The 1,153,433-nt window shown below is 42.1% G+C and overlaps 4 protein-coding genes and 2 long non-coding RNA genes across 12 annotated transcripts; 4 read left to right on the forward strand and 2 right to left on the reverse strand.

Moving 5' to 3' along the window:
• Window positions 1–41,981: 41,981 nt before the first annotated feature.
• Window positions 41,982–52,114, forward strand: LOC141984417 (uncharacterized). The gene is given in 5 exon segments (XM_074947463.1): window positions 41,982–42,142; window positions 46,200–46,850; window positions 47,916–48,240; window positions 48,242–50,506; window positions 50,508–52,114. Coding segments are annotated over 5 exon segments (3,438 nt in total). The 5' UTR covers window positions 41,982–42,099; the 3' UTR covers window positions 50,662–52,114.
• Window positions 52,115–54,559: 2,445 nt separating this feature from the next.
• On the forward strand, window positions 54,560–100,565 carry CDC5L (cell division cycle 5 like). The gene is made up of 16 exons (XM_074947464.1): window positions 54,560–54,736; window positions 58,169–58,272; window positions 59,220–59,381; window positions 60,012–60,139; window positions 61,261–61,360; window positions 62,088–62,306; window positions 63,735–63,879; window positions 64,333–64,521; window positions 66,166–66,314; window positions 68,051–68,213; window positions 69,746–69,910; window positions 72,367–72,447; window positions 72,868–73,113; window positions 77,165–77,362; window positions 95,390–95,602; window positions 100,071–100,565. Exons 1-16 carry the CDS (start codon window positions 54,692–54,694, stop codon window positions 100,173–100,175), a joined length of 2,412 nt encoding a protein of 803 aa, XP_074803565.1. The 5' UTR covers window positions 54,560–54,691; the 3' UTR covers window positions 100,176–100,565.
• A 225,020-nt stretch (window positions 100,566–325,585) lies between these two features.
• Window positions 325,586–349,682, reverse strand: LOC141984422 (uncharacterized). Its single transcript, XR_012638731.1, has 5 exons — window positions 349,647–349,682; window positions 330,977–331,010; window positions 327,803–327,870; window positions 327,497–327,624; window positions 325,586–325,653 (listed from the first exon to the last, which is right to left on the reverse strand). It is a non-coding gene; the product is annotated as an uncharacterized LOC141984422 (long non-coding RNA).
• A 5,670-nt stretch (window positions 349,683–355,352) lies between these two features.
• SUPT3H (SPT3 homolog, SAGA and STAGA complex component) lies at window positions 355,353–820,880 on the reverse strand. 5 transcript variants are annotated; one of them, XM_074947469.1, is made up of 13 exons: window positions 819,676–819,708; window positions 809,357–809,465; window positions 806,995–807,098; window positions 569,939–570,023; window positions 484,052–484,138; window positions 479,430–479,520; window positions 477,161–477,297; window positions 441,890–441,965; window positions 438,906–439,018; window positions 433,137–433,244; window positions 432,391–432,579; window positions 430,302–430,412; window positions 355,353–357,033 (listed from the first exon to the last, which is right to left on the reverse strand). In XM_074947469.1, the coding sequence occupies exons 3-13, from the start codon at window positions 807,096–807,098 to the stop codon at window positions 356,992–356,994; spliced, it is 1,143 nt and encodes a 380-aa protein (XP_074803570.1). In that variant the 5' UTR covers window positions 809,357–809,465; window positions 819,676–819,708; the 3' UTR covers window positions 355,353–356,991. The 5 variants fall into 5 exon arrangements, with proteins under 5 accessions (XP_074803570.1, XP_074803571.1, XP_074803569.1 ...); XM_074947470.1 differs by lacking the exons at window positions 809,357–809,465; window positions 819,676–819,708 and adding an exon at window positions 820,512–820,714; XM_074947468.1 differs by lacking the exons at window positions 809,357–809,465; window positions 819,676–819,708 and adding an exon at window positions 820,432–820,714.
• LOC141983761 (uncharacterized) lies at window positions 368,395–370,936 on the forward strand. The gene is made up of 3 exons (XR_012638501.1): window positions 368,395–368,497; window positions 368,922–368,986; window positions 370,793–370,936. It is a non-coding gene; the product is annotated as an uncharacterized LOC141983761 (long non-coding RNA).
• Window positions 820,881–842,487: 21,607 nt separating the features above from the next.
• On the forward strand, window positions 842,488–946,942 carry RUNX2 (RUNX family transcription factor 2). 3 transcript variants are annotated; one of them, XM_074947465.1, is made up of 6 exons: window positions 842,488–842,778; window positions 850,613–850,769; window positions 857,183–857,287; window positions 902,734–902,907; window positions 913,998–914,159; window positions 946,331–946,942. In XM_074947465.1, the coding sequence occupies exons 1-6, from the start codon at window positions 842,488–842,490 to the stop codon at window positions 946,807–946,809; spliced, it is 1,368 nt and encodes a 455-aa protein (XP_074803566.1). In that variant the 3' UTR covers window positions 946,810–946,942. The 3 variants fall into 3 exon arrangements, with proteins under 3 accessions (XP_074803566.1, XP_074803567.1, XP_074803568.1); XM_074947466.1 differs by lacking the exon at window positions 913,998–914,159; XM_074947467.1 differs by lacking the exon at window positions 902,734–902,907.
• The last annotated feature ends 206,491 nt before the right edge of the window (window positions 946,943–1,153,433 follow it).

Genomic DNA, 1,153,433 nt, shown 5'->3' on the forward strand with positions numbered 1-1,153,433 from the left:
GTGCAAAGCCTCAGGTTCCTGTTTGACTCCCTGCTAAGCCCGTTTGATCAGGTAGCATCAATTTCTAGAAATGCCTTCTTTCATCTCTGGCTTGCTAGGAAACTTTGTCCCTTCCTCCCAGATGAGGAGCTGGCAACATGCATTTGTCACCCCCAGGCTGGGTTCCTGTAGTTGATCGTATCTGAAGCGGAACGTGAAGACAATGCACAAGCCGCAACTGAATGTAGCTGTTTGCGACTGAATGTAGCATCTGGTCCCTGCTCTCCCCTCCAGGAGCACAGCCAGCTTCTGATATCAGTTCAAGGCCTTGGTGCTAATTTTCAAAACAATTAACGGCTCAAGCCTCAGCTTCATTAAAGACTGAATTTCAATCTTGAACCCCCATGATAGCTGTGCTCCTCTGGCCCACGGCAGGCCACAAAGCACAGGATGAGGCATGTGAGAACTGGGGACAAAGCGTTCTCTGTCCAGGGGATCTAACTACAGAACTCTCACAGGGTGACACTGTCCCTTTAAGAAGGAAGAGCTCAATGCACCTGTGACTATCAGCTGACCTCCAATCACCTGGGTCATATAAATGGAGAAAGACTGAGCCAGTCCATGGTTCAGTCAGGAAAAGGGGTAGGTGAGAGCTGCCTGAGAACAAGAAAGTGGCAGGTGAGAGCTGCCAGAGACTGGAAGCCTGCAGGAAGTCCCCAAAGGAAGCTGTAGTTGGTTCCTGGGGAAGGCTGAAGAGCAGCAAGAGTGGTTTGCTAGCTAATATCCCCAATGCAGCAGGAGTTGCCCACTGACCTCAAAGCTGGAAAGTTGAAGCTGTGGGCCAGAGAGGGCTGAAGCAGATGTGGCAATTCCCTACAACATGGGGAAACTTTACTGCATTAAGTGTATGTATCCTTGTGGGCCAGGGATTGTGTGTAATTACATGGAGGAGGGTGACCACAGCCTTCTAGGAACTATGAACAGTGGGGGGTGATTAGGCAAAGTCACCCCAGTTGTGTAACCTCTCCAGAGAGGTGCCACTGCTGGGAGAGGCTCACCTATGCTGAGTCCAATAGAATTTTCCAGAGACCAACAGACAAAGATGGAACTTCTGAATAAATAGCTTGAGTTTAAATTGACTCAGGGGCTTTCTTTCTGATCCAGCAAATGGGCAGGACTGTCTGTCCATGCGGGTGGAAATCCTTAGGGAAGGTTGGGAAGGACTGACATCTGCCAGAGCCTCAGGTTAGGGTGATCTCAGGTAAGCTTTTTGCAAACATGTAGGTTTTTATTATTCTGATGTTTTCTCTGTCATGCTTTTACCTGAAGAATAAGTGTGGTTGATTTAGAAAGGGCTGGGCACTTATAACTGTGGGCAATTAAGCTGTTTATAGTGTCTGAGTGGGGAAAGCAGGCCTGCTTGGGCCATCTGACTTGCCGGGGAACTCGCAGTGTAGGCAGGGAACTGTGCAGCCTGGAAAAACCCCAGTCAGGATGGAGACACAGGTCTCTGCCCAAGAGAGTAGATGGCTGGAGAGTGGGTGGCCTCAAGGGGGAAATACAAGTGCAGTTCCCCTGAAATGTGATAGCAGGGGAGCAGCTGAGGGGCTTATGCACTGATGCCTCCAGGCTGGAGAGCTGGAGTGGGCTGAGGGCCTTGGGGGAATGGTGGATGCTCCCCTGGTAAGGATGAATCCCCAGCTGAGAGGCTATGGGGTTTCCACTGGGAAGAGTGGGGTTGCCCTCCACCTGTAAGGGATGAAGGTCCTAAAAAAAAAAAGACAGGAGAAGGCCAAAGAAGAGCCTGGGTGGTGCTGAAAGACGCTGGAGCATGGTATGGGCTATGTTGATGGACTACAGGATGTGAGATTTTAAGGATTATATCCATGGGATGTGAGAAATGGACTATGTTTGGGATTTTCGTTATGGATTCTTTGTACTATTTTTGGTAATAAACTGGCTCCCAGGAGGATATTAGTGAGTCAAGAAAGCTTGCATGGGGCTCCCTCTGAAGAAGGGAAGCTGAGGGAGATGCTTCCATTCTGCTATGGCCTGATGCTGGAGGGTGCTCCAGGTGGGGCTGCACTGTGACCGGAACAATCTTCCAGAGGAGAACAGGCAAATCCAGAGTCTGCCCATCTTCAGGAAACATTGCAAAACCTTCCTGTTTGAGAAGCACACCATTTGAACGCTCTTTTATTCCCACCTAACCCCCCAAAAATAAACCCTACCCCAAGCATGGTTTTGACCCCATAAAGGGAAAAGTGCCAGAAACTGAAGTTTACTAGGGAACTTGCTATTGCAAATTATTTTACATGGAAAGTGCTCGGGTGATTGGTGGCAGGATAAGATGCTTAGCGTTTGTGCCTTTCAATATTGGATCTTCATAATTTGATCTTCACTCAGTTGATTTGGCTGCCAAAGTCATGGTGGAGCATTTCAGTGAGGGACCCAAAGCTTTTATAAACAGAAGACCACTTAAAGAAGTCACCAGAATTGAAGTTGTTTTCAAAATAGCCTGCGCACACACGTAGTCACATGAGTAGTCAGAAGACTTTCATTTCTCCCTGAACGTTCCAGTGCACAGATAAATCCATTCAGATTGATATCTGCGGAAAATGAATTTAAAAGGGTGGCAGCTACCACCAAACTCAGTTTGTTTTGTGCTCTAAATGAATATTTGCACGTTCTTCTTGTGGTCTTCTGTCTCCAAATGTTAACCGCATATGGGAAAGATCTTAGCGGTAACAGATTTCTCCTTGCAACTGTACTTAGTCTATGTCTACACTGTAATAAAATGCCTGCGGCTGGCCTGGGTTAGCTGATGGGGGCTCAGGCTGAGGGGGCAAAAAATTGCAGTGTAGATGTTGGGGCTCGGGCTGAAGTCCAGCTCTGCAACCCCATGATGGGGGACAAACCCTAGAAACTACTGTATCGGAGGATCAGTGGTTCATTTAGTCTGGTATCCTCTCTCTGACACAGTAGATGCTACCACCATAAGGTGTCTAACTGTGCTATAAGTTAGCATGGGTGGAGCCTGTAAGATAGTGATTAGCATATCTAGTAGCACCCCCCTTTCCCCATTAAGAAATGGATATAAAGTGCCTTTAAATTGCACACAAAGCTCATCGAAGCTAGCATGTGTTCATCTTCTTTACCCTGAGCCTTTCCTCCATTACCCTTCCCTTGTAGTCATTTCCAGTCTGTTTTGTCTTGTCTAATTTTAGGTTGTGAGCACAATGACCTCCACTAGAGGTCAAAGGACAAACATGAGAAGTTTGCAAACCCATCCATTCCCTGCCTTTGGTCTTCTGGGCATTTTATTTATTGTGATAATGTATTTAACATCATCCGAGAGAGACTTTCCGCCAGAAATTCAACACAGCAGACCATATACTCAGGGCAATAATTCTACCAGAGACTTAACAAGCTCAACCTGCATGGATGTCAGTAATGGGAGAGGCTGGATGGCCTTGTAGTTAAGGCACTAACCTGCAACTTGGGTGATTTGGGTTTGATTCCTGGCTCTACCACAGTCTTCCTCTGCAACCTTGATCAAGTCACTTAATGTACCTGTGCTTCAGTTACCCATCTTCTTGTGTTTTGTATCCTTTCTTTCACCTGTTTGTTGACCCTGTAAATTCTTCACAGGAGGGACTATCTATTTGTATGTGTGTATTCAGTGCCCTTGCAGACAGGATGCCGCTAGATTCTACTGTAATACAAATAACCTACCTCAGGTACTTATATGCACTCCCCCTAAAGTATCTGAGCACCTTGCAATAGTGTATTTATCTTCACAGCTATGAGGCAGAGAAGTGCTACTGAGGGAGCAGACAGGTTAAATGATTTGGTCAACGTCAGCCAGGAGAGCCACCTGACCTGTAGCCAGGACCGGCTCTAGGCACCAGCAAACCAAGCACATGCTTGGGGAGGCACAATTCTAGGGGCAGCATTCCGGGTGTGGGGTTTTTTTGTTTTTTGGGGGTTTTTTTTGTTTTCTGCTTGGGGCGGCAAAAAACCTAGAGCTGGCCCTGCCTGTAGCACAGGGGAGAATTGAACCTGAGTCTCCTAAGCCACAGGTTAGCACTCATCATCCTTTTTTGTACTGGGAACAGAGATGCCAAAGTTATCCCAGACATGACATATGCCATCCGCTTCTGAAAAATACCAGGTTTGAAGAGAGGTAAAAGCTACTGTCGGAGGGTTAATGGCATTTGGCTCAAGAATGTGAACTTTTGATAAGAAAAAACACAGCAGACCCATGGCCCCAGCACCTCAGAAAGACAAGCAGAGGCAATTTATATTACCAGATGAGAAGCTAAATAAATTAGAAATGACCGCATACCAGAAGCAACACTTATCCTCACCCACAACTATTTCATATTTGGGGACAATATATACCTTCAAGTCAGCAGCACTGCTATGGGTACCCGCATGGCCCCACAGTATGCCAACATTTTTTATGGCTGACTTGGGGGACGAGAGCTAAGGAAGCATTATTCTAACGCCCCTACTCTACTTGCGCTACACTGATGACATCTTCATCATCTGGACCCATGGAAAAGAAGCCCGTGAGGAATTCCACCAGGATTTCAACAATTTCCATCCCACCATCAACCTCAGCCTAGACTAAGCCACACAAGCAATCCATTTCCTGGACACTACTGTGCTAATAAGCGATGGTCACATAAACACCACCCTATACCGGGAACCTACTGACCACAATACTTACCTACATGCCTCCAGCTTCCATCCAGGACACACCACACAATCCATTGTCTACAGCCAAGCTCTAAGATACAACCACATTTGCTCCAATCCCTCAGACCGAGACAAACACCTACAAGAGCTCTATCAAGCATTCTTAAAACTACAGTACCCACCTGCTGAAGTGAAGAAACAGATTGACAGAGCCAGAAGAGTTCCCAGAAGTCACCTACTACAGGACAGGCCCAACAAAGAAAATAACAGAACGCCACTAGCCATCACCTTCAGCCCCCAACTAAAACCTCTCCAATGCATCATCAAAGATCTACAACCTATCCTGAAAAATGATCCCTCACTCTCACAGATCTTGGGAGACAGGCCAGTCCTTGCTTACAGACAGCCCCCCAAGCTGAAGCAAATACTCTCCAGCAACCACACAACAAAAACGTTAACCCAGGAACCTATCCTGCAACAAAGCCCGATGCCAACTCTATCCACATTTATTCAAGTGACACCATCCTAGGACCTAATCACCATCACGGGCTCATTCACCTGCACATCTACCAATGTGATATGTGACAGCAATGCCCCTCTGCCATGTACGTTGGCCAAACTGGATAGTCTCTTAGCAAAAGAATAAATGGACACAAATCTGACATCAGGAATCATAACATTCAAAAACTGGTAGGAGAACACTTCAACCTCTCTGGCCACTCAGTAACAAACTTAAAGGTGGCAATTTTGCAACAGAAAAGGTTCAAAAATGGACTCCAACGAGAAACTGCTGAGCTTCAATTAATATGCAAACTAGATACCATTAACTTGGGTTTGAATAGAGACTGGGAGTGTCTGGGTCATTATGCATATTGAATCTATTTCCCTAAATTAAGTATCCTCACACCTTCTGATCAACTGTCTAAATGGGCCATCTTGATGATCACTACAAAAGTTTTTTTTTTTTCACCTGCTGATAATAGCTCATCTTAACTAATTTAGCTTCTTACAGTTTGTATGGCAACTTCTACTGTGTGTGTGTGTGTGTGTGTGTGTGTGTGTCCCATTCTATGCATCCGATGAAGTGGGCTGTAGCCCACGAAAGCTTATGCTCTAATAAATGTGCTAGTCTCTAAGGTGCCACAAGTACTCCCGTTCTTTTTGCAGATACAGACTAAAACGGCTGCTACTCTGAAACCTGCCATGATTTCACAATCACTTTCACCTAAATTATCTTCAATCTGCAGATTCGCAACTAATTCCTCCCTCTTTGTCAAATCAAGTTTAAAATGGCTGTCCCCCTGGTTAGTACTTCCACCTTCTGAAACAAGAAGCTGTCCCCAACATATTCCGAGAACTTATAGCAAAACAAGATGTTTAATATTACTTTTCCAGCAGATACCTGGGAATTTACTACCAGGTCTTGGGGTTGTTTTTAATATTTCTGGTCTAGAAATGACGATTCCACTTCCTCATTTGGTGGTCTAAAATAGTCACATACCATGATGTTGCACCAGTTTGTTTTTCCTCTTCTACTTTTTAGCCAGAGACTTTCAACTTTCAATCGGGACTAATGAGGAGAAATTTGTGTTTTAAAAATAAATAATGAAGTTCAACATAAAGATAAGCTTCCTAATTGCTCAGTACTCAACTGTCTTGCTTACAATTTGTGCCAGTCCAGTGAGCCAGAGACAGATTATCTCAAAGTTTAAAACTGTTTTGGCTGGGTACAGGTTTGGGTTTATTTCTGGTACCAATCTGTAACCAAGCTTCTGTTAAGATCCCTCTGATATCTGAAGAAATCTATTTACAAATTTATACAAAGCACAGGTAAAATTCTAATAGATTCCAAGGCTATGCTCATCTAGTCTGACCTCTTGTGTAATACAGGCTCCTAAGTCACTTAGGTCAAGTCTGTGATTTAGGATAACTTTCAATATAAGACTGGAAAACTTTGATCCACATAACTGTATTTTGAGCACCTGTCAGGTTATTTTTTTTGGTCAATTTTTAAATACCTTTCTTCCTTCTCCTCCTATAAGAGAAATAGCTTGATTTGTGTGGGAGAAGATAGTGACTGGATTTGTGTGTGTAAAGAATTTATTAAGGGAAAGCTAAATCAAAGGAATATTCCAAGACCCTCTCTCTCATCATTAGACCCAAGACAAATGCATTTGAACTGATACTGCTCAAAAGCTCAACCAAAGTCACTTTCAGTACGTCAGAAGTTATGGTACCTGTAAACATTCACTGCATGAATCCCATATGCAAATTAAGGACCTGTTCTGTTAACAACCATGCTGATCAAGTACGTGCTGTACAGTCAGAGGATTTCAGGGCTATTCTTTCACTCTCCTCCACAGCAACTTTGACTTAGTTGTTCTTTCTATTAATTGTCCATGCCTACGTCCATGCCTACGTCAGTTAAATAGTAAAGACTTACGACAATTGACTAATGTTCTATAGATCTTCTATCCAATAATTTTGAAGGGGTTTAAAAATGTTAATGGAGCAAAATCCTCCTTTTGTAAATGGGAAAATTGAGGCTGAGTGGTGATATGTGACTAACTTTTTACACCCACTTTACACTCCCGTTGCACTGGAGTAAATGGCAGTACAAGGTGCAAAGCAGTGAGCAACCAGGCCAAATTCAAACCTGGTATAAGCCAATGCAACACCACTGTCAGGTCTAAATTTGGTCTAGTCTAAATGGAAAATAACCCCCTCAATACATAATACATGCAAATGAGATTTGCACATTTCAGATACGATGTGAAAGGCACTAATATTAATTGAAATATGTTAACAACCCAAAGCAGTACACATGAAACAGGGTGGAAAAGATGGAAATGCGATATGAAAAGGTTAATTCACTATGCAAGTACAAAGCATATTATAGCTACTTATTTCAAGGGCGTGAAGACAGATGCTAATGCTACAAGATGGGGGGTGAACTGGTACATAGTTACCACTCAAGAAAGAGATCTTTGAGTCATTGTGGATAGTTCTCTAAAAACATCCACTCAATGTGCAGCAGCAGTCAAAAAAGTGAACAGAATGCTGGGAATCATTAAGAAAGGGATAGATAATAGGACAGAAACTATCATGTTACCTCTATATAAATCCATGGTACGCCCACATCTTGAATACTGTGTGCAGATGTGGTCGCTCCATCTCAAAAAGATATATTGAAAAAGCTTCAGAAAAGGGCAACAAAAAATGATTAGGGGTATGGAACGGCTTCCATATGAGGAGAGACTAATAAGACTGGGACTTTTCAGTTTGGAAAAGAGGCGACTGAGGGGGGATATGATAGAGGTCTATAAAATCATGACTGGTGTAGAGAAAGTAGATAAGGAAGTTGTTTACTACTTCTCATAACACAAGAACGAGGGGTCACCAAATGAAATTAATAGGCAGCAGATTTCAAACAAATAAAAGGAATATTTCTTCACACAACACACAGTCAGCCTGTGGAACTCCTTGGCAGAGGATGTTGTGAAGGCCAAGACCATAACAGAGTTCAAAAAAGAACTAGATAAATTCATGGAGGACAGGTGCATCAGTGGCTATTAGCCAGGATGGGCAGAATGGTATCCCTAGCCTCTGTTTGCCAGAAGCTGGAAGTGAGCAACAGGAGATGGATCACTTGATAATTACCTGTTCTGTTCATTCCCTCTGGGGCACCTGGCACTGGCCACTGTCAGAAGACAGGATATTGGGCTAGATGGACCTTTGGTCTGACCCAGTATGGCCATTCTTATGCTAACTCTTTTATTACAGTGGCTTTCTGAGCTCAGTTCCCACCATTATAGATATGTATGCGATCATTTGGTTTCAAATAAGGTAGTTTACGTAAACTACCATCGTAATTCTTTTGATGTCAATTTGACTAATAGGTATATCTATCCTTTTCAACAAGGATAAGGAAACTAATAAGCAATCTGTTTCTAAGCTTTCTGCTTAACTGCAGGTGATAAACCTTGTTGTAATGGTGATGTTCTATAATTTAATGGCAAATATACATCGGTATTCATTTCTTTACTCTTTTTGAACACCATTTTCAACTAGCCCATTAGATTGTGGGCAACCTGGACTTGATTGTAATATGTTTGAAATCATATGCTATGGCATAACCTTCCAACTCCTGTAATAGAACTCTTCCTAGGCCTTGTTTGGATGCATCTGAAGCCAATTTTATAAGTCTGTTACTATCCAATAGTTGTAATCCTAGAGCTGTTTTTATAGACAGTTCCACTTCCATTTTTTATTTTTACAAAGTAAAGCCCTTACACCTCTAACCTAGCAGAAAAACAAATGTATTTTTCTACAAAACTGCCACCCAAAAGTTTGTGTAATGACTCCTTATTTTTAATTTCTTGCCCTAAATTTCCATTTAGTTTTAAGTTTCAAGGAAACCTCTTCCCTTCCTCCCACTCCCAATGAGAATGTGTTAAAAGCTACATGGGCCTGAAGGGCTCTAGAGGTTCTAGCAACAGCATTGCCCACTCGCTGCTTTGAGACCCTTCATCCCTCCAGTGACCATCAGGTTTACAAAAATGTGTTCATCGTCTTGTGTTTTGCTTTTTTCACCCATTCAGGCATAACCTCTCAGGCTGGGGACATTCCATCTGGGCAAATTAGAGAAGGATCCAAGAAGAATCAGGCTCCTGAAAATGTTAGTCTATAACTTTCCACTGGATCCTTTGTCCTTTCAGCCCATTTTGTTGTCTTCATTAGCCCAAAAATATAACAAGCAGCCTTTTCCCCACCTGATTGAGAAGCAGGAAAATGAGGGGAATTACAAAGCATTTCCTGTTGGCTGTAAAATAGACAAAATAACCAGGTTCAATTTTTGACCTGGGAGGAAATGGAGGGACAAAACAAGGAACAAATTTAATTGTTTTAGTATGTGAGTTCTGTTCATTTATTTACAAATCTTAGTTCCATCTAGGAAGGGAAGAATAAGTCTGCTGTGATTCTGAGATTGAATTTGTTTCAAGAAATATAGGTCCAGCTCTTGTTCCCTTGTTAAATCCAGTAGCTTAACTGGCTACATGGGGATTTCTCTAGAAAGACCAACCCTCTCACAGTCACCTGTAGAGGAGGTATGTTTTGGTATGCTGATACACTCTAGCTATCCCTGTCTTTCTTCTCCCCCCCCCCCCCCAGCTCTAAATTATGTTGAGTCAAACTGGTGTCAAACCTAGTATTGGATAGGTACTGGGTATTAAAAGTGATGTAAAATTGCCCTCGCACCTGTAGCTGCACTGAGCAATGCCCTGGCATAGCTGAGGTGCTAGCCCTTTTACAAGATAACTAAAAGCCAGTAAACACACAAACAAAAATCATGGAACTACTTAGTGGTTACAAATCACCTACTATGGGGCAAAATTCTTTTCCTACCCCACTTACGCTGAAACTGGCTCCGTGTAAGTATTATAGACCTACATGTTACTGAGCAATGTGTCCAGCAAACAAAAGCTCCCTCCCTCAAAGTATGGCCCGTTGAAAAGCGGGAGTGGTACAGGGGACACAGAGATACACATCGTCATCACAGCTGAAATGTTTCATGCAGCAAGTGGTTTCCTCTGACAGAAAACTTCATTAAAGAGCACGATGGAGGTACATGCATGCCCCAAAAAGACAAGTTTGGATGCCAGGCACAGCAAGGGTTAAGAATGCTGCAGAGCTGGAGGTGTACCTGTGTCCCCTAAGAGAGAGAGCCAATTCTTGATCCCCAGGCACAGCAGAAATAGGAAATTCTGCAGAAACATTGATCCCAAAGGGAGAGAGAAAGGGAGGCTAGCTCTCGGCCTTTTAAAAGGGCAGCTATTTAGACCACCAGTTTTGTCACCCTTACCAATTTGAGTAGTTCTCCTGAAGTTAATGGGAGCTGTGAGTGCTCAGTTACTTTATATATCTATTCCCAGACCTCTATTTTGAAAGATACGCGCCGTCTGAATATCACTGCCTAGCACCTTGGGCTAGCACCATTTCCACCTGTGCACCATGGACGTAAATTGTTGCTTTCAGATATGGTAGCATTTTATGCTCACTTTGCACAGGTGTAAATGATCTCAAGGTGTGAGAACAGGAGGATCAGCCCCTCTGTCATCAGCAGAATTAACTTGCAACCAACTAATATGTTCCACCATTCTTTTGTTCTTGGTTGGTGGGACTGGTAGGTTAATTTCAATATTTAATACATTTCCCATGCACACAATAGCTTCTAATCCTTCCTTCTGTGTTCAGACAGTGCTCAGATATTGTTTGCTAGTATAGATTTATGTCTCTGTTTTTCCATAGAAAAGGACTTAATGAGAAATATGAAAAGAATCATCTGGCTTTAGAAATGCCAAGTGCAACTTTAGGCTATCACATACTAGGTGGGTGTGCTTTTAGCTTAATAAAGGAAAAGATTCAAATAATGCCCTCTAACCACTTAAACCTTCCCTAGGGTTTTAAATGTTTCAGACTAGTCCTCAGGAGATCGTTCAAAAAACAACACCCCACACACACCCCTTCTTCCCCTCAGGCCCGTCCCACACAACTGCTTGTATATTATCCACTTATTACAGTGAAGTAACAGCAGAATTTAGCCTAAAGAGAAGGATCATATCTTGCTTAAAAGACTGAATCCTGAATCTTCTGCTCTGGCACAGACTTATTTTGTTACCTTGGGCAAGTTATTCAATCTCTCTGCCTCAATTTCCCATGTTTCAGATGGGATGATAACTTTCATCCACCCTACATTTGTCCTTATCTACTTAGATGGTAAATTCTTTGGGGCAGGGATTCTCTCAAGCACAATAGGGCCCTGATCTTAGTTGGGGGGGCTCCAGACTCCATCATAATACAAACTGGATCGCTAAAACAATGTGAACTTAGCCTCCTTTCACATGGGGAGGCTCTGTTCAGATAGGCTGAGCACCCATAAGTCTCTCTGACTTCAGCTGGAGCTGTGGATACTTTGAAAATCAGGCCCATGGAGTATTTTCTATTCTATGTGTTGCCAAATCACACTATATTTGTGGGGGTTTCTTACAGCCCCAGTTCCTAGAGTTCTGTGATTATAGCAGAATTTCAGCTTTGGGATGTATGTGTTGGGGGGAGAGTTTTGGGGAGTGATGGGGGTGGAGAGAGAAACTCTAATTCTCATTATGGAGAAAAGCTTGAATGTCTGAACCTTAAAAGATCAAGATCCAGAAGGCAAAGAACCCCAAATGTATCAGATTTTCAAATCTCATGATTTAAAGCTAATGCCATGAGACTTTTCTTTTTTTGTGTGGAGAGACTCATGATTTTGTGAATTCCTCTTTAAAAGTATAGCTGAATATACTTATCTATCTTAGGCACTTATGTAGCCCTATTACCATAGTACCAAGTCTATTTTTAATGTGGGTATTCTCACACCAGCAGTGAAGGAAGCCACCATTTTGCAGATGAGGAGCTTTAGCACAGATGTCAGGTGACTTGCCCTAGGTCATATAGACGGTATGCAGCAGAACAGGGACCTGAATCCAGCTCTCCCAAGTCTTAGGTTAGTGCTATAACCACTGAACCGGTCCTCTTTATGTTAAAACTAATAGCTTCAACTGTCCAGAATGTGCAACAGCCATGAGTTCACAGTGCTGTTTAGAACTTAATCTCCCTTAGCTGTGCAACCTTAATGCTACACTTTCACAGGTTAAGCAATTAATTTCCTTAGAAACAGGAACCGCCATACTAGGTCAGACCAATGGTCCAGCCAGCCCAGTATCCTGTCTTCTGATAGTGGGCGGTGCCATAAACTTCAGAGGAAATGAACAGAGCAATTACCAAGTGATCCGTCCCCTACCATCCAGTCCCAGCTTCTGGCAGTCAGGGGTTGAAGGGTTTCATCCCTGACCATCGTGGCTAATAGCCATTGATGGATCTATCCTCCATGAACATAACTAGTTCTTTTTTGAACCCCGTGTATAGCTTTGGCTTTCACAAAACTCCTGGCAACGAGTTCTACAGATTCTCTGCATTGTGTAAAGAAGTACTTTGTTTGGTTTGTGTTTAAACCTGCTGCCTATTAATTTCATTGGGCGACACCTGCTTCTTGTGTTATGTGAAGGGGCAAATAACACTGTCTCTGCACTTTCTCCACACCGTCATGATTGTATAGACCTCTATCATAGTCCCCTCTCCAAGTCATCTAGCCTAAGATGAACAGTCCCAGTCTTTTTACTCGCTCCTCATATGAATCCCTAATTTTTTTTATGCCTTTCTCTGTATTTTTTCTGATTCTAACATCTTTTTTTGAGATGGGGTGACCAGAACTGCACCCAGTACTCAAGGTGTGGGTGGTACCATGGATTTATATAGTGGCATTATGATATTTTCTCTTATCTATCCCTTTTCTAATTATTCCTAACATGCTGTAGCTTTAACTGCCACTACACATTGAGCAAATGTTTTCAGAGAACCATCCACAATTATGCCAAGATCTTTCTTGAGTAGTAACACTATTTTAGACCGCATTTCATATGTGTAGTTAAGTTTCTTTTCTAATGTGCATTACTTTGCATTTATCAACACTGAATTACATCTGTCATTTTGCGTTAGCACTGTGGAAAACTGACCACTTGTTTCTACCCTTTGTTTCCTATCTTTTAACCAGTTACTGAGGCCTTGTCTACACTACAGGAGAAATTCGATCTAAGCTACGCAATTTGAGTTGCGTGAATAGCATAACTCAGATCGACGTAGCTTAGATCTACTTACCTCGGGGTCCACATTACGCTATGTCAACAGGAGACGCTCTCCCATCAACTCCCCCTACCCTTCTTGATCCGGTGGAGTACAGGAGTCAACGGGAGAGCGATTGGTGGTTGATTTATCGGGTCTTCACTAGACCCGATCAATCAACCACCGATGCATCGATCACCTCATGTTGATCCCCAGATAAATGTAGACAAGCCCTGAGTCACTAGAGGACTTTCCCTCTTATCCCATGATTGCTTGCTTTGCTTCAGAGCCTTTGGGGAAGGGACCTTGTCAGAGGCTTTCGGAAAGTCCAAGTTCACTACATCCTCTGGTTCGCCTTTGTCCACATGCTTGCTGACACCCTCAAAGAATTCTAATAGACAATTTTAAAGAAGAATGCTGTGATTTAATAAGCATTTAAGGGTATAGCTACAGTGCAGTGTGGTTACGTGCAGGAGTAAACAGACTGGTGCTAGTACATTACTAATGGCACCCGGGAGCTCAGTAGGTTGAGCTAGCCCCCTACGAATGATCGTGTGGACATTGCAGCACTGGGATTGGTTCATGCTAGCCAAGCTTAAATTCAGGGAGTCAGGCGGGCTTGGACTCTGGTGGCTAGTCTGAGCTGCCAGCCAGTGCTGCAGCATCCACGTGCTGCTGTTCTTAGCATGCTAACTCCAGCTGAGCTAGCAAAAGTCTGTCTACCCAGAGCTGGGAATCCCTCCTCCCAGTGGCAATGTTACATTCCCTAAATGGTTCAAATCGGGCTTTGAGCATCACGTTACACTGAGCAAAAGGGTGGGAAGAATGAGTTCACACCTTTTTGTTTTGTGTATGAGAGTTCTTTGCAGGGTTGCATTAGCAGTTCAGAAGCACGTTCCTTTGTTAATACCAGGTATCTCTTCCCGTATCTGGGCAACTGAAAGGCAGAAACAATTATTTTTTTGTCAATAAAAGGTTAAATGATTCAAAATCATGCCCAATACAACAAAAATGGTGGTAATCCTTAAATCCTCTTCTTTCTGGCCTCCCGAATCTTCTCCTGTCCTTGAAGCTACATCACCTTTTATGGTGGCTTGAGCTGCCAGTTTCAATGAGACACTTACAATCTCCCTTTGGCAGATTGTCCCAGGAGCATCTGGGGGAGATGATAGAAGAGATACTATAATGCATGAAGAATAACTAGCAAGCACAAATTTTTCTTTTCTCACTGTGGCCAACCTGAGAACTGTAAGTGCTATCTGGTCAGAATGGAAGCACTTCATTCTGCATTCACTGACCCCACAAGCTGACCATGCAGTGGGGAATCAGACCTTTGTACTTTAAACTTGGTCCAGAGTTGCTTCAAGCTCCCCCCAGACCAGGACCCACCAACTCAAGGCAGTACTAGACCCTGCAGCCCAACAGATGCAAAACTTGCAGTCCTGCTGCTATGGTGATCAATACCTTTCAAGATTCCCAGGTCCTACATGTGTTTACCACACCATGTGGTGTACCTCCTCCAGTGCATCAACTGCCCATAACTTTCACCCACATAATCACTGCACTCGAACTTACACAGAAAAATAAAAGATTAAAAAAATCATATCACACAGGGCTGAACACCTTTCATAAAGTGACCATTTAATAACTGGTCTTTCAATATTTGTCCTTCAAGGAAACCTGTACAAGCCTTGCACCATAAGTTCATAACTCCGCTAAACACCACAGCTCATAGACTTAATAGAAACACTGGGTTTATGGCTCATTATACCAACTTATAACACACCACACTGCCTGCTACCCTTAATTACCAACTTTCAAACTCTTTATGCAGAACAATCTAACTCCCAATTGCTCACTACATTTCAAGTGACCGCCTCCAACATGCATTACCCCTTTTTCCTTAACAATCTGTCCCAACTTGTATTTAGCTCAGACACTGCTTCCTTCCCCGACCTGAAGAAGAGCTCTGTAGCTTGAAAGCTTGTCCCTTCCACCAACAGAAGTGGGTCCAATAATAGATATTACTTTATCCACCTTGTCTCTCTCATAGCCCAGGACAAACACAGCTAAACACTGCAAACAGTCTATGTGAATGTCTTACCTCGAATCCTGCCATCTTTTGGCAAAGACCCTAGGCAAGCCTCCTTTTCCCAGTCACCTCTAACCTGTGGGTGTCAGTCTGTTTTCCTTAACTGTCTCTCTCCCTGCTCAAGGGAGTGTCTAGTCTAGGATCTCTTTGCTCTCCTATGTTCAGTAGGAGACAAACTAAGCCAGCTCTACACCACAGAGTTACGACATCATCAGGCAGCTTAAGTCAATCAACTCTGTAAGTGTCTACACTATAGCGTGGCTTCTGCCAGTGTAAATCCCCCACTACTCTGACCTAATAACTCGACCTGGACGAGAGGTGTAGCATTTAGGTTGATGTAGGTAGAGCGACACAATGTCTGTGTAGACACTGCATTATTTACATCACCTGTCAGCACTGCATGGAGCTCCCAGCTGGGGGCGCAGGCTGTTAGCCCAGCGCCAGGAGCCTGAGCTGTCAGCTCTGCACACTGCCCAACTTAAATTGGTGCAAGCGCTCCTGGTGAGGATGTGCACCACCAACAGAAGGAAGAGAGTGTGGACATGAAAAAAACCACAGTAATTACTGCGGTGGCTGTACATCCACCTAACATAGGCCAATTCGTGGTGTAGTGTGGACAAGGCCCTCATCCATTGAGCTCAGCAGGGGCTGGGAAGTAGAACAAAAGTAAATCCCTCTTAAGTGTTAGTAGCAGGGTGGCTGGCTCGAGCTATTGTTCCACTTCCAACCGCATGCATTAACTAAACCAACATGGTCATACAGTAAATATCCCAATAACCAGGGCAACATACAGTATTCATAAATTATTCAGAGCTGGTGCATGTCCATCACACCCATTTCCATATTATTTGAGAGAGTTCTTGTCATTAAGGGGTTATCTTTGGATTCAGGAGACCAGGGTTCAATTTGCTGCTCTGCCACAGACTTCCTGGATGACCCTGAGCCAGTTGCTTGGGATCAGGTTCTTCAGAACATATTTAGGCACCTAAAGATGCAGATAGACCTCTAGTGGGATTTTCAGAAGTGTGAGGGCGGGTTAGGTGCCTAATTCCCATTGATTTCAATGAAAGTTAGACTCCTAAACTACTTAGACACTTTTTAAAGTCCCACTAGTCACTATTTGCATCTGTAGGCACCTAAATACCTTTAAGAATCTAGTCCTTAGTCTCCCTACGCCTCAGTTCCTCATCTGTAAAATGGGGCACTGACATACTTTGGTAATGGGGGCTATATAAGTAACTTCAGTAGAGCTCAAAGTGTAAATTGTGACATTAGTTCTGAGATCTTCAATGCCCAGCTCTCCTGCAGCTGGATATTGACCAGCCTCTTGTTACCAGCCTGAATCCATGTCGCTGGGAACACAGGGCTGTTAAGCACCCTACCTTCAGTCTATCTTCCTGAGCAAATGGAATATTAAGGCTGGGTGTATCTTTTCCTCTCTGTGAAACAGGATTCAGATGTGATGTGGCCAAAGGAAGATTCTATAAATAGTGATTTGGCCTGGGATTATTGGAAAAGATAACAGAAACAAACAGGCCAATACTGGGACTATTTATCCAATCTCCTCTCCCCTCTACTCCCCATTCACATTTAGGGGGGAGGGATAGCTCAGTGGTTTGAGCATTGGCCTGCTAAACCCAAGGTTGTAAACTCAATCCTTGAGGGGGCCATTTAGGGATCCGGGGCAAAAACTGGGGATTGATCCTGCTTTGAGCAGGAGGTTGGACTAGATGACCTCCTGAGGTCCCTTCCAACCCTGATATTCTATGAATCTATTTACTCTATATCTTCATAATTTCCCCAGTCTCTCTTTTAGTGGGACTGGTTTCTTTTTCAGAAACTTGGAAGGGCAACCAGGTTGAAGCCAGGGCTCATAATCAGAAGAAGCGAGGCTTCAACTCTTAACTACAGCCTGACCACGGCTGTGCCATAATCATTGCAAAAAAATCACTGCCAAAGAAAGTAGAAATAATGGAAAAGGGTAAAGCTAAAGCTCTGCAAGCAGGGAATCATTTACACCAAATAAACCCAAGATCTCCCCTATCCTTGTTTGTTTGCACATTTTCCTTCAAATTTAGATTATTCCATCCGAATTTAGTACATTTAAAAAAAAAATACAGGAAAAATACACAAGGGACATTTGATTAGACATTACAGTTTTTTTTCTGAGATTAACAGGAAGCACAAAAAAAATAGAATGCTTTAAGCAGATTTCATTAATATAAATGCAAAACATGTTTTCATCCATCATTTTTGCCTTGTGAAAATGACTGCTGGGTAGAACAATAGAAGTGATTGAAGCTTTCACTGAGTAGGAAGGACTTCATATTATATAGGACTATTAATGAGGTGACTTGTTCGATCAGAAGAAATTACATTTTCAAAGGCTACTTAGCAACAAAGCATAGACTAATGGTGGCTCTGCAGAAAATCAGCCACGCAAGCACACATTGCTTTTTTGTTTTTTATGTCTTTCTCAATATTGCTGAGCTGAAGAAGCTTGCTAAGGACAGGAGCTAGTAGGACATTTAAGTAGCCTCTGTGGCCTTTGTCTGAACCGTCTCAAGCCATTACCTAGTGTTTCTTCCCAGGAGGACTGCCTGTCGCACGCTCTGATGAGACACTGTTGCTTTTCCTCCAGCAGATGTAAACAGAGCTCAGGGGAACTCTGTAGAGTAACTTGTTTTGCACACATTTTTAGCACATATTTTAGAAACTGCAAGGTTCAGACTGATGGATTTCTCTCTGGTTTCAGTTAGTGTGTAGCCTTCAGCCATTCCAGGTGAGACCATACTAATACATAGTTCTTATACTGATGAAAAATGCTATATATCTCAAAACACTTTACAAAGGACAGAAGTATAATTTGTCCCATTTTGCAGATGGGGAAACTGAGGCAGCAAGAGGTTAAAGTGACTTGCCCAAGGTCATCCAGCAGACCAATGGCATATCCAGAAATAAACCCTGAGTCCCAGTCCAGTGCTCCAGCCATTGGGCCACTTCTGATTCCGTCGTTACAGCCCCTGCGCGGTGCTGGGTGCTGTGGTTCAGGAAGTGCTGCCTTTGGGTAACAAAACTGATTTCCTGATCTCTTCTGCTGATTAAAAATTTCACAGAACTCTAAGAGTGGGCTATTAATCCTGGAATACATTCCAGTTGCTCAATGTACTTTCTACCTCCTCGAAATTCCCATTGTAGCTCGGTTTAGATAACATACTTTTCATTTTTTTTTTGCTGGAATTGCTGCATGGAGTTGCTATGTACTGCTTATCCAGAGGTGGCTGCATTTCAGCGGGGGATGACATCAATCCTGTTTATATTCACTGTCGAGTTTGTGGAGTTTATGTAAATGTCAATTGCTGTTCTCTTGGCAGCCATTGATGAATCAAGGATATTTTGAGGACAAGCCCCAAGCTAGTCTGTATATGCTGCTGAACAGCAATTTGGAACATAGGCAAGGACTATATTATATATCTTGTGTAAGCATGTTGAACGCTTCATGTCTATGTGCCTGGAGTCACTGCAGAGACACATCTGCCGTGTGCGGGCTAGACAGATCACAAAGAAAGGCTGGCACTCAAATTTACGCTGCATTTGTTGAGCCAATTTGCCAACACGTAGCACTTTTTCAGTCTTTACAAGGCTTTACAAATATCACCCAGTTGGGTCTCATTGGGAACAAAATCCATGTCGACTGTTTTAAAATCCTTTTTCTGTGGTGTTAGGCTTTGTGCCTATTAAGGTTAAACAATACTTCGATCACCATATCCAGGAGACTGTGGCCAGCAGGGAAGGTAAGAACTGCATATACCGCACCTAGTTGGACCTGTGACAGACAGGGTAGTGCAGCCCAAGGCCCAGTCTGAGAGAAGGAGAATCATGATTCCATCCCAGGAAAAGTAACCCTAACCCTAAGGCCCAACACCTGAGGGAGATGAGAGAGGGGTCGCTGTGCAGCTAACAAGCTCGACAAAGGGCTATATAGAAATGCTTGTTATAATAAAAATAAATTAGAGTCAGTGCAGCAGGTTTTCATGTGGCTGCTCTTTATTTATTAGCCCTATTAATTTCCCTCTCATCAGATATCAATCCTAAAATGCCTTATACAGTCAGCTTACTGTAAATAAATGGAGTAAAAGTCACTTCTTGTGTTTCCCTACACAGAAATAAGCAGCTTTATGCATTAGCCATGCAATCCAATACCAGGCTACACATCACCATGTCTCATTAAGGCAGAATGTGTGTAAATTGGAGTCCATCATTATGCTGCATTAACCATGTTACAGAAATTAGTAAACAATTTCTGCCTTATTCATTTCTGAGAAGAAAATAAGCCTGTGACATTTTTTTAAAATTAGCTTTAAGCAAGGAAACAAAAAGTTTCTTTGCTTTCCCCAGCTGACAGTCCATCTTCTTTCTCTTGACTACTGGGCACAGTAAACATACAGGCCTGTGTGTAATGCTTTAAAAGCATTCAGCATAACGAGCTACTTAATGCAACATTTTGCTGAAAAGGCCTGATCATGACTCAACTGGCTTGCATAGACTGGGCCTGATTTCTCATTTACATTTAAGCCGCTTTACAGCACTTAACAGTGTGAAAGGACCTTAAAGGGGACATAAAAAGGCCCCTTTACACTACCAGAGCTGTGTAAGGGGCTTCAGTGTAAACATGTTTTATTTCTCTGTATGTTGGGGATAGCCAAATCCATGTGCGAATATGAAACTTTCCATTGTTGTTTGTTGTATGCAGTGTTGACAGCCATGTTGGTCCCAGGATGTTAGAGAGACAAGGTGGGTGAGGTAATATCTTTTATTGGACCAACATCTGTTGGTGAGAGAGACAAGCTTTTGAGCTTCTCTGTGTAAGCTCGAAAGCTTGTCTCTCTCACCAACTGACAGTCCGATAAAAGACATTACCTCACCCACCTTGTCTCTCAAATTTTTCACTCTCAGTAAGGGGCTTCTCTGTCAATTTCTGCTTAATATAACCTTTCCGTTTTAGTAAACCTTTTTTTTATGAAGAAGCCCATTCATCTCTGAACCAAATGTCAGTTTTGGCTTCCTGAGTCTGGAAACAGCCTAAAACAACAGAGGTCTGAACTGCCTAAGGCCTCAGTGCACACGCTGAGCACCTAGACTATACACTGCCAAGGAGTGCCTCTGGAGTTGGGCAGAAGAAATCTCCTCCTCCCCCACATATCTCCACAGCAGTATAACTGCTCTGTGGCTGCTACTCCAATCTCAAAGCTAAAGAAGCATTTGTGTTGCTTGCTATACTGGGGTGAATGGCTAGTGGATGGCGGGAGGCTTCCATCATGGTACTGGTCTATGTGGTGTGGAGGAGAGGCATATCTCCCTAAATCATGTCCATTCTTTGCATAGTGCTTTCTTGCCACAAAGGAGGGAGGCAGGATTGGCCCCCAAAGTTGTGCCTTCTCCCCTATCATACCTATGGGACGTTAACTCTCAATTCTGTCTCTAGGAATTGGCTTTACCCCTCCAAAATACTATGTCTGGGACTTCCAGTAAGTTTCAACCATCCTCCTCTCACCCCTATTCCCCTCATATTTTGTGTAGTGTAAATACAAGTGTACATAGATCAGGCATCTGGCTGGATCATTTAAAGGGCTGATATATGCCGTTACATTCTTGCACTTATCGTCATCATCAGTGATCACGTTATTCGAGGATGATCTCAACCATGGATGTACATATGGGTCCTGAGATGATTCAGCAGTCCAATCCTGGAACCACAGATCCGCCCGCAGTATGTACAGACATTTCCCGGAGGGTCAGCTGCCTGCTGGGAGTAAGTTCTTTCTTTTTCCTTCCTTCTCTCCCTCTTTTCAGCTTCAAGGGCAAGGCGCTTCTCCTCGAAGCAGGCCACTGCCTGACGGAGGATATGTTGCTATTGGGGTCAGTTGGTGACTTGCTCCTCCCAGCTTGTAATGTCCCCATCAGTTTTCTTGAGATATGCTTTGTGTGTCTTTGTAGCATTTCCTCTGACCACAACGGGATCTCTGACCGTGGGTGATCTGAGAGTAGAGGACTTGTTTTGGGAGGCAAGAGTCTGGCATCTGCACACAATGTCCAGCCCAGTGGAGTTGATGCATGAGGGTCATTCCTTCAATGCTGGTCACATTGGTTTCAGTGAGGATGCTGGCGTTAGTGTGGCGGTCTTCCCACATGATGCGAAGGATCTTCCAGAGGCATCATGGGGGGCGGCATCATTGGGGGCATCTCTCCAGACTCTTGAGGTGCTGTCGATAAGTCACCCAGGTTTCACGTTGAAGGACATAAATCCATAACGTGTAGAGGTCAAGCACAGGAGTTTATTACGTACAGCACTGCCGGAGTGTCACCTTGCTTATTAGGCTCAGAGACACACTCAATCAATTGATTACAATGGAATATATGGATTTTCCATGGGCGGGGGAAAGTGACGGGGTAGGCAGTCCCACTTTCCCAGATAGGTCTAGCAGCAAGACGTGATAGCACAGTAGCCAATGGTCAAAGGTTACATAATGTCTCCACCCATGGTCTCAAGTTGACAAATTAACATTTAACATTTAATTAGTACTTTAATAAATGTATTAGTATAAAATATATATGTTGAATTCTGATTTGGGATCCATAGGAATGAAGTAGCTCCTTTGATTGGCCTACAGATACATATCTAGGGGTAAAAGCAAAGAAACAGTGAAAGTATATGGCAATAGAGATTGTCTTTCAAGTTGTTCATTTGTGTTTTAAGGCAGGCATTGATCCCTGGGAAAGGGAGGTGGGAGGAAGCCATATCTTATACTGACATGCTTGAACCTTTCATAAACTCAAGGTTGGATGTGTGGGAAGAACATCTCCCTACAGAAGAAACAAACACAACAGAAACAGGGCTTTTTTGTTTTATTTGCAACTTTGAATAAGACACAATTATTGCCCCCAACATCTGGCGTTGTGCTGACCAGGCATATCTTAGCAAAAGCAAGGTTACCTTTGGTTATTCTGCTTTCTCTTAGCTATTGCTAGGCCTCTGACCTCTTGACCGAACTCTGGACTTTGGGCCTGTACACAAATCCATATACCAGGTTATGACATCAGCAGTGGATGTTAATCCTTCACACAGCCACGCACTCATATACAGGTGACCAGATGCAGGCCTGGCATAGCTTCATTTACCCTAAATGGAGTTGCATTGTCAGCACTGAAGTTGACTGTATGTGCAATGCCTGTGCAGACACCTGACTTTTGTGCATTTAAACTTTCAGTATGAAGACTGCTTTAATATACCATTTTTGTACGAATTTCCATGTGTGTTTTATTAAAAATAAGCTATAGTCAAGGGCTGAGATGTTTCTAAAATGCCTATTACTAAAAAAAAAAGCAGACTGACGGGATGCAGGACTACAGCTTAGACTCTAACAGACACAAATAACTGGGAGTTGGGGTGGAAGACATAAGGTCAAATTTGTCCTTGATGGTACCTCACTAGAGTTAAGCACCAAGGATGAATTTGGCCCACAGCTCCTTGCTTCATCTTCTCTATCCGGTGTGGCTTTAAAAAAAAAAAAAGTGCATCTTTAATATATTCATTAGCCCGAAGTAAGCTTCACACACATGGTGAGTAATTGACATTTACATTTATTACATTTACATAACAAACATTCTTTTTAATCTTGGGTTGCCCAGCAACTGACAATTTGGCAGCGGTGACTTTTTAAAATCATTAACCTTGTCAATCCACAGGCAGCTGTTCTTCCTAACATCTGCTGCTGACCTCTTTCTACAATATGTTTGTGACACCTGATCATAAGCACTGACTCCGTGGGTGCTCCGGGGCTTGAGCAGCCACCGAAAAAAATCAGGGGTGCTCAGCACCCACAGGGCCAGATTAAGCTTTTGTGGCCTTTTCGGGTGCCCAGACCATGGCCCTGCCCACCATTCTGCCCCGAGGCCCCACCCACTGCTCTGCCCTGAGGCCCTGCCCACGCTTGGCCTCTTCCCTCCTAGGCTCCGCCTGCCACTTGCACCGGGGCGGCGGAGGAGCACCCACCAGCAAAAACAAAAGTCCGTGCCTGTGCAAGTGATTTGCTAATGACTCTCCATTAAACTGTTAGTTCTGAAAATTAAAGAAAACGCAGTCAGGTAGCGCTGCCTATAATAACCTGTGGTGTCTATTACATTTTCCATTGTAAGATCCTGTTTTCAGTTGCTTATAACTGCCCGATTTAAGCCGTTCCCACTGACTTTCCCAAGCTGGGTACCTGTCTCAGGCTTTGAAAAAACAACAACCAACAACTTAAGTTTCAGCTACAATGGCTCAGTCCCTTCCAAGAATGAGGTTACCGGAAAGTGTTTTGCCTGTATAGAAAATCCTTTCAACTCTTCTGCTGAGAAGCTCTAGTGCCTCCATGCTTCAGAAGAGGGACCTAAAACTTGCCAGGAGGCCCATCTTGGTGCCAGCGCTACGCCTTTGATGTTCCCATGTAAAACTGCCCACATTTGACTAAGTTATAAGCCACTGACAAATCTGCACATGCTTAGTAGAAGCTTAGACTTGTTGGAGTTTGGCAGCTAAATTCTCTCACTGAGCATGTTCCACCCCCTCAGAGCTTCTATCTGCCGCTGGACTGCACATAGGCCATCCCCACAGAGAGACAACATCCTCCAGCCTGGGACTGCAGGGCCTGAGTAGGACTTTTCTAGCAATTGCTCCTCCAAGTTGCTGGGGGACAGTAGCTGGACATAGTGACTGAGAGCCAGCAGACTCTCTCTCCTGTGCTCTCGGCATGCCCCCTGCAGACATGCCAGCAGTGTGGGGAAGGAGGGAGCAGCCGAACTCTTATGCAGAGATGTGAGGGAAAAGATGCAAGGTGGAGGGTCGGGAGTTTCGAGGAGAGGGGGAGGTAAGGCTATGAAGAGCAGAAACCAGCGGGGAGGTGGGGCAGGGTGTAGAGGCTGGAGCTGCTGATGTGGGAGGGCTAGGAACTAGGGATTGGGGAGGATGGCAGTGGTGTGGTGGAGGAAATTAGCAGAAGCTGGGGACAGGAGCAGGACCAGAGGGAAGGGGAATGGGACAGGAGCTGGGGAGGGGTGGGGGACAGGAGCAGGAACAGGGTGGGAATAGGCAGGGGTTTGAAGGGCAGATGGGAGCAAAATAGGACAGGGAGAGGCTGGAGGGAGGGCCTATAACCACAAGAGCACATTCCCCTACAGAACCTGGAACTGATCCCTTTTTTTCCTGAGTCTCAACATTTCTTTGCCATTTAGTAAAACAGCTGAGAAACCCACTGGCAAATTTTCTCCATTCCTTATTCAGGTGCGCACAGAAAAGAATAGCCTTCTACTGCTAGCAGTTATTCCAGTTATTCCATTAGTGCAGGTGGTAGAGGACTGCTGTGAATCTCAAGACCAACCTTGTTGATGACTCTTCGGTATGGAGAGGTCCCACGTGACTACATTTTTGTTTTTTCAATTTTTAATTGTTTAAAAAAATCTTAAGAAATTACATTAAAAATAACTACACTGAAAGAACAAAAAGATAGCAAAGTTATGCACTGAAAAGTTAGGAAATACCCAAAGTAAGATTGCCCGTGTAACCTTAATTTGGCCACCATGTGCATATATGTTATAAAAACAACGAGGAGTCCAGTGGCACCTTCAAGATTAACAGATTTATTTGGGCATAAGCTTTCTGTGGGTAAAAAACCCACTTCTTCAGATGCATGGAAGAAGTGGGTCTGCATCATGTATCTGAAGAAGTGGGGTTTTTACTCACGAAAGCTTATGCCCAGAAAAATCTGTTTAGTCTTTAAGGTGCCGCCAGACTCCTCATTGTTTTTGTGGATACCGACTAACACGGCTACCCCTCTCATATATGTTATGATACAGATAAATATGATCATATACTATTTTTCTACTTTTATTACTATATTAATACTAGTTACCTAGCTAACAGTGGTGTTATGAGGCTTATTTCGTTAGTGTTTGTGAAGGGCAATTTACAATACTGTGTTTTACTATATCCCTGTTTTCTCTTCACCTATCTGCCTGTGATGTAAAATTAGGCAAAGTTGTTTGTACTTTTATAAAAGGGAATCCCTAGATCTTGAAATTCCTTCTTTAACTAAACATTCCTCAAGTCGGCCTCCTAGCCAGCAGAGAGAGAGACTGCCTGGTAGATGTCACAAGGACACAGTACCATGCAGAATATGCACAGAAGAACTGCCGGAAGATGAAGATTAAGTACAAATTCAGAAGAATGGATCCTGCTAATGTTACCATATAAAGGCCCCACAATTCCCACACTTTCTCAGGAGTCAGTAAAAGTGTTCCCTAGGCTGCTGCTTTTGACTGTGAATTTTGCATAAAAAGTTCATTGCTGTGTATGAAACTGAAGCAACCCATGTTGCTGATTAATAATCACAATATTCATTGTTATGGTAATACTTTGCCCTTCTATAGCAACTTCCATGCAAAGCTCTCATAGTCAGGCCCGCCAACAGCAATTCCGGGCCCCAGGGCAGAACAGTCAATGGGCCCCCACGCATGCACAAGCCGCACCGGCACCGACACGGTCCACCTGACATTTGGGCGGTGCTGCGCCTGTGCTGGCTGGTGCCCAGCGAGCTGCCGGCTGTGCTGCTGGGAGCGCTCTTCCAGCAGGGCCACGGCTTCCACATGCCCGCCCGGTAGGGTTGCCAAATGTCTAATTGCGCAAACCCAAAGATCCTGCCCCGCCTCTTCCCTGAGGCCCTGCCCCATCCCACCCCTTCTCCAAGGCCCCACCCCTGCTCACTCCATCCCCCCTCCCTCAGTTGTTGGCTCTCCCCCACCCTCATTCACTTTCACCAGGCTGGGGCAGGGCTGTGGGGTGCAGGAGGGAATGTGGGATGCAGGCTTAGGGAGGGAGTTTGGATGTGGGAGGGGGTGTGGGGCGCAAGCTCTGAGAGGGAGTTTGGGTGTGGGGTGCCGGCTTTAGGCTGAGGCAGGGGGTTGGGGTGCAGGAGAGGGGCAGAGGGTCAGTGCTTACTTCAGGTGGCTCCTGAAAGAGACTGGCACACCCTCCTGGCAGCGGCTCCTAGGCAGGGGGGCCCAGGAGGTCTCTGCGCATCACTGTCCACAGGCACCACCCCTGCAGCTCCCATTGGCCACCGTTCCCGGCCAATGGTAGCTGTGGAGTCGGTGCTCAGCGTGGGGGCAGTGCATGGAGACCCCCCCTGTTCTCCCAGGGGCAATAGGCCTATTCTGGCTGCTTCTGGGAGCGGCGCAGAGTGAGGGGAGGCAGGATGCCTGCCTTAACTCTGCTGCGCTGCCAGTGGTGGCAGGCGGCCGGGGGCCCCCGGACCCTTTTAAATCGCCCAGGCCCCTGAGTGATTGCCCCCTTTATCCCCACCCCATTGGCGGGCCTGCTTATAGTGATTTGTGAACAGTAAAATGATTTACCCATGCTCAGACAGGAAGTTCACTAAAAAATCAGAAACAGAAGCCAAATCTCCTAACTCTCAGTTCTGTGTCTTAACCACATGACCAACTTTCCTTCTTAGTCACAGTAAATTGAGCTCCAACTTGTTATATAATGACAGGAAGATCAAATTGGGTCAGTAAGTAATGAAAAAAAAGAAGACACAAGAATCTGCTGAAGCTGTTGCTGCTATCCATAGCTGCTGCTTGCTGTAACACTGAGCATCTTCCTGCAAACAACACAAATCCACATCAGTGGGTTTTGGTGTCATAAGGCATCTTGTGTGCATCTTGGCTTCCCTGTGGACTGGGGCTCTAGTGAGGTTTGGGAGAAGAAGAAAAGATCAGGGGCAGTGTGAAAAGAGAACACCATACCAACAAGATTTAAAACGTGAAACAGTAGCTTAATCCACAAGCGCAGTGTTTTTAGTGTTAAGTCCAGCTGACTACTACTATCAGAGGATTTCTTAAAGGGTTTCAGTCTTTGTTGCGCAAAAAGCCCAGTGATGTGCTCCTGAATATTAGGTTTAGGAAGACTTTTTCTCCCCTCTCTTCAATTTTCCATTTTAGAGCAAGTCATGATTTAATTAACAGCTCATACAAATTATTTTTATACTATTCAAGTTACTGACAGTTTGAATTAGCACTCGGGACTTCTGAGATCATATTCTCTCTTGTTGTTCATACTGATCAAAATAACAGCTCTCTAACTCAGCATAAACTAACATTGGCGCAAATTTCTGTTCTTTAGGCCAATCTTCTTTAAAAAAAAAAAAAAGTCACCAGTTCGGATGCCTCAGTTTTTGCCCAACGTAAGGTGCTTTGGGTCTGATTTTTCAGAAAGCACTGAGCATCCAAAACTCGAGTGGAAGTTGATGGGAGCTGTGGGTGCTCAGCACTGTCTGAAAATGGAGCCCAAGTTGTCTAAAGTTGGTGACTTTGCAAAATTTGATTAGGCTTTTAGGTCATGGAAATGTAGGCCTGGAAGGACCTAATGAAGTCACCAAGTCCTGTACCCTGTGCTGAGGCAGGACCAAGTATACCTAGACCATTTCTCACAGGTGTCTGTCCAACCTGTTCTTAAAAACCTCCTATAACTGGGATTCCACAGCCTCCCCTGGAAGTCTATTTTAGTACTTTACTACCCTTGTAGGTAGAAAGTTTTCCCTAATATCTAACCTAAATCTCCCTTGCTGCAGATTAAGCCATTCCTCCTCCTCCTACCTGTAGTGGATATGGAGAACAACTGATCACTGTCTTCTTTATAATAGCCCTTAATGTATTTTGAAGACTTATCAGATTCCACATACCCCCATCCCATCTTCTTTTTTCAAGACTAAACATGCCTAGTTTTATTTAACCTTTCCTCGTAGTACAGGTTTTAGAAACCTTTTATCATGTTTTGCAGCACTTTTCTGGACTCTCTTCAATTTGTTTCAGAGTAGCAGCCGTGTTAGTCTGTATCCGCAAAAAGAAAAGGAGTACTTGTGGCACCTTAGAGACTAACCAATTTATTTGAGCATAAGCTTTCGTGAGCTACATCTCATTTCATAAGGTGCCACAAGTACTCCTTTTCTTTCTTCAATTTGTGCACATCTTTCTTAAAGTACGGTGCTCAGAATTGGACATAGTACTCCAGCTGAGGTCTTACCAGTGCCGAATAAAGTGACAGGATAATACCTCCCATATTTTACAAACGACACTCCTGTTGATACACTCCAGAATGATATTAGCCTTTTTTCTAACTGCATATTGTGGACTCATATTCAATTAGAGAGCCACTATATACTCCAGATCCTTTTCAGTCGTACTACCACCTACCCAGTTATTGCCCACTTTGTAGCTATGCATTTGATTTTTCCTTCCAAAGGGCAAAGTACTATACTTATCTTTATTGAATTTCATCTTGTTGATTTCAGACTAATTCTCCAGTTTGTTTTGAATTTTAATCCTGTCCTCCAAACTCCAACCCCTCCCAGTTTGATGTCATTGTCAGATTTTATAAGCATACTTTCCACTCTACTGTCGCATCATTAATTAAAATATGGAACAGTACTGGACCCAGGACTGGCCTCTGTGGGACCCCATTAGATACGGCTACCCAGTGTCACAGTCAACCATTAATAATTACTCCTCTGATTACTGCCTTTCAATCAGTTGTCCACCCTGCCTTATAGTAATTTCCTGTAGACCATATTTCCATGCCTTGCTAGGGAATGGTACATTATCTTTCCTATAGAAGATTCAGGATGATGGGCTGGAGCTATGCTGTCAACATTTGCTAAAGAGAAGTCCTTGATCTACCTGTGGTGTGCAGAATGGCAGTGCACACTGCTGTTCATAGTGATGCAGCTTGAAGAGCATGAGGGGCAGTATTCCCCCTGTGTTATTTTATATTTATATTGCAACAACAACGAGGCTCCAGTTAGGATTGGGCCCATTGTGCTAGGTGTTGTACAAACACATAGGAAGACATGATTTCTGTCCTAGAGATGCCATGAATCTGCAATCTGAATAGCCTCTTTTCTTTGGCAATAACTAGATTTCTCACACTGTAGAGCCCCTTCTGTATTGTTTTTTCAAACCGTATTAGCTTCCCTATGTATAAGATAAATGTTGAGCTATTAATGAGAGCAGACAACACTTCACTGTGAATTAAAGTTTGGGGATTTTTTCCCCCCTTCTTGCAGATAGGGTCTTATATAGTCTCTTCCATATGTAAAGCTGTGGGTTGTTGGGTGGTTTTTTGTCAAAGCACATTTTTCAAAAATGAAATCTCTCATACACTTTATTGCTTGTATCATCATGGCTGCCTGGGAAATCAAGGGAACGCTCACCCACATACTCGCCCAACACGCACAACCATATGCAGTGACTATTCCTACTTCAGCTGCTAGAAGAGTCCAAAAATTGCGTTTTCTCCCATATATGAATTATAGGTTATTTGGTTTGAAGGTGGAGCAATAAGAAGTCAAGAGGGTCCTTCAGAAATCCTGCTGTTCATACTTCTTCCAATTCCACCATCCCATGATGTAGGCACATCCACGGTTAGTCTGATATTCATTACTCAAGAGCAAGTTATAATTTTTATAACAGGGCAATTTTTGAGTAATAGGATAGCAAAGGCAACTCCATCACCACCATCACCCTGGCATGTACAATTTGTTATGAAAACCGTTCTAGTACTTTAAGACTCTGATTCTGGAAGGAAGGAGGAGCCAGGATTTAAAGGCCAGAGAGATACACACTGCTGCTGTTGGAAGATCAGTGGGAATGAGGTTGGCATGATCAATAAAACAAGCCTTTCACATTTTAAATGTGTGTGTTTCATCCATTGTGCAGGATAAATGTATGTGTACAACAATATATATAAAGTACACCAGGCATTTTAAAGATAAAGACCTCAAGCCTGCAATATAATCTGCACAGGCAGAGCCAAGCCAGCATCCCACTAAAACCAACCACAGGGACTCCCTTCCCAGCATCACTGTACCTGACTAGCAGCCAACTGTGCAGCTTAGAGGGAGCAACCTGTGCTGGTCATTCCTGTGCTTCTTTTTATCAGCCCAGGCCAACACCTATTAATGCTAATGGGAATCTTTCCATTGACTTTAGCAGGACTCTACGTAGGATAATCCACACAGATCAGGCTGCAGGATCAGGTCCTAAGTGGGCACTGAATTAACGTTATGTCTAGTTGCAATGTTACAGTCCTGTTGCAAAATGGGGAAGAAAAATTCTGTTCTGATTTCATTTCAGCATTTAATTAAATGGCTTTGTAGCCAAAATTAAACTTGAGTTTTCCACTAAAATCATAGAACCACAGGACTGGAAGGGACCTCAAGAGGTCATCTAGTCTAGTCCCCTGCACTCATGGCAGGACTAAGTATTATCTAGACCATCCCTGACAAGTGTTTGTCTAACCTACTCTTAAAAATCTCTGATTATGGAGATTCCACAGCCTCCCTAGGCAATTTATTCCAGAGCTTAACCACCTTGACAATTAGGAAGTTTTTCCTAATGTCCAGCCTAAACCTCCCTTGCTGCAATTTAAGCCCATTGCTTCTTGTCCTATCCACAGAGGTTAAGAAGAATAATTTTGCTCCCTCCTCCTTGTAACAACCGTTTAAGTACTTAAAGCTGTTATCATGTCCCCTTCCCGTCTCCAGACTAAACAAACCCAATTTTTTCAATCTTCCCTCACAGGTCATGTTTTCTAGACTTTTAATCATATTTGTTGCTCTTCTCTGGACTTTCTCCAATTTGTCCACATTTGAAATGTGGTGCCCAGAACTGGACATAATACTCCAGTTGAGGCTGAATTAGTGCGGAGTAGAACGGAATTAAAATTAAGCTGTTGGGTTTGGTTTGCTATTTGGGATGGGATTGGTTTAGTTTGCTATTTGGGATGGGTTTGATTTGGGGTTGGGTTTTTGCTTTACCAATAATGGTAAAAACCTGTACCTCCTGTAATGGGGTTCTCGGGTGCAACCTGGACTGTGGGACCACTGAGCTCCCTAAACTCACCAGCATGGGTTGTCTCTCACGCTGTGATGCTGATGTCCAGCGACAAGCCTCTGACAGGCACTGCACTTACACAGACATCCAGAGTCAGGGACACAACCAACAGAGTTACATGAATGGTCTCCCTGCCATTCATGAGCCATTAATAGGGAGGCTCCAGCAAATTTCCCCTAGCTCCCTGGTCTTATACCCCAGAACTGTACCATCTTGCACTGGTCAGAAGCTTGGACAGTGTAAGCTCGTTACCTAGTTCACCACTTCTTCATAGGAAAGTGGACTGCCTTTGTAACCTGAGCAGTTTTCCTAAGCACTTTAGACAAATCTCTCTGATAAGGATAAAACATTAAAATAAGTTTATTAACTACAGAAAGATAGATTTTTTAGTGATTATAAGTGGTAGGCTAAAGATCAGAGATAGTTACCTTAAGAAATAAAAATAGAAACATGCTTTCTAAATCCTAAACTTTTAGGACTTGTCTACACTACGCAGCTTTTAGCGACAAGGCTGTGTCGACACAGTCTTGTCGCTACAAGTCAGGATGTGTAAACGCTCTCTGTCGGTATTTTGTCAGCACTTTTGCCAACAAAATCCTTCCAGCCCCATGAGCGGCATTAGCTTTGTTGGCAGGAGAGTGCTGTCTGGCTATTGATGGCTACTTCTTTGTTGTAACTGAAAGGCTGGTTATGGGTGTTCCGAACCTCACAACTTATATCAATGACACATACAGCAATACTTCATAACTGCACATACACTGGTAGCACATTGAATCCAATAGGATATCAGTGTTCAACAGATCAAGACTTTAAAGGTATATTTTATACAAAACATATCATAATTATAAGACAGTGGTGAATATGGGGACTCCAGGGTGTAGAGAGTGTCACAGTTCCCAACTGAGTTCTATTATGGTAAAAACAGTGTAAGTAATAAGGGAGTCAGGCCCACTGGCTTCTGTCTCTTACTTTCCCTGGGAGAACTCTGTTCTTATATAATCTGTCAAGTATCGGAGGGGTAGCCATGTTAGTCTGGATCTGTAAAAGTAGCAAAGAGTCCTGTGGCACGTTATAGACTAACAGACGTATTGGAGTATAAGCTTTCGTGGGGAAATACCCATTTTGTCAGATGCATTCACCCACGAAAGCTTATGCTCCAATACATCTGTTAGTCTGTAAGGTGCCACAGGACTCTTTGCCGCTTATATAATCTGTGCACTCATTTATACCACAACCATAACTAATCTGCTTGGCTCTGCCATAGACTTCCTGCGTGAGCTTTGGCGATCCACTTTACTTCTCTGAGGGACTGATTCAAATTTACTGTCATCAATGGGTCTTTCCATTGACTTCACAGGGCTTTTGGATCAGAGCCTAAATATAGCTGAAAACAAATACATATGATTTTACAATTATAGCAACTCTCCATTCATCTTGTTTGCACAAACTATCACTTGGAACTTGTCTGTGTTTGCCCTGCCCATTCAGATGAAATAATTCTCCCTGTCACTAGCTGCTTACTGAGTGATGATGGTTTTTTTTAAAACAAATGATGCTGAAGAACATGCAGGCTTGGCAGCACCTGAAACTCCAGAGGCTTCTTTGCTGCATGATCAGTCTGATGGTGTAAATGGAGAAATCTGTACAGACCATGAGACACTTATTTAAGGAGCAATTTCTGAGTGGAAGGAATCTGGAAGCACTGAGAATGATTCTTGCTGTGAACGCACATGTAATTAAAATGATCTGATGCCCAACAACATGGATTCAGAATAACCTGTTGTTTCTAACAATGGTGGAGCTTCTGTTTTATTATGGGCTTTGGCATGTTTGTAACTGTTGGCAGATACATTTTTCTACTTCAGAAAGAAGTGATCTGAATGGAAATATGCAGGAATTATTTCAGTGGAATCACAGAATAAGGGATAATAATAATCCTGGGAAAAGAGAAAAAGTTAGTTGAGATGGGCTGGAGCTCTTCTTGTCGCTGCTATTGTTAAAGTCCAATACTATTTCCTAGACATCAAACCAAGTCAAAAACACACACAAGGGGAAAGAAAAGACCAGAAAAGATAGCAAATGCAGCTTCTGACTTGGGTGATGACCCTCACTTGCTAACTCACTGCTGGAGAAACAAAGGCAGAGCACACAGTCCTACCAGCCACTTACTGTGTTTTAAAACCCATGGCAGGGGTGCCGGAACACAGGGGAGGGGCAGGAAGCCATGGCCCCATCTCTTTTTCCAGCTGTAAGAACGAGCGATGCAGGAGGGGGCAAAGAGAAGTGTGCAGGGAGGGAGAGGAGAGCAAGGTCTTGGGATGTACCGTCTTGCCCTGGTCAGAAGCCTAACCAGTGTAAATTCATTACCCAGCCCACACACACACCCCTCAATGTGGAGAGGACACACACTAGCCTTTGTAAACTGAGCTGAGGTTTCCCAAGCCCTTCAACCAAAATACACTGTTTTAGGTAAAATATAAAACAGATTTATTAACTGATTAAAAAGTTTGATTTTAAGTGATAGGCACAAAAGGTCAGAGATAGTTATCATAGAAAATAAAAGGTAAGCGCACAGTCTAAATCTTAAACTTTATTAGACTAGGCAGAATTTGGGTCAAGCAGTTTTCTCATGCCACTAGATGTTACAGTTCTTAATACACAGGCTTCCCATTTAAGCCTGGGACCAGTGTCCTCAGTTCAAGTCTGTGCCGCTGCACTGTTGTAAGGTGCGCAGTGTAGCCACTCTTTGTCGCCAAGAGAGAGCTCTCCCTGTGACAAAATAAAACCACCCTGAATGAAGGGCGGTAACTTCGTTGCTGGGAGAGCATCTCCTGCCGATAAAGCACTGTCCACACTGGTGCTTTTTGTCATTCAAACTTTTGTCGTTCAGAGCTGTGGTTTTTTTCACACCCCTGAACAACAAAAGTTTGAATGATGAAAGTGCAGTGTAGACATAGCCTTGCTCTTCCCAGCGTTCTTGTTGCTTCCAGCATAGGTGGGGAAGGAGAAAGGCAAAAGCATGATGCCACTGTCACCCATTATAAGTCCTCAGTCCATGTGCCTGGAAAACACTAGCCCAGACCCAGACATGTCCTGGTGGGCTTTGCTGAGTCACAGAGTTGAGCAATCCCCTCCTCCTCCCCCCACCCACATTGTGTGATGCTTGTGCAGCCTTCTTACAGTATTATAAATCCCTTGTTTACAACTCCCCTACTGATTAATAGTCACTTAACACCATCCTGGGCAGGGATCACCCACCCTGTTGTCACTGGGGGACTAGCAGTAGAGACTCTCAAACTTACAACATATTTCAGTAACAATCATACAGCAAAATTTCATAACTTCATATACACTAACGAGATACATATTTTGATAGAACAATGGGTTTCAGCAGATCATGACTTGTCATATGATATCTTACATGGCATGCTTTGTATGAAATATATCATAATTATATGACTGGGGTGAATATGGGGGTTCCAGGGTGCTGCTTTGAGGTACAGAGTGCCAAACCTACACACCACGTTTCCCAGATAGCTGGCTTATCAATCCTCTCTCTCATGGGCCAAGGCACACTCAAAAGTTGAGGACTCCTCACAGAGTATGCCCTGACCGCAACCTTTTAAACCTATGATCGCAACAGCAGGACACAAGCAGGCAGGCAGTGGGTTAGTTAACCAGGTCCCTTAGGGTTTTTTAGATTCAAATCAATTCTTTGAAATTCGCCTGGAAATATACTGACAGTCAACGTAGACTACAGAGCACTGATGTAAAGTAGGGATTTGCATTCTGCACAAGCTACAGCTTCTGTCTGGTTTCAGCGTGTAGCGGAAATGGAGTATGTCACAGCAGTCCAGCTACAAATATGTGATCCAGTAAAGTAGCCAATGTTCTAATGTAGTAGGTTTTTTACTGAAACACCCCGCATCCTCTATTAAATGTAAAGTGTATATTTAGCAAGTTGTATGTATGTTCTGTTTGTATTGCTCATCTTAATTCAGGTTTACAAACTCCCTCTCAAGACAAGGAACTTCCATCCACATCAGTAGGTAAGTTTATACAGTATTTCATACAGGATATGTCTTCTGTCACTAACAGTAATGCCTTTTAATTCACACCAACAGGTGAGGGGCCCTTTGTGAATTAGGGAATAAATTGGGGTCAATGCATGAAATAAAACATGGTTCTCTTGAGTAGCTAGCCAGGCAATGTGATGCACAATTACCCTGACTCAGAGACAGTGTCTAAATCATTGCTTCCTGTTTACCATTCCGGAAGTAGACCACATCCTACACACTCGTCTGTTTGAACAAATATAGAAGCTGGATTGAAATCTGGGCCAAATTGTTGTTAAGGGTTTCACTGTTAGGGAGAAGATTTCAATCTTTTTCTGGACTGTGGTTGGTTTAAGCACCAGCTATAGAGATTGTGAAGTTTGTAACCTGTACAACCTGGATTGCTCTAGATACTTTTTTTTTTTTACATCAACTCCATAAGTACATTTTGTGTTCTTGTTGAAAACACCCGAAGAAAAGAAATGCAGAAAACTCTGTTAATGCAGTGTCAGTATTGCACAAAGGACTTGATCCTGGTCCCATTCAATTCAGGGATTATGCCAGACCTCAGTGAATGAAGGATCAGGCCTAAAATCATCAGGAAACAAAAAACAAATGCCCTCTGAATTCTGCGTTCAGAGCAACATTTGAATGGTGTGCAGTACGTGAAGTATAGGACCACACAATGAACGACGAGGAGAAAACAAAATACTGAATAACAGTAAGCACTGTCCAGTCTGTGCCCTGAAGAAGTCAGAAGGCTTGTAGAAAAAATAATTTGAGACGATGTAATTAAACACTATCATAATGCATATGCATGAGTGAACTTAATTCTGGAATTACCTAACTTTTCAATACTTGGCATTGCAACTTTAGTGCTCTTTTAACATACTGTTTTTTGGGGGAATGGGGTTGTATGTGATGTCCTAGATTTTAAAAAAAAGAAAACTGAAAATACCAGAAATTCCATCATGTGAACCACATGGTTCATCAGCAGGGTTAGAACTTTTAGATTCACAGCATAAATCTCTGCCACTTGAATGAACACACTAACTGACAGCAGTGGGTTGCCATCCTCTGTGGGCCAGCCACTAGAAGGGAGATGAGACATCAGCTGTGACACCCATTGGCAAAGCAATCTATTGCCAGCAAAGGAATGTTGAGACTCAGGAATCCAGTGTTTCAGGTTTTCAAAGTGCCATGTTTAATTCTAGTGGTTACAGACCCTTCTGCCCTTGGCCCCTCCAGACTGTCCTTGTCCCAGGATGTTTCCACCTCCTGTCTCTTCTTGGCTCAATGCCTGTCTCAATGCCCCTGACTTTGGCTCCATGTCCTATTTCCAGTCCCCATTTACTTCTTTTGGCTGTATGTCCAAATATCCACCCTTACCTTAGGCCTTGTCTACACTACACAATTTTGTTGTCCCTACCCTCTGTTTGCCAGGAGCTGGGAATGGGCGACAAGAATGGATCACTTGATGATTACCTGTTCTGTTCATTCCCTGTGGGGCACCTGGCATTGGCCAGATCAGAAGACAGGTTACTGGGCTAGATGGACTTTTGGTCTGACCCAGTATGGCTGTTCTTATGTTCTTATTTAATATGCCAAACCACTGTATCCGCCTGTAAGGTCATCAACATGAGGCACCACTTTGAATCAAAGCACAGTAACTTCAACGCATTGCAGCCTATACTCCGAGCAGCATTGCAAGACGTGACAAAATTGAAAATCTGAAGTCTTCCTATCACACTTCAAAAGTCATTCTCACAATAACAGCAGCTGTACAGAAAAAAGCAAGAGCTGCTTCTCTTTGGATAATGTGGACACTAGCTAAAAAGAAAAAGTCTTTCCTGGATGCAGAGCTTGTGAAGTAGTGCACATCCGAAATGCTGGAAAAGCTTTTTGTCAGAGATAAAAACAAAGATAACATTGTGAAGCAAGTTCCCATCTGATTCCATGGCAGTGCAAAGATTGGAGGTAATTTACGAGGATTGTCTGTCAGCACTGTCTCCAGAGGTGTGCGATTAATACTCCTTTAAAAAAACCAAACATGTTAATTGCATATATTAACTGCAATTAATTAACAGCCCTAATATAAAGCCAGAGACTTGTATTGCTAATTTCACAAGACCAAAGACTATGGTACACTGTGCATGCAGCTTCACAGGAAATACTGCAGTCCCTGTAATGTACCAAGCAGTCGACAACACAAACCACTTACCACTGTCTGTCTGTCTACCATTTATTAGCCTTCTCATTTCCAGTGCAGCGAGGGAGGCAGCAGGATCAATTGAGGAATGGTGGAGTTGATAGGACTGCTCTTCTGGGCCTATGTGGGACCTGACCAGGGAGCAGCTGAGCTGAACCATGCAGCAGGGTGGTGCAAAGCTCCCCTCCACAGAATAAGAGTAGGGATGCTGCATGATTCTCAGGTTTGGACCAGCTGTTTAAAGAGCATCCATAAAAAACTATTCTGACTCTTTTGTGCAACTAATCACATCCATATTAGACAGAAACAGAAGCCCTTTATCCAAACTCGGTCCTGTTTCATGTTTGATTCTTTTAATGGAATATCTCCTCAGTGCCATAGAACATTCAGAGCGATACAGGAGGGAGCTACCTACAAGACCAGGGATGTACATGCCAAGCACTTTGCAGCTGACAGGAAAAGTTAGTTAGGTTCTGAACACTGCTGACAGATGAGGTGTGGCTTCAACGCAGAGCAGGGGCTGGTCTCTGGAAAAGGATATCACTGAAATCATTGTGTTATAAATACCGACAGATACACATAACCAAGGATTTCAACTGCTTTTTTTAACAGAGGCTTCCTCTGAAGTCCAAAGTTTTCCACATTCATTCCTACCCCACATTCTCGGAGTTGAAGCCATTCACATCATGTGCAGTGCTGCTATTAATTTAGATGGAATATATAGGCCCAAAGATTTAAAGGTGTTAACATGACCCTGTCACTGTCCAACATTAAACAAGATTTGGGGTTTGGGTATACAGAGATGTTGGTTTGTTATTTGCATGGCAAACACACTAAAACTCATGCCAAAGTAGCTTAGGAATGTATTATCTAAAATACGGGGTGTGGGAGAGCTAAATCAAGTTATAAAGCTGTTTAAAACAGATAACACTGTTTAAAATTGGAATTAAAAGATTATATGAGACAAACTTAACTAACACCCATCTTCTCCCTTTTGAAGAAAGGATATCAGTTCGAGTCCGTTATTTAGTTGGACAACCCTTTTTAGTGGTGAGGAAAGGGTTCATTTCCGAGATGTGAAGGATGGTTACTTTTCCTGCTTTTGACAAACAGATAGACACAAGGGGGTGAAGAGACAATAGTAAGGGTAGCAGAAACATGGCTTTTGTTAATGTTCTTGAGATTCTTGGCAGCAGGTCAGTCATAGATAGATATTCTGCTATCATGGCTAATCTGCCAACCCAATGCTCTGGGCTCTGACTCATCTCTGGGTCTGCGACATCATCTGATTGCTCTGGTCCCTCTCCTTTACCAGTCTTTCTCAGGTTGGGCAGAACTAGGTAGAGCTGATGGGCTGCCTTGTCTCATTGTGCTGGTGCTGTGCAATACAACTGGGGGCGGGGCGGGTGGGGGGGAGCAGATGTGGGGCTGCTGGCGTATTAATGTGTCTCTTTGGCAATGTACATTGGTAAATTCTGGCTCCTTCTCAGGCTCAGGCTGGCCACCCCTGCTCTAGACTAATTTCAGTTGTTGGGTTTAGTGTGAGGGTGCTGGGTGGCTTTGGTGGACTGTGACATACCAGAGGTCACAGTAGATGATCCAGTGGTCCCTCTGGCCTTAAACTCTATTTGCTTTTTCAAATCATGACATTTCTCTCTCTCCTGGCTACAAGTATAATTCTTTTTATATTACTGATTGAATCTATCACACTATTTATTTTCCTGTTCAGGCATTTATCCCATACCATGTCCACCTTCTGCTTCTTCAGCAACAGTAGGTGACCCAGAAACATCACAAGGTTTAGCTGACAAACATGATCAATTCCAGATCAGGACAGGAAAACATGTGCTGGACCTGTTTTGTGATAACTAAAGGATTACATTCTGAATGGTTCCATGAAGATGATCTGACAGTTAAAGCAAATTCAGGATTTCACTATCACCGATTCAGGATAACTGGGTCCTATGTCTGCCTCTTGTAGACCTCTTCTGGGACCCTGGGCAAGTCACAATCTTTGTCTGCCAGAGTTTCCTCAGAGATTTCAAAGTATTATCATTATTATTATTATTATTATAGCTGCTTTCTTCCTGAACACGGAAATCATATGAAAAACAGTTCTAAAAATATTCTCAGCAGTTGCTCAATGGCAGAGGCTCAAAGATGAAGTACTGTAATTCAGCCAGGCCAAATATGTAATTAGACAGTTCAGATGGCACTAAATTCCTATCAGTCAGTTTCTGTGTCTTTCTACTTTCAGTGGAAGATACCAAATGCAGTTTATATCCAGAGGCCACTTCCTACATCTCTTCCAGTTTGCAATTTCCTTCCAATTCTTAAGAACCAAAACATTCTGGAATAATAATACCTATAAAAATCATCTTGATTTTTTTAAAAGCTGCAATCAAAAGCAGAAGATACCTATAAAACACATGAGGCAGATAATGATATTTCCAGAGCAAGTCACTGGCGTACTGATTTCACCCCCAACTAACGGACCTAATTATTTTTTTAAGGCTTGTTGCATCTGCCACCATATTGAAATTTCATTTTTCAGAGAAGAAATGCACTTTCTATGAATCTGAACATTTTGATGTGATTTATATTTAAAAAAAATTGTAGGAAATGTCAAGTCTTGCTACTTTTAGAATCCAACAACCTCAGCAACGCAGCTATGTGGCTGTTTCTGCATGCACATATCCATTTGTAGGCGTAATCACAGGAATAGTGCAGGCAAATTAGGCCTACTTGATTTGTGAAAACCATACCCTAAGAGCCCCAATAACTACTTCCCAACAGTCCAAGGCTGCAGCTCATTTGTGTATGAATTTACAAATATTTCATCAATGCAGATAACTAACATTTGCTTATACTTTCCAGATCAATATATAAAAAATTGCTTATGGCTGAGACTACCAGCAAAACAAGCAAAAAATCCCCAAGGCATTCACAGATGTGCTAGGCATAGCTCACTTAGATTCTAGCTTCTTAGAATCCTAAATCATGGAATAATTATTCTGTTGGTCAAATTCAGGTCTGCAGATCTTACTTATATGGAGAAACAAGAGTTGGACACATCTTTGGCAACATTGTGCAAATTGATGGGATTAGTACGGTTTTACCAAAGTAGTGAAGAAAAAGGCTGCCCCTTTCCCGGTCTTCCCTATTCCCTACTGTGTCCAGTCCCCTTCTCCAGTGTCCTGCCCCACCTGCCCATTTTCCTAGCCTTCTATCTGCTCCCTGCATCCTAGCCCCTCCCACCTCCTTGTCCCCAACTGTGCCCTGAGCCCCACCCCATCTGTCCTGTGTCCTGGTCTCTCCCAGGGGTCCTGGCCTACATGCCCACTCCACTGAGACTCCAGTCCCTCTGTATTAGAGGGGTAGCCGTGTTAGTCTGTATCCACAAAAACAACGAGGAGTCCAGTGGTACCCACTAAAGCTTATGCCCAAATTAATGTTAGTCTTTAAGGTGCCACCAGTTCCTCTGTGATTATCCCCGTCCCCCGGTTTCCACACATGTATTGCATGGTCACTCCCTCCCCTCAAGCTAGGGACTCACCTACCCTAATGCAGCTGCCCCTATACCTGGGTGCCCTTTAGATTGTGGGCCAGAGGGGTTTGCTCAGGTTTGGGGGGTGGGCGGGGGTAGAGTCCAGCTGGGAGGGCATATATAGCCCCGTGCCTTGAGCGCCTCAGCACCTCCTTGGAGAGATTCCTAATGCAGGGGTGGGCAAGGCTGCTAGCTCCTTGGGGTGGGGACCCCAATGGGTTCATGGAGACCCCTACTGCTCTAGTTGCTGCTCAGTCACCCCAAAAGGGGAAACTTATGGGGGGGAGCCACAGGGGGTCCCCTTTGAAATGTGGTGCTGTTTTAAAGGAGTCACTTAGGTTCCATGAATCGTTTTACCAGACCCCGCATGGGGCGGGGGGGCTTACCCCCCACCCAGGCAAAGCTGTAGTCGGGTTTCGTGCCCTTATTTTTAACTTTTTCTCCTCCTGGGGGGATGCCTCGCCCTCCAGACTCCCAAGCGTAGGGGGCTCTGCCCCTTGCATGCCCGCTGTGGGCTTTGCCCGCGGGCAGGCCCCTACGTTGAGCAGGGAGCGCACCCAGCAGCGCGAGCAGCCGCCGCCCCCTCCACCGGGACGCCCAGGCTGGTCTCTGCCAGCACGGTCCCGCCCCGCGCCTGCGCACAGGCTACCCAGCCTGGGCCCTCCCCAGCGCCTGCGCCAGCGCCAGCAAAGCTCTCCCTGACAAGGGGCGGGCGGAGGCGTCGCTCCTAGAACGCGCCTGCGTGCGGGAAGCTCGGCGCACGCGTAGTGGCGCGTTTCCAAGGCGGTAGTTGAGGCCGCGGGCCGGCCGAGCTATGTCGGCGGGGCTGCTGAGTCCGGAGCCGGCAGGGAGCGGCGGTAGGTGCCTGGTGGCCGGGAGCCGCCGGTTTGCGGGCCGGATTTGGAAGCGGGAGGAGGCCGGCTGGCTCCAGCTGAGGCGGGGGCCGGGCCGGGGGCGTCGGGGCGGGGCGGCGGAGAGCCCTGGGCGGGCGAGGTGCTGGCTGGGGCTCCCCGGCCTGGCTGAGCTGCGGGGCGGCCCAACCCTCGCTGGGACGAGAGGACAAAGGCAGGGGTCCCTGGGCCGCCCCGGGCCTGGCGGGAGGCACGCTCAGAACGAGGCTCCCCTCCGCCCGCCGGAGCGTTGGCGGGGAACTGGAGCCGGCGGGGGCCTGCGAGCTCCGCTTGCCCGGCTGGGTGGGGGCAGCGTGGCCCTGCCGCCGGCCGTACTGCCCAAGCAGTAGTGGTGGTGCCGTTTGAGTCACCGGCGCCTCGGCGAAGCGGGCGCCGCTCTCCGCGGCGATACCACAAACCCTTACGCTTGGAATCGGGAAACGAGGTTTGTAACCTGGAACAAAATCCAGAGGAGCGGTTGTGTTAAATGGATTGATTGTCACCTGAATTCCTACGTAATAAACCTGGGATGTTCTGTCCCAAACAACAGGGGAGCGATGCCAAAGGACCCCCAAAGCCCTGCAGGGGCGACAGTGTGAACACTCAAGATGAAGCTGAATGACGTGACAGACTTGGTTCTGCAAGCTAAGGGAGCCACTGAAATTTTTGTAGTACTAATTACAGTAACTCCTCGCTTAACGATGTAGTTATGTTCCTGGAAAATGGGACTTTAAGTGAAATGATGTTAAGCAAATCTAATTTCCCCATAAGAATTAATGTAAAGGGAGGGGGGGTGTTAGGTTCCAGGGAAACTTTTTTCACCAGACAAAAGACTATATATCGTATACATTTTAAAGAAACCATTTAATACTGGTACACAGCGATGATGATTGTGACTCTTGGTTGAGGTGAAGTCAGAGGGTGGGATATTTCCCAGGGAATGCCTTACTGCTAAATGATGAACTAGCACTCGGCTGAGCCCCCAAGGGTGAACACAGTTGTTAATGTAGCCTCACACTCTACAAGGCAGCAGGAATGGAGGGAGGGGAGACAGCATGGCAGAGAAAGACAGAGCTACGCTGTGTGTGTGTGTGTGTGAGAGAGAGACTTGCATTGCCCCGTTAAGTACGCTGACCCCACTCTAAGTACATTGCCTTTTTAAGTAGATCAACAAGTTGAGGCAGCTGCTGCTGGCAAGCTCCCTCCGTCCTGAGCCCTGTGCCCTGTCGTGTCCCGCTCCTGCTCTATAGAGATGGGGTAAGTGGGGTGCAGGAGGACACCCTGACATTAGCCCCCCTCTTCCCCCCACTCCCCCCACGTACAGCAAGCAGGATTCCTGGAAGCAGCTCCAAGGCAGAGGGTAGGAGCAGCACATGGCAGCGGGGGGAGGGACAGCTGAACTACCTGGAAATTGATAGCCTGTTGTGCAGCTGCGACACAGAGAACTTAGGGGAACGGGGAGCTGATGGGGGGCTGCTGGTCCACCCTGGTTCCAAGTCCCCACCAGCTAGCTCCAATGGGCGGCTCTTCCTGCAAGCAGTGGACAAAGCAGGTGGCTGCCAAAAGACATTATAAAGGAGCATTGCATAACTTTAAACGAGCATGTTTTCTAACTGATCAGTAACGAAACAATGTTAACTGGGACGACTTTAAGTGAGGAGTTACTGTACTGTGTCCAGATATGTTTGCAGTAAGCAGTCCTAACACAGAACAAAGATCAATAACAAATTCATTGTTAAGTACAAAGTAACGTACATGGGAAAACATCCCAACTATACATACAAAATGATGGGGTCTAAGTTAGCTGTTCTGACTTCAAGAAAGAGGTTGTTGAGTCATTGTGGATAGTTCTCTGAAAACATCTACTCCATGTGCAGCAACAGTCAAAAAAAAGCTAAAAATGTTTGAAACCATTAGGAAAGGGATAAATAAGACCAAAGATGATATAATACCACTATATAAATCCATAGTATGCCCACACCTTGACTACTGCATGCAGTTCTGGTCGCCCCATCTCAAAAAAGATGTATTAGAATTTGAAAAGGTACAGAAAAGGGTAACAAAAATGATTAGGGATATGGAACAGCTTCCATAGGAGGAGAGATTAAAAAGACTGGGAATGTTCATGGAAAAGACTAAGGGGAGTACGATAGAGGTCTATAAAATCTTGAATGGTATAGAGAAAGTGAATAGGGAAGTATAATTTACCCCTTCACATAACATAAGAACCAGGAATCTTCTGATGAAATTAAGGGGCTGCAGGTTTAAAACAAACACAAGGAAGTGCTTCTTCACAGTATGCCTGGGAATGTTGTAAAGGCCAAAAGTATAACAGGGCTAAAAAAAGAATTAGATAATTTCACGGAGGTTAGGTCCATCATTGGCTATTAGGGACAGTAGATGGGGAAGGTTCTGAGTTACTAGAGAGAATTCTTTCCCAGGTGTCTGGGTGGTGGGTCTTGCCCATATGCTCAGTCTAACTGATTGCTATATTTGGGGTTGGGAAAGAATTTTCCCTCAGGCAAGATTAGCAGAGACCCCGGTGGGTTTTTTTGCCTTCCTCTGCAGCATGGGTCACTTGTAGGTTTAAACTAGTGTAAATAGTGGATTCTCTGTAACTTGAAGTCTTTAAACCATGATTTGAGGACTTCAGTAACCAGCCAGAGGTTAGGTGTCTATTACAGAAGTGGGTTGGTGAGGTTCTGTGGCCTGGAATGTGCAGGAGGTCAGACTAGATGATCATGATGGCCCTTCTGACCTTAAAGTCTATGAGATGATGAAGAATGTAACCCCATGCTCTGGGTGTCCCTTAGCCTGTGACTGCCAGATGCTGGGACTGGGCGACAGGAGATGGCTCACTAGATTAATTGCCCTTATCTGTTCATTCCCCCTGAAGCATTGGTCACTGTTGGAAGATAAGATACTGGGCTAGATGGACCACTGGTTGGATCCAGTATGGCTGTTCTTATGTTGTGACAGTGCTGTAGCTGAGCATGGTGCTCTGCAGACAAATAGGAACACATAATTACTGTTCCCTGAAGAGTTAAGAATTTAAGTTAGATAAGATGACCCTTGATTCCTCTTCTCGCCTTCCTGTCCCCGCCACTCCTCCCCAAAAGGAAATTAAAAAAACTGTGTGAGGAAAGACAGAAGTGTGTAGGTGGGATTTTTTTTAGATTTTGTATTTTTATAAGAACATAGGACACAGAGCTCTTCATGTAGATGCTTGTAAATTACACTTTTTAATTTAGAAGAGAAGAGAAATTTTTCTTTTGTTTTTATATTTATTAAAGCTTATGTTTAATAATTTATTTTTCATATTCTCTCCAGACATTTCTTTAGCAGAGCCAAGACCAGTGAGAGCCTTGATGGCTTGAGGCAGTGTGGCCTACTGAATAGGGCAGTGGACTGGAAGTCAGGAGACTTGGATTCTATTCCTGCCTATGTCACTGCCCTCTTGCGTGACTTTGAGCAAATCGCTTTCCCTCTCTGTGCCTGTTTCCCTTCCTACCCTTTGTCTACGTTGTACATTTAGATTGTAAACTAACTTTGGGGCAGACGTTCGTAGTGTGTGCGTGCGTGCGAGTATATGAGTACAGTGCCTAGCATAATGAGATCCTGATCTCAGTTGTGGCCTCTACGCTCTATTGTAATACAAATAATAGTAATTGTTCTTATGCCTGCTGATGGGGATTGCATTGTGGAGTGGAGCTGGGAGACGTAGCTGTAACACTGCACACTATGTAGATTACTGGTGTGGACTGCATTGACACAGCTACAGGCTGGGCTGAGATGTGCTCAGAGATTTGTGTGTTCTGCTGGTGGTTGCAATGCCTGTAAAGCATAGGTATGGAAACAAGGTGTCTTAGAAATGTTGTGGGCAGTAGATCTTGGAACTGCCAAATAACAGTGCAATTTTTGGTTATGTAGATGGGCCTCTATCTTACTCTACATTGAAGAGAATTAGTTGCCTTGTTTTGTGTGTTTTTTAAAAAGCACTAATATGGTTTTTGTCTGTTTTCAGAGTCTGATGTCTTTGAAATTGACCTTCCCATCACGATCTTTGTGCTGAGTGATGATGATTTTCTAGAAAGTGAAGATGAAGAGGAGGCAGTTTTGAGTGGTGATGATATTTTGAAGAGTGAAGAAGAAGAGGTGGCCACTTCGAATGATGGTGATCTCCCAAAAAAAGGCAAAGAGGAAAAGCAGGTGCCTTCAAGTGGTGGTGGTGGTCTAAGGAGTCAGGTGCAGCCCCACTTGAATGAAGATTATGTTCTAAAATGTCCAGAGGAAGAGCAGGTTACTCTGAGTGTGTTTGAGAAATCAAATTCAGCCCAAATTTCTTTAAGTGATCAGTACGCTCTGGGCAGTCGCAAACCCAGCCAAAATGATGTGTCATGCCTGTCAGCTCCCAGAATGGACCCTGGAGAGGTAAATGGATGTGTCGAAAGCAAGGATGACATCGATTGCCAAAAGGTTCCTGTTCCTCTCTCATGTGGTGACAATAAGGATAGAGATGGTCTGACTATTGAGACAAATAGGCAGCTGATTCCAGGAGCAATTTTTAAAGATGGAAAGGAACATGAGACTTCTGCAATCAGTTCCTCTGACAGCAATCAAGAGTGCCAGCCAGCACTCCATTGTAAAGAAGCAGAGAGATGTGTTGAGACTGAAGGTGAGAGAGAGAGAAAAGGACAAGGACGTAGTCATGAGCTAATGTTAAAAAAACAGAAGTATGGTATTGAGAGAGATTTGGGGAGGAAGTGAGAAAAGAAAGAGGTACAAAACACAGGAGTGGGAAAGGGGGAAGAGAAAGGAAGTACACTGAAGACAACTCAGGATAAAGTTACACCATATTGTATTATAGGAAAGAAATTAATAATGGTGGAATTTGATATACCCAGTGACTTTTTTTTTCTGCTACTTGACCACCCCAGTAGAGGCGCGCGCACACAGTACATTTATGAAATAGAAAGATGATTGCCAGTGTTATAATGGTACACAGCTCTTCTGTTCCTTTAATTTGGAGTGGAGGGGCACCATGGTGGCACAGGCATTTTTCCACCCTGGCTAGTAAACTGAGTCGTCAGACTAGTAGGCATTAGGTACATTTTCAAGACCTGTCCACAGAAGTGTTCATTATATGATGGTATGGAGAAACGTGGTACATGATTTACTGGTGTGAATGAAAATGAACTTGATCTCATTCTCATGCCCAGCACAAAATTTCTGCACAGACTTTGTCCAACCAGCAGTTTGTGCTCACAAGTAGGCCAGGACTAAAATAAGAGGTGTATTGCAGGTTGGGAATTCTGTCCATATTGTTGGGGAAAGCTTGCCCTGCACCTCCCATACATTATTTATACCTCTAGTCAGTGGTCTCAGTCCCTAATTTAGCACTTAACTTTGCTCACCAATAAGGATGAGGTAAAGGCTATGAAGATATGGCTGTTGGTGAATACTCTTGGAGAACCAGTAGTTATGTTGTGGTGGTCCACGTCTACTACAGCTGAGTGAAATTATATAAGGAAATAATTTTACCTTTTTTAGCATCAGTGAGTGACATTCCCTACTCTGAATACAAATTCTGCTGGCAGTCAGTAATTCTCCAGTTTTATCACTGGGGCTCTTTTGTTTTCTCTGTTTAGCGTATCATAACTTGGGTGGGAGTTACTGAGATCATGCCAGGCTGTAGAAGATTACTAGATGACATGTCACATGTATTTTCTTACATTTTTAGGTACTGTCCCTTTAGAGAAGGCAAAGAATAAAACTGATGACAGAACAAGAAAGAGAAATGGCTCTACAGATGAAACTCTGAATTGTGGAATAGATAGCAACTTTGAAGATCTGAATGCTGTAGAAGAAATAGAGCAAGTCCAAAGTATTTTTTTTACTTGTATTAATGGTGACTTTTCTACAGCAGGAGAGTTGCTAGAAGATGTAGGGGACTTGGCAATGAATGCTTGTGATAATCCCGGATTAAATATTTCTGAAGAGCTTATTCATCAGTCTGTAATTCATTCTCCCAGGGAGATGGATAAGCGAGAAGATTGTGATTTTTCTCGTGATTATAAAACACCCAAATGTAAAGCATCAGGAAGAGACATTCCTACTAGGTAATGAGCATAACAGTGAAGCTGTTTCTATGGGATTTTGTTCTACCTACAAGAATGAGAAGACACTGAATCTGAAATGCAGGTTTTGTAGCTCTGTGTGTACAAGTAAAAATATTCTAAAGAAACATGTTTGTTCAGCACATCAAGATAAAAAAATTCACAAATGCTGCTTTTGCCAAAGAAGCTTTTTCTTTTCTGTCAATGTTAAACGCCATCTTAAATTTCATAAGAAAATGACCAGGTTGAAAAAGACAAGAAAAGGTAGAAGTATGAACACTGAAAAAGCCAGGAAGGAGAACCCAGCAAAAACACAATCTGCGAATAAAAAAAAGGAAAGTAAGTATGAGAAATTTTTCATCAAAATTGAAAGGGACTGTAAAACTGTAGATGCTCCAGTTATTTTTTCTTGTAAAATTTGTCTCTTTGCTTCACCAGATCCTAAACTTTTTGTTTATCATATGAAGGGACATAAAGGCAGACAGCCTTATCAGTGTCCCCAGTGTGATTATTCTTGTGTTAGCTTGTCCTATATGCTAAATCACATGTACTGGCATGCTGGCTATAGACTGTACAAATGCAGGTTCTGTACATTTTTTTCACTGTATTTTGCAAGCATGGTGAAACACAGTTACATTCATACAGGGGCTAAGCCGTATTCCTGTGAATTCTGCCAGTCATCATTCACAAGCACAAGTGGCTTAAAGAGACACACAAATATTCATGTTGCCAAAGAATTGTGCCAAGGGCAGCAACGCTTTGGCTTGCCTGTCGAGGGGAAGAGAACTAAAAGACCTCCAAAGAGCTATACATGTGATCAGTGTAACTTAGTATTTTACAGTAAAGGACTACTCTGCTTTCATGAGAAATTTCATAGCCAAGTTAAAGGCTGTGATGAGATGTTTGCAAATGAGAGTAATGAATACAATAAAAGCAAAGCATGTACAGATGACAATGATTACCAAAAGGACTGGGTTTCTTCTGGTTCTGACAATAAATGGGATGATCACCTGCTTAATGGGACACATGAAATGCTGGCTTCAGGAGCAGAACTTGAACAGGAGAATGAATTTGAGAGGGATATGAATATATGCTCTGGCAAAAAAATGTGCCAAAGCAGCCAGGAAACCAACAATTTGCCTGTTGTGAGAACTGGATCAGAAACTCTTTTCAGTATTTACAAGAGCGAGCAATGTGATTTAGTGTTTTGCAAAGAGAAGCATCTGTTTTTTCAGAAGGTCACTCATTCACAAGTTCAAGAATGTAATGAGATTGTTACAAAGGCTCCCAAGGCTGAGGAAAATGTTAAGTGTATTGATGTACAGACTCCTGTTGGGACTTCTCACAAACTGTTCAAGTGTCAACAATGTGATTATGCCACTTACATTTTTAGCAACCTTAAGCTGCATTTTAGAATACACACTGGTGAAAAACCATTTGAGTGTAAAGAGTGCAACAAGATGTTTCGCACCTCCAGCCATTTGCGGAGACATAGTCTTATGCACATAAAGAAAGGTCATGAAAGTGGCCATTGCCATTATTTGGGCAGCACTTCAGACAATCTTAAACTGCACTGTGAAATACGTAAGGGCACCTGCCCTAAAAGGGAAGATCTTAGTTCCTCAAAAGACTTAAAGTGTGTCCGTTCCATATGCAGCTCAGAAAACCTTCAGAAACAGATGGATGTTCATGAGGGCAAAGAAAACGAACATGTTCTACCATCACAAAGTTTTCCACAACTTTACAAGTGTGAACAGTGTAATTACATCACTTACATTTTAAGCAACCTCAAGCTACACACAAGGATTCATACAGGTGAAAAACCCTATCGCTGTGACACTTGTCAGAAGAAGTTTCGTACTTCAGGTCATCTAAATCGACACAAGCTTGTGCATTTAAAGATGGAACGCCTTAAGTGTAGGAACTGTGACTATTCAACAGACAAATGGCAGTCCCTTAAGTGGCATTTGGCTTCACACTCGGATGAAAAAAACCTGGTTGGTAGCAAAGTCAAAGCGCAATCACTGCTACCTGTCAAAATATACAAGTGTGAAGAGTGTGGCTATGCTACTGCCCATAGTGGAAACTTTAAGCAGCATTTGAGAATTCATACAGGTGAAAAGCCATACAAATGTGATCAGTGTGCTCTTGCTTTCCGCACTTCTAGCCACCTGAAGCGCCACTTACTAACTCATTTAAAGTTACGCTGCAACAAGTGAGTTTTCCACCATAGATAAATGTGCTCTAGAGAAACATGTAAAAACACACAAGGATAAAAAAATGTACAAATGCCAAAAGTGCAGTGTAACACTTTCCACCATATATCTCTTAGAGAAACATAAGAAACAGCATTTAAAAACTGGAAAATAAAACTGGGATTTGTTAAAATTCCTGAGTTACAAGCTTGGATTTAGGAAGTTTTGCAGTAGTTTGAACTTATACCTTGGCAGAAGAGCACAATTTCTTCCTCTTTGCCCTGTATCCCACCTATATGAAATGCCTTCACCTGGCACTAGGTAAAATTTGACATGGTAATGATTATGGACAAGACTCTTGGGTATTCCCACAGTGTATAGAGTGGAAGTCTGGGGATGGTGTGGAATGCTGACATAAAACACTGCCCTACTGCTATGAGCATTACTTCCACTACTGCGTTAAAGAAGCCTCAGAGCTGTTTCTAAATAAAAGTCACAAGGGGCTGTTTTAAACTAGCTCAGATTGGAATGTTCAGACAAACTTCTGCTAATGCTCATCCATACAGTAAGCGCACGTCATACCACTGTCCTGTCAGCAAGGAGAGGGTTTGATGTCAGCGCTCCTACATTGGCTGTACTTCACTGCTGGGTCACCCTTACACTAAGATCTTCCCTGTCCCACTTACTTGAGTTTTACAACCAAAATATGCTATGTCTTTCTGAAAAGAATTTAAATCAAATTCTTCTCTATTACAAATCAGTAATCTGTAGATCAAAAATCTAGTTAAAAATTAGTCCTTCTGCAACTACTGATATTGCCATGCCTACCTAATACTGCAAAAGGACTGAATCAAGAGGATGACTTATAAAACCACTAGTTACAATAATTGATTATAGAAACAGAGTGGGCATGTTTCTGTGTGTGTGTGTACACACACACACACACACACCCCCCCCCGAAGACAGGTTACTAATAAGGATTCAGCATTGATGAGTGCTGCTGCATCAGTAGCTTTTGAGGCTTAACTCTTGATTTGGACTCTTGAGTAGAAATGTTCTTAAAGTTTTGTATTGCTGTCCTTCAAAGGCCTAATCCTGTAAAATACTGTACCCCTTCAAAGCACTTTGCAAGATAAGTTCCAAACTGTTAGCAAGAAATGAAGTAGGAAGCAGAAGATACAAATAATGGATACCTCCAACCTACCATTTGATGCCTGCTTTCCAAGTGTTCTGTTGCATATCAGAAAATCTCCTTCATTAAGAGGATTTGATGGAAAAGCTGTGGATCTATTAAGATCCCTACAGTTTAAACTGTCTCCTTAAAGGAGACTTTACTAGAGCCGCTTGTTTGCTTATGTTCTTTGTTGTTACAGGTCATTATCAATGAAGTGTTTATTCCAAATGTCTGTCTGATTGTGACAAACTTTTTTCTTTATTTTAGATGAAGGAAATGACTCCGTTGATTTAAATACATTTGGCAAAATGCTGGTGTATTTTTCAGAAATATTCAAGTTTATACTTTTCAGCGCTGCTTGTATCTTTTGAAGATTCCTCTGTTAGCCCTCTACAAAGGACAAATAAGAGAAATATGTAGTATGTATATTTCAGCAATTTGTATTAAACAGTTTAATGTTTGTAAAATGTTTTCATAGTTTTGATGCATTTTCCTAACATTAGTCTCAATCCTAAAATTTCCCTTTATGTCAAAGGTGGATAAAATTCAGTGTTTGCTGTTAAAATATTTAATTTTGCCCTTGTAGGGAGATAACATTACTATGGTTCCTTCAAATATAAGGAACACAATGGTAATGTTAAAGATGTTAATAGAAAGATTAATTTACCAATTTTTCCAACTTAACACTTTGATATACTGCCTCAAAGGAATTTCATTAAATCATGTTGTACTGTCTCTTTAAAATTGCATGTGCAAGGTCCATTCAAGCAAAGAGCTAGGTCAACAAAGTATCTAGCTACAGCTTAGTAGAAATACAGCACGTGGGAGACCCAAGAATGGAATTGGGCTTTTTCTTTCATGCTGTAAGAGTAGGTGTTACTTGAGCATCTGCAATGTATGATGCTAAGATTTCCCCAGCACTACTTGTACCAGGGGATTTGTAATGGCAGAACTTTGTGCCTAGCATCTGTTACAATTACTGCAAAAGATTAAGAGACTGGGAAATTAAAAGAAAAACTCTGTAAAGTAGGGGATTCTAGGTATCCCTTTCTTTAATCTCTTTGAAGCCACAAGACAGGAAAGTTGCACTGCAGAACAAGTAGAGCTAGAAAACGAGAGCATGAAGTATGGGTACCTACAGTGAGATCTGGTACATCTACCAAATGTACCTTGTGGTCTTCCTTATTAATATGGAGGTGTAGTACAGAAACTATAGGTTTCCAACACTAGCTGTTCTCTTGATCTGAGGAGAGGGTGGTGGTCTCTCAGCTGCATCTCCATATTACCAAAGAGTGTGGCTGCAGTGTGCTCCATTTTACAGAATTAGGAGCAGCCCTTAGGCTCCCATCAAACTACTTCTATAGCCTCTGAATAGGGCACAGTTTGGCCTGAAAGATATTTTAGCTCTTTTTTTTTTTTTCTTCAAAAAGTGCCTGGTTTTCTGTTGAGTTTTTCTTATTACCAATGCTTAATGCTGTAGCATTTTGGCTCCTACCAGGCTGTGAAAACCTCTATTAAGATGGCCTATCTCCTATCTTTCCTGATATTTCAATATAGCACAGAAGTGTGTTATGCTGGAGAGTCTACGTCTGAAACATAAAAAGCTTTCTTAATTTGATTTATAATTGAAACCACAAATTCTGAAGAAAGCAGCAAAAATCACTTTAAAATGGCAAGTTATGTACTATACCAGTGGGGGCCCCTAGTGCTCTATAGGTGTAACTGCACGTGCTCTACTGCTTTTGATCTTACCTAGCTAAACCTTGTTGAAACAGCAGAAGAGTGAATGGCCTCTCCAATGGGAAAAATGTGGTAATGACAGATTTTTACACTTTAGTCCTGTTTTTGTATGCAGTGCACCACAATTCTTATTGCCTTGCAGTGTGCCTTTGCCAGAGTATAGAGTATTATAAAATTCATCTTTGTGAAAAGTAAATGGGTGTAGGTGAATTACATCATTTCATGTAATAAGTTATACCACTTCATTTATCTGTCAATGGAGGCATTTGGCTTAAAAAAATAATTTAAAAAATTACAATGAGGTGAAGGCTGTCCTATGTTGTTTCTTGGTATTAGAGCTCAGTGTTCAAGAGGAATATTAATACATGTTGTTGGGTGTGTGCTTTGTAGTAAGAGCAAGGAAAAGATTGTGAATCTATATAAAAACGATGGTCCTTTTTGGAACAAAGTACCCTTGAAGGTCTCTGTGGAACAAATGAAATACATTCCTTTACATTTTCTTACATATAAAAGGCCTTCAGGGTACATGAATGTCGATGTATGTGAAGAAAATGTTCCTCTTCTGTCTCATTTGTTTCTTACCACTAAAGATGGTCTTTTGTAAACAACCACTAATCACCCGAACTTAAATGTATGGTCGGTTTAGTAACTGATTCTAAAACAGGCTGTATTCAACTGGAGTAATATTTAGAGGACCAAATTTTTGTCTCAGTCAAGCAAATAATCCCGTTGATTTCACTAGACCACATACACCCCGCCTCCAGCGCTCCCTCGCCGCATTACAGGAGGCTGTCTCACCTCCAGGGTCACACCCAGCCCCGCTCCCTCCTCCCCCAGTCTCGCTCGTACTGGATCGGGTCTCCTTCCCCCCCCCCCCCCCCCCCCCCCCCGCGGGTCCCGCAGGTTGCTTCCAGCCGGCGGAGTTCTGTGCCCGCAGCACCGCCGGGCGCCAGATGGCGCTATGGCAATGCTTCCCAGCCATGCCGGCTGCCCCTGAGCAGCCCTGCACTTCAGCCCGGCTCGTCTCTTCACCTCCCTCCACCTTCAGAGCTGCGCATGCGCAGCTTCTACAATTTGGCAGGAGCCTCGTCCCTCTCAATGCGCATGCGTACAGCTCCGACTCACGGACTAACTGTGCGTCGCCTCGCAGCTTTGACACATTCCCCGCGCCCTTGTCCGAACTGCGCCTGCGCAGAATCTCAACCGCCCGTAGCGCAGAGAGACTAGTGGTGTCTCTCGTGCGCCGCTGTCGTCTCTTTTCTTCCGCAGCCCGCTCGCCTTCGCTGCCAAGATGCCGCGGATTATGATCAAAGGGGGCGTGTGGCGAAACACCGAGGTAGGGGCCGCTTCCATTCCTGGGGCCCAGCCGCAGGGTCGCCCGCTGAGCCTCCGCTCGGCAGCGACAAGGGGTAGCGGAGCGCATGCGCTGAAACGGGGACTGGAGGGGGTCTTGCGCATGCGCAGATGGTGTCTCCAGCGTGGTCTCCAAGATACTTTTATGTGCCTAGGGTTCTCGAGACCCCACCATCCTCGTCTCCCCCTCTCCCCCCCCCCCGCCTGCTTAATACTTGAGGGTCCCCAGTGTGCAGCGCGGGGAGGGCCCAGATCCGCCTGGGCCCTGTGTGCTGGGAGCTGTCCCCTCTGCAGTCTGGGGTTCCTAGTGTAGCGTGAGCAGAGAGCCCAGATCCGCCTGGGCCCTGTGTGCTGGGAGCTGTCCCCTCTGCAGTCTGGGGTTCCTAGTGTAGCATGTGCAGGGAGTCCAGATCTGCATGGGCCCTGTGTGCTGGGAGCTGTCCTCTCTGCAGTCTGGGGTACCGAGTGTGTAGCATGAGCAGAGGGCACAGACCCGCCTGGGCCCTGTGTACTGGGAGCTGGCTCTGCTGCAGGCTGGGGTTCACAGTGTACAGCACTGCTAGGGGTCTCAGATCCACATGAGCATCTGTGTGCTGGCAGTGGTCCCCAGTGTGCAGAAATGGGCAGGGGCCCCTTCAGCACTGGGAACCGGTTCCTCTGCAGGCTTGGGTCGCCAGTGTGCAGTATGAGTAGGGGACTCATGTCCACATGTGCCCTGTGTGCTGGGAGCTGGTCTCTCTGCTGGGGTTCAGAGTGTTCCGCATGGCCAGGGGGTCAGAGCCACATGGGTCCCTGTGTGCTGGAAAGTGTTTCTTTCTGTAGAATGCTTTATCTCTCCCTATGAGGAAGGGTGAGGAAAAGTATAGGCTGCTCTCCTATGGTAAGAAGCATTTCTGACAAAGTAATTATGTGGTCCTTCAATTAGGTAAAGTTGGGTCATATCCTGACATACAAGCACAAACGTTTCCCTCCATCTGGCAAGGCCTGTATTCTCCTACCTTCTCAGACCTTCAGAGATATTCTCTCCCCTTTGTCCTTATCCTCTCAAAGGATGATGACCTCAAGAATGCATCTCCTCTGAGGGCTCTACAGAGGCTAGAGTCTTACCAGGATGACACCGCAGCAAGTGCTTGTGTTTGGTGTTGTACTGTGGTGATTGTTTCACAATAAACATATGTGTGGCTACATGATTGTCATGCAAAAAATGATCAGTGATTATTTGTACATCTTATCAATGTTATTGCTGTGGTGCTAACTTGTAGCAAATGGACTCTTGCGGCAAGAGATGGAAGTATGATAAATATAGAGAGAAGATTTTTTTCATTTAAAAAATATGTATCTATTCCCCAGTAGTATCCCAAACCAAAACTCAGCAGCCTATGATTAAAGCCACAATGCACTCTGAAGACTTGTGTACACTACGAAAAACAACTTTGTGCAGTTAAACTGGTGCGGAACTTAGTTTAACTGCAAATGTCTATTGTTGGCAATGGATACTCTTCTTGTATAGACTAGGCTATAATAAGCATTTGTGGAGCACTTGGTAGATCACTTATTTGATTACTCTGCGTGCTTTTCTCTACACTGCCACTTAAGTCAGTGTAACTTAGGTTGCTCAGGGGTGTGAAAACAACATCCTGTGAGCAACATAAGTTACATCGACTTAGCACAGTGTGGACATTGCTTTATGTCAGAGGAAGACGCTCTCCTGCCAATATTAGCTTCCGCCTCTCATGGAGGTGGAGTAATTATCCTGACAGAAGAGCGCTCTCCTGTCACCATAATGCATCTTCACCAGACGCACTACAGCGGCGCAGTTGCATTGGTGCAGCTGTGCCAATGTAGTGCAGTAGTGTAGACTTTCCCTTAGAAAAAGATGCCATCTGATCCCAGGAAAACTTCAAAGGGTAACTGAGCTTTTCAGCTTTTGTTCACATCTCTGGTCACAGTACCAGTGCATGCATTTTATGGTTTCCATGCTAGAATAGTTTGCAACAGGTCCATAACTTTCTTCCCATAATCTCCTAAATTTGGGGGTTCTAACTTTACTCTAATAAAAGTGAAATTTAAGGCTTCTGTTGAAGAGGGGAAGTTTGGGTTTGGGGACATGTAGTTCTTTCTCTTTCATGGGATTGATGCTTCTATAACTTTGTCTTTTGAGACAAAACTGTTCTATCTCAACACAGGTTTGCATTCCAGTGTCTTGAAGTTATCTTCACTATGTCACCTGCCATCAGGAAGTCATGGTGCACACCTTGTCTTGTGACGTAGTATCAGCCCTGATGTAGTGTAGTGATGTAGTGTCAGCCCTAATGGACACTTTATTGTGAGGTAACCCTGTGAAAAATGGAGCTGATGTTTACTGAATTCTTGTGGTGAAGATTTCATGACACTTGGAGATCATATCCTCTTTCCTCTGTTTGAAGTCTTCTCAGGATCTGCAGCTGTTTCAGTTGAAACATCTGCAAATGGGATATTTCATAAATAGATTTCATATGCTATTGGTTGTTTGGTACAAAAACTTTTAGCACTCCTAAGTAATGTATTTGCCATTAAACTGTAAAATTAAGTGTGCCTATAGTTGCCTTGTCACAAAACAAGTGTTCCTCACAACACTTTGTTCATACTACACATCACGTGCGCTACATCATGTATATCATAATGATCGCTATCCCCAAACAAAGTTGAGAATAGGAAATGGCTGTTAATCTGCCATGTATTGTATTAAATGACTATACAAGAACAGAAACTTGCTTAGGGTTAGGATGCAAATATCAAAAAATAAACATTTCTAGCTGTGACCAGATCTGCAACCAAGTGCTTGTCTTGTTACTGATTTCTTCTTTTAGGACTTTCAAAGCTTGCTGTTCTTTAGCCAGTTGGCTCAATTTCCATCGCAAACTTGAAACTTCCAATTGAAGGGACATCATCAACTTGAAATCTACTCAATTTAAAAAAAGTTGAAAGTGGTTTTAGGTGCCATATATGCCCCAATTTTCATGCTTTTACAATGTCCTATTGTTAAAAATATTTTCTCACCACTCTTGTTGTGTGAAGGATTCACACAACCCTGGAAACTTACTGTACAGGAGAAACGATGAAACTGGCCATTCACCAAGTGCTGTCAAATACCCAAAGTAAATGGTAATAATTTTCTTTTGATAACCTCTTTCAGCTATAGTAATTTTAAATGTCAGCTGTAACATTAATGACATTGGTGAAACAGCCCTAAATCTTCACTCACCTTCGATGAGAGCACAATTTTGGGGAAAAGAGGGTTACTTTGCCCTTCCCACCTGGCCACCACCCGTATCAAACCCTCTCCTCTATCTCTCCTCACAGAGCTCAAAGCAAGCATTCATCTCTGATAAAGTTTTCTAGTGACCCATTGTAATAAGAATTCTTTTGTTTTAAGGATGAAATTCTTAAAGCAGCTGTGATGAAATATGGCAAAAACCAGTGGTCTCGTATTGCTTCCTTGTTGCACAGAAAATCAGCAAAACAATGCAAAGCCAGATGGTAAGTAGAGAACACAGTAAGTGGGAAAGCGAGATCCATAGTTAGTGTGAATTTAAAGGTTATTATAGAGTTTGTCAGTGGTTCAGGTTCAGGGGAGAGAGAGATGATTCTTATTTGATGTCATCTTCTGCAGATATCAAACTTGTATTCCTTGAAAGTAACATGAGCAAAAATAGAAAGCCATTCACTTTACGGATGACATCAGTGACATCACATAAACTGAAGTTACAGGATCATTATGAAAATTCAGTTCATAATAATCACTTTGTAGTCTGACGTACATATTTTAACGAGATATTTGTCAGAAAGAAACTGCACAAAGAAAATTCACTTTAAATAAGCTCTTTGTATTAATATAAAGAGGCTTTCAGACCATTCAGTTTAGCCTCCCCTTTTTTTATTTTCCAGTACTAGATTTGAATGTGTACCAAAAAACCCCAAACCCTTAAAATTAACACACATGTACTAACAAATCCATATGAGATTTAGACCCCAATCCTGCAGACACTGAAGCGCACATGCTAAACTTAGTGGAAGCATAATCTAACGGAACTACATGCATACTTAAAATTAAGTGTGTGTTTAAGTATTTGCAGTATCGGGACCTTAATTGTTCTCCACCATTTCTTGTAACCATTTGAAAATGGTATGTAAAACCACATTACTAATGAAGACTAGTTTTGTGAATCCTGTCTTGTGGCAAAAAAAAGTGAGGATGAGGAGAGATGGGAAGATCTGTATGACAAATGAGAACAAAACATAAAGCTTTATATGTATAAAAGTGCTACCTATAATACATATTTTTAAATACCATAGATTAGATATATCCAGGATGAGATTCTAAATCTTATCATAATGGTGTGTGGAAGCAATATGACCTGCTCACAACTGAATTGTCATAAACTGTCTCAGAAATGCCCTCCTTTAATTTTACGACCGTGTAACAGGTACGAGTGGCTGGACCCAAGTATCAAAAAAACAGAATGGTCACGGGAAGAAGAGGAGAAACTATTACACTTGGCCAAGCTAATGCCAACCCAGTGGAGGACCATTGCTCCAATCATTGGAAGAACAGCTGCGCAGTGCTTGGAACACTATGAATTTCTGTTGTAAGTGACTCTATTTTGCTAAACATAAATAGCATGAAAATGTTTGTAGTTTGTTACATAGACATCAGGAGGTTGCTGGCTGTGTGGACATATTCTCTTCTCCTTCCCTGCTGCTGCAGCTGGAAGGGCTTCCAGTTGGCTTGGGCCTTCTGTAGGCTGCTTGGTTGGGCTACCTAGCTTGATGGGAAAGGCTCCTGGTCCCTGGTGGCCTGGAGGGAGGCAGAGAGAGAAATGACTGGCCCATTTCCTGGCAGGAGTTGCTAGCAGGCCCGTCTTGCAGCAGTTCTCTATTATCAATATCTTTTCATGTACAGCTGTTACCCACAACAGGTGAGTTCACTCCTGTCACCCTCATTACTACTGACTTGTCCACTTTGCACGTTTCATTGCCTCTCTTTCGGTTGTTTTTATTAATTTGTGATGCTTTTGTTCTGGTAGCTTAAATATTAGTGTTCAATGATTCATAATTCTTCTCTGCAGTTAGTAAATGTCTGTAATATTTACTGTGAGCTACCAGCTTACATTTCTTGGGCTTTTTTGGGGGGTTGGGATTTCAGGAGACAGTTACTCATTTTCCCCAGATTCATAAAATGGGTCATATCGCCTGAACGTGCTGGTACATCTTTGCAGGGATAAAGCTGCTCAGAGAGACAATGAGGAAGAAACTGCAGATGATCCTCGAAAACTGAAACCAGGAGAAATTGATCCAAATCCAGAAACCAAACCAGCCCGGCCAGATCCTATTGATATGGATGAAGGTAAATTAAGAATATGTTACACGTATGCATATTTTTTAACAATTCAGTCTCTTGCAGTTCCTTTGGCCTTTGTTTGATTCATCCTGTCTCTTCTGTTCTCTCTGTTTTTTCAGGCTCCTATCTCTGTTCCTCATACAGTCTTTATCTTGTATTCTGCCTCAGGCCCTCTGTTTCACTCTCGTCTTTCAGGTTTCCTCTTTCTTTTCTTCAGTTTCATGGAATCTTAGAGTATCAGGGTTGGAAGGGACCTCAGGAGATCATCTAGTCCAACCCCCTGATCAAAGCAGGACCAATCCCCAATTTTTGCCCCAGATCCCTGAATGGCCCCCTCAAGGATTGAACTCACAACCCTGGGTTTAGCAGGCCAATGCTCAAACCACTGAGCTATACCTCCCCCCAATTTCATATGGTCCCCTTCCTCCTTTGGATCTGCTCCCCTCCTTCTCTTCTGTCTCTTTGTCACCTGTTTCCTTGGATGGTTGTTTTTTTATTTCACTGCCTGGCTTTCTACTATTTACTGCCCTTCCACTGGTAATGCTCCTCTCTGTGTCTTCACACCAGATAATGTCTCCTAGATGAATCATTACTGAAATGTACCAGTAAAAATTCTTCTGTGTGTTACACCAGTGATATTTGAGACTAACTGTTAGGAGGGGTAGGAGTCCATGAAGGTGCCCCGGGTGAAGATTGAATAAGGACTGTTCTTGAATAGTAATAGTTTCTCAAGTGTCATGTTCCTGTCATCATAATAATAGGTCAGTCATCATTATTGTGTAGGCCTAAATATAAATGAAATTGTTTTCTATTATTGTGCTCAATCTCCCTTTTACTAGGAATATTCTGATATCAGTTTAAACAGCCTCGTACATCAGTGAAATATTGCCAACATTATGAATGTTCTTGTGATCTGTTTGGTTCATCTGGTTGGTGGCTTGATCTCTTGTGTTCATCTGGTTGTTTGTGCTCATTGTAAAGAGAGAATGTAGAGGGCATGGGGAATCCATGCTGGCACACCGATCCTGGCAGCTTTCTAAAGGTTTTCTTCTGATCTTAATATTAACCCCCAGCTCCCCAATATAATGTGAAAAATTAGTAACCTTCTTTCTCTATACTTTTTGCAGATGAACTTGAAATGCTATCTGAAGCTAGAGCACGTCTGGCTAATACTCAGGGAAAGAAGGCCAAGAGAAAAGCAAGAGAGAAGCAGCTGGAAGAAGCTAGGTAGACACACCCCATCCCTTCCACTTGTCTGCTCTGTTGTCTCTTAAGTTTTTAGTTTCTCCCTCTGTCCCTTTCACATGGAATCCCTTTCCTGAACCGATCTATGAAACCACTGCTCTCTCGTCTTTCAGCTTCTCTTCAAGACCCACCTCTACTGAGATGCCAAAAAGAAATGAGCAAGTTGATGATGCTTGAAAGAAAGATGCGATTAGTTGCCACTTTGCTTTATCTAGTTAGAATGATTTTAAAAAATAATGATTTGCAAATGTGTATATAACAGCAGGATACGGTGTACCCTTCTCCCCTGTCCTTCATATGCTGCTCGTCTTCTTGGGCCCCACTCCTGTAAAGACTTACGTGTGCTTACACTGATGCAATAGAATTACTCAAATTGACTTCACTGGGACTACATGCAATGTACAAATTAAAGCACTTACTTAAGTTTTTGCAGGATCAGGGGTTTAGATTGTAATCTTTTCAGGGCATCAGGGGCTGTGTCATCGTATCTTTGGATGTGTTTGCACAGCACCTAGCACAATGAGTCTGCAGCCTGACTGGGGCATCTGGGTGCTCCTGGAATATAAACATTTAATAATGTCAGTGCTATTATGGTCCATCACATTTTATAGATAATATCTCATCCCTAAGTAATATCTGATGTTAGCAGGTGACTGTTGTACAGGAGGCATTAAGTTTGAATTAAGTAGCATTTTCTGTGTTTCCTCAGACGTCTTGCTGCTCTCCAGAAGAGGAGGGAACTTAGAGCTGCGGGGATAGAGATCCAGAAGAAAAGGAAAAAGAAGAGAGGAGTGGATTACAATGCAGAAATCCCATTTGAAAAGAAGCCTGCTCCTGGCTTTTATGATACATTGGAGGAAAACTACCAGGCACTGGATGCGGACTTCAGGAAGCTACGTCAGCAAGACCTGGATGGAGAATTAAGATCGTAAGTTTGTTTTAAATTTTGTGAGTAATTTTTAGTGCTCATGTAACAGAGGCCTGGTATGGGCAAGTGTGTTCCTCACTGGGCATATGCCAGTGCACCTTGATTCTGACTTGCAGGCCGCTTCTCTTCAGTTCTAGGTCTCTTATGATTACTTGTCTTGGTGAATTTTGTGTCAGTTTAATAATGTGGAAAAATGTTGACTAGACACAAGAATGAGGCTCCCAAACTCTTTTTTTGCTCTTTTGAACCTAAGAATTTCAAGGCTTTAAGGAATTTAAAGATTGCATCACCAACTCTGTCATATTTTTACATCAGTAAGATAATTGCATTTTAGTTTTCATCAGAGAAATGACTGATTTTTCTTCCTACAAAACATGGCTTTATTAAATTGCTTGTAAGAGCAGTTCTGACATGTGGTGGCAATACTTTGTTTGTTTTATTGCCATTTTGCCACATGTGATTATATTATTATTAGAATCAGCTCAAGTCCTTTTTTTTATTTAACAAAATTGTCTCTGAAAATGTTTGCTGGAGAAGCGACAAACGTTGTCAAATGGAACAGCAGAGCTAGCCAGCATGCTGTTGTTTGTACTTCCACAATTCACTTCCAGTTACTTCTGCCAACTGTTCCCTGTTGAGTGAGCAGATCCAACAATCCATCCAACTTGATTTACTAGCTCTAATCTAATTAATTTTTCTTTTAATATTTCCTAGTTTAGGCAATCCATTGTATACAGCATAAATAGCAGACAGCTGTGAATTACAGAGCTGCAATTCCAGCAAGAGCGTCATGTGATTGTGAACCATGAGAAGGAAACTCAAGTGGCTTCACCAGAAACTCTTGTTGGAATTATAGCCCTTAATTCCAGTGTTGTTGTTTAAAAAAGTGTGTGTAATATATAGATTCAAACCTGGCTCCATGCCCTACTAACTCTTCCTCCAACTTTCCTTGCAAGAGTTCATGTGCTGCTTCTTTTACTATTCCTTAAAGGGCAGAGCCTTGTTTCCTAAGCTCCCATCGCTCCCTGGCTTCCTCCTACCACTTGTTGGAGGAAGGACAGCTCCTGCTTGCTTACACTTGGGGCTTCTTAGCATTTTTCAGTGCTCCTCCCTCTTCTTGCAGTCACTGGCATGCTGGCGAGCACCAATGGATGTCTACTAACTGCAGCCGAAGTAGCAAGCTGTTTCCTAAATCCCATTATTTACAGATGTGACATTCCTTTTCTTATTGCATGGTCTTCAATCCATGTATTATCAATTGACTTCTGATCCACAAGGCTGCTACCTCTTCCTGAAATATGTTTTGTTACAGCATATCCCACCTTCACCAGCTAGAGCAAAGGATTTTCTGTCTCTCTCTGAATTGCCAGTTTTGCTTTGCTGATCAGTTCTGAGCGTTTTAAATGACTTTCTTGTCCATTGTGACAGGGAGAAGGAAGGAAGAGAGCGCAAAAAAGACAAACAGCATATGAAACGGAAGAAAGAATCTGACTTGCCTTCAGCTATTCTTCAGACCAGTGGAGTGTCAGAGTTTACTAAAAAAAGAAGCAAACTAGTGCTTCCAGCACCTCAGGTAAATTGTCGATCAGATGCAAACTGTTACCATCTGTCTGATATTTGGTGGCCTGTGTGAAATGAGTCGAATGGTCACAGTTCTGTACCTAGCATACCACAGTTGTTGCAGAGACCAAGGTTCAAACGGGCATAGAGGTGCTTTTCCTAGGTTAGAGCTGACATACGTTGGCAGCACTGCACTGCCATTGCACGTACCGTACCTTTCGACCTCTCAGTCTCGCACCTTTTTATCGTCATACATGGCAGACAGGTTGTGTATTTTTTAAAATGCATTGAATAAGCAACTAGCCAGTGCATTAAGTAGGAGTAGAGTATCTGTTTGAGCTGGGTGAGAGGAGAGTATTCTTAAAATGTTACCTTTTTCCTTTGGTATGTAATTCTTGATACCTGCAAGTATGAACTTTATTCTCCCAAATGTAACTCGTTGTTTGATATTGGTTTCCTTTGAAAGATTTCAGATACAGAACTCGAGGAAGTAGTGAAAGTAGGCCAGGCGAGCGAGATTGCACGTCAAACAGCTGAAGAATCTGGAATTACTAACTCTGCTTCCAGCACCCTTTTGTCTGAATACAATGTCACCAACAACAGCATTGCCCTTAGAACGCCCAAAACTCCAGCGGCACAGGACAGGATCCTGCAGGTAAAGTATAAATGTATAGAGCAGGCTCTATGTTATGCTAGAGCGAGGGTACTCAGACTTTGTCATAGCAAGCCTCCCTAAGCGAAGGAAAAAAAGGTATGCCACTCCATAGTTTAGTAAGACAACACAAAGAGGTGAAAATCCTATAGCTTATAAGAATACAAGTAATAAAGTAGAAGGGTTTTGATCAATATAGTTATAATAAGAGTATGAGTATCAAAAGGAGTAATTTGATTTCCTAGAGCACCTTTCGTGTTATCTCACAGTTCTGCTCAAAAAGAGTATAAATCATAGCAGCTAAAATAAAACTTGCAAACATTTTAGGGAATTGTAACACCCATTGACACTGCGACACCCCCTACCACGACCTGAGGGGCCCTGGAATGAGGAGAGCAGGGCTAATAGGTGCTAGGGTCGCAGGCAGAGAGAATGGGTACCTCTTTTAGTGCGAGCAGGGGCAGTGTAGGCCATGGGTAAGGGGCCTTGCTGCCTGGGGCAGATCTTGGCACTCCTAGGTCCACCAGTACCATGAGCACTGTGGAGATATGCTGCTGCAAGAAGTCAAGGGTGCTGAGCCAGTAGCTGGGACTGAGGCCGGGGCCAAGGTGGTGCTGCTGTCAGCTGGGACCAACGGGTTACTCTCCAGCTGCATCAGCGCTATGTGGGAGGCAGTATGTCACCCAAGGCAGGAACCCTGTGGGGCCCCCGCTTCTCCCAGGAACTGACCCGACTAGCCATCCATTCCTGCATCATCTCCCCCCAAGCGATTAGGTACTTCAACGTGGGGTGGAAGTGACCATCTGCCTCAAACCTGACATATAAGGCACTTTTGGAGGTAAGATACTAGAATAGAGGGATTATCATTGTGTTGTCGTTACAGTTCTTGTGTGACTCTGTTTAGTCCACTGTGTTAACCTTTAGGGTTGTCTGATTTCTTTAAGACAAAAGGACAAAATCTTTGTGAGAAGAAAATGTTCTTGACTCATTTCAGGCATATACCAAGATTTTCAAAAGTGACTAAGGCCTGGTCTACCCTACGAAGTTAAGTCGACCTAACTACATCGCATTGGACTGTGAAAAATCTCACCCCCTGTGCAACATAATTAGGCTGAACTAAGCCTGGTGTAAACACTTCTAGGTCAATGGGAGAATTCTTCCTTCAACATAACTACTGCCTCTTGGAGAATTTATTACATCTAGACATGGCCTTATGGTCTTGATAATTTTTGGATGAACTTGGACACCTTAAAAGACTCTGATTTTTCAGAGCGCGGGAGAACAGCACTTTCTGAAAATCAGGGCCTTTAAAGTGTCTTTAATTACATGTTAGAGATCACTGATCACTTTTGAAAATCTTAGCGGTGGTGTCTACCCAGATTGAAGGAAACTGAAATATTAAGCAACTCCCTCATTGTAGCAACTAAGGAAGATTAAAATACGCAGCTCTGTTGTAAGACATGTAAGTAGCCAGTGTGTTCTTCTTAAAATTAGGAAATTTTTAGCAACTTCAACAAAATACTTTGACATTTAAATGACTATTCAGCATTCATACCTATTTTTTAACACTAGGTCTATTAAACTTGCACAACAGAGGTTGATTTTGGAAATCCTGGTAACGTGCTCTGTATATTGTCTGTCACACAGGAAGCCCAGAACTTGATGGCTTTGACGAACGTAGACACCCCCCTGAAAGGTGGTCTTAATACCCCCCTCCATGAGAGTGACTTCTCTGGAGTGACACCCCAGAGACAAGTTGTTCAGACTCCGAATACAGTGCTTTCTACACCCTTCAGGTAAAGCAAACTATTCAGAGATGGTGGGATGAGTGGAAGTTCTTAACATATTTTAAATAACAGGATTTGATTATTGGCCTACAGCAAATGCTAGTTTGATTTTTTAGCCCTTATTATACCACTTTCTTTTTCTTCTTATCATCTTTGTCAAGTTGAGCCTCACATCTTTTAGTACAGTGTCTAGCACAATGTGGTACTGGTCCATGACTAGGGCTCCTGGCTGCTATGGCAATACAAATTAACTGGTATATTTAAAATGGACAGTGGCATTCTATGTAATATCTGATCCTAACGTTTCCAGAGTATCGCATCTGAGTGTCAGCTGTTGAGAGACACTTGATTAAAACTTCTGTGAACCTTTGAAAAGCCGAGGTGAATATTTTATAGGCCATGTTTATGTGTGTGTGTATGTATGTAATATAATTCTTGTACAGCCAATCCAAACATTGTGGAATTGTTAGTTTGACTCTTACAGTAGGTCCCAAATAAACATATATCCCACAAATGCCATATTCCGTAGAACTGGAAAATTCCATAGACTCAGTATATTTTGTGGCTGAAGTTTTTCAACTCAGGTTTTAATTTTACTTCTGTTCATCGTACTTGAGGAAGCAGAGGCAAATGAAGTAAATAGGTATTCTTGTGGCAACTTTTCAAAAATAACCTCAGTCTGTTCCCTAAAATTTTTTATCCAGAAGCCACAATTGGATCCATTCAAGCAGGTCTTTATTTTATGCAGAGTTCTGTTGAAGTCAGCGCAGCTTAACACAAGTGCAAAGGTCAGCCTGTGCTGATCCAGTTGCCGGCGTGTGTGTGTGTGTAATCTAATTTTGCGTTCAAGTTTTTCATTCACTGAAGATCAGATCTGCACATGCAAATAGGGTTGTTTTCTAGCCACCTAACTTTCATGCAGTGTGGGTGTTCACATCCAAAATCTTGGATGGAAAATGTGTGCTTGTTATGTTAGAAACAGTATTCTACGTCTCTTTTGTTTAAAAGAAGCAATATAACAAAGCAGAACCTTCATGTTAACAGTTTTAAGATGGGTTAGATGTTCTTATTATTTATTCTCTCAACAGAGCAAGTTTAAACATCTAAGAGCCCTTTTAACTGAAATGTTTCCTGTACTTCAGTGTTACTCTGTGGTAATCTGTGAAATTTGTAACATTTTGTTGTGACTAACCCATGCAGAATACATGGGGGCTTTAGTTGTAACAATACTTCTGAAAAATCTAAGTTAAAAAATATGTTACTTTAATAAATTCAAGCCTGTAATAATTTTTTTGGCACCCATGGAAAGCTGTTTTTCATCTATGCAACCAGAACAAAGCTTTCTCTGGGCTAAATAAAATCAATAGGCTAAGTTAAATGGGCTTTGCCATTCTGACATGTGAAGTGTTTTAAGAAATCCCTATCCTTTCAAGCCAAAGAGAACTGCAGTATCTTTCTAAATACATTTATGCAAGGCTATAGTATTTTTAACGTTGCATCTTAAATATGGTGCTTTGGATCAGTAATAGATTTTCTCTGTGTGTGCATGCGCATTCTCCATTATTGTTTGTTCTATGAAAGAAACCGCTTTTATTAAGCTATCATCACAGATTGCGTGTCTTACAAAAAGTTCTGAAAATTGGCTCAATTTAGCTGTATCTTACTATGCAGAAAAGCATTCAAACTCTTTCAGAGCTGATGCCCTTTGATTAAAAGTTCAAATGTGCCTTTACTTAACTCTATAGGACTCCATCTCATGGAGCAGAAGGTTTGACCCCTCGTGGTGGAATAACTCCTAAACCAGTGGTTGGAGCAACTCCAGGTAGGACTCCCCTGCGAGATAAATTGAACATCAATCCAGAAGAGGGAATGGCAGATTACAATGATCCGTCTTATGCAAAACAACTGGTAAGTAGTACGTGTGAGGAAGAGAAGAATGTTCTGTTAACTTCCTGGGATTTGAAATTCATGTTGATCTCCTGTACAGAACTTGTATTACCAGTTACATCTAAATATTCATGACCTAATAAAATTACATCTCTGCCTTTTCATCACATCAAGAATACACTTTAAAAGCAAAAATCTCACCACACATGAAAAAGAAAAACAGCTTTGAGTATGCCCAGTCAAAGAGCTCCAACGCCCCACCACATAAAGACATTTGGATATAACTAGACCTCAGTCCTACTTGTGTCTTTGAAGTGGAACAGGAAATACTTAGTCCCAAGAAAAAATTCGTTTATCCTGTAATCCCATTCCACCCTCAAATCCCTCATATTTTGGCCGCCAATTCTAGATAAAGGACTTTCTCATCAGTGTGCCCCGTTGACAAAATTGAAGTAGAGCGGTTTTAAGGTTTACCCATTAAGAGCTGTAGCCCTTGAGATGCCCAGTAATGTAGCAATCTGGTCCAGATTCTTTCATCACCTTTGTCAACAGATGTTTCCATTCCTGGCTATTCTGCCAGATGAATCTTGCCAAATAGATGTGGTGTAAGAGGGCACAGAATTATATAGGAATTGCCTTGGGAGCTCCTTTTATGTGGCAAATTCTGCAGCCTGTACTGTGGTTTTGGATATCTCCCACTAGAGGCACCGGTGTTTCTCTTTGGGCTAACAAAGGATTTCCAGTCCAAAGTGCTTGGCATGTTCTTTTGAAGGAAATAGCTCTTTTAGTCCAGAATCTGAAGTTTTCTCTTCGCTTAAAGGACTAAGTCTATTTGGAGGTCTTTGCAAGTGTCTCAGTGCCATCTCGTCCTTTTAAAGGGTAAGCTTGGCTCTTGACTTCGGAAGTTCAACAAGAGACTTCAGCTTCCGAACAGTTTCCAGAGATGCTTGTGCTTTTGCCATTACCCTACTGGCATAATTGCCATATCTCTAAGCCACTGCATTGCAATTCTAGAGCAGTGATATCTGAAGAGAAATGTTCCCGTTAGACAACTCTCCACAGATAGCCCTATATCCAGGCTGTGCAACAACTCTCTATGTGGGTAACTTCGTAAAGTGCATGTCATCTTGAACTTCTAGTGTCATGTTGAAACTGACAGTGAGAAAAGAGGAGCCACTCCTGTGCTATACTCCTACACTAAATAGCTGTTTCTCTGGATCCCTTTCCTTGCACCTTTCGCAAGCTGTTTTCAGGGAAGCTGCACATCTTCCTTCCACAGGCCTCAGGAGACTGTATTCGTAGAGCATGAATTCTGGAGTCATTGTCTTTTGTGTAATGTGGATTAATAACCTTCATCTTTCATTTGTTAAACTTGCTTTTAAGTTTTTACTTACATTTTCTGTTAAGTTGACTGCATAGCTAGCTAAAATCACCAGATGAAATCTGTGTACTTTTTCCCTGTATTTATTAGTACCCTAGGAAAATGAAAATCTACCAAATAATATAAATGTTTGTGCATTCAGAATGATTAAAACTTGATTTACTTTCAACAGGAAAGAGAGTCTCGTGAGCATCTGCGTCTAGGGCTTATGGGTCTTCCTGCCCCAAAGAATGACTTTGAGATTGTTTTACCGGAAAATGCAGAGAAGGAACTTGAGGAACATGAAACAGATGATACCTATATAGAAGATGCTGCTGATGTGGATGCTCGCAAACAGGTGGGAATACATTGTGAAATCAGTGAAAGTTCTCTACTCTGTATGTTATTTCCTGTAGCTCAAGATACATACTTAATTAAAGCAATGGGTTATATGAGGAAAATTAGAAAAAACGTACATGTTACCTGCGTTAGGGTAACATTAGGATATTTAAAGGAACACACTCAAGTTAAAAATCACACTTTTGTTGAAAATTTTTTTAATTTACTAGTATCATAAGTCACACCTAATCTTAACACAAGGAAAGAGATAATAAATATAAATTTTTCCTGAAATATTTTTTTTCCTAGTCACAGTTTTAGGTCCCGATTCTGTAAAGACTTAAATGTGCTTAACTTTATGCACATTAATTAAATTAAAAACCGTCTATTCAGGTTTTCTTTCAGAATCTAATATGGTAACCACTGAATATCACATGTGAAATATAGTAAGGATGTGCACCTTTATTGGGCACCTTGTTTTTTGCTTTTTCTAAGCTCTTTGGAGTATTAATTTTAGGAACATAATTAGAAATTTACTTTCAGTGTGTACCTTTAAAACAATATTTTAATAATTCTCTTTGCCCTTCACTATATGTTGGCAAGTGAACAAAAGATGGAAACGAAGCCTGAATCTTTATTCATGTGTGACGAACGTTTTCCATGTTTGTTAATGCTAGGCTGTCCCACTGAAATCAAGTGTATACAATTCATATTCCATTCCATAAGGTCCTATAGGCTATTAATATTACATGCTATGTACTCCTCCTTTATGTAGAAATGATCACAAGGAAATGAGGATTGCTATTCAAAATATAGTTGGGTGCAAAATTCCCACTTGCCTACTGCTTTACAACTTCAAAGAGCTACACAAGTAACAGTCAGGAGTCTGGTGGCACCTTAAAGACTAACAGATTTATTTGGGCATAAGCTTTTGTGGGTAAAACACCACTTCCTCAGATGCATGGCGTGAAAATTACAGATGCAGGCATTATATAATGACACGTGAAGGGAAGGGAGTTACCTCGCAAGTGGAGAACCAGTGTTGACAGGTCCAATTCGGTCAGGCTGGATGTGGTCCACTCCCAGTAATAGATGAGAAGGTGTCAATTCCGGGAGAGGCAGAGCTGCTTTAGTCCCTATGCAAGCCCAAATTAATGGTGTTAAATTTGCAAATGAATTTTAGTTCTGCTGTTTCTGTTAGTCTTTAAGGTGCCACCAGACTCCTTGTTTTTGTGGATACAGACTAACATGGCTACCTATTACCTATACTTGACACAAGTAACAGTCACAACTCTCCGTGAGAAGCAGGTGTTCAGATACAGTGGTGGTGAATGTGGTGTAAATGCTGGGATAAATAGCACTATGTTCATTTTGTAGGTGAGGAAAACAGGGTCTGGGGTCAGGTGCACTGCCCAAGACCTGGTGCTTGGAGGGATTGTGCTTTTAAAGAAACAATACTTCTATTGGCACTGGAGGGAAGGTGCTCGGAGGAGACGGCTCTTATACTTTTGGAAAGGTGTAGCTAGTGCTTTTCGCCTGCATGCATACACCCCCCTCTTCTGGCTAGTGTTTGGAGGAGAAGGGGACATTATTATTCAATAATAATGAATAAATGGCCATTGGTCCCTGAGGCAGCAGACAAGGCCTGCTATCCTCCTCAACCTTTCTAGTATCCTGCAGCCACTTGCGCAAGTACATTGGGCAAAGTCACTTTGTTGTCTTTTGTTCCTCTTGCACATCCATGTGGGGCCGGCTGGTGTCCTGTTTTAAGAGGCAAGATAGTGGCAGAGCTGGGATTAAAATTTAGGAGATCCTGGCTACCAATCCTGAGTTTTTAGGCAGTGCTACCTCTCCATTTATTTGTACCCTGTGTGTTGGAAAGTGTGAGAATCCCCTTATTATTTTCTTAAACTTCCATTATTGTAATTCAGGTGGAGGCTTAGTCCCCTGATTTAATAGAAGGGAGAAGTGGGGGCCTGCTAGCAGAATGAAAGGAAGTGGTAAGGAGCTTAGCCTGGATGAGCCAGGACCACATGGGATTGTGGAGCAGGTGTCTCATGAGGTTGAAACCAAAGGGCAGGAGGAATTTCTAAAGACCAAAGAGTATGGAAAAGGATGACCTCATGGGAGAATATTAAGGTTGGGTAAAGCTTCATTGGGGTGTCTTCTCTAAGGGCCTGATCCAAAGTCCAGGAAAGCCAATGAGAGTCTTTCCACTGAATTCTGTGAGCTTTGGCTGAGACCCGAAGTTCTGTCTAGTACAGTGGATGGGAGGTAAGCTGTCAGTTGGCCATAATACGCTCTCCTCCATTCTTTTACAGTCTCTTGCTGTAGCCTTTATTCCTATCAAAAAAGCCCCCAACTAATAATACCAGCTCTACTGCAGTAGTCTAGTGGCATTCATCTTTCCTGTATTACTGGGAAGCATCAGACTGTATTGTGGTGGTTGGACTAACATTTGAAATATCTGTTTAGGCTATTAGAGATGCAGAGCGTGTAAAGGAGCTAAAGCGGATGCACAGAGCTGTTCAGAAGGATCTGCCAAGGCCCGCAGAAGTAAGTAAGAGAAGTTTCTTCATGATGGTGTAAGATCAAAATGGCATCTAAAGGAAAAATTGGAAAAAAGGAGACATTTATAATAGTTGTTTGGCTCGCTTTTAAACAATAGCTACTGTGAGGCATAATACAACTAAGCTGGATCATGAAAGAATAAAATCATTCCTTCAGTATGCTAATTTCATCATCTTGTGGCCAATTTCTGCCTTCATATGGATATAATCAGTGGGTGTTACATACGCGTAACTGAAAACAAAATTTGGTTTTTAGATTATTGTGCTGGTACAAAGTTCTTTAATCATCTGTTACATACAGCTCAGTTTTAAATACCAATATTATAGTGTGTGCATTATACAAATATATTTTGGCTAACATGACAATAATGCATAATGTTTCTGAATATATTTTATTTCTGGCTAGGTAAATGAAACAATTCTGAGACCTTTGAATGTAGAGCCTCCTCTAACAGACTTGCAGAAAAGTGAAGAGCTAATAAAGAAAGAGATGATCACCATGCTTCATTTTGATCTTCTGCATCACCCATATGGAGAGCAGCCTGGGGGTAAAAAGGGGAAAGGCCCAGGATTTGGAACGAACAGTGCGGAGCATATTACATACCTCGAACAAAATTCTTATGAGAAGCACTCCAAAGAGGAACTCAAGAAGGTAAGAGTCTTTCCATTGAAAGTGTGTGTCACAGGATTACTGACATATGTGCTTCAGGTACTATGATCCTTGTCATCTTGCGAGGAAAACAAGCTCAAGCCTGGATTAAATTTAGTGGGAGACCTCCAAGCAACATGTAGGTGCTGCAGGAAATGTTACTGACGATACAGCAGGTGGCACTCTCCCCTGGGGGTTATCACTGAGCCAGTGCTCTAGCATGGTGTTGGGAGGCAGCGTGCGGTTGAAGGTGCTGACCTTGGGATGAAACGTAGAACTGTGGTCCTCATCACCTGTCTGTTAGTAAGAGTAGGAGCTCTATAGCCACTCCTGTTGCCAAATTACATCTTGATAACAGTCCGTTCCATGAAATTAAATGACCCCAAAGTTTGAAATGGATCTGATATTATTCACTTCCCATCTGCTACTGGCTGTGTAGTGTTCCTGTGCACTGTTAGATAACTGTGTTTCTTTTTGTCACTGCTGAGGTGGAAGCAAATCTATGTATTATAAAAATAATAATAATACGTAACTCTCTATATGACACTTTACATATTCAAAGCACTGTACAGGCATGAACTAAAGCTCACAAAATTCCTGAGAGTATTACCCATTTTGCACACGGGAAGACCTGAGACTGAAAGATGAAGTGAATTTCCCAAGCCGTGCAGTGAGTCAGTGGCAGAGCCAGGATTAGAATTTGGAGCCTTCTGACTCATGCAGACCTCACCGTCTTCCAGTATCCATTGCCTATGTCACAGGGTGTTTAGTTTGTTTTGTAACATTTGGAAAGTGCTTAGAGATCCTCACGTGAAAGACGCTATAGAAGGGTGAACTATCATGTGGAAAATAATAATAAAGCATTTTCGATCCCCTTTCCCATCCAGTCATTCAGCTTCTAAATAGACTCTATCTGTAGCCAGCTATAGGCCTACAGCATTTGATTTATCCATTGCCAAGTCTGCTGCTCTACATCAATATGATCCTCAGTTATAGCAACTGAACTTAAACCATAGCTGGCTGGACATGGCTATGAAGGCAGAATTGGCTACAAATGGAACAAAGCAGCAGGCCTCAGAGCTCCATTCTCACTTGCATTATATGCCCAAAGTGATATATCAAGATCTCTGGTTCTGGGAGTTCATTTATTAAGTACCTACAGATGTTTCACTTCACAGCCAAGTGACTGACTGACAGGTCAGAAGTAAAGCAGTGGAGTTAGCTGCTTGAGGGGGTCTCCACTGTGAATGTGTCAGTAACTTTTAACTAAGGTTATATCTACATTAGCACTTCTGTCGGTAAAACTTATGTCACTCAGGGCTGTGGAAAAAACACACCCCTGACCGACATAAGTTACACCGACAGAAGCAACAGTGTGGCCAGCACTGTGTTGGTGGGAGACACTCTCCCAGCGACATAACTACTGCCACTCGTTGGGGGTAGTTTAATTATGCTGCTTTCTCCCATCAGTATAGAGCAGCTACACAGGAGACCTTACAGCCCAAAAGTTTATGGCAATCAGAATGGATGAAAAGGACAACCGCTGTACTACTGTGTATAAGCCTTGTTCATTGGTAGATTCTGTACAAAATCTGTCTAGATTCTTAGACTGTGCCATCACTGTGGTATTTTAGCACCTAGATCCCTGGTTACTTGGAAACAACTTTAAAGATGTATAAATGTGAAATACCTTTCCCTGCCCATATCTGACCCATCATCCAAGAGCTATACTTTGTCCAACTCCAACAATGCTGAACAGAATGTACTTCCAATTTGTTATTAAATTAAAAATTACACTTGAAGATTTCTTCTTAGTAGAAACTAAGTAGATGCAAAATATAGTTAGATCACATAGTTTGCCACTCTGCCAATATCAGTTTTTTTCCTAGACTACATTATCTTAGCGCTTTGTCCAGAATCTTTTTAAGTGTAACAAGAGTTGGGGCTGCTATCACTTCCCTTAGAGAATATTCCACAATTTAATAGAGCTCCTGGTCTGGAAATTTTCCATATATTCACTAGACATTTTCTTAACTTTAGACAGAATTTGTTTCCTATTCTGTCTGGCTTAATCTCTCTGCACATGTGAGGAGTATCCTCTGTACATCCAAATTGCACTTTCACATGGAGGTATGGTGGACAGTAAGAATGGTCCCTTGTGAAGTGGCGATAGCTTTTCTGATTTTTTTTTTTTTTTTCACTTCCTCCTCCAGAAGGCACCGCATTTCTTCAGTGATTGCCCTTCCGTGGAAAGGGCTACTAATGATACTCAGCGTGATACCTGAGCTAATGAAGCTGTGAAAGCCAAGTAGCTTTCACAGCCACATAGGCTAATTCTTCAAGGGGGGAAAATTGATACTAGCAAAAACATTACCCTTTGTGGGATTTAGCTATATTAATAACACTAGGGCTACTCCTTTTCTTTCTTTCTGAGCTACAGCCTTGTGTGGTTAATTAGCTATTCGTTAGATTCACCAGATAAGATGATTTCAGAGTACCCAAGTAGCCTTCTTGATGGTGTGTTGCTATAAAGTATAGTTGAAGTTCAGTGATTTATCTAGTGAATCACTACATTTGAAAACTCAGAGTTTGCCTTTTACATCTGTGTGTAATATTGTAAGAAAGAAGGTGTAGTTATGACTCTGTCAATAGTATGTGTCACATGGCAGTTTTTGTTTCCCTTATGTGTTTGTTATGTATACCAGACCTGATGCTAATGCTAGCGGTCGGTTTCACCACTCCGTTACACCAGCTTTCTGTCAGTGTAAATACATTTGAAGTCGAAAGAGTTACACTGGTATAACAGATCAACGAATTGAGCTCCAGATCTTTGATAGTCTTGGAGCCTTAGAGTTCTGTCTTTTGTGCAGGGGGTTCCTGTCCCACAGTAAATGCCATCAGATTATGTTGAGTTACGTGTTGAGAGCTTTTCCTGAAGCTGGAGTGCTGGAGCTCTGGATTTCTTACTTTTTTCGTAATGTTCTGTTTTAATATTTACTTTGAAATAGGCCAAGATTTTCAAAAATGACTAGTGAGTTTAGTGCCTCAGTTTTGTCATGTCCAACTTGATATGCCTTAAAGGGGTCTAATTGTCAGAAGACAGGTACTTGGCACTTTCTGAAAATCAGGCCCTTGTAAGATGTGTCAAGGTGCACACCACAGAATTAAAGTACCCCAGTTTACTAGTCACTCTTGAAAACCTTGGCAGTAATCTTTATTTCTTAAACTTCATGTTGTCACAAGAACAGTCGCACCACTCTGTGGGTGTGAGAGGAGCTCTTGAAATCTACTTGTCAGTTTGATCTTAATGTCTAAATGACTCTTGTTGGTGTCATTTCAACAGACTGGGACTTGTGCCATAGGTCTCTTTTGGAGGCATATGTGTTCCAGATGGATTGTCTCATGTTTTTGATTGTGGGGGAGCAGCATGAGTCCTTTCCTCTTCTCAGTTCCTTCCTCATTGTTAAGATGCTTCATAAACTGGATTGGAAATGGTAGAACATTCAAATCCTTCTACAAGGTCAAGCTGTATCTTCTTCAGCTGAAATCAAAGTAGTCTTTCTTGCATTGTAGCCCATATTGTATGGAGCACAGATCATCCGTTCCTGCTGGAATAGATTTTCTAAGCTGTTCTAAGGAGAGCAAGCAAAAGAAACTAGAAAGTGATGGTGTTTTACATTCCTTAGGCATGTGCTGAAGCAGCTGTTCTTTCTCCCTCTCTTAAGATATTTACTTTTAACTCTTTTTTCCCCTCCCGTTGCATCAGTGCTAGACACCTCAACCTGTCTCTGCTTTATTAGGTACCTCAGATTGTTGGGTTTGGTCAAATTACGTGAAATGAGGAATAGCTGCAGCATAAGTAGCCCCATTGCCTAGGTTTCATTTATAATTTAACGCATTTGTGTTGAATTTCAAATTTAGCTTAACCTAAAGTGGGCTTTTTGTATGGAGAGAGAAATTACGCCTGAAAATTGCACTCTAAAGGATTGAAAACAACAAGGAGTTTTCTCGTCGTCTGTACTTTGTGATTGTAATTTCTCATAATTTTCAACAGGCCCAGGATCTACTGGCACAAGAGATGGAAGTGGTAAAGCAAGGAATGGGGCATGGAGAGCTCTCAAGTGAGGCTTATAACCAGGTGTGGGAAGAATGTTATAGCCAGGTGTTATACCTACCAGGACAGAACCGCTACACACGAGCTAACTTGGCCAGCAAAAAAGACAGAATAGAATCACTTGAAAAAAGGCTTGAGGTGAGTATGATTTTTCTGCTTTTTCACTTGATTTTTTTTTAATGCCAGCTTTCATTGTTTTGACTGATTTACAGATGACTAGATCATTGATTCAGCTATCACAGATGGGATTGCAGGGAAAAGAGCATCAAGGAGCTCTCCTGGAGCATCAAAAGATGCTCTGCTGTCCTCTTTTCTCCCCTAATAGTAGGGGATGGATTTATAAAACCTATAAAACCTCCTGCTTCAGGTTCACTTCCACAAGTTTTTTTAGCATTAACTATTATAAGCCTGGTTATTCTCTTGTTATCCTATAAACATCCAGTCGCTCTTTGAGGCCAAGAGCTTCACAAGATTCAGTGACAGCCTGGGGCAATGAGTGCCTGTGACCCAGAAAAGGAGGGAAGAGAGTGGATCCCAATGACTCCAGTCCATTTAAACAGGAAACGTCAGACTTTTTTATGCATGTTGGGTCCTCTGGACCTGGTATGTAGGTTAGGTTTTATGTGCAAGTGTAAAATAAAAATGAAACACCTCTTCAGCGAGTTCAGCATAAAAGAAAGGAGAGAGAGAAAAAAACAGTGCAGTGAAAATAATTTGATTGGATTTCAATATTTCACTGGGGTGTCTGCAGCCTGAATATTGCAGCATTGTGCTAGGGCAGGGGTGGGCAAACTTTTTGGCCTGAGGGCCACATCAGGTTTCGGAAATTGTATGGAGGGCTAGTTAAGGGAGGCTGTGCCTACCCAAACAGCCAGGCATGGCCCGCTACCCCCCCGGCTTCTCGTCCCCTGTTGCCTCCCCCGGGACTCCTGTCCCATCCGGCCCCCCCGGGACACCTGTCCCCTGACTGCCCCTGGAACCCGAACCCCTGAGCGCCCCCCAGCTCCCCATCCAACCCCTCCTCTCATTCCTGACTGCCCTCCCCCGCCCCATCCAACCAGCCCTTCTTCCTGTCCCCTGACTGCTCCCAGAACCCCTGCCCCTGACTGCCCCCCTCTGCCCCATCCAACCCCCCCTACTTCCTGATTGACCCCTCCCACCCCCCCCGAGACCCCTGCCTCATCCAACCAGCCCTTCTCCCTGTCCCCTGACTGCCCCCCGCCACCCCATCCAATCCCCATCCTTCCTGACTGCTCCCCCCGGGACTCCTGCCCCCATTACCCCCCCCCCCCGTACCCTTACCCCCTGATCACCAGCCCCCCCCTGCTCCCTGCCCCCTTACCACGCTGCCTGGAGCACCAGTGGCTGGCAGTGCTACAGCCGCGCCGCCAGGCTGGAGCCAACCATGCCGCCGCATAGCACAGAGCACTGGGTTAGGCCAGGCTCTGCAGCTGCACTGCCTCAGGAGCTCGCAGCCCTGCAGCCCAGAGCATTGTGCCGGCACAGTGAGCTGAGGCTGCAGGGGAGGAGGAACAGCGGGGGAGGGGCCGGGGGCTACCCTCCCGGGGCAAGGGCTCAGGGGCCGGGCAGGAGGGTCCCGCGGGCCGTAGTTTGCCACCTGGGGCCTGGGAAGCAGAAAGTGAAACTACTCTTTCTGCAGTTGTCAGAGTTATGCAAAGTAGCTTTCTCTGTTGTCATCTCACTCACTTCAGGTACATACAAAATGCTGTAATCACAGGCCCCAATCCAGCAAAACATGTAAGCACAGACTTAAAGGTAATCACATAGGGCCAAAATCTTCTTCATTGCCCTCCTGTTAGATTAGACTACTCCCCTCCTTGAATCCCTCCACTGGCTTACTCTTACATTCAGCATCAGATGAAAGCCTTTTGTCCTCTGCTTCAAGGCTGTACATAACTCCTCTCCCTCTCTCACCTACATGTCTTCTCACCTATTCCTGTATCTGTCTCCTTAGCCCATTGATTTTTTTTCTTCTTTTGCCTTCATGCTCTCTCTCCTGCTACTTTGTTCTCTTGCAGGTTCCTTCTTCCCCTGATATGGAAGGCTATAACCTTCCTTTCATTCCATCGCTCTTAATTGCTTTTTTCTATTTAGAGCCGTTAGACAATGACTGTTTCTTCCTCTTCGTTGCTGTACAAACTGATGCATGCAAATAATAAGTGCAGAAAGTACACAGCATTGATAGTGTAAAATAAGATTTGCTTAAAATTATTTCTTTTGAAAGACTGTGTAGTATCAGTAACACTCAAGGAAACCTGATTTATTACAATTACAATTTTAAGCCTAACGGTGTCCCTTTAAATAATGCAGGCACCCTATTTTCCCATGATAAAAGGAAGATTTCTTTTTTATGTAAATTCTTCATCAGCACATCTATTGTTGCTGGTAGTGAATGCCCTCAAACCACTGGTATCAAGAAAGCAGCATGCAAGGTAGGTCAGAAGGCTGGATTTGAACTTTGCAAGGTTGACTCAGTGAATTTAAGTAAGTGTGCCTTGCGTCTGTGTGTAGTGTGCAAACCAAGAAGCTAATCCCAAGGACAGTTCTGCTTCAGTAAGAGGTAGATGTTTAGGCCGCAAATTGTTCAGCTCCAGGTAACTCTATAATTGCTTAGGCCTGGTCTCCACTAAAACATTAGGTCGACCCTGCTACATCGCTCAGGGGTGTGAAAAATCCATGCTTCTGAGCAATGTAGTTAAGCCAACCTAACCCCCAGTTTAGACAGCACTAGGTCAACCGAAGAATTCTTATTTCAACCTAGCTACCGCCTCTCAGGGAGGTGGATTACCTATGCCGGATGGGAAAATCCCTTCTGTTGGCGTAGGTAGTGTCCACACTGAAGCGCTACAGCAGTGCAGCTGAGTTGTGCTGCAGTAGTATTTCAAGTGTAGACAATCCCTTAATTCCCTTCATGTGCCATTAATACATGAATGTTGGTTATGTTCAGTGGCTTCCAGCAGAGTGCACTATTGCTCTGCATAATGCTTTATGATTTGATGCAATGACAGTAAAGAATTTTTTTTTCTAAAAGGTATATCTTCGTTCAGGAGCACCCAGCCTTTGTGGCGACAAGGGCATGTTGGCATCAGTCTCAGCTAATTTTGGGGCCCAGTTTGAAATGACTAGGACCTGATTTTTATTTTTGAGTACTTAGCATTATATAGCACTTCACATGTTCAAAGTACAGCTCTCATTGCTTCAATTGCGCTGTGAGTGTTCAGCACTTTGCAAATCAGACCTCAGGGTCTCAAGTCATGTACCCGGAAAATGAGCAACACACAACTAGTGACCACTTGTGAAAAGTATGATGTAAGTGACAGGACTCTCCCTGTGGCAGAGACAGGGATAAAATCCAGTTCTCCAGGGCAGCATTCAGCTACCTTAACCATAAGACCATCCTATTGATTCCTGCAATTCTGTCTCATTCCCGATGTTCCTTCTAAATTCTGCAACAACAGATGAGGCAGGGGCCCTACCGACAACAGCCTCCTTCACTGTGCAACCCTGATTCATCCCCAGAGGAGGTCCATCCTGTGCACAGAATGAGGCAGGGTCCCGTGGAAAAAAAATAGTATGTGATTATATAATTAAGAACTGTATTATAATGCATACGCACAAGGAGTTGAATTAAGGCACAGGAAACCTTAGTTCCGGCATTTCCTAATTTTTGAGTCTTGACTTTGCAACTTTTTAACATCTTTTTGTGTGTGTGTAATTTCCTAGTCTTTCAAAAAACAAACAAACAAAACAACCCCCAAACCCTCAAATTCCATTATGTGGCATTATATTGACCTCTTGGTATGTCGTCCCAGGGTTGGAACCTTTAAATCCACCTCACTGATCTCCATCACTTGTTCCTAGTAACTCATAACAATAGATAGTTATTCTTTATGTGAACCAGCTTTAGAGGGGGATGGGACACTTTGCCAGTGAGTTTCACAGATTATTGGTGAGACTCAGGAAACTTGGGTTCCATTCCAGGTTCTGGAGGGGAGTGTACTCTAGTGGGCACTCACTCTTCTGCCCCATCATCTCCAACCCATCCATGTCTCAGTCCTGTCTTTTCCTCACCCATAACTCCTTTTCTGAGTCCCATTCTCCTTACCAGTCTGTCTTCACTCCTCAGGCTTCTCATCCCAGGCTCCTTACCCAGCAAGTCCTTGTCTTTCCCCAGTCCCACTCCGTGCCCAGTCGTTCCCTGTTGCCACCCGCCCCCAACCACTTCGTTGTCTTCAGTCTCCTTACCAAGTGAGTCCCAGTCCCATTTCCCCCCTTTGGTTCTTCATCTGGATCTGTGTCTCTTCCATTGCTACCGTCCAGCTTGTTTCCTGACCCCGCTGGCTCCCAGTCACAATTTCACTCTGGTTCCCAGTCACAAAGTCACTCTCTGAGCTCCTTGTCCAATCTGAGTGACACTCCTTTCCCCTCCCTTGCAGGTCCTTGTCTAACTAGGGCCAATCTTCTCCCACCTGGCCCAATCTCAGACCTCTACCCCCATCCTGCCACTTCACTGAAACTTATTGGCTCCTACCTTCACCCTCTCCACCTGTTTTCCTCCCTGGCTCCCATTATCCCTGCCCAGTCAGTACCAGTCTTCAACCCCCCAGCTTCTTGTCCCAATCTATTCCTCCCCATCCCCATGCAGGTCTGGTTCTTGTCCCCTCTGTATTCATATTAGACAGCTTCCTCTAGTCTGCCTGAGTCCAGAGGTGGGGAGCGTTGACAGCACAGGAGAGACAGTTTCCCTGCTCTTAGTTCACGTTCCAAACCCAGATGCAGATCCACCATGGCCTGCAACACAGATCGGCAATTGCAGAGAGTCTTGCTCAGCCCCAGACTGGAGCATGTTCCATGCAGATGGAAGTCTCAACAGAGAATGTGGGAACTGTGGGTTTTTTCAAAGGTTTATAACTTGGCCAAATTTGGATGGATTTTCACAGGTATGGCAAAAGGCACATCCCTGACACAAAGGCCAACTCCCTGACAATTCTCAAGTCCCAGGTCCAAAGGATGGAGATGCTAGAGCTTTTGTGAAGAAAACCTTGCCAGAATTTTTTAACAGGGGCAAAACAACGTATTTTTCCCTTGCCTCGTTTTCTGAAATGGCAGAAATTTTACAACAAAAATTCAGCCTGAGGCAGAGACCCACCATGGACAATATCAGACTGAGCAGTTTACATTTTGCAAAAGATATGATCAGCTGAACACAGAGTCTTATAACGGTACATGTCAGGAAACCTGTATAGGTGGAGTTACCAGCCTCGTTTTTAATACAGCAAAATATTTGCTCGTACTTTTCTCTTCCTTGAGAGATGAGTAAACGTTGTATGATGTTTGAGTTTGCCAGCAGCAAAATCTGTCGATGGTCAGCTTTTGGGGCTGCCTTTAAACCCTAGGACTGAACTAAAATCTCATGCAAAGAAAATGTAGGCGTAACACTACTGGCTAGAGGCAGCTGTAGGTTAGGTGGTGATTGTGTAACATTTCCATCTGGGCCTGTTAATACACCACAGTTCTAATATAACAAAGCCCAGGTATTCCTAGCTCTGTCTTCACTGCACAGAAATTACCAGTTAGATTTATGGTGTGGATAAATAGTCCTCTTCTTATAATCCGCCTGGCTCCACTGCCTGCCTGATGGAGTGACAATAGTCAAGTGTATTTTGAGGTGACATTCACCTCTGTGAACTTGATTGTGCAATTACCAACAGCAGATTGTGCCATTAGTGATTGAACTCTGCAGGAGGAGCAGGTTAATTATGGAAAGCCTTTTGCTTATGCCTGGATACGGTATCTTGCTGTTCAGCAATAATGAGAAATAAGAAAAACTGCCTGATGATGATGATAGTTTGAATGCTGGAATGTTTGGTTCAATAATACTTTTCACTTCAGTGGTGTGAAACTTCAGTCTGGGGATTTTAGAGCAGTTGACAAGCATTAACGAATAAAGCCTCTCAACATCCCTTTGAGGTAAATAAGTACTATTATCGTGTTATAAATGGGGAAACTGAGGCACACAGCCATTAATAGACCAAGGTGTCACTTGAAGTCAGCAGCAGCACTTGAGACTCCTGATCCACAGTCCTGCTCTTTTTCACTATAAGGTTACCCACCCTCCCTCCCTTCTTTCTAGAATATTGGTATATTGGCTAGTGGCACCAGGAACTGGAATTTTCTGATGTGACAGGTATGTGACACTGGTATTCGGCAAGCGGTACAGACAAAATAATACCACACCTTGTCCCCCTCCTTTTTCAAGCAGAATTTTTTTGGACTTAATGCATCGATTGTAACTTTCTGGTGAAAAGTATACCACTTCAGGTGCAAAGAGAGATGGCAGGAGCATCTTTTTAACAAGTTAGCTTCTTTTCTTCTTAGTTCAGAACTAAGTTACTCTTTCTGCCAGCATTACTTTGTCTTGGAAGAAAGAGAGTTCATAATGTTGGCTTGCAGCACATAAATATTTTATTTCCATTGTGGTAGTTATGTCGTCATTTCAGTTAATTGCTAAATTATAAATGTTATTCAAAGTCTGTAGGGGAGGAAACTCTTGTTACATTGTATCCACAAAGTACAGTAAGTTATACTTTCCACACAGTCAGATTTGCAAATGTATCTTTTGCTGAGTAAGCACAATGCCCTGAGGCTACATTAGCTAGTTCTCTTTGTTGGTTGCTACTTTGAACTTGGTAGGAATGAGAAAGAGAGTAACTTTCCAGACCAGGCGGCCATTTTTGCTCCTCTACACAGCCAAGTTTGACTGAATTCAGTTTCACTGGAAAACCCTAGTTTCACTTTATGGGTTACGTGCTATGCTCTGTGCTAGTGGATGCTTCAATTACTCTTATTTTATTGGACATACACAAAATACTGTCTCTGGTTTGTCTTCCCTAAAGCTTAAAACTTCCAGTGGGTTTTCAGATCTGGTATTATTATGTTGGTTAGGGTAGGGACACTTTTTAAATAGGAATGACCCTTCATTGTCCAAGTACAGATAGGAAAAAGTACACGATCTTTCAGTCTCATCTGGTTTATCAGGTGGCTAAAATATGGTGATACCCAAGGAGGGGAAAGGCTGAGAAATAGCTGATAGTGTGGTAACAGCCATAAAAGCTTGTACTCAAATTTCTATCTTAGGTATCACTGCGACAGGTATAGAGTTGCCTAGGTGTGCAGAGTGTAGAGAATAAAATCTACCGAGGTATAGTTGGGGGGCAGAAAATCACACCTCTCTTCAGGCCACAGGTTCATTAAAGGCCTGAGCCTCCAGATATCTTGTCTACACACCTAGCTACATATCAGGCAAACTAAGGAAGAACTGGCACATTTTCCATGTTATCTGATGATGGTTATACATTGACAATAATGTTTAACATGATAGCTGCTGAAGGCATATGCCAATCATGGGCATCCCAAATGGTTAGACTAATCCCAGAGATACCATCTCTCCCGGTAATATAAACACATTTTCAGGAAAAAGGAACCATAGCTGAATGGGCAAACATCTTGTACTAATAAATCTGAAATGTTTGCCATATAGGCTGGATAGGAGCCTGGCTCCTCTTTCTCTTGCCCTTCTAGGAACGGAACAAAGCAACCACCAGCAACATAGGTGGAGGGGAGGCAATAAAGGGGTCAGAAGTAGTGATAATGTTCCTTAGCAACAGATACACCCACAATAAGAAGATACTTTCTCTTGGGAGGGAGGGGACTCTTGTGGTTAGAGGCAGGAGTCCTGAGTTTTGGGCCCAGTGCTGCCAAAAATTCACTGCATGGCTTTGAGCAAGTCACTTAACTTCTCCATGCCTCAGTTTTTCAGTCTTTAAAATGGGCATAACACCTACCTTGCAGCGGTATTGTGCAACTCCATGTTTGCAAAGTATTCGCAGAGCTCTGGCTGGAAGTTGCTACAGAATGGCCAAGTTTTATTACTCCTGTTTATAATATATTCAGTGTAACATCCTTTCCATTCAGAATGTGAACGTGTGAAACCTGGAGCACTGAGTAGTTATGGAACTCTGCTTCCTTTTGTGCTACAAGCAAGGACATTGGTAAATTGGAGAGGGTTGAGAGAAGAACCACAGGAATGATTAAAGGATTGGAAAATGTGCCTTCTCAAGGAGCACAAACTAGTTAGCTTAGCAAAGAGAAGGTTAAGGAGTGACTTGATCAGTCTGTAAGTACCTACATGGGAAACTCTTTAATGGGCCCTTTAATCTAGCAGACAAAGGTATAACATGAGCCAATGGCTCGACGTTGAAGCTAAACAAATTCAGACTGGAAATAAGGTGTATATTTTAACAGAGAGGATAACTAACCATTGGAACAATGTTCCAAGGGTTGTGGTGGATTGTTCATCATTAGCAATTTTAAAATCAAGATTGGATGTTTTTCTAAAAGATCTGTTCTAGTTCACACCGGAATTATTTCAGGGAAGTTCTATGGTCTGTGTTATGCAGGAGGTCAGATACATGATCACAGTGGTCCCTTCTGGCCCTAGAATCTATCTGAGCTTTCCCAGGGGTCTAGAATAAAATCAGTTGCCCTCCGTGTTCAGATGAAGTCACAGATTTGAGACTTGGTTTTGTTTTTGCCATTCCCTGTAGTTTCTGCCTTGCAATCACAAGGTCTCCACTCCACAAGCATGTTCTGGGTTAGGATGTCTGTTAAAGAACTGATCAACACTGGACCATGGAGTCTGCCTATTAGGGAGAAATTTGGTTTTATTCGGAAGTGAGCAGTTCTCTAGGACACTGGTGCTAGACAAATGAGTTTGTTGGAAACTGGCTAAGAATATTGCCCCTTGAGGGAGAAAGACTTACAATAGCACCTGCAAAGTGCTTTTACACATTCCATGCACTACATGAACTTTAATTAATCCTCAGCACCTTTGTGAGGAAGATACTACCTTATATATTATGAAGGGGCAAATGAGTTCACAGAGAGGTGGTCTTGCAGGGATCACACAGTGGATCACTGGCAGAGCAAGGAATGTAGATGTCCTGAATTTCCATCTCCTAATTAGTCCACTAAACCATAGCCATGCTGCCTTTCACGCATTTAAAGGTTAATATTTTGAGAGGCTATAATGTGTGAATGGTTTGAGAATTGCTCTATATTGCACCAGACTTTTACCCAGTTGGTGGACTCATTTGTGTCAGTGCTCAGCAGGGGCATTGCTCATGAATCCTTTATGATATGCCAAGAATCCAGATAGAACTGGAAGTTGGCAGTCAAAAAAATATATAAAATGTGAGGTAAAATGGCTAGCAGTTACAGGTTGCTTAATCAGCTACTATTAGTGAGGTGGGGACTCTTTGCTCAAACCATTGCAGCTGGTATGGTTTTGATAAACAGAACTTACACATTTGAAAAGGTGATTCGTAGTAGGAATCTGTGATTAGGAATTCCGATAACCCTTCTTAGCACTGACATAGCTCTCTATCATCAAAGGATTTCACAAACACTAGCCATTAAACATTAGCTTATTTTCTGGTCTGTCAAGAATCAGAATGATCAATGGTTTGAGGCCACCTATTTGCCTCAATCCTTCAGATGCAAGAAGTGGTTTTTTACCCACGAAAGTTTATGCCCAAATAAATCTGTTAGTCTTTAAGGTGCCACCGGACTGCTTGTTGTTTTCATGTTCAGGAAGAATGGTTTGATTCCTGTTCGTTTGGCAGACCAGCGTGCTGTAGCATGTGTACTGTGCTCTGGCAGAGTGGTGAGATTTCTCTTTCCGATCAGAGTAGTGCTGTTCTCTAGAAAAGCGTTGACTGTGAAGGTGAATGCCAAAGCATGGAGTCCCCAGACACCTTTTGTTTGTCGTAAAAGGCTCATAAACCAACGTTGCCTACAGCAGGTCTTTTTTTTTTCTGAGGCCCTCCCTCAATGTGATAGGAAAAACTCCAGGGCCCAGCCAGTGGGTGGCGAACTCAGGGCTCTGGACCAGCGGTGGGAACCCTTGGGCATAGGGGTAGTTTGACTTCTATTTTGGGGGGCGGGGACCAGGGCCAGCGGGGCTATGGCCAGCTCTGCACAGCAGGGTCCAGGCAGGGAGCGCCATCTCCACCGCCGACTCCCCTCAGCAGGCCACCCACCTGTCTGGGGCTGTGTGCTGGTGGTTACTCCCTGAGGGCTCTCCTGGGCCTGGAGCCACCTCGACAGCTCTGACTGACTGCGTGAGCAGTCAAAGGGGGCTGGGAGCTGAGGAGCAGCCACAGCCCTGGGCACCAGCAGCAGATGGGGTGGGGAGCTCGGGGTTTCAGCTCTGCACTGCTCCTGGTTTCAACAGGAGGAGGAGGGGAGCTTGGGGTTTCAGCCCCCCGCCATTCCCAGCAGCAGCGGGGAAGTGGGGAGCTCAGAGTTTCAGCCACATGCTGCTCCTGGCTGCAGTCGGGGAGGGGCAGGGGGAGAGCTCAGGGCTTCAGCCCTGCTCCGCTCCCAGCTTCAGCCCAGTGAGGGGGCGCCGGGACTTGGGGAACCAGGTTTCAGCGGTGGGGCTCCATGGACCCCCTGGAAGGGCTTGCAGACCTCCAGGAGGCCACAGACCCCTGATTGAGAACTGCTGGCCTATAGTATGGTATTGAGCTGTGGGGAGAATGAGAGAATTTAAATACTAAAGAGGGGAAAGATTTCAAGAAAGTTTAAAAAAGAGAGAGAGTATCCAAGGCAACACCTCTTTATTAAAATCACACTTCTCTAGGTTTATCTTTATTGGGATCAACCATTATGATGGGTCGGGTTATTCAGTGTACTGCAATTATAGCAGGTAATTTCCAAATAGGGATGTTAAAAGGAGATGTGAGCTAAATGAATCTAGTGTTTATAAAGATTGCTAATTAACTTAGATCTGGCTCCTACAAATTTTTTCTGTTTATAAAATAAATCCATTATTTAGCCAATTGGGTCGCCATTTTCAGAGAAAGTTATGAGCTTGTGTGTTGGTAACAGCCAGGGGACCATATTGTTAAGGGTGTAACATTATATAAATCTTGTATTGGCTTTATTTTAAAAAAAATCCTATCAAAATGTATTATGAAACTTGAAGGAGGCTCATAAGGATCCCCACCTCCAGCAACATATTTCACTCATAGACTGCTGTTGAATTATTAGTTGTGATCTTGGCCAAACTGTTCAGGAGACAGACTGCTACAAGTGTTAATAAACAGTAGTGGCATGTAATCTGTATAATAAAGTGAAAAATAGTGGTTCACCCTTAGGCTTTCTGATTGTTGGATTAAATAGGAGCATAAAATGTTAGCTGGCCTTTTCTCATTTGAGTTATGCACATCTGGTCTGTTTTCAGTTCTGGGATATAATTATATACAGTAATACCTCACTTGATTGGATTTTTATTGAGTAATTTTTCTATGAAAAATCAAGATGCCTGAGTAAATCAGGTTTAAATCTCACTTTACATAATTTTTGAGAGATGTCAAACTCAATGCCTTTATTGAATACAGTACAGGTGAGTCGCATCATACACGCATTTAACTTACACAAATTCAACTATATGCGCTCGGCAAAAAAAAAGAAAAATAACAAGATACCTGTAAATAGTGCGGGCGATTCTGCCCACCGTTCCACTCAATGAGCATATGCCCCAGAGTGAGCATGAGATGGGAGATGTGAATCTGCTGTTCCCTCAGTTGGTCTCAGTTCCCACGTGCCTCTCATAGTGAGCATCTCCCTGCGCTGAGTGTGATTCTAGTGTTTAAAGATACTGTACGTATTTTTCATAAAACATGGCCCCTAAACGCAAGCTAACTACTTCATCTGGTGCTCAACCGAAGAAACAGCGATCTGTTCCAATGCTGGAGGAAAAACTGGCTGTGTTGGACTTATTGAGAGACGGTATGTCGGTCTCCAACATGGTGCGTAAATATGGCTGCAATGAATCTAGCATCCGTGCCATCAAGATTCGAGAGAGGGAAATTCGTCAAGCTGTGGCATCAAGTGCTCCAATAACTGCTAAGGTGACGAGCCAGATGTGTGATAAGACTTTAGTGAAGACTGAAAAGGCATTAAACTTATGGCTGGAAGACATGAACTGTAAACGTGTGCCTATCGATGGCAACACGTTGCGAGACAAGGCTCTTAGCCTCTATGCGCTGTTCAAGCCTCTCGCCGAAGAGGGACAGCCTTCTGATGAGAAGGAATTCAAAGCCAGCCAAGGTTGGCTTAACAGTTTTAGGAACCGCTTCAACCTCAAAAATGTGCAGACGACTGGTGAAGCTGCATCTGCCAGTGAAGAGGCAGCAAAAGCCTACCCCGAACAATTAAAGAAAATCAATTTAATTGATTATTTAAAACCATTATTGTTTTATTACAGTAGACCTTAGAGCAGTGGTGGGCAACCTGCGGCACGTGGCCTGCACGCAGCCTGTCAGGGTAATCTGCTGGCGAGGCAGTTTGTTTACATCGACTGTCTACAGGCACGGCTGCCCGCAGCTCCTAGTGGCCGCGGTTCGCTGTTCCCATCCAGTGGGAGCTGCGGGAGGTGGTGGCCAGCCTGCACCGCTTCCCGCAGCTCCCATTGGCCAGGAATGGCGAACTGTGGCTACTGGGAGCTGCGGGTGGCAGTGCCTGCGGACGGTCAATGTAAACAAATTGTCTCACACCCCACCAGTGGATTACCCTGACGGGCCGCAGGTTGCCCACCACTGCCCTAGAGTCTTCGGTTGAGATTAGGGCCCCATTATGCTAGCAAGGTAGTGAGAGATGGGCCCTACCCAAGAGCTTGCAATCTGAATAGGCAAAACAGACAAAAAGATGCTTGAAGGAAAGATGATGAGGAACTGAGGCCTGGAGCTATTGGCGAGTTGCCTAAGGTCACACACGGAGTGTATGGAGGAGGTGAGAAATGAATCCAGAACTCCTCAGTCCCAGTCCTGTACCTTAACCACAAGACTATCCTTCCCCTCATCCTTGCGCAGCGTACGTCCAGTCAAGAAATCCTTGGACTCTGCTTTGTTTTGTTAAAGTGGGAATTGGCACAGAAACCTAAGGTTGCATAACCCCCCTCTTTCCCAATCACTTCATGACGTTTTCATATATTGGACTGAAACTTTCCATACTTGGCCTTTGCTCAAAACTGATTTATTGCAGAAAAAAATGGCACAGTCATTTGTGAATACGAGGAATGTGGGGAAAAAAAACACTTTATTTTAAAAAAATAAATTCTTGTGACCTTTTGTTTGGTCTACAGCCGAAACAACTGACTGCTGACGCTGGCATGGAAAGAGCTCCCAGCAGCGGAGGACCCTGAGATGCTGGAGGTCTTGGTCCACGTGGGTCCATTTGAAATATCGGTGTAATTTAACTCATGTTCCAGTGTCATGTGGTACAGGGTTATAGGTGCTTCATACTGGTAGAGCTTTGTGGTGACACCCTGATTCTCCAGAGTTATCAAGCAAGTTGTGTCCGTCACTGACCATTTTTAAATCAAGATTGAATGTTTTTCTAAAAGATACGCTCTAGGAGTTATTTTGGGGAAGTTCTATGGCTTGTGATATACGGGAGGTTAGACTAGATGATCACAATGGTCCCTTCTGGCCTTGGAATCTGTTAATCTAGGAATATATGATTGCAGCCCTGTCTGGAGCACATAGCAATTTTCCCTCCTCCTACTTTTACATGAAATCTCCATTTCCCTAACACATACTAATTCTAGATACCCTCCCATTCCCTACCTTCGTCACACAGAACTGACCCCTGGACTCTCCTTCCCTGAACCATGCGCCAGGAGTTTGGGGTAGAGGGAAAGGTTGAATATTGATATTTAGTGATCGCAGCTGAAGGCCTCCCTGATAACTGCTTTTGTAGGTGGCTCCAGGTTTGCTATCAAAGGATCCACTGCACATCTGTAGAGAGAAATATAGTACACAGGGGCTGGAAAGGGAAGGTTCCTGTGTCTTTTTAAGATATACAAAGGTTTTGCCCTCATCCAATGATATTGCATCACTTTGCCCATGTCTGTGCACATTGTTCTGTTCCAGGATAGTGGGTGCATCAGGCAGCATGACCAAAATTGGCCCAGAAGCAGTAGGAAATAAGTAACTAAACAGAGAAATCCTTCAAGTGTTTTTAATTTTCCTGTTATTTTCACAAGGAAAACAGTTGTCAGACTTTACTGAAATCCATTTATCAGTTTTAAGGAAAAAATGCATTTAAACACACCTCTCTTCAACAGCTTTGAATTTGAGCCAGGTATCTGAGCCTTAACACATTTTATGAAGCTTGAACTAAAATTATACGCAGTTCTTGGCATTAATGCAGCAGTCAGCAATTTTTGATACATAGAATTTGTTACAAAATGTTGAGACACACACACACACCCCCTCGTCCCTGACCCATCCACAAGGTCCTTAAGTCTTCTAGTTTGGGTGGAAGAGGGAAAGGTGAGGAATGTTCCAGTTTCTTGGTTACAGGCTAGGAAGGAAGGAATATATATTGTTTCTGTTTTTAAATATTTAGGAGGCACCAGATATTACAGTGGGGGGAAGGGGGAGGAGTGTCTATGATTACCTAGATAAGCAGGAAGCAGTGCAGAAAAGCATGCGATAAATGGCAGCTTGAGAATCTATATGTAGTGAGAATGAGAATCTGTATCCAGAAGGAAGTGGAGACTATGAGTTCAATTCTGACCTTCTGAAGATCTCAAAGTATTGGATTATGGGTGACTGAGATCTAACTTGTATTTTCAGTAAGAATCTCACTTGAATCCCTTTTTTACTTTGTACCCTGGGCCCTTTGTCAACTTCAGCCTTTATCAAGTGTTAGAATTAGGAGGATTTGTTTGTGCGGGGCCAGCTATGGCTGTCATTGCTGAGACTGTGGTCTTCAGCATTTTAGTGGGAAGTTATATAAAGCACAGATTATACACTTGGTCCTGCTATACAATCCTCCTCTCTTATAGTGAAGTCATTTCCAGCCTCTTCCTGTGAGCAACTTCATAGTAAGTGGAGGTTTGCTTTTGTGCACTGCAATACAATGAAACAATGTGGTACTCTCTTCTCCTTTGCTATAACTAGAGTTTCATTATATCAGAGTTCTCTGCCTACCTATGCATCTATCCATTCTGTGGCATCCAAGCATAAATTATTGCAGACTTGTTTTTCAGTAGTAGTAATCAGAAAAATGATCCATTTATTATGTCGCTGTATTTGTTGATGAAGTAATAATAATATATTTAACCATCTGCACATTTAAAGTTTACATAGTTTTTTAGTCATAAAGTAACCTCAGGAAGATTAGGGACTCATTTCTTTATTTATGTGATTTTTTTTTTCCTTTAGATCTTTACAAATGTTGAGAAAGGAGCACCTCTTCATATACTCTTGATCAGAGGTTTTCAAACCAGGGGGTGTGCCCCCTGGGGTGGGTGGGCAAGTGTTGATGCCAGGCAGCTTGGGGAGGGAGCTCCCGCTACCCCCTGACTCACCTCAGTGGGTCACCCAACCTGTGGGTTAGTGTCAGCATCTGCAGTGGCTGTGCTGATTTCTGCTCCCAGCAGCCTCCGTGCCCAGCACAGGCTCCACCCCCAGAGACCATGGTACGTGAGGAGGGGCAGGTATTGTGTCTATTTTTGTCCGGATTGGGGGAGGAGAGTGCAACTAAAAATTGTAACTCAAAGTGGGGGCTCAGCTGAAAAAGTTTGAAAACTGCTGCTCTTGATACCCTGAACATACATGGGAAAGAGCCACAGTCCAGTTCAGTCTAAACCCTACCAGCAAGCCAGGCAGCTCAGAAGTGTAAATCTCTCTCCCTTGTCCCATTAACAGTTTCCCACCCTTACAATCCCCTTGTTTTTCTGTATTTTGCCTATTAAAATACTGGTATGTTAAAGGCTCTAATTCGCACGTTTAGTTCTAGAGTAAAACTCGTTAATAAGTTGAGTTCTACAGGAGTTGGCATTAATATCTGCTTTGTCCTAACGTGGATCATGTGACTATAATGGTTGTGATTGATTGGTGTGGATGTAGGTGTCTATTTGAGTATATTTGAGACACTACGGAACGCTTAGAAAAATGGTCCTTGCCCAGTGTGCTTACAGTCTTCATACACAATAAACTGCATCATGCACTGGGAGAACAGAGGGTAGACTTAGCGCAAAGCAATGCAGTGTTCTGCATTTTTGTTAATCAGGGTTAATCGTGACTTTGTGATATTTACCAACACAGCACTTGATTTCTAAAAGAAAATAGACCACACTAACTACTGCTGCTTGAATTGGGAACTTGTAATTTAGCATTTACAGATCGCGTTGCCAGCTTAAAAGAATCATTTATTCCCATCTCCTGCACTGTTTGATGCACCGTTAGTACTGGGAAGCCAAATTTTGAGAAGATGGACTTTTACCCTTTATTACATTTAGAATTGTTTGCACAACGCTTTCTGCAAAAAGACGTATTCCATGAAAATAGCCTAAAACAAGTAAATCCATATGTCCGTAAATGGAGATGTGAAATGCTACACCTCTCCCAGACTCTGTTCAGTGATATTTCATAGTGCTAATAGATTGCTGATTCAACACAGAGCATTTCTTTGATACTATCAGTTGGAGCTGGGCTCGGAGTGTAAGCATTAACAAACCTTCAAAACTTTGACAGTCCAATTAATATTGCCCAGATAAGCAAGGTGCCTCTCTCTCTCTCAGCACTATCTGTGGCTGGCAGACATATATCTCACAATACGTGACAGGTTATGATCCCTTTCATTTCCAATGGTAAAAGTTGTCATTACTGTGCTTGCTCCTCTGCATATATAATGTCCTAGGTGGCAGGTGTTTGGATTTCATCTTTTTCATTAGCATTTGTCATTTGAAAACCCTAATTCTGAACTGTGGCTACCGTCCGAATAGCTTAGAGGCCTGGACAGGACTCTCTTGGGGCAAGGTGTTACCATGGAGCAATGTAAAGTGCTCACTGCAAGACCCCAGGAATAAGAATCCAATTCTGGTAACTAGCAGGCCTCTACCATGGTGCAGATTTGTTTCTCTCATTTTAGTCCATCATTGAGCCACAACTGGAGCGGGGGGTGTGGTTGTGCATGCTGTTAGAATATAAAATTTCATTAGAATAGCTTTAAAGTCCAGTTTGGGCAGGGGATTGGGCAGGATATCTTTCCACTAAACAAAGAGGAAATGAAAGCGTAGGGAAAATGGGTATAAACAGTCTCTTCTCTTCTGCTTTCATATATTTAGGGGGGGGTTACAATATTTTTAACTCTTTCTCCCCATTTACACTTCTCATGATCCAGAGCCCCGCTGTTGGCACTCACCAAAATGATGCTTCAAAGAGAGATCGCCACTTCTTTCTGATGTACCAGTCGCCCCGTGTGTTGGTACCACCCTTTTACTATTCCCCTGCCCTATTAGCTGCATGTGGCCCTCGATTGCGAATTAGGAGATTTGAGTTCTGTTCCTGCTCTGCCACTGACCTGCTGGGTGATCTTGGACAAATCATTTTCTCTCTCTTTTCTTATCTGTAAATAGGGGAGAATGTTACTTTCCCACTTTTCTACACTGCTTTGAGATCCACAGATGAAAAGCACCACAGCAGGGTGGTGGTGTTCTTGCAGGGGCAACTGTGGTTTTTTAACTGTGCTTTTATTACAGAAATATGAACTGGGAGTTGCTCTAAGGCTCTTCATTCAGTTTTTTTAATGCAAAAGAGCAAGTTAAATGGGGCATAGTGGGGGTAGGGAGGTAAGGGGAGCCAGATTGAAGGTTTTGGCTGCCTTTGCAGGTAAAGTATGTAATATTTTAAAAGAGGAAAATATTAATCTCCTTTATTTTATTTTCTATAGCAGGGGTAGGGATTTCTCTCCCATCTATTCCCTTGGGAGTTGGTATGTAGCCATGATACGCTTGTATAGTGGCCTTGCTGCCCACTCAGCACAATGCTTTTAATAATCTTTGTCTAAAGCTGTACTCTGATAGACTGTAATGATGCTTCTGTTTTCGAGGGGTCGTTACAGTAGGAAAATCTGCTCCTTGCTTTGAGGTTTTAGTACAATAATGTCTCGTCTGTCTTGGGTTGTTGCACTATAGAAGGTACTTATCCTACAGTGCACTTCAGAAATAAAAAGATTTAGCATTGTTCTGCATGAATAATACACATATTGGTTTCTTCTCTACAGATAAACAGAGGTCACATGACAACAGAAGCTAAGAGGGCTGCGAAGATGGAAAAGAAGATGAAGATTTTGCTTGGTGGTTACCAGTCTCGGGCAATGGGACTCATGAAACAGTTAAATGATTTGTGGGACCAGATTGAACAGGCTTACCTGGAGTTACGTACTTTTGAGGAGTTAAAGAAACATGAAGACGCTGCTATTCCCAGGAGACTGGAGGTAGGATTCCTAAACACCACTTCAGTGGATCGTCTAGGAGCACAGAAACAGAGAAGTGTTTGTTTAACAGTGTTAAATTTGCATGGGCTGTTGCTGCTCGTTGGCTACATTAATTTTTTAATAATGCATTTTTTTAAATTCATGTCAAGTTCTTTTCTTCTGTGTAACTATCCAGGTTCTTACACTGTTTCCCATCACTGTAGTATCTGAGATCCTGAGCCATGTTAAAGCTGAGGCTGATCTTTTTATTGTTGCTTCTTCCTACCCTTGTTTCTTTTATTGTGTTTTGGTTTTTTAATCTCATACAACACAAACTGTTTGATTTAGCAGAAGTCATGTTACCTAGTTATTTTCAGTTGACTCTTCTAATATATTGAGATAGATCCATTGCTGAAGTCAATGGGATCTATGACCGTTTACGCCAGCTGTAGATAGGCCTGTTATCTCTTTATATGTTAGTCTTAACAAAGAGTAATAAGGCTATGGTCATGTTTAAATAAGAAAAAGTGGTAGAGGAACCATATCAGGATGAGCATATTACTGTGTAGTATAACATCCTAGGAAATTAGGTTCCTGCTTTCCTCACCTATTTCTACACAGTGAAAAAGGTCCAGTTTGGATAAGGTTGTTTTCACATGAAAAGGCATGCTTACTACAAGCAGCATAACTTTAGCAGTTTGAAGAGAGAGGATATTTTTATAAGAGGTTGAAGACACTTGACCTTCACATTTGTGTGCCATTTAAAAGCACCAAGGTCATGTAGCTGTCTGGAATGTAGATACTCATTTACAGAGGCCAATTAATGTATGATAACTCTGTATTGGGATTTTTTTCAACGTTGACATCCAGCGTCACTGGTCTGTTTCAAAAACTAAACTATTGAATGACTTAAATTGATAGTTTTCAGAGTAACAGCCGTGTTAGTCTGTATTCGTAAAAAGAAAAGGAGTACTTGTGGCACCTTAGAGACTAACCAGTTTATTTGAGCATGAGCTTTCGTGAGCTACAGCTCACTTCATCGGATGCATAGCATATCGTGGAAACTGCAGAAGACATTATATACACACAGAGACCATGAAACAAAACTTCCTCCCACCCCACTGTCCTGCTAACAGCTTATCTAAAGTGATCATCAAGTGATCATCAAGGAAGGCCATTTCCAGCACAAATCAAGGTTTTCTCACTCTTCCCCCCCCACACACACACACACAGACACACATATAAACTCACTCTCCTGCTGGTAATAGCCCATCCCTCTTTGAAACCTCTCTTTATAATGCGCATGATAATCAAGGTGGGTCATTTCCAGCACTAATCCAGGTTTTCTCACCACCCCCCCCCCCACACACACACCCCCCTCCAAAAACCGAGTGAGTTTGTGTGTGTGGTTTTTGGAGGGGGGGGGGTGGGGGGGGGGTGAGAAAACCTGGATTAGTGCTGGAAATGACCCACCTTGATTATCATGCGCATTATAAAGAGAGGTTTCAAAGAGGGATGGGCTATTACCAGCAGGAGAGTGAGTTTATATGTGTGTCTGTGTGTGTGGGGGGGGGGGGAAGAGTGAGAAAACCTTGATTTGTGCTGGAAATGGCCTTCCTTGATGATCACTTTAGATAAGCTGTTAGCAGCAGGACAGTGGGGTGGGAGGAAGTTTTGTTTCATGGTCTCTGTGTGTATATAATGTCTTCTGCAGTTTCCACGATATGCTATGCATCCGATGAAGTGAGCTGTAGCTCACGAAAGCTCATGCTCAAATAAACTGGTTAGTCTCTAAGGTGCCACAAGTACTCCTTTTCTTTTTTCTTTTTAAATTGATAGTGTATCTAATGCATTGTTTTCAAATTAATATCTGATTTCTTACGCATATAACTGGAAAAATGGGAAATAGGGATAAGAAGATATGGGCTTCATATAGGATCTGAGCTGGTCAAGGTGACTACAGAACAGCAGCTGTATTCTCTTCTCCCTCTTGTATTTTAAAAAAAAAAAATTACAGTTAGGTTTAATTCCAAGTGCTTATGGTAGGAGAAGATATATGAAGCGGGAAGAAGCCACTTTCATTTTCAGGTACCAAGCTGTGTGTGCAGTGTTGGCAATTAGAAAGACCTTCTTTTTATTTTACAACAAAGCAAACTATCTGGAAGTCATTCGGGGGAAGGAAATGTGGAACATCACCCATACATCACCCTTCTGTGCAGTTACTTTTCTACAGCATGCTTTAAAAACCTGGTGCTGATTGTTCACTAATTGTCCCTGTTTTGTTAAGTATCATCAGCAGTCTCACTTAAGGCAATTTACGAGAACTGGATGTATTTACATGCCTACGTAGGGAATTTCATGTAAGAAACTGCCAACTCCCTGCACTTTTTCCCATATTATTTTATCCAAAATCTTTGGAGTACACTGCCTTGCCGTCCTAAATGCATCACCGTTTTATTGAACAGTGTATGCCCTGTGGTTCAAAAGTATCATTATTTTTTAGTATATTATTAGTATATTTAAGTATATTATTTTTCTGCTGCTGTTAAATGGCCAGATTTTGATTTCTAAGAGAGATATTGTTACATATATTAGTAGGTCAGGTGACTAGTGCTCTGTGTGCCCCTCCTTGAATGAATCTGCTCTGAACCCAAAGCTGGTCATAGTCATTCAGTTGTGAACACTCTAGTGCAGGGGTTCTCACAACAAAATTTTTGGTGGCCTCGGAGTCCAGCCACCAACTCTTGCTGGTGGCTCCTCTGACAAACCCATCTCTCTGTCCCTGCCTCCCAAGGCCCTTCATCGAGAGCCCTCCCCAGGGAAGGTGGGTCAGGGACTCACTGGCCACCTACGGAGTCCCAGGCTACACGTGCCCTGGCCAGCGAACACTGCAGCCACCTCCACTGACAAGATCCGCCTCCGGTGCCAAGCATATTGGCCCCACTCGTCTCCAAGGAGGCTACACCATGCAGGGCACTGATCCCTGCTGGCGGTGCCAGTGTAAACACCAAGGCAGCACATCTCACTGCCCTTGGTAACAGTTATTCAGGAGCAACAGCTGGGCACTGCAGGGAGGGGCTGCCGCTTTGCTCCCCACTCCCAGTCCCTGCCCCTGCTTTAGAAGCTGTCATGGCTGCAAAAAAATCCGCTAGTGGCCACATTTTAGAAACGCTGCTCTAGGCAGTAGCTTGTGCTAGAGTTTGCAGCAGCTCCGCTCTCATTGTGGACTGCAGTGTACACAACCAAAGGGGAGATGGCAGCCATGAGACATTACAGCCAGGATCTTAATCAGGTAAACCAATGTCATATGCCAATAGGGTGGGAGCCACTGGTATTAAATTATCATTTGAGTTGGAAACTGTAATTAATAGTGCACACAGGAAAATTGTGAAGAGTTTTTGTTAATCAGAATAAGAATGGCTGGTCTTTAAAATTGTGTCATTAGGTTAATACAAGAGCTAGTAAGTCAGGAATCTGCTATTTTGTCAAAGCCAAAATGGTTTTGTGGAGACATATCAGTTTTGATGACGCTTTAGAGAGAGACGGGCAATCTCTATAGCTTAGTGGTTCTGGCACGGTCTGGGATGCGGAAGACCCTGCTGTGCCTGATTCAGAGCTGTTTTTCACCCCAGGGCTGGTCTACACTGAAAATTTACATCAGTGTTGCTACGTCTCTCAGGTGTGTGAAAAAATCCACGCCCTTGAGGGATGTAGCTATGCTGATCTAACTCCCAGTATAGACCCTACCCCTACCCCTAGGTCAATAGAAGAATTCTTCTCTCCACCTATCTACTGCCTCTTGGGGAGGTGGATTAATTACAGCGATGGGAGAAGCCCTCCCGTCACGAGTGAGTGCCTCCACTGAAGGGCTAGAGCGGCGTAGCATTTTAAGTGTACACAAAGCCTGATCACTCTGAACTTGCTCCAGTGCGGAGTGAAAGCAAACTTTGTAACCTTGAAAGTTGCCACAAAATAAAATTGTTGTCATCCTCCGGTCAGCTCTAGTTATAACTGGCAAAGGCAATAAAATGAAATCCTTTTTCATACAATGTAACTGAACTGAGGAACTCCTTTGGCACAGGATGTCATTGAGGCCAAAAACTTGGCAAGAGTTAAAAAGCTAAATAGAACTAATACAAACAGATTTTGGAAGAGACATTAAATCTAAGACATGGGATTTTAAAGTAATTTAACCAGGGATTAGGAGGAGACCTAATGTGGGGAGCACATCTTCCCATACCTGCGTAAGGCTACTTGCACTTCCGCTGCAGCAGCTGGGACTGGCCACTCTGAGACAGGACACTGGACTAGATGGACCACAGCTCTGATCCAGGATAGCAATTCCTGTGTTTCTAAACCAATCAAATAGCATTTCTATCTCAGACAACACTCTTTGGTCTCAAGGAAAAATACAGCCCATGCTAACTCAGTGTGATATAGTGTAAATTGTGGAGAACTAACCAGTTGTTACATTTTGTTTTCCTATTAGTGTCTAAAAGAAGACGTGCAGCGGCAGCAAGAGCGAGAGAAGGAGCTCCAGCAGAGATTTGCAGACTTTATGCTGGATAAGGAGACTTTTCAATCAAAATATTGAAGCACAAAATTACTTGGTTGTTCGATGTCACATTTTTCAAATGCACGGATACTTCTCCTGCATCTTGCCATCCATGTGTCAGAAATCAAGCGTAGGTAAATTTGCAACTCTTTGCATCTTGTGTTTTTTTTGTAAATGGACTGTCATTGTACCAAATGTTCTAGGTGTGAACGGCGTGGTTCAATATTGGAGATTTGGATTTAAACGTCCAGGACTTTGATATTAAAAGAAGAAATCACACTGGGATTTTTTTAGCCATGTTGTTGTTTGCTAGGGTTATTGCTGATTCATGCTCCTAGTGTCTTAACCGTTCTTAAGATCTACCAAACATATACCTGCAGTATATGTGCTTGTGAATAATGTCTCTTAAATAAACCTGGCATGCAAAGAAATATATGAAAATAAATGTTTGTCTCTCACTTGGAATGGAATCTTGAGAAAAAGAAAAGAAAAGGAAATATCTGTTTCATGCTAATGAGAGAGCCTTTCTTTTACTTTACTGTCAAACAGTTAAGAGCTACGTTATTGGTAAGGGCATATGTGTAGTATAAGTAGGGGACATATACATAGGATTGGAAGGGACCTCCTGGGTTATCCAGTCCAGTTCCCTGCTATTGCAGGCAAGCCAGCTAAAACTAAAGACTCCCAATTATTTTATGCATCTGTCACTCAATGCTCTTTTTTAACATCTGGATATCCAGTGATCATATGGATACATAAAAGGATTGAAGAAATAAGGTTAGCTTTACCTTTCCCACTGAGGAATAGGGTGTTTTTTTTCAAAAGCACTCAGCATTAGCCTAGCTGCTCCCATCAACACCAATGGGAATTTTACCTCTGAATTCAGGGGGAACGGAATTAGGCCAGCTCTGAGCACTTCTGAAATTCCTACTGTAATAGTATCTCTCCTCTTGGTTTAGCTGACAATTAATTTATTGGATGAGATCCTAACCCACATTTTGGCCCCATAAACTGGGTGAAAGGGCCGGAGTAGCATAAAGGGGTACTAAAAGCACTCGATCCAGCTAGGGAAGAACCTGAGGAAGGCAGCCACAGGCTGCTTTGTAAGGCCCCCTCACAAGCCCAGCTATAGATTGCATGTTGAGGACAGGAGGGTATAGCTGGGCCGTGGTCACAGCACACAGTGCTATGGAGATCCTGGACAGGACTACTGAAACCACCTTAGCCCTCCTCCTCCTGGGCTGCGAGTTTTGTACTGCGCCTCTTAGATGCTCAGCACAGAATCGCACCCTCTGTTTTTGCGCTACTAACCTTCTGACCTTAACACTCTCTCTATAAATCATAAGGGTGGGACTTATGTTCCTAACACACCAAGCAACTTCTCAGAATCCCATCCCAGATCTTTTTCTCTTTGTTGTTCTGGCTAATCTGAGATGATAAAGATTTTGGTTTTACTATTATGTATATGCCCGTGGGTTTTTTAGTGTTACTTTCATATTGTTTTCTAACTTTTTTAACTACATCCCTTGTTCCTTTTCCCTTTTTTTTTCTGCTTCAGGTAATCTCATCAAAAAAAGCTATCCGATTAGACAGAACCTATTTTCCATAAACCCACGTTGATTGTCATTAATTATATTATCCTCCCTTAATTCTTTATTAATCGAATTCCTGTAAAAGGTGCTCCATCTCACCTGAGAGCTGTATCAGAGTGAGAGGCCTGTAATTACTCAGGTCCTCGTCTTTACCCTTTTTAACTATTTGCACAGCATTACCTTTCTTCCAACTTCTGGAACTTCCCTGGTGTTCCAAGACTTATTGAACATCAATATTAACAGTCCAGGGAGCCCCTCAGCCAGCTCTTTTAAAAGTCTTGGATGCAAGTTATCTATACCTGCTGATTTAAAAACAGTTGTTTGCTCTTTTATTCATGTACTCCACAAACAGCTGACTTTTTAAATTTAATTGATAGCACTGAAAAGCCCCATTAGACTGCTGTGTGATCATGCAGGTTCTCTGTGCTAATGTGTATACAGTAGAACTTCAGAATTACAAACACCTCGGGAATAGAGGTTGTTCATAACACTGAAATGTTTGTAACTCTGAACAAAACGTTAGGGTTGTTCTTTCACACGTTTACAACTGAATGTTGACCTAATACAGCTTTGAAACTTTACTATGCAGAAGAAAAATGCTGCTTTTAACCATCTTAATTTAAACGAAACGAGCACAGAAACAGTTTCCGAACCTTGTCAAATCTTTCTTTAAACTTTCCCTTAATTTATTTAGTCATTTACATTTAACATAGTGCTGTACTGTATGTGCTTTTTTGTTTTGTTTTGTCTCTGCTGCTGCCTGTGATTGCCTCCTTCCGTTTCCCGATGAGGTATGTGGTTGACTGGTCAGTTCATAACTCGGAGGTTCTAGTGTAATTTTAAATCCTACATTTACTTGATTACAGCATGCCCATTACATTGCAGCCCTTATGGGAAGAACCTTGGAGGGCAGCATGAAGATCTTAGGTGTGCAGATTTCTGTTTAAAGCATCAGCAGTGGCCATCATTTTCACAGCTGGATTGGGCAATTTGGAAAGGCATCAAGAGTCCGTATCTGACTCCACTGATTATTGATGAGGGGATTAGCAGCCCTTCAAAATCTTTCTTTCTTCAATAACAGATTCATTAGAGTGGGGATCTCATCATAAGTATTAACACAGCTCAAATTATTTTCTTTACTTTTGTGTGTGTGTGTTTTGTTTTTAACTGCATCAGAGAAAGTGTCTTTAAAGAATAAAGAAAATAAGGATCAGTCTTATATTTTGGTTATTTTAACCTTGGTGTATATATAAAAGGAAAATCTTGTAATGCGTATCGTGTGTTATACAGCAGTTCTTGCGGTTGTATAGTAGCTGGAGATTTTAACAAAACCCCTTTTAGGTTTACCACAACCACAGTTGGGATTCTTCCCTTTCTTGTTGAGGAAAGCAACAGAGTCTTTGAGGTTTCCTGCATTTCTTCTTGACAGTTCCATGCCAAGTAGGTACTCAAACCTTCTGCCTCTGACCGTATGCTCTGTGATGGCAAGTGAAAGGACAGAGTCATCATGAAAAGTCACATTTCTCTCTGAAATGTATGTACCTGATGCAGTTATTCATATCTGAGGTTACTGCATTTGAAAGAAGTTTGCAGAAATCTTATTCGGTTTTCTCAGTTGTTTGCTTCCTGCCTTGACAGCACTTTGTGTATAGTCAGTTTCACTGTTTTCCCTGTCTTTAGTCAGTTTCTGCCTTGTAGAAAAGATTCTTATTAAAGATCAATAAGGAAGCAGAAAAACACTTTCTTAACTTCAGCTCTGGTCTCTTTACACTGCTCCAGCCTTTCTATCCAGCACAGAGGGACCCCAAAAGCCCCATATCTAGCCAGGGGAGGATTCCCCTAGCACAGGCACTGCAAAAGATGCTTCCTGAGAAAATCATTGCAAGCCCTGTTGAAGGGCGTGTGCTGGAGGTGAGAGGGGAGTGTCTAGGGCAGGGCTCCTGCATGTAGCATGGGTGGAGATTCTGGGCAGTGCTGTGACCCATAGGACAGCCAGTGGAGGCTGCTGATATGTAGACCTTGTCTACAGTGGGAGTTATTTCGGAATAGTTATTCCTCATTAACTATTCCTTATTAACTCTATTGTGTGAATGCTCTTATTCTGGAGCAGACTGCTTTGCTCTGAATTAGCATAAATCTGGAATAAGAATGTCTGCACATGGGAATTAATCAGAAATAGTTTATTTGCTTTAAATTTGTGCCCTGCCTTCTTCCTGATTGATTTTCATGTGCAGACAAGCCCTCAGTGTAGACAGGCCACCGGGAGCCTTCCCAGTCCCCGGAGCAGCCCAGGATCAGGAAGGTTCAAAGGCGTCTTAAAGCCACCATAAGTCCATGTCCTCCTGGGCTGAGTTCTGGGCTGTGCATTCAAGAGAATCTCACCCTTAGTTTTGTGTTTTGTCCTTAAAAGGAACCTCAAACCGGAATTTAAAAAAAAAAAAAAAAAAAAAAAAAAAAAAAGGAAGGAAGTTGATAGCAGTCCTTGAAGAAGGTAGATAATGCACATGAGTCACTGACAGTCAGGGCCTTACACTAAAGTATTTAAGTTCTGCAGTGTCAAGTGTGAGCAGAAAATTGGGCCCAGATCCACAAAGGGGCTTGGGTGTCGCACCACTGCGTGTCATGGCACCTAATTTTTGAGGTGCCTAGAAAATCACAGGAACACGACTGTGATCCCAGCAAGCCTGAGATAGGTGTCTAGGCACTGGACGGGGAGAGCTAGGAGCCTTAGACTGTGGTCCACAAAGCCGCCACTCTAGGCAGGGGGCTGCTTAAGCTAGCTGTCAGGAGACACTGCCCAGAGGGATGTGTGCTCAGCCCCACATCTCTCTTGGAATCATAGAACCACAGGGTTAGATGGGACCACAAGGGTCATGTAGTCTAACCTGCTGCCAAGATGCAGGTTTTGTTGTTTCTAAACCATCCAAGACTGATGGCCATCCAGCCTCTTTTTGAAATCTTCTGGTAAAGGAGATTCCATGACTTCTCTAGGCAGTTTGTTCCATTGTCCTACTTTTCTTACAGTTAGGAAACATTTCCTGAGATTTAATGTAAATATGCTATTTTGTAGTTTGAATCCATTGCCTCTTGTCCTGCCCTCTGTGACAAGAGAGAACAACTTTTCTCCACCTTTTCTATGGCAGCCTTTCAAGTATTTGAAGACTGCTATAAGGTCCCCCCTTAATGTCTTTTCCAAACTAAACATACTCAGTTCCTTCAGTCTTTGCTCATATGGCTTGCATTCCATCCCTTTGTTCATCTTTGTCGCTCGCCGCTGGATTTATTCCATTTTCTCTACATCCTTTCTATACACTGGTGACCAGAACTGGACACAGTGCTCCAGCTGAGACCTAACCAGTGCTGAGTGGAGTGGTACTATCACCTCCTGTGACTTGCATGCTATGACCCGTTAATGCAACCTAAAATTGCATTTCCTTTTTGAGTGGGTGTGTGCAACAGCATCGCAGTGTTGACTCATGTTCCCAGATCTCTCCCACAATTCCCAGATCTCTTTCAGAAGTGCTGCTGCCAAGCCAGTTATCCCTCATTCTGTATTTGTACATTTGGTTTTTCTTCCCTAAGTTAGCACCTTACATTTGTCTTTATTGAATTTCATTTTGTTGTCTATAGCCCACTTCTCCAATTTATCAAGATCCCGCTGAATTTTAGCTCTATTCTTCAAAGTGTTTGCAACCCCCTGTAGCTTTGTATCACCTGCAAATTTGATCAGTATGCTTTTATTCCTACATCCAGGTCATTAATAAAGATGTTAAATAACACCATATCCAGAGCAGATCCATGCAGAACCCCACAAGAGACCTCCCTGTGATCTGACATTCCATTAATAGTTACTCTTTGAGGTTGTTTAACCATTTATATATCTACTTAATTGTAGTTCTGCCAAGCCCGCATTTATCCAGCTTACTTATCAGAATGTCATGTGGGACTGTGTTAAAAGCCTTGCTGAAATCCAGGTATATGATGTCAACCGCATTCCCTACCCACCAAACCAGTTACCCTGTCAAAGAAGGAAATCAAGCTGGTTTGGCATGATTTGATTTTAGTAAATCCATGCTGGCTGCTAGTGATCATAGAATCATAGAACTGGAAGGGACCTCGAGAGGTCATCTAGTCCTTTCCCCTGCACTCAAGGCAGGAATGAATATTATCTAGACCATCCCTGACAGGTCTTTTGTCCAACCTGCTTTTAAAAATCCCCAATGATGGAGATTCCACCACCTCCCTAGGCAATTTATTCCAGTGCTTAACCACTTTGACAGTTAGGAAGTTTTTCCTAATGTTCAACCTAAACCGCCCTGGCTGCGATATAAGCCCTTTGCTTCTTATCCTATCCTCAGAGGTTAAGAAGAACAATTTTTCTCCCTCCTCCTTGTAACAACCTTTTATGTACTTGAAAACTGTTATCATGTCCCCTCTCAATCTTCTCTTCTCCAGACTAAACAAACCCAATGTTTTCAATCTTCCCTCACAGGTCATGTTTTCTAGACCTTTAATCATTTTTTTTTTTGCTCTTCTCTGGACTTTCTCCAGTTGGTCCACATCTTTCCTGAAATGTGGTGCCCAGAATTGGACACAATACTCAGCTGAGGCCTAATCAGCGCAAAGTAGAGCAGAAGAATTACTTCTCGTGCCTTCCTTACAATACTCCTGCTAATACATCCCAGAATGATGTTTGCTTTTTTTTTGCAATAGCGTCACACTGTTGACTCATATTTAGCCTGTGATCCACTATGACCCCCAGATCCCTTTCCGCAGTACTCCTTCCTAGGCTGTCATTTCCCATTTTGTATGTGTGCAACTGATTGTTCCTTCCGAAGTGGAGTACTTTGCATTTGTCCTTATTGCATTTCATCCTGCTTACTTCAGACCATTTCTCCAGTTTGTCCAGATCACCCCTGGAGCTCCTGGTTCATATCCCCCCTCCTTTTGAGGGGCAGAAGGGATTTGACCAGGGATCTGTCCCCTCTCTGGTGAATGTTCTAACCACTAGGCTAATTAAACAATTTAATTGGGTCAGTGAAATTAAAGTGGAACAACTTCAATAGGAAAGAGTGAGGGAGCCCCATATCATAATATTCAATGGTGTAGTGATTTTCTTTTCATCCCTTGGAATCAGGCTTGGTATTTTTGTACAGGATCAGTCCTCAGCTGAGGCCTACTCCAAAGCCTACTCCAAAGTTTGTTGAGAGACTGCCATTCACTTCACTGGGCTTTGGATCAGGCAGCTGGTGAAGTTAATGGGGAACTGTGCTGATTTACACCAGCTGAGAATCAGGATCCTGCAGATGACCGCATTAAACATGCTCCAGAAACAAGACAACGGGGCAGGTTTTCCAAGGCACAAAGGGTAGTTAGGTTGCCACTGAAAGTCAAAAGGCATCAAGTCATAGAATAGCCGGGTTGGAAGGGACCTCAGGAGGTAATCTAATCCAACCCGCTGCTCAAAGCAGGACCAATCCCCAACTTTTGCCCCAGATCCCTAAATGGCCCCCTCAAGGATTGAACTCACAACCCTGGGTTTAGCAGGCCAGTGCTCAAACCACTGAGCTATCCGTCCTCCCCACAGTCCTTCATATTCTATGAAGCAAGTCCCTAACTCCCATCGGTGCCTGGGCAAATCTATCTTCTCCACAGTGAACATTGCATTTAGCCACACAGTTTCCATCATTTTGACAAGTTACAAGTTATTAGCCAGTCTAGCAGCTGTAAGTGAAGCCTAGAACATGCAGGCCAAAATTTGGGTTGGTACCATAATCAATATTTCGTCACCAATTTGGCTGGATGGTGGCTGTTGAGGGAGTTCAGCACCTTTAAAATGTGGCCACTTTTCAAAGGTGCCTTAAAATGTGGCCTAAACGTGGATTTTTATGCTTTATATTTCTTTGTCTACAAATCCTACAGCAATAACTTACTCTAGTGTGCAAATGTTGGCTTGATTTTTACTCCCCAAGACAGCACAGTTGCTGGGCAGGATGGCATTATTACGGCCTGGACTTACTCTCCCTCACACTCATCTCCAAAATCCAATGCTTGGAGTTATCCCCCATGCTGTGAGTTCAAAGCAGCACCTGTATAGCAAGTAGGATTTAAAAGTGCAGTATCAAATAGCATTTTCCCCATTGTCTTAGTTTTGTGAAATGCTGGCTGAAAAATAGCCAGGTATTAATTCTAAAAGCAAAAGCAGTTCATGGTCCCTGTAAATGATTCCAGATTCCCCCTTCCATCATTCTAATGTTGTGACTTTCAGAGCTATTTATTAGCAACTTTGGGACTGGTCCTGCTCTCAGTGAAATCAATGGCACAGCTCATATGGACTGTATGAAGAGCATAAGATCCTGGTTTAAGAAAGCACTGAAGCATGTGCTTAATTTTAAGCACGAACAAATCAGTCCCTCTTCAGCAAAGTCCTGATTCAGTAACGCACTCAAGCACTGCTTAAGTCCCTTGAAGTTGATGGGACAACTCCATGTGTTTAAAGTTAAGCGTGTGCTTAAGTGCTTTGCTGAATGGAGTCCTTAGTGACTTGAAAATATTTAACAAAAGATGAGTAGCGGTGCACAGCACAGTCACGTCACACTAATGCCGAGGTAGCCTTTCCTCCAGGCCCATATTCTTACAATTAATTTTGTGGATGGCTCATAATACTTACCAGTGCCTCATCCATGATAGTAAAATGCATAACAGGTGTGAGAAATGATCACTTGACTCTTGAGCTTCATATTTGAACTCAAGGTTGCCTTTTGTCTTCCTTTCTTTCCTTTGTTTGGCTCAGGATTTGCTAGGGGCTGTCGTTGGGCCAGGGTTGGGCTTCTCAAGAAATCTCCCTTTCAAGTTAAAGTCAAAGGTTTTCCACATCTCGGATTAGACCGGACTTGCCTCATTAGATCATTTTAACGTTTACAGGTTGTAACAGTGGTTCTGATGTATTCAAATTACTTAAAGATTTCTCAAAGGAAACTCAAGTACCTCTTTTAAGATCATTTATGTACATTGATAGCATTTATGAATTGTGATGCATGGAAATGGAGACTATATTTCTTATTTAGTCAGATCATATGTCAGATCCCTTGCCAAGTATATGCTACAGGTGAATGTTGCTTGGGATCGGACAAAAAATGCTCTTAAAAAAAAAACAAAAAACATGTGGGGTCCATTTTGTGTAATCATCATGCCTGTAACATTTTAAACCATTGTAAGCATGGAAACTTTGCCATTGATTTCAATGGAGCCAAGATTTCACCCTGTTTATATCTGAACAGTCTTTCTGTAAAGAGAGGGAAAAGATAGATAGTCACTTATATTTAATAGTTTCATAAGCCAGGCCAGCAGCTCACCAAATTAAAAGGAATTCTTTTAACTTGATCTCCTGCAAGATCTTGTGCCAGAACTAACTCCGTTCAAGGGGAATAAATCTCCTGCTCGCACATCAGATGCAAAGGCACCGACTGAATTGTTTGTTTCACTAAATATTTAGCTAACTCTTCCACTGATGCACAGGGTCTTAGTAGAACTCATCATTATAATTTTGAACCACCATGCAAGCACTATACATGTAACCTGATTAGCATAGTGTAATTGTCACAGGATGTTGGCAAGACTACCACCATAGCTATATCTTTAGAAAGACTAGATAGCTATAAACGTGATTGATGATCATATATTTATGTTAGTGAAGAGCGATTTCAAACCAAAGGGCATATAAAGACTGCAGGCAAAGCCAGGAAGGTATCCCTGTCGCCTTCCGGCTTCCCTAAATCAAACACAGCCAAACCAACGTACAAGACAAAGACCAGGTGTGTACAGCCTTAGGGTACATCTACACAGCAAAACAAAAACCCACAGTAGCAAGTCTCAGAGCCCAGGTCAACTGAGTCGGGCTAAAAATAGCATTTTGTGCTTGGGTTGGAACCTGGGCTCCAAGACTCTTCCGCCATCACCACGTTTCAGGGCCCAGACTTCAACCCAAGCCCAAATCTCTACACTGCTATTTTTAGTTACACAGCATGAGCCCAAGTCAGTTGCCCTGGGCTCTGAGACTTGCTGCTGTGGGGTGCTTTGGGGTTTTTTTTGTGTTTTTGCTGTGTAGACGTACCCTAAGGCTGTACACACCTGGTCTTTGTCTTGTATGTTGGTTTGGCTGTGTTTGATTTCGGGAAGCATCTAAAGTCTAAACGCCAAAGATTTTCATTACCTTTTGCCTGGCGCTTTAATAGTATTCTTAGCTGAAAAGAGAAAATGCCAGATGATCATTTTTTAAGTTGAGGAGGAAACTGAGACAAGTTGGGAGCAGTTTGCATGGTGGCGAAGGAGGAGAGACATTATTTCATGTCCCACAGCTCTAAAAAATTGATCACGCTGTGCTTCAGAATTCTTAATAGAACAAACCATCGGCATGCGGCAGCCATCTAAATGTTCCATGTGTTCTTGTACTCAATGCTTTTTTTGCCTCTGTCTTCACGAACAAGGTCAGCTCCCAGACTGCTGCACTGGGCAGCACACCATGGGGAGGAGGTGACCAGCCCTCTGTGGAGAAAGAAGTGTTTCGGGACTATTTAGAAAAGCTGGACGAGCACAAGTCCACGGGGCCGGATGCATCCGAGAGTGCTAAAGGGGTTGGCGGATGTGATTGCAGAGCCATTGGCCATTATCTTTGAAAACTCATGGCAATTGGGGGAGGTCCCGGATGACTGGAAAAAGGCCAGTGTAGTGCCCATCTTTAAAAAAGGGAAGGAGGAGGATCCGTGAAAGTACAGGCCAGTCAGCCTCACCTCAGTCCCTGGAAGAATCATGGAGCAGGTCCTTAAGGAATCAATTCTGAAGCACTTAGAGGAGAGGAAGGTGATCAGGAACAGTCAGCATGGATTCACCAATGGCAAGTCATGCCTGACCAACCTGATTGCCTTCTATGATGAGATAACTGGCTCTGTGGATTTTGGGAAAGCGGGATTGGTCCTGCTTTGAGCAGGGGGTTGGACCTCCTGAGGTCCCTTCCAACCCAGATATTGTATGATATGATTCTATGATACGATTCTTTCATTGCTGCGATCACCAAGGGCGAGGAGAATTGTGGGGCGAGCCTGGCAGAGACAATTGAGAGAGGAAAGAACAATGACGGTTAATAAATATACAGAGAGAATGATCCTGCAGCTTAAGAAAGGTCTCCCTTCCGCCTGCTTTGCAGTTACGCCCGAATAAACACATGGGGCTGCATCTTCATCTGGTGTAAATCAGCATAGCACCATTGACTCCAGTGGAGCTGTTCTGATGTACATCAGGTTAGGCTCTGGCCTATGGGAAGAGAATAAATGAAGAGGAGGCCTGAGTAGCGAACCACTGAGGTTCACAGCACCTGTTTATTGTCTTGTGAAACACTTAGCTTGCTGGTGAGCACGTGGTATAATTGCTTACTTAGAGCATGTTTGCTCCAGGAACGGCACAACTATACATGGATACTGTCCAACTCATGGAGGAAACGAAAGCCAGCGCCAGCCTGTTTTGCTTACGCTGCGCCCACAAGCTAAAAGAATGAGCTCACCTGAGCTGGAAAGCAGTTTTAAAAAAACCGGACTTCTAACATATGCAGGGTGTTACCATACTGATGCAGTAACGTATATTGTCAACACTTCTAGCCCAACACGTCTAGCACATCTGCTACGTAAGCTGATATAGTTTAAGTGGGGGAAGCCCTGGAGGATGAGCAGTCCATCTCCAGGGGATGCCTTCAGGGGAGTTGCTGAGGGGTAGTTTACTGCCTGTGTCTCAATGTCATGTTGGCTCTTCCAACAGCAGCTTTCAGTCCTTCCTTGGCTGGTATACATGCATGAACTGTAGCCAGTGCTTCCCCCACCTGCTAGCTTGCTCCTCGAAGGCTGACTGAATGTTCAGCTCTCTGTGCTTTGTCCCAATTCCAATGCAGATGGGGCCTGCTTCACACAGCTGTTCTCTGTTACAGGCAGGATGGTCCAGTGCTTCAGTTGGTAGCCTGGAGCTCATGCGGCCCAGGTTCAAATCCGTCCTGTGTGAACTTACAGAGCCAATTCACAAAAATACGTAGGAGCCTCAGTCCAGTGTATAGCTGCCACGGATGTTCTCAAAACCACCACACAGCTGCCACCTCACCCTTTCGAGGCTGAGGTTTCTGCCCATGGGCGTGTGCAAACCTTGCCTAAGTCCTGCTTGCACTTGAGCTGCTTGGAGCGCTAGCCCAAGCCATGGCCCTGAAGTGGCATGTTCAGAGCAGACCTACAGGCAGGGCCCTGCAGAAGAGGGGGTGAGTGTTACCCAGCAGCCCATTGGTTAGGGCACTGAGGTGGGAAGCTCTGCTTTGAATTCCCCCTTCGCCTGATTCAGAGCAGGGAGTTGGACCCAAGTCTCCTACCTCTCAGGTGAGTGCTGCAACTACCAGGCTAGTGGGGGTTTGGAGGCAGGTCTCCCCTCTTGGAACTGTTCCACTTTATATAAATAATGAATATGTATTGGTGCCTTTCCCACATCCCAGGCTGTAGAGTCAAACTCTCCCTTTTGCTGGCCCAATGAGCATTTCATTATTTATAGGAAGTGGAACAGCTTCAGCAGGAGAAATGGAGGGTGACCCATCGCAGCACACTGTTTGGTAGCGGGGGACAGCTGGAGGAGCTGGGTTCAAGGCTCTGCTCCAAAGCAGGCAGAGCAAGGATTTGAATTTGGGACTCCTACATAACAGGCAAGTGCCCTAACCAGTGGGCTATTGGCTATAATGAGGCATGGGTCTCTCTGTCTCTGGTATATCAGGAGAAGGGGCTAAGCGGCTGTAGGCACTCAACTCCAGTAGAGCTCTTCCACTTTATTTACCAATTAAAGAGTCATTACAGCCAGGGGACTAGACCTTGGGGCTTCCAAGTCCCAGGTGAGTGCTCTCACCACCAGGCTATAGTGTCATTCTCTGGCCCTATCACTCATTAATTATTTGTCCAATGGGCAACAGCTTCAATAGGCGAGATTGCGGGAGTCCCACCTCTGAATATCTCCTAGCTCAGTGGTTAGAGCACTCCCTTGAAAGGTGGAAGACCCTTGTTCTAAATCCTTTCTTCCCATCAGGCAAAGGGGGGAACTGAACTTGGGTCTCCCACATTCCACATGGGGACTCTAACCCCTGGGCTGAAAGTTGTAAGGGGGGTTGCTGCTCCACCTCTGCCCCGTGCCTTGTTTTGTGTGGAACGTGACAGGAGCTTCATTCTCCCAGGAAATGAAGTAAGTGCCTAAGCCTCCCGATGCCAGGAGAGGGGGGCCTGACTCTGCGTCCCAGGCGGAAAAAGGCACCAAGAGAGGTGAGGAAGGGGGGAGGTGCGCCGAGTCCTCGCTCCTCCCCCCCTACCCTCCCGCTCCCTGAACGTGGCTCGGGCAGGAGAGAAGAGGGAGAAGCGAGGACACGGCACGCCTGCCCCCTCCCTCCCCTGCCTCCTGCAATCAGCGGGCTTGTGGCGTTCAGGAGGCGAGGGCGGGAGGGGGAACCTGCGCGCTGTATCCTCGCTCTTTCCCCTCCCCCCGAACGCCGCAAGCCCGCTGATTGCCGTGGGCCGGAGGCAGGGGAGGAGTGAGGACGCGGCGTGCGGAATAAAGGGGAAGGAGTGGGGGGGGGGGGGGGAGAAGAGGCAGGTTGAGTGCACGGGCCAAGGGTTGAGCCCCCTTCCCCCCCTTCCGCCCCCCCAGTGCTTGCAGAGTAGGGGAAGCTGCCGCTGCTGCTGTGCAACCTGCTTCTCCAAGCCTACAGCACCGTCAGCCTCCTTGCCTGCCTCTGTCTCCAGTGCCAGTGGGCTGTGCCTGCGTGAGGTAAGGCGGGGGCACATCCCAACTACAGTACTGTACTGTACTATCTGGCAAAAAAAAAATTTCCCGGGATCCTAAACCCCACCCCCCCACCCACCCTTTTACATTCATTCTTATGGGGAAATTGGATTCGCTTAATATCGTTTCACTTAAAGTCACTTTTTTCAGGAACATAACTACAACGTTAAGCGAGGAGTTACTGTACTCATAAGGTCCATTACATTGTAGCATTCTAAGGGCCAGACTTTCCAACATATTTCAGTGCCAAAAAATGCAGGGAGGCACTTAGTGAGATTTTCAAAAATGCCAGAGCAGCTTAGCACCTACCTCCCGTTGATTTCAATGGGTGTTGGGCCCCTCACCTGTTTTGGTAATTTTGAAAAAGCCACTAGGCACCTCTCTGCATCTTTAGGTTCTAAATATATTTTGAAATCTGGGTCAAAGTGCCTCACAATGGATTTTGCCTTTGCAGCACCCTTTGAGGTAGGAAGTCTTTACACCTATTTTATAGATGGGAAACTGAGGCACAGGGTAGATGAGGTGATTTGCTCAACGAAGTGGGGGAGGGGGCTGGTATCTCAAGTCCCAAGCAAGTACCTGGTCCACAAGACCATACGTCAGGCTTTCCCCCCATGGTTGGCCAGCCAGGGTGAAGTGACAGAAGGGGCAGTGCCAGACAAGGGGAGGGTAGAGGCACAACATTCATGAAGTCGGCTGGTGCAAATCCAAAGAAGAGCTTCAAAAAAATGAGGGCAGTTTTGAACTGAATCCTGTAGAGCCTAATACTTATTTGACAGCCAGTCAAACCTAGTCAGTAACAGGTCTGAACACTAGCTGAGTGGAAAGAGACACACAAGTCCTGTCCCATGAGTTGGTATAGAAAATGGAGGGCTGCTTCTGCCAGATCTGCTACAAGAGATGAAAATGGATTGCATAGGCTGGGTGGCCTTTCTCCTACCTAGGTCAGCCAGCCACACGGCCAAGAGCTGTTACACCCTACACAGTGCTTGTGTGAAAGACGGAGCCTGATCAGTTGTATTTGTCACTAACTCTTTTAACCTGTTGGCCTGGTGCTATGTCCCCTGGCTGTTGCAGTTTCCCAAGGCAACCTGCAGTGATGCTCAAACAACTGCTTATTACGGAAACCAGCATTATGGCTTGGCCCTTTCTCCTCCTCCCGTTTCCTCCCATCCTTTGGATTTTCTATGGCTTTGAGAGCGAAAACCCCCAACAACTGCACAAGCAGCTTGGAGCCTGTCACTGCTCACAGCTGGAAGCAGTTTGCTCATGTATTCGGAGTGCAGCTTGGCACCGTGTGCCTGAGTGTCTTAGGAGGATGTTCAAGGAAAGAACAGCTAAGCAGGCGCTGTAATGAAACACACGCACATGTACCTGCGAAAAAAATAACCTGACAGTTGAGATGCAATCCAGCAAAAGGAAGGAAACTGTAACTTAAGGCTGCCACTGATCTCCTGCTTCAGCCCTGATGTCACACACAACCGGCTTCATGGAGGCATCTTCTGTCTGCAATTGTCTTCTGTCTGCAACTGAAGTACTCAATGCTTTTTTTGTCTCAGTCTAACGTCAGCTCCCAGATTGCTACACTGAGCAGCACAGTATGGGAAGGAGTTGTGCAGCCCTCAGTGGTGAAAGAACAGGTTAAGGAATATTTAGAAAAGCTGGACATGCACAAGTCCATGGGTTCGGATCTAATGCATCCGAGGGTGCTGAGGAAGTTGGCTGATGTGATTATAGAGCCATTGACCATTATCTCTGAAAACAAGTGGCGATCGGGGGAGGTCCTGGAGGATTGGAAAAAGGCAAATATAGTGCCCATCTTTTAAAAAGGGAAGAAGGAGAATCTGGGGAACTACAGACCCGTCAGCCTCACCTCAGTCCCTGGAAAAATCATGAAGCAGGTCCTCAAGGAATCCATTTTGAAGCACTTGGAGGAGAAGAAGGTGATCAGGAACAGTCAACATGGATTCACCAAGGGCAAGTCATGCCTGACCAACCTGATTGCCTTCTATGATGAGATAACTGGCTCTGTGGATATTTGGAAAGCGGTGGACGTGATATATCTTGACTTCAGCAAAGCTTTTGATACGGTCTCCCACAGTATTCTTGCCAGCGAGTTAAAGAAGTATGGATTGGATGAATGGACTATAAGATGGATAGAAAGCTGGCTAGATTGTCGGGCTCAGTGGGTAGTAATCAATGGCTCGATGTCTAGCTGGCAGCTTGTATCAAACAGAGTGCCCCCGGGGTCAGTCCTGGAGCTGGTTTTGTTCAACATCTTCATTAATGATCTGGACGATGGGATGGATTGCACCCTCAGCAAGTTCGCGGATGACACTAAGCTGGGGAGAAAGGTAGATACACTGGAGGGTAGGGATAGGGTCCAGAGTGACCTAGGCAAAAGGGAGGATTGAGCCAAAAGAAATCTGATGAGGTTCAACAAGGACAAGTGCAGAGTCCTGCCTTTAGGACGGTAGAATCCCATGCACTGCTATAGGCTGGGGACTGACTGGCTAAGCGGCAGTTCTGCCGAAAAGGACCTGGGGATTAAAGTAGACGAGAAGCTGGATATGAGTCAGCACTGTGCCCTTGTTGCCAAGAAGGTTGCATTAGTAGCAGCATTACCAGCAGCTCGAAGGAAGTGATCGTTCCCCTCTATTCGACACTGTTGAGGCCACATCTGGAGTATTGCGTCCAGTTTTGGGCCCCCCACTACAGAAGGGATGTGGACAAATTGGGGAGAGTTCAGCGGAGGGCAATGAAAATGGTTAGGGGGCTGGGGCACATGACTTACGAGGAGAGGTTGAGGGAACTGGGTTTATTTAGTCTGCAGAAGAGAAGGGGGGGGGGATTTGATAGTAGCCTTCAACTACCTGAAGGGGGGTTCCAAAGAGGATGGAGCTAGACTGCTCTCAGTGGTGGCAGATAACAGAACAAGGAGCAATGGTCTCAAGTTGCAATGGGGGAGGTCTAAGTTGGATATTAGGAAACACTATTTCACTAAGAGGGTGGTGAAGCACTGGAATGGGTTACCTAGGGAGGTGGTGGAATCTCCTTCCTTTGAGGTTTTTAAGGTCAGGCTTGACAAAGCCCTGGCTGGGATAATTTAGTTGGGGTTGGTCCTGCTTTGAGCAGGGGGTTGAACTAGATGACCTCCTGAGGTCTCTTCCAATCCTAATCTTGTACGATTCTATGTATAGGTGATCAAAATCTGTATTGGTGACAGTCACCTGGCAATAGTGGCAAGAATCCCGGAGACACTGGGAAATCTGACAACCAATGACTAGAAGACAAAATAGGTCTTCTCCAGCTTGAATGTTCTGGACAGAGCACTCAGTTTGTTAAAGCATGAAGTGTCCTAATACCAGTGATGCTACTGACAGCCTTACCCACTTACTCGCTCTTGTCTTACTGAATTGCTCTCCCACATCCTGCTTCACCCATGACTCTCATCTCCTCTCATCCTGCCCCCCTCGCACGCCTCTCCAGTGCTGAGCCATGAAGCCAGACCCACTCTGCATTCAAATGCCTGCTGAAGACCCACTTCCACCACAGAGCCTAGAAGAAATGTACCAACAAGAGCATTTTGTCACTTAATTTTATTCCATTAGCCTTTGCTGAGTAATTGTGTGATCAGCAAACGCTCATTACCACTGACATGCCTCTACCAATCCCCACTCAACAGCTTTGTTAACTCCCATCCTTCCTGTTACATCAGGCCTGATGTTTACACTGTAAATCCTTCAGGGCCGGGGCCACTTCTATTGGCAGCCAACATCATTTTTGCCCCTGTAAAATAATAATGTCAAGTTCGCCCCCAAGAGCAGAATAGAACATAAGCACGGCCATACTATGTCAGACCACTGGTCCATCTAGTCCAGTAGCCTGGCTTCCGACAGTGGTCAGTGCCAGGTGCTTCAGTGAGAATAAACAGAAAATAGGCAATTTTTGAGTGAGCCATCCAGCCTCTGTTGTCCATTCCCAGGTTCTGGCAATCAAAACTAGGGACATTCAGAGCATGAAGTTGCATCCCTGACCATCTTGGCTAATAGCCATTGCTGAACCTAACCTCCCTGAAGGATACAGTCTTCTGTTAGAGGGGCCCTCGCATGTCTACTATGCTTAAACTTAGCTGAAAGGATCCCCAGGTGCTTTACTGTCCACACGGCTATACACGATACATGTGAGGATCAACTTTTCATCCAGCCAGGTAGAACACAGGTAGAACACAGTTGCTGGAAAATGCACAGCGACACGGGGCAACAGTTTAGGGCAAGAAGATGACTACAGGGCCAGATTGTGAGCTGGTGTAAATTGGCATAACTCCATTAGCTTCAGCGGAGCTATGCCATTTTACACCAGCTAATCTGGCCCGTGGGATCCAGATGGAACTACTGGGCAAGTTAGGTAGACACGTAAAAAGCCTGGTTAGAATTTGGCCATGTTGTGGTGGAAATCACCCCTCACACACACATGTCAATAACATGGCTGGGACCTACGTTGTACGTCTCAGCTGAAAAACCTCCAGTAACACAGTGCATTGGTGTAGAGAGGAGAGCAGCCCGTAGTGACTAACTGCCCGTGTGCCTAACCAGGTTTTCCTTTGCGGTCTCCCATCAAAACATTGGCCAGGCTGGACCCTGTGAGATCTAAGAAGATCACAGTGGATGGTGGTATGGCCGCCTTACAGTACTAGGATGTAGACTAGCATGATTAATTCATGATCCCTCCTCTCACAAAAGATGGCCTTTTACTGCAGCAAGGTGGGTAGAACTGTTGAACCAAAGCACTACAGTAATTTATTTTTATAACACAGTTTCAAGGTTTGAAACCGTTTCAAACATGTCTACTTTGCATTTAAAATGTTAGTTTTGCTGCCAATGTTATCAGCATATTTGCTCAGCATATGCCCTACCTGAGCCTTTGATTGATTGGTCCCTTGAATCCTTGTTCATAAAATGTTCCAGGACTTGGAGTTGATTAAACAAAGTCCTGCCAGCGTGTGTGTGTGTGGTGGTGGAAGGAGGGGGGGGATACATATTCACTCAATATTTTTCTGAGAGCCCAGTATTTGCAGAGTACTCCTGGCAGACTGAGCTGCAATAATGCTGGTCCTTCATCATTCCATTCTGTAGCACTGTACAGCATGTATCATAAGACGCATAAAAAGAATAGTGCTATACTATGGTACTTACATGGCTGCCATCTCTATGGCATATGAGCACATCATAGTCTTTACTGTATCCTTGCAACACATCTGTAAGGTAGGTGTAAATTTTTAACAGTGAGCATAATTCACCATTGGAACACCTTACCAAGGGTTGTGGTGGAGATGCCATCATTGGCAATTTTTAAGTCAAGATTGGATGTTTTACTGAAGGATATGCTCCCGTCTAGACATTCCTTGGGGGACGTTCTATGGCCTGTGTTCTACAGGAGGTCAGACTAGATGATCACATGGTCCTTTCTGGCCCGGGAATCTATGACTCACCCCTCTTGTACTATGAGATTAAGGCCTAGTTCCTTAAAGGTATTTAGGCACCTAACTCTAATCAATAGGAGCTAGGTGCCTAAATATCATCTAGATGCTGGACCTAACGGACTTGCCCAAGGTAACATAGGGAATCTGTGGTAAAGCAGGGGATTCAACGTGGGTTCCCAAGTTCCATATTAATGCCCTAACCACTGGACCAATCTTCCTCACCTCAGTGGAGTTAACGCTTCCTAGGAGAGTCACCTGGGTGTACTGAAGGACTACCAGCCCCTTTGCACCTTCTAGCTGTGTTCCATTCACTAGTGTTGCAGCCTTCCTCTTTGTTTTTCTGACACTCAGAAAACTTATCGAAGGAGTCACAGGAGTCCAGCATTCCCTGCTCCTGTGGGAATACCTTAAACGCTGCTTACAGAGAATGCAAAGGAACGCTGCAGTTGTGGGGGCTTTTTCTAGTGTCGGCGCCATAAAACATTCTGAAAAACCAGAAGACTGGAAGACCAGGATGTTGAGAGGGAAGTGCTTAGATTCATGCTGTTTAGCACAGAAAATGGATGAGATTTTCAACAACACCCTAGTGCAGGGGAGCACAACTTGCATTCGGACTAGAGAGCCAGATGCCTAAATACCTTTGAAGATCTGAGCCTTAAGTGCTATTAAAAATCCCACCCACTACGTTTAGACGTACTTTAGAGGTTCCAAGCGAAGATCTCGCTCTTCCAAACCAGTTCATGACACAGAATACTTGGCAAGCCTCTATGCTGCATGATGAACTATGCATGTGACTGGAGCGTGTCTGGGAAGGCATCTATTTTTCACTGCCCACTGAAATTATGGGTGAGCTACATTCTCTGGCCTACAAGACAAAAGAGCAAACCCAACCCACACAAAACAACAGGGGCCTGGCTGGCCCTCTGATGAACTGTAATATCCAAGATATGTCCCTACTAAACAGGACTTGTATGGCCACTGGATGAACCTGCTATAGCCCACTGTCCTATTAGTAAGGAGAAATGCAAGACAGGGTATGTATTTAGTGATATAAGATAACTGCACACTTTGGGCATGTAGTAAAGAAAGCTGCAGGGTTCCCGGAGGCTTATAATGCAACCACTGACCATGCTGAAGCCTGAAGGACTGCCAAGGAGGGATTCCTTGGGTTTAGAAGGTGCCCACACTGGGAGCAAAGTGGTGCTGACGCTTTTGATGTGGCTGTCACTATCAGCATCCTACTTCACTTCCTTTGGAGGGGAGGCAAGAGAGAGAGACTTTACGTATAAAACCAGTTTCTAGCTGGTCGAAAAAGGACACTGGTGGCTCTGGTCAGCACTGCTGACTGGGCCATTAGAAGTCCAGTCTCATGGCACAGCAGGGGCCAGGGCTAAGGCAGGCTCCCCACCTGTCCTGGCTCCATGCGGCTCCCAGAAGCAGTGGCATGTCCTCACTCTGGCTCCTTGGTGTAGGGGCAACCAGGGGGCTCCGTGTGGTGCCCCCACCCAAACATCAGTGCTGCAGCTCCCATTGCCAGGAACCACAGCCAATGGGAGCGGCGGGGGTGGAGCCTGCAGATGGGACAGTACGCAGAACCGCCTAGCCATGCCTCTGCATAGGAGCCACAGGGGGGACATGCCATTGCTTCTGGGAGCTGCTTGAGGTAAGTGCCACCCAGATCCTGCACCCCTGAACCCTCCCACGCTCCAACCCCCTGCCCCAGCCCTGATCCCCCTCCTGCCCTCTGAACCCCTCGGTCCCAGCCCGGAGCACCCGCCTACACCCCACACCCCCAGCCGGAGCTCTCACACCTGCCGCATCCCAACCCACTGCCTCAGCCCGGAGCCCCCTCCCACACCCTGAACTCCTCATGTCTGGCCCCACCCCAGAGCCCTCAGCCCCCCTCCCGCACCCCAACCGCCTGAGCCAGCCCAGTGAAAATGAGCAAGTGAGTGAGGGTGGCGAGAGCAAGCGATCGGGGGTGGGGAAATGAGTGAGCATGGCAGGGCCTCAGAGAAGACGCAAGGCCTTGGAGGAAGAGTGGGGCGGGGGCAGGGCAAGGGTGTTTGGTTTTGTGCGAGTAGAGAGTTGCCAACCCTATAGCTATCATCAGGAGAGGGGAGAATGGCGGGAGTGTATACACCACATTAATAGGAAATGTTCTGATACTGCTATATGTTGCCTGCAAACATTTTCCATAGGTGGAGGAGGAGGGAACATCTCCAAAGTACAGTACCGGTGTATTGTAGAGAAAATTCTATGAAGGGCCTAGGCAATGTGGTCAACCATATTCCCTCTCCACCTCTGAAGTTGCAACTTTATCTCACTCTGTAGTCAGGATATTACAGCAGGCCTGCAAACCCCCAGCCTGCCTGCCACTGTAGGTCTCATAAGGTTCACAGGACAGTACCCAACTGAGATGCACCTTGGCTCTTAAAGAGGGAGGCTGGCCCAGTGGATAGGGTGCAAGCCTAGGACTTGGCAGGCCTGTGTTTAAGTCCCTGCTCTGCCACAAACTTCCTGTGTGACTTTGGGCAGGATGTTTAGTCTTGGTGTGTCTCTGTTCCCCTTCTGTAAAAGGGAGAAGAGCAATGTTGAGCCTCATAGGGGTGTTTTAAGGATGAGCATGTTAAAGATTGTGAGGCATTCAGATGCGATGGTGGCCATCTACTCCACAGCTAGAGAGGTAACTGTCTGTCCGATGTGAAGTTTCCCTGTGTGATGATGAGTCTGGAACATAGGAGCTGCCACACTGGATCAAGGTACTTGTCTGTCTAGCTCAGCATCCTGTCTCTCGGAACAGCCAGCACAAGGGGAAACCATAAACTGCAGCAGGCAATTATTGGATAACCTGCCTCCAGAGATGTTTCCGCAACCAGAGACTGCCAGAAGCTAGAGGATGAAGGCAGGGTGTCTCCCCTAGGAGCTCACAGTCCGAAAGACAGACTTGTTAGGAGAGTGGCCATGTGCTGCTAAATGCCTAGTTATTGGTTTAGTCATGGTTTTCACTTCGTGACTCAAATGACTTCAATGAGACTACGCATGTGCTTAAAGTTACACATGTAGTAAAGTGCTTTGCTGAATCGGGCTCAGTGAATGACTGAATTTACAAGTGTAGTTATGAGAAAAAATGCATTCACGTCATTAGCATAACAACACAACTTAGCATTCCCGTTCCATTTCTAAAATTAAATAGTGTTACTGGCTAGTTGATATTTAATACTGGTCCACCCAATGTTGGTGCACAGTTCAATTAGTTGCTGTTTGTACATTTCAGTTATTCTTAAAATTAACAAGTTTTTATAAGATTAGAGGAAACTAATTTTTGTATTTGCTTATATATGGCATGAATAAATACAGATTTAGAGATGCTAGTGTACAAATATATTGTCTTATATGACAGGGATAAATCATGCATCCAAATCATGCATCAAAGTCATGAAATGGGCTACAAATGCAATAAAAAATAAGGTATTCAAGATTTTAACAAATGGGCAGGGGGGGCAAACATGCTCCTCACCTTGGGCACCATCTGGTATAGGGCTGGCCCTGAGGAAACTGAAGTGGGAAATTAACATCTCAGGCAGTCCTAGGACAAAGGAGGGTTAGTAGGTTACAAATTGTTGTAATGAACCATAAAACCAGTGTCTCTGTTGAGTCCATGTTTTTTATTGTTCTAGTCCTCACCTTAATGATACTGTTTTTAAGTCCATCTATGTATTTAAATATAGTCAAGAGGAAGAGCAAGTGTAGTGGGAATGAATTCTGGTTTCAAGCACTGCCACTTTAAAGCAAAACAAATCACATGATGGCAAGATTTTGTCTGGGCTTTTCAAGAGAGTGCAATGGGATTTGGGGGCATAATTTCATTAGGATTTAGGGTGCCTAACTCCTTTTGACTCCCTAAAAACTCCAGTCTTATTTGCTAATAAATATGCACCAAATAATCATCCGGCCATCTACAGAGCTGGTTTGTTCATGGAGAATTATCTGATGAGAAAAGGCCAAAAATGCACAGTGGGTGGGACTATTAGGAGCACTTAAATGAATCAACTGTATTTGTGCTCCTAAATTGGGTAGATGCTGCTGAAAACCCCCATTCCACATGTGATTTGCAACAAAGCACTTGTTATGACTTGGTTTTGGTAGGGCACAGAGCGTATGAGGCATGCTGAGGGAATGGCAGCTACAAGGCACGAAGAAAGCGCTTGGATTCATCACAAGGCTCCTTGCCTGGAAGCCACTGTTTCTTCCCTTCATGGTCGCACCATTGTCGCTTGGCCACAGCAGTCCTGAAGTTTTATTTTATTCTCATTCAAAATGTTCATACACAGTTCTGTTAGGCCATTTCCAGTAGAGTCGTCCACAGACCAGAAACAGATAAAGTGTTCCTTTACGTGGATACAGCCATCCTCAGCATCAACATATCTTACTGTAAATGACATCTTTTCACTGTGACTAATGTTGGGAATACAGTCCATTATTATGGCGTTGTATTTTGCTTTGCCGAGCTGCATCAATATGTTATCAAGCACCATAAGGTCAATCAATTCATTTTTAATTGTTTTGCTGCAGTAATGGCCCATAGCTTCTTTACGAACTACTCAACAGAGGTGCTCATGCATGACATTGTCGTATTTCCCTAGGAGCTCTTCCAAACTGAAGAAATTACCATTATGTTCAGTGAACAACTTATCTGATGAGCCCCAGAAAGCCAAATTATTCTTTGCAAGGAAGAGGGTAATTGCGATCAGATGCTCGAGCACATTCCTCCAATGCTGGGTTTCTACATTAATAATACACTGGATTTCTGCGTCTATGCATTTATTCAGCTTGAGCCTGGACTCAACCATTTGGAGTAGGCCATAAAATAGCTAAGTGACTTTTCACGTTGCTTCAGAGCATCAGCTAAGTTATGCCAGTTGTTGTACCTGAAAAGCGCAGGCAATGATTTGGCATTCTTGTCAAATATTTTGCAACAAAACAGAACTCTGTCAGTTGATTTTGAGTAAACTAGCCAATGCCGATTCAGTTTCTCACCATTCTCAAGTACCTCTTTCACAGCATGACTTTGAGAAGCGTTGCTTCTGCTCATTTACTGGAAACATCATTGTGACGGGTTTCCCCCCGGTCTGCCACTTGGAACTGGGGTACCACTGAGCCCGCATGACCCACCAGCCTGGGTTCACTTTACACTATACTGCTGAGGCAAGCCAACCAAGCCCTCCCTCAGGCTTTAGACTGCACTTTACCAGCACGCACACAGGTAGGGATGCACCCAGCCTCACCTATATACACACAGATGCTAAGATCAGCTCTGCATGGGAAGGCTCAGCTAAGGAACTGCCCAGCACTCAAGTGCATACCCCCTCTAGAGTATAAACCCAAAATTGTACCGTCTTGTGCTGCACAGAGAACTGTGCAGCGTAAGCTCATGAAATTCGGCCCCTCCCTCAATGTGGCGGAAGATATGCACCGCTTTTGCCCCCCAGTTATGAATTCCACAAACTGGTTTTAGAGAAAACAAAAACAAGTTTATTAACCACAAAGGATAGATTTTAAGTGATTATAATGGATAGCAAACAGAACAAAGCAGATTACCTAGCAAATAAAACAAAATTCAATCTAAGCTTAAGATACTAAAGAAACTGGTTACAAGTAGCAACATTTAAGGTGAGAAACTGTTTTAGGCAGATTGCAGTGACTCTTGAAAGCCAGCTGCACTTGCCTGCAGTTTAAAACTTCAGATATTTCATTCACAGGCTAGACGACCTTCCAGCCTGGGCTCAGTCCTTCTCCCCTCATTCTGTCTTTGTTTCTTAGATGTTTACAGCAGTCATCTTTGGGGGAGATTCAGTGAATAACGAGCCAAGATTATGTCACTCCCCTGCCTTAATTAGGTTTTACATATGGCGGGACTCCTTTGTCTTCCAGTGTGATTCCCACCCTCACCCCAGTCAGTGGAAAAGTACTAGTATTATCATGGAGTCCAGTATCAGATGACTTGATCACATGACCCTGCAGCCATAACTCAAAGGCCGTTTGCAGAATCCCCAGAAAGACTTTCTAGGAAAGCTCCCCCCGTGAGAGATTAGCAACTTCTAAGACCTGTTCTTCCTAATGGCCCTTTCCAGCCAGCAATCTAGACTGATTGCATTCTGTCTAGGGGGCGTTCCCCACAAATAAACACATTTGTAATAGATCCATAGATAATATTCCTAACTTCAGATACAAAAATGATACATGCATACAAATAGGTTAATTATATTTAGTAAATTATAATCTTTCCAATGATATCTCACATGCCTTGAACAAAATACATCATAATTATGCCATATTCATCATAATAATATTACTATGAAGAATATGGGGCATAATGCCACAATCATATCCTTGATGTTGCCCAGACTGTTCAAAATTGTACGATCAATATTGGCAGAGTTTAGGATTGTCGGCCATATCATCACTCTCCTTTATGCTGCCAGGACAACTGTCCGATTCTCCATCACTTTCCTCACATTTTCATTCCTTATCTTCAGGTAGTCTGCTAATTCCTTAGTAATAGGACTTCCAGCATTTACCCTTCACTCAATTTTGTCTGTACCGGGACAATTGCTAAAGCCCAGTCTATGTTGATATTTTCCCGTAAAATTTGCCCCTTGCTGCAAACTAGATTTCCATTGAGCCTTTTGTTTCCCATACTGAGCTCCTGAAGGCTTCTTTGGGGGCATCTTTTATTTTCTACAGGGGAAAACAGATAGTACTAGGGAGAACAAAAGTCTATGTTCTGCAGTCTTAGAAAGTCATCAAACATTACATGTTAAGCACGGTAAAAGAAGTAACAGTATTTCTTTTATATTGCTGTGTAGATAGGGATTTGATAGAGATCTCTAGCATCTCATTAAATATGTCCTTTATTAGTCACTACTTACACTCTTGAAGTCTTAAAACACAGGTACATTTTCACAATTAAACAATAAAGCAAGGTTCACAATATCGTAGCTGGGCTCTCACTTAACCTAATTTGGTTCTTATATCTCACTGACTGACTGGCGACGCTACACCCCTTATATACCTCCTGACAGCATTCTAGGAGGTTCAAGGAAAATGTATGTAACACAGACAGACCCCGGTTGTCAGCACGTGGGATTGAACCTGGGACCTCAGGAGTTAAATACATGAGCCTCTACTGCATGAGCTAAAAGCCATCTGGCCATCAGCTAAGGCTGTAGAGCAAACTCATTAATCTCTAAGTGGTCTCAGTGCCACTAGATGGGAGAGAGCACCACACCCAGAAGGTGTGTGGGTTACATGTAGTTCTCAGAAAGTCTTGAAGGTTCTAGGAGAGTCTACAAAAGTCCAGAACATTCTAGGAAGTTAGTGAAAAAATGAATCCACATACGAAATACCTGAAACTTTTTACTTCAAACATTCTCTTTTCCCTTTTGTTGCTAACAACAAAAACAACTCCCCAAGCCAAGGGCCCCCCCAAGCCCGGCACCCCAAGTGGTTGCCTGGGTCTCCTGCCCCTAAATCCAGCCCTGGGTTTCCTGCAACATGTGTGAACCACTTATGCCTAACAATCTGTTCCACCTTGTATTTAACTGTGATGCTTGGGTAACTTTTTCCAGACTTGAAGAAGAGCTCTGTTTCACTCAAAAGCTCATCTCTTCGATGACTAGAAGTTGATCCAATAAAAGATATTACCTCACCCACCTTGTCTCACTCATATCCTGGGACCAAAATGGCTACAAAAACATGGCACGCAATATATTTTGGTCATGCATTTGGCTAAACCAAATAAGATTAATTACCACAGCCAGATGTTCTGTTATAAGGAAAGTAAAAATAACTCATGAGTCATGACACCAGTGACCATTGCGGAGCCAGAGAGTGTATCCTGTTTGCCATTTTTCTAGCCACAACCTAGAATAAAAGATGTGATTTTGCAAAATTGTCTGCTGCTATCTTTAGTACCTTTGCTCTGTTTATACAGCAAGGAAAATAATGATCTGGCATTTCCTTTAATGACATACAGACGTGGTTCGCATGAAGGCTCTGAGATTTAACGGCAAGGAAATGGAGTGTTACTGAATATGGCAGAGAGGCAGTGGAGGAGGTTCTGTATACATTGTGGTCATATGACTTGGTTGCAACTCTGTAACCCTTAAATATATCAGAACTCAAAACTAAGGGAAAGCCTGTGGCTCTAATTGCGCAAAGCATTTAAGCACGTGCTTTGCTTTAAGTACATGAATAGTCCTATTGACTTCATTGGGACCTTCAGCATGTGCTTAAGTGCTTTGCTGAATTGGGACCTAGCTGCTCCATGGGTAAGAACTCTGCTTATTCCAGAAATAGCGAGTGACTGGGCCATTTTCTATATTAACCTGTTGCTTTTTGTCTGAGAGGCAGCGTGGTCTAGAGACTTGAGTATGGGGCTGGGAGCCAGCAATGCCTCAATTCTAAGCCAGCCTCTAATGTTAACTTGCTGGGTGGCTTTGAAAAAGCCACTTCACTTCTCGGTGATTTAGCTGCCCTAGCCACAAACTGAGGGTTGCTAGTTCTTACCTGCCCCCAGAGAGCTGTAGTGAGGGTTAAAGTTTTGAAAAGCAGTGGCCTACAGTTTGGCGCCAGAGTCAATAATTAGAGGTCTAAATCAGTGGCTTGATTTCTAAACGTATGGCCAGCCCATCGGTGCCTGCTGGCTTCTACGGGAGCTGCTGGGTGCGCAGTGCTTTTGAAACTCAAACCATTTATTTCGGAGACCCACTTTGGAAAATCATGATATAAATTGTTTAGGGAAAGATTTGCAAAGGCATCCCAGGGATTTAGGTGCACAAGTACCATCAAAGGCAGTGGAACTGTGCTCCTCAGTCCCTTAGAGGCTTTCAGAAAATCTCCTTCATGATTGGAAATGGCTTGACCTAAAATTTTGGGGCTGGATTCTGATCTCAGTGATGCCCGAGGAAATCCAGAGTAATACATGGGACAGGATGGCTGTGTCCACTTAGGAATTCCATTTTGGTTTGCGTGTCATTTAGGATGGTAACTTTTCTTGTGGATTAGAGCAGCCATTTTGTAGCAAAGACTTGACACCGAGGATGTGTCTACCCAGCAGCTGGAGAAGTAATTTCCAGTTCAGGCAGAGGTACACACGCATTAGCTTTGCTTGAGCTAGCATGTTAAAAATAGAAGTGTGGCCACTTCAGGGAGAGCAGCAGGAGGGGCTAGTCGCCCGAGTACATAGTGAGGGTCTCAGATGGAATTGTTCTCAGCATGCTGCCATGACCACACTGCTATTTTTAGTGTGTTAGCCTGAGCAAAGCTAGCACGGGTGTGTTTACCCTATCCAGAAATTACACCTCTGGTTGCAGTGTGGAAGTACCCTCAGTGAGGCTCTGTGTGTGTGTGTGCGTGTAACCTTTCAGCAAGTAATTTCTGTCTCATAGGGCAGAAGGTGAATATTAAACGGTTTTGTTCAATATCTTCATTAATGATCTGGAGGATGGTGTGGATTGCACCTTCAGCAAGTTTGCAGATGACACTAAACTGGGAGGAGTGGTAGGTACGCTGGATGGTAGGAATAGGATACAGAGGGACCTAGACAAATTAGAGGATTGGGCCAAAAGAAATTTGATGAGGTTCAACAAGGACAAGTGCAGAGTCCTGCACTTAGGACTGAAGAATCTCATGCACCGCTACAGACTAGGGACCGAATGGCTAGCAGCAGTTCTGCAGAAAAGGACCTAGGGGTTACAGTGGACGAGAAGCTGGATATGAGTCAACAGTGTGCCCTTGTTGCCAAGAAGGCTGACAGCATTTTGGGCTGTATAAGTAGGAACATTGCCAGCAGATCGAGGGACGTGATCAGTCCCCTTTATTCGGCATTGGTGAGGCCTCATCTGGAGTAGTGTGTCCAGTTTTGGGCCCCACACTACAAGAAGGATGTGGAAAAATTGGAAAGCATCCAGCGGAGAGCAACAAAAATGATTACGGGACTGGAAAACATGACTTATGAGGAGAGGCTGAGGGAACTGGGTTTATTTAGTCTGCAGAAGAGTGAGGGGGGATTTGATAGCAGCCTTCAACTACCTGAAGGGGGGTTCCAATGAGGATGGAGCTCGGCTGTTCTCAGTGGTGGCAGACGACAGAACAAGGAGTAATGGTCTCAAGTTGCAGTGGGGGAGGTCTAGGTTGGATATTAGGAAAAACTTTTTCACTAGGAGGGTGGTGAAGCACTGGAATGGGTTACCTAGGGAGATGGTGGAATCTCCTTCCTTTGAGGTTTTTAAGGTCAGGCTTGACAAAGCCCTGGCTGGGATGATTTAGTTGGGGATTGGTCCTGCTTTGAGCAGGGGGTTGGACTAGATGACCTCCTGAGGTCCCTTCCAATCCTGATATTCTATGATATTCTATGATAAGCAGGTTCTTAATTTATATGTTGCTGGGTAACATTTCCAGCAAGCTACACAACGTTTATACACCTAGGTGCATGCTTGCAGGTAACTGTATGTTTTACTTCTCATTATAATCCAAGACCGAGATTTTTGCCATCTGTACTGGTTTAAAATGTGCTGATTTATTTCCAGCCACATGCTGGCAAACTTGTTCTATTCTAAACAAAGACCCCTGTGCCAGACATGCCAAACCAGCGGGGAAAAAAATGCAGCTACTGGGCTTGTTTTTGGCTTAATTGACTTGTGAGTTGCTTGTTGGCTAGTTTTTTGCTAATAGCTTGTTTGGCTTGTAGTAGCTTGTTTCTTTTTTCTTTTGATCGGCTTCTGGCAAGCAGGGGTAAAGGGGGGTAAAGTGGGGAGAGAGGGGTGCACAGCGGGCCCACCACAGTCCCCGACTGCACGCAAGGGGGGGGGGTCTAATCACATTGGGGTTCTTAGGGATTGGCTTGTTTTGGCCTTGTTTTGAAATGGGATTAGCTTGATTTTTGGCTTATTGTGAAAATTGGGGTGCTTATGTACCACACAAAAGTTGGCAACTGTGCCCTGTGCTGACGCAATTGCTTGAAGGATTTTGCTCTGCATGGTGCTTTGGAACCACCAAAGTGCTGTTCTCTGTATACAAATTATAGAAACTAGCTATGAAATAGGCTCAGAAATGAAACAGGATCTCTTGAGTATAGCGAGGCCTTTTCAGAGAAGATTTTCCCCTCTCCAGACCAGCTAGCTGAACTCCTAGAAACAACTAAGTCTGTTCCAGGAAGTTTGGTTATCAGTGGCAGCAGATGCATCCTGCAGGGCTGAAGCCCCAAAACCCTCCTCCTCACAGGGCAAAAGACCCTAGCCCCACTACTCTGCTGCAGGGCTGAAGCCCCAAGCCCCAGCAGGTGCACCCAGCTCTCCAACTTCTGATGATTATCATATGCAGATCAGAGGGTCAGTAAGTTTGGCCACTCCTGGTATAAAACCACCTAGCTCTTATACATCACTGTTCACCAGTAGCTCTAAAAGCACTGTATAAAGGAGGTACATCTCATTAACCCCATTCTACAGATGGGGAAGCTGAGGCAAAGAAAGATTAAGTGACTTGCTCAACATCATCCAGCAGGCCAGTGGCAGATCTAATAAATAAAATAAATACATAAATAATCATAATATAATAATTAATAGAAAATTATTTGTATTAGTGTAGCTCCTAGGAGCCCTAACCATGGACCAGGACCCACTGTGCTAGGTGTTCTACAAACCCAGAACAAAAGATGGGCCCTGGCCCAACTAGCTTTCAATCTAAGTATAAGTCAAAAGGTGGATATAGACAGCTGGAGTACAAGTGAACAATATTGGCCAGTATGAGGGGCAGTGGTCCCAGGCCAGTGCTGTATCTAGTAGGCCACTGTGGAAGATTAGCGGATGAGTGACAGATTAGTGATGGCTAGTGATTATGCTAGCTGGAGTATGCAATTCATAGATTTTAAGACCAGAGGGGACATTACAATTATCTAGTCTGACTTTCTACATAACACAGGCCATAGAATTTCACCCAGTGATTCATGCAGTGCAGGTTATTATTCTTCCAAACTAGCTAAGTGGATTCTATCAAGTCCAACAACTTGTGGTTTAACTAGAGCACATTTCAGAAAGCCATCCAGTCACAATTTACAGCCTCCAAGTGAGGATGACTTTACCGCCTCCTTTGATAATCTGTTCCAGTGGATAATTAATTGTGTGCCTATTCCCCGTGTGAATAGATCTACTTTCCAACTTCTAGCCACTGGATTTCACTCTGACTCAGGGCATATTTGCATCACATTCTGACACTCCCGCCCTGTAGCTTCAGCCAAAAGATGTTTATTCCTTGTCTCTGTTTCCTTCAAGAGCTATAGCCCTTCCTACATCTATGAGATCAGAAACAGAAACCAAACGCAAAGAAGTATGTGAGACATGTTGAAATTCACCCCACTACACACACTTGCTAGCTTCTTCCTTAGGAACGGGGAGCCATTGGTTATCTTTTGCCTCCTCTAATCAGCCCCTGGCAGGTCCAGGGGGAACAACACTGGTTATGGTGCTAAGGGTGAACAGAGCAGTTCTCCTATTATTAATTTACTGAGCATTTCAAATTCAGTGAGAACGATTCTGGTACATCATCCATCACACACATGCAAATGAACTGAAAGGTTTTTCTTTTTCAAAACCGTTGACCTGAGGATTCACATATAATCACATCATTTCAGTTTCTTCCTATAGTTTACATGAACTATAGAGTGGATAAAAGCTATGACTGAGTCTGAACCATACCTGGACCAATATATAGCTTCTGGAGGACACCATGTCAGAATTAAGTGATTTTGCTTGGTTTCCAGCCAAAACTAAACCAAACGTGGAATGAGTTCCACTGTGAATTTTTGCTTTGTTTCAACCCTGAAGAGTAAAGTGAAACTGAAGCGGGTCAACCCATCACCGGATGAATCTGGAAAAGGATCTTCACAAGCCCCTGTGAAGTAGCTCTAGTTAACAGCCCCATCTGAGCTAACTTGTTGCAGGGATCTTCCAGTCTGTAAATGAACAGGCCAAAGTGACAGGAACGTTTGCATACAGTGACCTGCATGACTTCTAAGGTCTTGGCTTTGCTTAAGAGGCTGCATACAATTCTATCAATCATTTGGGTGCTGCCCCTCGTACCAAGTACTCCATTGCGGCCCCCATCTGCCTAGTATGTGCCCCAACTAGTGCCAGAGTTCCATGGGTGCCTCACTGTTAATGCGCCATATGCCTGACAACAAAGACAATGGGAGGATAGACCACTGGACCCCATGCGATACCTATCACTGTAAATGGAAGTCAAAGTATTAACACCCCCCACATAGAGCTACCACTAGAGGGAAGTCACATGGCTATCAACCCCACGCCGGTTCATTTAGCTCTCTGCCTATCTATCCAACTGTCTGTCCATTGGTTTGCCTATCTGTCTACATCAGTGGTCCCCAGACTGTGAGGCATGCCCCCAAAGGGGGGGGCGCAGAGGAACTTTTTTGGGGGGGCATGCAGTGGGGCCAGAAAGAGAGTGTCACTCTTCCAGCCCTGCTCCACCCCCAGATCAGCTCCGCCCCATTTCGCACCCAGTCCTGCTCCACCATCACTCCCTCTCCACCCGCAGATCAGCTCTACCCCAGCCACAGCTCCACACTGCTGCCTGCCGTGCCCCCAGCCTGGCTCTGCCCTCATTCCCTTGCCGCCCCCAGCCACAGCTCCACTCCGACCCCAGCTCCGCCTTCAGCCCAAGCTCCGCTGCTGAGGAAGCCTTGGCTGGGCACTAGTGGAGGGGGGGAGAGGGGACATGGCCAGATTCCGTTACTGATGGGGGGGGGGAGGTGAGCACCACCGATCAACATACTTATATTGTGCCCATCACTGCTGTACCTGGATGCATCTCTCCCACTAAAGTCACTAGCTTTGTATAGCTCATATTTTCTACCTTCTTGTATTTTTATTTTCTCCTCCTTCCCCCGATACTTCCTGCCTTTCACGCCCTCTGCTTTGTGTAATCAGGCTCCCTGGGGGCCTAACAATCTTGGAGTTCCCCTATATATACCATTTTATTTCACTTATTTTTAGAAGACAGTTTGACCACAAGGTAGCATTTTCCAAACACCCACCCACAAAAGAGCAAAATGCAAGGAGACGAGCTTATTCCCACACAACTGTTCATGGTAACGGAGAGTGCATTTCACTGCAGTGCCTACACAGGCCTTTCTAGCTGTCATCTGAGTAAACGTTAGTTATACTGCACATCGTATTGCCTAATGAGAAAATGATTCTAAATTGCCCCTAGGGATAGTTGTGATTAAACTATTTGCCTCCACTTCCTTTACTGAATTAAAACAAAAGAAAACAGAAAATCTGGAAAGCAGTCCTAATAATGACAGGTTTCAGCCGTGTTTGTCTGTATTCACAAAAAGAAAAGGAGTACTTGTGGCACCTTAGAGACTAACAAATTTATGGTTTCTGAATTCCTTGAGATTTTTGCTTTTGCTACTAAACCCGTTGATTGGACATATTTTCATGCTGCAATTTGAAGCCAAATCTGTGATGAGATGGGGATGCTTTCTTAGGGGATATATCAAGCTAGAATTGCTGTGTTGTCAACCAGACCAAATTCCTGGTCCACTTTAATTGTATGCATACCCACGGGTGCCATTAAAGCTTCCCCTTCCATTGATAAGCTTTGTCAGGGCATCAGATGTCTGTTTCTTAAAAAGAACTGCATTTCATAGACACAAATATATGGAGTTTTATTCAGACTCTTTATTTAAACTCTAATTCTTTTGAATTTTGTATGCATAAAGAAGGCCAAGTCATTGAAATTTAATCCATTTTTGCTGTTGACCATTTTCCAAAGCAAGAAAACAACATGTAATTTATGCTTCTTTTGGACTTTTTTAACTTATCAAGGGTAAAACAGGGTTCCATTGAATTTGTGTGTGCATGTGTTCCTGATTCTCTATGAATATAAACTGATCAGTGACTAATATATATATGTGAATAATATATGTGGATATGTTTTTATATGTGGGTGTCTACAGTTGCCTGAGTGTATATATGCAAACTATGTGGGGCCAGATCCTCCTCTGTGTAGTGGCGTAGCTCAATTTAAGTTAATCTAAATGATAACAGAATGAAAAGGAGTACCTGTGGCACCTTAGAGACTAACCAATTTATTTGAGCATAAGCTTTCGTGAGCTACAACTCACTTCATCGGATGCATACTGTGGAAAGTATAGAAGATCTTTTTATACACACAAAGCATGAAAAAATGGGTGTTTACCACTACAAAAGGTTTTCTCTCCCCCCACCCCACTCTCCTGCTGGTAATAGCTTATCTAAAGCTATTCTAAACCTTATCTAAACCTTTTGTAGTGGTAAACACCCATTTTTTCATGCTTTGTGTGTATAAAAAGATCTTCTATACTTTCCACAGTATGCATCCGATGAAGTGAGCTGTAGCTCACGAAAGCTTATGCTCAAATAAATTGGTTAGTCTCTAAGGTGCCACAAGTACTCCTTTTCTTTTTGCGAATACAGACTAACACGGCTGTTACTCTGAAACCTGATAACAGAATGTTACTGTTCAGCGAGAGTTTACTTTATGCACAGAAAAGCAAGGAAATGCAAAGTTAAAGTTGCATGTGCAACCTTAATTCCATTCCCTCTGGTGTGCATGCCTCATGAAAGAGTTATTAATGACATAATCACAGACTAGACCTTAAATAGCACAATGTATTACAAAAATATTTCTGCACCTTTCGCTATGGTATGGCTGTGCAATAGTGTTGTGTACTGCTGTATTAACTATTATGTTTACACCAGATAAGACATGAAAGCCCAGGAAAGGCATTAATGACAACATGCAGAGTAAATTCATTTATGTAAAACAAGATGCGCAGAGAGAATCCATAAAAGTTGCTTATATTATGTACAAGATGCCTTATACATAATAGAAGTGAATAAGTAAAGAGGCAAAGGATCACTGAGCACCATGCAATACCAATAATAAATGAAGCGAGGGCTTCTGTGGGTGCAGGGCGCTCACCTGAAGAGATCTCCAGCTAACTGCACTCTCATGCATAATAGACCCTGACCTCCCTTCAGCTCATTGCTTTAAAAGTGCCACTGCTCCGGTTAAAATTTACTGCGCATGTATGAAGGGTGGTTTTCAAAGTCTCCTAAGCTAGCCTAATCACAACATGCTTTTCACTGGAGCTTTCAAAAGCACTTCTTCTCAGCAAGGGCTATTTCTCTGTCAAACAACAGCTTCCTACACCCAGCCATTTCAGTTCTAAAGCTTTTCAAAATGTGGAGCAAGAATTTTTTCCTCTGTTTTTGAACATCTTGGCTTAGGTGTGGAATACATCAGGCCAGTAAGGGGAATTTTTGGATAGTTATAAGCAACTCAGAGCAGGGCTTTAGAATAGAATGCTTAGGCAACATTTAACCTGAGCTGTCACTAGCTATCAAGGCATTAAACGGGGTCGCCACTGAAAACTCAACATTCTAGTATCTGGCATACTGTGATATTTCTCTGTATTTAGAATAAGAAATGACTTAATAGTCTAGTTAATACTTAGACTTGCCTCAGTGAAAGGGACTGGACCAGGAATGACAGAGGCTTCCTAAAAGTGAGGGGAGTCGCCAGCACCTGAACCGTGGCTCCGCCCCCATGCTGCCCTTCCCCAAAACCCCACCCCCACCCCACCCCTTCCCCCAAGGCCCTGCCCTCGGGCCACCCCTTCTCCCTGAGCCCCCACCTTCACACCGCTCCTTCCCCCAAGGCCCTGCTACCATGCCATCTCTTCCCCCCAAGACTCTGCCCCCACACCCAATCTTCTCTGACTCCTCCCCCTCCCCCCACTCGCTTGCCCTTATGGCCGGTAAAAAGGCACCCCTGTGTTAGGATACAGATATTCAGGCCTGTCTGTAAAGGCCTATACTCTAAGAATTTAGGTGTATTCTTATCACTTAGCTAGTTATAGAGGTATAAAAGAAAGAATCAAAATCACCGTCTGCCGGTGTAAGGTCCTTCTCTTACTGTGACAGTCTGAGGCCCTGTTCTTAGGCTAAGGGCTTTGGCTAAGCAGCAGAGGCAGCCCTAAGCTGGGAAGCGACCGGTCACATCCTCACATTCCAAACCAGTCACATTGAAATCAGGTGCTATTGGGCTGCTAGGAATACAATCCTGTCCTGATACTGCCTATTGCCTCCAGAGAAAGGGAAGGGCCTAGAAGACGTAAAAGGAAAGTTAGTTTGATAGAATCCTGTCTGGCAAGAACTCACTTATCAATAGCTGGGATGTGAAATCCTCACTTCTGTATTGTTTTGTCATTATAGTTCCCACTTTGCTATTGTTTATTTGCATGGTCTCTGTCTGGTTCTGTGAATGTTTCTGTCTGCTGTATAATTAATTTTTGCTGGGTGTAAACTAATTAAGGTGGTGAGATATAAATTGGTTACATAATCATGTTACAATATGTTAGGAGTGGTTAGTTAAATTTCAGGAAAATGATTGGTTAAGGTATAGCTAAGCAGAACTCACGTTTTACTATATAGTCTGCAGTCAATCAGGAAGTGTGTGGGGGGGTGGGAACAGGGAATGGGGGTGGGGAAATTGGAATCATGTTTTGCTAAAGGGGGAAATGGGAACAGGGAATGGCGCTGGGGAAACTGGAATCATGTTTTGCTAAGAGGGGGAATGGGAACAGGGACACAGGTAAGGCTCTGTGGTGTCAGAGCTGGGAAAGGGGACACTAAGGAAGGAAACTGGAATCATGCTTGCTGGAAGTTCACCTCAATAAACATCGAATTGTTTGCACCTTTGGACTTTGGGTATTGTTGCTCTCTGTTCATGCGAGAAGGACCAGGGAAGTAAGTGGGTGAAGGAATAAGCCCCCTAACACCCTGAACTGGACTAGGTGCCCTATCCCTACATTTCTATAATTCTATGACTTGTATCTATTCAGTTGAACTCTGTCTTTTCTTATCATAATTTATATTGTGGTAGCACCTAGAGGCCCCAGTGTTCTTACTCTATTCATTTTACAAACATAACTAGAGCTGGTCAATAAATAGAAAAACCACTGTGAACATTTTCAGAGATTTTGACATCATCTTCATTCCATGGGTTCTAGTCACTCAAAACATTTGCAAATATTTTTTATCTCAAATTTTTGATATAAATATTTTCATTTCAATGTTTTGTTTGCACAGTTTGGGCTTTTTCAGTTTTCCTCGGTCAGGTCAACACTACAAAATTTTGTTGGTATAGCTCTGTCAGTCAGGACTGTGGAAAAAAAAAACCCACTCCTTAGCTGACTAGCTACGCCAGCAAAAATCCAAGTGTGGAGGCAGCTATGCCGACAGAAGAGTGCTTCTGTCACCACAGTTGATGGCGTTCAGCATTACTATGCTGACAGAAAAACTCCTTCTGTCAGTATATCCTGCATCTACACTAACAGGGCACTTCTGGTACAGCAATTCTGGTAAAGCTGTGTAGACAAGCTCTGTTTCTCCCCTCTTTTTTTCCCATTCCCACCATCTCTTTTTAACTCCTTCTACTGTGCCACTTGGAAAAGCGGTAGGGGAACAAGAGAAAGCGAAGGGGGGAAGTGAAAAATGATAAATGTGAAAAGTGAAAAATAAAAACAAACAAAAAAAATTTTTTTTGCTTTCTAGCTTCATTCAAAAATAAACAAACAAAATCAGAAAATGAAAAAAATACATTTTAAGAAAATTTCTTATTAAAAAAGCGCAATTTTTCACAACAAGGTTTTTATTCAAAAAGTTTCAACCAGATCTACATAAGAAACAGTTTGTGCCACAAAGTGATCTGAGAGTGGTAGGAAAAAATCCTGTCTTGCTGAGCACTCTGTCCCTCTTCCCCATGACACACTTGGTTAAAGTGAGGTGTGAGCAAGCTCATTTGCTTATACATGCCAGACTGTCCCCTGGAGTAAATCGATATAGTTCCACTGACTCCCACCAGCTGAGGATCTGGCCTTGTGTGTTTAGATGTATAAGTGTGGCAAGAGAGAGAGAGACTGTTCTGTGTATATTTTACAGTTACAAAACTGTCCTTTAAATCTTCTGGTTCCTCAGTGGTAGGACTGCATTTTAAAGTGACCCCACATTTAAGCCCTAAGGCAGAGTCTTTGTATTCTTTTTTTCCCTCCTCTAACTGGAGGGTTATGTGTTTCTTAGCTACTGGTCAGACTGGTAGCGCCTGCCAAAAAGCTTTCAGAGAATTTCCTCACCATGTAACAAATTTATGAGTCATATGAAAAACTGGGAAATGATTCAACCAGCTGTCTTTCATTGACTCAAAGATTTTTACAACACCTTTGTGCCTCATCTTTGATTTGAGCCAGCAGAATGGTTTATTGTAACATCAAATAGTCTTATGTTCACTTGACGGAAACTTCCTACTACAAAAAAGCTGTAAAACTTGTGAAAACAGTCCACCACTAAAGGAACAATGCACAGAGCTACTGTATTTTTTCACGATGAATTAATGAATTTTGTTGTTAACTTCCATCCATTAACACTGCAAGGCAGGCTATTAATGCTACCAGTTGCTTGGTGGCTTTGAGTATATTTACCAAGTATGGCAGTGATCAAGCTAATGATTTTGTAAGGTTTCTGAGTGTGCCCAATGTGAACTAGATAGTTCCAGGAACCTGAGCAGACTCTGACTGAGCTGAGTGCTCATGAGGTCAATAAAATTGAGTGCTGCCAATTCTCACAATTTTATCACGAGATCTCATGTGTTAAAGCTCCAGGCTCCTGGATTTGTCCTATTAGATGAGAATCTCAGCTTTCATTTTAAATAAAAGAAGCTTCTAACCCTCATGCTTGCCGAGAAAAGCTTGAGAACATGACCCAAGTGTATCCTAAAGATTCAGAAACCAGAAGGCAAACAAAAGAACCTGAAATGTATTACTGTTGAAAAAAACCCCATGATTTTAAAGCCAATCTTTGAGGCCCGACTCATGATTTCTGAGTGTTTGGGGTTGGCAATACTGCATTAGACCTGAACTCTCATGTGCTTACTAAACATTTACAGTGGCTAATTGGAAAATTTTAAGAAAAACAGAGGTGGTTCAGATGCAGCCCACAGAATTCTAAAATGTTGCCTGCAGTCCCCAGTCATTTGCATTACACGTGCAACTTTTCAGTCTGCAGAGAATCAGGATCATGGCAAAGTAAATGGAGCACAGCGCTGGAGCAATGACATAGCCCTGCTTGACACCAGTGCGAATGATGAATGGTTCAGTCTCTGAGCCATTACATAAAATGGTGGCAGTCATCCCATCATGGAGTAGTCTGATGATGGAAATGAATTTCTGTGGACAGCCAAACCGACACAGCACCTTCCATAGGGCACCATGATTGATAGAGTCAAAGGCCTTGGTTAGGTCAATGAGCAGTTTGTCGTGTTGTTCTCTGCACTTCTCCTGAATCTGTCATGCCAAAAAGATCATGTTGGTTGTGCTGCAGGATGGCCTGAAGCCACACTGTGATTAGGGGAGGAGTTCCTCAGCAAGGGGGAGGAGACGGTTTAGTAGGATCCAGGCAAGGATCTTCCCTGCAATAGAGAGGAGGGCAATACCTCTGTAGTTCTTGCTCAAAGATTTGTCCCCTTTCTTGAATATTGTAACAGTGTTGGTGTTTTTAAAGTCAGGTGGAGTTTCTTCGCAGGTCCAGATTTTGCCAAGGAGTTGGCAAAGTTTGTGCTGGAGCATTGTTCCGCCAGTTTTAAAAACCTCAGTTGGGATACCGTCTGGATCTGGTGCCTTGTGATTTTTTGTCTAGGTGATGGCACACTGGACTTCCTCAGAAGATGTGGGATCAGCAAGGTGTTCCATTGCTGGGCATTGTGAAATGAACTCAATGGTGTCTTCGGAGACCGTGGAGTCGCGGTTTAGCAGGCTCTCAAAGTGCTCCTTCCAGCGTTGTTTAATGGCTGCACTGTCCTTGAGGACAGTGGGGACATAAGGCAGTTGGGCCTTTGGAACTTGGCCCATATATAACTTTTGTTGCTTGAAAGAAGCTTCTCATGTCATCCTGGTCTATGAAACCCTGGATCTCAGATGCCTTCTCTTGCCACCACTTGTTTCTGATGTCATGTAGCCTCCTTTGGACTTTGGCTTTGAGCAGATAGACCTCATGTTTTCACTGGTTAGAGGAATCATTTTGCCAATTACAGAATGCATTTCTTTTCCGTTGAATTAATGCTAGGATTTCCTTGTTGTTTTCGTCAACCCAGTCTTGGTGCCAATGAGTGGAATATCCTATAGTTTCAGCACATGCACTGTGAATGGTGTTTTTAAGTTGATCCCAGTGCTCTTGAATATCAATGATGTTGTCAGGCAAGTTAGAGAGTTTCTCAGACAGGTGTTGCTGGAATGTCTCACAGCTGAGTTGGTTTTGAAGGGCTTTGAGGTTGTATCACTTTCGCTTAATCTTTGGTAGTTTGTGGTGTGGTGGAGCGAGCTGCAGGTACATGATTGCTCTTATTAATTGATGGTCTGTCCAACAGTGATCTGTACCTCTCATGGCTCGTGTTATGTGGACATCAGCGTAATCTTGAGCTCTGACTATAGCATAAGTCAAGGAGGTGCCAGTGTTTGGGCCCAGGATATTTCCAGGTGATCTTAAATTTGTTGCTCCGCCTAAAGATGGTATTTGTGATGAGCAGCTCATGCTCCACGCATTGGCTGAGGAGGAGAATACCACTGGGGTTTATATTTCCCACCCCTTCTTTGCCTATTGTGCCGTTCCAGAGTTGGGAGTCTCGACCAACTCTGGTATTGAAATCTCCCAGAAGGATGAGTTTGTCTGCCTTAGGTGTGGCTGTAAGGACTGCTATAAAACTGATCCTTGTTGTCTTCCTCATCATCGAGTGTTGGGGCGTACACGCTGATGACCATGGAATATTGGTTGTTGCTGAGCTTGAGCTGAAGTGTCATGAGACGGTCGTTGATACCCACAGGAAGCTCCAAAAGCTGACTGGCGATCTTATTTTTGATGGCAAGGCCAATCCTGTGAATGCATCTCTCTTCAGGTGGCTTTCCTTTCCAAAAGAAGGTGTAGCCACCTCCATCCTCTTTTAATTGGCCCTCATCGGCCTGGCGGGTCTCACTGAGGGCTGCAGTATCAATGTTGAGTCTTGCCAGTTCTCTGGCAATTATGACAATTCTTCTGTCTGAGCATTCACTATGCTGAGAGTCCATAAGGGTGCGGACATTCCAGGTGGGGAAATTCATTGTCTTATCTCTCTTATTTCGGCCGCAAAGTTGAGTGATCCCACTGGATACCGCCATCCAGTCAGAAGAGAGTGAGACAGCCTGTTTGGAGCACCTTTTATAGCTCCCACCCTATTTGGGATGAGCAGAGGGGATCCTGAAAAGACCTGCTCAGTCACAGCTGCTAGAATATTCTTGGCAAGCAAACACAAAATGGGTGTGAACATAGTCAAAACAAATTTGTTTGCAATTTGAAGTATTTACTCAATTATATTAGTACATTACATTACTAATGTCTAGCTCTGTGGGAACAATAAGGGATCACATATAGGAGACTCAGAAACCAGGAGACACATAAAATCCCAACCAATGAGGCTGTCTTTTTGCCACATTCTACCCCAGAATTCTCCTGTCCTCCTCCACCCCGTCTGGCAGAGCGCTCCAAGCGATTGCTCTCTGAGCTCAGCTGCCATTGTTTGTAACAAAGTGTAAAAGATATTTAACTTCATTGGAGTTAGCAAATGTTCTAGGTCTTAACCTAACAAAGCACTTCTAACACACAAAATAGGCTCTCGTTTGCTTGCCCTTTGGGGTTTTGTTGCTTACCAGGATATGTGGAATCACATTAAGATGTGTTTCCTAGTTCACCATAAAATATTCATGAATTATAAAAATAGCTTGATAATGAACTTCAGAATACTACTTAAATATGCCCACGCAGACTGGGGGGGAATATGTGGTTAGTGTTGTGAAGGATAGATGCTGGCAGCTGATCAGAGCATCCTGCTAATAATGTTAATTAGATCCTGGAAGCATGCTCCATGCATTCTAAGGTTGGAGCACTACCACAAGTGATGATACTTGCAAGATCAACATCAGAAAAAATCTTCTGTAATGAGGCTTCTTAAAATTCCATAAATCACACAGAAGCAATTTGTTTCCTGCAGAATTACAAAAAGAAATTTGCAGCTGGAATGCCTTCCAGCTGAGGATTGCCAGTAGATAACAAATGTGCTTCCTAGAGCAATTAGGGATGAATAATTACATGCTGAGAGGCAGTGTGGTCTAGTAGATAAGGGACTAGAATGGAAATCATAAGACTGGGATTCTATTTCTGGTTCTGCCACATGACCATAGATAGGCCATTTCACTTCTCTCCCTTGTCTATCTAGAGATAAGTTTTCTTGGGTAAAGACTGTCTCTTAGTACGTGTTTGTACAGTCCCTAGTGCAATGGTGATTGCAGTCTTTGTTGGGGCCTCTAGAAGCTACAAATAATAATAAAGTACAGACGAGCAGGGTAAAAGAAATAATGGACACAGCCATTTTTGAAATTGGTTGAGGCAAGGTCTTCTCATTCTGAGTTGGCATGTTCTGTGCTCTCCAGGCCACATTCAGGCTCACATCTCTTTTACTCTCAGTTGGACTTGGATCAAAGCTCTGCAGGGAACAGCAAGTCTTCTTCTAATCAGCTTGACCCAATAAGATATAGACTGCATTTAGACCTTAAGAGAGGCCAGGAACCCATCAGAATCTCCATGGGCAGTTCCTTTTAAGACCCAATTGAAAATGTTAACTTATTGGTTATTATTATTGTATTGTGGTAACACCAGGAGCCCCAGTGATGGACCCAGACCCCCTTGTGCTAGGGGTTGTACAAACACAGAACAAAGCAATGGTCCTTGCCCCCAAAAGTTTACAATCTATGTGACATTCTCCTAGTTAACCACCTTGAAACCTGTTGCATTTGACAGCTGTAAATCAGGAGCTCCCCAACTCAGTTTTCTAAACATTTCTTAATGGTGAGATCTATTTTGGCTAAAAGTGAGCTCAGCTGTTTCCTTACACTGCATAATAATCTCCCTCAGGGAAGTGATGGAAGAGACATTTCTTGAGGCACTGGACTGGACAGAGCTCCGGAGAACACTCTGTCAGGAACAATACTTCAGTGGTAGGTGGCTGGGCAAGCCGGATTTGAAGCCCTGTGAATCTCAGATGTTTGAAGATGAGTTTTTCTATGGAGCTGGATGGGGAAATATGTAATGTGAGGCGGGCACATGTATTTCTGTTTATGCCCTCTACTGGATGCCATGTAGACCTTGCTCGTAGTGCGTATGTCACTTTCTGTTGGCTGGCTCACGGAAGATTTAATCCGCAGTACTACTACAGCAAAAGGTGATTCTTTAACTAAAGTTTAGGGGCATCTGCTTTTAGAGTGTAGGCTCCAGGGTTCTGTTCTCTGCTGAGGACCAGGAATCTCACACAGGGATCAATCCTCGAATGGCCCCAGCAGGAGGATCTAATAAGTCTTTCCTAGCTCTAAAATCAATGATTGTTGTACAGGAGGCAAAACTTTCTCTGGAGCCCAGGTCTGAGACTGGGGAACGAACTCCCCCAGGAACTAAGGACCATCACAAACCTCACCACTTTCCACGTCAAGTGCCAGGCACATTTCTTTGACCTTGCCTTCTCTAACAAACACATCACAACAGGTACATTTATAAAAAACAAAACCCTGCCAAAACAAGAGACACTCCACTGCACATGCTTCTCCCTCTGGGGAGAGGATGAGAAAACATACAACATGTGACAGACGTGTAGTCATGCTGCTAAATGCACTGTCGGAAAGTGCCTGGATACAAGCGATGAGTGTGGTATAAGAAACTATACAGAACAGGACATCAGGTCTCCTGTGGATAACTCACACTGGATACACACAGCCAGCTCAAGATCCTCTGACTGATCAAACTATCCTCTCACAATCATATAGGTGAAGGGACATGTTTGGAACTAGGGGTGCCGCATCACCTGGCTTGAAGTGATTTCCACTATATACAGGTTCAACAGTTTGGTTCAATCGTTCTCAGCATCCCACTTTAAAAATTGTTCCAGCATCCCTGGTGCCTTGGTATCTCGAGACTGTGGTTTCCACTTCAGGGCAGACTGTTCGATAACAGGGAAGTTAATCCAACTGTGACTCTAACTCCTTTGGCACACGAGCTAATCACACTGCTTATTAATTTTTGCCAGCCTTAATATAGAATTTGAACAGCCTCCTTGGAAACCCTATTCCCTCTGAACACCACGTAAGCAGACACCTGTGATATTAGGCCCCTTTCACCTTCATAACAATAGGAAAGTGCTAGCAGACACTTTCGGGCACCAGACTGTTTCCTGGCGGGAACTGTTTGGAAGTGATACCACCTGGGGACCTGTCTGAGAAGCCAGTAGACTGGAGAAGCCATGTTGTAGATAGCCACAATGAAGCTGGAGTTTGTGAATTAACCCTGCATCAGAGTGAGATTGTAGATAGCAGAAGATCCAGACACAACGAAAGCATAAAACACAGAGGCAGTGGCTGAGTCAGACAGTAGGAGCGACCATTGAGGGCTGCCCTGCAGAGAACAGAATACTTCTGTGCATACACCATTTGCTTTACAAGACAAGGCTGATAACAGAAAATGGAGGGCATTAAACATGCAATCTAAGAATTTAGCTCAGGCACAGAAGAGCTGGAAGGAGGAATTTAAAGAAATTACTATGACAGGTAAAGAGGATGCTTAGAAAATAAAACTGGTAGCTGATTAGAAAAAGAAGGAGAGAGAGAGAAGTGAGACTGCGCAGAAATTCCCCAAGCTCAACACACCTCGGAAGCAACAGCAGGCTGTTTTAATACTCCCTGTACTCCCAGGAAGAATGAAATGGTGGAATATCATCATTTCTTTACTCAGGATCAAGCAGCTGGGGAGGATATAGATAAATAAAGCACTGATTTAAAAGTGCAAGCAGCCAGCTGCAATTTTGGAAAGATTCATTGATAAAAGACGAGATGGTGTTTGGGATACGAGAGTCACAAGTATGAAAGCGGTTGCTGAGGGAAGCTGACCTGACTTTGAGGAAAAGCTTGGAGACATGCAGGGCTGCAGAGCTACTCAAAGAGAGGACTGGAACCGTGGAAATGCAGTCAGCAGAAACGGTCCATGTGATACATAAGAAACAGAAATGAAAACCAGATACAACATTAGTAGATGACAATGGTACAGAAACATGCAAGTACTGTGGGAGAAAACATGTAAGACAGAAAAAGAGATGCCTGGCTTATGGGGGAAAATACCATATCTGTGACAAATTTAATCACTTTGCAGTCAAATGTTTGTCCAGAAAGAAGAAAAACAAATCCCAGGTACACACAGTAACAGAAGAGAGCAACATAGAGTATGAGGACATTATGTGAGTGACTGAACAGTGGGTAAACACAGTGCAAGAAGGCCCTAGAAAGCACCAGAAACAGTTGCATGCAATCATGTTACTCGTGAAGAAAGCAATACAATTTCCATTTAGATTGTGGCATAAGTTGTAACATTATCCCAACCAGTCTGTTGAACCCAGACATACCTTAGAAGAGACTAACCAGCTGTTAACAATGTACAACCATACCACTTTAAAGCCCATGGGGAAATGTACAATTAAATTAAGAAATCCAAGGAACAAAAAGAAATACAGACTGGACTTTGTGGTCATAGATGATGAGATAGCAGTACCACTTCTGGGCAGCAAGGCCACCCAAGCCACGAACCTGATAAAAGTACAATCCCAGAACATAATGCAAGTGGATAGCGGAGTGACTGAAGATTCCTTGGATGATATTACCTGGGATCAGGTGATAATATAGAGAAAGTACAGGAATGTATTTCAGGGAGATGGATGGCTGGACAGTGTTTATAAAATAGAGATTGACACCAGTGTGAAGCCAGTTAAATTGCCAAAAAGAAAAGTACCCATTGCATTACTACAGCCACTGAAATATGAACTGCAGGGCCTGGAGAATCACGGAATTATACAGCCTGTAGAGAAGAGCACAAACTGGATAAGCAGTCCTGTGGTGGTAAGAAAGCCATCAGGAAAACTAAGAATATGCATAGACCCAAAGACATTAAACAAAGTTTTGAAATGGAGCCATTTCCTTCTGCCTAGAATTGAGGACATATTACCAGATCTGTCTAAAATGAGACTTTTAACAGTATGCAATGTAAAAAATGGATTCTGGCACATCAAACTGGATGAAGAATCCAGTTATTTGAAGATTAAGGATGCCAGTGGGAGTCAGTCCGGCACTAGAAAACTATTACAGAGCAGAGTGACCCAAAAATTGGAGGGCCTGACCAGAATCTGGACAATAGCAGAAGATGTACTGATAGTGCGGGAGGACTACAATCCAGAACAAGCATGAGATCATGAGTACAAAGTACTACAATTTTTACAGAGAAAAGAGTATTAAATTTAACATAGACAAACTCAGGTTGAGAGTAACCTAGGTGCCACACATTGGATATTTGTTGACTTCCAAAGGCCTGAAAGTAGACTCAGAAAAAGTGAGGGCAATTAGATAAATGCCAAGACCCAGCAACGTCAAAGGAGTGCAAAGATTCCTGAGAATAGTTAATTATTTAGCAAAGTTTTGCAACCATCTGTCTGAGAGCTGCTGAGACAGCTGACACATTAAGACACCTTATAGGAATGGATGGACTGACAGGAGCAAGCATTCTGGAATGTAGAAGAGATAGTTGGGAAAGCTCCCATTTTGAAATATTACAACACAGAGGAACCCCTGATGCGGCACTGTGATGCATCTGAGTCAGATCTAGGGGCTATCATGCTGCAAGGGGAACAACTTGTTAAGTTTGCAAGCAGAGCATTGTCTGTGACAGAGAAGGGCTATGCTCAAATTGAAAAGGAGTTGTTAGCAATACTGTTTGGAATGGAAAAGTTTGACCAATACACTTATAGTTGCAAAGTGGATGTACAATCTGACAATAAACCTCTCAAAATAATTTAGAGAAAGTCATTACTCAGTGCACCAAAGCACGTACACCAGATGATGATACAACTGCAGAGGTATGATGTACAGATCAAGTACTGCCCAGGCAGAGACTTGGTGTTGGCAGACACCTTGAGCAATTCATACCTGCCACAACCCAGCAAAGAGGGATCAATAGAGGCTGATGTGGAGACAATAAATATGGTACAGTACTTATCTATCTCAGAAGAAAGGCTGAGAGAGATACAGAGCAAGACAGAATGCCACAGACATTGAAACTCTTGATCCTACAAGGATGGCCAGCCACAGAAGACCAAGTACCTAAAGAGGTACTATTCTTTCAGATAAGGGATGAATTGTGTGAACAGAATGGCATTATATATCCATGAGAAAAAGCAATTATTTCAGCATCTTTTAGGAATAAGATTATGCAAAAAGTTCATTCATCACACCTGGGAATTGAGGGTTGCTTAAAGTATGCGAAAGAGACTATATACTGGCCAGGAATGAAGGAATGATTACAGACATTCATGGAAAAGTGTGATGTATGCATATCCTGGGAAGACTGTCAACTGAAAGAGACGCTGTGGCAACATGAAGTTCCAGAAAAAACATGGGTGAAGGTGGGAAGTGGATTTGTTTACCATTCGAGGCAAAGGATACATGATCATTGTAGACTATTTTTCTAATTTCTGGGAGATAGACAATTTACCAGATGCAGGATCCAGAACAGTCATAGAACAGAAGATAAACCACACTTTGCATGTATGGGATACCAGATATCATGTGTTCCAATGATGGACCACGTTTTTTGTTTTTTTTTTTCTGGAGAGTTACAGAATTTCAATAAGGACTGGGATTTTTATCACATAATATCTTCACCGGGGTATCCTCAAAACAATGGAAAAGTGGAACCAGCAGTAGAACTGCTAAGAAACTGTTGAAAAAAACTAAAACTGCAGAGGCTAATTCATACTCAGCACTACTAAATCACAGGAGTACTCCCACACAAGGCCTAAATTCTAGTACAGCCCAACGATTGATGAGCCAGAGAATGAAGACACTCTTGCCAGGTTTCAGAGTAGCAACCGTGTTAGTCTGTATTCACAAAAAGAAAAGGAGTACTTGTGGCACCTTAGAGACTAACCAATTTATTTGAGCATAAGCTTTCATGAGCTACAGCTCACTGCATCGGATGCATCCGATGAAGTGAGCTGTAGCTCATGAAAGCTTATGCTCAAATAAATTTGTTAGTCTCTAAGGTGCCACAAGTACTCCTTTTCTTCTTGCCAGGTTGTTAGAGTCTGTGTACTCAGGTGCTTCACTTGGCGAACTACAGAAAAAACAACAAAAAAGACAAACATTTTACTACAACAGATACATGAGAGATCTGCCAGATCTGGAGCCGGGTGACAAAGTGCATATATAACCATTAACGAAAAACGATAAGTTCTGGCAAAAAGCTACAGTGGTACAACCAGGAAACATATCAAGTGCAAGTATCATATATCAAGTGCAAACGGACATGGACAGATAGTGAGGCAAAACCATAGGCACTTCAGGAATATAAAGGAAACCTGTAAGGACAATATGGACAGCACAGGTCTTACCGTTCTACAGCAGGAGACTCCCAAGTTAGAGTTGATAGAAGTAGAAAATGTCAGAGGCTTACCAGAGGATAGACAGGATAAACAAACTAGGGAAATACAACCTAGACGGAGCTACTATCAGGTGGGTGCATAACTGGTTGGAAAATCGTTCCCAGAGCGTACTTATCAGTGGTTCACAGTCATGCTGGAAGGGCATAATGAGTGAGGTCCTGCAGGGATCGGTTCTGGGTCTGGTTCTGTTCAATATCTTCATCAATGATTTAGATAATTGCAAAGAGAGTACACTTACAAAGTCTGTGGACGATACCAAGATGGGAGGGGTTGCAAGAGCTTTGGAGGACAGGATTCAAATTCAAAATGATCTGGACAAACTGGAGAAATGGTCTGAAGTAAATAGGATGAAATTCAATAACGACAAATGCCAACCCTCCACTTAGGAAGGAACAATCAGTTATACACGTACAAAATGGGAAATGACAGCCTAGGCAGGAGTACTGCGGAAAGGGATCTGGAGGTCATAGTGGATCACAAGCTAAATATGAGTCAACAGTGTAACACTATTGCAAAAAAAGCAAACATCATTCAGGAGTATTTTAAGCAAGACACAAGAAGTAATTCTTCCGCTCTACTCCACGCTGATTAGGCCTCAACTGGAGTATTGTGTCTAGTTCTGGGTGCCACATTTCAGGAAAGATGTGAACAACTTGGAGAAAGTCCAGAGAAGAGCAACAAAAATGATTAAAGGTCTAGAAAACATGACCTATAAGGGAAGATTGAAAAAATTGGGTTTGTTTAGTCTGGAGAAGAGAAGACTGAGAGGGGACATGTTTTGAAGTACATAAAAGGTTGTTGGAGGGAGAAAAATTGTTCTTCTTAACCTCTGTGGATAGGACGAGAAGCAATGAGCTTAAATTGCAGCAAGGGAGTTTAGGTTGGACATTAGAAAAACTTCCTAACTGTCAGGGTGGTTAAACACTGGAATAAATTGCCTAGGGAGGTTGTGGAATCTCCATTACTGGAGATTTTTAAGAGCAGTTTATACAAACACCTTTCAGGGATGGTCTAGATAATATTTAGTTCTGCCATGAGTGCAGGGGACTGGATTAGATGACCTCTTGAGGTCCTCTCCAGTTCTACGATTCTATGATTCTAAGAGGGTGTTTCAGTGAATATGCCAGCAACACCAAGCCTAGAGACTCTGGTTGACCAGACTGGAGGAAGACAGCACCAGGGAGGCACCAGTGAACCATACTGTACTAGAGAATGGCAGATTGTTAAAAGACCTGCTCGTCTGAGGGATTTTGTGTGATGGAGTTCCAAGTTGTTCAGGAATATAGCTAGACAAACTGATAAGGTGATAAACGCAGGAACCACAAAAATGGTCAGCATCTGAAAGGAATACATTAGATTATGTTATCAGTTATTGCTTGGGTATTTAACAATTTTCTTTAAACGAGAGGGATGTAACAATATGAAAGTGGTATCAGACCTTTTCAGGTAACAAACTGTTTGGAAGCGACACCATCTGGGGAACTGTCTGAGAAGCCATGAGACTGAAGAAGCCATGTTGTAAGTAGCCACAATAAAGCTGGAGTTTGTTAATTAACCCTGTGTCAGAGTGAGATTGTATATGGCAGAAGATCCAGACACAACGGAGCATAAAATAACCATAATATCAAAGAAATTCCAAGTTCCTCTGTTCCCAAAGGACCAGACACATACCACAGGTCAGTTCCTCCTTAGATCTCCCTCCTTTATCCAATAAGGCAATGATCAGTCCAACCCAGGAATAAATTTGTTTAGGCTCTATTAATTAAATGAAAATGAAGCAAGAGATATTTGTACAATGCTACGAATGCTAAAGACACAGACAGACAAAGGCAAACTTAGGTTTATTATCTAATAAAATTTCTGTTCAAAGTAACAAGACTTACAGATTCAGCTTCTGAGGCTTATCCCCAGCTATGGTAGCTGGGGTCCTTTACCTGGCAGACAAAGTCCTTGCCTTTTAGGATTCAATCTGATAGAAAGAACCCTGTTTCCTTCTGTTAGGCAGCCTTCATCCAAAAACCCTGCCATGTGAGTGTTCTGACCCCAGGCCTCACAGATGCAAAAGGTAATGGGGGGAAGGGGGGCGGGGAGAGTCCATGAGGTAATTCTTCAGTGAAGTCATCCTTTGTAACCCTTCCCTGGGTGGGAGTTTCACCTTCTCCATTGTCCTGTAAACATGATTCTACCTACTGTATGGAGAATCAAGGGGTTTCCTCTGGACATGTTGCTTTTTAATGGGTATCAACTGACCACTCTCCCCGCTCAGGGATGTAGCCATTTTTATGGGCAAAACTCACCAAAGATTGATGGCTCTTGTTATCATGGGGTCTGTCCCAACCATGTGAGAGTTATGTTACACGCATGTAAAGATATTAATCTAACATGAGAAATTCAGAGATTTGCATATGAGTATTAGTCATCCACTCACCAGCATTTACGAAAGTCCAAAAATGACATATATTACTGCAATTTTAACCACTTAATTATAATAATGTTCCACCAGCATTAAGCCTGACATATTGTCAGTTGATTCTCAGATCTAGAGCTGGCCCAAGCCTTCACCCCTTCTTCACAGGGGTCTAGAAGAGCCCATATAAACACTTCTTTTAAGGAATTTTAAATAAACGATGTTAGAAAATACTATAAAATACAGATAATCTCAAAAAGATCAAATTCACAGTGTCCTTTTACAAAGAGTAGGGTGTACTACTGCCACTACAGTTCTTGGTCTGTTATTTTCTAAATGCCTTTTGGAAATGTGTTTACGTAGAAACTGGGAAAAGGCATGGTGGGTTGTTTGACACAGACTATTCTTGTTACTGGAAGACGAATAATAAGAGAAAAGAGTCTGTGGGAAATAGAAACTGCTGGCGTTAAAAGATGCCAATAACAAAAATCAACCAGACTCTTTGATTAGGAGAAATTTTTGAACAGGTAGCAAGCCAGAGGTCTGAGAGGAGTGATATGTCTCCCACCACAGCAGTGGTGCCATTCAAGCTGGATGTGGAATTAGAGGTACTGTATTCTCCTAGGCTGTGGTTGACAAGAACTGCGTCATTAAACCATGAGGTTTAGAGGAGTGTAGGTGAATATGTATGTGAGGGAGATACCAACAGGTTTCTGAAATGTAATGTGGCTTTAAGGTACCTACCCTATTTTCAGCTGATTCAAGATATAATGGAGATTTTATAGAACTGGAAACTTCACCCTAAACTCAACTCTAACTCAACCTAAACATTTTCTATTATTCAGAAAAAGTTTGGATAACTTCCTCTCCCCACCCACCCCATTATAAATCAATGAGCCTAGAGCATATGCTTGAAGTTAAGCACGTTTAAGTATTTTGCTGAATCAGGACCATAATGAACAAGAGTTTGACAAAGTTCCTCTTTTAATTAGCTTCCAGGAAATGCACATTTGTTTTTAGTAGAAGTCTAATGAAGATAGATTTGTTTAAGATGTCAGTTGATAGAGCCAGAAACCAAGACACATCAACAAAACAAAAGCCCGGCGTTCATTAATAACAACAAAAAATCCCGATGCTGATTATACTTCCAACAGTACTGGTGTAATGCCTTTAAACTTTCATTAACCTTACTCTCACATTGGAGGTGATTATTTTCCTAAATGTCTGATGCTGAATGATATATGTGCACCTGTGTGATAGCAGCTGGATAGCTATAATTTTACCGAGCTGGAAGAAACATGGAAAATCACCTGTACTCTTAACTATTTTATTTCTTTTATGACTTCAGTATGAATCTCATTCCTTAAAAGCTACTGGTTAAGCTTACATTTGTCAGGGGAAATGTGGGTGTTTTATCATACCAGCTGTTAAAAGTCTCCTTCAACTCTGCACACTGCTTTAGGAGTCCTTGCTTTTATCACTGCTCAAACTTTCAAGCGGTACCCAGAACAAAGGAAAGAACAGCTGGGAAGATTTAAAAACAGCAACGTCTGCCATTTCACCCAGGTTCAAGCACAATAATTAATAAAGCTTTTTTTTCCTCCTCCATTCAAAATATAAATGCACAATCACTTTTGAATAGATGAACATGACTTCTTTGTATTGTTGACATTGGCACTTCCCTTTGTATTCCAGGAACTGCATACCCCTGATCCAAAAATGCAATTAATTATTGTTATTATTAATAGAGGCCAACCTAAATGCCAGCCTGGTAGAGGCCCCATTGAGTTAGGTGCTGTACTATATAAAAATATGTGAATCTGCCAATATCTTGCTCAGCTCAGAAAGAAAGAGTCACAAATCTATAAAGTTAACATACAAATAGCTACATACATGGAGAGACCAATGATCCATCCAGTCTTGTATCCTGACAGTGGCCAATGCCTGATGCTTGCAAGGAAGCCAAACAGAAAAACAACACCAAGCTCGATAATGCCCTTCGTATTGCAATAATGCAGTGAGAGAAAATTGTTTCCTGTTCCCATCTGTTATCAGTTTATGCTTTGAAGTATGAGGACTGGACTGATAATCTTTGTAATTTTATCATGATTAGTGTAATTAAAGATGCTGGGGTAGGTTTTCACAGACACAAATGGCATAGAAAGCCAATGGGAGTTAGGAGCCATTTTTGCCTTTGAAAATCTATCCTGCTATCTTTCATCACATAAATGACTTTTCCACTTTTTGAAACTTACAAAGCTTTCTGCTTTAACAATATCCTGTGGCGGGGCATTCCATAGGTTATCCACACGAGTTCAAAAGCAATAGTAAAATAGTGCTCTGGTGTGATACCTCCAGCTCCAGTGTGGACATACCCTTAGGTGAATAAATCCCATCGAAAATTAATATATACTTTATACACACACACACACACACACACACACACACACACACTTTCTCTCCTTCCTTCTCTCTCTGTCCCCCCCATCACAAACATAGGGAGTGCATTCATGCTTTTTGCCATAACTTGCCTTCACACCGTGTGCACTGGGTAGATACCTACCTGCCACACTCCATCTCAAAGCGTAGTTATTAAAGTACTTTGGATTCCTTTGCATTCAAACACTATGGGCCAGGCTGGGCCCTTACTCACAGGTAGCAGCACCATACATCCCAGCTACTCCAGTGCGGTTAGTCATGGTGTGCAGTAAACAGGGGATCACAATCCTTTGAGGTAAGGATTAGAAAGCACCTTGAGACCTCCTGAGGAAAAGCACATACAGAGGAGCCAGGTATTTTTATTAATCTGATTGGCGCTGAGCACCTTAAAATGCTCAATACCTTGCAGCATTAAGCCTGTGGTGTCTCTCATGGTGGAGAAGAGACAGTCCTCAGCTGTTGTCAATATAAAGGGGGTTCTTTACTGAAGCTTCTGAGCACAGACAAGGAGCCTGTCATTCTCCCTGGCTCTCAGCTCATACTGCTTAATATCAGTACTGAGCGTCTCCCTGGCTCAGACAGTCATGGAATAGACTGCCAACTGCTACATGCGCCGAGAAATATAAGATAATACGATCGCTTAAAAACGACCTCATTTGTTTCCAAAGCATATTGATGGGGCCTGATTCTGCTCTCCCTCGCACTGAGTTAACTCCATTAGCTTCAATGGCCGTACTCCTGATTTATGTTCAAGCCTTTTGGCTTTGAAACAGAGCCTCCGTCCCTCAAGGCATTAGTGGCTTGATAGACTAACAGTGCCACTGAAAGGAAAAAATAAGGAGCACATGAACAACTCGGGTCCCAGCCGGAGAATTTTCCAAGATGGTGACAGCAGCACTTCCAAGAGGCAGCATTTAAAAATCATCATTAACAAAACCAAGCTCTTTAAACAGTCACCCCCAGGCACTTGGGCCTACATTAAAATAGACTTACAGAGACATTCATAGACTTAAAATAAAACTCATATTTAGAATGCCACCAAAATTGTCTCCAGTGTTCACTCTGGCTTCGCTAACAGTCTCGTCCTTAAATTACTCACCAGGAAAGGAAACGGGGTTTTTTTTAAGCTAAAAGGAGCCTGTGTATGAAACAAGGCTAGAAGAACTCTGCCAAAATGCAGCCTGCCAGAGGTGGGTGGCTTGCAGTTGATACAGTGTATATTCCATATTGTCATCATGATTACAGTAGCAGCTAGAGCAGGGATACTCAGACCTCAGTGGTTCAGGAGCCAAATTAGCAATTGACATTACCCAAAAGAGCCACACTCATGTGAATTCATTGTTTCATTTACTATAGTACTATATGTTCATATTTAAACAGTGTGACAAGGGAAATATTTAGTTTTTATCTATATAAAATTCTCACAGCAAAATGACTGACCCAGTATTATTATTTTATCAACTACAATTGGTTAATAACATAGTAAAAGCCTCCTGATTGGTTAATAACTTTGATTGACTAATAAGTAAACCACACAGAGCTTTAATATCATGTGCTGCGAAGAGCCGCAGGAGACACATTAAAGAGCCACTTGTGGCTCCTGAGCATCAGTCTGAGTATCACTGAGCTAGAAGCTCCAACCAAGATCAAGTCCCCGTTTGCACGGTGCTGTGCCCGGATGGCCCCTGCTCCTGAAGAGTTTACAAACTAAATGGGCAAGACAAAGGGTGGGAGTGAGGGACATTACAGATGGGGAACTGCCACACAGCAAGATCAAATGATTTGCCCAAGGTCACACAGGAAGTCAGTGCAGAGCTGCACATTGACCTCAGATCTCCTGAGTCTCAATCTAGTGCCCTAATGACAAGACCATTCTTCCTCTATCTACTGTAACTGTCCATCATATTTCTAATGTGGCCGCCTCCTGGATATCCAGGTGCCTATCCCAAGAACCCTGTCTGAGTTTAAATGTCAAATGTTGCACTTCTGGAGTCCACCCTGTCCTTCTTGCTGCCAGTGAACCGCTGGTGTCTCCAATACGTCTCATATCAACAAGAGAAGAATGGCTGAAGGACTACATTAGCTGGTAACTGCCACTTTGAGGCTCATATTATTAACTATTTCGATGTCTCCGACTCAAGGAATATTTCCAAAATATCTCTGAACAACATAATGATCCACAGAGGCCTGCCTACCAACATTACAAAAAGAAGGATTCTAGGTGGACTCCTCCTGAAGGTCGAAACAGCAAACTGGACTTCTACATAGAGTGCTTCCGCCGACGTGCACGGGCTGAACTTGTGGAAAAGCAGCATCACTTGCCCCATAACCTCAGCCGTGCAGAACACAATGCCATCCACAGCCTCAGAAACAACTCTGACATCATAATCAAAAAGGCTGACAAAGGAGGTGCTGTTGTCATCATGAATAGGTCGGAATATGAACAAGAGGCTGCTCGGCAGCTCTCCAACACCACTTTCTACAAGCCATTACCCTCTGATCCCACTGAGAGTTACCAAAAGCATCTACAGCATTTGCTCAAGAAACTTCCTAAAAAAGCACAAGATCAAATCCGCACAGACACACCCCTGGAACCCCGACCTGGGATATTCTATCTACTACCCAAGATCCATAAACCTGGAAATCCTGGGCGCCCCATCATCTCAGGCATTGGCACCCTGACAGCAGGATTGTCCGGCTATGTAGACTCACTCCTCAGGCCCTACGCTACCAGCACTCCCAGCTACCTTCGAGACACCACTGACTTCCTGAGGAAACTACAATCCATTGGTGATCTTCCTGATAACACCATCCTGGCCACTATGGATGTAGAAGCCCTCTACACCAACATTCCACACAAAGATGGAGTACAAGCCATCAAGAACACTATCCCCGATAATGTCACGGCTAACCTGGTGGCTGAACTTTGTGACTTTGTCCTTACCCATAACTATTTTTGTTGGATCATATTAAAGAAGTTCTGTATTAAAATCACAAATGAGTTTGATTCCCCATAGTTTAAATTCCAGGGTATTACTAATTAAGAGGTCTCTTGGGTTTTGGTACTGTTTCTCTCCCTCTATGTGTGAAACTTGCAAGCTGCTAATTGCGTTAGTACATTCTAAGACAGAGTCTGTTCTCAAAGCAATTCACAGAGACTCAAAGCAATACTCTAACAACAGAAACAGCACCCAGAGACTCCCCGCCCTTTTGTTGTATTAACAATTGTGATTAAAATAGAGATAGAGGATGTATGTGGATGGATGCTTGGTGTGGATAATAACTGAATGATCAGGGAGGTGCCAGCCTAAGAATCCAGTGTCCATCGGCTGAAGAAGGCGTCAAGTGGAAATAACCAGAGGACCCCCGGAGGGCAGACTGGAATCCACCCAACAGCCTCAAGAATGGGAGAACCAAAGAACAAGATAACTTCTTGGAGCCGTCAGGAATGTGCTATCTGCTGATTGATTCAGCAACAGCATGATGAAGCAATTCCCATAGACTGGCATAGGAAGAAATTCCTATAAAAATAGACTCTTAAAAAGTGAGAACTTTGGGGTCTGATTCTGCAAACCAACTTCCAGGAGCATCAGATGAGCATCTGACAAGGCCCTGCTCCCTCCTCATGTCCAGGCCACCTGGCCAGTGGCTTGGCATGAGCAACTCTAAGGCTGGTAACTATGATAACAACCTTGCAGAACCTGTGTGTGTGTGTGTGTGTGTGTATATGAATGAATGTGTGAAGAAATATGAGATTGAATGGAATGTTATAGCTATAACTAACTGCTTACTATGATAACAACCTTGCAGAACCTGTGTGTGTGTGTATGAATGAATGAGTGAATAAAGATGAGATTGAATGGAATGTTACAGCTGTAGACTATGATTCTTTCTGTATTCACAATAAATGTGGTATTTTGCCTTTTTCCCTTTAATAAGATCCTGCTGGTTTTTAATTTATTGGTACAACATTTTACATTTGGGGACAATGTATACCTTCAGATCAGCGGCACTGCTATGGGTACCCGCATGGCCCCACAGTATGCCAACATTTTTATGGCTGATTTAGAACAACGCTTCCTCAGCTCTCGTCCCCTAACGCCCCTACTTTACTTGCGCTATATTGATGACATCTTCATCATCTGGACCCATGGAAAAGAAGCCCTTGAGGAATTCCACCATGATTTCAACAATTTCCATCCCACCATCAACCTCAGCCTGGTCCAGTCCACACAAGAGATCCACTTCCTGGACACTACAGTGCTAATAAACGATGGTCACATCAACACCACCCTATACCGGAAACCTACTGACCGCTATTCCTACCTACATGCCTCCAGCTCTCACCCTGACCACACCACACGATCCATCGTCTACAGCCAAGCTCTGCGATACAACCGCTTTTGCTCCAACCCCTCAGACAGAGACAAACACCTACAAGATCTCTATCAAGCATTCTTACAATTACAATACCCACCTGCGGAAGTGAAGAAACAGATTGATAGAGCCAGAAGAGTTCCCAGAAGTCACCTACTACAGGACAGGCCTAACAAAGAAAATAACAGAACGCCACTAGCCGTCACCTTCAGCCCCCAACTAAAACCCCTCCAACGCATTATTAAGGATCTACAACCTATCCTGAAGGATGACCCAACACTCTCACAAATCTTGGGAGAAAGGCCAGTCCTTGCCTACAGACAGCCCCCCAACCTGAAGCGAATACTCACCAACAACCACATACCACACAACAGAACCACTAACCCAGGAACCTATCCTTGCAACAAAGCCCGTTGCCAACTGTGCCCACATATCTATTCAGGGGACACCATCACAGGGCCTAACAACATCAGCCACACTATCAGAGGCTCGTTCACCTGCACATCCACCAATGTGATATATGCCATCATGTGCCAGCAATGCCCCTCTGCCATGTACATTGGTCAAACTGGACAGTCTCTACGTAAAAGAATAAATGGACACAAATCAGATGTTAAGAATTATAACATTCATAAACCAGTCGGAGAACACTTCAATCTCTGGTCACGCAATCACAGACATGAGGGTCGCTATCTTAAAGCAAAAAAACTTCAAATCCAGACTCCAGCGAGAAACTGCTGAATTGGAATTCATTTGCAAATTGGATACTATTAATTTGGGCTTGAATAGAGACTGGGAGTGGCTAAGTCATTATGCAAGGTAGCCTATCTCCCCTTGTTTTTTTCCTACAAACCCCCCCCAAGACGTTCTGGTTAAACTTGGATTATTGCTGTGCACATTGTAAGATGAGCTATTGCCAGCAGGAGAGTGAGTTTGTGTGTGTGGTTTTTGGAGGGGTGTGTGTGTGGGGGGGGGGGGGTGAGAACACCTGGATTAGTGCTGGAAATGACCCACCTTGATTATCATGCGCATTATAAAGAGAGGTTTCAAAGAGGGATGGGCTATTACCAGCAGGAGAGTGAGTTTGTATGTGTGTCTGTGGGGGGGGGGGGGTAAGGGTGAGAAAACCTGGATTTGTGCTGGAAATGGCCCTCCTTGATGATCACTTTAGATAAGCTGTTACCAGCAGGAGAGTGGGGTGGGAGGAAGTTTTGTTTCATGGTCTCTGTGTGTATATAATGTCTTCTGCAGTTTCCACGATATGCTATGCATCCGATGAAGTGAGCTGTAGCTCACGAAAGCTCATGCTCAAATAAACTGGTTAGTCTCTAAGGTGCCACAAGTACTCCTTTTCTTTTTTCTTTTTATTAACACACTGATCACAAATGCTTGGTGGCAGATGTGAATACTCCTTGGCCTAGATTTATGAGTGTATGAATCCTTTCTGGCAATCAGCTCTGTGACACACCAGTACGCACTGCATTCAGAACAAAGAGCCAAATCCTGGTTCAGCTGAAGTGAATGGGAGCTTTGCCACTGACTTCAGTGGAAGCAGGATTTGGATTTGGCCCAGTCTGTTTGGGCCCCACATACAAAATAACTCACTAATGCACATTCGAAAAGCAAGAGTTTCATTAGTCAGGCTGAGATAGGAAGAATGGGAGAGAGAAAGAGTTGAAGCGTTAAAAAAAATGTAGGACTAAATTATGCCCTCACTCTCTCTCTGTTTCTGTAGCTATGAGGACATTGGCTTTTAAAATACCAGAGCAGCGAGGCAGGGCTTGCGCTATGGCGCTAAAATTAGCAGTGTGGACACTGCAACTCGGGCTCCCAAACCTAACCCTCTAGTCTCCTGGCTTCAGAACCTGAGTTCCAGCCCCAACCCGAACATCTACACAGCTGTTCTGAGTACTGTGCCTACAGACTCAGGCTCTGGGAATCGCTGCCAAGGGTTTAAAAATACAATGTAGACAGACTTACTGTTATTTCTAAGGGGACGGCCTTGGTACGTTGCACAAGGTGTAAGCCAGCTCGGAACTTGGCCCCATGAACCAGTAGAGAGACTGGCTGACTCCGGGGATTGGTAATACCACAGCTCAGTTCACCCCAAGGCCACCAGTTCAAATCCAAGGCAAGTCAGTAATGATCAAAAGTTGTTTCTGTCTAACGCTGGTGTGAAGTGAGGTGTATTTTCTGTCTGGCTCCCAATGCACACTTGTCCAAACAACATAAAAATAACACCAAATCTAGCATTAATTGGCAATGTTGTTGTAATTTGAAGTAAACGTGCCAAAATAGTGTGAGAAATGTTCCTTGTTGCGGCATTTCTGGCCCAGCAGAAATCAGGAAGAAGCAGAAACCTTACAAGACAGCTCTTCCGGGGAGATTTCCAGTACCATTCTGCAGGCCCGAGACACTTGAATAAACATCCAGATCTGACCTGCCCACCCGCCTGCAACTGGCTCCTCACTAGTATAACGAGTCATTTTTAGAGGGTACATGGCACATTAGGGTACTAACATTTGGCAGGGAGGGAATAAGGCCCTAAATGAGGATCCCAACTAATGAGTGAGGCTTCTGTTTGGATCAAAGAGCTAGCGTGTGAGCGGCTGGGCTTGCAAGTGCCTGGCATAGTACCTCAGGAGCATAACAGCACCAGGAATGACACCATTCCCGGACACGCACGTGAAAGTGGAGCAGCCTCCTTTTATGTTGCGGTGCTTCTTGTCACCCTTTAGCAGGTGCTGGGACTGGTGCTGCTTATGTTCCAGGAGGCCATAGCATGTGGAGTTGGCTCTAACACGCTGAGCAGGACAATGGGGGTCATGACGCCAAGGATCTCCTCCTGACCCGGCTGAGGGTGAAATCCTGGCTCCACTGAAGCCAATGGCAAAACTCCCATTAACTTCAATGGGGCCAAGATGTCATCCTTGGGCAAGTCACCTGATCACTCAGTGCCTCAGTTTCCCTTGTCAGTTAAACAGTGGTCTCTCTCTCTCTCTCTTGCTCTCTCAAAGGGGTTTCTGAGGCTGTAATTAACTAACAACAAAAGCATGTTGAGATCCTCAGGTGTGGAGCACAGCAAGGTATGATTATTACAAGCGACTTCAGAACCCTGACAGACCCTTAATTCCTCTCTCCTCCACTCTTGGCCGCTGGGTGTTTCTTGCTTCAAGCACACCGCTCCTTCCCCTGGCAGCGAGCGAGTGAGAGAGAGAGAGCAATGTGGAAATCCCTGCCCTTGACTGATTACACAAGGCAGGTGAGATGCCAAGAACATCGTCACCAAAGCGCTTGCCAAGTACCTGGCTGCGGCGCAGATGATTGCATCCTGCAGATAGCTCTGTCAGTTGATGAGCACATTCCCCTCGGAGATAGGATGTCTGACCATGCAAGCTAATGGGCTCATGATTCTTTCCTGTGCGGAGCTGTAGCAGATGTTTAAAGATCATCCTCTGGCACCAGGAAAGTGTCTATGAAGCCGTGGCTGTGAGTTTTCTTGGCACGCTCACGTTTCCGATGAACTGGGTGTTGTTTTTTTTCCTGCAAGTGATTATTTTCTGTCTGTCTGCAAGCACTTACAATGTGTGTCCATAGCTCATGTGTCATGGAGCTCTCCCTAGTGTACCAAGGGCCCTCATGTGCTGCTGAGACAAAGCGCACTCCCCTCTCTAGGGGGCCTGCGAAGACCTACATGGTGCCCCATTCAGTGAGATGTTAGTAATTTGCAAGCCAGCAGCACCTTCCACTTCTGCTCGCAAAGCACTTTACAAACATTAATGGATTGTACACGAGGCCCACAAACATCTCAGCTGACAATAATACTGATCTGCATATATTTTTATTCCCTGCAGCTGTATCCTACAATAACACAATAGTAATGGTCCCAAACCCTGCAGTCATGCCATTGTAAGCTTGTAGTGTTACAGGCAGTCACTGCAATAACTAGGCCTTTGTGAACTCAGCATACTCTAAGTTTGGCCTCCCCTTGAGCTAGTGGGGCCGGCTGAATGCTCAGTTTATTTTGGGATGCAGCGAGGGCAACCACAGAAAGAAGAGGCGGCAGCAGAGGAAGGAGGATGGTCTTGTGGCACTAAACTGGGACACAGACACTCTCTGTTCAATTCCTGGTTCTGCCCCTGGCTTCACGTGTGACCTTAGTCAAGTCACAGGGGGCCAGAGTGGCAAAAGAACTCAGCACCCACCATTCACCCAATGTACTCAGCTTGAAAATACGGTGGCTTATTTTGGTCCCTAAACAGGAGCTGAGCACTTTTGAAAATGTGGCCCTTAATCTCTCATTGGCTCAGTTCCCCCATCTGGAAAATGGGGATAGTCCTTCCTGCAACCTTTTTCTGACTGGTCTATTTTGAATGTAAGCTCTTTGGGGCAAGGCCTGTCTCTTACTATGTGCATGATCAATGCCTAACGCTTTGGGGCCACTCAGCTTCTGTGCATTACATAAAACGTAATAAACAACTTCCCCTTAGAAGCCAAGTGTAGTAGTGACAGAAGCTCAGAGGAAGTAACAGTTCTTGCCTGGGATTTTTTTTTAAATTGCTGATGAAGATGCATGGAAAATTCCTACAGAGATTAGCAGAAGGTTATATCCCAGCTATGGAACCTATACAAAGCCTTTCACTTGCTAATCAGTTCTACAGGACCTTAGAATAGTTTCTATAGAATCCCATTACATTTCTATAGAACCCTATTGCTTTCAGCCATGGGATGTTTTTTTTTTCTAACAAGGCAGCCGAATCCTGGTCCCACTGACGTCAGCAGGTGTTTTTCCATTGACCTCAATGAGATCAGCATTTGGGCTTTGATTCAGCAAGGTATTCATGTATGTTGACTTTAAGCATGTGAGTCATCCTATTGCCAAATAGGGGCCTTTGTCCTTGGGGCCTGATCCAAAGTCAACTGAAAGGGTCAGGTGAATTTCAGTGCTAGGTGGAATAATCCCTATCGATCTCTTACTTATTGTCATGTACTCCTTGTACATGGGAGGTTGCCGGGCAGCTGCTAGCAGGTCAGGCTTCTGCACCAGATTTGGACTGGCCACAGAGCTTTCATTATGGAGAGAGACACAAGAGATGCGTTCTCTTTCAGACACTTGAATGCACTGCCAGATATGTCTGTTGGCAGCTCGGGTAAGAGCTGTTACAGACAGCACCACCTAGTGGCTGAACTTTATACTACCATTTATACATACCATCGCACCTGACAGGGGCGTTGTGGTGAGCTTTAGTCAAAGTTTGTAAAACACTTTGAGACTTTCAGATGAAAAAGGCTATGCCAGTTCAGATTATTAATGTAGGCAGCTAACTGCCTTTGATTTTACTGCTCACTAAGGGCCTGACCCAAAGCTCACTGGAATCAATGGAAAGTGCCTAACTATCACTGAAGGGAGTTAGGAGCCTAAATACCTTTAAAAATCTGATCTTTCAATTAATTTCTATGAGCTTTGGCTCAGGACCATAGTGGCTTAGCATGGAGACATTTAACCCTCACTTTCTACACAGTTGTTTGCACCTGGTGCAGAGATAAAAAAGGAAACAGACAGATCAATAGCAAATTTTAGGGCATGACAGAGAAGTGGTACCAGGTAATGAAGAAATAAGGACATTCTACCAACACAGAATGAAACATACCAGGGAGAACCCAACCATATCTCCCCCAATTTACTGGTTGTCCACTCTGCATGCCGGCTTTTAATCAAAACGGGGGCCCTATACAGCTGCCACTGAAGTCAATGCAAGTTTTGCCATGGGAATCAGTAGGAACAAGATTGAGCCCAAAGTGGTTGAGTCCCAAAGGGGAAATATCCATTGTGATCTGTAAGCAGTTGTTTTCAGTTTGTGTCAGTAGACTTTAGCACGCGATCGATCTCCCCTGCTGCTCTGGATTTTGTTTTTAACAGTGGGGCTATAATACTTTATCTTTTTGTAGCCTGGGTATACTTTAGGTTGAATTCATTAATGTTTCTACATTGCTTTAATATCTGCAGCTGGATAAGTGCTAAGTATTATTATTACAAAAATACAGATAACTTTGCTTCTCTCTCATGCAAATCAGCTTAAAATGTGACTCTGAAATTAACAGCTATGAGGTTAACAATAGGCCCAACCACACACTAAACTGCAGCACTTATCATATCACAACATTGCCCTTATTAATTACACGCTCTGCTGTGGTTTTTGGACTGAAATCAGCTACACTTAAGATACGGGCACCCGGTCAGCTCCAAGAAATGTTTGTAACTGTACAACACATATGTTAATCATGAAATTAAACAGATGGCCCATTCACTCATCAGTGAAAGTCCACCAGGGGCTGTAAGAAAGAAGGAGATTTCCTATGCAACATAACAATTTGGACATCAGAAGGTTTAGAGTTACAAGTTTTTCTTTATCCCCCACCTGAAACTTTTAAGGGATAACTTCAGGGAATTTCATCCGATCTTCAGATACTAATCTCGTTTTATGCTGGTTTGATCTGTCTGTTAAGAATTGGCAGCCTGCACTGTGGAATATATGTAAGTGTACACCGCATGGCAGATGGACGATCCGCGTTCAGTGATTTGGAGATGTTTGGCGCCCACAAATCTTCCATGTCTCGAGAATTCCTTGCACATGACGAGCTCATAAAAAAGCTAAACTCTGCATTCACTGTATCATTCCACTGCCGGCTCTGGTTTGAAATCTGGACTCATGGGCCACATACTCCACTGGTGTAAACTGGTGTAGCGCCACTGAAGTCAAAGCTTTTAGGGTTAAATCTGAATTCAATCTTATTGCAGGCCTCTGAATGTAAATCTCGTCTAGGACCTGATTCTGTCCCTTTTACTGCCTTGCTCCATAAGTAGTCTCCACTACTATCAATGAGTGCTACTTAAAGTAAGCAAATTGGGGAGGCACAAATTTGGCCAATGGTTAAGATTAAACCCAGTTTATTTCTGAAATCTGTATCCTTGCTCACAGGTACTCACGAAAGGAACTGTTATTATTATTATTTATTATTTGTATTATGGTAGCACCTAGTGATGTCAACTAAGATGAGAGCCCAATTGTACAGACACACATTAAAGATGATACTTGCACAGAATAACTTACAACGTAAAAAGTCCAAAAGAAAAAGGGTGGGGGAAAGGAAGGGTTATTATTAGAGCCGGTCAGAAATTCTGTGATTGAATGTCTCTCCTTCAGAATGCCGCTTCATTGAAATCACAACATTTCGTGCAATTGGATAAACTTGCAATAGATTCCAGGTTGGGGGGGGGGTCTCTTCCCTTTTGGGGCGTTCCTAGAGCTTTTTTGGGCTTAGGCGCTTTATAACTTGAGGGGAGATTTTTCAATAGCCACAGAAAGGAGTTAGGTGCCCAATGTAGATTTAATGTCAATGGGATTTGGGCACCCACCTGCCCTTTGTGCCTTTGAAAATCTCCTACTCATGCTATAACAACACCTAGCTACTAAGGTGAGGGAGAGTTGCACCAACTGTAATGGCATCACCCATTTAAGAAAATCAACCCTTTCCCCCCCACGCTCCTTCTTTTGCCATTTTTTGGCTTGTAATATCCATAATGACCATGGCACAGGGCATTTCCTGGGGATTAATGACCGGATGGGGTTAATGATCTCCAGCTGCAGTCTGAGCCATCAGCTTCTCCCAGGTGGTCAGCCTCTATCCCTGCACCTCAATTATTGCTGCTGAGCTCTTTCACACAGTAGAAAGGTCTAAGAGCGAGGAACCCCTGAGAAACCCGTCAGATGCTTCCCTAAATGGACAAGCTCACATGCCCTGCAGGAAGAATAATTGACAAAAAGAGGTCCAGCAACACAGTCAGGATGTATTCCTCTAGGTTCCGATGGGGTGCTCATGGGAGTGTTTTAGGTAACCATTCAATTACATTACTACTACTTTAAGATTTGACTGCCTGAGTGACCCATTAACCAAATGCTCAGATACTCTAGTGATGGGCACCCTAAAATAGATAGAAAGAATGATTTCTTGTTGATAGAACAAGCGGTGAGTAATCACTACTGGCTGAATGGGGAGACGTATGTTCAGTACTGTAGCGGCAAGTAACAAACCCATGTGCCTTTGTCAACATTATGAACTCTACACTGTTTCTCAGAGTATGATAAAGGCACAACTTTAACCTCTCCCACTTGTGCTAAAGCAGCAGTGCCATTGTCGTTAACTTGGAGTAACAACGTCTCTCTCACCAGCTGCTCTGTATATGGCTGCATGTGAATTCTTGGGGCTGCATTCATAGCATTAATCTCAACTAGGTGGAGAGATCGCTGCAGGCTATGTGTTTAATGTGACTCCATCAGAATTTCTGACATTCACTATTTTTTAAAAATGAAATGAGAAGTAGGACAGGCCCAAACAGCCATTTCTGGACACTCCTTCCCTTCAACAAAGTCCTTCCATTGAAGCGTTCACACTAAGTGGCACCTTACCCTTCCATGTGGTATTGCGAGCTCAGGACGGGGGAGGAGGAGCTGAGGGAAAGGGTTGCATTTTCTGAAGGGGTCTGAAAAATCTACAGGGCTCCAGTCAAGAACAGGGCCCAAAAAAAATGGAAGGGAAAAGAGTTATGAATTACTTGCACCTTCAGCACAGCTGCCACAGGGGATGAGTTTCAGCAGAAGTTGCTTCCCCTGCAGTCCCATGGGAGAGGGGGACTCAGAGAATGTCCCCCAACAGGAGCAGGTCTGCAGAGCAGATGAAGCACAGGACAAGGCCATACAATCACGAGTTGCTTGTGCTTTAAACTAGCCATAGCCACAATCTGACCACCATAAAAGCACCAGCCACTTCTCCTGGGCTTATGGATTCAAAGAAAATGTCGGTGACTATTGCAGTGGCATAGCAGAGGCCTCAGATGATAATGCCAAAGCTGCTGGACAATGGGAAGGGGAGACTTCATTCATTGTTAACAGTCTAGACTATAAACTTGTTAAGATTTATAATTCACACACAGATGGGCCTAAACCAAAGGTCAGGTCCTAGGAGAGTTTGGGCCTGGAGTTTCAGTTTGGGCCTGTCTCTGTGCTTACAGCCATGAGGTTTCGACAGAGATGCGCCCCCACCGGAGAGCACGGCTGGAGCCAAGGCAACACAGCTGCAAAGGGGAGGAATAAAGGTGCAAGTCATAAAGCTGAAGGGGCTCTGCAAACCATTAGGTAATTAACTGGAGTGAAAAATCTGAGCAACCGGCTGCTGCTCCCAGTCGATGGCTGCGCTCCCTTTGGAGCCTGATTGGATAAAGTATTTTTATTAACTTCATATTTTGCCTCTAATTTTCCTCTCTTCCCTTTCATATCCCTGGGCCCGAGCTCCACCGCTCTTGTGGTGATGTTTATTGGCAGTGGCAGGTTGCAACACCCCTGCAGGCTTCCCACAGACAAACCCCAGAGTGCAGACCACGAACCCAAGCAACTTCAGACACGGCCCTTGCTGTGAAATTGCTCAGGCACTTTCCTCCTGTTTTTCCTTTCAGCTCCCCCTGCTCCCCACTCCGGGGGAAGAGGCAGCAGTCCCTGCATAGCAACTGCTTTTGCCAGGCATTGTCAAACCCAGCTACTTAACGCTCGCAGAGGCTGTGGTTCAGGATAGGAAACAAACCCCCTTGCACAGCAGCAGCTTCTGCACATTACAGGATGGGCACAGAACTAAAAGAGGGAGGGAGCGTGGTTTAATGGTGAGCGCTCTGTCCCAGGCTCTGCCATTGACTCACTGCATAGCCTTGGGAAGGTCACTTAGGCCAACGCTGTCCTAGATCTATAAGTAAGCATCCTGATTTCATACCAACTGTGATGAGATTCGTAGGTGCTCATGACCTCTAAAATCAGGCTACTGGTTCTAAATATTGATTCTGGTGCTTAACTTCAGGCATCTACCTTTGCAAATGTTAGCCTTTGACTGCTCTGGGCCTCAGTTTCCCCATCTGTAAACTGGGGATACTTCCTGTCTCACAAGGGAAGCCACTATGCTTATTTAACTACAGGCCAGATCCTGAGCTCCCCCCGCCCTTTGCCCCAACTGCCACTGATGTCAATCAGAGCTTGGGTCTGTTTGGAGCTTTGCTCCTCATCTTACAGGATGTGACTCCTGGTAGTTGTGAAATTCTTTGAGATCCTCCAATGAAAGGTGCTAGAAGCGTGCCAACTGCCATTAGCATGTGATGGCCTTCAGATACCATGGTTCATAGGTGTATTATTACAACTAGCGCTTGAGAGAGGCAAGATGGACTAGTGGTAAAGGCATGGGCCAGAGAGTTAAAAAGATACAGGTTCAATACCAGGCTGAGTCAGAGAGATGCTATGTAACCTTGAGCAAATCACTTAATTTTCCTATCCCCTGCCTTTAAGATAGGGATGATAATACTTCCTTTTCTACGTAGATTGTAAGCTTCTCGGGGCAGAGACTATCTCACAATGTGCATCAGAACTGGACCCTGATCTTGGTTGGAGTAGACTATAATATAAGTAATAATAAAACAAAAGAACTGCCCTGGGTATCTAGGATCAGCTACTGGTCTGGGTTTACTGTAGGGAGAGACTTTAGGTGGAGATGTTCAAAGGCATTAAGTGGCAGTTGTTAGGCATCCAACTCTCATTAACTTTCAATGGGAATTAGGCACCTAATTTCATTTGTGCCTTCGAAATTGCTCCTTCCTCGATCTCAAATGGAAAGTATTTAACCCTGCCTGGTTGCTTGTTCTGCCCCAACGTACAATAAACTCAGTTTGGTTTCTAACCAGCTGAATTGACTAAATTGTCTTGTTATTCACTATGCTCACATGAGTGGCTGGTTAATGACAATTGGCTACAACCCCGGCCTCCTTTTATAAAGTATTGGGGGGAGGGGCAGGGGCCATTGCTTGGGTCTCTGGATGCTAGAAGGAAAATAAAGAAACAATGAAACCCAGGGAGAAGCCAATTTTAAAAAAATGGAATGAGTCTGTTGAACTAGCATTAGTGACCATTTTCAGCAGCACTCCAGTTGTCTGTAATAAAAGAGGGGACTGGCTCGGTCACTGGAAGATTTATTTCAGGCCCCTTTTCTTATTGGAAGGAAGCACAAAAGATGCTTTGTTTCCTGGACAGGGAAGCAGGGCTCCTCAGGCTAGAGTCACTTCCAGCCTGCTGCCTGCACGGGAAGCTTGAGGCACTTCCCCATGTGGGATCCATTTCAGTCTGCAAACTTTACACTAAGTGTCATAGCAACACCAGGATTCCGCTGTCTCTGCCCCACGCTTCCTTGCTGGGTGGGCTAGCACCATTGTCGACTTGCTGTCGGCCAGCACAGACCCAGCAATGCTCCGTGCTGCTATGCTGACAACCACGAAGAGGCAGAGGCTGCGCGGGTTGTATTTCAGCTCTCAAAGCTGGGTGGCCTCGGTTTTGGACTTCGCCCACCGCAGCACCAAGCCAATGATGTGCCAGCAGCAACCCCTGCTTCAGCGGTGGTGGAGGAAGCGGGACAAGGATGAGGAAGGAGAGGATGACCCCGAGCCACTGTTTCTACAGGAGCTGTGCAGTGCCCTTTAGGGGCTTGGGAAACCAAGGCTAATTGGTGGGAAAGGACTGCTCTGCAGACTTGGGATGCCCAGCAGCGGTGAGAGAATTTCAGGATGGCGAAGGCAACTCTTGGTGACATACGTGCCGAACTGGCCCCGGAGCTGCGGCAGCAGTGGCTGCAGGGTACCAACGTGTGTTGCCCCATCGCTGCGGAGAAGCAGATCGCCACTGCCCTCTGGTAGCTGGCCACTCCCATCATTCAGCCCAGGGAGATCAACCATCGGGGTCATTGTCATGCAGGTGTGTGATTTAGGGTGACCAGATGTCCCGATTTTATAGGGACAGTCCCGATTTTGGGTCTTTTTCTTATATTCAGGCTCCTATTACCCCCCGCCCCGATTTTTCACACTTGCTGTCTGGTCACCCTATGTGTGATGCCATGCGTAAGGGGCTGTTGTACCATGTTATCAAGCTTGGCAGTTCTCAAAAGATCGATGGCTTTTATGCATGAGATCCCCCAACTGTACTGGGGCAACTGATGGGAACTTTATGCTTATTATTTGCCTCCTCACCAGTGCCCAGAATTTATAAACAGAAAGGGGTATTTTCCCATGGCACTCCAAGGCTGGTTGACCACCATGGCAGGTTTACAAACAAACACAGAGTGAGCTAGAAAGGTCCTCGATGTTAGGTTCTTTTGGAACTCAGCTCTATTTACCTTAATGAATAAAGGACAGTTTACCCCCCAGGATCACTGTGGGCATTAATGCTGTGAAGATTGCACTGTTATCCTGGGAGACTCAGTTTATGGTCTGCTTTCCTGGCTAATTAAGTGCTTTCATCCGAGGATCCCAATGCACCTCAACAAGATTGGTTAACACTATTATGCCCATTTTACGGATTAGAAACAGACACAAACGTGTCCAAGGTCAGATGCTGATGCAGTTGCAGAGTTAGGGCTAAAGTTCACGTCTGCCACTCTAAGCACTAGATCACATTACCTTCATTAAACAGAGAACTTCCTGCTTCATTTCCTGGCTGGAAATATAAAAAGAACAGCTTCTCCCCTTGCACACGAGCACTGCCAGTTCCGGTCTCGGATGGAAACCAGGAATGAAATGTATCCAAAGGTCCAGAGATGGGGATGGAAATATTTATTTCTGAACCATTCACCCATGCCTCACTGCAGTGAGCCTCACTGGTCTTCTGGCCAATGAGGTAAAGGCCGAGTGAGGAGTTTGGTGAACCAAAGAAACGCTTCAGAAGCTGGTGGCTCAACATTGGCCATGCCAAACCCAAGGTTTGCAGCTTTGAGTTTGGATGGCTGAGCATTGCTGTGTGCTGCTTTTTATGTCAAGACACCACTATCTCAGGATGACCTTAGTCCAGAGGAGGCCACATCTCCTGACTCCTTCCTCGGAGCAGAGTGGCAGAATAGCACTAAATGGAACAAGGCTTCAGGACCCCATGCCCAGGGGAGAAGGCAGCTACTCACATCTGTATAGGGTCACCTGACACCTGAACTCCATCACCAAAGAGCCACAGGCTCAATTGAACTGACATTGCCATACAGAACTCACTTTCCCTCCTAGTACTTCTCCAGTGGATTCCTTCTCTATCGATATCCCCACCACGGTTGCTTAGGCCCAGAGTCTGTTGGTGATTTTTGACTCCTCTCTCTCCTTTTCTCCACACAACCAGGCTGTAACCAAATCCTGCTGTTTCTTCCTCCTTAACATCTCTGGGGTCCATCCTTCACTTTTCCATTCACACAGTCAAATCTCTTGTTCAGGGCCCCATTATATCCTGCCATCATCCCCCTGCCTGGTCTTCCAAACACACACTTTGCCTCCCTTCAGTCCATATAAAATGTAGCCACTAAACTCACCTTCCTTTCCCATTGGTTTAATCTTTGAATCCCTGCCTGGGCTCCCAGTCTGCTATCCCACCAGATTTAAGCTCCTCATCAGCACCTTCCTACATATCCTCCCTGGCCGAGCTTCATGTTTCTCCGTCCCCTCCATTCTGCCATCATTCCCAAACATATCCACCCATCCATCAGCGTCTCACACAATCACATCTCTGTCTTCTTCTACATAGTCCCCTCCACATGATACAACCTCCCTTAGCTCATACATGTGCTCCAATCCATCCACATTTAAGTCTCTCAAAAACCCACTCCTGCCAAGTTGCATACAGTGAATCGAGTGGACCTCTGTTAAAAAAAACTCCTATACATTGGTCCTGTTCCCCTAGCCTCTGTGTATCCTTAGATTGTGAACTCCTTGGGGCAGGGACCATCCCTTCTTGAATATCTGGAAAGTACCTAGTGCATGTGGGCACTACCATAAACAAATGAAGAATAATAATGCCATGATGAGCTTTGTGATCACCAAGCTTTGCATCTAGAATAGAAACCTCCCTGGGCTGCCCCTCACCCCCACTAAGCCAAACCAGGAGATTTTAGGCATTGAAAATCTGGCGGTTCAGTGGGGCGAAGGCAGGTTCCCTGCCTGCCCTGGTCCCGCGCTCCTCCCAAAAGTGGCTGGCACGTCCCTGGAGCCCCTGGGGGTGTGGGGCCAGGCGGCTCTGCGCACTGCCCCACCCCCAGCGCCCACTCCTCAGCTCCCATTGGCAGGGAGCTGTGGCCAATGGGCAGAGGCGGCAGGTTTGTATAATTTTTGGTGGTGCCCATAATTGGTCCAAGTCCTGCCTCCAACCCACACCCACCTTGTAAGCCAATATATATTTTTTAAAATAATGTAAAAATGTGAGGGTTCTGGGGTGGGACTGGGGATGAGGGGTTTGGGATGTGGGAGGGGCTTGGGGTGCAGGGGTGAAGACTGTGGGGTGGGGCCGGGGACGAGGGGTTCACTGCAGGAGGGGGCTCACGGCTGGGGCAGAGGGCTCTGGCTGGGGGTGCGGGCTCTGAGGTGGGGCGGGGCCGGGGATGAGGAGTTTGGGATGCAGGCAGGCTGCCCCGGGGCTGGGGTCAGAAAGGAGAACTCCTCCCAGCCCTCTCCCCCCCCCCCAGCAGCACACTCACCTCTCACCACTGTCACTGCACGTGCTCCTAGGGCCCCTCTCAGGTCCAGGAAGCCCATATAACTCACTACCTCTGCCAGTGGGAGCTGTGGGGGTGGTGCCTGCAGTCATGGGCAGCATGTGGAGCCCCCGTCTTTCCCCCCACCTCCAGGGGCCACAGGGATATGCCAGCTGGTTCTGGGACAGCATGGGGCCTCAGAGAAGGGGCGGGGCCTTGGGGAAGGGGCGGGGCAGGGCAAGGGTGTTTGGGTTTGTGCGATTAGATAGTTGGCAACCCTACTTGCCTATGTCACCAGCCAGTGCCAAAACCCTGACTGAGGTGCGCTCTCAACAAGAAGAGTCAAGCTCACCTCTGCAGAAGACAGAGCTTTCTCCAGGGACAGTCCAAGACCGTGAAATGACTAAGGACCATCACAAACCTCACTCTCTTCTGTTCCAAGGCCAAGGTGCATTTCTTTGACCTCGCTTTCTCTAACATAAACACGTAGCAGCATGACAATGCTTACACGAACTAGGTACCTTTTCGTTCATGTTTGCAGCATCCGTACGGGACGGTTACAGCGCATCACTTTAGTGCACCCCTGTCATCTGTAGTGCAGGGCGTGTAGACGAGTCCTTAGAGTCTTGGGAGCATGGAAGTGGAACCACAAGTACCTTTTATTTGGGGGAAAAGGGAAAAAAGGCAAAAAATAAACGATCCCCACTGATATATTTACATACAACACAATGAGCCAAACCCAACCAGTGTGTCAGGACTCCCGTCACCCCTGCAGCCCCAAAGATGAAACTGGCCAGCCGATTGAGGTGCAGGATTCCTACTCACATACCAGTCCCCACCCACCTGAAACTCCACTCAGAGGTTCAGCCAGACTCCATTGTCATCCAGTGGTCTGCTCCAGTCCAGCACTACCAGCTCCCCCTCCCAGGTGCAGCTCAATTTCATGATATTAGCCCTGCCATTGCCAGTTCAGTCAACCTCACTGCATAGCATTGCAGTGAGCTATGCACCACTGCCACTGTCCACTCATGCCCTGCAGCCATAAGACTCTGTGGAACAGCCCCACCTGGTGACTCCTTTCATCCTTCAGTCCCAGCTTCATCCTTTCAGTATTCTCACCACTGGCCAATTCAATGTAGTAATTCCTAGAGATGGGGTCCCTTTGAAGTCAAGCTTGGTGCAGCATATTTACCAATCCTTTCTATGACTGCGAAATCCAGGACAGGATTTAGGGGGACTCTGTGTGGTGACACTAAGCAGCCCAGACTGTTTAATTCATTTATGAATTGGAGAGCCAGAAGGAACTGCATGGCCCTGTCTGTGTCTCGTATGCTGAATGCAGGCTTCCCCTTCATGATCATTACAAACTAGTACTGTCTTCTCCATAAGGGACAAAGTACTGGATTCTTACGGCCACTAAAAAGCGTGTTAGCAAAGAACAAAGGACAGTTTTTTAGTATGCACTCTTGGTCAGTGCCAGCAAATGATACAAGTGAGGTCTTCTCCCACTCACTCATCATATTAATAAACTAGTGTTAATGACCGGTCTGTGTGTCCAAGCCTTGCTTATACAACAGCTCCCAAAGAACCATTTTGTCCACAGGGTTTTGTTATATGTGCTGTAGTAATTAACAGACAGTTTGTATTTCAACTAATATACCTATTTTTAGGGATGTTTTTTCTCATTGTAGAAATTAAATAAACCAGTTTTTAAAAAGAAAAGTGGAAAAACTAATTCTATCACGTGCAGCCCTAAAGACACCCCAATATGGGTCATCGGCAAGGTTTGAACCACAGACCTTTAAATCCCTACTACAGACCTCTACCACTTGAACTAAAGGAGTAGGTTATTAGCATCTCAATGGACCTCCCACTAGAAGGGAATATGACACATACACTTTGATTGTGGGTTATGCAACTATTTGCTAGACAGCAAGAGAATGTTGGGACTCACTACACCTCGTTTAGATGCTTGTCTCTGGGAGTATGATCTAGTGGTTGGAGAAGGGCTCGTTAGCGACAGTATAACCAAGAACATAAATATGGCACATGCATTCCGAAAGGTAGGGTGACTAAGACTTGGGTTCTATTCACAGCTCTATGCAAAGTGACCTTGTGAAACCTCTCAATTACCTTTTATCTGTAAAATAGCTTGAGTGCCTTCTGTGGTCGGAGGAGGCCTTGCTCAGTAATAAGGTTTGTGAAGGACACAGCAATATTAATAGCAGTCGGTGGAGGAAACTTGTCTCAATCTCCTGGCTCCCAGTTCAGTGCATTTCCCCCGAGCGATAGATTATTTGAACAGGGCATCTCTTTCTCAACAGCACCAGGTTTGAGGGTGCAGTGAAGCAGGAGCCTGATTCAGCTGAACTGCAGGACATCCCACAAAATCCCATATGCTTGAGAGCTCTGCCTGTGAGTAAAGTATTCACACGTAAACATTTGCAGAAAAAGCCCTAAAGCTGTCAAGACATCTAAGCTGTAAGCCAGAGATTTTGAAAGGAAAAAAGCTGCCTGGTTTCTCAGAGTGTAAACTACTGTGTTCTAAGTCTCCTGCAAGTGATCAGAAACCCATCTGTCTCTTTGCTGTATTATGAGTCATTGTCAGTTTCCAAGAAGTTGTTTTTGTCAGCTTCCAAGAAGCTGTTGTTTTTTTAAAACATCTATAAAGGGCCAATTTCCAAGCATGCTGCCTAAACTGAGCCTGCAGAATAGGGCCTTTTGCACCTGAGGGCTCATTGGATTCAAGCATACGGGAGGACTCAGGGCCCAATTCTAAGAGGTGCTGAGCACTTGCCGTGGGAACTGCAGAGGCTCACACCTTGTGGGCTCAGGCACTCACTCGGCGCACCAGTAGAGTTTGTAGCAAAACTTAAACATACCGATTTCAGAAATATTTTGTAAAATCCCCTACTCCCCTGTCTTCTCAACCTCAAATCTATTATCATGTAGAAAGAGAACAGACAAAAGCAGGAAAAAGACCTTTCGACCTTTTCAGTCGAAAAACATTGGTTCTGGATTTCCCCTGTGCTAAACTTGTTCATGAAAAATCAAGACTAGGAGCCCCCTTAAAATCTCTGGGGCTCTGTGAAGGTGCAAGGCCCTGATGCATGGAGCTCATTGGAGGGACTGGGGCCAAGGAGTTCTCTCTTTTACTCTGTTTCCCTCTTGTTCTATTTGGCTTTCATCTCTCTCTCCTTCTCTTTCTCCCATGCATTGGCTAGCTTTGCATCTGGTTCCCCTTTGCCTCCTCTCCCCTTCCCTTTGTTTACTTTTGTAAGCAGACTGTTGTTTTTAATTCAATTCCCTTTGGGTTTTGTTTGGTTTTTCAGTTGTAGTCTTCTCTCCAACTGTCCCATTCTTTCCTTTTACCTTCCACCTATTAATGCTGTGACCTGCTTCCAATTAGATCTGTTTTGTCTTGTTTACTGGACATTTCCCCCCTCCTGTGTGTAGTACAGCAACCACTTTTTCAGCTGGTCGGAAGCCAGAAAGCTGCTTCTCTTCCATCATTGTGGGTTTTACTCATTTACTTATTTATCTCCCCCCCCCAACCCTGAAATAACACTCATGGCTGTTTATGAGCATTTAAAGAATGTTTACACTTTAATTGTAGCAATTGCTTTGGAAGTTACTTGAGTGTATTTTAAAGATAAAATTCAATAAATTTATTTGTTTTCATCTCAAACCACGAAACAAAATATTGATCTGATCTTGCAAATACTTACTACTATGCTGTCTATTTATTATTATTCATCATGTTTATTACGACAGTGCTTAGTCCCTTAGTGCAAAGTGCTGTAAACACATACACAGAGTAGTAGATGGTCCCTGCATCAAAGATCTTACAATCTAAACAGACAAGACAGACACGGGCTGCGGGAAAGGGACAGAACATACAAAGGAGAAAACCCTGAACCCTGAACAAACCCACTGACATAAGTGAACCTATGTGAAATAGTAAGCACCAGGCATGGTGGCAGGTCTGGGTTGAATAACACAGCCATCTTTTCAAGATCAGATACTGACTCAGGGTGCTTCAGGTTTGGGGTGCAGCGTCTCCAGCTGGGCAGACAAAGAACTGGGGACCCTAACTCGGTGTTCACTTTTGAAGGTCTTGGCCACATGACTGCTGGATTTCAGCAGCCAATAGTCATAGAACAGCACACGACTTTCTGCAGCAAAGTTAGGTTGAACCTTTCATTCCAGGAAGCCTAGAACATTTAGACCACCAATTTATTCCCTGCCAGACCCCAGTTGTACCGACTCATGCATGGGCATACATCTGCTCATGTTAGTAGTCCCATTAATGGAACTAATCATGTGAGTAAAGCAAAGCATGTGCAGAAGGACCAGTTTTTGTCACATGGAACAACTATTGAACTCAATGGGAATCACATGTACCTAGATGTTACAGGATCAGTTGAAAGCTAGAGCTAGTTGGACAACAGAAATTTTTCCTGTGTAAAATATCAAACGAAAACTCTTTGTTCAAAGTTTTCCAGTTGAAAAAAATTGGTTTTCCCTGCTGGCAGTTTTGAACTAAGATTTTTGTTTCTAAGTTGACATTTGGATTAAAAATGTCATTTAAATTTTAAAAAACCCGAAAAGCAGCAACATTTTAAGGTAAAAAAAAATTGTTCCTTTTCAAAAAATTGATTTGAGATGAAGATTTTTATTTTGAAATTTCCCACAGGAAACTGAAATTTTTCATCAGAAATGACAGACATTTCCCCATGAAAAATGCTAGTTTTGCAAAAACTTTTTTTTGCAGAAAACTTTTTTTTGCAGAAAACTTTCTACACCAAAAAGCTGTCACTAGCTTTTTCCGTGCAGAGCAAGGTAATTCCATTTCCCAGAGGATTTCGGTATTTTGAAATTTGGCTTCATTCCAATTTGGAACAAACTCCCAAAATTCTCTATGAAAGGGAATAGAGCTGGGGACCCTAGAATCCCTGAGGACCCACAGGGCAGTCCTCATGGTGAGCTGACGAGCTGGGTGCGTGAGCTGGCAGGAAACAGTCACAAGTTTGTCAAAACTGAGCCATCTCCATGAAACATTTATCCCATTTTGATGAATCTGTGCTCTCCAACAGAAGAGAGGTCAGCTGGAGAATCTCCAACCAATTCTGGTCAGTTTACTTTCTGGTTCTCATGAACTACTATAGTGCGGAGGGAGCTGGGTACTGAACCACTTCAGGGGCATGTTTACATCCCAATAGAACACTAATTTCACAAGTACTTTGAGAAATTATAGCTACGTTTATCATAAGTTTTGTTATTTTAATTTTTCTTTTAAACAAAACCTAAATTTGGGTTAGTTGAGTAGTTTGACCTGTTGCACTGAACAGTGGATTTGCTATATTCTCACGGCAGAATGCTATGGGCCCTATTCTGCTGCTGCTGAAGAAAACAGGCTTAATCAACATGAGTAACAGTTGCAAAACCAGGCTCTGTATTAATAAGAGTTAGGGGGAAAATTCTCTCTCCAACATTGTTTGAGAATTCTAGAAGTTATATAATATCATAAATACTCAAAGCAGTAAGGCACTAAATAAATCTGAACTAGCAGGGCTCAATTTTGTTTCTTTGCATGCTTTGTTTGTCACTCTCCTCTACTATTTTTCATACTAGAGTCTTATAATGTAAGCACTTAATTTATGGGCTTGTGAGTCAAGAGGCTTGGCTTCCACTGTGGGACTGCCTCTATGCATGATCTTGGGCAAGTCACTTAGGGCCTGATTCTCAGCTTTCTGATTTGCATTCACAGCTGTGGCCTGCATGACATTCCCATGAATCCACATACAGCTAGTTCTGTGTGCATGAATGAGATGAGGAGGATTCAGTTAAGTGACAGAGAATACACGTGTAATGAAACTGTTTTTTAAAGGTGCATTTTAGAAAAGTGAAAAAAGAACAGTAAGGTTTATAATAAATAAACCACAAACATTTTTTATACAAAATCAGAAACATAAATCGGTATGTTTACACTTTAATAGGATAAATATAAAACAAAATGTATTTGAAAATAATTCCCTCCTTCACTTACCTGCCAACTTCTCAATTCAAAGGCCTGCATTTCTCCTGCTATGGACGATAACATCAGAGTCACCAGAAAGGGAACTTGGAGTAGAACTCAGAAGCAGTCCTAAAGGCATAAGTCATATGGACGTTCATGCACAATGAGAATAGCACCTTCCAAAAAGAATAATAAAAACATCATTTCAAAAATAATAAGCAGAGACATGTGAGTCGCCATCAAGATTGTAACAGTCTCATTGTTCTTTCAGGTGATGAGCACAAAACCGCTTCACAAAAGCAATCAATATATTTATTATACCCAGGCCACCAAAATATGGCTATGATGTAAAATATCCAAGAAGCAGCTGTTTTTCAGAGATGAGTAAAGGGTTAAATTGTCTAATCCAAAGCAATGGAAAGGCATCTAATGACATCATTGGACTTTGGATCAGGCCCTAAATGATTCTTTATATTTAGGGCTCAGTCTGCAACCCTTTGTCACCTGTGCAGTCTTTACTCCCATATTGATGTCAATGAAACTATTATCATGAGTAAGGGTTACTTGCATGAATAAGAGTTTGCGAGATCGGGCCCTTAATTACTACAAATATTGCTACAAATCAGAGAATAATCTTACTTTATGGGCCTAACCCTCCTGTGACTTGACTGTGAAGGTCAGAAGAAATGATAATGATCATTAAATCCAACCTCGTATATGACAAAAGCCAAACAATTTTATCCAGTAAAATTTGCATCAAGATTGAGCTAGAACATAAAGGTAGAACATAAACATACTCCCAGTATGACTGACTCCGCTGACTGTCCTGGAGATACTCCTGGTTTGCATGTATATAAGTGAGATGAGAATCAGGCCCTAAATCTACAATGGTCCTTTTCATCTTAAAGACACCAGAAAGCAGGATATTTTGTTTGACATGTCTTCAGCTCCTGGAAAATGCCACTGGCTGGACTAGAGAGCGCATTATAGCTCTCGACTTCAGCTTTGGTTGAAGAGGATATTAGTGACAGTTGCTACTGAAAACATTCTGGAATGGATTTGTTGATAGAAGATGACTGCTGGAGCTTTCAGAGGGAAAATTAAAACTAAAAGACAAGTATATTTAAGCATAATTGCCTTAAAACCAGAATACACTGTAATATAATCTGCAGTTGATTGGGAAATGGAACAATCCAGAAGGCTGACTTCAACACTGTCTAGAAAAGAGCCTAGTTCTATTCAAGCACAATAGCGGGCTTATTTCTCTCTTGCTGTCTAGGTTTTAAATGTCTGCGGATCATAAGACTGTAATCCAGATACTGCTGCAAATGATTTGGATAAGAAATGTATTAACATTACATTTATTAATTTAGACAGAGCTTTAGAGAAGGTCATTTTACAAATCAAGTAAATCCCATTGAAAACTGGGTTGACAGCTCATTAAACAGGACACAGCTCCCTCTTGTGGCTGGGTAACATTAGTGCAAGTCCTTTAACAAATATGTTTCCGCATAATTATCTTCTCCTTTTTAACACTATGTTAGTATTTTCATTTTAGACCTCTCCCAAACTTAATATCTCCCTGGTGGGCTCTGCGAAACACAGAACAATATTAGCATAACTAGCATTGTGCCAAACACCAATAGTAACTCTTCCCCATTGCTTTTATGAGCTATAATGATTAGACATGGGCCAAAACTGGAACCACTGACATCAATCATCTCAAATGTTGGAATCTAGATAGATATTATGTGGATCTAATCTACATCCTGATTTTGGAAAACTGCAGCTGCCTAGTTTGTATGTGAAAGAAAAAGGATCAAGCCAATTTATCAAGCTGCCCTCCAACCAATCCTGAGCTTTGGATGAAATGGAAATGGATCTGAAATATCCCCAGGTTTGACCAATTAACCCAAAATCAGACCAATGATTTTTTTGGGGGGGAAGGGGCCCTCAAACCCACTTCATAATTTTACCCATCTCTAATAATGATTCACATATTTTTACCTTAGGTACCTCTTGTCAAAGGGCGCAGATTCCTGGGATTTATGACACCTCTTTGTGATCAATGGCATGGAAGGTCAGAATGAATGGTTATACTGTAAAAACAAACCGGACTTCTCGTTGTTTTTGTGGATACAGACTAACACGGATACCCCTCTGATACTTGGTTATACTACACTGCAATTCTAAGACTCAAGCACCTTTAGCAGCCGCCAAGCAGCATGAAACCCGACCGGGAACGAGCCGCAAGTCACGTTACAAATCTGAGTGTTAGACAATGTTGACAGCTAAATGGGCTTTTATTATGACGAGCTACTGAACATTCATCCTTAATATAATATTAGAAAGCATGGGATATGAAATCATTAGTAACATCACCATTCTCTTAGCTGTAATGGAAGAAATAATCCAGCAATCGATGGGTTGTGACTTTATCAGTACAATAGCCTATCTCAGGCTCAGGGGTGCTGGAACAATTTGTATAGTGGGGGTGCTGAGAGCCAAATTGCAAATCCTGTATATAATGGAAACCCATTCAAGCCAGCAGGTGTGACAGCACCCCCAGCACTCCTAGTTCCAGCACCTATACTCAGGCTTCATTATTATTCTTTTCTGGTCACAAGATCTAAACAAGCTAAAAGGGGGTTGACAGGACGCAGAGGGTGGGATCCCCAAAGGGACTTGGGTGTTGCAATGCTGAGCATCACAGCACCTTAGGCACTTAGAAAATCACAGGAACAGCATTACGACCCACAAGGCCAAGTAAGGTGCCTAAGCTCCCTATACAATGCATGGGCAGACAGAAGTGCCGAAGAATGGGATCTACAAAAGCCAGCATACTAGGTGGGGAGCTGCCTAAACTAGCCAATGGGAGATGCCAATGAGAGGGGTATGTGCTAAGACCCTCCCCTCTCAGATATGGGCACCTGAGTCCAAACTGCAGGGACAAGAACCCGCTGCCTCTAAGGCTATTTGGGACTAATTTGATAAGCAGTTGATCTCAAACAATATTAGGCCATTTGAGGGAGATTTCCACAGATGTGCCAACTTTTTGCTACACAGCTCATTAAATTGCATTTGGCCTCACTTCCTGCTTGTGGCCAGTTCTCACTGACCAAATCCAAAGTGGGTTCACTCTTTAACTTTAGCTAAGAAATGAGCATAAAGTTTAATAGCCTTAAATACAGAATATCTCTAACCCAATAAAGAAAGAAAATTCACCATTTTTAATAACATCAGCTGACCTCTTTCAGTTGTTTAGATGTCACAGCTTATTAATTCTCCACAGGAATAGTAAGCATTTGGTATTGTTTTATTTTGGTATCAATTTACTGTTCCTACTGGATAAAATAAATGGGCTGATATAGTGTCAATTAACACAATCCTTTGTTTAACTCTTCCAGAGCCATGCTGATGAGTGCTGCAGAAATTAAAGCTACAAGGCCACACTCTGCTCTCAATTACACAAATGGAACTCCCATTCATAGTTGGTTTTAGTTTCAAGGTTTTAGTTTCAGCTCATCTCTAAAATACCTCAGCTCCCTCTTTACTTCCACACTCCAGTCTGGGATCGCCCCATCTCTAGCTGGAAGGAGTTTAATGAGCATGTCAGAAAGAAATTAGCTACAGGTATATTTACAACAAATCAAGGGAAATATTTCTTCATGAACATGCAGTCAGCCTGGGAAACTCACTGCCACAGGAAATCATAGAATCAAAGGGCCAAACCCTGGAACCTTTAGTCAAACTAGACTCCTGCTGATGTGAATGGGAACCTGCCAAAGAAGGCGGGGTGAGCATTTTGCCCAAATACTATAACATAGCTGAATTTATAAAAGGGACTAGATAATTTTATGTCCAATAATAATAGCTATAGTTGCCTATTCTAATCAAATCCCAGGGCGGAAGGAATAGGTCAATATTGGCAGGAATTTCTCCCCCTATAAGTTATTCCATAGAAAACTAAGTGGGGTTTATACCTTCTTCTGAAGAATCAGCTACTATCCACTGCACTGGAGACAGGCCATCAGACCAGATGAAGCAGTGGTGTTTTCATGTCCAGTGAATTGATCTGGTTGATTCTATAGTTCATCTATGTTTTCTTAACTTATCAAGTTGAATCACTGAATTTTTTCTGTTGCTTCTCATCTTCTCAGGAGACCTCCCACCTTAAAGCCAGCAGCACAGACCCCAGAGAAGCTGGAGGGAATTTACCATGCTGCGCTTCACATTCTTTAATGTCCTTTGCAAACTCTTTGATGTTGGGAAGTTGTTTCAGTGTCAGATCAAGAAGATGAGACATTTTGTGGCCTCTAGACTATGCTTTCAGATCAGCCTATGAGATATGCAGGGCTGCAGCCAACTTACCCTTAAAAAGGATAGAATACACTTGTTTGGGTTTTCTAAATGAATTCCTGAAATGGAAGGTACCAATAGAAGAGTGGCGGAAGAGAAAGTAATGGAGTGGCTCCAGTCCACTGAAGACTGATTGCCTCTAGCGTGTGGGCTTGTTGGTGCTAAACTTTCTTTTCTTAAAACGTTCACTTTCACTACCAGTCTATATATAGACAAATGACCAGCATCCACCAGGGTTAGACCTGCTCAGAAGAGGGTTAGATAATAAGGTGGTTAAAATGCTGGCAGTCAGTCTACACTAGCACTCTGACCACTGCTCCCACCAGTGGAGTTCCAACAGGGGTGGGAAGAAAATGAGAAAGTCTAGTGCAGGCAAAGTCTTAGCAACTTCAGCCCCGTGAACTAAGTCATCTACCTATAATTGACTACCTATTCTGAGTGGGCCGCACTAGCATAGAGTGCGTATTTTATGTAACAAGGAAACCACTTTCTCTGGTAGACTTATCTTTCCAGTTATTGATTTTAGTGCTTGCAAATGGTACCAGACCGGCAAGCACGGAGGACTGAAGTCCTCCATCTTCCCACAGAATGGGCCGTGCAATGTTAGTGTAGTCATCCCCACACAGCCTGTTGTATCTTATCCCTATTCTGGGTAGGCCACCTCTCATAGTAAGAAGGTTGATCATTACCCAGGCCCATTTGGTCCTTAGCCTTCCCACTTGGACTGCTAACAAGGCTGAAAACATTGTAAGCTCCTGGGGGGGCACTGAGCATGTTTTTGTTTTGTGATTATACAGCGCCTAGCACCAGGCTCTTAGGCACTATGATAATAACAACAAAGGAAATTGGCAGAATCATAGGTGCCGACTCCATGGGTGCTCCGGGATTCAAACATCCATGAAAGAAAATAGGGGGTGCTCAGCACCCACAGACCGTGGCCCTACCCTCACTCCTCCTTGAGGCCCTGGCGAGTTATATGGGCCTGTGGTGCCTCTGCTCCAAGAATAGTGAGAGAGCCTGAGTGAGTGTCTGATTGGCTGCTAGCCTGCAGGGGGCGGGCATTAGGGTGTCTGTCTGTTTGCGTCAGGGAAGCCTGGCTGTTTAAAAATAGCCAGAGCCTCGCGAACCAGCTGAGCGACAGCGAACCAGCTGAGCAGCGGGGACAGCAGAGCAGCTCACAGCAGGAGTTTGCCTGGGAGTTCGCCTGGAGTGAGCCCAGTGAGGCTTACATCTTGCAAACGTCTCTGAGGAAGCTCATAGTAGGTAGGTGATATGGAAGGGGGGGGTTCAGCTGTTGTGACCTGCACTGGATGTGCCATGTTTGTCTTTCTTCCACAGGACAGAAGCGGCTTTGTCTGTACGAAGTGCAAGCTGGTCTCCATATTGGAAGAGAAGATTGAAGGTCTGGAACAACAGATAACGACCCTGCGTTGTATACGAGAAACTGAGGATTTTCTGGACAAAACACAGGATAGGCTTCTAGGGGCACAAAGCTCTAAAGATATAGAGCAGGTAGCACAGAGGAGCCAAGAGGCCAGTGAAGAAGCTTGGCAACATGTGACCTCCAGAAGAGGTAAGCGGAATGTCCGGGTTCCAGTAACACAGACACAGGTAACCAACCGCTTTCATGTTCTCTCCACAGGTACCATTGCGGAGAGTGGACCAGATGATATGTCTGGGGGGAGAAAGCAGAAGGAGACTCTGCTGGTTGGAAGGCATGAGATGCGATGTCCTGAGGTTGGGGGTTCCACGACCACCACTCCCAAGAGGAGAAGGCGGGTGGTGGTGGTCGGGGACTCTCTCCTCCGGGGGACTGAGTCATCTATCTGCCGCCCTGACCGGGAAAACCGAGAAGTCTGCTGCTTGCCAGGGGCTAAGATTCGCGATGTGACGGAGAGACTGCCGAGACTCATCAAGCCCTCGGATCGCTACCCCTTCCTGCTTCTCCACATGGGCACCAATGATACTGCCAAGAATGACCTTGAGCGGATCACTGCGGACTACGTGGCTCTGGGAAGAAGGATAAAGGAGTTGGAGGCGCAAGTGGTGTTCTCGTCCATCCTCCCCGTGGAAGGAAAAGGCCTGGGTAGGGACCGTCGAATCGTGGAAGTCAACGAATGGCTACGCAGGTGGTGTCGGAGAGAAGGCTTTGGATTCTTTGACCATGGGATGGTGTTCCATGAAGGAGGAGTGCTGGGCAGAGACGGGCTCCATCTTACGAAGAGAGGGAAGAGCATCTTTGCCAGCAGGCTGGCTAACCTAGTGAGGAGGGCTTTAAACTAGGTTCACCGGGGGAAGGAGACCAAAGCCCTGAGGTAAGTGGGAAAGCGGGATACCGGGAGGAAGCACAGGCAGGAATGTCTGTGAGGGGAGGGCTCCTGCCTCATACTGGGAATGAGGGGCGATCAACAGGTTATCTCAAGTGCTTATATACAAATGCACAAAGCCTTGGAAACAAGCAGGGAGAACTGGAGGTCCTGGTGATGTCAAGGAACTATGACGTGATTGGAATAACAGAGACTTGGTGGGATAACTCACATGACTGGAGTACAGTCATGGATGGTTATAAACTGTTCAGGAAGGACAGGCAGGGCAGAAAAGGTGGGGGAGTAGCACTGTATGTAAGGGAGCAGTATGACTGCTCAGAGCTCCGGTACGAAACTGTGGTAAAACCTGAGTGTCTCTGGATTAAGTTTAGAAGTGTGTGCAACAAGAGTGATGTAGTGGTGGGAGTCTGCTATAGACCACCGGACCAGGGGGATGAGGTGGATGAGGCTTTCTTCCGGCAACTCACGGAAGCTACTAGATCGCATGCCCTGATTCTCATGGGTGACTTTAATTTTCCTGATATCTGCTGGGAGAGCAATACAGCGGTGCATAGACAATCCAGGAAGTTTTTGGAAAGCGTAGGGGACAATTTCCTGGCGCAAGTGCTAGGGGAGCCAACTAGGGGGGGCGCTTTTCTTGACCTGCTGCTCACAAACCGGGTAGAATTAGTGGGGGAAGCAAAAGTGGATGGGAATCTGGGAGGCAGTGACCATGAGTTGGTTGAGTTCAGGATCCTGACACAGGGAAGAAAGGTAAGCAGCAGGATACGGACCCTGGACTTCAGGAAAGCAGACTTCGACTCCCTCAGGGAACAGATGGCCAGGATCCCCTGGGGGACTAACATGAAGGGGAAGGGAGTCCAGGAGAGCTGGCTGTATTTCAAGGAATCCCTGTTGAGGTTACAGGGACAAACCATCCCGATGAGTCGAAAGAATAGTAAACATGGCAAGCGACCAGCTTGGCTTAATGGTGAAATCCTAGCGGATCTTAAACATAAAAAAGAAGCTTACAAGAAGTGGAAGGTTGGACATATGACCAGGGAAGAGTATAAAAATATCGCTCGGGCATGTAGGAAAGATATCAGGAGGGCCAAATCGCACCTGGAGCTGCAGCTAGCAAGAGATGTCAAGAGTAACAAGAAGGGTTTCTTCAGGTATGTTGGCAACATGAAGAAAGCCAAGGAAAGTGTGGGCCCCTTACTGAATGAGGGAGGCAACCTAGTGACAGAGGATGTGGAAAAAGCTAATGTACTCAATGCTTTTTTTGCCTCTGTTTTCACTAACAAGGTCAGCTCCCAGACTGCTGCGCTGGGCATCACAGAATGGGGAAGAGATGGCCAGCCCTCTGTGGAGATAGAGGTGGTTAGGGACTATTTAGAAAAGCTGGACGTGCACAAGTCCATGGGGCCGGACGAGTTACATCCGAGAGTGCTAAAGGAATTGGCGGCTGTGATTGCAGAGCCCTTGGCCATTATCTTTGAAAACTCGTGGCGAACGGGGGAAGTCCCGGATGACTGGAAAAAGGCTAATGTAGTGCCAATCTTTAAAAAAGGGAAGAAGGAGGATCCTGGGAACTACAGGCCAGTCAGCCTCACCTCAGTCCCTGGAAAAATCATGGAGCAGGTCCTCAGAGAATCAATCCTGAAGCACTTACATGAGAGGAAAGTGATCAGGAACAGTCAGCATGGATTCACCAAGGGAAGGTCATGCCTGACTAATCTAATCGCCTTTTATGATGAGATTACTGGTTCTGTGGATGAAGGGAAAGCAGTGGATGTATTGTTTCTTGACTTTAGCAAAGCTTTTGACACGGTCTCCCACAGTATTCTTGTCAGCAAGTTAAGGAAGTATGGGCTAGATGAATGCACTATAAGGTGGGTAGAAAGCTGGCTAGATTGTCGGGCTCAACGGGTAGTGATCAATGGCTCCATGTCTAGTTGGCAGCCGGTGTCAAGTGGAGTGCCCCAGGGGTCGGTCCTGGGGCCGGTTTTGTTCAATATCTTCATAAATGATCTGGAGGATGGTGTGGATTGCACTCTCAGCAAATTTGCAGATGATACTAAACTGGGAGGAGTGGTAGATACGCTGGAGGGGAGGGATAGGATACAGAAGGACCTAGACAAATTGGAGGATTGGGCCAAAAGAAATCTGATGAGGTTCAATAAGGATAAGTGCAGGGTCCTGCACTTAGGATGGAAGAATCCAATGCACCGCTACAGACTAGGGACCGAATGGCTAGGCAGCAGTTCTGCGGAAAAGGACCTAGGGGTGACAGTGGACGAGAAGCTGGATATGAGTCAACAGTGTGCCCTTGTTGCCAAGAAGGCCAATGGCATTTTGGGATGTATAAGTAGAGGCACAGCGAGCAGATCGAGGGATGTGATCGTTCCCCTCTATTCGACACTGGTGAGGCCTCATCTGGAGTACTGTGTCCAGTTTTGGGCCCCACACTACAAGAAGGATGTGGATAAATTGGAGAGAGTCCAGCGAAGGGCAACAAAAATGATTAGGGGTCTAGAGCACATGACTTATGAAGAGAGGCTGAGGGAGCTGGGATTGTTTAGTCTGCAGAAGAGAAGAATGAGGGGGGATTTGATAGCTGCTTTCAACTACCTGAAAGGGGGTTCCAAAGAGGATGGCTCTAGACTGTTCTCAATGGTAGCAGATGACAGAACGAGGAGTAATGGTCTCAAGTTGCAATGGGGGAGGTTTAGATTGGATATTAGGAAAAACTTTTTCACTAAGAGGGTGGTGAAACACTGGAATGCGTTACCTAGGGAGGTGGTAGAATCTCCTTCCTTAGAGGTTTTTAAGGTCAGGCTTGACAAAGCCCTGGCTGGGATGATTTAACTGGGAATTGGTCCTGCTTCGAGCAGGGGGTTGGACTAGATGACCTTCTGGGGTCCCTTCCAACCCTGATATTCTATGATTCTATGATTATGAATATTCAGGGCCCAGGAGCTCAGCTCCACCAATGTTCGGGGCCAGATCTCTCCCCCGACCCCACTTGCCGCCCCCACGCACCTCCCCCAGAGCATCTCCTAGCCCCACTTGCTGCCCCCAAGCTATTTAAAAGCGTCCGGGGGCCCCTGGCAGCTGACACCACCAGTGGCAGTGAGCAGGGATAAGGCGGCTTCCTGCCTTCCCTCACTCTGTGCCACTCCCGGAAGTGACCAGCACGTCCCTGCTGCCCTGGGATGTGTGTGTCTCCGCGTGCTGCCCCTACCCTGAGCGCCAACTCCGCAGCTCCCATTGGCCAGGAACTGCAGAACAGAGTATGACACTATGAGGGGAAAACAGCTACCATGTCTTTAAATATCAGTTTAAACTAACTGGACACTGGAAATGCTATTATGCATTAATCATAATTGTGCAGTCATTGCATGGTGTCACTACGGGGAAGAGTTAAGGTTGTTTGGTGTCTGAACTGTGCATTTCCATACTTCAACATGGTTGGATTTCTTTTATATTTATTGTTCAATTTTTAATTTATTGGCTTTATAATGCTTGTTTTGGGAATTACAGGGGTATTAGACACAATACCCCTGTAATGGTTTTTACCCTAAATTACTGATTTATAGTCTCAACCGTAACTCTATCTTTACATAGTTTTTGTCTGGGACATTAACAATTTTTTTAAAATTTGGAATCCTTGTAACTTTTGACCCAGCTTCTTAGCCAGTGTGAAGTTGCACATGATATTTAGTACTTGTTCATATAAACATTCAAGCCTTTAAAAATATCTCCCTGAACTCCTTAAACTCTTTGCCTCAATGATTTCCTGTGGCAGGGAATTCCTCAGATTGATTATATGCTTTAAACAGAAGTATTTCCTTGCATCCATTTTAAATTTGCTGCCTGTCAAGTTGACTGAGCATCCCCCGTTAGTTCCTGCCTTCTGGGATTGGATGAAGTGGAGCATCCGGATGGTTTTCTGCAAACCAGTCATTATTTTGTATTCCAGCATTATAACAAAACAAAACAAAACAAAACCCCACTCATGTAAACAGGAAAATCTAAAAGGTTTTCCAGAATCTTAGTCAACATCAACAAAACAACCTTACAAAGTCAGCTGCGCCCAGTGGAAACAGCAAATGGAAAAACTAAGATGGCCATTTCCTCTTCTTCTTGCCCTCAGAGTTAAAATAGATTCTCCTAGGAATCTATAGCCTACAATAAGAGAACTGGCAGAAGACGCCCTTTTGTCTACCATTGGTCTGATCCAAAATCCCGTTGAAGTCAATCCTAAAATTCCCATAAAGCCCAAGAGACACTAAATCTATCTGAGGTATGCCCCTTATTACATAGTGCCTGAGCACCCCTGTTTGTAAAGCATTTATCTTCCCAACACCCATGTGAGGTAAGGAAGTGCTGTTATCCCCATTTACAATTGGGAACTAAGGTTCAAGGAGCCTAAGTGACTTGCCAAAGGTCACACAGGAAGTCTGTGGCAGAGCATGGAATTGCACCTTGATCTCCCAGGCGCCAAATTACTGGCCCTTCCTTCCTCCATGCATAGTCTAAAGTACCTAGTCCTTTCAAATAAGAAAGGGTTTATCATCTAGCAAGACAAGCAACATGCTGTAGGAAGAATAAGGGAGGGATGCAATCTAGCTATGTAGCTTTATGTGTATTGTGAGGTTGGTTTTTTAAAAATAATCAATATCAGTTATCCCTGATTGTCCTGGTACTGAGCCATTACTAGCTGACTAACATCTTGCAGGTGTCATGGTACAAGTGGGTCTTGAAAAGGGATTTGGGTCTAACATTCAGCTTCTGATCCAGCCCGCTATGTTGCGTGGCTTGTGAGATCTGATGGGACCACAGTACAGATTGATACAGCTGCCAGCCCAAGTCCCTTTCCCATGAACTCCTCCCAAGCTGAGGAGAGAAGGATAATCTGCCTAAAGCCACATGTTATACATAGATATTCCCACAGCTCCTTGTGTGCTCTCCAGAATGTATTTTGGACTCTGCCTTGTGCTTCAGGTAGCCATCTCCAGCTCTGCAAAGTGAGCATAAAATGCTACTGTACCCCCATTAGCACAGACGTGAATGATGACACAGGTTGCAAGGCTGTGGAGAATTAGTACCATAAAACTGAGGTCCTGACCCTTGTGGTCATTAAGGATCCCTTGACTGAAAATTATGCTGGGCATATCCAGGTTGAGATTTGTCCCTCTCAAGGACACCTCCACTTCTTCTTCTTCTCTTCTCCTTGCTACCCATTGTTAAAAAAACAGGCTCATATCCTGCTCCCCGTCTTTTACAGATGGGTAAACTGAGGCATGGAGAGGTTAAGCAACTTGCCTTAGGTTATCCAAAGGTTGGTAGCACAGCCATGAGCATAATCTAAGACTCCCACTTCCTAATCTGCTTCCATAAACCATGTTTTATTAATTGTATTATTATTTGTATAGGACCACCCGTGCACTCAGTCAAGGTGTTAAACAGTAGGTAACGTGTGCAAAACAAATGTCCCACTTTTAGCTTCCAGTCTAGACCAGGCTATCTCCTTAAAAAAATATTAAAAACTATTGGGAAAGTGTGACATATAGGAGAGGGACATCTGATTCCCTAATCAAGAAACGTAGGGTCAAAGACCTTCCTGGTGTAATTCTACCAGGTCAGTCAATTTACACCTGCAACTATTCTGGCCCACAGTACCAAAGGAGAAGGGAAACACACTTGTACATTCTTAGCACTGGATTCAGATTGTCTGTTCCACAATAAAGGGCTTAAATCTCCAAAAAGTCACCTTCCTTGAAGGAAACCATCTATCATCCCAAAGTAGAGCCCTCAAAAGGCTTATGTGACTAGGAAGTCTTTCTTTACACAATCTCTTCCAATCAAGCCCTTAAGATTTTGTGTTTAAAGTCCAGACCCCTTAGAAAAATCAATATTTTTAGCCCCATTCAGGCTCTGAACCAAACAAGAACCCCCCAGTTCTCCAAAGACGTGGTTGAAGGATCAACGCTGTGTCACGTCCCCCATCGGGACAGCCAAGCTCCTTGTGGGCCACCGTACCTTTTGATACTTGCCATCAGGATATATGTGTTTAATCAGGCTCTTGACAGGTAAAGACTGTGAAAAAGAGGACAGTTTGTTCTCCCAAGCTGTTCAGTCTCTAAGCTCCCTGTTTATTTTGGAAGCGAATGAATAACATTGTGCTGGGAAAGGAAATTAAAAAAGCAGGGTTGTAATTTACAGTAGAGAAGAGAACAGATTTAGACCCCCACACACACTCTTCCCCCCTCCCTCCTCTTTTCACTGCTCTGGTTCCAAACGTGCCACAGCTGAAAGAGAGAACCTCAAGCCTTCCTTATTGCTGGCAACAACAAGTGAGTTACAATTGCCAGTCTCTGTACGCCTGCCAAGAGAACAAACTGCTTCAAGGCAAAGGGCGGGGTAGGGGGAAGGGGATTTATCAAAACCAAATGCCACTGGAAATCCTAATGCTGCAAAGCCCGGTTCAAGATGTACATTGTAACATATCCCTAGCCTGTAAGAAAGGGGAGGAAAATGGATTCTTTAAAAGAATATTTAAAATAAAACAATTGCTCTGCAGTGAGGAATTCTCCTCTCTGGTTTTTATAAAAAGCTCTAATTTTTTTTTCATCTCCAAGTAAACTCCCAGCTGTTTTCTTTGAAAACAGATACCAGGCTGGCACCTCTCTGCCAAAGTGCTCCACATTGTTCTAATGAGATATGATAGGTGGTTTGGAGCAGGAGCTGGTCCAAGCAGCGGAGGTATCGCTTTATTGTGTTTGTTTTTCTTTCAGAATTCAGCAATCTGGCAACTCTTTTTTTCTTTTGTATGCTTTTATCATTCCATTCTAACCTGTCCCCTGGATCCAAATCAGATCCAGCCTTCTGCCCCTACCAAGTGTTCATCATGATTCCCCAGAAATGCGAAGGAAGAGAAGCTCATAGGTTTTTAAAGCCGGAAGGGACCATTATGGTCATCTAGATCTGACCTCCTGCATAACACAGGTCATAGAATTTCACCCTAAATTTTCTGCACCAAGCCCATATCTTGTGCTTGAGCTAGAGCACACTTTCAGAAAGACATCCAGACTTGATTTAAAGACTTTAAGTGATGGAGAATCCATCACATTTCGAGATAAGCTGTCCCAGTGGATACATAAGGCACAATTTTAAGGTTATAATTATCTCAGAAGTTGTCTAGCTTCAACGTCCAGTCATTGTATCTTGTTATGCCTTTGTCTTGTAAATTAAAGAGTTCTCTAATATCAGATATCTTCTGCCTAGGCAGATACTTATAGACCATGATTAAATCACTTCTTAACCTTCTCTTGGGTAAACTAAATAACTTCTAAAGCCTCCCACTAAAAGGCATGTTTTCCAGGCCTTGAATCATTCAGAGAGCTCTTTTCTGGCCCCGTTTCAATATTTCAACATCCTTTTTGAAGTGTGGACACCAGAAAGGGACACAATATTCCAGTAACGGTCTCACTATGCTGTTTACAGAGGTAATAGAATCATAGAATATCAGGGTTGGAAGGGACCTCAGGAGGTCATCTAGTCCAACCCCCTGCTCAAAGCAGGACCAATCCCCAATTTTTGCCCCAGATCCCAAATGGCCCCCTCAAGGATTGAACTCACAACCTTGGGTTTAGCAGGCCAATGCTCAAACCACTGAGCTATCCCTCCCCCCGATATGGCTAACCCAACAGCAAAACCCTGCCATAGACACCCCCCCAGTCCCATTACATAGGTTCCCCATCTGAGGGGCACCCACTTCCCCATCAGGGGGCACCCACCGTCATGCTTGACTTCATTTCCCCAGTGCAACCTGCTCCAGATCCAACTTCCAAACTCCTGTGCTGCTGACAAGTCCCCTTTCCTACAGATAATACTCCCTGAGTTCTGGCTATTGTCAAAGGTTACAAGTGGGCAGGGCCTCGCTTTCACAGAAATGCTCATCCTAAAGCACCTCTAGCCTCACAATAATTCTCGCCAGCACACTGACTCAGGGGGGAAAGTGCCACCTACAGCACCATCAAACCCACATTCTGTAGCACCCTGCATTTCCTATTCAAAACAGACCCAATCCTCTTTCAGGACCAAATATCACAGCCCAAGTTGGCATAGCCTGATAATGAGCTGGCCTTGTGCCGGGCCGCCATACCCACTGTATTTTGAAGGTGTGAACCTACATGTTCTGATCTCCACATCCTTAGAGTCTCATGCTGCTTTCATGGTCAAATCAGATATTTTGGGATATCTCTATAACTGACAGCTCTTTGGCTGGTTTTGAAAGTTTATCTCCATTACATCCACTGTTAGCATACAAGAGTGGTAAGTGGTTCTTCGGTGGGAGCGCTGCAGATGTTCACCTCTCCAAAGGACAGTGCTACAAAACCTTTATAGCTATTCTCCGCTTTGCCACCCATCCGCAGAGACACAGGAAACTGAATGCCTTTAAAATACGGAAAGGAGAGGACCACAGAAACAGGAAGTTCTGGGTGCACTCTCAGGTCCTCGCAACTTAAACATGAGTCCTGCATCTGGTTTTCTGAGTTAAGTGCTTTTATAATTGTAACCCTGATAGTTATATTTTCACTTAGTAAATCTGTTTCACTTAATAAAATGTGCTATAAATTAATGCATCTGTTCTCTGCTACGTATCAGCCTGATGATGTCACTGCATGGAGCCCTTCCCAGTTCACCAGACCTCCTGTTCCATTATGTAAAATGAGAAAATGCTGAAATATTCACTAGTTATCAACTGCTAATGGTTTTGTTTTGTTTTGTTTTGTTTTTTTTACACACAATGCTCTGAACTCAAAATCAGAACTGCAGCACATTAGCAGCTGTTAACACTTCACATTTTGCATGTACACTGGCCATGGAGTGCTTCTGCTCTACAGCTGAGCAGCTGAGTTCTGTTTCAAATGAAAATAGGACTGAGCCTCAAAGTTTGGAGCCACAGCCAAACTTCCCCGAAGTGTGAGCTATTAGCTAGACCCTTTAAGGAGGCTGCGGTCAAAGCTGACATCCAGATATGACTTCCCAAAGAGGGTGGTCAGATATCCAGGGCTTTGGTCAGAGCAAGAAGCCACTTGGAAGGCTTGCAGGGATTCAGATCTAGGGTTGCATCCGATGAAATGAGCTGTAGCTCACAAAAGCTTATGCTCAAATAAATTTGTTGGTCTCTAAGGTGCCACAAGTCCTCCTGTTCTTTTTGCGGATACAGACTAACACGGCTGCTACTCTGAGATCTAGGGTTGTGGTTCACGCCAATCTCTAGTTTAGATGCCATTTCTTCTGAGATACCACATGCACATTTCCACTCCAGGGCCCCATCTGTCTAAACCCCACATTCTGGGCTCTGCAAAGACACCTGGCTTGATCTATCATTGCAAGTGCCTGTTAACGAGTCAGCCTTTAAACAATTTGCCTAAGCCATTCCAATATGTCAACTAGAGGGGCATCACTCACCCCCAGGGTGGAGGAGAGTGACTAAAACATGGCCACTATTTCCTTTGTCACTTTGTTAGCCACAGAGCAAAACCCAACTTCGGGGACAGAATGTGGCAAACCACGTGTTTTCAGTTACATGCAGAGGGAAGTTAGTGAACTGCTGTTATTTCAGAGCTACTGCATTCGGAGTAAAATCTATTCAGCACTTTAAAAGGATATTGGCCATGGAATGGCCACCAATAAACCTACAAGAACAAGCAAAAGAAGGTTTCCAGTCTTTTCCTTCTGTCATCTGTAGGACCCCTGCCCCATTTGCTGCAGATGTTGGATGGTGTATAGTAAATGAGGCAGGATAAGAAAGGATGAGCTCATAACTGAGGTGGCTGAATGCTGCTCTGGAGAACTTGACTTGATCCCTGCCTCTGCCACACAGTTCCTGTGTGATGCTAGTCAAGTCACTTAAAACCAAACTTCTCAGAGATGTCACTGGTTGTGTGTGCCTCATCTTCTGGGTGCCTGACTTGAGTCTGATTTGCAGAAGTGCTGAGTTCAGACAGCGGCAACTGAAGTCAATGGGAGCTGTGCTTTGGACAGGTAAGTGCTGGAAAATCAGGTCCTCGTCATCTCAGATTGGGCACCCAAAAATAATGAATACTTTTGTCTCTGTGCCTCAGTGCCCCATCAATAAAACAGGGACAGTAATTGACTCTCATCTCACAAGTGAAAAGCAATTAATTAATAGTTGTGAAGCACTCAGATATTAGAGTTATGAGCATCATAGAAAAGCCTGGGAGGGAATGAATAACTCTGTCTGCAGAGCAGGGCTTGAATTGTGTGCAGTAAATAAGGCCTGGGGCCACACATTGAGCAATTTGAGCATGAGCTTTCGTGAGCTACAGCTCACTTCATCGGATGCATACTGTGGAAATTGCAGAATACATTATTATATACACAGACACCATGAAACAATACCTCCTCCCACCCCACTCTCCTGCTGGTAATAGCTTATCTAAAGTGATCATCAAGATGGGCCATTTCCAGCACAAATCCAGGTTTTCTCACCCTCCGCCCCCCCACAGACAAACTCACTCTCTTGCTGGTAATAGCCCATCCAAAGTGACCACTCTCTTCACAATGTGTATGATAATCAAGGTGGGCCATTTCCTGCAGGAATCCAGGTTCTCTCACCCCCTCACCCCCCTCCAAAAACCACACAAACAAACTCTCCTTACAACGTGCATGAAAATCAAGGTGGGCCATTTCCAGCACAAATACAGGTTTTCTCACCCCCCCCACCCCCATACATACACAAACTCACTCTCCTGCTGGTAATAGCCTATCCAAAGTGACCACTCTCCTTACAACGTGCATGAAAATCAAGGTGGGCCATTTCCAGCACAAATCCAGGTTTTTTAACCCCCCCCCCACACACACACACACAAACTCACTCTCCTGCTGGCAATAGCTCATCCAAACTGACCACTCTCCTCACAATGTGCATGACAATCAAGGTGGGCCACTTCCAGCATAAATCCAAGTTTAACCAGAAGGCCGGGGGGGGGGATAGGAAAAAACAAGGGGAAATAGGCTACCTTGATTACCTGCAGGAAATGGCCCACCTTGATTATCATACACATTGTGAAGAGAGTGCTCACTTTGGATGGGCTATTACCAGCAAGAGAGTGAGTTTGTCTGTGGGGGGGCGGAGGGTGAGAAAACCTGGATTTGTGCTGGAAATGGCCCATCTTGATGATCACTTTAGATAAGCTATTACCAGTAGGAGAGTGGGGTGGTAGGAGGTATTGTTTCATGGTGTCTGTGTATATAATAATGTATTCTGCAATTTCCACAGTATGCATCCGATGAAGTGAGCTGTAGCTCACGAAAGCTCATGCTCAAATAAATTGGTTAGTCTCTAAGGTGCCACAAGTATTCCTTTCACATTGAGCAATGAGGAGAAAACAAGGTTGCTTGTGTAATTGTGAATCATCCACATGGAAGAAGCAAGGAAAAGCAGGTGGGGCAGTTAAAGAAGATAGTAAAGTAGCAGAGAAGGGCTGTTTTTTGTTTTGGGAGTTGTTGTTTTTTGCATCATTCTTTACTGGAGATGATGGGGAAATGCCTGTTCCAAGGAAATTATTATGGCTGAATCAGAAGGTGGTTTTGAGAGAAATTGATGTTTCTAAAGAAAAATCTATGGAGTAAACTGAGAAGCTCAAGTGCAGTAAATCACTAGAACTGGACGGTCTTCATCCAAACAGACTGAAGGAAATGAGGTATGAAATAACAGGGACACAAGTCTATGCAATAAAGGGGCCAATCCAATCACTTCTGAAGTCAGCAGATAGACTCACACAGAGTTCGCTGAGCATTGGATCAGACCCTCAGGGCTTCTTCTAGACAAGGGGTTCCCAAACTCGGTTCATGGCTTGTTCAGGGTAAGCCCCTGGCGGGCCACAAGACACTTTGTTTACCTGAGTGTCCGCAGGTACGGCTGCTCACAGCTCCCAATGGCCGTGGTTCCCAGTTCCCTGCCAACAGGAGGTGCGAGTGGCCGTACCTGCGGACGTTCAGGTAAACAAAGCATCTCGCGGCCCACCAGGGGCTTACCCTGAACAAGCTGCGACCCAAGTTTGGGAACCCCTGTTCTAGACAGATGAAGAGCACCCACACCTCTGATTGAATTGCTGATGCTCATCACCGCTCCAGGTCAGATCCTAGAGGCTAGATCATAACTGCCATCTGAACAGGTACAGAAAGCTGGGTGCGATTATAAGTAAACACCCCCTTGTGCATCCTGGACCAGACACAGTCCCGGTGTCTGTGCTGCCATCAGCAAAGATTCTTCAGAATCAGGGGGTTCCGTTCAAAACTCCTATGAGTACAGGTTGCAGGGTTTGGTGCCATACATTTATAAACAGCTGGAATTGCATGTCACACTGATAACCTGGAGTCAAACCCGGACATCCTCACTCAGTTCTAACTATGGGGACATTCATCAGGCCAAAATCCTGCAGTCTTTACATAAGAATGGCCATACTGAGTCCATCTAGCCCAATATCCTGTCTTCTGACAGTGGCCAATGCCAGATGCTTCGGAGGGCAATTATTGTGTGATCAATCCCCTACCATCCAGTCCCAGCTTCTGGCTTTACTTGGGCAAAGATTCCCCTCAGATCAGTAGGTGTTACAGGTGCTCTGCACTGCTCAGAATCTGGCCCATTTTATTATTGTTATATTTATATTACAGTAACACCTAGCGACAACATTAATCAGGGCCCCGTTGTGCATTACATACAAACAGTAAGAGACAGTCTCTGCCCTGAAGAGCTTACATTAAAAACAGACACAAATGGCAAAGAGAGTATCATCCCCATTTTACAGATGGGAAACTGAGGCACGGAGAGATTAAATGGCTTTCACAAGGTCACACAGCAGGTCTGTAGGCGAGCTTGGAGATGAACTCAAATCTCCCAAGTCCCATGCTAGTGCCTTAACCACAAGACCATCCTTCCTCCCACATATGACATCCTGGGCCTGATTCTGATTTGACTTTTGCCAGCGTAAAACAGGTACTGCTCAAACAAAAGTCAGTGGAGTTGCAACAATGGAAGATCCACTGAGCTCCCTGTAATCCAAGTTTCTGTATTTCAGTAGGAATGTGGATTTTATCAAACAAAAGAGGAGGCCCCTTTGTCTTCAGCCACACTGTAGCTGAGACTTTTTTGTCAGAGCTGAAGACAATATTCCCAGATTACGTGAAAAATGCCTTTCAAACAGATGGTGCCACAAGGGGCAGGAGTCCAGCACTCAGGCCTTGCTTTCTGTTTTCAGAAACCAATAGGCAAAAGGAGAAGATTCAGGGCTGCCAAGTATTTTATTTTATTGTCATTTAAGTTGGCTGGTGCTGCACAAGTAGCTGGCAGAGTCACACTAGCAGGCCTTTCTTGTTGGAGTCTGGTAATAATAGCATTTCCATCATGCTCACCTCCAAGTCATGCTTTAGAGGAGAGACTGCTAAGGAAACAGGGCAAGGATGGTTTGTATTGGCTGTTCCCTCCCCTGTTTCCTTGCTGCATTGTGATTTACAGGGCATTGAACTAGCAGCTCCATCTATCCGCACTCCCTTCAGATTTTCCAGGCTGGCATCGTAGGAAATCAGGCTGGAATGTTATTGTGAAGTTCTGGTAGGTGGGCAGAACAGAGAAGGTTCCTTCATCTTGGAAATTCTTATGTCACTGTCGACCAGAAAACATCCCCCTACTTTGCAGATGCCTGCCAGCAGCAGGGTTTGGGGTTTTATCCAGAACAGCTTTCTCCAGGAAAGCTGCATAATCAGACTTGCCAGATGTCACCCCACTGAACTGAGGACACTTTTGTGCCCGTCCTATAAATCATTTATCCCAGAGAAATGCAAAAAAAAAAAAGAGAGGGCTCTAGATCCATGTTAATGCAACACAGTTAAAATCACAAAAAGCCAGGAATGAAAAAGTTGATATTAACGTCCAACAACAACATTTAATTCAGCCAGCTCCTTTATATTTTATAGGGTGCATTGTCGCCTGAAGGAATGTGCGCATGCTTGGGAATCAGCAGATCCTGAGTACTCATATTGGCCCTGCCACTTATTTCATGAGTGATCATAAGGAATTTGTTCCACCTTCCCATCAGCAAACTGAGGATAACAATACATTCCCGCTTACCTGCAAGGGGTGTTGTGAGGATTGGTTAAGGAGTGTCGGTGCAGGGCTTTGAATCACAAAGTGCTGCTACAGAATTATCCAGAAAAACAGAAGTTGGCAAGTGTTGTGTCCTTGCAACAATGGTGCCTTTACCGTGCTGGTGGACCATCAGCTTTTACATTTCTTGACTTTTCTGTGATTTAAACTCTGTCATTATATGTAGCATTGAGGCATTTCCTAGGTTTTTTAAAAAAGAAAAAAAAGGAGAAATTGCCTGTGTTTAATGCAATTTAAATTAACACTTGGACACAGAGCGCTCTAAAAATACCCACCTTGCTCAATTTAAGTGGTCACAATTAGCCTTTGACGTTTACCCACTGCTGAAGGGAACGGGGTGGGGAAGGGGAGAGTTCTCAAATTTGCTGTTGCTATTTTTGTTTTGGCTAGAGACAATTTTCTGTAAGTGAGGGTTGAAAGATGTGTTGCTACTCTGTTTACAAGGTGACGGCTTTATCATCATAATAAATAAGGGAGATAGAAATCTTAGAATGTGCACATTTTTGCAGAATGAAGCTGAAATTGGTGAGATCTCTGTAGCAGAACTTTCCCTAAACCAACCAGAGTAAAGAACCAGAGTCTCCATGAAATTTACCAGGGGCCCTGCTATTGTCAATCTAGTTTGCATAGAAGGAGCTAAGATTCCACTGTGGTGGGTGGCAGTACAAAATCTGAAATATTTCAATTTGGAAATGCTGTTGTGTGCTTCATGGGACTTGTCGTTTGGGTGCCTCATACTTCCATTCTTCTAGATAGGCTGGATCCCTGGTCACACTACATCTTCCATGATGCACCCCAGTCTTCCCTCTTGCTGGGGAGAGGCAATGCATCATGGGAGTCCCTTGGCCATGGTGCTTTGTGGGAGATTAAGTCCAACTGGGGATACCAGCCCATAGAGGAGAATGGGGACATGAAGTAACCAAACCACAACTCTGAGGCACTGAAGCAACATAGTCAAACCAAAATATTTCATTTTGCAGACAAAGTATTTTGATTTTCAGAGGTTCCGTTTTCTGATGAAAAATCAAAATGTTCTGTGGCAAAGCCTTCTTTTCATGAAGAATTAAGATGAATCAAAACCCCAATTTTCTATCATAAAACAGTTTTGATGGTAATTTCCGAGCAGCGCCGTATAATACGTTTCACCTGAAGATCTGAGAGTGATTTTATAACATTAAGTAAGCCTGAGAGTTTGTCTAGCTTAGGAAAAGAGGTCAAGGTTAGCTCAGGTTTCACTACCACACATTAGCAAACACTCACCAAACCATGACCTTTTCCCTCATGTAGATACAGGATTAGCACCTTTTACTTGGATTTAACCGCGAGAAAGATGATTCCAGGAAAGTCTAGGTTACAACATGACCATGACCATGATTTTGAAGGTGTGAAATTGTGTCTATGCTCAGTGCTACATGGAGTTTCAAAACTCGTTAGTTAACTGAGTTTTAAATTGCACCTTTTTCCCTAGGCTAGACAAACCTCAACTAACAGATGGATAACCTGTTCCAATGACTCCTCAGGCTTTGTCTACATTAGCACTTTTGTCGGTAAAACTTTTGTCAGTCAGGGGTGTGAAAATAAAACCGCCCTTCATTGGGGGTGGTTTAATTATGCCGGCCGGAGAGCTCTCTCCCTCTGGCATAGAGCAGCTTTACAGGAGACGTTATAGCAGCTGCAGCGATTCAGTTGTGCCTCGATACGGTCTGTAGTGTAGACATAGCCTCACTGGGCTGATGTCTCTCTTGGGGTAAATGAGTGCTGCTCCATTGACTTCAATACAGCTGGTAGATTTTTTAAAAATAGATTCTTCAAGAAAGATTGCAAATTTATTAATTAAATTGTGCACAAACACACTCATTGAATTATCAGCCTGGTTCCATAGTTGGAACAAAATCATATTTAAAAAATAATTTAAACAATCACAAAATTCAAATTTATATGAACAATGCTATCCACACAGCTCTAGTCAGCAGTAATAAAACTGGGTGATTAGCCAGGCAATGATCTTCTCTCTTAGAGCTTTGATAGCAAGCTAGCTGCTGTGCAATGGTTGCGAGAGTCAGAGATGCAGCACGCTGCTTGTTTTCAGAAGTCACTGCCAAATAGATGACACAGCTGCTTTTTGGCATGGTACCCATTAAACTCACACACACACGTATACAGTCAATCGTTTATCCACAGATCTGTTATTAAGTGGCTATGTTGACACTGTCTCCGCTGGTTTTATTAAGGCTGATGTATTATGCAGATGCTGCATCATGTAGGCTGCTAAAGAGCTTTGAGATAGAGAGTTTTGGGTAAATCTCCCATTCACTGGACAATGAGGTAGTAATAACAGTGGCTAGTGACAGACATAGTGAAGGAAGGCTATTCAGGCTTCCCTTTCTTCTTTTCCCAGACATTGTTCTGCCAATGCACCCTTTATCTTATGCTGACAAAAGTCTTTTCTCCTCTTTGATGGAGATCAGATATCACAAACAAATACATCTTTTAATGGAAAATCATCTTCACCGAGAGAGAGAAAGGATAATCTTGTTAAGGCACCATACTAGGATGCAGGAGATCTGGGTTCAGATCCTGGGTCTACTTCAAATTTTCTCTGTGATCTTGAGCAAGTTGCCTGTGTGGTGTACTGAAAACAGTGTGAAAGTTACAAGCTATCACTTTAAGTGGAAGGGGTTTCCTGGCCTTGCTTGAAGACTAATAAACACTGTAGGGAAGTGTGTGATTAGACAGAGCCAGTCTGCAAAGAGCTATCCTAGAGCAAGGTGTGGTGAGCCATGCCTCCCTGCCATAGAGAGCAGCCTGCTTTCTTTCTCTGTGTTTGGTGCTTGTGTGTTAGGATTCTGGATTTTAAGAAAAAAAGCTAACATTGCATCCTTTCAGCAAGAGTATTTTATGCTTTTATCTAACTTCTCTGTGCCTCAGTTCTTTATCTGTGTAACCCTTCTGCCAGGTGGAGCCAGCAGCAACCAGGGCCGGGTTCAATATCTAGGGGTTTCTTTCCATCGACACAACACAGAACCAGCTCGAGCCCCCACCCAGTAACCTGGGAAAATTACACACCACCCCTGGGCGCCTCTGAGAGGTAATACTTCCCCACTCGCAAGCACAGAGTCTGAGTGTAGAAAAGAAACTTTTAATAAAGGGAGGGAAGTAACTGGGTGTTAATTTGGGAAAACACTGCAAACGGCGTTCATAAACATAAACCATAAGTAAAAGACCCACCCCCAAGTAGGTTGGGCAGTGCCCTTTTCCCCTCAGGCTCTTAAGTCCAGCAACCCAAAAGTCCTTTTCACATGCCCGACCCTTCTCTGCACCCCACCCACAGTTGCTGTCCTTGGTCAGTGCAGACCCAGAGTTCAGAGGTGCATCTGCAGAGTTCACCTCCCCACCCTGGGTGGGGAGATAAAGAGGCATCTTACTCACTCCGCTGGCTGCTCACCGGCCACCCGCTCACCGTTCTTGTTGCACTCCTCCACCAGCCACCCAGCTGGCTGCTCGTTGCTCCTCTCCACCGCTGCCGCCCTGCTGGCTACACGTCACGCCTCTCTATCGCCACCCTACTGGCTGCACATCACGCCTCTCTGCTGCCACCCTGCTGGCCATGCATCGTGCCTCTTCACTGCCGCCCTGCTGGTCACACATTCGCCAGCTGACTGCTAGTCACCTTCTGCCTCTCTGCTGTGACCTCTGCCCATCAGTCTCTCCGTGATTTTCAGCTCTTTTGCAAGCTGAGCAGAAACACTTCCCCATCTCAAGTGATTTCAGCTCTCAGTGATTTTAGCTCTTAGCAGGCAGGGCAGAAACACAGTCCTACCACAACTGGTTTCAGCTCTGATTGAGCAATGAAAATACCAAAGAGGCTCCTAATGAAGCCTATTTAGCGCTATTCTTTGAACAGTGGGGAAGAACAGGTTAAGCCCATCTACAGAGGACCCCTGTGGGGAACAAAGGGTTGTGCAGCCTCCTGACCAGGATTCCCATCCCCACCCCTCTTACTTTCACAGGACTTTGGCAGTCAAGCCCCTGGCTCAATGAGGTCCTCTCTGCTAAGGGTGACCCACCCCCTCCCCATATGGAACTGGTTAAGCACAGTCCTGCTTTCCTGCATTCCCACAATAATCACAACATTGACAACAGCATTTCACTACCCCTGCGTTCAGTACTAACGTGATTTGTAACCCAACACCAGCCAAGTTGATTACAATGAGCAAAACACCACTCCAGCTGCTGAATAATCTAAGCAAAGCAGGAGAAAACTGTATTTACATAACCACACCCAGAGTCTCTCCCCCTCCCAGCTAGCTGTCAGGGAAGCATTCATTCAGACCCTGCTTACATCTCTAAAATAACAATAATAATAATAATATTTCCTTTTTCTGTATGGTCTATTTAGATAATAAGCTCTTTGGATCAGGGACTGTCTTTTTGTACTGTGTTTGTACAGCGCTTAGCACAATCGGGCCGGGTCCATCATTAGGCCCCCTAGGTGTTATGATAATAATAATAAATCTTATTATATGTACGTACGGTGCCTAGCATAGCCGGTCCCAATCTCAGTAAGGGTTCCTAGGTGTTACTGTAATATAAGCAATAATATTCATAATCATTAGTTGTCTCTACTTGCATGTCCATTCCACTTAAGCATCAGGCATTTACTCCCAAATTGTCTCAAAACGCTATTGTATTGTAATAATTAAGAGGCAGGAGTGACTGACCTCCAGGGAAAGTTTAAAAGAAGTAAGGGCCTGATCCTGAGAGGACTGTGAGCATTCCCATCACCTTCAGTATAGAAAGGAAGTGTTAATCCATCCTACAGATGGGCAACTGAGGCACAGGGAGGTTAAGTGACTTACCCAGAGTCAGACAGCAAGTCTGTGGCTGAGCTAGGAAGTGAATCCCAATCTTCCGAGTCCACTGCCTTAACCACAAGACCAGTCTTCTTCAGTTGCTAACTGTAATTTCTATTAAGAGATTGGAATAGTGTAAGTATATATAAACATGCACTTCTATGAACCGCAAATGTTTATCAAGCATGCTAAATATTTTAAAGGAGTAGAGCTGTAGCACACTTTCCAAAGATGTGAAACACCCATAACAAAAGCCCACCCGAATCTTGTCTAGACCTATTCTGTATACTAATTTCCCGAATGGGGTATCATCTCTGTCAGGGTCACTGAAAGCACCTTTTTGATTCCTGGGTTTTACTGTGCTCATTACTATAATATGGTCAGGCACCACACATTTTTGGGGGCATATTTATATGCATATTTCATTGGGGAGATGGGGGTTAATTTATTTTTTGGCAGACACATGCAAGGAGAGGAATGAGGTTCAGTGGAGGAGGGATTTTCATATCAGAAGTCAACCCCACTCCAACTCCACTTCAGCAGTGGCTCTTGGGAGGTATTTAAGAAGCACAGCTTAAATGGAGCTGCAAAGTTAAATAATACAGAGCAAGCTGTCCAGAATACCCAGAGGCAGATGCTCAAAGACAAATGCACAGAGCTGGTCATTTGGGAGCTGAAAGTATAAAGCCAGCTGCTGGAGAGAGCCAACTGTTCTGAGCTGATCACTCTGTGATAGGCTGGTTGGTGCTTAAAGCTGGCTGCTTAGGGTGAACATTGGAGTTCATGGAGCAGAGTCAACTATTGTGGGCCTACTGAGGTTCAAGAAGCTCAGGGAGCAGAGGCAGAGAGCAAACGTATAAAGCCAGCTGTTCTGGCCATAAGACCAGCTACCCTGAGCTAAGCACTTGGAACCAGCTGCTCAGCAGTCATGGTATAGTACCACCTTTCCAGCGCTGGCTATAAAGACCTAGCTCTCATAAGTGGAGAACATAGCGCTAGCTACCTGCTCCGGCACAAATGTAGTAATCCACCGATGTCTGCTGCCATCTTCTCATGATCAAAGCTGTGGAGAGAGTTTCAAGAAATAGGCCCAGTGCAGAGACCTAGCGGTTCAGAGTGGAGTATTCGAAGCCAATTACTTGGCACCAAATACTTACTACTAGCTGATGAAACTGAACGCACAGAGCCATAAAGCAAAGCCAGCTTTTTAGACCAAATGATAGAAGCCAAATGGAGGTGATGTCCAAAATGTTCAGAGCCAGAGGCTAAACAAAGAAAGAACTACGCATCGGACCATGAGTCTACAGGTATTCTCATGTTCAACTCCATCTGAACCTCTGTGGTGGGCCCTGTCCACTTCTCCTGAAAAATGCCTACTGTATCAGTAAAAGCAGATGGGTAAGTGCCTCACCTCTTCAGCTCACCTACACTCCTCAGGTACCAGAGTGGTAGACGTGTTAGTCTATATCAGCACAAAAAAACCCCAAGGAGTACTTGTGGCACCTTAGAGATTAACAAATTTATTTAAGCATAAACTTTCGTGGGCTAAAACCCACTTCATCAGATGCATGCAGTGGAAAATACAGTAGGAGGATATATATATATATATATATATATATATATACACAGAGAACATGAAAAAATGGGTGTTGCCATACCCACTATAACGAGAGTGATCAGTTAAGGTGGGCTATTATCAGCAGGAGAAAAAACACTTTTGTAGTGATAATCAGGATGGCCCATTTCCAACAGGTAGTTGGACATTCCTAAACTCTTTGATCACAGCTTTTTTCAGGTCTCTGATCTTCTCCTGATCTGTCAGAGCTCTACCTTGGCTACTCCAGGCCTATACCTATTACATCACCTCTGCTGACCTTCAGCTACGACGGTTTATTCTGATCTCTTCCCCAGCACTCACATTCATTAAATCAAAAGGCATCCAGGTAAGCTGTACCTCTCGGTCTCTGGCCCCAACCAAACCATTTTATAACTTGGTTTGACTAAAAGCAAGATTAAAAAAAAACTGTTATTAAACTCAGCTGTGTGGGTGGGCAACAGTCTTGTCAATTTTTATTTTAAAGGGGAAAGAAACTGGAATTTATGACTCACAATTACCACAAGGCAACGCCAGGTGCAGATCAGCAACACATTCTGCCTTTCTAAAGTTGTTTTTCCACAAAGGCACATCCTGAAGATGGCTGAAGCCACCCTGCAATGTCTGAGGTGTAAAACTGTTAAAACTTGTCTAATCCTCCACTAATGCTGCCTGCTGTTGCTGCTGAGTGCTCCTTGTGACTACATAACTCATCTGAGTAGAAAATAGCCAGCTGGAGCTAGAAAGTGCCTACATTTGGACCGTTCGCTCATAGCTTTGTCAAGTCTTGGAGTGCATATGTAAGTAGGCTTGCTGGGATAGATCCACAAAAGGATTTAAGCACCTGCCATTTTAGGTGCCTAAATCTAACATTTAGGCACCAGTGAGACCCTCAAAACCCACCCCCAGTTAGCTGCTGCTGCTCAGTAGGGCCCTAAATCCTTTTGTGGATCTAGTCCAAGACATTTAAAAACTAGGGGCTGCAACACTGAGCATTGCAATATCGAAGTCCCTTTGTGGATCTAGCTCATTGTGATTAAGTTCATTATGGAAAAATCATGTTATTTCACTGCAGCGACCAAGGATGATGGTATTTCTACCAATAGATCTTGAAATGCAGACAGCCCCGTGCTCAAAAACCATCTTTGCAGATGAAGCAACTAAAATAGGGCACTCTCCTTTTCCTCCTCACTCAGTACTGAGGCAAAGTAGTTAATTATCAATTTGGACTCTGTTGTAATGGGCCAATTCTTATTCATCATCAAACCACTGTGCAGAGTCAAAGCATTCGAACCACACAAATGGTGACTGCCGTTGCAATCTGGTATCCACATGTTCCAGGGCAGCCTCAGGCATATTGATCTAATTTTTCAGAAGTTTACCCCTTCGTGTTTGCCATCCCTGCATTTTTGAACATACAGGCCACAGGATGAAGTTCCAGCATAGCACTTCCTAGTATTTGGAAAAGCTCAAACAACAAGAGACACTGTCTTTGAAAGGTAAGTCACAATGATCGAGTTCATCATGAAATAGGCCCACAAATGTTTATAACTCTTGAAAAAGACCCTAACTTGTTTTAAACCAGCACCTGACTCAGTTTCTGCAATATGTTTCAAATAACGAACAGCAGCTAAATAATAAAATTAGCTTATCCCCTTCGATAATCTGGCCCGACTAGCAATACACACAGGGCAGTTGAAGCATCACTGAAATGTTCAGTTCCCTGAGACGTACCAACAAGAGGTTGAAGAGAGATTTTTTCATCAAGATCCAGAACAGGAAGCATAAGTTTGTGGATAACACACGACATTACAATAAGAAGTTTGTGGAGAACACATAACAATACATTAGCTAATCTTGTCCTGCACACCTTTTGAGCAGACCATATTCTCTGCTGCACCATCAAAACTCAGGCCAACCAATTTTGCTTTGCGCTCTTCTCCCTTCATCCCCACAATTCCTGAAGTTGCCTCCACTGTGTACGATACAGGCTGTGTTAGCAAAGAGAGTTTCTCATCCAGCATAAATCTAAACCACATACCAACTCTTTCTCAGCTACACACCCATTAGTGTCGATCTATCAGCAACCTAGATTTTTTGCAGGCATTTTTGAGCCACTTTCCAAAGAGACTGTGCTATTCTCTTCACAAATCTTTCACTCTGTGGGTGTTAATATAGCCTGATCCAAGATTAAACTATTTTTGGTTTGCACAGTGCAAAATATTCCAAAATCTCTGACACTGGTGTCACATTTAGTGATTGTGAAACTGATGTTAATCAAGGCAGCAAACTTTTGGGCCAAGTTTATTGGTTTGCTCTGGCTGTTTGGAGCAGCACCATGCAAAGCCTCTGTAAACTCAATCTACCAGCTGTTTCAACCAGGTGTATGGTTGGCTTTGCATCACTGGGGTGTGTGTGTGTGTGTGTGCGTGTTCTGTAAAGGGCCCAACACACTTTTGGATGCTGTAAAATAAAGAATAGCCAAAACACGGTGTGCAGATTAATAGGAGTTGGAATGAACAGGGGTATGGTCCAGCAATTAAGAAAAAAAAAAAAAGAAAGGGGGGTGGCAAGAGCTGGATGAAACTGGGAATTTCTGGCTTATGGGAAATTTTTTCATTTCAGAATTTGGTTTGGTTCCAATTCAAACCAAACCTCCCTCCCCCCTCACTGACTTTTTTTTTGTTTAATTTCCAGCAAATCACTTCTGAAGCCAGGACTGCTGCTGATAGAAATGGACATGTTTCTGGTCAGTTTTGCGACAGCTACTCAGACACAGTGCCCTGGAGTGGCAGACGGTGGAAGCCTGAGGTCTCCAGCACTGGGGCCGTCCTCCTGGCAGGGTTGTCCCAGGGCCATGGACCTCAGAAGCCTGGGCTCCCCAGCAGCCTATCAGGGAAACTGCCAGGTAATCTGGCTGTGATTTGGCTGTTGACAAATTGAAAAGGGTGCAGAGAAGAGACCTGGGAATGATTAAACGATTAGAAAACATGCCTTAAAGTAACCGATTCCAAGAGCTCAGTCTGTTTAGCTTCACAAAGAGAAGGCCAGGAAGTGATTTGATTACAATCTGTAAGTACCTACATGGTGAACAAATATTTAATGATGGGCTCTGCAGCCTAGCTGAGTCAAGGTATAACGCCATCCAATGGCTGTAAGTTGAAGCTAAACAAATTCAGACTGGAAATGAGGCATATATTTTTGACAGGGATGGTAATTAACCACTGGAACAACTTACCAAGGGTCATGGTGGATTCTCCATCACTGACAATTTTTCAATCAAGATTGGATGTTTTTCTAAAAGATCTGCTCGAGAAATTATTTTGAGGGCAGTTCTCTGGCCTGTGCTATGCAGGAGGCCAGACTCGATGATCACAATGATCCCGTCTGGCCTTAGAATCTATGAATCTATGATTTCATGAAAGCTTGTCAAACCAGAAACATTTCTGCAAAACATTTCGTGTTTGACAAATCAGCATTTTCTGTCAGAAAATCCCTGACCAGCTCTAGTGGTAGTGGAGAAGCCGGGGTTGCTCAACAGGGACACTGTCCTACAGCCATTGCACACACCAGGCACCCAGTGACTTCAGTGAAAATAAGGTGAGTATAAAACTTGCAAGCCTGGCCTGACATGGGTTTCAAGCCTAACTCCTACTTTCTCCTAGTAAAATTCAATCAAGCTGTTGAAATTGAAGAGACTGTCTTCTCCTATTATATTTGTTTAGAACTGTTTAATTCCTTATTAATTGACTGGATATAATTTAGAATAAGAAACTTCTCAGTTTTCTTTTAGCATTTCACGTAGGGGCTGTGACTTGGAAGACAGCCGCAGGGTATAAGGGGTTAAAGCGAAGAAAAGCAGCACTCGCCATTCCTCATGCTTGGTACTGCTCTCGCAACACCAAGATCCATTCTGCATGGCAGTGTCCCCTCTGCCATCCCCACCCCCCAATATTAATAATGAGCACTGAGGTTCTCTGTTCAATCAGGAATGCCAAATACCACAATCAAGCTTCAATCTTTTTAGTACAACATGCTCCGCATGCCAGGCCATGTGCTTGTTGAAAAACTGACTCTGGTGGAATGAGTTTCTGTTATAAGACCTCATTCTCTCTCTCTCGCTCTGTGTGTGTGTGTGTGTGTATTAGCAGTTAGTATACAATTCATATGCCGGAATCCAATATCTTTGTATTTACGTGCAGTTGTAAAAAAAAAACAAAACATCTAAATATAGAGATATGCACGGTGTCTGCTCAGTTTGCCCTTTAGCAGCATCTCACTCTCTCACTCTCTGCCCAAATATAATTTCACTTTCTAACCTAGATCGCCCCCTGAAGAAAAAAAAATAAGCCAAACAAATCTCACATTCATGAACCCACAGGACCAAGCCACCTCGAGCCATATGAGTAGGGAGCTAATTTATTAGAGCAGTTAGCACAAGTACAAAGCAACGGGAGTAAACTACTACTTCCAAAAAAATGAGAGATTCTTTGGAGTGCTCCAGCATACAAACCTGGTGGGGCACTGTTGGATGTATAGCAAATTACTTCCACCCCGCCCCTTTGCTTTTTGTGATTTAGCCAAATCAGTTTCTCTGCAGAGGCTGGAGACAAGGAAGCATGTGGATAATTATGGTGATTCCTATGGGGCAAGGTTAAGCACGGGGGGGGGGAGGGGGGGGAAGGGTGCAGAAATCAGCATCTGAGAAAATCTTCTCTATTGCCTTTTGACTGCTCTCCAACCCATATGGATATGTGGTGAAAGTATTATTTAGACTGATAATTTGGTGGATATGTCTCAGTGCTTCCTAGAAGTAATCAAGCAGGTTGTTTGGCCAAGTGATTTGTAGAATAGCTACAGTCTACAAAAAGCAAAGAGGAGAAAAGGTTAGGAGTGAATCAGTTTTTCTTGGTATAAGCAGGACCCATATATGTTATGGCAAGCTGAACCTGAGTTCAAACACGAGATCATGAAGGTATAGGAGACCTGAGTTCTATTCCTCGTTCTTCCAGAGCCTTCCTGCATAACCTTGGGCAAATTGCTTAATTTCTCTGTTCTTCATCTGTAAAATAGGACTAAAATACTTCCTTTTTTCCATCCAATGTTTGTCTTGTTCCTTTAGACCGTTACCTCTTTAAAGCAAGGATTCTCTCTTCCTATGTGTTTGTATAGTGCCTAGAACAATGGGGCTCCAAACTCACAAGGGCCTCTCTAGGCCCTACTTTAGTACAAATAATTAATTAAAGCCTTCTGGTGTCTGCAACAGACTGGAAATTTGGGGCAGCCTTCAGTAAATTAAAATTGGAAGTTTTTTTTTTAAATTAAATACAAAAATAAATGAGGCCATCAGCACAGTACCCCTTGTGTTCTTAATTTTGATGTGAAGGCAATTATATGTTGTCCCCACATGTTCAGTTTGCAGCGTGCCACAGATTTCTGTATTGACAAAAACGGACAAGTTATCATGAGAGAAACTGGAGATTTTGGCAGATGGAGAGAGGACAACGGGGCCTTTCAGTAAAGGGAAAGGTATGGAAAATAGCTTTGTATTGGGGGTCAAGCACATTGGTTTGATGTCTTGGACAAAATGATCTACATTGAAATAGTTAACGGTGCATTTAAATTTCCATCATTTGGTTTCAGAGTTAAGATCACTGAGGTCAACAGTGGAATTTACACCTCCCAGAGCTATTATTTCATGTTAACAGCACTGCCACACTTGACATTCTGCCCAGGTTTGAAAGGTGTTCTTCGCAGCCATTAGGGCTAAAATTGTACATTTTCAAAAAAGGCCCTTGGTAAGGGGTGGAGCCTGTTCTAAATTCCACAGAATATACAGGCCCCTGGGTATAAGTGGCCTCAGATGTGTACTCTGAGATTTTCCAGCCTTTAATTGAAGGGAAAGAGCTTCTCTATGCATCCCATGCAGCTAAGCTTAGCAAAAACAGCTTGCAGAATGGGGGCCATTTTACTACACACCTTCCAGCAGCGGCAACACATAAAACAGGCAGGGATCCCAACCCAGATTCATCCCCAAAGCACCATCCTGCGCATGTAAGGACCAGGGTGTCGGCGGTCAGGCCGAACGGCTAGAGTCAAGAGCCTGGAACTGGAGCCCGGGCCAGAGTCAGGTGCCAAGCCGAAGTTCAGCGCTGGAGACAGTCAGGGGTAGAGCACAGGAGCAGGGACCTGGAGTGAGGCAGGAAAGCTGGAGCCAGGAACAGACAGGGGGCTGGGGTAAGGAGGAGAGGAACAGGCTAGGAGGCAGCGCGTGGGAGGCAGGCACGTAGACAGAGACCATAGTAACACCCAGCCACAGATTCAGCTAGTTGCTCACAGAACTTCTTGTGCCTCCTTCTGGTTTAAGTAGTACATCCAGCCACTCAGTGGGAGTGGATGTCTACCCCAATCAGGAGCTTTGTGGGAGGGGCCCTTTGCAAGCTAGAGTTTCGCTGGTCCTCTTCTCCAGTGGTTCAGATGCACTGCTGGGTGGTGTCCCTGGTCTGAGTACTAATTTGGCACCTTTAAGCCTGGCTCTGAGGCCTGCACTCCCTCATGGTGTACTGGATTACAATATGTGGTAGGGCGCCTACAGTTAGGTGTTGCAATGGTGAGTTTAAGTCCCATTTATGGATCTAGCCCACACCAGCTTTGCATGCCAGACTTATAAAAGAAAGATGAAAACAACAATGTAACTGGATCTAAAACTCCTAATGTCGGGTCACCATTTAAAAAATGCCTTTCAAATACTGCAAGAGGAACTGCTTTCGTCAAAAAAAGTAGTGCAGGAAATAAACACATCTTTAAACCACCAAGAGGTGTCTGGACGGTTTGTAAAAGTCACAAGTACCTTGAAAGCATTGAAATTCTGCCCACGTCATGTTTTCCCTTTGACCAAGTTGTCACTGAATTAATGGACAAGTTTACAGCCAGTCTGAATAGCACCACAGGATATATGAGAAACTACTTAAACATCAAAATAGGCAGGTTTCAGAATTATATTAAGTAAGATTTCCACTGAAAATTCCAGGTTCCTTACTCCTAAGTCTTCTGTGCTGTCACTCCATTCACAAGTATTAAATGTTTCACTTAAATATAAAAAATGATTAACATTACAAACAGCCAATTTTTTCTATAACTTTATAAAGACTTATAAAAGTCTTTTCTGCTGTAAATTGCTGTAAATTCCTCCTGCCCTGCCCCCCAAAGAAAAAGGGAATCTTCCAGAGAAGCAGGTGAAATTGAACCTAAGAAATTGGCATCAGTTCAAGAATCACTGGCCAAGTTCTGGGTCTTATACAGGGAGTCAGACTAGAAGGTCATAATGGTCTCTTCTGACCTTAAAATTACATTTATGTTGTGTTATTCTCCAGGCTTGCAAAAAAGATGAGGAGCCAAATAAGGATTAAATCAGGACACCCCTCCAACCCCCCAAAAGGAAACAACAAACAATGTATTTTTAGAACCAGATTCCCATCCTATATGTTGGGTTTTATGGGCAAGAGAATGGGGCATGGGTCTGAGAATATATAGGCCAAAGCTACAAGTCCAGAACTGGATTCTGATTCATATCCAAGCCTTCGCCAACTGTGGGGGCTATTCAGATGCGGGTTTGATTTGGCCTGTTTACGGAGATAAGTTCAGTATCTCCTGAAGTTGGGATGTGGATCAGGATCTGAACTCTCTCAAAGGTCTTTGGATCCAGAATTTTGGTTTGCTTCCATCTCATGCTCTGGTGTGTGCCAATAATTCCCCCCTCTCCCACCCCCTCAGACTCTGAAACTGGAAATACCAGAAGAAAAGTATTTCCAGGCAGGGGTCCAATTCACCCTCTGCAGTATCTGAGTGGTCTCTCTGCCATTAATAATATACCACAGAGGGCACATGAGGGCCTTGGATGGGGTAAGCAGCAGAACTGACAGGTGTCCTGTAGGAAAGCTCATTATCACATAATTTTCTTCCCACTGTTGCAGGGCCCACATGTTCTGAAAGTTCAGGGTAGCATCCTCAGTTAATCCAAACCTCAACTTTAGACTTTTTGAAAAATACTCCTACTACTCTGTTATAGAGGGATCCGCAATTATCACTATTTAGAGATGGACTAGAAACAGCATAATTCACTCTACAGCAGCGGTCCCCAAACTTTTGAGAGTCGCACCCCCCCCTTACCCCTGTCCGCCCCTCCCCCACACCCCGGGACTGGGAACAGGGCCACAGCTTGGGGGGAGGACATGGACAGGAGTAAGGGGGCTGAGGCTGGGGCCGCAGCTCGGGGAGGGGGGATGTGGGAGCAGAGCTGCAACCGGGCTGCGGTGAGGACCAGTAACCGGGCCCATGGCCAGGTGTGGCTCTGCTCCCGGCCTTACCCCCAGCCTTGGCCCTGGCCCTCCCTCCCCACCCCCATGAGGACAGGCCCAGGCCCTGCCACACTCCCCAGATGTTCCTCCATGCCCCCCTAAAGGGGTGTGCCCCACACTTTGGGGACCTCTGCTCTATTGTAATAAGGTGTATGGGAGGGATTCATTGCTGGAAAATGTTGGGATTCACGATGAAAAGAATCTCTTATATACTTATAGCTGTCCACACAGATACCAGACACTCAGACTCCATAGCGATGAATATGTGGTAAATGTACTGGTCCTATCCGGCTGCCACTGCACACACAAACACACCCATTACAAGCAAGAGTGGAATCTTCCACAGCACTCAGTAATGTCAGTGCTAAAACCCCTATTTGCCTTCCGTGGGAGTACAGTTAGGCCAGTGCTGGGCACTTCTGAAAATCCCAACCCAAAGGAATATGATGCAATACAAGCATTTTTGGTCTGAGTACAAGAATAGGAACCAGGAACTTCTGAAGTCTAGTTGCAGATCTGTTGTCTCATTCTGTGAGCATGGGCAGGTCACTTCACTGCTCTGTGCCTTAGTTTTCCCATCTGTAAAATGGAGCTAATGCTACTTAGCTACCTGGCAAGTGTTATGATTAATTAATTCACTAATGTGTATTAAGAGCATTGAAGATAGAAAGCACTAGGTGAATGCTACCAATTATAATTTACATATGGAGTTTAGTTTCAGCTAAATATAATTATGAAATAGAGAAATATAATTAGAAAAATATAGTTAGAAACATAATTCTCAGAAAAAGGGCAACTTGTCCAAATACATTCAAGAACAGCAGAACATTAAAGGGCCTTGCAGTGGTATAACTATGGAATAACTATGATCTGATCTTCTTAAGTGTCATGCACCCTTAGCAGCCACTGAACTCAAAGGGAGTTAGGAGTACTCAAGACCTGTGAAAAGCCAGGCCACTAGAAGCTTTAGTATGCAGAGATTATTCTAGCTTGGTGGTATGAAAGTGAGATTTTCATTTGTGGTTTCTCCTCCTCACCCATGTTCCCCCCATTTTTAAATATCTTTTTTATTATTGTCTTCACTCATATCATATTTATGAGTAGGTTTGGAAGGATTAGATTTTTAATTGGTACATACGCAAGGCAATGAAAAAATATTTCCATTGATAATAATGCAAATTACAGATAGACAAAGTAAGAACAATGTTACTTGAGAATTTAAGAAAGCTTGATTTAAGGCTATTTACTTTGACATGTGATATTGACAATTTGTACTTTAACAGTTCTAAAGCTTTAACTTTTTCAATGTCAGCATCTACTGTCATTAAATAATTATTGTCTGACACTCCCTGCATGACTTCCCACAACTGGGAAAATTAAACTAGATTAAAATTGAAAAAAATTATTAAAACCCATAATTATGCACAACTATGAACATTTACATCAATACAAATTTAAAAATGCTTAAAAATCAACATTTTTTAACATAATTTTGATGGATAATATCAAAAATTGAGTTCTGCCAGGCCTATATATGAGTTGTAAATTAAGCTTATATATTGTAAATAGAACTATTAACCCCTTTTCCCTGTTGATATATGAGTTCAATTTTCTGGGTTTCTCCCACCACAGTTAGACGACAATCAGTAATACTATTCCTTAATAAAATAATGAATAAAGAATAGCATAAGGATGTTCTGCATTTCTATAGCATCTTTCTTTCTGAAGGATCCCAAAGAAACATTACTTTACAAACATAACTAATTTTGCATACCCTTCATAGATTTTTTTTCAGGCCTGAAGAGACCACTGTGATCATCAAGTCTGATCTCCTATATAACAATGGCATAGAACCGGACCTCAAACTCTCTTCAGACAGGCCATTGAGCAGAAAAAAGCAGGGAATTATGTATCCACAGCAGTCCTAGGAGAGGACACTACCCTAGAAGTTAAAGTGCCCGTGACACATTTCCAGTTCCCTAAGCCAGACAGTCCCCCAGATGTCAGCCACCACTGACAGGCAGCCACCTCTGGGGAAAAACATAGCAGTAGTTTGAAGGTGCACAGAAATACTACACAACGGTTTAGGACAAAAAGTACTCTCTCCGGCTCAAAATGCAGAGGGGACATTTTAGTAAGCAGGAAGTAATCACTAGAGATTGTGACAAAGTTCCTGCTCCACTTTGGTGGGTCTTGCGCTTATTGGCGGATTTGCTCGGCTTGGAGCTTCACTGCAGCCCTCAGCTTGGCAGTTTTTGTGAACCCACAGTCCAGGTCGACTCCTCCTGTGTCTGATCAGGAGTTGGGAGGATTTGGGGGGAACCCGGGCCTGCCCTCTACTCCGGGTTCCAGCCCAGGGCCCTGTGGAATGCAGCTGTCTAGAGTGCCTCCTGGAACAGCTGTGCGACAGCTACAACTCCCTGGGCTACTTCCCCATGGCCTCCTCCCAACACCTTCTTTATCCTCACCATAGGACCTTCCTCCTGGTGTCTGATAATGCTTGTACACCTCAGTCCTCCAACAGTCTGCGTTCTCACTCTCAGCTCCTAGCGCCTCTTGCTCCCAGCTCCTCACACGCACACCACAAACTGAAGTGAGCTCCTTTTTAAAACCCAGGTGCCCTGATTAGCCTGCCTTAATTGATTTGAGCAGCTTCTTGATTGGCAGCAGGTGTTCTAATCAGCCTGTCTTAATTGTCTCCAGAAGGATCCTGATTGTTCTGGAACCTTCCCTGTTACCTTACCCAGGGAAAAGGGACCTACTTAGCCTGGGGCTAATATATCTGCCTTCTACTACTCTCCCATAGCCATCTGGCCCGACCCTGTCACAAGATGTAATATGGTCATAATCCAGATGAAGATCCAACTGTCTTCCAGGTTTGGAGATTGTTGCCCAATATTGGGGTAAATCCTGCCCTTTCAGTGCTTGAGGGCACTGCACAGGTCTGGAAGTTGAGTTGCCATTGGGAAAAAAGAGCCCTGGCCCACTACTGGGAGCTGAGGTGCTGGCTCAGAGCCCCTTTGGAGCCTCACAGGAGGGAGCTGAGGTGTCAAACCGGGCTTTGAAGTGCCACCTTCAGGAGACACTGCGGCTTGTGCAGAAGAGAGAAAAGTGAGGAAGAATTGTGAGGGGGACAGAAAGGGAGACAGAAGCCAAGGTGGTCTGGTGGGAGGGAGAGAAAGGTTGTATAGCTGGGCTGACTTCCAAGTTTTCTTTGCAGGGGACCGCACAAAAAAGAGTCATGTTCCTTGAGCTTGACAAGCCTCCCATGCTGGCTCCAATGGACTAACTGCTTAAGGACACCTAGAGGTGAAAGTAAGCCAGTACACCCCGGTACAACGTACCGGTAAGGGCCGGTGGGCCATACCAGGACGGGCTTTCCGAAAGGGCAATTTAAAGCCCTGGGGTAGCGGCGGCAGGGCTGCGGTGGGGATTTAAAGGGCCCCGGAGCTCCAGCCGCTGCTACCTCCCCTCCCAGGGCTCTTTAAATCCCAGCCTGAGCCCTGCTGCCCGAGCCCTGGGGTAGCAGCGGTGGGGCTCTGGCGGGGATTTAAAGGGCCCCAGAGCTCCAGCCACCGCTACTGCCCCGGGGCCCTTTAAATCCCCACCAGAGCCCCGCCGCCGCTACCCCGGGGCTCAGGCAGAAGGGCTCAGGCCGGGATTTAAAGGACCCAGAGGGGGGTAGCGGTGGCTGGAGCTCTGGGGCCCTTTAAATCCCCACCAGAGCCCCGCCGCCGCTACCCCAGGGCTCGGGCGGCGGGGCTCAGGCCAGGATTTAAAGGGCCCCGGAGCTCCAGCCGCCACTACTGTAAATCTCCCCACTGTATTTTCCACTGAATGCATCCGATTAAATGAGCTGTAGCTCACGAAAGCTTATGCTCAAATAAATTTGTTAGTCTCTAAGGTGCCACAAGTCCTCCTTTTCTTTTTATAGGAACTTGAGTATTTCCTGACTCAAGGGGGGACGCTTAACAGACACAACGAGACCACTTTAAGTACAGGGCAGGATTTGAACAAAAAGGTGTAAAAAGGAATGAAATAGAAGTTGTGGGTCAATTGTAGCCCAAGTTGGGGGCAGCATACAGTAAGAGAACTACATGTTCCTCACCATACCTCCCATATTCCCTCACTCCCACCACCACATTGAATTCAAGCACTGACTCCAAATAGGCAGGACGTCAGACTTCAGTCTTCTCTGAACGATGGTTCCTCCAGCAGCACCATGCTCACCTAACTCCAGGCTGCAGCACTACTGAGTATTGATTCTATGGGGGAAAAGCCACCTACTGAGACCCCAACACCATCTTCTCAGCATCTGGGTGTTTCTTGAAGATCTCCAATCCAAGTACTTACTAATTTGCCTTTAATATTTACAGCTGTTGTGTTCTACAAGGGTGGAAAAAGACCACTAGCTGGCAGAAGTGGGAAAGAAGCCCTGGCTAAATGGAGACTTGCATTCAGTATGAAGGGCCACCGAGTGGAGGCTGGAAAGAAGGGTGTGAGCATTTGAAGTTACAAGGGGGCTCTTCTCCACCCACCTTCAAGACCTGGAAAGGGGAAACTATGTGCTTTTTTTCACTGAGGAGATGCTGAGATGCAGTCCCCTTGTTAGACAGTAAAAGTCCCCTTTGAAACCTAAAATGGAGACTTTAATTCCAATAAAGGTTTTAATGCTGGTACAGTGCAGAAAATCAAAACACCTGTGAAAAGGAGCAGAGTGACAAGACTCCTTTGCTTGACATTTGTTGTTGTTTTCCAGGACTGGTGGGTTTGTTTTTCTTGTTTCCTGTAGAACTTGATACATGAAAGCCTATTTCAATGACAATACCCTTCCCCCACACTGGGAACATACAGTATCCATTCCATAGACTGATTGCTGCCACACTCACGTACCCACACTACCTGGCTGTGTTTGTCACAACAAACATGAATCTATTGTACAACCAAAGCACCTTCTACGGAGCCTTTGTTTTTTAATCATATACTTGCCCTCTAGACTAAAACCAGGAAGTGCAGACACAAGAAAATAATTCCAGACCCATAATTTTGCTTTGGATACACATACATGGCTCCCATTGGCTTGAGTTGGATTTCTGCCTGTGTATATCTGAAGTCATAATAAGCTCCTTTAGTTATTGTAAGTGATGGGCTTGAATTGCAGGACTTGGATGCAGAGCCAAATTCGGATCCAAACTGCTGGGGCATTTGGATCCATGGTTTTGTTCTGGCCCATTACAGAAACAGGAAGTTCCTGTAAAGTTCCCAAAGTTTGGGGGGGTTCAGATTTAGGGGTTGCTTGATTCAGCTCCATGGAGAACACCATTTTTTGCATGCCTCTGCACTTCCTGTTTTCAGCTGGGACTGGAAGCAGAAACACCATACCACAAAAAAGCTTTCCGAGTTCAATGGGACCTGTGTGCCTGGGACTATGGCCCAAAGCAAACAAAGACAAAAGGTAACCAAACATTTTCAAATCCCCCCCCAGAGAGTTTCAGGTTCTGTTCAAGGTTTGGAAGAAGAGTTTGGGTCACTACTTCTTTTATCCAAACCGATTTGCCCATCCCTAATTGCAACAGCACATCTGGAAATGCTACAGCTAAGGCCCTGCCAGCACTTTCATTATAAACCCTCCTGTTTTCAGAGTTTTGTAACTTTTGCTGAAAAAATCCAATAGCACAAAGGCTGAAACTTGATATCAAGGTTCTCAGCTGGGGAGCAATTTTTTTTCCTTCTGTGTTGCAATATTTGAAGGAAATCAAATCAAATCATTTTTAAAGACAAGAATAAAAACGGGCTGGGGGGAAGATTTAGGTTTAGGAAGGTGGGGGTGGGGGTGGGCATTTGGTTTCTGATCCTTTTTTATTTACAGCCCTTGGGGGAAAATATTACAGATACTAACAATCTCCAACTCTGGCAAATGCTCAGATCTAAACTTTGATTGTTGCCTTGGCAGAGCCGATCGAAGGAATGCAAGGACCCAGGTTGCAGGAGGTGCTCCCTTAGGGTGACCAGATGTCCTGATTTTATAGGGACAATCGCAATATTCGGGGCTTTGTCTTATATAGGCACCTATTACCCACCACTTCCTGTCCCAATTTTGTACACTTGCTATCTGGTCACCCTATTCTCCCTTGGCCATGGCACCTGCTCTGAGGCTGAAGCATGGGGCTAGGAGGGGTAGCAAGCATCAGGACACTTCTCTTTTTTAATGTCAAAAAGAAACAGAAGGGTTGAGAATGGCTGGTGACTCTGGGACAGAGAGCAAACATTAGGAACCTCAAGTGGGAGGAAGAGGCATTTGGGAGATGATTCTTAGCAGGATGTTCAGACAAAGATGAGGCTACCTCCCTCCCCAAAAAAACCCTTCCCAGGTTTTACACTAAAGCCAGTGCACGGGAGGTGGGTTCTCCCCCTCACTCCCTTTACAGCAGTAGCTAGAGGCCCCAACTAAGTTAAGGACCCTGTTGTGCAAGGCAGTGTACACACACATAGTGAGAGAGAATCCCTGCCCCAGAAAGCTTACAATTTAAATAGACAAGACAGACAAAGGGTGGGAGGGGAAGCACAAGCCTACAGAGTGGAAGCAATTTGCCCAAAGTCACAGTTATTCAGAGTCAGAGATAGAACCCAACTCTCCTGAGCCCCAGTCCAGTGCTGCATCCACTAGAACATGGGGGTCATCTGAATACTCACAGAGGGTGAAAATTACCCTTGTGCAGAGGGCCAGTGTAAGGCCTGAGTACCACTGAAGTGCCACTTACACCCTAAAATTAATTTCACCCACAGTACAGCCAAGATCAATAAAGGTCTGCATTTATCCAGCACTTGGCTGATTCTCTGCTTTGATTTAAGGAGTATGCCGATGAGCTGGGGCAAAGTGCAAGAGATACTGGGGGGACAGTGGGAGAATTAAAGAAAATAATGCCTCCTACATTCCTCCCACATCTTCTAAAAATATGTTGGAAGACCTTTATCTATTTAAAAAAAATCTTTCAAACCCAACCAATATTAATTTATTTTATATATGACCATTAACAAACACTCCAGATCCAACTCAACCCAAACTCTTAGAAAATTCAGATCCAGATCTGCATTTTGCCACCTGGGCCCATCTCTAGTACCTCAGCCAAAGATCATTTACACCACAGCGAGATCAAACTCAAAGAGCCTTAAACAGAACTTAATGCAGCTTGATGGGGGTGAGAGAGAAGAAAATCCTGGCAACAATTCACTTCCATTAGGTTTAAAAACCTATATCTGTTCTACATGGAACTGAATAGTCAGTTGAGGAGGGTATGGTGGCAACAAATCAGGAGTTAATTTCATAAGAGATAGACAAACCAGTTTGGAAAAATAAGAACACTCTTGAATCTTCCCCATTCAACTCTCAGATTGAACCAAACTAGAATCTCTCTAAGGACAGAGAAAGTTTAGAATATAATTTTCAAATGCCCCTTGCACTTCCTGCTTTTACACAATCCTGGAAATTGAAATGCTGTAATACTGCAACAAAGGCTGCTCTTGTGTTATTTCCAGCGCGACCAAATGCAGGCAGTGGTGGGAAATGTGTGAGAAAAGACTGGTCCTGGGCCATTACCAACCTTTAAGGGATGCTGATAAGTTAGGAAAAACATTATAAACTGCTTGGATGCCGTGGATTGAATGAAACTCAGCCCCTAGGCAATAAGAATGTTCTCAAGATTCTATGGTTAACAACTCAAATATCTAGGTTTTGCTGTTCATTCAGTCCTCCTGATTATCTTCTTTAGTCTGTGAGTGCATAATTTATTTCCACATACTGAATGTAGGGAACTGGTACAGCAAATAATAAACTGCTCAGAGTCTAGCAGTCATTGTACTCCAAAATACAAAACTACATTTATGCTTTAGTTTGATGAAGTGGTTATACCAGGACAGAGTTACAAGGAAATCATGATTACATCTGTTAGAAATTTTAAAGAAGTGGACTGGATACTCGAAGGATTAATAATGCAAATTGCAGTATCAAAGCCTAGATAGCTATCTAGTGCTCCCTAGGTTTAGTCCATTAGCCCTACTACATTAATGTAAATCAAGAATATGGATAGCAGACACAACATTGTTTAATTCACACACATGCATGATAAACAGCATTATTCCCCACACCAGTCCTGGTGGTACTTCATGCATCAACTCCCTCCCTCCACCTGTTCCCATTTTGATCTGCTAATGATCACTGAGTAAGACCCTTATTCATTCGGTGAAGGTGTCCACACTGTACAGGGTTTGCCGAACACATAAATATACATCCGCATCTACTGTCTAGTGGAGTATTAAAGGCCTTTGTGAAACCCAAGGAGATTCCACTCACCATGTCACCCTTTGTCTGCTCTTTGCTTTACATTTTCAAACAATTCCACCAGATTTGTCCTTTCCAGAAACCATGCCGGCTACTTTCTATCAGCTCATATTTTTCCAGATGTTTTGTGATCTCATCCCTTACTAATGTCTCCAAGATCTTGTCTACTGTCAAAATGAAACTTTACTGCAAATCTGTAATTCTCTGACTTCACCTTAGTCCTCTTCTTAGGGAATGGGGTTACATTTGCTTTGTTTCAGTCCCTTAGTACCTCCGCTATTTCCAAGAAGCTATTAAGACTTCTTTATTGGACCGGTATCCTTTTCTGTCATCTCTTTCGTGAGACTGGGGTGTAACCAGTCAAGTCCTAAAACTGTCTCTCTCTTCAGTGATTTTTTTGTCTGACCCCCAAATTGTTCTGGCTTTCAATGTCCTTTGTTTTAATTTCTGGCATGTACTTAAGCTTTTTCTGAGTAGTTCCATGAGACCTACTTATCATTGGTGATTGGATGAGAGTTAGACGGCTGAGACTCAGACCAGACAAGAGTGAGGTAATAGTGGTAGATTGGCAAACATGACTCCTGAACATGGTAACGATTTACAAAGCCCTTTGCTTGTAGACCAGTGGTTCACAACCAGACCAGGCTGCACTGGGGCTTCTTTGAAGTGAATTGGTGATCTCGTTTCAGTGAATAGGTGTCCAAGTTATTAAAAAACCTCATCATGAAAGACAGCTTCAGTGGAACGTCCGAGCGTTCAATGGTCATGTTCACTGAGAAGGCACGTGATGCTTGGAAAGAAGATTATTCTACCCATTATGGAAATGTCTGATATATTTTAATAGTAATAAAGCTAATAGAGTTCTATATAATCACCCTAGAAACCAATAGTATTTAACAGAGAATGAGATCCATTCTATGGTGTTTGTAAACTATCCCATAGAACTCTATGGCCAGGAAGCAATTCTGTATTAAGTTCTATAGGGTGGTCAATAAATATATGTATTATCTTTTTGTATCAAATTCTTCCCTATAAGACTTTTCCTTAAGGGGTCATACCCAGGTTTGGAGTCAAAGACTGGACATCAATTTGCATGGTGGGCTGAGACCTTCCTTAGTGTAATTTTGACTGGACTTTCTCTGCCCTGTGCTGATTGGCTGCTTCCTCCAACCCTCCCGCTTCCTCTCCCTCAGTCTCTTCGCCTCAACCTCACTCCACACCAGCCCCTCGAAGGGCATGTCTACACTAGAGAGCGTACAGTGGCACAGCTGTACTGCTGTAAGGTCTCCCTGCTGGCATAATTAAACGTCCCCTAACGAGCAGCAGTAGCTATGTCAGCAGGATATGCTGTCCCGCCAACACAGCACTGTCCACACTGCCACTTCTGTTGGTATAACTTACGTCAGTCGCGGGATTTTTTTCACATCCCTGAGCGACATAAGTTATATCAACAAAAGTACTAGTGTAGACATAGCCTTATTCTCTTCTCCCTGGACTTGCCCCTCTCACCACCCTTCCTTTCCCTTTTCTTTCCAATTGACTCATCCCCTCCTAAGTAAACTCACCCCCCAAAATCATGGAATTAACACGATGTTCGTGCCATCATATTGTTCACTCTGCTTGTGTGTTCTACCCCTTCCCCCACCTGTATTTGTCTTGTCTATTTAGATTGTAAGCTCCTCATGGCAGCGACCATCTACTACTATGGGTGTGTACAGTGCTTAGCACAATGGGTCCCCATTTGTAGTTGGCCCTTGGGCACTATCTTAATAAACTCAATTTTAAAAATGACAAAAGACGTGAACATGACTGAAAGGGGAAGGGTGAAACAGATTCTCCTCTCACCCCACTGCGAATTCAGAGAAACTCTACTGACTCCAGTGGAGTTACACCAGCGTAAAGTTGGCGTATGTGAGAAGAGATTCAGGTCCTCTATATCTTAAATGTTGGCAATGTATTTGCATTTTCTTCCTCCGCTCTTTGCAGGATACTGAGGCAGCAGCTGGATCCACAGAAGATGTAGAATGAGCAAATGCTGAACACACTCCAACTATATCTGTGGTACATTTATGTCTGTTGCCGGGTTCTTTGGCAGTCATCATTGCCAAGTCTCAGGATATTGGTGCTTGTGGTTGGCAGTGCTGCAAACACCTCTGGCTGGTTTCTTTACTAGGAAAGGAAAGACGTAATCTGAGACTGTTCTTAGGTAAGGTGGATTGGTTGGGCCACCTCATCTTCACAAGAGAAGGAAGGATGGTCCAGTGGTCAGGGCATTGGCCTGAGAGTTAGGAAAGCCAGAGTCAATTCTCTGCTCTGCCACTGATTTCCCATGTGACCTTGGGAAAGTCATTTAGTCTTTCTATGCCTCAGTTCCCCACCTGTAAAAGGGGGATAACAGCACATCCCTATCGCTCAGAGACATTGTGAATATAAATACATTAAAGATTTTGAGGTGCTTAAATACTACAATAATGGGGCCCATATCAGTACCTTAGATGTGAATTAGTTATGATGAATTGCCAAGATCTGTGCACCCATTATTTTGTTATTTCTCTAGTTGAAGGCCTGATTCTTCTTCCACTGAAGCCAATGGCAAAACTTGCATTGATTGCAATGGGAGAGGGATTGGATCATGGATTTTTGGGACAAGGTCTTCTCATGTCGGTATAGAACTATGCACTCTAGCCAAAAGAAGTATATAAAGGGTTGATAACAGTGGTAACTTTGCACCCCATTCAGTTCTGTACAAATCCTTCCCGAGGATTTTTGTTCTACCACAACAGAAGCTCTTTAAAAGGCTAAATAGGGATAACTTTAATTGTTAGCATCTATCACTTCTCTAACTTGACCACAAACATATCAGCAAGAGCTGCTTCTGATAATGCTTGACTACAATGGCATTCCTGTATATGCCGCATACATGCCAGGCATATGTACTCAAACTGAGTTGATCCCTAGTGAATATTGCTGAATAGGCAATCACAGGAAGGTACTGGGTTACTATGATCTTCACCCCAAATAGCCTTTCCATTGCTCTCCTGAATTTTTGCCTGCACTTTTCAACAAACAACAACTCAGTTTCCCAGTGAAGCCACAGGCCTACATCTTGGCTGGTATAAATTGATGGAACTTTACTGAAGTTGATGGAGCTCCACCAATTGGCACCAGCAGAACACTTGGCCCTCTGGGTTTAAACTTACTTCAAACAGACCCCTATGGTCCCTCTACATGTACAATAATGGCTTTGAAAGATCTGCCATTTGGTTGCATCCTCTCTATAAGCTCATGAGAGCCCTGCAAGTACAAAGGCATGGCCTATAAAAGATCAGAGGCCAAGAATCAACAGAGGCCAAAGCTGCTTGGAAAGGCTCTCCCTACATGTTCTCCCCGTCCTCCCCATCCCCACAGCTCTGATAACACGACCAACTTGGTTGCTAATCTGCCAGACGCCACCAGGCCACAGCTGCACTTCTAATAAGTAAATGAAGATTCTTTACTAGGGCTGGCAGAAAAGAAGGGATGTGGGTACAAAATCCTAGAGACAAAAGCAAGGTGGAGAATTTCCCAGCTACCTTCCCAGAGACAGTCCAAAAGGAGGGGGTACATGGGTAAACTCCCAGGGTTCCCTGGGTCTCATACCCAAGTTGCCTCTTGAAGTTCATCTTTCTATGGGAGGGAGATACAGTCATAGGCCAAGAATTTCAAAAATGGGTGCCTAAGCTTAGATGCCTAATTTACAAGCCTAAGTGGTTTGATTTTTTTAAAGTGTTGAGCATCCAGCAGCTTCCATTGATGTTGGGTGTTAAACATTTTTGAAAATCATTAGGCCACTTATTCAGATGCCTAAATATGAATTTTAGGGTTACCAATTTTGGTTGGACACATTCCTGGAGGTTTCATTCCATGGCATAATCTTTAATGAAAGATTAATCTTTAGTTCCTGGAGACTCCAGAACAATCCTGGAGAGTTGGCAACCCTAATGGATTTAGGCGGCTAACTTTAGGCACCCTTTTTTGAAAACTTGAATCTTGATCTCACAGGCACAGGTTTGCTCTACCTCTGGGTTCGTGGGTGACAGCAGTGCTCATGCTGCCGTTCACATAATCCCCTTGCTACCTTGCCATGCCATTGGTCCACATCCTCTTCTAGGTGTTCAGAGCCGTTGTGAAAAGGAAGCCATTTGCAAAGCACAGCAAGTTTTATTGGTCCTACAAACCCCCAAAACTATGCAGCATATTCTGGAGCACCACCTACAGGCACCATATCTATTAACTACTCACCTAAATAAAATATAGAGCACTCCTGTAAAACTGGGAGTCTACCTCTCTGTAGTTGACAGAGGACAAGACTTCCCCACGCTCCCCAAAGTATTATGCAAGTCTCCTCCCACACCTTGTCACCTCTTCCTTCTTTGCTGCTGCTGCTGGCTCATCTCCTTGGGCCACTCTCAGGCTGCTTCTTCCCCAACACTAGCTATGCTTGTGTAACAATGCCCCTGGCCGGGTCATCTGTGGGGAAAGAACCCCAGATCCCTGAATCTAAAAGCATGAGCCTCTGCTGGTTCAGCGGAAGGACCAGGCTCCCTTAGCGTGGAGTAGCGGCTGACTTATAAAACTTTTTGTGTGGTCTATTCACTAGAGAGCACCAGAGCCACACTGCGTCCATCTGCGCTGCAAAAAAAGACTTGCAACACTGGCCCTGATCCTGACTTAGGCTCGCGGCGCTCAAGCTGGGGAGTTAAAAATTGCAGTGCAGACATTCGAGCTCGGGCTGGAGCCCGGGCTCTGAAATCCTGCGAGAAGGTGGATCTGGGAGCCTGGGCTCCAGCCCCAGCCCAAGTATCTACACTGCTATTTTTAGCCCCATAGCCTGAGCACGAGCCAATTGACCGTGGCTCTGAGACTCAGTGCCTCGAGTTTTTTATTGCAGTGTAGATGTACCCACTGTATCAGCATGAATTATGCTTGGTTCCCTTTGCCTCTTCCAGCCCCACCATGTGGCTGTGTAACCTGCTCTACAGCCTGAGCTAACAGCCAGTTGGCTTTTGGCTCAGGCTGTAGAGGCTCATGCACTAAGCTCCAGAGGTCCCAGGTTCGATCCTATGCAGTCGTTGGTGTTACAGCTGCACAGCCCTCTCCCTGATGGGCTGCTCTCCCTTTCTTAGCCCTGCCCCGGCCAAACTCTTCCATCAACCCTACAAGAGCTTCACCTCCTGGCCGGAGCTTTCCTGCATGCTCATGCATTCCACCAGCCCTTTTAACTGGCCTTCTCTCTGCAGCCAGCTGTCTCTATAGTTTGCCACTCACACACATGCATCCTTAGATTCCCAGTTCATACACCTCATCCCTTCTTTTCTCCAGAGATCACTTCCTTTCCCAGGTCATGCTGCAACACACAATATCCTTTACTGGCTAGATGCCAATCCGAGGTCCTTTAAACCCCCTAGGGGATCTGTGTCTGAGTTTTCATTCTAAAAGCGAGGTGGAGGGTGAAACTCAGCAGGGTGATGATGAATAACACCGGGGGGCATTTGTGTGTGTGAATGTTTCTTCTCTAAAGTCAAACTGAGTTCCCTGCTGGTAAGTGCGATCCTTTCATCAGCTTTACAGAGCTGAGCTCTGAAGGGAGTAATTAGGTCACCTTTTGTGGTTACATGTGAAGTGCAATTAAGAGAGATTGTGGTAAATTAACTCAGCTTAGCAACAGCAAGCCCTATTAAACAATTAATCATGGCCTTTGGGGATTATTAATTAACTATTTACAGCTAATTGAATGGAGTGGGGATTTTGATGAGCTGCTGCATATTCATAAAGATCAATGGAAGAGCCCTGCATGGCTGGAACAGTGTGAACTTTTAGTCAAAAATGGCTTTTCAGAGGAAATTAAAATTTTCACAATTTTTATTTCATTTTCTTCTAAATTTTTCAGCACAAGGAATATTTAAGGAGAGATTCCCTCTCCCCACACTCACACAGTTCATGCCTCACATGCAGTTTAATTTAAAATAAAATTTAAAAAAAATCAAAGTGACAGTAAGTGTTCTCTTTGTGTTAGGGTTGAAAATAACCCAATGAGCAACACTGGCCAGAGATTATATGAATATTGTGCTGTGAATTCATTCAAGTCAATGCCAGCCCTTGAATAACAATGAGGGAGGGAGGATTCTGCAGTGTATTCCCCAATTCTTTAAAATGAGAAAAAAATATACATAAAAAGGTTCACAAAACTCAACATAAACCATATTGGATGAGTGTGGCTCTCGTTCTCCCTCTAGTGGCTGTCTCATATAAGAAGATAAGAGCCTACTATAGTTGCCAGCTAGTAGAGTTACTCCTTTAACGCAAAGAAGTCCTTGCTGATGCCCATTCTAATATTAAAATGCTGTAAATAAATTTGCCCCCACTTACACCAACTCATGATTTGCCCCCTTTTTGTTTGTTTTGGTTTTTTTTAAGTGAATTTGATACTAATACATTTTGCTAGAGTGGAGCCACAAGGAGACTAAATCTGAAATTTAGGGCTTGTCTACATGGCGAAGTTAGTGTGAAATAATCTAAGGTGAGAATGTAAAACACACTAGCTACTCTGCATTAACACTCCATTTGGACACTCTTACTCCTCACTAAGAATGGCTTTGGGTAGCTCAGCTTAATACACTCCAAAGCATATTAAGCTAAAGTGCATAAAGGCACTCAGTGCAGAGTAAGAGTGTTCATATAGAGAGTCAATGCAGTGGAGCTAGTGCACATTATCCACTCCAGACTTTTTCCCCATGAGGACAAGCCTTTAGCCATGAAACAGCAAAGCAGGCCTTTTGACTGTCACGCCCTGCTATTTGGAGCACCTGGAAATGCAAAGGAGCATCTCAGCTTTCATTAAAAAAAGCCCTTTCCATTGCAAAGCCAGTGCTGATGCAGGGTTAGTCCTTACAGATGCATGTGACTGATTTTCTATATTTCACATTTTCTTTTTAAACTACTGGTTTATCAAATCCACACACTTAGGCCTTGTCTACGCTAACAGGAAAAGTTGATCTAAGCTACGCAATTTGAGTTATGTGAATAGCTTAACTCAAATCAACATAGCTTAGATCTACTTACCATGGGGTCCACATTACGCAATGTCGACGAGAGATGGTCTCCCATCAACTCCCCTTACTCTTCTCGATCAGGTGGAATACAGGAGTCGACGGGAGAGCGATCAGCAGTCGATTTAGGAGGTCTTCACTAGACCAGCTAAATTGACTGCCAATGCATCAATCGCCGCAGCATCCATCCTCCAGTAAGCGTAGACAAGCATCCTTAACTTAACTTTATAGTTAATAAAGCATTCTAGTCTGGCCATTATGATGTGCAGCAAAGCACCGGTGTTCCGCATTTTGGCCATTTATCACACATTTTTTGACCAGCTCTATTCAAGGCCCAGTGGAGGTCTTTAGACAGTTGAGAAAGGCTCTCATGATTTGCAATGATAGCAGCAGAACATGAATTGTCAAAAGCCTTCAGTATGGCAGTCTGATAGTTGAATGTGTTTCCCGAAATAAAGCTAAAACTTTGAGTTGTTGCAAAGTGTACAATAGATGTACTGATGAGACGCTGCTTTTGTTTGAAATGAAAAATTCTTTGCAAGAGCTGATACTCTGTTGTTTATTCACAATGAAGCATGGCGGTGTGTAGCTGAGTGGACAAGAGTTAGGTTTGTTTGGGGAAGTTTTTCTTGAGTGTGGAGGAGTCAGTGGCAAAATGTTTTGCAGGCCTAGCAAAAAATTGCAAAAGGCAGTCCTGAATGATAGTTACCTGGAAGGAAGTAGAAGCACAAGCTTCCTCTTGTTGTCCTGACAAGATGCCTCACCTTGGAGACTGCCACTATTGAGTAAAAAGGTAATTCAGTCTGTACTCTTCTATGCAGACTACTTATACATCACTATGCAATGGATCTCTTACCTTTCCGGTGTCAGGAGGTAGCTATGCCTTTGGTCCACAGCCAGTATGGTAGTGTAGTTTGTGTCTCAGTTTCTCCTCTGGCTGGGTAGCCAGTTTGATGTGGTTTAGTCCTACAGTCAGATCCCAGTGTCCTCCTCTTCCCTGGTAACAAAAACATCCAAGCAAAAAATAAAACCCAATCCTTCACCCTTTCCTAGCTGGTCAGCCCTTTGCCCAAGTTCCACCCAAGTCTTCTCCCTAGAGAAGAGGGAAGCAAAGGGTGGGTCTTCCTCCCACCACCTCTGGAGGTCCCAGCCTTCATTCCTAAATAAAAATTTGGTGCACATACTAGGCCTGAAGTCCACACCACTTCTCTCATCCCAGGCCATTTCGTTTCTCTTTTCCCCTCACATACCTAAATCTTCACCCCTCAGCACAGGGACTGCGACCAGTCTTTTCCTCCACTGAACAATTTGCACATCCGCCATCTCCTGCCTCTTCAGGTCTCAATCTCTTTACAGAGAGCCATACTTCAGATCTTACCCAGTCCTTGGTAGCTCCCTAAGGGTGGAAAAGAAGGCTGCCATTATGCCTTTCCCAGCATTCCTTGCTATCCCCACCCTCCATCTGAGCTGAAATCATGAACACATTGTGCTGGGCCTGTAGCCTCCTTTAATAGGCCAGCACAGTGTTACAGAGTCCTTTGCTATTCATTTTAGAAGACTGGAGCATCCACTGAGTATCAAAGATAGGCTGAGACCTGAACCCTGAATCTCAACTCTTAAAAAAACAAATTTTTTTTTTGAGGGCGTGAGTATCAGTAATTAAAATCCTAATCTGGCACCTATGTACTAGAATGGTGTAAAAGCACTGGCTAATTACACAAGTTGATTCCCCCAGCTCCAACCCTGCTGCCATGTTTAGGCACTGGGTCAGGTCTAAAACTGGAAAGGGCTTATTTTCCAGCTCCATTCAGATGCAGGTGAAATCTCATGAGCTTTCTGTCATATCCTGCCAACACTCCACAAGAGCAGCTTTTGAGATTCTATGGCTGTCACATCCTAATCCCAGGTACTTTTCAGACAAAAGCCCAAACCCTGAACCTGATTCAGTTCCAGACACCTCTGCAGTCCATCTCTACCATGGGCATAGTTTGGGGGGACAGGGGGAAGTATTACCCCCCGCAAACTGCAAGCCTCAGGCAGATGCAGAATTTGCTCCCCCTCCCCCCCAAAATGTGGCCTCATTGGCCGGGCTGCAGCCACACACACCCAATATAGGAGTCAAACTATGCCTATGATTCATACTAATTAGCAATATGTATACTCTCAGTAACTGAAAATGCCACATTAGAGCGCTAGAGATGGAGGGAGTGTGTCTAGTGGTTAGAGCAAAGGGCTGGGAGTCAGGACTCTGGAATTCTGTTCCTTGCCCTGCCACAACCTCACAGTTTGATTTTTGGGCAAATCACTTAAACATCTCTGTGCCTCAGTTTCCCTGAAAGGACCCTTAGTTCTTTCACAGGCCTGTTGGGAGATTTAATTAATTACTATTTGTAAAACACTGAGAGATCTGCAGATTAAAGGTGCAAAGAATTAGATTTTGTTAGTATCTAACGCTGCTGTCACCCTCACACAATAATTGAACTTTGGCAAAGGCTCCACAAAACAGAAACCCTTCTTTGTGCTTGGTGTGGATGGATTATGATCATTTTAGGACTCTAGCTATGTTTGTTGGCATAAACTTAGAGAAGTTCCAAACAGCCAAATGAAAAATAAATCTTATTATTGTACATTTATACCAAGCTGGGTTCACAGTTTCCTCTTTATTTTTATTAGATTGCTATTTTGATTTTTTTTAAACAAACAGTGGAATATAGTTATTTTAACTTTGAAATTTATGGTCTTCCTTACAACAGGTAGTCACAGTTGCATTCTTGCAAAAGAAAACAAAATTAAAAATATAGACACAGGAAATAAAATTAATTTTAAAATATATGAAAACATTTATTCTGTGCATCAGCCCAAGAGAACAGACATGTCTCTGACTGATACCCACCACAGACTGCAGTTTCTTGAATTGATTGATTAATAAGACAGAAATGAGGAGGTGTGAATTTATTTTGGACTTGGCCAGGATTGAAAAAGGTTTGGCACAGTTCAACTGGGCTTAATCTGCATTTTAAAGTCTATGAACGATGACCACCTACTGGCACCTTCCCATGTGTTAGGGCCCACAGAAAGGAAACATTTTTCACTAGACTTTATTTCGGCGAATGTTCCTGGATTTATAAAGGTACTAAAAAGGCAATAGCAATCTGATTTCAAACAAACAAAATACCTATTTCCCCTGGTGGAACTGAAACTTGACAGAAGAGTCAAGGACTGGGGGGAGAACGTGGAGAAAATGTATCATTATTTAGAGGTAGATTGTTCGTGAAGATGATGTTCCACTTAAGATAAAATTAAATTCCTCTGGGGTGCTTTCGACATTAAGCATGGTATTGAAAGGTAGTAAAGAAGCAATAAATAACAGTTCAAATGGGAAAAAGCTGCTCGCAGGGGGTGGGGTGCGGGGGGAGCTGAAATGCAGAGAATTTTATCTGAGCTGGAAAAAAAAATCCTAAAAGCAGAAAGATCTCACTGTGCGCCATAGCAAGGATAATTAAAAACAAAGCTGTCTTTTAAGACACAGCAATGCTCCCCACCATCTCTTTTTCCTGGCAAAGCCAGGAAACACCCTCAGAAATAAAATAACTGTAACAAGAAAAGACATCTTCTTGAAGAAATTTTGACTCATAGTTTACTGCTTTATAAGCATTTCAGTAGAAAGATGTCCCACACTCAGGCAACAAGTCAAGAATCCACATTTTTAATGCTAGTTTAGTCTTCTATGTGATTATTTTTACAACATCTGCAATTAAATACAGATTTTTCAACTCCCTGATTGTGACCGGATGGAAAGGGGCTTGGTGCACAGAGAGAGAGAGAAAGAGGAAAAAAGCCATCTCCCACTGAAATGGTCTTCATTAAAAACAGCTCTGCTCTGCTTCTGTTTTATTTCATTTTGATGATTGAAATTTTCCTCATCTAATAGTAGATGGTATTTTTTCTTACACTTCAGTAATCCAAAGAAAAATCCGATAGTGCAAACTTAAGCATTTTCAGGGTGGTAGCAATTTGGGTCACCAAGGGATTGTCATGTTTTTAAAGGAGGGCTGGGGTGGGGGTGGAAGAGAGGAAAGATTGTAAAACTCAGAACTAGCAGTTCCAAACCAAAGTAATTAACACTTAGGCAGTGCTGAGATTTTAAAATGCACCCAGCAGGCCCCTGTAAAACAGTATTTGGGGTTGCTAGAACTCACGTCTTGCTCTGCCTGATATTATAGTTCCCCCTGCTATTCCCTATCACACCTGCTGGGGAATTACAAATAAATAACTTGCATCAAATCTCCGCAGCATGAGTTTCATTTCAGGCCTCTTCAACTCACAAGAAGTATTTTTACAGTAACCTGAAAATGGTGCTCACGTAGTTTTCTTCGGGCTCCAGCGTGATTTTAAAATGCAAGCATGTTACTGATGCATGAGACTGACTGCAAAGGTTAATCATGTCCTTAGATACAGACGGCAGCAGAGTCAACAGGAGCTGCACCCACATAAGAGAATACAATTTGGCCCCATGTGTGAAGTGTAATAGAAAAAGTGTGTGGGAAGGGGGAGTGAAATCTATGATTATTAGTAGATTAGAGCATTTTATAGCCACTGACATTTGTACTTGGTTTCAGTTAAAATGTAGCCTGCAATAAATTGCCATTATTAAAATGTGCTCCAGGTCACCCATGTTATAACTCTATTGAGTTCAGTGGAGTTACACCAGAGAAGAATTTGGCCCAGTGTGTTCCAGAATAAGAGGACCTATAAAAATGATGTGGTACATGGAACATGCAAGGTAAAGCACATTTTCCTTTCTTGACTAGTCTTACTTCATTCATTGGATATACAGTATTTATCCTAATGCTAAATGGGAATGGACTGATGCCCAGCTTAGCCACTGCTGGAAACATTAGCAACATCATAGAGGTGTACATCAGAGTAGCTGGTATACTGAGAGCTGGCCTTTTGAATAGGTACCTTCTGTACCCTTGCTCGGGGTGCAATATTGCAAGATGCACAATGACGTTTCATGCAGGAAGAAGGCTACTTAGTCCAACACTCTAATGGAAGTCTGTAAAATGAGCTTGATCACACTGCCATTGAAGTCAATGGGAGTTTTATTATCTATCTCAGCTGGAACAGGGTTCAACCCAACGTTTGGTGATGGATAGCATCTCCCAGAACTCTGCCTGTGGCCAAAACAACTCTCAAAACCTAGCCCTCTGTACCTTGGGGCCCTGGTGAGAAAGCTATTAGACGTGTGTTCCTTAGACTTGGACAGCATTAGTACAACAAAGTCTGTTTTTCACCTTGGTCAGGCCTTGTTCGTCAGAGCGTGTATCACTTTCTATAAGTATTTAAAGTGTATCCAAGGGAGAGAAAGTAGAAGGCACTCTGCCTCAGAACTTTTTCTGGTCAGAGAATGAGCATGTGTGTGAGAGAGAGCAGTCATATATGCACATTGGTAATTATGTAAGCCCATAAACAAACACCTTACAATCAACTACCTTGAGGAAGAAAATTCCTCTATAAGGGAAAGAGTCAATACCTAAAAAAAGAGGTAGTATTCATAGCCCAAGCACACAGTGGAGTAAACACTTTTAAAAATGAAAGTATTGGTTATTCCGGTTATATTATAACAGTAATTGTTTACTCACTGAGGGCTAGCTCCTGCAGATGCCACAGGCGGAAGGATCCAGGCCTAATCACTTATAAGTAACGCTGGTAGAAAAATGAATGGTAGTTTCCACTAAACATTTCAAAAACAATTTTTGTTTTTGCAGGTTTTGAAAAAAGATTTTAAAAATTGTGGACTTTTTTAAATAAAAATTTCCATTTTTCTCCCCTCTTTTTTCCCCTTTTTTCATTTTGCCACTGAAAGAGGAAAAGAAAAAAATGGGGGAAGGGAAAAAAGAAAAGACTGAAAACTAAAAACCAGACAAAACCCTTACCATTTTTGGATTTTGTTGAAAACACAAACAAAAAAATGATTTTTTTTCATGAAAATTTCCATTTTGGATGGAAAAAAGCCTATTTTTGTATGAAAAAGAAAATTCGTACCAGATCCCTATATAAGTCACTGCTCCTAGATGCCTAGGTGCTCCCTAAGGATTTTTTTAAAACAGTAGTGATAATAAATATGGTGCTCTGGTTTGTCATTCTAGGTTATAGGATCAGGATCTAATTCTGTTCTCACCCCATCAAAAACACCAGAAACAACTTGAGTAAAGCCAAAAGAGTGAGACCAGGGTAAAGCCAGTGAGAGGAAATCAGAATCGGAGTCCAAACATTTTGGGTGGCATGTGCATTCACCTTCCCCCATGCTGTAAAACGTCTTCTGGGCATCTTTATTCTATCCCCACTGTGCAAATTATCTGCTGATGTTATTAGAAAACAAGAGGGCAAGTGTTATCGGGGACAGTGTACATGATACAGCAGTTGTATTGTACATACCATTTTGTTCCTTCTGTTGAACGCAATAAAAAAACCCTCCCACATCTAGAATTGAGCTGAAATGAAATACTGCAAATTCCTGGTCAAGCACTCAGTCCTTTTAAAAGCTGAAGTGATCATTTCCCTATGCCCAGCTTCGATTTCCCGAGTGTATATGTAATGCACTAAACTTTGGCCCATACATTGCCCACAAGGTTTTGAGTGTTGGGTTTTTTTGTTTGGCTGGGGATTGGGTATTTTGTTTTTGTTTGTTTGTTTGGGTTTTTTTGGACTCTCCCATGGAAGCGTGGCTCAAGAAACACGAAACGAAAATAATCTGCACTTAGTCAATGGGAGTTTTGCCTATGCAGGGACTGCAGAATCCAAATACACTAAGTGTAGATGAGTCTGTCTTGACCTTTACATACAGATAATCTGTACGTGGTGAGGGAAGGGGAACAGGAAAGAAGCAGACTTTACCAAGCATCTTCAAAATTACCAGCCCCTCAAGAGGAAAGATTAAATACAGGAGGGAAGAGAGATGGAAAATCAAATCAATAGTGAGTTTACTGTGTTCAAAGTGATGAAAGTATTAAGATACAGGCTTTAATATATTAATCACAAACTCTTTCCATAATGCGCATAAGTTCCTGGGGCTTGCTTTGCGTTGTTGACATAAATACACAGTCATTTCTCATTATAGTTTGGTGCGAAGGATACAGGCTAAAACCGACTTTAAAATGTAACTTCATCAGCTCCTAAACCACAAGGTGGCAACATAGCTTCAGATCTCACTGCATATTGCAAAAAGCCAGGCCAGTTAAGTTACATACTTTGTACCTTTTAAGCTGTTTAAACATGCTATTAAAAAAACACTATTGCTCTTATTTTCTCTCGTTGTGTTTTCTGAACATGATTTAAAATAAAATTTGCTGTCTTTTGCATATTTTATCTATATTATATATATAATCCCATTTGCTATAGCTTTCCAAAGCATTTTAACATACAGGATGATTGGTTTAATAGCCACTTTTTTCCAGCTAGAGTTCCTAATCACACCCATAAATGGAGTGACTTTAAGGAGAAATGGGACCAAACAAAAACCTTGAACTTTTAGGTCATCAAAATCCAGATCTGAATTCAGTTTTCGTCTAGGGCCCAACTTTATTTTTATGTAATTTTGTAGAAGCCAAACTATCTCCCTCACAGGAGATGTTTTAATATTGTACCTTCTTTATATTCTTTACTACTGTTTCCTGCCTTAAACTGTTGTACAGTATGACTCTGCTCTATTAAACAGCAGCTGTGTTCTATCACAGAGGTGGCTGCTTTTCAACGGGGAATGAAGTGATTTGTGTTTCCATTAATGTAACACTAAAGTTACACATTTAAACACTGGAGAGACAAGGTGGGTGAGGTAACATCTTTTAGTGGATCAGTTTCTGTTGGTGAGAGAAACAAGCGTGTCTCTTTCACCAACAGAAGTTGGTCCAGTAAAAGATGTTACCTCACCCACCTTGTCTTTCTAATATCTTGGGCCCAACATGGCCCACAACAACACTGCATACCTTTAAACACCGTGAAGTTAGGAAATGAAAAAGCAAAAGGGCTTCACATAATGTCAACTCAACCACATTGCATAATATGTTCTCACTTTTGATCATTTATGCTCCTACCCTGCTAATGCTGCTGCATGTGACTAACTACACAGGAGTAGTCCCTTTGAATCAGAATGGCAGTGTTTTGCAGCCACTTTGCACAGGCTTAAATGACTTCTCAAGAGACAAGGAAGTAGAAAATCAGGCCCAAGGATCTTACAAGCTCTGGCAGCTTCACTGGTTTATAAGCTCTCTGAACTTGGAACTTGGGCTCTATTGCACTAGTGGTGTTAGAGTAACAAGCCTGCCGACTTCACCAGCAGATGGGTCTCATAGAAGCTGCTTTGGCCTCATCTTGTTTGTGTGGTGTCTCAGAATGAATGCCTCTAAGACGTTCCAAGTCACATGACCATTCCAGCATCAAAGGTCTTTTGGCAATGATTCTGATCACATTTAAACCCATTTTACAACAGTGTAACACCATTGACTTTGACAGAATCACTACCCATTTGCGCCAATCTAAGTGAGACCAGAATGCAGCCTACCATGTCATTCTTTAACCCTTCTATAATCACAAAGTCTCATGTCACTCAAACATTAATGGGAGTCTTTCCAGTGATTTCCAATAATGTCTGTAGTTTGTTTTGTTTTTTTTTAAAACTGGCTGAGAAGCTCGGGTGCCTTGATAATGAGCATCTGATCCATTTTTATATCCATAAATAAATGGAGAATGTGCTTCTGATTCTCCTTGCTGTAACCTGTTACTGTCTCCTGACTGGTGCTACTGAAGGAGAAAGAGGAGAATGATGCTGGCTGTGAGTGGGGAAAACTAACTTACTCCCAGGTTGGTAGCTGAACAGCCTTTCACTTTGTTTTTTTCCATTGTAACTCGGAGTATATTTTTGCAGAGATATTCCTAAAATTACTATTATTGCATCACACTGTTAGATCAATGAGGTGGTAACACAATCCAGATTGCTTTGGTATTTGAGTCTTCGTGCCTTCCATGCTGTCTTGTGGAATCTGGCCTAATACCGTGATTAACATGCAATTTCCACGTTTATAAAACACAGCACTTGCTGCCATGACATAACATCTGCCTGGTCACCCATCACTATAATATTTGAGAACCTAATGAAAAGGTTCTCCTTTCATGACAGAAAGTGAGGGGTCTTGCTAAAGCCTGTGATTAAACCAGCCTGATGCTCCTCTGGCTTACAGTAGTGAACATCAGGAATAACTCTAGTGGAGTTATACCTGTGGAAAATGGGTCTGAGTGAGATCACGATCAGGCTCCTTAAATTTAACACTCTTGCAGCTGAATTTTCTTTAGCTGCTTTACTGCATCTGCCGCTGCGTATAACAGCTCCTGCATTAATATAGCCCCCTACCCCCTGAGAGTGTATTACCTTTCAGAAAGTTTCTGTGGAGTGAAAGATCAGCCTTTTCCTTCTCATTCGCAGCTAGCCTAAGAGTGCAAGATCAGATGAGAAAGGGGAAAGAGATGCAAGAGAATGAAAAACAAAGGGTACAAGGTAGTAGGATAGTAGTTTACCCTGCTGCTCTGCTGGCTGAACAGCATTTACAGAAAAAAAAATGAGAGAAATCATCTGGGTTGCTACCAGATGAAATTATAGGACCAAAGGTATGCTGGCCATTGGAAGTGACAAGAGAGGAGCAACAAAGCACCTCCTGTTCTGAGCCCCAGAGTCCTATTTTCCTCTTCCAGCATGACTCAGTCATCCCCAAAGAGCTCAGGAGTGAAGGAATTCTGTCTGAGGGATGCAATGGTAGAAAGGCACACATGCCAGCAGGCACATCAAGGCACCTCTCCAGAAGGCTGCATGGGCTTTCAGCTGGAAGCTTTAATTCTAACACCCTAGAGAGCTGGCCAGAGGAACATGGGGTCAGCCATTTGAAGAGTTAACAAAACTTTTCTTTCAGGGTGGCCCAGTGACAGAGCTCAGCATTGTCATGTGAGGGTACATCTACACAGCAAAGAAAACCCCCTGGCTGGCCCGTGCCAGCTGACTCAGGCTTGCGGGGCTTGGGTTGCGAGGCTGTTCCCTTGCTCGGACTGGAGCCCAGGCCCTAGGACCTGTGGGGTGAGAAGGTCCCAGAGCTCAGGCTCCAGCCCAAGCCCGGAAGTCTACACAGAAATGAAACAACCCCATAGCCCAAGCCCCATGTGAGCCCAAGTCAGCTGGAATGGGCCAACCATGGGTTTTTTCTTTGCTGTGGAGATATACAAGACCTGGATTCAATTCACATTTACCAGCTCTGCCAACCAGAAATGGTACAGGCAGGCTTTGAAAGAGAATCCTATCTTGTTGCCATAAAATAGATGGATAGTCTCTATGAAGTGGGTCTGGCGGGAGAGGGGGATTTAAATGAGGGACACTTTGGTGGGCAGGGTTGTTTTGTTTTTAAGGATTTGGAAGATTCCCTGCAGGGGAAACAAAGAGAACAAACCCCATATTCCATAACAGAACATGATCTCAGATCACCATTACCAGGGGGTCTGACTACCATTCCGTGAAGTGGGACAGTACCAGGCCAAACAATTCCTGATCCACCTCCTTCTTCAATTCAAAGCTGGAAATTCCTGGGGTTTTTCAAAGCTCTCCATGGACTTGCTCCAATTTGCCCTTCTAATCACAGCTGGTCAACACTTCTTTGTCAAACCCACTCCCCACCCCCCAACTTTTTTTGACTAAGAGGGAAAATTTCATCTTGGTTGACATTTTTTGGTTTTGCAGTGAAAGGATGGAAACCGAAACCCCAAAAGTTGATAGTTTTCAGTTTAAAAAAATGTATTTCGGTTTTCAAAAACTGAAAAAAATTACTGAAAACCAAACCTGCAATGGGACTAGCTCCTGGAGCTGGTTACTACTCAGTGAGTATGGGTATCCAGATCTGACCCTCGATAATTAACCATGCAAAACAAGTGAACATCTCTTGGCATCACCCACACAACACATGGAAGCATTTTGGCACGCCAGGAGAAGAGAGGCAGAAAAAAGCCATATCCTGTATAGTTAATACATTTTATCCTCATTTGACAGAGGAGAAAACTGAGGTCCAGAGAGATTAAGTGTTGTATCCACAGTCACACTGGGAGTATGTGGCAGATCTAGGAGTCAAACCCAGACTGCCACCGTCCCAATCCTGAGGCATAGCTACATAACCTTTCTTCCTTGTGCAAAACAGTATTTCCATATTTAAGAAGAGACACCAAAAGCAAAAGACAGCCGTTCAGACATGCCATTTCACCAGTAAAAGCAAGAGTAGAAAAACAGAGATTGTTATTTTCTTCCCCCTTGCCCATTGCATTAACATGGTGGTGTGGGTTTCAACACCTTACCACGTATTTATAGGAGATCGCCACCCTGTTTCTTTCTTGTACTCTAATAGTCTTTCACTCATGTGTGGGCAATTCCAAGAACCTTTTTATAGGCAGTCTGCCTTTCTATTCTATTCTGTATAGATTTGTATACTGCTGTCATCACGGTAGTCTCTGCGTGCCTTCCAAAAGTGCATTGAGTGACGTGACTAACATCTCTCATCTTCTCCCCAGCAGGAAGAGCCATCTCTCACTTGAACAGCTGCCATAGAAATATAAAGAAGAGGTGTCAGAATAATCAGCTAGGTGGGAGACCTGTCCTACTACATGGTTTTATGGGCTTTATACAGAGAGTTTCGCTAAAGTTAATTCAGAACCCAAATGCAACTACACAGAGGCCTTTTCTCAAGGAGGTGGAGTGAGTCATGGCAGTGATGCTCCACTCCCCTGGCTAGCTTGCAGGATTGTGGTTTCCAGTGATAAATTCAGCCCCTGGGCAATTTACCGAGGAATTACAGTGTGGTAGAGGCCCCCTTCCACCAGGCAGCAAGTATACAAGCCCCAAGACCTGACAAGGTTCAGCACAGAACATCCCGGTTTGGTTTCTTTGTAATAACTCTTATTAAATGTGACCCGCTTTAATAATCCCCAGCAGTTATTAAGAGCTTTTCATCTTCAAAGTGCTTTACGTGCGCTAATGAATCCTCCCAACACTCCTATGACAGGATTATTATCCCCATGTTGCCGACAGGGAAATTGAAGCAGAGAGGTTAAGAAATTTGCCCACAGTCACAGAAGGAGATGGTGTCAGATCCGTAAGCAGAACTCGGAGTCCTCTGCAAGGCCAGACCTCCTCCTTTGGCAGTGCTATGATCTGGGTTACAAAGCCCTGCATATTCCAAACGCATTTATTTTCTTTACATGAGTGTGGTAGAGAGAGGTAAAAAGGATGGATTGGGTTGGATTCCCATTCAGTCTTTGGCCCCTCTATTAGGAACTGTGTGCGTGAAAGATCCTGTATAGAAAGTGGGACTATAGTACTCACATTAAAAATGCCAGTTGCGACTGTGATACTGAGCTGGTTTATACACAGCTTTTCATCCTGAGCTCGCAAGGACTTCCCCAAAGGTGGGTAAGTATCAGTAGCACCAGTTTTACAAATGGGAGCTGTGAAGCAAAGCCAGGGGTTGTAACTGGCTCTGAGTCACACAGCAGGCCAGGAACAGAACTCAGGACTCCCAAATAACTGTTCAGGGCCCTACACACTAGACTACACTGCTTTTCCTGCAGACAGACTTCCAGGAGCTATAGAGCATCATATAAACTGGGGGGATGATGCCCCTGGAGTGGGAGGTCCTGCAGGAGGGGAAAGGTCCTGCCCCCAACAAGTGGAAGGATCTGGGGAGACAAGGTTAAAGAGCAATCCCAGCCCGCAATCACTGCGCAGCAGCTCCATTCTGGCCCATTGGCTCTCACCAAAGTGTGCAGTCAGGGCCCTCCCCACATAAGATCTCACCCTCCCCGCAGATCATTGCCAGATCACCTGCTCCAAACTGGGCACTGTGGCAGGCTAAAAAGTGGTCAGTCTGTGGCCTGGGTAGCCCCCCTTGGCTCCACATTGTATGCAGACCCCAGTCCACTGCGTTTAGAAGCCTACCTCATTTCACAGGCTATCCCCCTGTATCCGTCTTGGTTTCCAAGGATTCTGTTCTTTTATCCCCAATGATTAGGAGTCAATGAACTCCTCCTCCTCCTCTTCTCTAGCCAGTCAAATAAACATTGAGCTGCATTTGTTTCTTTTAAAAATAAAAAGCAGGCTGGACTGACACAGAAGTAGGAATGTCCCTAGTTCTGTTTTTGGCTGATCGGCTGGTTGTGGAAAACTCTACTATGTTTGTAAGGAGAAATAACTTATTACTGTTATAAAAATAAACTCCTTGCTTTTATGCTTCAAATCAAAACGCAATCTGGTCTGCGGAGAACACATTTCTCACTCCTCCTCCTCATTCTCCTCTTCCTCTACAGTGGGCTTCAAACACAAGATCCAGATGCAAGCTATTTTTCCCCAGCTAAGAGATCCAACTTCTTGGCAAGCTTCTGAAGCCATTGGGTGGGTGGCTTAAGACTTCCCTCTGGCTCTGTCATGTGGTTAAAGCTGTCTGGTTGCGTCAAACTTCTGGACACCATTTTCTCTTGACTCACCTTTTATTCCAGCGGAAGTTAGTAATGACTGTCCTTAGCAAATAGGATTGCACGGAAATGCACTTAGTGGTCAGGAGCTTTATACTTTTTAAATATTATCTCCTTGGATATATTCACTAGATGTTAGTGTCACCCGGAAATCCCTGTAAACAGCTGTCTCTCTGTCTTTGCCTCAAGCCACTTTCTACTTAGTTTACAGGCAGCTATTTAATGAAAAATCATGCACTGTCGTGTGTTACTAGTTAAGCCAGTAGCAGAACCTATTAGGAATCTATCAGAAGTGCCTAATTCCGGCCTGCATTTTTCAGACTTCCATGGGACTGTTTAAATGACATGAAATCAGTATCTGCCGTTGCCTCTCAAGCTGTGATGATATCACCAGAATGGATTGAAGCACAGATATTATAGACACAGACGCAGTGCCTTGGCTCCAGGATTCATGTCATAACATAAGACTCTCCCTTTTTATTGAAATGAAAATGTTTCTAGCCCTCCTGGTTAAAAGAAGTTTGAAAATGAGACTCGGGTGTGACTGAGATAGTGACGTCTACCTGAGTCTGCAGACAGCAGGAAACAATAGTTCTGAGGGGAGTGAATTGTCCCATTCATCTCAGTTGCACTCCACTTAACTCTGGGAAACCCACTGCTCTGGATGGGTCCTATGGTACTAATCTAGATAGAATAAATGAGCCAAAGGTGTTAACATACTGTCCAATGTGAAACAGCATTTAACAAGGTCCAGGATTTGGGTTTACAGAGACCTCAGCCTGCTTAACAGCATGGCAAACAAATCCTTAAACATCATTTTAACCTTTTTATTAAAGATACAGAAAAACAGTTAAAGTATTTGATATGCAAAGTATTAAATAAGGCTTTCATTTTACCAACATCCTTTGTTCCTTTTCCCTTGAGAGAGTTTTAGAAGGAAAAATCCCTTCTTTGCTGGTTTCTTAGATGGTATCAAGTATGGTAATAACTGTCCTTTTGGGTAAAAGAGAAGAAGTTAGTTGAGATGGATTGTAGCTGCTGCTGTTGTTAAAGTCCAATTCCGTTTAATTTCAGGTTGCATTTGGGATTCAGCTGAAGCTGTTGGCGGGGGGATGGGGGTCATCTAGGTCCCTATCTCTGGCATGGTCTGGTCAGGTCAGGACAAAGGCTGGGATCCCAGGAGATGGTGGTGAAGGCACCAATGATGGCGAAGCTTGCCTCAGTAGCTTCTGTCTTTTCCCTTGAAAGTCTCTTTCTTTAAGGCCCCACAAAGGGAAGGGTGGCTGGCACAGCCCATCCCCTCATTATTTTGTCCACCAATTAAACCCATTTCTGTAAGGCCAGACTTAGCATAGATGACTTCATTACCATATTTTCTTATTTATTAAGCCCAACCTCAACACAGTCCATGAGCTATGTCAGTAGGCCTTTTTCGTTTGGACTATTCCAGCAGTTCTCAAACTGTGGGTCAGGACCCCAAAGTGGGTCGCCACCCTGTTTTAATGGGGTCACCAGGGCTGGTGTTAGGCTTGAGGGAGCCCAAGGTTGAAGCCCGAGCCCCACCATCCAGGGCCAGGGCCGAAGCCAAAGGGCTTCAGCCCTGGGTGGCGGGGCTCAGGATACAGGCCCCCCTCCAGGGGCTGAAGCCCTTGGGCTTTGGCTTTGGCCCCACTGCCCTGGGGCAGTGGGGCTCAGGCTTGGACTTTGGGTCCCCCCTCGCGATGTGGGGCAGCGGGGCTGGGACAGGCTCAGCCTTCGGTCTCCCCTCTGGTGTCATGTATTAATTTTTGTTGTCAGAAGGGAGTTGCGGGGCAATTATGTTTGAGAACCCCTGGGCTGTTCAGTCTCTCGGTCTCATTCTCTTGCACCTGTTTATAACATGTGTTATTGAAAACAACTTGACCTACTTTCCATTGTTAATTCCCAAGCAGGCTAAAATTATAGCCCAATTGTCACAAGAGTCCTCACCCATGTCACCCCATCAAAAGACTGTGTGTGTGGAGTCCTTCTGTCACCCTGCCACACACAGCTCTTCTGAAGAGAGAATATAGTGCTCTTGGGATTGGGGAGACCTCAGTCTGTCCATAGAGGGGAGCAGATGACTTATGTTGTGGGAGTAGCCCATTCCCACTCCCAGCAGGGGTAAGGCCAGGGCAGGGGATAAGGCAACAGTGCAGGGTCATGGCTAAGGGCACTTCCTTGGGGGGTGGGCATAGAACCCTGGATAATGTACCAGGGTGGTGGATGCAGCCCACATATAACAAATGGAACATGTCCTTTCCTAGCTCTCTTCTGTTTACAAGTGCATCCACCCCTATTGTGTACAGTATAATAATCAAGCATGTTACAGAGCAGCAAGGTCCTCATTTTATCTACAGGACAGAGACAGGGAAGGGGGGGTGTATTATATGAATATATGCAGCTGGGACAACTTTTCCCCACGCTGTCCACCAACATGCCTTCGTCCTAGCCTGGAGAGACCTCCTCTAGGGTGAAAAAGTGGGTCCATCTACATCCTCATTCAAATCCTTGGTCTTTCCGGTGCAAGTGCCAACTATGGTTCCAGTTAGGGTCAGTCATGGTGGTAGTTCTTGTGATGTGAACACTTGTTTTGAGATCTAGATACCCAGCACTGGACTAAAACCAATCCATGCTTTTTAAACACAGGAAGGGCAAGATTGCCTAATAGCAACTGCAGCTGGTGAAAGAGCCACTATAAATCCCGTGATGACATTAATAAAACCTTTATTGAATTGAGAGAAAATGTCATTTGCATATGGATTGGTGACTTTGACAAAGGGATTCCCGAATTGCAAAATGCCTAATGGAAATGTGGAATCACATCTATCCGGTCACATGAACACTGTAACAAAGAGAAATGTTGTAAACACCACCCAAATGGCCTTGACACGTCAACTCCACAACAGGCATCAACAAAAAATGAATCTAAAAGTTGTTACTCTTTGAAATGTACTGTAAGTGAAGAAAGGTCAACCCAGGGGATGAAATGCAGAACTAAGAATTTTATCCCCAAGTAAGGGTCATATGAAGTAGGAACTAACCCAAACCTTTGACTAAAACTACTCGACCAGAACTTTTTTTTTTTTTTTGAGATTTGAAAATGTTTGATTAATTTCCCCTTGTCCTCATATAATACACTGATTTGCACTGCAGCCACCTTTAAGCTTCCAGGCTCCTAGAAGAAAGTTCTTCTGATAGTATTTTTAGATGGATCAGAAGCAAGATGAATTTCCAGGGTAGTTTTACAGTCCTAAGAGGCTCAGATAAATTGAATAAAAGTGAAATAAGCACCTGAAATTTTACAAGCTCTGGATTCTCTACTCGGTATTGACCACACACTGGCTTACACTACTTCCTGTTTCTACCCAGGCTGGAAAAGCCCCCCTTTGTGGCTCTTTTCCTGCCTATCCTGGCTGCAATACCAGGAGGTGCTGAAATGCACAACAATGAATAGAGTTGGGAATGAAAATTATCCAAGTACACTTGAATCTCAGGAAAGGTTTCAGAGGTGCAGAGGGTAAGTTTACCTGTTCCTAGTCACAAATGTTAGGCCTAATTTTCCCTTTACCCATGTTCCTTTACACTGCTCCAGTGCTGAAAAGGGGCAGTAAACACTGCAGAAATAGTCCCTGGGGACTATAACCACACATCCTGGGGATGTAGAGTTTCAAGGATGGCCCTATTCCACTCTTCACATAGTCCCAGCACAGAGAGCGCATTAGTGAAGACGGGGGTTTTGGCTGGAGCACTCTTACCCAGGCATTCCCGGCTGTTCTTCAGAGCTGCTCGGGATGAAACGGACTCATTTCATAAATCCCATATACCGTGGTGTTACTCGCAACCCATACACACCCTTGTAATGCCCACGCAGAGGAAACTAAAGCCAAGAGTAGCACACAAAACAGCATTCTCAGCAAGCTGAGTACAACAAAGTGGGGGGCAGACCCATCCACTCTGTGATCAGCAGCACTGGCCCTTTGCTAGTCCTCTGCTGAATATGCTGTGCAGTGTGGACATGATCCCCTCACCCAAAGAAGCTAGACCCTGCCGCTGTATTACACGATGCCTGAAGCCTACCCATATCAACAGCCTCTCCATCTTGGCAGATATTGCGCCTCCTGATATATGCCAGGAGGTTGCTAGTAGAATTGAGCACACAGGGCAATGAACGGATCCAAGACATCTACTATATGATATAGCACCAATACTGAATTCACGGAAGTTACAACGAAGTTCTCTTGCCACCCTTAGACCTCTCACATTGTCACCTAAAGAGACAAAGGTTCAGTTACGGCAAACAAAAGTAGAGAAGAACCACAGCCTGTGCACTCCAGTTCCTGTCATTTGGACGCCTACTACCACTTGTTGCAGATCAGCCCTGGACTATATGGTACTGCCTTAATCAACTCTGCACTGGAGTTGGCCAGTCTCATGATGCAATGATCTAGTGGGCCTACATCATTGGCCCCAATACCTGTGACTTCTCCAGAGAGCTTCAAAATATGAAGCATCTCCTGTGATGCCAGCTGCTTGAGCATAAATGCTCTTCCAGTGACCCTGGTTGGGGGCAATGATCAGGCAGTTGCATGCGCACAGATGTGGCAAGAAGCAGTATGAAGACACGACAAGAAGACTGGAGCTGTTCTAGCTTGCTGGCGACTGGGGAAGCCACTGAAAAGACATATTATACAGCCGGCACAAAAATAGCTTAAGGTCACTTGCATTCCCTCACCCCCATCCACACATAAGATATTGTACTAAGGCTTCTTGGGCAGAATGGAGCAATCAGCCCACAGATGTTTTACTTGAATCTGCTGATTCATGTTTTCTGTTCTTTATTGCTTACTTGAACAATATAGGAATGAGTCAGGAGCAGAAGACAGTAAGCGAGAATAAGTACTTCCCACTCCCTCCCCCAGCCCTCACATAATAACAAACAGCTCTCCAAAAAGCACTTACGTTCATGAACCGTTTATACATTCACAGACACTGATTTATAGACGTTGGCTTGACCCAGTATTAGACCCTTCGGTTTCTTTGCTGCTGTTACAATTTAAATTCTAAATATAGTCACACACCAAAAACCACCCCCGCCGCCTCCTCTTTGCCCACAGAGGAGAGTCCATGGAGGAGCGGTGATTCCCGTTGCTCTGCAGGAACCCTTCCAGCTACTCAGGGAGGAGTATGATGGCTCTCAAGGGAGTCCAGGTTTCCTTGCCTGAAGGAAAGCTGGCTGGACCATGGAATGCAAGAAGGATCCCATGCCTGAGCATGGCACACCCATACTTTCAAGGCTTCACTAAGGGTTTGGAAGAAAAACCTGCCTGAAGCCCACGTTAATTGATTTAAACACAAGCCAGTAAATCCAAAGTCAAGGAAATTCCACCCATCAAAACTCCACCCTTAAAATTCACTGTTTTGATGTGCCCAGGCACATGATACTTAAGACCACCCAGGACTAAAAGCTGAGAAGAGATAACCCCATGTACTGCAAGCACAAGCAGGCAAAATAAGGATTGAGGAACCTTTCTTCTTTTGATTCACATGGGTAACTTCATCATAGGCCTTACCCAGGGCTGAGTGAACTTCAGATTCATCTCTGACTTTCATAGCCCTTGTGTATTTAGACCTTAACTTTGCAGTAACATATTGTTCATTGGTTTGGTTGGGAGCTGTGATCAATCCTGTTGGGTTCACAGGCAATTGTGGAGATCCTTCCCTCCCACCCCCTCACACACACACACACACACACACACACACACGAAAGGTAAGTTTCTTTCTGCCAAGTTCTGCATTGACTTACCATGTTCCATCTCCCCTAGAAACATAAGGTAAGTCGGCGGGAGAGCGTCTTCCATCAACACAGCATGATGTAGTCACCATGCTAAGTGGATCTAGCTATGTCGACTTCAGTTATGTTATTCACGTAACTGAAGTAGCGTTGCTTAGATCGATTTACCGTGGTAGTGTAGACTGGGCCTAACAGACTGGATGCTAATGAGTATAAACACTGTGTCCTGGTATAACCAAGCTAGAACAATGTTCCAGTGAGCAACTGAAGAAGCATCAGCACATTAAGTGCCCTTACCCACTCCAAAGTCCATTCACTTTCTGTAGCAGGGGCTGCTGTATAAGACTCCCAATGGCAGAGCTTCTCAGTACCTTCTCTTCCTCTTTCATATGGCAGCATCCAATTTTACAGGGCATACAGTGCTAATGGCTCAGATGTCATGTTTCATATACTGGGCTTTTGGCTCTGGCAGCCGTTTGGCTGTGCTTATTACAGAACCCACTCGACTGCTGATCGACCTCTATGAACCAGGCAGGAGCAGACCCCACATGCCCGAGCTTCACTGTAAATGGGTACTTTGCTATAACAAACAGAAGCCACATCCCTCTGAAGGTGTTTGTTAAAAGGATGATAACACCGTATGTATTTAGCACCTTTACTTTTGTGTACTGTTGTGTAAATGCTACTAGAGGAGACTGAATTTGTTTTTGAGAAAAAAGCTTTCATGTACAAAAATGGATTTTCATTCAAAATGTATTTTCTGTAAAAAAAAAATATTTAACTAATTCTAAACAAAACATTTCAGGGTTTTCAATATTTTCCATTTCAAAATTGTTGGAAAATGCCCATCTTCTCTCCAGTTTGTAACTTTTCCTGACTTTTTCTATTAAAAAAAAATGAGGAAAAAGTAAAAGTTTAAAACTGAAAGAAACACTTTCACTTTTAGAAGTAACTCATTTTTAACTGTCTCTTTAAGTGGCAAAAGGTACAAAGTAACACTGACTTTTTTCCCCCCATTGGGGAAAAAAATTTAAACAAGAGAAAATTATTTTTGACCAGCTCTATCTGGTATGTCTTTGGAACAGTTTTTCCTTTATTAAATTTCTAAGGGAGTTGAGTTCTATTGAAAGAGAGGGTCTAATAGTCAGGCACAGAGCAGGATATGTCATGCAATCATAGAATCTCAGGGTTGGAAGGGACCTCAGGAGGTCATCTCGTCCAACCCCCTGCTCAAAGCTGTCGTGAAAGCTTTCTCCACACAGCTCTGTCGATGCACTATGCTCACCCACTGCTAGCCCACTCCTGGAGCTCTCTTAAAGAGGCGGCCTTTGTGATTTTGTGAACGTGAACAAACTGGGGAGTAGGCAGAAGCTACTGAACATATTTTAAGTTGTAATTTAAGGCAGGATTTAAAGTTATGCGCACAAAGCTGAAAGGGTTCCTGGAAATTCTGAGTACGCTCAACTTCCCCTGTGCTTGACTTGACCAATAGGAACTCAGCCTATGCATTGCCTATCCCCATCAGAGAAGGGAAGATGAATCTGTGGTTAAGACATTGGACCAGGATCCAGAAGACCTGGGTTCAGTTCTGGTTCTGCCACAGATTTCCTGTATAATCTTCGGGAGTCAATTGATCCCTCCATGCTTTAGTTCCCCATATGTAAAATGAGGGTAATAATGCATCCCTATTTCACAGGGATTTTCTGAGGATAACTACATACTGAGTGACTCAACTACAACGGAAACAGAGACCAAACTGGAGATTTAAATCCCTGGTTTGGGATTTATTAATTACTAAACATTTATGCTGTATGGTGAAGCAGAGCAGCTAAAGAACCCCGTTCGATAAGTCAGTGAACAACTAGCAGACCCATGCAGAGATCCAATCACTATCAAGCATGGAGAGGGGGCTGGTGAGATCACCCAATATTGTTCAGGTGTTACAGACACTCATCAATTCCTGGGTCCTTTAAAAAAAAAAAAAAAACTTGTGAAAAACTTAATGCAAAATAAATTACAGCAACCCACGTTCCTAACTGAAATAACTCAGCTCTTCTTTTAAACAGAAAAGCTGAAAGGCACAAGTTCATGTTATGGACTAATAGCCTGGAAAATTTTAGTTTAAAAAACAAAGCTGGCTTTGAGTTACACAGGAGAAGCCTGGAAAAAAGCATCTGAAACCACTAACTTCTATTTTTTTCCTGCATTTTTACAACATAATATGGCTGAACTGATTTTATTATTATTATTATTATATTTTAAAAACTTGCTTTAAAAATAACCAACTCAAAAATCCCCTCTCCAGTATTCATGTGCCAAGTTTCAGCTCAGGGCCATTTTTTACAGCTGAATTATACACCTTGAAAAATAAGGGGCTTATAGTGACAGCACTGAGTCCCCTAAATATAGTGGTATGAATGGGAGGGAGGGATAATAATAATGGGCCATAGTGCACAGCAGCAATAAGCGAAGGAGCCCTGACTCAGCATGAGGAACTCTATATATCTTGGAAGGTTTTCTTGAACCTAAACATTGTTGCTAAGAAAGGAATAAACAGTTTGAACTGCTGTTGCCATTCATCTGACTCTCGCACATGGAGGAATACACAACATTATTCTCTCAAAGCCAAAACGAAATCTTCCAGACATAACTCTTTCTTCCTTGGAACTGGAGAGGATTTTGAACAGCTATTTGCAGTCAACTTGGAGAAATCCCCCTGCTCTTGGGGAGTTACTTACAAAGAGGATGATAATTTATGGCATATCGACAACTCCCAGAGCTGAGTTAGGCCTCACCACCCTTTGCTGGTACATGAGCAGCTTTAACCCAGTGAGAGAGAGAATTATTACCACCCAAGTGAAATGAAGCAGAGAGGTTAGCAAAACTAACACTAGCTTTGGGTGCCTCAATTTTTTAAGTGTCTCAAACTGGGCACTCAAAAAGTTTGAGACACCCCAAACTAAGTGCCACTTTTGAAATTTTTTAATCTTAGAAACTGGCCTAAGAGCATCCAGCAACTCAGTGGCATAGCTGGGAACTAGAGCTGGATGGGAAACGGTTTGCGCGCCCTGTGAGAATTTTCAAGATTTTGAAAAAAATTCCCATCTTGAACTGGAACGAAGAGTCAAAAACCTTTTGTTTTGATAACTTCAAAATGTTTTGATTTCAACTTAATTTACTTTTTTTTAAAAAAAAGTTAACTTAAATTTCAAAACAAACTGTTGTTTCAACCTCAAAACCCCCATAACTTTTTTCATGTCAAAACTGGATGTTTCAAGAATTTCAAAACTGTTCAATTTTTTTTTTTTTTGAAATTGGAAATTTTTGTTCCAGCTGACCCTTTCCTGTGAACAGTTTTCACTAATTGGCATTTTATGAAAAAATAATTTAGTTGAGAAATCCCTGAGCTGTTAAATTCTGATACCAAGTGCCCTTGTTATAACAACTATACACAACACTGCCTCTTGCCTTTTCTTATTAAAAGCAAGATTATTGTTGGTGGGAACAACAGGGTCTGATTCCAGTTTTACACCATTTTTACACTGATGAAACTGCATTGGAATTAGACCTGATAGACACAAGTGTAAGACAGATCAGTAGAAGTTCCTAAATGTATCTAAACCAAGATAGAAACATATCAATGTTTTCTACATTCCACTTTGATGACCAACAAGATCCCTATTTAAATCATGAGCACAGACATAAATAAATTACATTTAAAATGAAAGTTAAAAAATAGAAAGCAGCCTCCAGATCTTAAGTTTAAATGGCTTGACTAAAATCAGTTTTTTCATCGCTGGAACCCATTTCAGCCAACTGTGTTTCTGGAGTAAGTGTCAAGTTTCTGGCAGTAAATTTGAAACAACAAACAAAAACCCCAGGTGAGAGATTTTTTTATATCCCCAAGCTGCATGAGTTATAAAGCTAATGTTATTAAGGAGAACTCCTGAGTATGATTTTTTTCTCTCCCCATATCTGTGAAAGGACTAAAGTCTAATCAGAGAGTTTGTGCAAGGTTTGGACATGGAAATTAGTAAAAAATACAAGTTTATAATCCTAAAAGTGATTTCTTTGCAGTGAAAGAGTAACCAAGCGTTGCATTCTTACTTTTTTTATTTAATGGGACATCAATTTAAGAACTCATACATCCCTCTGACAGATTTTTTTCCACCTATTATTATTACTAGTGACACCCAAGATTACTATAATGGAAAAAGACTGGAGAAAAATTAGTTTTCTTTGTGCCTAGTCACTTTCCTTCTTTACCATATAATGTCAGTTTCTCCTGTTGGATGAATGGTTCTTTTGCACAGCAACAGGGAGAGAAAAATAGGAAAATGTGATTAACAAAAGTTGTGTAAAGATATTGGGCCAAATTCATCCCTGAGGTAACTCCACCAATGTCATGAGAAATTCAGAGATGGTATTTGCCCACTTTGTCTCCTTTCATAGAGGAAAATTCAGTGCTGTGGTTTCTATGACATCAGAATTCATCACAAAGGACATAATTTTGACATCACTATTCACCATCATGGAAGTGATTGTGAAACCACTGTTATGGCACTAAGGGCCCAGTCTTGCAAGGTGCTGGATAGAGCTAGTTGAGATTTTTCCTTCCAAATATTTTTGTTTTTAATGAAAATGGCTTTTTTGTCAAAACAGAAATTACCGTGGGGTTTCAACAACATTTTTCATTATTTTCATTGAGAAGCAAAAAAAATTGACTGATCAACATTTTTTAGTTTTTGGGAGTTCTGTTTTTTAATTAAACCTGCTGATTTTTTTAGTCTAAAAGTTTCATGGGAAATAAACGATTATTCCGCAGCGAGCTTGAGTGGTGAGCATCCTTGTCTCAAAGGGCCTTCAACAAGAGTTAGGGGAGCTCAGTATCCCACAGGACTGGGCCATAGGAGGCACCAGAAAGAGGTGTAAGCGGATAAGAGGGAAGTCAGCTTCTATTTGCAAAGGAATATATTGGCTGTAAGCAACAATGGGAAAGAAAAGACAGAAGAACAAATAACATGACGATTTAATGCAGTGTTGCCAAAATACGCTGGTCAAGATTTTCAAAAATGCCTAGTGACTTTTGGGTATCCAATTTCAAAGACCTTAAAGAGTCTCCAATTTTCAGAAAGTGCTGAGCCTACACCTTTGAAAGTCAGGTTCCCCCTCTTCAGGCTGTCTCAGATGGGGCTCCCAGAATTCACTGGTTGCTTTTGAAAAACTCAGCCTCCATTTTGTTACCTCATTAGAGTGTGACAGAGGTCTGTCTGTCACAAGAGCTACCAGAGATTGCACACACTGTGGTATTTTTCACATGCTAGCCTTTGCTTACAGTCTTTGACTTATCTTTAGTCTTTGATTTGCTTTAGTCAAACACAAATTATTGAGTTCAGTGCAGGGATAACTGGGTGAAATTCAAGGGCCTGTGACATACAGGAGTCAGACTAGAGGTTCCTTCTGTCCTTAAGCTCTATGAATCTCCTTTCTTCTTACCACAAGAAAAGTTATTTTCCTAGTGATGCTGGCTGGACAGAGGACAAGTTGTCAGGACACACAATACATGTTTTCTTTAAATGTTTTCTTTCTCTTTTTGTTTATTATTTTAAGATTATTACCAGAAACTTGACACTTACTCCAGAAACACAGCTAATCGAGACCAGTTTTAGGAATTTAAACTATTCTCAGACTAATCAACCAGAGAAAAACCTGCTGCACTAATTTCATAATTTGACATCACAAATCTTAACCAGTCACATTCAAGTATCTATTTTTACCCACAGTGTTGCAAACCTGTTTATTTTGGGGGTAAACTACTTGGTACTTTTGCTGTGAGCTAACATTAATGGGAGGAAGAGTTGTTTAACTAACCCATCGGAATAGAAAGACAGCAGCAACAATGAGAGAACTGTTCTCATTTAAATACACATGGCCTAGCTCACATTTGGCATAAGTGGATTCAACTCCATTTTATTCTATTCTACATAGATTCTTATACCGGCCTCATCACCTCAGTATCTAAACAATTCCCACATTTAGTGATGTGACTAACATCAGTTACCTGTTGTTTGGTTCTTGATTTCAGTGGAATCATAAACACTTGTGACACCAATGGAATTGACCCATAATCTCTATAATAAAAGATGGTAGTCTCCTTGCCCAGACAATGATCATGAAAGACCTGATCTTGCAGTCAAATTCATATAGCCCCACTGATGGTATATCTACACAGCGAGCGGCTGCCCATGGTAACAAGTCTCAGAGCTCAGGTCAGGCTACAGGGCTAAAAATAGCTGGGCAGATATTTTAGCTCTGGCTGGAGCTCAGCTCTGAAAACCACCCCCATCTCTAGGCTCCAGAGCCTGAGCTCCAGCCCAACCCGCAATGTCTACACAGCTATTTTTAACATGGTAGCCCAAGCCCCATGAGACGGAGTCTGTCGACCTGGGCTCTGAGACTCGCTGCCACAGGCTGCAGCTGGCTGTGTAGATGTACCCAAAGAGATCAGAACCTTAAGATAAAAATGCCAATTTATACCAAATGTCCTGTTCTTTCAGTAGCTAACTTTGAGGGCAATTATTATTATTTGCATTACAGTAGCACTAGGGAGAGCCATGTGAGGTTGCACTAGATGCTATACAAACACAATAAGAGACAATCACTACCCCAAAGAGCTCATGATCTAAGATGATAAGAGAGAATAATTATTATCCCTCTTTACATGAAAGGAGGCAATACCGTATGCTTCTATTTGAAAGACAGACAGACAGACGTGCCAAATTGCCGTGTCTGTTTGCTCATCTTGAAGGAGTGAGGACTAAGATGACACAGACAGGATTTGAACCTATGGCTTCAAGAATGCCAGGAATATAGCTCACTAAGGCCTTAAATGTTAAGGTCCTGATCCCTCAGTGGGGTAACATGGATTGCCCTTAAATTCAGCAGCCATATAGAAGTGGCCTGGCATCACCCTCCTGTTCAAGTCTTTAACTTCATGACTTCAGTGAGTACCTCTGAAAGCCAGGCTATTTTGATTTATGTGCCTATGTATGGTTTATATATGTGCCTATATATGGAAAAATTTAGGCTTTTCCTTAAAAGTTCCATAGAATTTGATAAGGGGTTAATACAATATAATTTGACTAAAATTACTCTAAAACACTGTCACATTGAATAGTGAATGAGCTCCTTTCTAGAGGATTTTTCAACCAACCTGTAGAATTCTATAAACAGGAGCATAAGTCTACAGAGCTTATCTACAATGGCACCATCTGGATACATTGTTACAGAGTGTTTAGAAAGATAAATCGCCCCTCAGACCATTACAGTGCTAATAGTAAAATGGTCTTCTTGCAAAATTCCCAAGCGTTGAACTCAAAGGCAGGAGCATTTGGGGCTTAATCAGTGAGAGCTGGCCCATTCACATGTACATATAATTTTCTGTGACAGAAAGAGGAACTACCTCTTTACTGAGCCTCTCCTAAGGACTCATTGACTTTCACCTCAGCCCTGCTCAACTAAGTTAATGGGAGGTGAGAATGCTCAGGAGCTTTCAGGGTACAAGGCCAAGGTACAAGCCTCGGACTGTGAAAAATCCAGCAATGATTTATGTCACTAGCTTTTCCAGCCACATAAGCAACTGAAGTGAGTGCCATAAACTGCACATTGATTCGGCATATCCTTAAAAATGGAATTTGTGCTATCCGCTTCCAACACAGTGAGTTTTATACATGACAGAGGCAAAGTTATCACAATGAAACAATCTCTGCCCTCTTCAACAATGGTGTAAGTCTGGAGTAACTCCATTGAGGTAAAGAGATTCATTCCCCAGATTCACTGCCTTGTCACTGACAGGAGTATTTTGTCCATACATTGTTCCTGGGGCCAGTTTTGTTCAATATCTTCATTAATGATCTGGAGGATGGTGTGGATTGCACTCTCAGCAAGTTTGCGGATGACACTAAACTGGGAGGAGTGGCAGATACGCTGGAGGGCAGGGATAGGATACAGAGGGACCTAGACAAATTGGAGGATTGGGCCAAAAGAAATCTGATGAGGTTCAACAAGGACAAGTGCAGAGTCCTGCACTTAGGACGGAAGAATCCAATGCACAGCTACAGACTAGGGACCGAATGGCTAGGCAGCAGTTCTGCAGAGAAGGACCTAGGGGTGACAGTGGACGAGAAGCTGGATATGAGTCAGCAGTGTGCCCTTGTTGCCAAGAAGGCCAATGGCATTTTGGGATGTATAAGTAGGGGCATAGCCAGCAGATCGAGGGACGTGATCGTTCCCCTCTATTCGACATTGGTGAGGCCTCATCTGGAGTACTGTGTCCAGTTTTGGGCCCCACACTACAAGAAGGATGTGGAAAAATTGGAGAGAGTCCAGCGAAGGGCAACAAAAATGATTAGGGGACTGGAACACATGAGTTATGAGGAGAGGCTGAGGGAACTGGGATTGTTTAGTCTACGGAAGAGAAGAATGAGGGGGGATTTGATAGGTGCTTTTAACTACCTGAAAGGTGGATCCAAAGAGGATGGATCTAGACTATTCTCAGTGATAGCAGATGACAGGACAAGGAGTAATGGTCTCAAGTTGCAGTGGGGGAGGTTTACGTTGGATATTAGGAAAAAAATTTTCACTAGGAGGGTGGTGAAACACTGGAATGCGTTACCTAGGGAGGTGGTGGAATCCCCTTCCTCAGAAGTTTTTAAGGTCAGGCTTGACAAAGCCCTGGCTGGGATGATTTAGTTGGGATTGGTCTTACTCTGGGCAAGGGGTTGGACTAGATGGCCTCCAGAGGTCCCTTCCAACTCTGTTATTCTATGATTCTATGATTTTAATGGTGAGCAAACTCAAAAGTTGTAGAGTTTGATTGCAAGATAAGCAGCCAGTATTTGGGAGCATTAGCAGCTCTGTGTCAGCATTTTAGTTCGGGTTAGTGGAGTGGTCCCCAAACTCTGGGGCACACCCCACTAAGGGGGCATGGAGGAATGTTTGGGGGGGGAGGCATGGCAAGGCCTGTGCCAGCCCTCACGGGGGGCAGGGAGGGAGCATCACTGAGCTCTGCTCTGCTCCCAACTCTGCTCTGGCCCCAGCTCATCGCTCAGCTCTTGGCCTCACCCCCAGCCACGACCCCAGCTCCGACCCTGCCCCCCAGCTGTGGCTCTGGCCTTGGCCTCTGGCTCCCGACTCAGCGATAGCTCCATATCCAGCCTCGGCTGCCAGCTGCCGGCCACCGGCCAGGCCTGCTTCTGGCCACGGCCCCAGGCCCACACCAAGCCTTGGGCCCCAACTGTGGCTCCACTCCCAGTTCCGGCCCTGCTCCCAGCCACAGACCCGTCCCCAGCTGCAGCCCTGGCCTAGGCCCCTGACTCCTGGCCCCAGCCACAGCTCCCAACCTCTGCTGGGCAGGAGCGGGGCTGGGGGGGGAAGGGCATGAGGTAAAAAGTTTGGGGACCACTGGGTTAGTGCAATTCACCTTGTCACCCTATTAACTAAGGACACTTTTGAATACTACCATAAACAGTTGCTCTTACTGCCATAGCGCCCACCGGCATCAGGTCCTAGTGTTACAGCAAATTTCCCCTTTAGCACCCACCCTGGTGGTTACCTTCTTGGCCCCATGATGGTTTGTTTCTATCCAAGTCTTCCATGGCCTGGCCCTCCACTCAGGTCACTTAAAAGTCCAACGCCCTTCCAGGGTAACAAAAGGTCCAAGTGTAAGTCCAAATAAATTCTTCTGCCCCTCTGGGGCTACCCTGAAGTTGTTTGCTTTTATCTCTGGGCCCTGCAGAGTTTCTCCTTTGTTGCTTCTGCCCCATCATGTTTTCCTCACTGCTTCCCCTCACCAGAGATTCGAGCAGTTTAACTCCAGGATCTCACTACTCCTCACAGGCCCTACAGCAAGGCTTGCTCCCGAGAAACCGAACCTCCTCCTCCTCCTCCTCCTCACTTGGGTCTCCTCTTGCTCCTCTCTCCTGGGTCACTGCCCTCCGACTGCACTCACAGCTCTGTTTAAGGAGGCCTCTCTCTGATCCCTCTACAGCTGAGGTTGCCATTATAATTAAATCTCCATCCGACTCAGCTGGGAGACAGCTGTCTGGTCCCAGGCAAAGATAAACCCAGCTTGCCTTGAAAGGCCAGCCAGCCTGTGACACTCAGTACTGTGCTGTGGCAGCTCAGCTGCTCTAGAATAATAATAAAAATAATACACCACCTAGTTTTTACCTAGCATTTGTCATCCAGAGATCTCAAAGTGCTTTACAAAGGGTATGTCTACACAGCAGCTGAGAGCACGCTTCCCAGCGTGGAAAGACAGATATGAGCTAGCTTTGCTCAAGCTACAGTGCTAAAAACAACAGCGTGGCCACGGTGGCATGGATGGCAGGTTGGGCTAGCCACCTGAGTACAAAGCACCCTGAGCCTCTGTGACGTCCCTGGGGAGCTAGCCCGAGCTGCTGCACTGCTATTTTTAATAAGGTTGCTCGAGCATGGCTAGCATACATCTGTCTACCCATGCTGGGAAGAATGCTCCCAGCTGGTGTGTAGACCTAGGACATTATCACTTGTTTACATAGGGGGAAACTGAGGCACAGAGGGGTGAAGTGACTTCCCAAGGTCACGCTAGTGCTGCTTTAGAGCCCCCCTACTGGAACTGCCACATGTGCATAATACAGCAGCTGCCCCACAGGGATGCTTTGATTTTAAGAGCAACTCTGTGAAACTAATAGGGATGGTCAAAAATATTCTTCTTAGGAAATTTTAAAAATGTATTTTGTTTGTTTCATTGAAATTTCCCGTAGTGTCTTTTAATTAAAAGAAAAAAAGAAACATTTTCAGTTTTCTAAAACCAAGTTCGGTTAACATTTTTGGTTTTCAGAAACTTTTTTGCTAAAAACATTCAGGTTTTTGGTAAAAATGTTCAGGTTTTGGCTTCTTCCAAATGGCAGAAAATTTCATCTAGACTGAAGTTTTTCTGTGAAAATGTTCAGCTTCGACAAAAACCCACATTTCATTACGTTTCAACAGAAAAATGTCAGCCAGCTCTGGAAACAAAAGCTGTGAACAGCAGGTAGGTTAGGATTAGGATGAAGCTAAATTCAATGGACTTATTTTTAGTTCTTCTTATTTCAAAGTGAGGCAGTGATCCAGGTGCCATGATGCCAGCAGAGCCGCAGGTCTGGAAGCTTAGCAATCTTGTTCCTTTTGGACCTCTCGCGAAAACAGGCTTTTCTCTGTGAGAGTTCCTGTACTTTGGAGGGACCAGAAATACCATAAGAGTGTGGGGCATATCGGCATCAGCCCCAAATAAAACCACAAAGTGCAGAGGGATTTGAAAATTCAAGCATCCCCCTCCTGTCCCCCAAAAAGATTTTTTTTTCAAAGTTCCAAAAAAGATTCCGGTGCAATTTTTGATCATTTTTTTAAAAAACACTTGTTTACTCATTACATTGAATCTAAAAGGGCAACCCCTCTACCCAGTCCTTGGCGCTATTCTTGGCTGCTATGAGCAGGGAGGGCAGTTTATCAGGGCAGATACAATTAATGTTCCCGCTTTCACTGTATTTCTGAACTCAAGGGACAAATCAGGAAACTTTATGTCAGCAGGAATGTGAACAATAAAGGCAACGTTGGTCGCATGTTAGAAAACTGTTTCGCTCCCTTTTCATTTTTTTGCCCAGCAGTATGATGTGTTAACAATTTTGGTGGTTTAACAGTTCACACTTCCAGCACGTTTAGCCATTGGCACATGGGGTTTTTATGCCTTTAACAGTTTTCTTCATTAAAGTGGGTTCCACGGTGTCTTAAAAATTGTTTTCCTTAGACTGCGTGTTTGTTATTTTATATGGTGCAGTTGAAAAGCAGCCCAACATCTCGGCCTTGGAAAACGCACACTGCAGAGATGAACCCAGAAAAGGCAGCAGGATTAGCAAAAAACCAAACCCATATTCTGTTAAGAACTGCTGATCGCACTTTGAAGTTTTCTGTTCTAATTGCTAGGAGCTTCTTAATTCGTTCTGAGTTTGGGAAAACTAACAGCAAATATAAGTGCTGCAAGAGAAACCCCCTTTCTCCAAGATTTTTTTGAAATGGCTTTCATCCCCCTCACAGTCCCCTAAAACTCCCTGAAAGGAACAGTGCTGGCATTTTATTTTTGAGGAGCTTGCAGGGGGTGGACACGGAAGGGAGAAGGGGGGTAGTTATTTCTGTAGAACGGGGTCTGGTTCTTGTCGGCACAAGAGACACCCAGGTGTTTTCACAGCAACCCCAGCACAGGGACCTTTTGGAGCCGATCTCAATTCCTGTTTGCCAAACTACACTTTCAAGAGGTGTCAGGTATCGAGAACCTGTTCCAAATGCCAAGCCAAGCAATGAAGTAAAAAAAAAAAAAGAAGAAGAAGAAGAAGTGGGGGGAGGGAAGGAAGAGAGGGGTTGGGGAAAATATTCCTTCGAGAAGAAAAAGGTAGTTGTTCCAACTTGGCTGGTTCTTTTTAAAATAATTAGTTAAGCAGTGTATAAAAACAGGTAAGTCTGTTCTGTATTGCTCAGGGACTTGGCAGGCCCCTTTCCTTCCCCACGTTAGTGGAATTTTTGTGAACCACTAGTTCACAGGACAAGGGAAGGGAATTGTATCACCATGACCTAAGGCAACCCAACTTGTAAGGTTAACCATAATTTTTTAAACTAACATGACCTCTGTTAACCCTTCCACTCCAATCTTTTTTTTAGAGAGAGAAACATGTTTACAAAACCTCTAGAAAGAAAAAAAAGCAACAAAACCTGGTAGCAACAAACCCTCTCCCCCCCTTCTTTTTCCTCTGTGTGTGCATCGATAACCAGTGTTTACAGGGTCCCGGTGCACTAGGTCTAAAGACTTGGCTTTCCAATGAGTCATGGAATCATAAAATTAAGCCATGCTGGGAAGCCAAAAGAATTCTGTTTAAAGTGTGCGTTTGGAGGTTTACAGGAATTTTCACGTCTGGCTGTCTGAGTCGCATGTTCTCATAGTCAACATGATACATCCTTTTTTTAATGATATTGTTGGACTGCTTTATTTTATTTCACTTACTCATCCCTCTCTCCTTGTTCTGCAAAAGAACTCAGGCCATTCCTTCAGCTGGGAAGCAAGGTTGAGCAGCCTTAAGCCCCCCCGCCCGCTCATGACAATCTCTGAAATCCAGCCACTGATGCCAATACCAGCACTACTGTGGCCAGCTGGAAGCAGTGAAGAGTCATGATATATGCAGTAGTCAGCTCCCCGTCAAAGCTTGGATGCCGAATGCACCCTAACCAGAATGTGTCAAGCTCCGAGAAACCTGAGTCTGCATCAGAACTTAAGTAGCCATTTGTGATCTACACAAACCCACTGGATCAAAAACAGACAGCTGTCAGCCATTTAGCACAGCTTTTTCCCGATAGCCTATAACTACCTATTTTCATTTGAGATTATGCTGGGACATAATCTGGGCACTTTGTGTGTATATGTATGAATAGTTGGACTTGAACTCATCTTGGATTGTGCCATTTGTCATTTGAAGAATTGTTGCCTAGTCTCTGGAAGCGATGCTGATCTAAGCCAGCTGAGGATCAGGATGCCTGAATTTACCTATATAAGAAATTATTACATTAAAGAGAACTGAAGGTAAAAAAATAAAAGTATTAAAAGTAAAATCCTTTTACTTTTAAAAAGGTAAAAAAGTAAAAAGGAGCCAGATCCTCAGCTGGTATAAACTGGCGTAGCTTCAAGACACTTTATTAGAAATCTGGGCACTAATTACCTTTCAAGTGATGTCTGGCATAGCTTTCTAGTTTAGGATCAGCTCCAGTCCAATTATTTTTTTATATACTGTGACAAAGTATTCTGGGCCCTTCGAGGCCTCCTGCTGGATGTCTCACAGTCCTATCACACTCTGCCCCAGGCAGTGGGTCCTCCAGACCTGCCTAGAAAAGGGGCAGGGAAGCAACTAATCAGAGCACAGCAGGCTCAGTTCAAAGAAGCTGCAGGGCCTGAGCAGATCAATTCCTGCCTCGGACTAGAAGGGATAAGACAGAGGAACTCTCCAGGGAAGGAGGCCTGGGACAGACCCTGTGCAAACAGGGAACAGACCGAGAACCCAGGGACTGTAACCCAAAGATAACGGGTGAAGGTGATAGAACCAAGGGGAAAGCAGCCACAACTATTAAAGGAAGTGGCATGTGGCTGCTATTTGCAGGGCACAACTCTCACCTTGATATTCCTCTGATGCTGGCCCACTGTGGGCCAATCTGGCCCGCTAGGGTACATTAGAGTGGTCTGAATGCATTTCTCTGCTAGTCCAAGTGAACCTTTGCAGTGGATCCTGATCACTATGTTGGATGGTCTTGCAGAGCAGTTCAAGCTGTATTTGTTCCTAATGCTCCTTTCCATTTGCATGTCGTCATTTCATTTTATGGGCCACATGCCTCTGACTTAATCATTTGTTCCCTGAAATAAAATAAAACAAAACAAAACAAAAAAGTTACAGACTTTGTTCAGTTATAGAAACATGAGGAACAGAAACTGCTGATGGTGAAAACTAACATCATCCCATGCACCAGCTTCCAAGGATGGTTCCTCTAGAGGTACGTCACTAGAGGCTCGTGGGTGTGTGTGTGTGTGAGAGATAGTTTCCATACTTGCTCATTTTGTGTTTCTCATAGGAAAATACCCGTGTTGCAGCTCTCACCAAATATACAGCAGCTCTGAGTGCAAAGAAACCACTGTCTGGTTCTGCAATACTTGTTCAAAACTGGAGAGAAAAGACCAAATCTCCAACCAATTTTCCAATCCCTTCCCATCCCTGCAACACAAGTTTAGGAGACTCAGATAAAACAGACCCTGGATCTCAACACCCCTGGTTTTGGAAAACAAAACATCAACTGATGGGGTTTACCCATCTCCACCCAAAGTATTTTTTATTTAACATTAATATTGCAGTTGGGACTTCATTGTGCTAGGCACCACTACCATGGTCACATTAGAACCTCTGTTTAAGATGTCCATGTGCCAGGGTGCAGGAGTACTACCTAGCCCTGGTGAACAAAGAGTTAACTGCAGCTCAGCTTCCTACTCACTTTGCACAGGTGCTCAGGGGAAGTATTACAAGGCTGGCTGCTTGGGGGAAGCAATTATGGAGGAGAGTGTCTTTGGGCAGGTAGGACTCCATTCCCTGACTTAGGGGTATTATAAACACCGACCCAGAAAGAAGTGAATTTGCTAACTGCAATTATGCATTTTCTTTTCTGCTGAGTCATTCCACCACCTACCAGGACATTAATTCTAGGTGGCTGGGGTCGAACCCAGACCCTGGAGGAATGCAAGGAAAGATGAGGCATTAACAGTGGTGCCAAAGCAGGTAGTAGTAGGGTTGCCACCTTCCTAAGGGCTGGAAAGCAGACCCCGGAGGCCCTGCCCTCTTCTCTGCCTCTTCCCCCACACGCCACTGTGAGCCACATGAGCAGCCTGACCTCTGGAGGTGGCAGCGGCAACTGCTGCTGTACTGCCTCCTTCCTTCCGCTTAGCGTTGCCACAGATCAAAAAACTGGACATCGGGGCTAGTCAAATAGCACCCGGACACAAGCCGAAACTTGCACTGTCTGGGTGAAACCTGGGCGGGTGGCAACCCTAAACAGCAGTAATATCACTATATTATTGGGGCCTTCTGGCCCACTTGCTCTAGGCGTTCTATGAACATATAGGGGGAGACAGCCGCTTTCGCAAGATGTTTACAATCTAAGCAGACAAGACAGACACATAGTGGGAAGAGAAACAGTGGCATAGCGAAGAGAACAGTCTTAAACAAAGCCACCCAGCACGGCAGTGACAGAGCCAAGAAGAGAATCCGGGTCTCCTGACTCCCAGTCCAGTGCCCCATCCACTAGCCCATGCTGCTTCCCACTTCCTAACGACACGCTAAAATCTCTGCCTAACTCACATTCCTGTCCATTCAGATCAACCCCGACTAGGTTTTCTCAGCTGTGACAGAGAACTGCACATGTAAAATATTTATTTGGTCTTAAAACTATTGCTTTAATGAAAAACTATCTCCTTTTCTCCGCCTTGCCTGGAACACCTTGAAATGACATCAGAGTCATGAAGGATACAAGGAAGGTCTGGAACATCTGCCCTATTTCTCTCTTCTTCCACCTTTTTTCACTGAGTCAGATTTTGCTAACGCATCCAGCATGTGCTGGGATTCTCATCCTTACTCCTTCAACTCTAAAGTGAGAAGGGATGAGGGCTGGAATTTGTTCCAGGCCTCAGTTTATATTAATACAGCGTGTGTGCATTTGAAAATCTCCCTCATTCACTGAAAAGGAACAATTCTAAACGTTGAGGCTGAGATTTTCAAAGCTGCCTAAGGGATGTTGACATCCAGTTCCAATTTAAACTACAGTAGTCTCTCTACCTCTGAAATATCAGGCCATAGAAACCCCAGGTTGGGCTCCAAGATTAGTGGATACTTTTGACTCTAATGTCTCTGTACCTCAGTCTCCCATCTATAAAATGGTGGCAATATCATGCTCTCTTTCCCACAGAAGTGTTGTGAAGGCAAATCCATTAATGTTTGTGAAGCACTCAGATATAATAGAGAAGAGCACCACTGAATGGGCCAGGAGAAAATTAACTGTTCTGTATTCACACCAGGGTTGGAATAGTGTACAGAAAGTGAGGCCCAGAGCCACACACTGTTCAATGAGGAGAAAAATGAGGAGAAAAATACTGACTAGCTGCCCACTATGTGAGCATCATCCATTCTGTGCACTGAGCGATGCAAGGCACCTGCAGAAAAAATAGTACGTTTATAATATACTATTATATAATATAATTAAAACTGTCTCATAAAGCATAAGCACAAGGGGGCCAAATTAAAGTTGCACCGGCAGCCTTAATTCTGGCACTTCCTAACTTCTGAATGCTTGACTGTGCCACCTGAAAAATCTTTTCATGTAGTTTTTTGTGTGTAATTTCCTAAATTTTCAAGAAACAAATAGAGGAATGCTGGGTTCTATTCCAGACTCTGAAGGGAGCGTTTGCTAATGGTTACAGACCCTTGAGCCTGCCCTTCCAAGACTGGCTCCTTCAACTCAGGCCCCTCCAGGCTGTCCTTGTCCCAGTCTGTCTCCCCTCCTTCAGCTCCATGTCCCAGTCCCCCACCTCCTCATCCTGATCCAAACCCTCCCAACCCCCTTGGCTTCATGTCCTATTCCCCCCTCCAGTTTCTCATCTCAGTCCTCCACACCTACCCCAGGATTTTTGTAACAAACTCCCTCCCAGCCCCGCAACCTTTTGTCCCAGTCTCCTTCCTTACCACTACAGGCCAACTCCTCACCCATTTGCATTTGAGCCAGGCTGCCATTTCCTTCTTCTTCACACTGTCTGGGCAACAGCCAGGGCAGTAGTGACAGCCCACGAGAAACTCAGTTCCTGTGGTTAGCACCACAGTGGGAGGAACAATGTCAGGGAAAACCTTGCTCAGCTCCTGCAATCCTGGGTTAAAGCACGCTCAGTGCAGAGGGACTCTCTGGAAAATTCAGCTGCCAAGCCCCAATGTGTCTCTACTGAGCATGTGCACACTAAGATTTTTTTTTTTTCAGTGGCTGTTAACTTGGCAAGATTTGGATGGATTTTTACAGGGACGGCAAAGAGGACCAAGACAAATTGCTCCTGACTACCTCTCCCACCACCACCAAATTTCAAGTCCCTGCTCTAAAATATGGGGGCACTAGAACTTCTCAACAAAAATAAGAATTTTTTAATATGGGCAAAATGATGGTGTTTTTCCCCTCCCTTACTTTGTGCCAATAAATGACTGGTCCATTTTGACTGAAAATTTCAAATAAAATCCAGGCTCAAGACGACACCCAGAATGGAAAAGGTCACTCCAAATGCTTAAACTTTGGAGAAGTTATAAGCAACTGAAAAAATTCCAATGGGTGCCATGTTCCACTGCTATGAGGTGATGACTTGCCTCCTGGCCAGAAAAGACAGAGCTAGGGCGTTGAGCTGCTAGTCACTTGGGTCTTAAAAGTAGACTGAGGGAGCTCAGTAGGGAGGACACAGCAGAGAAGGCAGGACTCTCCTACAGGAACAAGCCCTCAGGAGAAGGACAAGTGCCTGTGAGGGGGGAGCCCTGAGCCAGGGCCTAGAAGGAGCAGGTAGATTCCTAGGGGAAGATGCTGAGGTGTCTGGAGAAGGGAGGCAGCGGGGGAAAACCTGCGACACCAGAAGCAATAAAGAGGAGCTCTTCAAGATCCGGTTAGTTTCCTGGGCAGACCCTGAGGTAAAGCCAGTAAGAGCACTTCAGTGGAGCCTGAGTGGGGTGGAAGACTTATTAGCTTATTTGGACTTTCAGTTAGACCCTTTTGTTACCCAAGAAGGGGGTTTGAACTTTGTGACTTGGCTGGAGGGCTGAGCCCTGGAACACCCCTGAGAGGCAGATGGCCTACAGGAGGCGCTGGAGCAGATGATACCAGTGACATTACACCCTGACGTAAGGGGTGATCTAGTGGTGAGTGCACCCCATAACATAGGTCTTAATGTTGCTGGACACTTTCCATTTTATTAACAATAGACATCCCGACTTACACTGCCTATAATACCACTTCTAATTCAGTTTAATGAAGTCTTTCAGCACTGAGGTTGCCAGAGAACATTTATTATTAATTTCCAATCGGATAGCTATCCACTGAAACTACAAAGGTTGGGGTCTGCTAGGAAGGCCTTGTGGTTATGGCACTGGCCGAGGAGATCCGTGTTCAATTCCTAGTTCTGCTACAGAGTCCCTATGAGACCTTGTTTAAATCAATTCATCTCTGTGCCCTAGTTTTCCACCTGGAAATGGAGTTTATAATGACTCCTTTCTACCACTTTTTGTCTGTCTTGTCTATTTAGTTTGTAAGTTCTTTGTAGCAGAATTGATCTGTTACCACGTGTACAGGGACTAGCACAGAAGGCCTCTGATCTTGACTGGGATCTCAAGATGCTGTTGTAATACAAATAAAAATCCTGCCCCCACAGAAGTCAATGGCAGCAGCTGGCCCATCATGAGGACTAATAAAAATTAATTCCTGCTTCCTCAGAATGTAATGTCAATAATTTAAATCCAGCCAAGAGAGGATACTGAACACCACCAACAGTTAGCAAAATTGAACAGCCCCAGCTTGGAGTCGGGAGAAGCAGAGAAATAAATCTGCATACCAGCCAAAGTGATTTCTCTGAATGAACTTGAGCCCAACAGTAGCATATAGGCACAAGCATAAGACCAAAACCAGTATTGTCTTGGAATCCACAGCTCATCTGGACAGTATTAGAGAAACACTCACTGAACATTTTGTGAGTGACATGTTGGAAAAGAATTGAACCAATTTACAGCAGTATTGAAATGTCCCAAACACAGTAGCTCTGAAAACAATGGAATAAGAAGGAACACAGTTAGTCCATTGGGTCAAATCAGATACTACTGGCCGCAATACAAATGGCAGTAGTGATTGGGCCACTGTCTCTGGATATCTATACAGTATGTGAAAACCCATGGCTGGCCCTGAGCAGTGCTGTGTGTACTATACCACTCCAAACCCAAATGATATTTCTCATTGATCTCACTATTTCAGGGGAGATTTTTTCAGCTGTGCCTCTACCACATATTGGGTCACCTCCAACCAGAACACTGTATAACTCATTGAAAGTTGGGTGAGGTTTATCATGGGAAAAATAAGACTTCTTTTGAATGGGATGCGTGAAGGGGAAAGGTAAGAGTTAACAATAAAAATGTAGGAGGTAGCAAATATCACCTATCAGTGAAATAGGCACTCAGCTATCATGGTGATAGCCACAGTATAAAAATCTAGATAACCAGAAATATCCAATGTCTATGACACATCAATGATATTTATGGCTCAACTCTCATTTACACTCTCTCTCTCTCAATTAGTATCATAATAGACCAGATCCTAGTAACTCCACGGAAATGGGTGAAGCAGTATTGATCTGCACCAACTGAGGATCTGTCCCATAGGCATAGATATAGATACAGGCATTTCATCTCCATTGTTCCTTCAACAGCAACAGTAGGTTTAAGGGTGAGGTTTAGACAGTTGACTTCAGCACATACAGCATATTAAATCTCACTGTGCTTTACATTTTTAAAACACTCTACCAGCATTAACTAATGAATTCCTACCACATCCTTGTGAGGAAGGTAGGTAAGAATTATTGTCCTCATTATGGATGCCAAACGAATGGTCCGTGTTAGTGGGTGTGACTTGACTGAAGTCAATAGGCACTCTTTTCAGAGTAGCAGCCGTGTTAGTCTGTATCCGCAAAAAGAAAAGGAGTACTTGTGGCACCTTAGAGACTAACAAATTTATTAGGCACTCTGTTAACATGGTGATGAGCTTGGTGTAAATACTCAGATTAGATAGATGAAGACACTAGTGGTAAATTCAGCTCATAGAGGTAAAATGGTCTTCCCAAGGTCAAACAAGGAATTAGTGGCAGAGATGGGGTTTCAGGCTCCAACTCTAGGCTCAGTCCAATAGTGTGTTATTGCTCAGGTTAATTGTTAAGCACCCCCTGGATTTTTACAGAATCAAGCCAAATGAAGAGAGTCAAAAGCACCCTGATATTTGCAGGCAGTATTTTCTTAGCAAGTGGCCTATGAGAAGCTCACAATGATCCAATAAAGCCTCTCTCTCAGGATCTGATTTTCCTCTCGCTTACACCAGTCTGTCTTCAACTGAGTTACTACTGGTTTTCGCCAGAGTGTGGGATGTGAGACAGAATCGGGTCCTAACAAATACTATGTTGTTATTAAGCTTGTTTTGTTTAGCCACCAGACAAAAGAATTTGGATATGTTACTATGCCATGTTTTAGGACCAAGATCCCGAAGGGAGTCTTTTAGCCATTGGAAATTCCCAGCTCTGCAATGTAATGCACATTACTTGCTTCTAACCTAGCAAGTCACAAAATATCCGACATTAATGTTGCAACATTTTTTACATGTAGAAAACCTACTTTAGCTTTATTTTTAATGTATTAGTTATTTCCCCTCCCGCACTTTCTCTGAGCTCTTTCCAATTGGACTAATAGTATAGAAGGAACCAAGTTGTACAGGTGAAGGGTTTTAAACTATAGTTCCCATGAGACCCTCATAGAGTTCAAAATAGATTTTCTGTTCAATATATACCAAATCTGTAAAGCATCTTCAAATCAAGACTGGATGACTTTCTGAAAGATATGCTTTAGTTATTGGGCTCAATACTGGAATTCTATGGCCTATGTTATACAGGAGATCAGACAAGATGAACTAATGGGCCCTGCTGGCCCTAAAAATCTATATAAAACCTGATCTAAAGCCCCCGATGGGAGAATTTTTATTGGCTTTGACAGTCTGATCAGGCCCACGGAGAATATACTCTGTTCTGAGGTGAGGAAAAAGATGATTTTCCTGGGCTCTTGTTTGGGATAACCTGCTAATTCTCCTGTGGCTACATTGCAGCTCAGTAATTCAGCCATTGCAAGCCCATGCCAATAAAATCATTACAAATGCTTCACAACATAATAGAGAGACAAGGTGGGTGAGGTAATACTTTTTATTGGACCAACTTCTATTACCTCACCCATCTTGTCTCTCTAATAAACTGGGACCAACCTGGCTACAACAACACTGCAAAAAAAATCACAATGTAATGTAATCTCTCTCTCCCTTACCTGGGCAATAAAGATATGCCACAGAGAGGTACACTGAATCGTTTCACCCACCAGAGAAATGCAGCTATCTCTGGGCTTAACACTGAACAACAATAGTACATTGCAGCTGGATGACATTTTTTCCAAATTTTGAAATTTCAATTCGTTTCTTACACGTACATTTTCAGCAAAAATATTATTTTTAAATCAACTTCATTTAGAACACAGAGTGGTGGAAAATACACTGTTCAACTGAAACTGCATGCGAACACGCCCAAAGATCTTCCACGACCACAAGTGTACAAGACCTCAAATTTACATCTTATTGGAAAAATGGCACCATGCTCCTATACAACTACTCTAGGATATGGGTTCAAGTACTGAGTTGCAGGGAGGAGATTTAGTCTTTGTCTACAGTAGCACTTATCAGTAAAACTTTTGTTGGTCAGGGTGTGAAAAAAACACGCCTCGGACCAACAAAAGTTTCACTGACAAAAGCGCCGGTGTGGGTAGCACTATGTCAGCGGGAGAGGCCCTCCTGCCAACATAGCTACTGCCACTCATTAGGGGTGGTTTAATTATGCCAGCAGGAGAGCTCTATCCTGCCAGCATAGAGTGGCTACAGAACTTCCAACAGCACCTTGGATTCAACAGGGTTTCTTATCCAAGTGGTGACCAGGCCTTACCTGGCTTAGCTTGTATGAGTCAATCACAGTCTGGGGAAGGCAATCAGAAGAGGTAATCATCTAGGGACTTTTCGTGGGTCTTCCTCTCTAAGAGTCACATGAGCAATTATTTATTTTAAGATGAATCATTTCAAGTTTTTACAGCGAATGACACTTAAAAAATATTTTGTTTCCACTGAGCAGTGAAGTCAGCCACTTGCCATTATTAAATGTCACGCTGTGTTATTCCCCTTTTGGATGATGATCTCAATAGAGTCTGCAGTGAATTCAGCTTTACACCCAATGATCTTAAATAGATGCTGTTGGTGTCTCATGTCTGCAAGATCCCTGATTATCAGCTGCAGTTGTAAGTCTGTGCTAGTGTGCTGGTTTGACTTGTCCTCTCTGGTTGATTCCAGCCTTGTGGTTTACGGGTTGCCTTTGTGGTTTACTAAAGGTCAGGCCCTGGATGACTCTAAATTTTCTTAAGTGGAATTCAAACACCACAGAAGAGTACATGTTCAAAGCCGTTGTCTGGGTGGTATGGATTCAGATTTGGTTATGTGTCCTCAGGATAGTTGCTTCCCTTGTTCTTATGGGGCAATAACTAGACATAGGACTGTGTGTGTGTCTCTCTGTCTGCAGTGGCCTCAAGAATGTTTTGTTTAGAGTCCAATAATGTGCCTTAAAAATCTCAGGGCCGTGTTAAACCTTGAACTGCCTTTTCAAGAAACCAGCGTCCCCTGAGGCTGATGCCAAGATGCTGATCCCTGCCTTTGGCATGATTCAGCTCCTGTAATTCTCACCCTCTTTTTACTGGCTTGCCGGCAGAGACTTTGCCTCAGCCATAATTCAAAATTGTGAACAGATGAGTAGATTACGTACTTGAACAGCAGTCAATCATTACATCATCCTTGTACTAAAAATTGCAGCATTGGCTCTCCATATGACTTCGCGTCCACTTTAGGGTTTGGCTCCAGAGCTACCGGACTTACTCACTTGCTCCATCTTACCTAAAGGGGCTGCTTGTGCTTCTGAGACATCCTCAGACTCTGAGATCAGTCATGCCGATTTATTGATCATTCCAACGTTCTGACTGAAGACAGAAGGTGTTGAAGCTCTTGGCTCCTTCGATCCTATTTTGCGGAAATCCCTTCAGCCCTCATCCAAAGGGGGTGGGAGTAGAACATAAATCTGTGAACCTTTTCAAATACAGATAGAAACATTTTCTTTAAAGTAAAAGCAGCTTGGCCTCAACCAGGGGAGACTCTCAGTTTTTCTCTTTCAATTGTGGAGCTCTGTGGGGTGTAATCATTGTATAAATAAATAATTTTCCTGACAGGATAATCCATGTTGTGCCTGGCCAATTGGTTTCTGTAGGATGCTAAAATACTACAGTGATAGGCACCAATATCACAACCTAGACAGACAAAGTTGACCTACTCAATTAACTGTAGCTCCCACTGGAGTGGCTACCGTTGCTCTTTGTTTCTCCTGTACAGCCAGGAGTGGAATTTAGGTTCTTAGGTCCTCATTTACACCAAATTCTGACAGCTTAAGGGTACCTTAAAGTGGAAGTAATTTACTGTGGTGTAAATGGGCCGTAGTAAAACTAATAATTCAGGCCTTGTAGTCTTTCCAAAGTTGGAGACTGCCACAACAGATGACCTTCCCCACCCTTAACTAAGCCAATGTGGGCTGCTGTAAAGACTCTTTATGTATCTTTTGGTTCTGCAATGGCCATAGTTTTGGCCTATTATTCTCTTGGGTCCTTTTTGCCCTGTGAATATTATTTGTTTGAGTCCTGATATATGGTGAGCAACACATTTAGTCTCTATGATCACAATGCTACTCAGCACTCTCTCTGGAGCAAGGTAAAAATGACTTCTCGGACTGGCGATGGGATAAAGAGCCTTTTGTCTCCGTTGCTAGTTCAGATCCAGCCCAGATGAAGAATGATCGAAAATTGTTGCCATCTTATTCTGCTTGACTTGTGTGATATACTATGAGTTGGTAGCCTCAGCCAAGTCCCAAAAGGAGAGGTGTCCACATCACAAAAGCCAGCATTCATGACTAATCACCACTCTCATTGACTGTCTCACAAGATAGGTCAAGGCCTGAATAAGCAGCCATGACAACAGAGCTCCCTTCTCTATCCTAGCAGGTGAGTCACTTTAGTTCAGGTCAGTCTCTCACTCCAGCTACTCACACAAGCACTCAACCCTAAAGCTAAAGGAAAGAAAACCAGCCAAACAAGGAAGTTAATGCAGTAACAGCAGCATCTCAGACCATCCCCCACCCTGTGCCTTATCAGAGACACCTCTTTGGAGATGGTCTGTACTGCATGCAGCATTTTCTCTTAAGACAACAGGATGTAGAAATGTTCTTCCACATGCTTGCAAATTAGGGAAAGGACTTGATGTACCTGAAGGGGTTTGATTGCTGATAGCAAGTCAAGCCAAGAATGGAAAGTCTATTATGCAATTATGTGGTTGTTGTGGTGTGTGGTGTTTTTTTTCATATGCCAGAGATAAAGGGAGGAGTCCGGGTGTACGTAGTGTCTGGGAAGAGGATTATAGGGATAGCAGCAACAAATGACAATTGCTTTTGCTACCATGAACCATTGCAGTTACTTACTCATCATCAGTGCTCATTTACTGGCTCCTCCCTTTTAAACCACATGAAGTTCAAGTTTCTTGTCCTCACTTCTAAGTTCCTTCACAACTCTGTCTCCCCCTACTTATACATACAGTAGGTCCTACTGTAAATATTTAATAATATAATTATGAATGTAAGCAGAGTCAGGATGAGCTCCACCCTGACATCTGGTGGTGAGGTGTGGCAAGTTGTGGAAAAGAACTTCAGGGGCCGATCTCATTTGCATAGGCACACCCACCCCACCTAGAATGAGGCTATAGCTGCCCAAATGGTCACTTTGGCTGCTGTGGGATCCCCAGTGTCTCTGTTATTGGGGCAGGAAGAATAAACTGTTATTACCCTGATTATGGGAATCAGGGACAGTGGAACTGTACTTGGCCTTTGTTATGATGGAGGGACTCACCATCAACTAAGTAGCACTCGCTAGGCAAGGAACATGGGTTCCAAAACTCTGTGAATGGAGAGAGGTTGGGGACAGGTATTAATACTTGGTGGCATGGGCCCCCTGGTGAGGGCCTTACATGCTAATTGCACTTCCTCCTCTTTCCACTGTAGAATATCAGAGCTAATTTTGATTCCATTAGGAGTCTAGTTACAGGCTGCTGAGCTCACTTTGGGCTAATAGTGCACCAGCACTGAGGCTCCTATACTACAAGCTGAAATCACAAAAGAGCTAAACTTACTAAGAGCTGAAATCACTGAGTGTTGTGTTAAGTAGTGGGGGTGCCTGAAGATATATGGTGGAGCAGTTTGCGGGACGCAGAGCAGAGCGACTTGTGGAGCAGAGCAGTTTGCGGGACAGCGAGCGGAGCGGCTTGTGGAGCAGAGCAGTTTGTTGGATGCCTAGAGCAGCTCATGGGGCGGCTGGCAGAGCGGAGCCCCATGGAGAGGTGGGGCCATTGGCTTTGGACCACATAAGGTGCCCCTTAAGCCCCCCGCCCCCAAATCTCCACCCAGGTTGGGAGGTAAAACTCTGCAGATGAACTTTCGAACTCTGGGGCTGCCCTGACCAGGGACAGAGACTTTTGGGTCGTTGGACTTTGGGTTGCTGGACTCAAGAACCAAAGGGAAAGGACACGCCCCAATTTGCTTGGGGTGGGTTTTTTGCTCATGGGTTGTGTTATGAATCCTGTTGGTGGTGGTGGTGGTGTTTCCCCAACATAATGCCACATTGTTTCTCTCTGTTATTAAAAGGCTTTTTGCTACACTCAGACTATGTGCTTGCGAGAGGGGAAGTATTGTTTCTTGGAGGCGCCCAGTGGGGGTGGTATATATTTGTCCCAGGTCACTGGGTGGGGGCTCGAGCCGGTTTTGCATTCTGTTATTGGAATGGAACCCCTAGATACTGAACCCAGCCCTTGTTGCTGCCAACTCTGACAGGCAGAAGGGTTACATGAAAATAAAACTCAGACACATACATTCGGGACCAGCAGAAGCTATGGCTTTCATTTTAGACTTTAGACGTGCTTCAATACAAAGCTGTGCTTAATGCCACCCTGCCTTTCAAAGGCAAAAGGAATTAGGCTGTCCCAGTTAATCTACGGAAAGGCCAGTTTGAAAATTACCTGCTCAGTGCTCCTTGTGGGTACTCAATGTGAAGCTCAGATGTATCCCTATTCGTTCCTGCTCCACAGACTGCCAGAGAAATCTCTTTCTTGTCATGAGTAATGAAGGGCAGGCAGGAGACAGGATTTTTGATATGTTTACATATCATCCAAAACAAAGACATTACCCAAAAGCTGGGGATGCATTTAAATGTATCAAAGCTGCTGCAAAATCTCATATTTGTTACACTTTTTTCCATTTCTTCCTCACAGGCATCTCTCAACAAAGCATGGCAGTCCCTGTAGTTTGGTGTCCAGATGTTCCCATTCATGGATTCTGGCTTATCCATGATCTGATTCCTCCAAAACAAATTAACTCAGATGATGAGGTGACTCGAATACACTTCTCCATTATTAGGGGATATTAAAAAAACTGCTCTGGACCTGGCCAAACTATCCTGAACCTTTTGTTCCTGCCTCACTCACCCCCTTTTTTAAATTCTCCAGCTGTCTGGTAATCCAGTGTCATCAACATCTTTTTTGCTTATTATTCCCTAATCCACTCATATTATTCACATTCCAGTTTCTAAAATACAGATTTTAGAAGTGATTTGATATGGCTTGAAATGGTGACATGCTTACACATTTATAAGAAATTTATTAAAACATGGGGGGTGGGAGAAGGTGCTATCCTTTTCTTCTTCTTTTTCCCTTCCCTTTTCTTCATTTCTAGCATATGAAATGATTTGCCAGTCATGTAGGAACCACAGTGGCAAAATGTGATCTTATTTCCCTGTCAAAGAAAGCTATTTGGTTGGTTTGACACAATTTGTTCTTGACAAATCCATACTGACTGTTACTTATCACCTTATTATCTTCTAGGTCAGCGTTTCTCAAACTGGGGTCCGCAGACCCCTGGGGGTCCCCGAGGGTACTCCAGGGGATCCTTGGGCCCCGCTAATCAACTCCTTCCCCTCCCTCTATCTCCCGGAGGCTACTGAAGCCAAACCAGGAGATTTTTGGTGCTAAAAGTCCGGCGGCACAGCAGGGCTAAGGCAGGCTCCCTACCTGGCCTGGCTCCACACTGCTCCTGGAAGATAATCGCTGCTCCTTCAAAGATAATCACTAATGGCTCAGATACCTCCTTAGTCAGCTCCTTGCGTATTCTAGGATGTACTTCATAAGGCCCTGGTGACTTGAAGACATCTAACTTGTCTAAGTAATTTTTAACTTGTTCTTTCCCTATTTTAGCCTCTGATCCTACCTCATTTTCACTGGCATTCACTATGTTAGACATTCAATCACTACTAACCTTCTTGATGAAAACTGAAACAAAAAAGTCATTTAGGACTTCTGCCATTTCCACATTTTCTGTTATTGTTTTGCCCTCCTGATTGAGTAATGGGCCTACCCTGTCCTTGGTCTCCTGGTTAAGCCAAGGTGGTCTCTTGCCGTACTTCCTGTCTTTCCTATGCAGTGGGATAGTTTGCTCTTGTGCCCTTAATAATGTCTCTTTGAAAAACTGCCTCCTCTCTTGAACTGTTTTTCCCCTTCAACTTGCTTCCCATGGGATCTTATCTACCAACTCCCTGAGTTTACTAAAGTCTGCCTTTCTGAAATCCATTGTCTTTATTGTGCTGTTTTCCCTCCTACCATTCCTAGAATCATGAACTCTATTATTTCATGATCACTCTCACCTCAGCTGCCTTCCACTTTCAAATTCTCAACCAGTTCCTCCCTATTTGTAAAAATCAAATCTATAACAGCCTCCCCCCTAGTAGCTTTCTCCACCTTCTGAAATAAAAAATTGTCTCCAATACATTCCAAGAATTTATTGGATAATCTGTGCCCTGCTGTTATTTTCCCAACAGATGTCTGGCTAGTTAAAATCCCCCATCACCACCACGTCCTGTGCTTTGGATGATTTTGTTAGTTGTTTTTAAAAAGCCCTATTCACCTCTTCTTCCTGGTTAGGTGCTCCGTAGTAGACACCTACCATGACATCACCCTTGTTTTTTACCCCTTTTATCCTTACCCGGAGACTTTCAACAAGTCTGTTCCTATTTCCATCTCAATCTCAGTCCAAGTGTGTACATTTTTAATATAAAAGACATCTCCCTTTTCCCCATGCCTGTCCTTCCTGAGCAAGCTGTACCCTTCTATACCAATATTCCAGTCATGCATATTATCCTACCAAGTCTCTGTGATGCCAACTATGTCGTAGTTCTTGCAGTCAATTGCTCAGAAGTAGTCTTGGAAAAGCCAAATGCTAACATTTATCTGTGAGCTGTAATGTTTAAAGATTGTGCTAGTGGCCTCATTCGCTGTTATTTATGAACCCCTCTTCCCAGAACTTTGACAACTGCAAAATCAGTAACAAGACATGACACTGTACAGCTCCTTTGTTTCAATCCTGTGAAGCTGTAAGTTTAGAACTTACCGTTAGTCCAGTCTCCAGACCCATTCATTCTCTGGTGAGACTACTAGCAAGAATGCCAAGTTTTGCCAACTGGAGTGGTAACTTCCATGATGAGGACACTCACCCAATTGGAAGTACACTGAGACCTCTAATTTCTTTCATATAGATCACCAAAGAACCATGAGATGGTGATAACTTGTGGTCATGCCCAACTGCGATAGTACTCGAATGAATAACCTAGAGGTTAAATGAATCTTAAACCAGTATCACTGAACCCTATGTCTACACTGCAATAAAACACCCACCCAAGATATATCCTGTGGCACCCAGATGTCAGTACTTCTGAACTGCCTAAGTCTTCAGAATATTTTTGACTAACCTATAGATAATCAGCAGCAAAGCCAGCCCTGCACTCATTCAGAAGTACAGCAGAATTTTGCAAAATTCAGCATTCTTGTTTCACAGCGTTTTCACATTTCATATTGTGCTTCTTCCACTACTTATCTCCCTGCCCCAACTTTTGCTTTATTTGCAAACTTGACAAAATGATTGTTTCCACATTTATGTATGTTTTTTGGAGCAAAACCCCATCTTATTTCAGGAAATTGGCCACCATTTTACCTTAGAAAAGGGGTAGGGTTTTGCTTCAACTAACAAATGAGTCCTTTTTGCTTAAAATATTTGTGCATCTGTCGCAAAACTCTCCACCAAATATGGGCCCATTTTCAATATTTATAATAAAATGCACATTCTAAATGCACATTCTAAGCACATACATTTCTGGCCTCCATTTACAAGCTTTTAACAACATGTCTTCTGTGCAACCACTCGATACATAACTAGGGGGAATTCCTCTTATCCTGCTGCTGAGGAAGAAGGACCTTAGAAATCAAGCTGCGCTGGAGTCTTCTGACTGTTATTTGATATGAAAATCACTCTGTTTTCCTGGCCACTTTCCCTTTCGAGGCACAGAATCCTAATTTCCAGATTCGCTTTTTCAGCTAAATGAATATTTATCATGGAGACTGTTTTAGGTCTACTGGGAGATAATTGTAAGTCCTAGGAGAGGGTCATATTCGGCAGAGGAAATCCATAGATCTATCAAGGAGATGCAATCCATAGCACAGACAGTAAAATCCCATCTGCGGTTCTGTCCACTGTTCAGTTTCTTCAATTGAATTTTTTCCCTTCTTGCTATGGCAGGGAGGCTGGATAGCAATAAAGCAGAAATGCTCAATCCCATCTCATTTTTGGTTACCTGTCTGCCTAGGCATCTTGGGCAGAAATCCATGGGTCATAGGTGTCAACTCTGTGGGTGCTCTGGGGCTGGAGTGGAGAGGCAGCACGCTCGGGGGAGGGGCGGGAAGAGGCAGGGCGGGGGTGGGCCTTGGGGAAGGGGTGGAGTGGAGGCGAGGCCTGGGGCAGAGCCGGGGGTTGAGCACCCACCGGCACTTTGGAAAGTCAGCGCCTGTGCCATGGGTAGCTGGTATTTTGACCCTGACCCCTCTCAAATCCGAATTTGATATAGGCTCCAGTTCAATGAAGCAGTTAAGAACATGCTTACAGTAGGCTAACCATATTCAACAAAGCACATAAGCATGTGTTTTACTTCAATGGGAGTTAAGCACATGCTTCTGTGTTTGGCTGAACTGGATGGACTGCTGATTTGGGGGCAGACATAGCACCGCATGCCACAGACAGAAAATGTTTTCTTCTTCCCCCACTTATGTGGCAGATTACAGCAGGTAAAATAAAGGCCTGAAGAATGACACTGGTTAGAGAACTGGAACTTTCCAGAGTCAGTCCTGCTATCTAGTGAGCTGTGTTTAAAACATCAAGAAAATACAATGGGAAAACCTACATTGATGCAATATGAAATTTGCAAATGTGAATGTGAAATAGTCTCTAAATAAAAAGGTTAAGATTTTTAACTCCTTTCCGTTGTGCTCTGCGTTACGTATATAAGAGAGCGAGTGAGTATTTGAATGGCTGGTTAGACTGAAATAGATAATTTAATATATAGGCTGTGCAATGTGTCCAAGCGCACCTAAAATATCAGAATCCATACATCACCAGATTCCTAGAGCGCTCTGTTTTAACCACTAGAGAGTACTGTCTCGTATTCAGCCAGGCTTTGTGGTTCTCTCACGCCTGCCGTAGAGCATTCACGAGATGACACACACACCATATGATTTTAATCACACGGCTATGAAAAATGTGGAGCTCTTGATTTTTGTTTCAATTTAAAGTTCCTTTTGAGAGGGTTTTTTTTTTAAATCCACACGAAGATGACTTTGAAGACAACATGAAAGCTGAACAGCGAACTCCAACTCTGATCCAAATAATACAATGAAGTAATAAGAATAGACACAGCGTCACAGAATAGACACAGCAAGGGAGTGACACAGCCAGCTTCACGCAGGAGGGAGCGTGTGCACTAAGTGACATTTTGGGCAGACGGGAATAACGAGTGAAAGATGAAAATAAAAAAGATTATCACTGCATTCTTATACTTGTTTTATGAACCCCCCCGGTGAATGCAAATGGGGGCTAAAGAGACTTTCTTACATAAGTTGACAATTAAAGCTTTGGCAGACCAAACAGTAGGTTCTAGTCTTTCACTAATAAAGTTTAAAGTTCAAAGCAGATTTTTTGCACTGTTTTGTCATGTTTCCTCCAGCTGGTAAACATGAGTCAGGAACAATGCTCATGCTCTGAGAGCTTGGAAGGGCGCGGGGGAGGTGGAGGGCATCTGACTGCAAAGCAACAAGTGTTCTCTAAAATAAAGACCTCGCCAAAATCCATAGATGTTAAGAGCTTGATTTACATTATTGGCCATTACCTGCAAATACGCTGGCTCCATCGCTGCAGTTAGTCACAGGGTGAGCAACAAATAGGCACCACAAGTCCTTCTTCAGCAGTAATTGAGTAAACCAGTTGATGATAATCTGTAGCTCCTGCCATCTAAGCATCTCAAAGCCCTTAGCAGACACGGATGGCTAGGGCGGCATCCAAGGGAGCAAGAACCCTACCATACTTGGGCACTTTGACATTGGGGTGAGGAACATAGGAGTGCATGGTGCTACTCACCCTCCCAACAGTGGGGGGGGGGCAGTGTGCAGATAATGGGGAGAGCACCGGCTCATGGGCTAGAGTTGCTGAGCTAGCATGGCGGGGGAGGGTAGCCATGCATTGCTGCTATAGGCTATAGACTACAGGGCCCACCATGAAATACAGAGGTGGGAATAACACAGGGATTTTTTGTTTAATCTTTTTTTCCACCTTCACCTTAATTATAACAAACATGTCTCATGAGCATCGTGAAAGAAGTGAGCACGTAGGAGGGATAGGAAAGAGTGTGAGGCGGTGACTTGGTGAACGGGGACTGAGAGGTCGTCCTCCTCCTGCTCTCCCACCCCCAAAGCAAGAACACACAAAGGCAGGAGTGGGAAAAGAACGCGAATGAATGTCTCTGCTAAAATCACTGGTGGAACAGAGGGAGTGGGGTGATGGCATTAGGAACAGGGTAGGAGATGTAGGTTGGGTATGAATTGTGTATCACCTTAAAGATAAGAAATAGAACAGGGCCAGGGCAAATGGTGGTTGTGCCAAACCTAATGGAGAAGAGGGGAAACAGAGAAATTTTAGGGAGAAATAAGAAGCTCATTCTCTAGCCACACCAAGCTTGAATTGTGATGAACCATCTTGGGGAAAATTCAGAGACTAATTGAAGTGCTAGTGTAACGCTGACAGAACCTGCTCGCTGGCAGGCAGGATCGAATCTGGGACCTCTGGAGCTTAGTGCATGAGCCTCTACTGCAGGAGCGAAAAGCCCACTAGCTCTTAGTGAAGGCCGTAGAGCAGACTCATTAACTGTCTCTCTCTCAAGTGGTCTCAGTGCCACTAGATGGGACAGAGCGCCACACCCAGAAGGTGTGTGGGTGACGCTAGAAGACAACCGACATCTCTCCATTCGTAGGGTTTCCCCTGTGGGTAAGGGAGGAGAATGCAGTCTGGGCTCTGCAGCCTTCTTTGCACTCTGGAAAGCTCTGGCCTGCATGCCATTTCAACAAGAGCACAGCAGCAAGAGCACCAGGCCTGAGACCTCCACTGCTATCAGTGAACACAGAAGGGCCTGTTGGGATGGGGAGAAATGATGTGCATCAGGAACTACTGGAAGCTAGAGAGAAGATGGTGTGGGGGTGGGAGAATAAAGTGTGATCAGTTTGGGTCAGGGCTTAAATTCAGCTGGAGTCATCCCGAGCAAAGCTCTGGTAAATATTTTCAAACCTGTGGGAGCCCGGGTGCACCCTGTGGGAGCCCGGGTGCACCCTGTGGGGCTGAAGCCCAGAGCCCTGGTTCCTCCCCGCAGGGCTAAAGCCCCTGGGCACCTCGTGCAGGGGCTGAAGCCCCAGAGACCACCCCCACACACACACCCCACAGTTGAATCCTGGAGCCCCAAATGGGGAGGGCATGGGTGGGGGTGCTCTGGAAAATAGTCTCTGAGAATATAAGCCCTGGTTTGGGCAGAGAGGCCTCAACATGTGGATAAGTATCCTTATGTTTATTATTTTTATAAAGATTTATCCTTTCAAACCAAACCAAACTTCCAGCACTAGGCAGAGTTTGGAGGGCAAAGCTCACACAGACGTGCGCGCGCTCCCACAACAGAAAGCGCTATTTCCCACTCATCGTTAATCATGGGATTTGAAGAAACTGCTATTTTCTGTTTCAGTTAAAAGACCTAATTAATCACTTAATGCTGAGTTACCAAAGCAGACTGGAAAAACATTGCCAGGACTTCTTAGCCCCAAGCAAGTGTAGAAGGGTGGGTGGGAAGAAACATGCTACAAAATTCACAGAGAGCTTATGTACCCACCATTTCATCATGTAATACTCAAATATTAACCATGCACCAAAAAGCTGGTCACTTACTGACTTTTCCCCCCACTATCATCTCGCCAAGAAACATTCAGTGAGGCTGAGCTGAACAGAACCCCTCATTCATTACAGCCTGGTAGGATGCAAACAAGTTCACAACTTGATAATCCCTTTCAGCCCTTATTAAATCAGTAGCGCACTGCAGGTGGGGAAGTCAAGCTGGAAAGGAGAGACGGCCCTTTGCACACTTTCAAGAAAGTATGGTTTTAGTCACCAAAAAAGATTTCAAGGGCTTTCCCGGCCTGCCTCTTCTCCCGGGAGGCAGATTCCCAATGTCCCGCAGCAGATTACAAGAGCATCATGTTTGCATTATGCGGTGGTGATGATGTGTTTGTTCTTGGCACAGAGGGGCTCTGACTGTGTGGAGCTCTAGCACTGACAGTGGAAATCTTTCAGCTGTATTTGCAGCTTCCCCCTTTGCAGTCCAGAGTGAGCACTCGGCACACAAGGCTCTTTTGTGGCAGTAGGTCTGGGATTTGTTTTCCATCAAATAATGGACTTGCAACCCTCGGGAGACAACCCACTTTTCAAACACGAGCCCCCAAACAGAATTTGAATGTTCACTGCAGATGTTAGAAGTATTCCATGCACCTCAGTCCCAGTTCTTTATGTCCACATTTGTGAGTCAGACATCTCATTAATGAGCCCAACATAAAGAGCTGTAGGAAACTATCAGCTTTTGGTTAGTTTTACTGATAGTGTGATTTTCCCCCCCATACGTAATGCATTGCTGCCCATAGAACTGCCTACATTTAGCCAGCCTGGCTAAAACTTTCAAAAGCATTCCGCAAGCTCAGTCAGGCCAGATGTTCAAAAGACTTCAGCTTTTGAGCTGTTCAAAAAGTGTCAGTTATTTGTCACTGGAAATTAATTTTTTCTTTGCTTATTAATTTTCAAAATTACCTAGAAAGGTTTTCTGGTTTTACAACAAAAAAAAGTGAAGCCAAAACCAGAATTCTTTTCAGGTTTTGTTAAACATTTGGGGGGGTTCATACAAAATTTCAGTTGTTTCAAAATAAAAATTTTCCACAAAATTTTGAAGAAAAAAAAGCCAGAAAGCCATTATTTGTCTCTCTCCCGCCCCCCACCCCAAAAAAAGTGTTTTGTTGCAGAAATTTCAACCAACGCTACTCAGCTCCCATTTAGGCACCAAAATCAGTGGACAAGAGCCAATCACATTTGAAAAAAATGGCATTTATTTAGGTGCCTAAATGGGAAGTGAGCTCTTTAAAATCTGGTCTCTTGAGATCCAGCTTGCACGAGGTTTGCACTTGCATAGGCAGACAGCAACCTCATTGCCTGCTGCAGTGTCTTCAGCTTCCTCCCCACCTCACTAGTCACCCGTTTTCCCTCTGTGTAGGTGCGAGTTCCAGGGCTGGTGTCAAGGGAGCACAGTCACTGCTGCTTTGTACCACGAGACTAGATGCAACTCTCCTCTCTCCCTTCTCTGGCCTGTCACTGAATGTGCTCATTCACTTTGGGTTTTATCCCACAAGAAGACATGTACAACTCAGGCACAAGCTGCAGAAAGCAGGAGCAAGTAAAGGAGAGAATCTTAGGGTACATCTACACTCCAATAGAAAACCTGCGGCACAGAGTTTCAGAGCCCAGGTCAATTGACTCGGGCTCATGGGGATCCAGCTGCAGGACTAAATCTTGCAGTGTAGATGTTCAGGCCTGGTCTACACTGGGGACGGAGGGGATGAGCTAAGTCGATCTAAGTTATGCAACTTCAGCTATGAAAATAGCATAGCTGAAGTCGACGTACTTAGAGCTACTTCCCGCGGTGTCTTCACTGTGGTAGGTCGACTGCTGCCGCTCCCCCGTCGCCTCCGCTTCTCGCTCCGGTGGAGTACCAGAGTCGACGGGAGAGTGCTCGGCAGTCGATTTATCGCGTCTTCACTAGATGCGATAAATCAACCCCCGGTGGATCGATCGCTCTGGAGGTAAGTGTAGACATGCCCTAAGGGTGGAGCCCAGGCTCTGGGACCATGTGAAGGGGGGAGGGTCTCAGAGCCCACACTCCAGTCTGAGCCCACACTACCTGCTAGCCCCACAACAATTCACACCCAGCAAGCCCAAGTCAGCTGACCTGGGCCAGTGCAGCCATGCCACAGGTCTTTTATTGTAGTGTAGACATACCCAGAGAATTATAGAAATGTAGGGCTGGAATGGACCTCAGGAAGTCATCACATCCAGCCAGCTGCGCTGAGGCAGGACCAAGTAAACCTAGACCATTCCTGACAGGTGTTTGTGCAACCTGTTCTTAAAAACCTCCAATGATGGGGATTCTACAACCTCCCTTGGAAGCCTGTTCCAGGACTTGCAGTGAGGTTGTAGTCCCAGGGCTCAACTATTTATATAGTTAGAAAGTTTTTCCTAATATCTAACCTAAATGGGTGTTACCATACAGACTGTAACAAGAGTGATCAGGTAAGGTGAGCTATTACCAGCAGGAGAGCGGGGAGGCGGGGGGGGGGAACCTTTGTAGTGATAATCAAGGTGGGCATGGGGGGGGAGTAAACATGGGGAAACTATTTCCCCATGTTTATTCCCCCCCACACCCCCACTACTGTTCCTCACACATTCTTGTCAACTGCTGGAAATGGCCCACCTTGATTATCACTACAAAAGGTTCTCCCCCTCGCCCCCCGCTCTCCTGCTGGTAATAGCTCACCTTACCTGATCACTCTTGTTACAGTGTGTATGGTAACACCCATTGTTTCATGTTCTCTGTGAAAATAAAATCTCCCAACTGTATTTTCCACTACATGCATCCGATGAAGTGATCTGTAGCTCACAAAAGCTTATGCTCAAATAAATTTGTTAGTCTCTAAGGTGCCACAAGTACTCCTTTTCTTTTTGTGGATACAGACTAACACAGCTGCTACTCTGAGACTAGGACTTAGTACTCCAGCTGAGACCTCACCAGTGCCAGGTAGATTGGGACAATTACCTTCTGAGTCTTACATACAGCATTCCTGTTAATACACTCCAGAATGATATTAGCCTTTTTAGAAACTGCATCACATTGTTGACTCGTATTCAATTTGTGATCCACTATAACCCCCAGATCCTTTTCAGCAGTATTAGCCAGCTGTTCCCCATTTTGTAGTTGTGCATTTGATTTTTCGTTCCTAAATGTGGTATTTTTTACTGCCTTTATTGAATTTCATCTTGTTGATGTCACACCAATTCTCCAATTTTTCAAGGTTGTTTTGAATTCTAATGTTATCCTCCAAAGTGCTTGTAACCCCTCCAAGCTTGGCATCATCCACAAATTTTATAAGCATACTCTGTAATCCATTATCCAAGTCATTAATGAAAATATTGAATAGTACCAGACCAGAGGTGAAAGTAAGCTGGCCCGGTCCAGCACGGCATACCGGTAAGAGCCGGTACACAGCCGACCATACCGGCAGGGCTACTGATGGTGGGGGCCAAAAGGGGCAGCTTCCCCAGGGCCCAGCAATTTAAAAGGGCTCCGGGGCTCCCGACAGTGGCCAGAGCCCCTGGCCCTTTAAATTGCCACCAGAGCTCAAGGGCTCCTGGCCGCCGGTGCCACTGCCTCTACCCTGGGGCTCTGACGGTGATTTAAAGGGCCCAGGGCTCCCAGCCGCTACCGCTACCGTGCCAGCAGCTGGACCTCTGGGCCCTTTAAATCACTGTCGGAGCCCCGGGGTAGCACTAGCGGTGGCGGCAGCTGGGAGCCATGGGCCCTTTAAATCCCCGCCGGAACCCTGGGCGGCGTGGGCCGGGCAGCATTGAAGGGCTGGCTGGGGGAGTCTGGCCCCAGTCCTGCCCCTTCAGCCCAAGGCCCCCCCCTTCCGGGGGGCCCAGAGCTGCCCCCCACCTTGCTCAGGACCCCAGCCGCCCTGCATACCGGTAAGTCCCTTAAGTTACTTTCACCCCTGTACCAGACTCAGGAATGATCCCTGTGGTGCCCCACTTGGTACCTCTTCCCAGTTTGAAAACCAACCATTAATAACTACTCTTTCAATCATTTGTGCACCTACCGTATTGAAATTTCATCAAGAACATTTTCCCCTAGTTTGCTTATGAAAATGTCATGTGGGACTGTGACAAAAGCCTTACAAAAATCAAGATATATCATACCTACTGCTTCTCCGCCATACACACACCATCCACTAGGCCAGTAACCATGTCAAGGAAGAAAATTAGTTTGATTTGGCATGATTTGTTCTTGACGAATCCATGCTGGCTATTCATTATAACCCTATTATCCTCTAGGTGCTTACAAACTGATTGTTTAATAATTTGTTCCAGTATCTTTCCAGGTATCTAAGTTAGGCTGGCTGGTCTATAATTTCCTGGGTCCTCTTTGTTCCTCTTTTTAAAGATAGGTACTCTGTTTGCCCTTCTCCAGTCCTCTTGTACCTCACCTGTCCTCCATGAGTTCTTGAAGATAATTGCTAATGGTTCCAAGTTTGCTTCAGAAGAAAATCTCCTCCCCATTTCAACTAGTACCCAAAAGCTGAGGGAGGTGATAACTGTTTAAAAGTTGGAGATTGGCCATCAAAGCTGGAAACAGCAGCAGGGAGCCCCAGAAGCCGAAGAAAGTGGGGAAAAGTTGTGTGGCTTTATGCCTTTCCCTCATCATTCCACCACCTGCCTCCATATACATGAGCAGTTTACTCAGATAAATCAATAGAATAGAATATCATAGAATATCAACTAAATAATTGTAGATAGGCTCTGAGCTAACTCCCTCTCTTCAGGAGGATTTAAAAGAAGAGAGGGTAGCAGAAGTGCAGCCTAGGGCATTCCATATGAACAAACTCTCATTGAAGCCATGTCCTCCTGTAGCTGTTTCTGATACGCCACCCTTTCCAGAATAGACCTTCCCTGCCTATCACATACATCAGAGAAAAGCTGTTGGGGGATGTAGCAGGACTCCCAGTTCCAATCCCCATGTGACTAATCAGCGTGGTAGGTACTACAGCCAAACCTTCCTCTGTTGCGACATCATTGGCTTTGGAAAGCATTGGTGTCTTGACCTTTAGGATCAGGCTTCATTGTCTGTTTTGGTCTTTATACAACAACCACACAGCAGCTCTGACTAGTTTCTGGCTTTTAAAACACAGCACACAGTAAATGCTATTAGAGGGCTAGCAAACTATTTAAAGGGATACTACCATATTCTTACACATTTATATTACCTTGGTTAGATATGCCATTACATGCTGCAGAGTAAAATGGCACTGGCTGAAGGGGAGATAATTACACAAAAGAAATGGAAGAGTTTCCTTGTCTTCAGATGATATGAATCATGGTATTAAGCCATTCAGATACCTGGGTGATGGGCTCAGAATAGGAATAAAATAGTGTTGATTCCTTATTCATATTGTTTACATTTTATTGAGTGATCATGGGAACTGGTTTTATAAGTAGCGAGCTTTGGTTGTTCTTTTAATCTTTGCTCATTGTTCCTCTTCCACAAGATTTATGCATCTGATGCTTCACAATGCTTGGAAGTTTATGTACACTGTCTATCAAAAGCTACCATCTTTTGCTTTTCTTCTGTTTGTGAGGGTGGAATCTTCATTAATATTCACAGGATTCTGAGAAAACCAGAGGGAACTTTAGAAATGATTTCTGCTCATACTATGGCTCTGAAACTTTCCTCAGGGGAGTCTAGAACATTTTGCCCTCTGAGGTTTGAACTTCTCTTGATGCTTCTGGGAGCCAACATGGATGTTATTGCCTATAGGTTTTTGCTTCCCGCACCACTGAGCCAATTTACTGGTATAGGGAAGGTGGCCCCTGGACTTTGCTGAACTTTAGATGAAGATGGGTTAACAATCTGAAACTGGATAATAAACACCTTCCATCCTGCCCCTCAGAACTAAGGATGGATGACTTGCCATACCTGCGTGGTGGGATATATAGTTAATAGTATGCTCTGCGCAAAACAGAAACAATAAAAGCCAAACAGAAATAAATGTGGTCATTTTCATAGTCATTTTGCTAGCTTTCCCTCATATGTAACTCACTCAGCAAATAATTTTTTAAAAATATAGTAGGATTGTGCTAAGTATGGCACGGAACCTACTCTAGCAAAACTCTGCTGCACAGATCCCCGGCTGGTGCAAATCAGCATAGCTCAGTTGAAGCCAATGGAGCTATGCCAGTTTACACCACTCTGTTGAAGTCAGTGAAGAAATGCTGGTTTATATTAGGGGAGGATTTGGCCCTCCACATGTGTCTGTCTTTTAATACACATTTTGCTGACGCAGGAATAAAATACAGTCATTTGAAAATGTGCTCAGAGTTGGAGCGAGAAAGAAAAACTTGGCATTGGGGCCAGTGTAAAAACACCTACCTATGAAATTGGCAAAATGGGAATAATGGCCATTAAAATATATATATATTCTCAGTGTGGCTTTTCACAGCATGCTATCTGCTCACAGCAGAAAAAGTGAATTTATTGAGGCCTTTCATCCCCCAGAAATGTGGCTACTGTAATATATTTCACAAGTGAGAGATAAACAGACAGGGCAGACAGCATGCAAGAAGCCAGAGCACAGGGGGAGGAGGTTTATACAAATTTATTGCCACCAGTGAGGATGTGGCTTCATAATTCACAGTCATGGTTTCTCTTTTAAGCATGGGGAAAGTCTTGTCCTATTAATGCCCTGTGCTAAATGTCCCAGTTCAAATCCTAAACTCAGTTACACCTGGTGTAAAACCCAAGTAACTCTACTGAAGCTGATGCAATTACTCGGGATTTACACTGGTTTAACTGAAAGCAGAAGTTGGAACATTCCTATTTTTAGTGGCTACAGTCTATACAAGTCCTCTGCCAGTGAAATTTTGGGTAATTCCACTGAAGAGTAGCATGGATACACTGATTTACACCATCTGAGAATCTGGCCTTCTGTCAATAGAATGACAATGATTTTTGCCAGCTGAAAATCTGGCCCTGGAATAATGGAGTGACACTGATTGACACGAGTTGGAGATTTAGCCCTAAATTTTTATAATCTTTATTTTTATACTTTGGAACCAAGGTTTTCTTAAAGGTAAATATAACTACATAACTAGTTCCTAAACTGCAGCCAGGGTGAAAGGCTTCAATGAGAAATCTACAGCCAAAGAAATTTAAAATGGCCCTTTTCTGTTGTAACAGGTCTTTGAATATCTGATCTTACCCAAATGAGCTTGAGACTCACGTGTACCACAGCTGCTCCTGCAAAGAGTCAGCAGTTCTTGAGGCTGGACGAGGGGAAGGATGGGATATTTTCAGTATGTAGAGATCTCATAGCATGTAAGGGGCCTTTGCGAACATTAGTTACTGCAGTTACAGAGCGGCAAAGAAACAATCTTTCGTTTTCCCAAAGTTGGAACGGCTTCCAAGCGTTAGACTGGACAAGGGGAATAAAAGTGGGAAAAACCCTCAGGCCCTACACCCCATTCAGTCTGTGGTGTTGAGCAGGAAAAATCGGGGAGAAAACACACATCTGAAATTCTGAAACATTTTCAATTTTCAGAAAAATGAACTGAAAATGTTATTTTGAAATTTCTTATCCAAACATTTTTTTAAAAAAGCCATCGAAAAGAACATTTTCCCATGAAACTTTTCATTTTCAACAAAACGCCATTTTTTGGCTGAAAAATTTCTGCAAGCGCTACCTGTGATACACATTATACAGGCGGTCAGTCTGGATGAGCTAATGGTTCCTCCTGGCTTTAAAATCTATTAGCGGTTCTCAAACTGTGGGTCCAAATGGGGTCACCAGGGCCAGCATTACACTTGCTGGGACCTGGGGCTGAAGTCAAAGCCCATGCCCTGCCTCTTAGGGCTGAAGCCAAAGCCCGGGGGCTTCACCTCGGGGTGGCAGAGCTGGGGGCTTGGGCTTGGGCTTCTGCCCCACCACACCTGGAGTGGTAGGGCTGCAGCTCTCACTCCCCGCCCCCTCAGGTCATGTAGTAATTTTTCTCAGAAGGGGGTCGTGGTGCAATGAAGTTTGAGAACCGCTGCTCGGTATTACTCTTAGGCTGTGTGTATGCTCACAGCAGTGAGTACAGTCCATACACGGCACATCCCTAGCATGGGTATACATAGCAGTGTAGAAAGTGAGGCATGGCCTAAGTGAGCTGAATAAGGGCTCACCAGAGCCTTAGGGTATGTACCCTACCCAGCTCTCTACATGCCTAACAGGGCCTCCCATGTCTACACTGCTGCAGCATAGTGTCCTGTTGCCTCCCCGCTGCCGGAGCCTTTCCCCACTGCCTCCCTCTGGCCACAGCATTTCACTGCCGTGTGTAGCTATGCACCACAGTGTGGACGCAGCCTGCTTTCCACTGCTGTGTGTACCCACATGTGCCATACACACCACCCCCCAGTGTCTAGACAAGACTTTAGTCTGGACACCATACGTGCATGGCAGTGTCTGTTTATATCTATTAATAAGCTCCCACTAATAAAATGGCAGGAGAGGTTTCTACCATCCCTCTCACTGTATTTCAAGCCAATGCCCATGTCTATTCTCCCTTGCGTACACCTCCTGCTCTGCTGTCTGCCATGGTTTCATTAAGCTGTGAGTAATACATTGCCAGACATCCTTATTTTAACAGGATGATCCTACTTTGGAAGAGGATTTCCCTTGGTCTTATGAGTGGGTGTAATTCTTCTGCAACTCCTGATTTCTCTTTGAAGCATGTGGGAGAGCAGCATCCTATTCTGTGGCATGGCTGTGTCAAAATATCAGCAAGTAAGAACGCAGACCTGAAGGGCTAGATGTTAATTAGGGATGCAGGCAGCTCTGTCAGTGTGAAAGAAACCAGACAGGGAGAGCCTTAATGGAAAAGGTCTGCCCTAGGAACAGGGGAAATGAGGCAATCTTGGGGTTAAGCCACATGACTGGGAATCGGAAGAACTAGCTCTGCTACAGATGCCAAATTGTGCCTCTGATGCAGGAATTGTGTTTGTCTTTGGTCCTGGCATAGGGCATGCAAATGGAGGGAGGGTCCTTGGGCCCTTGGTGCATCTGCCGGTCACAAGTGGCCAAAGGTAAGTCACTAAACCTCGGTGCCTTAGTTCCCTCAGGTGTATTTAAAGTGCCAGCATGGTCCACGGGCATTGGATTGGGAAGCAGGAGGCCTGGATTCTGTTCCAGCCTCTGCTGCATGACCTCAAGCAAGACTCGTCACAGTTCTGTGCCTCAGTTTCCCCTTCCTACCCTTTGTCTGTCTTTCCTATTTAGATTGTAAGCATTTCATGGCAGGGAATCTCTATCACTCTGTCCGTACAGTGCCGAGCACAATGGGGACCCGACCCTAGCTGGGGGGCTCGAGGTGCTGCTGTGAGACAAATAAATCATTATATTTTTATTTATTGCAATGCTTAGAGGTTTGATTCACTCATAAAATAAGACTGGATCCTAGAAATTATAGGGCATTTAGCCCCATCTCTGTGGCAGGAAACAATGCTCAACTGTCACTTTTAAAACAAATAGCAGAAGGAATTTGAGGGAAAAACTCTCCTTGGCAGCATCACAGGGAATCTGTGGAACATTTTCCTCAGGTCTGTGGGGATTTCTGGATCTCAGTCTGTGGGATGGAAATGCTCTGAGGACCTCCTGGTCTTTCTTTTCCCTGTTGTTGCCAGCTTCCTATGTCGAGTGTATAAATAGCCTTCTGTCCCACTATTTATTAACGAGATCCCTCTGTGTAAAAATAGAATGGGAGCCTGAGGAAACAACACAGACGGCAACCCAAGCATGATCATTTTCCTAATGCAAATAAGCAGACACAGGAATTTGTCTAAGGAAACAAGCGAGTGGAGACAAAACCACAGAGAAGCAAATTAAGAAGCCACGCTTGGGATTCAGGCACCCAGCCTATCTCTGGGACATTCCCATCCAAGAAACTGTCCTTTAGAAACACTGAACATTCGCCTTCAGTCAGGCCTCACCCGGTACCCATTCACACACAGCCCCAGTTACAACAAACAGGACAGGGCATAATAAGCACAGTCACAATCCTTATCTTCCTCTTTGGCATATGGCAGTGGAAAGACTCCTCTTGACTCCACTAGGCTTTGGAGCAGGCCCTTAAACAGCCCGGTGGCTTTCATCTGACTGATGGAATGTACAGACATTAAGCAAGCCTGTGAAGTAGTAAGTACAGGTAAGCTGATTGGGCAGTAAAAGACCCCTGGTTTGTGAATCTATTCATGGACAAATGTGCAGGGTTTGGCTGAGGTTCACTCCTTTTCAGGGGAGAAGGGGAGTGCGGAGAGTGAGCCCATTATTTGTTATTTAGGAGTATTTGAATGACCATTTTCTCACAAATTTCAGCACATATTCATCTGAATATTCACAGGGATTACTCTCCTGTTTAAAATATTTAAGTCAGCCCATCAGGGAAGTGAATTAAAAGTATGTGACTCAAGTGGCTAATTGCACTACACAAAGAATGTACAAAGAAAGCAAACAGTTGCAAACGGCCCCGCCGCTGAAAGTTATTTGTTGAAACTATTCAGCAAATGCCTACGTGTAATGAATCCAACCCAAGACAATCAGCATAAATTTGTGAACAACTCGTTATGTTAAAAAGGGGCTGAATTCATAACAACTATTCTTTGAAACAAATAGTGTAAACCTCCTCTCTTTTAGTAGAATCATCTCCAGGAGTAAACTGAAGTAGCAAGGCTGCGCACTGCCTGGAAAGTCAATAGCAGAGACAGGAAAAGAGCCCCAGAAGTCTGAAGTCGCAATCTGATGGGATAGGACAGTCACTAGATCGATCTAATTTATTCAAAAAAAGGAGTGCCTGTGGCACCTTAGAGACTAACAAATTTATTTGAGCATAAGCTTTCGAGAGCTACAGCTCACTTCATCATGAAAGCTTATGCTCAAATAAATTTGTTAGTCCCTAAGGTGCCACAAGTCCTCCTTTTCTTTTTGCGAATACAGAACAACACGGCTGCTACTCTGAAACCTAATTTATTCAGAAACCTTTGCACCTTCTTTCATGCTGGAGATATCAGAACATTGTTCAAACAGTGAAGGTATTGATCTCCGCCTCAGGGAGATATACTAGACATGAAAAGTCTGTTGTTTGTAGACCTAGTAGGTCTAAAAGCAAGGAGATGGACGGAGTAGGCAACACATTAAGCCTCCAACTCTGCAATCACGCACATGCTTAACTTTACAAACTAGAATAGTTCCACTGACTTCTTTGGGGTTACTCAGGTGTGTAAATATTTGCAGAATTGGGGCCTTAATGCCTACAATGTCCCATCAAGTTACTGTAAGATTATGTCTACACTGGAGCTGGAGGTGTAATTTTCAGTTCAGCTAGACATACCCAAGGACAATGAATTAATGTTTGGACTTCAAAGTGCTGCTTCCCTAAAGTAAACAATGGCACTCAGCTCAATGGCACAACTTTACCGATAAGGGTCCTCTCATGTAAAAGGAGAAGAAGTCAAAATTATGAACATCAATACAAGCATTTCCCATAGTGATCATTACAGTAAGCAGCCAACAAACCCCTCCAGGACTGGCCAAAGCTGTTTGCACCAGCACACTTCATGTGGTCACTGCCTTTCCTTTTGCTTTATTGAACCATGCACATAGAGAGGGGTTGGATGTAAAGATATGAATAAGAAGCTGGCCAACTTCCCATAGTAATCACCTGTGAAAGCATTTAGGAATTGCATTTATTAAGCATTAAAAAAGAAAAGGAGCCTGCAGGAAAAAAGATTTATGGCTCCTCAATACAAGACAGGGAGAGAGAATGAGCCAGAGAAATGTCACCTTGACATGAATATATTCTGAGCACAGAACAGTCATCAAATTGCTCACTCACATCCTAGGTTTTCCTCTGCTCATATGGCTTGCACCTGCAGCTTGTTGGCATGCATTTGGCTGCACATGGGAGAGCCCCAGATTCAAAGCAAGCCTTGCAACTTTCAGTTCCTGTGTGTGAGAATATTATTAATAAACCTCAGATTAAAAGATCACCCTCCTTATATACTTCACATCTGAAAAAGAGATGGGACTGAATCACTACCCCAGATCCAACTTTCCCCTCACCCCAAAGCTTTTTGGGTTTTCACTGTACAAACCTACAGCCAGAAGTGAATGTTACAAATAGAACCTAGATTTGTAATGGGCAGAAGCAAAATTTCAGATGCCAAATATTAAGGAAGTTTGGAGCCATGTTCCTATCTGAACTACAATACAATAGTTGGCTGATTTCTCTGTTAATGACAGGTTTCAGAGTAGCACCTGTGTTAGTCTGTATTCGCAAAAAGAAAAGGAGTACTTGTGGCACCTTAGAGACTAACCAATTTATCTGAGCATAAGCTTTTGTGAGCTACAGCTCACTTCATCGGATGCATAAAGGGGGAAGTACAGTGAGGAGATTTTATACACACAGATTGAAGTGTTCTCTGACTGGTTTATGAACCACTAACCCAGGAACCTATCCTTGCAACAAAGCCCGTTGCCAACTGTGCCCACATATCTATTCAGGGGACACCATCATAGGGCCTAATCACATCAGCCACACTATCAGAGGCTCATTCACCTGCACATCTACCAATGTGATATATGCCATCATGTGCCAGCAATGCCCCTCTGCCATGTACATTGGGCAAACTGGACAGTCTCTACATAAAAGAATAAATGGACACAAATCAGATGTCAAGAATTATAACATTCATAAACCAGTCGGAGAACACTTCAATCTCTCTGGTCACTCGATTTCTGATCTCAAAGTGACTATCCTTCAACAAAAAAACTTCGAAAACAGACTCCAACGAGAGACTGCTGAATTGGAATTAATTTGCAAATTGGATACAATTAACTTAGGCTTGAATAGAGACTGGGAGTGGTTGAGTCATTATACTAAGTAAAACTATTTCCCCTTGTTTATTCCTCCCCTTCCCCCCCCCCCCCCACTGTTCCTCAGACGTTCTTGTTAACTCCTGGAAATGTGCTGGAAATGGCCCACCTTGATTATCACTTCAAAAGGTTTTCTCTCCCCCCCACCCCACTCTCCTGCTGGTAATAGCTCATCTTAAGTGATCGCTCTCCTTACAATGTGTATTTTTTCATGGTCTGTGTGTATATAAAATCTCCTCACTGTACTTCCCACTTTATGCATCCGATGAAGTGAGCTGTAGCTCACGAAAGCTTATGCTCAGATAAATTGGTTAGTCTCTAAGGTGCCACAAGTACTCCTTTTCTTTCTGTTAATGAGCCGAACTAAAATCCCCAGAGCTGAACACTCCTGAAGTTTTTGGAAACTTTAGATCCAGAACCCAACTTCGTTGCTCTGACCCAAGTCACCTTTTAAATATAGCTCTTAGGTCATTTCACTAGGACGCAGCAAACTTTCTTCATTTGTTTCTTCAGTGCACAGTCCCTTCTGTCCGAGGCCTTTATTCTTTTCATCTCAGCTGTCCTTGGGTGTCGAACATCACAATAGCATCTACTCTCCAGATGAGCATAGTCCCTCAGTTCAAGAGCACCAGAAGTGCCAGTCCAAGACTCAGAGAACAGTGTGTTCATCATCTACACACTGTGCTTTAGAGCCCAAGAGCATCATCTAGTAGAGAGAAGAGCTACCAGGGCCGCCTATGAACCTGGTTTATTTTACATAGCACCACAATGTGCCACTGGGCTGCTACAATTTTTTTCTGATAAGGAAAGTGAGGTGGCCACCTACAACATCACTAAGATTCCCAAAAGATAGGTGGGACTGTACAAATTCTTATTAGCACTACAATTGTTTTCATTCTCTGGACTTTTGAAAGGGTAGAGTTAGTGACCATCATATTAGATGTTCCTATTTTTAAGGGTGATTTGTACATAAAAAAGGTGGAATATGGATGATACCTGATGAGTACATCTCCTTCCATCATTTAACACTTCTGGGTACTACTAAGATCATCCTATCAGTGCTCTCATAACAGTGTAGCAGAGCGCAGACTCACCAGCGCAGCGCCTCCCGCTGGTTGTCTTGGGAATTAGCTGTTCAGCGTCAGCACGCCCTCTTGTTGGCTGGTGTCTCACTTGCCGCAGGCCCCGTGTCCCTCCCGGATCCCAGTGCCCTTTACCTTGGGGCTCTGCCCACTGCAGTAACCCCACACTCTGGGTCTCCCCTCCCAGGGGAACCCCCAACCCTCTAAGCCCACCTTGCCTCAGTGGCTACTGCCAGTCATCATCTAGCCTCTATTCTCTGGGGAAGACTACAGTCTGTAATGGCCTCTTATCATTGGCAAGGGGGTAGGACCTGCTGCTTCTGCCTATCCCCAGGCTACACCTCTGTAGCCCCAGTACCTGCTTTGGCCTTACACAAGGCCTCAGTCTGGGGAGTTGCCAGGCTGGAGCTCCCCAGCTCCTCTTGCCCTTCCCCAGCACTGCTCTGCTTCCAGTACCCTGCTCCCAGGCAGCTAGGCCCTTCTCACTCCAGGGCTGGAGTGAGATGCTTTTGTCTCCTGGCCCCACAGCCCTTTTATCCAGGCCAGCTGTGGCCTAATTAAGCCAGCCACACCTGGGGCCAACTACCTCGCCAGCCTCCTTCAGCTGCTCTTAATCCCTTTTACCTTGGAGTGGGGGCAAACGGCCATACTGGGTCAGACCAAAGGTCCATCTAGCCCAGCGTCCTGTCTTTGACAGTGGCCAATGCCAGGTGCTTCAGAAGGTGTCAACAGAACAGGACAATTTTGAGTGATCCATTCCTTGTCGTCCAGTCCCAGCTTCTGGCATTTGGAGGTTTAGGGACACCAGGAGCATTGGTTTGCATCCCTGACCAACTTGGCTAGTAGCCATTGATGGACATATCCTCCGTGAATTTATCTAATTCCTTTTTTGACCTTTATAGGTTTGGCCTGCGCATCCCCTGGCAACAAGTTCCACACGTTGTCTGTGTATTGTGTGAAAAGTACTTCCTTATGTTTGTTTTAAACTTACTGCCTATTAATTTCATTGGCTGACCCCTGGGTCATGTGTTATGTGATGAGGTAATTAACACTTCCTTATTCACTTTCTCCACACCAGTCATGATTTTATAGGTCTCTGTTACAACCCCGCTTAATTATCTCTTTTGTAAGATGAACTGTCCGAGTCTTTTTAGTCTCTCCTCGTGCGGAAGCTGTTCTGTCTCCCTCATCATTTTTTGTTGCCCTTCCCTGCACCTTTTCCGTTTCTAATATATCTTTTTGAGATGAGACAACTAGAATTGCACACAGTATTCAAAGTGAAGGCGTACATGGATCAATATAGTGGCATTTTGATATTTTCTGTTTTATCCCATGAAAAGTTAAGCTTTTCAGGAATTTTTTGTCAGAATGTTTTAAATCAGAAAATGCTGATTTGTCAAAATGAAACTTTTCATGAGAAAGTCGGTTTTGATTAATTTCTTGACTCAAAAAAGTGATGAACCAAAAGTTTCAGAATTGTTGAAAAAACCCATTTGGACATTTTCGAAACAAAAAGTTCTATTGTTCCAGTTCAAAATGACCTTTCATTTAGAAATAGAATTATAGTAAAAAAAATAACATTAGAATCAAAAAGTGGTCAAAACTGAAACAAAATATTTCAAAATTATTGATATTAAATATGTAAATTGACCTGAACTGATTTCAGATTTCTGTTAGTTAGAATTTTGCAGATTTTGATGTTTCATCCTGATTTGGGCTGGGAATTTTTTCAATTTCTCAAAGCTTTACCAGGACGGGGAAAACTGTTTCCTACCCAGTTCTAATACTTATCCACTTACAGCGGGGATGTTACCATTACCATCTAAAAGCGCAGCCCTGGGGAATAAGCGGAGGCGGCTCAGTTGAAAAACAGAATCTAGCTGAAATATAAAGCACAGTTGTGCCATTTGGGAGCCTGGCCGTTATAGTTAGTGATTCATCGTGATGGGGTGACAGCTGCATCATTTCATGACAATGCAAATGTCATGGCACAGTGACTTTCGGAGCCTCATACCCATTCCTTGCAAGAAGGTCTGTGACTTTCTGAGACCAGCCAGCTACAAATTTTGCTGGTGTCCACGTAATGTAGCAAAATACATCACACAGGAAACAGCATGATAATCACAGACATGCATGGCCTACCGGTGCCTTTGATCTTCAACTTTTTCTATCCATTTTGCTCTCTCTGTTTATTGGTCAGAATGTGTTATGTCTGCTGTACGTTATATCTTGTCCAAAGCTCTTTAGCTTCATGGAAAGTTCTCAGGAAAGCTCCCTAGATGAAAAGTAACAACTCTGCAACATAACTCTCACTGCCATGTGCAGTAATTTATCAATAGCACTTCTTCAGTGGAAACCAACGGACAGATCAGTTACAAGTGCAGGGCTGTAATTGGACCTGCCAGATAGATGGAGTTCCCCGTGGAGAGTTCGCTGACTGCACAAGAGAGAATACAAACCCCTATAATGTTACTGCAAAAAGGAAGAGCCCAACATTTAGATTCCAGTACAGCCTAAGTTTAACAGACTTTCCTCCCCACCAGTGTGCTTCATAATTAGAGTTCCTAGAAACAAACGAGAAGAAAAAAAAACAACAAAAACCAACCAAGTGCTTTCCTTTCTGAACTTCAATGACATTTTCAAAAAATATAATCCAAGTATGCCTTCTCCATGCTTTGTTTGCCTGTCCAATTACTGGTGGTGACACCCTGATGAGAACGTTCTTTGTAACAAGAGAGTGTAGCCAGGATAAAACCTTGTACGCAGAACAGCTGTTCACGGATGTCTGTGAAATAATAGGCTCTGCCCCGCATTGTACTCTGTGTGAAACTAACACATGCATTCCATGGAAAAATTACACCTGTGTGACTAGGTAGTGCCTATTTATATTCAGTGGCTTCCCTTCTCAAATGGAGATTTTTTTCTCTAGGACGAAATTATTTCTTCATAATTGTCACGGCCCATACTTCACCATGTTTAGGTCACGGCACTATATGGCTTTGCTATTCGAGAGCTCCTTCGCAAGGTGAGATACTGCCACAGCTCTCAGAAAAGTCACATGTATGAAAAACAGGGCAGGGAAGATGGCGGCGGGGGGGGGGGAGGGGGGCGGGCTTCCCTTTCACATTTTTATTTAGCCCAAGATTTCTTCACATGTTTTTCAAGATAGTTTGCATCATTTTTGAAAAACAGTTTAAATGGAGAGATTTGGTATGAATTTAGTACTAGTGAAATGTGCTGGATTTATAGCCATGAAGACTCGAGTCCCATCTTGCTATTGCACTGGCATCAGCTGACCCTGCATTGGCCATTTTAAGATATCATACGGTAGGCCAGTCTTTTTGTTCATTTAATCACTGGCTTTTCTGACGAAATGCCAAAATTATTCAATTATTACTGAGAGTAATGGCCAAGTCAGGGATGAGAGTCCCGTTGCGGTAGATGCTGTACACACACACAAAGTAAAAAGAGAGTCTCTGCCCCAAAGAGCTTAAAATCTTGGTGCAACAGGTTGGTGAAGCAACCAAAAAGGAAGCAAAAGGGAAGGATAAAGTAGCAGTGGAATTATCAACTATTGCAACAGCTACAGCTTGCCACCTGCTTAACCACATTGGCATTGTGATCCTGTGTCTGGACAACTTAAAATAGGCTCTGGATTTAGATCAACCACTCATTTCTGGAGTGGGTCAAAAAATGAAAACAAACGTTTGCCCAGAACTTGGATTTTTCCAGACAATTTCAATCACTTGGTTAAAAACAGAAACAATTTTTAAATGATTTTTTTCAAAAATGATGTTTGCAAAATATATTGTTGACATTTTGAAAAATTTTGACCAGCTCTACTCTTTTCACAAAGGCCACTAAATAGAAATCCAATGGGACCCTGTTACTTTAATTTTAGAAATGGGTGTAGGTGTGAATTTAGTGCTGGTATAAAGTAGGACCTTGACAGTCTCATAGACTTTAAGGCCAGAAGGGACCATCATGATCATCTAGTCTGACCGCCTGTACTTTTCAGGCCACAGAACCTCACCCACCCACTACTAGGCAACACATAAGGGGGGCATGCAGGGTCAAATGCCCCCCACACAGATTTCTGCTTGGCCTACCGGGGTGGGAGGGAGAGGGGCTTTGTCCTTCTCCCACTGTGCCTGACCCCTGGCATGCTCGGCCCGGGTCCCAGGCAGCCGGGCCCAGGCAGGGAGCAGAAGGAGCAGGACCAGCCACTTCTCACACCAGCCGCTCAGGGTTGCTCCTCTGTGCAGTGCGGTGGCTGCCTAAGAGAGAGCCTGGCTGGGGTGGCGGCAACAGGTCGCCCCGGCCAAGGCCCAGCTGCCAGGGATAGAGGCCTAGTGAGCCGGGGTCCCCTTTCTCCCTTGGCACATTTCTGGCTCGCTCAGCCCCTATCCATGGCAGCTGGGCTGGGCTGGGCGGGTAGCAGCCTGCAGCTGCCACTCCACCTCCCCAGCCAGGCTCTCTCAGGCAGCTGCAGGGCTGCACAGAGTCAGCGACCCAGAGCGGCCAATATTGTGCTCCAGGGACTTGGTAGGAGAATTAAGTGCTAGAAGGGCTTTTGTGATGAATGTAGGGTTGCCAGATGTCCAGTTTTCATTAAAAGTCTGGTCAGCGGGGGCCTGGGGCTAAGGCAGGCTCCCTGCCTCCCCTAGCTCCACACCGCTGCCAGGTCCCTGCAGCCCCTAGGCACATGGTTGGCCAGGGAGGCTCCATGCGCTGCTCTCGCACCTGCAAGAGCCGCCCCCGCAGCTTCCATGGGTCATGGTTCCCGGCCAATGGGAGCTGCGGGGGCAGCGCCTACAGGCGCGAGGGTAGCACATGGAGCCTCCCTGGCCAACCATGTGCCTCGGGGCTGCAGGGACCTGGTGGCCACTTCCTGGGAGCCACAGTAAGCGCCACCAGGACCCCGCACCTCCTCCTGCATCCCAACCCCCTGCCTCAGATCAGAGTCCCCTCCCACAACCAAATTCCCTCCTGGAACCCACAGCCTCCCCTTGCCCCCCCAAAACCCTTCCCCAGCCCTGAGCCGCCTCCTGCACCCCAAACTCTTCATCCCCAGCTCCACCCCAGAGCCCACACCCCCACCTGGGGCCCTCACCCCCCTACACACTCCAACCCCAAGCCCAGAGTCCCCTCCTGCACCCCAAACCCTTCACTCCCACTCCAGAGCCCACACCCGCAGCCTGAGCCCGCACCCCATCCTGCACCCCAACCCCCTGCCTGGTGAAAGTGAGAGAGGGTGGGGGAGAGTGAGCAACAGAGGGAGGGGGGATAGAGCGAGTAGGGGCTGGGCCTCGGAGAAGGGGTGGGGCAGGGCCTCAGGGAAGGGGCGAGGAAGGGGTGTTTGGTTTTGTGCCATTAGAAAGTTGGCAACCCTACATGAATGGCTCTGATAGGACATACAGAGTTAGCACTGAATGCATCCGATGAAGTGAGGTGTAGCTCACGAAAGCTTATGCTCAAATAAATTTGTTGGTCTCTAAGGCGCCATAAGTCCTCCTGTTGTTTTTGCAGATACAGACTAGCACGGCTGCTACTGTGAAACCTGCCATGTCCTTTCTGTTCTTTGCCACATAAAATTGTTATGATGCCATGTTAGAGAGAGATAGCGTTATTTTTCTATTCAGAAAGACTCCCTGGATAGCCGTTGGAGAAAGGGTAAGTTCTAACATTTATCTATGGCCTACCTCACCATAATGTGTGAGTGCCTCACAACCATTTAATGGATTTATCCTCACAACATTCCTGTGAGGCAGAGAAGCATTTAGCCTGAGGAACAGACAGGCTAAGTGACTTGCCCAGGGTCACATAGGCCTTTGTGGCAGAGCAGGGAATTCAGTCTACGTCTCCCACAATCTAGGGTAGCATTGTAACCATTGTCCCATCCTTCATCTCCTATCTGAATCTCCTACCAAGTATGGATTGGGATGATGATTAGAGAAGCAACACAGTTCAGTGAATAAGGCACTAGACGGATCCAGGAGATCAGGATTCTGTTCACAGCTATGCCACTGGATTGTCTCTTACTATGTGTTTGTACAGATCACAGCAGAACACGGGCCATAACATGCTGCAGCAAAATGAGTACTTATATTAGGTTGATTTATACTATTGTTCATTGGGCTGCCAGTTTCAGCAAAACCTATGTAACTGTATTAAGGTGTTCCCCTTCCGCAGTGAGCCTCCTATCGAGAGAGCAGAATGTTCTACACAGCGAGGTGCATGTTAAGGAGTATTTAGAAATATGATTTGTGAGCCAGAGTGCAGAGCTTTATAAAGGGGAAATGCGATTTTTAAAGAGTAAATTACTATTGGGGAGAGCACCTAAGAAATACATGGCAAAGAGAACTGGTGGCAATTTGCTGAGTATGCAAACTTTTGACAAAAAATTTCGACAAAAAATATTCACCATTTTTCCAGCTGCCCCATGGAAGCCAATTCACCCCCCACTTTCCCCCCCAAAATAAAAGGTCCTAGATTCATCATCAATCATCATTGGCAACTGTTGATCCAAACTGGATCATGGTATATGCATCAGAGGTCTAATCAGGTGCCTGATGAATCCACTTATGGCTGACAAGCCCAAATTAGAAAGCGACACAGCTTGTTACAAATTTCACAGATCCATGTGTTGTCTGACTTAAGAGTCCAAGATTATAGCAGGCTGCTTTCTTCTTGTTTGCTTTGCTTCCATCCTCTGGATCAAAGCCATTTCATGTTGAGCTGCACCCAGTGCCAGATATTCTCCTCCAAACTGGACGGGATTCTGAACGCTCCTCCTAGCTTTCTACATTGATGCTGAAAGACTTCATAACATTTTTGCAAACCGCCATAAAGGGTGACCCTGCTTTCTAGAGCTGTCCCGCATCTCACTGTACAAAATATTCTTGAGGATACAGTCTCCTCCCATTCTCCTGGCATGACCAAACCATCACAACCTCCTCTTGATAGTGGTTTCTACGTGTGTTCATTCTGCATGCTCCAGCACCTCTGTGTTCAGTATTTTCTCTTCCCACTTTATAATAATAATCTTCAAATTAGCACAGTTCTGCCACTAAACTCTATGGCCTGAATTTCATTTACACCAAAACTCCTTACTGTATATGAGACTCAGGCCTGAAGCCTCTGAGCAAGAATTTCACGTACACTGTATAAAAGGAGAGTTTCTCTCAACTGTGCGGCTCAGAAAGCCCCTCATGCCTAGACCATGAAGACAGTATACTGAGGAAGTTCCTGTTGCCAGTAACTTCCATGCAGGATTTGCCACATTTCCAAAGATTTATGAAAAATACCATCAGGACAGTGTTGGGATCCAGAAGCAAAGAAGTCTGCCAAACCAGGCATGTTTCTAAAAATCTTTAAGCTCTGGAGAGGGAGGAAAGAGGACAATGATAGTATTACATGCACTGAGGAAGATAAAAGGAACGTAAGGGACAGGTCAAGAGCAAAAGCAGCAATGGCCAACAGCCTGGAGTATCGCCAGGACCAGTGATAATTTCTGTAAGAGCTTTTGTGATGAATGGCTGTGCCAGGACATAAGGAGTTGGCACTCCCTTCCTATTATTAGCCCAAGAAATTTGAAGAGGAAGGGTGGTTCAGTTGTTCTGACACTCGCTGGTGACTTGGGAAATTGGGGGTCAGTCCCCTCCTCTAGCACAGACTATTATGGTCTATGTGACCATAGACACCTAGGGCATGTCCGCATGCACACTTATGGTGCGACAAGCAGTACATCAATGCGCACTAATGGACACTGTAATGAACTGCAGCAGGGTCCACATGGACAGTTGGCACATGGCATGCGGGATCGCGGAAGATTTGCACCCCAGCTCCCTGCACAGTATGTGTTCAGGTGGACATACTCGCAGTCTCTCTCTGTGCTTCAGTTCTGTAAAATGGAACAACAGCCTTCCCCAAACTCACAGGGAGGTTGTGAGAATAAAGACCATAAGGTGCCCAGATACCATGGTCCTGTAAATACCTGAGATAGATTTTTTTATAATTTCACTTTAGGGACAAGTAGCATTTTCCCCCTGGCCAGGAAGACTCCCTAGGTGGGAAGTGGAGAAAAGGGAAGTTCTAACATATCCTATCCACTGTGGATTCGGTAGTGATCTGAGAAACAACACAGCTCAGTGGCCAGGGCATGGGACTGAGGAGATTTGGGCTCTATTCCCAGATGCTGCCACTGACCTGCTTCGTGACTCTGTCTCCCTTCCCACCCTTTCTCAGTTTCTTTCATTTAGACTGTTAGCTGCTTGGGGTAAAGACTCTCTCTTACCATACATCTGTACAGTGCCCAGCACAATGGGGTCATGCTCTCACTTGTGGCTTCTAGGTACTACTGTCATATAAATAATCAACTGCTGATCTATTCTGATGTGGCAGCGCACACAGTCTGTGCTCATATTTCCAGAACTAATGAGAGGGCACCAGCTCCCCTTCAACAGCCAGACTTTGTGGGATTTTTTGTCTCTTCTGGGTAATTTTTCTCCCCCCTTTCACTTCATCACTGATCTCTCCGTCCCTTGAGTCAGGTTCCTGGTTGCATCACCGAGCCCTGCAAAACAAGTCAGGAATATGCAGATTAAGAGCGAGTGATACAGTCGACATATGTCACCAGTGACCCTCTCCCATGGGAGGCACATGGCGCTCTTTGGAGAAGTAAGTAGCAGAGGGGTTGTTTTCGGTGAGAGTAATAGCAGCTTTTTGGCTTCTTGTATAAGGTCACCAGGCGTTCGGGTTTTCCCGGACGCCACCTCTTTTTTGGTCCGCCCATCTGCATCTGGGTGGATTTTTCAAATAAGAGGAAATGTTCGGGATTTTTCCTTGGGGAGCAAATGTTGCAGCTCAGAAAGAGCCGTCTCCACACCACAAATGATCCTTCCCCTTCATCCGCAGCAGCTAGATCCCACCTGCTCCGTCCCACCAGGTAAGCGGAGTCACCAAGCGCCTCTCAGCTGGACTGCCTGCCCCCCTGCAGGACCTCAGAGCCTCCTGGGAGGGGTGACGTGGCCAGGCCCTGGCTCCCTGCACTGGGGAGGGGGAAAGGCCGGCAGGGAGGTGCTGACTGATGGGCTGGCACTGTGTCCTGGGCCTGCACCAGCTACCCTGTCGCCATGACAAGGAGCACGAAACTCTCCCGACCTCGAGACTGAGGAGAGGGTACACACTCGAGTACCCCCAAGTGCCCCCTTTACAATCCCCCCAAAAATTCACTCACATCCCAGTACACACACACCCCTCCAGCACCCCTAAACGCCCCCACCCAGTACACACACACCGTTTCAGCACCACTCAAATATCCCCACCCAGCACACATGCACACACCCCTCCAACATCCCCCAAGTACTCACACCCAGTACACACACCCCTCCAACACTCCCGAAATGCCCCCACCCATCCCAGGACATGCACACCCCTCCACCACCACCCCAAACACCCACTCCCATCCCAGCGCACACACTCCTCCAGCACCCACAAAATACCCCCTCCCACCCCAGTACACACACCCCTCCAGCATCCCCCAAATAGTGCCTCCCACCCCAGTACACACACATACACACCCACCCCTCCAGCATCCTCTAACTGTACCCCCTCCAGCTTGCTCTACCCCGGGCAGTGTCCTCTATCTGGGAATTGGAAATATGGTAACCCTAGTCTTGTATAAATCCAAAAAATGCCCCCCAAGGAAACAAGTGAGCAATGCACAAGTCTCTGACTCACCCCACATGCACATAACACGAGGCATTGGGCCTGATTCCCATTTAAACTAAGACTGCCCCCCGCCCCTTATGTCACTCTGGCAGCGTAAACAGGCCTTGAAGTGGGTACAGATTATGCTGCCAGAGCAGCGTAAAGGGATCTTAGTGTAAATGAGAACCAGGCCCACTGGTTTCTAGGTTATAATTAGAGAAAATATTCACATATGGTGAATTCTGCCTGGCTCTTACAGGGGTGCGTGGTTGTGGGGGAGGGAGGGAGGGTTGGGAAGACAGTGAAGAGCATTCCCCATCATGCAGCCCACACAATAACCTGGGAGAATTCAAGAGCCTGTGCTCAGGGGAGCAGTGAGGCTGACATGCTTATTAAAAAATCAGTACTATGCAATATCAAGAGAGCACATGTTAAATGGACTGAGAACCAGCTAACTCACTGGTCTGAAAAAGTCGTTGCCAAAAGGGAATGGTGGCATTTCTAGAGGGATTCAGCATGACTCGGTACTAGGTCAAAGCTGCTCAACATTTTAATCAAAGATCTTAAAGGGAATATCACACCCCTGCTGATAATATTTGTGGATGATACAAAGACTGGCAGAGTAGTAAATAAAGATAAGGTAAGGGCCATGATACGGATCAAACTGGATTGCGAGGTAAGATGGGCCCATTCAAATAAAATATATTTTAATCCAGCCAAATGCAAAGTTATGCATTCAGGAACAAAGAACACAGGCCCTATTGAGAGAATGGGGGACTATATCCTGGAAAGTAGTGACCTTGAAAAGGATTTAGGGGTCAGAGTGGACAAGCAATTCAACATGTGCGCCTAGTGCGATGCTGTGGCAAAAAGGGTTAATGAAATCTTTGGATGTATAAAGGTGGAAGTAGTGGGTAGGTGTAGGGAGGGGATTTTACCTCTGTATAGGGCTCCAGTGAGACTCATACTGAAATACTCTGTCCTATTCTGTTTCAGAGTAGCAGCTGTGTTAGTCTGTATCCGCAAAAAGAAAAGGAGTATTTGTGGCACCTTAGAGACTAACAAATTTGACTGTCCTGTTCTGGTGGCCACATTTTAAAAAGGATGTTGATAAACTGCAGACAGTTCAGAGAAGAGCCAAGAGAATGATTAAAGGATAGTACAATATGCCTTATTAGTGACAAGCTGATTAGACGGAGCTTTTTGAGTCTATCAGAAAGAAGATGATTGTGTACAAGTACCTTCATGGGGAGAAAATACCAGATACCAAAGGGTTCTTTGACTGGGGGGAGAAAGGCATAACAAGAACTAATATCTGGAAGCCGAAGCCAGACAAATTCAAATGCGAAAGAAGGCACACATTTTCAACAGGAAGGGTGATGAAACTTTGGAACAAACTACCAAGTGTAGTCATGGAATTTCCATCAATGATGCCCTCAAATCAAGACTAAATGCCCTCCTGCAAGGTCGGATTTAGCCAAACACAAGTTATTGGGCTCACTACTGGGGTAAGCTGGGTGAAATTTAATGGCTTGTTATATACAGGAGGTCAGACTAGCTGTTCTAATCATTCCTATTGTCTTAAACTCTATTAATCTATTTACTCTCCCAGGGGTGCACTGTGTCCCAAAGGGAAAGGGATTAGGCAGAGTCATGGCTTCAACACACCCTCCTCAGGATGGTAATCACCCACCAGAAAGAGTTAAGATACAGTTAATGTTGCAATTATTTATCAATTAACTAATCATGATAAAAAATAAAACATCCCAGTTAGAAAAATGCTTGATAACATGGAGAGGCACAGTTATAGCCCTGCTAACAACCTTCACTCTGATCCCATGTGGCGGGGCTAGTACCTCAACGGCCCTTTAAGTCAAGGGGGCAGGAGGTAACAGCCTCTCCACGCCCAAGTCTGTGTTCTAAACCCCTATGTAGTTAGCACAGTGTGGCCCAAGGGCCGGAGTCCATCTATTTCCCCTCCCCTACTGGGGTAATGCAGCCTAGTGGCCAGAGCTCATACGAGGCACCCCCAGGGCAGCGCTGCCCAATGGCCAGAGTCCATCTAATTCCCCTCCTTTGGTGGGGTAATGCAGCCTAGTGGCTGGAGTCAATACAATTGCCCTAGAGGTCAGGGCTATGTGGTCTAGTGGTCAGAGTCAAAGAAATAGGCCACCACCTAGGAGTGGGTGGCAGCAGAGCTGGTAGGGGGACCCAGCCCCTCCCTCTCCACCAGGTCCCGGTCCAGGGCCCTGTCAGCAGTGAGCGTGGTCACCACCCAGTCAGTGGGGATCCTTCCGCAACATGCTGACCTTCTTCAGGTGCGAGGTACCACTCACTCCTGGGTCCCTGGGCCACTTCCTACCATGTGTCCTGAAGCCACAGTCCATTCATCATCGGGGTCTCCAAGCTCCTTGGCGCAGGTAACTCGCTGGGGGCTGCCAGTCTGGGCCTCAGACGCTCTGGTTTCTGCAGTCAGGGGCTGAAGTGGATCCCAGGCTGGAGCCTCCACTGAGCGTCCTTCCCCACCAGTCCATCCTGACTGAGCAGCTCTGCAGGCTTTTATACCTGACTTCCAGATGGAGCATGCCCGGCAGAGCCTCAGGGGCGGGGCTTCTTCTGCTAGGAGGGAAGGATTAACCCCCGCCGTACCAGCGCGGCGCCGATCCGCCCCGTCACACCCCACCTATCCACCACCAACCCCTTTACAAAAAACCAGTGGACTGCAAAAAATACCTGATATTAATTGGCAGTAGGAAGGAAGAGAGACGAGGTGGATGAGGTAATATTTTTATTGGACCAACTTGTGGTGAAAGAGACAAGCTTCTGAGCTGCACAGAGCTCTTGTTCAGGAAGGAAAGCACCCAGCCTGGGCATATAGCAATGCAAAATCACCTCCCACCTTTTGCACATAGCTCCACTATCTGATCCAAGTGCCAGCACAAAGCCTTTGCGGAACAACATGCCTCCTCTGGGTCTCTCTGGGCATTCCACCCCACAGCCTTTGCCCCAGCCTTTCCATAGCCAACACAACATACATCTGCCACCTTACAAACTGCAGCAGGTCAATAGCGCTCCATAGTAATTCTTGTATTCACCGCATGATAGGCTTTATACAAAACAATACAAGGGGCTTATGATTACCCCCAGACAGCTCAAAGAACTAACACCCTCTGGGGATAACTATAACTCTATCTATAGTCATGCCCTGTGATGTAATATCAGATACTTGTATCTAGAAGCAAATCATAGTTGTGGTTCAGAAGGGCATAGGGTCATGGTAATGGAAGCTTAAACGTGTCAATACTTTCAAAGGTTTAGGTTTTAAAATGTTAACCTTAACTTAAAATGTCTTGGGGTTCAAACATTTGTTAAGGTTAGTTTTTTGTGGGTTTTGTGTGTGTTTGTTTTTTAAGGGGGGAATTAAACATCACTACGCCTCAATCAGACAGGGAAATATTATTATAACCATTTCACAGCCCAGGTACAGGGAGGTTAGGCCATGAATAGAACGCAGAATTCTGACTCCTAGTTACCTGCTCTAACCACTCTGATCGCTTACTATAGAGATAGAATGCTAATAAATGAGTGCCCTATTCCAGTTTTATTCTTCAGTCTGTGTGATACGGCCGGTCATACTGAACTATCTTAACAGTCCCATCTGGCCTTAGAATCCACGAAACCTATTTTTAAAACATAAAGCAGTTTTCAACAACATGCACTGACTTGGATTAACAATTCTGCAAGATTAAAAACAACACAAGCAGAACTAATGGGCGGTAGGCTGGGGATTGGTCCTGCTTTGAGCAGGGGGTTGGACTAGATGACCTTTTGAGGTCCCTTCCAACCCTGATATTCTATGATTCTATGTGCAAGAGACATGGAGATGCAGAGCTGACAATGGCAAGGTTTGCTGTACGCAAAGGCTGGATTGTGCCTTGGCTCTGTAGTTCAGATAGACTCCTCCCACTGCCCCCCTGCTTGGAATAGTCCACGGTGCCCAGAATCATTTGGGCTGGGATTTCCACTGAAAGCCAGTGAGAGTTAGGCACCCATCTCCTTTTAAGCTCAGCTGCTACCTCTCATTTATATCTCAAATATTATATAAGAACCATTATTAAGAAGCCAGCTTTTGAAAACACAAAAACCAATGTAGGATAAGCACCATAAAAGAGCTCTGCTTTTTCTGGTATTGATTTTGCTTATTTTGAAGTTAAGCGTATCCATAAATACGTTCTATGCTCCCTTGAGGTAAGTCTCATAAGAGATATTAAAAAAAAAACATAAGAATTCTTTGGCAGCAATTACCATCTCAGATAACCTGCCTGGGGTTGGGAAAGCGTGCCAACAATCTGTGCAGAAATAGCTTTCATTTGGGCTGTTTATTTTCATATGCTTTGTCTGCCACTTTACTGCTGTGGTGGGGGTACTTAACTGTCAGCTTCCATTAAACACTTTGTCAGCTGTTCCCACTCCAGGCAGAAACCAAAATTACTGTTCATCTCCCAATATTCATTCAAGTTGACCCACTGGCAGGAAGCGAGAGGGACAGCAAAGGAAATCATCCTTGGGCCAGATAATGAGCTTTGATTGGGCTCCTTAGTTCCTGTACTCATCCAGTCCCCCTGCTTCCCCTCCTCCCCACGCACACCTGACGTTAATTTCAAATGCACAGCACCTTCAGGGCAGTCGCCCTATTGTAGAACACAATCTGGCTGAGTGAGCTACTCCGAGGAAGCTCGAAGACTTCAAATGGCCTGGAAGAAAACAGTGTACAGTATAGTGGTTCCACATTAGTTTCAAGCAGTGAAGCAGCTTAATCATGAATGCGATCTGTCCCTTCCTGACCCAGGGCAATAATAATCAAAATACATTAGAGCTGCTAAATCATGGGCTTGGAACTAGTGACATTTTTCAGATGAATAGTTTATTCAACAAAAAAAAAATGCAGCTTTAGTTGACCTGAAACTATTCATATATTTGACATGAATAGTTTTTGACCATTGACAAAATGGCCCAGGAAAGAGTAGGAGTGGACAAGGGTGTCACTGCTGCCACTGTCCCTCACACCCTTTATAAAGTTTAGGCCGGTGCTTAGGGCACTCAGCTGGGATATGGGAGACCCCTCCTCCCCCCCAGGTTCAAATTCAAGCTCTGGAAGAGACCCAGAAGGGACCTTCTTGATTCAGCAAAAGTTCCAAATAATTTCAGATTTGGTGCAACCGAAACAGATTTTTTTTTCTAACTGCCACCAACCCGAAAAGTCAGTAATTCACTCAGCTGTACTTGGAACTTATATTTTAGGAGATTTCCCCCCTCCTTTTAAAGAGTTATAGTAGGGTTTCTTTTTATAAACAGATGTGGGACTGTAAAGTCCTAGCTCCTAGATTGTAACGCTCTCACCCCAAATGCAATGAAAACCCTTAGGGACAAAAACAAACAATTCTCTACAGCAGGATCTCTTATCCTCTATCATCACTCTTCTTCCTAAAGAAAAATCTTTCAGTCTCACTGTATTTGCTCCCACTCGTACTTGTACTCCTAGAGCTTTGAATGAAAGTTTTGAAGCCTTCCAAGTAGCTTGTAAACCAGAGCCCAGTTTTGATTCAAGTTTGTCCTCCCGTTCAGATTTTGGGAAGTGGAATGATTAATTGATTTCCATCATCGTTCTCCCCATAAGTCACAGGCTGAGCTGCTATTTCAAGTTTCCATGGACAAAGATTTCATTATACAAAGCCATAATTTTTAACCAGAGCTGTGCAATGATTTCAGTCTTCAACCTGAATTAGGCCCATATGTTTTAGTCAAATGTGGTGAGTGCAAGTTGGGGGGAAAGTTGTGGTAGGGGAACAGGTCTATCTCAGTGGCTGAATAAACTTCCACCCACATCAGAGCACAAAGGGGCTCTGACTTGGTCGTCTTAACCCTTATCTAAACAAAATAAATCAGAAATACAATTTTCCACTTGACGCTGAAGGATTTGCTATCTCAGCCGAAAAGCAATTTTAAACACTCCCAAGGTGAGCAAGGCTGAATTCCTGCAAGAGGACTTGACTTTTGAGATGGTATCCCTGGGTCCCCAACCTCTCATGCCATGTTGTCATGATGATTGCTGCTACAGTAGCACCTGCTAAAGGACCCAGCCAAGATCCGGGGCTCTTTGTGCTCGATGCTGTACAAACACATAGGAAGAGACAGGTGCTGCCCCAAAGAGTTCACCATCTAAACAGAAAAAGCAGACAAATGAAATGCTACATTCTAGAGATGGGGCGCTCAGGTAGAGAGAGACTAAGTATTGACCCAGCGTCACACACAGTCTGTGGTAGAACAGAGAATTGGAGCCAGATCTCCTGAAACCCAGTACAGATCCTTAAACACAAGCTCAACGTTACTCTGAAGACCATCCTCATCATTCTTTGTTCACACACTGAATACAAATTCCCAGCTCCATTGCTGCAGCTCAGCCTGTAAAATCTCCTCACGGCTCCCTCTTCCTCCTGCAACATTTACACTTAAAGCACGGTGTAACTGTTAGTCTGTGCTCAAATTAGTATCTGGTAGGACCAGATCCACCATGACCCCATGATGGGATTCCACTAGTTGGCATGAAAATGGGAGCAATTGCTTAAATAGAGATATGACGCTAGTGTGCATTTGGGAAAGGAAGGGGAAGATTATTAATACAGCTGAGCGACTAACTGATTTTTCAGCTTGGTGGCCAAACCAAAAAATCCAGGGAGAAAAAAATGGTTTATTTTGAACTACAACTGAATTTCCCCCCCCTCCAAAACAATAAAAGAAAAAAGAAAAAATGTCATTCAGGTCAAATGAAACATTTCAAATACCATTTCAGAAATATAGGCCTTAACTGATGACCCAGACCAGGAGTGGCGGAAGGTCCCTGAAAGTGTTGCGGCGGGGGTGGGGGGCAATCAGCACCTGAAACATGGCCCCGCCCCCACACTGCCCTTCCCTGAGGCTCTGCCCCCACACCACCCCTTCATCCTGATGCCCCGCCCCATCCAACCCCTTCTTCCCAAGGTCCCACACTCATGACACCCCTTCTTCCCGAGCCCCCACCCTGATGCTGCCCCTACTCCCGAGGCCCTGCTCCCGCACAGCCTCTTCCCCCAAGACCTTATCCCCCGCTCGCTCCTCTCCACCTCCTCCCCCCAGTCACTCGCCCTTATGGCCAGTAAAAAGTGGAGGGGCCATGGCCCCCTCGGCCCCCCGTTCCGGCATCCCTGGCCAAGACTCTAGCTAACTTCACTTCAGTTATTGATACTGACATCAACTCCAGTGGCCCTGAGCCTTTCTTGGGCAAACTCCGGTGAGACAGATGCCAGGGGGCACATGAGTTCTGAGTAGCCAGAGAATTTGGGGGAATCTCAGAGTTTCAGAAATCTGGGCAAGGGGGAGATGACACCCTTCATAAATAGTTTTTGAAAATAAATTTCTGGCCTGTGCCTTCCTGGCTACAGAACTCTTCATGGGTCTTAAAGTAATGAAACTCAAGAAATTCAAGGGTGAAAGGCTTCTTCCTGTCTTGAAAGTTAGAGCTAGGCCCAAGATGCTAAGTTCAGCTCCCGACTCACATTTCAGGGATGTTCTGCTCCGGGGACTTGGTTCATTCCACTATAGAGATGGACCCGAGCTGCAAGGTTCAGATGTGGAGCTGCACTTCTTGAAAGTTCCTGGGCATCTGGGCATGGGGATTCTGATCACATCAGACTCTAGTGGAGACATTATTTTCTCTGTATTTGTTTCAGGCCTTGCTTAATTCAGATGCAAACACTGAAGCAAATCCCCACACAGCCCTAGAGTTCAGCAGCACAAGCACCAGCTGCTCAGATTTTGCTGCAAGGCCTGCTTCTACCTGTCTGAGTCCATCTCTTTGGAGTTACAGACAGCCCTTTCAGTTCAGGGGGCTGACCTTTCAGGACTAATCTCAGCAGAGCCATATTTGCAGCTCTGGCACTGGTGCATAGAGACATAATGTTGCCTATGCTCTTCACTGAGGGACTCTTTTCCACAAGCTCATTCCTGACTTAGCTGGAGAAGCTGGATTTGACATTATTAGGTATTCAGTTGCAACATGAAATTACCAAAATGTAAAACATGGGAAAACAGTCTGAAAATCACTTATTGGCAGGTCTCTCACCTCTTGACAAGTGCACAACTGGATATGTTCAAGCCATTTGGAATTTCCAAAATAGAACCTAGAAGAAATTCCTGAATAAAGATATTTTCTACTGGCTTATCTGAGTTTAACATCGGCATTAATATTTCAGTCTTTATACTGCAAGTTTGCAGTCTGCAAATCCAAATTTCATTTCACCTTCTAGCTGTACAGTAGTTCTATTGTTTTTTTTTTTAAACAAAAGTAATTTTTCTTGGAAATGTCCTGCTTTGGCTTTTCAAAAAGAAAAATGCAAGGACTCAGGGGATTAGCAATGGGAATGCAGAGCCTTTACCCTCTAAGTGAAAGGGTTTATACATTTAATGGAAGTGCATGACCTAAACTGAGTAAACATATTTGTATTACTGTAGTCCCCTGCCCTTCATTCTGCCATCAGTCCCCATTGTTCAGCTTGTTGGGAGAAAGGATGTTCTATTGAAAGGAAGGATGGCTTTGTGGCTAAGGCACTGAACTGGGATTCAGAGATCTGGGTTTAATTCTTGGCTCCTCCACAGTCTTCCTGTGTGACCTTGGGCAAGTCATTCAATCTCTCTCTGTGCCTCAGTTCCCCATATGTGAATTGAAGATAATCACACTTTCCTTCTCCAATCCTTTCTCTCTCGCGTCCAGTGACAATATAAACTCTTTGAGGTAAGAACTACCTTGTAATGTCTGTATTTACATATTCTGTAAATTGGGGAGAAGCTTTTTTTGTCTCTGTTGTTTTTCCTCACGATCACTGCATGATAAATATTAGACAATTTAATTACTGAATAATCATTTTAAAAAGGTCCTATCTAGGAGTGAAGCGAATGGATTTGAATATCCAGGCCACTGCAAAGGGAGAGAAAGGCATAACAGTCTGACGAAAGTGGATGAAAGAGGCACATTTACTGTTTCAGAGTTTGCCCCAGAATTTGAAACATGCTTTGCCCCTAACTGATTGGTGACAGCAGTGAAGAAAGAAGATTTAGATTTAGACCCTGGCATTAAAGCAGAAATGAGTAACGGCAACCGCCTATCTATGTAGCATCTTTTAACCTGAAGGATCCCAAAGTGCTTTACAAACCTAGGCCTCAATCCTGCAATTAATTCTACATGGGAGGACTTCAACATATGGCTCCCCCTGGGTGCAGCAGTTCACCCACCCAGAACAAATTGCAGGATCAGGGCCTTAAACTAATCTACTAACTACAGCAACAGATCAGTTCACCTACATGGGGGTGGGGGTGGGGAGGCGGATCATGGCAGCTGTTGAAGAGCACACAGAGACAACGGTTTAAGGCAGAGAGTAAAGGGGACACCAGGAAAAGCTTTCAAATGGGCCTCAACAGGGCCTCTCAGTTGCATGCCAGCTAGCACTGCAATGCACACTTGTGAAGCATGGACGCCTACACACCCAGCGGACATGCGAAAACTCCAGTATGATCACCACATGGAAATTCTGTCACAGGAACATGAATGTATTAGAATCTGTTTCCTGATCTACAGGTGAGAGTACTGGAAGTGTGTGTGCAGAAAGTAGCAATTTGTATCCAACCGAAAGTGCAACTGGGGACTTATGCTGGGAAACGTAATCACCCACATTTCAGGTTGGCCAGGACACTGACCTGTCTGCTTTCATTTACTCTCCTTACTTTTGATCTGATAATTTGCAAGTTTGATGGAAGGCAGCATATCACAGACTTGGGGCAAGGTCCTATTTTCCTGTTATCTGCTCCTTTTTCTCCTAATTGGGTCTCAAAACTTAGCTATGAGCAATGTTTTCCCTTAGGGCAGAATTAGCCCACATGGTAATTTGAGAGAAATGGGAGTGGATAGGACTGCCGAAGTTACAATGCCTGGAACCACCTACACAGCCATAGTACATAACCCTCCGATTGAAACGCACTTGGTAGCTACTAACTCACAATATCTGAGTTTATTTATTTATTTTCTTAAAGCCTAGGAAGATGGTTTAAAATTAAGGACACACATTAGTCAAACATCTACATAGAGCTAGATGTTTTCTTGCCGTTGCTATAACCCAGTGGTCCCCAAACTGTGGGGTGCACCCCCTGAGGGGGGCACAGAGGAACATTCGGGGGGGAGCACAGTGGGGCCTGGGCCAGCCCCCAAAGGGGGCAGGGAGGGAATGACATCCAGCTCCACTCTGCCCCCAGCTCCTCTCCAGCCCTGCCCCTAGCCCCAGTCACAACTCGGACCCCAGCCACAGCCACACTTCCAGGCCTGGCTCCACTCCCAGCTCCGGCTCATGGCTCCTGGCCTTGTCCTCAGCTGCAGGCCCTGAATGTGGCTCCACTCCTGGCCATGGCTCTAGCCGCAGTTCCAGCCCCGGCCTCGGCTCCAGCCACAGCTCCGGCCCTGGCCTTGACTCCCGGCCCCAACTGCGGCCCCCAGCGTAGACCTTGACCGTGGCTCAGTTCCCAGCCTTGGCTCCTGACCGTGGCTCCAACTCTCCTCTCAGCCACAGTTCTTGGGGGAATGGGATGGGGAGCACAGACAGGTTCCATTATGGGTAAGAATGGGGCACAACAGAAAAAGTTTGGGGACAACTGCTACAACCAGTTCTTAACTCCTTAGCCTAGAGGGCATGCCCTCTCCTTAAAACTTGTATATACTGGATCCTCTAAATTAGCAAGTCTTTTTAGAGATTATACACAGCCAGTATCCCATAGAAGCTCCGAGTTCGTAGTGCTTGTTATGTAAAACAGTGCATGTTAGTGCTGAGCTTGGTTGATGATTCTGGAGATAAAATACAAATTTATCTATAAAGCCATCAAATGCTCCCAGGGATTTCAGAATAGTGTCCCTTGGCTGCCGCAGAAATTTATTAGCTTTACCAATATTTTCTTTCTTAGTTCTGCAAACTCAGCGAGCACTGGCTATGCAGAGCCTTGAAACCACATGTTTATTTTCCTAAGCTATAAAAAGTTTATAAGGGTAGCTGGTATCCTTATGGACCACTGTACACTGACTTGCTACTGCATTCCATGCTGATACAGAAGAGCTCTGTGTTCTATACCAGAGGGAAATCCTTGTGATACAGCTGTCCACAAGCCAACAAGAGTACAGACATCTTCAAAACTATATCGCTGATTAAAAAGTGGATCGCTGAAACTTCACAAAGCTTCACATATGGGAAAAATAAGCCTGGACAGTGCAATGACCTCGTGCATCCCAAAGAGAGCAGTGGTTTAATGAGTCCCGCAACAACTGTAACAAAGAAAACACCAGCTCAAGGCTACACCTCCCTGCTTTTCAATCGTCACAATTTCGACGTGGCAATTCCATACGTATTAGGGCGATAATTAAAAGGATAGTAGATAAACTTCTACTTTGAGGCTCTCAGCAGACACTGAGGTGGTGTAAACTGATGAGGCTTCAATGGAGCTATGCCAATTTACATCAGTGGGTGAACCTGGCCCTTAGTTATTCATCTCAAAGAGGAGCAGATAGCTTCACAAGCTCATGAGGTTTGGTACACTCCAACTACTACTGCTCTGGAACTAGTGATTCAAATCACATCAAGGCGGATGTTTCGAGAGAGCTAAAGAATACACAACATAGTTCCTGGGGTTGTAGGACCAGTAAAACGTGCTTTTGAGCACAGTAAATGGCTTCCTCTGGCCACTCTTTCCATCACCTCTTAACAGTGGAATCACCCCTTTATCCTTCTAAAGTAAATACTCTCATCATCACGGAATTGCTCAAATCAGGGAAGGGGGATTTTTTCACGAGACCTTAAAAGCAATGATATGCTGAATGTGTCCATCGAGCGTCGCATGGTGCTTTATGTAAGTATAGGGATTTGCTGCAGTTTCCTTGGATAGCTTTCCTCCAATCCCCTGCTGCTGGGCAGTGTGCCATGTCCCCACGGGGTTGCTGGCCTCCTCTTCATGGGTGGTAGTAGCCCTGCGGTGCTGTTTGTATATGATTTGTAAAGCACTTTGGAAACTTTTGGGCTGAAGGGAGCTGTCATCAGTGTAAATAGGACTTAGGCCCACATTTTCTCCGCCGGCTTCTGCAATTGCATTTCTAAGCATTCTGCAGAGGTGTGCAACTGTTTACATGTACAAAGCTCACTATTGTGCATGTAGAGTCCTGGCCGCAGGGATAAAAATTGCCTGCACAGATTTGGAAGTTGTTTTGGAATATTTAGTTTTTAGATCACACTGAGGAACTGAAGAAAAATATACTCTGTTCCTATCTCCTTAGTGCCATTATACTCTGACTTCCCTGACCAACTGGGTAACACTTCCAACTATTAAAGCGCCCCAGCTCCCTGCTCCCTTCTGAGTTTTCCAACCTCTTCTGCCCTCCTCAGCACTGAAAACCCACCACAAAACTTTTCACCTTGATGGTTGGGCCTACCTGAGTGTCCTCCCAGCTGCTAGTTATTGACACTATGGCTGAGTTGACAACTAGCGGATGAATCAGTCAGCTGGGAGGCTGGGAAATATTTTCATGGGAATTTCCAGGACGTGATGTACCCACACTGGGAACCATGGCGCCCAAACCGCCATGTATTTTGCATATACCTGCTGTGTATTCACAGATGTTTGCAGAGATGTACTAAAAAACAGAGCTGGGAGGGTATTTCAATGGTCTCCCAAATCATGGCTGATATATTGGGCGCCTGATCCCACGATCCTAAGGAGTTAGTGCCACTGGTTGTCTCACATGACCTCAGTGGGTCTACTCTGACCAAGATGGTTATTCAAGTGAGCAGGAGATGCAAGTTGGAGCATAGTTTTGTAGTGGAGCAAAGAAAACCCCTATGCCTTTAACTGTGTCCTTCACTTCTCTAAAGAAATACAGAATTTCTGGCTGCAGCAAGTCATAGAATCATAGAATATCAGGGTTGGAAGGGACCCCAGAAGGTCATCTAGTCCAACCCCCTGCTCGAAGCAGGACCAATTCCCAGTTAAATCATCCCAGCCAGGGCTTTGTCAAGCCTGACCTTAAAAACCTCTAAGGAAGGAGATTCTACCACCTCCCTAGGTAATGCATTCCAGTGTTTCACCACCCTCTTAGTGAAAAAGTTTTTCCTAATATCCAATCTAAACCTCCCCCATTGCAACTTGAGACCATTACTCCTCGTTCTGTCATCTGCTACCATTGAGAACAGTCTAGAGCCATCCTCTTTGGAACCCCCTTTCAGGTAGTTGAAAGCAGCTATCAAATCCCCCCTCATTCTTCTCTTCTGCAGACTAAACAATCCCAGCTCCCTCAGCCTCTCTTCATAAGTCATGTGCTCTAGACCCCTAATCATTTTTGTTGCCCTTCGCTGGACTCTCTCCAATTTATCCACATCCTTCTTGTAGTGTGGGGCCCAAAACTGGACACAGTACTCCAGATGAGGCCTCACCAGTGTCGAATAGAGGGGAACGATCACGTCCCTCGATCTGCTCGCTATGCCCCTACTTATACATCCCAAAATGCCATTGGCCTTCTTGGCAACAAGGGCACACTGTTGACTCATATCCAGCTTCTCGTCCACTGTCACCCCTAGGTCCTTTTCCGCAGAACTGCTGCCTAGCCATTCGGTCCCTAGTCTGTAGCGGTGCATTGGATTCTTCCATCCTAAGTGCAGGACCCTGCACTTATCCTTATTGAACCTCATCAGATTTCTTTTGGCCCAATCCTCCAATTTGTCTAGGTCCTTCTGTATCCTATCCCTCCCCTCCAGCGTATCTACCACTCCTCCCAGTTTAGTATCATCTGCAAATTTGCTGAGAGTGCAATCCACACCATCCTCCAGATCATTTATGAAGATATTGAACAAAACCGGCCCCAGGACCGACCCCTGGGGCACTCCACTTGACACCGGCTGCCAACTAGACATGGAGCCATTGATCACTACCCGTTGAGCCCGACAATCTAGCCAGCTTTCTACCCACCTTATAGTGCATTCATCTAGCCCATACTTCCTTAACTTGCTGACAAGAATACTGTGGGAGACCGTGTCAAAAGCTTTGCTAAAGTCAAGAAACAATACATCCACTGCTTTCCCTTCATCCACAGAACCAGTAATCTCATCATAAAAGGCGATTAGATTAGTCAGGCATGACCTTCCCTTGGTGAATCCATGCTGACTGTTCCTGATCACTTTCCTCTCATGTAAGTGCTTCAGGATTGATTCTCTGAGGACCTGCTCCATGATTTTTCCAGGGACTGAGGTGAGGCTGACTGGCCTGTAGTTCCCAGGATCCTCCTTCTTCCCTTTTTTAAAGATTGGCACTACATTAGCCTTTTTCCAGTCATCCGGGACTTCCCCCGTTCGCCACGAGTTTTCAAAGATAATGGCCAAGGGCTCTGCAATCACAGCCGCCAATTCCTTCAGCACTCTCGGATGTAACTCGTCCGGCCCCATGGACTTGTGCACGTCCAGCTTTTCTAAATAGTCCCTAACCACCTCTATCTCCACAGAGGGCTGGCCATCTCTTCCCCATTCTGTGATGCCCAGCGCAGCAGTCTGGGAGCTGACCTTGTTAGTGAAAACAGAGGCAAAAAAAGCATTGAGTACATTAGCTTTTTCCATATCCTCTGTCACTAGGTTGCCTCCCTCATTCAGTAAGGGGCCCACACTTTCCTTGGCTTTCTTCATGTTGCCAACATACCTGAAGAAACCCTTCTTGTTACTCTTGACATCTCTTGCTAGCTGCAGCTCCAGGTGCGATTTGGCCCTCCTGATATCTTTCCTACATGCCCGAGCGATATTTTTATACTCTTCCCTGGTCATATGTCCAACCTTCCACTTCTTGTAAGCTTCTTTTTTATGTTTAAGATCCGCTAGGATTTCACCATTAAGCCAAGCTGGTCGCTTGCCATGTTTACTATTCTTTCGACTCATCGGGATGGTTTGTCGTTGCTCCCCCTGGAGCTATCCCCTGCCACACCCAACTATTCCACCTCTTAGTGATATAGGCATAAACATCACATCTCTCAGTGAAAACTCTGCTAGAGCTCGAGCCGGCCCACTTGACAGGAAGTCTGAATGTTTGGCCAATGGAGCATTCTGGCCAATAGAGCCTCCACAGGGCTATATTCATTCCATGAGTAGTCCCAGTGAAATCAAGATACTGCTCAGTGCAACGGTGTGAATAGGGGGGTAGTATCTAGCTAATAACATATTACTCAGCTGTAAATTCTTTTCTAAGTAAGGCTTTCAGTTAATGGACTCATCTTTCTGTTGCTCCATGGCATGTGGCGGGGTAGTCAACAGGCGGACCGTGGGCCAAATCCGGGCCAACAGACGCTTTTGAACAGACCACAAAATCTTTTTATTTACTTATTATCATTATTGCGGTGTGAAAAATATTTCTCTGGAGCCTGACAAAAGATAACTGACTACCCCTGGCCTATGGCATTTATTGCAGTAATGTTAACCAGGATGAACATGTTTGCTACTGATACAGGTGCCATTAACAGACTCCTGCTGGCATAGAGGTTTCTGCTGTAATTCAGTCACCTGATGGGACCTTGATTTGTAAAGGATGCTAATTTCCTACTGCAAAACAGAGAAGAGTGGCGCAAGCTGGTGGTATCCTGGTGCAAACATAATTGTAGCAATAAAGCTCCTTCTTAATTCACTCAAGGAAGGATTCTTCCCTCTTTACTCATAATGATACCTTACTTTGGGAGTAGCCCCAAGAAATTCAATGGAACAAAAAACTACTCAACATGAGTAAGGATGGCAGAATTCGGCCTTCCATCACTCTCTCTCTCTGGGCACAACTGGGAAAGGAACTCAATCTATTTAGCGTCTCGAAGAACAGGTTAGGATGTGATTTGATCCTGGTCTAAAAGTACCTACACTAGGAGAGGATATCTAATAGTAGAGGATTCTTTAATTCACTAGACAAAGGCATGGCAGGATCTGATGACTGGAAATTGACACTACATAAATTCAGACCAGTATATAAAGCCGAATTTTAAGCAGTGACGGTAACTAACCACTGGAACAAGTTCTCAAAGTGTGTTGTGGATTCTTCACTAGAAATCTTTACATCAAGACTGTATGCCTTTCTAAATAACGTGCCTTCGCTCAGGCAGAAGTTGTGAGCTTGATTCAGGAATCAATGGGTGAACTCTATACGGCCTGTGTTAGACAGGAAATCAGACTAGATGCTCATCTTGGTCCCTTCTGGCCTTAAACTCTATGAAGCTCTGAGAAGCTGAGCAGTTTCAGGAGTACTTTTCTCTTCTCCCCCTCTGCCCTGCTTCCATTCTCTCTCCTCTAGTTCCATATCTATTTGCAATGAACTTATTGTCATAGTTGTCTGAGTGTCTGACTCTGCACAGCTCCCAAAGGGCACAACCTTTAAAGAGAAAGTAACCTTCCTCCAGAGACAGCAGCTTGACTAGGGTTATATTCCAACACATTGCCATCACTAATCCTTTTATCTTGTACTGGTATTTTCCCAGGATGTTATATGGTCAAGGAGAAAGATCAAAGGCAGAGAGAGAAAGGTTATTGGGTGAAGAGATATTCACAGAAAAAGGAAAATATAAAGATTAAAAACTAAGGAGAAAATGGCTCAGGCAGGGAGACAATAAAGGAAAGAAAGCGGGGACAAGGTTGGGAAAAGAGTAGAAGACCTGTGCTGCAATCACCTTGAAGACGAGAGTTTTGTAGTTAAAGCCCAGAACGGGGAGTGAGGTTCTACTCTTGCTGGGCCAGACTTCCTGTGGTGCCTTGGGCAAGTCACTTCATCCCTGGTGCCTCGGTTTCAGCATCTGCTAAATAAGGACAACAATCGTTACCTATCTCACAGTGTGTTGTGAGGCTTACTGTTTGCAAAATGCTTTGAGCGCTTCAAAGAAAAGCTGCTAAAGGAACACAGAGCATTATGGTGTAGTAGCATTTACCCATCGGAGGGCTCAGGTCACCTGTGCCAAGCAGTGGTCATGCTCCCAATACAGCTTTAGACCCAGACCCTGAGTTTATCCTAGTTGCAATGCAGTGTCATAGAATCATAGTCTATCAGGGTTGGAAGAGACCTCAGGAGGTCATCTAGTCCAACCCCCTGCTCAAAGCAGGACCAATCCCCAACTAAATCATCCCAGCCAGGGCTTTGTCAAGCCTGACCTTAAAAACTTCTAAGGAAGGAGATTCCACCACCTCCCTAGGTAACCCATTCCAGTGCTTCACCACCCTCCTAGTGAAAAAGTTTTTCCTAATATCCAATCTAAACCTCCCCCACTGCAACTTGAGACCATTACTCCTCGTTCTGTCATCTGGTACCACTGAGAACAGTCTAGATCCATCCTCTTTGGAACCCCCTTTCAAGTAGTTGAAAGCACCTATCAAATCCCCACTCATTCTTCTCTTCCGCAGACTAAACAATCCCAGTTCCCTCAGCCTCTCCTCATAAGTCATGTGTTCCAGTCCCTAATCATTTTTGTTGCCCTCCGCTGGAGGCTTTCCAATTTTTCCACATCCTTCTTGTAGTGTGGGGCCCAAAACTGGACACAGTACTCCAGATGAGGCCTCACCAATGTCGAATAGAGGGGAACGATCACATCCCTTGATCTGCTGGCAATGCCCCTACTTATACACCCCAAAATGCCATTGGCCTTCTTGGCAACAAGGGCACACTGTCAACTCATATCCAGCTTCTCATCCACTGTAACCCCTAGGTCCTTTTCTGCAGAACTGCTGCCTAGCCATTCGGTCCCTAGTCTGTAGCGGTGCATGGGATTCTTCCGTCCTAAGTGCAGGACTCTACACTTGTCCTTGTTGAACCTCATCAGATTTCTTTTGGCCCAATCCTCTAATTTGTCTAGGTCCCTCTGTATCCTATCCCTACCCTCCAGCGTATCTACCTCTCCTCCCAGTTTAGTGTCATCTGCAAACTTGCTGAGGGTGCAATCCACACCATCCTCCAGATCATTAATGAAGATATTGAACAAAACCGGCCCCAGGACCGATCCTTGGGGCACTCCGCTTGATACCGGCTGCCAACTAGACATGGAGCCATTGATCACTACCCATTGAGCCCGACAATCTAGCCAGCTTTCTGTCCACCTTATAGTCCATTCATCCAGCCCATACTTCTTTAACTTGCTGGCAAGAATACTGTGGGAGACCGTGTCAAAAGCTTTGCTAAAGTCAAGGAACAACACGTCCACTGCTTTCCCCTCATCCACAGAGCCAGTTATCTCGTCATAGAAGGCAATTAGATTATCAGGCATGACTTGCCCTTGGTGAATCCATGCCGACTGTTCCTGATCACTTTCCTCTCCTCTAAGTGCTTCGGAATTGATTCCTGGAGGACCTGCTCCATGATTTTTCCAGGGACTGAGGTGAGGCTGACTGGCCTGTAGTTCCCAGGATCCTCCTCCTTCCCTTTTTTAAAGATGGGCACTACATTAGTCTTTTTCCAGTCATCTGGGACCTCCCCCGATCGCCATGAGTTTTCAAAGATAATGGCCAATGGCTCTGCAATCACATCCGCCAACTCCTTTAGCACTCTCGGGTGCAGTTCATCCGGCCCCATGGACTTCTGCTCGTCCAGCTTTTCTAAATAGTCCCGAACCACTTCTTTCTCCACAAAGGGCTGGTCACCTCCTCCCCATGCTGTGCTGCCCAGTGCAGTAGTCTGGGAGCTGACCTTGTTCGTGAAGACAGAGGCAAAAAAAGCATTGAGTACATTAGCTTTTTCCACATCCTCTGTCACTAGGTTGCCTCCCTCATTCAGTAAGGGGCCCACACTTTCCTTGGCTTCTCTTGTCTTCTCTTCTGGGCTGGTTTCAGAAGGCTTGTTCCATTTATTTCAGTTTGCGGTTCTTCTCTGTTGAGGTTAATATCAATGTCATTGTGTTACCAGTTTAAAACAGCTTCTCTGGCAGTAATAATAGGGGTACAGGGCTAAGCGGGCTGTGAAAACCAACCTCCAAGCGGGCAGTTACGGGATGGGATGAAACATAACCTGGCTTAACCCAAGGTAAGGCCACAAGGGGTGGCCATATGCACAAATTATCCCACAGGTGGCTGCTATCACTCCCGGGCTCAATGGCGAGAAGAGTAGCAGACCTTGATTGGGATGTTTGCTGTATATTTTTCAAGGGACAGTTGTTTCTTTCTATTCTTCAGAAGTTTGATTTTTTTTTCCCCAATGGCCTCTGTTCATCTGAGAACCCACACTGGTAGATGAACATGGCAGAATGAAGTTGGCATATACCTGATTAATGCTTTTTTTTTTAAACCAGCACTGGAGCTCAAAATAAAGTTTAGCCAATAACATGTTTACTATAAATCTAGGCTACTTTAAAATTAGAAGGCAGACTTGTGGATAAGACACTGGACTGCAAACTGAAGGCAATTATGCCACCTATTCAGACTTAAGAAAAGTCTTTCTACAAATGCAGGAAACCTATTTTTTTAATCACGTATAAACTTGAAATTTTATTTTGGTTTCAAACTCAGCTGTTTCTATCCTGAGACAAATGTGACCACTGAGGTTATATAAAGAAAAGGAGGACTTGTGGCACCTTAGAGACTAACCCATTTATCTGAGCATAAGCTTTCGTGAGCTACAGCTCACTTCATCGGATGCATTCGATGAAGTGAGCTGTAGCTCACGAAAGCTTATGCTCAAATAAATTGGTTAGTCTCTAAGGTGCCACAAGTACTCCTTTTCTTTTTGTGAATACAGACTAACACGGCTGCTACTCTGAAACCTGAGGTTATAAAGTTCATCCCTTGTGAGAAATACATACATGTACGATTTTAAACACTCCGTAAAAGTGAGCTGGAAAATCTGGGCCTGGGTCTCCTCTCTGGAGCCAGTCCTGCACTTGGCTGGAGGGGGTCATTGTTGAGTGAGGTGAGATGCTCCCAGATCCCATCTGATTCAGCTGCAGATGCTGGGCTTGTTCTCCTTTTAACGATTCTACCCCTGCTGGTCTAAGCATTCAAGAAGAGAACTCTGATCCCCACCAGGCAACTTACTGCAGGATTACATGACCCCCTGCAGCCCAGCTTCCTTTTTAGAGAAAAGAAGAGCGTGGGCCCAGGGCAAGTGATCCTGCTTCTCTCAGTAGCTGTGATGCACACACACAGCAGAGACAGCTAAACACAGAGTGGACATCATGCTGCTCAATTTTCTCTTTCATCAACAAACCCTTACTCTTCTAATATATGCCCGAGGATCCTTACCAACACTTGAGAGAGTGGACAGCACTTTGGTTTGAAAAGGTCTCGTCTGAAACTTGTATGCGGTAAAGTATATGGTAAAGATAAAGGGATGGGTCATTCCTACAAGGATGTGAATCTAGGACACCGGATAACATAGCTATTCCAAAGCAGATGCTTAGAGCATTCAGCTACACCTCTTGGGCCTGAAACCTTGGGCACTTAGGGCAGTTCTACACTACGGCAGGGATCGACACTCTGAGATCGATCCACCGTCAGTCGATTTAGCAGGTCTAGTAAAGACCCACCAAATTGACTGGAGATCACTCTCCAGTTGATCCCTGTACTCTACCCCCGACAAGAAGAGTAAGGTAAGTCGTTGGGAGATTTTCTCCTGTCGACCCCCTGTGGTGTAGACCCCGCGGTAACTCGACCTAAAGTACATCGACTCCAGCTACATTATTCACCTAGCTGCAGTTGCGTAGCATAGGTCGACTTACCGTGATAGTGTAGACGTAGCCTCAGTCCTGCACACAGCTCCCATTGACTTTTTGTGGCAAATTAATGCACAATATGGCCCCGAATGAGGGGAGGCATGAACTGGTGGTTTAGTTTCTCTTTTTGTCCACTGCAGAAGAAAGGAATTGGAAGATAAATGAAAAGAGTGTTGAGGTTGCAAGCCACACAGGCTGTGATTTTATTTTCTTTGTTATGTTCAAGAACAATAAAATATTTTCCAACAGCTTTCCCTGAGCTAGGTTATATTGATTCATTATTTGAATCTGCCAGGAGTTCACTGCACTTACCTGTGAAAGTGCTTACAAGCCTACGGGATTGTCCTTCAAAGTGGAGGATAAACGTTCAGTGAGTTAACCTGGACAGGAAAACACAGAGGGGTTTCTATTTCAATACTTATTAGCAGATCAAAGGATATGTAACTAAATCAGCACAGCTTCCATACACCAATTGTTGTCTCCTGGGACAGACTATTATTATTTCTTTAGAAGCGTGCCAGGCACTTTACAGTACTGTTGCAAGGCAGCTGGCACCTGGGATTAAAATTGGTTCAGCGCCCCTGTACCGAACAGGTGCTCCCCAGGGAGCCAATTAATGGGCTATGGCTGCACCTGGGCTATAAAGGGTCAGGGCGAGTTCAATGAGGGCAGAGCTAGACTGAGAACTGCAGAGTGAAGCTGCAGAGAAGGAGGATCTCCTGCAGTGGTCCCTGAAGAAGGGAGTTTGGGCTTGGTAAGAAGATCCAGCTGAAAGTTTTGTTCTCCCTTTGGGAGAAGCCAAAGAAGGCAGGTCAGGCCTTGCCTCGTCTCCGGCTGCTCAGGCCATGCCCAGCTTACAGTTGGGTGGAAGATTTGGTTTTGTGTTTGCTTTTTGGAACTTAGCGTCAATAAAGAAACAAGATCCCAAGAAGGGCTGTGACTGGATGAGCAAGACTGTATGGAGTTTTGTTTAAGGTGCCCTGAAGAAGAGGAAAATAAGTGCAGGGCACCGCGGAGACACCGTTGCCAAGAGGGGGCGCTTGGGTGGTGGCCACCGTGTTACAAGTACAAGCAGCTAGACATGGGCTGTGCCCCGGAGTTAACAATCTAACTGTAGGTACTATGAGTGGTGAGTACAAGGCAGTAGGGAGGGGATGGGGGTAGGTGTGGGAGGAAGCGGCACTGGTGACAGAGTGAAAGAGATGATGATGGTTAAAGTGCAGGTAGTATTACCTAATGGTTACAGCAGGGAACAGGGAATTTGACACTACAGTGATAGGCAAGGTATAAATGCTAAAGTAGGTAGAATGAGAGAAATCAGGATTCTTGGGCTCTGGTCCCTGCTGTGTCACTCTGACTCTCATGACCAACCCTCAGAACAGCATCAGAGCAGGCATCACAATGAAAAGGGCACTTTGGTTTTGGGTGCTCCTACCTAGGGATACGATTTTCAGCACCTGAAAATTCTAGAAAGAGCCCCAATGACTTGTCATCTGTGACTCTCTAGAAACCCCAAATAAGCACTTGTGTGCTGACTACATGAATGGTAAAATATTGTTCTCTGCAATACAGATGCAGTGGAGAATGGTTATACAAGCTACATTGTTTGACTGGAAGCATAAACATGTGCTTAAGGGAGACAAGTCTGACAGCCTAGAGACCTAATCTTCTTATTAGCAGCCTTCCGTGTCTATTACCTTGTCTTACTACATTTCCTTTTGTGTCATAGCTCAGATGGCTTTTGCAACAGAACAAACAGACGTTCCCTGAGATTTGCATAAAGATCATTCTTGATATTAAAAAAATGTTTCAAGATGTCGCTGGCACAGGGATGATTTTCTCATACATTAGGAATCCCAGTTATAACCAGCCCCCTCTCACAACCAATTGTTAAAAGCTTCTAGTTTTCCATTGTTTACACATTGCCTAGCTCAGAGTGTTCCATGAAGGAGCGGAATTACAGGTCAAGATTTATATTTAAGTGAATTGCGCTCTCTGGAAAATGGAGAGCATCTCTGAGATCACATGCCTGGAGCAAGAGGGAGCAGGGAAGACATCAGTGGAGTCATGATAGCGCCCCACAAATGAAATTGTAAGTAGACAAAGTGAATAATTTACCAGTCCCCTATCTGGTCCTTAATCTCTTCTTTTATGTATACAGGGCTGTATGTGTAAATGACACTTTATGAACACATGAATGACATAGCAAATAATTCACAGCTGGCTTCATGAGTGCAACTCTATGGAAAGCAATGGGGTTGCATTGCCAGGACCGAATTTGGCCTATCAACTTTGCCCTGAGAAGCCATTGTAACACATTCATAAAGTGTGTGTTGTGTCTCTTTCTAGTGGCGGCTCCATTAGAGGACAATGACCTACTATTGCTACCATCTAATGGAGGTATACCTTTAAAGCAAGAGATTTGTGCTTTGGTGCTGAAGGTCCTAATTTGACACTGCTGGCAAGCCACACATGGGATCATTAAAACTACAATATATAGTTCAGGCAGACAAATATGAGAAGCCAGAAGAGAGCGCAGACAGAAGATGTCAAGGAAATAATGTTAATACTGGATGGTTTTGCAAGAGATACTTGTTTTAAAGGGGCAATTGCTAAGAAAAGGGGGATGCTTCGTGGTCAGGTTGCTTGGTGGGGCTGCATAAAAGCAGGCACAAAGCCAGGGAGTGGGAGAAGGAAACTGTCGAGAAGATACAGAGTAGAATAAGAAGTGGGAGGGGAGAGCAGGAGGAAATGAAAGTCATGGCAGTTTGGCATGCAGAAGTACTTCAGAACCAAGGCTCACAGCAGTCTTCTCTCCCATTGGAGGAGATCAGTCTCCTGCTAACCCAGGCCTTCCACTTACCACTTTGGTCCACATTATTGTGACAGACATAGGCAATGAACTTTTAAAAAAATAACTGTAGATGCAAACGTTTAGCAATGAGTGTGATTAGCCATTGGACCCGATCACAGAGGGATGTGGTATATTCTCCATCACTTGCAATCTTTGTATCAAAACTGGATGGGTTTCTAAAAGATACACACTAGTTCAACAATGTGTTGTGGAGCTAGATGCAGGAATCACTGGGTGAAATTCTACAACCCTGTATTATGCAGGAGGGTAGACTAGATGATCAGAAGAGGCTTTTCTGGCCTTAAAAAAATCTACCAATCTATTATTTTAATGGGAGCATATTGTGCAACAGCAATCTTCCATTTGAAATATAGACTTACCTCCTTCACCACCAGGGATCGGTTCTCGGCCCTACACTATTTAACTTTTCTATCAGTGATGCGGATGGAAACATAAAATCATCACTGATAAAGTTTGCAGATGACACAAAGATTGGGGGAGTGGTAAATAATGACGAGGACAGGCCACTGGTACAGAGTGATCTGGATTGCTTTGTAAGCTGGGTGCAAGCAAACAATATATGGCCAAATGTAAACTCATATCTGGGAACAAAGAACACAGACCATACTTACACGCTGGGGGACTCTATCCTGGGAAGCAGTGACTCTGAAAAAGATTTTGGGGTCATGGTGAATAATCAGTTGAATATGAGCTCCCAGTGTGATGCTGTGGCTAAAAAGGCGAATGTGATCTTTGGATGCATAAATAGAGGAATATAGAGTAGGAGTAGAGAGGTTATATTACCACTGTATTTGACACCAGTGTGACTGCTACTGGAATACTGTGTCCAGCCCTGGTATCTACCATTCTAGGAGGACGTTGATAAATTTAAGAGGGTTCAGAGAAGAGCCAAGAGAATGATGGAAGTATTGAAAACTATGTCTTATAGTGAAAATTTTAACAGCGAGGGTAATAAACCATTGGAACAATTTACCAAGGGTTGAGGTGGATTCTCCACCACTGGTGATGTTTAAATCAAGATGGGATGTTTTTCTAAAAGATCTGCTCTAGTTCAAACAGGAGTTATTTTGGGGGAAGTTCTATGGCCTGGGTCATACATGATGTCAGAGTACATTATCATAATGGTCCCTTCTGGCCATGGAATCAATACATCTATGAAATCAGGCAGCTTCCTTCCAAGTTCAACTGCCCAAACCCAGATCTGGCACAGCCTAGAGCAATCCAGAGGGCCAAATGCAGAGACAGTCCTGCTCAGTCTCAGATTGGAGCATGCTTAGTGAGAATGGAATTTTCAGGGAATGTAGCTGCTAAAATCTGAGTCTCTGAGTATGTGCAGACTGTGATTATGCTCAAAAATTTATAATTTGGCCTAATTTTGATAGATTTTCACCAGCATGGCAAAGGACACATCTATGATACCACGGCCACCCCTTACCAAATTTCAAGTCCCTGCTCTGAAGCATGGAGGCACTAGACCTGTTCAAAGAAAAGATTTCTAGAATTTTTGAATATGGAAAAGCAATGTACTATTCACTAGTCTCACTCCTGGAAATGGCTGAACTGTTTTAGTGGAAAGTTTAACAACAGATTGGCCTAAGGCAAGCACTCACCATGGAAAATTCAGCCCAAATGGCTAATGTTTGGCAAAGTTATAAGCAATTGAAAACAGGGTCTTATATGGGAAGCATCGGGCAACTTTATTAAGCAGCTATCAGTCCTGGCTCCAGTGATGATGTTACCAGACTAGAAATCTCACACACTTTTCTTAATCCTCCCTCATGAAGAAGTGTAGTAGCATAGTCCATCTGGCATGCAAATGTAATGTAAGATTATGCTTTGCTTGAAGGCCTCTAATGATGCCAATGCAAAATAGAGCTGAGTGAATAATTAAAAACAAAACTAAAACTAAAGTGAAATAAATTTTTCTGTTTCATTTTTAGGTAGTTTTCCTCCTGTTTTGTTTTGTTAAAATAAATATCGTTAAATTTCTAAACAAAGTATTTTGAAACAAAAAGTTGAAACACTTTGTTTCAAAGTGGCCAAAAATGCATTTTTCAGCAAATGCTCCAAAAATGCATTTTTTCAGCTAATTTATTTGCCCAAAACATGCCATTCAGCTCTACTACATAATGAGATGAGTTAAGAATAGGGTTTTCTGCAAGTCTGGTGAAAGGAAGAAGTATAATTTGCTTGTCAGTAATTGACCTGACATCACATATTTCTTTACACTGTATGGTTCAATGATAAGTATTAGATATAGTGGCTTCCACATTATTAGTATTATTTATTTATTATTGCTTAGAGGACAATGCAATTTTTCCCCATTAAATGGATATTTGTTCACATTTATTTTTCAATGAATTGGCTTCAGCTGCCATTTGTACATTCCAGTGACTGGGACTCTCAGACACAAATGGACCAGGAAAGTGAATTTCAAGGGCGAATGGAAGAGTATTCACAGGAACAGAATTTTAAATTCACGCATACCGGCATTTGTGCTGGAAGTGCTTGCTGTATTCTTTCAAGGAAGGTAACAGAAATAATGCCAAGTGACTCTCTGACCAACACATCTAAGTAACACTGTTCAACTGCTGTTATTCACAAACTATCAGGTGTCAAAAAAATGCATAATATCTGTCGAAGAAAATCCACTGTAGTAAACTGCAATTGGCTCAAAGATATTCCTTGAGCAAGAAAAGAGGTTACACTTGAATAAATTATTTGTGGTGAATTATTCACTTAGCTCTCGTTATTATAATTAAATTATGGTTTAATATGTAACATTCATGAGAAATTCCTCCATTCTGTATTTACTCACCATTTCATTTATCATGACTGAAAGCACTGATTAAACATATACATTAGCTGACTGTTTTCCACTGAGATGCTGCAATAAAAAAAAAACCACGCAGAACTTTTGCTGAGAGACTGAATCAGGAAATAGATACTTCCAAATTAATGAATAGGCAGAGTGGTTGGGATGGTGCATGAGTCCAGAAGTACTTTAAGTAGTGAAGAATTTTCACTGCTCTTCCAAGTGAACCATATTGTTTAGAGTCTTTTGATTTGTGATGAAGAAGTAAACCGATTTTGTAAATAAATTAACTTCTCTTGAGCAGCTGAATTTATGGGTTTTGTGGTATGGTCCTTGCTTGAGCATTCATATGAAAACACACCTTGTTTAACTGGCTGCATCTCACAGTGTCAGAGTATGTGTGCTGGCACAATGGTGACAGGACGAAAATACCATATCATATGGCTTCTGAGGCTCACTGTGCATGCAGTCAACTGTGGGAACAGTAGAGCAATTGGGACAATGGCAATGAAAGATCAGAGCAATGGCATACGGAGGGACAGAGATGTGAGATGTAGGAAACTGGAGATCAAAATTTGATTACATGTCTGGAAAAAGGTTGTCAGGTCCTCCTGTCCCAGAGAAGGACACCCTGAAGAAAGGGGAACTCCTCACACACATATCAGAGAAAATCCCTGCTTCAGAACCATCAACTCTGTGCCCAAACCTTAGCATCTGAGTGTTCAAGTCATGGCAAGGTGAGGAATGGCATAATTCATACAACTGCACAGTTTCAGTTCACAAGAGCTCATGCAAATCTTTTCTTCTGCTTTGGTTTGTGTGGCCTTATCCCCCTCTGAGTTCTGGTTTCCTATGAACTCAATAACTCAAAGTGAAACCCAGCCAAAACCAATCTGTTTTGCCTGGTTTCAGGTTGAAATCACTCTGTTTCACAGGGTGTTCATCTGTAACCATAAACTGACCCAGGTGCACTCAAAGCTTTGCCCAAGAGTGTGAAAAACTAGCAAACTTTTCAGCATAACTGGCCCCAAACATTGGGATTGTCACAAAACCCCAAACCAGACATCAGTGGTTTCACTGCAAAGATCTCTCGCAGCTCTCACCAAAGGCCTCCTCTTAATTGCACTCAGGGTGCCAGATGAGAGACTCTGGGAGGATTGCCAGGAGTTCAGCCCCACAACACTCCAACAGTGGCCAGCACCAGCTGCTTCAGGTGAAGGTGCAAGAAACCTGGTAAATAGCCAGTTTTGGGATAACCTTCCCAGAGGGAAAATTTCCTCCTGACCCTTAGTTGGGTTATGCCCTGAAGCCAGATGGTTTATATCCCCTCCCAAACACTTGCTTATTTTTAAAGTGTTTATTTGGGCATTTTTGTTCTCCCTATTAATGTCAAACCCTGCTAAACTCGTGGCCTCACTGATATTCTGTGCCAGTGAGTTCCAAAGGCTAACTGTTAACTGTGTTGAGGGAGAATGTCCTTTGACCAGGTTTGAGTTACAATGCTGACATTGCTTCTTTAAATGATTATTATTGCTTGTTTTTTCTCTTTAACGGTCCACCCAGTCATTGCATTGCTGTTCCAGGTCACAGCCATGGGGGTGATGGCCCCTGTACAAGTAGGATGTCTGGCAAGCCAAATACAGATGTGCCCTGGGAAAGAGCTATCCCTGGTTTAGGGACATGAAGGAGAGAGCAAAATGGTAATGATCACAGCTCCAGGACCGACTTCACCTCCCAAAGACTTTATTCACCAGCATTCTCTCTCTCGCTCTATTTTAAGTATGATTTTGGCCATGATGTCCCTGAATCGAAACCACTGCAAATTACAGGGTTTTTCACATTTCAATGTGCTTCCTCAAGTGCTGAGTGCCTTCTGAGCAGCCACCTTCAGTGGGTGTTGAGGGCACTTAGCAACTCTCATGAGATGCTCAGGATCTTGCAGATTTAGGACCATCACCCTTGTCTTCACCTTTTCAGTCGACACACTACCAAATACACCAGGTTTTGTGGGTGGCTTCATCAAAGGTCATTCCAGCAAGAAGCAGAGCGCCATGTATTACATGAGAAAATATGCTTTCATTCCATTTCCTGCCCAATTTGGAAGTTCCTGAAGTTCAGCTAAGGTTAAGAGATACATCTGAACTCCTGGATTTTTATCCAAAATACAGATCCCTGACTTTGGAAGAACCATGCTGCAGGGGACTTGGAGCAGGGTTGCAGTGAGAGTTTTCTTAGAACACCCACAGGAACTGAGATTCTCCGATAGTTATAGTGAACCCCTCTTACTATAGTATCTCACAATTTTTAATGTATTTTTCTCTCACAACACCCTCATGAGGTAGGCAAGTGCTTTTATCTTCATTTTGCAAATTGGGAAATGCAGCATAGACAAGCGACTTGTCTAAGGTCACACAGGAAGATTGTGGCAGAACCAGGAACTGAACACAGCTCTCCCAAGTCCCAGGCTATCACCCTACTCACTGGACTATCCTTATTCTTACTCCTTGTAGTGGGCCAGGAGAGAATGTGGACCAGAATCTGTGGAACGTTTTCAAAAAACAATTGCTTTGTATATGTAACCTGTACATGTGTGGATCAATCCCTTCATAGTGGCTAGTCCACATAAGAGTCTACTATAGCTGGCAGATAATGGAGTTTCTCCTTTAGTTCAAATAGTTGAGATGAGTGTCTTTGGTGCTGGAGATTGCACGTTCAACAGCATTGATAGCTCAAGTGGGGTGGATTACACATAAATTTGCAGTCATTTAGTTAATTTACTCTCTAGATTTATTGTCTCAGTGTGAGCATTTTATATCTCCAGCCAGACATCCAAATGAATTTACTACCCCAGACAATTACAGTAAAGCTAGTAGCTGAAAGCCCATGCTGTCGCAAAGGTCTGGCAGTTGGGCCAAGTAATCCGCCATCTGTGCAGTCTCCCTTATACAAGCGATGAAACTGTTGCATGCAAATTAGCTGTAGAGTAAGAGTGGTGATTGGTTGACTTACCTCTGATATCACAATGGGCTAGGACTCTTGACATGGCATAGATACATGGCTGACTGCAGCTGTACACTGCACAGTGTAATTCATAAAGTCAAATGGCTGAGAGCCACTGGATGAAAACAGACAATCCCACTGACGACCGAACCTGACGATATGCTAAACAAAAAGGGTTCTCGGTGATACTTGTAGCTGTTTCCATCACTTCACACTGACTCACCTGATATTTTAGGCTTCAGAGTGACACAGAGACAGAGTGACAATCCTAGTGACAATCTAGCTATCCAAGCCTCTATGATGTTCTTCACCTCCAAATTTGACATTTCCAACATATTCTAATAATTTTACAATTTGAATTTTTATCCCTAATTATGGGATAAAACTATGACCACAATTATGTATATGGATTTTGGAGAGACTTGAAAATTCAGCTTTAATCAGAAATTTGGTTGAAATCTTAACCATGGAGTGACCAATGCTTACTGCATAATATCAGACTCCTACAGACAAGCAGCTCTGCTGGGCAGGATCGTCGCTAAAGGACACACTGTGAAGTGACTAGCATTAAAAGATGGCATGAAACCTATATTAGAGAGAGGAGAAGGTGATGTTTAAACTGTGAATTTTGATTCTATGACAATTAGTAATAATGCACTCACACACACACACCAGAAAAGGGAAAGCCAGAGACGCCTACCACAGAAAGGTCAACCACAAGTTTAGGATCCAAGATGAAGTACCAACCTTATTCTTTAGCTCTATGTGGTTGCAGATAATGCTCTTATTTCTGAAAGCTGACAGCTAGGGATAGATGACTGTTTAAACTGATTAGATATGCCTCTGCCACAGACTACGGTACAAAAGATGAAAGCCCTTTTCAGATGCATGCCAGTGGTACCCAACTAAAGGAATAAAAGCTGGCCTTAAAACAAACAACATATTCTTGGACATATATCTTAAGACTGCTTCAAAGTGAAAGGTCTTACAACTGCCAGTGCTTGCTTTGTTGCTTAAAGAGTTTAAAGCAACATGTAACTTTAGCCCAGAGCTTTGTAACATTCTTATGACTTAAAAGAAGACCTTTTATGGCGAGCTAAAGGAGGGAAAGCGCTCTCAGGGAGGCCAGAAGAAACATTTCAAGAACTCCCTTAAGTTATCCTTGGGGCATTTCAGCACTGACCCAGAGTTTTAGGAAGATCTGACTCATGATAGTTCTACCTGGTGAGGCCTCATCCACACTGGTGCTATCGTCTATGAGCAGAGGAGAACTATAGAGGCAGAGCAGAAGCACCAGCAGCATAAATCTTGCAACAGCAGCACGTCCACTGTTAATCAAGTCATCCTTAGAGGCATCTCTTGGTCAGCGTGCCACAGGGAGTTCAAAGCTCAAATTGACCTGATAAGCCACGCAGGTGTTCACAGAAACCAAATCAACCAGTGATGTCATGGGCATGTTCGAACTCAAAGGATGAACAACATGACATAAAAAAAAAAAAAAAAAAAGAGAGAGAGAAAGAGACCAGCAAATGTTACAGTTAAGAATGTTGTTTCCTGAACCCACATAAATGCACTGCTAGAGACCCCTACAGCAAGTCAAACATACTGATCTGTGAGAAAAGTAGGAAGGGTTTCAGCATATGGTTGTATATGAAGCACACACAGGTATGAAGAGCCACATAATTTTCCTAAGTGCAAAATGAAGAATTAACAGTGAAACAGGACACTGCCTTTCTTTGCATTCCAGACCTAGGCCTCCCACTCTGCTAATTTACTTTGAGACAAAGGAAGTACCACCTTTCATTTGAACGCATTACGAAAAGGCTAGGGACTAATGAGCTGCGGACATCCACACCAGATTTCTGACCAGGACTTTGGACTAACCAAAGAAAGGAAAGGCCCCTCCAACTCAGAGATCTCCCCTTGGATGTGTCAAATACACCTACTGGGGAAATTCACACACATACCCCCATACCGAAGGCCAGCACAAGGCCTATTTCATACACATGTCCCAGTAAGTTCTTTGTTGATAAATTGTATATCAATTACTTGACCACACTTTGGTTTGTTATGAAATATACTCAAGAGATCAAATAACCAATGTAATTCAGGATTATTGCTATAAGCCAATAATACAGGAAGAGGTTCTATAAGATACCGATCTCTGAGAAGCCATCTCACGCAGCATTGTTACGTTCACCTTACGCAAAAGGTGTGCTCTCAAAGTTACAACCCTAAAGCCATCCTTTTATACCCTACCTGTTTACAAGTAAAAGGTACAGTGTACATCATCTGAAACTGGATGTAACCAATCAGCTTTACACCTTGTTTTTCTGTTACCATGGTGTATCCCTTATCTTTCGGTTCGGAACACATCCATTTCAGATACCAAAGGGCACGAAGGCACCTCCTAGGCCCATACTAGGGTAGAACAATCCTATCTCTTGTCCTCTTCCTTTGGGACACACCAGTACAGGCCTGTGAGAGTAACTCCCTTTCTGTTGCTTTGGCAAAGCACTCATCCGTCCTGATTTTGACAGCTTCCCTATTAGCTCTAGCCAAAACGTACTCCAGTGAATGCAAGGGGTTATGGGATACTTAGCATACGTGATCAGGGTTATATAAAAATAATAGGCCGATTTTGGTGATATAACTGTTATAATATTAGTGCTTAATGCTATTTTTGATTAATGCAAATACATATGGCTAATACATATTATTAATATATCCTAGCCATATATTAGTCAACATCTTAAACTAGGTAAAAGGGACTCAGATGGTGTCCAGATTTTGTACTGGCCCTCTACACAGGGTGATTTTCAGCCATAGTGTAGACATGATCAACTACATGCTCATTGTCATGAATTGCCAATACTGAATCTTCGGGCTTTTATTAAGCTCCCAGTAACCTAGATCCCAACACACTTTCATAGCTGTTTTAGACGAAGGGCTATTATTTATTAGAAATGTTACTAACTTAACATTGTTTTAATCACATGAACAATAGTTATGTATTTTTACACAAGCGTTTCCAATAAATGATCAGAACAGTACATCTATGTGTACATATGTGCATGTATAGATCTGTGTGCCTGTGCACATGTACTGGTGCTTGTGGATGTGTGTGTGCAGGCGCATATACTGATATATAACTCTATGCACCTCTGTGTGCATATATATAATGTGTATGAATGCATGAGTCATCTATCTGCCGCCCTGACCGGGAAAACCGAGAAGTCTGCTGCTTGCCAGGGGCTAAGATTCGTGATGTGACGGAGAGACTGCCGAGACTCATCAAGCCCTCGGATCGCTACCCCTTCCTGCTTCTCCACGTGGGCACCAATGATACTGCCAAGAATGACCTTGAGCGGATCACTGCGGACTACGTGGCTCTGGGAAGAAGGATAAAGGAGTTTGAGGCGCAAGTGGTGTTCTCGTCCATCCTCCCCGTGGAAGGAAAAGGCCAGGGCAGGGACCGTCGAATCGTGGAAGTCAACGAATGGCTACGCAGGTGGTGTCGGAGGGAAGGCTTTGGATTCTTTGACCATGGGATGGTGTTCCATGAAGGAGGAGTGCTGGGCAGAGACGGGCTCCATCTTACGAAGAGAGGGAAGAGCATCTTTGCGAGCAGGCTGGCTAACCTAGTGAGGAGGGCTTTAAACTAGGTTCACCGGGGGAAGGAGACCAAAGCCCTGAGGTAAGTGGGAAAACGAGATACCAGGAGGAAGCACAGGCAGGAACTTCCGGGAGGGGAGGGCTCCTGCCTCATACTGAGAATGAGGGGCGATCAGCAGGTTATCTCAAGTGCTTATATACGAATGCACAAAGCCTTGGAAACAAGCAGGGAGAACTGGAGGTCCTGGTGATGTCAAGGAATTATGACGTGATTGGAATAACAGAGACTTGGTGGGATAACTCACATGACTGGAGTACTGTCATGGATGGTTATAAACTGTTCAGGAAGGACAGGCAGGGCAGAAAAGGTGGGGGAGTAGCACTGTATGTAAGGGAGCAGTATGACTGGTCAGAGCTCCGGTACGAAACTGCAGAAAAACCTGAGTGTCTCTGGATTAAGTTTAGAAGTGTGTGCAACAAGAGTGATGTAGTGGTGGGAGTCTGCTATAGACCACCGGACCAGGGGGATGAGGTGAATGAGGCTTTCTTCCGGCAACTCGCAGAAGCTACTAGATCGCACGCCCTGGTTCTCATGGGTGACTTTAATTTTCCTGATATTTGCTGGGAGAGCAATACAGCAGTGCATAGACAATCCAGGAAGTTTTTGGAAAGCGCAGGGGACAATTTCCTGGTGCAAGTGCTAGACGAGCCAACTAGGGGGGAGCTTTTCTTGACCTGCTGCTCACAAACAGGGAAGAATTAGTGGGGGAAGCAAAAGTGGACGGGAATCTGGGAGGCAGTGACCATGAGTTGGTTGAGTTCAGGATCCTGACACAGGGAAGAAAGGTAAGCAGCAGGATACGGACCCTGGACTTCAGGAAAGCAGACTTCGACTCCCTCAGGGAGCGGATGGGTAGGATCCCCTGGGGGACTAACATAAAGGGGAATGGAGTCCAGGAGAGCTGGCTGTATTTCAAGGAATCCCTGTTGAGGTTACAGGGACAAACCATCCCGATGAGTCGAAAGAATAGTAAATATGGCAGGCGACCAGCTTGGCTTAACGGTGAAATCCTAGCGGATCTTAAACATAAAAAAGAAGCTTACAAGAAGTGGAAGGTTGGTCATATGACCAGGGAAGAGTACAAAAATATTGCTCGGGCATGTAGGAATGAAATCAGGAGGGCCAAATCGCACCTGGAGCTGCAGCTAGCAAGAGATGTCAAGAGTAACAAGAAGGGTTTCTTCAGGTATGTTGGCAACAAGAAGAAAGCCAAGGAAAGTGTGGGCCCCTTACTGAATGAGGGAGGCAACCTAGTGACACAGGATGTGGAAAAAGCTAATGTGCTCAATGCTTTTTTTGCCTCTGTCTTCACTAACAAGGACAGCTCCCAGACTGCTGCGCTGGGCATCGCAACATGGGGAGTAGATGGCCTGCCCTCTGTGGAGAAAGAGGTGGTTAGGGACTATTTAGAAAAGCTGGACGTGCACAAGTCCATGGGGCCGGACAAGTTGCATCCGAGAGTGCTAAAGGAATTGGCGGTTGTGATTGCAGAGCCATTGGCCATTATCTTTGAAAACTCGTGGCGAACGGGGTAAGTCCCAGATGACTGGAAAAAGGCTAATGTAGTGCCAATCTTTAAAAAAGGGAAGGAGGAGGATCCTGGGAACTACAGGCCAGTCAGCCTCACCTCAATCCCCGGAAAAATCATGGAGCAGGTCCTCAAGGAATCAATCCTGAAGCACTTAGACGAGAGTAAAGTGATCAGGAACAGTCAGCATGGATTCACCAAGGGTAGGTCATGCCTGACTAATCTAATCGCCTTCTATGATGAGATTACTGGTTCTGTGGATGAAGGGAAAGCAGTGGATGTATTGTTTCTTGACTTTAGCAAAGCTTTTGACACGGTCTCCCACAGTATTCTTGTCAGCAAGTTAAAGAAGTATGGGCTGGATGAATGCACTATAAGGTGGGTAGAAAGTTGGCTAGATTGTCGGGCTCAACGGGTAGTGATCAATGGCTCCATGTCTAGTTGGCAGCCGGTGTCAAGTGGAGTGCCCCAGGGGTCGGTCCTGGGGCCGGTTTTGTTCAATATCTTCATAAATGATCTGGAGGATGGTGTGGATTGCACTCTCAGCAAATTTGCGGATGATACTAAACTGGGAGGAGTGGTAGATACGCTGGAGGGCAGGGATAGGATACAGAGGGACCTAGACAAATTGGAGGATTGGGCCAAAAGAAACCTGATGAGGTTCAATAAGGATAAGTGCAGGGTCCTGCACTTAGGACGGAAGAACCCAATGCACAGCTACAGACTAGAGACCGAATGGCTAGGCAGCAGTTCTGCGGAAAAGGACCTAGGGGTTACAGTGGACGAGAAGCTGGACATGAGTCAGCAGTGTGCCCTTGTTGCCAAGAAGGCCAATGGCATTTTGGGATGTATAAGTAGGGGCATTGCCAGCAGATCAAGGGATGTGATATTTCCCCTCTATTCGACATTGGTGAGGCCTCATCTGGAGTACTGTGACCAGTTTTGGGCCCCACACTACAAGAAGGATGTGGATAAATTGGAGAGAGTCCAGCGAAGGGCAACAAAAATGATTAGGGGTCTGGAACACATGACTTATGAGGAGAGGCTGAGGGAACTGGGACTGTTTAGTCTGCAGAAGAGAAGAATGAGGGGGGATTTGATAGCTGCTTTCAACTACCTGAGAGGTGGTTCCAGAGAGGATGGTTCTAGACTATTCTCAGTGGTAGAAGAGGACAGGACAAGGAGTAATGGTCTCAAATTGCAGTGGGGGAGGTTTAGGTTGGATATTAGGAAAAACTTTTTCACTAGGAGGGTGGTGAAACACTGGAATGCGTTACCTAGGGAGGTGGTAGAATCTCCTTCCTTGGAAGTTTTTAAGGTCAGGCTTGACAAAGCCCTGGCTGGGATGATTTGATTGGGGATTGGTCCTGCTTTGAGCAGGGGGTTGGACTAGATGACCTCCTGAGGTCCCTTCCAACCCTGATATTCTATGATTCTATGATAAACATACATGTACGCCTTGCTAAATGAAAGGTCACATACATCTAAGAAACAAGAATGTAGGTCACACTTAGGCGACGGGGGACTCACATATTTTGGACGATAGTGGCTCAGAAAAGGACTTAGGGGTCATGATGGAGAAGCAGCTGAACAGGAGCTCCCAGTGTGATGTGGTGGCTAAAAAAGCAAATCCAAGCCTTGACTGTGTAAGCAGAGGAATATCTAGTACAAGAAATCTGAACACAAAATTCAGACAAGAAATAATGTGGACATTTTAAACAGTAATTAACTAAGTAATTAAGAAAGCTTTCTGAGAGATAAAGCACTGCAGAAAACAAATGTACACACTGCAGGAATCAGCCTCCCAGAACTGATCAGGAGTATGTTTATACACTGTACCTGTTTTTATATACCCTCTCCTCCCGGAACAGCCACATACTGACAACCCTGCAGCCCAAACCCAGCCCAAGATCAGTTCCTATTGCTATCTAACGCATACTGTCAAAGAGAGACCCTTCTGTTTCCTGTTTCTCATATAGCAATGACATCACTGGTTAATAACTCAAAGAACAGTAACCATACTTCAAAGCATCATTGGACTTTCTCATTAGGATTCTATAGGATTTGATTTTCCGCAACTCCGGCCCTGCCAAAGCCATGTTAAAAATAGGCTTGGTAATACTTTTCACATTTGTAGGCTGTCATGAACTGTTAACAGGAAACAAGTCATTCAAATGCACATAACTTTATAATTAAGGCAGCTCACTTTATAAACCCCATTTTTCACAGAAACAGTGACTTTTAATAAAGCAAAGTAGAGCTGTGGGGGGACTCTGTGGTTTCTGCCTGCAGGCTTTGTGTGAACATTTTCATTCCTGATCCCTCAGCACATACAGACCACGGTCATCACTCAGAATATTTATTTCCACTTTAAGAGACAGGCTGGTCCAGTGATCGGGACACTGGGCAATGAGTCAGGAGACCTGGTTCTAGTCCTTGCTTTTCTTCGCTGTGCCAGTTTCCCCATTCCAACTCAATTCAATTCCCAACTCTGCCCCAGACTCCCTGTGTGACCTTGGGTAAGTCACAAAGTTTCTGTGTCGCAGTTCCTCGTCTGTAATATAGGGACAGCAGAACCTCCCTACCTCACAGGGGCCATTAAAGATTGTGAGGCACTCAGACTCTGCAGTCATGAGGGTCATAGAAAGATTTAGTTATGCACAGTACCAAGCACAATGGGGCTCTATGTGCAATTGTCGGCCTATTCATAATGACCTAGATAAACTAATACAATAGTTTATGAAACCTCCCCACATATGCACTGTGGTGCTGCACTAAGAGTTATATTAAAAATAATGTGAGAGAAATCACAAAAGAGGCATGCAAAATATTGAAAAGCCAAACAGCAGGAAAGGATGCTATGGAAGTGACCGTGATTACAGCTGACTCGACTCTCTGGATCCCCCCTTTCAGCCTGCTGTGTTTATACTTTTAAATGCGGGAGATGAGCTGAAGTGGATTTCCTCAGGAGAGTGATATCCACATCCTCCAGGCTGCACAGCAAAACTTGGTCACCAGCTTATTGAGGGCCATGTCCAAAGACCACTGAAGTCAGCAACATTGGACTGCGGAAATGGATGATGGCAGAACACCTAAAAAGAGCACAGATTCCTGGTGGGCTCTCAGTACTGTGCGGGCTTTAAACAAAGGCAGGACCCTGGGCTTTGCAAGTGATTGAGGCCAGATTAAAGTTGATTCACCACCTTGCAGGCAAAAAGCATAAAGAACTCAGGACAGGTGTAATACTGCTCAGGTCATGGAGGAGGCAGGACTCCTGAATTCTTCAGAAGCAGCAAGTGATGGGGGAGCCTATTAAAAAGAACCCAAAACAGTCAGGCGTTTTGCTTACAGGAGCATGTATGGCTTTGGGATAAACATGGGAGAAGGTTGAGCAAACTGTGCAGTGGAAGGAAATGTTTTTGTATGTTTCACACAGCTAAATGCTGAACAGAGGGAGGATCTGGAATCTGACTGCCCAGTGTACTAGGTGTTAAAGGTTTGATCCACATCCCCTCAAGGTCAGCGGCAGTTCTTCTATGCACTTCAAAAGACTCTAATACTCTAGGAATGACCAGTCCACAGAGAGGGACTGGCCAATACCAGTGCCAGGAGTCAGACACCACATTAAAGTCACAATTCACTCAAAAAATGTAATTTCATTAGTCTTTGCCTCTGACCACGTTATAATGTAGCAACCACCACCTTTGCGATGAATGGCCAGCTGGGATTAACAGCTCACAGCTGCACTACAATAATCAACTTCTCCCACAGGGTCATTAATTCAGAGGACATATCCTTCACCTTCATGGTTATGCTTAACCAGAGGAAATGACAGATTTAAATTGGCATGTGCCACACAGAGAGCAATGGCAAACCTAAGAATTAGTAGAATTGTTTTTACTATGGATGTAGAGGACACCTTTGTATGACAACAAAGGAAATCATGTTCTCAACATCTGGAGTTTACACTATCCAATCTGTAATAATGTATTAATGCAGAGCATGTATATGTCTCATTGCAGAGCAATACTAAAATATTGTGGAAAGACTAATAGTTCTAGCTAGCTATCTTCATCTAGGTTGGAACATCGCCACTCATCTGAATACCTCCATAATCCCAACAGACCATTGGTTAATTATCCTCCCTACTTCCCACAAGGCTATGCTTTTCCTTTCTTTTTAATATATTTCTCCTTTTCTCTAGTTGCTCACTCAGGCTCAGATTTAGAAAACATCCCTATTCAGGAGTTTGAGAAGAATGGGACAATTTACCCCTCTCAGCGGAACCATTTCAAGAGGTCTGCAGACTCAGCATCGGTTGCACTTGGTTCACATTTTCAAGCTTTTTTTTCGGCAACTGTTTGCAAAAAATTAGTTTTTTGTTAAATGAAATCTGAGATTTAGATGTAATCATCTGATTCCAGGAGCTGGTGCCCAAAAATCTATAGTGCCTATGCTTTAGTCCAGCCCTGATTAAAATCAGTGGGCCTTAAGCACATGTTTAAAGTGTTTAAAGCAAGTGATTAAGTTCTCTCCTAAATCTGGCCCTTAGAATCCATCTGAGAAAAGCTGGTTCCTTGGAGCGTGCACACACTACCTCATGTTAAGACCTTATCTGAGATACGCTCAGAGCACTCATTTTTCTACTGATTTTAACAGGAATCGAGGGTATTCAACACTTCATGTGATCAGACCCTGAGGATACAGTCAATGGGTCTGATTCTGATTCTGTGCATCACTGATGTAATTCCTTTGATTCTAATGGAGTTTCTCGTGATTTATGCCAGCATGATCAGAGAATCAGGCTCACAGACTGACGTGGGCTGGGGTCTGGTAAATTCAGAGTTCAGTGTGCTAGTCAAACATGTGGATGGGTAAAACCAAAGCTATCGTGGTCTCACATAAACCAGTCACAGCTTCCACATTTCAGTGTTTGCTTTTATTGTACAGAAGAGAAATAATCATTAAAAATTTGCAGAAGCTCGCAAGCTCTGTAGAGAGAATTGTGAACAAGTAGCTCCACTCATTAGAATATCGTTTCCTCCCGAGTGACTGAAATACCCGTGTTCCTGTACATCAAAGGAAACACATGCAGCATGTGATGCAGCAGCTGCTCTGGTGCTGTTATTCCCTATCTTTGTAGCAAGAGCAACGGAAGCCGTTTTGCAAAACTTTGCTAGATTATTGCTCTGTCAGCTATTTTTAGCTTTCAGACTGCTGTGACTTACACATCATTGCCTTTCATTTGATTATTTTCCTCCACAGGCTTTTTTTTTTTTATTCTTCTCTAACTTATAAAAGCCCCGGGGTCCACAATCTCCCTCCCTCTTCACCACCCTTCACTTTGTGTGCCAGTCAGCTCATCACTTAAATATTAAAAGGCAGCTGATTAGATTTATTCAGCTTTGGGTTTGGATTTAAAACCTGCCATAGCTCAGGGGAGAGCGCACCTGAGAAAGAGACAGTTCCTGCTCCAAAAAGCTTACAGTCTTATTAGACCAAGGGCGGGAGAAAGGAAGTATGATATCCCCATTTTACAGATGGAGAATTGAAGCACAGAGAGATTAAGGACCAGATTTTAAAAGATACTTAGGTGTCTAGTGGGCTCTTTCGTTGATTGCAATGGGTGATAGGTGCCTAGATGCTTTTGAAAATCCCACAAGGTGTCAAAATACCTTTAAAAAGCTGGCCCTAAGCGACTTCCCCAAGGTCAAACCCAAATCTCCTGAGCCCCATCCAGTGCCTTAACCTTCAAGACTTTTTTTTTTAAATCATCACTTTGTTGCCAAAACTTTAAAAAGTCAATAGCTCCTGTTAGTGCATTACCCTGAAACACACAAGTAATGCAGAGGCAACCATACAGCCAGAACAAACCTTATTTCTACAGCTGGAATGACACCATCGATGACACTTCTGACAAGGAAGTAAACAGGAAAAGCTGAGTTGGCTCAAGTTCCATGAGAAACAGGGAGGGACACAATTTGTGTTTACTAAATGGAAAAGGACAAAGCAGGTACAGAACTGAATGTTATTTTCAACCCTTGCAAAAGGGAATAAGACAGAATGGCGAGGAAAGACAACATTTAAAAACCACTTTCAAGAAATACTTATTAGTGTCTCTTCTAAAATGGGTGTAGAGTCTGATCCTGTGGTTCACACCAGTCAAGGAGAGGAAGCAGGGCTGGATCCATAAATGTCTCTTTGGTTTGAAATCTTTTAAAAGCTCTTGATAGTTTTTCTGGGCCTGAACCAACCCCCTGGATCCAAAGCTTCCCTCCACTCAGAGGATGTTTGGATTCACCTTCCGAGCTGAACTCTGCAGCTCTGGCTCATGCTTCATTTTACTGACTGTCTCTGTTAGCTGAGATATCTAGCTTGAATTTTTCCAAGACATAGTAGGAAGTATTTTCTTTTAATAATTATAAATATATTCCTTTGATGTAGATGATGTGTTAAAGCAGGAGCTGACACAGAGATGGAGGAGATTTATTGGGTAATCTAGGGCCTACAACCCTTATCAATGTGAGTAGTAATTACTGACATGAGCAAATCCATGGACTTCAGTAGGGTCTACTCATTGGAGCAATGGTGGCAGGGTCTTCCTCCTTTCAGTTCAAGACTCGGGGTATGTCTACACAGCATGGAATCCAGCTACTGCAGATAACAATGTGCACACAGTCGATGCTGGACTTCTATTACCCACACTGCATTGTCTTTGCTTCTGTCGTTACCTGGGCTAACTGGATCGAAGCTAGCTCAGGTAAGCAGCCACACAGAGCTTTTGCTAGGTAGATGTACCCTAAATGAACTAGTGCTTTTGAACTGAGCCCAAACCTCTTCTTCTAGAACCTTAATCACATCTGTTCACCAGCAGAAGCTTCATCTTTATTATTTTAACTACAGATTCCACATTACATTTTTTTTCTTCTGATTGTTACAGCAGAACTGGGGCAGAAAGATGGACTGACCCTTCAGACTGGCTCACGTATTGTGAGCATCACAAAACTAGGGCTCTGCTCAGCAAGCTGCCTCCAACCAAAAAGTGTGCTGATTACAAAATGCACCCTCAGATTCCATCCAGAGTTCACACATGGGACGAAGAGTCTTGCGCCATAAGACTGTCAGATCATTATCACTGAAGCAATATTGGTTTGACTTAGTAGAAAAACGATATTAGTTAATGCTCTTTGTAACCAGCCACCCCAAACTCATCTGAAATCACAGGCCCTGCACCTGCATGTCACAGCAAATGCAGAACTGGGTTCTTAGAAAGGAACAATCAGCAGAAGAGCTTCCACTGATGTGAGTGGGACAGAATCAAGACCTACGATGCCCATTTAAAAAAAAGAAATCTTCCACTTCAGTTTAACTTTGCACAGCTTTGAGAGTTGATATAGAAGAGATGATTTTAACTGTTTTTTCCTAAACTGCATACAAATGGGGGGAGGGGGGGCCTATCTCTGACCTTTCAAGGGAAGTTTAATAGTAATGTTTTTAGTCTCCATAAATTTTTGGGTGTCACTTGCTAGGAAAAACCAAGGGAAATAGCCTATCCATATGAAAACAATAATCATGTAATATTTATTGTCTGGGATTGAAATGTTTCAAATATTCAAAGCAATAAAACGTCAGGAAAAGCTAGACTTCCTGATGTAAAAAAGGCCATAAATTTATCCTTTCATAAGACACAAGAAGGGGGAAAAAAAAATCAATGTGATATTTTATGTGAAAGCAAGAAAGAAAAAAACTTAAATCTAAGTTAAAGCAGTATAAAGCCCCCAGAGGGCACAATCGACTTACCTTTGGGAGTCTGAAGGAAACAAATGGCAGCCAAGTGCACAATTCTTGTATAATAAAATATAAGGAAATTTCAAATACAATATCAGCAACCAATGAGGTATTTCTGTAGTGTCCCAATCTGACAACTCCTTTCGAAATATGAGTGTTGTAAAAATACCTACTTCAATGCACAAACTGGGAACTTATTCCCAGCCATTTGGTATCTTTGCTTTTCAAACAACATTTTATTCTATACTTTAAAAATAAATAAGTCAATATTTCACTGTCAAATTTAACTTTGCAAATACAGGTCAAATTAAACATATTCCACGTTTTGCAGAGATGGGATAAATCAAAATGGTTGCCAAAACTGGGTAGTTTTGTTTTGTTTTTGCAAAATCAGGGCTAGTTTGTGTGTTTTGGTTTCAGTCCTCTAGGAATATGGAGTATTTCTTTTTAATTTTCTAAGTCTCCGCTGCTTACTTGTGAATCAAATAGCAACCATCTTCTTCTTTACTCTTCAAGCTATTCTTGCGTTGCCTCTAGGATTACCAGAAAAATACAGTAAGATGCAAAAAAACTCAGACACCACACTGCAAATCTATACCAGAGCCCGCACAAAACAAACCTCAGCAATGTACCAATTCATATACTATCATGCACAAACCCGATCTCAACTGGGTAAAATGCACATAAAAATTCCAATGGCAAAACTGAAAAGGTTTGGAATTTGGACAAGTATCCAAAAGTTTGGCAGTTTACCCAAATTCTATTCTACCGTAACATTTGGAGGATTACAACCTGCCCTCTCACCTTTTATCTCCAGAGAGCCTAGTTCTACCATGATGAACAGCCAGTTCCTTCCTCCCTCTTACTTAGCATTTGCATTGTGGTAGTACACATTGGTCCCAATAAAGATCAGGAGCGTATTAAGGCAGGCACTGTACATACACGTAGTAAAAGAGAGTCCTCTTACTCCATAAAACTTACAATCTGAACACTCAAGGAAGTATTGTCATCCTCATTTTACTGATGGTGAATTGAAGCAGAGAGAGAATAAATGATTTGCCCAAGGTTACACAGGGAGTCTGTGGCAGAGCTGGGGACTGAATCGAGTCCCAGGCCAGAGCCTTAACCACAGACCTTACACATAGCTCCCTCTTTCTGCTAAAGAGACCCTGACATGTTCTTACAAATAGTTCTTTCCAGGAGACGGTTGGCAAGCCCATTCTTCCTTGGATGTCTTTGGAGGAGGGGAGTGATAAGAATAAAACAGGCCTATTTCTCCTTTTGGATCTCTGTGGAGCATCTATATCCATTCTTCTCCAGAGGAAGACGGTACCTCTCCATTTGCTCCCCTTGAGCATCCAGGAGGCCAATGCCTTCTTCCTATTCCTAGGTGGGTTTGACACAGGGAAGGTTCATGGTGGCTTTGTTCAGGACATGGCAGCTGAGCAGGTCTGACAAGCTTAGATCACTGCTCCTGCTCCGCTATGCAACGAAATGTGGAATCTGCTGCAGAATCTAAGTGTTCTTTTAACATAAAATAAGTTCATAACCCCTATAGCTGCAAACAATAGTCATTATCCACAATATGGGACAAAGTGCCAGATGTCACCAATTGGGCTATGGGGCAGCTGTCAAGAGTTGTACAGGTGGAAAACTAAAGGGAGTTAAGTTCAACAGAAGCATTAAGTCACATCCACCAGTGCCCTGAAGGGGACAGGTAAAGAAGAGAAGCACCCTCCTCCCTAGTGCCAAAAAGCTTCAGCATCCTCCATGGTGCCCAAAACCTAAACTAACTTCTGTCCCTTCCTGGATGCCCAAAGCAGCTGGTGAAAACTGGTGCATTGCTTTTGTGTGCTGTCCAGACAAAAATACGTGGCATACTGAAAATTTAGGAGCAGCATAACATTAAAAACATTCCAAAACTGAGATTTGTATTGAGTTTAATATTGAAATACAAGTAGGGTGACCCAAAGAACATTAGACTGATCATGCCTAATTCAATAAAACCTCTATTCACTTGAAGCTGCAGCAAGAAGTGTCCAAGTGGCACTGAATTCAGCCTTTCTGACCTGCATCAACCAGGGTGTCTTGTCCCATATTCAGAGGACCCTACTAATGGAATTCATGCTCTAAATGGGCCTTGTTTCTGATGTGTATGTGGTAGCCTTACAGTTGCTGTTTGTCCTGCAGAGCAATTTTATATTTTTACTCACCTGTGTTCAACACACAGCTGCCGTCATTTGATTCAGGGTTTTGACGAAATCATATCAGCACATGAAATGTAACAGTCTTGATGGGTTTTTATTTTGCAGATTAATTAAAAACTTATGGAAACGAGGGTTAATAACAAACTCAGATAATTATACACTCCCTCCCGCCACTTTCATTTCCTGCCTGATGTGTTGGGTGCTGCTGTGTGATGGTGAACAGCAATCGCGTTTCACCTCAGAAGTGGCTGCATTTCATAAGCAGATGAAGTGAGTCCTGTATAAAGTTCATGTTAATTTAAGTTTGCAAAGTGATTTAGAAATCTTTGAGAATTTACTTCTGTTATTAAAGTTCGGCTTGTGCTTTACTGCTTTTGCTGAATCGGGGCTTTAGTCCTGATTTGCAACACCTTTGTTGTTACAGTCCCAGGGTTCTCTCTAGCAAAGATTGTCAGATTCAGTTGAACTACACAAAGCTACTTGGTTATTTTGCAATGTGAACATAGGAATAGGGTGAAACCACCAAACACATTTATATTTGTAAACTCATCTGCCTGTGGACTCACCCAGGTTTTCATTTCTTAGCCCATTTTCTGCCCTGTCTAGAACACAGCAGGGTTTTAAAATTGTACTTGTAATACTATTGCCTGCAGTCCGACCCTTGCCAGATCTCATAAACTAGGCATAGGCAGGCTGTGTTCATATTTGGACGAGCAATCTTGGGGAGAACACTCAGGTACTTCAGGAAGTGGTGCTGATTAAATAGTTTGCAATCTTCCCTCAGAGATGGTACAGAGCCAATGCCCCAGCATGATTTCAAGGGACAGAGTATTGCAGGAGCTGCCATCTTTTAGATGATGTGTAATGCCTCTGTCTTTACAAGATGTGATTATTACAGAGCCCATGGCATTTATCAGGAGAGTAAGGGTTTTACCTACTGTGTCCTGGATAATTTCTAAACTGAGTAATTATATTCCTTCTACCCAATTCCCCTTGAAGTTCCAGCTGGATACTGTATTTGCCACCTCCTGTCCTAAACCATTGGGTTGAGTTGTGCACTGTTAGACAGTTGTAGTATTTCAACTACATGGACAGGAAGGATGACCCAGAGGTCAGGGCTCTAGCCTGGGATGTAGAAGATCCAGGTTCAATTCCTTGCTTCACCCCTGACTTCCTCTATTAGCCTGGGCAAGTAATGTGGGGCCAGATTTTTACATTTATTTAGTTGCCTAAAGATGCAGCTAGACACCTAGTGGGATTTTCAAAAATGCCTGGGTGCTTAACTCCCATTGATTTCAGCGGGGAAAGGCTCCAATAGTTGGGAGCTGCAAGAACCTTTCCCCACTGCAGGGAAAGGCTCTGGCAGCGGGTGGTTGCAGGGAAAGGCTCCGGCAGCAGGGAGCTCCTATTTACAGAGAGTCTTTTCCCACTACCACCCCCTGCCAGAGACTTTCACTGCCACATGTAGCTACACACCACTTTTCACTGCTGCATGTAGCTAAATGTACTCTACATGCCACCATCAGTGTAGACAAGGCCTACGGTTGCCAGAACACATTTTCATCCAGTCAGTGAGAAAGTCTGGATGAGCATCTGGATGAAAAGTGTGATAGATACGCAAGATTATCATCAGTATAAAGGTTTTCTGCCAGTACTTCTGTCCAATAGGAATTAAGATGAATTATCAATAAATACGGACAAAAGCTATGAAATGAAAAATAAAACTGTATTATTATAATCTCAGCTCTTGATTTTCCCTATTTATCTTTCTGGTCCTGTTCACCTCCTAATCCATTTTGTTTAGTAAAAATGGTGAATAAATGTCTGGGGCTTGATTACTGAGAAAGGCTATTACTGTATTGGCTCCGAGTGCTCTTTAGGGAGTTAAAATGGTTCCTAACAAAGTATGAAGGTTTCTTTCAAATTTGCAGGCATCTGCCTTTATAAAGTTTGTTTCACTTGCCAAGATTTCAATTATTTATGAAAAAGTTAAAGTACCTTATTCTTGCTCCTCCACAGTGGATGGCATTTTCTTTAAAACAATGTCATTGTCTTGAGCACAATAAATAAAGAGTTGCATTAGAAGATTCAGTTTTTAAAATATATATATAGTGGCATCTGGCCTCATTTAAACCATCAAATTTACATTCAATTCCTTCGGGGATGGTTTCATTGCTTAATGCTGGCTTGGTGCCCTTTGAATGAAGCCCAGGATTTAATGCATGCCACCGCGTTTCACTAGCTGTATTGCTGTTCAGTACAGATGTACAGTAGGGGTACAAAAAAGCCTAAACCTTGGACTCCAAAACAAGAAGATTCACTTATGCAACTGTAATAGAATAGGCTTCAGCTAGGGGGTAGACCCAAGACATATGTCATTCTCTATTTATTCTTTATTTGTAGAAGTGTTTATGAAACATTCTGTGTGAGCTAGACAGGAAGTTATAAAATATTTTATGAGATCTGCACATGACTGATGGCAGAATGTCAATACAACAGTAAGGTCCTATTTAAATTCAAAGAGTGCTGGAAAATAATTGTTTGCAGAGTGATCGTCGTTTGATCAGTGGTACTGAATTTGAAAGGCATTACTTGTGTCCAATCCTGCAAAGTGCTAAGCATCTCCTGAGAAGTTCGGCGCATCATCTGTCAGCTCACACTGACTTCAGTGAGAGCTACAGAAAGAAGAGTGACAAGTGACAATTCATACTGTATGTGGAGACCAGATGATCGCTAATTAGAAATGCACTTTGCATTTAAATAGCTTTTTCCAGCTAAAGATTTCAAACTGATTTACAAATATGTTCATAACTTTTCCTGTTTCACAGGTAAGTAGACTGAGGTACGGAAAGATTAGGTGACTCAGGCACACTGCAAGTCAGAAATAGAGCTATGAGTAAACCCATTGTTTCCTTACTCTCAGCCCTGTTCTCTACTCATTAGATACACTGGGTATAATCCTGGCCCCAGGAAGTCAATGGCAAAACTCCCATAGACAGGCTTTCACCCACTGTCTCCCCCTCGTTTAGGTAATTTATAGCACGACAACTGACCTACAAATACTGATTCTAATATTAAAAAATCTGTGATGAGAATCAACATTATTTACCAATTAAAAGGATGTAAAGCAAAGCTGTTAATATATGGCATTTAAGTTGATCCTACGTTAGTAATTTTCATAAGTGATTCAAAATCATACCATATGTTACCTTCTTAATTTTTGTTTTAATGCTCATCTTTTTTCCAGGCTGCATATATTCGAGTGCTGTTACAGAAAACTGCATCAGTGACACTCACTCACTATTGCCCTCATTTATGTTAGGGAAGGAATCAGAGAAAGGACTGCGTAGCAACAAGAAAAAAAAATAAAAAATGAATATTCCCCAATTATGTGACTATCTAGCCTAGTCCAAGATAGGGAGACATAACCTACCTTGTTTTATTCTAAATTCAGCTCGCTGGCTTCTGCAGAGAAGTGAAAGGTTATTATATGGGTTTACTGGGAAAACCCAGATTTTATAAATAATTGCCTGTCAAACTGTTCAAGATAGACAAACATACAGCAGACCAACAAAAACATGATCTGTCATATTTCTGAGAGAAATGTATGTTGAGTCTTCATTCTCTGGGACTTTACGTAGACCAGTAAAAACTAAGCGCCAGTATTTTTCCTTCTTATGCATATTTTAAAATGTAAAATGTGGGAGAGAGACAGCTAAGGAAGGAATTTGGATTCCAGAACCCAGCGCCTGAAATGGTTTCTTCTGTCTATATGCCTGAAGATCGAAACCAAATACAATAAATGCTGGTGTCCTTTTAAAAAGTCTGGATGTTTACAGCAAGCATATAATTTTCCATGATTAGGGACGCCAAGAAAAATAAGAACGATGATAAAAAGAAAAGTTTAATCATACATTTCAACAAGCACAGATGGAACATCAGAAAACTTTTTTCTTTTTTAATATACTGTATTGTACACATTATTTTTAGTCCTTTACATTCAGATTAATTCCAGAAGGACTGGCATGCAGCAGGTAAAAAAGGAGGCAGTTTATGGATAGCAGGAATATTGGATGCACTGTGATTACATTTACAATGCTTCACAATTTTTTGATCACAAGGAAGAGACACATGTTTTTAGTTTAATTTTTTTTCACGAGTGGGTCCAGGTACTGCCCAATGAAAACATTTATAAAGTATAAGACTGTATCAGAAGAGTGGCAGGAGCTGAAACCTCACATACTAAGCTGAAAGGAGGAGACTGCTTACACTATATAGAAGTAATGCAGACAGTTGATCTCCTAGGTCTCCTGAGCGATCTGTCTTTCTTAAAGGTTTACTTTAGTCTTTAAGGCCCTGACTCTGCTTTGGGATACACTAGCACTGACTTCTGTCCCAGTGGGATGCCATAGGGGCACAGCAGCAGATTCTGACGCAGAATCTCGGCCTAAGCCTTTTGGTCTCCTCAAGCGTGACCTTGGTTACTTCTAGATGTGTATACTTTCCATGGGAAAAAATGAATGGGCTTGTGAGGATATCAAAGACTGGAAGCACAGAGAAGGGAAAAGGGGTAAAGGGAGAGCCAGAGTTTGGAGAAACAAAACAAAACCCCAAAACAAACAAAAAGAAAAAAACAAAGCGGAGCAACAGAAATTAAAAATAAATAAGGGCCTGGATTTTCTCCCATTAACATCAACAGGATCCGGTCCACGCAGCAGAGCACTTAAGCAGGGCTGTACCTTTAAGTACTTGAGTAGTCCCATTGAAGTCAACAGAACAATATGCTTAAAGTTACACACATTTAAGTACCTTGTGAACTGGGGCCAAAAGGCCAGATCCAATGATCAAATAAAGTCAATAGAAAGACTCCCACTGACTTCAGGAGAGAGAAGAGGATAAGAAAAGAGATTTCAATATTAAGAATTTACAGATTTCAGTATAGATGCTCCTTTGGACTCTAAAAATATTAATATTTAACTGAAACAAGAAGACCTGAAGTCATTTACCTGAAGTTTTCCTATCTGAAAAGCCTTCTTATCTGAACTTAGCTCATCTCCCCTCCTATGCATCATCCTCACTGAAAAATCCCTTGTTTGGCTAGACAGGGTATTATTCTGTTAGCATTGTCTAAGAAATTGATTTGAGAGGAATTAAATGCAAAACAATGCAGTTTTACTTTTGAAAAAACAAGGAAAGCATAAATAATCATCCAAATCCTTGGCCTCTTTTTGCCTCAAACCTGCTTTACAAAACAACACATCTATTAAAACATACAGACAAAAATAAAAAATGACACTGCACTTTAGATATGGGGGCTGACAGCAGTAAGCCCACTGCAAATTTCAAAATTGTGTGATCTGCATTCTTGTCCACCTACACACTATCCCAAACATCCTGCCATTAATTAGCTTAACATTCCAGCTAGTAAACAAGAATAACGATTGAGGGGGCTGGAAAAAGAGACAGAGTCAGCCAGTAGATAGTCACAACAAACCAGCCCACTCACTGGTACACAGACACATTAGAGCTTGTATTTTTTTTCTTCCATGGAGGGGAAAAGAAAATCACCTTAATATAACACTGTCTTTCCTGTCACTGCAGCCACATCCATATTAGCAGGCTAGAAAAGTCATCCCATTTCTGCAGTAGGCACTCTGTCAAAGAAAGAGAAAATCTGTAATGAATTATCACATCAACACAAACAAGGGAAGGAGGCAGAGCAAGGCAAGGCTTTCTTCCTGTTTTGTAGACTATTCTGACTGCAATCTAATAGTGTGCTTAATCTGAACATTTCTGGTCGGGAAGCAATGAGCAACCACTCTGTCTATTAAAAAATCAGTGTGGTTAACAAGTGGTTAGTGATTCTATTTCAAGACAGCAACAGATACGCAAAAAGATGACATTATTTTGTTAATTGCCTACAAAATATGTGGGGACAAAAAATATACTATTATGCTGAATCTGCTTGTCCTTTATAACCATGTGTTCTCTATTCACATCGCTCAAGAATCACTTCTAACCTAAAAATCTTAATAGTCTATAAATTACTGACTCATTACAGCTTTTCCAGATTTAATGTATAGTCTGGGCCAAAAGCTATATAAACAGGCACTAGTATATCCTCCCAAAACCAAATTAAACTTAAAGGAGTTCTGTGCAGTACAGAAAACTATGATCTCCCATATAGTGTAGCCTAGGATCAAGTCTTTCCACTGATAAAGAAATGGGAGGGTTAAACAGTAGTTGAGAAAGAGAATTTTAATAAGATACAGTGCTATATCTTACTAATATATCCTCCATATACTTTAAACATCTCCTCCTGAATTAATGCAGGAAGTTGTGCCTCCTTTACACAAAAACTGGACACCACAAGTTTTAAGGGGATATTGTCAAGTTAAAATGCATATTGTTGAAAAATATTTCTTTGTGATACTAATAACATCTTCAAATGAAAGAATTTTAAATGACTTTCCCCATGTATACTGTTGGTTTACTTTCCGTTTGTCACTCAGCTTGAAAAATGAAAACAGATTAGTCTGTTTCACTCTGCTTATACTCTAGTTCTTAGTCAGGTTCACTTTCTGCCTCTTATGTAGAGCCACATAGGAACTGTCATATATGATCAGCCCATCTAGTGCAACATCCTATCTCTGGCAGTGGTTATTATCAGCTGCCTCACAAGAAAGGCTAAAATGACCATAGCGGATAATTATGCATAACAAGCATAACGCTCCAATGTGTGTGAGGAGTATGAGCAGACACTGTTGAGGAATATATTTATCTCCATACAGAACTTTTTTCTCCACTGAAGTTTTTTAAAAATGCTAGAAACATTTTTATTTTTCTTAGTTTGGAAAACTTGGGACAGATTCTAATCTCAGTTCACAAAACCTAAATATGGGGCCTATCATTGTAAATAGATGTCTCTTTAGTTGTACCTATCCATTACCACCTTTGTGTTTCTCTGGGTGTTTATATATAAACTCTGAATTTATTTCCTAACTAATATGAGCGTAATCAATTTTTCCTCTTTGGAACTGGATACTGAATAATGGTGTTAAATGAGTACAGGGGTTAGTCTCAAGTAACTTTTTGATGTAAATTATATGTATATTGAATTGTAAGTGAACAGACTTAAAAACACCAATCAATTTCTATAAAGAGACGTTTTCAGACAACTGAATATGCAAACAGAAAACATACCAGCTATTTACCGTAGCACCCTCTATCATACAAGTCATACTACAATATATAGATTGAACAGTATTAAAATAAAAGAGAAGAACATTAGTCAAGAGGATACACAGCTAGGCATCTGACAAGACAATACCAGCACAAAACAAAAGACTATCAAAAACCCAATACCCAAACATGAACTATACAAAAATAGGCCAGACAATAACTTTAATAAAAGGATACAATATATTCCCACAACCACAAGCATAAACTCCCAAGGAGTTTGGATCTACAGCTTGCCCAAACCATTATGGCTGGCATTTTGAAGTCCATGCAAAAATAATGCTTTAGCTCCTTCACCTCAGTATTTTACAGAGTTTATAACCACAGTGACAACCTTTAACACATAAATATAATATTTAAGGCTACTGTGGAGTTTACATTGAGATAAATGAATCTGAGACTAATGTTGGATTCACATTAAAGATAAATGGTTATATTCTGTCCTGTTGGGGAAAGGATTTTTGGCTGAAAGGCAGACTCAGGCTTGGCTTCGATCACCTGGGAAATAATCAAGCTTAAAGTTTTCCAACATAGGCAACATTATATGGTTCCCTATACCCCTGAAGAGGTCATTTTAGAAGCAAGTTTCAGAGCAGGGAGGACATCATCTTCACAAAGCAGGACACTCCACTAGATTATATTTAGCAATATATTATAGTTAGTGTCTGCTAGAGCTAGGGCTGCAAATAAGTTTCCTACTTAACTCCGTTTTCACTCATGCCTCCTTAGGCTGAAATTTTCCATTCTTTAATCTCTGCCTGAAGCTGAAGTTTCCCGGAAAGTCTGAACAAAATTCCTTCAGCTGTTTTGGAGTTCAGAGAGAATGAAAACAAAACACTTCTCCCTTCCAGTGCCTGCCAAAGTGATTTTCATCTATGCACATTTTATTGAATAACTTATTTATAAATGAGTGACACTCATCTGCAGTGGTCTCACAGTAATTTACCTAAACACGGGCTGTACCTCAACCTCATTCTAAAGGGAATGTTTTCGGAATGGGTCCTTTATAGCAGCAGGGAGCTTGAATCACCCGGTTCCAGAGGAAAAGAGCACTTCTACCTAGTTCTGATATATCAGGACATCAGATCTAAACACTGTTATGCATAGGAAAGCTATTTTACAGGTATCAAATAGTCTGACTAATACATTTTAATCTCTAAGGTCTATGACAGTTGGATTCACAGTATTGAAAGCCATGGCTCTCCAGGCCAAGATAGGTGAAAAACAATGTCAACAGGTGTTTTCCAATTCTTTATTACAATTCTAAAAACATTTTCTCTTTTTTTTAAACAGGAGACCAACTATGGTGTGGCATAAAATAAAGGGTTTGGCCAGATTCTTATGTACACCAAGGCTACCTTATATCACTCTGGCAGCATACAGCGGTCTTGGTGTAAACGAAGATCTAGCCCTTTTTCTTCACTTGTTTGAGATGACTTGTAGAGCCAGTCCCTGGCTTCCCACTTCTAAGTAACATGGCAACCCCAAACTCATGCCAATGAGACCTTTATACCACACTATAGCCTCATGTATCCTCCCTACATGTATCTTTCTTTCTTTCAAAAGATTCACATCATCAATCTCTCAGGAAGAGTTACAGCCCTTAACTTATTTAAGCAGATTTATACTTAATAGCAAAAATGTTGATAGCAAAAATGTCCTTCTCTAGAACTCCTACTGTTACTCCATAAATGTAAGTCATCTAGCAAATTGAGTTTTTATAAACAGTATGAAATCACTGGCGTTAACTCTATGTGTTGTCAGGAGGAGAAAGGAAAGATCACTGTTGTGCTCTCTCTCAGTCATGTGCAGCAACTCCATTCCTTTCCCTTTGTTTGGATGAGAGGGGGCAGAACTGTTTGTCTAGCTAGAAAATGGAAGCTGCACACCATTATGATGCAGATTTAGAAACCAAGCCCGAGAAACAGGTATTCACCAAATGACTTCTTGAATGCTACAAAAAGGGCCTCTAGTCTTTTTGCCTTACGCATGTTTTTCTTATTCACATTAGCGAGAGATGTGCAAAGAAACAAAGGGAAGAACACCACTCCCATCCCATAATAAGGGCCCAGGGTCATTCAGAATGGAACACAACTTACCGTACATCCAACGGCCATCGCAATGTCACTTTATTGAATGGGCATCACTGGGTTTTTCAACACAGACATACTGAAGCAGTGAGTCACAGAGGAGAGCCTGAACCAAACCCAAGAATTTGAATACTCCTGAATTTGTAAGAACTTCAGATCAGAATCCTAACACTGCTGGATAGACCCAGCTCTAGTTAACTTCTATTATTGCATGAATTATTTCACTGCTGTAACATGATGCGAGAGAGACTGATACTGGGCTGAGAAAGAAACAGATGTGCCATGATTTTTGAATTGGTTGGCTTGCGTTAGATCTTTCACTGGGTAAAAACTGAAACATTTATGAGTAGCACACCCCCAGTGTACATCCCAAGTGCTAAGGTATACTGGGCCAAATTCTCGACTGGTGTAACTCTGCAGTTCCATTCACTTCAGTGGAGATGCACCAATTTATACCTGCAGAGAACCTGGTGCATTGTGTCACTGAAAAATTGTATATCTCTGAATTAAGGGCCCTTTCTATCCAAGTTGGGCAATAACTTTTTCAAAACTAGAAGGCTTGCTTTCTTGTTGTCCTTGTGTATGTGTGGGGGCAACTGATTTGATTACAAAGCATAAAGCGAATGGCAGACAGACACCAAAATCAAAGCGAAAGCCTTGGCTGAACTTCATTAGCAAGCACAAATAAATATAGGCTCCATATCTTGTTTGTGACATACCATGGGCCTTTCCTCCTTTTAATAATTTTGCTTTAACCTCTGATATTTGCATACATGTAAACTGAGCCACATGAGGTTAATTTATCTCTGATATGGGACTTGTGTGGAAAACTTTTTCATTAAATATTTCTCCTGCTGCATTTTTACAGCTTTACTGTGAAAAACAGGGAGGATTATAGCTCAGACAGTGGAAGCCTCTATTTGAGAACAGTGGAGGGAGCCCTGTCCTCTAAGTAAGAGACATTCTTGGATCAGATACTGGCTGGCAGGATGGAAAAAAGGATGTATCATTAACTTTCATTCCATTCCAAATAACCTGGAACCCATAAAACACAAAGATACCCGAATTTTAAATATGCTCTTTCCCCCCATTTCTTCTTTCCATTTTATTTGTGGAATGTTAACTTTGAAACTTCATAAGTCCCCAAATATCAAACAAGTCATTTTGGACAGATTCATAACTCTTTGAACATAGAAATGTCTACATTAAAAAAAACCAGTGATTAAAAGGTTACTCTTCTAATTTCTCCAGCCTGCTTCATCAAACCACATACAAAGAAGTGTCAGGTTATTTAGGGATTATAATAAAAATTAACTTAAGGGGCTAAGTATAAACAGCATTGTAGAGAAAAGAAAATCCATGTGCCATTTAGAATTAGTTGCTTCTGTTTAGGTCCAACTTAACCTATGTGGATATGAACTATCCTTACGAACAATACATATAGATACAAAAGTATAATACTGTATTCCTCTTTAATATAGGACAATAGCAATTAAAGCTCTACTTCAACTACCCCATGTTAAATCAGCAGCCATAGCACAGATGTTTATTATTATTCCAAGTATGTGTGTGTATTATTTATATAAGTGCCTAGTATATACTGTTGGCATTATACAAAAAATGAACAATAAATACCACATATGTATCCATGTGTGGCAATGCTGAGCCATCCAAATTCTGCTCTCTGCTGCATTCATGCATCCTTACTGATTTAATTTACGTTAGCATTGGATCGACAGTGCTGGAAAGTGTAGTATTGATCCACAAAATAGTGAGCTCATCAGAAGTGACCCACATATATGCTTCAACCTAGTCCTAGTCACATCTAGGGGTAGGCAAAAACTTCAGGATTTGTGCCTATTTTTTCCTTGACTGTTGAGACTGCTAATAAGCGTCACAACAGTGGCTTCTGTGATGTGGACATTTGCCCGCTAGGAATTGGACCGAAAACACCAGCACATTTTAGTAAGACAACCACAAGCAAACACTGATAAAAGTGCAGCCTCGAAAAACCACCCTTCAACAATCTGTAACAAAAAGCTTTTAACTGAAGTCAGTTCTGGGATTCCGCTTACTATCTACTGCCAATGGTATCAACTTTTTAATAGTCACACAGAACAGGGCTGCTGTATCTAGATGCACGTGTACCCTACCCAAGTCTGTTAAAGAAAACAGCCTACACCCCAAATTCAAAGTAACTTAAAAAAACACCTTGTTTTCTGTTGCTGAGAACAACAATTATAAAAAGCATTTTATTTTATTTTTAAACTAGAGACAAACAATGGTGTGGCAGAAAATAAAGGGTTTGGCCAGATTCTTATTTACACCAGGGCTACTTGTTTACACAAGGCTGCTGCTGAGAATAACAAAAAATCCCCAATAACAGTCTCTGTTCAGATATAGGACATATGAAAAACAAGGACCAAATTCTGATCTCAGTTACCCATTGATGTTGCACACGCAAAACAGTTGACTTTGGCTTGTGTACTGTCATTCAGCTAATTTTACCAGCTTGGAACACAGCAGGTAACGATCAAATGCTGTTTTCAGGGCTGTGCTGATATCCTCATAATGAAGGAAATTAAAGCAAAGGTATGATGGGTTTCTGCTGTAGTAAAAACTGGGGTCAGGGAGTAGGGGATCAATGTTTGCAAAAAGAAAAAGAACAAGACTGGCAGGGAGAGAAACATCATTTTAAGTTTCTCAGAGGGTACTGTAAACAATGGAGAGTGAAGGAAAAAATTGAACTATAAAGCAAAATTTGGCAGCATAGTAAATTGCAAAACAGACCTACTTTTCCAAAGTCCTTTCCATCATTGCCACCAATTTTAATAGACTTATTTGTCTGAGAAAGAGAAATTCTTTTGCATTGTTAAAGAAAATGAGACATTGCTTAGTATACTGAAAAGAAAAAAAAAAATCCTGCTCTGACTCTTATTTCATGTAGCCCAAAAACTTTCCCCAGCACAGTCTTCTTCGGGGTGAGGTATTAGGAATCCCCCAGGATTCAGAGTGGCTGGTGAGTTGCTTTACCACCGCTTCTCTACCCAAACCAGTACAGGAGCAGATCCAATGGGCCCACCCACTGCCTCAAAATCTCCGTCCACAATAGCACACAAGGATCCCCACATGGAGCTTCACCCCACTGTATAAGAACATAAGAAACGGCCATACTGGGTCAGACCAATGGTCCATCTAACCCAGTATCCTGTCTTCTGACAGTGGCCTGTGCCACATGCTTCAGAGGGAATGAACAGAATAGGCAATCATCGAGTGATCCATCCCCTGTTGTCTACTCCTAGCCTCTGGTATGAAAGTGATATGCACCCCTGAGTGGGCTATCAAGAGCTTGGCCTATCCAACACGTTAGAACTGCAATAGGGACACTCTGTATCCATAAGGGTGTGGGGCGGAATTTTGCCCCTTAACAATTTTACCTATTTATATCAAACTGGGTAGATAAAGAGTGCTGGAGTGATATGCTGAAGGGTCCTCTTTTGATATTTCTCAATTTGTTGGATTTAACTGTACTGCAACCATAACATATGTGTGGGAAGTTTATTAGATCCAAGAACAAGGTTAAAGTCTTGAGACACCTGGGGAGGAGAACTTTAATGTATGGTTGGAGTCTGAAAACTACCGTTTATAACTCAGAGCACTGTTAGAGATTTAGTCACAGAACTCCCATGTGAAAATGTACCGCAAACTTTTGGACCTCCTTGGACTTGCGACACAGATTAATTCTACATGAAATGGCCTGACTGGACTCCTCTTCAAGGACAGATACTTTTGGCCTTTCAAGGTTTCATTTTAGTTGCTGAAGGGGCTCAGGCTGTTACTTTGGCCAGCACAGAAAATAGTTTAATTTCTCTAGATGTCATTATGCCTCACAATCCCTGCTTGCGTACTGAAAACAATTTTCTTGGTAGCGAGACAGTGTGGTCCCGTGACTTGAACACAGGGGTACGAGCCAGGAAGTGCTGGGCTCCAATCCCAGCTCTGACACTTACTTGTTGTGTGGCCTCAGACAAACCACTTAACTCTTCTTTGTTTCTATTCCCCCCGTCTTTGAAATGGGAATACTACCATTCACCAACCCCAGTTCTGAGGACTGATTGATTACAGAGCTAATGTTTGCACAGCACTGAAAATACAGCATGCTATATAATTATTATTTTTATTAGATTATTTCTTCCCAGCAGTTCTTAAGTCTAAAATATTACATTTACAGAGGCAGATGTTGAAATCAGCATTAGAGGAATGGAACTTTGTTTGAAATGAAATTAACTGGTTTAGGAAAAACAATAGCTTATAAAAGGCCTTTACCTTTACTCAATCATTTCTTGGGATTTGATTAACTCCTTTTTAAATGTTAAACTGAAACACAATATCCACAGACATCTTGCACCATATTTCTTCCTCCCTCCCCTCCCCCCGAAATGTATTCTATGAATGGTGCATTCAATATATGTAATTTTGTATTCTTTCTTTTATGCGATGAATCATTTCAGCTGGGAAAATAAGACCCTGTCCAATAGCAGAGTGCAGAAAGTTGTTCTGCAAACAGAGAAATTTTCTCAGGCTCCAAGGCCGTTGCTGGTAGAAGCATTTGGGTGCGGCCAGTTCTATTACTGGTCAGCACTCATTACTGACTGATGCACTCTGTTTCCAGTGGGGTTCTTGTTCACCATAGCAGTGGGAGGTAAGAGGAGTTAAGGTAATGCATCAGTGGTTGCCAGTGGAGGAGATGGGAAGAAAAAAAGCAAAAGAAATATACTATTTCAATCAAAGTCAGAAATTTGTAGAAGTGGTTTTGGTCTCAAATATAAAAAAAATATTTATCCAAGAAACTCCTACTCGGGTGCGAACATCCTACTTCGAGTGGGATTTTATTTGGCAAAGTGCTGTGAAAGAGTGGAAGCTAATACAGAGCATGTCTATAAACAAATATATTTATTTAGTACAGATTGACACATTCACTAGAGTATTTCAATGATTACACGTGTAAAACTATTTCCTATAGTGGTTTCCTTTTGTGATTCCACTAATTTATTCAATTCCACCCAATTTTCATGCATTGAATGTTATGAGCTATTTCAGCCACCCAGACTGAAATGTGCATTTGGAGACTACATGCCTGTTTTTACATTTAATCATCGACACATAATTATTTGGTAATATTAGGATTTGAACTCCAATGGAAGCCAACCAACATTTTAATAGATTAAAAAAATCATACAGAATGAATTCTGCCCTGAGGAGAAGAATTAAGAGCCAAATCCTAAACACCTTTACTCAGGTTTTATTCACCCCTCTCAGGCAAAACTTGCATAGACTGCAGTTAGACTGATTAAAAACAGAGGAACATACATTCTGCAATCCTTGCTCAGGAAAAACTCCCTTTGACATTAACAGGAAGGAATTTTACCAGTCTAAAGACTGTGGTATTTGGTCCTGAGTAAGATTTAAGGATTAGTTTCTAAAATGGAACCAAATCTATCTTTCATAAGTATTTCTATACCACCGATTGCTGTAGACTAAGCACTGATGTAATTTATCCTGTAATACTAATCTTTTACCAGAAGTATACATTACTTTGTGACATTTCTAACAATTTAATTTGAGATGGACTGAAACTTAAACATGACACCTGACTCTGCCTGAACTTTGGGAGAGTTTGGATCCGGTTCTGAATTTTCGTTGTCGTTGCTTTGTAATAGGCCAGAACTGGAACACCACATCCAAATATCTGCAGCCTTTACAGCTAAGGCCCATTTCTAAATTAAACTCTAATCAGGCTTATTCCACACCAGTGGTTCCCCAACTTGTTCTGCCACTTGTGCAAGGAAAGCCCGTGGCGGCCGGGCCGGTTTGTTTACCTGCCGCGTCCGCACGTTCGGCTGATCGCGGCTCCCAGTGGCCATGGTTCACTGATCCAGGCAAACGGAAGCTGCTGGAAGCGGTGCGGGCCGAGGGACGTACTGGCTGCCGCTACTAGAATTATTTGATCTTCAGTTATACTGGGCACTTCTGATTAAGTGCTGAGGGTTACTTTTTATGTGCTATATGCTCAGCACTTTACCTACTGTGTGCACAACACAATATACCAATTAAAACTGTGAAGGCTGACAATTAAACACTAGTGGGACATCAACTCACCTATTCTGCAAGCTTTGCTTCCGATCGTTGACAACCATAACACAATCTCTCTCCCTTAAACAACCACCCAAATTAATTTAGCCTTGCTCAAGTATCTTTTCTGTTGACACACCAGACTAGAGAGTATTACATGTCAAAGTAATGAAAAGTATATAGTTGTGCAAACTAAGCACTGGATCATGGGATAAAAATAGCCTAAAACATAGATAAATTAGCATACTGTAAAATGTATGGAAAGAGAAGACCACCTCAATAATAAAAATGATCAGCTTGTCCACAAACACTGACTGATCCACTGAGTGGGCCTTTGTGATAATGTCCCATGCTTTTCACCATCTCCTACCAGTATACAATTAAGATCTTAGTACCAAGATATGCTCAAGAAACACCTGCATCTATTTTGTTAAGGACCAGATTTTGGATTGCTCTTTTCCAGTTGTGCAAGTCAGGGAGGGCAAAAGGAGTATTTTCCCATTTCCACCTCTCATGATGTGGATCACAGCTATAGTCTCCATGCTCCCTGAGGTACAGTGACTGCCCCCTGCAACTATCCCTGGGTTTGCAAGCCATCCCCAAAGGGCAAGTGTGATGGCTTTGCTGCACAAGGCAGCATCAACAGAACCACACAGAGATACAAAAGAATCTTTGTTGTACCCAATCCAAAGAGGAAGACTTTAAAAAAAAAAAAAAGACTCCGAAGACTTCTTAGGTATAACTACACCTCTCAGAATCCAGGACAGTCAGTCACTCATGGATGAAAGGGAGGAAGGGTGATGGGCTCTCATGTGAGGAAGGCTAGGCTCCTTCTATCTTCATGAGGGACCATCCCCATTCATAAACTGGTGAAGTTGCCTGAGAAGATGGGGGGAAATGCCATCCAAGTCCCTCTGATGTCTGGTTGAAGTTATCCATAAACTTTCCAAGTGTCTACCTGTCTTTCTACCATTTCTAATTTGTCCATCATTTTTGCAACATATCTCAGTTGTTCTGCTGAGCTAATGATCCACCATTCACTTCAACATCCCTCTCCTATTTACAGTATTTGCTATGTTAGTCATCACTTTACTGCACCGTCTTTTGAAGTGTCTGGGACTGGCCAATGTCAGGGACAGGGTAATGGACTATATGGACCCATTAGTTTGATCCATCATGGCAAAATTATGCTCTTAAAGAAAACTAGCCATTTTATATTTCCTTTGTATACAGCAAAAATCCATACGTTTAAATCTACAACTAGTATTTGTCTAGCAACAAACTGGCTGGGCTGTGAGATTCCCCTGGCTGACTGCCATTGTTCAATCATTTAAATATAGGCTTATGAATGAGGAGAGATGGATTACCCGCTCATAACTCCATCAAGGGCTTGTAGTGATATCACAACTCATTTTTAAAAATCATATATTGAAAAATATTTAAATCCTGTAGGAAAGATTTTTTTAAAATAAGTACTTCTTTGATGTAAGAACATTTTGATTTGTGTGCATGCTGACACCAGAACAGCTCGATTACTTTGTGTGCTCATTTATCATGAGTGCAAAGTTGATCTCATTAGGATGTGGGATTATTGCAGCAAGTATCTTTCACATACACTAATTACACTGACAGCAATTACTTCATTTCAGATTTTTGGGTAAGCAAAAACAGTAAGCAAATATTGTAAGTATGATCACTTATTTTGGTCTCAATAAAGAACACTTAATTAAGTTGAATCCCAAAAGGTAAGTTTTATTTAATTAAAAAAAAAGGGGGGGAGAGCTATTTCTTGAGCCACATTGAACGTTTTACTTTCACAGTAAAGCATACAGGGACCTTGTGGATCCAGGCTTGGGGCAAAGAAAGGGTGTGGTGCTTAAATTGCATTATTCCCTGTGATGGTGCAGTTCCCTTTTCCCTTGCTTTTTTTCACTGCACAATGGCTTGTGGTAAGACTGGAGTGTCAAGTCCAGGCTTTCAGCCCTACAGTAGCTCTGGATTTCCTGGCTTTTGTGGGTTTAAATCAGACCCTTAACATTACTTATATGCATTTGTTTTGGGTAATTGACATTAATTTTCAGGTTGCATCACTGGCATCAATCAGCAAGCTTCTCCAAGGACTGGAGTTAAGGGGCCACAATAAAGGGTAAGACATTGTTTCTTTTGTTTTATTTTTGGAAACATTTTAACTACCATATACTTTTCCACTTGCTGTTATATTCATTTTGCATAATGCAGTATAAAATGTTAGCGTCTGTCTTACTGAAAAGATTATTTTGGCATTTCTGCAAACGACCTGGATCTGGAGTCTGGTGATAATCAACATCTCTGCAAAGTCAGGTTGATACACTGGACCTACATAACGCTAAAACAGCAGAACATTGCTTTTCAGGGAGATACATTGCCAGCTACAGATGTTTTCCATATGGAACGTGGAAAGTCACAGACCCCCACTCATCAGTGTTCTCACCTCGTAGAACACATCCACAGACAACACTGCTGTAAGTGACATTCAGCAGCAGCCTCCATTACCATGTAGTGTGGAGGAACAAGTACATTTTCATTGCCAAAGGTAGGAAAATGCACTAGTGCAGTCTCTGTATTGTGACAATTCTGACATTTTCAACCTCCTATTTTGCTCGTGTACCGCATACCTATTCAAGTGATGGGTCAAGAGAAGCCAACGTGACCTTCTGAGGCTAAAATGTCAAAATCATCTTACTCTGAAGATGGGTTAACTGTTGCAGGAGATCACGTCAAGGTTTGAATGTTGAAAAATCGCAGCTGGTGTTCAACAAGAGCCCTACAAAAAATCCTCATGGATATGGAGCAGAATCTGTATGAATTACTGAGTCTGCAGTGAGGAGGACCTAAGGGAATTCAATAAGGCTAGTCCTATTTAACCAGCAAAATAGTGCTAAGTCAGATGTGAAAGCCTACCTGAGGTCCTCCATAACACATATATTTTGGGGTAGGGAGCAGTCCATGGTTACACCCAGACTTCATGTCATCAGGGCCAATGCATACTGCATATACAATTAAAATATACTTTGATACAGAGCCAGAACTTCAAAAGAGCGCAGAGTTTTATTTTCAAGTGCTCAATATCGACAACTGGGGCAAGATTTTCAAAAGAGCTCAGCTCCCACTTAGGCACCAAAATAAGAACCAGATTTTCAAAATTTGCTCAGCACCCAAAGCTCCCATTTGTAATACACGTGGCCAGATTTTCAAGAGCACAGTGTCCAAAGTGCACCCAATGTGCTGCACTCTTCTGCAAATCTGACCACTTATTTTAGAGCCTAAATGGGAGCTGAGCTCTTCTGAAAATCTGGCCCTGAATGTGGATGCTGAATGCTTTTGAAAATTCTGCCTATAGCATATCCATTTTGGGTCTGTATGTCCATAACTACACAAAAATATACTATTGTCTTGGCTCAGAGGAAAGAAAATTAATCAACACCAAAAATACTTCAAGTAAAAATAGTTTATTGATGTAAGCCTTCTGCTTCAGTCAATACTGCAGAATCTGAGAAACTATTTGTAGCCTGAGGCAATATTGTACTATTAGTGTCCTCCAGGCTAGGCAATAATTCTAAAGCCATACATATTTAGTAATGTATAAACTTTACCATGTAATAATTGGCACCATTTCTATAAAATTTAAAACTATGCTGGAGATTCTTATAGCAGACTAGAGGTTTGAGCCATGCTACTCTCAAATGGGAACTGTGTGGTTAAATTCCCTAAGTCGGCTTTGAAATTCTGAAACAATATCTCCTTTCAATTTTATTCTGCCTTCTTTCCCTTTTCTTTTCACCTTTTTCTTCTATATCTTGTACTTTTTCACAGGTCTATCATTTCATATCTGTTTGCACCCCTTAGACTGATTTTCTAGAATATGTAAAACACTCAACTTAACTGAAATCTTCTCTAACTCATTTTTCTTCAGGATATTTTCTTTTCTTATTCAGCTGAAAAGGAAAAATCGATGACCACACGCGCAAATATCTTTAATTCAACACTGCTGCCAGCCTTGTTGTACGGCAGTGAAATGTGCACTGATGAAGAAAGAAGAGCAGTGGCTGTCAGTAGCTGAAAGGGCAATGGAACGAGCTATGTTGGGAATCTCCCTTCTGGATCGCATCCCAAATAAAATGATCAGAGAACGCAGCGGTGTGAAAGATATTGTCGTGGAAAGCAGACATAATAAGATACGATGGGCAGGCCACACAGCATGGCTCACAGACAACAGGTGGACCGCAATCATAGCTGAGAGGTACTCACAAGAACAGAAAAGACCGGCCGGCCTCCAAGAATATGGGAGTGAGCTGTAGCTCACGAAAGCTTATGCTCAAATAAATTTGTTAGTCTCTAAGATGCCACAAGTACTCCTTTTCTTTTTGCGAATACAGACTAACACGGCTGCTACTCTGAAATCTGTATTGTGTCTCAGTGAGTCATCACTTTCTCCTGCTTCTCCCAGGTCTCCTCTCCTGTAGTTCCTGGATCTTACTGGCACCACCCAAGAGTGGGGCCACACTGTGACTGGATCCTAGACCAGTGCTTCTCAAGCTATCTGATGTGGGGGACCTGCAATTTTTTTTTCCAATGTGCGCGCAGACCGGCAGCCGATGGCTTGCGGACCAACACCAACACCACTTTGAGTAGTACTGTCCTTGACAACACCTGCTTTATCCTCTCCTGCAGGCAGTTCTAGTTCTACTGCAGTCCCATATTGCTAGATTTGCGGAAAACTGGACGTATTGCTTATCATGTGGAGCAGGAGGGTTATGGCAGCAGAAAAAGCAGCAGTGAGAATGGAGGAGAGTTTAACCATCTAGTAAAGGGTCAGGATGATTATAAAAGGAACATTTTTGGAGGGGGCGGCTAGATATTTCTCATGGGGGAACTGGACACAGTTTAGAAGCAGAGGAGTAGGGGCACTTCTGATGGGGAATTGGTGAGTTTTGCAACCTGGAGCAGGTCACATTGCTCGTGGAGAGCCAGCAGCCAGGGAGGGTATTGGTAGCTGGGGTGCAAGTTTTTCTAGGGTTGCTGACACATAGAAGCAGCCAGTCCTCTCCTTCTCCCTGTGCTCTGAGGATGGGATCTCTGGAACACTTGAGGTTGGCTCATTAGTTTTCTCCTTCTTGTGCTACAGGGATGGGGTTCCATAGCAGAGAGTCCCCGCAAAGCACAAGGGAGTTGCACACTCCCCCCATATAGAGGTTCAGGCTTAGAACCCAAACATCAGTGGAGAATGCAGTTTTTTTATTGGGCCCTTTGCTTAAGGAGAAAAAACAGTGGGGAAAAAAAAGACACACACACCTGATGCCCAAGGAAAGCATGTTTGTGCCTAATCCACTGCAGCAACTGGTCAATAACAGTTCATATTCCTGAAAATATTGCCCTCGTAAATGCTTCTGAAGTCAGTGAAAAATTGGGATTTCTCCCTGCTCTGGAACTAGACTAATTCACAAACTGCACTTTATAGCAAGTTTCTATTTGTTTTTCATGAATCAGTATTAGCTGGTTGTCTGCAGCATTTCCCTTTTCCTTTGTCTTCAGCCCTCATGGGTATGAGTCAATGAGCACTGTGTAATTAACTCTTATGGAGCTCTTTGAAAATGAAAAGATGTCACATACCAGGGTATTCTCTCTGGGTGAAATTCACCCCTCCAAATAGGGTTTAAGTGGTGCAAACCCTTCTACTGGCTGTCTGCCCAGGGGTGAATTTCACCCACTGGGCAATCAGTTTTAAGTGGCTCCTCAACCACACCATTTTATTTAGTGCTCATAAGAGGTGCCAGACTGACAAAGAACTGAGTCCTTTTTTTTATCCCCACAGAACAATCAGTACAAACTTCCCCATGCTCCCCCAGTGAAGTGTCTCAGTCTCAATGGGAAAGGAGGAGAAAGTATTCCAGTCTCCATTACCGATTCAATCATTGGCCTCTCTGCTGAAACTACCTACCAGGATGCCAAATGGGGTGCTGGTTTTGTGTTGTGGATATTTTTCAGCAAAGCATTAGACTGAGATAACCAATTCATTCCTCATAGGCCACTCTTCTGTCTCTACTGACTTAGGCTGGATTTGAACAGGCAAACAGATGAGAAAGGCTCCCTTGTCCATTACCCAATACAGCTCTGAGAATTTGTTTCCCAGATACCATGCAACTTGCTCAGAACAGGTTTGTCAAGTAACATTCGCTATAAACAAATGATATCAATATTCCTTATCATATGCCACCTATTCATTTTTTTTTTCAAAGTGCCACATAATGATTTCCTTAACAGGGCCCTCAGTTAAAGCACATCAGATTTTATAGGTCAGAGAGAGAGAGATCAGTTGCAAAGTCAACCAATAATTGAAATAAAATATCCAGTAAAAGACGTATTATTTACAATAAACAAAAATAATTAGATATTCAGATACAATTTATTGCTACAATAGCCTAAATTAGAAAACTACTTTAAGTGATCATCTTCTAGATGAAAGGAGTATGCATAGTAACCAGCTTTGTGCAAAATATGTGTTAAAGTAATGTACAATTAATTCATGGCTTTCTAAAAAGTTCAGACAGTTCAGTATAAATCCAAATGTTCCTTAGTAAAAGTAGCATTTTTTTGTTTTGGTTTGTTTGTTTTCCCACTGTCTACATAAAAACTGTCTAAGCCGGATGCTCCAACTAAATACATGGAAATAAAATTTTGTATAATTAGAAGGCTTCACTCACTCTTGTTTTACACCTGGGTAACCCCATAACTGATATGGAGCTACTTTTGATTTACTTATGAAAACGGGGGGAGGACGATGGCTTCAAATTCAAACACTGACGGAATGCATTTACAACATGGAGATGTTCTAAAAATTGCAAGTTGAATAGTCTTTCATAGTAAGCATTCCTTCCTGGGTGCATGAACATTAGGTATTTTAGGTTAAGAACATACTATCATTTAAGTATGCTTTGAGCTGTGGTAAAAAATACATATATTTTTCACATGGCGACCATCTTTAGCAAGCAACCTTTATCTTTCCAGTTCTCATGTATGTTCCACACATTTACTATCAAGATTAGAGCTGCATGAAGTTTTCCCAATTTCCAAGGAATTTTGTTGTTGTTGAAAATTTGATTAAAAATATCCCCCCAAAACAAACAGGATAATGGGTCAGTTTCATTACTGGTTTCCTGCCAATGCCTTTTCAATATGTTGTAGAAGCTGAGGAAGAATGAAGCCATATCTTCAGAATTGGTTTTAATTTATACAGCATTCAGTGATAGTCATATCCTTGAAGTTTCCTTAAAACAATGGTAAATGGAGTGTTTCATTCACAGAAGTTAAAATGGGAGGTATAATTCCAAATTGGACCACTGAATGAAGCTGTTCATTGTGGCTCCCATCGCCAGCAGATCAGCTGCACCACTCTAGGAAGCAGAAGAGTGGGTGTGAGCACAAAAGCTGAAGGAGAATTCACAGTGGGATTTAACACTGAGGGAAGTGAGAAGAAAGGGACTGAAGATGTAAGCAGATTAATGGGCCCTTCAGACAGGGTACTTTCCCCCTTTATAGGGCAAACTGTTGGACAATCAGAGCAGCTCAGTCCATAGGGTTTTCAGGGCAAAAAAGGTTCATAAGAGCTCTGTAACAAAAGGAGAGGCCTGCCATGGGAGAAGCTACCATACAACTGTTTCAATCTTATTGCAGTAAAATTCTGTTCAGCCTCTCCCATGAGTGTTTTTGTGCTAGAATATTCCTCCCAACTCTCCCTTCCATTTAGAGTGCAACAAAAAAGCCCATCAAAAATCATTCACAAAAGGAGAGAAAAATTGCCCCTACAAGTATGTCCACCCAACTCCTCAGCTTCTTTCTAATCCTATCAGATCAACACCTCTTTTAGCCTTTCCGTTTGTTATGCTATTGGTCCCCCCTTCTTGAACTTTCACTTGAAAAAGGAAGACCCCCAAATCTTATCAAATTTTGTAAATCTCCCACCTCTGACCCAAACTCTTCTGAACTTTGAAAAGGTGTGGTTACTTTTTTCAATTAATTTTCATTTTTGTGTGTGTCTGCCTGGGAGCAAGAGTGAAAGTGCTGAAATATTATGAGAAAGGCTATTCTCAGGGGATTTTTGCCCTATCAGAAGCAAATCCCATCACAAATACCAAAATTTGTTCTCAAAGGATACACAGTTCAATTCTGCAGATCCAAAAGTTTCAGGTAAGCTCCAGTGATAGCGAGCTTATCCAAATCAAACTGATGAACCTTTTGGGGTTGCCCATTACTAGACTAGGAGCAAGCTTGGAAATGAAACTTGAAACAAGATACATTTAATCCTATTTTGGGTTTTGGACCCATGGGAAAATCAACTGATAGATGAATGAACGTTTTGCCAAATTTACTTGCTGTCATTGGGTTCCTGACACAACTAAGTGGGAGCTAAATTCCAAATGAAATGGGAACTCTGCAATTTTGAAGATCTCCCATGACTATCTGAAGGCAGTTGGCCTTTGAAATATCAGTCAAGTGTTGCTGCTAGAACTATTCTGCAGGTGCTAGCTTTCTGTTCGAGGCATTCACAGCCCTGCAGTAGCATAGATGGGTGCCCAGAGAACTCATTTTTACCATATTTCTCCGCTCTCCTTTTTTAATTTAATGTTGTACCGTCACTCACTTGAAATACAGAATTAAAATAAATAGAATTATAACTTTACTAAAGAACCCATAATTGAGGAAGTCTCTACCTTTTTAGCAAAAGAAACATTAGGAAAGGGGGAGGGAGAGAGAAAATAATCCTACTGGATTCTGGACAAAAGATGTGACATGTAAAGGAAGGTAAACATGCAGGGTGATAAAGTAACAGTAGGTGCCTACATGAAAAATATAAGACTAAGGTGATATATTTTAACCACACAAGTCACAGTAGCTACCAACTACTTTCCTTAAGTTCTATAGTCCATGACCACTGGCGACGGATTAAGATCCTTACAATTGCACTTAGCCTTTCGCCAACATTTTTCCATATGCCCTCATGGGCTGGTGCACATATGCCAATATTCAAAATTGAATTTAATTGTACTCTTTGCCCCAGTGAAGGCCTCACCTTCTTACTATCCCTGCTGGTATAGTCATTTAGGCCTGGAAAGATACCAATTGTGATCATTGGTTCCATATTTCATTGTCAATGCTGGGAATCAAACCTCAGTCATAATAATACCAAGAGTTAACACACCCCAGCGCAGCTGTGCCAGCTCAAACCAGTTATTTTTTTCTGGCTCTGTGGTGGTTTAAGTTTTCTTCCCCTCCCCCGATCAGGGACACACATGGCTGCCCAAAAGCAGCAGAGCATTTCTACCAAAATTACTCTCCTTTAGTAACAAGACCACAAAAGACTGAAACACACATCACTGCCTGCCACCTCCCTATTCTACTTGATTGTCTTTTAATAGCTACAATAAAGTTGTGCAAGGAAGTAATATTCCACATCCCTGACTCTCCAGGGCAGAATATGGACAATCCCTAAGGAAAGTGGGACTTAGCTGAATCTGCTACTTTATGACTAAAACAGGAAGTTCGGTCCCCTTTTATTGTACCTTTTTTTTTTTTTTTTGAAAGGCTGCCCAAACAGTTCCAAGTTGGGTTGAGGCAAAGTTATTGATGTCAAGGAGCCAAGATCTTTCGCTATGGTTTGCTGCATGAGGAAGGAAGAAAACTGTTTGTGCTCAGCTGTCCTTTACTTCTCCAGCCTAGCTCTGAGCCAAAGAAGCAGGAAGAGGAGAAAGATGAATAAGTGAAAAGGGACAATGTTTATCTTTTAACAAAATCATAATGTTCTGCTCTCAACCCAAGCAGCCAAAACTTGCTATTGCATTTTTAAGACAGATAGTCTCTTCTCTGAGAGACGACAGGCTAATTATAGTGCTTCTGCCAGAGGGAACTCACACATGCAAACCATTATGTAAAATATAATTTTTTTCTTTAAGAATGCTCAAGATCATTAGACATGGTTTTTTCAATGCTAGAAAATCAAGCCAAAAATGAAAGTAAACAGTTTCAAGTATTTGCAACATAATTCCCTCATGTATTTATGGAAATATAGTAAAAAGCGCCCTAAAATGTGGTTTGACATTTCATGCTGTTCTGTTTTGCTATTTTTCCAGTTCTCAACATTTGCCCTCTTGTCCTGTATCATTTCAGTTTCACTGTAGTTTGGAGCTGAGGATGGTGGTAGCCATGCACATTCACTGCAGAACATTTCAGCCTTGATTCAGCTAATGAGGGACAAGAAGGAGCACAAGAAATTGTAAATTAAACAACCTCTTTATAAATTAAATGTAGTGTGGCATGAATGTAAATGTGAGGCATACAAACATGACAAACCCTTCACTAAGATAATTAGGTGTACAGCATTGCTTTCCCTAACAACATACTATGCTAATTTAAGGCTAAAGCGATTATCTAGTTCATTTAACAGTTAAGTAAGTAACCTCTTATAAAGTCTGCAGTAACTTATGGGAGATCTATTACTTATACTGCTATATGAATCTCTTGTTGTTATAAGGAAAAAGTCTTTTGGTTCACTACATCATAAAGCCAAAGAAAAATATTTTAGTAGGGAATATAAAAATCTTAGTACGAAGAAATGGGACGATCCCTTTACTCTATCTTAACCAAAGCTCATCAGGGTGTAAGTATGCAAATTGCTGTTTTTCCTTGTTTTATACATTGTACTTAATCTTTCTTGATACTATATCATCATCCTTGCCTATTTAGTGCTGGTGTCCAGGCCATATAGATAACACTGCTACTAGCAAGCAAGCCTCCAGCCATCATTGCCAAAACATTATTCATCAAACTAAATGAACGGCATGCTGGCCACTCAGACACTTTTGGGGAGAAAAGCCATTCCAAAAGGAAATAACATTGTCCTTTCCAAATTTGCTTCAGTCCAGAAGAGTGGGTTTAATACACTGTTATCCCCTATAGCATTTGTTAGTTTAATATGAATGAGGAAAAAATTCACCAGCAAGTTTGATTTACAATGACCATATTAGATCTAAAATGGATTCAGCTTTGTCTTAATGAGGAGGAAAACAAAAATACCCACCCCCCACTATCTAACCTTTCCCTATCCAAACTAATAGTTACTTCCAACTTTTATTTGGTTTATAAAAACAAAGGAGTATTCAAGCTTGTAGGTAAGCAGCAGCATGGTCTAGCTGATTAAGAAAGCAACTGGGTGCCATGAATTCCTCAGGTCTAACCTGACTTTTCCACAGCCCACTTTCATCCTTTGCAACATTCAGATAATACCTATCATTACTTCACAAAGGTGGTGTGAGAATGTACAGCTCTTAACAAACAAAAAGTTCTAAGTATGTCCCTGCCTTTTATTTAAGTAAGTTGCTTCCTGGGATTTCCACTGTGTGACAATGGCCCCATTCCCCAAAGCACCTATCAGTTGTCTTCTCTATCCTCCTCTCAGGCGCATAGGGCACCCGTCAGTTTCTGCCATTTATTTTGGTCTTGTGTTGGTGTGTTCAGGTTTCTGAGTATCATGTTGATGGATCTGGCTTCTCTCTCTATTGGTCGACGTAATGTTTCTCTAGGTCGCTCTCTTTTCACTTTCCAGGTGGTGTCCATATTATCACTTGCCATAAAAGTCGTGTTGGTGGCATCCTTAAAGCTTTTCCTAGAAACTTCTTATTATATTTGATGCGTTAGATTGCTTTGCTCTACTTAGAATTTCTGATCGTGCAAGAAACTGTTTCCAATGGATTCTGAAGATCTTCTGCAGGCATTCTGCATGTGCTTAAGTGTTTTTCTGGTCTGGGGCTTAAGTGCAATTTTTGCTGTAAACATAGCATACATGTAAGACTATTTCCATGACAAACCATTAATATAGGATGGATAGGTATTAGAGACTATTTGGTTGAGTAACTGATTATTATTATTCTCATGTCACAACTATAACACAGCGAATATTTTGGTATGTAAGTTATTTGTTTAAATTTGTATTTAGAGCCTAAATGTACAAATAGCTCAACTTAAAAACCAAAAAGTGGCAAAGCTCACAAAATCAGTTTAACATGTTTCAGCAAACTGTATTTTTTTTTACTACTGGTGCCTGGACATATGACATTTGGCATTCTATAAATCCCTAACATAGATGTGTTTAAAAGCTGTATTTTATTAAATAGGCAAAATGTGCCTTTCCATATATCCTACATACTGTATAATTCGATAAGGAATGCCCACGTAGCTTAACTTTAGAGAACAATCACACATAAAAGACAAAAGATACTGGTCCAAGGCAGGAGGCAAAAAGAGGTTAAATCAGTTAGAAACAGGTTTTTCCTTGGTTTTAACTCATAGGTGATGACATAAAACCCAGAAAAAATAGCTCTGAGTTGAAAATTATTTAAATTTGCCAGCGCCAACCTTTTCTGGAAGCTTGCCAGGCCTAATTTGGATTTGGGCACAAAGTTTGCACAGCTCTAACTTTAACCTGCTGCAGCCTAAAAAGTGGACTAGGTAACAGACACAAAGATATTCCACATAATTCAACACAACTGACAGTCTGTTCTCAAGGTACCCAGCATAGACTCAGAATGCTTTAGTTGTTTCACTCCAGAAGAGGGTGGTACTGTGTCTCTATTAGTGAAGGAATCCATGATAGAAATGCCTTACCTACCAATGTAATGTTACACGGGATAATGCTCACAAGAGGGAATATGACCTGTTTTCTAGGACGGAACCTTTTCAGAGATGTGCTTTTTATTTTTTATTTGCAAATCTCCAAATTCAACAGTTTTTTAGCCTCTATAAACTTTCAGATGGAAAGATCCAGTATTTGGAATAAATAATGTCTATGCTTCATCTTCATTGCAGGGCATTTTCTGTCAGAAGAGTGCTATATCCTGACTACTGAAATACACAGAACACCTTTGTAATAAAGCTATCTCACTATACCATTCAAAATGTGTCCGTAATGAGCTTAGTGCTTAATAGAAACATAAAAGGACTTAGGGAAAAGAAAGAAAGAAAGAACAAGAATTCTGACAAATGTGTTGGCTGGAAATGCCAATACCTCTCTTAGAGCATTGTCTGACAGTCAAGGTTTTTTTTTTTTTAATATGTAATCGTATTTCGTGAAAAATCATAATATTGAAACATAAGTACATTTATCTTTTCACTATTTTTCCTGACTTCTTCCAAAATTAAGCTGGTTATTAAAACATAAATGTAAATAAAAATGTTCTGCATTAAAACTTACCTCTTCTTTTTCCTCTAAATCATTGTTTGCTCACACACATTCTCATAGCAACAGACTGATGTCACAAACCAAGTGCTGTTACTTCATCTGATGTATGCAGTAGCATAACACAAAATGAGTTATGAGAAAATGTTATTGAGCCTATAAAATATACCTCTAGCAGTCAAACAGAAGTTTTGGATAATGTCTTAATTATGATGAGCATAAGGCAAGGAAACAGATCACACTAACGTATACCAATGAGGTTAAATACTTTCTATAAATAATATTTATAGGTGTACAGTGCTTTTCATCAGAGGATCTCAAAGCACATTTTAAACATTAATCCTTCCAATGTCCTTTGAAGAAGATAAATAATATTCCCATTGTACAGCCAGATGAAAAGGGATGTAACTTGGACAAAGTCATATGACAAGCCAGTAGTAGTGGAGAAACCAGAAGTTCTGACTGATGGGCCCATCCTAACCACTAGAAAAAATTGCAGCAAGCAATATGACATGGCAATGGGGAAACTGGGTGAAATTAATTCAGACCTACTGTGGTCTTAAACGCACAGCTGAAGGCCTAATGTTCTCAAAGACACTACTTGTGAATTAGTGGGACAAAACCTTCACAATGAGAGTGCTTTATGGCAATTATAAAATGTTATTTGGACGGTTCTAGAGCAGGGATGGGAAAATGTTTTGGCCCAAGGGCCACATCTGAGTACGGAAATTGTATAGAGGGCTGTGAATGCTCATGAAATTGGGCGTTGGGGTGCGGGCTCTGGCTGGGAGTGCAGGCTCTGGGGAGGGGCCAGAAATGAGGGTGAGGGAGGAGGCTCCGGGTTGGGGCAGGTGGTTGGGGTGCGGGGGAGGGGAGGACTCTGGCAGGGGGTGCAAGCTCTGGGGTGGGGCTGGGGATGAGGGACTTGGGGTGCAGGAGGGTGCTCCGGGTTGGGACTGAGGGGTTAGGAGGGCAGGAAGGGGGATCAGGGCTAGGGCAGGGGGTTGGGGCGCAGGAGGAGGTTAGGGGTGCAGGCTCCGGGCAGCGCTTACCTCAAGCAGATCCTGGAAGCAGTGGCATGTACCCCCTTCGGCTCCTAAGTGGAGGTGCAGCCAGGCGGCTATGCACACTGCCCAGTCTGCAGGTGCTGCCCCCGCAGCACCTGGAATCAGCGGCATTTCCCAGCTCCAGCTCCTATGCGGAGGTGTGGTGCTAGCCAGGCAGCTCTGTGCGCTGCCCTGTCTGCAGGCACCGCCCCTGCAGCTCCCATTGGCCGCAGTTCCTGGCCAATGGGAGCTGCAGGGGAAGCACTTGGGGTGGGGGCAGCGTGCAGAGACCCTGGGCTATCCCTACATGTAGGAGTCAGAGGGAGACATGCTGCTGATTCCAGGCGCTGCGCGGAATGGGGCAAGCCCCTGTCCCTCCTCCCTAGCTGGAGCACCAGAGTGGAGTAAGCCCCAGACCCCGCTCCCCTGTTGGAACTCAAGGGACAGATTAAAACATCTGACGGGCTGGATGCAGCACACGGGCCATAGTTTGCCCACCCCTCTTTTAGAGGAAGGGGATACAGGTTCCTATTCAATGCATTGTTATTCTATTCTGTTATATTGGATATAAACTGTTCAGGAAGGACAGGCAGGGCAGAAAAGCTGGGGGAGTTGCATTGTATGTAAGAGAGCAGTATGACTGCTCAGAGCTCCAGTATGAAACTGCAGAAAAACATAAGTGTCTCTGGATTAAGTTTAGAAGCGTGAGCAACAAAGGTGATGTCGTGGTGGGAGTCTGCTATAGACCACTGGACCAGGGGGATGAGGTGGACGAGGCTTTTTTCCGGCAACTCACGGAAGTTACTAGGTCACAGGCCCTGGTTCTTATGGGAGACTTCAATCACCCTGATATCTGCTGGGAGAGCAATACAGCGGTGCACAGACAATCCAGGAGGTTTTTGGAAAGTGTAGGGGACAATTTCCTGGTGCAAGTGCTGGAGGAACCAACTAGGGGCAGAGCTCTTCTTGACCTGCTGCTCACAAACCGGGAAGAATTAGTAGGGGAAGCAAAAGTGGACGGGAATCTGGGAGGCAGTGACCACGAGATGGTCGAGTTCAGGATCCTGACATAGAGAAGAAAGGAGAGCAGCAGAATACGGACCCTGGACTTCAGAAAAGCAGACTTTGACAACCTCAGGGAACTGATGGCCAGGATCCCCTGGGAGAACAACATGAGGGGGAAAGGAGTCCAGGAGAGCTGGCTGTATTTTAAAGAATCCTTATTGAGGTTACAGGGACAAACCATCCCGATGTGTAGAAAGAATAGTAAATATGGCAGGCGACCAGCTTGGCTTCACAGTGAAATCCTTGCTGATCTTAAACACAAAAAAGAAGCTTACAAGAAGTGGATGATTGGACAAATGACCAGGGAAGAGTATAAAAATATTGCTCGGGCATGCAGGAGTGAAATCAGGAAGGCCAAATCACACCTGGAGTTGCAGCTAGCAAGAGATGTTGAGAGTAACAAGAAGGGTTTCTTCAGGTATGTTAGCAACAAGAAGAAAGTCAAGGAAAGTGTGGGCCCCTTACTGAATGAGGGAGGCAACCTAGTGACAGAGGATGTGGAAAAAGCTAATGTACTCAATGGTTTTTTTTGCATCTGTCTTCACGAACAAGGTCAGCTCCCAGACTGCTGCACTGGGCAGCACAGCATGGGGAGGAGGTGACCAGCCCTCTGTGAAGAAATAAGTGGTTCGGGACTATTTAGAAAAACTGGACGAGCACAAGTCCATGGGTCTGGATGCGCTGCACCCGAGAGTGCTAAAGGAGTTGGCGGATGTGATTGCAGAGCCATTGGCCATTATCTTTGAAAACTCATGGCGATCGGGGGAAGTCCCGGACGACTGGCAAAAGGCTAATGTAGTGCCCATCTTTAAAAAAGGGAAGGAGGAGGATCCTGGGAACTACAGGCCAGTCAGCCTCACCTCAGTCTGTGGAAAAATCATGGAGCAGATCCTCAAGGAATCAATTCCGAAGCACTTAAAGGAGAGGAAAGTGATCAGGAACAGTCAGCATGATTCACCAAGGGCAAGTCATGCCTGACTAATCTAATTGCCTTCTATGACGAGATAACTGGCTCTGTGGATGAGGGGAAAGCAGTGGACGTGCTGTTCCTTGACTTAGCAAAGCTTTTGACACGGTCTCCCACAGTATTCTTGCCAGCAAGTTAAAGAAGTATGGGCTGGATGAATGGACTATAAGGTGGATAGAAAGCTGGCTAGATTGCGGGGCTCAACGGGTAGTGATCAAAGGCTCCATGTCTAGTTGGCAGCCGGTATCAAGCGGCGTGCCCCAAGTGGACTGCCCGGTCCTGGAGCCAGTTTTGTTCAATATCTTCATAAATGATCTGGAGGATGGTGTGGATTGCACCCTCAGCAAGTTTGCAGATGACACTAAACTGGGAGGAGAGGTAGATACGCTGGAGGGTATCATAGAATCATAGAATATCAGGGTTGGAAGGGACCTCAGGAGGTCATCTAGTCCAACCCCCTGCTCAAAGCAGGACCGATCCACAATTAAATCATCCCAGCCAGGGCTTTGTCAAGCCTGACCTTAAAAATTTCTAAGGAAGGAGATTCCACCACCTCCCTAGGTAACGCATTCCAGTGTTTCACCACCCTCCTAGTGAAAAAGTTTTTCCTAATATTCAACCTAAACCTCCCCCACTGCAACTTGAGACCATTAGTCCTTGTTCTGTCATCTGCTACCACTGAGAACAGTCTAGAGCCATCCTCTTTGGAACCCCCTTTCAGGTAGTTGAAAGCAGCTATCAAATCCCCCCTCATTCTTCTCTTCCATAGACTAAACATCCCCAGTTCCCTCAGCCTCTCCTCATAACTCATGTGTTCCAGTCCCCTAATCATTTTTGTTGCCCTCCGCTGGACTCTTTCCAATTTTTCCACATCCTTCTTGTAGTGTGGGGCCCAAAACTGGACACAGTATTCCAGATGAGGCCTCACCAGTGTCGAATAGAGGGGAACGATCACGTCCCTCGATCTGCTGGCAATGCCCCTACTTATACATCCCAAAATGCCATTGGGTAGGGATAGGATACAGAGGGACCTAGACAAATTAGAGGATTGGGCCAAAAGAAATCTGATGAGGTTCAACAAGGAGAAGTGCAGAGTCCTGCACTTAGGATGGAAGAATCCCATGCACCGCTACAGACTAGGGACCGAATGGCTAGGCAGCAGTTCTGCAGAAAAGGACCTAGGGGTTACAGTGGACGAGAAGCTGGATATGAGTCAACAGTGTGCCCTTGTTGCCAAGAAGGCCAATGGCATTTTGGGATGTATAAGTAGGGGCATTGCCAGCAGATTGAGGGATGTGATCGTTCCCCTCTATTTGACTTTGGTGAAGCCTCATCTGGAGTACTGTGTCCAGTTTTGGGCCCCACACTACAAGAAGGATGTGGAAAATTGGAAAACATCCAGCGGAGGGCAACAAAAATGATTAGGGGACTGAACACATGACTTATGAGGAGAAGCTGAGGGAACTGGGATTGTTTAGTCTGCAGAAGAGAAGAATGAGGTGGGATTTGATAGCTGCTTTCAGCTACCTGAAAGGGGGTTCCAAAGAGGATGGATCTAGACTGTTCTCAGTAGTAGCAGATGACAGAACGAGGAGTAATGGTCTCAAGTTGCAGTGAGGGAGGTTTGGCCAGCACATCCACTGTCCCGCCACTGCGCTCTACCACGAGGCTAACCAGAGTGCGGGGACAACCTCCCCACCGCAGTTTCTTCTCCACTGCAGAGTCCTTGTCAAGAATTCCAAAGTAGAGGGGAAGAGGGTGAGTTGTGGAGCACGCACAGGGGGACACATCTTGAAGAGCCAACATTACTGCCCAAGGTGAGTAACTTCCTCTTCTTCTTTGAGTAGTGTCCCTATGGGTGCTCACTATAGGTGACTCCCAAGCAGTATCCCCAATGGGAAGCTGGGGCTTTTGAGTTGAGTCTGTTATGGATGACAATACTGCAGAGCCGAAGATAGCGTAGAAAGCAGTCTCTCCAGTAATCACATAGTGTTCTACGAAGCTATGTGCAGATGCCCAGGTTGCCTTTATCTGTCGGTATCATTGCTTCGGTGCCTATGCCCATCAGGTCCTTAGGCGCAGCAACAGTACCTGATGCTTCAGGTCCTCGTGAACTATGCGTACCATGTTTAGACTGTCTTGGTACTGATGATACCAAATGTGCCAGTGATCTTTTTTGGCTAGCTTGGGGCTCATGGCCCTCTTTTGTGAAGGCTTATCTGAGGGGTCCACGGCTGGTTTCTTTGACCCATAGTCCTTAGATATCAAGGGCTTTGGGGAAGATTTGTGTCACCTCTGTGATTCTTGGCACAGGTCGAGGAAGGCTGAAGAGCTGCCTCCATGAGCAGTAGTTTAGTCTCACTTCTCTGTCCTTCCGAGATCTGGACTTGAGTTGTTGGCAGAGATCCTGCTTTTGGGAAATGTGGCTTTCCCCGAAGCAACGTGTACAGCAGGAATGTTTATCTGCTACAGGGATGGCCTCCTTCCATAAGAGGCACCTCTTATAGCCTGGTGAAATGGGCATACCCCACGCTGGGGCAACCCCAGACAAAGGAAAAAAAAATAAAAAGTTTTTTTTCCCAAAAGAAAGAGAAAATAAAGAAAGCTCCACAACTAAGAAAGGGATTAACTAGCTATTGAAGTGCAAAGAGAGAGGTAACGATCTGATGAACGGACTGCTAATAGCTCTATCTCTTGCCAGGGGCAGTTGGAGGAACTTGGGGGGTGGAGGGTTCACCCACATGTGCTGGTTAGCCTCATGGCAGAGCATGAAGTGGGGACGACACATGCGGGCTGAGTGGACGTTGCTACCAAAGATCTCCGATCAGCTGTGCAGGGACGCAAGTGCACTTACAATGGAGCACCCATAGGGACACTACTCAAAGAAGTTGTCAAAGGCTTTGCATTTAAAATTGTGCCAGCTCCTCATGTTTTAGAGCTTTACTGATTTTAATGCCAAATAAGGCTGTTTAAATATTATACAGTAATTTAAATAAGTAAAATATCAATCTGCTCTAGACACTAATGGAAGTGCACATCATACAACACCCCAGACTCACTTTACTATTTCAATATGGCAAAGAGGTGTTAGCTCGTAGTGTAAAAATAGGCCTATCTGTAAAACAGGATAATAATTCTTGCCATTACCGTCCATGTTTGGATTAACTGGTTAATGTTTGAATAGACAAAGTGCTATACACATCAACATGCTAAGTATTATTACTACTTGGAGGGTTCTCACTGAAAGTGTATTTTCAAGATGAATTTCAGTGTGCAGATGGAGTTCCAAGTACAGCATTAACATGGAAGAAGGCATAAAAATGAGAGTGGGAGAAGAGTGAACTCTAAGATAATTTAAAGTAATAACCTACCCATACAGCTTCATTTGTTTTCAGAAAAAGGTGGCAGATGATGATCAGGCCTCAGTTATTCACACCTTCATCACTTCTCAGCTGGACTACAGTCGTGTGATATAACGGGCATGAAGCCCTCAGCTCTTATGCAGAATGCTGCAGCATGTCTCCTTAGCAACATGGGCTACCATGAACACATTGAGTCTGTCCCTCACGTCCTACTCTGGCTTCCCATAGGATTTTGAATCAAGTTCTGGGATTCAGTCCTTATCTTCAAGGTGCTCCAAGGGCTGGGCCCAGGTAAGTAGAAGATCACAAAAGCTCTGAGACGAAGACTGAGGTTGAAAACTTCACTCCTCTGACACAATGGAACTTTCCACAATAAGAGTAAAACTCATCTGTGAAGGAGACAAATTTTCCTTTTTGGGCAGTATGAGACTGTGGAATGGTATCTCCCAGGAACCTAAGGTCCATCACAAACTTCACCATCTTCCACTCCAAGTGGAGAGGAACATTTCTTTGACCTGGCCTTCTCTAACATAAATACATTAAAAACTACATATTTAAAAAAAAAAAACCTACCAAAACAAACCACTCCACTGCACACTCTTCTGTCCTCGGGAGAGGAAGGAGAGAACAAGATGTGACAAATGTGTAGTCACGCTGCTCAATGCACTAATGGAAGGCGCTCAAATACCACGAGGATAAGAGCAGTATAAGAACAGAAAAGAATCCTTCTGGTCACAGAAAAGCATTTCCTTTCCATGCAGGCTTCAATGTAGTATCAAATTGTAACAAAACTCAGTTAAACATTAAGGTACCTGACTGTCAGAAGGGCTGAGCACCTATACCTCCACATGAACATAAGGGGAGTTGAAGGGGCTCAGCAGCTCTGAAAATCCCAGTCTTGGAGTCTGATTTTCAAAGTATTCGAAGAGAATTAGGTGTCCAAATCCCATAGGCTCCTTTGAAAAAATCTCAGCCCAAGTAACTGGAAAAAGAGTTTCCTACTTGAATGGCTTATTTAATTTGGAAAATAATTGCAGTCAAAATGTGTACACTTTAGTTGCCAAAGCAGTTAATTATTCTGTCCACATGTGAAGTTTTTCTTTGTTTGGGGAGTGGGATAAGAGGCAAAACAGGTATCTATGTGATGCTGGTAAGGCTGTGTTTATGTGCTGATAAGGTCTTGCTCCACTAATGAGGAGAAAAGGCCTTCAATTCCTGAAAACCTAACTATTTTCTCTGACGCAAACCCTTAGTAAAGCAATGAAACATTAAACTCTGCCTCCTGTCCTTGTGTATCAGAATGGTCCGACTGCTATTTTGAGCCAAATTGCCTACAGGGATGCAGACATAATATTGAATTTAATATCTGGAACTGTTCTAATTTGTTTTTTGTTTATGAATCAAACTGATGAAAACAAGCAGGTTGAAAGATTAAATAAAACCCATACACCCAACGTGTCCGTCACTTGACTAAATAACCATTTCTTGCCTGGAATACTTTGTTAAGTTAGATCGCTATCAAAAACAATATAGCAGAAATAGAAGGCGTTAAGAAACAGGCAATGAAAAGGAATAGAGGCCTGGGGTGACTTCCACATGAAAAGAGAAAAGGTTAGGACCGTTCAACGTAAAGAAGAGCTGAATAATAGGGGGACATGACAGAGAAAATAATGACTAGCAAAGAGAAGGTGAAATAAAAGAAGAGCAACAGGACAGTCAATAAAATTGAAGGGCAACACGTTTAAACTGGCAAAAGGAAACTTTTAAATTTAACCCATAATTAGCCTGGGGAACTCATTGCTACTGGAGATTATTGAAACCAAAAGCTTAACAAGATTCGAAAAATATTATCCATTTATATGGATAATCAGGATTATCTTCAGTTGCAGTAGACAAGCTACTTTTTTTCCTTGAAGGATTTTTATTGACAAATATTGGGCCCCGGCAGTAATGTACTGGATTTTGTTTCACAATTTCTTCTTCCTCCTCACATCCCTCTGGTCAAAGAGGGACCTTGTTCATGACGCTTCATTCACTATTATAATTATTTATTATCTCTGAATGCTCAAAAGTGCATGAGACACTTCAAAGAAACAAGTACTCTGCTCCCTATCCCAAAGAACTCATGGTGTAAAGTTAGATGTGAGGGGTAAGGGAGAAGAAAGACCAGGTAATAATAATAAGATCATGCAATTAGAAGATGACAACTTGCAACTGAATCAAATATGTGAATATCCTATTATTCTGCTGCCCCATAGCCCTCCACCCTCACTTAGTTCGTTTCACTTACCATCATATCTTGCCTGTTAGACTGCAAGGTCTTTGAGGAGGCACGGCAATTTTCTATATGTTTGTACAGCACCCATGGCTTGAAGGCTCTACTGAAAATTAAAATTAGGGTTTGTGTTTCTCTCTGCCCCATCTTTAATTCTCACTACTGAGAGAAAAAGGCAGGCTTTCCTAGCTTTGAACAGCCTGTGCCTGAAAAAAACAGTTACCTACCTTTCATAACCATTGTTCTTTGAGATGTGTTGCTCATGTCCATTCCATTCTAGGTGTGTGCGTGCCCACATGCGCGACCGTCGGAGATTTTTGCTTTAGCGGTATCCATAGGGTCGGCTGTAGTGCCCTCGAGTGCTGCACGCATGCGTCGGTATATCAGGCACCGCCAGCCCTAAGCCCTCTCCGTTCCTTCTTGCCAGCAACTCCAACAGAGGGTGAGGATGGTGGGTAATGGAATGGGGATGAGCAACACATCTTGAAGAACAGTTACAAAAGGAAGGTAACAGTTTATTCTTCTTTGAGTGCTTGCTCATATCAATTCCATTCTAGGTGACTCACAAACAGTGTCCCTGGTGGTGGGCTTGGAGCTCACGGTCAGGTGGTTTCCAGCACTGCTCTGCCAAAGTCAGCGTTGTTTCGGGCTTTCTGGGTGCGTGCATAACGAGACGGAAACATGTGGATAGACAACCAGGTAGCAGCCCTGCAGATATTCTGAATTGGCACCTAGGCCAGGAAGGCTGCTGACAAAGCCTGGCCCTAGTCCAGAGGGCAGTCACGGTTGTGGAGGCACCTTTGCCAGCTCATAGCAGTATTAGATTCAGGCTGTAATCCAGGACAAACATTGGGCGACTTTGGGCGCAGACATTGGGTGATCTTCCATTCTGTATGCCACCGCAAGGAACAACTGTGTTGACTTACGAAATGGCTTGGTCCTGTCGATGTAGAAGGCAAGCGCCCTCCAGACATCCAGGGCATGTAATTTGTGCTCCTCTTCTGTTTTATGAGGCTTTGGAAAGAAGACAGGTAAGTATGGCTTGGCTGGTATGAAACTGTGAAACTACCTTGGGTAGGAACGCTGGATGCGGCCGCAACTGGACCTTGTCCTTGTAGAACACTGTATAGGGCGGCTCTGAAGTAAGTGCCCTGATCTCAGAGATCTTATGGGTGGACGTTATTGCGACCAGGAAAGAAACTTTCCAGGAGATGAGGAGGAGGGAGCAGGAAACTAGAGGCTTGAAGGGAGAACCCATGAGCTGCAACAGCATGAGATTCAGGTCCCAGGGTGGGATGGGATCCCTGATGTGTGGGTAAAGACGCTCCAGACCTTTAAAAAAACAGACCATCATGTCGTGAGCGAAGATCAACCTGCCCTGGAGCGGGTGTGTGTGTGTGTGTGTGTGTGTGTGTGTGGAAGGCCAAAACAGCGGCCAAGTGGACTTTGATCGATGACAAGAACAATCCCTGGAACTTGAGGTGCAGAAGATAGTCCAGGACAGCCTGCAGCAATGTCTGCTCAGACAGGATACCCCGGTCCGAGGCCCAGCCCGTGAATGTCTTCCACTTGGCCAGATAGGTTGCTCTTGTGGAGGGCTTTCTGCTACCCAACAAGACCTGTTGGACCCGGGCCAAGCATTCACGTTCTTCCACATTTAGTCACGCAGAAGCCATGTTGTCAAGTGCGGCGCCACGAGGTTCGGATGCGGAAAACTGCCGTGGTTCTCGGACAGCAGGTCCAGCCAGACAGGCAGCTGCAGCAGGGTGGCTACCGAAAGGTCCATCAGCATGCTGAACCAGTGCTGCCGAGGCCATGCAGGAGCTATCAGGATCAGATTTGCCTTGTCTTGTTTGATCTTCATAAGGACCTTGTGGATTAACTGCAATGGTGGGAAGGCATATAATCAGAGCCCCCAACCACCGGTGCAGAAAGATGTCTGACAGGGAGCCCCTGTCTAATCTCCAGAACTAGCAGAACATGTGGCTTTTCCTCTTCTGATGGAATGTGAACAGATCCAACTGGGGAGTTCCCCATCTCCAGAAGATCACACTGACCACCCCCGGGTGGAGCGACCACTCATAGCGAGATGAGAAGCTCCTGGGTGAGGCGATCTGCTACCACGTTCTTGGCCCTGAGCAGATTCGCAGCCACCAGATGGACGGCATGCCACACACAGAAGCCCCAAACGCGGAGAGCTTCTTGGAAAAGGGCCAAGGACCTGGCCGCACCCAGTCAGTTGATGTAATACATCACTGCAGCATTGTCTGTCAGGACCTGCACCACCCTGCCCTTCATGTGGGGCAGGAAAGCAGGCCAGGAGAACCGCTTGAGCTCCCTGACGTTTATGTGGAGGGACAGCTTGTCCCGCGACCAGCAGCCTTGTGTGCTGAGCTTGCCCAGGTGAGCTCCCAGCTCCGGTCCAAAGCATCAGAAACCAGGATCAGCGATGGGGCCATGGCCACAAAGGGAACTCCCTCCAACACTGATTCGGGGCTCAGCCACCAATCCAGGGACGATCGGATGTGAACCGGCACCCTGATCATCCGGTCTAGATTGTGTCTGTTGGGGATGTAGACTGACACCAACCAGACTTAGAGTGGCCGGAGATGACGCCAGGACCACGTACGTACATGCTGCCATGTGGCCTAACAACTGCAAGCAGATGTGAGCAGTGGTGAATGGATAGTTTTTCACATGGGAGATCAGGTCCGACATGGCCTGGAAACGCGCCTTCAAAAGGAAGGTTCTGGCTCGTGTGGAGTCGAGAACCGCCCCAATGAACTCTATTCATTGCACCAGCCTTAAGGTTGATTTCTTTTCATTTAATAACAGGCCCAGGTTGTGGCAGGAGGAATGAACCAGATCGAGGCTCCTTTGCACCCAAGATCTGCCCTTGATGAGCCAATCGTCGAGATATGGTTAGACCTGAACCCCTTGATGCCTGAGTTAAGCAGCCACTGGTGCCATACATTTTGTAAACACCCTTGGGGCAGACGAGAGACCAAAGGGCAGAGCCATGAACTGGAAATGGCAACCGCCCACCACAAAATGGAGGAATTGTTTATGACCTTGGAAAATGGAGATATGGGAATAAGCGTCCTTCAGACTGAGGGCATCGTACCAGTCACCCGGATCCAGAGAGAGGATGACTGAGGCCAGGGAGACCATGTAAAACTTCAACTTTTTGAGAGACTTGTTGAGGTGCCACAGGTCCAGAATGGGTCTTAGAACTCCTTTCGCTTGCAGGATTAGGAAATAATGGGACTTTCCCCTCATGTCCCAGTGGACCTCCTCCACTTCCCCCAGGTGCATGAGGTTCTTGACCTCTTGAATAAGGAGTTGCTCATGAGAAGAGTCCCTGAAGAGGGACAGGAAACGGGTGCTGGGGGTGGGCGTGACTGAATTGCAGGGTGTAGCTCCGAGATACAATCTCTAGCACCTAATGGTCCGAGGTGACCTCCAACCAGGCCGAAAAGTAGGGATGGTAGAAGAAAGAATGAGGCAAATCCAGGGAATTGACGTGGACATCTCTCTTGATCGCACCCTCAAAATGAGTGCTTTGGGCCCCCGTGAGGCTTTGGCAGGCCAGGTTGTGCAGGGGAGCAGGAGGAGGAAGGGCAGCGATGACCAAAACTCATGTCTCTATCCCTTCTTGCATTCCCCCGTCGAGGCTTCTTGGTGGGAGGGGTGGCTGGAGCTGCTTCCTCACTGACTGCGGCGTATGCAGACCCAGCGAGCAAAGGGTGGCCTAACTGTCCTTCAGTTCGTGCAGCCTCGTGTCAATCTGTTCTTCAAATAGACCATTCCTATAAAAGGTAAGATCCTAGATCGAGGCCTGCATCTCTCGGGACAGGCCAGCGGTCTGAAGCCAGGAGCTGTGCCTATGCCATCTGGAAGGAGGACCTTGCAGCTGTCGGACCCGCCTCCACCACTGCCCCGCATTCCTGGGCCAAGTCCTGGGGCAGTGAGTCCTTGAAGTTATGGAGGGAGTTCCATAAGTTCAAGTTGTATCTCCCCAAGAGAGCCTGGTGGTTGGCCATGACAGCATCGCGGAGATCAACACAACCTCAGATGCCCACTCGCGCTGGTGCAGGGTTGAATTTCCTTTCCTAACCAGAGGAAATACCTTCCGATGACCATGGAGGGGCTGTCAAAGCTTGTGTCTCATGGCTAGCTGTCACCACAGGAGACCAGTACCTCGAGTAGGAGGATCGGGGCTGGGGGATCGGTACTGTGACAGAGACTGCTCCCACTGCTGGGATCTGTGCCGGTGAGACAGCTGGTGGGAGGATTATTGGTGCCGGCGGTAGGGTGACCAGTGCCTTCCTCTAGGCGACCCGCGTCAAGAGTGCAGAGACCGTAAGCATGGTGCTGGCAGTGTAGGATGTCCTGCAGAAGACAGAAGAAATCTGTGGCGTGGAGACACGGATCACCCGGCAGACCACACTGCTATGCTTCACTATGTAAATCTATATTTGAGTGCATGTTGCTCAAGTAAATACATATTGAGGCTTGTGTAAATTTGTATTTAGGCCCTTTGTTTTATAACAATCATCTTTAACCCTCTTAAATATGTATTTTAGTGCACTAATTATGGTATGCAGTTTTTAGCATGTGCACTATTTAAAGGGAAGACATAATGAAATATTCTTGTGTGTGTGTTTCTTGGCTAAATAGTTTAAAATCCATTTTAAAATGCATATTATTTGTTCAGAAAAATACAATATGCATTCCATCCACGTGGAGTACAATTTTCAGTATATTTATTATGTATATGACAAGGACAAAAATCAATTTAAAAATCAGGCTTCTAGATTAAAAACCTTTTACCACCTATTGTTATAAGTGGACACCTAAAATAACTGCAGTTTAAAGACAGAGGAAAAATATTAATCTTTTTCCCCCCCAATTGCATACTTTGTCCATTTGACAGAATTTTTTATATAGTAAAGTTCACTTTTTCCCCTGTACAGTGAGTTTCCTCTTTGTGCAGGTCTTTCATACGGCAAAAGGGAAAAGAAACATTTTTCAAAAATAGGAAAATATGACAGCAAAATTGACAAAAGGACTCAGTGGCACTTTACTACATTTTTGGAACCAGCTAGATTTCAAATTGATGGTGCCCCTTTTACAGGCACTCAGATGCCACAATACAAGAACCTGAACACAACACTTGGATTATGGTAATTACATGCATTATTAGTATTGGCATTAACTGTGAAAACATATATACAATACCTCACATACAGGAGCCATGGCTATGTCACCACAGTGATGTGGTATATATCATCCTATTCTTAGGTTAGAAAATAACAAAAAACCCTCAGATACTATTGTTTGGTCACTGTTAGAAAATGTTAACTTCTTTATTTTAACCACTGTATCATAATACCTTCTCATGTAAATGCACTAACTGGTACTTTCTGAAAAATGGTGGTTAAATACATAAATCCCATCCAAACTGATTACTGACCTCCCTTAATTATCAATCTAGTTGTGAAACAAGTCAGACTGTGAATAACAGTGCTAAAATGTTTTTTGTTTTTTTTTACAGGATTTCAAATGGGGAATATACCTTCGTAAGTAGAATAACCTTGTCATAACTCTCCCCACAATACTGTACTTAAAAGACAAGAGTTCACATTATTGTATAATGGGATGATAAATCTCTGAAAACAACAAAAGAAAGTAAGTTCCTGAACTATAACCAAAATGCTCTTATACACCATACAAACTGGAAAACACATTGTTCAAAAAAACGTGTAAGAACAGTTATGCACTTTGTAGAGCGACAAAAGACTTGGTAAATGACAGGTCTGGAGGTATACGGAGAATGCTGCTGATTAAAGGTCTGGTATTCTGCTGCCTGGCAGCAATAAATTCTGACCTGGGCACCAGGGACTGCCTCAGTTTTCTCTTAAGCGTTCTCCTCTGGCAATCCCAGGAGCGTCAGTGACAGGTGCTAGAAGGAGCTACAACTAGCTCCTTTTTGCTGCAGGGGTTGCCACATAGCAAAGGGTGCGGTGGGACTACGGACACATCTTGAAATATTCCTTCTATCTTCATCAGGGAGGAAAAAGTAAATCTGCCAAATTTAGGCCTAGAAAAATATCCACAGCTGAAGTGTTAATGCCTGAAAGTCAACGCTTTGATGAAAGAGAAGCAAAATGTACATAACAAGCAATTCGGATTTGAATAATTTGTCATGAGAAGCTATCTGAAAAAAATGACCTTGGAGCCATGAAAAAACTGTTTACCAAGTTTCACTCTGCTTACGTTTTTGTTATGGACATTTTAATGCTAAGCTAAATTGAGAAATGAGCCTCAACAAGGGGTGGGCCATAAGATACGTTATCAGGCTGTCGTGAAGCAACAAGCACATCCACCCACTGAAAGCAACAGTCTGTTATGAAACTCCCTCAGGAAAACCCTGGAGAGGCTTTCAGCTGATCCGAGGTTTTCACAATATTGATCTTTCCAGACATGCAAACTCCTGATCTGAGCCATCTGACACTCACTACAGGCTGCTGAGCTTGGGGCTGAAGCCCCTTCACAGCATTCTTTATGCTGTCTCCCCAGAATCTGATTAGTTTGAGTGAGGCCCTGGATTGATCAGTGACTCACAATTTCCAAAGCATTGGTATAACGTGACAGCCAGAAAAAGCATGACCTTTAAACAGCAGATCCACCACAGATGAAGGTTTCATAGGCAATATAGCTTATTTTTATCACATTTTTATCCTAATTGTACACTGAGATCAAATGATGATGGATTAATTGAGATTCCTGACAAAAGCCCAGCCTACACTCAGATGGTAGACAAGACAGCTACTATGACCAACTAGATCATGCTAGACTAGCTTCCTGGGTAGTCTCCAGCATGCTTGTCAGGGGAAAAGCAAAACAAAAAACTGTTCACACTGATCAGGAAAACTGCACTAGACCATGGTTTCAACCATAACCATATTGTGGACAGGGTCAGTTTTGCTAGGATTATAAGGGAAGAGTAGGAAGAGTAGAAAGTCACATATCTATTCAGGGGACACAGTCATAGGACCTAATCACATCAGCCACGCTATCAGAGGCTCGTTCACCTGCACATCTACCAATGTGATATATGCCATCATGTGCCAGCAATGCCCCTCTGCCATGTACATTGGCCAAACTGGACAGTCTCTACATAAAAGAATAAATGGGCACAAATCAGACGTCAAGAATTATAACATTCAAAAACCAGTTGGAGAACACTTCAATCTCCCTGGTCACTCGATTACAGACCTAAAAGTCGCAATATTACAACAAAAAAACTTCAAAAACAGACTCCAACGATAGACTGCTGAATTGGAATTAATTTTGCAAACTGGACACCATTAAATTAGTCTTGAATAAAGACTGGGAGTGGATGTGTCATTAAACAAAGTAAAACTATTTCCCCATGTTTATCTTTTCCCCCCTACTGTTCCTCACATGTTCTTGTCAACTGCTGGAAATGGCCCATCTTGATTATCACTACAAAAGGTTTTTTTCCCCCTCTCCTGCCGGTAATAGCTCACCTTAACTGATCACTATTGTTACAGTGTGTATGAGAACACCCATTGTTTCGTGTTCGTGTGTGTGTGTGTGTGTGTGTGTGTGTGTGTGTGTGTGTGTGTGTGTGTGTGTGTGTGTGTGTGTGTGTGTGTGTGTGTGTATCTTCCTACTGTATTTTCCACTGCATGCATCCGATGAAGTGGGTTTAGCCCACAAAAGCTTATGCTCAAATAAATTTCTTAGACTCTACGGTACCACAAGTACTCCTGTTCTTTCTGTGTATATGGAGAAAACTCTGGGGCTAGAAATGGAAGTGTGTGGATACAGCTCCCTTTGATGTAAAGAAATCTTCCATGATATCTCAAACTGCTTGAATGTATTTAACATTTGAAATGATAAATCCCACAAAACCTATATTTATTTATCTGAAATCAACAGAAGTACCTCATGAAATATGAAGTGAAATCACTGACATCACATTAATGTCAAAAGTAGTCCACTACTAGGTCAATGAAAGATTTTAAGAATTACTGATTTTCCCCCTCATTTTTATCCCTCTTTCTCTTCCATCTCAAACATGGAGATCAAATCAGTTCCAATGTCATTACAAATGACAGTAGTTTGCTCATGATATTTTAACAATTCACACTCTATATAAACATAACTAACTACATTTTTCCTCCAAATAAGCCATTATGTGGATGCTTATTCATATATGCACTGAGACTGCAAATACAAGGAACTGTTACAATGGTATTTATTTTTTGTTGAGTTCCTATCATGTTAACATCTAGGTGTTATTTACAAAAAGTAAAATCACATGAAATTATATACAGTCTACCTAAAAAAGACACAAGCCAAGTTGACAGTAAACTCTTTGGGGCAGAGTTTTTTGTGTGTGTGTTTTGTGTGTTTCTGTAAAGCATCTCACACACTTTTGGGCAATAAATTGGCACAGGCAGGAAATTTTCTGCAGCCAGATTAAGACCATATTGTCAGACTATGTGGGGAAAGAAACTTAATCACAATACTAATCAACTAACTAAGTACCACAGCAAATGTCCCAAAGATTGCCTTATATAGGCTCTGATTCTGGAAGGTCATACAGGCAGATGGACCCGTGAGCCCACATGGAGCATCAATACAAATTAATCAATAACAAACAAACAAGCAAACAAAAAAAACCCCAATCAGCAGGGGTTTCTCTGCACCCACGAGGATCGGGGCCATATTCATTACGTACTGATTCTGACCAGATGTGCTTGTGATGGACTGACAATACTGACACTGAATTTTCTTACTTTTGTTGGTTTAAGATAGATTCTTCATATTACTTTATTTTTTAAAGAACATATCTACAACGTTTTCTACAAAACAAGGAAACTCCATGTATTGTAATGGACAGGATTTCCTTCCAGTGAGGGACTGTATCTTCTGTTTCCCCATTATGAATAAAAATATTTAGTCCTTTACCTAAATATATAAATTGGGAAGACTGCCACTGATTTTTAAAGGACTATGCCATAATAATGGACTACACTTCTGATATTAGTCACAGTGAAAAGATGTTATTTACAGTAAGTTTTGTTGATGATGAGGATGGCTATATCCAAGTAAAGGAACGCTTTATTGGTCTCCAGTCTGTGGACAACTCTACCAGAAAAGGCCTAACAAAACTGTGTATGAACATTTTGAATGAGTATAAAATAAAGCTTCAGGACTGCCGACAATGGCACAAACATGAAGGGAAAAAACAGTGGCGTCCAGAACCTTTGCGCTGAATCCAAGAGATTTCTTCATGCCCTCTGGCTGCCATTCCCTCGACCTGGTTGTGTCAGATGCAGCGTCATCTTCTTTAGATTCAGTATCTCTCTCTGGTGTACTGCAAAGGATATACGTCCTGTTTTCAGCATCAACTACCAAGTGGAAAATCCTCACGGACAATGTGACAAATCTGACTGTGAAGCCACTAAGTGACACTCGCTGGGAAAGCCACATTGACAGCGTAAGGCCAAGGCTGGAGTCCAACACAAAGCACAAAGCCTGGCAAACCAGATCACTGACTTCAATTTGGCATGATATGCTGTTCCAAGTAAACGTTGCAAGCAAGGCATTACAAACTCAGTGGATGGACATTGCGACCACTATTACTTTGATGAGAAGCTGCCTCAATTTCAATGTGACCTATAGAGACAACAGATTTGAAGATGCCCATCACTGCTGTCAAAGAAATGGCGGAAAACTTAGGACTTAAGCCTGTCCTCAAGTAAACTCATATTCATTGGAAGAAGAAACTGTTTGGTTATGAGGGCAGAGACGAGGTGATGGGGAAACTCGGAAGAAAAATTCAAGAGGGAGATTTTTTGCTCGTTCGTTGACGCTGCTTGAGTGTCCATCATAGAAAGGTTTGGACAAATGAAGCACCACAAAAAGACCCGGGGTTTTTTGTATGACCTTAGTAAGCTGCCAGCAAACAGGAAAACATTCTTGAACAATTGTATGGACCTTCACTGGATGCTGACACATGGGGACTGTTCAGATGTCAATTATAAAGACCTCTCTGTAAAATTGGACAACATTTTGCAGCACGGGCATTCCAAGTTCTCCAATTCATTCACAATGCAGAGCTGAAGGACACTTTTTCTAAGGTGTGGATAGCTTTGAGGATTCCGCTCATGGTGCCGGTTACAGTCACGAGTGGTGAGTGCAGCTTTTCGAAGGTCAGGCTCATTAAAACATATCTTCGATCAACGATGGCCATAAGAGACTGACATTGCTTCCTATTTTATCGCTTGAAAATGCCATTGGCCGGTTTTTGGATCTCTCTGACACTGTGCTTCAGTTTGCAAGGGCAAAGGCGAGAAAAGTGACTTTTGGACTACAGGATTAGGGTTAACATACTAAGGCTGTCACCTATTGTAACACTATTTAATACTGGTCCACCCAATGTTGGCGCCCAGTTCAATTTCTTGATGTTAGTACATTTCAGTTATTCTTAAAATTAAAAAGTTTCTATAAGCTTAGACTAAATTAATTTTTTTATTTGCTTATATATGGCATGAATAAATACAGATTTAGAGATGCTAGCATGCAAATTTATTGTCTTATATGACATGGATAAACCATGCATGCAAATCGTGCATCAAAGTAATGAAATGGGCTACAAATGCAATAGAAAATAAGGTATTCAAAAGTTTAACAAATGGGGGGAGGGCACTGAAGACACTCCTCACCTGGGGTGCCAGATGGTCTAGGGCCGGCCCTGACTGGATGCAGTTTGCAAATCAGTCTCCAATGTTTAGCTGTATATTCGATCTTTTGTAAATATTAATTGTTTTTTAAAATGAAGCCGTTATTCCAAAGTAATATTGGACAAGTGTTCATTAGTCATTTACATGCAGAAATCTTGTGTGTGTGTATATGTATAAAGTGTGTATATACACAGACACTAACAGATCTTATAATGCAGTATGTTTCTGTTATACTGAAGCCAGACTTCCTAACAGCTGCATATTTTAATATACATAATCCCATACTTGAAAAATAATAAAATGTATTAGTTTTCCAAATTAGGCATTTATGACCTAATTTAGGAGAGTATTACATCTTTATAACTTTTAAAAGAGCCATTTTGATAAAACATCCCCATAAATAGACTGAGAAAAATCAGGGTACCTAGCATCTGTTGCTGGTTGTTTTTTTAACAGGCTAATAACATAATGACACATTTTTATAACATTTCACAACAATATAAAGTATAAAATCGAAACAGATATTGAAAAAATGTTCTCATGATCCCTTTTTATTTTATTTTTCCACTAGGTAAAGTTATGGTACTTACCTGATTAATATTAATACATCTTAATTATGTCGACAAAATGGAAATGTGCCAATGACATCCAAAGAATGGAAATAACTTGTTATTTCCACTACTGCAATTAAGGTGGTGTTTTAGCATGTTTTGTTCTCAACGTGTGAACAGAGCAGATATATTGAACACTGCACTTTATGGAAACAATGGACCACATCTTCAGCTGGTATAAATTGGCACAGTTACATCAACTTCAAGGAGTTACACTGATTTACACCAACTGTGCATTTGGCCCAAAATCCAATTTATTGGTATTTAGTAACTGTACAGGGACAACTGCGGATCTTCTGAGAGTAATACAAGATCAGAAGTAAGCAAGATCAGAATCTGCCACATAGCCCAGAATGAATAAGTAGACAATGAACCTTATTATTCCAAAACTAACTCCCCAAAATTATTGCATGTTTTATAAATTATGTCACATGAAAGCCACACACCAGAACCTCTCAAATTCACATTTGGTAAGCCATAAACCTGCACTTTATGTGGATAAGGCTGGGGGTATATGAAGAGGGAGGTGGCCAAATTCACAGGTAACCAAGAGGATTTGTAATTACTCACCTGGATATATCTTACTGGGACCCAAGTTATTCAGGGAGGCTGGGGTTCACCTATCTGACTGGGGAGCAGATATATTTTTGTCTGATATTAAGGAAGGAATATCTGGGAACCTGACAGGTGGTGGGGAGGAGGCAGCCACTCTAAATTGTTGGCACCTCCTTGTGACAGATGTCATGCAGGTGCTCGTTATGGAAGGAATACGGTCATAGGATACAATGAACTGGAAAAAGTTTTAAAGGGAAACATTCCTTATGGGAGCTGAGCCATGGGTGTTCAGCGCTCGTACGTCTCATACAGCCCCCTTAACCCTCATACAGGATGGCTGTGACCAGGCTGCAGATTATGTGGAAAGGATTTAAAAGAAAGCACCCTTTAAGGGAGCTGAGGAAGACCGCAACAAGATAGTTGAGATCAGGTTCGATATTATGTGGAAATGACAGGTTTCAGAGTAGCAGCCGTGTCCATCTTGATTATCACTATAAAAGTTTTTTTTCTCCTGCTGATAATAGCTCATCTTAATTAATTAGCCTCTTATTCCACCTTTTCATGTTCTCTGTATGTGTGTGTGTATATATCTATATCTATATCTATATATATCTATATCTTCTTACTATATGTTCCATTCTATGCATCTGATGAAGTGGGCTGCAGCCCATGAAAGCTTATGCACTAATAAATTTGTTAGTCTCTAAGGTGCCACTGGTACTCCTGTTCTTTATGTGGAAATGATGATGCACTGCATGATGTACTGCAGGGTACTTCCAGATATTTTAGGCGAATAAAGTTGGGGCCTAATTAAATCATATCCATTGCCTCCTGTCTTTCTTCTGATATGGCCCAACAATTGAAAGTCCCAGTAAAATTAAGCCTTGTTTAGCTATAGAAAATTTAGCATTCACTTTCAAAGTAGGAGGATTTGAACAAGTGGCCTACAAGTACAGGGATTCATAGTTCATTACCAATCTATTAAGCCATCCAGTTTCTCTGTTCTGTTCCCACAGTGATCATTGCAGCACATCTAGTCACTCATAGTTGGACAGAGAAATTACTTCCAAGAAAGACCTTATTGTGTTAATATTTGTAAACACCTAAATACTATGGTGGTAAGACCTGTACAAATGCCTGTGGACAGATGGATCTTTTCCTCAATAATCTAGTAAACTATCAAGCGTAAAACTTCTTAAAGTGGCAGCAAGCATTATCTTTCCACTGCGTTTGTATTTTGCTATATGCCCAACAGCAAGAATATTCAAACTTCCTTACCAACACAGCCACTTTGAAAATAGGGTATTGAATTTATGACTACATACATTTTCTCAAAAGCTCGTACCCTACTTCCATACTAATCATGTCTGCTCCTTGTGCCAACTTAAGAAACATTTCTAAGGACCAGTCAGTGTTAAATATTTTTCTTGTACCCAAAATATTTAGAATGGGGTTCTTTCTACTGGGGCAAAAAAAAAAGGCTAGCAAGTTCTACCCAATTCATTTCCAGTCTACTCATACTGTAATAATTCCACATGGCTATTGCTTGCTTCCGGCAGTTTTATCACATTCTCCTATATAACACACACATATAGATCCCTGGAGGCTTTTATTCTTCTGTTGTCCAAATCCGTTATTATCTATAATGGCAATCCTGTCAACACGTCATCACGTTCAGCGCACTACCAGGCCTGTGTCAGCACTCTACTTTATATAGATTACATTTGCTATGATATGGCTTCTTCCAGCAAGTTACAGGTATCTTCCTCTTTTAGCTGTGGAGATGTTAATAAGCTGGCAGAAGCAGTTATATATAGACATTTAATGTGCAACGATTTCTTTCGTGCCTGCACTGTGCCAAAAGTTAAATTCAACACCCTCCTCCCACCGCTTACTCCTCCATTTCTGTGGCACCACGACTTAAATTCTGAAGGCAGGAAGTTTTCAATGAGAGGCCCTTAACTATTGAACCCATTTTCTATTGGTACAAGAGAACACAAGTTTGCTAACTACCAAGACCACTTTTAGGAGTCTTAGGCTGGGCAACCAAAACCAGACACACTCAAAATCACTAGTCACTTTTGAAAATTTAGTCGTATTTGTGTATTTAGTACTGGGGAGGTTGAGTGTTTATGGAACATTCCAAGTTGTATAGAATGTATTAATTCAGGATTCTGCCTAAAGCAGGTTGTGTGTGTGTGAAATTTCTTCTATGCTTTGAAGAGTTTCTCAGAGTCCTCCTGAGTGAACAGTAAGTTATGTTTTAATTTGTGGTTGTTAACGGATGTAAATATTTGCATCTCACAAATTGAAAAATAAATAAAATAAACAGTCTCTCTTGTGTGATTAAGTGACAACTAAATAAGGGAGGGCCCCATTGAAGTCAATAAATATCTGAAGAGTGTAAACACTAAGGAGGGAAAGAAATTATTACAGAGTGATTCTGAATGTATAACTAAGAGTAATGGGATGAAATTATGAAGGGAAGCTTTAGGTTTTGTATCTTCCTGACAGTGAAATACATTTGGGTGTGGAACAGTCTCTAAGAATGTACTGGAAACTCCTTCATTTTAGACTTTTAACACTAGACTGGACGTAACGCTAGTAAATATATAATATAGAACAATGCAGCACTGGCAATGAGATGGAGTAGGTAATCTGACTCTCTTAGTTTCTGCATTCCTGTTATTCCTGGTAGGGGCTCTGCCTCCATTGCACCTAACAGCCAACATTGTCTAAGCCCCGTGACAATGCATTATTGTTCCCTACAATACATGATCGAGTGCTCTGTCCTATCTAGCTTTAAATGTCTAAACTTCTAAAGCAGCCAGTAGGATTTCCAAAATGTCTCTTTGGAAAACTATTTCAATGTCTTATAGACTACAGAGTTAGGAAATGTACCTTTCTTGATTTCATCCCATTTTAAACTCCTCATTTCAACTCTTTGTGCCACCTTTAATTCCTTTTACTCTTATGTTCTTATACCTTTAACGTACTTGCAGACAATTATGTCCCACAGCGAAGTTATGTGATGTATAATTTGGTTTTTTAATACTTTTACGATCAGAAATGGAGGAAAGTGAGATGGAAAAATTCTTGAACCCAACTGAGCTGTCTTACTTGCATTCCCACCCATTCCTTGTTTAGCCTTATGCTTGTTCCCCTTAAAGATATTTCTGAAAAGTTTTCCCTTTTCTCCTACAGTAGGAATGTTAGTATCCTTTCTGCTCCAACCTAACCTACTACTGTGCCTTTAACTCTTTCAGTAATTACATAAGGAGAACAGAAGTCCTTTTAAGCTGAAAGATCTACTGTAAACTAAATATAAGATGTGTTATATCCATAACTGTTTTCTTAATGGCTCAGAAAATTCACTTTTTGCTTCCGCATATCACAAACAGAAATCAACATGCCAGCAAGGGTCACTGCATACCTAAATATTAATTTTTAACTCTTGACTTCTTGCATGTTCATAATTTCAATGTTAAACTTTAAAAAAAATGGGGCCATAAGGGAATTCTAAACCTACTTTATATAAACAAGGCCCTTTTACTATACTTGATTTATGCATTAAACTTCTACTACCACCAAAAGGGGTTCCACCATGTAGCCAGGGCAGAGTCTGGCCCACAGCTATTTCCACTCATTCACGGAGATCTAGTTGTAAGTCTAGCTATTATTGACTATGACACTACTGATGATCAAGGTTGAAGTAGTGGATGGAATAATAATGTTGATTTATTTTAAGTTTACTCTTTCCAGTTTTTGTTGTTTTTTAAATGTTAATTTCATTAATTGGCCCATAAATAAAATTGTTACTTTAGTTTTCTACATGACACACTACTCAGACAGAAAAGGAGTACTTGTGGCACCTTAGAGACTAACCAATTTATTTGAGCTGTAGCTCACGAAAGCTTATGCTCAAATAAATTGGTTAGTCTCTAAGGTGCCACAAGTACTCCTTTTCTTTTTGCGAATACAGACTAACACAGCTGCTACTCTGAAACTACTCAGTTATGTAAACTATTCATATTCAGCTATATGATAGTTGCCTAAAGCAAGTACTTTTGCAACTGTATGTATGAGAGGAATATAAACAGAGAAAAATGCTGCAAAGTCTTATACTGGCTTTAAAACCTCCCCCCACGAGGCACAGTATCTTAATTGCAATGACACCTTTGTTGTAGAAAACCAAGAACTCAGCCTCCTGATGCTATAATGTTAAAGTCATGTCAAATACCAATGCCAAAGACCCCACCATCAGATAAAGGCCAAATTTTTCATATCGATATATCTTGGGGATGTAGGCAGAAAATATTAACTAATTAGAGGATGGACCTGGGAGTAAATAATTAAAAGCCATAATGTAAACTACCTCCTAGTGTTGCAGTGAAATTTAAAAAAATAATTTTCAAAAAAACTTTGAGATTCTTTCAAAATATTCTAACTTTAATCATCTCTAAGGCTCCAGCAAGTGCCTAAATCCCATGAAAATTAGGCATAGCCACTGGCTTAAAGTTAAGCGTGTTCTTAATAGATTTGCTGAATTGAGACCTAAACTAAGTAAAAAGCACATCAGTGTCTTAATTTTAATTTCACAAAGGTAGACCAAGTCACTGGTTTGCCATGTTCAGAGAAGGGGGGAAAAAAACTCACTTCCCCCATAGTTCACAAATACTGTTTAGCTGCCAAAAGTCTGATATTTTACATTGGTGCAGTGGGGGAAACATTTACAACTACTGCCAAGCGTGTAATTTGGCCCCCCGAATTAGCCCTATTCTGGAGAAGAGAAAACAATTTGCTACAGGGCTCATTTGCAATGCGTAAAAAGAAATATGCAGCAGATAGAAGAATCAGGATCTACAGTAAAATGAAAATGCAGGTCTAAGAATTTTTTTTTTTTTTACAGTTGATAACGTGTAAACTACAGAAATATGATAGACGTTCACCCTTAGAATACTTTGCAGTACAACATTTTCAGCATTTTACACTGAAGGACAAAATCTATATTTATCTAACCTGGTGGGTTAGAATTCTATTATTATGTTGATGTGCAACATGAAAGACTCCACTTAGCAATGAGGCCTCATGGTGTTTGATATTATACAAAAAGATGGGCAGACATGGTCCCTGCCCCGATGAGCTAACAAGCACGTCTATTTATGCTGCAACCTCTTTGTGGCAGGGGCCATATCTTTCTGTGTATAGCATGTAGCGCAATGGGGTCCCAATCCTAACAAACCTTTGGATAGCGCCATAGGATTAAGTTGAAAGAAAGAGAATGCAAACAGGAAGAAAAAGATATGAGGGTTTCATAAGACATGTTCTGTAGGGCTCTATCATGGGGTGTATACATGCTGGCCTGGCAACCAAAGGGTCAGTTCAGGAACATCTGGCCAGCACTGACTGGCAGCCTCACAGAGGCTGGGAGGATAAGAGAAGCAGAGGGGCAAGGATGGCTACTAGAGGAGCAAACAGCCCAAAGAAGGAAACTCATGCCATCAAGCTGTTGAGAACCCATCAAGAGACCACACCCCAGAGAGGGGACAACTGGATCTACAGGCTGGAGAAGCCCACAGAAACCCAGGGAGGTAGGAAGGAGCTCAGGGTACAGCAGGAGTTGTTAACACCTGATTCCGCCTGCCTGGTTTAAGGCCCCCGAGTTGGAATGCAGTGAAGTGGGCAGGCCTGGATTCCCCTATTGGCCGCTCAGAGGCTTAAGGACTGAAGGGATTTGCAGACTCCCTCAGTAGCAGGACCGGCTGACCTTGCCAAATATAAGGAGAAAACCCACTGTGACGTACTGTAGCTGAGGATACGCCCTGTACCCACATATTCACCCCCACTGTATGATTATATGTTTTGTCCAAAGCACGCCTTGTGAGCTATCATTTGAAAAGACTTGATTTGATGAACCTCATTATCCTGTTAAAATGTATGTATCATCATTGTATAAAGTTATGAGATTTTGCTATAGGTTTGTTACTGAAACATGTTGTGCGTTTGGGAAACGCCCACAGACAAGCCTCTCAGAGAGGACAAAAACTGCAAACACAGAGGCCTTACACGCCAAACCTCACATAGACAAAAAGTGCAAACAAAAATTTGCAGTTCATAATGAAGGATGGTCAGCAGCTCATGTACACAGGGGGGCTGCCTAGCCCCATGACACAGCATGAATTTTTCCAGCACTGAAGAAAAGTATAATGGGGGACAGTGACATCACCAAGGGGCCTCTCTCTCCTCCCGCATCTCAACATCTGGAAGCAAGATTCTTTGGAAGACAAAAAAAGTCTCCTTGAACTGGAGATGAAGGGCAGTGGGGGGGTGGGGCATGTAAGGGATGGTGCTAACTAGAAGGCTTTCTAATTAGTATGAACTGTGAACTGAAAACTGCCTGCAACGTCCAGTAGGGTGAGAAAAACTGTTTTTGATTCAAATCTTGCTTAGCCTGATAAAGTTTAGGATTTAGAATGTGTGTACTATTTACTTATTATTTCTTATGTAACCAACTCTGACCTTTATGCCTACCACTTATAATCACTTAAAATCTATTTTTCTCTAGTTAATAAACTTACTTTGATGTTTAATCTAAACCAGAGAGTTTGTCTAAAGTGCTTAGGGCATCTGCTCAGATTACAGAGGCTGGTGCATGTCCACTACCCTTTGATGGAGTGTCAAACTAATTAATGAGCTTGCATTGATCAAGGTCTTGAGCAGTGTAAGATGGATATATCTGGGTGCAAGGCTGGGGGTTGGGGGAATCTGCTGGCATCTCCCTGTATACAGTTCACAAGTGGCTGTGCGAGCCTTCATGTAACTTTTATTGGTGTGCCTCTGCATGCTGATGGCTAAGTGAATAGAATCTGAGGGGGTTTGCTGTTCACTAGCATAGCAGTGTAGGAGATAGCCTAGGCAGGAGAGTTAAGGAGGGCATAGCAGTTTCACAGTCCAGATTGCACCCCAGGGGATGTCACACCCTTCATAGCCCAGAATGGGACAACTACAGAGACTTGGGCAACAGAAGAGGACAGATCGCCCCGCTAGATCAAGTGAACTCTGTGCAACGCTCTGTCTGACCAAAGGGGGCACTGTCACATCAGCATACCTGCTCACAGGCTGCAATCCTACATTACCAGATCATCCTGTCTGCTGCTTTCTAATTCACCCATATGCTTCTCAGAATTTTACTTGTTTGAGCATTGTGTATATAGTACTTGCAAGTTGACACGTCTGTGGCCATACTTGTGCTGAAAGCTGCAGCTTCTAATGTTTTCATGTGCTTCTTGGGGCAGAATTTTGCCCACAGAATACAGAAGAAGGGCTTAGTTCTGCAAAGTGATGAGTATCCTGAAATCCCACTTCAGTCATAATTGAGGGCAATTTAGCACCTTTCAGGAATCTCTCAGTGGCACTTGGCCTCAAAGGAGAAGTGTCATTACAGCTTACATGTGCCTTGTGAAATAAAGCCATGTCCAGATACAGCACTTGATCCTGCAAAGTGATGGGTGTATTTGGAATTTTCAGTGCAACACACATGGGCGTAAATGTCTCTTAAGCAGAACCCATTGCAGGATTAAATTTGTAACTGGAGGAATTTCAAAATGGAAACCCAGAAATGACTTTATTTTGGGGATGTCATTCGCAGCAAAGGTTTTCACCATAACAACAAAAGATTATTTTCCACTTTTATAAAGTCTTTTGTCTGGAGAACTCAGCCTGTTTTGTAGACTTTAATGAATTAAGACTCACAGCAACTCTTTGAAGTGGGTATTATCCCTTTTTTACAGCTGAGGAAACGGTCACAGAAAGAAAAGCAACTTGCGACAGAATTGAGAGTATAAAACATATCTTCTGTGTCTCACAGATTTGTTATAAAACTATTAGACAATGCTGACTTTCTGGTATTCCTCCTTTAGGGATTCTGAGGAGAGTTGGTGTACCTTAGGTAACCAAGCTCAACACAAAAGTACATGTCTTTCTAGTCCTAGAAATAAGATGAGCTATAAAACCAAATTCCTAACTATTTGTAGAAACTAAAGGTTCCATGGGAATTTTCTTAAAACAGGGACATTAATTCCAACACAGGCAATTATATTCTAGGTTTCTGTAATTCCCCTGCTGTTTCAACTAAATTGTTCACTTCCTGTCCTAAACAGCTCTGTGGCATTTCTGTGTACCATTACACAGCTGCTACATTTCACCTTAGACCTGGCTCAGTCTCAGTGATGGATGAATTAACTGTTGTGTGTAGCTTAAATTTGTAAAGTGCTTTGGGATCTTTCAGAAAGAAAGACAACTATATAGATGAATAATCAAGGAGAAGCTGAGGGAAGTTTTACAGACTTGCAACTATGTCAACCTACATTGTATTGCATAACAGTACATAAGAACATAAGAATGGCCATACTGTGTCAGACCAATGATCCATCTAGTCCAGCATCCCGTCTTCCGATAGTAGCTGGTGCCAGATGCATTAAAGGGAATGAACAGAAGAGGGCAATTATCTCATGATTCATCCCCTGACACCCAGTCCTATATTCTGGCAGTCAGAGGTTTAGGCACACCCAAAGTATGGGGATGTGTCCCTGGTCACCCTGGCTAACAGCCATTGATGTCCAAGTACGTGATGTTTTTATCCTAAGACTAACAGGGACTAACAGATCCCCCAAAATACAAAAATAACAGGGAATCTAGACTATTTTCCTAACTAATGGCAAGAAAGGAATGATTTTCATTCTTCATCAGAATCTCTCTCAAATTGCTTAGCAGCTATTTACTAACATTTATTTATTGTTCTGATCGTGCATATCTAGAATGTACACATTGTGTGGATGTGAGTTACACTCTATGCACAGCCTGTGCATGTTTCTGTACCTAACTTTGATAGAACTTCCTGAAATTTCTAATGTATAGAATTGAGTTACTCTGTCATTCAGACATCTGACTGTATTTTCATTATTACTATACTACTCTACAATAGCCATAAAGTGTGCATCTGTGTTGCTGCAGTGTATTTTGAGCTCGTACCACAGAAACCTTGAGGCCAGATTCTCATTTATACTACTCCCTTTACATCACACTGGCAGTGTAAGGGAACTTAAAGAGAGAGTAAGTGTAACATACTCCCATATTAAGGTCCTTCTACACTACCAGAAGGAGCCTTCAGTGATAATGAAAAACTGGCTATCTATATATATTTATACATATTTAAACAAGCCTATGCTGAACATTTAAAGGTTATAAATGGTTTACAACATTAAGAGCTGTATTGTTTCCTAGGAGAGTTGCAGCTAAAGTGCACTTTATAGCTATCTTGTCTGTGCTTCTTTTTTCCTAACAGATTTAAAAAAATTTCTCAAGTGGCCAAATCAGAAGTTCTTTTATTGTGAGATATGACTCTAAAGAAATAAACAATTAGATACATTCATGCTGCACACATGTATCTAAACAAGCACTTGCACTGCTAGCACTAAGTGTGTGAAAAGATATGACAGTAGTGGTCTTTTGCACTCTTGTAGTGCAAACTTCATGTGCAGAGTCACTTTATGCCAACATCTCCTGGCTGAACAGGACCACATCTATACTGCCTAGAAGTCTTGTATGCTGCTTGCAACAATTCATGTACTGTGTTGTGTGTTAAGACACTGATGTATGTGCAATCCAAGAATTTTAAATGTCCCCACAGGATATCAAATGCTATCCAGATCATTTGTAAATACTTTCCCAGTGCTCCAGAGAAAATGAGCCGTTCTTTTCATATGTAGTTAAAAGACATTTTTGTGTTATCTAAAAATCTATGTTCCTGTTTAATAAAATTATCTAGGCAACTTACTGTTTCATCAGCACTGCATGCTAACTCTTTCATTCATTACTAAATTCTCTTTGAGTGTTAAGATTATCCCCAGTAGAAACAGCTGGGAAACTGTAATATAAAGTCAAACAACATGTTTAATGACCATTGAACTCCTAGAAACTTAGTCCAGAATGATACATCATTGTGTCAGATACTCTTAAGCAATATGCTGTTTGGTCTCTCTCTTTAGAAATATGAAACCCCTTGAAACCGCTACCACAAATAGTGAAACTTTTAAATTATTGCCAAGCCACCTGCTTTTCTCCAGGAAACTTCATAAAACCCTCCAAATTAGTAATGTCATTAAGTAAAGCTTACGAAACCTTTGTCATCCTGAAAATGTTTAGCTGTTGAATTTAAAGAGGGCAACAGAGCTTCTAAAAATCAAAAATATTATCATGTATACTAAATAGACTTTTAAATCCTTTCCAAATGAAATGCTTTAAAATAGCTTTAAATTTAAATCCTGTGTATGCAGTTCTTCTGAATATTAATGCTAGGGGCTGATCATATAGATCTTATTCTCAGGAGTAGTCCCATTCAGAGAGGAGTACTAGACAAGTCATCTCCACTATTTATTTATCCCAATAAAATACTGCACAAATCTGCAGCATTTTGCACAGTATTTTAAAGAATTGTTTGTAATAAACAAGTAGTGACAGCTTGAGTTTCCCTTGTCCAATGCTCCTTCCTAATGGTTCTACAGAAAGTGGGTAAGGATGGATTATAGGACTGCATTCTGTCCATAAAGCAGCCAAAAATGTATCATCTAATCTTGGAGTAATTTATCCAATAAGATGATTTAGAGGACAGTTCAGTGGCACCATTTTTGGAAGGCAAAAGCAGAGGAAGGAATATAAATCAAAGGTGACTGGCAGGTAAAGGATATATGCAGCAATCAGCCAAACCATGTGCACGCTGGCACAAATTCAACAAGATCATTTATAAAAATTTTAAGTCAGGAGTACACAAAAGGGGGTCTGGTGCTAACTAAATCCACAGATAGATTACACGCCACTGAAATAAACACTTCCAGATGCTAGCATACAAAAACCTTTTACAGAAAGAAATGTTTTCTTTCATAAATCTGAAAGGAGGAACTTTGGGGTGAGGGGAAGGGAACAAGATTTTCAAACTGAGATCTGACTTCCTAGTGTTTTTATAGAATAATAATTCATATTTTCCAAATACAAAGTGTTTATATTATAGAACAACAAGTAATAGACAATGCCCTGAAATACATCGGAAGGAAAAGTAACCATAACTGTTTAACACACAATAGTAATATTCATATTTTAAAAGTGAAAAAGAACCAAAACCAAAATTGTTTAAATAGATTTTTTTCTGTGTAATTAAAACATATGTTAAATCATATGTAACTAATTATAAACACCTTGGATAACATTTTCAAAAGCACCTAAGAGACTTAGGAGCCTAAATTTAATTTTGAAAAGTAACTTCTGCCCTAAGGGTGAAATCCTGGCCAAAATGAATTCAATGGCAAAAATCACATTTATTTCTCTGGGTCCAGTATTTCATTCACATTTTCAATGAAATGTCGTCTCTCTAGTGTCTAAACTCTTTAAAAATGGCACTTCTAAGTCACGGAGGTGATTTTGAAATTTTTACCTGTAATGTATGCAAATTATGTATCTGGAATCAAATTTTGTAGCATTTACTCCCAAACTGCTTATTAATATAGACTCATCTACTGTTTTGGCTGCAGCTTTCAGAAAATGTTGACAATAATCAAGATTAAACTTCCAGGTACTTTTCCAGTTAAGAAAGATGGCTTGCAGAGCAAATGTAAAGAAAAATCTTTATACATTTGATATGGCGTGCCTCAAGCACCCTTGCTTTTCTATATTTCCTAAACAATTTATCTTACTGATCTCTTAGAGAGTAAGCACCAGTTTATCTTTCCTTTATGGGGACACTGTTGAATCATATTAATTTATTCATGATTCCAACAATGTGTACTACCTTAGTATTTTAAAAAGTTTACTCTCTCTTTGCCACCAAAAAATAAATCTAGTTGTCACTATTCTAGTGTTTTAGTCTCAAACAACAGCTAAGCATTGGCACGCCAGTAATGTTTCATAAATTTTGTTTTCTTTTTCATCAGTGATCATGGAAACCAGTAAGCTCCGGTACCAGCTTTATCAAAGTTTTTAAAAGATGTGGCTATGTGCTTCAGTGCTTTGCTGAATGGGATGGATTTAAGCATCTGCTTAAAGTGGTTTGCTGAATTGGTGCCATTGATGGTAATGATCTTATATTTCTATAGCATCTTTCATTCAAAATGAAGTGGAAGTTCTTTATAAACATTACTATTTGATTGTACTATATATTACACATGTGTGTATATATATATATACACACACACACACACACACACACACACTCACTCACTCATACTTGCTTGCATGCACAGCAGGTACCATTAAAAACTACTTGGAGTGATTAAATTTATTATTTGTTATCTACATACAACATGATGAGCACGGTAACAAGGCACAAATAAAATCACTCCCTGCCACTAAATGTTCTGTGGCACCCTCTCTATGGGGGGATTCATTAGTGTTCAGTTGTGTTCGTTAAAAAAAGATATTTATAACTAGAAATATTAATCAACAAAAAAGTCTTTAACTGCAAAGAAATTGTACTAAGCTCTTTTAATGATCGTTCACTTGTTCTTAGTTTTAACACTTTGAGGCACAGCATAAATCCTTTTACAGACATTTTTACACTGGGTCCTATAAGCTGTAATTGTCTGAAAAAGAAGTCTTTCTGAAACTCCTAGTATGATATGTCACACTCACGTATTTCAACACAAATCTGACTAATGCAGACAGTAACAAATAATATAGGCATGCAAATACTAGCTAAGAGTAAGGAGTGGTGGGCAGAACAACCAAAGCAAGAGGATTCTCAGCATCCTGATATTCTTCTAATCAGGAAATTCCAAAACTGAGCACCATGATTTTTAAAAAGTCTATTGTAAACATATAAGGGCATAGGCTGAAAGAATATGAAAATGTTTCCAAAACAGATTTCCAGACCCCTCCAATATATGCTAATTCTGGACTGAATTATTATAGATCAAAGCAAAAGCTAAGCTCTGTCTAGTGGAGGAGAAACTGAGTTCATAAGATAAGATGTATTACTGTTCAGACACTTGGAGAGAAGGTGTGCATTAGTAAACAGCATAAAAACAGAGTCTTGTATAAAAGTAGTTAAAAGTGGGAAGTGGGGTGTGTGTGTGTGCGCGTGTTTGTTTTCAGGGCAATACTCCTGGCCCACAGTAATTTCAGTTACATACAGTATTCTTCACTTTGTGTCCTAACCTATCTTTTATTAGTGTCATTGTACATTATTAAACACTTGCTGTAGTTCAGTTCCAATCAGACTGCCCTTCAGGATTGGACATAACTAAGGCTAAGATTTTGTCACTGAGGTCACGGAATCTGCAACTTCCAGAGACCTCCATTACATTTTCTGCTTCAGTCCCGAGGCAGCGTGACTGCGGGTGTCAGCTGGTAGGGGCCCAGCAGCTCTCAGTTGCTGGGTGGCTGGGGACCCACAGCTCCCAGCTGCCGTGGGTGGTGGCTACTCCACAGCTCCCAGCTGCTGCAGGTGGCAGGGAGACCCTGCAGCTCTCAGCCACCGTGGGCGGCATGGGGGCTCCCCCAGAGCTCCCAGCTGCTGGGGGTGGCAGGGAGACCTAAGAACCTAAATTCCACTAAAAATCACTAACAAAATCTTAGCCCTAGACATAACTCTCCTATACCATGGGCATCATTAAACAATGAACATTTACCAACCCATACTGTTTATTATGGTAGCACCTAAAGGCTCCAATCAAGATTAGGGCCCCATTGCATTACATGAAGTACAAACAGAGCTCTCTGACGTTCTAAACATCTAATTAAAATGAGACACACGCAAGTGCAATAAACAGATGGAAGAACAGGGGTTTGTCATCCCAAACATTCCCAAAGTGCTTCGTGAACAATATGCATGCAGCCTCACTCAAGTGCTGCCAGGGCTGGGGTAGCAGCTAAGTGTTGCAGCACATTCTGTATGACAGATTGCAGGGAGGAGGGAGATAAAGGGAAAATCTGGCCAAAGACAAGGGGGAAATCCATACTCTTATGAAAAATGCCATAGGACAGCAAACAGAACCTCAGTTTTTAAGGTCACATTGGAAACATTTAACACTGGATAAATTAATGGGCATATCAGATTATATTAGAATGGCTCACCATTGGGATCTGCACTCTAAATTTGAAATGCTAAACTTGAGTAATGGACAAAATGCCCTAGGCAGTTTCTGGTTTTAAATATTTATGGTTTGAATGCACTATTTATGGTCATATTTAGATATTCTAGTCTATACATTTTCAACTCCAGTTTTGCAATGTTCTTTGAATGCAGCTCCTTTGAAAAACAAATGATATGACAAGGGCTCATTAAAATGGACATCAAAGCTGAACGACTCTATAATAACCAATCATCGACAGTTTTGTACCTTACAATAATGAAGATTTTACATGGATGTTATGAGGCTTAATTAATTAGTGTTTGCGAAGTGCCTGCAGATTCTTCAAATTAACACAAGCACCATATTTACTACAGTTTCTGAATTAATTTTCATATCTATGAAGACATTGGACTAAATCTGATCTCACTTTCACCCGAATAAATCAGGAAATATGACATTGAAATCAATGGCATTACACTGGTGTAAAATATAAGCTAGTCTATAATCAGGGCCTTAGGGTGAACCATACACCTATCAGGCTACTAATTAATGCAGTTTGCTTTCCTTCAAAAAGACCCTCCAGTGACTTCTGATTTAACCCGAAAGGTAAGACATTATTTAGGGCAAGAGAGGTAATTCACTCACATGCTTCACTGTAGCTATGATTTGAGTTTATCCGAAGCCAAGACCTCTCATCCAATGAATGATGAAGTGACCTAATTATGTGAGTGGTGGTCTATAACCACCAAATTTATTCTAATTCGAGCCCTGAGTTGGACTGAACAGAAGGATAAGAAGTGGGAATTCAAGCTTTCCCCCCCTCTTTCCAGCCCTTAAACACGTTAAGTAAAAAATGTGGAAAAAGTGTCATTTAATTTAATAGTTCATAAAAGCATTACTTTAATTTTCTGCTCAAATATAAATTCACATCTCAGTATATGAAATTCTGTTAATCCTACTCTGGCAAAACTCCCATTGAATTTTGCCTGAATAAGGAAGTAAGATTTAGCCCACAATGAAATAATGCAGAAATGTCTTACTGTTTTAGCTAATATGCATGTGGCACAGAAAAAATGGATTCAATTACAACATATGGAATTACATCATCCCACATGATGAAGAGTTACATATTTCCCATTCCTGTCTTGCAAAATTATATGGCACTGTGTTTTAAATCAGTCATTTACATTGCTGCTGGTTGAAAGTCGGGATCATGCTTTAAACTAGGTAATAGAGGGCACCACCCATAAGCTGTCAATACAGAATACATGGATAAAATATATGTCTAGACTATCTTAGACATGATAGAGTGCAGAAGAATCTAGCATACACTTGCCGGCTTTCCATTGTGGCTTATGCTCTGAGGCAAAAACCTAAACGCTCTAATTATGTTAGTCATTTTGACATAACTATTAAGGTTAGAATAAATGCAAACGGATCATTTTCACTACTTTAATGTTAGCACTCTGTTACCATACGATTATGAAACTTTTAAAGTCCTCTTTAGGTCCAAACCGACATCTATCAAATACTGCTAGAGAATAAATTACATAAGTCAACTCTTTCTCCAAAACTGCCTCATTAACAGCACACATCACAATCATCAGATGAAGGAGATGGGAAAAATGGTGAAATAACAAAAAAAAAAAGGGAGAAAGATCAGATGACAGAGAATATTTCCATATTTTAAATCTCATGTACAGTGCCAAGTACTTTGTTAATGCTTAACAAATAATAATAGCCATGCTGGAAAGCATATTCCCATTGGAACTTATATTTCTTCACAAAATAAGTTATGTTTCCTATGTTTGCTCTCAGTTTTCTTTTAAACAGAAGTAGAATCAAATATCACAGTCAGCTTTTGTGATTCAAAGTTACATACTAGCTAGTGCAAGGGACTAGTAGTAAGGACTAGAGCTGGCTGGAATGATTTTACAACTAAAGATGCCCTTTTCACAAAACCGATATCTTCTGCAAGAAAATGTCAATTTTCTGTCTGGAAAATTGAGATGATGGCTCCCTAGCTGTGCCCCAATGCTGGAAAGCTCTAGTCAATTTCACTTTTGCCCCGTGAAATTGACAAAAGCTTTCCCAGAGGGCTGCAGAGGCCAAGGTGCTCTGTCTCCCACTTCGCCATTAGCTCCAGACGACAGAGAGGCACAGAGCCAGGGTGCTGTGCTTCCCCGGCCCCCTCTCCCACAATAGCTCTGTGAACTGGAGAGCTCCCTGGTCCTTGTCACTGATTCAAAGCAATCTGGATTGCTTAGTAAACCAGGTTTCAGAGTAGCAGCCATGTTAGTTTGTATTCGCAAAAAGAAAAGGAGTACTTGTGGCACCTTAGACTAACAAATTTATTTGAGGTGCAAACAAACAAGATTTTTTTAATACGGCTAAATGCGAACATATTCAGCCAGGAACAAAGAATGTGGGCCATGCTTACAGGATAGGAGACTCTATCCCGGAAAACAGTGACTCTGCAAAAGATTTGGGAATCGTGGCAAATACCAGCTGAACATGAGCTCCCAGTGTGATGCTGTGGCCAAAAGAGCTAATGCAATCCTGGGATGCATAAACAGGGAAAACTCGAGTAGAAGTAGAGAGGTTAAGGGATCACTGATGATGGTTTATAAATACCTACATGGAACAAATATTTAATAATGAGCTCTTCAATCTAGCAGAGAAAGGTATAACATGATCCAGTGGCTGGAAGCTGACGCTAGACAAATTCAGACTGGAAATGAGGACACTTTTAACAGTGAGAGTTATTAATCATTGGAACAATTTACCACGAGGCATGGTGGATTCTGCATCTTAACTTAAGATTGGATGTTTTTCTAAAAGATATGCTTTAGGAAATATTGTTGGGAAGTTCTATAGGGCTGTCTTAGACAGGAGGCCAGACTAGATAATCACAATGGTCCCTTACACATTAGAATGTATGTATCTATTAAATGGACTGCTTGTCCACAGCTGACTGAGGTGGAGCTGTTGGAGTAGCACTGGAATTGGATGATCTCCTACACTGAGACTTATTTCTCTTCTTTGAAAACTGACTGCCGTGATGGGTAAAACAGCTGTCTGTAATACTGTCACTGCTGTTGCTGAAGCCTATATTAGTGTCTCCTGGGAGCTGTGGTATACGCTTGTAAGGAGCCAAGAGTAGCTTGAGAGTCCTTAAATGAATGTAAGGTTTTATCTATTTTATCCGAAAGCAGGGATCGACCATCAAAATGAAGGTCTTCAATTGTTTGAAAACTGTCCTTAGCTGTGTTTGAGTTTTGCAACAAGGATGCTCTCCTCATTCTTGGCAGATGCCATCACTTTGGAAGACGAGTCTCTTACATCAAGAGTACTGGAGAGAGATCTTGGCCACCACACAATCATAGCAATGTAGAGCTGAAAGAGATGTCAAGAGGTCATCTAGTCCAGCCTCCTATGCTGAGCAGGACAAAATATATCTAGACCATTTCTCATAGGTGTTTGTCTAGCCTGTTCTCAAAAAAACTCCAATGATGGGGTTTCCACAATCCCTCTTGAAAACATATCCTAGGGACCAACCATTCTTACAGTTAGAAAGTTTTTCTTAATATCTAATCTAAATCTCCCTTGCTGCAGAGTAAGCTGATTTACTATGCACGTTTACAGAGAGAAGGTGAACTAAATTTTTCTCACAAATAAATCAGGTATCTTGTGTTCAGTCTTATCCTACCTTCAGAGGACTTTGAGAAAATTAATCACTGTGCCCTTTACGACAGCCCTTAATATATTTTAAGACTTATCAAACACCTCCTACTCTTCTGGTCTCAAGATTAACAAACGTCCAATTTTTTTTAACCTTTCTTCATAAGTCAAGTTTTTTAAACCTTGTGTCATTTTTGTTGCTCTCCTCTGGACTCCCTCCAATTTGTCCACATCTTTACCAAAGCACGGTGCCCAGAATTGGACACAGTACTCCATCTGTGATCCACGATAAACCCCAGATCCTTTTCAGCAGTACTGCTGCCTAGCCAGTGACTTCCCATTTTGTAGTTGTGTATTTGATTTTTCCTTCCTAAGTGTAGTACTTTGCACTTGTCTTTACTGAATTTCAACTTGTTGATTTTAGACCAATTTTCTACTTTGTCAAGGTCATTTTGAATTCTAATCCTGTCCTCCAAAGCACACGCAATCCCTCCCAGTTTGGTGTCATCCACTAGATATGTCCTCCCAGTTTGACAGCAAACCACTGATAACTACTCTTTAAGTACACTCACTTTTCCTTAGTTTGCTTACGAGAATGTCAGGTCAAAATGTCAAAAACCTTACTAAAGTCAAGATATGTCATGTCTATACCTCCACCCCATGCACTAGGTGAGTAACTCTGTCAAAGAAGGAAATTAGATTGGTTTGGCATGATTTGTTCTTGACAAGTCCACTAATACAGCCCTATGAGCCTCTAGGTGCTCACAAATTAATTGTTAAAAAAAAACTGTTCCACTATTTTACCAAGTATCGAAGTTAGGCTGACTGGTCAATAAATCCCTGGGTTCTCTTTGTTCCCCTTTTTAAAGATAGGTATTATTGTTTGCCCTTCTCTAGTTCTCTGGGACTTCACCCATCCACCATGAGATCTCAAAGATAACTGCTAACGGTTCAGTTAGTTCCTTAAGTACCATAGGTTGAATTTTGTCAGGTGCTGCTGACTTTAAAACATATAAATATTCCTTAATCTGCTCTCTTCTTATTTTGTCTTGCATTCCTTCCCCCTTGTTGTTAATATTGTGTTAAGTATCTGGCACCATTAACCTTTTTTTGGTGAAGACTAAAGCAAAATAGGCAATACCTCAGCCCTCTTGATGTCATCTGTTATTAGCTCTTCTTCCAAACTAAATAGAGGACCTACACTTTTCTTCATCTTTCTATTTCTCCCAGTGGATTTATATAACTTCTTTTTATTGCTTTTATGACCTTTGATAGGTATAAATCATTTTGTGCCTGAGCCTTCCTAACACTGTACCTACGTTTGAGCTATTGTTTTGTACTCATCCTTACCGATTTGTCCATGTTTTCACTGTTAAAGTCTGCTTATTTGAAGTCCATTGTTCTTATTCTGCTGCTCTCATGCCTTACTTTTCCTTAGAATCATGAATTTATATCGCGATCTCTTATTGGTAACTACTACAGAGTTTGGTAGAGAATGAAAAAAAAAACCCCTTCAAAACTGCATTGGGACCTGATAGTGCTTGTCCGTGAGCCTCACTGTAAGAGCCAAAGAGGCCCGTGTATGCCATAAAGTCTTTGCTAGATTTAGTAGTACCTCATAAACAGAAAGGGAAACCTGGAGATTGTCTAAGAGCTTGCGTGTGTTTTCTTGTATAAGCTCCGCTTGAATACCCAAAGATGCAGCCATTCTTCCTGGATGCTCCTGATGAAATTTAAACTATTCAGGAACTGGAGAAGATGCAGCCAGGGATTTAGAATCATCTGGTGAGGAGGAGGAAAGGTTAACAGGAGCTGATGGATCCTCCTGTGGTATAACAGTCTCCTTAGACGATTATACCACAGGAGCAAAAAAGGCAGCCCAAGCAAAAAAGGCAACACAGATTTGGAATAGACACCCCACACCACAGGCACAATTTATACCCTGGAGAATACTGCATACCAATGGTGCATAGCACCAAGACTAACTAAAAAAATAAACTAAGCTATAATAAAATAAAAAGAAAACTCAAACGGCACTAAACTGCCAGTGAAAACATCCAACAGAGGGAAAACTAAACTAGTTAGCTACACAGGAGAAAAAACCCATAAGGTAAACTGCATGGGAAGCTCAGACATAGGCCACTGGTAGTGAGAAGAAATTGAGGGGGTCTGGGTGGTGCCACTTTTATGCACCTTCAGTGGGGACTAAATTAATAGAGACCAAGGATAATAATGAAGAACACTGTAGGTGAGTGCAATGGGGGCAAAGGCAGGATGACTAGTGGGAATCAATGCTATTGCCAGTAGAGATGGGGAAGTATTAATGCCATTGTTCAAGGCACTGGTAAGACCTCTTTGGGAACGCTGTGTACAATTCTGGTCACTCATGGTCAAGAAAGACGAGTTCCTAAATTTGTGTCATCAGAAAATTCCATCAGCACACTCCTATTTCTTGTGTCAAGGTCTTGAATTATTTTGGTCCTCAAGGTCATCTAATTTTTCCTCCAAAGAGGCAGAAAAGCTATTTAAGCTGAAGGACAATGCTTCAGCTTCAACAAGAAAAAATGGATCCCCAGTCATGGACGAGGACCCCCTTGTGATACCCGCTATAGAAACACAACGAAAATACGGTCGCTGCCCTAACAATCTTACAATCTGAGGCATGTAAGTGACTTTCCTAAGATTACACAGGAAATCTGTGGCAAAGCCAGAAATTTAACCCAGTCCTCCAGTGCCTTAAGAACATGATCCCATCCTCTAGGGAGAAAATCTGTTACCATGATATTTGATTTTATGATACTTAGTCTTAATGTAAGCTGCTTTTATTGAAAATTTCAACGAAGACATTATATTTTTTCAAAGTTTCTGTTTTTTATCTCAAGGGCAATGTCACAGGGTCTCCTATCCTGAGATCCCTCATGAATAGCTTTGGACACCTTTTGGTTGATTATCACCTTTGTGAGTTTTATTTATCACTTCCAGCAAACCATCATCACAATCCTGTGCAGCAAGCACAATCCTGTGCACCTGCAGTCACAGGTGCTGACTTTTTTTTTTTTTTGATGGTGGGTGCCTTTGAAGGTGTGTGTGTGTTTGGGGGCGGAGAGGAGGGTGAGGGGGGCACTCTGCCAGTTTTGGCTGGAGGCTATTTTCAGCATATTTATATACTTTTTTATATTCTAGTTATTGAATGTGTCTATTGTTGGTATTATTATTATTTTAATAATGATTAAATTGTTATGAACTACATTATTACATTATCATGAATTACAATATATTAAAATCATTGCAATCACCCACAAGCTGTCTTCACTAACATCCCAGTGTAAAGACATTATGTTTCACTGTAGATTTCTGGATGAAACTGTCAGCAAGCTTATTTACTTCTAGTTCCCTGGTATTGTCTTGATGCATGTTAAGGACAGCTACATTATTCAGTTGTGTCTGTCTGCACTGATGACTGGAGATAATTTTTAAGTCTTCTGAAGCTGGAGAATGAGTTCAGGATAATACAGGCACAAAGAGAAGGATTCTTATATATTTGCAGTACTCTGGAAGTTTAGTGCTTCCAGAGTACTGCAAATGACTTGAAGATCTCTTTCTTGATGGGTAACAGCTAATTTAGGCACCATCATTGTGTATGTATAGTTGGGATTATATTTTGCCATGTCCATTACTATGCATTTAACATTGAATTTCATCTGCCATTTTTGTGAGGTCCCTTTGTAACTCTTTGCAGTCTGTTTTGGACTTAACTAGCTTGAGTACTTTTGTAACTTTGCCATGTCACTGTTTATCCCTTTTTGCAGATCATTTATGAATACGTTGAACAGCACTGGTCCCAGGACAAGCCCCTGGGAGACACCACTATTTACTTCTCTCCATTCTGAAAATGGACCATTTATTCCTACCCTTTGTTTCCTATCTTTTAACTAGAGTGCCTGGGAATGCTTTCAGGATCATCTAACAATTCTTAATTTAAAGACAAGCCTTTTATTATCTTACTCACCCTGCCTCTGTTTACAGACAAAGTCCCTGCCCCAAGGGCACAAGCTGGGAGCAGCACAGAACTCATCACATTCCACACTCAAGCTCTGGCTCCTGGGTGCTGAGCACCCACTATTTTTTTCCCACGGGTGCTTGAGCCCCGGAGCACCCATAGAGTCGGCGCCTATGCTATCTACAGTTTTTCCTAATCCTCAGATCTTTCTCTAGGGACAGGAAGAGAAAGATCTTACCACCCGGAGACCTTTCTTCCTCGGAGCTCTGCTAGCCTTCCTCTCCTGCACTGCCTTCCTGTGCCTTTTTATCAGTCCTGAGATGATGGGCTGATTAATGCTTTAGCTCACCCAGGGTGTCAGCCTGATTAGCTAATTACATTTCATTCCCCAGTCAGACCGCCCTGGGGAAACTAATTGGTGCCAGGGTGATCAGAGTGCTGGCTCACCTGCTAGTTCCCAGCCCTCTATCACAGGCAGTTAGAATTTTCTCCTGTGTTTTTTGAATTAATACACAATAATCTTTACATTCATAGAATTCTTCTTATAGAGGACACCAGTGTTACAGTCTCAATCAATGTAAAACTTTGGAGTATCATCAGATCATTTGCAGCTTCAGGTTTTTGTCTGTTTCCCCCCCAGATGCGCTGCTGATTTAAACTCAATCCTTTTGTGTAGACAATACAGTCTTTCAAAAGATGATGTTCTATTCTTAAAAGTTAAAACATGACAGACAGTGAATTACTGCAAGATTACTGAACACCGCAAGTGAGGCAGCATGCCAGGAAGCCAAAAAATGACATAACTAAATGAAAAGTAATCTTCCAAATGAAAAATAACCTGTCCATTCTCTGCCTGAAGTGACTTGCTGCTATGAAATGGAAATTATTTTAAAATACAAAATCTTGCAGATAGTGTCCATTTCCTGGTGTTTTTTTTTAAATTACTGACCTTTTAGCTAAGCCAAGTTTAGTATCAGTTTAATAAAGGGGACTGAATCCTGCCATTGGAAGGAGATGGATTTAGGTCTTTACTATCTTTAACTACTATAGACACAAGCATGGCACCGTAAACAGAAGATTAGAAATCTTTGCTTATATATAAAGACTGTTCATAATTATGTTGTACTTACTAAAGTCCAGAGCATTTCTAGTGAGCCTATGTCCTTAAAAACCTGAGACATTCATTAAATCCCCCAAAATACTCTGTGCTAAGGTCATTATAGATCCTATAGGAAGAACAGACAAAAACATTATTTAAACAATACATGCTAACGGTTTCCCAACTTCTCTTCATAGTCAGTATTTTACATACAATACTTATGTCATCAGTCCTTGAGCCAAGCCTTTCTTGACAATCGATGCTTGGTACTTTTGACAGTCACATAGCAGAAATCAATCTATTCAGCCATAATCCATGGTATGAGATTTCTACCACTTTCCCAAACCATTCTATGTTACTCAGAACAGCTATTTACACAATTAATTTTCTAGGCATGATTCAATTTTATGCTGGTATAATGAAGTTACACTTGGGTAAAACAGTATGTTGGCTTCAATGGAGTTACATCATTTTTGCCTGGTGCATCAGAGTGGAGAATTATGTTTCTAACTATACGCCATTCTAACCTGTTAGGATATAGATATTCAGGCCTGTCTGTAAAAGCCTGTACTTTAAGAATTTAGGGGTATTCTTATTACTTGGCTAGTTAGAGGTATAAAAGAAAGAATCAAAATCACTGTCTGCTGGTGTAAGGGCCTTTCTCTTACTGTGACAGTCTGAGGCCCTGTGCTTAGGCTAAGGCCTTTGGCTAAGCAGCAGAGGCAGCCATAAGCCAGGAAGCGAACAGTCACATCCTCACATTCCAAACTAGTCACATTGAAAGAAGGTGCTATTGGGCTGTCCTGAATACAATCCTGTCCTGAATACAATCCTGTCCTGATAATTCCTATCACCTCCAGAGAAAGGGAAGTGCCTAGAAAATGTAAAAGGAAACTTAGTTTGATAGCATCCTGACTGGCAAGAACTCACTTATCAATAGCTGGGATGTGAAATCCTCACTTCTGTATTGTTTTGTCATTATAGTTCCCACTTTGCTATTGTTTGTCTGTATAATCTCTGTCTGGTTCTGTGATTGCTTCTGTCTGCTGTATAATTAATTTTGCTGGGTGTAATCTAATTAAGGTGGTGGGATATAATTGGTTAGCTAATCATGTTACAATATGTTAGGATTGATTAGTTAAATTTCAGTAGAATGATTGGTTAAGGTATAGCTAAGAATATTACTATATAAATTAGGGGCAAACAGGAAGTAAGTTGGGATTCGAAAATAAGGAAAAAGGAACTTGTATTTAAGCTTGCTGGAAGTTCACCCCAATAAACATCGAATTGTTTGCACCTTCGGACTTCGGGTATTGTTGCTCTCTGTTCATGCGAGAAGGACCAGGGAAGTGGGAGAGTGAAGGAATCAGCTCTCTAACATAACCCTTCTACTTGATTGAACTGAGGGCATGGCTACACTTGCAGATGTAGAGCGCTTTGAGTTAAACCAGCCTTCGTAGAACGCAGTAGGGAAAGAGCTGCAATCTGTCCACACTGACAGCTACAAGCTCACTGGCGTGGCCACATTAGAAGGTCTTGCAACGGCCACAGAGAGCAGTGCATTGTGGTAGCTATCCCAGCATGCAAGTAGCTGCAACGTGCTTTTCAAATGGGGGGTGGGATGGGTTGGAGTGTGTTGTGTGTATGTGGGGGAAGAGAGAGTGGGGTTTTGGTGGGGCTGAGAGCATGTCAGCATGCTGTCTTGTAAGTTCAGACAGCAGCAGACTCTCCCTCCCCCTGCCTCTCGCTCTCTCTCACACACACACACAGCATTCCACAGTAATGGTTGCTTTGTCTCAGAGCAGATAAGCAGCCGGCTGTCAGAAATGGAGCTTTCAAAGGGCATATCCGCATTCCTACAGTGAGTTCAAAACAATGAGAATAGTGGCCACTTGACTTAAGGGGATTATGGGATGTTTCCGGAGGCTGATCAGAGCGCAATAATGCAACACCTCGTTCATACTGATGCCCGGGCGTTTCAGCCAAGGCGCACCAAGCGTTAATCTTCTTGCCAAGGTGGAGTACCAGGAGCGCTCTAGCCGTGGAGTCAGAGCGCACTACATGCCTTGCCAGTGTGGATGGGTAGTGAGCTAGGATGCCCGAGGCTGCTTTAATGCGCTCTAACTCATAAGTGTAGCCAAGCCCTGAGCTGGTATATAACTGGTAAGAAAGATCAGCAATTCTTCCACTGCCCCATGCTGGCTCTTTTCTTTTGTTTACTGTGGGTCTGGTACCATGAATGGCAAGTTGCCACCAGGGAAGCTGGTGGAAAATGGCAGGATGCGCAGAAAATCTTTCCCCTTCCTGCTCACAGCAAACTATGTCAGAGGGCCTATTAATTACAAAACAAAATCCTCATGTGGGAGAGTGGGGAGCAGCTTAAAGAGGAGTTGGGATGCTGGCAAGCAAATGTATTGATAAACTTATTTATAAGTTTATCATGTCTGTTTTCCCCAGCCCTTTGTATATCACTTGTAGTTTAGGCTAACTTTTGTGGGGAGAGACCATGGGTAAAAACCTGGCTTCATGGAGTCAATGGACTTCAGGAGGGCCAGGATTTCACTCCAAGTCTTCGAATGCATTTGTACAACACTGAGCATAATGAGGTCCTGATAGTGTCTCTGCATGCTGCTCTAATACAAAAACAACAACAATAATAATGGAGAATTCCAGGTTGCTAAATAAATGGTCTTAATTTAATCTTGTTATTTAATTAATTTATTCTATAGCTAGATTCCATTTTTATTTTTTTAAAAAGTTGTTAAAAGAATATTGTTAAGGTTGCAAAGCCCAGCACTCAAAAGTTAGGAATCACCAGAATTAAGATTGCCTATGCAACCTTAATTTGGCCCCTAGAGTATGTGCAGTACAATACAATCTTTAATTACATGTACACTTTGTCTTCTTCACAAGCTCGCTGGTCATGCAGTGCACCAGACAGATGATGCTCAGTGAGGGCTAGATTGTGATAACATTTCTCATGCTTAGTATTAAACGGCTCCTCGAGCAGTCTCACTGAAATCACTGCTCAAGCAGTAAGATACCACAATCCGGCCTAGACTGAGGCAGCTGTCCAATATTTTTTTTTATCCTCATCATTCAATGTACAGCCCCAAGTCTTATTTACTGCACACCATCCAAATGCTGCACCAACTACAGAATTTGTTTTAATTTTCTCAAGGGATTTTCTGTTGCGTTCATCACCACAGTATTTGAGCCTCTCGAAGACACTAATGGATTTATATTCTCAACACCTCTGTGAGGTAGTAGAGGACTATATTTATCTCCATAAGCAGATGTGTCATAGAGTCAGAGTTTAAGGCCAGAAGGAACCACGAGATCATCTAGTCTCCTGTATATCACAGGCCACCAACATACCCAGCACTAGATTCAACAACCAAAATTAGACCAACGTATTACAGCCCATAGGAAAGATGATGAACTGAGACAGAAAAGATTAAGGGCTAAAATTTCCAATTTTGGGTGCTCAACTTGAGACTGCTAAGGCCTAATTTTTCAGAGGCACTGAGCACCTGCAGCAGCTACTGACTACAACTGCCAATGTCAATGCTTAGCACTTTTGAAAATCAGGCCTGAGATGCTCAAAACTTGGGTGCCCAGAAATGAGGAAAGCACCATTAGTGCTGTACTCAGATAATTCTGATCTAAGTGACTTGGTCAGTGCCACATAGGAAATCTGTGACAGAGTCTGGGATAAGATCTCATTCTCTTGACTCCCAGTGCATTGCCTTATCCATGAAGCCATGCTCCCTCTTACTGCGGCCTCCTGCCACATTTTCTACACACTTTCCAATTTCTGCGATGAATAAGGCAGGGAAAAAATGAGACACTGACACCAAGGCATCCCCAGAGCCAACCTCTCTCAGTCCTGAGGAGCAAGGAAGGCAGTCTTGGTGTGTATATGGACTTGGATGACGGCGGTGAGAGCAGTCACTGTGCTTCCTCTCCTTGATCTTTTACCTCCAGCTAGGGACCCCAGAGAGCTGCGTCCCAGACAGTGGCTGCAATGGCTAGGCACAACATCTTTAAAAAGGACACACGGCTAACGGACTACATAAAAATACTGATATGGGGAGAAAAACCGGGAATGACAAAGGAAGCATCACATGCCTTTTGTGATCAGTGTACTTTTGCAGCATAGAGGAAATGAAGGACAGTTTGGGCAACTCCCCCTTTTATGCTGTTGGAACTGTGTGTGACTAGAGAGGGGTGAGTGGTCCCAATAGGTACACTTATCCCAAGAGGGCAAAATTCCTGAAGCAGAATATAGATAGATTATTTTAAATACATGTACTCGAATACCTTTGACACAAGGTCTTCCACAACTGGCCATCAGGAAGTTTAGACTTGAAATTAGACGAAGCTTTCTAACCATCAGAGGAGTGAAGTTCTGGAACAGCCTTCCAAGGGAAGCAGTAGGGGCAAAAGACCTATCTGGCTTCAAAATTAAACTCTATAAGTTTATGGAGGAGATGGTATGATGGGATAACATGATTTTGGCAATTAATTGATCTTTAACTATTCATGGTAAATAGGCCCAATGGGATGTTAGACGGGGTGGGATCCGAGTCACTACAGAGAATTCTTTCCTGGGTATCTGGCTGGTGAATCTTGCCCACAAGCTCAGGTTCAGCTGATAGCCATATTTGGGGTCGGGAAGGAATTTTCCTCCAGGGCAGATTGGAAGAGGCCTTGGGGGGTTTTCGCCTTCCTCTGCAGCATGGGTCACTTGCTGGAGGATTCTCTGCACCTTGAAGTCTTTAAACCATGATTTGAGCACTTCAATAGCTCAGACATAGGTGAGAGGTTTATTGCAGGAGTGGGTGAGTGAGATTCTGTGGCCTGCATTGTGCAGGAGGTCAGACTAGATGATCATAATGGTCCCTTCTGACCTTAATATCTATGAGTCTATGAATCTATCTTTATCATTCTAAGAATAAATGTAGGATCTGCTCTACAGCAACCTAACCTATCTAGTAGATGGCCTAAGACTGAGTCCTTGTTTCTTGGCCTGTTTGGAGGGACCAGTGGCCTTTTATCTCATCAAGCACCAGGGATAGAAGCTAATGCCAGGGATATATGATGGCCAGTGATGCACAGCTTTGGTTATTCATGAGATGTTAAGCTATTTAAAAAAAAAATCACGCTAATCAGATAGTACTCTGCATGCCCACTCTGCCCTGTGGATACAGAATACCATCCTGTCTGGTGACACAGATAGTCTACTCCTGAATTTCAAATCTCTACCTATAAATTAGTTGCTTTTTGGAAGAACAAAGTTGTTTCACTATAATTGGGTGCAAGCAGCCTTTTCCTGTTTTACAATGTATTTCATTACATTCTCTGCTTTCAGAGGCTATCACCTAACGTATAATTAAAGCCTCTGCACCACTCTGGAATGTAACTTCTGTGCTCAATTGTTACATAATATTAAACTAATAGTTGTGGGTGGCAAACGATACAGTTGAGATTATATACAGAGATTCATTAAAAACATGTATCTATAACTATCATGAATAAAATATATATGTAATACCATATAGGCGTACATATAAAAGCACCAGGCACACCTATGGCATTATGAAAATAATAATTTAGCTTACTTTTCTTAATTTTATCCCATTACTCCTAGTTATAATCTCTTGGGACCCCCTAAACAAACCTCCTTCCTTGATGCTGGCAATTTTCAGATACTTGTAGGTGGCTATCTTATGTAGAAGCATATTGCATGTGGTTAGCCTTTCTATTTGTTTTCATTTTTCCTTATAAGCTATTTCTTCTATCATTTTAAATGTTCTTTTCTCAAATCCCTTGAAGTCATCAACTTCTTTCTGGCTATCAGCTATTCAGATCTGAACACAGCATTACGTCTGAGTTTTATTGACTTAGAAGTTTATGTGAGATGCACTCTCTTCTAAATTGTGAGACATTACGAAGTACGAAGGAATATAGGCCATATACGGTAGCCGGTCACAAGGAGATGCTCCTAATTTATGGCATCAGACACATCTGGCAGCTTTGAAGTTTACATCAGCTGAAAATTTAAATAAATAATTTGTTTGGCTGCTTTGAATAATGGATTTTAATTTGTGTAGAAAATCTGATGGGAAAACCTCACAATCTATCAACATTTTACTGGAAGCTCAATTCTATTATGTTTCAGTGGAGGCTCAAAATTGTTTAAAGAAACCAATCTGCTCTTTATCCAACCCTAAATGTATCACTTGAGATTTGAACTTCCAACAGGAGCAGTATCTGACATGTAACTAATTTTAGAATACAAAATGCTCCTCAACATATTGCAATACCTATAATTTAAAATAACAGTAAACCTAAATTTTGCAAAAACAGAAAATTCGAGTGCTAACAAAAAGCATAATTTATAATTGAAAGAAAATAATATTTAAAAGAAAACAACTTTTGTGTCCTTCCAAAAAGAGACAGAAATTACAAAGTTTTATTTCCCAAGAGAATTATGCCACTTTTGTAAAGAAAATTACAGTCACCACAAATTGCTCTCAACAATTCCAAGGCTTCTTCATTTGACCACTTGAAAATCAAAGTTCTTTAAGATTATAAATATAACTTTTTATAACTCTGTTATTACGTACTGTGAATGGGGAAAGGGGGCCAATCTTGTGGCCGTAGCGCCGAATGGCCTCTCTGATGTGGCAGGGCTGGATGGCATCACTTTGAGCCTCTATACCACAAGCTGCAGTGCTCTGCAACAGAAAAACATAAATTGTTACTAAATCAAAAACACACAACAGACCTGCAGTGCATAAAATATGAAAATAAACCTTTATAAAATGGACTGATTTTTTTTCCTGAGGATACACATCATTGTTGCCACACACTACATCTTAAAAATCTATTAACAAATCAAAGAGGACTTTTACATGACTTGTGTTTAACAGACCCAGAGAACAATATATTTGTCCTCTTAAATCTTTTACTGATTTTGCTGATGTATGTAGCAATGGAAAAGAGAAACAAATGATCAAATTCAAATGAAAGGATCATGGAAGTCATGCTGCAATAACCACAAAAAGCTATTTCTGAAACATTTCAAGCTTTCCTTATAATATTAAGGGGTGGCAAAAAAATTCTGATAAGGATTTCAAAGCAGACACCAAGATCACAATTGTCTGATGTCAAATTTAAACTGAAAATGAAACTGTAACATAATTATAAAGTCACAAAGATAACGAAATATTTTAATAGATTCAAACTGGAAAATTTTCAGATTTTAAATAGATTTTTGAACTAAGGACCCTGTGCAAGAAATAGCAGATTCATGCATGCTGGTCCACAGATGCTACAAAGGTCTTCCTGGCTATGCAGGAGTAGAAGCTGTATTGTATTTTTAGTAGGCAAACTGTAATATTGGTGTAGGGCTCTCTGGCTACCCAAGACAGCTGCTTGCGAAAATTCACAGATTCCATCCAGGTGACTGCCGTGTGACAAGATCAGGGGAATGCCACTGGTGAATCCATTAAGCATGACCAACATACAGTGGACACTGCATGTACAAGATGTACACAAACATACTATGAATATATACCATGGGCCAAAATTTTCAGCCTTGAATGTCTAAATCTAAGTATCTAAATAAAGTGCCTGATTTTCAGAAGTGCTGACCACCAACAGATCACACTTGATATCAATGAGTGGAAACCACATGCTACATAATGTGTTGGTGGGACCTTTCTAAATGACATGCATAAAGGGAATGTGAAACCCAATGCTCTGTGTTGGTCTGGGCCCTGATGTAGTATGAATAGCATGCTTCACTAAACAGCTGGTCTAGCTCAACACCTTAGCTATGCCTAGTAGACGCCTGTCAAAACTGGATATGTAGTTTCAGTAAAATTGTACAGCGGTTTATAAATATCACATTTTTAAAAATGACATTGAAGTAAGAGTATGAATTTATATTAAACTACACCTAAAATTGCATCCTTAGCTAATATTTTGTGCCTGTGACCTGCAGTGCAAATCACTCATATGAACCCTACCAACCCAATGTAAAAAGGAAGGAGGAAAAGGAACATTCAGAACTCCTAACACAAATATTTTTACAGATCATCAAAGAGTTCCTCATTGGTATGGTATGTAACAAAGTCAATGCTGACAGTTAATTTATTAGTGAGGGAAAGTTGAACTATATGGGGAGTGTACCTCTTACGATTCTATGAGAAGCATATAAACACCTTGTTTATTGTTTGATAATGTCAAGGTAACAATTACTAGTGGAATGTGCATGTTTCTTGGCAAGAAAATAATGTAATGAAAGCAACACTAGTGATTCAATTCATACATGCTGACTTTGAGTTATAGTAACATTTTTTTTCCCCAAGATGTCCCCCCACTTCAGTTTTGATATGTTCATCCCTCCCACTTAGAACACCTGGCATTACAGTGAAAACTAGGAATGATAATACTGACATTGGGTATCTTGAATGTGAGATAAAAGATACTCACATTTCATTCAAAGCATCCAAATATCTAAGCTCAACTTACTGAGATAAAAATAAGGATACTGAAGTTCATAAGCCTTTTCAGCAATTTTGATCTTTAAAGTTTATGTCATATTTTAAAATTGAGTTTTCAAAACCAAGATTTCAAACCCAAGAAAATGATCAAGATCTTCAGCAGATATTTTGAGTGCCTATCTACTACAGCCTCATCCACACCAACCTTTTTTCTTTTTCTTTGTTTGACTTTGGTGGAGTCTTGTCCAATGCCTCCATTCCCCAGGGCTCCAGACAGTGTTTTCCCAAGGTGTTGTGGTCCTGCTGCTCCTGGGGGAGTGGGCGTAGGAGGTGGTGTGTTTTCCGGGGAGTCAAGACTGCTCTTCATATTTGTGGTCTGGCCTAAGAGATGTGGCTATCAAAACAAAAAAATCAAGCAGTCATTGTAAAACGATATTTTTAAAACCCGTTTCATTGGTTTCCTGGACTTTCTGTTACAGGAAATATAACACAACATTCAGTTTGCATATTCGGGAAATTACTGTGATTGCTGATCCAGGTAATTACAGCAACTGTTGTATCTGTTGTTGTTGATATGTATGCGTATTAATTTCTAATGCTGGAATAAAGGTCCACATACAAGAAGCAGTTCAGGGCTGGAGGTGGGAATTTCTATATAAGCGGAAAGAATTTTCATTTTTAAATGTAAAGCGGTCATCAATAATTTTCAAAAGTCTTTAATATGTACATTTGAAATTTTTTTTTTAATAGTTATAAACATACACTGATTTTCCCCATCCCAGCATGAGCACATCAACAGCTGTCAGATACAAATACGTACTAGAAGGAACTGAACAGTTCCAAAAAAATGCATGTACTAATAAAATAAGTACCACCCTTCATATGATATTTATTTCTACTCTTATGCAATAATGGATATACTGACAATATTAAAAAAAAACAAGTATTTACCTCAGCAGAATTGTGATACTGTATAAAAGTAGCAGATATTGCATGACTGAATGGATCACCTGCTTTGGGAGCCATATCCTGTTTGACCAAAAGAGCCAAGTCCACCAACTAGAAGAGCAACAAAAGCAACAATTAAAGACTAGGTTCACTGACATGGAATTAACTGCTTATGAACTGTATCTCAAAAGTGAAGGAAGACATTATACATGTGTTGACACAAATGATGCTAATTCTAATGGTAACTAGACAAATTCAGCCTTGAAATAAGATGCAATTTCCTAGCAGTAAGGGTAATTAAATGCTGGAACAGTTTACCACAGGAGGAGGGATTCACCATTGAGTGAAGTCTTTAAGGCGAGATTAGATATCTTTCTAAAAGATAAATTTTAATTAGCTTGTAGGAGAAATTCTGAAGTCCGTGTGCATGAGGTGTCAGTCCCTTCTGGCCTTGGAATCTGTGAATGTATGAATCCCCCTATTCATTTCTTTCCTTTAAGGGATATGGAAAGAACAGGAAATTCTACATTGCTCCCCATATGCTTACCCAACGCTGCTTGCACCGCAGTCTGCAGCAGTCAGGAAGGATTTTTTTCCCCCTGAAGTACAACTGGACAGATGTAATTTTTCCCCTCCACCTTCCTCTGAAGCATCAGGGAGTGACCACAGCTAGAGATGAGACACCAGATAGGGTGGACCAGTGCTCTGAGGGAATAGAGAGAATCCTCTCTCTCAGATACCTGGCTGGCGTGTCTTGTTCACATGCTCAGGGTCATACTGATCACCAGATCTGAAGTTGGGAAGGAATTTTACTTCAGGTCAGATTGACAGGGTTGTGGTTTTTTTTCCACCTTCCTCTGCAGTATGAAGCATGGATCACCACTAGGATCATTAGGCATATCATTCCAAATCAATTTCCTGCCATTGCAGGGACCTCAACTCTCCTGTTCTCTGCATGTGGCACACAGTTTAGCCATCTGAAAAGTGAAATGCTTTGGTTTATCCCAAGTTATTGGGCTCAATATAGGGGTAACTGGATGAAATGTAATGGTCTGTGTTATACCGGAGGCTAGACCAGATGATCTAGTGGCCCCTTCTGGTCTTAAACTCTATGAAACTATAAATGCCTCTTTAATAGAGTTTGAACTGCAATGAGTTACTTTAACTTAAAGAACTGGAAGTTACTTAGCTGTAACAGGAAGCTCTTTGAGATGTGTGGTCCCTATCTGTATTCCACACAAGGTACAGATGCATGCCATGCAACTGAGTCCACAGATTCTTAACAAGAGGTGTCCATTCGCCCGCACACACGCAGTTGCTCTCCTCATGCTCCAGACCAAAGGCGTAAGAGGTAGTGCTGGCTGCCGCCTCTCTCACCATGAATCCAACAGGATCCGAAGCAGACGGCACGGAGGGTGGGTAGTGAAATACAGATAGGGTACATCTCAAAGAACCTACAGTTACAAGTAAACAAACTCCATTTCTTCCCATGCTGGTCCCTATGTGTATTCCATACGTGGGTGACTGACAAGCAGTATTCAGACCAGAGGTTGGTGCAAGGATGCCACCAATAAAGATGCTTGAAGAACTACAGTCCCCACAGCTGCATCTGCAGCAGAGAACTGAAGTAACGATGTGTAATGTTTTGTGAACGTGTGACTGGAACTCCAGGTAGCTCTCAGAGAGTGTCCTTACCCCATCCAGACGAGGGAAATGCGCTAATTGGTAGTATGTGATGATGCAACCAAAATCAATCTATTGATTCTCTGAGGAGATATTTCTTGTCCTCATGACCTTTCTGCTATAGTGAGCAATAGTCTTGGTAATTTTCTGATTGGTTTGGTCCTTGACAGGCAGAATTCCAGGGCACATCTGACATCCAGGGAATGAAATCTTTGGGTTTTGTGAAGGAAATGGAAAAGTGGATGGGTTGGTTGACATGGAATTCAGAAATTACTTTAGGGAGCAATTTATGATGAAGATGAAGGGAGACCTTCTCCCCGTAGAAAGGGCATATGGTGGATCAGTCATGAGTGCTCCCATTGTGCTCATTCTTCTGGATGAAGTAATACCAACTAAAAACGTGACCTTCATGGAAAAGTGGGACATAAACCATGTGGCCAAAAGTTCAGATGGTGGCCTGGTGAGTATTGACAGGACGAGATTGAGATCCGATTGAGGTGTAGGCTTGACAACTGGTGGAAATGTCCTGGTTGTATCTAGCTAGTTGCAGATAGCTACCCCAATTTGTGCTTGTAAATTTGTTCTCAGGTGGTTGCTGTAACTTTGAGTCCAGGATGCAGGGGGGAGAAGGAGGAGAGAGACGAGAAAGAGGAAAGAAAGAATGTGAGCTCTTTGAAAGAGTGAATGGAATAAATCTTACCTTTGCTGTTATCAAGCTTCCTGAGTCATCCACAAAGGGGTACAGGTACAAAAGTCCTGACTAGGCCCTTCAGGAATCTATCTGTTGTTGGGTGAGTTAAAATGGAATGCTCATCTACTGGAGGAAGGACTGCACTGATTGCTGCAAGATGGACCCAACAATGAGCTCAGGAGAAGACCCAAGTTCTTCAATGACAGGAGATAATCTAAAATGACTGGCATATCCGCAAAGTCTGAGGAAGTCTGATTGTGCTGTGGCCAGGTATAGAAACATCTCCCTTTAGCTAGGTAGCAGTTCCTAGCTGAATCTTTACTACTCTGAGTAAGAATGGCTTGGACAGCTTCTGAATATGAGTGTTCCACTTCTGAAGCCCATCCACAAACCAGTCTGTGAGGTGAAGTGGGTCTGGGTGAGGGTCTCTGATTTTGCAGTCTTCCTGTATTAGAAGATCTGGCAAGGGATGGATCCTGATGGGAGGATAGGTTGACATTCTCAGAAGTTCAGGGAACCAAGTGTGTGGACTAGTTGGGTGTTATCAGAATGAGACAGATCTTTCTCAAGACTTGTGGTAGCAGGAGAATGGGCAGCAAGGCATATCTGAGTTGTTCTGACCATGATAACAGGAAAGCTTTGTCCTGGGCATCATGGCCCATACCTGCAATACAAGGGAAGTTTCCTGTTCATTTGGAACATGAAGAGATCCCATTGAGGTGTTCCGCTTGAGTTAATCTCCGAGAGCTGTATATTTCCCACTCATGGTCTGCAGAGAAATACCTGGTAGGTCCGTGGCTTGGATAGTGATGCGTTTTCTGAACATTCCAATGCCTGACTGCTTCCAGGAAGAGGGGCAGGGTTCTCGCTCAACCCTGCTCGTTTATATAAAAGGCCAGAGTGATATCCAACATTATTTGGATATGGAGCGAATACATGACGGACCACTCTCAGTTCCAGCAGGTTGATGTACAGTTTGGTGCAAATGCCCTGTACAGTGTGATAATTCAGTAAGTGTCCCATCCTAGAGTGTCCCATCCCAGAGTATCTGTTATGATGGTGGCAATGGGGCTGGCAGTGTTGAACGGGACTCCCACTTGCACTTGTTTCGGGTTCATGTGAGAGAGGCAATGACCTTGGTGGGAACAGTCACTCTGGTGTTCACGTGGTCCTTGTCTGGTAAGTAGAGAGACCAGAGCCAGGCCTACAGCAGTGCAGAAAAAGTCTGGCGAATGGTAGCACATGAGACCATGTGGCCTAGTAGGGAAAGGCTTTGACTTTGACTGTACTTTGACTGTAGTTTTTTTGTTTGCAAGTAACCTGTGTTATCAGATTGTTCACTAATTGAAATCTTTCTGCAGGGAATAAAGATCTTTCTGAAATTGGAGTCCAGTATCACTCTGATAATGTTTTTCGTCCTAGTGAGGATCAAAATGGAGTTTTCTTTGTTCATGCAGAAACACCAGTGTTGCTAGAAGATGAAGCAGGAACAAAGTTGCTAACCTGACCTCATGGTAGGAGTGATCTGTTAGGAGCCAGTCAACCAAGTATGGGAAGGCTGTGCAGCCATTGCATCTAATTTGGGGTGCCACCACAAAAAAACCTTTGTGAATACCCTGGGTGCTGTTGCTTGTACAAGGGAAGGACACTATATGAAAGTAGGTGTCTTCTATGTCGAGAGCCACAAACCACATTCCCTCCTGTACAGAGGGGATTACTGTTGCTAGTATAACCATCCTGAATTTTGACTTTTGAATAAAGATGTTCAGTTGTCAAAGATCCAGACTGGGTCTCCAGCCTCATGTTTTTTGGGGACTAACAAGTATGGGGAATAAAACCTCCCTTCAAGTTGAGATTGCACTTGTTCTATTGGCCACTGTTGGAGAAGAGAATCTGCCTCCTGGCAAGGAATCTCCTCGTGAGAGTGGTCCTTGAAGAAGAACCAGGAACGGGGTTTGTGGGAGGGAAGGGAGATAAATTTGATGGAGTAATCATGGTGGATGATTTCTAGAACCCACATGTCTGTCATGATAGAGTCCCAATTGTGAGCAAAATGTGAGAGAAGACCCCCAAAGTTTGGGGGGCAAGGGACAGAATAGAAGTATTTGGTATCCATAAAGATGGGTAATTCTCAATTGAGGCGTCAAAAGTAGCCCTGAGTGGGTGGGTGGCAATGGGTGGGAGGAGGGCATCCAGTTCTCCTCAATTCCCTGTCAGGACTCATCTCTCTGCAAGGAGATGAATGGCTGGCCAGAGTATCTGACTCACCCAAGTCAGAGACCTGCTCTGGCTCTACTGGTGGGGTCGTCAGTACTGGAAAGTGAACACTCCTGCGTCAGGGTTGGAGCAGGGAGGAGTCCTGAGTTACTGAAGTAGATTCATCGTCCGATGTGGCAATGTCTCTCAGAGGATGGGTCTAAGAGGAGAGGGGATGAGATATGAGTGCCCACATGTCCCAGGGTTCAGGGTATATGGGCCATCAGGACTGATGATTCCGATGCATCCCAAGATCTTGCAGGTGGCTGATCCTTAGACGAGTGGGCTGGGACTGCCATAGAGTCAGGTCCTGCACTCTTAGATGGAGCCAATGGATGCCAGTCTTTATGTTTAGGAGTCAGAGCTATCAAGAGAACTGATGGATTCTTTTTCTTCTGTGTTTTAACTGCATGCCTGGGGCCTTCAGCAGTTCTGAGCCATTAGGATGTGCGTGTGAAGGTTTGCCCAACCTGGATGGGGTCAGGGAAGGATCTCTTCTCTCAGAAACAGACCTGGATGGGGATCTGTGCTTGCATCTATGAGAGTGCCTCTTACTCTTATAGAAGCCCTGAATGATGAGTCCTTGGGTTTAGCAGCTTTCGGCTCTGTTCCCAAGTTCAGGCTTGGAGAGCAATTGCACATATGTGGGCCAACAGACACTGCTTTTCATGAACCTCTGGACTCAGGCACATGTGGAATACGCATAGGGATCAGCAATCAAAGAACCACCTTTCTCATCACCTTTTATAAATTTACTGAGTAATTTGTCTACCTAAAAAGGGTTGACCCCTACCTTTTATTTACAGTTGGGATGACTGAACCCAAGTGAATTGCCAGAACTCACATAGAAAAATGAGTGGTTTCAGTGGCCTCCTAGCTGCCAATCTTTTGCTATAACCATTAGCCAAAAGTGCCACTTACACACCAGAGCAATGAGCACGGAACAGTACAAAAGCTCAGATACAGCAGATTACATGAAAGTTAGAAAGGAATCCAGAGACAGTCCCTTGAAAGGTCAAATACACTTTGAAGAAATGTTAACACACAGCCTGAAGTGTCTGCTGAGATTAGTTGAAAGATGTTTAAGATTACTAGTTACCTTTGTTCTGCTGTATCACAGTAGATATAGCACATTCCCTTACCTGTGCCACAGTCTCATATGCTAAATATGCCAAAATCTCCATGGCAACTGCATTTGGTTTTATTTCCATACTGCTGCAGTCCAGCCAATCACGAAACTTGGAAGCTTTCTTGGCTGTCAGTTCAAAACAAAGTGAACAGAAGTTAATTTTAACAATAGATCTACATTCTTATTTGCTTAATTCTACATCTGACAGGGTAACAGTCAAAAAGTAAAACTGAACTTGATGTGAAGGGCAAGAAAGAGGCAGTAGAGGGATTCAAAGAGGGGGTTAGAATGAGACAGTGAGATTAATGGGTAAAGATGCTAGTTTCACAGGCAGCAATTTGGGTAGCCTATAAGAGAAGGCCATGACAATCATGAAGGAAAGAAGAAGAAAAAGATGCAGTAATCAAGGCAGGAGATTACAGTATGGACAAACATTTAACTGTGGGGACAGACAGGAAGGGTTGGATTTACAATACATTATGGTGGAAGAAAAAACAGGCTTGTGTCAACCCTTGGATGAATGGCGATAAAGATAGGATAAGATGACTCTGAGGCTCCACCCCTGAGTGACGAGGAAAAGGATGTTATCAATAGCAATGAAGAAAGGTGGAAGTGATTTAGAAGAAAAATTAAGGAGCTCAGTTTTAACTATGTTAGGGTCTTGGAGGATGACAAGCTATCCAGCATGATTCGCTGGGTATGTCTGAAATGCGGTATTAGGCAGAGGGAAATAAAAGGTGCAGCCAAGTAGATCTGTAAATCTTCAGCACAGAAATAACGCTTTGATCCCACACACACTCAGGATACCTCAGGAATAAAGCAGAGAAAAAAAGAAGAGATGGGCAGAGACAGAGACCCATGGGGGCTTGCACAAAGAGGGGAGAAGGTGGGAAGGCCAAAGTGACGCTGACGGAATGGCAGGAAAATTAAGAGCAGAACCAGGAAAGGCCAAAGGGAGGATAAAATGTTGTTAAGGAGAGAGTGAACAATGGTGTCAATGACTAGAGAAAGATGAAAGAAACTTGGCCAGGAAGAAGTCCTTAGTGCTTTTGGTGAGAGCTGTTTGTGAAGAGGGCAGAAATCAACTGGAGGGCATCTGGGGTGGGAGAGTAATTTGATATAGAGTTGTAAACTGCCTGTTCAATCAGCCTGGAGGTAAAGTGGAGAAGAGAGATTGGGTGTTCGTTGGAAAGGTAGCTGTTATCAAGGATCATATTTTAGGACAGGGAAACAAGGATATACTGGTTGGCTGAGGAAAAGAAGCCAAAGTAGGAGAATTTGAGGATGAGTAAAAGGGAGGTGGCAGGATCAAAAGCACTGGATCCAATATTTATACATGCCATCTTAGACTGTTTGACATTTGGGGCAGGGAGCTTTTCTTTCAACAGTTTTTAAAATGCCATACAGATTTATGGTGTCACATAACTAAATAATTATAACACTACTGTAACATTGGATGACTCTTCAGGAGCTAATACATGGCTTTACCTTACACTAATATGGATTTATTATTTTAAACCCATTGCAGTTTTTAAATTCAATTTCTACTACAACTAAGGGAAATATGGAAAAATAGTCCTTTGTCTTAATTTTTAATAAAAGGCCGTGTGCCATTTAGCATATTACTGTATTATCTGGTTTGCTTTATGCTAGGTAATGAAATTGTGAGTATGATTCTCCTCACTAGTTTTACACCAGTAAAACCCCATTGAGATCAACTAACAACTTGATTGATATTAAATGTGAGGGGAAAATGAGGCCATGGTTATTCAAAAATGTAGCAAAATTATCCATCAGATCATTAAGAAAAATAATCATGATCTCCAGTTCATCAACATTGAACGTTATTTTGTAAAATGAAGATTTGTATTTGTACTGAGTTCTGATTATAATTTTTAGGTTTAAAAAATGGCATTATCACAAACCTCTCATTAGCTGAAATCACCCCAATCTGAAGTACCATTTACCTAATGATTCACGGATGTGTGATGCCAAATTACAACTGAGCTTTCAAAACATATTGAATTAGGAAAAGAATAAATGCTTACAAAACATGTTTTCCTACATTTGCTGACATTTACACAGAGTCCTATTTTGGATGTGTCATTTATTTGCACTTTATGATACATAAATGAATCACTCATGCACCCAATTCAAATGCCTTGTTATAAAAAACATGATAAGCGTCTCTCATTTAAAGATATCATTGTATTCAATTTTGTATTGTAGGGTCATGTGCTATTTTGTCATGCTTTTCACTAGCTCTTTCACCTCACTTTCTCTTTGACCTTTGACTTGAAGCCTTAGTAATCACTTAACCGCTTCTGTAATTATGTTTTGCTACATGATCAAGCCCATTAATTTACAACCCATTATAGTTGTGGCCCACAAGCATTTCTAGTAAGCTGGTTTTCAGTGCTAGTAAAGCCCTAATTCTGTCATCATGTTATTAGTGTTGGAATGGCGTGTACTGATGAATTTGGCTGATGTTGAATAAATTCCACAGCAGGAGGTTATGGCTTAAAATAGAAAAGACCCTTTAGTAAGTTCTTTGTATATCTATGGATGCAGAAATAAAAAGGAAAACTTGATACCATTAGTTAATTTTAGATACCTTCAGAAGTAATCACAACACTGAGGGTGTACTTCATTTATCAGCTGTGTATAACCATACCATGGTAAGCTGTATACAAACATGGTTGTTTAATACATAAACTGGTTAAAAGTTTTATCTATTTATGGATTTTATACTTGCACTCAGCACCAGAGTATTTGTGAAATCTGGGAAATATAAAAATAAATAAAATAGTCTGCCTGATCTCAATAGAGTGTAATAAATTAGCATCGCTTAGCAGTTCTGAGGAGAGAGAACCTAACATACTCTTTTATGCATTAAATAAATACATTTCCCAGAAATGTATCAATTAGGTTCTACAGTGTACATAAAATAACTGCACATCTAAATACTGTGCAGGAGTTATATGTGATAGTACTTACAAAAACTTAACTGACGACTTTCACAAAATTCTGCATACTGGGCTGAGTCCATCATTCGTGTTTGTCTTTCTGCTCTCTGAAAAACAACGGGTAGATTTAAATAATGCACTTTATTCAAACAAGAACCACATACTGCAAAATAAATGCCACCCACAAAATTCTTGCAGGCATAACTCTGAAGTTAACCCAAAAATTAAATGTTGTTTTAACAGAATAAAATGCATAAAAATAACACACGGTTGGGTTATTTCTCATGGGTAATATTTGCCAATGGTGAGATTCAGAATTTTGATTCCAGAAGTTTGCTTATATATGTTCCTTATGCAGCACAACAGTTAGGGCTCAAGCCTGCAAGGTGCTGAGTACTCTGGCCCTGATCCAGGAAAACACTTAAATACACATTTAAATTTAAGTCCGTGAGTAGTCCCACTGTGTGCTTAATGTTAAGCACATATTTGTGTTTTCCTGAGTCAAGGCCAAAGGGCTCAGCATCTTGCATAACGGAGGCTATGACTACACTAGAGAGGTTACAGCAGTGCAGTTGCACCAATGCAGCTGCTCTGCTGTAACTTCTCAGTATAGCTGTTCTTAGCCGACGGGAAAGAACTCTCCTGTCGACTTAATTAATCCATCCCCAGCGAATGGTGGTAGCTATGTTAGCAGGAGAATCTGTCCTGTCCACACAGGTCAGTGTAACTTATGTCACTCGGGGGGTGGTTTATTCACATGCCTGAGCGACACAAATTATACCAACATAAGTGATAGTGTAGACATAGCCTAAGCCCTAAATCTTTTTGAAATAGACACTAATGATATTGTAGCGAATGGAAGACTGGCACCACTGTGGGGATGCACCAGGTCAGCAGGAGAGCAACAGAGGCGAACTTTGCTCCACACCAACTTGGTACATGCAGGAGCACTGGGATGGTGATTGCTGGCATTTTAACGATAACATTTGCCTTCATTTTTATTCTTCAGAAAGCGAAGGCAGCTAGGAGAGGAAGAAAGTGAAAATTAAACAGGGTAATTAATTAAATCCATTTGAGAAAAAACGTTCTATTGGATAGTTTTAATTGTATTTCATACAGATATAGTTAAATGTAAAATAAATTCTTATGTAACACAGTGCCTCAAAACAGGCAAAGTATTCAAACCGTACATCTCTATATATAGCAACCCGTCCAAATATCTGCAACACCATATTTAGGCCAAGATTCAACCATGCATTTATGTTTATATTTAATTTTAAGGATGTGCTTGAGTCCCATTGACTTCAATGGAGCAATGCTGATTTACACTAGCTGAGGATCTATCCCACATAGTAGACTTTACACCCTCTGTGACAGTCTATACTGTTATGTTCACCGCTTTTACAAGACTGTAATAAATTATGTACAGGTATGCCCTGTGAGGTATCGTTTGAAAAGTCATAATCTGCTGAATATCATTATCCTCTTGGAATTTGTGTAGCAATACTATATGTGAAGTTTTGAGATTTTACTGTATGATTGTTACTGAAATATGCTGTAATTTCAGGTAACACCCACAAACAAGTTTTTCGGAGACAAAGATACACTGGCCCCAGCCAGGTGTTAAAGAGCTATCACCAGCTTAAGCGGCCATTCTCCAACAGGGGGAAAGGTGTAAACAAATTTACATTCCATCACAGGGATGGGTCAGACTTCACATCCACAAGAGAATACTTGTCACCAGCACCCCAGCTGGGGGTAATCCTCAAAAAGGGGATGGTGGAACAAGAATGAGAAACAGTGGCCTCCAATTTACCTCTCTCCTCCTTCATCTCTGCTTATGACATCAATGCATCTCAAAGAACTGGACTAGGGAGAAGGGTTCTAGGCTGAAAGGAGACAACCTGTGACATTTACTGATTTTAAGTTCACCTAGCTTTTAAGTTAGGTATTAGCTTGCATTTTATCCTTTTAGTGTATTTTGTAACCAATCCTGACTTTTATGCATCATCACTTGTAATCCCTTAAAATCTATCTTTCTGTAGTTAATAAACTTATCTTATTGCTTTATCTTAACCAGTGTATTTGGATTAGGATGAGTAAGAAACTCCATTTGGGATAACAAGGCTGATGCATTATCATTTTCCTTTGATGAAATGACAGACTTCATATGACTTTATACTGCTAAAAAGGGTATTGAGCAGTACAAGACGCACATTTCTGTGGAGACAAGGCTGGGACTTAGAATTTGTGGGTGTTGCTCTGGATGTAGTTCATGAGTGACTGTTCAGAGTGCTCATGTAATTTAGCTGGGAGCGAATTTGCATGGTGAAGGCTGTGTGAGCAGGCCAGAAGCAGATGTTCTGACACCAAAGCAGTGTAAAAGGTGCCCCAGGCTAAGAGATTAAGGGGACACAGCTGTTCATTGGTCCAAATTGTCACACCCTTCATAAACTGGAGGCAGGCAGAGGTGGTTAGACGATACTAAATGATTGTCCTTTTCAGTAGCAGAGAGCAGTTCACTCAAATTTCTCAAACAAGAAAAGTATGTTACCTTAATCTTAGAGAAAGGAGTATCACCTCCTTCCAAACTCTAACTTAATGAATAAAGGAAAACCATTCAAGCTAACAAAGGCAAAATTTTGGCACCAACAGTACAGTCTTAGAATAGGAGTGGCCAATTGCACCGCAATCCATAAATTTACACTCAGTGCATATAGCCAGAGTTAACATATACAATTACAAGCCAAGAAGCGATACATGTGGTAAATCTTGACTTTAGTAAATTTTTTGATATGGTCTTGCATGACCTTCTCATAGACAAATTAGTGAAATATAGTCTACATGGAGCTCCTATAAGGTGAGTGCATAACTGGTTGGAAAACCATTCCCAGAGAATAGTTATCAGTGGTTCACAGTCAAGCTGGAAAGGCATAATGAGTGGGATCCTGCAAGGATCAGTCCTGGGTCAAGTTCAGTTCAATATCTTCATCAGTGATTTAGATAATGGCATAGAGAGTACACTTCTAAAGTTGGCAGATGATACCAAGTTGGGAGGGGTTGCAAGTGCTTTTGGAGGATAGGATTAAAATTCAAAATGATCTGGAAAAACTGGAGAAATGGTCTGAAGTAAAGAGGATGAAATTCAATAAGGACAAATGCAAAGCACTCCACTTAGGAAGGAACAATTCATTGCACACATATAAAATGGGAAATGACTGCCTAGGCAAGAGTACTGTGAAAAGAGATTTAGGGGGATATAGTGAATCACAAGCTAAATATGAGTCAACATTGAAACACAGTTGCAAAAAAAGCAAACATAATTCTGAGATGTATTAGCAGTGGTATAGTAAGCAAGACACTAGAAGTAATTCTTCTACTCTACTCCACACTGATAAGGCCTCAACTGGAGTACTGTTTCCAGTTCGGGTGCCACATTTCAGGAAAATTGTGGACAAATTGGAAAAAGTCCAGAAGGCAGCAACAAAAAAGATTAACGTTCTAGAAAACATGACATATGAGGAAAAAATTGAAAAAAAATGAGTTTGTTTAGTCTGGAGAGGAGAAGACTGAGGGGGGACATGATAACAGTTTTCAAGCACATAAAAGATTGTTACAAGGAGAAGGGTGAAAAAATGTTCTCGTTAACCTCCGAGGATAGGATAAGAAGCAATGGGCTTAAATTGCAGCAAGGGAGGTTTAGGTTGGCCACTAGGAAAAACTTCCTGTCAGGGTAGTGAAGCACTGGAACAAATTGCCTAGGAAGGTTGTGGAATCTCAGTCTTTGGGGGTTTTAAAGAATAGTTTAAATCAGCAGTTCTCAAACAGTGGGTCATGAGTTCATTTTAATGGGGTTGCCAGGGCTGGCATTAGACTCAGTGGGGCCCAGGGCAGAAAGCTGAAGCCTGAGCTCAGCCGCCTACACGGGCTGAATCCGAAGCTTGAGTAACTTAGCTTTGCAGGGCCCCCTGTGGTGTGGGGTCCCAGGCAATTGTCTTGCTTGCCGCCCTGTAACACCAGCTCTGTGCACCACTTCTTTTCTCAGCCACTTGCCTATCAGAACTATCTGAAATGATTACCTAGCAACTGACTGAGCATGTTGTGGTTGAAGCCAGTTTGAAAAGTTGCTGTAGAAATAATTGTAGCAATGGACCATTTTCTGAAGAAAACTGAAGGAAAGTGGGGTAATGAAGGGGAGTTGATTGCCACTCGCAGCAAAAGAAGGATCCTAACAGCAGTAAAATCCAAGAAACCACAAATATGATTCAAAACATTTGGAATATGGATTTACATGGACTGGTTTTGAGGAGGACCCACGGCCACAGTGTTTGGTGTGTAGCGAAGTTCCAGCAAAGGATAGCTTAAGACCTTCAAAAATATTGCGGCACTCAGACGCAGCACAGTTCTCTTTAAACAAAACCGATTGATTTTTTTCAGCAAAAGCTGAGAGTGCTAAGGGCCAGAAAACAGTACTGAGAACAGCAGCTATAGCAAATGAGAAAACCCCAGAGAAATCTTCTCACGTGTCATATTGGATAACTAAAACCGGGAAACCACACACTATTGGAGAAAGTTTTTTTCTGGCACATGCAAAGAAAATGGTTTTGATTATGTTGGGGCAAGATGCAGTGACTCAACTTGATTCGATTCCCCTGTCTAATGACACTATTGCCAGGCATATTCACAGTATGGCAAATGACATGACTGAACAAGTGATTGCCAAAATCAAGTGAAGTCCTTTTGTTTCCCGTTCTTCTTGATAAAACGAGGAACGTCTCAGGTGCTGCTCAGATGCTGACATACATAAAATTTGAGAATGACAAAAAACTCCAAGAGGAATTTCTGTTCTGTCGGTCATTACCACAGGATGCTACAGGGGAACAGCTCTTTGCACTTTTGGATATTTTTGTCTCAGATTCTGCCTTGTAATAGCAGCGCTGTGTAGGAATTTGCAGTGATAGTGCTCATGCAACGACTGGAAAAAAACAGCGGGCTGGTCACCCAGGTGCAGGCTGTTGCACCACAAGCATATTAAACTCACTGTATTATACACAGGCAAGCCCTAGTTGCAAAAAAAAAAAAAAAAAAAAAAAAAAAAGTCCACCTGTTCTAAAACAAATTCTCAATGAAGCTGTTTGCACAGTCTGCATCGTCAAGAGTAGCTCAACAAGTGTACGTCTGTGTGGAGTTTTGTGGACACGTTCAACATTAGTCATTACATTTAATATTTTAGTCACCAAAATGTTTAGAAAAATATCCAGGTGTTCTCCCCCTCTTCGTAATTCAGTCACACTGACTTGTAGTGACGCTTCAGTGTCCATGTCTAATGCCTCATATTTATTCTCTTTTGTGAGACCTAACTGCAAGGACAGATGTTGTATTTCATTATTTTACATTCTCAGTTCCTTTTCTGCGAACCATACATTCCTCCACCTCCTCTGTTCTGCTTGCCTGGGTTTACATTCTGCAGCAATTGCTGTTTGAGATTTGTCAAATTTTTCATTGAACTTTTTCCACCTTTGCCAGAAAGCAGGACTGCAGGCAATGGAAGAATTCTTTTCTACAGTCTCCTCTGAATACAACAGAGCTTTTGTTACAGATTCTAATTTAACAGAAAACAGTTCTGATGACCATATTTACCTTTGGTCTTCAACATTTTGATAAACAATAAAGCTTTACACATGTGTTCATTTAGTCCAGGATGGAGAGCTGAAGACTTTGCTACAAAATTTCTTTCCAGTTCTGCTCCTCCTCCCCACCAATGCATAAGCATAATTGTATTATTATTTCTTATCCTCTAAAGAAAAATTATCTAACACGTGCCTCAGCTCATACCTCTTCTAGTGATACTATAACAGTGATCTGTTCTGGAGGCCACCTTGCCACTTAGAAGGGGAAAGGAGTCCAGGAGAGCTGGCTGTATTTCAAGAAATCCCTGTTGAGGTTACAGGGACAAACCATCCCGATGAGTCGAAAGAATAGTAAATATGGCAGGCGACCAGCTTGGCTTAACGGTGAAATCCTAGCGGATCTTAAACATAAAAAAGAAGCTTACAAGAAGTGGAAGGTTGGACATATGACCAGGGAAGAGTATAAAAATATTGCTTGGGCATGTAGGAATGAAATCAGGAGGGCCAAATCGCACCTGGAGTTGCAGCTAGCAAGAGATGTCAAGAGTAACAAGAAGGGTTTCTTCAGGTATGTTGGCAACAAGAAGAAAGCCAAGGAAAGTGTGGGCCCCTTATTGAATGAGGGAGGCAACCTAGTGACAGAGGATGTGGAAAAAGCTAATGTACTCAATGCTTTTTTTGCCTCTGTCTTCACGAACAAGGTCAGCTCCCAGACTGCTGCGCTGGGCATCACAGCATGGGGAGTAGATGGCCAGCCCTCTGTGGAGAAAGAGGTGGTTAGGGACTATTTAGAAAAGCTGGACGTGCACAAGTCCATGGGGCCGGACGAGTTGCATCCGAGAGTGCTAAAGGAATCGGCGGCTGTGATGGCAGAGCCATTGGCCATTATCTTTGAAAACTCGTGGCGAACGGGGGAAGTCCCAGATGACTGGAAAAAGGCTAATGTAGTGCCAATCTTTAAAAAAGGGAAGAAGGAGGATCCTGGGAACTACAGGCCAGTCAGCCTCACCTCAGTCCCTGGAAAAATCATGGAGCAGGTCCTCAAACAATCAATCCTGAAGCACTTACATGAGAGGAAAGTGATCAGGAACAGTCAGCATGGATTCACCAAGGGAAGGTCATGCCTGACTAATCTAATCGCCTTCTATGATGAGATTACTGGTTCTGTGGATGAAGGGAAAGCAGTGGATGTATTGTTTCTTGACTTTAGCAAAGCTTTTGACACGGTCTCCCACAGTATTCTTGTCAGCAAGTTAAAGAAGTATGGGCTGGATGAATGCACTGTAAGGTGGGTAGAAAGTTGGCTAGATTGTCGGGTTCAACGGGTAGTGATCAATGGCTCCATGTCTAGTTGGCAGCCGGTGTCAAGTGGCGTGCCCCAGGGGTCGGTCCTGGGGCCGGTTTTGTTCAATATCTTCATAAATGATCTGGAGGATGGTGTGGATTGCGCTCTCAGCAAATTTGCGGATGATACTAAACTGGGAGGAGTGGTAGATACGCTGGAGGGCAGGGATAGGATACAGAGGGACCTAGACAAATTGGAGGATTGGGCCAAAAGAAATCTGATGAGGTTCAACAAGGACAAGTGCAAAGTCCTGCACTTAGGACGGAAGAATCCCATGCACCGCTACAGACTAGGGACCGAATGGCTAGGCAGCAGTTCTGCGGAAAAGGACCAAGGTGACCGTGGACGAGAAGCTGGATATGAGTCAGCAGTGTGCCCTTGTTGCCAAGAAGGCCAATGGCATTTTGGGATGTATAAGTAGGGGCATAGCGAGCAGATCAAGGGACATGATCGTTCCCCTCTATTCGACATTGGTGAGGCCTCATCTGGAGTACTGTGTCCAGTTTTGGGCCCCACACTACAAGAAGGATGTGGATAAATTGGAGAGAGTCCAGCGAAGGGCAACAAAAATGATTAGGGGTCTGGAATACATGACGTATGAGGAGAGGCTGAGGGAACTGGGATTGTTTAGTCTGCAGAAGAGAAGAATGAGGGGGGATTTGATAGCTACTTTCAACTACCTGAGAGGTGGTTCCAGAGAGGATGGTTCTAGACTAGTCTCAGTGGTAGAAGAGGACAGGACAAGGAGTAATGGTCTCAAGTTGCAGTGGGGGAGGTTTAGGTTGGATATTAGGAAAAACTTTTTCACTAGGAGGGTGGTGAAACACTGGAATGTGTTACCTAGGGAGGTGGTAGAATCTCCTTCCTTAGAAGTTTTTAAGGTCAGGCTTGACAAAGCCCTGGCTGGGATGATTTAATTGGGGATTGGTCCTGCTTTGAGCAGGGGGTTGGACTAGATGACCTCTTGAGGTCCCTTCCAACCCTGATATTCTATGATTCTATGTTGAGTCATACGTTTCAAGATCAGAAGGGATCATTATGATAATCTGGTCTGAGCTGTGTAACACAGGCCACAGAATTTCACCAAGTGATTCTAGCATCAATCCCATAACTTCTGGTTGAGTGACATCATTTCTTTTAGAAAAACATCTAATCTTCATTTAAAGATTTCTAGTAATGGAGAATCTGTCCAATCCTAATTAATTAATTACCCTATTTAAAAAAGAAATTCACCTTTTATCTAGTCTGAACTAGTCTAGCTTCAGCTCCCTGCTATTGGATCCTGTTATGACTTGTTTTGCCACAATAACAAGCTGTCTCTCATCAGACATCTTTTTATGTAACCTCTTAACCATCTTAAATAGACTGAGCTTCTTTAGTTTCCTGCTGAAAGGCAGGTTTTTCCAGACCTCAGTTCATAGATACTATATGCTATAGAAGGGACTTAATCTTCTTAAAATATCAGTCTAAACAGGAGTTTGTGTATCAGAAGTACTCCCTAGGACTGCATGTACAATATTTAGGGGGAGATTTTCAAAAGGGCCTAAGGTGTTTCTGTGGCACTCATACTCCTAAATCGGATTTGTGCTCCTAAATCCATTAGACAATTTTGAAAATCTCGTGTGAAAATAAACAGTAGTTTCTTCTGAAAACTTTACATTTGTACATCCCTTAGTGTGAACTAACAGTAATTCTCCATTAGCTTCTGTATACCTAATAGTTCAAATGGTTTCAGACTTTATTTACTTTTATTTGATCTATTTATGGGTGATGCAGGTCAAATCATGCACCAAGACCATGCACTCATTCAACGCAGGACAATCATAGTGAATCTTGAACATGTAGTAAATGGACAACCCTCGCAATGTAGTCTAGAGCAAGGATGGTAACAAAGAACTGTTATTCAGGCACCAAGAGGTAAATTAGTATCTTCATATGAACAACTGTTGACAGCATCCTTGTGTACATAGGGAAATAGCTAGATAAGGAAAAAAAGATTTATATGAGAGGTTACAATTGGAGGGGAAAAAAATTCCTGTCTCCCCCACTAAACTCACAAAGAAAAAAGAAATCTAGCATAATCACATCACCCTGGGGGTATACAAGAGTGACACTTTAACACACAATCACAGACCTTATGTCCAACAGCATCTAGCATCCCACAGTTCCTGTAACATACAGCATCATAACCACAAGTACTGTACCAGCCTCACAAACTGAACCTTAGAGCAGTTACATTAAATTAAATGGGACAGCAATGACTAAGGGTAATCAAACAACAGACAAATTGCTGATACATCACAATCCATGCACTGACTCAGGAATTTTCTAACTAAGGAATACAGTGCACCAGAGGAGAAGTCTCTTTCACTTTCTTCCAAGGGACAGGTAGCAAATAACTCCAACAAAACTAAAAACATCTTCTTGCTCCAGTATAAAAATTAGGGCTGTCAAGCGATTAAAAAAAATTAATCACAATTAAGCGCACTGTTAAACAATAATAGAATACCATTTATTTAAATATTTTGGATGTTTTCCACATTTTCAAATATACTGATTTGAATTACAACACAGAATACAAAGTGTACAGTGCTCACTTAATATTTATGTTTGATTACAAGTATTTGCACTGTAATAATACAAAAGAAATAGTATTTTTCAATTCACCTAATATGGGTACTGTAGTGCAATCTCTTTACCATGAAAGTTGAAATTACAAATGTAGAATTATGTACAAAAAAACTTGCATTCAAAAATAAAACAATGTAAAATTTTAGAGCCTGCAAGTCCGCTCAGTCCTACTTCTTGTTCAGCCAATCGCTCAGACAAACAAGTTTGTTTACATTTGCAGGTGATAATGCTACCCGCCTCGTTTACAATGTCTTGTTCTCATGGCACTGTTGTAACCGGCGTCGCAAGACATTTACTTGCCAAATGCTCTAAAGATTCACTCCTTCATGCTTCAACCACCATTCCAGAAGACATGCTGATGACGGGTTGTGCTTGATAACAATCCAAAGCAGTGCAGACTGATGCACGTTTGTTTTCGTTTTCTGAGTCAGATGCCACCAGCAGAAGGTTGATTTTCTTTTTTGGTGGTTCGGGTTCTGTAGTTTCCACATTGGAGCGCTGCTCTTTTAGGACTTGTGAAAGCATGCTCCACACCTCATACCTCTCAGATTCTGGAAGGCACTTCAGATTCTTAAACCTTGGGTCAAGTGCCGTAGCTATCTTTAGAAATCTCACATCAGTACTTTCTTTGCGTTTTGTCAAATCTGCAGTGAAAGTGTTCTTAAAATGAACAATGTGCTGGGTCATCATCTGAGATGGCTATAATAGGAAATATATGGCAGAAGACGGGTAAAACAGAGCAGGGTATACAATTCTCTCCCAAGGCATTCAGTAAGAAATTTAAGTAATGCTTATTTTTTTAATGAGCATCATCAGCATAGAAGCATGTCCCCTGGAATGGTGGCCAAAGCATGAAGGAGCATACGAATGTTTAGCATATCTGCCACATAAATACCTTGCAATGCCGGCTACAAAAGTGCCACGCAAATGCCCGTTCTCACTGTAAATAAGAAGAGGGCAGCATTATCTCCCTTAAATGTAAACAAACTTGCTTGTCTTAGCAATTGGCTGAACAAGTAGGACTGTATGGACTTGTAGGCTTTGAAATTTTACATTGTTTTGTTTTTGAGTGCAGTCATGTAACAAAAAAATATATATATACATTTGTAAGTTGCACTTTCATGACCAAGAGATTGCACTACAGTACTTGTATGAGGTGAATTGAAAATACAATTTCTTTTGTTTATCATTTTTACAGTTCAAATATTTGTAAACAAAAATAATATATACTTTGATTTCAATTACAACACAGAATACTATATATATGAAAATGTACAAAAACATCCAAAATTTTTAATAAATTTCAATTGGTATTCTGTTATTTAACAGTGCAATTAAAACTGTGATTGATCGGGATTCATTTTTTTTTTAGTTAATTGCGTGAGTTAACTGCGATTAAATCGACAGCCCTAATAAAAATTTGCTTGCTGGGGGACTTACTTGAAGTGTGAAAGCTATCAAACCCTAGGGATATGCTAGCTACAATTGCAGGTTGATGCATTTTGTTTCCTCCTGGAACCCAGATACAATGAATGACACAGGTGACACTTTCTTAATGCTTTACCTGAAGAAAAAAAACCTTCTTAATATAGTGCCAGTTCGCTTTGCAGTGGGGTATTAGTCTTTCTAAGCAGTTAAGAAACTGAATTATGTGGCATACAGCACAGTTAAAACATTCTGCACGCTTCCCTTGGAACATGCTGAAGGATGCAGCAGGTAGGAGCTGGCACTGTAACTGTATGCGTAGTCTTCCAAAACTGTGTTGCATTGTATCTTACTTTCAGCATGAAGAACTAAAAAGGAAGACCGGAAAAAAAGAAAAAAAAAGTGGGGAGGGGTAAAGCATTACCTGTTGTCTCCTATCACCTCAGATGAAAAATAATTTTATTTTGATTTCATTTTAAGTTTTCACAGTTGACACATACATCTTTTTGTGTGTGAAGGCAAAAGGCCAAATGTTAACTTACCTACCGACTATTTAGTGTTTGGAGGAAACGTACCAAGTAGCTGCTACAGTGGAACATCTGAAAAAATGTACATTCCCTGTCTGCCCCCACCCACCCACAATGTTTGGCAACAATCATGATGAAATTGCTGGCTTCACAAACTACTTGCATATTCATATTGTGCCAGGAGTTCCTGTTTCTAAAGACCTCTTCATTGTGTAGCTATCTTAGCTTCAAAGGAGCTAGGAGTGTATTCAGGAGAAAAAAGCATTCCCCTGAATTAACTGGAATTGCTATGAAGTAAAAGGAGAGTTTAAAAGAACAAATGCATCATGGCCTCAGACACTGGTGTCTGGAAACATGTACCATTTGCCAGTAATGTTCTATATTCCTAAGAGAGTGGTTTTCCTTTAGGATGCTAGAACAGTGCAGTGACACCTACTGTACTTGTCAGCTCTTGGATAACAGATCTGAATGGCTCAGCTTTGAATGCGAAAAAAAAAATGGTGTTCACTAGAAAAAAAGAGATACTGTAAGGTAGCTCAATAGCATAGAGTTAGCAGAAATATGTTGAAAATACATTTTAAATCCTATATGTCTTGAAACTGTTAGCTGAGGATTTTCATTATTTAAATTTCAAAGAAAAAATGGACTTGCTCTTCTTAAAACCACTTTTAATGTAAGTGGTAAGCAAAGAAAAAGGGGTATTAAGGAGTAAGCCTTCTTAAAGATTAAACAGTCTCAGGCTTTTATATGGAAAATAACAATCTCACTTTGGGATAGATTGATGGATGTTGTGATAAAACTTACTGCAGGTTTGGCCATAAAGTACAAAATACACAGGCAATTCTTTGTTATCTTCCTTACCCTTGCCTTATAAAACATACTGTAAATTCTGTGCTATCCATTAGTTTGAGTAAGTCCATAAAACAAACTTGAGACCTTTGATGTCATGCAGTTTTGGTGTGGCTTACTTGTAGGGTTAGCTTACATATGCGTTTTGCCCTAATATCTACACTTATTAGAGTAACATCTAGACTGAGGCACTTTCCGGTATACTGACACAATCCTAATTTTAATGAATTTGTACAGTCACAATCTAATCAAACTTTACTTTTCAGTTTACAAACATGAATTTTCAACAAAATAAAACTGATTTACAGAATTTAAATTTTTAAAGGGCTGATTTTCAGAGGAGCTGAAAGGAAGAATCAGACACTTAAAATGCATATATTATTGTGAAAGACCAGAAATCCTCACAATATAGAGTATGAGATTTTATATCAAGAAAGAGACTATTATGTAGAATACTGTGACAACTAAGCATGTGGACTCTGAGCAACATGAAGAAGATAGATTGGAAAGGGCAGGTTTTTGTCTTGTTCCCACTTGTAGAATTGGTTGTGAAGCCCGGGTATTTGGAGTCTGTGAAGTTCCTTAAGAAAGAAGTCGCTGTCTGTGTGAATGTCATGATGTGTGTGTCCCTAAACTTTATCTGATATGAGTCATGGTTGAGTGTCGAATCTGTAACTCTTTGTGAGTTACCACAGGATACTTTGAGTACAGTATCTGCATTTTCTTTATAGAGAGAGACTTCTGTGTAAGACAAAGTAAAAAGATTAGGGCTGTTCAGCGTAAAGAAAATTTGATTTGGGGGGGGTCTATGACAGAAGTCTATGAAATCATGAATTTTGTGGAAAAAATGATTTGTGAGATGTTAGTTACCATTTCCCACAATACAAAACCCAGAGGTCACCCAATGAAATTAATAGACAGAAGATTTAATACATAAATGAGGAAGTAATTTTTCACACAACACACAATTAGCGTGTGGAACTCACTGCCACGGGATGTTGTCGCCTCTTCTTTCCCACTCCAATGCACCAATCAGTGTAGCTAAGTTAATATGGAAATTATCTGCACCAGGTATAGGGCAGCTCACTTCCCTTTTGGGACAAACGGGAAGCAGGGATCCAAGGGTGTCTCTCTGAGAAGCAATTTAGTTCCTGCTCTGCTCCTGTGACAGCGCAACTGTGCTGCCCCGTAGTCAGGGTTTGAGGTAACTCCATGATCTAGTTCAAGATGTTTAAAATGTATTCTAACTAGAGCTCTGCAATTGACAGATTTTTGGTTCACTGGCAATTCTGAAAAAAACTTTTAAAAATTGTTTTGGGTTGAATAGAAAATGAAATGTTTTGAAATTTTCAGGAAATTTAAAAGTAAAAAAAATATAAATAGCAGTCAAACAAAAGGTTTTCTTTTGAGTACTTTTAAAACATTAAAAAAAATTAAAGAAAATTTCTAAACAAAAAGTCATTTTGAATTGAAAAATCAAAACATTTCATATTGAAAACACCGAAACAAAATATTTTGATTTTTCAGATTTTTTTTTTTTTACTTTATTTTAGTTTGTTTTTCCTACCAAATCAATCTGGCAAAATCAACGTGAATTTCTGAAAATGTTTCTGTGTCACCAAATCTGCACTTTTTCTGAAAAATAGTTTCAGTTAAAAATTGTCAACCAGCTTTAATTTTACCAGTGTTTATGGGGAAAGGGATATTGCCAGGCAAAGTTCAGATAATGTGAAAAGTTTTGAGGGAATTTTAAAGTAATAAAGAAAATCACAGTGCAGAAACAATCCTGTAAGTAACAAAAAGTACTTCCCCTGCAAGTATAATCTCAATGTTCAAAGAATATACAACACTGCTCTTATGTTACACGCTCATTGTTCCTTTAATACTAGATTTTCCTTGTATACATATATAATCTCTAAATACTGAATTTATTTGAACATAGGTCCATATCAGATTCAAATGTCCTTGTCTAAATTTATTACTGCTGGTGTGAAACATGGAGCTGGAACCTGTAAATGAAACATTTCCTGTTCATGGGATACCTTTGATTTCCCTTGGAAAATATTTTTCTCTGTTCCTAAATATATCTCAATGTGTGTTCTAAATCATGTGTTAAATTTATGACTAATTTCTATCAGTGTTTTCCAAAAGCTATTAAATATTGGATAAACCTTGCTAGCAAACAACATAAAAAATTACGTGGGGCTTATTACCAGACTAATACATCAAGAAGACCTACCTTCTTTTACTTTTCTGATTGAGGATGCTGTAACCTTTTTCTGTGGTTTCCAATTGGCCGTACATCAAAAACTCTACATACCAGGTTAATATGCAAGAGACCTTTATGTTTGCTGAGTAGCATTCTTCTTAAAACTTCTTCTAGTTTTACATCAATTTCCAGATCAGATGAACATAAACAGCTTTAAAATCTGACCCGTAAAAGTATGGCTACAGTTAAATCTTTTGGTCATTTAGGGTAAACTTCAAAGCATTGCCAGGGAGATGCACACAGCACACAAAAGCTCTTTTCTGCATAATGGGGTTTTCTATATTATCTTCCACGCAGGGGCAAAAACTGTCCGTGTACTCTTGCTGTTTAACATTAACACAGCAACTGCAGAGACAGACTCTGTAAGAAACTGAACTGAAAACCTGATTAAATTTGGAGACATTTAACACACATTTCTTTTTGACTGCACAATGAAAGACGTATCTAAAATAATATCATTTAAGGGCTGAAGTTTGTTAATAAGCCATGCCGTATTTCATTTTGCTCATGCAAACCTGAGTCTATGCAAAAATGTAATGTAAATTACATTGGGTGATGCCCAGGGGTTCTTTCTGGAATCCTCCAGCTTCCCTCCATTATTATTGTTTTCCTTCTATCATTTCCAGAAGTTTTGTTTTAGATCCCAATTTTGGGTAGATTCCCTTGCTTCCAGGATAAATAATTTAGCACTCTAGAGAGCAGGTAGATCTTTGAAGACTTGCCTTAAACAAAATAGTAATTCCAAAAAATAATGGCAAAATATGTGTGTTCAAAGTCAACGAATTCAAACCACACAAATCTATATAATTGATTGTGAGTATTATACCAATAACTGCAATTTTAGAAGGTAATTTTTAAAAGGTGAGGTTTGGGAAATCTTTTTCCATCTAAATGAAGTGGGGTTAAAGTCACAACAGTAACTAATACTGACAACTGCTATCACACTTATTTGCTCACAATGAGCCACATTCAAACCGGTGTAATTGAGTGCAATTCCACTGATTTAATGAATCTTAAGTCTGAATTGGGTCGTATGATTAGGATGAAATCCTGGTTTCACTAAAGTCAGTAGCAAAACTTCCATTAACTTTTGTAAAGACAGTATTTCATTCTATGTGTCTTGCACATTTTTAATTTGGTGAAAGAAATAAGATTTTTTTAAAAAACTATGTTTCAGCAGTGCAGATCCAAGCTAGCTTCAGAACAACAATCTGCATTCTATTCTGCCTCGTGCATTATTATCACAAATGTCACCTATCTTCAGGCTTTGTGTTTATTGATGTAGTCACATATAGTGTAGGAAGAAAGCATCATGAGTTTTGGATACCCATCTGAATGTACAGTTCTCATAGACAGAGAAATCCCTTTTTAAAAACATGATAGGAGAGTCACTCAATGAGGCCAGTTTTACAGAACATAACCACACTAAGTTTCTTGCACCGACACCAATATCTTAGGAACAAATTCTGTCCTTAGATGCATGCACTTGGCATGTGTAGTCACCAGGAGCTGTGCACGTGTGTCTCAGTACAATTTAACTAAAACGAGCTGCCTGCTGTTTTTACTTTAACATCTGAGATAAGTCAAGCTGTTTTTCCATATAAAGGCACAGTGAAGAATTTGAAGACTTATTATTCATGAACAAATCTGCATTCAAAATTAGCACAATGAAACAGTCAAAAAATTCTGAAAGAAGAATAGTTTTCTTTTCAAAAACAATATGTAACAATATATTCAAAGAGACAGGTTGGATGAAAATATAAATAATATTATAGGAGCACTGTAAGTATCAATGGCAATAACGTGTCAGAGCATACGGAAGTTTTGAAAGACTGTATTATAGGAAAAACCTTCTTGCAATTGGGTGTCATCTGAATTCAGATTATAAAATACTCTTAAGGTTGTCGTCTCAAGTTGAATGTAATCATTTCAAAAGATGGAGGTTTTTTATTAAGATTGTGATGAATTGTTTTCATGTGTCACAAGCAAGCATGTTCATCAACAGAAATCTGCCACACAAAAGTCTTAGTTAACAAAGAAAAGCATAATAAAATGTCTCTCTAGCTATGCCAAGTTTCACTCACTAGGGAACAAAAACAAGAGAAACAAGGTGAAAGGTTACAAAACAATTTCAGCCAGCCATTTTTCAGGAAGGATCCAAACTAAGTATCTCTTTAAGCGGCGGCCAGCACATCCCTCAGCCTGCGCCACTTCCCGCAGCCCCCATTGGCCTGGAACAGTGAACTGGGGCCAGTGGGAGCTGCGATCAGCCAAACCTGCGGATGCTGCAGGTAAACAAACTGTCCCAGTCTGCCAGCGGATTTCCCTGATGAGCCACGTGCCAAAGGTTGCTGATCCCTGATCTAGTATATACATTTGTAAAAGATGACATTTTATATAGAGGTGTTATAGATTTGTTTTCTCTCTTCTCTGGCATATGGCTGGATGTTTTGTATATTAAGATGCACCAGCCCAAAAAAGTCTTGAAGTCACTGTTTCTGTAGGAACCAGTAGTGATTGAAAAAGAATATGTAGTGGTATCCAAGAATGCATTCTTATCTTGATACAGAAAGTGTGTGTACGGATATTCTTGTTAGGATTCAATTTATGGAATTTAGGCCACTGTGTCAAATATCATGGTTAGACTTTTTAAACCACTGCTAAGATTCGTAAAGCAAGATAAAGATAATCAAATCACATGCTTCAAGGAGCAAGCTAATCACCAGTAGTGTTAGAAGGAAAACTAAACATTTAGAACACTAAATGGTTGTGCTTTGCATGTATGTGTATATAGAGGTTTCTTAATTACAAAGCATCAGGTATTTAGCTATATATAGAGACAGGCCTATGGTCTTATCAGGTGTCGCAATTCGTAGGTTTACTCACAATGTAAAATAAAACTGGGTTTAAAAACACAGTTAATTACTTATAAATAATAATAGTAATACAGTAAATGAATAAATCAGGTAAGTAACATCATAGTTTAGATGTAATCATACAGCAATCAAAGGGTATATGTCTACACTGCAATCACAAGAGGTGATTGAAGCTTGGATAGCTTTAATCTAGCTATTTCGGGTCCCAGAGCAGTGAAGACACAGCTAGTGTGGGTTTCAGGATGGGCTAGCCTCCCAAGTAATTATCCAGGATCCCGGGTGGCTTGAACAACCCACACTGAAGCCCACTCTGCCACAGCTTCCACTGCTCTGGCACCCAAGCTAGCTAGATTTAAGCTAGCTCGGGCATGTCTACAATGTGTGGCAATCACACCCCATGATGATCAAGGATAAGTATGTTGCTTCAAAGCAAGATCATTTGGTATAGAAAAAATATAACTTTAAAATATTTACAAAGATTTTACTGCAAACCTAAATTATTTGTATTAGTGCATATGATGTTGAATTTGTTAATATAAGAATGGCTCCATTGGGTCAGACCAATGGTCCATCTAGCTCAGTATCCTGTCTTCCAGCAGTTTTACAAGGAATGGACAGAACAGGGCAATTATTGAATGATCCATTCTCTGCTGTCCAGTCCCAGCTTCTGGCAGTCAGAGGTTTAGGGACACCAAGAGCATGGGCTGTGTCCCTGACCATCTTGGCTAATAGCCATTACTGGACCTATTCTCCATCAGCTTCTCATGATAAAGAGATTGCACTACAGTACTTGTATGAAGTGAATTGAAAAATACTATTTCTTTTATCTTTTTTACAATGCAAATATTTGTAATAAAAAATATGAAGTGAGCTCTGTACACTTTGTATTCTGTGTTGCAATTGAATCAATATATTAGAAAATTTAAAAATAACCCAAAAATATAATACATTTTAATTCGTATTCTATTACTGTTTAGTAGTGCGATTAAAACTGTGATTAATTTTTGTAATCTAGTTAATTTGTTTTACATTAAGAGCTTGTGTTAATTGCGATTAAGTGACAGCACTACTTTGTAATAAATTGGTAAGGCATGATTTTCCTTTAGAAATCATAGAATATCAGGGTTGGAAGGGACCTCAGGAGGTCATCTAGTCCAACACCTTGCTCAAAGCAGGACCAATCCCCAATTTTTGCCCCAGATCCCAAATGGCCCCCTCAAGGATTGAACTCACAACCCTGGGTTTAGCAGGCCAATGCTCAAACCACTGAGCTATCCCTCCCCCCCATTAAAAGCTGTGTTGACTCTTCCCCAACTTACTGTGTTCATCCACATGTCTTATAGTTCTGTTCTTTACTATAGTTTCAACCTATTTGCCTGGCACTAAAGTTATAGATATTTACTGCTCAGAGAACCTACATTAACAAGCATTCAGTAAAGCATTATTAAAAGGAATTGTTTAATATACACGGACAAGCACGTAAGCACTGTGGGCCAGATCTTGCTCCCATTGAAACCAATAGTAAAACTAGCACCGACTTCAGTGAAGTCAACTGTATGTGATCAGCATGCTACAAAATTATGTGCAAATACTCTTTGGGAAATTGCAGCATGAAGTCAGTGCACAAGCGATGCACGATTCCAAACATAGGCACATGTGTCCGAGAGTGTTATCTAGCTGTTAGAACAAGGAATTGGGCACCAGCAATACTAGGTCCCATTTGTGGCACTGTCACCAAATTGCTGTGTGACTTTAGAGAAGAGAGTGAGTGAGGCTGGTTTAAGCAAGTATTTATTAGGTATTTGCAGATCCCTGCATGGTTACTTCAGACTTTTAAAGCAAGGCAACTCTTAGGGCTTGATTCTCAGTTAGTCCGAACCTTCTGTAGTCATTGACATTAGAGCAAAGTGAGTGCAGAGAGGTGTATATAATACTCCCAAGCCAGAATGACAGCAGTTTACACCCACTTTACATTAGGGTAAAAAGCTATACAAGGTGTAGGGCAATGGAGAATCAGACCCTCAGCCTCAAAACTAAAGTTTGATTGAAGAATAATAAAAAAAAGATACCAGGACAAATTTTGCTCTCATTGGGAATGCACATATGTAACTGAGAGCAGGATTTGGCCCACTGTGTATATTTCATGAATCTAATGCTAACCTGTGCGATGTTTTATTGTTTGTTTAATTAATTCTGTAGGATTTTCCATGATACTCATCACCACTGTATCTGAACAGCTCACAGACATTAAGGAATTTACCATCACAGAACCCTTGATGTAGGGATTATCCCCATTATAAAAATGGGCAACAGAGACACTGCAACTTTCCCAAAGTGCAGTGCTTTAATCATAAAACTATTCTCTCTCTTCCCCAATGGTTACAAAAAAGGATAGAGGTAAGCCCCTGGAATGAATTGACCTTGCTCCATTAAACACAACTGGAAAATTATGCAAATCTGGACCATCATTCTCCGTTTAAATTGTCTTGTTTCTTCTGCCCAAGAACAAGCACCCCACAAAACTACAAAGTGTTCACAAAAAAACAAAAACCAGATGCTGGTTGACATTAATTAAAATATTACAATGAGCCAAAAATACTATGGGACTGTTTCTGTAAATAAAAAAGAAAAAAAAATACCCAAAAGTATTTTCCCCGGCAAAATCCCACACAAGACATTTCTGAGTTGTGCAAAATTTTCATAACAAAACCACAAACCAATGAGTTTTGGGGGTTTGTTCACACCTGAAAGTCAAAATGAAACACAATGAGATGTAAACCCATTCAAATAAAAAAAAAAAAAAAAGAAAAAGTTTGCAAAACCCCTATACATAGAAATTGGCATCTTTCACAGAGTTCCATTTAATGCCCAAAATGTGGATGTTTCACACTGCAGAAATCAAATTTCCCTAAAAATCTCTCTCCAGTAAATCGGGTCTTATATCATTTCTACTATTTCATGGTACGTCGAGTATTTATATTTTTGGAGAGTGGTGTAGCGCATCCATAACTTCCATTGACTTCAATGGAAGGAGCAGGGCCTAAACACTTCTCAGAACTGGGTCCTTGCTTTGTGACACGATAAATTAGTGTAGTAATACTTATGCTTTATGTATTTATAAAAATAAAATACTAGTACAATAGTTTTGAAGGGTATATTTCCTGGGTTGGGGGGGAAAGGGAGAGCAAAGAGCATCTACTGTATGTGGATTCATTAGCATAAGCTTTACTGATAGTTTATCCTGTTTCCTAATGAAAGCAAAAAAACCACCATGTCTCTATTAAAAAGCAATCAGATTTGCTATGCTGGTGACACTTTAAAGAGCACATTATGTGGGAAAACAAAATAAACATTTACCCTGGCAAATGCAAGTGGATTTGGGGTTTTGACATACTTGGCAGGCAGGTAGAATTACATTCATGTCAAGTATGCAGAAAAGCTAATATAATATTTAAATATTTGTTTAAGTAGTGTAGTATTTAAAGCAACACATTAGAAGAAACATTTTTATTAAAACAGTTTAAAGGTTTTTTTTTTTTTATTAAAGGACACTACATAAAAGTAATGTTTAGCTGAAATCAGTACTTTTGCTCCCTTTGTTATAATTCCATTTATTTTCCCCAAGGTAAGTGTCTTCATCCTCTTTAACCGTCAAGTCTTTGTTTATATTTCTAAAACAAAGGCAGTTTTATAGTGATGATTTAAACTGATAATGAATATGTGCAACTTTCCAAGGATCCAGCTCTTGAGAATCGTAATCTTACAAATGTAGATATAATCAGTTAACGCTGGCTGGCCACATACCCAGCTAAGTTTTACAGATGTCATGTGGCTTTAGATGTTCAACACACACACTTACTTTAAAGCTTTCTAATTCTGAATCAAAATGTAAAAATATATATATGGACTGAGATTTGCAAAGTCGCCTACAGATCTCAGCCATACTGCATACCATGAACCCAATTTATAAATAGGGCTGTTTCAACAGGACACCCCAAATCTGCATATTTTGCACACTTAAGTGGGCTCTTAGTCACCAAGGCATGGGCTTGAGTGTCCAAAATCAGGATCTGGATGTCCTGTTTACATGTTTGAAAATTCAGCTTCCCAGTGTGTATGCATCTATATTTGACACCCTGTATACATACACACACACAGGGCCATTCATCCATGCTAGCAGAAGCTGTAAGGATGAAAGTTCAATATCCATTATAAGCCTCCATTAATCTCAATTACTCATAATTTTCTGAAACAACTTCATTTGTATAAGAGATTTTTCCATGCTTTTTCTCAGCTCCCAAGAGAAGTCTGACAAAATACGTAACAAAATTTGTTCAGCCATTTCTGAACTGTGCGTGTGTAAAACTAAAATAATATTAAAAATAACACTTTTGCCATACATTTTGAACATACATAATTTTAAAACATACTTAGAATTTGTTTGAACATCTGCAAATCTTATTGAGATGTAAATATTACGCAAATTCTAACAATAATGAGCATAAGCTTTCGTGAATGCATCCGATGAAGTGAGCTATAGCTCATGAAAGCTTACGCTCAAATAAATTTGTTAGTCTCTAAGGTGCCATAAGTACTCCTTTTCTTTTTAAAGAACTGATAGTCTTACAGTAGTCACCATTCGAAGTTAGGCTATAGTTACCACATTATGTTATCTGAACAATTGCAATATCTTCTGTGATATACTATTGTAACTGCTAGTAAATGCTGACTCCGTAGTGAGGACTGCTACTGCATGCTTAGGGTTTTGAGTTTGTCATGACTCTTTGAAGGTCATATTTGGAGCTGTCAATCAAAAGTGGACCGCTTAACTTAAAAAAAATAAAAATTAAAGATATCAGGATGATCAAGTATATTGTTATATCATCTCCCTGAGAACTTTACTCCAATTCAGAAACTGGAAAACAGCTCTCCGGTCTTAGTATGCACAGGGAAAGATTGTGCAACTAACACTTTCGTTTTGTATGTGTGTGGTTACATGTAAGGCAAACTGCCTGACTTCAGTATGTCTGACAACACTATTATAATTATCAGATATAAAACAATTAGCTTCTGATATGAGGTGACAGCTAAAACATCTATGATATACATTTTTTCCAAGCGGATGTAGTGTGTGTGTGTGTCCCTTTTTCTAAATCGTTTGATTTGGTCTTCCAGAGGAGATGGGACCTAACGCCAGATGCTGTGTGTAGTACAATTTTTTCCGGCAGATGTCTGCAGCCTGAGAGAATCAACAGGGCTTTGAATAACATCTCCAGCATAAGAGTCTTCTTGTCACAGTTGCTGTATGTTATAGGATATGAATCCCACACAAGTGGATGAACCGATTTTAAATAATACCATCTGACAATGGCAGAAAAAATTGTTAGAAGGTCTGACAAAGTCCTGGAGATGGCTGTTAGCCTTGGGAAATAAAATCCAGCCCACTGACAAAATCTGCTCATCCTTCTTTTGTTTGATCAGATGAACATCCAAATTTAATGATTCCTTTCTAAGATCCAGAGGCAATGTTTCAACAGCATTTAACTGAACTGCCAAGGAGCTTTCATTTTTGCCCTTTAAATATGCCATTCAAAAGAATATTTTAGAAAGATGCTAACTTTAAGAACTGTTTGAATATACTACAGCATGCATCTTCATATGTTTTTGATATTAACATGATTTCACATTCACAGTTCATGTCATAGCTTGTAATGAAATCATTTTTAGAATTAAAAAGAATAACTAGCTAAGACTCAAATGTGGTACCGACCATATTGATTCCAGACTGCCAAGAAAATTATAAGAGCGAGAAACAATCTGTATAGAAGGGGTCAACATCTTATTCCTCAAGTCAATAATTCCACAGGCTGGAGTTAGGGGCTCTTTTCTAGAAGTAAAAATAAACTCAGGGCCCCCATTTTTTTAGACTGAAAACAATCTCCCAAGTTCACAGCAATTTATTTCTAATGGTGATAGCACAGGACCGGGGCTATGTCTTCACTGCAAACACAAGTCTGTTTTTACTTGGAGATAGTTAACCCAAGAAAGCTATTTTGATGTAAAATCCTAGTGGAGGTAAGGTACTGTAGTCATTACCTTGATATAGCTACTTGAGGTAAATCCCAAATTGGGGGAGGGGGTTATAGTGTTGACCTGACTACCTGCAATGAGGTTAAAAACTACCTGTATCTTGTTTCCACTAGGATTTTATACTGAGATAACCAGCTCAAGTAGACAATCTGAATGTAAAAACATACCATATGTAGCAGCAAAGACATAGCTTGGGAGTCAGTACTTATGGATTCTACTCCCAGCTCCTTGAGCAACTGATTTAACCTCTTTGTGGCTCAGTTTACTCAAATGTAAAACACGTTAAGCAATAATTATCTGCATTAAAAGGCTAAATATTTAATACTTGTAAAGTGTTGTGTGATTCTTGGTTTAAAAGAAACTCATAAGTACAGGTTTCAGAGTAGCAGCCATGTTAGTCTGTATCCGCAAAAAGAAAAGGAGGACTTGTGGCACCTTAGAGACTAACGAATCTATTTGAGCATAAGCTTTTGTGAGCTACATCCAATGAAGTGAGCTGAAGCTCACGAAAGCTTATGCTCAAATAAATTTGTTAGTCTCTAAGGTGCCACAAGTCCTCCTTTTCATGTAAGTACAGTTTCATTATTGTTAATGGCCACTAAATCTAAAAATCTATTGTAATGAGAAATGTACATGGTTATTGCCTAAATCCCTTAAAAAGAAACCATGCCGTTTGTCATATCATCTGATCTCACTATCTGAGCAGTGTCTTCCTGAGTATTGGGAACTATCTGGAGTATTGTAGAGAAACTTGGAGGCTCAAGGAAGTCAAAGGTGCCTCCAGTCTTAGCTCTCTGTCCTTCCTCATGTGAGGGGTGAAAGCAGAGCAAACTGTTCTCTAGGACATACATGAACCTCTCCCAGGCACACTAGACACCAAACATGCAGCAGTCTATGGAAAGAGGGCTGAGCAGGACTCAAACCTTTTGAATTCTGTTCGGGGTTTGGGATCTGACAGAGCCTTTTGGATAATCTGAAGCAAGCAGCTGCAACTACTCCAACTAAATTACGAGTACACCTAAGAGACTAATTATAAGAAGAGAGGCTAACTAGAGTGCAGACAGAGGTAGTTCTGTTTAACTCTCACACTATCCATCTGTCTTCTCCTCTCCCTTGGAGTCCGTTGAACTTCAAGGCTGTGTGTGTGGGGCTACGGAGAAGGAACTGAGGCTACTGGGTTAGTGCTCTCCGTTACGTAAATGTAGTCAATGATGTCATCCTAATATGACAGCACTCTTGCCCCTCACCTGCAGCATACATAACTTTGGTGTACAGTTCCTCAGCGCGATGCTAGAGGCTCCAATTCCCATGAGTGGGAATGCACGAAGGCCCTCAAAGAGCAGCTTCAATTTCCATGCCAACGCCGAACAGTGTTCTAGGATCTCATGGTCTCTATGACAGCTATATGATTTAGTTGGGGATTGGTCCTGCTTTGAACAAGGGGTTGGACTAGATGACCTACTGAGGTCCCTTCCAAACCTGATATTCTATGATTCACTATGTCCCATGCAGTTTATGACCAAAGTCGTCATGATGGACACACGCTGGCTCTGAGTTTTGAGATGGAATTAGAAACAGGACTGTTAAAAAATATACCACTGTCAAACTGTTATCTCCTCTGGGTTTTGATCCTAGTCCCTGTCAGGGTGATAGACTTGTGTGCCCTTGGAGACTGATTGTCAAAATGATTTAGTTATGTTTATTTATTTATTCAGATTTACAAAAAAAAATAAAAGGACCAAAAAGATGCTCACCTATGGCAGGTACCTCTAAAACCCTTACACCCAGAGCTGCAATCACTCCTGTGCCAGGTCTGCTCAGTTTCTGACTGCCACTGCTCCAACCACCACACCTGACTGCCCACACACTGGTCCATGACAGGTAACGTCTGTAAGACCGCTAAACCATTGCTCAAGCAAAACTAATTTTCCATCATAGCCTCAGGCAGAAGGGGTGGGCCGGGCTGGGGGCTAGCCTCCCCGAGCCCGCAGTTCACCCGTTGCCCATGCTCACAGTAAACTCCCATGGTTTTGCCACGAGGATAAGTTTTTATCTACATTTTCTTTTTGGATCAGTTTTCTTTCCTGTATCAAGAGAAGAACACAGTATGTGGGCATTGTCCCATATATTTAGGTTGCCCAATATTTTCCATTATAAAGGATTCTTGTAGCCTTTCGTTGGAGAAGCATTAACATTCCTGTTGTTTGCAGCAGGCCTTTGCTATTCAGGAGGAAGACACCTCTCAGGAAACAGAAGTGCCTTTCCTCTCTTCTGTGAAATTCCATTCACATTTAGTTGTGTAGTAGTAAAGTGTTAAAAATCACCATTTCTGTTCTCTCACTCGAGTTCCACAGGAAAATTCTGATAGCATGCCAAAATCACTGAGCGTTCTAAAGAGCCCAGCTCGTGCTGTCACCAAAGCTTCAGAAGAGGACATTGTACTGGAAATGTATAGGAGCAGCTATAAGGGGAAGAGAGAGTGAGAGCCAGGCTGGGCTTCCCCCTCCACACATGGCTCTAGCAACGCATACTCTCTGGTGGCACAATATGGGACAGGAGCACCCCAACTCCCTGGAGGGTGGGAGATGGAGAGAGACAAGGCAGGCTCTCCATAAACCTACCTCTACTGTTACATCTATCACATAGTCCCAGCATAGCATTCTACACACACACCTCTGGGGCATAACAATGGAAACAAAATCCTCCAACTCCTGGCAGCCCATCCCCGGTTCTAGGGGCACTATATGGGGCAGGAACCCCCACCTCCCAGAGAGGGGAAGCGAAAGAGCTGAGTTGAGCCTGGCTGCGTCCCATCACCACCTGGATCCAGCACATGGATCCCAACCCAACCCAACCCTCAACTCTGGGATAAGAGCCTTCCCTGCTGCCAGCTAACACACTGAGTCCTGTAGTTCAGGTCAGCTAGATCTGTGTTGCAGTGCTGAGGCTCAAGGTTCAAACCCCGCTAATGATGCAAATGGGGGGACTTTGTGAGAGTTGTATAAAACAGAATTTGTTTTTACGTTTACCTTTAAAAAAAAAACAACCTCAGAAATTACATACAATGACTTCAATGCACAAAAATTACTTCAAAGGAATGTTACTAAGGTTGCAATGCCAAGTTTTATGGTTGACTGTGCAACCTTTGTTTGATCCCGTTGTGCATATGACTTTAATTACATGATCATATGTGATGTGATCATAAGCACACATTTTTCCAGGAGACCCCCAAACTCATTCAGTGCATAAGGATACTGAATTAAGGTTGCATGGGCAACCCTAAATCGGGTGTTTCCTAATTTCTGAGAGCATGACTCTGCAGCCTAATTACTGTTGTTTTTGTTTTTATTTAGTTTAATTTGTGTGTGTATATCTTTTACACACACAAATTACATGAAAATAATGTTATTAAGGTTGAAAAGTCAACCACTAAAAAGTTAGGAAATGCTCGAATTAAGGTTGTCTGTGAGTATGCATTATGATGCAGTCTTTAATCACAATACTATTTTTTCCACAGGATCCCTTTCTCAATCAGTGCACAGAATCGATGGTGCTCACTTACTGAGCAGCTATTTAATATTTTGTTTTATCCTCGTTCAATCTGTGGCCCAATGCCTTATTTACTGCACATTATTCAAACCTTGCTCTGAAGACACAATTATTTATTTCCTCATGGACTTTTTCTATGCTGCTCATTGCTGTAGTATCTGAATACTTCACAAATATTAATTTATTTTCACAAAACCCTCTGAGGTGAGGAGGTGGTATTATCCCTGTGATGCTTTATGATTAAAGATGACCATTTATATCATACAATTACCATACATCTTGTACAAAGTGTATCATGTAAGGTGTCGATGGAAAAGTTATAATCTATCAAGCATGATTATCCTGGTTAAATCCATGTATCATCTTTGTATCTGAAGTTATGAATATTGGCTATGTACTTGCATCTTAAACCCGTGTCGTATTCTTGGATGACATGCACCAGATAGATTTACATCAGGGCTAGACAGCTATGTATTGATGGTCTATCAAGGACACTCAGCTCCCACAATGAGCTATAGAATGAGCTCATCCCACCCAGTAGGTCTTCTGTGGATGCCTCAGACAGCTACGTGCTGGTGGCCATCCCGTGATTCAGCAAACCATGTGTAAGGATATGTGATATGCTCATGTCACCCTAGACACCATTCTGGGCCAGTAACTTTTCACAAACAAGGGCTGTGGACTTTGTTTGGGACAGTAATTTTCCATGAACATGGCAGAGAACATAAAAGACATCTCCATGTTGTTTCTTTTCCTGCTCTAATTCTCTGGACGGTGGATTTACAACTAAAAGGAGCATCTTGAACTATAAACTGAGGACCTTCCAATTTCTTGGAAGTTACCAGAGAGATGTTACAAGTCATCAGTCATTTCCATCACTGCTACGAACCTGATATAAGGACTTTGCAGTCATTTGTATGCATATGATCTATTAACCATTTATAACTCTGCTTTTCTTTTATTAATAAATTTTTAGTTAGCTTACTGAGCATTGGCTGACAGTATGATATTTGGGTAAGATCTGAACTATATATTGACCTGAGGGTGTGTCTGATCCTCTGGGATTAGTAAGAACCTCACATACGGTGAATTAGGTTTTCAATAATCCCTCACCATGTCAGACCTATTTATCTGGATGGGAGCCGAGGGCTGAAATGTCTAAGCAGGACTATGTTTGGCTTCTGGTTAACCAATATTGCCCTGCAGAAGCTATTTTGTTACTGGCTTGGTGAATCTATTTAGAGAGTAAACCACCAGTTTGGGGGACTGCCTGTCCTATTTCTTGCAGTCTGCCCTGAGTGTGGTATTTTCAGTGTGGCTCATCACAGGCACCCAGTCACAATTCCCATTTTATAGATGGGGAACTGAGGCACAGAGAGATTAAGGTCAAAAGTAGCTACAGTTTGAGACACCTTCGACCTGATTTTTGAGAGTACTTAGTATTATATAGCATGTGATATGCTCAAAACACCGTTCCCACTGACTTTAGTTGCAGCTGAGAGTGCTCAGTACTTCTGCAAAGGTCTCAAGTCAGACACCCAGAAAATGAGGAACACACAAAAAGTGACCACATGCAGCAATTTTTGATTTAAGTGACTTGCCCAGCATGGGGTCTACAGGCAACAGTCTCCTTCACTACAGAATCCTGATTCATTTCCAGAGCAGGTTCATCTTGTGCACTGAATGAGACAAGGGTCCTGTGGAAAAAATAGCATCATAATGCATATGCAAAAGGCGGCCGTCTAAGGAACCTTAATTCTGATATTTCCTACCTCTTGAGTGCTTAACTTTGCAACCTTAATAATGTTCTTTTAATATAGCTTTTTTGGATATATATTTTCTAGGCTTTAAGAAAATACAAACTGGGAAAAAAATTCCATAAGGTGGCATCATACTGACACCCACATGGACAGTTAGTAGCATTGCAACCTTTATATTCACCACACAGACCTTAGCAAACAATAAACTGATAGTAGGAGCAGACTGAATTTTGTATGTGGACCAGTACTAGAAGGGGATAAAATGCTTTGCTGAGGGGTTCACAGATATTTGCTGACAGCAGAGGAGCGGTGAGACTCAAGAATCCCGGATTCCCTTCCAGGCTCTGGATGGGAGTGTGGTCTAGTGGAAACAAACTCTTTTGCCATATCCCTGTTCCATCCTGTCTCTTCCCATGCCTGGCTCCGTGTCCCAGTCCCATTCTCCTTTCCCAGCCAGTCCTAGTCTCTCCCTCCAGGCTCGCTGTTGGAATCCCAACTCCCAGTCTCTCCCCCTCCCAACATCCAGTTCCTGTCTTCTTGCCAAGCCAGTTCATCCCCTCCAGGCTCCTTGTCCAATCTGTCTCTCCTTTTCCACCCAACCAGCTTTCAGTTCCAGGCTACCTCCCCAAGCTCCTCATCCAATTTCAGTCCCAGTTCTCCCACTCCGTGTCAGATCTGTCTCTCCTCTTGTTGCCCCTGTTCCCACCCAGTGGTTCCTAATCCCAGTCCTTGTCCATCCAGTCCCTGTCTTGCCCCCTTCTCCCCAGCTCCACATCTGATCTGTTTCCCCCCAAATAACCTTGCTCCCCATACACCCCCAGTTTCCTTCACTGGCTCCCAATGCCACCCTCCCCACCCCAGCTCCCAATCTTCTTGTCCAGCCAATCCCTCTCTTTCCCATGGTTCTCAGGCTGTCTCCTTGCCCAATCCATCCTAGTCTTGGCTCTCCAGCTCCCAGGGGCAGTTTCCATCCCTTCCTCCAGTCCCAGTCTCACTAGACTACTTATCCCAATCTACTCCTCTCTCCCCCTCCTGGTCCACAGGTTGTTCCCTCTGCATTTTAATCAGATGGCTTCCTCCTCCAGGGGGGAGTCACTGAGAGCACAGAAGAGACAGGCTGCTCTCACTTCCAGTGCCCAGCCCCCAGCCTGATGCACCGCACCTAAGGGCAGCAATTTGTGCTCGTTCTCTACATGAGTATAATGAACAAGGTATTTGGGCACCACTACACCTTTTTGAAACTCCTCACCCACTGTTTCTACAGAACACACAAGAAATGAACCAGTCCTATACATTCCACACACAGCCCTCTTCCTGCTGGGAGATTAAAGAAGAATTCCTTGCAACTTACTCTATTTTGCAAAAGAGTGAGCGAAACTAGTTTCTTTTCCGTGAACTATGCACAGCTCACCATAGGCTTTTCAATGAGTGCAAGTATTTCCATTAGCTCCATTGGGAGAATCAGGTCTAAACTGAATATGAATCTACGGATCTTAGAACAGGTGGTATACTGGCCTACTTCGTTTTTAAATATGTCTTGTGTGTAATTTTATAGGACAATATCTTCTAACAAGCCACACATTTTGCCTACCCCTTTCCAAATGTAACCAAGCTTTAACTTTTTCTTGGCTTCAAGCCTACTTTCTAAAGGTACTGTATTCTTCTATTGAAGTTATTTTCCCTCCACTGTTTATTCAAAAATGCAATGTACTATGAAAGCATTATGGTGGCTATTCCTGCTGAATTATTGCTGTATAAAATCGGAGTGTTGGAAATATATCCCTAAACTAGCAGACAGAGTGACAGATGAATGGTGTTCCTTTTAATCCTAAGGGAACAACAACTGAAATACAGCATTCACAGTGTGATGCTGTTTGCATTCCTTTGCATGTCAGTTCAGATTTCTGATGGGAAGGCTTTTTCCCTGTGGGGGAGATATCACCATTATAAAACAAATGATGGCAAATGACTTTTTTAGAAAGGAAAAGAAACCTTCTACACTAAATTACATTTAAAATGGGTCATTTTTGCAATTACTTTAGCTGAAAATAAACAAGAGTTCTGACTATTAAAATATTTGTTTCTAATTTTTATCAGCACATAGCAGTAATTCTGACAAATTTTTATATGAAAAAACAACATTAGGAGAACTTTACGTGGGTATTCTCAAAAGCAGCTAAGGGATTTTAGAGCACACTGACTTTCAATGGGTCTTGTGCTCCTAAATCCTTTAGACACTTTTGAAAATGTCCTGTATTTGCACAATTAAGCATTCAGAAGTAAGAAAAGACCACCGGCATCCTTACTTCACATGATGATTCAGTATACAATTTTTGTAGCCAGATATTTATTTAGCATTTTGTAAGTGCTTTGGTTTACTGTGTGTGTTGCAGATAAACAAAGTACATAAAAGCCATTTCTGTAAAGACTATGGAGTAAACTGTACTTATGCACCATGTACTAAGATTGGAAACCAGATTCTCTTCATTGATCCAGGCCATTTCCACCACTCAGGAGGTACAGAGGGACCACATATTAACCATTACCTATCCAGCTGTGAATTCCTCTGGCATGTGGGAAGTCTCAGCTGACATAAAGTCAGCATAATTTGCTTCTATGCCACCACACCTTTTGGTCAGAGATAAGGGACGGGCCACAAGGGGCATGACTGGAGTTCAGCAGTACACATTAGCGGATGGTCTCTTAGGGACTGTTACCAGGTGGCACAGGTTGGTTGTTCTAACTCATGTTGGGGCTGAGATTGTGCAGGGCAGCGAACCAGAACATTGTAGTTTACCTGAGCTTAGAAAGGAATCTGCCCCAAATATAAGAGCAAATCTACTTTCACTCTGTATTTCTTGACAGTAGAGTGTTACTCTTCTTAACCTTAACAGAGCATTTCCTGACCTTTGAGAGCTTGATTTTGTAATCTTAATGGGGCACTGCTGCTAGGTTGTTTTTTTAAAGGGTCCACCTCGCAGGAATTAGTATCTTATTGTATATTAGGTGACACGAATGAGAGAGAGAGTTCTTGCCTCAAAAAGGCATGTAATCGAAGACAATTACCACAGCAGCCTGAAGCTCCTCCAGCACATCTTAAAATCTGAAAGGCTGTCATCCATAGGAGAGTGAAGTACGTGGCCAAACTAATATTTATGAAAATAGACCACCTGAGAAGTTCGAAGTACCAGCGCATTCACACGCACACAATCTAATCAGTAAATTAGAAGACAAATGCAAAAAGTTTAGACCAGCACATGCCAGCTCACCTCTTTGGCCAAGCCATGTCATACACAAATTCTAATTCTAACCAATTTTCTCTTTTGAAGTGCGACTTTTAAGACACAGAGGAAAGCAAACTTGCAATCTATTTGCAATGTTTCATTGTGCTAATGGATTCTATGGTACACTAGAGGCAGCAGAAGGAAAATTCAATCACAGAGTGATGCCAATGCTGATTATTCTACTGCACTTTAAAGGCAGGAGGCTACAATCCATAAGTCAAACACGGTTTCCCAAAAGACTACCACAGTTGTGGTTTACTCTTGAGAAACTGTAACCTATCAAATCAGAAACAGGCAATTTCTATGCTCCTGACAGTTCCACTTTCTACTGTCTATAGTCAAGTTATGTCTATGAGGTGGAATATTTTATTCCATCTACAGTTTTGTTACTTTAAGTAGCATAACATGGGTCGTTTACTGTTAGTCTGGAACACTGAGGTTTAACGATTCAGTGATACAGAATCACTAATCCAGCTTTTATTGACAAGGCAGTTTACTGCTGCAACTATTTATTGCTGTTTTTGATACTTTCTTATACTGATACATGGACTGTAATATACAATACAATTGCAATATAATCATGTACTTAATTGAACTGAGAATGATTCTTCTACTCTCAAATACTTTTAAGCCCTGAATTTTAAGATTATTCATCTTTCACTTGCACCTTTTTGATTCCTATAATTGCCAGAGGTAGTATGCTTGTGTCAGATTAACACTATAGTAAGATGTCTCTAGCTGCAAGATATTCTGATTGTAGAATGCCCCTTCTATGTAAATTAACAGAGTTAGCTGATATTTTTCAATCAAAGCTACTTGTTCTACTTCATTAGTGTTTGAAAATGGGTTGGAGCTTTCCTTAATCTTCAGTGATGGAAATATGTGATGGACATCATAGAAGAGGAAGACATTTCATGTAATTTCAGCTATAATTTTATCAAATATTTTTTAAAGAAATAAAGCATAGACAATATTTGCTTTCGGTATCGTAAGTGAAACCATACCACTAAACAATCATATCCTGTTTAGCCCATAATGACATCAGAAATATATGTTTATCATCTGCTCCGGACAAGTTAGCATGTTTTTGGCCCTGGGCAAAGCAGAACTGAAACCATTTGCAGTTGTCCAAACCAAGATAACCACACATTTCTGAGGTAATTGATACCTAAAAGGAACACTGCCTTTAGATCACAGTTCACGATTTAAGTACACTAATTCCTTAAAGAAGGTTGTTAAAGTTTTGAAAGTATGTATGTCTATTGGACTTCCTCCAAAATTTAGCATGGGTTAATCATAATCTACTGCACACAGAAAATGTGATACACTAGACTACTTAACATACTAACAACTCTTCTTTTTAGGAATGGAATACATTCTCTGCAATTGCTTATTTCTCCCGATCCACTCCAAAAAATAAAATTAAAAAAAAGTGTGGAGGGGGGCAAAATTCTGAGCACTTTGAAGTAACATGCATCATGAACTAGATTTCTGGTTCTATTACAAACACTGACTACAGACTTCATGGTGTTTCAATGTGAATGCACTGTAAAAGTTATAGGGCATGGCTCTTTTCTCATTCTGGTGCAAATCACGAGTAAATTCATTGAAACTAATGGAACTAGACCACTGTAAAACCAGCGTGAGAGGAGACTCAATCCTATTATGAATTTAATTGCATCCCCTACGATTCATGAACTGAACTTTTATGAGGGGGGAAAAAAGGGTAAATGAAGTCATGCTAAAGCTTAGCCTATGGCATGTGAGCATATTCCCCAGCAGGCTGATAGAAAAGAATTATCTAGAAAGTAGGAATGGGCTCCTCCAGGATAAGTGTCTTCACACTTTTCAAGCAACTCCTACAGTTTAGCTGACTAAAAAGTTGGTTGTACTGGCACAAGTAAATGTAAAGCAGCAAACAGTTGCGGGCCAGGGCCCAGAACAGTTGCTCTCTCATTAATATAGTATTACTACTTACCACTTGTATACTGTGCCAAAAACATGCATGGTGCTGTACAGAACCAATAAAAGGAAATGTCCTTCCTCCAAGGAACTTAAAATGCAGGTTGAGTGGTGGGGAGGGAAGATCTTAAATGACTTGGCTGAATTGCCACTCCTGCTACAGAGGCTGGAAACCATTGCTCTATGGCATGGTTTCTCAACCTGGGGGTCACAACCACCCAGCCCTCCCCGTATTACTAAATGGGGGGAGATCCTGGCGAGATTCTGCCTAATTGGGATGGGAGGTCCAAGTACAAGAAAGACTGAAAACCACTATTCTAGCACAGGATGAAAATCAAGTTATTTCTTATCTAGGCTTCTTAGGAAATCCACCAACAGATAGAAGAACCAGGAAGGCATAGTTGTCAAATATGTCAGACAGCTCACCACAAAGAAAAGAAAAACAACAACAAAAACCCCTACCACCTCTCTACCACTGAAAATATGTAAATTCTTTTTAAAAAGCAAACAAGACACTTTAGAGGTCTTATAAATAATACAAAGTAAAGACATTCAGGGCAGATCTCTGAAATAATAACGAAGATAGACTTTAAATGTATACATAGAAAAGGAAGCAGATCTTAAACAGAGAAGGATAAGCTCAAGACTGTGTGGTGTGGGAGCAGAACACTTTCCACTTTATTTCTAAGCTATGCTAACATGGAAAAAGGAAGCTGATTGTACATTCTTTAAAAACATTTTCCCATATAAAAGGAGTAATCAGAAAGACTTCCTCACAACTGGCACTATCCTAACCACAATATTTTGAAATAGAATTTGCTGTCTATCCAAGGAAAACAGAGCTGAGATGGATTGAAAGATCTATGACTACATCTAGTTCATCCCCCTACCTCTCAGCATGCATACGCAGGATATCAAGAAACATTTGCTTCTTGGAAGAAACATGGAAATAAGATTATATTTACACCATCTACCTAGAAAGGCATCAATGATTTGAAAAGTGGTGAGAAAAAAATATATCAGAACAACATGATGTATGACATCTATCGCACATTTCCTTTCTATTCTGGGATTGGATGTGAGTGGGGAAAAGGACAGAAATTACCTCCATCCGCTCTTGTTTAACATCATCAATCTCATCATCTTCAAACATAGCCAAGAGCTCCCCAGTCTGATCAATAGAGTTGAGAAAGTCTTGAGCCAGCTTCTGACGTTTGTTGACACTGCTACTATTGAATTTGTCTATAGAAAGGTGAACAAAATTAAAAACAAGTCTGTTATTTTGGTTCATCTGTGATTCTTTACATCTGCAAGACATACTTTAATAACATTAAAAGTGAGGACCTCTTTGAACAATACAGTGCTTCCCATTCTGCTAACAAATATATTCTAAATATTCTGTTAGTCACTAAGTTTAAACCCTCTTTTGGAAAAGAACATTTTTGCTCATGGGAGGCTCTGTACCTGTGCACAGTTGCGAGGGCCTGCTTTTACTTATATCTTCACACCCATCCTCACACCATCATTAGCGCCTCCTGACCCCAAATGTCTGAGTTTGGAAAATGAGGCCATGACAACCACTTATCAAACTGCAACATTAATTACTAACATCACAGGCTTTCATAACCAGAGTGCACTATGAAAGTGAACTATATCAAACAGGGCACAACCTGCTAATCATCTGAGCCAAAACTGCCCTATGCTCAACCATAACTGATATGCCCTCTGCCCTGCCAATCATAAGCAAACACTTTAAAACCCTTTCTTGTTACCACCTGATCTGCACAGAATCTTCCTGCGGAGGTGACTCCTCTCTCATGCGCATGCATACACTCAGCCAATGTAACACGGGGGAGAAAGTTCCTTCCCAAATGCATACATGGCAATCAGTCAATCTTAATGACCTTATGTCTTAAAAGCAATCATCACACAAACCTCAAAGTGCAACTTTGCTGCTAGGACAGGATATAAGATAGGTCACCTCTCAGACAAACTCCAGAAGACCCTGGGTAAAAAGTTAACTAAACTGTTGGCATTAGAGCAGAATTAGAGCCTGTTTTATCCCACTGTCAACTACGGAGATAGTTGGACACACAGCCTATTTACCAAGAGGACAATCCCCTCCCAGTAAAGAAACAAACAAGAAAAAGGGGAAGGAAGACAACAAGCCAGTTGCTAAGTAGCCCATGAAGAAATCCTGGCACAGCATGTCATATCTATATGAAGGCTGGGAACCTCATTTTGCTATAAAACTGAAAATTCAGCAAGTACAGTAGATGAGACCACAAAAAATGACGGTCAAATTTTCAAATGGGGCTTCTATAGTTTCAGCACTATATTTGCGCATACAATTTGTACAACGGACACTGCATGTGTAAAATACAGTGTGCTTAGAATTCATGGCTGCAACTGTAAAGCCCCATTTGAAAATTTAACTCTTAATTTTCAGGGGAATACTTACTTTTTAGTGGCATTTTCAAAAGCTCATGACTTACGGACGATTTAGATATGAAAACTATAATTTACTACTTCATTCAAATGAATTTAGTTCAATTTAGTGAGACTTTATTGGCATGACAAGCTACAAAAGTTTTGCCAAAGTGTAAAACAGAAAGAGACTCCCTCCTCAAGTATCTATTAAAAGTAAGAAAGATTTACCTCCGATCGGGTCTATCTGCAACCTTACTATCTGCCAATGAGAGGCCAGCTCTTCAGCTAGTGTAAATCAGCATAGCTTCTCTGACTTCAGTGGAGTTAAATGGATATTTACTAACTGAAGATTTGGCCCAAGATGAAACCAAAATCTACTCAGATTAAAAGTTATGTCCAGTTGTTTTAAATTCTGTGACTTGCTTATGAAATGGAGAAGAAAAAGTGTTTCCAATTCTTTAAACTATGCATTGGTTCCTTAAAATTTCAAACACAGGAAGAAAGTTCTGGTCATATATTAGTAGTAAGTGACTTTAAGATTATGGTTGCTTCATAAAATATGTCAAAAACCCTTGATAATAAATTAACAAATGTCCATTCAAATGAATCTCAAAGACATGTACCTCTCCCTTGCACACTGTAGCTGCCACATTTAAATTACCCATACTGAAATCAATTAGCCTTTTAATCAGCACCAATTTCTTAGTTCAACACAGTTCTGACATTAAACAGTCCGACTTATCATTTGGATTGTGAATGGAAATATTGAACTTTTATGAAGTAATCTGAATGGAAAAGCACAAGGTTAAATGGACTTGCCAAATAAGCCAATATTTTGAGTGTCAAAAACTATTTAGATGGGGGTATATATTTTCTGTTGAGATACACAGTGCACAATTTGATTATTCCCTTAAAAAGGCAAAAGTATCTTAAAGTTTTTCTACCTTCAAGGAGATCATCTTCTTCAATGCCTTTGACAATTTTAGATTTGTAGTCTCGGAAGAACATATATTTGAGCAGCCTTCTAAGCTTTTTCTAAGGGAGGAAAAAAAAGAACATTGATAATGATTAAAATGTATACAAAATGTTGCTTTACAGAATAGGGATCATTATAGAACACACACTGTGTGTACGTAGAGAGAGAGAGAGAGAGAGAGAAAGTAAGTATATTATTCGGTTAATATATAATATTTACTAAATATATCCAGAATCTCTGATTTTCCAGCAGCTCAATGCATGGAAAATCCCAATGACTTTAAGGAATCATCCACATGAGCAGCTGCTAATTTGGGCCCTCTACAGATTTATTATAGTGCAGTGATAAAAATTCTATTGACTCTGGGGCCTAAATTTTCAAAAGTGACAGGAGATTTTTGGTGCCACACCATTAAGGGCTGATTTTCAGAAGGCGGATGCTCAACACTTTCAGAAAATCAGGCCTGCTTAAGGTATCTCAAGTTGGGCACCCAGAATCATTATTTACTTTTGAAAATTTAGCCTATAAACACACAGTTCCAGGAGCTCTGAGTGAACATTAACCAACCTCCTCCAACACCCTCTTGGAAGCCTAACAGCTACTGTGTGCATATCATGCTCTATGATTAGGTGTGAAAATTTTCAAATGATATGTCAAAAATAGGCCATTTTTCAAAATGAAAAATTATCAAGAATTTGTGCTTTGACAAAATCAGAAAACATAAACTGTTGCAGTTTCTCAGCTTTTTGGGTTTCTTTGGCTTATTGGTATCCCTTTCCCTTTCCTTTCTTACCTTATTTAGTGACAAAAGAAGAAAAAAGTGTAGTGATTAAAGAAAGAACAAGTGGGATACAGAAAAAAGGGGAAAAAAGGAAAAGGTGGAAAATGAAAAATATTTTTAAAAAAATCAAGGAAAATGTTGAATTTTGAAAACTTGTTCCTTGTGTAAACCTGGGGAATGAAAATGATTTCAACATTTTTAGTCCAAATTATTTCATTTCTTGACCAGAATACTTATCCATAGATCCCAAGGCTAGAAGGGACCACAGTGATCCTCTAGTGGGACCTTCTGTATAGTTCAGGCCATAGAATTTCCCCAAAATAATTCCTAGAGTTCATCTTTTAGAAAAACATCCAATCTCAATTTAAAAATGGTCAGTGATAGAGAATCCACCACAACCCCTGGAAAATTGTTTCAGTGGTTAATTACCTTCATAGTCAAAAATGTTCACCTTATTTCTGAATTTGTCTACTTATTATAATAGAAGAAACTAAGTCAACCAAAATATGGGGTTGCACGACACTTTCCATTACAAAGTATTCTTATAGTCTTTTTCTGAGAAGCTCTAGCAGCTCCATTGTTTGCAGCAAGCCTACAAAATGCAGGAGGGACAAAGCACTGAGGCTAGAATTGTGCCATTCATTTGTCCCATAAAATTCCAGTCAGGTTTGGCTGCGACATTAAACTGTTTAAAATCACCATTTCCCTTCTCTTGCTTGCATTCCTCAGGCAATTTTTGGCAACATACCAGAACAATAACAGAATATGAACTTTGTAAGGCCACCACACCACAGCAGCAGCAGAGACCCTATTCTAGGGCTCCCTTTATCACAACATACACTGCCCCACCCCAGACCTCGCACATGGCCTCAGCTGCCCATCCTCAGCTCAGTGCAGGCACCAAACAGAGTAGGAGCCCTTCATCTCACAGCAAGGGAGGGAGGAGAGAAGAGAGAGACAGACAGGCAGGAAATTATATTACAATAACATTATTTAAGTTGAAATATCAAGCACTTGAAAGTTAGGAAATGCCAGATTTACAGTTGCCTACACAATCTTAATTTTGACCCTGGGGTGTATGGATTGCACCTTTAATTACATGACCACATACTATTTCTTCCACAGGACACCTGTGTCATTCAGTGCACAGGATGGACAAAGCTTACTTGAACAACAGCTACTCAATATTTTATTTTCTCTTCATTGTTCAGTTTCCTTACTTTTGAGTGCTTGACTTTGCAACCTTAATAATATTCTTTCAGCAGTTTTTGGGTGTAACTTTCTAATTTCTTAAAAAGCAAACTAAAAAATAGAAAATCCATCATGTGGCATTATACTGACATCACATGGATCATCAGCAGGGTTGGAATCTGCAGATCCACCACACAGACCTCTGCCATTTGAGCCAACTGAGTAACTGACAGCAGTAGTAATTAGCCATCCTCTACTAGAGAGGAATGAGACACTGTGCCAGTGGGTTTCATAGATATTTGCTGACAGGAGAGGAATGGTGAGACTCAGGAATCTTGGGTTCCATTTCAGGCTCTGGAGGAGAACGTGCTTTACCATTTCTTTGCCAAGCTGTCCCTCCAACTTTTGCTCTCAGTCCTGGTCTCTTTGCCTAGGCATTCCAGTTCCTTCCCACCCCAACAACTCCTTGTCTTCAGTCTCCTTGATCAGTCAGTTCCAGTTCCCGCATGCTGGCTGAAACGCCAATGTGTCTTTCTCCCTTCCCTCCATCTGCTGATGCCTCCCCCCTCACTTAAGTTATTCCCTTCTCTGTCTCGTTCCCAGCCTTCTCATCCAAGCTCCTCCTTCCACCCAGTTCTTCCTCCCAGTCTCTTTGCTCAGCCAGTCCCAGCTGTTCCCCCGCATCCTAGCTCCTCATCAGATCTGTCTCCCCACCCCACACCAGCAGATCTGTCTTCCCACTGTCACACTGCTTCCCATTTCCTGTCTTCTTGCCCAGCCAGTCTTAGTGTCTACCCCCTGCTCCCAATGCAAGTCTCCTGGCCGAGTCAGTCCCAGTTCCCACCCCCCAACCCCATCTTCCAGTCCCAGTCATGGGTTACCCCGAGCAACTTGTCCCATTTGGTCCCCCCCCCGCATGCCAGCTTTGGCTCTTGTCCCATCTATATTTATATCAGGCAGCTTCTTCTTCCATGCTGCACATCAGCAATGGGGGCATTGCAAGCACAGGAGAGACAGGTTTCCTGGTCTCAATTCTTGTACCCAGCCCAACATGTCTGCACCAGCCCAGAGCCGCCAGTGCATGGAAAGTCACGCTCAATCACGTCAGCTGGAGCATGCCCATTATAGATGGAATCCTTAGAATTTTTATCTGTTAAGCTCTAGGAAGTCTCTACTGAGCACGTGCAAACTGATTTTTCAAAGGCTTATAACTTGACCTAATTTGGGTGCATTTTCATGGGGATGGCAAAAAGCACATTCTTGACACACAAACCACACTCTTGCCAAATTTCAAGTTCATATTTCACAGCATGGAGGGACTAGAGCCTCACAAAGCAAAGGTCACCAGAATATTTTTAACATGGCCAAAAAAGTGTATTTGTCCCTAGCTTAGTTCTTAGAAAAGTGTACACCATTTTAGTTGAAATTTTCCACAAAATTTCAGCCTGAGGCAGACACTTGACGAGAAAAATTTCAGTCCAAATGGTTAAAGTTTGACAAAGTTATAAGCAACTGAAAATGAAGTCTTATAAAAGGCAACTTTAACAACAGAGTTGCTGGTAGCCCCGGTATAATAATGAAATGATGGTCCATGTTGCAAAGAGCTTACAATCTAAGTAGACAATGAGACCTGATTGTGAAGAAAGAAAAGGTCATATATACATCTTGTTAGTTTCTGACCTTAAAATACTTTAGGACAAATGTTGAATTGGCTAGGAGTCCGTTAGATATTGTAGTTTATTTTTATAAGCTAACATTCTTATTTTGAGGAAATCGAGGGGAGGAAATGGAGGTCAGCAGTGGAAGACTAATCAAGAGAGGGATTTGAAGGAGAAGTGGCAAGCAGGATCAGAGAAGGTATTTCATGTTTGGTGACAGTGCAAACCACAGCTGGCTGTGGAAGATGGATGCCAAAATACAGTAAGACATGTTGATTGATGAAAATGTAAAATCTGATGTAGAAGGAGATCAGAGGCCTGCAGAAGGATTCAAATAAGAAGGAAAAATTCGTAATAATGAGAGTTGAAGACGATTTTAGTTGCAACATGCAGGATTAACTGGAGTGTACAGTTTGAGGGTGGCAATACTCAAGATGAGAGAGGAATGGGACATCAACCAGGGTTTTGGAAGCTTGTTTGGGAGGGAGGAAGAAGGAAGAGAGATGATCTGGGGAAATATTATTAAAAAACAGACATGATTTATTGACATCCTAGATGTAGAGAGGGGAAAGGACAGAGCTGTGCCAAGTGTCACTTCAGGAGCCAGAGTTCAGGTAAGTGGAAGGATGTTATAATGATTGATAATGATAAAAGTGGAAGGGAGAGAGAGGCTATGGCTTATCATAGTCTAAATTATTATTAGAGATGAAAACAACCTACTAGGTCAACTTGCCATCACTCTGCCAGTGTAGGTGAAAACAATCAAGTGAAAAAATCTATCGATAAGTTGAAGTTATCCCAGAAACTAAAACTGAACTAATTATAATGACATTATCCTTTTTACAAATTGCTATTCATAAGGATGCCTCCCTTGGTTTAAACTAAGTGAACAGATTAAGCTAACATACACATTGTCTAACTTACAGTTGATAATACAAATTGACTAGCTTATTACTGTACCTTATCTTTGCGCATCAAAAACAGAAGATCTTCAGCAGAGATGACTCGAGCTCCTCTCATCTGAGAAACTTCAGCTGCTTGCTGCAACTAATAAAAACAAAGAAATGTACAACTATGGCTTCTGTAATATATGTTGTATTTAGTAGGTTTCAAAATAGGTTCAGATAAATACACTGTGGTGACATGTTGGAAAATATAGATCATCTTAAAAATATAGGCTGGGACTTTCAGAAGTGCCGAAGGGAGTCAGTCACCCAACTCCCATTAACCAAAATTCCAGCCATAAATTATATAAAGACTGAAAAGCTTTTGGCATATCTCAACAATCATAATGCTGCATTTAAAAGTAAAACCTCTTGTTTCTCAGCATATACAATTGTAATTTCTACCATTTCTTTTCTTCAAAAGATTTTCTAGTGCAGTCTAGAGATCAGACATGAGTCCTCTAATGCAGACAAGTAAAAAGCAAAGCTCTTCCTATAAAGGGGGCAGACTAGCGGGCTGATCCTGCTGAGAATTTCTTGGCAATAGCAAACATTAATTCTATAAATATACATGAAGACATTTTTAGGGAAAAGTCCTTCACTTTCAACAGTACCAATCTTATCCATATGCTAGGAATGTTCTTTTTCACTCAGACTTGAAGGACACAAAGAAAGAATTGAGCAATTGCATAGGTTTAGATTATGGCTGCCACGGGAGTGCGAAGGGAAAGAACTGCCGTCATCTACATTGTAATCATTGTGGCCTAAAGGTTGTGCCTCTACAGGCCAGCAAGACCTCCAAGTCCATTGAGTCTTCTGTCCATGGATCAAAGGTCTCCTGAGAAGAGCCTTTAACGCAACATATAATAAATAACCCCCTTTACACCAACAGCAATGTGGGTGGCTTCAAGAAAATTGGGCTAAGAGTCCATTTCCAAGTCCCAAAAGAGTCCATTTTAAAGACAGCATAACACGACTTGACATCAAACCTATGGCAAACTGATAAATAACAAGTTGCTGGGCTAATGAGGCCTAATCCCAAACCCAATGAAGTCACTGGGATTCCTTCCACTGAATCCAATGGGCTTTGAATCAGGCTGGTGGTCACTTTGAACACCAGGTGGGGCGACATAGAGTTCTCATTGGACTAGTTGCTTCCCTATCCCAAGCTTGGGAAACATTTTTCCAGTAAGGAGAATTTCATCACAGGATGTTTGCTTTCATCCCTGTCTTTCTCAGCTGGTGGGAGGAATACAATTACGTTAAAACTCATGTGTACACCTGCAACATGATACAAAAAATATATATCTCATTTCTTTTCATGCAAAAATGCCTCCATACTCCACTTTCAGAAATACATTAATGCACCTGAAAATAATTTGTAGAAATTCTATCCTTCATACTCATGCTAGCAATGGTTTCACTCAGCATCACTGGCTGAATAAGTTTATTATTAATCTGAGCTCCCATGCTGCTATGTCTTGAAATAGACCTATTCAGAAGTTAAAAAGATCAACAAAAACAGTAGCTGTTTCTAATATCCAAAGGAGAAAAAAAAGATTTTCATTTTGGCAAGTGTTCAGTGGGCAAAGGATTCAGTCCATAAATCATAATACTGGACTGCATTAATTTTTTTCCACACTAATCACATGCACACAAAACGTTAACTGTATCTGGTATGCACAACACAAAACATACTGCATGAAAAGCTTCACATTTTTCCTTGAAATGCTCACTTGGGCCTTTACAGCGACAGAGAGCAGAGAGTTTTCAGGAATTCAGAAGTCACAGTAACATAATCTTACTTGAAACTGAACTGGAAAATGTAAGAATGTGAAAAATGATCGTTCTATTTTTTGGCAAAGGCAAAACTGCTTCTTATTCTGATTAGTCTGAGGGCACACAAGGTACTTATATTTCCAGCATAAAATATAAAGAGGCTGGGGAAAAATATAAAAAGAATGGGTTGCATTTATCCCTGGTGTAACTCAGATCAAGCCAATAGAGTTACCCTATGGGTGAATTTGGGCCAATACATTTATAAGTGTTTCAAAAACTGACCTTGGCATGGACAATAATGCAACGCAGCCTTTTCAAATATCATAAAATTGGAGAACTACTGAAACTGAAAAGATATCTTAGTGTAACTCCTCTCTGTGCAGAAAATACCATAGTTTAAGACACTTGCATTATCCTTACAACATTCTTCTTCTAATCACAAAAAAATGACATCTTAATTTATGTCAACTACAAACAAATCTTCTTTCAAATGATAATGAAGATATGAATGTGACAAAAATAATTTAAAATGAAGGCTTCTACTTCCTTACCAACAAAATAATGGTGTAAACGAAGCACATTTGGCCAGACTCAGGTCTCATTTACACCCAAGGAAATCCAGAATAACTTCACTGATTTCAACAGAAGTATTCTGGATTTACACTAGTGCAAGCAAGATCAAAATCTGGCTTAATGTCCTTAGTTCATACCAACACAATAGGAGCTGCATAGTTGAATTTTCTCAGTTTAGTTGGTTGGTGCACCTCCTTAATTTAGTGAAAGCACAACGAAGCTCTGTATTTTAATTTCTTCAATTTTTTTTTTAAAAAAAAGGCAAAACAGGAGAATAATTCTTTCATGCAAGGTTATAAAATATGAATTATTTATTCAAAGAGACCATAACTACTTCTGAACTGGTACATACATATTTACCTGAGTAACTGGAACACATTCAGGTAAATATGTATTTAGGCATTTTTTTAAAAGTATATGCCACATAGTCCAGGCTGGGGGCAAAATATGTATTTATAGTTTTAAACAGCATATAATTGACTCATATAACCACAATATCTGAGTGCAAAGCTATAATTGTATTGTAATGAACTGTCGTGACTGTCAGAGTTACTATTAATATACAACGTTTCAATTCCTTCCCTTCCTAGGAATTCAGGAGAATTCCTATGATCATGTTGCGTGGGGAAGGGGGATTTCAGGAAATTGCATAGAGGATATATACGTCAAGCTCTGTATAGCTCAGCTCCCTCGGAACATCAGGTTCAGCTATGCATCACTGCAGTCTATAGGAGTTTTGCCATTGGCTTCAATGGGAGCAAAGTCAGCCTCAAGTGCAATGGCTTTTTAGGGTGGAACAGCCAGTGACGGGGCAAGTGGATCTACTGCCACTCTCTCCACATGGTGTTTGGGGGTGGGATGTAGTGTAGGGGCTATGAAGACTATTCCCATGCTGAGGCTGCAGTAACAACTGTGGAGTGGCATCAGTGCTGCCCTGACCCCTGGTGAAGATGTAGGATTGTTTCCCACCACCTTCCTCTGGAGTTCCCTAATCCCTACTCGAATTAGAGCACTCAGGTTGGGCACTAGGAACAGAACTTGCTGTAGTCTGAGTGCAAAGCTACTGTATAGTAATAGTTTTTTATCTTTAAATTATTAAATATGCTTAGTCAATATTTGAAAACATTTTATTTTGAGCTATTTTAATGCACAGGAAGCACCCACACATATTTAGCCATTTAAGAACAAAAAAAAAAGGCAAGCCCAATTTTCTCAAAATTAGAAAAAAAAAGAGACCTCAGAATTTTTATTACAGTAAAATTATGAATCCCTGAAAATAAAAGTGTTGAAATAACCCTAATTATAGCAGTGCAAATGAGTTCATGAAAACTAAGTGTATTTTACAATTTTGCACGTTACAAAGAAAGTAGTATATACTATAACTATATTTTAAAATCTGAGAAGAAATACTGGGGAATAGTACTTTAAAAGTTAATTACTGGTTTAATTACTTAACTAGAATATGTTAATAGTCACCTTAGGGCTATTTATTTTTCTCTCTCTCTCTTTGTTTTTGTATCTTCTACAAATTATAAATTTGATTAAAGGAGTACTCACTCTGCTGTGACAGTAACAGTTACCTCAATCAATACAGTCTGTTTTTTCACAATGAATTTTTTCACAACCAACAATTGCCACAAACATTGTAAAGAAAATATTTTAACAAAATAGGTAAAAGGCTGGAAACCAAACAGGTTGTATTCGTGAAACAATAATTACAGTTCTTAAACTACATTGAAGAAGGGTGCTAAAAAAGGCTAAGTGCTAACGTTTGCATACCTTTAAAGTGGTCAGAGCCAAAAATAATGCTTTAAGAAACTATGCGTTTGCTTTCATTATGAAGGTAAATTAGATCATAGTTCATCTGGTTACAAATTGGGATTTTTTATGCGTGTATCAAAAATAATAATTCTTTTAATCTTCCACTGTGCCAAAAAGGTGCAACAATAGCTTATTATGAACTTGGGTACAATACTATAAGTAGCTTTTAGTATATTCTGTACATAGTACTCCAGTATACTTTGAAGGCACGTAAGTGTTAGACGTAAACACAGCTTTTAATTTTAGGCTTTTTCATATACCATTTTTATGAGCAAATAAAGCTTTCGCCAGAAATTCTAGTTTTAATGTAATAGGGAAAGATATTAAAAAGTGTTTTTACAAGTCAGCACTGTATAGGCGTTAAAGAGACACAGTGCACTGAGAGAACTATTACATTATGTGGTCTATTATCATAGCACACTAGTAGGTAAAGGTTTAGTAGGGGCACAGTGTTTTAAATGCATGACTAAATCCCTGCACTGTGTTCTGAAAAAGTAAGCTTCATTTTGAAGGTTGACGGATTTCAATTAATTTTTCAGTTATTAGGAAGCCATTATCAAGGCTAATATATTTTCTTGAAGTGTATTTAATGGTGCAACAGGTGCCAGGGTGCCAAACTCGGAGAATAAAGCCCCGTATTCTATTCTGAGGTCTTTAGTGGTGCATAGGCTTTTGCTAGCCCTCCTCAGAGGGTGAATTTCAGCACTCTAATTAGAGGTAGTGACTTGATTCTCAACCCTAAACTGGACTAAGAGAGTTTAGTTCAGCCTCCATGACAATTCAGTCCTTGGACACTCTGATAAGACACTGCTTTCAAGGGTATAATCTGTGATGTTTTTAAAAATGTGGATATTTGTTCACTAGTAGCTAGACAGAAATCACCAAGTTATTCACTATTCCTTCATAGCAGCCATCAGATGATAACTTTCAGATGCCACGATTTGGGCCGTATTCAGAGCAGTGATGTCGAACATAAAAGAGCAGCAGCAATTACCAATTCTTTGAGCCTTCAAACTTCCTTTTTCATCTTTCTACACATGTTTCAAGATCTAGCTCTCTGTTCTGTACTAAAAATCAGCAGCCAGTTTAAGGTGTAAAGAGGACAATAAGAAAATACAAAGCTGTTTGGTGGCATGATTGACATAAAGGACTAGGAATCTGAACAGACTTTGGGCTTTAAATCTGAGTGAGTCACTCACTCAGGAACTTTGGCAAGTCACTTGACTTCCTTGTTATTAGCCTTGTTTCTATTACAGTAACTCCCAGAGGCCATCATGAATTACCAAACTACCACCAACGGAACAAACCAAAGTGTCCTACAAGTGGCCTTGAAAATACCTTAACACAGACAAGTATTCGTAGGAGTACAAAAAACAAAACTAATTTTTCAGTTATTCTAGTGAAAGAGAAGCCATCAACTGGAAAATCATTGGTTTGATCCTCTTGTTTCATCAGCCCTACTTGGTCCTACAGCCTATCTGGCTCCAGGGGAATCATCCCAAAGGGTGGCGTAGAGATGCCACAGAGCCGTCTTCAGATTATTCTAATGTACATTGGGGAGAACCAGCCTTGCACACGGTGACGTTCAGATTGCACCCCTCTCTCCTGAACTGCACGGTGTACACATTAGCTGGAATCCAGAAACTAGCCTCACATTTCCATCTGAACATTTTTAAATCTGCTATTGTTATAAAAAGAAAATCCTGAAGATTACTGTAATGGGGAGAGAATATAGTGGCAAATTGTGCCGGTCTGTTTGTATTGTACACTTGACAAATTTTTGGACATAGTCATCTTCACTGTTTTGTTGATTGTACACATACTTTCTCAGACGTTGTAAGAGGGCGTTTACCAGTAACATCAGCAGACCTGAAACGGAAAAGTCAGCAAGCAGCAGGCATATGTTTACAGGAAGAAAAAGGGGCAGAGGAGAAGTAGCTTTCAGCATGTTTGGTGTTGCTGCTCTTCATCTCTTCCAAAAGACCCTTCTGAACATAAACAGAATAGAAAAATCCAGTCAGCCATTTTTTTAACTAGATGGAGCAAGTGGAGTAGTAATTTACCCATTTCATGCCAATGGCCATCCCCTGCACAAAGCCAGAGTACTATTCTGGGGGTTGAGATGGGTTTTGGGTGAATTTCATCCAAAGACAACATTAAAAAAGAAGGTTTCAGAGAAGAAACAAAGAAAATGAAGAGACACAATTGAATGCTACTTACTAAACATCATCTATAGTGCTAGCTAAACGGATTTGCTATATTTACACTGAGGCACGATGAATATTACAATCCACATCTGACTCAAAGTGCTGGATTATCACCTTGCAAAGTGCTGGATTAGCACCTTCAGTCTCTGTGTTACCTTTGCTCCATGGGGAAATAAACTGAGCCAGCCTTTTTTTGGTGCAGATTATTTCCCCCTCTACCAGCTCAGGCTGTTTGGGGCTAAGGAGGTATTCCGGGGTCTCCCCACTTCCCTGTCCACTTGAGTAGGAGAAGGAAGTGGTAGCTGCTCTCCACTGCCATGCAGGGTCTAGGGATGCTGACAGCCTATTGCGAAGAGTGAGGGGGTTCCTTACAGACACCTTTTTCTCTCTATGGATGGGCATGCAGGCTCACAGTTGGGCCCCATATTACATGTATAAGATAAGTTATGTTAAATTACAATCACTCACAGAAAATGGCAAAAAAATATAGAATCTCCATTTCCTAAGCCTTTCCCAGACGATCAAACCTACTTGTTGATAGATGCAAACAATTAGTGATTTATTATTGCATTAAGCAAATTAAGTAATGGAAGCACATATACACTACTTTACTAAAATTACTTCCATCATTCCTGTACACATATTGCTGTTTCAACAGAAGTCAAGCCTTAAGTCAAAGGGTCTACTGTGATATTTAAGTCTGTTTTTATATTACTATTTTAACTCATGTATGAACTCACACTTCTAAAATGAAATCCTGCTATTACAATTTTCAAATATTAAAACATACAGAAGAACTTTAAGTATAGCAAGAATAATTCTCAAATTTTAACTTAAGCTTCAGCAAGTTAAATTGTCATTTCCCTTCTTTATTTTTTCCATTTAAATTCTGAAATTAAAGCTGGAGGTCTAATATTTTCATGACCATAATCTTTGCAATCTACATGGAAAGAAAGTATTGCATTCTTGGTACTGTCTAAAAGCGAATACAGACCAAAAAGCTTTCATTATATTAAAAACAAAAACAAACTCTGTAGTTCTTACAGTTGTGAAGCAAAGTTTGAAAAATGTGATCTGAATGTAAATGATGCAGTGATGTCTGCATGAGTCTGCAGACAGCTTGAAATACTAGCTCAGAAAGATGTTAACTCCAAGATCAACTGCCACCCCTTCCACCCCCCCCCCCCAGCAGTGAACTTTCTGGAAGCAGGGGGAAATTGCTGGGTTCAGAGCACCTATCCCACCCACTAGATACATTCTAGATACTGGGATGCCACTGACAGTCAATGGGAGTTGGGTGCCTAACTTACTTCAACTTCTCTGAAAATCCCAGCCTAAATAAGTACTGAAAATATTAAAAGAAATAATACTGAAACCACCTACTCTTTGACTTCCCACTTTCATAAGCAATTGTGTAATTTTTGCATCAGTATGTATGCAGCTAGTTCCAAGTTATGTATTTAAGGGACACATTGAATCTAAATAAATATGTCTGACTGCCCTTCATGATTCCATAATGCTGCTTTTCCTTACGAGTTAATTTATAAAGTTATGAGAAATCAATAACTGAACCATTCTTGTAGAATTTTTTAAACAATCATTTAGCTCTCTTAAGCATTGAATAAATTATATGTTTTCTGATATTTGAGCTATTTGTTTAAATATATTTCTTCTGTACTAACTATTTCTATTCTTTCCACAGTGTTTATTATGATATGCACACCAGCATGTGAGGTTTATATTATATTGGTTTCCTCTCCTATGGTTTCAAACACACTTGACAGCCAAAGCCAGCTACCATTTAGGATTATTTTGATGTGATTACTAATTTTGCGAAGTAGAAGAAACTGTTCTTTGTTGGCTTAGATTCTATCCTAATGTTCTAATTACGTGCATCATTGTGAGCATATGAATGTGTTTCCTCCCTGTGGTGTTACACAAAGTAGCATTTATTCAAATCCTGTACCATTAAATTGTTTATATAGGAAAATAATATTTACTCCATATTTGTTTAATCAAATTAGATGCAAGATACTAAATAAATACTATTCTCTCTTATGATGGTGCTATTCAGTGGCCTTCATCAGGGTTATTCTGGGGAGGCTTTAGCTCATATAAAACTATAGACTGAGCAAACCTTACAGATATATAAAGTAGAGCTATGTGAAAATGTTTGCAATGTAACACAAAACTAAGCAACACTTGTCTGGTTTCCTTTTTTGTCATAAGCCAGGAAATTAATACATATTCACCTATTCAAAAATGAAGATTAAACATATTTTTGCTAAACCTGAGGCTGACAAAAGATTATCAGAGAGGGAAAAAAAATGTTTCAAATGGAAATCAAAGCAGCAGTTTCTTGTGGAATGTGATGAAAAGAGAACTGACAGGGACCTTACCCTTCTGGCTTAGCAGACATCAAAACCAAAAAAGACTTTCCCAGAGAGCCGCAAAAAGAAGACCAAATACTTAAGATAAAATTCAAGTAATGTGAAGAAAAAATGGTTACCTACCTCTCTTAACTGTTGTTCTTCAAGATGTGTTGCTCATGTCCACTCCAATTAGGTGTGCGTGCACCGTGTGCATAGTCGCCGGAAGGTTTTCCCCTAGCAGTACACATTGGGTTGGCCCAGATGCCCCATGGAGTCACACCTTCATGTTGTTGCATATACGGCCCTGCCGACCCACTGCCTCTCCAGTTCCTTCTTGCTGGAGTACTCCACCAGAGGGGAAGGCAAGTGGGTTTGGAATGGACATGAGCAATACATCCCGAAGAACAACAGTTACGAGAGGTAGGTAACCGTTTTTTCTTCAAGTGCTTGCTCATGTCAATTCCAATTAGGTGACTCCCAAGCCTTACCTAGGAGCAGAGCTGGAGTTCATGGAATCACTGACTGAAGCACCGCTCTGCCAAATGCTGCATCGTTCCTGGCATGCTGGGTAATAGCATAATGGGAAGTGAAGGTGTGGACTGAGGACCACATTGCCGCTCCACAGATCTTCTGGATTGGGACCTGGGCCAGGAAGGCTGCCAAGGATGCCTGCGCTCTAGTGGAATGCGCTGACAGCGTGGGGCCAGGGACCTTCGCCAGGTCGTAGCATACCCGGATACAGGACGTGATCCATGATTATATCCTTTGGGAAGACACCGGGAGACCCTTCATCCTGTCCACCACCACGACAAGCAGCTGGTTCAACTTGTGAAACGGCTTTCTTTGTTCAATATAAAAAGCCAATGCCCACCGAACATCCAGGGAGTAGAGCCTTTGCTCCTTGATCTTAGCATGAGGCTTCAGGAAAAAGATTGGGAGAAAAATATCTTGATTGATGTGAAAGTGAGATATGACCTTTAGGAGGAACACTGAGTGCGGTCGAAGCTGCACCTTGTCCTTGTAAAAGATGATATAAGGAGGGTCAGATGTGAGGGCCTTGAGCTCAGACACCCTTCTAGCTAAAGTTATTGTGACCAGGAACGCCACTTTCCATGACAAATAGAGCAGTGAGCATGTTGCTAAGGGCTTGAATGGAGGCCACATGAGCCTTAAAAAGTACCAGATTAAGATCCCAAGCCAGGGCTGGCTGCTAAACTTGAGAATATAGCCTGTGTAGAGGAAATGCATAGAAAAGGTGATCTTTCCATGGAAGGAGAAACGCATCTGCCAACGAGCCCAGGCTGTGACTCAGGAAAGAGCAGAATTGTAGGCATTTCCTGTTGCTCCTTGTGGCAAACAAGTTGATCTGGGGAACTCCCCACTGCTGGAAGATATTGTTTACCACGTCTGGGCAAATGGACCACTCGTGATTGTGAAAAGATCTGCTGAGATGGTCTGGTAGCTTGTTCGGAGACCCGGGGAGGTAGGAAGCCTCCAGGAGGATTGAGTGAGAAATGCAGAAATCCCAGAGCTTGAGGGCTTCCTGACATAGGAGAGAGGAGCATGCTCCACATTGTTTATATAAAACATGGCTGTTGTATTGTCCATCAGAACTGATACACATCTGCCCTCCAAATGAGGCTGCAAGGTCTGACACCCCAGATGAACTGCTCTCAGCTCCCTGACATTGATATGAAGTAGCAGATTGAGTTCTGTGCTCTCCGACATGTGCTCCCCACCCCACTGCCAACACACCAGTGACCAGACACAACGGGGGGCACGGTCTGGAGAAGGAGACCTTTGTGCGTGCCATTCGGGGATCGAGCTACCACTGAAGGGACTTGAGGACTCGTGGTGGGAGTGCGATCACTTTGTCCAGCCTCCCTCTGCTCAGTCGATACACCAATGAAATCCAGGCCTGAAAAGGTCTGAGCCTGAGCCTCACATGTTGCAGTATGTATGTGCAAGATGCCATATGCCCAAGGAGTTTTAAGCAATCCCTTTCTGTAGTCTTGAGATACTGTGTGAGATCTTGTATAAAGTCATGCATAGCCTGAAAGTGGGACTGAGGTAGGAACACTCTGGCTTGTCTTGAGTCTAACACTGCCTTTTCAAACTCTATTCTCTGAGTGGGGGCTAGGGTTGAATTTTGTGCATTCAGCAGGAGACCCAGTCTGCCAAATATAGACATTACCAGATTGACCTGTTGTTTCACTTGTATTCTGGAATGGCCTTTGACTAACCAGTTGTCGAGGTATGGGAATACCTGAACTTACCTTTTCCTCAGGAAGGTGGCTGACATGCATGTGGTGAATATCCGAGGAGCCGAAGACAGGCCAAAAGGAAGGACTGTAAATTGGTAGTGAGTGCACCCCACTACAAATCTTAGGAAACGCCTGTGGGGTGGGATTATGGAAATGTGGAAGTATGCGCCCTTCAAGTCAAGGGCGGCGTACCAATCTCCTCAATCCAGGGATGGGATAATGGTGGCCAAAGAGACCATACAAAACTTTAGTTTCTTCATGAACCTGTTCAGGATGTGCAGATCCAAGATGGGTCTGAGGCCCCCTTTGGCTTTCGGTATTAGGAAATACTGGGAGTAAAACCCCATACCCCTTAGTTCCAGTGGAACCTCCTCCACCGCTCCTGCCAACAGGAGAGTTCGAACCTCCTGTATAAGTAGTTGCTCATGAGAAGGGTTCATGAAGAGGGATGGGGAAGGGATGTGTGTGGGCGGATTGAACTGAATTGGAGGGAACATCCCTGTTCTACCATGAGACAGACCCAATGGTCAGAGGTAATCTGGGACCATGCATGATAGACATGGGACCAATGGGCCAAAAAGGGTAAAGAAAGATCCAGGCTTTGGGTTGGTATGTTGCCCCCGAGCACATCTTCAAAAGGCCTGCCTGGGGCCTGGCAGTTGTCTCGATGATCCTGAGCCCTAGTTGTTAGAGGGATGGGACTGACTATGCCGGTTCTTGTTCCTGCCCCTTCTCCTATTATGGTCCTGCCTAAGGTGACCTTGATATGGCCAGGACATAGGCTGGGGCCTAAAATGTCTACACTGGGTGGCTGGTGTATGTAGCCCCAGAGATCTCAGAGTGGCTTGGGAGTCTTTTAAGCTATGCAGCTTCGACTCCGTTTTCTCTGAGAACAGTGGATCCCTCGAAAGGGAGGTTCTGAATAGTTTGTTGCATCTCTCCTGGGAGGCCAGAGGCCTGCACCCAGGAGTAACAGCGCATCACAATGCCTGAGGACATGATGCCAGTTGCTGAGTCCACAGAGTCCAGCATAGCCTGTAACTATGACCTGGCCATGGCCTTGCCCTCATCCACCAAGGCCGAGACTTGGAGTCCGCTGAGACAAGGTCCATAAATTTAGACAGGATTTTAAATTTGAGGGGGTCAACAAGCATGTGGACAAGGGAGATCCAGTGCATATTGTGTACTTAGATTTTCAGAAAGCCTTTGACAAGGTCCCTCACCAAAGGCTATTAAGCAAAGTAAGCTGTCATGGGATAAGAGGGAAGGTCCTCTCATGGATTGGTAACTGGTTAAAAGACAGGTAACAAAGGGTAGGAATAAATGGTCAGTTTTCAAAATGGAGAGGTAAATAAAGAAAATAACAGAACGCTACTAGCCATCACCTTCAGCCCCCAACTAAAACCTCTCCAACGCATCATCAAGGATCTACAACCTATCCTGAAGGACGACCCAACACTCTCACAAATCTTGGGAGACAGGCCAATCCTTGCTTACAGACAGCACCACAACCTGAAGCAAATACTCACCAGCAACCACACACCACACAACAGAACCACTAACCCAGGAACCTATCCTTGCAACAAAACCCGTTGCCAACTGTGCCCATATATCAATTCAGGGGACACCATCATAGGGCCTAATCACATCAGCCACCCTATCAGAGGCTCGTTCACCTGCACATCTACCAATGTGATATATGCCATCATGTGCCAGCAATGCCTCTCTGCCATGTACATTGGTCAAACTGGATAGTGTCTACGTAAAAGAATAAATGGACACAAATCAGATGTCAAGAATTATACCATTCTTAAACCAGTCGGAGAACACTTCAATCTCTCTGGTCACTCGATTTCTGACCTAAAAGTGACTATTCTTCAAGAAAAAAACTTCAAAAACAGACTCCAATGAGAGACTGCTGAATTGGAATTAATTTGCAAATTGGATACAATTAACTTAGGCTTGAATAGAGACTGGGAGTGGTTGAGTTATTACACAAAGTAAAACTATTTCCCCTTGTTTATTCCCCCCCCCCCCCCCCACTGTTCCTCAGATGTTCTTGTTAACTCCTGGAAATGTGCTGGAAATGGCCCACCTTGATTATCACTTCAAAAGGTTTTCTCTCCCCGCACTCCACTCTCCTGCTGGTAATAGCTCATCTTAAGTGATCACTCTCCTTACAATGTGTATGATAAACACCCATTTTTTCATGGTCTGTGTGTATATAAATTTCCTCACTGTATTTTCCACTTTATGCATCCAATGAAGTGAGCTGTAGCTCACGAAAGCTTATGCTCAAATAAATTTGTCAGTCTCTAAGGTGCCACAAGTACTCCTTTTCTTTTTGCGGATACAGACTAACACGGCTGCTAATCTGAAACCCCAGGGGTCTGTACTGGGACCAGTCCTATTCAACATATTCATAAATGATCGGGAAAAAGGGGTAAACAGTAAGGTGGCAACATTTGCAGATGATACAAAACTACTCAAGATAGTTAAGTCCCAGGCAGACTGCAAAGAGCTACAAAAGTATCTCTCAAAACTAGGTGACTGGGCAACAAACGGCAGATAAAACTGAATGTTGATAGGTGCAAAGTAATGCACATTGGAAAACATAATCCCATCTATACATATAAAATGATGGGGTCTAAATTAGCTGTTACCACTCAAGAAAGAGATCTTGGAGTCATTGTAGATAGTTCTCTGAAAACATCCATTCAATGTGCAGCGGCAGTCAAAAAAAGTGAACTGAATGTTGGGCATCATTAAGAAAGGGATACATAATAAGACAGAAAATATCATGTTGCCTCTGTATAAATCCATGGTATGCCCACATCTTGAATACTGTATGTAGATGTGGTCACCCCATCTCAAAAAAGATGCACTGGAATTGGAAAGGGTTCAGAAAAGGGCAACAAAAATTATTAGGGGTATGGAACAGCTTCCAAATGAGGAGAGATTAATAAGACTGGGACTTTTCAGCTTGGAAAAGAGATGACTAAGGGGGGATATGATAGAGGTCTATAAAATCGTGACTGGTGTGGAGAAAGTAAATAAGAAAGTGTTATTTACTCCTTCTCATAATACAAGAACTAGGGCTCACCAAATGAAATTAATAGGCAGCAGGTTTAAAACAAATAAAAGGAAGTATTTCTTCACACAAAGCATAGTCAACCTGTGGAACTCTTTGCCAGAGGATGTTGTAAACGCCAAGACTATAACTGGGTTCAAAAAAGAAATAGATAAATTCATGGAGGATGGGTCCATCAAGGGCTATTAGCCAGGATGGGCAGGGATGGTGTCCCTAACCTCTGTTTGCCAGAAGCTAGGAATGAGCGACAGGGAATGGATCACTTGATGATTACCTGTTCTGTTCATTCCTTCTGGGGCACCTGGCATTGGCCACTGTCGCAAGGCAGGATACTGGTCTAGATGGATCTTTCGTCTGACCCAGTATAGCTGTTCTTATGTTCTTAAAACTGTACCGGGTAAGAATTGCCTGCACGGGCGTGCGAACGGGGTGTGTTGGGTGTGCCCAGGCACACCCTAACGTCTCAAAAAAAAAAAGTGGCTTTGCGTTTTAATTTAATTGCATGATATGCTCTTTTAGTTTTAAAGTACTGATTGTTGTATTATGCAATAAGCACTGAATTGCGTAATATAGATGCTGTATAAATGTATAGAAAGCCCGCATTTGCTCACAGCATGCGTCCCCACTACTGCGGTGCTGCGTTACCATTGATCCTCCCCTCCCCTCCGACTACTGTTCTAGAAAATTCTTTGACCTATATAAGCAGCCACATCAGGCGTGCCCAGCGCAGCATCTACAGTGTTTGTAATCTTTGTCGCGTGTACTCTACTGAAATAGCATAACAAGCCTGTGGCTTTACGTTTTAATTCAATCGTATGATACCCCCTTTTAATTTTAATTTTAAAATATGGAACGGTTTGTTGTTAAGATAAGAAAAGGAGCAGACAAACTGAATTATAATGAATGTGCTGATAGTAGTGCAAATACGCAAAGGACGCAGCATTTTGCTTTTACTGCCATTTCTTCTCGTCTAATGATGCAGCAAACAAAGGTCACACTGATCCAGCACTTATTGACAAGGGATTCAGAAACTGGCATAGGGCTAATGAATGTTTTAAAAACCACCAACTGTCAAAATCTCATGTGTTAAGCTGTTTTTCATGGTCAAGTTTTAATGAAGGGAAACCTATTGATGTATTGTTGGATGAGGGCAAACAGGCTTATCTGTCTAAACAAGAAGAAGAACGGTGCCATAACCGAAGTGTAATGAAGTGACTGATTGACATTATTCTGTGTTTGGCGAAAGGTGGGAGATCATTCAGGGGTCACAATGAAAAACCTGACAGTTTTGAGAAAGGTTTATTTCTAAATCTTGTCAATATGCTCCAAAAATATGATCCCTTAATGGCAAAGCATGTGCAACAATCTCCTCAAACGCTACCTATCTGAGTAATCGCATGCAAAATGATTTAATTGTGGCCTTGCACAATGTTTTGCAACAAAAGATTGTGTCTTCACTAAATGGAAAAATGGTCTCAATAATTGCCGACGACACTGCTGACTGTGGACACAATGAACAGATGTCCATTGTGGTGCGGTATTTTGATAATGAAAAACAGTCCAGTTGAACATTTTGTGTCTGTTTAGAGACTACTAACAGTTGATGCTCAGTCTATTTTTGACCAGTTAAATGACGTCCTTGGCATTCTTAAAATTGATTGGTCATCAGGGATGTCTGTCTGTTTTGATGGCGCATCTACTATGTCTGGATGTACTGCGGGAGTTCAAATGAAATGTAAAGAAAGAAACTCTATGAAATAGTAAAATACTCTATGTACACTGCTATGCACATTGTTTGAACCTCATCCTAGTAAATGCATGCACTTCAAGTAAACAAAACAGAACTGTCTTTGATTTTTTTGGTGTTATTCAGACTCTTTATGCCTTCATGGAGGGGAGTCCTGTGCAACATGCAGTAATGGAGAAGATTTCACAAGAAGTAGGATCCCAGTTGAAGACTTTGAAGTCACTAACAAACACAAGATGGGCATGCAGAGCAGAAGCAGTGGCTGCTGTAAAACAAAACTACTCCATTTTACAAGCTTTACAAGAGATTATCGAAACAACTCGCCTTGCTGACGCTATAATAAAAGCCAGGGGCCTTATCCATGAACTAAATTCATTCAAGTTCATCTTTGCGCATCACATGATGCACCCTATTCTCCAGATGGTGGTAAAAGTGAGTAAGGCTCTTCAAGCTCCAGATCTCAACTTACTTACTGCAATGGCAGGGGTGAAAAGCTTGAGTAACTCTTTGGCTGCAATGAGAAATGGCCCAGAATATTTTCAATCTATTTTCAATGACAGTGTGAAAATGTGTGTAGAGAATGATATATCGATTCCCCCAATTAAGAAGAGAAAAAGGTCCACTAGTATTGATGATGCATTTAAGTCCCAGCATCACTTTGATACAAGAGAGGAGCAGGAGAGAATAACTTCATTATACCCACTCCTAGACTCAATGATTACTGGCATTGACCAGCAATTTGAACAGGAGACTTGTAAAATTGTGACTGCAATGGGAAAACTGCTGAGCTTAGACATTGGCAGGGATGATATGAGAATCATTGCCAACAAATTTAAAGTGTCCTTGGGTGAGCTGGAAGCTGAAGTCAGATTGCTTCGGGGTTATGACAGATCTGTTCCTAAAGGTAGCACTATGAACACCACCAGAGAGTGGCTTGATTGGCTAAAGGAATCGGATCGGTCTTCCATGTTCCAGGCCTTTTACAAATCTATTCAATGCTTTGCAGTTTTACCTGTTACAAGCTGTTCAAGTGAAAGAGCCTTTTCGAAACTAGCACATGTGAAAAACAAACTAGGAAGTACAATGTCCCAACAGTGCCTCGACTCACTCATGATTTTGTACATTGAACAAGAATTGGCTTTGTCAGTTAATTACAATGATGTGACTGAGGAATTTAAGTCCATAACACCTGGTGAGCGACGTCTCATTCTCTAGGACAGGAAGATGAAGAAACCTTAATCTGTTTTGGTCAATTTGGGTTAGCTCATTATCTGGTTAAAAATAAAGATCATGAAAATTTACTGTGTCTTTGTATACGCCTGGTTATCACTACAGCAAAAATTTGGTATTTTGAGCCTCATTTTTTAAGTTTGTATTTTTAAAGTAAAGTTTAGTTGTTAATTTTAAAAAAATTAAGTTAAGTTTTAGTTTCTTTAGTTTGTTTGATGAATAAAAATAATGTCCTTTATGATTGAGTATTCAATAAATGTTTGCCTTTTAAAAAAATAAATAAATACAATTCCCTGGGTGCACACCCTAATGAAATGTGCTGCGCATGCCTATGATTGCCTGCTGATTTGCAATGCAAAGCTGGAGCCATCTGTTGGAGTATATCTTCCTCCCGAAGAAATCCAGCTTCTTTGCATCCTTAGCCCAGGGAGTGGGCCCCTGCTGCCCTTGCCTCTCCCGCTCGTTGACCACTGCCACCACCACCGAGTCTGGTGGGGAGTGCATAAATAGATATTTGGAATCCTTGAAAGGCACAAAATATTCCATCTCGACCCTTTTGGCCATGGAGGTCAGAGAGGCTGGTGTTTGCCATAGGATCTTAGTAGTCTCCTGAATGGTCTTAATCAGGGAAGTGCCACCATGGTAGGGCCTGCTGGGGATAAGATGTCCATGATAAGGTCTGACACCACGGTGACCTCATCCATCTGGATACCCAGATTCTGTGTCACCCACCTCAGGAGTTTTAGGTGGGCTCTGCTATCCAGAGGTGGAGGCCCTGAAAAGGTTACCGCCACTGCCTCATCGGGTGAAAACGATGAGGAGGCCCGGGCCAGAGCAGGTCCTTCCTGGCCATCCGGCTCATCGAAGCGGTCCCAGTCATCTGTTGCTGCACCCAGTTCAGTGCCTATTGCGGTGCCGAATGCAGTGCGGCTGCGGTGCCATCTGTAGCCTGATCCAACTTAAAGGGCACAAAGGCTCACCCAGACCCAGAATCAGAAGAAAATTATGGAAAGAAAGAGCTTTAATTTCTAATTCAGTATAAGAATCTAATTAGAATTGAATACAGAAAGGTGGGCTGCAGGACTGATGAAGTATCTTGTGGCATTTAAAAAGAACTGTGCTCTATGATCATGATAAATATACCAAGATTTGAAGATTCTTTATGTTATCAATCACCCAGAACTGGAGAGCTGAGGGCTCCTTCTCTTCCTTATTTATTCCTTATTCCTTTTTTATTATTATTGTTCTCTTCTTTAATAGGGAAGATAAAAAATGAAGAGATGGAAAGGCTGAGTTTGAGTTTCAATGGAACTTACTCCCTTAAGTGACTCACGTGCTTTTGAAAATCTTATCTAACTGCCAAAATAAAACTAAACATCAATATCACATATTTGAGTGTGAAATTCACACCCTATTTTAAATACACACACACACACACACACACACAATAGGAGGAAAAACAACAATCCTGTTTTCTTGATAATTATCCCCAAACTGAATTTATCTAAAACATTTTCTATATGAAACTAACACAAAAAAATTTTTTATCTCTGGGTACGCTAATTGGCTCCTTGACCCATCTAATTATTCCAACAAAAAGAAATAGGCTTTTTTTAACAATATAATCTGTTTCAGAAGGATAAGTTTCAACTGCCTAATTTTGTATTTGTGCTCCCAAATTACACCATATCCGTTAGAGATTGTTCACAACAATTCTTCAAGAAACAGGAGGAATCCAAGTTTTTTGAGTGCACATCTGATTTGTGTAGCTGAGTACTATAGAGTTCTTTTCATAATACCAGCAAACAATAAAACAGAAATGAAAGCAAACAACTGGTTAGTTTAAGGGATTTAAGTATCTGCTACGTACCAAAATTTGATTCAAATGTATTGTGGCAGCACTAAGTGGATCAAATGTAAATTCTACTGTGTTTTACATTATACAAATACTGAAGTTCACCAACTCCTCAATAGTTCTGGAGACTTTTTTAAAAAATTGCATTAAAGAGTATTATGTAGTAACTATCGTATCTAATACAAATTAACACTATGTTTTCATGGCAAATATAGTTACAAAAGACATAAAAATGAAATCTATGAGAATATCAATATAAACAGCATGCAAACAAAGTTAGAATAAGGAATGCACAAAACATTTAGTTCCAGCATTCTGTTTTTACCAATATAACATACAGTTAAACTAATATATGATTTGGTAGTCGTAGTCACCCAAAACACCCTTCAATCTGTCATTCAATCTTTATTCATACTACTATGGGAAACTATTTCTCAATTTGTAAAGAAGACATAATCAGAATATGTACAGGATACAAATATGGTTTAGGGAAAATAGATTCCACCCCACTGGAAATGTTTAAAGAAATCGTCTCCTAAATCACAAAATCTCCAGTTAATTTCAGCATGAGTAATATTTAATAAATAAAAGCTGAATTGTGAGCAACACTGTTGATTGTGATTGTTGATTCTCTGGGGCACGAACAGTCTTATTACTCATGTATATAATACCTCTCACAACAGGGCCCTGTGTCTCAGTGGGGCCTACATGTAGTACTGTATTAGACAATCATGAATGTAATTTTAATATTTTGGATATTTAAGATAAAAAAGTAATAAACTGTCAACAGCTCACATGACTCTTCAAAAACATAAGTCAACAAGATTCCTCAAGTACCTAAATATCTTACCAATTAACTCAGATGGAGACACAACAGTCAAGATACATGGGTGAGTGCCCATGTAAGTGTGATGTGGGGTAAGGAAAGTGTTGGCCAGAAATTTTCCATCCAAGTAAAATGTTGATGAAAATCAGAAAAATAAACTGATGAAAATCTGTGGAAAATATTTCTGCTTTCCCACCAGTCCCAGAATTTTTTTAAAATGCAAACTGTGAAATTGTGCAAGAACATTTGTTTTGTTTTCCAACCACCTGACCAACACTGATGCAGGCATCTTATTGCAGTGATTTTTTAAAATGTTCATCAAAGAACTGTTACAAGCAGTATAAGAGTAGGGAAGAAGGGGTGAATGTCAAACTAGGATTTTTCATGGATGGATGAAGAACAGTAAAGGAGAAGATAGAAGAGAAATGAAGGTCAAATGAAGAGGGTAGAAAGAAATGCAAAGTAGCATAAACGTGAACTTTGAACAACACATATTTGTACATGAAAAATGGCACAGAATCCCAAGTCTTATTTAATGTGCATTCTTCAATTAGCATTCATTTCCCAAGGACCTTGATTTGAATGGGCTGTTTCACATCACCTTAGCACAGAGAGAAAGGATCACTTTTAAGCTGTGAAAGGGCACAGAAAAAAAATAAACAAGCCTGCTGAACATAATTTCCTCCTTATTGCTACTGCAAAGTTATGAAATGAAATCTATTATTTAATTACATTGGATCAAGCAACAGGAAAAGAAGGGAGTGTTCAAGTCACAACATCCCTAAAAGAATAAATTACTACACTTCCTTTTGAGTAGAAGACAGTTTAAACGTATGGATTCAAATTATCCAAACAGTTCAAATCAAACTACTAGGAAGGTGAGGGGACCTTTTTATGGAGGCATGGAAGACTGCAAAATGCACTCTAAAAATGTTAACCAAAATATCTGCTGAAAGTGGAAAATAAAAACCAGCATTTCTGCCAGAGACCCTTTCAATATTTGGAAAAAAACTACCTTCATTCAATATTCTCCTACAACTTGAAGAGAGCCTCAAAACTGTATAACCGTTTTTAATATTGGTTTGCCTTTTTAATTTTCCATGTTGAAGACTGTTTTAGTTCGTTCACTATGAAACCTCCAAAATTTGTCAGGCTATTACAATCAAAATTTTATTAGCCACACAGGATTTGCCTTAACTATGCTTGAGTAACATTTACTAGATCTTCCAAATTTAATACAACTGTTAGGAAATAAATTGCTTTAACTTTTTCTCTCTTTGGATTATATTCTTGGCAGAAGGAAAATATGGAATTTTAAAACAATATTGAAAAGGTAAGTAGCATTCTATGATACTGTGATAGATCACTTAGCATCTGGCATAGACCCCATAACTGAGAGAACACCAGCCAAATTCTCTTATACACACACTCCCATTGACTTGAGTGTAGTTCCTCTGGAATATGAGCACAGAATTTCCCACTAAAATATTTTCTTCTCTTTAAATACACCATGTAGTATTTAGTTACTAAAAGCATTTCATCTACTAAAGAATAAAACTTTGCTTCCAAGGGATTCCTACAATAATAAATAAATAATACTCCATAGCATGGCTGCACTTAAAATGTTGCTTATGTTTTGAAAGATTTTACCAGTTTGAGAGGCATTCCCTACATTGGAAAGGAGGAACACTTCTGGACCACTAATATTTCTTAAAACTGAAAATATATTCAAGTGTAATTGCACTTCACAGATAATCTTCCTTTAAGTAAAACATAATAATGAATTACTTAAAAGCAATTGCATGTAAGTTTCAAGTCCCTGTGTGATAATATCCTGTACTATTATAACAATCATACTTTGCACTTGTATCTTTCACCTGAGGATTTCAAAACATTGAAAAAAAACCAGTTACTCACCTTTGTAACTGTTGTTCTCCGAGATGTGTTGCTCATATCCATTCCAATTAGGTGTGCGCACGCCACTTGCACGGCCATTGGAGAATTTTTACCCTAGCAACACTGGTGGGTCGGCTGTGGAGCCCCCTGGAGCAGCGCCTTCATGGCGCTTGATATATACCCCAGCCGACCCAGCGCCCCCTCAGTTCCTTCTTGCCGGCTACTCTGACAGAGAGGAAGGGGGGTGGGTTTGGAATGGATATAAGCAACACACCTCAAAGAACAACAGTTACAAAGGTGAGTAACTGTTTTTTCTTCGTTGAGTGCTTGCTCATATCGATTCCAATTTGGTGACTCCCAAGCCTTACCTAGGCGGGGGGGTCAGAGTGAAGTAATGTGGATTGTAGGACCGCTCTACCAAATGCTGTGTCGTCTTTGGCATGCCAGACGATGGCATAGTGTGAAGCAAAAGTGTGTACCGAAGAACAAGCTGCGGCTCTGCAGATCTCCTGGATTGGCACCTAGGCCAGAAAAGCCACCGCCGAGGCCTGGGCCCTTGTGGAGTGAGCAGTGAGGGGCGGGGTTGGTACACCGGCCAGATAATAGCAGGACTTGATCCATGAAGAGATCCACTGAGAGGAGACCGGGAAGCCTTTCATCCGATCCGCCACCGCAACAAAGAGCTGTGTCGTTTTCCTGAATGGCTTCGTACGCTCAGTGTAGAAGGGCCCTACAGACATCGAGGGAGTGTAACCGCTGTTCCTGGTGACTGGTGTGCGGTTTTTCGATAAAAAACCGGGAGAAAAATGTCCTGGCTGATATGGAACGCCGATATCACCTTGGGAAGAAAGGCCAGGTGAGGCCAGAGCTGCATCTTATCTTTATGGAAGATCGTATATGGTGGTTCTGAGGTAAGGGCTCTGAGCTTGGAGACACATCGCGCCAACATGATAGCGACAAGGAAAGCCGTTTTCCAGAAGAGGTATAAGAGGGAGCAGGTGGCCAGTGGCTCGAACAGGGGCCCCATGAGTCTGGAGAGGACCATGTGGGGACTGGCTGTCAAACCTGTGGGTAGAGATGGTCCAGGCCCTTGAGGAACCTACCGACCATGGGATTGGCAAAGACAAAGCGGCCATTCGCGCCTGGGTGAAAAGCAGAGATGGCTGCAAGGTGAACTCTGACAGAGGATGCGGCCAGGCCCTGCCATTTTAGGCTCAGGAGATAGTCCAAAATGAGAGGCACAGATGCCTGGAGGGGGGGGCATGCTGCGCTGAGTGCACCAGGACGAAAACCACTTCCACTTAGCCTATACGTGGCCCAAGTGGAGGACTTCCTGCTGCCCATCAGCACTTGCTGTACAGAATCCGAACAGAGAAGTTCTGAAGGGTTTAGCCATGCAGCATCCACACCGTGAGGTGGAGAGATTGTAGGTCAGGATGGCAGAGGCGGCCATGATCTTGAGTAATCAGGTCTGGAAGAAGAGGCAATGGGACTGGAGCATCCACAGAGAGCTCCAATAGCGTGGTGTACCAGTGTTGTCTGGGCCACGCCGGGGCCACCAGAATCAGTCGTGCCCTGTTCCTGCGCACCTTGAGCAAAACCTTGAGCAAAACCTTGTGCAGGACCTTGTGCACAAGGGAGAATGGGGGGAAGGCATAAAATAGTCAACTTGTCCACAGGAGCAGAAAGGCGTCTGAGAGAGAGCTCGGCGAGCGGCCTTGAAGGGAGCAAAACACCAGGCATTTCTAATTGCTGCGGGAGGCAAACAGGTTGACCTGGGGAAACCCCCGCTTTTGGAAGATGGGGTGGATGACATCTGGTCAAAGCGAACACCCGTGGGAGTGGAAGGACCTGCTCAGGTGGTCCGCCAGCGTGTTCTGGACCCTGGGGAGAAAGGACGCCACTAGGTGAATGGAGTGGGCTATGCAGAACTCCCACAGTCAAATGGCCTCTTGACAGAGGCGGGAGGAATGGGCCCCCCCTTGTTTGTTGATGTAGAACATGGCCATGGTGTTGTCCGTGAGGACTGCCACACAATGACCGTGCAATGCTCCTGGAAGGCTTGACAGGCAAGGCATACTGCCATCAGCTCCCGTATGTTGATATTAAGGGAGAGCGTGGACAGGGGCCATAAGCCCTGCACCTGAAGGTCCCCAAGGTGGGCACCCCATCCCAGAGCTGACACATCCGTGATGAGGGACAAGGAGGGCTGAGGGCTGTGAAAGGGGACTCCTTCGCATACCACCCAGAGATCTAGCCACCACCGGAGGGAGGCCAGGACTCGCTCCAGGACGGTGACAACCAAGTTCAGGCTGTCTCGACTTGGGCAATAGACCGATGCCAGCCAGGCTTGTAGCGGTCTGAGTCGAAGTCTGGCACACCTGGTCACATACGTGCAGGAAGCCATGTGTCCTAGAAGACTCAAGCAAGTTCTTGCCGATGAGGTCAGGAAGCTCTGAAGGCTCCGGACGAGGCCCACTATAGTTTGGAAACGAGTGTCTGGCAGGAGGGCTCGAGCCTGCACGGAGTCCAGAACCACCCGGATGAATTCTATTCTCTGGGTCAGTTCTAGTGTCGACTTTGCCACGTTGAGAAGGAGGCCTAACCGATGAAACATGACTGTGACCAAGCAAAGGTGGTACTATACCTGTTCTCTGGTGCACTCCCAGATAAGCCAGTCATCGAGGTAAGGGTTTACCTGCACCCGCCATCGACAAAGGAAGGCCGCCATGACTGCCATACATTTGGTGAACACTTGGGGGGCCGTAGAGAGACCGAAGGGAAGGACCAGTGTTCATGGTTGACCACAAAGTGGAGGAAACATCTGTTAGCCGGATGAATCATTATGTGGAAATACATGTCCTTCATTTCGAGGGCAGTGTACCAGACTCTAGGATCCAGGGAAAGTATAATGGTGCCCAAGGAGACCATATGGAACTTCAACTTTACCATGAACTTGTTGAGTCCACGCAGGTCCAGAATGGGCCAAAGCTCACCCTTTGCCTTGGGGATTAGGAAATATCGGGAGTAGAACCCCCTGCCCCTTAGCTCCCTTGGAACCTCCTCGATCACCCCCATCACAGGGAGCGTCTGAACCTCCTGAATAAAGAATTGCTCGTGAGAAGGATCCCTGAAGAGGGACGAGGAAGGAGGGTGGGGAGGAAAAAAATTGGAGAGAGTATCCCACTTCCACCGTGCGGAGGACCCAGCGGTCCATGGTTATGCGAGACCAAGCATGGTGGAAATGGGATAAATGATTCAAGAAAGATGGGGTAGGATCCTGAACGAGGTCAGGTAATCGTCCTCAGGCGTCCCTTCAAAAGGCCTGTTTTGAGCCGGATGAAGGCTTGTTCGGGCCCTGGCCTTGTCCTGACGGGGGGTTGGAGGGCTTCCTCCAACTATTACGTTCCCGCCGCCTATAGAAATCCTGCCTCGGCTGAGGAGGATACGGGCTACTGTTGTGACTGCTGAGGCTTGAAGGGTTTCCGCTGGGTAGCTACTGTGTGCATGCCCAGGGACTTCATTATTGCCCTTGAGTCTTTAAGGCTTTGTAGCCTCAAATCTGTCTTTTCCGAAAACCCATCAAATGGGAGGTCCTGCAGTGTCTGCTGAAGTTCTGGTGGTAGTCTGGAGGCTTGCAACCAGGAGATACGCCTCATCGCAATCCCTGAGGACAAAGTACGTGCGGCGGAGTCCGCAGCATCCAGCAAGGTCCGTGCCACTGTTTTGCCCTCTTCCGCCAAAGCTCCAAACTCCTCTCTGGACTCAGGAGGTACTAACTCCTTAAATTTCAACATGGAGTTCCAGGAGTTAAAATTGTAATGGCTCAGGAGCGCCTGCTGATTGGCGATCCTGAGCTGAAGTCCCCCCGAGGAATAAACCTTGCGCCCAAACAAATCAAGGCGCTTGGCGTCCTTTGATTTAGGTGCCGGGGCCTACTGGCCATGTCGTTCTTTTTCGTTCACTGATGCCACCACAGGTGAACAGGGCTGTGGATGTGTGAACAGATAGTCATACCCCTTTGAGGGGACAAATTATTTCCACTCTACTCCCTTATCAGACAGGGGAATGGACGCTGGTGTTTGCCAGATTGATCTGGCGGTGGTTTGGATGGTCCGAATAAGGGGTAGGCAGCTTCGGCGGACAGAATATCCACCACGGGTCCTCCACCTCTACCACCACCTCCACCTGCAGGTTCATATTCTGCGCCACCCTGCGCAGAAGGTCCTGGTGGGCGCGGAGGTCTATCGGAGAGGGACTCGAGACTGAAGTTCCTGCCACTGCCTCATCGGGTGAGGAGGCGGCGGCGGTGGCCACGGGGGGAAGAGGGTCATCTAGGACCTCTTGCGGCGCTGGTCCCAGCTGTCCTGTGCCCACGACCTCAGTGCCCGGACCAGGAACTGGTGTTGGAGGAGGTCCTGAAGCGGGGAGAGAAGCCGTCATGCCTCCTGGGCGGGCCGACTGGCGAAAGCCTCTGGCACTCGCGCCCCAGTCGGAGCACCCTGGGCCTGGTGGTATGCCCAGGGTGTCCAGAACAGCCATTGAGTGGCTCCTTGAGCGGGACCTTGCTCCTGCCAATGTCCAGCCCTGACTCCAGGTGGCTGTGGTTCAAATGGCGGCGCTCTGAGAAATGTGACACAGCCTCCGATCCCGAAGAACGAGCGGTGGAACGTGAGGGCCATGGACGTGCCTAGCGGAACTGCGCCGAGTCATGTTGACGAGGCAATGGGGAATGGTGCCGTGACACTAGAGAGCGGTGCCGGAACCTGGACCAGTACCGAGATCTGGAACGGCGCCTGGATCTGGACCTGGGCCGAGATGATGATCAGCGTCAAGAGTGGCGACGGGTCCAGGATCTGCTCCTTGACAGCGACTGGCAGGCAGAGTGGTGCCGGGAGTCGGAGTGGTGCAGCTAATATGACCGGTACCGCGAAGAAGAGTGGTGCCGGGACTGCAAGCGGCGTCAGGAGTGGGAACGGTGCCGAGAACGGGATCGGCACAGCAGGTTGACCGACAGTGCCAAGGGTGGATGAGTGCCGGCTTGCCCTGGGACAGTGCCACACGACAGGCGCCAGCGCCTTGGCTTGAGACTGAGGGGATGCCGATACTGTCATGGCAATAAGATCATCTGCAGCCGCAAAGGTATCTGGAGTGGACAACAACTGCAGCTCAACCACGCTGCGTGTCAGGGAGTCCAGGGGCACCAGACTCAACAGCTCTGCCATCAGGGCCGGAGCCAACGGTGCTGAAGCCATAGGTTGTGCCCCTAGATGCTCCCCTGCAGGATGTGTCTCCGCGGGCGGTTCCAGGGAGGCTGGTCTCTGTAGAGCTGGGCCAGCCTTTTCCGGCTTCCGGTGCTGCTTCTGGCCAGGAGAGTGGAAGCGGTGCCTGGCCGATGATGTAGGTTGTGGTGCCGGGGAGCACCAGTGCCACAGGCCTCTGCCAGAGTCCAACCGCGGTGCTGCTCCTACTCCTGTCGCCCGGGCGCTGCATACCGAGATGCTCGGTGCTGGATCTTGGCGTGCCGCAGGAAGCTGAGGGCTAAGAGCCGTCTCCATAAGGAGCTGTCTTAAACGAAAGTCCCGCTCCTTCTTAGTCCAGGGACAAAACCCTTTACAGATCCTGCACTTCTCTGCTTGATGAGACTCCCCCAGACACTTCAGGCAAGAGTCATGGGGGTCGCCCGTTGGCATGGGCTTAGAGCAGGAATCGCAGGGCTTAAATCCCGGAGCCTTGGGCATGAGCCCAAGAGAAAGGACAGTGAGGAAGGGAAAAAAAAACCCAGCCCCACTAACACTAACAACTATAACTGTCAAACACTATAACTAAAACTAGTAACTATGAACTATGAACTAAACTATGAGATATACGCTAGGGAGAGTGGAGAGCAGCGAAGGAGCACTCCACAGTTCCAATGACTGTCATGGGTGATAAGAAGGAACTGAGGGGGCACTGGGTGGGCTGGGGTATATATCGAGCGCCACGAAGGCGCTACTCCAGGGGGCTCCACAGCCGACCCACCGGGTGTTGCTAGTGTAAAAATTCTCTGACGGCGATGCGCGTGGCACGTGCACACCTAATTGGAATCGATATGAGCAAGCACTCGAAGAACTATAGTGCCCTCATGGCCAAGATGGAGACCACTCTATGGGGCAGCTCCAGCCAAGAAAAGGCACACGCAGGAATGCAGCATGGAAACTCTCTTCCGTCCCAGAGTAAACACTCACACACACAGAGGAACAGTACAATGAATATAAGAAAGGGAAATATTTATTTACAGAGGGGTGAATGGATGAAAAAAACAAGGCAAAATGATGGCGGAAGGGTAAAACACGATGATACCCAACACGAGGACCTCAGGCTCAGTGGTACCACAATATAAAAGGATAGGTGCTGAGCGATGTCTCTGGACTCAGAGTTCAGGAATCCTGGGCAGAGTTCCAGTTTGGAAGTGAGTCTTTGGTGCTCCTGGCTATCTTCAGCACCACAAAACTTCCCCAACAAAACTCTCCTCATGTCCTCTTCTGCCACTTTCCACAAACCCACACAGAGTAACAGCCTCCTCACTTAACCAGCTACAACCTTCCTCCTTATTCCCAATGCAGTCAAAAGCCTCAGTACTCACAGCCCTGTACAGTTCTGGGCTCCAGTGATACTGGGGCTGGTTCTGATTTGTCTTTCATACATGATTCCTTCCTGGCAGTGTTCCTCCTGGCTCCTGACCTGGGACACCCCTGTTGGGCTGCTCTGTCCCTGCAGGGCTTTGGGCTCGTTCCTGGCTGCTTTGCTACATGAGGCCCTCTTGTCTGGAGCTACAAACACAGACCTGTCCCTGTCACTCTCACGCTCTCGACCCTCCTACTCTGGAACAACCAGCACTCTCTCTCCTTCAGGATGAGGTTTTAAAGGGGCCGTGCTCCCTAAACCACAAGGGGTGACAACACTTTACACACTATAATGAATCCCATAAAAAAGGAGTAATCATAATCTATTTAAGTATTTATACCCTTTGCATCACCATACAGTTTGCATGCCTCGCATATTAAATTTATATCCCACCAACACCTCTCATGCACAGTGTTGAGGGGTTTAAGGTTTGGGTTTTAGGTTTTTTTTTAAGATTCATTTATTTATTGTGGAAAAGCTAAGGCCAGTAGTTGAGATCCGCTGTACATCCATTTTACAGAAGGGCAAAATGAGGAAGAGATTTACAAATTTTAAACAGCAGGCCATTGCCAAAATCAAGAATGGAATTAAAGAATCTGAACTCCCAGTCCTGTGCTTAAACCACTCGACAACTCTCCCTCACTACTAGCAACTCTTCTCTAAGGTAATAAGAGAGATATACAGGACAATGCAGAACTAAGAAAAAAAGTACCACTTCTGAGCTTTGCCTCACCCTTCAGTATCTAAACAATTATGTACTTTTGATTAAAGATCACAAATATTTTCCAGTGCCTAGAACCATGAAACATGGAGGTGATTTACAAGGCATACATCTATAAAAACTGTGCCCAATGTATTTGTCTTCTAATTTATGAGGCTGGGCAGCTTATTGTATAATATAATACCACATATTTCTCAGTAACATATAAACGAAAAACCAACAGCAGCCTTCAAACCTCCACAAAGTGTTATAAATAATATCAATACTAATACAAGGCTAAGAGGTTATAGAGTAAACAATATCAACACAGTCACTAGTTGGCAGCTTCAGATCTGGCCCAGGAAAGAGATTTGCACACACAGACCCTTACTCCCACAAGAAAGTGATTTTAATTCGGTGGGACGCTGAGCGGTGTAGGGGGCCACCTGCCCAGACAGACACTTTGGGGCTTTAATTTGTGAGTTGAAGTCTCACATATTCATAACAAAAATCTGAAAATACTGTGAAGGTTAACTAAATATTAACATGTTATTCCTATCATTTTATTAAATCAATCACAACCAGGCTCCTGCTCATATATATCTCTTATCACATCACTCTGCCGCTTCTCTAACACCACCACCACCAGCCACGACTATCCACTTATCTGTTCCTTTCACAAATGTCTTCGAGGTTTCTTCTATTCCAACCCTTATGCCCAAACTGCCCTTTCTGAACTGATGTTTGTTAAAGCTACTAACCTGTCCTCCTTCAAATCCACTCTGGAGAGCCACTTGCACCCGTAAGAAATCAACCAAAGTATTGTGGCCAGGGTCAGGGGCAAATGGGCAAAGTTAATATTTATTTATACAATTACAAAACACAACATTAGAATACGACAAATGTACATAAAAACTATTATTTATAAGGGCTCCACTAGCGCAAACTTAATTCTGAGTACTTTACTTTGTAAACTTAACATTCTTTAAGATAGGTCTAGTTATCTTATTTTTAGAAGAAATTCTTCTATTCTTAGATTTTAAGGCCAAGAGGGACCAAGAATTGTTCTTCTTAACCTCGGAGGATAGGGCAAGAAGCAATGGGCTTAAATTGCAGCAAGGGACGTTTAGGTTGGACATTAGGAAAAACTTCCTAACTGTCAGGGTGGTTAAGCACGGGAATAAATTGCGTAGGGCTGTTGTAGAATCTCCATCATTGGAGATTTTTAAGAGCACGTTAAGCAAACACCTGTCAGGAATGGTCTAAATAATACTTAGTCCTGCCATGAGTGCAGGGGACTCGACTAGATGACCTCTCGAAGTCCCTTCCAGTCATATGATTCTGTGATCAGATCTTCTAGTCCAGTGGTTCTCAAACTTTTGTACTGGTGATCCCTTACACACAGCCAGCCTCTGAGTGCGACCCCCCCTCTTATAAATTAAAAACACTTTTATAAAATATTTAACACTATTATAAATGCTGGAGGTGAAGCAGGGTTTGGGGTAAAAGCTGACAGCTCGCGGTCCCCCATGTAATAACCTCGTTACCTCCTGAGGGGTCCCGACCCCCCAGTTTGAGAACCCCTGATCTAGTCTGACCTCCTGTGTACCATAGGCTATAGAATGGTTTCAGAGTAGCAGCCGTGTTAGTCTGTATCCGCAAAAAGAACAGGAGTACTTGTGGCACCTTAGAGACTAACAAATTTATTTGACCATAAGCTTTCGTGGGCTAAAACCTACTTCATCGGATGCATGCAGTGGAAAATACAGTAGGAAGATATATATATACACACAGAGAACATGAAACAATGGGTGTTATCATACACACTATAACCAGAGTGATCAAAATGTCACCCACTACCCTTGCACTGAGCCAAAAAACTTGAGTTTCGCTAAAGTGTATCTTCCCGATAGGTATCTCGTCTCGATTTGAAGACATCAAAAGAGAGAATCCACCACTTCCCTTGGTACTTGGTTCCAGTGGTTAACTACCCTCCCTGTTAAAAATGTGTCCCTCACTTCTAATTTGAATATGTCTGGTTTTAAGTTCCAGCCGTTGCTTCTTATTAAGACATAGGAGATAACTGCCTCATTCTACTCAGCACTGGTGAGGCCTCAGATGTATTGTGTCCAGTTCTGGACACCAGAGGAGAGCAACAAAAATGACAGAAGGTTTAATAAAACCTGACCTAGGAGGAAAGGTTAAAAAAACCTAGGTGTGTTTAGTCTTGAGAAAACAAGAATGAGGGGGAAACTGATAACAGTCTTCAAATATGTTAAGGGCTGTTCTAAAAAGGACAGTGATCAATTGTTCTCCATGTTCACCAAAGGTAAAACAAGAAGGGAGATTTAGATAAAATATTAGGAAAAACTTTTTAAATATAAGGATAGCTAAGCTCTGGAACACGTTATCAAGGTTGGTTGTGGAACAGCGGTCACTGGAGGTTTTTAAGAACAGGTTAGACAGATATCTCTCACAGATGGTCTAGGTATACTTGGTCCTGTCTCAGTACAGGGAGATGGATTAGATGACCTCTTGAGGTTCCTTCCAGCCCAACATTTCTATAATTCTATGATTATCATCAGCTGCTGGGGATCCAAAACATTCCCAACTCTAGTAACCTTAAAACCAACACTGCGCACATTCTCTCAGTCAAAGGCAGATAATCACCACCACATCTTGGGGTTACTGCCCCAAACTACCTTCACCACCTCAATTACCCTGCTCTGTTCCATGCCCCAGTCTCTATCAATCACTGTGTGCAGCATACAACACCACAGCCTCGGATGGATGAGATAGAGCAGTGGTTTTAAACCTTTTTTCATTTGCGGACCCCTAAAAAATTTCAAATAGATGTGTGGATGCCTCTGGAAATCTTAGACATTGTCTTGGATCCCCAGGGGTCCACACACCACAGGTTGAAAACCACTGAGATAGAGAAACAAAGTCCATACCACCTTACTAACCCTCCCAACAGTCCCATATGTACATTGAACAAGGAGGAGGACAAGATGGAATTTGCTTACTTCTTCAGTAAATAATAACTGGTTCATTTGCAGCAAGTAATCCAGGTTGATGAATGGCAGTTGTGTTTAAAATGAGTTGAGCAGGGTTATTGGGGTTGGGGTTTCTTTTGAAAGAAATTGAATGAAAATCAGCCTTCTATGGGGGTGTAAGTATTCCCAGAATAGAGTCCTTAATTATTTGCAGTCTTCGTTCATTCAGATAAATAGACTGCACTAATATATGTTTGAGCTTCATTTAGGGAAAAAAACTTATTCATTACAGATGTGAGCATCTCTGCTTTGTATACTTAGCCACATGCTGCAGCAAAGTGATTCAGTTTCTAGCTCGCTGCTAACTTTATATTTTCAGCAAGTTCACGTTTCCTCCTTAAAACTCTATGGGCTATATCCTAAAGGCCTAACTGAAGTTTTATGCAGTGTGACCTGAAGAAGAGCTCTGTGTGGGTTGAAAGTTTGTCTCTCTCACCAACAGAAATTGGTTCAATAAAAGATATTACCTCACCCACCTTGTCTCTCTAGTATAACTGGAGTTTTGACAGAATAAGGACTTCAGAATTTAGGCCTTTTAAATTGAACAGTGTAAACAATTTATTTTTGCAGACCAGAGATCATTTTATACATCTACTGATCTAAAATAGGTTCTAGGATTTTTAGAATCTACTTTGAAATAAGTTGTTATATAATTCTTACTATACCAATATATGAAAAAAGAACATTTTTATCTCATGAGAAAGTAGAAATGTAGGCAGTCTTTCTGCCCTCTCGCCCGCCTTTTGCATGCTATTTATTAGAAAAACCCTGGGTATTAAAGATTTGAAGTTGGATTAATGGCAAAGGCTGATGAGACTGGGGCTTCAGGTCACTAACTTCCAAGAAATCTCAGACCCTATGTACAATGAGGAATAATAATAATACTCTTATATATTGCTTTTTATCAGTAGATCTCAAAATGTTTTACAAAGGAGGTCAATATCATTATGTTCATTTTACAGATGAGAAAACCAAGGCACAGAATAATGAAATAACTTAGGATCATGCAACCAACGGGCAGCAGAGCAAGGAATAGAAGTCAGGTCCCAGTCCAGTGAACTAGCCACTCAGCCACACTGCTCAATAGAATATCAGATTCAACAATACCTCCTGATGTTTAGTGAATCCATGCTTTTAATGCTGTAAGTATATAAGCACAAAGCATAGAGTCTTCATCTCTTCATGTCTTTTAATAAAGACTGGATGCTCTTCTGGAAAATATGCTTTAGTTACTGGGATAACAGGGTGAAATCTTTGGACCTGTGTTATACAAGAAGTCAGACTAAGTGAGCTAATGCAGTGTGTGACAGATATGGCAATTTCCCACAATACCCCTGAAAAACTGTATTGAATTAAGTTCAAATAACTTTGGAGTCCATTGTATTAAATGCAAAGGCCATAAATTGGTGTAGGCCAGACTGATCAAGGACTCTATTGAACAATGTGGCAAAATGATCTTCTGGGACAATATGCATGAAGTGGAATTACTGGGAAATACCTAGGGGTAGATACCCTCCTCTGGTTATTCAAAAACCCAAGTTTTTGAAGTTATGCCCTGAGGACAGAAGCATGGTCCGCTGATTACCTGTCCCTGAAGACTGGAAATCAAAGCCCAAGCTGTATAAAGAAACAGGCTGATCTGTGCAGTCAGCGTGCTTGTTCTGAGCTGACACTGTTATGAACTTGTAACCACAGAAGAAAACCTTTGGTGGGGTATGAAGGACTGACTCCTACCAGAAACCCTGCTGGAGCTTGATCATCTCTGGAAGCTTATTGGCATCCATATAGATTCTTATATTGTTTTACTGCAATGCTTTCACCATGAGAATAAATGTGCTTGCTTAGAAAGAGCTGTGTGGTAACTTATAATGGTGGGTAATGACATTGTTCATAGCCTTCAAAGAGTAAAGAAAGCACAGATGCTGGCCGGGTTAGGCAGTCTGGCCTCCTGGGGATATCACAATGTTAGCAGGGAACAGCGCAGCCTCAAAAAAACCCAGTCAGGAGGTAGAGAGATGCAGGTCTCCACACAAGAGAAGCGATAGTTGAGGAACAGGAAGTCTAGACTGGGTGTCCTTGCTGGACCATAGTGGAGGAATATAGGTGCCCTGAGCTATGACACAGTGTTTCCCAAACTAGGGAAGGAAGGTTGCAGAGTAAGGGAGCCTACCCCACACTCACCCTGCAGTGGCAGCTCCTGTTCTATTGGGCTGGGCCTGGCTCCCCACTCAGATATTGCAACCTGGCATACAGGGTCATCTTGCCATTCAGGTTGGCCTGCTCACCCCTTTATCAGTCAGAATGCCATTTGCTCAGATTTGGCCCGGCCATCCCTCTGACATGTCGGAGAAGTGGCTGAGCCAAACCTGAGTGGTGTTGCGACACTGTGCACCAGGTCACAATGTCCAATGTGGTGAGCCAGTCATTGTCCTGCAGAACAGGAGCCTCCGCTATGGGCTGAGTGCAGGGCAGGTTCGCTCTTAAGTCCACCCCCTCATCTCCCTCCACACCAGGCTGGGACTATAGTTGCAGCGTGGGGCGGAGGAGGCACTGTCAATGGAGGATGATGACTACACTGGCCTATGATTTTGCCTCCTCAGCCCTCCTGAATTTGGACCATGGGTAGGTCACAAAAAAAGGCAAAACATAGTTGGTGGGCTGCCTTACTAGAAACCACTGATCTAATGGTCCCTTCTGACATTAAAATGTATGAATTAATTTTGCTTTCAATGGATTTGTACCCTTCAAGGACTTATGACTACCCTGAATATTCTTATTGCCATAATTTTCAATAGTTTTTCCTATAAAGTGAAAATGATGGTGTACTGCAGGGACTACAGACTAGTGCTTAAATTAGTAATTACAGCCATAACTGTTTACACTAGAATTAGAAATTTAGTACCAAATTCTGCCATCAAATATGCATGTACAACTTCTACTGATATCCCCGAGTGTCAGTTCAGTGAAAATAATGGCATTGCTGAATTCAGTATAGCGCTGCTTGTGTATATGAGGGCAAGAATTTAACCTTAACAGATACAGGCAGTCCTTGGATTTACGACAGTATTGGTTCCTTACAATTGTATCGTAAGTCGGAATGTCATAACTCAGAACCGCAATCTACTCCATTGCGGGACCGAGCGTCAGAAACTCGAAACCTACAGTCGTAAGTCGAATCAGGGTGTCAATGTAGAAGCATCGTAAGTGCCATTCGCCGTAACTCGAATGCCGTAAAGTCGAGGACTGCCTGTAGATATTTATTCATTTTCATTGTTCCCTTTTACCCTGGCACAGGACAGAGTAGCTACAGGGCACTGTAAGAAGACTATATGTTCAATCATTTTTAGGTACTGCTCTCTTTTTCAGGGGTTTTAGAGTCATGTCATAAAGAACTAAGGGCTCAGTCTACAAAAGTACTTCAGCACATGCTTAACACTTAGCACATGAGCAGTCCCAGTCCCTTTGGTTTCAACAGAACGAGCCCTGTGCTTATAGCTAAGCACGTGCTGAAGTTCTTTGCTGAAATGGGACCCAAGATTCCCATTTGATATCGGTAATCTTTGTATAATTACTGCATGTGGCTGTTATTTCTGGTGAAAATGCATTTTGTTTTACTCCAAGTACAATTTTTGTACTTCTGGTGTCACAAACTGTTTGAAAAGCTGCTCTATATTTTAATTACATTCCCTCATTTTAATGAAACTATGCTAATACCAGGTGCATGTACTTAACCGATCTAAGCAAGGCTTGTGATGTTTTATACAGTTTAGACTGTTTCTCTGAAGAGAGAGAGGCAAACTTATGTTTACTTTAATGGGAAGGTATTCAAACAAAATACTCATATTTCAAACTATTTTTATGATCTTCTACTTCAGCATCTATTCTCAACAATGTTCTAACCTCTTGCACCACTAGCTGTTCAAACTATGAGAAAGATTAAGGCCACTCTTACTAGCACACTTCACATTCACCTCTGGGCCCACAACTCTAATCTAATCTGAAGTACTAAACTAAATCAGTTTCTGATGTTTAGCTGCCATCCACATCACAAACCCCCTCCACATACATAATTCACTGCAATTTGACATCATTGGCAGACTGGCTCAGGAAAAGACTAGTACAGCTTTAATTATCTCTAAAATCCAAGCCAAGGTTGAGGTCACTGGTGAGGCTGTGGGGAAAATTTCATATTTTAGCCAACTGCACTTGTACCTCACCTTGGATAAATATAGTTCTTCAACTTTCTAGTATAGCTACTTTCTTTTCTTACAAGCACAGATATTCGATCTCAAAAGTGTTTTACACGCCTTACAATTTTACAAAAATGTTTACGCAATATAATCTGTAACATTGGTTAGTAAAACACGAAACACGTTCACAATCATCCCAAACCCATGGTTTAAAAAAGAAAACAACACAACAACAACAAAACCAATATTTGACTGGGTTCATATGGCAATTTAGTTTAGATGCCCTTGCCAGAGAATTACTAGAAACATTTGCTTTACGTGTATATAGCAACCAATTCTAGAATAGTTTACTTTTTTAAATAGATTACTGTGAATGCTGTAGAGAAGTTTTTAAGTAACTTTCATTATAAATCCTGTTTTCACTTGCTTATAACTTTCTGAAAAAATTATATTGTAATATTGTATGCTTGCTCTAACTCAAAAGATGGATTTGGTTTTGAAAAGTTAAGGAAAATTCACTCAGCCGTTTTCAAGTTATTCCAGATGGAAAGAAAAACACTTTTTGCATTTTAAAAATACATTTAAGAATGTTTGATATACTGACTCAAATGTTTGATACTGAAATTCTAACCTTGTTTATCTCTAGTCCTCAGTAAGGAGTCATCAGATAAGTTTGAAAAAATGTTAAATTTAGTATGTTACTAGTGACTAAACTAAAGGCTTCATTCATACACTTTAAAATGTTTCTTCCAAATTTTCATTTTTATCTATTTCATCACTTTCTTTAGAATTAGAAAGTTAAATGCAAAAAGTTAACTTAACACAATATTAAGTCTGCAAATATAAAGCCACAAAAGTCAGGAAATGAAAAATTTAAGATATCATTGCAATTTTCACTGTCTTGTTGTACTTACTAAAAATAAAGGCAATTATTTAACAGCCAATGTGTTAAATTCTGATACACCTACTCATATTGAGTAGCACCTTGCTCTATAAATGGTCCCATAGAAGAGTGCAAAACCCACCTTAGACGGTCAAGGACAAAAAAGTTCCATTAGTCAAGATAGGAGCCTGGATGAGAATTTTGGCAGCAGGACAGAAAGGACAGACTGTCTCTGAAGTGTTATGTAGGAAACATTGGCAATATTTGGGCATAGCCTAGAAAAAAAGTCTAGAGAAGGGGCCAACCAAAACCACGCAGATTAAGGGCCTGAGTAGCTGGGAGGATGGTGGTATCATCCAGTGCTGACAGAGAAGGGAAGAAAGATGAGGTTTTGGCCTTGTTGAGCTTAAGTTGATGGGAAGACATCCATAAGGAGATGTCAGAGTGGCAAAAATGCAGCAATGGCCGGAGAGAAACAGGTCAGGAGTGGAGACATGTATAGGAGTCACAGGAATAGAGATGGTAGTTGAGGTTGTGTGAGCTGATGAAGACACCCAGGGAATGGACCACCAAGGGAGAAGAGGAATGGGCTAAGAACAGAGCTTTGTGGGATGCCCACAGAAAGTGAAAGGTGGGGCGAAGGATCCACTGAAAGAGATATTGAAGGTGTGACCAGAGAGGCCAGAGAAGAAACAGGATAGAGCATTTCCTCTGAGAAAAAAAGCACTGAACAAAAACAAAACAAACAAAAAACTGACCATATTTCGTAATAGGTTTTAGAAGTGACAGCATTTCTGGATATGAGAAGAGTATCAAGCGCTTTATAAAAGAACTAAGTTATTCTGGAAGTGAGTAGCTCTTCCCTTCAAATGAACCTAACAAAAGTGAGAAGGAAAAGAGTCAAAAGTTCTGTTTGTAAATATTAGACGCAGTAGATGCAGTGAAACCTGTGCATCACAGTCTTCTCTGCCTGTCAATTTATGGACAAACAATAACGGTATTAATTCAGATTTGTACCTCTGATGAGCACAATGCACTCAGTCTCCCTCTTACAGCACTGCAAAGGCCTCAATGGCAGGCTGCTGATCAAAAAATTGTTCTGTTACACTGAGGGTGGAATTCTACATTGCCTTTTTCTCCTATGTGAGCTGGTACAGAGGCATGCTGTTTTGCACCTGTAGCATTTATAAGGTCTGATCAGGGTTTTAAAGAAACTGCTAGTTACTGTATGTTTTATGTGTAATAACCAGCATGTGGTCCTTATACTTGCTTAACAACTCATTATCAGCTGAATTAAACTGCTGTGTGAAACATGACACTTTGAAAAATGACCTGTTTTGGATTACATATCCCACTTTTGGCCCATTTATGTCAGGGACAAACTAAAGAGCATAGAGTTGTGCTGTTCTGATTTTTCAGAAACATTCACTACAGTTTGAGATTTTCAATAAATGAATATGCAGAGTGCCACATACTAATGGATGCCATCAGATAAATCTCTCTACCTCTTAGGTAGATTGAAGAAAACAACAATCCAGCAAACGGTTTTATATATGCAGTAAGCAAATTATACCCACAGGTCCACGTTTCTATACATCTTCACCTTAGACTCTTTCAGACCCTTATGGAATACTGGTCTGGAGATTGTTCTTTAGTTCTGCGACCTTGTAGATTCTCCTCTTGATTTACTACTTTCAATCTGCAATTTTTTCCTATTTTTCTATAAAGAAAAGCCTTCACTGCCTGTGAAAGAGAAGGGATATAAAGCTAAATGCAAGCCTGTTGGGAAACTGTGTATGCAAACAATGAGATGACTACTGATATGTTTCAGAGTAACAGCCGTGTTAGTCTGTATTCGCAAAAAGAAAAGGAGTACTTGTGGCACCTTAGAGACTAACCAATTTATTTGAGCATAAGCTTTCGTGAGCTAGAGCTCACTTCATCGGATGATATGTTGTTATTCTTATAAAGAGATCAGTAGAAGTTTGTATCATAATATTTGTTTTCAGTTGTACACATGTAAAGTGTTAGGTGCTGTACAAACACAAAAGACAGCATACTTCATCTCCCAAAGAGTTCACATTCTACAAATAGAGGGAGCAGACTGTCAGAGAGATGAATGCTTGTGGGGGAAAGAAAACAAGCAAGTAAGTTTAGAGACAAGTATACAACCATCATATCACAATTATTTAGATATAGATATGAGCAATATTGCCTATGATCTATTTAGCCCACAACACAAACACCCATCACACTGATACTCTCCATGGACCTCTCACAAGAACATTTAGTTCGCAACAATGTGGGGTTTAAGTCTACTCTGCACTAAGGGCTTGTCTACACTTACGGCGAGGCAACAGCACAGATCCACCAATATAGCGCTTAGTGAAGACACTACCTACACAGGCAGGACAGCTTCACTCGTCAGCATAGGTACTCCACCTCCCACAGATGCAGTAGCTATGTTGACAGGAGAAGCCCTTCTGTGAATACAGCGCTGTCTACACAGGGGGTTAGGTCAATAATAACTATGTCGCTCAATGGTCTAGATTTTCCACACCCCTGAGCAGCGCAGTTATACCAACATAAGTTGCTAGTGTAGGCCAAGCCTAAATGTCCATGTGGACCCTGTTGCCAGGCGCTAAAGGTTTCCTGGTGCACTTTAATCTACCCTGCTTTGAAACAAGAGTAGACTAAAGCACAGTAGGGAACTTTTGCTGCTCAGCCACAGGGTCCACATGGACATTTAGTATGCAACAGGCTAGTGCAGGGTAAATTTACTCCCAGCTTGCCATGAACGGCCCTAGGTGAAGAGCTTAAAGAGCCAAGGATAGTAGGAAATGAACAATGGAATTTATGCTGCTAACTCAGTGGGGCACACATGTCTAATCACACTTGATGTCCTCCCCCATTAACTCCTGCAGCACTCTCAGTGATCAATTATATGCTCTGCAATGTTGCTCTCAACACTAGTAGTGCACATGGGCTCCCCAATCCCTGTCTCCACTAACATGAACTGGAGAAGTTTTCTCAAAGCCTTTTTTGTGACCTTTCCCACCTTTGGCTTTTGAAACCTTGTTTTCATAGATTCATAGATATTAAGGTCAGATGGTACCATTATGATCATCTAGTCTGACCCGCACAACGCAGGCCACAGAACCTCACCCACCCACTCCTGCGAAAAACTTCTCACCTATGTCTGAGCTATTGAAGTCCTCAAATCGTGGTTTAAAAACTTCAAGGAGCAGAGAATCCTCCAGCAAGTGACCCGTGCCTCATGCTACAGAGGAAGGCGAAAACCCCCCAGGGCCTCTTCCAATCTGCCCTGGAGGAAAATTCCTTCCCGACCCCAAATATGGCAATCAGCTGAACCCTGAGCATATGGGCAAGATTCACCAGCCAGATACCCAGGAAAGAATTCTCTGTAGTAACTCAGATCCCACCCCATCTAACATCCCATCACAGGCCATTAAGCATATTTACCATGAATATTTGAAGATTAATTAATTGCCAAAATCATGTTATCCCATCATGCCATCTCCTCCATAAACTTATCGAGTTTAATCTTAAAGCCAGATAGGTCTTTTGCCCCCACTGCTTCCCTTGGAAGGCTATTCCAAAACTTCACTCCTCTGATGGTTAGAAACCTTTGTCTAATTTCAAGTCTAAACTTCCCAATGACCAGTTTATATCCATTTGTTCTTGTGTCCACAGTGGTACTGAGCTTAAATAATTCCTCTCCCTCTCTGGTATTTATTCCTCTGATATATTTATAGAGAGCAATCATATCTCCCCTCAACCTTCTTTTAGTTAGGCTAACCAAGCCAAGCTCCTTGAGTCTCCTTTCATAAGACAGGTTTTCCATTCCTCAGATCATCTTAGTAGTCCTTCTCTGTACCTGTTCCAATTTGAATTCATCCTTCTTAAACATGGGAGACCAGAACTGCACACAGTATTCCAGGTGAGGTTTTCCTCTGAGTCTCTATCACCTCTAGCAATAGATCATATTAAAATAATCATTTCACTAGAGGATCCTTTTGTATTAACAGCCCAGATGGGATTGTCTACCATGACCTAAAATTGGAGGTGACATAGTTAGGGATGCCAACAATTAGGGTTTTGGGGACCTTATATTTTGACAAACTGTATATGTTTGGGATGACATTTTCCAAATTTCAGCAAAAATTGTCAAGCCATTTCTCAGGACAAGTTCGGGGGGAGGGAGGGAGATTTGTTATTTACCTGTAGTAAAAAAATTCTTACAATTGTTTTGTTGAGAAACTCAAGAAACTCCATGCTTTCCAGGAGGTATTTGATTTAGGCAGCCCCTGATTTAGAGGGTTTTGTCATCCAAGTGGAAATCTGCCAAAATTTGGCTAAATTACAAGCTTCTGGAATATCACAGTTTGTGTGTGCTCATTAGAGACTTGTTATGAGTTTAGCAGCCAAATTCTCCACAGATTCCATTTGTGACTGAGCATGTGTCAGCCCATGGCTGCAGGACATGAGCAGCGCTTCCCCTGCAATTGCTTCTCTCGGAAGCCAGGAGCTGTTGGAATGCTGGGCACAGAACCAGAGAGCAGGGAGACTGACTTTCCTATGCTCTCAGTGCTCCTCTTGCTGGCACCCAAGCAGCATGGAGGAGAATAAGGAAGCCATCTAACTGGAATGCAGAAGGATGAGGAGCCATGAGGGGAAGACTGGGACAAGGTGTGACAGATATGGCAATTTCCTGCAATATCCTGGACTAACCCTTATTGAATTGAGTTTAAGTATCCTAGGCGTTCATTGTATTAAAAATGTAAATGTTTATATATTATTCTGGAATTGTATGTAATGTTTCTAAGAACGACACCTGACTAATGTAAAACTTGGGAAGCATTACAAGCATCAAAGGACTCTTTGAAACAATGTGCAAGACAAACAAAGTTTTCCTAGGAAATACTTGGAAGGAGGGGTAGGCAATGTCTCAGCTGTGGACCCATCCTTTTGAAACTAGGCCCTGAGGAGAAAGCCATTGTCTGATGATCCCGTTACATAAGGACCAGACCAGGGGCCCAAATTTGATAAAAGAGTGACTTTCAGGTTCAGGGCGGTGCTTTTGTGCGAAGGACTGTTCACCAGCCAAAGCCCTGCTGGAGTCAGGGGTGATTTCTGGAAAGCTTATTAGCATGTGTGGAGGTTCTTTTATTGTTTTTAATATTTTTTTCTCTGTAATGCTTTCACCTTGAGAATATATGCACTAGCCTAGAGAAGAGCTGCCTGGGAACTTGACAGCACCAATTACAGTGTTTAGTTTCTGAAGAGAAGGCAAAGCAGTCCTGCTTAGGCAGTCTGTCTTTACTGGGGAATTCACAGTGTAGCCAGGGAACTGTGCAGGCTAGAAATACCCCAGTCAGGAGGGAGACACATGCAGGTAACCACCCAAGAAAAGTGATGGCTGGGAAGTTGGAAGCCTATGAGAGGGTGCCCTTGCTGCACCATAGAAGGGGAATACAAGGGCAGTTGCCCTGAACTGTGACACAAGGGTTCAGGAGGAGATGGACAGGGAGATTGGAATGAGCAGCTGGGAGAGGAGCGAGATAGGGGACTGGGCCCGTGACGATGGAGGACTGGGACTAGGATGTAGAGCAGAGGTCCACAAACTCGGGGGCACGCAGGACCATTCAGGGAGGAGGGTGCATCTGGGGCCCGGGCCAGCTCTGCTCCAGCCCCACCCCCAGCTGCGGTCCCAGCTCCCATCCCTGCACCTGGCTCCATACCCAGCCTTGGCACAGCTGTACTCCCGGCCCCGCCCCCAGCCTCAGCCCCTGGCCACGGCTCCACTCTTGGCCCCAGACCCATTCCTAGCTGTGGCCCCTTTACCCTTGTCTGCATTCCCCCCCCCCCTGCACCTGAGCATGGCTGCGCTCCTGGCCCCGACACCACCTCCACTCTCGGTCCCAGATCTACACCCAGCTGCAGCACCAGCCTCGGCCCCTTTAGCCTCCCCCGAGCCGCGTCCTCACTCTTAGACCCAGGTTCCAGGGGGCATGGACAGGGGCAAGGAGGGTGCAACCCTCAAAAGTTTAGGGACCACTGACGTGAGGGAGGTTGGCAGTGTGGAATAGGGGCTGTGACTTGTTGCTGAGGTAGGGGCTAGGATGAGGAACAGAGGGGGAACAGATAAAGGGGAATGGCACAAGGACAGGCTGGAAGGTCCAGAAGGCTTTAGGGTGGGCAGGGGTAAAGAGTCTGTGCACTAGAGCGCACACTTCTGTAGCGTCTGAAATGGAAGCCAAGATTCCTGAGTCTTACCATTTCTCTGCCATCAGCAATATGTGAAACCGACTGGCAAAATGTGTCTCTCATTGTATTCTAATGGCTGGTTCAGAGAGCGGATAAAAGCTACTACAGCTATCAGTCATTGTTACATAAAAGAGTGCTGTAATGTGGATCAAAGATTCTAACCCTGTGATGAATGAAGTGGGGTGAAGATGGTTCCACATGATGGAATTTGTCTTTTCAGTTTACTTCTTTAACAACCTAGAAAATTACATTCAAAAATTACTTTTAAAAGAATGTTAAGCTTAACGTTCATGCCTCTCTGAAAGTCACAGACCTTTGTCCTATTTGATTTACTTGAAAAATAAAAATTAATAGTTAACATTTACATAGTACTTTTTATTCATCTCTCTCAAAGCTGTAAGTATCCTTATTCCCATTTTACAGACAGGGAATGTGAGGCACACAGGGGCTAGGTGATTTGCATGACCTCATACTACTAGTCAATAGCAAAGCCCAGCACAGAACCCAGGTTGTGTCATTGGCTCTAAGCAGGGGTTCAATCTATATGAGACTTCTATAGCATAGCCTTGTCTGTACTGTTATTGAAAAATGAGTACTGAGTTTCCTAGTGTAGAAACACCTGTGACTTGTCATGCTCATGCTGAATGACTGGCAATCTGGCAGAATACACAGTATTTTATCTGCTACCAAAATGTGCTTCATGAAACATTCACATGCTGATGGTTTATCAGAGCACTGTAGAAGGCAGAGTACTGGTTCTTCTTCAGGATCACTGATTAATAAAGAATTGATCAGCATCCAGGGGAAAGGAGTCTGTTGTCATTTCATTATGAAGGAGACACTGTAATCAATGGGCAAGTTTCTCTCACCTAAATGGTCTCAATGTTAGACAATTTTTCTGGTATTTCTGTTATTAGAATTAGATTATGAGAGAGACACACATACTATAAAGACAACTAAAATGACAGATCCTTGCCCTGAAGAATTTAGAATCTAGTGTTTGATCTTGTAAGAGTCCAAGTACTTTAAGATAAGGAACCGAGAACCTTAAACTCCCCTGGACCTTCATCAAGTGGGATTCACTCAGCACCTTGAAGGAGCAGGCCCTAAAGTAGATAATTAGACCCAAAATAGAGAATGGCAAAAATTGACAAGGGACGCACTGATGGGCAGGGATGAGAGGAGATACAGGAGGATAATGATTTCATCAGTGAAGGATCAAGAGATATACTTAATATTATCTACACAGCTTGTTAGTTCCTGTATGGATTTTATTTAATTTTTTAGATAAAAGTATTTATTCACTGGATTTAATATATTATTATTTGCATATGAGGAGGTCTGGATTGAAGGTCACGTTGAGCATCATTGCTAGATTTCTTGGACCAATTTATCTGGAATGTAGCCAACATATATTTCAGAAAAACGATCTGATTGAAATACCTCTCAGCGAAGAAGGGAAACATGCTCAATATATGAAGAAATGTATGAAATCCATAAATCAGAAATTAACATTCATATTATACATATATAATGAAAACATAATTTTAATCCATGATAACTATCTTAGTTATTTTAGAATGCACCAAGTATTTATTCAATTCCAACTTTACTAATTCTGGGCTAATCTGTTTATTTGAATTCATCTTTAATGAGTTTATAACCATAGCATCTTTGAAAAAAGCATCTATTGATCTGATTGTTAAATTCAGAGTTATCGATTGTCCCTCAACCAGCTTTCTATCAGCTAAGTATTTTGTTTGGCAAGGACTCAACTTCAAATGAAGGGGATTTACTGGGGTGATAATTTGCTGTATGTGCACCTATAGGGTTGTTAAAATAGACCTAGCTGTGCCATATGCAAGTGTTTCAACTTTCTTAAACAAACAGCTCTACCACTATCCCCAATGCACTTGCAATTACAAAGTAAGCAACCTAAGTAACAGCAATTTCTTATCTAGCATTTAGCTTGGAGCCGAGTCTGGCAAACAGCACAGATTCCTTTTCTAAATCACATCACTTCTGTTCACATGATCATAATGTACTGTAAGTAGCAGTATTAAGCTCTGGGTCAAGCAAGTTACTCTTATTTCAAATTGTCAAGTAAGCTTTGCAACTTTGGACTTCATATGGTACACTCTGCAATTCAGCAAAGTTCAAATACAGCAGCCACAACTTGCAGTTTTTGATCATAAAAAGATCTCCATTCTTGTGACCATTTATTTTAGTATTTGATGAGTGACCACCATTAGTGAAGCGATATTTTTAGCGGATCTACACAGTTGCAAAAGCATTGATAAGTCTCCTCCCCCAGTCAGCTTGCTCACCACTTCCCCCAGGGTCCCTATCTCTAAGCCTTTCCGGTCTGGTTCGACCCTCAGGCAAAATTTTACTCTCAAACCTGCAGAACAGATCTTGGTTTTGAAACACGGTTTTATAGCACTCCCACTAACATACTGCAAGGGTAATTAAAAAGTCAGTATCTGTGAATTGTTACCACAGTTAGTTTTTCTCTGTGATTAGACGGTTTATAGATTCACAGATACCAAGGTCAGAAGGGACCATTGTGATCATCCAGTCTGACCTTCTGTATAGCACAGGCCAGAGAACTTCCCCAAAATAATTTCTGTTTGAATTAGAGTACATTTTTGAAAACATCCAATCTTGATTTAACAATTACCAGTGATAGAGAACCACCACAACCTTGGGCAAATTCTTCCAATGATTAATTACCTTTACTGTAAAAAACTGACACCTTATTTCCAGTCCAAATTTGTCTAGTTTCAACTTCCAACCACTGGATCCTCTTATACCTTTGTGCACTAGATTGACAAGAGCATTATCAAATATTTATTCCCCATGTAGGTATTTATAGACTATAATTCAAGTCACTCTTTAACCTTCTCTTTGTTAAAATACATAGACTGAGCTCCCTGAGTGTCACTATAAGGCACATTTTCCAATCCCTTAATCATTCTCGTGGCTCTTCTGCTATTTATTAGCTTCCTTCTTGAATTATGGATAACAGAATATGAGACAGTATTTCAGCAGCTGTTGCACCAGTGCCAAATACAGAGGTATGAAACCACTCTACTCTTACTCAAGATTCCCCAGTTTATGCATCCAAGGATTGCATTAGCCCTGTCAGCTAGCCAGTTTTTAATCCATTTAATGGGTAACACATTAATTTTGTAATATTCTAGTTTCTTAATCAAAATGTTATGCAGTACTTAGTTGAATGCCTTACAGAAGTCTGTTACATTAATACTATTACCTTCATCAACCAAATACAGGTTACTGTTGGCAAATGCAGTTTTTAGTGGCAGTTATTATAGGGCAGGATTTCAGACTCAAGATCTACAATGTGTATCTGATGAGAATTTTGCCATTTGTGTATTTATAAGTAATATTATTTGCTCAGTTTTACTAATCTTTCATTTTGGAGCTTCAAGGCAGTCACATTTTTCACCTCTGCAGACATTCAATTTAATACAGTAACATACCATCATAGAGGCACCGATGTTGAAATACTCCTCATCAGTGACCAAAAGAAAATATACACTAAAGTTTGTTTTGAGCTAGAATGTTAGAAGGAGCATTATTGTGTACTTCATGCAACTCAACCACTTAATGAGCTTGATTATCAGTGCTGAAACATACAGTCCCAAGGAGTATAGCAAGATAAACTTTGTAAATCTCACTCGTATGGTACGAAATGTCTTCTTAATTTTCAAATGATAAAACAGCTCATTGCCTTTTCAGCATGTCAATAAGATACCAGATATCTCTCTGTGTGGAACAGGCTACTAATTGGGTGAAATGAAAACTCCTCTTGTTCTACTGTTTTGAAAATTATTTTTATACTGATCCACACTCTTCCAATAAAAGTAATAACTGTGTACACATACCAGACTATTTGTTTCACTTGCTGTTTTCACAAAATGCTGCGGGGCAAAATAATAAAGCCAAGCACTTACAGTGGATACAACTGCTTTGGATAGACGTGTTCTGAATACCAAAGATGAGAAGTGCCCTTGGCCATTTGGCCTGTGTGGTATTTATGAGCAACACTTCGTTTTCACCAGCTGAAAACATTTAAAACAAACAACAATGCTAATCATTCTCAAAACACTTGTTGAATTGCAAATATTTTCTCAGAGAATAATGTTTGCTACTTTCTGTTTTGATATGTGTGTTTGAGTCACGTTATTTGTAGCTTTAGAAAGGTATGAAGTTCCTGCATATGATACTAAATGGTAAATCTTGAGTGTTAGTGTCTTAGGACTTTAAAGAATATTTACTATTGTAAATACATATGGCTTTATAGGTTATTTTAGAAAATTATTTAAAATCACTATGGTAATAACTACTCTGCAAGGTCCCCAATGGAGGAAACTGCATCATTCTAGTCAACTTACAGCAGAAGAATTACAATTGCAGTCTCACTGCGAATACATAAACAACATCTTTCTCTGTCAGAACTGGGATACACAAATCCTTGCTTTCTATGAAATTTATCAGGTCATTTTCCCCTCATGCTAATAAATGCTGACCTAGAATCAGCAATTTTGGTATTTACTAGAGACTCAAACTTTATTCATAACTCAACCTAATACCTATGTGGGCAGCACTACAATCATTTTATATAACTATTTCACGTCATATATTTAATTGTCAGTGACATTATACATTTAGCTGGCAAGTCTCTCTTTTTGCATTTAATAAATGTCACACTTTTAAATAAGAAATTGTATTTCAATCTAATGTTTACATTTTGACTGTGCCTAAAATGTCCTTATTGTAGCACACTACATCAATAAATGAACAATTATTTCTCAGTGGCATGTAAAATACATAGTGATGTCAGCAGCATTAAATTCTAGTGCCAAGCACGGAAACAGTTAAACTTAGTTTTACTACAAAATCAATATTATACTAATTTTAATAAAAGGAAAAGATTTACCTTGTTTTTCATTCAGACATGAAGTCATGTGCAAGGTAATTCAATACCCACTGTATAAAATATGAACTATGAAAATGTTTTACAGCTGGTTTTGATCAGCTTCCTTTGTTTAACATTAGGCGCTAACCTCCAGAAGATGCATACAAGCTGCACATCCTACAGGTAATTATATCCAGATGGGATACTCTCCTTGAACATCATGCTTGGTAACATGAAGAATATGGTGTGAAAAAAGCACCTTGGCATAAATTCTGATGTCATCTTGTTTTCGGTGGCATCATAGCTGTTTCCCAACTCACACATACAATTCTGGACAACTTCCAAAAATCTACAGAACAAAAACGCCCTGAACGCAGACAAAGCTTTAAGCTGATTGCTTGGCTGTGGCGGCAACTAAATAGAGAAGTGATACCTTTAATTATTAATTACCTTACTCTGGTGAAATTGTTCACTTTATTTCAGCTTTAAGGTCAAATATTCTGTTACGATTTTAGGCCTGTCCCATTATGGGTCATTATCAAAGTCTTCAAGTGGATACAGTACTGAGTGGGAAGCAAGTGCATACTTTGGGACACCCATGTAGTATGTTCTCATCATCTTGGAACTCACTGTCATATGACATAAAAGAGGCAGCTTCTTCATGAATTTCATATTCTGTGCCAAGTACAGAGTTACAGTAGTCCAGAGTGCAGGTGAAAAATACATAAATCATTTTAGCTAGGTCACCAGAGAGGAATGGGAGAATCCTTCGTTAACTGTAGATGCAAGAAGGCTGTTTTGGTGACTATCCTTGTCTGGATGCCCAGGTCATTCAGCCACTGCCCCGGGGGAGCTCAAGAAACGAGGGAAATACAGCCTGCTCCTCAAACCATGCCCAGCCAACTCCACATACAAAATTACACAACCAATAAGAAGAGGCACCCTTCCTTCCCTCTCTTTGTCATCGGCTCTCGTGTAGAGTGCAAGGACAATGGGACAAAAAAAATGCCCCTTGAGTCCATCTACCCTCATGCAGGATCAGTGAAAATCTGGCCCCTAGACTATAATCTGTTCAGGACAGACACTGCCCACGTGTTTGCCTATAAAGAAGCTAGCACACATCACTATACAGTAGAACAGGGGTGGCCAACCTATGTGGCTCCAGAGCCACATGCTGCTCTTCAGAAGTTAATATGCGGCTCCTTCTATAGGCACCGACTCCAGGGCTGGAGCTACAGACGCCAACTTTCCAATGTGCCGGGGGGGGGGGGGGAGTGGGGAGTGCTCACTGCTCAACCCCTGGCTCTGCCACAGGCCCTGCCCCCACTCCACCCCTTTTCACCCCCTCCCCGAGCCTGCCATGCCCTCTCTCCTCCCCCCAAAGAGCCTCCTGCATGCCACAGCTCATTGGAAGGTGCAGGGAGGGAAGGGGAGGCGCTGATCAGCTGGGCTGCTGGTGGGCAGGAGGCGCTGGGAGCTGATGCGGGTGCTGCTGACGTATTACTGTGGCTCTTTGGAAATGTGCATTGGTAAATTCTGGCTCCTTCTCAGGCTCAGGTTGGCCACCCCTGCAGTAGAATCTCAGAGTTACGAAAAGCTCAGGAATGGAGGTTGTTCGCAACTCTGAATAAAAGGTTAGGGTTGTTCTTTCAAAAGTTTACAACTGAACATTGACTTAATACAGTTTTGAAACTTTGCTATGCAGAAGAAAAAAGCTGCTTTTAACCATCTTAATTTAAATGAGACAAGCACAAAAAGTTTCCCTACCTTGTCAATTTTTTTTAAAACTTTCCCTTTTTTTAAAGTCGTTTACATTAACAAAATACTGTGCTGTATTTGCCTTTTTTTTTTGTCTCTGCTGCTTCTGCCTGATTACATACTTCCGATTCCAAATTAGGTGTGTGGCTGACCAGTCTGTTCATAACGCTGAGGTTCTACTGCATATATAATTAAATAAGGAAAGATGCAGAGGAGTGCATGACTCAGGGCCTTCAGTAAAGATGGCCACTATTTCGCTACGGGTGGTGGAAGTGTTCCATCCCTTGTAAAGATGTCTGCCATGTCCCATTGCTTCTAACAGGATTTCAGCCTGAGGCTGCTGTCAGGGAAGATAGTCACAAGTGCAGTAGTGCGTTGCCATTTCAAAGTCAAATTGCCCTTTGTAAAGATGGCGGCTATTTCCCATTTATACCTCCTACACTGACTGTAATAAAAACGATGGAAATTTTATAAACAAAAACTATTTTTAAAAAAGGATTAAGGTAGATTGAGTGACATCTTTATCATACAATACCAGCTGCACTGAAGCCACAGGCTGCCATCAGGGAAGATGGCCACTATTTCACTAACACCAGCACACCTGATCTCTCAAGCTCAAAACTTGCCAATGTGTGACACAAGCAATAAAAGGCATATGACGAAAGGTAAAAACATGGAACAGTTGTGTTTTGCTGCATGTCTTGCTATACCTTAGATTTCATAATAATTTCTAACTATAAAACCAGCTGAACTATAAAAACTGTGTATTAAACCATTTTTTTTTAAATGGAGAAACAAGTTCCATCATGTCCACGCACAAGGGCTCACCCACTGGGATTGCCAGCAAGTCTTGTAAGTGAATCCTGGATCTTCAGCACTGCTGCATAGTCCTTGAGCAAAAGAAGCAACGTGTTTTTGGACCAGCCGTAAGAGGGGGTCATGCCATACTTTGTAAGGGGAGTTACAATAATAGTTATTCAATAATGACAGCAGTGACATGCTCAGGAATATTACAAACATTGCAAGTAAGAGATGAGATTTGACTTTCCAACTCAATGCACTCTCCCATAGGCCAAAGGATATTTGATAGGGAGCTCTCTCGGTCATGAACTCCAGCACAGTCAAAAGAAGCATGTCCTGCTCTGCCAAATAAGCATGTGAAGTGGCTTGTGATACTCAGAATCCACAGTGTTCCCCACCCAGACTAGGCAGGTTGTGATCCTGAGACACAGGCATTGGTCAGAAAGACAAGCTAAAAAGTCACAGGGCAGATATCTGGCACAAGGATGCCCTGGTAAATTAAAACGTGGGTGCAAAGAAGCATGCTTGCCAGAGGGAGGGGAGGTATAACTAAATAGCAGAGACTGGAGCAGGCCATACCTCTTGCCAGAGGGCTAAATAAAGCGGTATGAAGTGATTGAGTCAGGCAACGTCATAGGGACTGGGGAAGGGGGAATGGATCAGTGTTCGTATCACGTCCCCCGTCAGTACCCAGCCCACCCCAGGGAAGCTAATGACCAACCCACGGACCAAATTCAGTGATGAATCCTGGTCAGGTGCCATCTGCGGCACGTTGCACATATGCTAAGGAGCTAAGGACCTGGAAAGAATATAGTGCGAGGAACTAAAACAACTGCAGCAGAGTTAATTTCATAGCTGGACATCCAAATCAAGCAGAAGTGCAGCAACCTGCTAGTGGGAACCATACAGGAACTTCAGTATGTGTGCAGAAATGCAATGGACAAGGGCACTCGACAAGACTCATAATGGACCATAAACAAGTTATCCACTTTGTTTGAACAGTGCCATTAAATGTTATTGGGACCCACCAGGTGGTACAGTCAATATAACCTAGCTACTAATGCACTTTCAATGTTTGCCTTTCAGTTATTGCACATTTCTGAGCATCAGAAGAGATTTTGTATATCACACTTCAGCAACTCCTTTGGTTAACGACACTTATACTTCCTGCACTGCTTGTAATAAGAACTATGGAATTTTATAAACAAAAACTATTTTTAAAAAAGGATTAAGGAAGATTGAGTGACATCTTTACCACACGATATCTTAAAAACAAGAAAATGGCACGTTATGGGCCATCTCTCAAACTGATGCCCACATAGCAAGTTTCCACTGAAAATAAACTACATCTTCATGCAGAAACTCCTACTGACTCCAACAGATAACAAAACACACTGTATACAATACATTAATCTCCCACACAGTATGAAACAAAACCTTAATTTCAACCTCACACTTCATCCAGAAACACAACACATACTACTTGTGCACATGCATTAATACTGCATACTTGCTAAATTCATTGCTGAAGGCTGTAACTGCTCACAAGACAGGTAGATGGACCTGCAATGAAGGCCTATGGCGTGAAACTGCAAATGGACCTAGAATCTCTCAGAGTAACGGCCCATTCCCGGTCTCACATATACATACACAAGTGTCTTCGTATATGTGTCTTCATAAATGATCTGGAGGATGGTGTGGATTGCACTCTCAGCAAATTTGCGGATGATACTAAACTGGGAGGAGTGGTAGATACGTTGGAGGGCAGAGATAGGATACAGAGGGACCTAGACAAATTGGAGGATTGGGCCAAAAGAAACCTGATGAGGTTCAATAAGGATAAGTGCAGGGTCCTGCACTTAGGACGGAAGAACCCAATGCACCGCTACAGACTAGGGACCGAATGGCTAGGCAGCAGTTCTGCAGAAAAGGACCTGGGGTCACAGTGGACGAGAAGCTGGATATGAGTCAGCAGTGTGCCCTTGTTGCCAAGAAGGCCAATGGCATTTTGGGATGTATAAGTAGGGGCATAGCCAGCAGATCGAGGGACGTGATCGTTCCCCTCTATTCGACATTGGTGAGGCCTCATCTGGAGTACTGTGTCTAGTTTTGGGCCCCACACTACAAGAAGGATGTGGATAAATTGGAGAGAGTCCAGCGAAGGGCAACAAAAATGATTAGGGGTCTGGAACACATGACGTATGAGGAGAGGCTGAGGGAACTGGGATTGTTTAGTCTGCAGAAGAGAAGAATGAGGGGGGATTTGATAGCTGCTTTCAACTACCTGAGAGGTGGTTCCAGAGAGGATGGTTCTAGACTATTCTCAGTGGTAGAAGAGGACAGGACAAGGAGTAATGGTCTCAAGTTGCAGTGGGGGAGGTTTAGGTTGGATATTAGGAAAAACTTTTTCACTAGGAGGGTGGTGAAACACTGGAATGCGTTACCTAGGGAGGTGGTAGAATCTCCTTCCTTGGAAGTTTTTAAGGTCAGGCTTGACAAAGCCTTGGCTGGGATGATTTGATTGGGGATTGGTCCTGCTTTGAGCAGGGGGTTGGACTAGATGACCTCCTGAGGTCCCTTCCAACCCTGATATTCTATGATTCTATGTGTGTGTGTGGGAAGTGTACACAAACACAGATACATACAAAGTCTGCAATAGGTCTGGACCAACTTATGGTCTATCAGGTAAATAAGTACTTTAAAAAAATTAGAATTCATTATATTCTTGCTATAAACGGGAACAGCTCCAATAGTGTTCAACATTTTGTGAGTTTTTCAGCTATTTTCTTTATATTCAAAGAAAAAAGTTTTGAAAAATTAGTTTGAGTTCCTGAACTTTATGCAATTATATTAACTATCATTTTGTGTTAAATATATATATCAAAATTTTAACTATAGGCTAATTACAGGGAACTGTAAGTCAGATATACAATGTTTAACTGGAGTCTAAATTTTGAAATCACAGTGTTTGAAGTTGTTTCAAAATTATGCATTAGTTGAATCAATCCTAATGTTAATATAATATAGATGCCATCACCATATGCAGCGCCTCTCAGACAAAGATCCCAAAGGACTTTATAAACGACATACATAAATATTGGAGAAATATCAAAAAGAACACACAAAGAAATCAAGTTCTAAACATTAAGCTGAAACAATGTTAAGGGTGTGCGTTAAACCCATGAAAGGAAGGAAATTCACAGTTTATGCTGAAACTCCAGCCTTCGCACAAGGAGAAAAGAAGACAGACTTGGGCAAACTATACAAATCAAGACCACAGTGGATTTCCAGTTTTAACTCTGAATTGTGACAGATTAGAGGATCCTTTGTTTCATAATTTTTCCATACAGCTGCAAGGTAGAGATGGACAGTATGGAATATATTCAACCTGCTTAGGTACATTGGATAATAAGGTCTGCCATCTCAAACTAGGTGCCTATTAAAAAAAAATTCTTGAAAGCAACAGTTCTAGAAGTCACATCATTATGTTTAGCCGTGTTGCCTTTCACAATGAAATACTCCTTGAAGTGCCAGTTTTTGGGGGGAGTACTTTCTACAGCGACTTCCTATTATGACACCTGTATCAACCAAAGTGTGCTGTATGATTGTTCTAAAACAGTTTATGGCACATAATACCAACCTTTGGGTAGGCACATACCCTCTTTCTTTGTCAGTACCTTAACTTTTCCAAAGAAGGGCCCTGATTCAGGAATGTAATTAAACACATACTTAAGAGCTTTCCTGAACTGGGACATAGGCTGGGTTATCTATACTGCAGAATAATCAAGATAAAAATATCCCATTGCTGAAGTGACATAATGAATTTGTATTACCATTGATGTGCAATCAATAAAATATGTTTTGATAAAAAATAAAATATTCCAAATGGAATTTAACCAACAAGTCATTATCTGTATTCTGACTTCTTGTATTCTTACAAAATGTAAGGCTCTCTGTATTATTTTGGGATGGAAAAATTGTAGTAGATTGAGTCCATCCCCCTGGCATGGCACATTATAGGGCCCTTTTCTTCCCAATAAATACACACACTCCATTTATAGATGGGGACATATATAATCACATATATTCCCTCAAGATTTCAAGAACTTTTAAAACTATGCAGAGAATACAAGCATACTAAACAAATAAATGATATACACTTTTAAAATATTTTACATATATTGCTCTCCACAAATCCTGAGAAACCTCTGACCTATTGTTTGTACTGTGATGTTTTAATTAGTTAAATCACTCAGAGTTCTACCTTAAAAAGTAGCTTTGTGAAACTGCAGTAGTTGCAGAATATTTTACTCCTGGGCTTGATAAAACACTAAACCAGAAACTGCTTTAAAATAACTGCCTGCCACAGGAGTTTTAGCCAACTTTTGCACCTGGTGCTGAGAGAAAAAGCCAAGTGAACTTTCACTCACTTGTTGCATGTCAGCTTCAATGTGATGTCTTTCTTCTGTTGTGTTTGGGTTTCTAACTGGAAGAGACAACTAAGCTAAACTAGCAGCCAATCAATTCATAAATTCTAAGAATGCAATAAAATTTGATACCAATAAATCTTTTCTTTTAACAGCCAGAAGAGATTAACAAAGTTATTTGAAATTTTATCCTCCTCTGTTCTTTCAATAGGACGATCACCTGACAATCCAGTTGAACCAACTGGCAAAATTAAAAGGGACACAATTAAGCTTATATATACATAGGAACAGGATACACATTTATGCATATCCCTAATAGGTCCTCCACCATTTATTACTCCTGGTGTATTTTTTCTTCCTCTCACTATAAAAGTTATTACACCTTTGGATTGTCAAATAAAAACCCAAATGGCTGAGACACAGGCCATCAATATTAAAAGGCTTTGCACTGTTTCCCTGTCAACTACAGCTGGTCAACTGTTTTCGGCTCTGCTGCAAACTCCTTGTGTGACCCTGGGAAAATTTACTACTACTTCTCTGTGCCTCAGCTTCCCTATCTGTAAAATGACCCAGATTTTTTTTTAAATTGGGATGCTGGTGGTATAATGTTTACACTGGTAAGAATTTGTAACTGTAACAGAAGTAGGTTTTCATGGATGAAATGAGGGACACAAAATTATATAAGGACACATTCCATAATTAAAATTAAGAAAAAATATACTTATTGGACATATATCAAGATGGTTGCTAGCAGCTGGGTGGCTAACTTGACATTGTATGCAAAAATGTGTGTTTTAACATCAGTCCCTATATCATTATCAAGCAGTTTTCTTCTAATAATTTAATCTCCAAAATATTGTACATTTATTTATATATGGATATGTATATCCACATATAAATCCACCATGTGACATTTATCACATGATTCTTCATTTTATCATGCATCTTTTGATTTTAAATACTCAATCTCCCTTTTCCAGTCAACCTCTTATTCTAATTCCTGGTGACTTCAATTTCCATATAAATGTCTCAATTGACTCAGTAGCTTCCTGCCTCCTGGCTCTCACCTCTGACCATCATCTAACTTCTTTCAACACAATAAACTTACCCACTGCTAGTCCCTTCTCCATCCAGGTCTTCTGCAACCTCCAGTCCACCAGCATCCACAACTTCTCTGCCAAATCTCAGCATCCTCCTTCCAGCTCTCTCATTACTCATTTTAGCAGATATACTTGTTTATTCCCTCCACTCCACTTTACTCACTCATTCATTCACCCTTAATTCCCATGCCCCTCTCTTTCACGAAAATGTGCACCCCACTAACACAACTTTGGAGCAGACTCAGCCTCCACTTCCACCACTCCTGTTCTCATGCTGCTGAACACGTCTGGAAAAATATCAGGGGGTAGAGTGTTAGTCTGTATCCACAAAAGCAACAAGGAGTCCGGTGGCACCTTAGAGACTAACAGATTTATTTGGGCATAAAAGAAGTGGTTTTTTACCCCCAAAAGCTTATGCCCAAATAAATCTGTTAGTCTTTAAGGTGCCACCAGACTTCTGGAAAAATTCTCATGACCTCCCTCCCTCCACTGCAAGTTTGTTCTCTCCTCCTTCAATTCTGCCATCTCCCTGGCCAAACAAAACTTTATTGAATTCGATTCCCAACGTTCCTGTTGCTTATCTGCAATCTTTGACGCCTTCATTATCCCGTCTCCCTTTCACTCTCTCTGCACAGGATTTTATGTCTTCAAAGATAAAAAGTACAAAATTCACAAAAGCTTTCCCCCAGTTTTCCCGTCTCAACACTATCACCTGTCACTGACCCTGAGGTCTCTAGCCTTCACCTCTAACCCTATCTGACTCAGTTTTTCCATTCTTTCTTACCTACTTACCTCTCAACATTTCATTGACCTCTGGCTCCTTCCTCTCACAATATAAGGATACCCCAAATCTCCCCCTCCTCAAAAAACATCTTTCAACCCTACCTGCCTTTCCAAATATCTCCCTTCGCCTCCAAATGCATCGAACATGAAGTCTTCCAAATGATGCACTGAGATCATTTCCTCGAATTTCATCTTGGATGTACTCCAACCTGGCTTTTGACAACTCCATTCCACTAAAACTGTTCACCGCAGCGTCCATAATGATTTGTTTGTGGTCAAATCTCTGGGCCTCTACTCCAATCTCATCCTCTTCAATCTCTGCTGCTTTTGACAGTCAGTCATCCTCTCCTTCTTGACATCATATCCTCACTTCTGAGATACTGTTCACTCCTGGTTGTCTTTCTACTTCTCTGACCATTCCTTCAGTGTCTCTTTTGGTCAGTCCTCCGCCTCCTCTGCCTTACCGTCTGTGGTGCTATCCTTCACCCTTTGCTTTTCATACATTACACTGTCTCTCTGTGGGAGATCTCTTCAGCTCACATGGTAGTTATGGTCTCTACGAAAACATGCAAATCTATTTCTCCACCATTTACTTGTCTTCTTCCATTCTGTCCCATATCTTAGCCTTCCTCTATTAACTCTACTCTTGGATGTCCTGTAATCATTTAAAACTTAACATGGCCAAAATAGAACTCGCTATTGCTCCTCCCAAACCTTCTCCACTTCCCTCTTTGTCTATTATGGTTAACACCATCATCCTCTATATTGCCCAGGTCCAGGCTAAAGTTACTTTTTGTATCCTCTATCCCCCTTGTCCCACACATCCAGGCTGTGTCCAAACCCTGCTGCTTCTTCCTTCTCAATATCTCCATCATCCGTTCTTTTCTCTTCATCCACATCGCCAAATCTCTTCATTACATATTCTGACTCAAAAACTGCAACATCCTCTTCTTTGGACTGTGAAACACACACATTCCTCAACTTCAATCCATACAAAATGTATCCACTAAACTCAACTTCCTTGATTGTTCTGACCATGCCAGTCCCTTCTTTGAATCCCTCAACTGATTGCGAGTCTGCTATTGCATCAGATTTAAGCTCTTTGTCACCACCTTCAAAGCACTACATAACTCTGCCCCTCTGGACTTTCCTCCCTTGTCAAGTTTCATGTTGCACTCGATCCCCTTCATTCTGCCAATGTTTTCAGCCTTGTCTACCCATGTGTCAGCTTCTCATACAATCACTGCTTTGCCTTCTTACAGACAACCTCCTTTGCATGGTACAACCTCCCTTACCTCATCCAGCAGCTCCTAGGCATCCCATCAATAGCTATGTAACTCCCCAAAATCCACTTCTGCCACACTGCTCTCAGTGATTTTAATTAATTTATATATAGTTTGGATACAAGTTGCCTGTTCTTGTTCCCCTTCTCCTAATTACCATCAACTTGTCTGCCTTTACGCTGTAAGCTCCTCAAGCGGCGACCATCCTTCTTACATACTTTGACAAAATATCCAGAACCACAAATAAACGAACTTTGAGCAGCTCACCGGCACTTTACCCACTAATCCATTTTCACTGTGACTACTTTCAACATTCTTAACTTCTAAGCAGTTTCAAATAGCTGCCATTTTATTTTTCAAAACAACTTGTCTAAGACATTTTTCTTTCTGTCTCCCACAAATGCAGAATCTCATATAACTAACTGAAATGCATACATTCAATTCCCCACTATCACACTCAGTCACACAACTTGAAGTCGGACCTCAGCTAGGTCAAGATAAACTGTCTATAAAGAAACATGCAGTAAACTGTGATTTGCAGATAAAGAAGTCAGAGTTTAGGGTGAGAGAAAAAGGAAGGTTTCAGAGTGGTAGCTGTGTTAGTCTGCACAAAAGGAAACAAGAAGTACTTGTGGCACCTTAGAGACTAACAAATTTATTTGAGCATAAGCTTTCGTGGGCTAAAACCCACTTCATCAGATGCATGCAATGGAAAATACAGTAGGAAGATATATATACACAGAGAAGATAAAAAAATGGGTGTTGCCATACACACTATAACAAGAGTGATCAATTAAGGTGAGCTATTATCAGCAGGAGAAAAAAAAGGAAGATGTACCATGTGTGACAGAGTCAGATCAGAAGGATATAAGAGAGTGGTGGAAGGCAGGTATATCAGCCTCTCGATGAGCAGGCCCCGTTCCCTGGCTAGCCAAACAAAGGCTACTCCAGGCTGATCAAGACACCTAACACCAGTTAACCAGTTAAGGTCATTAGGCTAATGGAGAGAAGTGGAATCAATCAAGGTCTTACTCAGACTGCTTAAAAGCTCTCCTTTCCCGTTCCCTCAAGAGAGCTCAGGTGAAAGGAGCTGGAGGAGGAAGCATTGCTGTATCCTGAGGTAAGGGTAAAGCTAGGAAGAGGGGACCACGGGGGAAGTAGCCCAGGGAATCAAAGCAGCATCTAGAGATGGAGGGAAAGCCACCAACAGCTGCTACCATTAGGGTCCCTGGGCTGGAACCCGGAGTAGAGGGCGGGCCCTGGTTCCTCCCCCCCATACCTACAGAGATCCCCTTGAGAGGGGAAGCAAGACTCGGTCCCTTCAGGAGGGCCAACTGCACCTACTGAGCACTACGGAGCAACAAAGGCTGTGGGGTATTTCCCCTTTCCATCTCCCATACTAGCCTGTGATGAAAGTAACTCAATACGCTGTGACTCTTACCACTACACTGTGAGAGGAAGGTCAGATTGGGGCCTTAGTGAGTTTCTGAGGCCCCTGGATCTGCCAGGAAGCACAGGACCCACAATTACAGGCTCGAAACTTTGTCACACATGGCTGATTATGTTCTGGAACTGAAAGGGAGTCTGTTGTGGAGAACAGCCATCTGTGGGTATATATGGGTGATAAGATATATCAGCTGAGACTGGCACATGGTTGTGAATGTGGGTGTAATTGGTGTATTCCTGGAAATTTAGTGATTTGTGTTGATAGAAAATAAATTAGGCAAGATTAACTGTAAATTATGTACTTTTTAATCTGGGGGATTTTCTCGGTAACAAACAAGTATCTATCAATGTAGATAGTCACATTTGTAACTGTTATCCCTGTAGGTTCCTGCATTGCCCCCTTCCTACAGCCCAGCTCACCCAGACTGCATGGATTGCCCCCACCTCCTCTGAATAGTCTGATACTGCACCCGTATCTTCCAGTCCCCTATTTAACCCCCCTTTTAAAGAATGATAAATACCAACATTTTAAAAATGAAGTAGGAAAGAGTCTAGAGTGAGAAGGGACTGAGCAGGGGGAAGTCCCTAGGGGTAGGGGTGGAATATGAGGTCATTGGAGAAGTATATCTTCAATTGGAGGGCTGGAGGTTGGAGAAATGAATCCTGAAAGTAGCACCTCTCTGATGAGCTTCCAAACTTTGACCAAACGGAGGGTATGTCTGGCCCCATTTTTCCCCTCTGAGGTCTGTGGGTTCTGGGGGAGGATGGGTTATAAAGTGGGGAGCCTGGATGGGGTGAGAAGCAGAGGGGTCCCAGGAAAGAGACTTATCTGTGTAGCAAAACACTGAAGCTTCAAGGGTTTCCCACAGAACTGCTGCCTGGTTTGCTGCGAAGCCAAGGCAGTAGTGCTGTGGGAAGGGCTGAAACACCAATGCCTTTGTGCAGAAACTCCACTCCTTTGGTGCACCTGGCTACAGCACGGTGAAGAGCCAAGGGGAGGTAGATCAAATCAAGGATTTAAGACTTTAATAACAAAAACAAAATGCGCCTTTACCTACAGCTGGAAAATGCTATATGAACAAAACAGATTACCATGCTGTGCAAAAACCAAATTCTTTTCTGATATAAGCTTACAGTCTGTTCAAATATCACGTACAAAAATAGATAACATTTTCTATGGACCTGCACATTTTTTGCTTATTTTTCATCCTTCTGTAAAACGTAGCAGTCCCCAAAATCAGTGATATTTTAAGATAAACCCATATGGAATTCCTAAAGTAACATTACCTTATAATTAATAGTTTATTAATACTAAGTGACCCTCAGTGAACGTATGGGAAGGGGATAGTGTAAACTACAGACTTTTCTATATCAAATTACCATCCTTGTCAGAAACTATAAGCAATTCACAGTCTGAGTGTTATCTTATTTCTGCCCCTCTTTTAAGCAAAAGTTGTTTTGTGCTGGATTTTTTAACTTAGTTATCTTCTGTCTTCTCAAGGGCTGTGCTAACATCAATAGTCTCATCGGGTGGGACTAGTGACTTGAAGATAAAGGAATCACAAATAAAAAGCATGAGATTTTCCACACAATGAAACACTGACATATCTAAGACTTCGTTGGGTTTTTTGTCGTGGGCACAAATTAGTTATATTTGCCAAAACCAAGCAATTTCAATATTTAGAAAACATACATTATGATAGTTTTGAGAGGTACAGTACTTTAGCAATATTTTCCAATAGTGCTGTTAAAGTAAGATTTTGCAAACTATGGTACTGTGTGTGTCTGAAAATATTGGGGTTTTTTTTTGAGAAGGGAGGAAATGACAAAGGTGTATAATCTTACTCTTTCCAGCTATTTATTAGCAATAAAGTGTAATATTAGAAAACTCAAGAACAGTGAACACTAGGTGTCAGTGTAAGAAATGGAAAAATATTAAAAAAACTGTTGTTTTCAATCAGGTGGATTAGCTAAGAAACCAGAACCAGCTGTGACCACATTTACTTGTAACTGCATAATACTGTTAACAAGCCAATCTTCCTAAAAAAATTATTCCAAAACCATCAGGTTTATTTGAAATCAGATAAAATGGCTGTGAGAAACGACAATGAGTTCACTCTATAAAATACACAAAGATGACCTTAAAACTTTGTAAGTACATTTAAATACCTTGCAATATTACGTCTTAATCCGATCAGTGATGGATATCCATAAATTAGTTCAAGTCATCCATGATTGCACAATTAAGAAACAACAACACAGTAGAAGATAGTTACAAAACCTGAAGGTGTGTGGACAAAAGCAGAAGGAAGACTGTATGTTACCATCTATCCATCACTGACAGTCAATGTGTTTGTGTTATTCTTGGAAATACAGCATACAAGAAGGGTACAAATCTTAAAGTGCCTACTCACTTACATGCTTTCAAAAATTTTACCTGAAGTTGCCAACTCAGATACCCTAATCAGATGGTATTTTGATGTCAGTCTCAAAAAAGTTGAGGCGTATAGTACCTATGAGAATGATAATCAAATGGAATTGTAGTTATATTTGAACACAGAAGATGGATTGTGATTGCTCCCAGCTAAAGGAGGGTTTTTGATTCCAAGCAATTTTAAAATAATAAAGCAGTCAGGAACATGGGATTTGCTCTATCACATCACTCCACTGATCCATCTAGTCTGGTATCCTGACTCTGGTAGTGGCAAGTCAACAATTTCAAAAGATGATAAAAATTCGCCCAAGAGCATATGTATATAGACAGAGGAAGAAATTGATCCTGAACCCCCAAGATTATTGCTTAAACTCCTGAATCTTGAGATTTTATCATCTTTTACAGCTATTACAAATTAGTGATCATAAAATTATACATCTCCTTTTCAACCACAGCCAAAGTTAAATAAAAAAGTAAAGTAAAATTTTTGATGTCAGTATTTTTAAATTACAGCAAAAATGAGCTGGACAAGAATTTATGAATTAATAACACTAGTTTTAAATAAAGGACCCTATAAAGTAGAACCACATGCAAAAGGTTGATTTAGTTTAGTCATATGTGTAACATATATATTACATGTAATATATGCAGTGTTGTTGTTGCTGTGTCAGACCCAGGATTTTAGAGAGAAGATGGGTGAGGTAATTTTGCCACCAGGCATGTCACCTCCCTATATACCAACATATCTCAACAGAAGTTGATATTACCTCACCCATAATATAACAATATAGGTAACATCATAACATATAGATTACTCCCTATCTCATATGCATCATATTTTCAAAGGCAGTCTCCTAGTATTCCACAACACTCCAGGAAAATTCACAGCTTCCAAGGCCAAAAGAGACCATTGTGATCACCTAGTCTTACCTCCTTTATAACACAGGCTACAAAACTTCTCCCAAATAATTCATAGAGCAGGAGTGGTCAAACTACAGCCTGCCAGCCATTTTAATCCGGCCTTTGAGCTCCCGCTGGGGAGTGGGGTCTGGGGCTTGCCCCCCTCTGACGCTCCAGCCGGACAGCAGGGTGAGGGGCTGTTCCGCAGGGCTCCCAGAAGCAGCAGCATGTTCTCCCTCCAGCTCCTATGCGTAGGGGCAGCAAAGGGCCTCCGCTCCACATGCCGCCCCGGCAGCTCCCATTGCCCGGGAACTGCAGCCAATGGGAGCTGCAGGGGCAGCACCTGCGAATGGGGCAGCCCACAGCAGAGCCGCCCGGCCGTGCCTCTGTGTAGGAGCCAGAGGGGGGACATGCCGCTGCTTCTGGGAGCTGCTTGAGGTATGCACTGCCCCAAGCCTCCACCCCCCCCGCTCCCCAACCCTGATCCCCCTCCCACCCTCTGAACCCCTCAGTCCCAGCCTGGAGCACCCTCTTGCACCCCAAATCCTCATCCCCAGCCCCAGCTGGAGCCCGCACCCCAGCCCTGGTGCCCCAACCCCCTGCTCCAGCCCTGATTCCTCTCCCACCTTCCAAACCCCTCGGTCCCAGCCTAGAGCACCCTCCTACACCCCGGAATCCACACCCCTAGCAGGAGCCCTCACCCCCCACCCTGACCTCCACCCCCCAACCCGGAGCCCCCTCCCATACCCTGAACTCATTTCTGGCCCCACCCTGGAGCCCACACCCCCAGCCAGAGCCCTCACTCCAAACCCGATTTTGTGAGCATTCATGTCCCGCCATACGATTTCTATACCCAGATGTGGCCCTCGGGCCAAAAAGTTTGCCTGCCCTTGTCCTAGAGCATATCTTTTAAAAAGAACATCCAATCCTGACAGTGTAGCCTCCCTGTCAGGAAATCAAACCCTGGTCTCCCACATGACAAAGAGATTCTCATCACTATACTGACGAGGAAGGAGCTAATAATGAGGAAGGAGTGGATTATTAGTATGAAATAATTAATTGTATCAATATAATTCATCAAAGCAATCTGAATACTAAGCAACTGAATCTCACAGTTGATCATAATTTATCCAAGATTTAATAACTATTAGTCTACTTTACAACTACCAAAGTATATATTAAAAATCAAATAAAAGGTGTTTCAACAATATTTATATTTATAAAATCCAAGCAGGGCTCCATTAAATCCTCAAGGTGCTTAAGCACATGTGTAGCTTTACTGACTTAAGCACATGGGTAGCTTTACAGGTCCCACTGACTTCTTTGTTTGAAGTTACATACATACTACTCTATTCCTTTGTTAAACTGCAGCCTAAGCACATTAAAAGAACATTGACGGTTGCAAAGCCAAGCAGTTAGGAAATTCCAGAAAGAAGGCTGCCTGTGCAACTCTAATTCAGCCTCTTTGTGGGTATGCATGATGAGTCTTTTATGACACATTTTTCTCCAGGACCTCCCCATCTCATACAATGCACAGGATGGATGGGTGCTCACTTAATGAACATCTATTAAATATTTTGATTTCTCCTCATTGTTCAATGTGTGGCCCCACACCTCCTTTATTGCACACTATTCAAACCCTGCACTGAAAATAGAATTATTAATTTCCTTCTCGGCTTTTGTAGGACACTCATCACTACAGAGTCTGAGTGCTTCTCAAACATTAGTTAATTTACTTCAAAACACCCCTGTGAAATAAGGGGCTGCTATTATCCCCATTGCACAGACAGGGAGCAAGATACAGAGAGATCAAGGTAAAAAAAAACTTCCACAAATTTTGAGTCCAAATAAATTTGACACCTTGATTAGTTCAGAGTACTTAGCATTATATAGCACTTCATATGTTCAAAGCACAGCTCCTACTGATTTCAGCTAGAGCTGTAAGTGCTCGGTATTTCTGCAAATCAGACTTCAGCACTTCTCTTCCTGCAGTCCTCTGCCTCATTCACTGCACCTTGTATCTTCTATAACAAATGAAGCAAGGGTCCTACAGACAACAGCCTCTCTCATTACACAGCCCTGACTTGTCTCCAGAGCAGGTCCATCCTGTCCACTAAATGAGACAAAGGATATCAATGAAGCACACGATAAATGGATTATGAACTGGCTTGCTGGCAGATCTAAAAATGTAGCTGTCAATGGGGAATCATCATTGAATGAGTGTGTTTCTAGCAGGGTTACACAGGGATTGGTACTAGGTCCGACACTATTCAATATTTTCATCAATGATCTGGAAGTAAATATAAAATCATTAGTAATAAAATTTGTGGATAGCACAAAGATTGACAGAATGGTAAAAAAATTAGGACAGGGCACTCAGAGCATCTGGATTGCTTGGTAAACTGGGCCCATTCAAACAAAATGTGTTTTAATACAGGCAAATGCTAAGTTACACTTCTAGGAACAAGGAATGCAGGACACAGCTACTGAATAGGTCACTGTATCCTGGAAAGCAGTGACTTTGAAAAGGATTAGCGGTGGTAGTGGACAAGCAACTCAACATGATCTCCCCGTGCAGTGCTGTGACAACAAAGGGCAAATGCAATCCTTTGAGATATAAACAGAGTAGAGAGTAGGAGCAACGAGATGAATTTACCTCTGTATATTGTATTGCTGGGACCCATATTGAAATACTGTGTACAGTGCTGGTGTCCACATTTTTAAAAGGACGTTGAAAAATTGGAGAGGGTGCAGAAAACGGCCACAAATTATTAGAGTCCTGTAAACAAAAATGCTTAACAGTGAGCAAAAAAGAGCTCAATCTGTTTAGTTTATCAAAAAGAAGACTGGCAGGTGACTTGGGTTGCAGCATATATAGGGAGAAAACACTGGGTACTCAAGGGCTCTTTAATCTAGCAGAGAAAGGCACAATAAGAACCAATGGCTGAAGCTTGAGCCAGACAAATTCAAATGAGAAATATGCACAAATTTGTAACAGTTAGGGCGATTAACCATTGGAATAAATTTCCAAGAGAAGTGGTAGATTCTCCACCTCTTGTCTTCAAATCAGGACTAGATGCTCTTCTGGCAGATACGCTTCAGCCAGTCCCAAGTTATCGGGTTCAATACAGGGGTAACTGGGTGAAATTTAATGGCTTATTATATACAGGAGGTCAGACAAGATGATCTAATAATCCCTTCTTGCCTTAAACTTTATGAATCTAGGATACAATGCAAAAAAAGGGGGGAAAACAAATTCTTAATTACAGCTAGCCTAGCTGCAGAAATCCATATAGTAATTAAGCAGCAGAAGTCTTAAGTGTCAGGATACCCTCTACTAGGGCTTAGTTGTCATGGGAGTAATACCTGGCCTCCAGGAGGACAAGGAGAGGGCTGAAGCTATTCTGGTTAATCTTCTGTAAACTGGGTACCTTCCTTCAGTCTAGGAAAAACATCCTGCTTTTATAACATTTCTGCTTACTTATAACCATTGACAAACTGATTTTCAAATTTTTGAAACAAAAGAAGTACCAGGAAATACTCCAAAACCTTGTTGGAACACCAAGGTAGAGAGACCACAGCAAGTTATTTCAACAAAGTTGTAATTTCCTTAAGTAAAGAAAAAATTGAACAGCTTTATCGCTAGTAGTGCAAGTAACACAAAACAAATGATGACATCTTATTAAAGTGCACTCCTAGCAATTAAAGATATATGTGATTGATTATCAGACAATCATGACTGCTTTTTAGTGGCAGCTTCCCCTCTCTCTCTCCTCACACAAGTGAAATACCAATAGAATACATATTATTGGTACTCAAGGAAATATTTGTACCAGAGGATTATTTTCTACTTTGTTTTACTCCAAGGCAGGTGTGTCATGAGTCCTCTGTAATTGCATATATGTTGTTTAATTTATCCTACAGTATGAACAGACTGAATACTTGAGGATTTTTCCCAGATGTTTTTTGTGAACTCCTTTCTCCTATTCATGTAAACACACAGTGTGTTCCGGTTTGCTGAGTTGTATATACACTCTACGACTTAGTACAAAGTCTGAATGTTTAGTTAGCCAGAAGATTGTTTCCATCCTGTGATTCATTAGGTCCCTATGGTACCTCCACTTCCTTTATTTTATACAATCACAAATTATATTAGTTTGTCTTATTTTGATAACCCCTCTAATTAATGTTCTGCACAGGAAACTTTATTACTGTTTTAAAACAGTCTCATAAAACAAGGACTTTTCCCGATAGTGAGGTGGCATAAGTGACATTTTCAAATAACTTTGTGACGAAGACTGAACAGCGCTTTCCACTGATTGTTTATGAGACTGGGTAATGTATGTAAATGAATGCACTGTTTTCAAATTTAAATCCCCTCTTTTTACCAATGTTAGACATTCTCAAAATAAGTATCTAACATTACAGCTAACATTAAAAATGCAATAAGATGAGCTTTAGAACATAATGTTGATTTCTTTAACAGACGACTATACAGATTATAACAGGACTAATACAGTTTATGAAAGAGGAATTGTAATTTCGTTTCAGAAAAATCATAAGAATACATGATACAACAGCACAACTCCTGTCTACGTCTCAGTTCTCATTTTCTCCTACTTCCCTACCAATTCCATTACTGTCTATGCTACAGCTATGCTTCTCTTTTGTGTGTACACATAGGTTTCTTCCTCTCCTGACCTTGTGACTTCTTTCACTCTGCTCTGCAATGTTTAGTAAGTGCAGGAGTCAAGTCTGGAAGAGGAGAAGACACTGCATTTTTATTAACTTCACTCAGAGCAGTCAGAAACTGTTCAGACTTCTGAAAATAATAATTCACACTGGGCATATTTTGGGACTTAACATATCATACCAGTGTCCTTATGTAACTCTATATTTAAAATTCCCTCATCTCTCCTATTTCCACTCCTAAAGCACTCAGACTCGGTAGTGATGAGTGCCATACAAAAGCAGTAAGTCCAACAGCCAAAAAACTGTCTTGGCTATCAGGATTACAATAGCCTTGTACCTCTTGATCTTGGACACTATCCTGGGGATGGGGCAAACTTGTGGAAAAACATAGAGGAGTCCTTGAGGCAATCAGGGGAAAAAAAGGATCCAGCTTGGAAAAGAGGAGGTATAGCGGTATATAAAGTCATGAGTGGTGTGGAGAAAGTGAATAAGGAACAGTTATTTACTTATTCCCATAATATAAGAACTAGGAGCCACCAAATGAAATTAATGGGCAGCAGGTTTAAAACAAATAAAAGGAAGTAGTTCTTCACTCAGCGCACAGTCAACCTGTGGAACTCCTTGCCTGAGGAGGTTGTGAAGGCTAGGACTGTAACAGGGTTTAAAAGAGAACTGGGTAAATTCATGGAGGTTAAGTCCATTAATGGCTATTAGCAAGGATGGGTAAGGAATGGTGTCCCTAGCCTCCGTTTGTCTGAGGGTGGAGATGGATGGCAGGAGAGAGATCACTTGATCATTACCTGTTAGGTTCACTCCCTCTGGGGCACCTAGCATTGGCCACTGTCAGACAGGATACTAGGCTGGATGTACCTTTGGTCTGACCCAGTATGGACATTCTTATGTTCAGCAACAATTCGAGGTTCACACACCTCTGGAACAGAAATTCAAGCACTTTGGGAAAGTTGTTGTTATAGCTCTCTATTTCTCATTTCAGAATGAAGGAAGGGATGGGGCAAAAGAAAACACCACCACCAGAGTGTATTGATCCAATCCTTCAATTTTTTTCCACAAATTTAGGCTCCCTAAAACTTTTTATAAGTAATTCCACTTCACTCAGTCAAAACCCTTTTCTGCATATAAGGATAACAAAATAGAAAAGCAGCTCAAAAACAAGAAATGATTTCTCTCAAAGGTTTGAAGGGAGCAACTGTGCAAGCAGTTTCCACCAAATTAAGGTGACACAGAACCAATATGAGTTGAGGGACAGAGGCTCAGAGTCTTTAGTTTATCAGCTGGTTCTGAAAAAAAAATGCTTAAGGAAACATCCCCATGCCAGCTCTGTAGCTTAAGCATCACAAGCAGCTGGAGGGGCTAGCTGCCCCAAGTGCATGCCCATCAGAGACACCAGGAACATTCTTGGGGTGGCTAGCCCCTCTTTCCTCTTGCACCGTTGTGGGTACAGTCTATTTTTAGTGTGCTAGCTCAATCACAGCTAGCACAGACAAGTGTCCTCGACATCCCCAGCTCTAAGTATGTACACACCAGCTTGAGTTAAGTGGTGCTTTAAGCTTGAGCTACCTAGTACATCAGTGGGGGTGAGTTGAAGCTTGAGTGCTGCTGAAACTCATGCTAATATTGTATCAGACAATAGTGTCATGGCATCTTGTGTGTTCTCTTGTGGCTGCATGGTCTGACCTGTAACGAGCAAAGTCAAAACCAGATGTCACATAGAAATGTGTAGGATCCCACTGAAAACTTGGCATGATGCTGGTCCCTTTTTCAACCAGTTTTTTGCATCTTTCTTTTCCAAAGTGTTCACAAACTTCATTGATAGTTGCTTTCCATTCAGGTCTGTCCCTGGATGTGTCATCAAAGTTACCAATATTTATGTCACATGAGTTGAGATTCTGCAAAGGGTATCTGTGAAGCATTTGCATTGACTGCCCTTCCTGCAGTTTGGCTTTCAGTTCACCATAAAGGATTTTTTTGGGAGTCTATCATCACCCATTCTGATTACATGACCTTTCCATCTAACCTTAGCTTTGACCATCATTTCCTTGATGCTAGTTGTTTTTGCTCCTTCAAGGATGTTAATGTTTGACACTTTGCTTTGCCAGCAGACCTTTAGAATAGAATGAAGACAGCACATGTGAAATTTTTCAAGGTGCTTGATGTATCTGCAGTAAACTGGCCATTTTTACATCCATATAAAAGGGATGCTATTACTGCTCCACTGTATATCATCTTTTTTTGGACAGTTTGATGGCATGCTGGTTGAGTATCCTATAGCGAAGTCTTCTGAAAGCCTGGCTTGTCTTTCATATTTTGTTTGGTACTTCTTGATCCAAGGAAATGTCACTTGAGATGGTGCTGCCAAGTGATTGACTTTATGTAGTTTTGTACCATCAATGGTGATGTTTGTCTCAGTGGTAGTGGTTGACGGGGGGCTGATTGGAAGTGAACTTCAGTTTTTTCCAGGCTGATGGTGAATGCTAACTGTTTAGTTGCCTCTGAGAACCTGCCATGGATAAACTGTAGGTCACTTTCACCATGACTAAGTAGAGCACAAACATCTTCAAAAGAGCTTCATATAGAAGTTTCTTAAGGACACTTGTCTTTGCAGTAAGCCTTCGGAGATTGAAGAGTTTTCCATCAGTTCTGTACCTTACGTAGATACCCTTTTGAAGGTTGTCGGTATGCAATTCAGAACGGCTGCAAAGAAGAGACCAAAGAGGACTGGTGCCAGCATGCAGTACTGTTTTAGCCCATTAAATACGGGGACTGGTTTAGAGAGATCTGAGAGTATTTGACCAGTCATGTCTTCATGGAATTGATGTACGATAACGAATTTGGTGAGGCAGCAAAACATTCTTCCAGAATTTACCAGAGGCTATTTCTGCTTACAGTGTCAAACACATTTTTAGATCAATGAAGACAGCACATAGTTCTGTGCTTTGTTCAATGCATTTTTCCTGAATCTGCCTCACAACAAAAATAACTCTCACAGGAAAATGACAAGGCAAAAACACCATATCACCTATGTGTGAACACTTAGAATCATAGAATATTAGGGTTGGAAGAGACCTCAGGTCATCTAGTCCAATCCCCTGCTCAAAGCAGGACCCACACCCCCTAAATCATCCCAGCCAGGGCTTTGTCAAGCCGGGCCTTAAAAATCTCTAAGGTTGGAGATTCCACCACCTCCCGAGGTAACCCATTCCAGTGCTTCACCACCCTCCTAGTGTTTCCTAATATCCAACCTAGACCTCCCCCACTGCAACTTGAGACCACTGCTTCTTGTTCGGTCGTCTGCCACCATTGAGAACAGCCTAGTTCCATCTTCTTTGGAACCCCCCTTTAGGTAGTTGAAGGCTGCTATCAAATCCCCCCTCACTCTTCTGCAGACTAAATAACCCAATTCCCTAAGCCTCTCCTCGTAAGTCATGTGCCCCAGCCCCCTAATCGTTTTTGTTGCCCTCCGCTGGACTCTCTCCAATTTGTCTACGTCCCTTCTGTAGTGGGGGGACCAAACTAGATGCAATACTACAGGCGTGGCCTCACCAGTGCCGAATAGAGGGGAATCATCAGTTCCCTCGATCTGCTGGCAATGCTTCTACTAATACAGCCCAATATGCCGTTGGCCTTCTTGGCAACGAGGGCACACTGCTGACTCATATCTAGCTTCTCATCCACTGTAATCCCCAGGTCCTTTACTGCACAACTGCTGCTTAGCCAGTCAGTCCCCAGCCTGTAGTGGTGCATGGGATTCTTCCTTCCTAAGTTCAGGACTCTGCACTTGTTCTTGTTGAACCTCATCAGATTTCTTTTGGCCCAATCCTCCAATTTGTCTAGGTCACACAGGTCACTTTTCACAAAATGACTACTCTACATCTGACCTATCAGTCTTCATCCGCAAAAGAAACCTGTACAATACTTTCAAAAGACTAGTCTGGGAACTTAAATTCATAACTTTCCTAGACACTAAAAATAATGGACTGAATAGACACATTGGATTTATGGCTTATTATAACAATCTATAATCCACTAACAACCGTCCCACACCAGCTGCCTTTCCCCCTCTCTTCCTTTCCCTCCTATAATGGGAGGGGTGTTTACAGGCCACTTCACCTTGAATAGTCCCTTGCATTGTGGGTTAACTACTCATGCTAAATAATCTGTTCCACCTGGTATTTAGCTGTGATACACAGAGCTCATCTTCATGTATGTTTGAAAGCTTGTTTCTCTCGCAAACAGAAGTTGGTCCAATAAAAGATTACCTCACCCACCTTGTCTCATAGACACATAGACGTTAAGGTCAGAAGGGACCATCGTGATCAACTAGTCTGATCTCCTGCACATTTTAGGCCACAGAACTTCACCTACCCACTCCTGTGATAGACCCCTAATCTCAGGCTGAGTTACTGAAGTCCTCAAATCATGGTTTAAAGACTTCAAGTTATAGAGAATTCACCATTTACGCTAGTTTAAACCTGCAAGTGACCATGCCTCATGCTTCAGAGGAAAATCCCCAGGGTCTCTGCCAATCTGACACAGGGGAGGGGGGCGGGAGGCGGGGGATAAGGTGATCAGTTAGACCCTGAGCATGTGATCAAGACCCATAAGGTAGATACCTGGGAAAGAATTATCTGTAGTAACTCAGAGTTGTCCCTATCTAGTGTCCCGTATCCAGTCGTTGAAGATTTTTGCTACAGGCAGTCATCAATAGGCCACATGCCATTGTAGGCAGTCCCATCTTATCTTCCCCTCCATAAATTTATCAAGCACAGTCTTGAGGCCAGTTAAGTTTTTGGCTCCCACTGCGCCCCTTCGAAGGCTGTTTCAGAATTTCACTCCTCTCATGGTTAGAAACCTTCTCCTAATTTTGAGCCTAAACTTATTGATGGCCAGTTTATATCCATTTGTTCTTGTGCCCACATTAGCACTTAACTTAAAATACTCCTCTCCCTCCCTGGTATTTATCCCTCTGATGTATTTATAGGCAGCAATCATATCTCCCCTCAGCCTTCTTTTGGTTAGGCTGAACAAGCCACATTCTTTGAGTCTCCTTTCATAAGGTAGGTTTTCCATTCCTCAGGTCATCCTAGTAGCCTTCCTCTGCAGCCATTCAAGTTTGAATTCACCTTTCTTAAACATGGGAGACCAGAATTGAACAAAGTATTCCAGATGAGGTCTCACCAGTGCCTTGTATAATGGTACTAACATTTCCCTGTCTCTATAGAAAATACCTTGTCTGATGCATCCTAGGACTGCATTAGCTTTTTTTTACAGCCACATCACATTGCCAGCTCATAGTCATCCTGTAATCAACCAATACACCCAGGTCTTTTCCCTCCTCTGTCACTTCCAACTGATAAATCCCCAGCTTATAGCAAAAATTCTTGTTGTTAGTCCCTCAGTGCATGACCTTGCACTATTAAATTTTATCCCATTTCCATTACTCCAGTTTACAAGGTCATCCAGATCTTCTTGTATGATATTTCCAGTCCTCCTCCATATTAGCAATACCTCCCAACTTTGTGTCATCTTCAAATTTTATTATTCACTTTTTGTGCCAAGGTCAGTAATAATAATGTTGAACAACATTGTTTCCAAGGCACATCTATGAGGAACTCCACTAGTAACCTCCCTCCAGCCAGACAGTTCACCTTTCAGTATGACCCGTTGTACTCTCCCCTTTAACTAGTCCCTTATCCATCTTTCAATTCTCATATTAATCCCCATCTTCTCCAATTGAACTAATACTTATCCATGTGGAACTGTATCAGATACCTTACTGAAATCTAGGTAGATTAGATCTACTGCATTTTGTTTAAAAAATCAGTTACCTTCTCAAAGGAGGAGATCAGGTTGGTCTGGCATGATCTACCTTCTGTAATCACTTGTTTGAGATGCTTGCTCATCCAGCTTGGTCTACAACCTTTCCCTATGAATTTTTTCCCCTTGCTTGGGATGCAGGGTTCAGATACCTTAAGTCAAAGTTGCAGAAGCTAATTCCAAGCCTCCTCCACATTCAGATCCTTGAATTCTTCAGTACAATCCACTTCCATAACTAATTCCCCCTCTTTTTTTTTTTTTTTTTTTTTTTTTTTTTACTAAAGTTAGCTCTTTTGAAATCAAGGACCCTTGTTGCAGATCTGTTTTTTTGTACCCTTCCACTTAGTTTAAACTGAATTAGCTTATCACTTGAACCAAGATTGTCCTCTACAACCAGTTCTTCTATGAGGTCCTCACTCCTCACCAATACCAAATATAAAATATCACCACCTCTTGTTGGTTCAGCAATTATTTGGTGAAGAACTCTGTCAGTTATTACATCCTGGAAAATCTGTCCATACTACTGGGCCATACTGTTATTAATAGCACTTGTCGTCCAATCTATATCTGCTAAATTTAAATCTCCCAAATTCACACAATTCCTAGTAGTATTTATTTCATTAAAAACATTAAAGAGGTCTCTATCCATATTCAAATTGGATCCTAGTGGTCTGTAGAATACCTCAAGCACTATATGTCTGTATACTAATGCAAGAAGTATGGGGAATAAGCAGGAAGAACTCAAAATGCTAGTAAATAAACACAACTATGACAGTTGGCATCACAGAGACTTGGTGGGATAATATGAATGACTGGAATATTGGTATAGAAGGGTGCAGCTTGCTCAGGAAAGGCAGAAAGGGAAAAAAAAGGAGGAGGTGTTGCCTTATATATTAAAAATTTATACACTTGGACTGAGGCTGAGATGGAAATAAGAGAAAGATTTGTTGAACGTCTCTGGTTAAGCATAAAAGGGGTAAAAAAACAAGGGTGATGTCATGTTAGAGGTCTACTACAGACATCTAACCAGGAAGAAGAAGTCGATGAGGCTTTTTTAAGCAACTAACAAAATAATCCAAAGCACAGGACTTGGTGGTGATGGGGGACTTCAACTACCCAGACATCTGTTGGGACAACAACAGATTATCCAACAAGTTCTTGGAATATATTGGAGACGAATTTTTTATTTCAGAAGATGGAGAAAGCTACTGTTCTAGATTTGATTTTGACAAACACAGAGGAACTAGTTGAGAATTTGAAAGTGGAAGGCAGCTTGGGTGAAAGTGATCATGAAATGGTAGAGTTCACATTTCTAAGGAATGGTAGGAAGGAGAACAGCAAAATAAGGACAATGGATTTTAAGAAGGCAGACTTTAGCAAACTCAGGGAGTTGGTAGGTAAGATCCCATGGGAAGCAAGTCTAAGGGGAAAAACAACTCAAGACAGTTGGCAGTCTTTCAGAGAGGCATTATTAGGGCACAAGAGCAAACTATCCCACTGAGTAGGAAAGATAGGAAGTATGGCAAGAGACCACCCTGGCTTACAAAGATCTTCAATGATCTAAAAATCAAAAAGAGTGCTACAAAAAGTGGAAACTAGGTCAAATTACAAAGGATGAATATAAACTACTAACACAAGTATGTAGGGACAAAATTAGAAAGGCCAAGGCACAAAACGAGATTAAACGAGCTAGAGACATAAAGGATAACAAGAAAACATTCTACAAATACATTAGAAGCAAGAGGAAGACTAAGGACCGGGACATCCCATTACTCAATGAGGGGGAAAAAACAATAACGGAAAACGTGGAAATGGCAGAGGTTCTTAATGACTTTTGTTTCACTTTTCACCAAGAAGGTTGGTGGTGATTCGATGTCTCTCATACTGAATGCCAGTGAAAATGAGGTAGGATCAGAAGAGGCTAAAATAGGGAAACCAAGTTAAAAATTACTTAGACAAATTAGATGTCTTCATGTTACAAGGGCCTGATGAAATGCATCCTAGAATACTCAAGGAACTGACTGAGAAGATATCTGAGCCATTAACAATTATCTTTGAAAAGTCATGGAAGACAGGAGAGATTCCAGAAGACTAGAAAAGGGCAAATATAGTACCAATCTATAAAAATGGAAAAAAGGACAACCCGGGGAATTACAGACCACCCAGCTTAACTTCTGTACCCGGAAAGATAATAGAGAAAATAAATTAAGCAATCCATTTGCAAACATCTAAAAGATAATAAGGTGATAAGTAACAGTCAGCATGGATTTGTCAAGAACAAATCGTGTCAAACCAACCTGATAGCTTTCTTTGACAGGATAACAAGCCTTGTGGATGGGGGGAAGCAGTAGATGTGGTATGATGATTTAGTAAAGCTTTTGATACTGTCTCACATGACCCTCTCAAACAAACTAGGGAAATGCAACCTAGACAGAGCTTCTATAAGTTGGGTGCATAACTGGTTGGAAAATCGTTCCCATAGAGTAGTTATCAGTCATTCACAGTCATGCTGGAAGGGCATAACGAGTGGAGTCCCGCAGGGATCAGTTCTGGGTCTGGTTCTATTCAACATCTTCATCAATGATTTAGATAATAGCATAGAGTACACTTATAAAGTTTGTGGATGATACCAAGCTGGGAGGGGTTGCAAGTGCTTTAGACAATAGGATTATAATTTAAAACGATCTGGACAAACTGGAGAAATGGTCTGAAATAGGATGAAATTCAATATGGACAAATGCAAAGTACTCCACTTAGGAAGGAACAATCAGAATGGGAAAGGGATCTGGGGGTCATAGTGGACCACAAGCTAAACATGAGTCAACAGTGTAACACTGTTGCAAAAAAAGTGAACATCATTCTGGGATATATTAGCAGGAGTGTTGTAAACAAGACACAAGAAGTAATTCTTCCGCTCTACTCCGCACTGATTAGGCCTCAACTGGAGTATTCTGTCCAGTTCTGGGCACCACATTTCAGGAAAGATGTGGACAAATTGGAGAAAGTCCAGAGAAGAGCAACAAAAATGCTTAAAGGTTCAGAAAATATGACCTATGAGAGAAGATTGAAAAAATTGGGTTTGTTTAGTCTGGAAAGAGAAGACCGAAAGGGGACAAGTACATAAAAGGTTGTTACAAGGAGGAGGGAGAAGAATTGTTGTTCTTAGCCTCTGAAGATAGGACAAGAAGCAATGGGCTTAAATTGAAGCAAGGGAGGTTTAGGTTGGACATTAGGAAAAACTTCCTAACTGTCAGGGTGGTTAAGCACTGGAATAAATTGCCTAGGAAGGTTGTGGAATCTCCATCACTGGAGATTTTTAAGAGCAGGTAGACAAACACCTGTCAGGGGTGGTCTAAATAAATATTTAGTCCTGTCATGAGTGCAAGAGACTGGACTAGATGACCTGTCCAGATCCCTTCCAGTTCTATGATTCTGTATCAGGGAAACATCTAGTAGCTTTCTTCCCCCAAGTGATTTTGGCCCGAAACAGATGGTCTTATCCTCTCCATCACTTCTAATATCTTTACAGTCTATCTCATCATTAATATACAATGTTACTCTACCACTTTTGCCTTTATTTCTGTCTTTCCTGAACAGCACATACCCTTCAACACCTGTACTCTAGTCATGACTACTATTCCACCATGTTTCTGTTATCCCTATAATATCTGGATTCACTTCCTGCAACACTAGTTCTAGTTCCTCCATTTTGTTACCCAGGCTCCTTGCATTGTTTTACAAACATTTTAGTTGTTGCTGCTTGGCTTTGCCCACATTCCTTGCCCAATTGGTTATGATCAGTCTACTCCCAGTATTGCCTGATTAGTATCAGAACTATCCTTCCTCTTAATGTCCATTCTCTTACCTTCTGCTGTTCCTTTCTCCATTGCAGTATCCTTTCTGACTTGATTTTCCTCCCTCTCAATGTTAAAAACAGGCATGGAGATTACATGAGCATCTCCCAATCATCTCCCTCAAGTTCCTAGTTTCAAGTGCTTTTAATGAGTTGTGCCAACCTCCATCCCAGAAGTCTATTTCCCTCCCTACTTAGGTCAAATCCACCCCATAAGAACTATCCTCTGTCCATGAATGCACCCCTGTGCAAACATCCTAAAGCCCTCCTTCTATCACCATTGCCTGAGCCATCTGTTGATCATCATAATTTTGTCTCGCCTTCATTCTCCTCCCCTAGGCAGAGGCAGAATCCCACCAAAGATCACCTGAGCCTCCATTTCCTTAAGCATTTTCCCGAACCTGGCATAGTCCCCCTTTATATGTTCTAGTCGAGAATCTAGCTGTGTCATTTGTTCCCACATGAAGGATAATCAGTGGATTCTTTCCTGCTACCATTATGATCCTCTTCAACCTCAGGTCCACATGCCATATCTTAGCTCCCAGGAGACAGCACACCCTTGTTCTCTGGACCAACTCTGGTGGCAGGCCTGTCTGGGGACTCCTTACTAAGAAGAACAATCACATAGATGTGCCTTTTTTTTGGTGATGGTGTGATTCTTTGGCCTTCCTCCTGTTCTTTCTGGCTGCAAGTCCTCTGGTCTTTTATTCTCCCTTGCAATCTTCTGCAAATCATCCTGTATCATTTGGGTGCTCTGAACTCTGGGTATCCCCATTGGCTCTTCCCCTCTTCTTACAGTACTAGCCGCTCCTCTCTTCTTCCATGCCCTCCCTTCTTCTGTTACAGCCTGCTGTGCCACTTCTTCTTTTTCCAACTGAGCAAACCTGTTCTTGAGCTCTATTTCTCCTTCACTAGCCGGTCTTTTCCTCTGCCTGGTTCTCATAGTCATATGCTTCTGCTGACCACCTTCCTCACCCAGAACTCTCCTCTCTGAGTTCTTCAGTCCAGTCTTGGCTTTTCCCTTCAGCCTCCTCTTGCCTTTGCTCCATCATCTGCTCGAACCCCTTTCAAAACTCAACTACAGTTTCCACCTGCATCTCCAAGTCTCTAATCTTTTCTTCCATCAGCTCTATCAGGTGGCACTTCACACAAATAAAGCTGTTTTCAGGTACCTACACTAGAATCAGGTGCATCCTGCAGCTTCCACATCCAGTCATCTTCATTATCTCTTCCATTGAGTGGGTCACTACCACTGCTGCCTCTGCATCTGTCATAGCCCTCCTGCCTAAACTCCTGCCAAGGGAAAAGTGGGGGAAAAACAAACAAATCCAGACCACAACATACTGTCTCCACCCTCTCCCCTTCCCCCCCCCCAAAAAAAAACAACCCCTCTAACTCCAACTCCCCTGTTTACAGCTCTGTTCGCTGGCTCCTGTGCTGCTGGCTGACTGTTTGGCGGCATGTATAAGCCCCTTAACCAGAGAAGCCCCACCCCTTAATCAGGACTCTGCTTCTCTCACAGCACACTGCCATCTACCAGCCTGTACAAACTGAACAAAAAGAGAAAAAAAAACCACACAGAAAACAGAAAAAACACACAACACCCATAAAAAAACCTCATTCATTGTCCCTAAGATCAGGGGCTTAACTCCCCCTCCAACTCCTCTGTTGACTACCCATCCCCTAATCTCCCACAGCACACTGCCCCATAGCAGGCTCTATCAACTGACCAAAAATCCCAGAAAGAACATACAACACCCATATAAATTCACTCACTGCCCCGAATGACAATGGCTTTCCTCCTACCTTCCTCTCCAATAGAAGTCCCCTTCTGTGATACTCACTCCAATATCCTGGAACTGACCCGGCTACAACACCACATACAACAAAAATAACGACTGTGGTGCTCTGACCTGATCTAAATCCACACTAGGCCTCCAATAGAAGCTTCTTGCCTACTGTTTCAACAAGATGATTGAACAAAATACAAGAATTTTACCACCTACAGAGCTAGTGACACAGTGGGGATGCAACAGCTTGAGTTACAACTCATCAGCAGCTAATGCTATCACTCTGTGCTGCTAATCAAATCTATCTGTGTAACGCGAGTGTTGTTTTGAAGTGTGGTCACTCTTACTTGAGGTAGGCCAACTTGAGATAGTTCTGCTGTGAAGACATACCCTCAGAAAGTTGATGCCCAGCCCTTCACACAGCCAAGAATACTAAGAGTCACACATCCAAATACAATTTAACTTCCTATCCTTGCACCTGGCTCTGAAGGTGCACCAAACTGTGTAACAGTGAAATATTTAGACCTTTATTCATCTGTAGCTCTGTGGAAATCACCTATTCTGGAATGATCCTGTGAGTCATGTTGACAAAAGTTCCCTTTGAGAGAGTTTCTGTTACTCCGACAGCTTCTGCTCCTGTAATAGGAGTGACATACTGACAATCTCTTGGGCTCAGAATGCGTGTACGAGAAGCGCAAGATTGATTGAACGATAATAGCCAGAGACCGGGAGTTGCACTGCTGAGTAAGTGGAGACATTGTTCACCCCATGAGCTGTAGTTTCAATCTCCTGTCCACTTAAGAGAGAGCAGTATTTACTACAACCAGATGGCTGCATTTTCACAGGGTGCTTTCTCTAGACAGGTTTCAGAGTAACAGCCATGTTAGTCTGTATTCGCAAAAAGAAAAGGAGTACTTGTGGCACCTTAGAGACTAACCAATTTATTTGAGCATGAGCTTTCGTGAGCAACAGCTCACTTCATCGGATGCATACTGTGGAAACTGCAGAAGACATTATATACACAGAGACCATGAAACAATACCTCCTCCCACCCCACTCTCCTGCTGGTAATATAATTAATCTAATTAAAAATATAATATGATAAGCTATTACCAGCAGGAGAGTGGGGTGGGAGGAGGTATTGTTTCATGGTCTCTGTGTATATAATGTCTTCTGCAGTTTCCACAGTATGCATCCGATAAAGTGAGCTGTAGCTCACGAAAGCTCATGCTCAAATAAATTGGTTAGTCTCTAAGGTGCCACAAGTACTCCTTTTCTTTTTTCTCTAGACAGAGGAAGCAGGATACATCACAGGCTATGGAGTGCTCCAGAGAGTATCAGAAGAACTAAAAGTAATACCTTTCACTATAAAACACTGTTTTAATCTGAAAAAGGAAAGGGGATCAGGAAGAATAAAAAGCAAAGATGAAAGTTAAGTTTAGCCAGTCAAACTTACTCAGCCCTACCTGTTTCAGACAATAAGCCCCATAAGCAGGTTTAGCCAGCCCCTTTTAAAGGGAAGAATGACATCGTGAAAGCTTTTATTCCTCTATCAGCTGGCAAGAGAAATTATACCCCTGGATGAAATCATGCTCCCACTAAAGTCAACAGCTTAACGCCCACTCACTTCAATGGGGTCAGGATTTCACCCACTGTCTGAACTAGCAAAAATGGACTTAGAGAATGGGGTCTTCCCTTAAGTGAAACAAGAAGGGATCTTCATGCCCCAAAAATGGAAGCCAGGACCTTCAGACTGTTTGCTGATTGGAAAGGTGTACATATGCTATCTTTCATTGCTATGTCTTAAGTGTCTCTGATGTACGAGAACAATAATAATATTTAGCTCACAAACAGCACTTATCTTCAAAATATGAAATCCACACAATAGATACTTAATGAATTAGATATTAACCTTTGTATTAATTGGGAAACGTGGGCAGGTAAATTGTAAATTACTTGCACAAATCCAGAGGAAGTAAGCCGCAGAGCTGAGATTTCTGCCTCCCAGTCCTGTGCTCAGACCATGCCTCTCATGAAATAAAATTTCACATCTCTTTACTAAAGATTTCAAAAGTCTTGTCAATATATAGAAACGAATACAAATAAAAATAGAATTTCGGGCTAAATTCTGTCTTCAGATGTCATGGGAGGCACTTGTGCATAGTTGAGGACAGAATATAGCCCTTAAGCGTAAGGAAATACCACATTGCACAGAAATTAGTGAATTAACGGGCAAAAGTATGTCATTCAGACTGAACAATATGGTGGACAATATTTAATAGCACAATGCTTTCAGTTCTTCTGTTCTTATTACTCCTGAATTTTAACTGCTTCTAGTTCTTTATATGAACTTTACCCAGCATTTCCTGTTTTGTTTCCCAAAATCTGCTGCTGTAACTAACTGCACTGCTCAGTATTACATTTAGTACTATAATTATTTGCAACAAGCTGTAAACAGATGGAAGCTCATATATAATGTCCCTTGTACTATGCATCTAGAACAGGGGTTCTCAAACTTCATTGCACCATGACTCCCTTCTGACAACAAAAATTACTATATGACCCCAGAACGGGGGACCAAAGCTTGAGCCCACCCAAGCCCCACTGTCCCTGGCTTCTATTCGTGTGTGTACAACACCCAGTACAACAGGGCCTTGGAATGGAGCATCTAAGTGCTACTGCAATATAAATAAATAAAATCTAAGAATTATTATTAAATCATGTATAAATAAATACAAATCAGTTTTTAAATATTTGAACAAAAACTTTCATTTAGCAAGGTTCTTCTCTGGAAATGTATTCCAGACCCCCGATGAACTTGATTTTGGAATAAAAAGTTTGCTACTCTGCTCTGTGGGGGGGAGATGTAATTAATTATTTTGAACTTTAAAATTTTTTTTCATGTCATTATTTTGATATATTGAGAATATGTTCCATGTGCCTATTTTCATGTTATTCTTGCTTATTGTTTCTGTTTTCTATTGAGTGTTCTGCAAATATTCAAAAATGTATTATTAAAATACAGAAATATATTTAAACATTATTAGCATGGTTAATTTCCTAGTATTATTATAGTAATGTACGCAGTTTGCATGTACTATTATACTGAGCTGATATTTTTCTGCCTAGTACAGCTTAACACCTGCTTGAATTATATACTAGTGGTGGAAAAACTGGCCATTTCTATTTGTAGTGCTTTATTCAGTACGCCAAAGAGATTATTTCTGGTAGCAATCATGATGCATTAATTTCAGAGCAGCATGCTTTTCAAGGATTTGTCTTGTTTTGTGTTGTCATTCCCCAGGGCACCCAGACTTCATGAAGTGTATAATGGTTCAAAGTAGCCACCAAATGAATCTGTCCTAACTGGCCCCTTCTTTAATAGAGTTCTGATAAATTTTAAAAATAGGAAGTCAGAACTATAAACTTCAGAGATACCAGAAGTCAACCCATCAGTGCTAATCAAGATGGCAATTTATTTTGGAAGCACATATCTGGATTTAATCAAGTATTCTCTCTTCCTACAAATGCCTACTAAGAAAGATGTATACAACAACATGTTGACCTTCCATCACAAACACAAACAACTTCTTAAATGAAATAGTAGACAAATGTCAAAAATATATCACAGTTTTCAGGAGGAAAATAATCAATTGCATAAGGAGATTTATGTAGCACAGTATTTTGAGCAACATGATTAGAATATAGGCACTGCGCAATCAACTCAAGTTTACAACAAGCGTTTATTACAAAGTTAGTGTGTGGTTTTAATACTCTCATATAGGCATAGTTATCTAAAAATGAGAAGACAGTATGAATATTTAATAACAACTCAGTAAGAATGTGAAATATCATAGGATAACGACTGTGCAAAAATCATTTCCAGAAGCCCACCATGGCATATATAAAAGGCCATGATTTAAGAGTTCCGTCCTGTAGGTGTCAAAGGTCAAAACAATGAGCTATTAAAGATATTTTCACTTCCTCTGAAATAAAGTGCTGTCTTGGGCCAAAAGGTGAGAGGTTAGAAAAACTGTGTGACTGCTGGTCTATTCCCATTCTTCCTCCTGGCAGAAAATCATACATGCTCCTACACACCATTTAGGGTTAACCTAGGGTCATGGCCATCGACTAAGTACCCAGCTAAAGGAATTCATTATTTATTTATTCAAAAGACTGCAAGACCACAGGTTAAATTTTTGTCAAACACAAATTTTACTCTAAAGTTCAGCTAAGCATTAATAGTGCAATAAAACAAATAATCCTCATTCCATTGCCACTAAAGGAAGAGTAAAGCTGTGGCCATAATTATGTTTGATTAAGGAGACAACTTTAAAAAAAAATTATGATTATGTACATGGTTGTTAGGTCAAAACGACAACTGATTTTTCTTAATAGGTATAGGACTGAAATTGGGAATTTCATCTTATCCTTCATGATGTGGTTCAGACCAAATCCTGTAACTCCAATATTGAAGTTTTTTAAAATGAACTATAAAAAAGCATAAATTATTAATTTGTAGTGAGGTTCACTATTATTCAGGTGCATGTTCACAAGTCTAAAAATTGTCCTGCTATGCTTACACAATTTTGGGGGCCACATAGTAGAATAATATACCTAAATGTTTTGTAAATACCACCAAGTGTCAAAATACAGGGGAAAAGAGGTTCTCTTCCTGGTTTGAAACAACAATTTCTCAATATAAAGTCTTCAGTAGACATGGTTGAATTTTATTTTTAATTAACAAAAAAACAAAATCAAAATTTCAAAGTTGCTTGAATTTCACAGGATTCAAAACAGGCCCTTTTTGGTTTTACACAACTTTTTGATCACCGTTTTTAATAAAGTCAGTTGTTGTTGTTTTTTTTACCTGAAAATATTATAATTTTTTCATTAAGTATTCAGTAAGCAAAAAATGTCAAGCATTTTGATGTTTTTGATAATTGTTTTAAAACATCACACAAAAATGAAAATGTCAATAGATTGAGAAATTTTTAGTTTTGAAAAGGAAAAGGCTATTTTTCAATTGAAAATTTGTTCTTTGAAAAATTTCAACCAGTTTTACCCCCAGTTTAGCTGGGTCTGGAATTACACACATATAGTTACACAGCACCACAGAACCAGGAACAAACCATATGCCCTGTGTGTTGAACTAGGGCTATGTCTCTACAGTCATGAGACTGAAATTATAAAGTTGTATTATGACAAAATGCTGTATCATAAATGCCTATATGTACATGGACCCATCTCTGCTGACAAGACCCTTAGCACATACACCCCAGACAAATACAATGGGAACTAAAGGTTAATGATGGTACTTAACCCTGACAAAAGGTTATGCTAAAAAGTAGCTCAAGCCTTGAAAATCCACTTTAGCTGAAGGGAAGGGGAAAGGCAGGAACAATGGAAAGTTACCCAGAAGACAGAAGAAAGCCACACAGGAACAGGGGAACCAGACAGGAAGAAGTAGTATGGGGCAGGAGAAAGCAAGTTCACAGACATGGGTAAGGGGCTCCAGAAGAAGAGGTCAACAAGCAAGTAGCCGTCTCATGGGGTAGGGGGGCCCTACACATTTTCCTGAGCCCAAATGGCCTCAAATACTCTGGACCACCCAACAGACTCAGACCCAGCCCAAAGAGTGCCCTGGAGTGGTGAGGAAACTGAGGCAAGGGCATATATATAGTGTTTATTGTTTTGTATGAACTGTACTCTCCTTACGTGATTAAGGATAAAAGAGCATTAATGTGTTAAACTGTACGAAGTGTATGTGTGTATATGCATCACAACTACTAAATGCATCTGAAAAAGTTAAACTGTAAACCAGAAGTTTCATATCTTTGGGGTGAAGTTCTGGGAAAGAGGTGTGCACTGTGTCTAGAGGTGCTAGGAGACTGGAGAGCAGGTTCCAACACTGGAAGAGGGTGCCAGATAGTAGGTCTGCACACCAAGACTGTGATTGGGGCAGTGGTTAGACGCTGTTCAGGCTCCAGAAGCTTAAAACTCCCCAGGGGATCCAGAGCACAGAGGCTTGGATTCCCTTCACAGCAGTCCTACTGGGTGGGTGGAAAGGGGTTCTCACTTGGACCTGACACCCTTCATATCTGGAAGCTTAACACTGAACATGTCGGCAAAGGTAGTACCTTTGTGTTTCTCAGCAGTGATTTCTCTAGACTATCATGGATGGAATAAATAAATTTGTTAGTCTCTAAGGTGCCACAAGTACTCCTTTTCTTTTTATGGATGGAATGTTATTCACGTATTCTAAAGGGAATCCTCCTTTTCTCTAAGTACAGTCACTACATGATAATTATAGCCTTAAGAATGAGAGGTAGAACATTCTCAATATTCTTACAGAAAAGATTAGATTGTACCCACAAGGAACATATTGTAATCAAAAGACTAAAGATATTCTTACCAAATTAATCAGCTGCGTATGAATGATATCTTCCACTAATACTGCTGTTTCATGAAGGGGCCTCCGGACATCCCCTAAGGAAAACCTGAAAGAAAATTGTTTCACATAAGGCTACCAAACTGGAAGAAAAAAAACCAAAAACACAAACCTTACATGAAACCAAGCAAAAAGAAAAAAATCACCCATATTTAAACTTCTAGTGAATTGAAGATGAATTGTTTAGTGTGGTACAAGGAAGTATACATAAAAATAATTGGATTAAATTAAGAAAAAGCACTGGGGATGAATATCAGAAAAACAGATCCTAACACAGTGAGATGTATTCAAGAGTGGAATGGCCACTGAAGAGCAGATATGAAAGTCCAACTACTAGGAACAAAACTAGAGTAGCCCAAGTTGTAGTAAATATACTGTAGAGATCAATCTTGTGTTAGGGAGGGGATTCATTTAATAGGCTTAATCACCTTTAATTTCTAGGAAGCAGCTACAGCCACATCATAGTATGGTATTTAACAGTAAAGATATCATTTTCCCTTCTGTTTACAAATTGACATAGGGCCTTTTCAGTTTTCACTCATCAAAATATTTACATTAAATGTTTATGTTAACGTCTTCTTTTTCCAAAGCTAAATGCTAAGCAACACATGCTTTCAGAAGGAATTGTTATGGATTAAAATAAAGGAATTTTTAGGAATTATTACAGATGCGTTGTGAAGTGAATTTTCTTTTATGACCTTTATAATTCAGCCCTACAATGCCCTGTACATAGCCCTGTCTCAAAATGCACAGTATTGACAAGAACAGGAATAGTTACAGAAGCAGTTGTGGTGGTAGGTTTGAAAAGAAAAAGACACACAAGAAGGAAATCAAAGATTCAGGTGAAATACCGGTAAAACCAAAGAGAAATCTTCACAGCACAAGGATATTTGTTGTCAGCCTAACTTTGATTCAACAGCACTTCTTGGTAAAGGAAGTGAATTGTTCACAGCACTCACGTGATTAAACTGGGAAGACTCTCAATGTATTGGAAGAACTGAAGTAAGGTGCAGCCCCTATCCTATCTCTAATGTGATCTGGCATAAAAGAAGAGTATCCAATTACTAGGACCAGGCCAAATCTCTCTCTGAATCAGGTATCTGTAATAAATGGCAGGTCGGGGCCAAACATTATGGATCTCCTCAGTCTAATACCAAATTATTCTTACTCTTAACAGCATCATCTGCAAATCACAGGCTAGACCACCAGCAGCCTTCTTAATCCCAAACAAACAGGGGAGATCAGAGAACATGTGGAATAAAACGGGAAAAATGGATCATTAGGCTAGCCAATTTCTACCCTATTATGTAAGTCAGATAGGATCCTATTTATTTGAAAAAGGTGACCAACATCTCTTCTGTTCTCCCAATACCCTGAGGTTGGAAGTCCAAGCCACCCTCAGGTAGAACTGAAGTATCCAGGATTCTGACTGTGGGACTCTGCTTACCATCTCACGCTTACACTAACACTGTGACAAAACTTCCCACACAAAACAGCAGCTTCACTGCATTGCTGCATGATACACACAACTTAGAAGCAAATTTTTAACACATCAGCCACATTACATGCTGAAATGTGCAACTATAAAATAAGTAGCAATACTCAGCCCTTGCCTACTTTACATATATAGGTTTCAGAGTAGCAGCCGTGTTAGTCTGTATTCGCAAAAAGAAAAGGAGTACTTGTGGCACCTTAGAGACTAACCAATTTATTTGAGCTGTAGCTCACGAAGGCTTATGCTCAAATAAATTGGTTAGTCTCTAAGGTGCCACAAGTACTCCTTTTCTTTATACGTAGGTTTAAGAGCTGAAGAGTGAGAAGGAACTTAAAGAACTTTTCCCTCACCTCAATTCCTCCTTCCAGATAAAATAAGACATGGAAATTTCTTCCCTGGCATGAAGTGCAGTACCATAGCCTACTACTACCTGGCAACAGATACTCTGCATCTACAACAAAGCTTTATTAGTATCTCTTGCTTCAAACTAAACTGAGTAGCTGTAACATCTGACAAGCACACTCCAATCGTCCAAAATAATCATGAGAACTTGTAAAGAACAATGATTTTAGCACCAGGATTCTCAGGAAAACACAGAAGTCATGGGCACTCATTATTCTTCAAGTCTTGTTGGTTATCTCAGCTTCTACTTTTGGCTCCTTCTCTATTCAATCTTTGATTAGATTTTAAATCTTTTCATCCCAATATGCTTCCAACAGAGTGGTTATTGCTTGGATCAGTCAAAACTTCATAATACCAAATGTATGTCAAAACAAAGAAGCCATTTCAATAATATATCATTGCAGACATGAAGGAAGACTTAGCACATTTTCTAATCTCCCTTTACATTGTTTCTTATGGACCAAATTCTGCCTTCCTTAGTCACACTGAGTTTCTACAACAGGGCTATTTGAGGAATAAGATACTATTCACCGTGAGAAGAGTCAAAGTGGTAGAAGAGGAAGTCACTCATCTTGCGCAGTAATGATGGTTCTTCGAGATGTGTGTCCCTATGTGTGCTCCACTGTAGGTGTATGTGGATCCCTGTGCTTCTGATTGCTATCAAGATCTCCTGTGTCCATTTAACCCTCCCATTTCCTATCGCCTCCTCATGCTCTGCCTCGAGGCTAATTAGCATTGCGTGGGCGAACCACCCTTAGTTCCTTCTCTACCGCAGAGTCCCTATCAAAAACTCCAATGTAGAGGGAAGTAGGGCAGGTTGTGGAGCACCCACAGAGGGGCACATCTCAAAGAACCATCATTACTGCACAAGGTGAGTAACTTCCTCTTCTTCTTTCGATAGCGCCCCTATGGGTGCTCCACTATAGGAAACTCCCAAGCAGTATCCCCAAGGAGAGGTTGGGGCTTCAGAGTTGAGTCTGTTCTGGATGATAACACTGCATCTATCACAATGAAATTAAGCAGAGGGTGTGAAAAAAGAAATTCCTCATTCCTGGGAGATACATAATATTTTTTTATCGACCCGTTTGCGTGGCGGAGTGGCGAATTCTGGCATTTGCCATATAAACTTAGCTGGATCCAAAAGTGCCTTGTTAATGGGGAGGGCTATCCTGGAGGAGGAGTAGAAGAATATCCAGAAGCTTATGGTGAGTGTCTTTTAACCTCCTCAAGAGATACTTGTAAGGTATCTGCCACCCTTAGTCAGGTCTTGGAAGACTTTAAAATCATCTGCCATAGACAGTGGAGGGGGCATTTCTGTCTTATCTGGAGAGGAAGAAGAGATGCTAGTAATTGGTGTAATCCTCTCCTCTAGTCTGACCTCCTGGCTCCTCCAAGATCTCCTCAGGAGGTTCTTAGGCTCTAGAGATGGTGGCTGAGGGGGAATGCCTCGCAGTCTCCTGGGGTCACACTAGATGCCCAGGAGGCATCGTGCCTACAGGCTGTCCATGGATCAAAACAGGACCAGTGGCTGGTGGAAAAAACATGGGTGGTTGATCCCATGATTGGTCATACCACAGGGGTTGTCCAGACCGAGGGTATGACTGGGCAGTCCCAGGTTGATAGCAGGAGTAAGCATGATAAGAGCAATGAGCGAGGACCCCCTCCTGGTCACTATCTGACTCTCCACTGGAAAATGGTGGAGCCAATACAGAGCGGAGGTGCAAGGCTTGGTGCCGGTGGTGATTCTTGGGCTTAAGATGTGTCTGGCACTGGGGCCCCGGTACCGATTAGAAGAGGCTCTGGTACTTCAGATACCATGAGGTCGTTAGAGAATCTAAATTCCTGTGGTGCCACTGTAGTCGGTACCATCAGTGATTGCCAATATTGTGTCGGTGGTACCGAGGGAGTCGGAGATCTTGGCTTCACATAACAGTCCGATGATTGCTGCTCACAGTCGTCGGTGCTGAGAACATCCGTACTGATGCCGTCTGCCTTGAGGTGATATGGTCTCCACTTCTGTCCCTCACTAGCGGTACTGCTGCTTCGGTGCCTGTGCCCATAGGGTCTTTAAGCATACCAGCAGTATCTGTCGCACCAGACCCACGCAATCTGTGGGTACCATACTTAGACACCTTCAGTGCCATAGCTAATGAAGAGACTGAATGTGCCAGAAATTTCCTCTGGCTGGTTCGGGGCTGACAGCTCTCTTTTTGGTCTTATGTGAAGAATCCGATGATTTTTTTTCTTGGTTCACCAGCCTTAGAGTAGAACGCTGCAGAGAAGACTGATGTCACCTGGGAGACTCTGGGCACGGGTCAGTCACAGGCTGAAGAGCTCCTACCTTGAGGAGCAGCTTTACTTTCAATTCCCATTTTTTCCAGGATCTGGTTTTCAGCTGCTGACAGAAAGTACACTTCTGTGGAACGTGGCCCTCCCCAAGGGAATGACATAGCGGGAAAGACCATCTCTTAGTAGAATGGACTCCTTACAGGAGAGGCACCTCAAACCCAGGAGAACCCAGCATGCCCCTTACTGGGGACAATCCCCAGTCCGGGGGAGGGAAAAGGGGGCAGGGGTAAAGCAAAAACTTTTAAGGCTTTTTTTTTTTTTTTTAAAAACAGGGGAAGAGAAAAAACTAATGGAAACTCTATGAGATTACGAAGAAAAACATTAAAACAAGCTAAGAACAAATTTCTAAAGAAGTAAAGTATCCGTGAATGGACTGCTAATTGTTCCATCTCTAGCCAGGGAGGTTGAGCACCCATAGGGACTCTATTTGAAGATTATGGCCCCAAATAAATAAAATGTTATATTGTAGTTTCATAATGGCAGACATGTCTGCACCTTAATGCACCAAAATACTCTTTACCTGTAACCTCAACTCAAGTATCTTATTGACGACTGAATATACTGGATTGATGCTTCCTAACAAATACACTCTTTCTCTATTCTAACAAAACGATTTCCAAGACTACTTCAGGGCAACTTAATTTCCTTTGCTACGGAATTACAACAGCAAAGTAGGTACATAATAAGATCTTTTTCTTTTCTTCTACAAAAATGGGCCTAACCATTTCTGCACACCTACTGAAATTCTAATGGTTTAAAATATACATTCGTAGCTTGAACAACAAAGAAGAACACATTCAAACAGCGTCCAACAGATCTCTCTTTCCTATCTGATTTTTTAAATTTACTCCATACCTTTTGCCTTTCTTGTTTATTTAGACTGTAAGCTCTTTGGGGCAGGGACTCTCTCTTACTTCAGCTACAGTACGAGCTAGGGGTGCAATTCCCTGGCTCATGTAAAGTAACATGTATAGTCATGTGCTCACATCTAGCGGTTTCAGAAGGGAGCATACTCAACATGGCTAATCCATACCTCTGTTTCCTCCACCCATGCTACTGCAGCTACATTGCTATTTATACTCATGCTAGCTCAATGTGAACTAGTGAGAGTATGTGTACAAAGCAGGGGAAATCACATCCCTATCTCACAGTGGTGATGTAGCTTGTGTGTTCATACAGTTCCTATCAGAAGTCCAGCTGACAGAGTAAATGGCTATAAAATGTTAAATTATAATTTCAGATACCTTATTATGATGTTTTGGAGTACAGTACAGCAGTCAAATTATGGTCCTATCAAATATATTTTTAAATGTAAATATTGGGATAGTGTGTACAGTGTATATAAAAATAGATCACTCAAGTTCATATTGCTCTGTGACATGACATACAGTAAGTAATCCACAAACCTAAATCTATTTGCTTATACATATTAGGATTCATAAATTTATCAGTAATTCTATTAATGTTTTTATTAAAATGATTAAATACAGTATGTAATGAAAGCACAAATTCTTTGCAAATATCCAAATCATTTACATATGCCCTAACTAGCCTATGCGGTATCTAAACTAAAAGGATTCAGCACAGTCATGACCAGAACACACTGACCATCATTATATACTGATATTTTAAAATTTAAAATTATTTGCCTTTGTTCCTAAGGCTTTAAAAGACACAAAACCAAATTTGGAACAGCGCAAATAAATGGCTGGCTACTAACTTATTAAAAATTTGGATGCAGCAAACCATGGTCTATATTATATAAATATATTAATAAATGGACAGTTTTTCTGAAAACAAAAAAAGAGGGCAAAAATCTGCTCTCTGATTAGAGCATTGGCTCTCCACTGAGATACTGTGCTATCCTGAACGCACAGATCTCCCACTGATGTAACTGACAGCTCCACACATATGCAAAGTAAAGAAATAGCAGAGACAAGTTCCAATACACAGATCTGAGAGGTGAATTTTGCCCCAAATCTTTTTTGCTCCGTTCAGATTTGCAAGAGGATATATCAAATTTAATTGCTAAAATTCCATATTTGACCATTAACTAGAGATATCTAAAAGCAGATTCACCGCTATACATACACACACACACTCTTGCTCTCTCTTTGAATGTTTGAAAGTTATTTGGATCTCAGTTTCTCTTCAGTTTTTCCCACGTTACTGTTGCCAACTTCTTTCCCCACACACAGAAAGCTAGATATTGGCATGGTGGTTTCTGCAAAAAGAAGTAAAAACCACCACATGTACCCACAGCCGCTTCCTCTTTCTCTGAAATGTACAGTGGATTTTCAAGCTACTGAAAAACAAAAACAAAAAAACCCCATGAAACCTGAATAATTGCTCATGATATTTTATAGTTTGTCCTTTACCCTATTATCCTCTTGATTCCGTTTAATTAATAACAATCTTTTCTATGTCAAACAGGAATGTCTCTGACCCTTCCTATTTCCTGGGATAATGTTATGCTTCTGACATGAAACTGACAAATACATGAACATTGAGAAGTTAAGGCTTTGATTCCTTGCTTCATTTATGCTGTTGTATTTGAACAAGCAGTAAACTAAAACCTGGAGTGGGGGGAGGAAGGGTTCACCAAACTAAGGGCTAGCTGGTGGGTAGAGGAGAGACAGAACAAAAATAACTCAGTGTCGTTGCTTCTGGGGTTGAAATCAGACTTTGTTTAATATCACTTTGTGTGTTTCATTTCCTATGGGCTATTGTTGTTTTTTTTAAATGGTGCAGTAGACAGCACTTAAAAGAACACTCTCCCTGGTTAAAGAATGAACCATTTTCCCTGTGCCCCAAACCAAAATTTGTACAAAAATACAGTGCGGACTTGTAAGTGAATTCCAAAGAAAGAATAAACTAGATAGATAGACAGACAGACACACACACACAGTCAGTGTACCAAATGGTAAAATGCCATAGAACAGTGGTTTTCAAACTGTGGAAGGCACTGGGTCACGGCGGCTCCGGTCAGCACCGCCGACCATGCCGTTAAAATTCCCGTCGGCGGTGCTGTCCGGCTAAGGCAGGCTAGCCCCTACCTGTTCTGATACCATGCTGCACCCCGGAAGCGGCCAGCACCAGGTCCAGCTCCTAAGCGGGGGGGCCATGGGGCTCCACGCGCTGCCCCCGCCCCGAACACTGGCTCTGCACTCCCATTGGCTGGAAACTGGGGGGGCGGTGCCTGCAGGCAAGAGCCGCATAGGAGCCGGACCTGCCGCTGGCTGCTTCCGGGTCGCAGCACGATCTGAGGTGCCAGGACAGGCAGGAAGCCTGCCTCTGCACCCCTGCTGCACTGCAGACTGGGAGCCGCCCGAGGTAAGCCTGTGTCTCAACCCCGTACCCCAATCCCACCCCAAACCCGGAGCCCGCTCCTGCACCTCAAACCCCTCATCCCTGGCCCTACCCCAGAGTCTGCACCCCCAGCCCAGAGCCCTGACCCTCTCCCACACCCCAACCCCGTCACAGCCCTAAGCCCCCCCAAACCCGGAGCCCACTCCTGCACCCCAAACCCCTCATCCCTGGCCCCACCGCAGAGCCTGCACCCCCAGCCCAGACCCCCTCCTGAACCCCAAGCCCCAGCCCAGAGCCCCCTCACGCAACTGAACCCCTCATTCCTTGCCCCACCCCAAAGCTCTCACCTCTGTACCCCAACCCTCTGCCCCAGCCCTGAGCCCCCCACCCCCACACACACATCCCACATCCCCAGCTCCGTTGGGACATGGACATCCACAATTTTCTTCAACTGGGTCTCCAGAATAAAAGTTTGAAAACCACTGCCATAGAACACTTACCTGATAAAAGAAAAGATTTGTTAAATAAAACACATTTACTGTCCACCTAACCATTATACATTCCATACAAGAAAACCTTCTTAGATAACCTCATTTCAAGGAGCTTTTTTAAAAACTGTAAGTCTGGGTGCAACAAGATTATCAGTTCAAAAGGTTTTCACTGGAGGATAAAAATAATTGTGGTGTGCGGAAAGACTGCAGCAGCTGTTTATTTACTTTCAGCTTTGCTTCCATTTGCTTTCCATTCTATCTCTGCCCATGTCATGATACCTCCAGGTATATCAAATGGTGTCAATGTCCCGCCAACCCACTGCATCCATGAAATATCATGGCACATTAATGAAATATCATGCCACATTCCAAGTAAGAGTCCATGCCATGGGGTCATAAAAGTCAACTTCAGGAAGAAACACCTGGACATCTATAGACATGGATAAAGAATATTTTCTGGTATGCTCGATTGGTTTACGGACCAACGTCTCACAGGAGTCCCCAAACCTCACCTTCTCTTTATGTATTTATTCCATTATATTTATTTTCTGTCTACTTGTGGAGTGGCCTGTGGGCATCTGACCTTCACAGATAAGTTTATATACAGCCACCAGGGCATAAAAATAGGCAAAAATCCATGGGAAACCACAGAAGTGCTTTTAGTAATAGAGCTACCCAACATGTAGATTCTGAAGCCATCTAAAACATGAGGAACCAGTGGAATGGGAGGGATGAGGTGTATGTAGCCATGCAAAGTCATCTGCAGCAGCTTCAACACCAGGAAAAAACGGTTACTTACCTGTATAGTAACTATTGTTCATTGAGATATGTATTCCACTCAGGCATGCATGCGGTCAGCGCATCAAAATCAGATAACTTTGCTTAGCAGTAACCACCGGGGAGTTGCTCACGCCGTTTTGCCCTGTAGCCCCTCTGATGGCTAGAAAACAGCAGTGCTACCCTGATCCCCCTGAGTTCCTTCACACTGGAATCCAAGGCTGTTCCAATACAGAGGAGACAAAGGATGGGTCATGGAATAATCCCGGCTCCCACATGTCAAAGAACAATACTTAAAGTACAGGTAAGTAACTTTTTTTTTTTTTCTTCGAGTGGTTGGAGATATGTATTCAACTCAGGTCACTCACAAGCAGTACCTGAACGAAGTGGGGCTTGAAGTCTACCTAAAGAATGATTGCAAAACTGCCTTCCCAAAGTTTGTATCTGTCTGATCTAGATGCAGTCATAATAGCATAACGCTTGGTAAATACACACTGAAGACCAGGAAGCTGCTCAGGAAATGTCTAATATAGCAACATCATTGAGGAATGTGACCGAAGCGGCTGAACGAACCACCAGTTTTTGTAGAGGTGTAGACTGAGCTAATCCATATGCTGCTGTAATACAGGAAGTAATACACCTGGAGATCATCTGTGCGGAAACCACCTGACTCTTCACTTGATACACACAAAAAAGACAAAGAGTTGAGCTGAATGACAAAACAATTCAGTCCTCTCCAAGTAGAATGCCAAACGTCATCTCACCTCCAATGTATGAAGGCAGGGTTCCTCTGTATTCAGATGTGGTATAGGAAAGAATACACACAAATATATAGTTTGGTTAAGGTGAAATTATGAAACTATTTTAGACAAAAATTTTGGATCCAGCCTTAGGGCCATCTTAGGCATGACAAATTGCATATATGGAGATCCTGCCATGAGAGCCTGCAACACACTCACCCACCTTGCATAAATTATGGCTACAAGAAAAGCTGTCTTTCGGCAAAGAAGCACAGAGAGCAGGTTGCCAAGGGCTCAAGAGAGGACCCAGGCTGCTGTTTCTTTAAAAGGAGGGAAGAGATGGACATTCCCTTTTAAAAATCTATCCACCAGAGAGTTAGAAAAAAACTGAGTTCCCTTGAAACTGTGGCTGAAATGTTGATATCACCACTAAGCAGACCCTCAAGGAGTTGAGAGAGAGACCTGAGGATTTAAAATGCAACAGATAATCCAAAATGTCCTGAATGCATACTGGCTTCAGCTGGATTCCCCGAGCTAGAGACCAAACAGAAAAATACTTCCACTTGACATAATATGTATTACTAACCGATTCTGAACACCAGGTAAGTGTACCGCTGTAGGGGCTAATGTCCTTCTTGAAGCAAAGATGCCAAAAATTTATTGCTTCCTGGCAAAGTTGGTTGGAATGAGGTCACCCTGCTTGTTCACATAAAACACTATTTTGGCACTGCTGGTAAGTATGTGAACGACTGTACCCCCGATTTGAGATCAAAAGGCCTTGCATGCATCGTAAATGGCTTGAAGCTCTAGACCATTGATTCGGAGTGAAGCTTCCTGTTCTGACTACAGACCCTGAAACTTCAGTGACTTTAGAGGCATACCCCAGCCTTTGTGGATGTATCATTACCTAGAGTCCTGGCTGGAGAAGGATATTGCTGGTGTTGTTGCTGACTTCCATAATGATGCATTTGTGGCCTGGGTATAAACCCCCAATGACTGCAGAATAGCATGAGAGCCCTTAAAATAATGCAATGTCTCATCAGTTTTCTCCGAAAATAAAAACCGAACATGAAAAGGTAAGTTCTCTGTGCTCTGTTGGACCTCAGGAGATATGCTGGAGTTCTGTAACCATGAGGCCCTTCTGAGAATGATGACCTGAGGCCATAGGTGTGGATGAAGTATCTGCCATGTCCACTGCTGACTGCAAAGACGTCTTTGCCACCAAATGACCTTCTGCAATGAATGCCTTAAACTCTTCCCTAGAGGATTCTGGCAATTTATCCATAAACTTGCACAGCACCCCAATTCACAAGGTCACACTTAGATAACGGAGCCTGCTGGTTTGCAATGCATATTTGTAATGAAGAGGTTGAATACCTCTCCCCATCAGGTCTAAACTCTTAGACTCTGTCTTTTTGTGTGGATTTATATCTCCCCTGCCATAATCTCTTGTTTGCTGCCATCACAATAAGCGAATTAGAAGGTGGATATGAGACAAAATACTCAAAACCTTCTACAGGGACATAATGCTGAAGAGTGCTGAAGGAATTGGCGGCTGTGATTGCAGAGCCCTTGGCCATTATCTTTGAAAACTCGTGGCGAACGGGGGAAGTCCCGGATGACTGGAAAAAGGCTAATGTAGTGCCAATCTTTAAAAAAGGGAAGAAGGAGGATCCTGGGAACTACAGGCCAGTCAGCCTCACCTCAGTCCCTGGAAAAATCATGGAGCAGGTCCTCAAAGAATCAATCCTGAAGCACTTACATGAGAGGAAAGTGATCAGGAACAGTCAGCATGGATTCACCAAGGGAAGGTCATGCCTGACTAATCTAATCGCCTTTTATGATGAGATTACTGGTTCTGTGGATGAAGGGAAAGCAGTGGATGTATTGTTTCTTGAATTTAGCAAAGCTTTTGACACGGTCTCCCACAGTATTCTTGTCAGCAAGTTAAGGAAGTATGGGCTAGATGAATGCACTATAAGGTGGGTAGAAAGCTGGCTAGATTGTCGGGCTCAACGGGTAGTGATCAATGGCTCCATGTCTAGTTGGCAGCCGGTGTCAAGTGGAGTGCCCCAGGGGTCGGTCCTGGGGCCGGTTTTGTTCAATATCTTCATAAATGATCTGGAGGATGGTGTGGATTGCACTCTCAGCAAATTTGCAGATGATACTAAACTGGGAGGAGTGGTAGATACGCTGGAGGGGAGGGATAGGATACAGAAGGACCTAGACAAATTGGAGGATTGGGCCAAAAGAAATCTGATGAGGTTCAATAAGGATAAGTGCAGGGTCCTGCACTTAGGATGGAAGAATCCAATGCACCGCTACAGACTAGGGACCGAATGGCTAGGCAGCAGTTCTGCGGAAAAGGACCTAGGGGTGACAGTGGACGAGAAGCTGGATATGAGTCAACAGTGTGCCCTTGTTGCCAAGAAGGCCAATGGCATTTTGGGATGTATAAGTAGGGGCATAGCGAGCAGATCGAGGGATGTGATCGTTCCCCTCTATTCGACACTGGTGAGGCCTCATCTGGAGTACTGTGTCCAGTTTTGGGCCCCACACTACAAGAAGGATGTGGATAAATTGGAGAGAGTCCAGCAAAGGGCAACAAAAATGATTAGGGGTCTAGAGCACATGACTTATGAAGAGAGGCTGAGGGAGCTGGGATTGTTTAGTCTGCAGAAGAGAAGAATGAGGGGGGATTTGATAGCTGCTTTCAACTACCTGAAAGGGGGTTCCAAAGAGGATGGCTCTAGACTGTTCTCAATGGTAGCAGATGACAGAACGAGGAGTAATGGTCTCAAGTTGCAATGGGGGAGGTTTAGATTGGATATTAGGAAAAACTTTTTCACTAAGAGGGTGGTGAAACACTGGAATGCGTTACCTAGGGAGGTGGTAGAATCTCCTTCCTTAGAGGTTTTTAAGGTCAGGCTTGACAAAGCCCTGGCTGGGATGATTTAACTGGGAATTGGTCCTGCTTCGAGCAGGGGGTTGGACTAGATGACCTTCTGGGGTCCCTTCCAACCCTGATATTCTATGATTCTATGAATACCTATTATCAGTAGGCCTTGCCATGGGCATTAAAGATGTTGGGGTTTTCCACAGAGATATGGCAGTCTCTAATATCACTTCATTACAGAAAGAGAAATTCGGCCAGGAGATGAGGACTGAAGAACATCCACTCAACAAACTCAGCCTGAACACCCAAGGTCAACACCATTCATTTCAGGAGATCTTAATATGATTTAAAATCCTCAGGCACTGGACATGAAGAACCCAGCACTGTAACATCAAGTGGGACCAACGGAATCTCCTATGGCAACACATGTGACTGTAACAAGGGGTCCGGTTGCACCAACTCAGAGGGAGCCACCTCAGTCTGTGGATGCAGCACAGCTGCTCAGGAGTGGAGACTGCCAAGGGAATGGGTGACCTCTCCTTGGATGGAGCAGAAGACCAGGGACTCACCGAATGAAGACCCTGTCAGGGATCTCAAGGAGGCCACTGTTGATAGGAGTATGGCTTTGTGGCCAGTAGGATCCGGGCCATAAACCTTTATCCCTATTGCAAAAGCAGTACTGATCCCGGTACTGATGGTGATTCCCCAAGAGGTCTTGACGACGTTTGAGAGTAGTACTGCAAACGTGAAGAAGAGGGAGATGTCTCCAAACTCAATTCTGAAGACCCTTCCAGGTAGTCTGACAGTAATGGAGGAACCACTCCAGGTGTAGCAAGTAAACACCCTGCGTCAGTCATAGCCCAACACACAGGTCTCATCAGTACAGATGATTGTACAGCAGTCAGCACTTTTAGTACCAGTACAGGCACTGAACTCACTCTAGGTACCAAAGCAGGCACCAGTACTGAGGACGAAATTGGTACCAGACCCACCAATGTAGATTCTACCGCACGATAGTATCTGCACTGGCAAATCCCTCAATACTGAGCAAGAAGTCGATTACAAGCCTGCCCCCTGGGTATGAGGCAATTTGGACGATGGTACCAACAACAATGATTAGTCTGAAAACAGTCCAGGCAGTGACAAGGACATCAAAGAAGAAGCTACCACAGTCGAATGTTCTTGGGTAGGTGGACAGTCAGGAACAGAAACACACAGTAAGTTTGCTGCTACCTGATACATAGCCAGTATGAAAACCATCAGTGCCAACACCACTGTCATCAGCACTGGACTTAATGGACACAGCACTGGAGTACCAGAGTTGATGGTACGGTGTCTGTCTGGTCTCACTTTGGTACCAGACAGCGCACAGATGGTCCAGCTCTATCTCATGTCCCAGAAGACTCCCAGTGGCAGTCTGCTCTCCTCTTAGAAGGCGAGGAGGAATCTCTCCCATCTCTGGAAAGGCCCTGATCCGTTTTGTGGTTTCTTTTTCTCAGAGGACCAGACACCGGAGAAGAATCTCTGCCTGCTTGGCAAGGAATCCTAATCTGGTTGTAAAAAGAAAAGGAGTACTTGTGGCACCTTAGAGACTAACCAATCTCTAAGGTGCCACAAGTACTCCTTTTCTTTTTGCGAATACAGACTAACACGGCTGTTACTCTGTAATCTGGTTGTGTAGCTCCAGCCCATAGTGGCTCAGGTGCTCTCTGGGGGGCCAATCTGTGGTGGTCCCTAGTGCCCAAGCGGGCCTCATGGCCTCCTCCATATGGTGCTGCTTCAAGCTCAAGTCTCTGGCCACCTGCTTTCTGTTCTTGAATGACTTGGAGATGGAGCAACTTTCCTTAATGTGTCTTTCCCCAAGGCACAATAAACCCCACAGACTCAAGTGGTGGATGGTAAGAAGGAACTTCATAGATTCTAAGGTATCATTGTGAGCATCTAGTCTAGCATAGGTCACAGAACTTTCCCCAAATAATCCCTAGAAAATATCTTTTCAAAAAATTTCCAAACTTGATGTAAACGTTGTCAGTGATGGAGAATCCAAATTGTGGGCACCAGAACTGGAGAGAGTATTCCAGCAGAAGTCGAACCAGAGCCAAACAGCAAGGTAAAATAACCTCTCTACTCCTTTTTAAGACTCCCCTAATCCCAGGATGATATTAGTTCTTTGGCCACAGCGTCACACTGGGAGCTCATATTCAGCTGATTATCCACCACATCCCCCAAATCTTTTTCTGGGTCATTGCTTCCCAAGATAGAGTCCCCAATCCTGTGAGTTTGGCCTACATTCTTTGTTCCTAGATGTATACATTTATATATAGTAGTATTAAAACACATTGTTCGTTTACTCCCAATTTGGCCTGATAAATTGTGTCAGGCCAAGAAAGGAAGGGGTCATGTATTAGTAAAAATTTATGTTTGTATTTTATACACAGTAATTTAAATAAAAAATAATAATGTAGCATGTATTAAATGTATTGGTGTATAATTTGACCATATTCTGCCAGCCACCCTTTCTGAAAGCAGAAAGGAATGGCCTAAAAGCAAAGTAAAATATGTTGCTGTGGCTAAACACCACCTCCTAGCTGCTATATAAACAACAAATAAAATTAAAAAATAAAACTGCCTTGGCCATAAAATGTACTAAAATGCAAATTCTTAGTTTAGCATCACTTAAACAGAAAATGTTTTAAATAATATCTAAAAATGTTAGGGTATTAACACATTTTAAAACAACAAATATAAATAAATGCAGTATGTTTCCAGCATAGTTAAGCCTAATTTGTTATTAAATAACATTATTATTAAAATTGCTCACCAACAATCTATAAAAACAAAAATATAAAAAGTGAGCCTGATCCCAAAATTAACCATGAAATCCTTTTGGCTACCCCGGGTTATAAAGCCCTCAAAAATAGGTATGCTTGTCCCTACCTGTCACCACAAAACCATGTAGCAAAAATACCTCATTAAAAACATATATATAAAACAAACTAACAAATATAACGTGTGTTTTGTACAACAATGTGTATGTATTACATCCTAAAAAACAATATTTTTTAAAAAATGCAAGTATCAGCCAACCCCCAATAAATAAATGTAAATGTAATGCCAGTGAATTATATATTAACAATCTCACATACTATTTACCAAAAATAAAAAAAGCACAAAGCATTATAACCGCTACCCCAGTTAATTTCTCTGTTATTCTTGGCCTAAATTAGCACAATCTAACTAATCACTTATTATCAAAAACCAAAGTAACTCAGTTTTTACAACAAACACAGAAAAATACAAAAATACATGTCATTCAAATATTGCATGCAAATAAAAACAACCTATCATTAGTACAACGTTTTTACATGCTGGTCCCCAACTTCTAAGGGCATATTATCTATCACGTTCCACCCATTGCTAGTTGTGTTAATACTGTCCTGTGTTTGCCTACTAAAAAAACAAAAAATGTTTGTTATATTACAACCACAAGCTCAAATTGCCTCTCAATATATTGCTATAAAACAGTTGTATAAAATATGACCCACTCAAGAATTGTTTTTGAGGGGTCAAAAAACAACACGTAGTAGTAAAATTTTATGTTTGTATTTTATATAATTTCAATAAAAAATAAAAAAATATGTAGCATGTATTAAACATATTAGTGTATAATTTAACCATATCCTGCCAGCCACCCTTTCTAAAAGCAAAAAGGAATGGCCTAATGGGCCACTGGTAAAAATGCATCAGCTAAAATCTGTGTCTAAGCTAATTTCAAGGCAGTAACAGACCTTTTAGGGTCACCACTTTGTTGTAGGTTTAGGATTTTAAAATAAGTAAAAAAATGCAATAATTATTTTTCTCTTGCATTGCAATTTAATGTTCCTGTTCACATGTTCTGTGTAAATCAATTCTATTTTGTGTATAAATTAAAAATATGTATGTTAAAAAATAAATATGAAAACCATCACCAAATGTTCTAAAAAAATGAAAAGAAAAACAAAACAAAACCAAGGACTGACACAAAAGCACCAAAAAATTACAGCACACTCCTATTAAAATATCAAAAAAAGGGCAAATTAACAACTCTAAAAATAAAACAGGCACCTATCAATAAAAACAAAATTGCTGTAATCAAAACCAGCATAAAGTAACTCCCTAAAAAACTTAATAAAAACAATTTCAAAAAACAAGCACTCATCGAACAGCAATTAATTACAGCAAGGTACCTCACCAAAGGCTCTTAAGCAAAGTAAACAGTCATGGGATAAGAGGGAAGGTTCTCTTATGGATTGGTTAAAAGATAGGAAACAAAGGTAGGAATAAATGGTCAGTTTTCAGAATGGAGAGGTAAATAGTGGTGTTCCCCAGGCGTCTGTATTGGGACCAGTCCGATTCAACATACTCATAAATGATCTGGAAAAAGGGTTCAGAGTAGCAGCAGTGTTAGTCTGTATCTGCAAAAAGAACAGGAGTACTTGTGGCATCTTAGAGACTAACAAATTTATTTGAGCATAAGCTTTTGTGGGCTTGTAGTCTGTTCTTGAAGCTTTTCTTTTGCAAAATTGCCACCTTTAAGTCAGAGAGGTTGAAGTGTTCTCCTACTGGTTTTTGAATGTTATGTAAACAGTGAGGTGCCATGCATCTGACGAAGTGGGTATTCACCCACGAAAGCTTATGCTCCAACACGTCTGTTAGTCTATAAGGTGCCACAGGACTCTTTGCCGCTTTTACAGATCCAGACTAACACAGTTACCCCTCTGATACTTGACACACAGGAAAAGAGATGCTGTATTGGGCAATCTATGCACCATCAATAGAAGAGGAGAGAGACAGAACAAAGAATAAATAAAGGACAAAGTACCAACAAGATGAAGCACGTGGATTTAGAGGAAGAGAATGGTTGAGAGAGATGGAAGGAGAATAATTGATCTGACCAATGAACTGGGAAAGGGGAAAGGAAAAGGCACACAACTTTTAGGTTAGGGAATTTTATTTATTTATGCACCCACATATAACTGTATTTTCCAGGCAGACATCACACTGTCTCATAAAGAGGAAATGGATATGTCAAGAGTGTTGTTGCTGTAGGCATTCATAGTATGATTGTTGGATGTTTTACTCAGTAAAGGGGGAATGCATTTCAAAATACATGCTGGCTTTCTGAATTTTCAATTCTTTAGTTTGAGACAAATGGACAGTTTCAATATACTCACTCTCTCTCTGTTAGCTTTAAGTTATGGTAACAAACCTGCATATTCCACCAATGTCAACTAGAAAAAAGCAAGGAATATCCCATCAACACTTGTTAAGTAGATATCAACACTTTACTTATCAGGTCATTTCCACCACTCACAGGGTATGTATCTTCCCCTTCATCCTGAACACCCAACCTGCTCCGTGAATCTTGGTTATATATTCATGTGTTTTGTTGATCAATATAGGGTTGACATGGCTTTCAAAAGTTACAGGGTACTTTACATGGAGATGGTGAAAGTAAGTGAGGCACAGTGTCAGATTACAAGGGGTGGCTGTGAGGTACATTTTTCTGTAATGTTTAAGAAATGTGCATGATCCATGTTAAAAGTAACTGTTCAGTCCCACTGAAGACCAGGATGTGGAAATAAAATTCAAACAAGTGTGAAACAAAGCAATTTTAATCTTGCTTTAAGTGCAAATCTTAGTTCAGCTATACCTATAAAGCTGCTATCAATATGTCCATAACATATACTACGAATATATAAATATTTTATACACACACACAAACACATGCAACAATTATAGCAAAGCTGGTGTTCCATTTTAAGCCCATTTTCAGTTGCTTATAGCTTGCTAAACTTAACTTTTCAGGTTAAAATTTTCCATGCCTCTGACTGAATATTTTTTGGAACTTTTCAGGAAACACAGTTTGGCTATTTCCAAGAATGATTTTGGGGGAAAATAAGTAGTTTTGCCAATATTAAAAAAAAAATGTTCCAATAATTTCTTTCCAGAGCTCTGGTGTCTGCAAAACTTGGAGAAGCAAACTGAGATTTGGCAAGAGGGTATTCCTTGGGGTCAGTGAGGTGTTGTTTTGCTGTCCTCATGAAAATCCACCCAGATTTGGCTGTGTTATAAGACTGAAAACCGCCAGGTGCACATTCTCACCTTTTGAAAGCTTGTTGCTACAATCTCTGAACATTCTGCCTACACTGAACATACTTGAGCCCCCAGACCTTCTTCAATACCACACTGAATATGCTACAGCCCCAAAGAGCTCCATAACAGATCAACCACACTAGGATCCTAGGCACAGAGTTAGCGCTCCAAACAGGGAAATGATGCAGCACAGTTACAGCAGCTGCCACCACCTCTTGGTTAGAGGAAGGCAGGGTTATTATAAAAGAAAGTGACAGGTGTGAGCTCAGTTCCCCTTCTCCTCCTTGGCTTTTGACAGATGTGGTGGAAGTGTCTCTCCATCCTGTTTGAATCTACTTTTAGCATTGAGGGAATGTGTGCTACATGCCAGGAAGAGACCATGAGTTCTGGTCTGAGCTCTTCCACTGATAATCATTTTGTGTAATTCACAGCCCTTACTACTAAGGTCTCATGCCCCTATACTGGGAGGCAGGATAGTATAATTCCTCCCACATTTACAGATGGGATAACTCAAGACTTTGCACTAGGTGAGTTATGGTTGAACTGGGTATAGAACTCAGGAGCCAAATTCTGTGTAGCAACAGAAGGTGCAGAGCAGAAACCTCCCAGATTCTGGAAGCTGAGCTAATAGTCAATGTAAGTTAGAGCAGCCCAGAGGCAGCTTATAGATTTCTCCATATTCCAGTCTCTCATACACCCCCTCCTTACTCTACACTGGGGACTTTGAGGAGAAACATTGTAGGGTCTTGCATACCAGACTCAACAGTGCCTGTTCCAGGGCCGGAATCAACAGCTCTGGATGAGTTGCCGGGGTCTCAGAGTGGCCCGGTGTGGGTCACACTCTGCTAGTATCTCTTTGCCCCATGGACCTCAGAGATGCAGATCACCCTATCTGTCTTCTTCTGCTTCTTTCTCAGCACCTGTGATGAAGAGCAGTGCCGAGAGGCACTTGCTGGAGTGATCTTCTTCAGCATCTGGGATGACAGACAGTGCCAGGAGTCCTGAGAAGCAGAAGCAGCATCCTTTTTTGGCACAGATGATGTGGAACGGCACTGAGCCACCATAATAGAAGCCAGGGTGCTTCTTATTGAGGCTGAAATACTTGGTGCCGAGTCGGAGTGACTCAGCTCTGAGGGAGGGCAAAGTGCTGCCTCAATGCAGAGGAACCTAAACCTGGTGTCCCTGTCTTTTTTGGTGGGGGCCTGAAGTCTCTGCAGATTTTGCAGCAGTCCCACACATGAGCTTTCCCCAGGCATTTAAGGCAAACAAATCCATTTCTTTTGTATCTTTTCATTTGGGCCTGCTGTCCCTGCTATTCCCTTTCACTACCAGCTGACACAATCAGAGCTCCTAGGGAGGAATGGGAGTAGAGAAACTCAAATCCCTGTCTGTGAACAGAGTATTTATGTTCAGCCCTTCCTGCAGAGGGAGGAAGGGATGAAGTAGTCTGCCATAAGAACTTAGTATGCTCTAAAATTGCCTCATTGATAGGTAAGGCCACCAGCTATGGCCCAGTGGTAGCTAAAATAACTACTTAAGGTCCCAGGCAGGAACATTTCATGAAGGACCCGGAAACTAGGAGGAAACCCCACAGGTTCCAAAGGGACCACAGGACAGGTGGAGGACCCCAATGATCTCCTAGCCACATACCTGATCCCATTCCACAAGAATCTCAAAACAACCCTGGGTACAACTGACTAGCCAGGGAGAATCATGACTGCCTCCATGGCCAGGAAACATAGAAGCCAACCTCTGATTCAAAATCATCCTCTGCAGGCCTGGGGGGGGCCTCTCCCAATGGAGAGAGGTCTAGATGCTGCCTGAGCAGAGGAGTGCTTGGACTTTGCACTCTACTCTTATCCACATGCTTAACAGATTTAGGGGCTGATGAGCTTCCTCTCTCAACGGTTTGACTAGAGGTCCTGTGTCTCTTCGTAGGCATCGGGGGGGGAGGGGGGTGCCAGGTCTCAGGTAAAATAGGAGGCACACTCCTAACAAGCCAAAGCCCTAGGTGCCAAGCCAGAGCAGCCAGGCTCTGAAAATAGTCTCAATCAGCAGAAACTTCAGCTTGGCTTCTCTATCTTTTTTAGTCCTCTGAAGTCTTTGCAAATCTGGCAGCCATCTCAAATATGTGATTCCGCCAAACACGTCAAGCAGCTTGACCAAGGGTCACTCACAGGCATCAGCATTGAACAACTAAAGCACGGCTTAAAGCCCAGTGATAGAGACATTCCTCTGTACTGAGAAATGGAACCCCAAACCAGGGAACTGAAACAAAACCCCTGATTCTGTTTATCAACACTTACCTAATAATGAACTATAAAAACTAGAAAAGGAGTAGTTGTGGCACCTTATAGACTAACAAATTTATCTGCGCATAAGTTTTCATGAGCTACAGGTCACTTCATCGGATGCATGCACTAGGCAACTGTTTATAAGAATTTACAAGTAAAACACTGAAAGCACTTGCTAAGGCAAACCTAGCAATTCCAGTTATCACAGTTGGTTAAGAAGGATGGAAGGAGGATTGGAAGCGGCTCTGCCCTTTATATTGACATAGAGTGCTGCGCAGAAACAGAGGGCATAGAATCAGAGTTGGCAGGGACCTCAGGAGGTCATCTAGTCCAACCCCCTGCTCAAAGCAGGGCCAATCCCCAATTAAATCATCCCAGCCAGGGCTTTGTCAAGCCTGACCTTAAAAACCTCTAAGGAAGGAGATTGCACCACCTCCCTAGGTAACCCATTCAGTGCTTCACCACCCTCCTAGTGAAAAAGTTTTTCCTAATATCCAACCTAAACCTCCCCCACTGCAACTTGAGACCATTACTCCTTGTTCTGTCATCTGCCACCACTGAGAACAGTCTCGATCCATCCTCTTTGGAACCCCCTTTCAGGTAGCTGAAAGCACCTATCAAATCCCCCGTCGTTCTTCTCTTCTGCAGACTAAATAATCCCAGTTCCCTCAGCCTCTCCTCATAAGTCATGTGTTCCAGACCCCTAATCATTTTTGCTGCCCTCCGGTGGACTCTTTCCAAATTTTCCACATCCTTCTTTTACTGTGGGGCCCAAAACTGGACACAGTACTCCAGATGAGGCCTCATCAATGCCGAACAGCAGGGAACAATCATGTCGCTCGATCTGCTGGCAATGCTCCTACTTATACAGTCCAAAATGCCGTTAGCCTTCTTGGCAACAAGGGCACACTGTTGACTCATATCTAGCTTCTCGTCCACTGTAACCCCTAGGTCCTTTTCTGCAGAACTGCTGCCTAGCCACTCTGTCCCTAGTCTGTAGCGGTGCATGGGATTCTTCCGTCCTAAGTGCAGGACTCTGCACTTGTCCTTTTGAACCTCATAAGATTTCTTTTGGCACAATCCTCTAATTTGTCTGGGTCCCTCTGTATCCTATCCCTACCCTCCAGTGTATCTATCTCTCCTCCCAGTTTAGTGTCATCTGCAGTGTCATCCCTGGCTGGGATGATTTAGTTGTGGATTGGTCCTGCTTTGAGCAGGGGGTGGACTAGATGACCTCCTGAGGTCCCTTCCAACCCTGATATTCTATGATTCTATGATCTGCAGAGGCACTGACGCCTCCCTGACAGGTACCACTGAGGGAAAAGTTTCCAATAACTGTGCATGGGGCGTTCTCTCACCACGAGTGGAATGCACATGTACAATCACTCAAAGATGAAAAATGAGATTCTGGGACAGGAGGGAGAAGAGAACAAGATATTACTGGCATAAACAGTAATAAGCCACAGGCATTCCTATAGCTAAACTTCTGCTGCCACTGCTTCCAGAACTTCTAAAAGGAAAAGACTTCATTCTTGAAGACAAAAAACCCTCTGGAAATATTATTTTATCTTCCTGTAGTGAGAGCTACTGGAGTGCATATTACAGTAAAATATTCACCTTCCTTAGACAATTAGAAGTCAGGACTGAAGTTTGCTTTCATGAACAATTCAATTCAATTGCACGTAATATAAATACATCAAAATGAATTACAAACAAAAATGCAATTTCAAAAAATTTAAATTTTTATAAACTTCCTTTGTAAACTAATGCTATGTCTCAATTACATTTCTACATATTTCCCCATGCTCAGTATGCTCTATGTATTATTGTGTTGAAAAAGGCCATTAATTTCCACACAAAATACTAAGACATAATTAGACCCCATCTGAAAAATCACTCTCTCTCTCTCTCTCTGTGTATAAAAATAAATAAATACGGAAGGGAACTTGGCACACAAGTCCCACTGGAAGTAAATTCTTTAAGCCTCTAAATTCTTTAGGTGCTTTTAAAATCACCCCCAAATAATCTTTATGGGAAGTGGTCCCACTGAACTCTGTTGGGTTACTCATGTAAGGATTTGCATGTTTACAATCTTTACTTGCTCATAATGCATCTGATTCTGTAAAGTACCTGAGTCTTGAGACTTGTGCGCCTAAGCGAGTTAGGTACCTTAGAAAACCTCACCCTCCAAAGATACAGTGGATTTGATCCTGGCTTTACTTATATCAATGTAAATAAGGTGTTACTACTGAAAATCAATAGATTTATACCAATCATCGAAATGTAGGACTGGAAGGGACCCTCAGAATGTCATCTAGTCTAGTCCCGTGCACTCATGGCAGGACTAAGTTTTATCTAGGCCATCCCTGACAGGTGCTTGTCTAATCTGTCTTAAAAACTGCCGAAGATGCAGGTTCCACAGCATCCCTAGGTAATTTGTTCTAGTATTTAACTACTCTTACAGTTGGGAAGTTTTTCCTAATGTCTCACCTAAATCTCCCTTGCTGCAATTTAAGCCCAGTACTTCTTGTCCTGTCCTCAGTCGATAAGGAAAACAATTGATCACTTTCCTCTAAAGAACCAACTTTTACATACTTGTAGACTGGTACCATGTCCCCTTCAGCCTTCTCCAGACTAAACACATTTTTTTTTCATCTTTCCTAATAGGTCCTGTTTTCTAGACCTTGAATCATTTTTGTTGTGCTCCTCTGGACTTTCTCTAAATTGTCCACATCTTTCTCGAAATGTGGTGCTCAGAACTGGACACACTACTCCAGTCGAGTGATGAGTAGAATGGAAGAATTACCTCTTGTGACTTGTTGACAACAATCTTGCTAATACATACCAGAATGATGTCCCCCCCCCCTTTTTTTTTTTTGCATAAGAACGGCCATACTGGGTCAAACCAATAGTCCATCTGCCCCAGGATCCTGTCTTCCGACAGAGGCCAATGCTAGATGCTGCAGAGGGAATGAACAGAACAGGCAATCATCGAGTGACCCATCCCGTCATCCACTCCCAGCTTCTGGCAAGCATAGGATAGGGACACTCAGAGCACAGGGTTGCATCTCTGAACATCTTGACTAATAGCCACTGATGGACCAATCCTCAATGACACTATTATACTGTTGACTCATATGTAGTTTGTGATCCACTAGAGCCACCAGATCCCTTTCTGCATTTCTTCCTAGGCAGTCATTTTTCATTTTATATTTGTTCAACTGGTTATTCCTTCTTAAGTGTAGTACTTTGCATTTATCCTTATTGAGTTTCATCCTATTTATTTCCAGTTTGTCAAGATCATTTTGAATTCTAAACCTGTCTTCCAAAGTGCTTGCAACCCTTCCCAGCTTGGTATCACCTACAAACTCTGTAAGTTGTATCCTCTGTGCCAGTGGTTCTCAAACTTTAGCAATCCAAGGACCCACATTTTAGTTTAAAATTTTTTTGTGGATTTCCAAGCCCCCTAGCTCAGCCCCAGGCCCCGCTCCATCTCTATCCCAACTATTCCCACCCCACTCCACACGTGCCCCTGCTTCCTCTTACCCGCCCCCTCCTCCTCCCTCCCAGAACCTCCTGCACACCACTGAACAGCTGTTCCACAGCATGCAGGAGGCACTGGGAGGGAGGGGGAGGTGTTGATCAGCGGGGCCAGTGGCCCTGGACATGATTCCACCCGCTCTCCCGAGTATGCCCCGTCCCCACACCATCCCCTCCCTCCCAGCGCCTCCTGCACGCTGCTGAACAGCTGTTCCCCAGCATGCAGGAGGTGCTGGGAGGGAGGGGGTGGAGTTGAGGGAGGGAGGGGGAGAAGTTGATCAGTGAGGCCTGCGGACCCCCTGGAGTACACTCACAGACCCCCAGGGGTCTTGGACCCCAGTTTGAGAAACATTGTTCTATCCAAATGATTATCCAAATCATTTATGAAGATATTAAATAGAATCTGATCCAGGACAGATGCCTGTGGGACCTCACTCAATATGCCCTTCAAGCTTGACGGTGAATCACTGATAAATACTCTGAGTACTCTTCCCACCAGTTGTGCACCCACTTTATAGTAGGTTCATCTAGGCTGTATTTCCCAAGTTTGCTTATGAGAAGGTCATGTAAGTTGGTATCAGAACCCTTACTAAAGTTGAGATATGTAACATCTACTGCTACACCAATGTGAAGCTGGGGTAAATGAGATTAGAATCAGAACCTTGGTATACAAAATTGTTACATTTCCAGTTAAGCGTTTGAAACATAGATTAATTGTATAAATCCTTATGACTGCCAAAAGGAAAAATATATAATTTACTCCAGTTGTAGAGTATAATACGTTCCATTTGCTCATTCACAAAGGGCTTCAGTTTGGATCAGGAAATAAATTAGACAATTGTCTTTCTAGAGTACGCAGACTGGATTGTGATCAGTTATTTCTGTTCTCTGTAAAGTTGGGAAAAAGTTCATCTCCAGTCTCAACAATATCTCCAAATACAAAGGGAATTTAACAAGGCCAAAAGAGATGAATTTTCAGTTTGCTCTCAAGAGAATAGGACAAAAAAGTGATGAGGAAAGGAGGAAGTCAAAACATAATTCCACTATATATATACACATTGTAAGTGTTAACTGAGTGTGGAAATCCCTAGCTATTTTCAATCTAAATTAAAACCACAAGACAATTACAAAATACAATCTAGTATAATTTTTTTATGTAAATCTTGAATTTATTACTTTTCAATCATTTGAAATATTCTATTTATATTTCTGTAAGAGAATTCTTGTATGTTCATTTCTTTAAAAGTCAGTTTCAGAATTATATGACAGATTAAGCAGACTTTATGCTAGGCTAAACTCTTTACAGAAAAAAAACTGAGGTTTTGATTTTAAAAATTCCTAATAATAAATACCATCTAGTGGCAAAAGAAATTTAAAAACCACATGACTACAGGTAGGCTTCTACGCCCATCTTCAAGCATCTAATTAAAAGGCATGATTTTTTAAATATGCTGAACACTCAGCAGTTCCCAAAGATGTCAATGGGAACTTCAGGGTGCTAAGCACTTTTAAAATGCATGCCAGGCATGTAGATAGCAGTTATTTTCATTTATTAATCCTTGCAACAGCTCTCTCAGATAGTTATTTCCCCATAACTAAAATGGATAAGGTAACAGACACAGAGAGGTTAAGTAATGTGCTAAAGGCTAACACAGCAAGTTACTGGCAGAGCTGTGAATCAGACTCTCCTCAGTTAATTAGACCACACAGCCTCCTAAATAAAATAATGAAGTAGCCTTCAAGATTAATCACCTTTTATGCCACCATTACTTATGCCATTTCCACCTAATTGCTAACCAGGCCAATTCAATTAGGTGGAAGTGGCAACTGTTGAGAATAGGCCACTTCCACCTTAATTGAATTGGCCTCGTTAGCACTGACCCCCCAACTTGGTAAGGCAACTCCCATCTTTTCATGTGCTGTAATATATACACTGCTTACTGTATTTTTCACTCCATGCATCTGATGAAGTGGGTTTTAGCCCATGAAAGCTTATGCCCAAATAAATTTGTTAGTCTCTAAGGTGCCACAAGGACTCCTCATTGTATTTGCTTAGGATAATTACCTTTAACTTCAGATTGCACTTATACAATAGCTACTAATTTCTGAGGGCCAAAATCTGCACTATGATGTACCATTGCCCAATATCATAAGTACATTATAAATACAAAAATAAAGCTTTTAAAATATTTTATTAATGCAATCTATGCAACATGCTCCCCTCGAGTAAAAAACTAGAAATCCTGTGATAATATCTTTTCAGGAAAGCCAGCATACTGTCATATCAATGCTGTGCTCTTTTCCCTGCTTTCAAACAGAATACTTAAATGTTTAAAAATGTTATAACCCACAATAATCTGTTCCAGGCACCAATGAAAAGGAAGAAAAAAATTACAGAAGTCAAGATGTCGCCTGGAAGCACTTTATGGCAAACATTATAAAGATAACACAGAGCAGAAAAGCCCTAGTTCAATCCATTATAAATACCCCATTCTTCTTAAAATCACAAAAATGTATTTATACTTAAGAACTCTTACATGCTTTTTCCTTAAAAGACTTCATTTAAGTACAATTTGGCAGGATTTTTGGAACAAGAAAAGAAGAATTTTATAAAATATTGGTGTTTTAAAGTCACCCTAGTTTTGATCTATTTGGTATGAAAACAAAAGCAGGGAGTTTGGAAGATGACCACATCCGTGTTCATTAATTATAATTTGGTTCCTGACTTTGTCCCAGAAAGTGCTCCAGCAGCTCTATTCAGCTTTAACACTGTATCATCATGAAGACAATTAAATCCTGTTGAAAAAAAGTAGGATTATTTTCTACAATTTACTAATGCACGTATATCGTAATGTTTAAGAGAGGGAAACAAACAGTAATCTTATTAAGTGTAAAAACCTAGGTCTAAGGGAACATTAAGGTTGCAAAAATCGAACACCTGAAAACTAGACAATTCCCAAAGTTAACGTTCATCTGGTAACATTAATAGAAGCACATTGCAGAGTTGATTGAAATTGGAATTTACCTTCCATGGGAAATTCTGACATTTAAAAATTTCCTTTTGTCACAAACCAGAACAAAAAGCCAAAATTCCAGAAAGTCTCCAACACTTTTCTTTTATTTTCTTTCCGAATATCAAAGTGACGTTATCAAAGCTTGATTCTGACTTAATTGCTTCATTTTTTTAATATAATAATCAAAATGATAAAGTTGAAATAAAGTGCTTCAACCTTACTGAAACAAAATATTCTGATCATTATCAGCTTTGTATATTTCATGGTATACAATAATATCAAAATAATATGCTAGTTTCCATTTAAAAATGGAAGGAAGAGTAGAAAATCTATATATGCACAACATAGCTAAGAATCTTTAATTTTTGTAATTTCCTAGTATCTCCATGCTTTATACTGTAGCCATACCAATATAATAGCAGTAGTTCTTTGTATTTAATTTCCTGTTTTATTCTACAGGATAAAACCAAAAAGTGACAAAGAAGATAAGTGTCATTGCTCACACAGAGCCCAGCTGGAGTCAACAGGGAGCTAGGCAAGTGCAACAATTTACCCATGTGCTGTCAATTGCAGAACTGAGGCCCACAGTACCTCCCACCACCAATCACATGCGGAGTATTCTGATCCTCCTGTAACCAGCTATCGCCATACTTTCTACAACAACAAAATGCTCAGGAGAGCTTTGCAAAGAATTCAGACCAAAAATTCATAACAATTTCAACTCAAAGAAATAAAAACAGACTTCCCTGAACCAAACTGACATGCATTTTAGTAAGTGGATTTAGTAGAACGTCAACATTTAAACTGCATTTAATGAATATTTGAATTCGGACTTGTGATTTCAGTTTACAAATTTTCAGTTGTACAAGCTTGGCTGAATGAAATCAATGCATCAAATGTTTGCTTTTAGGGTGTTTATTTTTTCACAGAGAGTTCACTTTGCATTGCTGTCTGAATCTTATTTAGCAGTGCAACAAATTCATGTATATATTACAACATTTTGGGGAACATATGAGCTCTGTTTTCATAGTTATGGTATATCTACAATATGTGATGCGAAACAATATCTCTGGAAAGTCTTAATTCCTCTAGCTATTCTAGCACCGAGTATAAAAAAATAATGTTCTGAGGGCTCAAAAATTAAAAAATATATATACCTAAGCAAACATATATACAAGAAGTTTTATTCCCAGCTGTGAAGTGCATTATGAAGCACATGGCTGAGGGTCAAGTATCTGCTGCAGTTAAGTATTTTCTCTCAACAATTCCACACACTGTAGAGTTTCTTTTATATGTAGGAGTAAATAAACCATTCCCAGAAGTTTTAATTTAATCTTTATTACTTTTATTATTAAAATCAATATTTCTGTGGTCACAGTAGAAAGATGATGTACGTGCAATTTGTCAAGAATTTGCCTACATGTGCTGCAGCCAGACCAACATCAACACATGCCCAGTAGGAAGTAGTCTTGCAGGTTATTGCACTGTTGAGCTAAGACTCACATAAACTCTGCTAGTCTCCTTCACTCCATATCTAATCCTTGGTCCTGTCCTGACACACAGGCCAGCCCACCAATGACCACTCGGTCCAAAGGCCTAAATATAGGTATGCACAGTATCCCCACAATACTCCACACTGCCAATCTCATATTGAGTATTCTGGTCCTCCTGTATCCAACTATCAGCCTCTAACAGTCAGCTCTTTTATAATTCAGGGGAGCAATAACTGACATCCTCCGAAGCACACTAGGTTTGAGAGGATGCTGAGTGGTGTTTAACTGCCTCCTTGGCAAGGACTAACTTGCCAGACCATGCAGAGGTTGTGATGATATAATCTCAGAAAGGATAAAAGACTAGAATTCATGAGCAGAACACAATTACAAAAACAACAAACATGACTGAGCATACACAGAACGCAATCACAGAACCCAGAGCACCATACATGGAGAAGCTGACAACCAAGCAGCATGGGCAAGAGGCAGGACCATAGCCCCAAACCGGACCTTATGGAAATCAGGAAGCCTTCCTATCTGCTCAACATAGTAGACTTCCAATCAAGGGGCATTAACCAGTGACGTCACCACCATGGCCAAGCTCATCAGACAGATTTCCCCATCAAAACCTGAAAAGAAAGCCATTGGTCTGCATGTCAGTCCTCCTGGTGAGGACTAATCAAGGCAGTACAGCCAATGAATGCAGTACCAAATCACCCACTGTCTCAAGTCAGGGAGGTAGGGGAGAGGGGCAAAAAGGAGTTCTCTCCCTCTCTCCGTCCTCCCATTGGCCCAGACAAGCAATGCCTGGCTTCATGGGCTGAGCTGAATTACCCCAGGAAAAGTGATGTTTTCCATTCACTGAAGCAATCCTAAGGTAAATATGCAAAAAACAGAAGTGATCAGAGTTACTTGTTACAGAAAGTAATTGTTGTTTCCATTCATGCTATAGCCATTGGAACTTCATATACTTTCTCTTTCCACCTCTGCATCAGAAGCCACAGGTGCTCTGCTGTGGAGGCTATACAGAGGCACTCTTAATTTCTCCTGTTACCACGGAGCTTGTCAGATAACAGCTTCAGGAAGTAGTGTAGTAGTGAGTTTAGTTTATTTAAAAAAAAAAAAAAAGGCTCCATTTCTCTGTCCAGTCACAGCCATTACTTCTTAGAACTCCAGCCTGGCATCAACGATACACAGGCAATGGTTTCATGACTGGGTGATTTGTGCAGTTTACTTAAGCTCTGCTTCCTTGAAAATGTGTGGCATCATACCAGAGTTTATTTAGACCTAATTCTCTTGGTCATAACATGTAAGTTTATTGTTTATGATTTACTTGGATAGCCTTCTTGGGTAAAGGTAAAAGCAAGTGGGTGACAATTTACAGCATATTCCAAGGCAGGTAATAAGACACATGTGGTTGGACAGTTGCAAATACAAAATCCCCTAGTTTAGTAGTTCATGGACACCAATGGTTTCTGGAGCATGTTGCTGGTAGTGCATTGAGAGATGGATGGTAACATGGTGCTGGCTCTCCTTGTTTCCAGCTGATACATCATATGTAATGTATTTTAGCTTTACTTAATATTTTCCTGTTATTACTAAATGTAGGCAATTACTGTGCTTGCTACAAGGAGGTTATTCAGTTGCCAACGGCAGGGGAAGCGGTCCTTATAGCTGTGAATGGGAAAAGAGACAAGACAACCTCCTTACTATGATGTAATTCATATCTAAAAAAGTTTGAGAACCCTTGTTTTAGCACTTTTATTTATTCCCCCTTCAATGTAATTATGTTCTTTGGTTTTTCATTGAAAGATCTGCTGACATGTTGACTATCATTACAGAACACACAGGAAAATGTGATAAAATAAATGAGAATAAGAATTAAATTTCTTGACCTATTGCCATAGGTGGGGAAAAGCTCCAAGTCATATTCTTTCCTAGCTAGGTCTCTCTCAGTAGCTGGACACAAAGGAGAGATGCATATTCACTGAGATCAAATATGTGTGGGTGATATTGGCTCAGTTCTTTTCTAGGTTTATAAAATATTAGTCCAGCGATTCTCAAACTTTTGTACTGGTGACCCCTTTCACATTGCAAGCCTCTGAGTGCCACCTCCCCTTATAAATTAAAAACACTTTTTTTTGTATATTTAACACCATTATAAATGCTGGAGGCAAAGCGGAGTTTAGGGTGGAGGCTGACAGTTTCCGCCCCCCCCCCAATTGTAATAACCTCACGACCCCCTGAGGGGTCCTGACCCCCAAGTTGAGAACTCCAGTATTAGTAGATCACAGATTTACAAGTGAAACTCAAGATCACTCATGATAAAACGAACAGAAGGACACAGCTGATGCCTGCACAGCTGGAACATCAATCCAAGAAAAGGAACTAGAATCATAGTCATTCAGTAAGAGGAAAGCTGTATTTCTTAAATGATTGAATGTTATATGACAATTTTATAACAGCAGCATCTAGAAAATTGTCACAACTCACAATATGCTTGCTACTCGAGCAATTCTTTTAGGCTCCAATTCAATAGTTTCTAAGATCCAAATTCTCTTAACATGCACATAGAGTTTGTCCAGAACTTGGATAATGGAATGGAGAGTATGCTTATAAAATCTGTGGATGACACCACACTGGGAGGTTGCAAGCACTTTGGAGGACAGAATTAGACTTCAAAATGACCTTGGTCTGAAATCAGGAAGGTGAAATTCACGCAAGCCAAATGCAAAGTGCTACACTTATGAAGGAAAAATCAAATTCCCAACTACAAAATGGGGAATAACCAGCTAAGTAATAGTACTGCTGAAAAGGATCTGAGCACTATAGTGGATCACAAACTGAATGAGAGTCAACAACGTGATGCATTTGCAAAAAAAGCTAATATTGTTCTGGGGTATATTAACAGTCGTGTCATATAAAAGAGTCAGGAGGTAACTGTCCCGCTCTACTCAGCAGTGGTGAGGCCTCAGCTGGAGTACTGTGACCACTTCTGGGCACGACACTTGAGAAAAGATGTGGACAAATTAAAGAGAGTCCAAAGGAGAGCAACAAAAATGACAGTTTAGAAAACCTGACCTAGGAGGAAAGATTTAAAAAACTGGGCAAGTTAAGTCTTGAGAAAAGACAACTATGGGGGGAAACGAATAATATTTTTCAGATATGTTAAGGGCTGCTATAAATTGTTCTCCATGTCCACTGAAGATAGAAGAAGGTGGCATGGGCTTACTCTGCAGCAAAGGAGATTTAAGTTAGATATTAGGGAAAAAATTCCAACTATTATGGTAGTTAAGCTCTGGAATAAGCTTCCAAGGGTGGTTGTGGAACTCCCTTCGTTGGAGGCTTTTAGGAACAGATTGGACAAACATCTGGTAGGTTTATTTGGCCCTGCCTCATTGATTCTATATCCACTTACTGCATATTCTCCTACCTTCATGTTGCCTAAAAGGAATCTGAGGAGGTACATCAAGTTAACTGAAGGCAAGTCGCAGAAATGGAGTGAGAGCCTATAGAAACATTTGCAATACAAAAACAGGTTTATTGTTCCGTTGCCAAACTATTTGAGATTATATTACCAAATTCTGCACTTACGTACACCCATGAAACTACACTGAATTAAACATGATTGCAAAGATGTAACTAAATAAAGAATTCTGCCCATGAAGCTCACATGTACGCTCTACATTTTACACATTAAAAACATAGAGTAAAGGAATATTAAGGCTCCAATCAAGTACTCAAAAGATAGGAAATGGCAGAATTAAGGCTGCCTATGCAAACTTAGTTCAGCCTCCTGCATTTTGATGCATTCTTTATTTCCATGATCACATACTATTTTTTCCACAGGATCCCTGCCTCATTCAGGGCACAGAATGGACTGTGCTCACTTAATGAGCAGTTATTCAAAATTATCTTTTCTTCTGTTGCTCAGTGTGTGGACCCAGGACTTATCTGGTGGAAACTAACCAAACCATGCTCTGAAGAAAGAATTATTACTTTCTTCATAGGTGTTTCTATAGCACTTATTACCAATTTCCCTCATTTTACAGATTGGGAACTAAGGCCAGAGATTAAATTCAAAATCTCCAGTAATTCCGGGCGCCCAATTTGACACACCTGGGACCTGATTCTTTCAGAGTAGTTAGCATTATATAGCATTTTACATATTCAAAGCACAGTTTCCATCCCATGGTCTCAAATCAGGCACCCCAGGAAAAAAAAGGAACACACAACTAGTGACACTTCTGAAAATGACTTGTCCAGCATCACACAAGACCTGTGGCGCAGAGGCAGGGACAGAATCTAGTTCTGCAGGGCAGCATTCAACTGCCTTAACCATGAGATCATGCTTTCTCTTCCTACAATTCCCTGTCTCATCCACTACTCACCTTCTAACTTCTACAACAAATGAGGCAAGTGTCCACAGCCTTCTTCACTACACAGCCCTGATTCATTGCCAGAACAGGTCCATCCTGGGCAATGAATGAGGCAGGGGTTCCATGGAAAGATAGTTTGTAACCCTGTAATTAAAGACTGTATCATAACGCATATGCATGAAGGGGACAAATTAAGGTTGCACACTTCTGGTTGCTTGACTTTGCACCTTAATATTCTTTTAAAGTAGTTTGTGTGTGAGTGCAGGTTTTTTAAAAAGCAAACTGAAAAAAACAAATTGCATCATGTGACATCATAATGGGCAATCAGCAGGGTTGGAACCTCTGGGTCCACCTGAAACAACAAGTAACTGATAGCAATATGAGGTGGTCATCCTCTATACGGACCACACAGAGGAATGGGGGCACTTTGCCAGAGGGTTTCAGAGATATCAGCTGAAATCAGAGGAATGGTGAGGCTCAGGAATCTTGGGTTTCATTCCAGGCTCTGGAGGGGTGTGCGCACGAGCTGGCCCATTCACCTCAAACTTGTACTTTTCTGCCCTATCTCCTCCACACTGCCCCTGCCCCATCTCCTTGAGCTAGTCCTATTCTCCTCACTTAATCAACTCTCAGTCTCCACTCCTCAGGCTTCTCATCACAGTCCATCTCCTTGTCCAAGTTCTAACATCCTCTACAGACTCCGATCCCAATCCCTGCTCCCAGGCTCTTTGTCTAGCCAGTCCCAGCCCCACACAACATATTTTTCCCCAGCCTCATTCTTGGAAACAGCTGAACCTTTCTGGCTGAAATTTTCCTAAAAAATTCAGTCTGAGAGACATCCAAACATGGCAAATTTCAGCCAAAACACGTATGTTTGACAAAGTTATAAGCAACTGGAAACTGAATTTGATAATGGGAAGTGTTAGGAAACCTTAGTAGGCAAGGGTGCTACCAGCCCTGCTTATAAATCCCTTTGTAGTCCAGGCCCTATGCAGTAGTTAGAGAGAGCTGGAATGGTCCTGCTTTGAGCAGGGGGTTGGACTAGATGATCTCCTGAGGTCCCTTCCAACCCTGATATTCTATGATTCTATGAAAACCTGTATCTGTTCTCAGACCCTACAGTCAGTTTAGACAGTGCATAAAGCAAGAATCTTTCAGGTAAGAAAAGTTAACTGTTGGCTACTTTTAGGGCATATCCTAAGTCTCATTTATTTCCCAGCCTATCCTTTAACTTTGGGGGAGGGGAGGGTCTCTTTTCCCTTCATATGTGCCTCTTCCTATCCATTCATCCATGGTTCAGAGTTAAGTAAGGAATTAATCTTTTTGGTAATGGGGTGATTTGTACCTTATGGAAAAATCTAGCAGGAGAACTGTTTCTAGTGGCAGAGCTGGAGCAAGTCCCAGGACAGTATGTTGCATGCCTTCATAAGGCACTAAAGGCTGGGTTGGGGTGTGTCCTCCCTCATCCTCTCTCTGACTAAAAGGGAGGAACATACTCAGGGAACTGATCCTTGCTGGGAGCCTCTCAGAGATAGAGCAAGGCTAGGTCTGCACCTGTTTTTCTCTCTTTCCCACTTCTCCAAGACTAGGAGCTCCAAAGAACCAGTCCTTGAGGGGATCCACAGATGTGAGGACTGCCATGGCTGTGCATTGGAGGAGTGGGGCTTAAAGAGAAAGGGCATGTCCTCTGGATCATTTTTGGGATGGTTCCATCAAGACAATCCTGTTTGCCTTATACCTTGATCCACAGAGGACAGTCCCTGTTTCATGGTCTCTTCTGGCAGCTGTAGGAACTTCTCCCTTGTTCACGTAGAAGAGTCCTGAGGAGTTAGGCCACTTGGAGCGTGGTAGCACAAACATCCTCCACTCTTGACCTTGGAACCACTGTTGGGATCAGCCATGCTACAACAAAGATGCATATGCTCTCAGTGCCTCATGTGCAGCTGCACAAAACTAGGTGAAAGAGCAGCAGGTCCCCGAGTCCTAGAACAGAATCTTTCTCCAAGGCTCAGTCAACCTGCAAGGATTGGGCCAAAAGAAATCTGATGAGGTTCAATAAGGATAAGTGCAGGGTCCTGCACTTAGGATGGAAGAACCCAATGCACAGCTACAGGCTAGGGACCGAATGGCTAGGCAGCAGTTCTGCGGAAAAGGACCTAGGGGTGACAGTGGACGAGAAGCTGGATATGAGTCAGCAGTGTGCCCTTGTTGCCAAGAAGGCCAATGGCATTTTGGGATGTATAAGTAGGGGCATAGCCAGCAGATCGAGGGACGTGATCGTTCCCCTCTATTCGACATTGGTGAGGCCTCATCTGGAGTACTGTGTCCAATTTTGGGCCCCACACTACAAGAAGGACGTGGATAAATTGGAGAGAGTCCAGCGAAGGGCAACAAAAATGATTAGGGGTCTGGAACACATGACTTATGAGGAGAGGCTGAGGGAACTGGGATTGTTTAGTCTGCGGAAGAGAAGAATGAGGGGGGATTTGATAGCTGCTTTCAACTACCTGAGAGGTGGTTCCAGAGAGGATGGTTCTAGACTATTCTCAGTGGTAGAAGAGGACAGGACAAGGAGTAATGGTCTCAAGTTGCAGTGAGGGAGGTTTAGGTTGGATATTAGGAAAAACTTTTTCACTAGGAGGGTGGTGAAACACTGGAATGCGTTACCTAGGGAGGTGGTAGAATCTCCTTCCTTAGAAGTTTTTAAGGTCAGGCTTGACAAAGCCCTGGCTGGGATGATTTGATCGGGGATTGGCCCTGCTTTGAGCAGGGGGGTGGACTAGATGACCTCCTGAGGTCCCTTCCAACCCTGATATTCTATGATTCTATGATTACTGTCCCTCCACCTGCTGGCAAATGACTTAAGGGACAGCTAGATCGTAGTATACAGTAGGAGACATTAAAGTAAAATAATAATAGTAATAAAAGAATGATCCATCTCTATCTGCTTATTGGGAGAAACCATAACCCAGGTGTCATGACTGGTATGGAAGATCATAGACAGATTAAGACCATGTCTACACTACAGGTGCTATAGCTGCATAGCTAGGATGCTGTAGCTATGCCAGGAAAACCCCATAGTGTAGGTGCAGTGTACAGCGATGGAAGGGGTTTTCCCATCACTGTAGGAACTCCACCTCCCCGAGAGACTGAAGCTAGAGTCCAAGCATTCTTCCATCAACCTAGCAGCATCTACAATGGAGGTTAGGTCAACCTAGCTATGGTACTCAGGAGTGTGGACTTTTCTTACCACTGAGAGCTGTAGCTTTGTTGACCTATGTTTTAAGTGCAGACCACACCTAAGTGTATTCTCGGAACTACTATTAAACTGATATGTTTTCTCCTTCCCCTCCCCGTCCTTTCCCCCTACACTCACTATATGGTCCAAAAAGGGAGGCACAGTAATAGAATTCTAGTGGAATCCCTAGTCCCTCAGACAGATGGAAATATAAACCATGGGGTGATTATACCGTGCAATCATGAGCCCGCTTTGTATGCTCAGGAAATTCTCATGAGTTTTCTTAATGAAAAAGTTGCTAAAAAAAGATTTGCTGTAAATATCTTCTGAGCCATGACAAAGTACCTTATAAAATATAACCATTCATAAAACAGTCAAGCCTCTGGAATTAAAACACTGACACTTTCTATTAAAAGGTGCTTAGTCACAGTTCACTAAATATTTACAACGAATCATTTATTCTGTAATTTCATTGACTTTACTGTAGCTAGCAAAACTCAAGAAAATTTTCTGCATGTGCGTGAATGACTTGTGTATGCAAACCACAGCTTGCAAAGTCAATTTTTATGGGGCACAGAGATTTTCCCCAGTAGGTGCTCCATTTCAACAGCTATCTATGAGCAATTTTGCTTGGGTTTCCATTGAATACAAAGGCTCTCAGACTAACTTCATTTTGCCATAACTTTTAGAATAAAGGGAAAAAAGATAAAACCATCAAATTCACCATACCGCAAAGTTTCACAAAAATATTCAGATACAAATCCTGGGGTCCTTACTTACTTTTTACTCTGCCAAACTCTCACTCAATTCAATAAGTTTGAATGAGTAGGGGCCGAATACCTCTTTGCTTTTATCAAACGAATTATTTCTATAGCCCTTCACCTCTGTGTAATCAGAAAAAAACCACAGGATTTGACCCATAGACATTTACAGCTATTTCACCACAGGAATACAGAATTGTTTTTATTAAAGTATTCTGATGGAGCAGGAGTCTAAGTACTACATGCACTGAAGCTCTCCAACACAATATATATTCTTTTCACTTTTAAGGTAAATTAGGTACTTATGAAAATAAACAGGTCTCTGTCAAAGATGCTGGCTTAATATTATCAGAAAACAGGGGAGCTCCCACACTCAGCTCTGCCAACAACATACTTTTGTATGTGCTTCTCCTAAACAGAGGTTACTAGTTGGGTGAAATGTGGTGGTTTTGTGATGTAGGAATGCCTATCCACTAAGGATTAGACTGAAACCACCAAATTTATTTATACTGCAACTTAAATCTGATTTGAACCCAACTCTCCAGATGTGAAAGTCCTCTGCATTTACTCCTTCCAGCACAGTTTATACTTTTTTGGAATGTATTTGTAAAGAGAGTGGAATTTGTTATAGATTTAATGAGGAAGAAAGTCACAGATACTAATATTTAGGATTTGTTAACTCTGCAACCTATAATCATAAAGCAAAATTAAAATTCAATTGAGAGTTGGACAAAAAATTATAGAAGGTATTACTTGCAAAAGATTCCATCAGTGGACAATTCCATCGCAGCAGTAGGTAAATACTGTTTAGACACAGGTTACCAGTCTTGGAGACAACCCGAGTAAACAATATTAGAAGATTTGTATAATTTCGAGCGGGCATTCTTGGCAACCCTAAAGGGACCCTGGCAGCTCTGGTCAGCACTGCTGACTGGGCCCTTAAAGTCCAGTCAGTGGCACAGGCAGGTTCCCTACCTGGCTCCGTGTGACTCCCGGGAAGCTGCCGGCATCTCCCTCTGGCTCCTAGGTAGGGGGACAGCCACAGGGGCTCTGTGCACTGCCCCTGCCCCCAACACTAGTTCAGCTGCTCCCATTAGCCAGGAACCACGGCCCATGGGAGCAGAGGGGGCAGCACCTGAAGGTGGAGGCAGTGCAGAGAGCCACGTGGTTGCACCTCCACTTGGAAGCCAAAGGAAGATCCCAGCAGCTTCCCGGGAGCTGCCTGAGGTAAGCACCACCTGGAGCCCGCACCCCCTCCGGGCACCCCAATCCCCTGCTCCAGCACAGAGCTCCCTCCTGCACCCCAAACCCCTCATACATGGCCCCACCCCAGAGCCCACACCCCCAGCCGGAGCCCTCACCCCCACCCCCCGCACCTCTGCCCCAGCCTGGAGCCCCCTCTTGCACCGCAAACCCCGGCCCCACCCCAGAGCCTGCACCCCCAGCTGGAGCCCTCACCCCCCCACACCCCAACCCTCTACCCCAGCTCAGATACCTCTCCTGCACCCTGAACCCCTCATCTCTGGCCCCACCCCAGAGCCCGTACCCCCAGCCCTCACCCCCCTACACACAACACCCCAACCTCCTGCCCCATCTCGGATCCCCCTCCTGCATCCTGAACCCCTCATTTCTGGCCCCACCCCAGAGCTCATACCGCCTTCCACACCCCAACCCCCTTCCCCAGCCTGGAACCCTCTCCGGCACCTCAAACCCCTCATCTCCTGCCCCACCCCAGAACCCATACCCACAGCTGGAGCCCTCATCGCCACTTCCCCCCAACCCCGCACCCCATCCCCCTGCCCCAGCCCGGTGAAAATGAGCAAGTGAGCGAGGGTTGGGGAGAGCGAGTGACAAAGGCTGTGATTGCAGAGCCATTGGCCATTATCTTTGAAAACTCATGGCGATCGGGGGAAGTCCCGGATGACTGGAAAAAGGCTAATGTAGTGCCAATCTTTAAAAAAGGGAAGAAGGAGGATCCTGGGAACTACAGGCCAGTCAGCCTCAGCTCAGTCCCCGGAAAAATCATGGAGCAGGTCCTCAAAGAATCAATCCTGAAGCACTTACATGAGAGGAAAGTGATCAGGAACAGTCAGCATGGATTCACCAAGGGTAGGTCATGCCTGACTAATCTAATCACCTTCTATGATGAGATTACTGGTTCTGTGGATGAAGGGAAAGCAGTGGATGTATTGTTTCTTGACTTTAGCAAAGCTTTTGACACGGTCTCCCACAGTATTCTTGTCAGCAAGTTAAAGAAGTATGGGCTGGATGAATGCACTATAAGGTGGGTAGAAAGTTGGCTAGATTGTCGGGCTCAACGGGTAGTGATCAATGGCTCCATGTCTAGTTGGCAGCCGGTGTCAAGTGGAGTGCCCCAAGGGTCGGTCCTGGGGCCGGTTTTGTTCAATATCTTCATAAATGATCTGGAGGATGGTGTGGATTGCGCTCTCAGCAAATTTGCGGATGATACTAAACTGGGAGGAGTGGTAGATACGCTGGAGGGCAGGGATAGGATACAGAGGGACCTAGACAAATTGGAGGATTGGGCCAAAAGAAATCTGATGAGGTTCAATAAGGATAAGTGCAGGGTCCTGCACTTAGGACGGAAGAACCCAATGCACAGCTACAGACTAGGGACCGAATGGCTAGGCAGCAGTTCTGCGGAAAAGGACCTAGGGGTGACAGTGGACGAGAAGCTGGATATGAGTCAGCAGTGTGCCCTTGTTGCCAAGAAGGCCAATGGCATTTTGGGATGTATAAGTAGGGGCATAGCCAGCAGATCGAGGGACGTGATCGTTCCCCTCTATTCGACATTGGTGAGGCCTCATCTGGAGTACTGTGTCCAGTTTTGGGCCCCACACTACAAGAAGGATGTGGAAAAATTGGAGAGAGTCCAGCGAAGGGCAACAAAAATGATTAGGGGTCTGGAACACATGACTTATGAGGAGAGGCTGAGGGAACTGGGATTGTTTAGTCTGCGGAAGAGAAGAATGAGGGGGGATTTGATAGCTGCTTTCAACTACCTGAGAGGTGGTTCCAGAGAGGATGGTTCTAGACTATTCTCAGTGGTAGAAGAGGACAGGACAAGGAGTAATGGTCTCAAGTTGCAGTGGGGGAGGTTTAGGCTGGATATTAGGAAAAACTTTTTCACTAGGAGGGTGGTGAAGCACTGGAATGCGTTACCTAGGGAGGTGGTAGAATCTCCTTCCTTAGAAGTTTTTAAGGTCAGGCTTGACAAAGCCCCGGCTGGGATGATTTAATTGGGGATTGGTCCTGCTTTGAGCAGGGCGTTGGACTAGATGACCTCCTGAGGTCCCTTCCAACCCTGATATTCTATGATTCTATGGCCAACAATAGGAAAACAACTAGAGTCCCCACTATCCCTAAAATGTATAGGACTACATTTCTAAAACAATACTTTATAGGCCACTAGAGTTGTGCCTGCAATTTTGCTCAAAAGTTAAATGAATGCACAAAATTCTATATTTGCCTGCAAATCAGAAACACATCTACTGGTACATGCAGGCAAGTGAAAAGTTTTCAACACACAAATTCTGATACAGTTTTATAGGCCTATAGCAAATTTATCACATCAGGGTACAACCGCCTTATTTAATCTACTGTTCCAGTTCTCGGGAGCAAGGATCTAGTGGTTAGAAAAAAGACTAACCATCAGACTCCTGTGTTCTATTCCCAGTTATCTCACTGATTCACTATGTGACTTTGGACAAAATGTGACCTCTCTTTGCCTCAATTTACCCATCTGTGTAATGGGCACAATAATTACCAGCTTCACAGGGGTGTTACCAGGCTCAATTAGTGTTTACAAAATGGCATGAAATCCTCAGATTCAGCTAACTAGGTAAGTGCAAAGTATTTTCATGGTCTCTGTAAGGACAGAATACTTTTCTTACTTTAGAATCCTATCTTTGATTTATTGATATGTCAGTGGCAGGGTGAATAAAATATTTTTAAAGCAATTTTTATTTAAATCATGATTTAAAAATAAATTGGATTTTTTTTATTTACATGTTGCTAATTCTTACTTTCTTCCCATGTTATAGTCTTGAATTTTTAGAGTGGATGTTTTCTACTTGATTCTTTAATTTGTTTCCTGTCAGAATTTAAAATTTTACAGAGTTTTTTTTATAGGAAGTTTCACACTTAAAATGCTAATCTATGCTGAAAAAGACAAGCCTTATTAACAGCCTTACAGTGAGAATAACAAACCCAAACACTAAGTAAATAAGTCTTTGCTAGATTTTCAACCAAAATCACCTTCCAGTACTGAACTTCCATAAGCAAAGAAAGCTGAAATTTGTCTACCAGGATATACTCCTCCTTCCGAGTTTGCAGTTCTAAATCAAAGGGACCTAGCCACAGATTTTAAGGCCATATTGACACATTATGATTATCTAGTCTGACTTCTTACATACTATAGGCCAAACAATTTCACCCACTAATTTCTACATCAAGACCACAACTTCTGCTTGAACTGTATCTTGAAAATATTCAGTCTTGATTTAAAGACATCAAGTGAGAATATACCACATCCCTACCTACCTAAATTATCCCCAAGGCTAATTAGCCTCTAAAAATGCATGCCCTAATTCTAATCTGAATTTGTCTAGCTTCAGCTTCCAACCACTGGATCTCATTATGCATTTTTTTACTATATTAAAAAAAACTTCTCTTCCACGTACAGGTAGGTAGTAGTAGATGATGATCAAGCCATCTCTTAGCTTTCTCTTACATTAACAGATTGAACGCCTTAATATATCACTTTGAGGCATGCTTGTCACATATGGATTCTTCCTTGCAACTTTTTTCTGAACCCTTTCCAATATTTCAACATCCTTCCTGAAGAGTAGAAACCAAACTAACCACTCCTACTTGATAGTCCCCTGCTTATATATCCAAGAATCACGTTCACCATCTTAGGAGGAACATCACATTGGAAGGTCATTTCAATTGGATATCTGATGCAGCCCTTTCAGATTAGGGACTGTTGTTTGAAGACAAATATTTTTTCATAAGCCCTTTACATTTACTATAAACATTTTAAAAAATCAATAACAATAAGCCAATATTATTTGTTTTGAGAGATTGACATGAACTTGAAAGGGAAAAAGGATATTCAGGGAGTGGGAGAGTTAAATGTTCTTAGTTTTAGATTATAATAAAATGTGGGACCCCCACAGGGGTTGTGCCCTAAGGGTTGAAAAACACTGATTTACCATGACCCCTAATATTCTGTTCAGTATTGCTACATTCCAGGATACAGATCTCCTTCTTGTAAGTGTGGCTCATATTCTTTGTTCCTGGACACCTGACCTTGCATTTAACTGTATTTAAATATATGTTGTTAAATGGATAGCTGATCTGTCACCATCACTACTCACCGCTCCACTAACTTGTGTCATCTGCAAATTTTACCAGTGACAGTTTTTCATTTTCTAATAGATCATTGATAAAGATACTGAATAGCATTGATACAACAACAGTCGCCTCCAGGATCCCCTCCTAGAAACACTATTGTGGGATTATGATTTCCCATATGCAATTACTTTTTGCAATACATCAGTTAACCATATTTTAAACTATTTAATATGAGCTACATTGATTTTGTAACTGTTTCTTTTTTTAATCAGAATGTCATGCAGAACTAAGTCAAATGCCTTATAGAAGTCTAAATATTATGTCAAGACAGTAACCTTTACCAACAAAATCTGTGTTCTCATCAACAAGACCTATTTTCCATAAAACCATGTTGGCTGGCATTAATATGCTACTATTTACTGGTTACATCTCATTTCAAACTTGCTATGGTTTTACCAAGGATCAGTGGCAAGCTAACTGCCCTAAGGCTACCTTGGTCATCCTGTTTACCTTTTAAAAATATTGACATGACACTAGCTTTTTTCCCCAGTTAAAAAGCAACATCGTTATCATGTTCTTCTGTACCAGATATGGGCTGGTCAAAGAGATTACACACAGCAGATGACTTCATCATAAAATCCTTTACTGTTCTGCCAGATATAGCTCAGGTTAGCTTAAATATGGTATTTGCACACAATGCCAACTAGTGGCAGAACTCCTTTAAACTCTACATTCCTACCATTTACAGTATTTACACTACCATACTGACTTTGATGTTCAGTATGTAACAGTCTGCTGAATGTCTCTGAATCCTACTAGTTTTTAATTACATGACTCAAACACATAGCAACTTGGTCATCTGGCTGTCCATTAATTGTAATGACTGGCTGTGGTTGGTGTGGAATCCTTGAGTTGTCTTCTTGTTCTGCATCTGCCATCTGTAGAGTTTACTCTTTTCATTGTTCCTTTTGAGCAACAAACTAAATGTTGACTGTTTCTGTTGAACTCTCAGGGAATCTGGGAGCTGAATTCTCTCTCTTTACAACAGCTGGAGTTGTTCATTCTTTTCCTCCATCCAATTTGGCACGAACATGGGTCACCAGATTCTAGACTAGGAAGCTACTCACCTTGTGCAGTAGAAATGGTTCTTTGAGATGTGTGTCCCTATGGGTGCTCCACTGTAGATGTATCTGTGCCCCTGCAACTTTAATTGGAGATTTTTGGTAACAGTGTCCTTGAGCCCGCACATGCACTCTGCCTCCCTCATGGTCTGCCTCGAGGCTATCTAGCACTGTGCAGGCAAACCTGCCCCCAGCCCCAGTTCCTTCTCTACCGCAGAGCCCTTATGAAGAACTCCGAAGTAGTGGGGAGGATGGCGAGTTGTGGAGCACCCATAGGGACACACATCTCGAAGAACCATCGTTACTACACAAAACGAGTAATTTCCTCTTCTTCTTCAAGTAGTGTCGCTACAGGTGCTCCACTGTAGGTGTCTGCCGAGCAGTACCCAACACTGGAGCTGGGAGTTCGGAGTGGAGTCTGTTACTACAGAGAGTACTGTGGAGTCGAAAACAGCATCAGAGACTGAATTTCCAGCAACCGTATAATGTTCTGTGAAAGTGTGGGTAGAGGCCCAAGTTGCTGCTCTGCAGATTTCCAAGATAGGGATATCTTTAAAGAATGTGACTGAGGTAGAAATTGACCTAGTGGAGTCCGTATGGACTCTGGACGGAGGCAGCAGGTTGTGCCCTTGATAACAGTGATTAATGCTATCAGAGACCCATTTGGATAGTCTTTGAGCTGATATTGTGGAGTATTTGGATCTTTCCGTGAGCAAAAGGACGAGTTTAGGGGACTTCCGGAAGTCCTTAGTCCTGTCCAAGTAGAAAGCTAGTGCTCGTCTAACATCGAACATATGCAGAATTGCCTCCCTAATGAGTCAATGTGGTTTTGGGGAAAAAACAGGAAGATGGATCTGTTGATTCATATTGAAAGCGGGAGGCAACTTTACGGAGAAACTTGGGATGCAGCCTCAGAGCTATTTTGTCTTTAAAAAAGACCAGGCATGGTGGGTGTGCAATCAGGGTTGCTATTTCTCCTATGTGGCTAGCAGAGGTGATGGCAATTAGAAATGCTGTCTTCATGGACAAGGTGTAAGAGAGATCAAGTGGCCATAGACTCAAAGGGAGGTCCAGTCAAAGCTCTGAGAACTAGGTTAAGATCCCAGGCTGGAGCGGGTGGTCTCACATGGGGGAAGAGATTCCCAATGCCCTTAAGGAATCTATGCGTCAGTGGATGAGCGAACACTGAGAATCCATCTACCTGGCGGTGGAAAGCCATTTTTGTCACAAGATATACCTTAAGAGAGGTAGGTAAGAGTTTTGATCTCTTGAGGTCTAAAATGTATTTTAAAATCAGAGGGAGGGAAGATGAGGTTGGGTCTATGTGCTTAGAATGACAACAAACTTGGAATCGTTTCCATATTGTAAGTAAGTACGTAGAGTGGTCAACTTTCGGCTATGCAACAACATGTCTTTCTCCTCATAAGAGTATTCTGCCTCTAAGCCTTGGAACCAAAAAGCAGCCAAGGCTGGAGGCAGAGGACTTGCAGGTTGGGGTGAAGGATCAGCCCATTGTTTTGAGAGAGCAAGTAAAGAATGGGCCAAAGAGGAACTTGCCTTGGCCAGGAGGGGCAAGCAGAATAACTGTCACTTTGTCTTGTTGAATGTTCAACAGGATCTTGGATAGAAGAGGAAACTGGGGAAAGGCATACAAGAGGTCCCTGTCCCATGGGAGGATGTGGGCATCTCCCAGTGAAAGTTTCCCCAGGCTGTCCCTGGAGCAGTAACAATGACATTTCTTGTTCTGGTAAGTAGCAAAGAGATCCATAGTCAGGGTTCCCCAAAGGGTGAATATATCTCTAAGCACCTCTGGGTTCAGTTCCCATTCATGGTTGTGACAAAAATTCCAACAGACTGTCAGCTGTCACGTTCTGTATCCTTGGTAGATAGACAATTGAGATGAGCACATCATGATGGATGCACTAATTCCAAAGTTTGAGTGCGGAGGGAGGGAGATCTGGCACTATCCTGGCGATTTATGTAAAACATACAGGTCATACTGTCCATCATGATCTTCGTGTGGGTGTTCTTGATGAAAGGCAGAAAGTATGCACAGGCGTTCCTGACAGCCCTTAGCTCCAAAAGATTGATGTGGAGGGTCACTTTTGGGGAAGGCCACTTGCCCTGAACCTTGTGGTTGTGTAAGTGAGTTCCCCAGCCTATTAGGAAGGCATCCATCCCAGGGTGGTGAGTCTGTGTAGGGGGAGGAACACTCTCGCTTGTACTGCATCAAGGTTGGTGTTGATAAACTCCAGTCATTGTACCAGGATTAGTGCGCCGCTATGAAGGAGAGAACCTTGGTGGAGCAGTCTGTAGAGATAATGGTCCTGCCCAAAGGTAAACCTATGAATCTTCTGAACAATGGTTGTATCAAGATACGGAACTAGACATCTTGTAGGTTGAAGGCCAGAAATCAATCTCCTTGCTCTAGAGCTGGAATAATAGTTGCTAGTGTGACCATCTTGAACGTCTGTCTCTTCCTGTATTTGTTTAATGCTCTTAGATCTAGAATGGGCCTCCAACCTCCCTTCACTTTGGGATCAGGAAATAATGGGAGTAAAACACCTTGCTCCTGAGTTGCATCGGGACTGATTCTGTGGTCCCTAGGCATAACAAATGATATATTTCCTGATTAAGCAGGTTCTCATGAGAAGGGACCCTGAAGAGGGACAGGGAAGGATGATTGGGACTGGGGGCAGGGGGGAGGGGAGTGAATGCTGTAACCCTTCGAAATAATCTTCAGGACCCATCTGTCAGAGATGATATTCTCCCAACTGCTGTGAAAAAGAAGGGCCAGGCGACTTCTGAAGAGGCGTAACAGGTGTGTAGATGGCAGCTGACGTTACAAGGTATAATTTTTCAGGCCCTCGTCCAACCCGTCAAAAGTGCTTAAAAGAGGCAGTCTGAGAGGTTGCGGACTGGGGTGATGACTACTTCCACTTTTGAGACCTGGTCCTCTTATGCTGCGGCTCGAAACAGTGCTGAGATAGTAGGTATTGAGGCGGTTGTGACCTGTGCTGTGGTTATATCTTCTCTTCTGTCCCGCAGTGTAGATTGCTAGGGAGTGTAATGTGGCCTGGGAATCCTTCAAGGTGTGGAGAGAAGAATCTTTCTTCTCTGCGAAGAGCTTGGGCCCTTCAAACTGGAGATCTTCTGCAGCTCTTTTGGCAACCCAGAAAGATGTAGCCAAGAAGCCCGCCTCGTTACCATGGAGATCGGGCAGGCTGCTGTATCGGCTTCGTCCAGTGCTGTCTCTAGCACCATTCTGCCCATTAACTGACCCTCTCTGAGAATGGACTGAAACTGCTCCTTTTGTGTCTCTGGTAAATGTTCCAGAAACCCATTGAGTTTCCCATAATTAATAAAATCACATGTGTTTGGCCATGACAGCTTGGTAGTTCGTGACTCTAAACTGTAATGTCACCAACAAATATGCCATCCTCCCAAGCCTCTGATCATATGGGGTCGACTTGGCATGATTTTGCTTGCCTCATGCATTTACCGAATCGCTATGATGGAGTTGGGTTGCGGATGTTGAAAGAGAAAGTCTGCTCCTTGGGAGGGATGTAGTGCTTTTTATTGTTGGCTCTCTTGCTGGTTGGTGTGATGGAACGTAATGTCTGCCAGATGACTTTGGCAGGATCTAGAATTGCCTCATTAATTTGGAGGGCAATTCTGGATGAGGAGGAGGTGTGCATAATATTCACCAACTTGTGATGTGTATTTGCCACCTCCTATAGGGGAATCTGCAGCTCATCTGCCACCCTCTTGGTAAGATCAAGAAAGTTCTTAAAATCATCACCTAGTGATGAAGGAGAGGCATTAAAGCCTAATCTGGTGGAGATGAGGAGAAGTTTGCTGTGGGGTAGCTTCCCCTTCGAGCCCTTCCTCCTGTTCTGAAAAAGCTTTCTCCTCCCCTGGCTCAGGAGCTCTGGATAGCCAGACTGCAGGAGACCATCTGGTGGACTCTCTCTGAGAGACACTGGATGGCCGCAACATATGGAATGTGTACGCCACCCAAGGATTGCAATATGGCCATGCAGGGGCGGGGGGCGGCATAGGCAGCGGGGTTACCCCAGGGGGCTGTATCACGATCGTGGGTCAGCTTGATGGAATTGACGAGGACCCTTATATTGTGACAGTGGGCCACGAAGAGGAGCCAGGGAATGATCTCCTCCTGGCCACTGTCAGACAGGTCACTGGGTATGGGTGGCACTGACTGGGGTATTGGTGGTACATGGCCCAGTGCTGAGAGCGACTCCGGATGCCGGAATGTGCTTGGTACCGGGGCCCCGGTACCGAGTAATGGGAATTGCAGTTCTTCCCCAACCTTCAGGTCTCCAGGATACTGGAGCTCAAGCAGGACCATGGGCTCACTCAGTACTGCAGAGGAGTGTCCATGGTATGTTGTCAGTACCGATGGTTGAGAAGGTGAGAGCACCCTAAATGGAAGTTTTGTCGCACCTGATACTGAAAGTTTTCGCTGTGCTGCTCTTTTAGAGATAGTATGGTAATTGCCTCTCTCCTTAGGGGACGATACCACTGCCACAGAGCCTGATCCCCTGGCTTCTCCAGGTGGTGCAGCAGAGTTCATAGGAGGTCCTTTTCTGGGTACCATGCTTCAGAGCTGCCGATGCCCTCAGTACTGAGGTGGCCACACTGGGGAACCCCTTTCACTGGCCAACGACACAAAGCCCTTTTTTTCAAGTCTTTACGGGGGGGGGGGGGTCTGCTGATTTGTTTCATGACTCTACCCCCCTTTGCCATTAAACCATGTGCTGATATATATGGGTGCCCCAGCCTATCAGCAAGCCATCTGTCATGATTACTGTTGATGGGGGTTCCTGTTGGAATGGGATGCCCATGCATACATTTTCTGGTCTTGTCCACCAGTGTAGATTGTCCAGGACACAGGGTGGTACTCTAAGTCACTCGTGCAGGCTGTGTACGTATACCGAGCTCAACCAGCCCTGTAGGCAGCGCCTATTTAGTCTTGCATGTCGTACCACAAATGTTATGGCTGCCATGTGTCCTAGCAGTTGCAGAACAGTACGAGCCAGTATTTGGGGGCTGACTCTTACCTCTGAGATAAGGTTTGTCAGAGCTGTGAATCTGTTCAGGAGCAGGGATGCCTTGGCATCGAGATGTGCTCTGATGAAGTCCAGTTGTTGGACAAAGATTAGAGTGGATTTTTGTTCGTTTATCTGTAGCCGTAGATCCCTGAATAGTGTGATTGTCATCTGGACTGTGTCCAGTACTTCTTGTTGAATTGGGTTTTGAGAAGATCATTATTCCCTGTTTGCATAGGTGTGCTGCTACAACCGCTAGGGTTTTGGAGAAAACTCTTGAGCAGGGTGTATGGTATTATGAAAATAAGCATCTTGGAGGTTGAGGGCTGAAAAACAGTCCCCCTTTTACAGCGCTGGAAGCATCATGCCCAGTGTGACCATCTTGAACTTGAGTGCGTACGAACATGTTGAGATTCCTGAGATCCAAGATAAGTCTCCATTCCCCATTCTTCTTCTGGGTCAAGAAGTAGTGGGAATAGAACTCCTTCCCCCTGTATTGCGAAGGTACTCATTCCACGGCACCTAGTTGTAGAATTTCTTGGTGTAACAGGTGCTCGTGAGAGGGATCCCTGAAGGAGGACAGGGTTGGGTAGGTGTCAGGAGGTAAAGGAGATGGTATATCCTGATCGTACAACCTCTAACATCAATTGGTCCATGGTTATTGACACCCAAATGTGGTGGAATGGACAAAGGTGATGACCAAAGCATGAAGATGGATCGGGTGAAAGCACTGCCTGGAGAGGGAGGTTGACCAGACCCTCGACCAAAACTTCAAAATTGTGGCTTGGATGGAGCCAATTGAGAAGTCGACGGTTGAGATTGAGGTGCTCTCTGTTGCTGCAAATGTTGATGTCATCTTTGGTTCTCGTATGGTCATTGCTGCTGTCAGTTAGAAGAGGAGTCTCTGAACCTCTGATAGGCTTGGTACCTCGACTTCGCAGGCAGGGTGTAGATCCCCAGAGTGTGCAGAGTGGCTTGAGAATCTTTCATTGAATGGAGCAACTCATCCGTCTCAGCTGAGAACAACTTCTCTCAGTCAAAAGGTAAGTCTTCGACCTTGGTTTGGAGTTATTTAGAAATGACCGAGGATTGTAACCAAAGTCTGTAATGAGAGTCAATTCCCTGATTGCTTTGGTGCAGCAAGCACCTGCAAAATGTCCACATTTCACACATCCATTGCACCGTGTGCCTCTGACTAGACAAGCATCATCTCTTAGGATCTCACTTTTTCCACAGCTTGTGCATGTAGGCTGGAATTTGTCCCTCTTATCCTGGGGGTTCTGTCCTCGAGCCTCAAGGGTTATGAAAATGACTTACCATTCCAGTGTCTCTCTACAGTTCCTAAGCTAGTTTCAGATTTTTTTGTACACATTGCTGTCAGCTTCCCCATTTTTCGATTTGTATTATATAATATTTTTATTTCTGTTTTCATCTTCCCAACAGTCTGGTGATTCAAAGAACTGTTCTTTTATGATTGTGAAACTGTAGGGCTTTTGGTGATATCTAATAGAGCATTCTTAATTTCACATTATTGTTCATAATTTTATGTTTAAATTTCCCTCCTCCTCAATTTTGCTCATGACCATTTTCAGACTTTTTAAAGTACCAAGTATATATACATATATATATAAATTACTGGTTGGGACTATATTCTTTTGCACTTGTGCTCTACCATCATTTAGACACCAAAAGTATGGGCTTATTTCTTAAAAGTCTGGCTCTGTGTATATAAGAAACTTTACAGCAATCGTGGTAACGTGTTGAAAGTCTAAATAACATTGTAAATGCTAAAGCAATGCTGTTCTTAAATGAAAATATTTTATGCCATTAAAAAGGGTTTTAAAATAAAAATAGTTTCAGCCCCTAATGTTGCAAACATTTAGGCACATGCTTAACTTAAGAATATGAGGAGTCCCAATGAAGTCAATGCGAATATTCATGTAAGTAAAGTTATATGCTTACTTAAGTATTTGCAGGTTCAGGGCCTTAATTTTTAATAATGTTTGTTTTTTATCTATAGCAGTTTTGTAAAATTCAAATAAAATACTCCACCAGAAGTGGCATTATATATATTATCAGAACCATCCATTGGGTAGGGCAAATCGGTGCAACCGCTCTACGCCCCCGCACTTTGGGGAGCCCCGCAGGCCAGTGCAATTGGCCAGCACAGTTGGTCCCAGAAGACATAGGCACAGGAACTAGGGGTGCGGGGGGTGCTGCTGCATGCCCAGGGTCCCAGCTACTGCCCCACGCGCCACTGAGGGGGGCTGATTTGTCCTGGGCCCCACATTCCCCTAGGGACAGCCCTGTATATTATATATAATATAATTTACAGTAAAAAGAAAAGGACTACTTGTGGCACCTTAGAGACTAACCAATTTATTTGAGCAAGTGCATCCGATGAAGTGAGCTGTAGCTCACGAAAGCTCTTGCTCAAATAAATTGATTAGTCTCTAAGGTGCCACAAGTACTCCTTTTCTTTTTGCGAATACAGACTAACACGGCTGTTACTCTGAAACCTGTCATAATTTACAGTAGTTCATTATAAATTTTAACCTCAAGTTGCACTAACAAAAATTTTCAACTTAGTTTTACAAAGCCTCCACTTGATTTAAATCTTTTATTTAAAATCACTCTACCATGAACCATGGAAGAAATATTATTTTTTAGGGTAGAAGGGTAGAAAAATCATCAGTGATCAGAGACCAGCACAAACCCTATGCTCAACTTAAGTTCCACTAGAGCTTTCTTTTGAGGATACAAGTGGTACATAGTCGTTAAGTGGGTCCTGTTGACATGGGTGCATTTCACCCTAACTCCACTCACACAATACATACATATACATTTGCACTCACACAATACATACACACAAAATATTTGTTTAAAAATTATTTTGTGCATCTATATTATATATATATATACACACACACACACATATATATATATATAAATTCTGAGTTTTGAACCAGTGTCAACTGGCTCAAAATACTGAAATATAATCAAACAACAAGAAAGAGGCTTAGAAACTATAAGATATAAAGAACATCACACATTTGTCATTTTCATTTCAACACAAATTAGTCTGTTTGTGTGTGTGTGTTTGTGTGTGCGTGCAATAATTTTAAACAAATATTTTCAAATATTCTTAGGGAGGGTTTGTTAAGATTGATTACACCAAGTTTCTATGAGCCCCTTTAAAAACATTTTATATAATATATAAGATACAAAAGGCATTCTGAACTAATAATAGTATAGTAAGCAACTCTTCCAAAATCTCAAATAATTTGCAAATTTTTTGTCTATTAGTAATACTTTGTCTGACCAACACCACATGTGCTAACCATATAAAAATGCCAAAAAGGAATAGTATCTGACAACATGAAACTCTTGAAATGTATCTCAAGTAATGTGACTTGACAAAGCTATGGATTAATATCTGGCCATCACAATGTACTTTAATTCAGAACAAATTACATAAACATTACATAGTGTGTGACAAACACGTAAGAAATAAACCAGATGATGTCATTTATATTAATGTCATGCATGTTAATGGAATTACAGTATACCAAGTAACTCTCTATAGTGCTATTCCGACGTTACCTTTATGTCACTTCTGCTTGTCTGAGATTACAAACTGGCTTAAGCTATCATTTTCACTTAATAAAAGAGTTAAATATCACCAACTGCATATACAACTAAAACAAATTGTTTCTGAAATAACAGACAACACTGACCCTAAAATCCTGAGTTTTGAACCAGTGTCAACTGGCTCAAAATACTGAAATATAATGAAACAACAAGAAAGATACTTAGAAACTGTAAGATATAAAGAACATCACACATTTGTCATTTTCAGCTTAACACAAATTAGTCAAATTCAAAAGAAGAGAAAGAACACTGGCCATTGTAAACAGAGCTACACTGCAGGAAAAATAGATACAGCCATTGGAACTCCTATATTTGGATGAACAGTCATGAGTACCACCAGGGGAACTATCCTAAGGGAAATGCTGGGGTGACAGCAAACTTGGGACTCCAGTTTCTCAGCTGAGGACATTATTTTAAATAGTGTTAGGGTAGTGGGATGACACACCTGGAAAGAGGTCTGAAGGCCAACACAGAAGATTTGTATGGATTACTCTGGTGGTCTGGGGGAGGACCCATGAGATTAGAGTATAGTGTCAGATGCAGCAGGATTTTTTAAATGACCAGAAAAAAAAGTCATAGGTAGAAGGGGAATTGTTTTGTTAGAAGATTAGCCCTAATTAAATACAAGCTACCAAACAGGGCAGAGGAAGGGTGAAAGAATTAACCTTGGCTGGTAGAGCAGGTGAAGTTTTATAATTATTTTAAGTACAGATGGCTTCTTGGGCTTAACAGGAGTGGAGTAGGCATCATCCAAATGATCTCTAAGCACCACAAAGGCCTATGCTAGTGGGAAAAAGAAATCAGGGTGAAAGAGGAGAGAGAGAAGGGTCACTCTTCCTAAATGTTAGCCCTGATTTTACCTTCATTGAGTCTCCCTATTCCAAAGACTCTTAGTCCACTGAAGGCTGCGCCTCTCAGTCTAGTAAACAAGTATGCAGAGCTTCTGGGTGTTTAGGATACCTGAGAGGCCATCATGTATAATAGCTGAGAAGCTTAGCATGAGAAATTGAGAAGCCCTACTCAGGGAAGGTTGTGCAGTGTTGCCACAAGAGGAAAATGTGTTTGTTTTCCTCTGATATTCATTATAATTTATGAGTGCCTCAATACCGTGTGTCTGACAGTGTACAATATTTAAAAAAAGACTTAACTTGTTGAGCAAAGTTAGCACTGAAAGACATATCCACTATAAACAATATTTCATCCACATTATAAACTCCCTTTCCCCTTAAGCAAAACCCTGACGGTCAACAGATCTGAACTCAGATGGATTACTGGGGAGAAGCAAGCACCAGAGTGAAGTCATTGTTGAGAACACACATCCTCCAGATACTAAATCTATAGAGTGCCAGCCAAAATGCCCCATCTGATGTCCCCTTCTGTGGTAATCTCTTGACCCTCTCCATTTAATCAGCCATTCTTAATATCAATTAATCAGGCTGCCTAACTGAAGACAGAATTGATCTAGGGAGGCACGTGTTTTGGGCTAATGGAATCTACATTGTTTAAGGTACAGGAAAAAAATGAGGAAACGAAGAAGAGCCGCTCTAGATGGGAACCGCTAAGCACTGAGGATGGGGTAGAGATTAAAGATAATCTAGGCATGGCCCAACACCTAAACAAATATTATGCCTCAGTTTTTAATAAGGCTAATGAAGAGCTTGGGGTAATGGCAGGATGGCTAATGGCAACGAGGATATGGAGGTAGAAATTACCACATCCAAGGTGGAAATCAGACTCAACAGCTTAATGGGACTAAATCAGGGGACCTGGATAAATTCCATCCAAGAATATTAAAGGAACTGGCACATGAAATTGCAAGTTCAATAGCAAGGATTTTTAATGAATCTGCAAACTTGGGGGTCGTACCCTATGACTGGAGAATTGCTCACATAGCTCCTATTTTTAAGAAAGGGAAAAAATGCTCTGGGAAACTACAGACCTGTTAGTTTGACCTCATAGCATAAATTTGGAAAGAGAAAGTAGTTAAGGGCATAGAGGTTGACAGTAATTGGGATAAAATACAACATGATTTTACAAAAGGTAGATCGTGCCAGACCAACCTGACTTCCTTCTTTGAGAAGATAACTGATTTTTTAGATAAAGGAAATGCAGTAAATGTAATCTACCTGGATTTCAGTATGGCATCTGATACAGTCTCACATGGGAAATTATTAGTTAAATTGGAAAAGATGGGGATTAATATAAGAACTGAAAGGTGGATAAAGAACTGGTTAAAGGGGAAACTACAATGAGTCATACTGACAGGTGAACTGTCAGGCTGGAGGGAGGTTACTAGTGAAAGTCCTCAAGGATGTGTCTTGGGACCAATCTGATTTAACATTTTTATTACTAACCTAGGCAAAAAAAGTAGGAGTGTCCTAGTAAAACGTGTGGACGACACAAATTGGGAGGTATTGTCAATGTGGAGGAGGACTGGAATATTATACAAGAAGATCTGGATGACCTTGTAAACTGGAGTAATAGAAATGGGATGAAATTTAATAGTGCAGAGTGCAAGGTCATGAACTGAGGGATTAACAACAAGAATTTTTGCTATAAACTGTGAACATATTAGTTGGAAGCAACAGAAGACGAGAAAGAGATGGCTGTATTCGTTGATCACAGGATGACTATGAGCCGTTATTGTGATGCAGCAATAAAAAAGCCTAACGTAGATCTAGGATGCAAAGTATTTCCAGTAGAGACAGGGAAGTGTTAGTGCCATTATACTGTCGTCATCATGAATAAGTTGGAATATGAACAAGAGGCTGCTAGGCAGCTCTCTAACTCCACATTCTACAGGCCATTATCCTCTGATCCCACTGAGGATTACCAAAAGAAACTACACCATCTGCTCAAGAAAATCCCTGAAAAAGCACAGGAACAGATCTGTGCAGACACATGCCTAGAACCCCAACCAGGGATATTCTATCTGCTACCCAAGATCCATAAACCTGGGAATCCTGGACGCCCCATCATCTCAGGCATTGGCACCCTGACAGCAGGATTGTCTGGCTATGTGGACTCTCTCCTCAGGCCCTAGGCTACCAGCACTCCCAGCTATCTTCAAGACACCACAGACTTCCTGAGGAAACTACAATCCATCGGTGATTTTCCAGAAAACACCCTCCTGGCTACTGTGGATGTAGAAGCCCCCTACACCAACATTCCACACAAAGATGGACTACAAGCTATCAGGAACAGTATCCCCAATAATGTCACGGCAAACCTGGTAGCTGACATTTGTGACATTGTCCTCACCCACAACTATTTCATATTTGGGGACAATATACACCTTCAAGTCAGCAGCACTGCTATGGGTACCCGCATGGCTCCACAGTATGCTAACATTTTTATGGCTGACTTAGAACAATGCTTCCTCAGCTCTCATCCCCTAATGCCCCTATTCTACTTGCGTTACATTGATGACATCATCATCATCTGGACCCATGGAAAAGAAGCCCTTGAGGAATTCCACCATGATTTCAACAATTTCCATCCCACCATCAACCTCAGCCTGGACCAGTCCACACAAGAGATCCACTTCCTGGACACTACGGTGCTAATAAGCGATGGGCACATGAACACTACCCTATACCAGAAACCTACTGACCGCTATGCCTACCTACAGGCCTCCAGCTTCCATCCAGACACACCACACAATCCATTGTCTAAAGCCAAGCTCTAAGATACAACCACATTTGCTCCAACCCCTCAGACAGAGACAAACACCTACAAGATCTCTATCAAGCATTCTTACAAACTACAATACCCACCTGCTGAAGTGAAGAAACAGATTGACAGAGCCAGAAGAATACCCAGATGTCACCTACTCCAGGACAGGCCCAACAAAGAAAGTAATAGAAAGCCACTAGCCATAACCTTCAGCCCCCAACTAAAACCTCTCCAGCGCATCATCAAGGATCTACAACCTGTCCTGAAGGATGACCCATCACTCTCACAGATCTTGGGAGACAGGCCAGTCCTTGCTTACAGACAGCCCCCCAACCTGAAGCAAATACTCACCAGCAACCACACACCACACAACAAAAACACTAACCCAGGAACCTATCCTTGCAACAAAGCCCGTTGCCAACTGTGTCCACATATCTATTCAGGGGACACCATCATAGGGCCTAATCACATCAGCCACACTATCAGAAACTCGTTCACCTGCACATTTACCAATGTGATATATGCCATCATGTGCCAGCAATGCCCCACTGCCATGTACATTGGCCAAACCGGACAGTCTCTATGCAAAAGAATAAATAGACACAAATCTGACATCAGGAATCATAACATTCAAAAACCGGTAGGAGAATACTTCAACCTCGCTGGCCACTCAGTAAAAGATTTAAGGGTGGCAATTTTGCAACAGAAAAGCTTCAAAAACAGACTCCAAAGAGAAACTGCTGAGCTTGAATTAATATGAAAACTAGATACCATTAACTTGGGTTTGAACAGAGACTGGGAGTGGCTGGGTGATTACACATATTGAATTTATTTCATAGAATCATAGAATATCAGGGTTGGAAGGGACCTCAGGAAGTCATCTAGTCCAACCCCCTGCTCAAAGCAGGACCAATCCCCAATTAAATCATCCCAGCCAGGGCTTTGTCAAGCCTGACCTTAAAAACTTCTAAGGAAAGAGATTCTACCACCTCCCTAGGTAACGCATTCCAGCGTTTCACCACCCTCCTCGTGAAAAAGTTTTTCCTAATATCCAACCTAAACCTCCCCCACTGCAACTTGAGACCATTACTCCTTGTCCTGTCCTCTTCTACCACTGAGAATGGTCTAGAACCATCCTCTTTGGAACCACCTCTCAGGTAGTTGAAAGCAGCTATCAAATCCCCCCTCATTCTTCTCTTCCGCAGACTAAATAATCCCAGTTCCCTCAGCCTCTCCTCATAAGTCATGTGTTCCAGACCCCTAATCATTTTTGTTGCCCTCCGCTGGATGCTTTCCAATTTTTCCACATCCTTCTTGTAGTGTGGGGCCCAAAACTGGACACAGTACTCCAGATGAGGCCTCACCAATGTCAAATAGCGGGGAACGATCACGTCCCTCGATCTGCTCGCTATGCCCCTACTTATACATCCCAAAATGCCACTGGCCTTCTTGGCAACAAGGGCACACTGTTGACTCATATCCAGCTTCTCGTCCATTGTCACCCCTAGGTCCTTTTCCGCAGAACTGCTGCCTAGCCATTCGGTCCCTAGTCTGTAGCGGTGCATGGGATTCTTCCGCCCTAAGTGCAGGACCCTGCACTTATCCTTGTTGAACCTCATCAGATTTCTTTTGGCCCAATCCTCCAATTTGTCTAGGTCCCCCTGTATCCTATCCCTACCTGCCACCGTATCTACCACTCCTCCTAGTTTAGTATCATCTGCAAATTTGCTGAGAGTGCAATCCACACCATCCTCCAGATCATTTATGAAGATATTGAACAAAACCGGCCCCAGGACCGACCCTTGGGGCACTCCACTTGATACCGGCTGCCAACTAGACATGGAGCCATTGATCACTACCCGTTGAGCCTGACAATCTAGCCAACTTTCTACCCACCTTATAGTGTATTCATCCAGCCCATACTTCTTTAACTTGCTGACAAGAATACTGTGGGAGACCGTGTCAAAAGCTTTGCTAAAGTCAAGAAACAATACATCCACCGCTTTCCCTTCATCCACAGAACCAGTAATCTCATCATAGAAGGTGATTAGATTAGTCAGGCATGACCTTCCCCTGGTGAATCCATGCTGACTGTTCCTGATCACTTTCCTCTCCTCTAAGTGCTTCAGGATTGATTCCTTGAGGACCTGCTCCATGATTTTTCCGGGGACTGAGGTGAGGCTGACTGGCCTGTAGTTCCCTGGATCCTTTTTCTTCCCTTTTTTAAAGATGGGCACTACATTAGCCTTTTTCCAATTGTCCGGGACTTCCCCCGATCACCATGAGTTTTCAAAGATAATGGCCAATGGCTCTGCAATCACAGCCGCCAACTCCTTTAGCACTCTCGGATGCAACACATCTGGCCCGATGGACTTGTGCACGTCCAGCTTTTCTAAATAGTCCCTAACCACTTCTTTCTCCACAAAGGGCTGGCCACCTACTCCCCATGCTGTGTTGCCCAGCGCAGCAGTCTGGGAGCTGACCTTGTTCGTGAAGACAGAGGCAAAAAAAGCATTGAGTACATTAGCTTTTTCCACATCCTCTGTCAAGTGGTGCAATTTCCTTAAGTATCCTCACATCATCTTGTCAATTGTCGAAATGGGCCATCTTGATTATCACTACAAAAGTTTTTTTCTCCTGCTGATAATAGCTCATCTTAACTAATTAGCCTCTCACAGTTTGTATGGTAACTTCCAACTTATCTGTTTGTGTGTGTGTGTGTGTGTGTATATATATATATATTTTATCTCGTCTTACTATATGTTCCATTCTATGCATCCGATGAAGTGGGCTGTAGCCCACAAAAGCTTATCCTCTAATAAATTTGTTACTCTCTAAGGTGCCACAAGTACTCCTGTTCTTTTTGCGGATACAGACTAACATGGCTGCTACTCTGAAACCTACCATTTACAGAACACTGGTCTCATCTGGAATACTGTGTGCAATTCTGGTCTCCCATTTTTAAGATAGATAAATTCAAACTGCTGTAGGTGCAGAGAAGGGCTACTACGATGAAGCAAGGAATGAAAAACCTATCTTATAAGAGGAGACTCAAAGAGCTTGACTTGTTTAGCCTAACCAATAGAAGGCTGAAGAGATATGATTGATCTCTATAAATACACCAGAGGGATAAATACCAGGGATCGAGGGAGACTTCAAGTTACGTGTCAAGTGGACACAAGAGCAAATGGATATAAACTATCCATCAACAAATTTAGGCTTCAAATTAAATGAAGGTTTCTAACCATCAGAGGATTGAAGTTCTGGAACAGCCTTCCAAGGGGAGCAGTGGAGACAAAAACCCTAACTGGCTTCAAGACTGAGCTTGATAAAGTTATGGAGGGGATGGTATGATGGAACTGCCCACACTGGCATGTAGCCAATCAGCGATTGCTAGCAGCAAATATCTCCAATGGGCAGAGATGGGACACTAGATGGTGAGGGCTCTGAGTTACTACAGAGAATCCTTTCTGACTTGCCCGACTACTGGGTCTTGCCCACATGCTCAGAGTCTAACTGATCGCCATATTTGGGGTCGGGAAGAAATTTCCCCCTGGGTCAGATTGGCAGAGACCTGGGGGGTTTAGCCTTCCTGTGCAGCATGGGGCATGGGCCACTTGCAGCTTGAAACCAGTGTAGAATCATAGAATATCAGGGTTGGAAGGGACCTCAGGAAGTCATCTAGTCCAACCCCCTGCTCAAAGCAGGACCAATCCCCAATTAAATCATCCCAGCCAGGGCTTTGTCAAGCCTGACCTTAAAAACTTCTAAGGAAGGAGATTCTACCACCTCCCTAGGTAACGCATTCCAGTGTTTCACCACCCTCCTCGTGAAAAAGTTTTTCCTAATATCCAACCTAAACCTCCCCCACTGCAACTTGAGACCATTACTCCTTGTCCTGTCCTCTTCTACCACTGAGAATAGTCTAGAACCATCCTCTTTGGAACCACCTCTCAGGTAGTTGAAAGCAGCTATCAAATCCCCCCTTATTCTTCTCTTCTGCAGACTAAACAATCCCAGTTCCCTCAGCCTCTCCTCATAAGTCATGTGTTCCAGACCCCTAATCATTTTTGTTGCCCTCCGCTGGACGCTTTCCAATTTTTCCACATCCTTCTTGTAGTGTGGGGCCCAAAACTGGACACAGTACTCCAGATGAGGCCTCACCAATGTCGAATAGAGGGGAACGATCACGTCCCTCGATCTGCTGGCTATGCCCCTACTTATACATCCCAAAATGCCACTGGCCTTCTTGGCAACAAGGGCACACTGCTGACTCATATCCAGCTTCTTGTCCACTGTCACCCCTAGGTCCTTTTCCGCAGAACTGCTGCCTAGCCATTCGGTCCCTAGTCTGTAGTTGTGCATTGGGTTCTTCCGTCCTAAGTGCAGGACCCTGCACTTATCCTTATTGAACCTCATCAGATTACTTTTGGCCCAATCCTCCAATTTGTCTAGGTCCCTCTGTATCCTATCCCTGCCCTCCAGCGTATCTACCACTCCTCCCAGTTTAGTATCATCCGCAAATTTGCTGAGAGCGCAATCCACATCATCCTCCAGATCATTTATGAAGATATTGAACAAAACCGGCCCCAGGACCGACCCCTGGGGCACTCCACTTGACACCGGCTGCCAACTAGACATGGAGCCATTGATCACTACCCGTTGAGCCCGACAATCTAGCCAACTTTCTACCCACCTTATAGTGCATTCATCCAGCCCATACTTCTTTAACTTGCTGACAAGAGTGGAGTCCAAAAGGTGGAGTCTCTGTAACTTGAAGTCTTTAAATCATGATTTGAGGACTTCAATAACTCAGCTAGAGGTTACGGTCTATTACAGTAGTGGATGGGTGAGGTCCTGTGGCCTATAATGTGCAGGAGGTCAGACTAGATGATCATGACAGTCCCTTCTGACCTTAAAATCTGTGATTCTATGAGTTTAGATCAATCACTTGGTTTGTTGCCCAATAGTCTTCAATTTCACTCATTGATCATACTTCCTGAAGTGCAGTGTAAGCAAAATACTCATCAGGTTAGAGACTGAGTTTCTGTACCTGCTGTAATGTTTTGTTAAAACACAAGTTTGTGCAGAACAAAGCAAGACAGTATTATCTGGAAAAATGCTTTTCAAACAAATGGGGAAGTGAAAATGCAAAAAAGGAGCTGGGACTATCAGACACTATAAAATAAACCAAGTCTATTCTGTACTGATAATAACAAACCAAAATACTGCACACAGAGAACAAAAGACTGATGTTCTTCCTCTATTCATTCTTTCCCACAATGTGCAACTACCAGACGTCTGTCATGAGTCACATACCTCAAAACCTCAGTTGCAAATGTTAGTGGCTGCTTTCTCTTCATTTTCCTATGAAGACGTGTGCGTGTGTGCACACACACACACTTATTTTCCAGTATTCAATTATCAGGGCTTAAAAATCAAATGCAAAGATCATGGGTAAGTAGAAATCTTTTCCATGCAAGCACCATCCACTTGTGCAAAATTTAAACTTTAAAGAACAAAAAAGGTAAAAATGTCTAACCCTTAAAATGGCAAAAATAATCCATCAATTGTGTTCCGAGTATCTGATATAGTACTTTCTTAACTCTCAAACATCACCAGATTCACTGCTACTATTTGTCATATGTTACTAACAAATATTTGACCAGCCCTAGTAGTAAGTTTTTAAAAACTTCAAAAAGCAGAAAGGTCTCTACATGCTATAATTAAATCAGTATTCAAATATGAAATAGGAGTTTTATGCCCTTAAATTCCAGGGCATGCATCCCCCACCCCACCATGATTAGTAAGGATCACTGAAGTTTTTATAAAAGTGCGCGCGTGTGTGTGTGTATTATACATTTTATATCAATAAGCAGACAGGCAGAAACACAAATCTACTTAAGTATACCATATATGTTATATCTTATATGTAATTATCTAGAAGTGTTGAAAATTATGAGCTGTTATCAGTTAAAGGAATTTTTTTTAAATAAGTCGCTTTTGGTTAATGTTGTTGCAATGTAAATGATGACACAGAAGTTGTTACAGGTGATGTTATAACATATCTCAAAACTCACAAAATAATGCTGATTACTACTGTATGAAGTATGAATGGTATAGTTTAATATAAATAAAATAATAATAATAGAGGCAAGGGTTCGCAAACATTTTTTGGCCAAGTGAAGCCACTCGATGGAAATTTTCAGTGTGTCTGCTTGGATGTAATGTAGTAACTTTTGAACACCAAAACCAATCAATCACATTCAAAATTTCAGGGAATGTCCTAGGCATCACTGGACAGAACCCTACTGATCTTTGGGAAAATCGGAAAATGGGAAGGAGTGAAATGGGGGACACATGGAGACTCCAGCATCTGGTTTGCAGATCCAACATCTTCAACAATCTCTGTAACTGTCTACAGATCAAAGAACCAGTTGATGACAGTCATTAACACTACAGAGCATAACAATATCCACCACCAATCACATTTCTGCCCATCCTCCTGATAGATCTTAACATGTTGACACCCAGAATGATTCATCTCTCAGCCAACAGAAAAATAATGAGGTGGTGGGAATGGGGCACATGGTGGAAAGGAGGACACAGAGAGTCCCTGTAATGGGGGCCATGAAAGGAAGGGGGTCAAGAGAGAATGAGGAATGGGAGTACAGACCCTGGCAGGGGGAAATTGTGAAATTCTGGTATGGAGGACACATAGAGAACCCCATACATGGAGGGGACACATAGCCCCTGGCACAGGGAAAGAGGGGCATGGTGTGGAAAGGAGAGAACAAGGGTCACAAAGAGCCCCTGGCATGGGCCGGGGGAACGAATGGCAACTCTCAGCACTCCTGGCACAAAGGAGGGAGTAGGAGGATTGCAGACAGTCCCTGAAATAAAGGGGGATCGGAAAGTAGCATGGGGGCAGGGCACCGAGGAACACAAAGAGCCCCTACTGGTGTGTGTAACAGCCCCCTCAAACACCCAGATTGTATATAGACCTGTTTGAGGATTCTTGTCATTGTCAGCTGAATATGCTTTAATATGATCCTTAACTAACAATCCAGAGGAAAAAGGCATTGGAGAACCAGGGATGAGATTCGGTGCTGTACCTCCAAGAAGTATAGCACAGAATTCACAGCTCAGGGGGGAGGAATGGAGGTAGCAAAGGTAAATTTAAGCCACTTTTGTGCCCAGCACAAAACGCCACACTGCTATTTGCTACACCTTATATTCTAACAGATAATCTATTTCTTTGCATTTTTAGGCAAAGTACATTACTACATTTTAATCAAGTGCAATTGCTAACACTGAATTAATGTCTAATGTAACTATACTGAGTAGAGAGACATGGGTGGTTAACCGTCTTACCCCTCAGACAGCATATAAGGCACTCAACCACTAATCAGACACTCTCACTCATATGATAAAAATAAAAAATGAAGCATTACCCCTTTTTTCACCAGCTAGAGGGTTCACTCTTGGTCATTAATGTCATCAACCTAGACACCGGAAAGCAGTTTGGGTTGTGCTGTCACGAAAAGGCAAGCCATTCAAGTCACATGTCTAGAATTTATGAGAGATCAGAGCGTAACTATGGAGAGATCAGAAGTGTTGCTTGTTTTGCATACTCTACTTGCTTCCCCTGTGTCTGGAACTAGCAGGACCAAAGAAACCCACATCCTAAGCCACAGACTGTAGGCACCTGGGCTTGCTCTTCACAGAGGATGACAAAGTGCTTTCAATTCACTGATGTCATGTAGACATCCTCAACATTTGTATAGTGTTTTTAACTAACAAAATTGTTACATCCTTCCTGCGCTCTACTGTCAGGAGCTAAATGCAAAAATTGAATGGTTCTTCCGATAACTTCTACTTCATTTAAAGGGGAACTGTCAAGGTTGGCAGGCCCCAAAATGTACCTACATTTTTTCTTTATACATCTATTTAAAAAAAACACCGATGATTACCTTGTTATCTGAGTTTTTAAAATAAATGCATTAAATGATTTTTCTTCTTTAAAAGAATCAATGACACCCATCCATTATTCCCTAATAATCACCCAATAACGAACTGTCTAGGTGTTCACACACACATTTAAAATAGTGTGTGTTGAAGGTCGGGGGGGGGGGGGCGGGGGAGGAGAGGGAATACTAATGAACCTTACTTCAATCTGAAGGTCCCAAGAATGATTATATATTCCTTACATTTGTTTACACTCTGAAAAATACTGTGAAATTGTCCTTTGTACACAGCAATTTTGAAATGTGATCAAAAGTGTTTTGTTGCTCATCATATTAACTAATTTTTGAAGTGTATTGTTCAACTTCTACAGACAGTGTTATTTCCAGGCAAAAGAAATAAATACCTAGCAATCCCATGACTTACAACTGAGATGAATAAGCATGTAACATTATGATTTCATTTTAATTCTGGTCTCAAATGTTTAAGAAAGATTAATTCAAACTGGAATATGTGCAGAGGGCTATTAGGATGAACTGTGGGTTTGCCAGTTTTGGTTGAACATATTCCTGGAGGTTTCATCACGTAACAAAAGCTTTAATTAAAGATGAATCTTTAAATCCTGGAGACTCCAGGACAATCCTGGTGGGTTGGCAACCCTAATGATCTGAGGAATGGAAAACCTACTTTATGAGAGGAGACTCAAAGAGCTCGGCTTGTTTAACCTAACCAAAAGAAGACTGAGGGGAGATATGATTGCTTTCTATAAATGCAACAGAGGAGTAAATACCAGGGAGGGAGGGAGAGTTATTTAAGTTAAGCTCCAATGTAGGCACAAGAACAAATGGCTATAAACTGGCCACCACCAAGTTTAGACTCGAAATCAGACAAAAGTTTCCAACTATCAGAGGAGTGAAATTCTGGAACAGCTTTCCAAGAGGAACAGTGGGGGCCAAAAACCTAACTTACTTCAAGACTGAGCTTGATAAGTTTATGGAGGGGATGGTATGACAGGACTGCCTATGATTGCATGTGGCCCATCAGCAACTGCCAGTAGCAAAAATCCCCAACAGCTGGAGATGGGGTACCAAATGGGGAGGGCTCCGAGTTACTACAGAGAATTATTTCCCAGATATGTGCCTGGTGGGTCTTGTCCGCATGCTCAGGGTCTAACTGATCACTGTATTTGAGGTTGGGAAGGAATTTTCCCCCAGATCAGATTAGCTGAAACCCTGGGGTATTTTTGCCTTCCTCTGCAGCATGAGGCATAGGTCATTTGCAGGTTTAAACTAGTGTAAATGGTGAATTCTCTAACTTGAAGTCTTTAAACCAAGATTTGAGGACTTCAGTAACTCAGCCAGAGGTTAGGGGTCTATTTCAGGAGTGGGTAAAGTTCTGTGGCCTGCAATGTTCAGGTTAGACTAGATAATCACAATAGTCATTTCTGACCTTAAAGTCTATGAGTCTATGAACCAAAAATGCATGCAGTCAAAATTTAAGACAATTTGATTTTTAACTCATTGGATCGCAGAACTTTACCAAATAAAAAGAATTAAGTTTTTGTTAACTTCTACTATGAAAACATAGACAGACAGACTTCTAAGTGAGGTAAGTTCAGTCAACTTCATATGTCCTACTATTAAATTCATGGTGTTCTTCCATTACATTTCTTGCAAAAATAAAGGCAAGATGGGGCCTTTTATGCATTGTTATGCACTTACAGGCAAAGGATCTCTTCCAAATCCCATAGAAGTCAACGGGAGTCTTTTGATTTCAGTGCTCTCAGTTTGTTGTAGCATTAACATGCAGTGTGATCCAAAGCCCACTGATTTTTCCACATTCATGAGTGAATCTTCTACTTTCCCCTGTTGGGTCTGTAATCTTTATACCTGTGCTAAGGCAGACTTGGCAAAATTTAAAGCATGAGGTCTCTGCTCACTGAGAACAGATATTGTTATTGATTTATGCTTTTTCATTTCAAGGATTGATTTTGTAAATCACTCTTTTGGGTTTTTCAAGCTTGAGCCATTAAGAGATTGCAGCTCATAGAAAAGGCTGTCATGATATTTCTCAAAGAAACAAGATTTTTGAGCATAATAATCTGGTTTTTAATCCACTGATTACTGGCACAACACTCGATATTAATTTAAAATTATTTGAATAATTGCACATTTTATTGTCAAATAATTTGTCCGAAAAACACACAATGAACCGAACTCAAGTTACAGACATTTTATATTTACTTTTAGCCATTTCTGTAACAATACAGGCAAGATGTATAAATCTGAATCACTACTAATTTGCTGTGCATTCTTGGGTTAATTCAATGTTTTCCAGACTTTTAGAAGTTCAGCCTTCTTTAAGCAAAATGAAATCAATCACGCATCCATTGCATGTGTTATTAATGACATACCCATTTAAATTTATGCACCTTCTGATCCCCACTGGTGAGGCCTTCGCATGCGCGCACACGCACCCTGAAGTGGCACACTACACATTTTGAGAAATGCTGGTGACATCTTCAGAACACATTACTACTTCTCCTTTTTTACATGCTTGGATGAGCAAAGAAATAGTTAATAGCGTTGACATTTAAAGTATCATAATTGACATCTAAGTTAGTACCCACTGAAATCACTAGGACAGTTCTCGCCTCTAAACCATTGTTTCAAACTCTCCACAAATTCAAATGTCTCTTTGTACTGGTTACACCTAACCTCCAGAACATGAGGTTTCTTCACAACCAAAACCTCTAGAGACTATTTTTTCCTTTCTGCCCCCTGCTCTCCCCTCCAGGCTAGTCTTCACATCCCTCAATGGGGAAGTTACCATACTTTGGGGAAAACAAAGCTAGTCTATCAACTTCATGTCTAAATTTCCACATTTCTAAAATAGCACTAATATTTACCATACCTACCAAGCGGGGATATTATGAAACTTGTAAAGCACTATTAGACGCTTGAAAGGAAGGTGCTACAAAAGAACTAAATACGATTATTATTTTTTCCTCAAAGACCCAAAGTGGTCTCTCATTTTGTGTTCCCCAATTTTGGTTGCACAGATTTATATGTGTGAGCTCTGATTTTCAGAGGTATTGAGCACTTACCAAAAACTCCAGTGGCCTGATCTTGTTCACTTCAGTCAACTTTAGATCAGGCTCCAATTGGAGTCGAGGCCCAAAATATCTAAAGTTGGGAATCTAAAACTTGAAGTACACAAAATGAAAAGTAAAATTTAAAATGACCTATAGCCATTATGTAAGAACTAAATTCATTACTTTTGAGGAAAGGTGTCATGAGGTTCACTCACCACTGGCCTCACCTCCTCCTGGCCATCCAGGGGATTAGCTCTGCCAGGTGCTACCCTCTTCTGGTGGTGTCCCTATCAGCCGTGCTTTCTCACCCTACGGCCCCCCACTCTCCAGGAAACACAGTCTCCTCGCTGCTTAATTGATTAATTGGGCCCGCCTGGCCCAATTCAACCCTCTCAGGGCCAGTATGGGGAATATGACTCATCACACACTGTCCCCCTCAAGCCTGTAACCCTTGAGGGTAGGGCTGCCTCTTAGCCTGCCACTGCCAAAGCTAGGCTCGCAGATCATCTGTCTCTTTTTCCACTTCACCCACAAGGAGATGTAAATTACCCTGGTTCTCCATGGCATCCCTAAACTTTTTCCTCTGGAACTCCATGTCTGCTTCAGCTATTCACAGGGCCTGCTCAAGCTCCCCTGGAGCTCCCTCACTTGCTCCACAGGCTCCTCCAATACCGTTTCCTTCAAGGTCTGAGTCCCCACAGTAGCCTGCTGCACCTTTGTGGTTGCTCCTATGTCCATCTGGGCCTTCTCTGTCTCAATCATTTTATCCTTCTTTTCTTTCCCACCACTCATCGGGTGCATGGGTTGTACACCCATAATTCCTCCCATCTCTACCACCATTTTTGGGCTTTCACCAGAGTCTGCAGTTCCTCCTTCTTCAGAATCTTTCCCTTCTCTGGGATGTTCTTCCTCCTCCTGTGGGTGCAGTACCTCTTTATATATCTCTAGCCTCGGTTTGCCAGAAGCTGGGAGCAGATGACAGGGGAGGGATCACTTGATAATTGCCTATTCTATTCATTCCTTCTGAAGCACCTGGTATTGGCCATGGTCGAAATACTGTCTAGATGGACCGTTGGTCTGTCCTAGTATGACCATTCTTATATCCCAGCTCCCCACATGAAAAACAAGCCCTTCCTCTAGCTACCTTCCTAGCAGGTGGGACTCTTTTGGGTCCCCTTACAGCTCTCAATTTCTGGTAAATTTATTTTCCACAATGCCAATAAGGGCATTTCCTTTTCAGGTATCCCCTCTGTCCACAGACATAACATTGTCTTGGCCAGGCCTCTGGCCTCCAGGCCCTGGAATGTCTCTCATGTTCCCAGCCAGTACAATCTCTCTTTTTTCTCCTTCCTCAGGCATCTAAATAAGTACTGCTGCTGCTCCACCATCTTCAGCAAGTACTCCTGCAGGTATAAGTGGGCCTCCCACTGTCTCGGCTGGTTTTCAAGGACCTACTTTTACAGGGCATGGATCCGCCCTTGCTGTTTGCCAGTCCCCTTTGATGGGAATGGCAACTCAGCAGTCTAGTCTGGGAGGGTATAGCCGCCCTCTGCAAAGAAGGTTTCTGCACAAGGCAACTCCATAGTCTCTTCCTTCATTTTAAAGTATTCCTGTTAGAACAGCCCTTCACTCTCTTCTTGAATCAGGGCCTACCACGTTACAGTCTTTCCTTATCCCCCCCACCCTGGGATTCATCTCCACCACAGTCTCTCAAACTCCTCTTGTATCGGGGCCACCCTGTGCCCACATTCTCCACCTATGTCATGGAGTCCACTCACCTCCAGTAGCACCTCCTCCTGGCCATCCAGGGGATTTGCTCTGCGAGGTGCTGCCCTCCTCTGGTGGTGTCCCCAACTGTCATGCTTTCTCACCCTGCAGGCTCCTCTCACTCCAAGAACCACAGCCTCCTCTTCGTGACTTGCTGCTTAATTGGTTGATTGGGCCCGCCCAGCCAGTATGGAGAATACACCCCACCACAGGGGAGAAGGATAGGAGGGAGCTTTACGTGGCAAACACCAGGCTTTGCCAAAGGAGTTTCTTGTTGATAATCAAAAGGCCAAATCTACTTTTAAATCCAAGATGAGAAAAGTTAATTTTTGATACTGTTTTTATTTTTTCTTGAATTGTAAAGTGCCCTGAAACAGTTTTTGTGAAGGGCAATATATTAAGGTTTGATGTTGTTATAAATCAACCTGTTTTGCTAAAGATTGATACCTTCAGCATTCAGTCATTGTGCTATCAGTGCACAGTATCTGATCTCGACTGAGTAGCTGCATCAGCTGGCTCAGTCAAGTTGGAGAGATAGCAATATCACCAGCATGCCCAAGACACCACAAACATTATCACCTAACTAGCCCCCTAACAAGAGAACAAGATGGAACACTGATACCCCACATGAGAGCACACTCAGGGTCAATTAGCAATTTCAGTTAGGAAAGAATGGGGCAAACTCAAGGGAAATCATATCTATATCTTCACATGTACAGACAAGTCAGCATTTCATCATCAACAGAATCAAAAGCAGATCTTCATCTGATCATATCAGCACGCCGCAGAAACCTGGTTATTCAAATGTAGGAAGACATCATTGACTAACACAATTAGTGGGTTTCTCTATGATATTGATATCTAGAAACCAGAAGAAAGGTGCAACATCTAGATAAGGGGAGATGCTTATGAGTTCCCAGCACAACAAAATCTATTGCTACATAGTGCAACTGTAATATCTACATCTTTTGAGGGATGATAGTACAGTAAAAGTCTCTGTACTTGAAACTCCCTACCTTACTACAGACATCTTCCCTTTTGCAAACATGTGGAAAATATCCAGGTATTATGCTCTCTCCATTTAAGGGACTGGATTTTTTCCCCCCAATGATACCTGACACACATTTCCAATCGAGTACTTTATCCAACATCTTTGTTTGTTCATCACCCATTTTCACAAGGAACATGAAAGCATATGACCCCAATAGGTAAAACTTCAAATAAATATTCAGCCAGCCTCATGAAGGCCTGCTTATTCAGAGAGCATTTTTTCTAACTCAATGATTTACAAACAATTATATAATTTTATTCAGAGAAATGAGGAATAGTACTGCAAACAACAGATGTATTTTGGTTCCACTACTGACTTGAGATTAAAGGTATACATTTTCTATGTTGGTTCTATTTTGAATATTCTTTTAGATCAGCGTGTAGCACCTTAGATTCCTATTTATTACACTGGTTACAATGTGTTAGTGTCTGCTCAGGTTACTCTGCTTTTAACAACACCTATTTTTTCAATAGTTTTAGCTCAGTTATTTCCATCATAAAGGTTTTATTTGCATTTGTTTACCAATACACTGTACTTGATGTTCCAGTGCTACTATTCTGCTACCACATGTACAGAATTAACTTCGTAATTATTAAATATGAAATTTCAATATTTCAAAGACTTTTTATACTAATATGGGTAAGTGATGCCAAGAGCGTTGGTTCCTCCTTGAAATGGGTCCATTATACTTGCACATAACATTAAATAACTTGGGATTTAAAAAAAATCTAATAGTTCTGTCTTTTGAACAGTATGCAACATCTGTGTTTTAAATCACCCTTCTAACATCTAAGAAACATCTCCAGATTCTTGTCCTCATTATTGAAGCCTACCACTAGAAGACGATCCATGCTTTAGAAATGTACTCTAGACTAGTGCTTTATTGTATAGCATAACATTACAGTTCGCGCTGAGTGCTGAGGCTACAATTCCTACCTGTAATTAGTATTTTCTATGTATTTTAAAAACAAAAATAACACACAAAAAACCCTACATGCATAAAACATTAGGGTTACAATTATGCATACAGAAGCGTCATGAAATTCAAAGTTATGGTCCCCAACGCAACCATAATTTGCACGCAACATAGCTCTATTATTAAATGTAATAATTTGTACTTATATGGAGATTTTCATCTAAGGATCTCAGAGCACTGTACAAAAGTGGTATTTTTTTTGACATGGGACTACATCAACGCAAACTAGCAATCTTTTCATTCAGGGTCCACATGGGGCAGTTAGAGTGTAACATGTTAGAGCACTCTACAATTCACAGCCTTGTAGAGAGCACTGCAGCACACTGTAGACAAGTCCAAAGACTACATCAGATCCAGATTATACAAAACTGAAAACAGGTTATACAATGGAAGAGCCGTATCAACCTTAACTGAAGTATTCTTAAATAGATACTCTGCTAATCAGGAATTTTAGGCAAGCATCTGAACTACATTTTGTATTATGTTGTAAAGTAACATAGTGTATTTGTAGCCATTTCTATGGAGTTCATCACTATGAACATCTATGGGACACTATACCAACGTGGTCCAAATAGCCTGGTCCAAAATCTTCTTACACCACTATGTTCAAAGATGTATAATAAAGTCAACGTTGTTTCCAAAGCGGTTTGTGATGTTAGCGTAATTTCTGCCGGCATCAAAACCAGTGTGCTATCTGTATACTGGCAATCACGGTAACCAAAAGAACTTGCACTATACCTACTATTTGTACAGAACTAATATTTGTTGTATCTGGAATCTGGACCACTGTGATGAGTGACTCAAAATGTAAAACGCATTCTATGAAATTAAGAAAATTTGTATTACACAATTATCTCTGCAACCAACAAAAATGTTGAACCAATTGTGTTGTCATACTTTTGGAAAAAAAGACCAAGACTTCCACTAGAGATGAATGTAAGCAGGAACACTAAATTCCATCACCTCTCATCTCTGAATTTTTTGGGAAGTTTGAATACAGACCTGAATCCAGTTCCAAAGTTCATAACTTGAACCCATCACTTACGTCCAAATTTTTTTTTATTCTCTAAACCCTATTCTATTACGCTGTTAATATAAACCAGTATTGTTTTAAACCAGATTACATTATCATTTATAAGGTATTTATCAAACTACTTTTCGCACTTGACGTTAATCAAGTCATCATTACCTGCATATTTACTCATAGACTTTAAGGTCAAAAGGGACCATCACGATCATCTAGTCTGACCTGTTGCACGTTGCAGGTCACACAACCTCGCCCACCCACTGCTGTAGCAGACCCATAAACTCTGGCTGAGTTAGTGAAATCCTCAAATCATGATTTAAAGACTTCAAGTTACACCGTATCCACCACTTACACAAGTTTAAATCTGGAAGTGACCCATACCATAGAGGAAGGCACCCCCCTCACACACCCCCAGTTTCACCCGGAGGGAAATTCCTTCCTGACCCCATATATGGCCATCAGTTAGACCTGAGCATGTGGGCAAGACCCAACAGTCAGACACCTGGGAAAGAATTATCTGTAGTAACTCAGAGCCCTCCCCATCTAGTGTCCCATCACTGGCCGTTGAAGATATTTGCTACTAGCAGTTGCAGACTGGCTACATACCATTGTAGGAAGTCTCATCATACCATATCTCCATGAACTTATCAAGCTCAGTCTTGATATTAAGTTAACATGAACATTAAATCAAAAACAGAAAATAATTGTGTCAATCAATGTAAATGCTAGAAGCATTCTCTCTCACCAAAACAGCAACCCTGTTAGCACGAATTGACTTCTGGATACACCTATCCTATACTGGATCCATGGGATCTTCTGGAGTAAGGCACAAAGAAGTTTTAGCAAATATCTATTTTTAATTTTATCTAAAATCAAATTATTACAAAAATGAAAGTCTAGATGCAAAGATTTTCCATAAAAGGGATTGAGAACATTGGTAGGTTTTGCTAGCATAGCAGAACTGGAAACCAAAAATATTGTTTTAGCTAGTGAAAACAAATCTTTTTGCATGTGTAAGTGAATTATGGTGGGTTTTCCTGTTGCCTATAATATTTTTTTAAGGGAGTGAAGTTTTTTTTCTTTTTAAAGGCAACAGAAGTAGTAGTACTACGGAAGATAAAATGTGTATAGCTAGGAAAGAAGAACAAAATCAGGAAATCAAACAACGGCTGTGAAAATGCTGTGGTGTCGAAAACACAATCTTTGAGAAAATAAGTATTGGGAAAAACTATCTTTTTTTAAATTCATAGTTTTTAATAGCTTTAAATTTCTAATTTATTACATGCCGTAATGGTGGCACCACCAATAATTAAGGTTGCCCAACACTTTCCATACAAAACCCTGTTTTGAGTTGCTTATAACTTTACCGAATTTCAACCATTCCGGCTCAAATTTTACATACTGGGTATCTGCCATCGGCTGATTTTTTTTTTCCTTCCAAGTTTCAGCAAAAACAGTTCAGTGGTTTTCTAAACAGTGGTTAGGAAATAATACGTTTTGCCCATGTTAAAAAAAAATGGTTGTCAATGATGTGACTCTTGGCATCACATGAAAATCTGCCCAAATTTGGCCAAGTTAGAAGACTCCGCAAATATTACAGTTTACATATGTTCAGTAGAAGCTTGTTAGAGTAGCATTAGCTTTTCAATATTCTATATGTACTGAGCGTGCTCCTACACAAAGACAAAGCTACACATGAAACTTTCCTGAGTGATCATCTATGCTCCACCCATAAAATGTAGGGTCTGAAGGGGACAAGACTCACAGATGAACAGGAATAAAAGGGTCTAACCAGTGAAGGATACTCCCCACTCCAGAACGTAAAACTGAACCTTGTGTCTCACCATTTCATTGTTGTCTAGCAAACAGCTGTGAATCCCACTGGTAAAAATGTTTCTCTCTTCTAGTGCCTGCTCAACTGCAAATGATACCACTTTCTCAGTCAGCTCAAATGGTGGAGGTCTGTGCTACGGTTCTACAGGTTCCATTTTTTTTTTTGGTGACCCATTTGGGGGTCAATATGGTTCCATCTGAGAGCATGTGTTTTGTTTTTAATTTTGCTTCTTTAAAAAAACATGGGAAATTATATTTAAAAGTTACATTAAAAGATTATTAAGGTTGCAAATTCAAATGCTCAAAAGTTAGAAAACGCCAGACTTAAGACTGCCTGTACAAACTTAATTTGGCCCTCTTGTATGCATACGTTATTAAGGCTACAATTATGTCATGGAGGTCACAGAATCCGTGACTTCAACTGACCTCTGTGACATTTTCTGCCCTGGGGCTGGAACTCACAGCCAGCCCTGCCCTCACAGCTGTCCAGCCATGGCAGGGGGCCAGCGGGACCCTGCACAGCTGCCCAGCTGTAGACAGCAGCTTTGGGACCCTGCAGCTCCCAGCTGCCCAGGGTGAGGGGACCCCGCAGCAGCCCAGCCCCAGGGGCAGGGAGACCCTGGAGCTCCCACACACCGCATCAGTGGGGGACCCGGGAACCCCAGCAGCAGTGGGTGCTGAACCCACCTACCCCTTTTGTCAGGATATTTTTAGTGAAATTCAGGGACAGGTCAGAATTTTTGCTTATTTCCCATGATCTATCCATGACTTTTACTAAAAATATCCATGACAAAAAACTTAGCCTTCATTGTGATATTTCTAAATACAAGCTCACATGATAGTTTTTCCAAAGGACCAGTGCCTTGTTCAGTTCACAGGACAGAAGGTGCTCAAGTAATGAATGAGGGGTATGCAATGAATGAGGCTGTTGTCTGTAGGACATACCCACTGAATTTCACCTCTCTGCTGTGGTGGTTCATGTAATATGACTGTCAGCGTCAAATGTCATGGCCATTTCTGCGATTTAGGTCCACCAGGAATAGGAACAACTCATTTCATCCAAATTACATAAAACCCTTGAGATAAAAATATTTGAATTTGAAGAGATCTGAATGATTAATTACTATTTGCATATTTTAGGACAATAGCAGAAGTACTTTTTCATTTTCTTTATTAAAAAGCAAACATTTTAATTGAGTCATGTGTGCTCACGTGCGGCTATACTAATAGCAGACCACTTTTAGTTGACTAGAATACAAATCATGTCAGGAACCAAATTTTAAAAAATCAGGTTGCTTGTATTCTTCCTACAGTTTTTAAACCACAAGTTGCAGTGTGGATTCTATGATCAATTAATTAAAAAAGCCCCAAACTATGTTGAGCGAAATAAAGAACAGACTTTACCCTCTCACCGTCTTCAACGCACAGTGTGTAAGTGAACAGAACCCTCAGACGCTGAAAAATATCACCTTCTAAAATTACATAAAATATTTTCCTTCATCCTTTCTTATAGTAGGAAATAATAATGATAGTATCTAACATTTATTTCTCTTTTTATATGTAGACTTAAAATTGCACAAAGATGCTTATCATTATCCCTATTTTAAAATGGTGAAGAAAAGTGCAAAGAAGTTAAATGAATTGCCTAAGGTCACTCAACAAGTTAAATAAGGAAAACAGAAAAGAAAGTTGAGTTAAAAACACTACCAGTTTTCTAAAATAAAGTATTCCTTTGCAAGACTGTAAATTATGCTGAAATAAGTATGACTTATTGTAAGCTGTTTCTTTAAGGGCTCTCTTTGGCACTTCCTACTCAAGCAAAACTCCCAGTGAAAATAATGGGAGTTCTGCTTAAGCAGAAAGAAGTCTTAAATAGAACCATAAAAAAAGGCATTCTGGGAGGATAGGAAGCACAATATGGTTTTAATGTACTGCCCTTTCACTTCTGGAGACTTGGGTGGGTCTACAGAAACAATGAACTCAGTGATCAAATCCAGGTTACTTGTAGACACCTATCCATATCATAGACTACCACACAGTTCTATCCAAATCTCTGTCGTTGCTCAACAGATGCCTAGTATTGAAACAGCACAGGTTTGACTAATCACTCATGAGTATGGCTAAGATTCTGTCAGGGATATTTTTAGTGAAAGTCAGGGACAGGTCATGGGTTTCCGTGAATTTTTGTTTATTGCCTATGACCTGTCCCTGACTTTCACTAAAAATATCCCTGACAAAAAAGGGAGGGAGGCGGATTCAGCACCCATCCCTGCTGGGGGGTCAGGGTCCCCCATCGCTGCGGTGAGAGGGAGCTCCATGGTCACCGCCGCACGGTGGTTGAGCAGCTCTAGGGGGGCTCGCTGCTTGTGGCAGCAGGGAACTCTGGGGGGTTCCCGCTATCTGTGGCGAGTGGGAGTTCCAGGGTCCCCCACTGACCGCCATGGCTGGGCGGGGTCCCCCACCAGGGCATGGGTTGGGAGCTGTGGAGGTGGAGGGGGCAGCTGGGAGCTCCAGCCCTAGGGCAGAAAATGTCATGGAGGTCTCTCAAGTCAAAGATTCCATGACTTCCATGACATAATTGTAGCCTTACTCATGAGGTGTATTAGCAGACCATGCACGGAGGTGTGCACAACACTACCCTTTGCAATACATGCTTCTCAAAAGTGGAACGTTCTGCAAGGCCTGCAAGAATAGGCAATGGTGAAAACTCACTAAAATATCACTCAGAATAAATTTTTAGACCATTTTTTTCAGCTGTGTCTTCCTCTTAATTATAGAAAATGTATATGAGCAAGAGAGAGAGCGCTGTAAATAACAAGTTTAGCTGACTGTGACCCCTCTTTTGGAATTCCGCATCCCTGGAAAGAAAAGCTGAGACATGTGAGCAGCAGGAAAAAGGCTTAATGAATCTCAGAATTTAATTTCCCTTGCAGATGAAAAGGTTCCTTTACTACACACATAAAGCTATGACATTTCTATAAAGCAATCTATAGCCAGGATACATTTTGTAAACAGATGAAAGAAAAACAAACATTAACTGTTAGCAACAGTGTTCAGAATGCGTATGGGGGTTTTGATTTACTACAGCCTCTGTCTCAAGTATACTATGTATCCTTTTATTTAGACTCAGTCTAGTTATTTTTAATAAAAAAGCATACAGTCCTAATGACAGCCTGATTCGTAGATGGAGCTATCATGATTGTACATTTTGTATCTCAAAACCTGAAGACGCAACAGGACAGGTTCAGATTTGTCCAAGATTTTTGTTTTGTTGTCTGAGCAAACTGCCCTAAAGAGTGACTAAGTTAGTTCCCCAAGTAAACCTATGCTTAGAGAAGAAGTGCTGTTTGTACTCTTGATGGTAGAGTGGTTGTCTGAAAATGAATCTGTTTTTCCAGAATAGTGTAACAGTTCCAAATTTTCAAGTGTCCGTGTTTATAGGACTAAAGTTTATCTGGGCAAAAAAACCTTATAAATCCCAGACTGCTAATTATCCCATAGTTTTGAGTTAATTGCTAAGTTTTCCTCTGGACTGCCACATTTTAAGGTGACAACTTCTAAGGTCTCTAGTTCAGCGGCTCTCAACCTTTTCAGACTACTGTACCTCTTTCAGGAGTCTGATTTGTACCCCCCAAGTTTCATCTCACTTAAAAACTACTTGCTTAAAAAAATCAGACAAAAAAATACAAAAGTGTCACAGCACACTGTTACTGAAAAATTGCTGACTTTCTCATTTTTACCACATAATTATAAAATAAATCAATTGGAATATAAATATTGAACTTACATTTCAGTGATTAGTATATAGCGAAGTATAAACAAATCATTGTCTGTACGAAATTTTAGTTTGCACTGACTTCACTAGTGCTTTTTATGTACCCTGTTGCAAAACTAGGCAAATATCTAGATGAGTTGACGTATCCCCTGGAAGACCTCTGCGTACCCCTGGGGAAGAATCATTGCTCTAGTTTTCGCAGTACTGTAAACCTTAGTTCAGTGGCCCTCACAATGTTTCCAATTATTTATTTTTTAAATGTGTTGAAGGTATCCTCCTGGAGATCCAAAACCTCACCACCTACTCAGCAGCATTGGATACAGGACAGAAAATTTGAATTGCTTTTTGAAAGTAGAGGTAGACCAGAACAGTTTTTTTCCCTTGACAAGAAAATATGTTTTAAATGTGTTTATCCTGCTTGGATATCCTATGTTTTTCTTAATACAAATTTCTAAAACTTGGTCATCCCCATTTTCACCCTTATTGACTTAGACTGCTTTGAGCCACGGGGTGGATGACTTGATCACTTTTCTGTGGGCCTCATGTACTGGCTTTTGTTTTTTAAATTTAGCACAGCTGATTCAGTGAGTTCCTAGGTCTGCAGGAAATAACTTGCATAGAAGTAGAACTAATATGGAGCAGTGAACATACCAGGGATTGAAACAGTGGCATACTGGGAACCAAAGCAGCAGTCTTGTGGAAAAGTCATAATGAAAGTGCTACAGGCCAGTGTTACAGGCCTGGAACCACACAGTCAGTACAGCTACCATGGGACTCAGCCTTCAAAACTGCTGAGTACCTTCACCTCCTGTTGACTTCAGCAGAAATTGGAAGATCAGACCCATAATTCTGACGAATCTGTTCATGACCATCTGTGAACACACAATGTCGCGATTAAAGACTGAAGTTCAAATTATGCAATAAGCTTCATCAACATTTAGGCAACTAGTAGGGATAAGGCACATCATGGCCTCAAAATCTGCATGCCACTGGGAAGCAGAGTCACCCCCGGGTGACTAAAACAAGCTGACTACTAGAAAAGAATGGCAGTTTGATTTCAGGAGGGCCCATACTCTCAGCATGACATCTGCACCACCCACACAAACGCATCAGTGAATAATCTCTTCACCTTTTGGATGCCTCAATTACAGGAGCTAGGGCAGGACATGAGGTCTCTTGATAACAGGTTAGGACGAAGAGAAAGTATAAATTAATCACCACACCCTTCCTCTCCAATGAATTTGTATGATGAAAATGTATTGGTTAAATTAAATCACTGGCAGGAGGGGACTGTAAACATGCTCACACTGACAGATTACTTGGCCCTCAAATGTCACTGAAGTGGCACTAACTATCACTGTTAATGAATGTTCTGTGGCTGCAAGCAGTGAAATTAAGGACAGGATTCACTAGTATTCTCTGAATGGTTTGTGCTGCTCTGGAGTAGTGCAAATCAGCTAGTTTGTACTGGTAAATCTGGCCTTAAAGGTTTTGGTAGGTTTATTTTTTTTGTAATGATTAACTGCATATCTTCAATTCATTAAAGTTATCATATGGTCACAGTCTCTTCAGTGTTTATGTATAATATTTTAATAACTAAAAAAGGAAATTCCTAGACTGAAAAAAATCCTACATTAAACTTGAGTTAAGATTGAGTGTACATTTTACTAATTTAAGGGTAAAATTTCTCCCAAGAATCTTGCAATTATCCCAGAAGCAAGCACTGCAAACCCAAGAAATGGACATCATGCAATTACACCATATAAATATATTTATGATTAAGGTATTTTAGTGTTTGTGGTCCCAGATTTTAAAAAAATACACTGGAGTTGCTCCTCGCTTCCCCCCCCAAATAGGCCCCTCGGGAGTCATGGAGGAACATTGCAGGGGAGCAGTATCTGTGCTTCACTGTCCCCTGCCCCCCCACCATTCCTCTGCTGGAAGGAAGCAGTGAGAAATCTGGGTGCTGCCCCCACGTGTCGCCTCCAGGAGTTTGTGGTGCTCCCCTGCCAGCTGGGAGCAGTTTCTGACACTACACCGGCAGTGCGCACCTCTGCACTGCTGCGCAGCGCTCTCCTGACCACGGTGCCCTCAGTGGTCGCCTGAGTGGCTCACCCCTAAGGCCACTGATGATACATGTAGGAAAGCGTTCCCAGCCCCAGGGAATAAGATCTGAAATGCTTTGGGGAGGAAGAGAAAAACAACGTCATCAGCTGAGACCTTGGCCTTTGTTTGCTCACTTCTTGATGGAGAATGGAACCTTACTTTTACTTGGTGATAAGAACTGATAGTGTGATTAGAGCTATATGTAACACACTCCTGCTTGGTGTAGCACTATCTCCCTTTGTTTCATGTTCTCTGTGTATATAAATCTCCCCACTGTATTTTCCACTGAATGCATCCGATGAAGTGAGCTGTAGCTCACGAAAGTTTATGCTCAAATAAATTTGTTAGTCTCTAAGGTGCCACAAGTATCCCTTTAAGGAGAGTCTAACCCTGCTGCCAGGATACTACACTACGTGGGCTTGTGGAAAAAACCAATAAGTTATACATTAATTTAACTACCACACTCACTTGGATATGCTGAGTAGTTGGTAATCATGAAATCATTTCCAAATCCAGTTTGTCCCTGGTATAACCTGATGAGGCTCAAAGAACTTTGCAGTTACCTGATATCCCCTGAACACACTAACATTACAGTAACTATTAGCCTATATGGGAGGTAAGACGAAATACTTGTGAGGGCAGGGCAAAGAGATGCTTTTCTTGCAGTCTTCTTTTTAATGAGCTGTGCCATGTCACTCAGTGCCTAATCCCAGCTCCTCTTTCAGATGTTAGGAATTGGTAAATAGCAGCCCTCCTAACAAAAGATGGCTGTCATTAAGGGCACGTGCAACAGAATCATCCCAGATGTTTTACCCACCCATGTGTCTCTTCTTCTCTTCCTCTCTTAAATGCAAGATATTTAAATAACAAATGTTCTTAGTGTAAAACCTATATGTCAAATATTCCTTTTAACACAATAAAATCTCACTTGATCTGCTACTTTATGATTACACACAGTTCTTTTAGATTTAATTGTACCCCAAAATTCTATCTATACTAATATCTAGAAAATTTACCTTTCCCTTTCATTTCAAAAATTAATTCTGATCATTTAATTTATTAGTCTTTATTTTTCAGAAACCAAAATCTACAAATTTCACTTTTTTTGTACGAAGATTTTTTGGTGCCATCTGCAATTCTGCCACACTGCACACAAAGCATACAATTTAATTAACTTTCTTCTTTTTCCATGGCTACATACTACTCAAATGCATTTATTGAATTGATCTTCCAAGACTACAGCCTGGATTAAAATCGGGGATTATAATTTCACCATTTTTGAAACTTCACTGGTAGCAAAAAATAAAAACATTTTCCAAAGCAGACAAAAATGAGCACAAGTCACCTCACCCATAACTATTTCACATTTGGGGACAACGTATACCTTCAAATCAGCAGCACTGCCCCACAGTATGCCAAGGTTTTTATGGCCGACTTAGAACAACGCTTCCTCAGCTCTCATCCCCTAACGCTCCTACTCTACTTGTGCTACATTGATGACATCTTCATCATCTGGACCCATGGAAAAGAAGCCCTTGAGGAATTCCACCATGATTTCAACAATTTCCATCCCACATCAACCTCAGCCTGGACCAGTCCACACAAGAGATCCACTTCCTGGACACTATGGTGCTAATAAGCGATGGTCACATGAACACCACCCTATACCGGAAACCTACTGACCGCTATGCCTACCTACAGGCCTCCAGCTTTCATCCAGACCACACCACACGATCCATTGTCTACAGCCAAACTCTACGATACAACCGCATTTCCTCAGACCCTTCAGACAGAGACAAACACCTACAAGATCTCTATCAAGCATTCTTACAACTACAATACCCACCTGCTGAAGTGAAGAAACAGATTGACAGAGCCAGAAGAATACCCAGAAGTCACCTACTCCAGGACAGGCCCAACAAAGAAAGTAATAGAAAGCCACTAGCCATAACCTTCAGCCCCCAACTAAAACCTCTCCAGCGCATCATCAAGGATCTACAACCTGTCCTGAAGGATGACCCATCACTCTCACAGATCTTGGGAGACAGGCCAGTCCTTGCTTACAGACAGCACCACAACCTGAAGCAAATACTCACCAGCAACCACACACCACACAACAAAAACACTAACCCAGGAACCTATCCTTGCAACAAAGCCCGTTGCCAACTGTGTCCACATATCTATTCAGGGGACATCATCATAGGGCCTAATCACATCAGACACACTATCAGAAACTCGTTCACCTGCACATTTACCAATGTGATATATGCCATCATGTGCCAGCAATGCCCCTCTGCCATGTACATTGGCCAAACCAGACAGTCTCTACGTAAAAGAATAAATGGACACAAATCAGATGTCAAGAATTATAACATTCAAAAACCAGTCGGAGAACACTTCAATCTCTTTGGTCTTTTGATTACAGACCTAACAGTGGCAATTCTTCAACAAAAAAACTTCAAAAACAGACTCCAACGAGAGACTGCTGAATTGGAATTAATTTGCAAACTGGATACAATTAATTTAGGCTTGAATAGAGACTGGGAGTGGGTGTGTTATTACACAAAGTAAAACTATTTCCCCATGTTTATTCCCCCCCACTGTTCCTCACAGGTTCTTGTCAACTGCTGGAAATGGCCCACTTTGATTATCACTACAAAAGGTTTTTTCCCCCCAGCTCTCTTGCTGGTAATAGCTCACCTTACCTGATCACTCTTGTTACAGTGTGTACGGTAACACCCATTGTTTCATGTTCTCTGTGTATATAAATCTCCCCACTGTATTTTCCACTGCATGCATCCAATGAAGTGAGCTGTAGCTCACGAAAGCTTATGCTCAAATAAATTTGTTAGTCTCTAAGGTGCCACAAGTACTCCTTTTCTTTTCACAAGTCACATAGGGACCACGCAATTCAATGAGACTACTGATGTACTACTATATTGTTGTTTCTATACTGAAAATACTGATAGAGTATTTTAAAACATCTCTTCATTGCACCATTAAAAAATAAAATACAAAATTATATAGTAATTACAAATATTTAAAAAAAATACAAGTCAGAACCTAGTCAGTAATGAAGATAAAAATAATAAAACTTTATAATTATACTTTGCACTTTAATAATAATAACAACAAACAACCCTAGCCCTTTCTACACTATCATAGAAACGTACATTTGGAAGAGACCTCAAAAGGTTATCTAATCCAGCTTCCTGCACTGAGGCAAAATAAAGTATACCTAGACCATATCCCTGACAGGTATTTGTCTAATTTGTTCTTAAAAATCTCCAGTGATGGGGATTCCACAACCTCTCTTGGAAACATATTTCAGTACAAAAATGAGGAGTACTTGTGGCACCATAGAGACTAACAAATTTATTTGGGCATAAGCTTTTGTGGGCTAAAACCCACTTCATCGGATGCATGCAGTGGAAAATACAGTAGGATATATATACACAGAGAACATGAAAAAATGGGTGTTGCCATACCCACTGTAACGAGACTAATCAATTAAGGTGGGCTATTATCAGCAGAAGAAAAAAAAACTTTTGTAGTGATAATCAGGATGGTCTATTTCAAACAGTTGACAAGAAGGTGAGAGTAACAGTAGGGGAAAAATTAGCATGGGGAGCAATTTTTGAGCAAATGAGGTTGTATCTTAGAGCTTGGCTGTAGACAATGGATCATGTGATGTGATCTGGATGAAAGCTGGAGGCATGTAGGTAAGTATAGCGGTCAGTAGGTTTCTGGTATAGGGTGGTGTTTATGTGACCACCGCTTATTAGCACCGCAGTGTCCAGGAAGTGGATCTCTTGTGTGGACTGGTCCAGGCTGAGGTTGATGGTGGGATGGAAATTGTTGAAATCATGGTGGAATTCCTCAAGGGCTTTTTTTCCATGGGTCCAGATGATGAAGATGTCATCAATGTAGCGTAAGTAGAGATGGGGCATTAGGGGATGAGAGCTGAGGAAGCATTGTTCTAAGTCAGCCATAAAAATGTTGGCATACTGTGGGGCCATGAGGGTACCCATAGCAAAGCCGCTGACTTGAAGGTATACATTGTCCCCAAATGTGAAATAGTTGTGGGTGAGGACAAAGTCACAAAGGTCAGCCACCAGGTTTGCCGTGACATTATTGGGGATACTGTTCCTGATGGCTTGTAGTCCATCTTTGTGCAGAATGTTGGTGTAGAGGGCTTCTACATCCACAGTGGCCAGGATGGTGTTTTCAGGAAGATCACCGATGGATTGTAGTTTCCTCAGGAAGTCTGTGGTGTCTCGAAGGTAGCTGGGAGAGCTGGTAGCATAGGGCCTGAGGAGAGAGTCCACATAGCCAGACAATCCTGCTGTCAGGGTGCCAATGCCTGAGATGATGCGGTGTCCAGGATTTCCAGGTTTAGGGATCTTGGGTACCAGATAGAATACCCCTGGTTGAGGTTCTAGGGGTATGTCTGTGCAGGTTTGTTCCTGTGCTTTTCCAGGGAGTTTCTTGAGCAAATGGTGTAGTTTCTTTTGGTAACCCTCAGTGGGATCAGAGGGTAAGGGCCTGTAGAATGTAGTGTTAGAGAGCTGCCTAACAGCCTCTTGTTCATATTCCAACCTATTCATGACGACAGCACCTCCTTTGTCAACCTTTTTGATTATGATGTCAGAGTTGTTCCTGAGGCTGTGGATGGTGTTGTGTTCTGCATGCCTGAGGTTATGGGGCAAGTGAAGCTGCTTTTCCACAATTTCAGCCCATGCACATCGGCGGAAGCACTCTATGTAGAAGTCCTGTCTGTTGTTTCGACCTTCAGGAGCCGTCCACGCAGAATCCTTCTTTTTGTAGTGTTGGTAGGAAGGATTCTGTGGATTAGTATGTTGTTCATAGATGTATTGGAAATATTCCTTGAGTTGAAGACGTCGAAAGTAGGATTCCCGGTCACTGCAGAACTGTATCATGTTTGTGCGGGTGGAGGGGCAGAAGGAGAGGCCCAGAGATAGCCCGGTAGAAGAGTCTGTCCTAAGAGTATAGCTGGATAGATTAACAATATTGTTGGGCGAGTTAAGGGAACCACTGTTGTTCATTGCCTTGCATGGTGACAGGTTTCAGAAAGGAAGATGATGTCTGTCTCTATCTGTACGAGTTTTTTCATCAAGCTGATGGATTTCCACTTCATACAGCTAAATTCAGTGCCTTGCATGGTAATAGGTTTCAATGAAGAGGGTTTTAGCCCACGAAAGCTTATGCAAAAATAAATTTGTTCCTCTCTAAGGTGCCACGAGTACTCCTCATTTTTTTTTGCTGATACAGACTAACACGGCTACCACTCTGAAATATTTCAGTACTTAACCATCCTTATAGTTAGAAAGAATTTTCCTAATACTTAAATATCTCCGCTTCTGCAGATTAAGCCCATTACTTCATGTCCCACCTTGAGTGAACATGGAGAACAACTGATCACAGTCCTCTTTACAACAGCTCTTACCATATCTGAAGCCTATTATCACGCCCCACCTCAGTCTTCTTTTCTCAAGAATAAACATGACCATTTTTTAACCTTTTCTCATAGATCATGTTTTCTAAATCTTTTATCATTAATCACATATATTTTGTGCATAGATCACAAAGCTATTTTATAGACAGGGTAAACTGTGGCAAAAAGAGTGAAGTGATTTACCCAAAATCACAAAGCACGTCAATGGCAGAATTGGGAATAAAAATCAAGCCTCCTGGATCCAAGGCCAAATGCCCTATCCATTCTTCATAGAATTGTAGAATCATAGAAGATTAGGGTTGGAAGAGACCTCAGGAGGTCATCTAGTCCAACCCATTGCTCAAAGCAAGACCAACCCCAACTAAATCATCCCAGCCAGGGCTTTGTCAAGCTGGGCCTTAAAAAAACTCTAATGATAGAGATTCTACCACCTCCCTAGGTAGCCCAGTCCAGTGTTTCACCACCCTCCTAGTGAAATCGTTTTTCCTAATATCCAACTAAGACCTCCTCCGCTGCCATCCTTCCTACTGGGCTTGCAATGTCATGTGCCAGGTCCTTTAATATTCTTGGATGGAGATTACCCAGGCCTCCCAATTTGGTCCCATTAAGCTGTTAGAAATTACTACATCTGAGGTAGAAGTGAAACTCAATTTCCATTTAGCCACTCTGCGACTACCACGAAGCTACTCATTATCCTTATTAAAAACTGAGGCACAGTATTCATTTAGCCATACCTAGATTATCTTTAATCTTCACCCCATCCTCAGCGTTTAGCAGTCCCACTCCTTCTTTCCTTTTTTTCTTTTTATTTATATGGCTAAAGAACCTTTTACTATTGGTTTCGTTTTCCTTTGCAAGGTCCAACTGTGCTTGGCTTTTAGCAGTTCTCACTTTTTCCCTACACCTTCTGAGTTCCAAGAGGTCGCTTTCGTTGCTGATCCATCCCTCCTTCCATTCCTTGTAGGTTTTCTGCTTTCTCTTAATAACCTGTTTGAGACACTTGTTCATCCAGTTTCATAAATCCAATTCTATGAGCTATTGGAAAAAACTGATAATCATAATTTGATTTCAAGGCAATAACTTTTGCGTTCGCAGAAAAATCTTTTATAAGGCAGATCTTACAATACACTTATAATAAAATTATCGAAGGACCACTGTCTTTTGAGCAATGTGTCATTTTGAAGAGATCATCAAGCTAAGTGTTAATTTAAGAAGATTTAGTATGAACAACCCTTTTTAAAAGTGATCTTTAAACCCAGATCCACGACCCAATCCACGCATTTGGCTAATGCTTAGAAGAAAACCAAAAAGATGGTATTTGAAAAAGGAAGTCTGCAGTTGCTATTTCTCAGGAAAAAGTAGGGGCAAGGTCCCTTTTTCAAACCCTCAGGCCACAGACCACACAACATTTTAAATGGTCAAAGCTCAGAAATTCGAAGAGGAAGCCCACTGGACCAAAGAAAACAGCACCTTGTCCAGAAAAAACTATTTATGGGGCAAATTTAGCTAAGGTCCTTAGAATTGAGACTGTTCTAAAAGGGAACAGTCTAAATTAACTAACTTAGTGAGTAATTCCTTCAGAGAAATGGCTTCATTACCTTTTTGAATTCAGAGGTAAAAAATCATTAGCATCCTAGAACACCTAAAAGGTGGTAAATAGGGATCAAGATACTATAATCCCTTTTAAGAAACTGGAAATTATGGTTAACTGACCTACAGATTACCATGCATTTGACGGTGGCCAAGTTAAACAGATGTAAGACCCTTACCTATTTGATATATGAAGAAAGAAAATCTATAAATCATGGGAACATAAGCACAAACAAGATCAACTTTGAAACCAAAATGATTTGTAGCGTTTGCTGGTGTGAGATTTATAAGACTCCCTAAAATGAGAAGCAACTAACTAGAAGTCCTAGGACAGAGCAGGGACCTGAAAAATCTTCCATTCCAACATTTAAAGAGAGCTAATCACCACTAGGAAGGGTAGAGTTAGTTGTCCACTGCAACAGCAACCTTCATCTGCACTAAGAGAAGAAAGGATAATCCTTCAATCACTAATTAAAGCAGTAGTATAGTGGTTGAGCTCAGGGTTTGGAATTTCTTCTTATCATGACTAGAAATTCAGGTAGACTCTATTAGAAACCTACCAAGATAACTGAAAGGATTAAACGGATCCCAGGAGCCCTAGAACTTTTAGTTGCTTCTCTTCTAAGAGAGTCTTATAAATCTCACGCCACCAAGCCCTAAAAATCATTTTGGTCTCGGAGCGCATCTGGGCGAAAATGGAGAGGAAATGTTTTATCAACAGTAGTTTACCTTTGAACACCTCTAGAGCTAGTGTACCAATTATGTCCCTGGCAAGTTTTCAATTATTTAATTGATCTCTGTTAGATAAGATCTGACTGTTTAATATTTCCCTTTTAATTTTAAATAAGTAATTTTAATGAAATATTTATACTACCCTTTAACAGTTAACAAAACTCTCCCCTTTACGTTTTATTTCAAATACTATTATCAAGTTGCATTACCACATTTTAACTGTTCACACTAAATTTACAATTTGTCTTTATAAATACATCCCATTATTTCTATATTTTGCCTGGTCCCTTTTTCAATTATTTTAATTTTCTGCTAATTATAATAAACTCACATCTGATGTTTGAAGAAGTTGACTTTTTGAGTTATTTGAATGTGCGGAGGATAGTGCTTAGTGAAATGAGATTGGGTGGTTACACCACACCGGGAGCAGCATACAAAATGCATTATTAACTTCTACAATTCTTGTTGGTCATGCTTTTTTCAATTTTCTGTTATATCTTTTTTATAGTTACACAATTCAGAGAATTTTAAGTGCTCCCTCATCATGGCTATACATAAGGGGTATTACTGAAATTGGTCTTCCCAAGGTCTGGGAGAATGAGGGATCGTTTTCCAGGATAGGTTGTAGATCATTGATAATGTGTTGATAATAACTCCTTCCACAGCTGCTTATTCCAATTACTCTTTTCTAGTCAAATACTGTTTTCATACTGATGCTTACAATTATTTCTTCCCAAATGCACTTCCTGACATTTTTCTAAACACAATTTATATCAGAATTTCTCTAGGCTTACTAGACCCTGCTATACTTCCTTCCCACTTTGTGTTTGAAATACCTCTTAGTTCAGTACTAACTGCAAATATGATCAACATACAATATATTTCTTCCTGAAGATCATCTACCATTTACTGACAAGGTTTATTTTTAGTAATACATATTTTTCCTTAACTCTGAAATTCACAAAGGCATATAACAAGTAACAAAATAAGTAAATTTTTACAATATGTTTTACAATATGTTTACAATATTTAGCACCATCAGGCTAATTCACTGATCTCAAAATATAATGATTCACAGTAAATCATCAAAAGAGTATAGGTCTTTCTACTGGTGCCCTGCAGAAATCAATTCTCAGAGCAGAGGTATTCAATATTTTTATACATGATCTTGAAGAAAATACGAGAACACCGTTGATGAAGTTAGCAGATGACAACTTGGTGAAACAGTACATAAAGACAGGTCAGAAGTACAGAGAGATCTGGATCATCTGTAAGTTGAACGCAATCAAACAAATGCTGCCAAATGGAAGGATACACATCTAGGAACAAAGAACGTAGGCTACAGTTGGAATGGAGGACTGTATTCTGGTAAGAAGTAACTCTATAAAGAACTTGGGGTAATGGCAGACACATAAAAAGGAGATCCCTGAAGTGATATTTCTATGGGTGCTTTTCAGCTCAGATGGACAGACATGCTAACTTTGCTCAAGTCAATGTGCCAAAAATAGCTATGAAGCCAAAGGATAGCAGCAATGTATGATCATATGAATAGTTATAACATTCAACTAACAATCTGGGCCCAATTAAAATAGATTTAAACAGGTTTGGGGTTTTTTAGATTCATATTTTCATGACCTAAAGAACCATTTTCAACCATTTTCTACAGTATACTGCAAATGTCTGGAAATATGTTGAAATATGCTAACAGAAGACAAGCACAAATCCAAGATCACCATATGTTGTCATCTAGGTCTGTATTACCAGGCATCCTTTAAGAGACAATATCAATTATTAATAAAATAATTAGATACATAGGAAGTAGTAAGTCCCAAATATTAGTGTACCCAGAGAAACAGTAAGGAGTCTGGTGGCACCTTAAAGACTCACAGATTTATTTGGGCATAAGTTTTTGTGGGTAAAACACCACTTCTTCAGATGCATGGTGTGAAAATTACAGATGCAGGAATTATATAAATGACACATGAAGGGAAGGGAGTTACCTCACAAGTGGAAAACCGGTGTTGACAGGGCCAATTCGATTAGGGTGGATGCAGTCCACCCCCAATAACAGATGAGGAGGTGTCAATTCCAGGAGAGGCAAAGCTGCTTTTTTAAATGAGCCAGCCACTCCCAGTCCCTATTCAAGCCCAAATTAATGGTGTTAAATTTGCAAATGAATTTTAGTTCTGCTGTTTCTCTTTGAAGTTTTTTTGTTCAAGTATAGCTACTTTTAAATCAGTTATAGAATGTCCAGGAAGTTTGAAGTGTTCTCCTACTGGCTTTTGTATGTTACCATTCCTGATGTCTGATTTGTGTCCATTTATTCTTTTACGTAGGGACTGTCCGGTTTGGCCAACGTACATGGCAGAGGGGCATTGCTGGCACGTGATGGCATATATAACATTAGTAGATGTGCAGGTGAATGAGCTTCTAATGTTGTGGCTGATGTGGCTGGGTCCTCTGATAGCGTCGCTAGAGTAGATATGGGGGCAGAGCAGGCAACGAAGTTTACTAAAGGTATTGGTTCCCGGGTTAGTGTTTGGTGTGGTGTGGTGTGTAGTTGCTGGTGAATATTTGCTAAGAATTCAGTGTTGTAAAGACTACCAATTTCAGTAATACCCCTTATGTACAGCCATGATGTTTCATTTGCTTCAGGTTGGGGCGCTGTCTGTAAGCGAGAAATCACCTACTACAGGATGGGCCCAACAAGGAAAACAACGGAACACCACTGGCCATCACGTACAGCCCCCAGGTAAAACCTCTCCAGCACATTATCAACAATCTACAACCTATCCTGGAAAACGATCCCTCACTCACGCAGACCTTGGGAGGCAGGCCAGTCCTCGCTTACAGACAGCCCCCCAATCTGAAGCAAATACTCATCAGCAACTACACACCACACCAAACACTAACCCAGGACATTCTTTAACAGATTTAAAAGTAGCTATACTTGAACAAAAAAACTTCAAAGAGAAACAGCAGAACTAAAATTCATTTGCAAATTTAACACCATTAATTTGGGCTTGAATAGGGAGTGGGAGTGGCTGGCTCATCCTGGAATTGACTCTTTGGACAAATTGGAATTTGCCTCTCCTGGAATTGACACCTCCTCATCTATTATTTGGGGTGGACTGCATCCACCCTAATCGAATTGGCTCTGTCATCACCGGTTCTCCACTTGTGAGGTAACTCCCTTCCCTTCACGTGTCATTATATAATGCCTGCATCGGTAATTTTCACTCCATGCATCTGAAGAAGTGGTGTTTTACCCACAAAAGCTTATGCCCAAATAAATCTGTGAGTCTTTAAGGTGCCACCAGACTCCTTGTTAACACCCTGATACTTGACACCAGAGAAATAGTGAGATAAATAGGAATGAGCATTAGATGTCAAGCCAGATGGTTCAGAATTCTAATCCTGGATTTACCACTAACTCGCTGCACGGCCTTGGGCAAATCTCTTCATCTCTTTGCCTCAGTTATCCCATCTGTAAGTAGTACATATGTACTTACCTATCCCAGAAGAGCACTGGAAGCAGTAGTTCGCTAAAATGCTACGAATATGTAAAGCTCTATATAAAAATAAATAGCAACCTTGTTTTAACTAGTTCAAATATCTAAATGGACGGCCCGAAAAGATTTGGCACAATGCCGTTCACATGACTGGTTTTATTTGCCAACAAAAAAATAAAAAGAAATTGTCTAATGTCAGTTAAGTTATTCCAGAATAAAACAAATAAAGGTGTCATCACAATAGAATTCTGACTTTTTTTTTATATGTAGTATTCCTTCTACAGAAAGACACAGTTACAACTCTGTCTTTAGAAGGACTTCTACCATTCTAAAAATACTGTCCCACAGCTGTTTAAAATTTATTTTTTTAGACCATAGCACCACTGTTTGGTTGTTTCCAATTTCTAAAACCACAAATAGTAAAAGTGTACTCAGTCTACTGCAAACATAAATAGCAAATGCACGCTTCAGCACTTTTAAAAGGATATGGAAATTGGCAACAAAAATGCAGTTCATGTTGAAAATTTACGAGGGCCCTGCCATATTTCTTCAGAAATACAATCAGGTAAAAATTAGGAAGATCTCTACCAGCTGGGTGGCATTTTTGTGTGTTTTTTTTCTCTACTTTTTTTCCCCCCCAAAATGAAAGACTTTCATTATGCAACTTCTGGCACTTGATAAAATAGAGCAATGGTACCTTTGCTAAAACCACAGTTTCTTTGGTTATGTTTAGCATTACACAAACATCTTTCACCTTAGATATCCTCTTGCATTACTGTGTTTAATTTGAAATATTCTGAGGCACATTATTTTTTGCAAAATTATTATTACATATTGGTTAATGAAACTACAAATTATTTCATAGTTCCCTAATTTCACAGACACTTATCCAAAAAGATAATGTATGCATTTTAAAATATTTCAAGTTTTACAGTAATATTTTCATTAAAAATTATACTAGTCCAATAATACAGTGTATTTTTGAATGGGATCTCTTTACTGAAAGAGAGGAGAGATGAACATACAATGTATATATAGTGATGTAGTTTAAATATGGATAACAAGGAGGGAACATTCCCAAACATGATTACACCACTTTTCTACATTTCAAAAATGGAAGTCAATGGGAGTTCATCTTCAGTGGAGCCAGAATTTCACCCTTATGTGTTTGAAACAGAATTTTTACATTGGAAAAATCGCTATGCAATGCGAGAATACATTATATCCTTCATGGTCATCACTCAGGTGGTGATAGCTAATAGTCCCTTTCATTAAAACAGATTTTTGCATTTCTATAATTACATTTCTGACAGAGCAGTACTATTACAAATTCCATTTTTCTAAACAACTATTTCTAAAAAAAATTACTGTCTGCCAAAATGTGTCGTATCTGATTCACAACCAATGCAGCACAAGATTTTTTCTTTTAAAATATGAACGTTTTCAGTGGAGGGGAAGAAAACAAGCTTAACAGTTTTAGATGTTTTCCTGCTGTCATATAAAACGCAAAAATGGCTTTGATTAAAAAAATAAAACTTGACAAGCCATTAGTCCATAATATAGTCTAATAACTTTAGAGGGGAAAATTATAACTGCCAAGATAGTATTTTTTTCATAAAAGTGACTACTGTACAGTTACTAATTTTTACAAGTTTTACTATGCATACCAAACATATCTTTGGTCAACATGCAAAAAGAAACAATTTTAAAAATCAGCTTATGTGGAAACTGGACAGTGTGATTCTGAGAAGATACAACACAATACTCTTGCACTGTATTTTTCTGTCTCGACTCGGAGATCAAGTCATGATCTGGGCATTGGTCACCTTACTTAATATCTGTATATGCATGCTGAGGTTTACTTGCGGAATGCACCATGTGACACTTTCAAACTGTTCATCTACGGTATATAAAAAAGTCAATTAAAAAAATCACAAATAGGCATTTATCTGCTGTTCCCCACAACACATGCCCTTGCTTAAGTGTCTGTAGAAGCTACTGGAGATGTATTTAGAGAATGTCATGTTAGGTAAAACTGCCATGAAAATTTAAGCATAAAATTAATGTTATGTTATAGTTGCTGTATAAGTAGGTACGTTAGGAAAAGTGAAGTGAAAACTGTTGCATACTTACTTAACTAAGGCTATAGCTCTAGGGCTTTCCTTTAAACAATTTTGCAATGCATTAATACGGGATTATTATTAACAACACTGAATTTCCTTGCTGCTTGGTTTGCCTCACAACCTTAACACTATATGTAGATTGTTTTCATTTGACATTATGATTTCTGATGGAAAACCTTTCCCAACTGCTCATTAGAAGCAAAATATTAGTTTAAAATTTAAACTGTTTGCTAAGTATAATTTTAAGTAGGAAAAATCTGGTTATAAATATAGAACTTAAGCTCTGTGATGTGGTTAACTGCACCTGCCACCCAACAGAATTTGCAGTACTATGGACAGACCTTAAAAAATAAGATTACTTGACATAAGCAAAAATACTAGAAATTTATTTAATGGCACTATTTTTCTTCCCCTTTAAAAAAAATCCAATTTACTAATATTTACATGTATAAAATTTAAGTACATACTTTTGTATTAGTATAATAGTTAATATTAAATACACAATTTTTAGGTCAGTCATCCTTCAAAAACATCCAAAAAATGAAAGGAATTTCATATCAACCCCTCTTTTCCTTGAAAAGTAAGTATTTAAAGGAAAAACAGAATTAGTGAACACCTGATTCAGACAATCAAAGCGTCTCTCTCATTCCTCAAAAACAACTTAAAAACAACTTAGAAACGGGGGGCCAAACCCCAGGGTCAGAAACAAGAAACTGCTACAATAGGATTTTCTTTGGTGCTCATCATCCTGGTATACTTGTACATACGTTGACACATTTATTCTCAGTCACTCCCATGAGGTAGGGAGGTATTATCCCCATTCTATAAATGGGGAATGGAGGCTCAGAGTGATTAAGTGACTTCCCCAAGATCATAGAGCAGAGCTGGAAACAAATCAGATCTCCCAAGTCCCTGTTCCCTGCCTTAATCACAAACTGCTCTACAACAACACGAGATGGTATGGGCCTTGAAAGTTCAGGCAGACACAGAACCAGAGAGCAGCTACATTACATGGTATTAGGTGCAAAAATATCCACTGGTTTACCATTAGTAACATCATCAGAAAAAAGTAGTAGTGTCAAGGCTGCTTTCTCCCTCCTAGGGAAGTACAGATAAAGGTAGAGCCAATAGCAGCACAGCTCCTGAATGAATCATAATGCTAGGGAAAATGGCAGAGAGACAGAGCAACACAGAGAGGACAGACAGCACAATGACCTGGGAACAATGGGGTTGAAGACAATGTTCTCCAGGGGACCTTGGCCTGCACCGGGTCTCACGGACATGCTCATAGCCCTCTACGCAGCTACACATTCTCTAATGATAGCAAAAGGGGGCAGCAACTTCACAAGTGTGAACTTGAGTTTTTGAGCCATTATTTTTGCTGTGGGTTTTCCACAAGAGGAGATGATTTAACCCAATGACTCTCCTCAATAAATCCTGAATGTAACACACACACTGGCAATTCTTTACTCATACTAAATAGTCAGATATGTATTTAATAGATAATTAGTTGTCTAAATTAAATGTGCATATTAGAAATTGATACTTATGCCTTATAAGGAATGATCATAGCTCAACAACTTTTTTTAAAATAATAAATTCCATATTATCCGTCCATGTCAGAATCTAGAGATGCTGCAGCAAACCTAATAACATGAATGAGATTTAGAGATAGTGCTGATGTGAAATTTTAAAGAATTGAATTATCTGCATAATTTTTAACGGTCAAATTCTGCTCCCAGTTATACCCATATATCCAGCTCTGCAAAGATATTTGCTTAACTTTACACACGAGAGGTCCTACTGACTTATCTGAGACTAGTCCAAGTGAGAGATCCTACTGACTTCACTGAGACTAATCCAAGTGTGTAAATTTAAGCACGTAGTTGGGGCCGGGTCTACCCGACAGACCTATATTGCTATAACTATGTTGCTCAGTGGTGTGGATTGACAAAGTTCTTCAGAGCTAGCCCCCTCTCCCCGCATGTACACAGTGCTATGTGAAAGGGAGAGCTTCTCCGGTCAATATAGCTACCGCCTCTTAGGAAGGTGGATTAACTACACCAACGGAACCAGCTTTCCTATCACCATAGCAGTGTTGTCACTAAAATGCTACAGCAGTGAATCTGCACTGGTACAGCTGCACCACTATAGCACTATACGTGAAGACAAGCCCTAAATCTTTACAGGATCAGCGCCCAAACACTGCTAACTAATTGTGTGTTCATTTTTTTTCTGGGTGCACAACTTTAGACCCCAGGGTCTGATTTCAAGAAGTGCTAAGCACTCAGAGCTGCACCCAAAATCAACAGAAGTTGGGTTTTTCTTAAACATATATAAAGTCTAATACAATGTGACATACTCCCAAAAATCAGATCCTGGGTTTTTCAAATTGGGCATGCAAAATTAGTAGATACTTTTACCAGACACTCTGTGCTTCAGGTCCCGATCTATAAAATGAGGATACCACCACCACACCCCTAATTTCACAGGGGTGTTGTGAAAATATCATCATTAATACTTATGAAATAACTACAGTATAGTGAAGAGCACCACAGAAAGGCCCAGGAAGAAATTAATAATTTTGTCTTCAGAGCAGAATTTGAATGTGGAAAAAATAGTATTTGCTTATGGGATTAAAGACTGTATCATAACGCACATGTGTAACCCCCTCTTACATATGCACAAAGGGGCCAAATTCAGTTCACACAGGCAACCTTATTTCTGGCATTTCCTAACTCTTCCGTGCATGACTTTGCAATCTTTATAATATTCTTTTAAGGTTTTTTTTTTTTTTGCGTGTAATTTCCTAGTTTAAAAAAAAACTGAAAAAAACAAATTCCATTATGTGACATCATACTGAAACCCACATGATTCATTAACAGGGTTGGACCCTCAAGATCCACCATAGAGACTTCTGCCATTAACATAGTAACTGACTGCAATAGTAAGTTGTCATCCTCTGTGTGGACCAGCATGAGGGAGAGGATAGGACACTCTGCCAGTGGGTTTCACAGATATTACTGGCAGCAAAGGAATAGTGAGATTTAGGAATTTTGGGTTCCATTCCAGGTTCTAGAGGGAAGTGTACTCTAGTGGGCACAGGCTCTTCTACCCACTTTTTACTTTCCCCAACAATGACTCCTTCTGCCCCGCTTCCTCTAACTTGTCCTTATCCCCATCCTGTCTCTTCCCTACCTCGACTGCTTGTCCCAGTCCATTTCTCTCCTACCCTGTTCCCATCTCCACTCCTTACGCTTCTCATCCATATCCCAGTCTCCTTGCTCAGTTAATCCTCATCTCTCCTCTCCTGACTCCTAGTCCCAAGTCTTCACCCCTACTGCCAGTGGGTTTCACAGATAGTTGCTGACAGCAGAGGGATGACGACACTCAGGAATCCTGGGTTCTATTCCAGGTCACGGAGGGGAGCGTGTCCTAGTGGTAACAGCCCTTTATGCCCCACCTCTAGCAAGTACACCTTTGTAGCCAGATCTTATTTCCCCTCTTTACCCCTGTTTCTCGTTCCAGCAGCCTGACTGTCCCCTTTCCTCCCACTTTTCCCACACCAGGTCTCTGCCACCTCTCTCTGCTTCTCTGTCCTCTGTATTTCAGTCAAGCAGATTCCTCCTACTCCTCCTTGTTGCCTGGGCACCAGGAACATGGAGAGCAGAAGAGGCATATGTGAACAGTCATGTTCAAAGACATAACTCAAGTAAATCTGGTTAGATTTTCATGGAGAGAGCGAAAGGCAGAAGCCACATACTAGTGTGACTCTTGCTGTCAAATGTCAAGTTCCTGCTCCAAAGCATGGGCTTTTCAAATAAAATACCTCAAGAAATTTTTGTAACACAGGCAAAACAACATATTTTTTCCTAGCCTTGTTCTTAGAAATGGATGAACCATTTGGCGGAACTTTTCCAAAAAATTCAGCCTGTGACAGACACTCAGCATGGAAAATTTCAGTTTAAATGTTAAAGTTTGGCAAAGTTACAAATAACTGAAATAACCAGATAATGGGAAACGTTTGGCAACCTTAATAGGCAGTTCTACCAGCCCCTTGTATAATAATGATATTGCTATGCTATTTAAATTAAGAAAAAGATTTAAAGAAAATTTTATTTTGCTGAGGGTTATATTACCTTGAGAGCAGTTATCTTATTCATGAATACCAAATATTGATTACAATTAAAAATTAAATATAAATATTCAAGATTACTTATTCTGATATTTCATGAATTAGAAAAACTGCCTAACAGGGTAAGGCAAAAAACAGTATTTTGCTGATTTTGACAAAATGTAATCTAACGCATAGTTTCTTACCATACAGGGCAACCTTGCAAACATGTAATAACAAAATATAATAAAACTATCAAAAATTCTCTAATTTTAGCAGGCTAAATATGTTGATTTTGGCTTTCCTGAGACTGCCTAGAAGTTATAAAGCATATTGTGTAATACACTGAGACATATAGATCAACTACAATTAAGTGAAAGTCTGCATAAGACATATTTTGCCATAACATCCCTTAATTTAACTATTTTTTTATAAACTACATGATGTTTAATTGAATTTGTATTTATTTCCAAGAAGGAAAAGTGTAGATAAAGCATGCACAGTGTTTAATACGGTTTCACAAAATGTAATTTTTTTTTTTAACTTTGTGGTTACATAAGACAAGCAGTCATAAATATTAGAGACCCATATCTTTAAAAAACACCACTATATAGTCATTTCTGTGGTTTACTCTGTCTAGATTGTATAGGTTTTTTTAAAATCTAACTGTGAAACTTGTAGCCCCTCTTCCACTTGCCTTTGCCTATTTCTCCTACTTTAATCCCATAGCAAAATAATTTTTCTGTCTGTTATATACAAACATAATTAAGGGAAAAAATTGCAGCGTGAAACTTTTGAACTCATATTTTCAAAGAGCAGCTGAAAAATATGTTGCTTTAAGATGAGAGCCTTATTTATATGAGTTTGTGGCTTAACTAAGGAGTATTCTTCTGCAACAAGCAAGGGCAGATAGTTTGTATCTTAAATACCGTAATCCAATTTTCAACCCATGTAGACATCTGGAAGGCAACCAGTCAGTAAACTACATTATATTATATCCTTCTGACAGTCCAAAACCAATCTATAAGATTCATTAATTGTATCAAACACAAAAGAAAAATATGGGAGAAGGGTCGAGGGTCAGAAATATTTGCAATTTGCAAGACAGATTAAGAAAAGTAAATAGACTTCTATTTTTAAAAATATAACTAGCAGCTATTTCTTGGTTAAATACGAAGGTGGCATATGAGGAACAGACTGCTACATTTTTATGTGAGGCCATGGGCTAACTGCTTCTGGTTTACAAGCTGCTAGGAGTACGACCTCTAATTTGCTGGGAGACATGAAAACAGCACCTAGAAAATTTTATTTTTCAGTTTATTTGAAGACTTGCTCTCTACACTTCTCTGACATTAGTTTGTGTAGTAGCTATTCATAAGAGCTTTTCTGATTCTGATATAGTGGCCCCTCTCATATAATAAACTTCACTGCTCTAGAAGCCAAGATGTGTAGATAATCATGGTTAAAGCTGTGATTTAGCCTTTTTACACAAAAGTAACATCTTAATAGGAAATACTTGTGCTTGAAATAGAATTTAGATTAATGTTAAATGGCCCTGTTTTCAATCTCCTTATGTTTTAGCTCACCTTTCTCCCCTCACTCCCCCCTCCCCAATGAAACAACTAGAAGTACCATACGGAAACTAGACTGAACATTTATCTAAACAGCTCAATTTGAATGCAATTTAATTAATTCTTTCACCAAGAAGATTCTTATCAGTGACTATACTGCACTATAATTTTAGCACCAGTATATTCTGAGAGACTCATCCTTTTGATTTTACTGGACTAATCTAAGTTTTCTGTGGGTAGAAAATTATTCTTTATCCCATATCATACGCAATAACTTCTCTCTCACATTCTGGGAATGAGAAAGAAGGCATAAAGCAGTGTATTGGGTTTCCATCTAAAATAGTTTTGCACTTCCATTTGAAAGCTTTACCATATTCCATGCAATAAGAAATGAGAAACTAATCTTTATTCAGCTTTAAATTTAATACATTTTAATTTAAATTATTTACTTCTAAACTAAATTTCTACATTAGAAGAAAGTTAATCATGTGACAGTTTAACAAATATTCATTATTAAAAACTTTTAGAAATAAGGCATCTCTAGTTTAGGGTAACAGTTTCCCTTCAAAATTCACACATAGCTACCATTCATTTTAATCATGTGTATGCATTGATGGTAGTAATGCCCCTTTTTGTTTTGATTAAAACTGGATAGTGCAAGTATTGGTGTAACTTCATAGCTAAAAACTCTTTCAAAAATATTGCATGTGCTGTAGCAACTTCAGCAATTAAGTTCAAAATGATTTCTAAAATAGACACGTTTGGTTTTTCTAATAAAACAGAAGAAACATCTTTATAAACTTAACTACAACTGTAAAAATATTTTAAGTTGATGCATAAGAGAACATGTTTTTATTCCTTAGTCTTGTATTATGGGAAGGTTAAATACAGATTATCTCATTCAGTAACTCCCCACTTTACAGTAGTAGCAATTCATTCTAATTGCTTGGGTGGCAAACTCAGGAAAAAGTATTTTTCCTTTTCAGTGAATAATGTTTCATGTTAGGTTAAATGCAGGAAGTTACATGACCATTGGAATGTGATTGTCTGTAACTACAGTTAGTGCTTATTTATATGCATGTGTTTTGCAAAATATTATAATGTTAGCAACTCAGCATGACATTTTGAAAATCGTTTTACATATAGCTAGCTAAAACTGGAAATATTTGCAGTATAATCAGTATAATTTTAAACCATGAATAATAATTTTTCACAGAATTTTTATTACCCAGTATGGAGTGGATTATAGTAAATGTAATTCACACATGCTGTTTCTTATTCAGAGGGAAATACAGAATAGGATGTGGAGAATTTCTAGCCAAATCTTCATTCAGATCCAAGATCCATGGACGCCACTGTAATTGAGAGACATTCACAACCAGATAGCTGTAGACTTCATTTTCGTTTAAAATAATAGCTCTTCTACATCAGTTCCAACTAAAACATTAAAGTTCTTAAACTTTTAGCAAACTGCCTTGAGCTGAATTTCCAGGAGATTACAGTTTCTTGTTTTAATTTAGCAGCATTTTGTTCATAAAAGGACATTGCTCAAAGCTATTTTCACATCTACAAAATATAAAGTGCTTTCTCCTTTCAAAGTTGTATAAAATTATGTATAACTAATTACACTGTACTTTTAGAACTTCACTTGTTTGTTCAAAGGTCTAGCATTTGATAATGGAAAACTAATTGTACATCACATACATTAATATGCAGAGTTTACTATGTAAAGCTGAGTTTATTATGGCACAGCCCTATGATTCCAATGATGCTTGTTCATAAATTCCAGGATCTCAGATGTCTGAAATGGTGAGTTAATAGTTTGAAAAACAGTTTTACTGATTTCAGATATAAAACAAGGTATGCTTTAGTTCTAATATGCTACATGTTCTGCATGTTTGGTTTATAAAGACTCATCATAAATACTTATTTTAAAAAAATATAACAGGTTTATGGACCTGATTCTGTAACTATTTCACACAGAATCAGATTCTGTATTATGACCTCCATCATGAGAGGACATAAGCATCCATAACTCCAACTGAAATCACTTCAGTCTCTTGATTTGTGATCTTAAAAACCCTGCAGAAAAGCTCAGTCAGGACAATTGTTTTCTATAGCCTTTTGCCAGCTTTGAATGCGAAACTGTGATTTGAAGATGCATAAAGCAGATTCGTATTTTTGAAATCACAATCAATTTTCTCTAGCTTGCTGATCTCAAGGGAATTTGGGATTATGTCTGTAAGCATTAAGGTTTATATTGTTTTCATGTTTTGTTTATAAAATAGTGCACTATATCACTTTTAACACGACAGTTTTTTCATAAAATAAGTTTGAAGCAATATTTTATCAGGTACTAATAGAAAGTTGTCCAGCACTGAATATCCGATTCTACCAGCTTCACAGTCACGGACTTAAAAAATGGGAGTTGAAAGTGATCAGCACCTTGTAAGATCAGGCCAAGATGTATCATTCTATAGTAATATAGCCTAGTAATCAGACATAGAACAGTTGCGAATGATTGACACTACATATTTTTGAAGAAACAAAAATTAATTTTACTCATTCACAAATGTACAAAAGTAAATAACTTTGGTCACATCTACAAAACAGCATATAAATGTTAGGAATTAACATGTAAAAGTTTAGCACAATTAATTTTGTAATAAATAGGGAAAGCGACATCTGTCTTCATGAATCGGAGGACTGATAACTCATGACTGGTGAAGAGTTTACAAGGTGTCTCCTTATGATAAAAGCCCTACAGAAGATTTAATGTAGATTTCAGAGTGGTAGCCGTGTTAGTCTGTATCAGCAAAAAAAACATGGAGCACTTGTGGCACCTTAGAGACTAACAAATTTATTTGGGCATAAGCTTTCGCGGGCTAAAACCCACTTCATCGGATGCATGCAGTGGCAAATACAGTAGGAAGATATATATACACAGAGAACATGAAAAAATGGGTGTTGCCATACCAACTGTAATGAGACCAAATAACGTAGATTGTTTCTTATGTATTATTTTCTCCCAAATATTTTGCTTTACTTTGTAAAAAAAAAAAAAAAAAAAAAGTATAGAATTTATGCTTTTAGAGTATTTCTCTAACATTAAATATATTCAGCAGTAGCCATTACTATGCTCTGATCTTTGCAGCTATTTTCCAAGCACATTAGAATTCGATTTACTAGTTCAGCTACTTAGGATACACACTGAGATGAATGAAATGTAGGCAACTCACCATAAACCTTACTAGGGAATTTCCAAAGCAGTGAAGATGGAGTAAATTGTGAACAAGTTAAACAAAAAACAACCATAACAAAAATGCAAAAAACATAGCTCAGGAGCAGGACGCAACTGTGGTGTAATTTCCTCATGATATTTAAGACAGACAGCCAAAATGAGCATGCTTCCATTTCTGGAGCACAAATGGTGCTCTAAAATGCAGCATTACTGGAAAATGTGAATTTAGAACATTTTCAATAAAGACAAAATATTTTCGCAAAGTTTTAAGTTTCAGCTATCTTTCCTGAATTTTTGAAAGTATTACGTATATTTACAAAAATGCTAAAAACAACTAATAGTCATATTCACAGTTTAATACATTAAAAAAAAGTAGGCTTTCAATTATACTTGTATTAGAGTCAAAAAACTGTTGCTAAAAGTAAAATTAAATAATATTTCACTTTTCCCTTACTGAACTAATGCCAAGATAGATCTGAAATTGATTCATGGCCAAAATTTACTACTGATATACGGATCTAATTCCTAAAGTATCTTTGATATCTGTCGTTGTTATGCTCCAATCATGAAACTTTTTTTTGTTTTTTTTTTGTTTGTTTGTTTTTTGTTGTTTTTTTTTTAAGGACAAAGCCTATATTAAACTCATTTTAAATAAAATATGCAAAACTAAATACTGTTTCTGAACAAAATATATGTATTCACATTTTGCTAAATGAATAGAAGCAAAGCATAAAACATTCTTTTAAAAAGTGAAATGTCTTCTTTCACACCTTTATAAGTGACTTATGCTATAAATATCTACAGATATATTCAAATAGATAAAATAAATATATTTAAAGGTATTTTCATCTTTGATCAGTAATTTTACAAGTCAGACTAAATGACAGTATCACATGACAAGCAACTTCAATATTGATTTGAAATAGCCATTTTCAAGGAACAGTCGAAATAACAAGTATGTACTACTAGAAATGGCGAAAAAGTGTCAATGGAAATTCAGTCACCACACAGACTCCTCGTTTTCCAACATCAATATACTAAAGAGAAGGTCTCACCTTAAATACTCACATTCAAAATTTATGTTCCAGCAAAGAAATCTATCCATATTAAATTTCTGTATTTGTTAAATATGTTTTGCTTTCTTGGCACTATGTTGCCCAGGCAGGAAAATTATACTGGTGATCCCTCAGTATTTTAATTTATGATGCCACAGTTCAATTCATAGCAAATAAGATTCCCCATACGCAGCACTAAATCCAAACCTGTACATGCTATGTTTAAAAAAAATCTCAAGATTAGTAACAAAAACAATTAAAAGAAAAAGAAATGTATGCACAAGAAACTAGAAAATCATATGCAAAAAATACACAGTATTAAAATTTATGCTGACAAATTATTAATTAAGATATTCTGAACTATCACACAGCATGCCCAGATGATTTTAAACTTTAACTTCTTAGAGCAGGGCTGAGTTAAAGAATAACATGACAACCTTTGAGAGGGACCATTACATTACAGATCATAAAATATTGTACTTAAACATCTGTTTATTCTGCATGTATTCTTCATAGACTCCGGTGCCATATTTGCTCACTAAATGTTATCAGTCCTTGTCTATATTATCTGTTCTGCACTGATAATTTGATACTGTATTAAAGCCATACTGTAGGGCTTCCTCCTGAAATACACTGAATGCCTCCAAGCCTTATTAACGTCAGCTTTCTAAAAACTTGTCAAATACTTCTACTGAATTCAACAGGATTTGATAGTACACAACACCTCTCAGGCCACTAGTACAGATTCTTTGAAATCACAAGCAATACCTGTGTCAACAGACTGCAGACTTGGGAGACTGGACGTTCTTGTTTTGCTGTCATAGCTGGTTAAGTACTGAGAATCCCTATTAAGATAAAATGTTTTTGGACAGATTTTCTAGCTGTAAACTCTAATGCCTCCTATCTTCCCTAGTTTCAAAGTCCTCCTTTGGGAGATGGACTGGATGACCTTTTTTTAATATATATTATTGTATTGTAATAACACTTGGGCCTCATTGCGCTAGGCACTGTACGTACATATAAGAACAAAGACAATCACTTCCCCCTCCCCGCCCCAAAAAGTTTACAATTTAAATATATGAGAGGTAACAGTGGACAAAAATGGGGAACACTAGGTAGTGGTGAGACTATTACAGTTAATATAATAAGCAGTGATCATCGCACACCCGCTGCATAGCCCTTATCAAGTGTTTTGTAGGTATCATAACAAATGTTCATTTTAGGTCCTTCCTATCTCAAGCTTCTGTGGTTCTTTATATTAGAAGTTTCTCTTTTTAAAATTTGAGTATCAATTGCCTGCCCTCCAAATCTCTGGAAATTAAATAATATTTCAAAATACTACACAATCGGTGATCAGTTTCAATAGTGGAAAATGCTCATCTTCACCTTAAGTGTATTTTGATAATATAGTGGAGAAGAATGGTATAAAGAATAAACTGTCTGGTACAATTAATTTATCCTAACTGCTCTCCATAAACCTGAATACAAGAGACAAGAAAATTAAAAGATAAGAACAAACATACTGTGCCACATGCAGCTTTTTCCATAATTTGCTATTTAATATATCCAGTTTTCTAGTTTTTATAAACTCTGACCAGGACGGAATCTGATCAAACTGTACCTCACACTGGGAAGAAGGCTAACTATTAATGTAAAGGCCTCTCAAACTAGAATTTCAGCCAGCTGTTTCATTTCTATATTTTAAGGCTTACCCCGGCTACTCTTCATTCCCTAAATTAAAGGAAATTTAACAAAGTATCTCTCTGGTGCACACAATACCAAATTTTACATTTTTTGCTTCACCACTGTATGCAATTAGGACTTTATAGCACAGAAGAAGCATGCTTTCACATGTTCCAAAACATATAGCTGGCCATGATCCATCACATAAACCCATGTTTAATGGCATGGCAGTCTCATGTCCCTTCAATGCCGGCATACCATGTAAACTGCCAGATTGAAAATATTTCTCTCTCATTATCATACAGTTACTCAGTATTCTTGTGCTAGATAAGAAAGTGAAAACATCAGCTCAACCTTAAACACATTTAGATTAATAGATTTTATGGACAGAAGGCCCCATTACAATAATCCAGTCTGACCTCCTACCCAACACAGGCCATAACATTTCCCTCAGTAATTCCTACACTCAGCCTAAGAATTCCTGGATGAACTTGTGTTCTAAAACCAAACTCCTAATTTTTTCCTCTAAGCCCTGATTTTGACATCAGTTCTCCACCTGTATTGTAAACTCCACTATCATTCCCATTACTCAGGTCTGTCTGTATGTCTCTCTCAAGAACTCCTAATGTGTTTACCACCATGAAATCTAAGGTCTTTAGGGTCTTTGGACCATTTTTAATTCCTTTTTCCCCATTACCTTCCAACAGGAAATGGCAAGAAGCTGGACATCAGTTGCTTTTCCAAAATCCATCTGTTTTTCTCTATCCCTCCTGCCAAAACCCTGGACCATTCATCTCCCACTTTAACAGCCACAACCTCCTTTTTCTCTGTGAGCCTGCATCTCACCTCAAACTCTTCCAGTCCTATGAAACATTCTGCTCTTATACTCATCTTCCTATCCCACCACTCCATGTGTCAACCCATCTATGGACCTCTTCACTGGCTTCCCCTCACCTTCCAAGTCAAATTTGAATAGCTTGTATTTATCTTCAAGATTCTGCATAACTCTGCTTCTGCTTAAATTTCTATTCTCATTTCCTCCTATTCTCCACTTCCTGCTTTCCCTCTGCACAAGCCTCTCCCATAAGCACTCTCTTTTATGAAACCTCTTACATTTAGAAAAAAATCTTTGTAGGCTCCAGTTAACCACTTCTCCCTTTAATAATAATTCTTTTGTGAGATCTTTCACAGATGAACCAGCAATATTACTATTTAAATATATTAATTAAAATCTATCACAATATACACAATCTGCTCTTCATGGAAAAATTGTACTCTCCATGAGCAGTATCATTATCTCTCTGCTACTTCCTCTACTAGTTGGTTATTTTGTTGTCTAACTGATTTAATTTAGATGGTAAGCACCTTCTTAGGGGCCATGTCTTACACTCTTCTGTAAATGCCATGCACACCAATGGTGCAATACAAAAAGTACACTGAAATCATTGGTTCTCTGTGGCTCATCACAATAGGGAATGTAAGTGAGAACTGAGAACCCAGCTTTGACTGCAGTCACTGAACTGGCAAGCAGGGTTCTGCTTTTAAGAAACAGAGCGATAACAATGTCTTAACTTTTCACAACACTTGCGGATTAAATTTTTGTCTACAAGAAGCCCAGTGGTCGACCCTCACTCATCTATATGGCATTCTTTCATGATGGAAATTCATACACCAATTTTAAGTTAAAATAGACTATTTATAAAATCACAAAAAAAATTAAATTAAATTAAGAATAGAAATGCTAGGAATAGGGGCCTACCAAATTCATGACCATGAAAAATGCTTCACAGACCATGAAATCAGATCTCCCCCGTGAAATCTAGCTGTTGGGGGGTGCCCCAGCCAGGGGCTCTTACCATGCATCAGGCTCCAGCTGCTAGTCCTGGCGGGGCTGGGAAGGGACAGCTGCTCTCAGGGTGAGGAGATCAAACCCACCTCTGGGTACCTCCCCCAGCTGCAGCAAGCTTCGTGGCTACTGCCTTCAGAGGCCAGCTCTGAAGGTAGTGCAGAAGCAAGGGTAGTAATCCCGTGGCCCCCTCACTACAGTTTTGCAACATCCCACCCCCTGCAAGCTGCTTTTGGGTCAAGATCCCCACGGTTACAATACCATGAAATTTCAGGTGTAAACACCTGAAACCATGAAATTGACTAATTTTAAAATCATATGACTGTGAAATTGACCATAATGGACCATGAATTCAGTAGGGCTCTAGGTATAAGACAAGATGGCTCAGTGGAGTGGTGATGGGATACTGGGCACTTCACCTTCTGGTTTCCATTTCAAATCAACCCTTGGTTGATAATGACTTAGGAAGTGCATATATCAGAACAATCCCCCAAACTGGCACCGACAAGGATAGTCCTCTGAGAAGCCAAATAATTATAATTTGCTCCTGCACAGGACTTTCATCCACAGATCTTACATGCTTTTCAAATAAAGTATCACCATCATTTTACAGATGGGGAAACAGAGTCACAGAGGAAAAACGTGACTTGCCCAAAGTCACACCCCAAGTCAGGACAGTGCCAGGAACAGAAATAGAGATCTCCTGACTTCTATCCAATGGATTACACTGCTGCAAGTACTGCTCTGCTTCACACACAGAAGCAGATTAGCAAGGTAGCATTTGAAAAGCTTTCTCTGCCACTGTTTCACTCTCCAGGGCTTTCAACCCAGTGTCTTTTACCATTAGTAAATTAGACCTAAAATAAACAAAGGGTGAAAGACACTACCCTGAACTTATGACACTAGTAAGTGTCTGTACAAGTTTCAGAGTAGCAGCCATGTTAGTCTGTACGCGCAAAAAGAAAAGGAGTACTTGTGGCACCTTAGAGGCTAACAAATTTGTTTGTTTTCATGGGATCTACATTTTGAAAACAGAAGGGAAAAAATAGCTAAGCTAGAGATTCTGCAGAAGAGAGAGAGAGAGAGAGAGAGAGAGAGAGAAATGGGCAAGATTCTGAAATATGGTGTTAGAAACAATAGTTATTCCAAAATATCTAACATTTATTTAAATTAACATAATGTGTTAAATCTTGCTGCCTACATAATAAAATCTAGCAACGACTGTCAACAGCACATGGTCAGAAAACTTTATAAACCTGAAAAATGTCAAAGTACTGAGAGCAATTAACGGCAGGAAGAGATTTTAAACAATAAAGCTATGTATAAATGAGCAAGCATGGCTCACTGCTACAGTATCAAGCTATTCAATGACCACCCAAGTACAGAGAAATTTAAAAGCAAGTAATGTGCTTCCTATAACAATCTCAAAAAACTCTCTGACCACACACAGGCTGTGTGGCAAGAGAGAAAATATTAAGAAAATAGCCTAACAATTTAAAGAGCAGTATATAAATGTGAGTGTTTCGAAAAAGAACCATTTCCTGACCAATAGCATTCAGGAAGGTTTTATTTGAAAAGTTTCAGTCACAAAGATTGGTAGAATGACAGTTACATGGAGAAAATCCACCTCTCTCTGTGTTTTAAGAACAATTCACAAAAATAATTTAATTTTTATAATTAAAATCATTTACATTCTCAATCCCAATAATCCACCTATACATACACAAAATACTCCACATATAAGCATTTGCACTAAATGTTGACAAGAAGGTGAGCGTAACAGTAGGGGGAAATTAGTATTGGGGAAATTAGGTTTAGGGAAATTTTGTAATGTGCTTTTACAAAATGTGTAAATGTGCCATTACAAAACCTAAACCTAATTTCCCCAATAATAATTTCCCCCTACTGTCACTCACACCTTCTTGTCAACTGTCTGAAATGGACCACTCTCATTACCACTTCAAAAGTTATTTTTCCTCCCTGCTGTCAACTGAATTGTCTCGTTAGACTGACCTCACACTTGGTAAGGCAACTCACATCTTTTCATGTATTTATACCTGCTCCTATATTTTCCACCCCATGCATCTGATGAAGTGGGTCCTAGCCCATGAAAGCTTATGCCCAAATAAATTTGTTAGTCTCTAAGGTGCCACAAGGACTCCTCATTGTTTTTTTCTTATTTAGACATTAAACACTTCCGTAATGTCATAAATGTTCATGCTGCTATGGGACTTTTCTATTCCACACACACACACAGAAAAGTATTTATTTCCATAAGTACCATCTAGCTACATACACTTACTGTAATAACCTGGTATTAACTATACTAAACTATGGTTTGTGGAAACGTTTTTTTAAACTTTGAAAAACCATGTGCAAAGTAAAATTTTTAAAAATTGAGATTTCTAGTTTATAATATTTCCTCTATTATCCTGAAATGCATCATACTATTTGACAGCACACAGAAAAGAATGCAATTAGCACCAGTAGTAAAATTCTACCACTGTCCCTCATACTCCATTTCCTGGGTTATGCTACAGTCCACAGAACCCATGCAAAGATGCTCCCTTTCTTTATAAGAGTGCTGTATGTTCACAGGCACTGAAAGAGTTAATCAATTTGCAGTGAAATGGCCCTTAATTTATGGTAGGGAAAAAATGTCATTCACACATAAATCAAACTTTGGAAATTTGACAATCAAGAAAAAAGATCCCAAATCTTGCAGAAGTAGTTAAAATACTTAACGTATAAATACAGAACACTGTGTGTACCCCACCCCTAATTTCCCTCATAACAATGTCTGACAAAAAGGAATGCTTCAGAATTCATCCCTCTGCTTATAACAGACTCTAACCCAGAGGTGGGCAAACTACGGTCCGCGGGACCCTCCTGCCCAGCCCCTGAGCTCCTGGCCCTGGAGGCTAGTCCCCGGCCCCTCCCCTGTTGTTCCCCCTCCCCCACAGCCTCAGCATGCTGCACCGCGGACGCAATGCTCTGGGCAGCCAGGCAGCATAGTTGCAGAGCCACGGCCTGACCCAGTGCTCTGGGCGGCGCGGCTCTAGTGCCGCCAGCCACCAGTGCTCCAGGCAGCACGGTAAGAAGGCAGGGAGCAGGTGGGGGGGTTGGATGGGGGCGGGGCAGTCACAGGGCAGGGAACAGGGAAGTTGGATGAGGCAGGGGTCCCGGGGGGCAGTCAGGGGAGGGGTTCCAGTGGTGGTCAGGGGGTGGTGGATGGGGCAGGCATCCCAGGGGAGCCGTCAGGGGGCGAGAAGCAGGGGGTCGGATAGGAGGCGGGGGCCAGGCCAAGCCTGGCTAAGCCTGGCTGTTTGGGGAGAGACAGCCTCCCCTAACTGGCCCTCCATACAATTTTGGAAACCCGATGTGGCCCTCAGGCCAAAAGTTTGCCCGCCCCTGCTATAACCCTTCTGAAGTAAAGTTTGTTTCATTGGCTACAGACAGCTGTCTCAAGACAAGTCAGCATTAGTTTTCACACAAACCTACTGCCATACATATTACCATACACACACATTTCCAGATGAAAATTTTTTTAAAAATAAAACAGTCCCTTCTCTGAGCAGATAAATAAGAATCATATGTTCTTTAAAAAATTCTGAAGTAACAATCTGAAAATATATTTTTAAAAGTGGTATAGAATTATGTTATGTAGCTCATTACTATTCCTACATTAGATCATTTAAATGTGATACTTGCTTAATTACGTATCTAATAAAAATTTTTCTCTTTTTGAATTGGCCAATGAAATTTTTCCTCTTATAAAATCTTCTCATTGTCACATACTTTTTCTATTACATAAAATTGCATGTTCAAGAAACCAACATTAACACAGAAATAATTGAAAACAATGTTCCATGCCTTAAGGAGACATCTTTATGTTTAAGCAAAATTCACATTTATTTCAAATCTATTGAAATTCGTCACATACAGTATTTGGTCAGAAACACTAATTTCCATCAATGATAGACCAATGTTATCAACTCTTTAGCATCTAAGGGGGAAAAAAACCTATGATTTACTATTATCCACTTAAAATAAATTCCAGCTTTGAAACATGCAACAGCATCATAAAAACAAACAATCTTTATAATCTCAATTTAGAGAAAAGAGCACAACACTCAAAAGATCTTACAGGGTGGTTTCCATATATCCTGGTGGAGATTATATTCAGGTTAGTTAAAACTTTATTTAATGCCAAACTTACAAGAACAGGGAAAATGTAAATAACTAAAACTTAGCAACGGCTTTCAGAATAATGATCTGAGTGGAAATTCCAGATAAAGCTATAAATACCAGCATGCTAATATGTATAAAAAATAATGGTCTCTAACAGCCAATACCAAAAGAATGGAAAAATTTAATCAAGAAATGCTAAATACAGCATCCTGAGTTAGCAAAACAGATTTTACATACCTTTCACAAGAAAACACATTCAAAATAATGAATTCAGATTTTTAAAAATTGTCAATTAAAAAAAGGCTTAAGTATTTTTTTATTTTGGGTGATTTTTAAAAGTTCCATGTATAATAAATTTATGTTTCCCAATTATGTGTTTTAGTACATTTTATTTTCCTTATACCACAAATGTAAACAAGTATGTAAATATTAATGTTCAGCATACAAACCATTTACCTAAGAACCACATCTCTAAAGGAGGACATCTTTTTCTATCTTATACATTATAGAGATTACTTAACCACTCTCTGAAATGCTTGCAGCATTCTATGAAAGATAATGATTAGATGGATAACTGAAGCACAGGAGTAGGGAGAAGAGGAAGTGAAGATTTTCACCAAGAACCCCAAGACAAACCTCAAGTATTACAAAAAGTGCCACAGGAACTTTAATACCTACACAGATCAGACAGGGCCTTGGTTTTCAAAAAAGATTCCAAAATTCCTTAAGACTTTTGGGAAAAAGCTTGAAACTTAATACTGGAAAAAGTCATGGTCTGAGCTGACCTTACCAATATATAAATCAGTATTTCAAACCCATTAGATCTAGACTTAGAAGGATTAGATTTTTAACTGATAAAAGTTGGTAAACATCAATTGCACCATACATACACACACACACAAATACATTTATTGATAATAATCAGTTTACAGATAGGCAAAGTAAGAAAAATACTGCTTGAGAATTTAAGAGTCAAAATCCACTGCGTTAGACTTTTGAATTAGGCTAGTTACAAATGGACTAGCAAATGATTAGCATAAATCAGATATGATTTGTTTTTTAGGGATATTTACTTTGCATATTTTGACATCTGATGTTGATAATTCGTGTTTTAACAGTTGTGACAAAGTTCCTCCTCTACCTTGGTGGGTCTTGTGCTTATTGGCAGATTTGCTCGCCTTGGAGATTCACGGCAGCCCTCAGTTTGGCCGTTTTTGTGAACCCACAGTCCAGGTCAACTCCTCCTGTGTCTGATCAGGAGTTGGAAGGTTTGGGGGGAACCCGGGCCCGCCCTCTACTCTGGGTTCCAGCCCAGGGCCCTGTGGAATGCAGCTGTCTAGAGTGCCTCCTGGAACAGCTGTGCGACAGCTACAACTCCCTGGGCTACTTCCCCATGGCCTCCTCCCAACACCTTCTTTACCCTCACCATAGGACCTTCCTCCTGGTGTCTGATAATGCTTGTACTCCTCAGTCCTCCAGCAGTATGCGTTCTCACTCTCAGCTTCTAGCGCCTCTTGCTCCAGCTCCTCACATGCGCACCACAAACTGAAGTGAACTCCTTTTTAAATCCAGGTGCCCTGATTAGCCTGCCTTAATTGATTCTAGCAGCTTCTTGATTGGCTGCAGGTGTTCTAATCAGCCTGTCTGCCTTAATTGTTTCCAGAAAGTTCCTGATTGTTCTGGAACCTTCCCTGTTACCTTACCCAGGGAAAAGGGACCTACTTAACCTGGGGCTAATATATCTGCCTTCTATCACTCTCCTGTAACCATCTGGCCCGACCCTGTCACACAGTTTATAAAGCATTAACTTTTTGAATCTCAGCATCCACTGAATAATTGAATAATTGTCTGAACCCACTCAATTTCCCACAACGGTGAAAATTTAAATTGATAAAAAATGTTTAAAAATCAACAAAGACATTATCAGTCAAATTATAAAAATATAACATTTGAATTCTGCCAACCCCAATAATACCTTATATCACTGTGGACCAAATCTTGCAAGGTGCTGAATACCTCCTGTAAACTGATGACAGCCCTCAGTTCTCTCTGCAGTCAAGGTGCTGAACACCTTCAGCTTTCCCTGCATGAGCAGGTCGAAGACAACCTTGTTTAGCTATCAAATAGTTTGGTGGCTTTTCCATAGAAGTATTAAAAGGAAACTATTTACATCTGTAGAGTTAATATAAGTGATTATTGCTTTGTCGCTTCCAGAGTTGTTTTCAGTGGTTATTTTTTTCCAGAACCCAAAGTGTGCTAGGCACCTCAAAGCACAATTAGGAAGTCATGGTCTATGTCCTGAAAAGTGCAGAACCAACTGCAGATATGATGCCACAAAGAATTAATAGAACTGAAAGGACATGTGGTGAGGGTAGAAGGACAATTTACAGAAATATGATTATGGAGTTACTCAAATACTTGCACGCAGCATAGAGTAGCTAATAATAGCTAATAATATTTTTAGAAGAATAAATAGTCTTTGGGGTCTTTTTTTAAAATAGGCACAGCAGTATAAGTGAGTCTTACAATGTTTATATATAAATATATATATTCTATTTCATTCATATACATTTATACTACATCCAAAAACACATTAACCAATAATACAATTAAAGTTTGTATCATAATGCATATTCACAAGACAGCTGAATTAAGGTTGCACATGTAACCTTAATTCTGGCATTTCCTAAATTTTGAGTGCTTGACTTTGTAATGTTAAAATTTTTTAGACACAGCTTTTTTAATGTAGTTTTCTACTTTCTAAAAAAAATGCAAAAAGAAATGGTTACACACCCTGTGCAGTAACTCCAGTTCTTAGAGATGTGATCCTCTACGGGTGCTTCATTCTAGTTGTGCTTGTGCTCCCTGCCCCTTCAATTGGAGATCTCTCAGAGCAGTGTCCATTTGACCTGTGCATGCATGTTACTCAGTCTCGTCCCCTGTGTCGTTGTTGTATAGTGCTGCGTGGATGAACTGCCCTCAGTTCCTTCTTGACCATGAAGCTCCATAGCAGACAACTCCAAAGCAGAAGGGAAGGAAGGTGGGTAGTGGAGCAACCATAAGGACCACATCTCAGGGAGCTACAGTTACTGCACATGGTGAGTAACCATTTCTTCTTCAAGTAGTGTCCTTATAGGTGCTTCACTCTAGGTTAGTATTGAGCAATTCCCTCTGACGAGGAGGGGGCTTTGCACTGTAGTCCAAAAAGGAAGAAAGTACAGCAGAGCCAAACATGGTATCTGAAACAGAGGCATGAGTTATTGCATACTGCTCAGCAAATGTAAGCATAGAAGCCCAAATTGTGGTTTTACACACTTCAAAAATGGGAACGTTTATGAGAAAAGCTGTAGAGGTGTAAATGGACCTCAGAGTGAGTTTGCATGTCTGAAGGTGCTTGAATATTACAAGATTCACAACAAGAACTAATGTAGTTGCATATCTGCTTGAAAGTCTTTGCTTGCAGATCCTTTTGTTCTATCTGCGATCAATACAAATAATTCAGAAAACTTTCTGAAGAGTTTAGTCCTACCAAGATAGAAGGTCAAGGCTCTCCTGACACCAAGGGTTGGCCTAGGTGAAGTTTATTTTTATAAACTTAGGGTAGAAGATAGACAGGTGAGTGGGTAGGTTAATATGGAACTTCCCAAATTTTTACCAAAATATTCATCCGTGTGGTCATAACATGACCTTATCATTGAAAATGTTGTGAAAAGGGGGTATGGCATAAGGGCCTCTATTTTCCCAACACACTGCACCGATGTGATGGCTATCAGCAATACTCTTTTCATTGATAAATGGAGGAATGAGCAGGTAGCCATCAATTCCAACAGTGATCTTGTAAGGTACCTAAGACCCAGACTGAGATCTCAAACCGGAGCAGGCTGCTTGACTGGTGAAAAGAGATTTCTGAGCCTTTTGAGAAACCTCATGGTTGCTGGATGTGCGAAAATAGAATAACCTATCAGAGAATGGAAAGCCGCAATGGCTGGTAGGTGGAGTCTAATGGAGTTTTTTAATGTTAGAATATTGTCCAGTATATTTGGTGGCAATGAGGTTGTAAGCGGCAGGTGTTTGAGGTTACACCAGCAGACAAATCCTGTCCATTTTTAAGAGTACATGTAATGTGTAGACTGTTTTCTGCTGTGTAACAGTACTCTTTTTACTTCCTCTGACCAGATTGTTTCTAATCCTGTCAACTATGGACAAGCCATGCTTTGAGACAAAGAACTTGGAGATTGAGGTGAAAGATCATCCCGCCTAACTGGGAGAAGAGATGAGGAGTGGTTTGGAGAGTGATTGGTGAATAAACAGCTAGCTGTATCAGGTAAGGAAACTATGTTTGTCTGGGCCAAGTAAGAACTATTAGAATGACTCTGGCTTTGTCCTTCCTTATTTTGAGTAGAACTTTGGATATCAGAGGAGTCGGGGAGAACTCTTCTCCAGCCCGGGATCATCCGCCCTCGGTTCCAAGTCTTTGTCCCCCAAACGCACTTCCAGGTGTTGAGTTGGGGAAGTGAGGCCAAGTGATGATGTCACTTCACCTTCTTTACTGGTTTCTTCCAGCTTGCTGAAAAGATCTTTTGCTATGACCTGGTCAAGCAATCTCCATTGTTTAGGTGAAGTTTCCATTGTATATAGTTCCTGGGATAGTGGAATCTCTTTAATGGGCCATCAGCATGTCTGGCTACTCCATTGTTGTACCTGAAAGGCTGGTTGTGGGTGTTCCTAAGCTCACATCAAACCTCAGGAACACACACAGCAAAACTTCATAACTCCACGTACAATAATAGCATACACAATCCAACAGCATATTAATGTTCAACAGATTAAGACTTTGAAAATGATACCTCACAAGGCATATTTTGTACAAAAAAATCAGTTATATGACAGCGGTGAATATGGGGGTTCCAGGATGCTGCTCTGAGATACCAAATGCCATATATTGATCAATTTTTTTTGGACGGTTTGTGTGTGTATGGTGGAAATTGACCTTTGCCAACACTTACCAATAAAAAGATTACCTCCCACACCATATTCCAAAGCATTGAACCACTAAAGCTTCTCAACAAAACTGTGGTAAGAATTTTTTTTTTTTTTTTTAACATGAGCAAAATGCATTTTCCTCTAACCTAGTTCTCTAAAGCAACTGAACAGTTTTAGCTGAAACTTTTCTAGGCAGATATGGGGGATGTTCAGAAAGTTTCTGGCCCGACAAAGAAAAAAACATAATTCACATTTGTGTATATATTTTTCAATATAATCCTTGACATAAATGCATTTGGTCCAGCGCAGCTGCAGCTTGGATATGCCCTCTTGTAGAAGTCTTTGTCCTGCATGTCCAGAAACTCCTCAACTGCTGCGATCACCTCATTATCATCATTGAAACTCTTCCCACAAAGGTCTTCCTTCAACTTGAGGAACAGGCAGAACCCCGAAGGAGCCAAATTTGTTCAACAGGCAGATTATGAATCAGTTGAAAGCTACATTTGGCCACTGTGGTCACTGCAACCTGGGATGAGTTGGATGATGCACTGCCCTGGAGAAGCCAAAAGTTTCAAAATTTCCCTAGAATGCCAAGTCATGCTCTCTTCTGATCAGCGGTCAACATTCTGGGTGCTCATCCTGACAACACCTTTCTCATGCCCAAATCCTCATTGCAGATGGTATGACCTGACCCTCTAATGATGACCACTATCTCAGCTATATGCCTGACTGTTTATCTACTTGTGACCGGATCCCTAGGGTGCAGCCTGGGACTGTGGGACCACTGTGCTCTCTTAACTCTCTCCAGCCTGGCTGTCCCTCACAATGCCTTGCTAGTGACAAGCAGAAAGCCCCTCCAGGTGCTGTTATCACTCAGCACAATCACATGTGGAGCCCCACACCCAGCTAGATTACATGAATGCTCCCAGAGCCACTCATGAATCACACAGAGTAAGGCACCAGCCATATCCCCCCAGCTCCAAGCCTTGTACCTCAGGAATATAGCGTCTTGCACTGCTCAAGATGAGCCATGCAGATTTATTAATCTGTTCACCACTTCATCAATGGAAAGTGGATATACACCACCCTTTGTAAACCTGAGCAAGCACCCTTACCAAACGCTTCAGGCAAACTCACTGGTAAAGATAAACAGTTAACCAAGTGTACTGGCTACAAAAGATAGGTTTTAAGTGATAGGCAAAAAGTCAGAGTCAGTTACCAAAAGAAAAGAAAATATAAGCACGCAGTCTAAACTCTCAACCCTATTAGACTGGTTAACATCTAGATTAAACCATTCTTCTCACCCCACTGGATACTGCAGTTCATAGTACACAATTTCACCCTTGAAACCTGGGCCAGTCTCCCCTGTTGGAGTCTAAGTCTTCTCAGTGTCCTTGTTGCTTGCAGCATAGGTGGGGGCAGAAGAAAAGCCATATATGGGCTCCCTGTGCTCTGTTTTATACCCTCAGTCCCATGTGCTTGGAGAACACAACTCCAGGCATGTCTGGTGGGCACTGCTGAGTCTCCAAGAAAGGTTGAGCAATTTCCCTGGTGTGGCCTCATGCAGGTAAGTCACTGAATTGTAGCTCCCTCGCCGGACAATGTCTGTTGATGGTTGTTTAACACCTCGCCAGGGCACTGGTTATTTTCCTTGCTGTTGTTTCTGGGCAGCTAATATCTGGCTGATTCCCAACTTACAGCATATGTTTTACTGACAACCGTACAACACAATCTCATAACTTCATATGCACTAATGATATATGTAGTTAGATAGAACAGTGACTTTCATCAGATCGTAACTTTTCCCCTGATACCTTACATGTAGGGCTGTCGATTAATCGAAGTTAATTGACACGATTAACTCAAAAAATTAATCGTGATTAAAAAAATTAATCTCAATTAATCAGTGTTAATAGAATACCAATTGAAATTTATTAAATATTTTGGATGTTTTTCTACATTTTCATATATATTATATTCTGTGTTGTAATTCATAGATATTTAGGTCAGAAGGAACCATTATGATCATCTAGTCCGACCTCCTGCACAACGCAGGCCACAGAATTTCACCCACCACTCCTGCAAAAAACCTCTCACCTATGTCTGAGCTATTGAAGTCCTCAAATCGTGGTCTAAAGACTTCAAGTAGCAGAGAATCCTCCAGCAAGTGACCCGTGCCTCATGCTACAGCAGAAGGCGAAAAACCTCCAGGGCCTCTTCCAATCTGCCCTGGAGGAAAATTCCTTCCCGACCCCAGATATGGCGATCAGCTAAACCCTGAGCATATGGGCAAGATTCACCAGCCAGATACTACAGAAAATTCTTTCCTGGGTAACTCAGATCCCACCCCATCTAATATCCCATCACAGGTTTATCATGAATATTTAACTACCAAAACCATGTTATCCCATCATACCATCTCCTCCATAAACTTACAGAGTTTAATCTTAAAGCCAGATAGATCTTTTGCCCCCACTGCTTCCCTTGGATTAACTGAAATCAAAGTGTATATTATTTTTATTACAAATATTTGCACTGTAAAAATAACAAAAGAAATAGTATTTTGCAGTTAACCTCATGCAAGTACTGTAGTGCAATCTCTTTGTTGTGAAAGTGCAACTTACAAATGCAGATTTTTTTTGTTACATAACTGCACACAAAAGCAAAACAATGTAAAACTTCAGAACCTACAAGTCCACTCAGTCCTACTTCTCATTCAGCCAATCGCTAAGACAAACAAGTTTGTTTACATTTACAGGAGATAATGCTGTCTTCTTCTTCTTTACAATGTCACCAAAAATTGAGAACAGGCATTTTCACGGCACTTTTGTAGAAGGCGTTGCAAGGTGTTTACGTGCCAGATATGCTAAACATTCGTATGCCCCTTCATGCTTCAGCCACCAATAGAATACCATTTTTTAAAAATATTTTTGGATGTTTTCTACATTTTCAAATATATTGATTTTAATTACAACACAGAATACAAAGTGTACAGTGCTCAATTATTTTTATTACAAATATTTGCACTGTAAAACACAAAATAGTATTTTTCAATTCACCTAATACAAGTATTATAGTGCAATCTCTTTACCATGAAAGTTGAACTTATAAATGTAAAATTATGTACAAAAAACTGCATTCAAAAATAAAATATATAATTTTAGAGCCTACAAGTCCAATTAGAAGATAAAAGCTTTTGTCCCAAATTAGGCTTTACAGAATTTAAAAAGTACCCTGCTGGGTATGACAGGAAGCTTACACGGAGATAGATATAGCCTTAAAGACTTTTTATTAAGATAAATGAAGTAGTAATTAAATGATATAATTAGTTACAATGTTACAATTGTATTACTGCTATTTAAAAGATACATATGGTATTATATTCTACAAAGCTTTGGTTAATATACCTACACCCCTCCTTGATAACCTGGTGGTGAGACACACAGGACCAGCCTCGCCTCTGGCAGTTAAGGTTTCTCAGTTTTTGAGTGGGAGGTGCAGAGCTTAGAAGAAGCTAGAGCTAAGAGCTATCAAAGCTAACAGAGTTTACTTAACTAACTTAAACTTAAAATTAAAACCTAATAAACAAAACTAAGAACAAAAGCTTAGGGAAACCAAGCTTAGCCTAGTCCCCTTGGAACTTAGGAAGTTTAAGAAAAACAAGTAGAGCCTACTAGTCGTCTAGGCTACTAGTTGAGTCTAACAAGGTGGATTACCTTTTTTATAGGGCACAGGTGCTTGAAATCCTTCCTCCTATGCCCAAACTTCATTCCTCACCCACAAAAATGTTAGTACACTTACTGTATAGGCTAGTATGTTTGTGCCTATTGATGACATGTACATACATATTAATGACATTAGATCATACATGTTATTTTTGTTCTCCCAGTTATTTCGGTTCTTTTCTTGTGGTGTACCTGTTAAGTCTGTGGGTACAGACTTGGAAATCCCCTATGCTATTTATCTATCTAGGTGAAAGGTCTTAGACATGTGTGCGCGTGTTGACTTGCTATCTGGGTGAAGGGTCTCAGACATAGATATGCTAACTTTGCCTTAGCTCAACATACAGGATATGACCTGTAGGTCCCTTACATTACAGCTGAACTTACTTTAATATAAATCTATAATCCTATTACAACAAACCAAATACTTAAACTAAAAGAAAAGATATATATATATATATATGCAAGCAAGCAGGTTAATCCTATAGGCTACAACATGCATCAGTCCACACTCCTTTGGATGGTTATCGAGCAGAACCTGTCATCAGCATGGACGCATGTCCTCTGGAATAGTGGTTGAAGCATGAAGGGACATATGAATCTTTAGTGCACTTGACACATAATATCTTGTGATGTCGGCTACAACAGTGCCATGCAAACGCCTGCTCTCACTTTCAAGTGACATTGTAAACAAGAAGCGGGCAGCATTATCTTCTGCAAATATAAACAAACTTGTTTGACTAAGCGATTGGCTGAACAAGCAGGACTGAGTGGACTTGTAGGCACTAAAGTTTTACATTGTTTTGTTTTTGAGTGCAGTTATGTAACAAAAATTTACATATGTAAAAAAAATTTACATATGTATGTTGCACTTTCATGATAAAGAGATTGCACTACAGTACTTATATGAGGAAAATTAAAAACACTATTTATTTTATCATTTTTACAGTGCAAATATTTGAAAACAAAAAATAATATAAAGTGAGCACTGTCCACTTTGTATTCTGTCTTGTAATTGACTGATATATTTAAAAATGTAGGAAAAAACTGATTAATTGCAATTTTTTTGAATTAATCAAGTGACTTAACTGGGATTAAATCGACAGCCCTAAAAGAAACAAATCAAAATATCAGTACTTTGATCTGCGAAATCTGTTGGGCCCTAGCATATTATTAAATAGATCAAGCTAGACACTTTCTGAACAAACCTCATTCCTGGCAAAGGTAATTTCAGACCTAACAGTTTACTTTTGGCAAAGGTTTAGGCAACTGAAAACATGGTCTTATAATGGAAAGTGTCAGGTAAACTTAACTACTGACATCACTATCTGTGCCACCAATAATGACAACCTATATGCATTAATATAGGTAAAGCAGCTTGTGAGTATTAATTCTACATCTTTATAGTTTTTGGAGTTTGCTGGTGCAATGGATTTTCAAATAAGTAGACCTGAGTTCAAATTCTAACAGAGTTCACAAGTGAAAATGAGTTCAATGGTCCCATTCTAGTTCCCATTTCCAGATTTTAATCCACCTTAGGTACGAGGAATGAAATCAACATAGTGTTCTGCTCACAGAAGACTACAGTTGGAAGAATAGGTTGACTGGAAACAGTACTAGAGTGTATTGTCAGGATTATGTCAAAAGGCTGGCCATACCAATGGTAGCCAGCCAATGCTCTCAGCCTGTCACCTTCTGATGCACTAGAGTTGGATACATTTAAAAAAAACAATACAAGTCCATTGAATGATGAAGCAGAAACAGGTATATAAACAAAAAAATCACTAGGTAGTGAAATTCCTAAGAGCTTACAATGAATAGCTGCTCTTTCCTAATCATAATCAACTAGAAAAGTGCATCATAAATATCTATTTCTCTTATTTGTGAGTAAAGTTGAAAGAAAATTCTGTAGCATGCTATGCTCCAAGGAGCTCCAGGAACGACGTCCGAAGGGACTGGATGGCTCAGGGGAATGGGAATGGTAATGAATAGGCTTGGCAGAATTCAATTGTTATTATTTTATAATTTTGACTGATATCTATTTTAAAGCATTTTTTTCTATTTTTATCAATTTATATTTTCAGTTGTGGGAAATTATGAATGGGCCAGACAATTATTTAATGACAGTAAACACGGATTCAAAAAGTTGAAGCTTAATAAACTGTTAAAAAGCATACTGCCAACATCCCATGTCAAAATATACGAAGTAAATATCCTTAAAACAAATTATACCTGTTTTTACTATTCATTTGATAATCCATTTGTAACAAGCCTAATTCAAAAGTCTAAATCAGTGGATTTTCACTCTAAGAAGTTCTCAAGCAGCATTTTCCTTACTTCGCCTATCTGTAAATTTAGACTATTACTGATGGAAAATTTTTGGCGGTTTGTGTCTGTATGATAGAAATTGACCTTTACCAACACTTGCCAATAAAAATCTAAACCTGCCAAACCTAGTAACAAGATACAACCTTTAACCTCTAAGACACTGGTTCAAATTAAACAAGTCAGTAATGATTTTTAAAATGGTTACCATCTGACTGCTAAATGCTGTCCTATGACAAATAAATTGATAGTCTTTGCCCAACAGGTGTTTTTATCACAAAATCAAGCATTACTAATTGGCACTAAATAGCAATATTGGTGCCAGACATAGGTAATTTAACAGGAACAGAGGATCGGGAATCATGGTAGAGGTACACTGCTGAGGAAGCTTATGCTTCTATTTATGGTCTGATCCTGCAGAGATATTTCCCAGATGGAATCCCAGCTGAAGTCATTGGAGCGCTGCATTATGACTACCCCTTTCTGAGCACTACAGCTATTTCAAACTCAAAATGCTACGGTTATATAAATAATAAATAATAATAATACAAGTAGACAAATGATTAAAAACAAAACTCAAAACAAGGAGCATCATCTAAAAGAAAATACTATTGCACACCCAGGCACTTATAAAGAAAAAGCACATCAACTTCCACCTGCTAGTGACCTGAAGATTGTACCCCATCCTATCAGACAAGGGACTTCACTATGGTGATCCATGTATCTATTTCCTCTAAGCTTCATTTTGCAACCCATATCTAATAATGAAACCACACCCTGAGAAAGCTCCAACTGGTACAACACACAGCAACCCCTGTGACGAGCAACACATCGTCCTTGTGGTCCACTTTTTGTATGGACTCCCTACAGAATGAAGAGTCCACTTCAAAATCTCTGTTCTGATATTCAAAGATTTCCCTGGGACTGGTCTTACCTACCTGCAACATCAACACTTTCTCTATGACCATGATCTCTCAACAGCTACACTTCAATGAAACAAGAAAACTGCTGATCAACAGGTAGTAGTCATAAGTGCAGGAGACATGACTTTCACAGGAGCTTTCAAAGAAGTTTCAGGGGTTATTTTTAACCTAATTATACGTGAAAACATTAAAATTAATAAATCAGATTCCTCTAATTCAGCAGGAAGTTCTATTGTCATAGTATGCACTACATTGATTGACAGAAAAATTATTTGCTTTCACTTTCTCAAAAAGTAAAAATGGCATCCTATGTCCCACAACTGACCAACCTAAATCACTGACTTAATTCGTTCAGAGCTCAAAAAAGCCAACCTGTGATAAGACAACACCTTGGGTTACATTTGTTCAAACAAAAAAACCCACAAAAATCTTACAAGGCCTTTGGTCAAAGGTTTTATTTTGTGGTTATCACAGCACTATTTAGTATTTGCTTGTGATTTAAAAAAAAAAGTTACCTTATGAAAACTTATTTTATGTAACTGAATTTTGAAAGAGAATATTGGTTTTTAAGAGTCAGAAATTTATAGGGAATGTACACAATAAAAATGTTAAGCAGAATGTGCTATGTTTTTGTCCCTACTTTACTTACAGTATTTCCCTTTTATGCTTCTAAAATCTCTCTGAGTTTTAATTATTGGTCTAATACATAATTACGAGTAGTTAAAGCACAGCGCATGGACATAACATAGCAGCCATGCTATGTTCTGGTTCATGCTATGCTGGTATGGTCTGCCAGGACTTAATATTTAACTGTCATAGAGGACTTTTCAGCCATAGATATCAAAGCATATTACAAAAGAAAGTATCATTGTCCCCATTTTACAGATGGGGAAACTGAGGCATAGAGTGGTGACATGACTTGTCCAAGATTGCAAAGTAAGTGAATTATAGAACCAAGAATAGAATCCAGATCACGATTCCCAGTCTAGCATCCAAGCTTCTCATATTCAATCAGCATAAAATGGAGCAATTTTTCTCCCTAACTGCTGCCTGCAAGGATAATCAATAAACACAATTAATAATAATAGGAATTCCTCATGCACCTTCCATCCAAAGATCAAGGCATTTTACACATTTATTAAGCCTCACACCACATTTGTGAGATGTTACTCTATTCATAAAATTAGATTAACTGAGGCTCAGGAAGGTAGAATGACTTTTTCACCAAAGAAGTTCCTGTAAGTGCCAGGATTAGAACTTCAAAGTCCTGATTTTAATCCCATGTTCTAAATATTAGAGCATCTTTCCTCCAACACGCGGTATATTATCATTCAATTATATGCTGTCTGTTTGAATCCAGCGCAGATTAGCAGTGACTGATCATTACCATTTTTTGGCATTTTAGTGGTCTAACTGAAAAGTGGTCTTCGGACTTCATTTTTAATTAAACTTAGTACATCTGTACTCAAATGTGGTTTTTCTTTTAATTATTATTTCTATGTTTACTTTAGTGTAAGGGTAAAAAAAAAACAAAGGAGAGTGTGAATTTGGGCTGAGCTTCAAATCTGGATTTTGGATCATTACCCAAAGTTTGAGAAACTTGAATTCATGATTTTAGAGGAAGGGAGAAGCTGTGAAGTTGAAATCTAGGTCCAAGTTTGGATTCTGACCTCCTTCCCAACAATTTTTGTAGATGTTTGGATCTAACGTCTTGCACTGGCCCATTACACAGGTAAACCACAGCAAAAATTTCTCATGCTAGTTGTTCCCCTCTGAATTTCATCAAAATTTGGGAGAGTTCCTGTCAGCAATACTTATTCAGACCAAACTATCAGAAACCCAAACCTTCTGAATTTCTTAACTGTGACTGATTTTCCCACATTCCTGGTTAATTAACATTTGTTGCACTTCTCTCTCTCTAGATTTTTGTTGTTTTTAAAAAATAAAATGTTAACAGAATAGGGGAAGATAATGATGGCATTTAACATTAAAAGTTCATCTGCCTTTAATTTTTGAAGCAAAAAAATTCAAGTATCGCATAAGGCAAAACTGCCTTTCCCAACATGCACGGTTTTTGACAATGCATGTAATTCAGATATGGCTTTACTTCAGCTCAAAAGAATCCAGAAAAATTCACTCACAGTGAAGTTATCACTGAAAATTTCATCCCAAAACAAAAAATATTTGAGGAAGTTCTGAACAAGTGGGGAGAAAAGGGTTAGAATGAAAACTGAACTCATACTTTCCTTCCCATATGTATGGACCTAGTCAGCAGTATGGCCTCCTTCCCTCAATAAGTGTTATGTTACAAAGTGACATGATTACATACCACAAAGCATTTATGTTGTTCCCCCCTCGCTACTGATACGTGTTACTTACCTGGCAATTAAAAAAAAAAATCTCTAACTATTTTTCATACTGAACACAGTTCCCTCAAGATTTTAGGAAACAGTGGTAATATACACAGAAGATAAACCATCAAACTGTTTCAGCATGTGTTTTAAAAGGGGTGGAGTTTGGAAATTAAAAAGGAAGCTTACTTTAGCATTAAAATAGTTTAAATTATTTCCCTGGTCTCCCTTTTTCTGGAGAGGGACATGAAAACCCTTTTATAATAGCAGGAATGAGCTGATGAAATCCACCTGGCCTACTGCATGCAGTGACATGAGTCAGCAGAATAGCCCTGTCTTTCCCAGCATCCGATCCCCTTGCATACCATCTTCAAGTTATTTTTCAAGAGAACAAAAAAAATGTATTTCCGAGAGATCAAAAATATCAGATCATTAAAAATAAGGTGCCCTAGACAGAAACCATTGTAATGATACCTATGCGAGCAACAAGAAAACACCACTTGTGTAAAAGAGAAATAGTCTAAACTTAATCTCAAAATTTAAGTGGCATGATTATGAACTGCTGGAGTACATCTAAGTACAGTACACATATATATTTAAATGATTTGGCACTCTGTTGCAGAGAAATAAAAGAAACAAAGCCAGCCTTCCGTAAGACAAATCTCAAAATAAGGCATTAGCTCAGATGTCAGTTCTATAGCAGCAATTATATATATATATATATATATATACACACACACACACACAAACAAAAGTCCATGTTATTTATTATTGCATTTTTATTTTCACAGGAACATAGTTGTCACATTTTGGGCTGAAATTTTTATTTTTGGTAGCTGCCTGATGAACTTTTTTGGCAAGTCATACCCCCCACCACCTCAGTTTCCCCTAGAAATTAGGCTAATTATACTTACTTACCTGGCAGGTGTGGTGTGAAGATTAGAAACTTATATTATAGTGGCATCTTTGTTCTACGCACTCGACAAGAATATCAAAAGGCAGTCTCTTCCCCAAGGAGCAACAGTGTGAAAAGACAATGAAAAAAGGGTGAGGAAAGTTGGTACATTTCCTTTCCTGCCTTTGCCTTTCTGTCTGTATAAGTGTAAACTCTTTGGGTTAGGAACTCTCTCTCTCACAATTGGGCACCAGTTTCAGTCGGAGTCTTTCACAACTACTGTAACAGCAGCAGCAACAACAACCAAGACATGAAATGGTCACAGTGATGACAGACAACCTGATTTCTTTTTTAAGTTGTGCTTTACACTTAACCCAGGAATTCAACATGTTACGTACGAAAAATACTGTATATGCTCCCCAACATTGTAACACTGAATATAGAATGACTTTTCTGAGATTTACAAGTGATCCAGGTAATTAATTTCTGAGTTCAATTAATTTTAAAATTCTTTAAATGATTCATCACTCTGGGTCAGACTATTCTTTTTAAATAATCTCAATGGTGGAATAATACAAATTCTGAAAGCTTCCCAATATACTGAAATCTTACGTATTGGCAACATTTGCAAGGTTTTGTTATTCTTCATAAATTATTCATCAGCAGAGGCTGATCAAAAATGTTCTCCTCTACAGAACTCCACAAAGAACTTCCCTCTCCTTTTCTTCTCAATAGGAATGAGGCCACAGGTACTCCTAGAAGAAACAACCTCTTTCAAAATGGCCTCCACCTCCAATGAGAGCGAGGAGCTGCACTCTGGGAAGATAATACTGTTAGGGGTCACTAAGGGCCTTAACTGTGCATTTCCATACCTTAACATCTTGGCTTTCTTTTCAATTTAATCTTAACTCTGAATTTCCTGAGTTTGTAATTGTGACAAAGTTCCTCCTCTACTTTGGTGGGTCTTGCGCTTATTGGCAGATTTGCTCGTCTTGGAGATTCACGGCAGCCCTCAGTTTGGCCATTTTCGTGAACCCACAGTCCAGGTCAACTCCTCCTGTGTCTGATCAGGAGTTGGGAGGTTTGGGGGGAACCCGGGCCCGCCCTCTACTCCGGGTTCCAGCCCAAGGCCCTGTGGAATGCAGCTGTCTAGAGTGCCTCCTGGAACAGCTGTGCGACAGCTACAACTCCCTGGGCTACTTCCCCATGGCCTCCTCCCAACACCTTCTTTACCCTCACCATAGGACCTTCCTCCTGGTGTCTGATAAAGCTTGTAATCTTCACTCCTCCAACAGTACACGTTCTCATTCTCAATACCTCTTGCTCCCAGCTCCTCACATGCACACCACAAACTGAAGTGAGCTCCTTTTTAAATCCAGGTGCCCTGATTAGCCTGCCTTAATTGATTCTAGCAGCTTCTTGATTGGCTGCAGGTGTTCTAATCAGCCTGTCTTAATTGTTTCCAGAAGGTTCCTGATTGTTCTGGAACCTTCCCTGTTACCTTACCCAGGGAAAAGGGACCTACTTAACCTGGGGCTAATATATCTGCCTTCTATCACTCTCCTGTAGCCATCTGGCCCAACCCGGTCACAAATGCTTGTTTTGGGATTAACTACAGTACTCCTGTATGTTTTTATCCTTAAGTTACTGACATATACTGAATGTTAACTCCAGTTTAACCTGTGGTTTATCTGGAAATATATATTTGTCCCCAACTGACCTCCTTCCTAGTTAGTTGTGTAATTTCTTGTAAATATCACAACAGAAGTTCCTCTTGATGGGTCTTGAAATGAGTCTACTATATATTTAATAGTGAAAATCGCTGTATTTGGGGTATTAAGCATAGACATCTCACCAATGAGGTACAGATACCACTGCTGATTACTTTAAATTTCAAATATTCTCTAGGGCTTCCTAGTACTAACATCCCAGAATACACATTGCTCCTGGGAAACCTCAGAATATATCCAGTTTAAAGATCCTCAGACATCCTGCATGCCCTGGTATCTCAGTACCAGAGAAGTACCATACAGCAGTAGCAGCAGCAAATCAATATCCTGCTACCAAAAATTAAAAGGTGTGTGAAGAAAAGGGACAGCAAAGACTTAAGCATATTTATTAAAAAGCTCAAAAATGTGGTCCAGTTTGGGGGAAGAGCAAAGGGTTGGGTCACTTCTAATTTTAACTGTCTTGGGGTACCCATCCACCTGAGCAACTCTGCAACACATCCGATGTTACACTGTATAACGAAGAGATTAACACTTACATCAAGTTTATTCAATAGCCAGTTCTACTAAACAATGGCTCTTTGATTAGAACCATTTTCCAAGGCATATACAGTGTACATTATTTGCTCTCTCTATAAATGAATTAACATTTCTAGACAGGGCAGGAAAGAATCGCTTTTAAATTAACAATAAAATTGTGTATTACCTTCTGTAGATTATATTTTTCCAGTAACTGGGGAAAACTTCAAGAGTTTTAACCTTAAGAGGATTTACTATCAATTAAGTCTCACCATACATGCACATCCATAGAAAAACCTCTCTCTTGGAAGCAACAACTTAGTGTTTCAGCAACTTCTCTCATTTTTTGTTTTGTTTGTTTTTGTATGTGTTTTTCATTTTAACTGCTTCACATCTAGGTACTAGACACTGCGCGACCACAAACCAGCCAAGTGAGGCAATTATTCATACTATTGGTAATGATCATGTCTGCACAGTTGCTGCATAAACCTGTAATTACATAGGCAGGATATCCCGAAGGCTTGGGAAACAGCATTAGCTTTACAATATGAATTTAACAAGCTGAAACTTATATATGATTGAAAAATCTTTTCAAGGAAAGCTTAAATTGTGCCAATTATAACTGGAGAACTAAATTCTGTTGGAAAAGTATTATATAAATTGCCAGCAGTGCACAAAAATAACTTTTTTCAGGGGTGAAGAGCCCAAGGCATCTCAATCTTACTTAACAACAGGGTGAAAACAGTCTTTGTGTGCGCTAAAATTCAAACAATTCAAGTGGACAAACTAAAAAAGTATTTGAATTTTTACTTTTACTTCAATATACTTGACATATGCAATATAATCTTAAAACTACTATAATTGTTGATTTATTGATCAAAGTTGTCAGAAATTATAGCATGTAATTTTTAATATTTTAATTAAAATCAATTGACATGGTCAACAAAATAAAATGTAACTTAGTTAAGTTCAAAACAGCGTGTGAAGAGTTATAAAGGGATCTCACAAAACTGGGTGACTGACCAACAAAATGGCAGATAAAATTCAATACTGATAAGTGCAAAGTAATGTACATTGGGAAAAATAATTCTAAAACTATATGTACAAAATGATAGGTTCTAAATTAACTGTTACCCCACTTATGAAAGATGGAGTCATCATGGACAGTTCCCTGAGAACATCTGCTCAGTGTGCAGCAGCAGTAAAAAAGTAGCTAACAATCTTAGGAACCATTAAGAAAAGGATAGATAAAAAGACAGAAAATATCATAGTGCCTCTATAGAAATTCATAGTATGCTCACACCTTGAATACGGCATGCAGTTCTGGTAAACTCATGTGAAAAAAAGATATGTTATAATTGGAAAAGGTGCAGAGAAGAGCAACAAACATTATTGGGGGATGGAACCCCCGTACGACCTTCCACACAAGGGGAGGTTAAAAAACTCGGACTATTCAGCTTAGAAAAGAGACAACTAAGAGGGAGTATGATAGATGTCTATAAAGTCATGAATGATATGGAGAAGTGAATAGGGAAGTGTTATTTATCCCTTCACATAACACATGAACCAGGGGTCTTCTGATGAAATTAATAGGCAGCAGGTTTAAAACAAACATAAGGAAGTACTTCATGCAATGTGGTCAACCTGTGAAATTCATTGCCATGGGAAGGCCAAAAGTATAACCGGGTTCAAAAAAGAAGTAGGTAAGTTCATGAAGGAAAGGTCCATCAATGGTCATTAGTCAAGATGGTCAGGGACACAATCCCAAGCTCTGGGTGTCCCTAAACCTCCAAATGCCAGAAGCTGGAACTGAACAACAGGGGATGGATAACTACACTGTCCTGTTCTGTTCATTCCCTCTGAAGCCTCTGGCATTGGACACTGTTAGACATAGGATACTGGGCTAGATGGATTGTTGGTCTGATCAAGTATGGCCATTCTTATGTTCTTATACGTTGAGCACAATTAGCAAGCATCGCCCTGCAGAAAGAAACAAAGGAAAATGCTATCCCATCCTTCAAATTCTGTTTGACTCTGAAAATACAGTTTAAACTTATACAATACACCAAATGAATACTCACTCTCACATCAGCATAGATATATTGCTAGAAAAAGTACAGTTTGAAATGTTTTGTGGAAGAAGCATGCTTTAAAAAGAGAGCTAAAAGAAGAAATCAAGGTCATTTGACCCAAAAGGAGATGGAGGAAGTCTCAAGTATAAAGGGAGAACAAGAGAATGGCAAGAAGATGAGAACACAAGAACAGCGCAAAAGGGTTGACAGGGAACAAGACAAGGAGCAGGCAGCAGCAGTGGCTACTTAGGGGTTAATAAGCCTAAGACCCACCAATTAAATCTCGTTTCTTTTAAAGTAAAAAAAATACTTATGCTAAATGCCATCACTTCCAGTACAGTTGGGGGAGAGGGGGAAGAGGAAGGGAACCGTGGACTGGTATGGCAGACAGTGCAGGCTGGGATGAGATGGCAATATCTACCCAAGTGAATGTAGATGCAGCACAATGGACTGCTGTCCAGGAAGGGAAGAACTGGTAATTTCCAACCCCGAAAAAGAGCTCCCCTCTCTGCTCAAAAAATGAGGCAGGACAGAGATCAGAGTTTGATCCCATATAGCGTTTTAACTCTTTTTGGTTAGAAGAAAGATTCGCCTCCAAGAGCCTGAGCAGCTTCAGTACACAGCTCTACCTCTAGAACTGCACAAGAAATCTGCATGTGAGACAATGAGGCAGAAGAACTTGCTATCACCATCCTTCAAATTTGAAGAACAGAGGCAGCAAGTAGGCCTGTTGGGAAGAAAGAGCTCTACTGCCTGGAATGGGAGGGGAAGCTCCTGGACGCTCTGCAGCAAGACGGGAATATGCAGTGATTTATTTTACTGGCTGGTTGTGGGGGTGGGCCTGAGGGGCTCTGTTGTCCAGGGTGGAGGAGCCTCTTGGCTGATGGGGGGAGAGCTCTGCCAAAAGATACGGGTATTCTGGGTAGTTCTTCTGACCAACAGAGAGACCTTATACCCAGCAAGTGGACAGCAGCCCAATGATGGAGCTGTTTTTCCACTACAGAGGGTTAACCTCACTCCCCACTTAGGGTGGCCATCAGCTGTCACTGTTTTCCTCTAATTATGACAGTATTTTCTTTAAAAAAAGTACATTTTTACATACATAACTTATTCCAACACTTGAATGATCAATGATCTGACCCAATATAACAAATCTTAAGTTTCTAGAGTATTTTAATTAGTTTGGTTTATTGGTGGCATTTATGGCCAACAAACTAGTGTCTGGACTTATGGGAGAGAGACAGAGTCAGAGCAACCAAAGTTTAAATAAAGTGGGGATAAACAGACAATGAAATGAGAGGACGACTCACCTAAGCATATCCATTTAAATCCGAGAGTTTCCTCTTTTTGATTATAGTATAATTAGTAACTTCAGTTTCTGAGCAGGGCCTAAAAATGTACTTGTTACCTAATAGCCCAAAGACTAAACCTACCAGCCAAATCCTCTGTTGCCACACCCCAAAGCAACACCCAAACAAATACTCATTTCCACACTTTAACATGCTTGGATTGATCCTTGATCAATCAGCCATGTTATAAGTCCACAAATTGGCATTTAGATATTGTGAACAAAACTAACAAAACAGAAACAGATCTACAAATGTTTTGAGTCGATCTGCTGTCATGAAAAAGAATGAGATGTGACATTTAAAATTCAGAGTTCACTTCAAGATGAAGGGGACAGAAAGATGGGCTGAGTGGCAAATCTTTGTTTAAACAAAATCTTCAATAATTAAATATAATAAGAAAAAATTATTAAGAACAAACTAAATGCTTTAAGTGTTGCTTAAGAATATTTCCATACATGAAAGCTGGACTTCAAGCTCCATTTCATTCTCCTTCAAATAATTCTCACCAAAACCTGCAACATCCAAGTTTGTCACAAATTCACAAAAGCTAATAAATGCGCAAGTATGACTGAAGCTTATCATGTGTATACCAATTTCTAAGTTCAACGGACTACCATAACAAAGCTAAGTTACACTACCATATGTAGTACGAAAACTGATTTTAGACTTGTACCATGAGATGTTTAATTTAAAAAAAAAAAAAAAAAGAAATCCCATGTTCGTGATCCTTTTCCAGCCTGATATACTAATAGTAACAGCAGTTTTAGTATGTCTGGGTGAAAGGAAAAACAATAGAATCCTTCACCAAAAGCACACTACTTTTTCAAGCCTAAATGACACCCCAGAAATGTTTACATGCCGATATCCAGAATGCTGTTCCAGCTTGAAGCTATATTAGCATAGCACAGCAACCTTCCAGATCTTGGAACAAACCATATGGTTTGGGCAGTGGTGTCACAGACCCAATCCCTATTCAGGGCTTCCCCTAACAAAGCCTGAAACCTTTGATACTTAGATTTAAGCAAAAAGATTGGTAACTTCCTTGACTAGTCTTGAATTTACAAGGGGACTTCCTCGATGCAAGGAGTCCAGATTAAAAAAACTCTCCTGCTGATTTTGACTATTGAGCAGAGGCCTAGCTGATAACATACAAAAAGGTGCACCAAGAGTCAAATCTCTTGAAACACAGTGGAGTGTTCTACATACAGTACTATACAGCAGATGTAGCACTTATTTTGCACAATATATAAAACGCTAAGGCTAAGATTAGTAATAGGAGCAGAAAATGTATATTAAAAAGGGAAGTAAGTTAGGGCTAACAAAACTTGTTTATTTACTTTTCAAAAATCAATGTGTAAACCCATGGATGGCTTCTGTCCAGTGTGGGTTTCTACCCACTGGAACATGAGTACGAAAGCTTGGGAGAAGGAGCTTTTGTCTCAGCTACAGTTTCTCTTTTTAAACTAGCCTCCCCTACCCTTTTTTCTGGCAACTTCCTGCCAATTCAGGAGACACCAGTGTTTAAACATGGTATGTGCTCATGTAATGGAACTGGAGGTATTTTTCAGTACTGCTGGAAATTAAGCACACAAAAGCCCCCTTCTCTTTAACTATATCATAAGACAATTCACACAGAAAAATGAATAACCCACCTTATCATCACTTGAATTAAAAATGACAGGTATGCAATATTCCTTTGGACCATTGCAGTATAATTTTTTTTCTACTTTAGAAGAAAAAATACAATTAACATTACAGAAGATAAAAAACAGAACAGTCATATGATCACTAGCTAATTGTGCAGTGAGTTTTTGAAAACTATAATTTATCTCAGGCTTTGGTGTCTTTGCTCCCATTCTAGGTATGGGAGTAGACAGAAATCCCTAACATGGCCCATCCTAATTTTATTATAATTTCAATAATATCGTAGCACCTCCTCCAGGCAGCATGAAAATATAGTCCACTTCTCAAGAATACCCAGGAGCTAAACGTACTGTTTAAATTTTGTGTCTGCAGACCACTTGAGTAGCAGCAACTGATCTCCTGAGACACAGCAAAATGCTACTAATATAGTTTAAATTGAGTACACAAATGCACTATAGACATTTAAGTGTTAAATGTTGTGTAATACTTGTTATACCAAAATCTCAAAAGGTTTTTATGAACACGTTTTTTAACAAACTGCCTAAGTCAATCTGTAAAGAAGGTTCAAAAAAGTTTCCATTTTGAATTAATGGTACTTAATGTAACAATTTATGTCAAACTTTTCAAAACTGGGTGCCTATACACCTAAATCTACACTTAGATAACTAAATAGTAAACAGATCTGATTTTCAGTGATGCTGAACATCCACAGCTCCCAGTGAAGTCAACTTTTATTTAGGAGGTTCAGTAAGAATATGTGCACCAAAAGTCACACACCCAAAAGTTTGGAAAATTCTGTGTTAGTCACTTCAGTGTCTAACACTAGTCACATCTTTCAATTTTTTCTTAGTATACTTAGAGTACTTAACAGTACTATTATGTAGCTCTGATTCAAAGGAACCACAGGCCACATAAATAACCCCTTCTCACGACTGAGCAAAAATAAATAATCTCACTTGGGCTTTGGGCTTGTGGAGAGGGCTTCTCAACACCAATTTAGGAAGTTCTAAGAACTCTATTAAATATCCCCATATGATTAATAGATTTCAAGACCAAAAAGGACCACTGAGATCATCTAATCTGACCTCCTGTATAAGTCATCCTATCCAACTTCCCCAAAATAATTCCTAGAGCATGTATTTTAGGAAAACATCCAATGATGTTGGGATACAGATGAGAACACGATACAGGACACTCAACCCACACAGGAATAGGGCAAAATTAGTAGGTTATGGGAAGGAAATTTAGTAAAACTAAGGGCTTGTCTTCACATACAATGCTACAGCTGCAGTGCTGTAGCGCTTTAGTGAAGTCGCTCCTAGGTCAACAGGAGAGCTTCTTCCATCGGTGCAGTTAATCTCTCTCTCTGAGAGGCGGTAGCTATGTCAGTGGCCGAAGCTCTCCCACTGATATAACGCTCCCTACCTAGGGGGTTTAAGTCGGTATAACATCATCACTCTAGGCTGTGGATTTTTCACAGCCCTGGAGCAACACAGTTATGCCAATTTAGGTCTGTAGTGTACAAGAGAGGGAATTTGTGGTTCACTGTGGTCGCAAAGAGATGCCAGTGCAGGGTGCTCCATTGATGGAAGATGGAGTGAAGCATGGGATTATGGAGCCCCCACTCGTAATTTGTATAGAATAATCTGCTGAGCATGTCCACTAGGGAGTTGCTGGTGCCTGGAAGGTGCACGGAATGCAACATGACCCCACGCTTGAAGCATCAGTTCCAAAGGTGGACAGCCTTCACAGAGAGAGAGAGGTTGACCTGGTACCACCTTCCTTGTTAACAAACACAAACACTGCCATCATGTTGGCGGATAGCAGTTGAATGTGCCATGATCTTATGAGGGGGAGAAAAGCCTGACAGGCAAGGCAGGCAGCTTATAGTTCGAGGATATTGACGTGCATCTTCGCCTCCCTGTGTCCAGAGGCCCTGGGCCATGTTACCATACAGATGGGTGTCCCACCCAGTGAGGGAGGCATCCATGGTGAGAGTGGTGTGGGGAGTGGGAAGGGTGAACGGGATGCCGACTGTGACTTGGTCCACCATGGAAAGGAAACCAGGATAAAGTTGGGTAGCAAGACCAGATTGTTCAAGCAGTCAGTCTGAGATCTGTAGATCAACCGGAGCCAGAGCTCATGGCAGTGCATATGAAGGCGGGCATGGGGTATTATGGAGGTGCAGGCCGCTATGTGGCCAAGGAGGAAAAGGCATTGGCGAATAAACGTGCATGGATTGTGACATAGCTGCATGATGAGAGAGGTGAGGGTGGTAAAGTCATCCATCAGGAGGAAAGCTTGGTTCACAATAAAGTTCAGGAACGTCCCAATAAAAGTGATCTCTTCAGTAGGGATGAGGACTGACTTTTCCCAATTGATACAGATACCCAGACTGACGAGGAGATTGCGAAGGGTCTGGATAGTGGCAAGGAGGCAGTTGTGCAATGTCACAACAAGGAGGAGCCAATGATCCAGGTAGAGAAACGGAGTGGCCGAGGCATCGCATGTGTGTTGTGACAACAGAAAAAACTTTTGTGAACAGGCGAAGAGCTGTGGCAATATCAAAGGGGAAGACCCAGAACTGATAATGGGAGTGTCCCACTGTAAAATGGAGACATTTCCAAAAAGCTGGGGCGATTCTGATGTAGAAACAGGCATCTTTCATATCGAGAGCCGTGAGCCTAGGGGAGTGATGGACTAGTGAGGGGGAGCATGAAGATCCAGAATCAGAACTGGTGTATGAACTTCTTGAGCAATCAGAGGTCAAGAATGGGGACCTTTTTCGGAATAAGGAAATAAGGGGAATAGAACCCTAGCCCTGGTAACAGCCGGGGATGCGCTCTATGGCACCTCCCAGAGGAGAGCACAATGGGAGGGACTTCCAAGGCCAACATGGGGTGGGCGACATGTGGGGAACGAAAGGTACTCTTATCGAGTACACTGGCAAATGACGTCCAGCACCCAGCCATCAGTGGTGATCTTGCCCCAATTGTGGGTGAACAGGACAAGACAGACCCCCAAAGACAACCAGACGCCCTGGGTGGGGGTTGGAAGAGGTTCACGAGTCTCAATGAAAGAGTCAAAACAGCTGTTTGAATTGACGTTGCAAGAGAGTCGAGGGAGCAGAGGTGGTAGCGGCAGAATAATGGAGTTGTTGGATGCGTGGATGTCAGTGAGACAGCTCCTGTGGTCATTGAAAATAGGTACGTGGCACAGAGGCAGGGGTGAAAGGACGACCTTTGCTGCCTGTAGGTCGGGGCCAAGGTATTGATAGCAAGTGACTGCAGAGTAGTGCAGGAATCCTTGAGGGAGTGTAAGGATTCATCTATCTTGTTGCTGAAGATTTTTTGATTGTCAAATTTGATTGATCTGGAAAAAAAGGTAAACAGTGAGGTGGTAAAATTTTCAGATGACACAAAACTACTCAAGATAGCTAAGTCCAAAGCAGACTGTGAAGACTTACAAAGGGATCTCACCTGTTCTGTTCATTCCCTTTGAAGCACCTGGCTTTGGGCCACGGTCAGAAGACAGGATACGGGGCTAGATGGACCTTTGGTCTGACCCAGTATGGATGTTCTTATGTAAGGGAAGGTCTTCAAGAATGGTCTGGGCCTCTTTAGGAAATCAGAAGGATTGGAGCCTGGAGTCTCAGCAGAGTACAACATCGGATGCCAGAGAGCGGGATGCAGTGTCAGCAGCATCGACCACTCTCTGGAGGGTCACCTTGGTTACCAGTGTTCCCTTATCTAGCAGCATCTGGAAATCCTACTGGTTTTGTCTGCAGGATAAAGGTCTGAAAGTCTGTGAGCTTCAAATATGTCAGGAAATACGACTTTGCCAAAAGGGCCTGGTAATTAGCAATACAGAACTGAAGTCCAGAAGATGAATAAATAAACCTTTCACTCTAAAAGGGTCTAGCTTCTTTGCTGCCTTGACTGGGGATTAGGGCGTGGCCTTAAGGTGTTGCTACTGAGCACGTTCAGTTGCCATGTGAACAACAAGGGAGATAGGGGGCGTCAACAGGAAGTCCGTACCTTGAGAAGGGACAAAGTATCGTCACTCAGCACGCTAGTAAGTAGGGTCACAGGAGGCCAGCATGTGCCAGATGGACTGTGCCAGTTGTAGGAAGGCCATGTGGATAGGGAAGGCAGCCCATGAAGGCCCGGGTGGTTGGAGAATATCCAGGAGCTGGTTTTGCGGGTCCTGGACTTCTTCCACCATGAGGTCAATAACATCCACTGAGCGCCAAAACAGGTCATAGTACTGTCTATGGTCATCCTTAGGGAAAATGGAAGGCAGAATTAATGCCTCATCTGGGGATGCCGAGGCTCTGGTGAGACCAGCGGTACCAGCAGTGTTGGCCACACAATGACATCTTGTCCCGGTTCATTATACGCGAAGGGGGGCACAGTACAGGCAGAGGACAGCCTGTAAGATGGCAGCAGCTGCACCCCACGGTCCCAGTAGGGATCCCAGGGAGTCAAGTAGGGCAAGCATATGGGTCACCAGGCATCTGCAGGCCGCAGGGCTAACGGAACCATGGCTCAGTGGAAGGGTCGTAACTGGGTGGATAGGATGGTTGTTGCCTGGGATTCGGAATGCGAGAGCATGCAGGTGAGGAGGAGGGGTCCAGTTCGGAAAACAGTCACACTCCAACGACAGGCCCGGTAGCAGTGGAGCCATCAGTGCGAGGCAGGTGGAAGAAGTCTGCTGCTCCAGGAGGAACAGGAGAGGTTCATCCACCAGAGTGGGAAGCAGCAAGGTGTCTGGGGCACCAGAGCACAGCCGGGAACCAGCATACAGGAGCATGAGCTCAGCCATGGATGTCAGCAGTATCAGGCGACCTGGCATACAGGGAACCAGAGGTGTCGACGGTGCCGTTGGTGAATATGGTGGTGGACCAGTAACTGTGGCAAGAGATAGCATCTGCAGCTCATGGTGGTGTTTCACCATAAGATCCAGCCAGAGCTTCTAGAGAGCTGGAGCAGCAGGACTGACATGCAACTTCTCACCCGACCTGGCTTGGGGAGGCAACGCTGCCTTTAGGGACAGTCCCCATCGGGGAGTTGCCCTTATGCCCATGGTGAGGCTTTGGCGGATACAGTAGTACCAAAGGTCCTGGTACTCAGTAGGAAGATGGAGAGGCGCTCACCAGCAGTAATGGGCACCATTCGGGAGGATCCATCTGTCCCGGATCTGACTGTGCACGTGGGTACATAGCCTCCTCCATAAGAAACTTGTAGGCAGCTAAGTTCTCTAGCTTCCTGAGTTTGAGGCTAAAATGAGTGACAGATGGAGCAGCGGGCAACGATGTGGGCTTCGCCGAGGCAGTAGAGACACTGTTGGTGCTTGTCACTCACAGAAAAGGAGTGCGGGCATGAAGCACAGCTTTTGAAGCCAGCTTGCCAAGGAAAGGATCCCTGTAAAGGATGTGGTGGGGATCTCCCCACTGGGGGAAGAAGTCCAAATGGGAAGCCTAACTAAGAACTTTACAAAGATTACTATAAACAACTGTAAATACTCGAACAACTATATACACTAACTAGAAACAGACAAAGAGTTCTCTCAGAAGAACTACAAGCACCCAGGAATAGGGGTTGTGACTGGCCATGCAGCGTAAGAGGGAACTGGAGTAGCATCGACCCACATGGCTTCGTATCACCTCAGACATAGACGACGCACATGTGGGTCAACAAACACTACTACACAACAGTTCTGGCTCCAGCGCATGGCACGCATGTGCACCCACTTCTGGAATCCATGTAGAACCAATTTTATTACACACACACACACACACACACACACACACACACACACACACACACACTCTGAGTGGCTGCAGAGTGCTCCAAATAGCAGCTTTGTAGACTGGCTGTTGCTACAGCTATGGTACAATGGCTTTTTATGGAACTGGGCACTGCCCAATTCCATAAAAACCTAGAAATAGTGGTTTAGTAGACATAAAGCCCTTCTTATTAAGATGGAAATAGCCAAACAGAGAAGGCGTCTTGCAAAACTCTGTCCTAAACTCCAGAAAGTGAAAATTCCTCTCCTGGGAATTTTAAAGATTTGGGCAAAAGGATATAGAAATACTTTATGATTTAAAAAAAAATTAATCTAAAGAAGAAAACTCAGGGCAGATTTGAGAACACCAACGACTTTAAATAAAACTTCAAATAAGGTGCTGATCCACACCTTTTAAATAGCTAGTAAAATGTTAACTTTAACCATTAAAAAGTAGAAGGAAAAGAAACCCAAGATTTCAAAGTAGATTTTCAGAAGGCCTTAAGGTCAATATTGAGTTTTTATGGGACCACCAGGCTCTGCCTGTGTGTGGGGTGGGGGAGAGAAGAGAAGAGAATCTGTGAAACTAAATGGCCTTAAGACACCTTGTAAATTCTTATTTACAATTTCCAGCTTCTAAAAAGTTGAGATTGTTGATACAGACAGGGAAAAATGCTTGCTTCTGCAATGGAGTGGTATGGAGCTATGATCAAAAGATCTTGAGGATACATACAAATATTATATATCACCTTCCTTAAATTAGCAACCACTACCACCATAAACTCTCTGAAAGTCTTGGAGCCATAGTTAACCAAAAAGGTTCCAGCTTCGAACTTTAAATTGAGAGAACCAGTAATAAAATATGTCAATTAAGAGTATCTGATTGGGGCAGGCAGCATGCAAACGTATCCTTGATTTAAAGGGAAAACTCCACACATTTCACTCTGCCTAGCAGGTTGAAAATGACAAAGGTAAAAAGTATTTCTCACCATGTACAAAATGGGATGTTTGATAATTTTAAAAGAATATTTTAAGTTATAACTGGTGTTTTTAGATTAATACCAGTGGCGGTCATTTTACTCAAAGGAAAAAAAAAGAAGATAACAGGAAAGAAGTGGAACTCAAGGTTTTGATTTAAAGAAAAGGTAACGTAGTGCCAATATTTAAGAAGGGTAAATGGGATAATCCAGATAACTATAGGCCTATCACTCTTCTGGAACAGCTGATATGGGACTCTATTAATAAAGAATTAAAGGAGGGAATTATAATTAATGCCAATCAATGGTGTGACAAAGTGGGAATGTTCTCAATGTTTTCTCTGAATACTGTGTGGGTGCCTCAGTTTCCCCTATGCTGTTCTTAAGTATCTAGGCGGTGAGATAAGGGTGTATGATTGTGGCAGAGCCCTAGGAGACCAGCGTGATGGTGTCTGCACAAAGAATGGCCAACACCCTGCCTCCTGGCAACTGATGGCATGGGCCCCTCCTCTGCAAAGGCGCCAACTGAAAGTGTTGGCGAACAAAGAGATCAGGTGGCCTCTTGGCCCAGGAAAGAGACAAAGGAGAGGAGGGGCTGGAGAGTTTCAGTTTGGAGCTGGCTGGGGAAATGGAGGGAGGCTCAGATGGGGCTCTGGCCTCCCTGCCCCCAAGACGGACCTGACTGAGGGGTCCTGTTCTCTGTAACTACAAGCTCTGTTTTAGACCATGTTCCTGTCATCTAATAAACCTTCTGTTTTACTGGCTGGCTGAGAGTCACATCTGACTGCGGAATTGGGGTGCAGGGCCCACTGGCTTCCCCAGGAGCCCTGCCTGTGCGGACTCACTGTGGGAAGCGCACGGTATGGACGGGGATGCTAATGCTCCGAGGTCAGCCCCACGAAGGGCTAAGTTGTGTAAGCTTCTTGCCCTGGGGAGAGGAGGTTTACCCAGAGTCCTGACTGGTTTTGTACGGAGTAGTTCCAGAGCATCGCCCAATGACTCCGTGACACATGGATTCATAGAAGATAGATCCTATCAAATGAACTTGGAATCTTTTTTTTAAATGAGAGTACAAGTTTGCTTGATAAAGATAATAGTGTTGATCCTTAAGACTTCTTTGTATTTGACTTGATATTGAATAACTTTTTGATTAAAATACCAGAAAGATACACAATTAATAGGGCACACATTAAATGGATTAAAAGCCGGCTAACTGATAGGTCTTAAAATAAAATTGGAAACAGGGAATCATCATCAAATGGGTTGTGTTTCTAGTGGGGTCCTGGGGATCAGTTCTTGGCCCTACTCCATTTCATTAATGGCCTAGAAGAAAACATAAAAATCATCATTGATAAATTTTGCAGATGAAAGGAAAACTGGGGGAGCGCAAGTCACTGATTCAGAGCGATCTGTATCATTTGGTAAACTGGGCTCAAACAAACTATGCATTTTCATATCGCTAAATATAAATGTATATGCATATACATCTACAAAGGCTCCTACTCAAGATTCCCATTTATGCTTCTCAGCATCCCATCAGCTCTTTTGGCCACAGTGTCACATTGGGAGGCCATGTTCATCTGATTATCCACACACCCCCACAATCTTTTTCAGAGTCACTGCTTCCCAGGATAGATTGCCCATCCTGTAAGTATGGCCTATATTCTTTGTCCCTAGAAGTATATATTTATATTTAGCCACATTAAAACACACATTGTTTGCTTGCACTCAGCTTACCAAGCGATACAAATTGCTCTGAATTAGTGACCTGTGACCTTCATTATTTACCACTCCCCCAGTTTTTCTGTCATCTACAAACTTTATTAGTGATAATTTAACGTTTTCCTCCAGGTCACTGATAAAAAATGTTAAATAGAGTAGGCCAATAGCTAATCTCTGTGAGACTCCACTGGGAAATCACCCTCTAGATGATGATTCCCCATTTACAACTACATTTTGAGACCTATTGGTTAGCCCACCCATAATCCATTTAATGTATACTGTTAACTTTATATCTTCCTAAATTGTTTTTTTTTAATCAAAATGTCCTACAGTACAAGTCAAATACCTTACAGAAGTGTAAGTATATTATGTCAACACTATTACCTTTATCAACCAAATGTTTAGTCTCATCAAAAAAAGCTACCAAATTCTTTTGACAGGATCTATTTTCCGTAAATCAGGTTGATTTGCATTAATCACATTACCCTCCTTTAATTCTTTATTAATCAAGTCCCATATCAGCTGCTCCATTATCTTGCCCAGGATTGAAGTCAGGCTGATAGGCCTATAATTACCTGGGTCATCCCATTTACCCTTTTTAAAAATTGACACATTAGCTTTCTTCTAGTCTTCCAGAATTTCTATAGAGACTTACTGAAAATCAACATTAACAGTCCAGCAAGTTCTTCAGCCAGCTCTTTTAAAACTCTTGGATGCAAGCTATCTGGACATAATTATTTTAAAATGTCTAACTTTAGTAGCTTTTTAACATCCTCCTGAGATACTAGTGAAATAGAAAGTAGGTTATCACCACAATATGATGAGACTATATCATCTGTTTTCCCCCATATACAGAACAGAAATATTTGTTAAACACTTCTGCCTTTTCAGCATTATTATTGACAATTTCACCATTTCCATCTAGTAATGGACCAATAACATTGTCATGATTAATTTTGTTCCCAATATATTCAAAATCTCCTTCTTATTATCCTTAAGTACAGAGCACTTGCCAAGTCTCTCAGAAACGTAGGGTCTGGTATCTGGCTGCCACAGCAGATGGAAAGTGGGCAGGGAGGACATTTGAGAAGGCATATCTTAAGGACCACATAGGGTGATTCCACGCTGCTGCATCCTACTTCAGCATCCTGTTTATATTGGCCACTCTTCTGTAATGACAAAGGAGAACTTCTTATGCAGCAGGAACTCCAAACAGTCTGTCAGGTTTCTCAGCAGACAAATGTTCCACACCCTCCCTCATACCTCACTATTCCCCACCAATCACTAATCTACCCATCAGTCACCAGATGATGACAACTCCATAGTTTAGATGGATGGTTTTCTCCCAGGCCACCTAGAACAACCTGCTCTCTCCTCCACTCAGGGACCTCAAGCAAGTCCACACTTCCAGTGCCACCACAGCTTGAAATAATATTAACTCGATCACTAGCAGCGTTCTGCTGTCATAGGACTGTCATGCCACACATCCAAGCTTCACAGCCCCCCTTTTTTGAAATATAAAACACTTGCCATTGTCCTGATGAGGGTGAACCTGGAATGAAGTAGCTTCAGAGCAGAGAAATGCAGAGACAGAGAAGAATGAAGGCAAAGAGATAAATGTTGCAACTTTTCAATTGCTGACACACAGAAAGTTAAAAGCGAGAAACTTTTCATTTTTCCTCCATGAACAGAAAAATGATGTACTGTACTGTTACACTGCCTCACAGTGCCATCTGCTCCGGTGCAGACAAGACACCCACCTAGGTCATCAGCGGCGATCAGCACCGGGGTGCAGAACCTCTGAACTAGAAGGAAGAGAACAAGGGATGACCAGCTGATGAAAATGCTTTGATGGAGCCAATGGAGCAGACTTTGGTGGAGGTTGGATTGCCTCTTTGCTCTAAAAAGAAAAGGAGTACTTGTGGCACCTTAGAGACTAACCAGTTTATTTGAGCATGAGCTTTCGTGAGCTACAGCTCACTTCATCGGATGCATACTGTGGAAACTGCAGAAGACATTATATACACAGAGACCATGAAACAATACCTCCTCCCACCCCACTCTCCTGCTGGTAATAGCTTATCTAAGGTGATCATCAAGTTGGGCCATTTCCAGCACAAATCCAGGTTTTCTCACCCTCCCCCCCCCCCCACAAACTCACTCTCCTGCTGGTAATAGCCCATCCAAAGTGACCACTCTCTTTACCAGCAGGAGAGTGAGTTTGGGGGGGGGGGGCGGAGGGTGAGAAAACCTGGATTTGTGCTGGAAATGGCCCAACTTGATGATCACCTTAGATAAGCTATTACCAGCAGGAGAGTGGGGTGGGAGGAGGTATTGTTTCATGGTCTCTGTGTATATAATGTCTTCTGCAGTTTCCACAGTATGCATCCGATGAAGTGAGCTGTAGCTCACGAAAGCTCATGCTCAAATAAATTGGTTAGTCTCTAAGGTGCCACAAGTACTCCTTTTCTTTTTGCGAATACAGACTAACACGGCTGCTACTCTGAAACCTCTTTGCTCTGTAGAAGAAGATGCTGTAGCAGGGCCAGCAGAACCATGCTGCATCTGAGAGAACACTAGATAGTGAGGAAAGGATAGCTCTGGATTATGTCACTCATGACCATGTCATGAAGAGGCAGGAGCACCAGAAGTAGCAGGAAAACTACTAGCAGCAGAGGGACCTATTTGTGTGCATGCTGGGACTGAGAGCCAGCAGGTCCCAAAACAACTTGACTGGCCCTGCCCAGAGCTCAGTAGCAGTACAGGTCTAGCCTCCTGCTACGGCTGCCCCTCCACAATACCACGTCCTGCAGACTCAGGACATCTAGGTGAAGGGTTAGCTAGTCCATGGTCAGCTATACCCTATGCACTCCATCCCACATACAGGCCTAGAAAAGGGACAACAAGTACTCTGATCAATGTGCACTTCTATTACATGTGACATAACACTGCACCTCTTGTGAATTTAACTATCTTGAGGCAGCTAAACTTCCAGTTTCATTAATTGTCATTAAAATATTTTGCTGTTCGATCTCCTAGCGTGAGAGTTCCTTGGGAATTTCAAAACCTAAATATTTTAATACCGTAATACTGACAATACATACAACATTATCTCACATAGAGCATGACTGTAATACTCAGATGATCTCATTTTTCCCTTTAAGCCAAGGATATAGGCTTACTTCCCTAGTTCTCCTGGTCCCAGACAGGATATATTCTGGCTGTCTACACTCGGTCTGTAAAGCAGCACAATCACCAACTCAATCCTGCCCAAAGTATTCCCCATTATCATCACACATATACAGTGCACACCATGCCTCAGTAAAATGAATGGCATTATACATGCTGCAGACCAAACAATTTTGTAGGCAGCAGCATCTGGCCTTCAGTCAGCCACACACACATTCCACCACCATCCTATACTATTTCAGTGTGTAATTAAACCTTCTGCCAGCAACTCTCACATCAGAGTAGGGCTTCATGAGATAGGAAAGCAGAGGATATTCTGGGTCTGCCAAAATAACAGTGGGAACAGATATCCTATTGATATCCATATTGCTAGGCGGGAATAAAGTCTCAGTTTATCCAAATTCAAAAAAGGCTGGATCTCCAGAATAACCTGGAATCATGCACTCTGCCCATGCAACCCACAAAAGTATCCGTGAACCTCCCTTTGTGGTCAGCCAAGGCCTGCAGAACGAGAGGGTAGCATTGTGAACACATGGATTCTCAACCACTATCATTGGCAGACAATCATTAATGTACTAATACTTATAAAACAAGTGCATCGCTGTTTTAGTTTATCATCACCTACACCCAAAGGCACTTAGTCCCATTTTCCCATAGTTCTCTTATCTTTATGGCTAGTCCACAGTTTCCTGGGAAGATAGGCCCCAGCCTGTGCCTAATTCTCCCCATGTTCAGTGCTTTATTTCCCAGCAGTATTTGTCTCTTCTCCTGTCCCTTTCTGCAGCTGTTTTTTGCTGCTATTATTTTGTTTTCTTATGCACTCCTAGGTACTGCTTCAGCCCCCCAGTCTTCCAGAGTGCTACCTCATCCTTCTCTCTCTCTCGGAATGACCTGATCTGGTTTACATAGTCCCAGACCCCACCCACTCCCAGCAGCCCCTGAGAGAACTACTTAATAGGAATCAGCAGCTTGTTTTTGGGGTGTGAGGTTTTTTCTTCTCCCCGCCCCCATGTGACAGTAAACGTTGTCACAAATATCCTTTCCAGTTTACAAAATCATTTACACTTTGGGGATGGGGCAGATAATGTACACATATGCAGATGATGGTCCTAGTATGGTTGAGGAACCATTTGCTCAAAACCCAATATTTCAGTTACAATTCCAATCTTAACACATGCACATACACACCCAAGTGAATCAAACTATAATTGCTTTGCAAACCTCTATCACCACAACACCAAAATTTGACTTCCCAAACTGATTAGTCACTGACCTCTAATTGTCTAGGATTGCCAGCTTCCAGAGAGCAAAAACAACCACCCACTTCTGGACTGGTATGGGCTGTCTCATCTGCATATCAGGGCACTAAAAGACCAATGCAAGCTCCTCACACAGCTCCAAGAAGGTAGTCTTCCTCATGTAAAAGTCCTGGGCCCACTGCTGGTCATCCCAGGTCATTATGCCAATGTAGTCTCATCACTCAGTGATTGTGGTCCTGCTCCAGAACTGCTAGTTAGCAAATGGCAATTCCTCAGCTGTGGAAACATACATGAGTGATCTTCACTCCTCCATCATATCTGCATCCAGCCCGCATAATCTCATTAACAAAGCACATCATTGCTGTCTGAGGGTGAAAATCTACTTCCAAAAGACCCTCCATAACATCTCATGCGCTGCATCTGCCTTCTGCTCCCAAAATAAGAATTCCATTAATACTAACATTGGGTACAGGACATCGTTCTGAGTCAGAGAAACGCCTTCACACTGGAGTGCAGGTTGTGAACACAAAACCAGAAGTGGCGTACTGTAATGAGTTGCTGGGCAAACCACTTCTGACCACGTACCCAGAGAAGATGGAAAACATTTCCCACAATAAAAGATTTCTAAGAGTAGCTCACACTATTGCAACTCTAAAAACCAAAAGTTATGCCCCCAGAAGGCCTACAGCCTCACTTTGTTCAACACAGTGCCAGCATGGATGCATTAACTTGAGTATGGCTCAAGTTACCCTTTGCAGTGTAGATTCTCTCACTTGAGCTAGCCTAGCTTGCACACAGAAACTAAAGTATAGTAACTAGTTAACTCTGCAGTAAAGACTATCTTTAACGTTAGTTACCTCCACATTGAGATCAATATTTACTCATATGAACAAAAAGCAAAGATCTATTGGATACCAACCCGCAAGCAGAAATTAGTAAGTTTTTTCTGGAGGAAATTTTGATGCCATTTCTGCCTATCAAGGCAGGTGGCCAGACTAACCCAAAATATTAGTGAATGCAATTGTGATCAACTCTGCAAGTTTTGTGGAAAGGTAGGAGACTTTAGCATGGACTTAACAGTGAAGTTTTCTAAATCTTTTTTTTTTTTTTTTGCATTCCATAGTATGGCCCTGGCTTAGAACATGTGATGATCACCATGTAAGTAATATCACTTAGATTAAACTAAATAAAATGGATCCAGAGAACGTAAACATAGCTCCTTTTATTCTAACCAAAATTTGATTCCAATGATTCAGGGGCTATATCTTTGGGCACCCATCAGAATAATTTATTTTGCCTTTGGAGTCCAGGTAGCACCCTTATACTATAGGCCTCTAATACAGTTTTGCTGCTGAGACAGTTTAACACAATGGAATTCAGAAAATCTCTGCTCACTAGAATCCAGAGAAAAAGCTAGTATTGAGACCTGCCAAACTATCATCTTCCGGCTTTTTCCTAACATAGCTTACCACTAAATGGTACAGGCAAGTTTACATTTGAAGGCCCACTACAACTTAGGTGCAGTTTCTATAAAATAGCACAAATACGTGCATGCATGCAGCTAGTTTTAACGATAATCAATATGCTCAGAGCCCAGAAGGTTAGGTTACCTCTTAACTAGCCTGAGAAAGTAGCCATTTCATTAAAGTATCCACTGCAGGGCTTCTCTGCTCACAGATGCCATAATGTGCATGAGACCTCTCCTTGAGAGAAATCAAATCTTGTGAGGAGGATGGTACTTGGTGTGCAATGAAATCTGGGGCACCTCCTTAGCTGGGTACACTGTGAATGTAAATCCCAGTGTAGCAAGCAATAGTACAGATTCAGAGAAGATATTAAACTTGATGGTCCCCGGAACCGGACACATCATCCTGCAAACTATGAATACACCATGGGATGGAGGAGAAGAAAGGCATCTGTGGAATGGACAACAGCTAAAGGACACTTAAAGATGCACCATAAGAGAGGGCAGCTGAAAAGGCCGTATCAGAGGAAGTAATCCAGGTCTCACTGAGAGCCATGAGATGAAATGGTCATAGATATGAATGATATTTTTCCCTTAAGATGGACTGGAAAGGGAGCAGAAAAGGAGGAAATACGTGGAAGAGGGAAGAACAAGCGTGAGGACAGAGAGGTAGAGATGGTTGAGGGGGTGCAATTGCCAATCTTGGCTCTCCCCACAGTTCTCTTCACTATCTTCTTTATTTTCCCCTCCTTGCTTCCTCCCTCTTCTCCTTCTATTGATATCTTCACGCTTTCCTTCTCCTCTACTGCTCTTGCCAGTTCTGTCTTTCACTTCTACTGTCCTATAGCCTCTTCCACCCCGCATCCCCATGTACACAAGTCCACATACCGCCTCTGTCCCCCTCTCACCACCACCTCCTCTTTAGCGATACCTACTTCTAACTCTGGCCTTCCCTCCATTGCCACCGTCCTCTCAGCACAGTAGAAGGCATGTGTCAGAGGCAATGATGGGGCATGTCTGCAGCATGTTAAATTCTGGCGATCTCCAGCTTACGGATATTCCCTTGGGAACCATCGTACACTGGTATTAATTACAGTATATTGGAGAATGTTCTAACCTACACTGGCACTGGGCTGGGCCACAGCCGGACAAAGTATCAGAGAGCAATAACGGAGTCTCTCATGGACCTCCCCCTCTGCTGCCTAAGTGGATCTTTGCCACATACGAGGATCTGGCCCATTCATTTTCTTTCAGATTTTAAAAACACTTATATAAGTTACAGACCTATCATGCGACTACCAAAACATTTTAGAATCTATTTTATTTTTCATTATCTATTTTTTTTTTGCATTATATGTAGCCTGGACAGCGAAAACAACCTAGTTAGTTTCACTTTTGTTTCTACTCAATCTAATTTTTGTGTTCTCATGGCCTAGCAAAATGCTGTGATCAATATTTGCTTTGCAAACACTGCAGAGGAATGCATTTTAAAAAATCCTATTAGAATTAAAAAGTGCTTCATGGAAACATTTCTACTGACCACAGGCTTCGAAAGAACTTGTTTTGACTAAACCAGAGTTTTGGGATAAATGTGACTTAATGTGCTATGTAAGTGAAAACATCCAGAAAACAATATACTATATATCAGAATGTTTAACTCAGTCAGGAATACATTTATGGGGGCTTTGTTTGTTTGAGGGCATTCCTATGTTCATTTTCACTAGGGCTGTCAATTAATTGCCGTTAACTCACGCAATTAACTCAAAAAAATTAATTGTGATTAATCACAGTTTTAATCACACTGTTAAGCAATAGAATACCAATTGAAATTTATTAAATATTTTGAATGTTTCTTCTACATTTTCAAATATATTGATTTCAGTTACAACATAGAATGCAAAGTGTGCATATCCCTGTGGCCCACCGCTTCCCACAGTTCCCATTGTGCCAGGAACGGCAAACCGCAGCCACTTGGAGCTGCAGTGAGCCATGCCTGCGGACAGTCAAGGTCAGCAAAATATCTTGCAGCCCGCAATCAGATTACCCTGACGGGGTGCACGTGGCCCGCGGGCCACAGGTTGCCTACCATTGCTTTAGATCCTGCAAGTCCACTCAGTCCTACTTCTTATTCAGCCAATCGTGAAGACAAACAAGTTTGTTCACATTTACAGGACATAATGCTACCCGCTTCTTAGTTACAATGTCACCTGAAAGTGAGAACAGGTGTTTGCATGGTATTTTTGTAACTGGCATTGCAAGGTATTTACATGCCAGATACGTTAAACATTCGTATGCCCCTTCATGTTTCGGCTACCATTCTAGAGGACGTGCTTCCATGTTGATGATGCTAGTTAAAAAAATAATGTGTTAAATTTAATTTATGACTGAACTCTTTGGGGGAGAATTGTATGTCTCCTGCTCTGTTTTACCTGCATTATGCCATATATTTCATGCTATAGAAGTATCAGGTGATGACCCAGCACACGTTCATTTTAAGAACACTTTCACTGAAGATTTGACAAATCGCAAAGAAGGTACCAATGTGAGATTTCGAAAGATAGCTACAGCACTCGACCCAAGGTTTAAGAATTTGAAGTGTCTTCCAAAATCTGAGAGAGACGAAGCAGGGACTATGCTTTCAGAAGTCTTAAAAGAGCAACACACTGATGCGGAAACTACAGAATGCAAACCACCAAAAAAGAAAAGCAATTTTCTGCTGGTGGCATCTGACTCAGATGATGAAAATGATCATGCATCGGTCTGCACAGCTTTGGATCGTTATTGAGCAGAACCAGTCATCAGCATGGATGCATGTCCTCTGGAATGGTGGTTGAAGCATGAAGGGATATATGAATTTTTTGGGCATTCGACAAGTAAATATCTTGTGACGCCAGCTACAACAGTGCCATGTGAATGCCTGTTCTTACTTTCAGGTGACACTGTAAACAAGAAACAGGCTGCATTATCTCCTGCAAAATGTAAACAAACTTGTTTGTCTGAGCGACTGGCTGAACAAGAAATAGAACTGAGTGGACTTGTAGGCTCTAAAGTTTTACAGGGTTTTATTTTTGAATGCAGGGTTTGGGTTTTTTTACATAATTCTACATTTGTAAATTCAACTTTCCTGATAAAGAGAGTGCACTACAGTACTTGCAATGGTGGAATTGAAAAATACTCTTTTTTTTTTTTTTACAGTGCACATATTTGTAATAAAAAATATAAAATGAGCACTATACACTTTGCATTGCGTTGTAATTGAAATCAATATATTTGAAAATGTAGAAAACATCCAAAAATATTTAAATAAATGGTATTCTATTATTAACAGTGTGATTAATCGCTCGACAGCCCTAATTTTTACTAAGCTACTCATGTTGGTTTAGTTCCACCCTTCTCTAATCTGTTTGCAATTCAAAATTGCTATATATTTGCAGGAGGAACCATGCCATTGCATGGATTCATTGGAGCAAGCTCATCAGTCTGATTGAGCAAAGAACAAGCATCATTCAACAAATAGCTCTTCACACAATCAGTACTTCCACTGGGACCTCAGGACAGAGTGGAAGGATCAGAGGAGGAAGCTGTTGCCAGAAACCTGCAGAAAGAGGATGAAAGACTACATTGCCATAAACTTCACAGCTGGTAGCAGGCCAGCCCACTATTTCCCTGAATGTACAACTCCCATAAGGATGATTTTTTGCTGGCACTGAAGTCTCCAAAGAGTTTAACGGTCTCAAAAAATAGTTGCCAATGGCAAATCATCAAATGGGGTTTTTTTCTAACAGACTTTTAGCAGGATTGGCTCTAGACTTGACTACTTTCTACATTTTTATCAATTACAAGGAATTAAAATTTGTGAACAGACAGACTGGTGGAATGGTAAATAATGAGAAGAACTGGGCAGTTATACAGAGCAATCTGGATTGCTTGGTAACCTGGGCCCATTCAATCAAAATAAATTTAACACAGACAAACGAGAGGTCATACATCTAGTGACAAAGAATGCAGGCCATACCTACAGAATGGGGGGGGGGGGGGGGAGACGGACAGTATCCTACAAAGCAGTGATTCTGAAAAAGATTTAGGGGGAATAATGGACAAACAACTCAACATGAGCTTCCCAGTGCAATGCTGTGGCTAAAAGGGCTAATGGGATCCTTGGATTCATAACAGGGAAGTAGTGAGTGGGAGCAGGGAGGTGATTTTACCACTGTACATGGCTTTGGTGAGTGACACTACAATACTGTGACCAGAGTTCTGGTAGTCTCATCTTAAAAAGTGTTGAAAAATTGGAGAGGATGGAGAGAAGGGACCCAGAAATTATTCAAGTAACTACAGTGTGAGACTTAAGATAAACAAATTGAGTTCTCTATCAAAAAGAAAACACAGATTGATGACTTGATTAAAGCGTACAAGGGAGAAAAGATCACTAAAGGGATTTTTAAATCTAGTGGAGTTCAATCTGTTTAGCTTCACCAAGAGAAGCTTAAGGGGTGACAATCACAATCTATAAAGTATCTATATAAAAAAACAAAACTTTCATAGTGGGCTCTTCAATTTAGCAAGTCTAACAAAAGATTCAATAGCCAGGAGTGCAAGCTAGACCATTTCAAACTAGAGATAAGGCACAAACCTTTGAAAGCAAGAGTTAACCACTGGAACAACTTATGAAGGATTTTGATGGAGTTTCCATCCCTGACAATTTCTAAACAAAATTGGAACAGTTAGTGATTAATTACTGGAAAAAACCACCAAGGGAAGTTGTGGATTCTCCATCTCTTGGGATTCTTCAAATCCAGACAGGACTAATAAACGCAAGGAAGAAATAGATCTGAGGATTTATTAGAACATGTTTAGGATGGATGGAAAACAAACTAAAATGGAAGAGATATGGTATTACGTGGGGAAACCAGGTTGTAGGAAGGGAATAAGAAGGATGAAATATGTATGGGGTTCCCTAGGAGAAAATGTGAAGGGCACTGAGAGTTGCTGGGAGTGGCCTCGTAAATAAAGTAACTGACATGAAAGGAGTCAGTAAAATCTGGCTTGTATGGAGGAGAAAAATCTGAATGAAGAGTGACTGACAATGTAAAGAAGTAGGAGGAGAGCACATAAGCTAAAGAGGAGCTCGGAAGTCCTGCTGAAGAGCAAGGATACTGCTCAGGTTGGTGTCATGGTGCTAGTAGGTCAATATGGTTGATGATGGGTAAGAGATATGAAAACAGATACAAAAAAATGAGTAATAAAACAAGAGGAAACATTCAGACTTAAGAATCCCTTCATTAATATTCACATAATATATTTCATAACATTAAATATAATTATTACAATAAATCTCAAGAAATAGCAATTAAACTGTATCAATGTTCCTTTAATGAGTATAGGTAAGAGCACAAAGTGGTTTCATTGTGCAAGTACATACAAACCACTAGGTAAACAATCTATTTTCAGTGTCTAGCAAAATAAATAGCAAGTTGTGTAAGGAGAGAAAGACAAATTCAGTTTGAAAACATGGCATAAGTAATAAGAGCATGATCCAAAGCCCAGTTAATTCAGTGTAAAGTTTCCCCTCTATATTCAGTGAACACTGGATCAGATCCAAAGCTAAATAAAATAAAGTTAAAAGATAAATATGATTTTTAAGATTGACAGTCTCCCTTTAAATTAATATCAACAAGTTTCATTATAAAAACACTTACTTTCCTTATTTAAAGTCTAGCATGTTCATGCATATATTTTAAAGAAGTATTTTACAAGTTTACATAATTTTCAAATGTAGGTGCCTAAAACTGGAAATCTAAATCTATATTTAGGCACCTTAATAAAAGTGAACCAATTTTCAAGGAGCTGAGCACTCAATTCCTACTGAATTCAGTTCCCACTCAATAGAAGCTGCAAATGCTCAGTTTCTGAAACTCAGTCCACTTTTACTTAGGTGCCTAAATACAGATTTGTGTATCCAACCTTGAGCATTCACAGTTGAAAAAATGTGGTCTTAGGTTATATTCTATCCATTATTACATGTTAATTTTTTTTTTTTTTACTGCTCTGACACAACAACTGTAGTTATTCAAGGATCTGTTAGATGCTGTGCTATCCTAGGATAATCACTAGATTAAATAATGGACCAAATTGTTTGTATTCTTTTCCAAAATTTCTTTCACATTTTAATAGTTTTTTTTATAATAAATTGTTCCCCTTTAACTGATATCACAGATTTATCAATTACTTCTTTATTAGAGATGAGAGGTAGATCAATACCACAGACTATTCAGATATGTATGGGAACATTTTCCAACTGTACTTCTTGAACCCCAGAAGTTAAATTATAACACAGATCTGTCTTTATACAGAAGTTTTATCATATAATTATGATGCTGATCATTTAGAACTATCCAAATCGTCTCCAGCATTTTTAAAGAGCTAAGCAAAGTTATTTTTAAAATCAAACATATGTGCTTTTTTCTGTTTATGTCTTCGGAAAGAACATTCTGTATAATGAAAAACACGACCAAATTTTTCACAGTACATCACTATAAAACCCTGTAATTGACTTTTTGGGTTGGTTTGCTCTATATCTATTTTTGTCCATGGAGAAAACAGCAATGATGTGGTAAAAATACCAAAATTTAGGTCCCATTGCAGGATAAGGCTCCATCCTGATTAGTGAAGTAGTATCATGTTTTCTCTGGGAAATATGCCCGTTTTGTAAGAGGGAATTCAGTCCACATGAACCTCCTCTTTTTAAAAAAAAAAATCAATGTTTGGATGCTGCAGAGACTCTAGTGACTGCTCCGAGCTTTAGTTGGAACAAGAATGATTGAACCAAGCTCTTTCACTAAATAGAAAGTAACTCAGTTCATGCGTTTTATTGCAAATTTAATTGATATATGGATTTCCAGCTATTCACCAATTTTCTTTAAAGATGCAAGCCAGAATTAGCTGATGTTATTTATTATTTTAGTGGAACCTGAAATGATCCAACGTTTAACACCTAGTATTTCCTTTGTTATTGCCGATGAAATAAAACTTTCTGTAGTCCAGTGAAACTTTTGGATGGCACGGCTACAAGAAATGTATGATTTCTTGTTTCTAATTCATACTACAAACGTTTATTCTCTTGATGTATATGAACCTCTACTTCAGTAAAAAAAAAAAAAAAAAAAAAAAAATCACAAAACAATAAGCAGCCTGGGCTAAATACCAGCTCACTCCAAGCACCACAATGAAAGATAGCTTCGCAGTTTTCTTTTCACTTACTATCAGCCTATCAAGTTTTAAAAGTAATTAGTTATCTACTATGTATCAGATTATTCAAAAGGTGTCTAAGTGCCACTCAGATACCACAATGATTAGTATACAAAAATAAGATGTATAAATAAAAACCTAATGTCACAGTACTAACTAGATGCTCCAATCAAGATTAAAGCCCAATTGTGCTGCCCCAATGAGTTTACATTCTATTGTAAAATACATAACAAGTTCAGAGTCAGTTTGAAATTTTGGTAGCACTGGTAGATTAGTTTCAAATGACTGGAGACAATATTGTTACCAGTAAAATTTCCAAAAAAAAGTCATATTGAAAGGACAGAGAGGGTAACTGAAGTTGACATCTATGTTGCAAGCTTGAGGAACGGGGAATATTGTGGTTCTATCAACAGTCAAAGAGAAGGGAAGGGATTTAGGAAGAAAAAATAGTTACTTGTCTTTCATAACAGTTACCTTTACACTACAGGTGTGTGCATTACATTTCAGTGTATATAGTGTATATAGAGCAGCATAAACAAGTCACTGTCTCTATGAAATTTTAGTTTGTACTGACTTTGCTAGTGCTCTTTATGTAGCCTGTTGTAAAACTAGGCAACTATCTAGATAAGCTCATGAACCCCCTGGAAGACCGCTGCATATCCCCAGGAGAACGCGTATCCCTGGTTGAGAATCACTGACTGTAATGAACTCATCCCAAAGAATAATTATGAAAAGTAAGTAACCATGTTTCCCCCTCCCCTACCCCGAGTGCTTGCATATGTCTATTATGCTGTAGTTGACTCCCAAGCTGTTACCCCAGACAGTAGGGCTCAGAGTTTTATTCAAAAAGGGACTGCATGACTGTTTTACGTAGATTTGCTTCCTCTCTTGTTTGTGCAATAGTGTGAAAGGTCTGGTAAAAGTGTGGATCAAGGACGAGGCCGCTGCCATGCAGATACTTATCACTGCACTACGAACACTGCCAAGGCCAAGTGAGCTCTGGTCGAGTGCACTGTAAGCTTGTCAGGAGATGATACACCTTTTGCCACACAGTGATGCAGCTCATCATCCATTTTGAGAGCCTGAGTAGTGACTGGAAGACCTCTCATACATTCTGCATATGAGACAAAACACTGGGATGAAACTCGAAAGAGCTTCCTCCTATCCAAGTAAAAGGCTAACACTTGAACATATAGGGCTTGCAATCTCCGCTCATCCCTATGTGAATGTAGTTGCAGGAAGAACATTGGCAGGTAGATAGATTGATTCAAAGTGAAAAATCAGAAACCACTTTCTAAAGGAACCTGGGGTGTTTTCTCAGCTACACTTTGTCCTTGTAGAAAACGGTGTATGGTGGGTCAGCGATCAGTGCTTTCACTTCACCTACCCTCATGGCAGAGGTAATGGCCACCATGAAGGTCACATCTTCCCTAACAGGTGCAAAAATGAGCATGATGTCAATGGCTCAAAGGCAGGCTCCATAAGTACAGAAACCACCAAATTCAGGCCCCAGGAATGTGTTTGGTTTCTGATGGGCAAAAACTGGCTACCAGGAAAACCCTTTATGAATCTTTTCATGACAGTATGAGACAGAATAGTCCTAACCATCTATGTGAGGATGAAAAGCTAAGATGGCCACCAGGAGCACCCTGATGGAGCTTAAGTACTAAACCTCACTCTTCGAGATTCAAGAGCTAGTCTAGTACCGTTTGAATTTTAGTCTGCATCGGGAAGACATTATGGGAGTCTGACGAGACAGAGAAACATTTCCACTTACTCATGTAAGTAGCCCTCATGAAAGGTTCCCTGCTGTTAAGGAGCACATTACAGACTGTCACTGAGCAGTGCACTTCCTCCACATTCAACCACGAAGGTAACAGTAACCATGAGACAGAGCACTTGTGGAGTCAGGTGCAACATCTGCATGTGGTTCTGTGTCAGCATGCCTCCGACTACTGGCAGTGGTAGGAATTCTTGAGTGGACTGTCAGTGGAGGTCTGAATACCATGTCTGTTTTGGCCAGGCTGGAGCTATGAGGATCATCCTCCCATGATCTTGCTTGAGCTTGAGGATGACCCTGGGAATAAGGGGTTTTGTAAGATAGTCGTACAGGAATTCCTTGTCCCATGGAAACAGGAAGGCATCTGATATTGATCCCAGCCTGTGACTTGAAACAACAAAAAACAGGGACACTTCCTGTTGTGATGGGTTGCAAACAGATCCATGGACAGAAAAGCCCCTATTGTGAAACACCCCAGGCCACAATGTTCACACTGAGGGGCCATTTGTGGTCCAGAGTGAATGATCTGCTCAGACAATGTGCCAGGCTGTTTTGGAACCCTGGCAGGTGAGAAGTTTTGAATGTAACCAAGTTCTGAATAAAGTAGTTCCACAGCCTTATGGCAGAGGCTGTCCAATATGGTTCCTCCCTTTTTCATGCAAATGACCGCTGTGGTGGTGTCAGCCAACACCTACACAATATCCTTCTGAATGTGCTGGCATACCTAGAAAATTGCACATAATTTGAGAACATTTATGTGCAATCTGGCCTCACGGGCCGTCCGTAAGGTATGAGCTCGAATGTCGCCCAGATGCACTCCCCATCCTACGGTTGATGCATCTATTACCACAGTCATAGTAGAGCAGGGAGGGGAGACAGGGACCCCCCTGTAAACATTGTCTTGAATCATCCACCAGGTCTGGGATGATAGCAACCTCTCTAGAACATACATCAGTTAGTCTATCATATTCATCATCCAGACCAGAGGTTCGTACACAGAGGTCCGTGGACCACCAGTGGTCCGTGAGCTCCATTCAGGTGATCCGCGGATAGTTCCCTCTAAGGTGCGCGCCTGGGTGGCCTCACACAAGAGAATGAAGGGCCACCCACCGAATTAGGTGCCTGGACCCTGGAGAAGATGCACATGTAAGGTGAGGTGGTGGCCTTGGGGGGGAATAGGGGATAGATGGGAGGAGGTAGTGGGGTGAAAAGAAAGGATGGTAGGGAATTTGGGACATGCAGGGCTGCAGCGGCCAGAGAAAGAGGCGACTTTCCCCAGCTCCAGGGCTGCGGCTGCAGGGGAGAGATGGCCCTCCTTCCCAGCCTCAACTCTGTGGCTGATGTGGCGGTGGGAGAGATGGCCCTCTGTCCCAACCGTAGCTCAGGGGCTACCACGGCAGGGGAGAGGGCACATCCATCGCATTAGAAAGGTAAGACTACTGATATTAAAATATAAGTTGTGTACTTTTATTTGTAGAACAAAAAAACCAATTATTATTAAGGTTTTTTTTTATATAGCACTTTTATCCAAAGCGCTTTACAATAGTTAGCTAACGGTACAAACAATATTTGGAAAGATCAGTAAGTGGTCCGCAGAGACCCTCAGCAATTTTCAAGTGGACTTTGCAGGGAAAGTCCTGCTCAGCTCCCACAACCCTGGGATGGAGCAGGCCCAATACAGATAAATCTTCAGACAATTTAACTGCCAAACTAGCAAGCCTCTACTGAGTATGTATGAATGACAATTTTCACAGACTAAAAACTTGGGCAAATTAGGATAGATTTTCATCCCTCACACTAGGATGACCCCCTGCCAGATTTCAAGTCCCTGCACCAATGGAGGCACTAAAGTCCCTCAATGAAATGGCTGAGAACATGGGCAAAACAAGATATTTTCCCCTACCCTCGTTCTAGGAAACAGCAGATTCATTTTTGCTGACACTTCAAACACCCAACAAACAAAAAGTCAGCCTGAGGCAGAAACACACCATGGAAAATTTTAACCCAAATGGTTGACAAAGTCATAAGAAACTGAAATCAGGATCTTATGAAGTGTTGGCAACTTACTGCCAGTTCTATCTATAATAAGGAATTATATAGAGAAGGTAGGATCAAGAGCTTCCATTCTTCCTATCTCATAAGACAAGAATAGGACATTCAATTAAAATTAAAGGTTGAAAATCCAAAACGAATAAAAGGAAATACTTTTTCACACAACACGCACCTAGACAGTAGAACTCATTCCACCAGATGATGTTGAGGCCAAGGAGTTAGCAAGTTGAGGACTGGAGATTTATATGGATAACAAGAATATCCAGAGTTATAATAGTTAATTCTAACAAAAATTTTGAAAGCAGTATAAACCATCATGGTTTGAGGTTTAAAACAATCTCTATTAGGAATTAAGAAGAGACCTTCACAGAAAGCAGGTTATCCCACATTTGCCCACTGCAAGATCTCTTTTACCTTCCTCTTAAAGTTTCTGGTGCTTACTATAGTGAGACACACAATATCACAAGTCAGATCCAGTATGGTAATTCCTATGTTCCTATTACACCTTGTTAAGAAATAGACTCATGTTTCACAGCATGAAACCACCATAAGGATGGTGATTAAGATGAGATTTCCCCAATGAGTACACTACTACATAACTGCCCTCTATAGAATTTTTTGCAACTTCCTTCGAAGCATCAGGTACTGGTCACTACTGGAGACAGAATACTGGAATACATGGACAACAGATCTGACCCACTATAACAATTACACTCTCACATTAACCAGTAACTATGTTTAGATTCATACGAATTATTTACTCTCTCTCCACTTGAACTTCAGCAACACTAAAATATTTTATCATATTTGTGTAAAGCTGATTAGTCTTATTTGTCCAGAACCAGTTTTTAGTTGCAAATTTCCAATAATGTTATCCATATCCCTATTTTGTGTATCATCTTTCCTGTTTCAATCTATATTTGAGGCCAGTGGCAGGGTTAGTGAGGATACAAGGGCTTCCATGTATTCATTTTTCTGACAAATTATTTTTATTCTTGCAGCACATCCGAACCAGCTGGAGCAATTAAACAATCAAACTTATAAATGAACTTCATAGAAAATACACCTCTACCCAGATATAATGCGACCCAATAGAATGCAGGTTCGCATACAACTCGGTAAACCTCCGACACGCTGCTCTGAGCAGTGTGTTAAGACTGCTGGGCCAGGCCGGGGCCAAAGGGTTGGATAAGGGGCAGAGGGTCTCGGGGACGGTCGGGGGCTCCCCATCAGGGGGGCACTTTCGGGGGCTCCACAGTCCCATGGTGGCCCGGGGGATTAGCGGGGAGCCAGGAGCAGCCCGCTCTGCTTCCCTCAGTCTGGCCCCAGCCGTGTCATTCAGGGGACGGGGCTTGGGGGGAGGGATCTCCCCCCGCACTCACCGGCAGCGGCGGAAGTGGAGCAGCCCGGCCCCAGCCCGCTCCACTCCACCAGCTCCCAGCCATGGCGCTCCGCTTCCCACCGCAGGTCAATGCAGGACCTTTTCCCAACCCCGCCAACCCCCCAACAACACAGCTGGGGCCGAGGCAAGGAAAGCGGAGCAGGCTGGAGCCGTGTCACTCCGCTTCCTGCCGCCAGTGAGTATGGGGGGTGTCCTTTCCCCAATCACCCCGCAACTCACCAGTGGTGGGAAGCGGAGCACCGCAGCTGGGAGGTGGCGGAGTGGAGCAGGCGGGGGCTGCATCACTCTGCTTCCCGCCACGGGTGAGTGCGTGGGGTGTCCTTTCCCCCACCTCCCCGCACTCACCAGTGGTGGGAAGTGGAGCAGCCCAGCCCCAGCCCGCTCTACTCCATCAGCTCCCAGCCGCGGCGTTCCGCTTCCTGCCGCAGGTGAGTATGGGGGGGCTTCCTTTCCCCAACCTCACCGGTGGCGGGAAGTGGAGCACTGTGGCTGGGAGGTGGAGGAGTGGAGTGGGCTGGCGCCCCGTTGCTCCGCCTCCCGCCGCTGCTGGTGAGTGCCTGTCAGGGGGCGGGGAGTGTGGATTGGGGTCGGAGCAATCAGGGGACAGGGAGCAGGGGGGTTGGGTAGGGCGTGGGGTCCTGGGGATGATTAGGGACGGGGTCTCTGGAAGGGGCGGTCAGGGAACAAGGAACGGGGGGACGGGGGGGTCGGCAAAGCACATTCGATATAACGCGGTGGGACTTTTTGTCTCCCGAGGACAGCGTTATATCGGGGTAGAGGTGTAGTTTTATTTAGATTTATTGCTTCTACCAGAAAGCTCTAGGCACTTGCAAAAATGCCTGAAAATATGTACATTAAAACAAATATGTCAAAAAAACAATTTAAAATGCTCTTACCCTCACCCTAACACTGAACAGTCATCCTTCCATTCAGCTTGGAAAAGAGACAACTAACGGTGATGGGGGATATGACAGAGGTCTATAAAATCATGACTGGTGTGCAGAAAATAAATAAGGAAGTGTTATTTACTCCTTCTCAAAACACATGTACTAGGGGTCACCAAATGAAAATAATAGGCAGCAGGGTTAAAAGAAACAAAAGGAAGTATTTTTTCACACAACGCAGTGTCAACCTGTGGAACTCCTTGCCAGAGGATGTTGTGAAGGCCAAGACTATAACAAGGTTAAAAAAAGAACTAGATAAATTCAAGGAGGATAGGTCTATCAATGGCTATTAGCCAGGATGGGCAGGGATGGTGATCCTAGCCTCTGTTTGCCAGAAGCTGGGAATGGGTGACAGGGAATGGATCTATCACTTGATGATTACTTGTTTTATTCATTCCTTCTTGGGCACGTGGCATTGGCCACTGCCAGAAGACAAGATACTGGGCTAGATGGACCTTTGGTCTTACCCCCTATGGCCATCCTTATTCTGTAACCCTATGAAGCCCTCACGGTATATAACACCTCTGCCATGTACATTGGTCAAACTGGACAGTCTCTACGTAAAAGAATAAATGGACACAAATCAGATGTCAAGAATTATAACATTCATAAACCAGTGGAGAACACTTCAATCTCTCCGGTCACGCGATTACAGACATGAAAGTTGTGATATTACAACAGAAAAACTTCAAAACCAGACTCCAGCGTGAGACTGCTGAATTGGAATTAATTTGCAAATTGGATACAATTAACTTAGGCTTGAATAGAGACTGGGAGTGGCTAAGTCATTATGCAAGGTAACCTATTCCCCCTTGTTTTCCTAACCACCCCCCACCCCGACGTTCTTGTTAAACCCTGGATTTGTGCTGGAAATGGCCCACCTTGATTATCATACACATTGTAGGGAGAGTGATCACTTTAGATAAGCTATTACCAACAAGAGAGTGGGTTTGTTTGGGGGGGGGGGGTGAGAAAACCTGGATTTGTGCTGGAAATGGCCCACCTTGATTATCATACACATTGTAAGGAGAGTGATCACTTTACATAAGCTATTACCAGCAGGACAGTGGTGTGGGGGGAGAGAAAACCTTTTGTAGTGATAAACACCCATTTTTTCATGATTTGTGTGTATAAAAACAAACATCTTCTGTATTTTCCACAGTATGCATCCGATGAAGTGAGCTGTAGCTCATGAAAGCTTATGCTCAAATAAATTGGTTAGTCTCTAAGGTGCCACAAGTACTCCTTTTCTTTTAACACATCTAGACTATCCCTCAAAATCTGTCTTCAGCCATAAAACTTAAATTCCTTCCTATCCACCCCAACTAATGTCAGTTCCTAGAAAAAAAATTGAACAGCTGACCCTGGCAGCATATTCTGAAAGTCACCAAATTTGTCTGGCAAACAAAGAAGGGAAATGAGTTCCATAGTCGAGGAACCCAAACCATAAATGCCTGGTGCTACCACTCTCCATTTTAAACTAGGGAAAGGTGGGTGGGAGATGCAGCTCTTGATCTTCACATACTCTCAACTGCCATGATATCACATGGATAAAAGTGCAGTGGTCTCAGACAATCATGTGACAATGTTCAAATCTACAACTAGACCACAAGAGAGTCACCCCAGAAAATTCTTACTCAGGAATGGGAAGTTAGGCATTTTTATCTCATGCCTCTGGAAATAATCAGTATTCAGAAAAATAGTATTGCGTTTTACGCAGCCATGAAAGAACCACATACAATTTGTGTGGTCCTTCAGTAATCCAAAAAACGATATCAATGCTTTGAATAGGGTTCTGAATGGACTATGGATGTGATTAGATACATTTGCAGCAATCAATCTTTCAAAAGGAAGTTCTGATTTACTATTCTACTGTGTTGAAATGTTTGAAAAAAAAAAAACACTAAATGTTTGAATATAATTATCATAAATCTGTGACGATACACGGATAAATCAGTCCAGATGGAAATGTGATAACATTGTGTTTCTAATCTATAAAGAGATATATTAACTTCGTCCTCAGGCGTGTGTTGAAGTGTGGTTGAAATATAAGATGATACAAGTTTAAAGCCCAAAATGTAATAAGAAATCAAAAACTATGTGCTGCAACTTTAATAGTGGAAAATACACGTGAAGGTTTCAAACTGTATTGTTTGCCCATCCTATTAACAAATTTTAATTAATAGTTATTCCCTACCATAATATTAAAGGCTGTCCATTCTGCTGCATCTTTCATTCCTAAATACATACTTTAATGGCCAGCTCTTGGTCCCACTGAGGTCAATGGGACTAGGATTTGGTCCCAACAGGTTTTATTACAGCACATGATTAGGAATTAAAGTTATACAGTAGAAAATGTCTGGAAACATTTTTTAAAAAATTAAATAATCCTGGCCTAAATGCTGCTTATTTTACTCATGGGAGTAGTCCCTCAAATGAGATCCTGGTTGCCTTATTCTTATGGGTAGTCATGTTGCTTTCAAATGGGGCAAGATTAGAAACTGCCTTCTTATTTAAAAAATTGTACTAAAAGATATTAGAAATAACATTTGGAACAAATAAAAATAAACCTGTGGTAAGCAAAAATCTGTTTACACTTTTTTTAAAAAAAGTTAGAAAGTACTATTCCATTCTAAAGGAAAGCTTTAATAGTCCATATAAAACAAAACTGATTCATATTAGAAAGCAAGAGAGAGAGACTTCTAATTTCCTTAGCTAACAAATTTATAATAAATGTTTATACTTTCATTACTACAAAAAACCTGTCATAACATGACTTTTTTATCTTTAGTGCATCATATAATATTTTAGCGTTTAAAGTAATTCACCTTAAAAATGTGGAGTAATCAAACAATGAATTACAACAGACACACTGTACTTGAGACATGCACCCAACAGATCAACCAATATGTTTTTAAAGAACAGTCTGTTGACACTCATCTTCTTTTTCTTAATAGTCATTTAACAAAAATAAGGAAGAACTTTGTTAGCTACCTCTCCAGAATTCAATTAAACCAAAATTAATTTCTATTAGTGCACTATGTAAAGCCCACAAACTCAGTTTTTATTGTAAAATTATTTGTAATGAATTGTTTAAGATTTACAAAGAAACATTAAGTTTCATGGTTAAAATACTAAAAAGGCAGGTGTACAAAGCGTTAACATTTCAATTAAATTTGAAAATGTCTGACTATTATAACCTACGATTTTTGGTATACATTAAACTGGTTACAGGAAGAAATCAAAAATAGTAACATGAATATTTTTTGTAAACAAAAAATCCAACTGAAAACTAAAGCGTAAGGGCTAATTTGGATAACTAAGACAGTTATAAATTAGTCAATATATAGCAATTAATACTATGTATGCATGTTTTAAAACACTACAGCAGAATTATGGTCTACTCATATTTCTTAACTACTGCACACACACTACACATAACTAAAGCACTTTAACTCATCCATATTCATCTTCCTCAGTTTTTACTTGTGTTTACTGCAGTATTATCTTTTAATGTGCAGTGATATTTTACCCAGCAATAATACAATTTTTAAACAGTATGTGGTTTATAACAGTTGGCACTATAGCAATCTATGGTACTTATTACTCCTGAGGGAATTGTGTGTCATTGTGCATGTGCAGAATTCATGTCTCCCGCAGATTTCTTTGTTTCCCTGCAGAAAAATGAACTCTGAGGGGGAAGCAAAGGGAAACTGCAGGAGTGGTCATGCGCTCTTCCCTGTCACCACAAGCAGTGGTTTGGGCTCCTGGAGCAGCCAGTAGAGACAGGGCAGGGGCTTGGCAGTCTCTGTCGCTTGATATTGCAGCATGCTCGGCATGGAGGGGCAGAGTGTCAGGGTGTTTTTGAGGAGGTAGGTGTGGGGCAGGCTCTGTCCTCTCAGGCAGAGCAGAATGTAGCAGCCTGTCTGCTTTGTGAATTGTTTCCCATTGTCTTTGTGAATTTCCCCAGGAGTATAAAACAGGTGTAAAAGTTTTAAGGCTCCTTTACATTGCCAGAGTGGTTTAAAGGACAGTATGGCCTTATAAATGCTTATGGTGTTTTAGAGATTAGAACTGAACTAAATTTTTGGACTGAAAAAATTTCCTATCAAAAATGTGCTCAATGAACTGTTTGCTACTGACCTATCTGGAGATGGTCACTAGCCAATATAAATTGTGAGTTTGATTCCCCACACCTCACTTGCTCTTCAGTTGCCTATGATGTAGCACTGAGCATATGGCTGCACATATTTGATTAATTAATAACTAGAAATAAATAACTAGGGTCAAGCTTAGCTACATAAATATTCGGCCAGGGGGGTTGGATATTTTCTCTAATGCTCCCCCCACTTCCATTCTCCATCCATTGTATTGTAGTTTAAATAAATTACCAAAATAATTGAAACCAACATGATTATATTGTGTTATTTTGACAAATAAAATACGCAGAATTTTAAAATATTGCACACAGACTTTTTAATTTTTTGGTTCAGAATTCCCCCAGAAGTATACTTATGAAGCTCTCATTACTGTAGTATCTGAACACCTCACAATCTCTTATATATTTTTCCTCAAAACATCTCTGAGGAAAGGAAGTATAGATAGGGAATTAAGAGACAGACACACTAAGGGTATGTCTACACTGTAACTGAAAGCAAGACTCCCAGCCCAGACAGACAGTCTCACCCTAGTGGCTCAAACTACTGCGCAACAAATAGCACTGGCATTGTTGGTGCACTGGCAAAAAGGCTCAGTCTAGCCACGCACGCTTAGACCAGGCCAAACCCCCTGGATCCATGCTCAGGTGGCTAGCCCAAGCTTCCGCTGGTATAGAATGTTCATCCACACTACTGTTTTTAATGATTATATCTAAACTGCAGGTAGGCAGTCTTGAGCTTCCTTTGTGACTTGACAGAGATCACAGAAGTCTGTAGCAAGGACTTGAACCCGAGTCTCCTAAGTCCCTGGCTAGGCCCAAACCACTGGAGCATCTTTTACACTTGTACATACCACACACAGAGTAACTACAGTTCTACAGATTCTTTTGAGATAGGTTATTCTGCAAAACTGTTTTAAAATTTCCATTAAGAAGAGTGCACAGTACCAGAAGTCAGTTTCTAACCACTTATATTTCATCATCTTTTTCACTTTCTAAGAAAAAAGTTTTCTTTTTAAAGTGATGGTTAAAGTACAACGTAATAATAAATGGATCTATATGGCACTTGGAAAGTACAGGCATATAATGATTACCAAGCCTTAACTGAGAACTTGTATGTAGTAAAGAATGATTTAAGTAGCAATAATTTAAAATAATTGTTAAAAGTTTCTGTTCTCCGGAAGTCTTTCTATCCAGTGCATACAAAACAGATATACACATCATGAACTGAAGATACAAAAAAAGATTAATCACCTTTCAACAGACAAATACAGTTTTGTCTTCACCCATGAATGGTCTAAAATTAGACTACATAAACAGAAAACTAATGTCATTGGCATATAGCCTTTCTTGCAATGTTTAATTTGACAATCACTGGGTAAAAGAAAAGACCCTTCTCTTTGACAAAGAGCTACATGGGAGATGACATCAACTTCTTTTGGCAAATGAGCTCAGCGTGCCAGCTAGCTGACAAATTAGCTTCTAAAAACCACTAACAGTAGCTTACAAAGTCACAGCTGTTATCCTATTTCTAACAACAAAATGTTGATCTCAGTTGAAATGTCTTGTTTTCCAAAAGATTTGTAAGTGCTCTTCAAAGCCTTTTACAGAGCAAAAAGCTACACTGACTGCATCACAAAGAAATAGTCTGACTATACTATGATGGCTCTGTGGGTCCTGTGTAACAAACAGGATTAAGTAAAATGCTTTTATTTTATATTAATCTTTTAGCTTAAAAAAGTCTGTGGGACTAGAGGCTCAGTAGCAACATAGCGCCAGGATCATGGAAGTAGCATAGTCACTAACAATTCCATTGGCTGACTCAAGTAATGACCAGGAGATTAGCTCAGATGCAGGGCCTTTGATAGTGGAAGGAAAAATAACAGAAAAATGGAGATTTCTTCTGGGTTTCTAGAGGGGGACTAGTACATATTCCCTCTGGGGGAAAAAGGGATTAAATTCTGAAATTTAAGGACTTCCCTTTTGTACACTATTTAACTAAATACTTTGTGGATTTAGTAACAAATATTAACAATTGGTACTTCAACTGTATGAGCATTATACATCTTCTAAGAGTTTTATAATACAAATATTAGCCAATGCTCACTAAAGCACTTTCAATTAGATAAGAACTAATGGCTCCATTAACCACACATGGGAGCTGATTCAATCTGTGTCTAGACAATTATATGGCTTTCACCACAGTTGTATCATAGCGCTTCAGAATCATCAACAGGGAAGATTGAGTGACTTGCCATATGTCATCTGTAGCTGAGTCTGTAACTGAACCCAGATCCCAAGTCCCAGTCCAGAACCCTGTCCACTAAACCATCCTTCCTGCCCTTCTCACAGCTGTTTCTTCAAAATGAAACTGTATTTACTTCAACTGAATTACTCCTGAATTGCATCAGGGTAGAGTGCAAGGAGAATAAGGCCTAGCGCAGTGGTTCCCAAACTTGTTCTGCCGCTTGTGCAGGGAAAGCCCCTGGCGGGCCGGGCCGGTTTGTTTACCTGCTGCGTCCGCAGGTTCGGCTGATCGCGGCTCCCACTGGCCGCGATTCACTGCTCCAGGACAATGGGAGCTGCTGGAAGAGGCATGGGCCAAGGGACGTACTGGCACTGGGAGCCGCGATGGGCCGAACCTGTGGACGCGGCAGGTAAACAAACCGGCCCGGCCCGCCAGGGGCTTTCCCTGCACAAGCGGCGGAAACAGTTTGGGAACCACTGGCCTAGAGGAATGCACACAAAAGCTAAGTGACTATATGAAAACCAACAAATCACTGGTAAAACTCTATGTTCCCAATTCCAGGTCCTGTACAGATATAGAATTTCTTACATTTTAATACTGAACTATTTTTATTTTTAAATAATCTCAGTTCTAATCAACATATTTAATATTCCTCATGAATTTCTATCAAGTTTTCTGAAACTAAAGGCACTGTGATATAGTGCATAAGATATGGTCCTAGGTATCATGAGAGCTGGATTCTAATCCTGTTTTTAATAATAATTTACTATGTGACCTTCGGCAAGTCACTAAGGGTCTGTTTTTCAGAAGTGCTAGGGACCCACAGCTCATACTTTTAAGTGCAATTTAAGTACAGGTGCTTAGCAACTCTGAAAACCAGACCCTAAAGCCTCTCGAGAAAGTCATCTGTAAAAAAAGAGATATCTGCTTATTTTCTGAATGGGCCGAAGGCTGTGACTACTGACTAGTTAATATTTGAATGTATTAAGCACTCTGAGTACCATTATTGGATGTCCTGTTTAGCTGAATGAAGCGAAGAGCAGCAATGCAGAAAGAAGAAACATTTGCTTCCTTTATCCTACCTCTACTACCTTCCACGCTGATCTGAGAAGAGTACATAAAAGAAAGACTGAGATGGCTTGAGAGAGGGAAAATGTTTGGCAGAAGCATTTTCTGTAGATCAGGGGTTCTCAAACTGGAGGTCGAGACCCCTCAGGGGGTCATGAGGTTATCACATGGGGGTGTTGCAAGTTGTCAGCTTCTACCCCAAGCCCATCTTTGCCTCCAGCATTTATAATGGTTTTAAATATATAAAAAAGTGTTTTTAATTTATGGGGGGGGGGGAAGGGTCGCACTCAGAGGCTTGCTATGTGAAAGGGGTCACCAGTACAAAAGTTTGAGAACCACTGCTGTAGATAAAGGAACAAAGAGACAGCGAAGGTACACATTGTTGCAATTAAATTTTTACACTCCTGCTGGAAGGAATAGCTTGGTGCTTTACCTATCTAATTATCTTAGGTACTTATATCCCCACACTACCATAGTTTCTGAGCACCTCACAATCTTTAATGTATTTATCCTCACAACACATCTATTAGGTAGGGAAGTACTGTTATCCCCATTTTACAGATGGGGAACTCAGGCCCCAAAAGAACAAGTGACTTGCTTATCATCACACTATTTTGGCAGAACAAGTAATTGAACCCAGGTTAGCAATCTAACCAACCACCCATACCTTCCTTTATACAGCATGTTCAAAATATTTCATCTTCTTGAAGCCACAGATTCAAATCTAGGCATGGTTACCTCAGTTCTTGATCCTAAAAACAGATGCACTGATTTCCAAGTCGCTAACCATGTCCATTTTTCAAACCCAACTAAGCTTTGCTCTGTGTAAGAACACAGAATTGCCATACCAGTAGTTCATTTAGTCCACTATCCAGTCTCAAAGTGGCTAGCACCAGATGCTTCAGAACACATGAAAAAACACATGGTAGACCATTATGAAATAACCTGCCAATGAAGAAGTTTCTTCCTACCCATATCAGATAGAGACTGATTTAACATTTTATGCATAAAGGTTAGAATGCCCTTCTAAAAAAAACATTCATAGATTCCAAGGCCAAAAGTAACCACTGTGATCATCTATTCTGACCTGTATAACACAGGCCAGAGAACTTCCCCAAAATAACTACTAGAGCATGTTTTTTAGAAAAACATCCAAACTTGATATAAAAGTGGTCAGTGATGGGAATCCATCACAACCTTTGTAAGTTGTTTAAATGATTAATTATACTAACTTAAAAATTTATACTTTATTTCCAGTCTGAATTTGTCTTGCTTCAACTTCCACTCAATGGATCATGATATACCCTTGTATACTGAAGAGCTAATTATTAAATATTTGTTCCTCATGTAGGTACTTACTGGCTGTAATCAAATCACCCTTAACGTTCTCTTTGTTAAGCTACATAGATTGAGCTCCTTGAATCTATCACTATAAGGCAGGTTTTCTAACCCTCTCCAATTTATCAACAACATCTTTCTTAAACTGTGGACAACAGAACTGGACACAGTATTCCAGCAGTGGTCACACCAATGCCAAATACGCAGGTAAAATAACCTCTCTACTTGACATTTCCCTATGATGCACTTAAGGCCTGCATTAGCCCTTTTGGCCACAGCGTCACACTGGGAGCTCATGATTAAGGCTGTAAGTCTTTCATGGAGGTCACAAATTCCATGACTTTCCGGGACCTCAAATGACTTTTGAAGCAGCTGGTGCGGCTAACCCCAGGACCACCCAAGCAGCTGGGGTGGCCCCGGGGCCAGCCGCACAAGCTGCTGCTCAGGCGGCTCCAGACAGCTGGTCCTGAGTGCCGCCCCGGAGTAGCGGTCTGGGAGCAGTAGTGGGGCCCCAGGCTGCCCCTGGCCCAGAGCAGTGGCGGCATTGGGGCCATCCCCCGCACAGAGTAGCAGCGGTGGTGGGGCCCCGGGCCGCCCCACCCCCCACCCCCAGCAGGAACAGCAGCGCCCCGAGCCACCCCCTCCAGCCCAGCAGCAACAGGGCCTGGAGTACTCCCCCCCTGCAACCCTCTCAGGATAAGCAGCATCCCCTGACCCCCCCCCACACACACACACACAAACACAAGCAGCAGCAGCCCCAGAAGCATCCCTCCCCTCCCACAGCACCTAAGATTTAATTATGGGTATTTTTAGTAAAAGTTATGGACAGGTCACCAGCCCATTACTTTTGGGTTATTGTCCGTGACCTGTCCATGACTTACTAAAAATACCCGTGACTAAATCATAGCCTTATTTATGATCAGCTGATTGTCCACCACCACCACCCTCAATTTTTTTTTAATCACTAACCAATTTATTTGAGCATAAGCTTTCGTGAGCTACAGCTCACTTCATCGGATGCATACTGTGGAAAGTGTAGAAGATCTTTTTATATACACACAAAGCATGAAAAAAATCACTTTAGATAAGCTATTACCAGCAGGAGAGTGAGGTGGGAGGAGATATTTTTTCATGCTTTGTGTGTATATAAAAAGATCTTCTACGCTTTCCACAGTATGCATCCGATGAAGTGAGCTGTAGCTCACGAAAGCTTATGCTCAAATAAATTGGTTAGTCTCTAAGGTGCCACAAGTACTCCTTTTCTTTTTGCGAATACAGACTAACACGGCTGTTACTCTGAAACCTTTTTAATCACTGCTTCTCAAGATAGAATCCCTTATCCTGCAAGTTTGGCCTACATTCTTTTTTCCAAGATGTATACATTTACGTTTAGCCGTATTAAAAGGCATATTCTTTGCTTGCGCCCAGTTTACCAAGCAAGCCAGATCACTCTATCTGTGACCTGTACTGTTCATTATTGACATGCAAACTTGGGCAGTGGTTATCTGAAAATTTTATCAGTGATGATTTTATGTTTTCTTCCAGATAACTAACATTTTTATTCAATGGCATAGGACCAAGAATTAATCACTTGTGGGACCCCACTACAAACATATCCGTTTGATGGTTCCCCGTTTAATATTACATTTTGAGATCCAGCAGTTAGCCACCTTTTAATCCATTTAATATGTACTAGGTTAACCGTATCTTTCTAGTATTTTAATCAAAATGTTACTACCAAATCAAATACGATGCAGAATTCTATTATATCAACACTATTTCTTTATCAAGCAAACTCGTAATCTCGTCAAAAAAAGATATCAAGATAGTTTGACAGAATCTATTTTCCATAAGTGCATGCTGATTAGCATTAATTATAATACCCTCCTTTAATTCTTTGAGTTCCATATCAGCCGCTCCATTATCTTGCCAGGATCGACGTCAGACTAACAGCCCTATAATTACCCAGGTTATCCCATTTACCCTTTATCATCAAATAGAACTATGGAATTTCTCATTATTTATATGTTTCAGAGTAGCAGCCGTGTTAGTCTGTATCTGCAAAAAGAAAAGGAGTACTTGTGGCACCTTAGAGACTAACAAATTTATTTGAGCATAAGCTTTCGTGAGCTACATCGGAATGCATCCAATGAAGTGAGCTGTAGCTCACGCAAGCTTATGCTCAAATAAATTTGTTAGTCTCTAAGGCGCCACAAGTACTCCTTTTCTTTTTTCTTTATTTATAGAAATGTCTACTCCTTTTTTTAAATCCTAGTAAAATCTTAGCTTTATAGCTATCCTGTGGCAATGGGTTCTACAGATCCCAGTCTCATTCAGAGTACAACACAGACCTGATCTGGGAATGAATCAGGCTTGTGTAGTAAAAGAGGCTGTTGTTTTTATGTTCCCTGCCTCATTCATTTCAGAAGTTGGAAGGTGTACAGTGAATGAGGCAGAGGATCCTGGGATCTGATTTGCACAAGTGTGGAACACTCACAACTGCAGCTGAACTGAATGGGAGGTGAGCTTTGAACATATAAAGTGATACATAATGCTAGGTACTCTGAAAAAGACTGTAATACAGATTGAATAATGTCGGTAATACAGATTGAAAGATGCTTCTGGTAACAGTTCATCTTCTATCTATCAACTGTTTAGACTGTTAATTAATTAGCACATGTATTTAGCAGAAAGTAAGACAGGCCTCTCATGTAACTCTGCTAGTTTGGGTTGCACAGCTCCCTCTCATCTAATCTAGAGAAACCTACTAGTGCACCTTTGCAAAAAGAAAAGCATTTCATGAAGTACAAAACCAGAAATTTTTTTAGAAAAAAGATACATCATTTTAAGCATCGTTAAGAGAATAACAATGTCATGTATATAGGTGTCCAATTTGATCCAATTACCTGGAAGAAAAAATAGTTTAAATTACTGTAGCTCCCACATACAGAAGTCAACAGATAACAACCTTCTTCTACCCACAACAAAAAACATAGGGATTCAATTTTATGCAGTAACCAGTTGGATTTGTTCTCCAGTTAAAAAAGAAAAATAAATTACACCAACTCTTAATGGTAAAACAGGAGCTATTTCACTGTAACTTTTGTCTGACAGACAACCAAATATTATTTTTTAGCTCTTTGATTATGTTTAACTTGTAAAGATGCCACTTATTATTGCAAATATTCCATTTCTCAGAAGACTGGTATCATTTTTCCTGTAACTGAAATATAAACAGACTGCTGCAGAGCTGTTTCAAACCCACACAAGGCAAACCTGGACCTCACAAAGCAAGAAAATCACATCTAGCTTTTTCTTAAAAAGTAAAAGTTTGCATAAGCCAATAAGAAAAATGATAAATTTAATAGAAAATTCACGATTAAAATGGCAAAATGGAATTTGGCAATGACAAGACCAAAGCCTGTTACTGTATTAACACCACATAATATACTTTGACCCATGACAATGAAAATGGTCATAAAAGTTCATTATTGTATTCTTTCTGGAAGTGAAAAGATCTGCTTATAATAGCTGTAATGATATAGGATGTGAAGGAAAGGGATTAGGTTTTTGTTTGCTTATGTTGTTTCAATGAGCATAGTCATTCCCCAAGGTCCCAGCCTTACAATTTATTCCAGGAGGCTGGACTCATGCTCGTGCAGAAACCACTTCCTTCAGCACAGAGGTAGGCACAAAGAGGGTTCTAACTGCACAGAGTAAAAGCTTAACAGCCCTGACCCTGCAACAGAATCCGCTAGTGCAGATCTTTGCGCCCACAAAGAGTACCTCTGAAGTGGTACCCCATGGCATGTTATTGTCATAGTAGGTACCAGATCCTGTTGTATGATCAGAACCTCCTATATATGAGGAAGAGGACATCATGAAGAGTGTATGAATGTTACAACCAGTCCCATCTAGTGGCTATGTAATTCATCTGTTATAACATGAATCTGTTTAATGTACATCTAAATATCAAATCCATCATTCCCCCAAATTAAAATAGAATGTAAATTTTTATTTTTCTGGGTTTTTTTAAAATACTAATAAAGAAAAAATAAATTTAATTTCAGTTACTCTCGTCATAAAACAATAAAAGATAAACCACAAAAAACTGAACTATTCCATAAAATATTAGTTTAGATTATATAAAAAACAGTTTGATAATTTAAGTTAAATACGCAAAAGATATTTCTTTGGTTCTCTAATTTATTTATTGTTAGCTGAAGTGCTGAACTTGAACCCAAAGTTCTCCTAATGCACAGAATAGGTACAACAGCAGCATGCAAGGTCTGTCACTTTCCTACAAAAAATGCTTCAAACTATGACCTAAAGGAACCTGAGAAGTGGTCAAGAATGTGGTTTATTCTCCATGCCAGTTCAATCTTTGACCACTCTACTGAGACTGGCAACCAAGGTGTGTACACTCCTACAGGTGAACACTACATCTATGACTTGAGTTTGGAAACTTTGGTATTGTTGGGATCTTTTTTCTTTACATAGCCTGAACAATCAGGCTTTTCCTTATTCCTGTCAAGTTGGTGGATCTGTTTTCACAGTCAGATTGGGTTTCATAATTCTCAGAAGGTAATTCTTCCCAGCCATTGAACTAGATTGTTCATGACCTGGTTGGACACTACACCCACCTTTGGTCTACAAACAGTGATGCTCCACTTTCACTTCTCATCTCATCTCTGTATGTTATATCCATCTATATCGACATCCCAGTTATGATAAGTATCTCAACTCAGTTTTCCACTATGCCCATAAGATAAGTTCCTTCATTTCATATAATTCGTGTTGTTCTTGCTTGTCTCTCAGGTTCCTTCCATTTATATGAAAGTTAATGTTGCTCTTATTCTTCATCTTATGTTTCAGAACAGCTCCATCTTTTACAGATTTCTAATGTAAAAAGTAGGGCAGACCACATGAGTTAAGTGAAAGCGTTGCCCTGGATAAGAACATAAGAGCAGCCTTACTGGGTCAGACCAAAAGGTCCATCTAGCCTAGTATCCTATCTTCCGACAGCAGCCAGTGCCAGGTGCCCCACAGGGAATAAACAGAACAGGTAATCATCAAGTGATCCATCCCCTGTCTCTCATTCCCAGCTTCTGGCAAACAGAGGCTAGGGACACCATTCCTGCCCATCCTGGCTAATACCTAGTTTAAAGCTTTCCAGCTGGTTTTGAACCAAGAGGTCTTTACCCCATCCACCCTACTTTCTGCTTTAGGATTGGTGCCAATTTAACCTATCTAGGATCTCATCACAAAAAGCATCCAAGTGCCCTGTACCCTTCCAGCAAGGCTTGTGCATTTCTAGTATCCAGGACCCTTACTAATTCTTCATTTGCACTTGGCTTCAGAGGGATTTTCTTGCAAGATGACTTAAGTCAAATTCTCTTCCAAGCTTTCTGTTGTGATTTGTGATAACAAATCTTAATTCATTGGTGTAGTTTGATCTCACATGAATTGTAATCAGTAGGAAATATCCAAAATTCTTTAGGATACCTAGTTCCTTTGCCATGCCATCATCTTTGGTGCCCAGAAGGCACCAAAACTATTCTGTTTTATCAGGCCAATCAGTCCATGCTCCTCACTACAGTCTCTTTGATTACAATTAGGTGCTTTCCCTTCTTTGCTGCTGGTTTCATTTAACTTCCTTCTTCTGGATCATTGAATGAGATATTGTCTCTGTTTGTGTCCTTTACCAGCCCTCTCCACAAATAAAGAATACCTGCTGTTGCTATCTAGAGTGAAAGGTTCCTGTCATGGTTCCAGGGTAAGCTGTACCTTTGATCCCTCATTCAGTCTTTCGATGAGACCTCTTCCAAGTAATAGGCCCAGCACTTTCACTTCTCTCGGAGTGGAATCCTGTGATTCATCCCTACCGACTGGGTCTTCAGATTACAGCCCTTCTGTTTACCAACATTTCCTCAGCAGGTCCAATTGGGTCGGTTCCCTATTATAGACTTCCCTCCTTGAGCTGTGAACAGTAGGCAGACACAGTGACACCAGTTTCTTCAAAACAAAATATTATTTATCCATGGAAATATAGTAATCTACCAGAGATATAAGGTTAAAATAAAAAAAAGTCTGCATGTATATTGTCTTACCTAAACTTAGAATTTCCATCGAGACTTAGATAGGCCCAACTTTCATAGAATCATAGAATATCAGGGTTGGAAGGGACCCCAGAAGGTCATCTAGTCCAACCCCCTGCTCGAAGCAGGACCAATTCCCAGTTAAATCATCCCAGCCAGGGCTTTGTCAAGCCTGACCTTAAAAACCTCTAAGGAAGGAGATTCTACCACCTCCCTAGGTAACGCATTCCAGTGTTTCACCACCCTCTTAGTGAAAAAGTTTTTCCTAATATCCAATCTAAACCTCCCCCATTGCAACTTGAGACCATTACTCCTCGTTCTGTCATCTGCTACCATTGAGAACAGTCTAGAGCCATCCTCTTTGGAACCCCCTTTCAGGTAGTTGAAAGCAGCTATCAAATCCCCCCTCCTTCTTCTCTTCTGCAGACTAAACAATCCCAGCTCCCTCAGCCTCTCCTCATAAGTCATGTGCTCTAGACCCCTAATCATTTTTGTTGCCCTTCGCTGGACTCTCTCCAATTTATCCACATCCTTCTTGTAGTGTGGGGCCCAAAACTGGACACAGTACTCCAGATGAGGCCTCACCAATGTCGAATAGAGGGGAACGATCACGTCCCTCGATCTGCTCGCTATGCCCCTACTTATACATCCCAAAATGCCATTGGCCTTTTTGGCAACAAGGGCACACTGCTGACTCATATCCAGCTTCTCGTCCACTGTCACCCCTAGGTCCTTTTCCGCAGAACTGCTGCCTAGCCATTCGGTCCCTAGTCTGTAGCGGTGCATTGGATTCTTCCATCCTAAGTGCAGGACCCTGCACTTATCCTTATTGAACCTCATCAGATTTCTTTTGGCCCAATCCTCCAATTTGTCTAGGTCCTTCTGTATCCTATCCCTCCCCTCCAGCGTATCTACCACTCCTCCCAGTTTAGTATCATCCGCAAATTTGCTGAGAGTGCAATCCACACCATCTTCCAGATCATTTATGAAGATATTGAACAAAACCGGCCCCAGGACTGACCCCTGGGGCACTCCACTTGACACCGGCTGCCAACTAGACATGGAGCCATTGATCACTACCCGTTGAGCCCGACAATCTAGCCAGCTTTCTACCCACCTTATAGTGCATTCATCCAGCCCATACTTCCTTAACTTATTATTTATCCATGGAAATATAGTAATCTACCAGAGATATAAGGTTAAAATAAAAAAAAGTCTGCATGTATATTGTCTTACCTAAACTTAGAATTGCCCTGGGACCCTAGCTCTTCTGAGGACCAAATCATAGTCTCTTTCTTTGTAGATCTTGCCTCTCCCACTCAGCCTCAGAGCTGTGGTTCTTAACAGTTTCCAAGTTCTTTCTTCATTGATCCCCTGCTTCGATTCCTCCTCCTCACCCTCTCCCTCTTTATTCCCATTTATCAACCAGCCTATTGTTCAGACTGGGGACTTAAATACTAAAAGGAATTGACATCTGTAGTGTTTATTAATTATCAGTGATTGAGTTACCTGCAACCATTGTCTTCCTTGCTGCAGATGCATAAAACCATCCAGGACTGAGTTAGCACTTTACAGCCATGTAACTGACTCCATAATAGTAATCTGAGGGCTAATATACATGGCCCCACAGTTTGGACTACGGGGATTTGAACTGCAGTGCACACTAGCATATTGCACTGTAATTCCCCCATGTGGATGCTCCAGCAAAATCTAAAAAGTACCCAGTTTGCATTAGTCCTCTTTAAAGAGAACTCAGTTAACATGAACTAGGTACCTTTTAGTTCACATCCATAGCATGCACACAGAGAAGTTACAGCACAGCACACAAGTGCTTGCTCCAATTCACATCCTCATAGTCCAACCTGAGGGGCCGCATAGACAGCCTAACAGAATGAGGCACAACCCACACACTAGTAATCTGACACATACGTCACACTCATTAAAAATAATTAAATAAAATAAATAATTAAATACAGTATCTCTCACATTCTTCACATCTCCACTGATGTTTGTCCTCGGTTCTACCTTTCATAGCTGCCACAATCTTCCATCTACTTTCTTGGTCTTCTACAAGAACCCAACCCATTGTGTCAACTTGTAAGGGGTCTGTGGCAGTTCATTTGTTTGTTCAATGTTGGTTCCTTAGTTTCTCCTACTGTCTTAGCCACCCCCACCCTCCAAAAAAAAAACCTGCCATATTGCTGAAAGGCAAACTCATTAAAGAATTTAAAAAATCCTTTCTTGCCCCCTCCCCTTCCTTCTCACTTCAATTTTACTTCTTCTATTCCAGGTATCATCTCCTTTCCAGGGCACATTTCCCTCTTTACAAGGCTACAAAGCTATTCTCCACATACCTGCAATAATGTTTTTTAAACTGAGAGGGAGTGGCTAGGATTTTCACCAGATATGGAATTGTGCAATAGAAGTAAATTCTGGGGACAAGAGCCTTGCTGATCTATTGGGAGGGATCAAGAGAGAGAAATGGGAGGAAGGATGGAAAGAAATACAATAATTACATTATTTTATAAAATATATTTTTCCCTTTTAGTTTGACAGTTTCATTTTCACTGCTTTTTCATAGCTTTTCCTTCTCTGATAAAAATTTTAGTTTTCTGCTTCCACTGAAGGGCCTGAGAATCTGATGTAACATCTTTGTTGCTACCAAACAACTTGAAAAATCTGAATAGAGAAAATGTATTACAAGGAACCAGAATGCAGAGTTATGTATATTCACAGAAATATTGAGAAACCAGTAGCTGTTGGGCCAAGTAATCCACCTTCAGTGCAGTCTCCCCCAGTACAACCAATGAAATTGTTGTATGCCAATTAATGTGGTGATTGGCTGAGTTACCTCTACTATCACAATGGTCTAGGTCTCTTGGCATGACAGATACATGCCTTCCTGTCACATGGGTGTAATCTGTAAAGTTAAAATGGCTGAGAATTTAAAAATTAGATGTTTACAGATCATGAGTCCCAGTGACGACTGAACCTAGTGATATTCTGAACAAAAAGAGCTCTCAGCTATGCTTGTAGCTGTTTCCATTGCTTCACATGACTCATATATTCTAGGCTTTAAAGTGATAATCCTAGAATTTTAGAGTGTGTGTCTCTCTCTCTCTCTCTCACACACACACACAAATTGACCGCCTTGCACTCTGATTGGATGACCAACACCCAATCAGAATACAAGGATTCATACACAATGAAGGCCTACAAACCACTGTTTTTCTCCATGCCCGAACGCAAGAAAGCTAATGCACGCACACACACACACACACACATATATCCAGAAAGTAGAACCTGGTGACTATCCCTAATAGTTCAAATCACTTGCTTTTTATTGCATACTATCCTGCCCTCATTTCCATTTTTGTTTTAGTCTTTTGTTTTGTGGTGGTAGGTTTTTATTGTAAGCTCCTCAGGGCATTGACTTTGCTGTCTTATTTGTTTGTAAAATCCCCTGGCACAATAGTGATATGCAAAATTAACTAATAAAAAATAAATAATAAATAATGTGTGGCTGAGAACTAACTACACATGGATTATGCCTGTTACTCTGCGAGCTGCAGAATTAGAATAAGCTGTACAAGTACATATACACAACTATAAAGCATCATTGCACTCTTAACAGTTTATGTTCTTCCATCTCAGTTATATATTTAAATTTCTCTGGGGTATTTTAAAAACATCTGTCCTAAAAGATACTATATAAGGTTTAGCCCACGAAAGCTTATGCCCAAATAAATTTGTTAGTCTCTAAGGTGCCACAAGTACTCCTCGGTGTTTTTGCTGATACAGACTAACACGGCTTCCACTCTGAAACCTGATATAAGTATTGTTTACTCAAAAATCCTACAGTGTGCAACCCTTGTAGACTATCAATTAAATATATATTTTAAATATGTATTATCCAGCCAATTGTCTAGGTAGATATTTTGAATATGTAATACTTTTTATATGAAAAATACTGTGAGTAGTTACTGTATAAATCAAGTGGTGATTTTAACTTCAATGTTTCATATCTTACCAATTTAAAAAAGCGTTTAACTTTTATTAGGCTTACTGAACAAATTTCATGTCTCAAATATACATCCTTTCAGACTTATACAAGCACAGAAGCATCTGAAACTGGTATAATTTTAAATCCAAAAGCAACATTTTATCGTTGAACTATGCCCCAGAAAACAGTGGCTTAACATGAAAACAGGGACAACAACTTTAAGCAGTATGAATGCTCCGCTATAATGTTTTTAAAAAACTTGTCTCCTAATCTTGATTGAGGTTTGAAAGAAGAAAGCCTGTCGTTTTACAGTGTAAATGTTGTGCAAAAGCTTTACAAATACAGATTTAAATCTGCTATTGCCATTACTAAAATAAATGAAAAATCTATAAGCAGCAATGAAACTGGCATGCAAATAAAGGAACTGTCAAGACATATATTGCCTAAAAATAAGCTTACAATAACTATTTTAAAGGCTGTGTGTGGTCTTACCCATATATTTTGGCAAGATGCACTTTCTGCAACCACAGCTAGATTCATCCAAAAGCAGTGGCACTGGAGAGTCTCTGTCTCACCTGTCAAAGTTGAAGAACGTTGTTCAGCAGACCACCATGAGTCCATGGATAGGATCCATAGCACTACAGCAGCTGTTCTTGATAAGTGTTTAACTATAGGGGAAAATACTTTAAAAAAATCTTCCATAAGAGGATCACCCTTAATACACATGTATTTAAAAACAATGAGAAACAAGGACTCTGTCATTTCTAAAATAAAACTCTCTGGATATTCATGCCATTTCAACATAAATGTTCTAACAGGTATTACTATCCATTTAAAAAAAAACCCAATTTTAATAAATAATGATTAAAAATATTACATTTACACAGTAAGTGTACAATATTGTATTTACCTCATAAATTAGCCAAAGCATATTAAATGTCTCTTAGATCATTTTATCAAAATTGTCTGCAGTCAAATAAAAGCTCATTAAGTTAGTCTGTCTTCACACATGAAAAGTAAATAAATAAATGTTTTCTTGTTCTTAGTTCTTTTCTTAAGTTCTACATGAACAACGTCTTCCTGTCAAACCACAAAACAGGTTCGGGATTTAGCCTCATCTCTTCTTTTGGGAGGGAGAAGGTGTCGGTTGCTTGAGTATGGTAAAAGGTACGTAAACTCAAGGTACAACTAAGACCAACCAGAACAAAATATATTAAAAAGTTGCCAATCTCATACCATATGAAAATATAGAATGAATATCCCCAAAAGCTAGCAAAAAGAATATCAAAACTATGCATATAAAAATAGCAACTTCAACACCAATGAGCAGCATGCAAGCATTAATTTCCAGAGGTGAATATTTTCTAAAAATAGTCACTGCTTTAACTACTGAGATCTCCAATTGTTTGATTAGTGGTAGTACTGTATCCTATAAGCAAAAAAATGCTTTAGACAGATTACTTTCACTTTTCCCTAGATATATTTAGTGTACTAACTAGCATAGTTAGGATATTATTTTTCTTTGGTTTTGTCAGTAGCATGTTTGAAATAAATTTTATTAAGTGGTAGTGTATGTAACATTGCATTGTGGGTAGCAGTTTCCTGCCTTAACCTAGCCACATCCTCAGCTGTTATATGAGACAAGTTTCCCATATTTTCTGCAAATTGACTTTTTTTTCTTTTTTAAAAGAAGAGAGACTGGAGAAAATATAAAAAGATTATAATGTTTTTAAACAGCAACTACTGATTCCTTACTGGACTATATTTAACTAGAATGGCATTCTTACTTGCTGTACAGACCAAAATAAATGTATGGAGAACAGAACACCACCAATGATAAACCGAAAAATAACTGAGCAATAATATACAAAAGCAGCAGTCATTCTGCATAATGACACTAGGGTTAATAATCCAAGGCAACATGAAACAAATGTTAATTACTAGTAAATTAATCATTGATTAACAGAGAATTGCTCTCATCTCAATCTATAGCAAGGATTTCTGTTTTAGGTTTAAACAGATCTTTAACAGTAGGAGTCCAAAGATAAGAAATCAGACAACCAGTAATTGCTTACAACAGAAGAAAAGATAATTTTTCACACAGAACCACAGACAGTCAGTTTCATACCATTTATAGTTAAAATAATACTCTGGAGAAAGGGGAGGGGGGGGTTGACAATGTATATACAGAAAGGTAATCATAAAAAATAAGGCATTTATTTGTTCAATACCCCGACAGTATTTTAGCAACAATGTCTATGAAAAGAAATATAAGTTGGCATAAAGAAGTATTTTTATTTAATACTATTCTTCTGCTAAATAGAAGGCAAGGTCTGTTATAATAGCTTAACATACGTGATACTGAATCTACTTCAGGCAACTGGAACAATGCTGGAAGTTTAAAATTCAAGTATACACTAGTCTATACAATGAAGTTTTTACAAAATGTGTAAATACTGTAATTACACACCTACACAGGAATAAAACACTAAATAAAGTAAAATGCAGCACCACTGAGAAAGCTATAATCAAAATGAGAACGACTCTCTATGGATTTGTGAAATGTAGATGCCAAGTAGAGTGGCTTCATGCCGTCAGAAACAGGAAAATGCAGCACTGTTTGAGATAGACCTAAAGCAGCAATATCTCTGGGTTTCAGAGTAACAGCCGTGTTAGTCTGTATTCGCAAAAAGAAAAGGAGTACTTGTGGCACCTTAGAGACTAACCAATTTATTTGAGCATGAGCTTTCGTGAGCTACAGCTCACTTCATCGGATGCATACTGTGGAAACTGCAGAAGACATTATATACACACAGAGACCATGAAACAATACCTCCTCCCACCCCACTCTCCTGCTGGTAATAGCTTATCTAAAGTGATCATCAAGGTGGGCCATTTCCAGCACAAATCCAGGTTTTCTCACCCTCCGCCCCCCCACACACAAACTCACTCTCGCAGGAGAGTGTCTTCTGCAGTTTCCACAGTATGCATCCGATGAAGTGAGCTGTAGCTCACGAAAGCTCATGCTCAAATAAATTGGTTAGTCTCTAAGGTGCCACAAGTACTCCATCTCTCGGTTTGACGCATCTGAAGAAGTGGCATAAGGATATGCCACATTATAGAAGTCTGTCTTATTCTTCTGGGAGAAATAAAAGATAAGGAATAATCTATTCCTTTTTAAAAAATAGGTGGGAGATTCTTCTCTCATAGCAAGTTGACCATAAGATAAAAACAAACTTTTTAAGTACAAATATACTCTCTTACAGTGTATCCTATAGTTTATATGCTGTATAAAGTATGAGTGACAAAAACCAAAATGTTCTGAAATAAGAAAGCAAGGCTTGCAGGTTTTCAAAACAAATTTCCTCAAAGATAAAGGATATGATGGCATTAGTTTTGTGTTGAAATTGATTTTAATTTCAAAATGAGACTTAATTTGTCATCAAAGAACAAGTCCATAATTTACAGAGCAAATTATTTAGCCTGATACTTATAAGTGTAATTATATCAGTGGCTTGAAGTAACCCCAACAGAATTTTTAAGTTAACTTTGCTTTCTATAGTTGTGTCTTTTAAAGAAAAGTCCTAAGTATGAGTCTGCAATCAAGAGACTTCTTTACAGTGACTTTTCAGAATTAATATATCTTCATCACATTAAAAGTCTAAGCTATTTTGAAGAAACAAGTTGGTAGGTATTATGTCTGTATATGTTTTTGCTTCAGAAAATCTCATAATTAAAAAGATTACTCAAACAACAAGAAAACATTTCTGACAGTGAGAAAACAAATTTAAATTCTAAATGAATATAGAAAACGTCTAAAACTACACTTCAATCCCACACTGGTATCAATGTGTTTCTACAGTTCAAAGATCTTCACCCTGCCAAATGGAGAATTTATTGTAGTGATCTTAATCTTGATATCAAAAATGAATAAAGTAGCCTGTGGCTGTTCAAAAGACCATCTAAATTAGGTAAGTACTGAAAGGGAAAGTTAGTGGAATATATTGAAGCCATGCAAGTCAAGGCAATCAAAAAAATTCATCTTGGGTCAGTTTTATTTCAATGTACCGAGTTCAGAGATCCAGTTCTCTGGGGTGAGTAAAATGTTCAGTTATTAAAGAAATTAATAGTAATGAATGTTGGGGCTTCTGTCTTTTAGAATTAGAAAGATTGGGCTTAAATAGGGGAAAATATAAGAGTTTGCCTCCAACAGTAAAGTTATCTATGATATAAGATAACTGAATATACTTAGCATAATACAATATCTGAAACTTTTGCCATGTGTACACGTATTTGCAGAGATGTTTGTACTTACAATTTGAAATTCCACAAATAGGGGCAAAAACCTCCAAATGCTTTTATTACACTAAAAGTTGATTAGACTTCTAATTCACACGTATGTTTTCTTTATATAACAGAATTAGTGCTCTATTTCATCATTTTTATGCCTTTAACTGCTTTCTCAGTGATAGCAATATCATACAATAAAAATATATATTTATGGATACAAGAAACCCACCTTTAAAGGAACAGGTGGGTTTTTTGTTTGGTTGGGTTGGGTTTTGGTTGTATTTTTTTTTTAAGTACTATATATATCAGGTTATTCACTGCCTAATAGGTTCTTATTTTAAGGAACAGTCCTAGAAATTTGGCAGCCTCTATAAAACAGGGAAAGTGTTGATTTGAAAACAATATAGTTTACATTCCAATACACATTATGCTGAGATGTTCAGAAACAGGATTGGTTTTATGTTTCTCTGATAAGTATCTGCCAAAGAAAAGTTTTACCGAAATCTTCCTTTCCCATCTCCTCTCTCCCTACTCCATCAACCCACACAAAATAGGGAGAACCTGATCTGCCCCACCCTTCAACCGATTAGTTTCACACCACTTCTAGTCAACTGCTTATTGCAGAAGCAGGGGAGGAGATAAAGGGGAAAAGGAGTAAGGGAAGCCAACTGCCAGAGACATGTTAATGAGGAGTTTTACAAATAAATGATGATAAATGCTTAGAAAATTTTACGTCTATTTCTTTTCTGCCATTCTTCTGCCTCTCCCAAACAAAAAAAAAGGAATTATAAAATACAGTGCTTATACTATACAATCATGCTAACAAGAAAATGAGCTCTACACAAATACATGTCCAGAGGGGGCAAAATAAGACAGTTTCCTAAAGATGTTTCCAATTTTGTTCTGAATCTGAGTGAGCAAATCAAGACTACTGAACACATTATTCCCTACTACACACAGCATTTTGCAATTTATTTCAAAGACTATTATAAACAAAAAATACTGCTTTTGTTAACACCGTGTCCTGATATAGTAAAAGCTTATATTAAACAAAGTTAAAGTTATAGCCTGTTAAGTATATAAAAATAGATTATACATATGCATATGTTAAGTGTTTAAGCCTTACGTATGCATCAATATGACGTTTCATTTTCAAAGTAAGCACTAACATTAACTGCTGAATAAAACTATTAACAGTATCACTCAAAAAGTATAAGAAAACAGTTTCTCTGAAACACTAGAATTACAATAAGCAATTGATGTTAGCAATCAAAATTCCACAACCAGCACAATCCATACTGTTCGGTAACTTCTATATTAAATTGTTGAAGTATTTTTATTCAAAAAGCATAATTTATAATACAGTACTCAAAGTAGTTACAATATACAAATTACAGATTCAGCAAAAAAGCCAAGACTGATATATAATTGCACTTAATTTTCATTATATAAAGCTGCCAGCTAATCTTGAAGGTACATAAGCAAGACAGACATGATTTAAGATTTGTAAAGGAATCCCCAGACTAACGCTTCTATGACAGCCAATTACAGTACAAAACACAGCCCCAACAAGCAGTCTGCTACCAGACCTTAGGAAAGGTAAAGTTTCTTACAATGAGTTACAGATTCACAAGTATAGGAAGACAAGAAGAAAAAGAAAAACAGAAGGAATCCAGCCACCCAGCAAATATGAAGCAGACCCAAGATTGTGATACAATCCAAAGATGTAAATTATTGTAAATCATCACTGTTGTTCAGAATTTCACACAGCCACTTGCGCCAATTTTGCTTACTTTTCCACAGACACAATAATGAACAAGAGAAAGAACGAAAGGGGGTGAAAAAAGGGGGGGGGGGAGCCTGCACTGAGAGTACAAATAAAGTTCTGCTGTCCATATGCTTTAACTGTACAGGAGTTTGGGCTCTTTCAGCATTTTGTATTCTCTCCAAATCCTCATGAGTCACAAAAATTAAAAAGCTATATCCTTCTGGATGCCAGGAAGGGCCTTGCCACAGGCCTTTTGTCAAAATAAAATTAAAAAAAAAAAGAGAGAGAGAGAGAGGAGAAAGAAAAGCCACAGTGGTAGGCAGTCCCACTTTACTTTGAGGACTGTGATGTCACAAACCACATGATTCTGTCTCTCCAGTAACAGTGCTTGCAAAAAAAAAGGAGTTTTAAAGCTTTTGCTTTTTTGGATTATGTGAATGCTTCATTCGCCTCACAAACAACCACAGAACCACAAGTGCGGTGCAAACTTTCTCCAGGAGGATAGCAAGAAGCCTCTGGTTTTTAAATGGTTAATCTCCGCAGGTCACTACCAGCCACTGAGACCAACAAAGTCAGTAAGTGCTCTCTAACCACAGTCTATGCAGTAATAGTAGGTCCTTCAAATATTTGCTCATTCTCTTTTTTGTTTTGTTCCTTGCTTTTCACATTATCAGTGCTACACAATTTTTGGACAGAAAAAAACAAAAAGAGTTTATGCACTCCAGGCACACTAATACTAAAACCAGGTTTGGGTATGGTTTGTATTTTCAGTTTAAGGCTTCAAGCAGTATTTTCACCAGAAGATACAAGCTGTGTGTGAAAACAGAGAAGGACTATGGCATCAAACAGTCTGTTCAGCTCAGTGACACCATGTCAGCAAAACTTCTTTTGGGGTAAGTATTACAATGTTTGTTTAATTCTATGAATGATCATTGATTGTCATCAAAACAAAAACCTGTTAAATAGTATTTTTTGTGTTTAAAATTCAATACTTGGGTATAGTCATGAAAAAAGAGGTTCCCATAAATAACGTATGCAGATTTAACAACTAATTTGTTAACTGACAAGCTAGGCAAAGTAAAGTCGCTATACTATACTCCAGTGTTTGACAGCAGGTGTGCTGTCACCTATGTGAGTCAATGTTTCCAGTTACATACATTTAGCAAAGTAAGATACTGCTCTGAAAAAAAGTAAAAAGCTTATTAAAATTAAAGTATTAAATGAATATAATCAACAATATCACAGAAGACCGCCAGGTGAAGAACCTGGGAAGAAAATGTGACATTTTATAGAGCTCCAGCATCTTTGCAATAGACAAATGAACTACTGACTTAACACTGCTAGTTCTCTGTATCTGAAGAAAAATAATAAAATGTAGGACTTAGCAACCTCTCCTACATAATTGCCCTACCACTGTCTCAGATATTTTATAAACTAAGAAAATTAATTAAATATATATGTACTAAAGTATTCAGTGCTAATCCACAGCCAGCCCCAAAATCTGTTCATTTGTTTCCACACTTTCACAGCAAAGCATGCGTTACAATGCATCAGCTCTTTAAAAACAGTTTTTCTAACTACATTTGAGTCATGAATTAGCTGAGATCGTTTTCCATAAAAACTATTCATCTGTGAAAATAAAGCAAAATGTGGATGACATTCAATTTGATTTGTAATAGCATTTTTATAACAGCTCTATATAATAGTATGTTACCAAATATCAGCTTGGATATTCAGAACTGTAAATAGGTCTTAAAATGTCTTCATGAAATCATATAATGAATTATACATGTGTATATTTACATACATGTCCATATGGAGAGTACACATACACTGTAAAGCGATACTGCTAACATCATTTTAATTTTAAACCTTCCTCCCTGATCTGTTTTTAAAATCAATATAAATAAATACATTTTAACCCTCTATTAATGACCATTAAATATAACTGAATGAGACTGAATAACTTTCTGATTTATATAAAATTCAGAATACAGCTGAGCTTTAGCTGAAAGAATGACAGTAAAATGCCGAACCATGTTAATATTTGATCAGTGGTCAGATATACGTGCAAGATTTTTTCACTGAAACATTTATTGAGACAGGTCAATAAAACTATCTGAATTATCTGAAAGAACACAAGAAAAGCATATGAAAACTTACAAGATTTTCTTAATGCTGTCCATCATGCTGAAACTATGTTGGGGCTGTAGCTAAACCTTTACCTCCCCTCTTCCCCCATCCCAACACTTTAAAGAACAAAAAAGATGCTAGAAATGCTTTCAGCACATACACCTAGATTAAGCTTATATTGTAACTAGCTGATGGTTGGAGTTCCCTTTACCCCTCCTACTTCACACATTTTAACTGGCACAGTCTGTGAGCACAATCAGACATGAAGAAAGTTCATACTTAAGGACAGACTGTTTCATTTATGATATACAAAGGCATTGATACTACTAATTAGTGCTACTTCTCAGTACTAGTTGTCTGAAAGCGGTCACGCTGAGGTATACTACACATAGTACTGAAGTGAAACATGGACACAAAAAATATACAGCATTTCTACTAAAACTGCTGTCTTAATGAAGCACAGCCAAAGTGAAGCCAGACCACATTATCCCAGTGTTTACAACAGGAAATACAGTTTACATGTATAGAGACTCTCTTTTGCTTTTACTTCCAAAAGAGATTAGGAGAAATTTTGTTGGCTAAAATTATCATAAACATGCAGTGGTGACTGCTTAATTCATCTACTTTTGGTCATTCGTTAAGCTACTGAATAGTGTTGCAACATGCTTCCAAATTCTGCACATGTATGTAAGGTTGGACAAGTAAATGTGTCCTTTGAGACAAACTACAATGAATTTCTAAAGTAAAAGTAGACTGTCTCTTTAAATTTAATCTTAGAAAATAAGAATAGAAGCTATAAGATCCAAGTTACTCATCCATTGTTTCCAAATTAACAAAATGGTGAGGCTTTGTATCAGAATGCATAATCCAACTATCATCTTCATTATAGTCAGGTCCTGCATTTAGTCTCCTCCCATTCTGTTCTCCAGTTTATTCCTATTGGGCCTGTTAAATTTGATGAGGTTTTTCTTAAGAACTGACCTGTGGAACTAATGATGACTGGTGGCAGGGCCAGGAAAGTGTAGTGCATCACACCTCTGATCTGTTTATCAATAAAGTTTAGCAGTATCTCTGCAAATTTTTATTTCACCTGATGCAGGGGATCTTCTGTAACTTCAAAAGGCATATGTTCCTGCTTAATCTAATACATTCTGAATTATCCAGAAACTGTGTTCTGGGTTCATACTACTTTTGCACAGCACAGTACAAAAGCTAAATCCAAGTTTGGACTGTTCTGCCTGTGTATACTTACATTCTGAATCTTTTACATTTAAACCTATTAATTTTGAGTTTGCCAAGACAGTTATATTTTTGTACCTATGTTTAAACTAAAGCAACAATAAATTGCTCAGAATAAATTCTACACAACAAATAAAAATCACATTGTTGAAAAACATCCGCTAGATGTGATTTACACAGGATCTTCCAAATCATGTAGTACTTCTCAGATACATACCATATCAGTTATAAACAACAGGAACCACATTCTGCACTGATGTATGTTCTGAGCATCCTCTTTGGCTTCAGTGAAGTTGCTCAGAGTGTAAATCAGACAAAAATTTGGCCAATACTCTAATCTAACTTTTCGTAATTGACCATGGTAGATGGATGTAATAAGTGAAAATGAAACTTATCAAGCTTATAAGAAAAAGCTGTACCACTTATATACTAAATAACATGTATACTATTTAAAAAAAAAAAAAACTTTCAAGAACTGATTATGAGCTGCTCTAACTACTTTGTAACAAATTTAATTTTGCATTTATATCAAAGTAGACAATTTAGAAGAGGATCCAAAATATAGAAATTCAGAAATCAGAAAGCTATACATTTCTGTGGACTAAAAGAAGAAAGCATCTATAAATTCTACTTCTAGATTTCATAATCATAAAAATATGAATTCAACCAATTTTAATCATTACTTTTGTTTGTATTAAAATATAAAGCAAAGTGCTCATAATATAAAGTATAATATGAAACACAACAAATAGATGACTATTCTCATTCACATAAAGAAGAATGGATTCCCGCCACTACAGCTTGTAAGCATATGAAATATACATGACTACACTATATTTTTAAATGCTTTGTAAGGAACAAAATATATTTATTCATTTAATTACCTCCTTTGAACTAACCACTGATCGTCTGGATTGTTCAATCAGCATTGCTGATGTAAAATTCACTAAGATAGAAATGTTCCAGTTTGTTAACAGAACACTGAATGATCTGATGGTTAAATAAACTAGGGAGGAAAAAACACCCTAACTCATTAAAGGCACTAAGATTTTATCAAGCATACAGGATTAATCTTTATTGAATAGAACCATTCACAAATCAAACCTTACTCTACTTCAATACTTTCATAGAGCGCTAATCAATTACAAACCTTTTCTAGTGATTCAAAATCCATGTGCTTTTAATTTTATGCACTGGTGGTCTAAAATATAGTACTGAGGCCGAGCTAAGTCATTCTGTATTGCAACTTTGCTTTTTTCAATAAATATTCATCTAGAGGTTTTCTTAGGGAGAACTGCTCATATGAAGACTGTGGTAATATTTTTATACTGTACCTCCTTGTTGAAGCAGAAGGTTAGGGGTTACCTAAATACCTCAACTGTATATACAAAAAAAGGAAAAGGTAAGTATTCACATGAAAAATCCAAAGGGACTATATTATTTATTTTTGCATTTCCTATGATTAATGATGCACCAGTGCATACTTGAAAACTCAAGTCAAAATAGGGTAACACCTCAAATTCTTTTACAAACTGTACAAATATCAAACTTCCATGCTGTATTAACTACTCTACCAGAAATATTTAAAGACTTTATCACCCCCACATTAATAGTATAACAATAATACTGCAAGTCCTCCCAAACTGTGTGACTTCTTGGTGGTGGTCTGACTTAATATTAACCTTAAAATGTATTTAATAGTATAAAAATACCATTCTTTTTTTATTTATTTTTCCTATCTGATTTGCTTTTAGAACAACATCCAGTTTAGTACTTTTTATGGCTAGTATATGTTCAAAACAGTCTAAACCAGTAATGGAGACAATCATCATTTATGCTTTCAGGTATACATGGAAAAGAAATCAATATGCAAAATATTCTTACAAAGAGGGCTGAAACTATACACTGCAGCTGTTTCTTACTTTCATGTAAAAGCTACATTATAAATGTGTTTAATTACCTGTCATACATTATGCAACACACCCATGTCCAATAGACTTCAGTGGAAGTTAAAGAATACAAGGCAGGGCAGAAGTAGGCCATACTGGTTGGATTACAGCAGTGCAGAGCACCCACAGTTCTCAGCCTCAGCCACCATGAAAGTCAACAGCAGCTGTGGATGCTCAGCACCTCTGAAAATCAGGCCATATGTATGTTATACTCTATGTACCTAATAAAATTCAGCACTGTATATTGTAGGTGATGGAGTTGTCAGTTAATAAGGGTTACAATAAACTGCCACATTTAGTATTCCCTGGAGTACAAAATATTTTAATTATGGGGGGCCTCAAGATAAACAGCAAACTTAGCAAAAACGTGAAGCATTTTAGGTTTAAACCTGAAATACTGAAAGAATCAAATTTGCCCATGGTTTAACTGCAGTGTAAAAGTATTCAATTGTAATATAGAAAAAAAAAGATTAATTTAGATTACTCAAGAGGAATAAACACCAAGCAGATTAATTTTATGTTGATAAACGTATTTCAATCTCAAAAAATAAATTAAGAAACCTTACACTATCTTCAAAGGGGTTTTCCTTGTAAATTTTGCCAGGCTTAAGAGTTGACCACAAGTTTTTGTCCATGGACAGCAGACATCCACAAAGTGCACCAGACATCCACCCTCTCCACCATAGTACCTCAACAAGAAACTACTGTTATCAACAAACAAATTGCATTTGGCTTATATTATTTACAACAGCATCAGTTTTCTAGTCTCTCTCTCTCTTTCAAACTCCTCTCTGCAGGCTTATGGGGAACGGAGTTTGTGGGGGGAGGCGTGCGTCTTTTGCTCTCAGGTGTTTGTTTTTAAGTTAATAAAGTTTAAATCTAAGAGCATGTTTCCTTTCATAAACATGCTCTCCTCTACAAATAAATATAAGACTTACCACTTAATATGTTGAAAAACACACCCTAAAGAGAATATTTTAAAGATGAGCACAGGGACAAAATATCCCTTTAAACTTGAGTTACTGTATCATAAAACAGTTCAACACTTCCAATAAAAAAGTTCATTATTCATACATCTGTTTCCTGTATTTTTTTTTATTCTGCTTGTTAGCATGCAGTGTACTGATCTAGCCTTCCTCATGTAGATATAAGTTTCCTATTTAATGTATAAACTTGTTTCCAGAGGGCGGGGGAAGGGGAGAAATATTGATTCACTGACTGCTAAAATCATTTTAATTTGGTCCAATTAAATTGCTGAGTGACTTATTCAATATTTCTTTAAAATATTCTAATTTACCAAAAATAATTGTTTTATTTTATTATTGTGAAACAGCAAGTCTAAGTAAGTTGTTCTCTTTTCTTTAAATAAGCAAGTACTTTAGAAATTCAGACATTTTCACGTAACATTTACTGTATTCTCAGCAGTTTATTTCAGGAGTATTTTCTCATCTCTTTTAATAAAACAACCTTTATTATAACAGTGAAGGTTAAAACCATTATTTCCTCTGCTGTCTGGTTTTCAAGAAATGTTACATTCATTAAAGTCAGGCAGTCCCGGAATTAACAATAAGTTTTAACTTTTAACATGTTATAGCTAAAAACCCTGTGGCAAAGAACTTTTGGCAGGAAGTCAATCCAACAGGGTTTGTTACAGTATTTCTCTGATAGACAGCGATTTTTTTATTCACATACTATATTTCATTGGAATTGTTAGTTTCTGAGAATAAATTATAATTTAATATTAATTTTCTTACAGAAAAAAGTTTAAACTCAGGTACCTTATATATATTTATCCCCCCTGAATTTATCCGAACCGTAAGTGTGCCAAACCATTGTTTAACTTATCCCTTTTGGTCAGATATCTTACATCTAAATCCACTTTGTGGTTTAGTAAAAGAGAAGGACAGAGGCTGCCAGTTTCATAATATTTTATTGTTCAGAACAAAAAACCTAACCCAGATCACAACGAAAATCAATGGTAACATTAACAATGTGTATGAGCATATATACTCATGTGCACACCCACAAGCGCTGTTCTTTCTGAAACTGGAGTTATTGTATAAAATGTTATATTTTACATTTATTACCATCAGTTATTATAGCAGGTGAATTAATATTTTGCCAAATGAACATAATTAACATGATCACCACACAACAGAAGATAAAGAGGCATTTTATGAGAAACAATATACAGATATATCTGTATTTATATCTCTGTACACAAATGTATCCATTTACTTCTGATTGCTATATTTTTTTCAAAGTATCTGTATATCATTTAAATAAGGATCAGAAAACAGAGTTAAAAGAAACAGTATTTTTATTTGTCTGTGTGGTACTAGGAAGGGTAATTCTTCTGAAAAATGTAAATGTATCACTGTGTATATGCAAACATGCATGCACACATGTGCACGCATATATACAGTTGATACATTTACATTTTTAAACAGAAAGATTACCGTCTAGTACCACACAGACAAATTTAAATAATCTGATCGCTTATTTTAATTCTATACTTTCCCATCTCTACTTCTAAATACCTGTATTTTTCTAAGCAAATATCTAATAATTTAAGTTAGCATCCAGTAACCTACCACTATAACTATACAGGGGTGGGATGTACTATCACATTCTAGTTTATTTATAGTCTGAATTTCATAACATTGTTTACAAATCTTTGCAATGCACAGCTTATTCTTTTAACATATTAGGACATATTGCAATATACTTTTTTTGGGCAGGGATCTTGTCTTTGTATTCGTAAAGTGCAATGTCTACTGATAGCACAATATAAATAACAGTGGTAGTACCATAGTAAGTGATGCTTCAAATACTTCATTTTAAAAAAATCGGGCAATACCTCTGGGAAAATGTGTATGTAAGGAAATACATCTATCATGATACCTTTTCTAATACACACTCAACAGAAATTGCATTTCTGGATATCACGGTTGAGTTCACCTTGGCCAATTAAGAGTTAAAAATAAAGAGACCACATTTTTTTTAAACCAAGGTTGTCTTTCCTGTATAGCTCCTGTTTATGGCAAAGCGCAATATACTATTTTTACAAGTGATGAAACAAATTCATCACACTGTATTTAGTTTTTAAGAATTCTATGATGAAACAAAGTGCTCTCTTCAGCCATTAAAATGTGATTTCCCTATATCAGTATTTTTATTAATGTCAGTATCAGCCTTATTGCAGAAAAAGCAAGAGTCAGCTTTGGCGGAGAAGAAAATAACTGTAGCTGAACAGAAGTTAAGATGTAAACCTGCTCAAAGTTAAGAGCCTGACCCACTAAAATTGTTTATTCTGAGAATAGTGAAACATGCTACATCGTGTTGATTGCATATCTATGTTTTAATGGTAATTAAATACCACAATTTACTTAATTCTTAAATAGAAAACAGAGTCCCAGTCACTTTAGGCAATCAAAAGATTTGTACAATATAGCATGGGAAGGCTTTATTAATGAGAATTATTGAGGGCTAAAGTTATTAATTGAAGTACAATACCCAAGTATAGAAGCAGTTTTGTAATGGGAAGACTTTAATAAGTTTGCACTGTATGTGTATTCTAATATAATCTGTGCATCTTGCTTCCCATAGGTAATGGCTACCAATATAAATTTACAACTGAATTTATCTTCTTAGTTTTCTGATCCAGAGTTTCAAAGTTTAACGCAACTGTTCTTTTAAAACGTGAAGTAACTAAGCTATAACAATGAATGGCCTATTTAAAATTGACAGGACCAGAAAACAGTGACTATTTACATAGGCAGTGTACCTTAGTATACACTAGTAAAAATGTTCTCTTTTCCCAAAAGGATTTTATGCATAAAGGGCATTCACTTCACTTCCTTTCCACCACCATCTCATCCAACTTTCTACATTCAAGACTACGTACTATATTTTTTGTTATTCAGTACCCCTTCTCCATCTGCTTAAGAGGCATAAATTGAAAATCTACAGAAACATTAAAAAATTCAAAAAAAGACAAGCTGATATTTTTACTGAAATTTTATTACAGGAAACCAACAGCATTCAAAGAAAATCCAGTCACATACAGACAATATAATAATGCACACAGTCTTGTTAATATCAAAGATTTTAATTTAGCACCAAACACGAGCCTGCGTATTTTACTCACTTAACAGACAATTTCAGACTGTAGCAAGAATAAATAGAATTTCAATGCAACAATGTGGCCACATAATGCATGTGCAAGATCCGGAATGATTTTTTAATTTTACAATATATTAAGAAGAAGATTTTAAGGCCACAGATGTTATCCTATATGCTGATTAACTCAATCATGCCTTCCCCGTTATGAACTAAAATTTTCCATCTCTCTCTCTATAGATATAGACACACACACTTTTTAAAATACAAAAATCTTGTGAGAATCTTAAAAAATTAAGAATTAAACAACTTGTCTAGATAAACAAAGAAATCTTTTCTGTATGTTTAGTCCTACATAATACATTATATCTCTATAAAGACATCGTGTAGGTACAATATGCAGGACTGAAAGTAAAATAGCTTTATTTTGCTGTGCACTCTGAGGGATAATATTCATTTACTAAGTAATTTTAAGGCACATGTGTAATGCACATGTATAGAATTTACTTGATCTGACTAACTTACATATACATACACATGAAATGGAATGTTCCAATTCTGATAAAAAAATATGCATAGCCAGATATGGGATAATTCACTGACCAAATTTTCACTATTGAAAAACATCTTAAAGATAAAAATCCAGTTACTAGTAGTGTGCGCTTTTTACGCTGCCCTGAGAAAAAATTTTAGAAGCACCTTAAAAATAACTATGCAGAAAAGCAAACAGAAACTCATCTCACACTCTTAAAAAAGAAATGAGTTTGCATGTAACATATTCTTAAAGTATGAGAGCAGCAAAATTTAAAATATACATAAAATCTGAGCACTAATCCCATTCACATGATCTTGAAATCATTTGATATTCATCACATCTATATTAGAAGTGTCAATAGGGTAGCAGCATAACAGATACACAGAATAAGACATAGCTCTACTTTGCAATAGTAAAATAGAGTAGCTCTGCAATGTGGAGGCTTTTAAAATGTGATATATCTACCAAAATACAGTGCTGTCAAAATGCAAGACTGCCTACTGAACTAGTCAGATGTACTGAAAAAACAGCATGTAATGGCTGCAGTATTTTATCAGATATGCATAAAATTAGAAGAAGTCAAATTAATTTATAATTGTTGGACACCTTAGGATTCTCATTTGTCTCAAAATGGATTTAAAAGATTCCTCTAGCATTTTGTGCTGCATTTTGTCCTTACATACCTGGTTCTTATCAATTACTGAAGTATCTTCTCCCTTCTTGTTGAAAAAGAGTCCTTTAAAACTTAGAGCACACAGTACAATATTTGAGACATATATACATAAAGACTTTGAAAATACTCTTATTATTCAGTAGCTCAGAAAACCTGACTTTTTTTAGGCTGATGATATCTTCTAGAAGAAACACAGAAGTCTGCATACAGTAAGAAGCCTTTAGAGTAACCCCTTTTTGCTGTACCGTAATGATCTGATCCAGAAATTCAAGGGTACCTTAAACAACGGGCTACCTGTTCTAGCCATGCTTAGGAATGTGGCCAAATCATTTTTATTGATTTAACCTTTATAGGAATGCTACATATCCTCAGAGCAAAACATTTCTAATGCATTTATAATATGATACACCTCTGAGAAGTTATGAAAAAAATTAAGACAGATAGACTAATTCCCTCCCCGTTATTATTATTATTTTTCTTCCAATCTATTGATCAACAAGCATTCACAAGTTAAATGCAAACTGACAAAATAATTTTTCTGGATTGGTGGGATAAAGTAGGAATTAAAATGCATTTACAAAATTAAGAACATCCAGCCTACCTTTGTTTAAGAAATAAAAACTTGTGAACTGATACAAGTTAGCCAAGATTCTAAATACTCCTTTCATACTAAAATTACACATCAATCATGTTACCTGCAAACATATCAAGTTAAATCTTTCAGAATTTACAGTCCTTATTGAACAAACTAAGCTGCATGCTAGTCATATACAGAGGGCTTACAGAGAGAGGTTTGTATCTCTCTCAAGAACTCCAGAAGTAGCAATTCTGAAATTCCTTCAGAAGCAAATGTTAAATTTTACTTACATTTCAAAACAATAACTTCATGATATAATGGTTCATCATTAATTGATTTGGAACTCAGCTTTGAAGAGGCTATACTTTAGTATTTATTCTCCTCTTCAATATTATGAACCACACATCTTCATTCCCAGGTATGACTTGTTCTTCAGAAAATAAAGTAAACTACTCTCACTTGCTGGAATTTTGTGTTGTTTTAAAAGTTTAACACAATAAAACAAGTGTGGAAATAGTGCCTACTACAATTATTGTCTAAGAAAGGTAAACAAAATAGTGACGTCGTTCAAATGAATGGAGAAACGTGGCCAGTAAAGTGATGCTTGTTTCAAGTAATTACTAACAGAGAGAACTGCAGGACTGCATAGTATATTCTTCAACACTGCAGAGAAGGGTATATTGAAAACATTTTAGAGGGGCACTATAACATACAATAGAGCAGCTTGTTTATCTTTTATTTCCACTAAACATTTGTTTTCTCTTTTTCCTGAAGATAACTGACTACCAAGCACTGACATGAAGCAGCTTTTCTTCTAGATACAAACACATATGCAAGATTATAAACAAAATTAAATATTTCAACAAATTTGGATAAATGTCTACAAATGTAGTACAACATAGTTATTAAGCCTATTTTAAGACAGTGAACTCTAATGTTACTTGGAGTGACATCTGCGTATCAAAAGGAGAATTTTATAATCCTATATGCAATTGCTCTACATGTCTGCATTTTTTTTACTTTTTGGAATTAAGCATATAATTTATGTATTAGAATATATACTATTACACATGTTCCTAAACCAAAATCCATTAGCTCAATACCTTCATACTTTCAAAAGACTCAGATCAGGACCTAAACTTTGTGATTTATTACTATTTCTGTAATTAGCCAAACTAAAACCCCAAATCTGATGTGCACCAATTAACTTTTGAAGAGAGCCCAATTCTGCCATCTTTGGTCATGCTATGCAGTAAGATTTCAGTGGGATTTCCTGCAGGTACTACTCACTGCAAGCAATTATGGCACAACGAGGTCAAAGTCTGCATCCCAAGCCCGTATAAAGATAGCTAATTTATCTGGTTCAGTCTTCTAATCATCAATATGGCATTCTAATGAAATATTTACTATGATGATACAGTATACCTGTCTCAGCTTTCCAGTTGTGAGTCAGTCAGCTCAATTAACTATTATCAACATCTATCACCAACTGCTCATGAGGGCTAGTGCACTTTGACTCACTGTCATATCCTGATGGTTTGTGTTCAGAAACTACCACAGTTTAACCACAGCCTGTTAGAAATGAAGGTAGTCAGATGCAAATTAAGAGTACACAGCTATAGGGTTACATAGGATATGATTTTTATACAGGTGTACATAACACCTTTGGTGTAACACCAAAAGATCTCACACTTGTTCTTGATATTGGGAGGAAATATCTGGGGCTGCGGGGGAAGAGGTGTTTTTAGTGTACATTCTGAATAATCCAGATTGCCTTCCCTGGTTAATAGTTCCTCATCATTCTGACATGCTTCCAGCATTTCCTTAGGAGCTAAGACTGATTAGTTTAATGATGCCGCCACTAATCTTTTAACTGTGGAAGCCATAAGCTCAATGAATGCTTCCTCCTTATTGGATCAGATATGGCTACCAGCAAAACAGTCTCCCAGTGTTGCCCCTTTTCCATCTTGGTTCCTCTAAATAAGTGGTGTGACTCTGGTTTCATTTTTAACACCTCACTGCATGGAGCAGTAGATACCAACCAATCTTCAGTTTGGCTCTCCTCCAGAAAACATTTCTAGATCCTGTAATAATTGAGTTACTATCCAGTTTCTTCTCTCTTTTGGTGAAGTTTTCAAGAAAATGTCAATCAATCAATTTCAAGTGACCTTGGAACCCCTGTCATCCTATGTTAGCTCCAGCTTTCCTTTGAAGTTGAGGTCACGAATCATTTCCTGCTGGTTTTAAACTAGAGTCAGTTAGCCATTTTGGTCTTGCCACACACAGATTAATACAATTTGTTGGGGAAGAGTCAACACCGCTTTTTTAAAGGGACATCAAGCCTCAGCAATCTATTAGAATTCTTTGAGGGGGTCAACAAGGGTGATCCAGTGGATAGAGAGTATTTGGACTTTTCTTCAAGCCTTTGACAAGGTCTCTCACCAAAGGCTCTTAAGCAAAGTTGGCGGTCATGGACAAGTAACTGGTTAAAAGACAGGAGACAAGTGGCAGGAATAAATGGTCTGTTTTCACAACAGAGGAAGATAAACAGCAGGGTCTCCCCAGAGATCTGTACTGGGACCAGTGCTGCTCAACATACTCATAAATGATCTAAAAAAGGGGTCAATGGTGAGATGGAAAAGTTTGCAGATGATACAAAATTACTCAAGATGTCTAAGTCCAAAGCAGACTGCCAAGAGTTCCAAAGGGATCTCACAAAACTCGGTGACTGGCAACAAAACTGCGGATGAAATTCAGTGTTGATAAATGCAAAATAATACACATTGGAAAACATAATACCAACTATGCATACAAAATGATGGGGTCTAAATTAGCTGTTAGCACTCAAGAAAGATCTTGGAGTCGTTGTGGATATTTCTCTGAAAACATCTGCTCAATGTGCAACAGCAGTCAAAAAAGCTAACAGAATGTTAGGAACCATTAGGAAAGGGATAGATAAAAAGACAACCTATCATGCCACTATATAAGACAATGGTAAACCCACACCTTGAATACTGCATGCAGTTCTGATTGCCCCATCTCCAAAAAGGTATATTAGAATTGAAAAAGGTACAGAGAAGGGCAACAAAATGATTAGGGGCATGAAAGAGCTTCCAAATGAGGAGAGATTACAAAGACGGACTGTTCAGCTTGAAAGACAGACAACTAAGAGGAGGATATACAATAGATGTCTATAAAATGATTAATGGTGCGAAGAAAGTGAAAGTGTTATTTACCCCTTCCCATAATACACGAATCAGAGGTCACCCAATGAAACTAACAAGCAACAGGTTTATATAAACAAAAGGAAGTACTTCTTCACACTTCTTCTTACAGTCCACTTGTGGAACTTATTGCCAGAGGATGTGGTGACGGTTAAAAGTATAACAGGGCTCAAAAAAGAATTAGATAACTTCTTGGAGGATATGTCCATCAATGGCTATTAGCCAAAGTGGTGAAGGATGCAACCCTATACTCTGGTTGTCCCTAAACCTCTGACTGCCAGATGCTGGGACTGAACAAGAGGGGATTGATCACTCAATTTTTGTTCATTCTCTTTGACACATCTGGCATTGGCCACTGTCAGAAGACAGGATACTGGGCTAGATGGACCATTAGTCTGACCCACTATGGCTATTCTTATGTTGTTACTGTGACAGGAAATCATTGTTGCTTGATGTGCCCTTCAGTGGTTTCAGTCCTACCTAGAAGATAGAGTCAACTGGTGGTCCTGGGCAAGCGTAATAATAATACTTTTCACTTCTATAGCACCTTAAATTAGAGGTACTTAGAGTACTTTGTAAACATTGATAAACTAAGCCCCACAATACCACTAGGTGCGTCTTTAACTAGGGGTTTAATATGCAGCATCTCTCAAGGCTCTTATTTCCCATTCTGTTTTATGTACATATTAAAAGATTATTTTTAAACACAGGGTACATATCAGTATGCTGAGGATGCACAACTCAAGGACTTTGCAATTTGTCTCTGCTCTGGACGAATGCCTACAGGATATATGCTCAACCCAAAGAAAACAAAAAAGTATTCCTAATGGGACAAGAGCAATGTTCTAACCTCCTTCAGATCTCTGCTTCTTGAGGGGATATATTTGAAAATAGCAAGGTTAAGAATCTTGAAACTATTTTCTACCCCCCCCTCCCGCGCCCCTTTTCCTTATTTTGATGTAGTATTAAATGTTTTTTTCCAGTCTACAGTTTACATAGACTGCGGGTAAAATTTCCTAAAGCACCTAAGTCACGTAGATGCTTTTGAAAATTTTACCAGGTGGACTTATCCTGTCCCAGCAGCAATCTTCAACACTGTGACCACAAGACTTGATTAGAATCTTCTCTTCTCATCAGGGTTTCAACCAGCTGCTTCTCAAAGGTTAGCTGATTATTTAGAATATAACAGCATGTTTGATCACTATTTTGCATAACCATAATCACATTCAGCTGCCTATAAAGTGAGAAATTGATTTTAAGTTGCCATTGCTGTTTCTAAAGCCCCTAATACTGTACATGTCCTGGCTAGATGCAATATCTCCTCATGGAATCTCATCTTGATACATCAGTGCCTTTCAGTGATTCCACCATTGCATCAGAGACCAGTAAGAAAATAAGCATTGGCTGTTATTTACACAAGTGCCCCTTTCTGTAGTGCTCTGGCAGTATCAAGAGGCTTTAAGGTGGGTTTAAAGGTAATCCATTCACTGTGAGAAGCGTAAAAGGACCTTAGAGAACATGAAAAATCAGCCCCTTCGTAAGGTGCTGGCTTGTCCCAGGCCCAAGGAGGACACAATGCCACACTCAGTCTCTCTTTCCAGGTAGTTTACTTCTCAAACATAGGCAGAAACCAACACATAGTTCCTCAGCCCAACCTGGGCTATAGTTCCAACAGGATTTTCCCCTTTGCCTCTCTGTTCCAGGAATTATGGGCAGGATTCTCCCATGCTCAGTTAACTGAGCACTGCCTCCCAGAGTTCTTTCCCTGGAGACCCTTTTCCCTCAGAGGACTCTGGCAGTCTACTCCAGGGAACTTCCTGCTGCCACTACCCTGGCCTCCCAGCTTCTGGCCTGTCTCCCTATTCCCAGCGAGCAGGATTTGAAAAAATCTGGGTCCAAATTCATTGATATGTTCCAGTTGCTTTGCACTGTTTGAGTGATACAGAGCAGTTGAAAATTTAGATTAACTGGATGGTTAAGCCATGTTCACAGGTGCAGCTAGAATATACCAGTGAACCTGACCCCGGGCTTTACATTAGAATTGTTTAGAGATTCTAAAACCAGGGCATTGTTAGCTTTTCAAAGGCACATTACATGTTAAAATTAATGTGGGGGGAGGGATGGGACTTGCAAGAATTTGTAGGGCTTGATAGCTCAAGGGATAAATTATGGCACTGAGTTTTTCAGCTCTAAGTCACCAGTTCAAATACAGCCCAAGTCATGACATAATTCTTCCTGCTTCAAGGTGGCTAGCTTGTCCATCACAGTTTGGTGATACAAATCTAGTTCCTAGTCCACAACTGATAATATTGAGCACTACTATCAGCCCAAAAGCCAAGGACTGAACAGGTGTGAAGACTCAACTATCTATCCCCCTTTCCAGATGCTCCCAGCAGGAGACAGTTGAGGTATATTAACAAGGCAGTATAGGAAACTGGTATTACTGCTATCCATGGTTCCTACAAAAACTTAACAGTTATGCTGCTGATGTGCCAAGACTACTGCCTACCATGCTAACCTATCTTGTTTCATTGTTTCCTTGTACTCTCCCATCTGTCTGTAGACATCTCTTGTCTTATATTTTAATTGTAAGTTCTTTGGGACAGGGACCATTTTTTATTCTGTGTTTCTTCAGCTCCTATTACAATGGGTCATGGTCCCTAATTGTGACTCTTAAGTGCTACAGCAATATCTGTTCCTTATCTGTTCTTTGGAAAAAATACAATACTTGGACTGTGACTATGGTACTAAAATAAGCATACATAACATGTAAAGGGTGTTCCAGACTGCAGAAATACCTTTTTTATTACACACAGTGAGGCACCAACTTTAGGTAAATATACAAAAACAGTTTCAGCAGTCAAAGCAAAGAAGTATTTACTGTAAAACATAAGACAACTCAACTTTAGGGTTTTAAAATGTATATAAAAAATTACTCATGGCCCATCTTCAGTCCTAGAACCATTTTTCCATTGGTCTTGTTTTGTATTTTTTAAGTTAAAATCCACCAATAAATATTTTTCGCAGCTCTGGCTGTAATAAATGGAGTGCTTTGTGAACATTTTAACCCCAAGAGGACTATCTGCACTTCTGATTCACAACAAAGTAGTCCCAGTATCTCAAAGTTTTCCTTTACAACAGCCAAAGGAACTATAAGTCTTTCGTCCAGCACACGTACTCAGAAAAGCCATGGATATTTTCCCTTGCATAGTTTTATAAGAGTAGCAAGTGTTCTTGATACCTGTCCGTTCACATTTATATAAAAAGACTACCGAAGGAGAAACAAGAGATATATGGCAATGCATTTGGTGTTAGTAGGTATGATATTTTCTGTAAAATAAAATCAAAAGAAAAGAACAAGTCTGATAGCACTCCGATATCTTAATTTAGCTGCGAATCAGAGACTTATAGAAATCTATCGCCAGCAGAGTTAAGGAAAATAAGGAGGATTTTTAAAAACAAAACAGAATGCTAATAATGGTATTAATCCATTACTGGAATGGAAAGGGTAGAAATTATCTATACTGCAGAAAAGGCAGAAATGTTTGATGGATATTTGATGTTCTGTATTTGGAGAAACAAAACACAGATGCTACAGCTATATCTTTCCATTTCACTAGTATCTCAGGGGAATATTAAACAGCAGCTACTAAAATTGGACATTTTAAAATCAGCAGGTCTGGATAACTTGCATTCAGGAGTTTTAAAAGAGCTGGCTGATGAGTTTGCTGGATCATTAATAGATATTTTCAACAAGTTCTGTAACTTATACATTCCAGATGATTGAAAGAAAGCTAATGTTGTGCCAATATTTAAAAAGGGTAAATGGGATGACCAGGTAATTATAGTCCTGTCACTCTGGCATCAATCCCAAGCAAGATGAAGCAACTGAAACAGGATTAGATTAATAAAAAATTAAAGGACAGTAATATAAGTAATGCCAATCAACATGACTATATTGAGATAAGTCAAACTAACTTGATTTTTTATGAGATAACAAATTTGGCTGAAAAAAGGAAATAGTGCTGATGTAATATACTTGGTCTTCTGTAAGGTATTTGACTTTGTACCACAGGATATTTTTGATTAAAAAAATTAAAAGATATAAAATTAACATGACACATTAAATGGATTAAAAGATGACTAACTGAGAAGTCTCAAAATATAACTGTAAATGGGGAATCATCACTAAATGAATGTGTTCCTAGTAGTGACCTGGATGAAAACATAAAATCATAACTGAAATTTTGCAAAAGCTGGGGGAGAGGTAAATAATGAACATATTGATCACTGATACTGAGCGATCTGGATTGCCTGGTAGCTGGGCAGAAGCAAACAATATGGGTTTTGATAAAGCTAAATATAAATGTATATATCTAGGAAGGAAGAATGTAGACTATACTTACAGGTTGGGGGACTCTATCCTGGGAAGCAGTGACTGAAAAAGATTTGGTGGGGAGGTGGATAATCAGCTGAACATGATCTTCCAGTATGACACTGTAGCCAAAAGGCCCAATGCAGGCCTTTGATGCATAAACAGGGGAATCTCAAGTAGGAGTAGAGAGGTATTTGGCACTGGTTCAACTGCTGCTGGAATACTGTGTCCCGTTCTGGTGTCCACAATTCAAAAAGAATGTTGATACATTTGATAGGATTCATGAAAAGAATTACTAAATGATTATAAGACATGCATTATAGTGACAGACTCAAAGAGCTCAATGTATTTAGCTTAAATGGAAGATTAATGGGTGACTTGATTAAAATTAGGGCTGTCAAGAAATTTAAAAAAGTAATCATGATTAATTGCATTGTTAAACAATAAGAAATACCATTTATTTAAATATTTTTGGATGTTTTCTACATTTTCAAACATATTGATTTCAATTACAACACAGAATACCAAGTGTACAGTGGTCACTTTATATTTTTGATTACAAATATTTGCACTGTAAAAAACAAAAGAAATAGTATTTTTCAATTCACCTAATACAAATATAGTAATGCAATCGCTTTATCATGAAAGTTGAACTTACAAATGTAGAATTCTGTACAAAAAAAAGCTGCATTCAAAAATAAAACAGTGTAAAACTTTAGAGCCTACAAGTCCACTCAGTCCTACTTGTTGTTCTGCCAATCGCTCAGACAAATAAGTTTGGTTACGATTTTCAGGAGATAATGCCGCCCACTTCTTGTTTACGTCACCTAAAAGTGAGAACAGACATTTGCATGGCACTGTTTTGGACAGCATTAGAAGATATTTACGTGCCAGATGCACTGAAGATTGATATGTCCCTTCATGCTTCAACCACCATTCCAGAGGACATGTGCGCATTCTGATGGCAGGTTCTGCTTGATAACAATGCGAAGCAGAGCGGACCGATGCATGTTCATTTTCATCATCTGAGTCAAGATGCTACCAGCAGAAGGTTGATTTTCTTTTTTGGTGGTCCAGGTTCTGCAGTTTTCGCATCGGACTGTTGCTCTTTTAAGATTTCTGAATGCATGCTCCACACCACATCCCTCTCAGATTTTGGATAGCACTTCAGATTCTTAAACCTTGAGTTGAGTGCTGTAGCTATTTTTAGAAATCACATTGGTACCTTCTTTGCGTTTTGTCAAATCTGCTGCAAAAGTGTTCTTAAAATGAAGATGTGCTGGGTCATCATCTGAGACTGCTATAAAATGAAATATATGGCAGAATGCGGGTAAAAACAGAGTAGGAGACATAAAATTCTCCCTGAAGGAGTTCAGTCACAAATGTAATTAATGCATTTTTTTTTTTTTTAAACAAGCATCATCAGGATGGAACATGTCCTCTGGAATGGTGGCCAAAATCTGAAGGGGCATACAAATGTTTAGCATATCTGGCACATAAATACCTTGCAACGCCAGCTACAAAAGTGCCATGTGAACACCTGTTCTCACTTCCAGGTGATGTAAATAAGAAGCAGGCAGCAGTATCTCCTGTAAATGTAAACAAGCTTGTTTGTCTTAGTAATTGGATGAACAAGAAGTAGGACTGAGTGAACTTGTAGTCTCTAAAGTTTTACATCGTTTTGTTTTTGAGTGCAGTTATGTAACAACAAAAAAACCCCATGTTTGAAAGTTACACTTTCACAATAGCAAAATTGCACTACAGTACTTACTTGTATGAGGTGAATTGAAAAATACAATTTCTTTTATCATTTTTACAGTGCAATATTTGTAATGAAAAATAATATAAAGTGAGCACTGTATACTTTGTATTCTGTGTTGTAACAGAAATCAATATATTTGAAAATGTAGAAAAACATGCAAAAAATGTAATGAATTTAAATTGGTATTCTATTATTTAACAGTATGATTAATCACGATTAATTTTTTTGAGTTAATTGTGTGAGTTAACGGCAAGTAATTGACAGCCCTAATTAAAATAAGTATCTAAGAACAAATATTTATTAATGGGCTCTTCAATCCATCAGAGAAATGTAGAACATGACCCAATGGCTGGAAGTTGAAGCTAGACAAATTCAGATCAGAAATAAAAGTATAAATTTTGACTAGTGAGAGTAATTAACCACTGGAACAACTCATCAAGGATTGTGCTGGATTTTCCATCACTGACAATTTTTAAATCAAGATTTGGATGTTTTTCTAAAAGATATATTCCAGGAAATATTTTGGGAATGTTCTATGGACGACGTTATAATACAGGAGACCAGACTAGATGATCACTGTGGTCCCTTTTGGCCTTGGAATCTATGAAACCTACTTACAGCTATATGTACGAGACAAGAATCTGAAATAAAGTAAAAATGAACCTAGATTAGCAGCATATGAAAGCATTATTCGGTTGCACCTGCTTTATGTAGATCGTAGCAAATCTCTGAGGAAGGGAGTAATTAGGTGTTTCAAAATACATGAATATACAAGTCCAAAATCTAACATGCTCTTCAGTATTTTAAATGAAACCCAGAAACAAGGAGAAACTGAAATGTTTGCATTTTGTACGTAAAATACATATATATGTACTGCACTCCCCTCTATATATGTATTTATATAAGTGTTCATGGTTATATTACTTAAACAGTAAGTGTGAGAAAATGGAATGTGTGTTTAGTGTTTCCTTTATCTAGTGATATACAAGGCTGAAGAGTTTAGTTTTACAGCTGATGTCTTGGATTTCTGCTGATGTCCCAAGAATAATTAATAAGCCTATACTTTACATTTTAAAAGCCCTCTTTAGAAACAGCATGGCGGGGGGGGAGGGGGAAATCAGGGGGCATACTGCTTCTGAGAGACAGTGTGGCAAAGTGGATAAAATTTGTCTCTCCTATTAGAGACTAGGATTCTATTCCCTAGATCTCCCTGAAGTGACTGTGTACAACCTCTCAGGTATTTTATCTATAATAGTTGCCTCCCCTAAGGTAGGAGGTATGAAGGCTTGGTTAATAAGGTCTGAAGAACACACACAGAGACTTGGGACTACATCTCATGGTTTCCTGGCTTGCAGCTGAGTGCGTGTTCCTTTAGACCAGTGGTTTTCAAAGCCGGTCCGCCACTTGTTCAGGGAAAGCCCCTGGAGGGCCGGACCAGTTTGTTTACCTGCCGTGTCCACAGGTTCGGCCGATCGCGGCTCCCACTGGCCGCGGTTCACCGCTCCAGGCCAATGGGGGCTGCAGGAAACGGCGCGGGCCAAGGGACGTATTAGCCACCCTTCCCGCAGCCCCCATTGGCCTGGAGCGGCGAACTGCGGACAGCGGGAGCCATGATCGGCCGAACCTGCGGACACGGCAGGTAAACAAACCAGCCCGGCCCGCCAGGGGCTTTCCCTGAACAAGCGGTGGACCGGCTTTGAGAACCACTGCTTTAGACTAAAAAACAGAGAGCGCTTCTGTCACGTAGTGTCTCTCTTTCAGAGATATGTAACATTTTCTGAGATGTGGGAAGGAGTGACATTTATGGTTTAATTTATGAGTACTGTACATGATGCAAGACACCTAGCAGGTTGCTCAATGTGTGTTTGGGTTTCTAGTAGGGCTGTTGATTAATCGCAGTTATGTCAAGGTTCCTCCCCCACTCTGAACTCTAGGGTACAGATGTGGGGACCTGCATGAAAACCTCCTAAGCTTACTTTTACCAGCTTAGGTTAAAACTTCCCCAAGGTACAAACTATTTTACCTGTTGCCCTTGGACTTTCGCTGCCACCACCAAATGTCTAACCGGGTTTATTATTGGGAAAGAGCCATTTGGAAACGTCTTTCCCCCCAAAATCCTCCCCAAAACCTTGCACCCCACTTCCTGGGGAAGGTTTGATAAAAATCCTCACCAGTTTGCATAGCTGACCACAGACCCAAACCCTTGTATCTTAAGAACAATGAAAAAACATTCAGTTTCTTAAAAGAAGAATTTTAATAGAAGTAAAAAGAATCACCTCTGTAAAATCAGGATGGTAAATACCTTACAGGGTAATTAGATTCAAAACATAGAGAATCCCTCTAGGCAAAACCTTAAGTTACAAAAAGATACAAAGACAGGAATATCCATTCTATTCAGCACAGCTTATTTTCTCAACCATTTAAACAAACAGAATCTAACGCATATCTAGCTAGATTACTTACTAAATTCTAAGACTCCATTCCTGTTCTGTCCCCAGCAAAAGCATCACACAGACACAGAGAGAGCTTTTGTTTTTCCCTCCCCCCAGCTTTTGAAAGTATCTTGTCTCCTCGTTGGTCATTTTGGTCAGGTGCCAGCGAGGTTATCCTAGCTTCTTAACCCTTTTAAAATCTGTGCTTCTGGTTCAAAAAATCTCAAACTGATCTCAAAATGATTTCAAGTTAATCCCACCACTCAAATAAATTTGTTGGTCTCTAAGGTGCCACAAGTACTCCTTTTCTTTTTGCGAATACAGACTAACATGGCTGCTACTCTGAAACCAGTTAACTCAAGCGATTAACTCAAAAAAATTAATCGTGATTAAAAAAATTAATCACAATTAATCGCACTGTTAAAGGGTGCGTCATGTCTCCCTCTACAGGCTGATTCACAAAAAATCACAGCCTCTTTCTTTTCCACCGTTACTCCTGTAGCTCACGTGGAAGAGTGCTGTGTGGGGGACCTGAAGGTTGTGAGTTAGAACACGTGATGAGAAAAATATATAATCCCCTCTCTTAAATTAGTGTGAGAGTCCTGAAATAATTAATGTTGAAATTATTTTATATTGAAAAACATCGTTCTTAGACATGAATATGCATGTTGTGTTAATATTTTTAATGTCTGTTTTTAGTATTTGGATCTGTCACTGAATGGCATCTGTCACTCTGAGAGGATGTGGTCTCTTAATTACAGACTGTACTTAAAAGACACAGTAATGTGTTAGAGATGTTGCCTGTGTAAACTCCAAAAACCAGAGGTTGATTGAATACATTTATCTTTCCAGAAAGCAAGCTTCATTCTCAAAGATGTAACATTAGCATTTACTGAGGAACTAGATACCTCAGGACACTGTTGTTAAGCTACAGAGCCTTTCACCCGTAGGTCACCAGTTTGAATCCATCCCAGTTAAGCAGGGATTGAAAGCCTGCCCTGTTTAATAAAGGTTTGGTGGGCCCATATGTTTCAATTCCAGGCTCACCTACATCACAAACTCACTAATTGGCAGATTCAGCAGAGACACCTCGAAATGCTTGGGCCATGGACTCTGAACCATCTCTGTAACCCCTGGATGAAATCACCCTCTAGTTCCCTTGACCAGAGAAAGAACAAGCTGGCAGGACAGTCTGTGGGGGAAAGCTTGCCCTGCAGATAAAGAGGGGAGTTAATTTACTGGGGCTCTCAAGGTGACACTTTCCACTACCACTAAATCAATGTTGTTGTTTTTTAAGAAAATAAAGTGTATGGGTGTATGCAAATTAGCTTTTTAAACAATTTATATTAAATATCTTATGGAGTTTACACAAAACTTGGAAGCTATGATTGAGGTTGCAAATATGAACAGTAGAGATAGAGTTGTTTGGGATATCATCAGAAACCTGGAAAATGTTTCAGCTTTAGTTATTTTTATAAATTGTATTTTTGGGCATAACAAATACACCACACAAAATTTTGACTCTCACCAAGGAAAAAAAACTTAGAATTCATAATCATGACGTGACTAGATAGTGTGTCAGAGATCACTGAGCTATGAAATGGCACACAGATTTCTAATGACACCAGTGGTCTCTTTTGCAATGTTATCTGAAGCTTGAGATATGTATATAACTATACTGTACCCAGCTTTTCTAGTGTTCTCACATACTGAATCACACATCTGTTTGCAAGGAAAATGTTTTACGGTAATATATAACATGCTCTTCTAATATCCATTACTGATTTTTTTGGGATGCTTATTTTTCACCTTTAAAGTTTTTAACTGAGTACATAGTGGGAACGGGGGTGTGAACGTTTCATTTCAAGACAGTTATGGAATGCTTCACTTTTCATTATTGTGATTGTAGGCCTAGAGATGCTTTTAGCTGCACTGCTATTGATCAAAAAATGGGAACTATTAAAAGGAGGAATTTTACTATTTGAAGAGGGATCCTTCTGTCATGGAGTCTGATATAGGTATAAGGCTGCACACTGAGCTAATCGTTAAAGAAAACAGTAACAACATTTAGAGAAGACAAAATATCTACACTTTTCAGCTGCACAAAGCCAGGGGAAATAAAGGAGCCAGTCAGTTACTCATCTATGATTCCCTCACCTTGTGCCAACAGATCACACACATTGTATTTTAGAAAGTGCATGGGGACAGGGTGACATCGTCCTGGATGATATTGCAATATTAAATTTTCCTCCCCAACTTTCTTCCCATATAGCTGATCCAGTAGATCCACAAACACAAGTATAGTGTTAGTGGCTGAAAAGTCACCCACATGTTTGTTGTGAGGTAAATTGTCTTTCCCACACACTTCCCCATGTCATCATCTGAGTAAATGTCAATAAATGAAGTTTAGCTTTAAGCAAGAGGGGGTGCATTATTTTTGTGAGACAGGTGAGTATTATCACCACTTTACAGATGAGGAAACAGACTCAAAGGATGAAGTGATTTGTAAGGGGGAAAATGTGATCTAATGATTTAGGCATGATCTTAACAGACAGGAGATTCTGACATCAACTTTCCCTGTTACTTTAGGCAAGTCACTCAATTGCTCCAAAAACCTAGTTTCCACATGAGTACAATGGGTATAAACTATAGTATTTACTTCTTGAGGGAGTTGTGAAGTCTAATTAATGTTTAAGTGCTTTGTAAGTTTGGATTATTATCTAGACCAGTGAGTTAATGGCAGATATGAGTAGAACCTGTGCTCATTCCTCAATGCCACTTAAACTCAACCATTCAAGAGGCATACAACAGAAGGAGGAAAAAGGCGGGCAAGGAATGCTACTTTTAAGAATCCTTGAATGTTCAGATCAGATGACTAGCCATTTTAAACAGGCAATTAAGCATGCATTAGCATCGCATTTAAGAGGAACACTTAAAAATCAATGATGTTTTCAACTGCGTACGTGCAAATAAATATATTCAAACTCCCCAAAGCAAGTATGTATGTATAGGTGTAAAATATCAAGTTGAAAAGCTCCTTGCACTTTTGAATTTTCCTCCTTAAAAATGTATTCTATATAAATATAATTTTTAAAGGGGAAAAATATTTGTCATCCTTTCATAACTCAATTGGCTAAAGAGATTTGGCACAAATTTTCCACCACAAAAATTTGCTTTTAGTCAGATACCAGCCATGGCAAATTTCAGTTCTAAATAGTCAATATTTCGGAGAGTTAGGAATTCACAAAAACAAAGTTAACAGGAAATTGGTCTGCAGCCTTAACTGTAGCATCGCAGTGTACAAGAATGAGGCCAATCAAATATTACCTGTGATAGTTTTAACGTGTAAACTCTGCATACATTTGAGTCAGATAATGAAAAGTGCATTTTTTACTATGCAATGTTCTTTTATGGTAATATACAGAACTGCTCTGACGTCTACAGTTTAAAATATAGATTTGCAATAGCTCTGTGGTCTAGCAGAAAAAGAAGTCTAGGTTAGGGGGCAACATAGTCAACCACACTGATACATACCTTCCATAGGGACTACATGTTTCCTCCTCTCTCAGCTTGGCTAGTGACAAGGAATTCCCACAGAAGAAAATTAAATATTCTTTAGTAATTTTAGATGGAAACTAGTTACTAAGGCCAGTCTAAACTTGACAGTTTTGCCAGTGCGGCTATACCAGTATAACTACACTAGCAAAATCCTCCTAATGTAGATGCAGCTTCTGTCAGCAAAAATGTGCATTTGCTGACATAACTTGTCCTGGTACAGTGAGCAAAAAACAAACAAAACTATGAAAAGCAGTTTTATGCTGGTGTAACTGTGTCTACACTAGAGATTCTACTGGTACAGAATTATTATATATAAGCAGCACACCCCTGACCCTGCTATACTGGCAAAAGTTTTTTGTGCAGACTTGCCCTCAGAGATTATTGGCCCCTTAGAAAATACTTTAAACAGATTACTTAGCTAATTAGATGAATAGATTAGAGTTAGTTTCACAGTTAGTATTATTGTTTAGTTTTTTGGGCAGTTACAAATAAGGACCACATTTTATACAGAAGGATTTTATTTTTTAATAGCAATACTGAATAAATTATTTGCCATTAAACCTATTACTGTGTTTCATGTGTACACACATATTTATTATAATGGCCAACAGGAATGTAAAGTTTTATTTAGAATTTTGTAGAATAATAATTCAGTGCTATATTGCATTTTTTTATAATTGTCATTGCATGAGACCCTGATGTTTAAGTCATCTTGCTGTCTTTACAAATAGTCAGGATCCTAACAAACATGTTGCAGGCTTGATATGCAAAACAAGACAAATACAGACTGATTCATAACTAAGTATTACCATAGTTTCATATTTAGCACTCAAGCTTTGTTTCAGTACTAAAAAGTACAGCACTTCAATATATTTTATCCAAATGACTCTGAATCATAGTCAGAGGAAACAACGGGACATCTGTTAACAATACAAGAATGGCTCAACAGAATGAATGATTATTTAACATACTGTCCCCTCCACAGACACCACATAATCTGTTAAGGGTCTTCAATGTTTTCTCTTATTGGGACTGTCTTTTTTTTTTTTTAAATAAGTGAGCCAGTCATTCTTCAGAAATACTCATTCAGACTAGAAAACTGAGTAGTTGTGGTTTTGAATCATCCTCCATTTCTAAAGGTTGTACAAATCATGTTATGGGGGGAAGGGGGAGGTAAAGAGAGAAAAAACAATCTGAACTAAAAATAAATTACAAAGAAACATTATCACTCAGAGAAGGGCAAATAAGGTCAGGAGCTACTGCTGCTTAACACCATAAACTTCTGCTTGAAAACCAAACCAAGAAAAAAAGTCACAACCACCACCACTAAATCAGGAGAGCAAACAAGTTGTTTGTTCAGCATGTTTTGAAAGAAAAAAATATACCTTTAAACACAGAGTATATATTTCGGGTTCTTGGTTTTTAGCTACGAAAGCACATCACTGCTAACCCGTTAAATATAAAATAAGAAATGCTGCCAGTATTACTTCGTAGAATAAACAGACAATGTGTCATTAGATGTGCTAATTCCTGTTCCTTTTTTGGGGCAAACCAAGTGGAGGGGGAAAAGATTAAATAAATGAAAGGCTTGGTGACATCACAGCAAATGAGTTGTTGATTCAAGCAGCAGACCCGGGGTCAAATTCTGAAGTCGGTCTCCAAGAGCTAGCAAAGGTGTGGGAAAACTAAAATTGATGTTTCCTGCTCTTGGGCAGAGCAGGCTTTAGTGAGCTTTCTGACATTCAGCAGCAGCCCAACTGCTAGCTGATTATTAACCACTTTAGTGGCAAGCTAAAGGGAGTAGAATTCAGTCCTCCCAGCTGTATGGTAGTTGTTTGTATTGTGTTAGTGCCCAGACCAGAGCCTCATTTTTTTAGGTGCTGTATAAATATACAGAAGACAGGGTTCCTAAAGAAATTATAATCTAACCTGATACAAGACTCGAGTATGTATAAGGGTATGTCTACATTGCAGCTGGGTTTGTGATTCCCAGCTTAGGCAGATATACACATTAGGTCGGCTCGAGATTTTGTATTAAAAATAGCAATATAGCTGCGGTGGTGTTGTACTCCTGGAGGCATTCAGCGCCAAAATCTTTAAAATTCTGCACCAAAAAATTAAAAATTCTGTGCACAATATTTTAAAATTCTGCAAAATTCTGTAAATTTTATTGTCAAAACAACACTACATAATCACACCAGTTTCAATTATTTTGGTAATTTATTTCAAAATACCTGTCAGCAAGTAGGTCTGTAACAATACAGACACATACAAATTCCCCCCGGAGTAGAGTTAAAGAAACCCCTACGACAACCCAGTACCCATTTCTATGTTCTCTTCCTCCCCCCCAAAGCCCAGCCACAGTGCCCCCCCCCAGCCAATACACCCAAACCTCCTCCCCCCAGACCCCAGCTGTTGCACCCTCTACCCCCCCCAGAGCCCAGCTGTGCCCCCCCATCTCAGACACCTGCCCCCCACCCTCCCCAGCGCCCAGCTGTGCCTCCCCCCAGCCCAGACACCTGCCCCCCATCCTTCCCAGAGCCCAGAGGGAGAAACAGCCTGATGCTTGGTCCCAGGCTTACATGGAGTTTCCTGTGCATCGCTGTCTCCTTCCCTCAGGGCGCGCTGGGAACCGCAGCTGCCAGGAACCCTCAGGCTCCCTCTCCCTGCCCCCAGCAGAGTCTTCCATGTGCAAGCTCAGCTCTGCCAGGTCCAGCAGCCCCTAGTGTCCGCCAGCAGGACTGCAGCCCATTTCTGTGGGGAAAAGGAAATTCTGTGCACAGAAAGTTAATTTCTCCAAAATTCTGCATTGCACAGTGGCACAGAATTCCCCCAGAAATAGTACAGGCAGTGGCTCAGATTAGCCACTCAAGTACATACCTACCATCTCAGATGAAATTGGGCTCTGGCAGCTAGCCTAAGTCACCACTGTACCACCACAGCCACATTGCTATTTTTAGCACGCAAGCTCTCATAGAGCTAATACATATATGACTACCTGAGCTAGGAATCAGACCTCCCAGTTGCAGCATAAAATACTGTATGAGAGAAGCAAGGTGGGGAGGGGAGTGGGAAGGCAAGGGGAGAATGGAGTACTAAGGAAATGACTTTAGGATCACACACTAATATAGTTAGCCATGTGAAAAACTCAATAGTTCTTAGCAGCAGGAGGCACTGAGGAGAAAACAGCAACCTTATGGACAGACTCAGGGAGGATGCTACAATCTAAATTACTATGTTGAGAGTAAAATAATAGTCATAAAAAAATTTTGCTCTATAAAGTGCTCTGTTGTGTGTCACCTGAGTAAAATCTCTGGGAAACATCATGGAGTACAGCCTCTTCTTCCCTGTGGCTGTTCATAACAGTTGACTAGAGTGGATGCAAACACCTCCCTGAACCCTTTAGAGTACCTACCTGGACTGATCCAGTCCTTGCACGCAGGGAAATACAAATACTCCAACTCTGCCCTATCTAGGGTTGCCAACTTTCTAATTGCACCAAACACGCTTGCCCCGCCCCTTCTCCGAGGCCCCACCCCCGCTCACTCCATCCCCCCCTCCCTCCATTGCTCCCGCTCCCCCACCCTCACTCACTTTCACTGGGCTGGGGCATGGGGTTGGGGTGCACGAAAGGGTGAGGCTCCAACAGAGAGTGAAGGCTCCAGGGTGGAGCCAGAAATGAGGGGTTCAGGATGCAGTAGGGGGTTCCTGGCTGGGGCAGGGGATTGGGGTATGGGAGGGAGTGTGGGGTGCGGGCTCCACGAGGGAGTTTGGGTGCAGAAGTGGGCTCAGAGCTGGGGAAGAGAGCTGGTGTGGGAGAGGGGCTGTGGGGTGTAGGCTCCGGGAAGGGATTCCACCTGGGCAGGGGGTTGGGATGCAGGAGGAGGTTCGGGGTGAGGGTACCGACTGGGCGGCTCTAACCTCAAGCGGCTCCCAGAAGCAGCCGCTTCTGATAGGTCTGGCTCCTAGACAGAGGGGCTCTGCGCACTGCCCACAGGCGCCATCCCTGCAGCTTCCATTGACCGCGGTTCCCAGCCAATGGACATTGCGGAGCTGGCACTCAGGACGGGGCAGCATGCAGAGCCCCCGTGGCCACCTAGGAGCCTGATGTGCCAGCTGCTTCTGGAATCCACACCAAGCCAGGGCAGGCAGGGAGCCTGCCTTAGCCCTGTGTGCCACTGACTGGACTTTTAACCTAGCATTCTAGTTGAAAACTGGATGTCAGGCAACTCTAGCCTTATCGCTACCTACAGGAACAAATGTGATCAAAGAAGGATATTCCTTGTGCTTCTCCCAGCCTGCTCACCTACACATGGGCAGGTCACAATCTAGCCCTAAATTTCCAAAGTTATGATCAAATTTAATTGGAAATAATTCCACCGTGTAATGCATCAGGGTACATAAAAGCAAGCACTGGCTACTTACAATATTGTCCTTTCTGCTCTGTATGAATAATATCCTACAACATCAAGTACTAACTCTATGATCTCTACTGTCAAAACAGACATTACTAAAACAACCAGAATGAGATAACAGTGATGCAAGCAGATACAGCTTAAAGATTTAAGCAATACAAAAGTGGGCAAATCCACCACTCATGGTCACAGCTCTAATTAAGTTGGATTTTCAGATTCAGTCTGCTGGTACTAACTTATTGCAACACATTGCTGTGGAAAAAAGTTGCATATTTTACAGACATATAATTAACTTAATAGTTTGTGGTTTAATCTGTAGAAAGACCTGTTTCAATTAACAATCTGTGCACATTTTCACTTAAACAGAAAATATATTTGCAATATCCAGAATCTTTTCCCTGACAAACTTTTGCACAATACATTAAACAGTTTTTCTAAAAGAGCCTAAATTAAATGCTATTATCAAGGCAGACACTTGTACATATATATACATATATACACACACACACACACACATATATATACATATACACATACACACATACATACACACACACTATATTTTCTGTAGTTTGCATGTACTTATTTTTAGCATATTTTTCAGAAAAATACTAGACAAGGATCCAGATTTTAAAAAGGTATTTAGCTGTCTCAATACCTTTAAAAATCTGGCCCAAGCTCTACAAATGCTGACGTGCTTGGTTGCAGACTGATCTATAACTGATTAACTTATCTACTCTTTTTTTGTCCTTCTCAGATTTATTTTAAGAGAATTACACCCTGTTACTTAAGAATACAAATCATTGAACAGAATTGTGTGTATTTTAACCAATCTTAAAATAAATGTTTCTGTACACAAAAGGATAGATTTAACCCATTAACTCCAAAATCTATACTGGACTTGAACCATGATGAGGAACAGTGAACATCAGAAAAGCACAAACATTAGGGGACACATCCCAACCATTTGTTCCTCTTTTCCTCTGTCAATGCCAGATGAAAGAATTAACTGTAATTCTGAATTTATTTTACAAAAATAAATTTACATAGCCAGAGTTTGACAAATCCACTCACTTATGGCAAGAGAGGGGCTTAATTAGCTATCCGTTTCCTGGGAATCCATGTTTGTTTGAAGATCTTTTAAACATACACTTGCTAATCCTATGGGGGGGGGGGGTAACCTTTCAAAAACAAAGGTAATGTTTACTTAATGTGATTTTGACCCAGACAGCCTGAAACACGACACTGTTATACCATTACAAGGCCCACAGCATGCAACCTCAGCAGCCAGGATAGGTACGAAGGAGTTCATTCAAATTTCAGAGGTATCAACCCTTCATAGTTGTGGCTGTTAATTCCATAGTCTGTGTTGGTTTTAGTTTTACCCCACAAAACAGTTACATGTCTGGAACTTAGGGTCTGGGAAATTTCAACCATCCTCCTCCCCACCTAATTTGAGCACTGGAAGCAAACAGGATAGGGAACAGTTCTTATGTCCATTACAATATCCAGCAGACTACATTGTGAGTACATTGAACATCATACTAGAACATCTACATATTTTTAATTAAATGTTAATGATTCACAGACAAATTGACAATTTTAGCAAGTATCCAAAAGAATAAAGCATCATATAAACAGTAAAAAGACTTGAGAAGAGGATATGGCACAGCAGCATCACAAACACTAAATATATGGAACCTATCTTTTAGTTTTCCCTCTCCCCTCAAATACTTTTTCCCCGGGGGACATTCCTGTATGTATACAAATCATGTGTCTTTACAACTCTAGAGAATGTTTTCCCCATACTAACCCTCACAGCTCCCAACACAAAATCATCTTTCAGCATATATTCTGAAAGATCTCAAAAGATCTACACAAGTGTAATTTCAAAGTCAACTATATAGGAAAATTCCCACATCAGTTTGGTCAGATTCAGCAATTTATTTTCTGTTCTATCTAGAAGAGTGTTCAGATATAGCCTCTGTATCTAATTACAATCTTCCACCTCCTTTCCCCATTTCTCCCGGACATGAGCAGAGCATTGAGTCAGACACAGCAGATTTAAATATAGATCTTCAGAGAGGCAGAAGAAAATTGCCCTGTGTCCGAAGGTACGCAAAAAGGAAGGTACATTTTCTGTGCAATAAAGGCCCATGTTCTCACATTTTCTTACTGGGAAAGATCACTGAAGAGTCAAAATGAAATCTCTCAACAATATTAAAAATGGCAGATCTGAAATAACCACAATGAAGTAATTAAATAGTTATAAAATTACCTTGGACTAAAATGTATTGATTTGTGGACAGTTTCCCCACAATATTGTGCTAGATCCAGCAATAAACATCATGGAAAGCAATAAGATAATTTCTTTCTCTCTGCTCCCTGCCCCTCCCCAACAGTATCCTGTCTATTGGATGCCACATACTGAAGGGGAATTCATATTGCCCTTTGTGTGCAGTGTTGTTTCTTAATTCTATCCTACACCTATAATTTTAATGATTTATAGGGCAAATTAGCCACTAAAAAAACCAAAGTGTAAATTAGTATCAAATCTGTTTGTCAGTTACCTCAACTGTCCCTTTTTGCTTTTAAAAACATAGTGCATGAAAGCAAGATTTCAGTTCAATTAGTTAAACTGGTTATTTTTGTACAATGCAGTCTCAGCAAAATTCTGGATTTGAGTATGGTAAACAAGCATAGAAAGGAATAGAGAAATTCTTTACAACCCCAAATTACAGTTTGGTTAACCAGCACACTTTAGGCCAGATCATAACTGCTGTTTCCTTCCAATATCATCCCAAATGACCTCTCCAAAGTCAGAGATGATTTTACTGATGGGCTTCAAAACAAAAAATAAGTAAATCTCATGAAAATGACTGAAATTTTGGAACATAACTATAAGAGCAAATACAGAATTATTAATATTCAGCAAATTGAAGTGCCGCCATTTCTTGTTTGTTATATATAAGAATTATCTAAATCCTGCACCACTCTTAAATCCATCTTTCTGTCTATCTGCCTATCCAGCAGAATTTCTCAGTTCCTGCAGTTGTTCACTTGTTTCAGTGGAAGGGAGGCCTCAAAAAGCCCTGGACTCTGCATTCCCCAAAGCCAATACTCTCAAAACAGTCCTTTTATTAGCTGAAGAACTGAGCCTGTACATGGAAGTGTGAGGGAAAAACAAGGCCCTAAATCCATTCCTTAAACCTGCCTAGCTTGATTCACACATTCACACCCGACCCTCTTAATGGATCTTGGTATAACAGGAAAATACACTAACCACCACTGGAATGGACTCTCAAGGCCGCCAAGTCACAACAAAGAACTAAACTCAATATCAACAACATGGACCATATCATGGAAAAGACAAATCCCATAGCAGTGCTGATAACAGAGCCACCAAAACCAGTCTGTGTATTCTAAATAAGCAAGGATTACAAATGTTTCACAGAAACCGAGTACCTGGAAAAGAGACTGAATGTAGCAGTGTCCCAGAGTGACATTAATAATATGCTATTACAGATCAGCAAAAGAAAATATAACACTTTTTTAAACAGTGTTGTCTGTGTCCTAAAAATGTAAATTTTCTATCATTAAATTATTTTTGCTGGTAGAACAGAATGTATACTAGATACATTTGTAATGAAAATGAGATATAAACTATTCAGAGATTGAACAATTATATTAACAGTTTTAAGTGGGCACCAAAACAGCCCATTATATTGTTAAATTAACACACAAAAACAACCCAGCCTGGTATTGTACAATTGTCCATGTCACAGAAACTGCACATTCAGTGTATATGGCGTACATTTCTTACACGCTGTGAGCTCCAGATTGCTTGAACTTCCTAACTTTGATTCCAATATTACTACTCTAATACTGCCAATTAAGCTGAAAAACAAGAGAAAACAATTTTTATATAAAAAACACTCAAGACCTGATTTTCAAAAGGTGCTGAGGACCCACGGTGTTTACTGATTTTAATGGGAGTAGCAAGTGCTGAGCAGTGATGAAAATCAGATTCCAAAGATGGTAAGAGTGGGATTCTCACAAGCATTCAGCATTGACCTAACTCTGCTCCCACTGAAATCAATGGGAGTTGAAAACTCCTAAAATTAGTAATTTAGGGCTCAATCCTTCAAGATGCTGAGTATCCCCTGAAAAGAGATGAGTGCCCACAACTCCTAGTTAAATCATTGAGAGTTGTGGGCACTGAGGACCTCGCTTTTTAAAACAGAGATTCCGTTCCACTGGCAGTTATGTCATAGTAAAACTAAATATTAATAACAAGAAAAATAGATTTTACCTAATTGAATTATGTGAAGGAAAAAAACTTAACTTGACATTTTAATTTAAATAGCAAACAACAACAAAATCTCACTCCAAAAAGAGAGATCAGAACACTTTAAACTTTTCACCACACCCTTAAAATAGCAGAATACATTAAACAGGAATTTAAAAAGACAGCAAGAGTTAAACCACTAAAAAGCCACTGCAGGCAGCACGTAGTCACAAAAAAAGTATCTGACAGAAAACAGGAATTTTCTAATACCATTCAAGAGTAAAAAAAGCTATTAGCTGAAAATGAGCCTTCACTGTTATTCACCTTGAAACCCAACCGACATTTCTTCTTCAGTTTATTTGGAGTCATGGATTTGATAACATAATTCTCACTCCCATGTTTGTTGCATACTTTGTCATTCAAAACTGTTCTAACAGTTGATAGTATTTCCTCTTTTAGGATTACCCCTTTCGAATTACTCAACCAGCCAAGGCTACTGAAACTGAAGAAACTCATTTTGGAAGTCCCATCTGTGTACTTTTTGACAGAACAAGCAACTTCTTTGGCTAGCAATCTCTACATATGTAAATATATTAAGGAGGACTTCTTTAAAATCTGAAAACAGGCTACAGATCCAAATAATTTAGAAATATTAATTCTATACAGGTTCTAAAGTTTAAGTCCCTGCCATGTCCAGTTCTTTAATTACTTTTCATTTACAGTACCTACTTCATAGTTTAATGACAATAAAATGCAATACCTTACATCTGTAAAATACCAGTCTTTTTACAATACAAACCACAAAAAATGATTTTATTTATAGTATACAATATCTATTATTCTCAAGTAAAACAGTTCACAACAACAGTTCTGTAAGTCTAGTCATTCAGTAAATAGGTTTCAGAGTAACAGCCGTGTTAGTCTGTATTCGCAAAAAGAAAAGGAGTACTTTTGGCACCTTAGAGACTAACCAATTTATTTGAGCATAAGCTTTCGTGAGCTACAGCTCACTTCATCGGGTGCAACCTTTTTCCAACATACTACAAACTTGAGAAATGCACTTTAACATAGGAATATTATTTATTAACATAAACTGAGAGTAAACTGGCAGAATTTCATTTGGGACAATGGAATAGAAATTATTTGCATTTTTCTTTTCACAATGCAATACATTACGAACAGACTTTTAAAAATCGTGTTTGTATTGTATTACCTAACAAATAACATGATATTGGCATTATTAAAGTTGAAAGCTCAACCTTAGAAACTTTTTGTGCCTTTTAGCTACTGCCCTGAGACAGGAGTAATGTAGAGGCAAACTGGTCCAGTGAGAGCTCCCAGACATACTATGCTTCAGGTAGACATGGACTCCTGAAGATCCAAAGGAGTATAACCTTTGTGCCACCTTTTTAGTGTGTGATGTGCTTTCACATACTAGCCCTGCTGGCTAGTGAACGGGGCAAAGACAGGCCCCATGACCTCACTATCTCTGTATTTCCCTTTTGGTGCAAGGAGACATTCTCTGCATCCCCAAGAGAATGGGTACGACAAATTCTAGACATTAACTTTGGAAATTTCCTACTTTTAAGTTGTTGATTTCTCAGCTTTATCACTGCATAGCTGCTAGTTTTTTGCATGGAATTTACTAACTTCTATTAAAGTGTTGGGGGAAGATTAAAGAAAGGGGGTGGAAATCTATGCTGTACAGCTTTTGTGCCTGAGAATACCCATCTTCAGGGCCCTGTAGAACTTGTAAAACTCAATTTGCACAGTTCTGTTCTATCATGAATTAACATGAGTGATGTAATGCAAAGTAGCAGACCTCCATTTTGGAGGCTTTGATTAAGGACTGCTTTCAGACGGCATCAAGTGGAATAGCTTCCATGTCATATAAACACACTCCTTTACTCTGAGCCTTCTAAATTGAGGCTTGCTACCTTAAATGGAATTACTCATGTTAATTTATGGTAGAATATATTTGTATACATTGAGTTTTTCTAAAGATAATTCCTATCTAATTAACAGTAATGATCAATTATTTATTACCCAGGAGTGCTGTTAATCTCAAGTGCTACTTAGTACAGTCAGCCAGCTTTATAACTGTGCCTAAAACTCACAACCTCGAACCATCTTACCTTTAAAGTTTACAGCACCAATTTTCTCAAATTTAACTCGAATCTAAGGAATAATATAGGACATTGTGCAGCTTCCCTAATCCGATACAACTATAGATCAACCTACTTATTCCAGTTCAAATCTTTCATAATCATGCCCTTAAATGGGTTTTAAGTAATGCTACATTAGAAGTTTGCCCCCGGTACAACTAGATCAATTTTAAATCCATTTACTTACACCAGAGCAACTTTTCACAGAGTTTTAGAGTTTAAGGCAACAAGAGACCATAGATCATCTAGTCTGACCTCCACCAACACTAACCAGCACCCACACACTAAACCCAACAACTGAAATCAGACCAAAGTATTACAGTACTACAGGACACTAGTCTATTGTGTACTACAGGGACAGAATAAGAGGGGTCAAGGTGCACCAATGCCCAAGGCTCCTACAATGGCAGCAAAATGGGATAATATGGTTTTGGTAATTAAATATTCATGGTAAATAGGCCCAATGGCCTGTGATGGGATATTAGATGGGGTGGGATCTGAGTTACCCAGGAAAGAATTTTCTGTAGTATCTGGCTGATGAATCTTGCCCATATGCTCAGGGCTTAGCTGATCGCCATATTTGGGGTCGGGACGGAATTTTCCTCCAGGGCAGATTGGAAGAGGCCCTGGAGGTTTTTCGCCTTCCTCTGTAGCACGGGGCACGGGTCACTTGCTGGAGGATTCTCTGCTCCTTGAAGTCTTTAGACCACGATTTGAGGACTTCAATAGCTCAAACATAGGCGAGAGGTTTTTTGCAGGAGTGGTGGGTGAAATTCTGTGGCCTGCGTTGTGCAGGAGGTCAGACTAGATGATCATAATGGTCCCTTCTGACCTAAATATCTATGAATCTATGAAAATGATTTAGTGAGATATATCCAGATAATCCTAGCAAGTGACCTGCACTCTCACACTGGAGAGGAAGGTGAAAAAATCCCCAAGGCCACTGCCAAACTGACCGGGGGGGAAATTTCTTCCTGACCCCACATATGGCAAATCAGCTAGACCCTGAGCATCTGAGCAAGAACAAGCCAGCCAAGCACCTGAGAGAGAGAAAGCTCAGTGCTATCTTAGAGCACTGGCCCAGCCAGTCCAGTATCCCACCTCCACATCTGATGCTTCAGAGAAAGACAAAAATAAAATACATACACAATCCAAAAGCCTTATATCATAACAACATCTACAAAACAAGTTTGAGGTATCTACCTTTAACTACTTCTAAATTATTTCAGCACATTTTTCTAAGTAGAACATGCAAGAAAAAAAGGGTTTTTTTCATGCTCGGATAACTCAAAAATAGCTGAAACAATTTTGCTCAAATGAAAGCTGGGGGGAAAAAAAGTTTGAGCCAGTACCATTAAGAAATCATTTCTTCCCAAAAGACCTTTGTCAGAGTTATAAGCAATTGAAAGAGTTGGTAGACAGGAAATTTAAAGTAAATCTTAACTATTGCATGTGTTGCCTATCCATGGTATTTTATATAGCAGTCAACCTTAGACATTTCTGTAGTCCCATTGCCATAGTAGTTTATCATGCACACACAAATATAGACTAAAAATACCACAGATTCTCTTAATCTGTTTTAGATTCATATAATTATAGATACACAAACACTTTTTCTCTGTCTTGTGTGTGTTTTTAAAACATGGTATAGGACTTTGCTCCAAGGTTAGGAATTCCAGGCTTAAGATTTTCATTCCTTATTTAGCAAAACTCTATTCTATCATACCCTGAATGTGAACATCCTGACTACTGTTGTTCATTCCAATCAGTCAACATTCTCCATCGCTCGTAGTAGGCAGTGGTTTCATTATAACTTTTGCCTTATTCACAATTAATCCAAGAATTCTACAGATTGAAACAGTGACTGTGTTCAGCAAAACTCATTTTCTTCTTTTAACCTTTTCCTAAATAAATTCTCATACACCACAAAGTGTGTCGGGAGTGGGAATGGGGAGGGGAGAGACAGACGGACCTGACACCCTATAAACTAATCTCTTTCTCCTACAGACTTTGAAGGAAAGAGAAAAGTGTTATTTCTATTTTTAAATACTGGAGAAGTGCTCAGATACTTCAGAAATAGGAGCCTGTATAAATACCGTTAGAACACAGCTATCTGTTCTATGAGTCTCACTTGTAATGAAATATGGGTTCACAATTAATCCCATTTCAGACTAACAGTTCCCCCAGAAAATTTTCTGGAAGTGAGGGACAAGTAGAAGCTAAACCACCAAATGATTTCAATATGTTCTTCAAAAGTAGAAGAAATGTGAACATTTAAATAGTAAATCCCACTGGCACAATCTTAAACTAAGGATTTATCTACACTACACAGTTTTGTTGGCAAAAGGCAACTTTTGTCAATAAAACAGTGGAGGTGTACACACTACAATGCTCCTCCTGCCGACAAAACACTCCTGTTTTGCCCACAAAGTAAAACCACCTCAGCGAGAGGCATAGAGCTTTTTGCAGCAAAGTTACATCGACAAAGCATCAGTGCAGACACAGCGTTCGTTACGTCGCTGTAACTGGTCTCCTCAAAGTAAACCATAATGCCCACCATGACCACTCTGCTCACCATTTTGAACTCTGCTGCCCTGCATCCAGCTATGCAGGCATTTGCCCCTCCCCTTGCAATGCCCCAGAAAGTTTTGAAATTGCTTAGTGTGGAGAGCTCACATTGCTACTGCCCAGCTGACCATGCCAGCTTCCGGCAGCAAATGCACTCTTGCCTGGACTACAGGGGAGAGGGTGGATCTCCTTGGTCTGTGGGAGAACTCTGAGGGAATCACAGAATCAAAACATTAACACAGAATCCTGCTGTCCTTGGCACTAGGACCACAGCAGCAGGCAGGCTGCTGCTGAGGGAATGAGGGTAGGGACTCTTGATGTGCTGTACAGAGCCAGGGAGGGAGGTGGGAGCTAAGGTCAGGGTCTCTCCCTCCCGCCGCCGGTATCCACTGAGGTGGGATGTGGGGACATGGGGGGGCACCAACTGTCTGTACACCAGCTTGTGCCTCAGGATTGGTGGCTTACGGCTGCTGTCTGAATTTAACGAGAAAGAGCCGACACACTCACTCTCCCCCACCCCACACACACACACTCCTTGTCACACACCTCCTCCTCCCCCTCCCTGCCACACACACACACACACACACACACTTCTGTGGGCTTCTTGTGTTAGTATTCAGTTATATCAGTTTGGTCATATTACTGAGTGATACTTTAAAAAGCGATTTACAATGTGTTACTTTTCGGGCAGACAATAATCATTACAATGTTCATTGCACAGTGTAAACAAACTACGCCAACACACTTTATTGTATCTCAGTGTTCAAATGCTCTTTCAAGGCATCCCCCAGCAGGCTACCCTTGTGTTCATAATGCACAGCACTATATTGAACAGCAGTGAAGGATCCATGCTTTCTAACAGAGATGGCTGGGTTGCAGGTTACGAGGGAAGTTGAAAAGCGGCTGGCAATCTAGTAGGATGTGATGGGATTGAGAAACCTTCATCGTATGATGCTGCAACTGCCCCGATGAGACATTGCAAACCCTTCCCAAAGACCCTGCAGCCAGTTGCACGGTGACATTGGTACCCCCAGTGCACTGCTCTGTGTGTCGATGCAAGTGATGTTATTGTGGATGCGCTCCACTGACACAAAGAGCATAGTAAAAAGAAAAAAGAAAAGGAGTACTTGTGGCACCTTAGAGACTAACCAGTTTATTTGAGCATGAGCTTTCGTGAGCTACAGCTCACTTCATCGGATGCATAGCATATCGTGGAAACTGCAGAAGACATTATATACACACAGAGACCATGAAACAAAACTTCCTCCCACCCCACTCTCCTGCTCGTAACAGCTTATCTAAAGTGATCATCAAGGAGGGCCATTTCCAGCACAAATCCAGGTTCTCTCACCCTTCCCCCCCCCCAGACACACATACAAACTCACTCTCCTGCTGGTAATAGCCCATCCCTCTTTGAAACCTCTCTTTATAATGCGCATGATAATCAAGGTGGGTCATTTCCAGCACTAATCCAGGTTTTCTCACCACCACCACCCCCCCCCCACACACACACACCCCCCTCCAAAAACCACACACACAAACTCACTCTCCTGCTGGCAATAGCTCATCTTACAATGTGCACAGCAATAATCCAAGTTTAACCAGAACGTCTTGGGGGGGAGGTTTGTAGGAAAAAAACAAGGGGAGATAGGCTACCTTGCATAATGACTTAGCCACTCCCAGTCTCTATTCAAGCCCAAATTAATAGTATCCAATTTGCAAATGAATTCCAATTCAGCAGTTTCTCGCTGGAGTCTGGATTTGAAGTTTTTTTGCTTTAAGATAGCGACCCTCATGTCTGTGATTGCGTGACCAGAGAGATTGAAGCGTTCTCTGACTGGTTTATGAATGTTATAATTCTTAACATCTGATTTGTGTCCATTTATTCTTTTACGTAGAGACTGTCCAGTTTGACCAATGTACATGGCAGAGGGGCATTGCTGGCACATGATGGCATATATCACATTGGTGGATGTGCAGGTGAACGAGCCTCTGATAGTGTGGCTGATGTTGTTAGGCCCTGTGATGGTGTTCCCTGAATAGATATGTGGGCACAGTTGGCAATGGGCTTTGTTGCAAGGATAGGTCCTGGGTTAGTGGTTCTGTTGTGTGGTATGTGGTTGTTGGTGAGTATTCGCTTCAGGTTGGGGGGCTGTCTGTAGGCAAGGACTGGCCTTTCTCCCAAGATTTGTGAGAGTGTTGGGTCATCCTTCAGGATAGGTTGTAGATCCTTAATAATGCGTTGGAGGGGTTTTAGTTGGGGGCTGAAGGTGACGGCTAGTGGCGTTCTGTTATTTTCTTTGTTAGGCCTGTCCTGTAGTAGGTGACTTCTGGGAACTAGTTTTGTTTCATGGTCTCTGTGTGTATATAATGTCTTCTGCAGTTTCCACGATATGCTATGCATCCGATGAAGTGAGCTGTAGCTCACGAAAGCTCATGCTCAAATAAACTGGTTAGTCTCTAAGGTGCCACAAGTACTCCTTTTCTTTTTTCTTTTTACGAATACAGACTAACACGGCTGTTACTCTGAAAAGAGCATAGTGCGGACATGCAACAGTGGATTAATCATAGAATCATAGAATATCAGGGTTGGAAGGGACCCCAGAAGGTCATCTAGTCCAACCCCCTGCTCGAAGCAGGACCAATTCCCAGTTAAATCATCCCAGCCAGGGCTTTGTCAAGCCTGACCTTAAAAACCTCTAAGGAAGGAGATTCTACCACCTCCCTAGGTAACGCATTCCAGTGTTTCACCACCCTCTTAGTGAAAAAGTTTTTCCTAATATCCAATCTAAACCTCCCCCATTGCAACTTGAGACCATTACTCCTCGTTCTGTCATCTGCTACCATTGAGAACAGTCTAGAGCCATCCTCTTTGGAACCCCCTTTCAGGTAGTTGAAAGCAGCTATCAAATCCCCCCTCATTCTTCTCTTCTGCAGACTAAACAATCCCAGCTCCCTCAGCCTCTCTTCATAAGTCATGTGCTCTAGACCCCTAATCATTTTTGTTGCCCTTCGCTGGACTCTCTCCAATTTATCCACATCCTTCTTGTAGTGTGGGGCCCAAAACTGGACACAGTACTCCAGATGAGGCCTCACCAGTGTCGAATAGAGGGGAACGATCACATCCCTCGATCTGCTCGCTATGCCCCTACTTATACATCCCAAAATGCCATTGGCCTTCTTGGCAACAAGGGCACACTGTTGACTCATATCCAGCTTCTCGTCCACTGTCACCCCTAGGTCCTTTTCCGCAGAACTGCTGCCTAGCCATTCGGTCCCTAGTCTGTAGCGGTGCATTGGATTCTTCCATCCTAAGTGCAGGACCCTGCACTTATCCTTATTGAACCTCATCAGATTTCTTTTGGCCCAATCCTCCAATTTGTCTAGGTCCTTCTGTATCCTATCCCTCCCCTCCAGCGTATCTACCACTCCTCCCAGTTTAGTATCATCTGCATTAGATTAATTATAGTGTTGGCTGTACGTTGATGTAACTTGCGTCGACAAAACTCTGTAGTGTAGACAAGGCCTAAGTTAGATATGAATATAGGCTTTTCTGGAAAGAAACATGGGAATAGTTGAAAATAAGAATTATCTCTTATACTACTCTTTCACACTTCGAGGAAGAATAGTTTCTACGGGGTAATAGTTCTAAATTCAGTATCAAGTCAATGAATATTATTTTGTCAGCAACTATGGAAAGTAAAATAAATACGAAAATCATAGATAAAATATCAAAATGTTATGTTCTCTAATATGATCATATTAATCCAATTTCATTTTGAAACAAGGTTTACCATTAATAGGAGTATGAAGCCATTCTTAGATGATATTAGTTTCAGATTGTTATATTTCTTGAATTTAAATCAGTATGTTGAAAATAAGGAAACTTGTAATGTACTGATTTAGAGACAATACATCATACAAAAAAATGAAATAGCTAATGTAAGGACTAATATACGTCCAACTGCATATATTTAAGCAATAGTTTCATAAAGAGTTTCTGATATCATAGACCACAGGAGTATAACGCAAGCTATTTGTTCATGTCATCAGAAACCTAAAATGGAGTTACCACCTTAATTTATGTATTTTTTAAAATTGTACTTAAATGGACAGAGAAAATATTCTAAGTGCTCACTCTCCACGCAAAAGTCAAAATCTGGTCAAATTTTTAATCGTTTTCACTGTGATTAATGGAATCATAAAAAAAAGAAATGGAAAAGCCATATTAGATCATCCAGGCCATCGCCTTATCTACAAGGGATTGTTATCTACAGCTGATTTCCTAGTGTTTAGTTAGAAATGCTATAAACTTCCTAGGGGCCCCAGTAGCTGTTTGAAGTTGCTAGAATGCTGGGTGCCACTGAAACCTTCTAGATGTATTTAAAACTGTTTCTTGCAAGTTGTCTTCTCCTTTTCCTCAATAATTTCTATTGTATGTTTTTAGGATAGTTTTAATCTCATTGTGCACTTTGCAGTCTTACTACATAACCTTTTAACATCAGAAACATACTGCATTAGAAGTAATATTTAAGGCCTTGGTCCTGCAAGTGACTCCATGCAGATTTCAGAGTAGCAGCCGTGTTAGTCTGTATTCACAAAAAGAAAAGGAGTACTTGTAGCGCCTTAGAGAAATTTGTTAGTCTCTAAGGCGCCACAAGTACTTCTTTTCTCCATGCAGATGGATCTGTGTACCTACTCAGAGTCCCTCTGACTTCAAAGAAGCTCTTCATGAATACAGGTCCCCTCCAAATGGTGCTCTTTGTACAATAGGAGCTGAAACCAGAGGCAAGCCATAAGTGCATCAATTGCACATGTATTTCCTCCTAAATAAAGATAAATGACTACACAAGCAAGGAGGAGCAGTTGTGGTTTAATCCAAAACTGCATTCAGAACTTTCCTAACAGGACAATGAGGACTCAAACAATACAAAACAAGAAAAACAGCTTTAAATCAAACAGTTTTTGCCCAAAAAATATATTAAAAATATATTGAGTTCAGTGTTACTCAACAGCTACTGGAAGCAGTTAGTCTTCAAAGTCAACCCACATGCAGATGTCACTAGTAGAATTGGTCAAAAAAATTCATTTTAAATGAAAAACTACCTTTTTCTTTTCAAGAGAATTTTCCATGAGGAGTGTCCATTTCCAACTACTTTTTGAGTTTTTGTTATAAAAACAAAGGTGTTTTGGTTTTTGGCAATCGGAAAGAAAAATTGATTTTCAGCCAAACATATTTGGTTTTCACAGTTGTGACAAAAAACCAAAAACTTTTTGGGAAAAATATTAAAGAAAAAATCTTTTTTTTTTTTTTTGGTCAAAAATTTTCATCAAAACAAAACATGCCCCAACCAGCTCTAGTCACCACTCATATTACCATTGCCTATCAACATGCAGGTAGTGATGCACAACTTGCAGCACACAAGTATTTAGCGTTTTATACAGCTTAATTCAACAAAACTATCAACCAAATGCCCATCCAACAGACATCTGACATCAATGGGATCATTCCCATGTCCTCTTAAGCATGTGAACAAATAAAGCCTTGTAGGATCAGCTCATTAATTTGTGCATCATTAATATTACAGTAAATAAATACCAATTTTCAATATATAATTTCTCCACTGGAAAACATTTATAGACAAGTTTTGAAATGTTAATTTGTTGGTAATTATCTAATCTGGAGCCCAATCCAACATTCCTGATGCACCAAAACTCTCACCCAGGAGTGTGCGCGCGCACGCAAGGAACCCAGGATCAGATTCTTCATAGTTTTGTGGTCTAAGACTACAATTAATTTCAATGATTATGCCCAAATGGTTGAAAATTATTAATCTTTTAAGTAGATTTGGGCTTGCTTACAAACAAAATTTAATTCATCAAGACCTTTCACTGAAGAAAAAAAAAAATCTCTAATGTCCTATAGTTGTTCAATATTTAAAATAATATTACAGGTTCCAGAAAGTCATACTACATGCAACTTATTTTACATCATAGATGACAGACCAATTACATGTGTAAATTGGAATTTTATCTGCAAGGTGAAAATATCCATAATGGCTGTCTCTCTCCTGGGCTAAAGCTATTGTTTAAATTAAACAGACCTCGGGGCTTTAACGGTTAGTTTGGAAACAGGATGTAGATCAACCAAATGAAATGATATAAGAAACATAAGCACAGTTCACTGGATCTGCTGAAACTTTTATACTCTTTTTAACACCTACTACTGTACTAAAAGTTCTGAAATCACATACCAGATATAAATAAAGGAAATCTGGGTCAAAGCAAGATCCATATAGCATTAAGTTACTTTAAATGTTTACAAATCAAATACCAAATAATTGCAAACCCCTCAGATTAAAATCAAGATTAATATCAAGTTACAGTACAATACTTTTTACTCACTGCACTACTTTTATTTACCTCCATATGTCTCCAACAGCCAAATATTAGTGTAGTTTACTGTTACCACTAACTACACCTGAAAAACCATTTACATAGATATAACAATTCACATACTGAACAAAATTAGGTTTCAGAGTAGCAGCCGTGTTAGTCTGTATCCGCAAAAAGAAAAGGAGTACTTGTGGCACCTTAGAGACTAACAAATTTATTTGAGAATAAGCTTTCTTGAGCTACAGCTCTCTTCATCGGATGCATTCAGTGGAAAATACAGTGTGGAGATTGTATTTTCCACTGAATGCATCCGATGGAGAGCTGTAGCTCACGAAAGCTTATTCTCAAATAAATTTGTTAGTCTCTAAGGTGCCACAAGTACTCCTTTTCTTTTTGAACAAAATTAGTTGCAATTGATATTACAATTTCTCCTCATATAAGCAAATGTTTTAAATTGTACTAAACATCAACAGAAAAATTGAAAAACAGTTTATCAGATTGAGCTCTCTCATGCTCTATGGTAGGATTCATATTCAGAGAAGCAGTACTTCTGTGTCACAATTTGCGTGTGTGTATTCTTTGAGAGTTAAAGTCAAACCCCCAGGAAGGGATGAGATAGTTCCCTTTCTCGCCAAGGAGGGACAAACTCCTCAGTGATACCCTATGGATTGCTCAACAAAGGTGGTGATGCTGCAAGTTAATATACGTTACTCTGGGCTTGTCTACACATAAAACTACTAATTGGCAAGCTAGGGTGTGAATCTACAGTGCCACGCAGTAACTTCCCATCTGGATACTGTTACACATGTCTTATCGGTTGGGGTTTTCTGTTTTTGATTTTTTTTTTTTTTTAAATGAAGTGCCATTTTTAAAAAGTTTCTTGTTTTGCACATTGTATTCCTCCCACCTCCCACAGTTCCCAGGATCTTAAGAAGCCTGTGTGATTCTATTATAAATTGCTTAATGGGAGAATCTGTAACTTCCTAAATTATGTAATTTATGAAAAATGTCAAAATTTGTCAGTGCCCAGAAAGGTTCTTTAAAGTGGTAACTTCATCATAATCTACAGGCCAAGAGAAACAGCTGTAATTTTTCTATGGTCCATCCCTGGCAAAACTTTAGCAGAAAAAAATATTTTAATATGAAAACAATAAAATTTAATTTTAATAAACTGATTATATTGGAAGGGTTACTTTGATTCCTACCATGTCAGTGAAATTGTTTATGAAAAATATTATCTCAGAACACAGATGACTTGTTTGTATAATTTCTAAAGTAGCAACTGTTTCAGAGCTTGTTCAGAAGAAAATGTCTGTTTCTTCCACTTATATGGCCAATAATAACTTCTACATTCTGACAGAAATCATGTGTATGCTGGCGGGCAGGAGAATTTCAAAAGCACTGAATCAGGAAGTGACCAATTAAATAAAATATAGGTTCATCAGACACTGACCTAAAGAAGCTGCATAGACTTCTTTGGCTCCCTAAACTCATGGCCTGCCCTTGATTCTGGAGTCGAAAAGATGATCACTTATGTTTGTTCTTTGTGTGGGGAGAAAACATGCATTTTCGGTGCAGATAACAGTTATTTTAGGTTTAAGAAAAACAAAATATATATAAAATCTCCATGAAAGAGAACACACTGAGTCACCAACTCTCTACATCACTAAAGATACACAAAACAGCAGATGCCTCATAATTGAGCTAGCTGGCAGTCAGGATTCCTCTAGCTCGAAAGGTGCAGCACGTGGAAAATAGAACATCTCATTTCAATTATATACTGAAATACATCACAGTCTACCTACCTACCAACCTACAAGATTCTAATACTTCCATCCTCATTGCATCTAACTGAAAACAGAATCAGACCTTCCACTTTTTGGCAGTTACTTCTAAATATACTCTAAAGCAGTGGCTCTTAACCTTTCCAGACTATTATAACCCTTTCAGGAGTCTGATTTGTCTTGAGTACCCCCAAGTCTCACCTCACTTAAAAAACTACTTGCTTACAAAAATCAGACATAAAAATCTGCCCACTATTACTGAAAAATTGCTTACTTCCTCATTTTTACCATATAATTATAAAATAAATCAACTGGAATATAAATATTGTACTTACACTTCAGTGTATAGTATATAAAGCAGTATAAACAAGTCATTGTCTGCATGAAATTTTAATTTGTACTGACTTCGCTCGTGCTTTTTACGTAGCCTGTTGTAAAACTAGGCAACTATCTAGATGAGTTGATGTATCCCCTGGAAAACCTCTGTGTACCCCCAGGGGGTAAATGTACACCTGATTGAAAACCACTGTGCTGAAGAGCTGAGTAACTCCTCCCATCAAAATTGCCAAATATGGAAAACAGACTTAAGGAAATGGCATATTACTAAGTATGGTTGGGGAGTCCTGTCATGCCCTTATCTGGGAACATGCTCTTCTCCAGTAAAATGCAAACACAGCTAAATGGTCAGTCAAGCTATCATTTAAAGTTAGACATGTCCCAAAATAAGTTTTTTAAACCCTAATGGAGCCTGTTAATGAATAGAAGAAACAGCAGGAAGGTGAAAACTAAAAGCAGGAGATTGGTGGTTTTCTTCTAATATGGTACATAACTACTAAGATCTGATAAATTTCTGTAACATTAAGAAGCCAAGTGTAATGTTTACCCAGAGGAGCAACATTCAGCTTTGAGATACACAACATATTCTACAGAGGACATTACAGAAATAATGCAAGTTAGAGTTTCAACAGTTTTTTATGAAGCTGATCCTCAGTACCTACTGTATAGTAGAGAAGGAAAAGATACAAAAGGTCTAAGTTACCAAGATCTTAAACTTTATAAGCCTATATATGGAGAGAGAGAGACAGACAGACATTGTAAACAGATAGAATGTTGACTTTTCAGCTATTATTCTTTTTGACTGAAATCAGACATACAAAATCTGTAGATGTATATGAAACCACATAGTAAAAAGAAGTTTTCGAGTCCCCTCTACTTCAGAGTTTAAGGATCCTGCCAACATAAAAATCCGTAGTCCAAAATGTATTCCCTGTTAAATCCAACCTACTTTGCCTCATCTTATTTTCTACTGAAGTGTTAAACTATTTTCCAGAGCTGAGACTTTAATTTCAGCAATTTTAACTAGTAAAGACAGGCAAAAATGGCCAATATTATCTTTTAATGGAACAGGTTTACTTACTGGCACTCCGGCGCTAGCTTTCTAAGAACTGAAAATCTAGCAGAGAAATCAGTGACGAAAAAAAAATCCTTCTAAATATTCCAACAAGATTTCATACAGCACGGCTCCCCTTTAAGTACAGCTGAACTCAGCAACGCATACATGTACACCCTAATTTCCACCACCCCCAACCTACACACACACACTGGATAAAATATATTCATAATAATATATAAAAGAATTGCACATAATTTGGAGTTGGGCTACCAGCCCAGTTCTCTATCTGCAGTTTTAAAGGAGATATACTCCAGACTTGGGCTGAAATTTTCTTTAAACTGCCTGGTAAATTAGGAATAATGATCCATAGGGAAAGAAGAGCTCATTAGCCTGAGTTCTCCCCCTCTCTACAGATCAATGTATCCTGGACCCATATAAAAGGGAAAAAATGGCAGTGCTGGCAGGTCAAGCTCTCTGATGGATAGGTTGCCTTCAACCAAATCAAGATTTGCAGCCTGGCCCAGTGTAATAGGACACTAATCAAGTAGAACAGAGCCTTAGGTAAGGAAATCTTCTTGATTATGCAGTGTCTTAAAGATTGAGTGAATGGCTATTTAAATGTCTTGTGAGATTTTAGAAGTTCTGAGCTACAAACCCTTCTAATATCACAGCTTACAACTCTGCTTAATCAGGTTTCTAAGATTCCAGTGGCATTTTAGAATAATAAATCATTTCTCTTTATAACAATTTTGCTCACCACCAAAACTAAATTGTAATCAGTTCCAACTGGTCCACACATGTTAATTCCATAATAAATGGCATTATCTCACCAGTTAACAAATCTTTCTGTATTAACACCAAAAGCTATGGTAAAACTATAATGAAAAGTTACTTTTAAAATAATTTTATGTCAATAGTATCTTATCTTATTTGATGACGAATTAAGAAATGTAGGTCTCAACTTATTTTCATATCCAATACATAAAATATATCCATTATTTAGTAGGGTTTTTCAATCTGTTTATAGCGTAACAAATGTGGGTAATATTTTATTTACCTAGAGTGTCTTAAAAATATAAACAATGGGATAGCCATCATACGTATCTGTTCTTCTGCCCTATTTTCTTAGAGAATGACAAAAAACACACATTCAAAATGCAAACAGTCCAAAATATTTGGATAGCTTACTTACATCATACTTTGCAGTTCAGGAGTAAAGCTTGTTGATTTCCCTGTCCCTCTTCCGCTGCTTGAAGAGGCAACATTTGACATCGGGCTAGCTGCAATATTGCTCATCTGAGTAAACAAAAAGAAACAATAGAGCTTGCAAACATATTTAATTTAATAAACAGGGGATCTTGGAAATGGCAGCAACTATAAACCACTTCACAAAGTATATGTGGTTTAAAATATCCAGCCTACCATACTATGTTTCATGTTGAAGTTAATAACATCTTTCATTCAGCGCTACAAGAAAATTATTTTCTCCTCTATTACAGGACAAATTGAGAAAACCACACTGTTCATTTTAGTAAATAGATACATAAGAGGAATCAATAATAATTGTAATAGTTTCACCTTAATGACTGCTACGTACGCTTGCTTTGCATTATGGATTCAGAAGGAAAAAAGCACTTCAGGCAAGACATAATAATAATACATATAAAAGCCTTTTCAATGTAGAACAGAAGCCTATTTGAGTTGCCACCTGTATTATCAATAAAATATAAACTGTGGTCAGCAATCACTGCAACTAGCCTCATTGAAAGTGTGTGTTGAGTACTTATTTGTGTTCACACTTCTCCACTGGCTTTTTTTTTTTTTTTTTTTTAAATAAACTCAGGGAGCCATTCAAAAAGCAACAATGCAAGCTTATCTCAATATCTATTCAAGAGCTCACATTATTATGGGCTATATATGTGCCTTTCATAGGCCCAGTCTTCCAACAGAAGCGCATAACCTTCAGCTCATGCAGCAACCAAATCCCATAGGGACCTTATTCATACAGGGTTTGTCTACATAGGGAGAGAAGATGAATTAAATATAGCTGTGAAGTTAAAGTGCATTAAACCTATCTTTCATTCAGAAGGAAAGTGGCCTTAGTTCACTGTAGCTTAATCTTCAATGGAGTGACTAAGGTCCTTACAGTATTGAAAACAAATACTAATCCTAAAAAATAAGCCAGTAAGAAATGTGAATGAACTCAACAGTGAGATATTCAACTTTAAATCTTATTTACCCACTTTGCACTATTTTCAGCTGTATGTATGATCCAGTATCTGTAAAAAGCAGGAATACAAAATGAACAAAAAAAATATTTTAAAATGTTTAATGGTTTTCCTGACAGAATTTCTGTAAAATTAAAACAGTTTATTCCAAGTTGAAACCTGGACTCAGTTCTACTCTAACCAGACCACATATACTAATTTAGCTTTCTATTTTTCCTCTCTAATAAAATGCAAGTCAAAATGTCTTTAAATCATGTCATCTATCATCTTAATTTACTGAAAACTAACCAAAGAACTACCAGACAATGCATAACAAGGATAGTTCATGAAGACCACCAAATAATAAAATTAACTTAATAAACTGAGTCAATATAATTAAAAATAAACACACAAGTTCATGTTTTAAACATCACTCATTAGAAGCAATATAAAGAGTCAAACGTTATCCAAGTATATTTCTATATGCGAAAATAGGTACTCTTGCGTGTCTTGTTTTTACCGCCAAACAACATTTAGCAACACTAAAATATTCCAGGCACCATGAATGTCTTCTGATAAACAGAAGACACTCACAGTATATTTTTTCTCCTGTCTGGTTTGCTAAGAGCTGGTAAACCTTCACTTATCCAAGATCTGCTCATTTCTTATGTTGTTGTTAGTAGTAGTTGTGATAATAAAATGCAGATGTTAATATCATTTGTTTTCAGTCAGTCATTTCCCAGTTATAATTTTACCTTTAACCTATGCTTTTTAAAAAAAGAAGCTTAACAATACAAAGTGTATACGAAGCCTTCTCTCCAACACTAACGCTACATGTGGTTCATTACTATATATATATATATATATATATTTTTTTTTTTAAAGGAAAGATATTAAGTCTTTTGAATATGTAACATTTTCCATGGTAATGTGGTACTTCCACCTTTTCCTGTTCTCTGTATGTATAAATATCTTCTTACTATGTGTTCCATTCTATGCATCCGATGAAGTGGGCTGTAGCCCACGAAAGCTTATGCGCAAATAAATTGGTTAGTCTCTAAGGTGCCACAAGTACTCCTATTCTTTTTGCTGATACAGACTAACACGGCTGCTACTCTGAAACCTGTTATAATTATGGTTACATTAAAAAGATTATGGATACTTAGCACACAGATGCATCAAATAGATAGAGAAACTTGTAATATACACCTATATCTAAAACACTAGAGTAAACTGTTTTATATTAATGCTTTCACGTATAGTTTAAGAGACTTCCACTTATTTTCCAGAACATTGTAATTTAGGTTCTCACACTACAAACACAAGCACATGTTTAACTTTACTCACATATTTAGTTGCACTGAAGTCTGACTTTAGTCATATGAGTAGGCACACATACTATTTCAAGTGTTCTGAGGACCAGGGCCTTGGTCAGCAGTTACCATTAGTCTCAAACCTAAACAGTAAAATTAGTGAGTTTAAAAAAATGCAATAAACTTGTCTGTAAGTATAAAGGAAGATTCTGTGTTACTTCTAGCATAGTGCTTCTAAACATTGGAGGTGCAACTGGATTATGTACCAAAGACCCACAGACTTGGAAATTTAAATCAAGAGTATATTTAGTCTTACTTTTGTTTTACACATTTTGCTTATTACTCTTTATTTTATTATTTATATAACAGTTAATGTCTAATTTTTAATAACTCAAAATACATATATCCACTCTTATGATAATGTCAAAATTCTTAAATTGAAAGGTCAGAGAAGTAGAAATACAATTCAGTAAAGCTGTGCAAGGCATTAACACTAGTTTTTGGCTAGAATTTTCTTGCCCTTAAAAATTTTAAAGAAAATATTATTAAAGTTAATGATTAATAAGATAAGGCCCCAATCCTGAAAACACACATGCTTAATTTTAAGCACAGTCTTATTCACTTCATTAATGAATATTAATAATTATATTGCGGAGGAAAGTTATACATGCAAGTGTCTGCAGGACTGGGATTTTACAGGACTGAGATTGTAACATTATTAGGGTTTGTCAAAAAAAAATTAAGTGCATGGCATGCAGTGTTCATTTCCCTCCCACTCACTAAGTAAGGGTCAATCAGGCAGCCCGTGTTCACATTAATAATTGTTACAGACATGGCTATCCCTTACCAGCATTGCCAACTCTCATGATATTTGGCGCTTTACTTAAAGCTCACCACCCTGGAGACAAGTGATTATGTGATCATCTGACCTTTTATTTAAAAAAAATTCTAGCCCTATGACTGCAGAGAAAAGCTTGAAAGTGAGACTCACTAAAGCTCAGACACTAAACAGCAAACAAAGACAAATAAAAGTTACATCTCATGAGTTTTGAGCTAATGATTTTTGAACATTTCAGTCTGGCAGTACTGCCTTGCATACAAGTAATCCTACTGACTTTAGTGGGACTCTTCCAAAAATAATTGTGCACATAGGCCACAATCCTGCAAAGGGTTCCACCCAGAAGTGTAACTTTCAGTGTCAGGGTGTCATTTATGCCCATGTGTTTTGTGTCAGCACAATTACTTGCTAAGGCTCCAGTCCTGCAAACACTTACACATGAGCAGTCCCATTAAATCCAATGGAACTACCTACCTGCATAAATCTTTGCAGGATCAGGAACTATGAGCATCCCAGCTCTATCCATTCATTAAACCACTGTCTTCCTACTAAAACCAAAATATTTAACTTTCAAATCAAGCAGGTGTACAGCATTTTCTTGACATGATGAACCAACAGCTCATCATGCCCTGTCATAGCCTTTAAAATAATTACTTCCCCAACCCACATTTTGTTTGATGGTTTAGATAATTAACTTCTTTACACATCAAAGTCCCATCATCCGCATGTTCTATTTCCTTTCTTCCGGACATTAAAAACAAAGTCAAAAGCAGAAGCACTCTCAAATCAATTTTCTCCAATAAATACAGCTAACATGGAATTGAAAACCTACTGTAATCTTCAACGGGTCAATGTACTACAGTTGTTTTAGCTTTGAATTGAAATACAGCTGTTTGCCATATTGCACAAAGTGAATTCAGATGTTTAGATCGGGTCACAGATTATTTCAACATGTCATAGTTTAATCATGAACTCTAGCAAGGAGAATATAACATTTGATTAACTATTTAAAACTAGTAATTATAAAGGCCTTATCTAAATCTATCTCATACTTGCAAATTATTTTCCTCTTTAAAAAAAAATCTGGCAATTTTATAATTAAAAAGAAAAGACAATTTACGTAAATAATTTTATCAATGAAAACACATAAAAATAAGATACCTATCCTGATCGCTCAACACCTCTGACATAAATTAAATATACAGTCACATAAGAAACAACTCACTCCCAAACAATCTTGAGTGGAAAAATGCTAAGCCTCCTCTGGTTGAGTTCAGACCAGCGATTCTCTCTAAGGTATGTTGGGAACCTACTGTTCCATAACCTGTCCATTGAGTCTGTGTCTTCCTGTGTAATTCCCACATGATAGGACACACGTGTGATTGACTAATCTTTAAGGTAGAGTGCACAGTCCATCTGTTTACTCAAGCTTTTGGTAAAGGATGGTATTTTGCACTTCCTCATAAACTTCTATAAATAAATGGTGCCCTGAATATCAACAAATTTGGACTATTTCAGATAAAGGTATTTTCTAACATAGAGATGTCTTCAACTGGGTTGTTTTGTCTTAGGGGCCTGACTCTTCTCCCATCTACACTAGACTTACACCTACAAAACTCCTCTGAAGTCAGTGTCATTAACTATGATTTACTATAAATCATATAAGCAATAGGAGAACGAGGTTATGTACTTCTAATAAAAGTAAAGAGGCAAATCATATAAAACTTCACAAGGTTCCAAGAAAATTAGAAGTTAATTACATGTTTCCATTCAGCAGGAGATAAGGAATGTTTATATGGTACCTTTCTTACTTTAGGTGCAAAAATAAATTACTGTTACAATAAATTATTTCTGCAGAGTTCCATCTTATTTTTGTATTGCATCAGGCCCTCATTTCACTTCTTCCATAACTACTTTTTGCATATGATCTGAAATAATGCAAAATGGGATACATTTTTACTTACATAAAACTCATACAAAACAGGAAGGAAGAAAACCACTGGATGCTAAGATGCTTTGAGCAAATACTGTATTAAAATTAGTGTTTTTGTTTTAAATATTCTAGTCTTTACTGCAATTTAAACTTAAGCCAAAATCAGAAATGTCACCATTAAGTATTGTATTTGTGCAAACACTCAGCACTGTGCAAGATGTAGTACAAGAAACAGTCCCTGCTCCTTTGGCGTTTAGGAAGTAAGGGTTTTAATTAACCATGTGTATTTAGGCCTTTGGTTTTATCTTATGCAACAGAAATCTTAAGTCATCTTCACAATGGAGTGCTGGTGTGTGACTCGGGATTTAGGGTTCTATGAAAATACAAATAATAAAACAAAATAAAAATAAACACACGAGAAAGTACACTTCTGAACTAGTCTATCTAGTTTTTAAAAAAGTATTAAAGAGAATGGACAATGAAAATAATTGTATACTGAATTATGTACAGTGTTACACTGACCCTCTATTTCAGTGGTTCTCAACCTATTTACCATGTGGGCCACATACGAAGCTTTTTATGTGTTATATGGGCCACATCCACAAATATTTAGTTGTAGGCCTTCACGTTATGTAACTGAATGGGATGCTTTCATTTGACTGTTTCTTTTCAGTTCCGACCTGTACTTCATCAACTTCTGTCCTCTCCTCTTTACTACAATTATCCCTTTAACAAAATCATCCTTTAAGAGATGTCTATCTAATTCGCATACTCCTCTGTACCTGTCAGCTTTTCCCCAGCCCGTAGTCTAAGAACTCCTCTTCTACGACCTTTATAATTTTACAAGCCAGCAATTTGGTTCCTTTTTGGTTTAGGTGGAGCCCATCCTTCCTGTACAGGCTCCTCATTTCCCAAAAGGTTCCCCAATTCAAAATAAACATAAATCCCTGCTAGGAACACCATAGTCTCATCCACTTATTGAGACTCTGCAGTTCTACCAGTCTAACTGGCCCTGCAAGCGGAACAGGAAACATTTCAGAGAATGCTACCATGGAGATCCTGGGCTTCAATTTCTTACTTACCAGCCTAAATTTGGCCTCCAACTCCTCTCTCATACCTTTCCCTATATCACTGGTACCTACATGTACCATGACCACCAGCTCCTCCCCAGCCCATTACATAAGTCTGTCTAAATGTCCTGAGAGATCTACAAACTTCACACAAGGCAGGTAATTCACCATGCAGTTCTCCTGGCCATCACAAACCCAATTATATATATTTCTAATAATCATATCCTCCATTACTATTACCTGTCTTCCTAATAACAGGGGTCCCCCACCCCAGAGAGGTATCCTCAGCGCAAGAGAATAACATGACATCTTTTGGAAGGAGGATCCCAACCATGGGATTGTTTCCCTCTACTCCCGCTTGATGCTCTCCTTCCCCAAGATATTGATCTTCCTCAACACAGAGGCTGTCAGGCAAGGAGAGGGGTCAACACAGAGCAGGGGTGGGAATACTCCATTATATCCCAAAAAACCTCACATATGTACTGGTATCCCTTAGCTTTTCCAGTTCAGCCACTCTGGTCTCAAGAGCCCGTACTCTGTCTCTGAGGGCCATGAACTGCTTTCACTGAATGCACACACACGCCACCTGCCCACAAGGCAGGTAATCATACATGCTACATTCACTGCAATAAAATGGATAGCCCTCACTCTGCTGCTGGACTTCTGCCTGCATTTTTTTTACTCTTGCTGGGGGCTTTTTGGTGGTTTGTTCTTTATCGGGAAGGAACATTTGCGGGGGTGGGGGGAAGGGGTCAACTGGTGGACAGGAGAATGTTTATTAGGTGTATCTGGCTCTCATGCTCCCTCTCTAAACTTCCTCACAAAACTCCTCTTTGTTAGCTCCTTTGGTCTCTTACAAACTGACTTTTTAAACTCCTGTTCTCCATGAGTTAGCCCTCACCCTCACCCTCCTTGTCAAGGGATCCTAAAGGAATTAGGGATCAAAGGATGGCAGGCTAGAGAGCTTCCTTAGGAAGCTCTCAGCTTTGCCTAGCACACCGCTGGGCTCAGCATATGGCCCCCCCAAACAGACCACACTATAAATGTCAATTAATCAGGCACATTGCAAGCAAGCAAGCACACAAGACAGACAGACAACAAACTCACCCAAGGGTAAGAGTCACTCCTCTTTCACCTGGAGAACTCCCTCGCAAAACTCCCATTTGCTGCTCCTGTTCGCTAGCTAGACATGAGGAACATCGATTCTATAACAGCTATCTTCCTTCTTTCCACTTGATGAGATAAACCATGACAACCCCATCACCTGTTCTCAATAATGCACAGTGAATCTAGAATTCCTCTCTGAAAACCGGGAGAGCACAACAAACTGTTTTCAACTCTACAACGTCAACTATGTATAGACACTGGACAAAATTCTGTCCTCAGATGTGGTTCTCACAAACTTCATTTTATTCTTGCATGCACATGCATTTCTCCCATTGAAGCCCACTAGCTTTTTGTTCACAACTCCTCTCCTTCATCTCAGAAGAGATAAGCAGTCGCAAAGGTTCACATCTGTACCTGACAGGAATGCCTCTTTGCACGTATTAATTTGTTTTACTTAAAAAAGCATATCTAAAATCTACAAATAAGCAAAGATTCCCTTCTAAAGTTTTGACCGGTTGTACTTGACAAAAATAATTCTGCTTCACTTGACCAAACTCATACTGTAAACCACTGATCCTGTTAGAAACCATATAATATTAGGGACTTGTCAACACTTGAAACGCTACATCTGCACCCCTGTAGCGCTTCAGCGTAGACACTACCTACACTGACGGGAGGGGTTGCTATCAGTAATCCACCTCCCTGAGAGGTGGTAGTTAGAGCAACAGAAGAATTATTCTGTCAACCTACCGCTGCCTACAACAGGAGTTAAATTAACTACCCCACTCAGGGGAGTGGATTTTTCACACCCCTGAGTGACAGTCAACCTACCTTTTTAGGTTAGACCAAGTCTAGGTCTCCAACTTTTTACTCAAAATGCAACATCTATAACCTTCCTCACATATTCCTTTTTGATAGCTACAATTTGTCCAAACATAAATGTAATGAGAGTTCTTTAAACCATCTTTGGCAGAAATTTTGGGCCCAACCACTGAAAGACTGATGATTAATTTACCGGAAACAGACAGAGACCTCCAGCTGAAAAATCATGCTATGGATGCAGGATTCTGTAGTGTGAGGTATTGATAAAGTCACAGGCATTTCTTACTTTGAATTCAATTGGAAACTCTATAGTGGGAGGTCTTTCTTTCCCTGGAGCTACTCATGCTCCAAGGAGGCAGAAACTAATCTCAGACTTCAGAGTAGCAGCCGTGTTAGTCTGTATCCACAAAAAAAAAAAAAAAAAAAAAAAACAGGAGTACTTGTGGCACCTTAGAGACTAACAAATTTATTTGAGCATAAGCTTTCGTGTGCTACAGCCCACTTCATCAGATGCATAGAATGGAACATATATTAAGAAGTATATATATATATATATACACACACACACACACACACAGAACATGAAAAGGTGGAAGTTGCCATTCCAACTCTAAGAGGCTAATCAATTAAGATGAGCTATTATCAGAAGGAGAAAAAAAAAAAACTTTTGTAGAGATAATCAAGATGGCCCATTTCAGACAGCTGACAAGAAGGTGTGAGGATACTTAACATGGGGAAATTTAATCTAGCGGGAAGCGGCACAGGCCAACGGATGTGCTGGCCACCCTTCGTACAGCCCCCATTGGCCTGTAGCAGCGAACCACGGCCAGTGGGAGCCGTGATCGGCCGAACATGCAGACGCAACAGGTAAACAAACCGGCCGGGCCCCGCAGGGGCTTTCCCTGAACAAGTGGCGGCCCTAGTTTGAGAACAACTCGTGTAGAAAACTTGATCTATGAGGAAAGGTTTAAAAAACCTGGACATGTTTAATTTTGAGAAAAGACTGAGGGGGGAACCTACAAAAGTCTTCAAATATGCTTAGGGCTCATATAAAGAGCATGGTGATCAACTGCTCTCCATGTCCACTGAAGGGGACAAGAAGTCCCTTGATCGGGAGCAAGGGAGATTTCGGTTAGATATCAGGAAAAACTAACTAACTATCAGAATAGCTAAGTTCTAGAACAGGCTTCCAAGGGAGCTCGTGGAATCCCCATCATTGGAGGTTATTAACAACAGCTAAGACAAACACCTCTTCGGGATGGTCTAAGAGGTATACTTGGTGCTGCCTCAGTGTAGGGGGCTGGACTAGATGACCTCTCAAGGTCCTCTCTGGGCCTACATTTTTATGATTTCATAATAATAAAGAAGAGTAATTAAAAAGTTAAGTTTAGACATACTTTATTGGTAGTCAATACATCCCCTTTTAGGGATCCCACCATAACACATGAAGCCTGTGAGCCACCAGATCTTTGCAGCAGCATATCCCAACACATAATATTTGCTCTGTTTTGACATCTGTCTCAGTGTATGACAATGGGAGCAAACATCCTTTTGTTCACTTTTAAACATTTAGAGTGAGACTTTCAAGAGCTCTTTGAGTTGGGCTAACAGCTCCCACTCAAGTCATTGAGAGTTTTACTATCAACTTCATGGCAGCAGCATTAGGCAAACACTGGGTACTTTAGAAAATATCCACCTTTTTCCCTTTGTCCCACATGTTTTCCCCCCCACCACTGATTAACCTCTTGTTTACTACCTCCCATTATTCCTTTTTCATTTTCCTGTTGAAAGTTTTAAGGTGTTGTTTTGATTACAAATATTTTGCTGGCTTTGAGAACATTTTAACTGTATTTTTGAGTACCCCAAGCACATGAAAGAACTTGGAAAGGGAGGGGGCTAGAAGATTACTTATAAATAAAATTATTCTGTATGTTTAGTAGTGCCATGGAAACTAATGATTTTTAGCATTACTGCTGATCTTTTTATGAAATACAAAATGTAAATTGGTCTAGCAAAATATAGTTTCCCACAAAGGCATCAATTTAAGTTTCAGTACTTTGGACACACAGGTTTCTGACTAGTTACCAAGGATCTCATAACCGAGGAGTTCTCAACCTTTTTCTTTCTGAGGCACCCCCAACATGCTATAAAAATTCTGTGGCCCACCTGTGCCACAACAACTGTTTTTTTTTTTTTTGCATATCCAGTAGATTAAAAGCCGGAGCTGATGTTAGGGGGTAACAACCAGGGCAACTGCCTGGGGCCCCAAGTCAGAGGTGTTGAGCGATCAGGATAGGTATCTTATTTTTATGTGTTTTCATTGATAAAATTATTTATGTAAATTGTCTTTCCTTTTTAATTATAAAATTGCCAGATGTTTTTTTAAAGAGAAAAATAATTTGCAAATATGACAGATTTAGATAGGGCCTTTATAATTACTAGTTTTAAACAGTTAATTAAATGTTATATTCTCCTTGCTAGAGTTCATGATTAAACTATGACATGTTGAAATAATCTGTGACCCGATCTAAGTTGCTTGGGCTTCAGCTTTGGCTTCAGCCGCACGCGCCGGGGCTTTGGCTTCCTTCCCTGGTCCCCAGCAAGTCTAACGCCAGCCTTGCTTTCTGTTTTATTTTTGAGGACCCCCTAAAAGCTGCTTGTGGGCCCCCAGGGGCTCCTGGACGGCTGGTTGAGAAACTCTTGTCATAACCAACTAAATAATGCCTAGAACAGAAAAAGCACATGGCTAACTGTAACTGGCTTCCCCATTTTCTTTATAAACTTCATGATAGCAACAGAACAGTCCTCACAATTTCTGTGGGATTATCACACTTCTTGGGTTTGGCCTGCTGCCTTACCACACCCCTTGAGGCATGCTATCATCACCCAGAAATGCAGAATCTAGCATGTCTTATTTCTTAAGGGTATCATGTAGGGAGGGTATTAACAACCAAGAAAGGTGTACAACATTGCCTAAAATGATTATGCAAATGTAATTCCTAACACATGTAGTTTATTAAATTATAGTTTGCTTATGTTGACAAGTTACTAATTGACTAATCCCGTTTTAGACAGTCGCATTTTGTGTTATTCAAAATTAAGTCCATAAGAGCAATGTAGTTGGTTGTGACGCTGTTTGGCTTAGCAAATAAGCCTGTATATTGAAGAGCTGAGTGATTTCTATTAAACCTTGAGCATTACTGTCAACCACATTGTTCCAAAAACATGAGTTAGACCCCCAAAATAAAAAAAATGCGAGGGGTTCTTTTTATTCGCTTCTAGTTTTCAAGCTTTTAGAGCATACTCTGGTCATCTGTTCAAGCTTCAGAAATTACTTTTTTTTTTTTTAAATGAAAGTTGAGATTCTCATGTAGTCACATGATTCCAGGAGCTGGGGCTTTAAGAAAACTACCAAATATCTCAGGAGTTGGCAAAACTACTTAAGACACCACCCTCACCACTAATGCAGCAACAACAAACAAGATGAAAAGTCATCATAAGAGACAGGTTACAAATCTACAAACATGAGGTCTGAGCAAAGCCCATTGAAGTCAATGGGAATCTTTCTGTTGGCTTCAATGGGCTTTGGGATCTGGCCCATGGTAAAGATTAATAAACTTAAAACAGTAAAGGAAGGGGACGGGAGAGAGGTGTAGTTTCCAAAAATGTCTTCTGTGGGAGAAAGCATAAAAGGAGAAGACTCATAGAGGTAGAAGAACATAGGACTTTAGCTGAATATTTCAAAAGGAAGGCATTCTCTAAATACCACATCAACAGAATTTGTATCTAATTTCCATTTGGTTCAAATTATAACCCTTCAAGTAAACTCAGTTCTACAAAAGTCTTCTGAAGTACCTCACAACACACCCTTAATGTTGCTATAGGACATCCTGGTCTACACTGGTATAGCTACATCACTCAAGGATGTGAAAAATCCACAGCCCCGAGAGAGGTAACTATACTGACTTAACCCCGTTGTAGACAATGCTATGTCAACAGAAGCATTCTTCTGTGGACCTAACTACCATCTCTTGGGGAGCTAGATTGACAATGGGAGACTCATTCCTGTTGGCATAGGTAGCATCTATGTTTAAGCACTGCAGCTGCCCGCTGTAGCATTTTAACAGTAGACATTCCCTGAAGCTAAGTATATTGCCCAAAACATCATTTTCTTCTAGAATGCATATCTAATAATACTTTGCATGTTCTTTTCATTCATAGGCCACAAAGTGTTTCAGTCATTTATTTGTGTAATTTCTAGAGCTGAAGTTGCTGACCAATACATAAAGCATAATTTAATATATTTAGTAAATGATAATGAAAACCACTACACATTTGTAAGAGTTTAACAGAAAAAAATGCATTCTCTTGGACTTGAGAATGTATTAAATGCTCAGAACCTGGGAACAGGTAGTTTTTTATTCATTGCAAAGTCTGGGCCCTTCACCTACAAAACACCACACATGCTTGTACTGCTATCTAAATAAAATCCATCATCCCCCGCAAAAAAATGTGGGGGAGAAACCACCATACTCTCAGAACTGCAAAGATAAACACCACCACAAAACAACACTCAACAGTACCTGGCACACTTTCGGTGTAACTGGACATCAGCAACTTGTTCTATATAAATTATAAAAACATTTTCAAAGTTGTTTACAAACATGACTATAAATAGGACATAGTGAAACAGTAAGCTATAGCCTAAACCCCAGGGAAATTGATAAGAGGAGAGAAACAGGATGCAGATCACCAGGCTGAGGAGTTATTTGTACCCATACTCCCCAAAGTGGTCACCTGTTCTGGGTGCCTCAGTTATTAGGGTGCTTTGAACCTGAATTTCAGACTTGTTGACAGGTTTCAGAGTAACAGCCGAGTTAGTCTGTATTCGCAAAAAGAAAAGGAGTACTTGTGGCACCTTAGAGACTAACCAATTTATTTGAGCATGAGCTTTCGTGAGAATCCACAGCTACCACCGAGGAGTTGTGGGTGCTCAGCAGCTCTGAAATTCAGGCCCGAGGTGTCAGATTGGACACCCCAAACACTCAGGCACCTGCAACAGGTGGCCAATTCGTGGGGGAGGAGGGGGCAGAAATCTTGGTTTTAGCGTCTGGTACCAAGTAACAGATAACGTTACAAGGAAAGGAGCTGCTTTCCCCAGACCTGGGGTGCCACTGGCACAGCGCTGGGTGGAATCACAGAGGCCAAGGTACATTAGCAGACATTTCTACAACAGGGTGCAAGACTCAGAAACAGACATAACCCTTCCCTTCTCTCCCCCCCCGCCCAAAAAAAAAAGATTACTCGGCAGCCAGGCAATATATCCCTTGGGTCAATACCTCCACGGCCCCATGAGCTCCCTGCTAAGTTAGTCAGGCAATAGCAACACGCTGCTCGCTCGCCCTTGCTGGTGACTCACTCAAAGGCTCAGACACACGGGGCTGGACGCAGAGGCGTGCAAGGAAGGAAGGCGCAGCCTGGCCTGGTGGTGGCCAATTAACCCCAGTGGGCTGGTGTCCAGAGACGGGGAAGGGGGGTGGTTAGACACGGAGGAGAGGGGAGCTGCGCCGTCCTCTTTCCCCTACCACCAGACACGGAGAGAGGAACCGAGGCCTCTCGGCAGCCGCTCGGCTCTCGGGGACTAACCGAGCAGGGGGAAAATGGCGCCGCCCGCCGGGGGAGGGGCCGGTTCCGCCACACATCTGCTGCGGCGCCCCCGCGCCTCCATCTTCTGTGTGGCGGCTTGCGCCCCTTCTCCTTGGGCGACCGGCGGCGGTTGGAGCCCCGCGCGAGGAGTGGGGGGTGGAGCAGGGGCGGGCCGCCGCCGCGTCCCACAGCAAGGGGCTTCCCCCTGCGCGCGGCGGCGTGGGTGGCGCCTTCGAGCAGCCCGCAGGGGAGAGGAGCGCTAGGGAGTCCCCCAGAGGAGCCCCCCCCCCCCTCCCCCGTAGATGCTCGGATGTCCCCCACCGGTTTCAGAAGAGACCCTGGAGCCATCATGAGGTACTTCTAGAGGCATCTCTACAGTCCCCTCTCGGCACCTGGTTAGGAAGTCCCCCATGCGTTGTGTTTACATTAGAAACACGCTAGGCCCCTTGCGATAAATTCAGATGCTTGTAGATTTCTCTCCCCCTCAGCAGACGGGAGAGGCCCTAGAGCAGCCAGGCACTGCTGCAGAGCGTGTGTCTGAGGCTTAGACGCCACAGAAGTGGTTTTCAACCTGTGGACCCCGGCAGGGAGTGTCTAACTGGGAGCTCTGAAAGGTGGTTCCCATAGAACAGTGGGTTTCAATCTGTGATTTGCGGACCCCTGCAGGGCCACAGACTATGTCTAAGATTTCCAGAGGGGTCTGCACCTCCATTTGAAAATGTTTAGGGGTCTGAACATGAAAAAAGGTCAAAAACCACTGTCTCATGGCAACCAGGCACTACTGCAGGTCATGTATCTGAGGCCTAGACCCTATAGTCGCTAGGCACTGCTGCAGTTGGTGTATCTGAGGCTTAAGCCCTACAGCAACCAGGCTGTACTGAAGGTAGTATATGTCAGGCTTTAAGGATGGGTCCCAGTGACTATGAGACAAAAATTAATCCAAAAATAATAAGCACCCAGCGGTGTGCAAAGGGTTGACAAAGACACATAGCTCCATCTCAAAGTGATGCTTCATCTATGAGAGTTTGATGCAAGATCCTCTCTTCTGGGCAAGTTTAAATGTCCCAAAAAGTGGATCTTCTGATGAGTCTCGCCAGAAAACTGCTCCACAGCTTAATAGCTGTCCCCGTCAGGAAGGGTTTGGGGGATATTCAGCTAAGGTCTGGTTTATACATGGATTTTGTACCAGTATAAGTATTTTGGTTGGAGGTGTGATACACCAGTAAAATATAAAATCCCTAGTTTGGACACTGTTATTTTAGCATAAAGATGACATACCAATACCCTTCCTTTATGGGAATAAGCTATAGTGGTATAAGCCCACTTATACTGGTATAAACACAGCCATACTATGGAATTGTACTATTTTGTACTAGTACAGTTGAAGCGGTACAACTTCTGTGTGTAGCCAAGGCCTAAATTTTCCCTCCAATTTCATCCCGTGACTCCTAATTATACCCTCTTATTAAACCCTAAACAAACCCTAAACTCTGTCCTTGACATCTAGCCTGTTTCAAATACTTGCATACTGCTTCATGACCATTGCCGCTCCCAGGTGTCAATTAGCAAGATATACATATTTTAGCTCCTTTAACTTTTCCTCATAATTCCATCCCTCTGTCCTCTTCTTTGCACCTCCAAATACTTTGTGTTACTTTTCTGTGAATTCCCTCCAGTGTCTCAACAACTTTCTAGTACAGGAAAAGGGAAGCCAATTTCCCTAAAAGGGAAGCCAATTTTGTTACAGATTACTAGAATCAGAGTTACTTGGAAGCTGCCTACCTGCTATCCCAAATAATAGGTGATTTGTGACACTGCTACTGACATGGCTAAGTGGCTATGTGCACGGGGTTATTCCTGTCACTCCACAATCCTATGTAGAGTCTGTAAAATAGAATTAACAAAGATAACCAGAAAATATAAAATAAGAAAGTAATTATGTTTGTGATGGGGGGGGAGAATGTGTAAAAAAGGCATGAAATGTTTTTTAAAGGCTTATTTGGGATTGTGACTTCACAAGATTGTTAATCAAACAGTCTCTCTCTATAGATATAGATTTTTTTTTTTTTGTCATCACCTATTTAACTAAAATTCTTGTACAGTTGGCAAACATGTAAAAATTTTACCAGGATCAATTCTCCTCAGAAACCAGTCTGGTGGCTGCACAACTGTATATGCATTACAGTAGATTTTAGGTTATTCTTTGAAGGGGGTGGGGCTAGCATTCAGCAAATTAATCCTTAAAGAGCCCCCAAATCCTGATTTATTTGAAATTAATCTTGAAGAAATGTTTCATCTTTTTTCCATAGCTCCGTCATGCTCCCCCCATCCTCTTTCCTTCTGCCACCAATGGCATGCCCCAAAGGCACCCTCTCTTCCTGTTCCCTCCTATCAATACCCTATCTTCCCCTTCTGTTTGCCTCCTTCCTATGTCTTTTCCCCCCTTCTGTCCCATTTCTACCTCCTTCGCACGCATCTTGGGGAGACTGGAAGATGTTACCACTCACAGCTAGCCAGCTGAGTGATTTCAACATCCCTTCCTTCCTGCTGGTGCCTACAATTGCAGAGGAAGAGTTGAAAGCAGCCCAAGCACTGACAATGCCACAGTTGCAAAAGGCCAGCATTGCTGGTGGTGGTGGTTTTTAGAGCAACGGAGTTACAGCAGAGAAGCTGAGATGCTGACTGGGACTGTTCTCTCCCATGATAGATTTACAAATACCTAAACAGCCCCTGCCAAATCAGGACTATAGGCATTTTTGTCAAGTATTCTCCTGAAAAAGAAAAAAAAAATCTGTCAAGATGAAAAAGATTTAGCAGTCTTCCCCAATCCTTTCCTTCCATTGGAAGCTTTTACTTCAGTTCTGTAGTCCTCAGTTGAGTCCTGTGGGAAATATACAGGGAAGGCAAGAATTAATATTCCTGATAATTCTAATATATAAATCAAGCAAAATATACTGGAATGAATGAACATGCCCAATGGGAACTACATGTTTCCAGAAGCCTGAGCAGTCTCAGTGTCACTTGAGTGCTTGTGCAGTTAAAAGTACTATGCTTGCTGTTGGATAAGTCTCTTGAGTTCTTACTAAACTTCACAGGGACTTAAAATAATTTCAGGCTTTCTTTATGCATCATGAAGAACCAAAAAAGGGCACAAACATCGTTTCCCTTGGCAGGTCACCTTTAAGATACATAAGTCATTATGAAATGTCTCATTGCTTTCACAAACTGGAGTCTGCTGAAACCATAACACATACAGTTTTACTTTTGAATAAGCCTGATTTTCTCTGTCATTTGTTTTCACTTTTATTGCTCTGCAGAACATAAAAAGTAAGAAAAAGATTTTATTTTTCCCCTACATAGCATATAATTTACATCAGTCATCCCAGAAGGTCAATACCACTGGGGTGTCATTGAAGCACAATGAATATAAAGTAATGCAGATCTTGCCAGAGTGGATGGACATAACTTCTTAAGAGAAAGAGAGAGTTTCCAAAGCATGTGGGGAAAACACAACGGGAGACCGAGTGAATTCATCACACCACAAAAATGTCTCCATCCTGTCGACAAAGTCATTAAAGGAAAATGAACCATTGTTGCTCTAGACGTTCGCATTCCTTTGGCACAGTAATTTCAGTACAGAAGCATTGGTGCAAAGAGATTTTGCACACATTGGAGAAAAAAATATTTTTAAAAATAATTTTAAAAAGATAGTGTCCAGAATATGTAATAAAAGAAATCCTCCATGTTCCAAAGAGGATCCGGAGTCTCTACAGAAGCCACAACTAATAAGGAACCATCTGCAGTAGGACAGAGTGGTCTCTTTTCCTCCTGCCAACAAGTCAAACCAAATGGCAACATGGACAATTCTTTTCGAGTGACCCACAAATTATGTCCTCCTTTAATTAAACCAACATTTCTACCTTTTGCTGAACCATGATGGTCCTCATTTTAAAGATGCCTTATTGAGGGGTTCTTCCCCCCCCCTTTTTTTGTAACTTACTTTGTTTGCTTTCACTAATGCTTTACAGTCTCCGTAGAAACAATCTGAGAGGAATGTGGGGATTAGAGCGGTTTGCTGTATTCAATTTTATTTAATTTTCTGGCAAAGGGTGTCCAAATTATAGAAAAATGTCACATGTGTTTGCAGTCAATTGTAGCATATATCAGTTTCAGGTGCTAGGTTTTACTTTTAAATACAGATTTTCCTCATCATAGGAACACTACTTTAAAGGAAGAATGGCCAACATGCGGTGTATAATATCAAAGGTAGTTCTAGAAAGCTGCAGCAGAATTGTTCATGTATGTGTCCCTTTATACATCAGCAGTTCACAGTAAGGTAGAGTCCTCTGAATTGACAGACTGGTGGAAAGAGAAACATGCAAACTAAGCCATCATCTTGATTATCCAAGCCTCATAGGAATGTTTTACAGTGAAAGCCACTTTTGTTTCACCAGTTTCTTTGAAAAGAATAAGAGACAAATCATTAAACCATTTTTAAACACCTGCACTAAGAGAAAGTTACCTTTAAAAGATACATTAGAGCAGAGAATTTACATAAACTGAACAGAGTGCAGGGGGGGCGGGGGATGAGGGGGAACATATGCCAGGAAACACCAATTCACACCTGCTAACTACTACAAATAAATTTGTAGACAACAGCAAACATGCTGCTTATCCATCATTTACGGTCACTGAAGTGCAGTGAGCTAAATCCACTCCCTGGCAATTGTCCCAATTAACTGGGCGTGCTGTTTATTAGGGTGCTGATTAAAGTGTACTCTATAATATAACAGGTATGTAGTTGCCAACTCTTATTCGCTTCTGATTCATATGGATAAAATCACAAGAGCAGCCCAGAACGATGTGGAAATAATGGTGTATTTTGTGCCAAAAAAGGAATAAAGGATGGAAACTAAAGATCTGGAGCAATTTGGAGGCAACTAAAGATTTGGAGACACAGCATCTGATGAAGTGAGCTGTAGCTCACGAAAGCTTATGCTCAAATAAATTTGTTGGTCTCTAAGGTGCCACAAGTACTCCTTTTCTTTTTGCGAATACAGACTAACACGGCTGCTACTCTGAAACCTAGCATTAGGTAGTACAACATGTTATTATGACAGATTGGTTGTGTTGTGTGATCCAGATATGGCCTAGAGCCTCAGTTTGTATTTACATACATACATACACCCTCCCTTCTATCAGCCCACATGCCAAATACATACACATAAGCAACATACTAATGCAATGGAAACAAATAGCAAAAGCTACAGTTGCAGTTGTAGTCCAGACTGACACTGTTGATCTCAGGGAATCCACTGGAGGCAAGGGCATGCAGAGACCTATTACTTATGCACTGCCACCTGCTCCTTTCCCCTAACTAGCTCCCCGCCACTCCTCAGCTCAGACCAGCTGATTGCACAAGATGTACTGTCATGGTCTCCACAGACAGTTCAATGTGGGGAACGTAGAGGGGTGCTGGAACAATTTTTATAGTGGGGGTGCTGATGAAGGAAACCACCTATGTGGTGTTTGTTATTACTACTTTAAGCCAAGGGGTGCAGTAGCACCCCTAATTCCAGCACCACTGGGAACTTGTGTGCATTACAGTATACTTAATCTGAAGTAAGGACTCGTCTACAACTTGGAGTTAGCCACAATTCAGTTAACAGTGGCCAACAACCAATATTGCTGCACCAGTGCAAACAAATAATCATCATTTGCCCCAACTGAGTATAGTGTTCCAAGCAAATGTAGCTGTCCTTGTTTTCACTGGTGTAGTTGTACCAGCGGCTGACTTCCAAGTACAGACAAAGCCTAACTTGCTCTGATTTGCCCCAAAGATTTACAAATCTGCTCAACCTCCTGATTCTAGCTGCTTCCTGAACTGGTCTCACCAAGGTGCAGCAATTTCCTGATTTGGAATGCCAAGAAGACACTCTAGATTGTATCTCTAGGGATAGAACTACTCTAGAGAGATCTCTATGATTAAAGAGCCCCAACCAGGAGGGCTCAAACGTTGAAAAATAAAGCCTGGTGCATAGTCCCCCTACTTGCCCATACATTTGGAGCTATGACTAAAGAAAAAGTGGAATGCTGTAGCTAAACTGTGAGCAATAATCAAGCAGCACCACCCAGGGCTTCCTAGCTAGGGAGGAGCAAACATAGCCAGCCAGAGTTCCTTCCAACCACAGAGCATGGAGCAGCCCAAGCTAGGAGCCCAGCTAGGAGATGTGCCAAAGTCAGCCAGAAGCATAGCAATTACTATAATAACAATTTAAGTTCTGGTAATCAAGACATTTGCTGTCTTTTATGTACATGAAGTAAAATATATTAATCAAATATACAAATTAGAATATAATGTAGATTGAACAAAACTTTCAGATTTCAGACTCTTCAGCCTTAAAAAATAGGGATTTGGGGACAGACTTTGCACCAGAGAGCAGCTGGACTCTGAGCCCTTGTCACTCCCAACTCATGCATCTGCCTTGCTATAGACCCTGGCCGTGGGCCTGTGATGGGTAGGGAGAATAAGCCAAAGGACTCAGCTCTCCTCACAGAAGCAGAGTCACATAAAGCCCTATTACTTCTTTCTGGCCTGTATTTAGTATAATGAAAATTTCCAGAATTAAGCACATTCAAAACAGTAATTTTTGGAACTATAGGAACAGTGCTGAGAAGTTGCATCAAATTACTCCTGGGCTTCAGAGTAAATAACATCAGCCACAAGTTGCTAAGGATTTAATTTCCTCAGCGTCCTGAAACAAATTAATGTTACTTGACCATGCAGAGGAGAGAGAATGCTGAGTCTACAGCCTCATCTTCACTCTCATCTTCCCATTTATTTCTTTAATTCTGATGTCAGATGGTGTTCTGTGTCCATTACATTTTAGATAAAAATGCGTTGATTATCTTTGATTATGACAATCAGTTTTTTTCCTCGATAAATGTTTAAATATTTAGGGCCAAATTCCACCATTAAATATAAGAATACAGCTCTCCTTGACTTCACAAAGAGTTGTGCTAAGGGCATAACTTGTCCCTTATGTTTTAGATTTCAGCACTAAGCTTCCAGTGTAATGTACCCTGTGGACTATAATGCACAGCATGCTATTATACATTTCTGCCTTTCTTTTGAATATAAATCACTGCCTTTAACAAAGCTCCTGAGAATATTCTTCCCTCTTTTCTAAACAGTCTTGCTTTTGTTTACAAGGTGCTCCTCACGTATAGAGCTTTGATCATTTATGTGACTGGGAAACAATAGGATACATTTTATTTCTGTGCTACTCTTCCCCCATTTCCATTCTGCCAGTTTCAATTCAGCACCATGGTATAATGGTAATGGGCACTTTAGAAATGCTGTTGAACAGATTAGATGAACAGATTAGATTAGATAAAGTATAATTTTAAAATTGTGAACAGGTCAAAGTGTTGATTTAAATCTATCAAAATCTGCTTTGTTTGGGATTGACTACATGAGATGCCCCATCTCCTTTCTCATGAACCAGTGTAATAGCTGAGATCAGTTGAGGTATTTTTACTGACAGGCTCCACAGACTTGAGGCAGGGCATAGGCAGTCGAGAACTCTAGATTGTGGAATATTTTCTCCTCTGTTCTTCCATCTGCTCTATATTATCAAGGAATTTACGCCATATTTGTCACAGATTAGCTGAGGGCCTATGGTTCCTCAGAGACCAATTATTTTGGTCTTCAGGGCATGACGTAAGGCTCACCTATTCACTCAGGCATTTGGGGCTGAGGAAGTGAAGAATAAGTACAAGAAGTTTATGGGGCTATGTTGTGTAAACACTGTGGTCCATATAGTGGGTTGTCCTGTCTCTGACAGAGGCAGGTATCAGATGCTACAGAGGAAGGTGGAAAAAATCCCGTAGAGAATAATTCTGCAATAAACTGCCACACTGGATATTTCTTCCTAATCTTCATAAATTGGTGGTTGACTCATGCTGTGAAGCATAAGGCTTTATATATCCTTTAAAAATATTTTAGTCTTATTTGATGTAACTGTGGATATTCTCATTATCTTAAATATTGACTTTCAGGGCATGCTGCAGCTTAGTAGAGATTTGGAAGTATGTAGGTCTTGATGGTGACTAAAGTTAGTGGAAAGATTTGGAGGGATTATTCATGAGGCTAGCTACTTGTTCTAGATATTTCCTTATTTATTTCTGGTGGTAATTTGTGTCAAAACTATCTAGACTCCTAAATAGATGCCTTGTATATGTTTAGACTTCTACGGGTGTAATTTTCAGTGGGAACTGGGGCTCCTAACTCCCTTAGCTTTCTTTAAAAAATCCCAGCCTAAATAAATATGTAAGTAAAATATAAATGTCTAATCTGTTTTTAAATCTTACTCAGCTCCTGGCCTCAAGGATGTTTGATGTCAATGAGTTCCACGGGTTGATTATGTGTTATGTATAAAAGAAAAAATCATCTTGTATCAGTTTTTAAAGTGTTGCCTTTCAATTTCATTGACTGTCCCCTTGCTCTTGTGTTAGCTTAGCTTTGCCACAATAGCAACACCAAATGCAAAAAGGAAAACTCTCATCATGACCCACTTCTTCCATGATGCTTTCAAGAAACTGGCCAACTAATAATGAACAGGCTGAGAGGTAGTAGGGTCTGGTTGATGTGAATTTAATAAAAACAAAAACAAATCCCAATATATATACAAAAATGTATATGATATGTATCAAAACTGTACATGCTGAGATTGTATCCTTCTATCCCACACTGTGTATATTACCTGCCTTAAATCATAAGCTCCGTGGGGCCAGGACTGTCTTCTATGTGTGTGTGTGTACATAACCTAGCACATTGTGGCCTGTGTATGTGTGTCTGTGTGAACTTGCCTAGCACATTGTGGCCACTACTAGAATTCAAACAATAAATAATATCCAAGAACCCCGTGTGGGGGAAGAGGCAGGACATAGAAAGAGCAGGAGCAAGAAACGGAAAAAAAGGGAAGAAACACTAGTGGCAAGATGAAGGGGAAAAAATCTGACAGGCTGTTGGAACAGTGGAATAAAATCATGCTAGACTTTGAAATAGCCACTTAGTGTCCTTTGGTTCCCAGTGGAAGGAGCTCAGGAGACTACAGTGATGAGTGCAAGTACAAAAACCTAGATGAATAGTGTGCTGATCATGGAGAAGATAAATGGGTCAATGGAAGAGATCATTGGTCTAATCTGATATGGCAAATCATCTGCTCCTTCAGCGTTTTCACACTGAGAATTCCCAGGGCTTTCAGTGGGAGTTAACACATGAAAGGGCTCCAGGATTAAATATAAATTAGGAATATTATCTTTATATGCTAAATAGTAAATTTCATTGATGATCATCTAGTCTGATCTCCGCCATAACATAGGCCAAAACATTTGACCCAGTAATCCCTGCATCAAGCCTGACAATATTTGGTTGAACCAGGGCAGTGTTTTTTTACCTTTTTTTCATTTGTGGACCTCTAAAAAATTTCAAATGGAGGTGTGAACCTCTTTGGAAATAGTAGTTGAAAACCACTGTTCTATGGTAACGACAACCTTTTACTGACCCCTTAGACATAGTTTGAGGACCCCCGGGGTCTGTGAACCACAGTTTGAAAACCACTGAACTAGGGGATATAATTTAGAAAGACATTAGAAAGTCTTGATTTGAAGATTCAAGTGTTGAAGAGTCTACTACTTAACTTGTGTTCCGGCATACAATATTTATGTATATGCTAGATCATAATGTATTAAACCCCGCTAATAATTGTTAAGCAGCCGATATACTCTAAGTATACAAAAGCATGGAAATTCACAGTTAATGCTGACATTGCAGACTTAACACTGTTGCAGTTTCACTCAGTTGTACCTTTACTAGTGCTGATATTTTGGAATAGCAAGGCTGTTTCTATCCTGGGAAAATTAGCTGTTTTTCACAACTGATGTTAAAACCTGTCCTCTCTCCACACTTGTTCAAATGGTGTTGAAAACAGTTTTGCTGCGGGTGTGAACAAGGTCAGCTGACTTGAACACCCATTGTAACAAACTGTTCTGTACACCTTGAGCCAAATCCCACTTGTGTTATTTCAGGCTAGTGGTCCCAAAGGCTCTCATCAAGTATGATTTACTACAGCAAGGGATAACTCAGTTGACATTGTCCACACTAGCAGGGCAACCATTTTCAACATTACTTGTGGTGGGCCTCGGGTGGGAAACTGTTTTTAACCCCACTTTATCAAAAATGGCTCATTTTCCAAGAGCAGACAAAGCCCGAGTGACATTAAATACCGTATTTGCTGAAATACAATAGGATGAGGTAAGGATAGAGGATCATCACACAACATTCTAGCCTTAACTCTGAATTTTCTTGTTTTACATTCAAAATCCCTGACTCTCAAGTAAATTTTTCTGGTTAACTGCATTGGTAATTTCATGTATTATAATGACAATATGAAGAAAACAAACATCAGAACATCCATACTGAATCAGACCAATGGCCCATCTAACCAGTATCCTGTCTTCCGACAGTGGCTGGAGCCAGACGCTTCAGTGGGAGTGAACAGTACAGGGCAATTTATCAAGTGATCCGTCCCCTGTTGTCCATTCCCAGCTTCTAGCAGTCAGAGGTTTAGGTAAATCACCCTTGGCAGCTGACAAACCCTCCACTTCGATTTGTAACACGCATAGAGCTGAACCAACGACATAGAAGTCACCAGGCTGCACGTTGGGGTAGTCGGTGATGACAGTGCCAGGATTCGTTGAGCTGGTGCTCGTGGAATTCAGCTCGCTGGTTGGATCATTAGCTTCCCTGACTGCTGTCAGGTACTGGTAGGTGGCATGACAAGGACGCTGATCCATTGCCCCCAAACCACCAGCTGCACGTTTGCCATCACGTCACCCATTATGGTCTCATCCAATCTCGGGGGCCTTTGTGACAGCCCTTTGTGCAGCTGTGGTACAACACAGACGATGACACACATTGTCGATGAATGCCTGCTGACTAGGTTCAGCGGTGGCCTAGAAGAACTGCATCATGCCTCTGAAGATGCCATTGCTTGGCTAGAAGACTGTGCACATGCTAAATAAGAAGTTTAGGGACACCCAGAGTATGGGTTTGCATCCCTGACCATCTGGCTAAAAGCCATTGATTGACCTATCCTCCATGAACTTCTCTTATTCTTTTTTGAACCCAGTTATACTTTTGGCCTTTACAACATTCCCTGGCAATGAGTTCCACAGGTTGACTGTGCATCATGTAAAGAAGTACTTCCTTCTGTTAGTTTTAAACTGCCTACATGTATTATATGAGAAAGATTCTTCTCGCACACTACTGTAAATTAGGAGTACCGTCACTGACGTCAAAAGACTTATCCTGGTGTAAAATAGGTGTAAGTCAGAAGTACTGCTATCCTTAATAGTTCTGAAAAGTTTGTCATGTAAATACCTGTTAAAATAACTAATATGAGAAATATTTAATCACTTGATTTCAATGACTGTTTTGAGCAATTACATCTCATTGCATCCTATAATAAAATTCAGGTGGGAGAATGCCTAGTGAGCAGAACACAAGTCTAGGAACTAGGAGAACAGAAAATTGTCCCCAGATCTAACTAACTCACTGTGACCATGAGCAAGCAACTTACCTTCTGTATCTATCAGTTTCCCCATATGTAACTGGCGTTGATAATATTTACCTACCTGACAAGGGTGTTTTGAGGCTTAATTAATTTTCATTATGAGACCTATCTATCTATCTCTGATATATAAAAGGCCTTAATCACTATAGCATTAAGCTGCGACTAGCACTCAGGTTTTTATATAAAGACAACATATTACTGAAAAGAATTAGTATTGCATCTGTCTGGTTAGCCACTGAACATCTTTTTTCCCTTTCTGAATCAGTATGGATGTGTCATAACCCATCAACAAGCTCGTGATAAATATATGTCAAAAATGGCTTTGGTTTTTCAGCTGTCTGTCTGTCTAGCAGGATTTTATACTACCCATCCATTGCTGCAGTATCTAAATGCCTTCCACATAAAATCAATAGCAATAGTAAAACTCCTAGTGGACTTCAACTAGTGACCAAACAAGCATGACTCTGAGAGCATATGGATTTCTTACCAGGAAGGGAGTTTGTTTACTTCCTGCAGCTCACACAAATTTCCTTAGCAAAAATATAGGTGGCGATATGCATGTGGTGTTTAGCAAGTAGAGTTTTTTATTGTCATTTCCTTCAATTGTCAAAAAGAGTTGGAACTCAATTAAAATGACCCACAAATTATAGCTTTTTAAATCAGAGCAAATATGTACAGCAGCAAAACCACACAAACACTCTGCAACAATCTAGATACAGAAATGCGGAAATATGAGTGTATATGCAGAATAACCACAAGTGGTAAATGCTTAAAGGCTTGACTGTTACTCTTACACTGAGTGGTACGCTATTCTGTCAAAATTCCTATCTAAACCAATGGGACTACTCACAGACTATGGTATTACACCATACGAATAAGTTGGTAGAATCTGACCATTACTGATTAAACCCTATAGTATAATGGACCTTATCTATACTGGTATATATTCTGATACTTTTTTAAAATGTGAATTATTTATTCAGTGGATTATATTAGCTCTTTGGGAAAGGATACCTTGGCTTGAATTTTCTAAACTAACCTTTCAAATTGCACCTGCAGTTTTTTGCGTGACAATTTTTTGCACATGCAGAAATTCAGATTTGTTTGGGAAATGGAAGTTGCAAAACAACTGCTGGTTGTAAGGCACAAAAACATAAATACAAAACACTGTGCATCAAACATGTAGACATGAATAATTTGGGTACAATTTTAGAGTGTATTGATGCTGCTTTGAAATATAGATACTTAGAGGCCAAATGTTCAACACTTAGATTGGTGAGCACTTATTCACACAAATAGACTCATTGAAATCAACCAACCTGCTCACATAAATAAGTGCTCATCAGCATGAATAAAGGTTTCCATTAGTATTTTTTAGGATATATCTTGTTCTCAACCAAAGCTCCCAGTAGGGCAAATCATGCCAACCCCAAGCTGCTGAGGGAGGGGAATAGGGAACAGTTCAAGGGTACTCCAGGGACAGAGCAGGGGCAAGATTGCTGAATATCCTCCATCACAAGGGGAAGCATAATAGCAATGGGGACTACCATAGTTCTGTAAGAGCAGCTGAAAGTGGCTCTGCTTCTGCTTCACAACCTAGGAGTCATCTCTCACTGCACAGCCCCTACTATTATTAACTGATATTTCACATCAGTCCCATAGAAATAGAATCTCCTTTGCATCTTTCTTTCAAGTGTTAATGACTTTGGGGGTTTAAATATTTGAGTTTCATTGAAGAGCCTGATCTACATCTGAAGCAGACAGCTTGCAAATTATCTTTTTGAAAAATACATCTATTACTGAGTTGTGAAAGTGCTAAATGAGTAAAGTGTCCTAACTTAGTAAAACTATTTTTTCTTCTAGTTTTGTATCTTAAAAACAGCTCATTTAAAAAAAATCTGTGTAAAATTTGACTTCTGGACTGAGACATCGTATGCCAGATTTCAGTCTGAAAGGAATTTTTATGGCTGAGTTATAAACTTCTGAAAGCAAGGTTGAAAACTGAACTACTGACAGTCATTCTGACAATATTTTTCAAACTATTAGGGATTAGGATGAGCCCTTCATGGAGGGTAAATTATCCCACATCTGCCTGCTGAGGGGTTTCTTGTACCTTATTCTGAAGCATCTGGTGCAGACCACTGTTGGAAACAGGACATTGGACTAGATGGACCATAGGTCTGATATAGCCTAACAATTCCTATGGACTCTTTCAATAATTTAGTTGCAAGTCACTAAGTCTCTACTAGTATGTGCAAAAAATTATTTTCAGAAGCTTGTAATTAAACCAAGCTTGAGTATATTCTCACAGGGATATCAAAAGGCACTTCAATGACTGCAGGGTGAACCCCAGCAAAATTTCAGATTACTTCTCCAAAATATGCGTGTGTTAGAGCTCCTCACCATGATGGTCGGGAGAATTTTTTGACGATTGAAAACAATGTGTTGTCTCCTAACATCAGTCTCGGAAATGGATGAACTGTTCTTGTGGAAACTTTCCAAAAAATTCTGCCTGAGGGACACTCCCATAATGGAAAATTTCAGCCCAAATGAACTTTAAAATTTGGCAAAGTTATAGGCAACTGAAAGCAGGTCTTATAATGGAGAAAGTTAGGCTATCGGTGTTGCTGCCAGCTTCATTTATAATATTTTCTTTATTTTTTGCTCTTTATTACAAGGGACATTCACATGGAAACAGAATCTCTAATGCTGTTGTCACTGGTCTTTTGGCTTCTTTCTGTGTTGACGTTGCTATCTTCTTGACATCATCTCCACTGTGATCCACAAAGGGCTTGAACCTGAAAGATGCTGAGCATTCTGGCCTCCATCCAGCAAAGCACTTAAGCACATACTTAACTTTGAGCACACAGGTGCTTTCCTATACTCAGACCAATGTTCAGCATTTTGGAGGATCAAGACACGCTGTAAGTGTGATGTCATAAATAAAATTACAGGCTAGTTTCTCAGATTTGGCCTGGGCTGTGCTCACTGCATTATTGGGGAGAAGTTTGAGTGGGGGGATCAGAGGTAGTATAACCTTTGCAGTTCCCTAAACCTGGAGCCAGCAATGAGCTCATTTAGTATATACCTTGTGTGCACTTTACCACACACTTTCATTACCATGAGCTTTATTTTCATATTTCATCCCTGCAATGTATCACCCAATAGGAATCAGTGTTGCCAAGTCTTGCAATTTTATCACAGGTCTCACATTATTTGGTGTTTTTCCTAAAGCCCCAGCTACTGGAATCATGTTATTAACTTAGAATCTCAGTTTTAATTTTTTCTCCCCTAAAAGTACATTTCCAGTCCTCTTGGTGGTGGAGAAAAGTTTTAAAACAGTAATCCTAAAGTTTTAAAACAGTAAAATGCTCCAACACAACAGGAAAAAATAAAAAGAATCCAAAGTTTATTATTTTGAAATCTCATGGTTTTTAGGAAATCTCATAATTTTTGGGTGGGGGGGGGTTAACTCATGGTTTTTGAATGCTTGTGGTTCCGATACTAAAAACAATCTCCCTCCCCCCCCCCCCCCCGAGTCTAATTAACTTTAGTCTCACAGTATCTCCTGTGTGAGCTTTATGGAGCTTGTATCTGACTGGAGTGTACTTCATTAGACTCTTAAAAACCAGCATAGAAAATTTAGGAACTCTGCAAGATTCCCAATGTATACACATAAACCCTTTTTAATTACTAACAATTACACCTCCAACTCTCCCTGCAATTAGTCTGAGGCACTAGTCCTCACTGTCGTCAAACTGTGAAGTTTCTATCTCAATCTGTTGGGTTTTTTTTAAAATACATGATGAACAAAAAAAAGTTAAGAAAATGTGAACCCTAATTTTGTTTAATCCTCATAGCTCTAAAATAATTTGTCCAATTTGTCTGAAGCTTTCCAGAAAAGTTCTACCTTGGCAATAAAATCAGGATGTAGAATTTCAGATGGATTTATTTATTCACAGAGAACTTGTGAGAAGGATCAATGAGGCGGAGGGATAGCAAATTTGTCCTTGTTATGGAAAGCCAGTTTAATCCTCAACTCTCCATAATTGTATGGGGGGGGGGAGGGGCGTTGTTTGTTTTGGACCAAGCAAAGCAACAGTATGATTTACATGACACAGAGTGACCAAAATAAAAGTTTCTGTAATCAAAATCCAGAGCTCAGACTTTGTCCTTCAGACAGAAAACACAGTCCATACTTGTTCTTTGATATGTTATTATAAGTTAATAGTTAGGGCCACAATCCTCCACTAGAATCTACTAATGTGGCTCTTTAACCTTTTATCCTCATTAAAAAAAAGGGAACTCCAGGAGGGCACCTAATGGATCCTGAAGCAGGATTGAAACCTAGGTTTGCAACAACCCTTTTCTGAACAAGCAGAAAACAAACTGGGGGTGGGGGACGGGAACCCAGTCTTTGACAATTATCTACATTTTTTTCAGTTTATGTGCATTTTGGAGCTGTTGAGAAGCCAACATCTATTCTGTTCAAACTTTCAGAGAGCAACTGAGCCTAATAAAGCCAGCAGGAGTAAGATCGCAATATTTTTCATTATTGATGCAGCTGGTTTATTATTATCAACAAAGAAAACTTACTAATAATACTTTGCACTAACAAAGCCCCTTTCATCTTTGTATTTCAAATGACTTCATGACAATAAGAAAAGGAGTACTTGTGGCACCTTAGAGACTAACAAATTTATTTGAGCATAAGCTGTAGCTCATGAAAGCTTATGCTCAAATAAATTTGTTAGTCTCTAAGGTGCCGCAAGTACTCCTTTTCTTTTTGCGAATACAGACTAACATGGCTGCTACTCTGATTCATGACAATAATGATTTACGTCTCACAACTGGGTGTTGTGAGACTTAAATAACTCACTTGGGTGGTGAGGTAACTATTGTTATCCCAATTCTGTGCAGGGGTAAACTGAAGCACAGAGATGTTAAGTGACTTGCCAGTTGCTCAGGTCACACAGTGAGTAAATGGCAATCCCTGAATAGAACCCAAGAATCCCAACTAACAGTCGTCTCTTCCTACCAATAGAAAATAATGTGTGAAACAATAATGTTATAGATGTCAATCAATTGTTGCTTTCTATCGTCATTTTCTAGTCTGTCTTTCAGACTTGACAGTCTACTGTACTGCCAGAAACTGTAAACACTATACAAACAGTGTACGGTGCTGAGATATAAAATGCTTACAGCACATTTCAGGATAGCATAGAATTTTCTTGCATTTCAGTCATAAATCAATGGGTCAGGGACATGATAGCTAAAATAAAGAGACTGAAGGAGTCTATGTACTCTTGTAATATTGTGTTTGTACTTCGGAAATCTGTGCTCATTAGCACAGTAAACAATGAATCAACCAAATCTATCAAACAGAAGTCTGTAAGTTCTGAGGCACTCTACCTGACATACTTTTAAGTGCAAAGAATAGCCGGACAAGTAGTCAATTTGTAACCAAAATGAAAGCAAAGTGTTGCCATGAGATATTGGGACTCATCATGCTCCCACTGAAGTCTATAGAAGTTTGGGAATTGACGATCAGTGGGATCAGGACTACCCTAATTTCACACCACATTTCAGCCTGATGTGTATTTTCATGAGTGAGTTAGAAACTCCTGGAAGGTGAAATTTGGAAAGAAAATACTGGCAAGTCCTTAACTATAGTAGTAATTGCTGACATTGCTATAATGACTCACAAAATATCTGATACAATAATAAATCTGTTAAACACATTCATTTATTCTGTTTTCCATCAAGACTATGTACTCATATAGAGAAGGTTATAAGAGGTTCAATATGTATCATGATTACAGCACATTCTGGTCAAGCAAACTAGCAGCAAAACAAATATTTTTATGAAACATCATTCAGTATAGAAACATTCAGCATTTATCAATTATTTTCTACCTTGATCAGATAATGTTTATACCAGGAGATTATTGATGGATCCAGAGATTACTGGGTCCAAATTTTACCAATTTTAAATTAAATAGATACTATGCCACTTAAAATATGTTGTTTTCTGGCAAAATGCTTCCATATAGTACAGCTGTATTTGTAACACAGTTAAAAGTAAAACAGCTAAAAGACCATCAAAGTTGCTTTTGCAGCCATCACAGATCATTAAAATCTTATTTTATACAGTGGGTTTGGAGGTTTTTTTAATACATAATTTAAAAAACATATATTTTTTTCTCTAAACTCCTATGGCTCTCTAACCTCTTAAAATGTGATTCACTTTTCAACCTATGCTAAAATTTTGAGTACTTCTGAAGTGGACGCGGAAGAAAGCTGGAGGGTAGGATTGCCCCAAGTTCAAGGGTTCTCAAACTGGGGGTCGTGACCCCTCAGAGGGTCGCGAGGTTATTACATGGGGGGTCGTGAGCTGTCAGCCTCCACCCCCAAACCCTTCTTCATCTCCAGCATTTATAATAGTGTTAAATATTTAAAAATGTGTTTTTAATTTATAAGGAGGGGGTCACACTCGGAGACTTGCTGTGTGAAAGGGGTCACCAATACAAAAGTTTGAGAACCACTGCCCAAGTGTCTTTCAGCCAAATCCAAGCCAAAGTTTCATATAATTCAGAACATAGCATAAAGGACATATAAAAAGAATCCCAGACAGCCTTTATGCTGGTCCATAAACATTATGGGTAGTTTTATTAAAGTGTCCATAACCGTTTCCATAAAATTCTAGTGCTCTGAGTTGTGATCTGTTCCAGGCTTTAGCAAGTTCCTGTTAAATGTGTAAAAGTTAAGCAGAAAGACATTTTTGTAAGGAGACTAAAAATCAGCTGTGCCAGGTAACTGAAACTTTGTTAGGGTGGTCAGTGAAAAAATTTAAATAACTATAGACTATTTTAAGTGACCTTACGCTGGTTACTTCCTATAACTTTTTTTGATTTATCCTAATTAACTTTTTAAATTTTAGTATGGAGGAAGGCAACTGCAAAAATACTGATATGACTAATTAAAAGAGGAAATGTATCTTCTTATTTAAAAAAAATACTGAAATAATTACTGTCAAATTAATTCTGTACTTGGAAACATAAGGTTCCTGTTAACTTTTTCTTTTCTGCCCAACACCTGTATTCTCTACCTAATGGAAAATGTTATCCCCCATTCTAAAGGGAAGGTGTTAAAAAGCACAATAATAAACATAGTACCAAAAATTACTATTTAACAATATTTTACTGTACTGCAACTCTTTAAGGAGAGCTCTGAAAACATTTAAATCACTCAGCTCTTTGCAGATTGTGTTAAATTCCCCATTTCGGGGAACTGTGCACACTTCTCCTTTTGGACAGGATCTTGCCCATTTTGTTGGTAAGTCTGGGAGCACGTAGCCATCATACTTATATTTCCAGGTAGGAACAGTAAATTCCCCACCACCACCACTCCGTATTTGACAAGTAGAGAAAAAAAAAACTGAGATCGCTTCCAGGTGATTAGGGGTTACTATCAAACATATTAACCATGGAAAAAAAAGAGGTAGCATGAAAATAATAAAAAAATGCATGTCCTCCGCTGCATTTCCTTCAAGGACGTGTGCTATTGCAGACAAGAGCATAGAGTTGCAAACCACAGTTAGCGGTATACAGAGCGAGAGCTCTCCCATGTGACCGAAAAAAAGATTATTTTGAACATTTTCATTTCAAGTAAGTTAAATAAATAAAGACCAAAGCTCCGGAAGTTTCACCTTTTTTAATGTAGGGCAGATAACAGGCGATGGTGGTTGTAGTGGGGACTAACTCAATGCTGTGTTAATTGTCAGGGAGGATCATTTCATGTATGCGCTGTTGGCTGTGTTGCTGGTTGGTTTCGAAAGTTGCCACAGACCCTATTGTGAAAACAAGCCGGCAGCAGAACCTACAGCTGGACTAAAGCGCGGAGTGTTTGCTACACTGTGGTTTGGGTCCCTAAGATCTCAGTCGAGGCACATGTGCTTTCGGATCATTTACCTAGGTACACGCAGGTTTTTTCATGGGGAAGGGGGGTAAAGCGTCAGGGGAAGGCCAAAGATTTGTTTTATGGTGCTGAAAATGCTCCCAGAATTGTATGCGAAAAAGCCGCAAAAAGGCACCATAAGCGGAGCCCCCCTCCCATCACCCCAAACCACACCGACACTTAGCGCAGCTACCACCCCCACCCACAGCGCTTACTTTGTACAAGAAGGTGGAAGTGGCACGTCGAAGTAAATTAGAGGGAGAGTTTTGATAGGTTGTTATCTGCTCTGGGAGGCGTTCACACTTTTTTACTATTGGGTATGTAAATTGTTTTTAATAAGATCTGCCTTTTTTTAAAGGGCGAAAACAAACCAGACTCTCTTTACCTTAATAGTCTGAAGGGTTTTTTTTTTTCTAGCTTTCATTTATTCAAGGAAATGTTTTAGGCTTTAGATTGACAGGGTCTTAGCAAAAAAATCCTTGGCACCAAATTATAAAGTATTATTATTATTATTTTATTTATTATTTATTTGGCAAACAAGATAGCCCAGGCTTTTTTCAAAACAAACAAAAAAATGTGTTCATGGAAAAACCCGGAGAGAAGTACAGGTCGGAGACAGTCTTGTCATTCCCTCTAGTCCTGTCCCCGGGTGGGGGAGATCGCCGGAAAGCAAAGCTCCTTCTCCTGTGGGGGATGCACATTGTTTTATTTATTTTGAAGGCTGCCGAAATATGAGGACGGGGTTGAGACACCACGTGCTGCTGACTCTCATCAGCATAACGATCGCCTTAGCCAGAGTCCTGTATATATAAACCACAAAAACCTAATAATTAGAAATCCCAGCCTCCAAAAACCACATTTAGGACCAAAAAAAAAAAAATTAAAAAAAAAATAAAAACCAACGGAGGCATTTTTTTTTTCGGCTCCTTCATCCTCCCCGACTCAACTTTTGGGACTCAAAAGAAAGTTTTTTAAAACCAGTTTTTCAGAAAAAAATTAATTACCTTTTTGGTTTTTCGCTGTTGTTAATCAAGGGAAGAAAAAAAAAGATTTTTGTTAGTCTATTCGACTCAACGGACTTGAACCCCGCCGCCACTTAATTAAAAGGGACCGGAGTGCACCCAAGCTCCCTTTTGCAACAAGTTACTTAAGCGTATTTTAGAAAACAGCCTGACAATTGTTTGTGTCTATTCTCCCCTCTTATTTTTCCGGGAATCAGAAGTCTGAACTTTTTAAAAAAGCCCTGCTCCTCTTTACGCAGCCTCCTAATGTTTCTCTTTTAATTATTAGTATTTTGACTACGGGTTGTTGTTGTTGTTGTTTTCTGGCTAAAAACCCAGGAACTTTCTTGTTTGGGCTGAAGTAGCTTTGGGGGAAGGGAAACAGCTTTGCAGAGACACTCTTCAAAACTTTTTAACCCCCACCCCCCACCCCAGTCCCCTCTCCCTCCTGAAGCAATAACTAATAATCGGAAAAGCTGAGAAGTCACTTGGCATCTAAACTTTCTCCGATCAAGATTTTTTTGTGGAGGGGGGAGACTTCCTTGGAGGAAAACGGGACATTCCCCTTAGCACCCCCACTCAGTAGTTGAAACCTAGCCTCCTCTTCTCGCTGCTGCTTCTCCTGCAAACAGCAGCAACCCAGGAAGCTGAAATCAGCAGCTGCTTTACCTCTCCCAGGCAACCTTTAAAAATCCAAAAGGAGAAGAGAAGAGACAAAAGGAAAGACAGAAAACGAGGAAATCCCGAGCACTTGAGGGAAGACGCGGTGGCTGGAAGGAGGGAAGGAAAAAAGAGCAAGAGAGACTGAACAAGAAGGAAGGAAGCAGGAGAAGCTCTTTTTGCAGCACCCGGGACCATGCAGTTTCCAGCTGGGCTTTGCTAAGAGGGGGACAGCCCTAGGATCCCACCGCCAGACACTGTGTCCCCCATTCCTCCAGGCTGCAGACTCGCCCCCAAATCAGCCACATCACCCCCCCCCCCGTTTTTTTAGCTGTGATTTTTCCCCTCCTGCATTTAACCCGCTCCTGCTCTTTCCTCCCCTGTCTTCTCCCCTCCACTTCTCCATTCACCCCTTTTTTTAACCCCCCCACTACACGCCTCCTCGAGTGACCCCCCCACCGCCCCCTCAGCTCGCTAACTTGTGGCTGTTGTGATGCGTATTCCCGTAGATCCCAGCACCAGCCGGAGGTTCAGCCCCCCCTCCAGCAGCCTGCAGCCCGGCAAGATGAGCGAAGTGAGCCCGGTAGTGGCAGCCCAGCAGCAGCAGCAGCAGCAAGAGGCGGCGGCGGCCGTGCCCAGGCTGCGCCCCCACGATAACCGCACCATGGTGGAGATCATCGCCGATCACCCCGCTGAGCTGGTCCGGACCGACAGCCCGAACTTCCTGTGCTCCGTGCTGCCCTCGCACTGGCGCTGCAACAAGACCCTCCCGGTGGCATTCAAGGTAAGACACCCCCCCCCCGGCCGCCGCTACGCTCGGTGTGCCCGGCAGCCTCCCCGCCGCTTCTCCGCTAGCGACCGGAGCCAGGCTAGCCTCCCGCTCCCCACCTTCTCCAGTGAACACTTATACAACCCCCGCAGCAAGGGCAGTGTGTCCTCTCTCTGCCCCCTTTAACACCCATGTGCCCCCCCAATGACTGTGCACCCCTTAGGGGTCCCTCACGAACAACCGTGCCCCCGAGGCACTAGGGGAGTGGGCATCGTATCCTGTCATTCCTCTGGTCACTGCATAGACCCCTGACCCGAAGGGCCACCTCCCTTCTCACAGCCCCCCCCCCCCGGCTAGCAGTACACCCCTAGCCACAAGGAAAAGGAACCCTTTATTCTCATTTCACAACCACACCCGCCCTCACCACAAGGCAGTGCAGCAACTAACTATCCACCCCCTATAACGACCGGGCACCCCCAACCACAGGGGCAATGCACAGGCTGACGCCTCCTATTAGCAAGCGCATACTCTCAACCACCGTAGGAATCATCTAACTACGCTCCATTCATACCCACATCTCCTAACCACCAACAATGCCTCCCTATTAGCGCCCCCCCACAACAGTCATCCACTCCTTAGCACCCACTGAACCCACTTCTCCACTGACATCCCAGACACCCCAACACTACCAGGGCAAGGGAGCTAACGCCTCACTCCATCATACACTGCCAACCAGAAGAACAATGCACCCCCTAACCACATGAGCCGTGTAACTTCTAAGTAACAGAAAGACTGGATGCAGAATATCTTTCCAGTAGGTGGGGGGATTTGCCCATCTCCAAAGCAATGTATAGGGTCATAAGAAAGGGGAGAGGAGAAAGGGTGGCTTTTAGCTTCCTCCAAATGTTCCCTCTCCTCTGTTTCAGCACCAAAGGTCTGCCCCCTTCCTTTCACAATGTCTAAAGGCATTTTAATTGATATATTAATGGGTACGAAGCAGAGTTTGATGGTGTTGTGCGTGCGTGCCCTACTGTTGATTTAGGAAGGACACCAGGAGAAGGACCCACGTTCCTGATGGAACTTTTTTCCCCTTTTTCACTTGGGTGTGTCTCTCTAGGTGTCAGGTTGAACTTACTTTTTGCGAAGTGACAAGCTATTTGTATTTCATTATGTGAGGAGGTAGGGGGAGGTGTTGCTGCCTCCCGGAGTTACACTATTTTACAGCTGCTTCTGGAGAACAGATCCTCCCAAGCTAGGGGTAGAAAAATTATCCAGGTTTTAAAACTGGGATCTACAAAGGGGCTAAGAGTGGGGAGAGGGGACGGAGCTCTTGCCCTCCCAATGGGAGATGGTACCCCTTCACTTCTCCTGCTGGACAAGTTAGGAAGTGTCTGTCCAGAAGACGCTCATTTTGACAGGGGACAGTGCATAAGTTATCAGAAACATCATACGCTATTTAAATAATAAATACCACCCAGATCTAAATCGGGAATGTTGTTTTTCGTTTTCAATCGACATCCACACACTCTGCTAATGTTAAGAAAGGATTATTTGGTGGTTGTTTGTGTGTTTGCTTTTAAGCAAGCCTTTACCCTCCCACCAAACTTTCCGCTGCAGATTTCTTTCAATTCCTTCAGTGGTGAAATGAGTAGTAACTCGGCTGTCCCAAAGCACCTGTGCCTGTCCATCAGCACCTGAGTCAGTCCAAAACCCAGCACCGGAATTAACAGATCTAAACTTTGCAAATGTGGATGTTACTGCCTGTGTAAAATCGAAACCCCTCCAACCTCCTGCTATTGCAGCATCCATGGCAAAATGTAGTTACCTGGCCTGAAAATCGTTGAAAAGCAGAAGAGTTTGAAATCAGTATTTTTCTAGAACAAAGTATAACTATCTAAGAGTGCTGTAGTTCCTGACCGATAGAGATGTAATCATTATTAAGGGGGGATATATTTGTAATTGAAAAATCAAGAGCATCAGTAAATGAAACTGATGTTAAAATAAGCGTATGAAAAGCGGACATGGAGACTGAATGGCTTGCTTTAATATCAGACAGAGAAACAGACTACATTTGTCTGAAGCTCACATATATGACAGGGAAAGGTTGTGTAAGAACCCAGTCTGCCTTAGAGTTAAATGATTAGTAGTCTTTGTGGGCCCCACTTGTTAAAGATTGCAGAGAACAGGCTATACAAACCATTAGAAACATCTTCTCTTTCTGTAACTTTGCCAAGCATTAAAGGGCCATGGCAAATATCAGGTGTAGATCACTTCTCCTTAGCAAGTCTTATTCAGAGGGCACTGGTGGTTGGGGGGAAGGAGAAGGAGATTTCAGGCAACTTTTATTGTAATTTTGATCGTTGTTAATTAGATGAGTATTAAAGTTATAGTTCACAGAAGTAAACATTACACGTTGCAGTTATATCTGTCTCTGGCTTCTTTTGAAATGTCAGGCATCACCTTCTACTGTTTCTTATTTACTTACCTTTAAAGGATACTATCACATCTGCTGGATTAAAAAGTTTAGGAGAAAAATATGAACCAAACATGACACAAGATATGGTTACAAAAAATCGTATTTAAACTAGATAAAAGGAAAGATGTCTTAGAGCATTTCCCAATTCCTCTCTGTCTATATATATTTATGCACACACTAGCTAAATTGGACAAATTATTCAGTATGCATAATATTCAAATACTACAGTAATAAAGGCCATACATGTACCTATTGACAGACCGGCATAGATTTATCCAGTTTATTGAGGTGTCAGGGATATTAAATTGACTACAAGCAGTTCTTTGACCACTTACACCACCACTCAGCTATAAAGCATGTGTACATTTACATACATCTGTATTTTTACACAGAGAATATGCATGCATTATATATACATTCTGTATATATTACCTTTATTTACTAATGAAAAACTGTACTGTAAATCCTAATTACATTTACTTAATAATTATCCTGAACACATATTTTATCAGTTTTCTTTTCACTATATAAATTAAAATGGTATGTAACTCTGCACAATTTCAAGATGAAATAATCCAAATGCATATATAACAAAAAATAAAATATCACTATAACTTAATGTAACGCAGTAGCAGTTATCTTTAACCAATATATATATACAGATCTGGGATGTACAGTAACTAGCTCACATACAGCATGCTTTTTAAAAATTGGCAACTAAAGTTTTATTGGCAATAAATAATATGTTGATGATAATATTTTGAATGGTGTGTTAAGTATATCATAATTCTGTTATAGGATTCTCTAGTTAAAAAGTGCTTTGGACATACCACTGTTTTAATTTAAAAAAACAGATATAAATCAACGGTAGGAAAGGAAGTATGTTATAAACAGTGCTAGTTTTGATTATAATTTTTTAAAATCATGTTGGCTAGTAAGACACTTGAATTGGAGTATTAATATTTACATGAGCTGTGAAGGGAGTTCTTGTTTAATGTACTGAGTAGTACGACTAAGTTAGTGCAAACTATTTTTATAGTGAAGAATGTTAACAATGCACTTATTAACATAGCTTTGTAGCTGCTTAATAATGTTCAGGTGGCTAAGATATAAAGGAAATTGGGACAATGGGACTGGGGCCAAATCATGTTCACGTTATTCACAAGTAGTTCCATAGTAGTCAATGGGACTACTTACTTGAGTAGGGATAACAGGATTTGTCCCTCAGTTGACAATTCTTTCGGGAGCATCTTACTGAAACGCACAAAGACACAGTTATTACATCAGGCTTGTATGTTCTTTGTTGTCCTGCAAGATGCTGATAGTAGCAAAAAGCATTAGTTGACATAAGATAATAACAATCAAGAAAAAAATCAATGTACAGTATACAAGCTATATCCAGTAGCACCAGTAGTTAAGGGTCTGTCAGCGTTTTCACTCTAACCCCCAGTTTTCAGAGTTTATAACTCAGCTGTTTTAAATAGGTTCAAGCTGAACTTGGTGTATAAATTGTCAGTCCAGATGTATTTTTTTAAACAAAAAGTAGTGCAAATCAGTTATTCTGTTTTAAGTTATAGACCATTAAAATATTTTTAATAGCTTCAGATGCTCTTTTGGCAAACTCTAGGCAAGAAAAGACATTATTTGTAATATAGGAGGTTTTACATTCTGGGACTCCTTTATGCGAATAATGCCTTTTAGTATTTTTGCAAGCAAAGGTATTGAAATGATAGAGATAGTAGTATTTGAAAACAGCTAATACCATGTTCACAAGCTCTTTCTGGAAACAATCTTTTTACTATGTAAAGAGTCTTACTACATAATATTATTGTGTAGTATTTTTGCTTCACATTTATAACGTCAGTCTTCAGTGTACATATCTTGGCCATTTCAAATCCCATGGGACTGAAACTGGGCAAACAGGTTGCCAGACCAGACATGAATTGTTATTCGAAAAAGTACATGCATTGATAAAGTCATTTTCAAATTCTAAGATTTGTGTTTTGTGGCTCCATGTGCCTTTTTGCTGAGACCTAGCTAAAAAAAACCCCACATGCTTAATTTTTAGCCACCAGAATTTATAGGTATTTTAGTATGGATTGGTGCCTTTTGGAAAATAAATATTTTTAAATGGCTGAGATATTAATCTTTGAAAAATAGCTAAACAGCCCACAGAGTAGCTACTCTTAGTTATTTATGTTTAATGATTAGTACTACTCCCCTTTTTTTTTTGCAATGCATTATAATCCTTGATTTTCTGTCTAAGATATTTTAAATCATTTTAGGTTGATACGTGGTATAAAAACTGCCAACTCAAGTTCACTTCTTTACACAAAAAGTCTTTCAATACATAGTTATTTTTAATTTAAAAAGTGTATAAATAATATGTATTTTTCTAACTTTCTGACTTTTTTGTAAAGTTATGGGCCAGAACAGTGACATTACAAATGTGCCATAGCCTATTAATATTTCATTACAAAAAACGTAAAATGCCAGTGGTAAATGTGTTATTCTTACTCAGTAGTAGAGAAATCTTTTGTGTGGTATGTTTGAACTTTGTTTTATTAGACAAAGTTTCATGTTTGCACCCAGAGCTCCATGTGTCTTTTCTTAGTAAGAATAATATTCAGTGACATTACATAACAGTGTGTCAAAGGATGCTGTATATTAAGAATAATGTTGGTACATATTAGGTATGAGCAGCACACCAGCACTATGACCCTTGCAAGAAGTGTCATACACAAATTGTACTGCTGTTTAAAATGACAAATTGAACTTAAATAGACAACAACATTTAAAAAAAATAAAAACCCACTTACGGATCAGAGTGAAACCCACTGAAAATGAAGACGTAGAGGGTTCAAGATAGTAGGGCCTTCAAAGAGTATTTTATCTTACTCATGCTCACGCCATTGTGTCCAGATAGCAATCTATATTGTTCATTATTATAAGGGTTCAAGGCAGATTGTGATCAATCTTACCCAATATTTGATTTGCTGCATACATAGACACAAGGAGGTGAGTTGAGGACAGAGTAATTTCACTCCCTCATCTTGAGGCCCCTTGACAGACTTGCACTTCCTTCTCTGCTCTGAGTTTCTTTTGCTTTTCTGGATGTAATGTGTTGGATTTTTTTGTTTTTTAAGATACTTAAAAATATGTTGTAACTTACACTGGACATGTATATGGATAACAAGAATATCCAGAGTGGTAATAGTAAAAACTCAAAATTTAAATTTTTTTTAGAAGTAATATAAAACCTCATGCTTCAGGGTTTAAACCAAATTCTGACTAGTAGAGGGTAGGTGGGCAGATTATTCCACATCTGCCTATTGTGGGGTTTCTAGCACCTTGCTCTGAAGTATCTGGTTTTGGCAGCTGTCAGAGACAGGATATTGGGCTAGATGGACCATGGGCCTTATTCAATATGTCAGTTCCTATGTTCTTGTGTCAGTGACATTAAAATCACTTTGCAGTAATTTTGGGGGTGAAATCCTGCTTCACTGAAGTTAGTGGCAACACTCCCTTTGTATGTTAGGTGGTCTTCGGAAAATTATACAAGCATCAATTTAATCCATCATATGCAGTGCATCAGCTTTGCTACATACTTGCTCCAATTTAGATCACCGGAGCAATAATTTTTAGTATGGAATCTATCAATTAAGGTATATTTCAAATTTGGTATACAATTGACACTATATTTGTTGCTGTTCAGCACACAGGGTTATATCATTCCATCCATATTTATTCAGAGCTGTTAATTATGGTATTTCTACTTAATTGATGGTATGATTTGACCTGAACTTATTAGTTTCAGACATGATCATATTTGGGAAAGACATTTAAAGCTGAATTGATTACAAAATGTCATAGCGTATATTTCAGAAAAAAAGAGTTGATCATCACCTGGTTTTGTAGTATGAATAATAAAAAAGTAATATCTGACCATCAAATGGTAGTAACTGTAAAGGGACAGGGTTCAGTAGAATCATAAGCTAGAATGTCTCAGGCCAAATATTTTTATAAAAAGTTTTAAAACTCTCATGCGCAAAATTTGTGACTCTATTTGTAACACATTTATATTTGGTGTTAGTAATGTTATAGTAAAGGGCCTAGGAAAATTATTTGCTTGGTACTGTTGTGGAGAATCATTGCATCCTATCTGAAGTAATGTTGAAATAAACTTTCATAGTGAATCAGTGTTCATGTTCTAATTTAAATATAAAAATACTATTTTATATCCCAAAGCATTGTCAAAACAGAATATAATAATCTGTTCTCATCTCTGGCTGCACTGAAATGCAGTATCTGTTTAATAGCCCACTCCAGCAGTAAACAATCTGTAGGACAAGCCGTGAGAATATCATATATATTTGAAATACAAGGCCAAATTATGGTGGTATAATGTTGTCACCCAAGTTAGAATTAGAACAATACACCAGTGTTAACCACACCCTACTCTTGAGACAAGTGCTAGGAGATCTTTAAGAGCTACAAGTGGATAGGCTCTTGGTTTTATGTTGTATCTGAGAGATGTCAGTTCCAGCAGCAGAAGGCCTCATAACAGAATGTTGGAGAACTCTTCCAAAGGAGGTGTGCCATTTACTGAAGCCCCAGGATTACTCCCCGCTGCAGCTAGATGTTATTTGGAGGTCTCCCCTCCAACTCTTTAAGCCTGACCAGGGCCGGCTCTAGGATTTTTGCAGCCCCAAGCAAAAAATTTGCTGCCCCAAGCTCCGAGAGCGTGAGCGCCCAAGCAAAAAAAAAAAACAAAAAGGATGGCCAGAATGCTGCCCCTGGGATTGTGCCGCTCCAAGCATGTGCTTGCTTTGCTGGTGCCTAGAGCCGGTCCTGGGCCTGACCCAGTTTCTCTGGTGAAATCTGACATGAGCAGGTGCTCAGATACTACAGGGGTGGGAGCCGGTCTAAAAGTTTAAATAGAACAGAATTGCAGAGCGAAATGGCTGCTGATAATAATATCCAACTTTCCATTTCAAATGCATTCTCATGTATGATTTATGGATATGAGCCATATTTCATGTTGTCCCACTGCACATGGGCTGCAAAGAACAAAGTTGGCTTTAAGGATTTATTAAACCATAATACTCCCCATAAAGATACTGAACGTTTCTGACGCGGTAAAACAAAGAAGGACCCTCTATTAGACTATGAGAAAGTGAGACGTTATGATATGTTTCTCTGTTTGATGTAACTCTTTATTCCTTACTCTGCTGGCTCATGACTATTGACCACAGTTGACAGCAATAACCACCGCAGAGCTTAATACCGAAGATGCATATGTGTAAACTGCAACAAAGACAAACATTTTCAAACCTAATTTCAAGAATTATTGCTGTCTCCCCATTGTCACAGGTGGTGGCTTTAGGAGAAGTACCTGATGGGACCGTGGTCACCGTCATGGCTGGAAATGATGAAAACTATTCTGCAGAGCTGAGGAACGCTTCTGCTGTGATGAAGAACCAAGTGGCCAGGTTTAATGACCTAAGATTTGTGGGCAGGAGTGGAAGAGGTACGCTGTTACATTTTATATTTGTATAATGAATAACAAATGCAGTCTAGAAGTCAAACTGATTCTACAATGAAATACTGATTAGTCTGCAAATAAATCCCCATCAGCCTTTCATTTACAGGGATAAATGCTGGTTTTGTTCGCAAACTTCAGCATTTGTCCAAACCAAGTTTGTTGTCTGTGCGCCTTGCCAGGTTTTTCTGACTCCTGAAATTTTTTGCTTGTTTTTATGACTTCTGAATCTTGAAAAAAAAATATTTGCTGACCTGGTTCTATATTTTACTCATATTGGGAGGGGAGAATGAAGTGAAGAGTTTCACGTTCTGAGTTACATGAAGTCACACAACAAATTTCAGGCCATGGTAATGACAGAAGGAAAATGCATGTGCTTCTGTAACAGTAAAGCTGCCTCTTAACTGGTAGCAGGAAGAGCTATTGTTATGTTCTTTGCATCTCACATGTGCTATCGGTAGGGCCCTACCAAATTCACAGACCATTTTGGTCAATTTCATTGTCATATGATTTAAAAAATCATAAATTTAATGATTCCAGCTATTTAAATCTGAAATGTCAGGTGTTGTAATTGTAGGGGTCCTGACCCAAAAAGGAGTTGTGTGTATGGGGGGCTCACAAGGTTATTGTGGGGTGGTTGCGGTACTGCTGTCCTTACTTCTGCGCTGCTGCTGGCGGCGGCGCTGCCGTCAGAGCTGGGCATCTGGAGAGTGGCAGCTGCTGGCCAGGAATCCAGTTCTGAAGACAGAGCAGCCGTCAGCAGCAGCGCAGAAGTAGGGATGGCATGATATGGTATTGCCACGCTTACTTCTGCACTGCTGTCTGCAGAGCTGGGCCCTCAGTCAGCAGCCATTGCTCTCTGGCCACCCAGCTCTGAAGGCAGCACACAAGTAAGGGTGCCAATTCCACAGGCCCTCTAAAATAGCCTTGTGACTCCCCTGCAACTCCCTTTTGGGTCAGGACCACCAATCTGAGAAACGCTAATCTCCACCATGAAAGCTGTATTGTATAGGGTAAAAGCACACAAAAGAGCAGCTTTCACAGGGGGAGACCAGATTTCCCGGTCCGTGACGCGTTTTTTATGGCCATGAATTTGGTAGGGCCCTAGCTATAGGCCAGGGATCAGCAACTTTTGGCATGCGGCCTGTCAAGGAAATCCGCTGGCGGGCCGGGCCGGTTTGTTTACCTGCAGCGTCCGCAGGTTCGGCCAATCGCAGCCCCCACTGGCTGTGGTTCGCCGTTCCAGGCCAATGAGGGCTGTGGGAAGTGGCGGCCAGCACATCCCTTGGCCCATGCCGCTTCCCGCAGCCCCCATTGGCCTGGAACGGCGAACCGCAGCCAGTGGGGGCTGCGATTGGCCGAACCTGCGGACGCTGCAGATAAACAAACTGGCCCTGCCCGCCAGCGGATTTCCTTGACAGGCCGCATGCCAAAAGTTGCTGATCCCTGCTATAGGCCATACACTTTATGGGCCTAATCCCATAGGGCTTTCCATTGACTTCAGTATGCTTTGGATCAGGCTCCACATGTGCTGCAACATGCAATCTTATGTTCTGTGTCTGTAGCTTGCTTAACTTTATAAACCTTGGTTGTAGGCTTTTGGTTTGAATGAAATTTAACCGCTAATACACATTGCTTACATCAGAATGGCAGAGTATATAACTTTCTAGTTTCCTAAAGATTTAGAGCTCTAAAATTATCTCTTTGCTGCTTAAGAGCTTCCTCTAATCTGAAATCTATACTCCAGTCATAAGAAGCTTTTATTACCAAGGCAAGATTGAAAAGAATTTCCTTTTAAAATTCTTGCAGCTGCTTTAAAATTTGAGTTAACGACTGAAAGGATGCCTTGAAGGAAACTGACTTGTCAGTTTTTACTGAAGGAATCCTTAGAGGGGTTTGCTATATCAGGCCACTGATTCAGCCTAAATATTTTTGTTTATTTCATGTAATACTTAGTTTTTAAAAAGTCATCCGAGGGGGAAAAAAAAGTTTACACACTCTGTTGCAAAGTTAACAAAAATGCTAATTTTATAATAATACACTATGTAGAGGAGTTGCTTTGACAGAGCGATCGTTTATCAGAGAAAGTCAAACCTCTGACAACTGCCTCTGTAGTTCAAATCAGATGGCACATTGTTACCATTAAAAGTGTTTCCAGTGAGCAGATTTTGTTTTAGGTATGTGGCCAATAATGCGTACTTTTTAGCTTTTAAGTTTTTTAAAATTATGTATAATAAAGGACCACTCTCTGGCAAAGGTAATACGATATAAAAATGGAGTTCACTGCCTCTAGGATGAGGTGTTCTTCTTCTCTTCCATTTATCTTACTTCCTTTAAAAAAAAAATAAAAGTTGCTGTCTGCTTTTGTCTTTCCATTGATGGATTAAATCGGAAGGTTCTCTGGCTCCACTACCAGTGCAGCCTTACAGTAAAAGTACAGTAGTTATATCCCATAACAAGCGATGAAAAAGAACTGACATATGATGTACTACCTGTGCACTCTGAATCTCATTTGAAACCTATGAAATACACTTTTTTATTAAAACATAGGAAATGAAGTAGAGTATCTAAAGGATCAGGGACTATATACATATACACACATATTTTAATTTTTATTTTATATATATATAGAACACTTTTCAATTTTGGCCAAAGTAGTTTCATTTATCTTTTGTGTTCTTCAGTCTTTGGTTAAGAAGTTTTCTCTGATCAATCTGGGTAACATCTATGGAAAAGTGATAGTGTACTTTACAAACTCTCAACATATTTATTTAAGAAACTTCAAAGAAAAACAAAGGGTGTGCACTGTTTTACTATATTGGCTTTCTGAGTTTTGGCTAGTTTCCCAAATAGCAATTTTTATATTTAAAAAAAAAAGAAAGAAAAAAGACAGACTTAACTGCTTGCAGACTTTTCACGCATGGAAGATGAAGAAAGCTTCTTTTGATGAAGTGTAATTATGTCCAAACAGAGCTGACCCCCTCCCCCTATATTTCTTATGATCTTAACGGAAGAAAGTAGGGATTTTCCTTTGAAGCAGCCGGGACTTGGTGGAAGATCTGAAATGCCACATTCTGCTGCCAGAGGCGGGATGGAGAAATTGGTCCAGACTTGTCTTCCAGACTTAGACAGAACAGAGAGAGAGAGTTATCATTAATGATAGATTTTTATAACACCACTTAAAATAGCAGGAAAGCAAACAGTAGTAGCAAACAGACGTGAGAAAGCTACAAAGAGAGCAGAGAAGAATACTGGTGGGTGCATGAAGTTGGATAGGAAAAATAAAATAGTAAAGAAGTCATTTTTCAGAGGCAAGAAACTAATCCACACCTGTTTCTGACTTTACATCTACATCTGTCAAAATAGCTCCCTCTTTGATCTTTGTATCTCTAAATTTAAACATCAAGTCTGAATCATCAACCTACCTCTTTACCTTCTCTCCATTTCCCTTCTTTCCCATGATCCAATGGGGATACTCTGATTGCACATTTTAATATTATCCAACAAAAGAGATTACCTGCCACTTCACCGTTTTGTTTATTTTCTATCCCATGGCAACACAGACACTTTTTTGGATGGGGAAATACAAGTACCCTAACACTGGGCCCTAAATGTGTATGCAGAAGTCCCATTAGTGGGAGTTGCTTATGCGAGGTTGTAGGGCACTAACTTATCCTTAGGGGCCTGCTCCAAAGTCCATTGGAGTCAATGGAATGACTGCCATCTTCAGTAGGTTTTGGATCAGGCCCTTAATTTTTTTGTGTCTTGATATTTTGAATTAAGCACATTAGCATCTGGATGAAAAAATATGCAACACATCCACAGGTCGCCAAGTCTGCTTCCAAGCTAATTTCTCGTTAGCTTTAGGCTCCAACATATGTCAGTCTTGCCCATTAGTATGTCAGTTGCACTCACATGTGTTAATGACAAAGAATGCACAGTTTGGGGACACATTCAAGCAAGAGTGCCAAATAATTTCTTACCCTGTGAGGCTCATTAAAGAGTACTATAATTATTCATTAGCTACCAGAAGTAAATAGTTTAAATTTTTAAGGGCACAGAGAAAGCTATTAAAAAAAGGTATATAGGAATATTTTGCAGCTGATGAAAGATATCCAGAAAATCAATTAAATCTAACTGTGGAAAGCGTAAGTGTCCACACAAATACATAATCCTCTGAAATGTACTTTGGCCCCAATCTTGAAAAGGTGCCGATGCCTTCAATCCCCTTAGACTTCCCTGGAAGTAGAGGGTGCTTAGCACCTTGAGGATTGGGCCCTTGTACTACAAAAAGCAGTGAATTGGTTACTTGGAGGGCTGAGACTTCCTGAATGCTGATACATTATTGCATCTGTTTAGCTAAGAATATCAAGTAGGGAAAAGAAAACTCTCCCCCTTTCAAATTAGACGTGCTCAACTGCCCGTAGTTAGGCTTTGGCAGGATGATAATTTAGACATGCGCACAGGCCTTGGCAGAAGGCAAAATATAGCCCTTTATATGAAGTGTGTATTTTTTGGCCATTGTATTATGCAGAGATATTTTGGGGTTAGAAAACCTTGCAGTACTTGTCTGGTTGTAGAATGAATTTTTGAACTGTCACAAGCAGTGTGCTTTATCGTGTTGTTTTGTTCAATCTAGACAGGCTTTTATGACCATTTGACATATTAGTAAAACCATAATATGGTAGGACCAAATTCTGTCTATAGATGCACTTGGAAACTCCCATAGATGTTAGCCGTAGCCACCCCTGTACAAATGGGTGAAATGTCACTGGTGAATGTTTGTGTAAGCAATAGGTTAAATTCCTGCTATTACTCTATAGTTACCCTTCTCTGCAATGTCAGTTTTGAGAGACCTGCAGAAGGGTCTCTCTCTACCTTTTTCTAGAGTAGCAAGGATGAGGGCAGCTAACTTCTTCCACATGCTCTTGTTGCTGCTTGCTACCAGAATGTGACCTTTTTGGTTTTTCATCCCCGCTGCCAGAGCCTGGAATTCACAGACTTCACTCTCAGCTGTGTCTGTTGGAGAAATGGGCGCAACTGGAACACAGTTCCACCTGGAAAGTTATTTTACTCTATATGACGGTTCTATTCTCTTGAAACATTCTCTGTCGCTTGCTCTTAGAAAAATATGGCCAAGACCGTCTGAAGTTGTACGCTTGGTAGTAAATGATGTGTGTCTCAGGCAGGTTTTGAAAGTGTCTGACTTGGCTTGAAAAGAAAGACCAATTACTAGATTTGACAGCCAAAGACCTGTTCTGTATTAGGCTTTATATATAGCCTGTTCTCTATTAGGCTTTGAATTGATTGCATTAAGTTTTGCGCTCTTACATATTGTTTAAGATTTGTGTTTTGATTGAATGCCTTCAGAGTTCAACGAGAGGGAAAAAAAGTCACTGGCCAAAAAAAAAACAAAAACCCAACAAAAGGGTTTTAAGATTCTGGTAAAGTAGCAGCTTAAATGAGCAATAAGGCCTGAGATTGCTGACTGTTTTATTGAGTCACTGTTGTACGCCCACCTTTTCCTGTCTTGAAAGAGTTTGCAGTTTTGACTATTTGACGTGACTAACCGTTGCATATCTGACTGATTACAACTGTCAGTGAGTCTGCAGAACAGAGGCCAGTGTCTTGGGAGAATGTATGCTGAGATCCAGTCTTTTGGTTTATTTATTTAGTTCTTCATTGTGCCAAAGGCTGCAGATCATCGTGTACAATGTCTATATGAAATGTAACACTGAAAAGTTAAAATGCAGATTTGTGATAGAAAATATTTTATATATACAAAAACAATTTCTCACTGTCAGTGGATAGATATTTAAAGATTTAATAGATGGAGTATATGTAAGGAAAAACATCTGCTCCAGTAACGAAGATAGCATCATATCATGTTAGGCAGATTAAGGACGGAGACACTAAATGTTAAATGGCACCCATGAGGAATGTATATTTTTTCCCTCGTATTATTGTAGTGAAGTCAAACAAATAAAATGATAAAACAATGTGAAGTAAATAACATTAGGAACAAATTCTGCTCTCTGTCACCCCCCAGTAAAACTTAAATAACTCTATTTAAGTTAACTGAGTTGCTTTGGATTTACAGTGATATAAATGAGAGCAGAATTTGGCTTATCCTCAGTAGTGAATTACTCTTGTTCTATCCTTGTGTCACAATCTAATATTAAATAAGAAATCTTAAATTGTCAACACTTGGATGGTATTACTGATATTAGAGTATAACTGAAGGGGAAGAAAACTCCTATGATTAGTTTGTGTTTTTAATTTTCATGATTGTGGAAGTGACTGGGAAGAATTGTAAATGCCTTTTATTCTTTACTGCCCATGAATATAGCTGTTTTCATGTTATAGTCATTCTTCATTTGTTATTTTTGTTCTCTCTGTAGGGAAGAGTTTTACCTTAACAATAACTGTCCTTACGAACCCCCCGCAAGTCGCTACGTACCACAGAGCTATAAAAGTTACAGTGGATGGACCAAGAGAGCCAAGGAGTAAGTACTATGTTCCCTCTTTATGCTCTAATATCTGCTGATGTGAGTCTGTAAAAGTAAAATGTTAATGTTGTTTAATAGAGTCTTATAGATGGAATACATTTCTTTGTGAAACATAGATCCCCATTCAGCAAAATACTTAAGCACATGCTTAGCTCTGAAGTATGTGAGTAGTTCCATTGAACTCAGTGGCACTACTCATACATTTGAAATTAAGCATGTGCTTAAATTCTTCTGAATTAGGGCAATATTGAGCCTGATTTCATGTACACTGAGGCCCCTTTACACCACTCTGGCATTATATGGGAACATTAGAAACAGTGGGCCTGATTCTTATTTACACTAACGGTCCTTTATACTGCCAGTATGGTGTAAAGGGGCCTTGGTGTAAATGAGAATCAGGCCTACTGTTTCCATGTATCATTTGATTTTGGGACAGTGGACCCAATCCAGCAAGGTGCTGAGTGCCCTCAAATTCCATTGACTTCAAACTGAGGAGACTCAGAAGTTAGCAGACTCTCTCAGTGCCATGCAGGATCAGTCTCAGTAGATGCGGGGAAATGCAAAGTGGTGCCTCCTCCTTTGCTCAGGATTTCATTTGCCATTATACACTTAATGCCTCTGGCCCAATGACCGCTGGTTAATCACGTCACGCCTGAAATTGGATTTTCCTAGCACAACGTCCATTTTCAACCGGGTACTTACCACAGATCCTGGGAGCTAAGGAGCGAAATAAGTAACCATAAAAGCCCTAGCATGTTGACACCACTGTCTTTGTGTATTTCCCAAGCACAGAGAATGTGTTTAATTAAAAAAACATACTTTCACTCACCCCTGTACCTTTTATAACATGCACACGCCTTAATTATCAAAAATCTATTTGAAATAATTGCTGGCTTTCTTGTTATGACAGTTGTGTTTGGTTATGTTCCAGTAATTGTTATAGATAGCTCCTACTAATAGATACAGTCAGACCTGGTTAATTCATCTTGGTTTATCTGTCTGGCTGGCAGATTTAACTGGTAATCAATCTTGCATCGTGCAGGTACCACTGAGGAGCCAGTCCTAGATTTTTTTCTTAATCTAGCTAGAAACAGTGTTTCCAAATTGATTGGGATTAACCAGGTCTAGCTGTATTTAAATTATATGTAGAGATTAAGGATTATTTGATGAATAACCACATTAAAAATATTTCCTAATGGAAGCATCTCAATTCATTGTTTTGTCTTTGATCAGCAAATTCAGACTAGACCTTTGAGGAGATTATAGGGAGTTTTTACATAAAATACCGCAAAGGTACAGGTAGGTAGAGTTGTACACAAGTGGAAGCGGCTCCCAGGCCGATACAGCTGATTTTGCAGGTCCTTCCCCTAAGATTGGGAGAAGCGGTTTAAAATGTCTTCTGCCTTACATAAGACCTGCCCCGTCTGCATAATTCTCCCCCGATCAGCCAGTGAGAACAGTCAAGCAACTCTGCTCTTATGCATTTCATTCCACTGATGCCTCCAGTGCTGCCTGCTCTTGTTGGAGGTTTTCTGCTTTCAAGTTTCATTGCAGAGAGTGTTTTGTCTGTCTACTCTCTTTTGGTAAATTTTCTATTCTTGCCAAAGATGCTGTGTTCACCTGTGACTGCTGGCCCTGTCTAACCTGCTTGGAAACTTCGGGCTAAATGTGTCCCTGGTGTAATGCTAAAGGAGTTAGTTACATCAGGAATGAATTTGGCTAATCCATTTAGGGGCTGCTTCCATGTGTTGATGCATCCATGAAATTGGATATCTCCAAGCAGAGGAGACAGTGTGAGTTTGGGGGTGGAGGGAGAAGAGTGTATAGAGAGTAGCATCTGAATAGGCAGGGATGGCACAGACTGTGGAAGGAATAATCTAATTAGACTGGGACTGCACCATCACAATAAGCAATTAAAAAAACCTCAGGCTATATCTTAGAAATCCTATTAAAACCAACTTGAATTTTTTACTCTCGTCTCTTTGGGACAGATCTTCAGATGTGATGTGCATCTACTACTCTTAAGTGTGGCTGCTCAATAACTCTGAAAATCAGTTCCTGTAGTTTTGATGGAGTCCACTTGTATGTCGTTTCCAGTCAGTCAGATGTGGCCAAGAAGGGCCAATTTAAGTTTGGAATGTTGTTTGGCTGGTTTGTGATGCTCATCTTCAGAGTTGGTTGGTTTGTGCAAGCTTTGCTGTTTTGGACTGATGTATAAGATATGGGATCATAAGAGCTAGAGACTCACTAGTTGTTTTGAATGGGAGTCATTGATGTGAATTTTAGGGAGAGAGCGGCTCTGGAAAATGGACTCTTCTGTAGAAGCTTCACTGAAGTGTTTTTCTTCTGAGAGTCCCTGCACTAATTTCTGCTCTTTAGTAATTGCATTAATCAGTGTAATAAATTAGCACATTTGGCACCTGCCTTGCATGAGGAAAGCTATGGTGGTTGGGGGCAATAATGACTTCTGTTCAACAAGTGGCTCTGATAGCAGATGTATTTTTCTTAATGAGTTATGTATCAGCAAACAGTACCCCTCTTTGCCAGGACCTGCATTTCACTCAAATGTCTGAAGCATGTTATCCTATTTTTCCTCTCTCTGGCGGCTAATCCAGGGCTGTCACATCACAAACAACTTCTTTTCTTAATATACACATCTGGCATTGGCAGTTGGACCAACTTCATAAGAGCACATGATCATCATTCATTACAAGATTAAAAAGTACCCCATGGCATCATTGATGTTTTTTAACTTTGATCTTTTGCAGTTGTGATTCATCTCAGTTATAAAACTTCCCTTTAAAGGAACACAACTGATGACTTATTAGAACCTTCATCCTAAGTAGCATAAACATAAAATTATGCACATCTTTACAGAATGTCATTTACTTGGGTTGCCCAGCTTATCATCTTAAAACATGACTTCATGCTTTAGATCCTGAATTTGTAAGGCGTGTTGATAGGCAAGGTACTTTGACCTTCTGTTGGCAAGCTGATTCGAGAGAACAAACACTGTATGTTTTCCAGTAGGAGTAGCAGCAATACCCTGACAGATATTGCAATCATTTAGAGCCTGACCTGAAGGAGTGCTGAACACTTATAGCACCTGGTGACTTCAGTTGGAGCTTTGGAGGCTCAGCAGTTTGGAAAGTCAAGCTCTTAATATTAGCTCTGTCTAGCTGTATTAAACATCTACTTGTAGAAGCTTGCTGCTTTCACCTCGCTCTGCTTTGTTATTATTTTAAAATATTTTAAGACAATGGTGTCAGGTTGCCTTGTTAGATTGAGTCTAGAAGGTGAACTGGTAAAAGCTGCCCATTTTTACATGGGGAAAAGGTGAACCTCTTCCTGTGTCTCTTTGTAGGAAAGAGCTGGTTTATGACTAGTTAACTCAGAGTTAGCCAGAATGCAGTTCAGGGAATTCTACACTGCTGCTCAGTCTTTGTGTTGGATTAGGACGGAGCATGGCATGCAGGGTAATAGAATCTGGAGAGTGGATGGGGCAGGGATCTTGGGGCAAATTTGTGCCTTCTCAAATACCTGACATATTCTGTTATGTAACTGCCCCTGTCTTTAATGTACCAGCCTTATAAAATGTAGTCTCCAAATGGCTAGACTACATTTTGTGATCCACTCAAATGGAAGTGAAATTTTGAGCTTTCAGCCAGGGATGGTGTTAGACTTGCTGGGGCCCAGGGCAAAAACTACGGAGCAGGCCCCTACCCCGTCTCTCTTACCTGCTCACACATTGGATTTCTGCAACCTTTCTGAAGCTGAAGCCCGAACCCTGCTATGAGAGGCTGAAGCCAAAGTTTGAGCCCTGTCACATGGGGCCCCCTGTGGCATGGAGCCGGGCAATTACCCTGCTTGCTACCCCCTAACGTCAGCCCTGCTTTCAGTATATATTAATTGGTAGGAGAAAAACTCTGCTTTCATTACACTTACTTGCAGAATATTTATCTGCAGCTGAAGCCTGTGAGGTACACACGTGATGAAAGGTATGAGCAAACATTGTCTTTTTGTCTGTATGCTCTACAAAAGACAAGCACAAGCTAGCAAGAGGAGCTGGTCAGTCTGGGTATTAACTGTTTGGCCGACTGGCTTATAAAATGCAGAGCAGTGATTGAGATTTTTGAGATTCTTAGACTTAGAACCATAACAGCTTTTAGGAAGTTCTCTCTCTTTTCTTCCAAGGAGTGGGGGTGGAGGGGTAAGTCTGGGGTTGGTGGAATGTGCTTTAGAGTAGAACAGCTTTAAATCTCTTTCGGTTTTTTTATTTTTTTTATTTTTGACTGACTGTCAGGAGCTGGGCTGGTGGCCAAGCAGGAAATGACACATCGAGAGGCATTTGTGTTGTGCAACATTTTGTGGAACTGATGCAAGGCTACATTGCCTGTTTACGCATTCCTTCACTAACAGACTGCATGGCAGTAATTTTATTCAGTGATACATGGCATGCTACGGCAAGGAGCTGGATCCTTCACATCTCTTTATGCAGAATTATCACAGCAGTTAAAACATGCAGTGTGTCCCCTATTTAGAATATTCCCTGGCTTGCTACAACAACCCCTTCTTAACCCAATATATACTGATTTGAATATGTTTTTCCACTGTGGTTAGTTTGTGTAGTGCCAGGAGATGTGTAGTTTTCAGAACAAGAGCACATTTTACATACGCACAGATTCCACTTTATACTTGTATTTTATATTAAACATTGTTTAAAAAAATGTTTTAAGCAATATGTATTCTGGAAGATGAACACAGGTTAAATATGAATTTGGTAATATGTTGGCATAGTCAGGAAATTTTCATTTTAAATGAACACTGAGGTCGTTGAGATATTATAAAAAGGGTGCTGGATTCTCATCCTGGTGGAGGTTAGAAAAACGGGGCCTGATTCCTATCTCTTTCACTCTGTTGAAATCAGTTAGGTTACTCTGGATTTCTACCACTGTAAATGAGAACAAAATAAGGACCAGCAGGGGCATGGTTTGAAAGTTGCTGTGTCTGCCATTGATAGGTCTTTACGTCTGTGTTATGAGCAGTTCCATTCAATAAGATGTGAGCTGGAATGTGATCATATGGCCTTAGCAATGTTGAGTGCTGCTGTGCTATGCTGTTCAAGTGCATACACCATGACTATCTGCCATATAACATAAACCACTTAGGGCCTGATCCTGAAAGTGCAAAGCACCCACACCATTCATTAATTGCTCTGGGATTTGCAGGTGCTCAGAACCTCTCCAGGTCAGGCCCAGGGTTTCTTAAGCCAGGGGTTCGCAACCTTTTTCTTTCTGAGCTGCTCCCTCACCCCCACACACATACTATAAAAACTCCATGGCCCACCTGTTCCACAGCAACTGTTTTCTACGCCAGGGCTGGTGTTAAGGAGTAGCAAGCAGGGCCACTACCCAGGGTCCCATACCACAGAGCACCCCATAAAGCTAAGTTGCTCAGGCTTCTGCTTCAGCCCCAGGTGGTGGGCTCAGGGCCCTGGGCTTCAGCCCTGCACAGCAGGGCTTAAGCTTTCTGCCTTGGGCCCCTACCAAGTCTAACAGTAGTTCTGCTTGGCAGACCCCCTGAAACCTAATGGCAGCCCCTCAGGGGGCCCCGGACTCCTGGTTGAGGGCCACTGTCTTAAGCAACGTGACCTCAATCTTCTACCCTCTGAAGGTGATGGCAAAACTCCCACTGACTTCAGTGGACTGCAAGGCCAGGCCTTGTTTCTCTAAGATACATTAATGATGTAAATTGGAGGACATGTTTCACTCAGCACACACTGCATCTGGTTTACCTTCTGCAGTCATGCACTTTCCATGAAACCTAATATAACTGATGGACTGAAGAACATTTCTCCATTCCCCAATTAATATGTATTTTTCCCATTTGGTTTCAGAGGCCTTGGGAAGACTCTTAGTTTAGTTTAAATACCTTGTAGTAAAGTACATATTGAGATATGGCATTATAATAGACATTGAAGGGTTAGCTTTGTTTCTGATATGGGAGTATTTGTGCCACCTTAGAGACTAACAAATTTATTTGAGCACAAGCTTTTGTGGCCTAAAGCCCACCTCGTTCTTTCTGCTGATACAGACTAACATGCTACCACCCTGAAACCTGATATGGGTGTGTAACTCATAACACGCAAGGCTGCTTGCAACCATCATAAAACATTCACCACAACTCCTTTAAGTCGCCATTTGAGTTCATTGTGTGTATTTTCACTAATACACAATGCACAGGCTTTTTTTTTTAGTGTCATGTTTCTAGTGCTGGCGAAAGGTTTTGGACTGACAGGCCTGAAGACTTAAGCCCCCTATTTGTCCATAGAACAGGTATAGCAGAAGCAGCAGCTGCACAAGCTTAACCAGTGTTGCCCACGTGCTTGCCTCTTACCCCTGAAGACACTTTTACGGATGAAAAATGATGATGTCCCCACTACTGTCATAGATTTAGATGAATCACAAATACCACTTCTTGCAGGTCTATCATCCAAGTCGAGATCAAAACCTGAGATGGCCTAGCTGCAGGCCACAATGTTCTCCACCTCACTAAAACATTGAAGCAAATCACAAGCAGCCGAAAGTATGGAAAGATGATAATATACTGTGATTGTTATAGACACTATGGCTTGAAGAGCAAGTGGAGAGGGGAAGATTCAGTACTGTCCCAATGTCCTCACTTTCTTTTCCCACAATAATATAAAATTGAGGCCATTTCTGTTTTCCATGCCAGCTTAGCTGCTTATGTGCATGTGAGACCCCAAATACGTATGGTGAGTGGGATTTTCCCTTATGTTAGCAGTGTGGATATTCGTCCAAGGAAGGAAGAACAAAATCTAGCAATAAAAAGGACTCACATGCCTTTTGCTTTAAAAATAAAAAAAGCTGGTTGTGCCTACAGCAGCTGCAAGATCAGAAAAGAGTATCATTCTTCATTGTATTGATGCCAGCTGCATATTGTAGGCTTGCTTTAGGGTCTACCGCTAGCACCGAGCTTTTGGAAATGCTTGCAAGATTTGTGTTGCTGTCCTGCATCAGCATATTTTACCTGTTTCTTCCTTAGTCAAACTTTCATACTACCCACTCACCTTGCCTCTGGCATGTAACTTGTTTCACAGCACCACATACACCCTTCTCACTGCACATCACCAACTCAGATGGTTTTGCTGCCTCCAGGTCCCTCGTCACGCAGTGCCAGATTCTGCCAACTTCACTCTCATTGCGTCACCTTACTTTTCGCATCGCCCCTTTCATTTCATTGGGACTCTTCAGTATGAATAAGGCTGTCAGAATCACAACCACAGTAAACCGGTACTAATTAGTTTGCTACTTTTTTTTTTTTAATCTTGGGGCCCTATCCAACTCCTTGGGGCCCTATCCAACTCCTTGCATTGGATAAAATACACCCCCCCCCTTGCGAGGACGTACAATTAATGAGGTGCGTAGAGGGAAAGGGAAGTGCTTCTCATGGCAAAGACTGTATCTACTTTTGTGTTTTTGCAGCACCTAGCAAAAATGAGGACCAGATCTTGATTGGGGCTTGGAGGCAATAGCGTCTTACAAATAAATAAGAAGTTTAGAGAACTGAAAAAGTATATTTTACGCATTTGAAATCCAAAAGTATATTTTACGCATTTGAAATCCAAAAGTTTATCATTGCTTCAGTGTTGAAATTCCTAGGATATTGAGCAAACCCTCCCTTATCAATTACAATAATTTTCATTCCTTGGTGTAAAAGTTGACTATATGGATAATGTACTTTCTGTTTTCACCCTCATTGCTTTAAACAGACTCTCATATGTTATCTCATATGATTATGTTCAGGAGACTGCTTGCTTTTGGACTTGTGTGTGTTATCAAACACTCGTTCATAAAACCAGCACCATAATGAAACTGGCACCTTTGCAAGTGGATGTGTTGGACACACAGGAGGCTGAAAGACAGACCCATGAACGTAAAGTTACACTGTGTTTCAGCTCCTGAGCTTGGCGGTCAAAACAAGAGTCATTTTAAAAGACAAGGATAACATTTTCAAAAGCATCACAATGAAAATGAGACTTAGGCTCCCAAAAGTCACTTATTGAAAATGTTACCCTTCATGGCTATGGACTGAGGTTTTTCGTTGCACCAGGTTAAGAATATAATTTCTTCCAAATAGCTCACACTCACTAAATCATTAAATTCCATGAGTACTTGGTTGAAACAGTTAGTCTCTCCTTTTGGAAGGCTGTGACATCTAAGAGACAGATATTACTGAGTAAGTGGACAGATTTCTTAGCTTTAATGTACACTTTAAATGTATATTACACACAAAAAGCTCTGTTAAAAGAACATTATTCAGGTTGCAAAGTCAAGCACTCAAAAGTGAGGAAATGCCAGAATTAAGGTTGCCTGTGCAGCTTCAGTATTGCCCACTTTTGTATATGCAGTACGATACAGTCTTTAATTACATGATCACATACTATTTTTCCCATAGGATCCCTCCCTCATTAAGTACACAGGATGAATGATGCTCACTTAATGAGCAGCTATTCAATATTTTGTTTTATCTTCATAGAACAAAGTGTGGCCCCGTGCCTTATTTACTGCACACTGTTTAAACCCGACTCTGGAGACAGAATTATTTCTTTCCCTCTGGGCTTTCTCTGGCACTCATCACTATAACATCTGAGTGCTTCACAAATATTAATAAATTAATTTTCAAAAAATCCTTCTGAGATAAGGGGATATTATTATCCTCATTTTACAGATGTGGAAATGACACACTGAGACTACAGTCAAAAATATCCATAATTTTGGGTGCCCAATTTGAGATGTCTAGGACCTGATTTTTGAGAGTACTTAACATTATATAGCATTTTATATGTTCAAAGCACAGCTGCCATTGACTTCAGCTGCAGCTGTGATTGCACTTCTGCAAATCAGAGTCCACGGTCTCAAGTTACGTACGCAGAAAATGAGGAACAGTTAGTGGCCACCTGTGAAAAGTTTGGTTTAAGCAGCTTGACTAACATCCCACACAAACTTTGTGCCAGAGGTAGAAGAACATTATTCAGGGCAATGTTCAACTGCCTTAACAATGAAACCTCGTCCTGCAATGCCCTGCCACATTCACTGTACACCTTCCAGCTTCTGCAGCAAATGAAGCAGAGGTCTTACAGACAACAGTCTCCTTTACTGTACAACCCTGATTCGAAACAATCTCCAAAGCAGATCCATACTGTGCACTGAATGAGGCAAAGGTCCATTAGAAAAATAGTATGTTGATCATGTCACTAAAGTTTGTACCATAATGCATAGCACATACAGGGCAAATTTAAGTTGGAAAGGCAATGTTAATTATGGTATTTCCTAACTTTCGAGTTCTTGACTTTGCCACTTTAATATTATTTAACATAGTTTGTGTGCAATTGCCTCGGTTTTTTAAAAAGGCAAACTGAAAAAAACAGAAATTCCATCATGTGGCATCATATTTACATCCATATAGGCCAGGGATCGGCAACCTTTGGCATGCAGCCCGTCAGGGAAATCCACCGGTGGGCCTGGACAGTTTGTTTACCTGCAGTGTCCGCAGGTTCGGCTGATCCCAGCTCCCACTGGCCGCAGTTCGCCGTTCCCGGCCAATGGGAGCTGCAGGAAGTGGCGTGGACTGAGGGATGTGCTGGCCACCACTTCCCACAGCCCCCATTAGCCTGGAACGGTGAACCACGGCCAGTGGGAGCTGCGATCGGCCGAACCTGCAGACGTTGCAGGTAAACAAACCGTCCCAGCCCGCCAGCGGATTTCCCTGATGGGCTGCGTGCCAAAGGTTGCTGATCCCTGCTATAGGCCATCAGCAGGGTTGGCGCCTTTAGCTCCATCACATCAGACCAAGTGATCTGGGCCCAGCAGGAGAGTGGGCAGGTGGTGGTGGTAGAGGAGTGTCGTTGAGAGCACAGGAGAGACAGTTATCTTGCTCTCAGGTCTGGTGTCTGGAGCTCGAACCAGCCCAGCCCGCAGCAGCCCAGAGAGGGAATTGCAGGGAGAGTCCTGCTCAGCTCAGACTACAGCATGCTCAGGGAGGATGGAATCTTCAAAGATTTTAGCTGCTAAAATCTGAGTCTCCAATGAGCATGTGCAAATGGCAATTTTTCAGAAGCCTGTAACTTGGCTAAATTTGTGTGGATTTACATGGGGACAGCAAAAGCAACATATCTGATACTAAGGTCACCACCTGCCAAATTTCAAATCCCTGCTCCAGAGCATGGGGATGCTAGAGCTGTTCAACAAAATCACCAGGATTTTTAACATGGGCAAAACAACATTTTTCCCCTAGCCTTGTTCTCAGAAATGGCTGAATCATTTTGGGTGAAATTAAAGTAAACTAATAAATAATGCAGCCTGAGGCAGACACCCAGCATGGAAAATTTGAGCCCAAATGGTTGAGTTTTGGCAAAGTTATAAGCAACTGAAAACAAGGTTTTCTAATGCAAACTGTCTGGCAACCTTAATGATAGGCAGTGCTACCACTGCTGCTGGTAATATATTTTACTTACCTTGTTATCGATTTGCACTTAAAATACTCCATTGACCTCGGTGGGCATTCTGCATAGGAAATGGTTTTAGGAGCAGGCTTGCTCCCTGGGTAGTCTGTAGGATTTCCGCCACTGACTTCATTGGGGACAGGATCGGGCTTCTGCTTTGTAACAGAATGGTATGCTGAGAAACCCCTTCTCCCCATGCACCCGCACAGGAAGGAAGCTGTACACAAGGGTGGGCAGAGGACATGGCTACAACCTTCGTAAGAGATGAAACAACGGCCATTGCACGCTGCAGGGCCTCTGCAGACATTACAATTTAGACAGGTATAATGTCTCCAGGCTCCACCATTTAGCAGGGCTCCACCACCCTCCCTCCCTCCCTCAGCCTCTTCAGAATAATTTGGTGTGCGTGTGCTTCAGTTGCATTGGTACGATCCTCACAGACATTGCAGGCCATAATATATGCAGGGCGTGAGCCAAGAAAGATTTGTGCAACAGACCATAACAGTTCCAAAGCTCCCATTATGCAGAGCGTGGGGTCAGTCATTCACACTCCTAGCAGACCTGGATACATGGTTCTCCACTGCGGCTCTGAAAGGGCCAGTGTGCACAGTTGTGTCAGTTTTTGTGCACTTCTGAACAGGGTTTTTTTAAAAAAAAGCTTAGGTTTAGAAACAACAAACACAGACACCGAAGAAAAAATCTGTGCCGAGTAACATTCAGCGTTGGGTATGAACTGACAGATGTGGGGCAGCTCAGTCTCAGATGACACTGAGCCAGCATCCTGGATCCAAAGAGCCCCCTCCCCCCCCACCTTTGGGATGGGTAAACTCTGGATTCAGGTTGGGTGTCTTAGGGGCCCACAATTCTCTCCTGGCTTCAGTGGGGCAGTAAATCACTCTGGCCTAAGCCAAGCAGCAAATTACTACTCCTTCTACAGCTCAGCACTGATGGCTGGTGGTCAGGCTCCATCTGTTCCCTGCCCATCTGCTTGGGGGTGGAGGGGTGTAAACTTGCACACAACACCCGTTACCTAACCATGCATGCTGAGACCCCTGGTCCAGGTAGCCCATATGCGTGTGTGTGTGTGTGTGTGTGTGATGGGTCCCCTTACATTAGTTAGAGGGGGAGATGAGGAATCCTCCACAGGAGCTGGCTTAAACCAGTTCATGGTGCAACGCTGCAGAGTGCAAGCTTATAATTCACAAAAGTACTGGTCATTTTATAAATCAGGTCTTTTCTACATTTAACAAACCATTTGAAAGGGAGAACCCATTAGAGCTGGTCAAAAGGCACCTAGGGAGACGGTTTTATTCGCCTCACTCCTACAGTTTTAAAAAAAGTCCTTCTCCATTCCTCTTCTTTCCCCTTATTGCGTTACTATTCTTGGGAGCCAGGGAGTTTGAGAGGTTAAAAAAGTGTTGTCATGAGAGTGATTATAATAGGGATTAATGTAGCTGGGAGCCAAGGTTCAGTAACCTCTCTGTGCCTCTGAGCTCGTGTTATGTCAGACACAGTAGCTTTACCAAGAGAGTTTAGAGTATGTATTTTTATTGTCTTTCATTGCCAAAAAAGGCTGACCTAGAGAAGCCTCACTGTATAAGCAGTGGAAGGCAATGTATTCTGAAATAATTTCTGTTCTCTCTAATTTGTCACTCATTGGTACTATTTTTTTTACGTTTACATTTTAAAATTAGTTCATTGTGTCCTGAACCATTATCCCAAAATCCAAATAGAAAAACTTGCAAACTATAGGGTTTATTTTTTTTAAAAAAAAAAAGCAAAACACTTGCAAAATTGAAGCTCACTGTGCAGCATAATTTAAAATGATTAGAGGGCTTCATATTTTTATAAGTACTTGAATTTGGGGAGTGATTAGATTTTTGCGCACATATGCAGTATGGAATAATTTTACAGTTACTGTTTTTCTCTTTAAATGGGATACTGTCAAGTGAAATTTGGTCCAAAAGTTAGGTTTTGATAAAAGAAACTTTGACATAAAAACCCATCAGGTCAAAATAAGATGTTTTTTCCCATATAAATTTAATTAAAAGAAAAGCCAGACCCTTCAAGTGTAGCCCAGTAAACGTTTGAGCTCTCCCATATGGACTGAAAAAGAGTTTTATATTGGAACTCAGCACAGGTTTTTGGAGTGTGTTTCTGAGACTGCTCCTGTTTTGGAGCTCTACTCATGCCTTGTTTGAATGACATTTTTCCCTTTATGTAGCAAAAAGCAGAGTTAGCACCGTTGGAACATTATAGCAGAGCTGTCTGGTTAAGTGTTTCTTCTTAAAGGGAACAAAAAACTTCAAATTATGTTGTTGTTGTTTAGTTGGGTTTTTTTTAACTAATTCACATTTCAGGAATTTAAGTTGAAGGGAGTCCTGCCCCAAAGTCCATGGCACTAGTCTGGGACTTGAATGTGGGTCACTCAAGTCTATACTCTGCCACAGGTTTCCTGTATGACCTTGGACAAGTCACTTACAGTGAGGTTTTCAAAAGCACCTAAGCAGGTTAGATGCCTAAGTGCAGAGTCATCCCTTGGACGAATCGGGGTGGCCGCCTGGGCCCCACGCTTTGGGGGGCCCCGCAGGCCGGTGCGATTGGCTGTCACAGTTCGTCCTGGAAGAGACAAATCCATCGCTTCCACCCTGCTCTTCCCCGGCCCCTCCTCCGGGCCCCTTGCTTTGGGGGGCCCCGCAGGCCAGTGCGATTGGCCAGCACTGTCGGTCTCAGAAGAGACGTATCCGTCACTTCCACCCTGGGCCCCGCACTCCGCTAGGGACGGCCCTGCCTTAGTGCTTCTGTAAATCCCACTGCTAGTCTCTCTGTACCTCAGTTCCCCACCTGTAAAATGGGGATAATAGCACTTCCCCACCATTCAGGAGTGTTGTAAGGGAAACTACACTGAAGATTGTGAGGTTCTCAAATACTACAGTAATTATCTACTGTAGCCTTATAAGTACTCAAGACTGACAAAGGTGGAAGTTAAAATGCCTGGAGAGGTTAAAATGGGTGGAGCACTAAAATAGCCCTGGTGTTTAAAGAACATGAGAGACCAACACCCTCCTTCACTCTTCAGGAGGGAAGAAATGAGCTCCTTTTTTCTTGCCCCTCAGAAGAGAGAGGCCACAGCTGGGTCCTACTGCGAGTTTTCACAATCATGTTATTTGCTTAGGGCCCAAATCGCAAGGCGGGGGCTGGGGGTGGCTGAGCACCCTCAACTCTCATTGAAGTCTGGCTAGGAGATACAGGCAACTTGCAGGAGGTGAACATCTTGTCAGATCAGGCCTTGCTTATCAAACAGGCAACAAGGACTCTACTAACTTCAATCCAACTTTCAAAATAACTGAAAGCTGCCAAGTCTGTTAACGCAAACTATATTTTAAAATGTGGCTTATCTATTGTGGGCAGCAGTGGGAAAGGTTGCTTAAAAAAATGGCAAAATAGACAAAAAGATTGGAGGAAGTGGAATTAACATATACGGCTTGATTTTCTTCCCACACCAATTTCATACTAGTATAACTCCTCTGAGTTACTCCTGATTTACTAGTGTGTAAGCGTGAGCAGAATCAGGTGCATATATTTATGCATCTGAAATTGATTCTGAATTGTCTAACTTGGGCGGGGGGAGAAATGGCCTCATTGGCCACCTTTGGTTCGGAAAGCTTTTAGTTTGAGGAGAGGAAGCTGTATAATCAGCTCATTTGTAGGTCAGCACATTGTTCGAATTTGCAACAAAGCAAGAAAGCAAGACGCGTGTCTTGCCTCTGTGTGAGAGAAAAAGAGAGGGCATCCTTCAACAAACATTCACAACCCTCCATTTTAGCTGGAATAGGAAAACCAGCTTGACAAGAATAAGGCTATGTAGCCAAGTGACTTTCAGTGGATGTGGGTGGGATTTTAAACAAATCTCCTTATGCAAGCATGAAAACAAGCTATTTAGCGCTCATTAATGTCTCGGGTTAAACTGTTGAATAATTTGTCATGGTTAGGCTCTTTTGGTTTCAATGGTGTTTTTCTAGTGACTAATGAAATGACAACTACACATAGTCCTTGATATGCCACTGTTCACAATAGGGTTTAAAACTGTGTATTTGTTATTGATGTCATTAAAGTGATGGATTTGAGCTTGGTTTCTGAGGCAGACAACGGGGTGGTTAAGACTAATTTCTAGCAATGGTTTTGGAGGTTGAAACCAAAGTGTGTATAAAAGGAAATGTTTCTCCTTTTAAGCAATTAGTTTGAACCCAGATGAATGAAATTTAAGCAAGTGGGCATCAACTGCAAGTTAATTTTGTCTGGAAATCATCACCAGTTAAAATATTTTTATGCACTCGAGTATAGTATTGTCTTTCGGTGCTTATGTAAGAAAGGAACAAAACTGCTTGTTTAACCTGAGACTTGAGACGACTGGCTAGAATGTATGACTGAAGTCATAACCATCTGGAACTTCATTAAGGATATGGTCCTTGGCAAGTATATCTTTTCAGAGGCAAGACAGCTTCTGTATCTGAACTGAAGGAGAGGGAAGCCAGAGCAAGTCCCTTTTACCAATCAGAATTTACAATTCATTTGAAAAAAAACACAAACACTCTAACCAAAAATTAAAAATCAGTGTTTTCCAACAGATCTAGCAATGAAATGGAAAGATATGGGCCCGGTGAGGAAGCATTTATATTGCAGGTCCAATCCTATATTCTTTACACATGCAAAACTTCCACTGAAGTCAGTGCAAGCTTTATAGGTGCAAGGAATTCTGGATCAGGCCTAAAGTCCATAAACTTTGTACATAATAAAAATGTGACCCTAGGAGTTCCTTTAACTGGCTTCTTTTTTGTGCTCTTGCAGAGTAGGTTCCTAGGCAGACAGTTACCTAGTTTGTACACACACCTTTTGCACCTGAAAATAAAGGAAGGGCTTCAAAAAATGCTCCCCCCATCGGTTGGAAGAAACAACAAAAGCAGTGAAATTCAGAATTAAGGAGATACTCTCCACGTCAAAGTGATTTTATAGCTTTTTTGGATTCTCCATACTTTTTAGTATTAAAATCAAATTAAGAATTAATATGTGAGTGAGGCAGGGGGTTCTTTCCCATGTGATTTTGTCGTTTTCCATTAGGAGAGGATTGATTTGTCGTTGTTATGTTGCAAAGAAAGTCGAAATGTTGACAGTGTCAACAGTAATGTCCTTACCTGCTACAACCACACCTTCATTTCTTCAATGGAAAGAACTTTAAAAATCTAGCTTTTATTTATCTGCTTTTGTTTAGTTTTTGCATTTTGCTCCCATTAGACAATAGAACTCAGCCCATCACATGGTTGGTTTTTTAGTCATTCTCATGTTCTGATTCTTGTACGGGAGCACAATTCTGTTATTTGGGCTCAAAACATTGCAGGCAAATATTTTAATCTTCAAACAAAGTGGTTTGCATTTTAACTTACAGAAATCGTTAAAACATTGGTATGTTTGTCTGGCATTCACCCCTGTGCAGGGAGCCAGCATAAGACATATGCACTGTTTAAATTCCACATGGACTACATGCCTGCACTGGGAAGTAAGAACTTCCTTTACACAGGCTACTTGGAATTTGAGTCCAGGTACACAGGAGTGAGTGGGCAGGAGACGAGTGGAGCTACTCACTAGCTCTCAGAGCTGAGCCAGTCTCTGGCAAGGGGGAGGGGGAAAATTGTGATCAGCACTACTCCTCAGGAGGCGGAGGAGGGAATTGTGACTCCTTGGTTCCTTCACTGGGATACTTTTGGAGTGGCATCAATGGTCTATGTCCTTGTGACAGTCTATCTCAAAGTAGTTTTCTGTGGATCTTCCATAATATTGTTGGATTCCTTTGTATATATGGGGAGTCCTCATTCTGCAGACTGACACAGTGAATTCTAGTAGTGCCATATCAGTATGTCCAGAAGGAAACCCGTCTATCATTTCCTTTGGGATTCATGCAAGGAGGGGACTTTCTAGGTGCAAAATCACCCCCTGCCTACAGGGAAGGGGATGGGAAAGAGAGGAAGGTGGACAGCCCCTTCCTTAACACAATCCCCCTGGTCTACAGAGCCAGTGGAGAGCCAGGGTCCACAGTGGGAGGTAGGCAGGCAGCTGGGTTTTGGGAAAAGCAGGCTGTGAGGAAGGTGCCATGTGTTCATTGACCCTATACAAACCCAAAGGGGAGTTAAGGAAATGTCAGTGCATCCTGACACTACGGTAAGTTGTGTGCACTATCCAGCGCTGTGAAATTAACTTTAAAGGGGGTAGTGTCAGGTGGAGGAGCTGTCTAACAGGGTCCACTATAATTCCCATTGGAGAGGCAGAAGGTCTCAAGAGGGAGAGGGCTTCTGGCACAAGTGCCTTTGACCTCCTGCAGACCTCTGGGGAACTAGGGAGGTCTGTGGGTTCTCAGTCGCCCCCCTCAGTCCATTCCAGGGGGTGTAAACCCTATCAATCGAGTTAACATTCAGGAGGGTACAATATAGCCTGGAGAGCCTTGTTGTGGCATTTTGCTTGGTTATCTTGCATACTGACCATCCTTCCAGAGCTCTTGATGAAGCGTAGTTAGTGCAAAAGGAGCAGTAACCAGGCTTCAAAGTTAAATGTCAGGGTGAGAGGGGTTTTTTTAATTATTTTTTATTGGAACAGTAAGAAAGCACCAAAAACGTCAGTTCCCATTAATGACTGAGCGCCTGGGAAAGATTTTTTTTTTAAAGAAGCTTTTAAAAATTTATAGCAGTGTAAAGAGTCTGTTAAACAAAGAAGGTTTCAGCCTGAGTGAGCTTTTTTAAGGCTGAATTATAAAGCTCTGAAAATAAGACTGATAATGGAAATGATGACAGAATGTTAGCCAGATCAGGGCAAGCAGCTCTCCTGCAATAAGACCTGGTTGGTTAATCCCCCACCCCTCCCAAAAAGCAAAAACAAAACAAAAACCTGCAGAGTTTGATATTCAGAACAGGGGAAAAAACAAACAAACGAGCCTTTATTTCACATGGAATTCTGCAGCCTGATGCTAGTGACAAACAGAGGTGTTTTTGCCAGTATATCTGCCTGGGTTCCATTAATTTGTACACTGTAAGTCAGTAGGAATTGCTAGTGGGTCGTGAAGTGTTTGTGCTCTTACATGGTCATGAGAATAGGATGCCAAACTAAAGGTTAAAGCAGCATCTTGAAATAAGAGATTTCACGATTATCTAGCTAAGGTATTGATATGGCTCCCATCACTGCAGTATCTGAGCTCCTCACAATCTTCAGTGTACAGATTCTCCCACCACCCCTGTGAGCTGGGGAACGGTGGCACAGAGGGTATGTCTATGTAGCCCCCAGAGTCTGAGCTCCAGCCCAAGACTCAGATTCCAAGTGCTGCCGACACAGCTATTTTCACAATGCTAGCACAAGGCCCAGTGTGTCAACCCAGGCTGGGAAGCTTGCTGCAGCAGGGTGTATAGACCTTCCCAGAGGGGTTATGTGACTTGCCTACAGTAACACAGAAAGGCTATGGCCAAGCAGGAATTTGAAGCCAGGACTTCCAAGTCCTAGGCTAGCACCTACCCACTGGCTATCCTTCCTCACTACTTACTTCTGCTCACCGTAATTACTTCAAAATTATCAGTTTTTAGTCATCTATAATTAATAACTTGCTTCTCTGTTTCTTTACACTGTCCCTCAGATATCTCTGAAAAGCCTGTGCCATATGCTCACATATAATAATTTCTGAGTCTTGTCTACCTGTTCTTACTTCCCAAACTGTTTCTTACAGTTCAGGGCATTCTGCACCAAGTGTGCTGCTTGATGAGCTCTTTTGCATATGAATACCTAGAATGCATTTCCAGTTCACACTAGTGCAGGTGTCAGAGCTTGGGTAACAAAGTGCAAGGTTGAATGTGGTTTTGGAAGCACTGTATCCCTCTTCTGTTGGTTCTAAGTTAATTGCAATCAGGTCATCTCAGCCTGGAGATACTACAGAGTCACACCTCCATAGCTAAATGGAAGCAGTATGTGGATGGCTAACTTTCTAATGCTGAGCAGCCACAGAGTGGAGGGGCAACATGAATAGGCTAAGCAAGTGACTGGAAACAAGGGACTTTTTCCTGTGTTTTAATCTTGTTATTGTCTCAACTATTCCCCAGAAGATGTCATGTAAAACCTTGCTCTCTTAATATACCCATCTGTAAAGTGGGGACAATATTTACTTATGCACTTTACAGGAGTGTGGGGCAGATTATACGTATTACTCTGTTCATAAAGTGTTATTTAAGTTTTAATTATTATAGGTGGGATCATAGAAAGTGAGTGAACAGAGGAAGAAACTAGGATGACAAAGATGAGTGTTCAGGCAATGATGGGAATCAGGAAGGGGAGCAAAGGGTAGGATCATAGAAAATGGTGTGAATAAGAAAATGGAAAGGAAATTCTTTTCAGACACAGGTGAGAGATAAGGTTTGCATATCATTTTTCACAAGGATAGTAATGTTGGCCCAGAGTGCTGGCCAATTGCAACGTTGGCACATCCAAACTGTCCACCTCCGTTTCCCCTGCAGTTTCAGATAGCTACTGCATTCTTCATAACATCTTGTCCTAAATTCCTGTGTGTATCAGCCTCAAAGCCCCTGTCATTCACTTAGTGTGTAAAACAAGTCCTATTCATCGTTTGTGAAGCACTTGGGGATTCTTCTGGATGAGAGGCAGTAGGTAGACATAAATTCTCTCCATGTGCTGTCCATCCTCCACGATTCATTTCAACCAACAGAAATTACAGAATGCAAATGAAATGAGGATCATATTGTAACCAATGGGATGCATTATGCAAATGAATAGAGGAGGAGGGAAAGGTTGAAGAGATGAGTCACACCTACATCAGAGGTCAAAATGCCACCAACCCAATAACAGCTTGCTCATAGGGCAATAGCACAGGAAGGAGAAAGGAATGATACAATTCACGAATTTCTCTTGGGTATCAACAAGTTTTTAATTTGCAACACGTTTCATTTCCTTCATAATAAACTTGTGTTAGCAATGCTTATAAATAGCATGCATTTAAAAAATGCCACACATCTAGCATGACTTTAGTTTCACTGCTATACGTCTCACAAATAAGAGCCAGTTAAACAGGCCAGGAAATGTTTAGAGAGATGCACAGGAAATCAGGCACATAAACCTTGTTTGTAGTAACAAGACACAAGCGTTACATATTCAGACTGTCACCTAAAGCACAGTCTGTTCTGGGGGAGTGTCCCAGAAAATGGTGTTGGGAGGTTCCATGCGTATTGTGTCACAGTGATTTTCTCCTTTTACAAGGAAAAAAATATGTATATTTTTTAATAATTACCCATCAGGAAAACTCAGCCTGGAATCTGAAAGCTGGGTTCTTTGCTTCTTGTGCAGTCACCTGCAATAAAGACTATTCAGACAAACTTCTGCCCACAGTTACATTTACAGTTACATGAAACCCAGTTATCTCCAGTGAGTTTGCACACAACTGAGGACAGAAGTTTGGACCTGAGTAGCAGCTGCACTGCTTCTGCCATCTGAACAGGACTAAGAATTAGTGGAAGTTTATTTCTGTCACTGCACTTAGCAGACAGGACTGTGTATACATGCAGGAAGGGAGCAGATCTATTGAGCAAGAAGGTGCCATTTTGACAATGTGTTGTCAGTTTATAACTGCTCTGGTTTTTTGTCTTGCATTTCAATCACTTAATAAAAAGACGCTATGGTTGCCACTTTGGCCTTTTAGTTCAACAGTCAAGAAGTTAAATCAATTTATAGAGTGAATCTGTGTTCATATGCAATTTCCTTGTCTCTCCCCCCTACTACTTATTCAAAACCTCAAAACCACTATGGGTAATTTCCCCAAGATCCACTTTAGACATTTGTGGCATGCAGCATCAAAAGTAAGTGCAAGCTGGCCAAAACCAGATATTCTTACCCTTTGGAGCATTTTCTTCCTCTTTCAGGGAATAAAGTAAGACAAGCCACTGCCCTCTTCCCCACAAAGCGAAATACTAACTGGAAATAGAAAGATTGGCACTGGTCCCGATTCCATTGAAATAAATGGAAACTTTGCCAGTGATTTCAAAAGGTGACAAAGTAGTCATGTATGTTTGTATTTGTAACATCCCCTTAACCTACACCATCAGCTCACTACACCTCACTTAGAAAACTTACTCAGAGGCACCAGAATGAGAGATCTTTATCAGACAGACAAAATACATACATGCTCCTCACCACAGATATCACCACTAGAAGTGTTGGTTCATCATGGAGGTTTTGTTAAAAAGGGGAGGGAGACAGAAGGTTGTTAAACCCCTATGAAGAAATATATTTTCAGAGCTTTTTAAGAATGTCATAGAAACAGGGAGTATTTGGAGGTTTAAACATTCCTGTGCAGCACTGAAAGCCCAAAACAACAACGCTTTGCTCGTGCGTAAGAACCAGAAAGTGCAACTGTCAATAAATGGTACTGACAGCCTCGTACTGGCAGGGCAATGTAAACAAACACATCAGTGATACAAAGTAAATTAGCTTTCTAGAGTTCATTTCAGTTTTATAATTATTTGTATTACAGTAGCTCCTAGAAACCAGAGTTGAGATTGGGGTCCCATTGTGCTAAGCACAGTACAAACACTAATTAGAGAGTCCTAAAGAGGTTACAGTCTAAATAGACAAGCATGGGAGAAGAAACAGAGAGAAAGGGGAAGTCACTTGCCCAAGGTCAGGCAGAACCAAAAGTAGAACCCAAGTTTTCTAACTCCCAGTCCAGTGTCCTAGCCCGTAGACTAGCCTGCCTCAAAAATCTAGGCTATTATTAATAGCAGAGCTAAGGAATTTAAGGGATGGATTTTATTGTTTGCATTGCTGTTATCTGTCTGTAACATAGTTTTGAAATTGCCACTAGAAAATATTAGAAGCACTATTCCTCTAGGTTTCTTTGCTCCTCAGGCCACACACAGGGGCCCAGTTTACCATCATGGTACTGAGATGCTCAGCTGTGGAACATATTCATTCAGTAGTATTAGTTGGTGCCTTGGCAAGATTCTCAAGCTGTCATGAAGACAGCCCTGAAGCACCCTTCTGGTCTGTCATGTGGTTATGCTGTTGCTGCAAGTACATATCTGGTTTCTGATCTGACCTCAGGCTCCAGGACAGTGTTTCTGTTTAATTTACCTTTTTGATCTGGAGAAATTTGTGTTTTAATTTGAATTCAACAAAGCCCTGTGAAAATCCGCTGAACCTTTGACAGCCTTTTTTCCCCCTGCTTAAAGGGGGGCAACCTTTACAATAACATAGGTAAATTGGCACAATAAATAAATATTTGTATGCTTTCTTCTTATTTAATTAGATTTGCCAGTCTGAAATGTAGTGTGTTTGCTAATTTCAGAAACTAGGTACCTTAATTAAATCAGACACAGTGGTGGGAAAAAAAAAAAAAAAAAAGTGCCAGATTGCATTTTATTCCAAAAGGGAAATTTTCATGCTTAAAGGGTGGTCTTTTTTTAAACTATTCTTTAATCATTGTGTTTCTTGGTTTAAATTCCTGTTTTTACAGTATTCCTGTTGTTTAGGTTCAGAGATGGAGAGAGGATTTTTTTCTTTTGATTGTTTCACGGTCAGAAGTTGAATGTTGCCTGGATTTTTCCCCTTTGTGGGTGGAATGATACAAAGTTTCACAGTCAGAATGTGAATCTAGGTTAGAGAGAGCAGTAGCAACTCAAGGGCAAAATTCCTACCAGCGCAGTTCTGCACAAGGGGGTAGGCACTTCATAAGTCTCAGTGTTGTGCTCATTACATGACGTATAGGGCCCTCATTCAGTAACGGACTTAAGCACATGCTTAAAGTTAAGATTGTACTTAAGTCCCATTGATTTCAGCTCAAGTGTGCTTAAATGCTTTGCTTAATTGGGGCCTAAGCGAGGTAAAGTGACTTTGCATGAATCATCGGCAGTCGGATAAATTTCACCCTCTATAAATACAAATCCTGTTGACCCTAGCTGAAGCTTAGCTATTTCCAATTCTGAAGGCCTCAGTCTTAGATTTTGCTGTCTACTAGCTGAGAGAGTTAATGCAGCAATTGAACGCATGCCTTATGCAATGTGACAGGTGCTAATCTTCCAGGAAATTCATCCCACATCTCACCCATTAAGGGAATTTTATATTAAAATGGCTTAATGTCTCCTTAAAGGTGTCAGCGAGCATGCGAGGACCACACAGATTTGGTTCCACTGAAAGTAATAGAGTGAAATTGTCTGCATAATTATTTTAGTTGGATTGAGAATCTGCAGTTCTCCCTTGCTTCAGGAAATAAACCTCTGTTAAAACCATATGGCACTATTCTCCGAAGAGATGTGATTGCAGAGGCACTTCCCTTTCAGATATCAAGGCAAAATTAGAGAAAGTAGTCATGTTTGTGCATAATAAATACAACTGTTTCTCTTTGTGAGCAAAATATGAAAGTGTCGTTTTGGTTTTTGTGTGTGAGTGTGTGTGTATATATACTTGCATAATTTATGCATTGCAATAAATGATACAGCAATTGTAAAATGTCTGAGACCCAGAAGGCATGTATTGTTATATATACACATAGCAAAAAAGTCTGTCAGGTTGAGTTAAGCCCCAAGTTTAGGTTCTGTAAAAGCATTTTAAAAACCCATGATCAAGAGAAAGAATCTCCCCGCTCTTTTTTAGAAGTTCCTAGTAAAAGGGAAGGGCGTTTAAACATTCAGGGAGAAGTAAAAATAGTAGATAAAAACTTTACACATCATTCTAGTGACCCCAAGATTACAGTAACTTTAAGAGAATAAAGATTTGACAGCACTTTGTATATAGTCAATTTCACTGTTTCTTGTAAATAGCTCAGCCCTACAGTTTTGCACCTGGATCCAGGCAGGTAGACCTCTGATCTCACTCAGACACACTGAGTCCTGTATAAAGCTTCTTCTGGAATCAGAGCCTGAGGGAGCAATCCCACAAACCCTTCCCCATATAACTGTACACATGCGAGTATCCCCATTGATACCAATTGGACTACTCACATAAGTAAAGTTACCCCTGTGCGTAAGAATTTGCAGGATCAGGCTCTTAGCTAGTCAGTTTCCCATGTTGATAATGTGAGAAATGTCCAAAATGAGATAGGAAAGTGTGAAAACCACAAAACTTGGTAGAGCAGGTGTAATTGCTCTAACCATTATTTGCATATGACTTGACTGCCCCTTTAAGTTCAGTGGGCCCAATTCTCCACTCACATCAGTTTTACACAAGTAAATTTCCATTGAATTCAATGGAGATTTACACCAGAATAAGTGAGATGATAATCAGACTTCTTGTGCACCAGAAAGTAAAACTGCCTCAGACTAAAGCAAAAATAATTAAAACTGTTTTCATTGCCAAAGCTGAGTGAAGTGCAGAAAGTAAACAATCTGCATAAAGGGTGAAAAGCAAGTGTCCTAGTAATATTTATTCTGTTCTAATAACCTAATATATTGGCAATGACAGACATGGAAAATATTATTTTTATTAAAAAGAAAAGGAGTACTTGTGGCACTTAGAGACTAACAAATTTATTTGAGCATAAGCTTTCGTGAGCTACAGCTCACCTCATCAGATGCAGTCCGTGGAAAATACAGTGCGGAGATTTATATACATAGAGAACATGAAACAATGGGTGTTACCATACACGCTGTAACGAGAGTGATCACTTAAGGTGAGCTATTACCAGCAGGAGAGTGGGGGGGGGGGAAAAACCTTTTGTAGTGATAATCAAGGTGGGCCATTTCCAGCAGTTGACAAGAACCTCTGAGGAACAGTGGGGGGCGGAATAAACAAGGGGAAATAGTTTTACTTTGTGTAATGACCCATCCACTCCCAGTCTCTATTCAAGCCTAAGTTAATTGTATCCAGTTTGCAAATTAATTCCAATTGAGCAATCTCTCGTTGGAGTCTGTTTTTGAAGTTTTTTTGTTGATGGCATATATCACATTGGTAGATGTGCAGGTGAACGAGCCTCTGATAGTGTGGCTGATGTGATTAGGCCCTATGATGCCACACTATCAGAGGCTCGTTCACCTGCACATCTACCAATGTGATATATGCCATCAACAAAAAAACTTCAAAAACAGACTCCAACGAGAGACTGCTCAATTGGAATTAATTTGCAAACTGGATACAATTAACTTAGGCTTGAATAGAGACTGGGAGTGGATGGGTCATTACACAAAGTAAAACTATTTCCCCTTGTTTATTCCGCCCCCCACTGTTCCTCAGAGGTTCTTGTCAACTGCTGGAAATGGCCCACCTTGATTATCACTACAAAAGGTTTTCCCCCCCCCCCCACTCTCCTGCTGGTAATAGCTCACCTTAAGTGATCACTCTCGTTACAGCGTGTATGGTAACACCCATTGTTTCATGTTGTCTATGTATATAAATCTCCCCACTGTATTTTCCACCAAATGCATCCGATGAAGTGAGCTGTAGCTCACAAAAGCTTATGCTCAGATAAATTGGTTAGTCTCTAAGGTGCGGCTGCTACTCTGAAACATGTCATTATTTTTATTATAATTCAGTTTTTAAACCAGTCTCCCTTTAGTCTTATCTACCTGGGTTTTTAAACCAGTGAGATTTGTACCTGTAGCTACAACTATTTAAAAAACCACACATAGTGATTTATCTATATCTACTGTAGGAACATAAAATAATTACACCCACACTCTGTACACAGGAGCAGATTCACTTGTGTCTTATTTGCTTAGTGTTTTCCCTTGAGTTGGACCCTGATAGAGACCTCAATAAGGAGCACATTATAAAAATCTGCATAGACTCACATGACCATCCTGCAGTTCACACCAGTTTTAAATATATAGAACCCAATTTTACCCTCCAGTACACAAGTGCAACTCCCATTACACAGGAATTCAGAGTGTAGAGTTGGCCCTACAGTTTCATTTTTCATGAACTCTTCTTAGAATCTATATCCAGGTTGTGGTGATTATACCACACTGAAATTCATACCTTAAAAATTTCACACATGTCCATTGCTGCATCTCAGATATATATCATGGTACTGATCTTCCCCTGAAACCCTTTAGGTCTTGACTTGCTGCATAGCTGCAGGTAAATGCATTGGTATATGTACGCTATCACAGACTATAGTGCAGGGTCTTTATGGAGCAGGTAGACCCAGCCTAGAAGAAGAAGAAGAGCACAGGTCACATGGAGTCTGAGTTTAGGCCTGAGCTCAGTCCCAAGCTCTAATCCAGTCCTTTAGGTGAGCAGGGGCTGGGAGCCTACACGGGCCCTTAATGAAGGAGGGAGCATCTTGTCTGGCTTTCTGGCAACCCCTTCTGGTCATTGCAAGGAGCAGTAATGATGGGCCCAGCCTTCCTCCTTCAGAAGATCACCAGATGATGGAGTAAAAAGAAAAGGGAAGGATGCAAAAGGAGCTCAGATGACCCTCTGATTGTGAAGAAGCTAGCGAGAGCAAGCAGTTTCCTTTCTTTTCATTGGGCAGTGCTGAGAGTACTGCAGCTCCTAGCAGAAGAAGGCTATCATTGGAGAAGGTTACCCTGTCATTTTAAAATTGTACTCCTTTCTTCTTTTCAGAAGTTCTCTGAAGCTGGAAAATATGTTCTGTGGCCTCCTTTTCCATTTGGATTTATTTTATTAAACCAGTTAACACCCTAGTGTTTCAAGGTTATGCACCACCAAAACACCTCCACCCTTCAACATCATCAGTGGTGTAACCAGAGCTCTCTGGTTAATGTTTTTCAACTTAGTTTCTGATGCAAAAATGGGACAAAACTTCAGGATCCATTTCCCACAAACTCTAGGGTGGAAGTTAATTGTATTCATGCCTGAGGAGAAGAAAGTGCTCTCTATTGTGTTTATGTAGGTCCTATAAAATTGTGCTGATTGTTTAAAATGCAGAGGATTTTCCCCATCACTACATTTTTTTTAAAGGAGATAATATTTTGGCCCTACAGATCTTCAACTGTAATTGTAGAATGTAAGCAGGCATCATATTCTTGTAATAAGTCACATGGCAGTCAGAGAAGCAAGTCATTAATAAGATGCAGATTTTCAAAAAGACGGAAAGACTTTGGGCCCAATGCTGCCACAATGAAGTCAGTGGCCAAACCCCTATTCATTTCAATGGTTGTTGGATCAGCCCCAATATAAGTTCTCTTTTTCTCTTTCTGGGATCACACCTTTTGTTTTGTAAATGAAAATAGGACTTGCTACCAAAACCCCCCCAAAACCCCAGGAGAGAAGCTTGCTTTAAGCAGAATGAGGTATTTAGAATGATATTAGTAGTGCAGAGATGACTAGCATTTCCAGCATTTAAGTACATTAATGCTATTCCCGCCAGGTTCAGGAGACAGACATAATGCCACTGCAGCATTGCAGAAATGTTTTCCACTGGTGCACTTTAGTGGGCATCCAAACCTAGTGCCTCATTAGAAAGGAACACCTGCCAGTGATGATCCAATGCATTCTAAGGTCTTTGCAAATGTTAAACACGTACAAACATACATTTTATATATATATATATATATATATATATATATATACACACACACACACACACACACGGGGGGGGGGGTGTATTTCTGTGCAAATACAACTTTGAACACCATTAATTTCACAGCTGCACTTTTGAAAAGCTTATGATTTTTATAAGTGGACATTTACAGCTTCTGTTTCTTTGATTTTCTTTTTTCCAAAGGATCACACCTACAATGTAATGCGCGAGTGGTTTTCTTTTTAACAGTGAATCATGGCACTAGCCATAGCATGGTCAAAGCAAAGTGTGCGAGCTAGAGTCTACGATAAAAAAAAAGTCGAGGGAGCTTTGTGAAGTATTGCATGGTTAAGTGAATTGGTAATGAGACAGAGACTTTATTTCTAGGTTGCTGGATCCATTCCAGCCCAGGTTGGTAGTGACCAAAAGTTAATACCATCATAGCTTATGATAATTTATGTAAAATGAGTTCGTTGACTCAGTCCAGGTCTTAGACTGCAAGTGTCTAATTTCACAACATTGCCACTGTAACAACACCCTTGTTAACAAGCTGAGATTGGAATGGGCATAGAGACAATTATCCCCTCCCATCTTAAAGTTGGTCCCACAAGTCAAGACTGGGGCATAATGAAGAACCTTGTGCCCAGGCTGTATCTGCAGAGAAACTGTGACTCTAGGACTGTCAGTCCACAAGCACAAAAAGTCACCAAAGAGTCATTATGAATAGTCTGGTAGTACTTGGCATGTGTTAGGTACTTTTCATATACAGAGACAGCCCTTGCTTGCAGGAGCTTGTAGTCTAAGGCCCTGAAACAGGGTTACACACAGGCAGAGCCCATTGCAAGATTGGAGTCTAAGAAGACTAACAATGTATAAAGTGTGGAGGAGAAGGATAATTCATGCAGGCAAAATAGATCCAATTTATACAGTGCATACTTAAAAAAAGGAATTGAACTGGTCTCCAGGGCCCCAGTACGTTGACATTATTAATTGGCTGATTTCTTGTAGGTGTCGTGGCAAAAGGTACTTTAATATTTATTATATTATCATCATCATCACTATCTAAGCTGGAAAATGCCAAGCAGAACTGTCATGGTGCTGTACTACAAGGACCTTGTTTGTGGAAGAGGGAGAAAGGGAAATTCTATGAAGAATCTCCCCCTGCAGTAGCCCAGACACTGTTCAAAAGCCCTCACCGTGTGTTTATCATTTCAGTTAGCAATGCTGTAAATGACATCACACACTGCTTGCATTGGACTCACTCCAGCTTCCCCCCTGCCCCTCCCCCCCCCCGACTGATCCTCTTCCTACTCCCCTTCCCCCTGCACGCATTCTTTGGGATTTGCTGCCTACTGGTAGCCAAGCATACAGAGAACTGGGGGTGGGGGGGAGATTTATTCAGTATGAATCTGTTTTCCTATTGTTTTTAAGTTCATGGGAGGCTCCCTGTTACTAAACAAACTTACAACTGAAGGCAAAGGGGGTCAGCCTCCTGTTAGAGCCTTTCTAAAGAAGATAGTCCATTGTGGCAAACATAGCTCATTAATTACCTAGCTATCCCTCTGCCCCCCCCCCAAACTCTTGCTTAATATTGACATTAGACCTAACCTTTCAATCTAATGAGCAGGTTAAATATTTTAACATTGGCTTAGGCCCTGATTTAGCAAGGACCCACTCCATTATTACCTGTTCAACAAATCCCATGAGCATGCATTTAACTTTAGCTATATACTTATTTCTCATTAAGTCATATGCTTTAAACGCTTTGCTGAACTGGTCGTAATAACAAGGAGACCTTGTGTCACCTTAGAGACTAACAAATTTATTTGGGCATAAGCTTTCATGGGCTAAAACCCACTTCATCAGATGCATGGAGTGGAAAATACGGTAAAGAGGTATAAATACACAGCATATGAAAAGATGGGAGTTGCCTTACCAAGTGGGGGGGAGAGGGTCAGTGCTAACGAGCCAATTCAATTAAGGTGGAAGTTGACAACTGTTGAAAATAGCCCACCTCCACCTTAGTTGAATTGGCTCATTAGCACTGATTCCCCCACTTGGTAAGGCAACTCCCATCTTTTCATATGCTGTGTATTTATACCTCTTCATCAGATGCATGGAGTGGAAAATATGGTAAAGAGGTATAAATACACAGCATATGAAAAGATGGGAGTTGCCTTACCAAGTGGGGGGGAGAGGGTCAGTGCTAACGAGCCAATTCAATTAAGGTGGAAGTTGACAACTGTTGAAAATAGCCCACCTCCACCTTAGTTGAATTGGCTCATTAGCACTGATTCCCCCACTTGGTAAGGCAACTCCCATCTTTTCATATGCTGTGTATTTATACCTCTTTACCATATTTTCCACTCCATGCATCTGATGAAGTGGGTTTTAGCCCACGAAAGCTTATGCCCAAATAAATTTGTTAGTCTCTAAAGTGCCACAAGGACTCCTCATTGTTTTTGCTGATACAGACTAACACGGCTACCACTCTGAAACCTGGGGCCATAATGTAATCCCGTTATTAATACAGCTGAGCTGTGGCAGGTGAGGTCAGCCCTACAGGCTTGGGGCTAGATTCTGCCCCCAGCTGCACATGCATAAACCTGGAATCACTCTACTGAAGTCAATGGATTTACATTCATGTAGCCCAGAGCAGAATCTGGCCCTCTCTGTTTTCCTTCTAAGACTGACAACGAATGAATTATCCCTTCTGAGATCCTTCTGAATGATGTGTTCTCAGGAGCAGCATCCCTTCTTTATTACATACAAATAACAATGCTGTCCTGTTGTACTATCCCAGAATTTTAAAGCCTTTCACTGCTCTGGCGAGATTTCCCTCCATTTTCCCTGCAGACTGTGATTAGCCCGAAAAAAAAAAAATCTGTATTCATGGTCTTATATTTTTAAAAATATTTCCCTTCTGGGGGTATTCGAGTTCTACAATTTGCTACATTGTTTTCAAATACAATCTTGTGCCTTAACTCAGTGAATCTCAACCTTTCCAGACTACTGTACCCCTTTCAGGAGTCTGATTTGTCTTGCATACCCCCAAGTTTCACCTTGCTTAAAAACTACTTGCTTACAAAATCAGACATAAAACTACAAAAGTGTCACAATACACTCTAACTGAGAAAATTGCTTATTTTCTCAGTTTTACCATATAATTATAAAATAAATCAATTGGAATATAAATATTGTACTTACATTTCAGTGTGTAGTATATAGAGCAGCATATACAAGTCATTGTCTGTATGAAATTTTAGTTTGTACTGACTTTGCTACTGCTTTTTATGTAGCCTGTTGTAAAACGAGGCAAATATCTAGATGAGTTGATGTACCTTCTGGAAGACCTCTGTGTACCCCCAGGGGTAAACGTGCCCCTGGTTGAGAATCACTGCCTTAACTTAGCTGGTGGTTTGTGCCAGCAGAAATGATCCATTATCTCTCGTTCTCCAGGTTGGCATGGATAAGGGGGTGCACAGGTTCCATCTCTAGATGATGGTAATAGCTGCTCGGCACACAGAATCACCTCCTGTCAGGGCAGCTGCACCCATATTTTCCCTCTGTCATCCAGCAAGGGCACCAACTCTCAGGCTTCCAGTTCCCCAGCTGTTGCCTGTCTTGGATGAAGACCCACATCTCTCTCCCCACTCCGTTCTGCGCAGTTCCCTGTCTTCACTGTGTTATTCCTGGCAGAAGCAAGCTGCCCAAACATACCTGCTTGCCTTCTCTTCAGTGACGGATAACAATGACTGTCAACAGTTATAAGTTACCACACAGATCTTTCTGTGCAAGCCTGTTTTACTCTACAGAGAAAAGCTATAAGAACAATAAAATAAATAGAACCTACATAGATACTAATAAGCCTACCATAGATCACTTCAACCCTAAAATGGGCTGTGGCTGGAGCAGTCTTCCAAACCCAACCCAAGGGGTTTCTTGTGTGATCACAAGTTCATCACGGCCTCACCTCAGAACAAGCACATAGTCTTATGGGGCCTCTGTGGGCACTGTCCTTCCAACTCTACCCTAAGGATTGGAGCCCCCTGTGCTCCCGGGGTCCTGCCCATTTGTTTGATCAGGAAGAGGGCCCTGAGCCAGTTTAAAACTAGGCTGTTTATCCAAAAATCCTTTCTTTGTCTGTTGGTCCCTGGAGAATCCCATTGGAACTAGTATATGCACACCAACGGCTGACAATGGAGGAAATATGTAAGCACCCCTGTCCTCCTCGAGAAAGTACATACAGTGCCACTACAGCACATGTACAACTGCATTTTTAATACAATGGGACCCCAAGGTATTAAACCTAATTCAATAAGGTTTAACTTAGTTCAGTAAAGTTTATCATAATTCCATAAGGTTTGGCCAGGACATTGCCAGTCTGTCACAAGAATAATAAATACAACACAACAACAATTATTTAATAATATTAATAATCCTTTGCACTTTCAGAGTATGCTTCATCCAGAGATCTTGGAGCTTGTAAAGGTTGAGTCTGACTTAGTATTGTGTTAGTCTAGTTGTACCCCAGTGTAACTTCATTGAAACCTACTGGAGTTTACTCACACTCAGACCTGCTAAAACCAACGTAGTAACACAGTGATGAATCAGGCTCACTAATTCATTTAGCCTAGTAATGCCCCCTGGGAGTCAGGGAGGCAGATAAATATTTTTATAGATGGAGAAAACTGTGGCTTCCTCAAGTTTTAGTTACTTAAGTCCCTATTTAGGCACCCAAGAAGCAGCCTGGTTTTAGCTGTTGACTTCAGTGGAAGCTGCGGCTGCTCAGCACCACTCAGAACACCAGACCCAAAGCTAGTTTAAGAGCCTAACTCGAGGCACTTACATTTAAAAATGTTGCCCGCGTGACCTGCTCAGCATTACACAGCGGGTCAGTGGGAAACCCCAGAACTCTCAACTCCTTTCAACTCTATGTGCTAACCACCAGACAGTGCTTTCTCCCTTAAGGTTTTGACACAAGAAGTCAGTCCACCCCATCTGCCACCTGGAATAAGACTGTCACTAGTGAGATCACCAGAAAGGGGACAGAGCATAACAAAGAGAAGGGATCAAAATGGTGGCTGACCGCAATGAGGATTGGGGGGAATCTTCAGGACACCATCTCAACTAGCATCAGTTAGGGCATCAGTTATGCATCACTTAAGGCTAGGCATCTGTAAGACTTAAGTGTTGCATAGGCTTGTGCTGGCACTCGGCCCAGAGGTGAATTTCACCCGGAGAACTGAATGGATTCTGTCATATGTCTGCTGCCCCATTAAACCCATATATTACCAGCAGCACAAGACTTTCATCATATTCCGGCCTTTTAACCAGGCTTTAGATTGTAAAAGCAAGAGCAGAGAAGAAGGGTGTTAAGCATAATTTTTACTGGGGAAACCACCAATTCTTTATACCTTTCAAAAGGAAGAAAGAGAGACATCCATCAAACTGTCATTGCAGATTAGATGCCACAAACCTAAGCCCACGGAGCAGCCAGGAATCTGTAAACCTTTTAAAGGCTACGCCTGTTTTTGATTTTTTTTTTTTTTAACCTTTATAGATTTTAGTGGAAAACATTAATGGGCCAAGGGATGTTTCACATTTCTCTAAGGTCTGACAGACTCTACACGAACTGGATAGAAGTCCAGTGTTATGGTTCAGGTTAATTAGCTTCTGTGTTATGACCAAGAACAAATAATACTGTCTGTCTTTCTTATTAAGGCAAGTTTGAAAAGCTGTGTTTGATTTAAAAAAAAAAAAAAAAAAGACTGCTGCATCCTGGCTTCTGTCTACATTTAGCCTGATTTGAGGTGCCCTTTATATAACAATAATTTGATACCACTCACAATACTTGGCACCCCAAGCGCTAGAGTGGAATGTAACAAGAACACTTTAGCAGGTCGGAGTGTGAGTAAACTCCAGTAGTGCTGGAATGAAAGGGTAGGGCATTCAGTGTATGTCTCTCCCTCGCTTGGCATTCACAGACAGTAAGAACTCGAGGATTAACATGCTAGACTCCGTTTATTACACATGGGTGGATAAAGCAATTACTTGTCTATCAAGGCTGTAGTAAATTGTGCAACAGCATTAACATGGGTGGATATGGGATAAATGCTATTTTGCCATAGAGGGTGCTGATACACAAGATAATCCTTCAAGTCTAACTTGTAAAGACTGTTTTCCTTTGGGGTTTATATCATGTTTCCCTTGCAAGCATAGACTGAAACGGCGACTTTTTATTTTCAATCGCATTTTCAGCTCCCTTTAGCCATCTTAATTTTATTAGAGAGGTTATTTTAGAAACATCCCTTCTTTAATTACATTTAAACAATCTACTTAAAACCTGTTGCACAGATAGAAACACAATCGTCTTTTAATGCAGCAAAACAGTCTTTTGAAAGACGGTGCATACACACGGACATATCCCTCCCTTATTGCTGGACTGTTGTATCGTCCATGCCTGAACTCCCATTCTAACCACAGCATTCGGCCTGTAATATGCCCTTGGTTTTGGAGAGAAAAAAAAACGAAAGTGCACCCTATGGATGTCTAGAGAGCAGAGGGTTGCAAAACAGCACACAACTGGAGAGGTCTTAGACTAGATTAAAACTAAGTCCCTTAAATCTGTTTTAATGATTGTGTTTACATCTTCCCCTCCTCAGTCCTTTAAAGTAGTCAGGTTTCGCAAGCGTTAAGAAAACCAACCCCTCCTGCCTGTTGGAGGGAAGCCAGTTCAAAGTAAGAGATTTTTTCACTCTCCCCTCACCCTCCTTCTTTTTCTATGATCTTTACTGCTCTTCAGTTTAGCAAGACCAGACTAAGGACCTACTTTATAGAGTAGTTTTCCCTTTTTTTAAAAAAAATGTTTCTTCCCATTCTTTATAGAGATTGTTTGATAACAATGAGGATGATAAAGTCAGGATGAGGAGCTCTTGCTGTTTTGAAATGCGGCTCCCTTTTAAAACGTTTTTTCCTTTGCTCAAAAAAAAAAAAAAAAAAAAGAAGCAATAAATAGACCAAAACCAAACAAAAACCAAACAAAACATAAAATAAATAAAAGGAAAAAGAGTGCAGCAGATACTAGCATGCAGAGGGAATGAAGCCAGGGACTGGGAATTGCGTGAAAGTCTCTGTACGATTTCTCTTTAGAATCCTCTAAAGAAATTTGCCAACCATGGCTAACTGGGTTGCTGGCACATACACTGGTGCATTATGTTCTTTAATGAGGTTTAAAGGTGAACAAGAGTTGTGTTGAGATGCAGGGGGCTCCAACACGGTCTCTGTCTTTCCCATGTGTTTGTGGCGGTAGGGTTTGTTTTTTAAAAATAGCCATTGCATTGCGTGAATTTAAAAGCCTGGAGGAAATGGTGAATCACTTGGCTGAGCTGGGGAAGATCTCCCAGTGGGAGATGGGAACTTCTTTAATGCACAGTTCTGAGCTGCAGAACAGAGGAGAATGGGTTTGGGGTGGGGGTGGAAGGGTAGATGCCAAAGCACTGAGCACCTGTAGGGCTGCAGTAAGTCTGAAGTGAAGTGTGGATCTCTCTGGGTGAGGGCAGGAGGGAAGGAGGAGACACTTGTTATGCCACACTGCAGTGTGATTTTGAGCAGAGCACAGGGGAGATGGGAAAGTGGGGGATTCCTGAACTGTGGCAGCCTCAAGCTGGGCTGAGGAGCAGAGCAGAAGGGCAGACTAAAGATGATCACGGGGGAAGCAGTTCCAGTCATGGCCACGAGGGAAACCCTTCCTTCACTTCTGCACTTGCTCTTTTCTTGGGGCTCCTTGTCTCTTTCATAACTCCAGGTTTGTTCTAGAAATGAAACACTTGCAAGGCAAATGTAGCGGCAGCACTGAGCTCCCGCACACAAGACCCATAGGGCCCAGTGGAGGGAATAGCAGCTCCCTCCCGTGACCACCACCACTGCACCACTGACCTCAATGGGCACAGGGTTGGGGCTGTTGAAACACTGCCCCTGCTGGAGCTGGTGAGATGCAGCAGCCAATTTTCGCATCCGCATTCTAGGGGAGGGAGGGTTATATCTCAGCTGCTGTGATTTGCTGAAAAACCTGACCCCTAAAGCCTCCTCCTAGCTGTGCACATGTGTGTGTATGTGTTTGCTTTTCATAGGCCACGATTTTGTTAAAAAGAAATCGAAATCTTAGCACTTTATATTTTCAAATATTTTACAAGCCCTGTTCTTGATTCACTCTCATGGGCACAGAGGGATGCAGTTTGCCCCACGGTGGAATTACCCCTCAATCTGCAGGAAACTTTAAATTTCAAATGGGGCTTCGCGGGAGTCCCATCTAGGCAGGCTAGCTGGGTGATGAGCTGCACTGAAGCTTGCTCTTACTCCCCAGTGGGAAAATGCCTACTGAACTGGGAGATGTGCTGAGGGCCAGATCTTGCACCATTTAAGTGCCAAGGCTCAAAATCCCAGCCCCGGCTGACCCTACCCACTTTGGACCTGATCTAAAGCCCACTGAAATCAATGAAAAGATTGACTTCCATGGGATCTGGATCAGCCCTTTGTTGGCAGTACTGGCCTGCTTTGAACCTATCCAAGATCATTGTATCACTGGGGTGAGGGAATTGGAAAGAGGTGGTCAGCTGGGATTCCACCAGAGGACTAAATCGGGCCCTAAGAATAAGAAATCAAGTCAGCTGAGCCTGTTTGCTGTGTTAGTTTTCATGTCATTTATTTATTTATTGGTTAGTGTCAGGTGTATTTTTGACCCGCTCTGTGTAAAAACGTCTCCACTTTAAGAACAAAAACCTTTGGGGGTCTTGATTTCTGTCCATGTGCGTGTGTAACCCTCATTAATGCTAATGGAAGTCCTGTGTGCATGGTTGGGAGAGTAAGCCCTTTAGTCTTTCATGTAAACTGGTGCCTTTAGCTATTTAAAAAACAAACATCTTTTTCCCTCCCCTGAGTGAATTAAAGCCAGTATTGCGCCTATGTAGCGCCTTGTTTTATGAATTATAAGAACTTTTCATATGTAGAACCTATGGTCTAATTATGTAATTATGTCTCTTGGGTAGATATTTTTCTTCTCATAATTATGTCTTTACCCAAGAGACTGGAAGGGCTCCAAGCTTTCCGCTTTCATGGGTAGAAATTGTTTGGCTTTCTTTTTCATTCTTGTTGATGAATTTTGAGTTGTATGCAGCATGTATGGCTTAGCAAGGGGAACTGCACAGGGAAAGCAACAAGGAGCACAGTGGTTTGTCACAAACAAATATTCACAGGAATATGGATTTAGTAAACAGGAGCTTTTTTGGCTCAGTTGAGGGACCTTGCTTGCAAAAAGCTAACATGATCCTTCTGGATAGAGGTTGATTTATGGCATTCTTGTGTTACCTCTAGAGCCCAGATAGACAGTTGCTTTGGAGCTGTACCTTGCTAACATGATGTATCTGAACATTATAAGAAAGATGAATATCCCTGCCTGAATCAATGACATCATTCACTGCCAGCACAACAAGCCATCTAGAAGTCCTTGGGCCCAATTTTGAGCTGTTTCACCAGGGTAAATGCAGAGTAGTTCCTTTGACTCCAGATTTACGTCAGTATAATTGAGATCACAATCAGGCCCATAGAGACATATCAGGCTGTAAGTTCACCTGTGCAATTCCTATTGATATTAATGGGATCAAGTGCAGTAAGATGTCCAGAGACAATGGGGCTTGAAAGAAACTGCTGAGACATGTAATTCATCCCCTTCACTAGTGTAGCAATGTTGTCTACAATGCACCCCAAAGTATTTTACTAGTGTAATAATCTCAAAGTGTACTAGGGTAGTCATCTCCTGGCAGATCATTACATCGGCAAATCAGTTCCAGTATCGGGATTTTTTTTCCTACTATCTAACTTAACTTTTTCTTTTTCAAGTTTCCTACCATTAGTGGGGAGAGGAATTAATCAGAGATTCCACCCTTAGGCCCTAAACCTGCTCCCATTGAAGTCAATGGAAAAAAACATCAGTGGGCTACAATCTAATTCTTTATGCTGCCCCCTTCCTGGAGCTCCCATGTGTGTTACTCAAGGCTGCCACACCTCTCCTTTAAACACACATCTGCTACCAATCACAGTCTGATGTCACACAACTTGGAAACGTACAGAAAACCTGAACACCCCTTTGGCCACAAAGAGCAATCTGGATGTGCTGCTTTGTCTACCCTTCAGACTGTAAGTGGCATGGGACTGTGACCATCACTTCCTCTGTGTTTATACAGTGCTGTGCCCTCTGTTGGCATATAACAACAAATAACAGCTCTGCCTAGACATTGAGGCAAATATTGCATGTCAGAACCTCCATTCTAATTGGGATCACCCACAAAATCTATGCACAATAGGTGGGTGTGTAGGATCTTAATTTCACCTTCATTTATGAATTTCCTGTGCTAGGCTTTCATACAAAGATATTTGACTCTCCTATCATTTGCTGTTTTTGTTGTGACAAAAGCATATCAAAGTGAAAAAGGTGCAACTGGGTGAAGATTGAAAATACCCAGCCCACTCAGGGATAATAAAAACATCTGTCGACAATCTGGTAACCAGAGCTCCCTGGTACCATAAAAAAATTAGTGGGTGGTTTGCTTGGTGCTAAATAGAGAAATCTACATTGTCCCTGCATATGGCTAGACCAAGTATAATCTGATTAATTTTCAGCCCCACACCCAAAAGCTGCAGAATAAAAAAAAAAAGGTAAAAATCTTGGGGCATCAGATTTACATTAGGGTTCTCCAGGTTGACCTCTCAAATGTTCATTTGAAGTGGCCAGAGGCTGTCAACTAAACTGACAGTAAGAGCCCAGTGATCAGAGAAAAGGTCACCTGCCAGCAGACATGGACAGTATTTCTGTGATCCAGGAAACTAGGAAGCAGTCAGATCCATCTAGAGTCAAAGCTATAGCCTGTTTTCTGCCCTGGAAGGAATGGGTAATGTATGATAGCCCTTGCGTGCCATCTTTAACATGTTCTTGACTGAAGCTTTCCTGCTTTGATTGGCAAGTTTGAGTAGCATGCGAAGTTATGGCATGTGTGTCTAGCCAGGGTTTTGTTTTGTTTTATTACATTGATTGCATCAGATCTATTTTCATACTCTGAACTGGGGCTGCAACTCCTGCAGCAGGTTAACCGCAGTGCAGTCTGCTTCCAGAACCTTTGATATACAGGTTTGGTTAAAAGAGCTGGGTAGGATTGATAGACTAGGATATTGCTCATTGCAATGATGTGGTAGATTCACAAAAGTAGGCGCCTAAGTCTGGGTTTAGGCTCCTCCGTCCCAGTTTAAGTTCCACTGCGATTCACAAAACTCCCTCTGAATCCTGTAAGTGCCTGAACATACTTGGTTTCTTAGTTTTTGCAATAAGAAGGTTGCTAAGTGCCTATGTTTCCACCTCTGGGCATGCACGCTGCTGCTTCACTATTAACATCTATCTCCCACCTCAATCCCAGAGCCACACACACCTTGGGGTGGAGACAGGTGTTTGGCCACCTAATTCGTTTGTGGGGCCCCATCCGGTAGGTGTGTCAGAGGCTGCCCACCAGATCAGGCCCTGCACGTGACTTCACAAAAAGCAGCCGAGAGAGGGAAAGGAGGAGGAGCTCCCTCATAACTTTTAACTCAGTGGTTTGGGTACTAACCTGGCATGTGGGATACCCTCCTCCCCCCCCAGTTCAAGTCCCCCGTCTGTGTGATGAAAAGAGATTTGAATAGAGATCTGCCACATTGTAGGTGAGTGCCCAAACCACTAGTCAATGGGATATTATGATGTGGGGCTCCCTCAGTCTCTCCTGTTGAAGTTGTTCCACTGTGAATAAATACTTAGAGTCATTGGAGCAGTGGGAGTGGACCCTGGGTCTCCCACATCCTGGGTGAATGCTCTGCACACAAGGCTATTGAGTCATTCTCATAGTTGTGCTCTCTCGCTCTCTCTCTCGCACATGCACCCTCTCTGGCCCAAATGTCTAAGTATTTGGCTGCAGTGGAACAGCTTCAACAGAAGAGACTGAAGGACCCAACCCCCATCAGAATATCCCATAGACCCCTGGCACTCCCCTGAGCTGTGGCAGACCCCTGTTCAAATCCTTTCTCCTCAGGGGGGAGGAATTGAACTTGGAGTCTCCTATGTGAGTACTCTAACCACTAGGCTAAAAATTATGAGGGAGTTCCTCCTTCCCCCTGCTGCCCCTCTCCCCCAGTTTCTTGCAAAAATTGCCTTTGGTTCCTAACTCCAAAGAGGGTTCGCAGCTGAAAATGGCTAGCAGAGACAGGTGCTTCCCTGAAGCTTGGATTTAGGCACCTATCTCTGAGAGAGAGGGGCATAGGGCACACCCCTCTCATTGGTATATCCCATTGGCTAGCTTAAGCAGCTCCCAGCCTAGCATGCTGGCTTTTGTGAATCAGGCTCAGGTGCCTGTTTCTCGCCATTCATTGAATACTCAGACTTTGTGAGTCAATGTGTTCCTGTGATTTTACAGTGCCTAAGTACTTTTTTAAATCTAGCCTTATGGGGTAGAAGAAGCTGTTGGGACTTGAGGATAAGAATTCCTGGATGCTACTCCAGGCTCTGACTCTGTTCTTGGACTCTGAGAACAAATATACTAGAGTACTTTGTTTAACTTCTTCCTATGTAACCCTTCTGCCAGTTGGAGTTGGCAGCAACCAGGGCCAGGTTCAATATCTAGGGGTTCCTTTTCAACAATACAACACAAAACTGACTCAACCCCCCTACCCAGTAACCTGGCAGAATTACATACTATTCCCTGAGCGCCTCTAAGAGGCAGAACTTCCTCTCTCGCAAGCACAGAGTCTGAGTGTAGAAAAGAAACTTTTAACAGAAGGAGGGAAGTAACCTGGCATTAATTTGGGAAAACGCCACAAGCAGGATTCATAAAACCATTCATAAAACCATGAGCACAAGCCCCATCTCAGAATACACTGGGCAGTGTCCTTTTCCCTCAGGTCCAGCAAACAAAAGTTCCTTTTACATGCCCCTCCCTTCTCCCTCCACCACACCCCACTCACAGTTGTTGTCCTTGGTCAGTGCAGACCCAGAGCTCAGAGGTGCATCTGCAGAGTTCACCTCCTACCCTGGGAGAGAGGGAAGGGGGACAACAGGGGACACAAGAAGGCACCTTGCTCGCTCCACTGTCCGGGTACTCGTTCACTGCTCCTCTCCCCTGGCCACTCATTATGATGTCTTCAGGTCCCACCATATAACCCAGCTCTCAGTGATTTCCGCTATTAGTGTGGGACCCTCACTGCTAATACACACTGGGCAATCTCTTGCATCAAAGACACTGTCCCAAAGCAGGTCTTATGCCTAATTCTACTGCTATCACCCACTAGAAAAAGGAAGGGTCAACTGGTATTTAGGACCCTCAGGGAAGACCCACATCACCAGCTACATAATTCCTGTCTTCACCCTTTCTCAATTCACTTGGCTTTGGCACCCACGTCCCCTGCCTAGCGGGTGCAGTTTAGTTGAGGGTGAGTCCCTCAATCAGGGTATGCCAAGCACAGTTCTGCTGCCCTTGATTCACACAACAGGATAATAACCCTTTAGTACCCCTGCCCCAATAACAGAGAGACTTGTGATCCGACACCAGCCAAAAGTGATCATTTGGGCAAAGCAGTCCCATCATGCTGAGCGCCTATCCTGTTGGATGTGCCCATGCAAACAAGGTCAGCTCCTGAAGTCCTCTTTCCCAGCTCATCACTAGATGTCAGAGAAGAGTTCATTCAGACCCTGCTTAGACCTATATTGTGTCCTCTCTTTTTGGCATCAGTCTTTCCAGTGATTTCAATGGGCTTTGGATCACACCCTGATTCAGAACCTGACTAAACAGGCCCAGTTTTTTCAATATCATTTCATATCAGAGACTTGCAATGTCTCTAACCACCTTTGTAACCTACCTCTGAACCTGCTCTGTTTCTGCTATAACTTGTTTGAAGAGGGTGACCAGAATTGAACATAGTATTCTGGGTGAGGCCATCTCATTGAGCTGTATAATGCTATTAGAACATTTCCAATATTATTTATTCCCATTCTTTATGCAGTCTAACATTGCTTTTTTAAATCACTGTTGCACATGGATCAGAGGTTTTCATTGAGCTGTCTACAGTGACACCCAGGTCTTTTGTCTGAAATAAATTATGCCTCACACTCGAGACAGAGAAATACATCTTTTCTTAGTGTGCTCCCTGGGGATCAGGAATTTCTCTGTCAACGGATGCATATATCACTACTGAGATGAAAAGCAGCCTTTGTGCAGTGAACTTCACATTTATAGCATGTATTTCATTATTCCTTCTCACATGCTGTTTGGAAAGTATTTTTCTAGGGTGTTTCACTGTATGGTGTACCTGTTCCACAGGGACTAGGGGTTCGCAGATCCATAGGTATGTAAGGCACTTAGGGTGGACTTCACACAGATGCCTAACTCCCATTGAAATCAATGGGAGTTAGGCAGTTACATAATTTTGTGAATCACACTCTAACTCCTGTGGGTTGTAAGCATTTCTGAATTTATTGTTTTCAGGTCTTATTCTCCAAGGACAGCCTGGTGGCCTTTGATTTAAAAACACTGCAAGAGTCACAGCTCAGCAGCACACAGGTGTCATTACAATGGAAGTTTGGTTAGAATGGTTTTATTTGTCATTAATGATAGGTAAGGGACTTACTCAGCCATGGCTTTTGTTATAATACAATAATCACACAAACTTGAGAAGACAAAATTTAATAAAACCTCTCTAGAGGACAACACTATGTAAGCTGGGTGTTATCTGGCATCCAGAAACCCTTTTGTCCCAATGTTCCTTTGTGTCTTGGCCCTAAAATAAAAATATTGACAAGGGGAGGGGCAGGCCGGGAATGTCTATGGCTCTTATTTGGCTTCTAGAGCCTCATAGGGTCTGTCTAACTGCAATTAGATACCTGTGGTGGGCCCGTGCCAGCTGAGTTAGGCTCGCAGTGCTTTGGCTAAGGGGCTGTTTAATTGCAGTGTAGACATTTGGGTTTGGGCTGCAGCCCAAGCTCTGGGACCTTCCCATCTTGCAGGGTCCTAGAGCCCAGGCTGCAGCCTGAGCTGGAATGTCTACAACGCAATTAAACAGCCCCTTTGCCCGAGTCAGCTGGCTGGGGCCAGCCGTGGGTTTTTAATTGCAGTGTAGACGTACGTTTTGCTTCCTTGATGCTTTGGGTCTTCCAGACCTGGGGAACCCAACCTCCTGGGCCTTTTAAAATTTTTTACTGTAGACTCCTCCAGTTTCAACCAGCTACAGAGTTCTTTCTTCTTCACTTCCTATCCTAAACTGCTGTGTGCAGTTATTTTCCACTAATAGACAGTTGCTGGGTTCTGCCTCAGAGGTGGCTGCATTTCAGTGTTGGATTAAGTTTGGAGTAAATAATGTATGTAGTATAACCTTTGTTTTTACAGAGCTATGTGCTGAAGAATAAAGCATGGTCAAAAGCAAGTTGAAGGCCATCACGTGCATACTTTTTCAGACCTGGGCAGCAGCTTACAAATAACCACAGATATAGTTTACACATTATATAGTTCAAGTTTGTGTATCAGTCTGTTAGGAAAGTGCTTTGGGATCTCTGAGGAGGAAGGGCACTACTTAAATGTACAATAGAATTTTTGTCTGAAAAAACAAAGCAAAAGCCCATTTTGGGGTTGATTCATTTTCAGATAAACTCAGCCCTGGTGAGAGAGATTAGGGATAGGCTAACTCTGTTTGTGGTATTTTGAACTCACCGAAAAGAGATTATATTCTGATTAGGAACAAATGCAAACAAAGGAGAAAGGAGAAAAAATCCACTGGAAAAAACAGGATGGAAAATGGCACAGGCAGAGGGAAAAACAAACACAGAGCTTGTAAAAAAAAGGAGAGAGGTTGAGGAGAACTTCTATGGAAAAATACTTTATGTGTGAAAGTTACTTCTTTAGATTTAACAACACCTAACTTGTACCACAGTGCTTTTCATAGGTTCAAGAGACAATGCAAAATATAGCCAGTTAAGATATTATCATATTAATTAAACTGCGATTATAACATTACCACAAATGAACCAAAAAACCATTCTATATCTATGTTAATCAACATCGCTCCAATATATAGGGTACCCACTTGTGCCAGCCTAAGTTTGGGTGGGCTGTTCTAATATGTAACACCTGTTTCCCTTTAATTAGGAGGAAGAAACATGTTTGTTGGTTGGGGGGGGGGGAACATGCTTTAAAATGACAGGAAAATGAGTCAGCAAATTAGTTTAAAGAACCTTAAAAATTGTTTGAGACTCCTCTAATCTCAAATTAGATCCACTTCTCTTCACACGCCCATTCCAGCCTCTCAATTTTCTGTATAGAAATAGGATTTCTCTGAGTCTTGTACTAGTACCCGTACAGAAATTGCTTGCCTGCTTCCACCACCTGTTGTCAGGGTTCCAATTAGATAATGTGTGTTATATGCCAGGCGCTCAGGTACTAGGATAATGGATGCTATAAAAAATGCCTGTTTCTAGAGATGAAGGATGGTTACAGTACAGGACTGGGAGTCATAGGATCTGGGTTCTAGCTTCTGAGTTCACTATCTATTACCTTAGCTAAGTCATTTCACCTCTCTGTGATTCAGCTTCCCCATCTGTAAAATGGGGGAAATAAACCCTGACTATCTCCTATTCTAAAGATTCATTCATTAAACTCAGTGAAGTGCTCTGATACTCTGGTGATGAGCATCATGGAAATGCCTTAAAATGAAAAAAGTCTTTGAATACAAGTATGATGATGGAGGATGCATAATTTCTATGATAGAACTGGCAGATCTTAAGTAAAAGTACTTAGAGTATCAGCATATTGGAGTGGGCATTCTTATTTTTGATTAATGTCATTTCGCCCTTTAACTTCTAACAACTGCACAACATTAAAGAACATTCCTGGTTAATCCATGCAGTATTCGTGCAGCTGAGCTAGTAGCAGGAGCTGGAGAGGGAGCAATGATGAGGGGTAGCCCATTAAGTAAAGGGAAGTATGGGACCCAGCAGGATTCGTGTCATCAGATGCAGTTTTGCCATGTTTTCCTTATTACACCACTCTTTTGGCTTCTTAAAGGAGACTGGCTATTTAGTTCTGATTTATGAATAAGCTCCAAAGTTACGGAATAATAAGTGAACCATAAAGACTAATTGTAACAGAGTAATACCAAAAAAAAAAGGTCAGATTTTCTTAGCTATCTGAAAATCTCCATAATAAATGGAACCAGTCCTGGAACAATCTCTCACCCACACACATATATGGGTAGGAGGCTTATCTACATTAGAAACTTTTGCCACTTTAATTATCCCACTGTAATTAAAGCAGTAAAAAATCGCTAGTGTGAACACAGTTTACCAGTATAAAAGTGCTTATATTAGTGTAGCTCACTCTGGTTTGGGAAGTGGATGTGGTATACATCGGGCTTCAGATTTTAGGTTTTTAACCAACAAACACCAGTACAACACCCCAAAGCAAAAAATTAAAAAATGAAATCAGTGTTTATCCAATAAACACTGGAAAAATACCAGAAATGGTTATTCAATTCATATTGACTTCCATTTCCCATTGCAGATTTTTTGTATAGTTGATGTCCCTGATACCTGGCTTGTATCTAAGGGCTTGTCTACTTGGAGTAATACTGTGGACTACGAGGATGTGATTTTTAAAGCACATTAATGTGTTGCGCATTAGTTGGTCTGTGTAAAACTTTTTTGGTGCACACTAAAAGTTCCCTAGTGCCCTTTAACATAGTGCTGTGTGAAACAGCACTGTGTGTATATGTAAAGAGAAAGCCCCGTAAAACACTATTTTGGGGCATCTATGTACAAATCAAAAAGTGCAAAACATAAACACCAGAAAATGAAATAAATAAACCCAGAAAAACAGAAGCCCTTGGTATATGCTTATAGTGGTGTAACTGCATCCACAGTAGGACTTTTACTAGTATAACTGTCACAAATAAATTACACCTCTAAACAATAGAGTAGACCATGCAATGTACATGCTGCTCTTTCATTCTGTAGAACTCACAGTGGGGCAGATCCTCAGCTAGTGTGAGTTGTCATAGTTCCCTTGCAGTCAATGGAGCTATAACAGTTTAGACTATCTGCGGATCTCCCCCACAGTTTTTAATACTCAGGTGCACCACTGTCTAGTAGGTACAGAAGACTCTATGGCATATGCCCTCACTCCCTGCCACCGTTCTTTCACCAGCTTTGGTTTCTGTCTCTAGCCAAAATGCCTAGAGAACCCACAAACAGTTAATAGGTCTTTACAGATAAGTTGGGGATTTTTTTTTGTATGGTAATTTGTTCAGTCGTGTTAATAACCCTTTTATTTTATGATTTGCTGTTTCCAGGGCACAGACAGAAGCTTGATGACTCTAAACCTAGTTTGTTCTCTGAACGCCTCAGTGATTTAGGGCGCATTCCTCATCCCAGTATGAGAGTAGGGGTCCCGACTCAGAGCCCACGGCCCTCTCTGAACTCTGCACCAAGTCCTTTTAATCCACAAGGACAGAGTCAGATTACAGGTAAGAGACAGAACCATAGGTTTGACTTGCACAGGCAATGGTAGTAATTGGTTGTGGATATTTTTGTGTCGACTGTAGAGAAGTGAGGCTGTTACAGAGTGAGAGATATGCACCAATCAAAGCTAGCTGGGAAGCAGATTTTATTCTTTAGCATTTAAAGATGAAAATGTCTTTCTTTTCTTAAATTAATTTTTTTAAAAGACCAAAATGTCAAAATCCAGCAAATAGGTGAGGAATCTGGGGAAATCCAAGCACCATGATGCTCTGAAATAACCCACATATGTGCAGTGGTGCAATACATAGAGATATTCTACCTGAACATATTTACTCAGCCATGCTGTTTACTTTGCTGGCAAGAAAAGTGGCCAACATTGTACTGGTGTTTTCAGGATAGCAATGCAACCTTCTCACACTGTGGCTTCTCTCTAGTGCCAGTTTATATCACTTTCACAATCAACAAAGTGGAGTACATGAAATTCTCCCAAGGCTGCTAATGAGGATTGTATGCAGCCGTTCTGACTTCTGATTTCACTGTGCTGAGAGAAAAATAATACATTACTGTGTGTAACAAATTATAAAAGTGAAATGAGATTTTAACTATAATTGTGCCAAAGATTTGCAACAAAATCCTAAAAAATCCACATCCAAAATTCACTGGGGTCAGTATTTTGTTAAAAACATGAAGACTTAGTAGGTTTTACAAACTTTTTCCAGACAACCTGTGCCTGATTGTGAGTCAACCTGGGAAGATTTATGGTTTCATGTTTCAAGTGGTTTTGACATGATACCAGCTGAAACTCAGTGGTTTAGATGAAATGTTGTGGCTTTGTTTTTAAAAAAAAGTTCAAACCAGTTAATTAATTTGCAGTAAAGAATAAGTGGGTTTTTGTTTGAACCCAAAACTCAATGTGAAACCCCATGAGAATCGAAACTGAAAAATAATTGTTCTCATGAACCTTGGTAAATGGAAACTGCCAAGTTTCCCACAGCTCTAGAGCTCTCACTTTAACTCTTGTGAAATATGAATATAATATATATGAATATCATGGGACCTGCCATCCACTGATATCTCATATCAGGTTCATTTGCCAGGCTTCCCTTTTATTAGTTAGGCATCTGAAATCTGGATTTTGCTGCATATAGTGCAGTCGTTAAGAAGTGCCAGACCAAAAGACCCATGGTCTCTTTAGTCTAGTATCCTGTCTCTGACAGCAAATGAGGACCCAACTCAACTTCTAGAAAAGACAATGGACAGGCTTCCCACTTCAGAGCGGCTGGATCAGGCTCTTAAAGGCATAACCAAAACCCTCCTCTTCCTTCTGCCTCTCTATAGTTTACCTATTCTGCAACACTGTTTATGAGGGGGGGAGAGTGGAATTCTTCCTGACCCGCATCTGGTGATCAGCTTATGGCCTGAAGCAGAAGGACTGAGAGCCCCTGTAACTTTAATCCTCGCTAAGTGTAACTTCATATACTGTTCTCATTCACATAAAAGCCTCCTGTAGAAATTGTGCTTCTGGGTTGGATTAATAATATACTTCTTTGCCTTGTTATGAATCAGCAGCAGCACTTACAAATCCTGGAGGTGAAAACTTCAGATGTTTAGATGGCTGCAGACAAAGCCTTGGTCTTTACTACTCACGGCACAGTTAGAATCAACAGTTAAACGCGATGAAGACTGTGCTGACTGAGGCTATGTCTACACTACAGACCTTACAGCGGCACAGCTGTACCACTGCAGCTGCATTGCTGTAAGGTCTCCCCCGTGTAGCCACTCTAGGCTAGGGTGACCAGATGTCCACATTTTATAGGGATAGTCCTGATATTTGGGGCTTTGTCATAAAGATGCCTATTACCCCCCCTCCCTCTGTCCCGATTTTTCACACTTGCTATCTAGTCACCCTACTCTATGCTGATGGGAGAGAACTCTCCCAGCAGCATAATTAAACCACCCCCCAATGAGCAGCAGTAGCTATGTTGCTGGGAGAGAGTCTGGTGCCGACATAGTGCTGTCTACACCAGCGCTGTTGTCGGTGAAACATGTTTTTTGACACTCCTGACTGACAAAAGTTTTACTGACAAAAGTACTAGTGTAGACATAGCCCAAGACTCAGGTTGGTGCTGCTGGGGCAGAGGGAAGCGACTTGAACTGGGAAGGGGTGACTTCTCTATGGAGTCGTGGAGTACGTCCTCTCCTTGCCAAAGAGATTCACAGTTGTTGGGCACTGTTGAATCCCTGATGGCTTCAAGCAGCAGCAATGACTCCTACCACTTTTAAAAAATTGCAGCTAGTTAAGGGGCTGCAGACTCTCCCTGCTGTCACAGCCCTTGCCACAGTCCCCCACGCTTTGTCTGCCCCTGCTTGTATGAATGCAATGCACTCAGCCATTGAAGACTACTTGCTGGCATTATGGTAGCCCACCTGCTTAATAGAGCCATCAGTGAGAGCCTGGTACATCTGTGCTCCACGAATTGCACTGTCTTCCCTATCTGTTTTTGGGTGCTGTTCAATATGTTGATTCTAATCTATGTAACCCTATACACTTTGGAGCCTGGCTGCCTTAGGGAACACTTCTCTCCCCAGGTTCTACCATGTTGGTGGTGGTGCTTTTCCTGAAAGTCCCTTGGTGCACTTCTGGGGATTGCAAGTACTGCAGTTAGTGGAGTCCCTTGCTGACGAATGTAGGCCTGAGAGAGACAAGGTTTACAGCTCAGAGTGCTGAGTGAGGCACACCTCTTTGATCAATCAATAGCTTGACCATGGGAGATTGCTGAATTTGTGCTTATTTGGGGGTAGTACAGCCTGAGTAAGGAGCTGTTTGTGCTTTCCTTTGGTGCTGTATTTTCTCCAGGTAACATGGATGCTATGCAATAGGTGCATACCCACAAAAATGAATCAATAACAACTTAGCCTTTTCTATCCATTGCTCTCTTGGTAAGGTCATTTGAGTGAGTAGGATTTGGCTGTGTAATAAAAAGAGAAGTAACCTTTGTACAGAAAGAAAGGCTTTTTATTACATTTGATAAAATTAACTAGGTGTTGCTTTGTAAATGCCTTCGTTTGGTAATTTTTTACCCTGCAATTAAGATAAAAGAAAACCATTAGTTCCTACTAACTGCAGCAGTACACAATTGTTTCCTTATTATGAAGGCCAGTGTGTAACACAGTTAAGCACAGTTAAACTTCTTTTGTTTAATTCCAGTTTAGGTTTTGCATAATGATTGCATAATCAAACATAAATAGTATTTAGAACCTGGCCATCTCCTAGCTGAGTAGTAAAGAATTAAGAATATGTGCTAATACATCTGCTGGTTTACTGTTACATTTCTTTTTCTGGGTTCTATTTGTTTTCCTATAGTATCTGAATACTGGTGTTTTTTTTTAAAATACACCATGCTCTTGAACCTGCTGAAGGACTAGTTTGTTTCAGTGGAAGCATAGCTTAGCTTAGCACAGACTTGTCCTTATTCAACATGGCATTTTAACTATTATTCTGCAAAAGCAACATCGAAGGGTCATTAAAAAACAAATCATCCAATAAGCAGATACCTTTGCTGAAGTAGTGCAGATCCAATTTGAACCCTGCATATTGCTCATAAATCAAGTCTCATGTCTACTCACATTCAGTTCCTGGTATATTTGCTACCTTTTTTTTTTTTTTAAAGTGGAACTCGAACGACTTGCTCACGTATCAAATTACCCTCCCATTCAGACAGCGAACTGTTGCATCAATTCTTAAACATGAAACAAGAAAAACTGTTGTTTTTCTAAAATACAACCAGTGAGGATTAGCTTCTATCAGATGGGAAAAGCCACAGGCGTAATGGCAAGAATGCGGTCAGTGTGAGTAGTGGAATCTCAGCTGCAAAGAAGAAACTGTGAAGTGGGAGTTAAGTGAGGTTTCATGCTCCATCACCACTATGGCACCATCTGATCTATAGGCAATCTGTGACTTTAGTAACTGAAATAACAGCACTCAAAGGCAGGTTGTGTGAAACATGCTTCTCCCCCACTCCCTTCCCCCTGCCCAGCAGCATTTAACTTCATTTTTCAGACTGGGGAAAGACGGCGCAATCTCTATCATTAACTCATGACATTTATTACATGTAGGGTGATAGAAGGCAGAGTTAATGCAATTAGGGCTGGATCCTACCAGCCTTACTTATACTGCAGTCACTGGGAGAACTCATCTGCTCTGTCAGGCCAAGAAGGCTCTTTGCTGAAATGTTCTTAGAAGGCAAACAGACTAACAGGAGTACGGGCAGAGAGCAAAATCATCCCTGTGCAGAGGGTCAGCACAAAGCTTCTGCACCAGTGAAGTCCCCCTTACCTCCAATGTTGAGGTGTTAAATATTGATAGGCCTTGTACTGACCATCTACACAGAGATGAATTCCACCCAGAGAAAGAAAGAGAGCCTTCTTTTCTGGGCAGGATGCTTTTCTAGAACCAGCATCATTGCTTTATAGGAATTTGTTGTAGATTGTCAGGAATTTGATGGAACGAAGCGAGTTCCATTTACTACAAAATCTATGTAAAGGTTTATGGACTAGCTTGTTGAGAACACTGCTTCCTTTAGCCCCTTAGCAGCAGTTTTGGTTTATCATCAAATGGGGGAGATTAGCCCAAGCACAAGGCCCTCTGTGCCATTTAAACCCAGTGTTGGGCTGTTTGTACTGCGTTGAATTTTACCCATAAAGATTGTCCAGAATTTAGTCCGGAGAAACAAGTTTTGGCTGCATTTTTCTTTAATACAGAGATTTGGCCCATAGAAACTACAAGACCCAGCATGCTTGGATGTATGTATCAACATAGAGTAGTGGGAGCTGTTGGCTGCAGCTCTGCATTGTGGACAGAGGTGACTGCAGTCTGTTGCATGTTATGCTATTCCATCGCATCTGCAAGCTACTGGCAGCTTGTCATGGTGACCCTCTGCCGAGTTGCTCTGTTAGCAAGAGCAGTTTCGGGGTTTTTTTCTTTAGGAAATGTGACTCTTAAGGGATTGGTGGTGGTGGTGGTGTGATTTTAGAGACTGAAAGCCAAAATCTGGTCTCACTTATACCAGTGTCAGTCAAGAAGTAACGCCATTAGACTTGACATCAATGGAATTACTCCTGATTGACCATGGAGATTCGGATCTGGCCCAGAGTTTTTAAGAGTCCATGAGAAACTCAGAGAAGAGAGTTTTCTACAATAGCCCATTTACTCATGCAGAGAGTAGTCTTTGCTTTGTTAGGACCATAATTGAGGATATCTTACTTTAAATATTTACAAAAGATAGCTCCGGACTGCTTGTTTTTCAGCATGAGCAGTAGCATTAATATAGTCAGCAAACAGACGTGGCACCAGGGCTGAATGGATGACAGGGACTCAATTTAAATGATTGTGTAAAGCATGCACGCACGTGTTCTTTTAGATTTTAGACTCGGCAGCAGTGGACCCCAAATTTTTTATATCACACCTCTCCCTTACCCGTAATGTAATCTGTCTGTGCCCAGTCGGGGCTGGGAGTGGGGCTGTGGGCCAGGAGCTGAGATTGTGGCTGGAGCCAGAGCCACGGCCAGGAGTGGAGCCGTGGCCACGGCCAGGTCTGGAACTGCAGCTGGGAACGGGGCCAGGGCTGGAAGCTGGGAGCCAGGCTGAGGTCAGGGGCCGGGGTCGGAGCCAGGAGCTGAAGCTGAGGCCTTGCTTGGGGCTGGAGCCAGAGTGGAGTTGGGGGGAAGAACAGGGCTGGGTGGCGCTCCCTCCCCACCACTGTTCCCTCTAAACTGTGCGCGTGTGCGCACGCACACAGATCCTAAACCCTGCGCACACGGCGAAACACTGCGCGCACAAAAATGTGCACAGAAGCACAAAAATTTGCACAGAAGAAATTTTTTGCGCACACGGCCTGTCAAAAATTAGAGGGAACATTGCTCCCCACCCCTCATGGGGGCTGGCCCTGGCGCCGCCACACTTCCTGAACGTTCCTTTGCATTCCTGGGGGGGGGACGGGACACCCCATAGTTTGGGGACCACTGCTCTACAGTGAGAAATGGTCACCATGTGTATCTGGTGATCATGTTCTTCAGCACTCTTTCAGTTTGGGGAATGGAAAATTGATTTCTCTTCACTCTAGATCTCTCATAACATATTGCCAAAGCATTGCAAAAGGCTACTTACCTGGGAAAGCCTGTGTAATTGACAGGAGAATTGGGACATTGATTTTTAATTTTGCACAGTCCATCCAACATTTGACTACTTTCTAAACACCCTTGTTTTCCCAAGAATCCACTAAGATGTATACAGTAGACCATGGAAGCGACAGTCAAATAGTATGTAAATCTACCAACCGTAACTATGAATGTGGCAACGAAGCCTAGGAATGAAATAATATGCAATATTTGATATTTCCTGCTTCACAGAAACTTTACCTGGAAGTGCAAACAGGAAGTAGCTGTGTGCGTATTAGTTTAGACCTCACCCCGGCTGACTTGTTTCAGCCAATCTGTGCATGAAGTTTAGGAGTATTTGCAAGCTATGCCCTGTTGTGAATGACTTACGAAAGCAGCACTTTTCTTCACACCCACACAGGCATAACAAAAATGTTTACAAAAGGAGGATTGCTATTAGTAATCACTCCAAATTTTGAAGTGCAAAAATATGTTAGCCCTGAACGCCTGGCTTTGGTCACCTCACTGTGCTCTGCCTTTCTTCAGTATTTGCATATTGCCATCAAGACAGCTGGGTGGGTTATTTCTCTCCCCCCTTCCCCCCCAACCTGCTCAGTATGCTTTTTTTATTTTCTTGTATTCTGGAGATTCCTTTAGGCAGAGTCATACTCCCTCTGGTTAACAGCTCTGGGACTTCTCATATGTTCTAGGCTTTTAAGAATTAGAAAGATGCTGCATTTGTAAGCACCAATAATCTTTCATGTGACAATCCAAAGCTTCTGGCCCCCAGACACCCAGAAGCTGCCTGATCACCTGGCAAATCTCACAAGCGCCCTGGTTAGAACTAACAAGAGAATTTGCTTCTTGTACAGAAGGCAGAAAAAGCTTCCCACTAATACGCTCACAGGCCATTGTATGTATTTCACCAGTGCATACTAAATACCCCGTGTATCCAGGCTAAGTGATCACTCAGCACACAAGCAAAGAAAAAGGAACTCTCAAAAAGTTCCTTCTGATTCCCTCTTAAGTCTTTGTGCCCAGCTTTGCCACATGTCCCAGAAAACATTGATCTGGGAGCAAACTCTGGGGTCTGAATACGCACCGTGAGGCTTGGAGGGGCTGGTTTTCCCCTCCGTATATGGCTCTGTTGTCAGTACAGACTGGCGTATGTGGAAAAAACCCCAAACAAATAGGATTGCTTGATCTCTTGTGGCCTAAGTTCCTGCTCCAGTGGCATTTGATGGGAGCTGTGTTAGGGCTTGTCTACACTACAGGTTACGTCGGTATAACTTATGTCGCTCAGGGATGTGAATAAGCCACCGTCAGAGCAACATAACTTACACCAACCTAACCTCTGGTTTAGAAAGCACCATGTCAGCAGGAGAGCGTCTCCCTCTGGTTTCGCAGAGGTGGTTTTATTAGGCCAATGGAAGAGCTCTCTCCCATCAGCATAGAGAGTCTTCACCTGACGTGCTGCATCGGCACAGCTGTAATGCTTCTAGTGTAGACTAGCTCCTCGTGCCACAGAATGTTGCATTGTGGGTCCCCAGCTGGTCAGCGGTCTGCAGGACTAACAGTTGTTTTTGAAGTTTGTGCACTGAATTTCCCATTTAGCCTGGTTAATGAGTGCGTTCAGCCCAGCTTGGGGAGATGAGTGCAATTTACCGTTCGGCTTTGCAAGTAATCTTTGACAGGCAGCACGAGTGCAGCTCCCCCCCACACACCCCCAGCCCTCCGCACATGCACACACAAACACCTGCTGTTCTTAATGAGGTGGCATTGCTTTGAACGCTTCTGCTCACAGAAGCTAGAAACTTCAGTTTCCTGTTTGTTAACAGGCCAAGCACAGTGAACAAAGCCAGCCAGCCACAGGGCAAGATTCTCCACCCTGCCCCAATGGTGACCTCAGCCCTGACTTACGGCGGCGAGGAAGTCTCATGACTATCCATTCTGGCGCAGCCCTGATTTCCTCCCAAGCAGTTACTCTCAACTGCAGTAGTAACTTTTCTATCAACTGTTGCCTGGGTTTGGTTTGGTTTCAGTTTTTTCTTTTCAGTTGCTTACTTTTCTAATCAGTGATGAACTGGGCCCTCATTTCTCTGCAGAGCTCAAACTGAACTTACTTTCACTCTCATTTGAGAAGTGGTCACGTTGGAATATGTGTCCACTGAGTCAGAGGCAACATGGGGTGGGGGGCATGTGGGGTCATATACCCCCCCCCATTTGCTGCTTGGCTTTGTACTGAGCATGCTCACATGAAGTGAGCATGCTCAGTAATATCTGCTGAAGCCACTCCCCTCACTGTATCCCCCCACTATCAACAGGCACGGGTCGGCTCTGCACTGAGCTATCTGGACTGAGAGGCCCCAACCAAGATCAGGGCTCCATCGTGCTAGCTACATAGTAAGAAACAGTCTGTGCTCCAAAGAGCTTACCAACTAAGCAGACAAGATAAAGAGTAGGAGAAAGAGAGTATCCTGGGGAACTGAGGCACAGAAAGGTTAAATGACTTGTGCCCATGGTCACACTGGGAGTTTGTGGCCAGGGGTGCTGAAAACATTTGTATACTGGGGGTGCTGAGAGCCAGTGAACCAAACTGTAAACCCTGTATATGATGGAAACCACTTCAAGCCGGGGGTACAGCAGCACCCCTAATTCTAGCACCTATGTCTAGCAAAGCCAGGACTGAACCCAGATCTCCTGAATCCCAATCCAGTGCATTAACCAAAAGAGTGTCCCTCCTCTCATATTCTAAAATAATTTTTGCTTTTAAAACTCATACTGTTACAATGGTGAATTGCTGAAATCAAGTATCAAAAATAAGAATCAGTTTACATGACGCTAAAGCCTTTATTCTTATTTTAAGATGGGATGAGCCAAGGAGGCTATATTTAGATCTAGGGTTAGGCTAGATTTCAGGGTCCCAGGCCAAATGAGGACTAGGATATGAGTTGAAGGTGTGATGGTGCACAAATGTGAAAAGGACTTCTGCTCCCATGCGACTTCTACCATTCTGAGTTGCAGAAATCCCATGAGAGCAACTGTTTGCATGAGGGTCTCACTGTCTTGGGCCCAAATCCTGTGAGAACATCCATTCTTAGGATATTTCTTCCCCATTTGAAATAGAAATTAAGCCCCTTCCAGTATGAGATGTGAATCAAAACTATAAGGGACCGTCATTTGGATTCAAAGACTGGGATTGAAAACCTCCTGGAATTTGAAGGAGTTTGGTTTTGAGGTTCTGGTCCTGACCCATCATTAATTTTGATACTGTTTTGCCACTGTGCATAAGCTCCCCACCCCCCACCCCCCAGTTTAAATTTGCTTACTGTTCATTGAATAGTGGATTACAGTGCTGGTATGAGGCAGAAAGAAGTGTCAATATCAGATATAACAACAGCCAGTCCTATTTGAAGTTGTGCCAGTCTATACGGCCCTAGCCTTGAAATTGTGAAAACAAAGAAGTTCATTACATTTAACGATCAAGTGTCCTTCAGATTTCTGAGGAGCATTTATGTTAACCATTTATATTATTCAACTCTAATATAAACGACAAACTGAAGTAAAATCCTTTAAAAATTAAATTAGAAGGGTTTTTTTTTTTGGTTGTATCTGTATAGTTATTTTGCTTCAAGGAAGTATCTGCTTTCCAGACATCTCTTCAAACAAATCATGTCTGAACAGAAAAAATAAACAAGAAATAGCTGACACTACAAGGTTTTGCCATGTGGAAGAGCAGAAAGAGGGTTTTGTTTTGTTTCTTTAAAGATGAATTTCCTGAAGAAAAAAAAATGAGGAGGGGATTGCTTATGCCATTCAGATTTTGTGTTTCTGTCAACAAAGTGGAGCCTTGAGACACTGCTCAAATGTAGCAACTTCTTGAGGTAAACTGGGATTGATTTGCTACTTTGGAAATAGTAGAGAGAATATGGATGCGTTGCAGTAGGTATAAAGCAATCCAGAGGCATGCAGTTCTCTTGCGTACCACCTAGCTTTCTCAACAAACTGTCTTAGCTAGGAAATGCTGTTGGGTTTTCACCAATGTAAAAGAAAAAAATAAATGTTGATGAGTAATTCCTCCTGTCAGCAGTGAATCACCGGTTATTGACTAAAAGCAAAATTGTTTACAAAACCTAGTAGTAGGAAAATAGAACTGCCCACCCTCTTCTCTCACCCAGTGCAGCCCACCAGAACTTCAGTGGAAAAGAGAATCTGCATGCCCTTGAATCATTCCCTCCAAGGCAAGCTGTAAAAATTAGAAAAGTCATAATTAACTTTCAGTGGTTACCCCCAAACCATTCAGTTTCAGATGATATTGATGGTGATTACAGGTAATCGGACTAGACTCCAAACGTGATTTTTTTTGGACAGATTCTAATAGGATTAATGACGTTTTCCTTCTTGGATCACTTTGTCGGTGCTGAAAATGCTTCTGCTTAATGTTGAAAACTGGATAACAACTTGACAGATGTGGCCATCAACTTTTAGTTCTGCTTCCCTCCCCAAAAAGCCAGTTTTAAGTTCAGCTGCAGCATTAAAAAAAGAAAAACAATCCCAAAACAAAAAACCACACACACTGAGGATGTTAACACAGCTCTGAGCTGCTAGTGGAATGCTTTATTAGGACTGGATTAGAGAGTATGGGAATTTATGGAACACTGGCCACATCATTTTAAATTCTGCTTGCTACTGCTTTAGAAATTCAGAGGAAGTGCTTTGTTCTGCACTGAGCATTTCCCGCCATATTATTTTCCAAGGTGAAAAACTCAGAGCCAGGGAGAAGGGAAGGGTGCTGGGAATTCTTCTTTGTCAAGCATTCTCATTTTTCATGACATCCATGTGCTTAGATTCTATAATGCCACTCTCATTGATTAAGCTGCTGGTGTCCCTAAATCTTTTCATTTCTTTTTTAATTTTCTCTTTTTGTTTTGTTTTTTAGACCCCAGACAGGCACAATCATCCCCTCCATGGTCATATGACCAGTCTTACCCATCCTACTTGAGCCAGATGACTTCACCATCCATTCATTCCACAACTCCCCTGTCCTCTTCACGAGGCACAGGCCTTCCTGCCATCACCGATGTGCCCAGACGCCTCTCAGGTAAAGACCATGCTTCAGCTAAAATACTTATGCAGACAGGAACAGGAAAGGTTGAGGCTGCTTATGCAGAAGTTATCTGCCCTCAAATGCAGCTTAGCAGCAAAAGTGAAGATCTGTCTGTGGTACCAGAGTTTCTGAACTGTGAAGGGGTCAAAATTTCTTTCTTTTAAAGGTTTTGATTCACAAATTAAAGCGCTGCCGTGTTATTCTGAGCATGTAGTTTGAGTGTCTGAAGGTCCATTTTAAGTCAGGTTATCTTTAACTGTCTGATTCAACTACTGAATCACACTGTTTTCAACAGGGGGCCATTCGTCTATCTGTTACGAAGCAACTATGATAATTTCTCCATATTTTTGATATTTTAATTTTTTTGACTTCTGTCTCCTAAATTAGATTTGACTTACTGTCAAGGGCCTCTGTTTATTTAATATTTAGACCTAAGGCTCACTCTTGCTTATTTCAATTCAGTAGCTCAAGATAGCTAATTCCCTTATTTAATGTGTGATTAAGATCTCTATCAGAAACTGGTTGAGTCACTTTAGGGTACAGAGCAGTCCTGGGAAGACTGGACAAATTGTGCCTTGGAATGATGAAGGAGAGAGGAAATCTTCTTAGGCACACGCACTATACAGCACTGACACTTATTATCAGACAAATACGCATACACCCATGTAGTTCAAGTGGTCACAAAGGTAAATTCAGCTGTGTAAAGTAAGCCGGTTGCCCCACTATAACATACAAAAATGGAACGGCAGGCCTTGTGTATTTTGTTAGTCTGGGGAGCCGTAGGGGAAGGTGTCTTAGCTGGAGCATTAAAATTCTAAACAGACAGGTGTGGAAATATTATCTGAGGTATCTGCCAAAAGCATGTGTAATATAAAGAAAACCTTTACAATTCATTAGTAAAGCATGAAGAATTGGTCTTATTCTATTTTCCCATGTTTGTAAGACACTGTTACAGTCTCAGATTCTAGCCCCATACACCTGTTTGACTTGCAGCCAGGTGAATTTCTTTCTGTCTTGTTTTCTCCCTTCTACAAAGCTCAGAGCACTGTAAATGTTACTCACTTCACTGAGCTGCATCATGGACAAACTGAACGTCAGCCAACAGGCATGTAGGATTTGATTAGTTTAAATTCCTTTATTTCTTTCATCTTGGAGGGGGAAAGCTTTGTTTCTCAAACAAATAGCAGCAAAGATCTCTCTGGCCTTAGTGCTCTCTGGGTTTTCAGAGAATGCAGCATTTCCATATGGGTCAACAGTTCTGGCAAAGCCCGACAGGCTCTTCTGGCCTTTCCTTGTGATGCTCATTTGGTTTAAAAACAAAATTAACTTTATTTTGAGGAAATGATGTGTTTGGCTTTAGATTGATTTCTCTTTCGTTTGAGTCTCCTGATGGTCTGTGCAGCCCTGTGTGATCAAAGCAGTTATTTTTGCAATTTTGCCCCCAGCAATACCTGCAAGGAAAGGCCCAGACTGGGACTGCAGCATCTGTACAAGTTACTTGCCCTGAAGCCCTTGCTTGTTAGTGTGTATTCAAACGTGAGTGCCTAGCATGTGGGGCGCACGCATAATGGCTAAAAGACCTAACTATGTATATCATAGGACCATATGCAGTACTTTTCTGTTTTATTCCACAACAAGCTATCCCCACTTCTCCTGTCCTTCACCTTCTGGTGAACAACCTATCTCTCTGTTTTTGTCTTTTCCAAACATAGGAAGCTGGCTTTGTCACTTAGTTCTGAATCTACCAAAGAGGATTTTGATCTGTCACCAATATCTGAGACTGTCTGTAATACTGCGTGTTAACTCACTACCATTTAGAATGGCTGCCTGTGGCTTTCTTAGGTTGAGGACTAGAGCTGACTCTCAAACAGCAAGGAGACATATTGTAGCACAATTTGAAAACTCTGGAATCCTGCTTGCATGCCCCAACGCAGTGAATTCCACTGCACGGTGGCAAATGAGCGAGGGCTGGATCTGGCCCATATTGTTTATAAAGTGTGGAGTGGAATGTTAAAGTGTGGTTTTGTGACTGCAAAAATTGCCACCTTCTTACCCAAGAGATGTGCTTTCCTTGGGTGTATTCCAGCTCCTATTTGCTGGCTTTTGGAAACAAAAGAAATTGTACTGTTTTTTATTCCTCTTAGCCCAGCAGAACCAACCCAGCTCTGGGAGGGGAGTTTGAATCTAGTCCTTGTCCCACATTTTCAACCCTATTGTTAACTAAGTCCCAACCTTGGGGCCTCAGTTACACTTGTCCAACCACGCAGAAGGGTGAGATAAGAAAGGATAGTTTTGTGGATAGAGCACTGGACTGGGATTCAAGAGAACTGGTCTCAATTCCTGCCAAATTCCCTGTATTACCTTGGGCAGGTCAGTTAATCTATTCTATACCTCATTTTGCCATCTGTAAAATGGGGCTAATGCGTACCTATGAGATGAGGGTGTAAAATCACTAATGATTGCACTATGCTCAGATATAATGGTTTGCCCCTCAGCACAAATATAGATAGACAGAAACACTTATGCAACACCACTGAATGCAGTGGGGATGCACAGGTGTAACTGAGTGCAAAAACTGGACTGCACTTCATTATTGGTGAAGGGATATCAGAAGGAAAGAGCCTAGCTTGAGTCTGCTGGGCTGGCAGTTACAACAACCAATGTATCACTTGTAAACTGAGAAAACTGGATCCTCCTCCATTTGATCCATTTGTACAGAGCCATTTTTCAGAGTAGAACCAGGCTTTTTAGAAGAAAAATTACATTCCTGGGAGCACAAAAAAAGTCCAGGCACCCTCCTGCATGAGGGAGAAATTACTTTATTTAGAACCAAAGTATTACAAGGCCTTGAAGAGAAAAATAATTGTTTCTTAGTACAGTGGCAGAGAACTGATTATCACCTTTGCTAGAAATATACAAGAGCACTTTAATGAATGCCTATTGCTTATCAACAAATGGGAGGACAAATGGTAATACTTCAGATTCAGGCCTCACAAGCCACACCCACATTCCCACTGGCCACATTCACAGTTATGTCTCGCATATATCAACATTATATCACCCTAGTCCCTGCTGCCTGCCTACATGGCTTTGTCTAGACCGATATTCAAGCTTGGTGAGAAGGTGTTGGGTACCACATGCCAGCTAACACATTTTAAGGGTATGTCTACACAACAGCTGGTGTAATTGGCAGCACAAGACGACATACACATGCTCACTTTGCTCGAGCTAATGCCTAAAAGTAGCAGTGTGGCCGCAGTGGTGCAGCTAGCGACTCAGGCTAACTGCCCGAGTACCATCCTGCAGATCACACAAGGACTTGCAGAATCAAGGCCTTCTACAATTGCAGGCTTTGGCCAATAAATGTTAAAAGAGTAGTAACATTAATACACAAGAACTTAGTCATGAAACATTTACGGTACCTGACACAAAAGCAAGGAAATAAGCCAGCCAACTAACAGTACAAACCACAGGCACACCCATCCGCCCCTTCACCCTGCCATTACCACAGCTACCATACCTCACAGATCATAAACTTAACTCTGTCTGTCAGGGGATGCTAGCCTTCCAGCACCCCTTTTTACCAAAGCATCCCCTACAACACACCAGACTACTGCTCAACCTTCCCTTCTTCACCACACTACCCCTCTTAGCATTGTGAACTGTAGCAGTTTGATGTGTGGCCTCAGTCTCCAGACCTAGAGAATGATGGGAGATGGCATTCATTTTGAATTTCTCTGAATGAGAAGATTTTATGCGTCACTCTCTGCTGACAGACAAACTTTCATTTTTAAAAAAACAGTGGCAAAAAGACTCTTAAAAACCTATATATTTCTTTTAAAAACTACCCATTGTACAAAATCCACTCAAGATTCTTCTATCTGCCAATTTTTGGAAAGGTTCGTACTGTTTCTCTTAAAAGACACCAGACAAAAAGTAGGGACAAATTTTAGCTAGAGCCCAATTTCACAGTCCTTATTAAAAATGTGTGAAAAGAAGTCAGACAAAAACTACTTAGAGCGGGCATAAAAACCAACACTGAAATTTAGCATTGAAGGGTCACCTGCCTGTAAAGAAAAAAAAATGTATGCCTCATTTTAAGCCCATTTCAGAACTTAGACCTTAGTTCCTGCTGTGCCACTGGGCAGCCTAGTTCCTCCACTAATGATAGTTACTTGCTAGCTGTGGTATGTCTTCCCAGATGACACCAGCACATTCAATCTCCTCTGTCACTGCCTTCTGCCAGTTCTTCCTTGACCACCTCGCTTTCTTTTTCCTCCCTTTGGTACATCAGGGGTTAGGTTGGGTCAACTATGTCACTACTAACTATATGGATTTTTCACACCCTTGAGCAACATAGCTGGGTCCACTTAGCTCTTTATTGTAGACCTGGCCTTACTCCTTTTTTTAAATGAAAGCTGAGGCTCAAGAGCAACTGAGAGATTTGTCTGTTATCTCACTTCTCTTGGCTATTCCTTTGCACACCTCACTTTGGGAAACACTGAGCTAAACAGACAAAAGGAACTTCTGAAAGCTCAAGGGATTCTACAAGTAGAATCATAGAAGGGTAGAAATGTAGGGTTGGGATGTCAAGAAGTCATCAGGTCCAGCCCCCTGCTCTGTGGCTGGACCCAGTGAACCGAGACCATCCCTGAAAGGTGTTTGTCTAACCTGTTATTAACAACCACCAGCGGCAGGGATTCCACAACCTACCTTGGAAGCTTATTCCACAGTTTAACTACCCATGTAGTTAGAAAGTTTTTTCTAATGTCTAACTTAAATCCTCCTTGCTGCAGATTAAGCCCATTGCTTCTTCTCCCACCTTCAGTGGACATAGAGAAAAAGTCATCACTATCCTCTTTATAGCAGCCCTTAACATATTTGAAGACTGTTATTAGTTCCCCCCTGGAGTCTTCTTTTCTCAAGATAGAGATGCCCAGTTTTTTTAGATATTTCCTCATAGGTCAGGTTTTCTAAACCGTTTGTCAGTTTTGTTGCTCTCCTCTGGACTCTCTCCAGTTTGTCAACATCTTTCCTAAAGTGTGGTGTCCAGAAGTGGACGCAGTACTCCTGCTGAGGCCTCACCGGTGATGAGTAGAGAGGGACAGTTACCTCCCATGTCTTACATATGACACTCCTGTTAATACACCCCAGAAAGATAAGAGCCTTTTTTGCAGCTGCGTCACATTGTTGATTCATATTCAGTTTGTGATCCACTATAACGCTGAGAATGTTTTCAGCAGTATGACCACCTAGCCAGTTATTCCCCATTTTGTAGTTGTGCATTTGATTTTTCCTTCCTAAGTGAAGTTTTTGCATTTGTCTTTATTGAATTTCATCTTATTGAATTCAAACTAATTCTCCAATTTGTCAGTCATTTTGAATTCTAATCCTATCCTTCAAAGAGCTTTCAAGCCCTCCCAGCTTGGTGTCATCTGCAAATTTTATAAGCATACGCTCCACTCCATTATATAAGACATACATGAAAATATTGACTAGTACGAGACTCAGGACTAACCCCTGCAGGATCCCACTCAATATGCCTCCCAGTTTGAAAGCAAACCATTGAAAGATCTTACTCAAAGAGTAGTTATCAACCAGTTGTGCACCCACCTTATAGTCATTTTTTCTAGACCACATTTCCTAGTTTGCTTATGAGAATGTCATGTGGGACTCAAAAACTTTACTAAAAATGAAGATAAATTTGTGCTGTTCAGAAACAACTCTGTCATTTGCAGTTTGTACCTAAACCTGTGACTCATCGTATTTTTTTTAAAATGGGACTATTTATTTTGCAAACCACAGTTTGTCCATTTTAGCTTCCTGCCCATTTAATCCTACCTAGGCATTATTGCCCCTTGGCACTCACATGTAGAACATCAATAGGAGCTTCTCTCTACCGTGGAATCTCTCATTGGAGCTATTGTCCAGAAGCTGTGTTGCATGATCCCTGCCTTTAGGATATAGGCCAAATTTTTCAAATGTGGGTGACCTAAAATTTGGCAACTACATCCATATTTAGACATTGAAATAAATGGCTTGATTTTCAGAACCCAATTGAATTGAAGGACCCAGTTCTGGTCCTTACTACAGCCCCATTTAATTTATTTAAAATTACTGTTGAGAAAGGAAATAAACAGGAGAAATTGGGGCAGAGGGAAAGAGTTTTTATTCCAGAAGTATGAGATTTGTAAACAATAGAAAAGAAAGAAACAGGTGGAACTTGAAGTGGAATGAATTTGTTGCTGATACAGACAGGAAATAGCACACTCAAATATATGGGTATGTAGAGATATATTTTTATCTGAGTTTTCTTTGCAATGTGTTTTCTATTTATGAAGTGTATCTAGAGTTGCATCTGTTTCCAGAACTTGCTGCTAACAGTTAATAATGATGCCAAAACATACTTTAGTTCCAGCTTGAGACCAAATGATATTCATTTTTGATTACTAATTTAGCATCTGATGTGAATTAAGGATATTTTCCGTAAGTGCCAGGCCTTTTCTGAAGAGCTAATTAAAATGATATGAACTTAAACCGGAATAAGGTCTCATAGTCTGAACATTTCTGTAATGATTATTCTTACCAGCCTCTACTGGCTTTTGGAAATAGAATGGTAACTACTTGTAGGGACAATAGAGCAGCCAGTCCAGAAATTTAAATGGCCTTATCCTGCAACCCTTAGTTATGAGAGTAGTATCACTCAAGTCAATGAACTACTCATGCGATGGCTCTAGGATTGGGCCCTCTTATCTTTTGAATATAGGCACATGTCCATTTCTGTGTCCTCCTAGTGACTGACACACGGTAGGCCTGATCCTGTGCAGAACTAAGCTACACTAAGCGACACTTCCTTCCATTAAAATCAGCGGAACAAGGAGGATGCTCAGCACCACAGGAGGGGCAGACAACACTTTGTAAGATGGGAGCTGTTATTATTTGTGCATCCATAGTTACTGGGCTTGAGGGCACTCACATCTGTGATAAGGAAGAGTAATTCCCTCCAGTGCAGGAATCACAAGATGAAATCTTCTGGCCTGCGTTACACAGAAGGTCAGACTAGATGATCATCATAGTCTCTTCTTGGCCTCAGAATCTATGGGCCCTGCATCTTGTTTAATCATTTACATCAGCTTGCACTGGTAGAAATGATTCCACAAGGTGCAAGGCAGTGGCGAGTCAGTCCTCTGAATGTATGAGTATGCTTGATGCTGTGCAGAATATGCTGAAAACAACGCTCTTGTCTCCAAAAGCTTTACACGCTAAAGGGCACAACTCTGCAACCCTGGCTCACATGCAGTAATGCCAACTCAATAGACCAAATCCTCTCTTGGTGTAAACAGGTGCAACTCTATTGACTTTCAGTGCTATTTTACCCATTGACACCAGTGCAAAATTTGGCCTATTATGAAGGTTGCAGAGCTGGAGCCTAACAAACCATCCCAACACCCTTCGGAGGTGGGAGGGCTAGTATTTTTTATCCCCATTTCACAGATGGGGAAGTGAAGAACCATAGAGCCTAGACACTCTTCCACCCCCTGATTCAGAGTAGAACTTTTCAGCTGAAAAGCAAAACTGGAAAGGTGTTGGCTGTTCACTGAGAGATTAAAAAGAATGACTGATATTTGTGATAGAAATGGAAGATAAGGGCTGAGACAATGATTCACACATCCTCTGGCAGTAAAAAGGACAGAATCTAGTCAGAGGGGAAGACAGAAGGGTACAGATGGAGGAGAATACCCAAAACTGCATTTTAAAAAGCAAGCATAATAGGAGAGACACGTTTTACACAGAGAAAGGGAGACCCTACGTGCCTAATAATATAGGTTTTAGGGCTGACACAAAAGGAAGAGCCAGGAGGAAGATAAAAGCAGGTGATGGCCTTTTGTTGGTCACTTGTGACTAGATCCACTCTACAGTGGGTTCAGAGTTTTTAAATTCTGCAGACCTTCTGGTAAGTACTAAATGCAAAATTATTAGCATATTTGAAAAGTGAGGGGTTTTGGTGGCAATGGATTCTAGGGAGCAAATTGCAATTGAGGCCAGGTTAATATTTGGAGCCTTTACGTTTATTACTGCAGAGACTGAGGCACAGGAGAGAGGTTTGTGAAAGAACCAGTTTCTGTAGTGGGTCTTAGGGATAGAACAGAAACTATAGAGAAAATTAAGATTAGGGTTAAAATCAGATTAGAGAGCTGAATTCAACAATTTAATTTGCCAAAAGGCCAGAGCAGTGCTGTGCAAAACCATTCTACTCAGACCTCAGTACCTGGATTCAGCCCTGCTTCATCTCACACCCTCCCAGTGTTTCATCAGAACTGGTTTGGGGGTGTATGCAAACTGTCCACTGGAGCTTTGGGGGAAATTATTTTTCTCTACTTGGCTGCTTGCAGATTTTTTTCAAGCTGCTGTTCAAAGTGTAATTCAAGTTTGAGCTGTATTCCATTGGGATGCATCACATGGTGGGAGTCACATGCCATTTCTCTGTCCCTAATTGTCTGTGCCTATCTGATGAGATCAGGAAGGTCAGCTGAACAGGAATTATTTTCATCTGATTTATCAGTAAGAGGCTATATTTCTTGTCCATCTGAAAACCTCCACTGAGAAAACATTTTTACCCAATCCTAGCCCTATGTCTTACAGGTGGTAGGCTAATACAGTAATTACCTTCTGAAATTCCTATGGGAATGGTTATGTTTTTATACTTATCCCAACCTAAGTATCACTCACTTTTACAAAGGGAAACTTATTTGTTTCACTGATATTAGACTTGTCTTGTTACATCAGACTGAGGTGGAGGAATATTATTCCTGGACAGAGGCACATTCTCCTGCACTTTTTGCACTATGTTTGGCCATTCCCTTTGAAAAACAGTCACAGTCAGCAAGACCTTCAAAATTCAGGGTAAGGGGACATCACGAGAAAGCAAAAAGAAAAGAATTCTCTAGCTTAGGACTGCTTGGGCAAAAACAAAAATTCACAGTGTCAAAAGTTGTGATACAAGACATCTACTCTGCCAGACAAACTGTGGAAATAGAGGATGATTTCATCTACTGAGACGGTAAATTGTCATCAGATGGGTGCAGCCAATCAGGCATCCGAAGAAGAGTCGGTTTAGCGGCCTCAGCCATGAAGGACCTGCTTAGGGTCTGGAGCAAAAAGAAGGTGAAATTATATACAAAAGTACAGATTTATCAAACACTCTTATACGGCTCTGAAACATGGACTTGCTTAAACGAGACATAAAGAGGCTGGAAGCATTTCGTATGCATTGCCAGCGGTGACTACTGGGCATAAAGTGGTTTGATTTTATCAGTATTAGGGATGTATTGTTGAGAACTGGCCTTGAGAGGACTGAAGTCATCATTGGTCACTACTGGTTGGCCCTTTTTGGTCATATAACCCACCTCGGAGATGAAGTCCCTGCACATCAAGCCCTGAAGATTGGATGTGATCATACATGATTAACTTGGGTGCATCAGGTCAGTAACAATCCCGTGGAGCTTTTAAACACCTGGCATAAAGCCAGACAACGTGACCATGGACATTCAGCACTACGGACCCTCGCTATCTAAGCATACTGTTGTTGGGGACCAACCCACTCTTACAGCCTTTGAGTATAGAGCCCAGCCTCTCCAAAGCATCCTCCCTCAATCTCTCAAACACCACACGTATAGCCATTGGTGCCAGGGGGAGAGGTAGCAGAGCTAAAGTTAATCCCTTGCTCACTGGGGAGTAGGTAATGCCCCTGCCACACAAAGAAGTTCCCCTTCAGAAGCAGAGACGTCATTTGCACCAAACCATTTCTGCAGTGTTTTCAAGGGGCTGTAGCTGCACACAGAGGCGGCGGCTGCAGGGTGTGCTTTACTTCATCAACATTGTCCACCTTCCAGGCAGGCACTTCCACATGCAAGCCTCATGGTATGTTTGCTCAAAACTTTCTTTAATTGATCAAGCTCAACTGGGACCAAGCAGAAATCAGGGAGCCCCATGTCAGGGCTGAAGGCTGGAGTCCACATCCCTGCAGGAAAAGTGGACACTGCTGCCAATTGCAGAGCATAAGATGCTTTGTCAGGTACTGAGACTGACGGTGCTGAAATGGCAGCCATTACTGAGGATGATGGGGAGGGGGAATGCCATGCTAAGATATCCCAGTGGTGAGATGAGTGGATGAGGGGGATGACCTGGGGGATAACCAAACTGATGCAAAGAGTCTACGACATCTTTGAGACTAGGAAGAGGAAGCACAGTCTGATCCTTCGCACTGTGGTCGCTATAGATGTGGAGCTCCCACGTTAATATCCTAATTGGCTTGTGGCATACGTGAAATACTCCTGCTTTCTGTACAGTGTATTGGCACTGGCAGTAGAGGGGGCACCAAAAGCTGATTCTCCTCTCAGGAGTACTTAGTTGAAGTCAGTGGACTAACACCTGTGTTTAAACAGGGCACAGTACTTAAGAGGGAGTTATGTGGAAGGCCCCTCTCTTGCTTGTCTTTGCCAATTGGCATCACATGCTTGTTACTGGAGGAGGTACAACATGGAATGTCAATATCAACATCTGCACCAACAGTGTCTCTCTCAATTGGCAAGGGACTAAAGAAAGGGGTCACAGTCTGGGAAGTTGTTAATGATGCCACACGAACAATTTGCACTGTATGTCATTGATGGGTTAGCTGGGATATCACTCTCCAACACCTGGGCACCTCTGCTTTATGGTGTCACCTTCCAAACAAGCATCATGTTTAATAGAAAAAACACCTCTTAACGTCTGGACCTGGGGCGGCAGAACGTTGTGAAGGGTGTGGGTGTAGGGAAACCACCTCGTGTGAATTCATGTTGTGAGGCCAAGTGCCTGTGTTGTTCTGAAAACAGAGCAACATCAGCCCCAGCAATGTCCCCAGGAAAAAGTAGCGTATGGGACCTACGAGGCTCTTGGGAGATGATAGTATGATGCACTGAGAAACACATGGCCCAGCCCAGGGCTCTTTTAATTCCATGCCTGATGAAATTCTGGCACATGCTGCCCTGTTCAGTTGTGGAAGCAGAGGGCTTCCAAGAGCTGACGTTGGTTACAGCTTTGCATTTGCATTTGCAAGTTCCAAGTTGCATTTTCTTTTTCTTGAAAAAGGCTTTCCCAGAGCATTGCACTCTGCCTGGACCAGCTGTGCAGGTACACACACTGGTTTGCCTTACTAGAGACATGGGGCTTAACGATCAAAGCAATGATTACGTTTGAGAGTGGCTGCTAAGCCACCTTTGGAATTGTCATCCAGCCACTTACCATTGCCACATTGTGGCCACTTCTTATTTGTATTGTGGTAGCACCTAGGAGCCACATCATAGACCAGGACCCATCGTGCTTGGTGCTGTACAAACGTGAGTGGGGTGGGGGTAGGGTCACAGGCGAAGGCTCTGCCCCAGAGAGCTTACAATCTAAATGCAAGACAAGATGGATACACGGTAGGTGAGGTAATATCTTTTGTTGGACCAGTTTCTGTTTGTGTGAGAGACAAGCTTTTGAGCTTACACAGAGCTCATCTTCAGTTTTAGGAAATTTAGAGTGTCACAGCTCAATACAAGGTGGAATAGATTGTTTAGTTAGGATGCTCTGAGTAAGTTTCCCAGAGCTGAAGAAGAGCTCTGTGTAACTTCGAAAGCTGGTCTCTCTCACCAACCAAAGTTGGTCCAATAAAAGCTATTGCCTCACCCACCTTTTCTCTCTAATGTTCTGGGACCAACGTGGCTACAACAACACTGCATACAAAGATGGATACAAGCAGACAGATGAGGGAACGCAAGGAGACTATGAGGCAGTATCAGTGAGCATGATAAGCAGCATGCCAGTAGCCTCACCATTGTAAAGTTTTTGCAGGTATCACAACAAAGGAGAGTTTGAAGGAGGACAGTGACAGAGCTCTGTGGATGTTTACATCGTCCCAAGAGTGAGGGGAAGCACAGGAGAAAGCACGGAGTGCTTGTTTGAAAAATGTAACAAGTAGACAATGGAAACTGGTGACATAAGTCGATTGTAGGTGGGGAGTCAACATTTCAGCAGTGAAAAAGAGATAATAAGGAGGGTGAGGGTGAGGGTGAGGGTGGGCCATGAAGGGCCCGGAAAGAAGACAAGTAGCTTATGTTTGAGGCAATGGAGAAAGGGGCCACTCAGTGCTGGTAGTCTTCTGAGCAAAATTCAGGGGGGCAGCAGCCTAGCGGGCTGATTGACCAACACTTCTCTTTCCTCTTGATTCATGATGTTATATGGCATGGTTCAGCTGCACAATGGCAGCTTTCTCCATGTATCCTGCTTCATTATTGTTAAAATATATCCATATTACAGAAGCACCTAGAGATTTCGACTGAGATCAGGCCGCATTTTCCTAGGCTTTTCACAAACATCTAATAAGAGCCCTGAAGAGCTCACAATCTAACTAAACCCAGAAAGTAGCAGAATTATCAGCCTCCCAGTTCTACAGATGGGACACTGAAGTGCCAAGAGACCAAATGACTAGCCCAAAGTCACACAAGGAGTCTGTGACAGAACAGGGTATTGAATCCATACCTTCTGAGTCAAGGGCCGGAGCCTTTACTCCCAGAACATCCTTTCTCTCATACTTCAGATGTGATATCTCCCTGTGCACGGCTACCCTCAGCTGTTTTTATGCAGCAGAACAGCTGGTGTATTCAGCTGGTGTATTCAGATGTTGCTTTGTGCACAAAGATCATTTTCACCTGGGCAAAGGGGAGTGGCCCCCATGACTCCCATAGTACACATGTTCCTACATAAAAAAATCACTTTATTCTCTGAAACATCTGTGGTATCCTGCTGTGGAAAAGGCCATCTTTTGCAGCTCAAGTGTGAGTTTCTTAACATGGCAAGACCTTAGTGTTTCCAGAACTGAGGCCAAGTCACTGCCCATGATGAGGTTGGGGAACCCCACCGGAACTGCCGCATCTGCTAGACCTTACAGGGTGATAACAGCACAGTCTAGTGCAGTGAGCAGAGGACTGGGAGCCAGGATCTCCAGATCCACTGCCACAATGCATGTGCTTAATGATAGTTTTTATACGTAGGTGGTAACTTTCAGCTGAGTACTGTACAAACATTAATTCTGCCTAAAACCCTCTTTCCTTCCTGTCAGGTAGGTTTATCTGATCTGCCATTGGCAGCACTTCGGCTTGGAGAGATTAAGGCCAAAATTTTCAAGTGTGGGTGCTTACAGTCAAGTATGTATAATCCATGTACAGGCACCTAAACTTCTGGTCTGATTTTCAGAGGTTCTGACTCCCATTCATGGCACCCAGGTTTGAAAACAGTGACCCAAGTGATTTGCCCAAGGCCACCCAGTGAGTCAGTGGCAAGAGCTAGTATCAGAACCCAGGCTTCTGACTCCCAGTTGTAGACTGTACTTAGCCCACTAACATTAAACCATTTTGCCTTCCACCCAACTCACCTTCCCGGGGCCGCTTTCCTGCTTTCTTGATGTGTGAAATTGGAATAACAAGCCTCACCTATGTCACAAGGAGGCTCCGTGGATTAATTTGCTTATATCTGTACATCTCTTTGAAAATGCAAAGAACTATGGGCTAGTTTAATGAAGCTGTGTATCTGAAGTCCTTCGTCAGCTTTGAAAATCCCCACCTAGCTCAGTAGCATTAATTTTTGGTGCAGCTTGACGGAGCAGAAAGTAGCACTGCACTAAGACAGCAAACATCCTGCCCTGTATTATAGCTCTGCTGCCTTTGGTGCATCTAGGAGGACCCTCAACCCAACAGGCAAAACCCAGACAGAGTGAAAGATGCTTAGGTGGAAGGGTTGAGTAGTACTAGTGATAGAGTTCCCTTTGGCTTTTGACTAGCTGAAAGGGGGCAACTCTGGCCAGCCATCACAGAGCTGCCAAGACAATAGGTACATACACTAGATCAAGAAGCCAACGAAGTATACTTATTTAAAACAAAACCTTGCCTCAAAAGAAAGACAATTTCCAGACATAAGCTTTGTTAAAATGGAGGTCAGGTTTAAATGTATCAGTAATGTATGTTGGGTTAGGAGGAGGAAACCATTCTGGAATGGTGTAGTTTAAAAAAAAAAATCGGGAAACCATGAATGCCAAAGCTAAGATTCAGGGTTTTTTTAAAAAAAGGAGAATGCACTAAAAGTGCTTGAGAAGCAATGAGCGTTTTAGGAATACAGCTGAACGATAGGAACTGGAGCTGCTGACCATGAATTGGGAGCCGAAACAATTTTCACAGTGTACAAGGGTTTCAGAATGCTGAATAGCCCCACAACAGCCATAAGAGGCAGGCGAGGGGTTGTGGACATTTGACAGAGGTGAAATATAGAGTAGAGGACTAAAATCTCCATGAGAAGGAACATAGAAGATTAAACAGCCTCCAGGACACATCTTACACAAAATGACAAACGGACCATGAGCTAGGACTCAGAATCTAGAACTGGTGGTTAGGGGAATAGTCTATTGACTAGGATAAGGTGTCAGAGGCCCAAGGAGCACAAGGAGATCTGCTGACATAAAATCTGCAGTGAGATGATTGAAGAAAATGAGATTTAAAGGCAGCAGAAACATGAGATAGGAATTGTTGAAACACTCATCGAGAGCACTAGAGACCTGTGATGTGGATCCTGGCCGGTCGGGAGGACCCACAGAGGAATCCCGGAGAAGCAAGAGAAGGCAACTCTTCCCCCCCTCCTTTTAAACATATCTTTTAAAAGGGGTTTTTGTCTTCATTTTGATTCATGCTAAAAGGCAACCTGCAATTTTTATGGGTGAAAAGGAGGACAGAGAAAACTCTAGGTACCACTAAATTCTGTGAGTCAGCAGTGTGCCCTTGTTGCCACGAAGGCTAATGGCATATTGGGCTGCATTAGTAGGAGCATTGCCAGCAGATTGAGGGAAGTGATTATTCCCTTCTATTTGGCACTGGTGAGGCCACATCTGGAATATTACATCCAGTTCTGGGCCCCCCATTACAGAAAGGATGTGGACAAATTGGAGAGAGTCCAGCTGAGGGCAATGAAAATGATTAGGGGTCTAGGACACATGACTTATGAGGAGAGGCTGAGGGAACTGGGCTTATTTAATCTGCAGAAGAGAAGAGTGAAGGGGGATTTGATAGCAGCCTTCAGCTACCTGAAGGGGAGTTCCAAAGAGGATGGAGCTAGGCTGTTCTCAGTGGTAGCAGATGACAGAACAAGGAGCAATGGTCTCAAGTTGCAGTGCAGGAGGTCTAGGCTTGGATATTAGGAAAAATTATTTCACTAGGAAGATGGTGAAGCACTGGAATGGGTTAGGGAGGTGGTGGAATCTCCATCCTTAGAGGTTTTTAAGACCCGGCTTGACAAGCCCTGGCTGGGATGATTTAATTGGGGTGGTCCTGCTTTGAGCAGGGGGTTGGATTAGATGACCTCCTGAGGTCTCTTCCAACCCAATGATTCTATGATTCTAATTAGGATCCATCTGTACTGGGCTCCAAAATGAGCTAAGAAACTGGGTTTAAATATGATCCCAGGCCAACTTGTTCCTAGTTTGGCCCAGCCAGTGTAGATGTGCCAAACTGGGTTGGAACAGTGTTTAATAAAAGGCCTCTGGCCACAGTCCCACATTAGGCCATGACTACTTGATGAGATACTACACGGCAAGCTAGGGTGAATGTACAGCACACCAGCTCATCGCACAGTAACATCCCATGTGCTACAGTACATTGAAAGTCCCAGAGTGCAGCTTAGCCTACGCGACTTCTTGAAAGCTCAGTAGGCTAAGCTGCACTCTGGGACGTTCTGTGTGCTAGAAGCAGCATCCAGCCTGGACATTGCTGCACAGCAAGCTGGTGCACTGTAGATTCACACCATATCTTCCTGCACAGTAACTCACTGTGTAGACGAGCTTTTAGAAACCGAGTTTAAACTCAATGCCTTAGGTCTGCTCCTGACCACGTTCTGAATTTCTTAGCCCCTTTCTGTTGTGCATATGAACTGGAGAAGTTTGGTTTAAGACCGCTTTAGCTCTATCTCTGAGAGCAGTTGAAGGCAACAGAAGATCATATGCATTGATCACTCTTATCTTTCACATCTAAAATGTACTTTATATATTGTGACTGAACGTGAAAGTTTATCTTAAGCAGAGTTCTCCCCATGCTCTCTGTTTCCCACACTTTGTTCAACTTAATCTGCTGAAGAGTTTTTCTAAGATATTGGCTTGGTTTTGCCTCTGGTCTTTCTACCTCTAGCATGTTCCATGAGAAGATCTCAAAGCATTTCACAAACATTAATTAATTAAACCTTGTCAGGCAGGTAACATACTAGAATGCCATGTGACAGATGGCAAAACGTAGGCAGAGAAATTAAGTGATTTGCTGAATGTCACACAGCAGGTCAGTGCCAGAGTCAGAAAATAACTCTGCTGTAAGGACTGTGTTGCATTCCCTCTCTGTAAGCAGCTGCAGCGATTGGATGAGAAGAGGATGCTCTCAAAACCTCCCTCTCTCCTCACTTGCAGTCATCCTGAACAATATTTCCATGATACACCCATCTCCAACTGGTCTGGGAAGGAGACATTCCAAGGCCTCTTGATATGGGGCTAATTCAGCTAATGTTTTCTTAGAGAATAAGGATTCAGCCCAGTAATGGTGTAGTAACTAAGTACTATGCAGGCTAAAAACCCAGTCCCCTTCTTCCTCATCACTCACCCCTGGGAGGCTAAAAGCCAAATGCAAAGGCTCCCCTGAGGAGCAGGAAAAACTATTTTGAGGCTTTCTCTATATTCAGAGTTGAAACAGGTTAAAACTTTAAATCAGTTTAAAAACTGATCTCATTAAACTGGTGCAAAACCATGCATGGACGCTTTTCATCCGATTTAAATTTGGCTTATAGTGGTTTAGCTGAATTCAGCAACGAATAGAGTTCAGGTTTGTATCAAATGAAGAATATCCGTTCCTGGATTTGCATCGGTTTAACTAAATTGGTTGAACAATCACACCTTCCATTGCACCAGGGCAGCTTTGAATACAGACACAGCGTAACATTTTCAAAAGTGACTTAGGCACTTTGGAGCCTACACACACTTCGGTTTGTTGGTTGGGGTGTGACTTTTTACTAATACAGTTATAAGGGTACAATCCCTAGTATAGACATGCTTATACCGACATAAAGGTGCTTTATACTGCTAGAGGTTCTTTCCCTTCCCATACTGGAATATTCTATATCATAATAAACCCATTTATACTGCTATAACTGCATCCACATATGGGGAGGTTGTATTGCTTTAATTATATTGATATAGATAAAATTTACCGTACTGATATAGTTAAAGTGGTACAACTTTTGTGTGTAGACAAGACATAAATCTCATTGAATGACACTGGGACGTAGGCTCCTAAGGCCTAGATTCTCAAAGATAATTTAAGCTCCCATTAGGAGTTAGTTGCCTAACTACCTTTGAGGATCTGGGCCTACATGTCTAAGACCATTTTGAAAATCGAGGTTCCTAAGTCACTTTGGCACTTTTGAAAATTTTACCCAAAGCCTGCTGCCAATAACAAGATGGTTTGGGCATCACTTAGGAATATCACTATATGTTCACTATCATCAAGGTAAGGGGGAAAAATTCACTTGGCTCCCTCTGCTTTGCCAGGAGTGTTTTCTTTCCATTGTTTGAGCTACAGCAGTGTATTTTGCCCTGCATGAGATGGCCTGACCTAAGATAGTTATATCATTTTCCATGAAATTCGGAAGCAATCCACATGTTAAACTCTCCACTCAGCACAGGAGCTGCAACTCCTGCTTCTACAGCTTCAGTCTTCTTGTCTTCCGCATAGTTCGGTCTCTGAAAACAAGGAGTTGCTTTCAGACACCTTAGTACAGAATTAGGTGTGTCTGTTTACATTCAGGAGACAGAGAACTTCATACCAGGGGAAAAGAAAAAAAAATAAGGGCATTGGAAATTAAAAGAGATGGAGGTTGAAAATGTACGTTTAAGAGACAAAGATTATTTCAGGACTAGAACAGTATGTTTTTGTTTGTTTACATTAGACATGAAGTCCTTTTATATATGTGTGGAACAAGGAGGTAACTTTTCTACCCTTTTGTACTATGTTGTTTAGCTGGACTAAGAAGGAGAAACTTGTACTGAGTTGGGAGTTTAAGTTTTTGCCAAAAGCTTAATTTGTAGGGTTTGATTTTTCCCTGAAAAAAAAAACCCAAAACGCTTTAAGAACAAGGCCCTCAGTAACCAAAATCTGTTTGTTTTTGTTTAAATCACTTAGCAGAGAAATCATCTCTTGTCCATTGTTAAAAGGGAGGTTTAAATCAAAGGAAAATTCTACATATTCTAAAATATACAGACAGCTCTTTGAAAGCAAAGCCAAACAAAACTTTAAGAGAGACCTTTTCCTTGATGCAGAAGTTTTGAGTTAGTTTACTGTGCCGAACGCTGGTGGAAAGAACAGTCTGAAAAACAAATCTCAGATCTAGTTTTGGAGGCGGAAGTTGAGAAGAGCATTGTATTAATGGAGTATGAGACTCTTTCAGAGTTTCCAGGCTAAGTCTTAGCAGCAGCAGCAGTAGAAACAAGCTTTAAAATTCATTGGGATTTTATTTTCCAATTTCACTTTTGGAGATCTAAGTAAGCTCCAACCTGGCTACCTGAGATCTTGAGTCTCTCATTCTTATCTTGGGAGATCCTTTGTTTCACAAGAAGTCTTACTGAAAACACGGGGACTGTCTGTGGAATAAGTTACTACTCAGGGAGCGTACATAAGAACGTAAGAATGGCCATACGGGTCAGACCAAAGGTCCATCCAGCCCAGTATCCTGTCTGCTGACAGTGGCCAGTGCCAGGTGCCCCAGAGGGAGTGAACCTAACAGGTAATGATCAAGTGATCTCTCTCCTGCCATCCATCTCCACCCTCTGACAAGCAGAGGCTAGGGCCACCGTTCCTTACCCATCATGGCTAATAGCCATTAATGGACTTAGCCTCCATGAATTTATCCAGTTCTCTTTTAAACCCTGTTATAGTCCTAGCCTTCACAACCTCCTCAGGCAAGGAGTTCCACAGGTTGACTGTACGCTGTGTGAAGAACAACTTCCTTTTATTTGTTTTAAAACTGCTGCCCATTAATTTCATTTGGTGGCTCCTAGTTCTTATATTATGGGAACAAGTAAATAACTTTTCCTTATTCACTTTCTCCACACCACTCCTGATTTTATAGACCTCTATCATATCCCCCCCTTAGTCTCCTCTTTTCCAAGCTGAAAAGTTCTAGCCTCTTTAATCTCTCCTCATATGGAACCCGTTCCAAACCCCTAATCATTTTAGTTGCCCTTTTCTGAATTTTTTCTAATGCCAGTATATCTTTTTTGAGATGAGGGGACAACATCTGTATGCAGTATTCAATGGATTTATATAAGGGCAATAAGATATTCTCCATCTTATTCTCTATCCCTTTTTTAATGATTCCTAACGTCCTGTTTGCTTTTTTGACTGTCGCTGCACACTGCGTGGACGTCTTCAGGGAACTATCCACGATGACTCCAAGATCTTTCTCCTGATTAGTTGTAGCTAAATTAGCCCCCATCATATTGTATGTATAGATGGGATTATTTTTTCCAGTGTGCATTACTTTACATTTATCTACATTAAATTTCATTTGCCATTTTGTTGCCCAATCACAGAGTAAAGGTGGCATGATCTGATCCAAATTAAGGGCTATTGCCAAATTCTGATCATATTTGCTAGTGAAAAAAATGTAAAGTAGCTTTAATAAAAGATGCCCTCAACATCTCTTCTGTTCTTGTTTTAAATGTCCTGTTCAGTGAGTGCACGATTTCCCCATGTTCCCTACATCCTCGGCCATCCAATTATTTGACTTAATACTCAGATTGGGATGTGGGTTGCTGCTCTGTTCTTCCATTGGTAATTCTGCCTCCTAGTCCTTACTATGTTGTTGGCTGAACTGCAGTGCAGCCTCCAGATCAGTGTTTGGGGTCCATAATAAGTGGTTTATTACCAAGTTAGATCCAGAACTCCTCCTCCATTCCTCATCACATGTAACTTTCAGCAAAGCAGGCTCAGGTCTTTCCTGAACTTTAAGTCTCCTGCCACTGGAGCACATTATGCTGATACACACCTCCAGCCTGACACTAGTGTGTAATACCGGCCAGCCAACATACCTGCCAGCTCATAAATCCTGCTTTCCGAATGACCCAGTTGCAACCAATATGGGCCTAAGGCAAACATAAGGATGTCCCATCTGAATGCAGCTTTTCTGGAGAGATTTATTTAACCATTTATCATTTAACTATAATTTTGAAAACTATCTTAATTGACCACACGTTATCAAACCAGAGGCTGCCTCCTGACCCCATACACACACTTCGCCCACCCCTCACCTCCACAGTGTTTTTAGCAGCACTTCAGAAAGAGCTAATTAAGCCCTGCAAACCAATGCCATGACAGAAATAGTTCCTTTTGATTGATAAGAACATCAGTAAAAAGGCTATATTGAGGAGGGGTAGGTTCCCCCCCCCCCTTTTTTTTTTTTTTTTTTTTTTTTTGGTGGCTTCATGTTTTGGTAGCCATAAGTCATTAGTGGTTTTTAATTTTTTTCTGAAACTGAAATAAGGGCTGAAAGGGTGGATTTGTCTTTTTTTTTTTTTTTTTTTTTTGGCTAATCTGAGGCATGCCGCCACATCTGAAGCCACTTGGCTCATTATGGATTTCATGGAAACTGATTCCCTGAAAGTGTTTCCATGTGTGTGTTCCCAATATATCCCATCCTCTTCTAAATGGGAGTACAAACTCGCGCACGAGCTGGAAATGGCTTCAGGATGTGACAGAAAAGTCATATGACTGCAATGGCACTGTGTGTGGCCTTTTCTAAAAGACACCATGTCTTGTGTGTTGGCTTCCGTCCTACAGTAGATCCAGTTTCAAAGAGTCTCTTCCTTCCCGGTTTCTTAAAAGTTCTTAATCAAGAACCAGCAAGGAATCCTCTGTCTTTCTTTCCACAAAAGGGAAGTGTATTATTTGAACAGGATACTAATAGAAAATTTGGCAGGGGAGAAAAAAAGAAGGGGTTTAAAGGTTGAAGTTACAGTGAAATGCCAAGGTTTACTTTCCCCCTTGCATAGCATAGTTTCTTTGCCTCTGCTTGAGGATCAGATGGAATTTGAGAGTTGCGAGCATGCAGTGGAAAAGTACAATTCATGACAACATGGGAAACAAACATTTATATTGGATTGTTAAGGCACATTTGTCTGCAATAATAATAATAATAAACTAGACTCCTAGCCCCCATTGTATATTATCTTCCCATTCGTGGGAGTTGCACAGAATTATTATACAGAGACTCTCTATTACTGCACATTAAAGATCTCAGCCCTGTGGCTTCACTCTCCTGGTATATACAGCTCTGTTTAGATTGCTATCCAAGAAATCCTCAAACGTTCCCTGTAGTGCATTGTAGCTGGGGCTGGTGAAAAACAGCAGCAACTAAAATTCCAGTGGTGAAACTTTTGGGAAATTGAACAGAGTGTGCATGTTTCATGTGTGAGTGACATCACAAAGTATTAGCCCTTTTTTTTTTTTTTTTTTTTTTTTTTGCACAGCATTGTAGATTTGCCAGACTTCTTGTGATATTTCCAAGAAGTATTATATATGTTCTGCTTCCATCATACTGCACCAATTGCATACATTAATAGATAGGTACAAGTAGTGATGAGCCCTTGTATAAGTACTTAGTTTCAAGAGGGTTTCATGTTCTTCTGCACTTCCTGCCTTCAACTGCTGTGAGTGTTGCTGTGCACAGTTAACAGTTGGTGCATTTCACAGCAGAAGCTGATGTACTATGTTATTACAATGGTGGGAGAAGTGCTTTATATGACAGACTCCATGTTACAGATATATAAGATCACATCATCCAGTGCAAAAATAGTGGGGAATAGTTATTTGTGGAGGTATATTATATAAAAAAGACTAACAAATAACATAAAAGTGTCAAGGCTTTTAAATTCTGTTGTCTCAGCAGCCAGCTCTGTCCCAACATGAGAGAAGGTTGAAATTTCTAACAAGTCGAGCTGGCTGAGAATGAATTACTCTCATCCCCAAAATATAACCAGTTCCTTCTCTCCACCATGATCACACAGGGCCAACATGTGGATTGTGGGAAAGATTACCAAGATGGGATAGTGAAAACTAGAGAAGACAGCAAGGAGCCTAATCAAGCGAGTTGAATGGGCAGCATTTGATGGCAGATGAAATTCACTCTTGACAAATGCAAGTGTAAACTACATTTACACAGTGGGCACTCTGTCCTCCTCTACGGGCTGGGCCTGTATAGAAAGGTTTAGGAGTCTGCTATAGCCTTTGCACCAAGGTACTTTGGGTCTGTAGCTCAGGCAGTAGACACTCCCACTTTTAGAACCAGTGATCCCTGTTTCGATCTCTGCTGTCAGCCGTCTGGCCAGGGGTGTTGTGCTGTACAAGACATTGAAGGAATTTCTACTCATTCAAGTTGCTGGCTTCTAAATTAACTAACCACCCAGGAAAAAGTCCTTGGTGTCATAGTGGACAGCTCAGTGAAAACCAGTGCACAGATATGCAACAGGGGCCAAAAATAGTTAAAATACATAAAGAGACAGGAGTTCCTCTCTCTTCTTCCTGTGCAGCCACTGTAGCAGAAACATCATAGAATCTCAGGAGGTCATCTAGTCCAACCCCCTGCTTAAAGCAGGACCAATCCCAGATTTTTGCCCCAATCCCTAAATGGCCCCCTCAAGGATTAAACTCACAACCCTGGGTTTAAGCAGGCCAGTGCTCAAACCACTGAGCTATCCCACCCCCTGTTAAGCGAGTGGGGTAATGATAAAGCCTACGCTGGATTAAATGGGAACGTGAAAAAAGACACCACTTTACCTGCTAAGCAACCTGACAGATATGCCTGGGAATCACTCTCCTTTGTTGTATACTTGGTACTTTGACGGTTGATATTAGATGAACCAAAATGCTTGGGGGCGACACAAAAAATTCAAGGAAAAATCTATCTAACTAGATGGTATCTTAATGTGCCACTCACCATGCCTAAGCACCAAAACACACAAGTCAGTGTTAAAAAAAAAGTGAAATATCATCAAAATTCACATGTAAATAGAGGAAGTGCAAGGCCAGGAAGACACTATGCAATGGAACAGCTGTGAAGGAGTAAAAATGTTCAGCTGAGTTTTGTTAGACTGTTGTGCTCAATAATATTACAGTTTAAATGGTCCCACCTAGGCTTGAAGTTTATACCCCGTTGAGGTGAACGGGGGAGCAGTTCACACCTCTTCTGCTGCTATTGTGCTATTGTTTGTCTGGAGACAAAGTTTTGGTGTATAAAACTGATTTAAAAATGCAATTTGAAAATATTTAACACAAATTAAGTAAAAATATATATTTATTTTTTGAATGCCTCAAACAACAAGGAGGTATTCGGCACAGTTTGTTTAAACTAAGCTTTTCATGCGCACAGGATAACTACAGTGTAACCCTGAAAAGAAAAGGAGTACTTGTGACACCTTAGAGACTAACCAATTTATTTGAGCATAAGCTTTCGTGAGCTACAGCTCACTTCATCGGATGCTCACGAAAGCTTATGCTCAAATAAATTGGTTAGTCTCTAAGGTGCCACAAGTACGCCTTTTCTTTTTGCGAATACAGACTAAAACGGCTGTTACAGTGTAACCCTAAGGAGTTTTACCTTAACACCCCAATCTTGTAATCCCACTTGTATGGAAGGAACCTTTTGCATTTCAGTGGAACTGCATGCCGGTTCACTTGTATCTGATTTCAGATCTGATTTCAGAATTGGGGCTGTTTTAAATAAGATACAACAAGTGAGTAACAAACAGAGGGCTTGCAGAAAGGAGGACAAAGCTAGTTTGGTTTTGTTAGGATGTCAATAAAACGAGATATTTAATGAAATCAGTAGTCCATGCAGGACACCTTCCTAACCATTATCAGTGAGCAGTTTATCGTGGGCATCTCTGCAGAAGTGTGTTTTAAGAAGGGCAGGGTGGTAACCTTAGATTTTAGTTCCATACATAGGGAACAACATGGAAGACACAATAATGGTAACCCCAAAGCCAGGGCTTGATCCCACTCCCATTGACTTTAATGGGATTTGGCTCAAACCCCAAGTGAGTTCCATGTGATCTGGGGTTTTTTAATGAAAGTTGTGTACAGCTCTCATTGGTATTGTTATTAAAATACTTTCAGCTCACCTATAACAAGGCAGCTGTACATCGGTGTACACTATCTCCATATTGGAGAAGGCTAAAAATGTCATTTTAAAAAGTCTCTGGTTCCATAGAAGATGGATTCTCAATGTGGGGGTTTCAAACAGGTTTCAGCGGGTCACAACCACCTTTCCTTTCTTTATGACTAGATGGAAAGGGGAATCCCAAAACTTTACTTTGTTGAAGAGGGTGGAACACAGCAAAAAAAAATTGTGGGGAGCTTCTTTCCCTAATTCACGTTTTTTTTTTTAAAATGATGTTCCTGATCTTCTGGCCTTGCTCAGAATAAATAGTTTTGTGACAGCATAGCTTGCTGTGAAACCCTTAATTAAAGATGTGCTTGGTTGGTGATAGAAAGTAATAGCTATACAGACCTTAAAGTATTTTAAAAAACAAAATCCCAGACCTCACAGAATGTTACTTTCATGAAGTAGAAATGATGAGGATCATTTGTGTGAGTAATGACATTAATAATAATTACTGGCAATTTGCATTTCTCTAGCACTATGCATCTATGAAGTGCTTTGCAAACGTAGACCCAGGATTTTGTAAGAATTAGCACAAGCGGTAGGAAGTTAGATTCTCCATTTTGAAGGGAGAATGATGAGGCACTGAGAAAAAACAAAATGATGATGATAATTATTTCCATAGCACCAAAAGTCCCCAATCTAGCAAACATTCACACATATGTTCAACTGTATGCATGCAAGTCGTCACATTGAGCTCATGCAGAAAGTTAAGCTTATGTGTAAACCTGTGTAGGATGAGAACCTAAGCATGCATGCCAATTAACAGACATAAAAGGAGGCAGCCTGTGCCACATGGAAATTACAGTCTCAGGAAGAGACGACCTGTGGAGACGACCTGTGCCTGCTGATAGTGGGGGGAGGGAGGAGTAGAGTGAGAGCAGTCCATGTGAGCATGCTCAGTACAAGCCAGGCCACAAATCTGGGGTAAGGGGGGCATATGACCCCTCAGTCCCCCCTCCCCCACGCATCACCTCAGGCCCCAGTCCGGCAGTTGGATCCACAGTGTCACCCCTTGTGCCTGGATGCAGCCTCCTTGAAGTCAAGGGTCTACCTGTAGGAATCCAACTGCAGCATCAGGGTCTGGTTCTATAAATACTCTCAGTTGCAGTAGAAGAAAAATTAAAATGAAAAGTGATGAAAGTAAAATAAAATGACACAGTAATGCAAAAGTGTGTTTGCGGAAAAAGTCAGATATAAATTGCACACAAAAAAACCCTGTATTAAAAAAAATTAAGAGGGCAAAGTCAAGCATTCGAAAGTTAGGAAATGCCAGAATTAAGGCTGCCTGTGCAACCTTAGTTCGGCCCGCTTGTGTGTATGCATTATGATACATTCTTTAATTACATGTTCACACAACTATTTTTCCCACAGGACCACTGCCTCATTCAGTGCCCAAGATGGACATTGCTCACTGAATGAGCAGTTTATTTCCCTCACTGTTCAGTGTGTGGCCCCAAGCCTTATTTACTGCACACTGTTTAAACTCTGCTCTGAAGACACCATTATTAATTTCCTCATGAGGCTTTCTTTGGTGCTCCTCCCTGTAGCATCTGAGTGCTTCACAAACATTAACAAGTTGCAGGGGGTGGTGTTATCCCCATTTTACAATTGGGGAACTGAGACACAAAATAATTAAGGTCAGAAGTATTCACTAATTTTGAGTGCCAGATCTGACATATCTAGGGAGCTGATTTTTCAGAGTACTTAACATTACATTGCATTTTATTTGTTCAAAGCACAGCTCCCATTGACTTCCGTTGTATCTGACAGGGCTCAGCACTTCTGAAAATCAGACCCCAGAGTATCAAGTCAGGCACCCAGAAAAGAGGAGTACATAACTAGTTAGTCTCTAAGGTGCCACAAGTACTCCTTTTCTTTTTGCGAATACAGACTAACACGGCTGCTACTCTGAAACCTGGTTGAAATGATATGCCCAGCATCACATTGGAACTCTGTGGCAGAAGAAAGGATAGAATTCAGTTCTTCAGGGCAGCATACAGCTGCCTTAACCACAAGGCCATCCTTTCTCTTCTGCTTCAGTCACCACACACCTTCCAATGTCTGCAACAAATGAGACAAGGGTCCTACAGACAACCTCCTTCACTATGCAGCCCTGATTCATCTGCAGAGCAGGTCCATTTTGTGCACTGAATGAGGCAAGATCCTGTGGTGGAAAAAAATAGTATGTGATCATGTAGTCAAGTACTGTATCATAATGCACGTGCACAAGGGGTCCAAGTTAAGATTGTACCGGCAACCTTAGTTCTCATGTATCCTGACTTTTGGGTGCTTGATTTAATAATGTTCTTTTAGCAGTTTTTTGTGTTCAAGTTTCTAGGTTTTTTAAAAGGTAAACTGAAAATCAAATAGAAATTCGATCATGTGACATCATATTGACAGCCACGTGGGTCCTCAGCAAGGTTGGAACTTATAGATACGCCGCACAGACCTGCCACTTGTCCTAGTGGAGTAACTGATGGCAATACTATGTTGTTGTCCTCTATGTGGACCACCACTAAAGGGATATGGGACATTTTGCCAGTGGGTTTCACAGATATTTGCTGAGAGTGGAGGAATGGTAATACTGGGTTCCATTCTAGGCTCTTGAGGGAGTGTGCGCTAGTGGACAATTACCCCCCAAGCATGACATCTTCTCTGTTCCTTCCAGTTTGTCCTGGACCCAGCCTACTCCCCACAGGGCTAAACAATTATTTTCCACTTGCCTCGTTCTCAGAAACAACAGAACTGTTTTGGCTGAAATAATAATAATAAATAACAATAATAAATAAATACAAAAAGTTCAGCTCAAAAGATTAAAAATTTGGCAAAGTTATAAACAACTGATAATTGGATCTTATAATGGGAAGAGTCAGGCAACTGTAATAATAGGTGTGCTACCACCCCTACCTATAATAAGCTAAACTGCACAAGTAAATCGTAGACATTAGGGAAGAAAAAAGCCATATCAGATCAATTAGTCCCATGTCCCTGCCTATTCAGGATAGAATAACTACTGCAATCTTTAAACAGTGCAAGGCATAACACGAAGCCTAAAAGCTGTGAATGCACCATTTAGGTGAAATATAATTAATTAAAATAGTCCCTAATGATAGTTATAAGTATGCCAAGCTGAGGTTCCTTGGGTCTGTCTGTTCAATTGTTTTCTAATATAGCATAGAATAGACAAACACCATTGTATTTACTCATACTTTTTTTAATGATTACACACTGCACTGGATTGTTAAAAATCCCTTCCACGGCAGACATATGCAATAGGTTTAGGGAATGTTTCTTCGGTAATGTCCCAATAACAAAAAATGACTAAGCACATTCCAGCAAATTGCAATGTTTGTAAGTTATAAAATTATCCCATAATCCTTTTAAAGTTCACATCAGCTTGCTGTACCCAGAAGGAGTTAATATACCCACAGTACATTACAGTCTATAATAATTGGAAGTGATTGGCCAAAGTGCTGAAACCAGGCGGAAATTTGTTGCATTATTCTCTGTAAACTACAAGCAGAGCTCATTAATTGAAAAATGAATGTCAACTGGCATTAGCTGGCATCCGTAAACTGAAATGGAGAAATGACCATGGCACATGCTGTGCTGTAAACAATATATCAGTGAAGCTGCAACAGGTTAAAAAAAAAAAAAAGCTCATGCAAAAGCAATCCTAGACTGTTATTGGCAAGCTCCCAAGTCTAGGGTTTTTAATGAGGCTTCTGCATCAAAATAAGTGAAACCACATGGAATTTTAATTGTTCATATTTTAAATACAAAACACAAGAGCAGTATGGTCTGCAGGAAAGAAAGTACGTACTAACCTACTGCTTTAGTGCAGAGATTGACATTTTAACATTACTTCATTTCTGTTCTAAATTTATATCTCACGGATGATTTGTATGCCAAACGACATTTGTGCAGATCTTATGTAGTAAATTTAAGTACCGTTCACCTAAACTCTCTGAGATGTAAATCCTTTGGGTAAAGAGGTAAACTCTGATTTGATTTTTCTTTTATGTTGTTAATTAAGCTCCATAAAATGATCATATCAGAGAAGACAGAAATGGCATTAGAGATGCCGATTTCCATTTCTGTCTTTGCAACATCAGCAGAGGAAATACTGTTTTCACTAAACAAGTGTAGCTTAGGCAAAGCTTTCAGCTCTGAAATAGGTGCAGGTTGCATGTGTCACTCATGTGAAAAGTGACACTTTGTGAGATCAGGAGGCCTCAAATTCAAACTACTTTCACCACTGTTATATCAGAAAAATCAATGTAAATCTTTAATTGTCAATTGGGATGTGTGGGGGGAAGGGGGCGCTATTTCAAGAGAGATGCTTTACTGCACTTTCAAATTATTATACTATAAACCATCATCCTTACTTATGTGCATGGCACTTCACAGCAGAAATACAAATAAAGATAGATTCCATGCCCAGAAGGATCTAAGATTCCATGCCCATGGATAGATAAATAAATGCCATGCCCATCTAAGATCCCAATCCTGCAAACAGTTATGCACGTGCTTAAATTTACACACATAAAGTGGTGCAGGATCAGGGCCTAAGTTAAAACTAAAGCAGCAGAAGTAGATAAGACAAGGAGGGAAGGGGGAGGGGCCTATGGCAAAGTGAGGTCAATAAAATGGCATGGGCATATGGGAGGCTAGAGTATGAGTTACCAGGGTTACAGGTTTCAAAAGATGTGATATCAATGGTTCAATGCAATGAGAGTTAGAGTTTCCAAGTAAGCCTGAAATAGTGGGTTTTGAGAAGAAAAACAAGGCACGGCTGACATTTGTTTTCCAGTTCAGAACTCCCTTCAACCCAGTACTTTTCTGATCAACCCTGAAAATAATATGCTCGCACAAGGGCAGTACAGAAATGTTGGTAAAGAAACACATTGCAACTTAATCCAAAAAGTTAAAGATGTGGCTAAAAGGGAATTTGGCAAATTGGGCAAGTGATTGAATTGCAAGTAGGAGCTGTACAGACATAACCCTCGTTGTGATAAGAAGAAATTACATTTATTCAGTGTTTACCTAAACAGGACTCTGTGCTTTATAAGCAACAGTGAAAAAACATCAAAAGCATCTTGGACTTTATAACAAGAATTGTAGTTATTGCAAAGAAACAAAATCTAAATACTTAATGTACAAATTCCACATCTACCTTTGAACGTAACTTGCACCAGTGTAAATTAGGAGCAACTTAGTTCAAGTCAGTAGAGTTACACTAATGTGAGAGCATCATAAGCAATAACAGATTCGGACTCAGTATCTCAAGCAGCTGGAGAAACTGTACAATAACCTTACATTTCCCGATATGTATCAGACCTTTTCACAGTATAAAAGGAGCAACATGATAGCGTTCCAAAACAACAGCTTTGTTTCTGGGTGGTATGGCCTCTGGCTGCTGTTTGTAGTTAAGAACCAAAGAATTTGCATGCAGTGACACAGTGTTTGCTATAAAAGTACAGTAGAACCTCAGAGTTACAAACACCTCGGGAATGGAGGTTGTTTGTAACTCTGAGCAAAATGTTATGGTTGTTTTCAAAAGTTCACAACTGAACATTGACTTAATACAGTTTTGAAACTTTACTATGCAGAAGAAAAGTGCTGCTTTTAACCATCTTAATTTAAATGAAACAAGCACAGGAACAGTTTCCTTACCTTGTCAATTTTTTAAAAAACTTTCCCTTTTTTCAGTAGTTTAAGCTTAACACAGTACGTGTATTTGTATTTTGTTATCTCTGCTGCTCCCTGATTGCGTGCTTCCTGTTTCAGATGAGGTGTGTTGTTGACTGGTCAGTTCGTAACACTGAGGTTCTACTGTACAAGCTATATTACATTCAATAGTGCTGGGGTTTAGTGGGCTGGTAAATGGATATGGAGTCATTCACTTCTAGGTCACTGCTTCAACTCCAGATCAGGTAGTAGTAATCATATAATGATCACTCCTAGAAACGGCCCCACATTGGAACTTTAAATCTAGCTCTCTTTGAATTTCTGAAGATGTTGGATTAGAATCCCTCACTCTCAATCAGACCTTGTGATTTTACCCTACACCTAATCCGGTTCTGAACATTGCCTTTCGGCACATTTCTAATCACCACCTGGCAGCATTTTGACTGGCTTATGTCAAATGAGTTAGTGGGAGTCTTGGTGCAGTTTCTAATGGTCAGAAACTGTCGAATGTCAAAATCATAAAAACCACCGTGCCAGCTGATGGCACTCTCAACAGAATCCTTCTGCCTTAGGGTTTTCATTCATGCCCACTGTTGTCTCTCACCATCAAGGCCAAGGACAGGAATGGACCAACCTACCCCCTCACTAGATGGGAATGTTTGCAAGTCAGGTTTGAGGTGCGTTGCTGCCATGGTGTGGGAAAGCACTGCTGTTATCTGTTGTGCAGCTTATGCTGTGGATAAGCAGAGAAATTCAGTGTTCAGTGCAGTCATCTGGCACCTGACAGGCGCCCTAATTTCCCTTTTAAATACAACAGATTTGGTGGTTTTGGGAGAAGAGATGGGTGAACCGCATGGGTCATGAAGTTTTGCAAAGCTGCTAAGTTCTCAAACAAAGAAGCACAGGGCCAAAGCAGCTTTAAATCATGAACACATTCCCTGCAATTTAAACCAGTGCTCCCTCCGTATGCGTGTACACACACACACACACACTTCGTATGAGGAGAAAGTGAGCACACACTCTAAAGGGTTGTGCACCTCTAAAGGTAGGGTGGCACAAGTGAGTGCCCTTACACTGCATTCTATTTTTTCATTAGACTTCTTTGCCCCTTCTCTGTTCCCCCTCTCCAATTTTCATTCTGCCAGCTCTCTAATCCAACTTCTACCATCCCTGTTTCTGCTCCTTCTCTCCCCCCCCCAAGTTTCCTAAGCAGAACACCCAACCTATTATTTTCAAACCTAGGATCTTTGAAGGGAATTGGAAATTGGGCTAAATGAGTTCACCCATCACTGCTCACATCAGAGACAAACTTATTGTAAAGTGTTACCACCAGGAGCATTAGAGTAACCACGTGCTGTGGGGTCTATAGACAACCAGATGGAAGAGACACTATAAGCAGGCAGCTTCTGTGAATAATGAGTGTTGGGCTTTCAACTTACCATGCACTGTGCTGAAAATTAAAACACTCAGACTTCCTAGCAGCTTGGTGGCTCACCCTGTTTTAAAACTCTCGACATGCAGCCAATAACCTTTTTCAGAGATGAAAACCTTGTCCAGTGGATCATGACCTGAGATATATTGAATGATAAGAACGGTGGGGGCATATTCATCCCTGGTTTAACTTTCTTGATGTCACTACCATGACTAACTCAGTGTGGCCAGCTCTTGTGATTTTATTATAAGTCTCGGGATAATTACTGTTGTTCTTAAAGCCCAGCTTCTGAAGGGAAGTGCTCACATGAGACTCAGCTTTCTTTTAAAACAAAAGGTTTCTAGCACTCATGGCTGCAGAGGAACGCCTGTAAAGGTGACCCAAGTGCACCCTTTATGCTCAGAAACCAGAAAGCAAATAAAATATAATTCAGCATTTATTATTTTTTAAAGTCTCAGCGGGGTTGGGTCCGACCAGTGTTTTTTCAGTGCTTGGAATTGGCAATACTACTAACTCCATTGCCATCAGTGGAGTTACACCAGGGATGCTTTTGGCCCAGCATTTGTATAAGACAGCTCTATGATTCTTTTCCTCGCAATGTATTATTTGATATGATTTGCTGTTCTTTGGGGGACCAAAAGAAGTGGGTTTTCTTTTAAAAAAATCACTATTATAAAAAAATTGATATTTACAGAATTTTCCCCCCATCTTTTGTTATAATTTTTAGGTGCTTCAGAGCTGGGCCCATTTTCAGATCCCAGGCAGTTCACAAGCATTTCATCCCTCACTGAGAGCCGCTTCTCCAACCCACGAATGCACTATCCAGCTACCTTTACCTATACACCGCCAGTCACCTCAGGCATGTCACTGGGTATGTCAGCAACCACTCACTACCACACCTACTTACCACCGCCCTATCCAGGCTCTTCCCAAAACCAAAGTGGACCATTCCAGACCAGCAGCACTCCATATCTCTACTATGGCACTTCATCAGGATCATACCAGTTCCCCATGGTGCCGGGAGGAGACCGCTCCCCTTCCAGAATGCTTCCTCCCTGCACCACTACATCAAACGGAGGCACACTATTAAATCCTAACTTGCCTAACCAGAATGACGGTGTGGAGGCTGATGGAAGCCACAGCAGCTCCCCAACTGTTTTGAATTCTAGTGGCAGAATGGATGAGTCCGTTTGGAGGCCATATTGAAATTTTCTCTGCGCAGCCCAATCTCTGTGAGCCAAAAACAAATGGTCGACAAACTACAAAGTGCCTGTTTTTTAAATAGATTTTACTGATATGTGCAACTATTTAGATGAGATGGTAGTGGCCATAAATAACGCAAGAGTGACCAACCAAGCACAATCCATGTTTCAGATTATGTGGATCAAAGCACATATTTTTCTTGGAAACATTTTACACCTTGTTTTATATTTAAAATGTATTTTTTACACACAAAAATAACCCAATTTTTTTTTTGTCTAGACTGTTGTCATAAACAGTGAGTTCGTTTGCCAATAAGGAGAAAACGGACTCCCCAGTTATCAGGAAAAACATGGCGAAGCAAGGCAAAGGTCGCGCTCCATTTTATTTTTTAAAAACCTTGAGCTCCAGATACAGTTGCAAACATACAATGTATGGGACCCTGTTCACTCACATAGTGCAATTCAACTGGCTTGTATTGGTGCACATGAAAGGGAAAGCACAGATCAAGTTTCTTCCATTTTGCTATAATACATTCAGATCATGGTGGATGTTCAAAATTTCTATCCAAGCCTTGTTGCACATAAAAGTTGGAACTTTTCGGTTCATTGCTTTTTTTTTTTCTTCTTTCTTTTTGGTACTTAAAAGAGAAAGTCTTCAAGGTACCAATCTGAATAGACAATCTTGGGGTTTCCTCTTGTTTTTCCTATAATTATTTTTGCCTTTGTCCAATTAACCAAAAATAAACCCCAACCCTCCAAAATTAAAGCAAAATCTTATTACTTATGCAAAAAATAAAAATGGCAATATATGCTACTCAAGCCAAAATGGTATAGGTAGTACTTGTGTTTGGCTGTGTTTTTTTTTCTTTTTAAATTATAAATGTGTGAAATTTGAAGTTATTTGCTAACATAAATCATCATATAACTTTAAAGAAATATTTATAATTATTTAATGACATTTGGACCCTTTAAACGTCTCTTAATGTAATGCTATGTTGACTTCGGTCTCTAAAAGTGGGTTGTTTTTTAAAAAAATAATAAAATTTCTTCAGGGGTGTGAACCTCAGACCGGTACCTGAACTCTGAAAAACAGTTCCAGTGTGAACTGGTTACAATGCGATTAACCCTCCCCGCAAACCAAAATACATCCATATCAAATTGTTTTGGATGTAGCTTTTTTAAAAAAATAACCTATGAAGGAAATATTGTGTTTAAAAATGTTATTAGCTATCTGGTTGCCTTCAACACAGTCTTGCCTTTTAATCAGTAATAACTGAACTGGTTGAAAAACAGGAAGGAAAATGAGGGCTTCCCCCACCCCAGATTTTCCTTTCTCCCTGTTTTTTCATCAGCATTTGAAAAATGTTAAATTCAAAATGTTGTCAATTTTGACAGCGTGTTTCTAATTTTGAAATGTTGACAAATTCTGGCAGCGTCTCAAAATTCATAAAAATTTCAACTAGCAGTTGCTCAGAAATGGGAGACGGAGAAATTGTGATAATCCCATCAATGTTTCTTTCATTGAAATTTCAACCAGGTGTATATAATAATTAGGTTTATGAAACAAAATCAAAAGTATTTAGCCTCTTGATGTGATTTAGTCACAATTCACTAGCATCAAATGCTAGAGCGATGAGGATTCTTTTTTGTTTACTTTTAAATAAATATGGCAGAGACAAGCACAAGGGAATAACCGCTCTGCAGACCAATGCTCTGCCAGTCCGGTGTTCAGCAATAGTCAGATCTTCAAACTTAATACTGAAGATGAATGTCACCTTAAAGCCCACTCCTGGCTATTAAGCATTGTACACTAATACAGGGATATGAAATTGCACCAGATACCCTTAACTAACCTGTCTGCTACCAACAGTAAACCGAGGCACCCAAATTTTGCAAACCAAGGGCTGCATTGGCAAGTTCTCAGGAGTCTGATCCTGATACAAACTCCACTGAAGTTAGTGGGAATCTTTCCATTGATTTCAATGGGATTTTGGATCAGGCTCCTACTGTACATATTAACCTCTGATTCAGCAGTCCATCCACATTCAGCAAAACACTTACGCACATGCTTAACTTTAGGCACATGCTTAATTCCCATTGTCTTCAATGGGACTTGAGAACGCGCTCAAGTGTTTTGCTGAATCAGGGCCATAGAATACATCAGATTGCAGCCACCCTGGCTTATAACAAGAAGTGCAGCCTGCCTAGGCTTCATGCTGCCAGTATGCAGTGCTCTCTGTTGACCCAGCTAGCCTTAATTGCGTCCAGTAACCAGTATTCTCCTTGGGCTGCACCTCTGTTGACAATGAGGATGTAATCCTCACACTAAATAAATGGTGAACAGTCATCCAGTATAATAATTTATTTGGACAATACAGACATTGTCATCATCAGTCGATGGTTTAGCCAGTCAGCTACAGAGATTACCATGGTACATTCCTCACAATTTGGTGTGATTACTTGCTCTTAAAAAAACAAAAAAATCTTTGCCTTCTAAAGGTTGTATACTAAGTATGCTTAAATAAGTAAGACACTTTTCTAATACTTAGTTTTCCTTCAAAGATGGAAGCTGTAATTGATTCTATTTATTTGTGGTAGCTTGAAGCATACCACTGTCCATTTATTTGTAACTGTAAAGTACGTTTGCTCATTTCAGTAGCACTTAAAAAGCCAGTGTCTGGTTACACATTTCAGTTTTGTGTTTTGTTTAGTAAGCAAAAGAAAAAACATGTACTGCCAGTGCAAGCGGTTTCCTATTTAATAAAAGGTACTATATTTGTATGTTATTTGTTATTGCTGAGAAGGGCTTTGTAAAAATTTACTGTATGCATATTAAATAATTTTTTAGGGATGCTTTTGTGTTGAAATGTTGTGAGAGTGGCTGCAGGCAGCAACCCAGAAATTTTTTTTCTCCTTAAAGATTTTGTTGTACCATTCAAGCACTTCATTTGATTTCTGGATAAATCCATCACAGACCTGATTTCCGTTTTGCTCAGTACCTACATAACTCTGTGTCACCCCATTGTTAAACTGGACCATTAGGAACAGACTTGCAAATAGCTTTTGCATGCAATTATGCAATGCAAAATGCATGCCTAGTTTGTTGCACTTGCTTTCTGACAGGCCAGGTTGACAAGGGGGGGCTCATGCTACTGTGCTAAAAATAGATGTGTAGACATTGCAGTTGGGCTCTAAAGCCCATCCCCCTCTCTAGGCGTCAGAGCCTGAACTGCAGCCTAAGCTGCAACTTCAAAGCAGTGTCTACACAGCTATTTTAAGCACAAGTATCATGAGTCCCCCAATACAGAGTCTGTTGACCAGGGTTGGGTGGTTTGCTGCCATGGTTTATGTGGATATGCGCTCGGCTTCCAGGTTCACACAGGCAAATGGCTAATTCTGCTCATGTAAGCAGGCAAATACTAAGAAGGAGATAGCAAAAGCACCCAAAGATTTAAGAGCACAAGTCCCATGGACTTTTAATAGAATGTGTGCTCCTAAATCCCTTTGGCACTTTTGAAAAATCTCTTCCTATATTTGCACTGGTGATTGGGGGTAACTACACAAACATGTCAGTGCACAATTGCATGTCTGAGCTTTTGGAAAATGCTTCCAAGTGAATTTGGAAATGTTCTTGATTCAGGATTTCAGGAAAATGTATGTTATGGAGATAATCTTAGATATCATTTACATTATGATTATTATGAGGATTATTTCCTCAGAGGTACAAGAGCCCTTTTCCTTCGGGGAGTGGAAGTCTTGGTGCAGTTCATGGATTTAAAAAAAACGAAATGTCTTTGTTAATCTCCAGCTCTCTCAGATTCTACCAAAGATGTACTTACATCAGAACAGGTATGATGTCCTTTATACAAAACAGAGTGGTAAATCCAGCTCTCCATACTTATATACGTAGACCTACTGAAGTCAATGGGACCACATGTATGAAGCACATTGGATTTGACCTAAAATGTCATTAGAGTGGCATTTATGGATTCTTTTACCAGACCAGCTGCTGTGTACTTCTTAGTCTTCAACTTCCTGCCAGCAGTCCCCCAGCAAAGATTTATCAGTCTCAACAGGCGCCATTTTGAGTGGGGAAACTTTTGCACTGTCATACTTATCGGAGTACGGCTCTGCCTTGATTACTGGAGCCTGCCATGGAATCCAGGTGATACGGTGTGCCAGGATTCAGATAGACAACAAGCCATGAACCAAAGCAATAATTATAACCGGTACCAGCCATGAGTACAAGATCAAAGAAGCCCGATTCTCTGAACCCCTGAATTTCTTACTGTTTTTTTAATATAATGCATTTCATTTTAACATTTTCTGAGAACTTTTTTAGATGTTTGTTTACTTCCACGTTTACAGATAACTTGTTGCTTTTTTTTTTTAATGCAGTACTTTTAAGTATATCAGCCAAAACCATACTTTTACAGTAACTTTGTTTTAGGTAATACAAGTGACATTCCTTTTTGTTGTTGTTGTTAAATATGTTTTACCAGTCTTGAATTTCCGCTGGAACAAAACATTTGTAGCATTTCTTGTAAATACAAGCTTTAATTTTTTTATTTTTTCAAATACCGTTGCCCAAGATTTGCTTTTCATGCACATATTGTACAAACACATTCTGCTTTGTGCCACAGACAGCGATTGTGGATGAGTTTACTTTAAGTTCAAAGGGACTATTTGTATTGTATGTTGCAACTGTAAATTGAATTGTTTGGCATTTTCTCATGATTGTAATATTAATTTGAAGTTTGAATTTCATTTTCAATAAAATGGCTTTTTTGTTAATGTTCTTCATTGCTTCTTCTCCTCTGCTGTCTCTTTAATTATCCAAGTCATACACCTGAACAGTCAAGGACTGGATAGAGCTAATATACCATGGGCTACTATACCAAAAATTCATCGGTAGTTTCTTCATTTTCAGCAGTGTTTAAGGTTTCATCTAAACATCAAGATAAAGTTTCCAGTCTGGATGGCTGCAAAGAAAACTTTTCAGATCTGACCCCCCACTCCCAAACACTGCTTTCTTCCTGAGTTTGCAGCCAAACTACTTTAAACAGAATTTTTCAGAGGGATGTAAACATCCCCATTCATTTTAATTGAGTGATAACTCTGAAACCTAATGGTGAATTTTAGCAGAAACAGCCAGTTCATGAGGCATTGTGAGCAGAGCTTAGGATTTTGGGGAGATCTTGAGCGGATTTCAGCACTCTCACTTCTACCTGACTGACCCCTGCACCTGGTCATACTAATTGTGGGGAGGAGATCTGGGAGAAGTTAACTTTTCCTCCCCTCCCCATGACAGCAGCAGCAGGAGATCAGCCTGTTGTGTGAGCTGCTGAGTTGCCATAGGACCACGTGGAGGATGGGAGGAATAGAACAAATAGCTGTTTGCATTGCTTATGTCTAAGAGTATCCCTGCATAGAGCATTCCCACAAAATGTCTTAGCCTCATGGTATCAGTTTGCATTATTTTTTTAACCTTGTGAATAAAAATCTACTTCGCATTTATAGCAGCTCTTAGGTGTGGGTCTGAAACAGGAGTAATGTATCTGCTGCCTGCAGCTGAAGGCATACGGAAAGGAGTTAATAGCTCTTTTTCTTCCCCCATCAGTCCTATTAAACCTCCAGTAACAAAGGGCAAAAAGGTAGAGGTGCAGTTTTGATTTATTGTATTTTACTCAGGATTGGGGATCCAGTGATAACACCAAATGATCACTTCTCCAGAAGACCCATCAGTTTCTGCGAAATATAGTTAAAGCAATTAAGTTTCTGCCCTTTGTAGTTATGAAGATAACCTTCTTGACATGAACAAAAGCAGTGCTTCCAAAAGAGAAACAATAGCTCAGGGAGGTGTGATAGGCACCATCCATCTCAAGAAATCTTTAATGCTGAAGTCTAATGATGAAAATGTAAATAGTGGTTTAATAGCTATTTAATAGCTGCTTGTTGTAATACAAACATCCAGTCCCGCAGATTGTGGGTGAACACGGTACCAGTTTGGCCCCTGACTTTAGGAAAACTTTGCCTGGAAAGCAAGAACCACCAGTGTGCCAGGCAACATACTTCATTCTCTAGTGTTTCAATATATTCCAAGTCTTACTGTTAAGGAGTTTGGTAAGTGCTTATACTATAAACTATAAAAATCATTAGTGCATAGACCTCTGGGTCAACCAGAGCACAGGGATGGCTGCAGTCACTGATTCATACCTGCAGTCATTTTCAGTAACCGTAGAGCATGCAGCTCTGCACTCTGAGTTCTGCTGCCCTGAGAACTCACCATTCACATGTCCTCAGCAAACATGGCTGCCTCAACTTCTTGTTTTGTTTAGTATCCAAAAGAAGAAAAATGTAAAACAGTGCATTCAAATAAATTAGTGGAGGGATTTTCAAAAGCACACAAACACTATGGCCTTTAGCCTCAGACTCCAGACCAGATTTTTGTTATAACCTCAGAGAGGAATCATAGAATATCAGGGTTGGAAGGGACCTCAGGGGGTCTTGTCCAACTGCCTGCTCAATTTTTGCCCCAGGTCCCTAAATGGCCCCCTCAAGGATTGAGCTCACAACCCTGGGTTTAGCAGGCCAATGCTCAAACCACTGAGCTATTTCTCCCCCACATCCCCAATCACCCTTGTATTTTATCTGCTCAATTCTGATCTCAGACCAGTTCCACTTCATGCCTTCAGTGAAATTTCTCCTGATTTACACAAGTGTGAGAACACAGTCAAGCTCACCAGACAAAAAAGGGACACGTGTGTGAAAATGTAAGGGAAGGGGAAAATACCAGCGTATTTCAAGCTGATCTACAGCACATCAGCAGTTTGTTTTGCATAAGAAATAGTTTCTTTCTAATTGGATGATGAGCATGAAGGTGGGCTTCATAGATAGCAGAAGGAACAAAGGGATCTGAACTGAAAGCTCATGTGCTTTCCTAGAAGAAAACATAGGAATTAGCAGACTGGATCAGACCAGTGGTCCATTTAGACCAGTATTCTGTCTTAGACAGTGGCCAAAGGTGCAAGAACCCCACAATAGGCAGATGTGAGATAATCTGCTCCACAAAAGTCTCATTCTAATCCCTAGTAGTCAGAGACCATTTTAAACCCTGAAGCATGAACATTGGTGCTGGAACTATGGGTGCTGGAGGTGCTGCTGCACCCCTGACTTGAAATGGTTTCCGTTATATACAGGGTTTACAGTTTGTTTCAATAGCTCTCAGCACCCCCACTATAAAAATTGTTCTAGCATCCCTGAGCATGAGGTTTTTATCTCTTCTAAAACTTTTTTTGCATTAATTGTTAAATCTCTGGATATTTTTATTATCCATATAAACAACTTAGCTTCAACAACATCATGTGGCAGCAAGTTCCACAGTCTAATTGTGCACTGAATGAAAAAGTATTTCCTTTTATCCATTTTGAATTTGCTATCTTTCAGTTTCATTGGCTATCCCATTGTTCTTCTGCTGTGAGAGGGAGAACAGAAGCTCTAAATCTACTTTCTCAGTGCCCTAAAACAAGCTCTTTGGGACAGCATCTGTCTTTATGTTCAACACGGAGCTCACTGTTAGCACCAAACAAACAAAAAATTATAAAACATTTTTACAAGAGGAGAGAAGATAGAGTCCTAAATTCAAGCAGCTGATATGCAGATTTTGGTCAAATTCTGCAAACTTCCAAGCACTAGACCTAAGCAAGTAGTGGGGAAATTATTAAAAATGTTTTTGGGTGGAGTTCACCCCTGGGCAGAGTGTTGGCACTGCTTAAACCATAGGATTGAACTGGTACAATCAGGGAATAGAGACAATGCCATGTGACTCAAGTAACCAGTTGTACTGCTCATAGAGCCAGACTTGAATTAATTCTTATAGGGAACAGTTTGAGAAGAACGCAGAGGCTGAAATTTGTTCGTAAAAAGTATGTTGGAAAATTTCACATAACAAACAAATTTATTAAAAACGTGTGCGCTGTTCACAGACAATTTGTGAATAGAGGCTGAGTCCAGGAGATAAAGGGGTTTGCATGAATAGTTTGAGCAGCTCAACTCGGCACCTTTAAGGAAACAGCCCGTAGCACATCATGAACGTAGAGCGAAAAACTACATCAAAGAAATATAGAATACAAGTTCACGCTTATGGGTACACGATCATTATAAATCTCTCTCCATTGCTGTAGTATCTGACCGGGACTTATCTCCAAAATACTACTATCTCTCTGTGGTATTTATATCGCCCCCATTTACTGCGGTATCTGAGCCCCTCACAATTTTTCATTTATTGATCCTCACAGCACCCTCTGTGAACAATGAGTTGTTATCCCTATTTAACAGACAGGTGCAAAGAGCTTAATGCCTAAATTCTCATTGAGTGCCTCAACTTTTGGGTGCTTAAATTGAGTCACATTAAAAGGGCCTGATTTTTGAAGGGCATGTGGTCAGCTCTTTTAAAAAAACAGTTCCCTCCATTTGGGCATCCAACCCCTCCCTCGCCCTCCAAACCAGCACCAAAAATCACTAGCCGCTTGGAAATTTAAGGTTAAATGACTTGCCTCCAAAACATCTTTCTCTGGGTTGCTAACGATCCCCTACATAACCAAAAGAACTTAACACAGAGTTTTCTTTTCACCATTTGTGCTGTTTAATTTTTGCATAGTTGGACAGTGAATCTTGACTGATTGGATTCATTTTCTGGGCCTCACATATGATCACAGAGCTGTTGCATTTAGGGGTCTAGTCCTGCATGGGAATATTTAATTTTTTTAAAAAAACTTCATTTACTTATATTTTTGAGAAATTGTAAGGTTGAGTGCAAGTCACATCCCTTTCTGTGCCTCAGTTTCCCCTTATGTAAAATAGAGATATTAATACTTCTTTACTTTGCAGGGTTATTTGAGGATTAGTTAATATTTACTGAGTGCTTTGAACATGCTATTTGTTATTTTAATTTCCTTTTTTATTACAACTTTGGTGTTCAGGCCTAAGCCACTGGCCAGTATCTCTTTAAACAGTGTGTTTCTAAACCACATGTTTACAGAAAGTTAACCCAGTTTGCAAGTTGCTGAGCAGGCCAATAACAATGCAGACATAAGGCCAAATACTGCTCTGTCAACAGATTCACCCTGGATTTACAAAGGTATAGCTAAGAACAGGGTACAATTTGGTCTGCACTTACTGAACATAATTCTCAGCCTCTCCTTTTCAAATAGAAAGGATCATCAAGATATAGAGTAAAAGCTGATAGAATACCCCAACATTTGAAGAAAAAATTGCAAAGTTTAAATGTGACATTATGTAGCAAGTTGTCAGCGTTTCTATGGTTAACCAGGCTGGATTCTGATTGTCATTATATCAGTGTACGTCAGCAGGAACTCAGCTGACATCATTCAGTAGCTTAAGGCTTTATCACTCCATCAGTTTTTTTTGCACAGAATTTTTCTTTGACTTCTTAAAAATTGATGACACCATGTGGCCCTTTGGGGGCCAGATTCTCACACGGAAGTAAGGTGCGCAAATTCCATAGAAAGTCCATGGGAATTGGGTGCCAAACTCACTGTGAAATTGTCCCCCTTCATTTTTATTCCTACAGACTATGGCATTGTACACTTAAACATACACACACTGGAGCATAAATAATTATGCAGCCCCCCAGTTTTGTTTACTTTTTTCTTTCCGCAGTTGTTTAAAAAAAAAAAACACACACACCCACACACACAAAAAATAAAAAAAGTCCTTGGTAGCTTGATCTCATCCTACCTACTGCATCAAACTGCTCAGAGATCAACTCCTCTGTGCAGCTTCTCCCAAAAAGAGAACGATCCGGATCCCAAATTCTAGGAAATCAGGAGCACAATGCAAGCGAAGGAAATGTCAGGGAATAGGAAAGGCAAGCAGTGGTCTCTATCCATTGAGGGAGAAGTGGAAGGAAAGATTAATTTAAGCAGGTCTCTGGAATCTTGAATGATCTTTGCCGTTTTATTGCCAGGGGTGGTGTTCTCCTAACAGAGCAGGATGTTCTCATTTTTTAACACTAGTCAGAGCAGATGCTAAATTCTATCCTGCAACATACTGGCTAAGTGAGGAGGGGAACAGCTGATTTCTGTTAAGATTAACAGGAGAATAAGCCAAGAAGTATGAGAAATCTTCAGAGGCCTTTGCTTTGCAAACCCCTGTTTGGCAGCAAGATCACAGAATCAGGACTGAAAATCCAGTTTGTACTTCCCTGTTCAAACCAGTTGCTGTGTGCGTTACATTACTCTCCTTGCCTTTCAGGATTTTTTGCACAGCACAAAGTCACTGGCTTGAATTTTCCCCTATAGTTTAAAGGTCTTAAAAACCCATGGCCCCTTGGCTTTTATGGGACTGTACAAAATACCCGTTAACACGGAATTTACGTGACTTATTCTTTGCCATAGAAAACAGTAAAACCCCGAACTGAAACCAGTGATTTAAAACAGCATCTTTGAGCCTTTCCTTTTTATTTCCCCTCTCCTGCCCCCTTTCTTTTTCTTAGTCTATTATATTTATCTGTTTATTATATTGCAGTAGAGTAATTCTAATAGATGGAAGGAGGACAGTCTTGTGGTTAAGATGGAGGTCTGGACGTCAGGAGACATATTCAGTTTTCAGCTCTTCGACAGACTCTCTGGAAGACCTTGCATGTCATTTAACTTTGCTGTACTTCAGGTCCCTCATCTGCATCACTGATATCACAATACCTACCTGGCAGGGGTGGTGGGGGGATGACAGTAAAACCATTCATGTTTGCAATATGCTTTCACATGTTTGGATGGAAGGTTCTAGAGAAGTGCAGGGTATTGTTCTTGAGCAGGATTACATCATATCTTGTACTACTATGGTTTGATACCCTAACCAGGAGAAAAAGCTGACCTAGGTTACTGTGCCTCACAATTACATGCTTCACCTCTACTATTGAGTGATGTTCACAGATGACAGCTCTGGTAGATTAATGATCTTTGTGACATGATGGAAAGATTGCATTTGATTTTAGAACTCTAGACTCTTAACTGCACCTATATAAATGTGGATGCAGACTTTATCCACCTATTTAACATGACTGCATGAACATACAGTTTTGCATGTGCAGTTATAAAGCAGCCCTTAGGTTACCTTACTTTGTGCTGGGGACCACACTGGCCTCCCAATTACCTCAGGATCAGGGGAACATGTAGGTAATGTAAAGCCACCTTTGCCTCCCCTTAAGTTATGTGCCCATGACTTAAGTTACTGAATTATCCAAGTGCCATGTAGGCAGAAGCTAAATATGAATCAACAGTGTAACACTGTTGCAAAAAAAGCGAACCTCATTCTGGGATGTATTAGCAGGAGTGTTGTAAGCAAGGCATGAGAAGTAATTCTTCCACTCTACTCCACGCTGGTTAGGCCTCAGCTGGAGTATTGTGTCCAGTTCTGGGCGCCACATTTCAGAAAAGATGTTTGCAAATTGGAGAAAGTCCAGAGAAGAGCAACAAAAATGATGAAAGGTCTAGAAAACATGACTTACCAGGAAAGATTGAAAAACAAGGGCTTATTTAGTCTGGAAAACAGAAGACTGAGAGGGGACATGATAACCGTTTTCAAGTACATAAAAGGTTGTTACAAGGAAGAGGGAGAAGAATTGTTCTTCTTAACCTCTGAGGATAGGACAAGAAGCAATGGACTTATATTGCAGCAAGGGTGGTTTAGGTTGGACATTAGGAAAATCTTCCTAACTGTCAGGGTGGTTAAGCACTGGAATAAATTGCCTGGGGAGGTTGTGGAATCTCCCTCATTGGAGATTTTTAAGAGCAGGTTAGACAAACACCTGTCAGGAATGGTCTAGATAATACTTAGTTCTGCCTTGAGTGCAGGGGACTGGACTACATGATGTCTCGAGGTTCCTTCCAGTCCTATGATTCTATGATTTAAGAATAGAAATAATAACCTCTCACACTCTTCTTTCCTTCCCAGCCTGAGGAAGAAATAGTTTGATTAGTTTACACAGTATTTGTGGGGTTTTTTTGGTCTTTATGTTTCTGTGTGAAAGTGAACCTGTGTGTTGTAGGGCTGTGTGAGAGTGTGAAAAATGTATTGTGGGAGAGTTATGTTGATGAAATGAATTTAGCATTTAGGTCTGAATGCAGATGCCATTCTTTTATATTGCTAGAATAAGTTCCTTATTCCAGGAACAGATCTCCTAACAATTTTGCACTCAGATTCATGGATTTAAAGGCCAGAACGGTCCATTAGATCATTTAGTCTGAACTCCTGTATAATATGGGCAATAGAATGTCACCCAGTTACCCCTGTATTGAGCCCAATAATTTGTGTTTGGCTAAAGCACATCTTCCAGGAAAGCATCCAGTCTTAGTTTGAAGACTTCAAGAGATGGAGACTCATAAGACTTCCCCTTATTGCTCAGCAGTTCCATTGAGCCAGTGCAAGGTTGTTTTGGGAGGTCATGAGTGCAGGGAGAGAGGTGATCTCACTGATAGCTGGGGCTGATGCTAAGGTGGGCTTTGACTGTCGGGAGAGAGACCTTGAACTAGGCTTTGGATTCAATGGGCAGCCTGTGCAGAGTGGAGCACCAGGGTGATGTGGTCACAGAGTTGGTGTTGCCTCGTGCATTGGCTGCTGCTCTTTGTACAAGAGGGAACTTTTTCAGATGTGCGGCTTCAACCCTAGATAAAATGACTTGCAATAATCAAGCCTAGAGATCACAAACGCACAGATCGCTGTGGCGAGTTGTGCGCATGCGTATGGGGGCATAATCTTCTGCCACATGCAGAGGGATACAGGCTTTTTTTTTTTTTACAGAGCTATTTGAACATCCAGCAACAATGAGGAGTTCAAACGGCTCTCACGGTGGTGAACCAGATTAAGAGTCAGAGGGCAGATGCCATCAGTACTGGGATGTTATAGAGGTGACACATTTTCTCAGTCTTGTCGGGGTTTCGTTTTTGTCACTTGCCTGCACCCAACTGCTGATTTTGTCTAAGGAGATCGTGCTGTTGACATCTGATGTAAAGGAGATATACTGCCTGAGCGCCATCGATGTATTGCTGGCAGTGTAGCCCCTGCTGCTTCACCAGCTGCCCAAACAGCTTCACATAGACGTTGAATAGCATGGGGGCAGAGGATTGAGCCATGCGAGTCTGGCCTCAGTATTTTCTTTTACATTCTTTGTTTGTACTTCCCCATCTTGGGCAGTGGGTCTGGACTCCTTTGTTTCACGTTGGTACAGAATGGGTTCCGATAAGTATTGTTATTAGTACTCATTTGTACAGTGCCACAGGTAAGACTAGTGCTTCACAAACACAAAATGTAGGTAAAGTGGCTTGGTTTACAAGGAAAAACAATGCTGTTTGGTATGAGTTCAGAGCAATATGGTTACGGCTTTTGTTTTTAATTCATTGAAATATTTCTATTCATTTCATATTTTACAGAACCTAAATTCTGGGCCTAAACTAAGGTGACAAGGACCCTGTGAGATTCACCCCTATCATTTCTGTCCTACTGATTCAACTGAAAGTTTCTTATTACTTCAACTTGCACTAGTGCTCAACAGTGCCACTCGACACTCCTCACTGAGTTATGGGAGTGGGAAAAAGGGGGCAGTTTAGGCTTAGCTACATCTAGATAGTAACCTCACCCGAGGATCCAAAGCACACACTGTCTTTCTCAATATAAAGTCATCCAGAAGTTTAATTATTTTCAAATGGCTAGCGATAATATAAGCTTTCCTCTATTTAGCTTCCAAATGTTGACTTATCTACAAAGCCTTGGAGTGTGTGTTATTTCCATTAGAAATAGGTTTAGAAGCATGTGGTAATTCTACCCTGAGCCTCTCAGGGAAGCTTAGTCTGTGGAGAGCTAACTTTCCAAATGCTCTGGAACTCCGAGTACTTGGACCCATCGAATGAACCATGTATCATTTCCTTCTAAGGACATTGTCATGTTGATCATGACCTCTGCCAAGTTATTAGTTTAGTTCTTGAAATCAAACAACTGGAGATAAGCTTGAACCAAAATATGTGACTCACCCAAGGTCCTACAACAAATCTCTTGTAGAGGTTGGAAGATAACTTAGGAGTCTCCTGATTCCCAGTCCCATGTTCTTACCACTACAATAAATCCCCACCCACAGAAATAGATATTATTAGAGAGATGTGGAGTCTGTGGTGCAAAGTCTAAAACATTTATCAGATTTGCCACAGGCTTAGTCTCAGTTTTAAGATGGCAGTCTTGTTTGGTTACCAATAAACTCAGGATGTAATGGATAAACCCTGAAAAGATGAGTTTTGCTAAAAAGAAAAGAAAAAAATGTTAGCTCCATCAAATGCCCCAGAAACCAGAAATGATGAGGATTAAGAATTTGGTGTGACAGTCCAGACAGTGACAAAGCAAGGCAGTAAGAGACTCTATTTTTAAAGTAGTGAGTAACAAAGATTTCAGTTGATTCCAGGAACTCAGGGTGATACCTTTCCACAGAAAATGCCATGCTCATGCCCCATCCACAGTAAACAGCTAACTGATAAACCAGGCACTGTATAGAAACCAGAGTAGGCTATTCTCCAAAGGGTTTTGCAGCATCCTAATGTTAGAGATAGAAGAGGCAATACCCAGTTAGGACTCGTAGGTCCATCCGATGAGGCAAGCCCGCCGCATGTAGGTACAATATCTAGCCCTGAACAGGGCCTTTAGATACTACCAGAATACAAATAAATACTACGACTACTATACAATATGAACCCGAGTGACTATTTTGAGGTGAAAAAAGTATACATTTCCTGTGGAGCTCATGATGGCAAAAAGTCTTAGACACATGAAAGGAACAAATATTGTCTCCGACAGGCTTTGATTTGTATAAAAGTGAAGTTAGTGCTGGCAAGAAGTCCCAACTGGAACGGAAAACTTCTCCTTAGCCACATAATAGGTGCAGCTCAGACACCAGCACAGTGGACGCTTTCTTATATCGACCCTTCTCCAACCAACATATCTAAACACTGATCTGTGGAGGCAAACTCTTGGTGTTACGGTGGTTTTGGGTCTCCATAGCCCACTCCATTTTTGTCTGGTCTGTTGAGAGTACCAATAAAAAGTGTTTGTTGTACCACTATCTTTTGGTAATGTGGACACTTGCCCATTAGGAAGGGGACTGAGAACATTTATCTCATTTAGTTGAAGGCACCATAAAGCCATCAGATGGTAATGACTTTGCTAAAATTCTCTGGATGGAGATTTAAGAAATCCCCATGCCTTGAAGCATTAGCACTCCTGCATTGGGTGTCAAGGTTTTCCTTTCACTGCTAGATAAAAGGCTGCTTCGAGGAGCCAAATGAGAAGGAAGGGGAGGGGCAGTTTCTTCTGCACCGAGACAGGTGGCAACCCCCTTCTACCTTATGGTATGCAAATAAACAATGTGACCATATTCATTAACAATTAAGTAATGATTTCAATTGTGAATATGTAGTAGAGACACTTGAACCTCAAAGAGCCCTGAGGTTCAGGTTAAACAAGCCCCCATTAATTTGGAGAGTTGCCCCAAAGGTAGAGGAACATCAGTGGTAATTCCAGTGAAGGCCGTAGAATGAGAGCACAATCAGGCCCCATGAGAACAGTCTCTCCAGTTGTATTTTGGCATTTCCGCTCTCTGTCCTGACCAGAACCAAGAATTGCAAAAATTGTGGTGGAAATACTTCTGTTTTAACTTCAGAGATTTGTAGATTCCAAGGCCAGAAGGGACCATTGTGTTCATCTAGTCTGACCTCCTGTGTAACACAGGCCATAGAACTTCCCCAAAATACTTTAAAAGAAGGGGCTTGATTTGAGTTCAGTTAAACGGCTGTTGGAGGAAGATTAAATAGAGCCAGTTTGCTCAAAGCCAGTGGAGAGAATGTGAATTGAAAAAGAATGGAAAAAAAACAACCCCCCAACAACAGCCCCCAAACAAGTGACCTACCTGAGGAATGAAAAAAAACCAACCCAGAACATTACAATCAGAATAAAGCAAAACTGAACAAGGAGAGAAAGCCCAGAAAGGGATAAGACGTCACAAAAATGAGGCAGCAAGAAGGCTAAAGGAAGTAATAGGAGACACATGAAAACAGAGCTGCAATGTGACAGCTCACAAGCTCAGTTAAACATAAGAGGATCAAAAGCGGAGGAAAGCATAGAAAGGGAAGCAAACTATCTCAAATAGGAAAAGTGGATGCTGAAATGACAAAAGAGCTGAAATCTAAAAAGAGTGTTAAATTATGAACCAATTAATAATGTAAGAAACTGGACCACAAGTACTGGTAGGAATGATGTATAATGGAAACAAGTGGCACCTAAAACAAAGGCCAATTTCCATACTGCATATTTCTGTGAGCAGCAGAAGGCAAAGAAATCAACCAAGCAACCAAGGAATCATACCAGATTTGGAGTAAATGACAAACTACAGGCTCAGTTCTTAAACTGAGTCCGTACCTTGTAACAGGCCACTTGTTGCCAGGTGGGCGTTTCGCATTAATAGGCCAGGTTGCGTACTTTGATTCCCACAATAAAAGACAGAGCATGCCCATCCCATAGAGAGATTTCCACAGGCAGGACTCAAGGATATGAGGTGCTGCTGGCTGAGATTCTTGAGGTGAGGTGACAGAGCTGAAACAAAGACAGGAAAAGAGAAGCCAGCCTCATAGATTTTTGAGAATTAGCCATCCCTAGCTGCTGGAGAGGGTGCTGGTCCACAAATCGCCTTCCCTTCTGGTCTGCTACCAAAATGGAGTGGAAGCTGGACCAGGGCTTGTTCAGTGTAGATTGTCATTGCTTTACTTGCTTATACAGTGCTTAGTACAATCTTGTCCTGATTCCTGCCTGAGGCCACTAAGCACTACTGCTCCACGCATAATATAAGTTCTGTAGCCAGAAGCTAAGATTTGATGGGCAGCTTAACCCCCGCACACTGCTCTCAGTGGCAGAAAAGGCAAATTAAACGGCCCCGGTCAGAGCACAATTGCAGCAGCCAAGTTGATGCTTGTGTCTAAGGCCAGCCCTGTGGAAAGAGGTGGGACACTGAACTGAAGATGGAAATAATATTCTGCATTGAACCATGAGCTCAGCTGTTCCAGAACTAAACCACACACACACACAAAATCACTGCTGAAATTACAGTCCTGCACAGACCTATATTGTAATAATTGATCATCAAAACTGCAGGTAAAAAAGGCCTATTAGGTCAGCTTGTCCACTCCACAGTCCAACGCAGGATTGCCCTCCACAACATACACACAGATACACTCTGCACCGTCTAGCGAAGCACAGAGATTTTTGTGCAGCGCACACTATAAAGTTTATTTTTTCAGACATCATCCTGATATGAAAATGCATTACAACAGTTGCCATCAATACAATACAGTTCTTTCCATGGGAAAACCACAGTATGGTTATTGTATATGATCCCCTGAATGACTGAAATACAGGAACAGGAAAGTGTACAAAGGGAAACTTCATAAATGATGCCAAGTTTAAAAACAAAAAGGCCAGATAGCACTACTGAGGGGTTTATAGAATTTAGTTCTTTTGTATATTAAAAAAAAATCAGGGGGGAAATCAGGATGAACTGAATAGGGAAGGTAAAAATAAGGGAAAAGAAACAGCTTCACAGATGAGTGAGTAACTGAGAAGACTTAAAAGCAGTGAATGAATGTGGATCAGGAATAGATTCCATGCCTCTAGGTCACTGGATCAAATCTAGCCCAAGTCAGTAGTGACCAAATTGTTTGGTGCTCTCATTTATCTGGTCCCTGCACAACACAGCAACCCACACTATAATTAGAATCCCTGGTTGAACATTCCAAAAAGAGCCCAGGGGCTGACTGGGCCATTAAGTTCTTCTTGCATTTCCTCCAGGTAAGGGTTGAGGACACTGGTGGTACGTTGTGTGGGAAGCCTGCAGTGCCTTACCTGTTCTATGGCTATATTATAGGGCCTGAGTGAAAGTAAATTGAAATGAATGGAATGACTCCCATTAATATCAATGGGACTTTGGATCAGGCTCTCAGCTGAAAAGCTGCCAAGTCTGCATCCTTCCACCAGCACTGAATTTACTATTTAAGAAAATATTCCCCCATTAGCACCAAAATAAATGTTAGTTGTGTTTTGATTTCAGCAGAAGGTTAAGCCTCAACTAAAAACAGGTTAATTACATCATTACCCAAACCCATCGAGCATGCATCTTCAAATTCATAAGGAAGTAGTCTGAATCACCACCCTTGGGTTCCCAAGAAGCAAGTCAAGTTACTTGACTCTGGAATGCGTAAACATTTAGTGGAAGAAATTGTGACTTCAGAGACAGAACAAACAAAGCAGCCTGTTTGTTTGTGTAACGGTCTTCTTGCAGGAGAACAACTAAGGAACATGGAAAGACTTGAGAGAGTCTTCCACGGTTCATGTTTGTTGCTATGATCCAAAGGATACAGACTCTCCTATTTATAGCTGAGAGACTAAAGGCAAAAAGAAACTCAGTGATGAGAAGACACAATCTACCACTGTCTTTATTTATTTATTTTGTTCTTTTGATAGAGTATCCTGCAAGGAAAATTAGTGATGCCTTCCAATTCAGCCCACCACCTCCACTAACCATTTCCCCCATCTCGGAATGATTGCACTTCAGCGTGACAGGGACTATTATTTTAGTGTGTGCGCTCATGTATCTACATACACTGCCTACCACAATGAGGCCTGAATCCCTGATTGGGGCTTCTACATTCCACTCGACCATACACTGTATTTGGGAAGATTACTATTATTCTGTAGGATCCGTTATGAACAGCCTCATCATCAATGGACTTGTGCCCATTTACACCAGCCCTGGATCTGACCCTTAGATCAGAGGGTGGCATTCCCAAAAGTGCTCAGCTTTGGTTGAACTCAGTGGGAGAAGAATTAGGCCCATGCTAAACACTTCTGAAAATGCCATCCCCAGCTCTTACATGTGTCAGACTTCTGAGGACACATTTGTAGGTGGACAATTTGGGGCTGGATGACATGTGAGGACATTTTAAGTACGCGCACTGTTTAAAAATAATGTTTTCTTTTCCTAGACAGAGGAACTGTGTTACAGAGGGCCTTCACCTTAACTAAGACTAACTGAAGAGTGACAGACACATTGAGTTTCCTGCAAAACATGCCTGGACATACCAACAGTACATGTATATTACACCCAGTGCAGTGCGCACTTCATTCCCAGATCTCCTGAGGGGTTTGTGCAGGAGCACATTTCCAAAGGGATGGAATTGTGTGAATGGCTCAGAATGAAGCCAAGGTGAGATAAAAGGATGCTGCAGTCTTAAGGGACCTCACTACCCAGACAAGCAAACAGCCTAACCAGATGACAAACCCAGAGGCAACTTCTAAAAAGCCAAGATAACTGCTAGAGAAGCCTGCCAAAGGGACAGATGGCACCAAGGGCCGATTTTACTAAAGTGAAGAAAACCCTAGCACGGTGTTCTTCAAAGAGTATCAGGGCACTGAAACTAAAATGTTTCTAATAAATAAGCAAGTTTATGATAAAAATCAAGAGAAGATATACAGAGAGTTCAATACACCACCCTGATTTACATTCCATAGAACTCCACTGAAGTCAATGTAAGTCACGTCTGGATTTGGTCCGGAAAGACACTCTACATCCACCCTTTGTTACACTGATGGATATAATTTGGAGGCAAGAGACTCACTATTGCTCTGCACCTTGTGCAGCCCTTTACCCCTATGCAAAGCAGGTGAAAAACGCTATCAAAACAGAATGGCCAGGTTAAACTCTTTGCTGGAGTAAGGGGGCATAGCTGCATTGATGTCAATGGAGTTGTGTCATTTACATCAGAAGAGAATTCAGCCCATACTGTTGTGCTCCAACCTTGCACTGGAATCAATGACTACATGGAGCAATGATGAATCTAGCCCAAAGGGTGTTACATATATGCTTGCAGATTCTTCTGTGGCAACCACTGTTTTCATTAAATTGAAGCGGGGGGCGGGTAAGTATGGGCCATATGTTTTAATGAGAACGTGCAAATTTGTCCATCACACACACACACACACACACACACACACACACACACGTACTGTGCTTCTAAATCTCCATGTTACACAGCAGCGATAGACAAATAAGATAACTGATTAAAATCATTTTAAAAAAACCAGCGTAACCTACATAGTGACAACTACATAGGAAGAGTGTTTACTTTGTTATTATTTATCAAAATACTTATATGCCCTGCCGTTACTATAGTATCCGAGCACCTTATAATCTTTAAAGTATTTATTCTTTCAACACCCCTGCAAGGTAAGGTGCTGTTGTTATATTCCCGTTTTACTGATGAGGACCTGAGGCTCAGCAAGACTAAGGGCCAGATTTTTAAAGTATTTAGGCACCTAACTCCCTTTGAAATCAATGGGAGTTAGGTGCCTATGTACTTCTAAAGATTTGGCTGTAAGAGACTTGCTTGGGTCACACAGGAAGTTTATGGTGGCGCAGGGTAGTGAGCAGAGATCTCCCATATCCAAGGCTAACACCCTGATCACCAGACCTTCCTTTCTCAAGTTAGTTAGTATGATTATTAATTAGTATATTTGTTAAGCAACATCAGTGTGCTTAGTGCTATTTAAAATGTAGCAAGAGATCTGCCCTAATTCTGCCCTACACCAGTGTCAGTCAGGAGCAACTCCTCTGAAGTCAAGAACTGCCTGTTTTCCCCCCAACTGCAAAACCCTGCAACAGTTCCAAAGGTAGAGGATTTTTTTTTTTTTTTGCTCAGGGCCTGATTCTCCTAGTGAGAGGAAAGTCAGTCCCTTTACTGGTTGCAAATCTGGCGCACGCAGCCTAAATGTATCTGGAAAGTGATCATGTTTAGCAGCACCCATCCATTCCTGCCTGGCCTCACCATACTCCAAGGTAAAAAAAATCCAGCAATTAAACTCCTTTTCCTCCCGCAAAACTAGCCGCCCCGCTTTGCTGCTCATGAACAGCTTGCTGAGCTAGCTATAATTTGGAAAATTAATTGACTCAGAGCCTGCTGCAGAAGCAGCCTCAAATACAGAACACCCAAGACGCAGCAGCAGCAAGGTCAGAGGAGGTGGGAAATTTTGCAACAAATGTAGCGAGCAAGCAGCACAGCAGAATATGGGCAGCAGTGAGGAAACATAAAAAGGAAAGCATTCAGATCAGATACAGCAAGGGGAGGCGAGTCAGAGACCTCAGGAGAACTGGGAGAAGGGGAGGCAGGCTGGATATGTCTTTAACTGGGAATGCTTCTGGCTCATCAAGGGACAGATGTGCCTGGAGATGCCCCTTTTCTCTCTCCGGGCATGCAAAGAGCACATCAAAGATTATCTTTGTGAATTCAGTGAACAAATCCACAGCATCCTCGTCCCATAAAGAAATCTTAAATTATGTAGCGCGTTCACAGACATGCCATCTGTTTGGGAATAAGCCCCTTGGCAATCATTCTGGCCATAAAAAGGAACAACAGTTAGGTATCTGTCATCACCATTTTTCTCCTGTGGCTTCAGTAATTTTATTTACCACCAATCAGTCTCTCCAAATAAAATCAGTTCCCTTATTTTCGGTTATTATTTGTTACGGACAGAACACCCTGAGTGTATACGATCCTTTACAAACATAAGGAAGACAGTCCCTGCCCCTAATTTCTTAGGGCCTGAGTGTGTGTGGCAGCCGGCAAGTCACTCTGCTTCTCCATGCCTGTCAATTGGGGCTAACGAAGCTAAACTGACCTACCTGCTCAAGGTGTATGTGTGTGATAATTAGATAATGTTTGCGAAGCCGTCTAAAAGTGCTATTCATTATTATCCCAGGATGTCAGGAAAAGTAGCATCAGGCAAAGCGAGAGTAAACAACAATATCCTATTATGTTGGTTTAATCTGAATTGCAGTCGTTTTTGCTTTCAGCCCTTGTTGAAGCAGATACCCTGCCTGCTGCAAAACTGACATGCTATGTACAGGTGCAGTTGTCCAGGATGCAGACTGGGAAAGAGCTATTTGCCACAATAAAAAAAATTTGATTCCAATATATTTGCAACATTGTATGTATTTGGTGGCTTTTCTATGGCCTTGAAATGTCCATCAGTTTAGCCTCACTACACTGGGGCATGGTAGATTTCATTATCCCCATTTCACAGATGGGAAACTGAGGCACCGAGCATTGAAGTGATTTGCCCAAAGTCTCACATTGGGATTTTGTGGCAGGGCTAGGGTCTGAGCCCAGACCAGTGTTTTAACCACAAGGCCACCCTTGATGATTCTATTAAGAAGACTTAGCAATGATGTAGCACTTTCATGTCTAGCTCTCAAAGCACATCACAAAGGAGGGTAGGTATCCTCCTCCTCATTTTAGAGATGGGGAAACTGATGCCTGGGAAGATTAAGCAACCTGCCCTGAGAATAAAGGTCCATGTGTGAAGCAGCTGTTGTTGTGCAGGGATGCTGGGAGGCAGCTGTCTAAAGGCAGCCAGAGCCTGCTCCTCTACCTCAGCCAGTGAGCAAGGGGGCAGCCAGGGCTAGTCAGCCAGCTAGGGGCTGCCAGCCCAGCCAGATCCCCCTTCCAGCCCAGGGCAAGCAGCAGCCCATGCCGTGTGGCACCAACCCAACCACAGGCCCCCACTCACTGCCTCGGACAAGGAGCAACCAAGGGCAGAACCCATAGAGCCACCAGAGTTACCTGGACACCCACCCAGGGAGTCTGTCAGGAGCACAGCAATTCCTGTGTTCATAAAGTTCATTCCCTGCTGGCGGGAGCCTTGCCAGGCTTAATTTCAAGTAATCAGGACACTTGCTATCATTTAAATTGGGCAAATAAATTAAATTAATCAAATATGCAAATTAGGGCAGTCAAGCACCAGATTTCTAAAACTTTACAGACCAAGGCCACGCAGCAAGCCAGTGGCAGAGAAATACAACCCAGATTTCCAGCATCTAGCGTCTATTCACTAAGCCATGCTGCTGTTTGGTTGCAGTAATGAACAGCAGAGCTGGGGGGGGGGGTACTGCTTGTTTCCTGCAAGAGACTTATTTAAAAAAAAACAACACCAGCCTCCTGTCTACTCCTGTTCTCTCTACAGCATCCGCACTAAATAAGATTCCTGACTCCTTGCACCTTGCAAGGTTGCTTCAGTGTATTTCCACAATCACTTTGCACTAGGTGTCCTTGTGTACATCTAAATTTTAAAGCAATTACTGTCAAGAAAATAAATCTGTCTACTCAGTTTTTCCTGACTGTCACATCGACAATAATTATGGCAGATAATGGGCTAATGAATGGGCCCATATGCCCAAACAAATAGCCACTTATACTTCCAGAAAGCTCTTCCTCTTGTGTTTCTCCTCTTGCTTTCCTCATAAGCAGTCGATGCTCAAAGCCTTTATGAAATTCAAGCCCAGTTTCACATTTCATTGAAAAACCTTTAAGAAAAGCCATTTTTCATACTCAAGACTTTTTCAAATCTCTTCTAACCAGTTACATTCTGCATTGTATCTTCTGGATCTGGCCACTGTCCAACGACAATCCTTAAAATCCCTTTACAGTTTTAAAGGAAAATACAAGCCCTCATTTACCACTGGATTCAGCCTGAAAATAAAAGCTTAATGCCTTGACAGGCCTGGATATTTTTTTGCGTTCTAAGTCTGATTTATGGTAGTAGCCAGCAAACCAGGCTGGTGAAATATTTGCTGCTGCTCGCAGGGATCTGGAAAAATGAAGTGTGAAGTTCTGAAGAGAGCAGGCAACAGTTCTCCAGTCACTAAACACTTCCAACAAGTTGGCAGTGGAACAGAGCTGTGGTCTGAAAGATGAACCTCAAAGGACTAGGGGGTGGAGAGAGAGCAGTACTGTGCACAGTGTCAAAATACTGCTGCAGCTTAAAGCTTTCCATACATTCATTACATCGGGTGGGGAAAGAGAAACATTTGTTTCATTATTTATTTATTCTCTCTCTTTTTCCCCCTGTGCAGTTCCCCCTGCAGGGGTTTCACCCAAGTAGGAAAAAATTAAAACCAACAACAGGAACATAGGAAGTCGCTTAAACCTACCATAAAAATGCTCAGATTGAAAAATACGATCTGAACCGGGGAAAGCATTGCGTTTGCTGCAAGGCTGATTAGTCTCTGTAGCCTTTCGAAGGGCCAAGGCCCTGAAATCTGTGGGCGTGGGAGCTGTGATTTTCATTCCCATGAAAAGGGAATTTCCTAGAGGTAAAAGGGAGGTGGGGATTTTTCAGAGTGTTCTTGGAATGAGTCATCCTGAATACATTTGCCAGGTAAAACATGTGGCTGCTTCAACTGTCTTTGAAGAAAATTAATATTCATCTATATTATATATAGCATAAAGTGGCTTGACTTTGTGGAAATGCCATAATCTCACTGAGGTCTGGCCTTCCTCCAATTACCCACTAAATTCAAAAGCAGCATTGCACGCTCTGCAGCTGTGTCACCAGGATGGACAAAAACACACATCGTGCTCTCAAACTCTGTCAGCGTGCAAAGGGGTGCACGCCTCGACCCTACCTGCGTTGCTCATGGGGCCATCCCGGATATTTGTGGATTCATCAGATTGAGCCAGATCTGGGAACTTCACTCTACGATGCCTGGTATGATGCTATCAACCGTGGTTACTCTGACTGGCACAATGATTCTCAGTAGATTGTGTGTGTTTGTCTATTAGAGGGTGGGGGAGAGAGAGAGAATTCAGAATTAAGGGACCATATGCTGCTTCTGGGCACAAAGCCATGCCCTACCACTCAACCTCCATAATGTGGCTGGACACTGGTGAGGTCAATGGGGTGGGGGAGGGATGGGAAGTAGGGAAGAATCTTTCCTATGACACAGAGAGAACAATATGGGGCTGCTCCAAGGAAGCTACTTCTACCTTACAGCATTAGTGGCCTCCGAGATGTACCACAATCCCTGTGCAGGTGAAAGCACAGAGAGGTTGAACAACTAGCCTAAAGTCAGTGGCAGAACTGGGAATTGAACCCAGGTGTCCAGTATCTCAGCCCTGTGCTTTAACTAGACTATCAAACTTAACATAAGAGCAGCCATACTGGGTCAGACCAAAAGGTCCATCTAGCCCAGTAGCCTGTCTTCAGACAATGGCCAGTGCCAGGTACCCCAGAGGGAATGAATAGAACAGGTAATCATGAAGTGATCCATCCCCGGTCACCCATTCCCAGCTTCTGGCAAACAGAGGCCTTCGCTAATAGCCATTGATGGACCTATCGTCCATGAACTTATCTAGTTCTTTTCTGACCCCTGTTATAGTCTTGGCCTTCACAACATCCTTTGGCAAGGAGTTCCACAGGTTGAGTGTTCATTGTGTGAAAAAATACTTACTTGTGTTTGTTTTAAACTTGCTGCCTATTCATTTCATTTGGTGACCCCTAGTTCTTGTGTTATGAGAACGAGTAAATAACACTTCCTCATTTACTTTCTCCACACTTGTCATGATTTTATAAACCTCTATCATATCCCCCCTTAATTGTTTCTTTTCCAAGCTGAAAATTCCCAGTCTTATTAACGTCTCCTCATACGGAAGCCATTCCATACCCCTAATAATTTTTGTTGCCCTTTTCTGAACCTTTTCCAAATCCAATATATCTTTTTTGAGATGGGGCGACCACATCTGCATGCAGTATTCAAGATGTGGGCATACCATGGATTTATATAGAGGCAATATGGTATTTTCTGTCTTATTATCTATCCCTTTCTTAATGATTCCCAACATTCTGTTAGCTTTTTTGACTGTTGCTGCACATTGAGTTGATGTTTTCAGAGAACTATCTACAATGACTCCAAGATTTCTTTCTTGAGTGGTAACAGCTAATTTAGACCCCATCATTTTATATGTATAGTTGGGATTATGTTTTCCAATGTGCATTACTTTGCATTTATCAACACTGAATTTCATCTGTCATTTTGTTGCCCAGTCATCCAGTTTTGTGAGATCCCTTTGTAGCTGTTTGCAGTCTGCCTGGAACTTAACTATCTTGAGTAGTTTTGTATCATCTGCAAATTTTGTCACCTGTTTACCCCTTTTTCCAGATCATTTATGAATATGTTGAATAGGACTGGTCCCAGTACAGACCCCTGGGGACACCACTATTTACCTCTCGCCATTCTGAAAACTGATAAGAACAAGAATCCTAGATAAGAACAAGCAATTTCATAGCACTTTTCATCCACAGCTCTTCTCTATCCCAACCTTGTCTCAGACTGCTGCTTCCTGATGCAGGTCCCAAGGAGCTGGCCTCTGCCCTTTGCAGATGCACACCCTAGGGCAGCCTAAATCCTGCCCCCCATGCACAGCGGAACAGCACTGGTTCTGCTGGCACAGGGCCTACGGAAGACAGAATGGAATTCACCGATTAGTTGCACCGGTATAAATCCAAGCAACGCCACTGACTTCAGTGGAGTTACTTAAGGTTTACAACCATAAATGAAAGAAGAATTTATTCCAGCATATATAGAAATAATGAGGTTTTCTTTAAGCAAAAAACACACTAAAATTTTGCTTTTGATTCAGTGTTTAAAGCTGTCAAAGGTCAGAAGCTGAAATGATGCAACAAAGTTTTTGTTTTGTTTAAACACAAGCTTTTGGTTTTGGAGGAGCAACTGCATGTTCCAATTCTATTTAAAGTTTTGAAGTGTTCCGTTTCTTCAGGACAACAAAACAAACCGAGCTGGGGGCGCTGTCTGAACAAGAGCATGGAGCCTTGTAACTGGAACAGATGAATCTTCTTTGTTACGCAACAGCTTAAGAATCCTCTTTAACAGTAGAAGCATTTACGGGACATGCTCTCGCACAAACTCACACATCTCACAATCACACAGCCTCAAACCACATCGTCTGTCACACATGCACACACTATGCCACCCACTCTCATAAACAAGATACATGCAAATACTTCTCACCATGCTCACACAAACTGAAACCCATATTCTGTACTATACACCCACACAAACAGACAAACATATGCACACTCAGTTACACACACACACACACACCCCCACACACACCCCTTTAGTTACTGTTCTGCCAGCATCCCCGGCATCACAAGTATGAAAAATAAGTTGAAGCACTTTCAGATCTGAAGGGCTATTCTCACCCAGAGACAATGGACCAAATAAGAGGGAGCAGCACCCACTTATACCAGGGCAATATTGGGTCCTTTGTCTGTATTTTGGAGAGAGACCAGCAAAGCATTAGATGGACCCTCACCCAGCAAAAGATAATATCTTCTAGTCACTGGTATTGTACATACTGCTTGTCTCAGAGTTGTCAGTGGGATACGGAGCCTTTTTTACCCCCACGTCACCAGTTCAAATGTGACTCAGGTTGGTGGTTAGCAGAAGTCGTTACTATCTGATTATTACTGTTCAGTGGTTTCTGTGAAATGAGATGGGTTTTCAGTTGCTAGCGAACAGGTGTCTGCATCACAATGGGCATCCTTATGAATAGTCTCCCCGAAGAAGCAAGGAGTGAGACATGTGGGTGGGTGAAGCCACGCTATAAAACACAGAAATCACCTTGCAGGGCAGGGTGGAGGCATTTGCTCAGGGCAGTGGGGGTGAAGCCACTATAGAATCATAGGACTGGAAGAGACCTTGAGGGGCCATCTAGTCAGTCCCCTGCACTGATGGCAGGGCTAAGTATTATCTAGACCATCCCTGACAGGTGTTTGTCTAACCTGCTCTTAAAAATCTCCAATGATGGAGATTCCACAATCTCCCTGGGCAATTTATTCTAGTGCTTAACCACCCTGACAGTTAGGAAGTTTTTCCTAATGTCCAACCTAAACCTCCCTTGCTGCAATTTAAGCCCATTGCTTCTTGTCCTATCCGCAGAGGTTAGGACAAGAAGCCGAGGAGCTGAGGGAGAGAGGGAGGCGCAGAGCCAGGTAGGGAGCCTACCAGCCCTGCCAACCACCCCCCAGCACCAGCAGGGGTCCCTGGTCACGCGGTGGTGCCACCCCCCCAGCACCAGTGGGGGTCCCAGGCCACGCACCAAAGCTCACCCCCCCAGCACCAGTGGGGGTCCTGGGCTGCCACCCCAACCACATGTGGCATCCCCTGGGCTGCCCCCCAAAGCACATGTGGCTCCCCTTCCCCCCCAAGATTTAGTCAGGGGTATATAGTACAAGTCACGGACAGGTCACAGGCCATGAATTTTTGTTTACTGCCCGTGACCTGTCCATGACTTTTACTAAAAATATCAGTGACTAAAACATAGCCTTAACGATGACCCCCAGATCCTTTTCTCCAGTACTCCTTCCTAGGCAGCCATTTCCCATTTTGTATGTGTGCAACTGATCGTTCCTTCCTAAGTGGAGTACTTTGCATTTGTCCTTATTGAATTTCATCCTATTTACTTCAGACCATTTCTCCAATTTGTCCAGATCATTTTGAATTTTAATCCTATCCTCCAAAGCATTTGTAACCTATCCCAGCTTGGTATTGTCTGCAATCTTTATAAGTATACTCTCTATGCCATTATCAAATCATTGATGAAGATATTGAACAGAACCAGACCCAGGACCCCGATTCCTGCATGACCTCACTTGATATGCCTTTCCAGCTTGACTGTGAACCACTGATAACTACTCTCTGGGAACAGTTTTCCAACCAGTTATGCATCCGCCTTACCATAGCTCCATCTAGGTTGTATTTCCCTAGTTTGTTTATGAGAAGGTCATGCGAGACAGTATCAAAAGCCTTACTAAAGTCAAGATATACCACATCTACCGCTTCACCCCCATCCACAAGGCTTGTTACCCTGTCAAAGAAAGCTGTTGGTTTGACATGATTTGTTCTTGACAAATTGATGCTGACTGTTACTTATCACCTTATTATCTTCTAGTTGTCTGTAAAATGCTTACTTGATTATTTGCTGCATTATCTTTCCGGGTACTGAAGTTAAGCTGACTGGTCTGTAATTCCCCAGGTTGTCCTTATTCCCCTTTTTATAGATTGGCACTATATTTGCCTTTTCCCAGTCTTCTGGAATCTCTCCCATCTTCCTTGACTTTTTGAAGATAATCGCTAATGGCTCAGATATCTCCTCAGTCAGCTCTTGCATATTCTAGCATGTATTTCATCACACCCTGGTGACTTGAAGATATCTAACTTGTCTAAGTAATTTTGAACTTCTTGTTTTTCTATTTTAGCCTCTGATCGTACCTCATTTTCACTTAGATGTTGCCCATGTTGAGCCTGTTCTGCACAAAAGGGATTTAGTCTTCCTATGCTGTCAACATAATTTTTCACGAGCCCTAAACTTAAAAGAGAACCACCTTTTATTTGTTATACACCACAGGCCAGATGCTCTCCAGGCAGGATCTGACTAATAGCCCAGCTGCGATTAGCCCTACTGTAGGCGAGTCCCTGTGGGCATAGAGAGCCATCACAGCCAGCTCCTACACCTTCTGCCTCTCAGCTCAAGAACGAGGCATGTCAGGGCCAGGAGAGTTGGTGAAGAGGAATGGCTGGAAAACAATGCACTCTGGCTCTCCCCAGTTGGCAGACAATCCATGGGAATCTGCTGCCAGCTCCTGCAAGATAGAGCAATCCCAAGGCTGCTCTTTGCCCATCCAATTCAAAATTGCCATCTTGGTTTTAAAACCTCTCCAAGGACTCGCTCCACCCTTTGTCTCTGACCTTCTATCCCCCTACCTGTATTTCACCCCACTCATCCACTTCACTGCTTCAGCCTGGGCTTCCTCTCTTTGATCCAGTTCCCTGTGATGCCCCACAAAGGGAGAGTTCCAGTAACCCTTACAGTTGGGCTGCCCCATTTACCCTCTCTCCAACTCACCAAGTCACTTTTTTTCTTCAAAACTTGCCTTACAATCTTCTTGTTTGCTTTAACCTCTGACTCTATACACACTTTTTATACACTTTTTATTCTTCCATTACTGTTACACCCTCCTGTCTCACCTCTCTGTACCTAGTTTGTGAGAATTCTTGTCTCTGTTACACTGCCTTTGGCTTGCCAATAATTTTTGACAGGTTTTTTTTTACATCTCTCATCAGGACTTCAGTTTTACATTGTATGCCAAAGACAGTATTTCCTGTTGTGCAGCACCATGCACCCTAACAAGGGAAGAGAGTCAGTTCTGACCCAAAGGGACGATCGCTACCTACTGAATCACTTGTGTTTTCTGTGAGCTCTCTCATCCCAGTAGTGACCAAGCGCTAGCCTGTTTTGCTAGTGATATTTTATATGATTGTCTCCTAAAAACTGCATGGTTCTGAGCATTCTTTTGGTTACTAAACTCATAAGAACCAGCTGTCTATCTGACTCTTATGTTACATTCTAAGCTCTTTGGGTGGTTTACATGTGTGTGTACAGTCAGTGCCTACCTTAGCTGGGCCTAGATCCCTGATTAGGGTTTTTAGATGCTACTACTATACCAATAAATAATAATCCTCTCCATTCTGAATTTTTAAGAAGGCCAGTCCCTAACCCAGAATAAAGTCTACAAGAGTATGCAACTGTAACCTACACACCTCCTGGGTGTGGTGTTCTGTCCCATTTAGTGGCAGAGATCACTTAGAGAGCGAGAGAGAGATTAATGAGTTTGCTATGCAGCCTTAGCTAAAAGTCAGTTGGCTTTAGCTCATGCAGTAGAGGCTCATGCACTAAGCTCCAGAAGTCTCCAGTTCAATCCCACCTGCTGACGACCAGGGTCTGTTGGTGTTACACAATCACATTAATAAGAGCAGTATTGGGCCCATAATGAACACATGGAATTATTTGATCAGCACTGAAAAATACACTCAAATTGTACAATCCAGCAGTTTCAAGTAATCCACTTGTTTAAATGGGATTAAAGATAGTAATAAAGCGCTCCACCCCAATGAGTGTATATTAACACAGCCTTATCTAACATATTCACTTAAAATTGCTGTGTATGGTACCACCACTAGGGAACGCTGTCTTCAGAGTCTCTCTGGTGCACAGCAGGTTTAAGAAGCAGATTGAAGACTGTTTGTTAGTCCTTTTAAGAGATGATTACCGCCAAGTGCACATTCTCAGTGGCTCAAATCTATGCAGGACTTTGTGCTTATGAATTTGTGGCAATCACTGTATAGAACAAAATGCTAAATATTTACTGGTAAGCCAAGCCACAAGTATAAATATTTATACCAAGACACAGTAAAGAAAGTACCATAAAACTGATCCATTTTAAAGAATATATATGTTGAAATGACCATAACTGTTACAGAAGATGTGCTATTTCATGATTACGTTAGGTGCAAAGACGGCCGTATTTAGGTGTTTAATATACTGCTATCTGGCCTTTGCTGCTCCACTCATCAATCTGTCAGATGAATGGGTCCTAATTATACTTCTTGTAACATGGCAAACTACAGAGAATCACGCTCATGAGGGGAATAGATCTTGAAGATTTACTATGCTGTTGTTAATGATCCCACAGGGCTAGAAAATGGAAAAAGTATTCACAAGAGCAGAAAATGTTCATAAGGGAAATCTGTCTTCCTAATTATTCTACTGAATATATTCTATTGTACCAATATAAGAGATGAGTAAGCAGTGGTTTATGTAAAACTATGTTCAAAACACCTTTGAGCTGGTAATTGAATACACCATGTACATATCCCTAAACAATCCAGAACCACGCTAAAATAAAATACTATTCTTTGTTTCTATAGTACAGCACTATAGAAACAATAATGTGCTGCACTTACATATAATACCAATCACTACTGCTTTGTATTTAAATTGCACTGAACGTTGATGGGTAAGTATTAATACACCCTTTATTCGCATGAGTTAATGGAGCACAGAGCTGAAGTGACTTGGCCAACGTTACACAGTGAGTTAGCATGAATGATTCAGGAATACAATCCAAGGCTCCTGATTCCTAGCCCGTGATCAAGCCACTAGTCCACAACCATGCTTAGACTGAAATCCTCAGATGGAAAGTACTACAAAAGGCATTACAAATATTGGCTCTGATTCAACAAGGTATTTGCGCATGTGCTCAGTCACATTGAAATCAATGGGACTACTCACATGCTTAATGCTAGGCATGTGCTTAAGTATATTACTGAATTGGGGCCATTAATTGGTTAATCCTCACAAAACCTACGTGAGAGGGACTTATTCCTGTTTTGTGCATTCATAAACTGAGGCACAGAGAGGATAAGTGACCTGGCCCAGGTCTCAATCACTTGGCCATGGTTGCTATCACTCCTATTCATTAGCCACAAGACCATCCTTCCCCTGTTCTTGTTTAATATATTGATTAGAGCTGGGTGAGTAGTGGATTTTGGTTCACTGGCAATTTAGCAAAAAATAAATAAATAATGTTTTGTGTCAAACCAAAAATTATATTTTTCAAAACTTTTGTCAAATAAAAAGTTGGAAAAAAATGGATTCAGATCAGACAACACATCTGGTTGAACCTGAAATGAATCATTTTAAATTTTTTTTAATCATTTTTAATTTTAAAAAATTAAAATTAAAAAGACATTTCAAAACAAAAAGCCATTTCACATAAAAAAAACATTTTGTTGCAAAAAATGTCAAAACAAAAGATTCTGATGTTTTCAGATTTTGTTGTGGTTGTGTTTTTTGTTTTGTAGACAAATAATTTGGTGAAATGTTTTGGTGTAGTTGCTGAATCTCCATTTTTCACTGAAAAGAAGTTTCAGCTGGAACATTTCACTCAGCTCTAATATTGATTGATATTCTGGACACATCGAAACTGTCTTTAGGATTACAATTTCACAGACCACAAAGTACAATAGATAGATAGCTACCCTGGTGATAGGCTGATAACAGAAAGAGAAATAGTGGAATATATGTATCACACATCAATGAAATGGAGACACCTTTGAAGTGGAGTATGTTTGCTTTTTAGCAGGGCACAGCACGACTATGCAACATTGCTGTATTTAAACGAAAGTGCAGGTTGACTGTAGACAGACAGAATGTAGCCATTACCCAAATGGAACTTTAGCCAGGACATCAGGATGAATACCCCAGATCTTGGAAAAACTGCCATCAGACCTTTAACAACTACAAGGGCTTGGAACCTTGGTTTTACATTTCATTGTAAAGAGAGCACTAATAGCAGCAGAGTGCCCGCTCCAACTAAGAGTCGGGATATAGGTTCAATAAACTGTACACTCAGCAACAGTGATCTTTATTCCTGAGACTGGCAGACCTATTACTTATTCTATATACTAAGGTTATTTATTTATTTAGCACAAATATGCCCATTGCAGACAAGTACAAAAGTCTCTGCCCCAAAGACCTTGCTATCTAAATACTTAACCATAATGTACACTGGGGAGTTGAATTTTTCATTGACCCGGACAAGTATCCAGCCAAATTGCTGTCTCTATAAAGCCAGATACTCAGCCAGATTCTCGGCTGATGTAAATCAAGATGGCTCCATTGGGCTTCTCCAGTTTATATCAGCAGATGATCTGATGGCATAGTTCTATCTTTTCAAATAATTGAATCCATGTTTCACTTGGACTCATCATTTGATCAATATGCTGGGCTAGCCCATAAAATAGACTTCAGGATTACAAAATGTGATTTGTTGAATCTGTTTGTCAGTTTTATTTTGAATGAATACACTGCATATCGATCGATTTAATATGGTTTGCCTGCTATTCCCAGAAAGGCAAATGAATAAATAACATGTCCGATCCATACAGTGTAGGAAGAGTGTTATCACCTTCTCCAGAATCAATTCACCAGGGAGGATTTTAAAGTGTAGTATTGGTTGTTAAGTTCCTCTGAACATTTTAAATGAAATCTACAGTAAAACATCATTAATATGAAAACAAATGTAGAAACATATACTTACATTTACCTAAGATGAATCTTTGGGGATCCATGACATCATGTTAGCTTTCACAGGTGTTTAAAGATAGAAGCATTTATCCAAGGTCAAATTCTGGTAACCTATGCTAGTGTCAATCTGAAATAACTCCATAGACTTCAGAAGAATTACTCCAAATTTACACCTCTGTAAACAAGAGTAGGCTTTGACCCCAGGCTTCACTTCTGCCTCATTGCTTTTGTACCCAGGGTAAGTGAACTTGCTAGATATAGGAGGGATTCTCTGTTAACCTGTAACTGGAATGACCATTCTCTTCTGAGTGAAATTGTGTTAAAACTAATAGCTTGCAAGGGGCTGACTCAATGTCTATTTTAAGAACAAATAAATAGATAAATTCATGGAGGATAGGTCCATCAATGGCTATTAGCCAGGATGGGCCGGGATGGTGTCCCTAGTCACTGTTTGCCAGAAGCGGGGAATGGGCAACAGGAGATAGATCACATGACGGTTACCTGTTTTGTTCATTCCCTCTGAAAGACCTGGCGTTGGCCACTGTCAGAAGACAAGATACTGGGCTAGATGGACTTTTGGTCTGACCCAGTATGGCTGTTTATATATTCTGATGTTCTTAGGACAGGGATGGGCTCGAGTCTGGGAACCTGGTGCTCCTAAATAGAGAGGTGTGAAAAAGTCACATTGAAAGAGAAATTGAATGGAACTGGAGAGGCAGTGTTGCCTCATGGATAAGGCACAGAAATGAGGCCTTGTCTACACAACAAGGTTGCACCAGCCTCTGGAGGAGTGGACTGACCAGTTGGTATGCCCCTCATGGCTGAGCATGGCATAGCAGAGCCTCTTTGTCTGGTACCCCCTGCTGACAGCTGCTCTGGCTCTACAATGGACTGCTTCTTTTCGTGTCTTAGCCCTCTGGCCAGGTCACTTCTAGTTCCTCCCTTCCACGGTAACAGAGTCCAAACAGCCTCATGCCAAGTCTTTGATCAGAGTCTAGACTCACCAGTCCTTCTCCCCTGGTCTCCAGGGTGTTTGCACCACCTTTCTCAGTGGGCCTGCAGGGGAATGCAGGCCCTCCCTCTCCTCTGAGTTTCAGCCCTGTGACACTGTAGTAGACAGGCAAGGTCTGTCTATTCAGATTCCCCACCCCGCTTCCTCCCTGGACTTCTTCCTACCTCAGGCCTTTCCCACATCCCCTTCTTGGGCACACGGTGTACCCATACTCTTCCCAGGCGTCACCACCTCTCCAAGTTTGCCCTTCTTTCCAGGCAGGGGCTCACCTGGCTCCTCTCTGATGTCCCCCAACAAATCCCAAATAAAAATATAAATTAAACCACCTTTGCCGTCTTACATTTCCCTTGTGCTTCATTCCTCAGTTGAACACTGCCCTGAACTTCCTACCCCGAAGGTCTGATGTGGTCCTTTCATTAAGGCTCACTGCCAGAGCTTGCAGAGGCTTCTCCAGGTCTCTCCTGGCCTCTTGCCAGAATTCTCTGCTCAGGAAAGCTCCCAAGGCCAACACTGCCCCTTCAGCCCCCTCCTCCTCCGAGCTTCCTCACTACACTAACCACAGCTCCTCCCCAACCTTCAGCTGGGCCTGGCCCACCCTTGAGGTGCAACCCACATGCCCTAATGGAGCTCTCCAGCTCCACTTATCTCTGTCAGTGACAGTGTCAGGTATACATCCCACCCCACAGCCTTAACAGAAGGCATTGATTACCTGAACAGAAGGTAAATTGATTTAATTAAACCAATGTAAAGGATGTGCAGACATTTTTAAACTAGACTTATTTCAGTTAAACTTGATTAAGAATCAGTTTAAGCTAAACCAAAAACAAGCTATTCTCAAACCAAAATAAAGGTGTCCGCTCGGGTTAGCCCTGGTTTACCATTTAGTTAAATTAAACCATAGATTTTATAGATTCCAAGGCCAGAAGGGACCATTGTGATCATCTAGTTTGACCTCCCGTATAAGAGATGTCACAGAACTTCCCCCAAATTATTCCATCACCAACATAGCTTCTGCACCTTGCAGAGGTGGTTTTTTTATGCCAACAAGTGAGCTCTTTCCCATCAGCATAGAGCCTCTTCACCACACACGCTCGCAGCGGCGCAGCTGTATCGATAAAACTGCACCGTTGCAGTGCCGTACGTATAAACGTGGCCTAAATCAGTTAAAACAGTGTAAAAACTGAAGACAAGCCCTAAATCTCCATGCCTCACTTTCCCACCTGTAAAATGGGGATAATCACATTTCCCTTCTTCTCACGGGTGTTGTGAGGATAAACAGATTAAAGAATGAGAGCTTCTACCACACTACAGTGATAATAGGGCCCACATAAGTACAGTATATAGATAGAAAATTACATGAGCTCTGAAATTTATTTGCTTTTAGTTGTGCATCAGAAAAAGGGCTTATTTTGCCTGAAATTTTCCCCATTTTGTTTTTGTATGAAGATAGGCCACTTTTCCATTGAACGTGAACCCATTTCTATGTGGAGACCATTCCCTACCAAACCAAACATGGCTTTGGAGCTCAGAATTCCATGATCTGGTTTCACACATTTGCATGTTATTCATGCAGAGACAGACATTTTGTTCAGTTTCACGGGGGAAAAAAAGTTAAATTTGAGAGATTTCAAATATCCGGAAATGGCAAAAATTTGTGTGTAAAGTTTTTCCACTAGTTTCACTCTACTCTATGAGTTCTCATCTCAGTTCTCTCTGTGGCCTCAGGCAAATAATCTCTCAGCTCCTATTTCTCCATCTATAAAGCAGAGACATTTTTTACTTTCTTTACAGGCATGCTACCAGCATTAATTAAAACCCTGAAATCTAGGAATCTATGTATTAGCCAATGTCCATAGATTGCTTTGGAGATGAAAAGTGCTTTTTATAACTAAGTATTATTATCCTGCAGGCCCTTTCCATTCAAAGCTCCTATTTCCCTCCGATGGTAGTTCCTCAGGCTAAACTATTCCAAAGCAAACTCAGAAATAAACCAGGCCCTTGGAAGCACAATTGCTATATTTTTATTGCCTTTAACTCCTGCCTGTTCTACTCATACAATTTCTTTCCCCTTTGCACTGCACCTTAATTTATGGCTGAACTTATTGAACAATCACTGATTCATGAGACTGGAATAAATCTTCCTCTGTAGCTGCTCAACTTTGCTAGTTTCGTTTACTTAATGTGTTCGCTTATTTTCAAAGATCAGCAAATATTCCAAGGAGGAATACTGGTGTCTAGTCAAGAAATACCTAGAAATGGATAGTGCTAGTGTCAACAGAGTGCTACGCTACTACCCTGGGAAAGCGTTTTGGCCAATGTAACTGTAACTGTATTGTTTTAGTAAGAAGATAAATTGCTGGCTGATGATAAAATATTATATGCGGGCTCATTTGCTTTATGTGCATTGTAAGCTGATACTCTATTAAAAAATGCAGCGTGTCTAGAATATGTGATCATGTGGGTGTTACAAAGATCTTCTGGCCACTTATTTGGGACAACTGCATCAGCAACATGGTCATCCCAGACTAATGGCAACAGAAGCATCGTAGAACCTCTCCCTGTTGCATATTTGGCTTATGCCACTGATTTTGTTTGTTTCATTAATCACCCTTTGAAGTACCAAAGGCTAACAGGTCCTGCAGCCCTTACTCACAAGAGTAGTCCTCCTCACTTACATACTTCTACTGAAGTCAATGGGACTACTTCAGAATAAGGATTGCTGAAGGACTGCAGGATCAGACGTTTTATTATTGTGGAATGAATGTCATTGTGAACTAAAGGATTTCCAATTTAAAGTCAATATATAGTTTGAAGTTTATAACGTAGGTTCGGAAATACAAGAATGTGTGTGATGGCTTCTTGGTCACCATGTGATACAAGTGCATAGCCCAATCCTGCAGTCCTTACACACTGGATGGGTCCTTACTCACATGAGCAGTCACAATGAAACAATGGGACTCAGTGTAAGTAAGGGATTGCAGCTTCCTGTCCACAATGTAGGCAGTCAACTGCTGTTGAATATAGCCCTCACTAGTGTAGGGTTCTGGGACATTTCACTGTGTGATGCTCTTGTCTCTGTGGAGAAGGTGTTTGGCTCAAGGGAAGAATGGAAAATTCAGAGTGTTAGGATGTTGATGCAGAACAAGCAGGGTACAATTATGGGAATCATCAGTTTGACAAAGCAGAGGATAATCTTCCAGGAGATCAGACTAGATCAGCCCTTCTGGCCTTAAAAATCCATTCATCTGGAGCCGACGCTACCAAAAGGAGGAAAGAGAACTGAAAGTTAAAGGGATGGATGCACAGGGAAGGTGAGCACCACGCCTCTAATCCATAAGATGGCATTCCAAAATTATAGAGTCCGCAGGGTATATTGACTCATCTCTTGTGTTATCAGGTACTTCTCTGTAAACGGTCCCTCCATTTCTATTTCTAGCAAATACCTTCTTTCACTGAGCCCTTCATCTACGTTTCACACAGCCCTTCATTTAATAGGAAGATTTTCCAAATGCAGCAGGCCAACATACACTGCCCACATCTCTCTCTCACAAGGACTCTTACTTCCTTAATGTTGAATGGAAGTCATGTCCCAGAGGCCTAGGTCTCCAAAGCCATACCATGCTCTTCCTTCTACACCAGGAGGCTCCAACGAGGGGGATCACTCCAGCATCTTCAGCTTTGTTAGTCAAGGTTTAGTAAGTCAGGCCCTCAGGACAGATTCACCTCAGTTTCAGTGCCACGGGAAATCCTGGCAGCAGGACACTGGCAGCAGAAAGTCCAGCAGAGGAGTTGGCTATGGCAGTGGGAAGCAGCCACAACCTGTTCTCTGGCAAAGAGGCGACACAGAACAAAAAGCAGGTGGTGCTGTCTGTGAAGGATTTCTGGATGATTCAGGACATGGCCTCAGGAGCTTATATTGACCAATGGAGTTATGGCCATAAACTAAACTTGCTGTCTCCTGGCAGGGAGCCTGAGTGCAAGATGGTGGCAGTAACATGGTTACTCTTCACCCCCAGGACACTCGGGGCTCAGTTGCTGGGGTTGGGAGGGAATGTGTACTCTCCTGTGCCAACTTCAGTGAATCAGGCTCCTGATGTTTGCTGATTCACACCCTTCCTTATATTTCCTGGCAGTGAAAGAAGATGCAGACAGCTTTCTACACAAACGATCCAATTTCCCATTGTTGTAAGGCAGGTAGAGCAGGATATAATTGGCTGGGCTTAGAATCCTTTTCATTTTTGATGGAGGAGAGTGTGCCTGGTTTCTCCACTATCAACAAAGATGCAATTGTCAATCTAGTGTAGCATGTTTGTCCTGTCAGGATGTTTATGAGTGGGTCTCTAAGGGATGGAGAATATTTACGAATGTTGTCCCAACGTCGTAAGTTGTTAACTGTATTATTCACTACTGGAAATTGTTCCATCTGTTCTGAAATACCTGGTACTATTGTGCATTCTATCCTGTTCATGCAGCTGTCCCTTCCTCTTCATTAAATCTGCTACCTACCTCACATGATTTAATTTAAAAAAGGGCTTATTTCACAGATTTCCTGGAAATCATAATAAAATTATGATTAAAGTGAAAACTGGGTCAAATGACAAAGGATGGATATAAACAAATAACACAAATAATTAGGGACAAAATTAGAAAGGCCAAGGCACAAAACGAGATTAAACTAGCTAGAGACTTAAATGGTAACAAGAAAATATTCTACAAATACGTTAGAAACAAGAGGTAGACCAAGGACAGGTTAGGCTCATTACTCAATGAGGGGGAAAAAACAATAACAGAAAATGTGGAAATGTCAAAAGTGCTAAAAGCATTTTTTCTTTCAGTTTTCAGCAAAATAGCTTTCTTTGACAGGGTAAGAGCCTTGTGGATAGAAGGGAAGCAATACATGTGGTATATCTTGACTTTAGTAAGGTTTTAGATACTGTCTCATATGACCCTCTCATAAACAAACCAGGGAAATACAACCTAGATGGAGCTACTATAAGGTGGGTGCATAACTAGTTGGAAGTTCCCAGAGAGTAGTTATGAGCAGTTCACAGTCATGCCGGAAGGGCATATTGAGTGGGGACCCATGGGGATCAGTTCTGTGTCCAGTTCTGTTCAGTACCTTCATCAATGATTTAGATAATGGCATACAGACTACACTGATGATGTTTTGGACAATACCAAGCTGGAAGAGGTTGCTAGTGCTTTGGAGGATCGGATGAAAATTCAAAATGATCTGGACAAACTGGAGGAATGGTCTGAAGTAAATAGGGTGAAATTCAATAAAGACAAATGCAAAGTACTCCACTTAGGAAGGAACAATCAGTTGCACACATACAAAATGGGAAATGACAGCCTAGGAAGGAGTACTGCGGAAAGGGATCTGGGGGTCATAGTGGATCACAAGCTAAATATGAGTCAACAGTGTAACACTGTTGCAAAAAAAAGAAAACATTATTCTGGGATGTATTAGCAGGAGTGTTGTAAGCACAACACAAGAAGTAATTCTTCTGCTCTACTCCAGGAGTATTGTGTCCAGTTCTGTGTGCCACATTTCAGGAAAGATGTGAACAAACTGGAGAAAGTCCAGAGAAGAGCAAGAAAAATGATGAAAGGTCTAGAAAATATGACCTCTGAGGGAAGAGTGAAAAAAAATGTGTTTGTTTAGTCTGGACAAGAGAAGACAGAGGGGTCATGAAAACAGATTTCAAGTACATAAAAGGTTGTTACAAGGAGGAGGGAGAAAATTTGTTCTTTTTATCTCTGAGGGTAGGACAAGAAGCAATGGGCTTAAATTGCAGCAAGGAAGGTTTAGGTTGTCATTAGGAAAAACGTCCTGTCAGGGTAGTTAAGCGCTGAAATAAAGTGCCTAGGGAGACTGTGCAATTTCTATCACTGGAGATTTTTAAGAGCAGGTTAGACAAACACTGTCAGGGATGGTCTAGATAACACTAGTCCTGCCATGAGTGCAGGGGTTTGGACTAAATGATCTCTCAAAGTCCCTTCCAGTCCTAGGATTCTGTGATTATTATCATTTGCACCAAACTTGCTCCTTTCAAAGAGCATCCCAAAGCACTTTACAAATATTCATTAATGAAACCTCAAGACCCCTGGGAGATTGGTATCAGAAAACACTTCCTTTTTGTTGGTGGCAAAACTGATGTTTGTGACACCTCAACTCTGGTCTGTTCAAAATGAGAAAAACAACTTGAGACACAGGAAATGCTTAGTCATTTCATCTTAGCCACCCCACCACAGTAAATTATCCTTCTGATGCAATTGAATACTAATCGTACGAACACCATCAGGTCTTTAAGGTCTTGCACTATTTTTTTTATCTTGTTTTGGGTCTCTATCACATGTTGTTTAGACCTCAACTGATTGAGAGGTGAGAGAACCACGGGGCAGTTCCCACCGAACATAGTCCTTGCAGTTTACAAGAATATAATTAAAAATATCTCAGTGAAAATACAGCATTTTCAGTTACTCTTCAAGCCTGCTACTCTATAAATGCCATTGGTTTCAATAATTGTGTTAAAATTGGGTGGCCAAAATGTGGCTTGCAGGCAAAGGTCTTGATTCTGCTAAGTGCTGAGCAACTCCTGACTTCATTGGGAGTTAAGGGCAATCAGCACATCCAGGAGTTACTTAGCACCTTGCAGGATTGACCCCTGACTTGCAAACTGGTATCTGATGTCTCCACAGGATGCACCTCTATCTATCTAGGTTCTTATGTGGCCCTCATAACTGAAATATCACACTGATTCTGTGTTGATGATGATGGTGGCTGCAAAGTTTTGGGCTCTCCTGTGCTAAGGCTTTCATAGAACTCTCATACTTTGCTACTCTGGGCAAACATTTTGCTTGAATAAGTGAAGTGCACAGCTGAGGAATATTTATTTATCTACCTGAAGTACTTGCGGGGACAATGCTACCTCTCTGTCAAAACAACACCATCTTTTGAAAAGGTGTGTTAGAGTTGATTTCTCTCCTGAAATTTGGAGAATTATTTATTGAATAACTCTGGGTCACATCATTTCACATTGAAAAGGTTATCTATGCAGCACCATACATTTCACCAGTAGCCACAGAAACCTTAACAGCTATTTGGGATTGGGGTGTGCACAAGGGGGGGCAAGCAGGGGCAGGCCCCCCCAATAATCGGCAAGGGCACAGAACTCCTCCTCAGCAGAGAGAGTGAGTGAGTTCCTCCAGCCCTGGGGCTGTGGTGGGGGCACAGAGGATGCCCCTCCAAAAGTGGTCAAATTTAAATTCCTGTGCATGCCCCTGGTTGGGATTTTCAGAGTTTAGTAAAGGATTTAATCTCCCAACTCTTGTTAATTTCAGTGGAAGCCATGTGATTAAATCCCCTAGTCAGCTCTGAAAATTGTAACCAATTGTGAATACAGGCGAGTTGCATCATATGCGCATTTAACTTATGCGAATTCAGCTATATGCGCTCGGCAAAAAAAAATAAAAATAAAGAAAAAAAAAGAAAAACAACAATTCCGCCCACCATTCCACTCAATGAGCATATGCCCCGGAGTGAGCATGCGATGGGAGACGTGAATCTGCTGTTCCCTCAGTCGGTCTCAGTTCCTGCATGCCTCTCGCAGCAGTGGAGTACAGGAGTCGACGGGAGAGGGCTCAGTGGTCGATTTATCGCGTCTAGACTAGACGCGATAAATTGATCGTCACTGGATCGATTGCTGCCCACCGATCTGGTGGGTAGTGTAGACATAGGATCATAGAATCATAGAATCATAGAATATCAGGGTTGGAAGGGACCTCAGGAGGTCATCTAGTCCAACCCCCTGCTCAAAGCAGGACCAATCCCCAATTAAATCATCCCAGCCAGGGCTTTGTCAAGCCTGACCTTAAAAACTTCTAAGGAAGGAGATTCTACCACCTCCCTAGGTAACGCATTCCAGTGTTTCACCACCCTCCTAGTGAAAAAGTTTTTCCTAATATCCAACCTAAACCTCCCCCACTGCAACTTGAGACTATTACTCCTTGTCCTGTCATCTTCTACCACTGAGAATAGTCTAGAACCATCCTCTTTGGAACCACCTCTCAGGTAGTTGAAAGCAGCTATCAAATCCCCCCTCATTCTTCTCTTCTGCAGACTAAACAATCCCAGTTCCCTCAGCCTCTCCTCATAAGTCATGTGTTCCAGACCCCTAATCATTTTTGTTGCCCTTCGCTGGACTCTCTCTAATTTATCCACATCCTTCTTGTAGTGTGGGGCCCAAAACTGGACACAGTACTCCAGATGAGGCCTCACCAATGTCGAATAGAGGGGAACGATCACGTCCCTCGATCTGCTCGCTATGCCCCTACTTATACATCCCAAAATGCCATTGGCCTTCTTGGCAACAAGGGCACACTGCTGACTCATATCCAGCTTCTCGTCCACTGTAACCCTTAGGTCCTTTTCCGCAGAACTGCTGCCTAGCCATTTGGTCCCTAGTCTGTAGCTGTGCATTGGGTTCTTCCGTCCTAAGTGCAGGACCCTGCACTTATCCTTATTGAACCTCATCAGGTTTCTTTTGGCCCAATCCTCCAATTTGTCTAGGTTCCTCTGTATCCTATCTCTGCCCTCCAACGTATCTACCACTCCTCCCAGTTTAGTATCATCCGCAAATTTGCTGAGAGTGCAATCCACACCATCCTCCAGATCATTTATGAAGATATTGAACAAAACCGGCCCCAGGACCGACCCCTGGGGCACTCCACTTGACACCGGCTGCCAACTAGACATGGAGCCATTGATCACTATCCGTTGAGCCCGACAATCTAGCCAACTTTCTACCCACCTTATAGTACATTCATCCAGCCCATACTTCTTTAACTTGCTGACAAGAATACTGTGGGAGACCGTGTCAAAAGCTTTGCTAAAGTCAAGAAACAATACATCCACTGCTTTCCCTTCATCCTCAGAATCAGTAATCTCATCATAGAAGGCGATTAGATTAGTCAGGCATGACCTTCCCTTGGTGAATCCATGCTGACTGTTCCTGATCACTTTCCTCTCGTGTAAGTGCTTCAGGATTGATTCCTTGAGGACCTGCTCCATGATTTTTCCGGGGACTGAGGTGAGGCTGACTGGCCTGTAGTTCCCAGGATCCTCCTTCTTCCCTTTTTTAAAGATTGGCACTACATTAGCCTTTTTCCAGTCATCTGGGACTTCCCCCGTTCGCCACGAGTTTTCAAAGATAATGGCCAATGGCTCTGCAATTACATCCGCCAATTCCTTTAGCACTCTCGGATGCAACTCGTCCGGCCCCATGGACTTGTGCACGTCCAGCTTTTCTAAATAGTCCCTAACCACCTCTTTCTCCACAGAGGGCTGGCCATCTACTCCCCATGTTGCGATGCCCAGCGCAGCAGTGTGGGAGCTGTCCTTGTTAGTGAAGACAGAGGCAAAAAAAGCATTGAGCACATTAGCTTTTTCCACATCCTCTGTCACTAGGTTGCCTCCCTCATTCAGTAAGGGGCCCACACTTTCCTTGGCTTTCTTCTTGTTGCCAACATACCTGAAGAAACCCTTCTTGTTACTCTTGACATCTCTTGCTAGCTGCAGCTCCAGGTGCGATTTGGCCCTCCTGATTTCATTCCTACATGCCCGAGCAATATTTTTATACTCTTCCCTGGTCATATGTCCAACCTTCCACTTCTTGTGAGCTTCTTTTTTATGTTTAAGATCTGCTAGGATTTCACCGTTAAGCCAAGCTGGTCGCCTGCCATATTTACTATTCTTTCGACTCATCGGGATGGTTTGTCCCTGTAACCTCAACAGGGATTCCTTGAAATACAGCCAGCTCTCCTGGACTCCTTTCCCCTTCATGTTAGTCCCCCAGGGGATCCTACCCATCCGCTCCCTGAGGGAGTCGAAGTCTGCTTTTCTGAAGTCCAGGGTCCGTATCCTGCTGCTTACCTTTCTTCCCTGTGTCAGGATCCTGAACTTGACCATCTCATGGTCACTGCCTCCCAGATTCCCATCCACTTTTGCTTCCCCCACTAATTCTTCCCTGTTTGTGAGCAGCAGGTCAAGAAAAGCTCCCCCCCAGTTGGCTCGTCTAGCACTTGCACCAAGAAATTGTCCCCTACGCTTTCCAAAAACTTCCTGGATTGTCTATGCACCGCTGTATTGCTCTCCCAGCAAATATCAGGAAAATTAAAGTCACCCATGAGAACCAGGGCGTGTGATGTAGTAGCTTCTGCGAGTTGCCGGAAGAAAGCCTCATCCACCTCATCCCCCTGGTCCGGTGGTCTATAGCAGACTCCCGCCATGTCATCACTCTTATTACTCACACTTCTAAACTTAATCCAGAGACACTCAGGTTTTTCTGCAGTTTCGTACCGGAGCTCTGACCAGTCATACTGCTCCCTTACATACAGTGCTACTCCCCCACCTTTTCTGCCCTGCCTGTCCTTCCTGAACAGTTTATAACCATCCATGACAGTACTCCAGTCATGTGAGTTATCCCACCAAGTCTCTGTTATTCCAATCACGTCATAATTCCCTGACATCACCAGGACCTCCAGTTCTCCCTGCTTGTTTCCAAGGCTTTGTGCATTCGTATATAAGTACTTGAGAGAACCTGCTGATCGCCCCTCATTCTCAGTATGAGGCAGGAGCCCTCCCATCACAGACGTTCCTGCCTGTGCTTCCTCCCGGTATCCCGTTTTCCCACTTACCTCAGGGCTTTGGTCTCCTTCCCCCGGTGAACCTAGTTTAAAGCCCTCCTCACTAGGTTAGCCAGCCTGCTCGCAAAGATGCTCTTCCCTCTCTTCGTAAGATGGAGCCCGTCTCTGCCCAGCACTACCCATAGTGTGAGCATCTTGCCACGCTGAGTGGATTCTAGTGCAGGGGTCGGCAACCTTTGAGAAGTGGCGTGCCAAGTCTTCATTAATTTAAGGTTTGGCATGCCAATAATACTTTTTACATTTACAGGGGCCCGCAGCCGGAACCCCAGACTGGCAGCGGGCTGAGTGGCGCTGGCGGCTGGGACCGCTCAGCCTGCTGCCGGCCCTGGGTTCCGTTCATCCAGGCCAGCAGTGGGCTGAGTGGGGCCAGTGGCTGGGACCCCTGGCAGGCAGCGGTCAGCCCGCTGCCGATCTGGGATTCTGTCCGTCAGCTCCTACCAGCTGGGGACCCAGCTGCTGGCCTGCTCAGCCCGCTGCTGACCCGGGGTTCTGTTCATCCAGGCCGGCAGCAGGCTGAGTGGGGCCGGCGGCCGGGACCCCAGCAGGCAGCAGAGTACCGCCAAAAATCAGCTCGTATGCTGCCTTTGGCATGCATGCCGCAGGTTGCCGACCCCGGCTGTACAGGGTTATACAGTATACACAAAACCATGTGCAGTATACTGTACTGTACTTTATGCGCGATTTAAGGGATTTTCAAGGGTAATTTTGACTATAAATGATTTTCGCCTTACGTGCTGACTTTAGAACCTAACCCCCGCGTAAGATGCGACTCGCCCCGTATAGGGGATCAGATTCTGATATTAGTGAAGTCAGTGGAACTCATCTGTCATCAACAAGATCATATTGTGGCATCACTCACCATGACCTTAGATAATGAACTGATCCAAGACTACCTTTCTTAAATTCCAGACATTTATGGAAAGGCGACATTCCATTCACAATTACATAAGAAATATTCAAGAAATTCTCCTCTTATACTGGTTTTACTCCACTGGCTTCAGTTAATTTACTTCTAATTTATGATAGCTTTAGTGAGGAAAATCAAGCCCACACATTATATGCAGCTCAGCTTCATGTTTATGAGAAAAAACAGTATTAATTGAATTAAAAGAATGTTATTAAAATACCACAAAGACTGCATTCATACCAATGTGCAGTTTAGAAGTGAATCACTCAATGGCATCAAAGCAAATGTGGCAACTACCTTTATGACCTTCTCATAAACAAACTAGGGAAATGTAACCTAGATGGAGCTACTATAAGTGGGTGGAGAAAGTCCAGAGAAGAGTAACAAAAATGACTAAAGGTCTAGAAAACATGACCTATGAGGGAAGATTGAAAAAATTGGGTTTGTGTAGTCTGGAAAAGAGAAGACTGAGAGGGGACATGATAACTGTTTACAAGTACATACAAGGTTGTTACAAGGAAGAGGGAGAAGAATTGTTCTTCTTAACCTCTGAGGATAGGACAAGAAGCAATGGGCTTAAATTGCAGCAAGGGAGGTTTAGGCTGGACATTAGGAAAAACTTCCTAACTGTCAGGGTGGTTAAGCACTGGAATAAATTATCTAGGGAGGTTGTGGAATCTCCATCATTGGAGATTTTTAAGAGCAGGTTATACAAACACCTGCCAGGGATGGCCTAGATCAGTGGTTCTCAAACTAGGGCCACCGCTTGTTCAGGGAAAGTCCCTGGTGGGCCGGACCAGTTTGTTTACCTGCTGTGTCCGCAGGTTTGGCCGATTGTGGCTCCCACTGGCCGCAGTTCGCCGCTCCAGGCCAATGGGGGCTGCAGGAAGGGCAGCCAGCACATCCCTCGGCCCACGCCGCTTCCAGCAGCTCCCATTGGCCTGCAGCAGCGAACTGCAGCCAGTGGGAGCCGCGATTGGCCGATCCTGCAGATGCGGCAGGTAAACAAACCGGCTCAGCCCACCAGGGGCTTTCCCTGAACAAGCGGTGGCCCTAGTTTGAGAACCACTGGCCTAGATAATACTTAGTCCTGCCATGAGTGCAGGGGACTGGACTAGATGACCTCTCAAGGTCCCTTCCAGTTCTATGATTCTATAAAGCAATAATATTAACTGACATTTGTAAAGCCTATTTCATCCAGAAATGCTGTACAAATAATGGGCTCAGTTCACTCCTGCTGGGCCAGACAGCCTTGCTGCAATTTAAGCCCATTGCTTCTTGTCCTATCCTCTGCCCCACTGCTCCAGCAGGTACAGCAACAGCCAACAGGGGTATTCACCCCCAGAGAAGGGCAGGTAGGGAGGCTGCCCAAGAGATTAACTGAATCAGCAAATGCTCCAGATATGTCAGACATACTTTTTCCCAATCAGCAGCACTCATATTTCAAGCGGGATGCAGGGAGTTTCATGGATACTTTACTTTGAGGTGGACATTCCACTACTAAAGGGCCCCGTGTTTTGTGTATGGTAGAATACACAGATAGAAATGCAACAAAGAACATATTGACTCATATAGTCAATTTCCCCTCCCAATGGAAATGACCCTGCCTTCCTGCCAACCTTCCTTTCAGCAGGTATGCTCGGAAATACTATGACTCCCCAGATAATCAGCCATTCCAATCTGGAATTCTTTGGTACTTATAGCCTCAATTATAGATCCCAGTAGTAATCAGTGTAGAAAAGTTCTGCCCATATGCAGTGCTGAGCTTCTCCTTCTTCAATATTAGGTCACACCTAAGAGTGCTAATATTCCATAGTGAAAATAACTCTGTGGGAACAGTCTCTCTCTTCAGCCAGTGCCTGCTATTCCCATTGTATTCTGCCTCACTCAGGAGCTCTTAGGATAATCTATGGTACCTCACTCAAGCATGCTGTATCTGGGAATGCCAGATCAGCATACACCACAGGTGTCCCAGCTATATCATTTGTTCAGGATGCACCATGTGATAGCCCTTCATCATAGCAACTCATTCCTATTGGTTGATAAGGAGCAGATGTGGGGTGGCCTCATTTTCCTTTCCTTGCCCCACCTATTTCTGCTGCTAGCTTCTTAAATCCCCCACCTTCTGCATCTGCCCTGAATTTTTAACTTTACTTGAATCTGTAAAATGTATGCCTTGATGCTAACCAGCAATGTATATGGACTTTGGGACAGGAGGGAGGGTGGCAGTGGGGTGCTGCAGGGATTAGTGTTGGGGTAGTGTTATTTCATACTTTAATTAATGACCTGGAAGGAGGTGTAAAAAGGACATGAACCAAATCTGTAGATGACACTAGACTGGAAAGTATTGTGAAGACAGAGAAATTACCCAAATGGAACCAGAGGTTAGAAATATGAGTAGGAAACAGAATGAATTTCTGTCTGGAAAAGTGCAAACTAATAAATCTGGGACCAATAATCCAAAACACAGACATTTAATGGGAGAGATTTGGAAAGCAGTAATGTTTAAAAAGACCTAGGAATGGTGGTTGAGAGCAAATAGGAGATGACTATACACCATGGCATGGCTGAAGAAAACAGCAAAGAAAAAAAGACAGTTTTCGTTCTATAGTGTAGGCAAAGGCATCTTGTCATGGCACAAAAAGATCTTATTTTCTGTATGGGTCTGATCCTGCAAGGTGTTCAGACCCCTCATTTCCCATTGAAGCCCTAGCTGTTGGCTGGTAAAACCACAGCTAGAATACAGCATCCAGTTTTTACACTTCAAAGTCAAGAGCAGAAATATGTTGACAAACAGGAGATAACTCAGATAAGATCAACAAAGGCGAATAAGATGAATTGAGGCTGTGATTTACACAGCAAGATTCAAAGAACATAATGGACCCAGTCTTAACCCCAATAAAAATCAATAGGAGTTTTGCCACTGATTTAATAGGGACCAAGATGAGGCTTAATAGGCTGGATTCTCATCTCATATATACCAGTGTAAATCTACTACATTGCTTAAACTGAAATCAGAATCTGGCCATATCTATTTATCTATCTAGAGAATGCATGCAAGCGAGCGAGCTTGGTCAAAAACAATGACTAGGAGGAGAAACTATAACAGTATATTTGTATTTAAAAAATGTAAATACCAAAAAGGAGAAAATTTGCCAAGGTGGTCCATGAAAACATTGCTAGGAATGTTGGGGTGAAGCTAAGCAAAGGAAACCATGTGCTGAACATTAGGAAAAGTTTCCTAATGGTGATCTCTGCTGGACTGCGAATGGTCTCCCAAGAGATGATGGGAGTCCTAATGCTTTTGGTCCCAATCTGAGCCACGTGGTTAATTTCAAATAGTTGATGGAATCCCACTGAGGTCTTATATTCCTGCTGCAGTGACTAATTTTCCCTTTGAAGTCTCTCATCTACTTACTCATGGAAGACCTACCTTGCTTGGCTTGTGAGAGCTGATGAAATTGCAGCTTAGTTTGGTATGGCTGCAGAGAAAAGCATTCACCACAAAGGGAAGCATATTCTTCGTGCTGGAGTAACTGACAGTCACATGCACTAATGCTTCACATCTTGAGAGACTGCCCTGGAAATGGGATTTCAATCCTTCAAAAAGGCAACATTGTTCTTCATATCAATTTTAATATGGACATCTGTTGTGAAGTTATTTATTGTACACAGAAAGAGATGTTGGGTTCTCTGCTTTGATCTTCTCTGTTGTTTATCTGGAACATGTTAACCTCTTCAGTAAATATTGCCTTCAATTATCTTATTGTTGAGGTGCCCCGAGGCCACAAGGCATCATTGCCAATAAAATAAAACTGAATTATTATTATCCTAGAGTGGGGAAGGCGATCTCCTTAAAACACAGGAGTGAGCATCAGGACTCCTGGGTTCTAGCCTTACCTATGCCAGGGACTGCTTGTGCAACACTGGGCAGTTTATCCATCTATAAAATGGGGATAATACCAGACAGCAGAGGAATTTTATATCAGTTTACAATTTCAGAGATTGACAACGTATTAGAAGTTACGAGGTCCTACTTTATGGCCAGATTCTGTGTTCTGCTCTGGGGCCTTTTATAAAATCATAGTCATAGAAATGTGGGGCTGGAAGGGAACTTGAGAAGTCATCAAGTCCAGCCACTTGTCTAGAGCTTCTCTGACTGGTGTTTGCCCAATCTGTCCTTAATAGCCTCCAGTGATGGGGATTCCACAACCTCCCTTGGAAGGCTATCCCAGAGCTTAACTACCCTTAGAGTTAGAAAGTTTTTCCTAATATCTAACCTAAATCGCCCTTGCTGCAGATTAAGCCCATTTCTTCTTTTTTCCCCTTCCTCCCCTGGAGGACAATTGCACAGTCCTCCTTTAGAACAGCCCTTAACATATTTGAAAACAGTTATCAAGGATCCACCCTCAGTTTTCTTTCTCAAAACTAAACATGCCCAGTTGTTTTAACCATTCCTCACAGATTAAACTTTCTAAAACTTTTATCATTTTTGTTGCTGTCCTCTGAACTCTCTCCAATTTGTCCACATCTTTCCTGATGTGTGTCGCCCAGAATGGGATGCAGTACTCCAGCTGAGATCTCACCAGTGCCAAGCAGAGCGGGACAATTACCTCTCATGTCTGACATCCAACCACTCCTGTTAATACACCTGTGAGACAGTGCAGGGAGCGATTAGGTGAGCCTGCACTTGGATCACTCAGACCCCAGTTAGTTCCCCTGGAGAAAGCTGACTGAGCTAATTAGATAATCAGGTTGGCAGGCAGGGTGAGATAAAGAGCAAAAGAGTCCATCAGCCCAGAAGGACAAAGAGACACAGGAAGGAAGTGTAGGGGGGAGGAACAGGGCTAGCTGAGCCCAGTTTCACAGGGTATGTCTACACTGCAATTAAAAACCCACAGCTGGCCCATGCCAGCTGATTGGGGCTCGTGGGGCTTGGGCTAAGGAGCTGTTAAATTGCAGTGTAAATATTCGGGCTCAGGCTGGAGCCAGGTCTCTAGGACCCCACAAGGTGGGAGGGGCCCAGAGCTTGGCCTGCAGCCTGAGCCTGAATATCTACACTGGAATTAAACAGCCCCTGAGCTGCGAGCCTGAGTTGGCTGGCTTGGGCCAGCTGTGGGTTTTTAATTGTCATGTAGACATACCCACAGAGGCCTCAGGGAAGGGAGACCTCTCACATCCTGAGGGGAGGGCTGAAAGAACAGAGGATATTGTATATAGACTGTTGTACCAGGGGCTGTAGTGGTGGAGGGAACTCAAATAAATGGCCCTGGGAATTCACACCCAGTGGAGTCTGTGCCGTTTCCATGGGGCAAGAAGACATGAGTGAAGGCGCTCCTTCTTCTAGCAGCCTTTTTTGCAACTGTATCACATTGTTGACTCATTCAATTTGTGATCCACTATCACCCCCAGATCCTTTTCCATAGTACTACCACCTACCTGGTTATCCCCAGTTTTGTAGCTGTAGATTTGATTTTTCCTTCTAAGTGAAGTACTCTGTACCTGTCTTTATTGAATTCAGAACAATTCTCCAATTTATCAGTCATTTTTGAATTCTAACCCTGTCCTTCAAAGAGCTTTCAAGTTTGATGTCACCTATGAACATTATAAGCATGCTCTCCACTCCATTATCCAAGTAACTTAATGAGTGCAGGAGGAGGACTGACCCTGCTGGACTCCATTAGATACACCCTCCTGGTCTGACAGCAAACCATTGATAATTCCTCTTTCAGTGCAGTCTTTCAATCAGTTGTACACCTGCCTTACAGTAATTTATTTAGACCACATTTACCTACTTTGCTTATGTGGGACTATGTCAAAAGCCTTACTAAAATAAAGATATATCATGTATTCTTCTTCCCCACTATCTACTAAGCCAGTAACTATCAGGTAGCACAAAGGGGTCTTATTCCTTGCCTACAGGAAATATTCTCAGTGTAAGTCGGTTTCACTGGTGGCCTAGAACTGCCAGAACAGCTCTCTGCTGCTACTCAGTCTCTCTTGTAGTCCCTTGTGTAGGGGCATACCAAGGGAGGGAGGGTCGTGGCCAGAGCACGCTGCACTCCAGCTATTTTCAGCTTCCGCAAGTGCCCCTGGGAGACTGTTAGAGGTTAGAACAGTTAGGAGGTTGCTGTAATTTACACTGATGACCAAGCATGCTGCAAGATGACCATAGAAAAAAAGGCACAATCCTGACTTAAAACCAACTTTGTCCTAACCTCTCTCAGTTGTTAAATAGAATGCAAATGTTTTCTGGCCAATAAAAATGGATAGAAAAGCCATGCTGAATAACAAATAATATTTCTATACTGTATTCCTCCATTCAAACAGTTACATTAACCAAACCCAGAGTAACTCATTTGAAGTAAGTGGAATTCCTCCAGAAGGAGATCAGAACCTGGCCCAAATATATATACCAATTACTCATTCAGCCACACCATGAAAATGCAGCTACTTCTAGGGTGGAACACTGCAGCCATCCTGTGCCAGAAACCTTATGTAAAATTCTCTCAAGGTCAGAACTTTTCATAGTATCAATTCACTAACCTACTATTAAAAAAACTCACTTAAGGTGTGCGGAGCTATAGAAGTAATAGAATGCAATTGCCTGTACAGGAAAGCCGTTGTTAGAACAGTTTCCTTCAGTCCAACCTCCTTATTCCTAAATTTAACCCTTCCAGTGCCATTTGCACTTAGGTTATCATTTCTGATTGAAAAGCCCTCACTTTTCTCTACCTGAATAAGCAACGGTACTAAGCAATGGAATTTATAATATTAAACATTTATCACTTTTTATTGAACCATTTCAGTCTGCTGAAAACCGGAAAACAAGATTGGTCAGAAGCAAACAAAGTTTAGTGGTGCAGTATTTTAACTCAGTAATCACCTACACTGGGTTCACTGTATGTTCTTTTAAAAAGGGGGAACAAAAAATCTGAACAAGAAAGTGAAATGCATAAGAAAAGTGAACAGGATCTCATAATATTCTGCTGGCATCGGAAGAGGGGATGAAGTGATTGGCAGGGATATGTTTATATCTGTAACATGGGAACCACTAATCCCTGTTAAATCTCCTGAGACACAGACAAGCATCACAACATCACACAAGTCAATGGTGTCAGACTGGAAATACAGTAACCAGGAAGCTGTAGCATAAGAAAATCTTGAACCATAGCCTATTAACTAATAAAATACTATTTTCAAGATTTGTTTCCCCCAGAAGTCCATTTTCACTATTGAAAAGGAATCCATCTAAAATCCTGCTACCTGGACAGACTGAGAGCCCATTCCTTCCAACATTTATGCATATGAGTAACTTTATGCACATTCAGGTCAATCGTGCATGGTGCTGAGCACCCTCTACTCCCATGAAGCTAATGGGAGGGTAATCAGCAGCTCTCATGAGTCCTTAGCACCTTGCAGGATGAAGCCCAAGAGTGGTCCTATTGAGGCTGTTCACATGAATAAAGTGAGCAAGTGTTTGCACAATCAGGGCCTAATTTTGTAGCTACTGGGCATAGAATCATAGAATATTAGGGTTGGAAGAGACCTCAGGAGATCATCTAGCCCAATACCCTGCTCAAAGCAGGACCAACACCCACTAAATCATCCCATTTGTTAAGCTGGGCCTTAAAAACCTCTAAGGATGGAGATTCCACCACCTCCCTAGGTAACCCATTCCAGTGCTTCACCACCCTCCTAGTGTTTCCTAATATCCAACCTAGACCTCCCCCACTGCAACTTGAGACCATTGCTCCTTGTTCTGTCATCTGCTACCACTGAGAACAGCCCAGCTCCATTCTCTTTGGAATCCCCCTTTAGGTAGTTGAAAGCAGCTATCAAATCCCCCCTCATTCTTCTCTTCTGCAGACTAAGGAACTCCAGTTCCCTCAGCCTCTCTTCATAAGTCATGTGCCCCAGCCCCCTAATCATTTCCGTTGCCCTCTGCTGGACTCTCTCCAATTTGTCCACATCCCTTCTGTAGTGGGGGGACCAAAACTGGACGCGATACTCCAGCTGTGACCTCACCAGTGCTGAATAGAGGGGAACGATCACGTCCCTCGATCTGCTGACAATGATCCTACTAATGCAGCCCAACATGCTGTTGGCCTTCCTGGCAACAAGGGCACGCTGCTGACTCATATCCAGCTTCTCGTCCCCTGTAATCCCCAGGTCCTTTTCTGCAGAACTGCTGCTTAGCCAGTCGGTCCCCAGCCTGTAGTGGTGCATGGGATTCTTCCTTCTTAAGTGCAGGACTCTGCACTTGTCCTTGTTGAACCTCATCAGATTTCTTCTGGCCCAATCCTCCAATTTGTCTAGGTCACTCTGGACCCTATCCCTACCCTCCAGCGTATCTACCTCTACTGCCAGCTTAGTGTCATCTGCGAACTTGCTGAGGCTGGAATTAATCCCATCATCCAGATCATTAATAAAGATGTTGAACAAAACCAGCCTCAGGACCGATCCCTGGGGCACTCCACTTGATACCGGCTGCCAACTAGACACTGAGCCGTTGATCACTACCTATTGAGCCTGACAATCTAGCCAGCTTTATATCCACTTTATAGTCCATTCATCCAGCCTATACTACTTTAACTTGCTGGCAAGAATACTGTGGGATATTACGAATATTTCCTAATGATTAATAATACTTTGTATTAAAGTAGCCTCTAGAGGCCCCGTTATGCTAGGCATTGTACAAACACATAATAAGAGACAGTCCCTGCCCTGAATAGCTTGCTATCTAAATAGAGAAGACAGACAAAGAGTGGGACTGGAGAGAGGCACAGAGGGAGAAGTAATTTGTCCAAAGTAGTACAGAGTCAGAAACAGTACCAGGGTTGAAGTCCTAGTGCAGTACTCTATCCACTGGACCACATTCCCTCTTGACAAATCAAATCATGCCGGTCAATTAAATGTTCTGCTTTGCTTGTGTGTTCGTGGAATCACTTTGCAGTAAAAGAATGTGCAAAAGCAGATGCCGTGGCATGGACCAGGTTATTGGGACCTGTTGCTATGACTTTACAAAAAGTATCTTTCTTGATTTTGTGTGTTCCTGGAGAGTGGTGGCTTCATGGACCTCTAGCCTAAAGCCCCAAAGAACAGATGAAGTCTGGGCAGTGAGAATGGAAGCATTCCTACAAACAGCATGCCTGATGGGACTAGCTTCAGGGGTACAAGCTGGACTGAGAATGTTAACTCTGTTCCCCTAGGTTCTCCGGAACAAGCATCACTCCAGACTGTAACAACTCTCACTGTCACCCACTACCGACCTGGGCTGGATTCAAACAGGAGACATTGAGGTCAAAACCTTTACCCTCTCCTTCAGCCACCCAATGTCCCATAATCACAATAATAATTATAATGGACCAAATTCCGAGGTCCTTGATCAGTCCTTTCTGAGGGGAAAGTCCTACGGAAGACAAGGAGAGTTCAGTCTGAGCAGGGATTGAGAATAAGGACTTCAAGATTTGGAGCTCCATAATAGCAATCACCACTTATGGGGAGACAAATTTTCAGAAGAGCTCACAGGGTCAGCATGCTACTGTTCAGTATCCACAACTGGGTCTATATTTTCAGAAGAGCTCAGGTCCCATTTTAAGCCCCTACACAATGGATAGATTTTTTCAGAAGTGCTCCGCACCCAGCTGCTCCCATTGGGATACTTATGACCAGATTTTCAAAGGCCACGGCATCCAGTATACTCAGGTCTTTTTAATATGTGCCCGCTAATTTCGATCCCTAGATGGGTACTAAGAGTTTTTGAAAAACTGGCCCTGAGTCTGCAGGCTGCACTCTTTTGAAATTGTGGTCATATCACTTTACATTTTCACAATGTTGTACAAGCACAGACCAATCTGTCCTCTCGATAGTCCAGTAAGGACTATGTAAATTAGCCTTATTATCAGCAGATTGCAGCTGCAGAAAGAGACACAGAAAGCTGGATTGACTTAAAACCACTTAAGTCAAGGAGATCAGTATCTCAGGCAGTTAAATGATTTGACACATTAAATATATATAGATGCAACACAGGCTGTCCTGAAGGATAGAGTAGCCTTTTCAGTAGAACTTCTAAAGTCTCCAAGGCTCTCTCTTCCTAGTCTTTTGGTGCCTGAAACCCCCTGAATGCCTTAAATCCAATGCAAGCCCGTGAGGAATCCCAGTGGGCCAGCCTATATTCTACCTTAGTCCCACGGCCCACTGGGGATATTGGTTGGCAGCTCCTTCACGGAGCCATGAGCACAGGCATGTACTTGGTACAGTTTACCCCCGTCCCTGCTGCCTGTCCCCTTTGCAGCATGAGGGAGACCCTGGCGCACATTTACCTTGAGTGCGCCAGGTTGCAGCCCCATTTCCAGCTCTTCCTTGACCTACTGATGCATTTTTGGCTGCACTTCTCCCCACACCTTCTCATATACTCACACCCTATCCGTGGTCCCACAAAGTAGCGGGACCTCCTCATCAACCTCCTCTTAGCGATGGCCAAAATGGCCATCTACAACACCAGGGAGAGGATGTTGGCTGAGGGGGTTCTCTGCGACTGTGGGGCCTATTTCCGATCCTCCCTCCATTCATGCATCCGGGCAAAGTTCCTCTAAGGGGCATCTGCTGGCTCCCTTGACACCTTCAAGGAGCAGTGGGCGCTCTCCAGGGTTCTCTGCTCAGTGTCCCATTCAGGTTCCCTTTTTTTGACCTTCACACCTGTCCTTGTTATATTTTCTGTTGTCCCCCATAATTATTTGAGTTCCTGGGCTCAGTCAATCCTCCCCATAGGCTGGGGGGAGGACACATGCCCCCCATGTGTCCTACAACACAAATCCAATGGCTGGGGCCCTGTTGAAAGTAATGGACTTACCTTAAAAAGCCTGTCTGTGGTTTGCTTCCAAGCAGGGGAAAAATTCCAGGCCAAATTCTGTGGACCTCAGTTCAACAAAACTTCCATTTAGGACAGCAGAATTTGGTGCATAACCACTGTCCTGACTATCTGTAAACTGGGGAAGAATGAAGTGGATACTGCTTGCTACCGGGATTACCATTTTCATTAAAGCTCAGTCAGACTCCATACTAGAGTCTTTGCAAGACTGGCTGGCCCACGAAGCATCAAGATATATGTCTAGCCCAAATATGAGTCACACACAGGTCAGGTAGGTAGGAGAAACCCAGGTTTGATTGTCCACTGTCCCCAACAGGGCAGCCAAGAATAGCACCTGCACCAGTACTTGCTTCAAAGTATATACCACTGGGAAAACATGGCTATGCTTCACATAGAATTTCATTGTAGTCATTCACTGCATTGCTCATTTTAATAGGAATTAAATAATAAAAAGCATACGGTGTTGAACAAATGGAAAATAAAGCTTAATACAGCATTATTGGGCTTCATAAATTTTCAGGTTCCCTTTATTATTATTATTATTCCACTGCTAAATTCGATACAAGAACCTAGGGGAGTCACCTCATACTTCCTGCAGAGAGGACTACGTAGGGAAAGAACTTTGTAGCTTGCCATCAAAGACATGGGCAGACAGCTGGAGAACATCCACAGACTCATCTGTGTGTACTGTTGTTTATTGCATGTTGCATTCCATATAAATTCCATATGGAGCCTGAATCATTGCAGAACTGCTATCTCCTCTTAAGCCAGCCATTTTATTGAGACCTTTTTTGCTTTGGTTTGTTGTTTTCCTGAAGGAGAGCTGCAATCCATGCACACTGTTATAGGTTTAAATTTCTATGCTGTTTGTGCTTTGTGAATATCAGGGCTTTTGTTTCACTTTCGGCTTTTTTGGAGGGGGGCGGGAGATGTATATACCGAGCAAATCTAATAGTTGCAAAATGTCTCTCCAACAGAAGAACAAAGTGGATAAGCTGGAGCCTGTTGTGAATTGAACACTAGATGAAGTTAAAAAAAACTCCATGTAATAAATCAAAAAGAGCCTACAAATCAGATAGTGGTAGAGTCCCACATAAAGTAGCTAGATATCTTCAAGTTGTTCCACACCCACCCACACTTTTAAATCCACAGTTTAGTGGTCAGATCCTGCATTCCTCTAAGAATGTGTCACATGCTCAAAAATAAGAAAGGGAAAACTCCCCAGGAGTTAAGAACACTTACCAGGAGGACATGTTGCAAGGTGCAGCTAGTTACAAACTGGCCATGTTAGGGAGGCAGCTGTTGGTTTCTGCCAGATTTAAAAGGCCAGCCCCTTTTCCCCAGTTGAGAAAAATTTCCTATTATATGGCAAATCTATAGTGTGAAGTGTCAGTAAGGTATTTGGGGGCTGCTGCTGTATGCTGATCACCACAGTATTACAATTCCTTAGTGGGGCCTAACTGCCACTGAAGCTAGTAGAAGTTCTGCTTGAATAAGGCTTCTGTAAAATTTCTGCATCTGAAGTTTAGTTCCTCCAGTCTAAACTACCAGTTGTTTTACTAAAGCGAATTCTCTCTGATGTAGCTTGGAGTCTAAGCCTTTGTACTGCAGAGCTTGTGTCAATAGCAAAACTCACTCCCAGTTATGAGCCTGACCCTGCAAGCTCTTGCTCACATGAGCAGCTGTTAAAGCGAACAAACCTTGGCTGACTCTGCAAAAACTGATGATGTAACAGCTACCTTTTCCTCTTACTTAGATTTTATTTATTTATTGCTTTCACAGCTTGTCCCTGCCACCTCATCCAGTTTTCTTCCTGCAGCAGAGAGCCCAGTAAGAACTCTTTGCTCACTCTGCTTTCCTAGATCAAACTTTCTCCTTTCTAAAAACCAAGTCCAGACAGTAGCCATTTAGCCTAAGAAAGGGAATAATACAGTTAGTTATAAAGACAAGAAATTAAGAACAAAAAGTTGGAGATGGGTACAAAGGATCCCCAGATTCAAAATTCGCTGCAAACCCAGATCAGAATTCAAATTTTGCATGTGGCCTCTGCCCTTCCAGTGGGTTGAATGAAACCTATCTTCAGGTCAAGAAAGTTTGGGGTTTTTTGAATACCTGAATTTGATTATTATTTATACTACATTACAATAGCACTCAGAGGACTGAACTGAATGTGGAGCTTGGTTGTGGTGGGAGATGTACATATTCACACTAAGAGACAGTCCTTACCCAGAGAGTTTACACTTTGAATAGACAAGACAGATAAAGGATGGGGAAAAGGGAGTATATTTACCCTCAAGTTAGAGATGTGGAACTGAGGAACAGATAGACTAAGTCACTTGCCCAAGGTCACACAGGAAGTCCATGGCAGCGATGGGAATTAAACTCAAATATGATGAGTTCCAGCCCATGCATTAAACACACGATTATCCTTCCTCTCTGGAAGATTCAGGTGACTGTCATGCACAGCCTTCTGACAGTGAGTTCTATTAGCCTATGGACTGATCTTCTAAAGGAAGTCATGGGTATGGCATTTAAATAGAGCTGGTTGGAAAATAATGAGGGGATGGGGGGCGGAATCCATAGAAAATGTTGGTTTGAGGCCATTTTCAACTAATATTTTTGCTTGTTTGTTTTCAGGCAACACTTTTCCACAAAAAGTTTTGTTTAGTCAAAAGCCCAATTTTCTATTGACAAAAGGATTCAACAGAAAATTTTCAGTCAGGCCTACTTTTAAGATGAGACAAAACTCTGGGGAAAATAGGAAGGGGGTCTTGGAAGGGTGATAAACTAGCTGAATTAGTGCCTAAGAAAAGGTCTTTTTCGACTCTAGATTCTCTACAAGGTGTGTATTTATATGGGCCCCATTATCTGAGTGTCTCACAATCTTTGATATACTTACCTTCACAGCGCCCTGTGAGGCAGGGAAGTGCTATTGTCCCATTTTACAGATGGGGAACTGAGGCACAGAGAGACTAAGGACCAGATATTTAAGTGTTGCTGTGCTAAAAGTTGCAACACCTAACTGATTTAGGAACCTAGGTCTCATTTTCAAAAGGGATTTAGGCACTTGGGAACCAAAAACTCATTGGCAGTCAGAAGGATTTAGGCTCCTAAGTGCCCACATCACTTTTGAAAACGAGACTAAGGCATTGCAATGCTGAGCGTAGCAACACCTAAATACCTTTCAAAACCCTTGGCCTGCATCACTTATGTAGGGTCACTCAGACAGCCTGTGTGAGGACAGAGCACTGATCTCTAGTTTCTTGAGTCCCAGGCTAACACCTTTAACCACTGGTCCACCAGCCCTCTGTGCTGTCATGCATCTGTGCTGATATGGGTGCAGCACCTTCCTGTACACATGTGGTTGATACAAAAGCGAAATTGTCATGGTTTTCAATATACAAAGACCATATACTTTCAGTCTAAATTACCTTTATGGTAGGTTAAAGGAACCACAGCAGGAAACAGGAAAAAAACAAAAGGAAAAAGCGGGGGGGCAGGGGGGGTTGATTCTATTGCAGCACACTGCATCATGTCTGCATCCCTAAATGGCAGCTGCTCCTGAAATTTAAGGCTGCAGAAGAGAGCAAATAAAATGATCATAATTGCATAACTTCATACACCATATACACAGAAACTAATACAAGGCTGGATTATTGCACAGGGGACTAGTGGAGGTACAAGGGCACAAGGATACCCTCTCCCCTATTGCAACCCTGTGTAGGGGCTGGACATAACTGCAGTCTTTGAACTCCCTGAATTCAAGACCTGTGGTTGCCTTGTGTTCTGAATCCACCTGCTGAGTTAGTGCAGGCTGGGAGTGCATGCCAGATGGTTTGAAAGCATCTAGCAGTGGTCTACCTACTGATGCTCAGGCTTTGGCCTGGTTTTTGTGGGGTTTCCTCTGGACTCTCAGGAGTTTTTGCGGTGGAGGCACCAGCATTGCAAGCCCCCCAAAGGGGAAAGTGACATGGGGTGGAGAGCCCCAAACATGGCCTCTTTATGATAGGTATGCCGCCCCAGCGGAAGTACAATGAACCACTCACAAGAAAGATGTACAAGATTTCCATTCTGCAAATTTATGAGGTCTGTGTAGTCAAGGAAGACTCTTGGTTGCTTATGAACCAAATCCTCATGCCAGCATCCAGTTTGAGTAGCTGGGCTGGGCTCTGGGTTGATGCACAGATGGTGGGAAGATGGCGAGTCACTAGTAATCCCTCCCCGCATATAATTTTTTTAAGCAGGACCACCCTGAAACCAAGTTCCTCTTTAGTTTGAGGCTTATAACTCCCTGCAGTAAAGCTTGGGTATAATGAATGTAACTGGGAAGAATCATTATTTAGAAACAAAAATAATCACAATTTGCAGATAGAGGGGAGGGAAAATTCCCCTCTATCATTTATTTTACTCTGTTGGGTGCAGCTTGGTGATCTTATTCATATATATTGTATAGATGTGCTCACATAGCTAGCTATGCCCTGGTCATATGCTATAGAAATGAGATCTTGGAAAACTTTTCAACATAGGCATATGTCTGCCTTTACCAGGAAAGTGGCAATGAAATGCTGGTTGCTCTATAATTTAAATACGCCACACACTTTAGGCACCACAAATTTACTTGTAACCATCATTAAGACCATGGAAAATCTGACGAGTGGTATTCTGTGGGGAGATAAAAATGCAATAGGGAAATTACTGAGCTCCATTTTCTTTAAGGGCCATTCATTAATTCAACTAACCTTAGATCTAATAATGCAGTATCTTGTTGAGAGATGACATAAAACAAGTTTGTTAGTTACAGAGACACGTTGATTGGCTCCATATTGGGTGTGATTAGAAGAAGACATCTAGACTCTCTTTAATCCACATTGACTTTCTAAATCAATCAAAAAACTTAATAATAAGGTTAATCTGGGTTTTACTCATTCAAGAGAGAAAGGCAGAGATGTGGATCTAATTAGAGCAATGTTGTAAAGTCAGTCTGCATTTATCTCCTTGCACATCTCCCTGGTACAGCCCTGGTTTAGAATATATAAGGCAGTCCTTTCTTGGTCTGAATGATTTAAATCGGGGTCTAAAACCATTCAAGATTTGTTTGAACAAGAAGATCCTGTTTTCTTTGGAGCATTTTGAAGTAGGCATAATTACAGAGTTGCAAATGCGATGCTCTGCTTAAGGAGACGTCAGCATTTCCATAATAAACCTCTATTTTCAGGGGTTAACCATGTTGCCAGAAAAAGGGGAACAAAAACACCCTTATGGGCTGAAACTTGGCATTTAGATTTTTTAATCCGGGAGGGAGTTTTCCTAATGAAACTGAGCAAAATTAATTTACAAATGTACCTTTGCAAAACTGATTCTGTTACTTTTTGAACAAGAACGAAAAGATAAAGCAACAGTTAATTTTGACTGCTTCTGCCACACACTCCTCTTTAAAAGGGATCTGAATTTTATACAATGACCCCAATATACTATGCCTTAGAGGAGGCAGCATAGATTGCGTAAGTGAGGAGGAGCCAGGGTCTCCTGAGTTATGAGATTCCAGCCACTGACTCACTGTATGGCCTTGGGCAAACCATTTAACTCTCCTGTCCACATTTATGATAGGGACTTAGTTTACCATTGTGTTGCACAATGGGTAAGCCGCTATGCCTGTGTACAGTGGATGTGTAACCAATGGTGAGTGTGTATTGCAGGTCCCCTATGTGGCGATCCACAGAGGATATGAGTGTTACAACCCCAGCTAGCTCTGGAGAACCCCAGTGTGATGGTCAAGATGGCAGAGAGGTGCACCCACTCTACACTCCTGAGGTGTCCTTCCCCCCCTAAAATGGGTGTGGCTTAGCCAAGAAGGAACATGGAGTGCAAAATTGTAGTGTGCTCATTCTCAGGCCGGGGGGGGGGTGGTGGTGGTCTGGAAAAACGTTGGCATGTGGGACTAATGTAAAGAGGTCAGACTAGTTGATCACAGTGGTCCCTTCTGGTCTTAGAATCGATGAATGTAAAAGCGGACGAGTAGTGGGGCTGCTCTAAACTAATGTGCACAGCTGCTGTACAGAAAGCCCACTCAGTCACAACATCTAACAATGCCAGCCTCAGTGTCTCTTGCTCGGCCGATACCCCCTCATGAGCCCTGTGTCCTTTTACGTGCTTCCTTCTCCACGCTGCCTTTTTTGTACAAGATTTTTGGCCTGCTAAGTAGCCTGTTTGGCTTTGTGTAACATGGTGGGTCACCCTCACGGAATATGTTTGCCTGGGCACACTGAGTGAAGGCCAGCTGGCATAGGTAGGAGATGTGGGAGAGAGAGAAAAGAGTTGGCAAAGCCTCTGGGAAGAATAGCAGCTGGTATGGTGGGCCCCTCAACCTCCAGCTGGTGCTTGTGAGATGTGGGGAAGGGCCCTTTTGCAGACTATTGTGCAAACAGTGCACTGGAGCAGTCCTTGGGGGGAACTTTACAATATTTATGCCATGACAGTGAGAGCTTATCTAAAGGGGCATTTTTCTCTACAGATGTGATCAGGATTTGCCTTAGAAACAGCTCATGCCCATTTTCATGTGCAGCCAACAGAGATCTTTTCTCCCTTGCACTAGTCTCCAAATTCCCCAAGCTGCAGTGATAGAGGCATCAGCTCAGGGATGCTAATACCCTTGTGAACTGCTGCTGCTGCAGAGACAATGGGCTGAGCAGAGGGGAAGAGGTGTATGGCTACAGGGTCACACCCAAAAGAGCTCCGGTTTACTGTTATACTTTGCTAGTGTAAAAAAATACTGGGTGATTTGGATGGCTGGCTTACTCACTTACACCCTCATTACCCATGGAAGTGCAGCCCAGCTTTCATTTGCACATGCAGCCCAGAATCAAGGCCTATGTTTGCTCCCCTTGTTAGGAAAATACTTTTAAAAAAGCGGTTTCCACAAATACAAGTTAAAGATAGTTATGCGGGCTGGCGTGGATGGCAGAAAACTATTAAAACTGTTTTTTTCAAAATCACTTTAACCTTTCTTTGCAAAACCCCAAAAGCTATTGTATTCCTATGTTTTAAGTCTCCTAATGGGGAGAAACTCACATAGGTGAGGTCTGAGTCAGTTTCCTCATCTATGAAATGAGGCTGATAATATTTAATATCTAATCTAACATTCACGTTGTATAGTTTAAGAAATCCCTGCATGGTCCAATACTCCCTATCAGCCAACAGAGTTAGTTTTAGGCATAAGAACAGACTTGTCACTAGAGCTGATTGAAATTGGAATTTCTTTCCTGCAGGAAATTCTGATATTTTGATATTTGTTTTCATCCTAAATTGGGCCCCCAAGTCAAAATATCAAAACTTGACAATGAATGAAAAGTTCTAAAAAAATCTGATTTTGAAACATTGAAATATTTCAACATTCCGGTTGATTCAACAGTTAGAGGCAGATGCATGAGCTGCCCCAGCTTGTCGGAGTTGTACTTTGGATGCACTTAGGCCCCCATTTCCCAGCAGTGGTCAAGCTCCCTGGCCCAACAACATCTCCCACGATGCACAGCAGTTATGGGACTTCTCTGATGCATTGTGATAGCCTCGGTGGATGCAGGTTAATGTCGAACCTCACAGGAAATGAAACATTTTCAATTTGGGAAGACTCAACCTGAACTGTTTTCAGTTTGGATTGATCCAAAACTAAATGCTTTGCTTCCATTTTCCCAATGGAAAATTGAAAAGTCTCAGCAAAACGAACATTTTCCAACGGAAAGTACCAGTTTGGCAGAAGCTGCATTTTACGTCAGAGACATCTTTTGTTGGAAAGTTCCTGACCGGCTCTGGTTGCTGCCTTTCCTGGTATTACGATGTGTGTCACAAAGTTGTACTGCTGCATCAAAACGTCATCGATTGCCACCCATGTGATATGATTAGGGCCCTACCAAATTCATGGTCCATTTTGGTCAATTTCACGGTCACGGGATTTAAAAAAAAATCATAAATTTCACGGTTTCAGATATTGAAATCTGAAATTTGATGGTGTGGTAACCATGAAGGTCCCAACCCAAAAGCGGGCTGCGGGGGGGTCGCAAGGCTATTGTAGAGGGCTCACATTATTACCACCTCCACTTCTGCACTCTCTTCAGAGCTGGGCTCCCAGCCAGCAGCCGTGGCGCTTCCTGCAGCCGGGGGAGGTTCCCAGAGATGAGTCTGACCTGGCACTGGGAGCAGCCCCTGCAGGGGAAGAGGAAGTCCTGTCCCTCCCCAGCTGGCGGGGACTAGCATCTGGAGCCCGGCACATGGTAATAGCCCCCAACCCTGCCCTCCCCTACACTACTAGATTTCACGGTCCATGACGTGTATTTTCACGGCTGTGAATTTGGTTGGGCCCTCAATATGATATTTTAACTCAGTGTTACCAAGTCACCAAGCAAAAGGATGTTTTTTCTGCCAACTAGTCTAATGGGGTGTGAGCCAAGCCTTGTAAAATCAGGCGCGCCTTACAGCAGTCGGGGTGGATGTCAACTGTAATAAGCAAAACGCACAAGTGCATGACCCACCACACAGCTGGGTGGCCAATGGAAACAAAAGTCCGGCTTCTTGCTGCTGGGAAACGTGTAAAATTGACACCATTTACCAGATGTTCCAGTAGTTTTACAAGGCCGACTGTAAGTAACACTATAAATGCACAAGGTGAATGTTTTGCAATGGAAAAGGCTTTCGTGAACTCTGGAACACCTGTCCTGGATGCAGCCTTTTCCAGGGCAGCAATCTTGGATGCTTTGACCGGGGCTCTGCAGAAAGCAAAGTCAGTTCTGATTTGCCAAAGGCAATGGTATGGAGAACACAGGCTTTAATAGGTTTATAAATAAATACACCTGGTGCAGGGAAAGAGGCTTTAATGTTCAAATTCTCATGGATATAATCTTGGGAAGAGCTCAAAGACTGTGAAGCTAAAGTACGGGGACTCTAAACCATCAATGACCTGATCCAAAGTCCACTGAAGTCAGTGCAGACTCCCACTGGTGTCAATGGGCTTTGGAGCAGGTCCCAAATGAATACTTCTACTGGTTGACTCATAGAGTTTATTTATATAAGAGCAGATTTCTTTTCTGTGTTAATTTCCACCCGCACTGGGGGCCTCCCTCCATCTCACCTAACTCTGACCAAAGACATTTCCAGAAAGGACCCCCGAATCTTTCCTTCAAGCAGAGAGATTGCCATGATTAATCCCAAATTAAACTCTACACTTCCTCTCCCCTGGATGTACATAAACACCATGAAAATCCTCCAGTGTCTATGTTCTGTTGTTAGCATTTTTTGGGTACCAGCTGGCAGGAGGTGCTGATGCCGGAAGCATTGCTCTTCTAGCACCGCAGCGTCAGTGCTCTGCCTTTGCGCCATGTCTGAACTCCGCCAGTCTGGCGGTGACGAGAACCAAAGGTGCTGCCGGACCGGAGCCTCTCTCATGGCCGCCTGGCTGCCGCCAAGCCACCTGGCTGGCTATGAAAAAGAAGACTCTCTCTTTAATAACAGATGGTGGTAGTGAGACATGAAAATTAGGACATATTTTCATTTGATATTGGAATATGATGAGCATCAGTTATTTTGGGAAAGAGTCCAAAGAATACTTGGAGAGAGTCTAAAACTGCAGATGAATCCACAGGTTTATTTTATTGGGTGATTTCAGTTCTGCCAAATATTTGTAGTGTAAAGAAATCATAAAAATTGCTGGTGGTCCTAGCCTGGCGGGTACTTTGCACATATTTGAGACAGTTGTACGAACTGTTACAAGAATGTTTGATCTATTAGCTTAAAAACAAATTAGAGTCTTCAAGAGAAATAAATGAAGTATAGACGGTAGAAATACATTTCTCTTATCTTAGGGAGACCAGGAATTTTCACCCCAGGGTTTATTTGCATTTAATTATCGCAGTTTGGCTTTCCTCTACTGTAAGCATGGAGCTTTAGGCTGTCTCGCTCCATTCTCTGTGCTGAAATAACATTAGTACCTGTTAATGATTCTCATTGTCAGTTATGCATTCTGGCTACATGCACATTATAAGAAATATCAGTTTGTTTTAATAAATCTTCAAAAGGCAGCCTAAGCCTGTGCCTTATCTCCATTTTGCTTTGCAGGTTTCTATGGTTATGATATATGAAAACCATCACATGCTTCCTGGGATTCAGAACGGGCATCTTCGAAGCACTTGAATTTTCGTACAGTAGATGAGAGATAGAAGGGTTTTGACACAACTTTCTTAATGAACCAAGAGGGCTACATAACTGCATAACTACATAACTCAAAAGAACATGAACAGACAGGAGGAAATTTTATATAGGTCCAGTTTATAAGAATAGATCCATAACGTTCTGTTCTGAGTGTGGTCATGTACCGTGAATGTAAGAGGGTAACTTCTGTATAAAGAAAAGGAGGACTTGTGGCACCTTAGAGACTAACAAAGCTTATGCTCAAATAAATTGCTTAGTCTCTAAGGTGCCACAAGTCCTCCTTTTCTTGCTGTGAATACAGACTAACACGGCTGCTACTCTGAAACGTCTGTATAGTGACCCTGATTATCCGGTTTATTGTGAAATACATTGAAAGTCCCAGATTTTTTCACTGCACTGTAATGTACAAATTACATTTGTTTGGAAACTTGATTAAGGCAGAGTTACAATAAACCGTTAACATATAAGATCTTATATTACTTATTCAGGATTAAGTTAAATTAAAAAAAAACCTGGCTAAAGATTTTGGCTTGCTTGCTGGGGAGCCCTCCTCTTTTGAGAATGCTAAAAAGGGTGACCAAATTTCTAAGCACCTATCCTCTTTTTGGTGCTTCTCTTGTGTAAGTACTTGGCGTGAAAGTTTTTCCATTACAAGAATGCATAGACATATTTTACTATACCACAATTCCATAGGAGGAGGGGGTCACATTTTTCCAACAATATGCAATACAAAGTCTAGCTGCTAACAATAAAAAAGACATTAATTTGTCTCTCTGTTTAAAATGTAGATCCTTTTACATTTCTGTTTTTAAGGAACTTTTACCTCTAGGAAAATGATTTCAACACGGACCTGACCTCGTAAAGGTCTGAGTGCCCTGAACTCACAGGGACTTCTTTAGAACAGGCACAGACCTATATAAAAGGATTCCATTGTACTTTTAAAGGAAATTTTGTTCTAAGGAGCTGTGCAAAATTTACGTTTGTACCTTTTGCTCATGCAAAATCTCAGAATTATTTTCATTCACTGGGCCTGCACTGAAATGCTGACTCAGAAAGGAACATTTTAACCAAGCATTCTTCATGTGGTCTTCAATTAATAAACAGGAATACTCCTTTCTAAACCTGTGGGAAATGATTTTTCTGTTTGCTGTACAGTATGTAACCTAAATGAATGGGGGTATTTATATAGTGCCCTTTCATCCTAGGATATCAAAGCCCTTTGCAAACACTGATCAGTTGGGCTGATGTGCAACCACTGATCAGTGGCCACCTCTGAGGTGGCATGCGGTTGGCTGGCAGAACGCGTGAGAGTGTCAAAATTAGATTTTTCACATGGGATGGGTATGGATGTACGGTGAGACGAGCAGAATTAATTTTACATACACACATACCCCAGCGGTGAAATGTAATTATATCACCTACTTAATCTTCTTCCATCCATGCAATGCATAGCTTAGCATGACAAGATCAAAGCATCGTCCACTACTACATCACCAGTTTGAATCCAACACCAGGTCAATCACAGCTGCAAGTCATTACCTTATGAAGGCTTTTGAGTGGCCTTCGGGAAGTGGGTCTGGTGATCTTGGCCCATTTTCATGTGGACAGGTGTCTACACCACAAAACCACCATCATAATTAGCACTAATGAGGTCTCAGAAGAGAGGTGAAGGACTGAATGGGTTATAGGGAGTGACGTAGTCCTCCCATTTCTAGAACTGATCTCTCTAGGTTAGAGTTAAGGGTGGTGTGGGGCAGGTCACTTTGGAGCTGCCCATGTTTCACCTATTCAATGGAATAACAGAGGACTTCAGTTTCCAGAGTTGTCACTTCAGAGCCTCCTTGTATTTCCAAAGCCCCTCAGGCTATCATTTATGTAACAACTAGAGTGCTTCCTTCCTTTACTTATGGAGACAACTCCTTTTGACCTTATGAGGTCATTCTAGTCCTCTCCTGCTTCTGTCCATTCCCCATTAAATGGATATCACAAATAATTTCAATGGGAAGTTTGTTTTGAGGGTATTAAGTCTGGACCCTTCACAACCCACCTTTAACTTCTCTAATATAGTGTGAAATAGAGTCTAAGGATAGTGGTAAAATTCAAAAAGCTTTCTATATAATAAGGGTGGCCATAATGTTTTGCAGTTCTAGAATATTGTCCATCCAAACATTTCAACGAGTCTTACAGACAATCTATTAAGCACCACACTCCTCAGTGAGGTACCATTGTACAGAGGGGACAACTAGGTAACAGAGAGCTTGTCCATCGAGTCCTAACTTACACAAAACTCCCAGTGAGTTCAAGAACTCATCCCTTAGGAACATGTTCAATTCCTGGCACAAATCCGTAAAACAGCTGAGACTAGAATCCAGGTTTTCTGACTACCAGCCCTATGTTTTAGCTACAAGACCCTGCAACACTTCTGAATGTTTTAGATTGTAAACTCTTTGGGGCAGGGACAGTCTTTTTGTTCTGTGTTTGTACAGCACCTAACACGGGGGGGTCCTGGTCTATGATAACATAAATATAAGGTGAAAGCATATAAATAAACAAATAAAATAATAACAATAACAATAATATATTCTTCCCCTCTTCCTTATTAGGCACCCTGAATGAAATAGAAACCTTGAGACTTAGGGATAGTCATCTGATGTTTATTCCTTACCTTAAACCATAATCTTTTGAACCATCTCCAGCGTAACTAATGTTTTAGTGAGAATATTTTGACTTCTAGTGAGAAATAGTGCACAGTAGTCTTTATGCTAATGTCAAAAGTCTTTATGCTAATGTCCATTTAATAAAAATACAGAGGAAGAGGGGTACAGAAAATATGATCTATACACCGAATGTTTTCCACAGCTACCCCATGCAGCATCAGTGGCCCTATAATTGTGACTCCTCTTAGGTATTTTGTTACATAGTCAGAGAAATGCATGGCATTGGTGTTTCAGTACCTAAGCATGTCTAGCTGAAGTAAGTATGCTTATGGGAAATGGATTTTCTCACCCAGTAGAAAACAGAGCAAGTAAATTGGAGTGACTTTTCCTGAACCAGAACACCAGATCTGAATGCCCTTTATGTTGGGAAAGAGTAGAGCTGGAGTTAGATTAACTCTGCAGCTCAGGCCAAGCCCTACACCATATTTGAATCAGAGTAATCTCTAAAATGTATATGAACCAGCATTTCATACTATCTGAACCATAAGAGAACTTTGAACTTCACACATGCGTCTCCACTTTTACCAAGGGTGCATATATTTCTACATTGTAAGAAAGCACTGTAAGCATTTCTCCTCAAATCAAGGAAAACACTAGATTCATTCCAAAGAAAGAAGGATTCCCAGGGGGCACACTGGTCTATCTGTCTTAGTGAAACTTTTTGCTTTAGAGCTATGGAGCCAAATTCTGTTCTCAACTGCACACATGAAGCCCTCCTAACTTTTTAACTGAATATGACCTATCACATTTGTTGACTCATTTATGGGCTTGCATGTGTGTAACTGACAGCAACAGTTGGCCTAGGGTCTATGTTTCTGTCAGCAGCTCTTGGTAGTGTTCCAAGGTCTATTAACATTAATAACAAAAGAAGAACCTAGCCCTATGGCATTAAAACCCAATGTAACATTGCTTAGACACTGCTTCAGAGAATTATGGTAGGATTCTCTGGACTATAGAAAAAGGAGGGCTGCCGGAGGAGATGTGCTGTACAATGTGCAATACAATAAAATCCTGATTCTGGTTGGGACCCCGGGACAATACTGCAACAAAAATAGCAAAATATGTATACGCATGTTGAAAAAGTGCAACTTCTTAGAACATAAATCCAAGTGTGATCAAAGTAGCACGTGCACATTTCTTAAAATTTGGAAATGTAGGGTCCGATCCAACTCCCGTTGAAGTCTTTCCGCTGATTTTAAAAGGAGTTGGGTTAGGATCCAAGTCTGCTAAGAGGCTCACACAGTGGCCAGTATTTAAAGAAAGAACACATACAGTCCTCATTTCTTGTTCAGAAGAAGCTATATCAGTAAGGCTTTGTAAAACTACGCCAGTAAATTATATTGCAAAGTATTTGGACACAAGGTCAGTGCAGAGCGAGGTGGGAGGGTGGGAAGGAAAATCCAGTGCAAAATAAAAGAAGTTCTACATGCCATATTTACCCCAGAGGTACACCAGGGAAGAATTTGACCCCAGATGTCTTGGAGCAAGTGAGAAATCTGATGGAAATATCCCCCTTTTCCTCTGAACGTGTCTCTGTTCAGAAAGGAAGGAAGAGGGGTAATGAGACACTGGCTGTGGTGTCCATTTGGAACATGTTTATTTAGGCCACAGCTTCCTAGAATGGCTTCTTTCATATATTATCTCTTCAGCATGCACATAGGGGAAGACATAAAGCTGCGGATTCAGACCGAATTCAAGTCTGCCTCATCTATTCAAGATAAACTGGCCTTTAATGGAACAACTCGTTGACAAATCCTGAGTAATGGTTTCCCATTTTGCTGAGGGGATTTCAGCAGTGACTCTCCCCAGCACACTCGGTACAGTTCACCAGAATCCTAGGAATGAAAAGAAATGATTTGTAGAGAGAGTGCTGTCCCTTAACAATGTAATTGTTTGGCTCTGGATTGGTGCTTGGCACTCCACTGGGCTTTTGGTTTCCCAAGGCAGCCCTGGCTTTGCGCTAACGCTTGAAACAGTGCTTCTCATTATAGTTTCCTCTGTCAGTCAGAGGGGATCCAGTAGCCCTCTATTTCATACCCTCAGCATCTGGCATTCTAACCTGGCTTCACGCTATTGCTATCCTGTTAGACCAGGTGAATACACTTTTTGGCTCTTCCCTGTTCCTTAAGCACCTTTCCTGCTTAGAAATGCTAAATTACAGTACATGCAACAACCAATCAACACAAGCCAGGAAATTCCAAGTTAATGTTTCTATTCCCCACTGAATTCACCCTGCTGTACATCAGTACTGCAGGGGTTTGAGAAATATGGGGACTATTCTGTATGCTGTGTGCTGCACATAAGAGGATTTGATGGAAAATTAGTATTTGCCTAATCCCCAAAAGTGCTGGGACTGTTCATCTTAGAAAAGAGATCATAGAATCATAGAATATCAGGGTTGGAAGGCACCTCAGGAGGTCATCTAGTCCAACCCCCTGCTCAAAGCAGGACCAATCCCCAACTAAATCATCCCAGCCAGAGCTTTGTCAAGCCTGACCTTAAAAATCTCAAGGGAAGGAGATTCCACCACCTCCCTAGGTAACCCATTCCAGTGCTTCACCACCCTCCTTGTGAAAAAGTTTTTCCTAATATCCCACCTAAACCTCCCGCCACTGCAACTTGAGACCATTACTCCTCGTTCTGTCATCTGCTACCACTGAGAACAGTCGAGATCCATCCTCTTTGGAACCCCCTTTCAGGTAGTTGAAAGCAGCTATCACATCCCCCCTCATTCTTCTCTTCTGCAGACTAAACAAGCCCAGTTCCATCAGCCTCTCCTCATAACTCATGTGTTCCAGTCCCCTAATCATTTTTGTTGCCCTCCGCTGGATGCTTTCCAATTTTTTTCACATCCTTCTTGTAGTGTGGGGCCCAAAACTGGACACAGTACTCCAGATGAGCCTCACCAATGTCGAATAGAGGGGAATGATTACGTCCCTCGATCTGCTGGCAATGCCCCTACTTATACATCCCAAAATGCCATTGGCCTTCTTGGCAACAAGGGCACACCGTTGACTCATATCCAGCGTCTCGTCCACTGTAACCCCTAGGTCCTTCTCTGCAGAACTGCTGCCTAGCCAGTTGGTCCCTAGTCTGTAGCGGTGCATGGGATTCTTCCGTCCTAAGTGCAGGACTCTGCACTTGTCCTTGTTGAACCTCATCAGATTTCTTTTGGCCCAATCCTCCAATTTGTCTAGGTCCCTCTGTATCCTATCCCTACCCTCCAGCGTATCTACCTCTCCTCCCAGTTTAGTGTCATCTGCAAACTTGCTGAGGGTGCAATCCACACCATCCTCCAGATAATTAATGAAGATATTGAACAAAACCGGCCCCAGGACCGACCCTTGGGGCACTCCACTTGATACCGGCTGCCAACTAGACATGGAGCCATTGATCACTACTCGTTGAGCCTGACAATCTAGCCAGCTTTCTATCCACCTTATAGTCCATTCATCTAGCTCATACTTCTTTAACTTGCTGGCAAGAATACTGTGGGAGACCATGTCAAAAGCTTTGCTAAGTCAAGGAACAACACGTCCACTGCTTTCCCCTCATCCACAGAGCCAGTTATCTCATCACAGAAGGCAATTAGATTAGTCAGGCATGACTTGCCCTTGGTGAATCCATGCTCACTGTTCCTGATCACTTTCCTCTCCTCTAAGTGCTTCAGAATTGATTCCTTGAGGACCTGCTCCATGATTTTTCCAGGGACTGAGGTGAGGCTGACTGGCCTGTAGTTCTCCGGATCCTCCTCCTTCCCTTTTTTAAAGATGGGCACTACATTAGCCTTTTTCCAGTCATCTGGGACTTCCCCCGTTCGCCACGAGTTTTCAAAGATAATGGCCAATGGCTCTGCAATCACATCCGCTAACTCCTTTAGCACTCTCGGATGCAGTGCATCCGGCTCCATGGGCTTGTGCTCGTCCAGCTTTTCTACATAGTCCCGAACCACTTCTTTCTCCACAGAGGGCTGGTCACCTCCTCCCCATGCTGTGCTGCCCAGTGCAGCAGTCTGGGAGCTGACCTTGTTCGTGAAGACAGAGGCAAAAAAACCATTGAGTACATTAGCTTTTTCCACATCCTCTGTCGCTAGGTTGCCTCCCTCATTCAGTAAGGGGCCCACATTTTCCTTGACTTTCTTCTTGTTGCTAACATACCTGAAGAAACTCTTCTTGTTACTCTTAACATCTCTTGCTAGCTGCAACTCCAGGTGTGATTTGGCCTTCCTGATTTCACGCCTGCATGCCTGAGCAATATTTTTATACTCCTACCTGGTCATTTGTCCAATCTTCCACTTCTTGTAAGCTTCTTTTTTGTGTTTAAGATCAGCAAGGATTTCACTGTTAAGCCAAGCTGGTCGCCTGCCATATTTACTATTCTTTCTACACATCGGGATGGTTTGTCCCTGTAACATCAATAAGGATTCTTTAAAATACAGCCAGCTCTCCTGGACTCCTTTCCCACTCATGTTATTCTCCCATGGGATCCTGCCTATCAGTTCTCTGAGGGACTCAAAGTCTGCTTTTCTGAAGTCCAGCGTCTGTATGCTCTCCTTTCTTCCTTGTGTCAGGATCCTGAACTTGACCATCTCATGGTCACTGCCTCCCAGGTTCCCATCCACTTTTGCTTCCCCTACTAATTCATCCTGGTTTGTGAGCAGCAGGTCAAGAAGATGACTAAGGGGGGGATATGATGGAGGTCTATAAAATCATGAATGGTGTAGAGAAAGCAAATAGGGAAGTGTTATTTACTCCTTCACATAACAAAAGAACCAAAGGTCACTCAATGAAATTATTAGGCAACGGGTTTAAAACAAATACAAGGAAGTATTTCTTCACACACCACACAGTCAATCTATGGGACTCATTGCCAGGGGATGTTGTGAAGGTCAAACTATAACTGGGTTCAGTAAAGAATTAGATAAATTCATGGAGGATAGGTCTATCAATGGCTGTTAGCCAAGATGGTGAGGGATGCAACCAAATGCACTGCATGTGCTAGAAGCTGGGACTGGATGACAGTGGATGGATCACTCGATAATTGCCCTGTTCTGTTCATTCCAGCTGAAGCTTCTCCTATGGGCCACTGTTGGAAGACAGCCTACTGGATAAGCTGAACCATTGGTCTGATCCAGTATGGCCATTCTTATGGATTTCCTAACTCAAGTCACAGCTGGATCTTTCGAACATTTTCTTTTGTTTTGTTCAAGGTTTTTTTTTAATTGCAACCGATTCACTTTTCCTTTCCTCATCAAAACCATCATAGCTAGAGATGGATCCAAGACATAAAGTTGAGACCTGGATTCAAACTTTCCCAACTTCAGGTCGAGGCTGTTTGGATCTGGGATTTTTGTTCAATCCCTTTTCAGCCCTGATTCTGCAGTCCATCCCTTTGCAGAAAACCACTTGAATACACGCTTCCCTTGACTTTGCTGGGACTTAAGTCTGTGTTTAAATACTCTAATGAATTGAGGGCCACAGAGAATTGGGGTCAATACCAAAGTTGGAGCTGGCTCTCAGTCTAGAGCTCAAGTGTCCCAAAGAATGTGGTGTTTCAATTTAATTACAAAATATGAGGTCTAATGACAGAGTTTCTGTCTGGATCTGAACTGAGTCAGAGGGCTCATCCACATTTGGATTTTTCATTCAGGACCATCTCTAATTATAATGTCAAAGGACTGGCCCACTGCAGTTCTTGCATTTGATGTTAAACAGTGTGTTGGACTAAGCAAATCTCTTCTGTCAGCCTGTATAGGCAATATTAGGCATAGAGAATGCTATACAGGGACTCTCTTGAGTCTTTTAGTCATTTGCTAATATGTATCTTCTTCCACAATGCCCGTTGACAACATAAATGATAATGTTCTCTTGAAATATGTTCCGTCTCTCTGTCTTGTCTCTGTCTCTGTGTCGATGTAATGTATGTATGCAATACAGATGTATAGACAGACATGTGGGGCGGGGAAGTTTCTTTTTTGTCTTGGAAGACTTAATTCTCTCTCTTCTCACATTGGATCTGGACTTAGTTTGCTTGTTGACTCATTTATGGACCTCAGCAGCTGCACCTCAGTTCTTCCACACAGCCACATCGTCAGACTGTCTCTCCTCACATTCCTGGTGTTGTCCTGGCTTTTTCTGACCTTGGTGTTCTAATATTCTTGGGTTAGCACAGACTACCCAGCTGGCTGAGTTCCTGACTCCTCAGGCCTTGTTAAAGACAAAATGCCGTCTTTTTACAGTTCAGTTTCTTTCCATAAAGTTAATCATGCAGCCTTCTTTTTACAAGGGAGCTGACCCTTTGGTCTTTCTTCCTCTTGGCATGCTGAAGATTCCTCCTGCTGCCAGAATCACCCCCCCTTCTTAAGGCAGTCTAGTAAGTAAAATGAGCAACTCCCAAAGGCAAGAGAGAAGCTGCTTGGCTTGTGTAGGGATCAACCCCAATGGGATACATGCATTGTACCCTTATGCCCTCTTTTCATTAAAAGACATTATTGGACATTTGTATATATTTCTGGTATTAGAAATGGGTCCAAACAAAGACCCTGGATCGAAATACATACAAACTTTGGGACTGTTCAGAGCTCAGATTGGGATCTGGATACACCCTTTTTGGCCAGAGCTCATTGCTTATTTGCATAGTTCAACACACAAATAGCATCGCGCTCAAGTCAGAAAAGCTGCTGACATGACTGAGAATCCAAATGGTAAAGTCTTCTAATATAAATCCCACAAACCTAAAGGCAAACTGGAACCTGGACCTATGAGTAATCATGGTCTCAGCCCATGTTACACAGAGCACACTTTCTCTGTTCAATAATCATTTTATTTTATTAAAGAAAACATCAATTTCAAATGAGACTCAAAACAAACTTTTCTAAAATCCTGTTTATTTTAAAAAATATTCCCTACCTTCTGACTTCCTCTCAATGCCTCTCTCCAGTGTCCCATGCTATAGACTGTGGCCTTTTGTGTCATTAATCAACAAAAATCATCCCTTAAACATTTCCATGCTGTCATTTTCTTTTCTCAGGTTTAGTCACGGTTCTCTCTGAGGTTTAAGTTTTCCCATGCTAGTGAGATCGAGATCTTCAGGCACTCACTGAGCCTAAACCTGTCTGTCTCACCCCATGTGCTACAACAGATTTTGATAGCTTAATTAATAAACTGCTTCATTTTGCAAGGTCTTTGCTCTCTGCAGTCTCTCTTCACTACCCTAGTTTTTGCTATTTCACCCCTTCTTTCTGAGCAAACTGTCAATTTCCCAAATATCACAGTACTTTCTGAGTTCCAACATTCCATTCGTCTCCTTTAAAGGGACCGAATCATCCTAAAGGGATTTTTTTTCCCTTAAAAATGATCTTACTGTGGTTTTATAGTCTGCTTCCCCAAATGAGTGTGGGCCACTTTCTCCTCTCCTCATACCATTATTACACTGATTGTAACGTCATTGACCTCAGTGGAGTTACTCCTGGTTTACCCCAGTGTAAGTGAGAATTTGGTCCTGTCACTGAGCCACAGGATGGAATACGTTGTATCCCTTTACAAAACCATGGCAACAATAGATTTGTACCTTCCATCTTTAATATCAAAGGATCCAAATGTGCTGTACAATCTTAAATATATATAAAACTATATACAGGATTCACTTCATCTGCCAGTGAAATGCAGCCAGCTCAGAGGTGAAATATGGCAGATTGTTAAGGCACAGCCACGCTATGCAGGTAAAGAATACAGTGTCCAATTGAAATTATTATCATTAGTAGTATTATGGCAGCGCCTAGGAACCTCATTCAAGGATCAGGACATGCCCACTGTGCTAGGCTAGTAACAAAGAGGACACTCTCTGTGCCAGAGAACTTACTGTCCAAGCGTGAGACAGGTGTCAAACAGGTGGAGAGTGAGAATTTTAGTTAGGTAGTATGAAATGATCTGAGCTAGTATGGAGCCACGTGAGATGGGTGTTGTGTTTCACCATAAACAAAGAGGAAAAGGTGTGTTTTCAGTCTTGATGACTTTTATTTCTGATTAAGAAAAACTAGTAACAAACAAAAAGAGCAACTCTCCAGCCCCCATGAGAGAGAGAACACAGTGAGTCACTCTGTAACATTCTGCAGCTCAAAATGGCTGCTGCCTCTGCTGCAGGGAAGGGGACTCCTTATATTTAAAGGTGCAGTACTCAGAAAACTGAATGCCATAATTTCAGTTGCCATGCTATATACACCACAGTCAGGAAGAGGATTTTTTAAAAATGTCTCGCCTGAATAGCAGCGCCGGCCAGCTGCCCTCCACCACACCATGACGAGACCTTGGTTCAATATTGACACGGAGAGAAAAGTGCTGCCTGTTGAATCACCACTTCCTATAGTACCTGGAGGCTTCCCTTACCCACATGGTGACCAAGCCCATTCCATCAACTCAGAGGGGAAGTAGGGTCACAGCATGTGCTGTAGTGACAACATTACTCAGGATCGACTGGACAGGCAGCAGTACTTCTGTCATTCCTGTTTATCTAAAAAAGAAGGGTAACACTTTCCTCCACCAAGTTAGTTGGCAGAGCAGGGGTGTGTGTGGGGGGGGGGGCTGGAGGGGGATAGAACTAGGCAGACTACAATCCTTTCATCTCAAACATCTTGCTCCCTCAGTATGATTGGCTTTTGGCAGAACTCCCTCTCCATGCCTCCCCACTATACACACCTCAGCGCTGTGGCCAGTAGCATGTATTGCTAAGTGCCTTGTGAAAGACCTAGTTTATACCAAAGCAGACCCTTGGGTCAGTGGGATCTGGGCCCAAAGTACATCAACAGGACAGTGAGTTAGTGAGCACCAGGAGTCACAGCACACATGTGGTAGCTGTCAGATGTCCATCTGTTGCCAGTTTGCGACTCTGGCATGAGATCATGCATCCTGGCTAGCCCACTCAGGTCATACTATAATGTAATCTGAGGGTGGGGAAACAGCTGGGAGCCAAATGACTATGGTTGATGGCCATAACTGTGGGTGGAATGATGATTTTAAGGTTCAGGCACAAGTCTGGGTGTTAGGAGACCTGGCTTCTATCTGCCTGTCTACTGAAGAATTCCTTGGGTGAATCTCTCTGCCTTTATTCTCCCAAACTGTAGCCTGGGGATGATATTGGCCTATTTCACTAGAGTGCTCTAAACCTAAATTAATGAAGGCCAGAAAATTGCTTTGAGGTCCTCAAAGGGAAAGTGCTATAAAAGAGTGATACGGCACTGCCAGCAGCTCCCATTGGCCTGGAGCAGTGAACCGTGGCCACTGGGAGCCGCGATCGGCCGAACCTGCGGACACGGCAGGTAAACAAACCAGCCTGGCCCGCCAGGGGCTTTCCCTGCACAAGCGGTGGAACAAGTTTGGGAACCACTGGGCTAGATGATCACTATGGTGATCTGGCCTTGGTATCCATGAATCTTCCTTTGATGCTTTGGTATCCACACTTTGAGACATGTTACTGGACAAGGTGGACCACGGTACCATTGGTCTGCTGTAGTAGCAAAATTGTGATTTACACTCTGTATGCGTTAAAGATCACCTTACACTCGTTCACTTGGCAGGTTCAAACCAGTGGAAACCAGGTTCAATTCCATTTAATTCCAGCTGGGATCAGAGGACCATTGATCCCATAGCCCATTGAGAGACCATAGCCCATTGAGAGGGGTAGTATCATTTAAACCATAAACACAACTTGGATTCAAGGTGACACATCCCAGATAGCAGTTTCCTTCAATAGTCAATGCAAGAGCAGACAGAAAGAACTAGGTAGGGGAAGTAAACATGCATGTTACTGAGAAATGTCCCTGTCTGGCACTTTGTAAGGAGCTGGAATCTCATTGACTCATAGGTACTGTATTTCCAGACTTGACTCACTGGTTATTAAAACCATAAGATTGCACCATGTGCCTCATGTTTTCCTGGGGGAAAACAGCATATGAATATGATTAGGTTTAGTTAATCAAAATCTTAATCTTCTTTGTGTGTTGAAAGTTCCAAAGAGAACAAGTAAAGAAAGAAAACTAATCTCAAATAAATAAATAAATAATAAAAGAATCCCATCTAAACATTCAGGAGATGTTGCTGGTATAGTCAGCAGCTTAGACTAAGGCAGCAGATTATACCATGCATTCAGTGGCATCCGATGAAGTGAGCTGTAGCTCACGAAAGCTTACGCTCAAATAAATTTGTTAGTCTCTCAGGTGCCACAAGTACTCCTTTTCTTACAGTGAAAGAGCTGTTTCTGATATTCCCCCCCCCCCAACAAATTCTCATAATGATCACAATATTTTGCCATGAGCCAAAGCCAAGGGGGAAAAATATCTGGTTTTGTTTCTCACCTAATGAAGTGGCTCAGTGACTCCATTTTTCTCAACTCACCTTTCTGTAGCTACAGAGGAGAATTTCTGTACGTGAAAGTTATACTCTGTGGTTGTGTTCATGTTTGTCTTCAAGCCATTTTACCCCTGCAGATTAGGACCATTTAATAGGGGCTTTACTTTGGTTGTGTGGAAACTGCTGCTACCTGGTTAATTGGGGTTAAAAGTCTGTTGTCGAAAAGGAAATACTTTTTCACACAAGGCAATGTTACTTTGAGAAAGTCATTGCCACAAGATGTAATTGAAGCCCAAGAACTTAGAGGGATTCAAAAACAGGAGTGGACATTTATAGGCATAACGAGAACTTTAAAAGTTACTCTGAAACAAAGAAACAATAAACAAACAAATAAAATCTCCCTTACCCAAGAGTTTTTGAAGGGATATAAACTCCATACTTCTGGGCCTAAACCAATCTACTGGGCTTAATACTAGAGTATTTAGATAAAATTTTACATTCTACAGGTCAGAAGAGATGTTGTAATGGCCTCTTCTGCTCTTAAAATCTGTGAACCTCTAATTAATGGGGGTTAGGGAGAATTTCCCCTGGGGGCAGGTTATTCAATAACTGTCTATTGCAGGCCTTCTTGTGTCTTCCTCTGCAGCTTCTGGTACTGGTTGTCAAGCTGTCTGGAGTGGCTCAAAAATGTGGGTGCCAACCTCAGGGTACAAACCCCAAATTAGTTGTGTGTCCTATAATTAGATTTCACCAACCAAGTATCCAGCGTGAACTCCTCAAGCACTATAACAGCCTTGCCATGGAGTTACAGACGGGCCTCTTAGGTACCCTGATCTATCTTGCCAACCAGGCAAGTCTTCCTTTGTGGTAGATGGTTCCTTACACCAAAAATCACAACAATATTCAGGTTACTCCCAGTCCCAAAGGACCAGTCACTGACCCCAGGTCAATGGCACCTCAGATCATCTTTGTAGCCAGTCTTGTAATAAACTAACTAAAGGTTTATTAACTAGGAAAAGGCAACAAGAGAGTATTTTGAAATGTTAAAGCAGGTAAACACACACACATAAATGAGTTACAGCCTTAGGTTCCCAAAAATAACAGAAGCTGCTGCAATATGCAAGTTCTGTATGTCCTTTAAGAATAACCCAAGCTAAGCTGCGCGGGGATCCCTAGCTTACGCTTAGAAATATTGTCTTCTCCAAATTCCAAGCCGCATAGTAATGACAATTTGTTCTAGACAGGTATTTTTATTCTGTTCCCCCAGAGTTCAAGCTATGATGGGATGAGTGTTTGTGCATGTCCCTTCTTCATGGGTGTGGGGAAAAAAATCAAAGAAGTATTTTGTCCACTGATGCTCCACTGTGGTTTGTCTGGCGTCTATGGGCCTTCTTTTGTTGGGCAGGAGATGACACCTCTTGTAGTAAACTAGTATTTCCCACTTGGTAATGCTTCTCTCCTGACTGGGGCGGGGCTGAGGTGTTCCAGTTTCATAGCAAACACTTTTAAAGTTACAGAGAAAACACTTAAATATTACCTTATTACATGGGATACTGATATTATAAGTGAGATTAATGCACTCAGAAACTCACAAGCATTTCATAAAGTCCAAACACTGAACACATCTCTATAAATCTAATAGCTATTTTAACAATGCTAACACACAGGTGAGCTAGACTGGTTTCCAGCTCTGCATTGTCAGTGCTCAGCGATGCCTAGGGGCCTTGAGATGAGCTGGAACCTGGTCTGCCAGTGTCACACTGGCCATTGTCAGAAACAAGATACTGGACTAGATGCACCACTGCTTTGATCCGGTCTGACATTTCCTATATGTGTTGATTTACCCTTTATAGCAGCTGATAGCTGTCCGGAAGTAACGAGCAAACTTATTTGGATGTTAACTAGGCCAGAAGAATTTCTTCAGCCACTAACATACCTGTGTTGGCAATATGTTGGGAAAAATGGCCAGACACAGGTTGACAGCATGTGTAGGGCCTATGCTGCTTTGCGCATACAGCTAGGCCTATGGCTTCCCTGAACACAGGGCGGGTGTGTGCTCTACCCTTATATTTGGACTGCCTTGAGGGGCTATGGGGAAGGTTTCACCTTCCCTCCCTCCGAGATCTGCCTGTAATAGAGGTGGGATGGTATAGAGATAGAAGGATGCCATAGGCAATTGGAAGGCTATGAAGGTAACCTCAGTGCATGCTGAAGCAGATGGAATAAGCATGGAAAGCAGTGTAACAGCACACCTAGGTTCAGCAGACCTACTGCAGCAGACCTAGGTTCTACTCCTGTCTCTGTCACAGACCTGCTCTTTGACTCTGGGCAAATCATTTCATCTCTCTTTGCTTTGATTTCCCCTTCTATGAAATGGGGCTAGTCAGACTCACCTTGCTTTGTAAAAACAACAAGGAGTCCTGTGGCACCTTAAAGACTAACAGATTTATTTGGGCATAAGCTTTTGAGCTGTATGGATGGGAAACTTGAGATAGCAGTTCATTTTTATTGTGTAACAGGGAGGGGAGTAGGGATTGTCTATCCAATACATCCATCTGTCTAGTACCTAGGGGACAATTCTCTTCTTAAGAATAACAGGCGCTGCTGAGGACTGAGAAAATCGAGCCATTTCTGGGAGGTGCTAAATTGGGAGCTGAAGTATTTTTGAAAATGTGCCCCAAAATGGATAAAGACTCACACATGTCAGTGAATGAATAAAAACTGATTGAAATTAAGCCAGAGACAAAGATGAAACAGTGGATTGCCCATGACAAACTGTGAGAACAAATTTGTTCGCATGAAATGGGAATAAGTATTTACTCATAACTTACTATTACTCAAGAGATTTTGAAAGAGCACAATTCTGCAGGAGTCATAATGTGATTAGTCACCTAAAATACATCCCAGCTAGGCCTTGTATATGGTACCTGAAGAGAGAAAACCAGACAGTGGACCACAATTTGTAGGGGAGGAATTCAAACAGACTACTGACTCTGTCATGCAGAAAGGCACAGGCAATGGTTTGTCTTTGAAGATAGACCAGATCATTAAAAGGCTACTTGAAAAAGTGAGAGCAGAGAAAAGTGTGCCTGTCTGAGGTACCTCAGCTAATAGACTCCTACTTTAAACAGTAGACAGATGGAGGCATGGCAAGTTTGGTGTGGGGTCTTGGACTCCAGAGCATACTTCACCATTTGGGCCACCACAGCATGGATCTGGCAACCCTCACGTAACCCTACAAAGGTCATCTATTTTCTTAGATTTTTTTCTTGTGGGTGTGATGAGAGAGTTTGAGTTCAGAAATAGGGTGGTGGTGGGGTATCATTTTTTAACATTTTTCCATTTGGTCCAGATTTTCTAATTAATATTTTGTACATGCCCCTATTGTTTTGAATGAGTGGATTTGAAATATATCAAATTATTTTATTAAATGTCTCAGTATCTTAGAATATAGAAACATTTATTTAAAGGAAGATGGGTCCCCAGGTGAATAAATGGGGCGGGGACTGCCTTGATCAAAAACAAATGTTAATGGAAGGATGCTAATGCTACTTAATGCTAATGATATTGCTCTGTTTCTACACATTTCCAGACCTCACACCCAAACATTTAAGAATATTCAGATCCCTAGTTTTGGTTTGATCCAACATAGAGGTAAGAGCAAGATATGAAGTTTGGAATTAGATCCAAGCTGTGAAATCACACGCACAAGTCCATGGATAGTCACTTCTGTGTTTTGATTCAGACATATTTTATTGTACAGAATCACTTTGCACACTGCTGAGATGCAGCCGCTTCTAAGGTGAAGCACCCAACCAGTTAACAGTGTGACAGAACACCTCTCACAACTTTCAAATGCTGTATTTCAACTGAAACTGCAAGGGGATTGGAATGGGTGGGTTTAGAAAGGCAGAATGTAGATTCCCAGGTTGGGGTTCGGCCACGAAAACAGAACTGGAACTCTTGTGTCACGGGATTTTCAATTACCACCTTTAGGACTTTGGTTTCACTTCTTAACAGAACGATGAGGCTGTAGTATAGTCGGGCTTTCTTGAGGAGCAGCTGCAGAGTGAGGCGTACACACACAGTCTTAATCTAACGTTATAAACACAAGCAGAAAACACAGTACGCAAGTATCCTGCAACTTGCTATATCATTAGTGGGAGCCGTATTACTCATTCCAATACCTTGCAGAGACGCATCCAGCAGCAAAGCACCCCTTGCCACTGTAACGAGGCATTGGTTCTGTACTGACTCACTGGGGAGAACACCACCTACTGAACTTCCAGTGCCCTTCTTACAGCACTCTAGGGGGCTGATTCGCTACTCTCTGTACCTTGAGTCTGATTTTCCACTGCTTTCTGCTTTCTGCTAATACCTATGCCAAGAGAATGAGAAAGGGGTATTAAAAGGCTACTGTCTTCTGATATGGAAGCAGTTTACCCATGATGTACATTTATACACGAATACACAGGTGCATGGCAGTGGAAAAATAAGGCCCAAGCTCTTTCCCTTAGAGGTTTCCCCTCCACCAGGTATAGCCCTATTTAGTTTGAGGGGCAAAGAGATCACAGCTTGACTCAGTCTGGCTGCAGGCTAGATAAAAGCAATGATCAAGCAAAGCAAACAAACAAATCAAAAAACCCAGATGAGTGAAGACTTCTTGAAAGGTTAAATACAGGTGGTATTCCCTCTCCGACAACCTCCCTTAGATTAAAGATAGGTGAGTTAGTTCAGACAAAAGAACTCATCGATATTTTCACCATTCCTCACGCCCTATCTTATTAACTTTTGTTAACAGCTGCCATCTTTTCTGCTGCACCAGGCAATCCTCTTCCTAGGGTCATACCTCCCAACAGTCCTGGGTTTCACAGGCCGGTCCTGCTGTGATCCCCAAAGTCCCCGGACCTGTGTCAGTGAGGCCCATGTCACAGTCCTTGTTGTCCAGGATCAAACCTGAGACCTCTGGAGCTTAGGCATGAGCTGCAAGACATATATCTCTTAGCCAAGGCTCATTAAGCTCTAGCTGATCTAGCTGCCATTAAAGGGGGGCAGAGTGCCACACCAAGCAGGCCTGGGTTACACCCACAGTCGTACGCACATTACACACCATTGGCAGAGCTAGGGAAGGCAGCAGCTTCGGCTGCTCCTGAGCAGCTCAGAGATGGGGAATGACACTGCACCTGGGTGGACTGGGCTGGGCGGCAAGAGCTGAGTGCGGCACAGACTCCGTGGGCAAGGGGTGGGGGCAGAGGCTGCAGACAGGCTGGCTCCACAGGAAATTGGCAGCGATGCCTGGGATCTGCTCAGCTCCCGTGCACTGGGCTTGGACACCGCTGTGCTTGGGAACCACTCTGTTCTTGGTGGGCGACTCCCTTGCATCCCACTTTAGCCACTTGAAATGTTGGCAGGTATGCCTAAGGTATTTACATGCCCCCATCTTCCCATTGCATATGCACGTCTCACATTATTTTGTACCTTTATCCTCACACCACCCCTCATTTTATGGGTGGGGTAGTGAGACTCAGAGAAGTTAAGTGACTTGCCCAAGGTGTCCAAGGAAGCCTGTAGCAGAGCAGGGAATTGAACTCAGGCTTTCTGAGTCCTGGGCTAGTTCCCTAACCACTGTACTATCCTTCCTCCAGAGATAAAACCTACAGCTGAAGAGACAATCCTTGTAGCTGGGGCTGTAACCAATTCATACCCTCTGTAGACTGGGCACAGAAGAGGACGATGCCTAACACTCGCTGAACCGTGTGTTGCTTAGTTATTGAAGTTCAGTGTACTCACTCTGAGCATCTCTTCACTGATGTCTTCCTCCTCTCTAAAAGTAAACCCCACCCAACGCCTATCCATCATAGTTCTCTCTGCTCCCTACTAAAGCGTCCCCTAGCAGCATGTCCCTACGTTATTACTATTATTTTTATCACACTAGCACCTAGAGGCTCCCATTAAGAATCAGGGACCAGCTGTGATAGATGCTGTACAAACAGGTAGAAAAAACAGTCCCCCCCACCCCCCAAAAGGAACTCACAATCTAAATTCATGACAAGATGCAACAAATGGAAAACACGGACAAAAGATCGGTGAGGGAAGGATGAGGTAACTAAAATGTCTCTTCTGTGCATAAAAAACCAGATTGGTTTCAGCTTGCCACCTTCTGAGCCATGGTCAGGTAGCAGGGTTTTTCAGGCATCATGGCAGAAATAAGTCTTAAGGAAGGTTTTGAAGGAAGACACGATTGTGGCTTTCAATGGGGGAAGAGCAGTTACTTTTAAAAGGATTAATGGTGATGAGAAGCACAGTTGGTGACCAGATTTTTGTCTGTGCTACTTTTTATAAAACGTTAGCTGTTCGCTTTTAAGGATCATTTGCGAATGCTTACTTGTCATAGGGCTAAACAAGATTTCCTCAGGGTTTGTTGAATCACTGCTCCCCAGTGTATGGAAAAACGTAACACTTAGCATGGTTTCCTTGGCCAGTGTAGACAGGGATTAGCCAGACTATCTATGGGCCTTCAACACTGTTCTGGTTGACACTAGCGTTGAGCCAAAATCTGCTTTTTATCCGAACTGCTACAAACTTTGGTGGTTTGGAGAGAAATGGAACCTGGATCTGAAATACCTCTCATTTTTGTTTTGATTTTGTAAAACCAAAACCCAGCTACCTCATCCCATTTCTAGTTAACATGGTTTGAACTCTAGTATAGACAAAGCCTTTTTGTAATGAAGGAAGCCAATATGCAAAGGAAGGAAAAGTTATCAAGAAAACTGGAGTAACTTTCCATGCAAATCTCAGGGACTTAAATGCATGTTGAAGCGCCATATCTAGCGTCAGTCCACACGTGTCATTTCTTTAGGAAAAGGATGGCATTCTGATGTGGGATGAAGATGGACTTGTGAAGAGCTGAGTACCTGGGTGCTGAGGTGCCAAAGAAATGTTCGTGAACGCCTTGAGCTTCATTTGACTTGCAGTGTCAATTTGCTATCTGGGATACAAAACCTGCCCATAATAAAAACAGTTTTTCAGCAACATCAGATTTTTCAGGTGCCAAAAATAATGAAAGAGACAAGGTAGGTGAGGCAATATCTTGTATTGGACTAGCTTTTCTGTTGGTCGAAGGTACAAATTAGTGCAGGTTCAGCTCCTCAGACCTGAGGAAGAGCTCTGTGTAGCTTGCAAGCTTGTACCTTTCATCAACAAAAGTTGGCCCAATTAAATACCAACACGGCTACAACAACACTGCAAACAACTATGGAAGAAATAACAATAGTATGGTGTGAACCTCTCATCACTTGGATTTTCCCAGAATTGTTATTAAATTGGGCCTTGGAATCCATGTCAGTGCCTTAAAATTTGCACTTAGTTGCAGCTAAAGTAGTTATAAAAATCTATCGTAGGGTTTTATATATAGCTGCCCATCCCTATAGTTTCTCAGCACTATCCATGTAATGTGTTCCCAAGGCTAAAATAAAGAGCTAGATGGGACAGACTAATGTCAGTTCTCCAAATCTTTGAGGCATCTGAAAGGGTAATGGTTTCTCTACGTTTCTTTCAGAATTTGTATTAAAAAAAAATAGGGCCATCTTACAGCGAACATCCATATTCAGTGATGGGGGCAGTAGTGGATACAGAGCCAGGAACCACAACCTGGCTCTCTAGGTTCTTGCATTTTCCCCAGAGGGTGCTGCATCGTAGTATACTGTATATGTAGGGCTTATTCCAAACAGGAGTCTTCCTAATGATTTCAGTGGGCATTGGATCAGGCCCACGGCTTGTATATTGCTTTCAGACTGGGGTAGGTGTCAAGCCAGGATGCACAGCAGCATACTTGCCTGTTCAGTCTCTTCTTTGTTGATTTTATGTCTGAAGCCACTTAACTATCTGCAGGCAGTAAACTCTTCAATCTGTCATGCCCCAAGGCAAAAAGCAAAGTCACTGAACAGCTAATTCAGGAACTGCTTTTTTGCTGCTCCTGCTGCTGACTCGTCGCCCATTGAAGCCAGAGCTCCCAAAACTGGACATTTGTTTTAAATGTAGCAGCTCCAAAAACACAGCCATCTGCCACTCGACTTTCCGTGAGTAAGAACATTATGATTTGGTTCCAAGACTGGCCAGAGACTCATGATGCATCCAGCACAGGCAATTGTGTTCGTTATTTCAAGCCACATAATATATACCTTGGTGATGTTTACCAGGAAATGTTAGAGCCAGAATGTGGGCTTCAGAACGGCTGCTAAAGCAAGGTCAGTCTCTCTGTATTAGACGGTGTTGTAAATGCTTGAACTATATACAGCAGATGTTCAAACTGGGTAAGTGATGCATTGGCTAGTGTGTCTATATAACACTGTCCCTTAATGGTTGGCCTAAAGAGAATAACAGCCCTCCTCCTGACAGCTAGTGAACATTCTCCTTCAGCACAGTTGGTACAGAGCTCTGGTTCTGGAACTAAGGATTCTGGTCCCACTGAAATCAATAGCAGGTTTGCCCCAGCAAGGGTTTGTCCATGTTGAACTCACTTTGGCAATTCATGTACACCACGTATGCAGTCACATGTTTGTAAATGTACTGTGCAGCTTCCCATGCTGGAGGATTGGTGACACGTGACTTATTTCCCTTGCAGACTCGGAGCCTTGCACCCCTGACACCCCATCTGCCACTGCCTCACCATCATCCTCTGAAGAACATGGGCCTTTCACAGCTCCATCATCACCATCCTCCTCTTGTGATCCTGGAGCCTCGTCGTTTTCACCACCCTTATCTGCCCGCGTCTCAACCTTCCATCCTGAACTGCCTCCTATTCCGCCAGCAGCATCTGCCTCCTCTGCCACCCTGCACCCTGGACTTCCCCCCGTCCCACCACCACCTGCTTCTAGATCATCCCTACACCCGGGAATTTACTCACCAGCAGCCATTGCACATGCCAATGCCACCCACCGCATCGATGTGTTGCCCTACCTTGCCTCAGGAACATCTGCCGGCATCCGGGGGAGGAAGGAAGAACAGCCACACACAGGGACAGGCCCCATCGAGAATGTGAAAAGGTGTGGCAGTGTGCCTCTGCGTGCTTATGAGGAGGGAGATGACCAGGCGGGATGTATGGAGGAGCTGCCTCCTGAGGCTGTTTGCTCACCTCCGGCTGCCCACAGCAAGCCCTCCAGTTCTGAGCAGGCATCAGCGAGTGGAGGGGACATACTGTCAGAGTTGCGGACAATGAACACTCACCTTTCTATCATAGCTAGAGCCCTCAGCCAGCTAGCATCAACCTTTGCACCTCAGCAGGATTCTACAGATGCCCCAGCCCCTTAGGGTCCTCTTCACTGCACAGTTAACCCGAGCTCTTACCTGGGTTTTAGTCTAACCCTATTACCATCCACACAGAAAAACTTCTGACCTGGGTTTGGAGGTGCTTCCAGCCTGGGCTAGCTTACCTGGCTGGGGGTGGGTTTGGGTCATAGCCCAAGCTCTGCTTTAACTCAGGCTGGAACACACCTCAGCCCCGCCCACTGGGGTGGGCACCAGGCTCACCAGCAGCTGTCCTTAGGTGGCGCTCTTGTATTCAAGCAGCGTGCACACCCCCAGACAGGAGATGCAGGCAGCTGCGTGGAAGGGACGGGGGTGGGGCTGAGGGTGGTACAGCCGCCCTGGAGAAGCTGCCGGGCTGGGGGCGCTGTCTCCTGGGAGCAGCGGCCCCGCGTTCTGCAATGAGGCAAAATCACTTGGATGCTGCTAGTCCTCCAGTGGTCTTCTGACAATTCCTCCCTGAAGGGCAGGCAAGTTCTCTCACAACTGACACAAGTGACTGGGAAAGAATCCTACAGGAGTGGCCTTCAACCTTTCCAGACTACTGTACCCCTTTCAGGAGTCTGATTTGTCTTGCATACCCCCAAATTTCACTTCACCTAAAAATGACTTGCTTACAAAATCAGACATAAAAATACAAAAGAATCACAGCACACTGTTACTGAAAAATTGCTGACTTTCTCATTTTTACCATATAATTATAAAATAAATCAATTGGAATATAAATATTACACTTACATTTACATGTATAGTATATAGAGCAGCATAAACGTGTCATTGTCTGTATGAAATGTTAGTTTGTACTGACTTTGCTACTGCTTTTTATGTAGCCTATTGCAAAACTAGGTAAATATCTAGATGGGTTGATGTACCCCCTGGAAGACCTCTGCATTCCCCCAGAGTTAGGGCCCTGCGCGAATACAAATTTATACCAATGGACGTGGATATAAATCGGTATCCGTGGAAATGCAGGGCTCTCCCGGGAACCAAAGCAGTGAATGGAGCACAACGCGGGGCCGCTGCTCCCAGGAGACAGCACCTCCAGCCCGGCAGCTTCTCCAGCGCGTCTGTACCACCCTCAGCCCCACCCCCGTCCCTTCCACGCAGCTGCCTGCATGTCCTGTCTGGGGGTGTGCGCACTGCTTGAATGCAAGAGCGCGACCTAAGGACAGCTGCTGGTGAGCCTGGTGCCCACCCCAGTGGGCGGGGCTGAGGGCAGTACAGCCACGCTGGAGGAGCTGCCGGCACAGGGTGCTGGCTCCTGGGAGCAGCAGCCCCACGTTCTGCTCCTTTCACCACTGCAGTTCCCGGGACAGACCTGCAGTTCCACGGATACTGATTTGTATCCGCGGATATCCGCATCAGCGGGAATAAATTTGTATCCGCACAGGGCTCTACCCAGGGGTACTCCTGGTTGAGGACCACTGATCTAGAGTGTCTCAGCTCAGACAGCCATGGGACAGGCACCTAGACACACACTGGTGAGGGCAGAAATACTGAGGTCACACTGTAATTTGCATATGGCTTTGCTGTGGGAATGCTTGCACTTGGGCTAGGCTAACCCAGGTGCCAACCACCTGAGTTAACTGTGCAATGAAATCATACCCTTAGTGACAAATTATAGGTCAGTTCATTGTCCTTACAATGGTTTCTCATGTATGTGTTCGCTAGGGAATGTCATTGATGTAGACGGTGAATAGTAAACAGATCTTGTACATGCCCAAGTGTTCTGTGACTGTTTGCCATGCCCCGAATCCTACCATGTCTCTGTGGTTGTCGGTTTTTTCTCCTCCTTGTAAATTGCTGCATATAGAAAATTGTTTTGTATTGTTAATAAAATGGTTTATATTTGTTATTCCTGCCATGTGTCATCACTCCCCAGGCTATCACCAGAGTCCCACCACAGTGCACAGGAATTAATAATACCTAGCCCCTATACTGTGCCTTTTCATCTAAAGAGCTCCACATGCTTTACAAAGGAGGAAAGTATAATTATCCTCTTTTCACAGATGGGGAAACTGAGGCAAGGGGAGGTTAAGTGACTTGCCCAAGATCACCCAACAGGCCAGTGGCAAAGCCAGGAATAGCACCCACATTTCCTGCATCTAAGGGCAGGACCCTGTGTAATCCCATGGGGCTTCTCTGTGTGCTAGTAACTCAGGGAGAGACACACTGTCCTTGGAAAGCAGGAGGGCCATGGGCAGGCTCAGAGTCTGCCAGGCAATCAAGAAGGAGGGATACCATTTTGAGCAACAGCGACCCTGGTCAGCTCAGGATGCCTGGACAACCACCAGTGCCCCTGCCCAGAGGAAGAGCAATGTCTGAGAGAAAGGAGGGAGTTAGAGTCAAATGACTGACAAGTAAAAGCCTGGGAAGAAGAGCTAGCCTGACCAATAAGGGAGGTTCCCAGTAAGATGACCACACCCAGGAGCACTGTGCGTGGGAAGAAGCCATTTTGGAGGAGTCTGGAGACAGCCACTGAAAGGGAAGGGCTGGCTGTGGGGTGAGCTCGTGAGTCCCCGGCCTGCATGCAGGGTTTCTGGCCTCTGGGGATCTGGTAGCAATATCCCTCATTAATGTCCCTATTACTTATAAAAGCTGAGTTAGTAAAAGCAGGTGTATTCTCCCACTCCTGCTGCTCGAATGAGGTATGCAGGTCTATTTCTGTTCCCACCCACAAAGACCGGCTTGATTTGGGAGGAGTCAGTGTCTCTTTTCTGCCACCACTAAATGAAAATATGTGTGGACACATTGCTGATGCTTGTAGATCTCCCTAGAATTCAAAGGCACCATATCCAGCGGGTACAGGGCTCAGCCCTTGTCATGATATAATCCCAGATGTTTAGTTACCACACCTACGAGCCTATAACTGGCATCATCCTAATTTGTGTCCATACAATAGATTACTTTAAGGTTGCAGTCATTTGCCCAAGCTGGGGTTTTATGGAAATGTGTCTGCAGTTGATGGCACCGGGTGCAAATGCTAAGTGAACTGTTTCATGAAACGTCCTCATGGATGGACGTTGATTCTGTGATTCTCTTTGAAAATAAATATTTTGACTAGTTCTCTTGAGAACAGCACAGGAAGATGATCTAGCCCTTAGCAGGTGGGTTATTTCTTATCATGCCTCTTAAAGGGTCCAAAGTTTGAATATATTTCCCCCCAAACATGAATATTTAAAACATTAACTGGTCAGACTGTGTCATAGGCTGTGTCTCTAGAGTGCCTCCATGGGATGGGGATGTGCACTTCCTCTGTCCCCAGTGCCTTTCTCTGGCTGCCGGTGTTACTACAGAGGCGGTCTGCCATGGGAACGTGTCTCTCTGGGTATGAGTCTCAGGGGACCATTCTTCCCCTTCCCCTCTTGCAGTTTTTCAGCACTCCAGATGCAAAGAAACTGTAACAGTCCCATTGTCTCCCAGGCAGTCCAAGTTCAAGGCTAATGGAATCATAGCCGCTGAGGAAGGTCTGCATCTCTAACACCCTGTCAGTCTGAGGGGCTAGGCTGAGCATCCCAGGCTTGAAGAGAGCAGAGGTGGGGGAAGAGTAAAAAAGGTCTTTCTACTTAACTAGAGAAACCAGGCAGCAGAGGATCCTCTGCAGCTTTCCTAGTCAGTACAGTCCCTGCTCTGTGAGTTTTAGGAGCTCTGAAGTTATTTCTACACTACAAACAAGGATGTGATTTCCCTGCTCAGGTACACATACAGTAATACCACTTAATAGCCAATCTAATAATAACAACTAACAGCTAATGGCAACATATCACCAGGAACCAATCCCATCCCATTAACATCAACGTTAATGGGATTCATATATTGGCAACAGACATGCCACTTATTAGCAACCCATTTACAGGAGAGGTCCTACCTGTAATCCATTTCCTGGCATTGAGCATGTGCAACTGAGCACTTCCATCATGTGTAATGGCTTCCAAATACATGGACCTCTCCCATGCTGCTAAAGTTTGAGTTCTGGAGGCCCTGCGTGAGCCCGGTGATAAGCAAGGGTGAGTAGTCACAAAGTTTGGTATCTCAAAGTCAGTTGTTTCGCACATTCTGAAGAACAAACCTCACATTTTACAGGAGCACAGGAGCAGCACGAACTGGGACCACAAGTATCAGCATGAGGGAAAGGAGGCAGATATTGGTGAATCCCGGTGGTGCTGGTGTCAGCATAAGCTTGGCCAAGGTTCTCGACCCTCCGGGCCAGTGCTGAAACAGAGAGCAACTCTGTGGGCAGCGGAGCAAAGGAAGGAGTTCAACCCTTCAGACAGCTGGCTTTATGATGGGAAATGTAAGGGTCAGGGTGTGGGCGGTCAGGCTTAATGGTTAGCATCAGGAGCCTGGAACCAAAGCCAGGGTCAGAGCTGGTGTCAGAGTCAGCTGCCAAGCAAACAGACAAAGCCAGAAACAGAGTCAGGAGCCAAGCCAGGCGTCACAGCCAGAGTCAGTATCAGGGGTAGGAGCAGGAACCAGGAGCAAGGCACAAGGAACCAGGGACAGACGGGGAGTGGGACGAGAAGGACAGACACCGGCAGGAAAAGAGGGCTCAATAGTCCAGCAAGTAAGCAGGGCCGATAGACATCTCCCCCAATCAGAAGCTTCGTGGGCGGGGACCTTTGTGAGCTAGAGCTTCATTGGCTCCCTGCTCCACTAATTCAGGCCAACTGCTGGGTGACGGCTGCGGTCTGAGCATTGCCTAGGGCCCTGCAGGCCTGCCCGGCCTCCCTCCTGGAAAGCCCAGCGCAATGTTGCTCTCGGTGAGGGAACAAGACGCTGACCTTCTGGTAGCTACTTAAGGACAGGTACCCCGCCTGGCACACTAGAGGAATTCCAGCCACATGACAGCTTCAGCACTGATGAGAATGGTCTCTTCTGCTGGGGCTTTCCTGACAGATACCATAGCATGCTGAAAGAAGGGTTTGCAGGAGAGAGAAAAGCTACGGACCACATTGTGTTGCTGCGTTATGCAAACTGGGATGGAGAAATAGCCTCTTATGTTGATTGGAAAGAGCAAATGCCCTCATTCTTTTCCTAAGGAAAGTTGTCCACGATCTACAGAAGCTCACCAAATGCCTGAATGACAAGTTCGTTCTGTGACAAGTGGCTTAAGATCCAGAACAGAGAGCTGTGCCTACAAGACTGCCAAGTGTGCCTGTTGATTGACAATTGCCTTGCTCATTATGCTAATGTAGTGCCTCCAAACGCAACCTCAGCCACGCAGCTGATGGACATGGGTGTCACTAAAAACCATTGCCATGCTCATCTTAATGTGCACATCATTGCCTCTTTTGATGCCGACCCACCCCTACAACTCTGATTGATGCACTTCTTCTTGCTAACGAGTCCTGGATTGTTGTTCTCCCCATGACTAACTGCTTCAGAAAGGGAAGGTTTGCAGAAGCAAGAGAAAATGTTGGCCTGGTAGACTTTGATGTGCTAGTCAATGTTTCAGTTCCTGAAAATCTAATAGCACAGGAACTTGAGGCCATTCTTGTGTCTGCCTGTTGTTTGCACATGGAAAGTGAGTCCACGGATGCAGAACTTCTGGAGACTAGTGTCTGTAACGTGTCTACGTGCTGATGAGCCACAAGGAGCACAGGAAGATAATGCATCAGATGATAAACCCGAAGAGCCTTCAGTACAGAACAGTCACATATGGTGGACATTTTCCACAGGATATGCCATAATTGTGCCTTTGAGAAAAGTGATGAGGTTGTGTGCAAAATTGAGAAGGATTACAGGTGAAGGTAGCAAGCCACAGAAAGCAGAAAACAATGGAAAAATGTTCTTTTTAGAAGCATTTTTAAATTATTTTTTTTTACGTTTTAAGCAAATAAAAAATGCTTTATTCTATGTGACACATGAGGAGCGCTAACTGCCAGTACAGTACTGGTCAGCATGCCGAGACATTATGCGATAAGTATTTGATATGTTGTCTTTGGTGCTTTTAAAATGCTTTTTCTTCACAGAATTGTGTGCTGCTGTAGTCTTTGTGATACATAGCAAACTGAGATTTTCCAAGTTTGCTCTAAGCATCGTATCCATTTCTGTGTGTCACAATTAGTTTTCTTCTTTAGCTCATTGTATCGAACTGAAAGTTAATAAAAAAAATTCACTTTACCATGCATCATGGTTCCATGCTCAGATTTCAATGTATCCCCCTGAAAACAGTGCCTTCTGCTTATTGTGAACTTCCAGATCACAGCAGCATTTTGTTGGGAACCAAGTGGTTGCTTGTAAGTGGAATCTACTGTACTCTCACCAGCTCAGCTGAACATGAAAGTGGTCTAGAACAGCTGTGGACAGCAGCTCATCTCAGAGCTTCTGAGTCAGAAGAAACCCCAGTGTGGCTGCAGATAGTATAGTGGCCCAGCACCTGTGAAGATTATGTGTCTATGGCCCTGTATGGAATATAAACTGCTATTCCACTGGTATAAAGCATCCTAATCCCTAGTTTAAAGGATTGGCAATAAAACATAGGGTCCTTCATCTCTAGGTCACGCAGTGAAATCCAGCTCTGGTTGCTAGTGACTAAAGGTTTTTACTCTTCAATGGGTGTTCGGCACCTATGTAAAAAGAATTTATGTCTCAATCCAGTTCCTGCTAAACTACCTACAAATCCCCCATGGACTTTTCCCTATGAAGCTCCTATGCAGTCCACAGCCTAATTTCATTCCTAGTTGTCATGTTGAGAAGCACAAAATCAACACTCTGTATAGTGGTAGAGATCTCTAATGAAATTAATGAAGCTGCTTGGGACTTCAATTAAAAAAGTCAGAGGACTTCTGCGACCTTCCTGAAGATTAATAGATTCCAAGGTCAGAAAGGGCCATTGTGATAATCTAATAATCTGGTGTCCTGTATAACCCAAGCCATTGAACGTCCCCAACATAATTCCTAGAACATATTTAGAAAACATCCAATCTGGATTTGAAATGGTCAGTGATGGGGAATCCACTGCAAACTCCAATACACTGTTCCAATGGTTAATTATACTAATGCTTAAAAACGTACACCTTGTTTCCAGTCTGAATTTGTCTAGCTTCAGCTTCCAGCCATTGGACCATGTTATACTTTTGTGGGCTAGACTGAAGAGGCCATTATCAAATATTTGTTCCAATGTAGGTAGTTATAAACTTATAAACTGTGATCAAGTCACCCCCTAACCTTGTCTTTGTTAAGCTAAATAGACTCAAGGAGCTCAACCACTATAAAGAAGGTTTCCTAATCCTTTAAGCATTCCCATGGCTCTTCTCTGAACCTTCTCCAGTTTACTAACATCCTTTGCACTATGGACAAGACTGAGAGTCTCACTGTAAAATATAAACTCTATCTCAACCAGAAATTGTGGGCTTGGTGCAGGAATTGGTGAAATTCCATGGCCTGTGTTATGCAAGAGGTCAGACCAGGTGATCATAATGGTCTTAAAATCTACAAATATACTGTGTGAACTTTTCCATTGAGAATGGCTCTGCTGATCAGATGTTCTACACATATACTGCACAGAGCTATTTGGTGTTCATGGCTGACTCTAGACTGGTGCAACATCTAAATATCAGATTCACTTGTACCCTCTGTTTGATTTATCAGTAGCTGGGATAGTGGAATTGAAAACTCATGAGAATGGAATCAATCGCAGAACCAAAACCTCACGCTAAAGCAAATATGCAGTCCCATCTCTTCTCATGGGTGAGGAGAATGATTCTGCTACTCTGGAGCTTTCCTTTCCTTTCTCTTTGTTCTGAGGTTAAGCTCCTTAGAAAGTGGAACTGGAAGCTTAGCAACTTTATGCTGTGCCTGATTCATTCACTCAGCTCCTAGTATTCCAGTGGGAGTTATTGCAAGCAGGTAGCGGGCTGTACATAGTGTATTAGACTGCAACTCGAGAAGGTGGGAGAAATCACAGGTTGACTCAGTAGGAACTGGAGGAGGCATGTTTTTTCACTTTGTTTTAGGCAGGGTATATTGTTTTACTAATACTTGTACACACTGTCACTGTAGCTATATTCAGATCCTCCAATAAAAATAATTAAAACAAGAACCAGTGCTGGGTATGAATTCCTATAGCATTAGCCAATCTGAAAGCTGGCAGCACACTGTGCCTGGACGTGGGTTCAGTCCTAGGGATAAGATGGTTATTCAGTGTGTTTTTGTCTGTGAAGTATAATGCAGGTACAGTCTGCAGGAGCCCTGTCTCAGCCCACAAAGTAACATGGCCTGCACGCCTTCAGCCTCCCATTAGAGCTTTTACCACAGCGTCTTTCAGATTTATTTGAGCTTCTGTTTAATTTAGTTCAGATTGTGAGCAGTTGGCCAGGCCACCCATGTCAGAATATTGGCAGCCTGCATGTCTACAGGGACAAATCCCGACTCCTGGGCAAAGCCCAAGCCAAGAGACTTTGCAAAGGACTTCTCTGCAGGCGTCTGGGGATAGAAGATCCTACCCCCACAGGCTACAGAGCACCAGTAGGGTCAGTCTACTGCAGCCGCAGGCAGCCATTGTTGATCCAGTGGGTAAACCTGCCCTCAGCCTCTGCCCCAGGGAACAGAGAGTCACTATGGAGCTGCTGTGTAGCATACCAGGGTGGTGGACTTCCCCCTACTCAGCCTGCCAGTGAGTGAGTCTCCTCATTTCATGCCAGTTCTCTCTCATTATGATGTATCCACTTCACCTGATAATTAAACTCTCCTCCTCACGTGGCCAGGAAAGGCAGTATTGTACTTAAACCAATGACCTCCCCACCACCCCTTCAAGAGAAAAGGGACTAAGACAGTGCAATTGGTGCTTGGGCTAAGTAGAAAAAGGTGAGCAAGACATTCTGGGCCAGAGCTGGTATAAATTGGTGAGGCTCCTTTGGGTTCCTCTTTCTTTCTTTCTTTCTTTCTTTCTTTCTTTCTTTCTTTCTTTCTTTCTTTCTTTCTTTCTTTCTTGTTACCTGTAGGCCTCTATTAAAGAGCGTCTGTTTAATTTAAATACCTTTGTTGATTTATGCTGAAAATACATTCTTCATCTCAACTGAGGGGAATTCAATGGTATAAAAGTTCAGCTCAGAGGAAGATTATACGGCAACCCCTTGCTGGATTTTGTTTCAAACAGTATGTCAAAAATAGTCTGGCCAGAAATAGTAACTTTTCTCTGCAGCTTTTGTTTGAGGAAGTGCTTCACAGTTAGCTGGGATTGCTTGCTGTATTTTATGTATCATACACTCTGATAAACAGGAAACAGGATGATCTGAGTAATTATAGGCCTGACATCGATCCTAAGCATGATGGAGTAGCTGATACGGGACTCAATTAATACAGAATTAAAGGAGGGTAATGTAGTTAATACAAATCAACATGGGTTTATAGCAGAGGTGGGCAAACTACAGCATGGGGGCCACATCCAGTCTGCGGGACTGTCCTGCCCAGCCCTTGAGCTCCCCGCCTGGGTGACTAGCCCCCGGCCCCTCCCCTGCTGTCCTCCCTCCCCTGCAGCTACGCCGCCGTGCGGGCAATGCTCTGGACAGCGGGGCTGCATGCTCCTGCAGGGCAGCGCAGCAGTGTGTCTGGGTCTGGGCGGCGCGGCTGCCAGACTTGCTGCTCTGCGTGACATGGTAAGGGGGCTGGGGCCAGGGGGTTCTGAGGGGCAGTCAGGGGACAGGGAGCAGGGGGCAGTTGGATAGGTGTGGGAGTCCCGGGGGGCATGTCAGGGGGCGGTTGGATGGGGCAGAGGTTCGGGGGGAGCAGTCAGGGGATGGGAACATGGGGGGCTTGGAGAGGCGTGGGAGTCCCAGGAGGCCTGTCGGGGTGTGGGGATGTAGATGGGGTCTGGGCAGTCAGGAAACAGGGAGCAGGGGGGGTTGGTTAGGGGTGCAGGGTCCCAGGACAGGGCAGTTAGGGAACAAGGAGCAGGGGGGTTGGATGGGTGGGAGGTTCTGAGGGGGGCAATCAGGGGGTGGGAATTGGGAGGGGTCAGATAGGGGGCAGGGCCAGGCTGTTTGGGGAGGCACAGCCTTCCCTACCTGGCCCTCCATACAGTTTTGCAATCCCAATGTGGCCCTCAGGCCAAAAAGTTTGCCCACCCCTGGTTTGCAGGAAATAGATCCTGTCAAACTAACTTGGTATCTTTTTTTTGGATGAGATGACAAGTTTGGTTGACAAAGGTAATAGTGTTGAGGTAATATACTTAGACTTCTGTAAGGCATTTGACTTGGTCCCACACACCATTTTGATTAAAAAACTGACACAATATAAAATGAACATGGCACACATTAAATGATTTAAAATGACTAACTGATAGGTCTTGAAATGTAATTGTTAATGGGGAAGCATCATCATGCATGTGTGTTTCCAGTGGGGTCCCACAGGGATTGCTTCTTGGCCTCTACACTCTATAAAATTTTGATCAATTACCTGGAAGAAAATGTCAAATCATTACTGATAAAGTTTGCAGATAACATAAAAATTGAGGGAATAATGAAGGGGACAGGTCACTGATTCAGGGCAATCTTGATCATTTGGGAAATCGGAGCAAGCAAATAATATGTGTTTTTATATGGTTAAATGTAAATTCATACATCTTGGGACAAAGAATGTAGGCCATACTTACATGATGGGGGACTCTATCCTGGGAAGCAGCGACTCTGAAAAAGATTTGGGGGTTGTCATGAATATCAGCTGAACTTGAGCTCCCAGTGTGATGGTGTGGCCAAAAGAGTTAATATCACTGTGGGCTGGGTACCTCTGAACTGGGGTCCCATTCTCATAACTTCTCCCAGCTTCTGCTGGCTCAGTAAGCAAGCTTCCTGAAATTGTTGGTAAAGACAGGTCTCCTGTCCAATAGGAAATGATGTACATTACCAGCCTGCTGCAGGAGAATATCTCAAAGCAAGCTCCCTTTAATTTGTACAGCAGTCAAATTACATTTAACTTAAGATGCTCCCTGGGCTTTACATAAAGTAAAATAAAACAGTCTTTCACTGACTCTATCAAAACAGTGTAGTCAGAGTTAGGCCCCTCACCAGCCTGGGCTTTTGGGCTAAGACAGAGAGAGACCCTTCCCCCACTGTCCCAGCTTCACCCAGAAATGCCCCAGGGGAGGTGGCAGCCAACCTTTTTATCTTGCTTGCTGAGTCCTTCTAGCCACTTGAAGGCTTGAGGATCCACTTGAGGATCAATTCTGGCTGATCACACCAATAAGTGATCCTGAGCAGCCTTTCTGGGCAGCTTCTGGAGATCTAAACTTGCTGCTCTTTTTTATTTACCCCCAAAGGACACCTGCATTGGATGGGGTGAGCTAAGACCGTGGGGCCTCCAACAGGGGGCACTAAATGCCTGGTACACCCTGTCACACAGCCAAATCATATATAGTCCCACTACCTCAACCTGCTGTGAATTGGAACCCATGTACCAGCCCTCAGCTGATGTAATTCAACATAACTCCATTGGCTTCAATTGATTTCAGTGCAGCTATGCTGATTTACACCAGATGAGGACCTGACCCCAAAAGTTTTACTTGTAAAATGTTGGTGGCATGGCCCGTCATAGAAACAAATAAAGTTTTTACTTTTTATAAGCTCCATATAAACTAGCAGAATTTTTATGTTTTACCATAAATTTTATACTCACTATCACTATAGAGATAGAGGAGCTTGATATTATTATTATTTACTAAGCCCAAGGGGCTTGATTCAGTGGGAATTACTGGTATCCTGTGACTGGAGAACAGGGGCTGTGGAGTGGAATAAGTTGTTTAGGGCTGTCCAGGAGGCTTTACAAAAAGTAGTGGTATGAAAATGAGCCAAGGAAACTTTTGGCTGAACATCAGAAAAATGTTCCTAACAATGAGGTCTATTAGTCTGTGGAATGGGCTCCCTAGGGAAATCGGGGAAGCTGACTAGACAAAGCAATGAGGAACATATTGTAGGGAGCAAGCCGGCAATGGCAAGATGACCTAATGGTATTTTCCAGCTCTAGTTTCTATGATTCAGCCAGTACGCGGGTGCACTGTATGACTACTGCACTCTGCCACATCAACTACTGCTTTGGGCAGAACTCCACAAAGCCAGCAGTCAGGATGAGAAAGGCACAAATGCTTTAACATCTAGACGCCTTCAAAGGTTCTACCATGTGCGGGTTGCTTTTGCTGGGGCTATGAATATGCACCATTCTTGATTGTGCACCATATTGTTCTATAACTCTGTACATGTCAAACGTAACCTTTTTCATTCTTGTACTATTCTTTTCTTTGTGTTTTCTTCCTGGCTTTTCTGTGCATTTGTTTACAGAGTTTTCCACACTCAGAAACTATTGGTTCTGATTACAATTTTCCGTGGGGGAATTTGTTAGAGTTTGTCATGCAACAGATTAGAGACAGGCTCAAGCTGCAAGATTCAGAGCCTGATGCAGATTTTTTAACATCTCAAAGTTTGGCAGTGTTCATGTGATAGCTGCCATCTTGGCAGACGTCAAGCATCAACCAGGGCTCTCCAGAAATAAAAGCATGATCTGCTACAGCTTGAGCTAAAGAGACGAGCCATTCTGTTTCACTGCTGTAACAGACCTACATACTCCGGTGCTCAGGCACAGAAGAGGACATGTAACTCACCTCTCAGCAAGTGAAATTCATATACGTGGTTTTAGTTCAGCCATAGTGCTAGTGGCTAACTAATCATGAGGAGATGTTATCATTCTGTTTCCTGAGTATTGCTTTTTAAAGATGAGAAGCCCATCAGCTAAAGCTGGTTGGGGATTTTTTGACAATGTTTTTTTTTGTAAAAACATTGCTGATTCATTGAAACCAAAACGTTGCATGAGAAAAGATCAGTTCTGATTAATTTCTTCACTTGAAAATTTTTTGAAAAAAGTTGAGATGTTGTTGAAACGCCCTTTGGCCATTTTCAAAATGAAAAGTTCTGGTTTTTCTGTTCAAAATGACTTTTTGTTTCAAAATTTTAGCTAACTGGAGTTATCTTTTCTAAAAAAAAATGGTCTAAATCAAAACAAAACATTTTGATTGACACAAACCGATTTTTTTTTCAAATGGCCAAATCCTTAGTGGAGGACATAAATTGTTGTGGCTCCATTGAAATCAAGCTGATTTATACTAGCTCAGGATCTGGCCCTGAAAGTGCATGTTTTGGAAAACATAACAGGCCTATTATATAGACAGGGGAACAAATTCAGAGCTGATCAATACTAAGTGGGCATAACTCCATTGAAGTTAGTGGAGATGCATTACTTTACACCGAGTCCGAATTTGGGCCACTTGTAAACTTGGGATTCATGTTCCGTTTTCAGCCAGGTTCAGCAGACTGGGAATCTGAGGGCACGATTCACACCCATCTCAGACACATACATGTATGCTCACAAAAAGCAATCAAAAGAGCGGTTTCGAGGAAGAGATAAGTAAATCTAGAGTTCACACATGATCATTTCTGTATTCAATGGAAGCTGACTGCAGAGCATAAAAGTAAATACTCATAGTGAATGGGTAAATTGCTGAAAAAAGTTTCTAGAAATAGAAGACTGTTTAGAAAGAAATTAACCAGCAGTTAGTAAGTAATGACTAATTGGAGAACACATTAGGACAAGGCAGGACTGCAAAGACTTTCTAGTGTCTATGTAGTCATCTTCTATTTAATATCCAACCTTCGTTCACAATAATCCTTTAACAATCTTTTAAAAACATTTCTAGATCTCTCTCTCATCCGCCTGCCCCATGGAAATGACAAGTTCAGGGGCAAAGCCTGAGAGATTGATGTATATTAGACATTGCACAATATAAACCCTTTTAGTGTTATAGGGACATAACAGGGGAGTACAAAATGCACAGTGAAATGCCACTTGCTGAAGTCATTAAAAGCTCTATTCATTGGCTCAAGTGGCACCTTATTGAACTGGAGCTTAACAAACCAATAAATATAACACTACTGAGAAAAAAATCATTCTAAACTCTGATTAACCTGACATCAGAGGGCTGATAAATTATCGCCCAATAAAACCCATCAAGATGTGATCTAAAATATTCCAGATCTCCTTTCTCGGAAGGAAAAAAATAGCTTGTCAGTCCTTCAGTGTCATAATTCTTTTATTTTTTATTAGCACCATTTAAGTTAATGTACCTGCGCTGGTTTATACTAGATAAGGATCTGGCCCTAAGCTTATTTGCAGAGATCGTCAAATGGTGTAAATTACCCTGGCTTCATTGACTGCTCTGGAGCTATGACAATTTACGCCAGCTGAGGATCCGCCCCCTTGATTCTGAAGAATATGATATATTTTCTCTTATCTTTCTTAGGAGCCACAAGAAAAAATTCCCCTTCCCTTCCCCCGTGCTTTGCTTTCCCTTTTCTGTACAGTAGAACAGGGATTGGTAACCTTTGGCACACGGCCCGTAAGAGAAATCCGCTGGCGGGCCTGGATGGTTTGTTTACCTGCAGCGTGCACAGGTTCAGCCAATTGCAGCTCCCACTGGCCACGATCCGACGTTCCAGGCCAATGGGGGCTGTGGGAGGCGGTGGCCAGCACATCCCTCGGCCTGCGCCGCTTCCTGCAGCCCCCATTGCCTGGGGACGGCAAACCGCAGCCAGTGGGAGCTGCGATCGGCTGAACCTGCGGATGCTGCAGGTAAACAAACTGTCCTGGCCCTCCAGCAGATTTCCCTAATGGGCTGCGTGCCAAAGGTTGCCAATTCCTGCAGTAGAATCTGAGCATTACAAACACCTCGGGAATGGAGGTTGTTCGTAACTCTGAAATGTTTGTAACTCTGAACAAAATGTTGTGGTTGTTCTTTCAAAAGTTTACAACTGAACATTGACTTAGTACAGCTTTGAAACTTTACTATGCAGAAGAAAAATGCTGCTTTTAACCATCTTAATTTAAATGAAACAAGCACAGAAACCGTTTCCTTATCTTGTCAAATCTTTTTTTTAAACTTTCCCTTTATTTTTTTTAGTCATTTTCATTTAACACAGTGCTGTACTGTATTTCCTTTCTTATTTTTGTCTCTGCTGCTGCCTGATTGCATACATCTAGTTCCAATGTGTGGTTGGCCGATCAGTTCGTAACTCTGGTGTTCTTAACTCTCAGGTTTTACTGTAGTTCCTTTCTCCACTCTCACAACCATGAATGGAGAAGCTCAATGTACAGAGAGGATAGCAGCAATTAAGAACATAAGAACAGCCATACTGGGTCAGACCTCTGGTTTATTTAGCTCTGTACCTGTCTCCAGCAGTAGCCAATACCAGAGCTTCAGGGGGAGTGTACAGAACAGGGCAATGCTGGAGAGCTCCATTCCTATTTTCCCCTCCTGGCTTCTGGCAGTCAGAAGTTTAGGGTTGCCATGAGTGTGGAGTTTGTGATGATCTACTAAGGGGTATGTTTTTATTTCTCCAGTTTAGGTCATGCCCATAACTGCCATTGACATTAATGGGAGATTATACTCCTGAATGCACACACCTAGAACAAGAAAGACTATTGTGTTCCTGCTGATACTCATAATAATTCTTACATTTGCATAGCACATTACCTCCTAAAAGGTTCCATAGCACTCTCTCCACCACCTACTTCATCCACCCCCCAAAAAAGGGAGGCAGGCTGAGGCAGTGTGATCCAAGGGACAGGGCTTTCAACTGGACTTTTAGGAGACCTAGGTTCTATTCCCAGAACTACTACAAGTCTACTAGATGACTCTCTAGGCAAATCACTTCACTTCTCATTGTCTCACCTGTAAAATGTAGATAATGACACCGACAGCCTGGTTCCTTTGCAAAAGACTTGGAGCTCTGTGGAGGAAAATGCTATATAAGAGACAGATATTAATTATGATGATGATGGTTTAGGCACTGGACTGGGAAGCAGGAGTTCTGGGTTAATTTCATGGCTCTACCACTGGATTCACATGTGATCTACCGTAAATCACTTAATCTCTCTATGTTTCAGTTCCCAGTCTTCAGCTTGTATGTTGTATCCCCTTTTCTTGTCTATTTAGACTGTCACCTCTTTAGGGCAGGGACTGTCTCCTACTATGTGTATGCACAGCACCTAACACAATGCGCCCTGATCTTGCTTGGGGCCTCTAGGCACTACTGTAATAAAAATAATAAATGATAATAATGTAATGTAACCTCTAGTGTGGAAAGTGACATCTTTCTAGTGGACTCCATTAGACTCCTGTTAATCTCTGCTGGTTTCTGTCTGTAGACCAATAATCCCACAAACCAGAGCTCTTGCTTCTACCAGTGTAAATCACAAGTAACTCCTGAATGAATTCTGAAGTCAATGGTATACATTGATATAAAATGGATGAGCGATAAGAATAAGTCTGTGATAAGCAATACCACTATCTGGTGGTGAAATTGTAACCTACTATTTTAATGTTCTAAAACATAGTTGCCAAATAGATGCAGCTGAAAATATTCATCTGGTATTCCCAGTATGACGGTGTAATTGCACCAGCAGCCCTGTATGAGGGGTTTGGATGCAGTTAGTGAAGAATATTATTGTGTAGGTAAGATTTAATTAACCAACTGGACTTTAACGAGGGCACCAGGCAGCACAACCCTTTCTCCTAAGAGAATTGCCAGCGATAGATGGACAGATCACAAATGGTCAGGATCTCAGCTGGGCATCCGAAAGATGGCACCAGTGACACCATCGGCATCACTGTGCCCCCTACCAGCACACTGGGGCACAGTAGTAGAATCGGTGCTAAGTCAGCCAGGGAAGAGCGCCACCTACTGATTCACTGGCGTCGCAGCTACTCCATTCCTTCCCTCTTCACTGCTACAAAATATCACTCACTTCTGGTCACAAGTGAAAAACAGAAGTGCACCATTACGGTGCGTCTTCGCCTGAGGAAACCTGCTAGATCGCTCCCCACCGGTCTTAAGACATATGCCACCTCTTAATAACTGATGAGTGCAAGGAAGCATGACCAAGTATCAGTATTTTCTGCAAGATGGCTGGTTATTTCTTCTTCCAGGTACCGCTCTTCCATATTGTTCTAAGTGCCTTGCTAGATGTAAAAAAGAAATGACCTCCCCTTTCTTCATACTGCAAATAACTTGTTGAAATGATGATGGAAACCATGCGATGGATGCAGCCAGCGTAGTGGGGCAGGAGTCTGGCAAGGGTAGTGTGTAGCATGTGTCTCCCTCATTATTACAGGTAACTTTTAAAAATCAGGAAGATTCAGGAAGCAGACCCCTTCCACATTGACCCCTTCCACATTGCCACAGGGCATGTAGAGCAGATCTATTAAGCGGCTGTGTGCACAGAGCTCTGTGAGCTACAACTGTCTGGACTGGGATGGGGGATTGGGCCATTTGTCTCTTATAGAAAATAATAACGTGAGAGCAGGCAAAAGAGAACTTTTCATCTTTCACATTCCTTAAGTGCAGGATGTTTTCCAAATCAGAGAGCATGTGCTAGTCCCTGCCTTCTGTTATGTCTTATGATGTAGGTTACTACCATGAAATAACCAACTGAGAGCCAATAGTTTTAACATATCAGTACATAAACCTCCATAATATTTGCAATCACATTAAAGTCTATTGATGTCTTAAATGGCAGGAGTAGATGCATCTCTGAAAATTCCTGAGCAAAAACATTTGAATGTCAGAGAAATAACATTTATTCTGTGTGTATGGCCATGTGTGTGTCTATATATAAAGCAACTCTCAGAGGTGTGGTTATCACAAGATCATTACACCTCTATGGAATTAAAGTCAACTGACTGAATCTTGCAGCTCCATGTACATAGTATGAAAGTATAGCTAATGTGTATCCTATTAAAATATTAGGTTACAATTTCACCACCAGATAGTAGTATTGCTTATCACAGACTTATTCTTATCGCTCACCCATTTTATATCAATGTAACTCCATTGACTTCAGAATTCATTCAGGAATTACTTGTGATTTACACTGGTAGAAGCAAGAGCAAAATCAGGACTGTTCTTTGTTGGCCAAATTCTGAGCTCTTTATGTGGCTGTTACTCAGTTCTTACTGAGAAAAAACTTTTATGCGAGTCAATGGGACTTTTATCTGAGTAAGGAATTTATCCTGCATGTTTGCTTGCCTCTGAAAGGAGCATTTCCTTATCAAAGAGAGCAGATTCTAACTGTTCATGCTCCCCATACCTATGTAAATATCAGTAGGGTGATAGGCTCCTGCTGTTTAATAGCACAACAGCAAGGCCCTAGGGTGTCATCTTAAAATAACCACACTCCCAATTTTGTGTTTTGCTTCATTATTTTATGTTTAGATTCATAACAATATACCATTGAAAAGTGCCTATTGTCAGCCCCGGCTGCCTCTGCCAATCCTGAACATGCAATTACACTAACAGAAAAGCCAGGAACTATTCCACCACCCACAGGCCAAAATTAACCAACCACAGTAAAAATCAAGGCCAACCACACTCCCCTCCCAAACATGGGCCCCTCCTTCCACTCTGCCAGTAAATAAATAGGCTTTATAGCATGGCCCGAAGGTCAATACATTTAGGATATTTCAGACTGAGGTTCCAAAATTGAGGCCCCTTCAACCATCTCTCCCTTATACTGAGAGGGTGTCTATCTTGAGCATTTCTGTTCATTGCAGTTGGACTCAAACAGTAGATCCAGTTGTGTTGGGTAAAACCGAGGGCAGGGTGGGTTACATCAGCATGCTGAAAGCACCGTAGCCCCTATCTCCTCAGTAACCCACTACTGGCTCCATATACAGGTGAGACAAGAAGGAACGTTTTGAACTCTGCACAGCAGCACCTTTAGAAATAAAAAACAGTTGCCCAGCGCCACACTTTGGGAACACGCAGTAAGAAGGGAGTGGAACCACACGAGTTAGATCTAGCAATATCAGCACGGGCAGCTAGTATTCACCCATCACCAGGAGAAGATCATGTACCAATATCACCAGTGTACTGTCTGCTCCACACCCAGGTCTGACAAGAGCCAGGGAGACATCAGGAATCTAGGTTCTTTGAGAACATACCCTATAACCCTGAACACAAAGGGAAGATAAGACACTGGGAAATGGTTAGCTAGATTACTGGTGTCAAGAAGCCACAGGATAGAAGCAATCTGATAAGTATTCTGATTCCATTAACCTTCAAGGGGGTACTATTCAAACACGTTGGGGCAAACTTGCCCCCAACAGGGAAGGCTTGCCCCAACTTCAAAGCACTGGAGGGAATGGCTGATCCTTGACATTGGCCTAATTTTCAGCTAACTTCCAATCCCAGCCCCACCAATAGATTGAGAATGTGACCAGCTATGTGAGTTAAGACAGGAGCTGCCTGTAATTGTCCCAGGTCATCTTGGTGGCTATCAGATCCTGAGCTGATTCTCAAGATTTGTCATGCATCACATGGCTTTCCACCTGAGTTCCTCTTCTCTGCAGAGAGCAGCTGCAACACCACTTAGCTGCTGGCAAGAAATAGTTCAAAAGCAGCCGAAGGGTACATGAGGACTCTGAGGCTGGATTGATATGGAAAGGCTATGTGAAAAAGCCTGTGTTATAGTAGGTATTTGTTTGCACACAATAATTGTCCTGTGTAAAAACCTGCCAATTCAGCATTCATTGGGCTACATTCATGCTACATTCTAGACCCTGGCAGATACCCCTAGCCATATAATATCTGCTGGAGTGGCAACGAAGTTGTAGAGGCCACAACTTTTTCTGAGTTGGGCAAATGTTTAGAAGGATAATGTCACCTGAAAAGTTGCTATGGAGAGGTTTGGCCAGGGCAACAATGTGCTGATTCAGTACATCAGACTGTACGGTGGGAAACCTGGAGGATTTGAAAGCTGCTCCCACCCAGTGAAAACAACGAGGAGTACTTGTGGCACCTTAAAGACCAACAAATTTATTTGGGCATAAGCTTTTGAGGGCTAAAACCCACTTCATCAGATGCATGGAGTGGAAAATACAGTAGGAAGATATATATAACAGTAAATGAAAGGGTGGGAGTTGTCTTACCAAGCCGGGGGTCAGTTCTAACAAGACAATTCAATTAAAGTGGGCTATTATAAATTGGACGAAAAATCACTTTTGTAGTGGTAATCAGGGTGGCTCATTTCAAACAGTTGACAAGAAGGTGTGAGTAACAGTAGGGGGGTTTTAGCATGGGGAAATTAGTTTTCAGTTTTTGTAGTGACCCATCCACTCCCAGTCTTTATTCAGGCCTAATTTGATGGTGTCCAGTTTGCAAATTAATTCCAGTTCTGCAGTTTCTCATTGGAGTCTGTTTTTGAAGTTTTTTTGTTGAAGAATTGCCACTTTAAAGTCTGTTATTGAGTGTCCAGGGTGGCTTAAGTGTTGTCCGACTGGTTTTTGAATGTTATAATTCTTGATGTCTGATTTGTGTCCATTTATTCTTTTGCACAGAGACTGTCTGGTTTGGCCAATGTACATGGCAGAGGGGTATTGCTGGCACATGATGGCATATATCACATAGGTAGATGTGAAGGTGAATGAGCCCCTGATAGTGTAGCTGATGTGGTTAGGTGCTATGATGGTGTCCCTTGAATAAATATGTGGACAGAGTTGGCAACAGGGTTTGTTGCAGGATTTGTTTCCAGTGGAAACCCAAAGGAAGAGCCATGTGCACTCCCTGGGTTGAATTTCCACTGGGATGCAAGGAGTCAGGTTGGAACATGGAAGTGTAAACGGTACATCATTACGCCAAATTCAGTAAATCTGGACCAATCCCATCAGCACGAAAGGCCTTTGTCTCAGAGGGCCTGCAGCCATACCACCTTCCACTGGGATTTTCTCATATCTCATGAACTAAGGAGAAGTATGGTACTTGGATGGGAGAAACACAAGGAAAATCTGGGTTTCTGGGTGAAGCGGCATGAGTGATTCAGTGCGGTACTCTTCTCCTTGAATTAGTACTGATCCAGTGCTCCAGCACAATACAATGGGGCCCTGTGCTTCTGGCAGAGTTGTTCTTTGGATGAGATATTAAACTCATAAAACTCAGAGGAGGTCCTGAACACTTGTGGTCATTAAAGATCCCATGACTTTTTGCAATGGCTTTGGTGTCCTGGCCACATTCCAACTTGGAACACTTTGTCTAGCTAAACTCCCCACACAGTTTCTATTTATGAATGTATCCTTCACTTCTAATCCTAAAATGGTGTGTAATTTTGATGATCCTTGTTAAACTGCCATTGCATTTCATTCCAGACATGGCCAAAGTGGATAAATAATAGTTATGATAATAATTAGTGAGGAAGTGAAGCGTCTGTGTAGCTTGTATACGAGGCTCAGAAAAATGTTTTGGGTTGAAAAATGCTATGTAGATGGAAGATACTATTAAATCTCTTCTTGGGTTTCTAAGAACTGTAGTTAGTGTTCTTTCCACTGAATCACACCTAAGTAATTGGTATCATGATAAGCAGCACACTTATAATGCTTAGAATTTTAAACTCAGACCATGCATTGGGTAAACTACAAATAACGATTGCTTACAGTTCTCATGAGATACATTCACACAAGAAAGTCAGCCTAGCAAACCAGGACTCAGGATTTGTATTGGGTCCCTTTTGAAAAACAGAGCTTTAAATCACATTCATCACTATATCAAGTGATGCCCAATACACTTCCCTTCACTGTCTGGATGAAAAGGTCAGATGTGTGAGAATCCAGGCCACTAAGTCTGCAATAGGCTATTAAAATACACCACATCCAGATAACATTTGCTTTAAGATTTTCATTTTCACAGCCTTACACAGTGAGAGCAGCTTAAGAAGCCTCCTGTTTAAAGCCTGATTTGTGATTTAGAGTGATTTATAACAGCACTAAAACCTCCCACAAAAGACAAATTAATACTCAGATGCTTTTTCAGCACCTCCTTTGAGAAAGAAGGTTTTGGTTCAGTGCCAAGAAGTGGGAGGCAAGTATTTCTACTGAAACTCAAATGGGTGGCAAGCTCTGTAATAACATTTTGGCATGAGATACGCTCTAAATTTTTGGAGTCTCTTCTCTTTAGAAAGCCTGAAACTTTCAATTTCTTAAATTAAATGTTCACTAATAAAATCAGTTGGTGGGGAAAAGAAAATTAATTTAAGTTATGGATAGAGGTCTCCTCCAATGCATTTTGCACATTTGAGTTTTAAGCCCCCCTGATCTGTTGCTCAGTTCCCGGTGTTTTAAAATAACAAGTACTTTTTTTTGGCTCCAGGCATCATATTATATTACCATTAAAATTCCAGCTAAATCCTTCAGGTTTGTAATTATAACTATGGAGAGACCCAAAAGTAGAAAACTAAGGGCTGCAGAGCTTCAGCAGAGGAAATTGTGGAAGAATTCAATGCCGGAAGAGCTGTGTGAAACTGAATGGAATAAAACAATGGAGCAGATGGGGGAAAGAGAACATGTCCAAAGAACAATTAATGGATGCCTGAGTGCCATGCGCACCACTTAGCAATGCATGGGCTAAGACTGGACAGGGGCTAAGGCAGAGGCAGAATGAAGTGCAAAAAATAACTGAGGATAAGAGAGAGATCCATGGATTCACACTGTAGGAGGTCAGTGAATCAAATACTCTCGCTAGAGTTAAAAAGGTCAGGTTTATTTAATGATCAGCCACATAATAAAGGATCAAGGTAATCAAATCTCATGATTCAAGCCATAAACTGATAACCAGGAAGTATTTTTTTCCTCTCAAGAATGTTGCACTAGACTATGGTTGCTTTGGGTAGCCGGACCTAGAGACAAGTCTTGGTGGGTCAAGTTGTCTGACTGAGTGCGACCGAACTGGTCTTCTTATGAAAGGTACAAAATATAAAGTAAGAGAGGAGAGGAATCTGGATAAAATTAGAGTTTAATTCTGCCTTCATTGCTCTGGCAAAACTCCCAATGACATCAGTGGGAAAGACAACAGAAGAGACTTCAGAGCATGGAAAGGACAATTAAAGCAATCAACCAGCACTGAATACAGGAGGAAAGAGGTTAAGATGAAATAGTTAGGTATCTTTTGAATACCCAAGAAACAGGGCAGGACATTGGCCATTAAAGGCAGTGACAAAGCTCCCATCAACTGCAAATGATTTTGAATCTGTCCCAGTATGAGGATTTCAGAGTTAAATTTTGCTTTTAACGAAAGGAAAGTAAATGAAAAAAAAAAACCACCCTGACAAAATTCTTTCCCTTGGTATCCACAGAGGTGGGTGAAAGGCCAGACAGCCAGCAATAAAGATTCATAAGGAAGAACGGGATTTGGAAAGAAATTAGGATTGTGTCAGAACAGGCACAGAATTAAAAACTCTTTAGCTGAAAAAGCTGCAGGGCCACACAATACCTATCCTTGACCCCAGAAAGAAATGGCTAAAGAGAAAGGAAAAACTTTTAGCTTTGACATTTAAAATCCTTAAGGAAACAGGGATGCACTGTGGGACTCAGAATAGGTAGGGCCAGTTTCTGCACTAACATACACTGCAGGTAATCACACTGAAGTTAACACAAACCATTGCAGAATTTGGCCCGTAAACTCTTCAGGGCCAAACTCATCAGTACGGCTAGGCCATTGTAAAGCCCTTGTAGGCAACAATGTTGAATGGGTGTAACTGAGAGCAGCATTTGGCTTCATATTTAAGAAGAGACCTGGCAAAGGGTAAAAAAATTGTAAGCCAGTAAACTGGACATCAGGAGTTGGTAGATAATTGCAAGATAGCCATGTATATAGCAGGGGAACAGTCGCAATGTCAACAGTGAGGAAAGAATGGGTTGTTAAGAGGAAGTTGCAGACAGTCACAGTTAACTAGAATGAGAGGGGAAACTGGTTTTGTGATTAAGGCTTTAGAGTGGGACTCAGCAGACCAAGGTGCTATTCCCGGCTATGTGAGTTTTGACAAGTCACTTAATTTCTCTGTGTTTCAGCTCCCGTCTGTACAGTGGGGGCAAGAATAATCCCCCTTGCCCACCTCTTGTCTAGTCAGATTGTAAGCACTCTCACAATGCATGTCTAGCGCGTCTGGCACAGTGGAAGCCTGATCTTGGTTGGGGCTTCTAGGTATTAAAGTTATACAATCAGGAATAATAATAATAATAAGTCCTGCTATTGCTAATAAAATGGTTTCCTTCATTGCCTTGAAACATTATTAAAAATATTCTATTCTCCCTAACAAAAGCCATGCACACTTGCAAGTCAAGAAGGCTTTTCCCTTCCAAAGCTGACAGTGTGGGGCATTGAAAATAGGGCTTATAAGGGGACTATGATTGCATGGGTTGTTCATGGGAGCAGCAGCCTCCTCCTGGGCTATACATTGCAGGATCAGGGCCTTAACTATAAAAACTTTCTCTGCTGCCAAAGCTATGACATATGGAATAAACTGATAAGAGTAGAAATAAGAACGGGCATAGTAAATAGAAGCTTTTTTAAAAAAAATGACCACTAAGTAGATGTGAAAACAATATTGTAGGGATACATCTGCTAAATCAACATGAGAGAACATGGGTGTAATAGATGGATTTCCTGGAAAACTTTTGTTCCTCATATTTTCTGAAAAGTCTAAATCTAAGGTTGTTTTTGTTTTTTCCTGAGTGCTCTCACTTTTGACAATTTACTGTCCCTCACAAATGCTTTTAGCAATGGAAGATTCATTTTTGCTGATGTAGGAAGCTAGTTTCCCCTTCCTTTAAAAACTTTCTTCCCCCCGACCTGGCCATTGGACTAGACAGAGACGTGGTTGTTTATGATCTTACCTCATAGTAGTGACTCTAAATATCTGAAGATAGTTCCTCAGCTCCAGAGCCATGTCTGTGTAATGCTTCCCTCTACTGGATTTGTGTGCACAGATAAGACAGTTAATAGAAGGCTGTGGGTCCCTGGCAGCACTGGAAATAGATGGGCTTCTATGCACATTCTAAAAAGGCTAGCAGGTTTGCATTGAGTTTACATGGATTAAAAGTCTGACATATATGTAGCTTGGATAAATAATGGCCAAAGGAGCTGTGATAGCTATCTACAGAAAGCTGTCAACATACAGGAAATGAAGTTTGCATTTAAGATGTTACACCCGTATTTAAGTGATGGGACTAGGAAGGGGTGAGTGAGCCTTGTGGAGTTTGCGGCGAGTGAAACTCTTGAACTGTTTTTTTGGGGTTTGCTAGGTTTACAGAACTGGTCTGAGTTCTTAGATTCCTTTTTGTCCTGAAAAAAGAAAAGGAGTACTTGTGGCACCTTAGATCCGATGAAGTGAGCTATAGCTCATGAAAGCTTATGCTCAAATAAATTGGTTAGTCTCTAAGGTGCCACAAGTACTCCTTTTCTTTTTGCGAATACAGACTAAAACGGCTGTTACTCTGAAACTTTTTGTCCTAGTAATTTAAACGTATGCCCCATTTTGAATTCAATTTTGTGAACATATGTTTCTGGCTCCTGAGAAATCTGTTTTAACACCCAGGAGAGACTATATAATTGCCATAAATAGGTGCCCTCTTGGCAATATATATGTGCATAAAATCAACCATTTTCTGCATGGAAATGAGTAAAGATCCTGATAAAGGGAAAAACCACATGCAGCCTTAATTATGGAGATACTATTGTTCCTGCATTTACTGTAAGTGTGTAAAGTGCCTAGCATCACAAGGCCCTGATCCCTGATGGAGACCCTAGGCACTACTACAGAACTACTGGTTTTATTTTTTAATTAGAATTTTTTTCACTTTCTCCCCTCTCCAACTTTTCTTAGACCTCATGGGATTTGAAGTCCATATCTCATTTTTCTCCAGAAACGCCCACTGACTTGCAGAATCAAGTCCTTAGAACTGGACTTTGTTTGGCTGTCAGCCACAACCTGTGCTAAATAATTGCTGATGCACAAGAGGGAGCAGTCTCTAGCTCACTCTCTCTTAGCTGGGTCAGCTCTGCAAGGCTAGCAGGAGTGACAAACTTATTGTTGTCATCAAAGTCAGCAGCAGCAGATTTGTTGAGTAAAATGGAGCTATTTTCACATAGTTGTCTTTCAGATTAGAACTGTTCTTTACAAATATAGAGAAGTAAGCTGATTTTGTTATAACCATCAGATAGACTTGAACCAGATAAACGAATTAGTTATGAGCACAGATCACAAGGGAATGCACTTTTCCAGGGGTGGGGGTAGGGGTGGAGAGAGGGCAGACTATCCAGAACAGACTTTGCAATATTAGTAAACTGCAGTGAGATCAGATTGTAGAAAAAGGGGGCAGGGCAGAGGAAGAGAATGGATGCCATTCTATTAATTAGAATAATGGTTACATTTTGTAACTGAAAAAATATTTGATCTCATGCATTAACTGTGATTTGGCTGATGATGCTCATTAAATTTTAAAATGTCCTCCACCCAAAAGCCATTAGTCAAAATAATCTAAAAATACTTTGCAAAACTCAGATGGTTAGATTTCATCCCCCACATCCTCCTCCCAACCTCGTAAACACTGTCGGTTGCTGTATTGGAATATGTAACAGGGATCATGTTTCCTGTGGACAAAATTCCCCAATATCTTGCAGCTTGAATTGTAAAGGGTTGCAGAAGCTCAGATCATTGAGAAGGATCCTGATCTTTGTGTCCCTGTCAGTTCTTATTTCTTGAAGTTGGCCTGAGTTAGAAGAACATAAGAATGACCACGCTGGGTCAGACCAAAGATCCATCTAGCCCAGTGTCATATTGTCCGACAGTGGCCAGTGTCAGGTGCTTCGGAGGGAATGAACAGAACAGGCAATCATCAAGTGATCCATCCCCTGTCATACACTCCCAGTTTCTGGCGATCAGAGGCTAGGGACACTCAGAGCATGGGGTTGCATCCCCACCCATCCTGGCTAATAGCTATTGATGTATCTATCCTCCATGAACTTATCTAGTTCTTTTTTGAACACCCTTATAGTTTTGACCTTCACAACATCCCCGGCAAAGAGTTCCTCAGGTTGACTGTGCATTGTATGAAGAACTACTTCTTTTTGTTGTTTTAAACCTGACACTTATTAGTTTCATTGCGTGACCCCCTAGTTCTTGTGTTATGTGAAGGAATAAACAACAGTTCCTTATTCACTTTCTTCACACCAGTCATGATTCTATAGACCTCGATCATATCCCTCCTTAGTTGTCTCTTTTCCAAGCTGAAAAGTCCCAGTTTTTTAAATCTTTCCTCATACGGAAGCTGTTTCATACCCCTAATCATTTTTGTTACCCTTCTCTGTACCTTTTCCAATTAGAATATATATGTTTTGGGTTGGGGTGACCAGATCTGAATGCAATATTCAAGATGTGGGTGTACCATAGATTTATATAGAAGCATTATGATGTCTTCTGTCTTATTATATATCCATATGTAATGGTTCCTAACATTCTGCACATTGAGAGGATGTTTTCGGAGAACTATCCACAGGGACTCCAAGATCTCTTTTTGAGTGGTAACAACTAATTTAGACCCCATCATTTTGTATGTATAGTTGGGATTATGTGTTTCAATGTGCATTACTATGCATTTATCAACGCTGAATTTCATCTGCCATTTTGTTACCCAGTCATCCAGTTTTGTGAGATTCCTTTGTAACTCATTGAAGTCTGCTTTGGACTTAAATATCTTGTAATTTTATATCATCTGCAAATTTTGCCACTTCACTATTTACCCCTGTTCCAGATCATTTATGAATATGCTGAACAGCACTGGTCCCAGTACAGACCTCTGGAGGATACTACTATTTACCTCTCTCTATTCTGAAAATTGACCATTTATTCTTAACCTTTGTTTCCTATCTTTTAACCAGTTACCGATCCATGAGAGGACTTTCTCTCTAATCCCATGACTGTTTACTTTGCTTAGGAGCCTTTGGTGAGTGATATTGTCAAATGCTTTCTTAAAGTCTAAGTACACTATATCCACTGGATCATCCTTGTCCACAGGATTGTTGCCCCCTCAAAGAATTCTAATAGTTGGTGAGGCATGATTTTCCTTTACAAAAGCTAGGTTGACTCTTCCCCAACAAATTGTGTTCATTTACGTGTCTGATAATTCTATTCTTAACTATAATTTAAACTAATTTGCCTAGTTAGTGCCTAGTTAGGCTTACTGGTCTGTAATTGCTGGGATCACCTCTGGAGCCTTTTTAAAAAATTGGTGTTACATTACCTATCCTCCAGTCATCTGGGACAGAAGCTGATTTAAATGATAGGTTACATACCACAGTTAGTAGTTCTGCAATTTCATATTTGAGTTCCTTCAGAACCTTTGGGTGAACACCAAGTCACATGTAGTCAGCACAATAACAAATAGCCTGATTTTGAGAGTTGCCTAGTTTGCACTAGTATTCTTGCAGGTCATTTAGACATGCCTCTGTAGCTGGTGTGCTGATACAGTCAGGCACTCTGATGTGTAAATGACCTGGATTGTGGGTGCAAAAATGGAAAGCCAGATTTTGTAAATGTTGCCCAAACCATTAGTGGGCACGTCCTCCTGTAGCCAGTCTATGGCTATTTTGAAGAATAACTGAGGATCCTTGGGATATCTGTTTTCTTTCCCTACGTACTGTCCTTGCTTCAGTTCCTTAGAAACATTCACACCCTCCCTGAGCCTCTCGCTCTCTGTCTGTGTAAGCAAATATCAATAAAGTATGGATGTATTCCAAATACCTTTTTAGTCTATGAGGACATAGGAAACAAAAGAAGCCTTTAACAGAAAGAGTATTGTTTTCATGTGTTCTTTTTGCCAGCAGAAGATGCCAGTATCTGTGAGCACGTGGGGTCAATACTCCAGAGAGAATCTCTTTTAAATAATTTGAATATCTCACATACTAGATCTGCAGGCAAGAGTAAAACCAGTCACTGGGGTGCTGGAGGAGAGAAAAAGGCTGGGGTGGAGTAATAAAACGCTGATTTTTATTTTTTACATTTGAGAGATGTGGCTTTGCTGGTTCAGTTCTATATAACTCTTACTTCATCTAGATTTATGGGTGTATGGTATCCAAATAAAATCACAGCTGAAGAAATCTTCTGTGAGCTTCAAAGGGCAGTTCTGCGAATTACACTCAGAAAATATCCCCTGTTCTGCTCCTCGTCTGCACAAAACAATAACAGAGGGCAGCAACTTCCAGTCCTACTTCCACACCCTTTTCCATGCTGACCCCGTGTATGGAATGTTCTTCTGAAGACACTGTGCCTCATTCTGATTTTTCCTGGAAACATAGAGCCAGATTCTGACCCTGACAAAGGCTGCTGCCAGTCACTCCAGCCATGCAAAACAGCCTTAAATCCAGCTTGACTGGCTTCCTGGAAGTTCCCAGATGGCTCTACACCACTTTCTCACAGATCTTGGAATAGAGGGTATGTTGGGGGTATGGCCACGGAAAGGGGGACATGGTCAGGAAGCCATAATCTCCATCCATTCCTGGTTGCAAGACCTCACAGGTGGACCCAAGCTTTGCCCCTTTCAGGACTGGGGACTCAGACAGTCAACTCTTTGGAGCAGGGACTGTGTTTTTACCCATTTCCATGAAGCACCTAGCATACTTTGGGGCAATTATTATTAATCATAATAACAACAAAATTTGGGTGGGGGATTGACATTGATTGACAGATGTCCACACAGGAATACATACCCTCTGAACCTAGAGGTGTGTTGGTTACTGTACAATAAGATAATGAAACTTTAAAGTAACTTAACATGTAGCGGGTTCAGAAGTACTAAAATACAGTTCAGCTATAGTTCCATCAAGCAGAGGTATGGTCCTCAGTACTATTGTTCTAATCATGTTAAAAGGGTTTCTATCAAGACTGCAGCTGGAGAGACCCAGAATAAGGTTTTTAGGTGTGGGGACAAGGCAATTATTAGCAGTGGGAGCTGCTGGACTGCTTGCTGAAGGAAGTCAGAGTGGATCCAGATCCTTTGCTTGGCTCAAAATAGAAAACACACCTTTTTGCTAAAGTCTTTCTTGACCTAATGACTCCTATAAAAAACATCCAAAGATGGGGAGGAAAATGCCTTTTTAGACTTTGTATGCTTTCTTCAGAACTGTCGTAAGGTGCCTAGATACCAAGTTGACAGATGATGTAGAAATGCCATGGAGGGATGTATGAATAGATATTGAAGAACATTCTTTCCCTCCTCCCCCTGCCATTTCCTTGGTAAGTGAAATTTGGCAAGTGGCAGGGATGATGTAGTGGATTACAATACTTCTCCCGGTGTGAGCAGCAATTATTTGACAGTGATAGCTAATGACCATCTTGTGTTTCCTCATGTGGGCAGAAACTACTATAAAATTGAAACACCATACGGGAGTGGCTGGATAGTGTAACCCTGTTAAACTCACTCATGGCTATAGCCCTTATCTCCCAGTGTGTCTATATCATCAAAGGGACTGTGATATTTGCTCTCTTTCTCAGTGGTTCCATATCAGAAATGCTTAGGTTACAAACGAAGAGATGAATTTTCTAACTCTCAGGGCTGCACATTCAACATCCTACTCCCATTAAAAGCTGCAGCAAAATTCCTCATCAGGAGCAGGACTGGGTTTCAAACTATGGCCCAGACCATTTCGTATATGGGAAAATTCCATGTAGGGCACCAGCAACTTCACAAGACTCTTCTGTGGAGTTTCCTCTGGGTTGCTTCTAGTAGGACTGTGATAGATGAAGATGGGGTTTGCCTTCTCATGGACCTAGCCAGAGCTTTGGTCCCAACCCACATAGTGGAGGGCTTGAGCTTCTGTATCATATCTAGGGCCTCTGGACTTCTCTTGGCTCCATGGCAACATGGTTACATTGAAGATATACTTCCACTGGTTCTCCTACCAGTACCTTACTCCAGAACTTCCCCCTGGTGGTAGGGATTAGTATCAACTGCCCACAGACGGGGCACAACAGATGATTCTGTACTAACCCCCAGTATGCCATGGCGGTTCTATCCCTGTGTGTACCCCCTCCTCAGTTCTCAAAGGTTTCAGAGTAGCAGCCATGTTAGTCTGTATCCGCAAAAAGAAAAGAAGTACTTGTGGCACCTTAGAGACTAACAAATTTATTTGAGCATAAGCTTTTGTGAGCTACATCATCACGATGCATCCGCTGAAGCTCACGAAAGCTTATGCTTAAATAAATTTGTTAGTCTCTAAGGTGCCACAAGTACTTCAGTTCTCAAAAGATCTCTGGTGTCCAAGGGAGGGGGAGAAATGATGCCACAGAGGCTCTCACAGGGATGGCAGGATAATTTTCATCCCTTCCTCCAGCAGTGGCTACAGGGATGATTTGGGCCTCTGTACTTTCCCTTTAAAAAAAAAATCAAGTGATTTTCTGCATGTAAAGCCCCACAAAAATCCCATTTAATTCACATGGCATTACAGAATATTGTCAATAAGTCAGCAGTTAGAAATTCATTCAGTGCCAGCTGATGACTGATTTGGCATCTCACATCCTGAAGGGTGCTCTTGGTGATCCTCTAATTCTTGTCCAGAGAGGTACATAGGTTAAGTCCTTTCTGTGACTCATTTTCTGAAAGGACTGTGCTGTTAGGGCCAGACTCAAAGCCCACTACCGTCAATGGAAGACTCCCATTTATTCCAGTGCCTTTGGATCAGGCCATTTTTCAAAAGTATCATGATACCAATACCAGTGCTTAATATACTGCCAGTCACCAACAGGGCAAAAACTACCACATTTTTCTTGAAATCTGCCCAGATCTATGGCTACCAGGATATTGATTAAGCAAGTACAAGTTCGGGGCTTCATAAAACTGAAGAACAATCCTGTATCACCTGCTAAAAATCACTCATTTCAATCCTACTGTGATTTCCATTAATTGGATCCAGTGGCTCAGGTCTGATAACATTGCTCTGAATAAAAATTTATAAACACTATGGGAGAGATTTTCAAAAGTGCCTAAATGACAGAGTACAAATCCCATTAACTTTAAATGGGACTTATACTCCTAGGTCATTAAGTGCTTTTGAAAATCCCACCCCAGGTGTTTGGAGATTATTCTGCCTTGCTCATAGACAGACATCCATTCAGGCCTCTCATCTATTCTTCTGCCAAACCTCTCTCCTATTTAGCCTTCACTTCTTTTCCCAGCCCTGTATGCTTCTTCCAGTGACACAGATATTTCTTGATGAATGAATGTGTTTGCATTTGCCCCTTCAGATGGTTGATCTCAGTGCCTAAGCTTCAGAAATGCTATACGGTCAGGAACCAGCTATCCTCTTCTATTCTCTCCTCTTTTCCTCTCCTCCCTGAATAAGTATTCTGAAATTGTTGTGAAGAACAGAAAAATGGGAGGAATAATTTTTTACCTAATTTCTTGAAATGTCTTTAAAATCCTGTCCTTGAAAACGCACCAAAAAGTTTTCACAATGAGATTCTTTTACAGTCTTTTACATTTTCCTGCTGCATCATTCACAGTAATGATGACTCTGATTCAGGGACTTATCTGACAATTTCACTGATGATGGACAAGCCAGAATGGAGTCTGGCTCACTCTCCCATAGCTATGTTGATTCTGTAATGCCTGCAGGAATAAAACTCATTTAGTCAGTAAACTAAATGGATATGATTTGCAGGGAAATAGGGCCAGGTTCTCCTCTGTTACATTAGTGCAACAGCAATGATGTAGATATGTTGTCTGTGAAAATGCCTGCTATGCACTAAAGTCAGCATCAATGCTCCCATTGCTCAGTAGTGCAAGATCAGCATCAGTAGTGCAATCACTTTTCTGATTACAAACATACTTTAGTGTGTACTTGGTCTGTGTGGTGGTGATTTGCAACATGATTATGATTCACATATACATGCATATATATGTGCATCATAATCACATATATATGTATATGCATCATAATCATGTTGCAAATCACCACCACAGAGAACAAGTACAGGCTAAAGTAAGTCTGTAATCGGAAAAGTGGTTACAGTGCTGATCTTGTATTGCTGAAGTCAACGAAAATGTTGATACTGACTTTAGAGCATACCAGACATCTTCACAGTCAGCATATCTACAACTTCACTGCTGCACTGATATAACAGAGGAGAACTTGACCTGTGTCCGTGCAAATCATATCCATTTAGTTTGCTGACTAAACAAGTTTTATTTTTATATATTTTAATGTATAAAATGTATATACATATAAAATGTGTATATACACACACACACACACACACATTCTTATAGCCTTGCACAATTAAGACGCACCTTAAAAATAGTTATATATCACTGCTGAAACTTAAAATAATAAAGGCAGAGGCCCTGACTGAAGGTTAATGCTGTACAGTGAGTTCAAGATTTTTTTTATTAAAGGAATAAAGGGAATTTTTTTCAGTGTCACTGATTTCAAAGAAGAAACACGGTATTGTTTCTATGGGGATTTATGTCACAGATCTTTTTTTTTACTTTGGTGTAAATCCCAGCTAGAAACAATACGTTTTTTGTGAAGCACTCCCTGCAGAAAATTTGAGAAATAAATCTTTCACTATCGCTGCTCAAGCTGAAGTTGAGCAGGACTTGAGTACAGAGGATTGGTGCTCAAAGGAAATAAATCATGAAAAATGAAAAGCAAGAGGGGGGAAAAGAAAAAAAATCTAATTAAATTAAGTTGCTCAGTACTGTGGCGAGTGTGGTGTGTATGCCTGGAGAAGTGTGCCTGGGGCTTAGAACCCAGCTTCCATTGCTTTGCTGTCTTGGGGCACATCTATTCTCAGAGCATTTGTAATATTATTGCTTCAAGGATGAATGACTGCCTGGCACCTCAGGAGAACCACCGGGAGGCATTGTTCCTTAGAGAGCCCCCTGAGATATGATTCTCTCCTTGCCCCACACTTCTCCCCTAGGCAAAGGGGGAAGAGTAATTTATACCAACTCAGCTATGCTGTCTTGCACAATGGGGAGGCAGAGCCAAATCGCCTCATCCAGCTACTTGATGGGATAGGAGGGAATAAACAGCCACACAGCTGTCTTACTCCTCCGTGTCCAGACTCAAGGTGTGGGTAGCTCATGCAGATGTGTAAGGAGGCATCTGTATTCCTCCTTCCTCTCTTGCACAGGGAGTATAATCTAAGTCAGCATCTTGCTCTAAAATAGACAGCAGAAGACAAAAAAACAAAACCAGGGAAGCTTTGTGCCAAAAAGAATCAACAGCAAAGAACTTGGGGTCCAATTCTCCTACCCATATTACAGTCAGTAGTAGTCCCAAGGACTACTGACAGAGTAAATTACCACTCAGCATAAGCAAGGTGCAGGACTGGGCCCTGAATGGCTGCCAGCCTTTATGTTTTGTACCATTGCCACATATAGAAGACTGGCTCTGTGATTAGGATGATAGATGAGGACATAGAAGGTCTGGGTTTAAGTCCTGGCTATCCTGACCCCACCACAAGCTCTTTTAAGGCTTAATCCTCCCAAGTGCTCAGTGTCCTCAACCTCTGTGGACATCAGTGGGATTTCAGGGCCCTGTGCACTCAGACCTTACAGGATCCAGCCAGTCAATTCAAAGCCCTTCAGAAAACAGCAGTTGTGGATTCCCCCATAGAATCATAGAATATCAGAGTTGGAAGGGACCTCAGGAGATCATCTAGTCCAACCCGCTGCTCAGAGCAGGACCTAATCCCCAACTAAATCTCTTCTGCCAGTGTAAATTAAGAGTAACATAGCTGCTAGTTAAATATACTAGAGTTGAACAGGCTGCCTGTCCTGTGAAGGCATTTAAGAATGCATAGTGCAACCTGCAGATCTAAACAAAGGAGCTGGCTAATTTCCTGGAGAAAGCGAAAGGAAATCTTCTCCTCGGGTACAAGTTTTCTATTCAGGTGAGAAAAAGGGGAAGTTTTCAAGCAACCACATTCTTGGGTTTTTATATCCAGTGTTTTTTTCATTGCAGTGAAAAATAAAACTGTCTGAATCAGGTTAGATCATTGTTGTTATTATTGTTATTTTAGATACTTATTAATGTTATGGTTAACTTTATCCCCTCCTGTGTTATTGTTGTTATACCACATATTAATGTAGTGCTTCTGTAGCCGAGAGAAGTATGGTTGAATTACAGTAACAAGCTACAAGCAGGAGGAAAGTGCTGTGGTTTGGCTGGTCCACTATTAGATATACACCAGCACATCTGGACAGGAGATCATGTGACAAGTAGGAAAGCCAGAAACATATCCTGGATACTATAAAAAATGGGTTCTGTTAAATTAAAAAGGCTTTAAATATTGGCTCAGCTGGTTTCTGTAGAGCATTTTTTAGTAGTCTTGGAATGTGTTGCAAGATTTGTGATCACTGAGAATTTGATTAAATATTGCAAATCTATTGTGTTGTTAGTTTATTCACATAGGCTCCTCATGTCTTGCCAGTTCTCCTGTGCTCTCGTAACTCAAGACTTGACTCCTGATTCTGGATTAGAACTTTGTGTCCTCAGAACAACTTTTGTGAAGAGAACCAAAAACCAAAAACAACAACACTCCCTTTACATCACATTTTAGAGACACCCCATGCTCTTGCAGATTTTCAAGTGCTGTAGGACACTAGACATATCATGATTCCATGTGGTAAAGAGCTGGTCAGTAGATTCAGAGGTAGAAGTTGTAATCTCAGGCCAGACCAACTGCTAAATTTCATCCATGTCTATCCTGATTTACTACAATATATTGTTCTTGAAACAGAACATTCTGCTGTCATTGGCCATTCTAATTTCTCCCCAAGTAACCCTATTGGGCTGGATAATCAACGGTTCAGATTTTGGTCCAGGCAAATTATCTATTTCCTTTTTTACACACAAGAGCAGCAGTTCCAGTGGAACAGATGGCTCTCCTGGGAACAGTATTATAGGAAGACTATAACAAAGTGTTGCTGAAGCATCCCATAGAAAGTCATGATGATATTTAATCTCATTTGCCTACTGTTGTATTAAAGTATCAACCAAACACTGCAAAAGTATATTAAGACTGTGATGAGGTGTCTAAACCCTGCATCAGAAGGGAAGGGGTTAAAGAGCAGACACGGGCTAATTTAGCCCCGCCCTGCTACACCTATGCTGGATGCTAGGCCTAAGATGGGCTTCAAAGGAGGGAAGCCCAGTAATTGGTGGCTGATGTGGAAGGCTGCTCCTGTGTGGGGCAAGAAGCCTGGCTGAGGGATGGATGGTGTCTGCAGCTTGCTAGAGCCCCTTTGTAGGAGAGTGGGCCTGGTCCCAGTTGTTGGTTTGACTGGAGTCCAGGGACCTGTTGTTAGGCTCTAGACCAAGCTGTTGCAGCTGAGGGCCTGCCTGCCAGGAAGGGGGCTGGAAGCCGAGCCTGGCTGGGCAGGAGATTCTTTTCTTTGGTGTCTTGGTTGGATTTGGACTCAAGGACTCCATTACTCTGGAAGGGGTTGAACTCTCTGAAATGACTTGGCCGGACGACTAAGCCACATCTACAACGGAAGTGAGCTGAAGCCCATGTGCGGAACCGGAGGCAGAGCTGCTGCATCACCATGGCATTTGTGCTACACAGGCTTTTCATAGCAATTATTGAGTGTGTAGTTCAGGGAATTACGCTGTAAAAACGTTTCCATTTTTTGACACATACATATGGTGTTCTCCACAAGAGAGCATCTTCTGTGTTTGGAAGCGAGAATAACTCCGGCCTCCTCCTCTCTTGGAATGCATGCCATATTATTTATTGCTCACTGAGTGCCAAGTGTGGTTGGCGCTCTACAGAGCGATAGGAACAAACATGAACCCTGATCCAAGGTACTTATAATTGAAATCAGACACAGTCAAGAGAGGAAGGATGCTGCAATAGACTGGGACTTGGGAGATCTGGATTGAATTCCCAGTTCTGTTACAGACTTCCTGTGTGACCTTGGGCAAGGCACTTACTTTTGTGTGCCTCTGCTCACCATCTGTAAATTGGGAAACATAATACTTGATTCTTACTCCCTGTTTCTGTCTTATCTTTTGAGACTGTAATCTGTTCAGGGCAGGGACTGTTTCTCACTCTGTGTATGTACAGTGCCTAGCACAATGAGGCCCAGATGATGTAATGATTGATAATACACGTTATTGAAGCACATGCCATACAAAAGACTTTAAAAAGAATTTTAAGGGCTAGAGTGAGACATTACTTCTTGTCCTGTGTTAGGGATGGAATGCAGCTGCTTCCTCCTGGTGACAGACCTGGTAAAGTAATGAGTCATCCCTCTCCAGCCCTGCACACCTGGTTGCAGTGGGACTAGCAGCTTCAAGGAGACTGTTTTCCTTCTATTCCCAGAGTGGTGATCTGGACAGGCCACACAAGTGAGTATAGAGATAGGATTATGCCCCTTTACCTCTCTGATAAGGGCTGGCTGGCAAAGGTAAGTGCTAATATTGATCAAATGTTGCAAAGTGAAGCACTCAAAAGTATCACAACCTTAACTCTGACCCTTTGTGTGCCTACATCGCAATACAGCCTTTAATCCTCTGAGGACATATTACATGCTTGCAGGACTCCGGCATCCATCGGGGCTCAATCCTGCCCCCACTTAAATCAATAGCAAAGTTCCCACTGACTCCAGTGATGCAGGATTAGGTCCTGAGGGAGTAGGATGGGGTGAATGAGGCAAGACTGTGTAGTGAATGAAGCTGCAGTCTGGGATATTCTTGCCTCATTCATCGATGGGGTTGGTTGTCATGCAGAGAATGGGTACAATAAAAAATGAGTATCCATCTGAGTATGTAGAGAATCCTTTTTACACACACACACACACATACACACACACACACACACACAGTGCTCAATTCATTATTTTTTCACACTGCTTTGAGGAAACATCACACACACAGTGTGTACATTATGGTTCATTTTAGGGAAGCTTATGGGAATCATTGGGCTCCATGTATTAGTCACAAAGATGATTAATAAGGACTTAAAGGTTCACATGCACATACTTCCATGTTAATGAAGCCCTCATGCTGTATGCATGAAGCAGAACACAAAGCTCCGGAAATAGTTCTCTTCAATGTTCTTTCCAATGCTCCTATTTTTTAGGCTGCAACAGACACTGATTTATTTGAAATCAGCATAAAATATGTACCAGCTCAGTAAATCCCTGAGAGGTTCTCAGCCCTGGTTGAGTGTCCTCATCAGGCAATAAATCAAGGAGGCAATAAAGTATGTTAAATAGCTTAACCAATCATGATGTGGAGAGCCACCAAATGGCTCATTTAAATACTTACAGGACATTAACCAAATAATAGAGTTACCAGAGAGTCTATACATGTCTCTCTCTCTCTCTCTCCCTCTCTCTCTCTTGCTATAGAGTGAGAGTGTAGGGCAGTGGAAGTCTGAGGCATAAATAAATAAAAAGTAATCACACAATAAGTTATTTTTCTAACCATTTGATACAGCGAGGCAAATGAAAAAGACTACAGCTTAGGTAACTTCCTGTCTTATAAACCACCCCAGAACATCCCCAGATGTGCCGAGTTCAATCTGCTCCACCTTTGACAGAAGACCACCCCCACTAAGTCCCTTTGTTGGCCTCCTGACTAACTGCAAAACATGTTTCACTGTGTTCCAAACTGTATTTTGATGGGGCCCCAGGACATTCAAGCATGTGCTATTACTGACCCACCTCACATTCGCATGAAACCAACTTCCTTGGTTTCCTCGATTCCCTTCTTTCCAGTGGGATGCTAGGATTACTTTTTTTTAAAAGGGCTTGTTTCAGACCCCCCTCCCCTCCCAGAAGTCAATGCAAAGACTCCCACTTAGCTTTGCATCTGGCAGCCAGTGAAGGGAAAACACTACACATGATGCCAGTGGGGTCAAGAAGGACTCTTGCTGTCATGGCATATTGACGGGGAACACGAAGGGCCTGGATACTGAGCAGTTCACATTCACGTGGAACACTGGATGTTATTAATCTGTTAGGAGTAGGTGGATGTACCCCATACAAGTATCGTCCAAGGACTACAGGGTTGATCTCTGTTCTCCCCAACTTTTGGTTTTGTGTTTCTTTGCTTCTAAAAAAAATGTAAGGGAACCACCGCACAGCATCTCTGTGCCCTCTTGGTCAGCAGTTGTTGTTAGTCCACAGCAAACTGGAATCAGTTTTCATCATATCATAGAATCATAGAATATCAGGGTTGGAAGGGACCTCAGGAGATCATCTAGTCCAACCCCCTGCTCAAAGCAGGACCAATCCCCAATTAAATCATCCCAGCCAGGGCTTTGTCAAGCCTGACCTTAAAAACTTCTAAGGAAAGAGATTCCACCACCTCCCTAGGTAACGCATTCCAGTGTTTCACCACCCTCCTAGTGAAAAAGTTTTTCGTAATATCCAACCTAAACCTCCCCCACTGCAACTTGAGACAATTACTCCTTGTTCTGTCATCTGCTACCACTGAGAACAGTCTAGCGCCATCCTCTTTGGAACCCCTTTCAGGTAGTTGAAAGCAGCTATCAAATCCCCCCTCATTCTTCTCTTCCGTAGACTAAACATCCCCAGTTCCCTCAGCCTCTCCTCGTAACTCATGTGTTCCAATCCCCTAACCATTTTTGTTGCCCTCCGCTGGACTCTTTCCAATTTTTCCACATCCTTCTTGTAGTGTGGGGCCCAAAACTGGACACAATACTCCAGATGACGTCTCACCAGTGTCGAATAGAGGGGAATGATCTTGTCCCTCGATCTGCTGGGAATGCCCCTACGTATACATCCCAAAATGCCATTGGCCTTCTTGGCAACAAGGGCACACTGTTGACTCATATCCAGCTTCTCGTCCACTGTAACCCCTAGGTCCTTTTCTGCAGAGCTGCTGCCGAGCCATTCGGTCCCTAGTCTGTAGCAGTGCATGGGATTCTTCCGTCCTAAGTGCAGGACTCTACACTTGTCCTTGTTGAACCTCATCAAATTTCTTTTGGCCCAATCCTCCAATTTGTCTAGGTCCCTCTGTATCCTATCCCTACCCTCCAGCGTATCTACCTCTCCTCCCAGTTTAGTGTCATCTGCAAACTTGCTGAGGGTGCAATCCACACCATCCTCCAGATCATTTATGAAGATATTGAACAAAACGGCCCAGGACCGACCCTTGGGGCACTCCACTTGATACTGGCTGCCAACTAGACATGGAACCATTGATCACTACTCGTTGAGCCCGACAATCTAGCCAGCTTTCTATTCACCTTATAGTCCATTCATCCGGCCCATACTTCTTTAACTTGCTGGCAAGAATACTGTGGGAGACAGTGTCAAAAGCTTTGCTAAAGTCAAGGAACAACACGTCCACTGCTTTCCCTTCATCCACAGAACCAGTTATCTCGTCATAGAAGACAATTAGATTAGTCAGGCATGACTTGCCCTTGGTGAATCCATGCTGACTGTTCCTGATCACTTTCCTCTCCTCTAAGTGCTTCAGAATTGATTCCTTGAGGACCTGCTCCATGATTTTTCCAGGGACTGAGGTGAGGCTGACTGGGCTGTAGTTCCCAGGATCTTTCTTCTTCCCTTTTTTGAAGATGGGCACTTACATTAGCCTTTTTCCAGTCGTCCAGGACCTCCCCCGATTGCCATGAGTTTTCAAAGATAATGGCCAATGGCTCTGCAATCACATCCGCCAACGCCTTTAGCACTCTCGGATGCAATGCATCCGGCCCCATGGACTTGTGCACGTCCAGCTTTTCTAAATAGTCCCAAACCACTTCTTTCTCCACAGAGGGCTGGTCACCTCCTCCCCATGCTGTGCTGCCCAGTGCAGTAGTCTGGGAGCTGACCTTGTTTGTGAAGACAGAGGCAAAAAAAGCACTGAGTACATTAGCTTTTTCCACATCCTCTGTCACTAGGTTGCCTCCCTCATTCAGTAAGGGGCCCACACTTTCCTTGACTTTCTTCTTGTGGGGGCAATGGTAATGCAGACAGATGGAAGGGTTATTCAAAATGAACCAAATAGATCCTTCAGTTCACTCACCATTGTCCTTTGCAAACAAGCTGGACTCTAAATTAAGCACGCAAAGCCATGCTTGTGCATCCTCCAACAAAATGCTGGGAGTGGCCACCTCTTCGCACAGTAGAATAACCTTTTCAGATGTCTATTCTCACCTCAGTAGTTGCAGTTATGTCCAATATGCATTACAAGGAATAGCAAGCATGAAAAGGGGACGAATATTATTGTCACAGCAAAAAATCAATCGATGACATGAATGGAGGATTATTTACATTTATAGCAGGACCCCTTATCTCTTTAAACCACACACACACACATAGGGAATTTACACATAAAAATATTTTTTGATTAGTGGTAGGAGTTGTTGGCATAGGGTCTGATGCACAACCCACTGTAGTTAATGGGAGCCTTTCCATTAGGCCCATAGACATTACAAAAATTGCTTGTTTTCTCTAGTCCTAACCCCACGGAGATGGAGTTATGCAGTCCTTCCTCCTGTCAGTGCAAGCTTTTGTTTTAGTGCTTTGTCCAGTAAAGCTTTGCATAAATCGTGCAATGGGGATTCTACCTCTTCACTTGGGAGACATTTCATAGAATCATAGAATCATAGAATATCAGGGTTGGAAGGGACCTCAGGAGGTCATCTAGTCCAACCCCCTGCTCAAAGCAGGACCAATCCCCAAGTAAATCATCCCGGCCAGGGCTTTGTCAAGCCTGACCTTAAAAACTTCTAAGGAAGGAGATTCTACCACCTCCCTAGGTAACGCATTCCAGTGTTTCACCACCCTCCTAGTGAAAAAGTTTTTCCTAATATCCAACCTAAACCTCCCCCACTGCAACTTGAGACCATTACTTCTTGTTCTGTCATCTGCTATCACTGAGAACAGTCTAGAGTCATCCTCTTTGGACCCCCTTTCAGGTAGTTGAAAGCAGTTATCAAATCTCCCCTCATTCTTCTCTTCTGCAGACTAAACATCCCCAGTTCCCTCAGCCTCTCACATGATTTCCACACATCATCGGATTATTTATTATTAATATAATAATAAAATAATAATAATTGTATTATTATTAATAATAATAATAAAATAATAATACTTTCTAAGCATTTGTATTGTGGTAGCAGCTAAAGAACAACCATGTCAGGGTTCTATCACATGAGCCATTGTACAAACATATAGTAAATGACATTCCCTGCCCAAAGTCTAACAGACAAGACCTAGCAGGTGGATGAGATGAACAACTGAGTTGGGGGTGGGAGGTGGAGGAGACAGGGTAATAAAAAAAAACAGAACGTGTGCAATTGTTAGCCAATCAGAAACAGCAATTACAGCTTACCAGATCTCATTGTTACGAATCTTGATCCTGGTAACCAGTAACTTTTTCTTTCATTTCACCCTCTCAGTGCTCGCTTGCTATATCATCCTAATAGCTTCAATGAACAAATAATTTTAGCAGTTCCCTTGAAGCATATGTGATCATGACAGAGAACAGCTACGTGGAAAATTCCACCCTTCTTCTGGTTGATCAGTCACTTTGATGTTTTAACAGTGGGCAATCTCCATTGACAAAGTGAAAGTGAGTAGATGATTGTCCTATTTGACAGATGAAGAAAAAGAAATTAAGTGATTTACCCAAGGACATCCAACAAGTCAGAACCAGAGCCATTAGGCAGGCTGGTGCTGATAATTTTCAGCTGACTCCTACTGGTTTCATTTGGCAACTCTCTAACTAAGCTTCACATATAGCCCCCATGACCATAACATGTGAGAGCCTCACAATGTATTTATTCTCACACCACCTCTGAAACGTAGCGAAGTGCTATGATTCCCATTTTACAGATGGGGAACTGAGGCACAGAGAGGCAAAGTGATTTGCCCAAGGTCACATAGAAAGTCTCCAGGGAAATGAACCTCGGTCTCCCTGATCCAAGGCAAGTGCCCTAACTAGACACTTCTCTACAGGTCTGTACAAAGCTACTGGCTCCTGAGGTGACTGCTCCTGCAGAAGAACCCAACACAGACCAGCTGGGAAAGTCTAATGGATCCTCCTGGAATTCTCACTGGATGGAGGAGCAGGAGCAGAGGGATTATGGGAGGTAGGGGACGCAGAGAGGCTGTAGGTTGGTCAGTAGGTGGCACACAATTGCGGCTGTATTCCAGCAGGGAGGGAGCAGAAAGTCAGACCTGGAAGAGGCAGGTTGGGTGGAAGGGCCGTGGGAGAGCTTTCAGCCACAGAAAGGGTTGCATCCTGTTGGTTCCACTGTTGCACTTTGATCAAAGGAGCTGTTCCCAGCACTTTGTGTTTGCAGTGAACTGGAATCAAAAGACCGGCTGGAATCTGAAAAAAAAAATCAGCTTAGGACCAAATGTCAATGGGAAGGGGCACGGCAGGGAAGAAAGCGCATGCTCCATGGCAGTTGACAATGTCCCTGACACAAGGCCACGTGCCTACCCCGTTCAGATGAACATTCCTCACGACAGTGAAGTCTGTTCTCTGTGCTTGCCTTTCCATCTCCTACCTTCTAGACCAAAGCTTCTGTGCATTAGGATCCACAATTCAGCAGATGGGATGTGCTAAAAAATGTCAGTTCTAAGAGCCTGATCCAATGCCCATTAAAGCCAATGGAAAGACTACAGTGGATGCTAGATCTGTCCTTTGATGTTGATCTTGCTTTCTGCTGCACTGTTGGTTACTGAGTGACACACAGGAGCATGAGTCTAACAGAGCATGCCCTTGCAGTCACTCATTATAATTACCCTGATACATCTTTGTAATTCATATACATAGCAAAGATCTACCAACAATCTGAAGTAATTGTTTTATTTTCCAACCCAGGATGCTTCCCCGGGCATTTCCCTCACTTCCTCTTTGTCTGAGAGCATGCAATAGGCCATTTATAGAGATGCTGACTGTGATGGTGCTCAGGTAGTTGCAAATGTCTATTGAAGAGTGATGCTGTTGTCACTTTACTTGTCTCCCTTCCCCCAGAGAATAGGCTGTCAGTAGCAGGCCTTAGCAAATGATAAATGTGTAGTTGGACAAGCAGTTACCTGATTTCTGTGCCTACAACCCTGTCTGGGTGAATAAACAGATGCATGCACAGTTTGGTCGCATGCAGCCGAACATATAGCCTTTGCAAACTGACTGTCACTGGAGGGTGAAAAGAAAAGCAGTACTTGTGGCACCTTAGAGACTAACCAATTTATTTGAGCATAAGCTCAAATTTGAGCATCCGATGAAGTGAGCTGTAGCTCACGAAAGCTTATGCTCAAATAAATTGGTTAGTCTCTAAGGTGCCACAAGTACTCCTTTTCTTTTTGCGAATACAGACTAACACGGCTGTTACTCTGAAAACTGGAGGGTGACTTGTTCAAAGGGAAAAGAAAGCAGTGAAAGCAGAAAACATGGTCTGAGACATTTTTAAACAATTTTTCAATATTATAAAATATGCCTGAGAATTCAGGGGTTCCAAACCTCAGGTAAGGAGAAGAAAGATGGGCTTGAGGTGCTGGACTGGAACTCAGGAGATCTGGGTTCAGTGTTCACCTCTGCTACAGATTTCCTTTGGGACGTGGGGCAGGTCACTCAATCTCTTTGAACTTCAGTTCCTCATCCATATGATTAAGCCCGGATCCTGCAAATATTTATTCACACTGGCTTCAGTGGATCTGCTCCCATACTAAAAGTTAAACACATGCATGGACTATAGGCTCTGCACAGCAGGGAGTCTCTGTGTTTTTTACAGTAGCCAGTACAATGTGGCCCTGATCTCAGTTGAGGCCTCTATGTGCTACTGTAATATGAATGATAAATGAAAGATTTGCAATATCTGGCCTTTGCCGCCTTCATTGTTGGCAAGAGAAATTGTGTTTGAAAGGCATTTTTACACACAAGTCAAACTGGGTTCCTGCTTAAATTGGAGGTAACCCATTTTAAAGAGAACTCGGGAAGGGTTAAAACCAGGAACATCCCATTTAAGAAGAAAGCCCCTCCCCCCAGGTAGGACCCTTTGCTACAGGACAGTTTCTAGTGTGGGCAATGGTGTTCTATAAATAAATAGATTATTGTAATGACATATCTTGATACGTTATCTTTCACCCTTGAAGGAACCTAAGCCACTTGAGGTATACATATTAATTATGATCATGACTTTTAGGGGCCCTAGTCATAGACCAGGATCCCATTGTCCTAGGTGCTGTATGAACACAAAACAAAAAGACAATCCCTGTTCCAAAGGGTTTATAATCTAAGTATACCACAAGAGACAGCACAGATATAGACAAATGGGGGAGCACAAGTAAACAATGAGATAATATTGGTCAGCATGATAGGCTGTGGTCTTAGCACACCAGCAGCTTAACTATTGTCAAGTCTTTTGTAGACATAAGAACATAAAACGTCCCTACTGGGTCAGACCAAAGGTCCATCTAGCCCAGTATCCTGTCTTCCGACAGTGGCCAATGTCAGGTGTTTCAGAGGGAATGAACAGAACAGGTGATCATCCAGTGATCCAGCCTCTGTCGCCCATTCCCAGCTTCTGGCAAATAGAAGCTTGGGACACCATCCCTGCCCATCTTGGCTAAATAGCTATTGATGGACCTATCCTCCATGAACTTATCTTGTTCTTTTTTGAACCCTGTTATGATATGACTGTGTGTTGTATGAAGAAATACTTCCTTTTGTTTGTTTTAATGCTGCTGCTTTTGGTGACCCCTAGTTCTTGTGTTCTGAGAAGGAGTAAATGGCAAAGTAGAGTTTTGAGGAGAGATGAAAAAGGTGGGCAAGAAGATAGCTTTGTGGATTGTAATAGAGCCCTCAGAGGGCCAGATAGTCTAGTGGGTAGCACACCCAGAATCACTTCTCACCAGGAAGGTCTTGCAGTCCAGTTCCTCACCCGAGAAGGAATTTAGCTTCTCAGGTTGCAATGTCCTTCCCCACTTCTTTACTAAAAGAGGATTGATACTGGATTATGGTATACGCCCCTCCTAAAGCGTGGCAGTTTTTAGGGGAGCCCAGGCCCTCCCACTCCACCAGGCTCCAACCCAGGGCCCTAGGAGAGTGAACAGTGTCCAGCCCTTTGGCGAGCTCTCGTAGTTACTCTCCCTGGGTCACTTCCTACTGTCCATCTCCTCAATGGCTCCAAATCCAATAGAAGGTAACAAAAGAAAAATAAAAGACAACTAAATCTTCAGCCCCCACTAGGCTCAGCAGGCAGTCCTACTCCTCACAGAGAGGCTTCTTCGGCACCCTTGTCCAGGAGCCCTCAGGGTAGGTCTGTCTTCCTCCCCAGTCTCCCCCTTCTGAGATGAGTTGCTCCCTTTTAAGCTTCCCCTTGAGTTGGAGCATGCTCAGCTGATCTGGAGGGGTGAGTCTACCTGGGCCCAGTATTGTCCTTTATCCGCTTTGGGCCCAGTGTGGGGTTTGCACACTCTGTCACATGGATGTTTTCCGGGAGTGCCTGCCAAGCACGTGGGGCAGTGTGGGAGAAAACACAAAGGTGTTTGTTTGAAAATTTAACGTGGGAGGTGGAAGCTGGCATCATGGGGCTGATTGAAGGTGAGCATCAACAGCTTGAGAGTGAATAAGTAGGTTGGGTTTGGGGGATTAACTGTTCAGGGCCTTGAAAATGAATGCAAGTGGCTTATGGTTGATGTGATAGAGAGCAGGGAGCCAGTGGAGAGATTCAAAGAGAGGGGTGAACATGGTCAAAGTCACAGGCTGGGAACAGGATCTCCGCAGTAGCATTCTGAATGGATCTGACAGGGGGAAACTGCATTTATGAAGGCTAGGCTAGAGAGAAGAACATTGCTGTAGTCAAGATGTGAGATGGGGAGAGATTGGATGAGAGTTTTAGCTAAGTGGATGGCTAGGAACGGCCATATCTTAGAGAAGTTATGCAGAAAGAATTGGCAAGGTTTATATATAGCCTGGATGTGAGGACCTAGAGAGAGCTCCAAGTTGAAGATGAAGCCAAGGTTATGGGCCTGAGGGACAGGCTGGATAGTGGTGTCATCCACAGTGATTGAGGTAGGAGATAGCAGGGAGGGCTTGGAGCGGGAGAGAGATTGGGGCTCTATTTTCACCGTGGTTAGGTTGAACTGATGGCTGGACATCCACAAGGAGATGTATCAATGTTACATTACAATGCTGGGACAGTATGATGTAGTAGGATGGTAATGGCTATCTCAGGAGACTGTGAAGCAGGAGATTGGGAGCCCAGTTCTCCCTCTGCAGAAGATGTTTCACTTCAGTGGGAGCTACCCACATCCTACAGTGAAAGAACAGGGGATATGAGTTCTACTTTTGATTCTGCCACCCAACTTGCTGTGGGACTTTGGCCAAATCCCAATGTCTCTATGCCTCAGTTTGGCTGTCTGTAACTTAGGGATAGAGAATAATATTTATGTACCCAATGAAGTGTTCTGAGAGCCTCCAACGAAAGGCACTCTGGGCTTGATCCCTCTCCTAGTTGAAATCAATTAGCGTCTTTCCATTGACTCCAATGGAGTTGGAACAGGTTCTATAAAAGGGACAAGTATTGTTATTAGTAATAGTAATTCTTAGATGAGGGAAATTTTCTTGGCAACCACTGTTCTCCTGTTCTCAGGAATTTCTCTGAGGTTGGTAGAGGAACAGTTGTTTTCTAACAGGTATTCTGCCCTCTGCGTGTGTGTAAGAGAGTGAGAGAGAGTGTGAGCTAAGTCCACTTGCACAATAATTTTACAGGCTTGGAAAGGGTTATATAATTCACCAGGCAGTCCCCATCAGCAGCACTACTGGGAATGCTGGGCCCAGTCGCCCACGCTATTACATAAATTTAACTCCATTGACTTCAATGGAGTTACACAGACATAAAATAGGTGTAAATGGAGCAAAGAATCAGACCCAGATGATACAATTACCATACAGCCAAACAATTGTCCGTTCAGCTATTAGCAAGTGGCTTGAGATGTATATTTGTTATTATTATTATTACTATGTGATGAACAGAAATCAACTCCTGTCACATTCTAGCCAACTCCAGTATTCCATTCAGACTCACTTTTACATACAGTTTCCAGTTTTGAACTGCACAAATATAGAGAAAAATATCAGTTAATGGAGGAATTAAACAAACAAACAAACAAAAATCCCATTCTAACCATCATGTCCTGGCAACGTGCAAGTTTTCCCACCCACTTAAGTTTTCCCACCTTCTCTGGGCATGAATAAAAGCACATGAGAACTGGTTCCAAAGCCCAGAGACAATGGCAATGTTAGTCTATTGGCAAGACAATTAACTTGTATGTAATAGCATCAAGAGTTTTCAACTGAGCAAACCACCAGCACTTGCATGGTTTTCAGTTACTGCCCGCCAGGGCAATTTTCAAAAGGGCTTCAAAACAACAGGATGAGTCTCAGTCAATTTAACTGATGTCGGAGGGATTTCTTTCTTTCCATGGGGGAACTGCAAACGCAGTCACAGTGACAATGAGCTGAGGTTTCTAAGGTTTTCCTTAAAGGATGTAACAAATGTAGGAAAATGTGCAGGAGAACTCTCCATAAATCAGAACATGAAGGGACACATTGTGCGCTGCAGCAGCTCTGAACCTCCGACAAGATGTTTCTCGGGCAAGTTTTTTGGAATTTTGGTGGGCTCTGACCTGCAGTTTTCACTTCCAAAATAACTTGACTTTTCTAAAGTGGTAATTTCATTTTCATGATAATGCTAAACTCAAGCCACATGTGCTTTAATTTAAAGCAGGGCTCGGGCTGCGGCGCCTGCCAAGAAACAGTAGAGAAACATGCTTATTCTACTAGTTTGCTTGAGGCTCTCTGCATTTTTGAATGCCTCGGCAGAAATATAGTTTTTAAATAAGCCAATCCCAAAGAGAGAGTGGTGGGCTGTGGAGGAGTTATACATTTTTGCATAAAAGTTTTGTTGGCGTTCCATGCATTGACTGGTTAATTAAGAACCGATGAATTGGCACCAGAGGGACACATTATTTGATGACCTCATTGGCTATCTAATTTGACAGCTAAGGTGCAGTCCAGACCCTTTCTCAGCCCTGAACTGGCACATTTGACTTCACCACAGCACAGACAATCATACTGGTTTAGCTATGCTAAACCAGCCCTGTTTTGAAACTTTGGTTGTCCAGCTCTTTCTACTAATTAACACCCCCATGAAATACAGACGAGACAGACAGAAATGAAGAGACAGAAAAGAAGAGCTTTTCTCCCCTCCTTTGGAAAATGTAGGGCTCGGATTCTCAGTCAGTGAATGCTGTGAGGATCTGGCCCATTACATCAGTTAAAATGTCTTTCCGAACCACTTAGAATAATACTTTGTAATTGTGGCGCACTTTTCCAGCCAGAGTTCTCAGAGCAGATTACCGGGCTGGGTAAAGCTTATTAGTCCCCCTTTGCAAATGATGCAGCAGAGGCACAGATATGTTAGAATCACTATTTGCAGACTTGCTTTCCACTGGCTTCAATTGGACATGTGGGAGCTCTGCATCCTTCACAATCAGGCCACTTTTATTTACAGGGCCCAAGTGGGATTTAGATGCCTAATGTTAGGCATCAGTGACCTATTTTCACCAGCAGGGAATTTGGACCATTTCCACTGACTTGCATCCATTACATCAGTAGAGAATCTGGCCCATTTCCTAAATGATTTGCCCAAGGTTACACAGAATGTTAGTAATTAGAGTTAGGAACAGAACCCAGCTTTCCTCACTTCCAGCACCATGTGCCATCCACTAGACCACAGCTGTCCATCTCTTTGTACCACTGCAGGGGCTAAGCACTGCCCAAAGAGGAAGTCAGTTTCTGACACAGAGTTACAAGCCAAAGCCCCCGGAAGTCAATGGATTTTCAAAGTTATTCCCTTCCTCCGAGTACCTATTGGACAATCTGTTCACTTTAAGTGACCCGATTTCTGCCTACGTGTACCGCTAGACATGCTTGTCTAGCTCGACTTTTCCCTCCTGCGTGTGAGACGTGTTAACACTTCCATCGATATTTCCTCCCCTCCTTGCTGCAGCATTGTTTCCAAATGGCCCCCATGCTTAATTACTCAGCCTTCTGCTCAGCATCACGATTCCAAGCTCCCTACAAAGTTCCTCTTATTGGTATCCTGCCATTTCCAACTAGGAGCTGTTCATTGCGTGCCAGCTTAGCAGTGCAGCAATGAATTTTCTGTTTCCATAGCGTCTGCCTATATCTGAGACTGTAAGTAGCATCAGTGGGCTTTGCTCACGAGCCTTGAATTCCATTTGCTTCAGCAGAAAGGCCCTGACAGACTCCATGTGCCCAACGTCACCCTCTCCCCCTGGAAAAAAAGGCTGTTGCACTCAGGGTATGTTCTTGAAAATCCCTGAAATTATACCTCAGTTTCCCCAAAGCAGTTTCAGACTGGAAGACAATAGAGGGAAGATGTTAAAAAAAGGATCTTTAATTTTTAGGCCGCCAGTTGCCTGCAAGCCATTCTTGCCAGGCTATGGACAGGGTGGTCTAGAGACTGGTTGTTTTACAGTGCCCTATCCCCAGAAAGAAGTATTTAGAAACTGAGCCACAAATGTCTCAAGACAGACATGATTCAATGATTTCCCAAAACAGGGATTTTAAATAAACGTTGCGTTGCATCTTTCTGTAATTTTTAAGAAACCAGAAGTAAAACGTATGTAGCAGCTTGTTGGAAGGATGTGCAGGTAGTGAATTATCTATAAGAAATGACACGGGGCTGATTGCTCAAAGCTCCCTTCTTCTCCTGAATTATCTGGCTGGCTAGGTATTAGATAGTTTGCACACATGCACACACAGGCACACACACATGCAAACTCTGTTAAAAGAACATTATTATGGTTGAGAAGTAAAGCACTCAAAAGTTAGGCAATGCAAGAATTAAGGTTGCCTGTGCAGCCTTCCCCTTTGTGACTACGCATTATGATACAGTCTGTTATTTAATGATCACGTGATATTTTTTCCCCCACAGGATCCCTGCCTCATTCATTCTGCTCTGGGGATGAATCAGGATTGTGTAGCCAAGGAGGCCATAAGACCCCCCCCGGCCTCATTGCTTGCAGAAGTTGGAATGTGTGTAGTGGATGACGCAGGGCATTGCAAGAAGAGAAAGGATGGTCTCCTGGTTAAGGTAGTTCAGTGTTGCCCTGGAGTACTGGATTCCATCCCTGCTTTCGCCACAGAGTTCCTGTGTGATGCTGGGCAGGTACCCAAGATGTTGTCTGTAGGACCCCTGGCTCATTTGTGGCAGAAATTGGACAATGCTCATTTAATGAGGCAGGGATCCTGTGGCAAAAATAGTATCTGATCATGTAATTAAAGACTGTATCATACTGTATATGCACAAAGGGGTCAAATTAAGGTACCACAGACAGTCTGGGCTCCAGTGAATGACACCAGAAGTAGACTGTCATCCTCAACCAACCTGAGGGAGGGATGAGACACATGGCCACGGGGTTTCAGATATTTGCTGATAGCAGAGGAATGGTGAGACTCAGGAATCTTGGGTTCTGTTCTGGGATCTGCAGCAGAGAAAGTGGTAGTGGGCACAGAAGCTTCTCCCTTATCTCCTCCAACCTGTCCTTGTCCCAGCCCCATTCTCCTTGCCTACAAAATTGAAGTCTCCACTCTTCAGGGTTCTCATCCCAGTCCCAATCTCTTTGCCCAGAAAGTCTCTGTATCACCCTTCCAAACTACCCATTGCATTCTCCCCTACAACTCCTCATCTAATCTGTCTAATCTCCTCCCTCAACCTGCCCTTCAAGAACTTTCCCCCGCCTATATTCCCTCTGCTCACTACCTCCTAATCTCCCTTCCCGGGATCCTCAACTGATCTAAGTGTCCCCCACTGCCTCTTTGTTGCAGTCTTCTTGCACAGCCACTCCTAGGCTTCCCCTAGCTTCTCATCTGATCTCAGCCTCCTCCCTCACCTACTGGCTCCCAGTCCCCACCCCCACCCACTCTCCCTGGCTTCTGGACTCAGTCTCTTTGCCCAGCCAGTCCCAGTCTCCTGCCCCTCACTCCCAGGCCCAGATTCTTTACCCAGCTTGTCTCAGTCTCCCTTTCACTCTCCACTCCTTGCCAACTGCTAGACCCAGCATGTGTGAACTGCAAATTTGCAAAGTCTTATAACTTGGCCAAGTCTGGGCAGATTTTCCCATGGATGGCAAAAGGCACATCCCTGACACGAAGGCCAGCCCCCTCCAAATTACAAGTCTCTGCTCCATACCTTGGGAGCACTAGAGCAGTTCAACAAAAAGGTCACCCGAATTGTTTAACATGGGCAAAACAATGTATTTTTCCGTAGCCTAGTTCTTGGAAATGATGAAATATATACCTTTCCCCTAGCTCTACCTAAAATATCTTGTCACACCCTATGAAAGAAGATAGGTAGACCATCTATTCGATTAGTCAAATACACTTGATTTCTGCCCATCGGAACTGAAAAAAACTTGGTGCTAATACTCAAATTAGAGAAAGCACGAGTTTCTCCAATGAATTATGAGAGCCAAGAAATACGTTTTTTCCGTGGAGAACTATGGAAAGCTGACAATGAAAGGGCTGAGAAAAGCCGTTCCACTGTATTCAGATAATTACTTTCTACTTCCACCTCCCTGTTTCAAACACAAGATCTGTGATGACCCGGAAGGATTGGAGCCCCAGAGAAGGAAGCACGGATTTTAGTGAATGTAACACTTCCAGGTCAGACAAGATGATTTAGTGGTTCCCTCTGGCCTTAAAGCCCATGAATCGCTGTGCCCTCTCATCTGTGTTCAGCCTTACCAGGGATCTCAGGCCACTTGAGGGATAGGTTCATTTAAAGTGGACTAAACACAATTAAAAGAAAACTTGTGCTTATCATGCACAATTTAGGCCATTTAGACATCCAAGAATCAGCTTCATGGGCATCTAAATTGCACCGTCCACTATGTAAAACTATAGCCCTATATGTCTAACAAATCTCTCCCTCTGAAACACTTGCAGATTTAGCTCTGTGAATGTGAAATAATCCCTCTGTGGCTCTGCTCTACCTTGTGGGGAAACTCCTGTAGCTTTACTGTAAACATAATTATGCTGTGTGGAGCTTTCATTAATCTAACACAAAACCACAGGCTTACATGCATCAGGGTGTTTTTTCCCCCTTTCTGGAATCTGCCCTTACTTGCAGTTGCCGCATGGCACTTATTTGTATAGCATGAGCTTTTTGCAAACGTACCATCAAAAACTAAATCTCCCCTGGTCTTTACATTACGATAACTAAACAGAAGGTGTCTAATAATAGGGAGTTCCAGGCAGGCCCTTTCCTTGTGCCATTACATTTCAGATTGGTGTACTTAAGCTGCTTGGCTCAGTGGGTATGCTATCCTGTGCAACTATTACTGGGCTTTTGTGTTAGCAGAAGTAGCAAACTATAGCACCAGGGTTAAAAATGCAGAGACTACAGTATGAAGTAAGTTCAGAGATGACTGGACAATCAAGGTAGTTTCCTTTGTCCCACGGTCATGGGTTATTCCTCCATGATTGCGGGGGGGGGGACCCCATATCATGCCACTGCTTAAAAAAATAGAAATCCTCTCACCTCATTCAGATTTTTTCCATCATTCTCTAACTTCCTGAGCCAATTTCTGCCCAGCCGCAAGACTGTGTCAGTTATTATTATTTGTCTTACAATAGCCCCTAGAGGCCCCAACTGAGATCAAGGCATCATTGTGCTAGGTAGTGTACAAACACATAGGAAGAACTTAGTGTAAATACACAAGGTAAACATAAGGTGGGGAGGGGAAACAGGCACACAGAGGTATAGTATCTTGCCCAAGTTTACAAAGCAGGAAAGTGGCAGAGAGGAATAAAACTAAGTCTCCTGAGACCTAGTTGACTGCCCTACCCCCTGGATCATGCTGCCTGCCACTAATCACACTGCCAGAGAGGCTTCGGTGCTCCATGTTTTGACTGATCGGAGCTAGTCCATCCCTTTTATTGTAACCCTGAGAGGAGATATACAACAGTGTGGAATTCTCTGTGGATAATTGAGTAATTCTATTCCATTCTCTGTAAGTTCCCATACTGTTCTCATCCTGGTCATATCTGAGCACCTTCCAGGAGCTCATTAAGCAATGTGACTACGCATGTATTCACAGATTCTAAGGGCAGAAGGGACCATTGTGATCATGGAGTCTGATGGCCTGCATATAACACAGGCCATAGAACTGCCCCAAAATAATTCCTAGAGCAGATCTGTGAAGCAAACCTGCAGCCAGACCAGGACTGCTCACTCAGGTACTATGACTCACCCCTACAACAGAGCCTGCAGAAACTCCGCCCTTAGGTATGCTGCAGCAACCTATCCCTGAGCAGAGCCCAGGTCAGCTGACCCCCAGGCTCAGGTACTTCACCAACCCCGCCAGAGCTGCAAGTTAGTTTATGCAACATCACTTATCATTTATGCCAGGAACCCTTCTGCTTCATTGCATTGCAACAGATTCTCTGGGCTCCCAGCCTGCTCTTGACTTGGTTCCTGTTTCAATCCAAGTACTGTCTCAGCCTTGTCTAGGCTCTACTCCGACCTTGCTCTAGCCCTGTTACTGACCCTCTCCAGCCCTGCATCCACTGCCTGATTCCCAGACCCTCAGACTGGCACCCAACAGGCTTTGAGCTTTGGCCTGCATCTAGACTCTGGCTATGATACTGACTTGGTTAGCCTATGGACTCTGACCTTGGTTATGACCCATGGCCTGTCCCCGGACCTCGCTTTCAGCACTGCCCTTGGAGAAAGTTCTATCTCCTGCACAGACAAGCTTTACTCTTAACTCTGTGGGTAGGTACTGTACTGTAGATAGGTACAGCATTCCTATACTTAGGCCTTTTCTCATTATTAATAAAACCACCATGTTTCTTGATGCCATCTTTAGCAGTATTGCCTCCCGGAAGTGACATAGACCTTTCATATACCACAAAAAAACATGGCTGGCAAGTAATTATTTAGGGATGTGCAGGTAGATCTGGAAACCACATGTTTAATTATCTGCACATTGCTAAGCCTCTATCACAACTAAAACATCTAGCAAATTTAAAGGAATGCTGTCAAGAAGTTTAGGATCTACTTGTTCAAGAAAAATTACAGGACTTAATGGGGCAAATTCTGAATAACTTTCTTAGGGACAGAGTCTGCAACCCATAGTCAAATTGTGTAGTTTCTTACTTGGTGAGTAATGAGATTGCACATGGAATATGATACTATCCAACATAAGGGAGCGCAACAAAATCTTGTCTTTATTTTTTGTTGTTGCTTGCACTGTTTTCAGTAAGTGTTTTGCCTGTTGGATTTGGCTCAGTGTGAATGGACATGTTCCCATGAATTAAAAACCCCAGTTAAATGATCAGGAGAAGAATGGTTCAGTGGTGAGGACCCCAGCTTGGGAGACTGAGGTTCAATTCCCTGCTCCACCATACACTTCCTGTGTGAATTTGAGCACGTTGCTTAGTTTCTAGAGCGATGCAGCTAGTTACACAACACCCCTGTGAAGTACTAAAAAAATATGTTCAAAGGTTCTTAGGACATGTCTACACTGCATCTGGGCGTGAACTTCCCCACACAGGTCCACAGACACACTCGTGCTCTAAAACCTGCTGCGCTGATATTGCAGCTCAGGTTCTCAGGCCCAGCTCCCCAGGCTTCAAAGTCTGAGCTCCAGCCCAAGTTGCCAGGTCTACACAGCTACTTATAGAGCACTAGCGAGACCCTGTGAATGCGGACTGGGAGGTTCGGTCCCAGCTGCGGTGTAGATATGTCATTAGGTGCTCAGATATTATAACAGGCTCCATGTAAGTACCATAGATAAGAGTTGTGGTCTGTGTGCATGTTTAACTGTAGACATGGTCCTTACACATACTATCCTGAGCATTTCAATGATCTGTTTCGTATCAATAAAATGTGTGTAGTGGTGGTGTGAAGCAGGACATGACATCAGTGCTGGTTTTGCTGAGTGTATATGCCCCAACTTGGTCATGGTATCAAGACACATTCGTTGCATGAACCAGAATTTGGTCCCTTGCATATGATCTGGAGTTAGCAGCATAACTGAAATTCTTATTTTCATGAGGACTGATTGAATTTTTGAGTAACTGGTTCCTGTGCAAACAAAAAGAGATGTCATAGAAAATCCTGCCCTGAACATTTATGAAGACTGACTCCAGGAAACAGAGTGAATGCCAAGCACGTTTTTTCTGCAGACCTTTTTGACTGGTTTCTTTTTAGTTTGGATGAAGGGCTGGTGGGTTATACATGGAATATATTTCAAAACTAATTAGCTCTGACTGTTCATTATGCATCATAAAAGGAAAATGTCTAATTTCTTCTTTATTATTCAGATTGCATATTTTCTTTATCAGATGGTTGAGAACAGTTCAGCTAGAAAGATTATGACAACTCGTCTCAGGAATAACAAAGAAAATCAATTTTTTCCATATTTGTAAAATTGCTTTCTACCCTACATAAGTGGGTCAAAGGCACTTATCTTTGGCATAAGCACAGAACCATGATTTCCTGGCTCCCAGTCCTGTGTTCTACCCACAGAAACAATCTTCCTCTCACATATCTAATATATTCCTTCTTCATTTCAGTGGAACGCCCTGAGCTACAGGACATGTATTTAAATTCATATAGATCAATCTTAATTTATAATGATCTTTATTTAGTTTCAATTCTTCTTCCATGCCCCTTTTTAATCATATTCTCTAAAGACTAAATAATCCCAATTTTGGTCAACCCCTTTTACATGAGAGTCATTCTGTGGCATTTATCATTTTTATTATCCTAGGCTGTGCTCTCTCCAGTTTAAATAGATCTTTCTTCTAAGTCGCTATTTATGAGTCAATTTCAGTTTTATATATTAGTCAATAAATATCCTCAAATGACTCCTCACATTCTTATCCCAGCTAACTTAACTCAAAAGCCTATTCCTAGTCATACATGTCATGTTTCTAATCTCAGTACAATATTTGCCATAATACTATGTTGCATATTCCTGTTATCCAGTTTAATGGCCTGATCTGACATCCATTGAAACTGGTGAGAGTTTGACTTCTATGGGCTTGTGTGGAGCTCTGTCCATACCAGAAGAGGTGGCTAACTGCTGCTAGGAAGCCAGAAGCTGCTGCTGAGAGCCTGCTTGGGCTTTGATTGAGCAGGGAGCCTCAGAGATGGTTGGTGGCTTCACTGGAGCAAGGGCAGAGATTGTTGCCGTGCCTAGAGCTGACTGAGGTGGGGCTGAGGTGAAGGCAGTGTGAGTAACCACCACCCTTGTTTGGGAAAGTAGTTGCAAGGGAAGGGGGACAGCAAAGAGACTCTAAGGGGTTGTTTGAGTCTCAGAAGAGGCAGAGTGGTCTTCCCAACAAACCAGAATTCAGGCTTGCTGACATTTGGTTAAAACAACTCCAATCTTCAGAGGGGGTGTGTAGCTTGTTGCCTTGGCTGGACTGATACACTAGACCAACAGAGTGCTGTCTCCATTTTCAAGATCTCCAAGCGTGCCCACACAAGCAAGTGTTTTGCACTCTGAAATCCAGAGGAGAGTACACTCAGGGGTGGGGTAAACAGTGAAAGTGTAAATGCAAGTTAGATAAGTTTAATTTACTGTTGTACACTGTATTTGTTAATTGAGTTCTTGAACTGCCCCCCCCCCCCGCTCATTCAAATTAGTGGTGACAATTAATTTCAGTCTGTTATATAATGTTTTCTTAAACTGTTAAGTACAGGGGTGTTAATTCTAATATAAGTGTATATTGGGTGTGTATTGTTTTATTTTTGAGTTAGACCCATTGCATAGATTAGCTCAGGTTTATTCCTGGAGGCTCCCAAGTGAGTGAGTACAGAGCCCAGCCAGGTGGAGGCACTACCAATTTTAATTTCTTCTACAAATAAAAGGACTGCCGTAGAGGGGTGGTCAAAGGATTCCCATCTATCCAACATCACCACTGGGATACTCAGGGTCTCCTTTAATATCAACATCAGGCACCTGGGCACACAGGTAAGCGTTGCCTGCTCCCGAGTAATCCAGAGAGGAAAGGGGGAGGTTACATAAGGTGCTACTCATCATGAGTGGCAACATCTGGCCCTCTCTGTACACAGCATCTGGTCTTGCGCAAGAAACCACAGGCAAGATTATCTGGCTTGTTATGAACATTTCTAGTCCTCTAAATCTTCTTAAATGACCACTGTCCTATTGGTACTGGATAGTCTAGTCTGCACACACACAGCTTCTTGGCACTATGCCAAATCAGTCCAGCTGAGAGCCCCTTCTTTCCCTTCCCACTGGATATTGTGGGCCAAATTCTAATCTTAGTGTGAGTGACATAAACCAGGAGTGCCTCGTCTTTAATTAATGGATTGCAACTAGTGCAACTGAGATCAGAATATGGCTCCCAATGACTTGGTTAAGAAGCTTTCAACTCCTGTTTAAATAGTACATGTATCAGTTAATAACACTAATTAATAACAAAAAAAATCTCTCTTACGCCATTGTTTCAAATATCTAGTGTTTTGTGCAGCTCAGATCCACTGATGAACTGCATTATGTTACCAACTCTCTTTTCTCTCTAGTTTTCCATCTTAACTTGGCATCTGTATCTGAAGCAGATTTCTTGGTTAATTAGGTCAGCGTTAAATGTTTCCTGAGCAAGTTCCTGCAAAAGTCACTCAGATGCATGACGCATGCAACGCCACATGCTGTGTAGTACAATTATTGTTATTATTTGTATTACAGGAGTACTAAGAGTGTCAGCTGAGATCAGGGCTCCATTGTTCTAGCCATTGTACAAACACACAGTGAAAGAGAGTCCCTGGCCCTCATTTCTTGCATTTCAAAGAAATTTCTTGTATTTCAAAGGCTGGGAGGAAGGATTACTATTGGAGCTTGCCAACAGGTTTAAAATGAAAGCATTTTAAATCTAGAAATGGCCTTTTTTCCACAAATGAAAAATGTCAGAAATTTTTTTGAACATTTTTCCTTTTTTGGAATTTTTTGACAGAAAAAAGTTAAATGACAAAAATTAGCCTGTTGGCCTTTCGGTGTTTCGTTTTAGGTCTTGTTCAGGTGCAGTCTGTGTCATCCTTGTCTTAACTCTCTTCTCTGTTTCAGGGTGTGTTCCTAGGCCATCCCACTTCTTCCTCCATTTCATTTTGTATGTGTGTGTCCTTTTCTTCTGCATGCTGAAGTTTTACAGAGCAGCCTTGCTAGGCCATTGCCCAGCTCTCCCACTTGATCTGGGCTTGGGATCAGCACCAGAAACATGAAACTCATTGGCATGGTGTAGTGGGCTTCTCACGGGTGCCAGCAAGCCTAGTGGGCAGGCCACAACTCAGTCTCCCAGAGTTTTGGGATGGCCTTACCGGGCAGTCTGAGGGCCTGACGGCTGAGTTACAATCTTCTTTTCTCTTCAGGTTGGGGCATGGCCCCAGCACTCTGCTGCCCTCTCAGGAGAGGGTTGCTTACACAGTCTAAGCAAATCAGCTGGGGCTTCTCAGCTAGCTTTCAGTGTCTAATTGCTCCTCCTTGTCAGGGAGAAGGGGTGGGGAAGGGAGCTAGGCCCCTGGCTTCCCAGTCAGATCTTACCCACAGTCCAGACCCTTCCCCTGTAGGTTGCTCTGTCCCAGAAGCCATCTAAGTCTATGAATTTGTCTCTGGCACAAAGTGTATAATCTGATTTTAAAAAAGATGCAACCAGTGATCATAATAAATCATAGGAGGAAAGGAGGGCCAGGCTATAATAGCAATAATATCATTCATTCAGACTTTTTATTGAAAAATGCTCGTTTTTTGTCTACAAAACAATTTCTCAAATCAAAATATTTTGGTTTTGGAAACTGAAATTTTTCATTTTTGATCTGGAAAAAAATTCCCATCATGTACCTAAGATTCCGAAACAGAATTGGCAATACAAACCCCAGTCCCTCATCTCACATACAATCCCTCATCCTCCCCCACCTAGAACACACACAGAAAAGAAGGAAGGTAGAATGACTGGTAACTGAATGTGCACAAAAGCAGGGAGGTTCAACAACCTCACACAGACACAGCAGCAGCATGAGCAGATTCACATGGCTATAATGTAGCCATGGTGTTGTGTAGAACAGACTTCCATCTTGAATCATAGAATCATAGAATCATAGAATATCAGGGTTGGAAGGGACCCCAGAAGGTCATCTAGTCCAACCCCCTGCTCGAAGCAGGACCAATTCCCAGTTAAATCATCCCAGCCAGGGCTTTGTCAAGCCTGACCTTAAAAACCTCTAAGGAAGGAGATTCTACCACCTCCCTAGGTAACGCATTCCAGTGTTTCACCACCCTCTTAGTGAAAAAGTTTTTCCTAATATCCAATCTAAACCTCCCCCATTGCAACTTGAGACCATTACTCCTCGTTCTGTCATCTGCTACCATTGAGAACAGTCTAGAGCCATCCTCTTTGGAACCCCCTTTCAGGTAGTTGAAAGCAGCTATCAAATCCCCCCTCATTCTTCTCTTCCGCAGAATGGTCTCTTGCAAGTTGTATTCCTTCATCAAGTCAATACGAGAGAATCTGGGCTTCTTAAATCCCTCAGAATTGCATCTTCCAACCTCATCCCGGTGCCAAATTCTGTTTGTGTTCGTATGATTCTTTGTTTCCAGGGTAAATGTTGCTGACAGTTAATACCTACTAATATTAGTGCTATCACCTAGCTCTTATATAGTGCTTTCATCTGTAGGTCTCAAAGTGCTTTACAGAGGAGGTCACTGCTGGGTACTATATCTTCCCAAATACTCTGAATATAGTAGTAAGATTTCCATCAGATCAGATCTCTGTACAATTTCCTTTTTTAAACAAAGGAAAGGAGAATTCACTTAGAAGTGAGAACTTTATGAAAAGCCATAATAAAGGGATAAATAGTAGAGGTGGGTCAGAGTCATTTGACCTCAGAAAGGTAACATATGTCCTTGTTGAAGGCTTTCTGGAAATGTATGTACACTATGTCCACTAGATCCCCCTTCTCCACACGTTTGTTGACCCCTTCAAAGAACTTCAAAGAATTCTAATAGATTAGTAAGACATGATTTCCCTTTACAGAACCCATGTTGACATTTGCCCAACAATTTATGTTCTTCTTTGTGTCTGACAATTTTATTCTTTACAATTGTTTCAACTAATTTGCCCGGTACTGACATTAGACTTATCAGTCTGTAATTGTTGGGATCACCTCTGGAGCCCTTTTTAAATATTGGGTCTAGAGGTGATATTATTACTTGCAGACAATGAGGAATAGTCTGTGCAAATAGAACTTCCAACTACCTTTCAAACCCGGCTATGTGGAGCCTGGCTGCAACAGCCACCAATGAGGGGGAGTCCGTCTGAACCTTTGGCTGGACTGAGAACAGAACCATTCATCAGGGGACAGAGTGAAGCAAAATGCCTGAGACAGATGCAAATAATTCAGTTTAGCACCAAGTTCTAGACAAATGGTCAATGTAGCTCAGGAGAACACTAGGACTCCCAGTCCCTTCATCCTATATTTAATGTTTTTATGCACCCATGTGATTGGAGTTAACTCAGCCTTTGGCAGTATTTTGCATTTAACCTGCTTGCATGTACTTTACTGATATTATTGCTCACTGCTCTGCTGGTCATAAATGGAAACTGGGTTTGACCAGAACCTTCAGCACTGCAACACAGACCTTTGCCACTTGAGTGGAGGGACTAGTGGCCCAAACTAGAATTTCCATTGACTTCAGTGTGTGCTGGACAAATTTCTAACTCTGTTAATGCAATCTATAGCAGGGGGTATCCCAAGTGGATCAGCCACAGATACATAGCCCCTCCCTGCCAAAGGAAGCTCATTGCAAGTAGAGCTGCTTTAAATTTGTATGGAACAACATTGTTTCACCAAAATGTAAATTTTTGAACAAACTCATCAGTTTTGACAAAACTTCTCAGGTCCAGAATGGAATTTCAAGAGCAAGCCCTTCCGTAGAATAACAAATAGCCCAGTGGTTAAGACCAGCTCTGAGGAAATGTAAGAGCCAGGATCAAGTGTTTGCTCCGTCTGATTCAGAGCAGGAATTTAAATGAGGGTCTCCCACATCCCAGGGAAGTGCCGAAACTAACGGACTATAGAGGGTGGACCTTTCTCTCATGTTTTCTGTGAAAGAGCTTGTTTTCTTTCCTCTCTGGAACAAAACTTCAAAACCTTAAATATTTTCATTAAATGAAATTGTTGTTTTCCAGCCAGTCCTAGTTACTAGTGCCTAAGAATCTAAGTTCCTGTTCAGGAGCCATTTTCATAATAACCAAACATTGTGACTCTGAAAGTCAAAAAGAATCTCTTATCAAGGAGCAAAAGACTGAGGAATGCCATAGGAGTGACCCACCATAGTTGTACAAGACCGTAGGCAGATTCCGTAGTTATTTCTGTAAGGATTAAAGGGCAACTGGAATAGCATGCTGCATGATGGCTCGGTTCACCCCACAGGCAGAATACTTAGTAACAGTGTATGGATCTCATCAAAGACAGACTGAAAATGGGATCCTTACTGGTTTGTATTCCTCCATGGCCTGCCAGTTCTATTCACTTTGATCACAGCATTCCTTCTCACTGCAATTTCAAGGAAATGGGGAGAAAATGCAGTAAGTACATTGGAAAAATTCACTGGGGCTTTTAGAACAATTTTCTGTTAAGGATTCAATATTTTGTCTCCAAGTGGATTTACAGCATTTCACCCAATACTAAATAGGAAACTAAACCAACCTGTCACTAAAAGTAAAATGTTGACTCATGTTGACATTTGAGCTAAAACTTATAACAGGCCTTGGAAAGAATATTTAAGATGTCTTGCATCTGCTTCCTATCTGGCAGTGGAGAATTTTATCATGTTGCTTTCCTTTTGGCTAACAAAAGCATGAGGGGTTAACAAGAAAAGGGTGAATGGAAATTAAAAAATAATGATAATCTTTATTGTAAATAGCATCTCCCATGGACAAGTATCGCAAACATAATTACAGAATTATACTGTTACAGAAATAAACTGCTCACTTTTAAAATCTTTGTCATCCCCATTTGCAAGAAATTATTGTATCCACAGTACTAATGGAAATAAGTAGAGGAAATACTATGGATTAAGTACCATTTGCATTAATTGATTATAACAGCAAAATTATGAAGGTCTGAATAGTGAGCACAGTGTATATATAAGGATACTGTGCCATAACCTCAGCTGTTTTAATTTGGGGTCGCTCCATTGTCAATTGAGCTGAGGATCTGATCAAGTCATATCTCAGATCAAAAACATAACAATTAAACTATTCATCCTGCCATAAAACCTAACCCCTCTACACATGAAAACTTTCAACCTACCCAAATGTCTGGGAGTTAGATGGGCATTGCAACATGTTAAAGTCGGAGGACATAATAGTCACTTCTGGAAGCGGCACAGAGCAACAATCCTTGGCTCTTACATCCCCCACACCCCAACCCCCACCCCCGGTAGAAATATTGCCAGATATAGTTCCGAGCCACCGCTGGCTTGGGGCCCCCAGGCCCTTTTAAATCGCCCGGGCCCCTGGGCAATTGCTCCCTTTGCTCCCCTCCTATTGGTGGGCCTGGAACTGGGCATGTTTAGTCCAGAGAAAAGAAGACTGAGGGGGGGAAAATGATAAGAGTCTTGAAATATGTAAGAGATTGTTATAAAAAGGACAGTAATCATTTGTTCTCCTCGTCCACAAAGGATAGGACAAAAAGAAATTGGATTAGTTTGCAGCATGGGAAATTCAGGTTAGATATTAGAAAAAACTTTCTAAGTATAAGGATACTTAAATACTGGAATAGGTTACCTAGGCAGGTTATGGAATCCCTGTCACTAGAGGGTTTTAAGAACAGGTAATACAAACACCTGTCAGGGATCGTCTAGTTATATTTATTCCTGCCTCAGCACGAGGGAATGAACTAGACTGCTTGAGGTCCCTTCCAGCCCTGCATTTCTATGACCCTCTGTCTAGAACGTTAGCAGAAATAGGCTCTAATGGACAAAGGTGGGGAAACAATATTCTAGAAATGACACAAAGAACACCCTGCCCTTGGCTCCCTACCAGGAGTGAATTATTGGGATTTCTGCCCTAATCCTGCCTTCTTCTGTTCATATACAATTAGATGCAACTCAAAACTTCTTCCACTTCTACAAAAATAGGTGGGACCCTTACTTCAAAGTCTGTCATTGAAGATAGGTTAGTGCAGATATTAGAGCCTAAGCTTGATATTTCTGAGACCAAAGCTGAGAACTGGACTTGTTCTGTTATTCTTCTTCTCAATTAATCATCTGCTATCAGAGGTGCCCAACCACCCAAAGTTCCCAATGATTTCAGTAGGAGTGGCAGATGTTCAGAACCTCTGAAAATCAGGCTTAGTGTCTTAAAGATAGTGTTTATGCCTTTGGTTCCCGGTTTCCCGTGTTTATTATCAGAATTCTAAAAACTCTTTACAATAATAGGGTACAGCTTCCCATGCTCCACTCTGTTGGGGACCCATGAGAAAAAATTACAATATTTAGACCTGGAGGTGTTTTTTTCTTTTTTGTCTTATTGTGAAAGTTTCTCTGGCACAGGGGCAGAAGCCACGTCTGTTCTAGATTTCTGCATTCTTTACTATTTCATTCGGAATTTAAACACTTTTAAGGGTGTCGTCTCGGACTTACGACACAATTGCTTCCTGAAAATTGCGTTGTAAGTCGAAACGTTGTAACTCAGAACCGCAATACACGCCATTGCAGGACCGGGCGTCGTAAAGTCGAGACCTATTGTCGTAAGTCAAATCAGGGGGTCAATTCAGAAACGTCATAAGTGCCGTTCATCATAAGTCGAACGTCGTAAAGTCGAGGGCTACCTGTACATGTGGCTCTTGCTCTTCATCTACTGTTACATGATCCATTTCCTACCCCATAAGCCCTTCTGCAAATGAACTATGTTAGGTCTGCTACATTTTTGTCTTTCTATGCGTATGTGAAAGTGAGCAATGGGCCATGATCCCACAAACACTGATGGCGTTAATGGGACAAAACACATGCACAAGTGTTTGCAGGATCGAGCCTTAACAGGGGTGTTCATTGAGGTCTCCAAACTAAAGGCCAAATCCTATCAACCCTTATTCATGTGCATGGTTCCAACAAAGCCAACAGGACCATTCCCATGAATAAAGACAATTTGCATGAATAGCTATTTGTAGCATCACTTCCTAAGAAGAGTCTAATATAAACAGTAACAAAGATAATTGATATAGGTATGATATTAAAGACTATAGGTATAGACAATCTGTAACAGTTACACAGGAGCAGCGAGAAGACACTAAAGATGGGATTTTATGAAGACTGTGTAAGGGTCTTGTCCATGATATTTTTTAAATGTCCCTTAAAATAGCATAAGCTTTCCCACTCCATAGAATGCTAGTGGCTAAAAAAGTCCTTCATTTTCTTCTGTTTTCACCATCATTCTAATGAAGTGAAATAATTTACTATCTTAATTTTCTCTGCACTAAATGAGGCTAGAAGGAACAACTCTCACTCATTAATATATGTGAATGTAACATCCAAAATCCTGTTAATCTATTTTCCCTTGACCGGTGGCTTGGAACTACATCTGGCAATATTTCTACTGGGGGTGGGGGGGGGATGTAAGAGCCAAGTCTGAATTGGTGGAGTCTGGGACTGAGACCTAGGTATGGAGTTGGGAACCTCCTAATGGCTGGCTTTCAAACAATCTGTGTGGGAATTAACTTTCTTCCCTTCAGGCTGCGGAGGTAGTTTGTCTAAAGTAACTGTTCCATCTGCACGACAAAGAGGAATTACGATAATCAGTAGAGATGGGTGGCCTAGAATAAATAAATATGTGTGATAATAATTAATTAGGGATGTTACAACGCACTTTGTTCAGAGGGTACCAAAGATCAGGATTTAAATGTAATCTGAAATCAAACCTAGGCCATAAAACGGAGAATGGAACTGGTTGAAATAAATGACTTATTCATGATAGCAGAGATCATGCATGGTTTTAGTTGATAAACAACACTGTAGACAGGGTGGGGGTGGGGGAGCTTTCCCATTACAATTCTTTAGAAACCATGGTCAAAGGGGACATCCCAGATCACCTAGGAATGAAGAAACATGGGGTCTGGCTTGAGGAAGCTCCTTGAAGTTGGCTTGGGATTGCAAAGAAGAAGGTTCAGTGAATACTCTAAATTCAACTGAGAGCAGAACCAGGCGCAATGTATGCATACCGTACCCTATTGTAACTTTTCTTTTCTTGATCAGAGCAGAGGAATGGGAAGACCTTCCTCAAGCAACAGATAGAGGACTAGTAAGTGCAAACTTTTATTTACTTGGAGCTATTGATACATAATCTTAAATATCTGACTAATTTTGATTCTTCCTCTCTTTAGGGCAAATCCTGAGATCCTCTAACTCAGGCTAACTTCTACTGATTTCAGTGAGTTGGGACCACTGGGGTATCCCAGGTGGTTTCTCACTCAGTGCAAAAAACTGGATATACCCCGGAACTGAGGATTGGGCTGGGATCGGGGGGCCACTGGGACCGGCAGGATTGGAACTTGCCAACTGTAGATCATTACAGCCTGTGGCTTGAGATCAGGACTTCTCTTTGCCTCTGTTGCTGTGGAAGACCCAAGATCACTTAACTGGAGCACTGTTCTATTAATAGCTTAGCTGAATGTTATGGGCCAGACCCTGCACGAGATTATTGGCACCTTTGTCCTGCTGCTTTGGCCCAAAGTTGCCCTAAAGCTGGCAAAGGAGCTGTTATGACAGATCCATGACACCCAAGAATTCCCTCACTGGAGAGTCCTCCAATGGCAATTCCCATCTACCTATGGCCAGCTCAGAGGTGTGGCTTTACCCCAGGGATGCCTAGCTGCAGCAGTGGTCTGTTGGGGCCATTGGCAGTCAGCACCAGAGGAGACTGGCTCATCATAGACAGACCTCAGAATTGGTAAGTTGTCTTTTACTCACACCCCTGATCAGCTGCACTCAGTGCACCTCAGATATAGCAGAGGATCTGGCCCTAAGATTTTGTCACGGGGTTCTCGACTCATGTTGGGTGGCTCCCCTTTTAGGTGATTGTATGGATTAACTCTGCCCAGTTTAGCACCCCCCTCTCTTCTCTTCTATCATTGCACTATCTATCTATCTTCCGACTCACAGCATTGTAGTCTGGCCAGTTTGTGACTTGGCCATCCGGCCAGGTCATGCTCCCTTTCTGGGAGAGTCTTTCAAACTCTCTCCACAAGCAGCATCAGGCAGTCCTCAGACCCCTTGTCCTGGCTATGTCGCTCCCACAGTGACTCAGGCAATCTTCCTGTTCACTGCTCCAAGCAATACCACTCTGTGGGGGATGGTAGGAGAACCCAAGCCAACTCTCTACTCTGGGTTCCAGTCCAGAGCCCTATAGCCAGCATCTACACCACCCTTACTGCTCTCACCCCTGGACTGCTTCTTAGTGTGCTTCTTTCCCCCTTCCTTCTCCCTTAATCTCAGGGAGACAGACTGCAGGCTTCCTCCCTGCTGCCAACCTCCTGGTCTTATACAAGCCCCTCCTGTTCTGTCACAGGTGAGCTTCCTCCTAATTAGTGCCCTCCACTCTGCCTAATTCTCCCCTTTCACTCTCCCCCCACTTTGCAGCTTAATTGGAAGACTGGACCCACCTGGACTAATTCAGCTCTTTCAGGGCCAGGGTGGTGAGTACACCCCATTGCATATTTGCTGTTGTTCTCAGCTATTGATAAAGTGGCTGCTAAATAGCCCCATGTTGTCCTTGCAGTTTGCAATGGTTTATTGTTGGCTCCAAAGGGAGCTGCAAGAGCTCTGTGCCTGTCAAGATCAGGGCATAGGATCATGAGCTCTTTTGGGGGTTTACCTCTGTGAGGTACTGCGTGCTCTCAACCCCCACTGAATTCCAGGGATCTCACAGGATCAGGCAGGGGTTCTGTTCTTTGTTTGGCACTACTTATTTATTGCAAAGCGCTGAACCAAACCCCAGCAAAGTGAATGTCAGTCTTCCACTGATTTCAGTAGGCATTGGATCAGGCACTCATAGCACTAGATAAATAATAGTAATAAAAATGGTTAATATTGATATTGTTTCTACAGGTCGAAACCAAGATCAGGGCCCCACAACACTAGGGGCTGTACAGAGACATAGTGAGTGACAGTCCCTTTCCTAAAGAACCTACATTCTAAATAGGCAACATATACAAAGTGTGAGGCGAAAAACAAAAGCACAGAGAGGTGAAGTTACTTGCCGAAGATCCAACAGTCAGTGGCAGAAGCAGGACTAGAACTCAGGTCTTTCAGACCTTATCAAATGTTGTAGGTAGCAGAGCACACTGCCTTTTCATGTTTCTGGTGAACATGTCTGTTATTTCTGCTGACCCTGATCTCCACTTTCTACTCTGACTTCCCAAAGAATACTGAGTCAAGTTCAAGGCCTCACTCCTTATCTTCAAGGCATTCAGTGGCCTGTCCCTGGAGTATCTACAAGATATTCTTAAACTTTGGGTTGAAGACCGGAGTTGACAATTTTGCTCTTTGGCTGAATGGAATTATCTGCAATAAAGGGTAAAACTAATTTGTGCAGGAGACAAAGTTCCCTCAGAGGCTGGTCTGAGACTGTGGAATGAACTCCAAGAACTAAGGACCATCACAAACCTCCCCACCTTCCCCTCCCAGTGCAAGGCATGTTTCTTTGACCTTGCCATCTCAACCATAAATAAACAGCAACATGCATATTGGAAAAAAAATCCCTAACAGAACAAAATCCTCCACTGTACACACTTCTCCCCCTGGGGAGTGGATGAGAGAACAAATGACAGTTATGGGTCATGTCACTTAATGCACTACTGAAAAACTCTCAGAGACTATGTGGAGAGAGCAGTGTAAGAACCTGAATAGAACAGACTTTACCGAACTCTATAGAAAACCCAACACACTATCAATTACAAAAACAGAACCGGATCTGTCAGTCCTTATTCAGACAAAGTTTTGAAGTCAATGGGGAATTCTCCCTCAGTTGGAACTGCAGCCCGGGACCCACCATCCCAGCTTTTACATTTGCTGCGTCGATATTGTTTTTTACTTTTTGTTTGTCTTTTTAAGTTATTTTTTCCCAATAAAAAATTTTAAACCAACCTCTCCCCCGCTCCTCAAAATAACCACCTCAATCTTCTTCTTTTTTTCTTTCCTTTTTTGGTTTTCCACATTTGCAGTTGAGAAGGGGTGTGTTCTAGGAAGAGAATAGCAGTCTCTTAGGAAATCTGTCATTTAAAAACAAACAACCAGAAACTAAATGCCAGTGTCAGTCAAAATGAAAAAGGATCATCAAATTCTTAAGCAAAAGCTACAGATAAAGTGAGCCAGGCACCAAACTGATTTTTTATGCCTCCACGTTAGCATAAATAGGCAACTGTCAAAATACAGCATCTTGTCTTTTGACAAAGTGAAATTCCACTAAATTGAATCAAGTTGAACAGAGAGTTGACTGTAGTTTAGACAGGCTCTCCCTCCCCTTCTGAGATCAGGGGCCTGTTTGGCAGAGCTCTCAGGTTCCAAATGAAAGAAACGTGTTGGAATAGAATGAGTGATGAAAAAAATGTCCCTAACAGGAATTCCATTAATTAAACCCCAAGAGGTTGACAAGCCTTGAGCGAATAGTTTGCAGTGTTAGGAGAGGGGAGCCATACTTCCCAGTGTCTTGAACCAGTTTGATCCCCATCTCTGTTAACAGATTAATTTATAAAGTATAATTTATAGAGTATTCTCTTCTTGCTATCAATAAATAAAAATAAACACTGAATTGATAAAACTCAGAAGAGAGTTTACCATTCCTACAAGTCACTTCTGCTAACTATTATGTCGTGCCTTGGTCTCTATGTTTATCAATGTTTAAGATACCTATTTTAGGGATTTATATTGCTGTCCATCACCACAGTATCTGAAAGCTCCTACATAAAACAGATTAGCAGTTGTGAAGTTGCTAGTGGCCTCCATGGATGCACTGAGTCTTTTCCTTTTTTGGGGTGTAGAACTCTACTCGGCAGAGGTTGACTGTTTTGTTTGGTTGGTCGATTTGTTTGTCCAATACTTTGGGGTCTTTTCAGGTTTCCTTGAATTTGTATTTCTTATGGGTTTGATTTTTTGGGAGGGCAATGGGTGATGGCTGGAATGGGGTGTCAGTGTTCTGAGTGTCATTCTTGTTATGCGGAAAGGCACTGTTAAAGACAAAGGTTTTGCAGCATTTGTAGGAGTAGGTTAGGTTGCCTACTCTCCTCCTACTTCCACTGAAGCAAGTTCTGAATAAAGATGATAAAGTAGCTCTGCCTATAATTAAGTTTGCCCGACACGTCCCATTGTAAGATCCTGTTTTCAGTTGCTTGTATCTCTGTCAAACTGTTCAGACTGAATTTTTCCATGCTGGGCATCTGCCTCCAGCTAAATTTCCTTTTAAAGTTTCAGCAAAAATGGTTTAGCCATTTCTAAAAATGAGGTTAGGGGAAAATATATTGTTTTGCCCATATTAAAAATGGCATTGAGGGTCAGATGAGGAACCTGGGGTGTTGTGGGGGAGGAGAACTGGACTGGCTGGACAAGGAACCTGCGTAAATCAGCTGATTAGCCTGGGGGTGACAGACTTTAGAGCAGCATTCAACTGCCTTAACCATGAGACCATCCTTTCTCTTCCTGCAATCCCTTGTCTCATTCACTACACACCTTTCAACTTCTGCAACAAACGAGGCAGGGGTTCTATAGACAATAGCTTCCTTTACTTAAGGTGACCATATGTCCTGGTTTGGCTGGGACAGTCCCTTCTTAAAGCCCTGTCCCGGCCGTCCCTACTTTTTTGGCAAAAGTGGGCATTTGTCCCGTTTGTTCTTACCAACTTGACCACCTGGCAAGAGCAAACGGGACAAATGCCCACTTTTGCCAAAATAGTGGGTGCGGAGGAATGTGCGGGGGATGGGGGTAAGTGGCAATACCAGCCCTGCACATGGGAAGAGGGAGGGCTAGGGCAGGGGATAGGCAGGGCTCAAGTGAGCAGCGACACCAGCCCCGGCCTTGTGCTGGGGGCAGGCAGGGCTCAGGCAAGTGGCGACACCAGCCCCAGCCTTGCGCTGGCGGACGTGGGGGCCAGCCCCACACGGGGAGGGGTCTCAGGCCAGTGGCTCGGGCAAGACCCACGAGCCGGTGAGGGGAGTCGGACAAGCAGCTGGGGTCAGTCCTGTGTTGGGAAGGGCCCTCGGGCTAGCCCCACACAGTGTTCCATTTCGCCTCTGGAAAATATGGTCAGCCTTCCTTTACTACACAACCCTGATTCATCCTGAGAGCAGTTCCATCCTGCATACGAATGAGGCAGGGGTCCTGTGAAAAAAATAGTGTATGATCAGAGAATCCAAGAAATGTAGGGCTGGAAGGGACCTCAAAAGGTCATCTAGTCTAGCAGCCTGTGTTGCCCCAAGACCAAGTATATTGAGATCATCCCTGACAGGTATTTGTGTTAAAAACCTCCAGTGGTGGAGATTCCACTCCGTTGGTAACCTCATGTAATTAAAAACTGTATCATAATGCATACACATGAGGGGGCTGAATTAAGGTTGCATGGGCCACCTTAATTCTGGCATTTACTTATTTCTGAGTGCTTGATTTTGCAACGTTAATGTTCTTTTGTCGTTTTTTCTGTGATTAATAAATAAACCTAATGATTCATAGATTTTAAGGCCAGATGGGACAGCTATGAACATTTCATCTGAGCTTTTGCAACACATAGGCTATAGAAATAATTATAATCAGGTGCAAAAACTAATGTAAATGCAAAGTTAAGGGTGAGAAATCAAGCACACAGAAATAAGGATATTGAAAAAGTTACAGTTTCATCCTCAGCTGGTGTAAACAGGTGTAACTGTATGGAAGCTAACATCACCTGGGGTCTAATTAAGTATTAACTTGGCTATGTTCCATATTTTTAATATATTTTATGGTGTCAATTTTGCTGTGAAAAAAGAGTGGTATTTTAAGGTTTACATTTAACACAGAAACCTTCCATAGAAAACACGATCAAGTGCGGGTGTGATTGTGACATTTAGCCATAGCTTGAGAAGGGTGTGTCACAATCCTAATGTCTCAGTGGGAGCATCAGACAGCATTCTACGTCTTGTAGCTCTCAGGGTTACAGCATGAGCTCATGCATGGCCAGGAGCAAATCTGGCTTTCTGGGGGCTGGAGTAGGATCATAGTCCCACCTTATCCCTGCTCCTTCCATCTCTTTTGGGATGGCTAGTGCTGCCAGGGTTGCCCCTTCTTGTGGGAAAAGGCCTCATAATTGTAGCTGGCTCATATGCAAAGGATGCAAAAATGGTAAAGGTGCTTTGCATTCACCCCCTCCCTTGCACGACCCCAGAGGGGCTGGTCAAAACTCCCCTTTGCTGTGATGCCTATAGAAAACTTGACAATGATTACACTGAGACCACAGCTTATCATGTGGTGCTGAGACCACAGCTTATCATGATGACCAATATTGTGTCGCTGTTTCTTCGTACGCGCACAGCCGTCAGTCTGGATCCATCTGTTGTCTCTTGTCTTCGATTGTAAGCTTTCTGGGGCAGGGATTATTTTTATTCTGTGTTTGTACATCACCTAGCACAATAGGGTCACGATCCATGACTGGGTCTCCTAGGGATTACAGATGGGATTCACAAAAGTATTTAGGCGCCTAACTGCCATTGGGAAGTGCCTAAATTCTTTTGTGAATCCCACCCTATGTTAATACAGATAAATAAATAATAATAAAAGGGCCAAATTCTCTGCTAGTATCAGTGGATGAAATGCTGTTGATGTCAGTGGAGCAGACAACAAGGTGCCCAGCACTTTGCAAGCTCAAGCAGGCTCTGCTGATAACAGCAAAACAGAAGGACCATAGTAGTTCGGAGGGCTGGTTGCATGTTCCATAACATAGATATGGGCTCAACACCATTTTGGAATGTGGTGAAAAAGGTGCTGGGAGTTTCAACCACTAACGGTAGAGGCCAGTAACTTCTTCAGCTTTCCCAGACCTTCTTCATTAACTGAAACATGCAGAGCTAACCACTGTTTGCCAGCGTAAAAGCACTGCCAAAGGCGAAAAGATCTCTCCTGTCTCCCATGTGAAACTTTTGAATCTAGGCTTCCTTCATAGCAGCCCTATTAGGCCAGCAGAGGAGACTGCTCTATATTGTGCCCAGATTTCTTTATGGAGTAGCTGGCAGAAAGGACAGAAGGGAAACAGCAGGGAAAGGTGTGAGATTAAAGGAAAGGTCTGAAGTGAAATGTTCTGCTTATTGTGCTGACTAAAGTTCAACATCTATGCAGAGCAGTTTTGGGAGCCAAGAATACGCATGTTACAGTGAAACTTTTATGAAATATACAAATATGTATATAGAGATATATTTATTTATACTAAAATATGTTGCAGTTGGGGCTTTTTTTCCTGGGATGTTCAGCGCAATACTCCTGATGTCTAGTTACACTGATGTTCGTAAGTTTATGTGACCATAAGGAAACAATAAATTTCTAAACATTCTTCAGATTTCATGGACAGGTTTCAGGATTAAATGTAATTTACTCTTCAGCATTTATCTGAAGCTTTTGTTTCATTTCCAAAATGGAAGTACTTTTCCAGATACTTTCATCAATATTTTTAGCAGCTTGATTTTTTTTTGTTTAGGCTCCTACAACATTTATTAATATTGGTGTAGAATACAGCCCACAGATGAAAACCTTCCACTCGATTTTACTTTTCTAAGCAACCCTCTTAATCCATCCAAACCCTTTTAAAACAACAGGAACAAAATCCTCTGGAACTCCAGGGCACATTGACACTTCTCCAGGCTTCAGTTTAGGAGACATCTTTGTAATTTCTATCGCTTACGCGTAAGACTCTGGATTTACAGCTCTGGAGACAAAGGGCTAGTTCCCAACTGGTGTAAATCATTGTAACTCATGTAGATTTTTACCAGCTGAAGATCTGGCCCTATATAGTCACATCCCAGTTACAGGAAAGCACAGGCCATTCAAAACAATCTGCTGTCTTATGCAAACTTCAGTTTGCCATCCCCCTCCTTGCCCTCTTAGAGGTTGATGGCTGATGCCCAGCACCGCCCCTGCTGCTGCCGTTCTGTGACGGGGTGCCTACTCCACACAAAGCCTGAGTGGGATATTAGTTGGTGGCTCCTTCATGGAGCTGTGAGCATGGATGTATACCTGGCACAGTTCACCCCTGTCCCTGACGCCTGTCCCTTTTGTGGCGTGAGGGAGACCCTGGCGCACGCCTACTTTCACTGCGCCAGGTTGCAGTCCCTTTCCCGGCTCCTCCTGGACCTACTTTTTGTGTTTTTGGCTGCACTTCTCCCCCCACCTTCTCATATACTCACACCCCATCTCTGGCCCCACAAAGTCGCAGGATCTCCTCATCAGCCTCCTCCTGGCAATGGCCAAAGTGGCCATCTACACCACCAGGGAGAGGATGTTGGCTGAAGGATTTCTCTGTGACTGTGAGGCCTATTTCCATTCCACTCTCTTTTCATGTATCCGGGCAGAGTTCCTCTGGGCGGCGTCCATTCAGGGCTGAATTAACTCTCCTGTGGATCCAGAGCTAATAGATTTTGTGGGGCCCTCGGAGGTTTGGAGTGGGGGAGTGGGCTCACAGCTGGGGCAGGGGATTCGGTTGTGGGAGGTGGTGCAGCTCCAGCTGGGGGGTGGGCTCTGTGGTGGGGCCAGTGATGGAACGGGGGTTGGGATGCAGCAAGAAGTTCGGGGTGCGGGCTCTGGGTGGGAGTTTGGTTGCAAGAGGGGGCTCAGGGCTGGGACAGGGGGTTGGGGTGCAGGTGGGGTTGCAGGGTCTGGGAAGAATTTTGGGTGCAGGAGGGGGCTCTGGGCTGGGATAGGGGGTTGGGGTGCAGGAGGGGGTGAAGGGTGCAAGCTGCTTACTTTGGGCGGCTCCTGGTCGGCAGTATAGCAGGGCTAAGGAAGGATCCCTGCCTGCCCTGACTCCCCGCTGCTCTGCTCCCTGAGGTGGCCAGCATGTCCGGCCCCCAGGCAGAGGGGCCAGGCTGCTCTGTGCAGTGCAGGCTGCCTGTGCCCACAGGTGCTGCCCACCCAGCTCCCATTGGCCGTGGTACCCAGCCAATGGGAGCTGGTGCTGGGGGCAGCGTGCAGAGATTCCCTCAATGCCTCTCGCCTAAGGGCCACAGGGGCACATCAGTGAGCCAGCTCCAGCCCCAGGCAGGGGCACCGAGGCTCGGGGTCCGGCCCGCGGCACGGAGACTTGCTGTGGGCCAGATGAAAAGAAGCAGCAGGCTGCATCCAGCCCATGGGTCTGCACGGCCACCCTCTTAGCCCAAGGCCCTGGGCTGTAGCCCCTAAAGCCCCTGCATTAATAAGGCCCTGTGTCCGCTGGCTCCCTTGACACCTTCATGGAGCAGTGGGCACTGTCCGGGGTTCTCTGCTTGGTGTCCCCTTCAGATTTTTGACCCTTTGACCTTCACACCTATTCCTGTTTTCTTCTTTGTTGTCCCCCATATTTATTTGAGTCCCAGGCTCAGTGGCTCCTCCTCATAGGTTGGGGGAGGGGCCTTCAGCCGTGGGCAGGATTGTGCCCACCCTCTTCCCCGGGACCCAATACGACAAAGCCTGAATGGGTAAAAATGATCAATTAACCCAGTGACAGGTTGCACCTGGAAGAGTGTTAGGGTTCATAAACTGATTGATGATAAAGCCCAACTGGGCAGGGGGAGGCTGAGCTGGTATAAAACCAGGAAGTGACATACAAGAAGGGGCTGTAGGAAGGAAGTGTGCAGTCACTCTGTAGAGAGGTGGAGGTAGAGAGTAAGTCCTGGGTTCTTACCTCAGACTATAGATTCTGGCAAGAGCCCAAGAAGAGTGAAATAGCTACAGGGAGCAGAAGAAGCTCCAGTAGCAACCCGGAGGGGAGCTAAAGCTAGAGAAGAAAGGTAGGAAGCAGCCTCTGGAAACATCACTGGAGTCTAGGATTGCATAGATTGTGGTTCCTAGTCATAGCGTCCCAGGGCTGGAACCCAGAATAATGGGTGGGCCTGGGTTCCCCTACCAGTCACTGCACAAGTGGCACAGTCTGGGTGGTGGATCAGAAGACTACCTGAGGTAATTGGTCCAGAGAGATTTTGATACCCGAGAAGGGGAAAACTATAGTGAGCTGACTGGAGGAGCAAGCCACGCTGGGGAGCACCCTGAGTTATGAAGATGGAGTAACCTGACTCCAGAGAGAGACCGAGAGACACAGACCATGGGGAAAGAAACCAAAGGATGGGGCATCAGAGTGGTCAAGAGCTAATCCCCAGATGTGGCCACAGTGAGGTGCCACAGTGGTGAGTAGTAAACCTGTGACAACCCCCTGCCCAAGAACCTTGTAAAACTGGGTTGTGCGGCTGATGGGGCAGACTCTGACCTGGGGCTGCAGAGGCCACTGGACCCCAGTGACAGACTCAATAGGATGGGAATAAGCTGACACCCAGGCCCTGGCAGGGGGTAGCTCCCAATCCAGGGGCCTTCAATTACTGGGCAGTGTGGACCCTCAGCCCCGTACTAAGCCACCTGGATTGGAGGTTATGATTCCCTTTGCACAACTGGACAGAGTGGAGCTCCCTGAACCCATTCCCACACCTTGGCCCCAAAACTCTGCTCCCTCAGCCCATGTCTTCCTGCACCCCCTACCCAGCCCCCTGTATTCCACATCCCCATTCCATCCCAGCCCACGTGGCCCCACCCAGCCCCCCATGCTCTGCACCCCGTGCCTGACCCAGCCCACAGCTCTGGTCAGCCCCCCATACTCTGCCCAGCTCTCTGCACCCTCCACCTACCCCCTCTGCCAGGCCACAACAGCCTTTGCAGCTCTCCTGATGAGCGCCTCACTATTGGGCTCGTAGCCCATGTGGTGGCAGGGCCTTTGGAGCCTGGACTTGGTGGAGTTGAAGCAATGGCGGCAGCTGGCGCAGGGGCTGAGCATGGAGTGATAGATGCAGGCTGGGCACAAACACAGTGATGGGCAGGTCTCTGCACTTGTGGCCAAAGGCCTAGCAATGCTCATGATGCCACTAGGAGCAGCCCAGAGCTGCTCAGCACCTGACATGCAGCCACAAACTTACCCACATCAGGGGCAGAGAGCGCTTCCCTGGCAGCCTGGCTGGTGGCCACTTCCTGCACCTTGGAGCCCAAGCAAGTAGCCAACCCTGCCCCCGGGCAGCTCTGCCAGCCGCATTCCCTGCTGCCACTGCCAAGCTGCTGCCCTTGGCAGCTACTGAGCCTGCCTATAGCTAGAGTGGCCTCTGTATGAAAGGAAGCAACAGTGAACCCTTCCCCTCACCTAGTTAGTGTGCCTGAACCTCCAGTATTTCTGGAAAGGTCACCTACATGTCCAGTCCATAGGCCATTCAGCTTTCCCTGTGTCTCCTTGTGCACAACTCTCCCCCTAACCTCCCCGATGCCTAGTGGTCACGTGGGGGTTGGTGGCTTGGCTTCTCATTAGAAACTTGGTCCTTCCCTTTAATGCCCATGCCCCAAGGGTTTCCAGACCTCCCCTTCTGCAAAGAGGTCACAGGAGCTGGGCCTTTGAGTAGTCAAGCCCTATTCCAGCAGGCCTCTCTCCTTAGGTGAAGGCTCCTGGTTTTGCTCTGTCTTCTGGGATGGGCTAAGGGAGCCCAGGCCTGCCCTCTCCACAAAGCGCTGGCCCAGAGCCCAAGGGTGGGCGACTACACTTGATGCCTTGCTATGCAAAGCCACTGCCTTCCCTGGGCCACTTCCTACTCTTATCTTTTAGTTGCACAGAGTAAGTCACTTCTCTGACCTGTCACTTAGCTCTTCTTTGTAGGCCCTTCATGGGTCTGCATAGTGAGGCTTCAGGCAAGAAGTTCCTGGGCAGTACTTTCCCTTCAGAGTTAAGGGCAGCCAGCTGCTTCCTTCCACTGCCTGCCTCCCTGAGTGCCTCTGCTCCCCTTTATAAAGCCCTGCCTTCAGCTTGTGCTGGCATTGCAGGTGGGGCTGGGTAGGGCTGCCTGGGCCCGGAGATGCTATCTTGTATGGGGTTTGTAAACATTATCACATTCCTCCAGCCTGTACTGAGCTCCTGGCAGTTCTAGACAGGGATCACAGTAGCAGCCAAACTGTACTTTGACATTATCCATTTATGGTTATGCCTTCTGAGGTCAGAGCTCAGTTTCTGTCCAAACAATCTGTCAGTGACTCTTTGCTCTTTGCAGCATACACTGAGTAACTCCAATTCTTAAGAGCAAAAGCATATTTTGTTGGCAAAAAATTTTTATTTTGCAATTGCCCCTCTAGTTTATCTGGAAATAAACACTTCCTGTCCAACTGTTCGATAAGCATCCCTGAGTGACCCCAAAGCATGAGGTATACGGTATAAAAATGTTATCATATGAGAGAACAAGTCTCTCTACATAAATACCACCTTTCCCTGCCTATTTCCTTGCCTTCTACACATATCCAAGTCTTTCTCCTCTTGGTAAGACCCACATTTGTCTTACACCCTTTGTATCTCAGGAGATGAGCCACATATTAAACTTTAGGGATTATGACCACAATTTTTAAACTTAGATGTCTGTTAGGCCTCTAAATATTTAGGTACCTAAGTGAGTAGCCTGATTTTCAGAAGTGCCGAGAAGTCAGTTACAATTCCTATAGCTATCAGTGGAAGCTGCAGGGGCTCATCACCTTCAAAAAAGAATCAAGCTTAATTTTAAGGACATGCTGTATTTGTGCTTTGGTGAATCAGTCAGATAACAAAACTTAAGCTCCCACAGGCACAAATGTAAGACTTGCAACACATTTTCAATTCCATTGTGTCTATGACTGTGGTGCTGAGAGAAGATATACCGTGTTACCAACTGCAGAGCATTTTATAAATGTTTTTTATAGGGCAATACTTAATCAGCAAGTAGCGAGGGTTCCCAAAAGCCCTTACCAGATTCCTGGTACAGAAGCAATTATAAAGTCCATGAAACTATCAGACTGAGCCATTCATAATTAGGACTAGAACCATTCATAACATGCGCACACACACCCAATCTCTGCCTGTGAATGGGGCAGGAGCAAATGGAATTTCACTCTGCACTAAAGCAGGGTGAATGTGACAAACAATATACTACGCATATTCATTAGAATGGTTACATTTTCCGTGACAGTGTGAACAGCATTTTTGTTTTGTTCCTGTCCCCAAAACGTTTCTGCAAAACAAAACTGCTTCCAGGGATTTTCATAAGTGCAGTGAATTTTAAGCAAATATTCAAAGAAAATAAATTACATATTGATAATCGAGAGTTTTCAGAGTGGACATCTGATTGTAAGAGTAATACTCTTTCAACCAGAGGACACAAACATGCCATGTGACCAGTTTGTCCAATTAAAACCAGATGAATATTGAATACTCCCTGTAACAGGGTGGAGTGCCCCTTTAAGGGCCATGGGGGGCCACCAGCCCCATTCTGGAGGAAGACCCAGCAGGCAGGGGCTGGGAATCAGTTTACCCAGCTGGACTGCCCCTAATGATTGGGTCTGATTCCCAGCTGGACAATATAAATGTGGGAGGCTGGGACTAGGAAATAGTTGAGTGCACACTCTCCTGTGGCTGCAGCAGAAAGCTGCAAGAGGGCAAGCAGGACCTTTAGGCCTCCCTGGGCTGGGGCAGTCCAGACCCTTAAGGGGATGTCTACACTGTATCATAAACCGTGGACTCAGTATTTTCAGTCCTGTGCTAGAGTGTCTACACTGCATAGTAGACCTGGGTTTCCAGTTGCTGGATCTGTGTCTCACTGCTGTTCTAATGTATGTGTACTGCGTTGCACAGATCTTCTGACTCGGGTCTGCAGCTTGAGCTGTGTCCACACTGCAAAATTAAAAGGGCTCGGACCTGAATCCCAGTGGGACTTGGGCTCTGCCCTACACCACTAGTGAGGTCCTACGACCTGGGTCGCGAATGGTTGCTGATCTGCGTCAGACTGATGTGTGTGGATGAAAGGGGGGCTTGGCTCAAATCTGAGTCACTGGGCTTAAGTGTGCAGAGATACTGTCAGAGGTCCCCACAGTCCTAGTCAAGAACTGGGCTTTCCCTTTTGTTTATTGGTCTACATTTTCTTTTGGTGTTTGGAGAATAAACGGAGTCCTGGAAAAAGGCTACAAATAGAAACTGGCATGGCTAATTGTTTGTCCGAGTCTGGTGATCAGGACCACCAGCCTACGCTCCCCCAGAAAGCTGCCCTTGAATTAACCAGGGATCCATCATTTGCAGAAAATGATTTGAATAATTTTCTAAACTGAATAAATTCAAGAGTGCTGTGTTCTATCCCTGGGCAAATATGGAAAATAAGGAGAGTGTGTGTGTGTGTGGGGGGGGGATCACGGAATAAATTGTTTGTTATGCACCCACCCAAAAAACCTTACAGTAGCCTAATTCTAGGAATGATGTTTCAGGAATGTACCCAGAAAAGGTTTAAAATTCTCTAAAATCGCCTAATCTTACTTATCAATTTTCTTTCTCCTGAGAGATTCAAAGCCCCCAGACGGCTTCTTCAAATCCTACTCCAGATAATAAGAGTTTCACTTTTCCAGGCAGGGAACATAAGCAATACCATGTGATTTATGGAAGTAATTACAACTGAAAAAAAAATAGCTGGAATTGGAGATACATACTACATTTTCCATAGTTGGTATCAATTTATTGATCATACGTATTGAAAACCAGTCATTACAGTATCTAAGTGCTGCAAGTAGCAATATACTTAGGGGCCCAATCCAAAGCCCATAGAAGCCAATCAGAGGCATTCCTTTCCATTCACTGGACACCAGTCTGTTCTGGTCATGATCAATCCATATAGGTTTAAAAACCAAAAACAACTCACCAAAAATGTGAGTAAATCAGTGTCAATTTCACAAGCAGAAAAATAGTGAAATTCAAAGAGGAAATGATTTGTTGTGGATTATTCTCCCAGTGCTAATATATGAATGAATGCATGTTATGGCTATATGTCATATATATATAATTGTTATGGCTGGTGTCCCCAAATAATGCTGTGACACATAGTTTTCAAAGTTTTTTGTTAGTGTGTGAGCAAATTTTCAGTCTTGTGAAGATCTGTGTGTGCTGTTAGTTTTGTCATGCTGGCTCTGTGCAGAGGCTGCCGAATGAAGAGCAGGAGAGTTTGCTCTCTGCCTTGGCCTCTGACTGGAGCCAGTTCTTGAGGTGGATTGCTCCCTTATAACTGGGCATTGGTGTTGAGCTGGGATTCCTGAAAAAGGGATCACTCTGCAGGCTCTCTGTAACCAGGTCTATTCCAGGAGTGGTGTGGATATGTAAATAAAACAAGTTACACTTAGAACATACCCAGACTCTGCATCACTCATTTTGTTCAGCAGAAAGGTATCTTATCAGACATGTGGTAGATATTACTGTCTAGTAGCTGTTTTCCAACTAGTTTCTAATATGGCAATGAACTTCAAACTTACTAAATAAGTGCAGAGCAGACAACTCCTACACTACCTCAGAGAAGTGAAAGCAGCCCTAGCCTACACTCTTGCTATTGTGTGCTGGGCATGGGTGAAGCCATACTGGGAAGTCTAGGGCTCTATATAGTAAGATGAAAAATAAAACAGCCCAAAATAAATAAGAGGTGATTAGAGCTGTGGGTTTGTTGGTGCAATTCAAACCCACAGTCTGCAGATGGAAATGGTTTAGCTATTGGTATAAAACCTAAATACAGTTTGCCACGTTGGTTCCACGTTACTCACTACCCCACTCTTTGTTTTTTCAGATGTTCTTTGCCAGCAAGTGGGCCTTCAGATTCCTGATCATGGGCAAAGACTTCTGCCACCAAATTCATCCGGAGCCCGTACATTTGTTCTCTTAGTTTTGTGTCTTTCAAGACATATTCCTTTGTCCCTGACACATACCCACATCCCACCATCATGGCCTCTTTTGCCCACGTGCTATCAAGTCCTTATGGAGCCATGGACAGTGGATTTGCTAGAGACTTGCATAGTTATCACCTTCCTAATGTCATCAGCTCTGCAAAGCACCTGAGACCATCTATGCCCTGCATGATTCATGTTTTCTTTGGGACTGGTACAGTGAAGCAGCAACACTGATGTCACATGGAAATTTAAAATAAATGAATTTTCCAAACACTGTTCAGATTTTCTGCAAACACCATTCACAATACCTAATGGACTTTTGGGACTTGCAGCCAACAAGTATCACTAAGACCAAGAGCTTAGTAGTCAAAACAGCAGTAGATGTTTACAACTGTAATGACAACACCCAGAGTTAATTTAGATAGGATTTTAAAAAAAGCTTACTATTACTCTTATATACTACTAGAATCAGTAGATCTCAACGTGCTTTCTAAAGGAGGTCAGTATCATTATCCCCATTTTATAAATGGGGAAATGGAGGTACTTGCCCAAGGTTCCCAAGCAGCAAATGTAGGTGCAGAACTGAGGTTTCCTGAGTCCCAGTCCAGTGCTGTGTCTACTAAGCCATGCTGTCTCCCCATAAGGACTATAGTACTGGATTTTCATTCTAATAAGGAAAATTCAGACCTGGCTGAGGCCTAAACCAATTAACAAGGTCCCTTAAAAGGCAGTGAAACAGTTAACCCAAGCTGCAGAAGCGCTGCATAAAAACATTGTTTTATTTCTCCATATCAGCTGGCATCCTGCTGAACTGCTATAAACTATTCTGCAGTACAGCGTCTGAGTAGTACAGTTAAGCTTGTCCCAGATAAGAAAGCTTTGTTGATTGTAGAGATGTCGTAGTTATCCCACAATAATATATCCTCAGACATAGGAATCCTTGCCTGCTTGTGCAAATTCTTGTGACTGCTAGCCACGCTGGGAAGAATTATTAGTGCTAGGAATGATATAGAATTAGTAATAGGCGTTCCCATCCCCTGATGTAACCTCTCGTATACTGGACCAAACTAGACTTCAGAGGTAAGTCTAAACTTGTGAAACCTATATCTTTTTCCATCCCTCATGATGTAAATTATACCCATTTAGACTCAGTGTAAACCAGTGTAGCTGCATTGGCTTTAGTCATTTACACCAGCTGAGGATTTGGCTCAGACTCTTCCTCTTAGATTCAGTTAGACTTTCTAAGACTCGCACAGACTGAGTTATGTGTAATATACACCCTTTTGCGCATCTGAATTTGATTAACTGAATGTAAATTGGGATAGCTCACATGCCAACGTGTTGTAAGAGAGAACTGTTGCAATAAAAGCAACTTCAATCTTTCTTAAATTCAGTGGGCCAGAGGTGTTGTGTAAGCTAGTGTGTTGGTAAGTGGGTGTAAACGCTTGAGAGTCTAACTGAGTCTGGCCTCATTTAAACCAGTTTGACACCATTGTGACTTCTCATGCAGAGCTAGCCAAATAATGATATTTTTATGAAAAATTTCTAAATTTCAAGTTTTCATTTTGCGGAGTTTAAACTGTATCCATCTGTATTATCTTGAACAATTCATGGAGGATGGGTAAGGAGAAAGGCTAACATGACACCTATATTTAAAAAGGGGAATGAAGAGGTTCTGGGGCATTAGACCAGTCAGCCTAACTTTGATACGTGACAGATACTGGAACAAATGATTAAACAAAAAATTCATAAGCAGCTAGAGGATAATATGGTGGTAAAGTAATAGCCAAGATGGATTTTTCAAGAACAAATCATGCCAAACCAACCCAAGTTCCTTCTTTGACAGGATTACTGGCCTAGTGGATGGAGGGGAAGACATGATATATCTTGATTCTAATAAGGCTTTTAACACAGTCCCACAAGACCTTTTCATGAGCAACCTAGAAATGTGGTCTAGAGGAAATTACTAGAAGATAGGTGCAAAACTGGTTGAAACACCATATTCAAAGAGTAAGAACAGCCACACTAGGTCAGACCAATGGTCCATCTAGCCCAGTAGCCTGTCTTCCAACAGTGGCTGGTACCAGATGCTTCAGAAGTAGTGAACAGAACAGCACAATGTAATGAGTGATCCAGCCCCCTAGCATCCAGCCCAGACTACCGGCATTCAGAGGTTTAGGGACACCCAGAGCAGGGGGTTGCATCCCTGACCATCGTGGCTAATAGCCACTGATAGATAATTTCATGGAAGATAAGTCTAACTCCTTTCTGAACCCTGTTATAGTTTTGGCCTTCACAACATCACAGGGCCAGGTCAATCCCCACCTTCACTCTGGCCGTGCCGCCTCAGCCACAGCAGGTCCGGGCCGCAGGCTGAGTCGGGGCCGGGGGAGGGGCGCCATTGGGGGCTGGGCTAGGTGGGGGCTGGAGGAGGGATGCCCCTCCCCTGGCCACAGCAGGTCCCCGGGTGGGTTTCCTGAGTGTCTGCATGGTACTAAATAGGCTGCTGTGTGGCCGCACGGCCGCCCAGCTTACAGAAAATTCAGGACATGATCAATTGTCTTTGAAGGTAGGAAAAGGAGTAACCATTTTAAGTGGCCGCAAGGGTTAGATATGAGGAAAAGCTTTTAACTATAAAGGCAGTAATCTATTCCAGTAATGAACTAAGGGTAGGTCTACACTACCCGCTGGATCGGCGGGTAGCGATTGATATATCGGGGGTTGATTTATAGTGTCTAGTCTAGACGCGATAAATCGATCCCCGAGCACTCTCCCGTTGACTCCGGAACTCCAGCGCTGTGAGAGGTGCAAGCGGAGTCGACGGGGGAGCAGCAGCATTCGACTCACCGGTGTGAAGATGCCGCGGTAAGTCAATCTAGGTACGTCGACTTCAGCTACGCTATTCTCGTAGCTGAAGTTACGTACCTTACATCGACTCCCCCCCACAGTGTAGACCAGGGCTAAGGTTTAGGCTGGACATTAGGAAAAACTTCCTAAATGTCAGGGTGGTTAAGCACCAGAATGAATTGCCCAGGGAGGTTGTGGAATCTCCATCATTGGAGATTTTTAAGAGCAGGTTAGACAAACACCTGTCAGGGATGGTCTAGATAATACTTAGTTTTGCCATGAGTGCAGGGAACTGGACTAGATGACCTCTTGAGGTCCCTTCCAGCCCTATGATTCCTTGCTGCTATTCCCCGAGCCTTCTCCTACCTTCCTGGCTTCCCCCCTCTTTGGGTTTGCCAGCCTACCAACTCCCTCATCCAGGGGTGAAAGTAAGTCGAGCGACTTACTGGTACACTGGGGCCAGCTCTGGCCCATGGAAGGGGCGGGGCTGAGTGGGTCAGAGCCAGCCCCAGCCCACCCTGTAAGGTAAGTGCCCCTCCCTCCTTCTCCTCAGGGTTGAAAAGGGACCCTGGCAACTCCGGTCAGCACTGCTGACCGGGCCGTTAAAAGTCCGGTCGCCGGTGCTGCGGGTCTAAGGAAGGCTAGCCCCTACCTGTTTTGGCACTGCGCTGCACCCCGGAAGTGGCCAGCATGCCCGGCTCCTAGGCGGGGGGGCCCACAGGGCTCCGTGTGCTGCTCCTGCCCCAAACATCAGCTCTGCACTTCCATTGGCCAGGAACTGCAACCAATGGGAGCTGGGGGGTAGTTCCTGCAGGCGAGAGCAGAGCACAGTGCCTTCTCACCCCCTTGCCTAGGAGCCGGACCTGCTGGCTGCTTTCGCAGCACAGTGCGGAGCCAGGATAGGCAGGGAGCCTGCCTTAGCCCTACTGTGCCGCTGACCGGAAGCTGCCCGAGGTAAGCCTGAACCCCAACCCCCTGCCCAGCCCAATGAAAGTGAGTGAAGATGGGGGAAAGCAAGCCACCAAGGGAGGGGGGCTGTAGTGAGCAGGGGTGGGGCCTTGAGGAAGGGGCGGTGCTACGGTTGTTGGTTTTGTGCAATTAGAAAGTTGGCAATCCTAAAAGCAACTGTGGACTACCCTCTAGAGACCCAACACACTTCCCTCCTCCCAGACTGCCTTCCTGCTGCATCCTTTTGTTGCCAGCTTCCTGGCTTATATAGGTCCCGCCTCTTCCTCCTCAGCTGGGTGCCATCAGCAGTTAGGTCCCAGCCCTCCCTGGCTTCTCCTTCAGGTGCAGCCAGGGCAGTTAGTAGGCCTACCTGGCCACCTTAACCCCTTCCTGTCCTGTGTGGAGTGGACACTCCATCACAGTGGAAGTTAGACTCCATTACATTTACTTATTCACACCTGTGAATTTAGCTCACAGGCCATAACCCCTTCTTATTTACTCCAGTGTAAATCCATTAAAAAACTCTCTCTAAAGCTCAGACCTGATTCTCCTCTCACTTTCAGTGGTTCTCATAACGGTCTGACTACTGCTGTCAATAGTGCTACTCCTGACTTACCGTGACACAAAGCGAGAGGAAAGCCTGCTCCCCACGAATCCAGGCCCGCCGAAGGGAGGATGGAAAGGGGGCAATTTCCCAGGGCCCCAGGCCCTTTTAAATCACCTGGGTGGGCCGCAGGGCTCCTAGGTGCGCGTGGGGTGGTATCGGCGGCAGCAAAGGCAGCCGGGCAGGCATGTGGAAGCCCTGGCTGTGCTGGAAGGCCGCACCCAGCAGCATAGCCAGCAGGAGCGCATTGGGCACCAGCCAGCACGGGCGCAGCACTGCCCAAATGTCAGGTGGACTACGTCCGCGGCTTGTGCACGTGTGCACCAGCCGCCACACGTGGTCCAGCTCCTTGCCCACGTGGCAATGCCACGCTGGGCCAGCAGCAGCATGGAGCCCGGCTCCAGCCCGCCCTGCACGATCTGCAACGGCAGTGGCTCCCCGCCCCAGCGACCCTTACTAGGGGGCCCATTGACTGTTCTGCCCTGGGGCCTGGAATTGCTGTCAGCGGCCCCCATGAATCTCAGTCCACCAAAGGCCTTGCTTTATGTTTTAAAGAAATGTGAGTGTTTCCAAAGGGGGTTTCAATATCTGCTTACAATCTGGTTAAAAAGAAATGACAATATTATTGAAAGGCCATTGGCTATCTATGTTTGCCAATATTTGGTCAAAAAAGAAGTGTTCCCTAAGGGTAGGTTTGGTAGGTAGGATCAGGTTTTTATCAGTAAATGTCAGCGTGTACATACAAACCGATGAAAAAATATTTCCACCATCGATGGTATGAGAAATGTAGATAGGCAAAGTAAGAAAAATGCTTCTTGAGAATTTATCAGAGTTTGGTGTCAGGATATTGACTTTGTATATTTTGACATGTGATATTGACAACTTGTGATTTAATGGTTATAAAGCTTTAACCCTTTCAATCTCAATGTCTACTGTCAATCAATAATAATTGTATGACCCCTCTCCCCAATTTCCTGCAGCTGTGAAAATTTAAAGCAAGAGGAAAAAAATGCATAAGCCCCACCATTTTGCTCAACTGTGAAAATTTAAATAAATAAAAATAGAAAAAAATGTTGACAAGTAAATATTGATATTAGCCACTAAAATTATTTTTACAGAAGTTCTGCCCAGCCTAAGGGTATGTCTACGCAGCAGCTGGGAGAGTGCTTCCCACTCCGGGTTGCAGCATGGAACTTCCCGGCACAAGTAGACAGTCTGCTTGAGCTTGCTACCTAAAAGTAGCAGCGTGGCTGTGACAGCACGGGCAGTGGGGACAATCCTGCATAAGGTCCTAGATATGTACTCAGGCGGCTAGCCTGAGCTTCGGCCTGTGGCACTGTGGCCACGCTGCTACTTTTAAGCCCAAAGCCCTTCACAGGCGTGAGTTTCACCCCAGGAGCACTTGGGTATTATGAAAGTATATAGCTGCAAAAAGTATTCTAAGTCTGTAACGTTGTCTTTGAGCACAATATAAATGCTACTGTGGACCACAGAGGTTAATCCATTACAACAAGGCAATTAGATTTAGTGACTGTTTGGAAGATAAAAGCAGTGAGTTGTAATCAATCCTGAGAACCCAGACATGATAAATTTCTATAATTTCCTCTTACTTCATAGATCTTAGTGTGCCAAAGCAAGTTAAGGTGGAGTGATTACAGTCCCGTGTCAGAAATGCTAGAGGAATTTTATTTGTATTAAACAAGTTACTTGTGAAAAGGGTGTCTCGCTCTCTTTCTTTATTGAGATTATGTTCCAGATGGCTCTAAAATTAACCCTCACATTTTTGGTAGATGCTTCTTGCTAAGCTTTCAATATCAGCTTTTGTGGAGAGGTGATGCAAAGAGATTTTCTTCTAGGTTACATAATTCCACTCTAATTTTAAGAGGGGCTGTTATCCCCAGCATTCTGCCTAAATTCCAATTTGGGTAATTATGTTCTGCCTATCTAAAAGTCCCTGTGCAGTTTCTGTAAGAAACAACTGTCTCGCAGCATGGCCCTAAAGTGTGGTGTAGCATTATCCACTGCCGGAGGCAGTTGCATTTCAGCAGTGGGCCAAATGACTTCTACAACTGAAAATGGCCAGTCTCCCTACCCTTCAACTGCTAAACCCTAACCTAACTAAGTGATCAAGAACCCAAGGGCAAGGTGGAAAGAAATAGGTTAGGGCAGGGGTTCTCAAACTTTTTTTTGCCGGGCCCTACCTTTGAAAATATTTTAGGCTATGATGGCCTTCCCCCTCCCCCGTCCCCTCTTGGCACTGGACATAGCTTTTGCGGCATCAGTGCAAATCCCTACAGAGCTAAGTAATCATTCCCTGCCACCCTTACTTCTGCGATGCTGCTGGCAGCGGCACTGCCTACAGAGCTGGGCGGCCAGGAGTGCTGGCTGGAGCATTGTTCATTGTCGTGTAAGTGACATGAAATCCACCGTTTGACAACTGGCCCACGTATCTATGGCGATATGAACAGCTTACTTTGGATCAATTGTTTCTTTTCTGTGCATGATTTATTAGGGCTTTAGACTTTTTTTTTGATATAACAACATGTGAAGAGGAAGAACATGGTAGCACTTAAGTGCAGCCATGAATTTTATGAGCAGTTTGCTGGAAACCACATTAATGACTTCATCAGGGCTAAGCACACTGATCGGCCCAGCACTATTTATTTTTTTTAAAGTGACTATAGTGTTTCAGGAAAGGTGTCCAACTGGCAGCCCTGGAGAATGAAGTCCTCTCTTTATGTGCAGAACAGATACAGCATAAGGACTAACAGGACAAGCTTCACCACTTTGCCTCGCAGATGAAGGCTCTGACACGGTTTTGGAAAGGACACTTCTCAACTGAAGGACTAGTTTGTTATTTATGCCCTCTGATGCTTATCCATATTTGAAAAGGGTTCCAGCTGATGCCAGGTGTGATGATGTCTTTTGTGACACTGAAGCCCTGGGCCTGATTCTCCTCAAAATAACAGCAGAGAAAATCAAGAGATAACTCCACAGAAGTTAGTGGAGTTTCAACAGAAGCTTCCTGTTTACTAGGGACTAGATATCAAGATGTGGACTCCTACTTCCAACCAGTCAATAACACCAGTCTTCATAACCTACTTATTATATTTTCAAACAAGCACCTTCATGCTTTCTCCCATGCTGTCCTCATGCTTGGGAGGAGACCCCTGTAAACATCTGCAGAGTTATGTCACTGTCCTCCTTTAAAGCTCTTTTTAAAACTCCCCTTTGCCGTGATGCCTACAAAAACTTGACAATAATTATGCCGCTGGTGGGGTGAGATGATGCATATCAGGCTGACCACTGTTGCCTCATTGTTTACACGTGTTCCCCCTGTAGTCTGTCTGTATTCATCTTTGGTCTCATCATATATTTAGATTGTAAACTCCCGGTGGCAAGTGCTGTCTTTTTTGTTGAGTTTGTACAGCACCTAGTACCATAGGATCCTGGTCCAGTGCTGGGGCTCCTGGGCACTACCATAATATTAAATATAATAATAAATGATATACCAAGCCACAAAATCCAGCTCCATTTCAAGATTATGAACCTCTGTAAACTGTTATCCTAGCTATTAAATTCAGATCTAGATTCTGATTCAGGACCATCTCCAAAGTTCAGAGTTGTTTGGATTGGAGCCATTCGCTACTAAAAACTGGACTGTGACCACGACTTATTTCACACAGGCCCTTGAAAAACAAACAAGTAAGTAACCCTCTCCTCCCCACCAAAAAACAAATCCAACCTGCCACCCTCCCCTCCAAAAAACAAACCCCCAAACCATCAGTGGGCAATTATTTCCATATACTGCCAACCAGGGTCTGATTTGAATGGGTGTCCAGAAGGCAAAAGGATACATCCTGAGTATCCCATTCCCAATCCACTGAGCCACTTAATCTAACTTTTCATGTTTTTACTCTGAGGCCAGGAAAATTGAGAATTCAGAATATGCTTGCTTTCCATAGTGACCATTTCACACAATGCCATTTGAGTTAGAAAGGAAACCATGTCCTCCTGTTTACTTGCCTGCACAATGCAAGAATAAGGGGACACTCAGAGAAACTGAAAGGGAAGAAATTTAAAACGGATGGAAGGAAATAACTTTTTACACATTTCACAGTTAGCCTGCAGAACTCATTGCCCCTAGATATCATTGAAACTAAGGCCTCAGTAGTACTATAAAAAAGCTTAGACATCTATATGGATAACAAGAACACACAGAGTTACATTAGCTAAAACAAATACTTTATAAGGGATATATGCTTGAGGACTTAAATCAACTACTATCTGATCAGGGTTAGGAAGAAACTTCCACTATGGGCAGATGATTCCATTGAGAGGTTTGGCAGGATCAGGGCCTTAAGCTGGAAGCTCTTTCGGGCAGGGGCTATGTCTTTCATTTGTCTATGAAGTGTCATACACACTTATGGCTCCCTGCAAATAAATAAACCAACAAGTAAATGGCAATAAAGATTTTCTCTTTACTCATATTATTCTAAACTGATTTGGACCATATCTATTTCCAAACACCACTTGATCCTGCAAAAAAACATATGTATGTAACTCTAAGCATGTGTGCAGTCCCAGTGGACTTAGAGTTACTCTAGCGTGTAAGTATGTGCAGGGTCAGAACCTTAAATAGAAAAAATATTTTAAAATATCCCCTTTAGATTAAAAAAAAGAAATATGCATTTACTATCAGAATGCACAACTACTGGGCTTCTCACAAACACAGCTAATAATTGTGTATATGTGAGGAAACCTATGGGGTGAAATATTAAAAATGGAAACTCTGAATATTTAGCATCTGTCTGTTTTTATTTTAAACGTAAATTTCATTGGAGCCAATTTCTTCATACCATGTTTTTAAACATTTCCATACTTTCCAAAGTATTTAAGATATGTTAATAGCCCCTTTGATGCAATGCAAGCAAAACCACCTTGTGCTTTTAAGTTATCAACATTTCTATTTTTCAAAAACATTCATAACTTCCATCCATTTAGCTCTTATTTTTGTTGAGTTGTACTTTTTTGTATCTTTTATTAACCGAAAAAGGCGGGCAAAGGTAGGTGATGAAATGTGCTGTGAAACCTAGTTATATACAAAGAACCGTGCATGTAAAGTGTATTTTCATAACGTTCCCAGAACAGCAGAACTTCCACTTCAAAGGGATTAGGCTTTCGCGTTTCTTTTTTCTACCTAAGGGAAGATTTCCAACACTTCAGTGTTTACTTTCCATATCATGCTTTTGCTGGAAATGTCCTCTTTCCATACATTACCTTTGAGTCATGGCTCAATGGGAGTGATGACTATAATCTCCTCTTGACATTAAGATGTTGCTGAGCGTCTAGAGGATATTTCGAGCAATGGAATTCATGTTCGGCCACATGTTTGGGCTGACAACCAGTTAAACCTTGCTAAAGCAATATTTTTCTATGCAGTTAGTTTTTATACCAAACAAGGTTTGTAGTAATTGGATGCCCCACTTGAGCAAAACTGTTTACAAGAAATAAATCACTCCTGGCGTTATGAAAACATAAGACCCATGACTCGCAAGCACAGCATCATTCAGGTCTTCATTTCTCATAAACCTAGCCCCAAACATGTGTATTCTCATGTGCTATGACTTATGCCTTGACTTGTGGTCACTGTATTTCTATAACCCATTATTATCATGCTTACCTAAAGATGTAGCTGTATTTAGCTGCAATGCATAGGCAGCCATGTCATTGCTTGAAAACTGAAACTCAGTGTAGGAACTGATACAAAAGAGACATTTTATTTGGTTACGGTAAAATCCTAATCCAAAAGCAAAACTCCCACTGATTCACTGGGACCAGTAGTCTGCCTTTAACTTGTCATTTTGCCCTATGCTTCTGTTGCTTTTGGAACCCACTGGTAAGTGTGTATTTTAAGTCCCACTCTGAAGATCTGAGTTATTACAACCTCCAGCCAGGGGATTTTAGCTCAGGTCACAGCAGTTCCCGCTTTTAGCTCTGGAGGTCAACAGTTCAATACCCAGTGTGTCAACCAAAAAGGCAATTGTCACACTTTTCTTTATTAAGCACCAGCCTTTGTTTTGCAAGCCCCACTGAGGCAGTTGCTGAAAGGAAAGAGCAGAGAGCATACTATTATGAAAAAAAGAGGAAACGGAGGACTACATCTTGTTTGCTTCTCTTTCCAACACAGAAGGATGCTGAGTTGCAGCTACAGAACAAGCACTGTGCTGGGGCTGAACTCCAAATCAACCTCAAAGCCACTAGAGAGCATCTGTCCTAGCATCTAATAGTGCATTGATTTTTAGACATTAGACATGGGATAGATCCATTAGATCATCTAACCCATCCCCTCTGGCAGTGCAGAATTAGTCCTGATAGTATGTGCTCTGGTGACTCTAATACGGTCTGGAGTTAAATTTCCCAAGCGATGTGGTTTCCATCACTCCTACTGTAATTTTGACATTTGCAAGGGACCCAGACATTAGTTCCCCATCTCTTCTTCTTCGGCTGTCCCTCAGTGTGAGGCTGATATCTACCAAGGGGGTTAATTGGTGAGTTTTTGAGTGGTTAAGGAGCCCAATTCTTGCCCTGCTGATTTTCCCACAGAAGTGACAGGTGTAATCTTGGAGGAGACATAGTTGTTGGCTGGAGTGTTGTGCCCTTTCTTTCCTCCTTTGTCACTTCTCTGTCTCATGAGCACGTCTTGTTCGCCTCAAAGTGAGCTTGGTGTATGGTGTGGCACCACTGTGTTCTGTTCCGTGCCAAGTCTTCCCCGTTTGTTGGGTTGATGCCTCCCTTTTTAAGATGTACTTTCAGTATGTCTTTGAAATGCTTCTGCTGCCCTCTGCGAGACCTTCTTCCCTGACTTAACTGAGAGAAGAGTATTGCTGCAGGAGGCGAGTGTCAGGCATACATACAGAGTGGCCAGCCCAGCGGAGTTGGTATTTCATGACCTGAGCTTCTATAGTTCCCCATCTATAACATAAGGATAACAATATTTCCTTTATCAAACCGTTTGTCTGTCTTCTCTATTTAGATTGTAAGCTATTTGGGTGAGGGACTCTCTTGCTATGGGTCTGTACATTGCTAGCACAATGGGGCTTGGATTTTTGACTCCTGTCTCTCATTTCTTTGCTTTAACCACTACACTAGGTTATTTTGAGGTTTTATAAAGTTTCAAACTAACGAACCTCAAAAGCTTCTTTTTCAAATGGGCCTTGTTAGGTAGTTTTGTCCCCAGAGGTAGGTTTTATTTAACCAAGTCATTTGTTTTTAAAATTTATTATTTGCATCGGTTCTTTTATTTTTAAGTTATCTTTTGTCTTATAACAATCATTTTGATAAGCAATTTCAAAAGTATTAACAGTCTTCAGCCCATGTTACCAGTCCAATGGGCATTCACTACAGTCATTAGAAAGGTTTTTTCAAACTTTTAAGCATTTTAATTACAATAAACTAAAGAACAAGCACTCTCCAGTGAAAGTTACACATCAGCCATTATCTGAAACTTGCAATGTCATTATCAATTATTCTCTTAATTTCAAGCACCAGAGATATATTTCTTTAGCCCTTTCCCCTTCTGGAAGCCTCTTTTAAAAGACACCAATGTTTGGAGAAACTTCAGTCTCATCAGACATTGGGATATCATCAAACAAAAGACCTTTCTCCTCCCATGTGATTCTCTCTTGGGCCCTTTATCAGGAAAGAACTCAGGCAAATACTTAAATCCTTCCTTATTCAGAAAAAGCAGTGGGATGTACTAATGTAATATTACTACTGTAATAATACCAATCTCTTATATCACACTCTTCATCTGTATAGCTCAAAGTGCTTTTCAAAGGAGGTCAGTATCATTAACCCTATTTTATGGTGTGTGTGTGTGTGGGGGGCAAACTGAGGCATAGGAAGTCAAAGTGACTTGTGTAAGGTCACCCAGTAGGCAAGAGGCAAGGCCAGGAATACAATCCATATCTCCTGAGTCCCAATCTATCAACTAGGCCACACTGCCTCTCTAAGTAACTGTGTGCTGAATCGAGAGATTTTCCTGAATCAGGACCTGGGTGCTAAAATTAATTCAGGATGATTCTTCTGAAATCACTAACCCCCTGGCATCTTCAATTAAAAATAAAATATTCAAATAACATTTTCCCCTAGGGTCAATGCCTTCTCCACTATGTCCTCTGGAGACAAGCTGCCTCGGGATTGTACTATCCACAAACTAGAGTGGGTCAACCTGACATCCACCCTCTTCAGAAATTCTAACAGTCCTCCTGCTAGTTTAACCTTCACTGCCTTACAAAACTGTCTTGAAAACTAGGCATCCATTGTACTCATCCATCCTTACCATGCTAATGATACATTACTTGCCTTCATAAAAAAAATACAGGCCCATGATAGAATTTTGCAAATATTCCCTCAAATGAAGTGTCCACTGCAATGCTGCCAGCCCTCATGATTATACCATGAGTTTCATGGTATTTGGTGCATTTTTTAGGTTCCAGCTTGTGAACAGGGTGATTCAATAAGGATCTCAACTTCCATTAAAAGGAAGTAAGGGCAGTTTCTAACCTTCCTGGATGTGAGGGCAAATGTGTGTGATTTTTTTAAACTCTCGTGATTTTTGAAAGCTTGAGATTGGCAAAGTCTAATTCCCTCCTCCCTCACTGTCCTGTTCATGGTTACTTCGAGTCATATTTATTACCCTAAGCCAAACAGTTCAGTTTGCTGATTGCTTAACCTAGTGCCATACTTCCCTTATCTTTAATACAGCTGCTTCCAGCCTGAGGCGCCAAAACCCAGTCACAAAAACTTGCATTGCAGATGAAGTCGCAGCCTTATCCCTGAATTTTCTTGTTTTCTGTGGCTTGAAGTCAGCCCCAGGCCATTATTTTACACTGTGTTCTGGTTTTTTTACTATTTTTATGAACAATGCTCCAAGTGGGCAGCACTCCACCTGAGCCACCAAGCTGGGGGCTTTTGTCACAAAATGTGCGGATAAAAACCTTACTAATTCAATGGATTATTTATAGCTAAGACACACGAGAGCAGTTGACATTGGCTTGTGGAATTTAAATCTACCAGTTGGAAGCAAACAATTAGTGTAGGTTGTGTATTTCCTAGCCATGTTGCTGGTTTCGATCACGGAATAAAATATGCCCACCAAGGAAGAGTCAGACTGAGACGGTGATAACTTTTGAGTCATTTAGCCCAACGCCCTGCTTCAAGTGTGGACTCTCCATAAGTGACTGTAATATTCCCTTAAATGGGACACACACTAAATTAAATCAGAACTGCAAAAGCAATATTGCTGTTTCAGAGCCCAGTCACATACAAACATGGAGACTGAACTCACTACGCACCCCAGATCTATGATCAAGAACTGTAGGATTCAAGATCTAATAGATAGCACACTGTGATGTCCCAGCTCATGCCAAGGCTCCAAGGCCTCACTGAACACTGACTGGAAACCAGTCTGGCTCACCGATGCATTAGTATCGTTAAAATTAGACATTAGATGTATAAAAATGTGTTTAGACTTTATAAAATGCTAGGATGCTGCATGCCATTGTGAATCATCAAAGAACAAAGACTTTGCTGATTGCTCCCCCACACCCATGAAGAGGAGAGGTGTAGGTGGACTCATCCCATCAGCTTGAACTCTGGGGGGGAAGGGAATCAAAATCAAAATCCCTGACAACAAGGAACTGTATCTCTATGTTGCTTGAACTCTGAGGGGGCGAAGTTTCTTAAGCATAAGGAAGAAATCCCCAGCTGTTTGGACTGGGTTAACCCTAGAGGATTTATAGAACTTGAGATTACAGCAGCTTCTATTACCCTTGTGGAACCTAAGCCTATACCTCACTTATGTGTGTATGTTTACCTGCTTTAAGCTTGTAAATAAGTCTCTTTTTTTCCTAGTTAATAAATCTTTAGTTAGTGTATTATAGGATTGGCTACAAGCATTGTCTTTGGTGAGCGAGCCAGGGTGCAATTGACCTGGGATAAGTGACTGGTCCTTTGGGACAAGGAGTAACCTGAATACTCTTAAAAGAAAAGGAGGACTTGTGGCACCTTAGAGACTAACACATTTATTTGAGCATAAGCTTTCGTAAGCTACAGCTCACTTCATCGATTTTGGATGTAAGGGACCCTCTATAGCAAAAGGAAGACTGCCTGGGTGGCAGGATAGATCGGAGTGCCCAAAGGGACTGTGTGTGACTCCATGTGAAGGCTGTTGTAGTGATAGAAGAGCTTACACTTGATACATGGTTGGTGAAATCTAAGTATAGAACTCACAACCAGTTTGGGGTTTGTGGCCGGCTTCATCACGCAGGGCAGCTTGACATACACTACCCTTGGTCTCGGGGACCTGGAATCTAGTCTGCTTCCACTGCTATCCTGTTGTATGACCAGGGGAAGTCACTTTGTTTCTCCTCCCACCCTTTGTCTGCCTTGTTTGTTTAGGTTGTAATGTCGTCAGGACAGGGACTCCTCTGAACTCCATGTTTGTACAAATGGGGCCCATACCTTGGTTGTGGTCTCTAGCCCCTACCTTTATATTGAAAATAATGATAAAAAGATCCCGCTGCAAGATACAGAAGTGGGTATATGCAGATCTTCCAAAATCTATATATTTGTTCTAACATGAACCGACTTGCTAAACTAGACAGACTGGTAGGCCGTGCTTTGGTCTGTACAACAGACAGAAAGATACGTTCCCAGGAAATATCTGTATTTTCTTTTATGTTTTCCCTCAATGTGACCTGAAGAGATCATCTCTCAGGTGAATGTAATTCATATTTCCAGGGTCCATTTAGTCTTCCAGCTAAGACTGCCAACAAAGGTGCCAATTACTATGAGCAGCTGCTGGTGTTTTTGACAATATGGACACCTGTCCACTGGGAATTGCACAGAGACTCTCAAACTCATTTTCTATAGGCCACTCTAAACAACCTTTGAGAGGGTTACAACTTTCATTGCTACTGCCTTGGACTGCATATGAACTGGGAACCAGAGGAGCAGAGTTCTAGATCTCATTGTAACCAATCTGCAGACCCCCCATACTGGCACTTATGCTGCACTTGAGAAAGGAGCATGCTAAATAATTCGATTAGTGTTTTTAAAATACAGTGTCTATGACTTTAAACAAAATCTTCATGGTTACAAATGTAGTTATGTTGCAGGATAATTATCACATTGTCTTTACCTTTACGATGGTTTCAGAGTAACAGCCGTGTTAGTCTGTATTCGCAAAAAGAAAAGGAGGACTTGTGGCACCTTAGAGACTAACCAATTTATTTGAGCATAAGCTTGGTGTTTGTGACCAATTGAATAACAATCATCAGATGAAAAAAAAAAGGAGTACTTGTGGCACCTTAGAGACTAACAAATTTATTTGAGCATAAGCTTTCATGAGCTACAGCTCACTTCATTGGATGCATTGCTGTAGCTCATGAAAGCTTATGCTCAAATAAATGTGTTAGTCTCTAAGGTGCCACAAGTACTCCTTTTCTTTTTGCGGATACAGACTAACACGGCTGCTACTCTGAAACCAATCATCAGATGAGTTAAGTATGGTCCCAGTCTCGTAAACCTTTACTACAGAATGTAGTGCTTACTTCTAGGAGTGGCCACATGCAATGTGGGTTAATGGGATTCATAGATTTTAAGACCAGAAGGGACCATTCTGACCATCTAATTTGACCCCCTGTATAACACAGGCCATAGAATTTCACCCAGTAATTCCTGCATCAAACTTAATAACTTGTGGTTGAACAAGAACGTCTCTTTTAGAAAGACACATAATCTCAATTTCAAGTGGCGGAGAATCTATCATAGAAATCTAGGGCTGGAACAGATCTCAAGGCGTCATCGAGTCAGACCGCTGTGCTGAGACAGAACCAAGTAAACCCAGACCATCCCTGACAGGTGTTTGTCCAACCTGTTCTTAAATCATATCCTTTGATAAGTGGTTACTATAGTTATCTAATCTATTAAAAATGTGCACCCTTATTTGAATTTTTCTAGCCTCAACTTCCAGCCATTTGATCTTTAGTGTGATCACTCATGGTGATAAACACTGTGCCCCAAAGTAAGTGTTGCAGGACCAGGCACCAACATGTTTGAAGTTTCACTGTGACTAACTAAAAAATGTCCAGGAAACAGGCATAAATCCTGTAAGAATTATATACTGTTCAACCTTAATTACAGAGCCATGTCTTCTGATCTGTGACTTTGAAGCTGTGATAAGAAGTGGCTGGTGTGTATATATAAAACACTGCCCTCCACTGGATGTAATCAGAACTGCTCAACTTTGTGTCATTTGTCCTAAATACAGTAATAATACCTTGTTTTTATATAGTGCTTTTATCAGCAATTCTCAAATCACTTTAAAAAGAGGCAATATTATCCTCCTCCTATTACAGAAAGGGAAACAAACAGAAAGAGGTGAAGTGACTTACAGCTAAAACCAGAACTCAGCTCTCCTGAGTCCTGTCAACTAGGTCAGACTGCCTCCCACGCTGCTAACTGCTCACAGAAGTTTGCCTTAAAGCTCACATGACTGGAACCTGTACTCTGAAAGATATAGGTAGGATATAAGCTCTCTTCCTCTTGTTGCAGGAATGAAGTTTTGGCATGGTATCTGTGGTATCCGTCTTTCTGGGTTCTTATATTGATGTCTACTGATGTAGATTATATAGAGACAGTTGTGAAATCCCAGCTATCATCAGTTTGTTACAATAGACTTTTTACTGTCCTTGCAAGCTATCATGAGGAGATGTTTTGGAGGAATCTAGGGTATGGAGAAGGGAGAATCCCCAAAGTGTTTTTTGAATGTCTAAGTATTTATGTGGATGATTTTTGTCCTTTTATTTTTTTTAATCCCAGTTTTTCTGTACTTCAGAGGCAGTCAAATTATGGGAAAATGCATTGACAATAATTGTTTGATGAAAAAATGCCAAATTCATGACTGTTATCAGCCACAAATCATTCAATCAACTCCCATGTTCTTCCAAGCATAGATGTTTCCTTCTTCCTCTCATATTATTGTAAGCAGGGACATAGCCAAAAGCATTGGGTTTAAAGGTTCAAATTCTCCCTCCTCTTTTCCCCTCTCCCTGCCCCACCAAAGAGGGAAGACATCCAAAATATTTTTAAAGTAAATTATAACAGAGCCAACCACAAGAATGTTCTACCATTTAACAGTGGCTTGTAGCAAGATGGTCCCACTCCTTTCCCAAAGGACTCAAGCAGAAAAGTCAGAGTGCATGCTGTAGCTAGACCTCTGCCCTGTCTGCCCTTTCCTGGCCCAGGAATCTTAGCTTTATTTATGACCATATATACTCTGCCACTGTAGCCTCCTACATAATAAATAGTGTGTTTGAGGGGACTTACTCCCCTTGACTAAAATGCATTTTGGATCAGGTTCAAGGCCAGCTGCGCTTGACTGAGGGTATTCCTTTGAGTATCAGACATTCGAACTGTGTGACTGGTTATCTAAGTCACATAATATTGTCTCTGTCTCCGAAAGACATCCCAGGATAGCCACGAGAACACTGTGGCATTTGTTATTTGCTTTGAATAGCTTGCCTTTCTGTAAATTGAGGTTTTCAGGACCTCTCTGGCTTAATAAAAGGATAGCAGCAAAATCATGGATCAATATAATTTTTCGTCCAGATCAAAATGCCCCATTCTCCTTGCCAAAACCCTTCATTTAACATAGGTTCATTACTCTCCTGGAGGATCATATGTAGCTATCTATGTGGCTATAGATATATAAAATGGATATGAAGCTGCCTATAGTTAAGATTGCCCTGCACTTCCCATTAGAAGACTGTATTTTCAGTTGCTTATATCTTAATGTTTGGGCTGAAATTTTCCATGCTGTGTTTATTCCTTAGGGTGAATTCTAGCAAAAACGGTTCAGCTGTTTCTGAGGAGGCAGCTACGGAAAAATATGTTACTTTGCCATGTTAAAAAAATGTACAACCCTTGCATGGAGAAGCTCTACCAGCTCCATGCTTTGGAGCAGAGACTTGAGATTTGGCAAGAAGGTGCCCTGGTGTCAGGGATGTGCCTTTTCCTCTTCCTATAAAAGCCTGCCTAAATTTGACCAAGTTATAAGCCTTTGAGACATTTAAATTTGCACATGCTCAGTAAAGACTTGCTAGAATTTGACAACTAAATTATCTGAACAGCACCAAGGCTCAGCACCGGGATCTCTAGGCTTGGCAGTTCGTAGTCCCGGCAGCTCTGGGCTTGCTGCATCAGTTATGAATGTAAAAATATCGCTTGAGCCCCGGCACCTAATTGTTTGAGCCCCGGCACCTCATTCATTACAAATTAAGCACTCTCTCTGAAGATTCCATTTCCACTGAACATGCTCCAGTTCGGGGCTGAGCAAGCTGTTCCCTGCAATTGCAACTCCTGGTTGTTTGGGGCTCCTGTAGTGCTGGGAACAGGAACAAAGAAATGGGAGACTGTCTTTCCTGTGCACTTGCTGCTCCCTCTGCTGGTGCCCAAACAGCATAAAGAAGGAAAAGCAGGGAAGGGTTAGACCTGCGGGAGTGAGCAGTGGAGTGGATTGGAGACTGGGGTAGGCTGGGCAAGGAGACTGCACTATTGCCAATCCCAAGAGTCTGGTTTCAGAGCCTTTGCACTAAGGCTCTGTTTTCAAAACTTTTCCCCACACCCACTGAAGACCAAAAAATTTACTTTCAGTTAAATGGGCGCATGCGAATCTCAGCTATCTTTAGGTTCCAGCAGCTGGGACTTTAGGAAAAACTCCAAATATCATGAGAATTGTCAACATTAATGCTTGGAGCCTGAGTGGGACCATCCTTTCTCTTCCTGCAATACCTGCCTCTTCACTACACACCTCCCAACTTCTGCAACAAACAAGGCAGGATCCTTCAGGCAGCTTCCTTTATGACACAATCATTCCCACAGCATGGTCCATCCCATGTATTGGGATGAGGCTGGGGGGAGAGGTTGTCTGTGGAATCAAATAGTATGTGATCATGATCATATAATTACAAACTGTATCATAACGTAGATGCACAAGGGGACCAAATTGAGGTTGCACAGACAAGCCTAATTCTGGCATTTCCTAACTTCCAAGTGCTTGATTTTGCAATGCAACCTTAAGAAAGTTCTTTTAACTTAGTTTTTTGTGTGTTTAAATATTTCAAGTTCATTTTTGTTTACACACACAAACTATTCAGTGCAAAGGTATACTAGATAAAAATGCAACCCTCAACTACTTATTCCTCTATGGCGAGGACAGCTGAGATTCAGTTGCTCAACAACCGAATACAGCTTTTTCAAAGCCCAGTCATGGATTCTTGTCTCTGGGCTCTGTTGTGGTCAAGGAAGGGTGAAGAGCCACAAGCAGACTGCACGTAGCTGGACTGCAGCATGCAGGCTGTGTGTTATAGAGGACTCCCATACTTCAGGACTTTTCACCTTCACTCATTGTTGGAGATACATATAAATATAAAGACTGAATTTTCAGATTTTTTTTATGCACCATCTTTTATACATACATGAACTGGAACATATCTGTGAGTTTGAGTATGAGAGAAAGAATTACATGAGGTAGCTATTTGACATGGCTTTTCCATAATCAAACCAATGAACAGAAAAGGAAAACAAGAAAAACCAGAACCTTCTATTCCTGAAAATTAAGAGACCTGAAAGACAAGGAGCATCTATGGGATATCACCCTATTTTGATCTGGATACATTTGAAATTTTTCAGATAACCTGTTGATGAGCATGGAATAAACACCTAGATGGAATGGATGGATGGTGTTCATGTTAAATTTTACAAAGATGGATTCCTCATTTCTTATTTGTTGCCATGGGAACAAGTTAACTTTCAGGTAATTTTAAACTATAAAGATGAAAGGTATTTTGGGAGCCATTTTGAGAATGTCCAATTATTAAGATCGTCTGGGAAGCAAGGTGTTCTAAAAGTACTAAAAGTGCTAAATGGGAAAAGAGTACACCACTGTTCTACAGGACAATGAATAACTCCTCACTGAGATGATTGGTGCTCACTCTCTGAGATAATGGTCTCACACAAAAGCTAAGCTTCACTGGAACATGAGAATTGTGGAAGACCAGAGCTCTCTCAGCAGATGGCTCAAAGAATGGAACTCATTGCTGAAGGAGATCAGAATATCCACAAAGCCTTCAGATCAAAATGCAAAATCCACTCCTTTAGAACTAGCATTCCCAAGACAACTATATCATTGACGGTAAAGATTCAAAACTTCATTTGAAAGGTAGCAAGAAATAAGAGATTCAAAGACCCTGGTGTGCCTAATTTAGAATTGTTAATGAGCTAAGATATTACACACACAATAAACATTAAAACAACATTATTAAGGTTGCAAAGTCAAATACTCATATGTGAGGAAATATGTGCAAACTTTATTTGTCCCCTTTGTGTGTATGCATTATGATACCGTCTTTAATTACATGATCACATACTTTTTTCTATAGCAACCCTGCCTCATTTAGTGCATACTCAATGGAAAGCTATTCCATATTTTGTTTTTCTTCATTGTTTAATGTGTATAGTAAATAAGGCATGGAGCCTGTCATGGATCCATAGGGTCTGGTCTATGTGCCAGCCTGTAACCAGTCCCTTGGGAGTGACCCTTTTAGTGTGCCAGGCCCCAAGGACCCACATAGTTCCACAGGGGAGGCCCACAGCCTCCAAGACTCTCGAACTGGGCCATTAGGTCCCAGTGATTCCTGTCTCCCTTGGGGCTCCCTTCAGTGAATCCAGCTGACCCAGACTCCTGTGGGAGACTCGTACTGTACCCCTTCAGGGTGCCATGCTCTCAACAGGACTTTGCAGTGACACTAGGGGGCCTTTTCAAAGCAAGACTACCATTTATTAGTCACCTGGCATACAGAATCTGAAAATCCTCAGGTTAGCATAGAGAAACAAAAAGGTTAAGTTAGAGTTCAGACTGGCCAACACCAAGCCAGGACTCCCTGGAGAAGCCATCTTGGCACTTCTTCTGTCTCTGGGCCTTTGCCTTTTGTTACAGATGTGCACCCCTGTCTCTGAGTGTTCAACTCTTAATATAGCCGACTCCTCCTGTCTTTGTTCTCTGGACCCAGCCATGCTGCGTTCATATGTTCAGCTGCCTCTGCAGTTAGGTGTTAATTTTTGGTCATGGGGTTCCCATTGTCTCTGGAGGATCTTCCATTCATTCAACCATCCAATGGTTGATTCCAGTCGGACAGTTGATTCCTACTGACTCTATGTCTCAAATACCTATCCTGATCTCCCATACCTTAGAGAGAAAATCAGTTCTTTCCTCCCAATGGGTAGTAGTTACAAGGTGATAAGCACAGAGTCATACAGCTAGCTTATAAAATTACAGGAAATCCCCACATTCATCACAGGGTCACCCAATTCTAACCCTGCTCTGAAGACAGAATTATTAATTTCCCCATTGGCTTTTTTTTAGATGTTCATAATTATAGTATCTGAACCCAAATGGTTAATGTTTCAGTCCTAACGGTTCAAGTCTGGCAAAGTTGTAAGCAACTGAAAACAAGGTCTTATAATGGGAAATGTCAAAGAACCTTAATACTAGGTGGTACTACTAGCCCTGCCTATAATCAATGCTGATGAGCACTTTCTGATGACCTGGATAGATAGACACCTCTCATTTCCATAGTTCTACTCCTAAGTCCCCCAGTCTTCATGCAGGCCCAAGTCCTTGTAGACTTGTCTGTTCATATTACTGTGTGTATATGTCTGAGGGCAGAATTCAATTTCTAACGAGGTTGAAAAACAACAGGAAAACGTTTTATACTAACTTTAGAAAGTCCAGAGTCAGCGTTCCCTCACTCACATCAAAGCCTGTGTAAATAGGGGCATATTTTTACCCTATGGTACCCTTTCTAATTTTTTTTTTCCAGTAGAGGAATTATCTTTTTAGTCACTTGTGGTAGAAAAGATTATTTCCCAAAAAAGCACAGTAAGTAAATTCAGTACGACACAAGGAAGTGGGTATTGTCATCTGCTAACTGGCACACTAGCCTTTGAAATTAGAAGAACCCCTGATGCTCACCACACCACCGTGGTCAATTTTCTAAGCAGTAATGTCTTCCTCCAGATGCCATAGGTAAACCACTATAATAATGTACTATCTTCCTAGCTTTAAAGGCTTTTTCTCCCATTGTCTAGGATTTTATCGGAAGAGGACCAGGGAGGAGTGCCTGCCAAAAGCCAGTTGTGAAAGTTTTAAGTATCAGATTACTGTGGTGCAACATGGATGACAGTCCAACACAACTTCAGGCTGAGCAAGACAAATGCATTTAACCCAGTCGATTTGATAAAGGTTGTCTTTATTGTACAGGGGCCTATTTTCCTGTTGATACGCACATCTCTCTCAACAATAATGGGAGTTACATGCATCTATACCCAGAATAGAGCGGATCCTATAGCAAAGTGAATTTTTCTCTCTCTGTAATCTTCTTCGGTCATTATTATGGTACAGTATATGATTAAAAAAATCATTCCCAGTTTTGCATTCTCTATTACACAGTACAAAAGGAGGTGACAGACACCACAGCTGTAATGCGTGTGTCTTCTCATATCACACTTTGTCCTTGTTGGTACCTTCCCTTGTAGAGAAAGAAAGATTTATGTTCAGGCTTATTATAATGGTGGAATGCAAATTAAGTAATTATACCTATTATGACGGTCAAGTCAGCACCTTTGCAGTTCCATTAGACACTTTGCTTTTGAGGACTTTATGAGTCAGCCCTAAACATTCACTCCAAAATGATCATCTTCAACCTGAAAAAAGCAGCTGGAAGTTTTTAAAAATGAAATTCATTAGAAATGGCTCTAGGTCAGAAATATATATCTGAAACCCCATGGCCTCAGATAAAATGTGAATCTGATCTATCTAGATCTTTATATTGCACCCATACCTATATTATCCTTACACCGCCCCCAGTCAGTAGAGAAGTATAATTAACCCTATTTTACAGAGAAGAAACTGAGACCCATAGAAATTAAAATCAATTTCCCATAGTCAGACATGGAGACTGTGGCAGAGTGAGAAAATCCTCCCATATATCCTGAGTGCCAGGGCAGTGCCTTGCCCATAAGACCATCTGTCCTGTTAGATCAGAGTCACACTTGGTTTTGATTTCACAAACCTGACTTTATGTAAAACCACCCCCACGCCCTGACCTCAGTGGGGTTGCACTGGTATTAGTGAGAGCAGAATTTGTCCCACTGTAATTTGCCTACAAAAGTGTATACAAGACTAATATTTGTAAAGGAACTGGAAATGACCAAGCTGTGGCAATTCGCAGATCAGCTCCTGTTGCTTTCTATTCATTTTCTTTCAGGTGGGCTACTTACTAAATCAGGAGGGCTCATGATCAGCCATTTGGCAACTGTATTGATATTGGGACTATAACTTGGAAATAAGAAATTAGATGCCTGATTTATATTGCTAACAGCCAACCATAGATGCTCAGTATAGACGAGTGCACTCAACCCATGCAGGCCTCCTTGTGGCTGGGTGTGATGTAGCAGCTCATTTGTCACTTGGTACCCCCGCTGACCACCTTTTTGGCCATGCAGTGAAAGACTCAGCACGAGGGACAGATCACCTCCTGGGGTATCAATGTCCCACACATCACTTGTCATCAGTCTGCCATCTTTTGCCCCTACAGGGCTCCTCTTGCATTCCACTCTTCTGTCAGAGCAGTGGGCCCAGGGCTACTCCTGGAAGTCTCTGAGCCAAACTCAAAAGCAAAATGAAACAATCCACAAGCAACTTTTGCCCCTTCCCCCTTGAACTTTTTAATCCCTCTTGGGTCTTCCCCAGCTCTCTGCAGACTGCTGACTCTAAGGGGTCAAGTCCCCAAGTCTTGCTCCTTGCCTGGATCCTCAAATTCAGACTACCCTCAAGGCCTTCTCCTGATGGGTTGCCTTCTTTCTGGCCCACTTCAGGAGTCTCTTTCATCCCTGCTACTCTTTCCCATCACGGTCAGTGTGTCAACTCCCTCCTGAAGCTCCTCTGCTATCCTGAGAAGGACGACAAAGTTCTTCTTTCTTCTTGCAGCCCCCTTCTAATCTGGGCTTCTTTTCTTTATAGTCACCACTCTGCTCCTTCCCCAGCTGGGCTGAATCATTAATTAAACCTAGCCCACCCTCCAGGGGCAGCCAGCTAACATAACTGGCCTCGCAGGCACACATTAACCCTTTCATTGCCTGTGTGGGGGCATACACCTCACTACACTCAGATATCATGTTTAGGAGCTTTATGAGAATCACATATAAATCTTCCCTATAAGCTCAAGTGCTGGTGCTCTGTGTGTTTAGAGTAGGAGGAGCTGAGTTCTATCCTGGCTTTTGTGAAATTTGGAGTGGCCTCAGCATGCAGCATACTGAGAAAATAGGAACAATGTAGGACTGTCAGGGCTAAGGACAATAAGGATTTTTTTAATGTAAATTAGGAACGAAAAAAATCCTAGCTGTGGCACTAGAACACTTTTTAGAGTGGGGGTGCTGCCCCCCTTACACCTTTCCCCCCCAACCTCCTGCTGTCCCCTAGAGCTAGGGTCTGAAGCAGGGTGGTGGCTCCAAGATGGGTGGAATGTGGACAGGGGGCTGAGGCTGGGACTACAGGTGGGGGCAGGGGCGGGGCCAGGAGTGGAGACCGGCTGGCAGCCGGGACCCTGGGTGGGGGGCTGGGAGTGGAGTCCTGGGTGCAAGAACCCTGGGCATGGGGCCAGGAGCTGGGACCCTGGGTAAAACCTGTGGGTGCTGCAGCACCCCACGCACCCCTAGTTCCAGTGCCTATGAATTCTAGTAATGGTATAGACCCATTACTCGATGGAGATGATAAAGTTGTTAATACTGATGCAGAAAAGGCAGATGTGTTCAATAAATATTTCTGTTCTATATTTGGACAGACACAGGATGATATACTCCTCTCAGCTGAGGATGGTTAAGTACTTTCCAATCCATTAGTAACTAAGGAGGATGTTAGACCACATCTATTAGGGATAAACATTTTTAAATCAGCATGCCAGGACAACTTGTACCTAAGAGTCTTTCAAGAGTTGGCTGAGAAGATCTCTGGCCCATTTCATGATAATTTTTAATAAATCTTGGAATATCAGGAAATTCTTAAGTACTGAAACAGTGATAATGTTGTGTCAAAATTCGAAAAAGACAAATGGGATGACCTGGGTAACTATAGGCTGGTTAGCCTGTTATCAATCCTAAGCAAAATATTGGAAAGGCTGATACAAAATTCAGCTGATAAAGAATTAAAGGATAGGGATATAATTAATACCAGTTAGCATGGTTTCATGGAAAATTGGTCTTGTCAAACAAACCTCATATCATTCTTTGATGAGATTATAAATTTTGTTGATAACAGGAGCTGCATATATATGGACTTGTGAAGCTTTTGACTTAGTACCGCACAAAATTCAGATTAAAAATTAGCACTATACAATATCAATAGAGCACCCATTAAATGGATTAAGAATTGGCTAATTGACATATCAGAAAAGCAGTTGTCAGTGGGGAATCATCATCAAATGGGGGTGTTTGAGTGGGGTTCCATGGGGATTGGTAGTAGACTTGCACGATTCCACATTTTCATCAGTGATCTGTAGGTAGCTATAAAATTGCTACAATAAAATTTGCAGATGACACTAAGATCAGTGAAGTGGTAAATAGTTATGAGGATAGATCTGGCTCTCTTAGTAACACGGAGTCATTCAAACAAAATTCATTTAATCCATTTCCTGATTTAAAAGTGAACAGTAATGTCAACATATTTTAATTTGTGGAGACTTTATGGTGTCTTTATAATGAAATCAACACCATTTCCTCTTCTCCTTCTGAACAACCATATTGGCATTTTTAATTCCAGTGAAAGGAGAATGGCAGGCCTGTGTTTATCCCTACGTGTCTGGCCTGCATCATTGACGTGACATCATTGTTCATGCAGTATTCCAATATAATTGAGCAGGTCAGTGGTTATTCCAAGCTTCACCCATTCCTGAATTCCCCCCTTAACCCTCCAAAATGAGTCTTTTATCGTTAAATGATTCACTTATTAGGTAAAATAAACATGAAAATAATTTCAAATTAAAATAAAACAAAGTAGTGTGGAGTTAAATTCAGACTGACACTGAGCAAACAGTCTGGTTGGTATCATTATACCCTTTTGGAAACAAGCACAGATATTGGAATATGGCTCCAATTAGTTTCAACTGGGAGGAACCTTAATGTTACAGACTCACTGAAGCTTAAACCTCATGGAGTTGAAAGCCTTAATTTGGGGCTGAAGGGGGAACCTCCTGCATAGCACCACTTATAGGGACATAAGACACCTACAACATGGGTGCTGAGGCAAAAGATGATACAGGATCAGGATTTGCTTGTAAAGCGCTTTGAGATCCCTTCATGAAAGTTGCCCTCTAAGAGCTAAGATGAATAGATCTGGACTAACATGAAAGCTTGAAGATGAAGCCAAACCCAAGCCAAAGTTTGCCAAGTCCAAGTTCTGAGCTTTGGACTTGGAGCCAGAGAATAGGCTGAGCAATTGAAGCTGTCTCTACAAAGAAGAAAAAGAAAATATAGAAAGCAATGTATGAGGCCTCTGTGAATGCTGGAGGGCAACACCAGAATTTTCTCTGTGGCCTGCCCTCATTCATGGCCACAGCTAGTGCTCGAGCCAGATGCTCAGCTTGAGGCTGGTTTAACCTTTCATTGGCTTTCCTGCTTCTACCATTTATCCCATTTCTTATGCAGTTATGAGGTGCAACATAAAGTGGTAGGAAACAGAGAGAGATGCAGCCTGTAAGCTCTGCAAAGAGCTACTTCCCACTGAGCACAGTTCCTGCTGGCTAGGCCAGAAGGAAGCTACCTCCCCTTTTGACTCACTTAGTAGCCTTTTGCCTTTCAAATACAAAGAGTCCTCACCCAAGTGTCAGCTGCAGTATCATGCAAGGGAACCTCAGTGGCACACACAGGGAGTCCAGCCACTGGAATGAGAACTGGGCAATTCCACTCCAGTGTCTGTCATCAAGCACAGCTACTGGTGATTTCTCCCATGCACAGGTCCTGGAAGATGTGGAAGGCATTTTTTCCTCCTAAGGCAAGCTTAGGAGAGCTCGTCCAGGAGGAGACACCTCTTTGCCTCACTGGACAGAGCTGCTGTATTTACAGCACAGAGTTGACACTGCAACAAAACACATGATATATGTACAATACTGGATACCTCTCTTCCAGTAGCTGACTACCTGTTGGCAGGCACAACCAGCCATTCAAAGCACTGGCGATGCTCACCAGCCCTGTAACAAATGGTGGCATTATAATATTCTAACCGAGCAGAACCCACCACCAGCCATCTCAGCAATTAAATATGATCAGTGAACCACAAACAACAGATCATAGATCAGACTTGCTCAGCCCTTGATTTTGCATGCCGTAAGAGTCAACAAGACGGCATGGATTTTATTTCAAAGATATGGCTCTTTGTTTATTTTGTTGGGAAAATATAGACATGAAATACTTTTCCCTTTCAAAACCCTGAACAAAACAAAATGGGCCATATTGTGCCCTCTGAAACCCGTGTTACTCCCCTGAATGAAGTAGATTTACACTGGGGTGTAACAGAAGGCAGATTTCAGTCCTTTGTCTGTTACACCTTAATCTTCCAACCACATAAGGGGATTAGGCATACAACTTCAAATGCCTTTCAGCCGGTGACAAACACACACATTTTTAATTATCAAAATGTGACTTAGAAAATTGGGCAGCAGCTATTTCTTTAAAATCAAAGCTGATATTTCCGTCTCTGCCAAGTGAGAGTGATCCAATCAAAACTTGGCATAATCAAGTGGTACAGATACTTCCAGGCATTCATTACATTCATTAAACAATCCTTCCTCCAAAAGGCCTATATAACATCAGTCCTCTCCTCAAGGTAATGTTAACTAAATAGGTGAGAAAAGAAAAACCAAGATGTTCTGAATAAAAATTGTGGAACTCCTGAATAATGCATTTGCTACTTCTATTGCTCAGTTGCTTCTCTAATGTTTCATCCCAGTCCCCTACCTACACACTGTATTTAAATGGAAAGCTCTCTGGGTAGAGTCCTTGCCTTCCTTCTTTTCTACAAAGCACTTAGCACATTGTTGGCTTGTTGTAGGGCTCCCTCCACAGTCTCTTATATCCAGCCCCATCTTCCCAGCATGCCTTGCTGTGAAGGCCTAGGGTTACATATTATAAGAGTTCTGCTGGCTGAAAGACAGGGGAGCCTTGATCCACCCCATATGTCAGAGAGAGTCATTCTTTCACCATGAACAGTGCCGGCAGCCCAGGTCTTCTCCAAAATCAGAAACTGCCACCACGGGACCATGCCGTCTTTCTTAACAGTCATCACCTCTGTCCTACAGGTCTGTCATGAAGGTGCAACCCTGGAATGGAGCACTGTTATGGGTATGTCTACACTCACTGCACCTGGGAGCAAGCATCCCAGTATGGTTTGACAGACTAGTGTTACTGGGGCTCACGCCAACACACTAAAACAGCTGTGTAGATGTTGTGGCTCAGGCTGGAGCTTGGGCTCTCAAGCCTGGGGTTGGGTGGGCTTGAGAGGTCATGCTCCAGCCAGAGTTGCAACATCAAAGCAATGTCAACACAGCTATTTTTAGCACACTAGTGACCTGGGCTGGAACGCGGGATCCCAGGTGCAGCACAGACATACCTTATGGCTCTGATGTTTTCCCTCCTCGGTCTTAATGTACCAGTGTACCCCATTATATGGTGCTATACTAAGAACAGATCATAAAAAACTCCATAACCATTACTGCTCCATTGACATATTTCTGCTTTTAATAAGGCATTGGAAAATGTATCAATGAAAGTAATGGGCATTTATTTGATAAAATAGGGCAATGAGAAGCAGGAAGACAAATTATCATCAATCTATTCCTCCCTAGCATGTCACAGTTCAACCTTGGAGCAGTCAAACCACCATGACAAACCCTTTTTACCTAGGTAATAGCAGTCTCACTCATTGACACAAACCCCTGGGCACTTTTAATATTAAAACATATTGTAGTTGATGTTTGTGCATTGATATTTTAATTTACTTTATAGCAGGCAGATGTTACGTCAAGAGAGGGAGAGAGTTGGAGTGAACTCTTCCTGCTGCTGTCCAGATCTAGAACATTAAATCCCAATCTGTCCTTTGGGTTCAGTTGGATCCAAGCAGCTCCGCAAAACCTAGAAAAATCCGTTTCTGCTTTAGGGTTGAGAAGCAGAAATTAGGCTCCACTCTAGCCAGGACAAGCCTCTCTCAGATGTTTTCCTTCCTCCTGCACCCTTGCTATCTTCTAGAACAGGGACCTACAGGGCTGCCCCCATTCTTCAACTTTTCATGGGGATGTCAACTGTTTTTTAGCTGCCTGAATAGCTGCCAGCTCAGCCTACCACTTGCTTCACAACCTTTCCCCATCCCCTCAAACACCCAGTACAGAGGGAAGAGGCACAATCTATTCTCCACTATCAATGCTGCCCTATAGAACTACAAACCCCAGAAGCCCTTTTCGTAGTTTCCTTAAACACGTCTACAAAAACTATTGTGGTAGAGGAACTGCTGAGGGCACCCAGCACTGCTGGCCCAGGGGGAACGTGTAATATTGTTCATAAGTAGTAGCTTCAGTGAAGTTGTAGTCATGCATGGCAGATAGGTTCCAGAGTCCAACTCTCAGCACCTCTGCAGATGCCCTTTGAACCCTGCAGGATTGAACCCAAACATAATAAATGTTCAGTAAATGGTTAAAAACCAGGTGAAGGAATATGTTGGCTGACCCTCCAGTGCCACCATTTCACTATGGAGCACTGCATGCAGCAGAGGTGCCAGCTGCCCATGACAAAATGAAACAGGAAAATCCTTAACAGAAAGAGCTTGGCAAACTGGAGGGAACTTAGAGAGGACCAGCAAAAATGATTAAGGACCTGAAGGGACTGACTTACTAGGAATTATTAGAAGCACTAAATATGGTGTGTAGTCTAAGGACACTTCCATTAAACTAATAGCTGATTGGGAAGACTGTGGGCTGGATTCCAACAAACTGTTATGAATGTAAATAAATAATCAATACATGGGAAATAGATGGTGATTTTTTTCTCCATTTCTCAGCTGCCAGCTCATGTTGTCCTGTGGTAATAGTGAAATTTTTCAGTCTAAATATTTTTTTCAGCTTCATCTTTTATGCACAGGATTTCTCTTCTGAATTATTTGTTATGTGCTAACTGTGTCTTAAGCACTGTATAACATGTAACCCTTCTGCCAGGTGCAGCCAGCAGCAACCAGGGCCAGGTTCAATATCTAGGGGTTCTTTTCCATCAATACACTACAGAACCGGCTCAAACCCCCCACCCAGTAACCTGGGAAAATTACACACCACGCCTGGGCGCCACTGAGAGGTAACACTTCCCCACCCGCAAGCACAGAGTCCGAGTGTAGAAAAGAAACTATTATAAAAGGAAGGAAGTAACTCGGCATTAATTTGGGAAAACACCGCAAACAGGCTCCATAAACATAAACCATGAGCAAAAGACCCACCCCCAAGTAAGTTGGGCAGTGTCCTTTTCCCCTCAAGTTCTCAAGTCCAGCAACCCGAAAGTCCCTTTCACATGCCTGACCCTTATCTGCTTCTCTACACCCCACTCACAGTTGCTGTCCTTGGTCAGGGCAGACCCAGAATTCAGAGGTGCATCTGCAGCGTTCACCTCCCACCCTGAGTGGAGGTGGGGGGTAAAGAGGCATCTTAGTCGCGCCCCTTTCTGCCAGGCCATACCAACTGATCACCACGCCTCTCTGCCAGCCACCCTGCTTGCTGCTCCTGCTGGCCAGCCGCTCACTGTCCCTCTTTGCCGGCCACTCGCTGCTCCTTGGCATCCACAGCGCCCCTCTGACAGCTGCCCGCCCTGCCTTTCCACTGCCTGGCCGCCCCTCTCCGACGGCTGTGCTGCTGACCGCTCACTGCGCCTCTCTGCTTCACCAGCTGCTCGTTTGCCAGTGGGCTGTCAGTCACCTTCTGCTGCCACCTGCCTCTCTGATGTGACCTTTGCACATCAGTCTCTTAGTAATTTTCAGCTCTTTGCAGGCTGGGCAGAAACACTGCCCCATCTCAAGTGATTTCAGCTCTCAGTGATTTTTAGCTCTTAGCAGGCAGGGCAGAAACACAGTCCTACCACAACTAATTTCAGCTCTGACTGAGCAATTAAAATAACAAAGAGGCTCCCCATGAAGCCTATTTAGCTCTTTCTTTGAACAGTGTGTGTGTGTGTGTGTGGGGGGGGGGGAAACAGGACGACATATTAAACCACTCTTGGGGGACGGTCCACACCTTAGAATCATAGAATATCAGGGTTGGAAGGGACCCCAGAAGGTCATCTAGTCCAACCCCCTGCTCGAAGCAGGACCAATTCCCAGTTAAATCATCCCAGCCAGGGCTTTGTCAAGCCTGACCTTAAAAACCTCTAAGGAAGGAGATTCTACCACCTCCCTAGGTAACGCATTCCAGTGTTTCACCACCCTCTTAGTGAAAAAGTTTTTCCTAATATCCAGTCTAAACCTCCCCCATTGCAACTTGAGACCATTACTCCTCGTTCTGTCATCTGCTACCATTGAGAACAGTCTAGAGCCATCCTCTTTGGAACCCCCTTTCAGGTAGTTGAAAGCAGCTATCAAATCCCCCCTCATTCTTCTCTTCTGCAGACTAAACAATCCCAGCTCCCTCAGCCTCTCTTCATAAGTCATGTGCTCTAGACCCCTAATCATTTTTGTTGCCCTTCGCTGGACTCTCTCCAATTTATCCACATCCTTCTTGTAGTGTGGGGCCCAAAACTGGACACAGTACTCCAGATGAGGCCTCACCAGTGTCGAATAGAGGGGAACGATCACATCCCTCGATCTGCTCGCTATGCCCCTACTTATACATCCCAAAATGCCATTGGCCTTCTTGGCAACAAGGGCACACTGTTGACTCATATCCAGCTTCTCGTCCACTGTCACCCCTAGGTCCTTTTCCGCAGAACTGCTGCCTAGCCATTCGGTCCCTAGTCTGTAGCGGTGCATTGGATTCTTCCATCCTAAGTGCAGGACCCTGCACTTATCCTTATTGAACCTCATCAGATTTCTTTTGGCCCAATCCTCCAATCTGACCTTCTGACTGGGACACCTATCCCCACCCCTCTTACTTTCACAAGGCTCTGGCATTCAAGCTTAATGAGGCTTAATGAGGTCATTTCAGCTGCAGGTGACCCCCACATTTGGGACAGGTTAAGCACAGTCCTGCTTCCCTTCACAATAATGCCAACATTGGTAACAGCATTCCACTACCCCTGCATTCAGCACTAATGTGATTTGTAACCCGACACCAGCCAACGTTGATAATTTTGAGCAACGCCGCACTGTCTGCTGGATGTCTCAGCAGAGTAGGTGTGTTCATGTAAATACAGTTTGCTTCGGAAGTCTTTCCCCCTCCCAGGTAGCTGTCAGGGGAGAATTCATTCCGTTCATTTAGACCCTTACAAACACATAAAGGGAGACATTCCCAAGGAGTTCAAGCTCACTAGGCAGGCAACACTATAAGTGCTGCTGGATGCTGCTACGTTAGGTCCCAACCCTAGAAGCCCTGACTGGACAGGCAGTTGCAGCTTCTTGCAGGATTGAGGCTATACAGCTGTGTATTTCTTTGGGTGATGACAGTTTTTACTGTCAGAATGTGTGGGCATAAGAAGTAAGTGCAGGAGATATTTTAATGGGGAGGGGATGGAATGAAGAGCCTGCTGAATGAATGAAGAGAGCCTAGTGCATAGGGATAAAAAAAGGCATTCCTGATATATAGAACAGAATGGAAGAGGACACGAAGCCAAAAGTGGGAGCAGGAAACACTGTTCCCACAGTTGCCGGGTCCCTGAAAAATTGGCCCACGTAAAGGTGAAAGGTCATGTTTTCCATGCTGAACAGTATCTCTAGTTTTCAAATTAACTGAAATGCTGATTAAAAAAGTAGTTTTTTCATGCAAAATTTAGAAATCTTACAAATTTGACATAAAACAATCGTTTTGTATCCCTTGGGCCGCAGCGCTAGGCTCATTTAGAAAAGTCACCCTGAACTAGGACCTAGCTAGCATTTCATAGCTGTCACAAGCATGTGTTTGGGATCCTTCTTACACTATATCCCCCAGAATGAAACGAAGAGACAGTGTTGAAAAGCTAGGGAATGTCTTCAGAAGCTTGGTGTACCGCAGACTGATGAGTATAAGCCATTCTCTTTCTTTTAGCCACTTAGACATCTCCCCACTCTCCTTACAAACACATGCACACACAATAGACTCTCTCTCTCTTTCCCTAAATCAACATCAGCAAGGGGACAATGGCCTGCGAGTCGGTTGAAGAACGAGACATACAATTAGCAATGAAATGAAAAACAGCTGGTGAAATATAATCGCTGTTATTCCGAGCACATGAACCTGAAAAGATACTGTTTAGTTTATAAGACAAACAAAATTTTCCTGCTGTTTGATCTAAAAGAGCATCTACCATTGGGAGCTGTCCGTTCTCATTTCGTCACCCCAGGGCCTGGGCAGGCTGTACAGGAGCTATAAACAAAGCACAGAAAGTATCACTTTCCATGTTAATTCGACAGTAAACAGCACTAATTTGACTTTGCAGCTGTTTATTGATCCCAAAAAAACACAATTCAATATAGAGAACAGTAGCCTGTGGATTGGAACAGTAGTTTATAAAATTCAAGGAGCCAGGCTAGCCACAATCTCTCATTGTAAAGAAGACAGCAGGAGATACTAGGATTAGTGGCATTCACCCTGAAGCAGGGTAAGGGGTGGAAATATGTTGCTTAAAGTCTAAAATGAGGATTTATCTCATAGGCCTCTTAAGGTGGGATTTCCAAAAGCATTCAGTGTCAGCCTGAGTCTGCTCCCTCTAAAGTCAATGAGAGCTTTACCATTGTCATCAATGGGAGGAGACTTAGGCCAAGGGGGAGAGCTTTGGAAAATCCTGCCATTAGTGCCTACCAGCACCACCTTGGTAGAAGTAAGGGGTGAAACTAGAGCAAGTGTAAATGATCATCTATTACAGTGTGCTAGTTATAATCTTTAAACACTTAGAATTACAATGATGAGTGTGATGTAAGTACATTGATGGATGGATCAGACAGGTAAGAAGGGAAAAAGCCTTTCCTTTTCTATTTCCAGAAAAAAGTACCTTATCTTGATATCATAGTGATAGGCACTTTGGAATTATACCAGAATTCTTTGACGGGGTCAACAAGCATGTGGACAAGGGTGATCCAGTGGAGATAGTGTACTTA

Source organism: Natator depressus, chromosome 3 (genome assembly GCF_965152275.1).
Source record: "Natator depressus isolate rNatDep1 chromosome 3, rNatDep2.hap1, whole genome shotgun sequence".
Classification (NCBI taxonomy): Eukaryota; Metazoa; Chordata; order Testudines; family Cheloniidae; genus Natator; species Natator depressus.

Excerpts from the sequence above, each read along its gene's own strand:
- RUNX2 (XM_074947465.1), top strand. The coding sequence starts at position 842,488 with ATGCGTATTCCCGTAGATCCCAGCACCAGCCGGAGGTTCAGCCCCCCC. Across the intron at positions 850,770-857,182 it reads TGTGGGCAGGAGTGGAAGAG|GGAAGAGTTTTACCTTAACA; the intron begins GTACGCTGTTAC and ends TTCTCTCTGTAG. Across the intron at positions 857,288-902,733 it reads TGGACCAAGAGAGCCAAGGA|GGCACAGACAGAAGCTTGAT; the intron begins GTAAGTACTATG and ends TGCTGTTTCCAG.
- SUPT3H (XM_074947470.1), bottom strand. The coding sequence starts at position 807,098 with ATGAGCAATATTGCAGCTAGCCCGATGTCAAATGTTGCCTCTTCAAGC. Across the intron at positions 479,521-484,051 it reads TTTTGATGCGCAAAGATAAG|AAAAAGCTTAGAAGGCTGCT; the intron begins GTACAGTAATAA and ends TTCCTCCCTTAG. Across the intron at positions 430,413-432,390 it reads AACAAAGAAAAAGAAAAAAG|AGCACTGCAGCTTGTGGTAT; the intron begins GTTGGTGTGGAT and ends TTTCTGTTGCAG.
- CDC5L (XM_074947464.1), top strand. The coding sequence starts at position 54,692 with ATGCCGCGGATTATGATCAAAGGGGGCGTGTGGCGAAACACCGAG. Across the intron at positions 63,880-64,332 it reads TAGTGCTTCCAGCACCTCAG|ATTTCAGATACAGAACTCGA; the intron begins GTAAATTGTCGA and ends TTCCTTTGAAAG. Across the intron at positions 95,603-100,070 it reads CTATTCCCAGGAGACTGGAG|TGTCTAAAAGAAGACGTGCA; the intron begins GTAGGATTCCTA and ends TTTTCCTATTAG.